Source organism: Balaenoptera physalus (assembly GCF_965194825.1).
Source record: "Balaenoptera physalus genome assembly, chromosome: 7".
In the NCBI taxonomy this organism is placed as follows: Eukaryota; Metazoa; Chordata; class Mammalia; order Artiodactyla; family Balaenopteridae; genus Balaenoptera; species Balaenoptera physalus.
In genome coordinates, this window is record NC_138886.1 from 30775076 (window position 1) to 31928508 (window position 1153433).

Below are 1153433 nucleotides of genomic sequence, written 5' to 3' on the forward strand. Positions count from 1 at the left end.
GCTTAGAGACTCCATTCTCTAGTTAAATGTGTTCAGTAATTACCCTGTGCTTTGAGCACTTGAATAATTCTTCCTCCCTCAGAAAGAAGCTAGTCAGAAGGGTAGACAGAGGGTGTGGGAGCAGCAGAAATGCCCTCTCCCCTACAGGCCAAGGCGGAAACGGAAGGAGAGCTGGCTGAAAGTTGTCTATCTTCTCTTCCTCTCTTACATGACTAGCTCTTCTCTCCTCTTCACCTTAAATGTTATCTTCGCTTCTGCCCTTGCCCAGGCCTTTCAGTCCTTTACGCTGCTCACACCCATTCCACTCCATGACAAACTGTCTCCAATCTAGATCAGTGTCCTCACTCTACCTGCTTGCTAGAGAGACAAGGTCAAACTCTAGGCTTATTACTGCACTTTTGTATAAAGTCATTTTTCAAAATACAAAGCTTGCTATACCTTAACACTGGCATATGGATAAACTTTCTTCTGTGTACACATGGATTTCTGATCAAGTGGCCCACTATTGAAAATTCTTGGCAATCTTACCTCAAAGAATAGCCTATAGCTAGTTTCCTCTGCTGAACTAGGGTTCCCATCTCCTTAACATATTTGCTATAAAATAACAAAACGTTCATCCATAATAATGAAAAAAAAACTGGGAGAAAACAAGATTACGAAGGGTTGGCCATGATATAGACAGTGTGGGAGGAGAGCTTTGGATCGTGCAAAATCAATATTGCCCTGCCTAGCTTCTTTCTCTCAACTTCTCCCACTGTCTCCCAATTATATGCCATTATTTCCCCACTCACCTTTACTCTTGCAAGCTTGAATGAGTGTGAATAGTCTCTGGCTTTGCCATAAATATCAGCCTATTTGGATAGTTCTCTGTTAACACAGATCTTCTTTGTTTCCAACTAACAGTGCTGTTTATCTAATAGTTCTGTCAACAAAATTTTAGAATAGACAAATAGAGTGTAAAATGCCTCAAAGCTTTCTCATTACTGCAGAAACTTTACAAGGAAAAAAAACCTAAAGAGTTAAAAGACTTATAAGTAGTGGTACAGACCACCACAGAAGATGGCAAATAAGCACACCAAAAGATGCTCAGCATTATTAGTCATTATGGAAATACAAATTAAAACCACAATGAGATACTATCACACACCCAGTAGAATGGCTAAAAAAATTTTAAACTGACTATAACAAGTGTTGGTGAGGATGCAGAGCAAGTAGACTCTCATATACTCCTGTTGGGAATATAAAATGGTAAAGTCACTTTGAAAAACAAGTGGGAAGTTTCCTGAAAAGTTAAATATACACATACCATTTGATCAGATCCAGCCATTCCACTCCTAGGTACTTATCCCAAGAAAAATGAAAACATACATCTACATTAAGACCTGTACATGAATATTTATAGAGCTTTATTTGTCATAGTTAAAAACTGGAAACCACTCAAATGTCCATCAGCAGCAAATGGATAAATACAGTGAAGAATATCCATCCATATCATGGAATACTACTCATCAATGAAAAGGATGAATATGGATGAATTTCAAAATACTTATGCTAAGTGAAAGAAGCCAGACCAAAAAAAAGAGTATATATCGAATGATGCCATTTATGTAAAACTCTAGAAAATGCAGACTAATCTCTATAGTGACAGGAAGCAAATCAGTATTGCCTGGAGATGGGGTAGGGTGAGGTAGGGAGGAAAGGTTTATAAAGGTACATAAATAAACTTTTAGGGGTGATGGATATGATCAATATCTTGATTGCAGTGATGGTTTCATGGATGTATAGATATGTCAGGACATCAAATGTTATACTTCACAAATGTGCAGTTTATTATAAGTCAATTATATCTCAATAAAGTTGTTATTTTAAAAAGATGCTTAGTGGTTTGCACCAGCCAAAGATGAAAGAACTGGCTTGCATCTTTTCATTATGTTTCAAACTGCTCCCTAAATGTTCCTTTTAGAGTGTAGGTCAGCAGAGAGGAGGGGTGGGTATTCTTGGTTACCTATCACCCCACTGTGCTTTTATCTGTTGGTGTGTATATAGCTTCTCTAAAGATTTATTTCAAAAAAGGCCATGTTTAAGAAAAAAATAAAAAATAAAAAAGTCTTTAAAATCTGCTGGATCATCTGATCTTTAATGCTCACTAGCTAAAACATTTTATGAATCTAAAGTTCTGTAAATGATTTCTGTAAATACACTCTCTCTTTGATTTGAAGATGCCCTCAATTATAAAAGGCACACTAAATCTCTAGCTTTTAATGGCTTTTTAGGGGGAAAAAAGTAAAAGCAATATATTAAAAGTACACTTATTATAAGATTCACTCCTGTTTCAAAAATATTAAAAGTATGACTTAGAGTACTCATTGTAGCACATGGTCCCCAGGTTGTAGAAAGGGATGTTTTGAGAACTGAAAGTGTTTGCATTAGTCAGGGTACAAAGTGTAATAAAGAGACCCCAAAATACAACAGCTTAAACTGTGTAGAAGTGTGTTTCAATCTCACTTAACACCCAGCTGGTAGGCAGTCCGGGACTGGCTTAATGGGTGTTTGACCTGTGCAGTTCCACAGAGCTCCACACTCAGAAGGGCCCAGAGCTTGGTTTAATGTGCTGCTGTTGCAACCTTGAAATTCTTAATAATCTTATGTTTGAACTTGTGTTTTAAAAGCAAAGTCCCTTGGGACAATGGAACATGCATGTGAGCAGAGGAATACACAATACATGTCTGTCATTCCTGCACTCTATTTGCATATCATGTTGGGAGTGCTCCATGAGTGAAGAATTCCAGTGGACCCCCAATGCATGGAAGTTCAGAGAAACTCAAAGTGAGTATAAGTGTGTTATGTTGATGACTAAGGAAGGGATTGAGGGAGGGCACTGGCAGTCCTGAGAGGCCATGCTCTCCATTTGAACTAGAACTTGCTTCTAATCCAGAAAGAAGACTGATACTCTTAAGAAACACGAACAACCAAGGAATCTTATCACATCCTTTCCTACTTGTGTTACTTCCCTGTATTAACAAGCCACTTACACTGCAAATGATAACATAGAAAGAAAGGGAAACCTATAGTTTTTTTTTCCATTCAATCTTTCCTTACTCATCAGTAAGCTGAAGATAGAGTGTTGATAGAATATGTGTGTATGAAGAAGTGAAACAAAAACATTTGAGTTAGTTTTGTGCTGCATTTATAATCTTCTGATGAGAATGAAATACATATACATGTAGGAACTACAAAACACACATCATGTAATTTTGGTGATTCTGCATATGAGTTAAATGCTCTTATATTTGCATTTATAAACTGGCATTGCACAATATAATGAATGGTAAAATTCATGTTAATGATCTATGTTTTAAGTTTACTTAGAGCAACACTAAATAGCAACAAAAAATACCATGAAAAATCAAAAGAAAGAGCATGGAGAGAAGAGAAAACTTTAAATTTTACTACCTTTAATGGCAATTTTCCTCTCCTTTTTGAACAAGAGGACTTGCAGTTTCATTTTGCAATGGGCCTCACAAATTGTAGCTGGCCCTGCTGCTATCTGCAAAATGTGACTTCCACTTGTGGGTTCAATTTGACTGCTTCAGCTTCTGTCATCTTCCAGCCAGTGAAGAGCTGGAGAAAGACCAAGGAATTGAAGAAGAATTCCTTTATGGGCCCCCATCACTAAACTCAGATCCCATCGGCCAAAAATTAGTCACACAGCCACATCTAGCTTTGAGGCCGGCTGGGAACTATCTTTAGCCAAGCAGCTATATACTCAGCTAAAATGCTTTTACTTTAGAAGGGGAAAATGGGTATTGGGAACAGCATGCAGTTGGCCACAGTATTCATTCAATTGGATCTAATATTTTCAGTCCTAGGAATTTATCTTAAGAAAATAACAGAAATGTATAAAAAGTTTTAAGTATAAGGATACTCACTGCATCTCTTTTTATAATTACAGAAAATAAATTAGAAACAACCCGTATTTCCAAAACAGAAATTGGTTAAATAAATAAATGCATACCTATATTCTGGAAAATTATAGACCCATTAAAATTATGTTCTCAAAGAATATTCAGTGGTATAGGAAAATGCTCAAGATGTAATGGTACATGAGAAAAGCCGAATGTAAAACTCTGCATATAATACCATTTAGAAGTACTTTTTCAGCTAAATGGGTATGTCTGGGTTTATCACAGGGATCAAGGGAACAAGACTATAGCCCTCAAAGAGTAAATTTCTCACAGCATATGTTTGAACTACAGCCCTGCAGGATGAGAAACTAGATTTTGTTTACAGACTCAGAACAGATTGGTCTCTCAGAATGAGACATTTTAACCAGAATCATAACATAAATACATACATCATGAAGGCAAGTTTATTCATTTATGAGGACATAATGACATGAACTGCATATATATATTATATGTATATATATATATTATGTGTATACTATATATATATTATATATATGCAGTACCCTTCCTCAGTCCCATACTAAGTGCCAGTGCCCTCCCTGGGGGCAATATAGTATAAAATATTGTATCATTATATTTGATGATACTACAACACAGCCAAACAAATTTCAGTCCAGTAACAAAGTCAAGCACTTATTCTTAAAGAATTCTCCATGAGGATTTTTTGAGAAAAGCAGCCAGAGTGTGAAAACAACCACATTTTTCAGAGGACTCTAAATGTCTTTCTGTAAAGGATTACTGAGAAACAGAGGCATAGAGCCCATATGTCCTTCAGCCATTTTCAAGAGTCCTATAGCTGATGATCAGGAACAAAAGTTTTGTCTTCCATTTCCTGTAGGCAAGAAATGTGGAGGGGCACAAGAAACATGAAGGGGGATGGAGAGTCTGGAGAGGTGTGTGGGAGAGCTTTGGAGGAGAGTGGAGATGGAGAGTTTGCGATAGTGACTCTGAAGCTCATGGGATATAAGATAAAAACAGAAGGAGATTTAAAGAAGTTGCTGCAGTTATAAGCTTGACTTTCATTAATGTCCCTTGAGAAACATGAATAAATCTGAATTACTTTTTAATTGCTTTTGGTTATGTGCCCTTGAAGGAACCCTGGAGTAATATTCCAGGGATACACAAAATACAAAAGTAATTAATGATTTTAAAATATACATTATATCAACAGGTAAAAAAATCATTTAAAAAAAGACACCAGACTTTGATAATATTCAACATTTGTTTTTATTTTTTGAAAGATGAGAAGATTTAATATATGTATCCATTGAAGAAAAATTCTTAAGTAGGTACTCTTAAGATATTGTCTTCAAACTGTGCCCATGTGTTTCCACAAATAATTTTGAGGAACTATGTACACCTTTGCACTTTAAATTAACATATACAATTTCCATCTAAATTTAAAGAGTTCCAAAGGATGTAATATCCAATGTTTTACTATCGGTCACTATTTTAAATACATACAAATATTATAGTGATTAAATATTCACTATCATCCTTTAAAGAAAAATACACATAGTAGTTCAGAACATGTATATTGTCCTTTTCCACTTCCCTCACAGAATTCTATCTAAATAGAATTACATACAATATATTTCTAGGCTTGAAAGTCATATTGATCACTATATCATACTTCTCTGCAACAAACTAAAAAACGTGCTTAGTTTTCTGTAACCATAAAACTTAAGTCTACACTGCCCAATACTGTAGCCACTAGTCACATGTGGCACTTGAAATGAGACTAGATTAACTAAAAAACTAAACTTTTAATTATATTTAAGTTTTAAAATTTAAATTTAAAAAGTTTTTAAAATTTTCCCATAGAGGTCTTACCTATTTGTTAGGCTTATTTCTAACTATTTCATGTGTTTGATGCTTTTGAAAATTATTTTATAAAAGATACATTTTCTGTTTGTAATGTATTTGAAAAGATAATTGATCTTTATATACTGATTTTGTATCCTATAACCTTGCTAAACTATGATTAATTCTAATAATTATTCCATTCAGGTAGACAACCTTATCACCTACAAATAATGAACAATTTTGTTTCTTCATTTCTAAACTTCATACTTTCTATTCTCTTTCTTGTCTTAATTCATTTAATTCATTGGCTAGGATAATGTGAACAGAAGTAGTGATATTGGATACCCTTGTTTTATCCCTTATCCTAAACAATATGCTTCTAATATTTCACCATTAACTAGGATGCTTGCTACAGGTTTTTCATAGATCCTTTTATTAGATTAAGGACAGTTCCTTCTGTTGATAACAAGCCTTGAATCACGAGTTTTTTCTAACACCTTTTCACTACGAGATGATTATTTTTCCCCCTGTAATCTGATAATATCATTACTTATATTATTTTATCTTCTCATGATAAAGTACGTTTGCAACCCTGAGATAAATCCACATCGTGGTCACCTTTACAAGTTATTGTATTCAATTGGCTAAGATATTCTTTAGAATTTTTCCATCTATGTTCACTAAAGAGATTGGCTGTAATTTTTCTGTTTCATACCATCTTTTCAGGTTTTACTTTCAGGTTCTTGTGAGTCTCATAAATAAGTTGGGGAGTGTCCCCTTTTTCTGCACTCTGGAATAGTATTGAGTAAAATCAGAAGCATTTGTTCTATGGTTAAAACAAACCAATAAAACTGTGGCCATAGAATTTTTTCCTTGTGGTAAGAGCAACTTAAGTTTCTATTCCTTTAATGGTTATTCTATTTCTTCTTGAGTCAATTTTGTTAGTTATATTATTCCAGTAATTGTTCATTTTAGTTAGGTTTTCAAATATGTGGGCAACAAATTTCTTGATATCCTTGTTGCCTTTTTAAAACCCTTTTTAAAATTCTTAACGTTGATGAAGACAAGAAGAAGGCAAAATAAATAATCTTGGCAGAGGGTTTGTCATTTGTTTTTTCAGAGAATCAACTTTTATCTTGTTTCATTTGTTTCTACTCATATCCTTTCTTTAGATTTATTCTGTTTTTTGAACTTAAGTAGCATGCATAGCTCAATTTTCAGTCTTTCTGCTATTCTAATAGAAGTACTTAAGGCCAAAAAAAAAACCAAGTGCTACTTTAGCTGCATCCCAAAATCTTTAATACAAATTATTTTCATTATTTAATTCAAAATATTTTCTAATTTCCATTATGATTTTTTCTTTGGCCTATGGATTAATCAGAAATATGTTTATTTACAAACACATGGATTTTTTTCTAGTTATTTTTGATATTGATTTCTAATTTACTCATATTAAGGTTTATATAACATAGTAAGCCTCTGGAATTTCCTAAGACATGTTTTATGGCCTGGGATGTGGTCCATTTTGGTAAACGTTCTAAACGTCCTTAAAAATAATGTATGTTCTGCAGTTATTAGATGCAGTGCTCTATTAGGTCAAACTTGTTAATTATGCTGTTCAAACTTTTACATCCTTAAAAAACTACTAAGAAAAGTGTAAATAAAATCTCCCCATGATCCTAGGATTCATCTGTTTGTACATATAGTTGCTTTTTTCTTGTAGGTTGAGGTTCTATTATTAGTTGCATTAATTATAAGATAAAAATTACTTGTTCCTGGTAAATAAATCCTTATATCATTATGTAGTAAGCCTCTCTATTAATGCTTTTTGCCTTAAAGTCTACTTCAAACAATATAGTTACATCAGTTACTTGCCTGCCATAACTTTTTTCATTCTTTTACTTTGAACTTTCATGACTCTACATTTTAGCTGTGTTGCTTTAAACAGCATATATTGATTTTTTTAAAAATCTAGTATAAGGATATATTCATCAGAGACCTTAATCTATTTACATTTATCACAATTGAGATTTTTGTATTTATTTCTACTATGTTATTTTGCACTATCTCTTCCTTTCTTTGTTTCTCTTTCTGTTCTTTCTTACCTTCTTTTGGATAGAATACATCTTTACCCCTTCATTCTTGAAGCATTTTTTCACTGAGTATTAGCAGTTATTTTCTTTTATCACATTGATAACATTTCACTTTCTTCTGGCTTCTGCTGTTGCTGTTGAGATGTCAGCTGTAAGTCTGACTGTGGTTCCTTTGAAAGTTATGTTTTCTCTGGTTGCTTTTAAGATTTTTCTCTTTGTTGTTGTTTTACAGTTTTACTATAAATCATTTAGATGTACTTTCTGAAAAATATTTGTCCTGCTTGGAATTCACTGGGTTTCTTAAATCTGTGAATTGATGGTTCACCAGTTTGGAAAATTTTCAGCCATACTCTTTTCAAATACTACTTCTGCCTCATTTTTTCTCTTCTTCTGCTAATCTATTTATATGTAGGGTAGAACATCTCACTGATTCCCTATGTCTTTAACACACTCCTATGTATTTTTATTCTCTTTCTCTCTCTCTGCTTTGTGCTGGATATCTCTACTGACCATTAATTCCAGTTCATTAATTCCCATTCTCCCTTCATCTATGCCTAACCTGCTATTAAATTTATCCATCAAGTTCCTGATTTCAGTTATGTTTTCCAGTTCACTTGTCTGCTTATATTTTAAGGTGTGCTAGATACTGTATTTGAAAGCCTATGTGTAGAAATAACTTGGGGCCTAAAATAAAGTTATCTTCTTTCAGGAAAGGAATTAAAAAAATTTTTTTTAATTTAATTTAATTTATTTTTATACGGCAGGTTCTTATTAGTCATCAATTTTATACACATCAGTGTATACATGTCAGTCCCAGTCACCCAATTCATCACACCACCATCCCCAACCCCCTGTGGCTTTCCCCCTTAGTGTCCATACATTTGTTCTCTACATCTGTGTCTCAACTTCTGCCCTGCAAACCGGTTCATCTGTGCCATTTTTCTAGGTTCCACATACATGCGTTAATCTACGCTATTTGTTTTTCTCTTTCTCACTTACTTCACTCTGTATGACAGTCTCTAGATCCATCCACGTCTCAACCAATGACCCAATTTCATTCCTTTTTATGGCTGAGTAATATTCCATTGTATATATGTAGCACATCTTCTTTATCCACTCGTCTGTCGATAGGCATTTCAGTTGCTTCCATGAACTGGCTATTGTAAATAGTGCTGCAATGAACATTCGGGTGCATGTGTCTTTTTGAATTATGGTTTTCTCTGGGTATATGCTCAGTAGTGGGATTGCTGGGTCTTATGGTAATTCTATTTTTAGTTTTTTAAGGAACCTCCATACTGTTCTCCATAGTGGCTGTATCAATTTACATTCCCACCAACAGTGCAAGAGGGGTCCCTTTTCTCCACACCCTCTTCAGCATTTGTTGTTTGTAGATTTTCTGATGATGCCCATTCTAACTGGTGTGAGGTGATACCTCATTGTAGTTTTGATTTGCATTTCTCTAATAATTAGTGATGTTGAGCAGCTTTTCATGTGCTTCTTGGCCATCTGTATGTGTTCTTTTGAGAAATGTATATTTAGGTCTTCTGCCCATTTTTGGATTGGGTTGTTTGTTTTTTTAATATTGAGCTGCATGAGCTGTTTATATATTTTGGAGATTAATCTTTTGTCCGTTGATTTGTTTGCAAATATTTTCTCCCATTCTGAGGGTTGTCTTTTCATCTTGTTTATGGTTTCCTTTGCTGTGCAAAAGGGTTTAAGTTTCATTAGGTCCCATTTGTTTATTTTTGTTTTTATTTCCATTACTCTAGGAGGTGGATCAAAAAAGATCTTGCTGTGATGTATGTCAAAGTGTGTTCTTCCTATGTTTTACTCTTAGATTTTTATAGTGTCTGGTCTTACCTTTAGGTCTCTTATCCATTTTGAGTTTATTTTTGTGTATGGTGTTAGGGAGTGTTCTAATTTCATTCTTTTACATGTAGCTGTCCAGTTTTCCCAGCACCACTTACTGAAGAGACTGTCTTTTCTCCATTGTATATCCTTGCCTCCTTTGTCATAGATTAGTTGACCGTAGGTGCGTGGGTTTATCTCTGGGCTTTCTATCTTGTTCCATTGATCTATGTTTCTGTTTCTGTGCCAGTACCATATTGTCTTGATTACTGTAGCTTTGTAGTAGGGTCTGAAGTCAGGGAGTCTGATTCCTCCAGCTCCGTTTTTTTCCCTCAAGACTGCTTTGGCTCTTTGGGGTCTTTTGTGTCTCCATACAAATTTTAAGATTTTTTCTTCTAATTCCGTAAAAAATGCCATTGGTAATTTGATAGGGATTGCATTGAATCTGTAGATTGCTTTGGGTAGTATAGTCATTTTCACAATATTGATTGTTCCAATCCAAGAACATGGTATATATCTCCAACTGTTGGTATCATCTTTAATTTCTTTCATCAGTGTCTTATAGTTTTCTGCATACAGGTCTTTTGTCTCCCTAGGTAGGTTTATTCCTAGGTATTTTATTCTTTTTGTTGCAATGGTAAATGGGAGTGTTTTCTTAATTTCTCTTTCAGATATTTTTCATTAGTGTATAGGAATGCAAGAGATTTCTGTACATTAAATTTGTATCCTGCAACTTTACCAAATTCATTGATCAGCTCTAGTAGCTTTCTGGTGGCATCTTTAGGATTCTCTATGTATAGTATCATGTCATCTGCAAACAGTGACAGTTTTACTTCTTCTTTTCCAATCTGTATTCCTTTTATTTCTTTTTCTTTTCTGATTGCCGTGGCTAGGACTTCCAAAACTATGTTGAACAATAGTGGTGAGAGTGGACATCCGTGTCTTGTTCCTGATCTTAGAGGAAATGCTTTCAGTTTTTCACCATTGAGAATGATGTTTGCTGTGGGTTTGTCATAGATGGCCTTTACTATGTTGAGGTAGGTTCCATCTATGCCCATTTTCTGGAGAGTTTTTATCATAAATGGGTGTTGAGTTTTGTCAAAAGCTTTTTCTGCATCTATTGAGATTATCATATGGTTTTTCTTCTTCAATTTGTTAATATGGTGTAGCACATTGATTGATTTGCATATATTGAAGAATCCTTGCATCCCTGGGATAAATCCCACTTGATCATGGTATATGATGCTTTTAATGTGTTGTTGGATTCTGTTTGCTAGTATTTTGTTGAGGATTTTTGCATCTATATTCATCAGTGATATTGGTCTGTAATTTTCTTTTTTTGTAGTATCTTTGTCTGGTTTTGGTATCAGGGTGATGGTGGCCTCATAGAATGAGTTTGGGAGTGTTCCTTCCTCTGTAATTTTTTGGAAGAGTTTGAGAAGGATGGCTGTTAGCTGTTCTCTAAATGTTTGATAGAATTCACCTGTGAAGCCATCTGGTCCTGGACTTTTGTTTGTCTGAAGATTTTTAAGCACAGTTTCAATGTCATTACTTGTGATTTGTCTGTTCATATTTTCTATTTCTTCCTGGTTCAGTCTTGGAAGGTTATACCTTTCTTTGAATTTGTCCATTTCTTCCAGGTTGTCCATTTTATTGGCATAGAGTTGCTTGTAGTAATCTCTTAGGATGTTTTGTATTTCTGCGGTGTCTGTTGTAACTTCTCCTTTTTCATTTCTAATTTTATTGATTTGAGTCCTCTCCCTCTTTTTCTTGACGAGTCTGGCTAATGGTTTATCAATTTTGTTTATATTCTCAAAGAATCAGCTTTTAGTTTTATTGACCTTTGCTATTGTTTTCTTTGTTTCTATTTCATTTATTTCTTCTCTGATCTTTATGATTTCTTTCCTTCTGCTAACTTTGGGTTTTGTTTGTTCTTCTTTCTCTAGTTCCTTTAGGTGTAAGGTTAGATTGCTTATTTGAGATTTTTCTTGTTTCTTGAGGTAGGCTTGTATAGCTGTAAACTTCCCTCTTAGAACTGCTTTTGCTGCATCCCATAGGTTTTGGGTCGTCGTGTTTTCACTGTCATTTGGCTCTAGGTATTTTTTGATTTCCTCTTTGATATCTTCAGTGATCTCTTGGTTATTTAGTAATGTAATGTTTAGCCTCCATGTGTTTGTGTTTTTTATGTTTTTTTCCCTTTAATTGATTTCTAATCTCATAGCATTGTGGTCAGAAAAGATGCTTGATATGATTTCAATTTTCTTAAATTTACTGAGGCTTGATTTGTGACCCAAGATGTGATCTATCCTGGAGAATGTTCTGTGTGCACTTCAGAAGAAAGTGTAATCTGCTGTTTTTGGATGGAATGTCCTATAAATATCAATTAAATCTATCTGGTCTATTGTGTCATTTAAAGCTTGTGTTTCCTTATTTATTTTCATTCTGGATGATCTGTCCATTGGTGTAAGTGAGGTGTTAAAGTCCCCCACTATTATTGTGTTACTGTCGATTTCCTCTTTTATAGCTGTTAGCAGTTGTCTTATGTATTGAGGTGGTGCCCCTATGTTGGGTGCATATATATTTATAATTGTTATATCTTCTTCTTGGATTGATCCCTTGATCATTATGTAGTGTCCTTCCTTGTCTCTTGTAACATTCTTTATTTTAAAGTCTATTTTATCTGATATGAGTATAGCTACTCCAGCTTTCTTTTGATTTCCATTTGCATGGAATATCTTTTTCCATCCCCTCACTTTCAGTCTATATGTGTTCCTAGGTCTGAAGTGGGTCTCTTGTAGACAGCATATAAATGGGTCTTGTTTTTGTATCCATTCAGCAAGCCTGTGTGTTTTGGTTGGAGCATTTAATCGATTCATTCCTTTAATCCATTTAAGGTAGGTTTAATCCTTAAATGTACCTTAAATTACGTTTAAGGTAATTATCGATATGTATGTTCCTATGACCATTTTCTTAATTGTTTTGGGTTTGTTTTTATAGGTTGTTTTCTTCTCTTGTGTTTCCCACTTAGAGAAATTCCTTTAGCATTTTTTGTAGAGCTGGTTTGGTGGTGCTGAATTCTCTTAGCTTTTGCTTGTCTGTAAAGCTTTTGATTTCTCCATCGAATCTGAATGAGATCCTTGCCAGCTAGAGTAATCATGGTTGTAGGTTCTTCCTTTTCATCACTTTAAGTATATCATGCCACTCCCTTCTGACTTGTAGAGTTTCTGCTGAGAAATCAGCTGTTAGCCTCATGGGAGTTCCCTTGTATGTTATTTTTCATGTTTCCCTTGCTGCTTTAAATAATTTTTCTCTGTCTTTAACTTTTGCCTATTTGATTACTATGTGTCTCGGCATGTTTCTCCTTGGGTTTATCCTGTATGGGGCTCGCTGTGCTTCCTGGACTTGGGTGGCTATTTCTTTTCCCATGTTAGGGAAGTTTTCGACTATAATCTGTTCAAATATTTTCTCGTGTCCTTTCTCTCTCTCTTCTCCTTTTGGGACCCCTATAATGCAAATGTTGTTGGGTTTAACGTTGTCCCAGAGGTCTCTTAGGCTGTCTTCATTTCTTTTCATTCTTTTTTCTTTATTCTGTTCTGCAGCAGTGAATTCCACCATTCTGTCTTCCAGGTCACTTATCCGTTCTTCTGCCTCCGTTATTCTGCTATTGATTCCTTCTAGTGTAGTTTTCATTTCAGTTATTTTATTGTTCATCTCTGTTTGTTTGTTCTTTAATTTTTCTAGGTCTTTGTTAAAGATTTCTTGCATCTTCTCGATCTTTGCCTCCATTCTTTTTCCGAGGTCCTGGATCATCTTCACTATCATTATTCTGAATTCTTTTTCTGGAAGGTTGCCTATCTCCACTTCATTTAGTTGTTTTTCTGGGGTTTTATCTTGTTCCTTCATCTGGTACATAGCCCTCTGCCATTTCATCTTGTCTTTCTGTGAATGTGGTTTTTGTTCCACAGGCTGCAGGATTGTAGATCTTCTTGGTTCTGCTGTCTGCCCTCTCCAGGAAAGGATTTTTAATTTCCTTCTATCAGATGGTGTAGGCGGGGCTGCAGAGGCAGTTCAAAAGTATATCTTACTTGTACAAACAGCTTTTCCATTTCCTTTATTAATGTCTCATTAAGTAATTGACTGCATGCACACTCCCTTACTCTCCTATTACTCAGAAGTGCTTGCATAGCTTCCGTTTGTTTTGGAAGTGTGAGAAGACGATACATATCTATATCCTTATCTATATTTATATCTATATCTATATCCAGGGATCTCTCCCAGCTTCTGTTCTTTACTTTCAGTATACTGCTGCGGTCACACATTGTATCGTACTTCTAAGGTTAATTCAGCTGACTGTACTGGCACCTAGAATTATGGTTACCGATGAACTATACTTTTTAGGAAGCTGCCTGGAGACACGTGGTTTATATGGTTACTCATCCTCTTTTCTTGCACATCCGTCTGAGATTTGATCAGGAAAACAGTTCCTGCTCTGGGAAGGTCACATACATTAGATTCCAAGGCCAAATAGTCAGGTGGTTCCGCTTGCTGATGTCCTGCAAGTGCTGGCACTTGTGGCCTCTGGACTCCAACTCTGCGTACTGGGCTGCCGCCTGGGCCACAGCGTCCTCATACGCTGCCTAGTGGCCGCTCGGCCTGCTTAGAGCAGGCTCTGGGGATGCGCAAAGGTTCAGCGCATTCCGTTCAGAATCCCTGGGCACTTCGCTCCTTCTCACTGCTGCTGCGCCCTGACTCCGCCAGGCCCAGAGACAGCCTCTGCCATCACAAGATCGCGACCTGGCCGGACAGGGTCTCTGCCTCGGCCCTGCACCCCATGCCCCGCTGGGGCAGAGTCGCCTCCGACAATTGGGCCCAGCACCTCCTGCAGTGCCCCACAGCCTCTGGCCGGCCAAAGCATCTGCTTCAATGTTCGTTTTTTCTTTCTTTCTTTCTTTCTTTTTTAATGTGAATGAAGATAGATAATTTTCTAAAAGAACGAATATTTCATATCTCAAACTAAAAAGCAATATTACACTTAATGAAACACTGATAACATTATCATGAAAAAAAATAATCACACTGTTATCACAAAATTTTAGCCTTTTTGTGTAAGTCACAACCAATGTATAAGTAAGAAGGTATTGAAAAGGACGTTAGTTTTTCATTATTTCTACCCAATATCATTTGTCTTAGATTAAATATTTTTTCCAATGGAAGGTAATCAACTGAAAAACAATTAGAACTAGTTATGGATGTCAAAAAGGAGGTGAGTTACTAAAGAAAACTTTTCTATAATATATAGATTTCTAACAGCATTAATAAGCTAAAATATAATGAAAAATGTTCCACTTATCATAGAATCAACAGCAACAACCAAAGTTCCTAGGATAAACTGAACAAGAAATGCAAAGGGCTAATTAGCAAAAGAACTATAAAAATTTAGTGAATTACAAAAATTAAGGTGTACATGGAGTGGCATATTATTTTTCTTGATGGTAAACTTTAATAACACATCAATTACTTCCTTATTTGTTTATAAGTTTAGTATAATTTCATTCAGAATGCCAAATTGAGAATTTCATGAAACCAGTCTAAAGTTTGTTTGGAAAATTAAAATGTAAGAAGAGCCAAGAAATCTTTGAAGATTGTAGGGACATATTCTTTTAGATATTTAAATGTATCATAAAGCTGCAATAAAACAGTGTTGGGTAGTACAAGGATAAACAAAAATGCATCAATGGAAAAATAGAAAACAATACATTTATGTGTGTTCATGCTATGCATGCATCTACAATTTATGTATTAATCAATATTTTATGGGCAGCATTTCAAAAGAATGCTGAATTGTTTTAGAAAGAGTATTGAGATAACTGATTAATGTAGTGGAACTCTGCATTATGGCTGTTCAACATCTTTTGAATACCTTCTGACATTCTAATTATGTCTCACTGTGTAAGCAAGTCCTGCTTTCCCAAGAGAATCCATAAACCAGGCATATGACTTAGAGTCTATACCTCCCCACACCATTGACATCTGATGTGGAAGGGAGCCACGTAGGGGGCATATTCAGAGAGACTGGTCTGGCAAGTGTGGTGTCAAAAGTGTTTCCTCCTTTGGAGCAGCCATGTCAGAGTTGTAAGTGTCCCACTGAATCAGTTTAATTTTTTTTAATTTTTTTTTTTTTTTTTGCTGGAACTATCCTGTGGTGTGGTCAGGTATTTCTTCTGGTATTTCTTCTGGATATGTAGACCATGCCTGTCTTGTTCTTGGCTGTATAGCCTACAAAGTCTAGTTCTCTGGCTCTCTCAGAAGTCTGTGAATTACCCAAAATCCATATGTTGAAATCCTAACCTTCAATGTGATGGTCTTAGGAGGTGGGGACCCTGGGAGTTAATTAGGTCATAAGGGTGGAGCCTTCATGAATAGGATTAGTGACCTTATAAGAAGAGACAGGAGAGAGCTTGTTTCCTCTCTGCTCCCTGCCATGTCAGAATGCAATGAGAAGATACTCATCTGCAAACCAGGAAGTGAGTCCTCATCAGAACCTGAATCTGCCTGGATCTACCTTGATCTTGGACATCTCAGCCTCCAGAACTGTGAGAAAAATGTTTGTTGTTTTTTAAGCCACTCAATCTATGCTATTTGTTATAGCAACCCAAGCTGACTAAGACAAGTAGAGTCTGTTATTTGCAATTTAAGAACATGAATGACTTACCATTTACTATTTGGGGAAAAAATACATTTACATTCCTGCCTCATACCATTCACAAAAATAAAATACATCTGGATTAGACTAAAATATTAAAAACAGAAATAAAATAAAAAACAAACATATACTAAAATGCCAAAAACAAAAGCCCAGAGATAAATCTGAAAAGAAGTAGTCAAACTAATTACAATTAACTAAATAACCACAGTGGTCCACCACTTGGTATGGGTAGATCAAAAATGTGTCTCTGAATGAACCAGCAGGCAAAGGGAAATGGAAACCTGGCCAGTTAGGCAATTTCACAACATTATAAGATAAAATTAAACTGGTTACTCAGGAGAAGAACTAAGTATTCTTAGTTCTCAGATCAGACAAGAATTTCTGTCTGAGCACTTCATAATGAACACAGTCTGTGATGGTATTTTATTGGACAGTGAACAGGGAGTGAGTTGCACACAACTATTTTCGATGATGGCCCTCAGGCAAGTCAGATGGTCTCACACTGAAAGCACACTAATGCTATTTACCCAGAACAATTCCAGCAGCAAAGGTGTAGGACTGGGTATGCAATGTACCCATTCTCTGTACCTCTGATATCATCAAACTGGATGGACTACATATTCTTCAAAGAATCCCTTCCTAATATTTCTTTCAGGTGACCTTTTGATAAATAATCAGTGGACTGGAGCCCAAATTTATACTCCTTTTTTGTGGAATAAAGATCTCTCTGTATATATAAACAATCAAGGTAGGTGTGGGACACAGCCTCTCAGAGACCATGAGAGATCCAGGCTACTTCTGTAATTTTAAACTTCCAGTAAATATATTGAAAATGAAGAAATGGCAAAGCCAGAGTTACCAAATCTGTTGCATAATTTGAATGTACATTTAGTAAATTAACGTTTTGAACACGTACACGAAGAAATAACTGTGTGTCTAACTCATTTGGCAATAACATCCAAAGGGAATCTGAGGTCTTTCTTGAATGTGAAGCTCAGCCCCTCCTGGCCTCTGGCACTGGTTCTGGTGAAAGTTGAGGAATCTGTCGGGATGAGCCTAAATAGGAGACCAGCCTTTCCTCAGCAGAGAACCACAGGTGTGGAAGGCAACACAAAAATTGTTTTATTCATGTTAAATGGGTGCCTGAAATGCCAAAAAACGTGCAGTCTGTATGTTAATGGCCACATAGTTCTTACCTTGGCTAGACTCCCTCCTTGGCCAAGAGAAAAATCTCCTTGATACATACCTAAATCAAACCAATGCTATTCCTGGCTTTCACAGGCAAACATGGAGAAAGGTCACTCCTGTGTGGGCTGGATTTTTACAACCCAGTTTAAAGGAGGTGGAAATCTATACAAAAATAACCTAAGGTTCAGAATTGTCCATTTCTTCCCTTGCCTTTCTTCCTGGCAGGATTAGCTAACAGGGCCACCATCTGTCCTGGTCATGCCTAGCTCAAGAAAATGAAATTACATCATCTGGTATAAAGGAATACTTGTCCTTTGTTAATTCTCCTCTGGTGTTTTCTGGTTCTGTTTCACTCTCAGTCACAAAGAAGAAGGGCGGTGGGGGGGAAACAGGCCCACGGAAGGATTGCCCCTCCTCGCAGCCCGGCGCCCACCTTGGTTCCGCGCCATCAACACGCACCGGAAGTTGTGTCAGAGCGGGAAACTTGCCACAGACCCACCTCCGGTGAGCGCGTCCGCATTTCCGTTCTTCCCTCAGAGAGACTACATTCGTTTGAACTCGCTAAAAAGAGGCTTGCCGCTCTCCTGCGTGGCCCGCGCTGCACAAACCTTGGAGTATCCTTAAATGAGAAACGAAAATAGTGACGTAACATCAAAAGCGCCTTTTAAGGAAGGGGGAACACGGTAGGGGAAGTCTCGGGCTTTCGGAGCGCGCGTCACTAGCAGAGGAGACGGGCCTGTCGATAGCCGAGCAAGTGGATTTGTTTGGAGATACGTCGAGGTGAGTTGGGGGGGGCGGGGGTACTGCCTCAACTGGTAGAGTAAGAACAGTTCAGACTTCCAAGGGGCGATCTGTGAGGGAAGAAATGAGGGGGAGCAGTGGGGGAGGAGAGGAATGGAAACTGCGGCGTCTGACCTCTGGTGGGAGTTTCAGAGGTCTCTTGGGACTAGGGGTGACTCATGCTCAATTTAAATTGTCCTGTGGCCGCCGTGTAATTCCCCTTCCTCTCTGCAAACCTTTAGGTATGTGCGCTGTTAAATGAGTTAAGCAAGGGGGTCATGAGACAGAGCTGGCTCTAATGCCGTGGCACCTGTGTAAGCAAGCCAGAATCTAAACCTGTAAGTGCCTCAGGGTTAGGAAATCGCAACCTAAGGACAACCAGTCACAAACAGCCAACTAGGCTTTAAGCTATAGGCAGTCAATAAGTTCCTTACTTGGCTTCCACGCTTTCTCTATAAAAGTTTTTCCCCAGCTCCCTTCTGCAGGGCGCTTCTAACCACCTGGCTTTGCTCAGATAAATGCTTAAATTTTTAATCTTCCTCAGTTTATCTTTTAACACTACCGAAAGGCTTTGTGCAAGTGAACTTTTTGTCTGTTTTTGCCTTCTTATGGAAGTCTAATGAAGGAGGGGAGTTCCCCATCTAGGTCACCAAGGCTTGGACAGGGCTGGTGCAGTGGGGCTGGAGGGATGGCCCGTACGCCTGACTGAACTGTTAGTGAAAGGAGACGCTCTGAGCCAGCGTGGCCTTCATAATGTCCCAGAGCCCCCTTGGGAAATTCCCTCAAATTGGGGGAAGGCATTGGGCTTTCTGGGGGTTATAGAATGGAGGTTTGAGCCAACTGTATGTGGCTGTATAAATGCAAGGAGAGCAGAGCTGAGATCTGAGTTATGTATACCTATTTGTGGTCTTGCCTACTCTTTCCTACTAGACCCAAAAGGGACCTTCAGTTTTGCAGAACCGCTATAGGCAGCTAACCTCACAGGTCTGGGATGGATACGGGAGAAGTTATGAGAGAAAAGACCCTAGAGACAGTGCCTTTGTGGGTGGGGGAGAGGAGAAGACATGGAAGAAAATGACTGGCAAGTTTACCTGCACGCATGTGAGCAAGAGCTCTAGCAAGAGGTAACTCTTGTTTTTTCTGACCGTTGCGTTCTAGAATATAATTATTTTTAATAAGTGACTGCCTTTTCTCTTCCCAGTTTTTTAAGTGACAGTTTTTACATTCCTCCCTGGGATTAAAGATCTCTGTTCTCACTTGGGAAATGGCCAGAGGGCGGCCAACAAAATGAGAGGCAGAAGAGGGTAGGCCTCGGGCAGGAAGCAGATTAGAAAAGGGTGAATGCTCCCCTTATCCCCCACTACAGGGGAGCCAGGGCATCTGCTGCCTGGTCACGACCATTCGGCACGCAGCCTCCTCTGCTGGGGTGCCAGTGATTGGATGAGGACCTCTCTAGGCTCTCTGCCACAGGGATAATTTGTTCCAGCCTATCATTTACACCTCCATCTGGCAGCCCAGCAGGACCTAGCATGCCTTGGAGTCAGCTGTGCCACAGAGGACAGGCATTCAGTGGCCATGGGGCAGGCCAGTCATGCATCGTGAATGGAACGGCACAGGGGTGCTAATGACGTCAGCTTGTCTGCCTGCCTGGCAGGGTGACCCTTCCTGCCACTCAATCTGCTCCTAACTCTGGAAGCCTGGGTGCATGGCCTTCTCTCTTTATTCATCTCATCTCCTTCTTTCCCTTTTATGCTTTCCACAAATAATGTTGCCATTTTCTTCAGTGTCCTCAAACCTGTTTCAACCTCTCTTCATCTCTTTTGGTGGGTAAGTCATATTCTTCTCTGGTTCACATACTGGGTGAAAAACGCTGTTCCTCATCCACAGCGCTCCACCACCTTCTAGGGCGAGGGGACCTCTTCTTGGGTATAGGTATGCAACTTTTGAGATGCACTCAGCATCCAACTTAATTTTTCTGCATATTGAATGGAGAAAGCTTTTGAGAGTGGGAGTGAGATGGGAAGATCCAGGATGAAGGCACAGGAGATGATGAGGTTGGGTGCTGTGGAAGCAAACATTTTGGAACAATTCCTCTTTGGTAACAGAAAGAAAGAAGGGAATTTGGAGAATGTGGAGAGGAGAAAAGAATGATGATGATGTAGGCAAGAGCTTCTGTTTATCCAGTACTTTATTTTTGCCAGGCATTATACTTAACTCTTTTTGTTCATTATTCAATCCAATCCTCCAACAAAATGTTAAGTTTTATTATTATCCTTTTTCTGCTGAGGAAACTGAGACTCAACAAAGTTAGAGAACTTGCCCAAAGTAACACAGCCAGGAAGCTGTGAGGTGGAATTGGGAGCAAGTTCTAGCTGACTTCAAAGTCCAAATCCTTAATGACTAAATTATATTGACTCGCCAAAAAAATTTATGGCTGGACCTCCAGAAAGGCAGAAAGTCGAGCTTGTAGGTGACTGGATTAATTATCTGGGAGGCTGAGTGACCCTGTTCCTCCTTTTGTGAGAGTGTAGGTGACACTGAGATGGCCACTAAGCAATTGACTGGCCTGCCATCTGCATATGCTGGTTGGCTGCCTGCCCCTCAGTGTCTGGGCCTTTAGTCCAGCTTTCCAGGAAAGTGTAATTCTAGATCTGGTCAGCCTGGCACTCTTCATTCCTAAAGAGTGCTGAGGTGTGATAAAACAAACCCAAAGAGCAGGGGAATAAGAGACAAGGAGTTAGAACCAACCAATTTCTTTCATACACACCAGTATTTTGAGTAATTCTAGTCAATAAATAACCCATTTCAACAGTACTTCCCCAAAGAAAACTTTTTATGGTCTAATTTAAGTTTCTTATATTGTTTAGAACCATTTCCATTGTTTTGGGACAACTGTGTATGTAAAAAACATGCAGTTTCGGGGGAAAAGACCACAGAATATCGTAGCTAGAAGGGACCCCCTCCTTCACTATGCAGGTGATGAGTTCAAGGTCCCAGGCTGGCTTTAGAGTCATAGATCTGTATTTCAGTCCCTGCCCTGCTGCTTACTAATGGTGAAATACCTCTTCAGCCAGAGATAGGATCAACTCCCTCCTCTCCAAAACAGTACCTACCCTGGTGATGGATGTAGTGGGGATTAAATGAAGTTTTCTTCCTGAAGTGCCTAGAAAAGGCCCTGTAAGAAGTAAGCGCTCAACAAATGGCAGTGCCCTTCCTTGGGCCATGTCATCCAGCTATTCAGGGTAGAGCTAAGGCCAGAACCTTGTTTTCTGATTCTCCAACGTGTGTGTGTGTGTGTGTACACGCTGCAGAGCAGTGTAATGTCTGCTTCCATGAAGTAACATGGTTTATTACACTTTGTAATTCGATAGCGGTCATTTAGATGATATTGTTCAATCAGAGCAACAACGTGGTAGAGTTAGACAGGAATGGTATCACTAGGTCCACTTTACACATCAGGAAAGGGAGACTGGGAGAAGGCAATTTCCTTCAGTCCCATGGCTAGTCAGGGGTACAGCTAGACCACCAGGCAGTTTCACCAAAGAGATAAGGAAGAGTGAAAGAAATGTTATGCTGGAGGTCATAAATGACATAAGTAACTGACAGTCCTGATTAGATAGTGAGAGAAAAAATGGACTTTGAGATGATTGAGCAAAAGACCAAGAGAAAACACTGACAAAGCAGTAAACAACCCACCATGAGGGACTAGGGGAAAATGACAGTGGTGGTCACAGCTGACGACAGTGTAACTCTTTCCTGTCAGATAAGTACTGCTCACTCAGCAATTCTGAAATTCTCCGGCGCATTCTTTCCAATTCACTCTGCCTGTGCAGCATCCTAACTGCACATACACATTTCCTCAGACAAGGAAAACCTCAAGTTCTTTATCACATTTCAAGTTTCAGTTTTCTCTCTAGTCTCAAGGGGGTGGTATTCTAAACCCTAGACTTTGGATAACTTTAAATTTACTTACCTGAGATACATAAGCATACACAGGCACTCTAGTCTTCCTAGAATACACGGAGTTCAGACTTCACAGTGATATAGAAAAAAATCACCATGAGGCAATGGAAGGTGATCCCTGACTCTTCCATCCCCATATCTGCTGCACCCAAATGGCTCTTGCCCCTGGGCTTCATTCTGATGCTTTAAATTTACACCTTCAGATTCTGAGCTTTTAAAAAACCTACCACATTTCTCTTACAAACTGACATTTAATACTGTGTGAATATACCAAATATCATTGGATTGTACACTTTAAATAGGTGAATTGTATAGTATGTGACTTCTCCTTCAATCAAGCTGCTAAATTAATAAAGGGACCATAAAAGAATTGAAAGCACAGTCTTGAAGAGATAAGTGTACACCCGTGTTTATAGCAGCATTATTCACAATAGCCAAAAGGTGGAAGCAGCCCAGGTGTCCACAGACCAATGAAGAGATAAGCAGAATGTGATATCTATATCTCTGTATATCTCTATATCTATAAATGTGAGATATATATATATATATATATATATATATATATATATATATATTATATGTATACACACACACTGGAATATTATGCAGCCTTTAAAAAGAAGGAAAATCTGACCTGTGGTACAACGTGGATGAAACTTGAGGGTATTATGCTAAGTGAGTAAGCCAGTCACAGAAATACAAAACTGTATCATTCCGCTTATATGAGATACGTAGAGAGGTCAAATTCAGAGAGAGAAGGTAGAAAGATAGTCTCCAGGGGCTGGTAGAGGGGGAAGTGGAGAGTTGTTGTCTAATGGATATAAGGTGTTAGTTTTGCAAGATGGAAAGGGTTCTGGAGATTGGTTGCACAACAGTGTGAATGTAATGAACACTACTGAACTGTGAATGTAATGAACACTACTGAACACTTAAAAATGGTTAAGGTGGTACATTTTATATTATGTGTATTTTACCACAATTTTTTTAGAAAGGAAGAGGGGCCCATGGTTCATGTGTACCACTTCAGGGGAGCTGCAGCCTGGATGCCTGTGAAATTCCAAATAAACAGTGATAGCAGAGCTTTCAGAACCTAGTATAGTTTTAGAAAAAAGTAATGGTCATATTCTACCTCTTAATTATTTCAAAGTTCTCAGGGATAAGAATTATAAGACAGTTACTCCAGACATATCTGAGATTGATGAGAAAGCATTCATATATTTATTGATTCATTTATTCACAAAAATTGATTGTGTGACTACTGTGCTTTAGGCATGGTGCCGGATGCTGGGGAGACCCACATAGGTTCTATAGTCTGATGGGCTGAATCCGTTGATATGGAATATGACCTAGACTTGTAAAAATCCAGACTATCTAGACTTTTCAGTCATGTATTTCACAGAGTCTTCCATGAACACTGCAATAACAACCACCGCCGCAACTGTCTCTTGATACTTTCATATACGTTCTCTTACTTGGTTTGGTTTAATTTGATTCTGACCTCAGCCCATCCCATCTCTTATGAGTTTCTTGAGAACAGGCCAGTCTTATTCATCTTGTATTCTCTACAAAAGGTCCCTGTAGCTAACAAAGTGCCGTACACACAGAACCTCAATAACAATTTTGTGAAATATGCTGAGATAACACTAGCCCTATCTCTGTGACCAAAATAGTGACTTCTGGTTTCAGGGTCCTGAAACCATCCCAGCCACCAAAGCAGGTTGCAATACAATAAGAAAATGTCTGTCCCACAAATTAGAAAAGATGTTTTTAAATGTCATGTTGATCCATCCATGGTTCTTCCTTGCATTGTGTAGATGTAGTCCGTTTTTATGAAAGTTCTTTCTCTATAATGTTACTAATACTACAGTGAGTATAACTCTATGAAACATGAGATTTATTTGCACGTACAGGTTTGTGGCCTCAGACCTCATACTGTGCATGAATACATTTAACTCATGTAAAAATCATATTCAGATTGGAAGTATCTAGAGTGGGGCAGACAGTGGAGAATAAATGAGGCAGTTGTTGGAGGTTTTGAAAGTAATGATCCTGAATGATACCATCTTATTATTGCCTATGAGAAGAGTCTGCATTCGGAGGCCTCTAAATCAGAATTATACGTTCAGATCCAGTTATTTAATGAAATAACTGTACTAAATCCCTAGTCCTATGTTATTTCATTCATCTTCTTAATCAGTTTCTGATGGAGGCATTACTAGCCCAACTAAAGAGGTTGGGGGATTCCACAATGTTTCACAGCCTCCAAGTCCACATATAATGATATATCAATTTTGAACATTTTACTGAGTTAAGAGACTTAAAAAACTGCAAGCAGTCTGTGTTGCTCAGGAGTTGCTGTTTCTCTAAGGTTCATTAAGCCTTATCCTTGCTTTACTGAACTTTGAGTTTCAGCTGCACATCAGACCCTGGAAGTGGCCAAATGCTGATGCCATGGGAGCAGCAGCATGCGGCACCACTCAGGGACAGGTGTACTTATGCTCCTCGGACATGCCTGGCCAGTCTGCTGTTCACGTGCACCGATGCTCAGCAGATCAGGGCCCTCTACGTCTGCCGAGGCAAGTCATTCTTCCCTGATTAATATAGTTTTAACGTCCAAGGTTATAAGCTGCTGGGAGGTGGAGAGGGAAAGAACTAATCTCTGCAATCTGAGGTCACCAAAATGTAAGCAGCTCTGCTTTAGACCACTGACTTGCAGCGAGACAGGCACTCCCTCTACCTGTCCTGTGACTCTAGGCGAGTTACTTAACCTCTCTGAACCAGAGTTTCCTTATCCAGAAAGTGGGGCTAATAAACCTTTCCTCAGAGAGGTGCTGAGATTAGAGATCATATATAAAAAGAACCAGGTGCATCATAGAACTTCAAAAAAGAGCTATTATTATTGTTATTGTTGTCATTGTTGTAACAAGAATAATTAGTACTAGTAGCCTAAGGAAAATTATTTCTACCATACATTTCTCAGCAGGTAAAATGTTTCAGTTACGGTTCTGACCACCCCAGCCCTGGCCCCCAACAGTGATCACTAACCCCAGGCTCCATTCTTTCATCAGCATCCTCCTCTTATTCCTCCTTTCTCCTTTGACAAAAATCAAATTTGATGAGATCTCACATGTCTCCAGATCAGTCATCTTGGTCTGATGAATCAAGCACCAGGTGGAGATGGAGAAAACAAAAAGTGTGCCTTGGGGAGGCAGGTAGAGTCAAGAGAGCTGACGGGAACTTCAGCTGGTCTAATGCTTGGTTACCCTTAGGACAGGCCTTGGCCAAACTTCCCCAGACAAATGAGCCTCAGTTTTATGCTCCAAACATTTCAATTTCCTTCAATAATCACATTCAATGTCTAACACTGTCCACTTTTAGAAGCTGTCTGAGCCTAAACTCTATTTAGACAGTCCAGCTCCCTGCTTCTTTTTCCTTCATTTCATTGATATTTCACTCATTATAGTGTTACACTCTATACCATAGAGCACTTTGGTTTTTTAGGGTTTTTTCTCCTATTTTATGGGTTATTCCAAAGGAATGTGTTCCTGAGAATGTATACTTTCCTGTGATCATGGTCATTCCATTATTCTTAGATTCCCCCACTACTTTTATTTGCCTCTTTCATTATTTGCCTCAGGAAGGCAAATACTATTTTTATTTGCCTTTTCTTGAATTGGATTTTGGTTTAATGCTCAGAGAAAAAACCCTGTAGAATGAACTTGTACCTAGACAGTGCTGTAACTAGGGGAGTTGATGGCTTGCATCAATCACTTTACATTTTATTCTAGTTTTTACCACCTTTAAAGACAAAAATGTACAGGTTGAGAGAGAATGAGAATAGAGTAAAAGATACTGTGTTCTGACATTAAAAACATCAGGGAGCCCAGCTTGGTTTGGGGGAACTGGGAAGGATCTTTGAATGCCTCCTATGTGCAAGTACTTTATAAATTCACTTAATGCTCTTGTGAAATTCAGATCCCACTTTACAGAGGAGGAAACTCAGGCTCAGAGAAGTGAAAAATACTTGACCAAGGTAATGTGTGTAGTAAGTGCTGGAGCTAAGCTAACGTGCCTCCCAGTTTTCCTTGGTGGACTCCAGAGCCCAGTCATCCACTCACTGCGTTATTGATCCTAATCCTCTGTGTCTCCGTTTCCTCACTTGTAAAATGAAGAGTCTGGATTGAGAACTACAAGGTCTCCAGATGTCCCTTACAGCTTTAACATTCTGTGAGTACAGAGAGTGTGTGAGCATGATTAGAAGGATTGGCTGTTTATGAGCCAATCAGAGTTATTGGTTAAACACCTCTCTACCAGGCCAAGGTGGGAAGGGGAGGGTAAAAGTTTAAAAAAACACAAAAAACAAAAAAAAAACCCTTGGGTGAGAAGTCTATAAAAACTGTGTGTTCCTGAAGATTCATCCTATTTGGCAGCTGCTGCCTCAGCCACAGCTTCTGATAGATCTAAGAGGACTCTCCTCTCTCCAACTGTAAGTAAAAGAACTTCCTTTGTCTCTCAGGACTGCACCAGGGAGTCAGGGGTTAATGATAGCGCTAAGCCTGGCGAGGGGAAAGTTTGTTTGCTTTTGTTTTCAGGAAAAATGGGATGGTGGCTGAAAACGTGGTGATCTGCTGAAATGATTGTTTTTCTCCCTACCTCCCCTGGCTCTTTGAGTGGTGGCAAACGCTCAGGATTGATGCCAGTTACCAGTGTTACCTGTAGGAGGGCTCTTCTGAGGCTTCGGCGAAGGAAAAACATCTTGAATACTCCTGTTTGGTTGGGTTCTACTCAGTGTTTGAGATTCCTGTTCATTTCTACTCCCTCCATAACAACTGCTTATTCCGATGATTTATTTACATATCTATCGCCTTATGTCATTTTCTTCATTCTCTTCCCACACCTACTAGTACTAGCACTGAAGTTTCTTTGTCACAGAAATGAACTCTTGGCCTGTTTTGCCCTTCGTCTTCACCCACTGCTCAAACGAGAAAATGGAACAGGCATCACAGAGTATAGTCATCCTTTGATTATGAATTGTCAAACCTTTCCCTTGTTTGATACTTTCTTTAACATTTTCTACTCTGAAGATCCTACAGCTTAAGATATTTGGAATCAAAAGCTGCTGATGTATTTTGGTACATTTGTTCTACTATCTGAAGAATAGGTGAGGATATGTTGCCTTTTAAAATAAATTTCTCTTTACATAGTTATCTAGGGTTCCGTTAGCTAATGTGGATCCAGCAGGGACTCTAGCGCTGCTGCCACCATCACTTTAGCCAAGGCTCATCTGCAGACAACCCAGGCCCAGACTAGACCTGAGGTGCTGGGGCAGGGAATGGAGTGTAGTTGCTGTAAACCTAGGAGTTCCTTTGGCTTAGGTGCCAGTTTAGAGGAAAGAGCAACACTCAGGTCTCTTTCTGAGCTGCTCCATGTGTGTTCAAAGGCTCCAGGGATCAGGCTGTTCTAGAGCATCTCACTGTGCTTACCACTGTGGCATCAGATATGAACGAAGCTGTGGGCATCTTCCTGCATCTGTCTATAAAAAAGTGCTGCATGCAGTGCCTGACAATCATGGGCTTTCAGTGAATAAGCCCTTCGTGTCTTCTTGAAAATCCATCTGCCTTGTACGTGGAGAAGCAAATGGATTCTCTACTCCCTTATATTTCTCCAGGAGTTAAATATTGGTATTTTACAAATTATTATATTTTCACAGAACCTCTTCAAAGAAGGCAGAAAGAATTATACTATAGGATTTCATCTGTTATTCTGCTAAAGAAAGATTGGGAAAAGAATTCCAAGTCATAAGCCAGTAGGATGTGATTTACAGTCCTGAAACATCACAACTTAGAAGGGGCATCAGACGTATTCTTCCTGGGCCTCAATTTCCTCATCTCTAAAGTTAGCAGGGTTGATACAGATATCTCTGAGATCACTTGTAGCTCTGTTTTTCTGTGGTGGCCCTCTATTCATATATGTTTGTACTCGCAACCTTCTCCCAGATTTGCATATATATCAATATTACCTGTTAATATATTATGTATAGTAAATAATGTAGTATATAAACTTACTCACTGAGAAATCAAACATTACAAAAAATCCATAAAGCGAACTGTGAGTCACCCCACCCTGTTTCATTCCCCAGGAGTAACCTCAGTGTGGTTATTATCTGCTTATATAGACCCATGAACAGTATGTGTGTATACCATTTGTTTAATTAAAAAAAGGGTGATATTATGTATTGCATACTTTTCTGAAACTTGCTTTATTTTTTTACTTAATCATATAATGTGAACAACTTCCTGTCACACTTTTTAAAAAGTTGGCTTGAGACCTCAGTAAGCAGAGGCTTAGGGGCACAGAAATCGTTCTCTATCATTGCCCACTTCCAGCTGGCCTCCTCTCTTCCAGTGGTGAACAGTGGCCTGTGACCCTGTTTTATGATTAACAGGAAAGCAACATTTGTGCTGATGTGGTACAGAACTTTAATCCCTCTGTAGAAGTTTAACTTCTCATAAACAGTATTGGTTCAATTTGACCTTTTCTCTGTTGTTTTTTTTTTTTTCTGGTTGAGTCAGCACACTCAGACTGAAGAAAATAGCTTGGTAGTAAACAGAAATATGGAAGTCCCTTAGGCAATTACTTTTTTCAATTAAAAAAGAGAGAAATACTGATACCTGACATTTTCATAATGCATAATGATAAGCATCTTCATGTCTATCATGCGACTCAGCAAATATATGCTGAGCAACTACAATGAGCAGGGAGCTCACAGGTCACGTGTGATCCATTTGGCAGTGAGACAACCAGAGCAGATATTAGAGCCATTTAATCCCTAGTAAGCTAAGACTCAGAGAACTTACCACCTTGCCCGTGGTCCCAGTGAAGAGGAGGCAGAGCTGGTCCTTGAGCCCAGGTCTGTCTGATCTACTTCTATGTGAACGTGTCAGATATTTATGAATTGGTAATGTGATGTGGGGATAATGAGCCACAGCCCAAGGATTTGGGGTACTCTGGGGGTGTCATCGAGGACATTAGAGTCGTCCAAAGGCCAGTTCCTTTCACCAGTCTCACTCTTCACTTGAAAGAGGGAGTGCTGCCCTTTATCCCAACTTTGTGCCTTATTAGCTATTTGTCCTTGGACAAATAATTAAACTGTCTTATATTCTTTCCTTATCTAGTATATGGCAGAGGGTGGGGGAAGGGGGAAGTCTGACTACCTTTTGAGATTATTGTGAGGAATAAATTTTATAGTGCATGTAAAGCGATTAGCAGAGTGCTTGGCAATAAATGATCATTTGCTATTATTGGGCTATGTTTTCCTTTTGTTTCATTAAGGAGACATCATTATTTTTTTGGTAGTTGTCAATTGCTTTGTGCAAATATCTAAACTGAGAGAGAAAATTTGTACTCTGGCCTGAAGGTTACCAACCTCAGGTTGGCTTTTATCTGCCATGGTAGTAGGTCCAAAGCTAACAGTTCCTGACTACAATTTAGGAATTAGTATATAAACAGAAGAAATACTATCTTCAGTTGGCTGGGATGTGAAGGGCCTTGGAAAATCATCTTCTTTAGAAATCATTGCCCACTAGCCTGTCCTGGTACCCCAATGACAGCATCGTGGTTCCATTCCTTGGGGTTAAGTATTGAAGTGAGAGTAGCCACAGTAAGAGCGCCATTAGTTATACCTTCTCAGGAATTAGTTCAGTAGCCATTGACTTCTCATATCAAGGGACAGAGTTCTGAGAGCCTGCCTTGAAGGGATACAGAAAATGTGAAGAAATCAATTTGCCATGAGAAGGAGAACTGAGTGGGGGACTCTGCCTCATCCTAGCTGGGACCTTAGACAAGTCAGTTAACTTCTCAGAGTCTTAGCTTGTTCATTAATTAATGAAGATAATACCTGTCCTGGTTACCTCATTGTCGAATGGATCGAAAGAGAACTGAGGTGTCCCTTGGCTTTCAGAAAGTAGAAAGCAGACACAGGGCATCTACCCTGTGTATGAGTGTATGAGGGGAGAGGAGACTGGGGAAAGGAAGAGGCCACAGAGTTGGATAGGAAATTGCTCAAGATAATCTTTATTACCATTTTTTTTCTTTGATAATCCAACCTATGCAAAACCATTTTTTCTAACATCCAAGGTAAGAGTCCTGTGAGCTTGCATTTTCAAGACTAGCCCAAAGTGGCAGCCGAACAGGAGCAATGATCCCCTTCAGATGACCACTGCTAAGAGCTTGCTTGGGTAGGGGCTCTTTGAGCCAGTCTCTCCTTGCTAAAGCAGTGAAGCTGCGAATTACTGGAGCAGGAATCAACATATGACGTCGGCATCCTTAGAGCTAATGGGAATCTCCAGCCCAGAGATGCTTAGGGAAAATCCTCTGCATCTGCCCCAAACGGTCTCATAGGTAGTTGAATATAAGAAAAAGGAGACACACCCCACCCTCTATGTCTCAAAGTTGAAGGGAGGTTAAATTCAAGGGCAAATAGTGGTTTCTCCTCTCAAGCTTGCTGCCTAGAGAATACTCTAGGGGGACTACAGGCTAACAGAGCAAAGTGAGGAATGGCCACAGAGGCTGAAAGCCTCACTGTCCTGGCCTCAAGCCATCCGAGCCCTGATGGTACCAGGAATCCATAGAATAAAGAGATAGTCAATTACTGCCATGCCCTCTGTTTGTCAGATTTAAGTGGATACTCATTAGCTGGTTCGGTCTCAGGATCAGTGATCCCAAAAGTTTCCTGAAAGGCATTCTTTTCAGGATCACCATGAAATTTGTCATCCCACCTTCATCCATTATGGCTAAACGCAAATACTTAGGCTTAAGGGGGAAAAAACCAAAACAGAACAGACCTCATTTGTTTAGCCAGTTGTGAAATGGGCCAGAAATGTCAGAGGGGCCTATGGAGCTTTTCTGCACACCTACTGTCTTGGTCATGAGTCCACTTGAGCGACCCACAGTTCTGTTCACAACTAACTCTCCTGCACTCTTTTCCAGACCTGTCACCATGGCCTACCAATTTCCAGCCCTCACTTCAGAACAGAAGAAGGAGCTCTCAGAAATTGCCCAGCGCATTGTTGCCAATGGGAAGGGGATCCTGGCTGCAGATGAGTCTGTAGGTGAGTGCAAGAAACATCACACAACAACCATACTCTTGATTCTACACTTAGCAAAGGCAACTTGATAATCTTATTCTCTTTCCTCTCAGAGGAAGTAAAGGTTTATATACACAGGAGTGGGAGTGGAAGACTCAGTAAGCATAGACCTTTTGAGTCTTGTCATTCCAGAAGGTAGATTTCTGAAGACCAAGCAAACAGGCTCAAGCCCTCCATTTTAAGACCCCTTGCCAGGGATCATTTGAATCCAAGCTGTAGCAAGGCCAGGAACTCAGTAAGCAGGATGAGACCTCTGCCGCTAATGAGAAGTCAGTGTAAAGTCAGCCAAGGAAGGGCAGTGAGAGCAGGGAAATGTCTACATCAGGAACAGGGCAGAGCTTGTGACTGAGAGCAGCTCAGGATGGCACAAGGGGGAGCTGCAGTAGGCCTGCATGGCCCACCATAAAATTATAGAAGCCAGAGAAGTCAAGAGCCTGCCCTACCCCTCCTTCCACTGTCTGTATATCCAGTCAGATCAGGGCTGGACCAGGGGAGAGCCAGAGAGGCCTGAGGGCCGTGCAGCCCCACTTGGACCCTATGGTGGCTTCCACCTTGACCCTGACATGCCCAGCCCATGCACTTCCTCATCAGCATCCTGAAAGCAGCAACAGTCTTTCCCTGCGGAGACAAAAAACGAGGCAGGAGCTCTGATGATCTGAATAAAAAAGAGAGTGTTGCTGTCCATCCTGGTGAGGGTCACTAGCTGGCATGGAGGAGGGCGGCAGGGAAGCCCTGGCTTGCTCCTTGTGCTGCCTTTACTCGCCCACATAGGCACCATGGGGAGCCGCCTGCAGAGGATCAAGGTGGAGAACACTGAAGAGAACCGCCGGCAGTTCCGCGAAATCCTCTTCACCGTGGATGATTCCGTCAGCCAGAGCATCGGGGGCGTGATCCTTTTCCGTGAGACCCTCTACCAGAAGGACAGCCAGGGAAAGCTGTTCAGAGACATCCTCAAGGAAAAAGGGATCGTGGTGGGAATCAAGGTGAATACATCTCGCTCCCACCTCACCACAGGCACACTCCCAACACAGTGGCTGGGTCAGGGCCAACACGAGGACCACTCTCATCATCTAACTGCTCTTCTCACTCCTTTCCATCATCACCTTCCCACTGAGAACCAGATCCTCTTCTAGACCTTTCCAGTACCCTCTTCCTTCAACCATTTTTCTACAAGGTACTTAATCTCTTTGTGTCTCAATTTTTTCATTTCTAAAATGGGAATAATAGTACCTTCCTCATCAGGTTCTTATAGGGATGAAATGAGTTTGTAAAACGGTTCCTGTCACACCCTTATTATTTAGTTCATGATAGCTATTACTGTTAAAACACTTGCTGTTCTGTTGTAACTGGGTCTTCCAAAACTATGTGAACGTCTCAAGAGTGATCATTAGTATCTGTCAAGTGCTTACAACTCCAAGCACTCATTTACTCCTCCTCACAACCTCTGGAGGTAAACTCAGTTATTATCCCTATTTTAGAGATGAGGTTAGAAAACAGAATTACAAGTAGTATAACTTGCCCACAGCAAGGCAAAATTGGAGCCAGTTCAGGCCCAGACTGTCTACCTCTTGGGCTCATGACCTTAGCCTCTGTTATGCTGAGAGCAGAGGCTGCATCCTTATTCTTTTTATCTCCTGTAATAGCATAGGGCTTGGCATGTGCAGTGCTCAATAAATGTCTCTTGAATAAATGAATGAATAATTTAAAGGAAGTGGCTTTTATATGGCACCTCTGCATCCCAGGTACTATAAGATTACTTCTTACTTTCCAAGCTCCAGCCCTGTGCTTTCTGTACTTTCCCTCCTCTTAGGGTTGACACTCTTACATTGTTCTTTCCAGGTAACTTCCCTTCTGCTATGGACTGAGTTGTGTCTCCTCAATACCTAATATACAATACCTTCCTAATTCAACTCCTTGGTTTGTGAAAGATGAGAACTAATATGTAGCACCAGGGGCTCTGCTTGTGTTTTACTGGGATACCTGACACCTGCTAGTTAATTGTTAATTATTTATATTCACAGTTAGACCAAGGAGGTGCTCCCCTTGCAGGAACAAACAAGGAAACCACCATTCAAGGTAAGGATATTGCCCACTGATATGAATCATGCCAGTATATGCCAGAAATGAAGGAAGCAAAGAAGTGACTGAGGGAAAACAAAATATGAATCATCACACTGGTTTTAGAGCCACACACCTGTTCTTCAGCCCCAGCTCCTCTATTTAGTAACTGTGTGCCCTCAGGCTAGTCACTTAAATGTTCTGAGTCTCAGTTAAAATGGGATAACAATATCTACTTTGCAGAATAGTTGTGGGGATTAAATTAGACAATGCACATAGAGTGCTTATCACAGTGTCTTGCACAGAGAAGATATTTTATACTTGGGAATATTATTTTAGAAAAATCCAGCAGCAGTAGAGAGGAAAGAGTCCAAGCTGTAGGATCAGACACACTTGGGTTTGAATGCTGCTTCCATCACTTACTGCTTAGATAATTTTGCAAGGTACATCACTACCCAAGTAGACAAGTATAAACCATAGCATTGGATTAGCTAAGCAGAATTTGAATCCCAGCTCTGTCAAACTTGGTGAAGTTACTTTACCTCTCAGAGCCTCAGTTTCCAAATCTGTAAAATGAATATACAACTATGAAGGTTGTGTAATATGACTATTAGGTCATAACAGTATAACAACTATTAGGTTTGTTATGATTATTAAATGAGATAAGGTGTGCAAAATGCCTAGAATCATGCCTTGGAGCAAAGTAAGTACTAAATAAATATTAGTTCCCTTTATTCTTCTTATCCAATATGTATTATATATCAAAACCATATTTATTAACCCAGGTCTTTTGGCTCAGTACTGGGATGTTCATTTCTTTGCTGGATGTCATGTTTCTTTGCCTGGATGTCTTGGGTCCTCAAGCTGTATGACTGAAAGCTAAGCCAAGGGTGAACTTCACTTTATCAGCAACCCCAGGGGTCAGGGGTGCAAAGAAGCCTTTCTCTCTCGTGACTTGCAGGGCTTGATGGCCTTTCTGAACGCTGTGCTCAGTATAAGAAAGATGGCGCTGACTTTGGGAAGTGGCGTGCTGTGCTGAAGATTGACAACCAGTGTCCATCCCACCTTGCTATCCAGGAAAATGCCAACACCCTGGCCCGCTATGCCAGCATCTGTCAGCAGGTGCTTTTCCTTCCCCTTGGGCTAAAATACAGGAAGCGAAAGCTTTCTTCAAAGCCCATCTTTCTAATTTTACTGTAACCACACATGGTCCCCCTCCTTTTCTCTCACCAGTATATCCTGATGGCATTTTTCACTGCTTTTACTATGTGTAGTAGGGTAAGATTTGGTTCCACAAGTCAACTATGAGTCCAAAAGGCAAATGCCATCAAGTGTAGCCCTCTACCAAAGCACTGTAAGCTGAGTCTTAAAAGCATAGGCTCCTGAGGGCAGGGCATTTGCTTGTCTATGCTCCACCGTGTCCAAGGACATGATCCTCTTAAGTCCCCAGCTCAAGGGTGACAGCTTTGATCTGGTCCCAATTCAAATAATTTCTTGGAGGATGGTAGCTTGATGCTAAAGTTTCCAACATATGTTGAAGTGTCTCTGGGATCCAGGTTAAGTCTGATTTGCTTGTGCGGGTGCTATGCTGAGGTTACCTGAGTTCTGGGTACCTGGAGCCTCCCAGTCAGAATTGTAAACTCTGCTTGAATTCCTTAGTTAACTCATACAAGAGGCATCTTTATTGGTGATTTAAGCTTGACGGCCCTAAAAGGGTGACAGCTAGGTTCTGATTTAGCTAGATTAGTCTCTAGAATAAGATATAGAAATTAAGAAAATAAATTGAATTTATTTTACCCCATTTCCAGGAGAACTTTTTTTCCCTCACTGTTCTTTTTTGGCTAAGCCACAAATGCTTACTAGACATCCCATTAAATTTCATTGCCTTTAAGTCATCTATATGGTATGTCTCCATAAGAGCTTCAACCTTGTACCAATTACAACTGTTAAATATCTTCTTAAAGAAATGATCCTAGTGAACAGAGCTTCATTCTGTCTGCTCCTTTTTCCTTTTTAGAATGGGCTAGTACCCATTGTTGAACCAGAGGTAATTGCTGATGGAGACCATGACATGGAACACTGCCAGTATGTTACTGAGAAGGTAAGTCTTAAATATAAAGGTCCCAATGCCAGTTGAAAAATCTGTTTTAAACAACAGTTGTTACTTAACATATATCTGCTGTTATATATGAGGTATTCTACAGTTAGAATCACTGTGTAGCACTGAGAAGGTAAAGAGGTATTATCAAACCTTGTACATTTTTTGGCACATGGCACACTCCTTATGAAAAACCCCAGGATCTGCGTTACCAAGATTAGGGTTTGAGCATCCGTGTTCCCAGCTGTGGGACCTGGGGCAAGTCATATTATCTTTTTGGACCTCAGTTCCATTATGTTTCAACTAAGAAACTTTAAAATAGGCTGAGGCTCCCATGAGACAATATAATTAGAAAGTAATTTTTTCACATGTGACTTTCTAAATTAGCCACAATATATCTGTAAGAAAGTAAGAGAGTCCTCAGTTTCTCCACTTGCAAAATGAGGTGGACTGAAATGAGATCTGAAAGCACTTCTGTCTCTAAAGTGTATATTTTTATGATCACTCAGCTTCTATGGGGATGGAGAATGGAGGCCAGTTTACATGTCCCCAACTAACTAAATTAAGGCAGGTTCGACTGACCAAAGGGAGTAATGGGAAGGAAGGAGTGAAGGGCCTCTAGGAAGCAGAGCCACGCTGGTAGTCCATGCAGTGAGCAGTTAGGGGAGGGGCAGCAGGGACAGGCCAGCTTGGCTGTGCTCAGTGGCTATGGTTTGCAGGCATTACCCTGACTGAGCCTAGGGGCTGGTTGGGAAGCTTTGGCCAAATAACGTATGGGAATTCCTTCATCCTGCGTCCCTGCACTGTAGAAGTGTCAAGGTCAGGTAACTCTACGGCTGGCTCTAGGTTTCACCTATTTGGGCCTCTTGTCCTTCAGGTCCTGGCTGCTGTCTACAAGGCCCTGAATGACCATCATGTTTACTTGGAGGGAACCCTGTTGAAGCCCAACATGGTGACTGCTGGACATGCCTCCACCAAGAAGTATACTCCAGAGCAGGTGGCAATGGCCACCGTCACAGCTCTCTACCGTACTGTTCCTGCAGCTGTTCCTGGTAAGGTTTTCTTTCTTCTCTAACTTGAGGTCTTAGTCCTTATTCTTTGAAGGAGTGCCATAAGCATTTGCATTTGTCCAGGAGTAGTCTGCTTCTAGCCATGAAACAGACCTCTGATATCTCACATGCAGCCAGCGCTTCCCCCTTGAACTCCATGATACCACCTATCCTGAGTCTGTCCAAATGCACACAATCCATTGATTTCCTCAACATTTCACTGCCCTCTTATTTACTAAAGCTCTTCTCTCCTTAGTCCATCTAGCTTCAGCAAAGGCAAACTAATTTCTCCAACCTAGTCCCATGCAAATCAATTGAAGAAAAGATTGAGACATTACATTTCTTTTAGGCTCCTTGCTTGCTTTTTCAAGCAGGGTTACATACTGGGACTAGTGGAGTGGAATGGCTTCTCTCCTTCCAGGCATCTGCTTTTTGTCTGGTGGCATGAGTGAAGAGGATGCTACTCTCAACCTCAATGCTATCAACCTTTGCCCTCTACCAAAGCCCTGGAAACTAAGTTTCTCTTATGGACGGGCCCTGCAGGCCAGTGCACTGGCTGCCTGGGGTGGCAAGGCTGCAAACAAGAAGGCAACCCAGGAGGCTTTTATGAAGCGGGCCCTGGTAAGACGCTACTACCTCTTATCTACTTGATCAAGTGGATACTTGGGGCCTGCTTGCATTGCTTTCTTCAGGCCATGAAGGTATCTCCAGAGAGTGTCTACCATGCATTTTCAAATGTGGCATTAGAGCTGAGTAGGACGGTTAAGGCTGCAGAGAGTTTTGAATTATCTGCACTGGTAGTACAGTTGATGATGCTAGATTGAAGGACAGTTTCCACAGAGGCACTTTAGAGGGAAGATGAGAGGGCCAAGGAATGAACCTGGGGCACGTTTTATTTTGGGAAGATGAAGAGGAGAAGCCACCAAGACAAGCAGCAGTACTATATTAAGATGAACCAAGGATTCTGGGAACAAACAGAATGAAGTTTCAAGGGGTCAATAACAATACGCTACAAAGAGGTTAAAAATTAAGGCAGAGAAAAGGCTGATACTGGCATTGAGGGGCGTATCAGTGACCCTCAACAAAACAGGTTCAGTAAAGGAAAGGTGGCCATTCAAGACGCTTGTCAGGAAAAGACACAGAAAGGTTACCAGGAACAATGAGGACAAAAAAGGGTCTTATTTAGCTACTAACATTCCTTTTTGAATACCTACTAGGAGCCAAGTACTGGGGTGAACAAAGCAGACACAGCCACTGCCTTCAGGGAGCTTAGAGTTTAGCCAGATAGGAGAGATTGTCATGTTTAACTGTAAAGCAGAAGGAGCCAGAGGAGAGATTAAAGATTAGAAGAGGACAAGGCCTTAGAGGAAACAGTACTGCATGAGACTAAATATTAAATACGGGTGGCAGAGTAGGTCTTAGAAAGGAGGGAGAGATAGGAAAGAAGAAACAGAATGGGTTTGGAATTAGGTCTGTAGAGGTGGAGAGATGCAATGGTTGATCACTGATTACAGGTGAGGGCATCTGTTGAGAATGATAAGGGAATGGAGATTTCAGTCTTTACAGTGGGGAACTTGGAATAGCTGTTGAAGTAGTTGCTAGGAAATTGACCAGAGGTTATGGCCAAGCATCAAGCAAGATGCAGCTGAAATGAGAGTTTGTGGTACGTTAACTTAGTTCCTGAATGTTCCTAATAGCTCTCTTATGCATGTAGCAAGATTCAGATCAACCTAAATGGGAAAGAGCAGGGTTGAAGAATCAAAGTTTAACAGGGAGATAAAACAGTACCAAAATTTGAGTGATAGCCTTATTCGGCTTGCTGGTGACAGAGGAGACTGGGCAAGGAATCAGGTGTAGCCAGAAGTTTGATGATGAGGCACTAAAGGAAAGGAAGGGTACAGAGAAGCTAAAAAAGTCATCTCAGGGGCATAAGAGAGGTGTGAGATTTTACAGGTAGTGCTTTATCTTGTGATGATGATGGATATGGCCGTGCTGGTGTGTGGCTGATGGGGGTGAAGATATAGCTAATATGATGGAGGGATTATGAAAGTAAGGGTCAGAAGGGTCATCCACACAAAAGAAAGGATGCTGAGTTTATCATCTAGAGCTGTGGTTCTCAAGCTTGAGCATGCATCCGAATCACCTGAAGGGCGTGTTAAAACGCAGGTGGCTGGACCCAGCGACAGAGTTTCTGATTCAGAAGCTCTGGGGTCAAGCTAGAGAATTTCCATTTCTAACAAGCGCTTAAGTCCATGAAACCTAACTTTGAAAATCAGTGTAGATGTAGAAATAAGTCCTGGAGAGATCGGACAATAGCAACAGTGACTTGAAGACGGAGTACTGCTAAGTGGCATTTGAGTATTATTACAGGTTTCATAATTCTTAACTCACCTTCAATTGGAATTTACACAGGGTATCAAATGATATTATGATAACAACTACATAAAAATTATATATTCTTATGGACAAATATAGGTAGAAAATGGAAAATGTATTAAAAAATTTTTTTTTGCTATAGTAAAGCTTTAGCTGCATCTGCTTGATGCTTGACCTTATGTCTGGTCAGTTTTCTAGCAGACTATTTCAACTATTACAAGGTTCCCAAACTGGGACTGAAATGTCCATTTCCTTATCACTATATGAGTGAGAAGTTTCTTAACTTGAATTTCTAGTATTGTTGTTGCAATATTGTTAGTACTAAAAAGAAACCTTCTCAGTAACACAAACCTCAGGCTTGCCTGAGAAATGCTCAGAAAAGTGGGATAAAAAAAGGAAGTAACATTATAGAAGGAAAGGAATGGTATCAGCAGCAATATTTAGCAAAATCACTGTACAGAGAAAACCCACATGAAGGTGAAGCTGGTTTCAAATGAGAAGCAAAGAGGGTCAAGCAGAGGGTTGCTCTAACTCGGTCTCCTCTATCACACTTGTTTTTTAGGCTAACTGCCAGGCAGCCAAAGGACAGTATGTTCACACGGGCTCTTCTGGTGCTGCTTCCACCCAGTCGCTCTTCACAGCCTGCTATACCTACTAGAATCTGAGGCCGACCAGCCAGGCTCTGGCGCTTCTAGGTGTCTTGGTAGGAGGGCAGAAAGGAAACAACAACCTTTCGACTGACCCTGGAAATTAGACAAAATTAGGTTGGAACTACTGGAAACACAATGCATGTTAAATTCTTAGACACAAGGAGAAAAATCAGTTATTGAAACCTAAGTCTGAATATCAAGGATCTGATGAAATTTCACACAGTGATTTCCTTACAGCACTTCCAGTTCCCCATGGCCCACAGTATCCATCTGAAAAAAGAATAAACTTTAAAACAGTATCAGCTCTCCATCCAGATAACCAAATGAAACACCTCATAAGCTGAGTGCAGAGAATTGTGTCTTATTAAACAGTTCTGGAAGTGGTAGGTTATGAAGGAGACAGCTGCAACCAAAAAAGAAATAAAATGTTCTACAAACCTTCAGTTTGTATCAGGTTTTACTTTCTGCTCTTGCTTTCAAAGGGCTCAATCTATTTCATTACCTTTGACTCCACAGACGCGACTGATAGTAGTGGTCAGGGTCCTCAACTTTGGCTGCTCATTGGAATAACCAAAATTTAAAAACCCAGATGCTCAGGCCACACTCCAGCCAAGTTTGAGAACTACCAAGCTAGATTTCAAGTTTGAGGGTATTTAGAAATGAGAGCTATTCGTAATGTGAAGCAAGCTACAATGTCAAATGATTTCAAGCAACATATGGAGTGTAATAAAAGAATCACTGTGACTTTGATGCTTGGAGCGTTCCTCTTCAAGTGGCCCAGGTTGGTGACATAGGACTGCATCTTCCTCTGCACATCCAAGCACACTACCTAGTTTTGCAGTAAGAAATATTCACATAATTATACCTTACTGGCTTCCAGTTTTCAGAATTAATCTATAGAAAAAGCATTAAAGACCACCATAGTTACAAGGGAGAATTTAAACATTGTAACTTTGGACAATATAAAAGTAATGATTTTGGTGGAAAAAAAAGTAATTAAATGACAGGAGCTGGGAAATTCAGGGGGAGGAGAAGTGAAGGAAAGCAAAGGGAACACTAATTTACTTAGCGGGGGGTCAGGATACTACTTGAAATTGATGGATTAAGAAACCGTGCTTTGAAAAAAACCCCAGTGCTTTAAGTCTATTAAAGTAACAAGGAAAATGGATATAAATCATTAAAATATTCATACCTATGATTAAAATACAGGAGAAGGTAGTAAATTCTTTGTCTTGAAGAGTGCAAAGATAGATGGTATTATTTAGAGTAAATAAATTAGGAAATAGAGGCATAAGCATATGATTTAGAATAATAAAGCAGAATTCGTTCAAAAGGACTTCTGAGGAAAGAGACTTGGAAATGGGGCACAGGGAAGATTTTTACTTACATGCTCTTACAATGTTTGAGTGTTTATTTCCATGTATCTGTATTTTCTAAAAACAACTACTATATATTCATATAAGCAATTCAGACCTACCTTAGAGGTCATTTAACCCAAGGGTTTCATTTTACAGGTGATAAAACCAAGCCTAGAAAAATTAAATTAATTGCTGATGGTCATATATTTAGGGGTTTAGGATAGAGTTGAGAGATTAGAATTCCAGTCTCTTTCTCCTGTAATGGACACATGGCCAAGGAGGAAGGTAAGGGCAGGGCAACAGGCAGTGTTCAATACCTCTGCCACCAGTGCTATAGGTCTTTTACATTTCTTTTTGCATTCATCCACTCAGTCAGCAAGTAGTTGATGTGCTAAGCTGTCCTAAATGCTGGTAACACCTGGTATGACAAAGCTTTTCTGCCAGAAAATTTTTATCTAGAGCATATTCAGCATCACTGACCCTAAGTTGTAAAGAAACCTCTCAGATTCTCATTTATTGGTTGGGTATGAATTTATAATCAAGGCTGAGCTATTTATGTCTTTTGGTCAAGGCTGAATTACATTTCACTCAGCGTGAGGATTTATATAATACATTTTCCCTGGCTATCATCTGATATATCTTCCTGACTAAAGCACTACAGTTGTCTTTGAAACCTCAACCCCGGTAATTTCCTTCACTCATGGTAATATGAAGACAAGTGTTACAGACTGCAGTTCCTATTAACTGTGTGATCACTGAGTGAATATATTAGTTGCGTCCTAGCTTTTGGTACACTGTCAGATTTATTCTAGTAGTTATTGAACACCTACTAAAAATAAAACCTGGTAGTAGGCACTGAAAGTAATTAAAAGAAGTTTCAGCTTTAGGGTAGCCATGGTATTTGCATACCAGACAATTAAGTTTGAGTAGCTAAGCCAGAAACACAAATGCCATTGACTGGGGGTTGGGAAGTGTAGAGGAGAGTCTGTCAGTATGGCTGGGTGCAGAAAGGGAGGAGGTGACATTTAGGTTGGACATCACAGGGTGACAAAAGGGAAGGAACTCTTAGAAAAGGAGCTGCCTTTGTGTGAGAAAACACTTCGATAATTCACTGGGAGAAGATGATACCTTGAAGGCATAAGGAGCAAAAGCCGAGGCCAAGAAAAAATTACTAAATGCTGGGAGGAATAAAAAAAGAGGAATTTGGTTTTGCTCTGAAAAGGAAGAGGGAGAGAAGGGAGGGAAGGGGCAGGAAAATGAGTGAGGAGAAAGGAAGAAATGAGAAAGGAGGGGAAAGAGAGAAGGCAGGCAGAAGCTAGGGCAATGTGGAATTGTGGGGAAGTGACTAAAAGACTTTTGAGAACGGGAGAAATATCAACCGTCTAAACATATTTGTCTTCTTGAGAGGGAGAGCTGAGCTTCACATATGAGTCCACATCGTCCTTTACAAAAACAAGATGCTGAGATGACTCATAATGATTCATAATGTGAATTGATTTAGCAGAAGCAGAAGCCAACTGTGACAATGAGAATATAAGCCTCTAAAACTTGCAGAAATCTTGAAGCAGGCTTTAGGCATATCAGGAATGGGACTTCGAGACTATCTGGTCTAGCTGTCCTGGGGTAAAAGACTCCAGCTGACATCTACATTTCACTCACAGCAACAATGGAGGAAACTGGCATTCAGTGTGCTAGGACAGTTGTTCAAGGTCACATAAACAGTAGGTGAGACTTAGGCTAGTGTGATTTGCAAAGTTCTCTGGGGAGGCAGTACTCTTGTTGGTGAAAAGCACAGGTTCTGGAGTCAGACAGTCTAGGTTCAAACGTTGGCTCTGCTGCTTCCTAGCCATGTGAACTTGGACACCTTATACAACCTTTCTGTGGTTCAGTTTCTTCAGCTCCAAAATAATAGTATCGCAAGTTATTGAGAGATTAAATGAATCAGTACATCTCAATTACATGTTCAAAATCCCTTGTCCACAATTCTGAAATCCAGAAAGCTGTAAAAACCAAAAATTTTCTCAAAAGTTTGCAGCAAATTATTTGGTGGCAAACCCTGACTCAAGGCTGTCATCTTGATTCCACTTGATGGGAAGCAGAGATGTGTCTGATCTTAGATGCTGACTCAGATCCTATAGAGGGAGTTATGCAATGTATAGCATAAACATATATTTGCTCTCTAAAATATGAAGGATACAGATTTCCAAAACACATACACCCTCAAAGCTCTCGGATAAAGAATTGTGAACCACCTGCTGTATAAAAAAATACATAAAACTAAATTAAAAAATTAAAAAAAAAAATTGTGAACTTGTCCTTAGAACAATATCTGCCATGCTTCTAGAGTAACAGATGAACTATCCATGCTCAATAGAGCCCTGAGGGCTCATGTAATGCCACCAATTCTCTAAGCCTATTTTCTAGAGAGGATGAATTGAGACAGGAGTAATGGCAAAGCTCGACACAGTCAGTTACAGCTCTTTTTTCATTACTCATATATGGTTTTCTAGCTGTAACATACTCTGTCCCAAGGCTCCTGAAATAGTCTAACACTTAGTACTGGGTGTCAGTATATGTAGACATATATAAAATCAGTCGGCAAGTATTCATTTAGCACTACTGTATGCTTGGTGCTGTAAAGATACTACATGGTCCTTGTATGCTTACCATTGTGATGAGGAAGGCAAGGATACAGTTAAACAAAATCGTACACAATAATGTGCTGAATTACAGTGGCATAGGCAAGGTGCTGAAATCAAAGGAGGTGGGATGAATTGCAGACAGTTTATTGCTAGTTATATGATCTTGGGATCTTGAGTCTCAGTTTTCCCATCTATAAAATAGGGTTGCTGTGAGGTTAGCAATATTTTATGCAAAGTGACAGGTATATAAGTCATGTATAAATATTATATTTTTCTCTGTCAGTTGGCTCTTCAAGAATGGCATAGGCACTTGAGTGGAATGGAAGTGAAGATGAAAACTGTGTCCTGACTAGAGTTCAGGTTGTATATTTTGAGGAAATTATGGGAAATTAGGTTAAAATGGTGAGGCCAAGTGGAGTGGCACAGTAGAGTGGGAGGGTAGATAGGACAGGGATTTTATGAAAAGTTTTGCCTTGAAGTGATGAGAAATAGGGACCTGTGAATAATTTTGAGCAGGGAATAACATAATAGAAGGGTATTGCTGAAAATTAGTTTTTAGAATGTAGAAGATTCGGAGGAAACTGGAAGCCAGCTAAGTGTGCATAATAGCAGTTCAACATAGGGCCTAGCCTCTTGGTGGTGGAAGCCAGTGAGTGGATGTGATGTCTTTAGATTGGGGAAAACAACACCCCCAAACTCTCCTTATGTAGCACAGCTATTTAGCATCCTAATAAGTCTCTGTTATACTGGAACTTGAGAGGCAAGCACTGAGACAAATGAAAATTCAAAATTCTTTTACATCTAATTCTCAAAAAGAGGCTTACATACATGCATAGACTCAGCCCTTTGAGTATGGTGGCACAGTGAAATATAGAGCATCTTCTAACCATAGCACTAATTCTTCCAGCAGTTCACAACAACCAGGGTTAAGCTGTAGCCCGAGGTCTCAGGTGTCAGAGAATTCTACCCTTCTCTCTTACGATATCCAAGGTCAAGGCATCTTTATGCAGCCACTTCCAACTTTTCCTTGTCCTGCCCTGGTTTTACCTGGGGGAATTTACAGGCCAAAGAAGTCAGAGTGCAGTTCTTGGATCCAGGGACACAATGACTGTTATGTGATATAGAGGTTTATCTTAGTCATTGGACTGACATCAGAAGTATGTTCTTGAGAACATGGCTCCTGGACTGGAAATAGCACAGGCAAAGATATGAACTATGTTTTATTTGTGCAAAATGTATCTAAACTAGGTGTCTTGGAAAGCTGGGTGATTTTTTTACACCCAGTCTTTATGCTATGGAATACATATGACTTGCTGTTCGCTCCCCAGGGAATGAGAATAAAGGACTGCTGGATGCAACTATGCAACTAATAATACCTATCCTATTAACATAGTACCTGGCAGATATTTTAAAAAATACATGTTAATTGGATTTGTACCATTTGTACAGTAAATAAATGTATCTGGCCTTTTTCTGTTTGTCCATGCGTCAAGGTTATAGAGATGGCCTTAATTAAAAAGAAACCCGCAGACTTCCCTGATGGCACAGTGGTTAACAATCTGCCTGCCAGTGCAGGGGACACAGTTTCAATCCCTGGTCCGGGAAGATCCCACATGCCGTGGAGCAACTAAGCCCGCGAGCCACAACTACTGAAGCCCATGTGCCTAGAGCCCGTGCTCTGCAACGAGAGAAGCCACTGCAAAGAGAAGCCCACGCACCACAACGAAGAGTAGCCCCCACTCGCTGCCACTCGAGAAAGCCCGCGCGCAGCAACAGACCCAACGCAGCCAAAAAAAAGAACCAATCAACTCATCCCTACCATACCCAAGGCCACAAAACATTTTTGAAGGCGGTGGAGAAGGAATGATAACCAATGCAAATTAGGAACAATAACTTCAAAAAATGATTGGAATATCTGAACTAGATTTTTTTTTTAAGTTGAAATGTACTCTGCAAGAAAATATGCTCAACTGGGTATGCTGTGTATGCCCCTAGATTTGCTGATAACATCCTCCTTTAGGAAGACAGATAAAAGTGAAAGGCCTCACTCATCAAAATTACAGAGAAATGGAGTATTACAGTAAATTCTTTTTTTTTTTTTTTTTGCCACCAAAGACTCCTTTCACTTGTTCATTTTATTTATTTATTTACTTTGGCCGTGCTGCGTGGCTTGCAGGATCTTATTTCCCCAACCAGGGATTGAACCCAGTCCTACAGCAGTAAAAGCACTGAGTCCTAACCACTGGACCACCAGGGAATTCCCTCACCTGCCCATTTTATTTTATTTTATTTTATTTTTCTTTTATTGGAGTATAATTGCTTTACAATGTTGTGTTAGTTTCTGCCGTACAATGAAGTGAATCAGCTATATGTATACCTATATCCCCTCCCTCTTAGACCTCCCTCCAACCCCCCACTCCACATCCCACCCATCTAGGTCGTCACAGAGCACCAAGCTGAGCTTCCTGTGCTTTATAGCGTGTTCCCACTAGCTATTTATTTTAGGCATGGTAGTGTAGATAGGTCAGTCCTAATCTCCCATTTCATCCCACCCTCCCTTTCCCCCTGTGTCCACATGTCCGTTCTCTACGTCTACATCTCTATTCCTGCCCTGCAAATAGGTTCATCTGTACAATTTTTCTAGATTCCACATAAATGTGTTAATATATGATGTTTGTTTTTCTCTTTCTGGCTTACTTCACTCTGTATGACAGACTCTAGACCCATCCATATCTCTACAAATGACCCAGTTTCATTCCTTTTTATGGCTAATATTACATTGTATATATGTACATCTTCTTTAGCCATTCATCTGTTGTTGGACATTTAGGTTGTTTCCATGACCTGGCTATGATAAATAGTGCTGCAATGAACATTGGGGTACATGTGTCCTTTTGAATTATGGTTTTCTCAGGGTATATGCCCAGTAGTGGGATTGCTGGGTCATACGGTAGTTCTATTTTTAGTTTTTTAAGGAACCTCCATACTGTTCTCCACAGTGGCTGTTTCAATTTACATTCCCACCAGCAGTGCAAGAGGGTTCCCTTTTCTCCACACCCTCTCCACCTGCTCATTTTAAACTGTTACCTACTGTGATGGCTAATTTTATGTTTCAACTCCGCTAGACTAAGGGATGTTGGTGAAACATTGTTTCTGGGTGTGTCTATTGAGGGTGTTTCTGAAAGAGATTTTCTGAAAGAGATTTCTATTTAAGTCCTTAGACTGAGTAAAGAAGATTGCCCTCAACCATGCTGATGTGCATTATCCAATTTGTTGAGGGCCTGCATCAAACAAAAATGAATGAGGTCAAATTTGTTCTCTGCCCAAGTGGGGCATCCATCTTCTGTCCTTGGACATCAGCGCTCCTGGTTCTTAAGCTCCTTTGGACTCAGATTGAATTACATCATTGGCTTTCAGTTTTCCAGCTTATGAACAGCATACCATGGGACTTCTTGTACTCCATAATCACACGAGCCAATTCTTATTATCTATCTATCCATCCATCCATCCTATTGGTTTATTGGTTCTGTTTCTCTGGAGAACCCCAAAACATAATATTTTGCTTCATCTACTTTAACCCTAATTTTCTTTCAAAATTGTTCCATGTGTTAATTCCCATAAGGAATTTGAGTAATGCCATTAAAAGTTCAGTCTTTTACTTTAGTGGGGCCCTAAACAAAACCCCACAAGCCCTCTCCAAGTTTTTGTTTGGTTCTCTCTTCCATTGTCCCTAATTGCTACTCCAAACTTTTACTATTGACAAGGCTCCCAACTCTACCCCTCATGGTGGCCATCCCTCTCCTTCCCTGACTCTCAAAACATGAATTTGACTATTTTTTGAAAATGGGTCATCTCAAGTGTATTCTGTTTCTTCCCCTTCCCCCAGACACTAAATCTGTCCTCTTTCCTTTTCTCCCAAATGGGAGGAAGAAAGCCTCCATAGTAAATCCTTCCATTAGTGCTAAAATTTATTTTTGAATGAATCAATTTCCATCTGCTCTCCTTTATCTTCAACTTCTCCCTCAACTGGCTATCTATTCAGAATGGAAAAATACTTTTTCTCTTTAGTCTTGATCTATATCCCTCCTCATATTCACAATCTACTTTTTATTCCCTTTTACAGACCAGTAAAATTAAGACGAATAATAAAAAAAGGATTGCCATTTTTTTTAACTAAAGACATACATTCAACAGGCCAAAATTACTATTATTCCATGAAAGGACTTTTTTATTTTAAAAGGGGGGCATTATTTCAGAAAAAGATTAAGTTCTTGAATCAATTTAGCTTTTTTACAAGGCTACTCTATTGTCCTTGTTTTTACCATTTGAATGTAGAATAGTAAACTTTTCACCATGAATTGATAGTATTTGAGAATTGATGATCTACACTCTTCAGACACTATTTAAGCCCTTAAAACTGGCCCTTCCCAATTTCAGAAGCTGTTCTTATAGTACTCATTAATGACTTTCTAATTATCCAATCTAAAGGACACTCTTCAACCCTTCTTTGATGTCTCTGCAGCACTCTTCTAGGTCACTTTCCTATAGTAGTTATCACTATGTACTGGGTTTTTGATACTTCTGGCTGTTCCTGTCTCCTTTGAATCTTGCCCATCCACTAAACAAGAGTGGGCCTCAGGATTCCATCTCTGGATTTCTTTTCTTGCTTTATTCTTTCCTTAAATCTTACTTAATTCATTTCTGTGTCTAAACACTGGTGAAGTCCTAAATCAATTTCTAACCTAGATCTTCCCTTGTGCACCATGTCCCCATCTCCAATTATCTTCAGACATGTCTATCTCACAGAGAAGCCAAATATTACATGTTCAAAAACTTTAGTAATTAATTCCTTACTCCATACCAGGTGCACTTTGTCCTCCCCCACCCTTTTAGTAAGAATACCAACCACCCAAACCCACCTTGAATCTCCTCATCCAATTAGCAATCAAGTCTTACTCTGTATTTCTCAAGTTCGTCTCCTTCTTTCATTCCCACTGCCTTAAAGACACCACAATCTCTCAATAGTACTACTCTAAGAGACTCTTGAAGTTAACACGGAAACCACAGGCCCTTGAATGCTTACTTTGTGCAACTTCCTGAGGATAAGATCCCCAGATCTTAAAAAGGTCAAGAGCCAATTTTTTCCCTCCTATTCACTTCCACATTGTCTCTTGAGTTAAAATGGAGGCACCACAAGATGTGTGTTGTGTGCATAGTATTTGGAAAGGTACCCAAGGGAAGAATCTGGGGTACCAGTAATATTTAAGCTGGGTACCAGTTATATAGAGGTTTAGTTGTGAAAATTCACTGAGCTATATTATTAAAATGCGTCCTTTTCTTACACACACCATACTTACCTACAAGGAAAACATTACCACAGGATTTCAGGAGAAATCAAGTCCTATCTCTTTAGCACTACAACTCTTGTTTATGGGCACCTTACCTCCTGCCACATTCCCATCACCAAGCAATCAGTTCACTCTGTAGCTACCAGATCCTCTCACAACTTCGTCTTCAGACAGTATTCATCTTTCCTGGTACTTGTCTTTTAGTCTCATCTTAGGCATTATTTCCTCTTGAAAGATTTAACTTTCTCCTTCCCTCATCCTCTAGGCACTTCATATCCCTCTCTAAAGTCCTCCGCACATTTCTGTCTTTTTCTTGTAAAATAGTGTATACTGCAGTGGACTTGCTTTAAAAAAAAAAAAATCACCTTTTTGGGCTATGCTTTTTACAGCCAATGAATTGTATACATAAGCAAGAACTGTTTCGCTGTTACTGGAGTTTGGAGCTGTCACTCCAGATTCACATTCAAGGATGTTAAAAATTATGTACTTTTAGGAATATCTCAAATGACCATGGCCCCAAATTACAGTGAGGCCAACAGCCAGAACTTCTGCTCAGCAAGACAGTCATACATGATACAATGCAATTTCAGCAAAAAGCAGAGAAATGTTTTCGTGTGCATGCAGTGAAAACATACACTTTGTGTTAGGTTTTTCAAAACACAGGATTCCATCTCTGGATTTCTAAGAACCTCATTCTTAGTTGTGACTCTGGGCTGGGGAACCACTAGTGCAGAACAAGTAAAACAGGGAGATTTAGGGCAGGAGGATAATTTTATTGAAAAATTAAGTGCATTATCAGCTACCTTTTGTACTTTTCACTGAGTTACAAACTCTGTTTTGAAAAGTTAACTATATGGTAACTATGAGTACTTAATTTGAATAAGGAAGTGTACAAAGAGGGGCGTATTTCTACACATACCATAACATCCACATTTACGTGTGCATGCACACACACATACGCACATATTCAGAGATGGGAAGATGAAAGTTTGGAGGTGATGTTTAGAATGTCTAGGTTATAGGAGAAAGTGAGGTCTTTTGCTTAAACCGTTAGGAAATTAGAATTACCGACTGCTGGTGATTTGGAATTATATACTCAGGAACTAAAGAACCTGGATTTAACCTTAATTGAACTATCCCAGAAAAGGTAACGAGTCAGAGGTAGAACAAGTGAGAGCAACTTCCTTTAAATCCTTGATTCTAATTTTTAAATGCTGTAATATATTTGACAGGATAGATTTTACACTAGAGTAACAAATAACTCTTACACAAAGCAAAAAACAAAACAGGTTTAATGATTAGAAGAGATGAATTAATAGGTTTATAATAACCATTAACTAAGGGAAGCCCTAGAACCAGAAATAAGAATTTTAAAATTGCATGCAAAGTCTAGTTACCATAAAAATCAAAGCAATACCAAAATATCTCAGCTTCCTAGCATAGACTCCAGGTCTTTTTATTTCCAACTCTTGGTAATCAAAATATTTACACTTTCACATGCTACTGGTAATGGAGGAATAAGATTTAATTTGTCTAGGACTACAAATATCTTTCACAGATTGGAGGGCACAAAAAGAACAGTGTCTTCCTCCACCTTTTTGGGCCCATCTTGGGAAAAAAGAAAAGGCACTCCCAAAGGCTCCTTGGTAACACCTTTGCTAGGTTTGTTAATTACTCACATAATCTGTACATTTACTTTATATGTAAAATTAATGGTCCACTCATTTCACAGATCTGGGAACCACATGGCATTGGAACGGCCTTTAACCCACATGCCAAACAACTGGATTAGACAATGACAAAAGCTTTGGATGCCAGTTTTTTTAAAAATGGGGGTTTTGTTTCCTTGAAAACTTAAGCATATGCTTAAGTATTGGACTTTGGCATGCATAGCCAAACATACCATGGAACTGAAAGAACCACCATATACTATGGTGCCAGAGGACTCTGAGAAATTATGCTAGTTTTCTAACATCAGCTGCTTCCGATTCCCTTACGCCAATGTAACTTTGTTCTTCTCCCTTTATTAATTATAACTAAGTGCTCTGAACCTGGGTTTAACCTCTCTGCTGAAAGATTTGTAAAAGAAAGATGCTTAAATTACTGAGTCTTTCTCTATGATCATCAAAACAAAGAGTAATGGAAGTCTTCAACTGCCTGTGGGCAGCTGCCTATTATTCACAGAATCTTTAGAAACCATTTGCCTGAGGCCAAAGAGAACCTGCTTTATCACTAACTCTTGACTCATGTTGAGCCATACTGAAACTGCACTTGGGTAGCTGGTCTCAAGTCAAACCAAGCTTAAGTATTTCTCTACGTTTACTGCATCCATGTAGTGTGCAATTTTTGATGCTGAATAAGAGATATATGGCAATTGAAGGCTTCCCCACAAGCATCACATTCGTGGGTTTCTTGAATTTTCACCTCTGCATGGGTCTTCTGATGGTTGACAAGGCTGCGCTGTTGACTGAAACTTTTGTCACACTTCTCACACTTATAAGGTTTTTCTCCTGTGTGTATTCTCTGATGCTGAATAAGGCCTGAGTTCCGGCTAAAAGCCTTCCCACATTCATCACATTTATGGGGTTTATTACCTGTGTGAACACCCTGATGTCGAATAAGATTACAGAGTTGACTAAAACTTTTGCCACACTGTCTGCACAGATAGGGTCTCTCACCAGTGTGGATTCTCTGGTGTTCAATAAGAAATGAGCTCCGACTGAAGCTTTTCCCACATACAGTACATAGGTAGGGCTTTTCACCAGTGTGGATTCTTTGATGTTGTACAAGATGAGCACTGACACTAAAAGTTTTCCCACATTCATCACATTTATAAGATTTTTCCTTAGGGTAGACTTCCTGCTGTATAATAAGACTGCAATTTGGATCAAAACTTTCCTTGGTTTCATTGTATGAATAAGTCTTCTCTCTGGTGTGGATTCTCTGATGCTGAATAAGACCTGAGCTTCTACTAAAGGCTTTTCCACATTCCTCACATTTATGGGGTTTGTCCCCTGTATGAATTCTCTGATGACGAGTAAGGTTGCAAAGTTGACTGAAGCTTTTCCCACACTCTTTGCACTGATAAGGTCTTTCACCTGTATGGATCCTCTGATGTTCAATAAGGAATGAGCTCCGACTGAAGCTTTTTCCACATTCAATACAAAGAAAAGGCTTCTCACCAGTGTGGATTTTTTGGTGTTGTATAAGGTATGTACTTAATCTAAAGGCTTTCCCACATTCACCACATTTATGGGGTCTTTCCCCAGTGTGAATTCTCTGATGTTCAACAAGTAATGAATTTCGACTAAAGCTTTTCTTACATTTGGTACAGTGATAGGGTTTCTCACCAGTATGAGTTCTCTGATGTTCAATCAGGTGTGACTTCCAACTGAAGGCTTTCCCACAGTCACTACATTTATGGGGTTTCTCACCTGTGTGAATCCTTTGATGTTTAACAAGGCTTCTTCTCTGGCTGAAGCTCTGTTTACATTGGTTACACTGATAGGGTCTCTCTCCAGTGTGGATTCTCTGATGTCTAATAAGGGTTGAGCTCACACTAAAGGTTTTTCCACAGTAATTACACTCATAGGGCCTTTCCCCAGTGTGAATTCTCTGATGTTCAATAACAAATGAACTGCGACTGAAACTTTTCCCACATTCATTACATTGAAAAGGTTTTTCTCCCGTATGGACCCTTTGATGCTGAATGAAATGAGCCTTGCGGACAAAACCCTTTCCACATTCTTCACATTTATGACATTTCTCTTCTGAATTTGGTCTCTTACGGATAATGCTAGTGTTTCCTCTGAACATTCTTTGTTCCTGGGTCAAAGATTCCCTTGGTATTTCCCATAAGAAGATTCCTCTCTGTTTATCTAACCTACCAACAAGTTCAAAGGTTTCTCTACCCATAGGATCCTGGTCAATTTCACTTTTGATTCTTGTAACTATTACACCCTGTGGTTCCACTTCTTCCTCAATTTCCTCAATTTCTTGTTTCACAGTTGGCTCCTCATCTTTATCTCTGTTCAAAACATCTGGAATAATAAATGGAAAATAGACACATCAGCCTAGCTCTTTGCCAGCAAGGAGAAACTGTCAGAAAAATAAGATAATTAAGATAAATGATCTACTATGTGCATAAAATGTAGTTTACTACATCACAGCATCCTTGTGATGATTACATTAGTTCATATACATAAAGCATTTAGAACTACCTGGCAAACAGTACAAGCTATATAAATATTTATTTAGTATTAGTTATCTGATAAAATGAAATGTTTTTCTTGGAGAAAGGGTATGAAAAGAGTGTTTACGAGGCACAAAATGCATCAGTAGGAGAAAGGAGGAAGGGCTGATAAATCAACAACGAATTATTCAAGGTAAGATGGGCAAACAAAGAAGTAAAACAAGCAGTGGCAGGATAAACTAGCCTATCAAGGAAGAAAGGATAACATGGGAAGAAAACAGTAGGTTCAGGAAAATTTAGGATGAGGTAGCAGTATGGGAATGTGAATAAACCAAATAACTGACATAAAAGAACATATAAAATGATGCTGAGAAGGATAAAAGACAAAAACCAGGGGAAACAACAATTCATTCATTAATAAGAATTTATTTATTGTGATCAAAAGCACTGCAGGCATTGTATAATGAGTTGGGATTTAGAGATAAGGCAAGAAGCCCCCTACCAAATGGAATGGGTGACAAGTACAAATGGGGAAAGAATATAATATGGTAAAGAAAATATTAAGTAAAATAGCTCCTACATCAAGAGACAAATGGCTTTTAAAAAACTGGGTTGAAGTGACATGGACTCTGATATAGAAAAACAGAAAAAAACCCCAAAAGGAACATGGTTAGAGCTAATGGAAGAAATTAAGAAAAAGAACAGTCTGTGGTAGCTTATGACTTCACCTACCACAAATACTACATTCTTCAAGTATACATAATTCTCATGCCTTTAAAGATATAAGACACAAGTTGGAACCATCTGTTTCCAACTGAGAGTCTGCATGACATCTGAGAAATGATAATCTTGCATGCGTTGGAAGAAAGATAACATAATGGTCTATGATATAACAGAGCAGCATAGAGGACACTTAAGTCTGCCTCTGACTTCTTCCCTGATTTTCTGTCTCTTGCTGCCTGTTGGATAACTCCATGAGAAGATTGCATCACCACCAAATTTATATTTGGCCCTAAACAATTTCCCTTTTTAGACTTCCTCTTTTCTTTCAATTTTCTAGTCTTCTAACTGTGGAGTCATCTTTGAATTTTCTTTTTACTTACTTCAAACCAGTCATTTTATTCGAAAAAAACTTCTTCTTATTCCCCTAAGAAACTTTATTTCTGCTTAAGTCTACTTATAGTGCTCTCTCTCAAATTCACTTTCAGTACACTGTGTTTTCTTTCACTCAATGAAAAAGGATGAGAGAACTCCCTCACCATTCTACCTCCTACCTATAAAATTACCTTCAGTGGTACATGAAGATATATCCCATTCTTATCCAAGGCTAATTCATCTACTCTCTCTTGATCCCACTTGCCTCTGGGCACTCGTTCAATTATTACCATTTCTTCCTCTTTCTTCAATCTGTATTCCCCATTGACACCTTCCTACTAACATACAAATATATCCAACTTTATCCTGAACCTGAAATCCTTTTCTAGATGAAACCCAAGCTTTGAAAAACATCTTAACACTGTTCCTCTCCATTTCCTATGTTCTCAATGACCAGCCTCTTCCCATTCAATCTATTCTACAACCTACTCTAAAATCTGGTTTCTGTTTCCAGAATCTAGAGAAACTTCTTATTAAATCACCAATGACTCTCAAGTAACAAATACCATGGACATTTTTAGGCCATATTTTACTCAGCAGCATCTGATACTGTGGACTGTTCCTGTTTCTTGACACTGTTTTTGGTTTCTATGCTATTATATTCTAGTTCCCTCCCTACTTCTTTTCTTTGCCCTTTTCTAATACATTTCCCTCATGTATTTCTCTTCCTTTGTCAACTGTTTAAGGTTATTGTTACCCATGTTTACATCCTTATCTTGCTCTATATACACACCCTCTGAATACTGCCACTTAAATTTCCTTGGATTATTGCAAAAGCCATCTAATAATCCTTGGCTCTTGTCTTTAGGCTGTATCTATTTCACTGAATCCAGAGAGATTTTCATAAAATGGAATTCTAATCATGTCACCACCTATAGATTCACTAGCACTCCATTATCTCTAAAATCAAATCAAATCGCTTTACACAATGATGCTCAGCACTTCATGAGGTCTCTTAAGCTTTAATTCACCCTCCTACCCATGCTCTCACACTTCAAGTGGGCAAATTGCTTGTGCTTTAGTCTTTTATGCCATTTCTTTGCATATCTCATTTATGAAATGTCCACCAACATTGTTTACTTGGGAAACTCTTGGTTTCTCTTTAAGATTCAGTGCAAAGCAACAGTTCCTCTATAAAGCCTTCACTTAGTCCAACAGACGATTTAAGCGCTCTGTTTTTGATCACCAGCCCTTGTCCATGACTGCATTATAGTATTATTACACTGTACTTTTAACTGTTTGTCTTTTCCATTGGATTGTAAGTTCTTTTTGAGAAGGTAAAGTTTCTTCATAATGTTTACCCAGTGGATATTGTTCCAGGGTTTTACTCAAAGGAATAATACAAAATTACATTATTTGCAGATGATATGAATGCCTACCCAAAATTCCTAAAAGAATTAAATGAAATATAATAGTGATGACAGGACTAACATATAAAACAAATACTGGTTCTTACTACCAAGAATAACCAGTTAGTAAATATTATAGAAAGATAAAATATGCTCTTCATGATAATAAAAACCATAAAACCTAGGAATGTATCTACAAGAAATGCAAGATTCATAAAAATAATCCATACAATTTTTCTGAAGGACATAGACAATTAAATAGAGTCAACCAAACTGCCAAAGAGATTCAACATTATAAGGATCTTATTTCTTCCCAAACCAACCAACAAACCTAACTGTATTCCAACAAAAATCCCACGAGCCAGTTAAAAAACTCCAAGTAATCTAAATTTCAACCAGAAGAATGCAGAAAACTAGTTAAGTACAGTTGACCCTTGAACAACACGAGGGTTAGGGGCACTGACCCTCCACACTGTTGAAAATCCACATATAACTTTACAGTTGGCCCTCCATATCCATGGTTCTGCACCCGCAGATTCAACCAACCACAGACTGTGTAGTACTGTACTACATATTTAGTGAAAAAAAGTAATGTATAAGAGAACTCAAGCATTTCAAACCCGTGTTGTTCAAAGGTCAACTGTATACCCTGAAAGAGAATATGAGTGACTTAATCTTACCAGACATGAAATATAATGTATTGCTGAAGTAAATAAAACAGAGAGGCACCGCCATGAAAACAAATAGGTCAAACAGAAAGACAGGTAAAATAAGTGAGTCTAGGCTTCCACACATGGCAGCCTAGAAATGACTAGCCATTAGACCTGGGCTTGGTAGCTATAACCACCTTCTGAGGTATCTGCCGTGCTTGTATGTTCCCATCCTCTGGTCATAGCTAATTTTTCTAGAGTAGACAGTTGCCTCTCAGTTTTCTAGGTAAAAGAATGAGAGAATGGGGAAGGACTTGCATTCCTAGGCCTAGCACAGTGCTTTATAATTATTTATCGAATGAATGAGTAGTTGAACAAATAATTGGAAAGAGACTGTAATTAAAGGAGGAAAACGATGAATTTAAGGTCTTATAGGTACAGCAATTCCCAATTCTGTCAAGGTCCAATCTGGCTCAAGTTGTCTGGCGATAAGTCATTAAAACCAAAGAAGTCTATTTTAGCTGAAAGAACTGAAAGATCAAGAACTAAGAGATCAAGCTGTCAGCTGTATCATCAATATAGTTCTTAAAGTTTTTAAAGAAAAATAGAAAGGATAGGTATGACTGAAGAGGCAAAATTACAAAGCTAGATGAGTTGTGTTAAGTAGAGCAACAGGATGAAGTGGAGGAAAACACTATAGTGGAATAGTTTAGTAATCGTAATCTCTCATCAAGGGAGCACTCATCAAGGGGATGGATATAGAGTTTACAGAGGAGGACGAAAAGATTGTGGGGGGAGAAATAATAACTGATGAAAAGCTGTATTTCAGCTACAATAAAGAAGAGAGCCTAAAAGTAGGAGATCACAGATGGGCTCACTGCCATTTTACAGTACTAGGCACAGGCAAGGCTGGGCATTTGCCTGGTATTATCAACCAGGACACCATATGGGTGGAAAAAGCTGTCAGTGACTCAGAGATACCATAGCTAAATGGAAAAAAATACCTAGCCTGACATGGCTGGAGACTGAAGTGGTATCCTGGAAATAACAGATGAGGTTAGAAAGCTAGGCAGGGGCTAAATAAGGAGGTGCTAGTATGTAGGACAAAAAATTAAGATTTTTATCCTTTAAGCTGTCAGAAATCACCAAAAGTTATAAGCAGTTAAGTAACACAAAATCACTTTGGTGGCAGTAAACAGAACATATTAGAATAAAGGGAGACTGGAAGCACAGGGCTAGTTTACAGGCTAATGCAATAATTTTGTCAAAAGATAATGAGTCTTAATTATATTCACTCAGTCACCCAAATATTTAAGAAGCATATAATACATGCCTGGCTCTGTGCTAAGTGCTGAAGAAATCAAATGAAAAAAAAATACAGTTACTGTCCTCTTGAAGATCAGTCTGTTTAGAGAAATAACATAATGATTATAGTACACTGTAATAAATTCAACAATGGAAGCGTATACAAGATAGCACAGAGAAAGGAGTACTTAATTCTGAAGAGGAGGCCCTTGAGATCTTAGTGGATTATCTGCGTTATTTATGTGGTCTTCAAAAGGAGATGACTAAGAAGTTGGATCAACAGAGAAGATAATGACAATGATGATGAAGATAACAATTGATGTTTATATTGTACTTACTACATGCTGGTCAGTGTCCTAAATGCTTTACATATATTAACTGAGTTAATGCTCACAATAATCCTAAGAAGTAAGTGCTATTATTATTTCCATTTTATATTAAAAAAAAAAAAGAAACAGGCACAGAAAGGTTAAGTAATTCACCCATAGTCACAAGGCTAGTAAGCGGTGGAATCAGGATTTTTACTTGGACAGTTAGGTTCCATACTGCCTCTCTTAAGTAGAGATTAAGATTTGGGACTTACCATCACATAGCAGTAGCTGATGACCTGAGTGTAAATAAGGTCTGCCAAAGAAGGTATATAGTCTGAGAGGAAGCCTGAGAATGCAAGGCAATAGAAGGAAGCAACAAAAACTTGCAAATATCTATAGAGAAGAATTAAATACAGTCCAAAAAGAGTCTACTGCATTTGATAATTGGGTTATTATAGACCAATGTTAAACAACTGAACGCAAGTGGTAGAGGCACAAAAAGGGGATTAGAGATAATGGGAGGTAAAGAAGTAGAGAACACACCTTAACTACTCTTACAAAAATCTGGCTGTGAAGCAAACAAGTAGTAGGTTACAGGGAGCAGCAAGAGAGACTGTGGCTCAAAGGGGAGTTCTAGAGCCACTAACATATCTATCATCAGAATAAAGGTACCAGGGGAGAAAGAATAGAGACTGAAACTATAAGAAAAAAAAAAAAAGACTGATAAATTCTTGGAGAATGTGAGAAGACAGGCAACCTTAACTGTGCAATGAGGGGCAGAAAACTTGAGAGTTCATGTGTAGTGGCCACTATCTTCTCTGTGAAACAGAAGGTGAGGTCCACCACTGAGTGATGGACCCAAGGAAAACTCTCTAAGTTTTTGGAATAGTCACTAAAAGGAACAGGGGCATGAGCAAATCAATGATAAAAAATTAGCTGAAATGTGAAAACCCAGTGGAGACTAGAAGAAAAGAAAAGCCATGTATATATACAGGGCACCAATCCGTTCGGATAAAAAATTTCTCTAGCTGTGTTTAGCAACTTAGGTAGGAGAAAAGTAAAGGCAGATTTTATAATCAGTACAGGATTTGAAGTTTGCAGAATGGGTAGAACATAATGACAAGGTGGCAAGAGAGCATGCTGGTGATCATTTTATATATAGGTCCATGGATTAGACGAGGTGAAGTCAGGAGGGGATCGAGAGTCTGGGGGAAAAACGAAGTCAAGGAACAGGAAAGATTAAGAATAAATAGGTTTGGACTTCCCTGGTGGCACAGTGGTTAAGACTCTGCCTGCCAATGCAGGGCACATGGGTTCGATCCCTGATCCAGGAAGATCCCACATGCCATGGAGCAACTAAGCCCGTGCGCCACAACTACTGAACCCGTGTGCCACAACGACTGAAGCCCACGTGCCTAGAGCCCGTGCTCTGCAACAAGAGAAGCCACCACGATGAGAAGCCCGTGCACCGCAACAAAGAGTAGTCCCTGCTCGCCGCAACTAGAGAAAGCCCACCCACAGCAACGAAGACCCAACGCAGCCAAAAATAAATAAATAAATAAATAAATTTATTTAAAAAAAAAAAAAAGAATAAATAGGTTTGGTAGGAAAAGTAGACAGGTAAGAATTTACAGTAAGCTCCACGTGGGCAGAGATCATGTCTGTTTTGGTAACCCCTGTTTAGTTATAGTCGATAAACATCTACTGCCTGAACAAAAATATTGGTCAAAGTATAAGATATTGGGGTTTAAGATTTGCCTGTAATGACAAAATTGAGGGTATGATCATTGATGTGAGGTGCTGAATAAAAATGGAAAGCAGGGTCCCTGAAGACAATATGGTCAAGATACAGTGAGGCTGAAGTAATGACAGCATGATCAATGGTATGGGTTAGCAAAGAGAAGATTCTGAAATGTGACAAAATCTATGTGTGAGGAACCAAAAAAGTTGACAGATGATAGTGGAAAGGAATTGAGAGGGTAGGGCAAGACAGCTGAGACCTCAAAAGAGAGAAACTGTGTTTGAAGGTGGAAAACGAATGCTTTGGGAACAGCACTGAAAAGTTAGGAGAACAATTATTTTTCCCTTTCAGCCTTGAGACAAAGGATGAGAGGAAGGAAGAGGATGTAGGAGAATAAGCAGCCCCTGCCAGAGAAGTGGTGTCCTTGGGAAAGTGCCAGGTTTCAGTTAAGGCCAGGAGGGGTAGGGAACATTATGTGAAGAGGAACAGGGGCTCCAGAAGGCAGAGTGAAAAGGGGTGGGAGGAAAGCAGTGGGAGGATGAGCCAGGAGGGAAAGTACAGAGCAATATGGGAATGAGATTACGAAGACAGGAAGCCAGAAAAGCTTGTATTTTGGTCATTGCAAGAACGGTAGGGATGAGAGTCATGGAAACAATCCATGGCTGAAAGGTTTGAATCAGAACTTTGGAAGAAAGCAGTTTGGTACGGTGCTAGTTCAAGTGTTCTGATTTCTTATAGTTTCTTAGATATTTTAATCAGAGAAACAGCAGATTCTTACCCAGTGAGACCAGGTTTCCATAATTCTCCATCATGACATCTTTATACAGGCTTCTCTGAGCTGGATCCAGATAATCCCACTCCTCCTGGGTAAAAAACACAGCCACATCCTCAAATGTCAGCAACCCCTGAAACAGTATGATTTCTGTAGTCAGTTCTTGTCTCAAGGACAATTCTGCCACTGAAAGTAGCAGAAACAGTCACTTGTCAGGGCCGGGTAGGCTAGGAGGAACATGATACTAAGAGTTCCAAATGGGGCCCAATTCTGGGAACCGACAGAATTCAGACAGGCACCTCAAATCAGAGGATAACTGAGCTGGATCTTTGTCCTCTGTAGTGAGGAACCTAAGGATAAGGCTTTCTGGTTTACTAATTATGCCCTAATATTTGAATCTTAGTAAGCTGCCCCAAGGCCTTCCCAAGTTTCCTGCACCTCATTGCCCCGCTCGATTCTCTACAAGCACTGCCTTGAGACCCGTTTCAATTCAAATTTCTCTAAGCGTCTACTTTGGGTCCAGGCATCTCGGCAGGTGTAGAAGACACAGGCGAGGATCAAAAAAGATACCTCACCTGGAAACATTCGTAAATGAAAACGCTAGTTTGGAGCATTACCAATTTTCTTTAGCTGATTTATCAAGTCGCTCTTGAAAAACGGAGCCAGTGGGCAGTTTGATCGCGAACGGCACCCCAGTGTACCAGGGGGTACTTCACCGCACCGCGCTGGCCCTCAAGACCGCGACCCGAGAGGTGGGGGGGCGGTGGCGTGGCCTAGCTCGGAACGGCGAGAGAACGGGGATACCCTGAGGGGCGACTTACCTTTGGCTCTGGCGGGGGGCTAGGCGAGGCCATCTCTCGGACAGAAAATCAGGGCAGGAATACGGGGTGGCCGCACGAAAAGGAGCCTCTGGCAAGGCCTACCCGGCCGCTGAAGATTAGGCCCGAAGAAGGCGAGGCCTCCAGGCTGGATCTGGCCAGGTCCTGCCTCGGTCCCCGAGCGGTCACGACCCCAGCAGCATGTCAGATGCGCTACTTGGCCGCCCCCACCCCGAAACCCCTCCCCTGCCTGGCTGCGCCGCTTTCAGGCCTCGCTGGAGCCTCCTCCCGGTTGCCCGTTCCTGCTGCTTTCAGCCAAAGAGCGCTATGCTCGCCCGCCCCCGGACCAGAAGGCGTCACCCGGAACCTTCCCGGGACGCCCCTCAACTACAACTCCCGTCATGCTACGAGAGAGCTCCTGGGTCCAGCCTCCCCTGGCAATGGCTACCGAACTACACTTCCCGGAGTACAAAGGGTGAGGGAGCCGCTGATGAGTCTTAACCGAGGAAAAAAGGGAACACCTGCCACTAAGCTTACATTTGATTGGCTGATCTTGCGGCGTCGCTGCCGGCTGGGGGCGGAGCTCTGTCCTGAAGCGCTCATGGAACATGGCGGCGCTCTGGGTGTCCGGCGTTGCCAGAAGAAGCTTCACGTGGATAGTCTCAGGGGCGCCACGCAGAGAATTTTGGTCTCGATTCAGGTAAAGTGGAAGGTTAGACGGTGGGTCATGCTAACGGAAAGTGAGGAGAGAAACTGAGAAGGATGAACTAAGACGGGACCCTGGTCCTGCGCCACCAGGGAAGGGGCAGGAAAGTGAGTTAGGGTTCTGAGCTCAGAAGCTTCAGCGCTGGTTTCCGCGAGCGGTGGGGTCCCGTCACTTCTTTTGGCCTCAGTTTACTCATCTTAGAACCGAAATACCACCCCCTTACCCTTCCACTTCACTCGTTAATTTATTGAGTAAACCGTACTGACCGTGTGTTCCAGACACAGAGTGTAGTGTGGTGTCAGGAAACAAGTGACTCATTTGGGACGAGCAGCTCAGGAACGTGAATGTGAAAGTACTCCATGAACTAACTTCATTTGCGGGGTATATTTCTTCACAAGCAAGATTCAGAGATGAAGTGCAACCTCCTCGTTGTGTTCGTTCATTGATTCACTCAGCAAATGGTTTTTAGACAGCTGTCCTGGCCCAGTATTTCTCTAAGTAGGATACAGCAGCGGAAACAAAGTCCCTTCTCAGAGCGTAAGTACTCTGGGCAAGAGGAAACTGAGGCCGCACAGAGAGGGAGTATTTTGCTAAAAGTCAGAAAGCAAGTTTATGACAGAGCTGGATCTGGAACCCAGGTCTCTTAACTCCCCATCTACTGCTTTTCCCACAGTACCATGTGGAGTTTTGTAAAGGTAAGTCTATTTGACTCAGTGTTAGGACATCAAAATTTGTAGGAACCTTAGGGAACAATATATGCCCTCTTAGATTTCAAACAAAAACTCCTTTAATCCAAAAGGGTTTTTATCATCAGCTTATGAATTTATTAGCTTCCCCTCTATTTTGGTTAATATTTATTATTATCTCTCAAATCTCCTTCAAGTTTGTTTCATTTGCTCATTCAACAAGTATTTCTAGAGTGTCTACTATATGCTGGGCATCTAGGTGTGAGGGATAGTTGTTAATAAGACAGACTAAATCTTTGTCTTCATAGAGCATATGTAATGGCAGAGGAAAAAATGCACAAATATAATTTCAGAAAGTGGTAAATTATGAAGAAAACTAGAGCACAGGTGTGTATCTTGGAGGTACTGCGGTTTGTTTTCAGACCACTGTAATGAAGCGAGGATCTCAAAGCATGTTATACAAATTTTTTGGTTTCCCAGTGCACATAAAGTTATGCTTACACTGTACTGTAGTGTGTTTAATGTGCAGTAACATTATGTCTAAGAAAACAATATACATGCCTTAGTTAAAAAAATACTTTATTGCTAAAAAATGCTAACCATCATCTGAGCCTTCAGAGAGTCATAATCTTCTTGCTGGTGGAGGGTCTTGCCTTGATGTTGATGGCTGATGATAGTTCAGGGTGGTGGTTGCTGAAGGGTGGGGTGTCTTGCAATTTCTTAGTATAAGACAACAAAGTTGGCGGCATTGATTGACTCTTCCTTGAATGATGATTTTTCTGTAGCATGCAATTCTGTTTGATAGCATATTACCCACAGTAGAACATCTTTCAATATTGGAATCAACTCTCTCAAACTCTACGCCTTCTTTATCAACTAAGTTTTTGTAACATTCTAAATCCTTTATTGTCTTTTCAACAATCGTCGCAGTATCTTTAGCAGGAGTAGATTCCATCCCAAGAAACTATTTTCTTTGCTTATCCATAAGAAGCAACTCTTCAATGATGGGGTTTTATCATGAGATTGCAGCAATTCAGTTACATCTTTAGGGCACACTTCTAATTCTAGTTCTCTTGCTATTTCTACTACATTTGCAATTACTTCTTCACTGATGTCTTGAACCCCTGAAAGTCATCCATGGGGGTTAGAAACTTCCAAACCCCTGTTTATGTTGATATTTTACCTCTTCCCATGAATCACGAATATTCTTAATGGCATCTAGAATGATGAATTATTTCCAGAAGGTTTTCAACTGACTTTGACCAGATTCATCAGTGGAATCGTTATCTATGGCAGCTGTAGCCTTACAAAATGTATTTCTTAAATAATAAGACTTGAAAGTAAAAATTACTCCTTGCTCCGTGGACTGCAGAATGGATGTTGTGTTAGCACACATGAAAACAGCATTAATCTCGTACGTCTCCATCAGGGAGCTCTTGGGTGACCAGTTGCATTGTCAATGAGCAATAATATTTTGAAACGAATCTTTTTCTGAGCGGTAGGTCTCAACGGTGGGCTTCAAATATACAGTAAACCATGTTGTAAACAGATGTGCTGTCTTCCAGGCTTTGTTGTTCCATTTATAGAGCACAAGCAGAGTAGATTTAGCATAATTCTTAAGGGCACTAGCATTTTCAGAATGGTAAATGAACATTGGTTTTAACTTCAAGTAACCAGCTACATGAGTCTCTAACAAGAGTCAGCCTGTCCTTTGAAGCTTTGAAGCCAGGCATTGACTTTCTCCTCTCTAGCTATGAAAGTCCTAGATGGCATTTTCCAAAAGAAGGCTGTTTTGTCTACATGGAAAATCAGTTGTTTAGTGTAGCCACCTTCATTATCTTAGCTAGATTTTCTGGATAACTTGCTGCAACTTCTACTTGCTGCTTCACCCTGCACTTTTATGTTATGGGGACAGCTTCTTTCTTTAAGCCTCATGAACCAGCCTCTGCTAGCGTCAGACTTTTCTTCTGCAGCTTCCTCACCTTTCTCAGCCTTCATAGAATTGAATAGAGTTGGGGCCTTGCTCTGGATTAGGCTTTGACTTAAGGGAATATTGTGGCTGGTTTGATCTTCTATCCAGACCACTAAAACTTTCTCCACATCAGCAATAAGGCTCTTTTGCTTTGTTAACATTTGTGTGTTCACTAGAGTAACACTTTTAATTTCCTTCAAGAACTTTTTCATTGCATTCACAATTTGGCTAACTGTTTGGCCAAGAGGCCTAGCTTTCAGCCTGTCTTGGCTTTCAGCATACCTTCCTCACTCAGCTTAATCATTCTAGCTTTTGATTTAAAGTAAAAGATGTGCAACTATTCCTTTCACTTGGACACTTGTAGGCTGATGAAGCATTATTAATTGGCCTAATTTCAGTATTGTTGTGACTCAGGATAGGGAGGTCAAGGAGAGGGAGAGAGACCAGGTAACAACCAGTTGGTGGAGCAGTCAGAACACACACAACATTTATCAATCAGGTTTGTTGTCTGTATCAGCATGGTTTGTGACACCCCAAAACAGTTACAATAGTAAATCAAAGATCATTGGTCATCACCATAACAAATATAATAATATCAAAAAAGTTTGAAGTATTGCGTGAATTCCCAAAATGTGACAGACACGAAGTGAGCAAATGCTGTTGGAAAAATGGCGCCTGTAGACTTGATTGATGCAGGGTTGCCACAAACCTTCAGCTTTTAAAAAAACACAATATCTGCGAAGTGCAATAAGATGAGGTATGCCGGTATAAGAGATTACTGAGATGAAAGGAATAGATTACATTTCATTATGATGAGATGTGACTGGAGTAGTTTGAGGAGAAAATGGGAGGTGAGGAAGTAGAGACTATAAGCATAGTCAACTCTTTTGAGAAGTTTTGTTATAAAGGAAGCTGGAGTGGAACATGGAATCTGGGGAGAATTTCCTTTAAAGATGGGAGATCCTACAGCATATTTGTGTGTCATGGGGATACTCTAGTAGATAGGGAGAAATTGATAAAGAATTGATGCAGAAAGAGGGATAAATAGCTGGAAGAGTCTTTGAGTAGGCACAGATGAATAGTGTTACAAACGATTTTCTTGGCTAGACATTGTTCATTTCTGGTGCCCTCCAATTTCTGTAGGGATGACCAATCCCAATCAGATGCCAACTCCATAGAAGACAGGAGTTAGTTTATGAACAAATAAGCACTGAAATAATGTGTCAAGACAGATTCCTTCACATTGGCTCATGTACTCAATAATAGTTACACAAGCAGTTTTAAAGGACCCCAAAATCAATAAAACAGATCTCCGTATTCAGGAGTTTATAATCTGGCACAGTGGTTCTTAACCGGGGACAGTTTTGCCCACCAGGGGACATTTGACCATGTCTTTTGGTTATTATGACTGGAGGACAAGAGTGCTACTGGCATGTAGTGGGTAGAGGCCAGGGATGCTGCTGAGCAACCTACAGTGAACAGGACAGCTTCCCACAGCAAAGAGTTGTCCAAAATGTCAATAATGTTTGGGCTGAGAAACCCTGATCTAGTAAGAGAAGTAGAATGTAAATAAAATTAAAACTCAGGTAGGATGCAGTATGCTCTGAGAGCAATATATAGTGGTCTGATATATGTGGAATCTTAAAAAGAAAGAGGATACAGATGAACTTACTTACAAAGCAGAAATAGACCTACAGACATAGAAAACAAACTTATGGTTACCAAAGGGGAAAATGAGGGAGAGGGATAAATTAGGAGGTTGGGATTAACGTATACACACTGCTATATATAAAATAGGTAACTAACAAGGATGTAATGTGTAGCACAGGGAACTCTATTTTGTAATAACCTATAAGGAGGAGAATCTGAAAGAGAATATATATATATATAACTGAATCACTGTGCTGTACACTTGAAACTAACATGACATTGTAAATCAATTATACTTCAATTAAAAATAAGTACTATGAGAGATCAGAGAAGCCTACAGTTATACTTGATTGGGGAAATCAAGTAAAGCTTGACAGAGAAGAGTTTTGTCCAAGGACTTAAAGGATAAATAAGATTTCTATAAGTGGAGATGAAAGATAGTTATTTCAGATAGGATATAACTTGAGCTAACATGTGATATCAGGAAAGTGGGAAACAGAATGTAGTTTAGTTTAGGTAAGGCATAGAATGTATATAGGAGATTAGTGGGAGATGAGGTTAGAGAGGTAGATTGGGTTTGGATCTGGGAGGACCGGAAATCCCAGAGGATTTACCTTCTTCACCCATTCTTGGGAATTCTTATAGCATGTAAAATCTGAAATTAGTTTTTGTTTTCTCTTTGTGCCAGTTTAGTTCAACTATAAACTTCCAAGGGCAGGGGCCTATCTAACTCTTCTCTCAACAGTGCCCAGAAGAGTAGTAAGTGTGCAGTATATTGATTTAGATTGATGGGCAAAATTAGGTCTTCTGTTGGTCAACTTCTTTAATGCAGTGAACTAAAGATTCACATATTTGTTTTTGATCATTCCAGAAAAGAGGAACAGCCAGTGGTGGCTGAGACAGTAGAAGAGGTGAAGAAAGAACCTATTCTGGTGTGTCCACCCTTACGAAGCCGAACTTACATACCACCTGAAGATCTCCAGAGTCGTTTGGAATCTCATGTCAAAGAAGTTTTTGGTTCATCTGTTCCTAACAATTGGCAGGACATCTCCCTGGAAGATGTTCATCTGAAGTTCAGCTTCTTGGCACGTTTAGCTGATGACTTGGGCCATGCAGTGCCTAACTCCAGGCTTCACCAGATGTGCAGGGTCAGAGATGTTCTTGATTTCTATAATGTGCCTGTTCAGGATAGATCTAAATTTGATGAACTTACTGCCAGTAATCTGCCTCCCAATTTAAAAATCACTTGGGGTTACTGAGCAGTTTAAAGGAGGAACACGTTGAAATAATTTTTTTTCCACCTGAGAAGGGGGCTGCTTATCAGACATTTTGATACTTTACCATGTGAAATGCTGTCAGAACTGGTCTGTAAATCCACTTTTTTCTGTGGAAAGATGTATCATCTCCTTTTTTTTTAATCATCATGAATTGACAAATATGATTTTCTTTTCACATTTGCTGAAACTTTTTTTTTTAATGGAACCAGGTCATTAATAATTTATGAAAATATATATTACATAACAAGGTAACATTTATAAAAGAAACATAAAAATCTGTGTCGTGTATTATGAAGGTTGTTTCACTATTCGCTTTACTGTATAAGTAGAAATAGTAGAAAATAATACTGTTCAATCTAGATTAATCTCTTGGAATTAAAGTAGATTTCTTAAAGTGTGTTTGTAATTTTTTTAATGTGAAATTTGCTTTTCTGCCTTGTCATTTTCTTAATTTAAGTATTATAAATGAAAAAGTTAGAATATGTGTTATTTTGGTAAAAGATAGAACAGATTCTATACCTAAATGAATATTCTCTTCAAAGGAGATGATGTTTATTTCAAACCCTTTTTCTTTTCTGTAACTTTTAAAAAGTGGCCTTGAGTACTTATGAATATCCACTAGGGTGATAAGTCTGCAGACTTTCATGTACTTAATTTGTGGAAATTACTCAAATAGCTAACCAGATGATTCTGAATGATAAAAAAATGATAAAGTGATTAAATTAGGAATTATTTTTTTTCAGACTTTACATATAGCTAGAGAGTAATGACACAAGAAGAAGGAATTGCTTATATTTTATCTTGACTACAAATAATTCTGAAAGAAAAGCGATAGGTTTTAAACAAAGGAAATTGTATTTATTTTCTTTTCTAGGGCGACTCCTTTGAAGAGGGAAAAAATTAGTTGGATATATAAATTCTGGTATGTTTATTAGAAAAATAAGTTACAGTATGGTCATGCCCTATAAATGTCATCAGTGGACAATCAGATTTTCAATAACCTCTGCATTGAAGAACTTCAGAAGTACCTGGAATGTCAGAGTGTTTGGAGCCCTGGAACTTAAACATTAAAGTTGTTTATCCCTTCTGCTTCTATGTGAAATGGGTTCAACGTGGAAACATTTGAATTTTATGTACAGGATTTGATTATCTCATTTCCCATGCAACTTTTACTTCTAATCTGGAGACACAGAAAAATGTGCAAAGGGTAAGGTGGAAGTAAGAGATGGTGAGGGCAGTGTGAAAAAGCACTTGGTTTCATCTGGAGAGCTGCAAAGCCAGCATTCATGTAAATGTTAGGGCCAAAGAAATTACTCCTTCGTAACCTGGAGCAGTTTCTCAAAATTTAATGTGCTTATGAATCACTTGGGATCTTTTTTAAATGCAGCTTCTGATTCTGTAGGTCAGAAGTGGGTCCTGAACTTGTCTATAAAGCCCCTAGGTTATTCTGATGATGTTTTGAGTACCATGACCCTAGAAGCTAGTATTGAGGTGGGAGACAAGTACTGCCCCCTGAAACAGCAGTCCTGGAACGTTTAGCTGACAGGGAAGGTAAACTGCACATTCATCAATAACTCTAGAGGGCATCACTGGTTTACAGCCCAATATAATATATCAGAATAATGACCTATAGTTTTCCTGGAAAGATTAAATTGGGTTTGCTAACTTGTTTCCTGAGATAACTAAAAACATATGATATAAAAGGTTTACTTTTTAAAAAATTAAATGATTACTATATAAAAGTGTTAGCAATTTTACTCTGTTGGGCCGTTGAACTCAGTGTGTATGCTTACATAAAAACTGCTAATAAAATATAGAGATTCAGGGTTAGTAGAATGAATGGTCTTACACAAACAATGCTAAATAACAAAGATTCAACTGATTAATTTGAAGATTCTAATTGGCTTTATTAAATGATTCATGAATCAGGCAGCATCCCCTCCAGCAATAGAGAGCTGCTCTGTTGAGCTTCAGAAAAGGAAAGGTTTTTAAAGGCAGAGAGGGAACAGAAAAAAGGAAATTACTAGCAAAAATGCATTGTTTTAGGCAAGGTCACCCTCTTTAAGGGGAATGGATAGGGTCTATCAGTGGATTTCCTCCTAGTGCTGACCAGGAAATTCCAGATTGGCTGATTAAAGGTCACATTCCTGGGGAAGGTCGAGTCTATAATGAGGTTAGATATTGTCTTGGTTTGCTGCCCTGTGGCCTAGCACAAATGACTTGATTTTCGGTTTGTCTCCTTTTTAACAACAGTATATATTTCAAGTAGCATAAAAGAAACTTCTCCCTCTCTTCTGTTCTTTGTAATTTTAACGTGTCATTTATAAAAGTAGCAGTTTTTTTTAGAAAATTGGGAAAGACAAAAAATATCTTTTCCATCAACCAGATAATCACCTAACATTCTTGTATATTAACAAGTGAAAAAAACCTTTTTTCCTGTATTTTAAAATTTGCTATGACATCCTGTCCTGTGACCCCTTCACACCATGAGTATTTCTACTCATCTTTAAATAGTCTTAAGAATAATAGATTTGATTAATAGCATATTATTCCATAAATGTATGTTACATAATTATTCAACCAATATTCTATTACTGGATTTTAAATTGTTGCCAGTTTTTTGCTTTTATGTTATTTTTTTATTTGGCTTTTCTAGTTTTTTGAGTGTTGGTGTGCCATAAAACGCCTTCCTACTCAGAAGTCATTCCAATGTAAGTGTCTTTTTTTAAAAATTAATTAATTAATTATTCTTGTTACGCTTGTTTTTAATTACACACATACAATGTACAAGTTAATTGTGGAAACATTAGAAAACACAGATAACCAAAATTTAAAAAAACTTTCACATGGTGATAATAATTATTGATACCTAAAATATGTATTTTTACAAAAGTGGTTTTATATAATACAATACATATTGATTTATTACTTCTCTCTTAAAATATGTATTTGTTTTGTTAATAAGTATACTTCTCCAGAGTCATTTTGAATTACTGCTTAGTTCTTCATTGAAAGATATATGCTATTTAATTCATCCTGAAAATACAGATTGGTTCTATGTTTTGCACATATAAACAATACTCCAGTGAACCCCCTTGTACATATACTTTTTTTTTTAACATCTTTATTGGAGTATAATTGCTTTACAATGGTGTGTTAGTTTCTCCTTTATAACAAAGTGAATCATTATACATATGTTCCCATATCTCTTCCCTCTTGCGTCTCCCTCCCTCCCACCCTCCCTATCCCACCCCTCTAGGTGGTCACAAAGCACCAAGCTGATCTCCCTGTGCTATGCAGCTTTTTCCCACTAGCTATCTGTTTTATGTTTCGTAGTGTATATATGTCCATGCCACTCTCTCACTTTGTCACAGCTTACCCTTTCTCCTCCACATATCCTCAAGTCCATTCTTTAGTAGGTCTGTGTCTTTATTCCCATCTTGGCCTTAGGTTCTTCATGACCTTTTTTTTTTTTTTTTTAGATTCCATATATATGTGTTAGCATACGGTATTTGTTTTTCTCTTTCTGACTTACTTCACTCTGTATGACAGACTAGGTCCATCCATCTCACTACAAATAACTCAATTTCGTTTCTTTTTATGACTGAGCAATATTCCATTGTATATATGTGCCGCATCATCTTTATCTATTCATCTGTTGATGGACACATAGGTTGCTTCCATGTCCTGGCTATTGTAAATAGAGCTGCAATGAACATTTTGGTACATGACTCTTTTTGAATTATGGTTTTTCTCAGGGTATATGCCAAGTAGTGAGATTGCTGGGTCGTATGGTAGTTCTATTTTTAGTTTTTTAAGGAACCTCCATACTGTTCTCCATAGTGGCTGTATCAATTTACATTCCCACCAACAGTGCAGGAGGGTTCCCTTTTCTCCACACCCTCTCCAGCATTTATTGTTTGTAGATTTTTTGATGATGGGCATTCTGACCGGTGTGAGATGATATCTCATTGTAGTTTTGATTTGCATTTCTCTAATGATTAGTGATGTTGAGCATCCTTTCATGTGTTTGTTGGCAATCTGTATATCTTCTTTGGAGAAATGTCTATTTAGGTCTTCTGCCCATTTTTGGATTGGGTTCTTTGTTTTTTTGATATTGAGCTTCATGAGCTACTTGTTAAGTTTGGAGATTAATCCTTTGTCAGTTGCTTCATTTGCAAATATTTTCTCCCATTCCGAGGGTTGTCTTTTGGTCTTGTTTATGGTTTCCTTTGCTGTGCAAAAGCTTTGAAGTTTCATTAGGTCCCATTTGTTTATTTTTGTTTTTATTTCCATTTCTCTAGGAGCTGGGTCAAAAAGGATCTTGCTGCGATTTATGTCATAGAGTGTTCTACCTATGTTTTCCTCTAAGAGTTTGATAGTGTCTGGCTTAACATTTAGGTCTTTAATCCATTTTGAGTTTATTTTTGTGTGTGGTGTCAGGGAGTGTTCTAGTTTCATACTTTTACATGTACCTGTCCAATTTTCCCAGCACCACTTATTGAAGAGACTGTCTTTTCTCCACTGTATATGCTTGCCTCCTTTATCAAAGATAAGGTGACCATATGTGCGTGGGTTTATCTCTGGGCTTTCTATCCTGTTCCATTGATCTATATTTCTGTTTTTGTGCCAGTACCAAACTGTCTTGATTACTGTAGCTTTGTAATATAGTCTGAAGTCAGGGAGCCTGATTCCTCCAGCTCCATTTTTCGTTCTCAAGATTGCTTTGGCTATTCGGGGTCTTTTGTGTCTCCATACAAATTGTGAAATTTTTTGTTCTAGTTCTGTGAAAACTGCCAGTGGTAGTTTGATAGGGATTGCATTGAATCTGTAGATTGCTTTGGGTAGTAGAGTCATTTTCACAATGTTGATTCTTCCAATCCAAGAACATGGTATATCTCTCCATCTATTTGTATCATCTTTAATTTCTTTCATCAGTGTCTTATAGTTTTCTGCATACAGGTCTTTTGTCTCCTTAGGTAAGTTTATTCCTAGATATTTTATTCTTTTTGTTGCAATGGTAAACGGGAGTGTTTTCTTAATTTCACTTTCAGATTTTTCATCATTAGTGTATAGGAATGCAAGAGATTTCTGTGCATTAATTTTGTATCCTGCTACTTTACCAAATTCATTGATTAGCTCTAGTAGTTTTCTAGTGGCAGTTTTAGGATTCTCTATGTATAGTATCATGTCATTTGCAAACAGTGACAGCTTTACTTCTTCTTTTCTGATTTGGATTCCTTTTATTTCTTTTTCTTCTCTGATTGCTGTAGCTAACACTTCCAAAACTATGTTGAATAATAGTGAGAGTGGGCAACCTTGTCTTGTTCCTGATCTTAGTGGAAATGGTTTCAGTTTTTCACCATTGAGGACAATGTTGGCTGTGGGTTTGTCATATATGGCCTTTATTATGTTGAGGAAAGTTCCCTCTATGCCTACTTTCTGCAGGGCTTTTATCATAAATGGGTGTTGTATTTTGTCGAAAGCTTTCTCTGCATCTATTGAGATGATCATATGGTTTTTCTCCTTCAGTTTGTTAATATGATGTATCACGTTGATTGATTTGCATATATTGAAGAATCCTTGCATTCCTGGAATAAACCCCACTTGATCATGGTGTATAATCCTTTTAATGTGCTGTTGGATTCTGTTTGCTAGTATTTTGTTGAGGATTTTTGCATCTATGTTCATCAGTGATATTGGCTTGTAGTTTTCTTTCTTTGTGACATCTTTGTCTGGTTTTGGTATCAGGGTGATGGTGGCCTCGTAGAATGAGTTGGGGAGTGTTCCTCCCTCTGCAATATTTTGGAAGAGTTTGAGAAGGATAGGTGTTAGCTCTTCTCTAAATGTTTGATAGAATTCGCCAGTGAAGCCATCTGGTCCTGGGCTTTTGTTTGTTGGAAGATTTTTAATCACAGTTTCAATTTCAGTGCTTGTGATTGGTCTGTTCATATTTTCTATTTCTTCCTGGTTCAGTCTCGGTAGGTTGTGCATTTCTAAGAATCTGTCCATTTCTTCCAAGTTGTCCATTTTATTGGCATAGAGTTGCTTGTAGTAATCTCTCATGATCGTTTGTATTTCTGCAGTGTCAGTGGTTACTTCTCCTTTTTCATTTCTAATTCTATTGATTTGAGTCTTCTCCCTTTTTCTCTTGATGAGTCTGGCTAATGGTTTGTCAATTTTGTTTATCTTCTCGAAGAACCAGCTTTTAGTTTCATTGATTTTTGCTATTGTTTCCTTCATTTCTTTTTCATTTATTTCTGATCTGATCTTTATGATTTCTTTCCTTCTGCTAGCTTTCGGGTTTTTTTGCTCTTCTTTCTCTAATTGCTTTAGGTGCAAGGTTAGGTTGTTTATTCGAGATGTTTCCTGTTTCTTGATGTAGGCTTGTATTGCTATAAACTTCCCTCTTAGAACTGCTTTTGCTGCATCCCATAGGTTTTGGGTTGTCGTGTCTCCATTGTCATTTGTTTCTAGGTATTTTTTGATTTCCCCTTTGATTTCTTCAGTGATCACTTCGTTATTAAGTAGTGTATTGTGTAGCCTCCATGTGTTTGTATTTTTTACAGATCTTTTCCTGTAATTGATATCTAGTCTCATAGCGTTGTGGTCGGAAAAGATACTTGATACGATTTCAATTTTCTTAAATTTACCAAGGCTTGATTTGTGACCCAAGATATGATCTATCCTGGAGAATGTTCCATGAGCACTTGAGAAAAATGTGTATTCTGTTGTTTTTGGGTGGAATGTCCTATAAATATCAATTAAGTCCATCTTGTTTAATGTATCATTTAAAGCTTGTGTTTCCTTATTTATTTTCATTTTGGATGATCTGTCCATTGGTGAAAGTGGGGTGTTAAAGTCCCCTACTATGATTGTGTTACTGTCGATTTCCCCTTTTATGGCTGTTAGTATTTGCCTTATGTATTGAGGTGCTCCTATGTTGGGTGCATAAATATTTACAATTGTTATATCTTCCTCTTGGATCGATCCCTTGATCATCATATAGTGTCCTTCTTTGTCTCTTGTAATAGTCTTTATTTTAAAGTCTATTTTGTCTGATATGAGAATTGCTACTCCAGCTTACTTTTGATTTCCATTTGCATGGAATATCTTTTTCCATCCCCTCACTTTCAGTCTGTATGTGTCTCTAGGTCTGAAGTGGGTCTCTTGTAGACAGCATATATATGGGTCTTGTTTTTGTATCCATTCAGCCAGCCTGTGTCTTTTGGTGGGAGCATTTAATCCATTTACATTTAAGGTAATTATTGATATGTATGTTCCTATTCCCATTTTCTTAAATGTTTTGGGTTTGTTGTTGTAGGTGTTTTCCTTCTCTTGTGTTTCTTGCCTAGAGAAGTTCCTTTAGCATTTGTTGTAAAGCTGGTTTGGTGGTGCTGAACTCTCTCAGCTTTTGCTTGTCTGTAAAGGTTTTAATTTCTCCAGTGAATCTGAATGAGATCCTTGCTGGGTAGAGTAACCTTGGTTGTAGGTTTTTCTCCTTCATCACTTTAAGTATATCCTGCCACTCCCTTCTGGCTTGCAGAGTTTCTGCTGAAAGGTCAGCTGTTAACCTTATGGGGATTCCCTTGTGTGTTATTTGTTGTTTTTCCCTTGCTGCTTTTAATATGTTTTCTTTATAGTTAATTTTTGATAGTTTGATTAATATGTGTCTTGGCGTGTTTCTCCTTGGATTTATCCTGTATGGGACTCTCTGTGCTTCCAGGACTTGATTAACTATTTCCTTTCCCATATTAGGAAAGTTTTCAACTATAAACTCTTCAAATATTTTCTCAGTCCCTTTCTTTTTCTCTTCTTCTTCTGGGACCCCTATAATTCGAATGTTGGTGCGTTTAATGTTGTCCCAGAGGTCTCTGAGATTGTCCTCAGTTCTTTTCATTCTTTTTTCTTTATTCTGCTCTGCAGTAGTTATTTCCACTATTTTATCTTCCAGGTCACTTATCCATTCTTCTGCCTCAGTTATTCTGCTATTGATCCCGTCTAGAGTATTTTTAATTTCATTTATTGTGTTTTTCATCATTGCTTGGTTCGTCTTTAGTTCTTCTACATCCTTGTTAAATGTTTCTTGCATTTTGTCTATTCTATTTCCAAGATTTTGGATCATCTTTACTATCATTATTCGGAATTCTTTTTCAGGTAGATTGCCTATTTCCTCTTCATTTGTTAGGTCTGGTGTGTTTTGACCCTGCTCCTTCACCTGCTGTGTGTTTTTTTGTCTTCTCATTTTGCTTATCTTACTGTGTTTGGGGTCTCCTTTTCACAGCCTGCAGGTTCGTAGTTCCCGTTGTTTTTGGTATCTGTCCCCAGTGGCTAAGGTTGGTTCAGTGGGTTGTGTAGGCTTCCTGGTGGAGGGGACTAGTGCCTGTGTTCTGTTGGATGAGGTTGGATCTTGTCTTTCTGGTGGGCACGTCCACGTGTGGTGGTGTGTTTTGGGGTGTCTGTGGCCTTATTATGATTTTAGGCAGCCTCTCTGCTAATGGATGAGGCTATGTTCCTGTCTTGCTAGTTGTTTGGCATAGGGTGTCCAGCACTGTAGCTTGCTGGTCGTTGAATGAAGCAGGGTCTTGATATTGAGATGGAGATCTCTGAGAGATTTTCACCGTTTGGTATTACGTGGAGCTGGGAGGTCTCTTGTGGACCAGTGTCCTGAAGTTGTCTCTCCCACCTCAGAGGCACAGCCCTGATGCCTGGCTGGAGCACCAAGAGCCTTTCATCCACACAGCTCAGAGTATAAGGGAGAAAAAAATAGAAAGAAAGAAAGAAAGAGTATAAAATAAAATAAAATAATGCTATTATAATAAAAAATAAGAAAAAAAAATTATTAAGAGTAAATGTATTCAGAAAAAAAATTTTTTTTAATTTTTAAAGATAGACTTATTAATTTTTTATAATAAAAAATAAGAAAAAAAATTATTAAGAATAAAAATTTTTTAATTTTTTTTAAAACAAAAAATATGAAAAAACTTATTAAATTTTTTTTTAATTTCTAAAAATAGAAAATAAGGAAAAAATTAAGAAAACATTTATTAGGAAAAAAAATCTTTTTAAGTAAAAACAAACAAACAAAAACAAACAAACAAAAAAACGGACGGAGCTAACCCTAGGACTAATGGTGAAAGCAAAGCTATACAGACAAAATCTCACCGAGAAGCACACACATATCCACTCACAAAAAAAGGAAAAGGGGAAAAATTAATATATCCTGCTCCCAAAGTCCACCTCTTGAATTTGGGATGACTCGTTGTCTATTCAGGTATTCAACAGATGCAGGCACATCAAGTTGTTTGTGGAGCTTTAATCTGCTGCTTCTGAGGCTGCTGGGAGAGATTTCCCTTTCTCTTCTTTGTTTGTACAGCTCCTGGGGTTCAGCTTTGGATTTGGACCCGCCTCTGCATGTAGCTCGCCTGAGGGCGTCCATTCCCCGCCCAGACAGAATGGGGTTAAAGGAGCAGCTGCTTCGGGGGTTCTGGCTCACTCAAGCCGAGGGGTGGGACGGGTACGGAGGAGGCAGGGCGAGCCTGCGGCGGCAGAGGCCGGCGTGACGTTGCAGCAGCCCGAGGCACGCCGTGCGTTCTCCCGGGGAAGTTGTCCCCGGATCACGGGACCCTGGCAGTGGCGGGCTGCACCGGCTCCTGGGAGGGGCGGTGTGGAGAGTGACCTGCGCTCGCACACAGGCTTCTTGGTGGCAGCAGCAGCAGCCTTAGCGTCTCCTGCCCGTCTCTGGGGTCCGCGCTGATAGCCGCGGCTCGCGCCAGTCTCTGGAGTTCACTTAGGTGGCGCTCTGAATCCCCTCTCCTTGCGCGCCGTGAAACAAAGAGGCAAGAAAAAGTCTCTTGCCTCTTCGGCGGCTGCAGACTTTTTCTCGGGCTCCCTCCCGGCTAGCTGTGGCGCACTAGCCCCCCTCAGGCTGTGTCATGCCGCCAGCCCCAGTCCTCTCCCTGTGATCCGACCGAAGCCCGAGCCTCGGCTCCCAGCCCCGCCCGCCCCGGCGGGTGAGCAGACAAGCCTCTCGGGCTGGTGAGTGCTGCTCGGTGCCGAGCCTCCGTGCGGGAATCTCTCCGTTTTTCCCTCTGCGCCCCTGTTGCTGTGGGATCCGCGCTGATAGCCGCGGCTCGTGCCCGTCTCTGGAATTCATTAAGGTGGCGCTCTGAATCCCCTCTCCTTGCGCACCGCGAAACAAAGAGGCAAGAAAAAGTCTCTTGCCTCTTCAGCAGCTGCAGACTTTTTCCCGGACTCCCTCCCGGCTAGCACCGAAGCGGGAGCCTCAGCTCGCAGCCCCGCCCGCCCCGGCGGCTGAGCAGACAAGCCTCTCGGGCTGGTGAGTGCTGGTCGGCACTGATCCTCCGTGCGGGAATCTCTCCGCTTTGCCCTCCGCACCCCTGTGGCTGCGCTCTCCTCCGTGGCTCTGAAGCTTCCCCCCTCTGCCATCCGCAGTCTCTGCCCACGAAGGGGCTTCCTAGTGTGTGGAAACCTTTCCTCCTTCACGGGTCCCTCTCACTGGCGCAGGTCCCGTCCCTATTCTTTTGTCTCTGTTATTTCTTTTTTCTTTTGCCCTACCCTAGTACGTGGGGATTTTCTTGCCTTTTGGGAGGTCTGACGTCTTCTGCCAGCGTTCAGTAGGTGTTCTGTAGGAGCAGTTCCACGTGTAGATGTGTTTCTACTGTATCTGTGGGAAGGAAGGTGAGCTCCGCATCTTACTCTTCCGCCATCTTGCCCCTACGTCCCCCCTTTATCTCTAGTAATACTCTTTGTCTTGACATAAATGGCTATAAATATATATATATACTTATATGTAGTCTTTTTAAAAATATATTTATTTATTTATTTGGCTGTGTTGGGTCTCAGTTGCGGCACACAGCATCTTCGTTGTTGCATGTGGGTTCTTCATTGCGGCATGTGGGGTCTTTAGTTGCAGCATGTGAACTTCTTAGTTGTGGCATGTGGGATCTAGTTCACTGACCAAGGGTCAAACCCAGGCCACCTGCAATGGGAGTGCAGAGTCTTAGCCACAGAACCACCAGGGAAGTCCTGTATATAGTCTTGATATAAATTGATATAAAGTTGATATACATATAGCCCCACTAGCTTTCTTATGTTCAGTATCTGTGTTGCCTATATTTTTCTTCCCTTTTATTTTCAATCTGTCTGTGTCTTTTATCTTGACAATACCTTTCTAAAAAAACAGCAATTTGCTTTTTCAATTAGTCTGACAATCTGCATCTTTAACTAATTAGAGTGTTTAGTTCATTTATATTTAATGCAGTTATTAATGTGGTTGGATTTAAGTCTCTCATCTTGTTATATGTTTTATATTCATCCCATTTATTATTTACTTATTTATTCCTTCTTTCCTGTTGTGGCAGATTGCATTTCCCAAAGATGGCTACACAAATACACGTGTACACGCACACATGTCCCATTCCACATTTTTTTTTTAACAATGTGACTAATATTTCTCCAACTGTGAGGAGAGGTCTATGTTCTCTCCACTTGAATTTTGATGAGGACTTGTAACTGCTACAACAATATAAAATGGGAGAAATTATGTCATATGACTTCCAAGGCTAGGATATAAAAAGGATATAGCCTCTATATGACTCTACCCCTCTTGAGATGGTCACCCTTGGAATCTAGCCACCATGCTATGAGGAAGCCCAAACTAGCCCATGCAGAAAGACCACAGTGAGGCCCACATGCAGGGAAAATGACGCCTCCAATTGTGAGCCAGCATCAACTCTCAGACATGTGAAAAAATAAGCGTTCAGGTGATTTTATCCCCCTGCCTTTGATCTTCCAGTTGAATTACCAGACGTCATGGTATGGAGACAAGCTGATCCCAGTGAGCCCTGTCCTAATTCCTGACCCATAGAATATATGAGTATAATAAATAACTGTTGCACATCTCTAAATTTTGTTGTAGTTTGTTACACAGCTATAGTAATTGGAACACCTACCTCTTTTGGGGTTAATTAAACGTGTGTGTGTGTGTGTGTGTGTGTGTGTGTGTGTGTGTGCGTGTGTGTGTTTGCTTTCTTTAGAGATTATAATATGTAACTGAGGAGTCCAGCTCTGGTTAAAAACCTCTGTGTGATTTTTCAGGGCTTACCATGGGCAATTACAAAATCTTTACCTGGCAGGCTTCATGGGGGAAAGCTGCTCTCCCCACATCAGACTTGAGGTACAGACAGTGCATGACAGTCTCTGAAGAAAGTTGCAGTCAAGGACTCAGACCACTCTGGTTCATCATACTCTTCTCATATTTGCCTTCCTTGACCAGGATTCATCATCTTTTTTTTTCTTTGATTTTTATTTTACATTGGAGTATAGTTGATTTACAATGTTGTGTTACTTTCAGGTGTACAGCAAAGTGGTTCAGTCATACATATGTCTATTCTTTTTCAAATTATTTTCCCATTTAGGTTATTACAGATATTGAGTAGAGTTCCCTGTGCTATACAGTAGGTCTTTGTTGGTTATCTGTTTTAAATGTCATAGTGTGTATATTTCAATCCCAAACTCCCAATTTATCCCTCCCCCGACCCCAACCTTTCCCCTTTGGTAACCATAAGTTTGCTTTCTAAGTCTGTGAGTCTGTTTCTGTTTTGTAAATAAGTTCATTTTGTATCATTTTTTTTTTTAGATTCCGCTTATAAGCAATATCATATGATATTTGTCTTTCTCTGACTTACTTCACTTCGTATGATAATCTCCAGGTCCATTCATGTTGCTGCAAATGCCATTATTTCATTCTTTTTATGGCTGAGTAATATTGTATTACTTTGTATATATGTACCACATCTTCTTAGGAGTCATCATTTTTTTTTATCTTTATCTCAGGCCTTTTTTTAAAGTCTAAGGTCTTCAGACGTCTCTTCGGAGGCCTCTTTATGCAAAGAGGAAGGAAACTTCAGGACACTTTTCCCCACTCTTACTCAGCATCCCGTTCTTTTTTTACTCCTACCCCTTTCCCCTTGCTGTCTTCTGACTCCAAATTGCTGGATCTTTTGGGGTTCCCTCAAGGGTGAGACCACTTCCACGTCTGGCTGATCCAACAACCTTCCTTGACCCTTGTCTTGTCCCAGACACTTTCTCCCATCACAGTAAGTGATCAAAGGCTTAACTCTGCTTTTAGCTTGTTACTTTAATCAGCTACTCTGACACCTGGCAGCTCAGCTCTCTGTCTCCTCCAGCTCGGCTGAGCTTCTGACAGTAACTTTAAGTTATTTTAGTCTGCTGGCAAATAATCTTTCATTACTTGAAAAATAGTAATACAGTAATCTTTCAACAATATAATTCTATATTCCAGTCCCACCTTTTTGTCATTATATTTTATTTCTATGTATTCTATAAGCTCCACAATGCATTTTTATTATTTTTGTTTTAAACAGTCTTTTAATTACATTTAAATACACATACATGTGTGTGCACACATAGTAAAGATTTTTAAGGGCTTTATAATTAGCATTTTTATGGTCTTCATCCTTTCCCACAGATCCAGTTGTTCATCTAGTATCATTTCAACATTTTAGCATTTCTTGTAGTGCTGGTCTACTGCAGACATAATCTCTCAGGTTTCTGTTTTTGTTCTTTTTTCCTGGAAATGTCTTTATTTTGCCTTCATTTTTGAAGTGTATTTTTGTTAGATAAAGAATTTTAGGGTTTTTTTTTCCTTTAAGCATTTTAAAGATTCATTTTTTTTTGATATTAACAAAGCCTATTTAAAAATTACAGGGAAAAGTAATTTTACAAGAGGCAGTAAATGAAGATAAAAGCTGAAATAAATACATTGTAAAACATAAAGCTGTAGAATGATAAATTAGTTCAAATATTGGTTTTTTTGATTAAGACTACTAAAATAAACAAACCTCTGTCAAATATAATTAAGGGAACATTTTTAATTAGAAATGAGAAAGGAGATAGGACAAAATGCAGAAAATAGATTTTTTTCTCCAAATCCAAAGAGAATGTTATGCACACTTGTAGGCTAATAAACTGAAATCTTCAATGAAATGCATAATTTCTAGAAAGATATAGATTACTAAAAATAACTCAAGAAATATAAATCTAAACAGAATAATAACTGAGGAAGAAACTGAAGAAGTAATTTGATAACAACTAAAAAAAAATGCGGTTTGTCCCAATGTTTCCACCAGAACAATTTTCATACTTTTAAGAAACAGATGATTTCAATGTTGTATAAAATATCCAGAGCACAAAAAGAGATAAGAGTACGTTTATATCCATTAGGCAAGCATGATCTTCTTCCTAAAATCTGATAATGATAAAATACACAAAAAGAAAATTACAGGCACATATCACAAGTGAATATGGATAGGAAAAGCTTAAATAAAATCCTCACTCTAAAAAGAAACTTGTTTTACTGTAACTCTTTAGTTGGTTTTTCTTTTTTTCTGGTAACAGCTTCATTGAGATATAATTCTTACGCCATAAAAAATATAAAACACTTTATGAATTTATCCTTGCACAGGGGCCAGACTAATCTTCTCTATGCCGTTCCAATTTTAGCATATGTGCTGCTAAAGAGAGCACAAGAGATGATAACTTCATAAGTTAAGTTGAAATAAATTACGAAGGATGGTCAGTTTGTACATTATAGAAATAGATAACCATTGGACAAAACTAAAATAACTCAAATCAAAGGGAAAATATCATCTGGAGAAAACATTCACAGCAAATATAACAAAGGGTTCATGTCTGTGTTATGTAAAGAACTTATACATATTGATACCAAAACATTAAGTCCCCAATACGTAAACTAGCAAAAAACTAGAGAAGACAATTCATAAAAACAGAAATACTACTAGTAAACAAGCATAAAGATTCATTTTATTGTCTTCTGGCTTCCATTGTTTGTGATGGGAAGTCAAATGTTATTTGTGTTGTTTGTTCTCCTGTATATAATGTTTCCATTTTCCTCTGGCTGCTTTTAAGATTTGCTCTTTATATTTTATTATTATCAGTTTGACTATAATGTCGTAGTTGTGGTTTTCTTAGTGTTTGTCTTTGTGGTTTGCTGAGATTCTTGCAATTGTGGCGTGATGTTTTTTCAATAATTTGGGCAAAATTTCAGCCATTAGTTTTTGGTTTTTTTAATTAATTAATTTATTTATTTTTGGCTGCGTTGGGTCTGCGTTTCTGTGCGAGGGCCTTCCCTAGCTGCGGCGAGCGGGGGCCACTCTTCATCGCGGTGCGTGGGCCTCTCACTGTCGTGGCCTCTCTTGTTGCGGAGCACAGGCTCCAGACACGCAGGCTCAGTAGTTGTGGCTCACGGGCCCAGTTGCTCCACGGCATGTGGGATCTTCCCAGACCAGGGCTCGAACCCGTGTTCCCTGCATTGGCAGGCAGATTCTCAGCCACTGCACCACCAGGGAAGCCCAGCCATTAGCGTTTTAAACATTTCTTCTGTGCCTGTCTACCTCCTCTCTTTCTAAGGCACCAACTACACATATATTAGAGCATTTGATATTGTCCCACACATCTCAAGTGCTCTGTTCTTCTTTTACACCCTTTTTTCTTTTTGTGATTTAGTTTGGGTACTTTCAATTGAGATGTCCTTAAGTTTGCTAGTCCTTTACTCAGCTGTTTCCCATCCTCTGTTATGTCTATCTAGTGAATTCTTCATTTCTGATATTTTATTTTTTTCTAGCTTTTCTCTTTGGTTATTTTTTTATAGCTTCCATGCTCAGATGAAATTCTCAGTCTCTTCATGTATTTTGTCTGCCTTCTCAATAGATCCTTTAGCATTTTTATCATACTTATTATTATTATATATTTTTTAAAAGGCATGTGAGATCTTCCCGGACCAGGGATTGAACCCGTGTCCCCTGCATTGGCAGGTGGACTCTTAACCACTGCACTACCAGGGAAGTCCCCATACTTATTTTTTAAATTAACCTTTTACTTTGAGACAATGGTAGATTCACATCTGTTGTAAGAAGTAATATAGAGCGAACACATGACCCTTTACACAGTTTCCCCTATGATAAAATCTTGCAAAATTTTAGAACAATATGACAACAAGAATATTGACATTGATACAATCAAGATATAGAATATTTCCACCACCACAAGGATTCCCTAATAGTACCCTTGTATAGCCATCTCCCCCCCAACCCCAATCCCTGAACCTTGGCCACCACTAATCTGTTCTCCATAATTCTGTCATTTCAAGACTGTTATATAAACGAAATCATACAGTATGTAACCATTTGGGATTGGCTTTTTAAAATTCATATCATTCCCCTGTAAATCATCCAAGTTGCATATATCAATAATTCAATCTTTTTTAAAAAAATTGCTGAATAGCATTCTATTGTAGTTGTATCAAAGTTACTGTCTGATTATTCCACCTTTGGAATATTTCTGTGTCTCCTCCTACTGAATGTTTCCTCCCATGATCATGGGTCAATTTTCTTGCTTCTTTTGTGCCTGTAATTTTTTTTTTTTTTTTTTGTATCCTGGATATTTTGCATAAAATAAAAATAATAGCTAAAATAAGTAATATTTACCTCAAGAAAAGAGCATACTTCTATTCTGTCAAATTGTTAGAATTAGGGGCTGAATCAATCTGATGTGTAGTTGAGCTGGCTAGAGATATTTTTTGTATTTTATTGTCATGTTGCTAGCTTTTCTAACTGTGGGATATTTCTCTCTGATTTACAATTCTTCTGGAAGGAGTGTCACTAAGGAATTGCTCTGTCATGCCACTCCTGGCTTTCTGAGCCAGGGGAAATCTCTCTATTTTGATACTCTGCCTCCATCTTTTGGAAGGCAACTGCCTTACTTTATATAAAGGCCTGCAAAGCCTCAGAGGGATTTCCCTCAGCTCACGTCCCTGCTCTCAGTCTTTGACGTATTGTCCCTGAGCACATTGTCAAGTCCTAGAAAGAGTTGGCAGTTGGAGAAAGACTTACTCTGTGGCTGGAGTTTCTCAGAATTCTAATCTATCAAGCCAGCCCACACACATCCATTACAAGTGCATTAAATTTTCTATGGATTTCTCTTTATTTTTCTCTATGGGTTTTTGTTGTTATTGTTATTGTTGCTTCATCATAACTGAAAGTCACCACGTAGGAGTGAAAATTTCTTCTCTTCTATGAGGAGCCTGTCACTTGCTAGAGTTTAATTCATTTAGATTCTTTGCATTCTTGGCAATCTAATGAGTTTAACAGAACAAAAACACTTCTGTGTACCTGAAAGGCTTGTCAATTTCCAGTTTTGCTTAGGACTGGGTAAATCCTAACTACGAAGCTATGAGTATTTTTTTTTCCTAGGGAGCAATATGTCAGCCTCCTTGTTCTCTCTAGAGACTTTATTCTCATTCTTTTGAAACATCATTCTATTTTTTATGCTCTTGTAGGTAAAATTTTAGATGCCAACGCATTCTGTTTGCAGGACTCAGGGAGGGGATTAGTAGTAGAGTCACCTGTTTCTTACATAGAGACGTTCATCAAGTCCCCCTGTTTTCAACCCCACCTCTCACTCCTATTCTCCATTGTACTTGATTTTTCAAGGGCTCTAGATGGCAGATTGTGATGTTTTCCTTGGATGTGTTAATATCATTCATGCATATTTTGACTGCTGCTTCCTCAGCCTTGGATCATTATTGTTATGAAACTTATCACCTTGCTATATATCTTCTAGAAATTTGTTGAACACTCCTAGGAATCTTGAACTTGAAGATTACATCAGAATATTTGCTAACTAACTGGAGAGTTAGAGCTGAATCCCAAGCAGCCTGATTCCTGGTCCAGTTTACTTTTCATTAACCTTATCACTGTCTTATTTCATTCTCCCATATTTCTTTCTGTGTTGAGGTTTACTGAAGGCATTAGTGAAGAATCATCCAAGGAACCACACTGTAACAAGGATTCATCTGACAGCTACCCCTGCAAGTGCACTCATGTTGATGAGCCAGTGCATAGCTAAAGGCCTAACTCCATTTCAGATAGTGCTTCTTTGGACATCACTGGAAGATGAAAAGGGAAACCTGTTTCATTCTCAAGCCTACTCTAGGGCCAATGAAGTTGGTGAGGTGGACCTAGAGCATGCATCTTCTCTTGGAGGTGATTATGTAGGAGTCCACCCCATGGATCTCCTCTGGTCCCTGAAACCTGAGAAAATATTAACTAAACTGCTGAAAAGAGATGTTATGAATAACCCCTTGAAGGTCCAATTAAAACTTTATGATTCAGCTGTAATGGTTACCCACATCGCCATCACTACTCCAAAGGTCAGCCTGACTTTGGAGAGGTGGTATGTAGCACCTGGTGTCACCCGAATCCAAGTCAAAGAAGGCTGCCTTCGGGGAGCCCTTCTTCTCCCTCCAGGTGAGTGGAATTACCCTGGTTATTGTCATCTTTTTTTTCCCCTCATTTAAATCCCTTATCCTCCTAGAAGTTTAGCTTGGATGTGGATAAAATAGAGAGCGTTCCTTTCCTGACTTAGAATCAGAGTTAACTTTGGGTCAGAACAAGAACGTGGTGATAACTTCATTCCAACTCAAGTTTTATCTCAGCAATTCTGGAGCCTGTCTAAGGATATAACAGTAGTTTATGGAGTCCCTGCATTATGGGATTTCCATAGCTTTGGATTTATGTGAAGTTCATTCACATTGAAGCCTAGCTATCTGAAGACCCACATCCTGATATGGAACTGTGTCCCAGCTTCTTTTGGGGCTTCTGTCATGTCTGAGTTTTAATTTAGGCATAAGTCATTGCATGATTGTCACAATAAGATAATGATATAATGGATTGAAATATTGCAACAAATATAGAGGATGCAAAGAAACTTTATACCCTCTAGTTCCATAAATATTGCATATTTATAGACTGTTCCATAAATCAGCAGCTAATATAACATGCTCCCTAATGGCTATAAAACTTATCAGAACATTCAGTTTCTCATAGTGATCTCAACATACTGAAAAGTGGTTCAAAACATCTATTGGTACATTTCTCAGAGTTTATTGTGGGGACTGAATGAAGCAAAGTTAATTTCCCAGAAGTAGCCCTCAGTAGGTCCAGGTTTCAGGTGTGTCTGAGGTTGCCTTATCCAGACATGTGCTTTGACTTGGGACACAGCTGTCACATCATCAGGATGTATTCCCCCTCTCTCCCTGCCTTTTTTTTTTTTTTTTTAATAGTCACCTTCTAGAACTGAGATGGGTTAAGGAAACCTGAAGTGTTAGAGGTGGTTTCTGACAACATAGAGTGTTAGATGGCATAAAAGGAAAAAAAGCTTCCCTTTGCAAATTCACCATGACCCATGCACCTTTTTGGGTAAATTTGAAAAATTTTTACCCCCAGTAATTAGCATATAGACCACTTTATTGTGTGTAGGGATCAGGAAGTAAGTGGCACAAACCTCCTTGACGCTAATATTCAGTTAAGAATCTGAATATTCGGCACAGTGCTTTGTGATGACCTAGAGGGGTGGGATAGGGAGGATGGGAAAGAGGCTCAAGAGGGAGGGGATATGGGGACATGTGTATGCATATGGCTGATTCGCTTTGTTGTGCAACAGAAACTAACATAGTATTGTGAAGTAATTATACTCCAATAAAGATCTATTAAAAAAAAAAAGAATCTGAATATTAGTTCAGGTCTTTCACCTTGGGATGATGTGCTGGTTTAGGGTGTGCTATTTGCAAACCTCTCAGACATTGTGTGTGCTGGGTCTCCTGATTTGGGTGCTTATTCTGTTGAGGTACAGAAAAGGGTTGTGTTGTGTGGAGCCAAAAACGGTTGAGTCAGGTCTCAAAGAAGTTCTCAACAACAACATTTTTCCAGAATAAGAGGCTCAGTACTCTTAAGTACTGTCAATCCGAATATGCAAAAACATCCCTATTCATGTATTCAAGTGGTATTTTTAAACCAAGGTGTATTCAGTATCACTTTATTTCTCCTTTTCTCAAGGTGAGAAAATATAGCAATATTTTGTTTTGACAATTCCCAATACTCCTTTAAATCAAGTCACTCCTTTCAAATATGGATAGGATCAGGATTTCTTAGCTAAAATCACTTATACAATAATAGTATATCCCCAGTAAGGGTATGATAAATTACTTTCAGTATGTGAGCTCTGCTTTATTTTGGAAGCAAGCTGCCTACACAGTGAGTGTAGAATGATACCCTGACCATCCCTATTTTGGTGTAAAATTTCATCACTGTGTAGTCAGATGAGTGTAACAGAGCAGTGTTAAGTCAGGATTTTAGCTAACATAATGATTTCAATACTTTTTTTTTTTTTAAAGCCATATACTTCTTTGAGAACCCAATTAAATCTGTGGGTGCTCTCATCAATAAAATGCACATATAAATGTATAGTCTTGCATGTAATTTCAGGACCTTCACTGATTTCCTGAAGCCTATTTGTGTAGGTTAAGAAGCCCTTGCCTAATTTCTTTGGCTTTCTTTGCTCCAGCACTATAGATACGACTCATTAAGAGTCCTGAATTCTCTTTGGCTGTAGACATTAAACATGTCAATGAACATGGTGTCCAGTGAAACTTCTGAATGTTATGCTCCATTATATACTCAATCAGCTTTAATTCTGCCCCAGAAACAAGGCTGAAAATGTGGAAATTCTATTGAAATTTTATACATTAATTCTAAAATTTGTGATGCATTTCTTCGTGTTGTCATATTTGTCTTCTCTTCTTCTCACCTTCCCTTCATACTCAATTCTGTGGTGTTTTTTTGGTTTGTTTTTTGTTTTCAGGAGAGGGTCGTTTCCCAGTGGTAATTGATTTGTTTGGTGGTATTGGTGGACTGATTGAAATCCGAACCAGTCTCCTGGCCAGTCATGGCTTTGCTGTCTTGGCCTTGGCTTACTGTGACTATGAAGGCCTCCCTTTCCGACTAGAGAAAGTAGATTTGGAATATTTTGAGGAAGATGCCAACTTTCTCCTGAGACATCCTAAGGTAAATTTGACCTTTTCAGTCAGTTTCAATCCCTATTTTTCAATAAGCATGATATTCTGTGACTTCTTTTAACTTCCAAGTATGATTCTCCCTCAGTGAACTTGAAATTCTATTACATATTTATATTATTCACATGATTTATTTTGTATCCCGTGTCTTCTGCTCAGAAAGATGAAATGCATAGTTAGCCTGTGTCTGTCATGGAATCAAAGGCATTGACTTTGGATTCAGAAAGAAATGGGTTTCATTTCTGGCTCCATCCCATCTGGTTGTGGGAATCTGGGCAAGTTACTAAGAACCCCTAATCCTCAGTTTCTTCATCTATTAAATAATATTGTAGTGACACTACTTCATAAGGTTATTGTGAGAATTAAAAGGAATACTAGAAACCAAGTGCTTATTAGAGTAACAGGCAACACTAAATACTCAATAACTCTGATCAATTATTATTATTATCACCTTCTCTGATAATTACTAAATCACCATACTTAACCAGGTAGATAATCTGTATTTCTTTGAAGAGTGGGTCTGAATTTTTAGTTACTTGACAGGTCTTAAACATAATGCTATAGTACTTTCTAATCCACATATCTTCTTTAAATTGTAAAATGTGCTTTGCTGCTGTAAGAGGGTTGATGCATCTTAGCCCTTATTTATTGCTAATTTTTTTTTCTTAATAAGAAGCAGTCTAAGTAATTAAGACGCTGTACTGCATCCTTTCTCATATAAGGATCACCAAAGTACTGTGAGAATTGCAATTGTAAGATGAGCAACAATTGCTGACAATCTACTGATGCACTGAATTTTTAAATAGCTATTTTTGATGCATATAATGGAATTGTCCTTGAACTATCAAATAGGCATTGTTATCATTGTGCTAGCCCTCTGCTTGGCTTAGATGAGAAATTAAAATGTTATGTGATTCTGCTGTTCACTCTTTTAGCCTGGGTCGCCTTGTAGGTGCTGCGTGACTTTTCTATCATTCTTTCTACCAATATCACACAGATAGCAATTGAAAATTTGGTGGCAGACGTTGTAATAAGAGTTAGTGTTCTGCCAAAGGCCAGAAGTAAATTAGATAAAGCCTGCATATATCTGAGTCGCCTTCATCCATGTTATACTGGCTTTTACTTTATCTTCCATGGCCAAATCCATTCTGAGTTCTCATCTCTCTTTGCCATAACTGTGACTATATCTTTTAACTTGATATAGAATTTCAGAGCTTGAAAGTTTCTTTTAACCCAAAGGGCAAGGGGGAGGGTGGTTCAAGCCACTTCTCTTAATATGCAGGATGAAAAATGGAGTGTATATATGACTCAATTTGTTTCATTTTTTTCCCCTTTACCATAAGAATTTCTCACATTTGTGTCAGCTAGATACAAGTGGTACATTCATTCATATTTTTCTAAATAGTAAGAAAAAACCCCCAAACATTACTTAATAAAATGTCTTTTTTTTCCTAAGAAAATCTAGGGAATCAGTAAGGCTTTAGAAGAGATGTGACTCTCTGAAACTATCCTTGCATGGGGCCAGTGCTCAAGGAGAATGAAGGCTTTATTTTGTATAAAAAACAACAAAAACAACAACAAAAACTTTAACTCCTTCTTTTCCTTTGCTCTCCTATACCAAATTGGTAACTAGGAGCTGTATATTCTGCACTCATAACTAATTCATTGTCTTGTTTCCTTTTTATCCCTGCTGGTGCTGCTTAGCTCAGGGCACCATTATTTCTTGCCTGTACCATTGCAATAAGCTTGGCTTTTCTGCCTCCAGTTTTGCAAGTCAGAGTCATAAGACTGGTTTTTCTAGAGCACAGTTATTTTACTCTCTTGCTTAACCATCTCCCAATTTACTAGGCTTCCTAGTCAGGCTTCCTAGCATGTTAGATAAAATTTTCCATAATCTGACTTCTGCATACTTCTGCCTTATCTTATGCCTCTCCTTAAAATCTGTCCTGATTCCCCACTGTAGTTAGGAAAAGAGTAAAGGCTGCTTATTAGCATGTTCTTCAAAGCCATTCCCTGTCAAGCTGCTGTTTTCTTTTCCAGCCTTATTTTGCTACTTCCCGTCTGATACTCTAAACTCAAGTAATGAAGAGCTACTATGGTTACCTGAATGCACTTCTCCTGAGTTTTAGCACGTGTTCCTCCCATGGTGAATCCATTAGGAATGTTCTGGCTATGTTTCCAGAAAAGTCACTGAGTGTGTCTTAAACAACATCAACATAAGGCATTTTATTCTCTCATGTAACAGATCTGGAGATAGGTGGTTCCAGCTTTAGTTTGGAAACTCAGTGGAGTTTCTTACTGAGGAGACTGGATTGACATTTCTGTAATTTCCTGGCCTTCTCCTCAAGGTCACAAGATGGCTGTGGCAGTTTCAGGCATTAAGTCAACATGCCAGCATTATCAGCAATGTTAAATCCATAGTATTCAGTCAGTAGAACCTGACATATTCTTGAAGGAGCATTTTCCTTGGACATTAGTTACATATTCCAAAACTCTAGAACTGGGCGCGTGGGTGGGATTAGTACGTGCTTTGTTCCCACCGGCCATTGAAGTTCTTTGGTTGTTTGAGATTGTAGGGTTTTGCTAAATGATGGATAGAATCAACATCTCATTTCTATTATTTTCGGGACTATTGACCTAAAATAAATAGACCTCCAGATATTTCTCTAGCAAAGATGGGTTTATTTGAGATCAGCAGAGAACTGGAATTTGGTGTCTCAACCATGGAGAGCCACGTGCAAGTCCCAACACAGCAAGAGAGCACTTTTATGGAGGGGAAAAGGAAGTGGGCGGGGGAAGAGCTATAGTAAACAAAGACTCTATGGTTTTTCATTGGCTGAATCCTTGCCAGGAAAGAAGAGGAGTATTTCTTCTTCTAGTTGGACTTTGTTGCAGGGCATGAGAGCTCCCCCTTCTAGTCTCCCAACTCTATTTAATTGAGATTTCTAGTTTATTAATTTTTTACATTTCCCCCTTTAGATCAAGATCTTTCTCTGAAAACATCACTGATCAAGAGTCAGGTTTTCCTGTTTCAGCAGCTTTTTGTCCCGCAATGCCAGGAAGGACCTTTCCTGGGTGTAGTGTCTCACACTGGAGGGCAAGTGCATAGATTGGAAACCAGTTGAGGTACCATGCAAGTAACAGGGAGGGACAACTATCAGGCACTTTTAATCTAAAATCCATATGTTATCAAGATCATCTAAAGCATTATGTCATCATCAAAAGTTGGCAAACTCCCAATAGGCCTGATCTGAATATCTTGGGAAAGTTGTCTCATCAGATGTCATCTGCTTCAATTCTGGGAAATCTTTACTTTCAGGTCACTGGATGATGTGCAGGTCTAGTCAGGGTTTGATGCTTTCTTTAGATGTGTCACATTAATCCAAGAGTCTATTCCTTGGAGTTTGGTGCACAAGGGCCTTTCCTGTGAGGCTGAAGAGAGCTTTTATGGAAGTGTCTTTTCCAGTAGATGAAATCTCCAGGTTGCAGAATGTGAATCATAAGGTCCTTGTCTCCCAAGAGTACACTGTGAAAAGATTGTTCTACCAAAACATAGTTATTTTTAATAGAAGCAATTAGGCCTTTGCAATATTGGAGTATCTCTTCTTTTATCAGTTGTGGGTCAAAAGAAGCAGGAGCCAAAACACTGGGTGTCATTTGACTGTCACAAAGGGTGAGAGTTTATGGGTTCCAAAAAGTATGGATCTGAGATTTAGAAGGACGAATGGCAATGTTTTTGGTCAAAGTACTTAGAGGGCCTGTACCAATTTTGCTAACTGAGTCTTAATAATGCCACTGGTGTGTGCGACTAAGCCAAAGGTTTGAGAGCGGAAAGTACAGTGAAATGTGTAAAACCAGCCAAACAGCACAGACTTATCAAAGCACCTGGTCAGTAAAAGGGTTCCTTGATCACTATGAAATTGAAGAGGAGTTCCCCAGGTACAGATAATCTTTTCCAAAAGGACTTTAGCCACAGAAAAGGCAGTAGCCTGTCTGTAAGGGAAGGCAACAGTCCATTGTGAAAACATACAGACCTGGACTAAAACATATTTATATCCGTGAGGTGGAGAAAGTTGTATGAAACCCATTTGTCAGACCTCGAATGATCTATTAGGCAGTTAAAAATGTCTGGGAGCAGTATGAACAGGCTTCCCTGGGTTGTATTTTGGACAGGTGGAACAAGTGAGGTATGCAATTTTCATGGGTTAGTTAGTGTTTCCCCACCAATATTGATTCATGAATGCTGTCATTTTGTCAATAGATCAATAGTTTAATGCATGTGCAGTGGTGAGGAGTGGGAATTTTAGAGTGTCTGGTAGGACTGGGTTGTTATTTGGTCTAAACAAGAGCTTCCTCTTTTTATCAAACCAACAATTGTTGAATTTCCAATCTTGTTTTTCCTTTTCTGAGGCCAATTTTTGGACTTCTCTAGCGAGTTTTCTTAAGTTACCACTTGGGGAAATAACTCTTTGGACCATGACAAAGGTTTGGCTGCTACTGGTCCCTTTAAGACCAGCCTTTTTTTGCAGAAATGTCAGCAAGGTGATTTCCTTAGCTTACAGAGAGTCAGGGTTAGAATGCTCCCAAAGTATTAATAATAGCTAAGGCAGCAGGTAAAAATTTCTGAACATAGGGGCCATTTAAAATTTTATTTCTGCTGGGAGTAAGGAAGCCATGTTGCTTCTACAACATTCCAAAATCATGAGCTACTCTGAAAGCATATCTGCTATCAGTATAAATATTGCCAGTTTTGTCCTTGTCTAAAGTACAAGCCCATGTAAGAGTGTATAATTCAGCCTGTTTGGCCAAAGTAGCCATAGGTAAAGATGCTGCCTCAACAACATCAAAGGAGTTGAAGTAGCATACACAGCACAATATTTGCCACTAGCACCTTTTAAATAAGAACCACCAGTGAACCATGAGAGGTCAGCATTACTCAGAGGATTTTCCTGTAGATCATCATGAGCAGTCAGGAGGTGATCTCTCAACGTTAAGCTGTCAAAAGGGACTTCGTCAGTGATGTAGAGAAGAGTAGCAGGGTTAAGCTTAATACAATATAGAAGAGTTATGTGAGGGGCAGTTAACAAAAGGACTTCATGGGGGTGAAGTGGCTGACTGAGAAATGTTGAGAGTGATGAGAATTCAGGAAAGCTTCTAATGCATGAAGTACAAAAATGGTTAAAGTGGATCCCACAACGATTTTCTCAATGGTTTTAACTGAAAAAGCAGGGGCCTCATGACTCTAAGGCAAGACAGGTATCCCCATATTACAGGGTCCAGTTGCTGGCTATAATACCCTATGGGTCAATGGTGGTCCCTGTGTTATGGGATGAGTACCCCAAGGGTATTTCCTTCTTTTTCATATACAAAAAGGAAAAAGGGAATCTGATAATTGGGATGCCCCAGGGCAGGTGGGTTCTTCAAACTCTCCTTTAAGGCCTTAAAAGCTACGTCATCTGATTTTACCCATTAAATTGGGCTGGGGTTGTTATTCTTGAATAAAACATACAGAGGTTTGGCCATAAGAGAGAAATTTGAGATCTCATTTCAGCATAACCAACTAACCCAAGAAATAGTCACAGATAATGTTTAATTTGGGGTTTTGGGAAACTTAGGACACTATAAAGTCTATCTGGATATAGGTGTAGTTCTTGTTCTGATATCAGATGCCCTAAATATCAAACCTGGGTTTGGACAAACTACAGTTTTTCTTTGGTAATTTTATGTCCCTTTGAGACTAAAAGCTTTAGCAAGTGGATGCTGTCTTCCTATGAGGAGGCTTGAGAAGGAGAGCAAAGAAGCAAATCATCCACATATTGCAACAAAATAGAACCTCTAAGGTAATTTATATCATCCAGATCAGCCTTCAGGATTTGAGAAATAAGGATTCAGTTAAACCTGAGGCATTAGTGTCCAAGTGAATTGTTTTTCTTCCCAAGTGAAGGCAAAAGTTATTGTCTGGCTTCGTCAACTGGAATACTAGAGAATGCACTGCATAAATCAATTACAGTAAAGAATTCACTTTCAGTGAGAATGGATGTTAGTAACATATGAGGGTTAGGAACAACAGGGGGTCGAGGGATAACAGTGTTATTTATTACTTGGAGGTCCTGGATGAACCTCCATCCTGGGTCCTTAGGTTTTCTCACAGGTTAAATAGAAGTATTAGAAAGACTAGTACAAGGGATAATGATGTCTTGAGACCTGTAATCTTCTATTATGGGCTTCATGCCTTGAAGGGCTTCTTTACTTATAGGGTATTGATTAATTCTGGGAAGAGATTTTGAGGGACTTATCTGAATCGTGATGGGAGGCATGCTGTAAATTTTGCCAGTGTCAGGTGGAGATTTTGTCTGTAGGAGGGTGGTAGCTGATTCAATAGGGACAAATAATCAGAGTTTTCAGAATCAGCTCTAGGACTCTCAGAGCTGAAGCAATTAAAGATGTCAAAGGGTGATTTAATTTACATGATTGGTTACTTTGATGACTATTGTCAAATCTAGAATTATTTCCCCCCTTTGGGATAAAGAAACTCTGCCATGGATACTTCTTTAAGAAGTCTTGACCTAATAAATGGATAAGGGCAGAGGAACTAAGGAGAAAAGGGTATGTATCTCTCAAAGGGCCTAAACAAAAGGGAATAGGTTCAGAGATAGGAAGCTCTTGGGGTTCATTAGAGATCCCACTGTTTGAACTGTTTTGGTACTCCAAGGCAGGGACTGCTTTATAGTAGTGGTGTTGAGTACCAAGATTGTGGTTCCATTGTCAGTTAGGACTGAAAGAGATTCATCCCCAATCTGGAGAAATGTTTCTCCAATTCTATTAAGTGGGAAGATTAGGAAGAGCCCCTGTAGTCCCCCTGAGCCCCAATGCTGAGAATTCAAAGGACATTGGAAAGACTGGTTAGAGGGCAGAAGGTGCCTAAAATGCTTAAATTTTTAACAATCTTTTTTCTGACATCCTGGCTCTTTGTGACAATAGCTCTTTGTGGCAAACTGGGAGGGTTTTGGTTTCATTTAGGGACCTTCATTTGCTGGAGTTGAAGATTAAGAATTTCAGTGGTTTTTCATTAAGGTGACTCATTTAGAGTGAGAGACAGCTAGTTTGCCAGATTCACTAGACTCTGAAGTGGAAAACTCTAGTTTCCCATCCCGTCCTGGTTCTTTTTACTAGAAGGGAATGGTCCTGGTTCAGCCCATTAATAAATATAAAGTTTAAAGCTATCTGAGTGGAATCAACCTCTAAAAGAAGATCAGAATTTTCTTTAAAAATAATCTGAAGTCGATTGTAATAGTCATGGGCAGATTCATCAGGTTTTCATGTAAAAGCCTGAATTTTGTTCCAATCAACAGGTTTTGAAAAAGTCACCTAGCAATTGCCCAAGCTTGATCATATGTAAGTTAGCAGGTTGGTCTCCGTGTTTTACTCTTAGGTGTTGATGGAAATAATCAATAAACAATCTGTAATAAGAATAGAAAAGAGTTTTATTTGCCAAACTGAGGGCTGTAGCCCAGGAGACAGCCTCTCAGATAACTCTAAGAAACTGCTCAGTTGAAGCACGGTTTTTAGCATAGTCATATACCTTATCAGAGCAAAGAACATACATCAAACACGACAGGGGTATATTCCTTCAAGTTTCCAAAAGAGACAGGTTTAGTATATAGAGAGTGAGACAACAGGACCCTGGTGTCTGGGAAGTAAACCTTATCTTTGAGGGAGTGTTAATATGGACGTCATAAGAAGGGAGTTTTTTATCCTTATCTTCAAAACAGACATTCTTTACCTTAATGGTTAAAGCAGATGTGTTGTGTGTGTTTGACAGGCTGTTTTAGTTCACACAAAGTTCAAGCTGAACAATGTGTAAGCCAAGATGACTTCTCCATACCTCAATGTGTGAAAATTTTCTCCATCAGAGGGAACTTTCAGGATTTTCCCAATTAGGAGTTTTCATCTAATGCTGGGCCTGGCCTTCACTGACAAGCATATGAACTAGTAGATATACGTTAGAAAAACCAGGTTGATAAGTTTGAATAAGTTTGAATACTATATTAAATTACTTACCAAACCTGTGAGGATCTTTGGTTACTTTGGGAAAATCTTTGACTATGGCTCACAGTTCAGCTTTAGTTCAGGAAATATAAAAAATAAAGCCTTTGCATCCTCAGAAGGCTTAGTTTTAAAGGGACTGGCTCTGATAAGTTCGGAGAAAAAGTGTGTGGGGAGAGTTTCAGAGAAAAAGGGAATTTGGTAAGAGAATTAGTATGAATAAATTGAGGGTATAGAGGAGGTGTAGGTGGCTTTGAAGGGAAGGAGGAAGATGGTGCCCGGGGCAGAGTCTGGGCATGAGGGAGTGAGGGAGGGAGACAAGACGGCATCAGAGGCAAAGGCTGAGACGAAGAAGCCAAAGAAGAGTTTGAGGCTTCAGGAGCCATTTTATCTTTTTTAATCATTCATTTGCCTCAGTTAATCTTAAAATCTTATTTTGCAGAGAGGCAATTTTAGACTCCTGATAATGTTAGGAAGTCACTATGGATGAAAAATTAATCAACAGTTGATCTTAAGGAGAAATAGAGAATTTTATTCAAGCCAACCTGAGGATTTTAACGCAGGAGACAGTCTTTCAGAAAGGAAAAGGACTGTTCCTTTTGATGACTGTTCCACTTGTTTAGAAGTCAAAGGCACAGTTATATACATTCTCAAAACAAAGGATCAAACATCAAAATGGAACACTGATGTTTTATGTAAAGTTCACCAAAGATACATAGTCCAAAAACTGACACCATTTCCACTAAGACCAGGAACAAGACAAGGTTGCCCACTCTCACCACTATTATTCAACATAGTTTTGGAAGTTTTAGCCACAGCAATCGGAGAAGAAAAAGAAATAAAAGGAATCCAAATCAGAAAAAAAGAAGTAAAGCTGTCACTGTTTGCAGATGACATGACACTATTCATAGAGAATCCTAAAGATGCTACGAGAAAACTACTAGAGCTAATCAATGAATTTGGTAAAGTAGCAGGATACAAAATTAATGCACAGAAATCTCTTGCATTCCTATACACTAATGATGAAAAATCTGAAAGAGAAATTAAGGAAACACTCCCATTTACCACTGCAACAAAAACAATAAAATACCTAGGAATAAACGTACCTAAGGAGACAAAAGACCTGTATGCAGAAAACTATAAGACACTGATGAAAGAAATTAAAGATGATACCAACAGATGGAGAGATATACCATGTTCTTGGATTGGAAGAATCAACACTGTGAAAATGACTCTACTACCCAAAGCAATCTACAGATTCAATGCAATCCCTATCAAACTACCACTGGCAGTTTTCACAGAACTAGAACAAAAAATTTCACAATTTGTATGGAAACACAAAAGACCCCGAATAGCCAAAGCAATCTTCAGAAAGAAAAACGGAGCTGGAGGAATCAGGCTCCCTGACTTCAGACTATACTACAAAGCTACAGTAATCAAGACAATATGGTACTGGCACAAAAACAGAAATATAGATCAATGGAATATGATAGATAGCCCAGAGATAAACCCATGCACCTATGGTCACCTTATCTTTGATAAAGGAGGCAAGCATATACAGTGGAGAAAAGACAGCCTCTTCAATAAGTGGTGCTGGGAAAACTGGACAGGTACATGTAAAAGTATGAAATTAGAACACTCCTTAACACCATACACCAAAATAAACTCAAAATGGATTAAAGACATAAATGTAAGGCCAGACACTATCAAACTCTTAGAGGAAAACATAGGTAGAACACTCTATGACATAAATCACAGCAAGATCCTTTTTGACCCACCTCCTAGAGAAATGGAAATAAAAACAAAAATAAACAAATGGGACCTAATGAATCTTAAAAGCTTTTGCACAGCAAAGGAAACCATAAACAAGATGAAAAGACAACCCTCAGAATGGGAGAAAATATTTGCAAATGAACCAACTGACAAAGGATTAATCTCCAAAATATATAAACAGCTCATTCAGCTCAATATTAAAGAAACAAACAACCCAATCCAAAAATGGGCAGAAGACCTAAATAGACATTTCTCCAAAGAAGACATACAGATGGCCACGAAGCACATGAAAAGATGCTCAACATCACTAATCATTAGAGAAATGCAAATCAAAACTACAATGAGGTATCACCTCACACCAGTTAGAATGGGCATCATCAGAAAATCTACAAACAACAAATGCTGGAGAGGTTGTGGAGAAAAGGGAACCCTCTTGCACTGTCGGTGGGAATGTAAATTGATACAGCCACTATGGAGAACAGTATGGAGGTTCCTTAAAAAACTAAAAATAGAACTACCATACGACCCAGCAATCCCACTACTGGGCATATACCCTGAGAAAACCATAATTCAAAAAGAGTCATGTACCAAAATGTTCATTGCAGCTCTATTTACAATAGCCAGGACATGGAAGCAACCTAAGTGTCCATCATCGGATGAATGGATAAAGAAGATGTGGCACATATATACAATGGAATATTACTCAACCATAAAAAGAAACAAAATTCAATTATTTGTAGTGAGGTGGATGGACCTAGAGTCTGTCATACAGAGTGAAGTAAGTCAGAAAGAGAAAAATACTGTATGCTAACACATATATATGGAATCTAAAAAAAAAAAAAGTGGTTTTGAAGAACCTACGGGTGGACAGAAATAAAAACGCAGACATAGAGAATGGACTTGAGGACATGGGGAGGGGAAAGGGTAAGCTGGGACGAAGTGAGAGAGTGGCATGGACTTATATATACTACCAAATGTAAAATAGATAGCTAGTGGGAAGCAGCTGCATCACATGGGAAGACCAGCTCTGTGCTTTGTGACCACCTAGAGGGGTGGGATAGGGAGGTTGGGAGGGAGACGCAAGAGGGAGGAGATATGGGGATATATGTATATGTATAGCTGATTCACTTTGTTATACAGCAGAAACTAACACACCATTGTAAAGCAATTATACTGCAATAAAGATGTTAAAAAAATTTAAAAAAAAAAGAATGTTATCTTTCAAGGAGTTACATTGCTGGTGTATGAAGAAGGGAAGATGTTGATCTTTATGGTCAAGCGGGCATTCCTGCTTTGAGGCGATTTGGTTAATGTATAATGCAGATACACATTGCACATAGGGAGGGCCCAATACAGACAGGGCCCATGTTATGCTTAAATTTTCTTGTCTGGACTCAAAACGCAAATTTTATTCCATCACCTCAAAATACCAGTCAAAATAGACATTCCATTCAGTTCTGAAGATTTTTGAGCTCTTGTAATCCAATTTGGTTTTAAGAAAATTAAGTTCAGGGATTTCAAAATTACCCATAATGGCCATTGATATTCTAAATTGCCTTTGGTCAGGTCAGTCCATTTAGTTAGAAATGTGCATGAGGAAGAACCAAGGTTTTTAAATATAAAATTGGCTAGAGTCTCAGTGCGGGGGAGGGGGGTTGCCCTCAAAATATTTATATAACTGGGATCCCTTTTCTCAGAGATTTTTCTCTAGAGTAAAAGAATAATTTTCCAACAGCTTAAACAATTTACAGCTCAATTTAAACAGCTTGCATTCACAGTGTCTGCAGGCCTAATACCAGCCAGTTCTAAGGGAATAGCTTGGTCCTGGAGGAGCCAGGCCAAAGGTTTCTCAGCTAGTTCCATGGAACAGCTCCTATTCCAAAGGAAGGGCTGATGGCTGAACTGACTCAGTTTCAGTGAAACAGCCCCTGTACCTGAAGGAACTCAGCTGACAGCTTCTCAGCCAATTTCAGTTGAAACTGTCTGATCTCAGAATCAGATTGAAGTGCCAAAAGAGTACTTGCATAGAGAGCAAGGCTTTAACCAGAAAGAATGAAACTTTAAAATAGATCCTGCACACAGCCTGAAGAGCTTCAAATGCAAAGAGGTGTCAACTGAAAAAAAAAAAAAATGAAAAGAAAAGCACAACCTCAAATTTGAGAATTATGTTTTTGTGGCAGACAAACTAAGGACTTAAGCCCAGGAGCAGTCTCTCAGATAGCTCTGAGGGACTGCTCTGGAGAGGTAAGGGAGAAGCCGGGATATGTAAGAGTTTTGCAACAAAAACCTGGTACATCAAAAGATTACTATTAATTAAAGAAAACCAGACATCTCAAGTTAATGAATTTAGCGCTTTTCTTTGTACAGGAAGATGCAAGATTTTGGGCTCGATGAAATCATTCCTTTGATATGCACCTCAGCTATCTAAAGCCAGCATCTCTTTGTTTCCATCCCAAGTTCCCTCAGGGCTCTCCGTGGGGGGTTGGGGGTGGGCAGGTGCGGCTGTAAATGACTGATGGCTTGATGGCCACAACATCTTTTTTTTTTTTTTTCTGCATCTATTGAGATGATCATATGGTTTTTATTCTTCAATTTGTTAATATGGTGTATCACATTGATTGATTTGCGTATATTGAAGAATCCTTGCATCCCTGGGATAAATCCCACTTGATCGTGGTGTATGATCCTTTTAATGTGTTGTTGGATTCTGTTCGCTAGTATTTTGTTGAGGATTTTTGCATCTATATTCATCAGTGATATTGGTCTGTAATTTTCTTTTTTTGTAGTGTCTTTGTCTGGTTTTGGTATCAGGGTGATGGTGGCCTCATAGAATGAGTTTGGGAGTGTTCCTTCCTCTGCAATTTTTTGGAAGAGTTTGAGAAGGATAGGTGTTAGCTCTTCTCTAAATGTTTGATAGAATTCACCTGTGAAGCCATCTGGTCCTGGACTTTTGTTTGTTGGAAGATTTTTAATCACAGTTTCAATTTCATTACTTGTGATTGGTCTGTTCCTATTTTCTGTTTCTTCCTGGTTCAGTCTTGGAAGGTTATACCTTTCTAAAAATTTGTCCATTTCTTCCAGATTGTCCATTTTATTGGCATAAAGTTGCTTGTAGTAGTCTCTTAGGATGCTTTGTATTTCTGCGGTGTCTGTTGTAACTTCTCCTTTTTCATTTCTGATTTTATTGATTTGAGTCCTCTCCCTATTTTTCTTGATGAGTCTGGCTAATGGCTTATCAATTTTGTTTATCTTCTGAAAGAACCAACTTTTAGTTTTATTGATCTTTGCTATTGTTTTCTTTGTTTCTATTTCATTTATTTCTGCTCTGATCTTTATGATTTCTTTCCTTCTGCTAACTTTGGGTTTTGTATGTTCTTCTTTCTCTAGTTTCTTTAGGTGTAAGGTTAGATTGTTTACTTGAGATTTTTCTTGTTTCTTGAGGTAGGCTTGTATAGCTATAAACTTCCCTCTTAGAACTGCTTTCGCTGCATCCCATAGGTTTTGGGTCGTCGTGTTTTCATTGTCATTTGTCTCTAGGTATTTTTTGATTTCCTCTTTGATTTCTTCAGTGATCTCTTGGTTATTTAGTAACGTATTGTTTAGCCTCCATGTGTTTGTCTTTTTTACGTTTTTTTCCCTGTAATTCATTTCTAATTTCATAGCGTTGTGGTCAGAAAAGATGCTTGATATGATTTCAATTTTCTTAAATTTACTGAGGCTTGATTTGTGACCCAAGATGTGATCTATCCTGGAGAATGTTCCGTGCGCACTTGAGAAGAACATGTAATCTGCTGTTTTTGGATGGAATGTCCTATAAATCTCAATTAAATCTATCTGGTCTATTGTGTCATTTAAAGCTTCTGTTTCCTTATTTATTTTCATTTTGGATGATCTGTCCATTGGTGAAAGTGAGGTGTTAAAGTCCCCCACTATTATTGTGTTACTGTCAATTTCCTCTTTTATAGCTGTTAGCAGTTGCCTTATGTATTGAGGTGCTCCTATGTTGGGTGCATATATATTTATAATTGTTATATCTTCTTCTTGGATTGATCCCTGGATCATTATGTAGTGTCCTTCCTTGTCTCTTGTCACATTCTTTATTTTAAAGTCTATTTTATCTGATATGAGTATAGCTACTCCAGCTTTCTTTTGATTTCCATTTGCATGGAATATCTTTTTCCATCCCCTCACTTTCAGTCTGTATGTGTCCCTAGGTCTAAAGTGGGTCTCTTGTAGACAGCATATATATGGGTCTTGTTTTTGTATCCATTCAGCCAGTCTATGTCTTTTGATTGGGGCATTTAATCCATTTACGTTTAAGGTAATTATTGATATGTATGTTCCTATGACCATTTTCTTAATTGTTTTGGGTTTGTTTTTGTAGGTCCTTTTCTTCTTTTGTGTTTCCCACTTAGAGAAGTTCCTTTAGCATTTGTTGTAGAGCTGGTTTGGTGGTGCTGAATTCTCTTAGCTTTTGCTTGTCTCTAAAGCTTTTGATTTCTCCATCAAATCTAAATGAGATCCTTGCCGGGTAGAGTAATCTTGTTTGTACGTTCTTCCCTTTCATCACTTTAAGTATATCATGCCACTCCCTTCTGGCTTGCAGAGTTTCTGCTGAGAAATCAGCTGTTAACCTTATGGGAGTTCCCTTGTATGTTATTTGTCATTTTTCCCTTGCTGCTTTCAATAATTTTTCTTTGTCTTTAATTTTTGCCACTTTGATTACTATGTGTCTTGGCGTGTTTCTCCTTGGGTTTATCCTGTATGGGACTCTCTGCGCTTCCTGGACTTGGGTGGCTATTTCCTTTCCCATGTTAGGGAAGTTTTCGACTATAATCTCTTCAAATATTTTCTCTGGTCCTTTCTCTCTCTCTTCTCCTTCTGGGACCCCTATAATGCGAATGTTGTTGTGTTTAATGTTGTCCCAGAGGTCTCTTAGGCTGTCTTCATTTCTTTTCATTCTTTTTTCTTTAGTCTGTTCCGCAGCAGTGAGTTCCACCATTCTGTCTTCCAGGTCACTTATCCGTTCTTCTGCCTCAGTTATTCTGCTATTGATTCCTTCTAGTGTAGTTTTCATTTCAGTTATTGTATTGGTCATCTCTGTTTGTTTGTTCTTTAATTCTTCTAGGTCTTTGTTAATCATTTCTTGCATCTTCTCAATCTTTGCCTCCATTCTTATTCCGAGGTCCTGGATCATCTTCACTATCATTATTCTGAATTCTTTCTCTGGAAGGTTGCCTATCTCCACTTCATTTAGTTGTTTTTCTGGGGTTTTTTCTTGTTCCTTCATCTGGTACATAGCCCTCTGCCTTTTCATCTTGTCTATCTTTCTGTAACTGTGGTTTTTGGTCCACAGGCTGCAGGATTGTAGTTTTTCTTGCTTCTGCTGTCTGCCCTCTGGTGGTTGAGGCTATCTAAGAGGCTTGATTCACAACATCTTTTGTTTACTGATATGGCAGACAGCATTCTTATTCCACAGACCACAAGGGCTCGAATCCAGGAGAAAGATGTACCCTCAAACTCCAGGGTCAGCGAGAGAAGCAGTGAGCAATAAAAGGCTCAACCATGGATACTGCAACTCTTTGCTCACTAGCCCTAGAACCTTTGGGGGGTCTCCTCTGGTCCTTGTATGAGCCACCAAATGTTGCCCTAAAACAAATAGAATGCCAGATATTTCTCTGGCAAAGATGGAGTTATTCAGGATCAGCTGAGATTGCAGTTTGGGGTCTGGAACCATGGTGAAGCATGTGCAAGTCCCTGCACAGCAAGGGAAGGAGAAGGATTTCCTGGAGGGGAAAAGGAAGATGGGAAGGGCAGTAAACAAAGAGCCCAAGGCTTTTCACTGGCTGAGTCGTTGCCTGGAAAGAAGAGCAGTCTTTCTACCTTTTGGGCTCTGCTATTGTTGCAGGGTGTGAGAGCTCCCCCTTCTGGTCTCTGGATTGTATTTAATTGGGGTTTTTGTTTATTAATTTTTTACAGGTCCTTAGCCTGGGTATTGGGGTAGTCTCCATGTCCAAAAAGCAGAGACTGGACTCTCCATGGCTATTCACCTAAAGCAAGTCATAGCCGCCACACTTATTAACGGGCCCAACTTTATTCTTGACATTCCACAGGTATATCGTGGTCAGATAAACCAGCCCTGGCTATTCTCTCCTCATTCACTATCCATCAGTACCTTAGGATTAGTAGAGTTACAGCGCATTTTTGAGGATACTAGAGCTGAAGCCAGTGAGACTTTTTTTCTCCCCATTGAAAAGGCCCAGGGACATTTCCTCTTCATTGTGGGAGAAGAAGATATGAATGTCAACAGCAAAGTATACGCAGAGCAAGCCACAGAACAGCTGAGGAGACATGGGAAGAACAACTGGACCCTGCTGTTTTACCCAGGGGTAGGCCACCTGATAGAGCCCCCCTACTCCCCACTGTGCTGTGCCTCGAGGATCTCCAATCTCCGCCTCTTCATGCACTGGGGAGGAGAAGTGATCCCACATGTAGCTGCACAAGAACGTTCTTGGAAGGAGATCCAGAAGTTTCTCAGGAAACACCTTATTCCAGTTGTGACCAGTTGTCTCTTAGAAGAGCAAATATTCCTGGAAATACAGAAGCAATAGGATGCTTTACCAGCCCTCCACTTGATTTTCATGGAACAATGCTTTTGACCTCTTCTTGTAAGAAGGAAGTTATGGCAAGAGAAGGCAGAAAGACTGCGAATAGTATGCTTTGACTTTGGAAAGGGAAAAATGGCTTCCACTTAATCTAATATCATAAACTGAGGCGTTTTTATTTTTAGAAATATAAACTTAGAGCTCTGCCTGTTCTAAAATATTTCAGTTTACAATTACAGCAATTCTCTAGGGGAAAAAATTACCAAAAATGAACCACAGAATCCCCTGGCTTGTAAAACAATCCTGAATAGAATCAGGTGCTGATGAGTTGATTTCTTCTTTTATTTTAAATTTATTTATTTTATTTTATTTATTTTTGGCTGCATTGGGTCTTCGTTGCTGTGCGCAGGTTTTCTGTAGTTGCGGCAAGCAGGGGCTACTCTTTGTGGTGGTGCATGGGCCTCTCATTGCGGTGGCTTCTCTCGCTGCCAGGCACAGTCTCTAGGCACGAGGGCTTCAGTAGTTGTGGCTCGCGAACTCTATAGCGCAGGCTCAGTAGTTCTGGCGCACAGGCTTAGTTGCTCTGCGGCATGTGGGATCTTCCAGGACCAGTGCTCGAACATGTGTCCCCTGCATTGGCAAGCGGATGCTTTTTTTTTTTTATGGTTTTCTAGTCTTTTTTTGTGAGTGTGTGTGTTTTCACTTTAACATCTTTATTGGAGTATAATTGTTTTACAACAGTGTGTTAGTTTCTGCTGTATAACAAAGTGAATCAGCTATACATATACATATATCCCCATATCTCCTCCCTCTTGCGTCTTCCTCCCACCCTCCCTATCCCCACCCCTCTAGGTGGTCACAAAGCACAGAGCTGGTCTCCCCGTGTGATGCAGCTGCTTCCCACTAGCTATCTATTTTACATTTGGTAGTGTATATATGTCCATGCCACTCTCTCACTTCGTCCCAGCTTACCTTTCCCCCTCCCCATGTCCTCAAGTCCATTCTCTATGTCTGCATCTTTATTTCTGTCCTGCCCCTAGGTTCTTCAGAACCTTTTTTTTTTTTTAGATTCCATATATATGTGTTAGCATACAGTATTTGTTTTTCTCTTTCTGACTTACTTCACTCTGTATGACAGACTCTAGGTCCATCCACCTCACTACAAATAACTCAATTTCTTTTCTTCTTATGGCTGAGTAATATTCCATTGTATATATGTGCCACATCTTCTTTATGCATTCATCTGTCGATGGACATTTAGGTTGCTTCCATGTCCTGGCTATTGTAAATAGAGCTGCAATGAACATTTTGGTACATGACTCTTTTTGAATTATGGTTTTATCAGGGTGTATGCCCAGTAGTGGGATTGCTGGGTCGTATGGGTAGTTCTATTTTTAGTTTTTTAAGGAACCTCCATACTGTTCTCCATAGTGGCTGTATCAATTTACATTCCCACCAACAGTGCAAGCGGGTTCCCTTTTCTCCACACCCTCTCCAGCATTTATTGTTTGTAGATTTTTTGATGGTGGCCATTCTGACTGGTGTAAGGTGATACCTTATTGTGGTTTTGATTTGCATTTCTCTAATGATTAGTGATGTTGAGCATCCTTTCATGTGTTTGTTGGCAATCTGTATATCTTCTTTGGAGAAATGTCTATTTAGGTCTTCTACCCATTTTTGGATTGGACTGTTTGTTTTTTTGATATTGAGCTGCATGACCTGCTTGTATATTTTGGAGATTAATCCTTTGTCAATTGCTTTGTTTGCAAGTATTTTCTCCTATTCTGAGGGTTGTCTTTTTGTCTTGTTTATGGTTTCCTTTGCTGTGCAAAAGCTTTTAAGTTTCATTAGGTCCCATTTGTTTACTTTTGTTTTTATTTCCATTTCTCTAGGAGGTGGGTCAAAAAGGATCTTGCTGTGATTTATGTCAAAGAGTGTTCTGCCTATGTTTTCCTCTAAGAGTTTTATAGTGTATGGCCTTACATTTAGTTCTTTAATCCATTTTGAGTTTATTTTTGTGTATGGTGTTAGGGAGTGTTCTAATTTCATTCTTTTCCATGTAGCTGTCCAGTTTTCCCAGCACGACTTATTGAAGAGGCTGTCTTTTCTCCATTGTATATTCTTGCCTCTGGCAGGCGGCTTCTTAACCACTGCACCACCAAGGAAGCCCTGAGTTGATTTCTTAAAACTCAAATTAAGTATGCTTTTTAACACAACATTGTAAGTCAACTATACTTGAATAAAATAAATTTTTAAAAATATTCTTAGATTTCTCATAATTGAAAATATGCTCATGACTCATGGTTACTTCATTGTTTTTGGAAAACTAGACCTGGGTAAAAAAATATATTATTTTAAGACAATATGGAAGCAGGTATGGAGGTAACATTATTGAATCAGCCTACAATCAATAATTCAATGAAAGTTAGCAAAAGAAAATTGTTTTTTGTGTGTCTAAACATATACAGCATTTTGAGAGAGGAGCAATCTGAGATTCACAGAATTTCAATTTAGGATAGTAGTTACGATGGTGTGGATTGTGTGCCTCTAGATTGGGGGCCAGCAGACTCTTTTCTTTACATTTATTTATTTATTTATTTATTTTGGCTGTGTTCGGTCTTCGTTTCTGTGCGAGGGCATTCTCTAGTTGTGGCGAGTGGGGGCCACTCTTCATCGCGGTGCGCGGGCCTCTCACTATCGTGGCCTCTCTTGTTGCGGAGCACAGGCTCCAGATGCGCAGGCTCAGTAGTTGTGGCTCACGAGCCCAGTTGCTCTGCGGCATGTGGGATCTTCCCAGACCACGGCTCGAACCCGTGTCTCCTGCATTGGCAGGTGGATTCTCAACCACTGCACCACCAGGGAAGCCCCCAGCAGACTCTTTCTAGTAAAATACTAGATAGTAAATATTTTTGGCTTTGTAGACCATAAGGTCTCTGTCATTATTATTCAGTTCTGCCATTGTAGCACAAAAGCAGCCTTAGATAGGATGTAATGAATGATTGTGTCTGTGTTCCACTTAAATTTTATTTATGAACACCTATGTTCATAAGTAATTTTCTATTTTTTTCCAAGTGTTTACAAATGTAAAAACCATTCTTAGTCCTGGGCAGCAGAAAAAAGGGTTGTAGGCTGGATTTGGTTTGCAGGGCATAGTTTGATGACCGTGGGTATGGAACAATGCAAATTACTTTGTCCGAGGTCAAATTTGAGGTATCTTCTCTTAAGGGCAAGTCACAGGCCAAATATTCCTGAGCTACTGAATTGCAATGGATTGAAGTAGAGGAGATTGATGGATAATCAAGGTGAAAATGAAGGAGTAGAAAGGTATTTTGAATCATTTTGTAGGTATGATGGGCAGCCAATAAATAGAGTAATAGAAGCAACATGAGCACACTTCAGTTTTATCTGCCTAAACTCTTTTTATTTTATCTGCTTTCTGATACCCTCTCTGTTTAGAGTAAAATTATTCCATTCAGTATGTGTAGGGCTGTTAGCCTCCCTCCTCTCTCAGTCATAGAAGTTTTCACATTTCCCAGACCTGGCCAATCAGAATACCTCACTCCTTTAATTATAATAATCATGTAATTGCAATGGCTAATACCCCCTATGAGTTTTACTGTGTAATAGTTATATATGTTATATGCTATATATATTAGTTATATATGCAATATGCTATATAATAGTTATTGTAATGAGTATAATCAGTATAATTTTTCTTGTTTCCTGTTTTGGACTTTAGGAAGAATGTTGGTGTTTGGCCTGCTGTATATCCTTGATTTATATTTTATGGATTTTTCTTTTAAACCAGGAAGGTTTGGGATTTTTTTAAGTGTTTTTTCAGCATTGCTAGAAAAGATTATATGGTTTTCTCTGTAGATCTATTAATATGATGAATTATTTTTCTAGTATTGAATCGTCTTTACATTTGTAAACTAAAACTCAGTTGGTCATGATGTATTGTTAATTAACAATAAATAAGATCAAACTTTTTTTTTGTGGGGTTTTTTTGGTCAGGTATTATATCAATGTTGTACTTGTTTCATAAAAAGAATTAAAAAGTTTTCCTTCTTTCCTATAGTAGTTTAATTAGGACAGAAATTATCTCTTCTTTAAAAGCTAGTTGCTCTATTCTGAGTATTACATTGTTCCTGGCAATTCTTTTTAAAAGACAACCTGGATTTTTATTGATATTTAGTATATCTTTCTATATTATAGTGGATATTTTCAATCCAAATAAATTCTCTCTCTCTCTCTCTCTCTATATATATATATATATACTTTTTTGCATTTTATATATCAGAAAAATCAGAAACATTTAAGATTGAAATTAAACTATAGGATAAAGTCTAAAAAATAAAACAAAGTAAAATAAAAAATCCCAGTTCTGGCATATTAATGTTGCTAGAGTTAAAACAAATGAATTCCACATTAATTTTATTTAATTTTTGAAATTATACAAACAAAACTTTATAGAACGTCCTGGCTTTTTTTTTTTTATTGTGGCAAATAGACAAAACATAAAATTGTCATTTTAACCATTTTTAGGTGAATATATGCTGAATTATACAGTGGTTTTAAGTACATTCATATTGTTGTGCTACCATCACCATTATCCATCTCCAGAAGTTTTTCCTAATTGAAACTCAAAGCCCATTAAATGATAAGTCCCCATTTCCCACTCCCCCAGTCTCTGGTAACCATCTTTCTATTTTTTGTTTCTATGAATTTAACTACTCTTTATACATCATATAAGTGGAAACACACAATATGTGTCCTTTTGTGCCCAGCTTGTTTTACCTTCAAGATTCATTCATACTGTAGCCATGTGTCAGAATTTTCTTCCTTTTTAAGACTGAATAATATTCCACTGTATATATGTATAACAAAATTTTGTGTATCCATTCATCCATCAATGGACATTTGGGTTCATGTCACATTTTGGCTATTGTGAATAATGCTGCTATGAATGTTGGTGTATAAATATGTGAGTCCCTCTTTTCAATTCTTTTGGGTATATAAGTGGAACTGCTAGATCATATTGTAATTCTATGTTTAATTTTTTGAGGAACGATAATACTGTTTTCCACTGTGACTACATCATTTTATGCTCCCACTATCAACGCACAATTGTTTCAACATCTCCACATCCTCACCCACACTTGTTATTTTCTGTTGTTTTGATAGTACCCGTTGTGGCCGGGTATACCTTGAGTGAGGTGGCTTTATTCAGCCGAGGTAATCCCTGAAGAAGGCTGACAGCTAAGATTTCTCTCCCAGCAGTACTTCCAGCAGCTGGATTGTAAATCCTTTATTCCCGTAGGAGGATCACAGCATCACTGTGTCCACCGCATTGGCTTTCTGAGTTGTTACTTATGGGTTCCCCCTCTCTATTTCTGAAATTTCCCTCTCTGCCTCACCTGGAGATTGACCTTCTCAAAGCCAGCCCTCTTCTAGTGGGGCTGTCTCTTTCTGAGAGTAAATATTCATAATTTGTTAGATTTATATGTCTTTTAGGTCACTGAAAGTGTGGTTGTTTGTTTTTGTTGTTGTTTCCCATTTGTAATTTACTGATTTTCAGGAGAAGGGAAGATTTAGAACTAAGCGGCCACCATATTCTTATTGAAACTGAAAGTTAGGAAAATTCTTATAATTATCTTCGGGGTTTTTTTCAAGTCTTTGGGATTATTTGGATGTAGCTGGAAGAAGAAAGAGAAATCTAGGGTGATTCCCAGGTTTTCACTCAGGAAACTTGCCGGATGGACAACATTCATTGAGATAAAGAGTGTATATAAAAGAGAATGTCTCAGAAGGTGAAGAATTTGGTTTTGGATATGTTAAATTGGAGATACTTGTCTTATGTTCCGGGGGGGATAGAAACTGGTCACAGGAGATATGCCTGAGTTGGAGATATCAATCTGAAGTGCTCAGCAGTTAAATAGGAAATCACCCAGGGAGAACATGCAGTATGAGGAGGGATGAGTGTCAAGGAGAGATTGCTGAGAAAACAATAAAAATTTAATGGACAGGATAAGAAACAGGAACCTACAGAGAGGGCTAAGGAGGGCTAGTTGGAGAGGGTGAAGGCATGCCAGATATGAATCATTTCACAGAAACTAAAGAAAGAAAGTTATAAGAAGCTGGATATGATTACAGTGTAGGAAACCAAATTCAAGAGTAAGCCTTCAAGAGGAAGACTGAAAAGCTTTCATGAGATTTGAAAATTAAAAAATTCTTGGTGAGCTATGTTATTGGGATAGGACAGAAAATAGAATGCAGCTGGCTGAGTGAATTAGAAAACAGGAGGTAGAGATTATGTGTTGCAAAACTCCCAGGCAAAACAAACTGGCTCATGATTTGTGTTTTGTTTATGGTACATGTTTTGTTTTTGTTATTAAGTTAATATTGTTGGCCCTGGAGGTATCTTGGAATGATCACTGAATCACAAATTAATAAAGAAGAGATGGTGTGTTAATGTGTATAAGCTTGAGCTAAAAGCATCTGAAATTTAAAAAGCCTTTCTCACTATTGCAGAGATTGGCACTAGCCTTGAGGTACTGTTCAGAAGAAACCCAGTTTCCCCAAAGTACACATTTATTACCTCAAAGTCCTATCCCCTAGTTCTTGATATTTGACCCAAGTCTAAACATCAAGCTCTGTCATTAAAAAATTAACTAAATTGTATTTGTCATTTAGATTTCAATTTCACATGTATATAAATGGCATTATATGAAAAACATTGATCCAAATTTTTTCTAATACTTTGGGAAATAACATACTTGTATGTTATTTCAAGTGATCCTTGCCATATTGTCCACTCTGTATTTACTAGAGGCTTAACGTTTTATTTCTAGAATCAAGAGTCAAAGTTATAATGCCAAGAAAAAAAAGCATACCTCCTCTTAGCTTTCAGCAGTGGTGGGGTTGTGTGTACATAAAATCGTATTGAGCAGATGCTCACTAAACATTTTTCCTTAAACCCCACAATGCAATATTTTAATTTTTGCCTTAAGGAATCTGATGCATTTTAAAGAAAACTAAAGAGAAAAATGGTCTTTTACATTTACCCATATTTTTATTTTTCTAGTGTTCTTTATTACTGCCTGAATATTTGACTTTCTGTTTGCTAAGATTTTTCTTCTGCATGAAGAACTTCATTTAACAATTCTGCTGGCAATAAATTCTCAGTTACTTTCATCTGAAAGTGTCTTCATTCTTGAATGATATTTTCACTAGATAAAGAATTCTGGGTTGACATTACTTTTAAAGATGTAATTCTACTGTCTTTGTCACCTTACTTCCGTTTCTGATTAGAAGTTAGCCATCAGAATGTTGTTCATCCACATGTAATGTGTCATTTTTCTCTGACTGCTTTCAAAATTTTCTGTTTACCTATGTTTTTGGTAGTTAGAATATGATCTTCCTGGGTGTGATTTTCTCTAAACCTGTCTTGCTTGGAGTTCACTTCTTGAGATCTATGTATTAGATCTTTCCCCAAATATTGGGGAATTTCAGTTATTATTTTTTCAAATAATTTCTCTGCTTTATTCTCTTTTCATCTTCTAGGAATGCGAACACTTGCACTTTAAACTTTTGTCTGGATATTTCCCAGAAATCCCTAAGACTTTTTTTTACCTGTTTTCTTTTCAATTTTTTTTCTGTCCTTCAGGTTGGATAATTTCTGTTGGTGAGTTCTCAAGTTTTTGACCCGTTTTTTCTAACTCCAGTCTTCTATTAAACCCATCTTATGTTTTTCCCCCAAATATTTAACTTTTTTTTAGTTCTACTATTTCCATTTTTTTGGTATAGTTTATTTTATTTTACTCTTTTAAATTAAAAAAAATTTTTATTTAAATATAGTTCATTTACAATGTTGTGTTAGTTTCAGGTGTGCAAAGTGATTCAGTTATACATACATATATATATTCTTTTTTTATATTCTCTTCCATTATAGGTTATTACAAGATGTTGAGTATAGTTCCCTGTGCAATACAGTAGGTCCTTTTTCATTTTCTATTTTATATATAGTAGTGTGTATATTTTAATCCCAAACTCCTAATTTATCCCTGCTCCCCTCCTCTTTGGTAACCATAAGTTTGTTTTCTATGTCTGTGAGTCTATTTCTGTTTTGCAAATAAGTTCATTTGTATCATTTTTTTTAGATTCTACATATAAATGATATCATATAATATTTGTCTTTGTCTTCCTTCACTTAGTATGATAATCTCTAAATCCATGCATGTTTCTGCAAATGGCATTATTTCATTCTTTTTTATGGCTGAGTAATATTCCATTGTGTGTGTGTGTGTGTGTGTGTGTGTGTGTGTGTATTTTATACTAAGTTTATATATATACACACACATATATATATTATATCTTTATCCATTCATCTGCTGATGGACATTTAGGTTGCTTCCATGTCTTGGCTATTGTAAATAGTGCTGCAATGAACATTGGGGGTACATGTATCTTTTTGAATTATGTTTTTTCTCTGGATATATGCCCAAGAGTGGGATTGCAGGATCATATGGTAGCTCTATTTTTAGTTTTTTAAGGAACCTCATTACTGTTCTCCATTGTGGCTGTACCAATTTACATTCCCACCAACAGTGTAGGAAGGTTACTTTTTCTCCACACCCTCTCCAGCATTTATTATTTGTAGACTTTTTGATGTTGGCCATTCTGACTGGTGTGAGGTGGTGCCTCATTGTAGTTTTGATTTGCATTTCTCTAATAACTAGCAATGTTGAGCATCTTTTCATGTGCCTTTTGGCCATCTGTATGTCTTCTTTGGAGTAATGTCTTTAGAAAGCCCTGAAATAAACCCATGCACATATGGTCAATTAATCTATGACAAAGGAGACAAGAATATACAATGGAGAAATGACAACCTCTTCAATAAGTGGTGCTAGGAAAACTGGACAGCTACATGTAAAACCTACACCATACAAAAAAACTCAAAATGGATTTAAGACCTAAATGTAAGACCAGATACTATAACACTCTTAGAGGAAAACATAGGCAGAATATTCTTTGACATAAATTGCAGCAATATCTTTTTTGATCCGTCTCCTAAGATAATGGAAATAAAAACAAAAATAAACAAATGGGACCTAATTAAAAGCTTTTGCCCAGCAAAGGAAATCATAAACAAAACAAAAAGACAACCTACAGAATGGGAGAAAATATTTGCAAACAATGTGACCGACAAGGGATTAGTCTCCAAAATATATAAACAGCTCATACAGCTCAATATCAAAAAAACAGACAACCCAATCAAAAAATGGGCAGAAGATCCATGTGTCTGTTTTTTGTGCCAGTACCATGCTGTTTTGATTATTATAGCCTTGCAGTATAGTCTGAAGTCAGGAAGCATGATACCTCCAGCTTTGTTCTTCTTTCTCCAAACTGTTTTGGCTATTTGGAGTCTTTTGTGGTTCCATATAAATTTTAGAATTATTTTTTCTAGTTATGTGAAAAATGTCACTAGTATTTTGATAGGGATTGCACTGAACCTGTAGATTGCTTTGGATAGTATGGACATTTGAACAATAATAATTCTTTCAATCCATGAACATTGAATATCTTTCCATTTATTTGTATTAATGTTCAATTTCTTTCATCAATGTCATAGTTTTCAGAGTAGAGGTCTTTCACCTCTTTGGCTAAATTTATTCCTAGGTATCTTATTATTTTTGATGTAATCATAAATGGGATTGTTTTCTTGATATTACCTTCTTTATAGTTCACTATTAATATATAGAAATGCAAAAGATTTCTGTATATTAATTTTGTATACTGCAACTTTACTGAATTCATCTATTAGTTCTAATAGTTTTTTGGTGACATCTTTAGGGTTTTCTATATATAGCATCATGTTGTCTGCAAATAAATAGTGATAGTTTTACTTCTTCCCTTACAGTTTGGATGACTTTTGTTTCTTTTTCTTGTTTGATTGCTGTGACTAGGACTTCCAATACTTTATGTTAAATAAAGTCACAAGAGTGGGCATACTTATCTTATTCTTGATCTTAGAGGAAAAGCTTCAACTTTTACTAACTGTGGGTTTGTCATGAATGACCTTTATTACGTTGAGGTATGTTTCCTGTACACCAACTTTTTTGAGAGTTTTTATCATGTATGGATGTTGAATTTTGTCAAATGCTTTTTCTGCATCTATTGAGAAGATAATGTGATTTTTATCCTTCATTTTTTTTAAGGTGGTATATCACATTGATTGACTTGCAGAATTTGAACCATCCTTGCATCCCTGTAGCAAATCCCACTTGATCATAATATTTAGTCCTTTTAAAGTATTGTTGAATTCGGTTTGCTAATATTTTATTGAGGATTTTTGCATCTATGTTCAGGGATATTGGCCTGTAATTTTTTTTTTTTTTTTTTTTTTGTAGTGTCTTTGTCTGGTTTTGGTATCAGGGCAACGCTGGCCTTGTAGAATGAGTTTGGAAGTGTTCCCTCCTCTTCAATTTTTTGGGAATAGTTTGAGAAGAGAAGGTATTAAGTTTTCTTTAAATGTTTCATACAATTCCCTTGTGAAGCTGTCTAGTCTTAAATTTTAAAAAAATTTTGTTTGTTGGGAGGTTTTTTAAAAAATTTTTATTGGAGTGTAGTTGATATACAATGTTGTGTTAGTTTCAGGTGTACAGCAAAGTGAATCAATTATACATATACATATATCCACTCTTTTGTGGATTCTTTTCCCATATAGGCCTATTGGGAGTTTTTGAGTTACTGATTCAATTTCACTATTGTAGTCAGTATGTTCAGATTTTCCATTTCTCCCTAATTCAGACTTGGAAGATTGCATGTTTCTAGGAATTCATTTGTTTCCTCTAGGCTGTCCAATTCGTTGCTGTATAACTGTTTATAATATTCTCTTATGATTGTATTTTTGTGATATCAGTTGTAACTTCTCTTTCATTTGTAATTTTATTTATTGGGTGCTCTCTCTTTTTTTTTTTATGAGTCTGGCTTAGTTTATCCATTTTGTTTATCCTTTCAAAAAACTAGCTCTTATTTTCATTGATCTTCTCTATTGTTTGTTTTTATCTCTATTTTATTTAGTTCTGCTCTGATAGTTATTATTTCCTTCCTTCTGCTAACTTTGGGCTTTCTTTGTTCTTCTTTTATTTATTCCTCTAGGTAGAAAGTTAGGTTTATTTGAGATTTTTCTTGTTTCCTGAGGTAGGCCTGTATCATTCTTAACTCCCCTTTTAGAACTGCTTTTTGCTATGTTCCATAGATTTTGAAACATCATGTTTTTATTTGCATTTGTCTCAAGGTATTTTTTGATTTCCTCTTTGATTTCTTCATGGACCCATTGATTTTTTTAGTAGCATGTTGTTTAGTCTCCATGTGTTTGTGTTTTTTCCAGTTTTCTTCCTGTAATTGATATGTAGTTTCTTACCATTGTGGTCAGAAAAAATGCTTGATATGATTTCAATCTTCTTAAATTTATTTATTTATTTATTATTTTGGACTACGTCGGGTCTTAGTTTGTGGCACGCGGGATCTTTGTTGAGGCATGCAGGATCGTTCATTGCGGCGTGTGGGCTTCTCTCTAGTTGCGGTGTGCGGGTTTTCTATTCTCTATTTGTGGCACGCAGGCTCCAGGGCACATGGGCTCTGTAGTTGTGGCACATGGGCTCCAGAGCACGTGGGCTCTGTAATTTGTGGCATGCAGGCTCTCTAGTTGAGGCATGCAAGCTCAGTAGTTGTGTTGTGCTGGTTTCATTGCCTTATGGCATGTGGGATCTTAGTTCCCTGACCAGGGATTGAACCCGCATCCCCTGCATTGTAAGGCGGATTCTTTACCACTGGACCACCAGGGAAATCCTACTCTTTTTAAATGTATTGAGACTTATTTTGCTGCCTAGCATGTGATCAAGCCTAGAGAATGTGCACTTGAAAAGAATGTGTACTCTGCTGTTTTTGGACGGAATGTTTTGTAGATATCTATTGAGTCCATCTGGTCTAATGTGTCATTTAAGACCACTATTTCCCTTCTGTCTGGATGATCTATCCATTGATGTAAGTGGGGTATTAAACTTCCCTACTATTATTGTATTACTGTCAGTTTCTCCCTTTATGTCTGTTAATATTTGCTTTATATATTTAGGTGCTCCTATGTTAGATGCATCTATGTTTATGAATGTTATATCCTCTTCTTGGATTGACCCTCTTATCATATAATGCCCTTTTTTGTCTTTTGTTATATACTTTATTTTAAAGTCTGTTTTGTCTGATAGGAGTATTGCTACTGGAGATTTCTTTTCGTTTTCATTTGCATGGAGTATTTTTTCCCCATCCTTTAACTTTCAGTCTGTGTGTGTCTTCATCTCTGAAGTGAGTCTCTTGTAGACAGCATATAAATGGGTTTTATTTTTTTAATCCATTTAGCTACCCTAAGTCTTTTGATTGGAGCATTTAGTCCATTTACATTTAAGGTGATTTTTGATAGGTATGTACTTATTGTCATTTTGTTACTTGTTTTATGGTTGTATTTGTAGTTCTTTACTCTTCTCCTTTTAGTCTCTTCCCTTGTGGTTTGATTTTCTATAGTGTTTTGTTTGTGTTTCTTTTTCTTTGTTTGTGTTTGTTTTGTATCTATTACAGGTTTTTGTTGTGTGGTTACCATGAGACATGTGTGTGTGTGTGTGTGTGTGTGTGTGTGTGTGTGTGTGTGTGTGTATTAAACAGATAGTCATTAAGTTCAAACACATTCTAATATCTCTGTATTTTTACTCCCCCACACCATGTTTTATGTTTTTGATGTCATATTTTACATATTTATATGAATCCCTTAATTGCTTCTTTTAGTTATAGTTGATTTTACAATTTTTGTCTTCTAACCTTTGTCCTAGATTTTTAAAGTGGTTGATCTGCTGTCTTTATAATATATTTACCTTTACCAGTGAGATTTTTTCCTTCATATATTTTCTTATTTCTTGTTATGGCTTTTTTTTTTTTTGCCCACTTAAGGAAGACCTTTTAACCTTGCTTTTAAGGCTGGTTTAGTGGTGATGAACTCTTTTAGTTTTTGCTTGTCTGGAAAACTCTATCTCTCCTTCAATTCTGAATGATAACCTTGCCAGGAAGAATATCCTTGGTTTTAAGTTTTTTCCTTTCAGCACTTTAAATATATCAGCCACTCCTTTCTGGCCAGCAAAATTTCTGATAAAAAGTCAGCTGACAGCCTTATGGGGGTTCCCTTAGTATGTGACCCTTTGTTTTTCTCTTGCTGCCTTTAGAGTTCTACCTTTATCATTAATTTTTGCCATTTTGATTGTGATATGCCTTGATGTGGGTCTCTTTGGGCTCATCTTGTTTGGGACTTTCTGTGATCTTGGAACTTGATACCTGTTTCCTTCTTCAAGTTAGGAAAGTTTTTAGCCAGTATTTCATAAAATACATTTTCTGCCCTTTGTTTCTTCTTTTTCTGGGATCTCTATAATACAAACATTAGCATGTTTGATGTTGTCCCAGAGGTCCCTTAATGTATCCCCATTAAAAACATTTTTTCTTTTTTCTTTTCTGATTGGGTGATTTCCATTATTCTGTCTTCCAGGTCACTTATACATTCTTCTGTAACACCTAATCTGCTGTTAATTTCCTCTAGTGTATTTTTCATTTCATTTACTGTATTCTTCAATTCTGGTTGGCTCTTTATAATATTTTCTAGTTCTTTGTTGAAGTTCTCATTGTGTCCTTTCATTCTTTTCTCGAGTTTGGTGAGCATTTTTATGACTATTGTTTTGATTTATCAGGTAAATTACTTTTCTCCGTTTCACTAGGATTTTCTTTTCCCCCCTGGGTTTTATTGTGTTCTTTGGTTTGGAACATATTCTTCTGTTTTCTCATTTTGTTTGAATTTCTCTATTTGTCTCTATGAAATTAGGTGAAACAGATACCTCTCTTGGTCTTGAAGGTGTGTTCTTGTGTGGGAGCATCTCTATGCAGTCTGTATGTGTCCAGTGACTTTGGTGGGAGAGCTTGATCTGAAGCAAGCATGGGCCAGAGCTTTTTCTGGGGCACACTGAGTCCATCACCTTGGTGGGGGTGGGCTGGAGCCTGGGGGATGGGGGGTAGAGCTGGAGCCTGGCATGGGCCAGGGCTTCTCCTGAGTTGCACTGGTGGCTGCCACCTTGGCCAGGGTGGACTGGAGCCAGGGGGCAGCTAGAGCTAGAGCCCAGTGCAAGCTGCAGCATCTCCTGGGGTGTGCTGGTGGCCATCACCTCAGCAGGGGGCAGGACAGGAATTGGAGGGGCTGGAGCTGGAGACTGGTGTGGGCTGGGGTGTGTGCTGGGGCTATCTTGTCAGGCCAGCCAGAGCACCAGGTACTTTTCAATCTGCTGCTTCTGTGATGGGATTGGGAGCAAGCAAGTCTGTGTACATGTCCTTTAAAAGCAGTCTTGGTTTCCTACAGCCCTTCAAAAAGCCTCACTCGTTTTCAAAACCAGACAAGGAGGATTGCTGTCTCAGTGCTAGACCCCAATGTGGGGCTTGAACCCCTTGCTCCTTAGGGAGGATTCCCAAGTTTGTGGTTTCCCCCTCCTCTTCTGAGTTGCCCACTGGTGGTATGGGTCCTGAGTAGATTGCTTCTCTTCTCTACCAGTCTCAGTGTGGCTGTTGTCCTTATATCCTCAGTTGTAGAAGAGCTATTCTACTAGTCTTCAGCTCATTTTTGGAGAGAGTTGTTCTACATGCAGTTGTAGTTTTGTAGGTGAGCTAGGGTTTTCCTGTGCCACCACTGATCCTGCCTTCTCTTTAATTTTCTGTAATAGAATCAGGCTTCCTTTCAAACACCTGTTTCCAATGGTGATGGAAGGGAAAGAAAACATAAACCAGCTCATTAAAGGTATCTTAATCTTTTCTTGTTTAATACAGCCCATGTTCAGGTAAATAATTAATTTGAATTATTAATTGATATTAATTAATTAATCAATATTATTAATTATTAGCAGAAATGTTTCTATTTCCTTCAAAGATATCTTCTACCCTCTTTTCCAAATCTGGATGCAAGAGGGCTTGTATAATCTCAGGGCAAGGGTGTGTGGCAGGAACGCTAGATCAAATAACTATTCTTGGCCAGCTTCTCTAACCTGGTGGAAGTGTAACTCATCTGGTCTCCAGGCATTGACCTTTTGTGTGTATGCATTCATAATGGTTGTTCTCTGAGAATGGTCAAGGCCAGGTGGCAAACTCACTCTCACCCTCTGGGTCAGGTGGTGAAACTACTCAAATCCTCTGGGTTTGCCCCACTTGTCCTTCATTGTCCTTCAAAATTCCCTGAGTGTCAGCTGTGTCCTTTACAGATCCCTGGTAGAGCTACATACCCCATACCCTGTGCTAAAGAGTCACCTCACACGTTGTCATAATGGTCCCAAGGGAGGTTTGCTGGCCTTCAACTCTCAGCTGCCTTCCATGCCCATCATTGTGAGAATATGGGAACTTCCTGAACACTTTCACACAACAGGAGTGCAAAGAGAAACTTATGTGTGCTGTCTTTGCATCTCTCTCTGCTTAAACACACAATATCCTGTTTTACTCTACTTTCCAGAACTCCAAACAGGAAGCAGGACAAAATCTTCCTCTGGGGTCTCCAGTTTCTTGTAATTCATTCCCACTTTTGGTCAAGGCCTAGACCTTTTTTCTAGGCAGGGATGCCTTCTCCCTAGCACAACAGGTCCAGGGTCTAGCCTTAATGTAATAAAGCTTCAGAGGAAGAACAAAACAATTACTGAGCATATAAACACATTGGGAGGTATTAATAAAGATTTTTCCTTGTAAGTAATAAGTCAGGGTGTACATAGATACGGCTAAACTTATGCAGATGCTACTTAATGACTGAAATATTTTGGAATACTGATCTATGTTAGCTTCTCATGTTACAGCTAAGTAATAGAGGCTTGGAGAAATTTTTACAATGAATTAAGAGCAGTGCTGGGATCAGAACCTGGGGATGTAGCCCTAAATTTTCTCTGTTACACTATGTTGAGATTTTTTTCCCATAGGCTGTTAAATTCTAAGGAAATTTGAAATACATTTTGCTGTATTCACTAGCACTGTTTTTGTCTCTGGAGAGCTAGAAACACTTCCATTTCTATATTTACTCCTATTTAGGGAGTACATTTTTTTAGGTTCTAATGATGATTAGAAATGTTGTTAGGTCTGTCACCGAAAGGGAGTCAGTTTTCCACTGATTGTACTGCAGCTCTGTGGAAGCTCAGTGAAATCCCTTAAGTACACCTGGTGACTTTCACCCACCAGAATAGTCTTCATTCCATAATCACTTATTTTTGCTGCTTTTCTTTCCTCTCCTTCTAAGGAAACCAGAATATATCATCCCAAAATAGGCCTCTTTGCCATAAAAATACTAGCACTTTAGAAAAACAGCAGCTGCAAGAGAGCCCCTCTGACCCTCCCCCTTTTCTTCCTGAAAACAGGAGATAAAACTCCCAGATGGAAGGTGTCTTCCCTACACCAGAAGGAAAGAAACATTCTTATCATCAAGGACAAGAAGTGGAGACTGAGATAATTCTATGCAAATAGACCTTGTTAAAAACAATTCTTATCTTCCTTTAGGCTCCCCACATAGTATAATTACTTTTCCACAATTGCCTCTCTTTGTTCAATCTAATATAAAACAGGTAGGTTTCGCCATTGCTTTGGGTCTTCATTCCTTGTGAGGGCTGCTGTGTCACATAAAACTTACACTAAATAAATGTGTATGCTTTTCTCCTGTTAATCTGCCTTATGTCAGTTAAATTCTACCCTAAGATTATATATTGATATAATCGTAGAGACAGAGACAGAGAGGGAGAGAGAGAGAAAGAGAGACAGAGACAGAGGGACAGATATTTTAAGGATTTGACTCATGCGATTGTGGGGACTGGACATCTGCAGAGTGGGCCAGCAGGCTGGAGACCCAGGGAAGAGTTGATGTTACAGTCTTGGGTCTGAAGGCAGGCTGGAGGTAGATTCCTTCCTCCTCAGAGGACTTCAGTCTTTTCCGCATGGTTCACACCTGCTACTGACAACTGCTAATGCCTCCCTTGTACATGGTTAGCACCTTACTGCCCAGTGCTCCCACCAATGTCCCCACTCTTAATTTGCTACATCCTTTCAGGGTCCATGGAGTACCAGGTCCCTGGTGTCTTCTGTTCTAGGCAGCAGAGTGAAGAAGGTCTGACTCTGTGCCAGTTTAGCATGCATCTCACTTTATTACCTGGGTACTGGAGCACCCTTTCCTTTGCTTCTCTGAGAGTCTTAGTAAAAACAACACTATTTCCACTGCGTTCCTCCCCAGCCCACCTCCCATCCTTGGATCAAGTCCTGAGAGTTAGTCACTAATCTGGGAGCCTTGCCAGCCTGCCGAGGTACCTCTCCTCCCAGACATTCCACTCTGCCCATGACTTCCAATATTGGCCCCTTCTCCTTAAGGCTTATAGTTCACTTTTAATACATTTTATTGTACCATTCCCATTTCACAAGTTAGAAAGCTGAAGCGCAAGGAGAGGTAAGTAATTTGCCTGAGGTCAGTCACAATGACAGATGTAAAGGAATCAGGGTTCCAATCTAAGTCTCTCTGATTCCAGAGGCCAGCTACAGCTCACTGGCTGCAAGAGATGCAAAAATTAAAAGACATGGTACCTTCCCTCTAGGAGTTCACAACCTGGACGCACAGTTTGCAATTTGTAGCTTGGATCACTTGTATATTTTGACAATGGACATTGACTGATGGGATTAACAATGGGACAGATTTCAGGGGTTCTGGTCCTGAGGAGGCATTTTTGCATGGGGAGGGCTTTTGCTGTCCCTTGGAAGAGTGGTTTGCAAACTGGGCTATGCTTTAGGATCTGCTGTTAAAAGCACAGATCCCAGAAACTTACCCCAAACCTATCAAGTCAGAATCTCCAGGTGAGGGGCCTGGGAATCTTTATTTAACAGACTTGTCAGGTGAGTCTGAAACCCACACCACTCTGAAGATGGATATTTGGGACTCATCTTAGAAACCACCGAAAAGGCAGCTGCCTAAGAGACCACTGACTTAGAGGAGGAGATAGAGAAGGAATTGAAGCAAAGGAGAAGAGAGCCAGGAGTTGAGAGGAGGAGTCCAGGGAAGAGGTGTAGAAACCAGACCTATGTGATGAAATAAAAGACTCCTTTATGAAACACCTGGATTGAAAGGCACACCAGCTAAACTGAGCCTCTACCCAGACCCTGTGGCAGCACGTGCTCGTAGCCCTGTCCCTGGGAACTTAAAAAAAAAAAAAGAAAAAGGAGCAGCTGATGGTTTCTATGGAGACAACTTCAACTTTGAACAGTAGGCTGGGGTATTTTGAACGATCTAAATTAGCAAGCAATAGGCAAGTGTCCACTGCTTCTAGCCGGCTCAGTAAGCCATCCCGCTCCAGACTGCTTCCTGCAGCCGAATTCAGGGTGAGTCAGGGCTGTCATGGCCAAGTAGAAAAGGTCTACTTTCTGATTTCGGCAGCAGGGAACCGGGGAAGGCTGCTTTTGTCTTTCTGTGTGTGTTTCGCTCACCTCAGTGGGTAGCACAGTTCTCTGAAGAACCAGAAATTACTATCCCAGGTAGTTTATTGCTCAAACACTGATTTATGTCAGATGCATAAACCTAACCAGAAGATTGTTTAGAGACTATTTTGGAGGTGAAATGCACACTTGGCTGCAAAAGTCAGGGTCCAGCCTAATGTGACTAATGGAGAGATTTTTTTTTTATATATACATTTATTTAATTAATTAATTTATTTATTTTTGGCTGCGTTGGTCTCCGTTGCTGCGCGTGGGCTTTCTCTAGTTGCAGCGAGTGGGGGCTACTCTTCGTTGCCGTGCGCAGGCTTCTCATTGCGGTGGCTTCTCTTGTTGTGGAGCATGGGCTCTAGGTGCGTGGGCTCAGTAGTTGTGGCTCACGGGCTCTAGAGCGCAGTCTCAGTAGTTGTGGCACATGGGCTTAGTTGCTCCGCGGCATGTGGGATCTTCCCAGACCAGGGCTCGAATCCGTGTCCCCTGCACTGGCAGGTGGATTCTTAACCACTGCGCCACCAGGGAAGTCCCTGGAGAGATGTTTCCTGACTCAAAGAATTTTTCTCTGGGATTTATTGGGAGGAGGAAGTGCTGTGATGAAGGAAGAAAAGCAACAGGATCCTAAAGGAAATGGAATTTTTGTTTCTTGATTGGTAATGGTAATTTTAACTTCCATGGGACCTTTAGCTCTCTTTTATTCTTTGTTTCCTGCCTTCTGGTGTGCTGATGTCCCGCCAGTTCTTGACTGCCCTTCCTCTAACAGGTCAAGGTCTCCCATTGGTGCAGGCTTGATCCCCGTCCTTCCCCCTGTGACTCTGGGGGGTCTGAAACCTGCTCAGCAATGTGGTTATCAGCTTTCAGACCCTATCAGGTTGCTTCCATTTTGCTGAAGGCTCCCTCTGCAACCACCACGAGGCTATGCCTGTGAGAAGCAGCTGAGTTCTTGTTTCTTGCCCTCTGGCTGCTTTCCATCTTTGGTTTCATTGACAGTCTGCAGTGTACATTAACTGTTTCATTGACAGTCCTGCCTTCTGCTGCAAAGAAGTGAGGAACCCTGGAAATTGTATCCCATTGGATTTTGAGGAATTTTCCATCTTCAGAAGTAGCCTATAAATATTCAACTGGGCTTCTGTTCTATCTTCACACTCTCTCTGAGATATGTCACTCAACTTTTTTTTTTTTTTGCTTTTTCATCTATCATTTATTCTTCCACTTAATTCCTCAAACATTTACTGAGCGATCACTATGTGCCGGCACTATTCTAGGAACTGAGGAGTGTTGAACAAGGTGTAATTCTTGCCCATGAGGAATACTTTACAATCCAGAGTAGTGCTGTCCAGTAGGGTATTCTGTGGTGATGGGAATATTCCAGAGCTACATGGTCCAATACAGTAGCCACTAGTAACATGTGGCTACTGAGCAATGAAAATGTGGTTAGCGTGAATGAGAAACTAAATTTTTAAATGTCAATTTCATGCATTTTTAAGTGAATTGAAATTTAAGTAGCTGTACATGGCTAGTGGGTACTATATTGGATAGAGCAGACAAGGGAGAGACAGATAAAGAAGCAGATTTTGACAATATCCTATGCTAGGTTTGTAATGAGATGGTTGCTTAGACTAGTAAATAGATCGGGGGGTGTGGTGGTGAAAGGCTTTGATTGAATTAGATGATAAAGGGTGTCAAACACAAAGGGAAGTCCAAGTCCAAGACTGACAGGTTCAGCTGGAAAAGAAATAAGGAGCCCCTTTTAGATTCAGACAGTTTATTACTTATATAGGCAGTGAAGGCAAGAGATGCCAAGGGTGCAGCTCTCTGGGTCCTTGTCTCACCCACCAAAAGGATGGCACTGAAGCAAAAGGAACCAGATGTCTTCAACAGAGTTGTGAGATATTCAGTGGCTGAGGAGCTGATCCTAGACTGCAGCTCAGTGGTCCTAGAGCCTGCAGCTCTGCCCTAAAGGGGTGTAAGTATGAGATGGAGAGTCCCATGCCTCTCTGGAACCAGGGAGGTGGATGGGAAAGCTGCCTCATGGTAGCCTCCCACAAGATAGGGAGAGACAGATGGGAAAACCGTCTTGTGAAGCCTCTTGTAAAGACTGCTTCTCATGCCATGCTCCTGGGAGGATCGCAAGGCATTCCACCCAGATTTAGGTCATATGGTGGTTCAAGCTTTGCCTGTGGAAACATGGAAGGTCTCCAGGGTGCTATGGTAGAGCCATTCCCCTGCAAAGAGTCTTAAGCGCTAGGACAAAAGATTTAGACTTTATCCTCAAATGAATCTGGCTGCCACTGGAAGTTTAAAGCAGATGAGAAATTCAATTATTTTTGAGTTTTATAAAGATCTGTCTGACAACATTGTCGAGATTAGACTGGGGAGCAAAAAGGACTGTAAAGAGAGAGAAAGAATTGGGTAAAAGGATGACAGTTTATGGGAATGGAGAGGAAAATCCACAATCATTTAATGAATACATGGGATGTGAAGGGCTCCTGTGCAGTGCAAGTGACAAAGACACATCAGACAGGATCCTGCCTTCAAGAAATTTACAGAGTAACAGGAGAGAGTACACACAGCATACATGACTCATTAATATTAGGTTCAAGAATTAAGTGCTCTGAGTGACATGGTAGAGGGAGAGCCCAGAGGAGGGACAGCCCTCTTCAGCTGGGTGTCCCCGTACAGTGTAGGTGCCTCATTGATCATGATGACAATTGAGTGTTGAACAGGATAAGTTTTAAGTCTTCTTACAACTTATTTTGAAAATCTGTGAGGGACGGGCCCTGGCAGGCAATAAGCCTTAACAACTAACAAAGATATTAATCCCTATAGCAGTATGTGGATTAGTTGGGATCCAATTAGAGTAAGACAATAGAAATGGAATACAGGGAAAGCAGGAAAAAATCTTAAAGATTCAGCATGGTGAGAGGTGACAAGGAGAAGGTTTGAGGGCAGGGTTAACTGGCCATATACCCCTGGAAATAATAATGGCTGAGGCCTCACTCCCACTTCCCATCCCCACATTCTGGTATTTTTATTTTACCTTGTTTTCCTTCTTCCTCCAGAGGGAGATCAGTTGATACTTATTGCTTCGGGAAAGGATGGCACACCAGAAAGAGAAAAACAAAAATCTTTTCCTGGCCTTTATGTTGCAAAAAGCCTAATAGATGATGTGAATTTCAGAAGTCACAAATGGGTGTATTTCATTTGGTCCACACCTTGGGTTGTTTTTTCCTTTGGTTGGTTGGTTGTTGTTGTTGGGTAGTTTTGTGTGTGTGCATTTTTTTAATAGAATACATTTGAATGCCTTAGATGGGCAAGTAGTCTTAGGTTCACTGCAGTCTTACATTTTGTTCATCTCTGTCCTTTATCTACAAATTTATATTACCTGCCTGGCCCCTATAGGTATCTGAATTTGGAACCACTGGTATCCATTGTAAAACAGGTTTAGAAGAATGCATAGTAACATATGAACAGGGTCTCCCAACCCCAAGTCTTTGAGCACTGCCACAGTCACAGGGAACTTCCTTGAGCTCCCAGGAAAAGCAGGATGCCCTGAATTCTGTGATCATATCTCTGCCATCTGGAGGAACAAGGACTCAAAATAGAAATTACTTTGAATCTAGAAAAATAGAAAAAAAATTACATCTCATGCACATGTGGGTTTGTGGACTAAAGTTTACTCCTACTATTCCATTACTAGTCCTGCCACCCTGTACACCAGGGTATATATTTAACTAAAAGCTTCAGAGTTAGGGAAAGGGAAAGATGAAGTTAAGGTCAAAAAAGAAGTAGGAAAGAAAAACAAGAGAGGGAGGCTAGGAAAAGAATGAGCTTTCATATGTCTACCCTCATTTGGGGAAGATAAGTAAGGTTTATATGTAGGGTCAGACGGTACTGGTTAAAATTCTTGCTTCATGATTAACAACATAGGCAAGCTTGGGTAAGTCATTTGACTAGCTGAGCTCAATTTCCTAATTTACAATGTAAGGATAATAATAATTTTTTATTCCCACAGGTTTTTTGCAAGGGTCAAGAGAAATAATGGTCATAAGAGGGTCCTGAAAAGTGAAAAGGCTTTACTATGTGGATTCATATTACCCAGTGACTAGCCGTTAGTAAGTGCTCAATAGTTGTTTGCTGTTACAGAAAAAAGGGAAATGAAGGGAGAGCTGAGTTCCAAAGGCCACTTAAAATTACCAGCCCCTTTACTTGTCAAATAATTGTGATATTTTATTTGTCTTTTCCATTTTCCTGGAGCCATTGCTGCATTTTTTAGTTGTTTGTTAAAGACCATGCCCAATGGAACAGGACAACTTGTATTACCAGCTGATGTAAATTCCACTGATAAGCAGCTTCACTGTAAAAACAGACTTTTTCAGTGTGTGGCCTCTTGTCAAATGACTCAGAAAATGGCAGTTCTCCATCACTAATCTTCTGAGTCTTGTCCTTAGTCCTTCAATTCCCTTCTTCCAATTTTAAATTTACCTTCAAATTTATCACTCCATTGGACCATCAGACATATTTGTAAAATGTGAATGCTTACTGAAATACAAAAGAGTGGCATAATAAGTAACAAAACGAGAAAAATTCCCTAAAAAAATTCCGTATGAAAATTCTCTTCTTACACTATCCACACTTCACAATGTTTACAAATAATAACAAAGTGTCAGGGTGCAGCTGACTACAGTGTGTAAAAATTCATTCTTCGGAATGCAACTTTCCTTCCATATTACACCAATAGAGTTTGTTCACTCCTTTAACTCAGTCCACGGAGCATACGGGGAGTTTGGAGGAGGTAATTCAGGAAGGAGAGGCACACATCAGCCCACCATGCTCTTCTCCACATCGAGCTCGCCACTAGCCATCAACAGCCTCCCCTAATCTTGCATCCCAAACTGAGAATGGTCTCCGCCAATTGTACGTGGTCCTTTCACACACCACCCTATGGAGCTGAACAACATGTAAAGGAACAGCTCAGTCACTGTCTCCCTCCATCATTACATGCACTAGCATCACATCACACTTGGAGTTCAAAAACTGTTTCTCTTTTTTCCAATTAAGAGCTCTTGTGGAAACCCTAGTGACATTTTGCAGAACCTGAGTTCCTCAGAACCCCAGTTGAGAATCCCTGGTGTATAGGTATCAAATCTTCTTTCGTGTATGTGTGTGTGTGTGTGCGTGTGTGTGTACATGTGTATGTATGCATGTATGTAGGTATTATTTATTTATTTATTTATTTATTTATTTATTTTTGGCTGCATTGGGTCTTAGTTGCAGCAGGTGGGATCTTTTGTTGCGGCGCTCAGGCTTCTCCCTAATTGTGGTATGCGGGTTTTTCTCTTCTCTAGCTGTGGCTCATAGGCTCTGTAGTTTGCAGCACGCGGGCTCTCTAGTTGAGGCTCCTGGGCTCAGAAGTTGTAGCATGCGGGCTTAGTTGCCCCGTGGCATGTGGGATCTTAGTTCCCCAACCAGGGATTGAACCCGTGTCCCCTGCATTGGAAGGCGGATTCTTTACCACTGGACCATCAGGGAAGTCCCCATGTGTATGTATTTAAATCCTGGATTTTTCTTGTATCTTGAATATATAAGGGGGTGTTATATAAAGAACAGATGGCACAGAGGCTTGAATAAGTCTGAGGTCTGATAGACATACAACCAATTTCTGAAGAGGTAATCTGTCAAACTTTGCCTTGGATCCCTACCAAATCTTCATGAAGGTACACCCTATCTTGTCAGCCTGTGAAAAGTGACTTTGTTTAGCCCATGTTCCAAAGGCAGTGACTGTGGGATTGCTGATCACGTGGCTGCTTCCTAGTCTTTGGTCAGGAAACCTGAGACACCATTCACAAGCACACACTGTTGGCTCATCAAGTGATCTCTCTCTCTTTCTTTGTTTCACGTGCTCTTAGGAGAACGCCTGCTTCTTATAGGAAGTTTCATTATAATCTAACCCCTTGCATATACCTTGGTGTAAACGGCAAAAATCTAGACATAGGATACTAATGACCATTATGGGGAATTTCTGACAAGTCAGAATCAATAATTTAACACATTTAACAGGAGCTCCAGAAAAATTAGGAGACAAAACAGTAAGCATAGTCAGCTAAGTGCTGAGACCCCAAAATAAAATTCTAGCTCTAAGATAGATTCCTTTCAAAGACTGAAGTCTTCTGAAACCTATCTTCTTGCATCTCTCTTTTCTCTGACGCCTATTTACATAACCCCGGACCTTCTAAATGACCTACCCTTTCTTTCTTCAGGGGTTTCTCAGGATAGGAGCAATCTAATTTCTCTTTGTCCCTGTTATCTTTCTCTCTTTCCTCAAACTCCCATACTCTACCCCAAGACTGTCTTTCTGTGATTATCTGGATACAGCTTCTGAATTTTATGGCTACAGCCACGTAAAAAGAATCCAAGGCTAGAATTAGGCTGAGGCAAGAGGGCCCCTAGAGTGCAAAATTTCAGGACTTCAGGGGCTTGTCATGCAAGTAAATTCTGCTACCTAGGTGCCTTCTTGCTTCACCTTTAGTCCTTACCTTGATAGAGTGACTGGTGACCTCTGGGTCTCCATTCCAAATTGGCAAGGGGGGAACATCCCTGGCACACGTTGAATCAGGTATCCAGTCCTGATCCAGTCAGCAACGGCCCCCGGGGTGGAGGTCACATGGTATAAACATAGCTGCTAAGTGTCCATCTCTGGGCTTTAGGGAGCGATTCTCAGATAAAGAGGGACCATGACTTGGGAAGAGACTCTAATATTTTATATTACAAAAGCACTATATAAGTAAAGTATTTTAATTACATTTTTGGTGCTATTTTTTCCTGCCCCTGTTATGAATTTCGTAACTCTGAAGCATGTACATTGTATAATTTACTATATGAGTATCAATAGGATTCCTAAAGTTTTAACACATAGTTGCTGCCCTTGAAGAATTTGCAGTCCACCTGGAAGAATAAGACCAGAGGCGGGATGTACGCAGGAATGCAGGAGAGTAGTTATGTTAATTAATGCAAATTAATTCAACTTGAAAATAAAATCTGTATTGAGCCAATAAATTTTATAGAAGTTTTGAGAAGGAAGAAGAATTTGTGGAATAGGGCACGCAAGTACCCCTTCTTAATGATCTCTTTTTGGGAAGAAGGAAACAGCAGATACAGAGACTTATAGGAAGGACCAGATCAGAAAATACCAAGGGAGCACTGAAATGTCACATGGGACGTGGGGTGTTCTTATTCATATTACAGGTCCCATTTCCCTGATACATATGAAAGACCCAGGAAGTTTGAATTGATGCCACCTTCTTCTGCCAAGAACTGTGCTGGTATTGAGGAAAAACATTCACAATCATTCTATTTATTCCAAATTATTCTATCGACCATGAGTTTTGAAATGGTCAGTAATGCTGGTTGTTGATGGGGGTCAGGTGGGAGGGAGTGCGTCCTTTGCAGAAAATCACTTTCTTAAAAGAAGCACAAAATGCATTTTTCCTTGACCCTCTCTTTCCTCCAAAGACCCCCTTTCAACAGTGAAGAACTGGGCATTAAAACCCCTCTTCTGCCCCTGCACTGCCAGAGCCTGTTTATTTTCTCCAGAATCTTTTCTGCTCACAAATCTAAACCCCAAAGCCTTCACTTTGCATTCCTCTGTAAAATAAAATCAAGTACCTCTTGGAGGATCAAGCTTTCTGAGAGGACACCTTTTACTACCATTTGTGTGAAGATATTGTTGGAAAAATGATGCACACCTATGTCAAAGTCTCATATGAGAAATTTCTTTTAGGAAAATATTGGAAAGGCCTCACTTTTTCCTTTCCCTTGAGAAACTGGTAACCCTTTCTATGAGAATAATTGGAACAACACAACTGAAAGATTGCCTTTTTTCCTTTGGCTGTCACTCATTCAGTGTCTCTGATGCTAGTTCATATTTTCCCAGATCCTATTTTATTTTTATTTGTTTATGCCTCCTTTATCTATAAACAGGTTCAAATCCTTTGTGGAATGAGGTATAGAAGAAAGGAGGGAAAGTAAAGAAAGAAGGAATGTACAGAGGGAGGAAGGAGGGAGAGAATACCCCAAATTTTGCTCATAAAATGAGGAGAGTATGAAATAGCTGATCAAATGTATATTTCATTCTCTTTGCTACAAACAATATTTTATATTTATCACTCTGTTGGAAAGCCGCAAAAGCAGATCATGGAGTTTTATTTTCCCTTAAAAAGAACAAATAATGGGAACTCTGAAAAGAGCTGGCAGTCTATCTTACAATGGCAGGGAGGGATTGGAAACTAAAAAAAGAGAAAAGAAAGAAAGAAACAACAGCATAACAAGTTTCTCGTTTATGTAGGTATGGGAGTTGAAAAGCAGCACTGATCCTTCCAATAAACCCTTAATCATGCATTACCCCCTCGGATCCTAACAAACACCAGTGAAATAGGTCACCTGGGAATGATCTCAACTGAAGATATGAAGCTCAACTTACTCAAAACCACAAAACTAAGATTTCCTACACGGCTGTAATGGATAAGACAGGAGGCTGTAGTGTCAGACCTAGCTTGAATTTCAGGTTCTACTATTAATTATTTACAAGACATTGAGCATGTCGCTTAACCTGTTTCCCATATGTAAAATGAGAATAACGAGTCCTGTCTGCACACGCTATTTCCCCTCCTCCAAATGTTCTGTGTATTTTGCACTAGTATCCAGAAATCTGCCTTGGCCAGACCTAATATAAGCCTTGTCTGGGCCTCTTCCTTGGAACTGAAGTCTCCAACTCAGAGCTTTCTCTCCCACTGCAGGACAGGAAATACCACTTGGTCCCTTTGCCGGTTGCCAATGCTCCAGCTGACAGCCACCCCGGCAAGTGCCCTCGCGGATGAGCCCGTGCACATCCGAGTGACAGGCCTGCCCCCACTGCAGACGGTAACCCTCATGGCATCTGTGAAGGATGAGAAGGGGAATCTGTACCAGTCCAGAGCCTTCTACAGGGCCAGCAAGGCTGGTGAGCTGGACCTGAAGCAGGCTCCTGCCTTGGGAGGCCACTACGTGGGGGTCCACCCGATGGGCCTCTTCTGGTCTCTGAAGCCTGAGAAGGCTTTTGAGAGGCTGATTAAGAAAGATGTGATGAACAGCCCCTTTTGGATCACTCTGGATCTGTATGACTCCGTTTATTTACAAAAGTCAGGGGAGGTTCAGCCCAGGGCCAGCCAGGTGGTGCAGCGTTGGTTCTCCAGCCCTGAGGTGCAGCGGGTGCAGATCCGAGAAGGTCGTGTGCGAGGAGCCCTTTTCCTCCCTCCAGGTGAGACTAATCTTTCATGATCTAGAAGACATGGTTCATGGAAATAAAAACAAAAACAAAGGGCATCAAACTGTTGGAGAACTAGTATTTCCCAGAATATTTTAAAAGTAACAAGCCGTTTCGTTGTGTGTGTGAAGGTGGAATTCAGTCTGCTCAGCCTGTACTTTTGCTGCTACCTACTTGACCCTCCTGTTACTCTTTCTGATCTCATTCTCTTCTCTTTTTCTTGCTCTTAGGGGAAGGCCCTTTCCCAGGACTCATTGATTTGTTTGGGGGCATCGGGGGTCTAGTTGAATATCGGGCCAGTCTTCTGGCTGCCCATGGCTTTGCAGTGCTGGCTTTAGCATATTTTGCCTACGCAGACCTGCCCAAGCAGTTGCAGGAGGTGGACCTGGAATATTTTGAGGAAGCTGCCAACTTGCTACTAGCTCATCCCAAGGTATTTAAAATACTTTTCATTTTACCTGGCAACATTATAGCCAAAAAAAAAAATCACTAATGTCCGTTCTGCCTATATTACCAGTCTGTTTAGACTTGGGCACAGCACAGTTGAGTTAAAATGGGGATAATAATACACGCCTTGTAGGATTGTTGGGTTGATTAGGATCAGCTGAGTGCTTACTGGCACAAAGAAGACAATAAATGGTGGGTATATTATGATTCTCTTCACTTGCTAGTTCAAAAATGTTCAAATATCAGGTATTTCTTACAGTTCAACCTGACAGGGTAAAACAATCATATCACCTAATGTTTATATTAAGTGACTATTTGTTAGACTCTATGCTAAATACTTTATATGCACTATCTCATTTAATGCTCGTAGTTACCGTGCGAAGTTAGTACTTTTGACATGGTCCTCATTTTTCAGATGAGAAGGCATACCCATCTCAGTTAAGTAAGAGGCCAACACCCCACGGCCAGTAAGTGACAGAGCCCTTGGGGCAATGTCTTTGCTCCAAACCATTAAGTCATCGTGATTCCCCAACTTACATCGTTCTCTCCCGGAGCCTTGACTCTTCTCAAGAAGAGATGGGATATGTTTCCTATTGGAGCATCACCGGTATCCTCATCTTCAGTGTTATCGTCATCATAATCAAATATACGTGTGATTTTCCTAAGCATATTTGGCTCTGTTTAAAGGATTGCCTAGAAGGAATTAAATCCCAGGTAAAATGTTTTCAAGTTAATTTGTTTTTTCATTTCGAATTTAACTATGTGTGACATTGTATGAGGAGAAAGGGCAATTGCCAAAATTCAATTTGTAGTTAGATTCCACAGAAGAGGTTCAATTCCCACCCCTGCCCCTTGATACCGTTGTAACCTTGAGCGGGACTTACACTTCCTGAATCCCCGTTTTCTTGTTGGAGGGCCGAGCATACAGTAAATGCTCAATAAATCCACCTTGTCACCTGTGCCCTTCTGGTTTCTTCCCTCTTCCTTTCCCCACACCCTCAGCCCATCCCAAAGTGTTTTAGGTTCTTTCTCAACACATCACACCCTCTTCACTCCCCCTGCCGCTGTTTCAGTCCCTCATCATTGCTCAGCTGTGATGCTGCAATAGTGCATTAATCAATTTCCCATCTCCAGTTATGGCCCTTCTCCCTCACTTCCCAATCCACTCCTCACGTGGATGGTTCCCAGATGTGGATGCACACTGGATTTCCTTGGGGATATTTTATAGTATCAGATTCTTGGGCCCACTCAGACCTACTGAAGTAGCTCTCGAAAAACTGGATCTCAGAAAGCTCAAATTTTAAAAGTTTTTTTTTTTCAGGTGATTCTGATGATAGAAAGGTGCTGGGGATACAACTGTGAGCCAAGTAAACACACAGGGTCACTATGTATTTGCTATTGTTTGCCCAGAATGCCCCTCCTTTCCTCATTCATCCCTCAGCCTTCTTCCCTTCCCTCTGCTCCCTCGGCCCACCACAAAGTTAAGGACTCCCTCCTGTGACCTACCGCTTTTCCTGGTGGACTGGGAACTGACATTCAATTTTTTACAGAATCCAAGTCTTTCATCTTTACACTCCCAACCCTTCCAGGATTAGCCTTTGGATTAACGAATATGCAAATCCTTTGTAGCTGTAAAATGCTGTTTAAATATGAATTACACTTACCTGATATTTGAAAGAAACCAGGACACCTCTTTTACTAGCTGGAGAGAAGAATTTGATTCTTCAGAAATCTTACCTGCCTCTGCTCTTGTGATGTCTAATGTTGCTGGTGTATTAGACCCTTTTTGCCTTTATAGAGCCCTGCTTTGGGTGAAGAGTTTTAATTTCTATTTTTTCACTTAATCTTCATAACTGTCCTACAAGGTAGGTAATATTATCACCCCCATAAGACATTAAGGCTTAGGGAGGGTAAGTAGGTAGTATTCTCTCTCAGTCGCAAAGCTGGTAAACCTTAGTGCCAGGACTCCCACCCCACATTTTCAGACTCTTCCCATCATACTAGCTTACTGGCCTGTAGGACAGCTCCTTCTCAGAGAATGTCCTGTAATGGGTTTCCTTTATTTTGTCCTTCAGATCCAAAAGCCAGGAATTGGAGTGATCTCTGTGAGCAAAGGTGCAGAGATCGGGCTGGCCATGGCCTGCTACCTGAAGGAGGTGGCAGCCACCGTCTGTATCAATGGGTGCAATGCCATCTTTGAATTTCCGCTCCGGTACCGGGATCTGCTTATAACACCCATCCCCTCGCTTCCGGAGCGCATGGAGTTCAACATCATGGGCGCGTTGTGCCTCCGTCACTACAAGGGGAACCCCCGAGATGAACTCAATCAACACAGTGTGCTTCCTATTGAAAAGGCCCAGGGTCCGATCCTCTTCATTATAGGGGAGGATGACGAATGCTTCAATAGCAGAGAGTACGCTGAGCAAGCCCTGGACCAGCTGCGGAGGCACGGCCGAAGCAGCGGAAGGCTGCTGCTCTACCCCGGGGCGGGCCATCTCATAGAGCCGCCCTATTCGCCCCTGTGCTATGCGTCCTGGAGCCGCGGCCTCTTCTGCCCCCTGCTCTGGGGGGGGGACCCTGCTGGCCACGCGGCAGCCCAGGAGCACGCCTGGGGAGAGATCCAGAAATTCTTCAGGCAGCACCTTGTTCAGAGCAGAAGCACACTCTAAGGGTGATGATAGGGGAGGGGAGACAAAAAAATTGGATAAGGCAGGGATGTGGGTGGGGGAGGGGACTCCTGATTTCTCTAGATTCACAGTCATCTTGAACCAACTGGAAGGAAATTGGACAAAGTCAAAGAATCAGGTGCATCTGAAATATTTCTAACAAAATTGTATGTGCTTTGAATTTTTGTAAATTGAATCTTGGTTTATATGCACCAGGGTACGTTGCTATTTCAAAATTGTGATACCCTTGCAAATTGAATAACCTTTTGTACCCCAGTAAGGGAAACCTTGGATCCAGGTATTGCCAATCTAGATGAACGTCCTGGAACTTTGAAGTCACTTGTGAAATCATTTTCTGTTTAAACCATTGTGAGTTGAATTTGACATTTGATATGAAAAGTTCTGATGCCACCATCAAGGGTAATCCTTGCTAGAGATTTCCAGTAGATACGTTAATTCTTTTTTAGAATAATGACGCTTCTTTTTATTCCTAAAATATATTTCTTTTTTATAATTTTAATCAGGAGTGGGGCTAAATGCTCAAGTGCCTTTGGAGCACTTAGTGAAATTAAATGAGCTATATTTAAAGTGATTAGAAGAGAGCCGGGCACATAGTAATTTCTATATCAGAGTTAGCTATTATCATTTTCATGATGCTTTTCTCCTTTAATCTATTAATGTGGTGAATTGCATTCATTAATGGACTAATTTTGCTTATTCATCTAATTCTACTAGATCAGTTTCTCATATAGACTATTTTGGGCTTTAAAATTTCTTTTGAAGCCAACCTAGTCATTTATATTTTCTCAGAATTTCACCCCTATTTTCTGGAACACATTTTTCTCTTATAATGTTTTACATATCCCCTGTTGTTTATTTGCATGGTTTCTCCTTTTCCTTTCAGTCTGACTTGCTAAATATTTGTCTATTTTATTAATCTTTTCTTAGAATAGCTTTTGGGTTGTTTATTGGTCAAATCTAATTTTTCCTGATTCATCAGTGTATGCTTCTTTGAAATAAGTTCATTCCTTCTGCCATATTCGTGTTTTCCTGGCTTTTTGATATGCAGTGTTCTCATTTTGTTAATGTCTAAATAGTTTCTGATTTACTTCCTCCCTCCCCCCACCCTTAAACCCAAGAGTAATTTTACCAAAGTACAAAGTATCACCCTGTAGGTAACTTGCTGGTTATAAGCAACCTCACTTTGCAATGGAGGGGTCAGATTGTCTCCACCTGAACCCACTGATCAAACTTAGCATCTCTAAAAATGGTCAATTTGACATGTTGTGTTTCATGACAAGATGTAATGTGGAGTGCCCAGCACTACTTAGAACTATTTCTAACAACACTGTTCAACTTGAAGCCAATCAACCCCTTAGATCAAACTTCTTACTAATGTGGTAGTTAGTGAGCAAGTTAAATGGTACTACAAGGAGACAAACATAGATTGTCCATCATTCTATGACCTGGTCTCTTCACAAGTTAATTACCAACTGACCTTGTCTCTTTTCACAAGTTAATTGCATGAAAAAATTTGGAATTTTTCACTTTGTGGGATTTTGCTTTCCTTTTTGCATTGGAGTGAGCTGGGGGATTGTTCAAAATTAAAAGGGACTTAAGAGGCATATCAACCAAATGCTATGTGTGGGCCTGGTTTGAACAAAGTAACTGTAAAAAGACATTTGGGGGATAATTAGAGAAATCTGAATATGACTGGATATTAAATGATACTATGAAATTGTTATCTTGTTAGGGGTCAAAATGGTATTGGGGTTATGTAAAAAAGTAACTTTTTAGAGATGCATACTGACATATTTAGAAGTGAAGTGTTGCAGTATCTGGGAATTGTTTTAAAATACTACAGGAATATGGCAAATGTGAAAAATTATTATATCTAGATGATCGGTATAGTGAAGTTTGTTTTCTCTACTTTTATGTATGCTTGCAAATTTTTCATAATAAAAAAATAAGAGATATAATCGGTATATTTACTTTTCTGCCCCAACAGACAAGAACTTTAGCATGCATTACATCTTTTCTCCATGACAACCCCATTAATTTCATATTAACTTTTTTGCAATCAATAATTATTATTTTTAAATTAATTTTTATTGGAGTATAGTTGCTTTACAATGTTGTGTTAGTTTCTGCTGTGCAGTAAAGTGAATCAGTCATACGTATACATATATCCACTCTTTTTTAGATTTCCTTCCCATTTAGGTCACCACAGAGCATTGATTAGAGTTCCTGGTGCTATACATTTGGTTCTATTAGTTATCTGTTTTATATATAGTAGTGTGTAAATGTCAACCCAATCTCCCAGTTCATCCCACCCTTGGTAACCATAAGTTTGTTCTCTACATCTGTGACTCTATTTCTGCTTTGCAAATAAGTTCATCTGTACCATTTTTCTATATTCCACATATAAGTGATATTATACATTTGTTTTTCTCTTTGACTTACTTCACTCTGTATGACAATCTCTAGGTCCATCCATGTCTCTGCAAATGGCACTATTTCGTTCCTTTTTATGGCTGAGTAATATTCCATTGTATACATGTACCACATCTTCTTTATCCATTCCTCTGTTGATGGACATTTAGGTTGCTTTCAGGTCCTGGCTATTGCGAATAGTGCTGCAATGAACATTGGGGTGCATGCATCCTTTTGAATTATGGTTTTCTCCAGATATACACCTAGGAGCGGAATTGCTGGGTAATATAGTAGCTCTATTTTTAGTTTTTTCTTTTTAATTAATTTATTTATTTTTGGCTGCATTGGGTCTTCATTGCTGTGCACAGGCTTTCTCTGGTTGTGGTGAGCGGGGGGTACTCTTCGTTGCAGTGCGCGGGCTTCTCACTGCGGTGGCTTCTCTTGTTGCGGAACACAGGCTCTAGGTGCGTGGGCTTCAGTAGTTGTGGCATGTGGGCTCAGTGGTTGTGGCTTGTGGGCTCTAGAGCAGAGGATCAGTAGTTGTGGCGCATGGGCTTAGTCGCTCCGCAGCATGTGGGATCTTCCCAGACCAGGACTTGAACCCATGTCCCCTGCATTGGCAGGCGGATTTTTAACCACTGCACCACCAGGGAAGTCCCCCTTTGCTTCTTATAAGAGGTTGATGAGGAGTATCCAGTGGTGATATTTTTCATATCTTCATTACCAGGTCATGCCATAGACTATCAGTATTCTCCTTACTACTTGAAATAGAGTTATTAGCATCTTTAAATTTAATCAGGTTGAAGAGCCAGTTCCAGAAACGCCAGAACCAATTCAGAAAACTCATCCTTAAAACTCTGTTTCTTTAGAAACACTCTCAGTACCAAAATCTCAGTCAGGGTTCTCTGGAGAAATAGAACCAACAAGATAAATATACAGAGAGAGAAAGAAATTTATTATAAGGAATTGGCTCAGGTGGTTATGGAGGCTAAGTCCCCAGATCTGCAACCTGCAATCTGGAGACCCAGGAGAGCTAATGCTGTAATTGTAGTCTGAGTCTGAACGCCTGAGAACCACAATAGTTAATAGTGTAAATTACAGTCGGAAAGCGGGCCGACTTGAGATCTAAGGAGAGCTGATGTTTCAGTATGAGACTGAAGGCAGGAAAAGACAGATGTCTTAGCTCAAACAGTTAGGCAGGAGGAGTTCCCTCTTTTTAAAGGAAGGTCAGCCTTTTTGTTCTATTCAGCTTTCCATTGATTGGGTGAGGGCCACCCATATTAGGGAGGGCAATCTATTTTACTCAGTCTGTTGAATTTAATGTTAATCTCATCCAAAAACACCCTCACAGACATACGCAGAATAATGTTTGACCAAATAACTGGGCTCCCTATGGCTCAGTCAAGTTGATACATAAAATTAACCATCACAGGATAGGTAGTCACTAAATTATTTCCATTTTACAAAAGAGTAAACTAAGGCTTGAGGAGTTTTAACATACCTAAGCCCACACAAGTATAGATGACTTTACAATGGGATTGAGTTTATAGTCTTCCCCCAAAACTCATGTAACTATTATTTCACCCGCCTGACAGCTGTATCTACCCAGGTCGCAGTAGCTAGGGATGAAATAATCCAATCTTCTCTTGTCTGTTATATTATGGCTTCCACTATAATTGAGGTTGGATGTGGTGTCTTTATAATTTTTTAGTTTGGTTAGCTCAACACATAATATTAAAAGACAGACTAGTTCAAAGACAGAGGGCCTTACAATACTTTAACTGATAATACCACACATACAGAAAGAAAAATTCAGAACAACCAGAGGTGTGTTCTGGCCTCAGGGAGAAAGGTTTAGTGAATGTCCATCATTGCCCTGAATGAGAAAAACTGGGTCAGAGAAGAAAATCAACCAATAGAGGAAATATAGATGGGTCAACAATAGAAAAGTTATCTTAGCCATGGGACCAGAACTGTGCAACAGGCTTTTCCCATGGCTTATTCAATGATCTGTATACACTATTCACCTTTAAAAAAATTTTTTTTTCATGCTAACTAAACAACATTTTAACTAATAAAATGGTTTTCTAGACACCCCGATTACAAGATGGGGTATGGGTAGGGGATGTCAAATTCTGGACACAAATTAGTGATGATTCCACCATCAATTAACAAATGTTTTTTGAGCTTATATGTGGTGTGATAAAGATAATATTCGAAAATGTATTTACATGCTTTTCTCATTGCATTTCCTTGCTTTTATTTTTCCCCTGGTTCTATCTGAAACTGTGCGTAATGATTAGTCAAATCCATTTCACTTGCCTTCATTAATCAAGGTCGTTTTAACACTTGCATGTCCTCCAAGCAGCTCCTAGCCTAAACAAGATGTTTGCCTAAGTTATTTTCCAGGACCTTGGAGTCTCAGCTGTGTATAGTTCAAGTTGAGCTAGTTAAGGGTAGCACCATCGACCCTCCAGCTGGGCAGGTGCTAGTGTCCGCTGGGTGACCTTTTGAATGTGGAGAGGCCTGTAGCTTAGATACACCTGTGCAGGACCACGATTATCGCACCCTTTCCCAATCACCTTTCCCCACTCCCCCCCACGCCTCAGCCTTCCCTGCTTCTTTATTGGTCATCCCATAAATAACCCAGCCCCTTGCCTTCTGGGAGGTGGATTTGAGGTTTGTTCTCCGGTTTCTTCTCTTGGCTGCCTTGGGAGTAAAACCTCTGCTTCGAGCCTTGGTGACTCAGCGTTTTGGCTTGCTGTGCCTCCTGAAAAGTGAACCTGGCTCAGTAACAAATTTGGTGGGTCAACCAGGAGGTAAGTCCAGATGGGAATTTTGCTTGTTGGTTTATCGGCCCCTTGCTGGTGCTGAGAGCCTGTGCACGAATCCAAGCAGCTGCCTGGTCCATTTGTAACGGGACCGTCCTTGGGATTTCTCTGGGGAGGTGCCACCAACCTTCAGCACTTAGTTTCGTTTTGCAGTGAAAAACTGGTTTTGGGTGTTTGGGTTTGGAAGATGCCTTCTGGGTAACCTCGTTAAAGAAACACACCTATGCCCAGGTTGTTTGTGAGATCCTGACCCAGTCGTGGGTTGGAGACTCACCTGGCAGGATGTGGGCAGACAATATAAAAGGTTACAGCCGTTGAGTTACCTGGGTTAAAGGCCCGGGATTTTGTTTTTTGATCTTGTCAGGTGGGGCAAAATCCCTTAAGGCAAGTCCCCACTGGAGGTGTGACTGCTGAAATGGGGCAGCCGATGGGATTGACCTGGGTCCATTCTCCTTTTTCAACTTCAGATTTAATTGGAATTAACCAGTATGTCAACTTATAGAGATGACCCAAAGAGAAGAAAAACTTTTTTTTATCAATTTCTTGCAACCCACAACCCGACCTGGGCCGGTGTTCAAAATTTATTCACCCCCCTCCTCATTTCAGAAGCATGTAGAATGGTGCTGGATAGAGCTGGGGAGGAGGCAGGTGAGCTTCATTCAGAAACCCCTGGCGGCCCGATACAGGATGCTGCCAGCACAGCTGAACCAACAGTGCATCCTAACTGGGATGTGATGCTGGGGATAGGCCCAAACTTGGACATTATCGAGACTGCATTCTTGCAGGATTGTGAAGAGGGGGAAAAAAGAAGCCTTAATGAAGCACAGGAGGGAATACAGAAACGGAATGAGGAGCCTTCAGAATTTCTAGAGAGGATCTTTAAAGCCTATGGGCATATACAGATACAGTCCCTGAGGCCCAGAGAATTTAAAGATGGTTAGTATGACTTATTGGTCAGAGGGCCTCTAATACACAAAGGAAAACGCAAAAGGTGGAAGGGGCTTTAGGAAGGGGCTTTAGGAATGCCTATGTCTTAGCTTGCTGAAATTGCCTTAAAAATTTTTAATGGCAGGGACCATGTTTAGGGAAAAAGAACAATGGAGAATAAAACAACAGGCCACTCTGCTGGCGGCTGCCTTAACACAGGGAAGAGCCGGACCCCCACAAAGGACTCAGCAAAAGGTAGGGGGCCCCAGGCCCTAAACTTACCCTGGAATGGGTAAACCGATAGTGTGTGTCACTCTGGCTTTCTTTCAGTTCTTCACATGTGTAAAACTCGTTTTTGCCCCAGGACCTTTGTACATGATGTTCTCTTGGCTACTTTCTGTCTGTTCATCTCCAACTCATTGTAATGTGTATGTCACTTTAAAAAAGACATAACACTTGCCCTATCTAAATCAGGTCTCCCTTCAAAGCACTAAACGTTTTGTGGTCCTCCTTTTCTTCCACTTGACCCAAAATTCCATAAGGGTGAGAAGTAGGTCAATTTTGTTGCGTATTCCCAGTTCTTGGCATGACTCTTGACACATAATAGATGCTCATTAAATACCTGTTGAATGATTTTATCACTCAATCCTGGGATATTTGGACCAAGAACTAGGATGCAAGCAAGAGATTTGATGTGCATTACAAAATTCCCATGATAGTAGAAGGGATGACAGTAAATAACAGACTAGTTCTAGTACACATCTTGACTTCAGCAGGGCAAGAATAGTGTAACAGCCTTAAGGCAACCTCCTTAAAACGAACTAGGGCAATCTGGTATTTGTGTCTGCCTCCAAGACACTTAAACACCCTCGCAGCTCTGGTAGTTGCATGTAATAGGGAAGTCAAGGCAATTTTTTGGAAACAAAAATGCTATTCCTGTCTCTTCTGTTCTTTAAATCATACCAATAATGTCTGCTCCTCCTCCTGTATATGGGATTATGCCTGCTTGCATTCTGATTCACTGGAGCTACATACAGTCCTTCTGTCTATTATAGTCTAATTAGAGAGATCTCTAGAATTTACCAAGAGAGGCACCCACATCTTCATAACTGCTGAGTGCAGTTTCCTCACCCTTATTTCTGTATCTAAATATCCTTATCTTTCATTTACCTTCAGGCCCCATGCAAATTCTCTTTATTTCCCAATGAGTCACAGTCTCCTTCAGACAAATTTAGTGGAACCCTGGAATCTGTCTATTTGACAAACGTGGCTCTGTCAGATCCTATTCTCGTGCAGAATCAAAGAACTGAAAGATGTCATAAATATCCTCAGAGGCTAACAGTCTCATGAGGTTGCTTATGTCCACACATTATATCAGCCTTTCTTTTGTTTCTTCCTGCTTCCCTCTTACAGTGAGTCAGACTTCTCAGGCTCCTCTGGGCTTTCTTTAAAAAGAGGAAGAAAGGCTCATTGCAGAATTCATCCTGAGGTGACAGTGACCACTCCTCCTACTTACACAGAGGGCTTTGTCCTGGGTAGAAGGCCCATGTGGGGGGTCTCTAGCCTTAAGAAATGAATCTCAAATGGCAGGCTTCCAAGATCAATGTGAAGCCAGTGAAATGACTTGGGGCTAAATCAGGGGTAACACTAAGGTTGCCTTGTCATAATGGGAGGAATCAGACTGGCTCGGTGATCCCAGGGATGTGAGCCCAGGGATGGTCCTTAGTTCCAAGTGCCCCAGTGTCGTGTCCTGTGGAGCCTCACTCACTGAAGTCATCAGTAACATATCAAGGCCAGGAAATTGGAGTCTGTGGCCAGAGATCTCAGAACACTTCTAACTGGTTCTTCCAGATCGAAACCAGAGAAAAGAGTAGAAGGGTAACCCTCACTTGGTCAACTTATGTTCTTGGAAATGCCATATTTGGTAGTCAGATATTTAGATGGTCTCCCATTGTGATAAGAAATGGGCAATGCAAAATCAATAGAGTCTGCCAGTATTTTTCAGAATGTCTTATGAACAATGAAATTGAGCTCTCATTGCCGTTGTTAAAAAATTATAAAATATATTTAGAAGATGAATCACTCTGAAGTTGGGCAACATTATACTTAGGTAGTTTATACAAGATTGGAAGCCTCAGAGTTTGCAAATTATTCCTTCTCATAACTAGAATGCATCTTTTTCAATGATGTGCTTTGGTCAGCTACACCATCCCCTGTACCACCTAAGTAGGTAGATGACATTGAAAAATCTCTGAGAAGATGTGGACTTGGTTCGCAGACATTTTGGTGTAGTGGAAAGAATGGAATTTGGAGTTGGGCAGACGTGGATTCTAATATCAGTGCTGACGTGTATAGCACCGCCGTGGGGTCATCACAGCTTCTCTGGGTTCCTTGTTTTGAACAACCAGATTATGGTTGTGACGTAGCATCGGGGATGACTAGGGCTTTCAACACTTTCCTTTCTTGCCCACTTCCCCAACTTTTAGTCGGACATCACTCAAAAGATGTGTGTGAGTGTATATACATGTAAGTGCAAATAAGTTTAGGCCAGAATGAGACGGGGGATGAGTTTTAGTAGAGGTAACTTTTCCTAAAAATGATTCTGACTTTTTACTGACACCTTAGAAGTATCTATGGGCAAGCTGAAGACAAAGGTAGCTTGTTAGGCATTCAGAACGTGCCTCCGAGTGTCTTAATTTCAAGAATTCTTTTGTCTAAACACACACTCCTTCATGAAAGGACATATCAGTCATGCCTCTATCAGGATTGATCCCATAGGCATGGAACTGAGGAGGATAAACACTTATTGAGGTCACGTCATTGTGACTCTTCAAATACCTTTGCCCAGTGGATGAAGCTTCAAACAAAGGACACGAGCCAAGATACGTTTTGTGATAACTTTTTTCTTTAGAAAAAAAATATGTACAAAAAAAGCTAAGAAGAACCAACATGGAAGTGTCGAGAAAACATTCTGATAGATACAGACAAGGGAGCTCCTGCTCGCAAGGAAGTTACACATTAGTTATTACCATGCTAGAAAAATGTGATGCAGTTAAAATTCTGGAACAATTAAAAGCCACAAAGTCAAGCTGTTGCTCTGGGGCTCTAGGTTGTAGATGCTCTGATACCCTTTCTGCAAAATAATACTGTGCAAACTGTAAAATATTCATTTTCATATAAAGTCCATACAATATGATCTACAAAACTGAGTTGACAGGGGAGGCTGGTACTGGCAGTTTTTTGGGGAAAGAAGGCTGCAGTGTCACCTGCCAGCCCAAAGACATAATTGCAGAAAGATCTTGAATTTCTTAACTAGGAGAGGCCATTACCTAAGAATCATACCCAACATTCCTCAAATCCAGGATTTCCTGCCATTGTTTATGTAACTTAGCTGATTTTATTAATATGTTACTTTAACTTAGAATGCAATCACATGTTAAGAAATCAGAAAAAGTTCTTTTTCAAAGTAATACTTCTTTCTACACAATTGATTTTGCGATTTACCATAAACCAACATTGTCTTCCCTGCAACTCAGAAGTTTTTTTTTTTTTTTTAAATTCAAAAATTCTGGAGGAGGCCGCAACTGTGATAATAAAAGATTAAAGTGAATCATTTCATTTCAGTGTCTACAAAACTGAGAAAAGAAGGTTTGTGTACAAATATCACAAAACAACATCAACCATTGAATAAATGTGGTTCTTCAATGCACACCTGAACAAGAAGAAAGTTTTGTTTAAAATTCTGGCATAAATATATTAAAGCTGACTAAAAAAAAAAAAAAAAAAAAAATCAGGGCAAGCTACATCACTTCCTCATACAAAAAATGTACAAAACATTAGCCTCTAACTAGATAAACATAATACTTGTCTTCACAGTTTGACATCAAGTAACTGTGTGCCTTGAAGTATTGAATTGGAGGGTGATTTAAAAAAAAAAAACAGCTTGTGACACGTCAGCCGTTTCAGGTAACTTCGGTCATAGAGGCAGAGTGATTCTGCAAACACAAGCAGATAAAACCTTAGTTGACTCATGCACACAGTCTCCCCAGAATATCCTCTTGCTTTCCTGTCTCAAGTTCATTCTGTTCCCGCTCCCTGACATGCTCTTCCAAGGACCCTCAAATTGTTACCTCTTGTATTAAAACTTCCCTGATTTTCAACCCAATAAGACCATGTCTTATATCATACTTAACTATATTCTATGAAACATTTGAAGATCTAAAAGTAACTTTAGCTTCATCCCACATCTTTTTTTTAACATTGTGGCTTTAATTTTGAACAGTTCTAATCTTTGAGAAATTTCCATATGATATATTCCGAGTCATGAGTTCCAGAGCAATGAGTTTAATATTTTCGGATGCACAGGGGTTTTTGGTTTAAGGTATCTTTGAATTTCTAGAGAATGTGATCTAGATGCTTTTAAAGTTTCTTGATTTGCTTTATAGTCTTGCACGTGGTCTATTTTAAATGTTTTGTGTGTTTTGAGAAGGATTATGTATGTGCCTTAGATAAACTTTATTAATCATCTATCTTTTACTGTATTTCGTTTGCTTATTACTGAGAGAAGTGTTAAAATCTATGATTGCAGCTTTGTCCACTTTTCCTTGTAGTTCCATTAATTTTTGTTTATACGGTTTGTTCATAATAACCCTTATCTCTTTTGTTTTATGTAACTTATATATAATCCCACCTTTTTTCAGGCCCAAGTCTTTCTCTTTTGTTTGAACTTAAAACTTCCAGTCCGTGGGATTGGTAAATACCTTAAGAAATGGTGGCTTTAGATCTAATTTATTATGGGTTTCCAGATTACTGTTTGTTTTTAGGACACTAGAGATGTATATTCTTGAGAGTTCAACTATGAATTTTAGAAACTGAGTATTCCATATTTTTCAAGGTACTTTTATCTACCATATTTGTAAAAACTGAGGTTTTTATATTTCTTGCCATAATGTGAAAATTTTATGTTTTTACTTTTATTATATGCTTTCTTTTTAAAATTTTTGGTCAATAGTTTGGTCATTTATATGTTTATAAGAGTCCACTTAAAAGTGGATGGTAAAGATAAAGTAGTTTAACAGCCTAAGATAACTAACTGGGTGACTTTGGGCAGATTTCTTTAACTCTCCAAGTCTTTTCTTTTTTCTATTTATAATTTGAAGTCTATAATATCACTAGCTCTAAATCAAGGGGTGGCAAGCATTAGAATTCCTCTCGGACTATTTTCTTATATGGCTTTGCACCCCAGAATGGCTAAATCAGAATCTTCTGGAATAAGGTCATAGGCATCTGAGTCTTGAGATAGATTGGATCCTTCTTTTTTTGTTAAAGAAAAAAATATCATCTCCCCCCTACAACGCCCCGCCCCCATCAGGAGACACGGGAGACTTTATACCACACAAAGTGAGTTAACACACTGGCTCACCTCTCATTTCTCTGTTAATATAAACTGTGTTCAACAAAGACACAGTTGCTCAACGCTAAGCTTGATTACGCAGGTGAAAGTGGGTGTGAGGCCACAGGACGAGGATAGCTCGGAGCTGGTCTCTCTATGATACAACAGCTCTGTAGCATAAAAAAATAATGCTTTGGAAACTTGACCATTTTTGTTTCGTTTGGATTCTGTAATTTTTTACTTTCTGGTTTCTCTTTAGTATTGGGGAAAGATTTTAGAACATGTACCGTCTCAACCGCAGAAGGCAAATATTCAAATTTGAGTTGATCTTTTGGAGAGGAGGAAAGAACACTGCAGCTCTGGGGCTCTGTGTGGTAAAGGGGAAAGGATGTCTCTGGAAGAAGGAAAGGGAGGGTGAGGGGGTTCCCTCCCCAGCTAGACAGTCTTCTTCTTGAGGCGCTCTGAACAGCTGGATGGATTTCACTTGTGAGAATGTGTGCTTTAAAGACAGGTTCATATCTTCTCTCAGATTCCACAAGTCCTCCTCCCAGGAAGATGGTTCTATCCCAGAAATTACAAAGGAGCAGCTTCTAGTAGAAGCCATGGCTGCTGCCGTTGCACAGGAAGCTCTCGCCCACAGGGGAAAACACAGGGCATGTTTATTTTGGAAGAGCTGTGGCTCAGTGTAAACCCTGCCAGCCCTGTGCAGCTCAGCTCACACACACTGTCCCCTAGAGCGTGTTACCATATTCAATGCTGAGAGTTGTAGATTTCAAAATGGAATTTTCCTTAAACGTCAGGCTGTGTGGTGTACAAGAGCAAGCAGGGCCTTTAGAATTAGATGGGTCTGGGTCTTAATCTTGACTGGGTGACCTTCGGCATGTTACTTAAACTCTTTGTGCCTTACTTCATCTATAAAGTCGAATAATAATGCCAATTGCGGGATTATTGTAAGGACTGAATGTGAGGGCTTGCAATAAATGCTCATTTTCTCTTCTTGACCCACAAATAAAGGGTATATCCTCCTAACTATCCATGTGGGAAGCAGGTGCTTGGTTACTTGAATATTGCACAACTAGTATGGAAGGCATCACTTAAGAGGCAATGCTTTCCATCCGGCTTCCTGTAGCTTTATTTTGACTAGCCTGCAGAAGTCCTGTTCATCATTACTCATAAACTTCTATTTACCATGGAGTTTCAGATATTGACTAGAGCCCAATTTTAGGTTCTCAGTTTTGACTAGAGGGTCTAGTTCAGGTTTTGGTTCTGGCTTGCATCTGTCCATCCATTACATATTTATTTCACCCCTAGTGAATGCCAGGAAATATAGAGAGTAAGAAAGACATGGTTCACATACTTAAAAATCTCTCAGTCCTTGTGGGAGGCAGATATGATGGGATTACTGACATTAATTGTGAGGGGCAGTCACACCTGGGGCCTGGGGTCCCTTTGACCCAAGCCTGATATTCACGAAAGGCCTCAGATTGTGCCCAGATGAGGGGATATACATGGCAATAAAGATACATGGACAGATTTGAAAAGTTCAACTACTGCCTGTAGTGAATAATAAACTAATACATATTTTTAAAGAATTTTTAAAATCTATATTGCGAATAGGAGGTTTTGAAACCGGATTGGCACTTCATTTTTCAATGTAAGTAGAATCCCCCAAAACATGGCCTGGATGTCTCTTGGTTGGGTCAACTATTCCTGGTTCTGAGGGAGAAGAGAGCAGTCTGGAGACGGCTTCAGAACGAAGGTAATGCTTGAGCAGTGCTGGGTAAAAGGATGGGGCGGAAACAGGGTGCCCTTCGACCAGGACATTCAGGGCAAAGTCGACAGCATTTACAAGGACAGGCTGATATGTTTGTGGAACTTGGCAAACATCTCGGCTTGCTTTTTAAATTCACCTTTGTCATTAATTGCTTCATCTCAAAAAATAGAGGGAAACACTCTGACCTCACCGGGTACAAGAACATAATTAGGGAAGAAAAACTAGGGAGAGTCTATTTCACCATTTCATTACAAGGTTTTATTATTTAGCTAATTCGTCATTCAACCTGCATTAACTGGCTATATATAAATAAACTAGTAGTAAAATTTTCAGTATGTTATTTCTAATTGGACCAAGTCAAGATTTTCACCTTAATACAGGTGAAGGGAAAACGAACAAAATACTTGGCACTGGGTTTAATGGAGAGCCCTAAATATTTTTCCCAAGGTGGAAATAACTTTTTTTTTTCTGGTTCATTAATAAAATTAGACTTCATTAAATGTGAAAATAAATATGATAGTTTCTCAGATATCTGATAGTTACTCTTTAAATAGTGAAGTATTTTATACTATATTGATAGGAAGTACATGATAATTCCAGTGGGAGGAGATTTGCTTCTCTTGCACTCTGTAAAAATGATTTAGTAAGGAAATGCCACATACAACAAGATTTCGGGATAGACTATTACAGAAAATAAACATTTTAGCAGGACTCAGCTACATGAAAAATGTGTCATGATATAAAAACCCTGTTTTATTATCAGTTATCCCCATTCTGTCTGCTTAAAGGGCTACTCACCCCAGTTTTCCCACTTGCTGGCTATGTGGCTTGGGGAAGTAATTTACTGTTGCTATCTTCATATTCCTCTTGATCTGTGAAATGGGAATTATACTACTGATTCAGTAAGTTTTTGTTCAAATAAAAATATATTTGTAAAGCACCTAGCAACTGTCTCAGGCAAAAGTCAGTGCTTTATACCATGTTTCAGGGCTCATTTCAGGTGGCAAGTCTTCTCCGTGGCTTTCCCTGCCTTAGAATAAATTTCTTCTTCATCTGTGTTCAGGAAGCGCTTCGTGTATCTGATTCAGCATGCCATATTATGATTACTGATTTATATGCACCTTTCCTGATCATCTGTGAGTTCCTTGAGCGCAGGACTATGTGGCTAGTTATTCATCTCTGGCATGAAGCAAGGTCCTGGTGTAAATAAGTGATCAGTTAGTACTGTTGCATTGAATTTTTGATGGTCATCAAAACAGATCCAAAAGGATACTTAGTTACCTTTTTTAATGTGCTGCCAATTTACATCTATCACTGGATGTAACAAAGCATTTCTTTCCAAATGTTGTCCTAGTCACTAAATCAAATTGGCCTCCCACAGGAGTTGGTGTAAATTTCACAAGTGTGTTATTACATTGGAGGTCAAGGTATCCTGAAGCAGTTGGGGTTTAAGTTAGACATGACTAAGAACTTCCTGAGGAAGGGCCAAGCCCTGGAAGGAATACAGGATTAATTGAGGGAAGCTGTGAAGTTCTTGAGGGCCTTTATGTCAGATTTTTATTGTTGCTGGGTGGATTGAGTTATGTCCAGTTTTCAGTAGAGGAATGGGTTAGTTGACTTCCTAGATAACAGGCCTGGAGCCTCCAGGTTTGGTTTGCTAAAACCACTTTACTGTACCTGTGCACTTAAGGTTTCCAGAGGGCTTTCTATCCTTGGGAAAGCCATTAGGGGTACTCCACGGGGGTCCTCGGGTTTGGGTTTGGAAGGAGATCCTTGTGTTCCTTTAAAGTTATGGACCACACACATTCCCTGCAGGATGAGGGGAAAAAAGATTGGGGTCAGACTGCAGCCGTCAATGCCTGGCCATCTCTGCAGGTGGCAGGCCTTCCCCCTTAGGATGTCGTTGCATAGTGACTTGTGAGCCAGTGGGTAGGGACCATGGAAAGGCCTGGGGCATGGTTCAGGCTGTCTGCTGCTGAGCACATTCTAGGTGCTGAGGAAGCATCTGTTTGATCACCAGATGGCCAGTCATGCTCAGTCTACCCCCATTGAGCTTGTTTCCTCACCTGTAAAAGTGGGAATAACACCTACCTCATAGATTTACAACAATTAAACGACATGATGAATGTAAACCACCTCATAATAACAGCTAACATTTACTGAGGGCCACTTATGTGGCTGGTATTGTCCTGAGGGTTTACCTTATTTCATCTAATCCACTCAGCAATCTTATAAGGCAGGTACTATTATCCTCTCCAACTTAGATAAGGAGGCACAGAGAATTTAGATAACTTGCCCAAGGTTACACAGATTTAAACTCCATAGCCTCTAAATCACACCACGCTGTAGGATTTTGCCTCTTAACAAGTGCCAAACATACAGCAAAAATGCAATGTTAGCTAGTCTTTAGCTCTTACCTAAGATGATTACCCTTGAGTTACTTAGCAAATAGTCACATAATTTATTAGTGGCACTTTTATTGCTTCCATTAAAACTCCCCCTCTAAGTTACTACCCATTTGTCTTTATTTCCTACTGAGGCCCCTTCATAATTGAGTCTGTTCTAACCATCTTTCTCTTTCCATACTCTCTTCCATTGTTCTGCATCATTTTTTCTATATCCAGTGCCTCTGAATCTTTCCTGTAGCTCCTCAAACCCCACAGAACGTTCACATGAATATTCTCTACCTGGCTCTCCTCTACCTCACTCTCCAGCTCTGCTTAAACTTCCCCCATTCAGGAAATGGGAGAAGTGGAGGGTGTAGGAGCTCTGGGGTTGGAGAGAGAGGTCAGATTCCTGGCTTGCTGGCTGGGTGGCCATTGGGCAAGTCACTTATCTGTGAGCCTCACTTTCCTCTTTTATAAAATGAGGATAAGAATACCGTTAGGGCAAGATAAACAAAACAAACACAGAACTGATTGGTGGTTACCAGAGGGGAAGGGGGGCGGGGGGCAGGCAAAATAGGTTAAGGGGGTCAATTATATGGTGGCAGATGAAAAGTAGACTTTTGGGGGCGAGCATCTGTACACAGACGTCAAATTATAATGTACACCTGAAACATACATTATAAACCAAAGTTACCTCAGTAAAAAACATTGTTAGGGCTGTCCTGGGAGCACATGATTTGGTGTATATAAAGTGTAGGGCATGTAGTAATTGTTCAACTAACTTCCTTCCCCTTTCCCCCACTTTCATCTTCATAAGAAACAAAACCATAATGAACATAGGCCACAAATATGCTCCTGTTCAGACTCTTCTTTTTCAGCCTCCTCCAAGTCTCTGCTTTGGAATGCTTCCGTTCTCTTCTACAAGGTCCGCTCCTCCCATTTCCCAGCTTGGCGAGTGTATATGTGAGGTGTGTACATGCAGATACAGTGGGGGACAGTGTGGCCTGCCTCCTACCAGACCTGTTCAACAGCAGGTATGGGTCTTACCTAAAGATCATTTGTGGAAAGCAAATTTTGACATTCATCATCAATTGGGAAGGCAATACAAGACTTAACAGTAACCAAGTGGTAGGAAAGAGGGCTGCAAGTTACTGAGAGAACACAAGTTTAATGTTAAAGCAGAATTTGTATACGGGGCCTCGGCAAACACAAAGTTTTTGCATTTCATCCCATAAAGACCCCATGAAATTGCCTGGAACAGTCAGTACTGCTTTTTCTCTTCAGCTGGGGTTGAGCTGGATCCAGGACTGATGGGGACAGCAACAGTGTTTCTTTGGAGTCCAAGCCTCCATTTATGTACTATTGATCTCTGCTTGTAGAATCCTCTCTTCTCCTGAAGTCACCTGTGTTCTCTCCCCCGTTTACAAAGCGCCCTTAGGGGAACATCTCCTGAGAGCTCAACAGCTCAGGGTCACCTCAGCACCACTTTTCCTGCTGCTTCACCCAGAGCATTTGCATTTAAGTCCCTCATCTTTCACTTTAGAAAGAAAGATTGTATCCATTACAAATAATTTTGAATTCAAATGGAGCTTGCCAATGAATGTTCTGAGTAAATGTGAGCATTTTCTGTGTGTATCTGAGCAGCTGAAAATGTTGGGAAACTGAGTTCGAGGTTGGGAGAGGCATATGTGCATTTTGTATGTTGGGGAGGACATACATACAGAATCCCCATATGGGAGGGATAGGACAAGGAGAAGTTAGGTCATAGGCCTGTGAAATCCATCTACGTGTGACGTTAGTCTTAACGGGTGCCTTGGACCAGAAAGGGCAGAAGGGGAGGAAGGACATCCAGGCTGTGATGGCTTCTGTCTCCTAGGGGAGGCCTGCTGAATGTTATTAGGAGATTGATTTCATGCACATCTGCAGGCCTAGTGATTTACTGTAAATCCTTCTGGGTGTATTTTATTTTATTTTATAAATTTATTTTATTTATTTTTGGCTGCGTTGGGTCTCCATTGTTGTGCATGGGCTTTCTCTACTTGCAGCGAGTGGGGGGCTACTCTTCGTTGCGGTGCGCAGGCTTCTCATTGTGGTGGCTTCTCTTGTTGCGGAGCACGGGCTCTAGACACGTGGGCTCAGTAGTTGTGGCATGCGGGCTCAGTAGTTGTGGCTTGTGGGCTCTAGAGCGCAGGCTCAGTAGTTGTGGCGCACGGGCTTAGTTGCCCCACAGCATGTGGGATCTTCCCGGACCAGGGCTTGAACGCATGTCCCTTGCATAGGCAGGCAGATTCTTAAACACTGTGCCACCAGGGAAGTCCCTTCTGGGTATATTTTAAATCTTTGAAGATAATTTTTAATACTGAACCTCTATGGTATGCCCATGCAGTGGAATACTACACAGCAAGAAAAAGGAATTACCGATAACATGCTTACAACATGGATAAATCTCAAAATAATTATGCTGGGTGAAGGATGCCAGGAAAAACAATTCCTACTGTATGATTCCATTAATATTAAATCTTAGGGTAATCTAATACAGAAGATCAGTGGTTGCTTAGGAATGAAGGGAAAGGAAGGGTGGGAGAGAAGGATGTATCTGTAGGTCAAAATTGGTCAAATTTTACACTTCCTATGCCATTTATTGTATGCCTATCATACCTCAAATCTGTAAAAAATTTTTAAAAAACAATAAAAATTAACCAAAACCCTTCTCCAGGAAGTATTATGTGGTTGAGAGGCCACTTACAGTGGAAATAAGATGCCCAAGAGGCATGTTCAGATAACAGAGGCCCCCTAAAAAGTCTGGGTGTGGTTAGCTGAGGGTTTTCATATTTCTGAGTGGGATATGCAAGTCTGGGCCAGAGTGGAGTTTCTTGAAATGCTGGAGAAGGAGCTGCCTGCTTGCGTCAGTACTTTGTTCTCTGTTCTTCCCCCAAGCAACACTTAGCTTATACTCCCAGTACGTTCTGAACAAGTATTTAGAGAATCATGGTTTGAAGGTATGCTAAATTGTGTCTGCCCAGCCCCAAGGCCAGGGTTGAAGCAAGTGGAGCAAGCCGTCCTTCCTGAAGCGATCCTACTCCTGACCCACGGGGGAATACGCAGTCATATTTCTGAAAGAAAGGGCACAGGATACTTGGCGAGTAACTGCAACTCACAAGGTTGGGGCCAGAGGAACTTGGACTTAGACTGGAGTCTGGGGAGCCTGACTTGCCAGGATCTTGGGCAGCCTTTCAGAGGGCACCAGAGGGGAAAAAAGTAGAGGGAAGCTGACCTACCAGAAACAGGGCTACAGCAGTGCCCAGGATGAAGCCCGCGATCACATCGGAGCAGTGGTTCCGATACTCAGAGACCCGGTTGAGGCCCATCAGGAAGGCTGTGCAGAGGGTCCCGAGGCACAGCACCGGCTTGGCCAGTCGACTGCTTTTCGTTTTGATTGTGCTTGTGATGTACATCTAGGTTAGGACAGAGACCGGGGAGTGACTGGCAGCCTCTGCGTACGGTGTATATACACACATGCACGGACATACACCAGCACACACAGACGGGCCTGCACCAAAGCAAGAACGATGAATGAATGTTCATTGGTCTCTGTGCTTTGTATTCTGGTGGGCGTGGGAACAGAAATTACAGTGACATGAATGACTGTATAATAATCAGGTTCAGAGCATGCAGTTTTTATGCAACAAACGAAAGAATCACTTGGGGTGTTAGGAAACCCAAATAAGAATCTCAGATGCCAAATAAATCTTCTATGAGAATTAATTTTATGGAGAAGACCAGGTAGATGAGTGGCAATACATTTCACTTTTTTGTGTCCCCCATAATCCTAGCAGATTCTTCACACTTTCAACGGATATAAAAGCATTGACTGATTAGTTAATTGACTGAATTAGAACTTCCAAACCAGTGTGTCACATAAATACATTTCAGTTGTGCTGGGAAATTGATTCTCACAATCCTTGGGATAGCGTGATCAGCCCTATCCATTCATTTACTCCAGCATGTTTTAAAATAAAATTTTCTATGTGGGCCACGACATATAAAAAGTTGGGAAGACCTGATGTAAGTAAAGGATGATGCAACTTATGACATGTGACTTGTAGGTTGTTCTTATTCCATTGTGAGGAGCTGGGTAAGACTCTTAAGTATTTCATAGGCTCAGTTACCAAATGTTTCCCTTGTGGCTTAGAGTTAGGAAGATGTGTCTCTTTCAAACAAGTAAATACTTTGTTACACAACCTTTGGTAATGGTTACAAGAAACCACTAGAGGGCGTAATTGAGCTATCATCGCTTCTTAACAAGTGTGCTAAATGAGTTTGCAACCCAGAAAAATAGTATGCCAATACTTAAATTACAGTCTATAGTGTGCTTGTATGGCCTGAGCACATGTAAGTTCACATAGATGCATTTTAAAGTATTATAGTGGAAACTTAATTTCCTAGAATGATCCTTCAACGCTGGTGTGAATACAGGAAGATGGGATTTTCTTTGTTACATGTAATAGATACCCTATAAAACTGTGGTTAGATCAGAGTTACATAAATTAGAGCATATCATTACACCATTCTGAGGCTGTGTAGGAAATGTTACTTAATATCTATACTAGATATATTTAAATTTAGTTTTTTATGCTTCTATATTGTTTTTTAATTATAGCCTTTATAAATCTTTCCTATAAGATTACAAACTATTAATAACATGGGCCTATGGTTAGTTAGTACTCTTCACAGCATTAACTAGTACTTAGGAAATCCTTGTTGAGTAATTTCTGAAAGCACACATAATAGGGGCTCGGGAAAATATTTACACAATTGGAATCTTGTATCAGGGTTTCTGATTATAGTCTGTCTGTGGGGCATGATTTGAATTGGATTACATCTGAATCCTTGAAAACATGTGCTATATAAGCATCTATTCTGAGTAAGATAACTTCTTTCTTCCCAAGAGAAATTTATATCTCACTTGATGAGACAGTAGTTTTTGATGAGTAACAGATTTATTTTTATAATGGTGGTGTAAAAATTGATTTCATACAATGACTTGAGTTTGATAAAATACAGAAAAAGGTGCAAGAGTACATTGCTTCATATAACTTAGGTCCTAGATAATCTAGGATACAAAACGATATTTTGAAAACTGGAAACTATGCCAAATGCCTGAAAAGACTTTGTTTAAAAAACACCTGGTGTAGATGTTTTTGGGGGGTGGGCAGTAAAGCCAAGAAACCTCACTGAGCTAAACTGGTCTGTTTGTAAATCGAGGCTTCTGTATTATTTATGTTCATGTTTCCTTAATATGGGGGTAGCTGAAATCACTTTTGACATGTATTCATTAAAGAGTAGATCTAAAAGAAATAATTGGACTTATTTTGGAAAATTGATCCTATAGATGTTATCCTATAAATTGGACAAAAAAGCGCCATTGTTTTAAAGAGAATATTCAGCAATTTCTTTCAAACTCTACTAAGCGGACCAGACCTGTAGCCAGTCACCTTTACTCCACCCTGAATGTATGTATTTGGGGCGATGGCATGGACACACTTCCATCAGAAGCAGACTCAGTAGGGAGTGCAGTGACTGTCGTTGGATGGGAGGGGACATGTTCACTGGAGGCGGGTCGAGGGCACACTCAGAGTCTCTGGGAAGACTGCGTAGTTTGAAAGGGGTCTTTCCTCTGCCTTCTCCTACCTCACCTTTCACTGAGAATCACTAGACTAGTCACACCCTGAATATAAAATAAGTTGAAGGAAAAGGGGTGTTTTCAGCCAATAGTCACTCATCCACAGGTAAATACACATGCTATCCAGCAGTGGAACCTTTGCACTGATCCCTCTACTTCTATACGCTCGGTTCTAAGGAAACAGAGGTCAGACAAAGGTGAAATGAAGTCATTTGCAAAGTGGATGCAATTAAAGAGCAGGAAAAAAAGATGGACACCATCATTCCTTCTATTTTAAGATGCGAGACACACTTTGGGCTTTCTCTGTGATGAGAGCAAAAAGTTTAGAATACTATACCCCAGTGGGGGCAGTCAAAGTTTGTGTGACCTAGGGAACAGTGAGAAGTAAACTTGTGGGTGTTGGGGGTCTTTTAGGATCACCCATCTGTCCTGGCAAAGTGATGAAGAAGAGCATTAGGAGGAGCAGAGGAAAGCCATGTCTTTATCCGGGTTTGCCGCACTGCCCAGGCAGGCATTCACACGAGGCACACACCTGCAAATCTGTAGACAAGCGTGAGGAATGTGTGCTGTTCTAGAACCAACCAAAGCTTTGGTAAAGAGTGCTGTTCTGGGCAGTGAGAGAACCCCATACCCGGTGCCAGGAGCCTGGGCCTCCGCTCTGACTCTGTGTTCTTAGCTATTCTCTGGACCTCAGTCTCTCCATCTGTAAAATGGGAGGATGTGACTAAGTGATTATCAACAGTCTTGCCAGAATTAACATCCTCTGGCAGGTCTTACATTGGGATGTTGAGGGTGGGGGCAACAGCATGATATAATAAAGGAGAAACATATTGTAACATGACTTTAGAAGTCACCAGAAGTAATGCCAGAATCGGGGGGAGGGTGGCGGAGAGACCCATCACAGCCAAAACTCCACATGGGTCATACTCACCGTGGCGTATAAGGCGGAGTAAATGCTCAGAGCAGCATGTTTGGAGGGAAAGGACCTCCTAGCCTTCTCTATCACTTCCAGGTCCCCAGTACAGACGTTCCCGTTGTTGATGAACTGTTGGTGCGCCGGGCAGTCTGCGCTGGTGTAGTTGGGCTTGCACACCGTCAGGAAGTACGGCGTCAGGTGCCCCGTGACCACTTGTCCGGCGTTTACAAAAATGTCAGTAGCGAAAAGCCCAAAAGCAAATACCCCTATGAGGAGATTTAAAATAATTAGGAAAGGTGACATACCCCATCGACTGGTTTTGTCCCTGAGAGAAAAACAGCGGTGAGAGTCCATACAACCTATCAGAAAGGTCCTCCCCAGAGTCAAATTGTCCCCTCACCTTTATCTTTCCAGGGAGTGGTGCCTGCTTCCCAAACCACTGTTTCTTCCAAATTGATGCAGTCACACTCCTGTTAGCATTTCATTATTTTGTATAAGTAAATTAGAAGCAGCATGTGCTAATGGAAAGAATTTGAATTTTGGAGTCATGTAGAGCTGGGCTCCAGACCCACCTTTGGTGACTCGTTCACAGTGTAAGTTGTTTACCTTCTCTGAATCTTGGTACCCTTATCACAAAGTGGTTGGGGGGAGTGATACCTCAGAAAGGAGTTGGAAAGATGAAATAAAATATGTGCAAAACACCCGCTGCATGCCTGGCATTAAGTAGTTACTCAACATTAGTTCTCTTTCCTTCTATAGAAAATATCTTCCCCCTGGTCCTGTTGGAAATGCAGATACTCCTTGGAGGAGTTACCATGGCAGGTGAGAGAATGAGGTTGTTACGGAGTCATCCCTAAAAGAGAGGAAAAGGCCACTCTAGAAACCTTGATTGAATTGGATGTTTCATTTGATGTTGGAAACAGAAAATGAGGAGGAAGAGTGTTAAAGATGAATGTTGGTGACTGTGTCAAATCACCACAAACTGAGTGGCTTAAACCAACACAAATGTATTGTTTTACAGTTCTGGAGGTCAGAAGTCCAAAATAGGTTTCACTGGGCTAAAATCAAAATGTTGGCAGAGCTGTGTTCTTTCTGGAAGCTCCAGAGTAGAATTCATTCCTTGCTTTTTCCAGCTTCTTGCCTTCGTTCCTTGACTTATGCCCCCGCTCTCCCCTTACCTCCCCAGCAATCATATCATACGAGCTCTGCTTCCATTGTCACGTTTCTTTCCCTGACTCACTCTCTTGCTTCTCTTATAAGGTTACATTGCATCTACCTGAATAATCCAGGATAATCTCAAAATCCTTAATCTAATCACACATGTAAATTCCTTTTTGTCATGTAAAGTAACACATCCACAGTTTCCAGGGGTTAGGACAGACATTTCGGAGCGAGGAAGGCGTTATTTTACCTACCATGCTGACTTGGCCTGCTTGGCCAAGAACCCTGTGGGTAGGCTATACTTCCTGGATTTTATCTGTTCTCTGGTAAATTCCACAGGAATATAGGATTACCCCCAACAAGCTTGAACATGAATAAGCAGAATTCCCTATAGGGAGTTTCACTGTGGATCTTTCAAAGCCTATACATACATCTATAGATTATCTGTGGACTGTTTTCTGTTAAATATATCGAGCAGCTGTGCAGAGCCAAAGTACATACAAGTCACTTGAAGAGATAAAGAAGACTTTTCAAGTGCGACTCAATTATGGGAGAAGTTGGCAAGTGTGAGAGGCAGCAGTAACCCTTGTAAATGTCAAGGATCTGCTATATTTTCAATTAAATTTCTATCCAATTTTGACTTCCACATATTCAATGTCTTGAATCTGCAAATTGTGCTGACTTCAGCACCTAAAAGTCAATCCATTAGAGCAGAAGCAAAGACAAGTTTGGCTGAAACCTTCATCCGGTTTCCATTTTGACCTGTATTGATGGTTATAATTTTCTTTTTTGTGGCTTTGCCAGTATGTGCTTTATCAGAATGAGAACTGGCTCTTTTAATACCTTCAGCCGGCTCACACTCACAGCGTCTGACCTCTGAGAGTAGGCATTCACTGATCATTCGTGGTAAATTTCACCCACAGGTTCTGGAAGTTGGGTGAGAAATTTTTTTACGTCTTCAAGCAAGATTCTCAAAGACCAGGTCCCTGGCTTTTTCAAGGGGCAGTAAGTCTGTCTAGACATACTTTTCCAGGCAACTAGGGTAACTTGTGATTTGAAAAGGGAAAAGTGACAGCATTTTCCTCTGGGATTTTATTTGTCAGAATGCTTCCAATTAGGGCGAATTCTTTCTGAGATAGAGGATTTCTAGGCTCCTTGGATAGGTGTCTGAAGTGCCAGGTCCATGGTCACAGTGAATCTGTGACGGGCAAATTTCCACTTTGCTGCCATGTGATATTATTGCTGAAAGTTGCTTTCCCATCTTCTCTTTGCCTCTCCTGGATTTTGTCTGCTTCTCCTGATGGCTTAACAAGCATTTGTTTTCCAAACATTTCATTCTGGTGTATTTGATGTACCTTCAGAAGGGCAGTCCCGGGGATTCCACTTGCCTGGCATGGGCCATGCCAACAAAGTGCAGTGGAAGCTGCAGCGGTGATTCACAGACAATGTCAGATCATACGGGGCTTTTGTAAGAAATTCCAGCTATTCCTCTGTTAATCCTGAGCTCCTTGTGTGTATGTTACAAGCCTCAGAAGCTAAAAAGAGCTGCTTTTGTCCTCAGAGTCAGGTAGAACACTGTTTATGGTCTCCTGTACTGCAATATATGATTTGAAGGAGATGCTTTTAAAGTGTCTATATATCCTACCTTGGTGTCTAAAATTCTTTAAGTGAGAAAATCTTTTTGAAATTTTAACAGATACATTTTTCATTCCTATAACCCTCCCTAGCTGGTTCTACTTATCTTATGGCTCTGCTCCCAGCGGTGTTCCTTGTTTCAGGGGAGCTGATCACATTTCTGAATGGATTTACCGCAGACACAAAGTCTAAAAGTAAAGCTCTTTTGGCTTGCCAGAGCTATGTGCTTGAGACGCGTACTGCTTTTTTTGTTTGGAATTCTGAAAAGACTTGGATGGGAAAACCAAGAGCCATGGTCTATAGGATAAGACCATTGAGTTTCTAAAATAAACCCTAGAATGGGGAAGATGAGGCTGAGGGTGTCTCCCGAGGAGACAGAACCCTGCCTGGTCTGGCTGTGAAGGAGTGAAGGGGCATCCCATGCTCCTTGCCTCATGCTGGCTGTCAAACCCCAGGGGCAGGGCAATAGAAACCTCCAGAATGATTTTTGGAAATCAAGTTGAAGCATGTCCTGTGCCTCCCAGGGGTGTAGCTCAGGAGCCCTGGACAACTTTTAGAGAAGTTCCACATCCAGCACAGTATCAGAGCTACAGGAGCCTGCGTTAGCAATGTTGGAGGGAGGGTCAAATTGTTTGAGCCCTAGGGTACCTCCCAAGACCCATACATTCTGGCATGGAATGGGCTAAGCACTTGTGAATTCCCACATCCCTAAGGGGCAAGGGGCATTAGAATGCTGAGAGGACCAGGAGGCTAGAAAAAATGTGGCATTAGGACAGAGACTGGCACCTGCTGATGGTGTTGTCTGCGGTCCATGTTTTGATGATACAGATCGCTAAGGTAACCTGAGCATGCCTCTTCTTTGTGGCCTAAAAGGATCTGACACCCATCAGGCAAGTCAAAGGATGAAGAAAGAGGAAGATGAAAGTGTTTAAAAAAAAAAAAATCCTTTTTACCCCCTCTCAGGGTTTTACCAGGATCCCTCTGATCTCAGACAGGACGTCTTTGGACAAATTAGGATCTTTGATCACTAGTAAATTAGGACATGTAGGTGAAACTCTGTGATCTGCTTCTTGCCAAGGAATCAGTGCAGGGTTCTATCCTTTAACTCAACCAAGAATGTAGTAGGGGAAAGTGGTAACGTAAGCAGGAAATGCATATGACAAAGATCTTCTCAGCCAAAGATAACTGGTGTACTGGCAAATGATAATAGGGCTCATATCAGGATCTCTTTAGGCCTCCCAAACAAAGAACTGGTCAAAATACAGAAACCAGACTGCTTGCTGCTGAGGCGGAGTCTGTTGCCTTCCACACAGGAGGCCTTCAGTAGGAAGCCTAGACCCAGGCCGCGGAGTGATAATTAGCAGGGACTGGTGAGGTGAGCAGAGAAAGGGATAAATTCCTTTTAGCCACAAAGAACCTGTGACTTTAGCTGGAGCCTCTGAACTGAAGGCCAATTATTCCATATTAAAGTATAAGTGTATAATTTTCCAGTTTAAAATGGCACTTTGCTAACAGCCTCTAATAGAGCACCTCTCAACTGTCCACTAAAACATAAACAATGACAGTGAAAAAAGATGGAAACTCATAGTGCCAACCTGAAGGGATAATCAGTGAGGGATTTCTGTCTCACACACACACACACACACACACACACACAGTTCACGGAAAACCCGAGCTTCTCCTCTGAAGACAAAGATCATGGGAGAAAACCTAGGGAGATTTCCTTTCTCTCCTGTCTGCCCCCTGAATCAGAGATCCAGGATTTAGACTGCTCAGAAAATAGGGATGCGGTCACTCCACTGGATGAGTTCTGCTCTTTGAATTTGCCTGGGACTGTCTCCTCTCCCCCCCTTATTCCTCTGAATGTATTTAGAGACACACTTTGGGACAACAGCTAGGCAGGAAGTGGCAGGGGCACAGGCGCTGGCGTCTTGCTCCTGAGAGGACAGACGCGCATGCTGGGCGCCATAGCTTTGCATGCACTGCGCTGTCATGGCAGTGGAGGGGTGAGGAGATGCCGGTTCACTGGAGCTGAGGCACTGCAGTAGGAAGCCTGCTAATTTGGGATTGGACGTAGCCCCGTGCACACCAACCTGCTCTTGAGCTTAAACTATGAAGAGTGGGCCAAGAGCAAGTCACGCTTCTGCTGAGGAAGACTGAGTGTGTATAGATCTTGCCCCACTTAAGACTGAAGAGGGAGAAATAATCCCATATCACATGGGGTCTTGGGGAAAAAATTACTCCTATTTTATTTTTATTTTTTTACATTGTATGGTCAATTTATATGTAATGTCTAAAATAGGCAAATCCACAGATAGAAAGTAGAATAGGTCAGGGGAGAAGGGAAAATAGTGAGTGACTGCTAATGGGCATCGGATTTTTTTGGGGGGATGAAATTTTCTGGACTTAAACAGAAAAAAGATGGTTGCTCAACTTTGTGAATATACTAAAAACCACCAAACTGACCGCTTTAAAAGGGTGAATTTTGTGGTATGTGAATTGCATCTCAGTAAAAATAAAATAAAATAAAAGAAATGATATGTTTGCATATTTGAGATATAGACTCAAATTCATAACTGCTATATGTATAAAGCACTTTTTTGAGTTTATAAAGTTTTTGTTTTTGTTTTTTATTGAAGTATAGTTGATTTACAATGTGTTAGTTTTAGGTTTACAGCAAAGTGATTCAGTTACACATACATACACATATATACACTTTCAAACTCTTTTCCCTTATAGGTTATTACAAAATATTGAGGCTAGTTCCCTGTGCTATATAGTAGGTCCTTGTTGGCTATCTATTTTATATGTTAGTAATGTGTATATGTTAATCCCAAACTCCTGATTTATCTCGCCATTTCCCCTTTGGTAACCATAAATTTGTTTTCTATGTCTGTGGGTCTATTTCTGTTTTGTAAATAAGTTCATTGCATCATTTTTTTTTATTTTTTTATTTTTTAGATTCTACATACAAGCAATATCATATGATATTTTTCTTTCTCTGTCTGGCTTACTTCACTTAGTATGATAGTCTCTAGATCTATCCATGTTGCTGCAAATGGCATTATAGCATTCTTTTTTATGGCTGAGTGATATTCCATTGTATAAATATACCACATCTTCTTTATCCATTCATCTGTTGATGGACACTTAGGTTGCTGCCATATCTTTGTTATTGTAAATAGTGCTGCTATGAACAGTGGGGTGCATGTATCTTTTCAAATTATGGTTTTCTCCAGATATATGCCCAGGAGTGGGATTCCAGGATCATATGGTAGCTCTATTTTTAGTTTTTTAAGGAACCTCCACACTGTTCTCCGTAGTGGCTGTACCAATTTACATTCCCACAAATAGTGTAAGAGAGTTCCCTTTTCTCCACACCCTCTCCAGCATTTATTATGTGTAGACTTTTTGATGATGGTCATTCTGACCAGTGTGAGGTGATACCTCATTGTAGTTTTTTTTTTTTTTTTACATCTTTATTGGAGTATGATTGCTTTACAATGTTGTGTTACTTTCTGCTGTATAACAAAGTGAATTAGCTCTATGTATATATATATATCCCCATATCCCCTCCCTCTTGAGCCTCCCTCCCACCCTCCCTATCCCACTCCTCTAGGTGGTCACAAAGCACCAAGCTGATCTCCCTGTGCTATGCGGCAGCTTCCCACTAGCTATCTATTTTACATTTGGTAGTGTATATATGTCAGTGCTACTCTCTCACTTCATCCCAGCTTCTCCTCCACACCCTACCCCGCCCCCGTCCTCAAGTCCATTCTCTACGTCTGCATCTTTATTACTGTCCTGCCTCTAGTTTCATCAGAACCATTTTTTTTAAGATTCCATATATATGTGTTAGCATACGGTATTTGTTTTTCTCTTTCTGACTTACTTCACTCGTATGACAGACTCTAGGTCCATCCATCTCACTACAAATAACTCAATTTCGTTTCTTTTTCTGACTGAGTAATATCCTATTGTATATATGTGCCACATCTTCTTTATCCATTCATCTGTCGATGGACACTTAGGTTGCTTCCATGTCCTGGCTATTGTAAATAGTGCTGCAGTGAACATTGTGGTACATGACTCTTTTTGAATTATTGTTTTCTCAGGGTATATGCCCAGTAGTGGGATTGCTGGGTCGTATGGTAGTTCTATTTTTAGTTTTTTAAGGAACCTCCATACTGTTCTCCATAGTGGCTGTATCAATTTACATTCCCACCAACAGTGCAAGGGTTCCCTTTTCTCCACACCCTCTCCAGCATTTATTGTTTGTAGATTTTTTGATCATGGCCATTCTGACCAGTGTGCGGTGATACCTCATTGTAGTTTTGATTTGCATTTATCTAATAATGAGCAGTTGAGCATCTTTTTATGTGCCTGTTGGCCATCTGTATATCTTCTTAGATCTTCTGCCCATTTTTTAAACTTAAATTTTATTTTATATTGGAGTACAGTTGATTTACAGTATTGTTTTAGTTTCAGGTATACAGCAAAGTGATGCAGTTATACATATCTTCTGCCCATTTAAAAAAAATTTTTTTATTTTATTTTTTTTAACATCTTTATTGGAGTATAAGTGCTTTACAATGGTGTGTTACTTTCTGCTTTATAACAAAGTGAATCAGCTATATGTATATGTATATCCCCATGTCTCCTTCCTCTTGCATCTCCCTCCCACCCTCCCTATCCCACCCCTCTAGGTGGAATATTACTCTGCCAAATTTTTTAAAAAATTTATTTATTTTTGGCTGCGTTGGGTCTTCGTTGCTGCGCGCGGGCTTTCTCTAGTTGCGGTGAGCGGGGGCTACCCTTTGTTGCAGTGCACAGGCTTCTCATTACAGTGGCTTCTCTTGTTGTGGATCACGGGCTCTAGGTGCGTGGGCTTCAGTAGTTGTGGCACGTGGGCTCAGTAGTTGTGGCTCATGGGCTCTAGAGCACAGGCTCAGTAGTTGTGGCGCACAGGCTTAGTTGCTCCATGGCATGTGGGATCTTCCCGGACCAGGGCTCAAACCTGTGTCCCCTGCATTGGCAGGTGGATTCTTAACCACTGTGCCACAAGGGAAACCCTCTGCCCGTTTTTTTGATTGGGTTGTTTGTTTTTTTTGATATTGAGCTGTATGAGCTCTTTGTATATTTTGGAGATTAATTTCTTGTTGGTCGTATCATTTGCAAATATTTTCTCCCATTCTGTAGGTTGTCTTCGTTTTGTTTATGATTTCCTTTGCTGTGCAAAAGCTTTTAAGTTTAATTAGGTCCCATTTGTTTATTTTTGTTTTTATTTCCATTACTCTAGGACACAGATCCAAAAAGATATTGCTGTAATTTATGTCAAAGAGCGTTCTGCCTATGTTCTCCTGTAGGAGTTTTATAGTATCTGGTCTTACATTTAGGTCTTTAATCCATTTTGAGTTTATTTTTCTGTATGGTGTTAGAGAATATTCTAATTTCATTCTTTTACATGTAGCTGTCCAGTTTTCCCAGCACCACTTATTGAAGAGACTGTCTTTTCTCCGTTGTATATTCTTGCCTCCTTTGTTGTAGATTAATTGACCATAGGTGCATAGGAAAAAATACTCCTATTTTAGACTATTATTGTACCGTTATGCTTCTTTTTTGTACCGCTTATCTCAGTAGGAAATTTATATGTGTGATTATTCAGTAATGTCTATCTCTCCCATTAGGATTGTAGAATATGCAAGCTCTAAAGAGCAGAGAACACATCTATTTTTGTTCAACACTGTATCCAAGCACCTAGTATCAAACCTGGTCCATAGCAAACAAATATTTGTGGAATCATGAATCAATTGCTGAAGAAACTTCAGAGAAGATTGACAGGAGAAGAGGGTAAAAGAGCATAGGAACTTGTCCAAATTTTCTAACTCATGTTGGTGTCTCACATCCCTGATTCTGTTGAACGTGGGTTTGACATGAAACCACTTGGCATGTGTGATGTAGGCACCATTTTTCTTTTTAATAAATGTCACAAAATCCTGCAGAGTGCTAGGTGTCTTAGCAAACAGAGGATCATTGAAAACTGGGGCTTTATAAGTGTCTCAGGAGTCAGAAAACTTGTAAATCATAGTTTGGAAATCAAAGCATTCTCCATTTTCAATGCAGCAAGAATGAGAAAAGAACCTTAATTTGGAGTCTGAAGATCCATGCTATATATATACAGGAAAGACTTCTTACTGTAGACATTTGTGAAGCACAAGAACCTGGAAATCATGATGCACCTGGGTACAGTTTTACATAGACATGCACATCTTTGGGACAAATTGCCCCATTTTTGATTCCGAGAAGTTGCAGTAGTTGTCAGTTTAAATATTAACACATGGGTACATGAAAGCATGGCTCCTACATATTTTTCATGTGGAGAAACTAACACATAGAATTAAAAAAAAGAAAGGATAGTGGAAAAGACATAAAAACAAGTTATCTGGGTTAGGTTGGTAATAGTACTCTCTGAAAAGGGGAGGGGACTCTTACTCCTTCCTCAGCATATGTTCTCAACCTCTTATCAAACATTTCTGAAAGAGGACTGCTCTCCTGTCTATGTTAGCAAAACAATGCAGTGAAAGAGAATTCAAGGACTGTGTTGTGTGAGATTAAGTATGGTTGAGCGTTTTCTCATTTTCAGAAGTTAATCACCTTTGTGAATCTTTTGTGGTAGTTCTTCTACAACGATGTTCAAAAAACATGGAAACACAGGCTCAACTCAATTCCTGGCCTTTATTTTAGTGGGAAAATTGATGAAGATCTTATCCCACACAAACAAGTACAAGCAAGTGGCATGTGGTCACCATTTTGACAGCAGAAGGGGGGACATCTAAGGAATTCTTATGTTCACTTTCCTCAAAGTACATTCTGATTCAATCACCAGGTCTTAATTCTAGATCACATCTTTGATCCAAGCACCATTGCAAATGGAATACAAGATACAAAGAAATGAATACAGTTCCTTTTTGCTTTTCTTTTTGCCACATCAAGGTCCCTAGTGGGAAATCTCAGTGGAGAAAGTAATTCTGCTGTTGCAAATGTGCTCTCAATTCAGCTGTGAAGATCTTTCCTTCAGGAAACAACCATTTCTTTAGAAAAAGAAGACATGTTGAAATGTTTTCTCTGTAACATGTTTTATGCAAACTAGAAGTTTCCTAATGAAGACGTTTTATCTGCAGTTACCATGTTCATCCCATTTCCTAGCAAGGTGTACTGAGCTGATGAGATGTTTAAATAAGACTGCCATGGATACTAGGTAATGAGGATAATAATGTAGCCAATACACTGCGCTTAGTATGTACTAGGTATTATTCTAAATGCTTTGAAATATTAGTTCATTTACTTCTCACCACAACTCTTTGAGGTAGACACCATTATCTCCATTTTACAGATGAGGAAATTGAGGCACAGAGAGGTCAATTAACTTGACCAAGTTCACACAGCTAGCAAGTAGAAGAGCTGAGATTAGACACTAAATAGTTATGGCTCTCAATCCAAACTCTTATTCACGACCCTCTAAGCTTGTATTTTCATGTACTTAAGAAAATATATGGGTAGGCATCAGGCCATGAAAAAGAGCACTTTAGTTCTCACCCACGCGCTGAGAAGAGGCAAGGATTTAGAGCATGCCCCCGATGAAATGTTTGCCTTGTCACAACAGAACAAGAATTCCTCAATATTTTAGCCAATAATTTTCCCACAAGAAGATGATAGAATACCTAAGATATGTCATCATTGAATGAGGCACTTTTCTCATCACTTTAGCAATGAATCTGACTTTGTTTCTAGTATAATACAAACACCATCAGTGCAAATTGATCTACACACATCAAATATTGTGCTTCAAGAAGAAGTTTCTGACAGAACTAAATACATCAGTTCCTTGGATAGTTAATTTCAAGGGTTCACAGAACAAGATTCTTGGGTCTGTCTTTCCTGTATATGTCACAGAAACACCAAAGGCTGACAGCAGTCTACTTGTCTGGATGTCATGGTTTTAATCTGAAGAATAGATTTTATTAAAATCAGTCTGAACCTCAGTTACTTTATCTGTAAAAGAGGTTTTAAATAGACCTAAATCACTGGGTTATTAATGCAAATCGTAGAAAATCATTGTAAAAAACATTTTGTAAATTGTGAGATCTATGTAGATATTAGGGACTCATTTTTATAACTGAGGGATGGGGATATCCTCAGTATTTCAAATAAGTTGATTATAAAATTATTTTGAAAACAGAGGAAAGAGATAAGAACCCTATAATTCTAACAACCTCAAACATATGTTCAACTCTGTGTGTTATTCATCCTTTGTATTAATAAAGCACCTTTTTTACAATACAATGAGCTGGTGGTATTTAAAGAATACTGTGTCATTACTGTAACTACGCATCACATCGTGGTAAGGGAAGAGGAAGAGTAATCAACCAGAAAAGCCCCCAAATGTTTTTATAAATGAAAGAGCAAACCAATACACTTCTACTCCCCCAAAGCATAAAGTTGCCTGATTTCTTGATAACATGGTTTTATCTCAACAGGAGGGTCTTTACTCTTCAGTCAGGACAGCTCCCTCAGGGCTTTCTGTCTCAAGGGTCAGCCTCCTCTCTCACTCTTGCTGCCTTTCAGTATCTGCTTCTCACTTCCCCTAGGCAGTGTGGATCCAAACGCTGACAGACAAAATCCTGAAAGTTCGCCCGAGGCAATGATAATTTTACAATAAAATGGCTGGAGGAGGATACAGATAAGTCTAGAAAGTATACCTAGATACAGACTAAATGTGGAGAGGGAAGATTTTCCATTCCTTACCTGCCAAGAAATCTAAAATCAGGCAATCAAAGCCTGGAGAGCTTCCAAATAACAGCCTTCAAATTCTGCCCTTTCTGATTCATATTTATAAAAGTATGAAAATATGGATAAGTATGATTCATATCAAGCTGTAGATCTGAATGCACCCCCATTCCCACCACCAGACCAGCCTCAAGTTCCATCAGCAGGCAGCTGCCAGCCCTGTCGGTGACCAGCCCGTACTGATCTGGTGCTGCTGCCTTCTGCATCAGCATTTCCTGATCGTTTTCATTATGTTCTAATAATTTAAATTATTTTCAAAGCACACACTACTGTATTTTTCTTTTTTAAATTGAGGTGTGAGTGATATGTAACCTTATATTAGTTTCAGGTGTACAATGCAATGATTCGATATTTGCACATATTGTGAATTTTATTTTTTTTTATCGTAGAAGACTTTGAAACTGCCCTTTATCAGTTGTTGGGAGTCATTTCTGATATTCAGACAGTATTTTTGTACCTCGCTGTGCCTGATTTTGTGGTATGTAATCTTGCATAACATAAATATTAATAAAACTTTATTAATATTCATAAATATTAATAAAACTTTATTAATGTTAATAAATATTAATAAAACATAAATAATGACTTTTAAAAAGTCTTTGAAATACTTTTTAAAACCTTGACAGCAGTGGATTTCGACTGAGGGTGATCGTGTCCCCAGGGTCCATTTTGCAATGTTTGGAGACATTTTTGGTTGTCACTAATGGAGGAGGGGGTGTTACTGGCATCTGGTGGGTAAAGGCCAGGGATGCTACTATGTATCCTACAGCCTACAATGTAGGATGTCCCCTCCTCCACACAGAAAAGAATTAACTGGCCCAAGATGTCAACAGTGCTGAGGTAGAGAAACTCTGCTTTACAGCAAATAAGTTCACTGAAGTGCCATGAGTTTGCGCTGGTTAATCTGAAAAGTGCTAGAGGAAGCAGCAATCTTTAGTCCTTTTAGTGAGTCCTTAAGCATCAATCTTTACTTGTCCTTCTACTTAGTCCTAAGCAGCTCAGTTAGACCTTTTATTTGAGTCCAGCCTCTAAACACTGGTGCTGGGAAGGGCCCTCAGAAAAGGGTCACTTGAGTTTCATGACTAAATAGCGTTCCTCTTGACAATTAGAGTAACTTACAGAGTTCTGGGCCAGGAGTCTTGTTTGGGTCTGTAATGCTCTGGTTCAGTGAGGATGACATTCACAGCGGAGCAGGCTTGTTCTCTGCACTGAGCTTGATCCCTGGTTATGCCTTTGAAGTCAGCCAAGGCTCCCAGCCTCAGCACGCCTCCCCTGCCTGCATCCAGAGCCAATCCTGGTCCCTAGTGGGAAGCACCCAACATCTTCGTCTCAAATTGTGCTGGCTTGGCTGCTCATGGGGTCTAGAGACTGAGGTTCCCTTTACTCCCTAAGATCCATCCTGGCTTTCTCCTCCTCATCTATTTACCTAGGCTTCAAATCTGGTTCTTGTTGCTGAGTTCTAGAAATATCTCCATCAACTTATAGGCCCATGCCCTGCCTTGCTTTTGACATTTCTCTTTTAATGTCAAGCCTCTGGACTCGGAACTAAAGTCGGGTGCCTGGGCACTGCAACTGATTTTTAGACTATGCAGCCAAGGTCAGCTTCCACAGTTAGCACATGGAGCTGGCCTAGTTCACTGGGCACCTAGTTTCCTGGGATGGTCACTGTCCTGCTATGAAGTCGCTGCCAACTCTAGACGATTCTCACTGTAGGGCAGTCTTTCCCTTCCCATTTAAAATTGCATATCTGCCTCCACAAACCCCCTATTTCCTTTTTCTACATTATTTTCCCCCATAACACTTACCTTCTCACAAACACTATGATTTACATCTGATTTATGATTTTTAGTTTAATGCCTGGCTTCCCCCACTAGAATATAAATTCAATGAGAGCACATAAATCTCTGTTTGGTTCAGTAATATGTCCTCAACACCTTAATCAGTGTTTTGCATATGGTACATGCCCAAAAAATTACTTGCTGAAGGTTGAAAATATGATCAGTCCCCCCCCCATTTATAATTATAAATACTGAATGCAAGTAGAAATGGACTGATTGAATCAAATGGAGTGTCCTTTCAGATAAAGTACATCTAAATGACTTTCAAAATTGAGAAGGATTTTCTAGTTCTTGAAAAGGCTGAGCTTGTCTCAGGGTATGAATTCTTACAACCATAAAACACTGTGACCTTTGAGGCTGCATTTAAAATATTCATGCTTCATTTAGATCACACTTAATTTATGGCAATTAATTAGCATTACATGAATTAACTGTTTACCATGGTACTTTCTATTCTGTCCAGTGCTATCTAATCCTTAGACCTGACCTAAATGGCCTAAGACTTGCTTGGTATTTAATTAAATTTTTATTGGAAGTAATAATGGAGCAACTGTGTGATCCCAAATGAAAAGCCCATAATAAACAGTTTCTGGATGACAGGCTATTTTAGGTGCCAAAAGTCAATCTAATCTTGGTATATCTGGATCAGTTTTTTCTTTAACTCAAAAGAAAATTATTCAAGAAGGCAAACAAACCAAAAACCCTCATGAAATTCTAATGCTTTTTATTCATACTTTCAGTATTAAATTAAAAAGTTACTATTTAATATTTACAAGAATATGATTACTCAAGTATATTTGTGAATGACAAGAATTTAAATGTGACTTCCTTATTTTGTCTTTGTTGCTGAAAAGAGAATGTACAGGTTTATCTCTTTTGGGAACTTAAATCTGTGTATGGTGGTTGTTCAATTTAATGCATACCGAAGGAACTGATACAGGAAGGGAAGGAATGGAGAGACAAAAATGAGGAAAGGGAGAAGCCTTAAATATGTGTCACTAATTTGACCACATTTGTTTTGATAAAACGTTGGTCAAATTTGTTAGTTCAGGCAATTTCTTTCCTCCCTTCCCACATCACATAACACAATGTGAGAAATTATACAACAGTTTAGAAATGGTTACAGAAGTTAACTATGAGGGTTTATAGCTGAAGCCTGGGAAACCAGGCATCTTCTTTTTGTTTGTTTATTTGTGGAAGTATAGTTGATTTATAATATTGTGTTAGTTTCAGGTATACAGCAAAGTGATTCAGTTTTTTCTCTCTATATATTTTTCAGATTCTTTTCCATTATAGGTTATTATAAGTTGTTGAATACAGTTCCCTGTGCTATACAGTAAATCCTTGTTGCTTTTTTAATACGTAGCGGTGTGTATCTGTTAATCCCAAACTCCTAATTTATACCCCTTGCCCTTTCCCCTTTGGTAACCATAAGTTTGTTTTCTATGTCTGTGAGTCTATTTCGTCCTCCTTATAATGATGAGAACCTTGAGGAAAAAATTTATTGTTGGATTTGTGAATCAGAGGAATTCAATCCTCTCTGTCAAGGTCAACACAATTAGCATTTGTCTACAGGAAGCGATGGTTTAATTTGAATGTTTTCCCTTTGACTTGGCTATTGCCATTTTCTCAGTTAAAATTTACTTTGACTCTGTGGGGTGGGGTGAGGGGCTATCTGTTCAAGTCCCTGCCACACAGTCTAGAGAAGACAGGGAATTCAAGAGCCAAGGTGCCACTTTCAGCTCTGCTTTCGACGCCAAACACTGTGTTTAGAGGACTTGGCCATCCTTTGGGATAGCCTCTATTTTTGCCACTCCTCCCAAAATGTCTAGCCCTTTTACTGATTTTAAAATTATACATATTTATGATTTAAAAAAATTGGAAATTACAGAATAAAAAGCAAAAAATAAAATCATTCACCTATTAACCTACAACTCAGGAATAACAACAGTTAACTTCTACATTTCTTCAATCTCTTTTCTATGGGATACATGTACACACACACAAATACGTACACACACAAATACATGTTCAGATACATATACACACATACGTATCATGTTGCATTCTTTTTATTTAGAAATAATCATAGGTTCCTAGTGTCTTGACTTTTTCCACATAGTGTTATATCATGAATATTTCCCCTTTCATTAAAAATTCTTAAAAAATACCATTTTCTGAGACTGTACCTTATGATGGTAGCATTATTTGTAAAAATTATATTATTGGATGTTTCTAATTTATGTTATGACAAAATAATTTTAGTCCATAAAAATTAATTTACATTTCTGATCATTTCCTTAGGAAAGATTATTTGAAGTAGGATTTTGGGTTAAAAAGGAGGCTTATTTTAAGGCTACTGAAATATACTGTCAAATTGCTGTGCAGAAAGGGTATATCAACTTAGTCTCACTAGAATTGTACTAGAATCCCAAGTTTTTTCTCATCCTTGACAGCATAAAGCATTATTTTTTTAAAAAATATTTTGCTAGGCCACTGAGCATTTTTGCAATGCGAAGCTGATTGTATTTGTTGGGTAACACTGTTGATAATGGGTTCTAGAATAATTACATAAACTGCAAGAGCAAAGTCATGCCATTTCAGCTTAATTAGAATAGTTAGCTGAAACAGTTGTTATTTTCTGATGCCATCTGCATGGTGTGTACTTTGGTGGCTACTGGGCTAGAAAAAAAGACTGTTAAGATCTTTACAATAACATTTCTAATGCATTTTATTACCTTATTTAATTTTTTCAAAGGAAACATCTCCATCTAAAGGATCTTTACTTCAAGTAATATGTTTTTTTCTCTTATGGAAAAATTTAATCCACAGATACTAAGAAAAAGTTACCCATCTCAAGATAGACCCCTCCCCCCATCTTCAACTCTCCTATATGAAAAGTCAGAATAGACTTTCTTAGAAATTGCCTTATTTATGTACCTTAATCTTCTAGAACTAAGCTGAAGAGAGGTAGTAAAGTTAATTAAACAGGAGGCAAATGAATATTTAAGAATCAGCATTTATGGAAGCAATTTTAGGCAAATCTATGATTTAACAGAGTTTAGTTTTTGCTCTTTACTCCTCCAAAAAAATTACGGAAAACCTACTATGTGCCAGGCATTTTGCAATATGCTGTTGATACAAAGTGAAAAAGATATAGTCCCTGCTCTGCAAGGGATCACAAATTACAGTAGTCCCCCCTTATCCACGGGGGTATGGTCCAAGACCCCCCAGTAGATGCCTGAAACTGTGGATCATACCAAACCCTATACATACTATGTTTTTCTAATACATATATACCTATAATAAGGTTTAATTTATAAATTAAGTACAGTAAGATATTAACAACAATAATAACAAAATAGAACAATTATAACAATGTACTGTAATTAAAGGTGAATGTAATCTCTCTCTTTCAAAATATCTTATTGTACAAATTTAATGTCTTTTCTATCTTAACTAAGCACTTACCATGTGCTGTGGCTGTAATTTTTGCAGTTTGAGGTGTGACAGCAGAACTAACATGTATTACTTTTTTCTTCTTTACAATTTCACAAACAGAAGATTTGTTCTTACTGTTCAACCTCAGCATGTGATTTTTTTCTTTCCTTATTGAGAACTTTTACCTTTTCACTTAAAGAAAGTGCTTTACGGCTTGTCTTTGGCATATCCAAATTGCCAGCATCACTACTCTTGCGCTTTGGGGCCGTTATTAGGTAAAATAAGGATTACTTGAACATAAGCCCTGCCATATCATGACAGTTGATTTGATAACCAGACGGCCTCTAAGTGACCGACGGGTGGGATAATTTGGACAAAGGGATAATTCACGACAGAGCAGGATGGCACAAGATTTCATCATACTCAGAATGGAGCATGATTTAAAACTTATGAATTGTTTATTTCTTTAATTTTTCATTTAATATTTTTGGCTGACTGTGAGTAACTGAAACCACGGAAAGCAAAATCATGGAATGAAAACTTAAAAGTTAATTATTACCATCATCTATTGAAAACTGGGTGTCAGGCACTTTATCATAGTATTTTTCATGCTTAGAAGATCCCTAATACAGGCATTATTAGCCTTACCCACACACTCATAGTCCTTGGGAACAGTTACTTTATCCCATTTTATATCATATTCTTCATCTGCACAGTTAGAACTGTAACCTACTTTATAGGGTGTTGGGTGGATCCAACGAAATTATAAAGTGTCTAGTCCAGTGTTCTGTATAATAAATATTCTCGCCTCTCCTCTTGTCTTCCTTGAAGCCACTCTGGTAGCAAGTGACCAAACTCTGGATGTCTTTGAAAGGCACCATTGTTTGGAATAAGTAAACTAGGTAGAGGTGACATCATATGGATGAGGGTATACCCAATGAGCCGACTGCAGACGCCCACAGGTCATTCTGCAAATACCATCAGTAAATGCCGAAGACTATTTTAATGTTAAGGGTTACTTCTTTTAACTTAGGTTTTCTTAGCCCTCCCACTCTACTACTTCCCTAACTCCCATGCCAATGTTAGAAGTTACTGCATATTTTTAAAAAATTTTATTGAAGTATAGTTGATTTACAATGTTGTGTTTAATTTCTGCTGTACAGCAAAGTGATCCAGTTATACATATATATTCTTTTCGTATTCTTTTCCATTACGGTTTATCACAGGATATTGAATACAGTTCCCTGTGCTACACAGTAGGACCTTGTTGTTTATCCATCCTATATATACTAGTTTGCATCTGCTAATCTCAAACTCTCAGTCCTTCCCTCCACCCTCCACCCCACGACCATGAGTCTGTTCTCTATGTTTGTAAGTCTGTTTTTGTTTCATAGATATGTTCATTTGTGTCATATTTTAGATTTCATTTATATGTGATATCATATGGTATTTGTCTTTCTCTTTCTGGCTTAGTAGGATAATCTCTAGGTCCATCCATGTTGCTGCAAATGGCATTATTTCATTCTTTTTAATGGCTGAGTAACATTCCATTGTGTATATGTACCACATCTTTATCCATTCATCAGTTAATGAACATATAGGTTGTTTTCATGTCTTGGCTATTGTAAATAGTGCTGCTGTGAACATAGGGGTGCGTGAAGTTACTGCATATTTGATTTTGATAATGATCATTTGCTCATGACTTGAGGAAATTCGACCCTTTTCTACAACAGGAAGAAAAGGATTAAGGATAACCAAAGGAGCTGTGTTCTGGCCCTCACTTTCTCAGTTGTCAGTTCCATATGTTCTAAATGGTATCATGGCTTGTTTTAGCACCATGTTGATACTTTCAGAGTTTTATCCTGGCTCCCATGAACACCTGACCAGTAGGTATTTGCAGGATCTCATTAGAACACTAATAGCTACTTACTGAGTACTCACCGTGTAGGAACTCTGAGAGATCTATATTCCTACCTTTACTCACATACACATTCATTCCCATATTTATAATCATTATCCATATACCCTCAGGATTTTTATAAAAGTTCTAGAAGGAGGGTTATAGAAAATGTCTTAATTATTCCTCATCATGAACACTAATAAAACTATTTGTTTTCCAACTTTGGAAAGGCATTCTTTTTAAGACCTGATGGATTAGATTTTCCATACTTTTAAAAGTTCCTTGTATAACAAAGTTACCGGATAGGAAAGTTTTGTCAGGAAAGTTGATTATTTCTAGTTCATTTTACTGGTGTTTCCTGATGCTGTACCCCCTTGCCTGACTCAGCTAAAGGGTATATGGCAATATCCAGTCAATATTAAAATATATGTCCCAAGGGAATCTCAGATAAGTATTGTGTAGGCAAAAAAAATCAAAGTTGAAATCATTTGTAAAACAATTTAGTAAGTATTGCTTCATTTTAAGGATCAAAAATTTGACTTGGCACCTGGATCAGGCTCAATTTCTGTACTTCCTGGAAAACCCCCAAAACAACTCTTGCTTTTAAAGTTGATGCTTCCATAGCTTAGGTTATTTTATCAAGTGTGTTCATCTTCAGTAAGTTTAGTAAGTTTTACCTATAAGGGAGGGCTTAGTCCAACATGCCCTTGTACTCACCTATGAATCTTATGATCCTTCGGAGTAAGGGGTTCAGGTAACAGCATTCTCCGGTCAGAATTGTTTTCTCCTGGGCAATCAGAGATTCTCTGGTTGACTTTATGAAATACATGGATATCTCACCAATAAAAATCTGGAGAAGGAATGTTGAAGAATTGTCAAGTTGGATAGCTGTCTGATAAAAGAGACCAGTAGCTTAAGAAAAAACTCAAAACTTCTGAGGCTTCACAATTATATTAGAAGATATCATGTTGGAGAGATGGAGAGTTAAATAGTAATTTGCAGTTAACTCTTTAAAAGTATTAGAGAAAGCAATAATTGATAATTTCAGATAGATTTCAGGCTATAATATTAAATTCTAAAGTCATATTAAACCTAAGTTGAAATAATAAATTGAATAATAGAATCTATGATAAGGCTCACTCAGGCTGGATTTGAATATTTTTAGCTGAATGTGTGCATTGCAATGATGCAGAATGACTGGGACAGCCCAGGAGGGTGTTATACGCACCCATCGCAATATTACTTCATTATGTGGCAATACTACCATCTTTATTTGAACACATTTGCCTGATCGATATTCTCCTACTCTGAACTGGTTGACTGTCACACCTTTATGATTGGCACCTCTCGTTATCTTGAACTAATACACGTATATTACCATTTAAATCATAATGCCTTTGTGTACATTGTAAGCTTCCTGATGACAGGGACCATATCTTATATTTCTTCGTTATGCTTATAGCACCCAGCGTACTGTATTCCCATTTAAAATAAGGATCTGGCATGAGGGAAGTTGTCACCAACTTTGACACTGCCACGACTGAAGACTGAGAACCTTCAGTGAATAAAAAGTTAATAATTACCACTATCTATTGCAAACTGGGTGTCAAGCACTTTATCATAATAGTTTTCATGGTAACAAAATCCCTAGTGTTGGTAGTATTACCTTTGTTTTACTGGTGAAGAATGAAAGTTCAGTGTAGTTAAGTAACTTACCCTGCAGAGCATACAACTGGCATGTGGAGGCACTGGGATTGGTATTCATTGGTCCACATTTCCCACCACATCATATGCCACTTTTATTTTCTGAACCCTCATTTCAATATTTCCCCAGAAGAATGTGATCTTATAATTGTTCTTCTTTGCTATGCGTGTGCTTGTGGTTTTAGATAAACTTCATCAATGTTTTAAGAATTCCTATGCCTTATACTCTTCCTATCATTATAGAATATCGGTTTAGATGGATCAAGATGCCAACGTCATGAATGGCACATGAGAGATGGAAGTTAAGTTATAGAATAGTAAAACTGGAATCGTCTACAGATGTTTTCCCCTTCCTTTTATGAGGGAGGAACCCGAAAGTCTCAGGGACTTGGCCACACACAGCCAGACAGTGTCTGAAGCAGCTCTAGCAGGTGGTCTATAAATAGGTACTGTTAGCCCATTGTACAGATAAGACACCTGAGGCGTAGAGGGGTTAAATAATTTGTCCAAGGTTGTCGCGAATCCTAGCTCTGAAGCCAGGAAAACCTGGCTCCAGAGCCCTTTCTCTTTTTTTTTTTTTTTTTTTAAGGCATTGTTTACTTTGTTTATTTATTTATTTTTGGCTGTGTTGGGTCTTCGTTTCTCTGTGAGGGCTTTCTCTAGTTGTGGCAAGCGGGGGCCACTCTTCATCGCGGTGCGCGGGCCTCTCACCATCGCGGCCCCTCCCGTTGCGAGGCACAGGCTCCAGACGCGCAGGCTCAGTAATTGTGGCTCACGGGCCTAGTTGCTCCGTGGCATGTGGGATCTTCCCAGACCAGGGCTCGAACCCGTGTCCCCTGCATTGACAGGCAGACTCTCAACCACTGCGCCACCAGGGAAGCCCCAGAGTCCTTTCTCTTACTGCTGCTACACTTTTACTCAGCAGTGATGCAATAAAATGTTTGTTGAATTTGTGTTTAATGTTGACAACATAGAAAACAAAACAAATGCAATATGCTTTAAACACTAAAAAATGTAGATGATATTAAAGTACAAGATAGAATGGTGTAATGGAAATAGAACTATGGGCAAGTCAGAATGGGATGGAAGTTGGCAGGAAAAGACTGAGTTCAGGGTCAGACAGACAAATGATGGGCCAGCATGGATCACCTTGGCAGGTGCTGTCTATGTATGTCTAAGAATATTTTGTGCTTGACGTCCTTTGGAATTAACAATGAGTTGATGCTCCATCAGGTGAAAGTATTTGAATAGTTTCGAGAACTCAGCCCTCCCTCTTTTCTTGTTAGACCTATCTCTGCCAAAACAAGGTGCCACGGGGCTTTGTTTGTCTCCACTGCAATTATGGCACTGCATTACTGTTCTTTATCTTAGTGAACAGATGGGGATAAATTCATGCATAGTCGGGTACATGAAATAGTATTTCCTTGAGGGAGCTTTCTCTGCTCCCACAGACTAGCTTAGGCATTCATGTTGTACGTGAATCTCTTACCTTGTGTTTCTCCTTTCCATTTCTATCACAAATTACAATGATAGTACGATTACATACTATCATTGTTATTCCTTGTTTTGGAATGTCCCACATGTCTTATTCCAGTTATGCCCCCAGGGCATAGCCCAGTGTAAGGTACATAGTAGTTATTCAATGTTGAATGAATTAAGCATATCAGATTAATGCAGGTTTTTTTGAATACAGGTTTAACGAGGTAGACTATAAAGAAACTTTGCCATGTCCCCTCAGGAAAAGGGAGATCCTACCTTGTCATTGTTCCCACAACGTATTACACAGATCTCTATCCTGACATCTACCCAATTAATTGCAATTATTGTCTGTATGTCCCTCTTCATTTGACTATGATGTCCTTATGGGAAAGACTTTTGCCCTTCCTTGCATGGTAACTAGAACAGGGACTGGTATATAGTAGATTCAATCAATATTTGTTGAATGAATAAAAGACTGAATCGTTAGAATATCTATGTATGGGTAGAACCCTCTGACCTTAACTTCTCTGAAGATTTCTCTGCAGGGAATTCCCAATATGGACCAGAAAGCATGCAATTTTTGCTGTACTGCTTAGGAATATAGTAAAAAATTAAGGATTAACTAATACAAAGTAAAGTATCTCTTTTAAACTAAATTTACTCATATACTCATTTTGCATTCAACGATTTTGGAGACGGAGCACCCATTCTGCCAGGAATTGTTCTAGCATGGGAGACGCAGCAGTGAACAGAGAATAGTGGGGGAGACCACAGACAAATAAACTAGTAAGTATATCATGTGATGTTGTGAAATGACATGATTAAAAAGTAAAGCAGGGAAATGGGATGGAGAGTGGTAAACACATAGGAATAAGAAAAGAAATAAGCATTGCTTGCCTCAGCCATTTCAGAAGCCCAAAACATCCTTACTCTATAAGAGAGAAGAAAATTCTAGAAGTCCTCCATTTAGTGAAGGTTGGCACTACTCACACAAGAGGCAAAAAAGCAAGAAAATGTGAGAGAACATCTACACAAAACATGTTCTTGTTAAAAATACACATGTGCACACATACAGATCTAAACAAAAGCACTCCAAGGCATACCAAACAAAACTTGTGAAAAGGGTATGGGGTTCAAATAAATCCATAAGTAAAATGTCCTAAGACTCTCATGTCAAAGGTGATAAGCAGTATAAGAATTGATACTATTGGGACTTCCCTGGAGGTCCAGTGGTTAAGACTCCATGCTCCCAATGCAGGGGGCCAGGGTTTGATCCCCGGTCAGGGAGCTAGATCCTGCATGCCGCAACTAAAATCAACAAACAAAACAAAAAACAAGAATTGATACTATTGGTCAACAATATTCAAATCACAATTGAGGTATGAAATACAAAAGAAAAAAAATCAGAGCAAGGATATATGCTAACCTATATATCTAATTACCGACATAATACTTTGAGTATATTAAGTAATAATGTTTACATAAAGAAGGAAGAAAGAAAGGGAGGAAGGGGGTCATTTTATAACTTCAAGGTAGGACAGGATTCCTGGTCCATCCATTTCAGACTGTGATGGACGTAAAGGTCTCTGATAAAATAATCCAGCTCTTAGATCTCAGTGAATGGGCTTCTTGGATGTTCATTTCACTGCGTTTCTCTGATCACACACAGGGTGCTATTTCTCCATCCACTGGGTTCCATAGTCTCATACAGGGCCTGATTCTGCTTGGAGAGAGAGGGGAAGATTCTGCTTGATAAAGGTAGGGGTCTCTTTTCTTTCCTGCCTGGCCCCAGCTGGTGTTGGAAGCCGTCTACACACTGGCAGATTTATGACTCTGGTTCTGGCAATGGTTGGGTTCCTCCATCTGTATCTTTGCCACACACACTCTGCCTCTATCCACCACTCTTTTCAGAGAGCAGCTGGGACATGCGGGACTCTCCATGTGTTCGGCCCTGGCTGTCCTGCCTATTATGGCCTCTCAAATTGTTGGCTAACAAGCATCCTATCACTCATAGCAAATGAGCATACCCTCTGGTGAGAAATGATCAAGGCCAGACTCTAGACCTGGCCATGAACAAACAGCAAGTGAATTCCATTGGTGCATCTCTCATCCCCCAGCTATGCTGGCTACAATCACAAGTGACACGACCTAAGACACTTAGATAACAGTAAATATACTTTTAGTGAGGATAACTCGATAAATTTGTCTTTCAAATATGGAAACCCAAATGGCAAATAAACAAATAACCCTGGAATATAATACATCAGTTTGGTGTGTTATCTTGCAGACTTCACTTCTTTACAATCTTTAAAGCAGGTCTGATAAGGCATAAATAAGTGATATAAATGCAAAATATTTAGGGGATAGTGTTCAGATTTCAAAATATAAAATCTGCAGAAAAAGTCACTGGAAGATGTATTATAATTTCATATTGTAAGGGGGACTCACTGCATGTTCTATGTGGCTGTCATCATAAAGGGTGTCTAGAATTCCTGGAATATATGTTTTGGGTTCACACATATGCTAGTTGTAGCTCTGGTACTTGGCAATATCAGAGTCATTGCTGTTTCTTGAATGTGGGCTGTTGAGTTGAAATCTCAGCTCCCTCCCTTCTTGATGTGTGACTTTGGGCAGGTAACTGAACCTTTCTGAGCTTCTGTTTTTCTTTTTTTCATGACTCTGAACATGAGGGTAATAACTATATCAGAAAATTATTGAGAGTATTAGAAAATGTATGTCAAAACATCTATAGGTGCTCAAAGAATGTTTGTTGCTTTCACTTACTGGTCAGTCTAGGCAAGAATGTGTATTGAAATTGCTTGAAAAATTGTCCTGGATTAAGAAAACATGGTGTGATTCTAGCTCTGCTCTGCCCCTAACCAGATGTTCGATCTTGGACCACTTGCTTGACCTCTCTGGGCCTAGTTTCTCATCTGTCAGTTTCTTATCTGTTGGACTAGGAGACCTTTAAGTTGCTTTTCCAGCTCCAACATCTTTGCCTTTATGATAGGAACTGACAAGAGAGGGCTGATTAAGGGAACTGAAATCATGTAATTGGGCTTTAATCTCTCTCCTGTTGGTTAAGCTCTCCAGGGCCAGTGTAGTTTCTTGCAATGCTTCTTCCTTCAGCCTTCATTCACTTTTAAAATCCCATGGGGCTTTGCCCTCACCAAGTAATCTTCCCTAAAAGCAAAGTGGACACAGCCTGCTCCAGAGTCATCACATTGCCTGATAAGTCTGTTACCTGTGTGCCTAAGGACAGCAGAGGCTGGTAGCTCCTCCCTGGATTTCTGTGTGTCATGCTCTGAGGAAGAAGAGAGGGTTCTTTGCATACTTCTCAATATTAATGTCTAAGTAGCTTCAGAGCTTTCAGTCCCAGGGATTTTTGGAGGCTTCCAATATCCTCCTTGGGAAGATTCTTTACTCATGAGCATTTCCAAGAAAGGCAGGCATGGTTTTTGCCGTAGATTTTGTTTAAAAGTGACCCAGGGGATTTTAAATGTACAGACTATGCAGCCAGTCCTGGCCGCCGACGTCTAAACGCTCTGCTTTCATCTTTGCTGATGAGTGCCGGTGACAGCCCAGATCTGCAGAGAGGTTCTGCTCCTCTGACCTGCCGAGCTGTGCTTGGTTCAAGAACTCTTGACTTCTGCTTTTTCACACCTAAGTGTAAGTAAAGGAATTCAGCTCTAGACACTTCCTATGCCTCTCAAAGCTGAACGCTTCAATAGAATCAAGGCCACGTGGATGATGGCATTTTGGAAATCATTCAGCAACTCAGATAATAAATGTTTTGTGGATTGGAGCGTCATTACTGGTCTTAATCCAGGGGTGGCATCTACCCATTCAAAACTCTTTTAAGTTGACACTTGCTATATAATGCAACACCAAGGTGGGACGCTACTTTTCCAAAGCAGGGTATTCTCTTGAGCCTTTTTTTTTTTTTCTTTCTGGACGGTGGATGCAAGAGAAATGGGAATTTAAAATGAGTTAGCTAAAATTACTGCTCTTAACAAAAAGTAAAATGCATTGTGATCACCAAGTAAACTGACCATCACATAATTTTAGGCAAACAGTAGTCTTTTCAAGAAACAAATTATCAAAGCTCCTAACACAATCACCTATTCACCAATCCTTAAAAGGGGCATCTCAAAGGTGGTAAGCAAGTCTCTCCATGGGACGATGTTAAGGGGAAAAATAATCTGTAAAGGAATTTGGGGCACTCATCTGCCACATGGATAGTAAATAGGGAAATGGATATTTTTCTTCAACGTTTTAAAAAAAAATCCACAACAATTAATGAGGCTATCTATAACCCTTTCCCAGAAAAAAAAGTAAATTGTAATGACTAAGTACATTTGCAACAAAGAAAATGTGTTCACGGTAAAAAAAAAAAAAAAAGTCATGAGATAATGTACAAAAGGGAAAAAGATGTGAATGATGAAGTGTTAAAAAGGGGTTTCAACAGATGAGGTTGTTCAGTACAGGCACCCACACTGTCTCCTTTGCTCTGGCAGCTGCGTCCTTCGCCAGCCAGGCAACAGATGTGCATTTACCCAGGGCCCACTCTGATTCACACTGTGCATTGAGCTTTTGTATTCACTGCAAGAGCTTATGGCCCAGAAACCCCCAGGTGAAGAGTTGCAGTTTCCTCCAGATTGTGCCTTTCTATCAAATTATGCTTGTCTCTTCCTTTCCCAGGATATTCTAGATGAGTCTTGTGTGTGTGCGCGTGCACACAAACTGTGAGCTGTGTCAATTCTCTCAGGCTGGGCGTCAAACGTTCTGCTGCTTCAGTTCTAAATACTCCCATCACTTTGTTGTGAGGCCAAAAAAAGGTTTACTAGCTATTTTCTCATGCCTGTGGTGCTGGGGCTGAGATAAAATAAGGGTAAATCAGATTCTCCACCGGGTTAAATCCTCTTATCCAAACAGGCTCTCTGCCTTTGACTCTGAGTCTGTGAGTTTATTCAGGGGGCCTGAGGCAGTTGTTAGCCAGGGTTTCCACGTTGGTCAGAATGCACCCTGCAGGTTTCCTGGAAGTGTGGGCCAACACTTTTGGCTAAATGGTTCTGGACACAATAAATCCCCCAAGCTCTAACCTTTCCTAAGTCCCCGTACAGCTTTCTCCTGTGTGGCCTTGCCTCAACATGATGCTGATCCTTTCTGACAGCGAAGCACAAAAGGAGAAATAGGAAATGACAGGTCAAGCCCACGGCAGTCTTTTCCCTCATGCCTTTCTTGTGTGTCCCTGCAAGCAGCGCCCATCCTTGGAGACACACGGCAGTTTAGGATGCTAGGTTTTTCTATGGTTAATGTGCTAGAGCAGCGGTCCCCGACCTTTTTGGCACCAGGGACCGGTTTTGTGGAAGACAATTTTTCCACGGATGGGGGGGGGGATAGTTCAGGCAGTAATGTGAGCGATGGGGAACGGCAGATGAAGCTTCGCTAGCTTGCCCGCCGCTTACCTGCTGCTGTGCGGCCCGGTTCCTAACAGGCTGACGACCGATACTGGTCCGCGGCCTGGGGTTTGGGGACCCCTGTGCTAGAGAATACACAGAACACCAAGGACGAGTCCAGGTTGAACTACCTTTTTTGAGAATTGCCATTAGTTTGTGTCACATAAGTCACCCCCGAGGAGTCTTGCCTTCTTTCTACTACAGGGAAAATAGGAAATGGGTTTAAGAAGGAGTACACACACACACACACACACACACACACACACACACACACACACACACACACACACACACACACACACACACACACACACACACACACACACACACACACACACACACACACACACACACACACACACACACACACACACACACACACACACACACACCCCATTCTGTGAAACACCTGGCCAGGCACAGATTGAACTCCTGAAAGAAAGTCAAGAGAGCCTAGGGAGTTGGGAATCTGACATTTGGAGTCTTCCAATTAGAGGGTTCTTGTTTCATCTCTCAAGGAATATTAGAACCAGAAAGATCTTGGAGATCATTTGGCCCAACCCCACCTTTTATGGATGAGAAATCGAACCCAAAGAGGGAACATGCCTTATCAGAGGTCACACAATTCCCGGGGGCAAAGCCACAACTGGGATCCCTCCCTCTCCTGACAGATCAGGCCTGAGACAGGATGACCGCAGTGTGAGGATAATGAAGGATGCAGGGGCAGGGGGCGTGCTGAGCTAGGCACTCGGGATCTGTGTGCAAGTGGCCCATAAAAGACTGCTCTAGGATACACCGTATCTCTCCAGGAAGGGGCAGAAGTAAACATGGCTCCTTGCTCCCAGGAGATGTCCCTGAGCATCAGGGGAGTTCTGCCCTCTGTCCTGCTGCTGCTCACTTGTTTTCAGGTCTTGGGGGGAAGATCAGGCACCACAGCAGGGTTTCAAGGTCACTCAGCTCTCTGCCATTAACCCATCAGCTGTAATCAGCGCTGGTTCCTAGCAATGCCCCTCATTCGGGAGGAAAATAAAAGTAGAACCAAATGGGTGGGTAACTGTCCAATTACATACAGAATTAACTGCGACCTTCAGCAAATCATTTAATGTAGCTAAGTCTCAAGTTACAAGTAACGTAGCTAACAACTGGCCCCCTGAATAACTAACAGACTCAGAGTCAAAAATGAAGGGAATTGGACCACAAACTTTCTCTATGTTCTTTGGGATGTCTCTTTTCTATTTCACTGGTATGCTGTGAGGATAAAGTAGGCAAGGACTGCAGAGTACAACTAAATTAAAAGACGTTATTCTTGCCATCATCATTTATGGAATATTCCTCAGCACATATCTTGGAGGCCTGCCATCATTATTGGTCACATTTTTCACCCAGAGAAGCAAAGGAATGGAACGGCTGAATCAGTGTTCCATACTTGAAAACTAGAGTAGAACTGTTGGTCCTTAATACTCAGTTCACTAATCCGTTGGCCATATCCCCATGGCTTCCCATCAGAGCATTTGACCCCATGTCAGTTTGTGTCCTTTGGGGAAAAGGAACTGGTGGAAGATATGTGATCAAAATTTGTAGGCGGGAGAAGAGTTTTTGCTGAAAATCTTAAAATGAAAGATCTATCATTTTTACCCAAAGAGAAGAGAAAATTCATCATAAAGTTCTGTTTTGTTTTTTGGCCATGTGTGTTTTTGTTGATTAGAATTGCTATTTTTCAAGTCTTATTAAAGATTGGTCATTTCATAATTATGTCAGAAGAACTGGAATGTTTTAAAAATATATCTTTCAATTCGAAAATACTGCATTGATGTAGAATTTAAACATATATATATATATATATAACAGAAGAAAAAAGACTGTACCATTAGCACTCAGAGATAACAGCTATACATTTTTAGTTTATTTCTTACTAGTCTTTTATGTGTAATTATAAATTCGGGATTATACTTGTAACACACATGGTGTCTTGTTAGGGTCTATTAAATATTCAGACCCACAGACAGCCACATGCTTCACTTGGCACTGGTCCACTTGGGAGGAACAACAGCTTGCCAATAGGGCAGCATCACATGCTCCTCTTTAGCACATGCCCTTGCAGTGGTCCAGCACAGCTCAGGTGCAAGGAGACTGCAGACATATCAGAGGATGCAGGAGCCACCAGCTTAAAAGACACATCATGTCCTATAGGAGTCAATATATGGTATAGCAACTCCATAGACACAGCTTCCAAGTTCCCACATTGGACATGCCAAGTGTCCAGAGTCACTGTACTTGGAAGTCACAGCATGGCACCTTTTCAGGTAATTATAGTTCTCTGGGTCCAGAGGCAATTCACCAATCGGGTTAATTTTGCCTAGTAACATAGCTGATACATATCTTTTTCTAAGGAAACAGAGCTAGAAAACTAAGGGAAGTTCAAATTCTCTTATAGAAGAGAAAAACTTTTATCTGCAATACTATATACAATTTTTTAGCCTTCATAAAAATCATTTCACTAAATCACAAGCATGTTTCTTTGCTATTAGAGGTGTTTCAGAAACATGACTGCCCGGAATGTGTTTAGACAGTCCTCTAATGCTGTGTATTTAGCCAAGTTTTCCTTCCACTCTTAAAACTATCACTGACATGAACATCCCTATATACAAATCTTTGTATTTATATACAACTCTGGTTATCTCTTTAACATAAATTCAGGGCATGGAATTAATGACTGGGTCTGAAGTTGATAAAAATCTCAGTACATCTCGACCAGCTGCTCTTCAGAAAGAAAATGTCAGTTTACATTTGAATTGTATGAAAGTATCTGCACCTTTAACAACACGGGTTAAACTTTAAAACATTTGCCAAACTTAGATGGGAAAAATGCTGTATTTAAAATAATTTTTCTTTGATAATTGATGAGTTTAGAAATGTTTATATGCATACAGTCAATTTATTGTTGTTAATTGTCTATTTTTGTCCTTTCTAATTTTTATTTTGGGAAGCTCATCTTTTTAAGTATTAGGAATATTTACATTGGAGTCTCATGCTGCAAATTTTTTTGCAGTCTTTATTTACTTTTTCTTTTGGTAGAAATGCTTATTTTCAGGTAGACAAATGTATCAATCCTTTTCTATCTGCCTGCAACAACATTCCTAATTGAGGATGCTTCTGTGGGTGTGTATGTAGACTTTCTAAGTGTTTGAAATCCAAATTTTTCTCACCTCCTAATGTGCATTGAAAAGCTTTCCACCTATTTTAAGGCTCTGGAACAGTTTACATAGTTATGGGTTTTCTTTTTTTTTTTTTTGATTAATTAATTAATTAACTTTTGGCTGCGTTGGGTCTTTGTTGCTGTGTGCGGGCTTTCTCTAGCTGCGGCGAGCGGGGGCTACTCTTCGTTGCGGTGCACTGGCTTCTCATTGCGGTAGCTTCTCTTGCTGTGGAGCATGGGCTCTAGGCGCGTGGGCTTCAGTAGATGTGGCACACAGGCTCAGTAGTTGTGGCACGCAGGCTCAGTAGTTGTGGCACACGGGCTTAGTTGCTCCGCGGCATGTGGGATCTTCCCAGACCAGGGTTTGAACCCGTGTCCCCTGCGTTGGCAGGCAGACTCTCAACCACTGCGCCACCAGGGAAGCCCAGCTATGGGTTTTCTATCCCTTGAAAGTTTGAAGGAATTTATACTATAGTTATGTGTCCCCAGTACTATTTTGTGCAATAAATTTTAGACATGTTTAAAAATTTGTATTCATTTATTCAGCTTTTCTACATTTTTAAAGGCATTGTTAGTAAGTTATCTTTTCATAGAATATTATAAATTTTATTGAGAAGTAAGCATGTATTGGCAAAGAATTGAATATACAATTTAAATAAAACTGCAGTGTAGACTTTAAAGGTTTATATATTTTTGCTTATATATTCTTTTTTTTCTTGACTTTTTTTTTTATTGGAGTATAACTGCTTTACAATGGTGTGTTAGTTTCTGCTTTATAACAAAGTGAATCAGTTATACATATACATATGTTCCCATATCTCTTCCCTCTTGCATCTTCCTCCCTTCCACTCTCCCTATCCCACCCCTCTAGGTGATCACAAAGCACCGAGCTGATCTCCCTGTGCTATGCGGCTGCTTCCCAGTAGCTATCTATTTTACGTTTGGTAGTGTATATATGTCCATGCCACTCTCTCACTGTGTCACAGCTTACCCTTCCCCCTCCCCATATCCTCAAGTCCATTCTCTAGTAGGTCTGTGTCTTTATTCCCGTCTTACCACTAGGTTCTTCATGACCCTTTTTTTTTCTTTTTTTTCCCCTTAGATTCCATATATATGTGTTAGCATACAATATTTGTTTTTCTCTTTCTGACTTACTTCACTCTGTATGACAGACTCTAGGTCCGTCCACCTCACTACAAATAACTCCATTTCGTTTCTTTTTATGGCTGAGTAATATTCCATTGTATATATGTGCCCCATCTTCTTTATCCATTCATCAGATGATGGACACTTAGGTTGCTTCCATGTCCTGGCTATTGTAAATAGAGCTGCAATGAACATTTTGGTAAATGACTCTTTTTGAATTATGGTTTTATCAGGGTATATGCCCAGTACTGGGATTGCTGGGTTGTATGGTAGTTCTATTTTTAGTTTTTTAAGGAACCTCCATACTGTTCTCCATAGCGGCTGTATCAATTTACATTCCCACCAACAGTGCAAGAGGGTTCCCTTTTCTCCACACCCTCTCCAGCATTTATTGTTTGTAGATTTTTTGATGATGGCCATTCTGACTGGTGTGAGGTGATATCTCATTGTAGTTTTGATTTGCATTTCTCTAATGATTAATGATGTTGAGCATTCTTTCATGTGTTTGTTGGCAATCTGTATATCTTCTTTGGAGAAATATCTATTTAGGTCTTCTGCCCATTTTTGGATTGGGTTGTTTGTTTTTTTGTTATTGAGCTGCATGAGCTGCTTGTAAATTTTGGAGATTAATCCTTTGTCAGTTGGTTCATTTGCAAATATTTTCTCCCATTCTGAGGGTTGTCTTATGGTCTTGTTTATGGTTTCCTTTGCTGTGCAAAAGCTTTTAAGTTTCATTAGGTCCCATTTGTTTATTTTTGTTTTTATTTCCATTTCTCTAGGAGCTGGGTCAAAAAGGATCTTGCTGTGATTTATGTCATAGAGTGTTCTGCCTATGTTTTCCTCTAAGAGTTTGATAGTGTCTGGCCTTACATTTAGGTCTTTAATCCATTTTGAGTTTATTTTTGTGTATGGTGTCAGGGAGTGTTCTAATTTCATACTTTTACATGTAGCTGTCCAGTTTTCCCAGCACCACTTATTGAAGAGGCTGTCTTTTCTCCACTGTATATGCTTGCCTCCTTTATCAAAGATAAGGTGACCATATGTGTGTGGGTTTCTCTCTGGGCTTTCTATCCTGTTCCATTGATCTATATTTCTGTTTTTGTGCTAGTACCATACTGTCTTGATTACTGTAGCTTTGTAGTATAGTCTGAAGTCAGGGAGCCTGATTCCTCCAGCTCCATGTTTCGTTCTCAAGATTGCTTTGGCTATTCGGGGTCTTTTGTGTTTCCATACAAATTGTGAAATTTTTTGCTCTAGTTCTGTGAAAAATGCCAGTGGTAGTTTGATAGGGATTGCATTGAATCTGTAGATTGCTTTGGGTAGTATAGTCATTTTCACAATGTTGATTCTTCCAATCCAATAACATGGTATATCTCTCCATCTGTTCGTATCATCTTTAATTTCTTTCATCAGTGTCTTATAATTTTCTGCATACAGGTCTTTTGTCTCCTTAGATAGGTTTATTCCTAGATATTTTATTCTTTTTGTTGCAATGGTAAATGGGAGTGTTTTCTTAATTTCACTTTCAGATTTTTCATCATTAGTGTATAGGAATGCAAGAGATTTCTGTGCATTAATTTTGTATCCTGCAACTTTACCAAATTCATTGATTAGCTCTAGTAGTTTTTGGGTGGCAGTTTTAGGATTCTCTATGTATAGTATCATGTCATCTGCACACAGTGACAGTTTTACTTCTTCTTTTCCAATTTGGATTCCTTTTATTCCTTTTTCTTCTCTAATTGCTGTGGCTAAAACTTCCAAAACTATGTTGAATAACAGTGGTGAGAGTGGGCAACCTTGTCTTGTTCCTGATCTTAGTGGAAATGGTTTCAGTTTTTCACCATTGAGGACGATGTTGGCTGTGGGTTTGTCATATATGGCCTTTATTATGTTGAGGAAATTTCCCTCTATGCCTACTTTCTGCAGGGCTTTTATCAAAAATGGGTGTTGAATTTTGTTGAAAGCTTTCTCTGCATCTATTGAGATGATCATATGGTTTTTCTCCTTCAATTTGTTAATATGGTGTATCACGTTGATTGATTTGCGTATATTGAAGAATCCTTGCATTCCTGGAATAAACCCCACTTGATCATGGTGTATGATCCTTTTAATGTGCTGTTGGATTCTGTTTGCTAGTATTTTGTTGAGGATTTTTGCATCTATGTTCATCAGTGATATTGGCCTGTAGTTTTCTTTCTTTGTGACATCTTTGTCTGGTTTTGGTATCAGGGTGATGGTGGATTCGTAGAATGAGTTGGGGAATTTTCCTCCCTCTGCAATATTTTGGAAGAGTTTGAGAAGGATAGGTGTTAGCTCTTCTCTAAATGTTTGATAGAATTCGCCTGTGAAGCCATCTGGTCCTGGGCTTTTGTTTGTTGGAAGATTTTTAATCACAGTTTCAATTTCAGGGCTTGTGATTGGTCTGTTCATATTTTCTATTTCTTCCTGGTTTAGTCTCAGCAGGTTGTGCATTTCTAAGAATTTGTCCATTTCTTCCAGGTTGTCCATTTTATTGGCATAGAGTTGCTTGTAGTAATCTCTCATGATCCTTTGTATTTTTGCAGTGTCAGTTGTTACTTCTCCTTTTTCATTTCTAATTCTACTGATTTCAGTCTTCTCCCTTTTTTACTTGATGAGTCTGGCTAATGGTTTATCAATTTTGTTTATCTTCTCAAAGAACCAGCTTTTAGTTTTATTGATCTTTGCTATCGTTTCCTTCATTTCTTTTTCATTTATTTCTGATCTGATCTTTATGATTTCTTTCCTTCTGCTAACCTTGGGGTTTTTTTGTTCTTCTTTCTCTAATTGCTTTAGGTGCAAGGTTAGGTTGTTTATTTGAGATGTTTCCTGTTTCTTAAGGTCGGATTGTATTGCTATAAACTTCCCTCTAAGAACTGCTTTTGCTGCATTCCATAGGTTTTGGGTCGTCGTGTCTCTATTGTCATTTGTTTTTAGGTATTTTTTGATTTCCACTTTGATTTCTTCAGTGATCACTTCGTTATTAAGTAGTGTATTGTTTAGCCTCCATGTGTTTGTATTTTTTACAGATCTTTTCCTGTAATTGATATCTAGTCTCATAGTGTTGTGGTCGGAAAAGATACTTGATACGATTTCAATTTTCTTAAATTTACCAAGGCTTGATTTGTGACCCTAGATATGATCTATCCTGGAGAATGTTCCATGGGCACTTGAGAAAAATGTGTATTCTGTTGTTTTTGGGTGGAATGTCCTATAAATATCAATTAAGTCCATCTTGTTTAATGTATCATTTAAAGCTTGTGTTTCCTTATTTATTTTCATTTTGGATGATCTGTCCATTGGTGAAAGTGGGGTGTTAAAGTCCCCTACTATGATTGTGTTACTGTCGATATCCCCTTTATGGCTGTTAGTATTTGCCTTATGTATTGAGGTGCTCCTATGTTGGGTGCATAAATATTTACAATTGTTATATCTTCTTCTTGGATTGATCCCTTGATCATTATGTAGTATCCTTCTTTGTCTCTTATAATAGTCTTTAATTTAAAGTCTATTTTGTCTGATATGAGAACTCCTACTCCAGCTTTCTTTTGATTTCCATTTGCATGGAATATCTTTTTCCATCCCCTCACTTTCAGTCTGTATGTGTCCCTAGGTCTGAAGTGGGTCTCTTGTAGACAGCATATATACGGGTCTTGTTTTTGTATCCATTCATCCAGTCTGTGTCTTTTGGTGGGAGCATTTAATCCATTTACATTTAAGGTAATTATCAGTATGTATGTTCTTATTCCCATTTTCTTAAATGTTTTGGGTTTATTATTGTAGGTGTTTTCCTTCTCTTGTGTTTCTTGCCTAGAGAAGTTCCTTTAGCATTTGTTGTAAAGCTGGTTTGGTGGTGCTGAACTCTCTCAGCTTTTGCTTGTCTGTAAAGGTTTTAATTTCTCCATCAAATCTGAATGAGATCCTTGCTGGGTAGAGTAATCTTGGTTGTAGGTTTTTCTCCTTCATCACTTTAAATATGTCCTGCCACTCCCTTCTGGCTTGCAGAGTTTCTGCTGAAAGATCAGCTGTTAACCTTGTGTGTTGTTTGTTGTTTTTCCCTTGCTGCTTTTAATATGTTTTCTTTATATTTAATTTTTGATAGTTTGATTACTATGTGTCTTGGCGTGTTTCTCCTTGGATTTATCCTGTATGGGACTCTCTGTGCTTCCAGGACTTGATTAACTATTTCCTTTCCCATATTAGGGAATTTTTCAACTATAATCTCTTCAAATATTTTCTCAGTCCTTTCTTTTTCTCTTCTTCTTCTGGGACCCCTATAGTTCGAATGTTGGTGCGTTTAATGTTGTCCCAGAGGTCTCTGAGACTGTCCTCAGTTCTTTTCATTCTTTTTTGTTTATTCTGCTCTGCAGTAGTTATTTCCACTATTTTATCTTCCAGGTCACTTATCCGTTCTTCTGCCTCAGTTATTCTACTATTGATCCCTTCTCGAGTATTTTTAATTTCATTTATTGTGTTTTTCATCATTGCTTGGTTCCTCTTTAGTTCTTCTAGGTCCTTGTTAAATGTTTCTTGCATTTTGTTTATTCTATTTCCAAGATTTTGGATCACCTTTACTATCATTATTCTGAATTCTTTTTCAGGTAGACTGCCTATTTCCTCTTCATTTGTTAGGTTTGGTGTGTTTTTACCTTGCTCCTTCATCTGCTGTGTGTTTTTCCGTCTTCTCATTTTGCTTATCTTACTGAGTTTGGGGTCTCCTTTTCACAGGCTGCAGGTTCGTATTTCCCATTGTTTTTGGTGTCTGTCCCCAGTGGCTAAGGTTGGTTCAGTGGGTTGTGTAGGCTTCCTGGTGGAGGGGACTAGTGCCTGTGTTCTGGTGGATGAGGCTGGATCTTGTCTTTCTGGTGGGCAGGTCTACGTCTGGTGGTGTATTTTGGGGTGTCTGTGGCCTTATTATGATTTTAGGCAGCCTCTCTGCTAATGGATGGGGCTGTGTTCCTGTCTTGCTAGTTGTTTGGCATAGGGTGTCCAGCACTGTAGCTTGCTGGTCATTTAGTGAAGCTGGGTCTTGGTGTTGAGATGGAGATGTCTGAGAGATTTTCGCCGTTTGGTATTACATGGAGCTGGGAGGTCTCTTGTGGACCAGTGTCCTGAGCTTGGCTCTCTCACCTCTGAGGCACAGCCCTGACGCCTGGTTGGAGCAGCAAGAGCCTTTCATCTACACGGCTCAGAATAAAAGGGAGAGAAAATAGAAAGAAAGAAAGAAAGAAAGAAAGAGGATAAAATAAAATAAAATAAAGTAAGATAAAATAAAATAATTAAAATAAAAAATAATTATTAAGAAAAAAAATTTTTTAAGTAAAAAAAAAACAAACAAAAAAATAACGGACGGACAGAACCCTAGGACAAACGGTGAAAGCAAAGCTATACAGACAAAATCTCACACAGAAGCATACACATACACACTCACAAAAAGAGAAAAAGGGAAAAAAATAATATATCTTGCTCCCAAAGTCCACCTCCTCAATTTGGGTTGATTCGTTTTCTATTCAGGTATTCCACAGACGCAGGTACATCAAGTTGATTGTGGAGCTTTAATCCACTGCTCCTGAGGCTGCTGGGAGAAATTTCCCTTTCTTTTCTTTGTTTGCACAGCTCCCGGGGTTCAGCGTTGGATTTGGACCCGCCTCTGCATGTAGGTTGCCTGAGGGCATCTGTTCTTCGCTCAGACAGGACAGGGTTAAAGGAGCAGCTGATTCGGGGGCTCTGCCTCACTCAGGCCGGGGGGAGGGAGGGGTACGGATGCGGGGCGAGCCTGCGGAGGCAGGGGCCAGCATGACGTTGCACCAGCCTGAGGCGCGCCGCGCGTTCTCCCGGGAAAGTTTTCCCTGGATCACGGGACCCTGGCAGTGGCGGGCTGCACAGGCTCCCAGGAGGGGAGGTGTGGAGAGTGACCTGTTCTTGCACACAGGCTTCTTGGTGGTGGCAGCAGCAGCCCTAGCGTCTCATGCCCGTCTCTGGGGTCTATGCTGATAGCCGCAGCTCGCACCCGTCTCTGGAGCTCATTTAAGCGGCACTCTGAATCCCCTCTCCTCGCGCACCAGGAAACAAAGAGGGAAGGAAAAGTCTCTTGCCTCTTCGGCAGCTCCAGACTTTTACCCGGACTCCCTCCCGGCTAGCTGTGGCGCACTAGCCCCCTTCAGGCTGTGTTCACGCAGCCAACCCCAGTCCTATCCTTGGGATCGACCGAAGCCCGAGCCTCAGCTCCCAGCCCCCGCTGCCCCAGCGGGTGAGCAGACAAGCCTCTCGGGCTGGTGAGTGCTGCTTGGCACTGATCCTCTGTGCGGGAATCTCTCCGCTTTGCCCTCCGCACCCCTGTGGCTGCGCTCTCCTCCATGGCTCTGAAGCTTCCCCCTCCGCCACCTGCAGTCTCCGCCCGAGAAGGGGCTTCCTAGTGTGTAGAACCCTTTCCTCCTTCACAGCTGCCTCCCAGAGGTGCAGGTCCCGTCCCTATTCTTTTGTCTCTGTTTTTTCTTTTTTCTTTTGCCCTACCCAGGTACGTGGGGAGTTTCTTGCCTTTTGGGAGGTCTGAGGTCTTCTGCCAGCGTTCAGTGGGTGTTCTGTAGGAGCAGTTCCACGTGTAGATGTATTTCTGATGTATCTGTGGGAAGGAAGGTGATCTCCGCATCTTACTCTTCCGCCATCTTCTCCTCTCCGACTTTTTTTTTTAACTTTTGCCTTTCTTATATTAGACTAACCAGGGGATTGTACATTTTACTTATTAATCCTATTGTTTTCTGATTCACTGATTTTCATAATTTTTATTGATCTGTTTCCCTTGCTTTCCTTAGGTGTTTTTGTTTTTTTGTTTTTGTTTTTAAAGGGAAAAAACTCTCTGTAATTACAAAAAGTAATTGCAAGAGAACCTAGGCAATGATGTTTCCTGGGGGCTGGGAAGAAGAGAGGAAAATATGTTAGTTAGTCAATGGATGTTTATGGGACAGGAAGAAACCAGGACCTGATTCCAGACTAATTCTAGGACTAGGTAGAGCTGCCATTAAACCATTACAGATAGAACTCAATGTGGCCTCCAGGTTTTATCTGAGGAGTGAAGTGTGTCACCTTTTAAGGTACTTAGAAGGGTGTCTTTTATGCTTTCTCTTAGTCCTTGGGCTGGTGAGAAAGGAAAAGGGAAAGGTAAGAGGAACACGGAGATCAGTCTTCCTCTGGGAGAGGGCACATCCCCCATCGCTCTAAAGAGGAGGTGATACCAGGGTTTCAGTGGAATCTCCTTCTCTGCAGGGAGAGGAAGTTGGTCTGTGATCCTGAAGAAGGTAAAGATCAGTTTCCAGCCAGGTTCTTTGTTTGCCCAACTTCTAACCATTTAGTCCATGGCAGACGCTGTGCCAAGTCATTTGTATGAAGCATCTTATTTACGTCTTGACAACTCTGTGAAATAGGCAGTCACGTTATCCCCATTTTTGGGGGAGGGAACAGTAGAGTGACTTGCCTGAAGTCACATAGACAGGATGTGAACCCTGGAAGGTCGGACTGCAAAGCATGTGTTTTTAACCACTGTGATAGATCATGTTTTATCACTGCTGACCTTAATTCCTATGGCACAGCCTTATTATTTAAGGGGGAGCTTGTCAAGTCTAGGATCAATGATCAAAACGAACTTAAAGTACTACGACTCATTATGTCCATATTATTTCCTCCTCAAAATTCTATTCTATTTCTCATCTTAAAGCAAGTAAAACATTTGCATAGAAAACAATACTCGAATTGAATGTCTGAGCAATCAGTACATCCCTCAGCATGCCAGTCGGTATTTTTATTACTGCTCCAAGGAGAGGGGAGTGGGAGAGGGCAGGTAGGGGAGGAGGGAGAGTTGGGGGGAGGCAGCTTTGGAAGAGAAAGGGGGGAAATAATAACTGAAATTACATCCCAAATAATCTGACGTTGTAGCATGTTCAGACACAGAAATGTTTATTTTAAAACACTCACAAAGTCATTTTTTTTAAATCAAATTAAGACGTCTGAATGCTAAATCATTTTACCAGACAATACAGATCTATGAGCTTTATGCTTTTGAAATAGTCTCCCAAGAGGTCTGTCTGGCCACTTTTTTTTTTTTTTTGCCTTTGAGAGAGAAGAATGCAATCAATGAAGGTAAATTTGCAACTTAATTGAATGTGACGTAATGTGAGCAGAGCCAGAGCCGCCCAGAACAATTCATAGCAAACTTCAGGTCAAGTGGTTTCTTTCATCTCTGGCCTCTCTGGAAGTTCAGTCAGAAGAGCAAGAGATACAGACCTGGGCGATTCTATTCCACTCTGATTGAGGCTTTGTATCAAGGCCAGCGTTTACATTCAAGACCTCTTCTGAATACACACAACACACAGCATATTTTTTCAAGAGTACAGTCGCTGTTCTTAACATGGCAGCCACTCAGGCCTGTTCATTTAAAAAATATATACGTATGACATTCAGACATTCTTTTAAAAATATATATGTATATATATTTAAATTCAGGAACCAAAAAGCAAAAGCCACCTATAAAAGAAAAGGCAGACAGAAAATGTTGTTTAGGATCCAACAGTAAAGAAGGAAATCCTTTCCTGTACTTACAATAGCAGTTGGGGTGGCAGCCAGCGCACAATAGAGCACCAGAGGGGTGATGAAGCTTTCTTCCTCTGTCCCCGGGTAAGGCTTCATTAAGTCTCCGTCCTGACAGAAGAATCCTTGGATATGCACCTGAAAAGTGTCAGTGCATTCGAAGTAGTAGGCAAGCAGCACTGTCCCAGCCATGATGACAAGCTGAAAATACAGCATGGCCACACAGAGACATTAGCCGGGCTTCGGAGCCGCGCCCGCCCCTCAGCACACTCCCTCCATCACCCAGCAGCTCTCCTTGTATTGGTATTGGCAAGTGTGTGCGTGCCTGGCTCCGTGTGCTCCGGGCTCAGGGGGTGTGTGCTTACTTGTCTGCCTTGTAACATCTGTTACATAAACCTTCCAGAAAATAATGAACAGCTCCCATCTGAGAAGCAGACCACAGCAAGGCTTCTAGAGAGACCCAGGCTCTGCTGCGCCCCTTGCAGGGGATGCATGGGAACCAAGGCAGTACTGCCATTCAGGACAGAGGTGAAAAGTCAAAGGATAGTGGCATATGAATTGGCAAGATGTAGAGTGAGATCTGTTCATGGGCAATTTCATAAAATGTTAGAGATAGACTTACTTTATTATAAAGTATTAGAGGCAGGTAAATGATGCATGAATGAACAAACAGGAAAGCTAAAGCCTAGAAAGGTTAAGGGAAATCTTCAGAACCTAAATTACCGGCGTGGATGAAAACATTGTACAGGTATCCTACATCAGTCATAACTTTTATCCTTTTCCAAAAAGATTTTGCCTTTATTCCAAAATGTTTTCTACCAGTAAGTAAAGGACTTTACTGATGATCACATCTTATTATAGACATATATCCTTCATAAGATTTGGACACAGAAAGGGACACAATTATCCTTTCATTTGATTCAGAAATGTCCCAGATACTCACTGAGGTTTAGATGTAGCCTTTAATAGGTATGAGGAGTTGGGGGAGTATGGAAATGCCATTATTTTTCTCATTCCCATTAGGAAATACCAAATGGCAAGATGAGACGGTGATAAAGGTAGACAGAAAAGAGGTCTTTGAGGTTATGAAATTACAGAAAGTTAAGCTGGAAAAGATCTTAGAGATCTTCCCATCTAAAATCTTTATTTCATAGATGAGAAAATGGAGGCCCAGCAAGGAGAACTGACGACAGCTGGATTATCCAACAAGGAAACCAAACATGTCCTTAGACTGACAATCAGCAAAGCAGGGAAACTAAAATGGGGAAAAATATTTTAAAAGTATCAAAGTAATCATTTTGGGAGAAGAATCAGAACCTGGTAGGGCATCTTTGTACATCTTTTATGGCTTAAAAATTGTTTCTATTTCGAAGTACATAAGGGGCAGGGAGGGGGAAACCATAATCTTTTAGGTTTTAGTCTCAAGTTCTTATTCCAGCCCTGGAATGACTAACCTAAGGTCACGTAGCTAGTTAGTGTTAGACCCAGGACTAGAATCCCACATTTTCTGATCTCCAGGGGGCAAAACACCTGGGTCACAGCATCAAAATCGCATCATACACAAAAGTGTGGAGAGTTATGGGGAGAGAGGCAAAGTGGCTCAACTCTAATGCAGAGAGGCACCATTTGGCATCTTTATCCACGTTCATATCCATTTCTTTAGCCACAACACTGAAGCAGAGCCTTGCACTTTGCCCACTCTCTCACACCTGCTTCTGGTACGTTAGCTCTGCAATTCCTCCTCACTCTAGCAGAAGGCATCATTTTCTTTAAGGGTCATTTGGATTAAGAATCTTCCCCCAGGACTTCCCTGGTGGTGCAGTGGTTAAGAATCCGCCTGCCAATGCAGGGGACACGGGTTCAATCCTTAGTCCAGGAAGATCCCACATGCTGCGGAGCAACTAAGCCCGCGAGCCACAACTACTGAAGCCCGTGCTCCCTACAGCCCGCGAGCTGTACAACTACCAAGCCCGCTTGTTGCAACTACTGAAGCCAGTGCACCTAGAGCCCATGCTCCACAAAAAGAGAAGCCACCACAATGAGAAGCCCGCGCACTGCAAAGAAGAGTAGCCCCCGCTCACCACAACCAGAGAAAGCCCGCGCGCAGCAACAAAGACCCAGTGCAGCCCCCCACAACCAAAAAAACAAGAATCTTCCCTCAACCTTCCATTTTCTCTAACTCTTTGGTTAGAAGCCTTTCTTCTTTGGTTCAGAAGCCTCGAGTATCTCCAGCGGTAACGTGTCTAAAGTACAAACGCCTAACCATCCTGCTATAAAGGTCTTTACCTTTTGGCTGTATCCGTCACCACCTTTATCTCCAGGTAGGCTCCAAATCATACTTCGCAATCACTCTCTCTCACACATGACTTGTTTCTGGCTCTACAAGGATTTTGTTCCATTATCTGTCATTTTCTACCCCTTCTCCCACAGTGGACCTTCTGGCACAACTTCTGACCATCCAGTAATCTCTAGACATTCACATGTGTTTCTCTGTGCCTGAAGCTGTTTATTGGCACGTGTAAACTACCAATGCTCATGCTCACCATCTCTACTGTTTCAAGCATTTTGTTTATTTCTTTTCTCTTTAGCAATGGAGAAGAGACTTGGATAAGGATGTCTCCTATATGAATGAGAGATAGGTGCTCCCAAGCTGCCCCACTGATTGGTGCTCTTGCTAGTAGCTAGTTTATAAAGTCAAGGCCATGAAGTTTCTATTTCTTTTGTGCTGCACTAGTCAATTGAGTCGACCCGACAGGAGGGAACCTAGCCAGCTGACCTGAATGTTTTGGAGCTAACACTAGGATTCCAACAGTTTGGGGGCTCTGCCTCTGGGGCTGTTTCTGTCTCCTGCACAGGCTTGATCTGATTTCTCTATATCTCATCCATGTGGCAGGAAACATATTTCTCTCTCTCAGCTTCATCAGCCCTAAGGAGAAATAAGCTTGGAGAACAGGCAGGATCGATGGGGGCTTTTTGGATAAAACAAAAACAAAAATGGCATCTAGCTTCCTCTATTGAGGAAGAATATTATATTTTACAAGGGACATTTGTGCTACCACTTCCATTTAAAAGAGAAAAAGGTGAAAATGAAGTAAATGAAAGCAAAATAATGTGTGTGTGTGTATATATGTATATGTATGATCTCTCTATATATGATCTATATATATTATATATGTAATATATGTATATATATTATATGTATGTATATATGTGTATATATATGTAAGAGGACTCAGAAAAATGAAGAATAGAAACTTCTAAAACAGAATTGTCTTAACATCAAATACATCAAAATCAACAGTAACAATAAAAAAGCCAAGGTCAATATATCTAAATTTGATATACATAGAAAAAATCTTGAATAGCTGCTTGGCCAATTTAACTATGGAAACAGCATTCAGAGAGAACTGAATGAATGAATGAATCAAGTGCAGGGCATAAAGAACAGAGAACCTTGGAGACGCAGGGTGGTAGAGGTAGATGGGAACTTCCACAGCCTACGGGACAGAACTGACCCATCAGCATGAGTCACCTTGGCCGTGGCTCCTCCCCTGAGCAGCCAGAAACCCCTTCATGTCATTTTAAAGCCATCCTCAAGCTCCCTGGAGAGTCCTCAATAAAATACCAGTTAGAGATGCACAGAAGCAAATATAGAACAATTTGGATCTTGACTTCTAGGTTTCTTTTCTATTGAACATTCTCTTGCGACCATATATTAAAAAGAAGCTTATGCATTTACTGCAGGAACAGAAACAGCACGTTGATTCTGCTTCCACAAGCAGAGAGTTCTGCCTTGCAGCACTGATGACACACAATTAGCCGTCGGTGTCCTCCCTTCCTCCGCCCTGTCCTGGGCCATGATTCATCACTGTCTAGGTTTGTGTCACTCGTGCCAGCTGGCACACTTGCCGTCTCCGCTGCCTTCTCCAGCCCCATTTAGGGAGGCATGGAGGGAGGCCATAATGTTGGTGTCACATGAGCAGATGGTGGGGCTGTGCTGGACCCAAGTGCTGGTGGAAGGGTTGACGGTATTAGTGTGAAAAAAGCAATTATGGCTGTGGGGAGATAATGAGGTAGAAAGAGCTCATGTACCAGGGATTTTCCTCAGCTGTCGCTTTCTAAGAATGACAACCCGATATATGAAAGTGCATTAAATCCTGATCATTCCACAAAGATTCAGAAGGCAGAAGCCAGCAATATCTGAAATCCAGCCTCTCAGAGTTGAGAGTACTGTGTTTCTACCCAGGTTCTCTGCTGATCGGAGAAAAATGAATGTCACAGAGGGATAAGTGGGGAGGTCACAAAGCTGAGAGAAGAAGCTGAGATGACAAGTACGTTTTTCTTTGGTCGGTAAAGTCTGAAGCAATTGTGGACCACTAATTTATATGACAGGATACAAGCTGGGAGCGCAGGGGATGGGTAAATGGTGCTATGACTCATATGAGTATGTATGTGTGTCCAGGGATGTAGGGGCAGACACATGACGTGGAAATGAGAGGACCGGTATCTGGTCTGGAGTGTAAAGGGCGTAGTTTGAACTGGGGACTCCTGGTGCTAGGTGACCAACCATCTCATTTTGCCCAGGACCAAGGGGTTTCCTGGGGGCATGGGGCCTTTCAGTGCTAAAATGGAGGTAGTCTTGAACAAACTGGGGTGCTAGGTCACTCTACCTGAGACAATGTTTCCCTCCCCAAAGAGCTTTCTTATTCTGGGTCTGGCCAGGAGCTATCAAGACCAATGCCAATTAATCAGTCAACCAACATCTGTTTCTGAAAACTGCCTCTGTTGTCAGTTCTGAACTAAGTGCTGTGAAGGTGAGGAATTCTCAGATGTGCTCTCTAACCTCAAGCCATTTGTGATCAAGCCAAGTGGGGAGCGCTCGCCAATACAGGAAACAGACAGTGATCTGTAGGAGGGTGTCAGCTGACCCCAAGCTGGGTTTCATACATGGCTGCATGTGTTTGGTGACCTGGGAGGGATGGGTATTGGCAGAAGGAGAACGAGGGAAGGGGCTACTGCGTGGAGAAGGAGCGAGGGCAAGGGGATGGAGAGGGCAGCATGATGTGTGTTCAGGATATTGGTTTTGACTAAGCCTCGAGGACATATGTTCAATTCCATACAGAGATGGGATAAAGGAAGCGCAGAGCAGAAGGAACGCTGCAGCAGAGCTTAGGTGATGAGATTTGGCAGGGTTGTGATGCAGACGCAAAGTCTTAGGACTCCAGGGGATAGTACACGTTAAAGATTTGCATGTTGTTCAGTATTGAGCAAGCATGTTAGGCACAAGGGTCAGTAGCTGCACGAAAGGGCTGGGGTGGGAAACCCTCAAGTGGCACTGATGGAAGGTGGGAAACAAGGTAGTAAGTTAGAGGGGAAACACCTGAGAAAACTGACAGTGGAAACACCTGAGACCTCACTGGGACCCCCCCCACCCCACCCTTAGAAATAAGGATAACACTTTGGGAGGGGCTGAAAGTTCTCCATAAACAACATGGGCAAGATCCAAGGAGAAGAGGAAGGAGTAGGAGATGGAGGAGGAGGAGATGGTGATGGTAAAGGTGATGACCTATATTACGCATATGTCCTAGGAACTGTTCTAAGCGCTTGACATAAATTGACTCTTCTTCTGCCCAGGCACCCTGTATGTGGTACATATATTATTTCCATTTTATAGAAGAGGAAACAGGCACAGAGAGATTACATGAATTGCATTAAGGTCACACAACTCGGGTGAACCTAGGATGATTACTATAATTATGATGTATTTCTCCACACAAACTTGGGCAGCCTGGGGAAAATCAGGTTACAAATACGTCAGCATAATATTAAGGGCTAAACTATGTGCTACAGACTTGAGTACTTTATTCAGATGTCTCCTAGTATCAATTTCATCTGTATGAAGATTAATAATAACTCATAAATATGCACTGAGGCATGTTTATGTATTCTCATTTCGTTCCAAAAAGGAGTTATACCAACTTCCACCAAATAAAGTAAGCAAGCATCAAAGAGCAGTTGGAACAGAAGAAGAAATAAGTATGGAGATAGGAGTTACATCCTTGAGTATAAGTTGTCTAATAGTCAGCACAATAAGGAGATACTGGTCATTTTCACATTTCACAGTAGGTATATGATAAAAACCAACCAATGGTTGAAGAGTAGAATCTTTCTGATATAGTGACTGGATAGGAATTCATCCTGAGTTTTCACAAGGGACATGACAAACAATGACAATACTGAGTATGTTGGTGCTGTTCTTTATATGGGACTTCATATCAACTCTTAACATAGGCCGATGACATCACATCAAAGCTAAATGCACAAAAACAATAGTGTGAGATAGAAGGGAGGAGGGTCGGCATTATGATTCGGTCTAGGTCGAACTTGAGAGATATAGCACAATGAAAGGTTAAGACTGCTAGGCTGGAAACCTGCTCTGCTGCTTTTACTAGGTGTGTGACTTAAATTCCCATGCCTCTGTTTCTTCGTTAGTAAAGTGGGGCTAATAATGCTACAGCACCTACCTCTTCAGGTCATCATGAGGATTAAATGAGGATTGTGTAGTATTTAGAACAGTATCTGACTCATAATAGTAAGCATGTTCTAAAAGAATGGGTAGACTATATATTCTTCACTCCTTCCTAATTATAGTTTCTCTCAGGTTAGGTTTTTAAAAACTACTGGGTAGCAGTGAATTAGATACTACCTTTTAATAAGTTTCCTGCTAGTGAAATACAGACCTGCATCTTTTTTTTTTTTTAAATAAACAGCCAACTCTTTTTTTTTTTTTATCAGAACATTTTAAACCCCACATTTGTTTTATTTATTTTTATTTTTGGCTGTGTTGGGTCTTCGTTTCTGTGCGAGGGCTTTCTCTAGTTGCGGCAAGCGGGGGCCACTCTTCATCGCGGTGCGCGGGCCTTCTCACTATCGCGGCCTCTCTTGTTGCGGAGCACAGGCTCCAGATACGCAGGCTCAGCAGTTGTGGCTCACGGGACTAGTTGTTCCGCGGCATGTGGGACCCTCCCAGACCAGGGCTCAAACCCGTGTCCCCTGCATTAGCAGGCAGATTCTCCACCACTGCGCCACCAGGGAAGCCCCACCTGCATCTTTTTAAAAAAATGGATTTCATTGTTTAATAATACTACAATGCTATTATTAGAGTAGACTAGCGGAAGGAACCTTTGCTCAGACTACTCTCTGTAGGACAAATCTTTTAACCTTTCCTCATCCCGGTTTCTTCTGTGAAAAAAGATTTACTTTTCAGGGTTGTAATGAGAATTGAGGATATTATACATAAATATCAATGACACTATTTTGGCACATAGTAGATGCTTAATAAATGATATCCCTAGTTATTATTAGCTTCATTTAGTGTTACTGTGTCTTATATATGCCCCTTATTATGGTGGTTTTCCAAACTGCAGATCTCAAACCATTAGTTGATTGTGAAACAAATGTACACAAGGTAGGGTTCAACTAGAATTTTTTAGTGAAAAAGAATGGAATAGAATTGAATATATTAGAGTTTTATACATAGTAAGGACAAGTGTTTTTTTTAAATTTTATTGAAGTACAGTTGATTGGCAATGTTGTGTTAATTTTTGCTGTACAGCAAAGTGACTCAGTTATACATATATACATATTCTTTTTCATATTCTTTTCCATTTTGGTTTATCACAGGATATTGAATATAGTTCCCTGTGCAATACAGTAGGACCTTGTTGTTTATTCATCCTGTATATACTAGTTTGCATCTGCTAATCCCAAACTCCCAATCCTAAGGACAAGTGGTTTTATGTGAAACTTTTGTTGAGTATGTAACATATAGGCAGAGGGAGAAGGTATAATACAAAGTGAAATATATTTCTTACTATGGGTTGTATTTAAAAATCCTTCAATAAAATGTGATTTTATTAGATACTTGTCTCATCATAAGCAAGTTTCTTATACTTTAGTGCCTAAGGCATGTAGGTTCAAATCCCAAATACACTAATTACTACTGTATGTCTTTGAACTTAACCTGTCTATGCCTTAGTTTCCTCACCTGTGAAATGAGTTCTCATGAGAGTGGTATGAGAACTATATAATTAAGTATATCAAAACCACTTAGCAGGCACTCAATAACTGTTAGCTGTTATTTTATTAAGACTTAAGTAGAATATATATTTTTTTCTGAATAAGCAAACAATACCACATGCACTAAAATACATAAGAGAATATGAAGTCATCGCATTAGCCAGGACTGAATAATCAACTAGTTTTTCCATCTATAAAATGATGCTTCTTGACAAGCATCTTATTTCCACAAATATGAATTTTCAAGAGTCAAACTATTCTTAGTTTTGCTATTTGCAAATGATATTATCTCAAGATATGAAGGAATAAAAATAAAATATTAAGCAATCAATTAGTCTTTTGTCAATGTATTTGATCCTTGATTGTCTATTATATTTTGTATTTTATGAAAGATTTTTAAAAATTATTTTATTGTGGTAAGAACACTTAAAATGAGATCTACCCTCTTAACAAATATTTGAGTACCATATGTTATTGTTGACTATAGGTCCAATGTACAGCAGATTTCTAGAGCTTCTTCCTTTTGCTTAACTAAAACCTCATGCCTATTGATTAGTAACTCTCCATTTCCCTCTCAGTCCGGGATCCTTTAATTAATAGGCAATTAAACTGTGGTTAAGAATGACATCCTCTTGTGAAAACTGAAAAACTACAATGGACCAGTGCATGTATATGAGAATTCATTCCTTCTTCTTTAAGGAGAACCAAAGGTGTACCCATAGGCAAGGATATGTAGATGAAATGAGATTGTTCAGTTATTCAGCTAGTATTTATTGAGTGCCTACTACTTGCAGACATTGGGGATTTTCAGTCATTGACAAAACTGAATAACAAATAACAAATAAAACTTACAAAACACATGATTTTTGGGCTCATGGGGCTTTCTGTGGGGGAGACAGATATAAAAGCAAACCCAAGGGAATGATAATAATGACTCTCATTGACTGACCACATAACCAACACGTACCTTGAAATGCATTCTGTTACACGATCCTCATGCCACCCTGTGAGATGACGAGTCACCCTCATTTACAGCAGAGTACACTTATCCAAGCTCACAGAACTAGTGATGGTGGAGCCAGGATCTGAACCTCCGGTGTCAATTAAGCATAAAGAGACGATGCCTGTAAAATGCTTAGCCTAATGCCTACTTAGTAAGTGCTCAGTCCTTTCTCTTACTCTTTGATTTCTGTTCACTTGTCCTTTTCAATGCTTCTTGACATGGCTCTGGGGTAAGAGTGGGGGTTGACTGATCACCACCCCCCATCACTTTCCTTTCCTGGTATTTAAGAACTTTTGCCTGCCTCTGACCATTCTGGCTCCTTTCATTTTTCCTTTTCTTCTACCTGGTCTGTAAATGGTAGTGCTCTCCTAGGACCTATCCTTTCCCCTCTTTTCATTTTCTTTCCATGTATTCTTCTTGGGAGATCTCATCTTTCTATGGCTTCCACTCTTATATTGATTCCACTGACCCTCATATTATCATTCTTGGTCCTGTTTACTCTCCTGACCACCAACCTTGTGCTCCACAGACACTCCAAATACCACAAGTCTGAAATGAAATTCAGCATGTCTCCTCCCCTCAATGTGCAACTTCTCTAGAGTTCACTATCCTGGTAAATCCAACCAACATCTTCTCAGTCACCCAGGCTAGAAATTTCAACATCATCTTAGACACTTCCTCCAGCTTTCTTGTTCTTCCCACCCCATACCTGGTCAGCTCCCATGTCTTTCTTTTTTTTTTTTTTTTTTTAAAGATAATCTCCAGTCCCAGGTTTTTTGTTTTTTTTTTTAAACTTTGGGTTTACTTATTTATTTTTGGCGTGTTGGGTCTTCGTTTCTGTGCGAGGGCTTTCTCTAGTTGCGGCAAGCGGGGGCCACTCTTCATCGCGGTGCGCGGGCCTTTCATTATCGCGGCCTCTCTTGTTGCGGAGCACAGGCTCCAGACGCGCAGGCTCAGTAATTGTGGCTCACGGGCCTAGTTGCTCCGCGGCATGTGGGATCTTCCCAGACCAGGGCTCGAACCCGTTTCCCCTGCATTGGCAGGCAGATTCTCAACCACTGCACCACCAGGGAAGCCCTCCCATGTCTTTCTTACTGTAGTTCCTGCCCTATGTATCTCATTTTTCCTATGCCAACTGCCATGTTCTTATGCAGGCCTCCATATTCTCTCATCTACACTACTGAAATCTTGTCCTACCTTCTCCTGCTGCCTTTGAGATCTCAACCCCTTTATGCCATTAGTTACCCCACTACTAAAGAGTTATGATTCTAAGGCACAGCTATGATTGTGTCTTTCTACGCCAAAATCTTCAGTGATAACTATTTCAGATAAACCAAGCAATTTTCTGTGTATTTTAACACACTGGGCTCTGTTCCACTCATGTTTTTGATAATGGAGAGAAGCCTGCCATTTGAATAGAGACCAACCCAGGAAACCCCATCAGGCTTTGCTACTCAGGTAACAGAAAATACACAGATCTGCCTCTCAGCCTGGGCTGCCTACACCTCCCTATTTGGCCACTCCTTAAAGAACGAATGCAAATACCATATCCTTGTCTTTGCGTGTGTGTGTTTCCATCCTCCAGCATCCTGTTGGTTATTTATTAGTGAATGATATGAAGAAATGTAGAGTGTATGATAATATTTTCAGGTAGATTTACAACTACACTGAGGACGGGATTATTATTGGATCTAAGTCAAGCTAAATTGGGCCACAAAATTTTCTCTTTGATCTTCTGCTGTTAGGGATATGTATATTTTTAATTCAAAGACACAGATGAATACATATAAGGAATGTTAAATGTATAGTGACACAAAACTGGCAGGCATAGCTAATATTAGAGAAAGCAGAAAAAAATTCAAAATGATTTTGATGTTTGAGAACATTGCTTGGGGACAAATGTAAAGTCCTACAGCAAGGCTTTGCTATTCCTTAACTTCAGGGGCTGGTAGAGTGGAAAGCCTAGAACTCTGACCTGAGAGGCTCACCAGCCTTGGCCTTCACTGACCCTGCCCTTCCTCAGGGCTTCTTCAGACTCAGAGACAGGGAAGGTCAGAGCTCAGTAGATGTTAAATGTGTGGGAAAATGAGAGTGATGAGATGAGGAGTCAAGAGAAGTCTTTGAGAAGCAAGTCCTGGATGACTTTGATGCACATTTTATTTACTTACTTAGTAAGAGAAGTGGATGGAAGCAATTTGCAAATGATCCCTATGGTCTAAATGGCTGCAGTCCTACTACCTTTACAAAAAAATTTTTTTTATTTGGTGCACTGTGTCTTAGTTGCAGCTCGCCAGCTCCTTAGTTGCAGCATGTGGGCTCCTTAGTTGTGGCATGTGAACTCTTAGTTGCAGCATGCATGTGGGATCTAGTTCCCTGACCAGGGATCGAACCTGGGCCCCCTGCATTGGGAGCGCAGAGTCTTATCCACTGCACCACCAGGGAAGTTCCACCTACTACCTTTTAGTTAACAAACTAAGTTGATTTGGGTGATAATCTAAGGTTTCTCAGCAGAATCATTAGAAGTCAGCAAACTACTATGAACACCAACTATGTGCCAAATCCTTCAGCTAGTTGGTAGGAACATAAAGATGAAGGAGTTCTTAGTTTTTCAAGGGTATGAGCAAGTGACCAAATGATCGGTGTTTTTTAAAAAATTTATTATTTTTAATTTTAATTTTATTGGAGTATAGTTGATTTCCAATGTTGTGTTAGCTTCAGGTGTACAGCACAGTGATTCAGTTATACATATACATATATTCATTCTTTTTCAAATTCTTTTCTCATAATAAGTTATCACAGAACACTGAGTAGAGTTCCTTGTGCTATATACAGCAGGTCCTTGTTGGTTATCTATCTTATACATAGTAGTGTGTGTATGTTCATTCCAAGCTCCTGATTTATCCCTCCCCAACACATTTCCCCTTTGGTAACCATAAGTTTGTTTTCAATACCTGTAATTCTGTTTCTGTTTTGTAAATAAGTTCATTTGTATCATTTTTTAAAATCAGATTCCACATATGAGTGATATCATATGATATTTGTCTTTCTCTGTCCAACTTATTTCGCTTAGTATGATGATCTCTAGGTCCATCCATGTTGCTGCAATGGCATTATCTCATTCTTTTTTATGGCTGAGTAATATTCCATTGTACATATGTACCACATCTTCTTTATCCATTCATCTGTCGATGGACATTTAGGTTGCTTCCATTGTCTTGGCTATTGTAAATAGTGTTGCAATGAACATTGGGGTGCATGTATATTTTCAGATTATGGTCTTCTCCAGATATATGCCCAGGAGCGGGATTCCTGGATCATATGGTAGTTCTATTTTTAGTTTTCTCAGGAACCTCCATACTGTTCCCCATATTGGCTGTACCAATTTACATTCCCACCAACAGTGTAGGAGGGTTCCCTTTTCTCCACACCCTCTCCGGCATTTATTGTTTGTAGATTTTTTGATGATGGCCATTCTGACTGGTGTAAGGTGATATCTCATTGTAGTTTTGATTTGCATTTCTCTAATAATCAGCAATGTTGAGCATCTTTTTTGTGTGCCTCTTGGCCATCTGTATGTCTTCTTTGGAGAAATGTCTATTTAGATCTTCTGCCCATTTTTTGATTGGGTTGTTTGTTTTTTTGACATAGAGCTGCATGAGCTGTTTGTATATTTTGGAGATTAATCCCTTGTTGGTCGCTTCATTTGCAAATATTTTCTCCCATTCCGTGGGTTGTCTTTCATTTTGTTTATGGTTTCTTTTCTGTGCAGAAGATGTTAAGTTTAATTAGGTCCCATTTGTTTCTTTTTGTTTTTATTTTCATTACTCTAGGAGGTGGACCAAAAAAGATACGGCTGCCAGTATCTTTTACATAAACAGATATCTTTTACATATCTGTTACATAAAAGTAACACTTTTATGTCTAAAAGTGTTCTGCCTATGTTTTCCTGTAGGAGTTTTACAGTATCTAGTCTTCCATTTAGATCTTCAATCCATTTTGAGTTTATTTTTGTGTATGGTATTAGAGAATATTCTATTTTCATTCTTTTACATCTATTGATAGCTGTCCAGTTTTTCCAGCACCACTTACTGAAAACACTGTCTTTTCTCAATTGTATATTCTTGCCTCCTTTGTCATAGACTAATTGACCATAGGTGCGTAGGTTTATTTCTGGGCTTTCTATTCTTTCTATTCTATTCCCCCCTCCTTCCACCTCTGGTAGCCACAACTCTGATCTCTTTCTCCATGAGTTTGTGAACCTTTTCAAAAATAAAACACTAATACATATTGGTATAAATTGAAAATCTTTATCATTGGAATTAATGTGGTATGTCTTTATTTTTCTAGACTTTAAAGTACATAAAGTAGAATCATACCGTACATGCTGTTCCACAGCTTGTATTTCTCCTGACATATTTTGACCATCTTTCTATGTTAGTACATAGAGATCTTTACAGTTATATGAGCTAATATGTTCTGATTGACACAGGTGTATTCAGGAACCAGAATAAAAGAGGAGAAGTAGGTGTAAACTCAAAAGAGGAGAGCTCTGCGTGGTAGGCAGAGGAAATCAACCTTTTATTATATGCTCAAAAGGAAATAACTGACGGATTTTGAGCAGAAAAGTGGCACCATCAAACCTGTCATTGAAGAGTGCGACTTAGATAGGAATCTGTATTAGATTGGAGCAGAGACCCTTAGCAGAGAAATCAGAGTTGGTATTGTACAAAGGTTAGTTTACAGGTAAGTTACCAGGTACTCAAATACCAGTAATAGTGCAGTGCTATCACATTTCCAGAGCAAGCTCACACAATCCTATTTAGCTTTCTCTCCCTCACAATGGAGCAGGAGTAAAATATTGTCTGTTGTACATTTAGTTTTCAACTACCATTGTGAAGATATAAAGTAATGCATTCATTAAACTTTTATTGATAAACTACTACATGATAGGCATTAGGGAAACAGCAGTGCACAAAATAAAGTCTCTGTCCACATGGGGGAGGCAATAGAAAAGAGTAGATTTGGGGGCTGGGGAAAATAAGTTTAATTTTGAACATATAAATATTGAGACATTCAACAGAAATGTCAAAGAGGCAGTGGTGTATATAAGTTGGAGACATATTTTGGGAGTCATCAGAGTATGTGATCGCCTAGTTAGCGAGCATACACAGAGGAAAGGGGAGTCCAGGAGATGTGACGAATGAGCAAAGGTGAATGAAGAAGCTGGTGACAAGAGTAGGGTTGGTGGGAAAGTAACAGTGAGCCAAGAACAAGAATCTCCAAAGATGGGAGATGGGGTGGTCCAAGACTTCATATAAGGGCACCAAGGAGGCAGAGTGAGTGGTACTGACTGAAGGCATGAGTCTTCAAGCTGAGTGACTTTTTTTTTTTTTTAATTGAAGCATAGTTGATTTACAATGTTGTGTTAGTTTCTGGTATACAGCAAAGTGATTTAGTTATGTATACATATATATATATATATATATATATATATATATATATATATATATATATATATATATACACATTATTTTTCATTTTCTTTTCCATTATGGTTTATCACAGGATATTGAATATAGTTCCCAGTGCTATACAGTAGGATCTTGTTGTTTATACATTCTACATATGCCAGTTTGCATCTGCTAATCCTAAACTCCCAGTCTTTCCCTCCCCCACCCTCCTCCCCCTTGGCAACCACCAGTCTATTCTCTATGTCCCTGATTCTATTTCTGTTTCATAGATAGGTTCATTTGTGTCATATTTTAGATTCCACATATAAGTGATATCATATGGTATTTGTCTTTCTCTTTCTGACCTACTTTGCTTAGTATGATAATCTCTAGGTCCATCCATGTAGCTGCAAATGGCATTATTTTATTCTTTTTTATGGTTGAATAATATTCCATTTTATATATGTACCACATCTACTTCATGCCTTCATGTGTCAATGGACATTTAGGTTGTTTCCATGCCTTGGCTATTGTAAATAGAGCTGCTGTGAACATAGAGGGGCATGTATCTTTTTGAATTATAGTTTTGTCTGGGTATATGCCCAGTAGTGGGATTGCTGGATCATACGGTAGTTCTAGTTTTAGTTTTTTGAGGAACCTCCATACTGTTCTCCATAGTGGCTGCACCAATTTACATTCCCACCAACAATGTAGGAGGGTTCCCTTTTCTCCACACCCTCTCCAGCATTTGTTATTTGTAGACTTTTTTATGATGGCCATTCTGATTGGTACAAGGTGGTACCTCATTGTAGTTCTGATTTGCATTTCTCTGATAACTACAAGCTGAGTGACTTTTAAGGAGAGTCTGCAAGAGGCAATGAGGAGCAAGGAAAACACCCACCCTGTCCCTAAGTCCAGTAGCACAAGGGGTATAGGAAATAAAACATGGCCAGTTGGGAGGGCTGCAAGGAAGCAATATAATTAAGAAAGCCAACTTCACAGTAAGAAGAAGAAGGAATTGTTCAGACAAGGTTAAGAAGATAAGGGGCTTTACTGATGACAGACCTGTGAGTTTTGGAGTTTGTAGGGCAGCAATGTAGGGGCTGAGGAAGGTGGGTGATGGGATCAATTAGAGATGCATGGAGCTGTGTGGGCACGAGAGACCACAGGGTGAGAGGTGATGTGGAGTCCTTGTCTTCTAATTGTGGTTAAGATAGACAGGGACGAAGGGCAGGACAGAATTAGCCCCAATGTTCTCTGAGGCAGATTAGTGGGGATGTACTGAGAAGGCAGGAAGAGACAGAGAAAGTTCCTCTGCATTGTGTTGTGAGTTAAAAAAAAAAAAAAAAAAAAAAGCCTGTGTGTGCTAATCCAGGAATGTGACCATTTAAAAAATGTTTCCTGGGGTTTCCCTGGTGGCGCAGTGGTTGAGAGTCTGCCTGCCAATGCAGGGGACACGGGTTCGAGCCCTGGTCTGGGAAGATCCCACATGCCGTGGAGAAACTGGGCCCGTGAGCCACAATTGCTGAGCCTGCGCGTCTGGAGCCTGTGCTCCTCAACAAGAGAGGCCGCGATAGTGAGAAGGCCCGCGCACCGCGATGAAGAGTGGCCCCCGCTTGCCACAACTAGAGAAAGCCCTCGCACAGAAACGAAGATCCAACACAGCCATAAAAAAAAAAAAAAAGCAAATCTTTTAAAAAATGTCTCCTAAGTTGTGGCAGTTTAGCACATCTTTAGGCATCTCTAGGCAGCATGGATTCCACCCTTATCTCAACAAATAACATGTTGAATATCCACTATGGTACCAGGCATGGAAAAGGATGGAGAGAAAGGAAAGCAGCCATCTCCAGGAAACGTCAGTCCTCAAATGCCGCTGTGCCTGTTGTCTAGCAGGTGGTAAGAAGAGACCTGGCGGTTTCAAAACCTTTTCTTGCTCTTTGGGATTCCAGGAGGTGCATTTCCCTCCCTGTCTCCAGAACAGAAAGGGCCAGTGGTCCACTTCTCCAAGTATTCCCATGCTGGAGACTGTGGTTCAGAAATGCCTGTACCATTTTATAATAAGCATCTAATAAACTGTCAGAGAATGACACAAATATAGGACCACCATCTTCATTGTTCAAACTGCAGAGGACCTAAACCCATGCCCCCGCCCCCAACCAGGTTTCCTTTCCCCTGTGTTTTTAAAGAAATGAGAAAATGCAAAGAAAAATAGTAGTTTGAAGTCAACAGAACCAGAAATGACAAAATCATGCCAAATGTGCCATAATTATGACTGACAGCACCAGTTGTCAGAGAGTTGGGTCTTCAAATCACTTTCCACACGGCACTCCAGACAGTCATTACCAGTCGATAAGAGCTAGGCCACCCCGATGACATAAGGGGTACCACCTTTTCAGATGTATGACATGGGTCCTGAAACAGGTTAGGCTGCCATGAGGTTTTCAGTACATGCTTGAATGGTTCCTGTGCGCCTTCAAAGTACTCCACATTCCTGAGACAAGAAAACTCTGGTTCCAGAGTTTCCTCTCCAGAGGAGAGGCACACGACAGGCAATCCAGCATGGGGTATTGCCAGACAGTTGCTCATCAATGGTTTCTTTTAATTTTGGAGGAAGCCAGTAACTTCAGTAAAGATGGTTACCTCTTGCCCTAGGTAAGAACCCCAATTCTGTCAGCTGAGAGTGCTGACTGATGAAATCATGTAATTCAATTAAATTCAGAGCATTGAATGGAACAAAGATTTTTTTCTTCCCTCTAATATTAGGTTAAGTTGTCCCCAAACATATTTCATTAGGAAGAGGTTATTATACCCCTCTAACAATCCTAGGACCACTTCTCAATTTGATTCTTAGCCTGGGAGAGGCTTTCTTCACCGTGTCTTTGGACAGAATGTCCAGCTATGTGGTCAACCACATAAGCCCAGAGCTTTGGGGTTACTTAAACAATTTTTTAAAAAATTAATTAATTAATTAATTAATTTATTTTGGCTGCATTGGATCTTCGTTGCTGCGCACAGGCTTTCTCTAGTTGCAGCAAGCGGGGGCTACTCTTCATTGCAGTGCGCTGGCTTCTCATTGCGGTGGCTTCTCTTGTTGCAGAGCACGGGCTCTAGGCTCATGGGCTTCAGTAGTTGTGGCATGCGGGCTCAGTAGTTGTGGCTCGCAGGCTCTAGAGCGCAGGCTCAGTAGTTATGGCGCACGGGCTTAGTTGCTCCACGGCATGTGAGATCTTCCCGGACCAGGGCTTGACCCGTGTCCCTTGCATTGGCAGGCGGATTCTTAACCACTGCGCCACCAGGGAAGTCCCTAAACAATTTCATTTAGAGAAGCAGACACTGAACAGATACAGCATTTTTGTTCTTATGTTCTCTCTAAATTGAACTAAGATAAGAACAGGCATTAAGCTGCTTAGAGATTTGAATTAGAGGAACAATTATTTTAATACACATGATAGGAGAAAGGCTTTCAGAGCCTTTAATCTCCTGATTCTTATGAAAAACTGTCACTCTTTGGATATCCATGCCTGACTGGAGGTTCTGCAAAGCAATCTAAGCCTCCTTTTCTCACTTTTATCCTCTTGGGTTGATTTTTGTTCCTTGAAAACGATTGTTCCATTTTAAAACTTTCTGAACATGGCACAATGCATAATCTGTATCATTTAGCCCTCTAAATACTCCGCCATTATACTAGGGTACTTATGACTGAGCATGCCTTTTCAATGGAAATTTATTCACTGAGATGTGAAATTACTTTAGAAGACACATTTAGAGCATTTTTTTTTAAAGAGGAGGGAACACTTCTTTTTACTTATTTATTTATTTATTGGTTGCATGGGGTCTTTATTGCTGTGTGCAGGCTTTCTCTAGTTGAGACGAGCGGGGGCTGCTCTTGGTTGAGGTGCATGGGCTTCTCATTGCAGTGGCTTCTCTTGCTGTGGAACACGGGCTCTAGGCACACAGGCTTCAGTAGTTGTGGCATGTGGGCTCAGTAGTTGTGGCTCGCGGGCTTTAGAGTGCAGGCTCGTAGCTGTGGCACATGGGCTTAGTTGCCCCGTGGAATTTGGGATCTTCCGGAGCAGGGCTCGAACCCGTGTCCCCTGCATTGGCAGGCGGATTCTTAACCACTGCGCCACCAGGGAAGTCCACATTTAGAGCATTTGATCTGAGCCAGGCATGTTGAGCTGAAAATGTTCAGGAAGTTAGTTATATTCTTAAGTAGTTAATAATTGTTCATCATAAGCTATCTTTTCATTCTTGACTGCTGCCTCTGCCTTCTGACCTCACAAAACAGCCAGTAGAAGGTAGGGAATCCAGTATATGAAAGACCATCTCAATGGTATCTTCACATTTTCACATCATCTTTGAGGTCAGAACTGTTATAACTAGAGTGTGCAGTCAGGGTGCTGGTTTGAGCCCCACGAACTGACACCTTACACCTCACATCATCTGCCTCTTACTGTGTCCAAAAGTAGCTTCTGAAAACTGTCAGTACCACTGTATGAGCTAACCCAGGCTTAGCCCCACCCCTTCCTAGGCACAGGCTCTCTGCTTTCTATGAAGTAGGATAGGATCTCTGTTCTCTGGGAATCAGGAAAAATATTTTTCGCTGGATATATTGAAGAGGAGGTTATATTCACTCATAAAGAAAGAGAGGTGTGGGAGACAGAATAGTAATAGTCATGCTACTTTAATTCCTGAAGAGAGTCCAATGAGCACTCTGGGCCTGGAAGACACATCCTTGCACCTGGGAGCCCGTGAAAAATCAGTGCAGTAGGCTAAGAGGTCCCCAGGGATTGTGAACACAGAACAGCTATTGTGTTCCCAGAGCCCAGTGTAGGTGCTCCACGCGTCCTTGTTCAATACATGGATGAAAACCAGAGGACAACGCAAGACCCAGATGCCAGCCAGATGGGTGCCGGTACACCGACGACCGTACCTACAGTCCACGTTCTCTCAAGTGCCTCAAGGCAACTATTAGCAACAAGCAATGGCCTGGAAATTGCCACGTAGTGAATCTAAACCCTAGTAGAAACTGAAAACACTTTCCCGCATAAATATCTCTTTAGATTCCCTTCCTCTCCCTGTGACAGCTGTAAAAATCCTCCTTTCAGATGTTGCAGTGAAGGACAGGTTGATATAAGTACCCAGTCAGGTCATCTAGAAGCCTGAGAGGGGAGGAATGAGACGGAGTTGGAGTTGTCTTTGTGTTGCTTCTTTGAGTTTTCTCTCTCTTGCTGGAGAATCTTCTCTGGAGGTCAGATTTCTGAATCCAGTTGTCTGAAGGGCTTGGCTCCAGATGACATGTTGTTGGGACCTCCCTCCTTTTGGGAGCCGCTGCCCTTGGCCTCAGGGAAGAACCCTGACACAAGTGGAGAGGCCTTGTCATTGCAGCAAAAGCTTCTTTTTTGGCACCTCTCAGCAGATACTGTGGTAAGTGAATGGCCCCAATTCTTCTCCTCTCCCTGGGTCCACATCCTTTCTTGTTGTTCCTCTTACTGAAGAGCAATGACTTACTTTGGCCAAGGGGATGTGTGCAGATGTGACTACAAGCAGAGGTGTGAAAAGCAGTTGTGCGTCGCCATTTGCTCTTGCACCTCTGCCTCTGCCAGGAGAACATGCCTGGGTTAGGCTGCTGGAGGGATGCCTAAACTACATGGAAGAGGGCCAAGTCACCCCAGATGACAGCCAACTAACCCCAGGATGTGTGAGCCCCTGACAATAGCTGGTCAGCTCTCAGACCTATGATTGAGCCCAGCCAAGACCAGAACTGCCCAGTAAGGTCTAAGCAGCCATCCCATGGACTCGTGAGCTAAATAATACCCACTGTTATATACCACGGAATTTTGAAGTAGTTTTTAATGCATCATGCAATAGACATCAGACACAGCTACTTTTTTTTTTTGCTGTTGAGGAGTAGTATAGTTCAGTGATAAGTGGACCAGACTCTAGAAGCCAAGAGGTCAGATTTAAATCGTGCGTCAGCCACTCACTGACCCTGGGGACAGTCGCTTAAACTTTCTATACCTGTTTCTTCACCTGTAAAATGGAGACAATAGTATTTACCAACAGGGGCTGATGTGAAGATTAAGCGAACTAATTATATATGCTGGCATATAGTAAGCTCTATAAATGTGCTATTATCATTTGCTACTATGTTGATTTGCATTGGTGAAAAGAGAACCAAGTAGTTTGATCCTGCATGTCTGAAAGCCGGCTCCTGTCCTAATTAAGGAATGTCAGTGGGATTTTTACAATTATTATTATTTTTATTATTATTTTATTATTTTTATTTTGCTTTACATGACGCTGCTGGTTTCTCTGGATGGTCAAGAGGTTTTATAAGTTGGCCGCAGTTTCTTTTCCCTTCTTCTGAGTCAATCTGTACCACATCTGTGGATATTAATTGAGATTTTTGTCACTGAATGTCATTTTCGTCTAGATTTCAGTGTTTATACAAACTTTTCCTTGTTTTTAAAATTTTGAAAGGGATATGGGAAGGGTGATTAGGAGGTTTGTGCACAAGTAGCTATTTGAGCCAGAGGTTAGACAGTATAGTTTCAAATAATCTAATGCAATCTTGTTTATTTAGTGTTTCCTTGTTTGAATTTTTCATTTATTTATAATAATTTAGCAGATTAATATTCTTTGTCCCTTTCCTCATATTTTGAGTCTGTGTCAACATGTGTAAATTGAAAACTAACTGGGGAAGTTCCTTGGTTTACATACTGTGTTACTTCTCTGGATCATGGGATTAGAGACTGTGGGAATTGGAAGGCACTTTGCAGATTAGCCAGTCTCTTTACTGATGAGGGAACTGAGGCTCAGACAAGCTAAGTCACTTGTTTGAGGTACCAGAATAAGTTAGCCAAAGACCCTGGATCAGAATATAGTGCTCTCCCAAGTCCAGTGGTTCTTATTGTTTTTTATTGTTCAGTATTTGATATGTGTAAAATTAAGAGTTTGGGATTAACATATACACACAACTATATATAAAATACACACTACTATATATAAAACAGATAAACAACAAGGACCTACTGTATAGCACAGGGAACTATATTCAATCTTGTAATAACCTATAATGGAAAAGAATCCAAAAAAATAATGTATAACTGAATCACTTTTCTGTATACCTGAAACTAACACAACATTGTAAATTCACTATATATATATCTATATTTATTGAATTATAGTTTAAATTAGATACATAATAAGTACCTGAACATATCACCTCATGCCATAGACACTTCCTGTATACAGCTGACCCTTGAACAACCTGGGTTTGAACAAAATACATGGGTCCACTTAAATCCAAACTTTTGTCATTACACAATCCATGGGTTGGTTGAATCCTCAGAAGTGGAACTGCAGATAGAGAGGAAGCACTGATGCGGAATGCCTACTATAATTTATACTATACTTTTATAATTTAGAATTTTCAACCATTTGGAGAGTTGGCACCTCCAACCCCTGCATTGCTCAAGGGTTAACTGCGTGTGTTCTAATCTCAACCTACTGGATCCTATAGCAACACCAACCTAAGGCCAAAAAGGCCACTATTTTCCCGAATTTTATATTTTTCATTTCCTTGCACATTTGTATGTTTCCCTTAAAATAAAGAAATACATGTATGTAGGTATGTGTGAATGTGTGTATACACACACACACACACAGCCTACTTATGTCTTTTTTGCACTGTCTTAACTGACTTGAAGTAATTTTTAGTAAACTCTGGACACTAATCTTATCAGATACACAGGTAACAAATATTCTCACACATTAATTTATCTTTTTACTTTTTTAAAGACATCTTTTGACGAAGACAACTTCTTAGTTTTAGCATTTTCTTTAGTATGGATTTTAACTACATCAAAGGTGTATTCTATTGTGTGTCAACATAGAAAACAGATTGTCTTCAAATTAGAGGGATTTGATATGTACAAATGTTTGTCCTAGTCAATCATATATCAAAAATAAGCTAAAGCAATTACTTCATCAGTTATAACCTCTTTATGATAATTAATTCAAGCCACATTGGTAGTTGAGAAATATAATTTTGTGTACCTATTATGCCACATAACTTTTATTTTCCATTTGCCCCACAATTCACATGCAATATTTATCAAATTTGCAGTTAATTTTGATATTCTTAGAAAATAAGGCATTGGATTATTTATAGGTAACCTATCAGATCAATATGCTGTAATCCATGAAAAATAATTAAATCAAAAATAAATTGCTTGAAGTGGATGTAGTAGGAAAACTCTGCCCATGTAACTTAGGTACACTGAACTCCTAAGAAAGGAAAGGTTGAGTTTGGTCAGACTCGTGAACTCATGAAAAAAAAAATTAAAAGATCTCAAGATGAAGCAGACACGGGTCTAAGACATGAGAACCTAAAAGAGAAATCGGTCTAGATCATTAAAATTCTCACAAATGAAGTTCTAATGAGAAAGAAGAGGAGAAACAACTGAAAGAAACTCTCTGGGCTGTATGGGGAGCTCTATGATGAGGCCAGGTTTGGCAACTGGATGTATATAAGATGAAAGGAAAGAGACAGCCAACTGAGACCAACATAAGACAGGGGGTCTCTTGTATAGTGTGTTCGGTTGTCTAAAATCCAGAGTGTAAACAGTGGTTAACAAAAACGCTACAATTAAATTTGATGTAACAAGACAGAATGATGATGTGATATTGATAGATGATATTGATGGATGGATGAGAAAGATGCATTATTTAATATTTATTTGTCTGTCTTCCCTGTCTAGAGAAAACATCTTTAGATTTAAAAAGTGAGAATGTCATTGGTCCCAAATGTAGGGAGTGATTGAAGAAAGAACAAAGTTGCTTTAAATGAGTTTAAATATGCTTTACAACAGAAATCACGTTCAGGATACTGAGGAACTTGCAAATGAGAGTTTTAAGAAATTACTGAGAGTAAAAGAGAAGCAGGAAGGTTAGATATGGGCAAACGTTATTTCCAAATTTCAAAAAATGAAGTATACAGACTTAAAAGCATTGTTAATGATGATGATTGAATTTTATAGTTATCCGGGGCATGACTGTAGAATGTTACAGGGCAACTTTCTTTGCTCTTAGAGGAGGAAGCACTGATCTCTCTGAGCCAGGATGGGTTCACTAAGCATGAGTCAGGTCATCTTAGGCTGATCTGATTTCATTCTTTAACAGAACTACTCGATTGGCATAGGAGGGATATGAGTTATTTGTGGTCTATCTTGGCTACATCCAAGAATCTGGCAAAAGCTGACCTTGAGAAACCTGATGGACAAGATAGGAATGTGAACTGGATGACATGTATATTGAATATTGGATGAACTCAAAATGAGTTTATTAATGAATCAGTAGTAATATTAATGGAAGAATCTAAGTTGTGTGCATTTCTCAGTCTTATGTCAATGAGTTAGAAGTCAGCCTTACCAAATCTGTGAATGATGAATGTGAACTTTGAAGGGATAGCATCTATACCAAAAGAAAAAATCAGAATCCAGAAAGTCCTCAGCAGCCTGGAATGAGAAACTGAAGTTAACTCAAAGAAATTTCATAGAGATAGAAAACAGAAGGCCTAACACTTGGGTCTAAAATAATCTATTGCTCAAATATTGGGTGGTGGATATGAGAGGGACATAAATGTAACTTAACAGCAATAAAGAAACAAGACTGAGGAAAAAAGCTTTAAAAAGCCTTTCCCCTCGGCTGTTAACTAATTTGTCTTTCTTGAAAACACTGCTCCCATTATTTTTCTTCTTTCTGCATCTTGAACCTCTCCATCCTCACTGCTTTTGAGCACATCTTAAACATTAAAAACAGAATAAAACATAACACAGAACAAAAAATAAAACTCTCCCTTGATTTTATTACTGCCTTTAGCTACCAGACACTCTTTTTACTTTTCTACAGGGCAAAGCTACTCAGGGGTTAACTTCACTTGCTCTGGCCAGTCTTCTCAACTTGGCCTCACTTAAGTCATCAGTGACATCCTAATTGAAAAACTCAAACACTCTTCAGTCCTAAGCTTATTTGATTGATGCCTCTGCAGCATTTGACACTCCCGGTCACTTTTTTTATTCTTGAATTTCTCTCTTCCCTTAGTTTCCTTTTTTTTGTGGTTATTTTCCTGGTCTCATAATTGCATTTCAAGTCTCTTTTGCCACCTCTCTTCAAGTGCACACCTCATTCTACCACTGGCTCTGTACTTTTCTTCTCATTGTTTGTTGCTGGGGGATCTCATGTACTCCCAGGGTTTCAACTGCCTCATATGCTGAGATCTTTATTTCTTACATAACCCCTTTCTTGAGTTCTAGACTTTACTTTCTCCTCAACTTCTCTAATGGCTTCAATTACCACCTATACTTTGATTATTCACAGAAACTCTAACCCAGACCTCTCTCTTGAACTCTAAACCCTTATTTCTATATCCATACTCAACACCTTCCTCTAGATGTTTCTTAGGCATCTTACACTCAAGATTTTCAATCTGAATCATATCTGTCCTCCCTCCACTCCTAAAACCTCTTCTTGCAGTATTTCCTTCTCTAAAAAATCACACCACAATCGTACAAGCCAGAAGATGAAGCATTGTGCCTGATTCTTCCTTCTTTCTTTTTTTCGCCTCCATGTTCAGGCAGACTCCAAGTCTGGTCGATTCTATTTCATTAATATCACACTGCCACTAGAGCACTTTTTCTCAGACTCCAGCCTATTTATTTCCTTTTCTGGAGGATAATAATCCCAACTTCTCAGCATGTCACCCAAGATCTGATGAGCTGGGTCCTCTCCCTACCTTTCCAATCCCATCTCATAGTTCTTCCCTGCAAGTATCCAATAGACTAACCATCCATTTCTACTAAAATAAGGTTACCTACGTATGTCTTGCTTCTGTTATACTTTTGTGCCTATTCGTATGCTTTTCCCTTTGCTTCAATTGTTCTTTCTTCCATTTTTTTTTTTGCCTGATGAAATTCTTTGAGGCATAATTCCTTGTTTTCTCTAGGCAGCGTTTGAAACTTTCTCTTCTGTATTCCCATAGAGCCTCATTTTCCTATTATAGTGCAAAACACAGAGCAGTAATTACTTGTTTTGCATGACAATCTTCACCACTAAACTGTGAGCTCCTCAAGGAAGCGACTGTTTATCTTTGTAGCCCCAGCACTTAGCATAGTTCCTGGTACACAGTGAACACTTAATTCCTGTTTATGAAATACATGAACCCAATGTGCGTGAATACTACAGTGTCACTTCCACAGATTTGTTCTCCCCTGGCTCTGTTAACAGTTCTAGAACTTATAGACAGTGATGGTGCTGCTTTTCTCTGGGTGCATATTTAGAATATTTTGCTTTGATGTGATGCTGCACTTACATTGAGGCAGCAATAAGCTAAAAAACATTAAAGAAGTACAATAAGAAATCTAACACCATGTCAAAGGGGCAATGATTGAAGAACTGGGAAATATTTGTGTGAGGCACCACAAAAAGAAAATTAACAGTACCTATTGCAATAGTAGGTGATTGAGAGCAAGGCGCTTTTTTTTTTAATTGAGGTATAATTGACAGATGACATTATATTAGTTTCAGGTGTACAGTATAATGATTCAATATTTGTATGCACTGAAACGATCACAGCTGACACTATATGTAGTTACGAATTTTTTTTTCTTGTGATAAGGACTTTTAAGATTTACTGTCTTAGAGACTTTCAAATATTATAATACTTTCAGTATTGTTCACCATGCTGTACATTACATCCCCAGGACTTTTTTTTTTTTAAATAATTTATTTTTGGCTGTGTCGGGTCTTCATTGCTGCGCATGGGCTTTTCTCTAGTTGCCGCGAGCGGGGGCTGCTCTTCGTTGAGGTGCACGGGCTTTTCATTGTGGTGGCTTCTCTTATTGCGGAGCACAGGCTGTAGGTGCCCAGGCTTCAGTAGTTGTGGTGTGTGGGCTCAGTAGTTGTGGCTCGTGGGCTCTAGAGCGCAGGCTCAGTGGTTGTGGTGCACGGGCTTAGTTGCTCCGAGGCATGTGGGATCCTCTCAGACCTGGGCCTGAATCAGTGTCCCCTGCATTGGCAGGTGGATTTTTAGCCACTGTGCCACCAGGGAAGTCCCTCCCAGGACTTATTTATTTTACAGCTGGAAGTTTGTACTTTCTGACCCCCTTCACTCATTTTGCCCACTCCCACCCCCTCAAGCCACTCCTTTTCTAATAAAACACAACTATGGCAGATTAAATACGATGACAGATTTTGCTGCTTTTCTCACTAAGAAGTGGAGTCGAATTATCCCACCCTTGAAGGTGGTTTGCTTGACCAACAGAATGAAAGAAAGGGACACAAATGTATTTAATATGTTTTATATTAAATACAAATATGAGAGCCTTCATAAGGAAATGAAGACCCAAAGAAACGGACCTGAGTATTTTATGCTAGGCTTGGCGAGGTGCACGGCAGTGGAGGAATCCGATAGATTAAGGAGTATGAGGTAATTGCAGTAAACTGGGGGGAACTTAGCAAGACATGTTAGGATTCTTAGCATCCCTTTGTCTTCAGAGATAAGGACGTTCCTTTTCTCTGGGCGTGGGGAGAGCACCTCTCGCACAAGCACTTGCTGGCCCGTCTCAGGGAAGAAGCGTGATGAAGGGGCGGTCAGTTAGGTCAGAAGAAACCTTGCAGTTTCTGCCTTGGTCTCTTGTAATGTTTCTTCTTGGGGTGTTTCCACTCCAAAATCAAGACACCCAAGGCACATAAAGAGGCCCCATGAAGGTGCTGGTGGTGCCAGTAGAACTCCTGGCTGACGGCCGGCGGCAGCTGCCGTCAATGAGTGACCCACGCTGGACACCAGCCCCAGCGAGCCTTCAGATAACGGCCGCCTCCCCCAGCGTCCAACTGCAGCACATAAGACACTTAAGCAAGAAAGACCCTTCTCAAATTTCTGATTCACAAATTAGAACATTCTAATCACTGAATCTGGAGTTTTAAACCATTAAAATATGTATTGCTGTACAACAGCCACTCTACCTAAAACAACAGCTACAGATGTTGATTGACGTAAGAGTGACCTGGTAACAGTACACCACTGCGGCAAAAGTGGAGATGGACCACTCAGTGTCTCCCTGCCAGAAGCACCTGCTGCCCAGCCTCAAGGAACGCGATGAGCTGGCAGCCTGCAGCAGTGGAGCTCCCGCATATTCTGAGCTGTGGCCTTGCTCTTTTCAGGACAGGCCCCAGCCAGTGACTGAGCGAGGCAGCTGTAGCCAAAGCTGTGTTCTTGGAGTGTTCCCAGTCAACGGCTGCACAAGATGTGGTACAGAGGCCTAGCTGTTTCTGTCCAACTGTGGGGCCTCCTTAAATGAGCAACCTTTGCTCTCGTGCTTCCCCCTGGGCTGGCAGAGACCTCCTCTGGTCTGCCCCGTAGGATGATGCCTCCACCTGCCCAGTACTGCGCCCGCCTTTTCTCAGGTCTTACGCCCCAATGAACTTTTCTCATGCCTCTTCCATCCCAGTGTCCGCTTCCTAGAGAATATAACATACGCAACCATCTTGCATTCTCTTAGGAAAATTATAACAACAAAGAGCAATTCATCAGGACTCAGAGGCAGAACAAGCCCAGCGATACAAATGTGGCAGTTGGTTCTCGCCTTAAGGTCATCGCTCGTTTTATGATTAAGTAAAACATAGCAATACCCTTGATGACTGGCTACCTAGACAGCAAAATTAAGGCTGCAGATAAAAGGAGGGGAGGAGTGAGTTATACTGAGAGCACCAGGCATCTTGATTATGCATCTGCCTGAAGAGAAGGGGCAGAACTCAGTGGGATGAGAAACATCTTATAAAGATCAGTGGTCTTGTGAGATATTTGCTACTTAAAAAACCTCAGTCTAAGTTTCAAACCTTGTTGGAAACCCTCGTCTAACACTGCTTGCTTAAGTATATGTGGACTGAGCAGGGATGTCTAACAATTTCCAGGCATTTATGAAGGTAGCCTTGAGATTGGATCTTCTTAGAAACATTCAAATCACACTATCACAGAAGCCAAATTGGTCTCCTGCTTCCTTTACCAAGTTCAAAGATGACCATTTTTAAAGTATATTATGGTAACCGTGAGATGTGTGTGTGTGTGTGTGTGTGTGTGTGAGAGAGAGAGAGAGAGAGAAAGTAACAATTAGTACATCATTTGAAAATAGGAATTTTATACTCTACTGGCATTCTGTCCTAAATCTTTGCCCCTTTGATCTCACATTTATAGAAATATTTGCCTTTTCTCTAACAGTTGACATTACTCTTCCTGGGGAAAAGAAGAATGCCAGGGGAAGAGCATGATCGTTCTGTTAAAATATTGAAGAATTAAGAGGAATTATAGTTGTTATATAGCAATCAAAGGGTAGAAATTGCCCAATATTTTAGAAGCCGAAGAGAAAAAATTTTTCCATGAACTTTTTGCCAGAATTGTTCAAAGATGCAACGGGTTGCTTCGATAGGTGGTGTGTTCTCTGTCACTAGGGGAAACCAAGCAGTTACTTGATGGAGATGACATTAGAAGGGATTCCAGTAAATCTGGAACATTAGGTATTAAAGTCTTTCTATGCCTGAGTTCTATAAATACTGAAGATACAGGAAGACAAATATGAAGCTATTTGGAGGGACTTCCCCCATTAAATATAAACATAATGTAACAGGAATTACATTACCATAATCGAATGTTAGTTCTGGTTTGTATTTTGTCAGGTATAAAGCTCTGCTGATACCTTTAAAATTGTTTTTCTAATCAAGTCAGCCAAGCATGAAATAACTTCTAGCTGCTTTAGTAAAGAATAATTAGAGGAAATTACACTAATGAGAGGCTAATAAAGCAGACTAAGATGACCCCAGAAGTACTCATCCTTTTCAGACAAGGCCAGTGAATAGCACGCCTGTTGAAGTGAGGGGTTTCTGGTCTCATTCTCCAAAGGAAGGTTTTGGGAAATTTATCAGTAGGGGGCATTGGTGTTCTATCAGCAGGAGAACTTGACTCAGAGAATAAGTGCTCTTGGTAATTCTGAGCATTTTATAATGATCACAAATCAAAGCAGAGAGGGAAACTATTTTTCTTAGAAAAATCCACATAGAAATGTCATCTGTTCTAAATGAACAGCATGTACATATTTGGTTTTTCCAATATAAATGAAAGATGCTGGAGGCCTTAAATTTTTTTTTTTTTTTTTTTTTAGAGTGAAAAAAATATCCCAGCAGCTGCAGATTCAGCATTTCCAAGTCCTAGGAATTGGGAAGACAGCTGAATTGCCATCATGGTAAACCAGCATCACTAGTGCTTACAGCTCTCATTTAGCTGTAATGAGACTGAAATTTAACAGTTCTTTCTGTGTTCGAAACTTCTCTAATACAACAAATACTGGTCTGTTTTTCTCTCTCCCCTTTTACTGGCACAGGCAAAAGCACGTAATTATGAAAGGCATTGGGGGAAAAGGAAAATACTTAGATTTGGAATGCACAGTATATGAGATAAAGAGCTGTCTTTCTTTAATACATACACAAGCTCCACATTTGGTCACGGATAGAAAGATTATTAAACAACAATAAAAATAAATGCAAATTTTCCACATCTACCATAACATAAATGCTAGATGGCAGATATAATTACTTAGGAATTATTACACTTTCTAGAAAATTTTGATATCCCATCTTTCTGGTCCCTCTATCCTCAAAATTCTTTTAGCTTTATATCTTAGAATTCTGGGACTTCAAATCTGAGATCTTAAGGAATAACACAAAGGAAGGCTACATCAAAACACACATATACATACCTACAGCTTTCTCTAATTCAATTCTATTTCAAGCAGGGGGAAGACTGCCTAATTCCCACCCACCCTTAATGCTCATCCAGCTTTTTACCTTCATTCAACCCCTTCTAGGTATATGGCAGCCCTGGCTAGGTACTCCTCTATAAAACTTGCCTTGACCTCTGGGGCCATACTCTGAACTCCTGGAACATGCGTTTCTAGTTGGGCATATTTTTCTCAATTTAATAAACCCTTATAGCATTTCTTCCTGATGCCTACAGTAACAGAAAGGAAAACAGCACAATTCTAAAAGAGAGCGGTGTTTTTGCTTCACTTTTGTTTTTGAATCACCAGCTTTTGTGTTTCATAAATAGCACCTGTTTTAGCACTCCAAGTGTTTTGATCAATTAAGAGAGAGAGAAGGTGTCAGATCAAGACAGTCCCTTGTTACTTCTAACGGTTGGGTTAGAGGATGTGGCTTAACTGAATATCCTAATACTGAGCCACAGACTTAGGTGGACTTACCTACTCAGTCACAGAGAGCTAGAAAACCACAGTCCTTCCCCACATAGGAGGAACAGACTAGAACGCATGTTTCCTGTGGTACCTGGCTCCCACGGGGAAGGAAGGCGGAAGAAGCTGAGCTACGCATGCCCAGGTCTTCTTCCAAACTCACCAACAGTGAAACTTCCACCCCAGGGGAGGGGCAACTGAAGGGGTGGAGAGAGAGGGGCCAGACGTTATAGATATCTCTCCACACAAAAGGAAGTACCAGGAATGGGGAATATGCTTCTGAGAGCATAAATCATCTCAATTCATACCCGTTCGGCAGGATGAACTGGATTTTACAATAATGAAATTTATTATAAGTAACAGAACTCTGCATCCACATCCTTAATCTTTAAACAGTCCACATTTCATCACCCTGATGAATACATCTTGGTTTTATTCTGGAATGGCTTGAAATGAGGCATGCTACGTCTGGATTTTCCTTTCCTTTATTGAACATTTTAAGGCATTTAAGTTCCAGAGATAACTGGATCCTTAGCAGGGGAGGGAGGGGAGAAGTACGCTCGCATCTGTAATGATCTCTGACAGCGTGACATGGAGCACTGATTTTTACAGCAGTCACCAAAATTACAGTAATTAGAGAAAATATCCACATCTTTATAAACAGGGTGTTAACTCATTCAAAAGGAACTTAATGAGAATTTACAAGAGGAAGATCACTTTTGCTGCTCAGTATTAAACATTAATTAAAGTCAGAAGGCAATAGTCAAATTGCCTCTCCACTTCAGTCACTTGGCAAGGCACAGAAATTGGAGAGGCTTTAGAATCTGCTGACTTTGCTGGCTGTGACCCTCCAAATAGGTTCTCTAAATTTACATTCAGATTTGATGCTGAATTTTACTTCCTGTTAAAGATTTTATTAAAATCTTAGTGCAGAAACTGAGAGATGAAAACTTTCAAATGCATAGCATTTTAGATTTAGGCATCTTATTTTTAAAAAGCATTTTTAAATGCCCTCTTTATTATTAAGATAAGTAAATGAAGCCATACATGAAATAGAGTATGATCCCAACTATGAAATAAAATATGCATGGAAAATACTGGAAGGACATACATCACATTATTAGCAGTAGGTTGCTTTGAATGATTGAACAATGGATGATTTTTTTCTCCTTTTTCTTTTCTGTATTTTGTATGCATTGCTTTTATAAATGGAAAAAAATAAGTTTTAATTACTAAAAGTCTGCTTGTTCTCATGGAAGAGTTAAATCAGTGCCCCCAAATTGGCCATAAGATACTTAGGAGAACCAGCTTTTGTTTCTAAGATCTTGGGGGTGGCAAATTTGATGAACTGGAAAATAAGAAACAGATTGATTGATTGATTCTTACACTGTACTGTTTTATGACTGAATGATTGCCAATAGACTTTATTTTCATTTCAATACAAAATTATGCTTAAGAATCGATGTGTAATTGTGGCTTTGATCCAATATCAAACCTCTGACCCAATAAGAAACAAGACAAACTTCTTGAAGCAGACCTAATCATTTTTTCATTCTGAGTTAAGAACTGGCTGATTTTGACAGGGTGGGTCATGGAAATGGCCTATTTGGTCACATGAATCTCCTTGGAGGCTGCAGCTCAAAACACTTTATACTGATTCCTAGGTAAATAATATAGTGACTTGTGGGGGAGGGATTTTTCCTCATTTGATTCTTTCAGCTCACTTATTTTGTACTTCTCCCCTGAAATTTTCCATTCACTTCCTATTTTTCCTCCCCAGCTAACTCATTCTCCCAAAGATTTAGCTGCAACCCTGTCCAATCACCTTCCACCTCTACACTGAATTTACTATTTTACTCTTTTAGATGATGACTTGCCCATTTTCTGGCTAGCATTTATGATAAACTTAATTGGTTCTGCTTTTAAATAATCTCCTGAATATATCACGTCACCAATAGTCCCACTGCAATTTAATAAGTTTAAATGAGGAATAAATTTAAACTTAATAAGTTTAGTGTCAGTAAACTGTCAACTTCTGTCCAGTTTCTCTTCTTTTGTGTTTAGATTTATAGATTAAATAGGCTTTATTTACCCTTTCTACTTCCTTATAAAACTTTTTTTTACACTGCGCTTTTAAGCATATTGTCACCAAGCCTCTGAGGCAAATATTACATCCACTTACAGATGAAAAAATTGAAGAAACTAAGATCCAAGTAAGGGATTAGAACCTAACTCCTTGCTTTCAAAATCCAGAGTTCGTATGACTGCCCCCTAACTGCGTGCGACTGGCCTGGGTTGGCATTTGTACCAGAGCTTCAGTCCGATGGGCTTATGTTAGGCCTGGAAGAGTGTCCTACAGGGGGTATGAAGGAAAGGGAATTAGCAACATGATTTTTTTCCACCATTTACATTGGTTTTGCCTGCACTCTCCAGTAGGCTGGGAGCTGGAGTGTGTGTGTGTGCGCACGTGCGTGTGTGACTTCCTCATGGAACAAAGTGCTCCAAACATACTAGGTACTCCCCTTGAGTTTGTTGAATCGACCCAAGTTGAAAGCAGAAGCAGCACCAAGATTGAAAAGCTAGAAACCTCACACCTTCTAAATAAATTTGGGCTCTCTTGTTTCCATTCGGTCAAATGAAGAATGCACGGGTTTGGGGTGTTTTGTTTTTTTTTTTAATCTCAAAATGAAATTATGTGTTGCCTGAGCTACTGACCCATAATTTACTCTGAAACTCTTTTGAGGGAAAACGCTATAGGAAAGCCACAGCTCTGACTGCAGCATAATACAGATTTACTGATGGTCTCTTACATGCCTGCATTTGTGCTGGTTTGAAGGGGCACATAGTCCTATACACAAGTAATCATACACAGAGGGTCAAGTGCAATTAGAGATGCATTTACAAGATACAGTAGTAGTAGCCCAGAGAAGGGTATGTCTGGTCAGGAAAGGCTTCACAGGGCAGACAAAGCCTCCACCAAACCATAAACCTTTCCAGGGGTAAACCATTACTTTTGAAGCTGGGTCTTTTCACACACTGAAAATAATGTTGCCAGGATTCCAGTTGTTGAGGCAAATGTAATACCCATGCTTGGATAAGATTTTAAATACAAATGTAGAGGTAAAAATCTTGGCTATAAACTAAGGTGTTAAAAAAAAGAATCCCATCTCTTTTTTTTTTTAAAGTCAATATCTGAGTTTGAGCCACCATCACACTGGGCCACAGGAAATTTATTTGTTGTAACTACTAGGACTCTCCTACAGGATCTCAGTGCATCAGATAGGCCCTTGGGATGATGGTCTATACTGGGTAGCCCTGAAGCTCACAGTATCCAGCTCACATAGTTCCTTTAAGCTCCAGGGGCTCTGCTGCTTCTGTGTCACAGTTGGGGCACAGGCATCTCTGCTGGGCTCGGAACCCCCGGGCCCAAGGTCCAGCCTCCTTTGATGTCCCAAGTGGTCATCACCTGTGAGGTCTTGCCAACTCACAGAAGTTCTGCCACCCAGCAGGATGTATGTCCTATTAGTTGAAAGACCCATCCATTTTGTTCCTCTTTTCTAGCCTTGGGGAATATCCTCCTCCTCCCTCTCTCTGCTGGCCCTCAAAGACCCACCTTCTTCCCAGTCCCTCCAGGTCTCCTAGCATAATCGCTTTAAGGAGTACAAGCTTTGATAAAAGATAAGAAAAGTCAGTAAGTTTAAGTAGCTTCAGCTCTTTTTCCCTGGCATATACCTCTGCGATTAACAAAGTACTCGGAGCCCCTGGCTGCCTGCTTGGTGTTGGAACAATGCAATGGGGTGAGGAGGGGTATGTGTGTGTGTGTGTAGGGTAAACATCCCAATACATTGCTCTACCACATGAGCAACAATTTCCCCAAGAAATTCACTTTCAGAAAAAGCTACCATGACACCTGCCCAGTAGTACAAACATTTGACCCATCAGGTCAGAGAGTAAACTTGGGAAATGAGATTGTAAGAGATGAAAAGCAGCTGTTGTCTCTTTGGTTCTGGAGGAAGAGCACTAAACTGAGAGTAGGCGCCATGGGTTTGGGTCTCAGTTCTCTCACTAAACTTACTGTGTGACCCTAGACAAGTGACTTTCTCCCTCTGGGCCTCAGCTTTCCCAGCTACAAAAAATGCGTTCATCCTAAACGCCCTCCAAGCCCCAAGATTTACATCTGGTTTGGTGTAACAGGAGTGGATCTATCATTTTTATAAAAGCATCTTAATAATCATCATCTATACTATTTGGCACTTTTAAGTTATATTGTTTGGCTAGACAGGTACAGGGGACAATGAGGGAACCATGTTAAGTGGGGCTGTTTGAAGCGTCCAAAGGTGAATGTAGCATGTAAGCAAGCATAGGGTGTGACAGGTCGTGCCAGAAGCTTCTCACTCCCACTGATGCTGTGAGCCTTTCTATTACTGCTCACTTCTAGCTGTCTGCATCGTATGCTCCTCTTTAGGTTCAGCTGCACAGGCAAATTTTGCAACTGGGATGAGAAGGTCTGGAAATCTGGGAGTTTGTGGGTGAATCCTTGTGTGGTTGTGGTCTGGCTCTTTCTTTGGGTGGGCTGTGTGGGACCAGAACGAGCCAATCAGCCCTGCACAGCCAGGTGAGGCATGGCCCTTGTTAAATCTGTCTGCAGGGCCCTCTATTTTTGGGAAGCAGCAATGTGAGCAGTGATAATATTTCACTCCACAAATGGCCCATAAGAAACATGAAAGATGTCATGTGCTCGAAAGGAATTGACAATGATTCTTTTCACTTAAGGAGGAATTGCTGGTAAAATTCAGTCCTCAAATGACTCCAAAAGACAGATTCTTCAACAGGCACAAATTCAGGCCCAATGTGCTAACACAGTCTTTTACACCCACAGATCTTCTCCACGGTGTCTGTAAACGCCCGCCCTAGGCTGTCTACAGGCCCTTGGAAAGAGCCCACAGTGTATTTTCTCTCCCAAGTAAAACTGCCACCAGAATGCCCTCTTTGTAAAGAAGAAGTAAAACACTCCCTCAAAGACTCAGTGACGGAGGCCTGAACATCAGTAATTTTGGGTTCAGTGAGAAAGAAAAAAAAAATTCAGTCATCAAAATGGAAGCTTTTAATTATGTTTACCTCCATGAACGAAAATAAATGCTCAAAATTCAATAGAGGATTGTATCTTCCTGGATATGGCCCTGGAATCCTCACTATTTTCCTAGCAGAACACTTTTAACCCTTGTTAGTGTGTAACCATTAACAATAGCAAAGACATTTACCACCTGATTTGTAGAGAAAATTCTTTCTGTAGAGAAAATTCTTTCTGTAGAGTCTTTCTCCTTTATCCAGCTTCTTACATTTGTCAATTGTCAGAGGCTAAAAGCACAATGGCAACTTTTTATTATTCCTCAAAATAGCTCTTCTAAGGAGGTGAGAGGATTTGTTATTTCATCCTCATAAGACCGAGGGAGATTTAGACCCAGATACCAAGCTGCAGGTTCCAACACATTAAGAGGAACAGGACAGGAATTCGGGGAGGGGTTTCATCTTCTTATGTAAGTTGTTGAAAAATTTTAAAAACACAAACTAAAAACTGGCTACCTGTTTTCTGCAATGATGAAGTACTGGTTTGGTTATATACATTTAGATATTATATGTATATGTTTCACATATATTCATATATAATTTTCTTTAAATGGACAGAACTAAACTGGGTGTTTCATTTTACACCCAGTAAAATTTAGAATCGTTGTGTGATTTCTCAGAGGAGCTGAGAAAATACTGCAAAATACTGCAGAATTTTCCCACTCTGTATCTTAAATGCACTTCCCAATACTCCTAGGTGGCAGGTCAGGTGGAAAATAGGCTGTAGCCTCCTTTCACTGCCCTACTAGTCGGGATGGACAATTCAAAGGCTTAAGGCCCTGATGCTTTACTTAGAACTTACTATAGGTTCTTGTTGGGCAAAGGTGAATTAGTAAAAGGATTTAATAATTGGGGAAGGAGGTGTCTCAGACTATGATGGATGGTCTTCACAAAGTTCTGGAAATTCTATTTTCTGGATGTCACGCCCAGCACTATTATAAACCAACCACTTGTTCCCATGCAAATTCAGGGGACACTTGCCCCCAATAGCTGGTGTCCTCCAGAGCTGTTGACTTCCATATTGTTTTAGGAACTGTCATTCTGAGAATAACTCAGACATTTCAGAGGCAGAAATATGGTGTTTCCTTCTAGGACTGTGGCTTGTAAACCTTTGTTAGTAGTGAAATATTCGCAGACACAATCTCACGTAGAGCTCCAATATTAGAAGCAGGTGCAGTGGAGGTGCCAGGGGGAAGGGGTGGGGGGAGGAAGCACACAGGCTTCCCCCTGGTCCCACCCCTTGCCATCTTTGAGACCCTCTCTCAGAGGCCTGGTTCTCCACAGAACCCAATCTGAGGGCCCCTGCTCTAGGCTATCTGCAGAACAAGCCAAGTCATATACAATTGCCCGTAATCTTAGGACACATAATGGAGAAAAATGACTATTTGTTTTTGGGTCATCCTGCTGTGTATTACAAATCATGGGCAAAGGAATGAGTTTAACTCACAACCTGTCCAAGTTTTACATGGGTTTAGGATGACAGGTATAAGGTACACAGAGACTGAGTTGGGTAGAAAGTTTGTTGCATTTTGATGCGGCTAAAAGCGATATTCTTGCCAGAGCTGAAAGAAATCCACATAATACCCTATGAGGTGGAGAGTACACACAAATGTTATAGCTACGTTAGCTTTTCAAGCTAACCCAGGAATGAGCAACTGCTCTTCCTGTTTGTTCTATTCCAGACTGCAGAGTTTGAATTTTAGCAAAACCCATGTTTCCTGTGTATTGCTGTACCACCTTTCTCTAGCAGGAATTCCCTTAGGGCACACCAATCTGGGGGCAGAGCTGAAAGACCTTATGATGGGGCTGGTATCCATACTGCCCACTTGCCCTCTTTCTCAAATGCTGCTTTGATTCCCACATTGCTGCAGGGCTGCCCCAGGCCCTGCTAATTTCTCTGGTGACTCGGTGTCACTGCCTAAAGAAGTCTCGCCCTGCGCTTCTGCTGAAGAAACTGCTTCACCATTGCTTCAGATGCTCTTGTTATTACACACTGGTTGCTGATTTTCTAGGCACTGTGTGTACCACTGGGATGGCTAAGGATCTTCTCATTACACAAGGGTTTGATCTTTCCTATTCTCTCTTTTTCCCGCTTCCATTCATTCATTCCTGGGGAAAAGGGGAAATGCTTTATATTTACTCATATATAAATAATGTTGAGCATATTTCTTGATAAACAATAGATTTTAAATAAATGTATATTCATTGATTTTCTTGAGGGTTCATTTTGGATTATGAAAAGCACAGGCTTTGGGATGAAAGACGTATCAGTGAATCCATTTTCTGCCTCTTATAGGGGGTGTGACTTTGGACAAGCTGCTTCACCTCCCCGAGCTTCTGTTTCCTCATTTTTAAAGTGGGATAATCACACCTACCTCACAGGGTGGCTGTAGGAAGACATGATACAGCATGTGGCACTTGCTTGGTAAACAGTTGGTGCTCAAAAACAGTAAGTCCCTTTCCTTTGCTTGAGGAATGAAGTGCTATCCTACTTGCAGTGAGAACAGTCTTGCCCTGGAGTCCCCATGATCGAGAGAGGTTGTGATTGAATGATAGGGAGTGGCTGGGAGGCCTCGCCAAGAAGCAAGAGCCCTGATCTGGCCCTGTCCTAGGCTAAGACCTGCTCTGTGGGTGTCAGTTCACCAGACTGTCTACTTACGGTACCTGGGCACTTGTCAAGGAGTTTCCAACAATGCCAGGTAAAGGAAACATGTCTATGGTAAAAGCTCTGTGATAGAACTGGGTGGGATGGGGGTTGTGAAATAATGAAAACTACTAACTGTAGCAGGCATGTTAACAGAATTGGTGTAGAAGCATATCATTTGGTCCTCCCTAGCAACCATTTCCCCATCTTCTGGAAACAAATTCCTAACTTTCCTTGAGGAACCACTGGTTCTCAATTTTGGCTCTATTAATTTAAAGGGAATGGACCCCACAACTAGTCCAGAGTTGAGCCTTGAGGAGCTAAAGCAAATTATACATCCAACCTTCTGGCTGCACCGATTGGTTCAGGGCTGGGCATATGACTCAATGAGAGCCAAATATTTTCTGGGGCTTAGAGAATCGATTCCTTTTTCTCTTTTCTCTTGTGGGGTTACCACAAAAGAATCTCTCTTCTTTTTGGATGGTGTAAAATGGAACTGTGAAGCCTGAACTACTACCATAAAGGGAGAGCCTTGATCTGCTGTGTAGAAGCTGAGAATGAAGTTGGCATTAAGAAAGGCAGCTGAAAGATGGAGGGGAAAATGTCTTTGGTGAAAGTGTTTGAAACCTGGATCAAGCCTTACCTGAGGTCAGTATAATATCTGGATTTTTCAGTTATGTGAACCAATCAGTTTGAAATCTGTAATGTAAAGCTTCAACTGAGAGACCCAATATGCTGGGAAAAGAAAACTTCTGTGAATCTAATTACCCTCAAAGATAAATTACTTTCCATTTAACTAGAAGGCAGAATTATAAGAAAATAATTTACTCTAAAAGATATTTGGCATTTTAATAATGTAACAACAGCTGAACTGATGTAGATCTTTGATGTTTTTCTTTGTTAGTTACTTTACTGCTCCATGTGTTATATGTATATTGTTATGAACTGAAGGTTTGTGTCCCTCCCAAATTCATATGTTGAAATCCTAAACCCCACTATGATAGTACTTGGAGGTGGGGTGTTTGGGAGGTGATTAGGTCATGAGGGTGGAGCCCTCATGAATGGGATTACTGCCTTTATAAAAGAGACCCCACAGAGCTTTCTTGCTCCTTCTGCCATGTGAGGACAAAGGCAGAATACAAGCTATCTATGAACCGGGAAGTAGGCCCCCACCAGACACCAAATCTGCCAGTGCCTTGACTTCCCAACATCTAGAACTAAGAAAAATAAATTTTTGTTGTTTAAGCCACCCACTCTGTGGGTTGTCAAGGTGGTCCAAACTAAGATATACATATATAGTTAAATAATACTCTGGTTTGCACTGTTAAGTAGTAGAAAGAACATGAGAGTTGTAGTTAGAGAGAATTGTGTTCAAGTCCAGATATTACCACTTATTAGCTGTGTTAACATTTGGCAAATAGAACCTCAATTTCCTCACCTGAAAAATGGGTTTAATAATTCCCTTTTAAATTATAGGTGATGAATATTGATATTTAAATCACTGTGGTCATTTAAATGGAATTTGTACATAAGAGTGATCAGGAGGTCATACAGAAGTACCATCTAGAAGAGTGGCTCTTAACTAGGAGCTATTTCACACACACACACACACACCCCAGCGGACATTTGGCAAACTCTACAAGCATTTCTGGTTGTCACAGCTGGAGGGGAGCTGCGGCTGGCACTTGGTAGGTAGAGACCAGGGATGCTGCTGAACGTCTCACAATTCACAGCACAGTCCCCACAACGAAGAACCATCCAGTCAGCCAGTCCAAAATGTCACGAGTGCCAAGGTTAAGAAAGTCAGATCTAGAAGATAGGTCTATTGGTGTCAGGGGAGTGCTCAAATTGGGCCTGGATTTGCATTATTTCTGCCAAAACACTTTGGGGAAATGAAGGAGGAAAAAAGAGTGAGCACGTGAGGTAGTAGCGCCGGGAGTGAAAACAGAGGGATTGCCTGCCCCTGTGCCAAGGCTGGGGGAGTTCTACATGTGACTGATGGGTTTCAGAGTAAACAAGGGAGCTAAGGGCCCAGCTGAGGAAACATAGAGGTTATGGAGCACTGGAGAGTGCAAACTGGAGTGCCCAGCTAGGGCTCATGATAGTGTCACAGCAAGAGGGTGAATGTCGTCCCTGTGGGTAGGGGCATGGCAAAGCTCTAGACTGGAGTGCTCCCTGCATCTGTAAGTGTTGTGAGGTGAAGCACAGTTAAAACGCTGAGAACGTGGAGTTAGGAGGAATAGGGCATCTTACTTTCATTAACCAGCTACTGACCGTCTCTAGGTTATGTATTGTTTTATACTCCTTAAACAGATTAGATTACATTACATTATATATGTGTGTACACACTGAGGATGTTTGCAAATTCTGGCATGGTGAGGAAACAGAACAGTGCCTGGTTCAGTCTAACAGATATTCCCAGGCATGACAGAGAAAAAAAAGGTGGGGAAGTCCTATAAGTCATAACCTGGCCCTTTGGGGCAATGATAATCATCACGAGGTTGAAGAATAAGTCCAGATTTACTGTGTTAAATGCTTCTTTTCTCACGAAGCTTCTTGGCACCAAGTGACTAGAGTAAATTCAGTGTCATGCCAACCCCGAGACCTGGGGCAGAGTTGCTGAGAGTAACCCAACTGGGAACCCCCCCAGACCATCCAGCTACAAACATGGTGTCTTGAAGCCCCATTCATCTACAGTGAGAGGTGAGGACAGGGGCACGGACCAGGTGTGAACAGCAAAGCTTCCCGGCAGTAACGTGATGATGTGACTTCTCTTGCTCTCTCACCATGAGGGAGAAGCTGGGTGGAGGACAGTGTTCGCGACATGACTGGTTTAATAATTACCCCTTTCTCTGCTCCTCTGTTGGCTGAATCAGCTTCCCTAAAGGACACAGAGATGTGTGTGAGTTTGCATGTGTGTGTATCTGGTGGCAGCTTTAATTATCGCCACTCGTTATCCTTCCCTGTGCTCGTTCCAATTGTCTTTGTGACTTGTCTTACATAAGTTGCTAAGCAATTTCAGCAATTCTTTTCCTTTTTCTATTGGTGAAATCTTTAAAATAGTCTTTTTATTGTCCCTGCTTTAATAGTTTTAGTTTGCTACCTGCTGAGATTGCTGCAGTCTTAATCATTACATTTTAAAAGACAGCTGTTAGAAGTTCCTTTAACTGCACAAATAACATCATAACAACTGAACTAAAGATTAAATAAACTGTTTTAATTTCCCATGCTTTGCTAATAGTAATAATAGCTAACATTTGAAAGCTTCCCATGTGCAAAGTACCGTGCTATATACCATATCTATCTTTTCACTTGTCTCGCAACATCCTCATGAGATAGACAGTATAATGTTATTACATCTATTTTGAAGAAAAGGAAATTGAGTCTTAGAGGAGTTAAGCAACTTGTCCACAGTCATGCCAAATGGTGCCCTGCTGAACACCACAGGCCCAGGACTCCAGCTCAGCACTAGCCTGAGCTGGAACTCAAAGACTGTGCTCTAGTTGCTCTCCTGTTGGTTCCTTCCAGAATTTATCATTATCCATGCATAATTTTTACATTTCTGCAAACATAGCATTGATTGATTGACTTTGTCTGCTCTTTTCACTTAGCAGAATACTAAAAACACTTTCCAAGTAGCTGTCTCATATTTATTGATAGTGCATATACTATTTCAAAAAATCAATAGATCATACTTGACCTAAGCATACTTCCATTGTAGCATATTTATATTGTTTTCAGTTTTTCGCCTTTTTACAATAAATCTCTAGTAAACATCTTCATGCATGTAGTATTTTCTAATTTTGACTTACTTCTTGGGATAAATTCCTAGGAGTGAAGGTACTGAGTCAAAGGCTAGGTGCCTTTTTGTAATTCTTCAAACATATTCTTCAAAAAGTTTTCTGAGTTATGCCCCTGTGAGTGCTTTTTGAGGCTACCAGGCTTACCATGATTTCATCAGTATGGAAATTCATCATTATTTTAAGTTTGTATTAATTCAGCAGTTGTCTTTTGTTAATAATAATTTCTTTGAAAATTACTGAAGTAGGACATTCATTTATGGTTCTTTTTATCAGTTTCTATATATTTTATGTATAGTATAGACAAGGGCAAACTATGGCTCAGGGGCCAAATCTGGCCCACTGCCTGTTTTTATAAATGTTTTATTCAAGTATGACCACATTCATTCATGTACTGTCTATGATTGCTTTTATGCTACAACTGCAGAGTTGAGTAGTTTCAACAGAGAACATGTGGCCTGCAAATAGAACTGGCTACATAATTTGAAGGGTAAAAAAATGAAAATGTGTGGAGCCCATTGTTAAAAGATTATTAAGAATTTCAAAATGGTAACGACAGAGCATTAAGTCAAGTGACGGTCATATGCCCGTGAAGCTGGCCCTGCCCACGAAGTCAGAAATATTTATTATCTAGCCCTTTGCTGATCCCTGGTATACATATTAATCTTAAATCTGTTATAATGTGTTTAAATGTTTTTCCTTGTCTGTAATTTTGTTTTTTTAAATTATGCCATTTGTGTCAAAACACTGATGTTTGTTTTTATATATGATAGAGTTTTTAGATGGTTTCCTTCAACAACCACTGCTGCAGAGATCAGATACATAGTTAATTCTATTCACAATGTTAATTTTAATGTGTAGTATGAAATCTGATTGTGCAAATCTATTTTAAAATTGTTACTCACAATTCCAATCATAAACATTTTTCTTATTCATTGCCTAGTGATGCCTACTTTATCATAAATAAATTTATCTATAATTGGACAATTTTTGAACTTTTAAATCTGTTTCATTAATTTGATTGTATTTTTTGTTCTTTAGCTCAGTGGTTCTCAACCAGGAATGATTTTGCCCCCAGGGGACATCTGTCAGTATCCAGAGATGTTTTCGGTTATCATAACCGAAGGAGGAGGTGCTACTCATCTAATGAGTAGAGGCCAGGGATGCTGCTAATCATCTTAAAATTTCAGGACAGCCCCCATAACAAAGAATTACCTGGCCCAAGTGTCAGTACGATTGAGAAACCCTACTTCAGCTTTGTACTTTATCTACTGATGCTTTATAGTGACATGCAGCCAGGTACCTCCCCCATTTCTGCTTCTTTTCAAAATATCAATTGGTCTTCCTGATTGCTTATTTTTACAAATGAATTTTAGAATAGCCTCTGTCAAGGAAAAGAAAATTCTTTTCAGATTTTGGCCAGAATTGAACTAGTGCTACAAATTAACTTACTTACATTCCTAATCAGCCTCCTATTATAGCTCTGGCTTGTAAGTAAGTCTTTACCAAGTAAAATTTCCAGTCAAACTTTCTAGCTTCCTTACTTTGTCATAAACATCTCTCAGGTTTATTCCTAAGTATTTTACAAGTTTCTTGCTCTGAAATGGGACCTCTTTGTTATTAAATGGCTATTTCTGGATACTACTTTTTATTTCAAACAAACAATTTTACTAAAACTCATAATTTGAGTACAGTTTGCCTGGTTTGTTTCAATTTTCAAGCCATAAAGTAATATAATTTGTAGAGTCTTTCCAATGCTTATCTTATTTTTGTTTGGTTCATATAGCATAGGCTTGGACTTCCAAACTAATTTTAATAAATTATGTTGATAGAATGAAAAATGTAAAATATTTCACAAGTAAATGTTCTTGACTTTAACTTAAAATGATAAATGTTTAAACAGCTTACGGGACTTCCCTGGTGGTGCAGTGGACACAGGTTCGAGCCCTGGTCTGGGAAGATCTCACATGCTGTGGAGCAACTAAGCCTATGTGCCACAACTACTGAAGCCCGTGCGCCTAGAGCCCATGCTCCACAACGAGAAGCCACCGCAATGAGAAGCCCCTGCACCGCAACAAAGAGTAGTCCCTGCTCGACGCAACTAGAGAAAGCCCGTGCACAGCAATGAAGACCCAGCGCAGCCAAAAATAAATAAACAAGTTACAATGATCCTCTATATGAAAAATTTAAGCTACAGATCTGTGTTTGAAAGTAGTTATTACTGGTCTTTTGATTTTATTACATAGTAAGTAAGTATATGTGTATGTATATATGTGTGTAGCTGTACATATACACACATACATATGCACATATACACACATAATAGACCTCTAAAAATATTAATGTGACATGGCAAAGTACTGCTGTGCTAGCTGGGTCAAGATATGTTGTTGGCAGTACAATGATGTGCTTATTAAGCTCCTTGAAGAACAAGGAGCTATTCAGAAGCCATCAAGGGTAAAAGATTCCTCTGCAGCAGGTCAAATTGTAATTTCCCCCAGCACCCCTGCAGAATAAAATGATTGATTCTTGAATGAACTTGAACAAAAATATTTCTGACCTAATCTTTAGTGCTTCAGTGATAGCAATCCCTAAACCCTTCTTTACCAGGATCTGTCTTGTCACCTCACCCGTCTCTTCACAGATTTTTCTGGAGGCCTCACAGAATAGTCAAGAGTGACTCAGCTATACATTCTCTTCACAGATCAAAACTGTAGACAAACACATCTCTCCAAACCAACCTACATTTGTAATTTTCTCTATGAATATATAGAGTCATAGATGTTTAGAATAAGAGATACAATACTGAGGAAATGAATTATTTAATTAAATTATCACATACTTTTTTTCTGTCTGTATTTAACCTTCTGTAAATACTATAAAAAGAATAGTACATTTGCATCTGAGGTGCTTACGACTAAACCTTTTCCTTCACTTTTTCACAATATGCTTCCCTTCTCAGGTACAGAGCATTAGACTTAGAATCTGTTTGGCAATAAGGAGCAACGGAAGGATTGTGAAAATGAATTGCAACCCTAATGATACTAGGTAGGAACTGATGAACGTTCTACATACAAAATGCTGAGAAATATTTCCCTAAGGCTCAGGAGGTCATAGGTTTTCCCATGATTGCTCCAGATAACAGACAGAAAAGCATACTATAATCATGTCTAAACCATGACTTTTAATTAATAAAGTTGACATTAAGAGACAGGAAGGTAATATCTGTTTATAAACTTTATGTTTCTGCATACTTACTATTTTAATATTAACCTTAGAATTTCTACAGTGTATCAATGATGTTAAGCATACACTTTATTTTGAATATAGTGCTTATTAAAAGTATTTGTAAGGATTATATCTTTTTCTGAGTGCTTACTCAAAATATTTTATGCATTTTTGGATATTCAAATAAGCTCTTGATTTATTACCTAACATTAATAGAAGACTTAAAGAGTTGTAAAAATGGCTAAACCATTATAAAAATTCTGACAAGTGGTAGAAGAAATGGTAAGTTAGCATTAAAGGAGTGATCAAGTAAACTATGAGTAATAAAATCCCTCATGACTAAGATGGACAGAAAACATAGGAGGTTGAAAATAATGGTTGGCAAAAAGAAGAGGTGAAACACCCTACAACAAATCAAGTAGTACCTCTCAATATAAATACCCAATAAGCTGTTACCAACAAGGAAACACTGGGAAACACTCATTACAATTGACACCACCATAATATACCTGTACTCAGTACTCATGTTACACATATTTCTCATTCCTTCTGTCTATCTTATTCAAAGAAGACAGTTTCCTATATATATCGATACTTTACAATGACCCTCGATAACACAGAGGAATACACTTTTAACAATATTTGCTAATACATTCTGAAACCTGTAGTTATATATGATGATTGATAGTATCTGACTCTCAAGAATTTGATCACTGGACTCATTAACTATTGTAACTGAGAAGAATGAGGCTGGTAGTTACACTTACTATAAAATAAAATATGCCAACATTTTAATAACTATTATTATGCCTTCCTAGAATTACATATGTTACTCCAGGTAATAGCATTCTGAATTACTACTGTCTAGATTCTGGGAAATAGAGGAGGTATCTCAAAGGCAGTCAAATGTAGAAGTTAAAGCAAAGAGTGGGGAGTTAGACAACTTAAATTTGAACCTTAGCTGTGTAATCTTGGGCAAGTTAATTCACCTGTGTTTCAGTTTGCTCATCTATAAAATGGGGTAATAACAGCATCTACCTCACAGGCTTGTCTCAGGATTAAAACAAGCTAATTTATGTAAAGCACTTAACACAGTTCCTAACATGCAGTAAATATTAGATGTTTAATATAATTAATAATATGTACCCCATCCATCCATCCATCCAACTGGTTCTGTTGCTCTAGAGAACCCTGACTAATACACATTTTCACTTTAGATTCTAAGGTGACTCTTTCTGTTCAAAGGACTAAAATCTTTTCAGCATATGAACACATTAAGAATGAATCTCCCAAAAGAATTGAAGTCAGAGAAGGACAGAGCTGCTGCATTGGTAAGCCATGCCCAGGGTTAAGGAGGTACAATTCAGATTTATTGTCCAGAATGGACATAACCAAATAATCAACCAACTTATAGAATATTCTCTGGCCAGAGACTACCAGGAACACACCTGTGGTTGAACAAGTTGGGTTTGTTACTCACTGCAGTAAGAGACTGCACACCACGGGTTATCATGGGTTGTCTCAGAAAGACGGTGTTACATTTATGATAAAAACTCTCCAGAAAGTGGGCATAGAGGGAAGCTACTTCAACATAATAAAGGCCATATACAACAAGCCCACAGCAAACATCATTCTCAACAGTGAAAGAATGAAAGGATTTCCTCTAAGATCAGGAAAAAAGACAAGGATGTCCACTCTCGCCACTATTATTCAGCATAGTTTTGGAAGTCCTAGCTATGACAATCAGAGAAGAAAAAGAAGTAAAAAGAATCCAAATTGGACAAGAAGAAGTAAAACTGTCACTGTTTGCAGATGACATGATACTATACATAGAAAATCCTAAAGATGCTACCAGAAAACTACTAGAGCTCATCAATGAATTTGTTAACATTGCAGGATACAAAATTAATACACAGAAATCTCTTGCATTCCTATACACTAACAACAAAATAAAGAGAAATAAAGGAAACACTCCCATTTACCATTGCAACAAAAAGAATAAAATACCTAGGAATAAACTCATCTAAGGAGGCAAAAGACCTGTGTTCAAAAAACTATAAGATACCAATGAATGAAATCAAAGATGACACAGGTGGAGAGATATACCATGTTCTTGGATTGGAAGAATCAGTATTGTCAAAATGAGTATACTACGCAACATAATCTACAGATTCAGTGCAATGCCTATTAAATTACCAATAGCATTTTTCACAGAATTAGAACAAAAATTTTACAATTTGTATGGAAACACAAAAGACCCTGATTAGCCAAAGCAATCTTGAGAAAGAAAAACGGAGCTGGAGAAATCAGGTGCCCTGAATTCAGACTATATTACAAAGCTACAGTGATCAAAACAGTATGGTACTGGCACAAAAACAGAAATATATATCAATGAAACAGGATAGAAAGTCCAGAGATAAACCCACACACGTATGGTCACCTAATCTATGGCAAAGGAGGCAAGAATATAGAGTGGAGAAAAGACAGTCTCTTCAATAAGTGGTGCTGGGAAAACTGGATAGCTACATGTAAAAGAATGAAATTAGAACATTTTCTTACAACATACACAAAAATACACTCACAATGTGTTAAAGACCTACATGTAAGACTGGATACTATAAAACTCTTAGAGGAAAACATAGGCAGAACACTCTCTGACAAAAATTGCAGCAAGATCTTTTTTGACCTATCTCCTAGAGTAATGAAAATAAAAACAAAATAAACAAATGGGACCTAATTAAACTTAAAAGCTTCTTCACAGCAAAGGAAACCATAAACAAAATGAAAAGACAACCCACAGAATGGGAGAAAATATTTGCAAACGAAGCAACTGACAAGGGATTAATCTCCAAATTATACAAACAGCTCATGCAGCTCAATATCAAAAAAACAAACACCCCAATCAAAAAGTGGGCAGAAGATCTAAATAGACATTTCTCCAAAGAAGACATACAGATGGCCAAGAGGCACGTGAAAAGATGCTCAACATCACTAATTATTAGAGAAATGCAAATCAAAACTACAATGAGGTACCACCTCATACCAGTTAGAATGGCCATCATCAAAAAATCTACAAACAATAAATGCTGGAGAGGGTGTGGAGAAAAGGGAACCCTCCTACACTGTTGGTGGGAATGTAAACTGGTACAGCCACTATGGGGAACAGTATGGAGGTCCCTTAAACTAAAAATAGAGCTACCATATGATCCAGCAATCCCACTCCTGGGCATATATCTGGAGAAAACCATAATTCGAAAAGATACATGCACCCCAAAGTTCATTGTAGCAGTATTTTCAATAGCCAGCACATGGAAGCAACCTAAAATTCCATCAATGGATGAATGGATAAAGAAGATGTGGTACATATATACAATGGAATATTAGCCATAAAAAAGAACAAAATAATGCCATTTACAGCGACATGGGTGGACCTAGAGATTGTCATACTGAGTGAAGTAAGTCAGACAGAGAAAGACAAGTATCATATGATATCGCTTATACGTGAAATCTAAAAAGTGGTACAAATGAACTTATTTACAAGATAGAAATAGAGTCACAGATGTAGAAAACAAACCTATGGTTACCAAGGGGAAAAGAGGGTGGGGAGGGATAAACTGGGAGATTGGGATTGACATATACACACTACTATATATGAAAAAGATAAGCAACTAGGACCTACTGCATAGCACAGGGAACTATATTCAATACTCTCTGTAATGACCTATATGGGAAAACAATCCAAAAAAGAGTAGATATATGTATATATATAACTGATTCACTTTGCTAGACAGCAGAAACTAACAATATTGTAAATCAACTCTATTCCAATAAAAATTAATTAAAAAAAGAATACTGACTATACATTTTCTTATATGGTTTATATCTAAGCAGGTCTACTTTAAATCCCCATAGCATAATAGTAATAATAATAATATAAGAATATGAAAAAGAATATATATGTATAACTGAATCACTTTGTTGTACAGCAGAAATTAACACATTATAAGTCAATTATACTTCAATAAATTTTTTTTTTAAACTGTAAAACAAAAAAGGGTGTTAGCAAGGTTTAGGATTGGGGCTTTGACTGAGTGCTTTGAGGAGGGTCCAAGGAAGTGGGCTTCTATCTCTGTTGGGTACTTTCAGAAAGCAGGGATAATTTTTTAATTACTTAATGAATCTTATCTGAGGGTAGGGCAGACTAAACCTATAATTGACAGCAGTTACTCCTACTAGCTGAGAGGTAGGATGTTCGTGTTTTGTCTGTATTCAGATGTGAATTCAGAGTGGTCTTGTTTTCGTCTTGATCCATCATACTCACAGAATGGCCTTGCCTGATGTTGATGTCCATGAAATTGTCTGTGTGCAGCAGGAGAATGCCAAAACCTCACTGAAAGCACTCTGCCAGCTCATGGGTGTCAGGGTTCTTTTCTCTTTCTCACTATCTTAATGAAGCTCATTTCTGACTGGTGTGGATGACCCCTTGTGAAATCTCCAGTCCTGTCTGTTCAATTATTACTTCCAGCAGCAACATCTGAATCCTGAAATTAACCAGGGGCTCATAAAACCATAATTATGATTACAGCATGAAAATAAAATTAAATTTAATTAAGATTAAAAATGGAAGGATGCCCACCTCAATTGTGAAGATAAAGAAGAAAATTGCATTCTTCTTTTAAATTCTAGGCTTTAAATGTCTATTTTTACAAGCAAAACTGGCCAACAGTAATGTGTAAATTTCATCATATTCCTAGGATACAAGGCCAAATTTGGGAAAAAATTGATGGGAGACTATGAATCCTCTTATACTCTAAGCCCATTATAAAGAACGAGAGGAAGAAAGATGGCAAGTCAAGTACCCCCTGCAGAGGCCTCCGGAGAAAGGGGTGGGGATGAGTGCACAGACTCCTTCCCTGTCTGTTCCTAACCACTTGGTCACTACCCACACGAACCTCACAGGGCCCAGGGAGCCCCTGTGCCCTGGAATTGGAATCTGGAGGCCTCCAAGCTACTTGTGTCATAACCTACACATGTCTTTATCTTCTCCCAGATGACCCTGCAGTGCTCTGAAGAAGTACCACAGGTCACATTAATTTCTGTGAGGTGCATACAATTCTTATCCCACTACCTCAAAGTCAGCAGTATTTTGGCCTATGACAGAATGCCATAGTATATGGGATTGCGGCACTAACCATTGTTTGCAGCGTTAGCAAGCACAGTTGATGAATGCAGCTTAAAGCAATTGTCAGGACATAGCAATTGTACATAACATTTGGTTTTATAATTCTAAAAATAATTCTACACCTGATGGAAATGTAAGTGATTATGAAACTAATCCCTACACTTCTAGGAAGTCCTGCTCATTTTTCACATCTAAGTCTCCATTATTCCTGAGCTCAAACCCAGATTAACATTCACTGCACAAATTGCCTGCAAGAATCAGTGTTAACCTTGAGAACAGAACAAATGATTAGATCAGTGAGTCCATGATGCAGAAGATAGCTGATGTGCTATTTTTAAAACTTGTCACTGGTATAAATCAACTACACCCCGATAAAATTAAAAAACAAAAACTTCTCACCGGTAAATTAATCCACATTTGCAGAAATTCCTTAGAGGGACTATCTCAGTAGCTGAAAAATGGACAAACCCAGAATGGTCAGATTCCTTCACATTCATTTGATGTGGAAATCAAATACTTTGGCTAGCAAGAAAACTGCACTGTCAAAAACTGCTCAAAATATGTTGCTGATTTTACCCTATGCATCTTCATGGTTTGGACCAAACATAAGTCCCTCTTTGTGAATTCTTCGATTCTATGTCTGATCAATAGACAGTGGAAAGGAGACTGTGTAAAGGGAAGAAGCACAGATTATTGGGCTGTGGAGGTGCTGGTGGGCTGAAGATGCCCAAGAAATCTGAGAAAGGACCCTAAACAGAGAGACAGACAAGGAGCAGGTGATTCATTCACTCCACAATTACCTTAAAGGTTGGTCCTGTCTATAGCATATCTATGCTGAAATAGCCACACAGCACACAGCTCTACCAGACAGGAAAAACTCACAGAGGAAAAAATTCTGCCTCTTTGGATACAATGGACCTCATGCCTTAGCTTATTTGTTTCGCTTCTGAGGAAGCTTTGTGAAGAAACTTGGAGTATAATTTATGTGAATGGAACACAAGACACTTGGGTTCTCAAAGGTTTATGTATGTCAGAATCACCTGGAGGGCTTGTTAACACATTGATTACGGGGCCCACTCCTCGACTTTCTGGTTCATTACATCTGGAGTGGGAGTTGTGAATTTGCATTTCTAACAGGTTGCAAGGACACTGAGGCTACACGTTGGGGCCTGCCCCTCGAGTCCCACAGGTCTAATTCTTCACTTGATTATTAGTTTCTGAGTTCTCTGAGGGCAGGCCTCTTTCCTCACCCGAGGCCTTAACGGGTTTGCTCAATAAATGATTGTTAGGGAGTGAATGAGGAAGCACAGAGAGACGAAATGGCAGGCCCAAATTGGATGTTTCTCTTTGTTTAGCCAGGCCAAAGTGGGGAACTATTAAGGAGGATGACAGTGGCCAGAGAGATCTATCATTGTAAATGTGAAAGGTACCAAATTACAGTTTATGACTAATTAGAATTTGCATGAGTGTTTTACAAAACCACTCCAAAGGATTCATTAGAAATTTTCTATATCCTTTTTTCTGACTGCTGTGGCAAAAGTACTTAATGGAATTACCTTTACAAGTGTATTAATTTATTCTACCCTGAGGAGATTATATTCAGTGATTTGGCAAAACTAATCTGAATAACAGACACACATTTACTAAGACTAAGCAAATTTTCCAGTAGAGAGATACTTAGCCATTTGGAACAAATGAAGGTTGAGGAATAAAGATTAAAGAATGGCTGTAATGTCCAAAAGAGGTACTAGCAAGTGTTTACAGACAGAGCAGCACAAATTGACTAAAATGCAAAGCTAAAATTTGTGCTGACAAAGAAAACTGTCACAAGGGGGCAGAAAGCCCACCACCACCACTACCAAGAAGTCTTCAACCACCAACAGATGCTCAGGTTCAAGAGATGTTCTCCATACATGTGTCTCCTAAGGATGTATAAGCAAGAAACACACCTTCTCAGAGCCTTTGGTTCTCTCCGGTGGAGTCAGGCAGTGACTGCCATTCACTTCCATTCTGCCAATGAAATATCCAGTGTGTACTGTCCCTTTGAAAATCCTAAAATCTACCCCACAGACCAGAGTTGAAATCTCGCAGCCTACAGGGACCAATATAAGTGAGTGAAATTGAGAGAATATAAGGTAATAGGTAGTAATGGGTCTTGGTTAACCAAAACTCTATGTTCTGTTTAAAGGGGAAGCTCTTTCCCAGCTCCAGGAGATTGCTGTATTATGGGATGTTATCCCAGTGTTACCAGATCTCCCAATTTTCCAAGAGGGATCAGAACTTGGAATTTCATGTAAAGTTTCCTGTTAAAATACTGTGTGACCCAAACAAAATATGTTCGCAGGTAGGATGAGGCTGCCATCCTTCCATTCAGGACCTCTCCTTAGACTACAGGAAGCCCTATTTTCCTAGTTATGTCACTGCTTACTTCTGGATATGTATTCTGTCCCCTCCTTGAAGAGCACTCCTTCCATTTTCAAACTCTCTCATAGGCTCAGAATTCTTCCCCTAATTCCTGAAGGACAAGAGGTAGATCCTGGTTCCATCGGGAATTCTTTGATCACTTCATATGCTGAGATACTGTCCATTACTGATGTATTCGCCATTGGTGGTGAGTGGGGGTGGCCTGATGTCACATAGCCTGAAGCTGACTTAAGGGGTAGAAGCTTGGGTTCTATTCCCCATGCTTCCCTCACTTTCTCCTCACCCCCCTCATTCCATCTCAGGCTGCTGGAACAATATTCTGAAAATGCATGCAGGCTCCAAGAAAGAAAGCACTTTACCTAATTACTTAGAGTATGAAGACTATCAAACCACAGCTGGAGAAAACCAGAGTACTGAAAAAAAAAAAATACTGAATCAAAGAATTAGAAGGTTTGAAGACAACTCTGCTTAATTCTTCCAGGCCAGGTGCAATTAAAAGGTAGACAGCAGCCCTTGTACTAATCCTGCAGGTCAGTGTGGTCTAATGCTTCTAGTTCCTTCTCTATCTCATTCCTCTTCATTTCTCGGAAAAGGAACAAGTGAGGGGAAAGGAAGGGGGTTGGATATATTTTTCTTGAGGGTTTATTTACCTGTCTATTCACTGAACCAATATTTATTACCTTCATTTGTTATGCATGGAGCTTACAGTCTACTGAGTGAGACACAGAATAAAAAAGCAAATTAAAAAAATCACACACAGGGCTTCCCTGGTGGTGCAGTGGTTGAGAATCTGCCTGCTAATGCAGGGGACACGGGTTCGAGCCCTGGCCTGGGAAGATCCCACATGCCGCGGAGCAACTAGGCCCGTGAGCCACAACTACTGAGCCTGCGCATCTGGAGCCTGTGCTCCGCAACAAGAGAGGCCACAATAGTGAGAGGCCCGCGCACCGTGATGAAGAGTGGCCCCCGCTTGCCGCAACTAGAGAAAGCCCTAGCACAGAAACGAAGACCCAACATAGCAATCAATCATTCAATCAATCAATCAATAAATCTTTAAAAAAAAAACACACACACACACACACAAAAAAGCAAACAACTTATAGATTGTAAAAAGTGTAATCTGGCAAATAATCAAGAAAATGCAAATAATCACATTTAGCTCACATGTATATTTTGTGTGTCCATACTCCCTACCTAGGGTAGGAGGGGGTAGGTGATGTCCTTTTTTGGAGGGATTCCAACAGGGAGGGGTTATGTTCACTCTAAGTCCTGGGCAGGCAATGGTGGGCTTACTCTGGTGGTCTACTTCATGCTCCTACAGGGGATGTCAAACCCCAAGGCCCTGTAGACCTAGTGATGCTGGGACCCACTTCTCCCCTGGTGGGCTCCTGGAACAGCTCTGAGTTCCTGGAGGAAAGAGGGACTCCAGGTGCCGGTGGAAGTTCCAGAGAAAATATAATTATCCCACAGAAAGTCATATACTCAGCAGTTTAGCAGGAAAACCTGGGTGTCCTAGCTGGAAGCTGAATCAATGTTCATTTCCAACACCTTTCAAGAAGATAATCTGCTGGCAAAGGATCCAAGTTTAAACCTTCTCTTTTCCTGTACCCACCTCTGCCCCTTTGCTGTAGAGCAAGAGAACCCTGTGTGCTTGTAACACAAAAGGACAGAAGAAGAAAGGTTGTTCTGTTCTACGCAGAGAGCTCAGACCCTGGGAGAAAGCTCAGGCTGCAGACTGGAGCGATGGAGTCTCGGGTTGGTATGTCAAAGCAGCGGGCATTTACTAAACATCCCCAGATATGCTACCTTGAGAACCATTGGATAATGTCTACACTCAAAGTGGACTTCCAGAAAGTTAATGAGAAGGCTAAGGGTGTGGGCCTGGACATCGCACGTGTTTATTGTGTGTGTGTGGCCAAGTCTGTTCTACTATCTTCCTTTCCAGAGTATGGATTCAGACATTCACAGAGTCTTTTGTTGTACTGACAAAGTCCTAAGTTAAAAAGCCTTCCAGGCAATCATAGTTTTTAAACCTTTTTCAGCCTCACTTTTGAGAAATAGTCTAGCTCCTATAAATCCTTTGGTCACTGTGACTTTAATTCTCACATCTGCCCAATCCCTGGGGAAATATGTTGCTGTAATTTGTGGTCACACTCCAGCTCCCACCCGCATGACCATCTTACCCTCTTCCAACCATCAGCCGAGGTTCTCTATAAGGATACATAGAGCACTCCTCTATGTCTTTCTCACAATTACAGGAAAGGTTATGATTCCTAAACTGAGCAAAACTAAGTAAGCGGCACTAAGTAAGCTTAAACAAAACTTATGTTTGACTGAACCTGTGTATTGTACACAAGCCCCAAATTTGTAGGACAGTCATATAACATTCACGGGAGAGTTCAAATGTGGCATCACTTCAGTGCCAGCATAGGGCCCAGCACCAAGAAAACTTACAATAAATATGTATTTAATAAATGTTAAGTAAATCATTTGACTGAATATTTTTAAGGTCAAAGACTAGTCCATGATATGATAGACCTTTTAAGTGGCTACATTTGTCATGTTCAAAGCGAATTGTCAATGAGAACTCAATAAACATCAAAAAAATAGGTGAGAGGATTAACCAAGATGGCGGAGTAGAAGGACGTGCTCTCACTCCCTCTTGCGAGAGCACCAGAATCACAACTGGCTGCTGGACAATCATTGACAGGAAGACACTGGACTTCACCAAGGAGGATACCCCACGTCCAAGGACAGAGGAGAAGCCACAGTGAGATGGTAGGAGGGGCGCAATCAGAGTAAAATCAAATCCCATAACTGATGGGTGGGTGACTCACAGACTGGCGAACACTTATACCACAGAAGTCCACTCACTGGAGTGAAGGTTCTGAGCCTCACGTCAGGCTTCCCAACCTGGGGGTCCGGCAACGGGAGGAGGAATTCCTAGAGAATCAGACTTTGAAGCCTAGTGGGAATTGATTGCAGGACTTTGACAGGACTGGGGGAAACAGAGACCCCACTCTTGGAGGGCACACACAAAGTAGTGTGTGCATCAGGACCCAGGGGAAGGAGCAGTGACCCTGGGGGAGACTGAACCAGACCTACCTGCTGGTGTTGGGGGGTCTCCTGCAGAGGTGGGGGTGGCTCTGTTTCACCGAGAGGACAAGGACACTGGCAGCAGAGGTTCTGGGAAGTGCTCCTTGGCATGAGCCCTCCTAGAGTCTGCCATTAACCCCACCAAAGAGCCCAGGTAGGCTCCAGTGTTGGGTTGCCTCAGGCAAAACAACCAACAGGGAGGGAACCCAGCCCCACCCATCAACAGTCAAGTGGATTAAAGTGTTACGGAACTCTGATGCCACAGCAACAGTCAGCTCTACCCACCCCCAGAGCCTCCCGTCAAGCCTCTTAGATAGCCTCAACCACCAGAGGGCAGACAGCAGAAGCAAGAAAAACTACAATCCTGCAGCCTGTAGACCAAAAACCACAGTTACAGAAAGATAGACAAGATGAAAAGGCAGAGGGCTATATACCAGATGAAGGAACAAGAAAAAACCCCAGAAAAACAATTAAATGAAGTGGAGATAGGCAACCTTCCAGAAAAAGAATTCAGAATAATGAGAGTGAAGATGATCCAGGACCTCGGAATAAGAATGGAGGCAAAGATTGAGAAGAGGCAAGAAATGATTAACAAAGACCTAGAAGAATTAAAGAACAAACAAACAGAGATGACCAATACAATAACTGAAATGAAAACTACACTAGAAGGAATCAATAGCAGAATAACTGAGGCAGAAGAACGGATAAGTGACCTGGAAGACAGAATGGTGGAATTCACTGCTTCGGAACAGACTAAAGAAAAAAGAATGGAAAGAAATGAAGACAGCCTAAGAGACCTCTGGGACAACATTAAATGCAACAACATTCGCATTATAGGGGTCCCAGAAGGAGAAGAGAGAGAGAAAGGACCTGAGAAAATATTTGAAGAGATTATAGTCGAAAACTTCCCTAACATGGGAAAGGAAATAGCCACCCAAGTCCAGGAAGCGCAGACAGTCCCATACAGGATAAACCCAAGGAGAAACACGCCGAGACACATAGTAATCAAATTGACAAAAATTAAAGACAAAGAAAAATTATTGAAAGCAAAAAGGGAAAAACGACAAATAACATACAAGGGAACTCCCACAAGGTTAACAGCTGATTTCTCAGCAGAAACTCTACAAGCCAGAAGGGAGTGGCATGATATACTTAAAGTGATGAAAGGGAAGAACCTACAACCAAGATTACTCTACCCGGCAAGGATCTCATTTAGATTTGATGGAGAAATCAAAAGCTTTGCAGACAAGCAAAAGCTAAGAGAATTCAGCACCACCAAACCAGCTCTACAACAAATGCTAAAGGAACTTCTCTAAGTGGGAAACACAAGAGAAGAAAAGGACCTACAAAAACAAACCCAAAACAATTAAGAAAATGGTCATAGGAACATATATATTGATAATTACCTTAAAAGTGAATGGATTAAATGCTCCAACCAAAAGACACAGGCTTGCTGAATGGATACAAAAACAAGACCCATATATATGCTGTCTATAAGAGACCCACTTCAGACCTAGGGACACATACAGACTGAAAGTGAGGGGATGGAAAAAGATATTCCATGCAAATGGAAATCAAAAGAAAGCTGGAGTAGCTATACTCATATCAGATAAAATAGACTTTAAAATAAAGAATGTTACAAGAGACAAGGAAGGGCACTACATAATGATCAAGGGATCAATCCAAGAAGAAGATATAACAATTATAAATATATACGCACCCAACATAGGAACACCTCAATACATAAGGCAACTGCTAACAGCTATAAAAGAGGAAATCGATAGTAACACAATAATAGTGGGGGACTTTAACACCTCACTTACACCAATGGACAGATCATCCAAAATGAAAATAAATAAGGAAACAGAAGCTTTAAATGACACAAAAGACCAGATAGATTTAATTGATATTTATAGGACATTCCATCCAAAAACAGCAGATTACACGGTCTTCTCAAGTGCGCACGGAACATTCTCCAGGATAGATCACATCTTGGGTCACAAATCAAGCCTCAGTAAATTTAAGAAAATTGAAATCATATAAAGCATCTTTTCTGACCACAACGCTATGAGATTAGAAATGAATTACAGGGAAAAAAAAGTAAAAAAGACAAACACATGGAGGCTAAACAATACGTTACTAAATAACCAAGAGATCACTGAAGACATCAAAGAGGAAATCAAAAAATACCTAGAGACAAATGACAATGAAAACACGACGACCCAAAACCTATGGGATGCAGCAAAAGCAGTTCTAAGAGGGACGTTTATAGCTATACAAGCCTACCTAAAGAAACAAGAAAAACCTCAAGTAAACAATCTAACCTTACACCTAAAGAAACTAGAGAAAGAAGAACAAACAAAACCCAAAGTTAGCAGAAGGAAAGAAATCATAAAGATCAGAGCAGAAATAAATGAAATAGAAACAAAGAAAACAATAGCAAAGATCAATAAAACTAAAAGTTGGTTCTTTCAGAAGATAAACAAAATTGATATGCCATTAGCCAGACTCATCAAGAAAAAGAGGGAGAGGACTCAAATCAATAAAATCAGAAATGAAAAAGGAGAAGTTACAATAGACAGCGCAGAAATACAAAGCATGCTAAGAGACTACTACAAGCAACTTTATGCCAATAAAATGGACAACCTGGAAGAAATGGACAAATTCTTAGAAAGGTATAACCTTCCAAGACGGAACCAGGAAGAAACAGAAAATATGAACAGACCAATCACAAGTAATGAAATTGAAACTGTGATTAAAAATCTTCAAACAAACAAAAGTCCAGGACCAGATGGCTTCACAGGTGAATTCTATCAAACATTTAGAGAAGAGCTAACACCTATCCTTCTCAAACTCTTCCAAAAAATTGCAGAGGAAGGAAGACTCCCAAACTCATTCTATGAGGCCACCATCACCCTGATACCAAAACCAGACAAAGACACTACAAAAAAAGAAAATTACAGACCAATATCACTGATGAATATAGATGCAAAAATCCTCAACAAAATACTAGCAAACAGAATCCAACAACACATTAAAAGGATCATACACCACGATCAAGTGGGATTTATCCCAGGGATGCAAGGATTCTTCAATATATGCAAATCAATCAATGTGATACACCATATTAACAAATTGAAGAATAAAAACCATATGATCATCTCAATAGATGCAGAAAAAGCTTTTGACAAAATTCAACACCCATTTATGATAAAAACTCTCCAGAAAGTGGGCATAGAGGGAATCTAACTCAACATAATAAAGGCCATATATGACAAACCCACAGCAAACATCATTCTCAATGGTGAAAAACTGAAAGCATTTCCTCTAAGATCAGGAACGAGACAAGGATGTCCACTCTCACCACTATTATTCAACATAGTTCTGGAAGTCCTAGCCACGGCAATCAGAGAAGAAAAAGAAATAAAAGGAATACAAATTGGAAAAGAAGAAGTAAAACTGTCACTGTTTGCGGATGACATGATACTATACATAGAGAATCCTAAAACTGCCACCAGAAAACTACTAGAGCTAATTAATGAATACGGTAAAGTTGCAGGATACAAAATTAATGCACAGAAATCTCTTGCATTCCTATACACTAATGATGAAAAATCTGAAAGAGAAATTACGGAAACACTCCCATTTACCATTGCAACAAAAAGAATAAAATACCTAGGAATAAACCTACCTAGGGAGACAAAAGACCTGTATGCAGAAAACTATAAGACACTGATGAAAGAAATTAAAGATGATACCAACAAATGGAGAGATATACCATGTTCTTGGATTGGAAGAATCAACTTTGTGAAAATGACTATACTACCCAAAGCAATCTACAGATTGAATGCAATCCCTATCAAATTACCAAGGACATTTTTTACGGAGCTAGAACAAATCATCTTAAAATTTGTATGGAGACACAAAAGACCCCGAATAGCCAAAGCAGTCTTGAGGGAAAAAAACGGAGGTGGAGGAATCAGACTCCCTGACTTCAGACTAAATGCAAAGCTACAGTAATCAAGACAATATGGTACTGGCACAAAAACAGAAACATAGATCAATGGAACAAGAGAGAAAGCCCAGAGATAAACCCACGCACCTATGGTCAACTAATCTATGACAAAGGAGGCAAGGATATACAATGGAGAAAAGACAGTCTCTTCAATAAGTGGTGCTGGGAAAACTGGACAGCTACATGTAAAAGAATGAAATTAGAATACTCTCTATCACCATACACAAAAATAAACTCAAAATGGATTAGAGACCTAAATGTAAGACTGGACACTATAAAACTCTTAGAGGAAAACATAGGAAGAACACTCTTTGACATAAATCACAGCAAGATCTTTTTTGATCCACCTCCTAGAGTAATGGAAATAAAAACAAAAATAAACAAATGCGACCTAATGAAACTTAAAAGCTTTTGCACAGCAAAGGAAACCATAAACAAGACGAAAAGACAACCCTCAGAATGGGAGAAAATATTTGCAAACGAATCAACGGACAAAGGATTAATCTCCAAAATATGTAAACAGCTCATTTAGCTCAATATTAAAGAAACAAACACCCCAATCCAAAGATGGGCAGAAGACCTAAATAGACATTTCTCCAAAGAAGACATACAGACGGCCACGAAGCACATGAAAAGATGCTCAACATCATTAATTATTAGAGAAATGCAAATCAAAACTACAATGAGGTATCACCTCACACCAGTTAGAATGGGCATCATCAGAAAATCTACAAACAACAAATGCTGGAGAGGGTGTGGAGAAAAGGGAACCCTCTTGCACTGTTGGTGGGAATGTAAATTGATACAGCCACTACGGAGAACAATATGGAGGTTCCTTAAAAAACTAAAAATAGAATTACCATATGACCCAGCAATCCCACTACTGGGCATATACCCAGAGAAAACCATAATTCAAAAAGACACATGCACCCGAATGTTCATTGCAGCACTATTTACAATAGCCAGGTCATGGAAGCAACCTAAATGCCCATTGACAGACGAATGGATAAAGAAGTTGTGGTACATATATACAATGGAATATTACTCAGACATAAAAAGGAATGAAATTGAGTCATTTGTTGAGAAGTGGATGGATCTAGAGACTGTCATACAGAGTGAAGTAAGTCAGAAAGAAAAAAACAAATATCGTATATTAACACATATATGTGGAACCTAGAAAAATGGTACAGATGAGCCGGTTTGCAGGGCAGAAGTTGAGACACAGATGTAGAGAACGGACATATGGGCACCAACGGGGGAAAACTGCAGTGGGGTGGGGATGGTGGTGTGTTGAATTGGGCGATTGGGATTGACATGTATACACTGATGTGTATAAAATTGATGCCTAATAAGAACCTGCAGTATAAACAAACAAACAAACAAAACAACTAATACTAAACTTTCATTGGGTTATTTGTATGGAAATATGTTAATATAAATGTTTCAGACATTACATGAAATTTTTCAAAATCTTATATGTTCTGGTATAACGTTACAAGTCATAATCCTAGTTATTACTTTAAAATGTATATCTCAGAAATAACTAATTTTCTTGTCAACTTCATTATTATGAACTTTCATCAAATCTTTAACTGTGGTCATTTTTAAGTCTTTTGTCATTTACAGACAGTTCTGGGTGTACTCTGATGCTTTTGCAAATATGTTCCTATAAAAGGGTTTCATCTTCAAGAAATTCATGGAAAAGACTCTGACAAGTACAGGTTTCTGGTAACTGACTGTACTGCTGAACTGAATGAATAAGCATTTTCAGAACTCTAATGAAAAACTGATGAACTCATGAAAGTGCTAACAAAAGATCAAGATGAAAAAAAAATTAATTACATGGGACTGAGTGAACTGATGAGGATGAGTATAATTTTTGTGACTTTCTGTCTGAATTAAAAAAAGAAAAATCCCACAAGGACTCAGAGGCAAAGAATATACAAATCAATTTTCACTGCAAAGTAAAGGAGCTGTTACAGTGGAGGATTACTGGACTGAATGTCAATATTATGACATAGTATGAGTGTGTTTCATGTTTGGTAATTGCAATCATTGTTGCTTTTGTTGTGGTCATCCATGTACAATGCTTGGTGTCAGTCTATTTATCTCTTGTAAAAATAAAATACAGTGTGTGTGTGTGAAAAAAAAAAGTAAAAAAGCTAATTTTAAAAATATTAAAAAAAATAGGTGAAAATATAAAACAAAATGCTTAAATGCATATATGCCCCCAATAACAACAATGACTTTTGGGTGTGCATTCATACCTATTGGCTATTTTCCTATAGATGACAAAGCACTACTTATCCATGATTTACTTCGTTTAGAAACACCCAATTTCTGGCAATGACAAGACCTCTTCTTGGAAAAGAGAGTTTTCAAAAACACTTATCATATGAGTGTCTCTAAAAGAGTTTTTCTTAAAATAAGATCCACCTGCCAATTGCATTTAGCATTATATGGAGTAATTGTTTAAAATGTAGATTCCTAATCAACCATCTTATCTGAATCTAATCTCTGAGGAGTCAGGAATCTACATTTCTAACCCTTCTATTGATTCTCATACATTTTGAAGTTTTAGAACCACTGCACTAAGACCTTGAGGGTAGAGAAAGATAATTTCCAAAAAGAAACAAAAACTTGCATTGAACTTATGAAGCCTCTTTGTAGATACAGAAGGATTTTGCAAGCATTAATGACTCCATTTTTCTTTCGATGGGCATTTAAACATAACCATTACCCACTCTAAGGTTTGTGCTAGACTAGACTGAACTGGGGTGAGCACGGGCTCCTACACTGTCCCCAGCTGTTAAACAGTTCCAAAGTTGAATTTGACTCAAAGGTCTGTTGGGAACTCAGACATACTGATTAGCCCAGTAAGAAAATCTCAGCCCTACTAGAGAAGCTAGAGAATCTCAGAAACCCATTCTGTACTTCCAGGGCTCTGAAGACCCAGTCTGGAGTGGGGTTGGTCTCCAGGGAGATGAACAGGCACGCACAGTGGCAAAGCACTAACAGAAGGGCCTGGCTGGGGCTTTGCTTTCCCAATACATGGGGGCGGCAGCTGCAGAATGTCCATAAATGTGGCTGGACCTCAAAACCAGAGTGAATCACATTCTGCATCCTCAGCTGATTACCAGCCAAGCCCAGGCACACTCCCTTAAAGGAACCAAATGGGAAGGTCAGAGTCAGGGGTGATTAGCTGTGATGCTAGCATAGAACGTGAACTTCCTTCTCTTCGACATCTCCATCACAACATAATGTTCATCTTTATCTCGAAATACTGGATTTCCCTATTCAAAGTATGATATGAAGTCCTCGAAGAGATAGGGGTTGGGGTACGTGAGCTCTACCAGTGGGTTTGAACTGCTTGCTCCTACCCCTTCACACACCGCTCTGTATCTCTTGGGAACAAATAGGATAAAACCTTACATTTATTAGGGTACAAAACCAACACTTAGGCTAAATTAGCAAAACAAAAACAAAAACTGCAAGGTTGGGTTTGTTTTTTTCTTAACATTTAGAAATAGGGAATCCTTCTATACTGGTATGATCCTGCTGAGTTTATGAAGACAGATGGGAAATTAAGAGAAACTTACATTACCTGGGGAAGCAACCTTAGGTTATTTTAACACCAATTTTCAACCAACATTCATCTCTGTAGACCACTTAATCATGTCAGTCACAAGAAAACAAAGATAGAATTCTCATTCTCAAATTCCCTTTCCTGTTGTGATCCTACGTGGGAAATATATTCTCATTTGTAAGTGGGAGAAGAAACCATTTGCTTCAGAGGAAAGAATTATTAGAATAGGATATATTCTGAATGCCATAACAATTTGTTCTCTCATTTTTGGAATAAAAATAACTACAGAATAAAGACACACATGTTACAGAAACAAATATGTGTAATTTGCACATATGTGTAAGTCTGTATTTTTGTCTCCCAATCTCTACTTGATCCACATAACATATACAAGTCCCATTGCCTTATTTCATAGGACAATCATACTTGAAGCTGGAAGAAACCTTAGTGTTCAATCTATCCATTTCACAGGCCAGCAAATGAGGCTAGAAGGTTCAATGTGATTTCTGCAAGGCCACATGCCTATAAGGTCATGCAAGAAAGAATATAAAAGCCTAAACTCCCCAACTCCTGGCCCAGTACTGTTTCCAAAGGACCATAGAGTCTTTCTTCCCTAGGGTCTCTACTGAGATCCCATACTGTACCAGTCAGAATGGCCATCATCAAAAAACCTACAAACAATAAATGCTGGAGAGGGTGTGGAGAAAAGGGAACCCTCTTGCACTGTTGGTGGGAATGTCAGTTGATACAGCCACCATGGAGAACAGTATGGAGGTTCCTTAAAAAACTAAAAATAGAACTACCATATGACCCATCAATCCCACTACTGGGCGTATACACTGAGAAAACCATAATTCAGAGAGAGTCATGTACCACAATGTTCATTGCAGCTCTATTTACAATAGCCAGGACATGGAAGCAACCTAAGTGTCCATCAACAGATGAATGGATAAAGAAGATGTGGCACATATATACAATGGAATATTACTCAGCCATAAGAAGTAACAAAATTGAGTTATTTGTAGTGAGGTGGATGGCCCTAGAGTATGTCAAACAGAATGAAGTAAGTCAGAAAGAGAAAAACAAATACCGTATGCTAACACATATATATGGAATCTGAAAAAAAAAAAGGTTCTGAAGAACATAGGGGCAGGACAGGAATACAAACGCAGATGTAGAGAATGGACTTGAGGACACGGGGAGGCGGAAGGGTAAGCTGAGACGAAGTGAGAGAGTAGCGTTGACATACATACACTACCAAACGTAAAATAGATAGCTAGTGGGAAGCAGCCGCATAGCACAGGGAGATCAGCTCGGTGCTTTGTGACCACCTAGAGGGGTGGGATAGGGAGGGTGGGAGGGAGACACAAGAGGGAAGACATATGGGGATATATGTATACATATAGCTGATTCACTTTGTTATACAGCAGAAACTAACACAACATTGTAAAGCAATTACACTCCAATAAAGATGTTAAAAAAAGTATATAAAAAAAAGAATGTAAAAAAGCATAGAAAGTACTTTTATTGCTCCATCTGTAACATAGCCTGGGTATGGAAGACATCCTAATGGTGTGATGGAGTTAGAATAAACACTGCCCTCCTGCTGCTTTTAGAGATGGCACTGCCCCGAAATCATTCAGCCCTGACAAAGTTGATACTGTTGAAAACATGCATCTGCAGGAGGTGAGTAAAAGTGAATGATTTCAGGTCTTAGAGTCATTTGACATTTCTTATAGCTCTTGGCAAATTCCATTCAGTTCTGTACAATGAGTTTACTGAGCATTACAGCAGAGGCAGCCGGTGCCCTGCCCACAGTCCCTTGGCACTCACTGTTTTCTCACAAAGTGACCCTCTGCCTGAGGGCTTCCTGAGATGTGGGAGCGTGCTGGATGCGTGCAGGGCTGGCCAGAGCGCCCAGGAATCAATGTCCCTTGGAGTAAACCTCAAACAATGATGCAGCTACCATATGATAAATACTCCAGCTTCCTCGCCCCTCAGTTGAGATAACTCTGAGGCATCTCCGAGGCAGCCTCCTAGGGGTCTCCAGCAGGCGCCGAGCCCAGTTCTCCACCCTGGGCACCTGCTCTCACCATGTCCTAGCTTCATTCCTTTCCCATTTCTAACAGGTACTTTCAAACTACTTGCACTCAAATCTTTGTTTTAGGGTCTGTTCTGGAGGAATCCAACCTAAGACAAGCATATATGCTCTGTACAAATCACTTTTCTATAATAGGTATCAGAGATCTGAAGAGGAAAAATATACCACCCTAGCCCTCAAAAGATAAGACCTCTAGGAATGTAACCACGAAGGTAAGACGAGAGAAGACAGAGTACACAGAGTACTTTGGGAGAAGACTGGGGATGTATATAATACAACAAAAATATGTTCACTAATGAAAGACTCACAAGAAAAAGTGGAATTTGCCGTTAAGGACTCAGCACAAAATTCTCTACAGCAGGAAGGCATCAAACAACCTAAGTAGTAACGTTACACACATCAAAGAAAAAACCAAGGTGCTGATTTCACTTGGAAATATGTGTTGGAGGATTTGTCATTACTTACAACGCAAGCTTGAATGATCAACCTAAAAGGAAAGATTTTATACAACCCAGGGTTGTATTTTAGTGGCAAGGGCAGGTACATAAACCCCTAAACTGGCTGGACAAGATCAATTGGCTATTTTGCATCTTGTGCTTGAAGAGTGTCACAACTATCTGTCTTTTCCTTCAGTTCTGTCAAAACAGACTAATTTCCGTGCAAGGCAAACAGTTAAATTTTGTGTATGTCACTAGGCTGAAAGTCAGCCATTTGGGTTTTCACTTGAGCTAGCGACTATGCCAAAGTCAGCCAAATGTTTGCAGGTTGCAGACACCGGCTACACAGCATCCTATAAATAACTCTCCTTCAGCCCAAGACAGTTACTGAGTAAAAATGACAGAACAGAGCGAGTTGAATAAAAGTAGATAAGAAATCTTAGGGCATTCTTGAGTTGATAAATGCTGGCTTTTTCACGGTGTGTGGTTCTAGCTGGGCTGTCTTGTGAGCTAATGAGTAGAAAAGCATCTACCTGCCATGTGCCAGGCACCTTAAAAACACTATTTCAGCCTTAAAACAACCTAATGAACCAGGTATTATTAGTATTAGTATTATTACCCTTTAACAAATGAGAAAACTGCAACTTGGAGATGCTTAGTAAGGTCTGACAGCTGTTTTGTCAGACTCTCAAATTTAAACTTTTCCCAAAATACCATGCTTTAGGGCTGGAAAGAAAGCACACCAAATTTCAGCTTCAAAGTGTCTTGTCTTAGGACACGCCAAAGATAAGTTTGAACAATTGAGCCCTCAACTGTTTGGTCAAATAACATGTAGTTCCAGTGAAAATGAGTGTTTAAAATTTTTTTTGTTTTTTTTGGCTAAGCATTCTTTTGTCTACTATCAAAAGAAAATTAATTCCTTAGTTATCTAAATTACATGTAGTATACACAGAATTAATATTTATCTCCAGAAAAATCTGAAGATTTTCAAGAAAAAGCTGCAGGATTTAATATCAAGTGATTAGGATACTTTTGGAAGGATGTTGAACACATTAAACTTCATAAGGGGATGCACACCCACACAAAAATAATAGCAAACAGTGTGAAAAATAAAATTGCCTGAATTGACTCAATTTTAATTAGGTGGATTTAATAAAATTTCCTTTATCAAATCTCTTAAAAATTTTTTTTCACCCTCCATTCTTCCAATCTTATCCCCTAATTTCGCTGGAATAAAGTTGTTCTACTCCACATACAGTACATTCTCTGCCTTAGTTTGGGATCCGCTTCCCCCCACCAAAGTGGACCTTGAGACAGTGATGTGGGTGCAAGTAGTTTATTTGTGAAGTGATCCAGGAAGCACCTGAAGGAGCGGAAAGGGAGACAAGTAAGGGAAGAAAGCCAATGAAGGTGCACTAGTGAATAGGTTACCACTAGGGGCAACTGGCATTCTACCTCGCTGGGAACCTCTCAGAGACTATATGAAACTCCCTTCAGAATAGTCCTGCTGAGGAGTGAGGAAGGTAGACAGTTTATCCACCATCATGCCTTCTTCATTGGTCAAGGGGAACTGAAGGTAACCCCCCAGCCATCATGGCCTCCTCAACTTGTTAGGCCTAGCATGTTTCTACAGCTAGAGAATGGCCCCTAGACAGAGGACAGAGAAACCTGTATGTCTGTTCAGGACTGTTTGCAAGTGCCCTGGGTCAAGGAAAAATGGGCAGGGTGCTGCCCGCATTTGCTGCACTGTGTCTGTCCACAATGAACTGCTTTATTGATCGACTTAGTTTTCAACTTTACTGGACATAATGACCTGAAAGACAAAGAAAAATACATATCTCTAGCCCCCTGCCCCCATTCTGGTTAAGATCAGTAGTTGGGTTCAGGAACCTGAATTTTAACAAGCACCCAATTGTTCCAAAGCAAGTGGTCCCTGGGCCACTGTGTGAAAATACTGTGCTAGTGTCGCCAAAGACCATGAATCCATCCCATGTGTGTTAACCAGTGTCTGGGAGAGAAAAATCTCTAAATTGGCCACAGATGGATCTTACTTTCCTATGTCCCATTTTTTCAAATATAAGCTGTTGCTTGTAAGGGGAATATAATGAGAGTATGTGGATGGTTAGCACTTTGGAAGTCTAATTCTGGAAAATCACTTTAAATATAGATGCATCCAACTGATCATGGGTCAGAAGCAAAATTACCAGATACCCTTATGGTGGAGTGACCATACTTTTCCAACAAGATGGTGTGATGAGTAGGAGTGAATATAGGGGGAAAATAAGAAGAGTTGACATTGAAACAGAAAATGAAGCCATTGTACCTACATGTGTTGGTCAGAATTCTTAGGAAAAAAAATATCTTCAAGCCTTCGTTACAGGGAGCTTGCATATAAACCAGTGCAGCTTTGGGAAGCATCAAAGCCAGACCAATTGTTGAAACCATCTTTTTCAAAGTTTCCTGGGTTATGATAAAGGGTGACATGGTACTTCTAAAAGCAATTGGCTATGCTCAGAATTTTTTTGATGAAGTATTGTTCCTTTCACATTCTTCTCATCTGTCTGATACATATTATGGAGAGAGGGTAATGAGGGCCCTGGGGCCATGACACTTGTTCGTCTCTCTAAGAATGATATTCTACAGTCTGGAGAGAGATGGCATCTATTGTAAATAGTGCACATCTGAGCTCATGTCTCCTCTCCTTGGCTCCAGGTTCTCATCATCACGTCTCTCTGACATTTCCTGTTATCAGATAAGGTATAAACTTAAAATATCCAGAAGTATCCTGGTTTCCCAAAGCCTTTAGGATAAATACATTGCTTAATATGGCCTGCAAGGTACTTCATGACCTGGCCTCTGTCTGCCTTCCCGGTCGCCTCTGTCTGCCTTCCCGGTCTCCTCTGTCACTAATCCCTGTTTTATCCTTTAAGCTCCAGCCTTATTAAAACTCTTTGAGCTTTTCAATTCTCTGTAGATCCTTAGTTCTTGGCTCATGCCAAGCTGTCTCTTCCTCCTGGAAGACTCCTCCTCCTCCTCCTTCACTTGAGTGAACACTCACTAGTCTTCAGGCATCGCTCTAAATGAACTTTCTCTGGGATGCTTCCCCCGCCCCTTTGGAAGGTGAGTCAGAGCTGTTATAGAATTTTTGTAGGCCTTGGGATCTAACACTTTTGAAGGCTCCTCCTCACATCACATTCAAGTAGATTCAGATATAACACATTATACATTATATAATTGTTCTTGCTAAAATATTAGGAGATGATTTTTATATTTCTGCTTTTGAAATTATTTGGCTATGAATAATTTAATTTGCTATCGATTATGACAGGGTCAAGAGTTACAGGTTTGGTTGCTAACTCAGTTAATAACCAGCTGTGTGACCTTAGACAAGTCACTAAACCTCTCTGAATCTCAATCATCTGATCTGAAACAAGAGAGATTTGCAAAGTGATCTAGGCCCCCATTTAGCACTAAGAGCCTTTATTCTTAACTGTGAGGAGAGATGTTTTTGGTGCTGGTAAATGTCTGGGGGTAGGAGTGGGACAAGGATTCTTTACTCCACTGACATAACAGGCACCAAGGAGATACAGCCACTGGTAGGCACTCTGGCCAGAGCTGCCAGTTGAGTAGAAAAAGACAGTTCCACAAATATGTGTAGAAAAGACAGTAGTTCTAAAACTGAAAATAAGAACAATCATTATTTTATATAATGAACAATCTAATATACCAACCTATAACCAGAGGAAAATCCAGAGCACTCAAATATATTTTCCTAAATATGTTTTTCTAAACAAGACTGACAATTGAAGCATGATTATAAATATTTATAGTAATGCCCCCAAGGCTTCTGTTGGTGACAAACATATAGTATGTGTTGTAAAAAATAAGCCAGTGTTAGAAAGAGCAACCCTCACTATTGTTTCAATTAATTCTACACTGAGAAATGATATGAGACTGCAGATTTTTTGTGAATGAGTTTAAGTTACAGAAGAAGTAGACTGTTTCTATCTTTGTACAAAGGTATTTTCATATTTCATACTATACACATCAATAACTTAGTGTAATCTTAAAAGGAAGTTATTTTTTCTCTGATAGAAAAAGTAATCAAGTTCTATGCAAAAAATGTACTTCTAATCCCAACACTCAGAGATGAACACTGAGTTTTGCACATACCTTTTCTTTCTAGGCAGTTATATAGCCACATATGCATATTTCCAAAATGGCATTACGTTTTACAGCTGTGCTGCAGAATTTGAATGGAGAGGTTATCTGGCTTGGAGGCTACAATATCTACTGCCATGACCTGAACACACCTGGCATGTCTGAGAAGTCAATGCAGCTGATGGTCCACAAAACATTTTCCATGAACTAATCTGCATGGGAAAAGGGGAAGGAAAAACACGAATAGAGGAGCCAAGTGTCTGCCTTAGGTTTTGGTCCTTCCACGAGTACATGGATTCAGTCAGGTCTGAGTCCTGTGAACAGAAGGCTGTAGAGACACAGCAGCGCCCCCTGATGTTCAGGTGACCAAGTGAAACATCAAGTTGGGAGTAGGGTTTTTTCCTATCCTCTGTGTAGACAAAGTACCAGTGGCTGAGATATTAGCATCCCCCATGGGAGCAAAGCCAGCAGTGGTAGGGATGAGGCACCTTTATGTGGCTTCTTTGCTTGAGAAAATGGATATGCATGGCGGGAGCTGATGAACAAAATTCTCTAATTCTCTGGGTAATAAGAGCCCAGAGACTGCTTCATGAGCATTGGTATCAATCCCGGGCTTAACCAGGGAAGACTGGAGAGCTTCTGGAACCCTCCATGAGCAGGTGTGAGCAATAGACGGTAGAGAACAGATTTGTGGTTGCCAAGGGGGAGGGAAGGATTGAGAGTTTGGGATTAGCAGATGCAAACTAGTATATATAGAATGGATAAACAACAAGGTCCTACTGTATAGCGCAGGGAGCGATATTCAATATCCCGTGATAAACCATAATGGAAAAGAACATAAAAAGGAATGTATATATATGTATAACTGAATCACTTTGCTGTATAGCAGAAATTAACAGAACATTGTAAATCAACTATGCTTCAATAAAAAAAGTGTGCCTTTGGGGTCAAAAGGGGAGTATAAAATCTTGAAGATTTTAGGACACAGTGCCAAGCTGCTTCTCCCTACAGATTGCTATTTCAACATTCCTATAAATTATAATTTTTATATGCTGTGAGATAGATTTGACTTCGAGGGTTTTTTGTTGTTGTTGTTCTTTTAGAATAAATGATCATAACATTCCATTGGTTTAAAAATTAGGCTTGAATCCTAATTCCAAGATTACATCAAGAGAAATACAAAGAGTTTGGCCAGCCACACATATCAGTGACAACTTAGACTGCTTCATATTATATTTAAAGGATGAATTTTATAAGAAAATGCATCACAAAGCAAAGAATGAATTCACCTGCAGCCTGTGCAAAATAATATACTGCAGTAGGGACAAGATGTTTTTATAGTTCTTGAAGAATATAACTGTTCAGTCCAGAGTCTGTCATTATTTTGTCATGATTGTCTGGGCTCGTGACCCATAAGGTAGAATGTAAAATTCTACGAGGATCAGAGTATTGGTGCATTCATTCAACATTGTGAAGAATGCTTGGTTTAAGGTGCTATGTCAATTATTAGGGAAACTGATAGGAAGCATGCTACCACATTTTATACAGCATGGGAATAAGGTGGTCTGGAAAACGACACAAAGTAGGTGGCTGAATTAAGGAAAGCATTCTTGGGTAGAATCTGGGAAACGGCACTTGGGTGTGGATGGTTCCCAACATTGGTATTTTGATAATATGAAAAATAGATACCTAAATATTGGCATCGTCCTTTTGCCCCAGTACTGCAAACAATAGTCAAAATGATGATTAAATAAGGAAATGCATGGGAAAGTACTTTATAACGTGCATTTGTCATTGCAAGTTTTAAAAGACCACAGATTTTTCATTACTTTGTTTGAAACCTTACCCAATAACATCTCAATATATTCTAAAAACATTATCCCCCTAAGGCCAGGAATGTTGCATATCTGAGGATTAAACTGCCAGAGTTCCTCTCTAATTGTCAGGGGTTTGGTGTCCATGTATATGTGTGTGTGAGTATGTGTTTGGTTAGTTTTATTTTTCATCTTTGTTGATTTTGTTTTCTGTTTTATATTGGGTAGAATCTGTTATTTTAAATTATTTTTATGCTAACATTTATTAACCACTTATTACTTGACAAGCACTTTCAGGCGCATTACCTCATTTCTCAAAAGTGCTCAGGAAGAAGCTGTTTTTACTTCCACTTCACAGATGAAGCAACTGAGGTTCAAGGAAGGTGCACAAGTTTCTAGCAGCAGAGCCAGGACTCAAACCCAGTGCTTCTGACATCAAGTTATTTTCTCATTCTACTCTACTATGCATGAGGATAAGATTTGATACTTTCTCCTTGCAAGAACCAGCAGAGTTTTTTTCTTTTTTTTTTTTTAAAGGAGAAAAAGATCTCAATGTGACTTAAATATAAATGCAATCTAAGTCTCAGCAACAAGGCAATCAGAGCTGCTAAATCTTAGCAGCTGCAAGTAAAGAGCAGAAAGCAAGGCCAAGCAACTCTTCTTTTAAAATTTGAGGCACATGAAACAAAGATACTGAAATGGCACTCATTGTCCAAAAATGATGAGGTGGAATTCCTTAACTTCTGGCCCTGGAGAAAGACACTCAGAATCACCGAGTTCTTGCAGAACGTCATGAGATTATTTACCTTCAGGCTGGGATTTATAACAATCACCTTGTAGGTTACAGCTGAGAAAAATGAGTTGTCAAAAAAGGCAATAACAATTGCAAGCACAAGCAACTGTCAAAATGATAAAACTGTCACATCTATACATATCAAGCAACAGTTGCATTCATTATGTACAACTCCTGGTACTTAATACTGTCTGCCAAGGAAGCTAAGTTCCATTTAGAGTTTTGCTGTTAGCACAAATATATTTGAAAGAGACTTGACTGAGTTTTTCATGATTTTACAGAGAATGCAGTGAAATTGTCTTGAGAGGAATCCACTGATATCTGGGAAGATTTGTCAAAAGGGATATCTCAGCCCTAAGTATTTTGCAAAAGTACACTGGTATTGATTCTGGGGACATGTGAGATCTCAAACAGCTTGTATTCTCATTTTTAGGGAAAAGAATTATACTTCAATGACCAATTTGAGTGTGTTTTCCCTCAGGGAAATTCTCCGTTTGTAGATCTTCAAGCATGAGAGGTATTGCTGAAATGACAGAGAAAAGGAGAGAGAGAAGGAAAGCATGGAGAGAGGGAGAAGGGATCAGAAATATATTAAAAGGGAGAGACAGAGGTAGGGAAGGCAGAGGGAGAGAAAGAGAAAAATGGACTAAGGATGAAAACCACAAAGAATATTTGATTATTTTGATCACTTTTTTGAAGGTACTTTGTTGTACATTTATCCTCACCAAAAATTAATATTATTGATTTCAAGGAGTAAAAATGAGGAAGAGGAAGTTGATGTCCTCATGTTCATTTATAGGTTGGTAACTTTCTACCACTTTTCCTACACCCTCTGACTTTTCTAGCTTTTGTCTAGTTCAGCATTTGCTCTTTTTTTACTTGCTCTAGTAGAACCAGATCAGTGAAGAGATGAAAGCTGGCCAGAATTTTAGTGATTCTGGAGTTCCCTCTCATTAGTGATAGAAAAGTTTATATTCTGGCCCTTAAAGTCATTATTCTCTTGTCAAGGGCTTTCCATTTAAGAGGCTTTAGCCAGCATGGAAAGGTACATTTTAAGGATTAGCTGACACTGGGAGATGTATACGAGACATTTTTCTGAATATCTAACTTTCGAGGGCTTGGTTTCTGGAAGCACCAGCATTACCCATTGCATATCGTACTTCTCAATCTGTTCTGCTGTCCTCCCACTGTTAATCCCCTCCTTTCAGCCCATTATCTTCTATATGTACTCTCTTAATCTACAAACTTTGCTCTCTCTCCAATGACATCTTAACCCCTTATTTTCATTTGTGACATTCAAGGATTACCTAGAGCAATGCTCTCCTGACTTGTTACCATCATGAGACCTTTCCTGCTGCATGCTGCTTTGTCAGATAGCCTCTCTAGCACTGTTTCAGCCTTCTGGGTGAAACTTTCACCCAGAAAGCAGGCTCCTGCTTTGTCAGCAGGCTTCTGCTTTGTCAGCACATTTGAATTTTAGAGACTGGTTGGCAGCTATTCTCCTCACCAATTACCACAAATAAAACACCGCCCCCTGCCCCCCAGTCAAAATTTTGTGCTCATATAGTTGAAATCACCAAGAAAATACACATCAGTGCTCCAACTGTGGGTACTTTGTGCCTCTCATCCCCACCCTCCATCCCCCACACATGTTAAACACGGCCTAACAACCATGGACCTGCAAAAAACTTCGTGAGATCCAAGTTACAGAAACCTAGTTAGTATGTAAAGTATGCAAAAAGGGCAAAATACTTAATGACTTGGGAGAGAAAACTAAGTTCTAAAAAAGTGAGTGTTGAATGAATGAATGCATTCATGGAACAAAGATGGCATGAAAACATTCTAATGCAAACATCTACAAGCAATGGTTAGCCTTTTTCTTTCTTTTTAATTCACAGGTGAGCTCAATCAAAAAGCGTACTGAAAATAAGAGTGGTAACTGAGTAAACTGATGATAGTGAACCTAAATGGGACTAGAGAAAGGAGTACATGTCAATCTTAGTAACAAGGTTTGGGTTTTAATGTCCATGAGGATAGGACATCCTGAGGACTTGAGCTGGAACTGAGACGCTTATGTAAAAACCAGAATTCCTGAAAGCTTGCTTTTCACTTCAGAGAAGAAGTGTTCTATGTAAATCCACCTGCTGGCACAGGAAGACTACAAGGAAGATGAACTTTGATTAATTATACTTTGGGATTGTGCAAATTCGACTTACGAATATAGTAGCGTAAACCCAAGAGAAACATGCATGTAAAAACTTTCCAAAGAGATACTCTTAAAACCTAAGGCCCACATGAATTCTACAGAAGAAGCAAGCTCTGCCAAAAATGAGCTAAAAATAATTAAAAGTATAAATAAACAATTCACCATGAGCTAGAGACAACAGACACAACATACAGGAGGATTACAATATCAGTAATTTCAGAAAAGAGAATACTCTGAAAGAATAAAAAATAAAAACCATAAGCATAGAAGTACTATAAAAACAGATTTTTTTAAATGCACATAGAACTTCTAGATATTAAAAAAAGATGGGTTAAGAGACATGGACTATAGAAAGAATAAGAAGATCCAACATACATCAAGTAGAAAAAGAGAACAGAGAATGGAGGAAGAGAATATTTGAAGATGTGATGTCTGAGAGTTTTATAGAATTGGTATAAACATGGCTTCATATTCAAGATGTAAAACAAGTCCTAGCCAGTATAAATACACACTTAGATATGTTATACTGAATTTCAGGACACCAAAGAAAAATGTAAAAGCAACTGGAGAGAAAAAGTGGATTACCTATTAAGAACAGTAATAAGAGAAGAGTTTTTATAGCAACAATAAAGACATGGGATGGAAGGAGAGTGAAATGGATTAACATTATGAAAGTTCTGAGAGTAGAAAATAAACTAGTCAATCTAGAATTCAATGCCAAGATAGATAACCATTCCAGATTAATTGTAATGTAAAGATGACTTCAGATAAATATTAAGAAGTTTTACAATTCACTAGATCCTTGCTGAAACAACTATTAAAGGATAAACTTCATGAGGAAATTAAATCCTGAAGGAGAAGAATAAAAGGAGGAATGGTAAGCAAAAAACCTCCAAACTGATGAATATGCGGGTAAAGTCACTGAAGCTGTGACTGAAAAATTAATGAAAAATTTAAGGAAGATATAAAAATCATGAATGACACTCAAGGTCTTGAAGTGACCTAAAAATAGCATTAAAAGAAGCATAGAGCTATTGATTAACCTCAATTTTTGTTGTTTATATATTTAAAATTTAGGACTAAGCTTTAAAAGAATAGAAATAAAATCTATAATTTGTAACATAAAGGGGGATTCAAACAAGGAATCTAATTTAGAAGGCAGAACAGAAAAAAAAGTCCATGCTTATTTATAATTTAATATTGAAACATGAAGTATTTCCTTTAAAGTCAGCAACAAGGTAAGGATGTCCTCTACCATTGCCTTTATCCAATATTACCCTGCGGAACCTTAGCCAAAGCAATAAGACAAGAAAAACAAATTAATCGTAACATTCAGAAAAGAAAAAACCAGATCTGCTACTACTTGCAGATTATATAACTGAAAAAAAATCTAAGAAATATACAGATACTAGTAAAACCAATAGTCAAGTTTAACAAAGTTTTTTCAAGAAAACTGATTTAAAATATTAATATTGTTTCTATAATGAAGCAACAAACAACTGGAAAATGTAATCATCTCCCCACAATTCCACCACTAGGCAATCCAAGGAAAGCCCTTGCACACATGTACATAGAGATAGAAATAAGAATATTTTCTGCAAAAAAAAAAGCTGTAAGAGTATAAAACTTTAAAAAAAATAAACAAAAAAGAATCAACAAAACCATCCTTCAGTAGGTATAGTCACACAATGGGATAAAATGCAACAATTAAAAAGAATGAATTGCCAATCTGGACAAATCTCAGAAACATAATGTTGAATGAAAAGGTAAGTTGCAAAAAGAAAGTTCATTATGGTATCATTTATATAAAATCTCCCTAAAATATAATTTATGAATATATGGACATGTAGGGAAAATATGAAAATATGCGTAAGAATCATGCAGGGGAATGGAGCCTCTAACTTCACATACATACAACTGACCCTTGAACAATGCGGGGGTTAATCCACATGTAACTTATAGTCAGCACTCTATATCCGTGGTTCCTCCACATCCACGGATTCAACCAACCATGGACTGTGTAGCACTGTAGGGTTTACTATTGAAAAACAACTGCATATAAGTGGAATCGTGCAATTCAAATCCACATTGTTCAAGGGTCAACTGTGGTTACTTCTGGGTCTAGGACAATAGGACTTCAGCCATAGCTGTAATATTTTATATTTCTTGAAAAAATATTTGAAGCACATATGGCATAATTTTAAGATTTGGTCTTGATGGTAGGTGCAGTGATGTCTGTTATATTATTTTCTCTGTTTGAATCTTTTCATAATTAAAAAGCAACGTGAAAAGATATTTATTGATCATATTGACATTTTAACCAAGTTATTTTTGATCAAGTTTTCTGATATTCCAGTTATAATGCCTAAAATAATGTAGGTAAATAATAAGTATTTTCTTTTGTTTCTTTTGTTTTGTTCCTATTGGATCTTACTCAAAGTTTTGTTGTGCAATCTCAGAAGAGACTTAAAAAAATTATTTTTAACCTTTTGACCCCCTTTACCCATTTCTGTCCTCCTCACTGTACCCCACCTCTGGCAACCACAAATCTGTTCTCTGTATCTATGAGCTTGTTTTTTTTTTCCTTTTCAGATTCCACATATGTATTCCACATATTTAGATTTCACAATCATACAGTATTTGTCTTTCTTTGACTGACTTGTTTCACTTAGTGTAATGCCCTTGAGATCCATACATGTCACAAATGGCAGTATTTCACTTCTTTTTGATGGCTGAATAATATTCCATTTTATATATACACCACAATTGCATTATACATTCATCTATTGTCGGACACTTAGGTTGTTTCTATATCTTGGCTATTGTAAATAGTGCAGCAACGAACATGGGGTACATTTAACAATAAGCATTTGATAAATGAAATGCATGAGAATCATGAAAGCCACTTTGAGAGTCACCTCTTCCCTTCTCAGTTTCTACTTTATTCTACTTCACTTCTACTTTTTCTTTCTCCTGATTGTTTCAGATAAGTCAGTGATATGTCTTAAACTATGCAAAGTAAGAATGACAATACAGCAAGAAAAAGAATAAGCTATCTTTCCTCTCCAAGATTTTTCTTATATTTATGTTTGTGTCAGGTTAAGGCATACAAAGATTAATTTATGTCTTTTGTTGTTTGCTCTACTCATCAAGCTCATCATTCACACATTAGAGGGCTGAAAATCTTTAGAGCTAGAGCTTCCTGCAATAAATTAAATCTCTTACTTTAAGGTTTGTTTCCTGTTCGATTTTTAAGAAAATTTAAAATGAAATTGCTACCGTGAGGATAAGGATGATGACAGGTGACTTATTCTAAATTACCCCTATTTACTTTAAAATTTTATTTTTCTTATGACAAAAGAGAAAGGGTTTTAACATTGAAAAATATAATGTTACAGCCTTCTACCATTTCCCCCATGAGCAGTGAGAGAAAGGACTCCTTTTTCTACATTACAATTTCAATATGAACAATAGTAACTAGAACCCACTATATATATAATGTACAGTTATTGTCTGAAAGGAGTTATTCTTGGCCTTGTATAGCAAGATAAGAGTATTAAGAATATGTGTTTATGTTGAGAAATGAGTTCTTTGTTTACCCTTTCAGAGATACAGCTTGAGTCTGAGTATCTTAACTTATATCAACACCTCTGTCCCAACCTAATCTCCTATATTTCCACCTGGTTTTTCAATACAAACAGGTTCACAAATATCACCAGAAAATAAATCATCTAGTAACATTTGTTCATCTAAACTACCAAGGGATATCTATAAGGTGAAACTCAAGGATCAGCCAAACATATATACTTGGCCCCAAAATCAGAATGCTCAAAATTATCCAACTGACTATGTAAACAGCTAAAGTTATTTCAAGAGCTAGAAGATAAAAACAAACAAACAAACAAAAACTTGTTTCATTGATTCATAGGCTGTGTTTAAATAACGTATGTACTGAAAGTACATTTTTGCTAATATCAGTAGTGGTTTAATTCAAGTGTCTGTTTTCACACAGGTAATAAAATGGATCAATGTGCATATTCCTCCCATACTCAGCCAAAAAGATCCCCTGCCCCATAACATAAGAACAAGCTACAGATGATCCTTGGGATGGAGAGACTCTATGGGTAGTTACCCAGAAAGGAAACTCAGGACATTTACTTTTCAGCTCTTTATATTGTCATATTTTAAACACAATTTTCAGGATAAAAACCAATCTGTTAGATGCTCTATTTCTTGGAGTAGATGCTCTATCTCTTGGAGAAGGCTTATAATGTCATCTCTGGCAAATCAACATCTTATTTTGAGATAACCTGGAGTAGCTTTTTTTTTTCATCATATTATTCCAAATTTCCTAAAATTTCCATGTCGTTGTCTCTTCCATAGCAAACATTATAGAAAGGGAGGTACAGTGGGGAAAGGGTGCAGGAAGTTTAACCAAAAAGAGGCTGGAGAAATTGTTTGCTGGTACAAAGTTGGAGCAACTCAACAAAATCATTTATGAACAAAAGAAGTTGCACACTATAGAAGTTCTCAATATCCCACTAAAGAAAAATGCCCAGTGGAAAGAGTCAACTCTAAGATTTCTTTTTCTTTATATGGGCTCCAAGGCAAAAGGCCTCAACTAACATTATCTGTAAACCTCATTTATTGAATTCCTAAAACATGATATTGATTTTTCAAAAAATAATTTAATCAAAATGCTGCATTCATAATTAATAATACATTCAAGTCACCACTGAAAATAAAAGAAATCTAATAAAACACAATTATTTTGTATGCCGTACATGAACCTTGTTCTATGGTTTCCTATTCAAGAAACACTTGGCATATCTTATTAATTCTTTACCAATATTTATGCTATCAAAATTTCATTATCATAAGATTAAATAATTTTACAAAATAATCCAAGTTCTCAGCATAAAAACTGCTACAATTATTCCAATTTGTCTGTAAAGGCAAATAAATACACCTACCTCAACAAATATAAAACACGGGATGATGGAATAACTTCGTTGAGTGTTGTTTCCTACAGCCATTTCTTACAACATGTAGCAAGGCTGCACCGTCTTAAACTGTCCAGGCTGAAATAGAAAATAGATGGCATGGTGTTAAGAACCATATGTTTAGCAGTCCTACATAAAAATATCAGCTACCCTCTAGATAAGCAAGGTGTGTACAAACAATGCAAAACACTAATCTACAACACAGTCAAGTCAGACTAATAATCAGTCCAGAGAAAAGAAAAGAATGTATACTAGCCATGAACAGTCTCTGAGCCTAAATGACCAGGTAGGGAGCTCCTGTGCACACAGTTATAGTGAACAGAATTCTAATCGCCTGGTGCTGCACAGTGCCATAACCCAGTAGACTGTGCTCATGCCATGAACGCAGTTTTCGCGACAAAACATTTGTTATTGTCCGTTCTGTGTGGATCTCCCCTTTCTGTGCCTCATCCTTGCAGTTTGCAATCTAGGGACTCGTTTATTTCTGCCTTTGCCTCTCCCTTTGGAGCTGACATTTAGCACTGAGGCACTAATCCCTGACTTCCTTCCTTGACCACTCTTTGCCCTTGCTCCCTTGACTGCAGGGCTATTAACTACTCTGGATTAATACATCACTGATCCCTCTCACTGGGTTCCCTCAGCCGCGCGCGCGCGCGCGCACGCGCGCGTGTGTGTGTGTGTGTGTGTGTGTGTGTGTGTGTGTGTTCCAAACACAAAACACTGACACCATAAACATTCTCCTATAAGAACGGAGTAGCTGGGCTACAGCAGAGTATTTTAAATATTTGTTAGAACTCTTCTGTCCTACTTTGAACTGAAAATATTCCTGTATTAAAAGATCAGTTAGTTTTGGTTCTTCTTCAAACAATAACAACAACAAATAGAGATTTTAGTCTTTTCTGAAACTTCCACAGCCCAGTAAAAAGAATTTTCCACTATACCTTTTATTCTCTATCCAAAGCAATACTTGACATGTTTCAGGTATCTGCTTTCGAGTCATTATTTTTTGTTTGTTCTGTTTCTGTGTCAGACTTCCCAATAGTTCTTACAGATTGTGATATGAAGACTGGCACGGGGACTGCTAGTCTATGCAACTGGCCAAGCGCATTTTTTCTTAAAGGTCATGAATTAATGTTCTTAACTTAATTCTGTCTTTAAGTCCGTCCTTATATTTTTCCAAAATAAAGCTTTAAAATACATTTCCTTCTCTTTTTGAAATGCCAGCTTCTCACGTGTCGACTAAAACTTTCTCTGATCAAATGTAACATTATGTGTAGTATTAAGTCCATACCAATTATAGTGTTTAAATTATTTAATTTTTAGGCAACTTAATTTTTTCAATTAAAATTGGATATTACCTGTTATAAAATACCCATAATATATCTGTTATTTCACCATCTATTTCATGATTTAGGAATAAATAATATTTTTTTACAATTAGAAAGAAACCCATACATAGAACACACATTGAGTTGATTTGGCAACCATATATTGGTTTCATTTTATCCTTACTTAATCCAAGTATTTTAGAATTCACTTATCAGTATTTATGATTTAGATGAGTCCTACTGTTAGCATCAACTAAACACAGAACCATACATCTGAAAAGAAAATTAAATTTTTAATCACCTTGAAGTAGGTATGGGCACCAGAAAAAACAAAGGCATCAGACATACCTAGTATTTTAGATGGCTTCTCCATACAGTTAATAAAAAATAGCAATGAAATGGAGAATACAAGACAGGCTTTGGATATCATATAAAGTTCTCCTTTCTATTCACTCTTCTGGTTCAAAATACAAACTAGCTTTTTATATGTGTATGGAGACTACATATATAATATATATATATACACACATATATGTATCTATGTATGTATACTATACATAATCAGTAACTATAGTAAGGTATATTTCACATATACTTCACCCATTTCAAGTGTACAATTCAATGATCTTTTAATAAATTTACCAAGTTGTACAATGATCATAAAACAATTTTAGCACTTTTTCCTTCTCCCCCCAAAATAATTGTCATCCCCACCATCACCTCCCTCACCACCTCTCCAGCCCAGCTAGTCACTATTCTGTCTCTACAGATTTGCCTTTTCCGGATATTTCAAATAAATATAATCATTCCATATGTGGTCTCTTGACCTGGATTCTTAGCATAATGTTTTTGAAGTTTATTCATGTCATAGTGCACATATCAGTAATTTTTCCTTTTTATTACTGAATGTATTTCATCGTACGGCTATAGAACCTTTACCAATTGGTGGAAATGTAGGTAGTTTCTAATTTTTGCTGTATCCAATATTAGGTTGTATCCAGTATTATGGATAATGATGCTAAGAACGTCTGTATACTTTCATTTATTGTGGATGTATACCTAAGAGTGGAATTACTGGGCCACACGCTAAATTGTTTTATTTTTTAAAGGAAACTGCAGAAGTGTTCTCCAAAGTGGTTGTGTCATTTTACACTGCCGTCAGCAACAATAAGTGTTCTCCTTTCTCCACATCCTAACATTTTTATTGCCTATCTTTTTTATTATAGTCATTCGAGTGTGAGATAATATCTCATTGTAGTTTTCATTTTGTAAATAACAAATGATATCGAGCATCCTTTCAGGTGCTTATTGCCCATTATTCTATCTTCTTTTGTGAAATAATCAAATCAAAAAAACCAAAAGATTTGGATATTTTCAAGATATAAGTGTTCTTTGTATTATTCTGGATACAAGTCCCTTATCAGATGTATATTTTGTCTTTTGACTATTAATGTGCCTTGGTGTGGATTCCTTTAGGTTTATGCTGCTTAGAGATTTCTTACTACTTGAATCTATGGGTTTATGTTTTTTTCCCAAATTTGGGAAAGTGTTCAGCCATTATTCCTGGAAAACTTTTTAACCCACTCTCTCGTCTCTTTCTGGGACTCCCGTGACATGAATATTAGATCTTTTGTTGTAGTCCCTCATGTCCCTGACACTCTTAATCCCCCCTCCCCAAGTCTATTTTCTCTGTGTTGTTCAGATTGGATATTTTCTATTATTCTATCCTCAAGTTCACTGACTCTTTCCTCTACCATCCCCATTATGGTGTTGAGCCAAGTCCATCCATTGAGTTTATTTCAGTTGTTATATTTCTTAGTTCTAAAATTTATATTTGCTTTTTCTTTATATTTTCTATTTCTTTGCTGAGACTATTTTTTCATGTTTCAAGCATGTCTGTAAGTATTCGTTAAAGTACTTTTATGATGGCCACTTAAATTATTGTCAGATAATTTTATATCATCTTGGTTTTGGTGTCTGTTGATGGTCTTTTCTTATTCAGTTTGCGATCTTCCTGGTTCTTGGTATGAAGAGTGATTTTTGATTGACCTTGGGTTGTTACAAGACTCAGGATCCTGTTTAAAGCTTATGTTTTATCATACTTCCTCTGACACTCCTCTAGTAGGTACGGGGAATGTCACCTTGTTAGTGCCATGTGAAGGTAGAAGTCCGGGTTCTCCACTTGGCCTCCTATGACAGCTAGTTGGGGAGGGACCCCTTTTGCTGGGCAGCAGTAGAGTTCAGGCTCCTCAATAGGGCCCCACTGATACCACCCTGGCTGGGGAGGGGGTTAGGTACTTCTTCACAGCTCCCCACATGGCCTCCACTGACACTATGGCCTTGCTATTGTTGTGTAATGATAAAACTGATTTCCACTAGTCCCCCTCTGATACCACTCCAGGGAGGAGAAAGTAGGGATGCCTCATTACTGCCTAAAGGGGGTAAAAGTCTAGGCTCCCCGCCATGTTTTCCCCTGATACTGTTGAGCAGGGATGGGGGCCTACTCATTACTGCCCAGCATGAACTAAAGTCCTGGCTCCCTACTTGGCCTTCTCTGATATGACCCCAGCAGGAGTCTAGGGGAGCCTCCTTATAGCCTGGCAAGGGTAGAAGTCCAGGGTCCCCACTTGGTCTTTGCTGACAGAGACAGAGATGGGACTGCAGTTTTTCTGTGGTTTTTGGATATAGTCAAAGGGTTATTTTCTAAAAGTTTGCTGCATTGCTAGGCTGCCCTTTTCCAGGCCCTTTGGCTAGAGAGGTGGCAGGCATTCTTGGGGCTGTTTTGTCTGCAAGTATCAATATCCCAGGTTGTCAGCTTCTCCAATATCCACTCTGAGATATGAGGTAAAAAGAAATCCTGGGAGGGGCTTCCCTGGTGGCGCAGTGGTTGAGAATCTGCCTGCCAATGCAGGGGACACGGGTTCGAGCCCTGGTCTGGGAAGATCCCACATGCCGTGGAGCAACTGGGCCCGTGAGCCACAATTATTGAGCCTGCGCGTCTGGAGCCTATGCTCCGCAACAAGAGAGGCCGCGATAGTGAGAGGCCCGCGCACCGCGATGAAGAGTGGCCCACGCTTGCCACAACTAGAGAAAGCCCTCGCACAGAAACGAAGACCCAACACAGCCATAAATAAATAAATTAAAAAAAAAAAAAAAAAAAAGAAATCCTGGGAACTCAATATTGTGTTGGTTGTTATGTGAAGTCCCCAGCCAGTCCACCTTTTCTTTGTCTGAGCTTTGTTTACATGTAACATCCAAGATTTTTGGTTGATTTAGTGGGAGGGATGGGGAATGTACATCTTACTCCATCCTCTTAGAAGCAAAAGTTTCCAGAAGTCTTTTTAAAAGAGTACCAAATGGCAGTGACCAAGGTTCTCGTATAGCCTAGCCCCTCTATGTTCTCATGAATTTGAGTCTTTTGATGTCCAAAGTTTCAAAATACCAGAATAGCATCATTTGTTTGTTCATTTGTGAGTCCCTAATTCATGCCAGGAATCCCATTAGACACAACTAGAAGCAATGAATTAGCCAAATACCCTGTATTTAAGGGACTAATAGTCATTAGGAAAAGATTGTTATACTTGTTTGTATATTTGTTTTTCAATGAGTTATAAGAGGGATAATAGCAGCACAAATCACCAATTCTAACTCTTGAGGTCAGGGATCTCTTATCCAACTGGCGTAGTAGATACACTGTCTAGGACCCATAATACTTTTAGGGGCCTATGAAAACATTTTAATTTTTTTTTAAATAATAAATTTTTAGGTTAGGTACCAAAATATTTTAATATATTATTAAATTCAGTTTTATACCAATTCAACTATAAAATATAAGTTTTAACTTTAATAGAGAAAAGGGTCCACAAAGGCAAAATTGCTTAAAGTCCACAAAAGTAATAAGACAGTCCTAGCTGGGAGAAAGTTAAGGAAAGGTTTCTTAGAGGAGATGGCTATTTAAGTTGATTAAAATAAAGGTAGCTGCTCCCCTATAAGAGGAGGACAAGAGAAGCATTTCAGCTAAAGGGAACAGCAAGAGCTAAGGTTCCAAAGATATAAGCTGGCCTAACATATGTTTGGGAAACTAAAAACACTACCAGCTCAAATGTATGAAAACATTCGAGGATAAGTATAGATGTTACCAAAATTTGTTTATGTATAATACACATAGCGTTTTATACACAAACTCAGAAGCAGAACACCTCAAGGATAAGAAATACAAGGTTGGTCCATTTCCATATCAGATAAGAACATAGGGAAAAAAGAGAATATTGACAGACAGTACTGTTTCCTAGTAATTAACTCAGACAGAGCTCTTCATTTCTAGGCAGGTAAGTATATTATAAATCAGACCTGTCCAATAAAGGAGTCAATGACATCTCATGTATTTCCATTGGATTTTCCATGTAATTCCCTCTTGTTCATAAGAAGTGTAACAATTCCTACTCAACCCAGAACAAATACAAAAATAATTGCTGATTATAAAGTATCTGTTTTAGTGAGACTGAAAATGGATGGTGATGGAGCATGGTCATAGCTAGATGGGGACAAACCTCATTGATTTCTAAGTTATGCAAAGTTGGCTCTAGCTGAGCAGTCAATGAAGTAGCAAGGAACAAAAATGCCCTTGAGAAAGAGTCACCATGTTTCAGTGGACCTTCTGCCCAGCCTTGGTGTGAATCTAGTATTTCCAGTGGCCAAAGTCACAGCCTGTGGTCCTCCTCAGGGGCCCAGAGTCTATGATTTTAGGGAAGCTAGAGCTTGCTCTTTTTATAGAGAATATTTTGAGCTAATTTTGCTAAAAATACCATGGTGGTTCCCTTCAAAGTTAGGATGATATGAATTAATCGAGTTCACTGAGACAAAAATCTAAAAAACAAATAGGCAACAAGGCCACCAGAAATGGTACTTTTCTGAGTAAGCCCAAGAATTCTGCACTCTGAGGCCACATTGATTTAGGACAGTGTTTCTCAACCCCATCACTGTAGATATTGTGGGCTGGAAAATTCTTTGTTGTGAGGGGCTGTCCTGAGTACAGTTGGATGTTAAGTTACATCCCCGGCCTCTACCCACAAGACACCAATAGTAGCAACCCTCCTCCCCCAATATTGTAACAACTAAAAATGTCTCCAGACATTGCCAGATACTCCCCTTCAAGGTGGGAAGGAGCAGGGGATGGAGATAGCCTTGGGGGAGAACCACTAATTTTAAAGGATTGAAAGCAGAGGCCCTAGGACACTGGAATTTTTGAGCTAGTGAAGAACTTGCTTCACCAAGGATAAAGGCCACAGTTTTGCCCAAGGGGACAAACCTATTCCTGCTTAGTACCTAACAGAGGAAAATATGGAAACTGTCGAAGTGCCTTATTGGCATTTGGGGAAACAAAGGGCATCTCATGCTCAGAGACCATGATTGGGGTGAGAATAAAGGTACTATAAGTGGTAGTTACTACCACTTTGAATCTCAAAAGAAAGCAGGGCTGTTTTACCCACTGGGGACTATAGGCCCAATTCCTAGGGCCTGTGAGCTATTTAACAGCCCATGAAAATATATAAGAAATTTTAAAAAGGCAGCAAAACTATGTAAAACCAAATGAATAAATATATAAGTGTATACCTAAAAATGTAAAATTCTTGCAATTTCATTACTCAATTTAGTGTTAACAATTAATTTGAAAGTGATTTGTAGGTGAAATTCTTAATTCTAAAAATTCCTTTGCTAAGAAACTTTAAATAATTGTAAATTAATAGTTTCAAAAGAAAAGTCATAAAAATCTTTTCATGCAAAATAAAGATTTACTGTCAGATCACTCATTATGTGTTTATCTTCATATGGAGTGGGGCCTCAAAAAGTGAGTGTCAAAACAAGGTTAAACAACCTTAAAATAGCCCTGGAGGGATTTTGCTTTCAGCCAAGTGAAAGTAACTAAGACTGGATTTCATGCCTGGCACAACTAAAAGATACAGACAAAATAAATGAGCCGATGGTATTCAAGGCACTGGATGTGAGACAATAAAGGGCAGTGATCCCTGAAAGATGGGAACAGACAGAGGCAAGCCCTACAATTGCCCTAGCTTACTGCCTGGAGAGAGTCTCCAGTCCACGGCACAGAGAGGGGAACCCAGAAGAATGGCCCGTGGCCTCCCTGAGTTGAGTAGACAGAGCTGGGAATGTGGGGAGGCCCAAGGGACTGGAGTTCACAAGGCAGAGAACCAGAGAGAATTCTGCACAGATGGAGCTGGGTTGCCCTGCAGAGAGTCCCCTCGAGTCTTCAGCAGAGTACTGATGAGCATGGGAGAAACTAGCTAAGGCCGGGAGGGAAACCATCCAAAAGAATTAGAGAAAAATCATCATCAGGGCTCACAGGAGACTGAGAATACTTTCTGTTCCCACCAACCCAAGTTAAAAGACACCTAACTCACCAGATAGCGGGCAGAAGACTTTAGTTTGGGTTAACTAATAACTCCAATATTAAAACATTTCTCATCCAGGGACCACAAGTATTCCTTAGAGAGTTATTTTTTCTTTGTCTGATGCAGGATACTGAGTATGAGATTCTGGGCCACTGAGTGATGTGTTTTTCCCTGGTGTCAGGGGGCCCCAGAAGCAAGAATATGTTGCATAATCCATGACCCAGGGCACATCAAAGGCACCTCTGATATGAGTTTTACAACACAAACTTTCTAGGATTTCCTCAAAATTGGGTTGGTGTAAGATTGAAATGAGATTATGTCTAGCAAGGGGAAAAATAGGGCTTATTTCTATGTGATCCACATCTTAATTGGAGGTAAGGGGGGTGGGGATTGGAGTAGAAAAGGGAAAATTAAAAGGTGAAAAATGAGTTGTGAGAGTTACACTTCATTTTGTTCCCCAGTACTCAGGGTGAGCCGTAATCCCCAAATCCAGCTCATCTTTAACACGTGTTAAGTAGGCATTAACTTCCTTGGTGGCACTGAGCTACCCCTCACTGCTGTTCTGGATCGTTTCTACTCTATTATCTCCAACCAGGATCACAGTGTGCCTTTAATTTCCCAAAGCTGGAAAACCTAACTATGTATTTTTTTTAAAGCAACTAAGACATTAAGAGATAGGAAAAAATCGAAAGAGATTGTATATGAGTGTAAAAGAGATTTCATCACAAGATGGTGTGGGATTTAGGACTGTACTACTCAGGCTTTCAAGAGAAATGCTTTACTCTGTTCAATTTCAGAGATGCTTTTCAAAGCTTGTAAAGATGCTTTTCAAAGCTTGTAAAGAACGACAGTGTGAAAGCCCCACAGTATAGGAGAGTAGCATTGACACCCCCCCTTTTCTTTGGTCCAGTCTCTCCCCTCCACAGTGTCTCACAGCTAGATCCATGGCCCAGCCCTTGAGCCAGCCCAGAATAAGGCAGAGAGATACAAAGAGCATGAGACCCACGATCCAGGAAAATCTAGAGTTCAGTCAAATCTTTACAAAATAAAGACTCAGGGGCCCTGTGAAGATACCAGGGCCCCACATTGTTCTTGAGTGGCTTTTCAGACCCAGGGATAATTCCAGGTTCCCTCTGGGCTCCCATATTACATTGGCCTGGTCTGTATGACCAGCCATTAGCTTTGTTCCTACTGCTTAAATCTGATGACTCACTCTCATACCTCAGTCTCTTTCCACACCTGCAGTCCTATGTGGTCTGCACTCAGTAACCAGGACTCATTTATCTAGGTGAGTCCTTTGAACCTACAGGTATGCCTGGTTCATACTCCAGCCCTGAGCCTGAATGGATAGTCTGCAGACAGCCACTTCCCCTTGCATCTAGGATCCCTGTTGCTGGACCTCTCACAACTAAGGCACAAGATTGCCTGGCTAATGTCTGAGCTTGTTATAACTTTTAGACTGTGTTAAACCTTTCCAGTCCCATTTTGCAGCAATCTCCACCCCATGCCCATCCCCAGCCTCTTGGCACTCCAGCCACTTGCTCAGTTTCTGCAACATGCCAAGCTCTTTCTCACCTCTGGGCCTCCTCATGTACTACATCTTGGAGAACTCTTTCCTCCTCCATTATCTGCTCTTCCTTCAGATCTGCAGTTAAATGCCATTTTCAATGGGTAAGTTTCCTTAATTGCCCTGACTGGTTCAGTTCTATTACACACTATCATGCTCCTTCAGAGTATTTATTGTGTAATTGTTTAATATCTATTCCTTTTCTAGGAATGTTTGTCTGTCTTGCTCAGCACTGCAACTTTAGTACTTTGCACAGTACCAAGCACACAGTAGGTACACAGTAAATGTTGACACTAACAGTGTGCCTCAGCCACTCAGCTCCATCGTTTGATTTCACATTTGCTCTGGGTCCATTCCTTACTTCTGACCCAGTGCTAATCTAGGTCTTGGTCAATCCTTTCCAGGTCGTGCATAACTGAATATGGTACTAATGTAGGTCTTGGGTCAAGCCATTCTGCCCACCCCAACCAGTTAAGACCCACTATACCTTGGACCCAAAGAACAATGAAAAGTGAAGTGTCTGAAAGTCCTAGAAATCAAAATGTAAGCCAGAACACATTTCAAAATGTAAAATTGAAAGGGGAAATTATTCAGCTGGATTCTACCTCTGGGTTCTTTTGACTGTTAAAAAAAATTGCTTTAGATTGTTGCTTTAAAAGGTACATGTCTTAAAGTTAAAAGTTTAAATTGGAAAAAAAGAGTCCAAGTCTATCTAAAAGTAAGCCGTCTCTGTTAGAGACTGATCTTCCAAAAACAAAGAGCACAAGGATGATGCAGACTCCAAAGCTCAGCAGGCGACCTGAGACAGTGGGAAGAAAGCGGAAAGCATAGGAATGTCGAAATAGCTGATGCGAAGGAGTGCCTAGGACCATCTGATGGGCCACCACCAGGAGAACTACTTAATAGGAAGACGGTGCCCAAACCAGCAGGGTGTTTCCCCAATTTCTTTTTCAATTGTTGATATTGTTTACCCCTAATTTTACACCAGGAAAAAGAAAAAAACAAAGCAGGAAGAAGTAGCAGGCACAAAGAGCTTTTCTTAATTATAAAACAGTGAGTTAATGTTTCTTTCAATAAAATCAAAGGCTAGAAGGAAATGAGGTTTTGATGCTCCGTGAAACTGAAACCTTGAAGCATCGCGGAGCAAGAACCAGAAGTATGTGTGCGTGCACACACACACACACACACACACACACACGGACTGGGATGGACACACACACACACACACCTCCCCCTCAGAAAGGCTTAAAGGTAGTAAATATTGCCCCTCAGGCAGTGTTGTGCTCAGCTTAAAGTCTGGGGAGAAAATAGGCAGAGAATATGCTGAATTGCTCTTAATTAAAAAGTAGTGAATGTGATCTTAAATATAATTAAGTACAGGTCTTCCTTGCTTTATGGTAGAATTCCATCCTGGTAAACCCATGGTAAACTGAAAATATCCTAAGTCAAAAATGCATTTAATTCACCTAACCCACTGAACATTGTAGCTTAGCCTACCTTAAACACACTCAGAACACTTACAATTAGCCTACACTTGGGCAAAGTCATTTAACACAAAGCCTATTTTATAATAAAGTGTTGACTATCTCAGGTAATTTATTTAATACTGTATTGACTGTGAAAAACAGAATGGTTGTATGGTACAAAATGGTTATAAGTGTATCAGTTGTTTACCCTTGCAATCACGTGGCCGGCTGCGAGCTGCAGCTCAGTACCCTGCCCAGTATCACAAGAGTACTATACCTCATATGTTAGCCCAGGAAAAGATCACAATTCGAAGTACGGTTTCTGCTGAATGGCTTTCACACCACTGTAAAGTCGAAAAATCTTAAGTCCAACCATATTATGTTGGGGACTGAGTGTTTCTCCTGTATCTGGCTCTGGTTATAAAATTTCAACTATAATTTCAAAAGTAATTGCATTTAACAAAATTTATAATGAAGTTATGATCTGTGTTATAGGACTGACTATATTAAAGGTAAATATTGTTTTATTGTGGTCTTTCACACCGTTCCAATGAAAAATGCCCATTGATAAGATTTAAGGTAAACTTGCACTATGTTAAAGTCTGTTCTAAAATGAGCCATAGTTTGGAAAGGCTCTGATGTACCTAGTACCATAATGCCTTTTTACTAAACTATTTTGAAGACAGGCATTGAGAAGAGGTGCCATTTTGTCCATTCACCCATCAATGAGGTTTTATTAAATACTTACTAAGTGCAAAGCCTTAGGCTTTGAGTGATGCAAATACAAGTCAAACAGTCATTGACAGCCAGTAGCTTACAACCTAGTAAGAATGCAAATGCAGTCAAATGCAGTCTATTTATAAAATGATATAATTGATGAGAATTCATAGGAAGGAGAGACTGTTTCCATTGATGATATCTGAGGTGGACCAGTGAGGACAGGTAAGTGATCAACACGCCCAGGATGGATTTCTAGGCATTAAGACTGGAATGAGCAAAGTATGGAGTAGAACAGCCCCGACCATACCTATGGTCTGGAATTACGGCTAGGCAAGCTTGGCCAGCATGTAGGAGATGAAAATAGCATTGGGTATCGCTGGAGGACTGGGGCTGGGTTGTTGAATGCAAGCTAAGGATTTTAGATTCTCTCCATTTGGTTTGGCTTTACAGAATGTAAGATGGGTCGGGGTGGGTGAAACTAGAGTTAACAAGACTTATGAGGGGCCACCATCATCTAGGTGAGACATAATCAGAACCATGCAAGAGCAGGCTTCAATCTAGTTTTTTTTTTTAAATTTGAGATGAACAGGGAGAAGAGGTAAATAGGAGCGCCTGTTTGAATTGGGGCCTCTGTAAAGTGGCCTAGAAGGGAACTTGTTATGTTATTAAGGTCAGAGGGACTAGAGTGCTCTTTCAGACTTCCAAGTCATTGGTTCCTCTATTTCCCTTTGAATTCTGTTCTGATTCGCATCTCCAGGGCCACCGTGGGTTTCTAACGATCCCTTCTAAGAGATGGGGTCACTAATTAAATGGAGAGAAACGAAGCAAAAGTTCAAGTCCAGGGTGAGAAACTGCCGGAGAAGAGAAGATAGGCCCCACAGACTAGAATTCTAAAGAAGTTGCACAGGAAAGTCCTTTTGGGGAACGGTGGTTCCAGGATGTTAGACAGCCCTTTGTGGTCTTGCCTGCAGGGATGTATGTCACAAGCTGTTCTGAGCAGTGGGGAGGCTGTGATACTGTTGTTTTGCCAAGCAAGGCTGCATTTTCCAATTTAAAGCTAAGCTGCCCAGGAGCCAAGCGGTTTGTTTTCCAGAAGACAAGGAGAGAGAGAGAAAGAGAATGTGTGCGTGTGTTTGTGTGTGTGTGTGTGTGTGTGTGACAGACACAGACAGAAACATCCAAGAGTTGAGATACCAAATCTATCCTCATATCAACTCTCTGGAACAGAGTGATTCTGTTTTTGTCATTAGATCCTCAATCCTCGGGCGCCCTCAGAAATCACAGCCAGGAAGTCCCTATGCCCTCACAACAGGGTAATTAATTAGCTCTGTTGGACCCTGCTAGAGTCTCACAGGAGACAGGAAAAAACAGTGAAAGGAATTCCCTTTCACCACAGGAGATTTCAGAGAAGGATAAGACAACCCTGGCGTAAGCCTTGGTTTGCCTGCTGTGCAACCAAGGGAGGATTGCATGTATTCTGTGACTGACCCAAACTTAAAATTTTGCATGCGTATAATAATAATGATAATATTGTTCACTAGTCGCCTTGATAAATATGTATTGAGGACTTTCCCATGCCAGGCTTTATACAGGGTTATGGTTTTAGTTTTTACATTTAACACTATAATATTTCTTGAATTAATTTGCATATGGTATGGAGATATGCCGACCAGTCTTTTCAGTGTTGCAGCCTGCTTCCCTCATCCAGCATTCCTGTTCCTCCTTACTCTAGTCTACTTTCTCTTTTATCTATACCACTTATCATCCCACATACTATGATTCATGTATTGTGCTTATTATCTTCCTCCAACAGCCAGAATGTAAGTTTCATGAGCCTTGCCTATTGTGTTCACCAGTTGTACCCCAAGTGTCTCTTGGAAAGATGACATCAAATAATTACAAGCGAGATAAAAATAATGTCTCTCTGGGAGCTAATGGGGGACCTAACATCGTCTAGGGGGCCAGGAAAGTCTTCCCTGAAGAAGCAATCTTTGGATACATAAAGGAGAGGGGAACTGTATCCGTGTTAAAGGGAACAGCACATGGGAAGTTCTGAAATGAGAGAAAGCAGTAACACATACGGCTGCAACATACAGAGCACAGGCAATAGACACATATTGAGGCCTGGGAAGAGAGGGCTTACAGTGCAGGGCCAGGTGGGCCACGTTAAAAAGTTTGGGATTAGTTCTAAGAACAATAGTAACCTATTGAAAGGCTTTAAGGAACAAACCTGCCACGCCCTAATTTACTTTTACTAAAGATTGTTCAGGATATAGAGAGTAGTTTGGGAGAGTGGGACAAGAATGAATACAGTGAGGTGGCCAGTTGAAGGGTCCTGCTATCATCTAGGCAAGAGGAGAAGGTGGCTTGGGTTAAGGCTAAGGCAATAGAGACAGACAGGTCAGTGAATTCAAAAGATTAGAAGAGCAAATAATATTCAGTAATTGATTAAAGTAGGAGTGGGGAGAATATCAAAATGTCTTTTCTTATTTATTTAAATCCCTGAAACTAAACCGTGTATCTTACTTGTGCTATCTCCAGTAGTGATGAATAGCTTTCTGTTTACTCTCCTGTTAAATTACCGGCAGCCTCCCCTTTAATCTTTCCTCATGAATCCCAGCCATGTCCTCTCATCCTTCAACTGGCCCAGAATTAGGCACAGCATGGAACAGACTATTCTTGAGAATCACCTCACAATATCTCCTTTTGAAATGCTGTGTTTAAAGAAAAGCAACAAAACCAGTATCATTGTAAATTCATTCCTCAAATAAGTTGGGATCCTTTAACATACACAAATACCCTTCCATATTTTCTTTTTGCCTTTCCAATTCCTACGTATCCTTCAGAACACAATTCAATTTCTGCCTCTGCCAGGAAACTGCCTAAGTTTAGTCAGTCATTCACAACAATCTGCTTTGATCTGCCCATAGGCTGTGCACGCTTACTATCCGAGCCATTGATTTGGTGTTTAGTTACAGGCAACATTAGGACATCAATGGAAGGATAGGGTAAGGCGATGTCTTAGACCCTTCCCAGCCCATGGATCCCTTTTGTATTCTCATTTTCATCTTTCAAACTCCAAAGTTCTTAGTTAACTTTCTATGGGCAAATGGGTTCTCTTTTCTTCCAGATTATAAACTACAAGAGTGATCGGACTTTTAAGTCTTTGTGTCCCTCACAGCATCTAGCCCAGTGCTAAATGACAATATATGGAAAGTATTTATGGTTATTTCAAACAGAATTGTGCAGGAGGTGACTACTACTTAGCTCCAGCTCCCTCTCCTCTCACATCCCGGACCTCTACAATAATGCCCACCTGGGCATCGAGTGGGCATTCAGCACATGCTGGCTGTAATAACACTGTCAGGTCTTCTGTGAAGACTAGATGATTAAAGCAGAGTCAATTCATGAATATTCATATTAGAAGGAAAATGAATGAACTCAAGCTATTGATCTAATTTCAGATCAACAGACTCACCTGTCCTTTTGCTAAAATTACTTAAAAAAACAAAACACTAAGTACTTTGAGTTTTCCTTTCTTTTTGCCTTTCCATTTTTAGTGGAACCATTTATAAAGGTGTCAAAAGGCCAGGATCAAAGGGATGAAGGCAATAGCAAAATGTATATAGCATTTACTTAACACTCATACATCCTATGAAATATTTAGATCCAATTATGAATTGTATTTTGGGGAGAAAACAGACAGAGAATTCAAGCAGAGCGCCCAGGATCACATAGGTGGTGAGTGTCCGAGCTGGGATTTATAACCTAGGCACCTGACCCTAAAGTTTTTGTACGCAGTCACTGCATTACTTTCTTCTCCAGAAAAATGAAAAAGGAATCGAAGGGCTTAATCTACATCCCTGGTCCCAGCCTGCTAGCTAATGGTCAGTTCGCTCTCTGAGGCACTGGTTCTTTTTAGCATCCAATAAACATCCAAGGATTGTGATTCCCTGATGTGATTCCCAAGTTTTCCCTAATTTTAAATGAACTTCCACAAGTTGTGAACCAAGATACCTTCAATGACTGTACTTAGGAGACCTCTCGTTCTTTTCTGTCTCACTGAAATTCCACACTTCAGAGGATCGTAAAATTATTCCAGGGACTTGATGTTACTTTGTGGCCCAATCTAAAGTTGCCTAAGAATAAATATTAGCCCCTCAAAGGCACCTGTTTGCTGACGAACCATTCAGTATCTACAAACAAGCTTTGGGATGAAGTGAACACCTGTTCCAGTGTTCTCACCAAGAGTCCTCCTTTCTCTCTGCACTTTGCTGGCATGTAACCTACAGAGTGAAACCTGGGCAGATTCATTACCCACCTCCCCAGTAGAATGCCACCAGAAAAGGGATTTCCTTCCTGAGACAGCACCAACCGTCATCACATGAGTAAATGCCAGGTGTTCTGTAAACATTTGTTGAATGAAAGCTCGCTACACCCCTCACTCATAGTCACTTTTCTACTTTTGTCCTTCAGTGCCAGACGTCACCAATTAGGGAAACACTGCTATACTGTTCCACTTAATGAGAAGGGACTGTTTGTTGACAACATTAGCCATACTTATTAAACTTTCTCCTTATTCACCCAGATAAAAAGATTATTAATTACTGAGCTTTGGCTAATTCCCAGGACACCTAATTTGTTCACATCTATTTTCAGAAAACCTTCAGATTTGAATGAGTTAATTTCACTATTTTTCTTTGCCCTCATAGAGAAACCACAGGGCAGTCAAGCAGGTAGCAGTACGCAGGCTACATCTCAGCCAGTGGGGCTTTATAAGGAGGAAATTTATTCTTGAGATCGGAGGAGAAAGGTGGGTAATGAGAGAAGGGAAGCGATGGGAGGAGACCTTCAAGATGGCAGAGGAGTAAGATGTGGAGATCACCTTCCTCCCCACGAATACATCAGAAATACATCTACACGTGGAACTGCTCCTACAGAACACCCACTGAACACTGGCAGAAGACCTCAGACTTCCCGAAAGGCAAGAAACTCCCCACGTATCTGGGTAGGGCAAAAGAAAAAACAGAGACAAAAGAATAGGGACGGGACCTGCACCAGTGGGAGGGAGCTGTGAAGGAGGAAAGGTTTCCACACACTAGGAAGCCCCTTCGTGGGCAGAGACTGTGGGGGGCGGAGGGGGGAAGCTTTGGAGCCACGGAGGAGAGCGCAGCAACAGGGGTGCGGAGGGCAAAGTGGAGAGATTCCTGCACAGAGGATCAGTGCCGACCAGCACTCACCAGCCCGAGAGGCTTGTCTGCTCACCCGCTGGGGCGGGCGGGGGCTGGGAGCTGAGGCTCAGGCTTCGGAGGTCGGATCCCAGGGAGAGGACTGGGGTTGGCGGCGTGAACACAGCCTGAAGGGGTTAGTGCACCACAGCTAGCCGGGAGGGAGTCCGGGAGAAGTCTGGAGCTGCCGAAGAGGCAAGAGACTTTTTCTTGCCTCTTTGTTTCCTGGTGTGTGAGGAGAGAGGATTAAGAGCGCCGCTTAAAGGAGCTCCAGAGACGGGAGCGAGCCGCGGCTATCAGCGCGGACCCCAGAGACAGGCATGAGACGCTAAGGCTGCTGCTGCCGCCACCAAGAAGCCTGTGTGCAAGCACAGGTCACTCTCCACACCTCCCCTCCTGGGAGCCGCTGCAGCCTGCCACTGCCAGGGTCCCGTGATCCGGGGACAACGTCCCCGGGAGAACGCACGGCATGCCTCAGGCTGCTGCAACGTCACACCGGTCTCTGCTGTCGCAGGCTCGCCCCGCATCCGTACCCCTCCCTCCCACCGTCCTGAGTGAGCCAGAGCCCCCGAAGCAGCTGCTCCTTTAACCCCGTCCTGTCTGAGCGAAGAACAGACACCCTCAGGCGACCTACACGCAGAGGCGGGTCCAAATCCAAAGCTGAACCCCAGGATCTGAGCGAACAAAGAAGAGAAAGGGAAATCTCTCCCAGCAGCCTCAGGAACAGCGGATTAAACCTCCACAATCAACTTGATATACGCTGCGTCTCTGGAATACCTCAATAGACAACGAATCATCCCAAAACTGAGGCGGTGTACTTTGGGAGCAACTGTAGACTTGGAGTTTGCTTTCTGCATCTAATTTGTTTCTGGTTTTATGTTTATCTTACTTTAGTATTTAGAGTTTATTATCATTGGTAGATTTGTCTATTGATATGGTTGTGCTCCTCCTTTTTATATATATATATTTTTTCCCCCCTTTTTCTCTTTTTTTGAGTGTGTATGTGTATGCCTCTTTGTGAGATTTTGTCTGTATAGCTTTACTTTTATCATTTCTCCTAGGGTTCTGTTTGTCTGGTTTTTTTTTTTTGTTTGTTTTTCAATATAGTTTTTAGCACTTGCTATCATTCGTGGATTTGTTTTTTTGGTTTGGTGCCTCGCTTCTTTCTTTCTTTTTTTTTTTATTACTTTTAAATTTTTAAATTTTTAATAATTTCTTTTATCTTAATAACTTTATTTTATTTTATTTTTTCTTTCTTTTTTTCTCCCTTTTCTTCTGAGCCATGTGGCTGACAGGACTGATGCCCTCTAGACTAACCAAGGAGTTTCATGAGAGATCTAGAGATTTTAGACCTGTTAAACTCATCAAAGAATTTCCTAAGTTTTGGGATCATGGTGCAAGTCAGTAATAGGGTTCCAAATTGCTTCTCTCTATATGGACAATTTAAGAGCTTCTAAATGAAGCCATGAGGCTTACAGGATCTTCGTGCTCTGGCCGGGTGTCAGGCTTGTGCCTCTGAGGTGGGAGACCCGAGTTCAGGACATTGGTCCACCAGAGACCGCCCAGCTCCACATAATTTCAAACGGCAAAAGCTCTCCCAGAGATCTCCATCTCAACAATAAGACCCAGCCCCACTCAATGACCAGCAAGCTACAGTGCTGGACACCCTATGCCAAACAACTAGCAAGACAGGAACACAACCCCATCCATTAGCAAAGAGGCTGCCTAAAATCATAATAAGGTCACAGACACCCCAAAACACACCACCGGATGCAGACCTGCCCACCAGAAAGACAAGATCCAGCCTCATCCACCAGAACACAGGCAACAGTCCACTCCACCAGGAAGCCAACACAACCCACTGAACCAACCTTAGCCACTGGGGGCAGACATCAAAAATAACAGGAACTACGAACCTGCAGCCTGCAAAAAGGAGACCCCAAACACAGTAAGTTAAGAAAAATGAGAAGACAGAGGAACACACAGCAGATGAAGGAGCAAGGTAAAAACCCACCAGCCCAAACAAATGAAGAGGAAATAGGCAGTCTACCTGTACAAGAATTCAGAATAATGATAGTAAAGATGATCCAAAATCTTGGAAATAGAATGGAGAAAATACAAGAAACGTTTAACAAGGACCTAGAAAAATTGAAGAGCAAAAAAACAATGATGAACAACACAATAAATGAAATTTAAAATTCTCTAGAAGGAACCAATAGCAGAATAACTAAGGCAGAAGAATGGGAAAGTGACCTGGAAGATAAAAGAGTGGAAATAACTACCACAGAGCAGAATAAAGAAAACAGAATGAAAAGAATTGAGGACAGTCTAAGAGACCTCTGGGACAACATTAAATGCACCAACATTCAAATTATAGGGGTGCCAGAAGAAGAAGAGAAAAAGAAAGGGACTGAGAAAATATTTGAAGAGATTACGGTTGAAAACTTCCCTAATATGGGAAAGGAAATAGTCAATCAAGTCCAGGAAGCGCAATTGTCCCATACAGGATAAATCTAAGGAGAAACACGCCAAGACACATATTAATCAAACTCTCAAAAATTAAATACAAAGAATAGCAAGGGAAAAACAAGAAATGACATACAAGGGAATCCCCATAAGGGGAAAAGCTGATCTTTCAGCAGAAACTCTGCAAGCCAGAAGGGAGTGGCAGGACATATTTAAAATGATGAAAGGGAAGAATCTAAAACCAAGATTACTCTACCCAGCAAGGATCTCATTCAGATTCGACGGAGAAATTAAAACCTTCACAGACAAGCAAAAGCTAAGAGAATTCAGCACCACCAATCCAGCTTTACAACAAATGCTAAAGGGACTTCTCTAGGCAGGAAACGCAAGAGAAGGAGAAGACCTACAATAACAAACCCAAAACAATTAAGAAAATGGTAATAGGAACATACATATCAATAACTACCTTAAATGTAAATGGATTAAATGCTCCAACCAAAAGACAGAGACTGGCTGAATGGATACAAAAACGAGACCTGTATATATGCTGTCTACAAGAGACCCACTTCAGACCTAGGGACACATACAGACTGAAAGTGAGGGGATGGAAAAAGATATTCCATGAAAATGGAAATCGAAAGAAAGCTAGAGTAGCAATTCTCATATCAGACAAAATAGACTTTAAAATAAAGACTATTACAAGAGACAAAGAAGGATACTACATAATGATCAAGGGATCAATCCAAGAAGAAAATATAACAATTGTAAATATTTATGCACCCTACATAGGAGCACCTCAATACATAAGGCAAATGCTAACAGCCATAAAAGGGGAAATTGACAGTAACACAATCATAGTAGGGGACTTTAACACCCCACTTTCACCAATGGACAGATCATCCAAAATGAAAATAAATAAGGAAACACAAGCTTTAAATGACACATTAAACAAGATGGACTTAATTGATATTTATAGGACATTCATTCCAAAAACAACAGAATACACTTTCTTCTCAAGTGCTCATGGAACATTCTGCAGGATAGATCATATTTTGGGTCACAAATCAAGCTTTGGTAAATTTAAGACAACTGAATTCATATCAAGTATCTTTTCTGACTGCAACACTATGAGACTAGATATCAATTACAGGAAAAAATCTGTAAAAAATACAAACACATGGAGGCTAAATAACACACTACTAAATAACCAAGAGATCACTGAAGAAATCAAAGTGGAAATCAAAAAATACCTAGAAACAAATGACAATGAAAACACGATGACCCAAAATCTATGGGATACAGCAAAAGCAGTTCTAACAGGGAAGTTTATAGCAATATGATCCTACCTCAAGAAACAAGAAACATCTCAAATAAATAACCTAACCTTGCACCTAAAGCAATTAGAGAAAGAAGGACAAAAAAAACCCCCAAAGTTACCAGAAGGAAAGAAATCATAAAGATCAGATCAGAAATAAATGAAAAAGAAATGAAGGAAACAATAACAAATATCAATAAAACCAAAAGCTGGTTCTTTGAGAAGATAAACAAAATTGATAAACCATTAGCCAGACTCATCAAGAAAAAAAGGGGGAAGACTCAAATCAATAGAATTACAAATGAAAAAGGAGAAGTAAGAATTGACACTGCAGAATACAAAGGATCATGAGAGATTACTACAAGCAACTCTATGCCAATAAAATGGACAACTTGGAAGAAATGGACAAATTCTTAGAAATGCACAACCTGCTGAGACTGGACCAGGAAGAAACAGACCAATCACAAGCACTGAAATTGAGACTGTGATTAAAAATCTTCCAACAAACAAAAGTCCAGGACCAGATGGCTTCATAGGTGAATTCTATCAAACATTTAGAGAAGAGCTAACACCTATCCTTCTCAAACTCTTCCAAAATATAGCAGAGGGAGGAACACTCCCCAACTCATTCTACGAGGCCAACATCACCCTGATACCAAAACCAGACAAAGATGTCACAAAGAAAGAAAACTACAGGCCAATATCACTGATGAACATAGATGCAAAAATCCTTAACAAAATACTTGCAAACAGAATCCAACAGCACATTAAAAGGATCATACACCATGATCAAGTGGGGTTTATCCCAGAAATGCAAGGATTCTTCAATATATGCAAATCAATCAACGTGATACACCATATTAACAAATTGAAGGATAAAAACCATATGATCATCTCAATAGATGCAGAAAAAGCTTTCAAAAAATTCAGCACCCATTTATGATAAAAAACCCTCCAAAAAGTAGGCATAGGTGGAATTTACCTCAACATAATAAAGGCCATATATGACAAACCCACAGCCAACATTGTTCACAATGGTGAAAAACTAAAACCATTTCCACTAAGATCAGGAATAAGACAAGGTTGTCCACTCTCACCACTATTACTCAACATAGTTTTGGAAGCTTTAGCCACAGCAATGAGAGGTGAAAAAGAAATAAAAGGAATCCAAATCAGAAAAGAGGAAGTAAAGCTGTCACTGTTTGCAGATGACATGATACTATACATAGAGAATCCTAAAGATGCTACCAGAAAACTGCTAGAGCTAATCAATGAATTTGGTAAAGTAGCAGGATACAGAATTAATGCACAGAAATCTCTTGCATTCCTATACACTAAGGATGAAAAATCTGTAAGAGAAATTAAGGAAACACTCCCATTTACCATTGCAACAAAAGGAATAAAATACCTAGGAATAAACCTACCTAGGGAGACAAAAGACCTGTATGCAGAAAACTATGAGACACTGATGAAAGAAATTAAAGATGATACAAACAGATGGAGAGATATATCATGTTCTTGGATTGGAAGAATCAACATTGTGAAAATGACTCTACTACCCAAAGCAATCTACAGAATCAATGCAATCCTTATCAAACTACCAATGGCATTTATCACAGAACTGGAACAAAAAATTTCACAATTTGTATGGAAACACAAAAGACCCCGAATAGCCAAAGCAATCTTGAGAAAGAAAAACGGAGCTGACAGAATCAGGCTCCCAGACTTCAGACTATACTACAAAGCTACAGGAATCAAGACAGTATGGTACAGGCACAAAAACAGAAATATAGATCAATGGAATAGGGTAGATAGCCCAGAGATAAACCCACGCACCTATGGTCACCTTATTTTTGATAAAGGAGGCAAGAATATACAATGGAGAAAAGACAGCCTCTTCAATAAGTGGTGCTGGGAAAACTGGACAACTACATGTAAAAGAATGAAATTAGAATACTGCCTAACATCATACAAAAAATAAACTCAAAATGGATTAACGACCTAAATGTAATACCAGACACTATAAAGCTCTCAGAGGAAAACATAGGCAGAACACTCTATGACATAAATCACAGCAAGATCCTTTTTGACCAGCCTTCTAGAGAAATGGAAATAAAAACAGAAATAAACAAATGGGACCTAATGAAATTTAAAAGCTTTGCACAGCAAAGGAAATCATAAACAAGATGAAAAGACAACCCTCAGAATGGGAGAAAATATTTGCATATGAAGCAACTGACAAAGGATTAATCTCCAAAATTTACAGTCAGCTCATGCAGCTCAATATAAAGAAAAGAAACAACCCAATCCAAAAATGGGCAGAAGACCTAAATAGACATTTCTCCAAGGAAGATATACAGATTGCCAACAAACACATGAAAGGATGCTCAACATCACTAATTATTAGAGAAATGCAAATCAAAATTACAATGAGGCATCACCTCACACCAGTCAGAATGGCCATCATCAAAAAATCTACAAATGATAAATGCTGGAGAGGGTGTGGAGAAAGGGGAACCCTATTGCACTTGATGGGAATGTAAATTGATACAGCCACTATGGAGAACAGTATGGAGGTTCCTTATAAAACTAAAAATAGAACTACCATACAACCCAGAGATCCCACTACTGGGCATATACCCTGAGAAAACCATAATTCAAAAAGAGTCATGTACCACAATGTTCATGGCAGCTCTATTTACAATAACCAGGACATGGAAGCAACTTAAGTGTTTATCAACAGATGAATGGATAAAGAAGACGTGGCACATATATACAATGGAATATTACTCAGCCATACAAAGAAATGAAATTGAGTTATTTTTAGCGAGGTGGATGGACCTAGAGTCTGTCATACAGAGTGAAGTAAGTCAGAAAGTGAAAAACAAATACCACATGTTAAGACATACACATGGAATCTTAAAAAAAATGGTTCTGAAGAACCTAGGGGCAGGACGGGAATAAAGACACAGATGTAGAGAATGGACTTGAGGACACGGGGAGGGGGAAGGGTAAGCTGGGACGCAGTGAGAGAGTGGCATGGACATATATACACTAGCAAATGTAAAATAGATAATTAGTGGGAAGCAGCCACATTGCACAGGGAGATCAGCTCAGTGCTTTTTGTCCACCTAGAGGGGTGGGATAGGGAGGGTGGGAGGGAGACGCAAGAGGGAGGGGATATGGGGATATATGTATATGTACAGCTGATTCACTTTGTTATACAGCAGAAACTAACACACCATTTTAAAGCAATTATACTCCAATAAAGATGTTAAAAAAAAAAAAAAGGAAGTGATGAACCAAACAGCAAGAAAAATTAAAAAGCACTTGCAGGTTGTGCCTGAAGCTCTTAATTAACCACATTCTCCACAGCACAGAGCAAACCCATCTGGGCAACCCAGGAAATAAAAACATAGCATGTAGAGCTCAGTGACGGGTCAATGCTGGCAAAGTGGTAGGTTAAACCCTGAAGATAATAGAAGCCCCCCAAACTCCCACAGCAAAAGCAGTGGTGAGGTTGAAGCTAGGATGCGCTCAACTTTATGAACTAATACATCCAGTTCTTCAAATTCAGCACATCGTGCTAAAAAACCTTGCCACCACAGCTCTACAAAACGGGAAGCAACAGCCACAGAAACATGTACTTAAGCTGCTGGCAGAAAATTTCACAAGTTCTTCCCTAAGCAAATAAAGCCAGTCACATAATCATTTGCTTTGCCCTTGGGATGCCAGGCACTTTTGTCGCTGATTTGTGGACGAGCCAAAACTGTTTCTAACCAAATCATTTTATTTAAGGCCTTTATATTAACACAAACTGGGTGCCATCTCAAAATCTTACATCCTAACATTTGGGCAAGGTAGAAGATATTCCTGCTGTTTAGAGAGTGGGAATAAAACACTGTCAGGCTGTGTTTAATCATGCAGGCACACCTGGCTAAAAAGTGAAAATTGTAGTCAGCAGAAAAATCCTTTCCTGGATACCCGGTACCATATGATATAACATGGACTAATTCATTACATCTTCATTCCAGATATTCTGGATATTATTTTATCCTCATTTTACAGTTGTGGATATCGAGGCTCAGAGAGGTTAAGTAACTTGCCTCAGGTGGTTACCAGCTAACAGGTATTGGAAGCTAGGATATAAACTAGGTCCGCAGGGCTCCAAAGTCCACTGAATTCCACTGCACCATGCTAGCTCCTCATCCTACACAGTGCTTACCCAGGATAGCCAGGCTGTTGATATTTGGCAAAAATAAATATTGAAATGTTTACCCTAAGTGAATACTATGAATCAAATATTCAAAATAACAGAGTCTCAGAGTAGGAAGCTACCTCATGAGTCATCTAGTCCAAGAACCCATCCTATGCTTAGAATTTCAGAAAAGGACTTTTACATAGTTTGAAATAAGGTAGTAACTTTCCAGAGAGATGAGTAGTCTTGGGGTTTGGGAAAATCCCCTTATGAGACACTCTTTTCTCCTCCTTTTAGTAAATAATATATTTTGAATGCCTCCCATGTGCTAGGCTGCGCTAAGCTCCAACATTGCCTTCAGAATCCCCACAATGATCTTATAAAGCAGTCTATCATTGATATCCCCATTTTACAGATAAGGAAACAGGTTTAGAACCATAGTATAACTTGTCGCACAACAAGTAAGCCTTAGTACAAGGATACAAACCTAGTTTATTCATGTGGTCTTCAAGGTATGTGGAGACACACACTGACATAACAGAAGTAAACCTAATGACTTGTTACTATTCTCTAGCTTGATATCAGTAGACAGTTGTGCTTATTTGCAAGTTTGTGGACAGGTGGTGAATAACCCAATACTTTCTTCCATCTAAGGCGTGTCCAAATACTTCTCTCTGGTTTCCTAGGGTCAAAACATCTTGGGGTAACTGAGCTAACATGTTAACTACCACTTACTGAGCCTGTATTTGAACATCTCCAGTGAACAAAAACACTTATAGCTTGTTCCATCTATGAACAGCTCTGATGATCAGAAAATCATACTTATATTCAGCTGACAATACAATTCAGTTAGGAATCTCTCACTTGTATCTCTCATTGGGTCAAGGGCAAAAAATCATGCTGATGAAGTGGCATTACCAAAGCAAAGAGGTTTAATACTATTCATTGAAGCACAAGTGATCTTGAAGGAAATTGAGAGAGATTCTTTTTCAAGGACAGCTTTAATAGCTGAAGGGGAATAATGTTTTATATCCAGTCAACCATCCAGCTACAGACAACTTGTCACACTAAAGTGGTTAAATTTTTTTTTTTTTTTATTTCAATGACATTTTGAATGCACATAAGAGGTTAGAATGAACAAGGAAGTTAAGGACGTTTTTTAGAAATCGCATTTGCATTTAACTTGAAAATCTCTCCAGTCCTATGATTTTTGCATAAACACTTATGGACTCCTGACAGCTAATTGGATTATAAGCCTTTTATCTAGGAATTTGTCCAATTTTATGCTCTCCATGAAGCCTGAGCTCTTTGCTGATCTTGTTTTTGTCCATGTTAAATAAGCAATTGTTTTTAACATCCTTAAAGGCTATATTTTAAATTCTCACATTTGTTATGCATACTACATCATGAAATTTACAATCCTTATTTTTGGACAAACGTTTGAAGACCCAAATACCATGATAAAATGGATTTCTCATGTGAAAGCATTCATTCTGATCAAAGAGTAATGAAGTACCAACTGCCCCCCCAAAAAAGAGCAAAAAGCACAAATCAGCACTTGATATCATCAGCCAGGCAGCCTTTTGCATAGATGACTTCATGCGATCCCCACAACCACCCCTGGAAGTGGAGATTACCATTCTATTTTACTACAAAAGAAACAAAGGAGTAGAAAGGCTGAGTAACCTATTCAGTATCATGTAGCAACTAAGCAGAAACAGTTCTCGAGCCAGTCCTCAGATGCAACACCATTGCTTTATAGTTACAGAGAAAGGCAGCTCACAACTACCCAGAAGGGCATAGATGGTTCTGTCCTTGTTCTGCCCATTTCTAGAAGGCTCATGCTCTCCCCAGGCATACACTTTAGGAATCTCAACAGGTTCTCAGGAGGCCTTTTCATTGACGCTTAGCACCCTCACTCCAACTTCTTATCCCTTAAGGGTAATGCTCTCACCGCCACCACATTTTTCTTGGCCCAGAACGACTTGCATTTTGTTTGGGTACCATCATGTTACAAGAAGCAAAATAATACCTCTTTGAGGAAGATTCTTAAGTTACAGTCTGAAAAGTGAGATGTAAAGGCTATAATATCAACACACAGCTTGGAACACGAGGCCTGTTCATTTTAACCAGCTCAGTCCCCACCAATGCCCTCTTCCCCTCTGTGGATGTGTTTCACATGATGTTCCTTTGTGCTTGTGTGTGGAAGCGGCCACTTTATCATCCTCACCTCCCAGAACTTTGTTCTTCTGCACTACAGTTCTGGTACACCACCTCTTTCCATTCATCTCTTTTAGCCTCTTTGTTCCACAAAACATTTTTAAAAGTTTCTATGAAAAAATAAATATATGTGCCAAGTTTAAAAGGTCAAGTAAAACTAGCAATTTATGACCCCATTAGCAGTCTCCCATTTTGCCTTTCTTCACCCCGATGTCCCATCCTTGAGAGGCAATTACTTTGAAACATTTTAGTTGTTTCTTCTCATATTTAGTGACTAGATTCACACATTAAAGGGAAAATAAAGTGATTAGTATCATTATGTATGGGAAAAATCATTTTCAGTTTGATCAAAATCTAAGAGAAGTCTAGAAGAAACATATCACCACAGCCTAAACTACCACTCATATCTTTCACAGCAAGACAACTCAAAATAAAATAAATCTGTGGTCAATGCCTATGTTTGTCTCTATAATAAGAGAGCCCAAATATTATATGACTTATCTTAAGGTTATGAAGTCTGTGGGTTTTTTTGCACTTTCAATCTCACTCCTTAAATACTTAGCCCACCTCATTGATGATTTTGAATTTCTATGTACTTAGTCACAAACTTGATTTTTCACAGTAAAATTCCATTTCCAGGTGCTCTTGCAAGATCAGTTACGATAAATCAAATAACATCTTATATGGATTGAGAATGGAGTCTTACATCAAGATTTTTAATTATCTATATAAGACGGGGGAAAAGGTTTTTACCTTATAGATTACTATTCAAACATAATTTTAACTCTTAAAATTGCTATATGATGAAGATATTAGCTAAATTTAGCATACACACACCAATTACACGAAATGTAATGGAGAATCCACTCAATCCCATGCCTTCATTTACTCAGCAAAGAGTCAATCTTCCAAGCTGTAGGAGAAGCTGTTTTTGCCCAGCACATACCTCCTGAGTCTTTCTATTTCAGTTGACCTGGCCCAACTCACAACCTGCAGTACCTACAACATCTCTTCACCTGGGGATATTTTACCAGAAGTAGAAGATAACTGCTCAGCCACCTGCAATGCAGGCTGGAAGTGCCAGGGAATTAAAACTCCTGGAAGCAGCAGTTCCTCAACCAATGTCTGATGGTAGTCAGAGTAAAATGCCCAAGATTCCCCCATCCCTTAGGATGAGAAAACTCTGTGGTACGCACTTCACCCTGTTTCCTAGACTTTCTCCATGGGGTTAAGCTCCAGTCACCCACGGTGGTAGCTGGTTTGAGAGTTTATCCTTTATTGGCTGTCTTCCTTCCCCGTCCCACTTTTCTACCTTCCTACTGTTATTTCCTGAACTCTTGAAGAAACTACTTGCCCTTGCCCTCTTGTCTCAGCATGTTTCTAGAGAGATCCAAACTAAGATGAAGGCCAGCTCCTTCACTTGAATTCTGTTCCTATCATTTCCCATCTTACTCTGTGCTCCGTTGACTTCCTCTTCTTCCTAGGAGCCGATTTTCTCTCACTCTATGAAGAAACCCTCTTGCATCCCCTTCTGGTTGTTATCCTAATTTCCCTTCCCCTTTCTTTTTCATCCAATCTAAATAGTGCCTTGTATGTTGTAATTTTCTCATCTTCACCAACTGCAATCTGCCTTCTTTATCCAACTCTATTGAAGCTCTTTCCACCAAATGTCAGCAGTGACCTTATAAATGCCAAACCTAACACTTTTATGCCCCTACTTCACTTCTCTACATTGCAAAAACCATCTTCTGGACTTCCCTGGTGGCACAGTGGTTAAGAATCCGCCTGCCAATGCAGGGGACACGGGTTCGAGCCCTGGTCCAGGAAGATCCCACATGCCGCGCAGCAACTAAGCCTGTGAGCCACAACTACTGAGCCCGCGTGCCACAACTACTGAAACCAGTGTGCCTAGAGCCTGTGTTCTGCAACAAAGAGAAGCCACCACAATGAGAAGCCCGCGCACCACATTGAACAGTAGCCCCTGCTCACCTCGACTAGAGAAAGCCCACGCACAGCAATGAAAACCCAACACAGCCAAAAATAAATAAATAAATTTAAAACAAAAGAAACCATCTTCTTTAAATTTCATTAACCTTGACTTTTGTGACCTCACTCTCTTGATTTTTCTCCTATATTATATATGACTACTCCTTTGCAGACTGCTTTGGATTCTATTCTTCTGCAAACTAAATGTTGATGCTCCCCAGGGCTCTCTTCTCAGGTTCTCTTTTCACCACACATGCTCTTGCTGGGTAATTTCATTTATCCCCCTGGTTTTAACCATCATAATATGCCAACGATGCTGAAATCCGTAATTTTTAGGATTGACAACTCTCTTGAATTTAGATCCATATATCCCTTTGGACATATTTACTGAATGTTCATAGGTATCTAGATTTCATACATCCGACACTGAGTTCATCATTTTTTTAGCCCAAACCTCCTACAATATGCATCTTACTCAGTAAAACCTCCATAAGCTCAATCACCCGTCTTCTCTCCCAGGGATCATGACCTAACAATTAACAAGTCCTGTGAATTTTACCTCCTAAATATTTCTCAAATGTGTTCTCCCCTTTTCTTCTCCATTATCACAGAAAAAGTAAAGTGGAAACAAAAAGTGTAAAACGGATTAGGTATTTGGATTTGGGCATTTCGAATTTGTCATTATAATATTCCTCATTAGCTCCCTCACATGGTATCATAACCTCCTATTTGGGTTCCTTATCTCCAGGCTTTACTTCACCCACCAATCCATCCTCAATACTGCCACGAAATGATCTTTCTGTAACAAGTGGGACCATATCAATGTCGGTCTAATCAGTACAAAAAACAATAGTAAAGTTTAAGCTTCTTTATATGTCATAGAGGGATCTTTATTGTGTTAAAGGCTATCACTTGCTACTCAGAATCACTTATAGCTCTTTGCAAACACTAGGCAGCGGCTCTCCTTTGCTTTCGAATTCTGGCTATTTCCTCCATCTGGCAAGCCTCCCTCTCTGTGCGTACCTGCCCACTGACACCCTATTCAATCCATTACAGCCTCCCTCGGGTATTCCCTGTATTCTTCCCTGACTCCACAAAATGGAATTAATCATTCTGTCTTCAGCACAGCTTCTATTCCTTGTACATAACTATTCTATTGTTCGTGTCATATCAAGTTCTACTTGTTTGCTTCTGTGGCTATTTCTATTACTAGATGGCAAACCCCTTCACCCACGACAAACTCAGAGCCCCCGTCAGATACTAAGAGTAGTGCCCTTCTACAACTCTGAAGCACTTTATGTACTTGTAATTAGCTAACCATTACATGTTTTGATTTCCCATCTTCCCTTCTAGACTATACGTTCCATGAGGGCAAGGTCAGGGTTTATTTTGTTCACTGCTGTAACCCTAGCACCAGGCATTTCATCTGCCAAAGGAAGCGTTTAATAAATATTTGGACTAATTGGCTAAATATTGTCTTCTTGAAGACAGGGTCTAAATTTTATTCATCTCACCCCAGTTCAAATAGCACCCAGAGTAGGCATCAGTAAGTTCTTGAACTGAATTTCAGTCACCCTATCCAAACATCATAGAAAACAAGCATATGGAATGTTTTCTGATAGTTAGGAAATCTCATTTTCTTCGCATAATTTCACATTTCTGCCTGCTCATTATTTTGGGAATATCATCAAATCGAGAAGACCAGCGGTGAGTTAGAGCAGGGGTGGTAAGCAGACTGCTTCTATCTTGCCATCTTGAATAAATTCATAGTAGATGCTTTTGTGACGGGAAGGATTGATGCCATGTTTGATCTCAGTGTAAGGTATAAAATGATAAATTAGCACTCAGTCAGGGGCTCAGCAAGAAGAGAGCAGCAGCATGTGTGCTACATAGTTGCCATCCCTTTGTAAACCAAAGAAGGGGGAACAAGTAATACAGCCACACAAAAGGCTTCACTGTACATGCTCAAGCATTCATCCAGAATGTCAGAGAACCCGACAATTAACTCATTACTTATTAGGATGTTGCTGTGCTATGTGGTCTGATTGAATAATATTTTAAAGCAACAAGTCCTTATCTCTTATTTCTGCAAGAACTGATGCCTTCCCCTGCTTAAAGAACACTAACATAGTTTCCTTTTAAAATAAGTACAAATATTTGAAGCCAAATCAATAAAAAGGCCTTAGGGTATTCCGACCAGTAAATTTCTTAAAATGACCCAGATTTGTAGAAACTCTGTTCTATAATGAATATTACCTTACACTTAAACACTAATATTTTTAACGTTGTTTCCCATCCATTATTTAATCTGAGAAGGGCTCCAAAGAATTACACAGCCAACTCATAATGGCAGCAAACACCCATTACTTTGGTGTTATCTAATTAATAGAATATTTTTTATTAGCCACACATGACTTTCTTTTCATCTGATTTGGTCTTTAAAGACATTATCTGGACCTTTGCTTAAAGATGTAGAAGCGTTTCCATTTGACTCTATTCTCTCAAATACTACACACACACACACAAAAAGCTATCAAGGAAAAAAATTCCATTTATTTGGAAATGGCAATGCTGTCCCAACTATAAAGCATAGCTGACCAATACTGTGAAATCTGTGTGTGTGAGAATGAATACACCTCCTCAAAATGCAAGCAGGAAGTGGATTTCACCAAGAGCAGGAGGCATGGCCATAAATACTCCTTGAAAAGTCATTTTGTTGAAGCAATGAGATTTGGGAGCCCAGGCAGGTCAAATCACTGCAGATCTGCAAGGAAGGGAATCTGAAGAGGAACCAAACCTGAGTGGCTCTTTCTACAGTCCACAGTATAACCATCTAGTTGATAGGGACCATCAGAGAAGAACAGGGTAGTGGATGGATAAGAGGCAGCAGTCCTCGGATCATGACACTGACAGCCTGTCAAGAGGTTTCGCTAAAAATGACACCAGCTTTCTGAATGACAAAAACTTAAATTTAGTCAGGGCCCTGAGTGTAAGATAAACCAGCATAAAGCGTAACAGATTTTGTGAAAAGGTATTTGAGACAAGTCTCAACCAAAATTGTACAATGCTCCAACTTAAAAGCTCTCTTTCACTCCACTCTGAAATACTCTTCTGAAACTAGTAGCCCAAATCAAAGATAATAATCAGAAATGAGACCTATGCATAAAAGCTACAAAACTAAAGTAAGCAATTAAACACTAAAACCCCACAACAGGAAGAGAGGGAAAAATGAGATTAAGACCATTTTACAGAAAAAGAAACCAACAAAATGTTTAGACAAATGAATCTCAGTAGACACAAAAATATTAGAGAGCTGTAGAAAGAGCTCAAAGAAGAGATACAGGATTTTAAGTAGGCAATTATTATTGAGATTATAGAAGATTTTAAAAGTTGGCAGTGCTCAAGAAAGAAATGCAGGGGACTTCCCTGGTGGCACAGTGGTTAAGAATCCGCCTGCCAATGCAGGGGACACGGGTTCGATCCCTGCTCTGGGAAGATCCCACATGCCACAAGCAGCTAAGCCCATGCGCCACAGCTATTGAGCCTGTGCTCTAGAGCCCACGAGCCACAACTACTGAGCCCGCGTGCCACAACTACTGAAGCCCACGTGCCTAGAGCCCGTGCGCCACAACAAGAGAAGCCACCACAATGAGAAGCCCGCACACTGCAAGGAAGAGTAGCCCCTGCTCTCCACAACTAGAGAAAGCTGGCGTGCAGCAAAGAAGACCCAATGCAGCCAAAAATAAATAAATAAAAAATTAATTAATTAAAAAAAAAAAGAAATGCAAAAGTAAAGTAGAAGCTTGACAAATGAAAACCTCATTAAAAGAACAAATATAAAATAAACAACTGAAAACAGCTAGGGATATAGTGGAGAGGCTTCAAATGACATAAGACAAGAACAAAGATATTAACATGATTATAGAGAAGATGATGGATTAGAAGGCAAAGGAAATCTGAAATCCCTAAAACTGGTGTTCCTGAAAAAGAGTACAGAAAAAAAATGGAATAAAAACAGTCAAAGATATTAAAGAAGAAAGCAATCCTGGATTAAAGATTTGAAGCTGCAGATAAAAAGACATACCATTTCCTAAGAAAACCTGATCAAGTACTAGGGAAGCTGCTGAACTCCAAAGACAAAAAAAAATTCTATAGATATCCAGCTGTGAAAAACAGCATAAAAAAATTATGTTGGCTCTGACTTCTTTCTAACAACATTAAATATGGAATAGTGAAATGATACGGACAAAATTCTAAAGCAAATGTGACCTAAGAATTTCATAACCAGACAAACTGTTCTTGTTTTCCTAACTGCCTCTAGGACAAGCCATAGGGACTCACTGTGGGTCCAAGACTGTATACACGAAGAGGTAACCCCAGATAACTGGAAGACTGTGTGGCCTTCTAGAATTCTGAGGACTCAAAGATAAGCCCAAGAAGTGTATGAAGTGGTAACAGTCACGAGTAGGGTCAGGGTTTTCTCCTACTTAAAAGCTGAGCTTAAGAAATTTTAATTTGCCTATTTTAGCCATTCATTTATCCAGCAAATATTCATCAAGTCCCTGTTATACTCCAGTGTCTATACTCCACGTGTTTTATTTTAAGTATATGATCAGTAGTCCTTCATAGCAATCACGTCTTTTAACCATAACTCTGGTGAGTGTCTCCCCATTATCTGAGAACTGCGGAGGAAACATGGGAAGTATATGTCAACTGGTCAAGTCTATGAAGCAAATTCCTAGAAGCGTACATAACACAGGTACTTATTACATAAATATTTCTAATACAAAATTTTAAATGTAAAGACCCCTAAAAGGGTTTAATGCTCTGCGATGGGAGTTCAGTGATGGGAGATAGTCATCTCAGGCAGAAAGGGAGAGGAGGACTTTAACAGAAGGCTTTTGTGGTAACTGGTACTTGAACCAGGCTTTAAATTACAGATGGATTTTGACCTTTGGGGATGAGGGAGAATGACTTCCAAGCAGGGGGATTGTCGGAATGAAGGCACAGAAGTGGGAAAAGTTCTGGATGTGTTCTGGAATTGAGAATGTTGGGCGGGGGACCCTAGAAAGTAAGGTGGGATGAGTCTCTGTGGGACCCAGTAGAGGGCCATGAAGGCCAGACCATGGCATTGGAGTTTCATCCTGTGATCAGTGAGGTGCTACTGAGTCAACATAGAGCAAAACCAACATTGCACTTAGGGACGATTAATCTGGCAGAAAATCTGTGAAATGAATAGAGAGAACACAGGCGGGGGGCCATTTACAGGGCTAAAGGAGGGTTTAGCAAAAGACTGGAAGGACTTGGCCTGACACAGTGGAAGTAGGAACACAGTGCTGGAGAGAATGTTAGAGATTCATTCCGGGGGCGAAGCAACAGAGAACCAAGTTGGGCAAAGGGCTGAAAATGAAAATGCCAGATGAGAGAAAGTAGGGGCAGAATCCAAACCTCAAGTGGTTACTTGGGGGCTGCTAGCAGTTTCCTCGCGAGGCAAATGAGCCCATGGCAGGGTTTACAGTCAGATCAGGAGCACCTGAGACTCTCTTAATCCAGAGGCAATGAAATACGAGACTGGAGAAAAGACCTGGGCATTTACTTTATGAGGGCCCCTAAGGAGAGAGCATGGAAGACACTACCCCCTTGGCAGTTACACCAAGGGAGGGAGCCTGGGCACCTGGGACTCTGTCAGTCCACTCCGAGCAGAGGTCACTTGGAGGCTGTGAGGCGGCTTGGTGCCAGCCTAACTGCACATGTAGAGGACCCTCTCCCAACACCCACTCTCAGGTGAACGGGCATCCAAATCTGACTGCCTTTATGACCATGGTTTGCAAAGCGCCCTGAGCCAGGAAAAAGATGGTGCCTCAGATCTGGTTATCTTAGGAATGGGCTCTGGGGTCAAAACACACCTGGGCTTAAATTCCCTTTCTGCCACTTAGTGACATTAGGCAAGTGATGTAACTCCACTGAGCTAGCTTGGATAGTAACACCTCACAGGGTTCTTATGGGGATTTCACAAGATAATAAAAGTGGATGGCAAAGAGCCTGAGATGTTTCAACATTCAGCAGATGAGCGCCCTGTACCCCTCACCCCATGCTTCCCAGTGTACCTGCCGCATCAGCTGCTGGTTTTCTGCAAAGTCACCTCCAGTTCCTGAAGCTGTATCTTCTGTCTTCTTCCTGTACGTCCTCCACTCTCCCTCTCCTTCCCTGGGACACTTTTCTCTCTGTCCTGTTTCCTAGGAATTCGGTCTCTCTGCCTCCTCCTAAGTCTTGCTCTTCTTTATTCTTAATTTGAGCATCTGTCTCTTTATGCTTTTTGCTATTCTGCTCCTCCCTCCTAAGAGGTTACGACTGACTCAGGAGGAGCCCCAAAGGCACTTAGTACAAAAACTCATCTCTTGCTTGATTTGCAGAGCAGTTGTGAATATCATACCCTAGTATTAGGAAGAAATGGGCATCTTTCAGGGACAGAGAGTGACTGTTTTTCTAAAGCCCACCCAAAGACACAAAACTGTGGTAATTCCCACAGAAAGCCTTACTGTGGATGAATACAAGACATTCCTCACAAATTATAAATATGCAGACATGGGAAATATACTAGACCACTAGGCACTGGGTAGGATTCTGCTCTGAGCCACAGAGCTATGTTTGAGTGAAGTTCACATGAGGCCGTTGAACCAACCAAAAGGTAATTCCCGGCACAGCACCTATTCTGTGGGGTGAGGATGGGAGCCACTCTGAGCCACACACGCGGCTCCTATTTAGTTCTAAAGCTATCAGGTGGCTGGGCTGTGACCACACTGTCAGAACTGCTGAAGTGACCTTTTGCCCAACAACATGATCTGACAGTATCCTAGTCCTTTCTTACTAAGCAAGATAAACCAGAAACAGAAGTCTCTTTCAATACTTAATGCCGCGTGGAATTGAAACAGGGCTTGAAAATCGCAAAATATCAGTTTTAACAAATAAAGCATCTGTCTCCTCTATGTGCTAATGCCAAGTGTTCTGGGCAGCATTTTAAGTCTCTTGAAGGCGCAGTCCTTGCCTGCTGGCCCTAGGATAAGGGTCTGTCATCACTGGGAGCTCAGAGCTTACAATGGGTTTTGTCCTAGTTTGGGGGAGGGGAGGTTTAGGAAGAGATCCTTCGGTCCCCTGCTGGGGAGGAAGGGAATTCCCTCCTTTGAGGCCTCAGGCTCAGAAACTGTTTCCCCAGGTTATTCAGCGGTACCTTCACTGGCGATGTTTTCCTGGTTTCTGTTGATGTAATGTCTAGGCAATTCAAGCTTGGATTTTCAAACATTTCTTTCTGCATAATCAATAGATGTCTTCTCTTTAATTGGCCTGGCTGGCTGGGTGGGCTAACCGGTGGGGTCTTCTGAGGGACCTTCATTTTCTGCCTCACAGGCTCCTGTCCAGCAAGGCTTAACATTGGCACATTATCAGGTATTCTTCCTACTTTTATTCAAGACTGCTCTGAGGGGCCTTCTCTGACCACCGTAAGCATCCACCTACCTAACCAGTCATTTACCAGCAAATGATTCTTGAGCATCTGCTATGTGCCAGGACCTGTGCTGGACAATGGGGGGTAAAGAGATAAATAAACTGTGGTTTCTCAAAGCAAGAGACATATAAAGAGTCATGTTATGCTATGAGAAAGAAAGAGATATCATGAACGTGCTATGGGAGCCCAGAGGAAGCAGTCATTAGTTTTACTCAAATGGAGGGATAAGGGAAGGATTCCCACAGGCGGCTGTGTTTAGGCGGGGACTCGAAGGATGAGGATTTCACCAAGGAGAGAAAAGAAAGAGCGTTCAAGGCAAGAGAAACAGCACGAGCAGAGGTAACAGATGATGAAGCACTTGGCACGTTGAAAGTGCTGCAAATAGTCTGGCTAGAACACTATCTAAATGAATGAGAGCGTGGAGAAGTGAAGTTGGAAATAGGCTGGCTTACTTTATGAAGGAGTTAGCAAACTGTTCTTCAGGCCAGTGGTTTTCAAAGTGTGGTCTCCAGACCATCAGCATAAACTGAAAACTTGTTAGAAACGCAAATTCTCAGACTCCACCCCAGACCCATCCTACGGCATCGGAACCTTTGGTAGGGAGGTGACGAGAGTGAGGGGGGAGACGGCAGTCAGTGTGGTTAACTCTCCAGGTGATTGTGATACATTAAGGATTGAGAATCACTGTTAGGCAGAGGGGGCATCAGAGATCTCTAGTCAGAGCAACAGTATAACACCCCTATGTTTGCAGAGAACATGCTAGCGTCGATATGGAGGTGGACAGAGGTGAGAACTGGAGGTAAGGGGAGCCACTCAGCAGGCTTTTGCAGTGACCTGCATAAGAGATGAGGAAGAAATGAAGAAAGTCATCCATCCACCTTGCCCATGCCGCATCCAAGCAGGCAAGTTACAGGAGAAAAAACAATACCCAACTGGGATCACTGGTTTCACAATAGATTCATGAGCACCCACTTCACAGATGCTTTAGACACCATCAGACCGCCCCACTATGCTCTCTACCCCAAGTTTGATTCTTTTCATTTATCACGATCTGGATCTTGGTTAGAATCTGTCTCTTTCCCTACAATGAGAACTTCTTGAGGTTGGAGCCTTGTAAGTCGTGTTCCTCACTGAAATCTTAATGCCAAAAAAATGGGCTACATGAAGGAATTAAAGAAGTGACAACAGAAAATGAGAGGAGACAGAGTGAAGAGATAAAGTTTTAGGAGAGTATGGGAAGGATTCTAGGCTCTTCCTGGATTCCACCTGGAAGACTGTCCTTAAGGGCAATAGGGAATATAGGAGACGAGCTAGCGGAGGCCAGGGAAGGGTCACTGGAGCAGCCACTCTGGCCACGTAGGGTGCTGGGGCAAAGGGAAAACTAAGTCATGGAGGAAGTTCCTGGTAGGAGTTCCTGTGGTCTCGGGGGAAGAACCAGCCCAGTAAAACCAAGTCCAAAGGCATGTGGAGTCAGGCCACGTTTAGTACAAGCCTAATGTCAAGTGACAAAACTAAAACAAGTAAGGAGTCTGATGTCCTTTATTCAAGAGAAAATACTCCACGAACTGGGGGAGTGCAGTGCCTCAGAAGCAGTGGCACATTCTTCCCAAGGGGTTTTGGGCAAGAGTGAGTTTACAGAGCATTAGAAGAGGCAATGTGGAAACAGGGCATGAGTGGCTAGGAGGTCAGGGATTTCCTTATAAGGCCGGTAGGTCCTATCTTCTAGGGTAAGGTGAGCTAGCTAAAGCCAAGTTGGAGGATTGTGATTGGTGTATGTCAGGTTTCCTTGACAGGCATTCCCTGTAAGTACAGGCTGGCTTAGGTTTACTTTTGTGACATGGACCAGACTACTAAGGTGGCCTCCATTTAGTGGGTCCCAATACAAAAGTTAACCTTATCAGTAGCTTCAGAAGTACAAGCAGAGCTGGTCTGGCTACTATGGGCCAGGAGCAGGCCTAGTTTCAAATTCTGGTCTTTAATCCACCCATTCGTTGATTAATTGACTCATCCAAAATATATGACCAGAGAGGCAATATGGCATAGTGGTTAATAGGGCAAAGTCTATCGCCAGACTGAGAAGGTCTGAAACTGAGAACTGCCATCAATAGCAGTGAGACTTGGGGCGAGTTACTTAAGCTTTCTGTGCCTCAGTTTACTTCTATGTAAGAAACTCTACGAGGTATTTTCTTGGTGAAAGAGGAAGCTTGGGTCGTCTAGTGAGAGGGATGTTCAGATAGAGTTGGACTGAGAAATGTGGTAAAGGTTTGGAAGAGCCACCGCAGGACAAAGAACAGAACTGCTGACCAATCGGGAGAAACAAGTCGGGGCTGCGAATGACAAGTATGCAGTGATGGGGCCAATTAGCAGGGTTATGCTTTTTTTCCGCCTGTACTGTTAGGTATCAAAGGAACAGGAGCAGAGAAAGTCAGCAATGAAGTTGATCTGATATGGGGAATCACGGAGTAGGTAGAGGAACTGAAATTCCAGAGTACATAGGGATAAAGGATGTTGGTAGTTCAAGAACCAGGTAAGGATACGTGTCCTAATGCAGTTTCCCAATTTCAGTTACTTACATACTTATTCATGTCTTTCCCATGTCCATCCTATTGCTAGAAAATTACCTTTAAGTCTACCATTTTTACTTAGTCTCATTCTAAGAACAAGAACAATGAAATCATGGGTTAGATTCTTTTAAAATCCTCATTCAGTAAATATATAAGTTTTAAAATTGTTCATCCATATATAACCAAGAACCCTCTTGCTCATTCTGTGCTAGGAAAAATCCATCAAGATATTGTTAAGAACTTGGGCTTTGACCTGAGTTCAATTCCATCTAATAGGAGTAGTGAGATTTTTCCACGTAAAGTGTGATTTTTTTGGCAATGTACTTAATCTCTCTAATCCTCAAGTTTCTAATCTGAAAACTGGCAAGGACACTATCTACTTCATAAATCATCATGAGAATTAAATAAGGTAATTCACACAAAAGGCTTACCCCCGCTCACCCCCCCCCCCCAAGTGATAGGCACAGAGTAGATGCTCAATAAAGTATGGTTATATTTGCTATATCAACTCCCATAGTGCCTAAGCACTTATGATGTTAATGATTAAATAAAATGACACAGTACAGTTAATACTTTCACCGACTAGAATCTTCCCTGTTGCCAGAGGAGATTCCCATAGGTTCTCCTAGGAGACCCATCTGTCCTCCCAATGTCTAACAGGACGCCATGTCCTTTGTGGTTGGAAATTAATGCTTATTTTCTATTCGAAGAATACTTATTCCTTATGACACTCCTACACAGGGATATAGGAGTGCCATTTTCTTCCAGACAGAAACTTCCATATTTGGATCATTTTCTCATGGGTCTCCTGCCAGGTGCCATCCCTGTGACTCCTTTAAGCAGAATATTACCTGCTGACTGGCCTTGAGGTCACTCACCTGTGGAGCACACTCTCCGCCTCTTCTCACGTTTGCCTGGGTCTCGTGTTGCTGCTTATTTTAGTCTCTCACCCTAGTACTGAGTTATTCCTGCTGTTTGGCTAGCAAGAGGACACACACATCAAACTGTGGGGCTCAGTATGTCTTATTACACAGTCCACCAAGACAATCTTCCCTGCAACACTTGGGCCAAATTCTGCTGTAGGTAACCGGCTGCTACCTGCTGACCCCTGTTTTCCCTCACTGTCTCTACGGGGTATGACAATCTTGTTGGTTTCTTCTGTTATGTCATATGTCATTAAACAGCTGTCATATTGTACCCTCTAGAAGGAGCCATTTATCCCACAGCAGATGAGGATGGGGAGCTATTTAAATGAGGGGAAGTCCCTGAAGAAAGCGGCTGTTCTGTAAATATCTAAGGTACCCTCCTTCTGACTTTTAAGCACTTGCCAATGCACGTAGAATGCAAAGAACATTTTACACACCCAGTGATTTCTGTGCTAACAGGGTCAATGCTGTTTTGTTTTTGCTGGTGTTTAAAATACCTGTTTCTCCTATGTGCAGTACTAAGTGAAGATTCTGGTATAGAGTAGACCTCAAACACTTGAATGAATGAAACTTAAACTTAACTTTAATCCATATGGGGAATCTATTTTTTTCCTATCTCTTAACCTTGTTTTTGTGTCTCTACGAAAAGCCAAACCCATGCAGCAAAAGTAATTTTTAGGAGAATGTATACAGCCTTAGCCCTTTAGGGTAAAAAAGGAGGGGGCAATGACCCCCTTCTAACTCCTTCTGTACTCACATTATCCCTCTCATTTGGGATACCATAACTTCACAGGTTTTGCCTCATTCATTCTATTAAGCGGCCAATGTGTAGTAGATGTTTACTCCATTTGTTAGGGGAGCAGTTGAGGCACACGGCAGGGGAAAGCTCTCCAGCCAATACAGATCTGGATCTAGATTCCAGTTCCTCAGCCCTTGATTCTGGCCTGACACCCACCTATTTTACTTCAAAATAGCCATTTTATTAACCACTATAATTATATATAATCTTTACTTTACATTTCCATGCCTACAAAACTTAACATAACGACGCCTCTTCTAATGCGAGTACAGCACACTGTCTTCACTCTGCAGTCACCTCCCGCATGTTCTCCGACGACACCCTCGCTGCACTGTCAACCCTGAGCGGGAAGAAGAACTCATCTTGGAGGAGCTCCCATGCATGCCAGGCACTCTGCTCGGTCTGCCCCATCTGCGGTCTCCTTTCGTCCTCAGGGAGTGCCTGCGAAGCAGGAATTCTCACCCTCCTGTGAGAGCGAGGCCAAGGCTCAGTGAAGATAACACCTCACCTAGGACAATAAAGCTAGGAAGTGGCAGAGCTGGGATCTGAACCCATGTATTTATTTTTATTTCAAAGTTCACATTTTGCAGGCTATCTCTGTGGTGGGGTTTGGTAGGATTGGAGCTGCCTCTATAAACTGTGACCACATCTGGGTGCCTATTCTATTGCTGGCACCCAGTCACATGCATTTCATATTAAGCAGGGGCGGTGGGGGGCGGGCGCTCCAGCAACTCTATTTTTATTAGAACTCATTATAACTATTTACTGTTTTCTAAATATTTTTCCTGTTTCTGAAAGGTGAAGAAATATAGCTTTCACAACAAATAGAGAAAAACCCCTCCCCACTGCAATATTAATTGCTTTACCATGAGGCCTTTTGGGATGACTACATCATAAAGACAGAACTGTGTTCACCACCATATGGGATGCTAGTCACTTTTGGCTGCTCCTCTACATCCTTGGAAAGAAGCCAGCATCAGTGTCTCTCGTGCTGTGAGACCTGTGAGAACATGCATCGCCAGAGCTAATGAGAGGTATGTTTAAAGGAGAAAAAATCATCTATTGGTGCCCTAAGAAACTGTCATCACTGAAAGCATGATGGAGGAAAGAAGCTGGCTAGTCAGTCTTCAGAAATTAGGCTTCCAGTTATTTATCAACTGAAACCTTTATATGATATTCAATTTTGAGGCATTTTAAAAGTGGTCATGAATTTTGGATTTACAATTGGAAGAGGAAATTCTCATTAATCAAGCATCTGTGTTACATACTGTGCTAGGTCCACTACCTACTTTTATTTAGTCCTTACAACAATTCTTTTTTTTTTAATTTAAAAACACTTTTATTTATGCATATATAATTACATACTGATACCAACTTTTCTATTTACATGAAGAATTAATCAGAATCTGAATCTCCTCTATCTCCCAGAGCAGACAAATCCTTAGCTTACTTTCTCTTTAACAATGCACTGCATCACCAATTTACATTTGAAGATTTTTTGGAATCCTTTTGGATTGATTTGGGTGTATTTGCATCCTCTTCTATCATTGTGTTTCCGATTGCTGATGAATCATTTCTTGGCAATTGAATTAACTTTAGAGTCAATTGTCAATTGCTACTTGAACTTAACTGCAGGCTTTATCTTTTATTTGCTCACAGTTTTTCCTTATATGAGCCTCTTTCTTAAATTCTGTTTTTAGTTATAGTACATTATTTTGTATTTTTTCAGAAAGATTATTGGTGTTCAACTCTTAGACTTTTCATATTATTATTTGCCCTGACTTTTAAATGATAGTTTACTTCTTACAACAATTCTAGTAGCTGTGAGCATAAGCTTTAGGATCAGACAATCCTGTGTTTGAATCCCAGCTCTGCTGTGTGACCTCTCATGAGTTACTTCACTCTCTGTGCCTTGATTTCCTCACCTGTAAAATGGATGTCATCACACCCAGCCTGCAGCTCTGTGGTGAGGAATAAGTAATGTCTACAAAGCACTTAGCCCAGCCTAGCACCCAACATGCAGTAAACTGTAATATCCATTAATTCTTCCAAAAAATATACATTGGGCAGCTATTTGTGCCAGGTATTGTTTTTGTCTTTGGAGACACAGTGGTATATGAAATAGACAGAAGCCCTGTCTTGTGGTATTCAATATTCAGAATCGTAATTATGATTCTTAACAACCTAGTGAGTTATGGGGTAGATATTACTGGCCTCAGTTTACATGTGAGGAAACTGAGGCACAGGAATTCATTTCTCCAAGTTACCTTGGTGGCAAGAATCTACCAGCTCTACTGGTACAGACAAGATGACACAGTTGTCTTAATTACTGCATATGCATGAGGCGTGGTCATGGTAATTCACAAACGCAGCCTCATTTATTCTGTATGCAGTCAATGCAGGTAGCCTGACACAGCAGGAAAGCTCAGGATTTACAGTCAGAGGGTTTGATTTAAATCATGACTCTGTCACTTACTTGATGTTATGTATCCTCTGTGAGCAACTTGAGCTCTTTGCACCTGTCCATCTACACAGTAGGGATAACAGTATACTCAGGGCTATGTGAGGGATCAAATGAGGCAGGGAGATTCAGGAACTTTGTAAATCCTACCACATTACTGAAAGGAATATTAGAATATGACCATTTCAGAGCAGACTGTTTTCTCTTCAGAGGTTATACATACTAAAAGTTGTACCACTGCTTTTTAGAGGATATTCTTGATCTACACTCAGAGTTGCCATGGACAGTATGCAGGCTGTGCCCTGCCCAAGGGCACTGAACCAAGGAGGCAAACAGTGACTAAAATTCAGCCTACTCTCTGTTCGGCAAGCCATGCACCCAAATACAGGACCACCTTTACCCAGAGGAACCAGCAACTTCTTCTAATGTTGCCCAAGGCAGAGCTATGGGCTAGCAGTGTCCCTGCTTAAACTTTGTTCTCCTTTAATCATCTTCCATCTATTTCTGTCCAAATAATTCTTATTTCTTGCCCCTCCAACTTCCATTCCTTCTGGCCTGTGCTCTTCTCTCTTCTCCCTGACTTTTTTTCTCACCTGGAAGTCCTTCCAACAGCTTGCTTAAACCAACATAGCTCTTCTCCCTGCCAGTCACTTTTCTTGCCTATATGTATTTACCAAGCCCAATGTGCAGAACATCCCTCCATCCCATCTGCCACCCAGTCTGCCAAAGAATGTCACCTCTCTCACTGCCCTTAAGGCCTAAAGGAACGGGTGCTATGAGGAGAGCCAGGCACTGTCACTAAGAAACCCAGTAGTAACCACATTCAAGTCCTCACCATGCAATTATGGCATAAAAATAACCGCACAACCCATTTTCACACATAGAAGTACATAAAGCTCTTAAAAGCAAATATAACAGAATAAATGCAATTCATAAAGAAAGACACGTACACCTAAGTGACTAAAAACTGAGTTGGGGGGGGGCTTCCATGGTGGCACAGAGGGTAAGAATCTGCCTGCCAATGCGGGGCACACGGGTTCGAACCCTGGTCCAGGAAGATCCCACATGCAGCGGAGCAACTAAGCCCGTGCACCACAACTACTGAGCCTGCGCTCTAGAGCCCGTGAGCCACAACTACTGAAGCCCGCACACCTAGAGCCCATGCTCCACAACAAGAGAAGCCACCGCAATGAGAAGCCTGTGCACCGCAACCAAGAGGAGCCCCGCTCGCCGCAACTAGAGAAAGCCCACGCGCAGCAACGGAGACGGAACGCAGCCAAAAATAAATAAATAAATAAAAATATATATTAGAAAAACAAAACTGAATAGGGAGGAAGGGATTTATGAGTGAACGATTCAATAGTAACAAGTAAATGTAGAGAAATTGGAACCTTCACTAGAGCAATAAAAAGAGCTTAATGTCAGAGGAAAAGAGAACATCGTCATGCAAAGCACGTGTTGAATGGCGTCAAATACGATCAGCAAAGGAGAACCCAGAAGACTATTTTTGTTCCGAGATTTTAACTCATCCAGTGAGATAGTTTGATTTAAATCAAACTAATCAAACATCAAATCTCCAATCTGATGAACAGACCTGCACTTATTCTCTCAACTCTAATGCTGGCAGTAAAAGCTGTTCCTATAAACATGATGTTTCTTCGGGGGCGCTCTGGGTACTTTGCAACCTGCAAGCAGCATCTCAGGTTTTAAAGGGAAGTGGGCTGGTGATAAATGGTGATAGAGAACATAATTATTCCCCCACTAATTCTGATTCACCTGCCACTAAGGGCTGTGAAAGGAAATAGAGGGAAGGGGAAGAGGAGGAGGAGGTGAGGGTGGGAAAAGAACTCTGAAGTAATTTACACCCACTCAAAGGTGAAGGGGAGGAATTGAAGCTGATTAAAAAAATAGCAGAGAAACTTCCCTAAATCCCTGCAACCTCAGTCACAGCACATACTATCTACTTCGTATTTTATGTGTAGAGTTTCTGGCCTGTCTCCTCTTCCCCGAACAGCCATCTGAAATAAACCACAGCTGTGTTAAAGTACGTGATTGACTTGACTCCCCTGCTGCTCCTTTCCTCATTGACAGCCTGCTGGGCACACAGTGGCAGGAGGGGAAAACTGAAGAATGGGAAGGTGAAAACAACTGCACCAGACGTAGAGAATGGACTTGAGGACACGGCGAGGGGGAAGGGTAAGCTGGGACGAAGTGAGAGAGTGGCATGGACATATATACACTACCAAATGTAAAATAGCTAGCTAGTGGGAAGCAGCCGCATAGCACAGGGAGATCAGCTCGGTGCTTTGTGACCACCTAGAGGGGTGGGATGGGGAGGGTGGGAGGGAGACGCAAGAGGGAGGGGATATGGGGATATATGTACACATATAGCTGATTCACTTTGTTATACGGCAGAGACTAACACACCATTGTAAAGCAATTATACTCCAATAAAGATGTTAAGAAAAAAAACCAACTGCACCAGCATGTAATGGCAAACAGGGATCTCCCAAGGATGTATGTGTCGGCTTTTATCAAGAAAGGGCTCCCGCAGCAATAGGACCGGCAACCTTCAAGCCAGAGATGACTCAGAGGAGGAAAACATCACTCTACTCTAATGACCTACATGATTCAGGAGCACAATGACAGAATATAGACTCCAGATCAGCAGATCTCAGGGAGCGACAGGCAGAGCAATCCTAGAGGCTCCATTTAGGTAGATGATAACATTTCATTGATCTTAAGGGGGCTGGTAAAAGTGAGAAAATGAAACACACTCTGTAGAGGAAAAAAACAAAAACAAAAACCTGAGTCATTTAGCCTGGCAGGGATCGAAATAAGGAGATCCTTAAGAGAAGGGTTTGAAATCATAGTAAATTAGTACAAGTGGTGGGATACAGTGGAAAGCACTTTGCCCTGGGAATCGGATCTGGGTTCTAAGACAACGCTTCAATAATCAAATTACCTATTTAGGGTGGGTGTTCAAGTGGAGACTGATGAAGCCCTCGTTTCGGTGGCCTGTGAATGAATATTTGCTTTTTTCACTCTAGGAAAAATGGACAGAAAAAAGGGCATCAATTAATCTACAAAATTAGAATTGTGACCATGTGGGAAGCATCTAGGGAATTTTTCAGTCCTTTTAAGGATCTCTGTCATCTGACCCTGCAGAGTGATGCAGTTGCAAGTTCACTAGCCAAGGAGTCAGGGCTGATGGGGTCTCATACCAACGAGTAAGTGTAACTTGGAGTTCTTTATACCTCAGTCACCTCATCTATAAAACGAGGGGTGCAAGTTAAACCATAAACTTGACTCTTTAGAGGTCTTGTTACCTGGTGTGCCATACTCAGTTCTCACTATTTGCTCACAGACACCCTCTGGGGTTTTCATTCCTCTGCTTCTCCCCTCCACAAATGCCATGCCCTGTCCCACCACCTCCCCTTTGCTTTTGCTGTTCTCTTGAACTAGAACTTGAATCCATTCCTACTCCCTTCCAAACTCTACCATAAGAGTAAGTTATTCCCAGCTCCTCTGATACCTGTCATTCTTTGCAATTTTCCTCTTCTTACAGACCACAACATATCACTTAGCACTTGATTATATCATCTGATGCTGTCTTCAAATTATTTTCTAAGACTTAGGCTTGTCTCTTTAACAGTATATCAAATTCCTTAATTCTTCAACTTCTATATTCTTTATGGTACATAAATAGTCAATAAGGCTTAATACAGAGATATTGTCTACCGAGCTTGACACAAGTAGAAACTCTGAAGGGATACCAACCTCATTTTCATAGAGTAGAACAAAACTGCACATTTCTTAGAACTCCAGACCTAAACTTGACTTTAGTTATGTTGTTTACACTCCGCAATCTCCTTGACTATTCTTGAATATTAGTAATTCAAATATTTTGAACGTTTTCTACATTCTAAATGCCTTATATGTATCATCTCACTTAATTCTCACAGCCACACAGTAAAGTAGTATATTACTGACCCAGTTTTGTAGATGGAGAAAATGAAGCTCAGCAAGGTTAAGCAGCTTGCCCAAACCCACAGAGAAATAAAGGGTAGAGCTGGGGCTTGAACCCAGCTTGTCTAAATTCAGAGCCTGGTTTATAACCACCATACAATACTACTGTATGGCTTCAGTATGATTTTGCTTTGCTGTAGTTTCCTTCACTTCCTTACAGGGATAAACTTGAGAATAGTAGGCATAAAATAGTCATCCTTCTTCGAGCATGAAACTTTCCTATTATTTAAGCTGAAAACATTGAATAACAGTGATTTACTATTTGCTGCTCACTCTATACCAGGCACGAGTATAAACATTCACATATGTCATATTATTTAATCCTGATTGCCTAATGCTAATATGTAAATATCATGTATAGTAGATACAAATATGATTCCTTTTTAAAAAACAGATAAAATAATTGAAGCTTAAGTTCAATAATTTATCCAAAGTCAAAAGTTTTTAGATGGTAAAGTTAGAATTCAAACTCAGTCCCTTTTGATACTAGAGGCCAAACTCAACCTGTAAACTATCCTGCTTTCTCGTATTATCTATTATAGTGCTTATATGATTTAACACAAGTGTTCCTTTATAATGAACACAGAATCAGGGGAAAATAGTTAAATCCATTCCACCTGGCAGTAAACACTACACTTCTTAAAGGTAATGGTATAAAGTATAAGATAGTTTTCAAAAGCGTGTGTTACATAAGGAGACCGGTGCCATGTGCAGTAAAGGGTATTGGTGGAGACAATCCATATAGATGAAAATAAAGGAACACTTCTGTTATTTCTAAGACTGTTAGTCAAGCTTATCTTTCTGTAACAGTTTCCTAACTGAAGCCTGATCCCAAGGGATTTATACCACAGCTAAACACTAGTTCAGTTACATGGTTTTGTAGCGTGATTGAATCTATCCAGTGGTCAAACTTAGATGTGAAATAACACGAACCATAATCCTTGGTTAATCATTCAAGACAAGAAAACGTTCCAGAGACTGATGGAAAAAGAGTGAAAAAAAGCCATCTAAGTACTAGAATTCCCCATTGCATTTTTCATTCTTTAGGGCCTGTGCCCCACTCATTTCTAGGGATTTAGTGGTGCTGATTGATCTTAATCTCTTCTTAAGACTTTCTGGAGTTGTCTGTGTACAGCCCCCTCAGTTTCCAAACTATCTCTGTTTTCAAAACTCTGTTTAAAAAGCTGCAGTGTCTTAAGATGTTACTGGCCAAATAGTCTAGGAGGAATAGAGTTATGGAAAGCCAGAACAATCCCACTACACCAAATCTTTTCTTATGAAACCGACTAAGCAATGGTTCAAAAAAACAATAATCAACATCGATGCAGCACTTCCTATAAGCCAGGTACTGTTCTGAGCACTTTGCTTTGACTCATTCTATCAACAACCCTATGAAGTAGGTACTATTACTATTCATTTTACACATAGGGAAACCAAGACAACGTGAGGTTAAGTAACTTGTCCCATATCACACAGCTAGTAAGTAGCAGAGGTAAAAGTTAAGCCCAGGTAATCTGAGTACAGAGTCTATAGTTTTAATCTCTTGGCTAAAAATTTCTTTCGAAGCAAAGTTCTTCACTACTTGTTTCTCTAGGACTTGGCTCCCCATTTGCAAAATTAGATTAAAATGTGTACCTTTCTCAAACTTTCAAGACCCCATGGAAAGTGAGCTAAGAAACAGAAGGTAAGTGGTGATGAACCTTTCATACCCGGGAGCAGACGCTGGCGTCTGAGGGAGAACACTCACAGAGTAGGTCACAGGGCTTCCCACCCGGAGAAGAGTCCACATCCCCGCTCCTCCAGCCTTCCTTCTGCTTCCACCTTCCCAACTGAGCTTCTGAGGGCTGCTCCTCCTCAGGTGGTCCCTTTAAACCTGATGGCGCCATGCAGATACACCTGGGCCAAGGAATGTAGGCAAGCCTTGGGAATTAGAGGCGTGGCTTGGGCACCTGCCTTCACTGCTTTGAACCAAAAATACTGCTTTAGTTGCACTTAGAAGGTTTTAATGTAATAAAATTTTCTCCTTAAAAGAAATATTAATGGAAGGATTCAAGCGATCTGGTAATCACATTTACACACACACACACACACACACACATATACAATTATCCCAGAATGAGTTTACAAAGGACTTTTAATAGGTATTGTTTTTAAAGTACCATTAAGGCCAGGTTATATCATTTGTTTATCATTAGTACACACACAGTTGGCCTTATCCAGAATGAGAAGGGGAATAGGGACCATTACACATATATTTATTCCTGAAATTATTTCTTATTATCAGTATAAATATTGTCACAACAAATTCGTGATGTGTGAATTGTTTATCTACATTTTGCAAATAAATAAACTGAGGATCACAGAAGTTTAATAACCTATCCACGGCTTCACATATAAATAGCAAGTGGCTGAGCTCACATTTAAAGTCAGACTGTGTAAACCAAAACCCACACTCTTTCAAGTACCTCTCCATGCTGTTCAGTTTATCAATTCCTACTTTGCCCCTGATACACATTTTCTGTATTATCCTATTCTCTACTTAGAACATCTGAACACACTTACACACATGCTGGTAATTCAGCTTAGCACGAATGATGGAGGATTAAGTGGATAGGTGCCCAGAAGTGATTTTGTATTATTTATATTTTCAGGCATAATCTGCTCTCTCTTTGTCAGTTGCTTTATTCTTAGTAATTGGTAGGCATCAGCAATAATTAAATCAAGCTGAGAAAGGTCTCAATAAATGTGTGCCAGTCTTGTAAAAAAAAAAGGTTCTTAACAATATATAATAAATAGTAGCTACCATTTATGAAGTGCCAGGCCTTTTATCTAATTTAATTTTTATAACATTCCTCTGAGGTTGGTATATTATTCGTTCCATTTTCTAGAAGAGGAAGAAAATGAGGTCTAAGGACACTGAGTAGCTTGCCCAGGGTTATACAGCTGGTAAGAGGCACATCTTGGATCACACCAGCTCTGTCTGACCTAAATGCCCCGATCTGCTTCATGTCATCTTGCATGCTGGTCTCAAAGAGGAAGCTTCCTGCCATGGAAACACAGCAGCGAGATACTGAAGGGAAAATGATGCACGTAGAATAATTTCGGTAATTTCAGTACTTTTTTAGCTTCCTGAGGCATAACTGACAATAAACCAGGCATATTTAGAATGTAAATTTGATGACTTTTGACATATGTATATATCTATTAAACCATCACCATAATCAAGATAATGAGTATATTCATCACACCCAAAAGTTTCCTCATTGCCTTTATAATCTCCGCACCCTGCTCTCCCATCCCCAGGCAACCACATGATATGTTGTCATTATATATTACTTTGCACTTCCTAGAATTTTATATAAATGGAATCATACAGTATGTACTCTTTTTTTGGTGAGGCTTTTTGCATTCAGTATAATTATTTTCAAATTTAGCCATGTTGTATATATCAATAGTTTGTTCCTTTTTATTGCTAAGTAGTACTCCATTGTGTGGATATACCACAAGTTGCTTTTCCATTCCATTTTTCATTTAATGGACATACATTTTGGTTGTTTCCAGTTTGGGGCTATTGTAAATAAAGCTGCTATGAGTATTTTTGTACAAATTTTTGTGTGGATGTATGCTTTCATTTCTCTTGAATAAATAATTAGGAATGGAATGATTAGGTCATATGGTAGATGTATGTTTAACTTAAAAAAAAAACCTCCCAGACTCTTTTCTAAAGTGGTTGTACTACCTTATATTCTCACCAGTAGTGAATGAGAGTTACAGTTGCTCCATACCTTTGCCAACATTTGGTATAGTCAGTCTTCTATATTTTCAACAAGGAATTATTGGGTCCCTATAGTGTGTTCTGCACTGTGCAAGAGGGCATGGGGGGTTAAGGAATTAGAGGACTAGGGACTCTACCTCATAGAGCTCAAAGTCTACCTGGGGAGACAATGAAGTAGTTAGAGCACGATTAGTATAATTGCATATCTATCTATCTATCTATCTAATAAGAAGGATTAATATGATAGGATAGGATATCTAAATATGATTAAAAGTATTCAAACGGCAATATAAAATAAGAGCATAACATTATTACGTATAGTTGGTCAGGTGTTGCTTCTGGTAGAAGATAACTTTTGTATCAACCTTGAGAGAACCACAGGACTTATATTGTCAGAAGAAAAAGATGGTGTTTCAGAATCCTCTATTGACAGGCTAACATGGGTCACTTATTTAACTTCTCTGTTCCTCATAACAGGGGGTTATCATGTGAAAGACCCAAATTAAACCACAAGACAAAGGACTACGAAATCATCTCCTTCCAAAGTTCCCATCAAAGAAGTGCGTCAACCCTGCAGATTACATGGGCTCAGGCAAAGAAATGAATAATTACCTACATATTTTGAGAGATAGCACTGATTAACTTGGGCACGTCAACATGAAAAAAATGCCACCCTCCCGTCACATTAAACTTGTGCTGTACTGCGTGCCAAAAACTATCCAGTCACTGCTTTGAAGGGAGTGTGGGTTTTCCATGGAAACTGAATTTGGCACTCAGTAAACTGTCTACCACAGACTGACTCAAATAATATAAAGATTTGGCAGGAGTAAATAAGATCATCATTACATCTCAAAGGAAAAATGATTTCTTCACTTACAAAAAAAATAGCATTCATTCTTTTAAGGAAACTACTTCTCAGAATTTAAACAAAAGGCTATAATGGTAGGTTGGGGTGAATCATGATTCCAGTGGGGATTTTCTTCCTTGGAATTTCTCTACAACTGGAGGTTTTGGTGGTTGTACCATGTGAGCTGCAGACCTTTTGGTCCTTCAATAATAGAGGTCCCAGGTTTTCCTTTAATGTATCTCCAGACATAGCACCCAGGTTCTCAAAGAAACTTCCCACTATCCCAAAGTACCTGTTCTTTTCTAGATCCCCTGAACTACTCTTTCTAGGAATTCTGTCAACCTTAATCTCCACCCACATCCTAGCCCAATATCCCCTACATTGCCTGATGTGATTGAATTCTTCCTCCTCTCCCTCCCTAAGTGATTCTCTTGAAATGATCCTCCAACTACCTACTTGCTCTCACTCCACTCATACCCCACCCCGTCCCTCATGTGCACCGGCCGTCACCAGGCACATTACATTTATGGTACCCGCATTTGCCCTTACTGGTGGGACCACACCCAAGCTGTCTGATTTCAAAATTTGGAGGGCTCACTGTGAAGATGTTCTATTTCTTAGTGTCTCAAAAGCCTTGTGATGGACTTAAAGGTAGAGCTATTCAACATTTCTAATTTGGGGGACTTTCAGATTTATAATGCTTGGTCTCAATTTTAGAGTCTGGACCCCTAATTTAGGGATTTAGAAATATATAGATACATTGATTTGGCTTACAGGGAACCATCCACAACAAAGTCTTGGAGGAGCTTCAGGAACACCAGTTATTGGGCATAAGCCCAGGTGAATCTACTGTATTGAAACTAAATTCAGGTCTAAGGGAAAGAATGCTATTATGAGGCCCTTAACCATTGCACTTAAGATAAAGCCATTTATATTCAATGTTACTTTGCAATTGTGGAAACAGATATAGAAGAATTCTGACCTAACTTCTACGGACAGACCTGAAAGCCAGCAGTCTCTGAGAGTAACCAGGTGCTGACTAGGTACTAGAAGGAATACGGTTTAGGGGTTGGCAGCGATGGAAGTAGTATACAAAAGGCAACAACTCCAATTCAGAGTTTACCCTGGGTCTGTTTTCAAAAAGGCTGTTTTTTCATAGGGATACCAACTGTCTCAAATATATTTAATTAAGTAGAGCTATTGACTCTTATTAACTACCGAAATTATTAAACAAGATTGAACAGTAAAAAATATGACTCTACAAATAACTTCTAGAATACACATCTTTGAAACTGATTGTGTTTTGTTTAGTTTTAAATTGAATACCTACTTTAAAGCTGGCAGGGATTCTTATTTCAACTTTTTATTTTTTTTCTAGTCTATTAAGGAAAAAAAAAGCTGGATGTAGTTTCTATCTCTGTAAGATGAGAATCATCACAAAGTTGTTGTAAGATAAAAATCTCTTAAAACAGTGCTGGGCACATAGCAAGTACAATTAAATGTTTGCTAGTAATATTATGAAAACCAACAGTTGTCGACAATGGCAGTGTTTGTACAACAATGGGAAGATGAACAAGTTTTTAAATGCCTGGAAAGGGTATATATCTTTATGATGTATGACAATGTTCCTATAGTGAGATTAGCTTTCAGTGACAGATCAGGGAAGACTGCCAGATAAGATTCCTTGTTATGGTTCAGATGCTACCTCTGAAAAATCCCTCTCTGCACATTCAAAGAGAATTGTAAGAGCAAACCTGGAAAACAAATGAATACAAAGCTAGTTCAATGTCTGTTTTTATATGAAGGAAATAAATACCAAAAGGCTGACTGTTTGGATGGCTCCAGCCTTCCAGAGCATTGGGAAATGCTCCAGCCATGTTCCTGGGGGTGACTCTGGTCTTAGTTCTGCAAACCACGAATTAATGGACTCAACCATACTGTCATGGTCACATTTGTGATCAGCCCTCAAGCAGCTAGCTGAGTGCATGTCCTATATCTAAAAAAGAGGAGATGGACTCAGCCGGTATAACAGAAAGGGGAAAAGTTGCTACCTTCTGGAAGAATTCACTGTTCTCACCTGCCCACACTCACAATTCTCACAGCATAACCAGTTGTAAAAATCTTGCGACTCCTGTCAATCTAAGGCATTCAATCATTTTTCACCTTCCTTGAGCACCACATCCACTGCACTTGCTGACATGAAATGTGAGAACAAGCCACTGTATACATGTTGTGAGGTGAATGTAGGATGAAGCTGAGCTATGTTTACCCTGCAGTCACTTACAAAAAATTACAAACTGCTCCTTGATCATAAATTACTGTTGTAAATGTTGTTACTTGTGACTAAAATGCATGGTATACTCAGAAGGACAGAGCTTTGGCAAGCGTAGCTTTCAATTCTTTATTAAAGATGGCCTGGTGTATTGAAAAGACAGACTTTCAGACAGACCTGGCTCCAGATTTGGGCTCTGCTATGATGTGAACTTGATCAAGTGACTTAAACCCTCTGAGTCTCAGTTTCCTTACCTGTGGAATGAAAAGACTAAAAAGAAAAGTGCTTGACACAGTATATAGTAACTCAATGAATGCAAATTTATTATTCGTCTGCTAAAAAGAAGCTAGATACTGTTTCTAAGATGCACTGCACTATTCCACTGGCTAAGACTCAGGCATCAATAGGAACTTGTAAGAAACCCATTCTAGAAGGCCATGATCATTATGTGTCCTGAAGGCTATAAACAATCTGAGCATGAGAGAAAACCAGTGTTAACGAGTGGCCTTCCACCCTCTGCCTAAAACCCCAGTGACTGGTGTTCATCCCCTTGTGAATCAGCTTCATTTGTCTTTGGGAGATTCAACTGTTAGAAAATGCTTATTTAACTTGAGCCCATACTTGTTTCTCTGCAATAATCACCCACTGATGGATTTTGATTCTGTCTTCTAAGCCACCAAGAATAATTCCAGTAACTCCAATGCCAAGGATGTGATTGTGGTGATGAGAGGGAAGAGCCACTAAATCCTGGAACTAAGAGAGCAGGAAGGGCCTCACAGGGTCATATTCTTTCCCAAGGTACAGAGATTCTGAAGCCAAGAGAGACTGGTGGCTGAGCTAACTGATTCTCAATCCTTTCCTTTGGTGATGACCCTACACATATCTATTTAAAGAGGGAAGAATATGACCGTAACTATTTCCTTTGTTCAGCTTAAAAACCAGAATGGTCCTAGGATAAAATAAGGGGATGGTACTTAGCATATAATAGGCACTCACCCAACCATTCATTCAGTAGCACCTATTGCTAACTGAATAGCACGCGTTAACTGACTATGTAAAGAAGAGCTTGAGTAAGTCACTTAGAAAGATACCAGGCAATGAAGTTCTAGCCAATAAGGATATTTATGATGCTTCTTTGAGGAACAATAAATTTAGATGATAAAAACACAAAGACATTGATAAGATACATTGGCCAATGAACTTGGAAAAAAGTAAATGGAACATTCACACATTATCTCTTCTAAATAAGTCACAAAGCCTACAGTCAGTAATTCTAACCATCAAAACTAACAAGAGGAATTCACAATTGGTTCCATTGGCTGTTAGGTGGGTAGGGTAAAAGAAAAAAAAAGGAAAAGAGGAATTTCGAGAGAGTGAGTACACTTCATTCCGTATCTCTTTTCTCACACTTTGTGGATGATTATTTTTATTCTTGCGTGTGTAAAGACATTTTTTCTCCTGGGAAGCCATAGTAGGAGGAGGCTGGAACACTACTTTAGGTGTGAAAATGTGGGTAAATCAGCCACCAGAAAGAACCCAGAGATCTTGCCTAGCCAGTAAGCAGAAACTCAGTAAAGCACAGGCTAAAAGAAGGGAAGAACATCTCCTAAATTCTGCTAGTCATGGCAGTAAACTGAGGTAGACTGCGCCTAGTGAGGCTGTAGAGATGCCAAGGAAAACCCAGGTTTTTCCTTCAGTGTAGGACCAGCCTCCTCAGCCAGCTAAAGAACAAACACATGAGACAGAAATGAGTGGTTTAGGTGGGAGGGATGTGGAAAAGAGTATAGGGAGGGAATTTTTCCAGAGCCACTGCATTCTCCAAGGAAGTAAAGGGCCTAGAGGTCATCTGTGGTTCTCTTTGAGGTCCTCTGGAAAAAGTATCTCATCCAGCTCACCAAGGACTCTGGTGGTCTGCAGAACACAAAGGGATTGTACAATGGTGCTAGCTGGCCTTCCTCCATGTGCTCAGCTTAGGCTTTTCGTTTCCCATTGGTAGTCCTCAGCCTAGCTCAAGGCTTTCAAGGGGCAGCTTCTTAGTTTCTCTACAGCCCAACCTTGCTCCCAAGGTGCTACTGACTCTTCCTCTTGGTTGTTTATGAGCCCTTCCCTGTCACCTCTGCACTCTCAGTTTCCCTGCCCAGAGACATCAGGTGGTTCAATGGACTCTAGATGGAAGTTCCCTTGAGAAGCTTGACCTGGCTCTGCTGCCTGCTGCTGCCCTCCACCAGCCACACTTGATGGCCAGGGTTTGCTCCTCAGCTCCGGGCAGTACAATGGGAAGTGGTTTTACTCCAAGCATCTCCCAGGAGACCAGGAGGGCTGCCACATTGCCAAAGCAGCACACCACCAAGGATACCATAACACTGGGGAAAGCACCACTCTGAAGTCCCCATCTATGGCCATCCTTCAAAGAAGAGGTACCAGCCTTTCACCTATTAAACACGTGTTGAGGGCTGTGTGCTGAGCATATGGTAAGACTGGGAAGACATGAAAAAGAGAAAAAGGACTCTCAGGAAGCTTCCAGCGCTGCAGGCCCAATTACAGCTTGCCCGTTCCCAGGGCCCAATTCTAGTGCAGGAGGGTGGTAACTTACCTGAGCCCCAAGCCCAAGCCCTTCAGGAGTTTCTGGAAAAAAACTTCTCATGGGATGTCATCCAAATCTGCACTTTATCTTTGTGTCCTTGTCCCTTTTTATTTTTGAAGGGATCAAAGTCTAAGACACAGGTCTTCCTTCAAGGAATTTCACAACTGGGAGGAAGACAGTCATGGAAAAAAATAACTATAACATAAATCATGATGTGGCAAGAGCCAAGCTGCGTGGGAGTGAGGAGGAAGAGGCAATTAGGACTGTGGGTATAAGAGGACTGTGGCCTTCCTAAAACAGAAATCTCATCACGCCACCTGCTTGTTTAAAAAGCAAGAGAAAATAAGAAAGGAATTTTATGACTCTCCATTGTCCACAGGCTCAGACTGAACCCCCTTGGAATGTCTAGAGTAGGCTTCATACTCTTCCCCCTACCTGCCCTAGAGCCTCTCTCATCACTCTCTAACATCCGCTGTTCCAGCTGGAGTCGCATCTTTACCTCAAACCGCTTGAAGCTGGAATCCAGAGAGAGTGCCAGGCATCCCCCCGCAGTTCATGGGCCAATCCTAGATCCTGTGCGCTTCACTCCTCCTCAACTTCACTCCGTCTCATGTTCCATTCAGCTCTCTCTTTTAGACCCTGTTTCCCAGAAAGCAAATTTAGTCTCTAACATGTGAGTCCAGACACATTCACTCTTGGACAGTTATGTTCTTTGTCTCCCTCGTATCAGCCCCACTAAACCCAGATTCCCCAGACCACCAGCGAGCAGCACCTGTGTCCTGTCTGTGACGTGGCATTTAAGATTCTTGACCATTACTAAGGCCCAGGGCAGGTCATGCTTGCTTCTATTGGCTTCTTGCCCATCCATGTCCTAGGATGTTAGTAATGAATCAAAACTGATACAGCTACACTGTCTTAGGTAATTTCTCTGGACTCAGTCTCTAACTTCTCCTCTGAACACTTGATCTTAGCTGTTTTATTTCTCCATTGGCTGCCCTCTGGATTGTTCCTTTATGCTTTCCCCCTTGAAACCACTGCTGATATAAAATTTGTCTCTGTTGATGGCATCTGACAAAGCAGCCCTCGGGCAGGAAATCCCCAATATCCTGGAGCCCTACTTATTTAAGAAGAGGGAATCAGATATAACAAAAGTAATGATGAGAATACTGGTCGGATTAGGTGATGTCTACTGAGTGCTCACCTGTGCCAGGCGCCATACTAGGTATGTCATTTCATCCTCACAACTAAATTTTGAAGGAGATGTTCTTATTATCTCCATTTAAAGAGAAGGAAACTGAGACTTCGGAGATCAAATAACCTCCTTAAGGTTTTGACACATCTGATTTCAGAGCCTGCACTCTTAACCACATGTTTTTTCCTGGTTCCCTGCCTTACAGATAGTAAGCACTCCATAGCTGTTTATTAGATTGTCTAGATGATATTGGCATTTGGCCACAGAGCCACGTTGAGATTTGTGGTCATTCCTAGAGAATCTTCAAAGTTTTGTGTTTCTACAGAAGCTTCCTTTTCATTTTCTGGAAAACTGGGAGGACTTGAGTAAATTCCAAGAGCCACTGCTAAGTAGTGAGAATGATGTGAAACTCAGCAAAAAGTGATTGTCCTTAATGGGGTGACTTACTATTACTGTTGCTATTATTAGCTCTCTTAGCTAAACCTGAGGGAATTCTATGAGTACAAAGAAAGCAAGAAATCCCTCTCATTAAGATGGGATGCAGCTAAGTGTACATTCAAGTTGTATGATAAAAAACATAATGCACACATGCCATATGGAATATATGCATATCTTACCATCAGGTTTTATGTAATGGTTTTTTAAAAGGCTATTATGCAGAATGGTTTTTTATGTCTCTCACATCTATGATTTTTTAAGCTCTATTCTTTGGCCTCTCTTATATTCCCTAAGGGAGGGAAAGACACATCCTTCAATCTCAACTGGCAATTTGTATTTTTAAAAGTGAAATTCTGAAAGTACGATGACACCATGTCTGTTTTGTTCATCATAGTAGCCCCAAGTGTTTGTCCCCTGGTAAGCACTTGGTAAATAATTGCATAATTGAAATCGGTCACCGTTCATTCCCACAACTATCACAGCTGCCCTCGTAGGCTAAATTTATGCAGGTTGTTGATTCTCTATGTGAATCAGCCTTGGAGCACAGATATATGCAAATGTTTAGGCTGCCTCTTTTCCCATATGTTCCTGAAGCTCCCTTTGGAAAGAAGAAAAAGACTTTCTAGGAGTGAGCTGGGCACTTTGTCTCACTGGGGCTCTGTTGGGAGAATGGAATGAGGTCTCCTAAATGAATGTCCTTCCTGTTCTGCGGGGATTGGACAGAACGTGGTGAGGCAGCAGAATCAAACACAGGCTGGCCCCAGAGTGTGATGCTGAAATTACCTGGAGAGTCATCTCCAGCAGCTGCAAGACTCAGACTATTCTAAGAACCATAATTAACTACAAGAGGTAGCAAAATAAAAAGGAGACCTCTCCTCCACCTCTGAAAAGCACTAAGTTAATTAATAAATGGTCCTTAGCTCTCCCCTATAGAGAAAGATGTTCAGCAACACCCACCTACTCTGCTTTTCAATGAGTGCAGGAAAAACAGTAACCCCTCGCTGATCTTTCAGGTCTTCGTTACATCAGGACCAGCCCTGATTAAGCACTTTGTACCAGAGAGAGAAACGTGCGTCATTGTTAAGAGCATCTGTTACAGAACCAGATTAAGTTCAAATCCCTGTTCCATTGCTGCTTGCCTCCACATGGACCTTTCTTATCCTGTTCTGTGTCCCTAGGGGCTGATCTATGCAGATCACATCACTGGCCCCCTTGCCTTCCTGCTTCCCAGCAGGGAGCATTAGCAGGAGATGAGGGAGAAAGGAGAGTGTGGTATGGTTTCCTCCACTCCCGCCTCGCTCTCTGCTACATTCCTCACCTTTGTCTCAGTCTTTTACAGATGACCCTTTCCACACAGCCCTATCTATTTCCTGGATCTTTAAGTTTAAGGGCTCCTTAAATCAGGCAGATCCAAGTGTACTGTCTCTCCCTTGCTGGGATCCTGGCTGATACACCCTTTGCTAGTATGTGTTGATAGTTTGGGCAACTTACCCGACCTCTCTGGGTCTCAGGTAGCCATTTATGTTGGGGAGGATGGTAGGACCTCGGTCACACAGGTGACAGGTAGAGGGCTCCAGATGACTGTGACATGGTGTAACTGGGCAAGGGTCCTATAAGTTAGAAAGTCAGGAAAGACCTCTCTGAAGGAGGTTACACTGAAGCAGAAACTTGAAGAAACAGGAGTCAGCCAAGCTGAGGACAGTGGGTGGGAAGTATGGGGGCAAACAGGATTGCAGGCAGAGGAAACAGCATGTGGAGAGGCGCTGAGTAGGGAAAAAGCTTGAAATGCTGGAAGAACCACAGGCAGGTGAATGTGCTGGAGCACAGCAAGCTACAGGGGAGTGGAGAGGAAGATGGGGCTTGAGGGGAAAGTGAGAGCCGGATTTTGTAGGGCTTCGCAGGCCTGGCAAAGACTCTGGATTTTTTTCCCCATGGGCAATGGGAAGCCATTGCTAGACGCTCATCCCTTGCTCTTGATGCTGCTGTTTGCTTTGCTGATTTTGTCAACAGTACTGATTTCAGGCTTCTGTCCACTTTTCAGGACACGTCCATGACGCCTTACCTGATCTCCTGTGGTGCCACCCAAACTGCCCCTATTGTCTGTCATCTTACCCCCTCCCCTGCTGCCCACGCCCCCCAGCTGCGGCGCCTCCCACCTTCTACTGAGAGGCCTGCCTCCAGGCCCCAGGCCTTCCTCTCCCCGCAGCCCCTGCAGCCCACCCGTACTGCTGGGCAGACACCATACCACAATTCTGCCGTGGATCCAAAAGAGCCATAGGGGCTCAAGTTTCTGTAGAAATGTGTAAATTATTTTTTTAAAGTTTCTTGTGGAAAAAAAATTGCATTTGTCTATCAACAGTGCAGAGGTTTGCTTGGTTGTTTTGTTTTATTTTTTCATGTGAAAAAGCTTCAGTGTCAGCATAAAACTGTCTGATTTTTGCTCTTCTTTCTTAACCACAGAATTCCCCCCAAGCATATGGAATACTGGCATATTTAAGAAGCTGTAAAAAATTCCCATTAAAAATGCAAATTGAGATTCCATGGGTACATCTGAACTCTGATTTGTAAAGATCTTGAGAGGATACATTTTCTAGTTCACCTTATAGGAAAGTGAATGATCCATTTCTTGCAGGCAAATTAAAAATATAAAAGTCCTATATCCTTTATGTATATCACTTTCTTGTTGCTTCTCTAAAACAAACATAACTTACAGAGTATGAAGGCAAAAATGTGCAAAAATACTGACCTGGTTTCTCTACATTTTGTGTGGGTTTGGTTTGGTTTAGCATAGTTTTGATCTGAGTAAATCAGAACCAATACTGAGGGTTCTCACTGGAGGCTACTACGACATCGTCCAGGGTAAGAGGCATTAAAATGTTTAAGGATTCAGCAAAAGAATAAAATTCTTATCTCTCCCACTTCCGATTATCATTCTAGCACCTCCTAAACTTGACTGTCTATATCTAAAAGAACAAAGCAGTCAAAGTGGAGGTTCCAGGCTTAAACAATTGCCCCCCAAACAGGAATTATCTCTAGGGATCTGTCAGCTCCCAAAAGAAGTAAAACACTGGAGGAAAGGATCCATCTTTCAAGCCCCAAACCATGTTCACTGCAAACAGGCAAATATTGGAGGCAGACATCTGAATGGCGAGGTCAGTTTACTGCCTCATCCCGTGAGAATTGACATGGACTTGTTTCTGCTGGGTTTCTCTCAACACAAAACATAAGCAAACAAACAAGCAAGCGCCACCACCTGGCATTTAACAGTGTGAGGATGAAGTTCTAACCTGCTTAGATGTTCCGTGGATAGACAGCTGCCAGCAGCACTTCCTATCTCATTTTGGAAGAAAGAAAGTGCGCTCTCAGCATTCCTCACTCCCACATTTCCCCCAGTGTGACGCGCCATATGGAAACTGTCAAGCTCAGTGCTGCACTGCTTGGGGTAACCAAGTAACGATGCAGGGCTCCTGTGTGCCGGGGGAGACAATGATTAAATGCAGGAACAGATAGTTTCTGTACTAAAGCATTCAAATTACTACTAACAACACTGTTGGTATTTGAAGCTGTTCATCTGAGATATTTTTAGATGAGAATAGTAGCCAAACTCCTAAGTTCCAAAATTGCATCCTATGGGAATGTGAACCCTATATTAAATGGTAAGGATTGCATAAATAGGCAATCTCAGCTAAATGTTATTTGGGAAAGTGGGCTTGTATTTCCACCTGTACTCACTTTTAAATTCTATGTGTGAAATACCTGTTGCCTGTATGTGTAAATATAAATAAAGCCATATATGCATATGCTTCATAATATAATATAGAAATGACAGTATCTGAAAAGTTGTCCTTACCACCTTGAATGCCTGTGTGGTATAAGTGATGAACTAGGTGTTAAGCTAATATGCAGGTAGGGTGTTCAAATAGGACTGTAAAACTGCATTGTCTTTGAGTATGATTATCAATTTACTTAGTGGAAAGTAACGGTAAGTGGAGAATATTGGATTTCAATTGATATGAAACATGTAGCCCACACCTCATATTTCTGTGCAAAAGCTGTAGCTCAGAAGGCAAATATCATTCTCAGAGAACTGACAGGATGGCCACCAGAGATTCTGCAATAGAAATGATCTTCTTATCACAGAATATTGAGTGATAGAGTATGCACATGTGGGCAGAGTAATGCCAAATTATTCTCTGAGCTTAAATTTGTTTAAATAAAGCACCTTATGAAGTTGGGAGGGAGGAGCTAAGGTTGAAGCAAAGTTGTACGTATTTTAAAAGATTATTTGAGAGAATAAATTCTATTCATTTCTTCTACTACAAAGACTTTCTAATATTTAGGTGCCCTTCTAAATGTATCTTTATCAGTGGTGGGTTGGGTTGGCAGATGCCTTAAAATGATACAGTTCAGTTCAGCCAAGTGGAGAGCAGCTCATGCATTGGCAATGCTCTGTGGTCAGGGAGACTCAGAAAGTCATAATGTACAGTTTTTATAACTGTGCGATTAAGGTTTTACCACCTAGTATCTGAGTTTTCACAAAGTAAATGACAGTGCTTCATAGTTTTTCTATCGAACCCAAAAAAATAAAACCTATTTATAAAATGCCAGAGTATCATCAACAGAATATTGACAAACCATATCGAATCTCATTGCTCATTTAATATAGCTTAGGTACACAAATACAGGTACAACAGGAAAATACTGTCCCCCAAATATTTCGCCACACAAGCTCCAACATACTTCTATGAAAGGAACTGACTGCTGAATAGACAGGCCTTATGAATGCATCAGTTATATGGGAATTCCACTGCATGTAAGCCAAGCAGTAAGTAGCATTACTAAACTAAGAAAATAGTTGGGTTATGAAAATATGGAATCAGATGTTCTAACAATGCTAAGAGGAGATTAATTTACTCTTAGCAGGAATATCTAAATGTCTTAGCCTTTATTTTTATTTTCTTAAAATGACCTGGGTTGTGTTTTTTTTTAAAGCACTTAGGAAATACAGATTTTTTTTTTTTTAAAAAAGAAAATAAAAATCACTCATTAGTCCACCACTAGTCATGTTTTGATACATCTCATCCCAGATATCTGAGTTACACTGCACATACTTTAAGGGGCACCATCTAACAATACAGTATAAATATTCTCTCACAATATCATTTTTAATAACACACTATAATTCATGTAACCCATTTTCTGTGACTGGTCACTTATATTACTTCTAATCCTTTATTTATCAACAATGCCAAAAGACCATCTTAGGACCAGGGCTCTGCATACATACATAATTATTTCTATAAGATTAATTCCCTAAATTTGTATTGCTGGATCAAAAAAGATAAGAATTTTAAGGCTTTTTATTAAAATTTTTAAATTAATTTTTAATTTTTAAAATATTTTAAAATAATTTTTAAATAATTTTAAATAATTATTAATAATTAATTTTAAATTAATTTTTAATTAATTTAAAAAATTTTTTAAATTATAGAAGTAACACTTGAACATAATCTATCAAAAAGCAAAAGTCTCTTTTACCTTCTTCCCTGACCCCAACCTACAGTCCACCCTTCAGATGTAACTACTGCAAACAATTTCTTATTTATTCTCCCAGAAATTTTATATTCATACACAGAGATATATGCAATTTATACATATACCCTGCACCATTACACAAATGGAAGCATGCTATATCTTAGCAAGATATCTTGGAGATCAGTGCCTATATCTCTACCTCAGTCCTTTTAATGATTTCATTAGATTTGGTTGCCTGAATATATCAGAGCTTACTAAAAAATGGTCCCCATTGATGCATATTTCCATCATTTAATTTTTGCTATTACAAACAATGATATATCATCCTTGTACGTGTATTTTGCAAACTTACATAGATGTTTCGGTACAGAGGGAATTTGTTAAGTAAATGGATATATGCCTTTTAATTTTGCTAGACATCATCATATTGCCTTTTCTAAATGGTTATTTTTATTTACATTTCTTAGCAACACTATTATGCGATCTTTTAATCCTTGCTACCCTGAAAGCTAAGATCCTGCATTATTTATGTTGTATTTTCATTTGTATTTCTTTAATTATAAGTGAGATCAATCACTTATTCAATTTAGACCTCAAATTCTAAATTCCAAGTGAATCATCATATGGATTCTGAAGACTGGGGAAAATCTTGCCCCTGCCTTCTTTAACTAACTAATTCACTAGCTAAAAAACTGTATTGTGATTTATATCCTTCACTTCACATTCATATTCTCCTGCTTTTATGTATGATAACTTAAAACAATAACAAAAGCTATTGTGTCTTGGCACTGTTAACAATGGCCAAACTGTTTACATGTTTGAGATACTTTGCTGGGAGAATCATTTAACACAAAGTCTTCCCACCTTTCCCACCCCAAAGCAGAGTCACTCAGCTCCACATAATGGCCGTTTGCGTGTGTCAAGATTTCAAAGTAACTTTGAAAGTGCTGTCACGAATAAACCACCATATATATTATCTATGGCTAGTTAATTATGATTAAAACTCATTAAAATATAGGGTAGTACTCAAATTCTCAAAACCACACCTAAAAGAATAAGAATTACTCAAAAATGTTCACAGTGATTATGCCTGGGTAGTAGGATTGCAGATTACTAACTTACTCTTAATCTTTCTGTGGAAATGCTAAAACATCAACACCAAGTGCTCTGGGCAGGAACCTCCTACCTATACCCCTTAAAGAACATACTAGAAGGATTTCTAAAAATTCATAATAACCATTGATTCAATGAGTATATCTGAATACTTTCTGTGAAGCTATGATTGTGCCCCAGACCAGAAGTACATACGGCAGCGCCATAGATACATATCTGTAAGAGAAATGATTAGCAATGTCAAAAGACAGACGAGAAAAAATGCTGATTTAAATGCAACAACTACATACTTGAGGAAGTCTAGGTTTCCATTTCTTTACTGCAAAATGATGGCATTAAGCTAAAGTAGATGAAAGTTTCTCCCTTTTTTTTTTTGTCTCAGGATCCCATTACACTCTTAAAAATTATTAAGGACCCAAAAGAGCTTTTGTTTTGTGGGTTATTTCAATCTATTTTACTATGTTGGTAATTAAAACTGAGAAAATTTTAAACTATTTATTAATTCAAGGGTAACATTAATAAACCCAATGCAGGTTAACATAAAAACATATTATTGAAAAATAACTAGATTTTCCAAAACAGAAAACAATTATAAGAGCAGCTCTCCTACATTGCTGCAAATCTTCTTCATGTTTAGTAAGTGGGAGACAGCTGGATTCTCTTGTCTATGTCTACATTCCATCTGTTGTGATAACACATGCCACGTAGTCTCTGGGAAACTCACTTTACACTAGTGAGAGTGAAGATGCAGGTAGCGTCTTGGTATTATTACGAAATAATTTTTACCTTGTGGACCCCTTGTAAAGGTCTTGTGGATCCATGAATTATACTTTGAGGATCTCTGAATGAGAAGATTTCTAAGGTCTCATTCAGTTCTGACATGTTATGACTGTATGATTCTCCCCATTTAAAAAATGCCAGAATGAAAAATATAGAAAAAAACTGCAGCAAACTAAGATCTAACAGGAAAAACATACCAAAAACAGGAAATTTTTCTCTAAGTTTTGGTCTTCTGGAATTTGCTCTCTCCCAAAATTCAACTGACCTTCCTGAAAAGGAAGGTTATACATATATTACAAATCTCCAATTTAATGGCCAATAAAGATTTTATTTTATTCTACGTGTTTTGTGGGTGGGGTAAGGTGTATAAAAGGTACAAAAAATGTTACTTAGCCGTAATAACTGAACCAGAGGCAGGAATTCTGTGTGTGTGTGTGTGTGTGTGTGTGTGTGTGAACACAAAAGTATACAAACATTCAGATTTTATTTATAGGGCGCACTTTAGTCATTTCATAAACAGATGAGACCTCTATAAATAGAAAACAATCCTAGAGATCAGGCATTTCCTCTACAGGTGGAATTTCTATAATAAAGGAATTCTTGTGTCCAGTGGGGTTTTTAGACATATGTTACATTGAATATACCAGCATTAGGTTGAAATGAATACATTAAATACATTTTTAATCATCACCTATGTTAAAAATAATAGTAAAGCCCTATAAAGCTGACTGGATCACCCAATTGCAGGCATTAAGAAGCACATTCATTTAATGTAACTGTGATTAGTAATAAATAGTTTTGCTTCATTCCTTACATGAATTTACATCAGAGAACGGTCTGTTTGCACAGTTGAATGAATGCATTAACCCTTATAAAAGGAGTAGATTCTGGCAAAATACTCCATAAAAAGCTTTTTGAGATGGCATGGCAGGAGCAGAGGTGAGCAGGAAGTGTGCTTATAATCATTTTCCCAACTGTATTTGAAATAAAATTTAAAGCTTCAAAAAGGCATTTTAAAAACTCAGGGTTTTTTTTTTTTTTCTTGGAGTATAGTTGTTTTACAATATTGTGTTAGTTTATACTGTACAGCAAAGTGAATCATATATGTATACGTATATCCCCTCTTTTTTGGATTTCCTTCTCATTTAGGTCACCACAGAGCACTGAGTAGAGTTCCCTGCACTATACAGTAGGTTCTCAATAGATAACTAATGAAAACTCTGGGTTTTAAGGATACATTCTGGTTTCTCAAACCAAAATGGTGCCTTGCAAAATAAACATGTCTTTAATATAGAGTTCATTGCTAGTCTCTACTCCTTAGTAGGAAAAGCTGATTACTTAATTTATATAATTCATGTATGATATTCAGTTTACTCATCAGTAAAATGGGGATAAAATGAATAGTGCCCACCAGTCTCAACAGGATTATTTGAAGGGCAAATAAAACAATGCATATAAACAGCTTTTAGCAGAGTTCCTAGCCCAAACTAAGCTCTCAGTAAATGAGAGCTTCAATGAGGATGATTCAGTTTCTCTTTTTAAAATGCTACTTGGAAATACAGACCCACAGATACATGGAAATCTGAGCCTGCACTGAAAATCTATAGAAAAGAATGGCCTTTCCATAAAACAGGCATTTGGACTAGTTATCCATAGGAAAAAATTAAATTAAATTTGTCCCATCTCATATCATATACCAAAATTAATTCCAAGTAGATTTAAGACTTAAATGCAAAAGGCAAAATTCTACAACTTTTAGAGGACAATACAGGAGAATATTTTATGAGCCAAGATAGTATATGTTTTCTTAAATATGACACAAATGGGTTGACAATTAAAAGAAATAGTTAAATTTGATCACACGGGGGGAAAAAAAAAAATTCTTCCAACATAAAAATTTTTTAAAAATGTGCTGAAACTCAAACCACAAGTTGAGAGAAGATATTTGCCATACATATAACTAACAATTCATTAGTGCCCCAAAAATATAAAGAATACCAACAAATCAATAAGAAAAAGACAATCAAGTAGACAAATAGGCAGAAGAAGTGACTAGGTACTTCAGAGTAGGGAATCCAAATAGTGGATAAATGTATTAAGTAATAATTACCCTCTTTGTAATCAGGAAAATATAAACTGAAACCATAATACAGTACCATTTATAACCACCAGATTAGCAAATATTTAAAAGCTGAACAATATCAAGTGTTGGCTAGGATATGTAGGAATTAGAAAATTCACATGCTCCTAGTGGTATTTCAATGTATTTTACCCATTGAAGAAAATAATTAGACATAACTTAGTAAAACTAAAGATGTGAATTATTTATAACTCAAAATTTTCCCTTAAATTCTTGCACTTTCACACAAGGACACAAGTTAAAGAATGTTCATAGGACTATTGTGTGTAATAACAATTACAAAAAAGAAAACAAAGCCATGAAATACTTAATAGCATTGAAGATGGGTGAATTTTGGCCATACAGAGCAATACGAAATATAATTAAATTACAGGAATATTACGGTAAGAAGAAATAAAATCCAAGAATATGTACAATATAATTTCATTAATGTCAAGTTAAAAAATAGGCAAAATTAACTTATTGGACTTCACTGACATTATTAACTGTTTTCTAAAGAGAAGGACAAACAGTAGTGTAGAACCTGGCAGCATCCTGATGTTACCACTGATGATGTCCAGAGCAGCTACCAGATGTTTATCTGTTCATCTGTTTAGGCCTTCACAGTTTCTGTACTGTCCCTTACAGTTTATAAAGCACCTTCACATTAAGGTTCCCTTAATATTGTAACCTTCACAACATAACTTCTTTTCATAGGAGTAAAAAGGGGCTCAGAAAGGTTACATGAATTCCTTAGGTTCACACAGACATCTGAAGAGCAGAGTATGACTTTAGCCCACAGGCTTTTCTTCTAACTCTAAAGTCACTCTTCCATGCTGCCTGAAAGTTAGTTTGATCAGAGGATTCTGCAATCCACAAACGGGAGATGAAGCCCATAAACCAGAATGCAATTGTAGCCCCAGTTCATTCTCAACACCATGGGCTCTGGAGACCAGCTAGTTCTAGTCTGAGCTACATAAATGGATCTAATCCTAAAGTGGATAGAGGTGAAGGCTGCACTACGATCCAGAGACGCCTTAGGAAGAAACTTCAGACCAAAGCAGGCTGGGAACATTTGCGGTAAGCAAGAGGGTTAGGAGAGCAGTATTCCCAGGGGAATGTTTATTCTCTTTCCATAGGTTAAAAAAGCAAAAATGCAAATCGTTATAACAATTTACCCCTCCGGCCGGCAGGCAAATGCCCAATTGCTCTCTGGGGTGTTTTGAGCCTGCCCTCCAGTTTTTAGGACCTCTTGGAGATAGGAAGGATCTTGGGACTTCCAAAGTAAATAATATGTGTAGCTTAATTATTTAGAGTTAATTTATGGCATGGGGTGGTATTTAAAAAAATGTTCAGGGGAACTGCACTGCAATGAATTGGCTTTTATTTTCCCTAAACAAAAATCTACTTTGTTGGTATCATCTTGATCCATAGGGTGACCAAATTTCCCAGTGCGTCTGGGCAGTTCTGGTCTATGCCTGATATCCTGGCATAATTACAAATGGTGCCTGCCTTCAGGAACAAAGAGTCCCAAGTTGGACAATAAATTATCGAATCACACTACTTATCCAAGACTGCCATTTATGCATGTGTTTATTTCATTCAACAAGCATCTATCGAACACCTACTCTGTGCCAGATTCTATGGTATAGGTCAGGAATACAAAATGGAATAAGCCTTTGCAAGATGTTTACAATCTAAGCCAACCCATGGTTCATGGATGGATCAACTGGTTGATTTAATCAACCATTCATTGATGCAATAAGTCTCCCTCAACAAATATTTATCATCTCCATCTAAAACCTGGAAATACAATGGTATACAGATAAAAGTGGTTCCTACCCTCATCAAGTTTATAAGCTTATAGTCTATGGAAAAGATAGAATAACTAGAAATGTGATAAGTGGGAAAGAGTGGTATTCTATAAACAGCATTAAAGAGGTGATGGCAGAATTCTCTTTGGGAGGAATAATGCTCTTATATTTGGAAATATTCTTTTAAGGGCTTCTAGCCTGGTTTCAAAGGAAGAAGTTTAAAAAAGAGGAGCTAATCTTCTCTTTAGTGTACCAATGTATGTGGGTTCGTGGATTTATTCTATTAATATATTTAACAAATAGTTTTTGAGCATCAGTTTATGGGTATAGAGTGGTGAAGAATGTAGAAAATATCTTTGCCCTTAAGGACCTTACAGTCTTGTGTAAGGGTTTGTTGGAACTACCCAGTTCATTTATATCTAAAGAATAAATCTATAGATTTATTCTTTCATTCATCCATTTATTCTGTTTACTCAACAAGATGGCCATATATCAGGTAAAGTATCCAATAAGAAATTTGAGGAAGAGTTGTGTCTGATGCCCAACTATTAGTTTTTCCTTTTTATGCCTTCTTAAATTACCTCAAGCTATCCTCAGGTCCTTACTAAGCGTGTCAACCATTCCCCAAAGCTGGTTCTGGAGCTGCATGCAGCTGGACCCAGAGGTGACATATGACAACAAAAACTCAGAAGCATTTACAGCAAACACTCAGATGTTTTCAGAAGGGGACTAGATTTCCTTTATGAAGTATTTAGTATTAAGATACTAAATAAAAGAGTGATCTCATAGGTCTGGAAAATCTAAGAACACTCAAATTATATTTTGATGGGGGAAATATATAATGTTACATAAGTAATCACTAGAGCATTAACCCAGTCTAAATGCACACACATTTTGCTTGAGAGAGGTCCTAACATTGATAAGTCCTCAAAGGGGTTCATGACTGCCACTACCATCCCTTACCACACAAGAAAAGTCAAGAACCACCAGTAAAGAATGAAAGAAACATAAACTAATTATAATACAAAGCAATAAGTATTATAATAAAGGAATGCACAAAGTGGCTGCAGCAAGCTAAGCAAAACACAAGCAGCAATGGGTAAAAGAATGTGCATTTCTTAAGGTTTAATTTACTTGCATATGCTTTTTTGTAAATACAAGTACTGTGCAGTGGCTCAAAGAGTGGGTTTGGGAATCAGACAGACCTGTGTTCAAATCCTACTCCACCACTATCTAGCTATGTGACTTTGGGTGAATAACTTTGCATCACTAACCTCAGTTCTCTCAACTACAGAATGGGGGAAATAATTGTCCTAATTGTGGGCTCTAACAGTATCCTAGGAGTCTTAAGAATGGGGCCCTATGTAGAGAATGGACTTGAGGACACGGGGGCAGGGGAAGGGTAAGATGGGACAAAGTGAGAGAGTGGCATGGACATATATACACTACCAAATGTAAAATAGATAGCTAGTGGGAAGCAGCTGCATAGCACAGGGAGATCAGCTCGGTGCTTTGTGACCACCTAGGGGGTGGGATAGGGAGGGTCGAGGGAGGGAGACGCAAGAGGGAGGGGATATGGGGATATATGTATACATATAGCTGACTCACTTTGTAATACAGCAGAAACTAACACAACATTGTAAAGCAATTATCCTCCAATAAAGATGTAAAAAAAAAAAAAAAGAATGGGGTCCTAACTGTGAGGATGATAAAGAACTTGGAAAAACACCGGGATTCAAAATGCTCAATAAATGTGAACTATGATCAAAACTAAACACAGACACACACACACACAGACACACACACACACACACACACACAGAACAAAGGGTAAATTATCTCTGACAAACTGTCTTTAAGTCTATCCCATATATTATCAGACTATAGTTCCTTAAAATTTCTTAAATGCTAGCATATAAAAATGTGTGTTCCAAAATACATTTACATAATAATTATAGTGTTTTCAGGGTTTGAGAGCAATGAGGTTGTATTTCAAGCAGGTAAGCTGGGCAAAGTGTGAGGAATTAGGGTGGAGGACTTATACAGAGGCAAGCAACTCAAATAATACCTTCAAATGAAATTCTAGGTGTTTTCACAAATAAAAATAAAATGAGCAGAAGGTAAAACCCAACTCTTACTCCTTTCCTGGGTGCAGCCTTTAATCCACTTGGTCTCTTTAGCCTCCCTTTTCATGGAGGTGAGGATGGTTTTGCATTGCAAAATAGACACTGTCACCACAAAGGTGAGATCTCATCTTCTCACTTTCCCTGTGCCACAGGCTTTGAGTCAGACTTCTTTATCTTTCCACCTTGCTGGGTCCTAAATTTAGACGGGGATCCACGTTAATAACTCACTTTTTGTCCATCTCACATTTTTCTAGATAATGTACATATGAAAAAATGCCAACCATGCGACTCTCATAAAGGAAGTAATGAGACGCTCTGACCAGGTGTGATAAAAGGAAGAGGAATACAACACAATACCAGCAAACAGAATCCAACAGTACATTAAAAGGATCATACAACATGATCAAGTGGGGCTTATCCCAGGAATGCAAGGATTCTTCAATATATCAAAACAATCAATATGATACACCATATTAACAAACTGAAGAATAAAAACCATATGATCATCTCAATAGATGCAGAAAAAGCTTTCAACAAAATTCAACACCGATTTATGATAAAAACTCTCCAGAAAGTAGGCATAGAGGGGACCTACCTCAACATAATAAAGACCATATATGACAAAGCCACAGCCAACATTGTTCTTAATGGTGAAAAACTGAAACCATTTCCTCTAAAATCAGGAACAAGACAAGGATGCCCATTCTCACCACTATTATTCAACATAGTTTTGGAAGTTTTAGCCACAGCAATCAGAGAAGAAAAAGAAATAAAAGGAATTCAAATTGGAAAAGAAGAAGTAAAGCTGTCACTGTTTGCAGAGGACATGATACTATTCATAGAGAATCCTAAAGATGCTACCAGAAAACTACTACAGCTAGTCAATGAATTTGGTAAAGTAGCAGGATACAAAATTAATGCACAGAAATCTCTTGCACTCCTATACACTAATGATGAAAAATCTGAAAGGGAAATTAAGGAAACACTCCCATTTACCATTGCAACAAAAAGAATAAAATACCTAGGAATAAACCTACCTAAGGAGACAAAAGACCTGTACTCAGAAAACCATAAGACACTGATGAAAGAAATTAAAGATGATACAAACAGATGGAGAGATAGACTATGTTCTTGGATTGGAAGAATCAACATTGTGAAAATGACTATACTACCCAAAGGAATCTACATCTTCAATGCAATCCCTATCAAACTACCAATGGCATTTTTCACAGAAGTAGAACAAAAAAATTTCACAATTTGTATGGAAACACAAAAAACCCCAAATAGCCAAAGCAACCTTGAGAAAGAAAAACGGAGCTGGAGGAATAAGGCTCCTGGACTTCAGACTGTACTACAAAGCTACAGTAATCAAGACTGTATGGTACTGGCACAAAAACAGAAATATAGATCAATGGAACAGGATAGAAAGCCCAGAGATAAACCCACACACATATGGTTACCTTATCTTTGATAAAGGAGGCAAGAATATACAGTGGAGAAAAGACAGTCTCTTCAATAAGTGGTGCTGGGAAAACTGGACAGCTACAAGTAAAAGAATGAAATTAGAACACTTCCTAACACCATACACTAAAATAAATTCAAAATGGATTAAAGACCTAAATGTAAGACCGGACACTATAAAACTTGTAGAGGAAAACATAGGAAAAACACTCTTTGACATAAATCACAGCAAGATCCTTTTTGACCCAGCTCCTAGAGAAATGGAAATAAAAACAAACAAATGGGACCTAATGAAACTTAGAAGCTTTTGCACAGCAAAGGAAACCATAACAAGATGAAAAGACAACCCTCAGAATGGGAGAAAATATTTGCAAATGAAGCAACGGACAAAGGATTAATCTCCAAAATTTACAAGCAGCTCATGCAGCTCAATATCAAGAAAACAAACAACCCAATCCAAAAATGGGCAGAAAACCTAAATAGACATTTCTCCAAAGAAGATATACAGATTGCCAACAAACACATGAAAGAATGCTCAACATCATTAATCATAAGAGAAATGCAAATCAAAACTACAATGAGGTATCACCTCACACCAGTCAGAACGGCCATCATCAATAAATCTACAAACAATAAATGCTGGAGAGGGTGTGGAGAAAAGGGAACCCTCTTGCACTGTGGGTGGGAATGTAAATTGATACAGCCACTATGGAGAACAGTATGGAGGTTCCTTAAATAACTAAAAATAGAACTACCATATGACCCAGCAATCCCACTACTGGGCATATACCCGGAGAAAACTATAATTCAAAAAGAGTCACGTACCACAATGTTCATTGCAGCTCTATTTACAATAGCCAGGACACAGAAGCAGCCTAAGTGTCCATCGACAGATGAATGGATATAGAAGATGTGGCACATATATACAATGGAATATTACTCAGCCATAAAAAGAAACGAAATTGAGTTATTTGTAGTGAGGTGGACGGACCTAGAGTCTGTTATACAGAGTGAATTAAGTCAGAAAGAGAAAAACAAATACCGTATGCTAACACATATATATGGAATCTAAAAAAAAAAAAAAGGTCGTGAAGAACCTAGAGGCAGGATGGGAATAAAGATGCAGACCTACTAGAGAATGGACTTGAGGACATGGGGAGGGGGAAGTGTAAGATGGGACAAAGTGAGAGAGTGGCATGGACATATATACACTACCAAATGTAAAATCGATAGCTAGTGGGAAGCAGCCGCATAGCACAGGGAGATCAGCTCGGTGCTTTGTGACCACCTAGAGGGGTGGGATAGGGAGGGTGGGAGGGAGGGAGACGCAAGAGGGAAGAGATATGGGGATATATGTATACGTGTAGCTGATTCACCTTGTTATAAAGCAGAAACTAGCACACCATTGTAAAGCAATTATACTCCAATAAAGATGTTAAAAAGAAAAAGAAAAAAAAAATCTACCAACAATAAATGCTAGAGACGGTGTGGAGAAAAGGGAACCCTCCTGCACTGTTGGTGGGAATGTAAATTGATACAGCCACAAGGAGAACAGTATGGAGATTTCTTAAAAAACTAAAAATAGAACTACCATACGACCCAGCAATCCCACTACTAGTAGCAATCCTACTACTGGGCATATACCCTGAGAAAACCACAATTCAAAAAGAGTCATGTACCACAATGTTCATGGCAGCTGTATTTACAATAGCCAGGACATGGAAGCAACCTAAGTGTCCATCGACAGATGAATGCATAAAGAAGATGTGGCACATATACACAATGGAATATTACTCAGCCATAAGAAGAAACGAAATTGAGTTATTTGTAATGAGGTGGGTGGACTTAGAGTCTGTCATACAGTGTGAAGAAAGTCAGAAAGAGAAAAACAAAAACACATATATGTGGAATCTAATTTAAAAAAATGGTTCTGGTGAACCTAGGGGCAGGACAGGAGTAAAGATGCAGATGTAGAGAATGGACCTGAGGACACGGTGAGGGGGAAGGGTAAGCTGGGACGAAGTGAGAGAGTGGCATGGACATATATACACTACCAAATGTAAAATAGATAGCTAGTGGGAAGCAGCTGCATAGTACAGGGAGATCAGCTCGGTGCTTTGTGACCACCTAGAGGGGTGGGATAGGGAGGGTGGGAGGGAGACACAAGAGGGAGGAGATATGGCGATGTATGTATACGTATAGCTGATTCACTTTGTTATACAGCAGAAACTAACACAACAATGTAAAGTAATTATACTCCAATAAAGCTGTTAAAAAAAAAAAAAGGAAGAGGAATAATCAGCCACCACATTTTCCCCAAGCCCATGCCTTCTTATTTTACTGCTATATTTTGAGAAACAAATAATCACCTGTCCCAGTGAATGCATCGAGGAAACAATTTATTACGGGTCATTAGTGGAAGATGCTCTTTGGATTCTGTGCAGCACAGAATCCTCAGATGCCTCACGGGGAGAGGAGGAGGGGCACTGTCTGGTGAGCCATATTTTTTTTTAGTGTATTTGCATTTTATGTCAATTTATTTTCCATCAGAATTATTTTTTCTTGACTGTGTAATATATGTCAGAAATCAGAAACCAAATCCTTCTTCCTAGTCAATATTTAGGTCATAAATGTCTACTGAGTGTCTCATCCCAGGATCACAGACAAAAAGAGATACAAGCACAAAGAGTGTTGGGCTGAAAAAGACTTCAGGGATGATCTAATTTAACTTCCTCCATTGTCATGAATTCGTGGGTTCTGTTGCTGCTGTTGATGAGTTTGTTTGTTTGAACACTTACTCTGTACCAGGCATTGTGCTAAGCAGTTTACATGGCTTGTCTCTTTAAATACTCACACAAAAACAACCCACTACTGTTTGACTTATTTTATAGGAAATTGAGGCTTAGAGGGATTAAGTAACTTACCCAGGGTCAAAGAACTAGGAAATGAATGCCTTCAGGATTTTAACCCAGGACTGAGCAACTCCAGAACTTGCTCTTGTTAACAAGAGTTCCAAGGACAGTCTTTAAACTCTCGTTCACGGGCAAAAGAGAAACTACCAAGCTCTTGTTCTCTCACAGTCAAGATTGCCTTATCATTTTTCATATTTTAAAACTGAGGCCCAGAGACTCAAATCAGTGAACCAAGGCCACAAAAGTACCTAGTAGCACAGCCAGGATGGAACGCGGGACTCCCTCTTGAACGGCCCACTCTCAATCCAGAACCATCGGCAAATCACTTAAATGAAATGGATTTCCCCCAACTTTTAAAGGAACTCGATGTTTCCTGAGGTCACATGATTCTGCATCCCTCTACCTTTCTAACATTCCACCTAATTTCCTTTTGCTTGAGTCTTCATTTCCCTATTCCTCAAATGTTGATGATCTTGGGCTTCCCCATCTTTGGCCTCTTTGCTCTTTACTCTTCTCACCAACGTCTGGCCATTCCCATGAGTGTAGTTATCACTAACTAATCATTTCCAAATTTCTCTCTTTGGCCTGGACTGTCCCCTGAGCTCCAGACCCAAGTGTACAACATCTCTTTCTGAATGTCGAAGAAGCACCTAAATTGACGGTATCTAATACCAAATATATGATTCTTTCCAATCCATTCTCCCATATTCCGTCTCTCCCATTCCTTCCACCTGAGACTCATGACCCACCAGTGCACAGGTCCACAAGTTCTGTGGACTTTCATCTCCTAAAATAGATCCTAATTTTGTCCCTTTTTTTCCACTGCATTTGTTATAGTTTAAGACCTCATCATCTGTCGTAAATATAACAGACGTTGCAGTAGACTTCCTGCTCCATTCCCAATCTATCTTCCATTCACGCTCCAGAGTGATATTTCTGAACATAAACCCATCACATTAATCCCCTGCCTAAAACCAATTCATTGATTTTGTATCATTTACTGGGAGGAAAAAAACACCATATTCTATATCATGGCTCATAAGGATCTCCATGATCTGATGCACTGGGAACCCTCTAGCCTCAGCCCCTGCTCCCACATCATATTTTATTCTCGAAATCCCAAACTACTTTTGGTTTCCCAAACGCACCAAGCTATTTTGTGTTATGCCTTTGCTTATGCTGTGCCCTCTTACAGAAAGACTTTCCCCACCTACCTCCTCCTGTCATTCTAGAGAATTCCTAATCAGCTTTAAAAAAAAAAAAAGCCTACAGCACTGGGTATTCCCAGGTGGTTTCCCATCCAAATACTAGCCAAGCCCGACCCTGCTTAGTTTCTAAGATCAGATGAGAAGCAGCACATTCAGGGTGGTATAGCTATAGACCTAATCAGCGCTTAAAACAGACCTCACAGGTCATCTTCCACCTCCATTCTCCTCTAGTTGCTTCTGCTCCTAGTGTAGCTATTGTTTCTTGTGCATCTTTATTCCCTGGACACTCATTGCTGCATTTTCCAGAATGCACAGTAATTATTTGTACAGATGTCTGTCTAGTCATATAGACAATGAGTGCCTCCAGATGTAAAACACATGCACACCGTCCAGATATATCTACTCAGATGGTACTCACACTCATTCAGATATTCCATGTGTCCTCATATTTATACACACTTATTCAGATGTTTTTGCAAACATATTGAGGTTCACTTATGATCCTCACACATCATTCCAATGTTACATGTGCTTGTATAGCTTTCACAGTGTTTGTTCAGGTGATACATACGTCTCTTAAATGTTACATGTGTTCACTTAGATCTGCCATGTGCCCATGTAGCTGTTAATCAGCTCACTGAAATGCTACACATAGGTATCACTCATCCTTAAAACAGTAGTTCTCAAAATGTGGTTCCCAGACCAGCAGCACCAGGATCATCTGAATGCATATTCTTGGGCCCAACCCCAGACCTTCTGATTCAGAAACTCTGGGGAAGAGTTCCCAGAAACGTGTGCTTAACAAGTCCTGTAGGTGATTCTGGCACACGCTCAAGTTTGATACCCACCAACTTAGATGTTACACATCCTCATTCATATGTTCTACTAACACAGGTGACACACACGTTCACTAAAATGTTACACATGTTAGTTGTTTTAAAAACAGATTCATTTAGATAGTAAATAGCTCAAACATTACACACTGATATTCAGATCATGCACATGCTTATTCAGAAAGTCACACCTGAGACATCACAAACCCTCATCAGACACTACACATGCTCGCTGAGATGATACACATGTTCGCTGTGCTGTTAAAAATGCTTACCTAAATCTTACATATGTTAAACTATTCATTTTGATCTTCCACACTCACGTGTTTATTTAGATGTCACCTACCCTTTTTCTGATAATATATCAATACATGTTCACTCAGACCTTACACATGTTCATACATGTTTCACAACGCACACAGATGTTTCACAAGCCCATTCTGATGTTAAAGGTGCTTATTCAGATCACACGTGCTCACTTTCACGTCCATGGGACCATTCAATTGTATGCTCACTCATTCAGAAACTGCTGTGCCCACTCCATATGCACTGCTAACCAACCCCTGCTATAGATGAAGGGTTATCTTCTGCTCTAGCCACTTCCCATCGTGAGGATGGTATCTTCTTTAGAAAGGTTCCCCTTGACTTGGTCTCCTATGGTACCTGCCCTCTCTCCTGATGCCGTTGCTGTGTCTCTCCCTTTGTAGCCTCTCCTGGCTCATCAGCTGCCTCACAGTTTCTGTGATCTCAGGGCAGCTCAAGCTCACCATTGTTTACACGGAATATATATCTGTTCCCCACACTCAAATACCCTCACCTACTTGGGGAAAGTTGTTTCAGCAACTGTCAGCCTTTCACTGGGTTTGAATGTGCTTTTAACCACACCTTCTGTCGCCTTTGGCAACCCCCAGTTATATACCTACAAGGCTTTCCAAGTTCAGAGGAGCTTTTGATTGGTTCCACTTCATAATTTTATCATTGCCTTGGCCGCAATCAATAAGGGGGGCTTATGCAGTGATACTAGATCAACATCCAAAACAAGGAGTACTGATTTGAGCACTTAGCATGAACTCAACCTCCTTTAGTGGCCCAGAAATACTTCTGTGCTTGTCCCAAGTGTTTCTTCCTCCAATTTACAGAGAAAGAGCTATTTTATGTTTGGAATCAGAATGTTACTAATTTGAATCTTGGTTCCACCACTTACTGGCTATGTGATCTTGAGAAAGTCATTTAATGACTAAGTCCCTTGGAATAGGGACTAAGTCAGAAGTTTAGTCCCACTAATTGAGGCACCTGAGGAATAGAGGACGAGGGAATATTGAAGTTAGAAAACTGGGTACAAGGGGACAATTCCAGGATGGACAATTTCAAGGTCTGAGAAAGGAATAGAGAGCTTGATAAACACAGACTATAGGGTCACTGTTCAGATACCACACTCTGAGTCAGATGAGCTGCAAAGCCACTGACAGCACGGCTTGGAACTTGTGGTCACTGCTTGGGCCTGACACTACCACTCGTTGGGGAGGAGGACTGGGGCTTCTTGAAACTTCCTGCCTTAATAGCAGATTGGTTTTAGAACTGAGATAGACTGAAGCGTTCAGGGATGTCATTAGTGAGCTGAGAAAAGTAGAAGCAAGGAAATGGGGGTTCAAATTGGTGACAGAAGTGCTGCTAGAGTGGGTTTCACATTTCTGTGACATTTAAGTCATAAGGCAGTGCATATTAATCAAAAAGGCCACCAGGCTGTACACGTTCACTCCTTAAATAGGTAACATGTATAGAGTGCTTAGAACAGTGCCTGATCCAGAATAAGGACCACATAAGTGTTTTCTAGTGTGATGGTATTTATGAATTAACTCAACAAATATATAGTATGCACTTGCTATGTTTCAGTTGTTAGGGATAGACAAAATAAAATCATAACTCCTTAACTCAAGAGAGAAATAATCTGCTAATAGCCTAATTTAGAGAAACATAAAAACAAAAGGAAGGAATGTCCAATTCTGCCTGGGTCTGGTGAGGCAGGGGTGTCCCAGGGAGCATTTCTGATGTGTTTGTGTGGACTCTTGGGTAGTCAGCAAGAAGACGGAGAAAGTAGGGTATTCAGACAGAACACTAGCAAGTGCAAAGGTAATACATTCAAGGAAATGGAGGGAGCCAAAGGAACTATACGGAGAATGGGGAAAGGTCATGCAATAGAGGAAGGTTAGAACCAAATCACAAATGGCCTTGAATGTCTTGATAAAAGATTAGGCCTAAATCTGTAGGCAATAGGGAGCTACTGAAGGTTTTTGAGCAGGAGAATGACTTGAGTTGATTTATGTTTTAGAAATATCGCTCTTGCTACATTGTGAACAATATCAGGAGGAAGGCAAGGCAGGAAGAAGGGAGCCCTGCTAGAATATTCTGGCTGCAATTCAGACGGAAGATGATGATGATCTAGATAAAGTAGTAGCAAGAAGGATGGAGATGGGAGGGCAAACACCAAAGAGAGTTAAGAGGTAGAAAAAAATGACAAGATTTGATGATCACTTGAACAGGGGGTTGGAAAGAAAGGAAGTATGTCCTTATCACACTTTCGGAAAAACTGTAGTTTTAAATAAAGTATCCCAGTGCAACTGGGAACTGATCTGCGCTGATATCTGGCACTTGTTCAGGGCCACCCCCTTGGTAAAAGATCCAGGAACACTGGCAATGATTCACAGATTCCAATCATTCATGCATTCTAGAGCCTTGACTGCTTCTTCTGGGATGCTAAAGCAGCATAGTTGACCTAATGATAAGAGATGGTCACAATATCCATTTTATTTAGCCAGGAAGATGGAAGCACCCACCACAGCAATGCACTTACATGTCAGATGAGTCGATGAATGGAAATTCTAAAGTTAAAGCAGAAGGACCCAGGATCAAATACAAAATTGGTCAGTGACTATGATATATTTTCTGAATGTATCAAAACAGACAAGAAACTAATTACATGACTTCTGGGTGGACAGAAGCTTGACATTCTGAAATTTCAAAGCTCTATTATAGCTGCCATTACCAAAATATCAGTTTAAAATGTCAGGGCTACATATGAAGTGGGCACTTAATTGAGTGAATAAATGAATGAATGGATTTCTCTGAAATATTAAATCTAGCTTTCAAGATTTCCTGGTGATTACATTATCATTCACATTTTCCACATGGCTTTGGTGATGGCATATTAATAACTGAGAGTGTTGATTAATGGATCAGTATTAACTTGAAGGGGAATTTTAGTAGGATTCCCAGGTTTTTGTACATAGCTCAATCCTGTTCAACATTTTCATCCACAGTTTGGATGAAAGCACAACTGTCACTCTTATCAAAATAACTCACAGCTGGGGATGTCCCTCTCTCCTTCCTTCCCTGTCCACTGTGATGATCAGGCTAGGTCTGATCTTTAAGAGAAAAATGAGAACTAGAGATCACCTAGTTGCTTTATATTATTTGGGAAATGAAGTAGGGAAAGGGAGGAGGGAAGGGAAGCACAGAGGGAAACAAAAGGACAAGGGGAAGAGGAAACAGGAGAAAGGAAGGAAAGAAAGAAAATAGAAAAGGAGAGGAGGGAATGGGGAGGAAGGGAAGAGGAAAGGAAAAATGGGAAGAAGGAAGTAAGGGTGGGAGAAGGAAGGAGATAGGGAAAGAAGCAAGAGAAGAGCCACCAAACACAAACAGAATGGCAATTGTTGAAAGGAATGGAACCTAGACAAGAGTCTTGGGCAACGAAGAGAGTCCCTAATACCTGCCTATAAAAATATGAAGGGAGTCATGTAGGAGAGAGAATAACTTTATCATGTATTGCTGCAGAGGGCTGAAATGGGATAAATGGGGGGAATTTAAGAAGATGGTTGTTGGTTTGGTAAATGGAGAGTTTTCAAACAGGCAGAACTGTTGAAAAATATAACAAATTGAAATGTCATGAGCTGCCAGCAACTGAAAAAGTTCATAAGTTATCAGCCCAAGCCTCAGGCTGGGTGAATGAACTTCTGCCTGGTATGGAGATTGGTCCAGACAATCTCACGTGTCTTATATAGCTATTCTAATGTAGACAAAGAAACACTTTTGTGCTCATGTGTTTATGATAAGTTGCCCTAGCTAGCACAGTGAAGAGTAGAGAAAAGGAGAAAGGGAGAGAAAAAGGGAGAAACTCAGAGGATAAAAGGATTCATTCATTGCTTTTTTTTAAATCCAACAAATATTTATTGGTGGCTGAATGGGACTAAAATGATAAGTCAAAATAGATAGTTCCTGTTCTTATGGAACCTAGTCTGTTAATGAGACAAACATTAATGAAATATCCTCTCTAATGAATGCATAAATACTGAGATAATGGCTCTAACATAAGTGTTTTTGAAGAATATATAGCAAGAGAGCTTGACTGGGAAAGGGGATGGGGTGTGTCTTAGCTCAGACTGCTGTAAACCGTAACAAAATACCGTAGACTGGGGGGCTTAATACCATAGACAACAGACATTTTTTTCTCACAGTTCTGGAGGCTGGGAGTCCAAGATCAAAGTACCAGCCAATTCAGTGTCTGATGAAGACCCTTTTCCTGCGTGCAGATGGCTGCCTTCTCACTGTGTCTTCATATGAAGAGAGAAAGACAACTCTAGTCTCTTCCTCTTCTCATAAGGACACTAATCCTATCATGGGGCCCACGCTTATGACCTCATCAAAACCTAATTACCGCCCAAAGGCCCGATCTCCACAGTTTAATGTTTCAACATATAAGTGGGGAGGCTGCACAAACATTTAGTCTATAAAAGGGGGAGAGTCAAGAAAAATTTCCCTGAGGAAGTGATCCCTGGGCTGAGATCTGCAGGAGAGGTATGGGCACAGGAATTCATTCCAGGGAGAGGGTACAACGTAGGCAATGTTCCTACAGCATCATGGAGCAGGGGCCGTTGGCAGCACTGAGAGGCCAGTGTGCGTGGATCACAGAAAGGAAGAGTGAGAGACAGGCAGGATGAATTTCAAGAGGTAGGCAGGGCTGAACCAAGCAAGGCCACTTTATTTGATAAAGGACCATACTGATTTTTTTCTCTAACTCAACAAATTTATATTGAGAATTTAATATATGTCAGGCACCAGCTAGGCACTAAAAATACACCAGGGATGATAAGCAAGATAGATATGATGCTTACAATGAAAAAATAGTAAGTGCTGGTATAGGGAAGTAGGGACACATAACTTCCGGAGGATGGGGAATAGCAAAAGACTTCCTAAAGGAAGTGATATTTTAAGTGAGTCCTGAAAGAGAAATAAAGTAGACTTTAGCAAAGTGAAAACTGAAACACAATTTACTGCAGTTTTAAGGAGCAGGTATGCAGGCCTGGAGGTAAGAGAGAGTACACTGTGTTGGAAGAAGATGACAGAAGCTCAGAAGTAGCTAAAATAAAAGGCACAAGGAGATAGTAGCAAGAGATGGAGGTGGGGTTGTAAGCAAGGGATATATCGTGAAGGGACCCATACTCCATGTTAAGAAGTATAGCCCACATCCAGGAAAGGGTCGTGTAGAATGGATTGGGAAAGAGAAAGCCAAAGACCGGGAGGCCAGGTAGGAAATTATTAGCATAGTTCAGGTGACAGTTGATGAGATCTGAATTATTTTGGAGACAACTGAGGAAAAGGGAATTGGACGGGATTGAGACATATTTAGGAGGCAGAAGTTATTAGACCTAGTGTTTGATTAGCTAAGTAAGGTGTGGTAGGCAGAATCACAGCCCCCCAAAGATGTCCCTGGAACCTATGAATATGTTAGGCTATATGGCAAAGGGGAATTGAGGTTGCAGATAGAATTAGGCTGCTAATCAGATGACTTTAAACCTGGCAATTATCCTAGATTATCCTGGTAGGCCCAGTGGAATCACAAGCGTCCTTAAAAGTGGAAGAGGGGGCAGAAGAAAGAGAACCAGAGATGGCAGTGTGAGGACTGCCCTTGCTGGCTTTGAAGATGGAGGAAGGAGGCCACGAGCCAAAGAATAGTGGTAGCCTCTAGACGCTGGAAAAAGCAAGGAAACAGATTCTCCCACAGAGCCTTCAGAAGAAATGCTGGCCTGCCGACATCTTGATTTTAGCCCAGTGAGAGTCATTTTGGACTTCTGACCTCCAGAACTGTAAGATACTAAATTTGTATGATTTAAGCACTAAATTTGTGGTAATTTATTATAGCAGCAATATGAAACTAACACAGTGACAGAGAGGAAAGATCCAGGATGATGCCAAGATTCTGTCTTTGACAACTTTGTGGAATGATGCTTCCACTAGGGAACATAGGAAGAGGAAGAACAGGTTATGGAGATAAATGTTGATTCACTTTTGAACATACTGATTGTGGGCTTTCTGCAATACTGGTGTCAGGTAAATGTGTGGGTGTGGAGAATCAAAAAAGAGTTCTAGATTAGAGATACAGATTTTAGAGTTATTAACATATGTGGTAGCTTACCTGCCAAGTACAGGTGATCATCTAGGGAGAGAGAGCAAACTTTTTTTAAAAAAGGAAGAGGAAGAAGAAATGGACCTGTATGCAGAAAACTATAAGACACTGATGAAAGAAATTAAAGATGATACAAACAGATGGAGAGATATACCATGTTCTTGGATTGGAAGAATCAACGTTGTGAAAATGACTATACTACCCAAAGCAATCTACAGATTCAATGGAATCCCTATCAAACTACCAATGGCATTTTTCACAGAACTAGAACAAAAATTTCACAATTTGTATGGAAACACAAAAGACCCCGAATAGCCAAAGCAATCTTGAGAACGAAAAACAGAGCTGGAGGAATCAGGCTCCCGGACTTCAGACTATACTACAAAGCTACAGTAATCAAGACAGTATGGTACTGGCACAAAAACAGAGCTATAGATCAATGGAACAGGATAGAAAGCCCAGAGATAAACCCACACACATATGGTCACCTTATCTTTGATAAAGGAGGCAAGAATATACAGTGGAGAAAAGACAGCCTCTTCAATAAGTGGTGCTGGGAAAACTGGACAGCTACATGGAAAAGAATGAAATTAGAACACTCCCTAACACCATACACAAAAATAAACTCAAAATGGATTAAAGACCTAAATGTAAGGCCAGACACTATAAAACTCTCAGAGGAAAACATAGTCAGAACACTCTATGACATAAATCACAGCAAGATCCTTTTTGATCCAGCTCCTAGAGAAATGGAAATAAAAACAAAAATAAACAAATAGGACCTAATGAAACTTAAAAGTTTTTGCACAGCAAAGGAAACCATAAACAAGATGAAAAGACAACACTCAGAATGGGAGAAAATATTTGCAAATGAAGCAACTGACAAAGGATTAATCTCCAAAATTTACAAGCAGCTCATGCAGCTCAATATCAAAAAGCAAACAACCCAATCCAAAAATAGGCAGAAGAGCTAAATAGACATTTCTCCAAAGAAGATATACAGATTGCCAACAAACACATGAAAGGATGCTCAACATCATTAATCATTAGAGAAATGCAAATCAAAACTACAATGAGCTATCACCTCACACCAGTCAGAATGGCCATCATCAAAAAATCTACAAACAATAAATGCTGGAGAGGGTGTGGAGAAAAGGGAACCCTCTTGCATTGTTGGTGGGAATGTAAATTGATACAGCCACTATGGAGAACAGTATGGAGGTTCCTTAAATAACTAAAAATAGAACTACCATATGACCCAGCAATCCCACTACTGGGCATATACCCGGAGAAAACTATAATTCAAAAAGAGTCACGTACCACAATGTTCATTGCAGCTCTATTTACAATAGCCAGGACACAGAAACAGCCTAAGTGTCCATCGACAGATGAATGGATAAAGAAGATGTGGCACATATGTACAATGGAATATCACTCAGCCATAAAAAGAAACAAAATTGAGTTATTTGTAGTGAGGTGGATGGACTTAGAGTCTGTCATACAGAGTGAAGTAAGTCAGAAAGAGAAAAAGAAATACCATATGCTAACACATATATATGGAATCTTAAAAATAAATAAATAAAAGGTTCTGAAGAACCTAGGGGCAGGACAGGAATAAAGATGCAGATGTAGAGAATGGACTTGAGGACATGGGGAGTGAGAAGGGTAAGCTGGGACGAAGTGAGAGAGTGGCATGGACATATATACACTACCAAATGTAAACTAGATAGCTAGTGGGAAGCAGCTGCATAACACAGGGAGATCAGCTCGGTGTTTGTGACCACCTAGAGGGGTGGGATAGGGAGGGTGGGAGGGAGGGAGACGCAAGAGGGAGGAGATATGGGGATATATGTATATGTATAGCTGATTCACTTTGTTATACAGCAGAAGTTAACACCCCATTGTAAAGCAATTATACTCCAATAAAGATGTTAAGAAAAGTGGACAAAGAATCTAAATAGATATCTTTACAAAGAAGATATATAAATGGCCAATAAGCACATTAAAAGACGCTCAATGTTATTAGCCATGAGGGAAATACAAATAAAAACCACAATGAGATATATTTTCATAACCATTAGGATGTCTGCAGTGAAAAAACATTTAATAAAACAAGTGTTGGTGAGGATACAGCAAAACTGGAACATTTATACTTTGCCACTGGGAATGTAATATGGTGTGGCTACTTTGTATAATAGTTTGGCATTTTCCCAAAATGTTAAATATAAAGTTTCCACATGACCCAACAATTCCATTCTTAGGTATATATACAAGAGAAATGAAAACATACATCTACACAAAAAGTTGTACATGAATGTTCACAGCACTGTTATTCATAATAGCCAAAAAGTGGAAACAATTCAAATGTCCATCAGCTGATGAATGGAAAAATAAAATGTGGTATATCCATACAATGGGCTCTTATTTGGCAATAAAGACACGAATTATTCATATATCTACATCATAGATGGTCACTGAAAACACTATGCCAAGTGGAAGAAGACAATCACAAAAGGCACATATTATATGATTCCATTTATGTGCAATGTCCAGAATAGGCAAATCTAATGAGACAGAAACCAGATTAATGGCTTCCTAGGGCTGGGGAGTGGGACCGTTGAGAGAGAAATGAGGAGTAACTGCTAATGGGGATAGGATTTCTTTTGGGGTTGGAGATAATGTTCTACAATATATTGTCATTGTGGCTGCACAACTCTGTGAATACACTAGAAGCCATTGAATTATATACCTTAAATGGTGAATTGTTTAGCACATGAATTATATCTCAATAAAGCTGTTTTGTTTGTTTTTTTAAACAGAGCTGGCACTAGAAAGCATGGAACATGTTCACAGAATATGTTCAGGATGTGTTATATGTTCCCTGATACTAAGAAGTTAGCAATACCCTTAGAGTTCAGATCCAGATGAAGATGAAGCCAGTAGAGCCATCCTGGTCCACCTCCAATGAGAGAAGAGGACCCCTAAGAAGCCCGGGTAAGTTCTGAGACAATCTAAAGAAGTGAGTACACTTTATAGACTGCCCCAGTACCTCCAGCTTCACCTCCTCCTTTTGAAAACTAGTCCCAGCTTCCCCTCCTTAAGAGCCCTGTCTTTGACCTACTGAGAAATACCAGAATCCATTTTCCAACAGCTTTCAGGTGAAAGCTCATTAATTATGGCTTCGGCTTCAGTTCCAAATAGGAACTGAATTTTTTTCTTATCAATTTTTTCCCCCCAATTCCCTTAGTATCCTTTTGTCTTCTAATTCTGACTCCAACTGTTTGGTTTTGAGTACCCGTGTCTCTATGGCTTATGAGTATAGATGGCCCCAGCTGGCTGTGTGCTCTCTGGATGGATCCAATCCTCTCATCTTTGACTTTCTACCTCCTTCATCTCCCTTACTGGGTTCACAGGCAGTCCTGTGAATTAATCAAGTCACTTTTAGTTACAAGTGGCAGAAACCCCTTAAGCTAGGTCTGGCTAAAAGAGAAAGAGAAATATCTTGGAAGGATATTCTAGAGTATCATTTTCTATAACTGAAGAAATCGTTGAACAAATCACAGGAAAGGTACCACTGGGCCTTAGGGTAACTGGAACCAGGGATATGAATGCCATCTGGACTTTCCATTACCTCATCTCTTGTCTCTGCTTCTCTCTGCAAGCCTACTCCATTCTCACTACAGTGGCATCCTTCAAAGCAGAGCATGGCCGTCAGTAGTTCCTAAGCCTCCATATCAAAATTTCCATATCACAGAGGTAAAGGTCCTATGTTTTAATTTTAATATGAAAAATCACAGAGAAAATATGATATTGGTCAAGAAATTAGACTATAGCTAGTCCATGAGTTGCAAAATAATGCCAGACTTAATCCAGCCCAGAGAGGGGTTCTGGTCATATGGCAGGAATTTTTGTTGTTAATGCCGTTTAATTGGAACATCTCCACTTGGCCTCAGTCCTTGTCATACTCATTGGTGTCATGCTGCATGGCTGCCCCTGAAAGAATTTGCGTTTGTAGCCCAGTTTGGGCTGAACTTCTTAAGGACAAACATTGTGCCATTTTCATTTCCCTATGCTCAGTCCCCAGCCCAAACCCAGAACACAGTATCCCAAAGAAATCCTCAAATCAAAAATTGAGTTGAATTGTATAGAGGAGCATTGCTCCAATGGAGCATTGCAAAGTGAACTGCCATCTTTTGCATCAGAAAAAAAATGACTCCCTCAGGGAGATAATCAAGATGGCAGAGTAAGAAAATGTAGAGCTCATGTCCTCCCGTGAACACATCAAAAATACATCTACATGTGGAACAATTGTCCCTGAAAACTAACTGGACCATATGGAAGCAACCCAAGTATCCAACAACAGACAAATGGCCAAAGAAGATGTGGTATACGTATCAATGGAACATTACTCGTCCATAGAAAAGAATGAAATTCTGCCATATGCAGCAAGGTGGATGGACCTAGAGAATATTATTCTTAGTGAAATAAGTCAGACAGAAAAAGATAAGTGCCATATGATTTCACTTATATGTGGAATCTAAAAAATAAAACAAATGAATGTATATGGCAAAACAGAAACAGACTCACAGATATAGGAAACAAACTAGTGGTTGCCAGTGGGGAGAGGGAAGGGGGGAGGGGGGCGATGGGGGTATGGGATTAAGAAATACAAACTACTATGTATAAGATAGATAAGCAACAAGGATATATTGGACAGCACAGGGAATTATAGCCATCATGTGGTAATAACTTTTAATGGCATACAACCTGTAAAAACACTGAATCACCATGCTGTACACCTGAAACTAATACAATATTGTAAATCAACTATACTTCAATTTTTAAAAAATGACTCCTGTGAAGCTCTGATTTTCCACATTTTTCTTTATTAACAGAAGTCAGACACTTTATTTTCTTCCCTGTAAACTTGGTATGATAATAATACCAACCTCATAGAGTATTGTGTTGATTAAAGAAAATAAAGTAAGTAGAATGTTTGGTTCTGGGCCTGCACAGGGTAGCATTTAATAAAATAAGTCATTAACATTGTCCTTATTTTCATCATCGCCATCATTACAGCCATTCCGCTTTCACTGTTTCACTGCCCCATCCACGTGGATCAAGTGACATATGACAACGCTTTAATCCTTCTCTCCCATGGTAGGAATTGTCACTGTGTACTTTACTGCACACAGCATCCCAACCCACCCAGATCCCAAAATTTAGGAAAGAGAAGAGGCCCTAATAAGTCCCAAAGGCACAGCACAGACTGTGTTGCTCCAAGAACTGGAACCACCTGAACATTTCTAACAGATTTTCGCTGTTTCAACAGTCTCCAGGCATCCCATACAGGAAGCTCTGAGTCAAAGTCCCCTTGTGTACAAAGCTCAGAACGGGCTTCATTATTGGCACTGTAGAGACTCCTTTAAAACCAGCTATTCAGGGCAAATACAATTTATCTTCTATGTTCCACAGTTATTAGATCTACAGATTGAGGGACATTAAAACTGCATCCTCCTTACGGACCAACTGTAAAGATTAATTAGGCGATATCAGCCAAGCGGAGTTCTCTTGAGAAGTACAAATAAATATACTCCCTCTTGTTATAACGAGGCTTGGAGATATTTTTTTCTCTCTGTTATTTAAGATAATGAATCTGATCATTAATAAGTAAACAGATGAAGGGCTAAAGCTTATATTCAATATGGCAAGGACTAGACATTGTATGCAATATGGCATTCCTCAATCAAACCATCTCCTTTAAAAAAGACATCAGAATCTGTACTAAAGATGCTGCCTGGTGGGCAATCAGCCGTCTTAAGGGGCCACTTCTTCAGAATGTGGACGCAGCTTCCAATAGCATTTTGATTCCATCTTTTATTAAAGATCTAACTTGAGGAGGCAATTGATTTTTGTTAGTCCCTAGAGTGAATGCTTAAAGGAGGCTTCATTATATTTATTTTAAGAGGTTCCTGCTCCTTTATGAAATGCATTTGATTTGATACACAGGAAAAAGAAAAACCTTCATTTACTAAGTGTTATTCTTTTCACAGTCAATTTTGCATTACTTTAATTATTTTAATGCAGGAAACCCAGTTCTGAATCACGGATCCTTTGAATCCTGTTTATTTTTCAAGCTCACTTTTTTTTTTAATACTCTCTCCAACTCCGAAAATGTATCAGCTAGAAGGTTCGCATAATTTTCCACGTTTACTACTTTGTACAACTACTCATATGAATATTTGGACATTTTAAAATATTTTAGTTAGGGACTTCCCTGGTGGCGCAGCGTTTAAGAGTCTGCCTGCCAGTGCAGGGGACACGGGTTCGAGCCCTGGTCCAGGAAGATCACACATGCCACGGAGCAACTAAGCCCGTGCGCCACAACTACTGAGCCTGCGCTCTAGAGCCTGAGAGCCACAACTACTGAGCCCGCGTGCCATAACTACTGAAGCCCGCGTGCCTAGAGGCCGTGCTCCACAGCAAGAGAAGCCACCGCAATGAGAAGCCCGCGCACCGCAACGAAGAGTAGCTCCCACTTACCGCAACTAGAGAAAGCCCGCGCGCAGCAACGAAGACCCAACGCAGCCAAAAATAAATACATTAATTAATTTTAAAATTTTTTAGGTAAAAACAATATATTTAAGGCTTTTTATTGCTCTACTGGGATTCTCTCAACAGTATCAATGTTCACTGCCTGTTGAAGTTGGACACAGGTAAGGAAGAAGCGTTCTTGTAAATGGGACTTCGAAATAGTATGATTTACCGAGCTTTTTCTTGGGGTCTAACAAGGATGTCTGGTGTGTGATAAGATAAATTCTAGGTAGAACTAGTGGACATTCGATAAAGCAAGATTTATTTTCGAGTCTGTGCTGTGGAACCACATTTATACAGATCTTGCACTAGATTCTGCAGGAGGAGCAGGCTGAGCTCACTCGCCTTTGCTCACCCCCAAGTCACTTCTAAAATGCCTTTTCCCGCTTTTTCGCCTAATGATGATTCCAGTCTTTCTTTGAATAGTAATAACAGCGATAATAATCATGGCAATGACAGGAGCTGTTTACTTATATTTGCTCATTTAATCTTCACAGCGGTCCTTGGAGAAGCACAAACATCATTCTCATTTTACAAATAAGGAGGCTGAGGTTTAGAGAGATTAACTAGTTTGGTCAAAGTCACTCACGCACATCTGGACCCAGGTCTGTCTCACTCCAAAACCCATACTCTACTCCTGTGCAACACTGCCTTTAGAAATGTGGGATTAGAAAATCCTGGTCAAATAAATAAGCATTGTATCAGTGTTGTCCTGCAAATTCAAAACCCAGAAAAGGCAAGGAGTGGCCAAGCTTCCAGTACAATGTAGTAAATGACACCTTTATTTTCTTTATTTTGACTCTGCAGCCAAACATAAATCCAACCCAATTTCACGGCAGGGCTAGGATAGCTTTCTCCCTGCAGCACTGGTTTCACACTATACAGTGACACACGCACCTAAAGGGAACTTCACATGGGTGAACCATGCTCCGTAATCCCTTTCTGGAAAAAACAAAAGCTTTCCTGCTCACGGCGACACCCCAACCCTCAAAGTAAAACAGAAAAAAAATTACCAGAAAATATCCCGATGAAATTATGTCTGTAAGTAACATGAAGGATAACAGAAAAGAAAAATAAAAGGCAGAGCAGGTAAACCTAAAGACTCTGTGAAAGTAGAGAGGTAATCAGCTATCACTTCTCAAACAATAAACTGGAGAATATATTATTAATGAGTAGGTTGTATATGGTATTTTTCATAGCAGCTGCTACACCCCCCCTCCTCCCCTCTACCATCCTCACTGAGTCACTGCCCATCTGGCAGCAGCTATGCCCAACACTCTCAAAAATGATGCCCAGGCACTAATTGGATGTAAGTAACTTGATCTCAGGGACAACTCTGCAATATCCAAACATGCATCAATAAGAACATTGTATTTGGTTAAAATTGCAGATATTTCTTAATCCAGACAAAGAGAAGAGTGTGCTTGCTTCTGTGCTAATTGCTGTGCCTTACAAAGGAATGCCAGCCAAGCTAAGATCCATGCTTTTCCTCCTAGTTCTTTGTCAACTCAGCTACTCACAAGCTTCAGAGGATTCCCCTGATAGCCCATTTCAACATCCCACACAGTCAGGAGATTTTACTATCTAATCTCCATTCCTCTTTCTGAAATTTAAATACATCCCTGCTCATCTTATCTTAAGCAGAAATAGAATTGGACCATGTCGATATGTAACACAGAGGGAAAAAAATTTTTTAATCTAAATCTATTGTATCTATTTCTGCTTTCTAATTGGGGAGTGTAGGGATAAAGGTGCCATAATTCATATAACTCTCCACTCCTTCCAATCCAATTCAGAGACTAGAGGGGAGGAAATAAATTTGAAAGCACTTCTGATTTTAAATGGTGAATTAAACACATGCATTTAATTCTGCTCCCTCTCAAATCCCATAAAATCTCAAGTAAAGAATTTTTTTTAATGTATGAACTCACAAAAGAAAATGGGAGAGGAGACAATAAAACAAAATGTTAAGGGCTAGAAAGTAGATGAATGGGTAGAAACCGCCTTAGACTCAAAAAAGCAAAATTCTAAATCAGCAGCAAGGAAAGGCAAGAACAGTCTGCTTTATACTGCAGAACTCCCAGTGGGCTCAGGAATCAATGGCACCAAATACTTCTGGAAGGGGTAGAGAAGATGAGGCCAGCAACAGGAAGACTTGTTAAAAGAATGTTTAAGAAGCAGTTGGCTCCCCAAAGTCTTTTCCAATTCTTCTTCCTCCATCCTGGTAGAATCCTGGAGCTTTGTTCTCAGGAAAGGGAACAGAGTTTCTCTGAACTGGGGGACACCAGACCCAGCTGAGACTTGGGCACCATGCTGAAAACAATGGAATGACAGAGCACTGACTTACTGAATGTTCAGACCTCAGCCCTTTTTCACATCTACTCAATTCCCAGAGGTTGGCAGCCAGGCAGGGGATTAGAAGAGTCTTCCCTGGGGATTGTAACCAAAGAGAAAATTCTAAAGATATTGACATCGGAAGTTCCCAAAGAAAGGAGTCCATCCAGTTACCCTACGGTGAAGACCAGATTCGACAAACCTCTTCTAGTGCCCAGAGCTTCCAAACAGCTTCACGTTAAAATAAAATCAAACCACCAGATAGAATGGAGAAAATGGAGGAGAAGAAATCACCAGTGAAATAATTCAAGAAAATTCCCTACATATGAAAGACATGAATCTCAGATTTAAAAAGTTCTGACCAGCATAATAGGTGAAAATACACCCACACCAAGGCATTTCACAGTGAAATTTCAGAATTCTAGGGGAAAGAAAAGATTCTTGAGAAAAAAAAAGTTTTCATACAAAGAATGAACAATCTGAATGTCACTGGAAATGAGAAGACAATGGTACAATACCTTCAAAGTGCTAAGGAAATGGTGATTTTTAATCTGGAAATCTTCATACGTCCAACTATCACTATTTAGTGTGAGGATAAAAGACAATTTCAGACATGAAAATTCTAAAAAAACAAAAACTTCACCTCTAGTGCACCCTTTCTTAGGAAGTGAGGGATGTGCTCCTCCAACACAAAGAAGTAAGAAAGAGGAAATCATGAAATTCAGGAAACAGGATCCTATACAGGAAGGCAGAGAAGAGAATGCTGAGGATGACCGTCAAGAGTGATGGCAGTGATGAATGTGTGCTGCTTGCCTAGAGAGGCACCAGACCAGACTGGGGTCGGTCAAAGACTCTAGGAAAGATTTCTGCAAGAATGTAAGATGGAAATCTTGCCTAATAAGAAAGAAAGTGCCAAGAGGAAATTTATTCAAAAACACGGAAAGTGGATGCCCTTGGGGAGGTAGAAGTCGCCAGCATTCTGTCTGAGTCCCAAGGAGAGAGGACACATAAGCAGGAATGGAAAGAGTGGCTTTCTCTCACAATGCCTGGGAGATTTGGAGGCAGCACTTCTTGGGGCTTAGTCTGTCTGACTGTGGCAACAACAGCGTGTGTGAGATTTGCCCCTTCAATGGAGCAGCTTTAGCACTAGCCTAACTGGGAGGCTGACAGAGCCAAGAGGGCATATTACAAAAGGCAACATCTCTAGTAATGGGAGATGGTATAGATATACCTGTGGTAGTTGTGGTACAAATAATGCCATATGACTTTACTAAGCATGTCTCAGAAAGAAAGTAAAGTAGAAAAAGACAGAAGAGACAATGGCAGATTTAAATGGTGGTTGAGAAGATTTGTTCTAGAACAGTCTTGGATCATCCCTTGAAGACTCAATAAATATCTAGAGGGATTTTATGGTATGAAGGTTAAGTCCCCACATAGGAAGCATGTTTTATACACACACACACACACACACACACACACACACCCTACCAAATCTGGGCTGGTATCCAGAGTAAAACAGACAGCGTATTAATTTACAACTGTCCTAATTATATTTCATTGCAAAAGCCAATTGGTTGTTTCAACTAGAAAATCTGCCCTACTTAAGACATTAGTATCCGAAGACAATTGATAATGGGTTTGCATTTCCACAGTTGTGTTTGAATTTCAGTGTCCTGACATCTCACAGTAGGGAATTACTATCTGCATTTTCAGGTACCTGACATCTGGAATTCAGGCATAAGATTGAACACAATTATCCTTCACAGTAAAAGTAAACAGAGCTCAGCATGAATCTGCTAATTGTTCTTTCCTGCTGAGCTACAATTTTTAGTCAGAATAGATACATAAAAGAGTACCAATCTGTCCATTCTTCTCACAAAGGCCAAAGTTATCTTCTCAAAGCCTAAATCACATTATTTCCCTCTTCTGCTTAAAACCATCCAGTGGAAAATAAAACACAAATTCCTTATCCTGGAAAACAATGCTCTAGATCAGCGGGTACTGGGTTTGAGCACGCATCACTGGGAGGGCTGGTTAAAACTCAGAATGCCAGGCTCTGCCCCCGAGTCTCTGACGCAGTAGGTCCGGGATGGGGCCTGAGAATCTGCATTACTCACAGATTTCCTGGCGATGCTGCTGCTGCTGGCCTGGGGACCACACTTTGAGAACTATCGCTCTCCCTGCCCACGTACCTGTCAAATCTCTAGCTCCATCTCTTAATACCACTCTCCTTCTTGGCTATTATACTTCAGCCACTCCAGCCTTTCTGACCCTCAACACTTCATGCTGGTTCCAGGTCAAGGTCTCTGCACTTATGGTTCCCTCTGCCTAAATTCGTTCTCTCCTTGATCTCTCTGTGATCTTCATCTTCTTAGAAGGACCTTCTTAACCACCCTAGCTAACGGAACTCTTCACTACTCTCCATCTACACCACTGTCCTATTTCAGTTTCTTGTCACTGGCGCTTATCTCTATCTGAAGGTATGTGATAATTATTTGCTCATTATCTGTCTTCTCTACACAGAGTAAGTTCCACGTGGGCAGGGACCTCTCTGGCTTTCTGGTTTATCTGTAGCACTTGGAGGCAAACGATAAATAAATTTTTAGATGAACAAGTAAATCCATGGAACAGACAAGATCTGTGGTTTGAGAGTTCTAGTCATAAGAAGACTTTCATCACTAGCCAGACAGACACCTAACAATGCTCCATCAGTTGGTATCTTTCCATCACTCTCATCCAAGAACCTTTTGTTCCCCCAAGTCATCTGTAATTAGAAAATTTCTTCCACATGTCATTTGTAATTAGAAAATTGGACCAGGAGGTATAACTTAGCACAAAGCTGGTGGAATGTCAGTTCTGCTAAGCAGGGATACAATAAAATTAGCCCTAGTCTAACGAAAAAAAAATCAAGCTATTTTATGAAAAGAGGAAAGGTATTATAAGCAAACTACACATTTTAACATGAAGCAAAACTAAAATTGATTTTGACGTGAAGCTACATCTGTGATCCCAGGCATATAACCCTTGACAAATCACCAAAACTGCAAATCTGTAGAAGGAAGTAATGATTTTCAAGGTTAAAAAAAATTTTTTAGAGCCATTTGAGTAATTCAGTTTTTAAACTAAACAAAAACATAAAACATCACTTCTCTTAGACACTAGATTACTTAACAACTGTCTGTTCCCTCAGCTCTTACAAAAATCTTAATTTTTACATCATTTGAGTGGTTTCTCACAATTGTTGGCCATGAAAATTTATCTTCAGGAGACACGTAATGTTTGGTTCAAATTCAGTGGCTCACAGGAAGTGATCTCCCTTAATATCTTTTGGTTGGGAAGAGAAATAAAACACTGCACTTTAGAATCAGATCACTGCTGAGGGTTTTTAATGGCACTTCATAAACTTCTATCTGTAATCTTCCACTCTCATAGTCATTGTAACAAGTGCATTTCTATTATGTGGACTTTTCTTCTGGTTAATTACTTGATAATTAGCCCAGTACTTGGCTCCACTCAGTATATAAGCATACTCACTCTTCTCTTGCTGTCCTGCTAAACCTTGCAGAATACCTACCACATGACAATATTCAGTGGCTACTTAATGAATGAATAACCAATTTAGCAAACAAAGAGAAAAGGAGCATAAAGTCATACTTAGAGAAAGGAAACCTGTTTTTACCATGACCATGATCTCAGAGAAAATATTTTCTTTAAGAATAGACAGAGCCTTGATGTTTATTCAAAGAAAGGAACATTTGTGGACCTGTTACTGCCAATGGGCTATCATATGATATGGCAAAGTAATCATTAATTTGCTGGGTTATCTTGGGCAAGCTGCTTCATCTCTCTGGACCTCACTTTTCTTTGGGGGGAAATTAGGGAGTTAAGACGATTAATGAGATCCAATATCCAATGTTCAAATATTAGATCCATTTCCAATAACTCCAGGAAAAAGGAAAAATGCTACATCCCCATATCATACTTGACTTCTGTAACAGCTAATCACCTAAACTGAAATATGAGCATTCACAAACCATCAAGCTAATGTCTTGCACTTAATTGATCCACAAAGACACTGGATGCTATGTTCAGTTTTCCTGATACATCAATACACCACCTAGTACTTCACAACTGAACAAAGACTTGAAGCCTCAGAGCCATAGTCTGTTCCATGGCAAGGCCCGGAATCATACTTTGTTTGCGTGTTCTTTCCCAGCTTCATTTCTTAGGGATAGAAATTATACAGGTGACCCCAGGATCATTTCCTTTCATATTTTGAGATTTTTATAGTGTATATGTTTAGAATACCATCACATGATAATAGGATATTAATATTCATGGTCTCATCTTCTTTCTCCATAAATCAGATTATATAGATTAGTACCGTCTGCTTCATACACTGTCTGCAGACCCACAAAACATGAACCAGGGCATGGAAATCCATGTAAGGAACAACTTAGGAGTGAAACAGATCAATCTACTTTTATTCTTCAAGCTGAATACATTGTAAAAATTAAGCAAAACAAAAGTCAAATGTGACAAGGATTTTAATTGGAGACTATGGTAGATTGCCATCATCAAAGCCCATAGGAAAAGACAAGGCTAATCTTATTAAGGTTATCTGGGTATGCGCAACAACCAGCCCCAAGAAACCCACGGTTCTACAATCAATTTCTCCACTAAGGGAACTTAGTTTATTCAGGCTAATGAACTGAGAGGGAAGACACGGGACTGGAAATAACATCTAAGCATTTTTTTTTTCAACCGAAAATGTAAATGATCCCAGGTTGTACACAAACCAATAGGTTGGTTCATTCTTAATGAAACAGGCAAATTTTCCTTTGCATGAAGCCCTGAGAAGTTGCCAATTGAAGAGAGCCTTTTCCCTGATTAGTGGTCTTTTGCATAACACCCTTCAAGATATAGTCATTGAAATGAAACGCATGCTGTGCACAGCTGCCTCAATTTGTGCAATAGATCGGCTGCAAAGCAAATTTCAGCTGAGACTCCTACACTGGTGAGCTGCTATTGAATTGGAAGTTCCTTTGAGAAATAACCCAGCAAAATTAGACTTGTAAAGTATCACCATGCTATACGAGCACGCCAGGATTTATTAACTTGGTGCCTACTTCACCTGACCTAGACCCATCCCTCCATAATTGTCTTTTTGTTATATGCACATAATAATAGCAGCTACCTTTTATTTCTAGGAGCTAAACACTGTACTGGGTTCGTTACCTATATTTTCTCTACAATCCTCAGAACAATCTGTCAAGGTAGAGACATGTAAGCAAAAGGTTTTCCCCCACTGTGTTTATGCATTGTTTATCCTTTAGTAAACCAGTGAGCATGCCTAAACCTCAGCGATTCGGATGCATGCTTTCTTAAACTTTTAACTAACAGTACACATTCATGGTGAACTTATTTTCTTTAATAAAACATAGAATAAAAAGCTTTCATACTGAAGCAGGAGCTTCTTCTCTGTGAATCTTCTCATGAATTGCTACATTGTCTCTTCAAATAGAAAGCATCTGGGACAGGTTAAGGTATAATTCAAAGGCCTGTGATGGAAACACCTTTTTACTTGTGGCAATTACATTTGGAGAATGTACCCTTTGCCATCCTGTGCCCAATCAGTAGCAATTTACCATCAATTCTACTTTCCCAGTATCTACTGAATGCATATCTCCCTCTCTATTCCCTCAGTTAGCCTTTATTATCTCTCACCTTCGTTACTGTGGTGGAGCCCTTTTTCTCTGGACACACAGCTAGCCTACTTCCCAGCCTCTCTTACAGTTAGCTGACGCCATGGGATTGCATTCTGGCTAATGGAAGTGTTGTCTGCTCCTTCTGGATGACCCAGAGAATCCTCTCAAGAGTATGTTTCTTTCTCTTTTGCAATCCATGAGTTGAATGGAGGAGACTCCAAAGACCTAGAGGATGGCGAAACTACAACATATAAGGAGGCTGGGGGCTTGAGTTACAATTTAGAGGAGAGCTATCTGTCTGTATGAGCCACCTAACCAGGAACTCCTGCAGTGGACTCTCACAAAAACCAGATACAAACTTTCATTGTGTCGACACTAAAACATGGGGATTATTTGACAGTAAATAGCCTATTTAATGCACGACTAAAATAGCCTAGTTTCCCAGCTTCTCCCCTTATAACCCAGCATCTGTGCTGAAATCATGCTTATCTGCCCCAAACAGCACTTTGTAACCATCACCTCCCTTAAAAAATGATTCATAGATGTACTGAATAGACACACGCTGAGCACCTATGATGTTTCAGGCTAATTTCTTATAGAATCTTACAGTTGAAAATCTTTCACCCGGCTTTCAGGGATCTCCACCTGTGTTTACAAGTTTGCCTCTCATTACACCACCCCCCAACCCTTGTCTCTAAATTCCTAACAATCTAAATTATTTGCTATTCCTGACATGATTTAGATTTTTTTTTTTTTTTTTGCCTCCATGCCTTTGATTCCTTTGTCCTCTCTCTCTTTCTAAATGTTACATTTACTTTCAGCTCTAGTGTAAATGCTAACAATCCCAGAAAGTTCATCTCCTTGAATTCCCAGATCAAAGGAATCTCTCTTTAGGTCTCTCTCTCTCTCTCCTTCCCTTTCTCTTTTACATCCTTCCTCTAACTCCCATACCACTTGATCTATTTTTGTTTATAAATTCCACATCTGCCTTGCTCATCACTGTATCTCCTGGAGCCAGCACCATGCCTGATACACAGTAGGTACTTTTTTGAATGAATATCACTTACACACTGGGGCTTAGCATAGTGCCAATGTTAAATATATATCACTGTTTAGTGAATGTAAAATTCAAATTTCCTCCGGGTTACCAGTCTAGGGTTCAATACTTCGCAATAGCTTTACTCTTTCCCTCCAAATGTCGGTTCTTCCTCAGCACTCTGATGGCTTTTCACCTCTCTCCTTGCCTAAACCAGAAACCTAGGATGACTTTTCTCTCTCCCTCACCCCCTTAGCCATCCCTGCTGATGCTACTTCCTAAGCCGGCCTGGAATGCATCCCGTCTTCTCCAGTCCCTATTCCCTTAGTGCAGGGTGCCACTGTCACCAAACTAGCCTTCCTGTCTCTAGCCTTTAACTTCCCCGTGCCCAAAGTTCACTAGCTAAACAGCAGCCGGGTGGTCTTTCTAGAATCAAGTGAAAATCTGATTTTGTCCTTTACCCACTTAAAGTCCTGAAAAGGCTCTTGGTGAATTTCACAATCAAGTTCCAGGTAAAGTAAGCACGACCTACTCAGCCCTTCACAGCTTGATTAATGCGTTAACTCAACAAATATATAGAAAGCAGCTTTTCTAAGTGCCAGATACTGTTTTCGGTGCTCAAGGATGCACTGGTAGACACCAAACAAAATCTGGGCACTCACTGAGCTTGCATTCTAGTGTGGAGACAGGCAGTAAATAAAGACAAAAAGTAAGTATATCATTTAGCATGTTAGACGGTTACAAGTTTTATGAAAAAAAATAGAGCAAATAATGGCATCTGGGAGTGTAGATTTGGAAGAAGGATTACAACTTAAATGAGGTGCTCGTGGTAGGCCCTTACTGAGAAGGTACTGAGAAGGCCCTTACTGGGATCATTTGAGGTGAAAGAACCACGCAGATAGAGGAGGTGACCAGTGCCAAGTCCTGGGGCAGAAGCACGTCTAGCCTGTATGAAAAGGGTGATCTTACAACCTACTTCTAGTTCCTGAATGGGCCATTCTTCCTCTTCTGTGCATATGAATCCGTCTGTCTAGAATGCCCTTCCCATCCTTCTTTACGTAACTCCTCCTCATCCTTTAGCGGTTGGCTGGGCACTGCCACTCTTTTAAACCTCACCTGATGCAGAGCCTGGCAGTCAGCATTGCTAACAAACTCCCGGGTGGTACTGATGCTGATGGTCCCTGGGCCACAGGAGCAGCCAGTCACGGAGGGTTGGTCTAGGTCAGTGGTTCTCAGCCTTGGATCATATTGGAACCACCTGGAGAACTTTTAAATCCCTCCCCCTGCACAACAATGCCACATCAGACCAATCAAATCAGAGGGTGTGAGACTGGGATGCAGGAATCAGTATGTTTTCAAGTGTCCGGGTGATTCCAATGTGCAGGCAGGTTGAGAACCTGGGGTGTCTCTAAAATCTCTTCTAACTCAGAAACCTATCACTCCGTTGGCTAGACCTTTCCAGACCGGGCATCACTGACACTGCTTGGGCAAGACACAGACTTCGCCATTCTAGACACAGGTCTGTAGTACCGTGGTTTTGATCACGAGCTCTAGAAATGACAGGTGTGGGTTCATGTCCCAGCTCTGTTATTTGACCTTGGGCATGGTGCTTTACCTCTCTCAGCCTCAATTTCTTCATCTCTAAAATGAAAGTCACTATATCTAACATGTTGGACTATGGAAGGATTTAAAAAGGTGATTACGCCAGCACTTTGCAGGTGCCAGTAATTTGAGGCTGCTGTTGATATTAAACATGAGATTTTGCAGCACTGCAGGTTTTTGTGGGTTTTTTTTTTAAACAAAGATGCTAGTTGTCTTCTTGCTTTTCCTCCTGAAGAGCATCCACATGGAAAACAACAACAGCCACTAGGGAAGCCTGGATCAGCTTAAGTGTCATCAGGGGAACACTTCTCAGTAGTTAATTTCCTCCTCTGTCCTCAGCTCCCAAAGCTATTCTGAGAGGAAACCACAGTTCTACTTTATGAAACATTTGCCCATGATAACAGATGGGAATTCTAAGCGCGCTTTTGGCACACAGACCCTTTTTTCCTATCCCCTGTCAGCCTTGTTGATAGTAAGCGAACATTCACTAGGAATAACGTTCTTGTCTGTTTTCTTCTGCTAGCAGTGGATTACAGTTCTGATTGCCTTACATGAATCAAACACTCTCTTGGTGGAAGCTGCAACAGCAATGAAATCATCACAGCGGTTCCACCTAATTAGTAAGTTGTGAGCACGTTTGTCTCTTGGTTTTTGGGGAAGGGATCATGGAGACAGTGAGGCCAGGTTTCCATTTATTCTAAGCCATGGGCACCCTGAGAAGTGAGAGCATTTTCCCTCCTTTCTGTTGATAAATCTCATCCGTACCAAATGTCTGAACATAAGGGGCAGTCCTCAAATTCTGCCCCTCCCCACCCCACCAGGCCCGGCTAGCAAGTCCTGAGAAAGAAGATATGGAAAAATTTACCATAAATTCAGGTCTGTCAAAACCCTTCAATAATGGTTTAACATTCTGTTCCAATACACCCCTGTTTAAGACACCCACACCCAGACCTGTCTGCTCGGTTCACTTTCCTCAGCTTCCATCCATATACTGACGTACACATATCGACTGTCATGACTTTACTCACGCTGGAATGTTCTCTTTATTCTCTCCCACGTCTAAAATGTGAGAAGTATTTTCCCTAGAAATAATATTATTAAAATGGTTGGACTTAGTAATACTAGTAGTACGATTAATTCAGTTGATGTATGTTAAGTGCTTAGAATAGTGACTTGTATATACATGGTATTGCGCAATACCTGTTTGGCATTAATGTAACTACAACTATTGCCATAAAAATAGGTCAGCTATATTACACTTTGAAAGGGCTTTTGTGGGCTGACCTCTATTTTAGATATGTTTAAAGAGCAATCTAGCACCTTCTAAGCATTGAGCATTATGCTTTGTATGCTTTACCTCAGTTAATTCTCCCAGCAGCCCTAGAAAGATGGTACTATTACTCCTCACTTAAACAGTAAAGAGACTGAAGCTCAGGTAGGTTAAGGAACTTAAAGTCATACAGCTGGTATGTGCCAGAGCTAGGATTCACACACATGGCTATTCTGTCCTTGAGTTTGTTCTCTTAGTCACAATGCTCAACTTCCTAATAGAACATGGCTTGGTCTTCCTTGTCCATTTTTGCTGTTCTCAACCCAAAACTGTCAAGCTCATCAGAAACAAGGAAAGTGTGGAAAACTGTAACAGTCTAGAAGAGTCTAAGGAGACATGACAAGTAAATGCAATGTGTGATTCTGGCACAGAAAACAGACATTAGGTAAAAACTAAAGAAATCTAAATCAAGAATGGACTTTAGTGAGTAATAATGTATCAGTATTGATTCCTCAGTTGTGACAAATGTACCAAAGTAACGTTAACAATAAGGGAAACTGGGTGTGAGTTATACAATAACTCTCTATAATATTCTTGCAACTTTTCTGTAAATATAAAATTCTTCTTTAAATAAAACGTTTACTTTTTAAAAGTCAATGAACCCTTGTTCAAGGTTATACTTGGAACAATATAATTTTTCTAACTATAAGTAAGTTCTCATAGTAAAAGGATTACATTGATTAATGTGCACTTTGGAGCTTGGCCCAATCTAGCAGTTTGTGTGTCTTCTAATCCAAATTATCCACCTTCTAAAACATCCCATTAAGTAAGTTTAGGGAGATGGTTATAAAGCAGGATCCTAGAACTCATGGTAATTCCTTCCTCTGGAATTCTGACCAGAGTAAAGAATATCTGACTTACTGTTTAAAAAAAAATTTTTTTTTTAATGAAAACAGAGAATGTGTTATGTAGGATATGAAGGCTGGGAATCCAAGACCAATTATTGTGAGAAAAGCTCTTTTCCACAAATGTGCCAAAGCAACATTAAGGATCAATGCAGTCTAATTCCAATGATATAAAAAGAAGCGGGTAGTCAATTCAATGTCAGTGCGCTCATAACATGAGCAGGGAAGGCACTTTTCAAATTGGAGGTCCTGAATATATACATATCTTAAAGAGGTCTGTGCAGGAAGAAAATTAAGTGCCATGGAATTCCTTGGTGGCCCGTGTAAAAAATAGGATGAAAGAGAAAGCCTGGTAATAACAATGCCTTAAAATACTTTGCAAAGTTCAAGGATTCTATTCATTCCTTCCTGGTCAGTGTGATAGTTTAAAAATACATCCACAAATTTATTGGCACTCCTCTTATCCAGAGATGGGCTCTATGTCCTCTAAGCTTGAAACTGTATGCTTCCAACAATAGCATACAGCGGAAAGGACACAATGCTTCCAAAGTTAGATCATAAACACCAAGTGCTTCTGCTTTGCTCACAGGAACACTTTATCTGGAAACCTTCAGCCTCTAGGTCTGCTCTGGTCTCACTGTCATTCTAGCTTCACCCACTGTTTGACCATAACCATATGAGAAACTTTGAACCAGGATAATTTAGTCAAATATTTCCTGAATTCTTGGCCCACAAAAATGTGTGAAAGATGATAAAATTATTGTTGCTGTTTTAATTCTCTAAATTCTGAGCTAATGTATTATGCAGCAATAGCTAACTGGAATAGTTGGTTTATGACTGTTCAAGAAAGAGTTGGGATAACATAAAGTGTCAGTGTAGGGCAATCATGATTCATTGACTGTGTTGTGTCAAACCTGGCCATAGAATCATAAATACATAAATCTATATTAATGATAAGTAATGTGATTTAGTTCAATACGTAATGATTTACTTATTACCCAGAGCCTCTGCCTTAATTTAGAAAATATTTATTAAGCATATACTATGTGTGAGGCACAATGACAGACATTAGGAATTCAATGATGTAAAAGACAAACATATACATAGTTTCCTGGAGCTTACACTCTAGTGGGAGAAACAAACAAAAACAAGTAAAGAAACTAATGATTACCAATTATGATAAGTACTATAAAGGAAAGCAGCAAGGTGCTTGGGAAAATCCTACTTTTGACAGGCAGTTAAGAAAAGTCTCTCTGTTATTTGTAGTGAGGTTCATGGACCTAGAGTCTCTCATACAGAGTGAAGTAAGTCAGAAAGAGAAAAACAAATACCGTATGCTAACACATATATATGGAATCTAAAAAAAAAAAAAAAAAAAATTGGTTATGAAGAACCTAGGGGCAGGACACAGGACAGGAGTAAAGATGCAGATGTAGAGAATGGACTTGAGGACACGGGGAGGGGGAAGGGTAAGCTGGGACGCAGTGAGAGAGTGGCATGGACATATATACACTACCAAATGTAAAAAAGATAGCTAGTGGGAAGCAGCTGCATAGCACAGGGAGATCAGCTCGGTGCTTTGTGACCACCTAGAGGGGTGGGATAGGGAGGGTGGGAGGGAGACGCAAGAGGGAGGAGATATATGTAAATGTATAGCTGATTCACTTTGTTATACAGCAGAAACTAACACACCATTGTAAAGCAATTATACTCCAATAAAGATGTTAAAAATAAAAAAAAAAGAAAGAAAAGTCTCTCTTATGAAATGGCATTGAAGATAAGAACTAAAAGTAAAGAAATTACCAGTCATGTTAAGAGCAGTAGAAATATTCCTAGAAGAGGAACAATATGGGCAAAGGCCCTGGGCTAGAAATATGCCAGGACCAGAGTAAAGTCAGGGTGGCTGGAGCTTAATGTGTAAGAGGAATGTGGAAGAGACAGCTAGCGTTTCACCAGAGAATGCCCCTCTGTGTTGTAGGGTTGTTTGGAGGGAGTGGCTTTCCAATAAGAGATTTTATTTCTCAACCTTACCCCCTTGCACACAAACATAGCCATGTGACTGATCCCTGGTCAAAAGAATTTAGGTGGGACTGCCACAACTAGATGTGGCCCGTACAAACCCTCCACTCTCTTTGCTTAAGTGCCAGTTGGATGTTAATACCCAGAGTGTCATAGAGAACCAAATGTAAAGATGCCATATGACTATCAATCTGAGCCCCTGAATGACCGCATGGAGCAAAGGCCCATCCTCTCTTCCTCTTTCTACCCAATGGATTTACGCAAGTAAATGCACCTCTGCTGGTATTAAGCTTGAGAGCTCAGGGTTGAGCTTTTAGGGCAGTTAGTATTAACTGACATAAGGGAGAGTGAGACAAGATTCAGCTGGAAGTCATCATGAGAGGTTGGATGAAATGGTGAGGAATTTGATTTTTACTCTAAGAGCACTGAGAACCCATTATTGTATACAGGGAAATGAGATGACCTGATTTATGTTTTAAGATCACTCTCGTCTCTGTGGACATTGGATTAGAAGGCAAAAGAGTAAAACTACTGTGGTGGCTTATTACAAAGGTTCAACGTGAAGTAAAGACATGGAAGCCCCATGTTCTGTCAACTGAGAACTCTCAGCTCGGTCCAGAAGAATGAGAGTGTCTTTTAAATGAAAAGGAATAATCATCCAGTTCAAGAGGGTGATTTGTACATGATCTAGCAGCTTTTAGATTTTCTGGAACTCTTAATAAACATATGTTTTGGAAAACATAATCTACTCATATACCATCTTTCCTGTTAAGGGAAGTTTACATCAGTCTCCTCACCACTTGAGATATGTGTAAAACAACTAACTGAGGCCACACAAAGACAGTGTGATCTGTATCAAGCCAAACCATATGTTACTGCTCCTAAAATCAAACTCTGAGCATGACCTAAGACTCTACGGCAAATTAAGATACCATCACTATGAGGATTGAAAAAAGCTGGTAGACACGATGATGAATAAATAATTCAAGTAAAGGATACTTCCTAACACAAGCCCAGTGGGAACAGAGAAGACAGAACACCCTAGTTGTCTGGGGGAGGGTGTAATGGGGGAAGGGGGCAGAGTCAGAGGACCAAGAGTTTGAGTACAAGTTTATCCAGGCAAAGAAGCATAATGTCGTATGATAATACAGGATCTATTATTTTTTGCCTTCTCTTACAATTGCTGTCTACTGGATCTAACTTTCGTTAGAGTCTTTTCTGAGAAAGAATCTTTGGCCAAATACAAAGTTCAGATGATTTTAGTTATGTTTCGTGAGTTAATGCTTTCAATGCACTGTTATAATTTGTCAAAAGATATTCTAAATATGTTCCTCCAAATGGAATGGGTTAAATCAGTCTGAAACTATAGTCTAAAATATGTAAAATATACTATGCCTATAATCTAGCAGAGTATTTGTTGCTTTTTTATGCTTAAAATTTTTTTAATTAATTAATTAATTTTTTTGGCTGTGTTGGGTCTTCGTTGCTGCACGCGGACTTTCTTTAGTTGTGGTGAGCCGGGGCTACTCTTCGTTGCGGTGCACGGGCTTCTCATTGTGGTGGCTTCTCTTGTTGCGGAGCACGGGCTCTAGGCGTGCGGGCTTCAGTAGTTGTGGCACATGGGCTTCAGTAGTTGTGGCACACAGGCTCAGTAGTTGTGGCTCACGGGCTCTAGAGCGCAGGCTCAGTAGTTGTGGTGCACGGGCTTAGTTGCTCCGCGGCATGTGGGATCTTCCCGGATCAGGGCTCGAACACGTGTCCCCTGCCTTGGCAGGCAGATTCTTAACCACTGAGCCACCAGGGAAGGCCCTATGATTAAATTTTAAATGTAAAGCCTATCAAAAGGCTTCTTATTCAGAAAAACTCAGGGCTACCAATATTAAAGGAATTTAAGCCTATGTAAGCCCTCAGAAGTATTAAACTGAAATAAATCCAGGCATCAGCAAGTCCAATTTACACATTTATTATCTGAAAAAATATATATGTATATTTAAATTATCTTCTTCAGAGAATATCTGTCAGTTTGATGGGACTTTCGTTGTTATATTGTGTGGTTAATGTTTTAACGTGGTCTTTGAGATCTGTGTGAAATCCTCAGGTTTCATGAAGGAAACTACACAACACACACACACACACATCAAACCTTGTCATAACTGTGAGTGCTCCAGAATTTGATTTTTGATTGACAGCTAGAAACTGTATACATTAAAAATTTTTGGCTTTTACTCATTCTTTGGCTTTGACCCATGCAATTGCATGAACCTGAAGGACAAATATGCAGCTGTTCACAAATATTCAAAGTGATTCCAAAGTGGCATGACAGTTCTTGTCTCTCCTGACGAGTCTAGACTCAAGCCAGCCATACAGTATTTCTTGATTTTTCTCACCTGAAGATTTCATTCAGATTTGAAAGGAGCTATCATAGCTCAAACTGATTTCCAGAGACTCTGACCAATCATTTGTTCATCCAATCCACAAACATTAATGAGTCTTCACTAGGTACTAGTTATGATACTATATATTGAGGACCGTACATAAATATGACATTATCCTTACGCTTGAGAACAGAACAATCTCTAAGATAATGCAATATATGTTTGGGGAACACAGACAAGGGACAGTTAACTCTGCCTGAATGACCTCAGGCTTCAGTAGTCAAATGAATTCATCGTAACATGAATTCTCATATCTTGCTTGGAGTATGTTCCCTCCGAGACTCCAGTCTTGAGGAAAGCCTTCCCTTAATACTTCAAAGAGCCTCTAGGGGGCATTGCATATAATCTTTCCATTTTCCCACCGGGCCTCTACATCCACTGGTCATCACAGCCTCCCTCACGCTCTGTCATTGATAGGCAAGGGCACGTCACTGTTGCTGTGACACTGAGTGGAGGAGGTTCCACTCTCATATCCAGCGCCATACTTTGTTTTCCAGTCACCTAAGCAGCTTAAAGCTTCTGCCCGTGATCTCTTTCTCCATAGGGCTCATTCTCAGCAGCTGTGACCATAATTGACACCCACTGCCTTTACGTTCTATCCATTTCCTTATGTTTTATTTGAATTCAAATGCTACATGTATTGTTCTGCAACTTGCTCTTTTCCATTACTAGTATTTTTTTAATGCAGTGTACTGATATATAAACACTAGACCATGCCCTTTAATGCTCTCTGCATCCCTCTGCATGAGTACACTTCCTACTCTCCAGAGTGGGCACCCAGCTGCTCTCTGTGGAACACCAGTTTTTCCACCACCTGCCAGCCCTAGAAACGATTTGGCTTCTACCAATCTGACAGGTGAAAAACGGAATCGATTTGGCTTCTACCAATCTGACAGGTGAAAAACGGAATCTCATTACTGATTCCCTGATGAGTAGTGAGTGTGAGCATTATATTGGACACACCTTATCTGCGTCCCTAATCTCTTGACCTTGCTGGCTGCCTAGGCTCTTGGTTGTTCACTCTGCTTCTGCTGTAGCAGCAACCGAGGCACCTCACACGCCCGGAGTCACTGCTTTTCCAGAGCCCAGCAGTTTGCTCAGGAATACAGGACTCCATCTTGGCCCACCAACATGTAGTCGGGCCAGCCAGCTCTCTGACTCCTCCTGACACTTGCAGGGAAGTGAAACACTACACCACGGGCAGAGGATCCTCCTGAGTGACTACTGAAAGAGCTGAATGTCACCACACAGAGGAGGTAAGCTTCCTCAGACTAACTGAACAGCAGAGAACCAGGGGAGGATAGGGATCCAGGAAGATAAATTTCAGCCACTCGGGCTTTCCTGGTGGCGCAGTGGTTGAGAGTCTGCCTGCCAAGGCAGGGGACACGGGTTCGAGCCCTGGTCTGGGAAGATACCACATGCCGCGGAGCAACTAGACCCGTGAGCCACAACTACTGAGCCTGCGCGTCTGGAGCCTGTGCTCCGCAACAAGAGGCCGTGATAGTGAGAGGCCCGCGCACCGCGATGAAGAGTGGCCCCCGCTTGCCACAACTAGAGAAAGCCCTCACACAGAAACGAAGACCCAACACAGCCATAAATAAATAAATAAATAAATAAATAAATAAAAATTAAAAAACAAAAAATTTCAGCCACTCCCTCCCTTCCACAGCCTGCTCTGAGGTGTAATACCTATGAATGAGCTGTTCCAAAGATAACCCGTGCAGCCAAGTAGACAGGCGTGCCATTCAACTGGCTATCTCCACTTAGCTTCTTGTGAGGCAGTGGCCAGGGTCTCACACATCTTCTTATACTGTGCCTCCTTCCTCTCTTCCTCATCTCCCTTTTCTCTCATAAGCCTGTAGCAGATGGTGCCCTTTTTTTGGGAGGTAACAGGATTCATTAACAATTTCTGAAGAATGTAATGCTTTGATTGGATCTATGTTTCGGAAAGAGGATGCTGGAGACATAATGGAAACTCAGTAGGAATTTGGGAGAGATGAACACAAGGAGACATATTTTAGGAGTTTCTTCCATTGGGGCTGGTGCCAGAGTTAGGGCAACGATAACAGAAATAAAGAAGAGTCACACTGAAGAGAGTTTGGGGAATTAAATGTTGATTAGATCAGTTCTGAGGAGAATGTAGCGGGAGAAAGAGCAAAGCATGGGGTCACAACAGTTGTTAAAGACTGGAGAAAGAAGAGGCATTGAAAAGACTGAAGGACAGGTTGACAGGTGAGAGAATTTGGAGAAGAGAGAGTTTCAAGAAGGAGAGCTTGACTAATGATGTTCAACAATGCAGAAAGGTCACACAAACCTAAGACTGAAGGAGGAGCTATGAACCCAGCCATCAGGTATCACCATAATAACAGCATTAGAGGAGGCATGGAGTCTGGAAGAGACAGTGACTTCAAATAAAGATACGTTGGTAAAAGAAGATGATTAAACAATGGTCCGAAGTAATAGTGAGAACCCAGGTGGAAATCCAGGTACAGGAGATCAGAGGGCCTAGGGGCCTCCACTGAGACAGGGCAGGGTTGCAATTTTAACCCAGGGCTGGGGCAATGTGTAAATATATCTCAGGCAAGAAGGCAGAAGAAGTATTTCTGTGAAAAGATGGAAAATAAATATTTATTGCTAACTGAAAAGAGGTTCCAGAGAATTCAGGAGAATGGGGTAAAAAAGGAGCAGTGAGGGGAAGTTTTCATTACCAATAAAGGTCCCACCTTTAACGGTTCAAAGTTTTTTGTAAAGTCAGCCTCCACTGTCTAGCTAGCTCTGGGGTTCACAGTCATCAATGTGTTTGGGTTTGTGGTTTTGTGGAAAGTGATTCTGTCCCCAATTACTATATATTATCAGTGCCTGAAATACCACCAACACAAACCTACTGCTTTGAAATTAACTTGTTTATAAATGCTTCTGGCACAATAACCTCTAATGCGGTGGTGAAGATTAGATGAGAACAATGCACTGTGGGAATTAGACTCTAGGAATGTCAGGGGCTCCAGGAGGTAGGAGAGGGTTTCTGTAAGTTTAAAGGGCAAGACATCAATGATGAATTTCACCTACTTCATTATTTTTATTTAGGATAATGCCTTCTTCCCAAACCCATTAAACAAACTGCTCCTTTACCTAAGTTAGTATAGCTACTGCAATCACACAAAAAGGTACACACACACACATACTCTCTCTCTCTCTCTCTCCCCCTCCTTTTTACTTTTTAGTTGAGAGAATACAAAAAGAAACTTCATACCAGCCTGTGTGAATTATTGCAAATCCAAAAGAGGAACTCAAAATAATACGCATCAACTGTTTAAAATGTGACCTGTGCTCTATAATCAAGATGTCTGGCTGGGCTGTTTTTTAATCAGGTGTCAGAAGTATATCCTGCAGCCAAAATCTCCAATTACTGAAAGCCCCCCTCAGAAAAAAAATGTAACATGTGCTGCAAGTTATATCTTAATTAAAATGTTATTTTTTAAAAGATGTCTTGATTGAAATTTAATAGGATGAAGAGCTCAAAAGAACACCTCACACTGGCTAGAAATCTACTTCTGGTTTCATTGAAGAATCAAGGTACCAGAATGGCAAAATGAGATCACGGAGTTATAAATGTGAGGCCACAGAGTAACACTATATTTTTTAAGGGGAGACCTGAATGTGTCCATTCAAAGGCATGTAGGCCCCATCAGGGTATTACCTGTCTTGGGAAGTTACCACATTATTCCCAACATTTTGGGAACTTCCTCCACCGTCCTTTGGATCTCTTCAGTGGTGACACTGAGACACAGGGTTTGGTTTTGAGAAATAGTCAAAAGCAGTTCAGAGCCCGGTTTGGTAAATCAGATAGATTATAGGATGGAGAATCACCACTTTTTGTTAACGAAGGGAGGGTGGTTATAAATTGATGAAAATTACTTTCATACACCTTATAAACTGACTCTGGGGGAAATTTACTGAGGGAAGTTTTCAAAATGTTTTAAGAAATCGCAGTATTTTTGGAATAAATAATATAAACTCTGAAATGACTACTTTACAGAGGAGGACACACATTGAGATATGTAAAGTCCCTCTAAGCTTGCTGTAGAGTGGAGAGCTTATACTCAATACACAATTTTTAATGCATTTTAAATAAAATAATATGTGATAAGGGTTATCTAAATTCTTGGATATTTTAAAACTTATTACTTTATAGCCGTACTGCATATTCCCTCCATGGGATTAGAGGAAGCATTTTATACACACTGAATTCAAGTCTTTTGCAGACAGGTGGCTGATGACTTACCAGATCTTTAATCCATAAATTTAACTTGTTACACTCATTTGGTTTATTGTGTGTAATACACACAAACCCTGAATGATTCACACTAACTATTTTTCACTCATAAAAACATGCCAAAACCTTTTCAGAGAGTTGCTTTTGTCTCTTTTTAGAGTGCTCATTCTTCAGTGTGTATAAACAAGCAAATGCTTTGATATTCAAATTAATGAAAACAGTGGAAATGAGAAATGAATCCATCTGAAAATCTATTTGATGCATGTTAATGAAACGCTCACACACATAAAAAGTTATCTGAGAAGCTATCTATGTCACATGCAGTGAGAAACTCCCCTGCAGGTAAAACAGAACAGTTATTTTACAGTTAATCACATCTGAGTTCTAGTTCTGCCAGGCCCAGAACAGCAAGTGGCCAGAAGCGTGGACTTTTAGGTGGGGAAGATACAGATTTAAACCCTGACTCAGTTGTTTGTTAGCTGTGTGACCTTGAGCAGGTTAATTAAGGTCTTTCGAGCCTTAATTTATTCATCAATAATATGGAAATAATAGCAATGTTCATTTCACAAAGTAATTTTAAGAATTAAATAAAAGAGTGCATGTAACTTTCTTAGCATAGTATACCTGAGACTTAATTAGTTGTTATTAATGTGATTATCAAATTGAGTATCTTTTTTTCTGTGCATCAGTTTTCTCTCCTATAAAACAGGACTGTTACCTAGTTGATCAGTGAGGAATAAATGAGATGATGTAGAAAGTTCAATGAACGTTTCAATGCTATGCAATGTTGGATATTGTGAAATACAAAATGCTATTTTGTCTGCATTACAGAGAAAAATAAAATGCCTTATTCTCCAGGCCATTACAGACTGAACGAGTGCTTGCATCTCCTCTGGTAGCAGTAGGGGTTTGGTAACTTCAATCTGAGGTGGTTGAGTTTCTCCAGGCTTCCCCAAAAGATGGGATCATGGTTGGTAGACTAAATCAAATTTCAGTGGTTTCTGCCCTGTCTCTTCAGGCAGGACTGAAAGCAATCCCACCCCCCATACCCTCAGAGTCTCACTCAGGTATGTCTGATGGCCCCCACAAGGTATCTCATGTGTGCTCACCGTGTCTCTTTTAGCTCCTGGCATCATGTGGCACTTGTTGGGTTCTTCCTCTCCTACCCAGCTCTCCTGCAACAATCAGGCTGGTGAGGATAGGGGAAGCTGATACAAATGACCAGGGCTAGTGGTCCAGCAGGGGGTCCAGAGTCCAACTATGCTGGATGTCAACACAATCTCACCCTTGCTGGGGAGACCCCAACAATGTTTTCACCAAGGCCTGAACCAATTCCTGGCAGCCTTGCGCACCATGGAGGAATTCTGAAATCGAGCTCTTTCCCAGGTTCTAACTAAAAAAAGAGAGGTGAGTCACCTCTGCTCTGTATCCCCAAACCTATCTTTTCTTTATCATGCTCCACCCAGTCTCTGCTTGGGCGAGTAAGGTGCAGAGCCCTTCCTCAGGTCCAATCCTCAGCAAAGCTCTCCTTGCTTCTCTCCGGCTCTCTTCATCACAAAATATTTGTGGAATATTAAACAAAAATGGTGTTGAGAAAGTAAGAAACATTCCCTGCCTTCTCTCCCCACAGGGCCTGGGGACTCCGGCTAGATGGAGGAGAGGGTTATAACCTGGAGAGGTGAAGTGGTTCAGGTTTTTGTGCTGTAATATTGATAGGTGGGGTCATTATTGCTCTGCAGTTTCTTTTTAATGTATCTAGAATTTTTCTTCTTTTTCTTATTCTGGCTAAGTAATTCTGCTTCTTCTCTTTCCTTTATTTCTCAGTTAAATGAGCAAGGGTGCATATGGCCCAAAGGAAAACAAAGAGGGAACTTGAGATCTGGGACCTTCAAATTTCTTTCTAAATGTCCTGACAAGTGACCAGGGAGGAAAAGGAAGAAGGGATTAAACTGGACATTTCTCTCTGGGATAATGTGAGCACAAGAGACTAAGTACAAAAGCCCTGTGACCCTGTCTGGTATAACATTTACCAGAAGCTGTTTCTTCTTAACTGAGCCCAGAAGCAACAGGGGCCACCATTCTGCAGCTCAGCACTGAGTCGTATAACCAAGAGCTGCATGACCCCCCAGAGACGGGATTAAGAGATCTTCAATGACCCTGAGGCTTCTATCAAAACAAAATTTTACCAGCCTTAGAAATCTTCAAAATCAAAACGAGACTAGAGTATTATAAGGATCTATCATAAATCTACTTCAGATAGTCCTTCGGGTCAAGGACAGAAATTCTGACTTGTTAATTTAATCCTAGTCGGGAAGTTCAGGCACATATGGGTAGGTATAAGATCTTGGCTCTACTCGGCAATGAGGGAACCTCATCTCCCAAATCAAACTGGATCCCTTGGCCTTCCAACAAGTTGTCCTGACTCCATAAGTTGACCTCAGAATCTGCAGATGACCTGGGAATGGCTGCAACTTGAAGGTGCCTTTGTCTTAGACACAGAGGATGCTGTGGGTGCAGCCTGGTCCAGATCTGACAGAGACACGTGACCAGAAAGAAGAATTATGGACAGAAATAACCCAAGACAGTGTTTTTGAAACACCAGGATGAAGGAGAGACATTAAAAACAGTCTCTATAAAAAGTTACATGTTTCTGAGGAATGAATAACTCTTTCATGGGAATATATAACCCTATGGGTCAAGTGCCCAATACATACTTCCAGAAAGAATTAGAAATGTTTCGCCTGTTAAAAATAATCCAGAGAGAGAACTGAAAGCCACTTCACCTAGCCAGAATTGTCAAAATAAGACCAGTGAGTAATAGCTATAGACAGATTTCAGACGTTTAAGATAAAATGTTTTAACAACTGAAAAATGGAACAGGTTACCTTTGGAGCATATATAATAATATGATTAAGAGCATAGTTTTGAGGGTCAGAAAACCATGGATTTGAATCATAACGTCTAACACGTACTAGTTGTGATACTGAACTTTTGGGGGCCTCTCCTTTCTCATCTGAAGGTTATGGATAATAGTGCAGACTTTCCTGGAATACTGAAGGATTAACGAGATAATGTGTATAAAGCACTTACAGAATGACACTTTAAGAAGACTCAATAAATGAAAGCTATTACTATTACTGCTTTTGTATTAATAACTGGTGTAAAGCAGAAGTTGCCAACTACAGATAGAGGACACAGATAGCTTTTACATGGTGTAAACAATGTTTATTTCTAAGCAAATGTATTGCGAGCAAACAATGACTCTGACAGTTCAAAAGAAAGGAAGTAATTGTGTCCACTGGTAAGAGAAGACTCAAAATGTGTAAGTCTATTCACTGTACCTCTCCATCCTGCCCATGTGATGTGGAACTGTATAGCCCAGCACAATAAACCAGACAGATCAATAAAGTTTAAACAAGAATTCCCACATGACGTAATGCAGGGGGAAAAAAACCCCATCAAATTGGATTATGACATAAAGGGCCTCTGTGTGCATGTTGAAGATATCTGTAAGTGATTTTATATGACCTGAAGCAGACGACCAAGGGCTAGTGATTACATAAATAATGGAGCAGGAAGATAGCAACAATATTAAAGGCTACTCAAGACAATGAGTAAGCATAAAGCTGCCATTTGAAATGAGAGTATCTAACCCAATTCTATAAGGAATTAATTATCTAATCTTTTGATTTACTTGAAACACTTGACCAAACTGCTTTCAGAAAGACAAACACAACTGTCTCAACTGGAGAATTAAAGGTAACCCCTGTCTTGAAAGAAATAAGAACTTATAACAGATTTCAGCCTATTATTTGGTTTCAGAGATTGTCTTTATTAGCTGGGTATCAAAAGGATGCTTCCTGGATTAGCATAAGAGAGGAAGAACTAATAAATTTAGATCTTTTCATTGTGAGCATAAAAACTCAAAAGCAAACTAATGTTAAGATGATCCTGTACAGAATGCAGATCCTTCAAGGAAAAATTGAAATTGATCTTATTCAGAGTGTGAAAAACCCCATTCCAGTAATAACCCCTTTATCCAGTTGTTGGTTCCAACTGAAAGGAATTCCCAATCCCGGACTGAACTGATGAGCTCAGGTGAAGCAGTCCACATGGAGCCTTTTGTTTATGAAGTGGCCATGCGGTTACCGAGGAGCAGAGAAACAAGGGCCTCTGCTCCACTCCTGCCGCAGACCATCCCGCCTTTACACTCACAGCAGGCCCAGGGGCTCTCCTTATCAGGCTCGTGCTGCTTCACCTCCTAATGGCCTTCCTCAATGCCCATTCTGTCTGCTTCACTCTGAGCTGACACAGCAAATGTACACGAAGAGGTTTGCAGCATAGCAGAAGTCAGAGACTTGAAACAAAGAAGGCTCCTGTTACTTATTTATTTATTTGCTTGTTTCTAATTCTCTCCATCCGTCGATGGTCAAGGATTTCAGTGGCTGGCACCAGGGAAAGGCACGGGAAGAAATCAATTTTCAATAACCTCAGAGATCACAGGGCACTGGATAATAAGCAATAAGTCTTTGTGAAGAACAAATCCTGCCTAAAAGAGGGCTACTGGGTTTGTGCAGAGCACAGCTGAAGACTGGTGGGAAGGCCTAATAGGAATATTACACCTCGACTCCAGTAAACTGAAACCATTTTGGATTCTGTTCCAATTGACTGTGTCACCAACGTGCTTCAGAAGTGTTGTTGGGACCATTTTCTAATAGAGGTCAAAGGTTATGTCCAAAGAAATGAATGCATGAAAGGGGCTCCAGAAATTACCCTGTGAATTTGAAGACTTAGTGAAAGTCAGGTAATAGAATTCAGGCTACTGGGAGGATTAAGTTTCATCAGGAAATTGTGATTCAACATGGACAAGAACATTCAAACTAATCATTTTTGGACATTGAAATATAATGTAAATAGGGTTAGATACTTCCCTTTCTAGAGATTATCTGAAGTAGCGCTGCTGTCATATGTTCCTGGTTCCTTCTAGAATTAAATCCTGTCTTCTCAGCCTGATACACAAGGCCATTTATAATCAAGTCCCTGATGACCCTTCAAGCTGCATCTTTTCGCTACAGCTTCCAAATCATTTACTCCAGCCAGACAAAAGGACTTCTTTTGTATTCATTGATTCACTTATTGATTCATACACTCATTCATTTATTCAGTATACACACAGCATCTCCTTTATTTATCTAAACAAGCTTGTAAGACAGGTGAAGTGTTATCATTTCTCCTAGAGCAGGCATGTGAATGCTCTGCTAAGGCATTTGAACTTAATTCCTGAAGGACATGGAGAGTCCACAAAGTACACAAAAATTCAAGGGATTTTTGTCATGGAATTGACTTGGTCTGATTTTTACTTTGGAAAGATAACTCTGGAGGCATTAGAGTGGGTAAGGTGTGGTAGGGGAAGTGATAGTGGACACAGAGGATATTGTAACGATCCAAGCAAGGAATAACAAGAGTATAAATTAACCAATCACCCTACGGTGATGGGAATGGGAAACACGGAATCAATATGAGAGACATTTAGGGGGTAAATTAATGGAGGGCTAGGTGACTGATTGAAAAAGTCAGGGAATTGAGGGAGAAGGAGGTTCCAAGAGGAGACCTGGGTCAAGTGATTGGATAATGGTGGCACCATTAACTGAAATGGGAAGTATAGGAAAAGCAGGTTTGTGGGAGAAAATAAACCATTTTACACCTTCCAGTTTAGATACCATGTGACATCCAAGCTGAGATGCCACCAGGCTGTTTAACACATGAATCTGGGCTCTTCTGGGCAGAAACATCAAAAATGAATTAATAGAAAGTTTTTATTTTGTTCTGTTTCTATCCTGCCCTTTTACTTTCACCTGAACAATCAAAGACTCTTTAACACCAACTTAGAAGTGTTTGTGAGATAATGAAATACAGACAACTGTTGGGTGAGTAAATTGGTACAGGCTTCCTGGAGGGCCGCTGAGCAGAATGAGTCTCAGTTAAAAGTGTGTCCACCCATGTAGTAGATATTTTTAAAGCCAGAATGGTTTGCAACTCCTCCCATCAAAAAGCAGTCTATTTCTCTACCCCTTGAATCTGAAATTGGCCATAGAACTTGTTTTGGCCAATGGGACTTTAGAAAACGTGACACAGAGATTGAAAAGTATTTTCAGTACTACACTGGGGTTTGCCCTCTCACTGCTGGGAAACCTTCCACCACCACGTGAACAAGCTCAGGCTAGTTTCCTACAGGAAGAAGGACAACATAGAGAGAAGCCTCAGCCACCTAGTCACCTCAGCCATCTCAGCTATGCCAACTGAGGCTCTGGACACCCTGGGTTGTGGATTCTCCACCTTGCCACTACTGACATCTGGGCTCAGGTCACTCTTTGTTGTGCAGGGCTGTCCTGTGTACTGCAAGGTGTTCAGCGGGAATTCTAGACTATACTTACTTATTGTCATATGGATATAGTCAAGATATAGTTTTTATAATAACAGCAAGCAACATTTATTCTATGCTTATTATGTCACACATACTAGGGTAAATATTTTACGTGGATTATGTCATTTAATCCTTCCCATAGGCATAAGAAGTAGGTGTTATTAATATCTATATTTTACAGATTAGGGAATTGAAGTAAAGAAAGGTTAACTATTATGCCTACGTTCACCCAGCTAGTAAGTAGTGAAGCAGGGATTTAACTCAGGCAGTCTCTTCTTGGTACAACTCCTTAACTACCATTTGGAGCCAAGCCATTCAATTCTGACTTCTCATTAGATAGTAAAACAGGTTATAAAAGAATATGTATACTGTGATATTGTTTTACTTTTTAGAATAAGGAGCACTGTATGTAGGCATAGAGAAAGCCTGCAAGGATATACACCAAAATGTTAATCATGGTTATCACCGTCTGGGTGTTGGAATTACTTTTACTCTTTCTGTATCTCTAAATTAAAAAATAAACATCTACCTCTCTTCAAGGAGGTACATAGTGAATGGAAGAGACTAACACATGTACATAATAGCTATAAAGCAAGAACAAAAATGAAATGAGCACTAATAGAAGAATAGACTAAAACATGAACATTAAGTGGAGAATGATTATTTCTGACTGGGAGCATCTGAGAAGGTGGGGGAAGATTTTAGAAGGTTCTGAAGGATAGCTAACATTTTGAGAGGTGCACAGGGGATAAGAAGGTTTAAGACATGGAGGAGGAATATGCAGGCCATGCTTGTGGAAAGGCAGGAAGTCTTATGCAGCTTGAGCAGGTAGGAGACAAGATAAAGAAGACAGTCTGGGGCCTAATATTGAAGGATACTGAGCTCCCGAATGAAGAAGCTGAATTTCATGGTGAGCTACTGAAAATTGTTGAGGAATGGGGTGATATGACTAGAGATGAATTTTATATAAATAGATCAGACATGAATAGTAGTTACAATGAATTGGAGGGAGTGGAGATAAGAGGCCAATTAAGATATGAGTGAAAAAGTATAGGCAAAAATAATGACAGCTCTAATTAGGACAACAGCAAAAACAGAAACAATGCTAAGAGCATTGTGTAAAGCAGAGAATAGAAGTTCATCAGCATCAGGAAGACAGAATAAGAAAGCTGGAAAAGCAGACTGAAAATAAGAAGCCATGGAGACAAGAGGAAAAACTAGGAAAGGACCATGTGAAGGAAGCCATGGGAGGAGACAAAGTGAATCTGGAATGACAGTACAGTTTGAGTGAAACCTTCTATTGATAAAGAGAAGGTTAAGGAGTCCAGGAAAAAGGTGACGGATGGATGGACAAGCGCAGAGACAGTGAAATGAAAGGCTGAGGTTGTGGTCACATGGCTGTTTCAGAATTTCATGCTTTAGAAGTGCAATAGGGACTTCCCTGGTGGTCCAGTGGTTAAGAATCTGCCTTCCGGTGGGGGAATGCGGGTTTGATCCCTGGTCAGGGAACTAGGATCCCACATGCCTTGGGGCAACTAAGCCCACGCGCCACAACTCGAGAGCTGCCATGAAAGATCCCGAGTGCCCCGCGTGACACATCGAAGACCCGACACAGCCAAAAATAAATAAATAAATTAAAAAAAAAAAAAGTGCAATAGTTCTAGTTTGTCTAGAATCAATCAATACCATCATTAATAAGCATCAACTTGGACCAATTTTGACTCATAAATATTATGTTTTTATCAATTTAGCACTACCAGTAGAGAGACAAGATCCACCTAGTGATCTCTCTTCATCTTCTGGGATCCTTCTTCTATCCTACTCCACAATACTTCAAAGTATTCTTACAATATCCTCCATCTCTGATGCTATCCCTCCACACTTGTTTCTTCCAGGACCTTCCAGAAAACACAGCACTTACTCATTTGGGATATCTCTCTCATACATATCAGGATATCAAAAATTAGACCCAAGCCTTACTTGGAGAGCTCAAATACACTTAGTTTTCATTGTTTTTCTGTCTTAAAAATTCATGACTATATGTTTAAAATACAACCTGATCTGTGACTTCCCTCCACCTCTCAGAGTAGACATAAATTCTCTCAGTACATAAGTCTTTTGCCAAAAAAGATATTGAGAAGGATTCAAATCAATTTGGAAATCACAGAACTTCTGGAATTTCCTGGAATCTTTAAGGAAGGTCTTATTTTGTTTGTTTGGGTGTGATAAACTCAAAGGCAAACGGATCTCACTATCTTGTTTCTTAAAATAATCAAGCCTCTTATTAGAAGCATCACTTTTAAATGTATATACATCGATATGTACATATATACACATACATATGGTTATTTTTGTTTCTTTTTTAATACAAAGATTGGATTTTATAATATCCATCACTTGAGAAAAAGTACCCCATGGTCATTAAGACTGCCAACTTTGGAGCCAGCTCACAAAAGTTTAAATCTTAGTTCTAACACTGAGTATTTATGTGCCTTGGAAGTCATTTAGCCTCTCTCTGTTTTATTTTCTCAACTGTGAATTGATATTGTGATATTTGAATGAAATAACACATGCAACTCAGAATAGTACTTGGCACATGGTAAACAATATATATGTTTTAGCTAATATTATTAATTTTCTTTTTCCACTTGCAAAAGGATAAAGGATATCACTCCAGGTGAATAAACATAAACCCACATTTTTCAAAATGGCAAAGTGGCATATTCCAATTTATTTAGTGTTCCATAATTTATTCAATGCCCTATTGATAAGTATTCAGATGTGTTTCCATATTTTAGCTACTAAATGCTGTATTTTTGGATATATATATCCTTAAAAATGCATGCCCTCATTTCCTTAGGATATCTTCTCCAAAGTCAGATTACTGAGTGACAAGGAGTGTGCCTTTTCAGTTTTGATTTACCAATTAAGTCCTAAAACTGTTGTAATCATTCACACAACCATCGGCAGTGTACAAAGTGTTTTCACACATACGCACACACACTTGCCACCACTGAATAAAAACAATATTTAAAACTTTTACCAGTCTGATGGTTTCAAAATGGTATCTTGGTTTTTACCTGCTTTTCTCCATCTACTAATGAAATTGAACTTCCCTTGATATAGTTATTGGCCATTTGCATTTTATGTTTTATGAGTTTCTTCTTTGCATCCTTTGCTCATTTTACTATTGTCTATTTCTTATCATTTTGTAGTGCTCTTTAATTGTATGTTTATTAACCCACTGTACGCCGTTTGTACTCCTAGTGTTTTCCTATCCTTCAAGGCTTTATTATCCATGTACTAATGAACAGTGACTCTTTAGACAGTGGCTCTGAATCAAAATCTTTCCTGGCCTCTGAGGATTTGTGGCTATTGATGTATGAGCGTTCAGTGCCAATGCATTAGGAGATATGCATGTTTCCTATTATAAAATCAATGCTTCTAAGAATCTCCCTGAAATGAGACAGCACCACATCAATCTTCATTCTTTACCTTAAGAAGAATAAACCTTTTCCTGAAAAGGGATATCTGGTTCATTCACTATCTCATCATGAGTCCCATTTCTCCAGGACAGCCTTGTATCCCAAAGCATTGTGTTCTCTGATACCTTATAGGAATATACTAGACTCAGTAAGAAGTGTGTACCTCAAAGGCTCTAGGATCCCTATAGTTTTCAATTAGCTCGAGGTATACCAGGTGTATCTTACCTCAAACACTCACTAGATCAAGGACCATGTTATCTCATGTCTATATCTTTTGTCTTTCCAATGAAATGGTAAGCTCAGTTGTCATTTTTCAGTTTGCTTTTCAGAATCCCCGATGTCTTCTTGGACACAGAACAAGGTTATCTGGCATTTCTCCCTGTGAGTAATGATCTATTTATGGACCTGTTTCTCTGGCACATTTCTCCCGACACAGTTCTCAAGAAACGGAAAAAGAATGAGTGAAACTGGGCCAAATGGCTTCCCGAGCATGGCAAATAAGATGAAGGGGCAGGTGGTTCACTCAGTTAATCAACAAATATTAACTGAGTCTCCTCTATGGAACAGCCTAGGTGCCTACCTACCAAGGCGGTACAATTGAGGAGAATCACAAGACTCACCTAAGCTAAAGGACCTCCCTCAACAATAAAGATTCAGTTCCTAAAGATTTTAGTAACATCTTAGTCAAAATCAGTAGTCTCAGAAAAAGAAACACATGAGAGTAATCAAAAGCAGTGAGAAGAAAAAGAAGTGGCAGGGCTGCTCCAAGGTAGGACAACATTCAAGACAAACTCCAGCATAGATGTATTTGGAGACAGAATTAACCTACAGCATGACCATTATAAACATATATATATATTTTTAAAAGCACAAGTACTGAGCATTGAATGTTGAGGAGATCCCATGGTTCAGACTTGAGAGCGGATTTGTACTGGCTACAATCTACAATGGGGTTGAAAAATGAAAGGAGAGAGAAACTGAAGCGATACCATTGTAAGAGTAAGTGGAGACTGCTCGGGCTGATGAAGGACAGGAAAGGTGTGTTCCTCATACAAACCAAAGAATGGCCTCTATGGCTAGGCAGAGCAGGATGGAAGACAAATGCCCACACACTGCCCAAAAGACAACTTGATTGGCTTAGTGCTCAGATATATACTTAACCTTCTCTTTGTGATTTCATTTCTCAAAGAATGGATGAACTCATTAAGTAGACTCCTATTTTGTAACTTATTCTGATCAACAGTGATGTGGAATGAGAGAAATATCCTCAAAATAGGAACATGAGAGTTCACTGTAGCCAAGGAGGACTATTTTAAGGACTCCAGAGAAGAAAGGAGCAAAATCCCTTAACCTAAAACTCTAGAAATGGTTAAAAGGACTAGGTGTACATATGTGAGAGAAGAAAAGCCTCAAGAGTAAAGATATGACTAGAAAAACTATAAATGATTCTGCTTGGGAAGGAAAGAGGAGATATCTAGAGAGACCAGGGTGATTACACAAGTTTTCAATAAGCTCCACTTTGAAAATCATACACGAAAAGGGATACATACATAAGATAAATACATTAAAATAAAATAATTACAAGAATTTGTTAAGAACAGTAACAGCAAGGATAAACTAAGGGTTGAAAAAATTAGGGAAGAAAAGGGGGGGCGGTTATTGGCTTTGGTAAGAATAAGAGAGTTGATGAATGGGGGCAGATGATGGAAAAGAAAAAAATGGAACTCGTCATTCTTCTGCTGCCCTGGGTAGGGGTATGGACTTCAAAGTTGTCTGGGGGAGAGCTGGGAGTCATGCGTTAGGGATCAGCTGCAGGGGCTATATAACATGGACAAGAGAGTAGACAGAAGGAAATGCAAGGGAAAGGTAGCTCAGAGACAAAGGGCAGAAGACCGGGAAAATGGCAAAGGAGAAACTATCCTGGGTGAAGTCCATATGGAGCAACTGATAAGGTGAAGTCTGTGTTTAGCAGGCCCTTGATGTAATGCACTTATAAACACCAACACGCTTAAGAATGTATACATTGGGTTTTGTAGGAGTAACCAATGTTGGAAGAGCTATGATTCTTTGTTCATTTTTAACATGTCTGCCTCTGATGGGCGTTGCTGATATTTTGTCCGAGAGTAAGGAAAAGAGAAGGCAACTGACATTTATTGAGAATAAACAATATGCCAGGAGATTTACAGACAGCTCAGATACTTCTTACAATAATCATATGAAGTAGGTGTTATTAGCCCATTTTCAGAGAAGAAAATTGAAGGTGAGAGAGATTAAATATTTTGCCCATGTCAAAGCTAGTAAAGCAGAACTGAAAATCATCTGCTGGACCCCAGAGCCCATGCTGAGCTCATTATTCTAGACTACGTCTCTGGGGCAGTACAAGGATATCATATTCTTTAAGCATCAAGTGGCATAATCCTTTGGGGCGAGCCTTTTATCTGACCCTGTCTTGCTAAAATATGCTTCTTAAGAGCAATCATTTGGAATCTCTAACCCAGCACATTTTTGGCTCATCCTCTCGCTTCCAATGTCCAGCTAAGTTGCTCCATTAGACAACAGCTTCCAGCTCTCAGCTCAGGGCAATCCCATCCACTCATGACTCTTTTGGTTCACTTACTCATTCACTTACTCTTCCATTTATTCACCCATTCAACAAATATTTCCTGTATACTGAAACATGTCTAATTATTAAAGAAAAGGAATGTGTCTAGTTTCAGCTGTTGCCTAACAGTCATTAAGACCTCAATCAGCCTGTCCAGGTCTCGCCTATTCATCCATTTGAATTTTCCTGGTGATTTTCATCAAAATGGTTTTGGTTTCTCTAACTGTACAGAGGTATAAAGGGCATGACACCCTTACTTTGTTATTGAATTTGATGCTTTCAAACCACACAGCCCCATCTGGCAAAGCTTCTTCTTCTATTTTAGGTTCATGTGAAACAGCCGATTCCTTCTGGATCAGCTCAGACCCCTTATTCAGTTGTCCTCTCCATTTTCCTTTTCTGCAAGCAGCCCCTCCCTCTACCCACCTACTTTTTAAAAATCAAGAATGAGAACCTTCTCAACTCCTCTGGATAATCTCAGACACACTACATATTAAAATGGGAACACAGAAAGCATAAAGCTTAATAGCTTTAGGTAAGCAATTTGGGGCAAACGAGGTAAAGTGATTCCCTGTATGAATGCCAAACGTGTACTCTGTTTACAATAGAACACTTCTGAGTCATCCCAAAGAGAAACACATCTGATCTTGGGTGATTTACATCCTCAGCCAGCATGTGTATTTCCATCTGATTGATACTACATGCTTTGTTCTTCAATTGCCAAATGAATAGTAAAAAATTGAGCCCTGCATCCTTGGAAGAATTACTTCATCTCCCTTCATTTTCTATAAAATGATGGCTGATGGCGCTGAATTAGAAATAATATTCTAATAAAACACTTTTGCAGAGTTTTAGAGTTTACTCTCTCACAAATTATCTCAAAACAATTCTTTATGAGTTACCCTTGTCCTCGTTTTACAAACAAACAATTAAATCTAGAGAGATTAAGAAAACTCTCAGGTCACACTGTGAGTAAGTGATGTAGTCAAGGCTAAAACTCAGACCTTTTGATTGAAATCTCATACTTTCCACTACATTCCACCGTTTCCAAATGATCTTTATGTTCTCTCTCAGGAGCTGGGGGTGGGAATGGGCTGCAAAGTTGTCTAGGGGGAGGAGGTGGAGTCATGTAGTAAAGACCCCAGCAAGGACTGTCTAAAATGGGAAAGATGGCAGACAAAGACAACTGCAGTGGAAAGGTAGCTCTGGAGAAAAGGGGTTGAAGCCTGGGAAGCTGTCAGAGAAACTACCAGGGTGAAGTCCATATGGAATAATTGTTAAGGGGAAGTTTATGTTTCATCTCCTATAATAATGGAACAATTATTCTTTTTAACCTATGTTTTAACAATATTTAAATCACCTTGATTTATAAAATATTACCCAAGGAACTGTAATTTGATAAAACTTCTTTTTGGTCAAAAGTATAATCACTGAAGTTACAGCCATTTCCTAAACTCAAATTGAGAAATAATTCTTTTGAAAAAAAAGAAAAGTCCTCATTTCTTCCTTCTGGATGTTCAGGAGCAAGTTTACTTGAAAGCTGAATCTACCTTAAAGGTAACTTATCATTATTTTTAGGATGGAGGTGGAGTGGATCTAACACCAGGGAGAGAAAAATGAGGAAAACTTGGTGGGTAGATATTTTCTTTGCTATTGAAGGATGTGACAGTCCAGAAAAATACCTTGACAGAAAGTATCCCTGGGGTGGCCCTACATGCTTTCCGCGAGAACAAGAGGAAAAATAAGCCCTAGTCTCATGAATCTTCCCCTTGGAGCCACTAACAACAGAGAATCTTGAATTCAAGGAAAAGGTAGAGGTACAAAGATTTATAGCAAAAGTGAGATCTGAGAGGAAGAGAGGGGAAAGATCCCCTCTTGGTGAAAGACTATGGGGAATTTTCTCTGCCAGATGCCTTGTTAGAAAAGGTACTAGTGATATGATAAATTCTGATTTATTCTCTAGCGACTTTACCCTTCTTATAACACCAGACAATCAGTTCACTCAGTTCTGAATGTTTAGATTTCTCTTCTTTCAGTTCTTTTCCTATAAATTCTATTTTCTCCATGTATAAAGGTATAGAGTTTAGGTTTTTATCACTTGCCTCAAGGCTGGTTGTCCTGAAGACTCACACAGAATGACAGCCTTTAACTGGCATATTCTCTTTTACATAGTTAAACTTTCCAAGAATTTTACATTTCCTTTCAATTAGTTTTGGTGAGTTTCTTCTAAATAGTTGATATTTAAGTGAGTGAAAACTTCTGCTCAAAGCAAAAGAACTATAAAAAATCCAATAATTGTTCTCCAAGGAAATCCACAGAGGTCAAGACCTGGCCTTGCGTGTTCAACCAATACGGCCACACCTTTTACAGCTTCTCCAGGAGAAACTCCAGGACAACTTCAGGGCAATCCTGTCCCCCACAGAGCTGCCTCTGGCTGCTGTGCCCCAGATCACACAAATGCAACAAACCACACAGAACACTTGTCAGCATTGTACTCAGAACCGAACCTAGTAATCAGAAGTAACTTCACATTTAAAGATCCCAAGATAACAAGATTTCCTATACAAATGTACATTTCTTCAATAGTGGGTCACATATAGAGGTAAGAAGGTGCACATGCTAAATATTTTTAGTTTTCCAATCTTATTTTCCTTATAAGTACCAGTCTGCATCCAATTTGCTCATTTTGTTGTAGTGCTATACAAACGAGTCTCTATATAAAATGAAGCTAGATTTCTTGGGCATCATTTAATTTCGTCTTCTTCCACATGAGCTGTACCCCTTAGCCTGGCCAACTGGCCCCATATAGCTAAAGGGAGGCAGAATCTGGCTCAATCTGTTTAATGTTTCAAGTTGCCTGCAATGAAATGATCTCTTTCCTGCAGAAGTAAGCTCAATGGCATGTGCCCCGCCCACCAGAGCCCCCTGTGTCTGAGAGCCAGTGGTTGCAACTGAGACACCTCTGCCTCGTTCAGAGCAATCCTCTTCGACCACTCCCTACCTTGGGCCTCATTTCCCAGCGTACATTCCCAGATCTGCCCAGCTCTGGGTCTCTGGAACTATCTCACATTTTTAGATGTTTTCTCACTCTTCTGCCTTTTGGACTTGGTTTGGACTTGATTTCTACTGGTTTCTTAGATCCACCCTCAAGATGTTAATTATTCTTTACATTTTAATTCATTTATTCAATAAATTTGAATTAAATTTATAGAGTGTGACAGGCACTCTTCTAAGTCTTGGGGATATAAAAATGGACAAAACATGCAGAATCCCTCATCTTGTGATGCTTACATTCTAGTAGGAGACAGACCACAAATAGATAAGCAAGTAAACGTATATTAAAAAGCAAGGTGGTTTAAAAAAATCACGGTGGTAATCAATACTAATGAAGAAATTTAAAGCAGAATAAAGAGTTAAAGATGAATGGGCTGGGTATTTTAGACAAAGCAACCAGGGAAGGCTTATGTGATGACATGTGAGCAGGTGTATGAAGTGGAGAGAAAGAGAGATATGTAGATTTTTGCAAAGCAGGCATTCCAGACTGAGCTAACAGCTGGTGCAAAGGTCCTGAGATGAAAGTATATCTGAGTGCTTGATACGCACCAAGGTTACCTTCTCTGCCTCAGCTCTCAGGATCCTGGCCAACCACAGCTCAGATCCAATCAGCTTCTATCTTGGGTACATCTATTATGGTCACCAACAAGAGGAAGGAATGGAGCCCTGGTGCTGAAAAGGAGAGGCTGGACAGCTTCTTGTTATATGGTGTGAAAGGGGAGACTCCAACACTGAGTGAGTGACTGGATTCTTGCCATCCACACTTCAGGTTCTATGAGTCTATGCAAGCATACATATATGTCTACATCTAGATAATCTACCAGTACTTCTGAGGAAAGTGAGACTTAAAGCACATATTTAACTAGGAGTGATTAATAATGCTGTCTTCATGTGTGAAAAAGGCACACATTTTCATCAATTCCCAAGCATTTCCATGAAAGTAGAATAATGCAAAGAAAGAGGGCTAACACTTATTATTTAAAGCAGGGCTTCAATGTATTGACCAAACCCCTCCATTTTCCCACCTCTTGCTATTCTCCAGAATTCCATGGTTCACCTCTGAAGGTGATATTATGACAAAGACTTGACAAAGTTTGGGAGTTACCAGCATAATGAGTCATATTTTCAGATGTTTGGTTTAAGTCTTATTTTTTAAAAAGAAGGAGGTTAGAGTGTTATGAAAGAAAATGTGACAACCCAGTAAAGCTTGACATCTAAGTGGTTCTGAAGGCTATATCTGTTATACATCTTGTGTATCATAAACAATGAATAATAGTAGCTACAATTTCCTTAGTCCTTATTATGTCCTAAACCCTATGTTAAAGCAAGTAATTTATTTATTCCTTACAAAATCTCTTTTGGGGCCGGAGTACTTTTACTATCTCCATTTCACAGATGAGAGATCTGAGACTTAAGAGAGACCAAGGGATTGGCCTGACATCACAATTTAAGTGAATGGCAGAGCTGGAATTAGAACCCAGGTCCATCTGACCCCATAGTCCAAGCTGTTAACCCACCATGTGACCCTGACACCATAGCAGTGAAGGATAATTAGAGTATTTATGCCCCCATCATGGAGAAAAATCATCAGTTAATATAAGGAAGAGTTCATGCCTTGATTAAACTTGGAAGGTAAAATGCACTTAGTTTGGAACTCATTCCTTAAAGTTCAAGATGGCAAGAAGCAAAACTGAAAATTAAATCTCTGCTAATATGTCTAAAGAAGAACACTCTCTTTAGGTAATGTGGCCACCATCCCACCTCAACATGGTCAGATTGTTGACTAACTTCAAAGTGTTACTGAAATGGGAGACTATCAGGCCATGGAGGAGGCAAAGATGGAGCTTGGGCAGGGGTTAGACAGGCAGGGAGGATGAGGATGGGGAGGCAGTACCCGCAGCAGCTGGAGGGTGACCATATTTACAAAAAGCATGAGTTTCAATTTGCTAGAGAGTCACTGGTCAAGCTAGTGTGTGTGAAGTGAGTTCCCTGGTTCCCTCTTCTGGATGTGAGGGTGGTTTTCCAGTCAGGTGTGATGGAATCAGCACCAGCTTAATAGGTTGGAAACCAGCCTGTCCTCCCAGCCTCTCCAATCACCAGCTGTGGGACCTTGGACAAGTCACTTAACCTTGATGGACCTCAATTTTCTCATCTAGAAAAATAAAAACAATTGAAATAGACTAGCCCTTCCAGTAATTCTGTGAATCAAGGAGAATTTATTCTAAATTTATGCCATTTATTAAGTTCAAATTAAGTCCCCTCATTATTTTATCTCTTGCTAGATAGACGGTGAGCTCCAGAAAAGCACATGGTATAGGGTGGCTACTAGAAGGAGCTCAGACAATTCCTCATTGACTGTATCTACAAAATATATATGAGGACAGATGGCCAAAGGACCCTAGGATATGTCAGCTGAGCTCTATTTTAGGATGGAAAGCAGCATTCATCCTATTCATACAACAGTAATATTTACCAAATTCTTATTAATCTAAAGAAATTGTTTTCATTTGAAATTGTAACTAAAAGTAAATGATAAAATAATATGTAAAGTATAACCCCACCTTTAAAGAAAAAAGAATAACATATGTAAATGTTAATGGACCAAGAATGGAGGAACATACATTAAACAACAGACAGTGGTCTTCTGGGGAAGAGGCTGGGGCAGAAATATGACTGATTTTTACTTTCTACACCATGCACTTCATTATACCTGCATTTTGTATAACACTGCAGTACATATATAATTGGTTTGGTTTTCTGATTCCTAAAATACTCTAATTGCTCCAAACTACCCCAGCTAGGAATTGTGTCACATGTTACAAGTCAGCCCATGTAAAACACTAAAACCAAAAGATTTTCTCAAACCTAGAGATATTGCCTTACATTTACACTGAGGGGAAAAAAAGACAGATAATGTTTTTTTCCAGTTAATACAAGTTTGAATGAAAAGATCTTATATTTTTTTTCAGTTCCTGTGACCCCCAGGAGAGAAGGCTGTGGGCTGATTATTAGAGCATGTGAGTGTGTGGGTTTGCCTGGAAGCGACAGCTAGCAAAGACTGGGAGATGGGAATAATGATAAAGCATGCTCAGCTTGTAGAGCTCTGAGCTGAACAGCATTACTCTCAACCAGATTTTATTTCTTGTTAATTATATCTGATTCCACTTGATTGCTGATTTCATTGAATTTCAAATGTTCTGCGTGGGGGTCAGGGCTCCATGCTACTCATCAGAAACATCAATAAAAAAAGCACCCTAGGGCTTCCCTGGTGGCGCAGTGGTTACGAATCCGCCTGCCAACACAGGGGACATGGGTTCGAGCCCTGGTCCAGGAAGATCCCACATGCCACGGAGCAACTATGCCCGTGCGCCACAACTACTGAGCCTGCACTCTAGAGCCCATGAGCCACGACTACTGGGCCTGCGAGCCGCAACTACTGAAGGGAAGCACCGCAATGAGAAGTCCACGCACCGCAACAAAGAGTAGCCCCGCTCACTGCAACTAGAGAAAGCCCACGCGCAGCAACGAAGACCCAATGCAATCAAAAATAATAAATAAATAAAATAAATAAATTTATAGAAAAAAAAAAAAGCACCCCAGAAACCCTGACTGTCAGCTGTGCAAATACACTACCCCTCATCATGACAGATTTGCTCCAGTAATTATGATCACCTTTTCATCAGTCTGTGTTTGTGAGCATTTCTGGAACACTTGATGCCATAATACCCAAAGAAAAAGCCTTCTCTAACATAATGGAGGTAATATAAAATATGCGTTTTCATGTCATGTAAAAATTTATGATATTCACATAAAGAGGGGTATTTATTTCCTATGCATATACACCTCTGCTTTCTGTTGTTATTGATGAATGGGAAAAGATAAATGTACCATACAAGGAGGAAATAATAGCAGGAATGGGAGCTAACTGCTGATTTTCCATTCAGCAAACCCAGACAAGCCGCTGAAGCCCTGCACCTAAGGCTTCAGTGACGGCAGGAAGTGATTAGGTGATCTGTCATCCCAAGCCTTGGAGAAGCAGAAGGATGAAGTGGGAGGAGCACAGTCTTTAACTCAGACCTGGGTTTGAATCCAGCTCCAGCTTTGAGAGCTTGGGTAAACTAACTCACCTTTCTGAGACTTGGTTTGCTCAGCGGTCAAATAGAAAGATGAATACCTATTCCAGCATGCTGTAGAAATTAATGAAATAATATACGTAAAGCCCATTCTAGACTTGAGAGCAATGCCTTGGATGGTACTTAGCAGATATTCCCTCAAAATTTCCTCTCTTTATCTCTTTTTCTCCTATCCATTAATATTTCTTTTCCTTGTTTCCTAGTTTTGGGGCAGAAATGGCCAATTTTTTTAACCTTCTGACTTCAAATCTTCAAAATAGGCCAGCAGTGCCATAAGCCAAGACCCGCCAAGTTGATGAGTAGAATAATTTTCTCCTTTTTCCATCTTGTGTCTTCAAAAAACTCAAAAATATAGGCATATATAAACAACCACATACATAAACTTAAAAATGAAGACAATCTCTACATTGCCCCTTGGTCCTGAGATAGATACATAGATAGATAGATGATAGATAGATAGATAGATAGATAGATAGATAGATAGATAGATAGATAGATGATAGAGCTTCTTTCAACTTTTATTTTTTCCTTTTGGTCTTGCTTTTATGCTGTGAATGTAACATTTACTAATTAGCAGATCAGCCAGGTCATGAAACGTTTATTAACAACTCATACCACCATGCTAAGTGGTGTTTCCTTTGATATTTTCAGTTAGGGCCCTTGCCTTCCACAGTGTAACTGCATTCTTACACCAGTGATGAAGGCTAGGAAGTGGAAATAACGGAGCCAGGACTAAGGTGAGGCCAGAAAGGTACTTACACTGGGCACAAAATTTAAAGGGGTGACCAAAAACTCAGTAATCAAGAAAAACAATATTTTAATGCAATATTTTAAAAAATTAAATTAATGCAAAAAATCCATGTGAATAAAACCCAAAAATTTTAAATAAAGACAGAAACCAACCCTGCAATTACATGACTCTGCCTCCCTCAGCTCACCCTGATCTAGGCCCTGGGTAGACGCTGCATCTGAAATCAGGAGCTGGGGTTCTGGTCTCAGTTCTCACACTACTTAGCTCAGGCGAGTGACTGAACCTCTCTGGTTCTCAGTCTCCTCATCTTGTTTCACTTAAAAGTCTGATTAAAAAATTTCCAGTGAACCTCTGAACCTGAAAATTCTATGATTTTCTATAACGTGAAGCTGCAGGACTGGGGCATCAGCAATGACTCAAGAGGACAAGATTCATTCACTGTCAGTCATTCAATCCAAAAATGAATTACAATCAATCCAATCAATTGCTATGTGACAAGCACTATGAAAGGTGCTGAAAATACAAAGTTGAGGACAATAGAAATACACAGAAAGGGAAGCCAACCTTACTGCTAAAAGGTCAGGACAAACTTCCCTAGGAAGTGACTTTGACCTAAAGGACCAAAGGAGTTAGGCAGGGGAAGGCAAGGAGGAAATTCCAGAAAGAGAGAACAGCATGGCCAAAGACCAAAAAGTGAGAAAGAAAAATCTCAGTTGGGGAAATGTAAGAAATTTAATCTGGCTGAAACATAAATAGGATGGATGAAACAAGCAAACAAAAATCAGTCTTTGATTACAGAGCAATAATAAAAGTATTTGGCAGAGTGTAATGCAAAAAGCATTGGGTTATGTTCAAACCTAAGCTCTAGTCACTGCCCTGTTGCCAACTAGCTAGATGATGGGGCTTCCATATCCACTGGGGATTCTATTTTAGAACACAGTACAAACTTTTCTAAGAAGGAGAAAGGCTTTTAACTCCCAAAGAATGATGCAAACCTCACATTTGAGATATTTAGAGTTTACATCCCCCAGTACCAAAGCAGTGCTGTAATTAATACATGTAGTCACTTCCCTGAAAACAACTTGCTAAACAGCTAAGTACCTGTTGTGTGATGAACTGAGGCTGAAGAATGAGAGGACAAGCCTAAGGCAAACAAACTTTCATCTTCCCAGACAGGCACAAGGAGGAGGCAACTAGGCAAATGTTATAGGCAGACACACCTAGGCTTATGACGGTGGAGTTGGTCTGCCCCTGCCATGTTTGTGTCGGTTGATTTAACTCCTGCACTTAGGAAAATAGGATTAGAGCCAGCTATTTATTAACCAACCAAAATATTTTTTTAAACAAACACTGAGGTCCACAATCTCTAGAGTCCTGAAAATAAAGTCAAAATTTTATTTTTAACCTGACTGTTGTCACACATAATACCTACCATTTATTGAGCACTTACTCTGTGCCAAGATTTACAAATGTTAACTCATATAATCCCCACAATTCTATGTGATGTGTTAAGATGGTTATCTCCGTCTTAAGAGTGAGAGTAATTTGAAGCACAGAGAAGTAAACTGTGGCCCAAAGTTGCATAGTTGATAAGCAGCAGAGCCAAAATTCAAATAGAACCTATCTAGCCCCAGAGTCTGCACTCTTGGCCACTGTGCTACATAAACAAGGTTCATCATCTACGTGTCCCAGTGACACCTTAGTGCGCGGCAGTCAGAGGCTCCTTATGTTTCCAGGACTCTCAAAGATCTGAACTCTCTGGGCTTTGGTAAGCACCTCCGTCATTTAGTTCTGGGGGAGAAGAGCATGAATCCATCTTTCCACGCTCTTGGAGAGAGACATCCTTTCTCCTCCATCTCTTCTCTCCGGCTCTCATTTCCCACACGTTTTCTCCTCAGACACCAGCTCTACCCATCTGCTCCCCATTGATAAAAACTGCATTTGAGGCTCGCTGGTCCTTCTCCCTATGGTCTCCTAACTCCTTCCCCCACCCGACTTCATAAATGACTGACAGGTACGTCTCGCCTGGATCTTCGTACCTCCCATTCCCCACTGAATTCCCTGAGATACGGCTTCTGAGCACGTGCTGTACTAAAACTGCTTTCTCGATGGTCACCAGGGAACTCCTTTTCATTTCCTTTTTTTTTTCTTTTTTTTTCCAGTTCCCTACTTTCAATCTTTTCAACCTCTCTGCACTTAAAATCATCCTGGTAATTTATACCTTGGATGAGGAGAAGGAGTTTGCAGGATTATTAAAATGGGCTTGGTGACCTGATTCTGCCACTTCCTGGTCTGGTAATTTTGGACAACTATTGGAATCTCTCTGTCTGGGCTGCCTTGGCTGTCAAATGGAGAAGAGAACTGCAGGTGGTGTGGGGATTAAATGAGATTCCACATGTACGCACTCACACAAGGCCTGGCACATAGGTAGGATTGCTTCTGTGAAGTCTGACCACTCCTTCTCATGATTCTCTTAGGCTTTTACTTTCACTCCAGTTCTTTCCCATATTGTCTGAGTATTCTATGGTACCTGTTTCTCTCCTTAACCCCTATATTTTGCTAAATGCTGAGATTTAGTCTTTGGCTCTATGGTCTCCTGTTCCCCATCCTCTCCCTTAATAAAAACAGTAGTTGGTATTTACTGTGAAATCACTACATGCTGGAATCTGTACTATGTGCTTTCCAGGATGTTCCAGTGTTACCCCAAAATCAGTTCCCCACAAAACAGCATTGAGCCTTTCACTTTTCTGAGCTAACCTCTCTCCTCATTCCTCTGTCACCTTTCATCCAGCTACCAAAGTTCAAACCCAAAGTGCTATCTTTGGTATCCCTCTTTCACCCCTGTAGTCAACCTGAAACAAATTCTCATGTTTTATCCATTCTGAAATCTCTTATTGGGATTTTAAGATGGGAACTCAACAAGCTGTACATTTAAGATTTTCCACTTCCAAAAAAATTAAGAAACAACAAAAAATTTATTTTTCGCACTGACAAAAAAAAAAAAAAGATTGGAACTCAACACACTCAGGCTTGGCTCAGTAAGGGACCCAGTTCCTAGGGCTGCGTGTTTGAAGATGGGAACACGGGTGGTCTGGCCCTTATCCCAGGATGCCAAGATGCTACGAGCTCTTTAAATGAGACTTTGTGGCTTCCAAACTCCCTGGCCCCAGATTATCTTAAAAGTTTGAGCAAAGCACATGAAATCAGGAAATTCTGACAAGTAAGGGGGGAGAAAAAGAGAATTCACATTTACTGCCAGCCTACTGTGAATCAGGAACTGTGCTAAATGCTCCCAAGATGAGCCAATAATATAATTTTTAGATATAAAAAATGTGATGTCACAATGTTGCTTTCTTATTGGCACTTCATAGGACAGTTTTTCATAAAGGCAGTCTTCCTGGGTCATTTTGTCACTGATCTCCCAAATGCTGATCACCTTGGAGAAATGGAAGCCGTAATTTAGCTTCTACTGTTCTAATGCAGGAATCATTGCTTCATGACCGGATTTCCTCATTCATTAATTTAATCATTCATTCCACAAATATTTATTGAGTCCCTACTCTGTACCAAGCCTGTAATGAATGCTGGAGATGCAGCTGTGAATGTCTTTCCTTCCAAACACAGGAGAGAGAGCTACACAAGTGAATTCTAGAAAAGTAGAGGGTAGTATGGGAACACACAGAGGAGGCCTCTTAGATTAGCGAGGTTGACTTTCTCACTTGTCTCTCGGACATATCTCCTCCTCTCCACCCCCAATGCCACCATCCTCATCATTTCACGCCTGTATTTCCACAATAAGCTCCTTGCCTCCAGTCTCACCGCCTCCAATCCATCCTCCACACTGTTGTCACAGCTATCTTTCTCTGATGCAAATCTGATTATGTCTCAAACTCTCCCAACCTGCAAACTCTTTCCCAGCCTTTCAGATAAAACTGAAGCTCCTTTGCTTGGGATATTTCCATTCACAGTTGATCTCTGCTTATTTCTCTGGCCTGATGGTTTGCTAAGAACCCACATCTCTCACTTCATCCGCACAGAACAACTTCCAGTTCTCATATAGCTTTTTTTCTGCCTGGAAAGCCCTTCTCTTCTTGTCTTTCAAGACTTAGGTCACCTCAACCACCCTAAGAAACCTTCTTGATATTCTTACTCTCCTTTAGGTGGATGCCCTCTCTTTGTGCTTCCATAGCATCTCGGGCATATCCCTATCCAAACACTTACTCCACAGCATTAGTTGTTAATTAGTGTCACCTAGCTGCTGTTCATTTCTGTATCCACACTCTAGTACCCTGTGCTCTAGCCACATGGAGGCTCATAGTTACCCTAACTCATCAGGCACACTCACATGTTTCCTCTGCTGGAATGTCCTCTCTATCCTTCCCTGCCTGGTAAAAACTATTCATTTTTCAAAAATATCTCAAAGACCGTCTGGTCAAATCCCATAGGGGAAGAAAAAAAAATCACTTACATGTCTACTATTTGCACTTGATTTACCCTACCACTTTAACAGTTAATCAGATTGTATCATAGTTAGCTAAATACCTGTTTCCCCATCCTTGAAAGCTCGGACTATTTTTTACTTCCTAGTGTTTTTCTTTCTCCAGGCTCCAGCACATAATAAGTTCTGATGTGTGTTTTCTGAATGTTGAGAAAAGGCCAGGAGGGAAGATGGAGTATATGGCATGCATGTTAAGAGTTCACAGGACAGTACAAACCTATCTTACTCTCTAGTTATTTCATATGTGTTAATTCTGTATTGACAACTAGATTATAAACACTTTAGGGGCCAGAACGATGTTATACATTATTATATGAACTTCAATGCTAAATATGGGATAGGTGGTCAATAAAAACTTGAAAATAGACTCTAAATATAATCAAAATGAATTGAACTTGCAGATGTAGGAAGAGGAAATACATCATAAAGAAAGAAAATAGAGCTCTAGTAAAAAGCAAAAAAAAAAAAATCTTAATCTTTTCTTGCCAAGATTTGCACTGAAAATGATGTGAATATTCACCATGCAATAAAAAGGGACATATGCTGCCAATTATATTTAAACCCCCACTAGGCCAATTTCAACTTGAAAATATTTCTGGAAAGGTCTTTACTTCACCAGTTGTTTGAAAAAAGAAAAAAATAATAACTTCAGATTTCCATCTTACTGAATGCTTTTTAAAAATTATAAAAGTGAAGCTGTTTTAATAATATGCATCCCTTTCCAATTCTCCTCTTTTTTTTTTTTTTTCCTTTCTCAATAACTTCTTCACCTTTGGCAACGTTGACTTATGAGTCAAGGTCTCTCTCGTAAGTGAATTTTCTTAATTAACCTCATGTATATCATGCTTTCTCCCACTTAAAAGAAGTTACAAAATGTTTAAAATTAAAATTAAAAAAGGTCCCCAGAGCAGCAGTGAGATGGCCTCTGCAAGTCATCTTAAAGTGAAGAGAATACTCTCTGGCAACCCATAGTCACAAGTACTGGATCTGAGCTTCTAGTGTTTCCTTCTGTCAGCATCAACTTGGCTTCCAGGTTCCCCACATACACTTCTCTTACAAATTCAAGGCTCCTAAGGTACAGAACCCACCCATCCCCCAAATATACCTGTCTGCCTACCCCACCTTCCAGGTGTGAACAAAACGCCAAAACAGAGAATTGAACATGGTATTTCCTAGACTTACAGAACTAATTTGTGATTGTGCTAAAGGTTAGCTCAGGAATAGTCAAGTCTTCTATTCTCCAGATGTGACATTCCAGAAATCTCCAAATTAGAGTCCCACCCGATGAATAAAAGCCACCAACCACAGGAGAATTAAGAGGAGGGGTAGAGGAATTCAGTGAAGGTTGCAAGGGTACCTTGCTTCCCACTCGACCTCTTGTTGCCTCAATTAGCCTCTAGTTGCTCCTCTCCTAAATAGCCATCATCTGTCCCTCTTCCAATCCCCTTTGTCCCAGTCCTGGACCCCTCACAGGCTGACCAGGCTCCGCTGTTTCAAAGGACCATTAGATTTGAGGCGATTCCCAGGTGCCAGCAGGCACTCCGCACTCTGAGACCCCACCCTAATGCAACTGGCATTTTAGGGAATCCTTTTCTCGGGACCTCTTCCCTGGGACCGAAGAGAGATTCAGAACGGTGCCTGTTCACCAGCTGGATACCAGGCTGCAGAGAATCTCTCCCACGAAAGAGGTTAAAAGGGAATACGGTATTCCCACAAAGAAAAATAACCCAGAATCCTCCACATATTCCACATGTTTGTGTCATAAAATCCCGGGGCAAAAATAAAGCCCCAGCCACGCCACAGCAGCCCAGCCCAGCTCCCAGGGCTGCCGCCTCGGTGTGCGTGAAGAGAACACCTTCCCGAGGGAGGAGAGATCCCGGCGCCCAGCGTTTCCAGAAGGTGATTATGGCAAAGCCTTTTAGTAACTCATCACTCATCCCCGCACTGGCCCGAGCCTCCCCCCGGCTCCCGTGGCACTGGTGCTGAATGAGAAAGCCAGAGGCTGCCCCTCCAATTCTCCAGGCGACACCCGCCCCCCCAAACTACGAGGCGCCTAGGCTGCGGGGTGGGGGAGGAGGAAAGGATGACAGGTGCCCACGCCTGAGGGAAAATCAAAGGCCACGCTTACAGCCACGGCTGAGAAATCCCGACCCCCGCCCGGGCGGGAGGACTTGGCCCCAGCCACCTGCAGGGCGCCCCCGCCCGCACGCCGGCTCCCGGCGCAGCCTGTAATGCAGCCAGGAGGGTGGAACGGGACGGAGGGAGCTTCCACGCCCCCTTTGTCTCCACGTTTCCCAAATGACAGGGGAGGAAAGTTTACGAGCAGGGAGGGTGTAGCTTTCCGCTGGGTCAATCTGACACCTCGCAGGAGACGACCCTTTCTGGGATCGCCCTCTTCCCCTGCACCGCCCCGGCGCCGCCTTCATCTGCACCTTGATGCCCGCAAGCTGGGTTTGGGCCACCTGCGCCGCAGCTTCCAGCGGGGAACCTGACCCGGCCGCCCGGGCGTCCCGGAGCTGCCCGCGGTTGCGGGCGCCCCACTCACCTCTCTCGGCGGAGCCTCCTCCCGTGCGCCCTACTGGGCCGTCCGGCTCCCGGCAGCGAGGTGCATTCAAGCAGCGGTCGGAGACCCGCTCCCCGGGCTCTGCTGCATTCCGCCTGCGTGGGAGATCCAACCGGCGAGCGCGCGGCGCGGGCGTGTACGCGTGTGTTTGTGCGAGTGTGTGTGTGCGTGTGTGTGTGAGAGAGTGTGTGTGTGTGTGTGTGTGCGCGCGCGCGTGGGGCGGGGAAGCGCGGGATCACGGATCCCCCTCAGCGCCCATCCCGCGCTCTGCCTCCTCCTCCGCCTCCTCCTTGAGCTGCAGCTAGCACAGGGTCCAGGTTTCAGGATCTCCCGTTTGTTTAATGAAAGGAAGGAGCAAAAGGCTGGCGGGGGAGGGGGGCGGAGGGGGGCGCGAGAGAGGCGGGGGAGGGCGCCGGGCTGCGCATGCTCAGAGGGGGACCCTGAGCGCTCACTCCCGAGCGCAGGCAGAGCGAGGAGGGCTCGGGGTGGAGGCGAGCTAGGCTCTGCCCCCCGGAGCCGCAGGGGGCTCGGCGGGGTTCCCGGAAGGCAGCTGGGAAACCCAACCGCAAAGGGGCGCCCTGCGTGGGGACTCCCTGGCGCCCGCGGTGCCGGAAGCCGGTGGCGGGATCCCGGCCCATCCTTGGAGACAGTTTCAGCTCCGAGTCCTCGCAACGCCTGGCTCTCCTCTCCGTGTATTTTTAGTGCTTGGCCGGGGTTCCCGTGGACCGCTCTGCGGCCTCTGCGCCGCGGGGCACCCGGGTGCGTGTCCCTAGTAGTCCAGGAGCAACCACAGGCAGCAGGTCGAATCTGAACTAAAACCAGTTTCCTGATCCGCGCTTTTTTCCCTCTCCCAACTTCCACTCTGTGAAGAGCAGAAAGAGGCATCTGTCTCCTCGGGTCCCAAAACAGGTTTGCTGGGGCGAGGGTGGGGAGGGGCGCACGAAACCCTCTTCCAAGAACAAAGCGGAAGTGGAAGGAAGGTGAGTCTTGGAGGGCTCCATACTCAGTCTCCTTTGGTGACAGGGTTAGATGGAAGAGACATTTGCTCTATTCAAGAAGGCCAAAAGAACAATAGAGCCATTGTCCCCCTTGCCTCGAATGCCAAAGCGCCAAAGCAATCGTTCGCAAGTGGGGATTCTGGCTACTTGGTAAAGTGGAAGAACTGTCAACGCGAAGAAAGTCCAGTAAGAGAACCTGAGCCCGCTATGGCGATGGCGCAGTAACCTGAGGCCAGGGGAGACGCTGCCTGAGAGGCTTTGCTGGGTGAGAGGCTTTGCGAGTCAAGTGGAAACTCTTTTTGGTGAGATTGTTCTATGAGCAAAACAAGCCAGTGGTTAGGACACATTCAAGAGCTTCCGTTTTCAACCTCCTCCGTGTTTGACCACCCTGTCTTTCCCCCCCATTTTCTCTCCTACAGAAGAAAAGCCATCCCAAGCAGGGAACTCCCTGTAAAGATATTATTACCTCCTGTTTGTTCAGTTTTGGTCCCTCCAGAAAAGGACTACCTTTTGGTCACCCCCAGCATTGGCGGGATATAAGACAGCCTACTCTGTGCAAATCTTTTCCAAGCTTTCATTAAAGTTCACCTCTGAGCATTTCCACTATGCACTGCAGACGAGCAGATGCCTTCCTGCTGAACTCTGACCCCTGTCCCATTCATCTTCCCAATAATAATGCCAAGTGACACTAGAACAGCAGGACAATTAGATAAAACCCTAGAGCACACCCAGAGGAGAGAAAACAGCGTGTCTAAATACCACCAACAAAAGCAAAGTTTAGGAGAAAAGACATAGAAAAAGGAAGGAAAGTAAGGATGAGAAAGGGGAAGGTTTAAAAGGCACAAGTGCCCTAAGTGTTAGTGGTTGGTTCCTTCTCTCCACAGCTCCTTGAAAGGAGTAGAATTGCAGCATCTCTTTGCTTGAAGAACAGTGAGTCTGAGTGTCTACCAGGTAGGGGAGATCAGGTTCTTCTGAAAAACAGCGGAGTCCCTAGAGTGAAGCACTCACAGTTCTTGGGGCTCCTACTTCCATGCCTGTTTTTTTCTCAGGCCTTCCCTTGGGCACCAAGCTTCTTGGAAGGCATCCACAGATCTGCTTGTTACCACTTTCCCTTCAGAACAGTGAATAGCATTCACTGGAATTTCAGGGTGTTGGTGTAGTCAGGGCCTTGAGGCAGGAAAGCCATTCTCCCTGCCCTGGCATTGTGTAAGCCCGAGATGAGTGAGGGCTCTGAATCCAAGAAGTGGTGGACCTGGAACAGAGAGGTGGGGTGAGGGTGAGTGCAGGTCTCAACTCTGTGGCTCTGTCAGTAAGACAGTACTGAGGCTCTTCCTCCAACAACGGTAAGTGTCCAGGGCTACCTGGCCAAGAAGCACTCTCTCCTCTGTCTGAGCCCGGCCTTGGGTAAGGAGGAAAGGCACGCCGCTCCCCTCGATGCCCAGGGACACTATCATCACCAACAAGGTCAAGGAGACTTTATAAATTTGGAATTGCAAATTAGGTGGAATCCCTTTATGGTGCCGCTATAAGAGGGTGAACTGCAGTTCAGGAAGCGATTTTTACTGCTTGTGGAGACTGGGGGAAGCACCGGGGACACTAAATAAGATGATGTACATAAAACACTTATCACAGTGCCTACTGCATAGCAACTCTCTGTAACTTTTATTAATTTGGTTGTTAACATTTTCATTATTACGATCTTTTTCCCTTTTTCCTAAGCTTAAACAAATAAAACAGATGAAAGCCAAATGCCTTCCAATTTTCCTTGTGGCTTCCTCCATGGCCCCTCACACATCACCCTGATCACTGATGTATTCAAATCCATGAAATGAAAAGCGTGCTATAAAGCTGTGTGGCAGTGTGAATGGTGAATAACCCCAACTCTCACCCTCCACACTCAGGTCCAGACGCAAGTGGGAGACGGCAAGTGTTTGCAGTAACACACGCCCCCCAGCACTTTTTGCCACTCACACCTCACAGGGATTAAGGACCCCTCCTGCCTGGCACTCAGTGTCTCTTGCTGTAAAGCCCCACGGACATTGGCTCACCAGGCTGTGTATTTTCCCTTTTTTTTTTTTTTTTTTGCCTTCCTTCTAATTTTAGCTATCTAATGTGTTACTCCTCCTAAGTAATAGAATGCCCGGAGCCAATTAATATGCACACATCTGCAGATGGTTTTGTTTTGTTTTTTTATTTTATTTATTTTATTTTTGGCTGCATTGGATCTTCATTGCTGTGCGCGGGCTTTCTCCAGTTGCAGGGAGCAGGGGCCACTCTTCGTTGTGGTGCGCGGGCTTCTCACTGCAGTGGCTTCTCCTGTTGTGGAGCACGGGCTCTAGGCATGCGGGCTTCAGTAGTTGTGGCACGTGGGCTCAGTAGTTGTGGCTCAGATGGTTTTGAAAGAAATTAATGGTAAGAATATCAAAGGCTGCAGGTTTTTTCAATGCTCCTTAAGTTCAGATTTCAGACTTAGCATTCATCCCCTGACCTAGTGGACAATTCCTAAACTTTGCACCTCTCTCTACCAACAAACAAACACGTCTATGGCCTCACCTCCTATATCAGTAAAATAACCCAGTATTGTAGCCTGGCTATGTATGAATGTTTCTAGAGATCTAGCTATTAAATTTTTAAGAGAACTAGCTGTTCAGAATATAGTATCAATACAAAAAATTCAAAATTAATAAAACCCAGTAATAGATATAATGTTTGAACCTAAAACTCTCCCAAAGTATGAATGCTATAGTGATATCTCAGTTCTTAGAAAATCATATGAAAGTAATTCCATTAGGTTAGGTATTGCTGAAATAATATAATAACTCTGTGGTGATGCAGTATGTGCATAAGTTGTGCTCTGAATATTGTCTCATAATTACAAGACACAGTGTTTGTATTTGAATTGCGTTCTAACTATAATTTTGGTTACTTTCAAATACCACCCTGAGACAAATAGATTTATAATTTTTCTTCTTGTAAAAATTTCATATATGGTTCACTAAAAATGTTAAGCCACAACTGTAAGGGCTAAACTAGTGATTATTATAAGAATCAAAATGTGTCCAGGAATATCAAAAACTGTCATAAAACTATCCCCATAACCCTTTCCAAGTACTCTTATTGTCACTCTTAACACATCAAGTCCTTTTTTATGTCTGACTTGCCACCACCTAGGTTGGTTTGAGACACTCAAGGGCAGGGGTTTATTCTTTTTTATGCCCCTGATGCCTCAAGAAAGTAAGCAAGCGGTATACATTCAGTAAATGTTTAAGGAGTGAATGAATAAATACACAGCCCAAAATAAATTTCTGTTCCTAAAATGTTGACTTTGAAAAAGACTTCCAAGTTCTGTGACACTTGGTACTCTTCATAGATGATGAAGTCAAAAGACACAGTTTTTTAAGGTTTTGTGTATGTGATTATCTAAAAATGGAAGTTGGATGAGAAAGGCAAAATAGCTTTCTGGAGATAGTTTTTATCCCCTTGGAAACGTATACATCAAGCCCATTCTAATTTTTCTGGTTCAGAAAGAGAATGCATTTTGGCTCAAAGTGCATTATTATTCAAAGGATAGTTTCGTTCTGGCCAACTTAATCCAGCCAGAATAATGTTCTAATTTATTTAACTTTCACCCTAAGTAGGATGAAATAGTTGAGGCAATAGTGCTTAGAACTCTTTCTCTTCGAAAGAAATCATTCAAAACGTGAAAAGGACCACCCCCAGGATCTCACCCCCAGCACTCCTGTCATTATTGTCTTGAGTGAACGGAACCAATAAGAAGTTGGTTCTGTTTTCATGGATGGGAATCTAGGGACAGGGAGTGGGTGGGGAGGGGGGAGACTAAATTGTAAAAGGTCTCAGCTGTGATCACAACTCCCCTGAGCCAGGTGTAGAAGAATGGGGGCACCAGGTGATTGGTATCAGAGTGATCTTTTCTCTTGTATTCATGAACCCAGTAAGAGTTTCTTGAGAATGTGCTCAGGGAGAAAGAAAGATCCCAAGACAGAAGCTGCAGTCCTTTACAACCCTGGCTCGGAAGCAACACACCATCACTTCTGCCACATTCTATCCATCACACAGACTAGTCCTGCTACTCTCCTCAGATTATCTTCATTTGAGGGTGCCCTATATTTCTCGCTGGGACCCTGACTGATAGAGATTTCAAGAACTTTTTTTCTTATTTATGGACTCATCTCACCCACATTGAACCTAATGCTTGTTACTACTTCATCAGCTCTGGTTTCTGGATTCCCCTATACACCATGATTTGTATTCTGAGTTACTACCTCATATGGCTCAGCCCCCAGGATCCATGTACCTTTGTTGCTGGAAACTCTACCTAGTTCTCCATGTCCTCACAGGTGGGACTCAGGTACTTATCACTGATCCCCCTACTCTTTGGTTCTACCCCTGGTGCCATCCTTGTTATCTCCTCCACAACAGAAGTTGTTAGAATCATGACTCTACCTCCCCTGTACTTCATATATTGTAGACATTCCCCTGTTAGCAATTCCTGTCTGCTGACCCTGCCCCAATCCAGGAGAGGTGACTCTGCCAGAGTCTATCAATTTCTCTTCTTCAGTCTCTCCTAAGCTGCCAACATGGAACCCTTCGCTCTCAATAATATTAGCGTCTTAATTTTTCTCGTCTTTAAAATGAGAGGTCTGAATAAATTACTCAGTCATCACTTATTCATAGTCCAGTTCAGGGGTCAACAAACTTATTCTGTAAAGAACCAGATAGTATATATTTTAGACTTTGCAGACCATATCTCTGTCGCCACTACTCAACTCTGCAGCCATAGACAGTGCTGAGAATGAGAATGGCCGTGTTCCAATTTTTTTCTTTTTTCTACAAAACAGGTGGTGTGCTGATTTGGCCCACAAGCTATAGTTTGCCAACCTTGAGTCTAATTCTTCATTTTCTGCCCTTCACAAGCAATGTGTTGTGTAGAAGGAACCTGAAGAATCCTGCTTTCTGTTCTGCCGGTAGGAAAATAATAAAAGCCATGAAATTGGTGCAGGAAATCTCAGTCCACTGGCAATTTAGGGGCTCCTTGTCAGCGTGGCTTTCACGCTATCTTAAGAATACACTAGAAAATTATTTTTTTCCTTTTCTGTAAAGCAGTTGGCTATGTTTTCCACACGGAACAGTGGCAGCAACAGCAACGATACTATTTTTAGCCTAAAACTGACTTGTGCAGCCCTAGAAACTTAATGAGAGGAATATTTTAAAGAAAAATGGGGAAAAAAATAATAGTGTGAGCACAATATTCCTGCCTGTGAAAATAGGGCAGGTAAATATATTCTAATTATGACTAGCACCTTAAGAAAACTGCCTCTCCAAGATCAATAAACTCAACCCCAATAAAACAGAATACCTTCTTATGTAGGTCCCCGTATAGGAGCAATGCCTCTACCGAGTTGAACTTATACAAATTTGGCCGCTGGCTGAGCATTTTCACACAGTCAGCCCAAAGTTATGAAATTCAGCCTATCTAAAAATTTCATCCCCCCAAAGCAATCTACAGGTTCAATGCAATTCCTATCTGTATTAGTTTGATTGGACCACAGACTGGGTGGCTAAAACAACAGAAATTTCTTTTCTCACAGTTTTGGGAATCAAGGTGTTGGCAGGGTTTATTTCTTCAGATGCCTTTATTCTTGGCTTGTAGATGGCCATCTCTCCTTGGCTTCACATTGTCTTCCCTCTGTACATGTCTGTGTCCAAATTTCCTCTTCTTATAAGGACAGCAGTCGTATTGGATTAGAGCCCACCCTAATGACCTCATTTTAGCTTAATTTCTTCTTTAAGCTCCAGTCTCCAAATACAGTCACATTCCAAGGTACTGGGGGTCAGGATTTCAATATGTGAATTTTTAGGTGACACAATATAGGCCATAACACTATCAAAATCCCAGTGGTGTTTTTGTAGATATAGAAAAATCCATCCTAAAATTCATATGGAGTCTCAAGGGACACCAAATAGCCAAAATAACCTTGAAAAAGAACAAAGTTGTAGGTCCCATACTTACTGATTTCAAAACCTACTACAAGCTATAGTAATCAAAACAGTGTGATACTGGCATAAAGACAGACATATTGCTAATGGAACAGAATAGTGAGCCCAGAAATCCTCACATGTATGGTCAAATGATTTTCAGCACGGATACCAAGACTACTTACTCAATGGGGAAGGAGAGTCTTTTTAACAAATAGTGCTGGGAAAACTGGAGAGCCATATGCAAAGGTTGGACCCTTACCTTATACCATGTATAAAATAAATTCAAAATAAATCAAAGACTTAAACATAAGATCTAAAATTATAAAACTCTTAGCAGAAAGCAAAGAGGAAAAGTTTTAAGACACTGGATTTAGCAATGATTTCTTGGATATGACACCAAAAGCACAAGCAACGAAAGAAAAAGTAGATAAACTGCGCTACAGCAAACTTAAAATCTTCTGTACATCAAAGGACACTATCGACAGAATAAAAGGGCAATCCATGAAATGGGGGAAAATATTTACAAATCATATATCTGATAAGAGGTTAATATTCAGGACATATAAAGAACTCATACAGTTCAACAACAACAACAAAACAACCCAATTCAAAAATGGGCAAAGGACTTGAATAGACATTTCTCCAAGAAAGATATACAACATGCCATGTGCCAATATTTCATATGCCAATATGCACATGAAAAGATGCTCAACATTACTAATTATTTGGGCAATGCAAATCAAAACCACAATGATAAAGATAATGCTTACAAGAAGTAACAGATAATAAAATGTGATTTTCATGGAAAAGAAAAAAAAAAACACACAATAACACATCACACCCACTAAGATGGCTATTATCAAAAAGAAAAAAAAGAAAAACAGAAAATAACAACTGTTGGTAAGGATGTGGAGAAATTGGAACTCTTGTGCACTACTGGTGGGAATACAAAATGGTGCAGTCACTATGGAAAATAGTATGACAAGTCCTCATAAAATTAAAAATATCAATTACCATATGGTCCAGCAATTCCATTTTTGGGTATATACCTGGGTATGTCATCCTGGGTGTATACCTGGGTAACATACCAGGTAAGATAGTCATTTATTCACTCTTACTTTTATTTAACCAATATGAATTAAATATTTGGTGCCAATGTAATCAGAGAATTTGATGTCAAGAATTCCAGATAGTACTCTGAGGAAATTATACCTAATATTCTGACTGTGTATTTATGTTACTTTTAAATTACAAATGTATTTGTTAAATAACAATTCCATGAAAGGAATAAAGGAAATGCCTTGAAGACTTAGTTCAAAACAATCTTAAGGTGTTACTGGAATAATACAGTACAATCACATGAAAATTTTATTTTAACCATCTAACTTTGATGTAGACATGAGTTATGACATAAAGTCACTTGATGAAACTTTTTAAGAATATGTCTCCTAGTCCCTGGATCATCCTATAGCCCTTATAATTGGTAAACAATAAATTAACCCAACCAAGTGCCTAAACCACTCTTCTGACTAGGAAAACTCAGGAAGATTACTGAACTATATACCAAACTATACAAATATCTTCACAAAATGCCAATGATAATTAACATCACCATCGATAGCATCAGCAGATAATCGTCATCAGAATTAGTCACCTTTAGTCTACATTGCTTGGTAAACCAAAGATTCAATGAGGTTGGCTATCTGTTATTTCGGCTTGCAGTATGCCCCCTTTGACCAGCAATGCTATCCATATTTCTTCCAAGAAACCACCATTCTTCAATTACTAATCCATATGGAGTTTGGGGTTGAAAAACCTCTCCCACTTCTAAGCATGGGCATAGAACCCCAACCTAGTTAATCAGAATCTCCCATTGCCCTAGCCTTGTGGTGTCCATTCCAGGAAAATTAAGATTAAAATCCAGGACTTTTGCTGACAGGAAAGAAAATGTCTCAGGACTTCCCTGGTGGTCCAGTGGTTAAGACTCTGTCTTCCAATGCAGGGGGTATGGGTTCGATCCCTGGTTGGGGAGCTAAGATCCCACATGCCTCACGGCCAAAAAGCAAAACATAAAATAGAAGCAATATTGTAACAAATTCAATAAAGACTTAAAAAAGGAAAGAAAGAAAATGTCTCCTTTTACTGGGGACTTTAAGCATTTAAAAACTTTTAAGCCTAGGAATGCCAGGAGAGAGACCTTTACACGTTTTTGAATCCCTAAACCTAGCCATGCCTTAAAGTATCACTGGACTTTTCAGTTACTTAATCAATAATTCATTTTTGTTTAAGGCATTTTAAATTAGATTTTCATTCCCTGGCCCCACTGAAAATGTCTTTATGGATACATGAATTATGGCATCTCTTTAAGCAATAATGACAAACAAGAGGGAAAGCAAGCAAAAGATGGGAACAGTGTTTAAAGGATATCTCTGTCCACACTGTGACTGATTTTTAGCTCTGAACATTTTAGGTAGCCTTCCACCCATGAGCGTATATCTTGTGTGTCCTCTTCCCCTTTTCTGAGTCACCAGATTCCAAGGCTGGCACTCTTCAAGGCTGACATCCACTGTTAGACAGATGGAGCTGAGCGGGGTAAGGCAGAGGCCAGGCAGACCCTGCCAACTCATTTGGCCTCAGGCCCAGCCCTACTCTATAACCACCGCTGCTGTCAATATCTAGCTAAGGCTGCTCTGAGTTCTTCTTACTGTCAGCTTCTCTAGGTTCCAGAAGATGACAGTGGTGTTGGAGACTCCTCGCTCCTCCCAGGTCTGATGGGTACATGTGCCAATCACAGCTTTGTGTGGTTGGACAGGTGTCCCTTGGCACTAAGGCAGGCTGAAGCTGCCTGCCATCCCAGAGGCTCCTGCACCGCAGGGGTAGTCAGGGAAAGAACGTGGAACAGCTGTCACCCCTCTGACTGCCAGGCTGATCTGACTGGCTTGGTGGGAGTTCCCTCCTTCCCCACAGCTCCCAAAGTTGTTCAGTTCACAAGCATCAACTTCCCAGAGAAAGAGGAATGTTCTTGTTTGTCCCTTGCCCCAGGTTTACCTTTTAATCTGCATCCAGAAGTGATCTAAAATGTAATCTGACCGTGTCACTCACTGGTTTAACTCTTCAATGGTTTTCCCTGGCCTGATGTTCAAGGTCCTTCATGATCTTGACAAAGACTTCATACATATCAGCCCCAAATCTTATTACTCACAACGCCCCCAAATCTTCTCAGCACCCCACCCTTCCAAGTGTGTCAGGTGTCTCCCCCCCAGTACCTCTTTACATACTGCTCTGACTTTCCCCGTCATGGTTGTGTCTGCCTAACTCTAATTTGTCCTTCAAGTGTCAGCTCAGACACTGTCTCATCCAGAAAGCTCCTCCGAAGCCCCCAAGGGAGGAGGGAGGAAGTAAAATGCTCCTCCTATGTGTTCTCAGAGTACCCTGACTTTACCTCTAGCCCAGCACTTCTCATACTATATTGTAATTACACATTCATATTTGTGACTCCCCTTATAACCTGTGAGCAAACTGAAGACAGGAGTCATGTTTTTTACCTGGTATATATTAGATGCTTAGCTTATGTTTGTTGGGCGAATAAATGGCATATGAATACCTGTGCTTCCCTATTAGAATTAGGTCATCAAATGTGACAGCAAATGCCTGATTCTTAAGGGGTCTCTCATCTCAGGAAAAAAATGTTACTGTCTTCTTCTGCTCATCCATAGGAGTGCCTGATTCAGAGTACGTGTGGATTGTGCTGGTCTGGACATAGAAGAAGCAGGAGGACTCTTGCCACTGTTTTCCTCCACTTGTTATTAGGTCTAATAGAAAAGAACTCTTGGCTCTGGAGCATCCCATCACCACCTTCACTGAACTAAATCCCTTTTAGCTCTGTGCCCACTCCCCAGACAGCAGCATATCATGGCTGTGCACGGGGCACCAGGAAACGTAGCCCTGCTTGGCACATCAGTGGTCCCAGTTCCCCCCGCATGGCAAGTGGCTGCTGTGCCACCTCCTGCCTACATGAATGAGTGTCAGCAGCACTGAGGGCAGTGGGACTTCAGTGGCACCTGCAATGTCGGCTCAATGTACCAGTTTTGTCACAGAGATCAGCATCTTTGCCGATAATGGTGGTCAGCAGCAGCAGGTGTGATGTCGAGTCTCCCTCTTCCAGTGTAATGATTTTCCCTGGCCAGCAGCCGGAATTAAACAGGAAAATGGTTGTTTCTATGTGGTAGAGAAGAAAGTCTTTTCGTTTATACTTGTGACCCCATTTGATGCACCATTACAAACTGAAGAAGTCAGAGGAACACTGTTGGTTTTTTTCAATGAGACCATTTTCTCTAAATTAGTACGGCCTAAGATAACATTAGCAAATCTAGGGACTGTTGAAACAGAGCCCAAAACCTTGAGTTCAAATCTTAGTTGTGCTCTTTATGTCTCACTGATATTGAGTCATCTCCTTCTCAGCCTCAGGGTCATTGTCTGTAAAACAGGCACAATAAAGACACACCTCATTGGATTAACATATGAATTAGATAAGACCACGTAGAGCAGTGCTCTACAAACGCAGAGTGTGAGCAGCAGCTACTCTGCACAGCGTGGTGCTTTATACGTAGAAGGTTTTCAATAAATATCTACTGAATCAAAATATAAGAGAAGGATCTCTAGCTCCGTACACAGAATTGAAATGCTGCCAGGATAAATGGATAAACCCTTATTTTCTCCACATGATTCTCCTCAGTTTGGGGGAAAGGGTTGACATTCACCAGATGGTTTGCAGCTGGGTGGAAAAAAATATACAGGACCTGAGTCTTTATTCTAGCGAAAAAGATGCCTCAAGGTTCTGAAGCAGCAATCACATTTCCTGGTGTCCCCACACATTCCCACAGTCCCATAAAGTTCTGTGTTCTACACCCTGAGGAAGCTGAGGGGTGAAGAAGCCGCAGGGGGTGGTGAGCTGGATTCTGCCTTGACTGCCTAGCAGCACAGGGTTTTGCTGGTTGTGAGTGACAGGGGCAGTCAATACTGCCAAGCTACCACATAAAAGCCACTCACAGCCTCACCACCCAAAAGGAATGGAAAAGGGCTGTTTCAGTTCTCAACAGATGCCTTGCTAGCAGCACCACAGATGATGGTAGTCATGATTCAAGTAAAGCAGGAATGGGCAAACTCAAAACATCTGTCAGGTAGGCGATGAGAATCATCGAGAATCTGTTCTGGGTACAGATGCAGATACAGACCTTTAAGTGAAAGGGACTGGAGTAGACCAGAGAGTGTGTGCCCTTCCACAGGAGGCAGCTGATGGCTGTCATGCAGGAAAGGGGCAAAATATTATGGTTCTTTATTTTTCAAGAGAAGCTACTAATCAGGTTCTGCATGGAATCTCTGATTTTTTTTAAGTTGAATAAAACTTTTTTGAAAGTGCAAACAAAGAAACACTGTGTTGGCCAAGAAATCACATCTGCAAGCAGGATTCAACCTCTAGGCAGCCAGTGTGCATCTTCTAACATGGAGCTGCTCTGTCACCCCTCAGGGATCTCTAACTTTATGTGGGGTCATAGACCACACAAAGGCACACGCTAGTGCATGTGGATAGCTGGACGATGTTATAGTCACCAGGAAAATATGAGGGGCATTAGGACCTATAAGAAATGAGCAGTAATACCTTGGGATACAGTCTCCTGTGAAGCAGGGGCGGTAAGGTGAATGAGGGGGTGAATGAAGGCTTTCCTTTGCAGATCAAAGAGCTTAGAAGCACTTGTGCATGTATACACACACACACAAGACTAAGTGTGGATGGCATTACACAGGTAGAAACAAATGCAGCAAACGCAATAAAGTACTGTAGATGAATGGAAAGAGCATTGTGCTAGAAAACATAGACTCCTTAATAACTGCAATTCACCTAGCTTGGTTTTCTCATCCGTAACATGGTGATAAAAATAGTGCTTTCTTTGTAAGACCGTTGAAAGGATACAATAAGCTATGTTTGGCACCTGGCATAGTGTCTAGCAAATAGTATATTCTATTATTACTATTACTGAAGTTAAGTCCCATGCAGGCATAGACTTTCCCTTTCACACACATTTCATAGCATCTAACAGACTCAGTGTTGGATCCGCACGAAAAGTCATCTGCAGTGGGTTGGCCCCATGTGTTTGCAGATTGCTAATGAAGAAAGGGCCACTGGTATTAGCTTGAGAGGACTGGTTTGGAAAATTCAGTTGCACTGCTGCCTCCTGCAGCTTCTCTCATTAGAATTCTCCATTGGGGTGGGGGTGAGGAGCAGCAGGGCACCTCCCCAGTGGAGTGCTCTCTGCCAATAATTGAGTCCTTTCCATAGTGGGAAATTCAGCAGAAAAATGAGACTATCACCCCTTTTAAGGTATCTGACATATTTCACTTCCCTACTGCCTGCGCAAGATCTTTATAAAAATGAAGAAACAAACACTTAATGACATTTTGCAAAGGAGTCTGATGTGAATCTGTCGTCTGATCAGCTCCAGTTGAATAGATGGAGGCTGTATAGGGGCAGTTCTGAATTTGTCAGCCTGTCTGCCTGTCAATTTCAATGTGTGTGTACTCATACTTCCTGTCAGTCTTCAAGGCCAGTCTGCTTGAATGACTGGTTCATGGATGATCTATCATAAATGTCTGCAAATAAAAGATTAAAACAACAGACAATTCCTTACTGACCACCAGCCATGTGTATTCATCAAGGGGAACAAACTAGCCCAACAGGCAACAATTGATGTGGTGGTGTCCACTTCTTATGGCCTCTCTTCAGACACCTGAATGATTGTGCTAAGAACTATAGGAGTTGCCAATGAGAAGACAGGGTATTATTTTGTGAGAAATAATAGATTTCTTCCTACCTATGTTTTAATAAATATTGAAATTTATGCTTTCCATTCTAGAGGCTACAAGCTCCAATTAAATGTATTAATGGAATGCTTCTTTTGGAGAATAGGTGGAAACCTATTGTTATGGGTTGAATTGTGTTCCCCAAAATTCATATTTAGAAATCTCAAACCCCAGTACCTCAGAATGCGACCTTATTTGGAAATAGCATCCTTTCAGGTATAATTAATTAAGATAAGGTCATACTAGAATAGGGTGGGCCCCTAATTAAATATGACTGATGTCCTTATACAAAGGGGAAATTCTGACACAGAGACACTCACACAGAGAGAGCACCATGTGTTCTCTTATGGCAGGAAATGTGCTGCCATAAGCCAAGGAACTACCAGAGCTAGGAGAGAAGCCTGAAACAGATCCTTCCCTAGTGCCTTCAGAGGTAATGTATTATGGCTGTTCTGAAACCTTGATTTCAGACTTCTGGCCGCAGAACTGTGAGACAATAAATTTCTGTTGTACTAAGCCATTCAGTTTATGGTACTTTGTTATGGCAGTCCTAGCAAACTAATACACCTATAAAACAATAAATTGGGTTTTGGTCAATGGGATATAATGGAGAATCTGGATAAATAAGAGGAATTAGTTGAACCTTACTGTAAATTTTCTCCCATAATGCCACAATTTGTATTATTTTGTTACACATTTATGCATTCATGTTGAGGCACCTTCCAACGAAGAACAGTTATTGTGAAAAAAAAGTTAACAAAATACGAATGAAAAGAAAACACCAATATCATAGAAGACAGAAGGAAGGACATATATTAGATACAAGGATTAGTAAAATTTCTGGAAGTGAGATTCAAACTCTTCTGGATGTTTCCTGATTGCCTGAGTGAAAAACAAAACATGGAAAGATCACACCATAGAAAGGATAGGAAGCCTACCAGTTTCTCAGAGATACAAAGCTTTGGCTGATACTTTATTATTTTGTAATTTATTACTATTACTTGTATGACTATAATGGTTAGATGAGCACTAAAATAAAGGGCCAAACAGTAGTTTCTACTTAGAGTGGGAAGCATGGCTCATGCCATCCAACGTGGATTACATATACCCCAGGATGACCTTCTGCCAACTTAGCTATTTCTCAGTAAACTTTTATAATCCATGCCCTGCTAAGTTGGGTATGTAAGTTGCCTGTTCAGTTTCAACAATATTATATTGATTCATTTAATAAGGAGTATTCTTACAAACGTCTAAAAAATGCAGGCAAAATACATTTTACACACAGTGTTAGTATAGAGAATGATAAATTACTTCATTTTAAACAAAATATCACTATGATCTTCTTATGTAATAATGTTTTAAAAGTCACCACTTTGCCTTAGTGTCAATCGGTGGAAAATGGGAAGAATAAGACCTCATTTGAGTATTTATTTGGATGAATGCTTCCTCTCTCTTGTTCCAGCCAAGGTTTATATAACTTTGCCTGGACCCACATTGCAATCAGCATGTATTTATGCAGGAGAGGGGGCAGGATGGGGTTAATGACCACTTTATGCACAGGTATTATAGCATAATGGGGAAGTTTCTTAAACATAGTCTGAAAGGAAATGTAAGGGAGAAGACCTTGAATTTTTCACCGTATAGGACCATACTTGGTTCCAAAGGAATAGTCCCCTCTATGGAGCTGCTATGTGCATAGACAGGATAATGTAATTCATTTCTAAAACAAACATTACTGCTAAAGAAGCCAATAAAAGGACAGTTCAGACCTTCTACTTATTGTGTCAATTTTAGTAAGCTGAATTTTTATAGTGAAACTTCATTTCACTGACGTTTCAAATTTATTGACATAAAACTGTCCACACTATCTTATTTAAGGGTTCAAAATCATTTTTCCTAAGAATTTTAAAGGCATTACTCCATTGACTTCTGGAATCTGAAAAGTCTGCTATAGACCCAGTTTCTCTCCCTTTGTAGGAAATATATTGCCCTGCAATTAAAAAGAAATTGGTACTTTCTTTAAATTGTTGCCCTGAAACTTGCTATGGGTCTATTTTTTAAATTATTGAAGTGTAGTTGACTTACAATATTGTGTTAGTTTCAGGTGTATAGCAAAGTGATTCAGTTATGTGTATATATATATATATTTTTTCAGATTATTTTCCTTTCTAGGTTATTGGAAGATACTGAATGTAGTTCCCTGTGTTATACAGTAAATCCTTGTTGCTTACCTATTTTATCTATAGTAGTTTGTATCGGTTAATCCCATACTCCTAATTTACCCTTCCCCTCTGGTAACCATAAGTTTGTTTTCTATGTCTGTAACTCACAGACATAGAAAACAAGCTATGGCTCCTTTTTTTTTTTTTTTTTTTAATACCACTTGTCTCTTGAGGAGACCTTTCTACTTAAAAGTCTATGTTTTTATTCAGCTATATAAAATGCTCTTTTATCTTTGATTGACTGGTCTCATAGAAGTACATATTAGAAATTCCATATAAATTCTATATAATATTCCATTTTGCTTAAATTTCTTATGCTATTTTTTGTCTTTTGATAATAAATTCTAGGAGAATTTCTCAGCTCTTTCAGTTCTATAATTCACTCTAGCTAAATCCATTCTTCCAGTCAGTCCATTGATTTTACTTTTGATTGATTTAACTTTTAAAATTTTGATATGTCACTAATTTTTAAGATCTCTCACTGGACTCTTTTCATAATTACTTGTGCTTGTATCTCTTTGAAAATATTAATTATAAATATGTAAAAGTATTTTCTCCATTGTTTTTTCTTTGGTATTAGTTCTTCTTTTGGTTGAGTTTAGTGCCTAACTTTTATGGTAATGTTTTTTCCTAAAATGTTTGATGATTCTTGATTGTCTTCATGTATAATTGATCATCTTTATTCATTCATCTTCATATATAATTGATCTTTATTCATTCATATATAATTGACCATCTTTATTCATTCATCTATGGATACTCTTGGCATATAGTGCCTGCTTCTTGTGATAATGTTAAAGAAGGATTTCCTTCAGGATGCAGTATGTCAATAACATTCCTTTTGTGTTTCCCTGGCTACTGGGGTGATGCTGTGTCTCTCTAGCCCAGCTATCCACATTTCCTGCTTGAGCCTATGGATAAATACGTCTTACTCAACCTAAGTTGGTGATGGGACAGGAACTAACCTGTTAGGTAGCTCTGAATGCTCTTCCCCAAGCACTCAGAACTCCTCCAATTCTTTTGCCCATTTTTTCTAATCTTGGAGTACCCCCAGAAGCACATGAGCCTTCTTCCTCTTGTGTGTTTTGAGCTGCAGTTTTCTCCATCAATTCAAAGCCATATTTTCTTATCTATTTAATTATCTCTAGTCTAGTGACATATTTTCCTGTTTGCCAGAATTCTATAGATTTATTATTTTTCATATAGTATTTCAATTATTCTATGGATTTGGGTAGGAAGTCCATACCTATGTCTGAGCTTAGTCTAGTGTCATGGTCCGGATCCCCAGAAACATATCTTTTAGTGATCCTGACTGTTCTACCCTCACAGTGGAGCGACAATGGAATAATGGCAAATGAAAGTTCCAACATCTAAGAGAAATAAAGCATTCACATTAATTTTAATACATTGTTCTTGAACGGTCCCTTCAAACTACAGCAATATATGCAAAGACTAATTTCTATTATAAAAAGAAAAAGAATTTGTGTGTTTCAATATGTGTTGCTTAAGTATTTTACCCATTTCTTTGCAGAAGCATAGCAAAGTAGGAATCACTGTATTTCCGTGAGATTTTTAAAAGACTGATCCCAGTAAGTATTTGGTTTTTACATTTTTAATGAGGTATAATTAAAACTAAAATGCACCGATATTAAGGGTTTAGTTCAATGAATTTTGACAGCTGTATACACCCACATAACCATCACCCCAAATCAGATATATGTTTCCGTAATCCTCAGAAAGTTCCTTGAGCTCCTTTGCAATCAACCCCAAGCTCCCACCCCACCTTTATAGATTAGTTTCACCCATTCTCAAATCATTGGAATCATTATTTATGACTCTTTTTGCATAATATGATGATTTTGATATTTATCTAAATTATGTGTCTTGTAGTTTATTTTTAATTGCTGAATATTATTCAATTGAATGAATATATCGTACTGTGTTTATCCATTTTCTTATTGATGGACAACTGGGTTGTTTCTGGTTTGGAGATATTAAGAAAAAAATTGCTGTGAACAATTTTGTACAAGTCTTTTGTAGACATATTTTCATTTCTTTTGAGTAAATAGCTAGGAATAAAGTTGCTGAATCCTAGGATAGATAGATATAAATATAAATATAGATATATAGATAGGTAGATATAGATATAGATGTTTAACTTCATTAGAAATTGGCAAACAATTCTCCTAAATTGTTGTATCTGTTTACATTCTTACTAGTAAATATTCCAGTTGCTCCATATTATTACCAACATTCAAAGTTGTCAAGCTTTCTTATTTTAGCCATTCTAGTGGGTACTAATGATACTTTATTGTAGTTTTAATTTGCATTTCCCTGGTGACTAATGATATGAAGGTCCTTTCTTCATGTGATTATTGGTCGTTTATATATCTTCTTTTGTAAAGTATCTGATCAAGGCTATTTATTGCCCATTTTTTTGATTGGGTTGTTCATCTAATTATTGTCGATATATAGGGCTTTTTTACATATGCTTATAAGCCCTTCGTTAGATTTATATGCTATATTTTTTCCCACTTAGTGGTTTGTATATTTATGTCCTTAATGGTATCTTTTGATGAGAAGAAATTTTTGATTAGGCTAAATCAAATTTATCAATTTTTTTCTTTTATATCATTGCTTTTGTGTTTTTTCCAAAAAACAACTTTGCCACCTTGAGACTAAAGATACTCTCTTGGGCTTTCTTTTAGAAGTTTAGGAGTTTGGGTTTTATTTTTAGGTCTCTTATTATTGCAAATTAATTTTTGATATGATGTGAGAGGGACTGAGACTCTTTCTTTCATACGGATATCCAGGTATCCCAGCAACATTTGTTAAAAGAATTTTCTAGCTCCATTGAATTGATCTGGCACCTTGGTCAAAAAAAATCAATGAAATATTTATATGTAAGTTTATTTTTAGACTCTAAGACTCCTTACACTAATATCACATTGTCTTAATTACTCACACTTTATAGTAAGTCTTAAAGTAAAATAGTATGTCTCCAATTTTTCACTTCTGTTATATAAAAATACACGTTTTTTTCATACTGACATTGTATTTTGCAACCCTGTTAAATTTTTTAGTCTTAGTTGTTTTCCTGCAAACAACACTTTAATTTCTTCTTTTTAATATTTATGCCATTCATTTCTTTTAATTGCCTTACTGCATTGGATAGGACCTCTAGTACAATGCTGAATAGATGTGATTAGAGAAGACATCCTTTTCTTATTTCAAATTTTAGAGGAAAGAAGGGTTTAATGTTTCACAATTAAGTACAATATCATCTGTAGATGTTCAAAAGAGTTCTTTATCAGTTTGAGGATTTCTTCTATTTCTAGTTTGCTAAGAATTTTATCATCAAGGGTATTAAACTTTGTCAAATAGTTTTCTACTGTAACTACTGAGATAACTTTAAGGCTACTTTTTTCTTAAACATCTTTACTGGAGTATAATTGCTTTACAATGGTGTGTAGTTTCTGCTTTATAACAAAGTGAATCAGCTATACATATATATATATATCCCCATATCTCCTCCCTCCTGTGTCTCCCTCCCACTCTCCCTAACCCATCCCTCTAGGTGGTCACAAAGCACCAAGCTGATCTCCCTGTGCTATGTGGATGCTTCCCACTAGCTATCCATTTCACATTTGGTAGTGTATATATGTCCATGCCACTCTCTCACTTCATCCCAGCTTACCCTTCCCCCACCCCTTTTTATATATATTTTTTAAATTTATCTTTTATCTATAAATAACAAATGCTGGAGAGGGTGAGGAGAAAATGGAATGCTCCTACACTGTTGGTAGGAATGTAAGTAGGTGCAGCCACTATGGACAACAGTATGGAGGTTCCTTAAAAAACTAAAAACAGAGTTACCATATAATACAACAACCCCACTCCTGGGTATATATCCAGAGAAAATTATAATTCAAAAAGATACATGCACCCCACAGAAGCTGAAAGGAGGGCGAATGAAAAAGACACTGAAGCCATTTGGCTGACAGGGTCTTGGTGCTCCAGCTGGGCGTCAGGCCTGTGCCTCTGAGGTGGGACAGCTGAGCTCAGGACATTGGTCCACCAGAGACCTCCCGGTTCCATGTAATATCAAACGGTGAAAACTCTCCCAGAGATCTCCATCTCAACGCTAAGACCCACCTCCACTCAAGGACCAGCAAGCTACAGTGCTGGACACCCTATGCCAAACAACTAGAAAGACACGAACACAACACCACCCATTAGCAGAGAGGCTGCCTAAAATCATAGTAAGGTCACAGACACCCCAAAATATACCACTGGACATGGTCCTGCCCACCAGAAAGACAAGATCCAGCCTCATCCACCAGAACACAGGCACTAGTCCCCTCTACCAGGAAGCCTACGTGACCCACTGAATCAACCTTAGCCACTGGGGGCAGACACCAAAAACAACAGGAACTACGAACCTGCAGCCTGTGAAAAGGAGACCACAAACACGGTAAGTTAAGCAAAATTAGATGACAGAGAAACACAAAGCAGATGAAGGAGCAAGGTAAAAACCAACCAGACCTAACAAATGAAGAGGAAATAGGCAGTCTACCTGAAAAAGAATTCAGAGTAATGATAGTAAAGATGATCCAAAATCTTGGAAATAGAATGGAGAAAATACAAGAAACATTTAACAAGGACCTAGAAGAACTAAACAGCAAACAAACAATGATGAACAACACAATAAATGAAATTAAAAATTCTCTACAAGGACTCAATAGCCAAATAACTGAGGCAGAAGAATAGATAAGTGACCTGGAAGACAAAATAGTGGAAATAACTACTGCAGAGCAGAATAAAGAAAAAAGAGTGAAAAGAATTGAGGACAGTCTTAGAGATACCTGGACAATATTAAACACACCAACATTTGAATTATAGGGGTCCCAGAAGAGGAAGAGAAAAAGAAAGGGACTGAGAAAATATTTGAAGACATTATAGCTGGAAACTTCCCTAATATGGGAAAGGAAATAGTCAATCAACTCCAGGAAGTGCTAGAGTCCCATACAGGATACATCCAAGGAGAAACACGCCAAGACACATACTAATCAAACTATCAAAAATGAAATACAAAGAAAAAATATTAAAAACAGCAAGGGAAAAACAACAAATAACATACAAAGGAGTCCCCATAAGGTGAACAATTGATCTTTCAGAAGAAACTCTGCAAGCCAGAAGGGAGTGGCAGTACATATTTAAAGTGATGAAAGGGAAAAACCTACAAACAATTTACACTACTGGGCAAGGATCACATTCAGATTTGACAGAGAAATTAAAACCTTTACAGAGAAGCAAAAGCTAAGAGAATTCAGCACCACCAAACCAGCTCTACAACAAATGCTAAAGGAACTTCTCAAGGCAGGAAACAAAGGGAGGGTAAACACCTACAATAACAAACCCAAAACAATTAAGAAAATGGTAATAGGAACATACATATCAATAACTACCTTAAATGTACATGGATTAAATGCTCCAAACAAAAGACATAGACTGGCTGAATGGATACAAAAACAAGACCTGTATATATGCTGTCTACAAGAGACCCACTTCAGACGTAGGGACACGTACAAACTGAAAGTGAGGGGATGGAAAAAGATATTCCATGCAAATGGAGATCAAAAGAAAGCTGGAGTAGCAATACTCAGCTGACAAAATAGACTTTAAAATAAAGACTATTACAACAGACAAAGAAGGACACTGCATAATGATTAAGGGATCAATCCAAGAAGAAGATATAACAATTGTAAATATTTATGCACCCAACATAGGAGCACCTCAATACATAAGACAAATGCTAACAGCCATAAAAGGGGAAATGGACAGTAACACAATCATAGTAGGGGACTTTAACACCCCACTTTCACCAATGGACAGATCATCCAAAATGAAAATACATAAGGAAACACAAACTTTAAATGATACATTAAACAAGATGGATTTAATTGATATTTATAGGATTCCACCCAAAAACAACAGAATACACTTTCTTCTCAAGTGTTTATGGAACATTCTCCAGGATAGATCATATCTTGGGTCACAAATCAACCCTTCATAAATTTAAGAAAATTGAAATCATATCAAGTATCTTTTCTGACCACAATGCTAGAGATCAGGTATCAATTACAGGAAAAAACCTGTAAAAAATACAAACACACGGAGGCTAAACAATACACAACTTAATAACCAAGAGATCACTGAAGGAATCAAAAAATACCTAGAAACAAATGCCACTGAAAACACGATGACCCAAAACCTATGGGATGGAGCAAAAGAAGTTCTAATAGGGAAGTTTATAGCAATACAATCCTACCTCAAGAAACAAGAAACATCTCAAATAAACAACCTAACCTTACACCTAAAGCAATTAGAGGAAGAAGAACAAAAAAGCACCAAAGTTAGCAGAAGGAAAGAAATCATAAAGCTTAGATCAGAAATAAATAAAAAAGAAATGAAGAAAACAATAGCAAAGATCAATAAAACTAAAAGCTGGTTCTTTGAGAAGATAAACAAAATTGATAAACCATTAGCCAGACTCATCAAGAAAAAAAGGGAGAAGACTCAAATCAATAGAATTAGAAATGAAAAAGAAGAAGCAACAACTGACACTGCAGAAATACAAAGGATCATGAGAGATTACTACAAGCAACTATAGGCCAATAAAATGGACAACCTGGAAGAAATGGACAAATTCTTAGAAAAGCACAACCTTCCGAGACTGAACCAGGAAGAAATAGACAATATAAACAGACCAATCACAAGCAGTGCAATTGAGACTGTGATTAAAAATCTTCCAACAAACAAAAGCCCAGGACCAGAGGGCTTCATAGGTGAATTCTATCAAACATTTAGAGAAGAGTTAACACCTATTCTTATCAAACTCTTCCAAAATACAGCAGAGGGAGAAACACTCCCAAACTCATTGTACGAGGCCACCATCACCATGAAACCAAAAGCAGACAAAGATGTCACAAAGAAAGAAAACTATAGGCCAATATCACTAATGAACATACATGCATAAATCCTCAAAAAATGCTAGAAAACAGAATCCAACAGCACATTAAAAGGATCAAACACCATGATCAAGTGGGGTTTATCTGAGGAATGCAAGGATTCTTCAATATACACTAATCAATGTGATAAACCATATTAACAAACTGAAGGATAAAAACCATGTGATCATCTCAATAGATGCAGAAAAAGCTTTCAACAAAATTCAACACCCTTTTATGATAAAAACTCTCCAGAAAGTAGGCATAGAGGGAACTTACCTCAATATAATAAGGGCCATATATGACAAATCCACAGCCAACATTGTTCTCAATGGTGAAAAACTGAAACCATTTCCTCTAAGATCAGGAACAAGACAAGGTTGTCCACTCTCACCACTATTATTCAATATAGTTTTGGAAGTTGTAGCCACAGCAATCAGAGAAGAAAAGGAAATAAAAGAAATCCACATTGGAAAAGAAGAAGTAAAGCTGTCACTGTTTGCAGATGACATAAGAATGACATAGAGAATCCTAAAGATGCTACCAGAAAACTACTAGAGCTAATCAATGAATCTGGTAAAGTAGCAGGATACAAAATTAATGCACAGAAATCTCTTGCATTCCTATACACTATTGATGAAAAATCTGAGAGAGAAATTAAGGAGACACTCCCATTTACCATTGCAACAAACAGAATAAAATACCTAGGAATAAACCTACCTAAGGAGACAAAAGACCTGTACTCAGAAAACTATAAGACACTGATGAAAGAAATTAAAGATGATACCAACAAATGGAGAGATATACCATGTTCTTGGATTGGAAGAATCAATATTGTGAAAATGACTCTACTACCCAAAGCAATCTACAGATTCAATGCAATCCCTATCAAAATACCAATGGCATTCTTCACAGAACTAGAACAAAAAATGTCACAATTTGTATGGAAACACAAAAAACCCGAATAGCCAAAGCAACCTTGAGAAAGAAAAACGGAGCTGGAGGAATCAGGCTCCCAGATCTCAGACTATACTACAAAGCTACAGGAATCAAGACAGTATGGTACTGGCACAAAAACAGAAATATAGATCAATGGAAAAGGATAGAAAGCCCAAAGATAAACCCATGCACCTATGGTCACCTTACTTTGATAAAGGAGGCAAGAACATACAATGGAGAAAAGACGCCTCTTCAATAAGTGGTGCTGGGAAAAATGGACCGCTACATGTAAAAGAATGAAATTAGAACATTCTCTAACACCATACACAAAAATAAACTCAAAATGGATTAAAGACCTAAATGTAAGGTCAGACACTATCAAACTCTTAGAGGAAAACATAGGCAGAACACTCTGACATAAATCATAGCAAGATCCTTTTAGACCCAGCTCCTAGAGAAATGGAAATAAAAACAAAAATAAACAAATGGGACCTAATGAAAGTTAAAAGCTTTTGCACAGCAAAGGAAACCATAAACAAGACAAAAAGACAACCCTCAGAATGGGAGAAAATATTCACAAATGAAGCAACTGACAAAGGATTAATCTCCAAAATTTATAAGCAGCTCATGCAGCTCAATATCAAAAAAACAAACAACCCAATCCAAAAATGCACATAAGACTGAAATAGACATTTCTCCAAAGAAGATATACAGATTGCCAACAAACACATGAAAGAATGCTCAACATCCTTAATCATTAGAGAAATGCAAATCAAAACTACAATGAGATATCATCTCACATTGGTCAGAATGGCCATCATCAAAAAATCTAGAAACAATAAATGCTGGAGAGGGTGTGGAGAAAAGGGAACCCTCTTGCACTGTTGGTGGGAATGTAAATTGATACAGCCACTATGGAGAACAGTATGGAGGTTCCTTAAATAACTAAAAATAGAACTACCATATGACCCAGCAATCCCACTACTGGGCATATACCCTGAGAAAACCATAATTCAAAAAAAGTCATGCACCAAAACGTTCATTGCAGCTCTATTTACAATAGCCAGGACATGGAAGCAACCTAAGTGTCCATCATCGGATGAATGGATAAAGAAGATGTGGCACATATATACAATGGAATATTACTTAGCCATAAAAGGAAACGAAATTGAGTTATTTGTAGTGAGGTGGATGGAGTTAGAGTCTGTCATACAGAGTGAAGTAAGTCAGAAAGAGAGAAACAAATACTGTATGCTAACACATATATATGGAATCTAAGGAAAAGAAAAAAAAAGAAAAAGAGGTCATGAAGAACCTAGTGGCAAGACGGGAATAAAGACACAGACCTACTAGAGAATGGACTTGAGGATATGGGGAGGGGGAAGGGTAAGATGTGACAAAGAGAGAGAGTGGCATGGACATATATACACTACTGAACGTAAAATAGATAGCTAGTGGGAAGCAACCGCATAGCACAGGGAGATCAGCTCTGTGCTTTGTGACCACCTAGAGGTGTGGGGTGGGGAGGGCGGGAGGGAGGGAGATGCAAGAGGGAAGAGATATGGGAACATATGTATATGTAAAACTGATTCACTTTATTATAAAGCAGAAACTAACACACCATTGTAAAGCAATTATACTCCAATAAAGATGTTAAAAAAAAAAAAAAAAAAGAATGGGCATCATCCAAAAATCTACAAACAATAAATGCTGGAGAGGGTGTGGAGAAAAGAGAACCCTCTTGCACTGTTGGTGGGAATGCAAATTGATACAGCCACTATGGAGGACAGTATGGAGGTTCCTTAAAAAACTAAAAATAGAACTACCATACTACCCAGCAATCCCACTACTGTGTATATACCTGAGAAAACCATAATTCAAAAAGAGCCCACAGGTATCACAATGTTCATTGCAGCTCTATTTACAATGGTCAGGACATGGAAGCAACCTATGTGTCCATTGACAGATGAATGGATAAAGAAGATGTGGCACATATATACAAGGAATATTACTCAACCATAAAAAGAAACAAAATTGAGTTATCTGTAGTGAGGTGGATGGACCTAGAGTCTGTCATAGAGAGTGAAGTCAGAAAGAGAAAAACAAATACCATATGCTAACACATATATATGGAATCTAAAAAAAAAAAAAAAAAGGGTTCTGAAGAACCTTAGGGCAGGACAGGAATAAAGACACAAACATAGAGAATGGACTTGAGGACACGGGGAGGGGGAAGGGTAAGCTGGGATAAAGTGAGAGAGTGGCATGGACTTATGGATACTACCAAATGTAAAATAGATAGCTGGTGGGAAGCAGCCACATAGCACAGGGAGATCAGTTCCGTGCTTTGTGACCACCTAGAGGGGTGGGATAGAGAGGGTGGGAGACAGATGCAAGAGGGAGGAGATATGGGGATATATGTATATGTATAGCTGATTCAATTTGTTATAAAGCAGAAACTAACACACCATTGTGAAGCAATGATACTCCAATAAAGATGTAAAAAATAAATAAATAAAAAATAAATTATAAGAAAATGAAAATTAAAAAAAAAACATACATGCACCCCAATGTGCACAGAAGCACTATTTACAATAGCCAAGACATAGGAGCAACCTAAATGTCCACCAACAGATGAAAGAAGATGTGGTATATATACACAGTGGAATACTACTTAGCCATAAAAAAGAATGAAATAATGCCATTTGCCTCAACATGGATGCACCTAAAGATATCATACTAAGTGAAGTAAGTCAGAAAGAGAAAGACAAATACTATATGATATTACTTATATGTGGAATCTAAAATATGACACAAATTAACCTTCTTATGAAATAGAAAAAGACTCACAGACATAGAAAACAAACTTATGGTTACCATAGGGGAAAGGGGGTAGGGGAGGGATAAATTAGGAGTTTGAGATTAGCAGATACAAACTAGTATATAAAAAATAGATAAACAACAAGGTCCTACTGCATAGCACAGTAAACTATATTCAATATCCTATAATAAACCATAATGGAAAAGAATATGAAAAAGAATATGTATATATGTATAACAAAATCACTTTGCTATACAGCAGAAACTAACACAAATTGTAAATCAATTATACTTCAATAGAAAGAAAAGAAAGAAAGAAAGAAAGAAAGAAAGAAAGAAAGAAAGAAAGAAAGAAAGAAAGAAAGAAAGGGAGGAGGGAGGGAGGGAGGAAGAAGGAAGGAAGGAAGGAAGGAAGATGAAAGAAAGAAAGAATGAGAGACACAGAGAGAGAAAGGAACAAAGAGAAAGAAAGAAAGAAAGAAAGAAAGAAAGAAAGAAAGAAAGAAAGAAAGAAAGAAAGAAAGAAAGAGAAAGAAAAGAAAGAAAGAAAGAAAGAAAGAAAGAAAGAAAGAAAGAAAGAAAGAAAGAAAGAGAGAGGAGGGAGGGAGGGAGGAAGAAGGAAGGAAGGAAGGAAGATGGAAGAAAGAAAGAATGAGAGACACAGAGAGAGAAAGGAACAAAGAAAGAAAGAAAGAAAAGAAAGAAAGAAAGAAAGAAAGAAAGAAAGAAAGAAAGAAAGAAAGAAAGAAAGAAAGAAAGAAAGAAAGAAAGTGAGGAAGAAAGAAAGAAAGGAAGAAAGCAAGAAAAGTTATCTTTTTCTCTTTTAACGTGGTATATTACATTGGTTGAATTTTTAATATAAAACCAATTCTGCATTACGGGAAGAAGAACCACAATCTCATGATGTATTATTTTTTTTAATACTTATTGACTGAATTTGCTAGTATTTGTTTACAATTTTTTCAACTATATTCTTGATAAATGTTAATTTAGCAAACTCAAAATCATCTAAATAGGGCTTCAGAAAACTCATTCCTTATTAATTTTCTTTTTATGTCTTTTCCTATAACTTTTTCCTTAGACCTATAACATAGAGCAAGATAATTTTATTACTTTTTATATTTTTCTGCATATCCCTTAGGCTCTTGTTCTTTTTCTTATTATTAGCATTTCCTGAATGTTTATCCTGTGCCAAGTGTTGTGCTAAGTACTTTACATTATTATTGCATTATCTCATTTAATTATGCAAACAATTCTATTTAGTAGATATTACCAACCTCCCAAACTCATTGATTAGCTCTAGTAGTTTTCTGGTAGCATCTTTAGGATTCTCTATGTATAGTATCATGTCATCTGCAAACAGTGACAGCTTTATTTCTTCTTTTCTGATTTGGATTCCCTTTATTTCCTTTTCTTCTCTGATGGCTGTGGCTAAAACTTCCAAAACTATATTGAGTAAGAGTGGTGAGTGTGGACAACCTTGTCTTGTTCCTGATCTTAGAGGAAATGGTTTCAGTTTTTCACCATTGAGAACGATGTTGGCTGTGAGTTTGTCATATATGGCCTTTACTATGTTGAGGTAAGTTCCCTCTATGCCTACTTTCTGGAGGGTTTTTATCATAAAAGGGTGTTGAATTTTGTTGAAAGCTTTTTCTGCATCTATTGACATGATCATATGGTTTTTCTCCTTTAATTTGTTAATATGGTGTATCACATTGATTGATTTGTGTATACTGAAGAATCCTTGTATCCCTGGGATAAATCTCACTTGATCATGGTGTATGATCCTTTTAATATGCTGTAGGATTCTGTTTGCTAGTATTTTGTTGACAATTTTTGCATCTATATTCATCAGTGATAGTGGTCTGTAATTTTGTTTTCTTGTAGTATCTTTCTCTGGTTTGGGTATCAGAGTGATGGTGGCCTCGTAGAATGAGTTTGGGAGTGTTCCTTCCTCTGCAATTTTTGGAAGAGTTTGAGAAGGATGGGTGTTAACTCTTCTCTAAACATTGGATAGAATTCAACTGTGAAGCCATCTGGTCCTGGACTTTTGTTTGTTGGAAGATTTTTAATCACAGTCTCAATTGCATTACTTGTGATTGGCCTGTTCAAATATTCTGTTTCTTCCTGGTTCAGTCTTGGAAGGTTATACCTTCCTAAGAATTTGTCCATTTCTTCCAGGTTGTCCATTCTATTGGCATAGAGTTGCTTGTAGTAGTTTCTCATGATGCTTTGTATTTCTGCGGTGTCCGCTGTAACTTCTCCTTTTTCATTTCTAATTTTATTGATTTGAGTTCTCTCCCTCTTTTTCTTGATGAGTCTGGCTAAAGGTTCATCAATTTTGTTTATCATTTCAAAGAATCAGCTTTTAGTTTTACTGATCTTTGCTATTGTTTTCTTTGTTTCTATTTCATTTATTTCTGCTCTGATTTTTATGATTTCTTTCCTTCTACTAACTTTGGGTTTTGTTTGTTCTTCTTTCTCTAGTTCCTTTAGGTGTAAGGTTAGGTTGTTTATTTGAGATTTTTCTTGTTTCTTCAGGTAGGATTGTATTGCTATAAACTTGCCTCTTAGAACTGCTTTTGCTGCATCCCATAGTTTTCCACTGTCGTGTTTTTGTTGTCATTTGTCTCTAGGTATTTTTTTTATTTCCTCTTTGATTTCTTCAGTGATCTCTTGCTTATTTAGTAACGTATTGTTCAGCTTCCATGTGTTTAACTTTTTTACGTTTTTTTCCCTGTAATTGATTTCTAATCTCATAGCGTTGTGATCAGAAAAGATGCTTGATATGATTTCAATTTTCTTAAATTTACCGAGGCTTGATTTGTGACCCAAGATGTGATCTATCCTGGAGAATGTTCCATGTGCACTTACGAAGAAAGTATAATCTGCTGTTTTCATATGGAATGTCCTATAAATATCAATTAAATCTATCTGGTCTATTGTGTCATTTAAAGCTTCTGTTTCCTTATTAATTTTCTGTCTGAATGATCTGTTCATTGGTGTAAGTGAGGTGTTAAAGTCCCCCACTATTACTGTGTTACTGTCAATTTCCTCTTTTATAGCTCCTAGCATTTGCCTTATGTATTGAGGTGCTCCTATATTGGGTGCATACATATTTACAATTGTTATATCTTCTTCTTGGATTGATCCCTTGATCATTATGTAGTGTCCTTCCTTGTCTCTTGTAACATTCTTTATTTTAAAGTCTATTTTATCTGATATGAGTATGGCTACTCCAGGTTTCTTTTGATTTCCATTTGCATGGAATATCTTTTTCCATCCCCTCACTTTCAGTCTGTATGTGTCCCTAGGTCTGAAGTGGGTCTCTTGTAGACAGCGTATATATGGGTCTTGTTTTTGTATCCATTCAGCGAGCCAGTGTCTTTTGGTTGGAGCATTTAATCCACTCATATTTAAGGTAATTACCGACATGTATGTTCCTATTACCATTTTCTTAATTGTTTCAGGTTTGTTTTTATAGGTCCTCTTCTTCTTTTGTGTTTCCCACTTAGAGAAGTTCCTTTAGCATTTGTTGTAGAGCTGGTTTGGTGGTGCTGAATTCTCTTAGCTTTTGCTTGTCTGTAAATCTTTTGATTTCTCCATTTAATCTGAATGAGATCCTTGTGGGGTAGAGTAATCTTCATTGTAGGTTCTTCCCTTTCATCACTTTAAATATGTCGTGCCACTCCCTTCTGGCTTGTAGAGTTTCTGCTGAGAAATCAGCTGTTCACCTTATGGGAGTTCCATTGTATGTTATTGTTGTTTTTCCCTTGTTGCATTTAATAATTTTTCTTTGTCTTTAATTTTTGTCAGTTTGATTACCATGTGTCTCGGTGGGTTTCTCCTTGGGTTTCTCCTGCCTGGGACTCTCTGTGCTTCCTGGACCTGGGTGGCTACTTCCTTTCCCATGTTAGGGAAGTTTTCGACTATGATCTCTTCAAACATTTTCTCGGGTGCTTTCTCTCTCTCTTCTCCTTCTGGGACCCCTATAATGCGAATATTGATGTGTTTAATGTTGTCCCAGAGGTCTCTTAGACTGTCTTCATTTCTTTTCACTCTTTTTTCTTTATTATGTTCTGCAGCAGTGAATTCCACCATTCTGTCTTCCAGGTCACTTATCTGTTTTTCCGCCTCAGTTATAGATACAAAATTAATGCACCGAAATCTCTTGCATTTCTATACACTAACAATGAAAGATCAGAAAGAGAAATTAAGGAAACAATCCCATTCACCATTGCAACAAAAAGAATAAAATACCTAGGAATAAACCTACCTAAGGAGGTAAAAGACCTGTACTCAGAAAACTATAAGACACTGATGAAAGAAATCAAAGATGACACAAACAGATGGAGAGATATACCATCTTCTGGGATTGGAAGAATCAATATTGTGAAAATGACTCTACTACCCAAAGCAATCTACAGATTCAATGCAATCCCTATCAAATTACCAGTGGCATTTTTTACAGAACTAGAACAAAAAATCTTCAAATTTGTATGGAGACACAAAAGACACCGAATAGCCAAAGCAATCTTGAGGGAAGAAAGCAGAACTGGAGGAATCAGGCTCCCAGACTTCAGACTATACTACAAAGCTACAGTAATCAAGACAATATGGTACTGGCACAACAACAGAAATACAGACCAATGGAAAAGGATAGAAAGCCCAGAGATAAACCCTCACACCTATGGTCAACTAATCTATGACAAAGGAGGCAAGGATATACAATGGAGAAAAGACAGTCTCTTCAATAAGTGGTGCTGGGAAAACTGGACAGCCACTTGTGAAAGAATAAAATTAGAACACTCCCTAACACCATACACAAAAATAAACTCAAAATGGATTAAAGACCTAAATGTAAGACTAGACACTATAAAACTCTTAGAGGAAAACATAGGAAGGACACTGACATAAATCACAGCAAGATTTTTTTTGAGCCACCTCCTAGAGAAATGGAAATAAAAACAAAAATAAACAAATGGGACAGAATGAAACTTAAAAGCTTTTGCACAGCAAAGGAAACTATAAACAAGGCGAAAAGACAACCCTCAGAATGGGAGAAAATATTTGCAAACGAATCAGTGGACAAAGGATTAATCTCCAAAATATAAAAACAGCTCATGCAGCTCAATATCAAAAAAACAAACAACCAATCAAAAAATGGGAAGAAGACCTAAATAGACATTTCTCCAAAGACATACAGATGGCCAAGAGGCACATGAAAAGCTGCTCAACATCACTAATTATTAGAGATGCAAATCAAAACTACAATGAGGTATCCCCTCATACCAGTCAGAATGGGCATCGCCAGAAAATCTACCAACAACAAATGCTGGAGTGGGTGTGGAGAAAAGGGAACCCTCTTGCACTGTTGGTGGGAATGTAAATTGATACAGCCACAATGGAGAACAGTATGGAGGTTCCTTAAAAAACTAAAAAGAGAACTACCATATGACCCAGCAATCCCACTACTGGGCACATACCCTGAGAAAACCATAATTCAAAAAGACACATGGGCTTCCCTGGTGGCACAGTGGTTGAGAATCTGCCTGTCAATGCAGGGGACACGGGTTCGAGCCCTGGTTGGGGAAGATCCCACATGCCACGGAGCAACTGGGCCCATGAGCCACAACTACTGAGCCTGCGCGTCTGGAGCCTGTGCTCTGCAACAAGAGAGGCCGCGATAGTGAGAGGCCTGCACACCGCGATGAAGAGTGGCCCCCGCTTGCCGCAACTAGAGAAAGCCCTCGCACAGAAACGAAGACCCAACACAGCCAAAAAAATAAATTAATTAATTAATTTAAAGAAAAAAAAAAAAGATTTCTGGAGTTTATAAAAAAAAAAGACACATGCACCGCAATATTCATTGCAGCACTATTTACAATAGCCAGGTCATGGAAGCAACCTAAATGTCCATAGACAGATGAATAGATAAAAAAGATGTGGCACATATATACAATGAATATTACTCAGCCATAAAATGAAATTGAGTTATTTGTAATGAGGTAGATGGATCTAGAGTCTTGTCATACAGAGTGAAGTAAGTCAGAAAGAGAAAAACAAATGCTAACACACATATATGGAATCTAAAAAAACGATACTGATGAACCTAGTGGCAGGACAGGAATAAAGATGCAGATGTAGAGAACGGACTTGAGGACACAAGGGGGGAAGGGGAAGTGGGGACGAAGTAAGAGAGTAGCACTGACATATATATACTACCAAATGTAAAATGGATGGCTAGTGGGAAGCTGCTGCATAGCACAGGGACATCAGGCCGATGCTCTGTAATGACCTAGAGGGGTGGAATATGGAGGGTGGGAGGGATGTTCAAGAGGGAGGGGATATGGGGATATATGTATACATATAGCTGATTCACTTTGTGGTACAGCAGAAACTAACACAACATTGTAAAGCAATTATACTCCAATAAAGATATAAAAAAAAAGTAGAAGGAAATGTAGAATTAGAAAATCACCATTTTGTAATTTAACCATAAAATAAATGGTTCAATCAAAATAAATTTTTTTAATAAAATAAAATCCATTGACTCATTGGATTCCCTACGCTGGTGCTTATGCTTAGTTCTACAAAAGCTCAGTCTGTAAAATCAGCATCATATCATTAATTCTTGCCTACTTCATGGGTATGTGGAGAAATAAAATGAGATATGACATATAAAGCACTTTCAGAATGTTATCATGGAAAGAATACAGGGCCTAATTCTACACTCTAAGGTCTGGAATCAGACACTGGGATCATATCCTGAGCCCTGCCACTGATTAACTTAGGGATATTGGTCTTTGCATTTATTAAAAAAAAAAAAGGTACGATACCTATTTTACAAGTTTGTGGTCATAATTTAATGAGATAATATATGTGAAAATGACAGGCATACTGCCCAGCCCATAGTAACATTCACCCTCCTCTTTCTTCTCTGCAAAAACGATCCCATACACACTCTCTGTATTGCTACAAGACGTTATGCAGATAAGCTTAGATCAGCAGTTTTCGCTTCAAAGAAGGACAAACATAGATAATAACTATTTAAATAATTAACAGGCTGGAACAAATCATCCACTGATGCTATGCATGGGAAATAAGAATTCTCTGCCATGACCTAATTTGTGTCCTTGGCCAATACATTTTCCCTTCTTTGTTCCAGGGAAGATTAACAACATTGTGCAAAAAAGGCCTAGTTAGGGCCTGGAAAAGTGTAGCCCAGTAAATCGTAGTTATTGCTACAAAAGTTATTATCATTTCCTTGCAATCTAGAAGACACTACTAGCAGTATTACTATTCATATATAAGAGCAAATATGAGTGTGATTCAAAGGTCTAATAAATAACCCTAAGTTCATTTCATAGTAGCTCTATTCCCCTTTACATCTCTGACTAAATGGCTCCATTCATTAGTTCTACAGACTGAACAAACATCAAGCTTACAGATTTAATTCCTAGGTGACCTTTTACCCACGACCCTATATCACAGACAGAAGCCTTGATGTCAGGAAGAGGTGCCATAAATGGGGGCCTTTGACCAAAAGGGCTTGATGAGGAGCCGTTCTTAGTATTTAAAACAATCCCCTCTACTTCCCACCATTTAATTGGTGGTGTTTCTCACAGATTCATTCTCCGTATTCCTATTCTGGGGGGAGGGAGTAGGTTCCCTGGGGAATCTTGCACAGTCCCATGCACTCAGCTATGTCCCATGACCTTCAAACGTACAGCTCCAACTCCGGGCTAGCCTTTTATCCTCTCCCTCCCTTTCCCTCTATTCTGCTTCAGGCCAGTAACCATAGCCTCTAGCCATATCAGGCTCTCTGAGTGTCCCTCTGAAGACTCTCTCACCAGATTTAAGGGGCAGCTACTACTCCTTTCCTGGCCCTCTGGGTTCAGAGCAGTGAGAGGCAAAAGAAGCAGTCAGGGGGTGACGTGTGGGGGACGCAAAGCCTTCATTGGACCTGGCAGATGTTCAAAAGTGACTCCAGCTCTTGGGGTACTTTTCTGATCTGTTGATGACTTCCTGCTGGACCTTCCTGACCACAATTCTCTTGACCTGGCAGGGGCTCTCCATCAGCTGGCCATCACAAATACCCTTCAACTTCTGTACCCAGTGGTTCACCCTCAACTTCTATCTGCGGAGATCCATCTTGTACTCTGGCAGACACCCTTTTGGGCAGAATGTCTTTTTTTTTTTTTTTCTTAAAGAGTTTTCAGTATCTTTTTTTTTTTTTTAAAGGAATTCCTTTATTTTTATTATTTATTTATTTATTTATTTATTTATTTATTTATTTATTTATTTATGGCTGTGTTGGGTCTTCGTTTCTGTGCGAGGGCTTTCTCTAGTTGCGGCAAGCGGGGGCCACTCTCCATTGCGGTGCGCGGGCCTCTCACTATCGCGGCCTCTCTTGTTGCGGAGCACAGGCTCCAGACTCGCAGGCTCAGTAGCTGTGGCTCACGGGCCTAGTTGCTCCACGGCATGTGGGATCTTCCCAGACCAGGGCTCGAACCCATGTCCCCTGCATTGGCAGGCAGACTCCCAACCACTGCGCCACCAGGGAAGCCCCAGAATGTCTTTTTAAATGATCCCAGGCCAACATTCTTATGATGGACACGAGTCCATCCTTTTCCTCAGGATCTCGGTACCTTTGGCCTACTACTGAAGGGAAATGCATTGCTTTCCAGATGCAGCCTCTATTCTGCCTCCCACTACGAGAAAGTAGCTTCAGACATCATCTTTCTTTGGTATTCTCACGCATGGTTCAGACATCAGTCCACAGCGTCAAAATGCAGGAACGAATCTTCCCCTTCATTAGACCTGAGGTGAGGGAAATACAGTCCTCCCATGCACCCCCACCCCTTTGGTTGAGTTAAGTATCAGGTCTATACAGAGAAATTTTCACAAAATTTTCTGCAGTCTTCAATAACATTCCCCTCTTATAGTCTCAATATGTGTGAGTTGTTTAGTTCTATAAAACAAGTCACCTTGGAACGTACTATCTACTGTCTTTACGCCTTGATCAAAAGCTAGAGAGGATGCATCCCATGTTAATATCCTTTTTTCTTAATTGAAGGAGTTTTACAAGGTAACCTTCATGTTTCTCCCTCTTGTCCTTCAGTCACCATCTGGTGCCTACAAAGGTAAAATCCTGCCACTATTGCCCCTTTATGAACTTACATGTAATAATACTTATCCAGCTTCAGGTCACACATATAGACTTTTTTATAGAAGCAATATTGATTTGTGAATTTTATAAGTCACAATCTCATCAGTTGTGTTCTAATCAAAGAAACAGCAGGGTGGAAATAACTGGAGCTAGATAAATAAATAACTGAGTTAATTATGGACTTGCTCACTTTAAAGAAACATTAAATTATGAAGGATTATGAATAGCCAAGTAATTGTTCCTGATCTTAATTCCTAGAATATAGAGCTTGGAGAACAGACACCTTGTTAGTTTGCATAATTCAGTTGCAAAGGAAGTGAGCTATGCTGGTCTCAGCCTCCTTCTCCATCTCTGCATTCCTCCTTCTCCTGATAAAAGGGGCTCCTTGCACCCGACTTGCATTGTCAGCCCCACTCCCAGGTATGAGAAGTGTATTCATTTCTTATTGTTGCTGTAACAAATTGCCACAAACTTAGTGGCTTAAAACAACACACATTTGTTCTTTCATAAATCTGGAGGTCAGAAATCTGAAATGGGTAAATCTCACTTGGTAAAATCAAGGCCACATTCCTTTTGGGAAGACCTAAGAGAGGATCCATTTTCTTGCATCTTCCAACTTCTGGAGGCCGCCAGCATTCCTTGCCTTGTGGCCCCCTTCCATATTCAAAGCCAGAATGGTCAATCAAGTCTTTCTCACATTGCACAATCCCAATTTCTGCTTCCATAGTCACATCTCCTTCTCTGACTTTGACTGACTCTTCTGCCTTCCTTTTCTACTTTGAAAAACCCTTGTGATTACACCGGACCCATCTGAGTGATTCAAGGTACTCTCCATATCTTCAGGTCAGCTGGTTAGCAATCTCAATTCCATCTGCGAACTTAATTCCCCTTGGCCAGTAAAAAAGCATATTCATAGGTTCTGAGGATTAGAACCAGGACCTCTGTGGCCAGGGCATTATTCTGCCTACTACACAAGGAGTAATCCCACACTGCTACAGAGGTTACCTGAAACCTCCCTTGTCTTCTCCTCCCACTCAGGAAGCAGATGTCCAACTCCAGCTGCTTGTTTGATCCTGGCATCGTGGCCAGTATTTACTCCATGATTCCAGGTGTTAATGAAGAACAGAGTTCTATGCCTGTTTTTGTAAATACAATGTTATTGGAACACAGAGTCATGCCCATTCATTTACATATTGTTTCTGTTTGCTTTCATGCTACAACAGCAGAGTTGAGGAGTTACAGCAGAGACTGTATGGCCCCCAAAGTCTAAAATATTTGTCATCTGGCCCTGAAAAAAAAAAAGTTCGTTGATCCCAATATAAAAGGCTGCTCTCTTTCTCTCTCTGATTTATTCTTACTCCTAGATTGTAGCCTTTCATGATCCTTCCTGAAAGCCAAGAATGTGGACCAGGTCCTCCCGGCTTGGGTGGACTCTGAACTTCATTTTCCACACCACCAGCCCTGTTAATCTGCCAGAAACTCTGATCAATTTCTCAACCTCTAGACTAACACTTTCAGAATCAGCAAGTTTCTTGATGAGAAAAGCAATTTGCTTCTTTCCCAGATCTTGTTTCCTGAAAATACCTATTTCAGGAGCTCTCTAATGCCTTCAAACAAATACTGTTTATATTTCATCTAGCTTTTCTAGTTGTTCTCAGCAAGAACACTGATCCAAGCAATCTGGTCCGCCATGACTAGAAGCATATGTTTAGTGCTGTTATTGAATTTTTGTTGCCTCCAAATTCTTATTATCCATATTCCTTTATATCTTGTTCTGTTTTCTTTTGTGCTGACCTTATGATTTCTTTATCACTTACAGCTTCTTTACAGCTTTCTTTATAGTACTCTGTCTCTTAGGGACTATGCTTTCTTGCTTTCTAATGAAGAAGATGGGTTTTATGAAATATTCTTCTGAATCCTACAGTTAATTATAGCCTCAGACAAACTTATCCTTGACCCTTCGGAATAAAATTTCTTTCCCCTTGTTTTGTATTAATTTACTACAGCCCCTATTTATTTAGTTTTGTTTCTGTCTCTTTATCTTCCAACTAGGTAGTCTATCCAGACTTGATAAACTGGTTGTTTTTAGCCCTGCTTCTCAAAAAAACAACAAACCTGCTAACCAGATTTATCCTCAACTAGAGGGCCCAATGTGGCATAGTTTGCATTCCAAGTCAAATTTTCCAGCAGTTTCTTCCATCTTCTGGTGCATCTTTGCTCTATTTATATGAAATATCCTATCCCAACTGCTTCATTCTTTCTGATTCTGAACTGAAAGAATTTAAAAATCCCTTTCAAAGCACTTACTGCAGTTAAAGTTCTTACATCTCTCACTTTTTACTTTTTCTAAGTAAATATACAACAATGAGGTATAGTATTTTAGCCATCTCACAGAGAAGCACCTATAATCAGGGACAATGGTAAGTTTTCTGACTCATTGGCCTAGCTGCTGGTTCCCTAGTTCAGGAGACAGACGGAAGAAGTACAAAGTTTCTTCTTAACTTCTTAAATTGGGTCTCTTTCAAGAGATGAAGACTTAATAGGTTGTTTCTCAATCCTGCTCTGTCTTGGTGGAAATTTCTCTCATATTCTTGTATTATATTCCCCCATCAACCTTAGTTTTCTATAGTACCTTGGAACTTATTTTTTATATTTATATTCCCATTTTGGGACTCTATTTAGGAACACTGAATTAAAGGTCAGAGTCTACTACCAGTAACAGTTCTGCAGAATTGAATCCTGCAGTTATCCAGGGACTGGGCCGTTCCCTTGATTCCATGCAGCTAAATGCTTTTCATAAATATTTTTCTTAGGCTTTCCAGATTCAAAGGGATGACATGGTTTGTGAAATGAGTCACAAAAATGCAAATTGGCATCAACATAAATACTTGGAATAAATTAAGCTTTTTCTTAAAAATTACTGATTTGTGATGTGGTATCCAGGGATTTGGTACAGTCAAGGATTTCTTCTTCTTCTACAAGAAGTATTAGTGAGTTACAAAAGGAGCCACAGTGGATATTTTCTACCTGGGCAATTACATTTGGATGTTTTGGTGTCCAATAAATAAACAATGTTGTACAGTGGAAAGCGTCAGAAGGCCTGGATTTGAATACTTTCTTGTAGGTTTCAACTATGTGACTTTGAGCAATGCAATGAACCTCTCTTTTCTCTTCCATAAAATGAGAATGATCATCATGATACAACTTTACCTACTCCACTTGTTCAGTAAGAAAATGAATTGATATGAGATGTGGAAGAAATTTGTAAATTATTAAGCCTTGTTTTAAATTATATTCATTTTTTAAACTATTTCAGAATGAAAACTGAGAGCTACTCTTTGACAAGGTTAAATTTGAATGATAAATATTCATATTAATCTCTAATTATCCATTCATTCCAGAAATGACATAGAGAATCTATAATATTTATTTTCTATATGATGACAAGAGTGTTCCAGGGTAAAGAGAACTGCCTATGAGTGGTGAAGCTAGTTTAAACTTTAAAGGTAAATGCATCCTCCCTTCTCCTAGAGACATGTCAGAAATCAAATACGAGCACATTTCTCAGCTTCAGGTGCCTCAGGTCCATTCCCCGAATCTTCGAGCAACTTGGGGAAAGCTCAGACCAAGACATTAGGGTTAAAAACAAAAAACAACACACAAACAAAAAATACTAAGAGCTATACCATAAGAAATCAATTTCAGATTTTTGCTTTCAATTGCATTCAAAGGAATTTCATGCTAGGCATCATGACATGTTAGGGATTCCTCCTTCCCTCCCTCCCTCCCTCCCTCCTCCCCTCCTTCTTTTCCTCCTTTTCCTTCCCTTTCCTTCCCTTCCCTTCCTTCTTTTTTTTTCCTACAGAGGATTAGAAACATACATTCTTACTGCTAATGGAAAAGACTCAACCCTGAAAATGCAGTTCCTTGTTAAAACAGCAGAAGAACAGACTGCAGTGGAAGACTACTCACCAGAATTAAGGATTTTTCTGTCTGTGTTTCAGAAGGAAATATCACTAACCCAGGGGCAAGACTTCGATAATTTACATACACAGAAAAAGGAGGGAGGGTAATCCTGAAAGAACTTCTGTTGTACTGATGGCATCAAAACTGAAGGGCATTGCATCGATTTCTTGTAATAACATTGTGAAATTCATAGTAAGCTGGTTGGTATTTTTAAATATTAATTCATTTATAATATGCTTTTTGAAAATCTGGCATAACCCCATTCTGTCAAAAAAATGTGAGAAATTGTCTTTAGAAAAAGGTTTGTAAATATTTACTCAGTTTTTACTAGGATTTGTGATTGTAAACTTGCTTAGCTGAAGTGTTATGGTTAATAAAATTAGCAATAAAAACTTCTGATTCCTCTATTTCCTCTTAAATTTCATCATGTACACATGGAATACTCATTTGAGCCTACAAATAAAATGACTGCTGTTGCAAAATCTTTATTGTTATCCATTCTTATTATTTATTTTTTAGTTTTTATTTATTTATTTATTTATTTATGGCTGTGTTGGGTCTTCGTTTCTGTGCGAGGGTTTTCTCTAGTTGCGGCAAGTGGGGGCCACTCTTCATCGCGGTGCGCGGGCCTCTCACTATCGCGGCCTCTCTTGTTGCAGAGCACAGGCTCCAGACCCGCAGGCTCAGTAATTGTGGCTCACGGGCCTAGTTGCTCCGCGGCACGTGGGATCTTCCCAGACCAGGGTTCGAACCCGTGTCCCCTGCATTGGCAGGCAGATTCTCAACGACTGCGCCACCAGGGAAGCCCCATTTTTATTTTTAATGTTATTTGTTACTGGATGACTTGCCTGAACATCAAAAAATACACGATAAAGATTTAAATAATTAGAAAGTACAGAAGAATATAACAAAGAAAAAATATTCATAATCTTATTATCTGGAAATAATTGTTGTGTAATATTTTTATTTTTCGTATGCACACATTATATCTATATCCATACACACACACACTATGTTTTTTCAAAATTTGGTGATATTGTACACTGTTTTATCTTCCTTCATACTTAAAATTTCATGAATGTTATTCATGTAATTATTATTCAAAAATACATTTAATTTATGAGAAACACTTCTCATATATAGTATCTAATCAATCCTCTATTGTTGCACATTTTAGTTGTTTTCAAGCTTTTCTGGTTATAAATAATGCTATAACTAGCATCCATGTACCTAAATCATTGTTACCATCTTTGATTAACTTATTCTAAGTTTTCTAGAACTGTAATTATTAGAACAAAAGATATGAACTTTTTAAAAAATCTTAATTCATATGACCAAATTATGTTGCAGAAAGGTCATACTAATTTTCATTTCTACAACAGGATATTAGAATACTTTTTAAATTATATCTGCCACTGCATTTAGTTTAAACCTTTAAAAAGTATGCATGTATTAACTGATAAGTGAAAAGGGCATGCTATTATTTTAATATGTACTCCTGAATTATTAATAATGATAAGCTTTTTCTGGGCATGTAGTATCTTTTAGAACGTCTGTTCATCTTCCTTGCGCATTTTGTCTATTGCTTGCTATCGTCCTGTTCTTTTTCTGGGCTTCACAGATGTAGGGATTTAAAAAATATATCTGTATTATTTCCTAAAAATCTTTTCCCAATTTGCCAAGAGTATTTTACATTTGTTTACTTTAAGCACATAACTCTATATAGTTAATATTTTCTACTGTTTTTGTACATAATATGCAGTTTTATATCTCAATATCAGTTCAATACTTATATATAAAAACATCTAATTGTTTTGGGTTTTATTTTTAGATACTTAAATCTATATAGTATGAAGTTAAAATCAAACTGTTTTCAATACCTTTTGTTGAATAATTTGTTCTTCATTGTTTTATAATATTTACCATATAATATATTACATTTTTATCTACAGTGAGATTTCTTTCAGGACTAACTCTACTGTTCCATTGATGAGGCAGGTAATTCTCACACAAACCCCACACTATTGTAACCGCTATAATTTTACAATACACTTTAATAATGGGTAGAGTAAGTTCTTCCCTTTTTACCCATATTTTTAATCTTGATTTTTGAATTATTTTTCATGTTATAAACAATTACATTTAATTAGAATGACCATAAGTCTATAAATTAGGGGAGAAATGATACATTTAAGATACTTTGTCTTCTCTTCTGAAACAGGTATAACTCCCCACTAATTCAAGTATTTCTGTATACCTTCATGTAAAGATTTATAGTTTTCTTCATATATACTTTTTTTGTAAAAATAATTACTAAATGTTTTCTGATTTGTGTCACCATTGATAATGAGAAACTTTATCCCCATTAATCTTCTAATTGCTTATTTTTGGTATATAGGAAAGCCAGTTTTTTTCAAAAAGCTTATTTTATGTCTGATTACTTCACTGAATTATATTTATTGATGCTAATAATTAGGTAATTTTCTTCCTATATCTGTGCATATATAGCCATATTATCTATAAGTAATAACGATTTTATCTCTTCCTTTAAAGGGTTATAACTTTTAAATCTATTTCTTCCCTTAAATTCAAGAGCTATGGTTAATGGACATCATAAAAAAAAATAGTAGTAAATAGACCTGCTTTCCCATCCTTCCAATCTTAGTGTAAATGTAACCTCTTCAGCGAGAATCTCTGACCAAATCTCTATGTAGCATCCTACAAACCTCCCATTAACTTTATCCTATCATCCTGCTAATTTTGTTTATAGTACTTCTCATAATGAAAATGGTACATATGCAAAATGAAAATTGTATAATCCCCCACTTCTTGTATATGCTCTACTGGAGTGCTGCACTGTGATATGGAGAAGGGCTGATGTCTGTTTCGCTCCCCTCTGTAAACCCAAGCATGTTATATAGTTTCTTGTACGGTCTTCAGTGTTTCATATAAAGTAAAATTTTGATTATCGGTTTCATATAAATCTTTATTATATTAATAAATACTCCTATTCTAGCTTTTGGGACTGTTTTATGAGAATGGATGCTGTGTGTTATCAAACGCATTTTTGGATTGCATTAAAATTATAATATATATAGTCTCAAATGTATTTATTCTAATTGAACCTATTTATTCAAATTATTATATAAATAGATTGCCTGATACTAAATCATTCTTGAAATTATCACATGAATCCTATTAATTATGGATGGACTTCAAATACACTGCTGAATTCAACCTTCTAGTATTTTATTAAGAATTTTGGTCTCTGCAGTCAGAGGAAGTTTAATCTATAATTTTTTTCACTGTTGCAATCTGCTTTGTTTTTGTAATATTGTTATGGATTAAATAAAATTTTCCATCTATTTCACATATGAAACAGTTTATATATGATGGGAATTATTTGTTGCTTCATAATTTGAGAGAACTCATAAGTTAAACAGTCTATAAATACTTTTTTAGAAGTATATCATGTAAATTTTAGAATTTTTTCCATAATCATAGAAGTTTTTCTTCAATTTCTTTCTTTCCTTAAGCAATTAAATTTATGTGTGGTCTTATTTTCTTGAATATCTATAAATAGTATTTGTAATTATCTTGCCAGATTTCAATATTTCATTGTACATGTTGAGGATAGAAAGAATGAGGGTGAAAAGGAGAGAAAATGACAGTGGTGTGGTTGATCACTGGTTGAATTAGGAGATGCCAGGAGAAGGCTGTGCAAAAGAAGCTTGAAACAAAAAGTAGAAATGTTTGAATGAACAAGTCATGGGTGAGTCTGCCTTCTTTTTTTTCTCTTTAATATTGTTCATCCTGGGGAACTTGACTTAACGGCTGATATAACAGCTATTACGATGTTGCCCTTGAATCCCAGAATGGTGTGAAGCAGAAAGAGAATAATTAGAAGCAGATTCTTGAGTCTTGAAGAAGCTTTGATCTAGCAAGGGAAACTAACCCTGAGAAGCCTCATTCCTAGTGTCTCCAAGGATTGGTAATGCATGAAATTTCTACCTCCTAATCAAGAAGAGCCAACAGGATCTGATAAGATGGATCTGTGAAAAGGTTGCACCTTGCCACACTCATCCTCATTCCCTCACCAACCCCAAGACACTGAACCACTGAACTCACTTTCAAAATGTTGAGGTTCAGAAAGTTGTTTTTTCAAATATGTGTGTGTGTGTATATATATACATATATATGTATATATATATGCATGTATATAATTTTAGTCTCTCTTCTGGTTCCATAGAAATTGTCCCCTCTTCGGGACTATTTGAAACTTTGCCTTAAATAAGTTGCTGGTCCTTTCATCTTTGGTCATGTTTTGAGAATTAAGGTCCTGACCTAGCATCTAATTCCCCACACTGGATCCGTGATAAAGTCTGAAAGGTAATGCTGTCCCTATCTGAGACAGTTATTTTTCTACCACAAACACAGAGAAAATGAAGAATGAAGCAGGCAGTGGTGGGGGGTAGGGTGTGGGGGGATTTGGGAGGGAAGAATGAGAGAGACAGAGAGAAAGAGAGAGAGAGAGAATCCAGTAGATCAAGGTCCTTTTGAAGACCAGCTATACTTTTCTGCCCTTAAATTCCATGAGAAAACATACGAATACCCCTTCACGTAAATTAGCTCTGAAAAGTCTCCACTACTTGCAATCAAAACATTGACTAAAACGCTAGCCAGAGATAATTTATCTCATACCTACCCATTGGACTCCAGCTATGACTCAAACAGCCCTTTGTGAACGTTAGATCTCTGAATATTCTGGCTTCCCTTAAGAATACCTCATGCTCCAGCATTACTTCACTTTCTTTGCTAAACAAACAAGCAAGCAAAAAACACCAATAAACAACTTCCTATTCCCTTTATACAATGTTCAAAGTTACAGTTGTTTTTTTTAAGAGGTAATGTGGTCTTACTGAGGTATTACACGTCAAAGTGTAAATGCTCTATAGCTTAAGCCTCTTAGATATTAGGGATATTTCTCTTAGAAATACAGCTCTAATTTCTAGTTGTTGAATTTTATGCAGCAGGAAGGGCTGATGATGATATTGTGATCTCTTTCAAATTTAACTCAACCTAACAGATATATGAAATTACGATTTTGGACCATATTTGGCTTCAACACTAAATGTTACTGAATCTCCCTGTATCTTAATTTCCTCAGCCACAAAATAAAGACAAATATCTACCTTCCACCAGATTTGTAGGGACAACTAAGCATTTGTAAAGCACAGAGCAAAGTTATGGCATTCAAGTCATATCTATGACTGGTTATTTTAATTAATGTATTCAGGAAGGTGCTGGGTTTGCCTTATATTTAAAGTCATCTGCTCTGCCTTCTATTAAGGACAGTCCTCAAGGCATCAGGGAATCTCTTGGCTTGGGGTGGTATCACAGCAGTGTGGGGAAACAAAAGCTTGCAGTAGGGAATGACAAATAATACTTGGCACAAGTGCCACCAATCCTGACTTCTGTGTCTATAGCAGACATTGCTAATTGAGCTCAGCACTCTTTCTCATTGATCAGCGACATAATCTCAGAGTTTTCAACAACACAGTAGTCTAGGCAGTAACTCCTAACTAATTAGAGTTGGCATCAAGATTAAAGCATTTTGCCATTAATAGTCCAGGACAAAGATCAGAAAACATTTTCTGTAAAGAGCCAGAGAGTAAATATTTTTTATTTTGTGTGCCATATGGTCTCTGTTGCGCTACTCAACTCTGCATTTGCAGTACAGAAGCAACCATAGACAATGTTCAAACAAATGGGGGTGATCGTGTTCCAATAAAACTGCATTTACAATGGTAGGCAGTGGTCTAGATATGGCCCATGGCCCAGTGTTTTCCAACTTCAGGTTTAGAGTCTCTCCTAAAATCAAAGGGAGTCACTATAATGGCAAATGCAGCAGAAATCATTTCAGTAGAGTTTGCAAAAGAAGTGTTTTGGCAGCTCGGGTAAGTGAGGGACGTAAAATGAACCAAAGACCTGAGGACTTCCTTTGCTTAATTTTGCCTGAAATCCTGCTGAGTCCATTTTTCTCTCACCTCTCAGAGATTGCAGAGGTAAGTGAGCCCCATTTCTCTTGGACCTCAGCTGATTCACTGTGTCTGTTCCGGGTGTTTGTGCTGTTAAAATGCACCAGCTGAGGTCTCCTTCCCAGGCCACTTACTGTTAAGGTTAGATTACAACAGTGGTCTTTAACCTTGAGTTTGAGGTTCCTTCCTACTTACACTCACAACCCAAAAGATCACTGGAGACTCCATTGCCCCAGCAAGTAAAGTAAGCCTCAAGTGTTGCCTCCCGCATAATCATGCAATGAAACTGAGTTACAGCTAAGTATTACCAAAACCTTCTACTATCTCTTGGGGAATTCTCACGTTGAATCCAATGTTACATTTTCTGCAGCAGGGAGAAATACGGATGGTTGAGTATATGGCATTGAGCAGGTCATTTTACCTTCCTGAGCCACAGTTTCTTCATTCATAAAATAGAGATAATAATACCTTCCTTACCTTTTCCATAGATCTTGATGAGATGCAACGGGTGCTTTTTTTTTTTTTTAACTTAGGCTTATATGTGTCACAAAACCCACATCAGCCATTAAAATCCTTTTCAGTCTAGTTTTCACACTGCCATTGACCTCTACCAACATCACCATAATTACACCCTGTGATAAACAGCAGGGTTAATATTGGAGGAATGAATCTACTAACGAAAACTATCACTCCCAAATCAGAGATGTTTGTCCTGACAAGTGTCCTACCTTCTTCATTCATCAGTCTCTTGTGGCAGAGAGTATGTAAAGGTCTCCAGAGGGATTCTGGCTTTCGTTGCCTTTTGGCACCAACATCCTTCCAAGTTTCCAGCATTTGCAAATCAGACAAATATAAAGTTATTTAAATCCTACGTGTCTATGCCAAGGAAGGTGAAGATAAAATATTCTAAGACATAAAGAATTGATGCAGTGACTACTGCTGGGAAGTATTAGTGAAGAATTATTTACCAAAATAGCTTTGATTTGGGCAGGAAGAGCCCTTCAAATTCCACCTCAAGTCCCTTAAAAAAACCATAATTCAAAAAGAGTCATGTACCAAAATGTTCATTGCAGCTCTATTTACAATAGCCAGGACATGGAAGCAACCTAAATGTCCATCATCAGATGAATGGATAAAGAAGATGTGGCACATATATACAATGGAATATTACTCAGCCATAAAAAGAAACGAAATGGGGCTTCCCTGGTGGCGCAGTGGTTGAGAATCTGCCTGCCAATGCAGGGGACACGGGTTCGAGCCTTGGTCTGGGAAGATCCCACATGCCACGGAGCAGCTAGGCCCATGAGCCACAACTACTGAGCCTGCGCATCTGGAGCCTGTGCTCCGCAACAAGAGAGGCCGCAACAGTGAGAGGCCCGCGCACCGCAATGAAGAGTGGCCCCCGCTTGCCACAACTAGAGAAAGCCCTTGCACAGAAACGAAGACCCAACACAGCCAAAAATAAATAAATAAAGTTATTTAAAAAAAAAAAAAAAGAAAGAAACAAAATGGAGTTATTTGTAGTGAGGTGGATGGAGTTAGAGTCTATCATACAGAGTAAAGTAAGTCAGAAAGAGAAAAACAAATACAGTATGCTAACACATATATATGGAATCTAAGGGGAAAAAAAAAGGTCATGAAGAACATAGTGGCAAGATGAGAATAAAGACACAGACCTACTAGAGAATGGACTTGAGGATATGGGGAGGGGGAAGGGTAAGATGTGACAAAGTGAGAGAGTGGCATGGACATATATACAGTACCAAACGTAAAATAGATAGCTAGTGGGAAGCAACCGCATAGCACAGGGAGATCAGCTCTGTGCTTTGTGACCACCTAGAGGGGTGGGAGAGGGAGGGTGGGAGGGAGGGAGATGCAAGAGGAAAGAGATATGGGAACATATGTATATGTATAACTGATTCACTTTGTTATAAAGCAGAAACTAACACACCATTGTAAAGCAATTATATTCCAATAAAGATGTTAAAAAAATAAAATAAAATATCCAAAACCCAGTAAAAAAAAAAAATGAGGAACTAACAGTATTATTATAAAATCAAAGCTGCTGTTCCCCTTCCAAAGCCCCTAAATTGCATGGGAATAGTATATACGACTTCCTGGAGAAATTCAGATTCGGCAACACTCCCAGAAGATTTGAAAACATTCATTTCAGAACAATATACATTTTCTTCATACATGCATTTACCAAATGATTGTCAACACCACCTTGTCAGTGTCAAAAGGGATCCATGGCAATAGGTTTTCCCAAGATCACTTAGTTCCTTTGTTTCTCAATTTCCCTACCCTACAAACCCTACTTTGTTCTTTGTAAAATAGGATTTACTAATATCTGTTTTCCTCCTTCATGAGGGTAAAAAGGAGTAAATGGAATAATACCTATGAAGGTACTTTGAAGCTGAAAGATCCATACAGCCAAGTCCAGCAAACTCTCTAAGTAACATGCTACAAGTTAAATAGGAAGGATGATCTCTTTGCAAGCAGCATTTGTCTCAAAATGATTTCTGGAATGGAAAATCAAATAACTCACCTTTTATTATCTCTGCTTTTCCTCCCACTGAAGACTCGGCTGCCTCTTATTAAACACAGTCTCTGCTGTTCAATAGTTTTCCTACTACTTACTCATAAACTAATAAAGTGCCCAACTTTCATGTGAAAAACAGGACATATATCATTCTTACAAAGTATATCATGTTTATTCTTCACAGAGAGTTATGGCTATAATTTGTATATATATAAAAAAAACCTGGCAGTATGTTTGGCTATTTTTCCCATTGGGAAAAATAAAGCCTTTTCTGTTCAACCTCTTAGGTCCAGATATTGGGGCTTGAGGCCAGCACGCCCAGTGGTAAATTCAGGACCCCATTCTTTTGTTCAGGGGCTGCTGTTGAGTGTCCTGTGCTGTGAAGTGGAGGATTAGCCACACAACTTACTCTAGATGGGTCAGGTGAAGTGTCAAGGCAGACAGCATCACTCCTGCCAGAGGGTCGAAGGCCATTTCTGTAGGGAGCCCTCATAGACATAATAAGGGCACTAACACAGCACCTCAGCAGCAGCCATCAAACTGTGATGGAAAGTCTGCCAGTGAGACTCACGCCCTGCAGCCTCATGGTTGTGGCCATGGAAAGTCTCACTCCGGCAGACAATGGGCGTTTCGTCAGGTTGACCCCGCCCCTCCATGAGGACGCTCCAAAACATGGAGTCCACTGGCCTCCTCCCCAGTCTCTCTCCTCTCTTCACTCTGTGGGTTTCCCCCAGCCCTGCCCTCCCTTTATCCCCTAGGGTGGGGACTTATGACTGGTCATCTATCCTCTTCTTCATTTCTACTGTGGGCAGATTAACTTTAGGCACTGCTCCTTCCGGGATTTCCCTTTGGATTTTTGAAATGCTTTTCTCCTCTCAAAGAGCTTGGGTCTTACACATCAATAGCTTCACCTTTCACAACTGTTTCTCTGCATTGGACTGCAAAAGCCAAATTTGGAAGATAAAAATTTAACAGTTTCTCTTTCATAATAATCCAACCATTCTCAAAATAATGAGTGTCTCAGCGGAACTAGGGAAAGGTGATATATATAGGATATGAGTGCACTGGCATATTCCAATATATTATCTCCTGACATTAGTCAGTGCTCTCTGGAGCCTTTTCTAATAGGCAGGAGGCCCAGAATGAGGTGATGGCCTTCTGATTTTCATCTCTTCTGCTCAAGGACTTGCTCACAGGCTAAGCTGTTTCTTCCCATTTGGAAGGGGACCAGGAGAGAGCCAGAACTCACTGGCATAGAGCCATTTTCTCTATTATACAATGTGCTACATTAAGCAATATATTTCTGTGAGGTACTGTTTTAAGAGTTTTTCTGAAATCATGTCAAGGCATTTATTGGAAGTAGTAATGAAACAGAGACTATACATGTATTTCTTCTTGAATTAATGAAAAAGCATAATTCCAAAGCAGACCCCAAACAAAAAGCTACAGAAATAATGACATCCACTCCCCACCCCCACCGCCAGACACACACACAGCCTCCAAAGAATGCTTCTCAAAGAGTGTTACTTGAGCATAAAAAGATTTGGGAAACTCTCTAGAATAATAACCATACCTTCTCTTTATTGAACATATACTCCATACCAGTGCTTCACATATAACTCATTTATCACAACACTAAAGTAAATATCCCCCCATTTTACTTACAAGAAAATCGAGACTCCAAAAGATTAAATAACTTGCACAATTTCATATAGCCAGTAAATGTGGAAGTCAGAATTCAAGCCCTAGTTTATCCAACTCAAAAATATACCTTCCACTAAGATCAGGAACAAGACAAGGTTGCCCACTCTCACCACTATTATTCAACATAGTTTTGGAAGTTTTAGCCACAGCAATCAGAGAAGAAAAAGAAATAAAAGGAATCCAAATCGGAAAAGAAGTAAAGCTGTCACTGTTTGCAGATGACATGACACTACACATAGAGAATCCTAAAGATGCTACCAGAAAACTACTAGAGCTAATCAATGAATTTGGTAAAGTAGCAGGATACAAAATTAATGCACAGAAATCTCTTGCATTCCTATACACTAATGATGAAAAATAGGAAAGTGAAATTAAGGAAACACTCCCATTTACCATTGCAACAAAAAGAATAAAATACCTAGGAATAAACCTACCTAAGGAGACAAAAGACCTGTATGCAGAAAATTATAAGACACCGATGAAAGAAATTAAAGATAATACAAATAGATGGAGAGATATACCATGTTCTTGGATTGGAAGAATCAACATTGTGAAAATGACTCTACTACCCAAAGCAATCTATGGATTCAATGCAATCCCTATCAAACTACCACAGGCATTTTTCACAGAACTAGAACAAAAAATTTCACAATTTGTATGGAAACACAAAAGACCCCAAATAGCCAAAGCAATCTTGAGAACGAAAAATGGAGCTGGAGGAATCAGGCACCCTGACTTCAGACTATACTACAAAGCTACAGCAATCAAGACAGTATGGTACTGGCACAAAAACAGAAATATAGATCAATGGAACAGGATAGAAAGCCCAGAGATAAACCCACGCACATATGGTCACCTTATCTTTGATAAAGGAGGCAAGCATATACAGTGGAGAAAAGACAGCCTCTTCGATAAGTGGTGCTGGGAAAACTGGACAGGTACATGTAAAAGTATGAAATTAGAACACTCCCTAACACCATACACAAAAATAAACTCAAAATGGATTAAAGACCTAAATGTAAGGCCAGACACTATTAAACTCTTAGAGGAAAACATAGTCAGAACACTCTATGACATAAATCACAGCAAGATCCTTTTTGACCCAGCTCCTAGAGAAATGGAAATAAAAACAAAAATAAACAAATGGGACCTAATGAAACTTAAAAGCTTTTGCACAGCAAAGGAAACCATAAACAAGACTAAAAGACAACCCTCAGAATGGGAGAAAATATTTGCAAATGAAGCAACTGACAAAGGATTAATCTCCAAAATTTATAAGCAGCTTATGCAGCTGAATAACAAAAAAGCAAACAACCCAATCCAAAAATGGGCAGAAGACCTAAATAGACATTTATCCAAAGAAGATATACAGATTGCCAACAAACACATGAAAGGATGCTCAACATCATTAATCATTAGAGAAATGCAAATCAAAACTATAATGAGATATCATCTCACACTGGTCAGAATGGCCATCATCAAAAAATCTAGAAACAATAAATGCTGGAGAGGGTGTGGAGAAAAGGGAACTCTCTTGCACTGTTGGTGGGAATGTAAATTGATACAGGCACTATGGAGAACACTATGGAGGTTCCTTAAAAAACTAAAAATAGAATTACCATACGACCCAGCAATCCCACTACTGGGCATATACCCTGAGAAAACCATAATTCAAAAAGTGTCATGTACCATAATGTTCACTGCAGCTCTATTTACAATAGGCAGGACGTGGAAGCAACCTTAGTGTCCATCGACAGATGAATGGATAAAGAAGATGTGGCACATATATACAATGGAATATTACTCAGCCATATAAAGAAACGAAATTGAGTTATTTGTAGTGAGGTGGGTGGCCCTAGAGTCTGTCATACAGAGTGAAGTAAGTCAGAAAGAGAAAAACAAATACCGTATGCTAACACATATATATGGAATCTAAGAGAAAAAAAAAAATGGTCATGAAGAATCTAGGGGCAAGACGGGAATAAAGACGCAGACCTACTAGAGAATGAACTTGAGGATATGAGGAGGGGGAAGGGTAAGCTGGGACGAAGTGAGAGAGTGGCATGGACATATATACACTACCAAATGTAAAATAGCTAGCTTGTGGGAAGCAGCTGCATAGCACAGGGAGATCAGCTCGGTGCTTTGTGACCACCTGGAGGGGTGGGATGGGGAGGGTGGGAGGGAGGCAGATGCAAGAGGGAGGAGATATAGGGATAAATGTATATGTATAGCTGATTCACTTTGTTATAAAGCAGAAACTAACACACCATTGGAAAGCAATTATACTCCAATAAAGACGTTAAAAAAAAAAAAATCCAAGTTGTACTTCTCGCTCTGACTCTTAATGTTTCTGTGATGACAAATAAATTATAACATTCCTGAGTTTAAATTTTTTCACTAGCAAAATGAGCATAACAATAACTAACTCATGTGGTGGCAAAGTGACATCACATATGCAAAAGTATTTTGTACAATCTATGGAACTATAAAAATAGAAGTCATTGAAGTTATAATAAAAATAATTTGGAAAATCATTGTACTTTGTTAATATTAGAATCAACAGGCCTCTGTTTCTTGACAGTGTATATAGTAACTTTTTTCTCACTAGCATGGTTTATCCAGAATCATAGATTTACTTAAATTAAGACTCTTAAGGGGTGGTCTAATAGAGTCACAGTGAGACACAAGAACTGTGAATACACTGATTTCACACTCCCAGGGCTACCCTGGCCTCCCTGTTTAAGCAAAACCCTGAGTACCATCAATAAGACATTTGCCTGAGGAAAGAATGTAGCATCAGGGTCACAGAGAACAGAAAATGTAGACTGCGTAGAAGAATTACGCCCCAGAAAACACAAGAGAAACTTTATGGGAGTGAAGTCCCTTAAAATTAGAGGAGACTCTTCACTGTTAAATCTAGAATGACAGAAAAGTGATAAACTATTACTGCTTATCTGTGTCGTGTGCTGTTTATATGGCCCACAAGTATATGTATATACGTATCGATGCTAAATGCTGCCAATATGAGAAAGGAACGGGTGGGAGCCACGATGCTTTGGATAAACATTAGCCTTAGCTCACAAAAAGAAAACAACCCACAGAAACAAAGAGAAATCTTCACCTTCATAGCCTAATTCTGCATCATTTTCTAATTCATTTACATTTTCATGCAATTTGCACTCATTATTGCCAGATCCATTATGCTTATCACTACAAGTGGACTGAATCTGTATAATTTGCACTCTCTTTCCAACAGCTTTCATTCACTTCTCAGAGCATAACTAGCTAAATTAAAGAGCAGTTAAATGTTCCTGGAGAAACTGTTAGTGATTCCTTAACACTGTCTTGAGAGAGGCATATGCCCCAGTCTCCAATTATATATATACTTATGTAAACAAATTCATATATATAAAATATTTACAGTGCTATTTTCCATATATATATAAAACACAAACATATATAAAATATTTACAGTGCTATTTTCCATATACATATAAAACACACATATATATAAAATATTTAAAGTGCTATTTTCCATAATTAAATATTGTTCTTAAGCAACCCCTCAAGAGATACATTTGATACTTTGTCCCTTGGGAAGGTGTATTTCTGGCTGAGGAAAGCCCACATTTAACCACCATTGCAGGTGCAGTTCTAGGCACAGGGCCTGGTGCAGAGAAAACCCTCAATAAATGTAAGCTCTTATTATTATTACTGTTGCTGTCTGCATTTTTCTTAAAGTGCCAAGTAGAAATCTGCACTTGGGAAGAGTACATCCTTGCTTTCCAAGCATCTCATAAAGGTCACCCTATTAACACTGGACTATCTTTCTGGTGCTGCAGGCCTGTAACTCCCCACAGAACCAGAGGGACCAATTTTATTCTGACAAATTTCCTTTGTACGATGCACTAATTCTCAGATTCCCAAAATGGAAAATAAAGCCCTTTCCCAAAGAGCAAGAATAAATCTTGTGAGAATTCTACTTTATGGGGCAGTAGAGCAAGTTTGGGCTGTAGAAAACTGGATTCAAATTCTAGCACAACCATTTTCTAAAAATAACCTTTGACAAACTACTCATCTCTATCTCTTCTGTAAAATATGGATGTTAATATATTTTTGATGGTTGCTATGAAAATTAAAATATTACATATTTGACAAATACATATAACTTATTATATCTTGTCTATGGTAGGTGTTCATCAAATGGTACCCATCAAATCCTAGCCTTCTTCCTCTTAACTTTCTGGAACTATGGAATTGAGGGTGATAAAAACCTTCTTACGGGCCACAGAAGAATTTCATTTGCTATACACTAGAAGTGAACCCAAGAGTCGGCGACTTCTAGTTTCGCCTGAAGCTGGGGTTATGTCAAGCTCTGAGTGATAATGAGATTTGCCTCTAAGTTACCAAGTGATATTTCGGCTGACTTTCTGGGGCTTGTGGATCCTGATTGTCTTACTCTTCCAAGTGGACACTCGTTCCAGGGAAACTGTCACAACCTAGCACAAGTAATCTCTGGGTCTCCTCTGTGGATCTTGCCTCCAGAGTCTCTTGTAGATTTTTCAGGACAACTTCTATGCCCTCTGAGTGTCAATTAGTAATTTGGAAACTGTCAAAAATGATTTTTGAATTTGGACAATTTGGCAGATGATCAAGCTAGAGGGACAAACTCAAGAATGCTTTTGGCAATGACAATAGTATTTGCCCCCCAGAATGATTACTTTAAAAACACACAACTAGGTGCATTCATGGGAGTGTTTAAAAAACAATCCAACAAACCAGTCTCTGCACCTTTTCAAAAGTTATTTTCCAGTTGTGGAAATGAACGTATGTCATTATTAGTATATTAGGATGATGCTAAAGTGTTTTTTAAGAATTTAGAAATAAAATTCACACACAATGGATATGAATAATCAGCGATGGAAGTGAGCCAGAAGAATGCCTGTGAAAGACACAGATGTGACTTGGGAGTAAACACGGGGACGCAGACCTGGATTGTGATACTATTCGGTAAGTGGAAATCTAATTAATTACATGTGACGAGGAGGGTCAGCATAATGCATGAAAAGGGAAATGCCAAGAGCCAGAAGTTGCCTGTGTTTTGTTCAGCACTGTTCAGGCCGAGGAGCCCAAGCTTTCCCTCACTGGGGAGGTGATTTCTGCTGTGGGCAGGGGTGATTTATTGCCTTTCTCTTTAGCCATGATAAAATACCTCTCGACTAGCCAACTTCATTTGCTGGCTCGACTAGCCACCTTCATTTGCTAGCGACCTTCTGATAACACTGGAAGGTGACAGCCTAAGGGGCTGACCCGGGCCAGGCAAACTCTAAGATAATGCCCCTCATAAAACCCCATCCACTGTTCTAGCAAAACCACCCTTTCTGCCTACAAAATATGGCCATGACTAGAGATCTAAAATTATAGAAAATTATTCAGAGAATCGAAATCACCTTAAACTCACAATCCAGAGACACTCACTGTTAACACGTTGGTGTATTTCATGTGAAATATTTTTTTACAATTTTTTTTTTACATAGCTGAGATCAAACTGTATATTTAGTTTTTCATTTTGTTTTGTTATTAGGCACTACAACCTAGATAGTTTCTGAATTGCCTAAAGTATCCATAAATATAACCATTAAAATTGTATACAGTATCACCAAGTGATTTTTTTCCAGTGTACCTAATCCTCTATTACAGGATGTTTGGGTGGCCTCTAATTGTTTCCGTCTTTTGTAAAGAATACTACACAGGTATACTAATGCAAAAGGCTGATTTTCTATTGGGGATTATTTCCTTGGTTCGAGTCCTCACTGTTGACTTTTAAGCTTACTGAGCTCCCTGTTTCTAAATCTAACTGCCCACTGGACTCCTCCGCTTGGAAATTAACATGCCCCAAGCCGAGCAGTGCTGAGGGTGAGCCCGCCCCTGGCCTCAGCCTAGGCACTCTGATGCGTTTTCTGTTTCAGGACAAACCTGTCCTCAAGCATGAGCCAGTGAGCTGCTGGCAGAGCAAAGTGACAGCGACTGATGGGAGTGGGAATTGGGGAAGAGGGAGAGAGCTGCTCTCACCACCAGCCTTTAAGACCTGGGCCTATGGATCTTGATTATATAAGCTTCAACACAAGTCAGAGCATTGCTGCACTTCACCCTATTTCAAAAGCTCTCATTTATAACAAAGTGAATCAGCTATACATATACATATATCCCCATATCTCCTCCCTTTGTTATAAAGCAGAAACTAACACACCATTGTAAAGCAATTATACTCCAATAAAGATGTTAAAATAAATAAATAAATAAATAACATGTCAACTGTAGAGTAAAAAAAAAAAAAAGCTCTCATTTATAAGCTCCTTCATTATCTTTTCAATCTTCAGAAGAGTCCTGGCTCTGAGGGAGCTTCTAATATCAACCCCATTTTACTGAGGCTCAGGAAAGTCAAGTGCCTTGTCTGAAGTCATGCATGTAATAAGTGGTAAAGCCGCATTCAGTCCAGTTCTGTTGACTCTGAGTTTGTAATATTTCCACTTCACCATGATGATTCCTCTCCAGTAGTTATGTTGGGGTGGATGGGAAAATAAACCAGGCTGCTAGAGCTTTTATTATTCTTTCTGAATGTGTTCGAGAGGCAGTGGTGGCAAGCATCAATCTGTAATTCTAAACAAACGCAGTTTAAAATCCCACGTGGACTATCTTGCACACCGACCCACCTGAGACCCCCAGTTTGAGTGATGAAGGAAGCAGCTGGAGATCTGCAGCAGTTATGGGAGATTATATATGGGAGCTCAGGAAGTCCAAGTGCTTCACTATCTATAATTGAAAATATACTGAAGGAAATGGAAGCTTGAGAGCCCATGTGTATTTTATCAGACACTTTGGACATTAAAGGAATTCCTGGGAAATTATAAATTGAAACACTTGTCACATCATCGTAATGGGAAAAAAAAATCATACTCAGACTTTGGAAAGAAAAGAATAAATTGCCCGTAAAATAATTCGTAATAGATTTGCAGCTAGAACTGGTTATGAGAGAGTAGTGTGGTATAAAAGATAAGAAATAGAATTCCAAAAATGCATGGGAACTACTGCTAATTCTTTATACAGGAGCAAGAATAATTGTACAGGGACAGCTAATTGTTCTGCCTGATATGCAAGAGGAAGACAAATATGAGACAGCATTACTCAAGACACATAAGCGAGAAATAGATGAAATACATTTTTTTCTTTATTTTTAATTCTATAAGAAGGAAATTCCATTCAAAGTAAAATCAAATTGCTCTCACAATAAAAAGTACTATGAAAAGATAAAAAGCATGCCCTCATTTTCTCATTTCACGATAAGAGGGATGCTTCAGACAGAGAATCTAAGAATCAGTTTCAGTAAAATGTACAGGTACATTATTTAATTAAGTGCTGTAAAGATACTTCCAGACAAGATGGTAGCAAGGGCTGCCTTTCCCCAAGTTCCCAAGAAGATGTACAAAAAGGATCCACACATAAGAAAATGGGAATGGGTCCCTGAGAGAATAGTACTAAATGAACGAGATTAATGGAACCTATTGCAAACTGACAGGAGCTGGGTTACTGAGAAGTAGCATACCTGGAAAGCAAATGGGAGAAAGCTCCCAGATTGGAGGGTAAGAGTTTGAGGACAAGGGTAGACTGAGGAGTTGGTGGGAGATGCACCACCAGAAGCATTTTGTGTCCTGGCAGCCACAGACCTGATACTGAAGACCACTACAGAGACGTGGACAAGTAGAAATGAATAAAACAAATAGAGAAGTGGGTTTCACATGTGGTGTGATGTATGTATGGCGTGTGTGTGCACTCATGTGCGTATTGCAGGGAAGATTTCCACTGGAATCTAGTTTGTAACAGTAATAAAAAAAACCCAGAAGCCTAATCTTTGGCTAGAGCTGATGATCTACTTCCCCCCACACCCTTTGTTCTTCCTTCCTATCTGCATCTAAAGTTGCATCTGTAAAAAATGTAGACAGGAACACACAGACTCTCTGAGAGATGCTTCTGAATCTCATTCTCAATAGTGGGCGATCATACAGCAGGACAGTGAAGCTATGAAAACCTTGTGCTGTTCAAAAAAAAGGGGAAATTGGCAGGTATTTTTCTTTTTTTATGCTGTTTTCATCAGGTTTTGATGTCAGAGGTATCCTTTAAAATGGATTGAAGAACACCTTTTTCCATAAACAGAAACAGTTTAACTAGCATAGAAATAACCCATTTAAAAGGTTGGCTGAAACTCAGTTGTAAACAAATCTGGGCCCAGAGGAGAGAACTCTTGGACCATCTTTCACAAATTTCCTTCTTTTTATTGTCACTTAATCTTTTATTTTGGGGGTGTCCCTCAAAAATTCAGTCGAAATAGTAACAGAACTGTTTTAAAACTTTTGTTCTGACCCTGAATCCCAGCTTTGGAGGCCCCACCGCACAGCACACCACACACTGATTTTTTGGCAGGGGAATGTAAAATAATTGGCAGAAAAGATTTTGGAAAGACTTAAAATTTTCATTATCGTTAAAAGTAGATAGTATATTCACATAATTCAAAATTCAAAAGATTTGAAAATGTGTACATGAAAAGTCCCCATACTTCTGTCCCCAAGCTACTTGGTTCCATTACAAGACACAATTGATTTATTGTGTATCTTTAAATGATTTGTAAAATGTTAGTTTTTGACTAAATAATAATAGATTTAGTCTCAGATTTTTAAAAATCACAAGGGCCATTTCTTAAATGCCTTAAACCTCTTGCTCTTGGCTCAAAGTCCTATCACCTTTACCTCCTCCTCTTCCATGGAAGAATGTTGGAAGGTTGTAGAAATGGGCATTTGGGATTGTGTGAGGCTAAAGAGATGGACAGGATTGATAGGGCTTACATTCTTCCCAGAGTAAGCACTAGGTAACTGTACAGGAGCTCTCTTGCAGGGCATTCAAAGGAGTGTGCATTTCATGGTTCAATGACACAAAGATAATATGAGTGTGGTTTTATATGTATATACACTACCACTCTTAAGATCTTCTTGGATAGAATTCCAGACATTTTGCAATGCATTTACAAATATACCATATATTTAGTGGTATGTATATATGTAAGAATACATGGGTTCCTTTTCTAGGACCTGGAGCACTGCCTGCTGAAATGAAACCAGAGGTGTCCATTCCTCCTGGGTGAGGAGGGGTCAGGGGAGTCTGTCTAAAATTGGAGCAAAGATTTTTGAAGTTGATCAGAAGACATGATCATCCCAGCCTAAGGCCAGTCACCTCATGTGTTTTTGCAGCTCAGCTGCACAAGTGCTGCCACACTGAAGAGAAACGCGCTCATTTGCGTTAGCAGTCACAATGCGTTCCAAAGGCAGCTGAGATCTGCAGGCAGAGTTGTGACTTCTGTATCTCAGTGTTCAAAGCCAGCTTCACAGAGGTCCCTGGTCACCTGCTCCCTCGGCCAGGGTGATGAACTGGACAAACTACTGTACTTGGTGCTGTGTCCACTGCCTCTGAATTGGAAGACATCAGTGCTCCCTTGGATGTGCAGCTCTCCCTCCTTCATTCATAAAGCAAGTCTCCTGATAAAGTCTTGGTTATTATAGGGTATTTTGTGACTTTAAAGCACTTTGTAAGTATTAAATGCGAAAACTTGGAGTGGTAGAAGAGAATGAACTGAAAGCCAAGAGCCCAGCGCTCAGCCATGGCTCTGATGGCAGTGGGAACACTGGCAAGAAACAGAACTGCATGACACAAAATTCAATCAAACTTTAAATACAATCATGTTCATGGAAGTTCAACTAGTTTTATATTTGCCCAGAGCTATTAATATTCTTACCTAATAACTATAGATGAAAAGTTGACATTTATGTAAGACAAAATAACCTGCTTGTAGAGATAAAGAAGTTTGGGTAGTCTGAAAATGATGATGATTTTTTTCCTTCAACTGTGACTTTAAACAAGAAACACAAAATTATACCAACAATAATAAAAGGAGAAAAAAAATTGTAGACTCCAAAGCTGAATAAGATCCAGAGAGACATCTGGATCCTGCTCCTTGAGAAAACCATTAGAAGGAAAACTGTAGGTGACAGGAACCACCAAAGGCTTAGAGAACTGACTGCAGCATTATCAGGGGTCTCAGTAACCACCACCACAAAGCAGTAAACACAAGGGGAAAAAGGCCTTGAGAAAACATAAGATTCCTGAGTCAGAAACAAGGACTAAGTCTTCTTGTAGTTTCAGTGTAGTTAGTAATCATTTACATTTAGAATGACTATGAGAAAGGTGATTGTAATGGTGAATATGTATGTGCTACTTAACAGCATGCTGGGAACAGAGTAAATATGCAATAAGTGATAGCTGTCATTTTTTTAAAAAATTATTATTACAGTTGGGCTTCCCTGGTGGCGCAGTGGTTAAGAATCCACCTGCCAATGCAGGGGACGTGGGTTCGAGCCCTGGGCCGGGAAGATCCCACATGCAGTGGAGCAACTAAGCCAGTGAGCCACAACTACTGAGCCTTCTCTCTAGAGCCCACGAGCCACAACTACTAAGTCCGCATGCCACAACTACTGAAGCCCGTGTGCCTAGAGCCTGTACTCCGCAACAAGGGAAGCCACCACAATGAGAAGCCTGCGCACCGCAACGAAGAGTAGCCCCTGCTCACCGCAACTAGAGAAAGCCCACGCACGGCAACGAAGACCCAACACAGCCAAAAATAAATAAATAAATATTTTAAAAAATTATTATTACAGTTAACGGCAAAGAAAAGCAGAACCAAAATTGAGGGCAAACTACTGTAGAAATTCAGTACATGACAGGTTCTATTTTTAGTGAGTTTAAGGATAATGGTGATGATGTACTCTAAAATAGAGAAGAGCTAAAAGATGTAAGACAAAAAGAGTAAAAGGAAGATGCAATACTTCCTATATCAGAATTTAACATTAATTGACTTTAACCATCTTTATTCTGGCAACTATCACGGCAAGAGTTCTTTCCATTCTAAACACACACCAGAAAGCCAAGTACACTCTCCATCCTCAGTTACAATCCGGAGGGCCCAGAGCAACCCACCTTCAGAATCGAGAAGCAGACAGCTCCTAATCACAGACTCTATCTTTGAGTGTCTGATTTATCAAGAATTAAACCTCTGCATCTAAGTGCTGCTCCAAACCAAGAGAATGAAAAAGAAATCTTCTCTGATTAAGGATATTGCAGGTTGTGAAGTATGTTGATGTTTGAAAAAGATATTATAATATAATCCAGTTCTTTAAAATTTTATATAAATATTCTTAAATTTTCCTGTGATTACTTTCTTTGAAAATTAAGAGACAATGATGAGATTTGTAAGAAATGTCTCCTAATCTCCTTTCCTTTTTTTTTTTAAACATCTATATTTTTAAGTACCACCCATTTTCTCATTTTCCATCAGTGATATCACAAATATATGCCTCTCTATTGCACACCTGTTGACTTATAAGAAATCCTTGAACATGGTCACTGCAATCCAAAATTGTACTTCCTCATTTGGGCCAAGTTTTAAATTTATCAAGTTCACATCAAACTAATAATACAGATTTTATCTGGAAAAGTAATAATTACTTTTTCCATTGTTATTTTCATATATCTTTATAAGCCTTTGTAAAACAAAAAAGTTATGGAAAACACTGAAGCTTCCAAAATGCTCCTAGATTTCCCTTGCTGTTACAATATACACACTATTACTAAGTAGGAAATATATTCTGGCCCAATAACTATTCTAGATACATAAAATAAATTTGTGTTCTTATTACAAAGAATATTGGACTGATTAAAATATGAAAAACTTTCTCAAAACCTATAATCAAGCTTAAGGAGTCCTAGATATTTAAAAAGTGGCCTAGACGTTGAAGGAAATGGGATATATAAGGCTAACCCTTGATCTCTTTGAACCAATTTATATTAAACATTTACTCTCTGACTTCTAGCAATTCAGGGGTTCAAAATGGGATTAGACACAGGTCCTGGTCTCAAGGAGCTCACAGTATAATATGGAAATGTATAAGTAATGATAACTTATATACTACTTGGCATTGTCCAAACTGCCATGGTTCCCTTAACAGTTTCTTTATCTACCAAGGGCTGCATCTAGCACTTTCTTGAAAGGCTCCTCCCATGCTGGCGAGTTGCCTGGGAGAATATTTCCAGATATTTCCTCTGGGACACACTCAGTTTGCCTTGCCTAACCACTGTTTCCAAACTTTTGCTTCAATGCATTGCTTTCTCTCCTCAATCCCACCTTGATCTTGACACTTTGGACTTTCTCTTTCTACTTGAGCTCATCCTTGCCTTGGATTAGAATCTGGTTCCTCTCCATCCCACACCTCACAGATGCCTGCTATTCTCACTCATTCCCTGACTGGAGTGGATCCTGGAAATCCAGCTGGCCCTGAGCTCTGGGCATTCTCTTACTTCTGTTGGGAAAGTCAAGGAATCTTCTCAATGAACTCAAGGTAGTGAAATGAAGTTTAGAAAAATTCAGGAACGCTTACATCGATCTCATGAGGACACTGAATTGCCAAGTACTTAAGTAACTCAAAGTTAATGGCAATGATGACAGCATCATTTATCCTTAGGTACTCTATCCCTATTTACTGGTGAGGAAACAGGTTAACACAAGTTAAATAACTTGCCCAAGTTCATAAAACTTGTAAATTTGAGGGATGGAGCTAATATTCAATCCCGAATTTATTGAGATCCAAGGCCATACTCCATGTAAGATTATATAGTTTTGTTTTATTTTTAATGACAGCATCATCATTATCACTGGATTCAATTAAGATGGCAAATATTATAATGGAGGAGCTATAGACCACTGCCACTCAAGATAATAACTGCTAATATTAACTGCTTACTATATGCCAGGTATGGGGCTATATCATTTACAGAAACCGTAACTCTGCCATTTTGTCAACTTGACAGGTATGAGGGAGTCTGATCTTGAAGGGCATTTGCCCAGTCTCCATTGCTTAGATGGCATTCCTCCCCTCCCCACCATTCCTATAGCTTCCAACTCAATCTATAAAACCAATCCTTGCTAAAACAAGCTCTTACAAATAAGTATAACTAGTAAAAATAAGTCTCAAAGAAAAGTCTGAGTTAGACTTTCCTTCTCTCTGTAAGGACATAAATCTCTGTATCATAATCTAGGGGTCCTATAATTTGTTCCAAAACCAGAGGAGATATAAGTGTTTAAAAGGTATGAACCAGCAAAAGAGGGAAACCCTGGATTAGGAAAGCAATACATTTGACCAGCATAATGATATATTGTGATGTTTATATAAGTATTACTCAGACTGTTGTCCACTGACTTAACTGCTTTAGAATCATTTAGGATCCTTTAAAATGCAGATTCCTAGGCCTCCCTATGTCTGTCTCCAGAAACTCTGGAGGGGAAATGGGGCACAGTGATCTTTAACAATTAACAAATCCCCCTAATGTTTTGGATGTAGACGCACACCAGACCGCCACCCCCTACCCAGTGCTTGTGTAATCTTCAGTATAACATAATTTGGTTTTTCAAGTGTAGAGCAGATTAAATCAGGACTTTGTTACTTCAGAGCTCACAGAATAATTTATTACTCCAATCATTATCAGAATACATTATAGTTGTCATAGATACATTCAAATATTTAGAGAATTTACGTATTCTACTGTCATGGAGGCCCAGCACACGCACACACACACACACACACACACACACACACACACACACACACACACACACACATAGTTCTTCTGAAAGTAGCAAACAAAATTCAGTTGAAGCTCTTTTTTTTTTCTTATTATATCATACTGATTTATAAATGCATTAGTCCAAGTACTGCAGAGAGAGGCTAATCAGTACTTTGAGAACTTTTACACTCAAAAAAAAAAAAAAAAAAGCTTAGGAAATTGCTTTGCTAAATAAATCCTTCTCCTGAAGATTCACAACGCAAACTAAAGATTTGATGCTCCAGAGTGAAAAAGAAGTTTGTTAACTTTATTGAATATTTAACAAACAAACTTATTTGGGCAGAGGATGATCTTTTTCTTCTTTTCTGCATGTTCCTTGCCGCAATTTGCTTAGCTCTGAATAGATTAACGCAACAAATGTATGCTAAATATATGCAGCAACTACAAGCTAGGCAGTGTGCTAGATTCAGGGATAAAATGGGAATAAGCTAGACAGACTATTCAATAGCCACATTCATTACCATTTGAAACTTGTCAAGTCACAAAGGTTCCTCATAGCCCAAGGGGCCCTGATGCAACGCAGTCGGCTATATTGCCTCAGTTCCACCACTGACCTTACTTTAGTTACAGTTTACAACAGACTTCGAGAATCTCCAAACAGCCTCAGCGCTGCTGCTGAGCGGGGTTTGACAAGCAGAGGGACTCCCCACGTAGCTACACAGCCAAGTAAGTTCTATAACAAGTACATTATTATAGGATCCGTCGTGTCATTCTTGAGAGCACAATGGTTACCTCAAAGCAGGCATTTGAACTAGTTGTTGAATCAAAATTTAATCTACAAATTTTATGCTGGCTGGTAATTTCTTCATATCATGGGACACTGCCAATCATTTGTAAGGCTATTTCAAATGTCCACTGACAAATGAAGTAGATAATTGGGGTAATTATTTGACAACTCTGGTAGACAATGCTTTGTTATTATACTTTCGTTGTTGCTGGATTACTATTTTTCTCCTAAAAGACACTAAACAATTCACTGAAGGAGCAGGTCTTCATATTATTTATCCCATAGCTTTGAGAATGATTGAAAGAACATTAAATCACTGGCTCACGTAAGAATTGATTTGGGGGTGGTTATTTATTTTGGTGACCATGCCAATGCTGGGTACTCCAGGCTGTAAATTCTGTACTGACTACATACATCCTCACATCTGTTACAATTCAGGCAGTTATGATTTTGTCTTTGCAAAAGACACCTTCCAACATGGGGACTCTCTACCCCGTAAGAGGTTTTACAATTGTGAAACATTAGATTCTCCCTTAGTTTTCATGGATGGCAGAGGAGATAGCAGGAGGAATTTAGCAATTGAAGTGAGATCAAACCCCAGGTCATCTACACATACATGTAGCAATTTTTCCACTGTTTCATCTTCTGCTTTGATAGAACAGGCTAGAACATAACCATGTATACCTAAACCTGTGAAAAAAAAACCTTGTGACCTCAGGAAGACTGAGTGACTCACTTTGGCACCCCAATTTCTTGACATCAGCTGGATAAGCCCTACTCCTAAACACAGTAAGGGGTATTGCTGCCCAATCATCCACACACCTATATTATGGCTATTAGCTCTGAATACCTGTGTATTGTTCTCCTTTTGTGTGTGTGTGTGTGTGTGTGTGTGTGTGTGTGTGTGTGTGTGTGTGTGTGTATTTTCTTTTTTGGCCAAATAATGGAATGTTTTGCTTTGGAATGGGACCAAAATTGACAAAATCAGCCACCTAGACTCAATTGAATATGTTCATTTCTTTGAAAATGTTTGTTTCTTGGAGGCAGAAGAATTATCTTTCATCTATTTATTCAAGAACTATTTAGTGAAAGTCTACTATCTGCCAGATACTCTGCTAGGGCCTAGAAATAAAGCAGGGAAAACAAGACAATACCTGGAATTAAAAGTACATGTGAGGTTCGATTCTGAGTACGCAAAATAGACAGTGTCTTAGTTTTGAAGTTGCCTGATCGCTTTGGGTCTTGTAGGCCTATCAAACTCTCCTAAGCTCACTCCTACCCCCACCCACCTTGGGGATATTGATGGAATCCTAACTCCCAGCTGAAGAATTTTCAAAAGGAAGACTATGTAGAAAATATGAAGGAAAAAAACGATGTTCACTTTGGTGGAAGACTTTTAACAAAAGGTATTTGAAGTGGAGATGGAATGAGGTGACCTAATTCCCTTGTGTAAGGGATTATGGTCACAAGGTCACATGTACTGAATGAGAAGTCTCTCCCATAAGAAGGCCTTCAGAGGTGCCACTCTGCCAGTGTGAAATTTGCCATTTAACATAAAAAGGAAAAAAACGCAAGTTCTGCTATGCCTTTATAACCTGAATTTTGAGATATACCATCTGGTTTAAAGAGAGAAAACATCACGAGTAGGAAATCAGCATTCCATTACCAAATGGCTAGATTTCAGTCTTTTAGTAGAAAATTTTGAAATTTTTATATCCATCATTTATTTACATCTTAACATGTGGGTTTCTTATTTGTCTGTATTTATTATTTTCCACGGAATAAAATCTATATTGAGTCTTCTAAAGTGCTCTTAGAGAGTATAACTACATGTGGAGTATAAATGCGACATGTGTGTGTATTTGCACACAAATAAACTTTATAGCACTAAACAATTCATCCTTGGAGCTTGTTTGTGATAGCACTTTATGCGGTGGCTTCAAACAAGAGGTAGAAGAAACTGGAGCTATTTGTGTTTGTCTCAAGAGAATAAAAGCTTTTTCCTTGAGTTCTCTGATGCATGTAATGTTTGAGATTTACGGAAATAGCATCCTTTTCCCCTAAGAATAAAATCACCCCCAGGCAGAAAAATAACCCTGCAACATGTAACTAGCAGGTAGTCTGTTTCATCAACTACTCAAATGAAAGCTACAGAAATTTGAAAAAAACCATTAAATTATATTGCAAAAGCATCGATTTCCCTAAAAGAGTTGAGAGTCTATTGTGCTCCACTAAAAAAACAATGACCTAAAAGTATGAAAGTTGACTCTTTCTGCTTTGCCCCCCTGCTCTCCACAGTCCGTTCCTCTACCCCACAAGAATCCTATAGTTCCCAAGGAGGCTTTGCAGTCAAGGCTGGCTCTTCACAGTCTCACTAGTCAGTTTTTCCTGCTGTTTACATGGCCGTGAAGCCCACCAAATGCTCCAGGTGTTCAGGAGCATTCAGACAGGTAAGTGGAGAGTGAAATCCTCCTTCCTTTACAAGACAAAGTTACTTCAACTCCTGAGTTTCCTTCTGACCTTTCTTCAATCCCTGCAACCTGGCTTTCCCCACATAAGGTCCTGTCCAAAGCATGCTTTCCCCTCTCACAGCACTGGGCTCTCAGCCCCTCCTTTCTTCCTGACCTGTACTCCTCCCTCGGCTTCCCCATCACTTCTCAAGCCTGGTTTTCCTTCAACGTGTCTGACTCTCCTTAGCTTGTTTTGCCTTCTTGTCCTTTAAATGTTGGTGTTCCTGATGTTTCACCCTTCTTTCCTGTATACTCTCCTTAATCTAGGCTGCCTCTCTGGTCCTCCGTTTACACATATGTGAAGGGAAAAAGATATTGAACTAGATAATTTTTCAGGTTAAATCCCATCTTCAAATTCTGTGATAATAATTCAGAAGCAATAAATGACAGTGGGGATAAAAAGTATATATCCTGGATGAAATAAAGATGGGCTCAGGAGAATGAATCTCAGAAAGGACATCATGAGAGAATCATGTGCCACAGCTCAGAGAGAGCCCAGGGAGGGCCTCACAGTGGGGCCCCAAAATCCTGTGGATCCCACCCACTTTGGGCCCCATTGAGATTCTCTAATAAACACCAAAGGCAGCTTGAAAAGAGGAAACAATTCACAAAAGGGAGGCTTGAGGAATGTCTGGATGAGGAATTGGATGTGTTGACTCCTTCCTTCTTGACTCAGAGAAGCAAGGTAGAAGCAACGCCCTCTAAAAGGCTCTCCCAGCTCACCTAGCTTTGCTCCAACAAGCCTAAGCACCAGATACCTGACTCTAGTATTCAATTAGGGCTTACCCAGGATTCAAAACTAGCTAATGTACTCTTTGATCAAGGACTATATAAGGAAAACAAGAGGTGTTCTTCATAATGCAGGTGTTCTGGAATAAAAACTCTACAAACATGGTTTATGGGTAACTTATATTTAAAAACTGTAACGAATATTTATTTGGAAATTGATATAAATGTTGAACTCTTCCTCATTAGGTACCTGGTAAAAAGCCTTGACCAGATGTAACCAAAGGCTTCTGCTCTGTTCTGATTTGGTTCATTTTTTCTCACTGTGTATGTGTTGTTGGTTTCTTTCCCCAAATCCAACCCTGCCTGCACTGAGATGTCTTTGTTTGTTTGGGATCTCTTAATGTCCTCTTCTATCACTGCTAAAGAAGTTTGCTTATGCCAGTAAGTATACAAAATGCCTGCCACGCATTACTTGTTACTCAGGTGTAATGGATCTGACCTGTTCTACAGGGCTCATGTTCAAATAATGTCTTTTTCCCATTTTGTCATATTTATTTAATGATTCTCAACTGAAGAACCCCAAGAGACATTTGGCATTGTCTGGTGATCACACTGGTGGGGTGCATGCCACTGACATCCCACAGGTAAAGGTCATAGATGTTGTTCAACATCCTATAACGCACAGAACAGTGCCCACAAAAAGTAATTATCTCATCCAAAATGTCAATAGTTCCAAGGCTAAGTCTGATTTATAACCAACTCAGAGAGTCACTTGTCAAGATTCATGAAAAGCCTAATATTGGTCACCCAGGGACTCTCTCCCCTTTCCCTCTCTTCCCTTCTTACATGAGCCTGAAGAGAGATCCATGAGACTTCCAGTTTGGGGAAGGGAGCTCTGCCTCTCAGTCTGTGGTTACTTGATGTCCCTCCTCATGGCCACATGGTACCAGTGGTCTGAAACACACGGGTTTGTCCTTACCTCTTGTTCTCCCATAACAGCCCCTGATTATCGCCAGAAACATCTTGATGTGGCCAGCAGGATTTAGGACTACCTAAAAGCATTTTTGCCTTTTCTAGAAGTAAGGAGAGCCAGGGCCTTAGGCATGCTATGCCTTCATTAACCTCTTAAGGTGGTAATCCACATGACTTTCAATCCTTGCTGATGAGGCCACAGCAATGAAAAACAAAACACAAGGTAATTTCCCAGTGCGTTCCCCTGCTTGTTAAATTCTCAGTAACCTCTCTGATTCTGGTAATGACTTCTCTCACTCTGCTGCCTGGCACTGTCTGGGCCTCTGCCTGTCTTCTCCCATGTGAGAACCTCTGAGTCCTGAATTCTGCCCCTGGGCACACTACACACATTTTTACCAGCCCTACTGGGATGGGAGAGGTGAGAAAAGTAGCTCCTTTGGAGAGAAGAGTAACTCTCTGATAGGACTTCAGAGCTACAAATGGGCGCAGGCAGCTGAGCCCGGCTCTTCCCATGGTCTGCCTGTCATAACACATCCTCACCAACACTGATGGTTTGAGATTTTTCCCATTTAGCCATTCCACACACAAAGTGTGCTGACTCCAAGTCCTTATCAAAATTCTTATATCATGGAATTGTAATGATCTGTGCACCCGTTGCATCCCCCAAGAACTTCTTTCCTCCTTGAGGGAGGAAAAGACTGTGTCTTATTTATTTCCACAAAGTCAGCATAAAGCACCGTGGTTAGCACATAGGAAGCACTTAGAATTATAAAATGAAAAAAGCAACTGAATAGAACATTTCCAAGTGAAATATTTGTGAGGATTTATAAAGAAAAATAGGAATGAGAAAAGCTATCCAAAGTACACAAAATGACACTATACAGACAACTTAAAAGATCAGCACACAGTTCTTCTGAAGCTTTAGCACAATGGAATAAAAATCAGAAACAGATTATATTTTTTTTCTGTTATTTGGAAATTGTGGCAGCAAATATACTTGTCTATCTTTTATTTTTGTAAGACCGTAATAAAATGTGACACGTCATCATATGAATTATTTGTCTCACAAGGTTACTTGAAAAGTTTACCTGCCAGTTAAACAGTAGAGATGCTGGGATGGGGTTTCAGAGGCTGGCTAGCTCCAATCTCAAGGAGAAAACGACCAACATCAGCGTTCTATGGACCCATAAGCAGCTTCTCTCCAAATATCCACTTTGATCTAAAGGCAGCTTAAAAGCTGGCTGCTTTTACAGATGGTTTTCAGTTATATAAATGAGCTTTCTACTGCTCTCATTTAGCCCAAGGTCAGGGAACTGGCATGCAAGTGTATTACATTAAGAGGAATTCCGATTTTACACCATTGGGTATATATACTTGACTCACAAGAGTGAGAAATGATGAAGTCAAGTTTGCACTTACATTTTTTTCTGACTCTTGGGTCAATAAACTGCTAAACCACCTGAATTAAGTCTCTAGATTAAGTCTCAAGTCTTTATTATGTAGCAAAGTACAACCTAAGTTGAAATCTCCAGTTACCTCAAAAAGTGGCATAATATTATCAATAAAATTTGTTTTTATTTACCTTATTTTAAAAGACTGCCTTTATTGAGCAAAGAATGGACTCAGGTGAAGGCTGTGATATAAAAGTAATAATAATTATAGCCAAGGTAGTTAATATGTATCTCAGTTTATATCTCAGATGTGAAAATAAATATAATTTTATAATAATTATTAAAAACTTGACCTAATGCCTATTTCCCATTCTACCAAGATGGCAGAAACTTAATCTCAGATAATTTGGGGTTCCCTTCCCCTGCCTTAGAGTTGTGTCTAAGTTTTAAGTGACTTACACAGTGCCATGGCATTTGATGAAAGGGGTGGTACTCTAATCTGTTCTTCAATGTCCTATGTCAATGCAGATTTCTTCTGAGGTAGCTATTACCTCTTCTGGTTCTCTGTCATTAATCTACACAGGTCACCACTGAAATATCACAAGCTTCTCCCCACCTGCCCCCTTCAGGTCTAATGGCTCTCTCTCCTATTTCCCTTCAGTTTACAGGCACAAAATATATTTGAATCTTTCCCTATCACGTTAGGACACCAAAATCTGCACCCAACTGGCCAAGACCCATTCCCCCTAAATTTACCACACCTATTTTCTCTCTGAACCCTAGGCTTCCTCCAGAAAGCAGGATAGAGGGTCCATCTCCCTGAGACAATCCATCTCCCTTCCTCTAGTTGGGGTGGAAAGGTAGACCTCTTTCTCTTTAACTCTAACATTCTTTAACCCTAACATTTCGGCCATGCCTAAAGTCTTCTCCAGTCACCTAAGGGCCTAGGCTCTTGGAGACAAAGGTATAATACTCCCTTGTTTCTGTCTTCTGTTGTATCCCATCCCTGCCCTGAGCAAAGAGCGCAGAATTGCCAGCTCCTTGAATGGGGTAGCGGTGGAAGGTACAGGAAAAAGTGAAGTATCAGAGGGAAAAAAAAATAGGTTAATATCTCAAAATGTTATTTCACCACACTCACATTTATTGAATATCCATCCCTTGTCAACATTTTTTAAATTGCCTCCTGTAGTTTGTGTGTTTTGTTTTTCTGTTTACTCATCTTTCAATCCAAAACCAATATTTGTCATGAAACAGCTTTGCCGGATTGTCACTCCTTCCCCTTACTACCCATCCAGATGCAGCCACTTTCCTTCACACATCTAAACAGAGGGCTTGAAGGTTTGCACGTAGCCCACAGCTTCATGTATGATTCCTAGCAGATATTCATCTAGTGATGGTCCACTAGGTTGAGGTTGGATCTTCCCTTCCTTAAACTGGTAGTTTCTCTCAGCGCCCTGTATTCACTACTCTGTCTCCACCTCTGTTTTCATTTCTTTGGCTGAAAAAAACATCCACACAAGAGACTACTCTCATAGTGCATCATACAATGCACTTTTCTCCAGGCTTCTCTCCCTCCTGCAATATTGTGCCTTTGGAGTTGTACACACTACATGGATTAGAGAGGGACTCACCATTTGAAGGCTGACAGGCTGGGAAACTGTCAGAGCGGGCAAGAGCTTAGCAGCCAGCTTAGTCTGGCTTAGAAGACGTTTCATGCATAACTGTATAATGGCTCTGAGTTTTTCTGACTGTGTGATCCTTCATGATCCTGGGGTAGGTGTATAGAGGGAGGATCGATTAGAGTTTTTCAATACCTTCTGGAGGGACTATTTTAGGTAGAGCACATGGTATGTCTTCTAGGAAAGTGCTTCTCAATCCTTCACCTTCAATGATGCAGTTAAGAAAAGGCAGGCCAGATTTTGAACTATAGTCTCTTCTTTAATTGTCATTGTTATTGTTAATTTTGCTATTTTTTCATATTCTTTTGGATTTTCAATGGGATTTTGATGGCATATCTGTTAGGCACACCTAATCTGCCACCTGTAAACCCATATGTCCTAAAGCTGGAATTTTTACCCATGTCTATCTAACTCCAAATGCCCACCCTTTCTGCTACTTCCTGTTGCCATTTCAGGCAGGCTTTAAAAGAAGTGCATTCAATTCTGCTCCCTAAATATTTGAGTCTATTTCAAAATAGATTCTAATCTGTTATTACAACTTTGATTTGTATTTCCTGAATCTCCTCAGGGGGTTTGGTAGTTAAAAAAAAAAAAAAAAAAGAAAAAGTGCTTTTGTGTGCCCTGTACCTCAAAAGCATTGGTTGTTGGAAGTCGTTCCACAGAGAAGTCAGAAAAGGCATGTAACACAATGAACACAGAACTTTAATGAAACATCTGCAGGTGATCTGGGATCCATAATTGGGATATAATATGACAAAAGAGGAAAGAGTCTAGGCTTTAGGTCTTGATAGAGCCAGATCCAAATCCCTGCTCTGCCACCTTAAGCAATGATTCTGAGTCTTGGCTTTCTGATTTGTAAAATGGAGCTAATGATGTTCACTTCCCAGGGTGGCATGGAGACTGAGTTTATGTTTAAAGTTTTGGACACACACAGAAAGTACATAAAAAATAGTACTTGGCTTACCAGGTTAGATACTATTGATTCCAAGTAACAGAATACCTAATTCAGATTGGCTTAATTAATAATAAGGGAGCTATATTATGTAGATGAAAAATGTTAAGACAGAGTGGGCTTCACATGCAATTTAACACATCAGTTCTTGATATCGATCAGGGCTCCAACAGTGTGCTGAACTTGCCTTGGTTTTTCTCTCATTTGTGAGTCAGCTCTAGGTTGAAGGCAGCTTCCCTCATGCTGACGAAAATGGTTCATCACACTCTCCAAAGGGAGAGAATGAGCCTTTGTTCCAGAGTTACTCACAGGAGTCTCGAGATTCACTCTGATTTGTCACTCCAGAACCAAGTGGATAAGGAGATGGAAATCACTGAATGTCCCAGCTTCAGGATCTGCCTTGGGAGCAGGATACAAGCCCACTCTCTGCAAACCCTCAACACCTCTACTCTTTCATTTCCCCTCCATTATTCCCCCACACCCCCTACTCTTCTAAAGAAACATTTTCTAGTCTGGTTTGGGAGATGGAGGAAGGGAACCCTCTCTCTCAAAACTCTCAAATATTTTGTCTATGCCTACAGATTTTGTCTATGCCTCTACAGATTCCTAAAATTTTAGGTTTTTGGAAACAAAAGCCAGAAAATTCTTTGTTTCTGTGTTTTACAGTAGTGTATCCCTCCTCTGTGACAAGGATCACTTGATACTTAATTTTTCCTTTCCTCAAGTCAAAGGAGTTAGAAAGTCTTGCAATTATTTAAGCCAAACACTTAGATTTGTCTGTGAAGGTAAGATACACTACACACATAATACTTATTTCAGTAATCATCAGCATTTTCATCTTGATGTGATTTTTTTACAGCTGCCTTGGTACTATTATAGCAATATACTCTAAGGACTACTTTGCTGATACTGTTGAACAAATAAATAAGGACATTTCTAATCCTCAGTCTACAGATTCAAGGACTTGTGTATGCACAAAATCTTGATATACTCTCCAAGGAGTCCTTGTGGGAGCCCCACTAGCTCTTGGTTTGTATTCCTATTAGCAGGTATGGTTGAATCTAGGGATTCTAGTTTTCGTCAGCTCTTCGGGATTTGAGAGCTGAACCCAATAATCTTTATTTGAGATCCTCCTTTTGTTCTTGTAGTTTAAACAGAAAACCAGCAACAACAATAAATGACTGAAAATAAATGCAGCTTTTTCAATTCCTCATCAGTGGAAGCAGAGCTGTATGTAGTTGCATATCTTGAGATATTTGGGCTATTATTTGTCCAAGTACAACATTGCTTCAGTAGGCCTATGTGTAACCATCAAACAAATTTATACTCAGAAAGACAAACAAGCATACCTTCCTGGCTTCTAGAATGGCTCTTTTTTTCCCCTCCAAACTTGAAAGATGGACAAGATCATAATTCACATATGGCACTTAGTATATACTCAGTACATGATATCTTTCCTTGTTACCATTATTATGTAAAGATAGCTGTATATTCTTCCTAACCTCCTGGTCTGGGCCTTCAGATCTGTTTCTCAATTCAGCCCCAGTAGGTGGTAGTAAGGGTTTGTAGCACAGTCCCTAACTGAAATTAGATACATGGGACTTCTCAGTAAAGCTACAAGTAAGGACTGTTTGTTAGATTATTTTAAATACTGTTCTGTGTTGTTAAAGTTATACTGCATATGTGTTAATGTTGGATTTGGCTAAAATTCTAAAGTAGGACCCCTTGTCTGAAAACACATTGTTCAAGAAATTTGATAATGATAAACGAAGGGAAAAGGTATAAAACTTCAAGGAAGAAATCATCTTATAGTTCATAACCATGGTTCTCGTGCACCCTTGAAGATAATGAACCATACCTAGGACTTGCCAAATCCGAGACGGGAAGCCTGGGATCTAGGTATATAACTGAATATCACCTAGGTGGACAACCCATTGGACAATTCCTGACAATGGACTCATCTTCTACTCTCTGGGTAGAAGGCTTCTTCTTTTAATAGTTTGCCTATAACAGTGGTTGTCATAGAATGGGCACTTAATATATATATATATATATATATATATATATATATATATATATATATATATATATATATATATATGTGTGTGTGTGCTGAATGAATAAATAAATTAATGAATGAGCTACTTTCAGATTTTGGTATGTTCTGGCACTCCAATCACTTTCAGCCCAAGCAATGGCCTTCAACATTAGAGATTTTTAGATATGCAAAGACCCTAAAATGAAAATAGATCCCCACTGATGAGTCACATGTTAAAAGAAGCCACCTTTTCTCCCATAACACGTTAACCCAGAAGAGATATAAGCATGAGGACATGCTGCCAAGACCAATCTCAACCCATTTATCCCTTTAGAATACTTCGGGGAGCACAGGTAGTGTAAGAAAGGGTGTCAGGGGGGAACAATTCACCTCACATTTCTCTCCAAATGTTTTCATTAGATTTTCCACTTTGGGACAGTCAAATGCAAAACTACAAATGGTGAGCAGACCAAACAGGGAAGTGTTCTCTGTCAGTCTGTTAATCCAACTTCATCCATCAGCCTGCTGTTGGAAGGCCCTGGAGTAGAAAGACTAGTCAGTCTCCTTCAGCTTCCCAGGCTACATCCAGTTGCCCCACCTCTGAGGGTCTGCACTCTCTGGCCTCTCCCCAGGGACCTGCACCCCTGCACCCCAGAGACATGATGAAACTGTAGACCAACAGTTGAGAGTATGAGTAAAAAACTAAGTAGGACATCAGAGTAAACCACTTTCCCAACTGTGTATTAAACCAACCGTGTATTTCACAAATTAGTTTTTCTAACCAGGGATCAGTAGTTATAAATTCATCAAAATAAACTGATTTAATAAAAGGAACAAAGGAAGAAATGAACGAAGGAAGGGAGAGAGCAAGAGAGGGAATGAAGAAAGAATTTAATTTTTGATTTCTTTTCCATTTTAAAAACATCATGGTGGATACCATTCACCACTTTCCAGAAGGCTGAGTAATGTAACCAACGCTTGATTTCTATAGCTATATTTTGGAAATGAAAAAAAACTTTCATTTCTTAAAAACTAAGTAAACAGATCTCTCATCAAAGTAAATCAAATCCATGAGTTGAATTATTTACAAAACTCAAATTGACTATATTTATTTTTAATGTAATTTAATTTTTCAACTTCTGTCATTTATGTCCCCCAAACTCCCTCTTCCTTGATAGCAATCATTATCTGGCTAGGCCGCAGCCTTGTGAAAACACTATCAGCCAATTTCTCTGCTAGGGGAAAATCCAGAGCACGACTACCCTAAGAGTTTTCAAGGAAGTAGGTAGACTCATTTATGCAAAGTTTTGTCTTACATTTCCCTTCAGAATAGTAGTGGATGTAGAATAAATGCATTTATATTATTAAAAAAAGAAAGAACATAATTTTTCCACCTCTTCTTTATTTATTCAAATATTGTTCAGATTCAAAAGCCTTCCTTTGAAAAATCATTGATTCCCTGGGTTTAAGAGACTATTGCCTATAGGATTTTTAATTACCTTTTGAAGGAAAAAAGACAGTTGGATTCTGGTTTGGGCGGTACAAGAGCAGCTCACTTGATTTTTTTTTATACTTGATTTTTTTCAGAGCAGTTTTAGGTCCTTTTAGTGAGACTAGGCCTCTGTACTGAGAACTTCCCTCAAGTGTTTCTCAGTATTCTCCTCCTCCCTCAGGTGGCGCAGGATGGCTAGAGGGGGCTGGAGTTGGGGATTTCCCTTCCCCTTGCGGGGTTACTCTCTGATAATGCCCCAACAAGTTGGCTCTAGTTAACTAGTTTCTCCTGACGGCAGGCCTCCTTAAGAACTGGTGGATTTCAGAATGCTTCCTTCCCCACCCCCTGCTGCAAACAAGAGGGGATTTTCCTCGTTTTTACTGTGAGAACCTGGTCAAACTCCTGGAGGTAAATCTCACAAAATAGTCCTCCCGGGCCCCACGACTGGGTCCTCCCAGAGTTTTTCACTCTCAGAGTTGCTGCACTGAGCGGCCAGCATTTCGTCAACTGCAGTTCAGGTTTTCCCACCCCAGCAGCACTGGTTCCCCTGGCCATTTCCACTCCTGAGTCTCTGCTGGGGGAAGCCCTAACGACCAGCATTCGCAGGTCTGTCTCTCCAATCTTTGGGGCAGTGGTTAGCCCTGTGTCCTCTCCTCTCTTATGGACTCAAGAAAAGTTGATTTTTTTCAGTCTGTTCAGCTTTTCACTTGTCGTTAGGACAGTGCGGCGACTTCTAAGCTCTTACATGCAGAACCAGAAACGAACAAAACCCAATTTAATTTTTAATTGTGGACATTTTTCCTAAAATCATTACTTCCTATACAATTAATATCTATTAAATTTTGGCTCAAAGGGCACTTTTTCCTACCATGTATAAAATCAGTCACGAGAGTGTAACTTTTCAGACTGTTCTATGCTATATGATAAATACATCTATTACATGAAGAAATAACTGTGTGGCGGCTGAGTGTTGGTTATTGCCTTCTGTGAGTGGCATTGTTTAAATTTCTGGATTTCAAGCCAAATATGGCAATCCACATGACATGCTCATTCCAACCACCCTTTGTCGCTTGCCAAACAGGCTTTACTGGGCAGGGGGTCTACACTGTGTGAGGACTACAGGGACAAATAGATCAGCCTAGAGAAAATCTCACTTGTTTTTCCAAGCATACCTATATTTATCCTGCTCTTGCCTTCCTATACTCTTTACTTAAATTTTACCATGATTTATTTACATTCTTGTTTTAAGCCTCTCCAGATTCTTAATAAACAAACACCAAACAAACCAACCTCCAAGATATTTAGGTTTCTTAGAGCTCAAAAGACACATTTAAAAGACTAATGTTCTGCAGGTATAAACCCCATCAGCCCTATTAAATGTTACACATGCTTAAGGTTGAAACGAGTCTTTATACATCTTTAGCTCATTCACCCTCCTTTGAGGAATGAGGCTGAGGGCTCGTGCGGGTGTGGCTGTCACAAATGATTCATCACCACCGCTGAAGACAGCATTTGTTTTGTGAACACCAGCGCTGTTTTCAGACGCTTCCCTCAGCCTTTGAATTCTCCCAGTCATACTTACCCAAAGTGGCCTTGTTTGACGCTATAACTTAGCTGGTCTTATAAGTTTAAGTCCTGTCCTTGCTCTTGGGTTAGCCCCATCTGAGCCCATGCAGTACCAACTGGTTTATCACTGCTGCAATCTATTCTCCACCCATGGCCTCGTGCAACTGTGCTGCATCCTTGCGGTCCTGATAGACTTCCCCAAAATTGCAGTTTAGTTTTGGCCTCTTATTTAGGTTGATGAAACGACTCAAAAACCCCCAATGTGGCATCTTGCAGTTGGTCTAAGTTTCCCAATCACCTCATACATAAGAAATTGCCCCTACTTGACAGACTTGTGTTTGGCGTTGAGTTTGATGTCACGTCTACCATACGCTCAGAGAACCTTCTTCAATTTTTAATCATTTTCCAAATTCTTTGGTCTTCAACACATTGCTGGCAGGAGTGTTACTTACGTAGTAGAATTAACTGATAGCTTTCAGCTGTCTCAACCAATCTAAAGAAGCCTCTGGGTTTTTGTTTTTCCGGTTTGTTTATGTTCATGACACTGTAGTACTAATTTTCTAAAACTTATCCCTTTGTGTTTTACATTAGCAGTACTGGCAAGGCCTACATTAATAACAATTAATGGAATATTAATTGTTGCACTCTATTTTTTAATTACTACTTGTATTATTCTCAGATAATGCTTCCTGGACTTAATGATTATGCTGTTGAGAGAATAGCACCCAGTTGTTGGTGACTAAAAACAGCTATCAGGAGAGGAAAACAATTGAAATCAAACTCTTGCCCCTGAGACAAACTCAAAAATATATACATTTATAAATACTTATTTAAAGCACTATACAAAATTCAAAATAAGTAAAAAGTATTTACCACCGGACAGAGTAGAACTTCTTAGTCTGATATAAAATAAAGATGAAAATTCTGCCAATTACTAAATGCTTGTCACCACTGTTGGTATTTTTAAACCAAAATAAGCAGTTTCTAGAAGCTCAGTGGATACCTGTCTGTAGCTAGAGTAATCACAGAAAAACCATGCCACAATGAATACCCAGTGTTTTACAGATAAAGCACATAGAGGATTGCAACTAGGAGTGATATCCACGCTGGGCCAGCAAAGCAGCTCAGCGTAGTGGTTAAGAATGTGGACCAAGGGCCTAGGCTGACCAGGCTTACCTGCCACTTTGCGCCTTTGTAGCTGTGTTATCAAGTCACTGTGCCTGTTTCCTCGTGTATAAAATAAGTATGATGATAATAATAAAATTCTTTGGAAATTCAAAGAATATATATGAATAAAATATAAATAAATAAAAATGATAACTACAGCTTATACTTACTACCTTACAATACCTAGACATAGTACCTGGAATGTATTGAGTGTAAGCCATAGTTGTCATTTTTATTTCAGTGCATATCTGGAGTGGTCACTGTGTCTGAGACGGTCGGTCTGTACTGGGATGCTAGTCAGCATGTGTAAAGCAATCAGAATATCAGTCCTGAGAGTCTGTCAGGAACTCAGATAACGGCTCTGCAGTGGTCAGGCTACCAAGCCCCAGTGGACCCAAGGTGGCCAGTCAGTCAAAGGCTGTCAAGTATATGCTGTGCTTGCATACTTCTCCAGCGCCCTCCCAGGGGCCGGGGTGAAATCCTGTTTCTCCAGGGGGAGTGGGCCCTAAGGACAGACATAGTCCAGGTGGGGGTGGATGGTTACTGCTGTCTGATGTACAGCTTTCTTCTTTTTTCCTTCCTCTCTCCAGCCCAGCCATTAGCCTTTAAACTAGCTCCCCAGACTCCCTACCTCTCTGGTGGGGAGACGGGAAGATCCTCCCCCACTGCAGCTGTTCCACGGTCTATTCCAGGGAGACCTCAGTCCCTACTGAGGACACCAACCTAGGTCCAGGGTGAACTCGAGCTCTTCCCTTCCTCACCTACTCTGCTGCTCAGGTCTTCATTCACACACACACACACACACACACACACACACACACACACACACACACACACACACACACACACACACACACACACACACACACACACACACACACACCTGTCCAAAAGTTGCCCTCTCCAACTTCCAGGCCCTTCTGTGGTGAGGTCCTCAAGAGGCACATGGCCAGCAAGCGACCAGCAGGTAGAGGCACTACAGCAGTGCTGTCCAGCAGAACTTTTGCAATGATGGAAATGTTCTATATCTGCTTTGTCCAATATGGCAGCCATTAGTCAAACGTGGCTACTGAGCATTTGCAATGTGGTTAGTGTGACTGAGAAACTGATTTTTTTATTTTTTGTAATTTAATCAATTTAAAGAGTCACATGTAGCTAGTGGCTATTGTATTAGACAGCATAGTTTTAGAGACAGTCTGGGTCCAAGTCCCAGCTCCGCATTTCCTGGCCCCATGACGTTGGGAAAGTGACTTTAATTCTCTGAGCCTCAGTTTCTCGCTATATCTAGAAGTAATACATTACTCAGCTCACAGTGCTGCTGCAAAGATAAAATAAAGTCTCACTGAAGCACCTAGAAGAGGATATGATCTAGATTAAACTTCCAGGAATATCAGCTATTAAATGCATTTAAAAATACTTACTTATGTCTCCTCATGAGTTAGAAGGGTTGCTCTTCTCAGAGTATTGATTGGTTGAAATAATCATGCCAAAATCATGCTCAGTTGACGCTTAAAAAAACAGAGAAAAAACATCAACCAGAAGTACCTGATGGAACTATAACAAAAGTTATTCTCACCTCTACCTTGGGGAAATACAGTGACAACCATGCCTAGCTGAGCCTTGGAGAAACATGCCTATGCCTTTTTTATCGAGAGATATATTATGGGGGTTTCGAAGGCTGTCATAAGAAAATTTCTTAAAGCAATGACGTATTTTGTTTGGCTGAGTCTGGAAGATTTCAGCCTTGCCTGAAATGTGTGACAGAAATATTCAACAAATAAACGGTTATCAGCAATCACCTATCAAAGCAGGAAAATCAATTTAATAAATTTTTTATTGAATTCCTGCTCTGTGATGAGTACAATGGAACCCAAAAGAATAATGGGACATTATCTCTGCTTTTAAGAATTTCACAGTGTTTTTGGAGATGCAATATTTTCAAAGTATAAATGGCAGAAATATGAACTAGGTTAAGTGCTGTGGGTATTTGCATGAGAAAAACTCAGTGTTGGCTGAAGTGATTGAGGGGAGCTTTGTAGACACAGGTAGCACCAGATCACAAAGACCAACAAAAGGATGTTGCCCATCTTCCAGGTCTGAAGAGGTTAGTATGGGAGGATTCATTTCTGAAGCACTTGCTTGTGGCAGGTATTGTTTAAATTGTGCAGGCTGGTAAGCAAGTTACGCATGCAAGTTTCCTTTGGATTCAATTCATCCAACAAGTATTTATTGAGCATCTAATATGTGCCTGGCAAGGACACATATTAGATGCTTGTGGCATCTAATATGGTTTGTGGTTTGCTTGTGGTTTGCTCAGATTTATAGACTTGAAATCTGCATGTGGGGTGGGGAATCTGCTTGATGTATGGCAGCTTCATATCCCCATAGTCATAAGTCAGAATGCCCTAGTACATGAAGATGTAAACTTACATGCTCATCATAACAACAATTCTTATGGAAATATCACCATTTAGATAGCTAGGTGTTCACTTTAAATCATCACAAAAATGGTGGGCTTTATGTTTCACGTTTTTCCGTTTCAATGCCCTTTATTACTCCTTTTAAAAGAATTTTTTCACAAAGATTCCCACTGAGTAGATCAAAATTTTGTCATTTTTAAAATAGTCACAAGTATAGGCCTATCAGAGCTTTCATATCGCATGTTCTAAGCAGGAACTTTGAAATGTAAATTCTAAAATCACAGAATCATATAATTCTCTCCTAAGAGGATAAGCCTCTGTGTTTGGCAAGATACCTAAAATAAGCTAGGAATTTCTTTAATGGGAGGGGCCAGTAAACCACTCACCCCCCAAAAAATGTTTTAAGGATTCATAAGTAAAAATAAATAAATAAAACTAGTTTAAAAAAAGAAAACTAGCTTAACGTTCCCCCCCACCCACTTTTCATATAGAAATACTGACCCTTCCATTCGAGCCAAAGGGGATGTGACACACACCCTCGCACCCACCCCTGCAAAAGTGCGGCTCCCGGACCAGCAGTGTCAGCGTCATGTGGGAACTTGTTAGGAATGCAGACTCTCAGGCCTCGCCTCAGACGGACTGAATCAGAAGTCCCTGAATCTGCTTTTAATAAGATTCCCAGGTGGTGGATATGCACATGATAAGTTGAGAAGTATTTCTCTAAGGAACACTAAAATACTACTGAATTAACTTGAAATAAGGTGCCAGTTAACTCAACCCTGTGTCCTCAGATCCTTTCACAGCTAACCACATGTAAATTGGTCCTGTAGAAGAGACGAGAATAGTGATTTCATGTTGAAACAACAAAGGATTCTTAACAGGTGCTGACATTCCCTCGTCCTCAAATTAATATTAAACATGCATTTTTTAAATGTCTATTTAAAGAGATGACAAATTGCTTTCTCACCCAGGTCACCCACATGACTGTACAGCTGTCTTTCCCATCAACTGTTTCTTTTTTTAAATTAAAGTCAGAGATACAAATGCAACCTAATAAGTACAATGAACAATCAATTAGATCATGATGAAAGGAGACTGGCAAGGTTGAGAAAGAAAGAAATATAGAGGAGGTCGAGAGAAATGGAGGGGACAGCAGTGGCAAGGCCAGCAGCTTCCTGGAACCCCTGCTTCCTTACTTCTTAGGGTGATCCTCTCAGACAACCTGCCCCCATACTCCAGGGTGATGGGGCCTCCATGCTCCGGGTGATGGAGTAGAAATGGAAGCAGGACCCTAAGCTAGGAACACTCATCTACAAAACACACTCTAGGGAAAATGAAATTAAGTCCCTTATTAATATAACTGGAGGCATTCAACCTCTAACTGATATTAAAGCTTAAGTAAAACTGAAATAGAAGTGCATCTTTTAGTTTGGAAAGATTAATGATAAAAAAAAAAAAAATCAAAGAGGACCTAGCTTACAGTTGTTGCCTCTTTGTAATTCTTAGCTACAACCAACAATTCCTTATGAAAAAGGTACAAAACCACTGCTTGGATATGCGTTTCTGCTCTTGTATAAAAGCAAATTTATGAAAATTCAAATTTAATATCATTTGCTGACTCAATTGCTATAATGAAGGCTGACAGGTTTAATATAAATAACTAAATATAATCACGTAATCACCAGGAAAGAAAGTATAAAAAGGGCCCTAATGATAGTGGTGTGCTAATAAATGTTTAACAACTGGCTCTCTGGAGGAAAAAAAGCCCCAACTATAGCATTTGCCAATCTGTATGACATAAATGCTCCTAACATGGTCAGTTTCAGGCTACCATTGTGATGTCACTGAATGCAGAGTTCGGAAGAGACCCACACAATTGGTTCTCAGGAACCAATAAAAGCTGTTCCAGCACACTCCTAGAAATAAATAAATGTGCAGATTTTTCTACTTATCAATAGATTGAGCAACATTTGATCTCTGGTCCACAGGTGTGTTTATTTATACCATGAAAAGTCTTGTAGTTCTATGGTTAATCTTAATCAAAGGTGGCCAGGGCCAAAGTTTAAACTTCAGATGAACAAGCACATGAATTCTGAAGTCTGGCTTTCCATTTTTTTGATTTTCAGCATATCAGAAAACACCTTCAAAAGCTTGCACTTTGGGCTTCCCTGGTGGCGCAGTGGTTGAGAGTCTGCCTGCCAATGCAGGGGACACGGGTTCGAGCCCTGGTCTGGGAAGATCCCACATGCCACGGAGCAACTGGGCCCGTGAGCCACAATTACTGAGCTTGCGCGTCTGGAGCCTGTGCTCCGCAATAGTGAGAGGCCCGCGCACCGCGATGAAGAGTGGCCCCCCATTTGCCACAACTAGAGAAAGCCCTCGCACAGAAACTAAGACCCAACACAGCCATAAATAAATAAATTAAAAAAAAAAAAAAGCTTGCACTTTTATGATATCCTCCTGCTCATCAGTCACTCTTGGGCTGATGTTTTTCACACCTGATAAAGATGGGGAACGTACTCTGCGTGGCTTATATTTTGCTTTCTTGGATCTCTTCCCCTGAGTCTCTGTCACTGTGTTAGATGTAATCATGAATTCTGAGGACAGACATGAAGCAACGGCCATGAATATGTACACTTTGGAGTACCTGGTCATAAGATTTGACAGCAATATTCCTCAAGATTGGCAGATAGATTAAAGTGGTGGTGGTTACCTCAAAAATAATTTTAAGGTAGACATTTATAGGCTATACAAAGCAGGCTTATAGAGATATTTGTCATAGGTGATATTTTAATCCCATCATAGAAGAACAATGTTTCTTATAAGTAACGTTTAAAACACAAGAATCACAAAGCCTTATTGTTATACATCGTGTTCAACTAATTAGACAAAATCTATTATGCACTTATTGTAACATACATGAAGGTGAGAGTTCTCATTCAAAATAGTGTCTAGTTAATACTTACTTACCCAGTATCTCCCAATCTTACACAGAAATATTAATGATAACACATTAAAAGAAGATAATTCATAAGGCCATTAGAAATGAAGGCTGTCATACAATCTAATGCCAAAATCTGAGATAAACTAGTAACAATTATATGAAATATGGACATGGCATTAACCAGCTTTGCTTTATGAAAAAAGGACCACGTAAAATAAGGTAGGAAAAATCTACTATAACCTCTGCAATATAACATGCTTCTTAAACAGACATGTAAGGTCTGCTTTGAGAAATCATCCCTCTATAATGCTTAGAACACTGTACAGTGCAGTGTGGAGATCTCTGAACTCCTGAAACTACTCCTTCCCACCTCCACTGGTATTCTCCTATATCCTTGCAGGGTCTGTAACTCCTAGAAAATAACTGGGCAGGAAATAGCGGGAGGGGTTAAGAGTGGGCACAATTAGAAATGGCATGGAGCATCCGAGGAAATTTAATTACGGTTTTTAACACCCCAGAAAATTAGGCAGTAAAGGAGAAGCCCTCACTGGATTCATGCTTGCTAGAAAAATAGAAATTTCTCTAGGTCCTGTGTATATGAACCTTCCCTCTTCCAACAGGGATCTGAGAAAGGGATTTGATCTCTGCACAAAGAAGCACATAGGCCAAAGTAATCTCCCTATTTGTTGGTAAACACTAAATCTAGATAGATGTCATTTTTACCAAGGTTGAGAATAAATGTCAATATGAAACAAAACTAAATACAAACTACAGAACAAGAGGGGAAAATAGCATCCAGAAGACCTAGAGAGGAGCATACCTCTAAATATCATTAAATGTACGATCTAAAAGAAAATTTTAGTAAAGTATAAAAGTTATGTCATATATGAAACAAAACAAGTCATTTTAAAAGTTGAGATGAGATGAAAGGGGGATATGGATGAGAAAATGAGGAACTGGAAAAGCACAGAAGCAGAATTTAAGACCACACTGAGGGAGTAAAGAGCAGAACTTATGCTGCAGAAAACTGAAGGAATGATGTGGTTAACAAATTTGAAAAGCTTTCTTAGAATGCAGGGAATAAGAACAAGTATATGTAAGTAATGAGAAAGACGACTACAGATACGGAAGAAGAAAAAGGAGAAAGAATATTCAGATGTTTAGTGATGTTTAGTGATAGTAGAGGAGAGACCAGAACAAATTGAACTTCATAAAGATTAAATCAGAATAAATTGAAAAAGAAAAAATTATCCAAGCTAGAGTTTAATCAAATCTTTGAGCTGAGGAAAGACCAGTGCATACACTTTTTAAAGGGCTCCTAGGGACTTCCCTGGTGGCACAGTGGTTATGAATCCACCTGCCAATGCAGGGGACACGGGTTTGAGCTCTGGTCCGGGAAGATCCAACATGCCATGGAGCAACTAAGCCCATGCGCCACAACTACTGAGCCTGCGCTCTAGATCCTGTGAGCCACAACTACTGAGCCCACATGCCACAACTACTGAAGCCCACGTGCCTAGAGTCCATGCTCTGCAACAAGAGAAGCCACCGCAGTGAGAAGCCCACGCACCGCAACGAAGAGTAGCCCCCACTCTCCGTAACTAGAGAAAGCCCGCGCGCAGCAACGAAGACCCAACACAGCCAAAAGAATAAATACAATTTTAACAAAGTAAAAACATTTTTAAAAAGGGCTCCTAAATCCAGGAAAAATGAGTTAAAGGAACACAACCTCCAAACCTGACAAAATTTTGAGTAATCAAGACAAATACAAATTTAAAAATCTTTTAAACATCTGAACAAGGTTACCCATACCTGAACAAACTCATCTATAAAGAACTGTCTTCCAGTGAGTTCCCCCAAAAGCACATTCTAAAACAGGGGTTTGGTGATCCCAGGAAGCACCTGTAGGGGCATGGAACATGAGACAAGGCAGAGAAAGGAATCCTCAAAGGGATCTTTATTGAGCTGGTTACAGATATGGGCAACAGGGGCTCAGTCCTAATGGAGAAATCTAGGAATATAGAGCACACCTCAGTATTATCCACCTAAGGAGCCAGGAAGCTGGGATAGTTATCCTGAACTGCCATCCATCTTCAGCCCATATGCTGGGAAAAGTCCTCAGACAGAGAGTCACAAATGATTGTAGTAGGACACTATTGGCACAAACTAAAATGGTGAATACTTAGGTGATGTGAGGACGGCACTGAAATCACCTACTAATAATGACCAAAGACATACAATGACAATAACAAAAATGATAGAAGGTAGTGAATTACTGTCAGCAAAGTCTTGAGGAGAAATGAATAGGTATCAATACAGTTGGCCCTCCACATCCATGGGCTCTGCATCTGTGGATTCAACCAACTGAAGATAAAAAATATTAAAAAAAAAAATTCCAGAAAGTTCCAAAAAACAAAACTTAAATTTGCCACACGACAGCAACTATTTACATAGAATTTACATTATATTAGATATTGTAAGTAATCTAGAGATGTTTAAAGTATACAGGAAGATGTGTGTATGTTATACGCAAATACTGTGCCATTTTACACAATGGACTTAGGCATCTGCGGCTTTTGGTAACCGCGAGAGGTCCTGGAACAAATCCCCTGTGGATACCGAGGGACAGCTGTATTTGATGTCCACACAGCTGTTTTATGGATAAACGTTAACAGCAAGACATCTTCCCATGCAAGACCTCAAAAACTGTATTGCCCATGCACCTATCTTTTTTTAAAGAATAGTAAAAAATTTCCACATAAAAATAATATTTGATCCCTTTGAAATTTCAAAGCAGAAAAAATTTTCATCCTCAGTGTAACCCAGAAAATAAACCCATTAATCAGCCAGACACTTCAAGGAATTTCTACAAGATATAGCAATAATAGGACCTGGCTTAAGAAAATACTACTCCCAAGGTCCAGTGATTGAATACTTAAAATATGTGGAGTAACTGGTGAAAAAGAAATCCAGTGTGGTGGGCAGCATCTGAAATGACTCCCAATAATCCTTGCCTTTTGATAGTCACACCCTTGTGGAATTCCCTCCCATGTATGTATGTGTGCCAGACCTAGTGACTTGCTTCTAATAGAATACAATAAAAATGATGGGATATCAGTTCCAAGATTAGGTTATAAAATTGTGATTTCTGTCTTGCTAGTCCTCTCCTTCCTGCTGGTACTCTTTCTTACCTTCTAACTTGCTTACTCTGCCATGTTGTGAGATGCTCTATGAAGAGGCCCACATGACAAGGAACTGAGGGCAACCTCTGGCCAATAGCCATTGAGGAACTGAGGCCCGAGGTCTTCTAACAACCATGTGATGAGCTTGGAAGTAAATGCTTCCCCAGTTGAACCTTGAGATAACACTGCAACCCCTGCCTACGCCTTGATCACAGCCTAGTAGTGTAATCTGGTTCTATTAACATATTTGGTCTCAGTAACTCATAACTCATCTCCATTTCCTGATAGCCAAGTATGATACTAACAAGGCTCCAACAATTAAGATCCCAGAAAGGCCTGTCGCCCACAGAGAGACCCTGAAACAGAAGACCCAGTTATGCTGCCTGGATTCCAAGCACTCAGAAACTCTGAGATAATTAATGTTGTTTTAAACTATTAAGTTTTAGAGTGATTTGTTACAAAGCAATAGATAATACACCTAGAAATCTTCCCCAACATGGAAATTCAGGACTTGGAAATAAGAATGGGTTATCAGGAAGCAGTGAACAAATTGAACAAATTCAAGATGTGCATTAGTGCCCACACTAATCTTCCTTGCAAATGAACAGTGTGTTCAGTAGCAGAGGTGTTACCACAGTGAGCTCCCAATCATTGCGGGCATACCAGCTAGAGGTCAGCTTCAGACCCTCAGCCACCTTTATGCTGCTATTTGTAGTGTACCAAGGGTAGGGCAGTGGGAGTGGCCCACTTCCTGTGAAGGCAATAACAGGGTACTTTTTCTGTAAAAGACTATAAATAAAGCCAACTAAAAGTCAGCTTTCTATTATCACCATGCATTGGCAATTCTAAACAATGTCAGTGATGAAATACCCTCCCCATCAGGGCAAACAGCCTTCCTGCCTCCCCTTTGGTGCATCACTGACCGCCACAATAAAGACCTTACAAGTGCTTGGCAGGGTGAAGCTCCCTGCTGTGCACAGCCTTCCTAATAATGCCATCTGCATTTTTTATGGAAAATTGGATCTTTTATCCAACATAGATGCCCTCACAGATCAGAGTAGCAAGAAAGAGCAAAAGCAAAGGCAAAGGTAAGGGCAGGCTCTGGATCAAAACAACAAATGAGACTCCTACAGTTGACTTCAGGATTGCATCAGTGCCCCATGCAGAGAGTCACCACCTGCGGTCACCTGTCAGGGGCAGTATTTATTCTCATTCATTTGCAAAATATTTATTGAGTGCCTAATCTGAGTCAGATATGTTCCCAGTCTAGGAAATCAGTAATTAACAGACATGAATAATTGCCTTTGTGGAGCTTACCTTCTAGTGGAAATTGACTGAAATAAATTAAAAAGTAAAATAAATATCAGATGATGATAAATGCTAAGGAGGCAACTGAAGCAAGGAATGGGGGATAGCATTTTCCAGGATGGATTTTACAATTTTAAATGAGGTACTCAGAGAAGATTTCAGTAAGTAGGGGACATTTGAACAAAGACCTGAAAGAGGTGAGGGAGAAAGCCATGTGGATATCTTACGAATGAACAGTCAGGTGGAAGGATGATCAAGTGCAAAATCCCTGAGAGTGTAGTATTCTTGGAGTATTTGAGAAACAGCAAAGAGGATGAGAAGGCTAGAGTGGAGTAAATGAGGGGACAGGAAGTAGTAGGAGATGGGATATGAAGCGGGATAATGACGGCTGCTTCTCTTCCTTTCCCAAATCTGCAAATTCCTTTCATCTGTGGAATCTAAAGTAGGAGAACTTTGCTGGGAAAGGATTCTGGGAAATGTAGTTCCAGGCTTCCAACCCCTCTGATACCTGGGAGAGAACATAGGTGGGCAGGAAAAATGCTAAATACCAATAGGCAATCTGGCACATTAACTTTCCCCCACCTTCCCTCCTAGGATCTGAAAATAATATTGTCAAAAATTCCTTCTAAACTTTAAGACATTGACATAACCTGAAAGAATTAAAGGAACACTTCCCTGAAAGAAGGCCTGATTTCTAGTCCATTTCTGCTGCTTGACTTTGAATAGACTCCCTAACCTCCTGGAATCTCAGTTTCCTAGTCTGTCTAGAGAACATAACAACATCTGTCTCTCAAAGTCATGAAGATGTAATGATTTTGTAAAGAGCTCATCCCAGTGTCTAGTACACTAAAAAATAAATAGCAGCTAATATTATAGATGTAAAATTAAGGGTCTTATGGGTCCTAACTCTGGCTCCACTGCCTGCTAGTTACATGATATCAAGTAATTTATTTCACTTCTCTGAATATCAATTTCTTCATCTTTAAAATGAGAATAATAAGACCTACCTCCCAGAGTTATTTTGAGGATTAAATGAGATAATAGAATGATGATACTTATGCTGGTATACAGTAAATTCTCAAGGAATGCTAATTATTATGATTACGTAAAAAATCAAGGGGTTGGATTTTCTTCAAATTTCCTTCTCATCCTAACAGTCTTTGGTGCTATTGGGGGGGTCTACAAAGCAGGACTTTCAAAAGCTACTTCTTTCATAACTTGCAGGATTTACAAATTTATTTCCTTTTAAGTATATTTCTTTCTAACACACTGTGGAGAGAGCACAAGAAAATTAAAAATGCTTGCCTGTCAATCACCTGTATGTCCACTGCCAAGATTCTTGTGCAAGTGCTGAAACCAAGAAGCAGGAGTTCCCACAGGAGGTGACCCTGACCCTGTGGGTCTCCTGGGTCATTTAAATTAACTCACTCCATCACTTTCTCATTTATCTGCCACTTGGTCTCTTGGTCTAGCCTTTCAGGGCAACTGCACAGTTGAGGCAGGTGGTCCCATTTTTCTGGGGCTGTTTCAGCAGGGAGCAAACCCAGCACCGAGGACTTGGCTGTCCCAAAAAAACTTGAGTGGCGAAAGTCAGTGTCAAGCAGGGAAGGTGAGATGAGAGCGGGCAGCAGCCAACCAATCACCAACCGCACTGCTTCCCAGAGCCCCGTCATGGCCCTGGGAGCAGTGAGATCACACAGCAGGAACCCATTCCATCCCCTTCAGCCATCATAGCAATTTCATGAATATAGTCAAAAGTGGTGCAGAGAGAAACACTTTTGAAGGAGCAAGGGAGTGAATGAATAAGAAGGCCCCAGCTGTGAGTACGTACCCTGAACGCCTGGCCAGAACTAAAGGCCACATTGATATACAGCCAGCACAGGAATGTGAAACAATTCTCCCCATCACCCCTTACAAAAGCAGTGAGGAAACAAGCTCCAGGTTTACTCTAGCTAAGCGTGTTCTCAGTAGCAACCTACTAGTTAAGCTACATGTAAATAATGCTTACATTTCCTACCTCTCCACTAACCACTAACCACTCCTGAACAATTTTTCTTAGACAAAGGGCCCAGAATGTAGAAACCACTTCTTCACTTGCCCCTCTGGAATTACAATGTCTATTTGTTTATTCATTCATTCATTCATTCATTCATCCAACATGTAATTATTGCACACACACTTTGCTTCAGGCACTGGACTAAGGAACTGAAAATATAAAAAGAACATGACGTGATTGGTCCTGGCCCTTTGAGAAGCTTTAGTTCTGGGAAAGGAGACAAATTAATTAACCCACAATTTGCCATAAGCATTGTAGGTAAGAAGGAAGTGGTGAAGGATGCTGGAGGATGGACATAAAAATCAGAAAGAGAAGTGAGGGAGGCTTCCAGGAAGAACTACATTTGAACTGAGTCTAGAAGAATGTGAAGGAATCAGCAAGTTAGAAAGACAGTATGGTGGGGATGTTGGTGGTGAATGTCCAAGATGGAAGGACAGGCAGAGGGCACAGCAAGGGGAAAGGCACCGTGTAAGTCCCACAAGTTCAGTGTCCCTGGGAACGTGGCGGGGGATGAGGTCTGAGTCTGCAGCTCAGAAAAGAGCTACAAGCTAGAGCCAGACCTTTGCAAGTCCTCAGCCTCAAGGACCTTGCTGAAGCCATGGAAGACAACCACATCCCCTAGGCTGTGTAGTGCAAGAAATACAGTCTTAAAGTAATTAAACAGGGAGGCCATTAGACTGACACGGCACTTGTGGTGGTGGTCTAGGACACGGGGAGGGGCAAGGGTAAGCTGGGACGAAGTGAGAGAGTGGCATGGACATATATACACTACCAAATGTAAAATAGCTAGCTAGTGAGAAGCAGCCGCATAGCACAGGGAGATCAGCTCAGTGCTTTGTGTCCACCTAGAGGGGTGGGATAGGGAGGGTGGGAGGGAGACGCAAGAGGGAGGGGATATGGGGATATATGTATATGTATAGCTGATTCACTTTGTTATAAAGCAGAAACTAACACACCATTGTAAAGTAATTATACTCCAATAAAGATGTTAAAAAAAAAATCTAAGCCCATAAATGTCTCAAGTTTACAAAATCAAAACACTGAGGACAACCAATCACACACAGCCAACTAGGCTTTTAAGCTACAGCCAATCAAATATTTCCTTTCTTTCCCTCCACAATTTCTCTTTATAAACCTTTCTCCTGGCTCCTATCAGCAGCATGCTCCTAACCACTTCTAGTTTGGCACTGCTTGATTCCAATTGATTTTTGCTCAAATGAACTGTTAAAAAATTTAATATGCCTCAGTTTATCTGTTAACAAGCCTACGAACCTGCAATGGACCTGATTATTTCTTAACACCCTATTCAACTCTGGACAAGCTTCATCACACTTTATCTCCCCTAATATCCAGACTCTGACTCAGCTAGCTATAGTCTCCTGCCTCTACATTTTCTAATGCTGTCCCCAACTGTCATTTATATCAAGGTAGAAGAATAAGAACTGTCAACTCTTTCCACTTTTAAGTGATAGCGGGGCTTTAGACACAATTCTGCTCTGGAGAATCCTTTTATAGTGGGAAAAATCATTCCCAATAGATCTGTGTAATGCATTGGCCATAAGAGGATGTTGACTTTTTTTTTTTAAAGAGAGTCTAAACTGTATTTTAACCTCTGGATGTTACTAATTAAGCATTTTCCACGAAGTCAGTTAGCAGCTGGTTTCACAGATTTTATAGTCTTGCTTTAGTGCTGTTTTTATAGAAATCATAGCAGAAAATGAGCCTGTTTTTTTCTGCTTAGTCGTTCTTGCTTAGATGGTAGGTTACACAGATTGTTCTCACTGAAAACCAATCTCATTTTTTGGTTTAAGGTTTCTGACTTCTTTTGGCTAAGGAAGCCCCAAGTTTTACCATTTGGACTTTACATCATGGCAATTCCCTTTTTATTGAAATTCTACTGACTGATGATTCTGCTGCTGTATATCGTAGTTCTCTGCCTAGGCTGTCTTCGGAAGGAAATGCTGACTCCCATTTTTCATTTAAAGGCTGGAAACTTTCTTGTCCATGTTGATGGAGGCCTCCCATAACCCCGGTACGTATTGTCCCTCCTGAAACTGTCCAGCTTCATCCTCACAGGGACTCCATGGGATGGTGGAAAGAAGATGTGGAGGACCCATGTTGACATCCAGGGTTGGTTTCATGGACATATGACCAGTGCAGTCACTCACCCACACTTGGAAGAGCCTCACACTTGCCTTAAGGCTCTGCTGTCACTGCCTCAAAATTACTAACAATTTTAACAAAGGGTCCCACCCTTTCATTTTGTACTAGGCCCTGTAAATCAGGTAGCCAGCCCTGCTGACATTATAATCCCTATTGACAAGAATGAGCCTCAGTGTTTTATCAGGTCTAGTTTTTCAGTGCAGCAAAGCCAGTTTATCTCTTCCAACCAGCACACCTATGACTGCATACATGGTAAACCGAATTTCAGAGAAGTCCAAGGGACCATTACACTGGGAGGTTATGGTCAGACACACAACTACAGCCAGCTGAATATTACTAGGCACCATGCACAACTCCTTTACTAAACTCCAGTGCATTCAGGATAATAAAGACAGAATTCTCAAGGCACTTGAGAGCTTCCCAAGCTGTGCCCATCCCAGGTGTAACCTCAGTCAGCCTAAGAGAAGTTCCCTGGAGAGCAGTACTTGAATGATTAAAAAAAAAAATTCACAATTTACAGCAATCTGGGTCTGTTTTCAGTAAGTGTAAAGGGAGATGCCTCTTTGATTAGACCTTTTATTCATTTAAATAGAGTTAAACTAAAAATCAGGTTAACAGAACAATGCTCTGTCTTCTTTTTTTTTAGTCTAAGAACACCTGGCTTGTTAGAAAAGCAACCTGAGAAGAAGGCATCTCTCTGATTTTGGAGAGTTTTTATACCTAATATCCTTATTCATTTAGGCTTTATCCAAAGGAGTAAAGCTGTTATGCTGGATTTCACTTGCAGTCACATGATACCCGGTTGCCAAGGAAATCAAAATGCCTAAAATTCTGGCTACAAAAGAAAAGGAGATTTTGATATTTAGATATACAGAGATAGAAAATATATCCTGTATACATATATACATATATATACACATATATATGCACACCCATATACATATACACACATACATTTATACATATGTATATATAATGTCTTTCAACTAGTGTAGAATAATTTTGGAATACTGATTCATTTTGTTGGTTAAAATATGCTGTTAATTATAGAGGCTGTGGTGTACTGGAGCTGCCTCATTGGCTTTCAAGCCACAAGTGTACACATCTCTTCCCATCTTTACATTCAGTGATGTCATGTCAGTATCCTGAAATCAGCCATGATGGAAGTATTTATATCATGGGGACATTCACTACAAACCAAGGCATTTCCCCCCAGAGATCCATGTACTGGTGCACTACCGTGCAATGCTTACTGTAAAGGATTCTAAATGAAACTTGGAAGTTATGAAAATTAAGGCATTGTAGATTCAAATTATTAAAACCAAATAAAATTGATGAAGAATGATTAGAGTGGAAGCTTTAATTCCACATAAAGGAAGAGAGAGAACTGGGAGAATGACATTAACTCCATCAGCTCTAACCTGTTGCTGTGGACCATCTTCCAGGGAGAGCATATGACAGCCTAAGACACAGGAGTTAAATCCTTCCCTGACCCTGAGCAATATTGCACCTGAAAATACGGTTAATGAGTATGTATGAGTCTGTGGGGGTAAGGGCTACCTAATGTCATAAATACAAATCACAAAAGTAGATAACTACGTAAGATATATGCCTTCATTTTCTCAAACTCAATACTATTAAAAGAAATACAATTTTATAAAGACAGGGAGAATTAAAACCATTAGAACTCTATTTAATTATCCCATTATGCTTAAGTGCATAAAAATAACCTAAGCATTATATATAACATAGAGAGAAACAAACTGATTAAAACTGAATAGGAACACTGTCATTTCTTTTTCACATCAAGTATAATCATGTGAAGGAACCCCTTCCCAACAGGCGGCTATGAGAAATTAAACAAAGAATTTATTGCTCAGATGTCTGTGGCTGCAGAAATTTACGGCCAAAGGGGAAATCGCACCAGATGTGTTCTGTAGAGGGAAATGGGTCCACTGCATTTCATTAATGCTGGGAAAGTTCTTACAGGAATAATCCAGCCAATTTCACTCCATCATTTCAGCTTTTAGATATATCACTAACCACCCTCCACAGCCCACCAAATACCCAACATTTATTATCTATTGACTGATTTTATTCTGTGATTCCTAATAGAGGACAGCTAGAGAAAGGGATAGAGAAGGTATATAGGAATCTTAAGGTCAGGTGTGTAATTTAGAAGAGAGTATTCCATATCCTCTTGTTTTGTAATACAAATTAAAGAAAGCAAATCTGGACAAAATCCTCTGGACTAGTGAGAATACAGAAAAGATGCAGTGTAACCATGGGTTAAAAACACTGCTCTACACTGCTAACTATTAATGTTTTAGGGGTAACTCTAGGCTAACTGTCAATACTCTAGGGCTGTGTACCCGGCACCGTTCTGAATGCTTTACAAATACTAGCCCATTTAATCCTCACAACAACCCTATCAGGTAATTATCTGTTACAGACCCCATTTTACAAATGAGGAAACTGAGGCACAGAGAGGCTAAGTTACTTGTCCATGGTCATGTAATCAGTAAGTGACTGAGCCTGAATTGTAAAACCAGCAAGTCTAGTTCTAGATTAGAGTCTATGTGTCTGTGCTCATAACCTCTACACCCTGTATGAAGATAGATACCCACCTTGAGAAAGACAAGGAGAAGAAAATATAAAATTACCAAACAAATCATTTGGGGTAGGATTTTATTATTGTTATTTCACAGAAAGTTAGTCTTAAATAGAGTACCATATATGCATAGCACACTTCTCTTTTTTATGAGAAAATTTTCTACCTTCCCAGACTTAACTCTCATTTATCTCCTTGAAAAGACTTCCTCTTCCCCACCTCCTGGTACAGCCATCATCCGGAATACAGTGTTGCTTATGAGACAAGTTCTCAATGAATCAATCAATCAACCAATTAGTCAATGAGCGACATAACAGCCATGGAGTTAATTTGGCCTGGAATTAAACAGTACTTGATGTGGATTATTATTTTAACAATCCAAGATGTTCTCAGAGCATCAGAAAAAGCTTTAAAGCTTTGTAGACTAGAGCTGTGAATCCCTAGTAAGAATAAAATGGAGAAATAATATTGGGAAAAATAAAGGAGTTAGTCCTCAATGATGTGCCAATGAGGTACCAGGTGCAAGACTGTTTGCATTATTTAACTCATTATTTAATTCTCACAGCAACCCATTTGGTAGATGAGAAAATGGAGGATCAACAAATAAAGCATTTTGTCCAAAGTCACACTGGCTAATAAGCAGAAAATTGGGAATGTTATCCAAATCTAACTCCAAAGCTCTTTTCACTACCATCCAAAATTGCAGGTAAGTAAAGGAGCAAAGGGTGGGGCTGGGGAGGTAAGGAGGAGAGAGAAAGAGAATGAAGAGAGAGTAAGATGAGATTTAGCCAAGAGATCAGCTTATCCATGAACCTCAGTTGCTACTCTAATTTGCCCTAGAGATATCCATGCAATTATTTTAATCCCGCAATTTCCTTAGCTGGGATTAAAATAAGAATGACCCAGTTATCACAGTCCTCCCGACAGCAAAGTCGGGGCTGACATCCAATTAATTCAGGGCTTCACTGTGTGCTGGCATCCCTTCACTTAAGGGAGAAAGCCTCAACAGAAGTTCTTTTCACCTCTGAGTTGGAGGTAATTGCCCCTGCACAGGAAATCCTAAGTCTCTGCACCCTCAGGCAGCAATCTGGCCATTCATTTGCAGAATCCTGCCACTGACCTGGCAGCTGCAGAGGCCCCCTCAGCAGTTACAGCTGTCTGTTGGGATACCTGTTCTCTCTAATTGAAAGTGATGGGCAAGGGGTTGGTGGAGGAATATTGGCAGCAGCTCCTCTAATGCCTTGTGAGTGGACAAAATCTCCCAAGGAGATGTAGTGTAAAAGAAGTTCTGCCTGTAGTTGCATTTCTCCAGAGAAGAACCACCCTGAGTGCATACAGTAAATTAGAGATACCCAACAATCTGATGATGGGCAGTAAAGAAACACTTTAGGAAAGAATTCCTCAGAAGGAACTACGAAGAAGTGAATAGTGCAAAGCCCTCTCCTCGCTGCTGGTACTATACATTTAAAAATCTGCAGCATTCACATCCTCTTTCTCCGCCCATCCCCCCTCCCACTTTTTAGTAATTGGTTAATGGATGCTAAAAGCATGATGAGGAATGTAGTATACCCAATTTATTACTACAGTTCATTTCACAGATAGCAAGCCCACGCCCTGCACGCTACATTGAATATATAGGTTACATTTAGAGATCGATATCACTTGGCTGCAATTTGATAAGTGCTTCTAATTTAATTTCTAGTGATGGCATTTACTTAATCAAAACTTTGGCAATGAAAACCAATTCAAACACAATATGCAATAAGCAGATTTGGAAAAGTGTGAGAAGAAACCACAGTGTGAATAGTCAGTCTTTAAATGCATGATTTCAGTTCAGTATAACTTTAATAAAAACTATCAGTCTTTTAACAAACATTAACTGTCCCAGCACTAGAGGAAAACATAATAATGCAAGATATTCTACATGGAGGGACCCTGGGTAGAAGATATGATCAAATCTATTTAGGCATCTACTCTAAGTTATTCAAGCCCTCAAGTAGTACTATTTAGTTATGCACAACCAAAAATTATTTCTGTCCCATTGGAACTCCTGAATACAGCACGACTTTCCTCATTTTATATTTTAAAAGCATTGTGTCTTCACAGTAAGAGTTACACAACCACACATGAAGTCGTTTAACAGCAGCGCTTTTGTTTGAAACATTGGGCCTTTAGGAGAATACAGTTAAAATAAGAAGAAAGAAAACAACTTTCAAGTCAATGATGAGAGATGAAAGACCAACAGTGAATGTACCAAATTTCAACTCAAATCTTTAAATAAGACTGTCAAAGAAATGTCCCCATCACCTAAAAGACAGAAAAAGCACACAGTTTTGCCACGCCAAGTAAAGGAGATTCAGGTGGCTTTCCTGGCGGTCCTTCTCTTGGAGCTGTCTTTGTTCTCCTGCCCCTTTCTCCAACATATCAGGGCATCAGCAACTCTCAGAAGAGAAGTTCCTGAGCTCAAAAATGCAGTGTAGGGTGGACAGTTTGGGCACCCTGGAACTCCTTCCTTGGGATTCAGGAAAGGGACACATGCCCCCTGGCCCCCCCACACACACACGGGTAGGTGAGGAGAGAGCTTCTCTGTGAACACAATACTCGCCAAGAGGCCACCTCCCCCCTCGCACGCCTCTTCTTATATCCGGTTGGGAGAGGCAAGCCCTGCAGAGGGGGAGGCGGCACCTGTGGCTGACAGTTCTGTCCACATAGAACATGGAGGACTTAGTTCCTTTTGTCCTTAACTTTAGACCTTTACTGATTTCTGCATTTCTGAGCCAACTGGAAACACCCAGCTCAACACCTATCATCAAGCTGTTATGTTAGTATTGGAAACAGCATAAATGCCCATCCATGGGGAAACAGAAAACTAAGATTGACCCATACGAATTCTGTAATATTGTGCCAAGAAGAATTAGATTTATGTATGTCAACATGGAGAAATCTCAGAAACATGATGATGAACATGAAATGAAGCAGAATGATAGTATTCTCTAACTTCAGTTTTCTCATCAGTAAAACAGGGATTCCTTCATTTAAGAAATATTGAGTGCCTACTGTGTACCAGGATCTTAGGCAATAGGGATATAGCAGTGGAAAATGAAGAAACTCTTCCTTCATAGAGGTTATGTTCTAGTTGTACAAAACAGGAAGATATACAATAAAATTTAAAAGCTAAATTTATAGTATGGCAGGTGATTATTTTAAACTATGGAGAAAAATAAAACAGGAAAGAAAAAATGTAGCATCAGAGGAAGAGGGCTAGGAAATTTTGCATATATGATCTCACTGGAAAGGCAATGTTCAAATAAAGATGTGAAGAAGAGGAGGATTGAGGAATAAACCTTTGCTATAACAGACATGCAGACAAGCATGAGAGAAGCCTTCTCAAACTTATTCTGATTATCACACATCCTTTCCTGTTTCCCAGGGTAGATATAAAATGTTCTCTATCTTTATATCTTTTCAGGCATTTCAGTGGGAATCTATTGGCTGGGGCTGAGAGGAGGAGGGTTTAATACTACCATTCGAGCCACTTTTTAACCTGGACCTAATTTTATTTGAAATCAATATATACCTTTTAAGGGATTAGGTAGAAAGTTTTTTGATTGTTATTGAGTTATTCAGAAATAATTATGTCTAATATACCCAGTGCTTAAGCAGAAGAGTCAATACTCGAAACTCTGATGCTGAGAATTTTTTGTAGGCTGAATAAAAGGATTTGGCTTATTTCCTGAAGAACAATCCAATATAAGTCAAAATCTCACAAGCTTGCCTCTGAAATTTATTGTTTAACCTAATGTTAGCTACAAAGCTAACCATAAAGTTAATGGCAGAAGAGATTCTGTGGCAAATGGGAGGATATCAAAATTAATGTCTAGAAAGAACTGGGTATGAAACTCCCTTTCTTAACTTAATGGACCTGCAATATTAAGCAAGATGGATCACATCTCTGAGCCTCAGTTTCCACATTTATAAATGGAAATAATTCCTGCTTCTCAGGAGTTGAAGAAGAGAATAAATAAATGTTTGATCTACATCTTTCCCTCTGCTGGACTGCAGGCTCCATAAGGGCAAGGAGCATGTCTGCCGTATTAACCTCGGAGCCCCAGGAAGTATCATGTGCCTCCCTGACACATAAAAAGTGCTCATTAAAATTTTATAAACTGATTTCTTGACTATATGACAATGTATGGAATAGTGGCTGGCACAGAGGAGATCCTCATATAATAAAATACTAGTTTCATCCTTTCTTTTCTTTCCTCTAGCACTCTAGGGATCTTTCTCTGCCTAAACCACCTAACCTGGTCCTACATTAATAATTATGAATCTCAAGAGTTTTTTTGCTGTTTGGGAATTGACTAGTCAGTTGTACAATAGAGATCTTCAAGCCATAAATATGACCTATGCACTGAAAAGGACTCTCTTCACCGGAGGATGATCCTTAGGTGGGCACCGGGTCTCTCAGCCAGCTCTGGCATCCTAAAGTACAGGTTGCACCTCTTTAGAAGTCTTTTCTGTGATATGAAAATAATGCAATGATCTGCTTCCCTCAGTGAGGGCCTCAATCCAGCATCTTACGCCCGAGAGACCTACACTTTCTGCCCAAACCAGGCATTTTCACTCAAAGTGTTCAGAGTACAAGAGGGATCAGCGGATGGCAATCACAGCTTCCTGGCCAGGAGTCAAGATGAAGTGGCTAGAGGCACAGACAGGGCCACCTGCTCCCTCTCCATGGCTTCCATGGCATCTCAGAGTAGAGGCAGCTACTAATGGTCCTGGAGGTCTAAGCTATTCCTTAAAGGAAAGAGATTGAGGAGGGACTGTGGGTATAAATGGTATGAAGAGAAGCTGCATAGCATAATGTTTAGGTGCATTCTGAAGTCAGATTTGTTCAAACTCCAACTTCACTAACAGTTACAGCACCTTGACAATAGCTTAATCTGTCTGTGTCTTAATCTGTCTGTGTCTCCTTCTGTATGATATGATACTAACAGCCAACATCTACTGAACATGCTTTGTGGGCTAGGCACTGTTAATATGTGTCTGCATTAAATCCTTACAATAACTCAGTAAGGTAGGTGTTAGTATTATCCTCATTCTACAGATGAGGAAGCAAACACATGGAGCAGTTACATTACCTGCCCAAGTTCATACAATGGATTATATTACCTGCCCAAGTTCAAGGCCCAATGCAACCAACCAGCACTCTTGTTCACTATACATTTGTGAGAACTGAATTAGATGGTACGTGAAAAGTGCTTAAAATAGCGCCTGGGAAATCATTACGCCTTGGGAAAACCATGAATGAAACTGCCTGGCTAGAGATGAGGGATCATGAAGTTTCATAGGCAGTAGAGTTAGTTAATGAAAATTAGAGTTTGGGATCATCTACTAGAAGCCATGAGAAGCAGTGAAGGTTGGAACAGATGAGGGGAACTCAACTAAGAGACCGTGGCAGTGATTTATGTGTGAAGTGAGAATGGCCTGAAAGAGGATGGCTTGGAGGATGGGAAGGCAAAAGCTCATGAGAGAACAGTGTCTATTAAGAAGGGTGATGATTCGGAGAGGTAATCTCACAGAGAAGGGGACTTCAAGATGGCTTCTTGAATTGCATGAGGATAAGACCATTCCTTTAAAAATAGGTGGGGGGCCATGAGTTAAAGTGGGCTTTCAGGTAAGGTAGATGCAGTCCATTTCAGTCATGTTAAATTTTAAAAGAAAGCAAAACATGGCGGACAGACAGTAGATAAGGAGAAAGGCTTCTCTTGAGTACATGCGAATAGACACGAAAAACAATGCCATTAAAAAAGAGAGCTCTGAAATGGAACCACCTGGAGAAAACCTCTGCTTTTCTATTTTTCTCTCAACAATCACAATTTGTTGGGCTTCAACTCTTTATTATTTCATTTTAATACTTCCTTTTTTATGGAAGTAGGAGAGCTTTGTGGAAGATTAAGAATTATTCATATGTGCTTCTTTTCTGAATAAATTGTTATGTGAAATAATTTATTTTGGTGGATTTTGGGGGCTTGAGTCTTTATCTTGAAAAGAGAAAAGAAAGGTCTTTCTCTTAAAGTGGCTTCTCAACAGTAATAACTAAAAGACAACGGGGGGAAAAAAGTTTTCACAACCTTTCATCTGAACATTCTGTTGAACCGTTAAAATTATAAAAATTTGTGTGTGAGTTCTTAAATTTGAAAAGTGCACAAAATAAATTTTCTGCTCTCCTCAGAAATGATGTGATATTATCTCTGCAGGAGAAGAGATTGGGAAGGTTTAGAACATTCTTTAGGCTTTTCAATTGATGTCAAATTAAATGGGATGCCTTCATATGTCAAGAGGCTCATTTGCTGCACTCTATGCCTGCCAAAGTCCAATATGCTGAAATTCTCACTCCGTTGTTCATCTCCATGGGATGCTTTATGCCACCAGGCATTAACTGTTGAATTGCCAGTCTCAACTACCACTGTTAAACCTTCATGGTCTTAGCCACCCAGAAGAGTAATATGAGAAATGGCTCCCTTTGCAGGAAGTTGTCGTGTGCCTGAAATAATTTAATATAGAATGAGTACTTCAACAAAAGTGGAAACAGATGGCAGCAAAGGGTGAAAATTCATCTAAATAGTAAAACTGTTTTCTTCCTGAGAGCCCTCGCCACACCACATATGAAAAGGGTGATACCAGCAGGTATGCAAATGACAACCTTTAATATTCAGTACTTTCTTGGCTGTGCAGCACTGGTCAAGTTACTAAAACCTTCTGGGTTCTCAGTTTCCTCATATGTAAAATGAAGAGATAATGCCTACTTTACAATATTGCTACTGGGAAAATTACATATGTAAAACACCTAGAATAGTACTTAGGCATTCAATAAATGTTAGTACCTCCCTCCTGGTTCTGACTCATGAGCTCCTCCCGTAAACCCTGCCCCAACAATTACCAGAATCCACTTCTCTGTGTATCCATGCTCCTTGAGGGGTCATGGGATCATATACAAAACTATAAATGGTCAATACTATTGGGCTGGGAAAATCTTAGGAAGTTTTTTTGATACCCGCTGTACCTCACACTAGAGGAGTTAAGGAATGCCCCTGTACTAGCTTAACTCAAAGTAAAAGATTTTCACATGAATTTTGCAATCAAACCCTCCAAGACAACATGAAGGTCAGACAAAAGGAGACAGCAAGGGGAAGAGGAGGGACTATGGAGGGAAGATATTAGAGAGAGAAGAGATGGATCCTTATCCTTTGTCTTAAGAGATCTGTGTCCACATTTTTCCATTATTTATTGGCATTTCATGGTCTTTAGCATCTGTTTATAAAGACATTTACTAAAGCATGTTGGTTGTGGGTCCTTCTCTCTTGTCCAGCATCTTTGGATCAACAGGAAAATACTCCAATTACATATAACCTACATATCAACGTAGGAAAGGCAGAGAAGCAGGAGGTATCATCAGAGAACACTGCATATTAGATAAGGAAATTCAAGATGGTAGGCTTTACCCAATTCTAGAGCTTCTACAATTCCAGACCCATAATGCTTATCTAAATAATATAAAATACTTTTCCAACCCCATTGAAGCCTTCTTAAATTTCTATCCTCCAGATCCATCACATAAACCCATTTGAATTGCTACTGTTCTAACAATGCCATGTTTTGTCCTTAGATTAGCTACGGAATCCTAGTAAGTCAGGCATCCCAGAAGACTGCACACAACACAAAGGATTTTAGGGTAACACCACCTAGAAATGCACTGATCGTTTTCACCAATTTGTCCCAAAGAACTAGATTAAAACAGTTAAATCCTTCAAGGTTATTTTACCTTAAGTTAAATGCCTTAAGGTATTAAAACAGCTTAGCATTAAACCATCATGCTCAAGAGAACCCAAAGCAAGCACAGAACTGAATTGGTCCAATTCATTCCTTAAACAAATTTATGGAGCATCCCATAGGTGACAGGCACTATCCTAAATGCAAGAAGTACACAGAAAAATAGGACAATCTTCTGTCCTCAAGGAGATTACAGTCTGTTAAGGGAAACCGGTCCACCATTACATATATACAAAATAGCATGACACGTGCTTTAGCAGTAGTAGAGGTGCCAGGTACCCTGGGAGCACAGAGATGTTGGCCATTGAACTGGATCTTTAAGAATAACGGAGAGTGGAGGAACACTCCAAGCAGATTATGCACAAAGCATGGAAATGTGGAAGAGTGTGGTGGATTGAGGAATGATAGTGTTTTAGCCTGGGTCCCCTAGCAAGCAGAACCTAAAATAAGAATTAAGCAGTTAATACTTCATTTGGGAGGTACAAGCCCAAGACCATAAAAGTAACACACAAAAAAAGAAAGGAGACAAAGGATGATACAATACAAGGTGATGTTATGAGTTACAATAGCTACAGCAAAGACACAGAGCATGTCACTCAGCAAACATGTTCCCTCAGTACCTCTCCAGATGAACCACACCTGGGAGTAGTTTGCAAATAAGGGAAAGGAAAAAAATTTATCTGTCAGTTTTCCCATCAGTCAAGGTCCCCCCACAGTGGGTCAGCTGGCCCCTTGACAGCTGATCAAGAATCCAGATCCCACACTGGGGTGTGATGTTCATGCAAGTTTGAAAGTAAGGGGATGACCTGTTGCAGGTGGTGTGACAACCAAGAAAGAGAAAGCAGGAGGCAGCTGGGGACTCTGAGAAGTCATTGTGACTAGAAAGTAGAAAGCATGGAGAGAAGAGGAGGGAATATGGCGCAGAAACAGCAAAGATTAATCTGTGAATGCCTTTACGTACACCGTTGAAGAGCTTTGATTTTATTCTGTGGGTCAAGAGTATTTTGGGAAGGTGAAGGTCAGGCAGATATAATACAAGGTTAATTGAGTGTCTAGGTAAAAGTAGATCTGCATTTTCTATTAACTCCTTCAATATTTGGCCAAGGTTAAAGAAATTCATTTCAGGCTATTCCAAGCTGAGATTTAGAGACAATCAACTGAGATGTTATAATCATACAAGGAGCAGACAAACTGTCAATGAATAAGCAATGGTAGATGCTCTTGTTTATTTTGTTTAACTGCAAATAGGAATTAGATGATCATTTGAGATGATGATTCTCAAACAACAGATGGATACCAGGTCCACATGGTATCTTGAGTTGGTCTAGAATTACGTGAGCTGGCTGGTATGACTATTGAAACTCTCTAGTAAAGTGCCTCCTTTTCACACCTGGCTTACAAAGCAATCACCCAAGGATGCAATCACATTTGGTGCTCTTTGAAACACAACCAAGAATAACATCTGTCATTTTTTGGGAGAATGATTTTTTTCACTGTATAGTAATAGCTGTTTACAGCCAACAGCTTTTCATAATCTAAAATCTCATTTAATCAGTATAGCAAGTTTATGAGAAAGTAATTATTATTCCCTTATACAAATGTAGAAATTAAAACAGACTCAGAAACATTAATGTGCTCAATACCTAAAAATAATTAAGAGTGTTATTGAAATTTGGACCTCAATCCATTTGTCTCCAAGGCTCACATTTTTTCTGGTGTACCTTACTGTCTCACAGAGAATTTTGTGAGAGGACAAAGCCTTTTTTTCACTCCCGAGAACACAAAGCCTTAGAAGCTGGAAATGTATACAAACATCTATAATTTTCCTATGGCAAATTTCTGAAAATCTTTCTTGAACAGATTGATCTTCTTAGATAATATTATGTCTAGAGGAAATGAGTTCCACATATATGATTTGAAGTTGTTCTTCCCATTAAGGGATTTTGTTCACACCCTTAAAGCTTACAGAGTTCCCATGATTTTACTCTTCCAGAATTCCTCTCAATGATTTCAAAGATTTTAAAAAATCATACACCATCCTTCATGGTCAATAGACCTGAATTTAAATCATTATATGTATTAACCTGAACAAATGATTTAACTTCTCTGAACATCCTTTTCCTTGGATGTAAATGAGGCCCATGGTAGCTCTCTCATGGGATTTCTAGTTAATTAGATGAGATATTAATACAGAGGAAGAAACAGGCAACAGTTTTACCCAAGAGTTGCAAAAGCATCAAGTATCAGTTACCCCAGGGGAGCTCACACCTCCACCTAATCCTGACTGGACATTTGACCCTCCCACGCCCAATTCCCTTATTTCCTTGGAGGTCAAAACAATGAAACTTTGCCTTCAGAAATAAAGACACTGTAGAGATGAGGAGAGAGTGATTAGAGTATTTGCACTTTAATCTACACAGAGAAAGAGAATGACAGTTTGTCTCTCGTGCTCTCTTTTTGCAGTTAATGTCAAATAGGACAGGATAAAAAAAAGATGTAGGATCCTCAGACTCCCTTTTCTATCTGGGATCTGCTTCTCTGGCCCTGCCTGTTCCAACCTATGGGTCTCACCTTTCTTCCTGCTTCTGATTCCACTGTTTCTCACATTAGCCAAACTGACACCCCCATCTCCACCTGTATTCCTAGCTTTCATGTGGCAGCCAGATTCTGGTTCCTTCTCATTCTCAATGCATTTGTTCAAAAGCTGTTATGGAAGATTTCTGGATGAGATGGTGCTAGGATAATATATGTCTTATACCTTTTCCCCCAACTTCCACTGAAGCAACCAATGAACATAAAAATTAAGCTGCAGAAACATTTTTAAAATTTCAACTTGCAGGTATGTAACAATATCTGTAAGATACTTCCTTTACTATATTTTCACACAGAAAAAAGGGCTGAAATAAAGTATAAAATAACAGAATGTCACTGGTCGTCATCACTGGGTCATGAGCTTATGAGAGATTTTCATTTACTTTGTTTTGTTCTTATTTGCTTTCAAAGTGTTAGGTAATTAGCCTACATTACTTCTCTGAACAGAAACAAGATAGATGTTGTTTCTTTTAAAAGAAAACAGAAGAAGAAATAGAAATAAAAAGTACCTTACAACATCGTCTAAATTTTACAAGTAACAGAGACTGTAGTTCATTTTTATTTTGTCTCCTTTGGATCATAAATAGTAGTACTAAGTACTCTGAAACATGCCCCCAGGCTAATAAATAAGAAGTGGTATATAATTCCCACAGGGGAAGAACAATGTTCATTCTAATGGTCTTGTAGTTATGGTAAAATGTAGATATTTGAAATATTTTATAATGAGTTTGATACTAAAATTTGAAATATGCTATTAAAATGTCACAAAACACTTGAACAGCATGACTATTAAGCTGGTTTTAATTTTCCATTTAATCATAAAGAATGCACAGATTAAATTCAGATTTCTTTTCAGCATCTTTGTATGGTCATATCTCTTTTCAGCATTATTATTATATCCCCAGAAGCATTCTTCATCACACTCCGGCAAAGAGAACTTAACATCTCTCTATATCTTCTCAAATTTCTGTTTTCCAAGGAACACTGTGATCCAACATTCTGTGTGTAAGAAATTAACCCAATTATGGTGCTCCAACCTTGAGGCATGACATAAAAGTTGCTTAGGTAAATAACAAATATGGAAGGAGTTGGGAAGGAGAAGTAATGGGCAGAGAATTAGAAAGTTTTACTGAGAGCTTAAGAAATTATTAATTAATACTGAAGCTTCAAAAACTCCTCCAGTTTAGTCTCTAACAGCTGTAACATGATTTATACATTTATGTTGTCTGAAATTTTCTGAATGTTCGTATCTGCCTTCTGTTCTATCAAAATTCTTGAAACTGGAGGCTGCTTTCAATCACACTTTTAAAACAGCCTCAAAAATACCATCTAATTCTCTCCAAATTCCTTTCTTCCTTTTTTTTTCCTCCCTACAAACTGAGCACCTACTATGTTCCCAGACACTGAAAGAAGCCAGATGTGCAAATGAAATGAGACACAGACCTTGCCCTCAAAAGAGTTCATAGTCTAAAATCGAGCTGAACTTGTAAATAAAGAATCATTTCATAACAACAGTTTTTGCAGTGTCTCTAGCAACAGAGAAAAAAGTAAGAAATTGTTGCTTGAGACAGTTGACAGGGAAGACCCTGGGTAAAGGGAGATTAGTTAAGAGGTTTCTGCAATTTTCCTCCAAAGACAGACTGAGTTCTTCAACTTTGTTTTGTCCAAGAGATAATGTCAACCAGAGATAACTCTAATGGAATAGGAAGCTAGGGGCAGGGAGTGCTAGGACCAAGCTGCCCCCAAGGATGATCCAATCTATGGATGGAGGAATACACAAATACCTTTGAGAACCATAGCACAGTGTGATAAAGATTATAACTAAGTTAAATTTTAACTTAAAAAATAATAAATGTCAGAACCCAAAGGCAACAACTAATTTGTCTATTGATAGTGGCTAATATTTATTATGGCAGCTTTTAGGCTAAGCTCTTTTAGGCTAAACTCCACCCCAAATAAAGCTGGGACCTCTAAGAGCTGTATTGTAAGTAAAATAGTGAATGAAAAGTAAATCCACCTTCCAAAATGGCATGATAAAGAAATCAAATTGTCTTGGCTTTGGTGCTGGGTAAAGGAAAAAAAGATACCCTCCCTAAGAATACATAACCACAAATTACCTCTCATGCTACCAGTGTGGTATGAAAAACCTCAATCAAATAATTTAATATAAAATGGTTGGCTATGCTCCATGCAGAAGAAAACATGAATCCTCTCTAAAGGAATTCACCTTCAATCCAGGTTTCAAAGAATTCCCACAGATAACATTCAAAAAAAATATGAGCTCACAGTCTAAAATACCAAAACATACAAGAACACAAAGAACAATCACTGAGAGACATCAAAGGCAATAAGACAGCAGAATCAGATCTGCACAGATTCCAGATAATGGTATTACTAGGCACAGAATATAAAATGCCTGTGTCTGATATGTTTAAAGAATAAAAAAAAAGCTTTGAAATGTGAGTAGGAAACCAAGAGATTTAGAAATAACCAAAGGGATTGGGGAAAGAACCAAATAATCCTTCCAGATATTAAAAATATCTTCCACCTAGGATATAGAAATTAAGCTGAGAAAGTAGCTCCTACCCTAACAATAGGAGCAGGTCAGATCGCCTATAAAAATCATGTTTGAGCCCCTCACAGAGCTGAGGTCACAATGTGAGCTACTGAACTAAAATCCAAAACGATGGCAATGTTCTCCAAGGAGAAATGAATCCCACGACTGTTTTGCCTTTGGCAGAGCAGTAGAGATAGTAGGAAGCCATGACACAAATGGGCAAGAAAACATCTGAGATTTTAATTAAATGTTAAGGGGCAGGTTTGGGCTGGAGAGATGGTTTAGAATGTCTGGGAGTCCCAGATGAGACGGAAGTCTGCATTCACCCACAAACTCATTTCCCCTGGTCTCCATGGAATGTTTATGAAAAAGATTAGAGGCAGGAGAGGAGAGTTCAAAGAGATCACCTCTGTGGTAAAGACATACCTAAGTGTGAGGGTAAAGAAGAGAATGAGAGCAAATCTCCATTGATCCAGAAGCTTCACGAGTAAGAGGCAGAGTCTTCTGCTGCTGTGAGAGAGCAGGAAAGCTTACTGTGCTCATTTGCCATTTGAGCAGAGTCCCCATCTCTCAATCTAAAGTCACTGCTCTTTTTAAGTTGTAAGAAACCAGCTTTGATCTAAAGTTGTCTTGATCACTTTCACAAGATTCTCAAATACGGGGAAAAGTAAATTATATTATCTAACAATCTCAAAGCTACTTTTTAGGTAAATGTATAGAATAACTCTATAAAACACGAAAGTAGTTCACTGATTCTTGCAATTGAGTTGAGTTACTTGGTTACCCAAAATTCATTGGGCAAAACTGAGAATCTTTTTCTAGGGTAAGTATCAGCACTCCATACAGAAGTGTGGTAGACAAATGTAAAATAGATAGCTAGTGGGAAGCAGCCACATAGCACAGGGAGATCAGCTCAGTGCTTTGTGTCCACCTAGAGGGGTGGGATAGGGAGGGCGGGAGGGAGGCGTAAGAGGGAGGAGATATGGGGATATATGTATATGTATAGCTGATTCACTTTGTTATACAGCAGAAACTAACACACCATTGTAAAGCAATTATACTCCAATAAAGATGCTAAAAAAAAAAAAAAAAAGAAGTGTGGTGGAAAACTGAGCCATTTCACCTTGAGGCAGAAGAGGCAGTTCTTAGTTTGCCACAATCATGGTCCTTCCTTGACCACCACCAAAAAATATATCTCCTCCAACTTTCAGAGACTTTCTAGACATCTGGAACTAACCCAGCTCTCTTAATTAAATCAATAAATAAGAGAAACAGAAATTTAAAATGTAAAATGTCTGTATGAGATTTAAATATATTGAGAGGACTTTATTCCAGATGTGAGTGAGTGATCTATCAGAGTAGGTTATAACTACAACTATATATGGAAGGAGATAAGAGAAGTGGGTGCCTGAAGAAGGAGGGGGGATAATTTAATTTCATAACCTAAGAAGTTTGTTACAAATTAAATCCAAAAAGTAACCATGAAAAGTATAGTTTTCATATGGGTTTTCTGCTTCTGGTTCAGTAAAAACTAATACCCACTATATGTCTTCGCTGAGACCCACATCTCTTAAGTCACCTTAATTTTATTTAACAAATACTTATTGAGCTACTACTATGTGCCAACAAGCACTGTTCTAGTCATTTAGGATACATCACAACAGAACAAAGATCCCTGTCCTCAGGGAACTCAATACCAATGAGTAGGGAGATAGACAAAAAAAAATGGAGGGTGACAGACAAAAAATAGTAAACATAGTAAATGAGTAAATTATTTAATATGTTAGGAGGTAAGTGCTTTGGCCAAAAGAAGGACAGGAGGGATGAGAGATCAAAGATGCAGAGGGTTGCCGTTACAGTATTAAACAGGATGGTCAGGGTAGACATCACTGAGAAGGCCCCAAAAGAGGAAAGACAGGAGTGAAGAAGCCAAGTGGTTAGCTTATGTGCAAAACAGCATTCCTGCAGAGGAAACAGATGGTGTACCAGGTGTGTTCAAGGAGCAGGAAGGAGGTCAAGGTGGCTGGAATAGAGCAAGTGAGAGATCAAGTAGTAGGAGAGAAGGTCATCTCCTCATTCTTATTCATTTTCATTCTCACTCCCAAGCTATTAAATCCCAATGAAAGAAATCATATAAATTGATGGCCTCTACTCAGAGATAAATTATCCAATCTCAGCTGCTTTAATCCACCTACTTATTTTCTTCCTTTCTTAAGTCATTTCCCACAGCCGAACTTCCAATCCTCTATTCTTATCAAGGTGACGGACCTGCTCCCACATCCTTCACTCTCCACAGATGCTTTGACTCCTACTTTGTTCAGAGAGGAGAGAGGACAATGTCTGTACTCCCATGTAATTCTGCTCCTTCCCACCTGGCTCAAAGGCAGACTGCCTCCTCCTACTCACCTGGCCTGGCCCCTTGCCCCTTCGATTGTCTCTCTCTTAGTGATTCCTTCTGTCTCCTTCTTGAATGTAGGTGTCTCCTCTCAATCTACACTCTCCTTCAGCTGTTTTGTTCATGCCCCTGCCTTAAACTTCCATCTATATTTTGATGATTTTCTAATCTACATCTCTAGTTCTGATTTGCTCCTGAGGTCTAAGCAGTAATTTCCAATCTTGTACTAGACATGTTATGTTCTAATGATATCTCAAATGCAATGGGTCAAAAATCAAATATAACTCCACCTCCAAATATTGCATTGGCCAAAAAGTTCTTTCCATAACATCTTATGGAAAAACCCAAACAAACTTTTTGGCCAACCCAATATATTCTTCCTCTGCTTCCTGTCCCAATAATGTGAGACATCATTATTATTATAATATATAATTATAAGTAAGTATTATAATAATGGCATCATTATTCTCAGTCACCTGAACCTTACAATTATCTTACTTCCCTCTTTTTCTAATCTCTCATTTATAATCAGTCAAATTCTATGAATTCCTTTTTTTTTCAGTGTCTATCACCAATGCCCACCCAACGCCTTTCACCAAATACCTGCATTCACAACTCTCACCAGCCATATCAATTTAAAGAAGAATATCAGATCAGGAACATCTTATACGCTGAGACTAGCCTAAGTAACATTTGCCATTTCCATTCTTTTTGATAAAAGAGGTTTTGAATTTTTTGTTGTTTTGTTTTTGTTTTTCATTTACTGGTACCTAGTAAGGTAAGTGCTTGATCCCATTGACTCATTCATGTGAGCAAGGGAGAATTAATTGACTTCTATGTAAATTAATCTTAAGAGCACATCATAACTGAAAATTTTACAAGGGGAAGCACTTGAGCTGAGATGGGAAAAAAAGTAAAAAATTGAAAGGCAAATAAGAGAGTTGGGAGAAAATTTCAGAGAGAGAGAGAGAATAGCATTGGAGAGCATAGAATTTTCAGACAAAGCTTGAAGTTTAAGGTGCTATGGGAAAGAGAGTGAGAAATGAAGTTAAAAGTAAGCAAGGGCCAAATTCTATATCCACCAGGGAGCCATTGAAGAGGTTTTAGTGAGGGAGTAACCTAAGATATATAAATGTTAGGAAGATGACACTGTATGTGGGTGGAAGGACTTAGCTTAAGTCATTTTTTTTATTCCCCCAGAACCTAGTACAGTGCTTTCAAAGAATGTGTAAGAGTCAAAAATGAATTGCATTAGATTGAAGTAAATGATGGACACTCGATAGAGAGCAATGAATGGCTGTGTTGTGTGCAAAGCACAATTCTGAGCTGTCTAATTTGAAAGGGGACATATCAGGCTGTTGTGAAGCTGAGACCAGCCTTGTGAGCCCCACTCTCCCCATTTGATGGCTGGTGGTTGCCATGGTTACAATTGCATGGGTAGGCTTATTTATAGTTATATACTATCTTTAGTGAATTCCACAACAGATGAGAGAAAAATTCAACTGTGAAGCCATCTAAGTGCATTGGAAGCACTTAGGAAGAGCAGTAAATTAAATATACACCAGAGAATCCCAAAAACACTATGGAGAGCCCCATTTTAAACAACTGCTTTGTGAATAGTGTTCTGAGTAAATTGAAAAAATTAACCCAGGCTTTGGATGCCGTCTGCTAACTCCGCCTTTACAATCTACAAGCATATCAATTCCAGGATAGATTTTAGAGATTAATTAATTAATTAATTAATTATTTTTACCACTTATCATACACAAGACACTTACAGGCATTGTAAGTCTTACAATAATAACATAAGGTCGGTAATATTTTTATCTCCACTTTGCACATTAGGAAACTGAGATAGAACAAGGTTAATAGTTTCCCAATGCCACAAAGACCAGAGCTGGGCAAGAGCCCAGGGAGTCTGCTTCCAGTGATCTTAATCACTATGATATACTGACTTGTTTTGATAGGTACAACGAAAGGTCTGGGGACCAGAATTCACTGGGAGGCCAAGAAGCCAAATTTATTTCAATCTACAGTGAATACAAATCTAAAAGGATTATTTGCTAATGGAGAACACTGAGAATTTACGCTGTAAAACTATTTATACCCAAACTTGAAATCTCAAACAAAACAAACTAGGGGCATCCTACTCCCATTTCAAAAGGTGTTGCAGCAGGATACTTTTATAAGGAAAATTTCTCTGTTTCCCAACAAATTAAATACAATTCCCAGAAAATTGATTGTGTACACATGCCAATTTTTGGAACACATCCATTAGGTACTACAAAGTAAAAGAGTAGGCTTATTTAAAAAGGAATGGATATTAATGCTATTGTTTTCTTTCATGTACCTTGACAAGTCAATGAGGCAAGTACTGCTGATCCCTAGTTAACAGATGAAAAAACTGAGGCTCACACTGGACAATAAATTCCTGAAACACACATCCCTAGCAGGCAGAAGAAATGAATCTGAAACCATAGTCCTTCTAATGCTAAAGTCTGGGAATTTTCCGCTTATATCTTTCTGTGTCATCTTTACTTATGGGACCAAAATTTGGCTAGCTTCTAACAGAGGCTCTCCCCAAGACCAAGGAAAGTGTCTTTGAGCAACTATATAGCTTGTTGTAGGAGGTGGAATTTGCCTAGACAAGTTCAAATTTAATGCTCACTTTGTGGACAAACATGTATTATAATACCACGGCTTGTGTGGGAATAATACAATGACTTGAGTGGAAATACATGTATATCTTGTTGCAAATGCCCTTCACTGAGAGATGTTTGAATAAAAGTAATAATGATAAAGTTTTGGGATTCATATTGTTGTTAGTGATAATTTAATCTAAGAATTCTATGATATTTATTCATGCTTTTATCAAATAAATATTTACCAAGTACCTACACTCTCATTGTGGTAGATTCTGGGGATACAGTGGTGAATAAGTATATATGTATCATAATTTTGAATGCTAGTGAAAACACAATCTTAGACTCACAAAACATTCATTCAATAAACCTCATCAAGTGCCTACTATGCACCAGACAGTACAGGAGGTACTGGGGACCTAAAGGTGAATAATTCACATCGCTAGAGGCAACTTTAGTGATCAACCATATGACAGGTGATAAACTGAAAGAACCAAGAATCCAACCACTGGTCCAACACCACACAGCAAAACTGGAGTTAAAACCAAGGTTTGGTATCTTTGACCCCTGTACTTTTCCTACAGGTTCGAAGCACTGTGAAGGCTCCTGTCATCTCTGACACTTATTCATATGACATAATCAGTGCATGCATCTTTCCTCCTAAAGATGCTAGAAAAAGATAAGATCACATCTGCCATTAAGGCGTTGGAGTCACAGCCCTAACAACAAAGACTTCTCTGGTCCAATCTGTCAAGAATGCGGAGGTTGAGAAACCCTGATCTAGCCTATATTTTTTTGTAAAAAGGACTATCAAATATATATTATGAAATAAAGATACTCTACTGAAATAAAATAGGAGCTCACATAAGGCACTTGGGGCACATAAGGCTAACCTAATGACATAGGGAGTCATTTGATGCCACTCAGAAAAAAAAGAGATTACTTTCAAATACTGAAAACTGGGGAGAGAATCTGGGAAGGTATGCCGTCAATACAAGCAAGAATGAAAGGACTGTGTCCAGCTGCACCATATTATAGACTTATACAGGTCTCGATCTGCACATTTAATTCATTTCACAGTCTGTGTACTTACCAAGTAATTATCAGACCTCTGTTTTGGTTTCATATGCAATATTATTTCACAGAGAAAAGGTTCCACTTGCTGAGCATCAAAAACCATGGGATGGGTGGTCTATTTGGCTTTCAGGTAAAAAGAGAATGAAAGTACTCCCATTTGGTCTCAAACCAAATGTAGGTAATCCCAAAACTCTGGTCAGTGAGGTCCCAGGTCTGTAGAATATTATAGTTCAGACACATAATTATAGAATATACACCAGCCCTCACCTGCTTCCTACTGCGGTCATTGTCAACTTCTCACCTCACCATTTCCGTCTCCTATTTTAAATGTCTAAATTAAAATACTGATGTCCTGGCTTTGAAGATTTAGAAGATTTTTAATAATGGTGTGAACTGAATTAACTCCCTAGAAGGACCTGAAGTTAGGCATGAACACAATAAGTAACTCTAGTGGTAACAAAATATTCAATTAAAATAAGATATTAATTATTAAATTGACTCTCTGCCTCAAAGATTCTTGTGAACAAAAATAAGAAAAGCAAAAGGATTAAAGGCAAGCAAATTGGCAAGGCTCAAAACATTTTTCAGGCAATTTCAGAAAGGAAAGAAGGAAAGAGGGAAGGGTTGTAATACTAGCATAAGACAAAAATGCAATTAAAAGCCCTGAAGGGGAAAAATGGCTATCTTGTATTGATAAAAAGATTCAAGCTATGTTAAACATTTATGTATTAAGTAACATAGCATGGAAAAAATAACAGCTGTATGGAGGTTCCTTAAAAAACTAAAAATAGAACTACCATATGACCCAGCAATCCCACTACTGGGCATATACCCAGAGAAAACCATAATTCAAAAAGATACATGCACGCCAATGTTCACTGCTGTACTATTTACAATAGCCAGGATGTGGAAGCAACCTAAATGCCCATCAACAGAGGAATGGATAAAGAAGATGTGGTACATATATACAATTGAATATTACTCAGCCATAAAAAGAACGAAGCTGTGCCATTTGCAGAGACGTGGATGGACCTAGAGACTGTCATATGGAGTGAAGTAAGTCAGAAAGAGAAAAACAAATATTGTATATTAACGTATATATGTGGAATCTAGAAAAATGGTATAGACGATCTTATTTGCAAAGCAGAAATAGAGACACAGATGTAGAGAACAAATATATAGATACCAAGGGGGAAGGGGAGGGGTGGGATGAATTGGGAGATTGGGATTGACATATATACACTACTATGTATAAAATAGATAACTAATGAGAACCTGCTGTATAGCACAGGGAACTCGGTGCTCTGTGGTGACCTAAATGGGAAGGAAATCCAAAAAAGAGGGGATATATGTATACGTATGGCTGATTCAGTTTGCTGTACAGCAGAAACTGACATAGCAGTGTAAAGCAACTATACTCCAATAAAAAAATAATAATAATAGCTAATACTTGAGTGTTTACTACTTTCACTTTAACCTCCACAATAACCCAATGAGTTAAGGTACGTATTGTTAAAGGGTGAGATCATGACTCAATACCTGAAATAAAAATCACAAAGCTGGTTTCACTACTTATCTAAATAAAGAAGAGCTAAGCTGGTCAGGTACAACTTCTCCAAACTGCTGAAATAAGGAGAAAATTATATATCCACAATAAAACTTTGTGCCAAACAGTGCTGCCTCAAAATATTTTTAAAGGAAAATCTGTTGGAAATGTATTGAAAAATTGACGAAAAAGACACTAATGAAAGCTTTCTATAGATCAAGTGAATAAAAAATAAGTAAAGATATAAAGGAGCTGAATATTTTAATTAATAAGGTTTACCTACATGCCCTGATACATTTTGTCTAGAGCCTGCAACTCCTTTTTCATTTAGCATTTGGTCCCTTTTCTTCCTTCCCAGGCACTCCCCAGTTGAGTGCTGAGATTTGGGCCTAGCCATGGGTCTGGAGACCAGGAGGGGGAGTAGAGGATATGTCCTTATAGGGACATGTACTGACCTGCCAAGCAGAGGCCTCTACTTTGTCTTTAAGCAAGAATGATTATTGCCATTAACAGAAAGGAGGGGTCGCTTATGCAGGCCCACAAGGTGCAGTGGGATCTGAGGTTCAAATTTACGGAGTACAGTAATCCATATGTCCTCATTCCAAATCTCAAAGTCCCACAACTTTTCGATCAGGTCCCTGACTTTGGCATAGCCAACTTGTTAGAGCAGATAATTCAAATCTCTCTGGAGTCCTGTTACTCTTATAATTAAGTCTTAGATCTGATTCTCAGAATTCTCTGCCCTTCCAGCTACAAGAAAGAGTCTCTTTATATACTGCCAAGGAGGCCCTCTGATATTCTTATTTTGCCTTAATCAACCTACAGCCTTTCATTGTCTTCTCTAATGCATCAATATTACCCAGCAACAGATGGTCAATTTCATAATTCCTGTAATAATTATTTTTCCCACAACTCTCAATGCCTGACATATCGCACCAGCTAATGCATTCCCTTCCCATATTATCTCATCCCATTTTACCACCAGTGAAAATTTTACCAATGGCAGGATACCAGCCTGCCAGAGGTTACTGGTACTCTACCCATCATGGGTTATGAGTCATCCATCTCCAGAACTGCATTATAGAGACAGCTCCCTAAAACAATTTATTATACCACCATAGGTTTGGTTACCTGACACTCTGGAGTGAAGAATTGCATGTAGGAGGTTTATTGGAGAGGGATTTCCTGAATGACACCTGTGAGGACTAGGTAGCAGGAGAAGCTGAACTGTGATGCAAAATGCAGTTGTAGCAGAGACCTCCACTAACCCCACAGGGAACTCTGGAGAGAGGATGGCCCTTCAAAGTTGTCTGAAAATGAGGCAAGGGGCAGGCCTTGTAAATCCACATGACCTTTTATTGGATGTGGGCTGCCCCAATGAGGGCATAACCTTAGGAAAGATAGCTCTCTTTGACTGAGGCAGCTCCTGGGGAGGAATAGCTGTGTGCCATCAGCTCAGTACACTCCCAGAAGCTGGGAGAACACATGGCAGGGTGGCAGGGTGATCTCAGAAGCTGGTGCTCCACAAACAGGAAACAAACCTTTTCCATGTCATATTGTAATTTCCATATATATTTTACCCTATAAACAGAGAAGAGAACTTAGTATCCCTGGTGGTATGAGTTTCTTTTGACCATACTTTCTAGAATGTTCTGACTTCCTAAAGTTTGAAACTAGCTAAGGATTTGTTTTAAATTGGTATAAAACTGCTTCAGATTACCCTTTAACACTTTTTACCTTATATATCTGTTTTCCAGAATTTTTTAAACCTGTCATACAGACACAGATATCCAACTTATTTGAGGTTTTTTCACAAAATTAGACTTGATTGACTCTTGGTGAGTAACCACTTATGGTTAAGAAATAAAAAATCATTAATAATATGTATGAAGCCAGAAGGGAGTGAAGGACACATTAAAAGTGATGAAAGGGGAAAACCTACAACCAAGATTACTCTACCCAGCAAGGATATCATTTAGAGATATTAAAACTTTCACAGAGAAGCAAAAGCTAAGAGAATTCAGCACCACAAAACTAGCTCTACAAAAAATGCTAAAGGAACTTCTCTACGCAGGAAACACAAGAGAAGGAAAACACTGACAATAACAAACCAAAACAATTAAGAAAATGGTAATAGGAACATACATATTGATAACTACCTTAAATGTAAATGGATTAAATGCTCCAACCAAAAGACACAGACTGGCTGAATGAATACAAAAACAAGACCCATACATATGCTGTCTACAAGAGACCCACTTCAGACCTAGGGACACATACAGACTGAAAGTGAGGGGACGGAAAAAGATATTCCATGCAAATGGAAATCAAAAGAAAGCTGGAGTAGCAATTCTCATATCAGACAAAATAGACTTTAGAATAAAGGCTATTACAAGAGACAAAGAAGGACACTACATAATGATCAAGGGATCAATCCAAGAAGAAGATATAACAATTGTAAATATTTATGCACCCAACATAGGAGCACCTCAGTACATAAGGCGAATGCTAACAGCATTTAAAAGCGGAAAGGGGAAATCGACAGTAACAAAATCATAGTAGGGGACATTAACATCCCGCTTTCACCAATGGACACATCATACAAAATGAAAATAAATAAGGAAACACAAGCTTTAAATGACACATTAAACATGACGGACTTAATTAATATTTATAGGACATTCCATCCGAAAACAAGAGAATACACTTTCTTCTCAAGTGCTCATGGAACATTCTCCAGGACAGATCGCATCTTGGGTCACAAATCAAGCCTTCATAAAAGAAAATTGAAATCGTATCAAGTATCTTTTCCAACCACAACGCTATGAGACTAGATATCAATTACAGGAAAAAATCTGTAAAAAATACAAACACATGGAGCTAAACAATACACTACCTAATAACCAACAGATCACTAAAGAAATCAAAGAGGAAATCAAAAAGTACCTAGAAACAAATGAAAATGAAAACACGACGACCCAAAACCTATGAGATGAAGCAAAAGCAGTTCTAAGAGGGAAGTTTACAGCAATACAATCCTACCTCAAGAAACAAGAAACATCTCAAATAAACAACCTAACCTTACACCTAAAGCAATTAGAGAAAGAAGAACAAAAAAACCCCAAAGTTAGCAGATGGAAAGAAACCATAAAGATCAGATCAGAAATAAATGAAAAAGAAATGAAGGAAACGATAGCAAAGATCAATAAAACTAAAGGCTGGTTCTTTGAGAAGATAAACAAAATTGATAAACCATTAGCCAGACTCATCAAGAAAAAAAAAGGGAGAAGACTCAAAACAACAGAATTAGAATAAAAAAGGAGAAGTAACAACTGACACTGCAGAAATACAAAGGATCATGAGAGATTACTACAAGCAACTATATGCCAATAAAATGGACAACCTGGAAGAAATGGACAAATTCTTAGAAAAGCACAACCTTCCGAGACTGAACCAGGAAGAAATAGACAATATAAACAGACCAATCACAAGCACTGCAATTGAGACTGTGATTAAAAATCTTCTAACAAACAAAAGCCCAGGACCAGATGACTTCACAGGTGAATTCTATCATTTAGAGAGAAGCTAACACCTATCCTTCTCAAACTCTTCCAAAATATAGCAGAGGGAGGAACACTCCCAAACTCATTCTACGAGGCCACCAACACCCTGATACCAAAACCAGACAAAGATGTCACAAAGAAAGAAAACTACAGGCCAGTATCACTGATGAACATAGATTAAAAAAATCCTCAACAAAATACTAGCAAACAGAATCCAACAGCATATTACAAGGATCATACACCATGATCAAGTGGGGTTTCTCCCAGGAATGCAAGGATTCTTGGATATATGCAAATCAATCAATGTGATACACCATATTAACAAATTGAAGGAGAAAAACCATATGATCATCTCAATAGATACAGAAAAAGCTTTCAACAAAATTCAATACCCATTTATGATAAAAACCTTCCAGAAAGTAGGCATAGAGGGAACTTACCTAACATAATAAACCCCATATGTGACAAATGCACAGCCAACATCATTCTCAGGTGAAAAAGGAAAATATTTCCTCTAAGATCAGGAACAAGACAAGGTTATCCACTCTCACCACTATTTTTCAACATAGTTTTAGAAGTTTCAACCACAGCAATCAGAGAAGAAACAGAAATAAAATGAATCCATATCAGAAAAGAAGAAGTAAAGCTGTCACTGTTTGCAGATGACATGATACTATACATAGAGAATCCTAAAGATGCTACCAGAAAACTACTAGAGCTAATCAATGAATTTGGTAAAGTAGCAGGATACAAAATTAATGCACAGAAATCTCTTGCATTCCTATACACTAATGATGAAAAATCTGAAAGAGAAATTAAGGAAACACTCCCATTTACCATTGCAACAAAAAGAATAAAATATCTAGGAATAAACCTACATAAAGAGACAAAAGACCTGTATGCAGAAAACTATAAGACACTGATGAAAGAAATTAAAGATGATACAAACAGATGGAGAGATATACCATGTTCTTGGATTGGAAGAGTCAACATTGTGAAAATGACTATACTACCCAGAGCAATCTACAGATTCAATGCAATCCCTATCAAACTACCAATGGCATTTTTCACAGAACCAGAACAAAAAATTTCACAATCTGTATGGAAACACAAAAGACCCTGAATAGCCAAAGCAATCTTGAGAAAGAAAAACGGAGCTGGAGGAATCAGGCTCCCAGACTTCAGACTATACTACAAAGCTACAGTAATCAAGACAGTATGGTACTGCCACAAAAACAGAGATATAGATCAATGGAACAGGATAGAAAGCCCAGAGATAAACCCATGCACATATGGTCACCTTATCTTTGATAAAGGAGGCAAGAATATACAATGGAGAAAAGACAGCCTCTTCAATAAGTGGTGCTGGGAAAACTGGACAGCTACATGGAAAAGAATGAAATTAGAACACTCCCTAACACCATATACAAAAATAAACTCAAAATGGATTAAAGACCTAAATGTAACGTCAGACACTATAAAATTCTTAAAGAAAAACATAGGCAGAATACTCTATGACATAAATCACAGCAAGATCCTTTTTGACTCACCTCCTAGAGAAACAGAAATAAAAACAAAAATAAACAAATGGGACCTAATGAAGCTTAAAAGCTTTTGCACAGCAAAGGAGACCATAAACAAGATGAAAAGACAACCGTCAGAATGGGAGAAAATATTTGCAAACGAAGCAACTGACAAAGGATTAATCTCCAAAATATACAAGCAGCTCATGCAGCTCAATATCAAAAAAACAAACAACCCAATCCAAAAATTGGCAGAAGAACTAAATAGACATTTCTCCAAAGAAGATATACAGATTGCCAACAAACAGATGAAAGGATGCACAACATCACTAATCATTAGAGAAATGCAAACCAAAACTACAATGAGGTATCACCTCATACCAGTCAGAATGACCATCATCAAAAAATCTACAAACAATAAATGCTGGAGAGGGTGTGGAGAAAAGGGAACCTTCTTGCACTGTTGGTGGGAATGTAAATTGCTTCAGCCACTATGGAGAACAGTATGGAGGTTTCTTATAAAACTAAAAACAGAACTACCATATGACCCAGCAATCCCAGTATTGGGCATATGCCCTGAGAAAACCATAATTCAAAAAGAGTCATATACCACAATGTTCATTGCAGCTCTATTTACAGTAGCCAGGACATGGAAGCAACCTAAGAGGCCATCAACAGATGAATGGATAAAGAAGATGTGGCACATATATACAATGGAATATTACTCAGCCATAAAAGAAACGAAATTGAGTTTTTTGTAGTGAGGTGGATGGACCTAGAGCCTGTCATACAGAGTGAAGTAAGTCAGAGAGAGAAAAACCAATACCGTATACTAACACATATATACGGAATGTAAAAAAAAAAAAAAAAAAAAAAAGGTTTTGAAGAACATAGGGGCAGGACAGGAATAAAGACACAAACATAGAGAATGGACTTGAGGACATGGGGAGGGGGAAGGGTAAGCTGGGACGAAGTGAGAGAGTGGCATGGACATATATACACTACCAAATGTAAAATAGATAGCTAGTGGGAAGCAGCCACATAGCACAGGGAGATCAGCCTGGTGCTTTGTGTCCACCTAGAGGAGTGGGATAGGGAGGGTGGGAGGGAGACGCAAGAGGGAGGAGATATGGGGATGTATGTATATGTATAGCTGATTCACTGTGTTATACAGCAGAAACTAACACACCATTGTAAAGCAATTATACTCCAATAAAGATGTTTTTAAAAAAAAGGAAAAATATGTATATTTGAAGTACCAACAATGGTCCCAGTGCCTCTACAAAATATAATAATTTTAATGTAACTGATTACATTGCCAAGGGTTCTGATTTTCTAGTTACCTTACAATGGAAAGGGATGGGGCTTGGGAACCTGTATTGTTCAAAACAAAAATTACTTTATTAATTAATGTTTTAAATTTAGTAGGATTTATAAATTTTCACATTTTTTTCCAGAAATGAAGCTTACATTTGATAGTTCAGCAAAATATCTTTGATGCTAGGGCAATTCTCAGTGTCTTCCAGTCACTCCTTACAGTGATACTCATCTTAAGGCAGCTCAGATATGCAAGACTATTTCCTAGAGAACTAAAGACCCATGAGCTGATGACACCTGAAAAGAAGACAAGCTCAACAAAAGGTCTGGTTCTCTCCTTCACTTTTTTTTCTTTAGTACAAACATGAAAGCAGTGATAGACTCAAAGCAGTGATAGACTCAGTATGTGGTCAACGGTACAGTGATGCTGGATGACGTTTTTTAAAAATCAGAACTTCTTAGCTCCTATATTCCATTTGTCTTCCTGGGCCAATTTTTAACATGAATAAAATCAGATAAATTAATCATAAGGAAACATCAATTGCATTATATTACCCTACGTCTCCTAGCCTGGATATACTATATTCATGGATACTGAATTAGATAATCAGGTAATTTCAGTAATCTTTGATGAGTCACAGAGTGAAAACGATGCCAGGACATAGGAGGTGGAACAAATATAATTCCAATATTCAATGAAGAACATCACAATGTAAAACTGATCACTGTGATCACTAGGGACAAACATCAGTTCTCTAGAAAAAAAGTCATCCTGACCAGTAAATAGGTTGGGTAGGTTAGGGAAATGTGAGGCATAAACTATCTGGAGAGAAGCAGAGCATTTGATAAAGCCTCTCCTAATATCCCTCCGAACAGAACAGAGAAATATTACTTGGTCTCCATTGCAACTGGATGCATTAGTTGCTGGCTGAATCATCACACTGTCAAAGAACACCTACTCACTCTCTTGAGAGTTGAGGGCAGAAAGGGCTGCACCACATGTGGATGCAATGCAGATTTTAAAAACATCTGGGATGAAGTCCTAGTTCCAACACTAACCTGGCTGGCTCTCTGAGCAAGTCCATCCGGACTCTGATGGCCTGTGTGGCACTGCTCCAATGGGATCCCTATCACATTTGTTCTGCTAATTCCTGACATCAGCTTTCAGCACAGCTTGCTAATTGAACTGTCCTCTCAGATTCTGCCCATGCCGCCAGAGTCTCCATAGAATTAATACTTCTCTGACTGTAAAACCTGGTTTGTGATGCAAACTTTCTCTCCTTCCACTGCCCCTTCATTTCTTATCAGCTCTGATTTTGAGTTTTTAGTATCTCTAGATTTTGCTCCTTGATCTCTCTGCCTTTGACTAGCCTTACAATAGCCTTAAGATGAAAACAGTTAATACCCTATAGTTGTTAATAAACTTCAAAGACTGCTGTCTACCAAGGACAGTTTTAGTGGCATGCCACAAGGCACTGAAAAGAATGAAGAGAATGGAATCAGAGAGGCAGCTGTGCAATTAGATCCAAGGGCTGATGGAGCTGAAAGTGAAAAACAGGCCAAAAGGCTAGTGGCTGAATCAGCTCATAGAGCAGCTAGAAAGGAGCAGAGGCAGGAACCAAGGAGGTGTTACAGACCATTCCCCATGTAAAGAACTGGGAGGCCCTGACTGGTTTTTTGAGATTTTCTATATACAAGTGTGATAACAGCCTAGGGTCAAGGTAGACAGGATACTGCTGACAGCCTTTGGAGATGCCTAAATAAAACAGTCATGTGGTGCTCCTATGGAATGCTGCCTGAGAGGGGAAATATAATCCACCTTCTGGAAGATACCCCTACTTTATCAGCTTACTTACCATTTGGGATACCAAATTTTACACACTAGCAACTTCATCTCACTATACATCATAGGATAATTTGAGGAGAACAGCATTCAAAAGCAATAAATAGAAAGGAGTGCAGAAGGTCATAGTGGTATGATCTTTTAATAGGGATATTTACAAACAAATTTTAAAAGACACAATTCTAAGGCTGTGCACTCTGAAACTCTAGCTATTTTCTTTAATTAAAAAATAGTATATTTAAGAGAAGTTAACATTATTTCATTCCAATTCAATAATCTAAATCATAGCATAATATGAATTTTCTTTTCCAATGAGTCATCGTTCTGGATGCTGTTGATTTCTGAAATAAGATCCTATACTGAAAATCTCTCAGGGTTTTATGATTGCCATTTGAAAGAAACATGACACAGAATAAAGCTGTAGTAGCTCCTAAAATCACATCAAAATTCACATTTCAAGCATAATTAGCATGAAATTTTATGGATTTAATTTGAAGAATGCTGCAAAATAATTCCTTGTTCAAAGAAAATTAGACATTTTGATCACCATCAGTTACCTTTGCTCATATTTTATGATTCAGTGAATCCTAATTCTATCCACCAAGAATTCCTTTCTTGTTCGGAAAAGCAGTCTTTCTTCTCATGAGCTCAACAAGTGAAAGACCATGGGAGTCAAATAAAATAAACAGCATCTAGTGATCATTAGCCTAGTTTTATTACACACGGGCAAACATCTGGAATATTTTACAAAATAAATCAAATTCTTTTTTTTTTATATATATGGCCTTTATTATGTTGAAGTAGGTTCGCCCTATGCCCACTTTCTGGAGAGTTTTTATCATAAATGGGTGTTGAATTTTGTCAAAAGCTTTCTCTGCATATAGAGATGATCATGTGGTTTTTATTCTTCAATTTGTTAATATGGTGTATCACATTGATTAATTTGCATATATTGAAGAATCCTTTCATCTCTGGGATAAATCCCACTTGATCAAGGTGTATGATCCTTCTAATGTGTTGTTGGATTCTGTTTGCTAGTATTTTGTTGAGGAATTTTCCATCTATATTCATCAGTGATATTGGTCTGTAATTTTCTTTTTTTGTAGTATCTTTGTCTGGTTTTGGTATCTGGGTGATGGTGGCTTCATAGAACGAGTTTGGGAGTTTTCCTTCCTCTGCAATTTTTTGGAAGAGTTTGAGAAGGATGGGTGTTAGCTCTTCTCTAAATATTTGACAGAATTCACCTGTGAAGCCATCTGGTCCTGGACTTTTGTTTGTTGGAAGATTTTTAATGACAGTTTCAATTTCATTACTTGTGATTGGTCTGTTCATATTTTCTGTTTATTCCTGGTTCAGTCTTGGAAGGTTATACCTTTCCAAGAATTTGTCCATTTCTTCCAAGTTGTCCATTTTATTGGCATAGAGTTGCCTGTAGTAGTCTCTTAGGATGCTTTGTATTTCTGCAGTGTCTGTTGTAACTTCTCCTTTTTCATTTCTAATTTTATTGATTTGAGTCCTCTCCCTCTTTTTCTTGATGATTCTGGCTAATGGTTTATCAATTTTGTTTATCTTCTCAAAGAAACAGCTTTTAGTTTTATTGATCTTTGCTATTGTTTTCTTTGTTTCTATTTATTTCTGCTCTGATCTTTATGATTTCTTTCCTTCTGTTAACTTTGGGTTTTGTTTGTTCTTCTTTCTCTAGTTCTTTCTTTAGGTGTAAGGTTCGATTGTTTATTTGAGATTTTTCTTGTTTCTTGAAGTAGGCTTGTATAGGTATAAACTTCCCTCTTAGAACTGCTTTTGCTGCATCACATAGGTTTTGGATCGTCGTGTTTTCATTGTCATTTGTCTCTAGGTATTTTTTGATTTCCTCTGCTTTCTTCAGTGATCTCTTGGTTACTTAGTAACATATTGTTTAGCCTCCAAGTGTTTGTGTTTTTTACGTTTTCTTCCCTGTAATTCATTTCTAATCTCATAGCGTTGTGGTCAGAAAAGATGCTTGATATGATTTCAATTTTCTTAAATTTACTGAGGCTTGATTTGTGACCCAAGACGTGATGATCTATCCTGGAGAATGTTCCGTGCGCACTTGAGAAGAAAGTGTAATCTGCTGTTTTTGGATGGAATGTCCTATAAATATCAATTAAATTTATCTGGTCTACTGTGTCATTTAAAGCTTGTGTTTCCTTATTAATTTTCTGTTTGGATGATCTGTCCATTGATATAAGTGAGGTGTTAAAGTCCCCCACTGTTATTGTGTTACTGTCGATTTCCTCTTTTAGATATGTTAGCAGTTGCCTTATGTATTGAGGTGTTCCTGTGTTGGGGGCATATATATTTATAATTGTTGTATCTTCTTCTTGGGTTGATCCCTTGATCATTACATAATGGCCTTCCTTGTCTCTTGTAACATTCTTTATTTTAAAGTCTATTTTATCTGATATGAGTGTTGCTACTCCAGCTTTCTTTTGATTTCCATTTGCATGGAATATGTTTTTCCACCCCTCACTTTCAGTCTGTATGTGTCCCTAGGTGTGAAGTGGGTCTCTTGTAGACAGCATATAGATGGGTCTTGTTTTTGTATCCATTCAGCAAGCCTGTGTTTTATGATTGGAGCATTTAATCCATTCACATTTATGGTAATTATCAATATATATGTTTCTATTACCATTTTCTTAATTGTTTTGGGTTTTTTTTTAAGGTCCTTTTCTCCTCTTGTGTTTCCCACTAAGAGAAGTTCCTTTAGCATTTGTTGTAGAGCTGGTTTCGTGGTGCTAAATTCTCTTAGCTTTTGCTTGTCTGTAAAGCTTTTGATTTCTCCATCGAATCTGAATGAGATCCTTGCAGGGTAGAGTAATCTTGGTTGTAGGTTCTTCCCTTTCATCACTTTAAGTATATCATGCCACACCCTTCTGGCTTGTAGAGTTTCTGCTGAGACATCAGCTGTTAACCTTATGGGAGTTCCCTTGTATGTTATTTGTCGTTTTTCCCTTGCTGCTTTCAATAATTTTTCTTTGTCTTTAATTTTTGCCAATTTGATTACTATGTGTCTCAGCGTGTTTCTCCTTGGGTTTATCCTGTATGGGACTCTCTGTGCTTCCTAGACTTGGGTGGCTATTTCCTTTCCCATGTTAGGGAAGTTTTCAACTATAATCTCTTCAAATATTTTCTCGGGTCCTTTCTCTCTCTCTTCTCCTTCTGGGACCCTTATAATGCAAATTTTGTTGCGTTTAATGTTTTCCCGAGGTCTCTTAGGCTGTCTTCATTTCTTTTCATTCTTTTTTCTATATTCTCTTCCGCAGCAGTGACTTCCACCATTCTGTCCTCCAGGTCACTTATCCGTTCTTCTCCCTCAGTTATTCTGCTATTGATTCTTTCTAGTGTAGTTTTCATTTCAGTTATTGTATTGTTCATCTCTGTTTGTTTCTTCTTTAATTCTTCTAGATCTTTGAACATTTCTTGCATCTTCTCGATCTTTGCCTCCATTCTTTTTCCGAGGTCCTGGATCATCTTCACTATCATCATTCTGAGTTCTTTTTCTGGAATATTGCCTATCTCCATTTCATTTAGTTGTTTTTCTGGGGTTTTATCTTGTTCCTTCATCTGGTACATAGTCCTCTGCCTTTTCATCTTCTCTATCTTTCTGTGAATGTGGTTTTTGTTCCACAGGTTGCAGGATTGTAGTTCTTCTTGCTTCTGCTGTCTGCCCTCTGGTCTCAAATTCTTTTAAGAGCATGAGGTAATAGAGAAAAACTAACTTGGATTTTGCTTATGTGTGCATTCAGAAGTCAACAAATATTTATTGAAATATATTGAACATCTAAATGTTATGTTAATATTACCAAAGTTAACTATTTTATTATATTTTAAGTTATCTGTATAAAAAAATGAATAATTTACTTGAATACTACCTGGTATATATGAATTCATAATGACATCTGAATTTCATTTCTAGCACTTCTTAGCAGCAATCCAAGATCAGTCACTCATCTCTTACATTGGAATTGTAGCTAAGCATAAACTTTCTAAACTAACAAAAGATAAGATTACAAAGTTATAAATGGTATTTGAATTGAATCTCATAATGTCACCCGTGAACTTTGGTTAGGGCTTGGTCTTAAACAACACACACAATACAACAAACACACTGACACACACACACACAAGTAGTGACCATCTGTTTATTTAGCTGCTATCAGAAACACATTTTTCATTTTAGGAAACACCTCTCCCATACTCTCAGACTATGTGGTTTGAGGAGGGTGGCCTCTACCATCTCTTTTCAGAGGTGAGCACGTGACTAAGGCTAGTCAATCTCAGTGTCCATCCTTCCAGTTTACTTCAAAGATGGTTCAGAGATGATCAGATGACCCATGTCAGACTAATCAGCACCCTCCATGGAACTTCTTCTGAACTACTGGTAAAGAAGTACTCCCTTTTATAGGATTATAGAGGCTAAGAACCATTTAAGATGATGTGGTTAAGGACAGCTTTGTGGCCATATGAAGAGAGCCTTCCTGAGAATGAATTCAAATTTAAAAATAGTATATTTTTTAATTTGCAAGACAAAGAAAAAGAGAAAGCTTCTTAATGATATTAATCTAACCTCATAATTCAGCCATTTCTAAATATAGCTTGATCCCTTGAAAATACCAGTCACATGAGCCAATGGATTCCAGTTTGTGTTTCTTTGTTTAAACCAGCCTGAACTGCGTTTGACTTTTGCAACTGAGAGAGTACAGCCAATATACATATATATCCACAGACTTAATATCTTCTGTTTGTGAAATTTCTTTTTCTCTCCCTCTCTCTCTCCCTCCCTCTCTCTCTCTCTCTCTCTATCTCTCTCTCTCACATACACACAGACACACAGTGCTTAAGAAGCCTAGTATTTGTCCTATAGATGACAAAAAACTCTGACCATATGGTTTTCACCTTCATGGCCGGCAGAATTTTACTGAAACTCAGCCATTTTTTATCTAACTGATGTGCAGCAACATGTTCTGACTGCTTGCAGAAACTTTTTCAGCCATTGACACAAACGTGACAATTCTTCAAATTCTGCATCAGCCCTCCATCTGTATAGCATCATTTCTGCCCAAGCCCTGAGACTCAGAAAACTTAACTCACATTTGTCACAGAGCTGGAGTCACATGAAGTACCCGAAAATGTTGGGCTGAAAATGATGTAAACACCTGGAGGTCCTCACCCATGACTACAGAGGCATCTCAATGCCAAGTTGAGACTGGCTTAATTGTGAGATTTCTAGGTCTTTGGCTGACAGCATATTGTCACTCTGCTCTATTGTAGCAGAAACTCATAATTGTTTCCAGCTGCAAACAAATGTAAGGCTGACTCTAAAGAGGCACGTGTCATTTTTCCTTTGATCAACAGATTCAGTCTGTCCCATCAAGATGCCATCAGTACACAGCATCTCAAGGTTGGCTACATTCAGTATAATGTATATTGTGGGATTATTTTACACAATACTAGTTGTTAAATTTTCTTTCCTTACAAGATGGTCGAATTGGGACCACCAAGTTACCAAGTGGGCTCATGTTTTGGATCTCAAAGGCCAAAGCTAGAGCAGAGGAAAAGCCAGAGTATGAATCTAACCCAACATACAAGCATAAAAGACTACCTGAGTTCAAATCCCAGACTTTTGAGCAAGTTGCCTAACTCCCCCAAGCCCCAGTTTCCTCATCTGTAAAAGAGGAAAATGTAAAAGTAGTACCTAATCAGAAGTTTCTGAAAATTAAATTACATAATTCATTGAGGGGCCAAGAAACGCTATCTATTGATATCAATAGCTAATAATATTAACTGTCGATAGACATTAGCTGTTAACAAATATTTAAAATTTATGATCAAAAAACATTATCTGTTAATATTTTTGCTGTTATCATCTAGAAAAGTCCTTTCACTTCCCTGAATTTCAGACTTCTCAACTGTAAAATGGGAGTAATAATCACTGCCAACTTCCTGAAACTGTTTTTAAACTCAAACGAGAACATTTACACAAGAGCACTTCATACAACATAAAGTGTATCAAAATATATGGTGACATTGTTCCTTCTGCTGTTGTTGTCTTCATTATTGGTACTGGGATACAATAAGTGTATTTGTATGTATTTAGCATCCAGCATGGACCAGTCCTGGTTAGGCATAAATTCTACTCTCTAAATGCTTATAATCATGGAAAAGACATTAGCAAGAATAACTTTAACACATAAAGCAGTCTTTCCTACTATTTTAACTAACAAATTCCTTTCACAATAATATAGATCGACACTGTCAGATAGAATTTTCTATGAACAATGATGCAAATGTCATACAACTGCACCATCCAATATGATAGCCACCAGTCACACACACTATTTGAGCAATTGGGATGTGGCTAGTGTAAATAGGAAACTAAATTTAATTTTATTTCATTTTAATTAATTTAAATTGTAATAGCTGCATGCAGCTGGTTGCTAACACATTGAACAGCACAGAGATAGAATGTCTTCAATCCCTTAGATATTTGTTAATGGGTCTGCCATTTTTTTGTACTGCATGTTATAATGACATGATTTGAGGTTGAAAATGTATTATAAATTCCATTTAAATGTAATCTTCAACAATTGTACATTTACATATAATATATACCCACTATGTACAAAAACAAGTTTTGACTTTTTACATGCCAGTTAATGCAGACTAATTATGTAAGAAAAAGTATCATTTTTAAAGTGTACTATATTGATACTTGGGAGCCAAGAGTATAATGAAATTTAAATTTAACTATGAATTACAGCATAAAATAAATTAAAAACTATTTTATTATGGATGTCTGATATTCTTATATTTTACATGCAAAAAAATACAATTAGTATTTTCATATTTTGTTTCATTTGTCTGCTTATGCACACTCTCCTAATTGTAACACATGTGGTTAAAAAGTCTTTATTCCCACACATGAAAAGTCTTCTAACATTCTCCATTTAAATAATAATTTTTAAATTATTCTTATATCTCCTAATGTGCTACATGAGAATTTTGATCAAATGGATGCAGCTTACAGATTTGGTGATGTTCATATTGAAGAAAATTTGAGAATTATTAATATTTTATATTCTTTATTAACTTGATATATAGCAGTTTCTGTGTTCCTTATGTCACGGTCTTAAATAATTGTCTAGCCTTAATAATAATTTTATACTTATAATTATGAATAAAAATAATTTACAGCTGTGTGATGGCCAAGCCCAGCAATGGCTGGTGGTTGATATTCAATTCACCGTGTCTGGCTAAGTGACTGAGTCACAAGCACATTCATTTGATCTCCACGATGTGCACTAACTACATATTGAAGAACTATATGTCCACTTTTAAAGGGATATTTTTTAAACAATTATTTTACCTGCTGATCTTTAATATAAATGTAAGCAGGCACCATTATTGCCTTTGATACCATGAACTCCTTGGGACACGTTCTCTTGATCTCAGAATTTCTCAAACCACTTGTTGAGTAAGACTGTCAAAGAATACTGGAAAACTGCTTAACCTTCATGGAATGTTTAGACACCTTAAAGAGGTCCCTTGTTCTTTGGACCCATAGAAAACAACTCAAACTCTGTCCACAATTGGGCATCAGATATGTAGACATAAATGAGAGGATCTGTGAGGAGAGAAGACCTGAGAAAAGCCAGGCCAGACTCAACATAAGAAAGAACGTGGAGGTCCAAAGAATACATCAACATGAAAGAGGAAATCTGGCACCTTGCACCAGAGATAGCAGCAGGTCCTAGGGATTAGAAGGGGCAATGGAAGGAAGGGCAGAAGGACCTGACCTCACTCACATTAGTTTCCCCAGCCTTCCCCTAAGCCCAGAGAGCCCAAAACCCCTAGAAGGAAAAGGGCTGTGGTAGAAATAAAAGTTATGTACTGGACATCTAAACAACTCTGCTATGCGGACGCCACTCTGAAAAGAGTTGAACACAAGAAAAGAAGGTGAAGGCATTGTCCTCCTGGCTGGTGAGAGAGGTGAGCAATGAAAATCAAGGGACAACAGGTTTGGTGAAGCCATAGAGACTGGTACCAGCTAGAGAAGGACAACAATGGGACAGCAATCCATGGCAGCCCAGATTCACAAGATTGGAGGAGGTGGCACAATGCTAACAACCCAAGGTGGCAAGGCAGTCAGGGGTCAGAGGTCTGGTGAGAGGCATTCAGTGAGGTAAATAATCCAAGAGCAGAAGAGCAACAGCAGTTTTCTGGGCACTGCTTAGGGACAAATGAGACCAATGAACATGGTAATAAAAGGAAAGCAAAGAGCTCACATCAGAAGCTTTGATTTCCTATAAGAAAACATTTTTCTTCTGTCAGAGAATCCCAGAAGGGAAGTGACACAGTTGAGAAACAGCTATTTTACATGTGTAAGTAATCTTGGGGATTCTTAGAAATGTTTAGGGAGAGAAATCACTTCATATATAGGCAGATAAGGGGCAGGACTTAGAGCTACTGAAATCTGAAAATCATTTTAAATATGACCAAATACATACCACCTTTTAATAAAGCTTAGAATATAAATATACACCATAACTTTTTCTAGGTACAGGATTATGGGTGCTTTTATTTTCTCAATTTCATCTCTTATCTGAATTTTCTAGGGTTTCTTTGAAGAACATGTAACATTTGGGTATAAAAAGCATAAGACTGGGACTTCCCTGGTGGCACAGTGGTTAAGAATCTGCCTGCCAGTGCAGGGGACACGGGTTTGAGCCTTGGTCTGGGAAGATCCTGCATGCCGCAGAGCAACTAAACCTGTGCGCCACAACTACTGACCCTGCGCTCTAGAGCCCACGAGCCACGACAACTGAGCCCGTGTGCCACAGCTACTGAAGCCTGGGCACCTAGAGCCCGTGCTCCACAACAAGAGAAGTCACCACAATGAGAAGCCCGTGCACCACAACGAAAAGTAGCCCCCGCTTACTGCAACTAGAGAAAGCCCATGCACAGCAACAGAAACCCAACGCAGCCAAAAATTAATTAATTTTTTTAAAATTATTAAAAAAATAAAATTTATTTTAAAAATTAAATGCCACTTTTCACATGTTAAATTGCAAAGATTGAAAAAAAATCTAATACTCAGTATTGGCAAATGGGTAGGGAAGTAGGCACTCATACTCTGCTCACAAGATAATAAAGGATTATGTTATTTCTGGAGGACAATTTGAGAACAAAATCAAAATTCTTAAAAATTTTTATGTATATCCAGGAATTCTGCTTCTAGAAATATACATAATGTGGAGAATTCTCCTCTTTTTATAAAAACTACAATGTATCAATAGATAAATATGGAGATAGACAGGTAGCAAATTATACCTTCAATAACATATACCAAATTATTGATAGTTATTACTGATAGGATTATGAGTGATTTTTCATCTTAAGTATTCTTTTCCACATATTTCTGCCATGAAAACTATTACTTAAACAGGATAAATAAATGCTATGTTAAATAAAAGGAATTGAAAAGTTAGCACAGCATTAAGTTTTTCATCTCATTCTCTTATATTTTGTATCTTCTTATCTGTGGTTACAACCTATTCTAATTCCTGGTATCACTTGATTTCTTCAGTATTTGGGCAACAATTTATTTTATAGTTTCCTCAATAAATATTTTTGGGATTTATTAACCAAATCTTCTTGTTCCTATTTTCTAATCCACTAAAATCTGCTTTTACCTTTATTAATTTCTTCCTCCTGGTCTCCTTTGACTTATTTCATCATTCTCTTTATAACTGCTTAGGAATTGAAAGCTTAGGTACATTTATTTTTATTATTTCTAATTTAGCAATTTAAAAATACAAGGCATAAACTCTGATTTTGGATCCAGTTCCTTATTTCAAATGATTAATATTATTTATTTTAATATCTTTTTTGCAAGAATTATCACTCTGAGTATGATACTGCAACCAAATTTGCAACTAGTATTTAGACTTAATTCTATGTTTAAATCTTTTCATTACTCCCCACCACTTTTTAATTTACATACAGTAAAATTCACTTTCAGTGTACAGTTTTGTGCATTTTGACAAATGTAAACAGTTTTGTAACTACCATCACAATCAAGATATTGATTATTTCAATCAAAGTGTTCCCTCATGCCCTTTTGTAGTAAATTTAAATTCCTGCCCTCTGCCCCCAGTGCCTAACAACTATTGATATAATTTGTCTCTATAGTTTTACTTTTTCCTGCATGTCTTATTGTTGCATGTATCCGCACTTCGTTTCTTTTTATTAACGAGTAGGGTTCCATTGTATAGGTGTGCCAAAATTTGATTATCTATTTACCAACTGAAGGGCACTTGAATTGCTATAAATATATGCATACAGGTCTTTGTGTAGACATATGTTTTCATTTCTCTTATGTAAATACCCAGGAATGGGTTTTCTGGCCCTATGGTAATTATTTGTTTATCTTTATAAGAAACTGCCTGTTTTCCAAAATGGCTCTTTTATTTTATATTCCCCCCAGCAGTGTATACAAATCCCAGGTGTTGGGGCTTCCCTGGTGGCGCAGTGGTTGGGAATCTGCCTGTCAATGCAGGGGACATGGGTTCGAGCCCTGGTCTGGGAAGATCCCACATGCCGTGGAGCAACTAGGCCCGTGAGCCACAATTGCTGAGCCTGCGCGTCTGGAGCCTGTGCCCCGCAACAAGAGAGGCTGCGATAATGAGAGGCCCACGCACCGCGATGAAGAGTGGCCCCCACTTGCCGCAGCTGGAGAAAGCCCTCGCACAGAAACGAAGACACAACACAGCCATAAATAAATAAAAATTAAAAAAAAAAAACCCAGGTGTTCCATATCCTCATATAATCACCAAAACTTGGAATTGTCAGATTGGGGCTGGGGTGGGGGAAGAGTATAGGCGCATGGTTCTTTCTTTTCGCCTTTTTGTTGTTCTGCTAAATATATGTGGTATCTCATTGCTTCAGTTTGTGTTTTCATGAATTTCCACAGTAACTAATGATGTTAAATATATTTTAATGTGCTTATTTGCAATCAGCCATCAGAACCTCCTCTTTGGTGAAGTATCTGTTCAAATATCTTGCTCAATTTTTAAATTGGATTTTGTTATTTTACTATTGAGTTTTTAAAGTTTTTTATATATTCTGAATACAAATCCTGATATGTGTTTTGCAAATATTTTATCTCAGTCTATGGATTTACTTACATTTTTTTAATATAAATTTTATTTATTTATTTATTTTTTATTATTATTTTCTTGGCTGTGTTGGGTCTTCATTTCTGTGCGAGGGCTTTCTCTAGTTGCGGCGAGCGGGAGCCACTCTTCATCGCGGTGCGCAGGTCTCTCACTGTTGCAGCCTCTCTTGTTGCGGAGCACAGGGTCCAGATGTGCAGGCTCAGTAGTTGTGGCTCACGGGCCCAGTTGCTCCATGGCATGTGGGATCTTCCCAGACAAGGGCTTGAACCCGTGTCCCTGCATTGGCAGGCAGATTCTCAACCACTGCGCCACCAGGGAAGCCTCTACTTACATTTTTGAATAGTATCTTTCAAAGAACAGACATTTAAAATTTTGATGAAGTCCAATATATTAAACTTTTTCTTTTATGTATATTTATTTTGTGTTTCATATTTCATGTGTCCCAGCTAAGAAATTTTTGTTTAACCAAGGTCACAACGATTTTCTTCTATGTTTACTTCTAGAAATTTCATACTTTCCGATTTTACATTTAAGTCTATGATCCATATTGCATTCATTGTTAAATATGGTATGATATATGGGTCATTTCATTTTTTGCATGAGGATGTATACTTGTTTCAGCACTCTCTGTTGAAAAGTCTATTCTTCCTTTATTGAATTACCTTGGCACCTTTGCTGAAAATCAGTTGACCATACTCGTGAGGGACTATTTCTGGCTTCATGTCTATTGATCTTTATCACTCCCTAAAAATCTAAGAGAATTCAGCACCACCAAACCAGCTCTACAACAAATGCTAAAGGAACTTCTCTTAGTGGGAAACACAAGAGGAGAAAAGGATCTACAAAAATAAACCCAAAATAATTAAGGAAATGGTCATAGGAACATACATATCGATAATTACCTTAAACGTGAATGGATTAAATGCTCCAACCAAAAGACACAGGCTTGCTGAATGGATACAAAAACAAGACCCATATATATGCTGTCTACAAGAGACCCACTTCAGACCTAGGGACACATACAGACTGAAAGTGAGCGGATGGAAAAAGATATTCCATGCAAATGCAAATCAAAAGAAAGCTGGAGTAGCTATACTCATATCAGATAAAATAGATTTTAAAATAAAGAATGTTACAAGAGACAAGGAAGAACACTACATAATGATCAAGGGATCAATCCAAGAAGAAGATATAACAACTATAAATATATATGCAGCCAACGTAGGAGCACCTCAATACATAAGGCAACTGCTAACAGCTATAAAAGAGGAAATCGACAGTAACACAATAATAGTGGGGGACTTTAACACCTCACTTACACCAATGGACAGATCATCCAAAATGAAAATAAATAAGGAAACAGAAGCTTTAAATGACACAATAGACCAGATAGATTTAATTGATATTTATAGGACATTCCATCCAAAAACAGCAGATTACACGTTCTTCTCAAGTGCGCACAGAACATTCTCCAGGATAGATCACGTCTTGGGTCACAAATCAAGCCTCAGTAAATTTAAGAAAATTGAAATCATATCAAGCATCTTTTCTGACCACAACGCTATGAGATTAGAAATGAATTACAGAGAAAAAAACGTAAAAAACACAAACACATCTCCACGTGTTTAGTAACAATACATTACTAAATAAGCAAGAGATCACTGAAGAAATCAAAGAGGAAATCAAAAAATACCTAGAAACAAATGACAATGAAAACACGATGATCCAAAACCTATGGGATGCAGCAAAAGCAGTTCTAAGAGAGAAGTTTATAGCTATACAAGCCTACCTAAAGAAACAAGAAAAATCTCAAGTAAACAATCTAACCTTACACCTAAAGGAACTAGAGAAAGAAGAACAAACAAAACCCAAAGTTAGCAAAAGGAAAGAAATCATAAAGATCAGAGCAGAAATAAATAGAAACAAAGAAAACAATAGCAAAGATCAATAAAACTAAAAGCTGGTTCTTTGAGAAGATAAACAAAATTGATAAGCCATTAGCCAGACTCATGAAGAAAAAGAGGGAGAGGACTCAAATCAATAAAATTAGAAATGAAAAAGGAGAAGTTATAAGAGACAACACAGAAATACAAAGCATCCTAAGAGACTACTACAAGCAACTCTATGCCAATAAAATGGACAACCTGAAAGAAATGGACAAATTCTTGGAAAGGTATAACCTTCCAAGACTGAACCAGGAAGAAATAGAAAATATGAACAGACCAATCACAAGTAATGAAATTGAAACTGTCATTAAAAATTTCCAACAAACAGAAGTCCAGGACCAGATGGCTTCACAGGGGAATTCCATCAAACATTTAGAGAAGAGCTAACACTCATCCTTCGCAAACTCTTCCAAAAATTGCAGAGGAAGGAACACTCCCAAACTCATTCTATGAGGCCGCCATCACCCTGATACCAAAACCAGACAAAGATACTACAAAAAAAGAAAATTACAGACCAATATCACTGATGAATATAGATGCAAAATTCCTCAACAAAATACTAGCAAACAGAATCCAACAACACATTACAAGGATCATACACCACGATCAAGTGGGATTTATCCCAGGGATGCAAGGATTCTTCAATATATGCAAATCAATCAATGTGATACACCATATTAACAAACTGAAGAAGAAAAACCATATGATCATCTCAATAGATGCAGAAAAAGCTTTTGACAAAATTCAACACCCATTTATGATAAAAACTCTCCAGAAAGTGGGCAAAGAGGGAACCTACCTCAACATAATAAAGGCCATATATGACAAACCCACAGCAAACATCATTCTCAATGGTGAAAAACTGAAAGCATTTCCTCTAAGATCAGGAACGAGACAAGGATGTCCACTCTCACCACTATTATTCAACATAGTTTTGGAAGTCCTAGCCACAGCAATCAGAGAAGAAAAAGAAATAAAAGGAATACAAATTGGAAAAGAGGAAGTAAAACTGTCACTGTTTGCAGATGACATGATACTATACATAGAGAATCCTAAAAATGCCACCAGAAAACTACTAGAGCTAATCAATGAATTTGGTAAAGTTGCAGGATACAAAATTAATGCACAGAAATCTCTTGCATTCCTATACACTAATGATGAAAAATCTGAAAGAGAAATTATGGAAACACTCCCATTTACCACTGCAACAAAAAGAATAAAATACCTAGGAATAAACCTACCTAGGGAGACAAAAGACCTGTATGCAGAAAACTATAAGACGCTGATGAAAGAAATTAAAGATGATACCAACAGATGGAGAGATATACCATGTTCTTGGATTGGAAGAATCAATATTGTGAAAATGACTATACTACCCAAAGCAATCTACAGATTCAATGCAATCCCTATCAAATTACCAATGGCATTTTTTATGGAACTAGAACAAATAATCTTAAAATTTGTATGGAGACACAAAAGACCCCGAGTAGCCAAAGCAGTCTTGAGGCAAAAAAACAGAGCTGGAGGAATCAGACTCCCTGACTTCAGACTGTATTACAAAGCTACAGTAATCAAGATAATATGGTACTGGCACAAAAACAGAAATATAGATCAATGGAACAAGATAGAAAGCCCAGAGATAAACCCACGCACCTATGGTCAACTAATCTATGACAAAGGAGGCAAAGATATACAATAGAGAAAAGACAGTCTCTTCAATAAGTGGTGCTGGGAAAACTGGACAGCTACATGTAAAAGAATGAAATTAGAATACTCTCTAACACCATACACAAAAATAAACTCAAAATGCATTAGAGACCTAAATGTAAGACTGGACACTATAAAACTCTTAGAGGAAAACATAGGAAGAACACTCTTTGACATAAATCATAGCAAGATCTTTTTTGATCCACCTCCTATAATAATGGAAGTAAACACAAAAATAAACAAATGGGACCTAATGAAACTTCAAAGCTTTTGCACAGCAAAGGAAACCATAAACAAGACGAAAAGACAACCTTCAGAATGGGAGAAAATATTTGCAAACGAATCAATGGACAAAGGATTAATCTCCAAAATATATAAACAGCTCATTCAGCTCAATATTGAAAAAACAAACAACCCAATCCAAAAATGGGCAGAAGACCTAAATAGACATTTCTCCAAAGAAGACATACAGATGGTCAAGATGCATATGAAAAGATGCTCAACATCACTAATTATTAGAGAAATGCAAATCAAAACTACAATGAGGTATCAACTCATACCAGTTAGAATGGGCATCATCAGAAAATCTACAAACAACAAATGCTGGAGAGGGTGTGGAGAAAAGGGAACCCTCTTGCACTGTTGGTGGGAATGTAAATTGATACAGCCAGTACAGAGAACAGTATGGAGCTTCCTTAAAAAACTAAAAATAGATTATCATATGACCCAGCAATCCCACTACTGGGCATATACCCAGAGAAAACCGTAATTCAAAAAGACACATGTGCCCCAGTGTTCATTGCAGCACTATTTACAATAGCCAGGTCATGGAAGCAACCTAAATGCCCTTCGACAGACGAATAGATAAAGAAGAAGTGGTACATATATACAATGGAATATTACTCAGCCATAAAAAGGAACGAAATTGAGTCATTTGTTGAGACGTGGATGGATCTAGAGACTGTCATACAGAGTGAAGTAAGTCAGAAAGAGCAAAACAAATATCATATATTAATGCATGTATGTGGAACCTAGAAAAATGGTACAGATGAACCAGTTTGCAGGGCAGAAGTTGAGACAGAGATGTAGAGAACAAACGTATGGACACCAAGGGGGGAAAACTGCGGTGGGGTGGGGATGGTGGTGTGCTGAATTGGGTGATTGGGATTGACATGTATACAGTGATGTGTATAAAATTGATGACTGATTAAAAAAAATAAATAAATCTCAAGTGTTCTCATCACACCAAAAAAGAAAAAGGGGGGGTAATTATGTGAGGTGATGGATATGTTAATTAGTTTGATTGTGGTAATTTCACATTGTATATGTATATCAAAATATCAATTTTTATTTGTTAGTTATACCCAACAAAGCTGGGGAAGAACAATACACACACACACACACACACACACACACACACACACAGGTTAGAAAACTCAGAAAGCTAAAATCACCTCCCAGAGTCCCTTAGAGCTACATTTCTGTATATAAATGTGTTTCTGATGATTAGAAACACTTGTTTGAGACTTGGAAGGCATGAGTAAAGCAGAATCTATTTTCCTATACATTATTTGGCTGTTTCAGCTAGCAAGCACAGTCATGGGAATATGAGTTTTCTCTGCAGCAGTGTCCATTCTCCCGTTCCCTTGTTAATGAGTAGTTGTAGAGGTGGTTGAAGTGGCAGCACTGATGTTATGCTTTGGTTAGCTGATCCATGGTCAAGGCTACGATGTCCATGTTCTAGTTCCCTGTGCTCCCAAAAACATTTTCAGTAATCAATGGCAGCAGTTGGTTCTGAATTCCGCCATAGCTCCAGTAGTGATATCAGAGGTAGTAGTTCTCCTGGTGAGTCAGTTCTTTATTTTTCTGATGGTCATTCCTAAACGTTCAACCTAGAATCTTCTCTCTCAATGCTTGCAACAATTTTTAAAGCAATAATTCCCTATATTAAACCCGTTACTGCTCAAAATAATTAATGTGGCTACCTTTGCTGAAACTTGGCTTATAGAAGATCCAGGTATTGCCAGATGCCTAGCTATCAAAAAGTAAGCTATCAACCATGCATTTGCCCTCCTCATGGGAATTACAGGGAAGAAATTTCTTGCAGTAGGGGAAGATAAGCCATGAAAGAAGCCATGAAGGTGCCCATGAGAGTTAAGAGTCAACTTTAGGCCCATATTATGTGATGCAGATGCTAGATCACTAGGACAGTGCCATTCAGTTAATTAAAAATTTTATTGCTTCTCCGATCTCATGTCCCTCCTTGTGGTCCAATCTGCAGTGCTCAGAAACTAAGGTTAGCAACATAGAAGAGGAGCACATGTGCTAGGTGGTGAAAGAAAGAAACTCACACAAGATTCTCTTCCCCAACTACAGTTTTTCTGCTTTAAAAATACCTAATTGTGGAGGAAAAGAAGTCTCAACTTTAAATCAAGGTTGAAGTATGATATTTTACTACTTCAAGATCAAAGTATGATGATTTTAATATGATAGCAGACTAGATATTTTAATTATTGAACTGTGTTTTATGTCTTAAACTGACCTTAGGATTATGTTATTATCGAAGGGCAACTAGAAAAGCAATGAGTCCTACGAGGGTGTTCACCCAGTGAGAATTCTCTTCATAAGATACACTAGGACTCTAAAATACAGCTGATTTATTATTATATGCCATGCAATGTGCTTGTTTAATATCACAGTTACACTGTTTTTACATTCCATTGGTAACTTCAGTTACATTGGCAAGAGCTAACTAGGAAGCCCTTACACAGTCTGATATCTTTTCCCATAATCTCTACTTATTCCTACCTTCTCTTATTCTCCAAAATATATGTTTAGAAATTTCCCAATCCTATAGATACCACTTGTAATATTCATAATATTTAAGGACTGTTTTTAGTATCAGGTCATCACTTTTCTTAATCTTTTTTACCCATTTTGACAAAGTATCAATGAGTACCAGTTATGTGGTTCGTAAATGAGAAATTCCACATGATCATGGAACTTAGGAAAATGATATTGCTGAATACTGTTATACAATGATTATATATTATATCTGTATTCAAGATCAACTATTATATTCAATTGTAAAATTGGGATCAATAACCTCTTCTCATAAGAGTGTTGTATGGATTAAGTTGAATAATACTTGGAAGATGGATGAGATCAAGGCACAGAGAAATCACTTAATGGTTGACTCTAAATCTGATTTAAACTTCACTCAGTGCAATTCTATTTCCATATCCTGAACTACAAAAGTCAAAGATCCTTAGGCTCCAATGGCACAAAGCACAATCTCACCATCGAGTTTCAAAACTCATTTGGATTAACTAAAATTTATATGGCAAATAGAAAGAACAGAGGCTAGAAAGGAGACACATTTTTGAGGAAAGTTAAACCATATTGCTAATCAATAATAGTCATGTCCCATGAAAGAAATTTATTTTTGACTGAAAATGAATAAGTTGTAGATAATGGAAAGATCTACCACTATATTAATATAACTTCAGTGAAATGCCATTAACTTTCTCTGTCTCACTTCCTCTATCTTTAAAATGGTGGTTATGGTTAGAGTTGATGACTTTTATGAGTGTCAAATTAAAAGTTATGTTCACGGTGGGAGAGATGAATTTGTGGATTTTAATAACATCTCTTCCCCTCCATGCAGCACTGCCAGCAACAGGAAGTCACTGGAACATGAACACTGGTGTCAGTGTGTACTCATATAATCAGGGTTATATATATGAGTTTGTAAAGTAATATTAATAAAGTCCCTGTCTGTCATATTGTCCCAAAATGTTTTCCTTCCACAGCTGGTAAGAGGAAAATCAGTCTTATAACTTTGTGAACAACCTTCAAAATTAATTTCAATGGGAGCAGGCTTGCAAAGATAATAATGGACATGTAAGGAGTGCTTTAGAAAATCAGATCTGCGGTTTCACAGTTCTGAATATCAAGAAAAGTCCCAAGTACGACCAGATCATTTGCTCAAGGAGATCTCACCCATGTGAAGCAGAATGTACCTGGAGTCCCCAAGAAGGTTGTTTTCCTTAATGCCTGGTTTCAAAGCGAGAAATACAACCCATGAAATTGACCTTCAGTCCAGTAAGCACACATGGGCTAATTTTTCTTCCTAATTTTGCTTTTGTTTGGGGCTTCCCTCATGTGCTATTGAATTAATTGATCCTATGCCTGGAAAAGCAGAAATTCATTTGAATTCAGGGTGCACTGTCAAGAGGTTGGAGTCTCGGAACTGAAAATACATAATTGCTATTCTCAGACGGTTTACGTAGTGATGTTCAGAAATGCTCTTAGAGATGTATACTGGAGAAGGTGACTAGGAGTCATATTTCTATGAATGCTCAATGGGCATCCTGGAAAGGCTATGGAAAGGGCATTGTAAATGATGGTTTGTGCCCAAGACACTGGAACATAAACTCCCAGTGAGAAGCTCAAGTGGACATTGCTGGTGCTCTACCCAATCCTCCCAGACCCCTCTGCTCTCTCTGCATGCCCCTTTCCCAAAAAGCTCTGGTGTGCTTTTGCTTCCAACAGCCCAGACTTGCAATGTTAATTTGGAGAACTTCCCTGGGACTGCCGGAGCCACTTTGCCCAAGCACACAGAAAGCCAGAAGTGCCTGGAAGTTTACATCCCAAAAGAGGATGACCGAGGGTATAGGAGTATGAAACTCAGGGCTCTTGTTTTGAGTAAAAGCACCAAAGCATAATCTACATTCCAAAAGTTCTCCTGGGGGATCGAGCTGATGCTACCTTCTATGGGACTCCCTAAAATTGCACACATGGATGGCTTCGTCCTCTTCCCAGTTTTACTTCCCCCAGGGCCTTATTAAGTCTCCTGGGAGTACTTCCTTAATCAATCACTTACACACAAATCCTCTTCTCAGAGTCTTATTGACAGAGATCAAAATAGAATAAATCCAGTCTCTTAGGAAATGCCATGGATAAAAAAGAAACAAACCTAAAATAAGAGTGAATGTAAGGATACACCATATTCATAGCAGCATTATTCACAATAACTGAAACACGGAAGTAACCCACTTGTCCACTGATGGATGACTGGATAAACAAAATATGGTGTATACATACAATGGAATATCACTCGGCCTTAAAAAGAAAGGAAATTCCGACACATGCTACAACATGGATAAACTTCAAGGACATTATGCTAAGTGAAATAAGCCAGTCATAAGAAGACAAACACTATATGATTCAATTTATGTGTTTATAGTAGTCAAATACATAGAGACAGAAAGTAGAATGGTGCTTGTCAGAGGCTAGTGGGGGTGGGGGAATAGGGAGTTTTTGTTTAACAGGTACAGTGTTTCAGTTTTGCAAGAAGAAAAGAGTTCTGGAGATGGATGGTTATGATAGTTGAATATGAACATATTTAATACCACTGAACTGTACACCCAAAATGGTTCAGATGATCGCTTTTAAATTATGTATATTTTATCACAATTAAAAAAAAACTGAAAAGAAAAAGGAGAATGCAAGACACTTATCTGGAAATCATTCATGGGACATGGGATACCAGACTTGGAAAGAACTATTGGAGGTAAGATACTGTGGAGGACTATATTATCTTCCCATGCTGGCTCAGGGATACAAGCCTTATATTCCAAACATCCAAAGAGGGTTATAAAAGGCAGAGAGAGTATAATGGCCCTCTTTGGAATCAATAGGCCTACTAGGAGTAGCTGGGTCAGAGCAAGAAAAGTAGGATATCAAGATTTCCAGGTGGTGGAAGGAGATCAGACACCAGAAGCTACGGAGAAGACTTTAATAATAGCCAATGGGAATTTATGAGCCACTCAGAGATAGGCTCCCAGGAATTCATCAGGAATCTCTGTGGGCTCAGAGTTTGACAGTTGTTACATCTTCTAGGGGAAAAGGTATGCATACAAATTGCCTCCATCACAAAAGGCAAGACATGAAGTACACTGTAAGGAATATACAAGTTGAATACTATGAAAATGCAGAGTAAAAAGAAATTGCTTCCTGATGAGGAGATTTGCAGCAGCTGGGACCATGTGAACAAAAGCATGGAAGTGGTGTGTTACAGGACATAATCACCTAGAGATTTAGGAGGAATTGCAGTACTAGTTATAAATGCCACGGCATACTGATTAAAGCATTTATTGACTCCAGCTAACTCTGAGACTTACTCAAGTGTTCCTCATATTTAAATGTCACACACAGACACTCAAGCATTCCAAATGTTCCCAAGATGTACAAAGTCATTTGTTACACATGCTCATAGGTCACACACCAATTCAAAAGTTTCTATTCACTGCCTGCTTAGCCAGACTGCTGAAGGGAGAATTTCAACAGCTCAGTCAGATTCATTCTCTCATGGAATCTTCCTTCCTCATAAGATTCTGTCTGAAGTCTTTCGATCTCAAAGGGAGGGCCCACTCCAACTTTGGTCTTTCACATTTACCCTCATCAAGTACAGGCTAATCTGCTAGATTGACCTCCAGAAATTCACAAAGTGGTGAAAGCTTCTCCACAAAGAGTAGGTTTTGCTGGCTTTTATGGCACTAATAATGACAGCTATGGTCACTTTCTATCACATGCAAACTCAGGACATTAACAAATTCATAAGGTTTTAATTGAACAAAATCCCTAACAGAGGCTTTTTTAATAAGGTGAAAATAAAAGCTGCACATACAGAAACTTTACACTCACAGTCTAGTCTTCGCAATCAAACTTAACCCTTCCCTGGTGTTTCTTGTCTCAGTGAGCGGCACCAGAGTCCACCCAAGTGTCCCAGCAACTGGCTGGATGTCGCCCTTGTCTCTTCCCTATCTCTGTTCCCCCACATCCAATTAATTGCTTTACCCTGCTCTACCTGCCTTACTTATATTTCTCAGTTCCCCCACCACCACCCTCTCCATCTTCATTCCCGTTGCCTTAGTGCAGGCATGACCACACCCTATTAGCTACTCTGACAACTTTCTGTCTCCCTGCATCCACCCTAACCCCCTTCATTTGGTTCTCCATATTACAGCCAGAGTAGTCTTTCTAAAGTGAAGAAGTTAAGGATAAATTCTAAATACCTTACATGTCAAACACGGCTTTATCAGGGTCCCAGCAGGAAACTCATGACACATTCAAACTGGGAAATTGAGAATATAATGAAAAAAAATCATTTTCAAAGGAGTGGGCAGGATTTAGGGTCTACTAAAAGTAGGGCAGCCGACTGCCCCAGTGGGAAACTGAGGGTTTCCCAGGATTCAGGACTTTTAGTGCTAAAACCTGGAAAGTACCAGGCAAAACCCAGGGTGAGTTGTTCACACTCAGTTATAACCAGGAACCATTAGTATCCCAGGCCTGAAGGGACATGAGAAGAGAGTGGCTACCAGAACCCAGAGAGGAAAGCAGTATGGAGATGGCCACATCACAAGAGCTGGCATTTGGAAGAGGAGTGACACCCAACCCACAGATACCCAGCAGGAAGGAAGACAGAAAAATAAAGACCCAAAGCTCACTCCTCCTCCATCTCCTCTTGGAGCCTCCCCTTAACCTAACCTGGAGGAAAGGGTAAGTGAGATTACTTAATGTCAGCATATGAGTCAGCCTGGAGGAAGCAGAAGAAGGAAAACCAGAGAGATGGTAACATGAGAAGGACTAAGTCTGACATTTCTGGCTTTGAAGATAGAGAAAGGAGCCACAATTCAAGGAATGCAGGTGGCCTCTAAAAGCTAGAAAAGTCAAGAAAATGGATTTTCCCCTGGAAACTTCAGAAGAAATGTAGCCCTGACATCGCCTTGATTTTAGCCCAATGAAACCATTTCAAACTTCTGACCTCCAGAACTATAAGAAAATAAATGTGTGTTGTTTTAAGCCACCATGTTTGTGGTAATTTGTTACAGCAGGGATAGGAAACTAATACAGAAGGAAACTTAGAGGGCACCTGGTCCAACAACTCAGTCAATACGTAAGTTGATCCAGGGCTTTGACTGGTGTGGGAAGTGATTCTACTCTGCTGACAGTGTGGAGTTTGTGAAGGTCTTTGACCTGGGAAGTGAGATCCAGGAAGAATATTCAGCCCCTTCCGACCTCCAGTGTAGGTGAGAAGGGAAAGAGAAATGATTGAATGAAGGGGAATCGATTAGAAGGCTACTATGAAAGTCTGGCTAAGAGGTATGGGCTTGAAATAGGGTGGAGCCAGTTGGGAGAGGTAAAAAGACAAATATGGCAGAGATGTCATTATATAAAGAATGGGACTCAGTGACTGACTAGAAGGAGAGTTGATGCCAAGGTTTTAAAACTGACTGACCACAGCGATGATGACATCATCAACAGAGCCAAGGCAGACTTTCCTCTTGGCATGGCACCTGCCATCTTTAACAGCATCAAGAATGGCTTAGGAAACATCAGAACTCAGCTTCTAAATAAGCTGAAGAGTGAGAAATGAATTATTTGTTTAAATAAAGCCCAAATCTAAAGTAACGATAAATATGTGAAATTCAACCAAGTAAACTAGAGGTATGCATAATTGCAGAAATGTTTACTATTAAAATACATTAGTTATTCTTCTACTTCTGCTTTCCTTAATTTGCTCCATTTCAGGAAAAATTAAGAAAATGTATTTGAGGTATATAATGAATGTGATCAATTTTTCATACACATTTAAATATATTTTTTCATTTAATGGAAACCAAATAAAGCAAAGAAAACCTCTTTGAATATGTCATAAATGACTCAGTGTTTGAGCAGCATGGTTTTTGTTTCACAATGAGGCTGGACAATGATAGACCAGGTTGATGTTCGGTTAAGTTATGGTCTCCAGAGGGAGACCATGAGATGAGGATATGTGGGTAAGTATTTTATTAGGGAATTTCTCAAGGAAAACTGGTGGAAGAGTGGAGAAGTGGGATCAGAGAGCAAAGGAAGCCAAGCAAGGCTACCATATCAAGGGAAGTCCTGCAGTGAGCTCCGGCTATGGGGGAATTCTAGAGACAGTGTAGTCATCCCAATTCAAAGAAATAGAGATGGAATATTTATAGCTCCACATGGTTTAATTATTGGTTAAGGCTGCCCCCATCTGACCCCTGAAAGCACTCCCTGCTCTCCATCTGGGCAGGCAAAGCAGGTTCCAGCAGCCTTAGGGCAGCCCTCCAGCAAATGGATCCAGGTGCTGGCTGTTGGGAGGGAAAGTACACTGGGGCCATTATACTCAAAAAAGATAAAGGGATCCAAGAGAATATGGTGAAGGGTTAACAGTGTCTGTGACAAAATATTACTGAAAATTTCAAGATTCTGTTTGATCATTTGAATTGGTATCTTCACTGCTTAATTAGCATCTTCACTTGAATATTTTTTAAGCCATCTCCATTTTAAAGTACCAAAATTAGAAATCTTAACTCCTCACCACACTCACAAAAAGCTCTGTTCCTCCGCCAATCTTCTCATCCTATGCTTTGCCCCCAGAAGATCAAGCCAGAGCTTGGGACTCAACCTGATTTTTTTCTAAATTCCTGTATCCAATCCCACAGCATTCCAATTGAGTATACTTCCAAAATATATCCTGCATCTATCCACTTCTCGCCATCTCCACTGCTAATACTATGGTCCAACCCTCGCCTTTCTTCTGGATGACTACAGTAGTCTCCTGACTAGTCCTCCTGCTTTTACTTCTGTCCCTTTAAAACTCAATCTCCTCGTAATAGCAGGAGTGATCATTTAAAATTGGATTCTGTCATTTCCCCATTAAAATACTTTATTGGCTTCCTATGATATTTTAAATCCTGTCACTCCCCTGATTAAAATACTTTAGTGGCTTCCTATGGTATTTAAAATTAAATACTACAATATCCTGTGTGAACTGGCCTCTATCTACATTTCCAACTTCATCTCACGTTTCGACTTCTCACTTTACTTGATCATGCAGGATTCTGACATTTCCTAGACATCTCTGCACTGGGAATGAACATCTTTTGGCTCTTCACGTAGCAAACTCCTTTTCATCCTTTTAGGTCTCAGCCTAAATGTTATCTCCTTGAAGACGTCTTCCCTATCTCTATATCTGTCTATTGCTCCTTACCCTTTTATTATTTATGGAACTATTACTCCTCCAAAACTTATCACAATTGGTATCTATGTGGTTTACTTGTGCTCCCTCCACTAGAAGGTAAGCTCCTTGAGGACAAGTATCATATGTCTTACTCACTATCACATTCCCAATACCCAACAGTGCCTGATTCATATTAGGTGCTGAATAAAGATTTCACAAGTGAGTGAATAAATGAAACACAGGGCTGCTACATCTTGCTTTACTTTTGCTCCTAACAACTTGACCATTTGAGGTCATTTTATATAAAGTATAATCATTTTATATAAAAAACCTGACCAAGTCTCACTCATGGCCAAAAAAATTTGCATTCTGGAGGAAAAAAAAACTGATGCTTTTTTTCCCATGTTGAACTGATCAGTTTAAAAAAGGTTAATAAATGACAAAGAATTGCTCAGAATGGGTAAAAGACTATAACAGACCTTTCCAGAGTCATAGTATCTCTGCAGATGGCAATGTAGATAGTTCCACTGTGCTATTTTTCAAACTGTTTTATATTCAGGTCTTCTCCTCAACTGCCCTTTTTAATGTCTGGTAGATTCAGGGAGACTAAACCCCTGACAACTATTTTTTGAAACTAGGAAGTGGTACTTTTTTTTTTTTTTTAATTATGTTTCTTCTTATTTGAAGAGTTTTATTTTAGAATCTTAAAAGAAGATCCAATTTGGATGGTACTTTTTGGCATGATTTCCTCATTATTCAGTTATGCTAACTGGATGTGTTAAATGTGTGAATACTTTAAGAGGATTGCAAGCTGACACTTTTGTTTCTAGGAAATTTGTTCTTTATAGTCTGCATAGTTTATCATCTTTTGTCAATGCTAATGGAGATTAAGGATCTAACACTATAGCTGCCATTGTTTAATAAAATATGACTTCTATTAAATACTATTTAGTTATAATTCTGACAAAGTAATGCACACTCATTTTAGAAAATTGGGGAAAGACAGAAAAGTTAAAAAAAAGAAAAAATTAATCTACAAAATTCTACCTAAAAATAATCCCGTTACTGTATTTTGTTACATATCCTTTCCATCTTTTTATCTACATATAGACATATTTATTCATTCAACAAACACTTATTGAGTACCTATTCTGTTTCAAAAAGAAGTCTAGCTGCTGCTGACCAAGACAGGTGAGATCCATACATCCATGCAGCTTGCATTCTAGAGGACAACAAATGAGAACACTAACAAAGCCATCAGTGATGACAGCTATGAAGAACACAAAACAAGTAATGTGACAGAGTGAAGGTCATGAAGGGTGAGACAATGAGGGCTAGTTACTTTACAGAAGGTTAACAGGGAAGACCTTTCTAAGAAGAGAATATCTGACCTAGACCTAAAGAATTAGGAAGCACCAGTCACGGGAGGATGTTCAGGAAGGGCATTCCATGCAGAAGGAACAACACACGCAAAGGTGTCTGACTGTTTCTAGTAACTGCCACAAGGTAAGTGTGACTGGGGCTAGAGAATAAAAAAGCAGGGATCTCTTATATTCATCATGCATTCTGACCAGCTTCGTGCATATCTTTCCATTTATATTTTTGACCTAGAGAATTAAAATTTTCATGTTGTCAAGTCAATCATTTTTTTTCTCTATGGTTTCTCCCATTAGTCTCTTACCTAACCTTCAATCAGAAAAATATTCACCTATATCTTCTTCGAATGCTTTTATTATTTCATTAATATATCCACAGTTTATTATGACATAGGATGAGGATTTAAGTAGCGTTTTTCCCTAAATAATAACACGTGCCTGAGCTCAACTTTTTGAATAATCCTTTTTTCTCTGCTAATTGTGATGACATCATTATCATATACTTATTTCTTATATTGAAGAAAAGAGTGATATGAGTGGACTGATCTAAATAGTCTTTTAGGACATTTATTCTTGCAACAGTTTGAAAAAAGAATTAAATGGTCAAGAACTTAACAGATGGAAGACCAGTTGGAAAACTACAGTAGTCATCCAGACAATAGAGGCTAAGGTCCTGAATGTGGGTCATGACCCTAAGAATGGAAGAGAGCTGTAAGAAAAACACTGAAGACATCAAGTAAGCAGAACTCATCAAATGACTGGATGTGTGGCTGAAAAGAAGCAAGGGGAAAGAATCAAAGATGATTCTGAGTGCAGCCCAAAGTGCAATGCCTCCATATCTTGACTCATGTTGCTTTTTCATACTCATATGCCCACTCATTATTCAAAACTCGAATTAAATACTGGAGCAAGGCAAAATCAACCAGTCTTTCCTCTTAGCACATTAGAAGCAGAGATTAAGGAACCCAATCTATAAATTGAGTCCCACAATGATTTTAAAGGTTACTAATCCCATCTATCCCATCTCCCTTCCCCAAAACCTTGCTTATCTAGAATTTAGCTCAATGGGCTGAATCATACTTGTTTCACCTCCAGCTTCCCAAATCTTTACTTCTTTTTCCTTCAGGGCAACAAATGTGGCTTCCCTCTCTCCCTCATGATAGATTAGCCTCCAACAGGAGGAATTCAATTGACCCTTAGGGTTGTGATAAATGCTAAGACAGTTAGGTAATTCTTGGCTATAAGTCACTCTTCAACAAACTTGATCCAAGCCTTTCTTTTCCTCCAAACTAACCTCTTTAATATCCTGGTGAATGTCTCTCTGTAGAAGTTCTTCCAACCCAATCACTTAGGTGGGACAAGTCTTCTCCAGGTATTCTCCCTGGTGGTTTCAGAGGTGAGGGGGGCTATCTAACCTCTCTTCTGTCAAGTCAGTTTATTTTTTTTCTAGGTAGTCAAAATTATAGAAGACAAACATAAATATGACAACAGTATGCTGCCACCCACTTCTACCCGTGGCATTATAATGCATAGGGTTATAAAAGTGTTTATCATGTTTACTATAGGAATGTTGTTAAGACAGACAGGAGATTGGTGGTTGCCAAGGGACTACTCAGTGGGTACGGAATTTTCATTTTATGAAAAATTCTGGAACTAGATAGTTGTGATGGCTGCACAACAATGTGAATGCACTTAATGTCACTGAATTGTACACTTTAAAATTGTTAAAATGATAAATTTTATGTGTATTTTGTCACAATTTTTTAAATTGTGTTTTCTTATCTTGTTGCTGAGGATGTTGTTAACTAGATTTCAAAATACCCTCTCTATAAATATCCATGGGAGGAATGTCTCATTATATTACTAATATTGTGAGCTGCACAGTAGATCACATTTCCCTTTAACACTGGCCAACAGGAAGCTTTAAGCCAATTTTTGGGGCCTTCCCTGGGAAGTGCATAGGATTTCACAGCTTGTCTTTTTGTACTAAGGTAATTCCAGGCTCCACTGTACCTTCCTATCCTTAGTTTTTCCTTTGCTTCATTTTTCATTCTCATTTTCAATTTATTTTATCTTGCTACCATATATGGATCTTTGTAAGATAGCTTAAATCATTTTAAGAACCTGGCAGGATATAAATAACCTAAACATCAGAGAATGACCAGATAACGTGTTTACTTATTTTGTCTCTCATAACGTGGTCTCTTTTCCTGATATAAACTCCAAAATGGTTCTTGCATTGAGATTGCCAAGAAATCCTATTAGACGTGAAACACATTTTTGTTAAATAATTAGCTTCCTCATAGTGAACATCTTCTTTTTACTGACTTTATTTACACCTGGTATTTTCCATTGTTAACTGAACACCAACCATCAAGCACCATATTACAAATGCAGTGATAATGATGAAATGTCCTTAACTCTGAGTAACAGCCACTGTTGAGAAAACAAATCCTATTTACTCTCTGTAAGGTTTTTACTGCTTTCCATGATTACAAGGAAAAAGAAGTTTAGCAATGCCTCTTGTCCAAAGCGCAAAAAAATATTGCTACATTTTGGTAAAAAGGAATAATAGATAATTATGATGTACATTTTACTTATTTTGTGGCAAATTGGGGAGAACATAAATAATTCCTCAAAGCACCAATGCAAGCTTTGAGGAGGGGACTGTGTCCCAGAAAACAGAAGCTGGTTGCAATGACAGAGAATATTTTAAAATAAAAGTCCCCGTAGTTGGTCAGGAACAAAGATTGAATATGGACACTTGGAATATGTCTTGGAGACTAGATGGGTCATCAAGGCTTTATTGTTGACTGATAATACGGTGGCAATATTAACGAATTTATCTACTCAACAAATGCAGGGTCCATCTGAAAGCCTCCAATGTCAGTCACTGAGGCCCACTGCAGACCCCAAGAATTTTAGAAGGCAGAAAAAAGAAAGGACCAGAACCACATACATATACTTTAAACCCTACCTTTAAGATATTTAACTGAGCTCTTCTGAATTCTCTCTTGAACCAGAAAGGTAGTGATTAGAGATTAATGTCAGATGTATTACCAGGTATAATCTTATGTTGAAAGAGCATCATGATTCATAATTGTCAGAAGACAAGTTGTCACCACGCCTGTTGGTTTTCTGGTACAGACAGGTTCTCATTCGAAGCTCACAATAGCCATATTCAAGCAAATGAGAAAACACTATCTGAGAAGCAATTTCTCTACACTCACACAGAGTAAATGGCAAGACCAGGATTCAAAACAGGATCTGTTTGCATCCAGCACCAGTGAACCTAACCATTGCACCGCAGTGCCTCGTGGGCTCACCCAGCAACCATGACAAAGCACTCTCACACACCTCTGAGGAACCAAAGGAAACGCTGCTGCTGCAAAATTTAAAAGTTCAAAGAGTAGTGGTTTTCACTAAGTCATCTGGATTGTGAGTGCAGAAAGCAAAAATAAAACCTGGGTGTCCTAACACTCAGTCCAGAACTTTTGCACTATAGCCCATGCATGAGTGTGCACATGCACATGCATGCGCGTGCACACACAGAGTAACAGGAACTCAATCTTACAATTGCAGGCTGCTGCTGATGCCAGGCAAAACATGCATCACCTTACACTGAAGAAGCTGTGAAAGCAGAAAACTCAATCTACCATTTTAATAAAAAATGTGAGAAACTGAGAAGATGAGCTACGAACTCATCTACTACGCCAAATCACTTTGCGCCTATCTGGCTGTTTTGCTATTAATCATTTCTTTACTGTGCAGTCAGCAGAACTTTATTTAAGTCTATTCAGTGCTTTGTCGGGTCCACTGTAGAGGTCCTGTGACCAAGTGGGATGAGATTACAAGACCATCATTGTATCCTAAGGACCAGGAACTGTGCTCATAACAGCAGTCTTCAAGTGGAAAAGATTAAACCTGGGGAAAGATGATCTTTTTTCCCAAGACTGGAATACTGAAATTTCCTGACATGACAACTTATATTCTAGCAATTACAAATCTTGGATTTAAGATCTTAAACTGCATCTGTAATCAATCTCCAATCACTACCTTTCTGTTTTAACACAGAATTTTTTTTAACATTTTTATTGGAGTATAATTGCTTTACAATGGTGTGTTAGCTTCTGCTTCATAACAAAGTGAATCAGTTATACACATACATATATCCCCATATCTCTTCCCTCTCGTGTCTTCCTCCCTCCCACCCTCCCTATCCCACCCTTCTAGGTGGTCACAAAGCACCGAGCTGATCTCTCTGTGCTATGCGGCTGCTTCCCCCTAGCTATCTATTTTACATTTGGTAGTGTATATATGTCCATGCCACTCTCTCACTTTGTCCCAGCTTACCCTTCCCCCTCCCTGTGTCCTCAAGTCCATTCTCTAGTAGGTCTGCATCTTTATTCCCAGCTTGCCTCTAGGTTCTTCATGACCACTTTTCTTTTTTTTTTAGATTCCATATATATGTGTTAGCATATGGTATTTGTTTTTCTCTTTCTGACTTACTTCACTCTGTATGACAGACTCTAAGTCCATCCACCTCACTACAAATAACTCCATTTCGTTTCTTTTTATGGCTGAGTAATATTCCATTGTATATATGTGCCACATCTTCTTTATCCATTCACCTGTTGATGGACACTTAGGTTGCTTCCATGTCCTGCCCATTGTAAATAGAGCTGCAATGGACATTGTGGTACATGACTATTTTTGAATTATGGTTTTCTCAGGGTGTATGCCCAGTAGTGGGATTGCTGGGTAATATGGTAGTTCTATTTTTAGTTTTTTAAGGAAACTCCATACTGTTCTCCATAGTGGTTGAATCAATTTACATTCCCACCAACAGTGCAAGAGGGTTCCCTTTTCTCCACACCCACTCCAGCATTTATTGTTTCTAGATTTTTTGATCATGGCCATTCTGATTGGTGTGAGGTGATACCTCATTGTAGTTTTGATTTGCATTTCTCTAATGATTAATGATGTTGAGCATTCTTTCATGTGTTTGTTGGCAATCTGTATATCTTCTTTGGAGAAATGTCTATTTAGGTCTTCTGCCCATTTTTGGATTGGGTTGTTTGTTTTTTTGATATTGAGCTGCATGAGCTGCTTGTAAATTTTGGAGATTATCCTTTGTCAGTTGCTTCACTTGCAAATATTTTCTCCCATTCTGAGGGTTGTCTTTTCGTCTCATGTATGGTTTCCTTTGCTGTGCAAAAGCTTTTAAGTTTCATTAGGTCCCATTTGTTTATTTTTGTTTTTATTTCCATTTCTCTAGGAGCTGGGTCAAAAAGGATCTTGCTGTGATTTATGTCATAGAGTGTTCCGCCTATGTTTTCCTCTAAGAGTTTAATAGTGTCTGGCCTTACATTTAGGTCTTCAATCCACTTTGAGTTTATTTTTGTGTATGGTGTTAGGGAGTGTTCTAATTTCATTCTTTTACATGTAGCTGTCCAGTTTTCCCAGCACCACTTATTGAAGAGGCTGTCTTTTCTCCATTGTATAGCCTTGCCTCCTTTGTCATAGGTTAGTTGACCATAGGTGTGTCGGTTTATCTCTGGGCTTTCTATCCTGTTCCATTGATCTATATTTCTGTTTTTGTGCCTGTACCATACTGTCTTGATTACTGTAGTTTTGTAGTATAGTCTGAAGTCAGGGAGCCTGATTCCTCCAGCTCCGTTTTTCTTTCTCAAGATTGCTTTGGCTATTCGGGGTCTTTTGTGTTTCCATACAAATTGTGAAATTTTTTGTTCTAGTTCTGTGAAAAATGCCAGTGGTAGTTTGATAGGGATTGCATTGAATCTGTATATTGCTTTGGATAGTAGAGTCATTTTCACAATGTTGATTCTTCCAATCCAAGAACATGGTATATCTCTCCATCTATTTGTATCATCTTTAATTTCTTTTAAGTAAGAATTTGAATAAGATTAGATTAATATTTTATAACTAGGGTCTTAAGTTTTCTTACAGATCTGGTTCTTTTTCCTTACCTATGTCTTCTGCTCCCAAACTAATTTGGGGATGACAGTGATTGCCTCAGAGGCCTTCAGGCTATTCCTTCCTGGTGTCTGATGCTTAGAATCATTCTTCTGGTTACTGAGTTACCTAGAGGGAATGGGAGCATTTTCTATCACGCCTCCTAAATTGACCCATCTGAGCCAAATAAATACCTAAGACACCCTGGATCTTGAAGCAAAGGCCTATACATTGGAAGACACTAGTCCAAAAAACAATAATGCCTCCAAGGATCCATCTCCACTAATCCCACAGCAGTACACTCCCTAGGTCTAAGCATCCTCCCTAGGAATGGTCGTAAACTGTAGTGCATCTAGTGTTGATGATCTTTCTTGAACCAAGCTCAACTGCCATTAAGTTCCAACTTCAGGAGCTCATCCAAGGTAGAGGTGTCAAGTGTCAGCATCAATCCAGAGAACATGAATAGAATCCCTTTTCTAAATACCATATTCCCTTCCAAGACAGAGTCACCTGAAGCAGGGGCTTTCTTCATATTACTTCAATTGTTTTCTATTGCTTAGTGAAGCAACAACCCAGAACATAAAAACAAAAGATGCATTTGGTGAGGAGTAGAATATTTTACCTTCTTACTTTCATTCCAATCCTAGACATCTTTACCTTTTTATGACTCCATCCCCCTACACTCCATCCCAAGGTTGAGATAATCATAAAACATTCTTTAAGAAATCTTTGCGCCATATAAAGAGGGCTCAGAAAGAATATTTTCACAGCATTAATTATATCTTCTAATTCCTTCCATCAGCACCTTTCAAGACATAAATTGCATATGCTAGGCCAAATGATGTTTCCATACAAGCTAGTTATCAATTTTATACAGATTAGTAAAAGCACATTCATTCAGATCCCATTAATTTGATATTCTCATGAAGTAGGATGGTGATTTAGCTATATTCTGTGAAAAAAAATGACTATCTTAAGCAAATTAAGACAAAGTAATAAGAGGACTACAGAGGACATGAGTCTTCAATCTCTTCTAACTACGTTTTTTCAAGAAGTATTGGTATACACATATCACAAAAATCTTCCTTCATCAAATCATTGTTGCTATTTTCTTTGTGCCAAACAGGTACACTCAAGGAATTTACAATCTGTTAACTACAAACTAAAAGTTTCCATAGTTAAAAATCATTCTTATGATTGGATTTTAAAATTATCTCATAGGCATACAAAAGAAGGTCACATACACATAAATCGTGAAGCATAAAAATAATTACTTCATGACTTTACCACCTACCCTCAGAACTAGAATATTCCCAACATCCCTGTACTAATCCACACGCCCCATTCTAATCCCCTCAGCTGCCTCTTCCTACACCCCCACCAGAACTAACCACTAGCCTGCTATCTGTATTTATCATTCCTTTGCTTTTCTTATGGTATTACTCCATATGTATGTATTCTTAAATAATAAATTAAGTTTCACTTGCTTATAAACTTAAAAAATGGTATTTAGCTGTGTGGGTTCTTTTGTGACCTGCTTTTTTTCACTCAGTATTATGTTTTCAAAATTCAGGCATGCTATAGCAGTGTAGCTGTGATTTCTTCATCTTCACTACATATAATATTCCATTTTATTTATATAGCTATTGTCATGGTGCTGGATATTTGGGGTATTTCCAATAATTTTCTTTCACAAATAACATGCTAAACAGCTATGAACATCCTTGCATGTATATAGTGTTTATATGCAAGAGTTTCTCTAGAATATACCTAGGAAAGGAAATGCCAGGTGCTGGGATATATTCAAGTTTAAAAGATAGTGCTAAAAATCATTTTGAAAATGGCTGTACCAATATTTACTTTCTTTAGCAAGGTATAATTCTCCATTGATCCATATCTACTCCAACAGTTAATATTGGCAGATTTGTCTTTTTAATTTTGTTAATTTAATGAATGTGTAATGTCATATCGTGATTTTAACTTATAATTCTTAATTACCAGTAAAATGAGCACATTATCATATATTTACTGGTCATTTGGATTTCTTTTGGGAAATGTCTACCCAGGCCTTTCGTTCATTTTATATCAGCTTGTATTATTCTTATTGATTTATAGGTATTATTTATTTCTAAATAAAATCTTATTTATTTGCAGATACTAGTACTCTGTCAGTTACATGTGTTGCAAATTACATCTCTTGGTTTGTGACTTATCTTTTCATTCTTTTCATGGTGTCTGTTGTTGAATAAAAGTTCTTCATCTTAAGGTAAGTAAATTTATCCACCTCTTTTATGGGTAATGCTTTTTATCTTTTAAGAAATCATATCCACCTCTGAAGCAAATCAGATAATAAATCTTTCCTCTGATCTATTAATTATTTGTCCCTGCAAATAGTTTTAATTTCTTTTAAATATTCTACAATTTTAACCAGTAGTTGAATATTCCTAGAACCACCTGAATCAGAATCACCTAAGTATTTTTAAAACGCTAACACATGGTCTTTATTTTTCCCACAACTATTTATTGAGTAAATTTTATATACCAGGTTCCACTCTAAGCCTGAGCAGACAGAAGTAAATAAAACAGACAAAACTAAAGAATGCATACTAAAGGCCAACAGGTACATGAAAAGATGCCAAACATCACTAATCATCAGAGAAATGCAAATCAAAACCACAATGAGGTATCACCTCACACCTGTAAGAATGGCTATCATTAAATGGCTATACACACACACACACACACACACACACACACACACACTTGTCTATATGTATCTATCTATACCTATATATCTCACAAGGATATGATCAGGGATTCAAACAAGGCCCTTACTTTTCCCAAAAAATAATAAGTTTTTTTCTTGTTCAAAAAATCATCTTGCCAGGGAGATCAGCTCGGTGCTTTGTGACCACCTAGAGGGGTGGATTAGGGAGGGTGGGAGGGAGGGAGACACAAGAGGGAAGACATATGGGGATATATGTATATGTATAGCTGATTCACCTTGCTATAAAGCAGAAACTAACACACCATTGTAAAGCAATTATACTCCAATAAAACTGTTTAAAAAATAAATAAATAAACAAAAGAACACCAGTCATACTGGATTAGGACCCACCTTAATTACCTCATTTTAACTTGATTATCTCTGTAAATACCCTGTCTCCAAATAAGGTCACATTCTGAGGTACGGGGGTTAGGGCTCCAATGTCATCTTTTAGATCATACCAGCATCCTTCAGAACTGTCTCTCAATAGTGTCCTAAAGGCAAGATCTAGACATCATCAATAGATTACAAGCCACATTCTGAATCTAATAAAATCCTAACAATTAGATGCAAGTATAGTTTAGTCTTTTATGTTCCTATATGCCACTGTCGTAAAAAGATTGCCAACTCTAGATGGCCTTGATGTTTTTTGTTTCATGTTCTGCATTTAGATCTTTAATTATAAAAACAATATATGATCATAAAAATTCAAGCCATACATAAGGGAGCAAAGCAAAATACCTTCTCCAGCCTCCTCCCCTCCTTGTCTCGAGTCCCATTTCACAGAGGGGTTCCATGAAGAGTACATTCTTTCAGATCGTTTTAATGCATGCACATATAAAATATTTTCCTTGGAGGAACCAAGATGGTGGAGCAGAAGGACGTGTTCTCACTCCCTTTTGCAAGAACACCAGAATCACAACTAGCTGTGGACAATCATTGACAGGAAGACACTGGAACTCACCAAAAAAGATACCCCACATCCAAAGACAAAGGAGAAGCTACAATGAGATGGTAGGAGGGGCACAATCACAGTAAAATCAAATCCCATAACTGCTGGGTGGGTGACTCTCAGACTGGAGAACACTTATACCACAGAAGTCCACCCACTGGAGTGAAGGTTCTGAGCCCCACGTCAGGCTTCCCAACCTGGGGGTCCAGCAACGGGAGGAGGAATTCCTAGAGAATCAGACTTTGAAGCCTACTGGGAATTGATTGCAGGACTTCGACAGGACTGGGGGAAACAGAGACTCTACTCTTGGAGGGCACACACAAAGTAGTGTGTGCATCGGTACCCAGGGGAAGGAGCAGTGACCCCAGGGGAGACTGAACCAGACCTACCTGCTAGTGTTGGACGGTCTTCTGCAGAGGCGGGGGGGGGAGGGGGGCGGGGGGGGCTATGGCTCACCGTGGGGACAAGGACACTGACAGCAGAAGTTCTGGGAAGTACTCCTTGGCATGAGCCCTCCCAGAGTCTGTCATTAGCCCCACCAAAGAGCCAAGGTAGGCTCCAGTGTTGGGTTCCCTCAGGCCAAACAACCAATAGGGAGGGAACCCAGCCCCACCCAGCAACAGTCAAGTGGATTACAGTTTTACTGAGCTCTGCCCACCAGAGCAACAGTCAGCTCTACCCACCACCAGAGCCTCCCATCAAGCCTCTTAGACAGCCTCATCCACTAGAGGGCAGAGAGCAGAAGCAAGAAGAACTACAATCCTGAAGCCTGTGGAACAAAAACTACATTCACAGAAAGATAAACAACATGAAAAGGCAGAGGGCTATGTACCAGATGAAGGAACAAGATAAAACCCCAGAAAAACAACTAAGTGAAGTGGAGATAGGCAACCTTCCAGAAAAAGAATTCAGAATAATGATAGTGAAGATGATCCAGGACCTCGGAAAAACAATGGAGGCAAAGATCGAGAAGATGCAAGAAACGTTTAACAAAGACCTAGAAGAATTAAAGAACAAACAAACAGAGATGTACAATACAATAAATGAAATGAAAACTACACTAGAATGAATCAATAGCAAAATAACTGAGGCAGAAGAACGGATAAGTGACCTGCAAGACAGAATGGTGGAATTCACTGCGGTGGAACTGAATAAAGAAAAAAGAATGAAAAGAAATGAAGACAGCCTAAGAGATCTCTGGGACAACATTAAACACAACAACATTTGCATTATAGGGGTCCCAGAAGGAGAAGAGAGAGAGAAAGGACCCGAGAAAATATTTGAAGAGATTATAGTCGAAAACTTCCCTAACGTGGGAAAGAAAACAGCCACCCAAGTCCAGGAAGTGCAGAGAGTCCCATACAGGATAAACCCAAGAGGAACATGTGGAGACACATAGTAATCAAATTGGCAAAAATTAAAGACAAAGAAAAATTATTAAAAGCAGCAAGGGAAAAACAAAAAATAACACACAAGGGAGCTCCCATAAGGTTAACAGCTGATTTCTCAGCAGAAACTCTACAAGCCAGAAGGGAGTGGCATGATATACTTAAAGTGATGAAAGGGAAGAAACTACAACCAAGATTACTCTACCTGGCAAGGTTCTCATTCAGATTCGATGGAGAAATCAAAAGCTTTACAGACAAGCAAAAGCTAAGAGAATTCAGCACCACCAAACCAGCTCTACTACAAATGCTAAAGGAACTTCTCTAAGTGGGAAACACAAGAAAAGAAAAGGACCTACAAAAACAAACCCAAAACAATTCAGAAAATGGTAATAGGAACATACATATCGATAATTACCTTAAACGTAAATGGATTAAATGCTCCAACCAAAAGACACAGGCTTGCTGAATGGATACAAAAACAAGACCCATCTATATGCTGTCTACAAGAGACCCACTTCAGACCTAGGGACACATACAGACTGAAAGTGAGGGGATGGAAAAAGGTATTCCATGCAAATGGAAATCAAAAGAAAGCTGGAGTAGCTATACTCATATCAGATAAAATAGACTTTAAAATAAAGAATGTTACAAGAGACAAGGAAGGACACTACATAATGATCAAGGGATCAATCCAAGAAGAAGATATAACGATTATAAATATATATGCACCCAACACAGGAGCACCTCAACACATAAGGCAACTGCTAATAGCTATAAAAGAGGAAATCGACAGTAACAAATTAATAATGGGGGAGTTTAACACCTCACTTACACCAATGGACAGATCATCCAAAATGAAACTACATAAGGAAACAGAAGCTTTAAATGACGCAATAGACCAGATAGATTTAATTGATATATATAGGACATTCCATCCAAAAACAGCAGATTACACTTTCTTCTCAAGTGCACACGGAACATTCTCCAGGATAGATCACATCTTGGGTCACAAATCAAGCCTCAGTAAATTTAAGAAAATTGAAATCATATCAAGCATCTTTTCTGACCACAATGCTATGAGATTAGAAATCAATTACAGGGAAAAGAGTATAAAAAACACAAACACATGGAGGCTAAACAATACGTTATGAAATAACAAAGAGATCACTGAAGAAATCGAAGAGGAAATCAAAAAGTGCCTAGAGACAAATGACAATGAAAGCACGATGACCAAAACCTATGGGATGCAGCAAAAGCAGTTCTAAGAGGCAAGTTTATACCTATACAAGCCTACCTCAAGAAAAAGAAAAATCTCAAGTAAACAATCTAACCTTACACCTAAAGGAACTAGAGAAAGAAGAACAAACAAAACCCAAAGTTAGCAGAAGGAAAGAAATCATAAAGATCAGAGCAGAAATAAATGAAATAGAAACAAAGAAAAAAATAGCAAAGATCAATAAAACTAAAAGTTGGTTCTTTGAGAAGATAAACAAAATTGATAAGCCATTAGCCAGACTCATGAAGAAAAAGAGGGAGAGGACTCAAATCAATAAAATTAGAAATGAAAAAGGAGAAGTTACAACAGACACTGCAGAAATACAAAGCATCCTAAGAGACTACTACAAGCAACTCTATGCCAATAAAATGGACAACCTGGAAGAAATGGACAAATTCTTGGAAAGGTATAATGTTCCAAGACTGAACCAGGAAGAAACAGAAAATATGAACAGACCAATCACAAGTAATGAAATTGAAACTGTCATTAAAAATCTTCCAACAAACAAAAGTCCAGGACCAGATGGCTTCACAGGGGAATTCTATCAAACATTTAGAGAAGAGTTAACACCCATCTTTCTCAAACTCTTCCAAAAAATTGCAGAGGAAGGAACACTCCCAGACACATTCTATGAGGCCACCATCACCCTGATACCAAAACCGGACAAAGATACTACAGAAAAAAGAAAATTACAGACCAATATCACTGATGAATATAGATGCAAAAATCCTCAGGAAAATACTAGCAAACAGAATCCAACAACACATTAAAAGGATCATACACCATGATCAAGTGGGATTTATCCCAGGGATGCAAGGATTCTTCAATATATGCAAATCAATCAATGTGATATACCATATCAACAAATTGAAGAAGAAAAACCATATGATCATAAAAAAAATTTTTTTTCCTTTTTTTTTGGCCAGTTTTCCTCTTGTTTTTAATCTGAATTTTCTAATGTGTCTGAATGAACATAACTTACCTAAAAATGAAAAAAATAGAAGCTTAAAAAATGAAATGGAAATTTTATTGTAAGATATCTTAAGTGTATCTCTAGAAAGGGGAAAACAAGACAGAAATGCCCTTAGTGGGGAGAAAGGTAACTTATTTGTTTGCATATTGCAATAGAAATTCCCCTTAAGTTCATTATCAGTTCAATTACTATTCAGTTGGGAAAGAACCAACTAGCACAGTTCCTGGCACACAATAGCTGCTCAATAAATATTAATTAATTAATTAATTAGGCAAGAAAGTAGTCTCCAGGAAACATCTTTTGGGACTAGAGAATCTGGCTTAGGAATCTGTGGGGGTACAGGTGGTGTTGTCATTGATTCTTCCAACTAACAGTTGGGAGTTTCAAAGAGAAAGGAGGCTATGGGAGGTGAAAGACTAGCTATGCAGATGGTGTCAAAGAAGAAAATTTAGGTTTCTGGACTACAATCTAAAACAGCAAAATGATAAAGCTTTGGGCTAGAAATGCAGCACACGTTAGTAGTACAAGGAAGCATATGTTTGTCCGAAAATGAACTACCCTGATTAAAAGCAATGGAGCAGAAGGGTGGGATAGGGAGGGTGGGAGGGAAATGCAAGAGGGAAGAGATATGGGGATATATGTATATGTATAGCTGATTCACTTTGTTATAAAGCAGAAACTAACACACCATTGTAAAGCAATTATACTCCAATAAAGATGTTAAAAAAAAAAAAAGCAATGGAGCAGGAGATCTGGACACTGGTTTAAGCTTTGCATCAATTAAGCATAATTAAACCAAATCACAGTACCCATTTCATCCTAGTCACTTTTAAAATGACAATACAATGCCTATGAGCCTTTCTAATCTTTTTTAAATCTTAATATTAAATGTATCTCTAAAGGGAGATGAGAAAATGAAAAAGTGAGGTATGGATCCACTTACTAAGGAGTCCTAGCAGGCATGACATAGAAGGAATTACAATAATGCCCAAGGTACCCAGTGGTGTCCACAAGACTGTAACTAAGAACAGATTCAGAAATAATACAGTCTCAGATGATTATACACTATTATGTAGAGTATGGATAGAGAACAAAGAAATCTTGATATTTAAGAAAAAATAATAAAGTCAAATGCAACATTATTGTTGTCCTCAGACTTGGTAGGCAGCTGCACACAAATGAAATATTGTGGTTGATGTAAAGGAAGGAGAGGCAGAATTTTACTGAGTATAAATAAAATATACACCTGCTCAGAGATTCTTAAATGTGAGGGTAAAAATACCCCAAACAATATAGGGGTAAGGATAAGAGAAGAGAAGACTCTGATCATTCATTAATCCATTCATTTATTCAACCTGGTTGATATTCAAAACATTTAGCAACTGGTATGGTACAACCAATCAGAAGGTACACTTTGGCCAATCAGAAGAGATACCAGCTATAAACAAATGGAACAATAGCAAGGGGCACCTGGTGCATGTGTGCTGACCACCTTCCATCCCTGCATTCAGCAACTGAGTACATAAGAACAGTGTGTGTGTCTGTGTGTGTAAAATACGGAATGCTTCTCACCATATACACCCTCACCTTACGTGACATCTTAGGTCCATATTATTGTTAATAAAATTGTAAGAGTACATCTTTTCTCTTTCAAGAAAAATTTTGTAATTTGCATTTAATTAAAAAACTCATTTTACTGTAAATATTTGGCTTACTCCTGTGTTTGGTTTCAAATAACCACAAGTTCTTTTATACCATGTTTTGCTCATTCTTGGGCCATTGGAGTAAAACATCCAATAACTTTAAGTGTTTCTCAATGCTTTGCACATATGAGAATGTGTTTCTCCTGCCTTTACACATGAAATCTAACAAACAGGTATTAAATTTGTGAGGTCTCAAGAGTTTCCTCATAGAAATTTTAACCCATTGCTCCACTGTTCTCTAGCATTTGTCATTCCTCAGTAGAATTCTGAGCCAGCCAGAGCTTTATTCCTTCACAGGTAAACATTATACACATTGAGATTTCTCTCTTCATCTAAGTACATTTTGCCAGTAAATATGCAGGTGTGATTCTCTCTTTTCATTTTTTAATTCTTTCATTTTTATAGATTCCTTTCAGGAAACTTTTCCACTTTTATGTCCCCATTATTGCTTCTGTTTCTATTTATGTCTATTCTTTCTTTATGCTATTCTTTTCTCTCTCAAAACAGCTATAACTCTTATTAACAAATAGTTTTCTAAAATGTCTGTGTATATATATAAATACATATATGTATAATTTTTAGCTTCATAATTTACAGATACACGAAACTTTCAGCCTCAGCCTCCGAGTCAGGCTGCATCCTTTCTTCCTCTCCCAGGCTCTGCCGCAGTTCTTCCATTGGCTTCATGTTGTTGTGGCAGATGTTGCTGAAGTGGCGGTAGTGGTTGTTTTCATCATAAAATGAGAAGCAGCCTGCCCAGACAGCATGTTTGTCAACAGACAGGTTTGGTTTGTTCTTTTTTTTATTTCCTTGACTTTGTTCATTGTACACTTGGATGCTGATCACATCCCTTCTCTGGGATCTAAAATGAAGGGCATGTTGATGTACCCAGTCATGGTCGGTCAATGGTAGATCGGGGATGAGAACACAACTCTTTTGACTCCGTACTTTTTCCTGATGCTACAGCATAAAAAGAGTCAAATGTACACAGATATGACATTGTAATAAAGCGGTGATGCTGATATCACAAATGTATTTCTATGTGAGTGCATATGTAAATAAATACATATAATTCATAATGACAGTCTACTCTATGCTCCTATTCTATAACAGAGGAGGATTCAAAATAACACTAAAGCCAAAGATAATATAGTAAAATATATTGTTACCATGATGGTGTAAGCAGAGGGCTCAGTACAGCTTATCTGAAAAGTAATTCAAAGAGCACTATATACTGAAGGAAACTGAAGGACTTCTTTCTTGTTCATAATATATATTTGATAATCCTTATCCCTTTGGCTTTCTTATTTGCCCTAAAAGAGCCTGTAGAGTTACATAATCGCAAAAGGAAATGCAGCATGAAGAATGATTTTCCATTTTATGCCATCCACTGATAAGTGATCCAATTTATAGCAATGTCAACAGTCCTTAACAAAAGTCAGAGATTAGATACTGTATAAAAACAAACTAGGCAAATGAATAAATAGCTTTGAGAAATTGCTGGTACTTAATAAGGGAATTTTATAATGAAATTAAAAGTTAATTCACCTATATATAATGATATTAGTAGTACGCGAAACGACAGTATTTCACTGCAGCATTTCCTGAATGCCTTCTCTGGCCCTTCAGTGGCAAGACCTTTATACTACACATATTTATAATCTTAACTCTTTGCAGCATCGTTGTCATATAGGAGCATTTTGAACTCTTCAACTTTATGGGCAAAAGTCTGAAAGCCACTCATATGATACCACAGCAAAACTCCTCAGAGTCTTGCTAAATATTTAATAAGCAACAAATTGTTAAAAAGACCATTAGCATGACCTCACAGTCCCTTTAGAAGTTTAAATGCAAGTTTCTATCATTTAATTGTAGAAAGATTACTGGATTTTTGTATCTGATTCTGTTACCTAACAACCCATCAAAAATTTGCTTCTCAATTCTAAGCAGATTATTTAGCTTCTGCTTTTTCAGTTTGAATAAACACAAAATAATTCTAAGAAATTCCTCCCAAGATTATGTAGGTAAAATTCACTTGGATTCAAATCCACTGGTTTTTAATTATGTTTTGTTTTTTGTTTTTAATATAAAATGTTAATTTAATAATGTAAACTAAAGGAAATGTAGAGACATTTTTAAATTATGAATAAATTATCAGCAGTACTTCCATCACTTAGAAATAATCATGGTTAACAAAGACATTTATTTCGGTTGGTCATTCAGTAAAATTCTACTGTGACTTTACCATATACACAATATTGTGCTAAGTGCTAATAAATACAGCAGTGAACAGGGACCAACCCTTGCTCTCATGAAGCTAAGAGTGTGATAGGAAAGAACGACACTGAACAAGTAGTTGAAAATTTGATCAATAGTTCCAGTGTGGTGGTTCTGGATACTTTGGGTGCATCAATCAAAGATTTATATAGTCTATGATTTAGAAAAGGGTTCCCGGGCTTCCCTGGTGGCGCAGTGGTTGAGAATCTGCCTGCCAATGCAGGGGACACGGGTTCGAGCCCTGGTCTGGGAGGATCCTGCATGCCGCGGAGCGACTGGGCCCGTGAGCCACAATTACTGAGCCTGCGCATCTGGAGCCTGTGCTCCGCAACAAGAGAGGCCGCGATAGTGAGAGGCCCGCGCAGCGCAGTGAAGAGTGGCCCCCGCTCGCCGCAACTAGAGAAAGCCCTCGCACAGAAACGAAGACCCAACACAGCCAAAAATGAAATAAAATAAATAAATAAATTTAAAAAAAAAAAAAAAGAAAAGGGTTCCCCAAAGAACTGACGCTCTCTCCTCCCACCGGAAGGTAAGCTCCATATAGGCAAAGATCTGTTCGCTACAATTCCTAGCACAAGGGTGGAAAAATTAGATGCAAGACAACTCTTCAAATAGATGGGAAGGATGAGAGATAAAAGGAAAAGGAAAATTACAGGTTAACAAGCTCATTGAAGGGAGGTTTACAGAAGTCTTATTTGAAAACATCTACTTTCTCTGTGAAGTAGGCAGTAATTTAATCTGCTGCAAATTTAAGGAGAATTGGGAAAAGAAGGTGTCAGAATTGAGTAGAAGGGAGAAAGTATAAAACAGTTGTGGAGGGCTAGAGTTTGAGCTGTTGAGGAAACTGGTAAGCACAGACCAGTGGAGGTTCGTAACCACAAATTTATATTGACACCAATTTGATCAGATTGTGGCTTTTTTACTCACAGGACTAGAAAGCTGAGTGCAAATAAGGCAAAGGCAGACAGTGGGCTCATCTAGTGTTGGGGTTTTGCCCCTGACAGATACATTCTAAGGACAAGGGACAGGAGAGTATAATGTGCTTCAGGTTCATCTATTCTGTGGCATGTATCAGTAGCTTGTTTCCTTTTGTTATTATGAGTATTATTCCATTGTATGTATATACTATAGTTTGTTTATCCATTCATCAGTTAACAGACATTTGTATTGTTTCTACTTTTGAACTATTACAAATAATGCCATTATGAACATCTGCATGCAAGCCTTTCCTTGGATAGGTCCATAGGAGTGGAACTGTCAGGACATCTGGAAAATATATGTTTAAATTTTTAAGAATCCATGAAATTGTTTTCCAGAATGGCTACACCACGTTTCATTCCCACCAGTAATTAATTCCTTCATCTTACCAGGATTTTTACTTTAGGCACAGTGAGTCCTTTTGACCTACAAATTCAAATGGTTTTCCAGTGAGTAAAACAAAACATTTTAATTTTAACTTATTTTCCATTGATATTGTCGGTCTTTTGGATAATAGCTATTCTAGAGGGTGATATCTCATTGTGGTTTTAATTTGTACTTCTCTAATTACAATTTAACAGGTGTTTTGGGACATTTCCCTATACTCTTTGCTTTGCTGGGATGGCTCCATTTTTAATTCAGTTCCTTGTTCTAATATCTCATCAATTAACTCTTGTCTCAAAATCTCATGTTTTCTTTAACTCATAGTATAGGTACATTCTGTTTCTTGCTAAAAATTGTTCTCAAAAGTATTTTTTCTCTATCCCTTTCTATTTTCTTTGTTTATCTCTTATAATCATTTCATAATTTCTGTCAGGTTCCATCTGTTTTGTTTTGCTTTATTTTCATCCTTGAATGAGGACAACTTTAACCTGAACTGTTCTTTACCCTAAAATGATCTTGTTAATTTCTCCCTGAGTCCCTTCCCTGGACACCATTAAATTCCTCTTAAATCCCAAAATGAAGGAAAGTTCCATAATCTAGTAGCCTGGGGAAGAGATCTAGGACTGCGGGGAGTCTCAGCAGTTATCTTTTGGTAATCATGTCTTTGTTGAGTAGCCACAGCCACCTGTCCGTATTTGACTCTCTACTCCTTGTACTCATTCTTCCTCACATTAATGCCCATCATTTTTGGGGTGACCATCTTATTAGTGAGAAGTCATGCCAAGCAAAGGCCTGATACCTGCTGTCTTCCTATTTGGTATGACAATAGTACTCTTTGAGCCCCATCAGAGCCGCTTCCAAATGTTACTGATCTATAGTGAAAAAAGGAGCTCCACGTGGCATGGCCCTCACTAGAGAGTCTTCCTTTATCCATAAAATTTATTCATCTTACCAGGATTGTCACTTTAGGCGCAGTGAGTCCTGCAAACTCAGGTGGTTTTCCAGTACGTAAAAAATTCTTAAAGCAACTTATTTTTCATTTGTTCTGATCTCTTTCTATGGCATTTATTCATATTTTAATACCTGCTCTATTTTCCATTCCTCTGATTTTTCTGTCGTCTTCACATTTCCATATCCTTTTCTCTATATTCCAAAAAAGCATTTCAAAATTGTCTTCTGCATATCTTATGTAATTTCCTAAAATCTCTTTTGCCTTGTGTGTTCCTAATTCTGATTTTAAATCTGAGATTATGTTTTTAATTTAATTAAACTCTAAGCCAGGTCTTTATTTTTGTATGCCTTTCAAGAAGCTCTTTGTTCATCTGAATAGGCTGTCTCATTATATTTTCTTTCACCTTTCATCATAAACTTGATAAAACACTACAAATTTAGTTAATCCCATAAACAGATGCTATCAAAATACTTTATAAATCCCATAGCAAATATTTTTCAAAAAGTTTGTGCTTCCTCTGAATTTATAACATCTTTGTTTTACCATCCTATTTTTTTTGAAGAATCCCATATTCGTTTTCCTTTATCTGCTCACACTGGAATTAGAAGAGGTCTGCCAAGGCCTAGGTTTTCCCTCACTGCCTATCTGGCTGTTGTTGGAATTTCTTTGAGCTTAAGTATGAATTCTGTTTTACATAGCTTTACATAAAAGTTCTGTGAATGAATGGCAGCTGTAGCAAGGAAACTTCATGTGTCTTTTCTTCCTTGTGTTTGCTTACACATCTGTGACAGAGGCCAGCTTTCTTTTAAAAGCTTTATGCTTAGCCTGGCCTCTGAGCTAATTACATGGTTTGGCCCTCAAAGGCCTCCTTTCTGGACCTTTTGCTGGGTGCAAAAGCCCTGCCGTGCTGCCAGCCTTGTGCTTGATTTAGCTATTGCATGGATCCTGGGGTTGCTTTCAAGTGTTGCTGCTCCAGGACAGCAAAAGGGATTCTAGGTGGTTTGTTCCCTTTCTATATCCCAACTCACCCATTCCTCCCCCCCAAAAAATGGCATATAAGTGAATTTCTACCAGGTGCTACTGTCTTAGAAAGTATAGTGGTGAGTCAGCCTTTAGTTTTCCATCTTTAACCCTTTTTTAACTCCCCAAAGCTGGAACAACTTGTTTCCTCTAAATTTATTCAGTCCCTTAAACTGTACTGATGGTTACTTATCCCACCCCACCAACCATAGACTCTCAGGACACCTTTCATGTAATATCAACACTGACACACACATACAGCACACACATGCACACACTCATAATATACACATAGTTGTACCATTCCATTAAAGTCAAGAACATGATAAGCTAATACTATCAAAATTAATTATCATTGTTCTGGAAATTCAACACAATTAGGCAGGAAAACAAAATCAGCAGTATAAGTATTTGCTAAAATGAGGTCAAAATATTATTTGTTTGTGATAGGTCTATCTGACAAATGCAAGAAAATCAATGGTAAACTACAGGAACTGATAAAAGAGTTAATTAAGATCACAATTTATTGTTAACTGGAAAACATTAAAACACCTGATGAATATTTTGACTTTTTTTGATCATTTGAAATAGGGTCCATGCATGTGTGCATGTGTGTGTATGCACACGCATGTGTAGGATGAGACCATCAAAATGTCAACAGTGGTTATCTCTTTGGGTGGTAAGATTTCAAATGCTTGTTTTTTTCCTTATCTATATTTTCCAAATTTTCTAGAGTGACTGTGAATTGTTTTTATAATAAAAAGGTAAGTTTTTAAAATGATGAAATGACATAATGAATGCTAAGGTGCCCAGCTATATTAGTCACTCCTTTCCTAGGAATCTCCTTAGTGAGTATTTAGGAATAGGTTAAGAAATCCATTCTTGAAATTATAATTCATATAAAAATGATTATGTTTTATGATAGCGCCTTTAACAAAGCACATCTGAAGAATACATCCAGCCAAACATAAATACAAACTGAAAAACGAAAACAAGAGCAAAGAACTAAAATCCTTTACAAAGACCCTGTAGATTGGTATATAATGAAATTCAGGTTTCATTAACAGAAAACGATTTCAATGCAAAATGTGTATATTAATGTCAAGTTGGGATGAAGTGCAAATAAGACCAGCAGCTCTGGAGAGTATCTCTTCTGTCTTCCAGATTCCCTTTCTCACTTGTCCCTGAATAGCTTGGGAAAACGCCACACATTTCAACACATATTTATGAAGATAAATGGCAAAATAACTTTCCAAGGGTCATTCAGTTATTTTCCAGAAGTTAATACTAGGACAGACACCACCTGGTAGAAAGTGCTCCAAATAAATATTCCAACTTTAAGTTTGCAGTTATTCATCAGCCTATACTGAGTCCTCTAAGTATTTATACACACTTTAACTAATTTAATTTTATAGCATCCTAAGAGGTAAATAACTTTTTCTCAGGTTAGATATGAGGACACTTAATGCTCTTTAAAGTGAAGGGTTTTCCTCAAAGTGAAGAGCAGGGTGGGCAATGCTGTCAGTGGTGGGTGTCTTTGCTCAACAAGGCCCAAGAGCTATGCTAGATGCCACAGACACAGTGCTTTTTACAAGTACAAGCCCTACTTTTACCTTTGTGATGCTTACAGACTAGCTGGAAAAAATAAGCATTAGGTAGACAATCTCCTTACAATTTATTTTAAACAGTGAAAGGGACTGTAACAGAAAAGCATAAGTGAAGAGGAGTTGTCCATGTGAAGAGTGTGGGTAAGTTCATTCTAGGTAGATAGCACAGCAGATTTGAAAGCTCTGAGATAGAAAAAAGCCAGATAATCCAACAAAATGAACAAAAGCCAGGGGTGTGAGTGGATGGTGATCAAGAGCAGATAGTGGTAACAGATGAGGCGGGAGGGGTAGGAAGGGCCAGATGGAACTTGTAAGGCATGTTAAGGATTATTTTTATCTTTATCCAAGGAGCAAAGTGGGCTTAAATAATGAAGTGGCGCAACACCATTTCTTTTTTTAAGAGACTGTACTGCCTACACTGTGGTAAAAGATTAGAGGGAAGCAACAGTGAATGTGGTGTCATGGATAACTCATGTGTGCTTTACTTTACTTTCCTTCTCAGTTAACAAGTCCCCCAAATTCCTTCAAGTTATTTCCCCTGTGACATTCTTTGCCTTGGAGTTTGAATGGGATTTATCTCCCCTTAACTCATAGTGTAAGCCTCCAATCAACAAAATCCATCCCTTTGACTATGGTGATTGATTCAGGGAAGGACATGTGACCCATGAGTTGGAGGGGAGGGGGTTAAAGACTACTAGGAAAGAAGTTTTGTCACTCTTCTATGAGAGCTACTGGGGGAAATGTTTTCCCTTCCCAAAGATCATGAACAAAGAAGCATGAGGACCTAGGACCTCCCGACAGCCCCCTTATTTGACAGGGTGATCCCGTTTGAGCAGGGAGATAACACAGTGGAAGGTAGAAAGGAGAAATGGAAAGAAACCAGGATTTGGGTGACCTTATTGACATTCTCAATCAAGGCTTGCCCAAAGCCAGTCCTAACTCTGGCCTTTTTCAATTATATAAGGCAATGAAAGTCCTTTATTGTTTAGGCTGTTTTCTATTACGTGCTACCAAAAGATTCTTTACGGAGTTATCTCTAAGGTGGTTGTATTCCAGGATAGAGATACCATTAGCAGGGGCTAGAGTTGTAGCAGTAAACGTGGGTAAATGTGACAAATTTGAGATTTATTTAAGAGATACACTCAATAGAATTTGGTAATGAGAGGTTTGAGAAAGAAAGAGGTATCAAGGATGATTGCTAGTTTTCTGGGTGGTGAACAGTGGTGGTATTTCCTGAATTCAGGACCACTGAAGAAGGAGCAGGCTTTGGGTTGGGTTCGGGGATAAGGGAGATAAGCAGAGTTTTGCACACATTGAATGTGAAAATCCTATGAGCTATCCAAGTGGAAACGGCATAGGCAGCTAGACATGCAAGGCACATAAAAAAGAAGTAATAAAATAATACTACATAAGTTTTTTCTACTTCCATTTCTCACTCTCCTTCAAACAGACATAAAAGAGCAAGTCTATATAATCTCCTGCAGTCAGCCTATTCTCAGCCTCTGAAATAACAGGAGTGACAAGAATAAAGAGAGCAAGATATTCTTTGTTTTATCAAAAGAGGCAAAGGAGAGTCTTTCCCATTTTGTAGAAAATGATAGAAATGCTAAGGAAAGTGGGAATTGGGTGTGAGCCATAACTCTTCAGTGGACAGATTAGGATCTTTACTAACCTGAGAACGTTAGTAAATTGATGTTTCAGAATAGATTCAGCTAGTAACAATGTGAAGAAGTCTTTCTAGTCCATTAAAATATTTTGATGTATGTGAGGTCTGAACATGGCAAGGCAGGGGTAAAAATGTGCTGATGAGCCTTGCTTGTTGAAGAAATGGCCTTTGTGAATCCTAGGGAAGTAGATGCTATATACAGTGGGGTGGGGGGGGGGGGGAGATTAAACACCGCAAACTGACAGCCACAGAGCCATTGGTGTCTATGGTTTCTTTTGTTTTGTTTTTCTTTTTTTGTATCTGAATCCAAGATATTTTGATGTGGGCAGTAGAAAGGAATGTACTTGAGTTTCCTTGTGATACAATCTTCAAAGCAGCATTTCTGGACCCTGGGCTTTCTCCCTAATAATGCAATTGATTTAAGGAATTAAATAATATTCAAGGAAACTTCTTTCTGTGGTGATAAAATATTTGATGGGAATAAAATGTTTTGGCAATCTTAACTGTAAGAAGGAAGGCAAATTCCCTGTGAAAGAGGAAAAGATATCCATATGAAGAGAAGAGTTTGAAACTAAAAACAATAGGGATGAGATTGCAATGGAAAAGGATATGAAAGGAGCAAAGAGCAACTGAGGAATTAAGATCAGCTTTGGAGGCAGAGCAGAATCGATACTTCAGAAAACAGAATCAATGATGCAGAAGACAAACTTGAAATTTTTCAACAAATGTAGAGGGGGAAAAAGCAAAGATAGAAAATTGAAAATACAAGCACATGAGGAAGGCAAGCCAAAGAAACTGACTAATATAAGGAAAAGGGAATGATTTCAATGGATTTCTAGGGGCTTACAGAATCAATAAAGGCTGGAAATCCAGGTTTGGAAACAGACAGGACTAAGAGAACTTCAGAGGGTAAAGATGCAAGAAGTTTGGTCTACCTGTGGACAGAAGAGGCTCTAGGGCACAGCCGACAAGGGACCACCGCCCATTGGTTCTATGCCACTTGCTCAAGTTGCAAAGTCCCAGGAGAGAGCATCCAATTGTCCAAGCTTGGAAACATGATTTAAGAATAAAGCAATATTTCCCAAATCTTTAAATAAGTTCCACTACACTATAAGTTCCTTAAGGTTCAAGACCAAATAATATATAAAATATGTACAATATGCAAGTCCCATCATGCTTAAAACATTGGGTTTTGCTTTTAAGGGAGCTACTCAATAAATGCTTGTTGAATGAATGACTAAATGAAAATCTAAACCATGTGGACACTAAATAGACTATACTTATATAGAGTATCTTTTCAGAAAAATTAATGACACAACACTAAAACTAATTCCTTCAACATTGTCTCCATTCAATTACTCACAAATTCCCATTGTTTTCATTTCTAAGAGACCCCTCAGTTCTACCCCTTTCCATTCTCACTTCCACGATCTTAGTTCAGGCCCTTAGCCTCACTCACCTTAACTACAGCAATGGATCTAATAACTGATCCTCAGCTAGGCCTCCACCTAGCAACCAAAGTAATGCATTTAAATTTTGTAAAAATGATTTTATCTGTTTCTGCTTAAAATATTTCAATGACTCATATTACCTCCTTGAACATACCCCCACTTCCTGGCATGGCCACACAACATATCTCACACACACACACACACACACACACACACACACAGAGGTATAACTTTTTAGCTTCCATTGGCAACTCTTAAAAATTCTCTCCCTTCTCATGCTCTGATCCCTTTGCTTGAACTGTACCTCCTATTTTCAAAGATTATTCTTAGCCTACCATCTAACTGCAAAAGACTCACAGATCCTCTACGATCCGACTGCCTTGAGGGTTATGCTTTATGGGTCTGTATTCCTCTGGAATTCTGTGAGCTCTTTGAGAGTGGTAACTGTGTCTAATTCACTTTTGGATTCTCCTTCATAACTATCACAGTTCCTGGCACATAATAAGCCCTTTGTAGAAGATTTTTAATGTGTTAATTAGCTGATGCAGGCACAGAGTTATTTTATGATGAGTGTTTCTATGACTTTTCCCAGAGTGTGAGCAAGCTATGACACTACTAAAATCTCCCATCACTGAGGTTTCAATATCCATAGGATAGATCCTCAAACAGAAAAAACTACATCTGACACAGAGTTTTCTTTTCTCAATGTTCTGGATTTGCCTGTCATACATACACAAAACTGATTTGGACCCAGTTGTATAAGACAGTTTGAGTGTTATTCTAAATACGGTGACTTCATGAAACAACTACAGACTAATGACTGAAGATAATGAATAACTCACTGGCAAATGACAAAAGAAAGAGAGAAATTGGATTTTACTTATCTCCGATGTTGAGATTCATTTCATAGGGTTTGTAACTGGAAGTGATAGATACGCTCTTAAAGACACTCATGCATCATTATCAGACTCTCTAAGTAACAATTTCTTAAAAGGAGGAGGTGGTGCTTGGTCTCAATATAAAAGAAAATACAATGGTAGATTTACATCTTTGAACAAAACCTATCATTCAAAAAAAAAGATGTATTGGAGATAGCTTTAGATTTGGAATGGAACTCCAGAATTCCTGCTTTGACCCTTATCGGTTGTTTGGCTGCAAAATAAACTTTCTGAGCTTCAGCGCCATCTACTTTATCTACCACACAAGATTATTATGAGAATTAAATAAGTAACAAAGACTAATGTGTTTTGTAAACCATAAAGAGATTATAAAATTTAAAGGGATGACCAAAAAATACCCATTGGCAAAGTAAGCAAATAGGAATTTAAGTTCAAAAGTGTCAGGATGACCAACTTTTAATACAGGCTCAAAGTTCTCAGCAGAGTTTAAGAGTTTAAAACTTGGTATGACAAAGATCGAGGAGCTTAGATGAGTGTTTATTTCCCTTTTGAGTCACTGTTTACCAGTAACTCACCAAGTTCCATTTTGTCACATCAGCATAGGTGGTGGGGACAGTCACTGCCAGGCCTCCTTTTCTCATAGGCAGTACAGCACAGTGGTGAGGAGCATGGGCTCTGGAAATCAGATTACCTGTGCTGGGCTCCCAGCTATTACTGTGCAAACCTCGGCAAGCTTCTTCCCCTCGCCAAGTCTTAGTCTCCTCATCTATTAACATGGCAGTCATCCTCTCTATTAGTTTCCTATTGCTGCTGTAATGAATTACTACAAACTTAATGGCTTAAAACAACACAAATTTATTATATTACAATTCTGGAAGTCAGAAGTCTGAAGTGGGTCTCACCGAGCTAAAATCAAGAGGTAGGCAGGGTTAGATCCTCTGGAGATGTAGGGGAGAATCAATTTCCTTGCCTTTGTCAGCTTCTAGAAGTTCCTTGCATTCCCTTGGCTCATGGCTCCCCTCCCCACATCTTCAAAGCCAGTAGCATAATCTCTCTCTGACCCTGCTTCTGTCTTCACATATTTTCTCTGACCACAGCAGGGAAAGGTTTTATCTTTTTAAGAACCTATGTGATTATGTTGGGCCTCCCCAGATAATCCAGGATGATCTCCTCATCTCAAGGTCCTTCATCTAATCACTTCTGCAAAGTCCCTTTGACCGTGTAAGGTACCATATTCACAGGCTCCAGAGATTAGGACATGAACATTTTGGGGGGCCACTTTTCAGCCTACCACAGTCATCCTCAGAGGGTTACAGTAAAGACTAGACAAGTTAGCATATGTAAGGTATTTAGAACAGTGTCTGGCATATAGAAAACACTATATTATATGTGTTAGCTATTGTTGTTGTGACTATTACTGTTATTATTATTATCATTATCACAATGTTCAGTCCCTTCAAGGCAGTTAGCTAACAGAGGGAATAATAGTACCTCACAGAGTTTTGTTAAGGATTAAATAAGTTAATACATGTAAAGCAATTTGGACAGTGCCTGACATACAGTATGTACTCAGTAAATATTAACTATTATTATTATATCTGTATCAAACACACTCTTTAAAAATACATATATATTTTGGGGGACTTCCCTGGTGGTTCAGTGGGTAAGGCTCCACGCTCCCAACACAGGAGGCCCAGGTTCCATCCCCGGTTGGGGAAAGATCCTGCATGCATGCTTCACTAAGAAGTCCGCATGCTGCAACTAAAAGATTCTGCATGCCACAACGAAGATCTCTCGTGCCGCAACTAAGACCTGGCACAGCCAAATTAAATAAACAAATAAATAAAATTTTTTTAATACATATATATTTTTAACAAAAAGAAAAAAGTCACTTATTTGTTAACCTGGTTCTTTTACTAAGTAATGTATCATAAACAACTCCATGTCTCTAAATCTTTTCCTACAACATGATTCTTAATAGTATGGATGTACCTCATTTAACATATTCGAGGACATTTAGGAAAGTTCCAGATATGGATACTATAAAGTGTTGCAATTGGGCATGCTTGAACATATCTCTCATTATTTCCTTACGAAGAAGTGAAGTTGTTGGGATAAAAGGTATATTCACTTTTAAACCTTTTGGTACATTTTAAATCTCAGTACTTACATCACTCAGAGTTCTTTGCAATATTTAACATTTGGCTTATTATGAAAGGGGCCTAGGAGATTGTTTCTTAGCAAAGTAGAATAATTACCTCAAGTTAGGGTAATGTGCTCCTTAGCCACTCTGAACAGCAACATGATGTTGAAATGAAAGGTGACTTTCTGGTGGACAAGGGCTGGCGACCACACCAGCATCTCCAAGCCCAGGCTACTTGAGGTATCAGCGCTCTTCTGATATAACTAACTCCAGATATGAAAAGCATCATCTGGCCCTGAGTATCAGGAATCCTCAACCTCAAGCTGTGTTGAATTTGGGAAAGTCAGAGCAGCTGCACTGACACGCATTTCACAGACTTTCTCTCTTAATTTATTCCATTCATGGAGAATTCCTCTTGGCAAGGTGTTATGGCCTTTGTGTCAGCCATATCACTATTTTCCTAAAATAGTGAAAGGGCTGAAATGTCTCAGAGGCAGAAAAATTACCTAAAAAAGGATTCCACTGGGAGGAACCTTGCCAGAGGGAGCTAATCACATTGAATCGCAGGTGAGGAAGCAACATGACATAGGTGTTTGACCCATTAGCTCAACGATTTATGCTTGCTGTTATTAAAGGGAGAGGCCTTAAAATGGATCATTAATGAATAAGTGTTTTAAATATTTAGAGAAGGTGAAAATTGTGGATTCACAGAATCCCAAGATTACAGAGGTCTTCAAGGTCATCTATTCTAACCCGATGGTCAGCTGTTTCTTGAATTCCATTTACAATTGTCCTGACAAGTGATCATTAGCCTCTGCTTGGACATCACCCATAGCAGAGAACTCATCACCTCCTGCAAGCCGCTCTCTCCTTAGGCCACCTGTTATAACTACAAAGTTCATCCTTATTAAGATCCTGAAATCCATCAGCCTAAATAAGCAAACAAATAAATAGATGTTTTTCAAACAAATAAATAAATAGATGTTTTTCAAGCATTGACGAATGATATGGAGTGTTGAAAACATTATATCAAAAAAAAAACCTGATTAAAAAATGGGCAGAAGACCTGATTCGACATTTTTCCAGAGATAAACAGATGGCAAACAGGTACATGAAAAGATACTCAATATTGCTAATCACCAGAGAAATGCAAATCAAAACCACAATGAGATCACCTCATACCTGTCAGAATGGCTATCATCAAAAAGTCTACATATAACAAATGTTGGAGAGGATGGGGAGAAAAGGGAACCCTCCTACACTGTTGGTTGGAATGCAAATTGGTGCAGCCACTGTGGAAAACAGTATGGAGAGTCCTCAAAAAACTAAAAATAGAACTACCATATGATCCAGCAATTCCACTGCTGGGTATATATTCAAAGAACACGAAAACACTAATTTGAAAAGATACATGCACCCCAATGTTCAGAGCAGCACTGTTCACAAATAGCCAATATATGGAAGCAACCTAAGTGTCCATTAACACATAACTGGATAAAGAAGATGTGGTATATATGCACAATGGAATATTATTCAGCCATAAAAAGAATGAAATTCTGCCATTTACAACAACATGAATGGAACTTGAGGGTATTACGTTTAGTGAAATAAGTCAGACAGAGAAAAACAAATACTGTATGTTTTCACTTATACATGGAATCTACAAAATAAAACAAATGAATAAATATAACAACAGAAATAGACTCACAGATATACAGAACAAACTAGTGGTTACCAGTGGGGAGAGGGAAGCGGGGAGGAGCAAGATAGGGGTAGGGAATTACGGGTTACAAACTACTATGTATAAAATAAATAAGCTAAAAGGATATACTGTATGGCACAGGGAATATAGCCAATATTTTATTATAACTTTAAATGGCTTATAATCTATAAAAATAATGAATCACTATGTTGTACACCCAAAAGTAATATAATATTGTAAATCAACTATACTTCAATTTTTAAAATTTATCTTTACAGCTAACTCCAGAGCCTTTTGTAGGGCGGGAGCTAACTTTGTTTAGAAAAATACTTTGATGAGCCATTTTGGATCACAAAGAAGAGGTCCTGAGGGAAAGATGAGGCTCCTGAGAGCTTATAATGTAAGGAAAAAGCAAAACCAAACTGTTGTGCCTTAGAAATGAATGGAATGTTGAGGTGGGGTGAGTAGTTAAAGGTTAGAAATGGGATTGAAGAAGGGAGCCACGGAGCTGAACAACAAAGCCAGATGCTGGCTCCTGTGGGCAAGGTGGCCAGTTAGAAATTACCTGTGCCTGGAAGTCTTTTAAGAACAGTACTCCATCTTAAGTTCATTTCATTTCTATAATACAAAAGATAGATTGGCATAACATTTTTAGAAGGTAATTTGGCAAATATATATCCAATTTGTTTTAGCCTGATAATCCCAATTCTTGATATCTACCCTGAAAAATTAAATCAAATGTGGAAATGCCAAAAATTGGAAACAACCTAGATCCTAAGACAGAGATTGCTAAATAAACTATGGTACAGCCCCTTGATGGAGTACTTCGCAACTATTATATAAGATACATATATAAGATATATATATATCTCATATGATTATAAGATACATACAAGAAAATACATGACAAATGTTTTATGAAAAAAATAAGAAAAGTTATAACTCAGTCCTACCCCACTAAGTAAACAAATCAAATGACAAAGAAGTTCTATGCATAGAAAATATTTTAAAAGAAATACACCAGGGGAATTCCCTGGCAGTCCAATGGTTAGGACTCCGAGCTTTTACTGCTGAGGGCTTGGGTTCGATCCCTGGTTGGGGAGCTAAGATCCTGCAGGCCATGCAGAATGGACAGCAAAAAGAAAAGAAAAAGAAATATACCAAAAATCTTAACTATAGTCATCTCTAAATGTAATTTTCTCCCTCCATTTTTCTAAGTTTTTGAAATTTTGCATAGCAAACATGTTTAACACTTAGATTGGGAAAATCTTTAAATAATCTATATTTTAAAATCAATTTTAAACCTCATTTAAAATTTCTTTATTGCTGTGGTTCTTCAGCAACTAGATGAGGGAAACAGCTTCATGGTTACAGAAAAGTGGCCACCTGTCCTTTCTTCTAGACCCAACTCTGACCTTGGTCAATTCAGGTCACCTTTCTGAGTGCCATCTGTGGGACAGGAATAAAGACACCTCCCTGACTCTTTCACAGGATTGTTGGGGGTTTCACAGGGAGAATATGAAAGCCCTCCGAATTCTACCTCCATATAAAACCATAAAGAACTGTTACTGTTAGATTAGAATCTAGGGGTAGTCAATTCATTCTTCCACTTCCAATCCATTCTTCGTTTGCAAATGGTCACTTAATACAATCCAAGAAAATATATTGTATATAGGTCACATTTCTACATAGCACATATTGGGATAAAATTCAGTATATTACTTTGGAAACAAAATACATAAAAGATCCTGAAACCAGTGGTAGTATAATTCTCTTTAACAGTGCGTATTCATGTGTGGTATGTGTGTGTATTTGAGTGTGAGTGTGTGTACATGTGCAATGAGTGTGGTGTGAGTTGTGTGTGTGAGTGTGGTATGACTGTTGTGTCCACATGTATGATGTGTGTAAGTATGTGTTTGGTTGAGTATGTGTACATTCAGGAGACCTTGGGAGCCAGAGAAGAATTTAGAATTGCTACTGCCTTATAAAGAGTTCTATTTTGTTTTGTTTTGTTTGTTTTACCTGACTACCCATGATGAGTCTGGATATTAAACAAACTTTCGGGACCAAAAATTACAGATCCAAGTTCTGGGAATGTGAGCCTATCACATAGTGAAGGAGACTGTTCAGTGGTCTGAATGGACCTGATTGCAATATCTTAATCTTTGAGCAGAATTCAAAGTCCATCTTGGGTTCCTTCCAAAAGTCGGGTGATGAATCACACGCAAAGACCCAAGGCAGTTTCCTCTCCTCCCCCCGACCAAAACCAATACGTATAGTGAAAAGAACACAAGACTTTAGTCAGAAGCTTGAAGTTATATTCCTACTTTCATTAACTATAAGGCCATCTCTGACCACCAGCTCAGCATGGTGCCACTTCACCCCCACTCCACCCTGTTACTTCCCCAAATTCCCAGGGCCCACCTGGATATCCTCTCCCATTGCCAATCCCTCCCAATTCATCACCAGTTCTTATGACTGGATCCCTCTGCCTCTCAATTCTTACAGCTGTATCCTTTCCCACTCTGGCCTGTACCATTCAAATGAGATAAAGTTCCCAGCCTGGCCCATCTACCTGTGATTATCCGGGCCATGTCAGAGGCTGGACATTAGGGAGCCAAGAGAACATTTTCAAGTTATTTAGCCTCTCCTGACCCAAGTTCCAAGGCTAGTGGACTAAATGATCTCTAGTGCCCTTTCTTGATCTAACATTCTATGATTCTGTCACATGATGATGACAACAACAAATACAATGATAATTACACCTGAAATTTGTATAGTGGGCCAGTTCTCAATGCCTCTTTACTCACATCATCTCCTTGACCCACACAACATGTAAATAAACCAAGTATTATCATCTCCATTCTACAGATCCATTTTGGAGGTTACATGATTTGTTTTTCCAGGATAGCGGGACTCAGACTCATATCTTCTGACTTTGACTTCTAAGTTCTTCCCTCCACAGAATAAGGTATAGCAAAACTCTTTTGCTGTTTATTCAGAGGAAACAAGGCATTTGTGCAATTACAGTAGTTCCAAAATTCAAATATAATTAATGCAACTTTTTCAGACTAGATTCAGATCTTTGGGGGTATAACAAAACACTTTAATTCTTGTGAAGCAAGCCATGTCTCCCGCCCAGAAGAGAAGTTGGAAGGATTTCAAGGAGACTAGAATTTAGCACATATACCCTAATAGCTTATCCAAATTCAGAGCATCATGGGCCTCATCCTTTCTACAGCTGCACAAGTCCTTGACATTCTCTTCAGTTATGTGTTAGTGTTCCATCGTTGCTATATAAGAAATTATCACAAACTTAGTGGCTAAAAGCTACACAAACTTATTCTCTCACAGTTCTATAGGTCAGAAATCTGACATGGGTCTCACTGGACTGAAGTTAGGTGTTGGGAGGGCTGGTTCCTTCTAGAGTCTCTAGGGGAGAATCTGTTTCCTTGCCTTTTCTAGCTTCTAGAGGCTGCTTGCATTCCTTGGCTTGTGGCCCCCTTTCTTCATCTTCAAATCCAGCAACGTAGCATGTTGCTGACCCTGCTTATGCTGTCACGTCTTTTTCTCTGACCACAAAAGGAAAAGGTTCCTTTTAAGAGTTCAAGTGATTAGATTAGACCCACCCAGATGACCCAGGATAACCTCCTCATCTCAAGGTCCTTAATCATATTTGCAAAGTCCTTTCTGCCATGAAAGGTAACATAGTCACAGGTTCCAAGGATGAGGATATCTTTGTAAAGTCATTATTCAGCCTACCACAATGATTATTTTTCATTGGTTTTATTAAAAATAATAGCCAAAATATATTGATGCTCCTTCTATATGTCAAATACCAATGTAGGAGCTTTATATACTTTACAACAGATTTGTATAAAAATACCACAAGGTTGGTACCACTATCACAGTTTTATAGACAGTGAAATTGAGACTCCTGGGCTAAATAATCCTACAAGGTCACCTAGCTAGTCAGAGGCAGAGCAGACCTCTAAACCACTGTAAAACAACTGGGTGCAGCAGAAATAGCCACTTTTCAATGAAATCACTAATTCCCAGGAATAAAGCTGTCATATAGCTAAGCTCAGCTGGAAGCCTACAAATATCTCTGCATGGGGGACATCCTCCCTATCCACAGACCCCGGTTTGCAGCCTGAGATTCCTCTGCTGCAGCATGTTCCATCCAGAGCAAAAGGGAAATCTAGAGATTAAGATGGCAAAAGCTTCCTAAGACAAAAATTCTTCTAAAACCTCTGCAGACTCTTGAGATTTCTGGTAACACATGGCAAGTGTGACAGGTTTCCTGAGCGTCTGCTAGTACTTGGCATCGTCACACTCCACAGTCAATTTCAAAATTGTCATTTTTGGCCCACTAAGGCTTTAAATAGCACCTCCTAACAGCCAGAACAGCTTTTGCAGCTTTCACTTTCTATTAAGAGTATGTCAGGGCTCACAAGCTATAGAAAATAAATGTCACAAAGTAAATGCTTTTATACATTTGGTTTGTTTAAATTGCTTTGAAGACATTGAGAATGAAGACACATGGTTCAAAATGAAGTCTTTCAGAAATTATGATGTCATATCTCAAAGCACCCAAAGTAGCTACTGCTACCCAAAACAAGATGCTGGGATAGCAATGCACATGTCACATTAATGTCAGGGCCAAAATGGGAGAGAATAAAAGAAAATAAAATTTCAAAACACTAACGTTTATTGAGCACCTTCTGTTTGCCAGGAGTTTTAGAGAACTAATCTCATTTAATCCATAAAATAGTTTTAAGTAACCCAATTTTACTGGTGAAGACACAGAGCCTTAGAGAGGTTTAGTAAAGGTCCAAGGTCACCCTGCTCAACATCAGTGAGACAGGGGCTATCTGGCCAAGAAAAGAATCCACTTCACTGTATACCCAACCAGAGACCAGGCTCGAGGGTATAAGGCGAGAGGCAGCCCTGGCTCCTTGGAAGGCAGCCTGACTAGGAAAATAATATTTATGTGCTTATAGGCTGTGTGGGAGACCAGAAGCATTAAAGCTGTAGATAAAGACAGGTAAGTGCAACTGATTTAGTTCCAGCCATACAATCTCAACTCACCTAACAGAAATGGTGATAGTAACACCTTGTGATTACGTGGCACCCTTCTCAGGGAAGCTCAGAGCTCTTTACTGTCACATTCACATTCTTCTTCCCATCAGCTCTAGAATGGAGGAGACAGCACAATCACCTTTCTTTTACAGAGGGAGAAGTTAATGCATTTACCTAAGGTCATTCAGGGACACAGAGGCTTGGAGAGTCCATAGCCCTGGAACTCTTGCCCAGACTGCTTAACCACTACTGGATCTGCAAAAACAAATTCAACACCCTGGGCTCAAAGACCCATGGGTGAAACATCCATTTAGTCAGCCTAGCCACGCTCTGTAAAATCACTGTCAAAATGGCCCATACTACTTAAAACATGTGACAGGAAGGGCCTCTGTATCCTTCATCCCTCCAGATATTCACTTCTGGTGGAGAGGGGATCTTTTTTTGGCTAAACAGCAGATTTGCATTACTGAAAAAAAAATCACTCTTGACCAGAGAAGGGTTTGTTTGTCAAAATTATGGTCTACCCCAAAGAACCTCAAATTCCTGAGCCAGGAAGAGCCTCAATCTTTTTCCAGGATGCAATTTAGAATTAGAGTTTCTGACCTTAACTACAACGAGCACCAACTGAAGAAAGTATGACCCCAGGGGAGGACGTGGAGAAAGAAAAGGAAAAGCGAGAAAAACCCTGCTGAGAAGGGACCCTCGAGTGCAGCATCCACTGTACAGACCATCCCCCAGATGAACCACACAGATGGTAAAGTGCTGTTTAGCACAAGCTCTGTACACCCTTGGTGTCTGCAATTGGCTGCTGGTGTGAGAGTGGTTTTTTTGAGGACTGTGCTTATATGTTCTTCCAGATATCTCAGGGCTTAATAGCAAATATACACAAGATTCAGAATGTGTCTCCCAAAGCACAATTAAAGCAAAAAGAAGTCTATTGGTCTTAAGCAAAAGTATGCATCTTATTCCAATTACCAGAGTTAACCAAATGTTCTATTGCACCTACACAAAAGCCTTCACAATTAAAGATACTCCTCAAGGCACAAGGCTTAGCGTACAAGATTTGCAACGTCAACATCCTCAGCTTCAATCTTGAGCCAACCATTGAGACACTCGCAACTCCTAGGGAAGTAGTTGAGTGATACTGTCCCCTCCCTGAGGCAGACACTTTACTAATATGAAATTTTGAAAGCTAATACCAGATTTTCAGAAATGCTACAGTCTCAAATGTGAATTGAATGAAAATACTGTGTAATTTTGTTTTGCATATTGCTCTGAGATTTGAAGCACAAGATCGGGGCTTTTGGATTAATAAAATGTGTTCTGCCTACCCCTCACTTTCCCAGTGTCTGATGAATAAAATCCAAAGGAAAATAGAAAAGAAAGGGGAAAGAGAAGCAAACTAAATTAGAGGAAATCAGGAGAGAAGATTCAAGAAAATTCTACTACAAAGACAATAGACAAAGACAAAATAAAGGAAGGATAAAAACATAATCTAGCTGAGAAGAAAGTGACCAGAACCCAAGGAAAAAGTCATAAACAGCCTCCCCACCCCAGCTCAGAACTGCAGGGGATGGAAGCAAGAATTGGCCAGGGAGTAGTAACTGTGAGGCAAATTCACAGTCTCCTAGGCAATCTCAACTGTAACTATAAATACATTTATCATTAATAAAACATTAGAAAATCAAATCTGTCAGGATATTAAAAGAATAATACACCATGACAAAGTAGGATTTATTCCAGGAATTAATGCAATTATGGCCAATATTAGGAAATCTATAATTCATCATATTAATAGGTCAAAGGAGAAAAGCCATCTGAGTACCTCAATAGATGTTTCTTATAAAGCAAGTGATAAACTTTTAAATCTAAGACCTAGAAATAGAAGGGTATTCTTTCATGTGATATGGAATATTTGTAGTCAGATTAATTGGCAATGTAATACTTAAAGGAAAAACACTATGGACATTTGTATTAATATAAAAAGTGAGACAAAAATGCTCACCATCGCAACTAGTATTTGAACATCCTTCTGGTAGTCCTAAGCAATTGAATAAGACCACTAGAATTAAAAAGAAGTAAAATATTAGGAAAGAGAAGGAAATATTATCCTTATTTGCACATAACAATATATCTACCTGAAAAAAAATCCAAGACAATCAATTGAAATAAATATTGGAATTAAAAGGAGAGTTCAGTAATACAGCTATTTTAAAAACAAATATATATATTAAATGATAAATTTTGTATATGCCAGTTATATCCATTTTCTCCCCAGCTAGAACCCAATCATGTTGAGAAAACCTAAAGGAAAACGAAGGTAAAAGAAAACTAGACACATAAACATTTCGGGAAACATAAAGATACCAAAAGAGCACCAGTTATCTATCTTATGACTCCCCACTACAATGGCAGGGTTCAGAAAAAGTGAGAAACATTTCAAGGATCAATACAAATGGTCACATACAAGTAAGAACAAGCAGCACCCCCTTCCCCTTTGTCAGAGTATTCTAAATTTTCATAACAGATTGGGTCTTTACCACAGTGACCCACATCTATGCATCAACCTGCTTTATAAGAGCACACTTCTATCTAAACATCAAAGTCATAGACACCGTGCCTACATCATGCTCCAGACCCCTAGTCACAAGCAGGTAACCTCACTACCAGACCTTCACAGGTTCCTATGTTAGGCTCCTCTAATCTATATAGCAATGGTTGTCTTCCTCGCTTCCTAAAACTCTGGGCTTATTCCTTCATTTACTTTTCAAACCCTGGTGTCTCATCAATTCAATCCATTAACAAGGAAACCTTTGTCTTATTATTTTTACTTGGGCACTGAAATACTCCTACCCACTCAGGGTCTGCTCCATGCATTTATTCATTCATACATTGATCCAACAAATGTCTAGGAGTCCCAACTATGGGCTAAGCACTGCTGCTGGTGACATAATAATGAATAAGCTGGATACAGTAGGGGCCCTCTCAGCGGTTATAACCTAGTGGAACATTCAAACAAGTTGAGAAGCAATCACAATACAGTCAATAAATGTGTGCTAGGGGAAGTACACAGTGCTAACAGAATAGAAAGTAGGGACATCTAACCCAGGGTGAGGAGCAGGGTGCAGAGAGACCTGAAGGATGAGTAAGAGTTGAAAGGCAAAGTATAGGGTGGGATGGGGAGAGGAAACAGCATGGCTCGTTTTATTTGTTTCTGGCATAAAAGACAGCCACACCTTCAACTAACATTCTCAGACCCCATAGGTGAGCTTCTAAGAGTTGTAACCATTTTAGCTGGTACAGATACTATATTACACAAGGTGTTTTATAGCTCCTTGGAGATCTCTGACAGCACTCTAAATAATTCTTGGAACTAACAGAAGTTTCAAGTAAATATGATGACTTCTGGGCAGAGTGTTTTTAAAAGCCTCTTTATCCTCTGGGACTGAAACCCCTTTCAAGGACTGCTCAAGCAATTCTACTTGTTAGATGACAACCCCCATGGTTACCAAGGATGAAGACTCTTTTGGTCTTCAGTAAATGTTTGAACTCTGCTGAGTCTGACAGCAAAATCCCAAGGACAAAGATGAATTTTATGATGTAGGCTTTTCCCATCAAGGCTCATGATTAACTAAGTTTTTCTTAGGCTCAAATCAGGTTCTGCTACCATGGTCAGCATTTGAAGTATGTAGCATAGAAAAGAACAGCTTTATAGATTTGGAAAATCTTACTATCTTTTGTCCAGTACAGTCTGAATGTTACAAAGCAAAAATTTCTGTAATCTCCTAAGAACCAGCACTGCTTATCCAACTCTAGCTGTTTCTCAGCTACTACAAACACCACTTTATTAAGATGTTGCTACTGGCCCCTTCAAACATTGTTTAAATTTTAAATAGGAAAGACATGTTTATTACTGGAAAGTAGTTACTATGACACCTTCCAAATCTTAAATATTTACATGTATTCTGTTAGATCCTGAAAGGGAAGAAACTGCAATATACACTCATATAAATTATAGTAAAATTGGTTTGAAAACTAATTTTTTATTAAACAATATATTTGTTGCTTAAAGTGTGACCTAATTATTGATCTCTAGAAATAAGCAACTTTTTTTTTATACAGCAGGTTCTTATTAGTCATCAATTTTATACACATCAGTGTATACATGTTAATCCCAATCGCCCAATTCAGCACACCACCACCCATACCCCGCTATGGCTTTCCCCCCTTGGTGTCCATACGTTTGTTCTCTACATCTCTGTCTCAATTTCTGCCCTGCAAACTGGTTCATCTGTAACATTTCTCTAGGTTCCACATATATGCGTTAATATACGATATTTGTTTTTCTCTTTCTGACTTACTTCATTCTGTATGACAGTCTCTAGATCCATCCACGTCTCTACAAATGGACCAATTTCATTCCTTTTTATGGCTGAGTAATATTCTATTGTATATATGTACCACATCTTCTTTATCTATTCGTCTGTCGAAGGGCATTTAGGTTGCTTCCATGACCTGGCTATTGTAAATACTGCTGCAATGAACATTGGGGTGCATGTGTCTTTTTGAATTATGGTTTTCTCTGGGTATATGCCCAATAGTGGGATTGCTGGATCATAAGGTAATTCTATGTTTAGTTCTTTAGGGAACCTCCATACTGTTCTCCATAGTGGCTGTATCAATTTACATTCCCACCAACAGTGCAAGAGGGTTCCCTTTTCTCCACACCCTCTCCAGCATTTGTTGCTTCTAGATTTTCTGATGTTGCCCATTCTAACTGGTATGAGGTGATACCTCATTGTAGTTTTGATTTGCACTTCTCTAATAATTAGTGATGTTGAGCAGCTTTTCAAGAGCAGCTTCTTGGCCATCTGTATGTCTTCTTTGGAGAAATGTCTATATAGGTCTTCTGCCCATTTTTGGATTGGGTTGATTGGTTTTTTAATATTGAGCTGCATGAGCTGTTTATATATTTTGGAGGTTAATCCTTTGTCCATTGATTCGTTTGCGAATATTTTCTCCCATTCTGAGGGCTGTCCTTTCGTCTTGTTTATGGTTTCCTTTGCTGGGCAAAAGCTTTGAAGTTTCATTAGGTCCCATTTGTTTATTTTTGTTTTTATTTCCATTACTCTAGGAGGTGGATCAAAAAAGATCTTGCTGTGATTTATGTCAAAGAGTGTTCTGCCTATGTTTTCCGCTAAGAGTTTTATTGTGTCCGGTCTTACATTTAGGTCTCTAATCCATTTAGAGTTTATTTTTGTGTATGGTGTTAGGCAGTGTTCTAATTTCATTCTTTTACATGTAGCTGTCCAGCTTTCCCAGCACCACTTACTGAAGAGACTATCTTTTCTCCATTGTATATCCTTGCCTCCTTTGTCATAGATTAGTTGACCACAGGTGTGTGGGTTTATCTCTGGGCTTTCTATCTTGTTCCATTGATCTATGTTTCTGTTTTTGTGCCAGTACCATATTGTCTTGATTACTGCAGCTTTGTAGTATAGTCTGAAGTCAGGGAGTCTGATTCCTCCAGCTCCGTTTTTTTCCCTCAAGACTGCTTTGGGCCGGTCTTGCGTTGCAGTCATGGTGGATGTGATGGAGTCGCCCAAGGTGCGCATCAATGCCAGCATGCTAGCTCAGTTCATAGACCAGCCCGTTTGCTTCGTAGGGAGGCTGGAGAAGATTCATCCCACTGGGAAAATGTTTATTCTTTCAGATGGAGAAGGGAAAAATGGAACTATTGAGTTGATGGAGCCTCTTGATGAAGAAATCTCTGGAATCGTGGAAGTAGTTGGAAGAGTAACGGCCAAGGCAACCATTATGTGTGCATCTTAATGTCCAGTTTAAAGAAGATAACCATCCTTTTGATCTTGGACTTTACAATGAAGCTGTGAAAATTACCCATGAGTTCCCTCAGTTTTTTCCTTTGGGAGTTGTGCAGTATGGTTGAACTTGATGAATTTTTTATGATTGCCAATGAGCTACATTGAAGATTATTAAAGGAGGCCCCTGATATTTAAAGGAGAGATTCCTGTGATTTTTAATACTGTTATTTGTTCTCTTCTTAATTTCATTTACCTAACATTATTAGATTTTCCAGTATGACATTTTCAACAGAACTGGTTTATTGACAGTTCACACCTAACTCCTCATAAAGAATCATTTCTCTGGCATATGGTCAGATTAGATGCAAGAAAAAAGCAGCTGGCTGAGTTTAGTTTTCTGTTTTATTAATAAAAGTTTAAATGATACAAAAAAAAAAAAAGACTGCTTTGGCTATTCAGGGTCCTTTGGGTCTCCATACAAATTTTAAGATTTTTTGTTCTAGTTCCATAAAAAATGCCATTGGTAATTTGATAGGGATTGCATTGAATCTGTAGATTGCTTTGGATAGTATAGTCATTTTCACAATATTGATCTTCCAATCCAAGAACATGGTATATCTCTCCATCTGTTGGTATCATCTTTAATTTCTTTCATCAGTGTCTTATAGTTTTCTGCATACAGGTCTTTTGTCTCCCTAGGTAGGTTTATTCCTAGGTATTTTATTCTTTTTGTTGCAATGGTAAATGGGAGTGTTTCCTTAATTTCTCTTTCAGATTTTTCATCATTAGTGTATAGGAATGCAAGAGATTTCTGTGCATTAATTTTGTATCCTGCAACTTTACCAAATTCATTGATGAGCTCTAGTAGTTTTCTGGTGGCATCTTTAGGATTCTCTATGTATAGTATCATGTCATCTGCAAACAGTGACAGCTTTACTTCTTCTTTTCCAATTTGTATTCCTTTTATTTCTTTTTCTTCTCTGATTGCCGTGGCCAGGACTTCCAAAACTATGTTGAATAATAGTGGTGAGAGTGGACATCCTTGTCTTGTTCCTAACCTTAGGGGAAATACTTTCAGTTTTTCACCATTGAGAATGATCTTTGCTATGGGTTTGTCATATATGGCCTTTATTATGTTGAGGTAGTTTCCCCCTATGCCCACTTTCTGGAGAGTTTTTATCATAAATGGGTGTTGAATTTTGGCAAAAGCTTTTTCTGCACCTATTGAGATGGTCATACGGTTTTTATTCTTCAATTCATTAATATGGTGTATCACATTGATTGATTTGAGTATATTGAAGAATCCTTGCATCCCTGGGATAAATTGATCATGGTGTAAGATCCTTTTAATGTGTTGTTGGATTCTGTTTGCTAGTATTTTCCTGAGGATTTCTGCATCTATCCTCATCAGTGATATTGGTCAGTAATTTTCTTTTTTTGTAGTATCTTTGTCTGGTTCTGGTATCAGGGTGATGGTGGCCTCATAGAATGAGTTTGGGAGTGTCCCGTCCTCTGCAAATTTTTGGAAGAGTTTGAGAAGGATAGGTGTTAGCTCTTCTCTAAATGTTTGATAGAATTCACCTGTGAAGCCATCTGGAGCAGGACTTTTGTTTGTTGAAAGATTTTTAATAACAGTTTCAATTTCATTACTTGTGATTGGTCTGTTCGTATTTTCCATTTCTTCCTGGTTCAGTTTTGGAAGGTTATACCTTCTGAAGAATTTTTCCATTTCTTCTACATTTTCCATTTTATTGGCATAGAGTTGCTTATAGTAGTCTCTTAGGATGCTTTGTATTTCTGGGGTGTCTCTTGTAACTTCTCCTTTTTCATTTCTAATTTTATTGATTTGAGTCCTCTCCCTCTTTTTCTTGATGAGTCTGGCTAATGGTTTATCAATTTTGTTTATCTTCTCAAAGAACCAGCTTTTAGTTTTATTGATCTTTGCTATTGTTTTCTTGTTTCTATTTCATTCATTTCTGCTCTATCTTTATGATTTCTTTCCTTCTGCTAACTTTGGGTTTTGTTCTCCTTTCTCTACTTCCTTTAGGTGTAAGGTTAGATTGTTTATTTGAGATTTTTCTTGTTTCTTGAGGTAGGCTTGTATTGCTATAAACTTCCCTCTTAGAACTGCTTTTGCTGCATCCCATAGGTTTTGGATTGTGGTGTTTTTGTTGTCATTTGTCTCTAGGTATTTTTTGATTTCTTCAGTTGTCTCTTGGTTATTTCATAACGTATTGTTTAGCCTCCATGTGTTTGTGTTTTTTACGTTTTTCTCCCTGTAATTCATTTCTAATCTCATAGAGTTGTGGTCAGAAAAGATGCTTGATATGATTTCAATTTTCTTAAATTTACTGAGGCTTGATTTATGACCCAAGATGTGATCTATCCTGGAGAATGTTCTGTGTGCACTTGAGAAGAAAGTGTAATCTGCTGTTTTATCCTATAAATATCAAGTAAAACTATCCGTTCTATTGTGTCATTTAAAGCTTCTGTTTCCTTATTTTTTTTCATTTTGGATGATGTGTCCATTGGTGTAAGTGAGGTGTTAAAGCCCCCCACTATTACTGTGTTACTGTCGATTTCCTTTTTATAGCTATTAGCAGTTGCCTTATGTATTGAGGTGCTCCTATGTTGGGTGCATATATATTTATAATTGTTATATCTTCTTCTTGGGTTGATCCCTTGATCATTATGTAGTGTCCTTCCTTGTCTCTTGAAACACTCTTTATTTTAAAGTCTATTTTATGTGATATGAGTATTGCTACTCCAGCTTCTTTCGATTTCCATTTGCATGGAATATCTTTTTCCATCCCCTCACTTTCAATCTGTATGTGTCCCTAGGTCTGAAGTGGGTCTCTTGTAGACAGCATATATATGGGTCTTGTTTTTCTATCCATTCAGCAAGCCTGTGTCTTTTGGTTGGAGCATTTAATCTATTCACTTTTAAGGTAATTATCGATATGTATGTTCCTATGACCATTTTCTTAATTGATTTCGGTTTGTTTTTGTAGGTCCTTTTCTTCTCTTGTGTTTCCCACTTAGAGAAGTTCCTTTAGCATTGTTGTAAAGCTGATTTGGTGGTGCTGAATTCTCTTAGCTTTTGCTTGTCTGTAAAGCTTTTGATTTCTCCATCAAATCTGAATGAGAACCTTGCCGGGTAGAGTAATCTTGGTTGTAGGTTCTTCCCTTTCATCACTTTAAGTATATCATGCCACACCCTTCTGGCTTGTAGACTTTCTGCTGAGAAATCAGCTGTTAACCTTATGCGAGTTCCCTTGTATGTTATTTGCGTTTTTCCCTTGCTGCTTTCAATAAGGTTTCTTTGTCTTTAATTTTTGCCAATTTGATTACTATGTGTCTCTGTGTGTTTCTCCTTGGGTTTATCTTCTATGGGACTCTCTGTGCTTCCTAGACTTGGGTGGCTATTTTCTTTACCATGTTAGGGAAGTTTTCAACTATAATCTCTTCAAATATTTTCTCGGGTCCTTTCTCTCTCTCTTCTCCTTCTGGGACCCTTATAATGCAAATTTTGTTGTGTTTAATGTTTTCCCGAGGTCTCTTAGGCTGTCTTCATTTCTTTTCATTCTTTTTTCTATATTCTGTTCCGCAGCAGTGACTTCCACCATTCTGTCTTCCAGGTCACTTATCCGTTCTTCTCCCTCAGTTATTCTGCTATTGATTCTTTCTAGTGTAGTTTTCATTTCAGTTATTGTATTGTTCATCTCTGTTTGTTTCTTCTTTAATTCTTCTAGATCTTTGAACATTTCTTGCATCTTCTCGATCTTTGCCTCCATTCTTTTTCCGAAGTCGTGGATCATCTTCACTATCATTATTTGGAATTCTTTTTCTGGAAGGTTGCCTATCTCCACTTCATTTAGTTGTTTTTCTGGGGCTTTATCTTGCTCCTTCATCTGGTACATAGCCCTCTGCCTTTTCATGTTGTCTATCTTTCTGTGAATGTGGTTTTTGTTCCACAGGCTGCAGGATTGTAGTTCTTCTTGCTTCTGCTGTCTGCCCTCTCTTAATTTTATTTTGTGTCTGCTGGTTGCTGTTTGCTCTGGGTTGATCCCCATGTCTTCAACAAGCTAGCCAGTCTTCTTCATATGGTGGAAGAAGAGCTGCCAATAGCACGAGAGGATTTTCAAGAGTCAGTGTAGGAGAGGACTCCACAAAAGACTGGAACAGACACCTCTGGAGCCTGTAACTGGTAGGAACACACACAAATGATAATGCTGGTGAACTGCGTGAGGCCAAATGTGGACTAACTTTAGTGTTAAACACCCCTGCGGCCCAATCTTAGAAGAGCCACCACATTTTCACGGGTTTTACATCCAGGAATTCCAAGCAGTTCTCCGAAATAAGCAACTTTTATAAATTCCATGACAAAGGAAACATCATTACTTTCTTCCTAAAACCAGGAATAAAACGAGGATGTCTGCTCTCACCCCCATCTATTAATATTGTACTAGAGGTTCTAACTAAAGTAAAACTGTCTTCATCCAAAGATAACATGATTGTCTATGTAGGAAATCATAATGCATTGAAAGAAAGGAGAGAGGGAAAGGAGGGATGGAAAGGATGAGGGAGGGAGAGAGGAAGAGGGAGGGAGGGAAGAAGAGGGAGGTACTACTAAGTGAATTTATCAAGATCAATACAAAAACCAACTGTATTTGTATATATATGAAACACTTAGGGATAAATCTGATCAAAGATAGGTAATGAATACTTGGATACTGAAAACTACAAAACATTGTTAACAGAAACGTAAAAAGACATAAGTAAATAGACAGATATGCTGTGTCTATGGATCAGAAGAATCAACATTGTTAAAATGTTAATTCTATCCAAATTGATCCATAGATTTAATGCAATCCAAATCAAAATTCCAGGACTCTTCTGTAATATCAATACTTGACAAGCCAAATCATCTAATTTATATGGAAATGCATATGTCCTAGAATAGCCAAAACAACTTTTTAAAAAGAACAAAGAAGACTAACACTACCTGACTCCGAGACTTATTATAAAGCTACAGTGATCAAGACAGTGTGGTGTAGGCATGAAGAGAAACATATAGGTAAAAAAGAACAGAGTCCAGTAATAAATGCACACACATATAGTTAGTAGATTTTTGACAAAGACGCAAATGCAATCCCGAAAAGAATATATGAAAAAAGGGACCTTCCTTCAATCCATAACTAAACCACATACAAAAATTAACTCAAAACAGACATAAATGTAAAACCTAATACTGTAAACTTTGTACAACAAAAGCTTTAAGTTAAGTAAAAATAATTTTGATACAGTGCCAAAAGCATGACCCATACAAGAAAAAACTGATAAATTGAACTTCATGAAAGTTAAGGCTTTGGCTCTTCAAAAGACACTGTAAAGAGAATGAAAAGACAAGCCACAGACTGGGAGAAAATAATTATAAGTCACATACCTAATAAAGGACTTGTTTCTAGAATATATAAAGAACTCAAAACTTAATAATAGGAAAACAATAACAATAAATCAGCAAAAGATTTGAGCAGACACATCTTCATGAAAAGATGTTCAACATCATTAGTCATTTGGGAAATGCAAATTAAAACCACAATGAAAAAAGCACTACATACCTTTCTGAATGACTAAAATTTTAAAAACTGAACATATTCCGTTTTGGAAAAGATGTGGAGGATTTAGAACCTTGAAACACTGCTGGTAGGAATGTAAACGGTACAACCACTTTGGAAACTATTTTGGCAATTTCTTAAAAAGTTAAACATACACCTACTACATGATCCAGCCATTTCTTTCCTAGATATTTAGCCAAGAAAGTAAAAGTATATGTCCACACAAAGACTTCTGCACAAATGTTGATAGCAACTTTATTTGTAATACCCAGACTGCAAGTAATCCAAATGTCCATCAACAGGTAAATGGATAAACAAACAGTGGTAAATCTATACAATGGAATACTATTCAGCAATTAAAAGGAATGAACAATTGATATAGGCCACAACATGGATGAATCCCAAAATATTCATGTTGGTTGAAATAAGCCAGACCAAAAAGAGGGTTCATGTATGATTTCATTAATATAAAATTCTAGAAAATTCAAACCAATCTATAGTGACAGAAATCAATGATTGCCTTTAAAAGATGAGATAGGAGAAAAGAATAATAGAGGGACAAGGAAAGTTTTGGGAGTGATGGATATGTTATCTTGATTGTGTTGATATACATATCATTTGTGGATATATATGTGTATACATCATGATATAAAAAAATCAAAGCTTATGAGACTGTACACTTTAAAAATATGTACACGGACTTATATATACTACCAAACGTAAAATAGATAGCTAGTGGGAAGCAGCCTCAGAGCACAGGGAGATCAGCTCGGTGCTTTGTGACCACCTAGAGGGGTGGGATAGGGAGATTGGGAGGGAGATGCAAGAGGCAGGAGATATGGGAATATATGTATATGTATAGCTGATTCACTTTGTTATAAAGCAGAAACTAACACACCATTGTAAAGCAATTATACTCCAATAAAGATGTTAAAAAAATAAGTACACTTTATTATATTAATTATACCTCAATAAAACTGTAACAGAAGAATATATATACACATATGTATCAAAGTGTTGCCAGTGGTTATTTTGGGGTGGTAGAATTAAGACTGGTTTTTATTTTATTCTATATACTTAACTTTATTTCACAACTTTTATAAATAAATATATCACATCTAAAATCAGAAAAAAATAGTAACTTTTCTACTTTATATTACATTAAAAAAATAATAATAACTTTCTGGTCTTGATCTGTATGCTTTTAATTTGCATAATTTGTAAAAGATATAAATATACAATGGAATACTCTGGTTTTTTTCATCAAGCACTGTGTTATAATCTTTCTAACATAAAACAGAGATTTTGGTTATATTTTTAAATAAACCCATAATATTCCCTTTGTGTTACTACATCACAGGATACCTAATCATTCTCTTTCATTAGCTGTTTAAATATTCTCCCCTCCTTTTCTTTCCCTCTTGCTATTATAGTTAACTTTAAAAATTACCTTCATGCACATAACTTACAAACTCTTTTAAAATACATGTTATGAGACAGCCTCATCCACCAGAGGGCAGACAGCAGAAGCAAGAAGAACAACAATCCTGCAGCCTGTCGAACAAAAACCACATTCACAGAAAGAGAGACAAGATGAAAAGGCAGAGGGCTATGTACCAAATGAAGGAACAAGATAAAAACCCAGAAAAACAATTAAATGAAGTAGGGATAGGCAACCTTCCAGAAAAAGAATCAGAATAGTGAGTGTGAAGATGATCCAGGACCTCGGAAAAAGAATGCAGGCAAAGATCGAGAAGATGCAAGAAATGTTTAACAAAGACCAAGAAGAATTGAAGAACAAACACCTAGAAGAATTAAAGAACAAACAAACAGAGATGAACAATACAATAACTGAAATGAAAAATACACTAGAAGGAAGCAATAGCATAATGACTGAGGCAGAAGAACGGATAAGTGACCTGGAAGACAAAATGGTGGAATTCACTGCCATGGAACAGAATAAAGAAAAAAGAATGAAAAGAAATGAAGACAGCCTAAGAGACTTCTGGGACAACATTAAACACAACAACATTCGCGTTATAAGGGTCCCAGAAGGAGAAGAGAGAGAGACAGAACCTGAGAAAATATTTGAAGAGATTATACTCGAAAACTTCCCTAACATGGGAAAGGAAATAGAGTTCCAAGTTCAGGGAGGGCAAAGAGTCCCAGGAAGGATAAACCCAAGGAGAAACACACCGAGACACACAGTAATCAAAATGACAAAAATTAAAGACAAAGAAAAATTATTGAAAGCAACAAGGGAAAAATGACAAATAACATACAAGGGAACTCCGGTAAGGTTAACAGCTGATTTCTCAGCAGAAACTCTACAAACCAGAAGGGAGTGGCACGATATATTTAAAGTGATGAAAGGGAAGAACCTACAACCAAGATTACACTACCAGAAAGGATCTCATTCAGATTCAACGGAGAAATCAAAAGCTTCACAGACAAGCAAAAGATAAGAGAATTCAGCACCACCAGACTAGCTCTAAACAAATGCTAAAGGAACTTCTCTAAGTGGGAAACACAAGAGAAGAAAAGCACATATAAAAACAAACCCATAACAATTAAGAAAATAGTACTACGAACACACATATCAATAATTACCTTAAATGTGAATGGATTAAATGCTCCAACCAAAAGAAACAGGCTCGCTGAATGGATACAAAAACAAGAACCATATATATGTTGTCTACAACAGACCCACTTAGACCTAGGGACACATACAAACTGAAAGTGAGGGGTGGAAAAAGATATTCCATGCAAATGGAAATCAAAAGAAAGCTGGAGTAGCAATACTCATATCACATAAAATAGACTTTAAAATAAAGAGTGTTTCAAGAGACAAGGAAGGACACTACATAATTATCAAGGGATCAACCCAAGAAGAAGATATAACAATTATAAATATATATGCACCCAACACAGGAGCACCTCAATACATAAGGCAACTGCTAACAGCTATAAAAGAGGAAATCGACAGTAACACAGTAATAGTGGGGAACTTTAACACCTGACTTACACCAAAGGACAGATCATCCAAACAGAAAATTAATAAGGAAACACAAGCTTTCAATGACACAATAGACCAGATAGATTTAACTGACATTTATATGGCATTCCATCCAAAAACAGCAGATTACACTTTCGTCTCAAGTGCACACAGAACATTCTCCAGGATAGATCACATCTTGCGTCACAAATCAAGCCTCAGTAAATTTAAGAAAATTGAAATCATATCAAGCATCTTTTCTGACCACAACTCTATGAGATTAGAAATGAATTACAGGGAGAAAAACGTAAAAAACACAAACACATGGAGGCTAAACCATACGTTATGAAATAACCAAGAGACAACTGAAGAAATCAAAAAATACCTAGAGACAAATGACAACAAAAACACCACAATCCAAAACCTATGGGATGCAGCAAAAGCAGTTCTAAGAGGGAAGTTTATAGCAATACAAGCCTACCTCAAGAAACAAGAAAAATCTCAAATAAACAATCTAACCTTACACCTAAAGGAAGTAGAGAAAGGAGAACAAAACCCAAAGTTAGCAGAAGGAAAGAAATCATAAAGATCAGAGCAGAAATGAATGAAATAGAAACAAGAAAACAATAGCAAAGATCAATAAAACTAAAAGCTGGTTCTTTGAGAAGATAAACAAAATTGATAAACCATTAGCCAGACTCATCAAGGAAAAGAGGGAGAGGACTCAAATCAATAAAATTAGAAATGAAAAAGGAGAAGTTACAAGAGACACCCCAGAAATACAAAGCATCCTAAGAGACTACTATAAGCAACTCTATGCCAATAAAATGGAAAACGTAGAAGAAATGGAAAAATTCTTCAGAAGGTATAACCTTCCAAAACTGAACCAGGAAGAAATGGAAAATACGAACAGACCAATCACAAGTAATGAAATTGAAACTGTTATTAAAAATCTTTCAACAAACAAAAGTCCTGCTCCAGATGGCTTCACAGGTGAATTCTATCAAACATTTAGAGAAGAGCTAACACCTATCCTTCTCAAACTCTTCCAAAAAACTGCAGAGGAAGGAACACTCTCAAACTCATTCTATGAGGCCGCCATCACCCTGATACCAAAACCAGACAAAGATACTGCAAAAAAAAGAAAATTACTGACCAATATCACTGATGAATATAGATGCAAAAATCCTCAAGAAAATACTAGCAAACAGAATCCAACAACACATTAAAAGGATCATACACCATGATCAAGTGGGATTTATCCCAGGGATGCAAGGATTCGTCAATATATGCAAATCAATCAATGTGATAAACCATATTAACAAATTGAAGAATAAAAAGAGAAGAAAAAAATTGAAGAATATGATCATCTCAATAGATGCAGAAGAAGCTTTTTCCAAAATTCAACACCCATTTATGATAAAAACTCTCCAGAAAGTGGGCATAGAGGGAACCTACCTCAACATAATAAAGGCCATATATGACAAACCCATAGCAAAGATCATTCTCAATGGTGAAAAACTGAAAGCATTTCCCCTAAGGTCAGGAACAAGACAAGGATGTCCACTCTCACCATTATTATTCAACATAGTTTTGGAAGTCCTGGCCACGGCAATCAGAGAAGAAAAGAAATAAAAGGAAAACAAATTGGAAAAGAAGTAAAACTGTCACTGTTTGCAGATGACATGATACTATACATAGAGAATCCTAAAGATGCTACCAGAAAACTACTAGAGCTAATCAATGTATTTGGTAAAGTAGCAGGATGCAAAATTAATGCACAGAAATCTCTTGCATTCCTATACACTAACAACGAAAGATCAGAAAGAGAAATTAAGAAAACAATCCCATTTACCATTGCAACAAAAAGAATAAAGTACCTAGGAATAAACCTACCTAAAGAGACAAAAGACCTGTATGCAGAAAACTATAAGACACAGATGAAAGAAATTAAAGATGATACTAACAGATGGAGAGATATACCATGTTCTTGAATTGGAAGAGTCAACATTGTGAAAATGACTATACTACCCAAAGCATCTACAGATTCAATGCAATCCCTATCAAACTACCATGGCATTTTTCACAGAACTAGAACAAAAAATTTGTATGGAAACACAGAAGACCCTGAATAGCCAAAGCAATCTTGAGAAAGAAAAATGGAGTTGGAGGAATCAGGCTCCCAGACTTCAGACTATACTACAAAGCTACAGTAATCAAGACAGTATGGTACTGCCACAAAAACAGAAATATAGATCAATGGAACAGGATAGAAAGCACAGAGAGAAACCCACGCACATATGGGCACCTTATTTTTGATAAAGGAGGCAAGCATATATAATGGAGAAAAGATAGCCTCATCAATAAGTGGTGCTGGGAAAACTGGACAGCTACATGTAAAAGAATGAAATTAGAACACTCCCTGACACCATATACAAAAATAAACTCAAAATGGAGTAAAGACCTAAATGTAAAGCCAGACACCATAAAACTCTTAGAGGAAAACATAGGCAGAACACTCTATGACATAAATCACAGCAAGATCCTTTTTGACCCACCTCAAAAAGGAAATGAAATGGAAATAGAGAAATGGAAATAAAAGCAAAAATAAACAAATGGGACCTAATGAAACTTAAAAGTTTTTGCACAGCAAAGGAAACCATAAACAAGACAAAAAGACAACCTTCAGAATGGGAGAAAATATTTGCATATGAAGCAACTGACAAAGGATTAATCTCCAAAATATACAAGCAGCTCATGCAGCTCAATATCAAAAAAACAAACAACCCAATCCAAAAATGGGCAGAAGACCTAAATAGACATTTCTCCAAAGAAGATATACAGATAGCCAATAAACACATCACAGGATGCTCAACATCACTAATCATTAGAGAAGTCCAAAGCAAAACTACAATGAGGTATTACCTCACACCAGTCAGAATGGCCATCATCAAAAAATCTACAAACAATAAATGCTGGAGAGGGTGTGGAGAAAAGGAAACCCTCCTGCACTGTTAGTGGGAATGTAAATTGATACAGCCACCATGGAGAACAGTATGGAGGTTCCTTAAAAAACTAAAAATAGAACTACCGTACGACCCAGCAATCCCACTACTGGGCATATACCCTGAGAAAACCATAACTCAAAAAGAGTCATGTACCACAATGTTCACTGTAGCTCTATTTACAATAGGCAGGACGTGGAAGCAACCTAAATGTCCACTGACAGATGAATGGATAAAGAAGATGTGGCATATATATACAATGGAATATTACTCAGCCATAAAAAGAAACAAAATTGAGTTATTTGTAGTGAGGTGAATGGACCTGGAGTCTGTCATACAGAGTAAAGTAAGTCAGAAAGAGAAAAACAAATACCGTACGCTAACACATATATATGGAATGTAAAAAAAAAAAAAAAATGGTTCTGAAGAACCTAGGGGCAGGACAGGAATAAAGCTTCAGCCGTAGAGAATGGACTTGAGGACACGGGGAGGGGGAAGGGTAAGCTGGGACAAAGTGAGACAGTGGCATGGACATATATACACTACGAAATGTAAAATCGATAGCTAGTGGGAAGCAGCCGCATAGCACAGGGAGATCAGCTCGGTGCTTTGTGACCACCTAGAGGGGTGGGATAGGGAGGGTGGGAGGGAGAAGCAAGAGGGAGGGGATATGGGGATATATGTATACGTATAGCTGATTCACTTTGTTATACAGCAGAAACTAACACACCATTGTAAAGCAATTATACTCCAATAAAGATGTTAAAATTTTTTTTAATTAAAAAAATAAAGTGAATGCGGGTGATATGGGAAAAGAATCTAAAAAAGAGTGGATATATGTATATGTATAACTGATTCACTTTGCTGTATATCAGAAACTAACACAACATTGTAAATCAACTATACTCCAATACAAATTAATTAAAAAAGAAAAAGAAAAGATATCATATTGGGGGAAAAAAATGAGGGAGGAAATGATATATTTTCAGTGAAAAGGGTTACTGATGACATTTTTCAGTAGACAGAAGATAACACAACAAATGTATAACCTGTGGTGAATTTCCTAAATCCAAGAAATACTCTTCTGCAGTGGGGGCAGGTCAAAATCAAGTGCTTCAGAGTTATGACTGGAGCCGACTTGGGTATAAATGTAGCAAGCCAGTGAGCGAATGCATTCACTCCTCACACCTAGTCAATTGTTACTATGCAATAATGTACAACCAGATCTTCTGATTTGTTTTAAAGATGTCTGAATTCTTGGTTATAATGTGAACTCTCCCCCATTTAAAAAATAGTACTAATTAATAAAGAACAGACTTTGTATATTTAAACAAAAGACATCTGGGGACTGTTCTGGACCTGCAGGCTGACAGTTTTCTACTTCTGGGTTGAGCCTAAGCCTGAACTTCTTTCACTTGAGTTCCAAAACTTTTCATGAGCATTCTTTGCCTTGCTGAATTGTTCCTCAACAAGAAAGGGATTAAGACTTTCAATGAAGGACATCTGCTTAATCAAGGCAATATTGAACACATGTTCTTACCTCTATTCCTTCCTGGAACTCCACTGATGAGAATAAAGAAATAAAGAGGTAGAATCCCATAAGGACTAAGAGAACAGTAGAGAAAACCACAATAATAAAGACAACAGGAAAGGAGACAACACAGATGAGAGGTGCCAACAAACTTTTGGCAGATGGAAAATGAATGGAGGATTTATCATAGCTGAGAAAGCTGAATACAAAAAAGACCTCAAAAAACAAAAAAAACAAAAAACAAAAAAACCTGCAATGGAGGGTGATAAGGAGAAGAGAAATAAACCAATTCATACCATAAGCCCCATAAAAACTTAGGGATTGGTGGCACCAGGTATACAAAACTGCAGACGAAGTTTGGGACTGAAAATAGCATTGGCTGAACATCTATACAAGGAGTGGTCAGACTGCGAATTAAATCTTGAAGAAATTAAACCAGAGGTTCTCCAAGTCTATACACTAGATACCGTGGAAGGTAGGGAAGAGGTACCATGCTAAAAACAAGGGTAGTAAGTGCAAAGTCTACATTCTGAATAGTGAGGTTCTCATCCAGCCTCCTTGTATGGCTGAGATCCAAGAGTACTGGAAGCCAAGCATATAACCCCTAATCTCCAGGCAGAAATGTTGAGGGTCCTGAATAGCCCCAAGAAAAGACACAGGTACTGACACATGGGGATCCCCAACAAAAGAAAGGTCCCAACCAATAATACTTCACAGAAACTTTATGTACAATTAACCTCAAAGAGCAGATAAATATCTCCAACATAGTATTTCTCAAGGAACCCTAGGGTTCTACAAAGTGTCACTACGGGCTCTGTGAAAGATCATGATTCAAAAAGTAATAATAAACAGCAGTTTTGAACCTCACATGCCTTATGAAAAAATGATGGACAGTGACCCAACAGCTCCATTAGCAATTTACTAAGAGATCTTTCAGCAGTGCAGTATAGGATCATGTTTATTGCATTAAGCCCATTCTCAGTATTTGACATGAAATAGAGAAGGCTGTTGATAACTGGTGAGTGCTACACTGCATGGAGGTGACTATGGTAGGCTGATGACATCAAATTACTTCAACCATCTTTATTTATGGGCTGCTATGTGAATAAACAAGTTCTGCGGGTGAATAAAATAATTATAGAAAAATTGTCATTCTAAAGAACAAATTTTTATGTACTGTGATTCAATTGTCTCCCTGTCATTTTGCTATTATTTTAAACATGCAAAACGTGGGTTGTAGAGGTTAGAAATAAATTGTACTGTGAAGCTTCCATTTTTCGTGATACTTTGTATAGTTATTTGTTGTCTTTATCCTATACTTTATTAGCATTATATTTAACAAACATATCTGATGGCTCAAAATGGTTATTTTTGAAGATGAGGTATGATTTAGAAAAGAAGAATTTTAAACCTGTCAATGGGCAATTCCAATAAATTAGGGATAAAGAATTATAATCTCAAGATTCATTTCACTGCAATGGTGCAACAGGTGATTGAAAAAAAGGCCAGTCACTCACAGAAAGACAATGAATATGTTGCTCTAGTTTTCAACTTTCAACATGTCTGAGCAAACTTTTCTTATTTAGCAATCATCAAGAGATCATTTCATTTTGAGTGAAAATGAAATACATGTGTGCCTATCTTAAATTTGACCCAGACTTCAGTATTTGTGCGGGAAGAAAGAAGCACAGGTTTCAAAGTAATTAGATAAATTTTATTCTTCATTTTCAGTTTCAAAAATAATATTCTTTTATGCCTATATAGTCCATAAGAGAGAAACAGAAACCAACACATATTTATAATAATTTGTAATTGCTAAAATTAAAATTAATCCTGGTCATGAATGCAATAAGAAAATATTTTTTCAGTCTTATATACAGTTGTCTCTTACAATGCATTTCATTCATATTGCTTTTGCTTATGGTTGTAATAGCATCACTATTCAACATTGTCAATAAATTTTCATGTTGTAAATACCATTAATTAAAATCAATTCATAACCTCTTCTTTTTTTTTAAACATCTTTATTGGGGTATAATTGCTTTACAATGGTGTGTTAGTTTCTGCTGTATAACAGAGTGAATCAGCTATACATATACATAACCTCTTCTTAAATCTACAAACCCATATTTAGAAAAATCAAATCCCACGTTGGCTTAAACCAATTATTGAATAGAATTTATATCTGCTTCATGCGATTTTTTAATTTATTTTAAAAAGAGAGAAAAATATTAATTTCAAGAAAGATAAGCTCATCTTTACTACCTAGTTGTTTCAAAAAAATATTGAATAGCCATTTCTAGTTTAAAATAGGAGGAAAACTATTCTTCCATACATGTTATACCACATATCATAACTCATTAGGATTTTATATAGCAGAAATTTGAATAAGACTTCAGGCTACTTGGATAAAGTTTTTAAAATCAAGTAGGAAATGTTTAAAGAAAAAAATCTGAAGTTACCACTATCTATGTTACTGACTTACATAAAGTCGACATCCTATATGGGAAAGGGCACTACACAAAAAGAATTAGCTAATATATTGAACAAAATAAGCAAATTTGCAGGAAAAATATTATCCTCTACTCAAAAGAGCATTGGAAATTATTATTGAATTATTATATCCAAAATTTAGTGGTCATGTTATATATCTTGAGCTGAAAATTTAATAATTTTATGCAGAAGTTCCCTGAGACCTGAAAATTATTTCAAGGATTTTTTTCAGAGAAAAAAAAATCGAGAAAGACTGTTCTAACACAAAAGGAAGATCATAAACAAACAGATAAAAGGAACATAGAAGCAACAGAAAAATTTCATGCATCAGAAACACTTTGGGAAAAAATTATAACTAATATCCTCAAATATATTAGAAAGGTTAAATTATTACACCCATGAATAAACAGGAGATGTAACCCAAGAAAAGGAACAAGCAGAGAAGAAGAAAGAATTCTAAAAACTTTAAAATACAATAGCAGAAGTGAAAAATGCAATGGAAAATTTGGAAGACGGAGTCAATGAGCTCTCCTAGAGAGTGGGGGGGTAGGAGGGATGGGTGGGCAGGTAACACAAAAGAATAATTAAGAAAAGGATCTTTCTAGGAAGTACAACCTCTAACGTTTTTCCAGGAAAATAAAAACAGAAAAGTAAGGAGAGGAAGTTATCGAATAAATAAGAATATTTCTAATAGTGAATGAGCCCACCCAAGTTCTCAACACAGTAAATGAAAGAGAACCACACCAAGGCACACCATTCCAAAAGTTTAGAACACTGAATAGAGAAAAAACAGGTCACGTGCAAAACCTCAGAAATCAGATGTGTTCTCCAGACCAATACTGTAAACTAGATGTTAATGAAACAGCACCTTCCAAATTCTGAGGGAAAATTATTTCCAAATGTAAATTCTATACTAGCCAAATTACCAGTTAAGTGTGATGATAGAATATAAGCATATACAATTATACAAAAATATAAAGTTACCTTCTACACACTTTTTCTCAGGAAGTTACTGGAAAATGTAATACAGCAAAACAAGGGAGTTAGCCCAAAAATAGGAAAACACAGGATACAGAATATAAGGACTCCAACATGAAAGCAACAAAGAAATGTCCCAGGATGACATTTGTCTACTGCCTAAGTCTACTGCAAGATTACTGGGGTCTCCAAGTTATATGGATTGCTCCAGCAAAGACATCTTAGAATATCTGATGTGTGTTTATGAAAAATAGTACTAAAAGTAGTTTTACTACAGGAAGGGAAGGGAGGGAGAGAGGAAGGAAGGAAGGAAGGAAGGAAGGGGAGGGGAGGGGAGAGAAAAGGAAAGGAAAAGGGAAGGAAAGACAGAGAAAACGGAGGGGAAAGAGAAGGAAGAAAGAAAAGAAGGGAAGGAGGGACAGAGGCGTATAAGACTAGGAAAATTTTGGAAATTCAAGGCAATAATAACCAGTATTTTCTTAAGTAATTTTCTTAGGATAATTTTATTTATTTATTTATTTATTTATTTATGGCTGTGTTGGGTCTTCTTTTCTGTGCAAGGGCTTTCTCTAGTTGTGGCAAGCGGGGGCCACTCTTCATCGCGGTGCGCGGGCCTCTCACTATCGCGGCCTCTCTTGTTGCGGAGCACAGGCTCCAGACGCGCAGGCTCAGCTATTGTGGCTCAAGGGCCCAGTTGCTCCGCGGCATGTGGGATCTTCCCAGACCAGGGCTCGAACCCGTGTCCCCTGCATTGGCAGGCAGATTCTCAACCACTGCGCCACCAGGGAAGCCCTAGGATAATTTTAAAGACTGAGGCACTTGGCCTTATTATACCCAGTACTGAGGCATGTCATTTCCCTCTGAAATGTGACTTTCTTTTTTTTAACATTTTTATTGGAGTATAATTGCTTTACAATGGTGTGTTAGTTTCTGCTTTATAACAAAGTGAATCAGTTATACATATACATATATACCCATATCTCTTCCCTCTTGCGTCTCCCTCCCTCCCACCCTCCCTATCCCACCCTTCTAGCTGGTCACAAAGCACGGAGCTGATCTCCCTGTGATATGCGACTGCTTCCCACTAGCTACCTATTTTACATTGGGTAATGTATATATATCCATATATACACTACCACTCTCTCACTTTGTCCCAGCTTACCCTTCCCCCTCCCCGTATCCTCAAGTCCATTCCCTAATAGGTCTGTGTCTTTATTCCCGTCTTGCCCCTGGGTTCTTCATGACCAATTTTTTTTTTTTTTAAGATTCCATATATATGTGTTAGCATACGGTATTTGTTTTTCTCTTTCTGACTTACTTCACTCTGTATGACAGTCTCTAGGTCCATCCACCTCACTACAAATAACTCAATTTCGTTTCTTTTTATGGCTGAGTAATATTCCATTGTATCTATGTGCCACATCTTCTTTATCCATTCATCTGTCGATGGACACTTAGGTTGCTTCCATGTCCTGCCTATTGTAAATAGAGCTGCAATGAACATTGTGGTACATGACTCTTTTTGAATTATGGTTTTCTCAGGGTATATGCCCAGTAGTGGGATTGCTGGGTCGTATGGTAGTTCTATTTTTAGTTTTTTAAGGAACCTCCATACTGTTCTCCACAGTGGCTGTATCAATTTACATTCCCACCAACAGTGTATGAGGGTTCCCTTTTCTCCACACCCTCTCCAGCATTTATTGTTTCTAGATTTTTTGATGATGGCCATTCTGACCGGTGTGAGATGATATAGCATTGTAGTTTTGATTTGCAAGAAATGTGTGACTTTTAAAGTGCATAATTAATTATGTTCTCTCAACATTTAAGAAAATTATATATTTCAAATATTCCATTAATTTCAATTCAGTATAATTGTCAATGTTTAAGAAAGTAATATAAATAGTTGAGTCATTTTTTTGTTAAGCAAATAATTTTTCAAGCATTTAAATGTTTCTGGAGATGCCAGTCTTGAAACTGCTGGTTGAATTCAACCCAAACAAAGGGTTGAACCTTGCTCTAATTTTTTTTTAATTTGAATACTAAGTAGAGATTCCAATTAGCCACAAGCCACACAACCACTCTATTACACTCAATTACACAGCCTCAGCCCTGTAAGCATTTGAATTGTTGAACCTTGATTTAAACAAACCAAAAAAAAAATTATGAGGTTACAAGTGCATCCAATCTTTTACAGTGAGTCAAAGGAAACTGAACCTGGAGTGTGACTGGATATTGAAACATAACCGAAAGTTACACCCTGTGTAAACCATTCAAAATTTATTCAGCATCACCAATGAATATTTATACTCAGTGTATCCTGGTTGGGAAGAAGGGAACAAGAAAATCCTAACAGCCTGGGCCCAGGTTTAAGATACAGAAAACACTAATCATGCTTGTAGCTCTGTATCTACTCATCTACACTTACTGCTTCAGCATCTCTGTCTGGAACGTAGAGATAAGGCTTACCTTTATCACAGTGGAATTAGAAAAGCTTAGTATGGAAGAGGATGGGAAAGTTCTTTGAAAAGGATACATGAACACTCTTATTATAAATTAGAGTCCTAATACTACTGTATTTAGGAAAATCCAATTTTAGGTATTAAGACTCTGCTATAGAAAATCCATTTCTCTTTTCTTAATCAAAGGACAATTTTCAAAGGAAAAATTTTTTTATCCCTAAGTAATCCTCCCAGGTCCCTCTCTGCCTTGTGAGATGTCAAGTCTCACAGCTCTTAATGTGAGCTCCTATAGGGTAAGAGCTTCAGTATTTAGGGGCATTCTGTAGAGCCCCTCAGATGCCATAGGTGACATTGAGAATTCCTAAACAATGCCTTTTTCAAAAATACACTATTGCCAGTAGAGCCGCAAGCCCACAAAACGGAAAAAAATTGAATGTAGGAAGGAGTAAAAGAAGTTTGATACTTTGTAACAACCTGCCAACTATTTCCTTTCTCCACTCTCATGTTGCCATGGCAACAAAGAGACTTATCTACCAGTTAATAAATAGGTGAAAAAATACCACTATGCAGCTATTTATTCCATAGATTTATAGTACCTTAGCCCACTGGACATGTTGGCAGCACTGGATACTTCTTGCCACTGATTCTGCTTCAATAAATCCCAAGCAGTTCCAGAATATCGGCGTGTCAGGGAGCTAAAGCCACTTCCTGTCACATTCATTTTTCATGCCGTTTCCAACTGTCTCAGATGGGGAGACTCTGGGAAAAAGGCAACTGGAAAAGAAGATATTTACCTTGCTCAAAGGCTTTCAACATATATAATTATTGGTCAAGCAATGGCAGAGCCATCAATCCTTCTCAACTCATACTAAGTGTTAACCTAAAGAAATTCATAGAAAAATATTTTAAAAACACATAGAAATCAAAATTCTTGGAATTTTTTTTCAATTTAATTCAAATATAGCAATGGATAAGTGCACTGAAAACCCTGGAGCTCATGTTTTAAAAGCTATCCTAGAGCATAAAAAGGTGGAACTCAATTTGCCCATGGAGCAAACTCTATAAAACTGATTCAGGGATAGGAGAGAGGATTTCATCTCTGTACAGCAAGTCTTTCAACCACTCTTTCAAAGGGAGAATCTGAAGAAAGGAGTGTAATGTCAGAATATCTGGAATTGTAATGAAATATGCTGTGGCTTTCCAGTGTACTGGGGAAGAATCTGGATAAAAATGTAACTAGTTTTTGAGAGCGTTCCTTGTTAACTGCTCCATTCTGGAGGGAAAGAAAATATGTTTAAGGACTTTATGAAATTAGCAGCTGAATTTGAAGATACAGATTTTTGTCCTCTTTTTTACTTGCACCAATACAGAATATGAATTTATGAGTCACATTTACTTGATAATAGAGCAATGAATTTTCTCTTTAGCTACAGATCGAGTCACTTTTTATAAGCCCACAGCAAATGGAGTCCTCCCACATAGAGAAATCACAAAGCAGAAGGCTGACAGGCTCGGCTCCAGGGTTCCTGAGCAGGGAGCTTTCCAGACAGTATTAAACAACGATGCAAAGTTCATGTCATGCCTGCCTACTCAGCAACACCCTGAAAATTCACAAAACACGCAATGCTGGGGACTGCAACACACGTGTCAAGAACGTGCAGGCAACAAAATGAATGCAGGCAATCTTCACAGGTGTGAGAGTGTTTTGAGAAGTCCCACCCCATAGTTTTGGCTAGGAAAGCCTCTTTTGTCAAAAGGCTCCATGCTTCCCTCTGAGCACCAGTTGGTTATAAAAATAGACTGCCAAGGAATAGAATATGGTGGTAAGAGGGAAGCCACTGATCAGTGGTGAGATGTGAGGGAGCAGCTGGTGTGTTCCATCAGGCTCATCGAGCTGGGAAGGGCCTTCAGAGCAGATTCTGGGAGAGGCAGCCTGCCAAGAGCAAAAGCATTATATGCTCCATCAGGATTAGTAAATGATTTTATAAACCAAAGAGATGATGAAGGAAAGTTCTTCGTCACAGAAGAATACCTGCTAATAATGCAAAAGAAATAAGAGAACTAGAAAAATCACCCTTTATGTAAATAATAATGAATAAAGGAACTGGACCTCAATTACCAATGGAAGCTAAGACCATTAAGTGACAGGTTGATGGTGAACTTTACATTACACACTCTGGTTTAAATCACCTGAACCCAGTAACCAACCTTAAAATAGTATGAAAAGTAGAAAAAACAGTCACTCTGTGCTTCACCATCTGTGAATTATTCTTGCCCAATAATTGAATCTAAATCTAGTTGCCTCTAGATCAAGTTACCAGTCTACAAAAAACAAGATTGAGGATGATGTTAAACGACGGCATGAGGATGCAATCAGCCAACTTCAAAATAAGAAAAACTGTACAGGAAAAATGTCACAGTAAAAATGTCCTGGTTTCTTTAAGAAATTAACAGCATGAAAAAGTGGAGTAAGGGCTTTTAGAGATCAAGAGACTTCAGAAAGATGGCAAACAAATGTAATGTATGAACCCTGTTTGGATCCTAATTGAAATAAAACAACTGTAAAAAGGCACTTTGGAGACAAATATGAAATTTTTCAGAGGTATTGTTTAATCAGATAATATAAAATCTTTGTTACTGTGTAGCAGTGTTTTTAAGTCCTTATCTATTGTAAACATACTGGTGTATTTATGGGTGAAATAATATGGATTTGCTTTAAATATGCTACCAAAAAATAAAGATGTGGGGAGAACAGATGAAATAAGATGAGCAAAGGTTAATGGGTACATGAAGGTGCATTTTACTATTCGATGATGGATGTTTGAAATATTCCATAATAAAAAGATCCAAAAGAGAGAGAGAGGGAATTGCTGTGGCAAGTTGGTCCCTTAGTTTAGTCTCCATTAACATAATCCACGGATGGACAGGAAGTTCACAGGGGGAAAGTGGACAAAGCGAGAGCAGAAAGAAGCAAAAAGGAGGAAGGAAAACAGAACAGCTGGTCAAGTAGCTGCAGGTCATCTTGGTCTCTCTAAAGAAGACCTGAATTCACCTTTGTGATTGATTCTATCTTTTTTAAGGAAAAATAATCTCAGATGAGCTCTTCGGTTAATTAAATGCTCTCACGCATAATTCTTGGGGGAAATGGTGAAATAACACAAATGTAGATATTTAGTCTGAGAAGATACAATTTCTATTGGTGATATGGATTATTGTAAAAATGCCTTTGCCAGGATTATGTCTCTAAGGCTTTACTATTTATTTTTAGAGTACTATTTCTTTCCTATACATGGATTTAAATAATACCATTGTTTTTCCCAGGGAAATGGCTGGGTTCAGGGATAGGAAAAGGCAGGTGTACTGAGAATTGCTTATGTAGATAAGGATATGAGACTCCCACAACAGCAGAAAGGCAGCAGGTATGATATTCAACTGCTTTAAAAGCAAATTAAACTGAACTCAGCACGGCTCAATATGGACACCTTCCTCTGATATGCCATGTTACTTAAACCTGAAAACCCCTATGTGTGGTGATGCTGGACTATTGTAATTTGGTATAATTATCCTGGTGAGAGCCACTGGTCAAGATCACTTGCCTTTGGGATTTCCTTAAAAGGAGTAAATATTTTAGCTGCCAATTGTTCACAGAAAGAGCAGATCCTGGGGCAGAAAATGAGGGTTGAGAAGTGAGGCAAAGATAAAATCCTTTATCTATCTGGTTATTAGATCTGGCCTCCAAAGTGTCACCAGCCTTGAGGACACCATCAGGGACCCAACACTCTGGATCCAGGCCTACAGAAGATAAGAGAATCCTCATCTAGAAGTTGTTTAGGTTACACTCTATGTTGAAAACTTCCCTTCCACTGTTTTTGAATCATCATTAGTTTTGTCAGTGTTGTGGTCTGGCCTCAGCCATCTCATGGCAACACACTCTGGGAAAGGCTTGTGCCCATACTCATGCAAAGAAGTAAAACAAAAGCTGCCAGTCAGGAATCTTATGGTGATCTAAAGCAGAGTAAGCAAAGGCTTATGTACAGAGCAACAGAGAGGCCAAAACTCCAAAGCCAGATGGCTTGACAATAGGACAGATTTTTTAGTATGGGATTTAGCATCTGGGTTTCCAAAGAACCTGGTGAAGACTGTATTTATTGCTGGAAGCCAGAGTAGAAGTAATAAAAGACTTTGAATATAGGATATAGGATATTCATGCAAATGTGTTCTCACAAACAGATGAGGCACATAACCAGTTAAAAGTATAAAAGGAAATTTTAATTTTAGTTTGGATTTAAAAAAAACAAAAAACAAAAAGCAGTGCATTCAATTTCAAAGACAAACGTGCTGCAGCTGAAGCTCTAACAAAAAAGCTCAAAAAAAATTAAATGTGTTGGATGTGCATGTACACACACAGACGTGTGTGTGTGTGTGTGTGTGTGTGTGTGTGTGTGTGTGTGAGAGAGAGAGAGAGAGAGAGAGAGAAAGAGAGAAAGAAAGAGAGAGAGAATCGTATCAGCCTTCAATATATCCACATCTATTAACACCAAGGAAATGGAAAAGAATTTTGTTAGATGTTAAAATTTGTATCAGATTCTGTTTTTGCTGGTAACCAACTACTCTGAATATGAAAGTCTGATTCAATTTGTGGTGCCCATCAATTGATGCCTTCAGGCCTCAGGACACATTAACTTATGATAAATAATAAGAACTGAGCTCTTCCAAAAAAGATGATGGTGTGAGCACAGGGACCATCTTCCCCAGCAGATGCCAACTAGAATGACCCCATCCAGATCTGACTCTACCCTTGCAACTGAGACTATATTTTGGGGTACCCTCGGGCATCTGGTCCTGCTCTGCTCTGCATTAGATTCCTTACCCCCTCCACAATGCCGGCTGAGAGTCATTACTGGATAGAATCTAAGATTGAACATTGGTAGGTAGAACTGACTACCTTCCAGCACTTGATTCTCCACCCACCCACCCACCTGTCCTAACCAGGAAGGAAACCCAGTCCTCCTCTCTAGTTCATTCCAACATCCCTTACTCTTATCAACATATGCTCAGCCAAGGATAAATTATCCTTTTTCCTATCACCTTCTGATTAATCCCCACTATACTTTTTCCTTGGCCCAAATATTTCTACCAAGTGACTGAAGTCCTGTCTGGTTGACTCCAAACAGATCTCCTAACAGATCTAATTTCTCAGTGAACTTACTACTATATAGATTTATATGAATCTTCAATTGAATAATTTACCAAAAATTTATTGTCCACTCTGTGTGCCCAACATCATGTCAGACCCTAACTCCACTTCCCAAAATATACCAGCCTTAGGAATATTTTTTATTTAGTTAATAATTTCATATTTTACTAACCAGTCACAAACATTGCTTATCATGTCCCAGGAATTGTTCTAAGTGCTGTTACATAGATTAACTCATTTAATCCAATCAGCTAATATTTACTGACTGCCTACTGTGTACATAAGTATTAGACACTGTAAAGGGAATAAAAAATATATAATTCCCTAACCTTCAAGATCTTGAAATGTAGTCGAGTAGATAAGACAAACTCAAAAAACCAAAATACATCAACCAGTGCCATATAAGTGGTTCAGACAGCACGTTTTATTGGAGCTTAGAAAAGGGAGAAAGATATAACTGACACATAGTAAATGTGCAATCAATGTTTGAATTAAATTGAACAAGGGCATTTAATACTGAAAATAAAGACGGGGGAGTGACTTGAAAATTTGATAATCTTAAAAATGTGCAGGAAAATGCTGAGATTACATGCATGTTTTCTTTTAAACAAGTTTTTACTTAAAACAATATAAAACATATTAAAGTGACATATTTTATTGGACAATATCACCACTGCACATGGGAATCCCTACAGGTGACATATCTGATAATGTGCTAAAAATATGATCATAATTTTAATTCACTCTGTTTTTTGATAGAACATCACTGTGGTTGGTGAGTATCCAACAGTTTTCCTTAATTTGAGCCTTCTAAAAAATATGTTGTCATTTCATTAATAAAGTTTCTTCCCTACTGCTAAATTGGTTTTTTGTTTATTTCAAATAGAAAAAAAAAAGCAGAACATGACTTTATTCTGAAAGTTCACAATGAAAAGTCATCTGTGGGGGAACATTACATAGGAGGTACTATAGACATGAAAAAGTAGTGACTGGAATCTGACTCACTCCTTCCCTGTGACATCAATTCATAAACCAAGATTAGCATGCCTAAAACGTCACTAACAGTTTAGCACACTGGCATGATTTTTAGGGCAGAATCTCAGAACCTAAATATTCATATTAAGACGGTAGCCCCATATTGAATCCAAATGCTCCTATTAAAGTGGGAGGCTCATAAATTAAGGCAACAGTATCACAATTTGAATTAGGTCTTGGAATTCCAATTTGCCATCAAGGTATAAAAGAAAAGAAAAGATCTCCCAAAAGAAGTAAGTAAGAGCACCTCCTAAAAGAGAAATGAGTAATAACAAAACAAAGATACTAAAATATACTAAAGCATATTAGACCACCTGGATGAAGTGTGGGCTACTATGAGAGGTAGGCAGCATGGAGCAGGGAAACGGACAGAGAGCCAGGGCACCTGCTGCTGTTGCCTGCAGTGAATGGATGAGGGGCCCTGCACAGTTGAGCAGCAGTGAGGAGGGCTGGATGATACTGTCTACAAAGATCCTTACTATATTTCCTGCTGTGCACTGGCCCCCAAGGGGCCTCCAATTTTACTGGACTTCCCCTGAAGTTGCTGCACTGACTCAGCAAATGTGGGTTGTTGCTCTTCCTGGGGCAGGGGTTCTCTTTGAAATAAATAATTTGAAATAAATAAATAAATACAGTGGAGTTCCCATGTTTTCCTCTTGAAATCTGGTTACCCTCTGTCCAAGCCTCTGAGATGGAATCACAGTATAACTGACATTGTTGGGCTGTGCACAATGTGGGACTGCTTGAATAATAACAATCACAAAAACTAATATGTATGGAGTTTCTACCATATGCCAGACACTGTGGTAACAATGTCTGCCCTTCCCCAGCAGTGAGAAAACAACTGCAGAAGTACTGATTCCAAGCCCCAAGCACAGTCCTAGCATGTGCCAGATGTTCGATTAATATTTGTTGAATAGGGGAACAAAGAAACCTAAACAACCTAGGAAATTCCTAGCCCTGCCTTCTGGGATAAAGGTGTTCACAGGTGGAGAAAAAGTACCGGCTCCTCCCTAGTGCTTCAATTATAACAGGTTAATGACAAACACATGCCTTCATTTCCAGAGAGCATCTCTACCTTGGATATAACTTCAACCACCTCCTTGTCCATTAGTTCTAAAATATGAATAAGGAGAGTCTAATTCTTACCTCTTCATGTCTCACATGGAATATTCAGTGTTCCATGCATGACAAAATATGTGTAGAATCGAAGTGCGAGTTAAAAAAAGTTAAAGCAAGAACCAAGATTCATCACATAAAACAAACTTATAAAACCTAACTGTAAAGGGCCTTAATAATATGACAGCACAGCTCCTTTTCACCAAGTAAGTGAAGAATTGGCATGTGGTTTTAGTTTTACATGTTGCAAAAGCCAAAAATGAGTATTAATGCAGAGTCAAATGCCAGCTTCCAAGAAATAGGCACAAATCTGAGTTTGAAACCCTCTTTTGGCCAGCAAATCCATACTGAAAATGATAAAGGATTTCTCTAGATTTAGTTTTCTTTAGGGGTCATTCTGAGATAAGGGCAAGAGAGAGACAAAAGAAAGACTACAGGAAACTCATTCCCCAAAAAAGTCTAAGCATTCATATATTCAGTTACTTAATAGGCATTTATTGCATGCCTATTATGTGCATGATACCTTGCAGAGCAAAGGACCTTGTAATCTAGTGGGAGAGACACTTAGAAATCAGGACTACATGACCCGTGCTTCCTATAGGAAGCTACAGAGCACAAAAGATCGCCTAACCCAGCTGGGGCACCACGTCTGGACTAGATTACATGCAGAACAAAAGGACCACTCTGCAAATATTTCAGATGGCTCTCCAAGGCAAGGGTAGCATTTGAAATACCTTCTTAAGCAATACCAAAGCCAATGTTGAAGACCTTTAGGTGAAAACCATAGGCAGGTAGAGAAAACCCTCCTCTGGCCTTTCATATCTTTCTGGAAGTTTGTGCTAAACTAACTCAATATATCAGAACAGTAAGATACCCAAACTTTAAAATGCTCTTCACTTTATAGTAATGTGCTTAGTGATATAACGATGCTTTTGACCACCTAAGAAAGATGTACTCCTATGAGAAATTAGCTAACGTAATCTTAAAATAACCAATAGTTTGGAGGAAAAGATCAAATATACCTTCTCCCAGTGTGACCTGAAAAAAAATTCTTGAGAAGAATAATCTCATCAGCTTACTGTCTTTCTAATCTCCTGTCTTAAACTATCTCTAATATGTTTTTAAATGTAGATAGTTCTTTACGCCAAAGTATAGCATGAATAAAAATACTGTAAATGTAGGTGTGCACACTTACAGGCACCATTAAGTATTTTACATACTAATAATGCTATAATACAGATTCTCTCCCACTGAGGGAGAAAGAACTGAAGTAGAGTATATAACAAAGAATTTATAATTTAATTCTGTTTTCCCATCAAACCCTACAGATTTTAATAGCTTAACCAGCATAATGTATTGGTTTTCTCTTTTTCACTCAATTAGCCTATGATTGCATTAAGTAGGTTACTAATGCAGTTGATTAAATGAGGTCTTTTGAAGGGAACTGATGATTTTAATGCTCCTGCCTAAATAATAAAAATCGTTAGCATTAAAGTATGACTGTGTGGCAGGGAAAACAAAAGTTCATCAAGGGTTGAGCTAGTGGAGGATGGATGCTCTCTATCTTTAATTAAAAATCATTTGCTGGGACTTCCCTGGTGGCGCAGTGGTTAAGAATCCGCCTCCCAATGCAGGGGACATGGGTTCAAGCCCTGGTCCGGGAAGATCCCACATGCCGGGGGGCAACTAAGCCCGTGCACCACAACTACTGAGCCTGTGCTCTAGAGCCCACGAGCCACGACTACTGAGCCCGCGTGCCACAACTACTGAAGCCCATGCGCCTAGAGCCCCTGCTCCGCAACAAGAGAAGCCACCACAATGAGAAGCCCACGCACCGCAATGAGAAGCCCACGCACCGCAACGAAGAGTAGCCCCTGCTCACCGCAACTAGAGAAAGCCTGCACGCAGCAACGAAGACCCAATGCAGCCAAAAATAAATAATAAACTTAAAACAAAATCATTTGTTAATACTAAAAAAGAAAGAAATAGAAAGTCAACATGGAAATAAATGAATATTTAGAAGTCAATGTTAAGTTTACCAAGAGAGCTAGGGGCTGGAAACTCATCTATTTTTAAAATATTGTCATGGTTCAGAAATAAAGTTATTTCCATAAGTTTCAAATACTCCCAGTTAGCATTTAAACACCAGAAAGTCTCACTCTATAGTTGCATTGAAGTTTCTTATTATCAAAGTGAATGTCAAAAATACAGGGAAAAGATTAAAGAGTAAATAAAGAGAAATAGAATTTCCATTTATGGCACTATGGTGGATGAGAGTGGATGAACAGCCCTCTCAGGGTTGAAACAGTAACGTGTTGGATAAAATTATGAAATATTTTTTAAATGCAATTCAATGTAAAACTGAGCAGGTAAGTAAGATACAAAGCCCAAAAATGCAGTGAAAACAGGCTTAGGCAGATAAGCCAACACCAAAACTGGCTTTTTTTTTTTTTGTATTTCAAACTTAGCTCTTCTTTTTCTTTTATTGAAATAATAGTTGACATACAATATTGTGTTAGTTTCAGGTGTACAGCATAGTGATTCAACATGTAAATACATTACAAAATGATCACCACTATAAGTATAGTAACCATCTGTCCCCATACAAAGTTATTACAATGTCGTTAACCATATCTCTTATGCTGTATATTTCACCCCCATAACTCTTCTTAATCTTTGGCTCTTCTGTGAGAATTTTAAGATCAGTTTGTGGTATTTCATGAGACTCTCTATTGGGATTTTGATTGGCAAGAGAGAGGAGATATGGGGATATATGTATATGTATAGCTGATTCACTTTGTTATAAAGCAGAAACGAACACACCGTTGTAAAGTAATTATACTCCAATAAAGATGTTAAAAAAAAAAACTGGCTTTTATCTTGAGGTTTCTGCTGAACCGTAGGGACCTTAAGCGTCTGCTTTGATGACCACATGGATCTCAATGGAAAGAAGCTCATTCCTAGGGTCTGCTGTTTATGCTGTGATATAAGATCTCATTACATTATGGAACGTAATGTATGGAAAACCTATTGTTGCAGCAACCATTTATTGAAAACACCGTGTTTTCCCAATTGATCTGCAATCAATGCCCATTCTGTTGTAAATAAATTATAACTTATTAAAAATAAGCAAACAAATAAAACTACACATAAAGCTGGAGCACCTCGGTCTCAGCAAAATGAGCCCCACTGCACAAAAAAGGATGGCCAAATCTTGACTGTTTTTGCTTTATTACTAGATAGAGGGGGTAAAAAAAATCCCCTGATAATTAATAACAAGCTAGTTTGCACATGAGTTTATATACAGTCCGAATTCATACCACCTTTGAGAACAAAAATCCTCAAGCAGAGAATTTAACTCAAGGTGGTCCCAATTTGGTAGTTCCACTAAGCAACTGGCAGAAACCAATGCTAATCCTTCCTAGAGGAACCCAGTGTCAATCCAGAGCTCATCTATTTCCCAGAGATAAGATTCCAAAGAAAATGAAGAGACCACAGTAGAAAGAAAAGTTACTAAACACACAAGGAAAATAATGCATTATGAGTGAGAAACATATAACAGACCCAAAAAAGATCTGCAAATGGTATTCTCAAGTACCAAAAATAAAATAACCATATTGAATATAATTTAAATAAATAAAAGAGAGGCTTGAAAATATGAGAAAGAAACAAGAGCCCAGAAAGAGTAATTAGGCACACAGAATTGGAACCAAGTAGAATTCTAGAAATAAATATTAAAATAAATGAAATTAAAACTTCAATGAAGGGATAAAATAAAACACAGCTAAAAAGAGAATTAGTGGACAACAAAATACACACTTAAAATGACCTAAAATGAAATCTAGAGAGATAAGAGATGAAAATAATGAAACCCAGGTTAATGACATCATCAAGATGGTGACATAGGTTGTTCTTGACCTCAGTCCCTGACGCAAGAAGACCATCTAGCATCTATCCGTAGATAGCTTGCCACTGTGAATAACCCAGAACCCTGGGGGTAAGGCTGAAACACACCCCTGGACAACAGAGACCAAGAAAGACCACCTTAGAAGGGTAAGAGGAGAGGTTTCACTTTGAACACATTGCTCCTCCCTCAGGCTGGCACAGCATCACACTAAGAGGGCCTACATTCTCCAGTTGTTAAAAGAGATCCCAAGGTGGACATGTGACTTCCCCAGCTTTGCAGGACACTTTCCAGGAGGCCCACTCAGGTCTCACAAAGCAGGGGGAACCTGCTGGACCCAAGCACTGGGGATCAGATAGAGACAGGGGAGAGGACAGGGTTTATAGCAACCAGTGCTCAGATCTGACACTACAAAAATACAAAAAATCAAAGACACTACTATGAACAATTATATGCCAATAAACTGGACAACCTAGAAGAAATGGAAAACTTCCTAGAAACATACAACCTACTCAATCATACAAAGACTCAATCATGAAGAAACAGGAAATCTGAACAGAATAATGAGTAAGGAGCTGAATCAGTAATCAAAAACCTCCCAACAACAACAAAGCCTAGGACTAGGACGTTTCATTAATGAATTCCACCAAACATTTGAAGAAGAGTAGATACCAAAATTCTTCTCAAACTCTTTCAAAACTATAAAGTGGGGAATACAGTCAAATTCATTTTACGAGGCCAGCATTACCCTGAACACAAAGCCAGATAAGGACACTACAAGAAAAGAAAACTACAGGCCAATACCCCTGATGAATACAAATACAAAAATTCCCATGAAAATACTAGCAAACTGAATTCAACAACACATTAAAAAGATCATACAATATGATCAAGTGGGACTCACCCTTGGGATACAAGGATTCAATACACACAAATCAATAAACGTGTTACATCACATTAACAGAATGAAAGATAAAAATCAAATGATTATTTCAATAGATGCAGAAAGAGCATTTAATGCAATTCAACATCCTTTCATGATAAAACTCTCAACAAACTGGGTACAGAAGGATGTACCTCAATGTAATAAAGGAGATATATGACAAGTCCACAGTTAATATCATACTAAATGGTGAAAGGTTGAAAGCTTTTCCTCTAAGGTCAGGAACAAGACAAGGGTGCCCACTCACACCACTCCTATTCAACATAATACTCGAAGTTCTAGCCAGAGTAACCAGGAGAGAAAAATAAATAAAAGGCATCCAAATCAGAAAGAAAGATGTAAAATTATCTCTGTCCTCAGATAATATGATCTTACATATAGAAAACCCTAAAGACTCCACCAAAAAACTATTAGAACTAATAAATGAATTTGGTAGAGTTACAGGATACAATATCAACATACAAAAATCAGCTGTGTGTTGTACACGAGCAATGAATTACCTGAAAAAAATAAAGAAAACAATCCAATTTACAATAGCATCAAAACGATAAATTACTTAGCAATAAATTTAACCAAGGAGATGAAAGATCTCTACACTGAGAACTATAAGACATGGATGGAAGAAACTGAAGAAAGCACCAGAAAAATGGAAAGATATCCCATGCTCATGAATTGAAAGAATTCATATTGCTTAAATGTCCATACTATCCAAAGCCATCTATAGATTCAATGCAATCCCTATCAAAATTCCAATGGCATTTTTCACAGAAATAGAAAAAACAATCCTAAAATTCTTATGGAACCTGAAAAGCCTCAAAGTATCTAAAGAAAACTTGAGAAAGAAGAACAAATCTGTAGGCACCACAATTCCTGATTTAAAACTATATTATAAAGTTATAGTAGCCAAAACAATTTGGCAATGGAATGAAAACACACACACAGATCTGTGGAACAGAATTGGGAACCCAGAAATAAACCACTGCATATACAGTCAACTAATATTGATATTTGACAAGAGAGCCAAGAATACTCAATGGAAAAAAGATATTTTCAATAAATGGTGTTGGGAAAACTGGATAGCCATATGCAAAAGAATGAAACTGGGTCCCTATCTTATAACACTCAAAATAACTTACTCAAAATGGATTAAAGACTTAAATGCAAGACTTGAAACCATAGAGCTCCTAGAGAAAACACAGAGAAAAAGCTCCTTGAAGTTAGTCTTAGCAATGATTTTTTTGGATATTAACCCAAATGCTCATGCGACAAAAGCAAAAATAAACAAGTGGGACTGCATCTAACTAAAAAGCTTCTACACAGCAAAGGAAATCAGCAACAAAATGAAAAGACAACCTATGGAATGGGATAAAATATTAGCAAACCATATATCTGAAATGGGGTTATTATCCAAAATATATAAGGAACTCATAGAACTCAATAGCAAAAAAATTTTAAAATAATAATAATCTAATTTAAAATGGGCAAAGGACCTGCATAGATATTCTTCCAAAGAAGATATACAAATGGCCAACAGGTACATAAAAAGGTGCTCAACATCACTAATCATCAGGGAATGAAAATCAAAACCACAATGAGATATCACCTCACACCTCTTAGAATAACTATCACATTATCAAAAAGATAAGAGATAAGTATTGGCAAGTATGTGAAGAAAAGGGAACCCTAGTTCACTGTTGGTGGGAATGTAAACCGGTACAGCCGCTATGGAAAACAGTATGGAAGTCCCTCAAAAAATTAAAAACAGAACTACCATTTGATCCAGCAATTCTACTTCTGGGTATATATCCAAAGGAATGAAATCACTATCTCTAAGAGATTATCTTCACCCCCATGTTTATTGCACCATTATAACCAAGACATGGAAATAAACTAAGCATCTGTCAATTGATAAGTGGATTAAGAAAATGAACATGTATACAATGGAATATTATTCAGCCATTAAAAAGAAGGAAATCCTGCCATTTGGGACAACATAGATGAACCCTGAGGGCATTATGCTGAGTGAAATAAATCAGAGAAAGAAATACTGAATATGTGGAGTCCAAAAATCTGAATTCACAGAAACAGAGAGTAGATTGGTAGTTGCCAGTGACAAGGGGGTGGGTGAAATGGGTGAAGGTAGTCAGAGAATACAAACTTCCAGTTATAAGATGAATAAGTTTTGGAGAGCTAATGTACAACATAATGACTATACTTAACAATACTGTATTGTATACTTGAAATTACTAAGAGAGTAAATCTTCAAAGTTCTTTCCACAAAAAAATAAAAAGAAGGTAACTATGTGAGGTGATAGATGTGTTAACTAACTTTATTGTGGTAATCATTTTGCAATATATATGTATGTGAAATCATCACATTGTACATCTTAAACATACCCAATGTTATATGTCAATTATATAATATCTCATAAAGTTAGGAAAAATATAACAAAGGAATCTTTCCAAGAAAATAAAAATTTTAAAAGGTTGAGTCATGGAGTATACAGTGGGAGGGTCTAATATATGTCCAAGCAAGTTCCATTTTGGACTGGTAATGGCTAATATTTTACCAAATAAGACTCCACTTCTCAGATCCAAAAAGCTTAGTGTACTCCATGTTCACATACACTTCCAGAATAATACACTCCCAGACACATCACAGTGAAACTACAGAGCATGAAGAGGGAAAATAAATTAAATACAGCCAGAAAGAAAGGACAATGCACCAACAAAGGAACGATAATCAGATTGACAACTGACTTTTCAATAACAACAATGGGTTACAGAACATAATTACAACATGCTAAGAGAAAACAACTGCCAAACTCAGGTAATATAAAACCAGTGGAACTAGCTTTCTAAAACAAAGTTCTACATATAACAAAATATGTAGATTACCTTCAAAGACTGAAAGTTTTTTAAAAACTCTAAAAGATGTACTTCATCAGAAAGAAGACAATCCCCGGTAGAAAGTCTGAGAAGAAATGTTGAGAAAATATATTAGGAAGTATATGGTTATACTTAAACACATATTTACTATAAAACCTAGTTGAGAATATATTAAATGACAAAATGTCATTTCAAAGTATGAGGAGAAATGATGCATTATTCAATAAATGATATTAGGAAAACTGGCCAGACACTAATTAAAAATCAATAGGCAGATCTTACATCTTACATTTTTTGAATTCCAGATTTATTAAAACTTAAATATAAAACTAAATGACAAAACTGTTTAAATGTATGCAAAATTTTGACAATTTTTGATAGCAAAGATATTTCTAACATGATGGCAAAGTCAGAAATCACAAAGGAAAATACTGATTTAGTGCTAATTAAAAACTGTCAAAGATATAAGAAAGGTAGTGTAAAATAACACACGTAAAAAATATTTGCAATATAAATGATCAGGAGATAATTTAAGAACTCATACAAATCAAAATTAAAAGGACAATGACTCCATTTTTTAAATGAGCAAAGCATAAGATCTGACATCTCACAAAAGAGTGAAAACAAATGTTTAATAACCATGCAAAGCAAGCAACATCCTAATTAATGAAGGCCACGAATATTACAACAATTATGAGCTATCAATTTTTCTTGTGATGTGGTTAAGTCTAAACTGAATAACTCCCATTGTCTAAGAGGGTGTTCAGGCACATTTGGCAATATGTATCCTACCGTTTGGCTTCATTCCCCAACTTATGGGAATTTAGCCTAATAAATTGGATAAGAATATAACGACATATGTATAAGGATGTTCATTATAGGGCTGTTTAAAAGAGTAAAAACAATTTAAAGGGCACAACTTGTTTGGGAATACAAGACTGCTTAAATAAGTAAGAGAAAACCTACAGTGGACTACTACACAACCTTTATAAATGCTGATTCATAAATTGGCCTCCATACATGAAGGGCAAGGAGAGACTGAAGAAAGAGGCAGACCATTCCAGATTGGCAGGTGGCAGTTTTAATAAGCAAGGGAACTTACGAGGCTGACCTTGAGCAGCTGCAAGACAGTAATCTCTATACCTGCCCACCAGAATCTTAAAAGTCTGTACAGAGTCCTTAACTGGGTTCAGTGGATGGTCTCAAAGACACCTTATTCTCTCAAGGTTACCTCCTTGAAACAGCTCTGGCTATGGGAATGGTGGATGGGATGTACATTCCAAGGACAAGGAAAGAGGTAAGGAGCCTCCAATTGCCCAGATTTAGCTCGAGGGTCAATTAGTGGTCACATCCTCTCAATAACCTCCTCCAACAATAAATTCTGATGACAAAGAAAGATGCCAATATAATACTGGTAAATTACTACTATCTTGGTAGTGGAAAAAAAAGGCTAAAAAACTATAGGTACAGTGTGATGTCAACATGTTTATCTGAAAAATAAATAAATATACATATAATATATAAATTCATACAATCTGAGTAACTACTGCAGAATATTTTTGTCATTGTAGTTGAACCATCAGAAGATACTCCTATGAAAAACTTTAACTCCAAACCATATTTTTGACAGTGTAATGATCCACAGTTTTGTACATTTTAGAGTTCACTATGTTTGATGGCAACTAAGCTGAAAAAATATGCTAATCTTTCCTTCTTATCACCATCATGTGCAAATTACACATATTCTTGATGAACGCAAATGTTACTAAATTCTGCGTGTAAATGATATTTAAGTTTTGATGGTTTCACTGATTCTTTAGCCAGTATTCCTCCACAAATTACATACTGCATACCCAGAACCCACAAAATAAAATTCAAAATTTCTAGAATCCAATCAAAGTTTACCAAGCCTACAAAAAACAGGAAACTATGATCTAAACTGAGGAGAAAAATCTATCAGAGTTGACACAAATGTTAGCATTAGTAGACAAGGACATTAAAAGAGTTACAACTGTAATCCATAAATTTAAAAAGTTAAGTAGAAACATAGAAGATATTTTTAAAAACCCAAACTGAATTTCTAAAGATTATAACTACAATGCATAAAATGAAAATACACTGATGGGATTAATGGAAGAAAAGAAATTGCAGAATAAAAGATTAGTGAACTTGAAGACATACCAATATCCAAAAAGAAAAACAAAGAGAAAAGAAGAATTTTTTAAGTAACATAGCATCAGTGAACTGAAGGACGAATTCGAGTGTCCTTAATATATGTGTTTCTAGGGGCCCTGAAAAAGAGGGAGAATAAAAAGAGGACAAAAAAATGTTTGAAAAACTTGTAGCTGAAATTTTTCCAAGTTTGATTTTTAAAAAAAACTATCAACTCAAACATCCAAGAAACTCAATGAACTCCAGATAAAAGAAATGAGAACAAAATTATACCAAAGTACATCCGAATCAAATTGCAAAAAAAGTGAAAAAGACAAAGTTTAAGAGTAATCAGTAAAAAAAGACATATTATATTTAAAAGAGAGAGATTTACAAAGGTGCACTAGGCAACTCTTGAGGGCGATAGATATGTTCACTGTCCTGCTTCAAGCTATCACCTCACATGGTATTATATATATACGGCTAGGTGTGGTGGTGTAGTTGTGCACAGAACTCAAAGCTTATCAGACTGTATACCTGAAATATGTGCTGTTTATTGTACGTCAGTGATACCTCAATAAAGCTGTTTCTAAAAGGGCGGCTGAGAGACAAGAGCATAGATTTTCATCTTGGTCTTATATCTCAAGATCCCTTTTCAGTAGTGAGATGGATGGAGTTAGAGTCTGTTATACAGAGTGAAGTAAGTCAGAAAGAGAAAAACAAATACAGTATGCTAACACATATATATGGAATCTAAGGGAAAAAAAAAAAAAAGGTCATGAAGAACCTAGTGGCAAGATGGGAATAAAGACACAGACCTACTAGAGAATGGACTTGAGGATATGGGGAGGGGGAAGGGTAAGCTGGGACAAAGTGAGAGAGTGGCATGGACATATATACACTACCAAACGTAAAATAGATAGCTAGTAGGAAGCAACCGCATAGCACAGGGAGATCTGCTTGGTGCTTTGTGACCACCTGGAGGGGTGGGATGGGGAGGGTGGGAGGGAGGGAGATGCAAGAGGGAAGAGATATGGGAACATATGTATATGTATAACTGATTCACTTTGTTATAAAGCAGAAACTAACACACCATTGTAAAGCAATTATACTCCAATAAAGATGTTAAAAAAAAATAAAGGAAATGGACTACTTTGATTGGTTTAAAAAAAAAAAGATCCCTTTTCATTTTGTTTGGTTTTGCCTTTGCTTCTATGTACATCCTCAAATAATACAGTCTTTGCTGTAACATGGTACAACGAGAAGAGTACTAGGTTAGAAACCAGAACCAAATTTTTATTCTGGTACTAAATATCTGTGTAACCCTTAGATATTTGGTACTAAAATATCTGTGTTACTCGAACCTTGGACTCTCTTTTTTCATCCAAAAAAATAAGGAGGTTTACTGGATAATCTCTTAAATTTCTTTAGCATCTATGATTTCCTGTGAATCAGATTAGAGGTAACACAAAGTTTCCTCACCTCAAAAGTGATTCCAGAGCAGCAGTAGGGCTTGCACCTGGGCATAATTAAATCACAATTCAAACAGATACAGAGAAGCAATAACAGAAGAAAGAAATATTTGGTATTCCATAGGTTTCCAGCTGCTGTACACTGGAAGGTTCCCAGGAAAGGAAAAGTACTGATCTGTATATTGTGTATCAACTCAGGGAAGTCATTAAGGCAACAGTAAAAAAGCAGGCATCTCTGTCCTGTTGTCCTGGGTAAGATACAGCCATCTTCCCATAGGGCCGGCACAAGGGGGCCCATTTTGAATCACAAATGAGGGCTTTTGACTAAACAGTCAGTGAAGGCCCGCCCACTTGCTCCAACATTCTATGATTTACATTTTTATTGTAGAATGAGAATTAAAATGGAAACAGATGAACATTTTTCACACCCAGTCCCAGTTTCCTGTGAAATGTTTCTGCACAAAAATGTTTAATTGCCTTGCAGAAGTCACAAAGATGATTCAATGCCTCTTTCCTCTCCAAATGTATACAACTATTAACTATGCTTGTACAATATAGAAAACATGGTGTTTTTGGATAATCTGGAAACGAACATGGCCAATATTCTCTGAAATAGCTACCACTGGTATCTAAGTCAGCAGATGCTTGTGGAATCTTGCTGTGCTTATTTCCCCTTTTGGCATTGGCCTTTAAGAATATTTGTATCTTTTTCAAGTGTATTTAAACAAAACAAAAAAATGGAGCAATTTTTCTCAAAAATATGTGTCTTACATTTATGGGTGGGTGTAGCAGATAAGCCCAACAGCCATTCCTGCCTGCCATTCCTCTTCCACCTGCCTGCCTTCATTTAAGTTTCAGTACATTCCCAGCTTATTCTTGAAGCTAGGAGTGGCCACATGACACAATTCTAGCCATTGGGACATAAACAGAAGTCAGACAGTGGTTTCTGGGAACTTTTGCTTATTCTGATGAGATTTATACATTCCCCAAGACTTATCCCAAACCCATCCCAACCCACCCCATAGCACTTTCTTCCATCCCTGAACACAGGTATTATGTCTGAACCTTCAGTAGCTATAGTGCAACCATGAAATTACCAGTCAACATACCAAGAACAAAGGGGGAAAAGACAGAAAAGGCTGAGGTCCCTAATAACATAGTTGAGTCAAAAAGATAAATAAACAAACTAATAAACACCTATTGTTTAAGCCTCTGTTAGCCAGGCTGTCAGTAGTTGCAGCAGAACATATTCCTTATCGATACAGTAGGTTTGGGGAAAAGGATTAGTTGCCTTTTAGTCTGAGAGTATATGCATCACTTGCAAAACAAATGAAATTAATTCTGTTTTTTATAAATTTATTTATTTAATTTTGGCTGTGTTGGGTCTTCGCTGCTGTGCGTGGGCTTCTCATTGCTGGGGCTTCTCTTGTTGCGGAGCACGGTCTCTAGGTGCGTGGGCTTCAGTAGTTGTGGTGCACAGACTTCAGTATTTGTGGGGCACAGGTTTCAGTAGTGTGGCTCACGGGGTCTAGAGCGCAGGATCAGTAGTTGAGGCACAAAGGCTTAGTTGCTCCGCGGCATGTGGTATCTTCCCGGACCAGGGCTCGAACCTGTATCCCCTGTATTGGCAGGCGGATTCTTAACCATTGCGCCACCAGGGAAGTCCCTGAAATTAATTCTTGATTGTTTCTTTTTTTTTAATATTTTTTAAATTTATATATTTATTTTGGCTGCGCTGGGTCTTAGTTGAGGCACGTAGGATCTTCTTAGTTGCAGCATATGGACTTCTTAGTTACGGCATGCATGTGGCATCCAGTTCCCTGACCAGGGATCAAACCCGGGCCCTCTGCACTGGGAGCGCGGAGTCTTACCACTGGACCACCAGGGAAGTCCCAGGTCATTTCTTAATATTAAGAACACCACCATTATTTAACAGTGCTATTACACACTGTCTTGGTTTCCATCACCATTGCAAGGAAGAAATATTAGCATAATATCATCTCCCCAGATAAACAGCATAAGAATATATATATCATGATCCAGTTTCTATTCCCATTCCTATTACCAAAACCATCTGCCTCAAAAGTCATGGTCATTTCATTCATTCAATAAGAATAGTTAAAAGACCCACTATGTGTCACGTACTGTCATTTCACATTTTCAACTGATAAGTGAAGATACTTGTCAATCCTTGTCATCCAATGTACTTCAAACTCTAGGGATCTATATTTTTTATACCTGGGAGACAGTAAAATAGTTATGATTTGTTATGTTATTTTAGCTATACTGAAATCTATATCAGGGATCAGCAAACCTGTTCTGTAGAGGGCCAGAAAGCAAATATTTTAGGCTTTACAGGCTATAAGGTCTCTGTTGCAACTGCTCAGCTCTGCCATCGTGGCACAAACACAGTCATAGATGAGGTGAAAATTAATTAATGTGACTGTGTTGCAATAAAACTTTATTTATGGACACTGAAACTTGCATATCATATAATTTTCAGATGTCACAAAATATTCTGATTTTTTTTTCAACCATATAAAAATGTAAAAGCCATTCTTAGCTCTTGGGCCATACAAAAACAAGCAGCAAGCCAGATGTGGCCCACAAGCCATTAGTAAATGAAACCTGTTGTTTTACCCTGCATGCTTCAGTCACCAGATTAAGTCCATTTTACAAGATAAGCAAATAGAAACTTTCAAAACCTCACTAATGTTTCATGAGTAGTTCTTTCTAACAAAGTGTTCAACAGAATCTCCAATGTGCACTGCTTTAAAAATAAGTGATTCTAAATTTCTTAACCCCTGCTTTCATTTATATGGGGAAAATCAGCCTTGTTCATAACAATAGGCAGCATTACCATGAATGCATTATGATCTGAAATCACATTTCCAATGAAACTGATAATCCCCATGGACGCTGCATCTACAACACAGGGGAGTACCCCATTCACTTCTGTGCTCATCCCTGTTATCTTCCCCCAGAGATCACCCCATCATGGCTGTTCTTCTCCTGTCACATAAGCACTCTGGCAGGGTAATAAAGGAAGGCATTCTTTGGCCTGATTTTAGACATCTCTAGTGTCTTCCCTGAGTTTAGTCTGGCCACTAGAGATGTACACAGTGCCCTCTTTCATAAAGAAGTTAATGGGACATGAGAATGCTAATAATAATAATAGCATTAAATAGAAAAAATTGTTTTATCATTCCTGGCAAAAAGAACAAGACAACATTATATAGAGAGTATAAAAAATGATGGTTCTTTTCATTCTAGGGCTCAGAAATATAACTCCAAAGAATGATGTGGCCATTTCTGACAACTGTTGTCTTTATTAAGATCATCTCCTATGGAAGCAGTGTGGTTGATAGGAAAGCATGGTGCCTAACCTGCTGTGTGGTTTGGGGGAAGCCACCCCATCTCTCTTGGCCTCAGTTTCCTTGTTCCTTAAGGGAGGGAGTTGATAACATTGATGTCAAAGGTCCCTTTCGCTGCTCTCATGTTCTAAGAATCTCCTGCCCAAGAGAAAGCACTTCTCCCCCTTCCTCTGTTGCTGCCTCAATCTCAGTATGTACTTGCAGATTTCTGGCTTCACATGCTTTTCTCCACTTTTTTTACAGTGCGGTGGAAATATCTCTAGGCATGGGGAGGCAGCTATCCCAGGTGTGCTAATGGGAAATGAGCAGGAAACAGCTCAGCCAGCCTTGTGCCTCTCCTGCCCCAGGCTCTTGGGTGAGGTGCAGTTGCTTGGAGAAAACAAGATGGGCGCTCTGCTTGTCTCCAAGGGTGGCAGACATGCTCCTTCCACCACACTTGGGTCAGAACCATCACACAGGGCCACCACCATCACCACCACCAGGGAGATTTACATCAGCTTGCTCTTCCATCTCAAAAGTTGGACGGTAGTAAGAAAGCCATCTCCATTACTGTAGATACTGTGAGGCAGCCACTGTGCTACATGCTCTACACACGTTATCTCATTTCATGCCACGACACTCCTAGGAAGTCAGTACTTACTATTATCCCCACTGTATAGAAGAAGAAACTAAGATCCTTCCACAGTTAAGTGACCAAGCCAGTTTCTAAGGCAAGACAATCTGATTCTCAACCTCTTCTTTCTAGCGTTTTCCACAGCCTCACCTCACCATGGTAAATTCTCGAAGGAAACATTTCAACAACGTCATCGTCATTATTATTATTATTCTATTCTTTAAAAAGAAATCCCAAGGGGATTTGGGGATAAAAATGTCTAGATAAGTATTAAAAATTTCCATTCCAAAAAAAAATCATCTCCTATGCACATTTGGCATCCATAAATCATATGAATTATATTTTTATGATCAACTATTTTCTGATTCCTTCATTTTGCTAGCCAGAAACAGAAACCAGCACATTATGAAAGCCTCAGGCAGCTATGGCTCACCCACCTTTGTCCCATTCATTCCGACCTATGACCCTCTCCATGGTGCAGACCTGCTTCTAGGACTGGAGCTCTGCCCATATTTCCATTATTTTTGACTACAGTCCTATTAAATGAAGGTGACCTCGATTTCCAGGCTCAATAAAAAGACTTGAGGATGGCTAGGTGGTATGGATAGTGAATGATTTACTGAGAGAATCTACTATTAGTAAGGTACTATGCTAAGCTCTTCACATATTTAATACATGTCATATTATTTCTTTAACTTAGCAGCACCACAGATGAGGTGCTATTATCATCATCTTATAGATAACAAAACTGAGGCGTAGGGAGCTGAAGAAACGTACTCAAGTTCACACCGCTAGTAAGAAGGTGATAACCCTTCCATTGCACCATACTGCCTCCTGGATTCTAGTTCTTTCCAGTCTCTTCCCCTAGAGTCTGAATTTATCTCCAATTTCTCCATATGGATATGGGAAGATTTCCCAGAACACGTGGTAGTGGATACTCTGCATTGATTTTGGATTACCTGGAGCTATGCCCAGCTTTTCCTTCCAGAATGAACTTGAGACTATCATGTTTGAGCAGCCCAGGTGTTTGCTCCAGGCCACACCCCTATCACTGGACAACTTCTCCAGCCCCTATCTTGTATCCTGGGGAACAGATCCCAATCCCTCCGTGACAGCCCAGTATTTCTGAATACCTAGTACACCCAAAGCATGTCTACTTGAGTCATGTTATTTCACTGTAAATCTTTGAATGCTTAATCGTACCAATGAAAAGGAAGAACACTGTCCCACCTTAAACAACTCCTTAATAATAAATTGCATAATAGTAATTTATGCAATTAGATTTGAATTTTTTCTATGAAATTAAATATTCCAGTGAAACTATTATTTTTAATGGTTTTCAAGTACAAGATTCTGGAAGGTGTGATGGTATGTGCAAGAATATACATGGAACTTTTTTTTTTTTTTAATTTTTATTTATTATTTATTTATTATGTTTATTTTTGGCTGTGTTGGGTCTTCGTTTCTGTGTGAGGGCTCTCTCCAGTTGCGGCGAGTGGGGGCCACTCTTCATCGCGGTGCGCGGGCCTCTCACTATCGCGGCCTCTCCTGCTGCGGAGCAGAGGCTCCAGACGCTCAGGCTCAGCAATTGTGGCTCACGGGCCTAGTTGCTCCGCGGCATGTGGGATCCTCCCAGACCAGGGCTCGAACCCGTGTCCCCTGCATTGGCAGGCAGACTCTCAACCACTGCGCCACCAGGGAAGCCCTATACATGGAACTTTTATTATGTATTTAAATAATTAGACCTAGTCCCAATTTCAAAAGTTTGAATAAATTGTCTAGTAAATTTATATCTACCACAGCTGTAAGAGAGTTCTGTTTTGCATCGCATAATGAGGGCATATACAGCTGGAACTCATCCAGGCATATGCCAAATCCTGAAATAGTTGTAGTTGTCTTTGATATTTCTTCACTTCTTCTGTGGTACCTCTCTCTAGACACCCTACTACTGTCATGTATCACCCAGACATGCCCATACAGAAACCCCTAAACTCCAGACCTTTCCCAGTCTCATTTTTGTCCCTATCAAAATTATCTGTCCAGGGTCTCATTTTCTCATATTTTTTATTTCCAGCAAAAAAATTATCCACAAAATAGTCTAATTATAAGTGCCTTAGCATATCTCCCTTCAAAGGTAACAAATTATCATTTTGGCTCCCAAGATTGGAAGCTAGAGGTCACTGGTCAGAACAAGGAGAGTTAAGATAAAGGATCTCAGATGACCTCAAAAGCACAGAAGGTTGGACAGCTTGGCAGATGGCCAAAAGGTATGGCAGGTACAGATGGCAGCAGTCCAGTACCTAGGGATTCAGATGGCAGTTAATTGATGGGAGAAAATAACCAGGCAGGTGGCTTACGGCACAGGCTCAGCTATTTTAAGTTAGGTCAGGCACAGGGTCAGAAAAACAGTAATATTAAGTCTGAGAAATAAGGAATGAATTAAAAACTGAATAATTTTACCTGAAGGGCCTGGATTGCTGAAGAATGTCCCTCGCCAAATTTGGCATAGTTTTGTCCAGGTGTGGTTAACCACACAAGTCTGAGAATGAAAGGGATGTGACATTCAAAGAAGGAGTAACTGGACAGCATCTGAGGGGCTAAGGTTAAGAAGACCACTGACCAAGTTCATGAACAAAGCTTGATTATTCCCCTCCTTTGGGAGAGGGCATATTTATAGTATAGGGAGGACTGCTATGACCAAATCCATTCTAGATGCAACACTCAAGTCCATTATATGGGGGGAGGGGCACGCTCAGAGATTAGTTCCACCTGGGAGCAGAAGGTTGCACACGGAATTGAGAAGGAAAAGTCAACAGAAAAGAGATGATATTTGAGCTTGATTACTGAGCATATAGGAAGAAAGGCATTCCAAGCAGGGGTTACAGCAAAAACAAAGACAAGGAGGCTTAAAAATATACATTGTACTTTAGGACTTGTGGGTTGTCCAGTGTGATTAGCATATAGGCAACATGGTAGGAAATAGCAATACACACACACACACACACAGACTCACACTCATATATATATATAGTTGTTGTTAAACTTTAGATTGTGAAGGTCTTTGACTATAACCCTTAGGGAACTGAACTTGACCTTAAGGAAACCCATTCAAAGATTTTAAGCAAACAGAGAGGCACAATCAGTTTTGTAAAATCAGTGATAAGAATGCAAAGGATGGGGACTTCCCTGGTGGTCCAGTGGTTGGGAGTCTGCCTTCCAATGCAGGGGACGTGGGTTTGATCCCTGGTCAGGGAACTAAGATCCCACATGCAGCAAGGCAACTAAGGCTGCAGGCCCCAACTCCTGAGCCTGCACACTCTGGAGCCCACGTGCTCTGTAGCCCGCATGCCACAACTAGAGAGAGAAGCCCATGCTCCACAACGAAGAGGCTGAATGCTGCAACGAAGATCCCACATGCCGCAACTAAGACCCAACGCAGACGAATAAATAAATAATTTTTTTTTAAAGTATGCAAAGGATGGATTGGAAGGAGAGAACCACAGCACAGAGACCAGGTTCATCACAGGTCAGTTATGACAATCCATGCAGATGATAAGTGGCTAAAGCAGGGCAGTGGTCATGGGGAGGGAGAGGAAAAGACAGCTTCAGGAGTCTTTGAGGGGCAGAATCAACACAACTTAATAACCTATTTTACATGGAGGAAAAGAAACACTGAGGTTCCTAACTTAAGCAACTGAGGATAAATGAGATGGTAGTGGAAAAGTGAGATGAAGACAAAGAAATAAGAGAAGATTTGGGTGAGCCTGAACCAAGATGGCGAAGTAGAAGGACATGCTCTCTCTCCTTCTTGTGAGAACAGAATCACAACTAACTGCTGAACAATCATTGACAGAAAGACACTGGAACTCACCACAAAAGATACCCCACATCCAAAGACAAAGGAGAAGCCACAATGAGACGGTAGGAGGGGTGCAGTCACAGTAAAATCAAATCCCATAACTGCTGGGTGGGTGACTCACAAACTGGAGAACACTTATACCACAGAAGTCCACCCACTGGAGTGAAGGTTCTCAGCCCCACATCAGGCTTCCGAACTTGGGGGTCCGGCAATGGGAGGAGGAATTCCTTGAGAATCAGACTTTGAAGGCTAGCGGGATTTGATTGCAGGACTCTGACAGGACTGGGGGAAACAGAGACTCCACCCTTGGAGGGCACACACAAAGTAGGGTGCGCATCGGGACCCAGAGGAAAGAGCAGTGACCCAAGGGGAGACTGAACCAGACCTATCTGCTAGTGTTGGAGGGTCTCCTGCAGAGGAGGGGAGCAGCTGTGGCTCACCACGAGGACAAGGACACTGGAAGCAGCAGTTCTGGGAAATACTCCTTGGTGTGAGCCCTCCCAGACTCCGCCAATAGCCCCACCAAAGAGCCTGCAGGCTCCAGTGTTGGGTTACCTCAGGTCAAACAACCAACACGAGGGAACGCAGCCCCACCCATCAGCAGACAAGCAGATTAAAGTTTTACTGAGCTCTGCCCACCACAGCAACAGCCAGCTCTACCCACCACCAGTCCCGTCCATCAGGAAACTTGCACAAGCCTCTTAGATACCCTCATCCACCAGAGGGCAGACAGCAGAAGCAAGACCAACTACAATCCTGCAGCCTGTGGAACAAAAGCCACATTCACAGACAGATAGACAAGATGAAAAGGCAGAGGGCTATGTACCAGATGAAGGAACAAAATAAAACCCCAGAAAAACAACTAAATGAAGTGGAGATAGGCAACCTTCCAGAAAAAGAATTCAGAATAATGATAGTGAAGATGATCCAGGACCTCGGAAAAACAATGGAGGCAAAGATTGAGAAGATGCAAGAAACATTTAACAATGACCTAGAAGAATTAAAGAACAAACAAACAGAGATGAACAATAAAATACCTGAAATGAAAAATACACTAGAAGAAATCAACAGCAGAATAACTGAGGCAGAAGAACGGATAAGTGATCTGGAAGACAGAATGGTGGAATTCACTGCTGTGGAACAGAATAAAGAAAAAAGAATGAAAAGAAATGAAGACAGCCTAAGAGACCTCTGGGACAACATTAAACACAACAACATTCACATTATACGGGTCCCAGAAGGAGAAGAGAGAGAGAAAGGACCCGAGAAAATATCTGAAGAGATTATAGTCGAAAACTTCCCTAACATGGCAAAGGAAATAGCCACCCAAGTCCAGGAAGCACAGACAGTCCCATACAGGAAAAACCCAAGGAGAAACACGCCAAGACACATAATAATAAAATTGGCAAAACTTAAAGACAAAGAAAAATTATTGAAAGCAGCAAGGGAAAAACGACAAACAACATACAAGGGAGCTCCCATAAGGTTAACAGCTGATTTCTCAGCAGAAACTCTACAAACCAGAAGGGAGTGGCATGATATACTTAAAGTGATGAAAGGGAAGAAACTACAACCAAGATTACTCTACCCGGCAAGGATCTCATTCAGATTCCATGGAGAAATCAAAAGCTCTACAGACAAGCAAAAGCTAAGAGAATTCAGCACCACCAAACCAGCTTTACAACAAATGCTAAAGGAACTTCTCTAAGCAGGAAACACAAGAGAAGAAAAGGACCTACAAAAACAAACCCAAAACAATTAAGAAAATGGTCATAGGAACATACATATTGATAATTACCTTAAACATGAATGGATTAAATGCTCCAACCAAAAGACACAGGCTTGCTGAATAGATACAAAAACAAGACCCATACATATGCTGTCTACAAGAGACCCACTTCAGATCTAGGGACACATACAGACTGAAAGTGAGGGGATGGAAAAAGATATGCCATGCAAATAGAAATCAAAAGAAAGCTGGAGTACCGATACTCATATCAGATAAAATGGACTTTAAAATAAAGAATGTTAGGGGCTTCCCTGGTGGCGCAGTGGTTGAGAGTCTGCCTGCTAATGCAGGGGACACGGGTTCAAGCCCTGGTCTGGGAGGATCCCACGTGCCGCGGACCAAATAGGCCCGTGAGCCACAACTACTGAGCCTGCACGTCTGAAGCCTGTGCTCTGCAACAAGAGAGGCCACGATAGTGAGAGGCCCGTGCACCGCGATGAAGAGTGGCCCCCGCTTGCCGCAACTAGAGAAAGCCCTCGCACAGAAACGAAGACCCAACACAGCCATAAATAAAATAAATAAACAAATACTTTAAAAACACACACACACACACACACCCCAAAACCTTAGCAACTTATGCCTAAACATCATAACACCCAGCACACCTTCCTGCTTTCAAATGTCATTCACTCTTAAAAAAAAAGAGTCATGTACCAAAATGTTCATTGCAGCTCTATTTACAATAGCCAGGACATGGAAGCAACCTAAGTGTCCATCATTGGATGAATGGATGAAGAAGATGTGGCACATACATACAATGGAATATTACTCAGCCATTAAAAGAAACGAATTGAGTTCTTTGTAATGAGGTGGATGGAGTTAGAGTCTGTCATACAGAGTGAAGTAAATCAGAAAGAGAAAAACAAATACAGTATGCTAACACATATATATGGAATCTAAGGAAAAAAAAAAAAAGGTCATGAAGAACCTAGTGGCAAGACGGGAATAAAGACACAGACCTACTAGAGAATGGACTTGAGGATATGGAGAAGGGGAAGGGTAAGCTGGGACAAAGTTAGAGAGTGGCATGGACATATATACACTACCAAACGTAAAATAGATAGCTAGTGGGAAGCAACCGCATAGCACAGGGAGATCAGCTCGGTGCTTTGTGACCACCTGGAGGGGTGGGATGGGGAGGGTGGGAGGGAGGGAGATGCAAGAGGGAAGATATATGGGAACATATGTATATGTATAACTGATTCACTTTGTTATAAAGCAGAAACTAACACACCATTGTAAAGCAATTATACTCCAATAAAGATGTTTAAAAAAAAAAAAGACCTAAATAGACATTTCTCAAAAGAAGACATACAGATGGCCAAGAAGCTGCTCTTGAAAAGCTGCTCAACATCACTAATTATTAGAGAAATGCAAATCAAAACTACAATGAGGTATCACCTCACACCAGTTAGAATGGGCATCATCAGAAAATCTACAAACAACAAATGCTGGAGAGGGTGTGGAGAAAAGGGAACCCTCTTGCACTGTTGGTGGGAATGTAAATTGATACAGCCACTATGGAGAACAGTATGGAGCTTCCTTAAAAAACTAAAAATAGAATTACCATATGATCCAGCAATCCCACCACTGGGCATACACTCAGAGAAAACCATAATTCAAAAAGACACATGCACCCCAATGTTCATTGCAGCACTATTTACAATAGCCAAGTCATGGAAGAAACTTAAATACCCATTGCCAGACAAATGGATAAAGAAGATGTGGTACATGTATACAATGGAATATTACTCAGCCATAAAAAGGAACGAAATTGGGTCATTTGTTGAGACGTGGATGGATCTGGAGACTGTCATACAGAGTGAAGTATGTCAGAAAGAGAAAAACAAATATTGTATATTAATGCATGTATGTGGAACCTAGAAATATGGTACAGATGAACCGATTTGCAGGGCAGAAATTGAGACACAGATGTAGAGAACAAACATATGGACACCAAGGAGGGAAAGCGGCGGGGGGCTGGGTGTGATGGTGTAATGAATTGGGCGATTGGGATTGACATGTATACACTGATGTGTATAAAATTGATGACTAATAAGAACCTGCTGTATAAAAAAATAAAATAAAATTCAAAAATTCAAAAAAAAAGAAAAGAATAAACTAGTTATTCATGCAACAAAGTGGATATATTTAAAAAAGTGCTGAGTGATAAAAGCCATACACAAAAGAATACCTTATGTATGTCTCCATTTATATGAAATGAAGAATTATATGAAATTTTTTTTAAAAAAGAGAGAAGATTTGGGGGACAAGATTATGAATTGGATTTAAATATGAAAAAACAAAAAACCTGGAACGTCAGAATGAGGTTGTGCTACAGAATTTTAAATCAATTATATTAGTAATATTTGAATACTTGGGAATTCACAAAATCTCCCAGGGAAAATGTCTGGGGGTAGGGGGGTGGTGAGGAGGAAGAGACAGACCTGGAGAAGACTACATTTATCTAACATGAAAAGATGTGTCATGACTAGGAAAGTAACTATGCAGACATTTCAGCCAAATGCGCAATACCCAATAGAGTGATTCTTATATTTGAATAGGTGAGGGTGAGAGGGACAGATCATGCTTAAGGAAGAAGTACTGAAAAGTAGTAAAAGTTCTCTGCACTCAAATGTACCCACATTGACTGCCAGCTACATTCTTTAAGTCTTCTTGAAAGAATGAGAAAGTGATAGTGGTCTGTGGGGTGTTTTCTAGTCTTTGAATCTATAGTCCTATAACGCTCTCCTCTTGGAAGTACCTGTTAACTTGTCATAAGTTAACAAGATAAGTTATATCTTGTTTAAAGAATCCTGGCCTTTCCATGGGCTGGTGCTAGATTGACAATGGCGGTCGCTACCTAAGGTGCATCTGAGTTCATAGCAACCAAGTTGACCATTGATATTATGCTGCAGACCTGGATGACAACTTCCTGGAAACACACTACTAGTCCTCCTATGGCCAAAATACCCCCATGCAAATTGTCTTTATATTCATCCTTAATTCTGGTAACAATTTAAATGTAACTTTTTAGGTCATTCAGCAACATATAGTAAATGACCTCTTCCATTACACTGATCAGGAACCAACATCCATGTTAATTAACATGACTGTGATAATCATTTCACAAAGGATACATATATCAAAGCATTAGATTGTACACTTTAAATATATTCAATTTTATTTGTCAGTTATACCTCAATAAAACTGGAAAAGGAAACAGGAAAACATCCAGTTGATTCCATGCTTAGAAACCTCAGTATTCCCAATAGTAAAGCTGGGATTATAAATGTACCTTACAGGGTTATTGTGAGGGTCAAATATTTGTGGAAGTGTTTTATAAACTTTCAATTACTATATAACTGTTAGTTGTTATTAGTAGTATCAGACCTCTAGAGTTTAATGTATAGTTAATGATATATAGGAATAAATGGCAATTTCATTTCATTTTTACTACAACTAATAAAAAATGGTAAATGATTATGACATTAACACAAAGAAATGTGACATTTTAACAAACAAAATTTGTATCCTGATGAGCTAGCTGAAAAATATTCATAAAATTGTACACGTTCAATTCAGCACCTACATAAATACAAACAGCAACTCACTGTAAATAATGGAATACAGTAAACTAGGCTACCAATGAGAGCCTTAACAGATGTGTTTCATCTAATCAATAATACTGTGTGAATGGTAAAACTACTGAACATCAGAAAATCAAAAAGACATTAATTTCATTGTTATATTCTTGGAATGGTATTGAATGGGCATTATTTTAGAAGAAAATTCTGTCCCAGAATGATTAATCAAAGCTAGATAAAAATGCAGAAGAGCATGGTTGTTCCAGATACTGGGTTGAATAAAGAATCAGTTCATCCTGAGGGAATACATTCTAGTTCCCACATCTCTCTATGCAATATTTTACATCTATGCTCAAGATAAACCTAAGGTGAAGAAAAAGATATGACCAAATGGTTGAACATTTTAGCAGCAAACCTCTCTAACTCATAGTAGAATGATAAGGAGATTAGTTAGTTCAGAAGAAAATCAGAACTACGAAAAGTAAACAAAAATTTATAGTCAGGGTAAGCAAAGTAAATGCAGGCTCCCACATTTCGCGAGAATATGCACGTTCATAAAGGGTAAAAAATATGTTGACAGTGAAGTCAATTCTCTGTATCTCCCAAGCATTTGAGGGTGCCAGGGAATGCAGTTTCCTGAAAGAAAATTTATGTTCAAGAAATAAGAATTCTCTACAAATGAGGGCTTTGAAAAGACAGAGAGGGAAACAAGAATCATTGTCACTCTACAAGAAAGCTGCAGGTTCAGACAGTGGTGATCTACTGGGCAGTGGAGGTCTAACTCTACCACTCATAGTGCTTCATGTCTCAAGGAATTTCCAGCCATTTCCTTCCACAGAGGCTCCAGTATGACAGCATATGCTGAGTGGGATGGCCACTAACAAGGAAATGTGGGCCCAGGACTAGAATCAATCCCAGCTGTCTTCTGATGCATCACAAGATAATTTTTAAAGCCCAAATATTTCCCTTGATTTGGCGTTATGGCAATTGAGCTCATTTTTCAGTAGCTGAAAATACATGACTATATATTTACCCTTAAACACTTAAAAGGGAAACAGAAAGCCCTATTTCTCAAGAAAACACACTTGGCTTGCGCAGACAGTAGATCAAATTAATTGGGGGCCAGGAAGCAAATGAGCCCAGATTTGGGACAACAAATTCTGTCGATGGATTTGGCTCCATTAGACTTGGGTACAAAGCACACCAAAATAACGGGATTTGGTTCCATGGGAGAACAAAATTATGGAGCTAAAAAAAGTCCCTTCCTTTTACAATCAACTACTAAAGGATTCTGCAAGGGAAATGCACTCAAACAAATTAGTGTATAACTTTTACTTTTTCATTAAAATGATTTAATAGTTCCACAAATGTCATGGCATTAGCATTTTATGCAAAGCTATAAAATAGTAGCAAGTTAAAAAATCAACTGCCTTTAAAGGTCAGCACTTTTAGACTATGTTTATGAGACTACATGGTCACTTTGTGATACAAAATGGCAGCATTGCTAAGATAAATATTGCTTGCTGGCCAGTCTTATTTTGGGCAGGAGGCCATTAAAGGAACAAGGTTGCCGATTTCATCTTTCATTTGGATGGGCTTCAACAAAGCATTCACACTGGCTAACTCATCCTAAGATGTCTCTAAGGAGAACAACAGCTTTTTGGAGTATTTCCTTAAGAAATTATTTAATTACATATTTTTATTATGTTTAAACTGCTTCTTTGAAGTCAATGTGAAAACATATTTACAGGCAGGTGGTAGACAGAGACATAATGGCAAAAACTTAACAAATGAATTCCAGAAAGAAAAAGGGCACATATGTAGAGGCTAACTGCTGACAATCTATCCCCAGTCCACTGGATCTCTAAATAAATATTAGATGTTTTCCATCCTCAATAGAGTATGGAAGGTGATGTTCATATTTTTCACTTGTTATTTCAAAAACTATTCCTTAAACAAGATTTTGTTAAGAATTAGCAACACTAAGTGTTGTATCCTAAGTGGCAGGATAGTAATCCACAAAGTTCCATAGGTTTAAATTATTAATTGGACATTAGCCTGTTGCTAAGGTTTAATGGGAACAAGTACCTAGTGATGATAATCAGCATTTAGATTAAAAATAAAGTTTTGAATTGTCGTAAGTCTGAGTGTAAGTGCATAAGATTTAAATGGTTAATACACTCTCAACAATCCTTCAGGAGCTGATGCCACGTAAGAGACTGGTTGACAAAAACAAATGGGGAACAAAGTAAGTCTTCTCTTGTCTGTGATACTGATCTTATTTGGATCTTACCTAAGTTACTCTTTGACTCACATATTCAGTAACATGTATTGCAAAGGAGGCAGCATGATGTAGTAGGAGAACATTGAATTTGGAATATTAAGGCCTAGGTTAAAATTCTTGGCCTTGGGAAATTACATAGTTCATCTCTAAAACAAGGAGGCTGGACTGGATGATACCAAAGATGGTGGACTGAACGGTGTGGGCAAGGAGAGCACCTGTCACCACACAGAATCAAGAAGCCTCTAGTGTCTTGCCCAACAACCGTCAGAGGGTGTGGAAAGCTTCTGTGTGGCCCCCAATATCTACCTAACTGAACTGATGTGGAAGTTTTACCAGAATGGATTAGAAGAGGGTTTTCCTAGCCCCCATATGTTCTCACTCCAATAATAAGCTAATTTCATTTATTGCCTTGAATTTCTAAATGGTATGTCAGTCTTATCACTTTTAAAATTTTATATTCTGGGGGAGAGCTTCAAGATGGCAGAGGAGTAAGATGTGGAGATCACCTTCCTCCCCACAAATAAATCAGAAATACGTCTACATATGGAACAACTCCTACAGAACACCTACTGAATGCTGGCAGAAGACCTCAGACTTCAAAAGGCAAGAAACTCCCCACGTACCTGGGTAGGGCAAAAGAAAACAGAAAAAACAGAGACAAAACAATACAGACGGGACCTGCACCTCTGGGAGGGAGCTGTGAAGGAGGAAAAGTTTCCACACACTAGGAAGCCCCTTCACTGGCAGAGACGGGGATTGCGGGGGGTGGGGGGGAAGCAGGGGGTACCTTCGGAGCCACGGAGGAAAGCACAGCAACAGGGGTGCGGAGGGCAAAGCAGAGAGATTCCCGCACAGAGGATCGGTGCCAACCAGCACTCACCAGCCTGAGAGGCTTGTCTGCTCACCCGCCGGGTGGGCGGGGGCTGGGAGTTGAGACTCGGGCTTCAGAGGTCGGATCCCAGGGAGAGGCCTGGGGTTGGCTGCGTGAACACAGCCTGAAGGGGCTAGTGCGCCACGGCTAGCCGGGAGGGAGTCCGGGAAAAAGTCTGGACCTGCCTAAGAGGCAAGAGACCATTGTTTCCAGGGTGCGCGAGGAGAGGGGATTCAGAGCACGGCCTAAATGAGCTCCAGAGATGGGCGTGAGCCGCGGCTATCAGCGCGGACCCCAGAGACGGGCATGAGACGCTAAGGCTGCTGCTGCTGCCACCAAGAAGCCTGTGTGCAAGCACAGATCACTCTCCACACCTCCCCTCCTGGGGGCCTGTGCAGCCCGCCACTGCCAGGGTCCCGTGATCCAGGGACAACTTCCCTGGGAGAACGCACGGCGCGCCTCAGGCTGCTGCAACATCATGCCAGCCTCTGCCGCCGCAGGCTCGCCCCGCATCCGTACCCCTCCCTCCCCCCGGACTGAGCAAGCCAGAGCCCCCGAATCAGCTGCTCCTTTAACCCCGTCCTGTCTGAGCGAAGAACAGACACCCTCAGGCGATCTACACGCAGAGGCAGAGCCAAATCCAAAGCTGAACCCCAGGAGCTGAGAACAAAGAAGAGAAAGGGAAATTTCTCCATGCAGCCTGAGGAGCAGCGGATTAAATCTCCACAATCAACCTGATGTACCCTGCATCTGTGGAATATCTGAATAGACAACGAATCATCCCAAAATTAAGGAGGTGGACTTTGGGAGCAACTGTAGACTTGAGGGTTGCTGTACGTGACTGACTGGTTTCTGGTTTTATGTTTATCTTAGTTTAGTATTTAAAGTTTAGTATCATTGGTAGATTTTTTAATTGATTTGGTTGCTCTCTTTTTTTTAACATATATAGATATATATTTTTTTCCATTTTCTCTTTTTGTGACTGTGTATGAGTATGCTTCTTTGTGTGATTTTGTCTGTATAGCTTTGCTTATACCATTTGTCCTAGGGTTCTGTCTGTCTATTTTGGGTTTTTTTTTTAGTATAGTTTTTAGCCCTTATTACCATTGGTGGATTTGTTTTTTGGTTTGGTTGCTCTCTCTTTCTTTCTTTCTTCTTTTTTTTTTATTACTTTTTAACTTTTTTACTTTTAATAATTTTTTTTATTTTTTATTTTAATAACTTTATTTCTTTTTATTTATTTTCTTTCCTTTTTCTCCCTTTTCTTCTGAGCCATGTGCCTGACAGGGTCTTGGTGCTCTGGCTGGATGTCAGGCCTGTGCCTCTGAGGTGGGAGGGCAAGCTTAGGACTTTGGTCCACCAGAGACCACCCGGTTCCACGTAATATCAAATGGTGAAAGCTCTCGCAGAGACCTCCATCTCAACGCTAAGACTCAGCTCCACTCAACAACCAGCAAGCTACAGTGCTGGAACCCTATGCCAAACAACTAGCAAAACAGGAACACAACCCCACCCATTAGCAGACAGGCTGCCTAAAATCATAATTAGGTCACAGACACCCCAAAACACACCACTGGACATGGTCCTGCCCACCAGAAAGACAAGATTCAGCCTCATCCACCAGAACACAGGCACCAGTCCCCTACACCAGGAAGCCTACACAACCCACTGAACCAACCTTAGCCACTGGGGGCAGACACCAAAAACAGTGGGAACTACCAACCTGCAGCCTGTGAAAAGGAGACCCCAAACACAGTTAAGTTAAGCAAAATGAGAAGACAGAGAAACACAAAGCAGATGAAGGAGCAAGGTAAAAACCCACCAGACCAAAGAACAAATGAAGTGGAAATAGGCAGTCTACCTGAAAAAAAATTCAGAATAATGATAGTAAAGATGATCTAAAATCTTGGAAATAGAATGGAGAAAATACAAGAAACGTTTAACAAGGACCTAGAAGAACTAAAGAGCAAACAAACAATGATGAACAACACAATAAATGAAATAAAAAATTCTCTAGAAGGAATCAATAGCAGAATAACTGAGGCAGAAGAACGGACAAGTGACCTGGAAGATAAAATAGTGGAAGCAACTACTGCAGAGCAGAATAAAGAAAACAGAATGAAAAGAATTGAGGACAGTCTCAGAGACCTCTGGGACAACATTAAATGCACCAACATTCGAATTATAGGGGTCCCAGAAGAAGAAGAGCGAAAAAAAGGGACTGGGAAAATATTTGAAGAGGTTAGAGTTGAAAAGTGCCCTAATGTTGGAAGGAAAATACTCAATAAAGTCCAGGAGGCGCAGAGAGGCCCATACAGGATAAATCCAACGAGAAACACGCCAAGACGCATATTAATCAAACTATCAAAAATTAAATACAAAGAAAAACTATTAAAAGCAGCAAGGGAAAAACAACAAATGACATACAAGGGAATCCCCATAAGGTTAACAGCTGATCTTTCAGCAGAAACTCTGCAAGCCAGAAGGGAGTGGCAAGACATATTTAAAGTGATGAAAGGGAAAAACCTACAACCAAATTACTCTACCCAGCAAGGATCTCATTCAGATTCGACAGAGAAATTAAAACCTTTACAGACAAGCAAAAGTTAAGAGAATTCAGCACCATCAAACCAGCATTACAACGAATGCTAAAGGAACATCTCTAGGCAGGAAACACAAGAGATGGAAAAGATCTACAATAACAAACACAAAACAATTAAGAAAATGGTAATAGGAACATACACATCGATAATTACCATAATGGATTAAATGCTCCAACCAAAAGATGTAGACTGGCTGAATGGATACAAAAGCAAGACCTGTATATATGCTGCCTTCAAGAGACCCACTTCAGACCTAGGGACACATACAAACTGAAAGTGAGGGGATGGAAAAAGATATTCCATGCAAATGGAAATGAAAAGAAATACGGAGTAGCAATTCTCACATCAGACAAAATAGACTTTAAAATAAAGACAATTACAGGAAACAAGGCAGGACACTACATAATGATCAAGGGATCAATCCAAGAAGAAAATACAACAATTGTAAATATTTATGCACCCAACATATGAGCACCTCACTACATAAGGCAAATGCTAAAAGCCATAAAAGGGGAAAGGGACAGTAACACAATCATAGTAGGGGACTTTAACACCCCACTTTCACCAATGGACAGATTATCAAAAATGAAAATAAATAAGGAAAAACAAGCTTTAAATGACACATTAAACACGACGGACTTAATTGATATTTATAGGATTCCATCCAAAAACAACAGAATACACTTTCTTCTCAAGTGTTTATGGAACATTCTCCACGATAGATCATATCTTGGGTCACAAATCAACCCTTGGTAAATTTAAGAAAATTGAAATTGTATCAAGTGTCTTTTCCGACCACAATCCTATGAGACTAGATATCAATTACAGGGAAAAAATCTGTAAAAAATACAAACTCATGGAGATTAAACAATACACTACTAAATAACCAAGATTTTGAAGAAATCAAAGAGGAAATCAAAAAATACCTAGATACAAATGACAATGAAAACACGACAACCCAAAACCTATGGGATGCAGCACAAGGAGTTCTAATAGGGAAGTGTATACCAATACAATCCTACCTCAAGAAACAAGAAACATCTCAAATAAACAACCTAACCTTACAACTAAACCAATTAAAGAAAGAAGAACAAAAAAACCCCGAAGTTAGTAGAAGGAAAGATATCATAAAGATCAGATCAGAAATAAATGAAAAAGAAATGAAGGAAACAATAGCAAAGATCAACAAAATAAAAGCTGGTTCTTTGAGAAGATAAACAAAATTGATAAACCATTAGCCAGACTCATCAAGAAAAAAAGGGAGAAGACTCAAATCAATAGAATTAGAGGGGCTTCCCTGGTGGCGCAGTGGTTGGGAATCTGCCTGCCAATGCAGGGGAGACGGGTTCGAGCCCTGGCCTCCCACATGCCGTGGAGCAACTGGGCCTGTGAGCCACAACTACTGAGACTGCGCGTCTGGAGCCTGTGCTCCGCAGCAAGAGAGGCCATGACAGTGAGAGGCCCGCGCACCGCGATGAAGAGTGGCCCCCGCTCGCCACAACTAGAGAAAACCCTCGCACAGAAACGAAGACCCAACACAGCCAAAAATAATTAATTAATTAATTAATTAATTAATTTTTTAAAAAATAGAATTAGAAATGAAAAAGAAGTAACAACTGACACTGCAGAAATACAAAGGATCATGAGAGATTACTACAAGCAACTACAGGCCAATAAAATGGACAACCTGGAAGAAACGGACAAATTCTTAGAAAAGCACAACCTCCAAGACTGAACCAGGAAGAAATAGAAAATATAAACAGACCAATCACAAGCACTGAAATTGAGACTGTGATTAAAAATCTTCAAAGAAACAAAAGCCCAGGACCAGATGGCTTCACAGGCGAAGTCTATCAAACATTTAGAGAAGAGCTAACACCTATCCTTCTCAAACTCTTCCAAAATATAGCAGAGGGAGGAACACTCCCAAACTCATTCTACGAGGCCACCATCACCCTGAGACCAAAACCAGACAAAGATGTCACAAAGAAAGAAAACTAGAGGCCAATATAACTGCTGAACATAGATGCAGAAATCCTCAACAAAATACTAGCAAACAGAATCCAATAGCACATTAAAAGGATCATACACCATGATCAAGTGGGGTTTATCCCAGAAATGCAAGGATTCTTCAATATACGGAAATCAATCAATGTGATAAACCATATTAACAAACTGAAGGAGAAAACCCATATGATCATCTCAACAGATGCAGAAAAACTTTCAACAAAATTCAACACCCATTTATGATAAAAACCCTCCTGAAAGTAGGCATAGAGGGAACTTACCTCATCAGAATAAAGGCCATATACGACAAACCCACAGCCAACATCGTTCTCAATGGTGAAAAACTGAAACCATTTCCTCTAAGATCATGAACAAGACAAGGTTGTCCACTCTCACCACTATTATTCAACACAGTTTTGGAAATTTCAGCCAGAACAATCAGAGAAGAAAAAGAAATAAAAGGAATCCAAATCAGAAAAGAAGAAGTAAAGCTGTCACTGTTTGCAGATGACATGATACTATACATAGAGAATCCTAAAGATGCTACCAGAAAACTCCTAGATCTAATCAATGAATTTGGTAAAGTTGCAGGATACAAAATTAATGCACAGAAATCTTTTGCATTCCTATACACTAATGATGAAAAATCTGAAAGGGAAATTAAGGAAACACTCCCATTTACCACTGCAACAAAAAGAATAAAACACCTAGGAATAAACCTACCTAAGAAGACAAAAGACCTGTATGCAGAAAACGATAAGACACTGATGAAAGAAATTAAAGATGATACCAACAGATGGAGAGATATACCATGTTCTTGGATTGGAAGAATCAACATTGTGAAAATGACTATACTACCCAAAGCAATCTACAGATTCAATGCAATCCCTATCAAACTACCACTGGCAATTTTCACAGAAGTAGAACAAAAAACTTCACAATTTGTATGTAAACACAAAAGACCTTGAATAGCCAAAGCAATCTTGAGAAAGAAAAATGGAGCTGGAGGAATCAGGCTCCCGGACTTCAGACTATACTACAAAGCTACAGTAATCAAGACAATATGGTACTGGCACAAAAACAGAAATAGATCAATGGAACAGGATAGAAAGCCCAGAGAGAAACGCATGCACATATGGTCACCTTATTTTTGATAAAGGAGGCAAGAATATACAATGGAGAAAAGACAGCCTCTTCAATAAGTGGTGCTGGGAAAACTGGACAGCTACATGGAAAAGAATGAAATTAGAACACTCCCTAACACCATACACAAAAATAAACTCAGAAATGGATTAAAGACCTAAATGTAAGGCTAGACACTATAAAACTCTTAGAGGAAAACATAGGCAGAACACTCTATGACATAAATCACAGCAAGATCCTTTTTGACCCACCTCCTAGAGAAATGGAAATAAAAACAAAAATAAACAAATGGGACCTAATGAAACTTAAAAGCTTTTGCACAGCAAAGGAAACCATAAGACGAAAAGACAGTCCTCAGAATGGGAGAAAATATTTACAAACAAAGCTACTGACAAAGGATTAATCTCCAAAATTTACAAGCAGCTCAATATCAAAAAAACAAACAACCCAATCCAAAAATGGGCAGAAGCCCTAAATAGACATTTCTCCAAAGAAGATATACAGATTGCCAACAAACACATGAAAGGATGCTCAACATCACTAATCATCAGAGAAATGCAAATCAAAAGTACAATGAGGGGCTTCCCTGGTGGCACAGTGGTTGAGAATCTGCCTGCCAATGCAGGGGACACGGGTTCGAGCCCTGGTCTGGGAAGATCCCACATGCCGCGGAGCAGCTGGGCCCGTGAGCGACAATTACTGAGCTTGCGCGTCTGGAGCCTGTGCTCCGCAACAAGAGAGGCCGCGATAGTGAGAGGCCCATGCACCGCGATGAAGAGTGGCCCCCGCTTGCCACAACTAGAGAAAGCCCTCACACAGAAACAAAGACCCAACACAGCCATAAATTAATTAATTAATTAATTAATTTTAAAAAAAAAAATTTTTTTTTTTAAATCTTAAAAAAAAACTACAATGAGGTATCACCTCACACCGGTCAGAATGGCTATCATCAAAAAATCTACAAACAATAAATGCTGGAGAGGGTGTGGAGAAAAGGGAACCCTCTTGCACTGTTGGTGGGAATGTAAGTTGATTCAGCCACTATAGAGAATAGTATGGAGGTTCCTCAAAAAACTAAAAATAGAACTACAGTACGACCCAGCAATCCCACTACTGGGCATATACCCTGAGAAAACCATAATTCAAAAAGATGTACCACAATGTTCATGGCAGCTCTATTTACAATAGCCAGGTCATGGAAACAACCTAAATGCCCATCGACAGACAAATGGATAAAGAAGATGTGGTACATATATACAATGGAATATTACTCAGCCATAAAAAGAAACGAAATTGAGTTATTTGTAGTGAGGTGGATGGACCTAGAGACTGTCATACAGAGTGAAGTAAGTCAGAAAGAGAAAAATAAATGCCATATGCTAACACGTATATATGGAAGCTAAAAAAGAAAAGGTTCTGAAGAACCTAGGGGCAGGACAGGAATAAAGACACAGACATACAGAATGGACTTGAGGACACGGTGGGTGAAGGGTAAGCTGGGACAAAGTGAGGGAGTGGCATGGCTTATATATACTACCAAATGTAAAATCGATAGCTAGTGGGAAGCAGCCGCATAGCACAGGGAGATCAGTTTGGTGCTTTGTGACCACCTAGAGGGGTGGGATAGGGAGGGTGGGTGGGAGATGCAAGAGGGAGGAGATATGGGGATGTATGTATATGTATAGCTGATTCACTTTGTTATAAAGCAGAAACTAACACACCACTGTAAAGCAATTATACTCCAATAAAGATGTTAAAAAATAAAAAAATTCTATACTCTAATTACAATCATTAACTCCCACCAATATCTCTGTTCGTTTGTTATTAAAATTGCCTCAATTTAAAGGCAGGCAAACTGAAGCAGGAAATAAAGATGCAGTGAGTCAGTGTCAGAACCTAGAGAAGTATTCATGAGATTGGGTCCTAATTCTGTGGGGCCTTCAATTATTACCAGATGCTTTAATGGGAAGTTCCATCATATTGAATGTTATACGCATACATTTAATTTTGCTGCCTACATCAAAAATGCAAGTATTGAGTAAGCACATAATAAGTGTCTAATGTCTACTGCAGACTTTGTGATTCGGAAGGTAGTAGATAACATAATCTCTGATCTCAAAAAGCTTACAGTCTGATTATAGAGGTAAGTACAAAAATGATAACCCAGCAAAATGTGTGCAGTGATTCTCAAAGTACAGTTTGTAAGAATCACTCAGAAAGCTTGTTAACCATTCACATTCCCAGGCTCCACACCTAGACCCATGGATTCTAAGATCTGGGGTGAGTTTAGTAATCTGCATTTTTAACAGCACCCACATAGGTGTTTCTAATCAATGCCCATGGTTAGGAGACCACACACTGAGAAATGCCAGTGGATAAGAGCTCAGACTTGGGAGTTAAACAGTCTAGGTTTGATTCCCAGCTCCACCCCTTCCCAGCTGGGTGACCTTGATTACATTAGTGAAGTCCTCTGGGCTTCAATGTTCCCATCTATAAAAATGAAGATAATAATAGTACCTACATGTTAGGTGGTTGTAACATTGGTACCCAGTAAACACTTAGTAAAAGTTCTTCTTGTTTTTGTCCTCATTAATATTATTAAAACACTAGATATTGACCAACTGCTAATCAGTTTGATGTATTGATAGCTCCCAAAATTCAATGAATAAAATAAGAGCTCTGGATAAGGGTACGGAAAGCTTTAAGGAGGAAGAGGAAATGAACTAAACATTAAAACCAATGAAAGATTTGTATTATCAAAGAAAAGAAGAAATCCTGGAGGAAGGGAACATACTGAGCAAATTATCAAGGAAGACGAGAAAGAGCTATGTGAAAACCAATAAAGGAAGCAGCCCGTGAAGTGGAGGGTCTGGTGAAAGTGGAAAGATAAGTGGCCAGAATACTGAAAGCTCACCAAGTCTGAAGTTCCCCCGTCTCATTATTTGAAACACCTGTTTTTAGAGGCCACTACATTAGAGATAGGCCCCCACATTAAGAGATAGGATATTAAAAGATCAATGTATAATAACTCTTCTTTTTACAAAAATAATCCTTTATTTACAAAATAAGTTATCACTCGGAACCTTAATTCATTGCAGTGTTAGGTTTAAGACATTTCAATTTACTAAAGATAAATAATTCAATCTTTAAATAAAGAACTATAAGGTTTTTTGAGAGCAAGGGACTATCTTACTCATTTTGGGGACCTCAGACTCTACCTAGCACAAGGCCAGGAATGTGCTAATAACTCTAAAAATGAATGGTTGTTCAACTCAATAGTTATATAAATACTGTTATGACATGAAACGGAATATCCATGAAAAAAAGTTTCTTTCCTTTGAGAGCTGCCACATTTATTTATTGTTCATATTCCCAAGTGAGGCTACTGCTTTGAAAATGCAACCAAATTTATTGTTTTCATTTATACTGAGTGTCCATAACTATACAAGCAGCAATAAATTAAATTAAATATTGTACATGCCAATAGTCAAGCTGGATAATTCAATTGAAGAATACACTGAACTCTCATTTGACTTCATAGGTATCTGAGTAACTTCATTAAATTTATAATTTAGTGGATGATGAAAAATACACAGTGCACTAAGGCACTAAAAGCCTGTCTTGTTTCTCTTCTCAGGCCTCTGTTTACATGGATTCTTAGAGGTTTGCTACTGGTTGCAACTTGATGTCCCAAACACATGCACATCAAACATTTCTAAATGCCCAAAATGGAAATATCCCCAAACTGCTTCCCATTGCCCATGAACTTCTTTTCTGATTTATGATATTTCAACTTCTCTGTCTTTATCTTGAGAAAAATAATATTAAAGGAACAAATGGGATAAGTTGGCTTTTTTTCTTTGACTCTTCGAATGATGTCTTGAAAATTAAGTCATGACCATAAGGCACTCAACACATATGGGCCCAAAGTTGATGAGGGTATACACACTTCGCTCTCATAAAGGCTATCCATGTCCTGCAGACAGGGCAGTGGTGCTTATCGCCTATATAGCACAAACTGAATGTAGATCATGGGAATCAGTAACCTAAGCAAGGGTATAATGTCTGTGTTGGCTATTAAGATTATCATTACAGTAGAAAAGATATGCCTTAAAAGAACCACAGCAGAAAAATGGGAATTTATCTGAAGTGATACTTTCTACTACTATGCCCACAAACTAATTACTATAATGAAAATATCTCACTAATACAATCTGCAATCTTTGATGAATTAGAAAATGTGTCTTTGCTCCCACTACCATTCACTTCCTGTTTTTGTGAAGTGGGAATAAAATGACCAATTTAAGCTTCACTTCACTAATCTGATTCCGGTTAATGCCCCAAGGGGAGCTATCAGCATGTCTCTTCCAATTGCCTCCTAGGGAACAAGAGAGAAGCATTTGGCCTATTAAAAACAATGGACTCATTCACTTCTCTGCTGGCCCGATGGGGACCCCATGCTTCCGTTTACAACAGCCAGTTCATTCAGCTCTTTGATTACCTTCTATCAGTGTATTCACAACCAATTCAAGCCAATATTGGGAAACAATGAAATCCACTGAAACTGAGCAGTTTTTATAGTCACACCTACCTAATGTCCCCCAGTCTATTTTCATGCATGTGTAATTAATTGTGTTCCATGCCAGTAACTCAAACTTTCGGCAACTGAGAGTTTGGTGGTAAGAGCTCTGGTTATTCCCTTGGAGTGAGCCAGGCCTGGGTTTATGTTCCAGCTTATATATTTGGTGGTTGAGTGACCTTTGGTACATTATTTAATCTCTCTGAGCCTTGGTTTCTCTAACTATAAGCAAAGATAATAATACCTCATGAGAACATTGATATAAAAAGTCTAATACATGGCACGTACTCAACCAGCATTAGTTCATTTATGAACACTGCTCAAAAATATGTTAAAACAACTATTAATATATCATCCCAACTTTGATCATATGGGACTTAAAGAATGGGAATGAAAACCAGACAATGATGGGTTCAGAATTGTTGAGTTTTAGTCTTACACAGATTAGGCTATCCCATAAGTTCAAACGGTAATTTGTTACAACAAATTAATTCCCATTAAGTACAACTTTGTCCTTATAAAGAAACACTGCACTTATATGAAATATCTAAAAATAATCAAACTCATTGAAGTAGAGAGTAGAATGGTGGTTGCCAGGTGTTGGGTGGAGGGGGAAGTGGGAAGTTAATGTTCAAAGGGTATAAAGTTTCAGTTATGCAAGACGAGTAAGTTCTAGAGCTCTGCTGGACAACATAGTGCCTACAGTTAATAACACTGTGTTGTGCACTTAAAAAATCTGCTAACCGCAAATAACAAATGCTGGAGAGGGTGTGGAGAAAGGGAACCCTCCTGCACTGTTGGTGGGAATGCAAACTGGTGCAGCCACTATGGAAAACAGTATGGAGGTTCCTCAAAAAACTAAAAACAGAGTTGCCATATGACCCAGCAACCCCACTCCTGGGCCTATATCTGGAAAAGACGAAAACGCTAATTTGAAAAGATACAAGCACCCCAATGTTCATAGAACCACTATTTACAATAGCCAAGACATGGAAGCAACCTAAATGTCCATCAACAGATGAATGGATAAAGAAGATGGGGTACATATGTACAATGGAATATTACTCAGCCATAAAAAGAATGAAATAATGCCATTTGCAGCAACATGGATGGACCTAGAGATCATCATACTAAGTGAAGTAAGTCAGAGAAATATATGATATCACTTATATGTGGAATCTAAAATATGATTAAAATGAACTTATTTAAAGAACAGAAACAGACTCAGACATAGAAAACAAACTTACGGTTACTAAAAGGGAAAGCTAGGAGAGGGATAAATCAGGAGTTTGGGATTAACAGATATGAACTACTATATATAAAATAAACAACAAGGACCTACTGTATAGCACATGGGACTATATTCAATATTTTGTTATAAACCATAATGGAAACAAATATGAAAAATTATACACACACACACATATATCTGAATCACTTTGCTGTACACCAGAAACTAACACAACATTGTAAATCAATTATACTTCAATTTTTAAAAATTTGTTACGAGGGAAGATAACATATTAAGTGTTCTTACTACCAAAAAAAAGTTGAGGTGTGGACACAAGGAAACTTTTGGAGGTGATGGAATGTTTATTACCTTGCTTGTGGTGATGGTTTCAGGAGTGGATACATAGGTTCAAACTCATCAAATCATACAGTTTTGGGTACAACAATTATACCTCAGTAAAGCTGTTTTTAAGAAAAAAAAGAAGAAGAAAATAGGATCCCTTAGAAAGCCTTTACCATAGCAGGTACTCTTTACCCCAAATATGAAGAAGTGTATCTGGTCACTAGAAAGCTCTGTAGTCACAATTTACTGCTTCAGCTAACCAAAGGAACCTATTTTCTCTCCCTCTACCTGCCTTCCCCAGTTCTTCCTGCCAGAGTCAGCTTAGACATCTCCTTCTCCAGGAAACAATCCCTCCACTGCCCTGTCTCACATGCTCCTACAACACCCTGTTCATATCTGTAAGGTTGCACTTAAAAATCCTTTCTTGTTGTTTAAGTCCCTCACCAGGACCATGCCTTACTTATCCTTGTATCCCCAGCACCTACCAAGCACATGTCTGGTACATGGCAGATGCCCAATAATGACTGTTGATTGACTGACCAGACACTGGCTTTACAGTCAAGGAGATGGAATCAAATTCTGGCTCTACCACTTACCTGTTTGCCTTTTCTGATTCTGTGACTCTTTATATCCTCATTAGTCATGCTATCTTACCAAATAAACAGAATTATGGAATAATACCAAGAGAAAAAGGGATTGCATTTTCTTTCATATTCATAGTCACTGCATTGAAGCACTGTCACTGAAAGTCACTGCTTCTAAATATTGGCAGAAGCAGAATGGCACTTTGAACTAGACATCTGTTCTTCAAAGAATCATTTGAGTAGTCTCTCTTATGATGAGCCTGCACCTTTGCTCTGGCAGAAGAATATAATATAAACATTTGTGTTTTACCAAGTCAGACCCCTCAAAATATCTGTTGGCAACTAGGGCTGGTTTCTGGGTGGAAAGGTAGACCAATTTGCATATTGCATATTCCAAGAGAGGATGGTCTAATCCCCCAAACCTTGCTCCCTGACTCAAAGTCAGGAAGACCCATGAGGGCAGACCGGGGTAGTCCAGAATAAGGCCCATAGGAAAGAAAGACAAGACCTCTGGAATAAAATTACCTGTGGGAAGGGGTAGCCTAGGTTAGCGATCTAGGCTTGATAGGCCTGAAATGTGTAAGCCAGGAGGCCTGGTAATGGCACAATGTATACTGATAACGGAAATCTCTGAGGACCCAGCCATCCTTGCGTAATGTTGTGTTTAGAAGACCTCTGAATGTAGACTAAGGTAACAGTGATCTTGGAGCCCAATCATGAGCGACCATAGTGCTTTATACCGGTACCTGGAACATTATTATATTGCAAAGGGAAACATCGGCATCCATGGGACACTATAGGACGAGCTTCAACAGCAGTGCCACGAGTTAATATCAAATGAATATCAGGCTTCCCATTTCCCTCTGTTTCTGGTATTAGAAGGACAAATAATTCTTTCTCCAATTTGGACAAAGTAAACCTTCAGAGTTCTCGTAAACTTTTACATGGGAGTATAGGCCTCAAGGCAAACACTGGACATTCTCCTACTAGAATACCTTAAGTCTTATCCAATAAACTTAACAAAATTAAGATGATATGACCATATTTACACCCTGAATTAAAAAGTAAGTTATACTGGTTATGCTGATGCAAAGGCAGGATCCACACAGCCCAGCTTGAAGAAGGGGCAACATTAGCCTATTGAAGAAGCTGTGCTGCCGGGAAACATGCATCAATCTCTCAACACACAGTGTCTACCTTCTGAACCCAGACATTTAGTTTATTATCTTCTATGTTAGATTTCCAGATAAGGTGAAAATCTGGGCATGTCTCATTCCTGGTGCCAATTTAGATTATAAAAAAAAATATTTAATAAGGAAAAGTATGTGACATCACCACACAAAAAAACACTGAGATATTTCAAACTACTCTGCTGAGGGAACTAGATGGAAGGAAGGGCTGACCATTCCCATGACTTCTCTCATGTGTTGGACAAATTTACATAAGAAGTGGAAGAGAACTCAGTAGAATCCATTGGATTATTCAGAGGATTCCCAATCCATTCAGAGGTAGCAAACTACATAAACTTTGGAATATTTGGCTGCTGTAACGTTACAGTTAATAATACACTGTTGTCCCATAAATGGGCTATAAGAGCAGACACCCTGAACAGCACAAGATACTACTAAGTTTAATTGGCTGGGTGCCAATGCTGATTAGCGTAGGCAATTTTTTTCACCTCCCAAAATAAATGCCCAGTTCACTTTAAGAGTGAAAAATAAGAAACAGGTGCTAGTCTGAGCTCTGTGCTCTCCTTGAGAAGGTAGAAAAGGAAAGCGAGCTGGCAACTATGAGACACTGTGTGAACTGCCTCCTGGAAAAGAGAAGCTGCTATGGGAAGCTTTGGCCAAACCTAGGGCAGCTATGGTGCTATCTACTCTTGAGGTGTTAGCAGATGAGGCATCCATTATGGGTGAATTGTGTCTCCCAAAATGACATTGAAGTCCTAACCTCCAGTACCTGTGAATGTGACCTCATGGGAAGTATTGAATAATTGCAGATGATCGAGTTAAGACAAAGTCATTGAGGGAAGGAAGGGGCTAATACAATATGACTGGTGTCCTTCTAAAAAGGGGAAATTTGGACACAGAGACTAACATTTACAGAGGGAAGATGATGTGAAGACAGAGAAAACACCATCTACAAACTATGGAATGCCTGAGGCTGGAAGCTAGGAAAGTGGCATGGAACACATTCTCCCTCAGAGCCCTCAGAAGGAACCTACCCTACTGAACTTTGATTTCTGACTTCTAGCCTCCAGACTGTGAGATAATAAATTTATGGTGTTTCAGCCACTGAGCTTGTTGTGCTTTGTTACAGCAGCCTCAGGGAACTAATGCAACATCAAAAGAAAGTACTGGTTCATAACCTGGTAGACCAGGACTTCCCTGGCGGCAGAGTGGTTAAGAATCCACCTGCCAATGCAGGGGACACAGCTTCGAGCCCTGGTCTGGGAAGATCCCACATGCCGTGGAACAACTAAGTCCGTGCGCCACAACTACTGAGCCTGCACTCTAGAGCCCGCGAGCCACAACTACTGAGCCCACATGCCACAACTACTGAAGCCTGAGAGCCTAGTGCCCATGCTCCGCAACAAGAGAAACCACCACAATGAGAAGCCTGCACACTGCAACGAAGAGTAGCCCCTGCTCGCTGCAACTAGAGAAAGCCCACGTGCAGCAATGAAGACCCAATGCAGCCATAAATAAATAGATAGATAGATAGATAGATAGATAGATAGATAGATAGATAGATAGATAAATAAAAACCCAGTGGACCATTGAAAATCAGACCACTAATCCAGAGGCCTAGGGAAAAAGAGGCACTCAAGGTATGATGCCAAAGAAGGGAAGCAAGAGAGCTGATTAGAGAAAGTTAACAGGGCGGTGGGAACAAGACCAGGAGCAAAACCAAAGAGGAGATTAGGTTCACTCCACAAGCATGGACCAGGCACTGTTCCAGGTGCTGGGGATACAAAAGTGAATAAGGAGTCACATGTCATCTGTGCCGCTAGGCTTTGGTGGATGTATAGTGCTGAGACAGCGGTAAGCAAGGTGCTTTGGGATCAGAGAGGTGGGGGATGCTCACAGAGCAACCTGGGATTTGGGGAAGACTTCCTGGAAAACAGGCTATCTAAGCTCAATCTGGAAGGATAAGAAATTGGCAGGATGGACCAAAAGATGTCTGTTTTCATAAGGAATCCAGGGGCCTCTTGGTACCATGTTGACAATGTGTAAGAGGATGTGATTTTTTTTAAAAAGAATGAGGTACCACTTGCACATACACACCTGAACATAAACACCACAGTACGGCACCTCCAGAGCTGGCGAGCACCCACAGTAATAACCAGCAGCAAGCAGCCATGTGACAGAGCAGAGGGAGCTGTGGCCAGTGGGAGTAACTCCCCTGGCATATGGGGACATGAGGGCAGAAGAAAGGGGAACAACACTGCACGTGCCATGTGGAAACCAGTTGTAATTGTTCACGGAGCATGTGGGACACCCCACACCACTGCCACCTTGGAGAACTACCAGAAAAACATAGACGACTTTGCAGGGGCTCCTGACAGCAAGTGGGAGCAAGCCAGAGAAGCCAGAGTAAAAATAAAAATAATAAGGATCTCATGGGGTTGTCATAAGAAATGAAGAAAGAATAAATAACATTTCAAAGCAACTGAGGTATAGCACCCCCACTCCATCTATCAATGTTTGGTCCAATCTGTCTTGCATTTACTGTTATCATCTTGTGTTAATTTATCATCATTATCACTTATCAATATTCTTTTCTTGAAAGCAACCTATTTTGGGAGGGATGCCTCCATATCACAAATGAGGCTAATTTAATGACTCCAACGAGTGGTAATCTACCGGGGAACACAACGGCTGCGGGCGCGAGCACAGACAGGCATGGCGTGGACCCCCTTTGTGCTGCACTGCTCTGCTAATTGGGTCAAATGGAGGAGTTGGGGGTATTCTCCTTCTGTTTTCCTAATGATATTAATGTCTTCATGAGGTTAATGAAACTGCTAACACGGGCCAACTGTGAATGGCTTCATGTAGAATATAAAACCATCTATTCTGAGTCCTACGCAAACGCTAGGGATTATGATTGCTGTGGTGGTTTTGTCTATTTCTTGTGTATAACAACGGGGTTTTTTCCCTTCTTTTTCCCTCTAAGGGCCAGAATCGAAGACCACTAACTTGATCTGACACAGGGTTGCCTAGACTGTTAGGTGGACACCAGTTGGGGCCTGTTTAAGGCTAGAGCCCTGGTTTGGTACTATCCTTTATGGTCTCTACTGCCCCCTGCTGGCCTGGAAAGGGAGGAGCAGCTCTGCAGCACCCCCTTGGGAGATGGAATGCACCAGAAGACAAAATATGGACAGCTATTATTTACTGTCACTTACTATATGCTTTCTAATTTAATACATACAACATTCCCGTGGGGTACCTACTGCTCTTTTACAGATGAAGAAACTTAGGCTCGAGTAGTAAAACAAGTGCCCTAAGAACACAGGGCTTGTGAGTGGCAGATCCAGGACAAGGTATAAATCTGTCTGACTCACAATTACTGTTACACTCCCACTGAAGACATGCTATAGTGAAAAGTACATGTACTTTATTTTTGTTAATTTTTAAAACACCTTTATTGGGGTATAATTGCTTTACAATGTTGTGTTAGTTTCTGCTGTATAACAAAGTGAATCAGCTATATGTACACATATATCCCCATATCCTCTCCCTCCTGCACCTCCCTCCCACCCTCCCTACCCTTCCCCTCTAGGTGGTCACAAAGCACCGAGCTGATCTCCCTGTGCTACGCAGCTGCTTCCCACTAGCTATCTATTTTACATTTGGTAGTGTATATATGTCCATGCCACTCTCTCACTTTCTCCCAGCTTACCCTTCCTCCTCCCAGTGTTCTCAAGTCCATTTTCTACGTCTGCGTCATTATTCCTGTCCTGCCCCTAGGTTCTTCAGAACCTCTTTATTTTTTTTTTTTTTAGATTCCATATATATGTGTTAGCATACAATATTTGTTTTTCTCTTTCTGACTTACTTCATGCTGTATAACAGGCTCTAGGTCCATCCACCTCACTACAAATAAATCAATTTCATTTTTTTATGGCTGAGTAATATTCCATTGTATATATGTGCCACAACTTCTTCATCAATTCATCTGTCGAGGGACACTTAGGTTGCTTCCATGTCCTGCCTATTGTAAACAGTGCTGCAATGAACATTGTGGTACATGTCTCTTTTTGAATTATGGTTTTCTCAGGGTATATGCCCAGTAGTGGGATTGCTGGGTCATATGGTAGTTCTATTTTTAGCTTTTTAAGAAACTTCCATACTGTTCTCCATAGTGGCTGAATCAATTTACATTCCCACCAACAGTGCAAGAGGGTTCCCTTTTCTCCGCACCCTCTCCAGCATTTATTGTTTGTAGATTTTTTGATGATTGCCATTCTGACCAGTGTGAGGTGATACCTCATTGCAGTTTTGATTTGCATTTCTCTAATGGTTAGTGATGTTGAGCATCCTTCCACGGGTTTGTTGGCAATCTGTATATCATCTTTGGAGAAGTGTCTATTTAGGGCTTCTGCCCATTTTTGGATTGGGTTGTTTGTTTTTTTCATATTGAGCTGCATGAGCTGCTTGTGTATTTGGGAGATTAATCCTTTGTCACTTGATTGGTTAGCAAATATTTTCTCCCATCTGAGGGCTGTCTTTTTGTCTTGTTTATGGTTTCCTTTGCTGTGTGAAAGCTTTTAAGTTTCATTAGGTCCCATTTGCTTATTTTTGTTTTTATTTCCATTTCTCTAGGAGGTGGGTCAAAAAGGATCTTGCTGTGATATATGTCACAGAGTGTTCTGCCTATGTTTTCCTCTAAGAGTTTTATAGTGTCTGGCCTTACATTTAGGTCTTTAATCCATTTTGAGCTTATTTTTCTATACGGTGTTAGGAAGTGCTCTAATTTCATTCTTTTACATGTAGCTGTCCAGTTTTCCCAGCACCATTTACTGAAGAGATTATCTTTTCTCCATTGTATATTCTTGCATCCTTTATCAAAGATAAGGTGACCATAGGCACGTGGGTTTATCTCTGGGCTTTCTATCCTGTTCCATTGATCTATATTTCTGTTTCTGTGCCAGTACAATACTGTCTTGATTACTATAGCTTTGTAGTATAGTCTGAAGTCTGGGAGCCTGATTCCTCCAGCTCCGTTTTTCTTTCTCAAGATTGCTTTGGCTATTCGGGGTCTTTTGTGTTTCCATACAAATTGTGAAAATTTTTGTTCTAGTTCTGTGAAAAATGCCATTGGTGGCTTAATAGGGATTGCACTGAATCTGCAGATTGCTTTTGGTAGTATAGTCATTTTCACAATGTTGACTCTTCAATCCAAGAACACCGTATATCTCTCCATCTGTTTGTATTGTCTTTAATTTCTTTCATCAGTGTCTTATAGTTTTCTGCATAGAGGTCTTTTGTCTCCTTAGGTAGGTTTATACCTACCTATATAGGAATTTATAGGTATTTTATTCTTTTGACTGCAATGGTAAATTGAAGTGTTTCCTTAACTTCTCTTTCAGATTTTTCATCATTAGTGTATAAGAATGCAAGAGATTTCTGTGCATTAATTTTGTATCCTGCTACTTTACCAAATTCATTGATTGGCTCTAGTAGTTTTCTGGTAGCATCTTTAGGATTCTCTATGTATACTATCATGTTATCTGCAAACAGTGACAGTTTTACTTTTTCTTTTCCGATTTGGATTCCTTTTATTTCTTTTTCTTCTCTGATTGCCATGGCTAAAACTTCCAAAACTATGTTGAATAACAGTGGTGAGAGTGGGCAACCTTGTCTTGTTCCTGATCTTAGAGGAAATGGTTTCACTTTTTCACCATTGAGAATTATGTTGGCTGTGGGTCTGTCATATATGGCCTTTATTATGTTGAGGTAAGTTCCCTCTATGCCTACTTTCGGGAGAGTTTTTATCATAAATGGGTGTTGAATTTTGTCAAAAGCTTTTTCTGCATCTGTTGAGATGATCATATGGTTTTTATCCTTCAATTTGTTAATATGGTGTAACAAATTGATTGATTTCCGTGTATTGAAGAATCCTTGCATTCCTGGGATAATCCCCACTTGATCATGGTGTATGATCCTTTTAATGTGCTGTTGGATTCTGTTTGTTAGCATTTTGTTGAAGATTTCTGCATCTATGTTCATCAGTGATATTGGCCTGTAGTTTTCTTTCTTTGTGACATCTTTGTCTGGTTTTGGTATCAGGGTGATGGTGGCCTTGTAGAATAAGTTTGGGAGTGTTCCTCCCTCTGCTATATTTTGGAAGAGTTTGAGAAGGATAGGTGTTAGCTCTTCTCTAAATGTTTGATAGAATTCGCCTGTAAAGTCATCTGGTCCTGGGCTTTTGTTTCTTTGAAGATTTTTAATCACAGTCTCAATTGCAGTTCTTATGATTGGTCTGTTTATATTTTCTGTTTCTTCCTGGTTCAGTCTCGGAAGGTGGTACTTTTCTAAGAATTTGTCCATTTCTTCCAGGTTGTCCATGTTATTGGCCTATAGTTGCTTGTAGTAATCTCTCATGATCCTTTGTATTTCTGCAGTGTCAGTTGTTACTTCTACTTTTTCATTTCTAATTCTATTGATTTGAGTCTTCTCCATTTTTTTTTTTTGATGAGTCTGGCTAATGGTTTATCAATTTTGTTTATCTTCTCAAAGAACCAGCTTTTAGTTTTATTGATCTTTGCTATCGTTTCCTTCATTTCTTTTTCATTTATTTCTGATCTGATCTTTATGATTTCTTTCCTTCTACTAACTTTGGGGGTTTTTTGTTCTTCTTTCTCTAATTGCTTTAGGTGTAAGGTTAGGTTGTTTATTTGAGATGTTTCTTGTTTTTTGAGGTAGGATTGTATTGCTATAAACTTCCCTATTAGAACTGCTTTTGCTGCATCCCATAGGTTTCGGGTTGTCGTGTTTTCATTGTCATTTGTTTCTAGGCATTTTTTGATTTCCTCTTTGATTTCTTCAGTGATCTCTTGGTTATTAGTAGCATATTGTTTAGCCTCCATGTGCTTGTATTTTTTACAGTTGTTTTTTCCTGTTATTGATATCTAGTCTCATAGCATTGTGGTCGGAAAAGATACTTGATACGATTTCAGTTTTCTTAAATTTACCAAGGCTTGATTTGTGACCCAAGATATGATCTATCCTGGAGAATGTTCCATGAGCATTTGAGAAGAAAGTGTATTCTCTTGTTTTTGGATGGAATGTCCTATAAATATCAATTAAGTCCATCTTGTCTAATGTGTCATTTAAAGCTTGTGTTTCCTTATTTATTTTCATTTTTGATAATCTGTCCATTGGTGAAGGTGGGGTATTAAAGACCCCTACTATTACTGCGTTAATGTCGATTTCCCCTTTTATGGCTTTTTAGCATTTGCCTTATGTATTGAGGTGCTCCTATGTTGGGTGCATAAATATTCACAATTGTTATTTCTTTTCTTGGATTTATCCCTTGATCATTATGTAGTGTCCTTCTTTGTCTCTTGTCATAGTCTTTATTTTAAAGTCTATTTCGTCTGATATGAGAACTGCTACTCCAGCTTTCTTTTGATTTCCATTTTCATGGAATATCTTTTTCCATCCCCTCACTTTCAGTCTGTATGTGTCCCTAGGTCTGAAGTGGGTCTCTTGTAGACAGCATATATATGGGTCTTGTTTTTGTATCCATTCATCCAGTCTGTGTCTTTTGGTGGGAGCATTTAATCCATTTACATTTAAGGTAATTATCGATATGTATGTTCCTATTCCCATTTTCTTAAATGTTTTGTCGTAATTGTAGGTGTTTTCCTTCTCTTGTGTTTCCTGCCTAGAGAAGTTCCTTTAGCATTTGTTGTAAAGCTGGTTTGGTGGTGCTGAACTCTCTCAGCGTTTGCTTGTCTGTAAAGGTTTTAATTTCTCCATCACATCTGAATGAGATCCTTGCTGGGTAGAGTAATCTTGGTTGTAGGTTTTTCTCCTTCATCACTTTAAATATGTCCTGCCACTCCCTTCTGGCTTGCAGAGTTTCTGCTGAAAGATCAGCTGTTAACCTTATGGGGATTCCCTTGTGTGTTATTTGTTTTTCCCTTGCTGCTTTTAATATGTTTTCTTTATATTTAATTTTTGATAGTTTGATTAATATGTGTCTTGCCATGTTCCTCCTTGGATTTATCCTGTATGGGACTCTCTGTGCTTCCAGGACTTGATTAACTACTTCCTTTCCCATAATAGGGAAGTTTTCAACTATAGCCTCTTCAAATATTTTCTCAGTCGCTTTCTTTTTCTCTTCTTCTTCTGGGACCCCTATAGTTCGAATGTTGGTGCGTTTAATGTTGTCCCAGAGGCCTCTGAGACTGTCCTCAGTTCTTTTCATTCTTTTTTCTTTATTCTGCTCTGCAGTAGTTATTTCCACTATTCTATCTTCCAGGTCACTTATCCATTCTTCTGCCTCAGTTATTCTGCTATTGATCCCTTCTAGAGTATTTTTAATTTCATTTATTGTGTTGTTCATCATTGTTTGTTTGCTCTTTAGTTCCTCTAGGTCCTTGTGAAACGTTTCTTGTATTTTCTCCATTCTATATCCAAGATTTTGGATCATCTCTACTATCATTATTCTGAATTCTTTTTCAGTAGACTGCCTAGTTCCTCTTTGTTTGGTCTGGAGGGTTTTTACCTTGCTCCTTCATCTGCTGCATATTTCTCTGTCTTCTCATTTTGTTAACTTACTGTGTTTTGGGTCTCCTTTTCACAGGCTGCAGGTTCATAATTCCCATTGTTTTTGGTGTCTGCCCACAGTGGGTGAGGTTGGTTCACTGGCTTGTGTAGACTTCCTGGTGGAGGGGACTGGTGCCTGTGTTCTGGTCGGTGGGGCTGAATCTTGTCTTTCTGGTGGTCAGGGCCACGTCCAGTGGTGTGTTTTTGGGTGTCTGTGAACTTAGTATGATTTTAGGCAGCTTCTCTGCTAATGGGTGGGGTTGTGTCCCTGTCTTGCTAGTTGTCTGACACAGGGCGTCCAGCACTGGAGCTTTCTGGCCATTGGGTGGAGCTGGGTCTTAGTGTTAAGACGAAGATCTCTGGGAGAGCCCTCACCAATTGATATTACACGGGGCTGGGAGGTCTCTGGTGGTCCAGTGTCCTGGACTCGGCTCTTCCACCTCAGAGGCTCAGACCTAATGCCCAGCCAGAGCACCAAGACCCTATCAGCCACACAGCTCAGAAGAAAAAGAAGAAAAAAAAGGAAGAAAATAAATAAATAAATAAAAATAAAATAAATTTTAAAAAAAATAAAAGAAAAAGAAGAGAGAGCAACCAAACCAATAAACAAATCCACCAATAATAACAAGCACTAAAAACTAAACTAAGATAAACATAAAAATCAGGAACAAATCAGTCACAGACAGCAAACCCCAAGTCTACAGTTGCTCTCAAAGTTCACTGCCTCAATTTTGGGAACATTCATTGTCTATTCATGTATTCCACAGATGCAGCGTTCATCAAGTTGATTGTGGGGATTTAATCCGCTGCTCCTGAGGCTGCACGGTGATATATCCCTTTCTCTTCTTTGTTCGCACAGCTCCTGGGGTTCAGCTTTGGTTTTGGCCCAACCTCTGCATGTAGGTCGCCCTCAGGCATCTGTTTTCTGCCCAGACAGGAGGGGGTTAAAGCAGCGGCTGATTAGGGCTCTCTTGCTCTCTCAGGCCAGGGAGAGGGAGAGGTACGGTAGTCATAATTGGAAGGAGGGACAAGCCTGTGGCGACAGAGGCTGGCGTGACATTGCAACAGCCTGAGGCATACCATGTGTTCTCCAGGGGAAGTTGTCCCTGGATCACGGGACCCTGGCAGTGGCGGGCTGCACAGCCTCCCAGGAGGGGAGGGGTGGATAGTGACCTGTGCTTGCACACAGGCTTCTTGGTGGCTGCAGCAGCAGCCTTAGCGTTTCATGTCCATCTCCAGGGTCCACGCTGATAGCCTCGGCTCAAGCCCGTCTCTGGAGCTCATTTAGGCGGTGCTCTGAATCTCCTCACGCACCCCGAAACAATGGTCTTTTGCCTCTTAGGCCGTTCCAGACTTTTTCCCAGACTCCCTCCCAGCTAGCTGTTGTGCACTAGCTTCCTTCAGGCTGTGTTCTCACAGCCAACCCCAGTCCTCTCCCTGGGATCTGACCTCTGAAGCCCGAGCCTCAGCTCCCAGCCCCAAGCCGCCCAGCATGTGAGCAGACAAGTGTCTCAGGCTGGTGACTGCTGGTCAGCACAGATCCTCTGTGTGGGAATCTCTCCACTTTGCCCTCTGCACCCCTATTGCTGCGCTCTCCTCCAGGGCTCCAAAGCTTGCCCCACGCCACCCCCTATCTCCGCCATTGAAGGGGCTTCCTAGTGTGTGGAAACGTTTCCTCCTTCACAACCCCCTCCCAGAGGTGCAGGTCCCATCCCTATTCTTTTGTCTCTGTTTTTTCTTTTTTCTTTTGCCCTACCCAGGTGTGTGGGGAGTTTCTTGCCTTTTGGGAAGTCTGAGGTCTTCTGCCAGCGTTCAGTAGGTGTTCTGTAGGAGTTGTCCCACATGTAGATGTATTTCTGACATATTAGTGGGGAGGAAGGTGATCTCCACGTCTTACTCCTCAGCCAACTTGAAGGTCCCCCCACCATGTACTTTAAAACAAGATAAACTTGGGTTTTGGGTTTAATTCTCCAAGTTAAGAGCTGTTTAAGACAAACCTTAAACAAGTTATTATATTTATTTTATATTATAGAATGTGAATCATCGCACCTACCTTGGAGGATTGTTAGGAGGGTTAATTATAAAATAGGCGAAGCACAGGACCTGGAATACAGTGACTGCATAATAGCTGGCAGGTGCTACCTGGGGCCAGAGACAGAAAGTGGATAAGGATTGGCCTTCCTCTGGCTCAGTGGTTGCTTCATTCAGGTTCTGGAAGGTTTGTAACTCAAGATCCAGGCTCGAAAAAATACTAAAATGCTCAAATAATGATGTCAACACATATGAATAGCTCCTTAACACTTATAAACCACTTTTGTGTATATTTTATTTGATCTTCACAAATATATACCTATAGATGCATAAATATTCCACAATTAATTGAGAAAACTTACAATATGTCCAGCATTACACTAAGCACAGAAAATACATGATCAACACTTTGCTGTACACCTGAAACTATCACAACATTGTTAATCAACTATACTCCAATATAAAATTAAAAGTTAAAAATATAAAATAAAAAAGGGAAAATATATATATTAGATTATCAAAGCTATAAGAAAAAGGAAAATACATGATTGAATTCCATCTTCATAACAACCCCATAGGTTGGTTTTAATATTTTCCCCATTGTCTAGATGAGGAAACTGAGGCTCAGAAAGGTTAAGTCACTTTCCCAGAATAACACTGTACTAAGTAGCAGAGCTGACTTAAATGCCGGTCCATCTGTCCACAGAGCTCATTTCTCTCAATCAGCAGGCTATGCAGTCTTTTTCTAAAGTAGGTCGGGCAAGCATTATGTTTTCACTATATACACGAGAATACTGTAACTCATATAAGGGTAAGCAACCTGCTCAAGGACTCACAAGCTCTATTTTGGGAATATTAAGACTGAATGGTCATGTCTGTTATGAGGAGTAAGTTCCTTATCTCTGAAGAAGACCATAGTGAGCTAAGATGATCACATTCCAGGTATAATACAGGTAACACTTATGAATCAAATAAATTACATGCTTTATTTGCCTCTAAGATTCTTTTCAAACCTTTGATTCTATAACTTCATTCTTAACGTAGAGAGACTCAAAGTCTTAAGACTAGAAAAAATTTTCAATTAAGATAAAGATACTTTGGCAAGAGAAGGTTCCAGGTGTGTTAGGTCTGCAACGTAACAGCTGAAGAAGAACTTTGTGAAGCTAGTCATTGTCCAAAAGCATTAACATCCAAAGATAAATTAATAATAATGGAGAAAATGAATTATTCATTAAAACCAGAATGAGGTTAGGAAAAAAATTATCTGGCCCAGCACTTTCACTATAAATTAAAATCTATGATAAATCACAAATAAATTGGATAGACATCTGCAGCAGAAATTAAATTACCAAAGAAAAACTGCACATTTGGGGAATTTTACGAACATGGAAACCACCAAGAGAGATAGCTCTCCTTGCAGATTGTTTAATGGATTAATTTCTTATTTAAAATCTTTTAAAGAACAAACGTGATGCTTCCCATTCATTAGCTCCTTTTGAATATTAAAAATTTTCTAAGAACTGGACTGTGAGGACAGGTTATCTCCAGCAGTAAATCCAGAAAATGTCATTGCCATAGTGTCAGAGAAGTAAGGACATTGCAACACAGGGACTAGACTGCATAACTACGATGTCTAAGTACAAATTTATCAAGTTATGGATACAAGTCTGAAACTTGTAACCATGGCATGTAACATATCCGTTTAGTTATAACTATGAAAATCATAAAATCAGAATAGAAAGCCCTTTATAAATATGAAGTTTCTCATCTTTAAAGATGGCTTAGGTTTCCATATATCTCAATATCTGCTTTGTATTTAAAATGAACAGTGAGAAGAGTGTAAATAATATACAAATACAAATAAAATAACATTGTTTTTTAAAAGTTGTATATAAAGGGAAATGTTTAAAAATTATTGGAGATCTTGTTATTTAAAGTAAACCTGTGGGGACTTCCCTACCAACGCAAGGGACACAAGTTCGAGCCCTGGTCTGGGAATATCCCACATGCCGCAGAGCAACTAAGCCCCTGCGCCACAACTACTGAGCCTGCGCTCTAGAGCCCGTGAGCCACAACTATTGAAGCCCATGTGCCTAGAGCCCATGCTCAGCAACAAGAGAAGCCACCGCAATGAGAAGCCTGCGCACCACAACGAAGAGTAGCCCCTGCTCGCCGCAACTAGAGAAAGCCCGCACACAGCAACGAAGACCCAATGCAGCCAAAAATAAATAATTTATTTTTTAAAAATAAATAAATAAAATAAACCTACGACTTGGTCCTTCTCTTTTATTAAGTGATAAATAATTTACTGTTCCTCAGTTCCTATTGTTTTATTTTTATTTTACATTTATATTTTTCCTTTTATTGTAAAAATTTATCTTTCTTCAACCAAGACTTTTAAGGTGAGAATGTGTATTGACTGAGGAAAGTTTGCCTTAAATACAGACTTTCCTGCTTTGGAAGAAGAGTTATCACTTCTGTGACGACAGCATGAATGAAGACACACTTGGCCACTCAGCAAAACCAGCCCAGGAAGTTGCCTCCATCTCATAAACCACTATGGGTCACAACAACACAAGAGCAAGATAGAGAAATGGCAAGTGTCCAGGAACTAAGAAGGAAACCTCCCATCTATTGTGAGATGCTTTTAATGTAGGGGACAAGGGGTTGTCATCTTGACAAACAATGGACATCCCAAACTCCCAGCCTCTCCTCTCCAAACCTGTGCCATCTCCTGATCAATTAAGAGACATGATTTTATCCTACACACCATACCTTTCACAGCTTATTATTTCTGCTCTTTCCCATCCCTGTTGATGGCATGATATGTAAGACTTACCTCTATCTCCAACAGTGAGTCTCTTGGCAAAGAAGCAAACAAAGCTATTTTTTCAGTTGTCCCTTGAGACGTATAGAAACCCGGAGTTAGGAGAGATCCCTTTAGAAGAGCCAAAGCAGACGCAGGTACTCTCCATACCTTAGGTTGGACAATGACCCCTGAAGCAGGCAAATGGGCCCAGGGTGTTCATATGTCAGAATAAAGCCTTACCTTTCTCCTAGCAAGGAAGCTTGCAGAACTCAGCCAGTACAGTAGCGAACAGCGCAGAGGAAACATCCAGCCTCGATCGCATCTATAAAACAAGGTGTTTGCAAGGGTTGTGAATTGGCAACCCCTGTGCTGACTGCTCTGTGTTTTTCAAAAAGTGGAATTTAGTCATCTTTAAATGGGGTACATGTTCTCCAGGCAGCCAGGGCTCTGGCATTTTTTTTTGTCTCATACCTGGTCCTCCTTAATATATCTGTGATACCAATCCAGCCCTGAAAGCATTCCAGCTTGAAATTAAAGACTCTTAGAGTCTTTCCCAGTCTTTAAAAGAATCTACAGTGTTTTGACCCAGGCAGCCACAGCTAATGCTCCCCTGTTGCCTCTCTACTTGAGAATCTCAGCTTGAACTTCATTTTGAAAATGAGGAAACAGATAAAGGCAGCCCAGCAGGAGGAAGGAAAAGTATGTGTTAAAGTGTGGCACTGTGAAGCATCATGCCACATTCTAAAAATGCAAGCAGTTGGGCATGACTAGACAAAGGGTGTAGGGGGAGAAGTAGGGGAATAGAAAAATTGAGGTGAGATGTGTAGCACGAGGCAAACATTGAAAAGAGTTGTGAGCTAAGCTGAAGATCCTGAACTTTGTCCTGAAAACTGAAGGGAAATGGCAGAAAGGGGGTGGGGGGAGTCGTTGAAGGCTTTTAACTCATTTAATTTCTATTTTAAGCCTCTATATTTTGGAGGCCGCAGGGAAGATGGACAAGTGTCAATACTTTCCCCACCAGCAAAAAGTACTTTCCCCATCAGTAAAATCAGCTGGTGTAGATCAAGGATTCACAATGCTGGTTGCATATTAGAATCAACTGAGACACTTGTAAAAGTGCTGATAACCTAGCCTCACTGCTAAGAGATTATTTAATTGGGTTGGGGGAGGGAGGCAGGTAAGGTATTTTTTAAAGTATGATAACCTCAAGGACGCTTCTGGCTCTGAAATTCTATCAGCTGTGTCAAAGAAGGTTCCTACCATCCGAAGTGAAATGTGGTAAAAGCCATTTCCTTTGCATCTTCAGACCCCAAATCTGAAACGAGGTTTGGCAAGCACCTCTAAACAGTTCATATCATTCTTCAAGTTGGTTTTATTCTTGGGCATATCAAGTTTCTCCCTAAAAAAAACAGGATTATTTTTTTTAAAAATTCGTGGTGGATAGATTTTTTTTTATATAAATTTATTTATTTTATTTATTTATTTTTGGCTGCGTTGGGTCTTTGTTGCTGCGTGCCGGCTTTCTCTAGTTGTGGCGAGCGGGGGCTACTCTTTGTCGTGGCACACGGGCTTCTCATTGCGGTGGCTTCTCTTGTTGCAGAGCACGGGCCCTAGGTGCACAGGCTGCAGTAGTCGTGGTGCACGGGCTTAGTTGCTCTGCGGCATGTGGGATCTTCCCGGACCAGGGCTTGAACCCGTGTGCCCTGCATTGGCAGGCAGATTCTCAACAACTGCGCCACCAGGGAAGCCCTATAGGATTATTTTAGAGAACAACTGCAAACATCTATTTTAGAATTTCACACTGTCAAATCATTTAGATGTGAAAGAAAACCAGCACCTCCCAAATAAACAGAAAGCCAATATGAAATAATAGGCAAAACTTATCCACACCTCATTAAGGATTGTTTTTCAATCAGTTAATCAATCAGTTTAATAGCCATGTATATATAAAACCTTAGTCTTTGTTATACGTTCCAAAATGAGTTATTCCAGCATGGTAGATGAGCAGGCTCCCTACTCATTTTCTGCCTCTCTTTCCCCCTACCTGAACCTGAGAACGTCTGTTTGCTTGCTTGCTTCTTTTTAAAGCTATTATTTATTGAGCATGTCCTATGAGCCAGGCATTTTGCCAAACACTTATTTCAAATAGGTTAGTATTTATCACCATTTTATTAATGAGTAAACTGCAGAGAGGAAACATAACTGCTCAAGGACACAGCTAGTAAGAAGCAGCACCAGAATCTGAAGTTCTGTCTCCTAAGGCCATGAGCTTCACCATCTCCCTATACCGTACCGCCATTCATCCCCACTCTCTAATTAGATCTTGTCTCCCTCCCACACCCCCACACTCCCTACCTTGACCTGCGGAGCAGGAGTCCACCTGGAGTTCACTGAAGGTATGTGAAGATGTAAATTAAGAGTAGACACAGGCACACAACCTCAGATCACCTGGTCCTCACTTGGGCGATCTCTCAGATTGCTGTCAGTAGGGCGCCCTCTGCTGCTCATGATGCCGAAGTGGGTTAGGAACAGAGGACCGTGAAAATTCAGAGGGCCTCCTTATACGGAGCTGACCTAATCTTGAGACGAATTTGTCCTTTTTAAACAAACTGTACCTCCCCATCATAAAGAAAACACTCCTGCTCCATAGGTCAGTCCCAAAAGGCTTCAACCCAAAAAAGCAAGAAACATCAATCTCAGTTTTCAAGATTTTGTCCGAAATCAAGCCACAGAATCACTGCAATGTCCTGAAAATAGTCTCCACCCCTCCAGTTAGATGTTAATTTCCTGTGTTCGCACTCCTCACATTGAACTGAAGCTTTAACCTTTATGGCTATTGTCTTTTCAAAGTGTGACTGGGGTTAGAAGGAACGTCTCCTATCTGAGACATTATAACAACGCTGAACCTGCTGCTAAGAGCACACAGCCGTGGATGCTTGCTTTCTTTACCCAGAAATTATAAAACATTCAGAGACCCCTGGGGCAAGTTAACCATAAAATATGCAGCAACATCTGTGCCATATTATTTACTGACAGACTAGACCCAGAAAATATGGCCCCTGTATGGCACAGGCTGCCCGGCACCACGTGGGTCGTTAGGCTGTGGCTGGAAGGCGCTGTTTTCCGGTCCTTCGCTCCCACCACCCTCGCTCTCACGCAGGCATTCCCCCCGGCACCTCACAGTCATAGGGCTACCAGGACAAGCTTACGAACAGGTTTGTCCTCAGAGTCTCCGCGAGCAAAGCAATTTCTAACAAAGGTTGCCTGGTCCTGTGGGGGTGGGGTTGTGTCCCTCTCAGGAACTTACACAGGTGAGTCCCAGGAAGGCAAGGCCACAGCTCGAGGACGGAACCGCCTCGAGGAAGCCGAGAGCGCCCCTTCCATCCCTGGAGTCTGCGCAGGCGCAGGCGCACGCGCACGCACACGGGGAAGCTGTTTTGCTCCCGAAATTGACCGAACTAGAAACCAAGACACGTGAGTTCTGTCAGCCAGTCAATGCACAATCATAACCTTCTTTGTGCCAAGCGCAGTTCTAGCTCTGGGTTCTAGTCCTTCCTTTGCCACCTTGTGACCCAAATACCTCTGTGATCCTCAGTGTGGGTTTCAGGGTAGAGGGGACAAGACAGTCACCTGGAGAGCTGTTGTAAACCACACACTCTTCCTGTCACCGAATTCTGGTAAACAACTGCTCTCTCCACCCCACTCTTCCCCCATTCCCAACTGCATGTTCATTTTGGGAAAAAATTCCTCATAGGCTGTAGCACACCCTCTCCAATGACTACTGGATTAGATCCTTTACAAGCAGAGTGAACACACACCCAGTTTGTCCGGGACAGTCTCAACTTACACCTGTTGTTCTGTCTATTTTATTAGTAACATTCCCTTTCACTCTCAGAAGTGTCCCAGTTTGGGGTATAAAATATACGGTCTCCCTTTATAAAGTCCCCTCCAGATCTAACGTGACTTTAACACACCCTCACCAAAGATTTCAGGACTTCTAGATTCTTCCCCACAAAAGTCTCCCCATGCTGTTTTAAGATTCCCGACTGGACTGTCTCATAAGTGTCTCAGCCTACACACAGCAGTTTCCATTTTTCCTCCTCTCCTGCGCTGCCTCCCCCAGGGTCTCTCTTCATAGTGAGACGCTGAGAGAAAACCCCTCGCCCCAGCGCCTGCACCTCCCACCACCGAAGGGGCTGCCAGTGGATGACGCCACAGTGGCCCTGGCACAGCAGCAACACCAACTGCCCCCGATTCTGCATGATGGAGGCAGAGAATCCCACACACCTGCCGGTGCCACATTCACCGAAGGCTGGGGAGCAGCAACTCCCAGAAGTCTCTCTTGCATAACACCTCCTCTTACTGCTCGTGCCCCTGTTACAGACACCACAAAATGATGGCCTGTCAGCCAACCTAGGTTACAGGTGTGCTTCTTTCACCACGTTTTTTGTTTTTTTCATGTTGGGCAACAATTTAAAATTAGGAGATTTTGACTCCTAGAGAAAAAGAGAGTGCCCAAATCAATAAAGTCAGTCATGAAAAAAATAAAATTAGGAGATTTCACTGAAAATCTCTGTTGTAAAAGAACCGCTTGTAAGAACCGAATGTTAAATTTTCAACAATTTTGTAAGCAATCGTTAAACACAGCTATTATTAAAACTTAAATTATATTAACATACACGTAAATAAATACTATTAAAAACAAAGGCAATAATTAGATTGTGTTGATGGTTGTACAGTTCAGAAAACATACAAAAATTCATTAAACTTAAATGGACACAAAATATATGAAGGGTGAATTTTATGGTATGTAGATTTTATCTCCATAAAGCTATTAAAAAATAAAATTTTTGGAATTCCCTGGCAGTCCAGTGGCTAGGACTCCATGCTTTCCACTGCAGGGGGTATGAGTTCGATCCCTGGTCGGGTAGCTAAGATCCCGCATGGCACACGGTGCAGCCAAAAAAAAAAAGAAAGAAAGAAAGAAAAGAAAATTTTTAAAGGTAATAAATACTCAAAAGTCATTACTTCTTAATTATATTATTACAATTTACTATGATCTATGCTCTTGAAGTTATTTACATCTATTGCATCTGTGGGGTGGAAATGTCATCTAATAGAATGCTCATCTCTTCCCAGCTCCACATTCTGTAACATCCCTTGAAATAAGCCATGATGAAATTATAACACAGTAGAAATAGGCAAATATTTCAACTCAAGTCTTGGTCCATTGTTTGTTGACTGTCTATACTTAAGAATATAATGGGGAAAAAATGTTAATAATGTAGATAAAACTTTAAAGTGTGTTGTGCCTGTAGTCTTTACATTGTGAATAGCACCAAATATTGAGGAAATGTTCTTCCAGCATTTGAAAACTGTTATCCAATTCAGAAGTCACATCACTGATGAACAAGTGTACTTACGAGTGTTGGTTGATATTTTCATTTACCATAACAAGTCAGACAAAACTGAAACAAAGATGTATGTCAGAATTAAGCTAATAATCAAGCTTTTATTCATAGTCTTATTTTTTACCCTATTGTTGTTGATAAAATTATAAAAACTGAGAGTGGATGTGGTAAGAAATAGCAAGTCACACAGAGTACGTTAAATTTTATGGATATTTGCAAGTTGCATGCTACTATATATTCTTTATATCAGTAAAATTTACAATATGTATCATATATGTATATTTATTTGTATGTGTGTATGTATATATATACATATACATACACACACATACACACACACACACACACTTTTTGTTGTTAAACACCAGCACAACATTGTATAATATCCTCATTTTCAGGCTTCTCTTGAAAAGTCAAATCTGGTAATATTGTACCTATACAGCCACCCAATAACGAGCTGGCTGGAGCTGAGGTAATGTCTTGTCCCCCTTTAAACAGGCACACAGTCTCCAGTTCACGCACAGTCCTCACCACTCCCTATTGTCTTACCCTCTGTGTCTTATGTTTTCATTACCTGCCTGACTCCTATAGGCTTCTGAGTTTAAGCCCCCTGTTGTAGGCTCTCTCCTTGAGACCCAGACACATGTCCATAACACTGACCAGAGGACTGATAACTGAAACAGGTTCAGTACTGACCTCCTGTGGCAGGCTGACTACTGGCTCCCAAAGATGTCCACATCCTAACCCCCAAAACCTGTGACTGTTGCCTCATGTTTGGTTAAAGGGATTTACAGTTGTGATTAAGTTAAAAATCTTGAGAAGGGGAGATTAGCCTAGATTATCTGTGTGGGCTCAGTGTAATCACAAGGGTCCTTATCAGATGAAGGCAAGAGGATCAGAGTCAAAAGAAGGAGATGTGAGGACAGCGCAGTGGTTGAAGATGGAGGAAGGCGCCATGAGCCAAGGAATGCAGTTGGCATCTAACTGCTGGTGGAAAAGGCAAGAAAACAGATTCTCCTCCAGAGCCTCCGGAAGGAACACAGCCCTCCTGACACTTCAATTTTAGCCCCATAAGATTCATTTCAGACTCTGACCTCCAGAACTGTAAGATAATAAATGCGTGTTGTTTTAAGCCACTCAGTTGGTGGTGATTTGTTACAGCAGCAATAAGAAACTAATATACCTTCCAATCTCCTCAGTAACACATATTCTCCCTCTGCCCAAATTCTCCTCTCTCTTTCCAACCAGCCACATCCCTGCCTAAAGTTGTGTAACTGGCTCTTTAAACCAAAAACTGTGTTTTCACTTAAAACCTTGACTTCAATTCTATGACGAATGGAGGATCAAGGCAGAGCAAGCAAGGCATCCACATTTTGGAACAGACTCCTATCCCTCCATCTTATTGTTATATCTGCTACTCTTCGATGTACTCTGCGTTCTCACTCAAAGTGAAAGAGGTAGCGGGATAATCAGAGTAGATTATTAAAATAAACTTAAACTTCCCTCTAACCTATCAGTACCTCAACCTACCTCTGGCTATCCCATTTCCAACTCTCTCCTTTTTTGCCAACCACATTTTCATTCTCCATCTCCCCTCCCACAGCCCAACTAACTCACCAATTTGGCCTCTTGGCTCTTGACCTTCTGGCTTCGTTTTCTAAACTCCATCTAGCATGCTCATTCCTGCCATGGTGTCTCCATGGACTGGTAACTCACAACTGAAACTCCCCTTGGTCCAGCCCTACAACTTCTCCCCATTTCATGGAAACTGCCCTTATTCCACTGCTCTGGACCCTTCTCAGCTCAACTATAAAGGAATTCAAATACTTAAAGAGCATGAAAATGAAGTGCATTGTTGGAATATATCCCCCTTCCTAACAGAATTATTTGGGGATTCAAATTCATATCACATTTTTCTGTAATAATATTATACATAACAGTGTACCAGCTCAGTCCATTTAAAACACATCACTTGCCTATAATATGAGTAAGCATAGAATCTCCCTGTATTCCAGGGCAAAGAGTAAAGAGGAAGAGGTTAACATGCTCAGCCATGGGCAAAATTCTGCAGGGAGTAAGTCGTACTTGGCATCTTTTTCCTTAGTCTTGTCTCACTATTTCCCTCCTACTCACCTAAATCTAAAATCCCCCACCACCTCAACTACCAGTTGAACTGTACATTACACTATCTAATTTGGTAGCCACTAGTCACATGTAATAATTGAGCACTTGAATTTCAGACTTAATACCAAGAAAAGAATGTAAAATATCTCGATATTCTGCACATTAAGTAGATGTTTCAATGGTAATAGTTTGGGTGCATTGGGTTATATAAAATATATTATTAAAATTAGCTTTATTTTTTTTTAAATCTTTTAATATGGCTACCAGAAAATTTTAAATTATATACACAGCTCGCATTTGTGGCTTGCACTGTATTTCTGCTGGGCAGCATTGCTTTAGGCTCTTGTTATCCACAGTGTTGTCCACAGACCAGTAACTTGAGGATCACCTGGAAGCAGAAAGCAGAATCTCAGGCCTCATCACAGGCCCACTGAATTAGAGTTCGCAATTTAACAAGAACCCCAGGTGAGTCATCTGTACAGTAAAATTTGAAAAGCACGGTTCAGGGGTCAGCAAACTTTTTCTTTAAAAAGCCAGACAGTAAATATTTCAGGCTTTGTGGGTCATACAGTCTTCATCACTACTACTGAACTGTGTCATTGTATTATATATAAATGAATGAGTGTGGCCATGTTCCTGTAAAATTTTATTTACAAAAACAGGCTACATAGTTTGCCCATCCTGGGTTAGACCAGCATTTTTTTTTTTCAGATGTTAACGTTCATCAGCTTCACTTAGGGAGCCTGTTAAAACACTGCTTGCTGGTCCCCACCCTCAAAGTTTCTGATTCAGAAAGTTTAGGAATGGGTCTGGGGATTTATACTTTTCAAACAAGTTTCCAGGTGATAGGGAAGCTGCTGGACCAGAGACCACACTTTGGGAACCACTATTCTAGAATTAGAGTTTTCAAATCTGGCTGTACATTGGAATTATTTAGGGGTCTTTCTAAAAATACTCATTCCAGGATAAAGAAGATATGGTACATACATACAATGGAATATTACTCACCCATGAAAAAGAATTAAATAATGCCATTTGCAGCAACATGGATGGCCCTAGAGATTAACATACTAAGTGAAGTAAGTCAGAAAGAGAAAGATGAATATCATATGATATCACTTATATGTGGAAACTAAAAAGATACTACAAGTGAACTTATTTACAAAATAGAAAGAGACTCACAAATTTCAAAAACAAACTTATGGTTACCAAAAGGGAAAGGTCGGGGGGAGGGATAAATTAGGAGTTTGGGATTAACATATACACACTACTATATATAAAATAGATAATCAACAAGGACCTACTGTATAGCACAGGGAACTCTACTCAATATTCTGTAATAACCTATATGGAGAATCTGAAAAAGAATGGATATATGTACATGTAAAACTGAATCACTTTGCTGTATACCTGAAACTAATACAACATTGTAAATCAACTATACTCCAATATAAAAAAATTTTTAATTAAAAAAAAATACTCATTCCTGGCCCTCCCTCCAGACCAATCAAATCACAATCTCTAAGGGTGGGACCTGGCCACATTTATATTTTTTAAAAAGCCCCCAAATGATTCTAATGTGCAACCCGGTATCTGCCTATTACAAAATTACCTACTGTTCCCTAAATGACAAGGGCAAGGTGTTAGCAAGACAGAAATGTTAATGAGCTAATTTCCAATATCTTTGAAAGACCTGGAGCACCTTAACACACAAAAGACCCAAGTATTTTACAAAGGGATTTCTTCTTATGGCTCTCAAATTGATGGAACAGATAGTGTGACTAAGTACAATTTTAAACTTTCAGGTTGTTTGGGGAGATATTAAGTGAGCAGGAAAAAACATGGGCTATCAGGATTTGCTTTCCTATACTGTTTCTGTTTTCAGTTTCACAAGTAAATAGCTCACCAACAGCAAGTTCCAAGATGTGACTCCTAGTTCTTCTAGTTGTGTGACCTCAGACAAGTCACTTGAGCTTGTCCTTCCTTGACTATAAAACGAGAGGGCTTGGCTTCTGTCCCTTCCAGCTCTAAACGTCTTTTCTTTATAATTTGCATTTTACAAATCATGACTTTTTATAAACATTTCAAATATTTTTCTCTTTGGCAGCAGCAGTGGGTATTGTGCTAATAGGATCAGGCCGAAAGTGAAGGCAACTGCTCATACAGAGATGTCCTGTATGTGATTTTTTTATGTGCAGCAAATCCTCAGCACCATGTAGCTTGCCAGCTTTATGGACCACCATCAGAAATCAGAATTATGGCCAGGGCCAGTATCAGGTGGCCAAGCTACTGCGCCAAGCTCTCAGCTACTTTGAATAGTGACATTGAGCCATGTGAGGAGGAGGAGAGTAAATAATCTTAACTACGGACAAAGGGAATAAAAGCAAAGACCTGGGATAGAGAAGGCTTTATCCTGGGACTAAGGAAGAACAGAAGAGACCCAAGAGAAGTCAACAAAGATATCCCAGCATTGGTCTGAGAATATAGGTCCAGTGGAGAATGACAATTGCTACATACAATAGGGTAAGGAATAGGGACACTCATATGAACCAAGGAAAGTAGATTAGATGGAAAAGAAGCATATGTAATTGACTTCCTGCATCTATATATCAGGCCTAACTCACTTAAAAGTAGTCCAAATACCCTGAGAAAGACGAATAAATTTATAATAATAAGATCAATTGTGAGTCTTTGGGAGCCCCCAGGGGACAAATGTGCCCCTATTACTGGACAGACAGACTTTGGAAGCTAGGAGTCATAATTTCTATGCAGGTTTAAAAAGGTAGACATTTTATTAACTTACTTCACTAGATGTTCTTTTTACCAAATAGTCTTTTTCATATCATGCACCCATGGGGACTATTTTTCCAGGAAGATATTTATCTTTTACTACTATAAATCATCTCAATTTAGCGAGGAACTAATTAAATTGATATAGTGAAAAAGCAAGTGGAATGATCACTAGCAGCAATCTAGTAATTCTTTTTCAACAAGAGATGAGAATCAGTGTAGGGTGAGCCAGTCTTTTCTTCCCTTGAAGTCCTATGTGAATTCATAAAATAGGAACTTTCACCAACACATCCACCCTCTTGAGAAATTTCCATCAACCATGCTTCCTTCTTGATCTTCTGCAAGAGAGGAGGAGCGTCTTATCCAATTGTTGACATTGGGGTAAAATGCACAGCTCAGATATATCTTTGGTTGAGTCTTGAGAACCAAAATGAGACTTTAAAGACTGAAAAGTTATGGAATTTGGCTGAATATTATTGCTAAGCATTTCTGTTACTCTGCAGGGAGGAATTTGAAAAAGATATGAAAGTGACAATTATTGTAGAAAACAGAAACATTACATGTTTATGCTCCAATAAGGTGCATATTTGTATTTGCATTTCTTTTGTTTTTTTAATCTGGAATGGGATAATATGCTCGACTTTGGTCTCCAAATTGCTTTTTTCACATAATAATATATCATCGGAATCCCTCTAGGTCAATATATGTAAATCTGATTCACTCTTTTTAATTTTGGTATAACAGTTTTGTAGTAAAGATTATTATAATTTATTCTACCAGTCTCCTATTAAAGTTCATTCAGATTGTTCCCAGCTTGTTTATTTACCACTACAAACAACATTAAATAAACATCCTTATTCATATATCCTTAAGTACTTGTGCTTTTGCTCCATAGTAGAGATTATCAAAAAAGGAGTACAAGATCAAATGATATGATGTATTTTGTCTTGACAAATATTGCCAGATGCTTTCCCAAAAAGTTCCAGCAATTCAAATTCCAACCAGCAATGTATGACTACCCATTTTCCATTTTTACCAACACTTAGTGTTTCCAAAATATCCTGTATTTACTGCACTAATGGTTTAATTTTTATTTCCCTGAGTGCTAGTAAAACAGAGCATCTTTTCATGTATTTACTGGCTATTTGCATTCTTCTTTTTTTTTAATTTAATTTTATTTTTTATACAGCAGGTTCTTATTAGTTATCCATTTTATACATATTAGTGTATATATGTCAATCCCAATCTCCCAGTTCATCCCACCACCACCCCCCCCACCCCTCCCGCTTTCCCCCCTTGGTGTCCATATGTTTGTTCTCTATATCTGTGTCTCAGTTTCTGCCTTTATTTGCATTCTTCTTTATGTGAATTTTCTGTGCATATACTTTGCCAATTTTTTTCTATTAAGTCATTTGCCTAATTCTTATCCATTTATAGGAAGTCACTGTTTATTAGGGCTGTTAAATTTTGCCCATCAGAGATGTTGAAATATTTGTTTCCCTTTCATCTTGTATCTTTTGCTTTCATTTATGTTACGTTTAAACATAAACATTTTTAAGTTTTTCAAAGTTTAATATATCAGTCTCTTATTGCAACTGGGTTTCTTGTCTTGCTTAGGAAGTTTACCCTACCCAAGATTATGAAAATATGCTTCTAAATTTCTTTATTTCATATTTCTACATTGAAATCTTTAATATATCAGAAATGCATTTTTTTAAGTATTTTTTAAATTAATTTATTTGTTCATTTTTGGCTGCATTGGGTCTTTGTTGCTGCGTGCAGGCTTCCTCTACTTGTGGCGAGTGGGGGCTTCTCTTGTTGCGGAGCACGGGCTCTAGGCACACAGGCTTCAGTCGTTGTGGCTAGCGGGCTCTAGAGCACAGGCTCAGTAGTTCTGGCGCACGGGATTAGTTGCTCCACGACATGTGGGATCTCCCCGGATCAGGGCTCGAACCCATGTCCCCTGCATTGGCAGGTGGATTCTTAACCACTGCGCCACCAGGGAAGCCCAGAAATGCATTTTTATTGAGGTAAAAATACACATACAGAGAAAAACACAGATCTTAAGGGTACAATTCTAGGAGCTTTGACAAATGTATACATCCATATAAACAAAAACCCGGGGCTTCCCTGGTGGCGCAGTGGTTGGGAGTCTGCCTGCCAATGCAGGGGACACAGGTTCGGAGCCCTGGTCCGGGAAGATCCCACATGCTGCGGAGCAACTAAGCCCGTGCGCCACAATTACTGAGCCTGCGCTCTAGAGCCCGTGAGCCACAACTACTGAGCCCACGTGCCACAACTAATGAAGCCCACGCGCCTAGAGCCCGTGCTCCGCAACAAGAGAAGCCACCGCCATGAGAGGCCTGTGCATCGCAAGGAAGAGTAGCCCCTGCTCGCTGCAACTAGAAAAAAGAAAGCCTGCGTGCAGCAACAAAGACCCAACACAGCCAAAATTAATTAATTAATTAAATTTTAAAAAAACAAAAACCCGTTGAGATACAGAACATTTCCATCACTGCAAAGAGTTTTCATGTGGCTCTTTGCCATCAGTTAGCGGACCTCACTGACAACCACTGTTCTGATTTCTATCACATGTCACTTTTGCCCATCACTGGACTTCCTATTAATGGACTCATACAACGTGAACTCTTTTGTGTCTATTTTATTTCACTCAATACAATGTTTCTGAGATTTTTTTCCATGTTATTGCTAAGCTGTTTTTCATTGTATAAATATATAAGAGTTTGTTTACGCATTCTACTGTTGAGGGACATTTGGGTTGTTTCCAATTTGGAGATCTTATTAATAAAGCTTCCATGAACATTCACATGCACATCTTTTTTTGGACAAATAGGATAGATGTTTTCATTTCTCCCAAGGGAAATACCTAGGAGTAGAAATGACACATCTCAGGGTAGGTGAAGATTCAAACTTTTTAAGAAACTGCCAAAACTTTCTCCAGGATGACTATACCATTTTCTACACCCACAAGCAAAATATGAAAGTTCCTGTTGCCTTACATCCTTGCCAACATCTGGTGTAGTCTTTGTAATTATAGCCACATCGGTAGGTTTGAAATGGTTTCTCACTGTGATTTAAATTTGCATTTTCCCAATAACTAATGATGCTGAACCTCTTTTCATGTCCTTAATACCATTTAAATTGGGTTGTTTGTCTTTTATTGTTGAGTCGTAGAAGTTCTTTATATGTTCTAGATACAGCCCTTTTGTATATGTACAAATACATATACAATACATACAGATATATGTATTGTGAATACACTTTCCCATCTCAGGCTTTTCTTTTCATTTTCTTCACAGTGTCTTTTAATAAGAAGGCATATTTAATTTTAATAAAGTCTAACTCATCAATATTTTATTTATAGTTAGTGATTTTCAGAAGAAATCTGCCTTCTCTGAGTTTACAAAGATATTCTGTTTTCTTCTAGAAACTTTATAATTTACCATTTAAATATGTCAATGATTTATTCTTAATTAAGCTTTGTTTATAGTGTGAAGTAGACCTTGAAGTTCATTTTTTTCCATGTGTTTAATCGGTTCTCCCAGAACCACTAGAAATCTTTGTGTGGGCAAGACTAGACCAATCAGAATGGAAACATAAAAAATAATTGCAATACCTAGAATTGTCCTATACCTATAATACCTATAAGGAGAATTAGGCATTCTTATATAAGCTGGTATATAAATGTAAATCATAAATTGATAGTACCTTCTTCAGAGCAGTTTGACAAAGGATCAAGTTCCTTGAAATATATACAAACTTTAAACTAGCAATTTAATTTCTAAGAATTTATGCTAAGGAAACAACTTGGGTGCCCAAAGATTTCTCTACAACAATAGTCACAGGACACAGGTAATCTAAATGTCAAAATCAGGAAATAGGTAAAAAATTATGATATTTATAATAGATTTTATAACAGAATTTTATGTGGCTGTTAAAATTTGGCTCATAAATGTTTTACAATTCTATTGTTTTATATTTGTAATATATTAAGTGAAAAAGAAGTATAAAACACCAAATATCATTTGACTATATTTTTGTAAAAAGATGAAGTAAAAGACCAGAGGGATATACACCAAAATATTCTACTCTTAAAAGAGTAGTTTGCTCTTTGTACCCATTCATTCTTCAATCCTCTACAAGATTGGGAGTTGGGATTACAGGTAATGATATTTTTCTTGTCTGTATTTCCTTTCTTTCTCTACAATTATCATATGTTGCTTTTGTACTAAGAAAAGAACACAATAATTTTAAAAGAAAACAGGGGGAGCCTCTAAACCCAGTATGTATTTTGGTCATGTTTCTTCCCAATCAACTTCAAAACAGCTGTATTTCAGTTAATTGCTATTTCTCTTTTCCCTGGTGCAGATATCATGTGGATACATGGCGCGTGTACAATTACTGGCCCTCTCCTCAGCCCATCTATTATTTTCATTACAGCTCTGGTAGGTGTGTGTCATACGGGCAGCCACGGAGAAAAAATGAAGCAGCTCATCAACACTGCCACAGGGTCAAACTAAGTTGAGAAAAGGAGTTTTTTGCAGCAGGTATATCCAGAATTTCAGCTTTCACGTAGAGAAGAAAATTAGGGGAAACTGGAATTGCATTTACTGTCCATGTGTGAGAACAAAGAGAACCTTTCTCCTCACCTACTCCCTCCCACCTCCATACAATTCATGCTGTCATTTTATATATTTGGTTTGCTTATGCAGATAATAAAAGGAAGATACTGATCTCTTGTTCTGTTTCCTCTTTTGTCAGTAATGTAATTTTAGCCCTAACAGCTGGCCACATTTGACCAGTTCCTAGAACTACAGGCTTCTCTTATACCTTGAGCTAAAAGCACAATTTGTTACAATCTGTTACCCTCTTCTGAAGTCAATTATTCTACTGGGAAAGGAGTAGTTTGCTCCTAGCTCCCATTCACTCTCTAGTCCTCCATAGAATTGCACCATGTTGAAACCAGGAAGGTCTTAGAAAATAAAAGCTATCACTTAGAGTGCTCACTATAGAGCAGGCATTATTCTAAAAGCCATGCATATATATTAACACATTTAATCCTTACAACTTTAGGGTAGGTTCTATCCTCATTATAAAGATCAGGTAACTGAGGCACATAGAGGTTAGGTTAAACTGTCCAGTGTCACACAAGAAGTATTCCAGGATTGGAACAGAGGTCATCTGGCACCAAAATCCCCTTAACCTCCATGCTCTACCTCTCAGTCATCACATGTACATCCGGTCCTCTTACAAACCACCAAGTACCATTCTTACTGTAGAAAAATTAGAAAATTTTATACTTTTGTCATCTAAAAAATCATTTATTGAAGAAAAGAAGAACAAACACTGGGTCCCTAAGACAAGGAAGATGGTAAATAGAAGGAATCACAGAATTTTTCTATCTTTTTTTACCCTTTTTCCAAATAGGGTCTGTTTCATAAGGTTAGGCATCAGTGTGCCAGTACAGGAAGATGAGGAGGTATTTCTTAATCCACCCTCAGTTAACAAGCTTTTTTCCTTTAATCTTTTTAGGTGGGATAATACAGTTTTAGGATTTTTTTGTGCCCTCATAGACATTTTCATACAAAGTTGTGAAAAGCTATGTCAGAGACTGCTAACCTAATACCATTTCAAACACTGCAGTTTTCTATCATTAGGCCAATTACAGGGTCTGTGAAATATATGGTGCACACTGACCTTCCCACCCCTCTCCTACCCCTGAGCCTCCTCCGCAAAGGTTATAGACACAATAACCTGGGAACTCACAGAGGTCAAATGGGGATAAATTGCTACAAACAGCCACAGTTTTAAAATGCATTAATTTGAGGTTAATTAGAAGGATGAGTTTTCTCATAAGGACAAACACTTCCTCTAACCTGAAGGAAAGATCATTCAGAGCCTATAATTCAAGGTGACAGAGAAGACCTAGTGTCACTCAGTTCTTTTCATGGTTGCTGGTGTAATTATCTTTATTTATATGGGCTTTTTACAATTTTCTTCTTGAAAATATCAATTCAATAAAAAGGAATGCTGAGAGAGCAGAATGTGATCTGGGTTATAAATTAACAGCTCATACTAGTAAATGATGAGAGTCATTCATTAATGAACTAAATACAATGGACCAAAAAATGCATTTTCCTTCTTCCAAGTCATTTGGTGAAAAGTTACAGCTTAATTAAGTGTGGCCTGTGAAAGAATATTCTCTAAAAAAATTTTTGACTTGATTCTTCAGTAACTGAACTGCACTTTCAGTGTTCAGTTTCCAGGGGTTATAAAACCTGTCCTTTACGCTCCTGCTACTAACAGTTTTGTACTTGCAACTACAAGTTACTAAAAATATTGAAGGAATTAGCACAGGGTTACCACAGGCTCTTGGAGCCAAAATCCTATGCCCAGAAATTGCTGTCGGTTTTGAAACAGCCCCGAATGGCTGAGTCAGTTGTTCAGTGCATGTCTGCTGGGGAGCAGTGATCATGCTGTGCCAGATTTGGCAGGTGTTGTCCCCATATTCCAAAAGAGGAAAGGAAGCTCTCTAAAAATATCTTTCTTCCTTATTCACATAGGCACTTTATTCTGGAAATGAATGCGTTACTACCAATGGTAGGGTGTGTGAGTATTCGTTTGTCTTTTGCACCATCCCTTGTTCCAAAAACAGGTTTGTATTTATGTGATATTTTAAGATGGAGCACCTAACCTGAGGCTTGGAACATAGTACCCAGCAGATGCTGGAGCAATGAATGGTTCAGCAAAGCGACTCAGAATCTCTTCCCCAGGAATTATATTGCAAAATACTCAAAGCCCAAAGTCATTCGTTTGTTTTTAAGTACCGGTATATTTCTTGTACCTTTCTATTTGTCTCCATAATGCTCATCTTTATCTAGATATTGGACAGTCGTTTATGAAAGCACAACTTTCTTTGCCAACATAGCCCTCCCCCCAGCTTCTGTCTTTCTGAGCTTTCTCCTATATGAATCTCCCTAGGATCCTTCTCACTATCTTTGCTCTAGCCGTTACCGCCTTCTCAGATGACCTCCTGAACAATCATTTACAACAATCTGAATCATTTAAGTCCCAGTTCAAAATTCACCTCTTGTGAGACTCTTTCCCCAGCAGCCAGCCATCCCTCCCCACCTATCTTCACCCCTCAACACATACACACTAGGTCTGTGCTCATTGCCCTGAAATTTCTAGTCTCCCTTCTTTATGGTTGTTCTCCAGCTGCTTATGATGCACCTATATTTTATCTCTCCTTAATTATAAATACCTTCAGGAAAGCACCTGTTCCATCTTCCGGACACACTCCCTTCCACTGCCCCATAGGATCAATTTCCCTACGTCATAGAAAGTAAAAACTCAATGAATGTTTCACAGTTCAAAGATCACGCACTTCACAACGTATCAGCTAAAGCACAAAGCAGTGTTTTGTTATTGGCAATTCTTTGGGCAATCTATACAGCTCTCTACATCTGGTTTCATAAACACACATCTTACTGCAGTCACAACCCGCACTTTGGTGATATATTCTAAATGTCGATCTTCTGTAAGGTCATCCTAACAGGACCTCATGAGTAATTTTATGTCAAAGAAATGTGTGTATGTGTTTTTCTTTCTATGTCTAGAGCTTCCTTCCGCTTGTCCAACATAACAGCAGACTCTTCAAGAGAAACATGTCACTTCAAAAAACCATCCTTACTCTGGGAGAAAAACAACTTTTGTATTTTATTATTGTACAGGGTAAAAAATATCAACCACTGTCCTACTCCAACTTCTCAAATGATAATGCTAAAGGAACTCGGGAAGAGCTTTGTAAGGCATGGTACAGTGTTCAGCTTTTCTTCTAGTGCATGGGCAGCCACTGGAGTGCTTTAAGCAGGGTGAGGCTTTCTTAAAGATCACTCAGGCTTCAGGGTGGAGAACTGCTCACGGGGAAGAGGAGGATTGCAGGAGGAGGCTATAGAGCAGTTCCCCTGAGGGTGGCCTGGACCATATCAATCTTTCTTAAGAGCATACTGCAAAATAACTGTAAAGAAAATAGGTGGATAATTACAAATAGGAAATCAAATGCATCTTTTTGCAGTGCAGTCTTGTGAAAAGACAACAGAAGTTGACTCAGTAAGCACAGAACCCTGGGGCATTCCTGGGTTGCTGTGAGGGAGAGAGCTGAGCGATGTGCACAGGCATCTAACAGAGCAGGTACTACTGCTACTGCGCCCTTATGTTTCTCCTATGTCACTGCTTTGCGTGGGGCTCAGGAGAGCGCCCCACATATTGGAAGAAGTGCTCTTGGCTGTATGTCAGGATTTCTCCTGGAGCTATACCAAGCTGAGAAGGCTAATTAGAGTCTACCTAAGATACCTGCGTCTCATGTACCTGCTGATACCACAGGAGCTGAGTGGCTAAGGACAAGTTCATCTGTGGTCGTGAAGCCGTGCTCTCAGCACTCTTCAACCACTTAAGTAAACGATCCAAGATTTGACCCAACATACGTGGGGAAACTATTTTACAAAGGCGAGGGGATGGGAAATAATATTTATTGATCTCCTCTGTGTCAAGCTGTGGTAGTTATTTTATATTTTATGTTCATTGACTCATTTATTTTTTCCATCAGGCCAGCAGAGTAGTTATGACCATCCCCAATTTATAGGAAAGTAAACTGAAGCCCAGAAAAGACGGGGCCATACAGGCAATGAGTGGAGGGCTTGAATTTTATTTCAAAGCTCATGTTTTAAGAAAGCCATGTACATAATATAGCTTTGATTTCTCTAAAAGAACAGGGAAAAGTTAATGTTTTAAAAAGTGAACAAAAATAAATAAATATAAAAAGCGAACAATTGTGCCTTAAAATAGCATAGCTTTATTTTTGGTTTTATAAAAGAAATACATGCTTAATGTAGAACGTTTAAATAATACAAATGTGTTAACTCTCCCTTCTAGGCAATACTCAACTCGGGTGGAAATCCCTGAGCTTTGGATCCACTTACTTACTTACTACACTTACTACACTCCGATCACTCTGTTGTACTTTTGACAAGTTAATTAACCTCTCCATGCTTCAGTTTCCTCATCTGTCAATAATAGCCCTTACCTCATAGCAAGAACATAAGAATTCAGTGAGGAGATACTTGTAAAGAACTTCAAAGAGTACCTGGCACTAACTAAATATTTGTTTAAAAATATTTTTTGAAATGATACACATGAACTTATTTACAAAACAGAAACAGACTCACAGACTTGGAGAACAAACTTATAGTTACCAAAGGGGAAAGGGGTGGGGAGGGATAAATTAGGAGCTTGGGATGAACAGATACACACTACTATATACAAAATAAACAACAAGGTCCTACTGTATAGCACAGGGAACTATATTCAATATCTTGTAATAACCTATAATGGAAAAGAATCTGAAAAACAATATGTGTGTGTGTGTGTGTGTGTGTGTGTGTGTATAACTGAATCACTTTGCTGTACACCAGAAACTAACACAACATTGTAAATCAACTATACTTCAATTTAAAAAATTTGAAAAATAAGTATTATTCAAGCCCTATACTTGTGCCTCATCATTCAACAGATAAGAAAATACAGCTCAAATTCCAACTTTTGAAACTGCTTTTTTTCCCGCAACTGTTTTCACCAAGTATTTGTACAGTCAGTGCCTGTGGACAGTTAACATTGTTCTCTAGTCTGAAAACAGGGACTTGGTAGCTGGGGTTGACTTCAGAGATGGCTGAGTTTAAGCTTCTCATTTTATGGGAGAGAAGACTAAGGTTAAGTGGCTTTCAGAGGGCACAAGGCTCATTCACGGCAGCACTTCATTTGCCAACCCAGTGCTCTTCCCACACATTCTCAGATAATACCAGAAAACTTGAGCATTGTTAAAATTATCAGAGGGAAAAAAGGGTCAGCAAAACAGTGTGAGCACAGGGCCGATGCTGATTAAACCACTGTTCTTATTCAAAACAGACCTCGTTATTTTCTGACCAGAGTTGGATTCTACTCCTTACAGTTAAGTACTGTGCCTTCTCCTTGGATAAAATTACCATGAGTCTCAGAAAAAAGCCTCTAATTGCTCAATGAGTGACAGGAAGAATTGCAGAATGTTATTGCCTTAGTGTCACCTGGGGAGAGTGTCTTCAATTTTATGTTTCCAGTGGGAGAGTAAGATGATTTTTACTTTTACAACAAATGTGGGGGTATCATCGGATAGAATGGAAAATATGCATGCTTTTTTTTAGGGTTAAGTGACATTGCAAAGAAATTTCTCACTTCTGCTGTGGATGCTTCAGGCTACACCTCCACCCTCTGGAGATCAAGTTCACTCTCTTTGCCCTCATGGGGAGTTCAGGAGGATGTTTTGAGATGTGGTGAAACAGTAGAGTCAAGGATATGAACCACTCAGTGGGTTCACATTCAAAACCTCAGACATACAGTCTAGTCCTAAAGATACAAACAAATCAAAACCAGCATGATCTTTCTTGGGAGATGATTCCTGCTTTTTTGCCTTCTTCCCTTTGACAAACATGATGTGCGGCTGGGAAGAGCCATTTTCATAAATGTTTCATTCCCCTTGCTTCAGGCATAGCGTCGCTGGAGCATGAATTTTGACCAGCTTGGCTGACAAACATCTTTCCACGAGCATATCCTTTCTCATTTGCGGTCATGGTGGCGCCTCCAGTGGAAATGACTGGGTGAAAAGAGCTCCTATGTCTGCTGCCCAATCCTTTGCCTGAGAGTTTACCAGGCAGTGTATTTATGTTCTTTTCTCAAAGCCAAGATGAACAGGGTTTTCTTTCCTTCCTGCTTGGCTGCAAACATAGGGAAATCCTACTGCTGCTGACTTCGATTCCCATTTAATGATTCCCCTTTCAAGCACTATTTCCGTTACACCATACTTGAACAATAAATTATTGTTAGTAATTTTTTAAATGGTGAACAACTTTCATGGTTGCTGAGTGATAATATTCATCACTGTTTCTGATCAGGAGAATCCGTTTGTAGGTATTTCCTACCGCCGCTGTAATCACAGCACTGCAGGGGACGAGGAGAAAAGAACGTGATGTAGCCCCAAACACATCCCCTCTGACAGCCTGGTTCATCGATCCCGGAATTCCTCTTCCTTACACATTCCTACTTTGTAACAAAAAACCATCCACAGAAGGCCCTAAATTTATTGAAAGGCCCTCATAAAATATTTCCATAATGCTTAGAAATGTAGAAGTCGCTGAAGTGGAAAAATGGAGTCATCCTTAAAAGGAAACCCTCAGTGTGAGATAAGGCAGAAAGCATTAGCCCTGAGAGGACTGCACTTGTGAGGATTCTGCTTCTCCTGAGGCCCCGGCGCACCGGTGGCACCTTTGCCCACCCAGTCACCCAGCTCAAAACCCTCCTCTTCTTCACCTCCCTCCACCTCATCACCAACACAATCAAGGTCTACCTCTTAAATACTTCCTAAATGCAGCCCCTCATACCTAACCTGTCACAGTCTTAATTCAAATCATTATTTCATCCCCTCATCCCTAACTTGTCACAGCCTTGATTCAAATCATTAGTTCTAGGGGTTCTCAAAGTGGGGCTCCCAACTTTCCTCAACATAATAAAGGCCATATATGACAAACCCACAGCCAACATTGTCCTCAATGGTGAAAAACTGAAACCATTTCCACTAAGATCAGGAACAAGACAAGGTTGCCCACTCTCACCACTATTATTCAACATAGTTTTGGAAGTGTTAGCCACAGCAATCAGAGAAGACAAAGAAATAAAAGGAATCCAAATCGGAAAAGAAGAAGTAAAGCTGTCACTATTTGCAGATGACATGATACTATACATAGAGAATCCTAAAGATGCTACCAGAAAACTCCTAGAGCTAATCAATGAATTTGGTAAAGTAGCAGGATACAAAATTAATGCACAGAAATCTCTTGCATTTCTATACACTAATGACGAAAAATCTGAAAGTGAAATTAAGAAAACACTCCCATTTACCATTGCAACAAAAAGAATAAAATATCTAGGAATAAACCTACCTAAGGAGACAAAAGACCTGTATGCAGAAAATTATAAGACACTGATGAAAGAAATTAAAGATGATACAAATAGATGGAGAGATATACCATGTTCCTGGATTGGAAGAATCAACATTGTGAAAATGACTCTACTACCCAAAGCAATCTACAGATTCAATGCAATCCCTATCAAACTACCACTGGCATTTTTCACAGAACTAGAACAAAAAATTTCACAATTTGTATGGAAACACAAAAGACCCCGAATAGCCAAAGCAATCTTGAGAACGAAAAATGGAGCTGGGGGAATCAGGCTCCCTGACTTCAGACTATATTACAAAGCTTCAGTAATCAAGACAGTTTGGTACTGGCACAAAAACAGAAATATAGATCAATGGAACAGGATAGAAAGCCCAGAGATAAACCCACACACATATGGGCACCTTATTTTTGATAAAGGAGGCAAGCATATACAGTGGAGAAAAGACAGCCTCTTCAATAAGTGGTGCTGGGAAAATTGGACAGGTACATGTAAAAGTATGAAAATAGAACACTCCCTGACACCATGCACAAAAATAAACTCAAAATGGATTAAAGACCTAAGTGTAAGGGCAGACACTATCAAACTCTTAGAGGAAAACATAGGCAGAACACTCTATGACATACATCACAGCAAGATTCTTTTTGACCCAGCTCCCAGAGAAATGGAAATAAGAACACAAATAAACAAATGGGACCTAATGAAACTTAAAAGCTTTTGCACAGCAAAGGAAACCATAAACAAGACCAAAAGACAACCATCAGAATGGGAGAAAATATTTGCAAATGAAGCAACTGACAAAGGATTAATCTCCAAGATTTACAAGCAGCTCATGCAGCTCAATAACAAAAAAACGAACAACCCAATCCAAAAATGGGCCGAAGACCTAAATAGACATTTCTCCAAAGAAGATATACAGATGGCCTACAGACACATGAAAGAATGCTCAACATCATTAATCATTAGAGAAATGCAAATCAAAACTACAATGAGATATCATCTCACACCGGTCAGAATGGCCATCATCAAAAAATCTAGAAACAATAAATGCTGGAGAGGGTGTGGAGGAAAGGGAACACTCTTGCACTGTTGGTGGGAATGTAAATTGATACAGCCACTATGGAGAACAGTATGGAGGTTCCTTAAAAAACTACAAATAGAACTACCATACGACCCAGCAATCCCACTACTGGGCATATACCCTGAGAAAACCATAGGTCAAAAAGAGTCATGTACCAAAATGTTCATTGCAGCTCTATTTACAATAGCCAGGACATGGAAGCAATCTAAATGTCCATCGACAGATGAATGGATAAAGAAGATGTGGCACATATATACAATGGAATATTACTCAGCCATAAAAAGAAATGAAATGGAGGTATTTGTAATGAGGTGGATGGAGTTAGAGTCTGTCATACAGAGTGAAGTAAGTCAGAAAGAGAAAAACAAATACAGTATGCTAACACATATATACGGAATCTAAGGGGAAAAAAAAAAAAAAAAAAAAAAAGGCCATGAAGAACCTAGTGGCAAGACGGGAATAAAGACACAGACCTACTAGAGAATGGACTTGAGGATATGGGGAGGGGGTGGGGTGAGATGTGACAGGGTAAGAGAGTGTCATGGACATATATACACTACCAAATGTAAAATAGATAACTAGTGGGAAGCAGCCGCATAGCACAGGGAGATCAGCTCGGTGCTTTGTGACCATCTAGAGGGATGGGATGGGGAGGGTGGGAGGGAGGGAGATGCAAGAGGGAAGAGAAATGGGAACATATTGTATATGTATAACTGATTCACTTTGTTATAAAGCAGAAGCTAACACACCATTGTAAGGCAATTATACTTCAATAAAGATGTTAAAAAAAAAAAAAAAAAAAAAAAAGTGGGGCTCCCAGACCAGTAACATCAGCATCACCTGAGAACTGTTTGGAAATGCAAATTCTCAGGCCCCACCCAGACTCTGCGGTAGCTCTCTTGGACGTTCTGATGGCTTCCAGTCTGAGAACTACTACTTTATTGCAATAGCATCCTAGCTTATCTCCCTGTCTCCCGTCTTGCCTCCTTCCCTGTCACTGCACCTTCCCTTAATGATCTTCCTAAATGCAAATATGCTTCTGTCAATTCCCCTGCTTAAAACCTGTCGGTGGTTCCCTCTTGCCCTCTGGATAAAATCCCAATTTCCTAGAACAGCATGCAAGGCCCTCCCTAATCAATAAGTTTCCTCCCCTTCTGTTGATACCCCCACCAAGTGCCCTAGGATCCAGGTATACCAGACAGCTGCCCTGAACTTGCCTACTGAAGTGCACGCTGCCACCTCAGCTGGGGAAGACATGGAGAGGTCAGGGAAGGTTTCACAGAGGCAGAGTTCCTTGTCTGGGTCTTAAAAGAAAGGAGATGAAAGCCACTCCAGGTATGATCTTGGTGGGTACAGAGGTCACTGAGGCACTACTGTGCACATAGGCTTATCTATTGTTGTAGGATCAGTGGCCTCTGGATTCTAGAATCAGAGATGCTTTTGCAGGGGCAGAAGATCATGTCAACAAATACTGAAGCTGGTGGAAAAGGAGCCCTGGCACTAATGGCTTCTTCAGGCTATGGCTTTCATCCACAAACAACTGTTAGTGATATCCATGTGACAGTAAAAAAGCAAAGATAAGATATATTTTGGAAGACTTTTTGGTGACTAGGAACCACTGCAATGTGTTATTTTTCAGAAGATGTATTAAGGGTCAATCAAAGATGAGAAATAGGAGGTAAAGCATTGTTGATAGCTTGTCAACATGAGACAGAGCTGGCTGCATGACCACAGGTAATGAGTAACTTCTCTGTGCCTTGGTTTTCTCATTTGTAAAATGGGGACAGTAGTAGGACCTACCTTACAAAACTGCAGTGAATAGGAAATGAAATTTTGAATGTAGAGTACTTAGCATAGCTTGGCACACAATAAGCACTCAAAAAAAATGTAACCACTATTATCACCAATATAAATTCTTGATATTTTAAGAGCCTATCAATGCCACACAGTATGTATTTGGAGAAAAAGCATCTATATGGGACAGAACATGTTCTGGAAATCATGAGAGCATAACAAGATTCAAACCACTTATATGGATTCAGTCTTTGCACTTGTCCCCCTGCAATTCATTCCAAATAGTAGATCCATTAGAGGCCCTCATTGGTGAAGTTACTCAAGTCCCAAATAACTTGTTCCAAGAGTTTGAGAAGATCATGAGCAGAGATTTCGCCAAGTTTTATACAACTTACCCAAGATGGAGGCACAGGTGGGAATATTATCTGATAAGATCTAGCTCACAAAATGAAACTTCATGCATTAGCATTATCTCAATAGCTTGGTTTCCTTTTGAACAATGACAGTATTATTTATAAGTTTTTGATGATAATTCCCATACCTTGTGGACTGGATTGTCACTAGCTGACAAAACTGGGGGTGCTTCAACAAGAGAGAAAGATACTGTTCTCACTTCTGCATTCTGCCCAAGTTCCTCCAATGCTTGGTACACGTGCCTAGCTTGACAAGGTATTTATGGCACAATCCAAATCAAAGAACCTCACCCTGGCTTCCCTGGTGGTGCAGTGGTTAAGAATCTGCCTGCCAGTGCAGGGGACATGGGTTTGAGCCCTGGTCCAGGAAGATCCCACATGCCACAGATCAGCTAAGCCCATGCGCCACAACTACTGAGCCTGTGCTCTAGAGCCCGGGAGCCACAACTACTGAAGCCCGTGCACCCAGAGCCCGTGCTCTGCAACAAAAGAAGCCACCACAATGAGAAGCCCGCGCACCGCAACGAAGAGTAGCCCTCACTCACCGCAACTAGAGAAAGCCTGCGCGCAGCAACAAAGACCCAATGCGGCCAAAAATAAATAAATAAAATAAATAAATTTAATTTAAAAAAAAAGAATATCACCCCTCTGCTGTTCTAACAGCATATCTTACAAACAAATTCTTGTAGCAATTTGTCATGGTGGAGATTCTAAGTTTCTTCCAAGCTTTCTAAGTTTACTCCATTCATTTTAGAATATAAGTTTCAAATTCTGGAATCTATAATTTGGTGATTGAGAGACCTAGGTAATGGAAACTGAACTGAAGCCACTAATTCATATAAATGGGGCTATCAACAAGAGAACTCATGATTGTTTTTAGTCAGAATTATAGGAGCTATAATGAAAGTAATGACCTAGAGGCAATTCTGTCCCCATCATCTCAGTAACTGCTTAGGGGTCTTTGCATGATTAGCAAATGTTTATTACAAATTTCCATCTAGCCCTAATTGGCTCAAATAACACATTTGGCTTCTCAGTAGGATTTGGATTGCCGTAAACCAAAAGAAAAGTTACGCATTTATAGCTGAAGTAGCCTGACTTTGAATGAAGGGGTTTCCAACACACTCATGTGCCTTCTCTAAGTCCACGGTAACAACTACCTTTACGGAATGCTAAATCTGCTCTCAATACCATGTTAAATACTTCCATGGGTCCTCTCTTCTACGCTTCGTAGCAAACCTACAAGGAGGCCGCGATTAACATTAGCACTTTATAAATGAGGAAAGTGATGTTTAGAGAGTTTTAACTTGCCCAAGTGCAGCAGCTGGTCAGTGTCGGGCAGCAATAGCCAGACTGGGCTGCCTGACCCATGGAGCCCATGCTTTGAATCACAGGGCTCTGCTGCCGCCATATTGACTCTGAAAGCCTAGGTTTCTGAGCAGTTCTTGGGATATTACAGTTCTTTTCACTGATCATCTTTCTCTCCTTTCTTTAGTTGCTAAGGAAGTCAGGACCAATTTTCAGTGCTTCCTGGGGAAAGGCCATTTAGCACAGAGGAGAACGGCTCAGCTCTGATCACTCGGATACATGCCCATGTCCCAGCTCCTCCACTTAACTGTCATGAACATAGCCAGTGATTTCAGCTCTCAAAGCCCTGTTTCCTCATCTAGAAAATAGTAACAATAGTACCTGCTTAGGGTTAATGTGAGGACTAAATTAGATGAATTAATGTATGTTGTCTTATCAGTAGGCTGGTGGTGGTGATACGTTTGATGAAAAGATGTCAGTGTTGCACAGTAAAGTATAAGCATCGTTTTATAAAAAGCTTGTCTGGTGTTGTATGCTTATGCACACCCACACTAGGTCACCATGCAAAATATGTTTCTTACAGTGAGTTGGGGCTGAAGTTTGAAAGTCACGGCACTAACCCCTCCTTCCTCGTACCCTGTCCTCTGAGATCTCTGAGGTCCCTTTCCACCCTTTTTGTTCCTCTTGCAATGACAAGTGGAATGCCCCTTTCCTTGGGATTTTAGCTTCCTGGCAGAGACATTAGGCATATACTCATCACAAGAAAATAAACTCTTCTTTAATGGCCCTTTCTGACTTGGGAAAAAGAAACCTAGAACTTATTCACTTCAAAGTGTTTTAAGTTAAGTGGCAGAAATTTAGTCTGACTCTCAAATGCTGCCCCTGCCAATTCTGAACATAGAAGAAAGCCCAGAACAGTCCTCTCTGACCAGGTGGTTTGCTAATAACTAAGTATCCAAAAAATTTCCTAAGTGAGAGTGTCTGGTGATTGGGATCAATCACCTCATCCTGTTTGTTTATTGGTTTTCCTGTGTTTATTCCATTCTCCCAACCCCTTCTTACTTATTCCTTTACCTCCTCAAACCCTTCTATTCTTCCTTCCAGCCAGATAACTTACTGGAACACAAAATGCTGATTTACAACTCTTCAGCATGTATTTTTAATGGCAATTACACAAAACCAACGTCCTTTAATCAACTTGAATTAGCACAACTCTTCAGTAATTGAATGGTCATCAAAACAGTCGTTTGGATAACAACTGTTTCCACTTTCAATCTGCCATTAATCCATCATTGGGGCATTAAGCTTGCACTGAATTTCCCAAGCTCAAGCAGCACCTCTACATAGTGACTTATGGGGCTGCCCTTTGATTTGCTAACCATGCAGGCTGACAGTAGGATAGACATACATTCAGAAGGCATCCTCACAGAAGCAAGCAGCTCTATTAACAACCTGAAACACTGGCACAGTCATTCTGAGCCAGTAGCACCATTATGTACACAGAACAAGATGAATGGTATAGTATATGAGGCCAAGCAGAATCCCTTTCAATACAGGATGAAAAAGACACCTGATTTACCATGAATGCAAGAGACAATTGTCATCCTGTGATACAGAGTTACTTTTCTTCACTGAAGACTATGAGGAAATGTTTCAATCATGTTATCTGGGTTTTTCACTTTTACCATAATAATTATTATTGACAGATTCATTTGGGGTAAGAAATGGTCTTTCAGAAAAACACTTGGGGATTGCAGCAGAGCCCAGGGTACGGGAGCAGATGTGCATTATAAAGCAATATGTGTCATAATGAGAAAAGCATTCTTCCCTATCCTATTAATTGTTGGCACTACCTGATAATCAAGAATTACTGACCCCTCCCGCCCTCCAGCTAGCAGTTATTTGTGTATTGTAATGCACCATGGCACAAACACAAACTCACCTCTATGTAATGTTGAAAGCCAGTGTTTTAGTAATATTAATCTGAACTCTACCTATTCCCTCTACATTGCCTATAACACAACTTGTGAATAATACATAAATTCCTTCCAACAGGTGAATGGTTGAGTAAATGATACAATGCAATTGATAAATTATTGCACAGAAATTTTCATTGTTAACTACAAAGATCATTTTAAAATATGGAAAATGCTTTAGACATGAGGTTAAATAATAAACGTGGAATACAAAACTGTCAGAACACTAAGATTACAGATATGTAAACATGCAACTGGATGTAGAGAAGGAAAAGGCAAGCTGTTGTATTGACAGGGAGGATGATAAGCAATTTCTTTTTTTTTTTCTCTTGAAAATACCTTTTAATGTTCCTATGATATTCTTATAATAAAATTATTTTAAAATCAAAACCCACCTCTTATGAGAAAGTTAGTTACTCCTTACTGTGAAATCCATAAAATTAAACCTGCATGTGACAAATGCTGAAACATGTTTTTTTCAGGTTCAAAAATAGTGTTGGAATTTGCCAAGGAATCAGCTCACATTATTCAATGTCAGACACATTTACACTCATATGTATTAGTAATTCCTTTGGTTGACTTTTCCTTGCCTTTGTCATGGCAACGGTTTCCACTGTCATTAGTACCTCTAGGGCCCAGCCTCCTTCACATATTTTTAGGCCGTTCCTCTTCTAATAAAGCAATTAATACTGTGGCATATCTGTATCAGAAGCCCCAGCGACCTGTTCTGTCTCTTGGTTTCCATCCTTTCTGCTTTTGGGGTTGCTTCTGTTCCTCTCTGTGGTGCTTCTCATTACCAATTCTTATAAGCCTCCTTACTGTTTCTAATTATAGCCTATTGAGATTACTTAAAGTTTCTTTTTTTCACACATATTCCATGTTTCTGTATCAAATGACCATCTCTCTATCATCAGTAAAATAGCACATTTTCATTAATGATCACTTTGGACCATTGCCATAGAAGAGGATTCATAAGAGAGAAGGAATAATTTAGAGTGTTCTAGACTGATAATCACAGGACTATATAGTCTGAACTTGAACACCTTCAGTCACAGGAGTTCACAGCAGCAAAAGATATGCCCTTGCATTTTCTGTCAACTGGAATCATCTAAATGTCTTTTCTAATGAAGAGTAAGGATATTGGCCTCCTTTTCTCAAGTCAAATTAATTTTTTCATAGTAATGACCTATGTAGCGGGGTTGCTATGAAATAGACTTATACTGCTGAATAGAGAATAAAGGTATGCACTTTCTGTTAAGCAATAACCACTATCAAAAGCCTTATCAGTGTTTACGCCCTCTGGCTCTATAGTTCTTATAGGAATCTTTTCTAAGGAAATAATCTAAGATGTAGGAAAAAGTAAGGTATATTGTTTATTGCAAAGTTGTTTATAATAGCAAAAACAGTGAAAGCCATCTAAATGTCTAAGAGTAGGAAAAAATACGTGGTAACAACAAGGTAAAATATGTATCTACAGCAATCATGTTTGTCTTATCTACCTAATATCTATATAATCTACCATAATATCTATAAATATTTGTTGTGTATAAGTAAGTGAACAGAGGGACAAATGAATATGTGTACTAAAAGAAATGGAAAGTAATGCATTAAATTTTTGAGAATGGCTGTTTTTTAAAGATAACTTTTCATGTTTTCTAAGTTACACTTAATTGCATTTTCCATCTTATTAACTTTTAAAGACTTTGTGGAGAAAATAAACAAATGGGACCTAATGAAACTTAAAAGCTTTTGCACAGCAAAGGAAACCATAAACAAGACAAAAAGACAACCCTCAGAATGGGAGAAAATATTTGCATATGAAGCAACTGACAAAGCATTAATCTCCAAAATATACAAGCAGCTCATGCAGCTCAATATCAAAAAAACAAACAACCCAATCCAAAAATGGGCAGAAGATCTAAATAGACATTTCTCCAAAGAAGATATACAGATTGCCAACAAACACATGAAAGGATACTCAACATCACTAATCATTAGAGAAATGCAAATCAAAACTACAATAAGGTATCACCTCACACCAGTCAGAATGGCCATCATCAAAAAATCTACAAACAATAAATGCTGGAGAGGGTGTGGAGAAAAGGGAACCCTCCTGCACTGTTGGTGGGAATGTAAATTGATACAGCCACTATGGAGAACAGTATGGAGGTCCCTCAAAAAACTAAAAATAGAACTACCATAAGACCCAGCAATCACACTACTGGGCATATACCCTGAGAAAACCATAATTCAAAAAGAGTCATGCACCACAATGTTCACTGCAGCTCTATTTACAATAGGCAGGACATGGAAGCAACCTAAGTGTCCATCGACAGATGAATGGATAAAGAAGATGTGGCACATATATACAATGAAATATTACTCGGCCATAAAAAGAAACAAAATTGAGTTATTTGTAGTGAGGTGGATGGACCTAGAGACTGTCATACAGAGTGAAGTAAGTCAGAAAGAGAAAAACAAATACCGTATGCTAACACATATATATGGAATCTAAAAAAAAAAAAATGATTCTGAAGAACCTAGGGGCAGGACAGGAATAAAGATGCAGACATAGAGAATGGACTTGAGTACACGGGGAGGGGGAAGGGTAAGCTGGGACAAAGTGAGAGAGTGGCATGGACATATATACACTACCAAATGTAAAATAGATAGCTAGTGGGAAGGAGCCGCATAGCATAAGGAGATCAGCTCGGTGCTTTGTGACCACCTAGAGGGGTGGGATAGGGAGGGTGGGAGGGAGGGAGACGCAAGAGGGAAGACATATGGGGATATATGTATATGTATAGCTGATTCACTTTGTTATAAAGCAGAAACTAACACACCATTGTAAAGCAATTATACTCCAATAAAGATGTTAAAAATAAATAAATAAAGACTTTGTGGAGAAGTTGAATTAATCTTAGGCTTACACCTTTCTTATGGAGACAATACATAACAAATCTATACCCTTTATATATAGAACCCTTCAAATAGTGAGGGTCCATTCCATTGATTTCAAACAGACATCACATGACGTGAATTCCCAACCCCACGTACAGCTTTCTTCATGTGCTTCATTCTACAGGATCACATGTTAGATGGAAAAGCTATGTAAACTTCAGAACTCTGTACACCGATGAGAATTCTGTACCCTAAAATTACTTTTATTATTTTATAAGTTATCTTCCTAAGGCACAGATGAGATCATTTCCCCGTTCAAAAATCTCCTTGCCTAACGGATGAAACTCAACCCCATAGTCTGGCATTCAAGGCCTTCAAAACATGGTTCTGAAGTATATCTCCAACTTCATGTCCCATCACAATATTACCCAAACTACATGCACAAGCCTCACCAGATTATTTGCCACTTGCTGTGTATACAATGCCATGTCTTGCTTTCCTACCCATTCTCACACTGTGCCCTTAGCTCGAAATGCTCTTTTTCCCTTTCCTCTTATCAAAATCCTTCAACACCAACTCAAATACCACCTTCTCTGGGCCATGAAGTTACAATCAATGATGAAAATCAGTCTGCTGAATACTAAAGATTAAAGCCCTTTTATATTTTCAAATACTCAGGCATTTTAGTTTCTGCTATCAAATCAATCAGAAATCAAAGCATCAATTACTCACTGGCCTTCTAATTAGGATATACTGTTCACTCAACTCCATCCTAACACAGAACTGTGTGTGTGTGTGTGTGAGACATGGGGGTTTCGATTCAAGATTAATGTAACAAGCACTCAGCATGTGTGTGTGCATGTGTGTATTGGGGACTGAGGGAGAGTAACACATACTGAAGAGAAGAAATTTCTGGGATTGTGGAACCACTGACAACATTTTTTAAAAGTTCCAGAATTGAAGCTTGGATCACTGGTGGTGAGGGGAGACAGTAGCAATTTTCTAGCCTGGAAGGTTGGCCAAGAATAGCATGTGAAGGAAAAAAACGAACTTCAAAGCACATTTGTTTCCACCTTTTAAGGTATACTAGGAAAATTCACCAAAAGAAGACATTTTAAAATGTTTCTCTTTTCTAATGGTTGCTCAATACTAGCCTTCATCCTGCCAATGAGCACACACAGGAGATAAAACCCACCAAACCAGAAAAACACCAACTGTCAAAAGAGACTGACACACGGCAACTTGAGTTAATTCAGGCACAGAAGTGCCTTCACGGAAGCACCATGTTCTCTTCTCTCCCTTCTCCTGGAGGTGACACTTTTCAGCACAGCCAACAATTCTCTCTTGCCTTGCAATCAGCTCTCTGCAGTCTTTTAAAGTACTTATTTCATTTCCATTTTTACGTATTCAAATTTCCATCCTCATCAATAAAGACCATATATAACACTCCCCCTCCAATTTGTATGAAAATTCACTCAACCAGTTCTTTCCCAATAAAAACAGAGTGTACTTTTCCTCACTTTGTATGTCACTAATTTCCTCAATAAGCTCTAACAGAATTACACCTATATTTCACCCCAATGCCTTTTTCCACTAATTCATTGGAGGGTTACTAGTTCAAACTATTTCAAGGGTCCAGACAATTGATTGATGCTGACTGGTATTACTCCATCTCTCCAGAAGAGTGAACAAAAAGAAATGGGATTAAATCACTTCTGAGAGGAAATTCTGAGACAGAAGGAAAAAGCTTCATGAGTGTATGAATCAAACGTTACAAGAATTTCTGTGAAGGTTATAGAACACCAATCATCAAAGTCCTTTAAAAAGGAGTTAAGTCTATTTTTAAAGCCGCAACCCCCTTGGAAGAAGTGATTGTGAATGAAAGACCTCTTGATGGCTTTTTCTTCACAAAAATTCTATGATTACCAAATATTACAGCAGCAGACTCTGTAAACTGCCTACCTGATATTCATTCTTCCCTCCTTCTGGCCAAGAAACTCCTCTCATGCCACTAGAGATGGCCATATAACCTGGCCAATGAGATGTAGGCCGAAGTGACCGGAAGGTGTTTCTGAGAAAGTTTCTCAAAAAGTAACCACACTTGGGACTTCCCTGGTGGTGCAGTGGTTAAGAATCTGCCTGCCAATGCAGGGGACACAGGTTCGAGCCCTGGTCCAGGAAGATCCCACATGCCGCAGAGCAACTAAGCCCATGCAGCACAACTACTGAGCCTGCGCTCTAGAGCCCGCGGGCCGCAACTACTGAAGCCCATGCGCTCTAGGGCCCACGTGCTGCAACTACTGAGCCCACATGCTGCAACTACTGAAGCTCATGCACCTAGAGCCTGTGCTCTGCAACAAGAGAAGCCACCACACTGAGAAGCCTGCACACTGCAACAATGAGTAGCCCCTGCTCGCCACAACTAGAGAAAGCCCGCACGCAGCAACAAAGATCCAAAACAGCCAAAAAAAAAAAAAAAAGTAACCACACTCAGCTGACCTTTTACCCTTTGACCTTTGCTCTTTACCCTTTCACATCTTCTGACTGAAAGGCAAACTCAAAGCCTAGAGATACAGTCACCATCTTGCATATGTGAAGCCACACACTAAACACAGCAGAGGAGGACAACAGGTACCTTGTGCTAGTACTCCAGCCATGGGTGGCCTCTTCTAGACTTACTGTTATAGGACCAAAATAAACCCATTATTTGGGTAAACCACTGTAATAGGGTTTTCCATTGTTTACAGCCAAACTCAAAGCTAACTGATACAATTATACTCCCTCTTTGGTAAAACTGTCTACTTTTGGCTTCTGTGACACATTCTCCTGGTTTTCCTCCTTTCTTACTGGACCTTCCTCTTCTTCTCCTTTTCTGGATCTTCTCTGTTCAGCCTCCTAGGAGTACTCCAAGGATCAGTCTTAGCCCCTGTAGTAGCAAAATAATACCTGTAAAGTTATTCATATCCTAATCCCCAGAATGTGAATATTTTACCTTAGATGACAAAAGGGACTTTGCAGATATTATTAAGGATCTTGAGATGGGAGATTATCCTGGAGTATCCAGATGGGCCCAATAAAATCGCAAGAATCCTTATATAGGAAAAAGGGAAGCAGGAGACAGAAAATGTTGTGACAATGTACAAATGGCCAATAGGCATATGAAAAGATGCTCATCGTTGCTCATTATTAGAGAAATGCAAAGCAAAACTACAATGAGGTACCACCTCACACCAGTCAGAACGGCCATCATTAAAAAGTCTACAGGGACTTCCCTGGTGGCACAGTGGTTAAGAACCTGCCTGCCAATGCAGGGGACACAGGTTCGATCCCTGGTCCAGGAAGATCCCAGATGCTGTGGAGCAACTAAGGCCGTTCACCACAACTCCTGAGCCTGCACTCTAGAGCCCATGAGCCACAACTACTGAGCCCACGCACCACAACTACTGAAGCCCCTGCACTTAGAGCCCATGCTCCGCAACAAGAGAAGCCACCGCAGTGAGAAGCCCGCACACCACAACGAAGAGTAGCCCCCGCTCACTGCAACTAGAGAAAGCCTGCGCGCAGCAACAAAGACCCAACGCAGCCAAAAATAAATAAATAATAAATAAAATTTTTTTTAAAAAAGGTCTACAAATAATAAATGCTGGAGAGGGTGTGGAAAAAAGGGAACCCTCCTACACTGCTGGGGGGAACGTAAATTGGTGCAGCCACTCTGGAAAACAGTATGGAGGTTTCTCAAAAAACTAAAAATAGAGTTGCCGTATGATCCAGCAATCCCACTCCTGGGCACATACCCAGACAAAACTATAATTCAAAAAGATACATGCACCCAAATGTTCATAGAAGCACCATTTACAATAGCCAAGACATGGAAGCAACCTAAATGTCCATCAACAGACGAATGGATAAAGAAGATGTGGTATACATATACAATGGAATATTGTTCAACCATTAAAAAGAATGAAATAATGCCATTTGCAGCAACATGGATGGACCTAGAGATTACTATACTAAGCAAAGTAAGTCAGAAAGAGACAGATATCATATGATATCACTTATATGTGAATCTAAAATACGACACAAATAAACATATCTATGAAACAGAAAGAGCCTCACAGACATAGAGAACAGACTTGTGGTTGCCAAGGAAGGGGGGAGGAATGGAGGAGGGAAGGATTGGGAGTTTGGGACTAGTAGATGCAAACTATTATATATAGGATGGATAAACACAAGGTCCTACTGTACTGCACTGGGAACTATATTCAACATCCTGTAATAAACCATAATGGAAAAGAATATATATGTAAAACTGAGTCATTTGCTATACAGTAGAAATTAACACAACATTGTAAATCAACTATACTTCAATAAAACTAATTAAAGAAAGAAAGAAAAAAGAAAAAGGTGTGACAATGGAAACAGAGGTTGGCTGCACTTTGAATATGAGGAAGGGGCCACAAGCAAATGCAAGCAGGTTGCTTTGAGAAGCTAGAAGAGGTGAGAAAAACGAATTCTGTCCTAGAGTCTACAGAGAGCGTTCAACCAAAACCTTGATTTGGACCCAGTAAAACCCAGTTTTGACTTCTGACCTCCAGAACCATAAAATAATAAATCTGTGTTGTTTTAAGCTACTAAGTGTGTAGTAATTTGTTACAGTCGCAATAAGACACTAATCCAGGCCCCATTCCTTTATCTATATGCTCTTCCAAAGGAACCCCAAGGCATCCTGTAGCTTTAAAAACCATCTATATTCCAAGACTACCAAATCTTTCTCAGCAAATCTGACCTCTCCCCAGGATTCCAGATTAGTATATCCAAATTACTACTTGTAGGGAGAAGAAACAAGTTGCAGCCCTTTTACAAACTGCAGGCTTATCAAGCCTATTTTTGCCTGAACGTGTTACCTGTTGAATTAGTCTGTATCTTTCTGTGCTCCCTGTGTGTGATGAGGCAGCATCTGATGATAGTGAGGATGTGACAGAGCAGGATACCATCCACTTCACTCATTCATTCTTTCATCCAAATATCATGATTGACCCAACTTACAATGTGCCAGTTGCTATGCCAGTCCCACAAGTGGATAAGGCATGTTCCATCTTGTAAGATATCTCAAACACCACACTGCCATTTGGGGCCCCCTAATATCCTCCACTTCATCCCATACACCAGCATCTGCCCCTCCCCCCCCAAAAAACCATGCTGCTCTCCTTTCCCAGGCTTCTTCATCCCAGTCAACTGCACCATCAACAGTTGCTCATGCCAAAAACCTAAGAGCTTACCTTGCATTCATTCCTCTTCTCCTCACTCCACACATCCAGCCTATAAGCAAATCCTATCAACTCTATCTTAAAAACACACCCAAATGCATTTCTATCTCCCCATCTACTGCTTCTTCTGCAATCCAAGCCACCACCATCTCTCACATAGAATATTGCAACCACCTCCAATCATCTATTCTCCACACAGCAACCAGAAGCGCATTTTATAATGTAAATTAGTCCATGTCACTGCCCTGCTTAAAGCCCATCAGTGACATCTCTTTGCACTTAGAATGAGAGTCAATCTCCTTTGCTGGCTTTCAGAGACTTTCTTGCCTCTTCCTAGCTCTCCATCCTTGTCCCAACCTGGCTTGCCATGTGCCAGCCATGCTGGCCTTCTTTGGAACATGCCAATCTCCATTTTGCATTAGGACATTTCTACTGGCTTTTCTAACTAAAATGCTTTCCCCCTAATCTTCTTTCTCAACCTTTAAGTCTCATCTCAAATGTTACCTCCTCAATGAGTCTTTCCTGACTACCCTATATAAAATAGCCATCCAACTATTCCCTCAAATCATCTCCCTATTTCAATTTTTTGCACAGTGTATATTCCTATCTGATATTTTTTCTTTTAGCATGTATCCTGTTTCCCCCAAGGATAATGTAAAAGTTATGAGAGCAGGGACCTTGTCTTTTTCACTGCTATGGGCCCTGATCTTTAAAAATTGTCTGGCAGAACTACCACACAACCCAGCAATCCCACTACTGGGCACATACCCTGAGAAAACCATAATTCAAAAAGAGTCATGTACCACAATGTTCATTGCAGCTCTATTTACAATAGCCAGGACATGGAAGCAACCTACGTGTCCATCGACAGATGAATGGATAAAGAAGATGTGGCACATATATACAATGGAATATTACTCAGCCATAAAAAGAAATGAAATTGAGTTATTTGTAGTGAGGTGGATGAACCTAGAGTCTGTCATACAGAGGGAAGTAAGTCAGAAGGAGAAAAACAAATACCGTATGCTAACACATACATATGGAATCTAAAAGAAAAAAAAAAATGGTTCTGAAGAACTTAGGGGAAGGACAGGAATAAAGACGCAGACATAGAGAATGGACTTGAGGACATGGGGAGGGGGAAGGGTAAGCTGGGACAAAGTGAGAGAGTGGCATGGACATATATACACTACCAAATGTAAAATAGCTAATGCAAAGCAGCTGCATAGCACAGGGAGATCAGCTTGGTGCTCCCACAGATTCTAGGTATTGCTGTGCTTGGTGCTGGAGCTCCCTGTCCCTCCACACTGTGTACCATGCAGCTGACTCTTGGCACGGGTGTTCCCTACCCCATAGCTGAGTTCCAGCAACTGAATTAGCATACTTCAAAGGCCCTTTGTCATGAAGAGTATATCTCTCCTTGAAGTGGAAAGTTAAAATGATGCCCTCATTGGACAGAAACACCATTTAAGACCCCACATAAAATGTTCAATTACTTCATGCCCAATTTTGTATAGATTATTCTAGAATACTATAATAGGGAGCAGGGCTTTTTAATCACATGTAATAGATTCTAAATTGAAAACACTTTAATAAATGAAATCACCAGTTACCTTCATTGTTTTAGAATTTCCACCCTGCAGCTCACAACAAGAGCACCAGTTGTATCTTTTCTCCAGCTCATACTCCCTTGGCACTTGGGTCACACAGTAACACATGTGTCTTTTCTATACTGCTTTTTGCTTCGGCATTTGGCCATTTACCACAAAGGAGGTGAGGACAACCAGGTAAAAGATTGAAAAGTAGTTCTGCTACCTTTTTTTCCTCCTGCCTCCCCCCAAAAAATTAAATGTCACATGGTCTCTACATCATATATCTTTGCTTTGGTTTCACAGTATAGGGACATTCAGAACAGCCTGGGTGAATTCTGGCCAAACTTAAAAGGCATCAAGATAGTTATCAATCATGCCTTCAAGCAGATATCAGCCTATTGTTTAAATGTGGAGTTAAAAGGCATATGAATAAGGAATATGCTGAAAAGCTTGAAAAAATGCAACTATGTTTTAACTGCTAAAATCTCCTGCCTCACTAAATACAATATGAAAACTTCCAAATGTGGGCCATGTAGCTTTAAGAAAACTAAGGCCCTAAACATAGTAGAAACATAGCCAATCACGATCCTCAAAAATAATTCATGTCTATGTTGCTTAGTGCACAAGACATCACATACACCCCAAAAGAAATATTAGGCTTTGTGGTGTTGCAGCTCCTCACAGCTCTCAGAAGCCAGTTCCCTTATCAGTCAAGCAGGAGTTTAATTAAAGACAATACCTAGGGCAGCTGTGTTGAAAAAAAACAAGTAGTTTGTCTTCTCCCTTCCCACACTTCTGCTCACGTAGTTAATCTGAACATAGCATCAGCTCCATCGTCAAGGCTTCTCAAAAGGCAGAATAATAGGAAACATACCTGTTTCCCACTACGGATTGTGAGGGATGAAGAAATACTTGCTCTTATCTTGCTATTGCATTATATAAAATGCAAGTAATTTAGGTCTGGAAATTCAAAAGCTGCTGAGATAGGAGACTGTTCTTATTGGAGAATAAGAACAATTATCTTCAGGGATAGAGAGAATCCGGGAAAATGGCTTATACTCAGTGGTATTCTGGAAAATGTTTAACAACAGGCTCTCCAGGGGAAAGCCCTGATTTATAGAATTTTCCAGTTTCTATGCTGTAAATATTCCTACCATGACTGATTTCAAGCTACCAATGTAATATCACTGAACACAGAGTTGGAGAGAGATCTACAGTTGGAAGCCATTACACAGTATTTCCACCACACATACAATAGGCATAAATAATCTCAAGAACATAGATAATAGTAAAATAACTAGAAAGTGGTAAATACTGAGTATTTGTTACCTTTGTTTTTAATACAATTTATTGAAATTTTATACAATTTAATTTTTAACAATGGCTATGTTTATTACCTTGCAGAATTCCTGAAAACAATCACCTCTCACAAGCCAGTACAAACTGACCTCAGCCCACCACTATATATACTATACTCTGGCTGCCCCATTACCAGAAGTAATAAATAGTTCCCCAGTTAGTTATAACAAGTGAAAGAGAATGCATAGTAACAATATTCATCTTTTCAACAATGGAATTTAGTCATTTCTTTAATATTTTTCCCAAGACCTACCTTTCCAGAATGATCTAGGAACATGTTTACATGTTGTTACTAAAACAATGAAAACCCAGGTACTTTTTATAATCATGATTTTTGAGAATGTATTTTTGTAACCCTTTCTTCTTCACATGTATATGACTAAATGCTAATAGGAAATTTTAGCTGAGGCACCAAGACAATCTCAAATTCCAAGTGAAGTGCAAAGCTATGCTGAGAAATTGCAAAAGAGGTGATCAAAAAACAGTTACATAGACTTCCACTTCTGGGAGGGTGGAGTTGACATACTTTCCCCTGTCTTCCCCACTAAGTACAACCAAACACTCTGGACATTATATATAAAACGAATGAAAGAAGACGCTGAAATTTGGAGAAAAGAAGATAGACAAGCTAGGGAATAACACAGTGGTGAGTTTCCTGGCTTTTCTTTTTGCCTCATAAATCCCAGAGTAGGGGCTGAAGAAGCCAGCCACCCAGAAACCCAGGGCACAGACTAAAAAGTTCCCCAAGAGCCTTTGCTCTCTAGCCAAAGGACCTTGTAAGGATGGAACTTTAATGCCTCTTAACTGTACTGATGTCAGAATCCTGGTTGTGATATTACACTACAGTTTGGGAAGATGCTATCATTGGGGGAAACTGGATAAAGGGTACACGGGATCTCTCTGGATTATTTCTTACAACTGCATGTAAATTTATAACTGTGTCAAATTTAAAATTTAATTTTAAAAAAGTTACATGTCTCCTACCCCCTCAGCTATATCAGAATATAAAAGGGTCAGAAGTCAGAGATTAGGAGATTTTGGAGAAAGCTGTTGGTGTACCAAGAGATCCAACCCTGCTCCCAAGGTAGCAAACTAAGGGGTGTTTCCCGCATCCCTGCAAATCAAAATAGAGGGGCTTTAAGGAGAGCACTTGGAGAGTTTGATATTTGGCCTCTAGAGATGGGAATATACAGACTGACTCCCACCTGAAAAATCTAAAGGGTGAGACCCAGCTGGCTAGAGGCTTTGATAGAAAAGCAAATGTGAGATGGCTGCATAGGGCAGCCTATGTTCCCAGAGTCTGTGGAACAAAGGATATGTGATTATTTCCTGTGGACCAGATGGGACCATGCACAGGAGCTAACATGGGTCTTCTTAGATATTGTCCAAGAGAGTCACCTGGAGTGGGGAGAAAGACCTCGGCAGGAAAAAGCCAGCATACTTATGAATTCCTAAGGGATGAGGGAGCTTTCCTAAACCTCCATGCAGAACAGAAATGCCCATGTCAACGAAGCAGTGCCTTTTCTCTTCTGAGGGATCAAAAACCAAGTCAGCACTTTTAAATTCAGATGCTGTATTATAAAATGCCTTGTTCTGTGCTGATAAGAAACTTAATTTTATAAGCTTTCAAATTAAACATAACTGGTTAATCAACCAGGGTGAAAGAGTCAAATAATAAATTTAACTGCGTTCTCAAACAAAAGTGACAAATTTCTCTGTTGGTTTCCTGCTATTCAATATAAAAATAAATAAGTAAAGGTGATTCACTGTTAAATTATTTCATTACTCATTTTAAATGAATACCTTAAAGTTTGTCAAGAATCATGAACTGGATTTAGTTAAATAGGAGACGTCATGAGGCACAGCTAAGTGAAGGAGATAATAATAGTTTATTAATGATATTTGTGAATCACTTCCAGTAAATCTGATTTTCCAATGAACTCCTCCTTGGTATTCGGATGTTGTCCTTCATAAGCTATAAAAAGCCCAAACGACTTTTAATTATTGAGCTAGGTGCCAGAATTCACTGACTCCTTTCTGCAAAAGTTAAAAACAATCTAGACAACATAACCAAATAGTTGATGGATATTTTCCTTATGGAATTATTCCAGCTACTAAAGAAAGTACGATAGAATTAGAATCCAACAATATGAAATATTCTCACCAAGAAAATCAAACTTGAATCTGATCAAGCCTCTACATCGAACAACCAGTCTTCAGGGAATACAGAGGGGCAGAGGAATGGGTTGCACAGCCCCACGAGGATGCAAACAGTAAGCAGAGACTGTGGGCATGCTACATGACAAATGACCAGTTCACTCAACTAAATTGTAAGGGGAAAAGAGAGAGCGAGCCAGGATGAGGATCTAGATTTTAGAAGTCTTAGGGGAACATCAGCAAGTTGCAAAGTATGGTCTGTTATGTTGAAAAATTTTTCAAGATGACCAGAGAAATATGGACAGGAAATATGAAAGGCTATTTAATGTACTAAGCTTACTATGCTGTATTAGATTATATTTACTGTTAGTATTGTATATCTTAATGTATAATGTTATTAGTATAAATATTAAGAAATTATTGTTAAACTTATGTTAAGAGAAATATGTCAAGAGAGAAAAAGATAAAGTAAATGTGGTACATTGTTAACATACAGGGAATCTGGGTGAAGGATATATGGGAATTCCTTACAACTTGACTGTAAATCAAAAGTTATGTTAAAATAAAAAGCTAAAAGAAACAAGCAAACAAACAAACAAACAAAACCAAGTCAGCAACACAAGAGAGGATGAGCAGAAACCCTAGATTGGAAGGAACACACAGCAGTCAATGCTGTATAACGCTCACACATGGAGTTTCCTCGTATTGCCACAAGCTGGAAAACATTCATTATTATCAGTTCTCAAACTGAGCACTCCTGAGGACTTCTGCAAACGGGGATTATAGATAATTTGATTTTTAATCATCACATAAACAGGTCAGGGTCTTCATTACTGAAACACACTTTGAAACTGTTTTTTAATTAACATGATTACAATATAAACAGCAAGAATAAATTCATTAAAATTAAACAATTCAATGAAATCATTATTTTCCCTAAACAAATTCTCTGATGTTGTGGTCTTTTATGAGAAGACATACTTTTTTAGGTATCTCTCTTACCTCCTGTACCCTCCTCATACCCCATTCTCTCCAAAGAGGGGAAATTCTAAGTCATAGTACAGGACACAGATCAGACCACATCTGCTGGTGGGTGAAGCCACCATGCATAATAAAAGGGTCAGCATATGAGTGCACTTCCTCTCCCCTTTCTCTTGTTTATATGATGCTGAAGTGATAAGCTGACCATGTCCTGGCCATGCACTCTCTTAGGAGGAAAAATGATTCTCAGGAAATTTTAAGGGGGGAAGAAGGAGGTTGTAGAAAATTACTATACTATGATCACATCTTGTTTCGTTCTCATGGTCTCTATTCCATCCTTTTTTTTAAAGAAGCATCTTAACTTATTTTTTATTTTGTACCCAATAACTATATCATTCAAATTCTTGAAGTTCTAATTCTGCTAATTATTGTTCTGGTGACTCTTACTCCAGGTGAATTGTTTCCATGCGTGTTTTGTACTTTTAGATTACAAGCTCACGTTTAGTGGCGTCTCTAATTTCCAAGCTAACTAACTAAATAACAAGAGCATTCCCATGATTCACTCATTTAACAAACACGAACTAATATGCCAGGTGGCCCTCTCATAGTCTCTACCCTCAAGAAGCTTTAGAATCACATCCACCAGTGCTGGTTGGAGACAACAGTCAACATCCTAGTCAGAATGATAATAGCTAACACTTACTGAACAATCATTGGGTACCAAGCGTTTGACACGCATTACTTCACTTAATCTTCAATACCCCCCAAAGAGAGGTACTATTATTATCCCCATTTTATAGATGAGAAACGCTGATGCTTGTACAGAGATTGGTAACTTTCCCATGGTCACTCTGCTAGTAAACTGTAGAACTGGAATTTACAATCATGTCATCCTGACTCCAGCACCCAAGCTCTTATCCACTAGGATATATAAATTTCAAAGCACCCAGGCTCAGGCATGAAGCAAAAATAACAACACAAGACCAACAAGGAGCGAGACTTGACTGAGATCCTGAAGTTCCTTATTCACTTGGACGTAAAATACGGGCTGAGAGTAGATAAGCTGCTGCAGAAACACACCTCAGGGAGGACACATCCAAGGTCTGTTCTGAAGCAAGGTTTAATTCCAAGTTTCACAAAATAGATAAGCTGAGGCGGCTGGTCCCACACCGCCATTTGAATAGGCTCGGGTGCTGGAACAATCCTGGGCTTTCAAGAGCCCAGCTGCAGGGAGTTGAGGGAGAAAATAAAGTCAGAGAATCTGTGGTAGTGAAACAGGAGGGAAGGGGGCAGGGCACAATTTTTAAAAGAATGACATAGCCTTTGAGGATACAACAAAAACTCATTACAACCGATTAGGTCCAAGATGGCAGAACATTAAACTCCCAGAAGACCTTGAGCCTCATTATGTGCTCATTGTAATATATTAGTATATTTAACTGACACGCCCACAGGCACCAAGACAGTTCCGAGACCCACCACAAAAGGCCAAAAAGTGAGCGGTGGCCCAGATCCTGGAAATCCCCGCCAGCTCCCCAAAATACTTGGAATAATCCTCCCACTCATTAGCCTATGAAATTACCCAGCCCATAAAAACTAACCACCCCCATATTTCGGGACCTCTCGCCTTCTGAGACAGCCCACACTCTGTCTATGGAATGTATCTCCCAAGGCCTCTTGCCTTCTGAGATGACCCACACTCTGTCTGTGGAATATGTATCTCTCTCAGTAAATAAGCTTCTTACCTATCACTTTGCCTCTCGCTGAATTCCTTCTGTACTGAGACAAAAAGAACCTGAACTTCAGCAAGTCCTGAGGCCAGGTGTGCGATTGCAATTAAAAGGCAGTGGCTTCAAGTCCCAATCTGGGTTTTGGCTGGGTTCGAGTCCCATCTAAGTTGTGCGGTTTCAATAGGAGCAGGCAGGGAAGCTCAGAAGCCAGTATGGTTACACAAAGTTCGCTGATACGCTGAAGCCCACCATCTAGTGCACAATTTTCATTAGGATGATGAAATCAGGATTTTCACAGCGTGCTGTGGTGTTTGAAAAATGCCACTACATAGGTCTGGAGGACACAGCTCTATAAAATTTATATTTTCTGGATTTTACATAGAAGACAAGTTCAGAAGATCTTTTGAGCTGAAAGCATGATAAGCTAAGGGTAGTTTGGGGAATAAGCTCCTGAGTGGTACTTTTTAAGTCGTTAAGTAGACAGATGATCAGTGCCCACAAACATCAAGGATGCTTGTGACCACTTACTAGCAGATGCAACCTCTTCTAAAGAAAAGGTATTTTCAAAAACTCAGACTAAATGGGATATAGTAAAATTCTTTCATCTGAATTGAATGTTATTCAGCCTTGAAAAATCTCATTTTAACTGTTTATATTACTATCTGCTATCTATAAAAGTTCTTCCTAGAACAATTAAGAGAAAAAATTGTATACATTCTTTCATAATAACCTGTGCTCTTGAGTATTATTGAAATAAACATTATGTAATTATTAAGCTATCGGATTACTGTCTGAGGCTGATTAATTGCAGAACACCAGACAAGGTACTAATGAAGCCATGGCCAAGGGTCAGTCCTTAGGAAGGCTGTTCAGGGTCACTGGGTTTCATGACTTCCAGCTGGCCCCTCACCCCAGCTGGTGGCAAGGGGGACAAAGTACGACAGAGAGAGGAAATAGCCCTACTGATAGCAGAGGAGTGCCATTGCCTTACACATGAAGAAAAACATATTAATTGGTCATGGCGGACATTTAACAGGTAATTCCCTCAAATGAGTTACCATTTCATACCCTGTAATTTGATGTGATTCTCCTTTTAACAGCACTCTGAACAGATGCACGTTTCCCACTTACATTCAAGATCACAGTACATTCTCTTTCCACCAGAAAGGCTCTTCTGTAGGATGAATCATAATGATAATGTATGCAGTAAAGGGGAGCGTACTAGGGAACCAAGGGAACTAAGGACCTCTGACCTCAGCTGCTTGTCCTATCATCACTCTGCCCTCTCCACCCCTACAAGCCCCTTTCACCTCCATGTCAGGGCTTTGCCTGCGCTCCTTCCCATTTTAGAGCTACTATCACCTGGAGCGCTCCTCAGGGAACCTCTCCCCTTGTGCTGCGGTACAGGACTCTGTTTCCTGGGTCCCTCCCCTTCCCTTGGGTATGATCTCGCAAAGGAAGTCCGAGGAGCGTTCTTGAGGGTCTTGCTGTTTATCACTCCGGGAAAACAAGCAGGAGTTATCCACAGTAAAAAAAATGCACGTAAGGTACAAACTGATAAGACTCCTGAGGTCCCCTAGTGAGTGTCCTCTGGGTGTCACCGTTCTGGGGACAGAGAAGACTTAACATATATTTCCAGAAAGAAGAAACACACTACCATTTAGTAGCTTATGGTATAACTTACAAAGTTAACACATAAGCTGCCTTTAAACAAAAAGAGGATGTAAGGGTATGGGGAGGGGACTCGTATATTTTTATGAAATGATCTCCAAAATATATTAAGTGAAAGCTAAGTGTAGAACAGATATATTTTGTACACAAAAGGGAGAAATATCTAGTTAAATGTATTTACTTGTAAATGCCTAAAATACTCTAGAAACAGACAACACAGATTGCCTCCCTGGAAGGGAACTGGGTGGCTGGGGGACTCCTCCTTATAGTCAAGAAGACTTCTTCTTATAGTCCCTTTTACATCTTTTGAGGTTCTATTCTCTCCTCTCTCAGGAAAGAATTTACAAGTGAATGTTCTCACACTCAATAGACAGATACCTGATAGATGGACAGATTGTAATGGTAAGAATCTGAAGAAATCATCCAAGTCTCTGGCAGGAGGAAGGTGACCCTTCTCCCGCCTCACTCTCAACTCCTGTCTTCACCTGTCCATCCATTAAAGGACTGTTGTGAAGTTCAAGCACATTGTTGAAGTGTAAGAGAAATATACAATAAAATCTAAATAGCTCATTCCCTTCTCTTCCCCATTCCTTTACACAGAGCCTTCCTCTTCTTAAAAATAAATTTTGAAGAAGGCTCTTAAGGGATGGTTAAGACCCTACTGATTGTTAAATTGAGCTTTAAAACATTTTTAAAAGACTTCATGAAAACATACCCTTCCTTCCCATGGCTTTTCATCTTTATATGAGTAACACCAGCAATACTAAACCACCTAAAGTTTAAACTTTCTCTAAGGATTAAGTTGAAGGCTTTGCAAGTCTTCTTTCAGAATATAAATGACAACAGCCTCTTGCACACAATGTCCCCCTTCCATCAAGCATTTTTTTTAAATAAAATAAACATCCTCAAGTTTAGTAAGAAAAATTTGATTCAAAGGAAAATCAATTGGTCCTCAAATTCTGTGGCAGCTTTGAAAATATTCTTCCTGAGTAGCCAAAAAGTGATCTGCATTGTGAGTCTAAAGTGAAAAAATTAGAACGCAGCTCAGCCATAGAAAATGTAGCAAGAGCCAGTATCTTGCATTTCTCCCAAGGTGGAATTGAGAAGGAATAGTAGGCCCAATAAAGGTACCACATTAAAATAATCATCAATCGTGGGGTAGCTCATATTAATGTTGACAACTATTTGCTCCCTACCTTGCAACATCTTTGTTGTTTGCCATGACTCCTGCCAGAGGAGCACATCTTACTGCACATTGTCAGACTTGGCCTTGGACTTGAACTTGACTAGTCAATGAATGTCAGCAGAAATGACAGTGTGCTCTCTCCAAGCAGGAGCTTCTTGAAGAGGCCTGCTCTTGCTTTTTCATCTCTAACTAACTGACGAACAGCTTATTGTAGATGGGATGCTCCATTAGCCTGCATTCCAAAATGAAGACTCATGGAACAGAGCCCCTGCCACAGCTGCAACCGCAGGCAACCTACAGCAAAAAGGGGAGCTCTCAAGCCCATCCATAGAGGACACGCAATGAGACAAAGAAAAAATTTGTTATTTGCCACTGAGATTTGGGGGTTGCTTCTTATCACAGGTTAGATGATTAATGCAACACACAAATCATAACGATCCCAAGAACAGGGAAACTAGGTTTCTGTGTTCTAGGGAAAAAAGAAAATATTTATAGAACATATGCTCTAGGCCAAACTCCAACTGTTCTAGGAATTTTCATGAAATTACCCACCAACTTGATTCTGAAACAACTCCTTTAGTCTGATCTAGAAAATGAGAGGCTAAGGTTCTATGGCCTCTAAGTAAGTTTCCAAAGCTGGCATCCTGTATGAGTTCCTTACTGGAGCCTTTCATAAAAATAAGATTCACTACATAGTTTATAGTCACCGTGTTTTCAAGGGAATAGATAATCTGGGCTAGATTAATCCCTATGTTTTTTCATAAAATGACTGATATTTTAAACGAACCAAGAATTAGTACCATTTTCAGAGAAGACTGTCTTTCAGTTTACTAGTGTTTAAAAATTTTTATTTCAGAGAACAAGCCAATTTTTATTTCCTATTTTTACCTACTTAATATTATCTAACTACCAAAAATCTTGGAATTCTTCCATTTTTAAGGGCAATCTTCAACTAAAATTTAGCTTCCTCTTACACTGTCATGAATTTCATTTAAGATGCCTATAAATGTACCAATATTAATGTGAATCTGTTAATAATTTGGCTTTTTTAAAAGTTTATATGTGATAATAGAGATATCATCAAAAGATTTCAAGTCTTAAGAGTCTAGCATTATTAAAGATCAATACCGTCACCATTAATGACACAAAGGCATTGTTCTGGGAAGGGAAATACATCTGGAGTTTGATAAATGGATTTTAAATAAAGAAGAATGGAAACTAATCTATCCAGGTTGAAAGAAAGCTTTTAAAGGGAGGCAAAGTCAAATGTAATATTCTGAAGCAAAATTCTCCTATGTCTCCTCTGATTTGAAAAGAAAAATATCTGTAGAAAGATAACATATACATCTTGGGGTGATGTTAATCTTTTTAACCATTTTATTTGACATCTTAACTATATACCTAATGGACAGAACAAGAAATCTTTAAATTGCCAATCTTTATAATTCTGGGCAAAGAATGATAAGACGTTAGACCACAATTAGAAATGTGGTATTAGAAAAAATAGAGAGAGGTTATTTTTTAACAAAGTATATCATTAAAATTCAATGTTTGAACACTCACTTAACATGTGCACTGTTTTATCTGTATACGAAATAAAGGCACAGAGTGGAAAATAAAGGAGGTAAGTTTAGTGAGCAGATTATCTGTGATGTTTTGGTTTATATATCTTTTATTATTGTTACAATAATATTTTTAAACAATTTTAAATAAATGCTGCTACTAGTATCTTATTACATACACTAATTTTCATGTCCTGTGGAGAATTTCAGCAAAGAACTGGAAAGCAGAAAATAAATCAAAATGAAAGTCTAGGACTGAAAAACAAAACAATGTAAATTGACAAGAGATGGACTGAATAAGAGATTACATGCAACTGAAGAGACAATTAGCAAGGTAAAACATCGGAAGAAAAGATATAAGCTGAGAGATTGGTTCAAGATGGCAGAGATTGGTTCAAGATGGCAGAGACTGGTTCAAGATGGCGGAGTAGAAGGACATGCGCTCACTCCCTCTTGCGAGAGCACCAGAATCACAACTAACTGCTGAACAATCATCGACGGAAGACACTGGAACTCACCAAAAAAGATACCCCGTGTCCAAAGACAAAGGAGAAGCCCCAATGAGATGGTAGGAGGGGCGCAATCACAATAAAAACAAATCCCATAACTACTGGGTGGGTGATTCACAAAATGGACACCACTTATACCACAGAAGCCCACCCACTGGAGTGAAGGTTCTGAGCCCCACGTCAGGCTTCCCAACCTGGGGGTCCAGCAATGGGAGGAGGAATTTTTAGAGAATCAGACTTTGAAGCCTAGCAGGATTTGATTGCAGGACTTCGACAGGACTGGGGGAAACGGAGACTCCACTCTTGGAGGGCACACACAAAGTAGTGTGAGCATCGGGACCCAGGGGAAAGAGCAGTGACCCCACAAGAGACTGAACCAGACCTACCTGCTAGTGTTGGAGGGTCTGCTGCAGAGGTGGGGGGTGGCAGTGTCTCACTGTGAGAACAAAGACAATGGCAGCAGGAGTTCTGGGAAGTACTCCTTGGCGTGAACCCTCCCAGACTCTGCCATTAGCCCCACCAAAGAGCCGGGTAGGCTCCAGTGTTGGGTCACCTGAGGCCAAACAATCAACAGGGAGGGAACCCAGCCCCACCCATCAGCAGTCAAGCAGATTAAAGTTTTACTGAGCTCTGCCCACCACAGCAACAGTCAGCTCTACCCACCACCAGTCCCTCCCATCAGGAAACTTGCACAAGCCTCTTAGATAGCCTCATCCACCAGAGGGAAGACAGCAGAAGCAAGAATTACGGTCCTGCACCCTGTGGAACAAAAACCACATTCACAGAAAGATAGACAAGATGAAAAGGCAGAGGACTTTGTACCAGTTGAAGGAACAAGATAAAACCCCAGAAAAACAACTAAATGAAGTGGAGATAGGAAACCTTCCAGAAAAAAGATTCAGAATAATGATAGTGAAGATGATCCAGGACCTCAGAAAAAGAATGGAAGCAAAGATCGAGAAGATGCAAGACATGTTTAACAAAGACCTAGAAAAATTAAAGAACAAACACCTAGAAGAATTAAAGAATAAACAAACAGAGATGAATGATACAATAACTGAAATGAAAAATACACTAGAAGGAATCAATAGCAGAATAACTGAGGCAGAAGAACGGATAAGTGACCTGGAAGACAGAATTGTGGAATTCACTGCTGCGGAACAGAATAAAGAAAAAAGAATGAAAAGAAATGAAGACAGCCTAAGAGACCTCTGGGAAAACATTAAACACAACAACATTCACATTATAGGGGTCCCAGAAGGAAAAGAGAGAGAGAAAGGACCCAAGGAAATATTTGAAGAGATTATAATCGAAAACTTCCCTAACACGGGAAAGGAAATAACGACCCAAGTCCAGGAAGTGCAGAGAGTCCCAGGCAGGATAAACCCACAGAGAAACACGCCAAGACAAATAGTAATCAAATTGACAAAAATTAAAGACAAAGAAAAATTATTGAAAGCAACAAGGGAAAAATGACAAATAACATACAAGTGAACTCCCATAAGGTTTACAGCTGATTTCTCAGCAGAAACTCTACAATCCAGAAGGGAGTGGCATGATATATTTAACGTGATGAAAGGGAGGAACCTACAACCAAGATTACTCTACCCGCAAGGATCTCATTCAGATTCAACGGAGAAATCAAAAGCTTTACAGACAAGCAAAAGCTAAGAGAATTCAGCACCACCAAACCAGCTCTACAACAAATGCTAAAGGAACTTCTCTAAGTGGGAAACATGAGAGAAGAGAAGGACCTACAAAAACAAACACATAAAAATTAAGAAAATGGTCATAGGAACATACATATCGATAATTATCTTAAACGTGAATGGATTAAATGCTCCAACCAAAAGACACAGGCTTGCTGAATGGATAGAAAAACAAGACCCATATATATGCTGTCTACAAGAGACCCACTTCAGACCTAGGGACACATACAGATTGAAAGTGAGGGGATGGAAAAAGATATTCCATGCAAATGGAAATCGAAAGAAGCTGGAGTAGCAATACTCATATCAGATAAAATAGACTTTAAAATAAAGAATGTTAAAGAGACAAGGAAGGACACTACATAATGATCAAGGGATCAACCCAAGAAGAAGATATAACAATTATAAATATATATGCACCCAACATAGGAGCACCTCAATACATAAGGCAACTGCTAATAGCTATAAAAGAGGAAATCGACAGTAACACAGTAATAGTGGGGGGCTTTAACACCTCACTTACACCAATGGACACATCATCCAAAATGAAAAAAAATAAGGAAACAGAAACTTTAAATGACACAATAGAACGGATAGTTTTACTTGATATTTATAGGATATTCCATCCACAAACAGCAGATTACACTTTCTTCTCAAGTGCACACAGAACATTCTCCAGGATAGATCACATCTTGGGTCATAAATCAAGCCTCAGTAAATTTAAGAAAATTGAAATCATATCAAGCATCTTTTCTGACCCCAACTCTATGAGATTAGAAATGAATTACAGGGAGAAAAACGTAAAAAACACAAACACATGGAGGCTAAACAATACGTTATGAAATAACCAAGAGACAACTGAAGAAATCAAAAAATACCTAGAGACAAATGACAACAAAAACACCACAATCCAAAACCTATGGGATGCAGCAAAAGCAGTTCTAAGAGGGAAGTTTATAGCAATACAAGCCTACCTCAAGAAACAAGAAAAATCTCAAATAAACAATCTAACCTTACACATAAAGGAAGTAGAGAAAGGAGAACAAAACCCAAAGTTAGCAGAAGGAAAGAAATCATAAAGATAGAGCAGAAATGAATGAAATAGAAACAAGAAAACAATAGCAAAGATCAATAAAACTAAAAGCTGGTTCTTTGAGAAGATAAACAAAATTGATAAGCCATTAGCCAGACTCATCAAGAAAAAGAGGGAGAGGACTCAAATCAATAAAATTAGAAATGAAAGAGAAGTTACAACAGACACTGAAAAAATACAAAGCATCCTAAGAGACTACTACAAGCAATTCTATGTCAATAAAATGGATAACCTGGAAGAAATGGACAAATTCTTAGAAAGGTATAAACTTCCAAGACTGAACCAGGAAGAAATAGAAAATATGAGCACACCAATCACGAGTAATGAAATTGAAACTGTGATAAAAAATCTTCCAACAAACAAAAGTCCAGGACCAGATGGCTTCACAGGTGAATTCTATCAAACATTTAGAGAAGAGCTAACACCCATCCTTCTCAAACTCTTCCAAAAAATTCCAGAGGAAGGAACACTCCCAAACTCATTCTATGAGGCCACCATCACCCTGATACCAAAATCAGAAAAAGATACCACAAAAAAAGAAAACTACAGACCAATATCACTGATGAATATAGATGCAAAAATCCTCAACAAAATACTAGCAAACAGAATCCAACAACACATTAAAAGGATCATACGCCATGATCAAGTGGGATTTATCCCAGGGATGCAAGGATTCGTCAATATATGCAAATCAATCAATGTGATAAACCATATTAACAAATTGAAGAATAAAAACCATATGATCATCTCAATAGATGCAGAAAAAGCTTTTGACAAAATTCAACACCCATTTATGTTAAAAACGCTCCAGAAAGTGGGCATAGAGGGAACCTACCTCAACATAATAAAGACCATATACGACAAACTCACAGCCAACATCATTCTCAATGGTGAAAAACTGAAAGCATTTCCTCTAAGATCAGGAACAAGACAAGGCTGTCCACTCTTGCCACTATTATTCAACATAGTTTTGGAAGTTCTAGCCATGGCAATCAGAGAAGAAAAAGAAATAAAAGGAATACAAATTGGAAAAGAAGAACTAAAACTGTTACTGTTTGCAGATGACATGATACTATACATAGAGAATCCTAAAGATGCCACCAGAAAACTACTAGAGCTAATCAATGAATTTGGTAAAGTTTCAGGAAACAAAATTAATGCACAGAAATCTCTTGCATTTCTATATGCTAATGATGAAAAATCTGAAAGAGAAATTAAGGAAACACTCCCATTTACCATTACAGTAAAAAGAATAAAATACCTAGGAATAAACCTACCTAGGGAGACAAAAGACCTGTATGCAGAAAACTATAAGACACCGATGAAAGAAATTAAAGATGATACAAACAGATGGAGAGATATACCATGTTCTTGGATTGGAACAATCAATATTGTGAAAATGATTATACTACCCAAAGCAATCTACAGATTCAATGCAATCCCTATCAAATTACCAAGGACATTTTTTACAGAACTAGAACAAAAATTCTTGAAATTTGCATGGAGACACAAAAGGCCCCGAATAGCCAAAGCAGTCTTGAGGCAAAAAAATGGAGCTGGAGGAATCACACTCCCTGACCTCAGACTATACTACAAAACTACAGTAATCAAGACAATATGGTACTGGCACAAAAACAGAAATATAGATCAATGGAACAGGATAGAAAGCCCAGAGATAAACCCATGCACCTATGGTCAACTAATCTATGACAAAGGAGGCAAGGATATACAATGGAGAAAAGACAGTCTCTTCAATAAGTGGTGCTGGGAAAACTGGACAGCTACATGTAAAAGAATGAAATTAGATCACTTCCTAACACCATACACAAAAATAAACTCAAAATGGATTCGAGACCTAAATGTAAGACTGGACACTATAAAACTCTTAGAGGAAAACATAGGCAGAACACTCTTTGACATAAATCACAGCAAGATCTTTTTTGATCCACCTCCTAGAGTAATGGAAATAAAAACAAAAATAAACAAATGGGACCTAATGAAACTTCAAAGCTTTTGCACTGCAAAGGAAACTACAAACAAGACGAAAAGACAACCCTCAGAATGGGAGAAAATATTTGCAAACGAATCAATGGACAAAGGATTGACCTCCAAAATATATAAACAGCTCATGCAGCTCAATATTAAAAAAACAAACAACCCAATCCAAAAATGGGAAGAAGACCTAAGTAGATATTTCTCCAAAGAAGACATACAGATGGCCAAGAAGCACATGAAAAGATGCTCAACATCACTAATTATTAGAGAAGTGCAAATCAAAACTACAATGAGGTATCACCTCACACGAGTCAGAATGGGCATCATCAGAAAATCTACAAACAACAAATGCTGGAGACGGTGTGGAGAAAAGTGAACTTTCTTGCACTGTTGGTGGGAATGTAAATTGATACAGCCACTATGGAGAACAGTATGGAGGTTCCTTAAAAAACTAAAAATAGAATTACCATATGACCCAGCAATCCCACTACTGGGCATATACCCAGAGGAAACCATAATTCAAAAAGACACATGCACCCCAATGCTCATTGCAGCACTATTTACAATAGCCAGGTCATGGAAGCAACCTAAATGCCCACGGACAGACGAATGGATAAAGAAGTTGTGGTACATATATACAATGGAATATTACTCAGCCATAAAAAGGAACAAAATTGGGTCATTTGTAGAGACGTGGATGGATCTAGAGACTGTCAGACAGAGTGAAGTAAGTCAGAAAGAGAAAAACAAATATCGTATATTAACACATATATGTGGAACCTAGAAAAATGGTACAGATGAACCAGTTTGCAGGGCAGAAATAGAGACACAGATGTAGAGAACAAACATATGGACACCAAGGGGGGAAAGTGGCGGGGGTGGGGATGGTGGTGTGATGAATTGGAAGATTAGGATTGACATGTATACACTGATGTGTATATAATGGATGACTAATAAGAACCTGCTGTATAAAATATAAATAAAAATAAAATTCAAAAAACTTTTTTAAAAAAACATCTAAGCTGGAACATGGAAAATCAAGAGGAAAAAATACAGAAATGAACATAAAGGACACATGGGACATGGTGAAAAGTCCAAGAATAAGAGAGGAGAATAAAGCAGAAGCAATTTTTGAAGAAATAGTACTGTCAAAAATTTTCCCAAAAATGACCGAAACACCAAGAAGTACAATGAACTCCAAGAAGAATAAATATAAATAAACAGCCCTAAGCACTTTACGGTCAAAACAAAGACAAAGAGAAGACCTTAAAGTGTCCCAGAGGTAAAGAGATATATTACCTTTGAAAGAACAACACAAACCATCAGCTGATTTCTCAACAGGAAAAGAAAAAAAAAGCAAGGAGATAACAGAATGATACATTCAAAATGCTAAAAGAAAATAACTCCCAACATAGAATTCTATATCCACCAAAAATATCCTTCAAAGTTTAAGGCAAAATACAGTTAATACAAAAACTGAGAAGATTTGTGATTAGCACAAATACACTCATGGAAATACAATTCAAGAGAAAGGAAAATAATCCCCGAAAGAACCACCAAGATACAGAATAGAATGTAGAACAATAAAAAGGGTAAATATGTCAGTTATTCTAAGTAAAATCGACTACAAAATAATAGTAACAATGTCATATGGAGTTTAAAATATATCACTAATATCCTTGACATTCATAGCACATAAGGCAGGAAGGGGCTGGTCTACCATTTTTACATTATTCAGAACTACTAAAAGTAGTAAGACATATAATACTTTGATAATTATTTGATTAATCAAAAGGAAGGCAAAAAAAGAAAAAAACTGTCATACTACATTGAATAAGATTTTCTAAGTTACTAGCAATCAGACAAATCAGATTAAACAATACCATTTTTCACATATCAGAATGCAGACATTCGAATGTTTGATAATATCAAGTCTTGGTGAGTTTGTTGGGGAATTGAAACTCCTACACACCGCTGTGGGGGGGGAATTGGCACAGGGAAATTAAATGGCAATGTGGAGCTGCTATCAAAATACAAAGGACAGGGAATTCCCTGGGGCTCCAGTGATTAGGACTCGGCGCTTTCACACTGCCGTGGCCTCTGGTTCAATCCCTGGTCGGGGAACTAAGATCCCTCAAGTTGCACAGCATGGCCAAAAAAAAAAAAAATACAAAGTACAAATGCCACATGATCCAGTAATTCTTTGAAGCATCATCTTCCTTAGAAAAGTATTAACGCACTTTTACAAGATGTGAAACAGGATTTTTATTGAAGAAATAAAACAAAAACAAAAAAAATTTTTAAGAAGGTAACTGCTAAACTGACATATTTGTACGTTAGAATATTATGTAGTATTTTATAAGTATTTTAGATATAAATCTATTGTTGAATAAAAGAAGCATGTGAAAAAAATTATGTATCCTGAATAATAGTTTATATAATTAAATACAAAGAAAAGAAGTCAAGAAAGGAGAAAAAAAGAACAAACTAATAGGACAAATAAGTATTAAGATAAGTTTAAACCCAAATACATCAATAATACATTGAACGTGAATAGATCAAATACATAGATAAAAGAAAAGGTTGTCAGACTGTCAGATTAAAAATGAGCAACTTAATCCCAAAGAAAATGAGGTTGAGAATAAAAGGATAGAAAAATTATAAATGCCATGCAAACACTGACCAATTGAAAGCTGGTATGCCTTGACTACTATAAGACAAAGCAGACTTTAAGGCAGGAAGCATTACTAGACAGACATAAAGAGGGACATTTTATGATGATAAAAGAGTAGATCTAAAGGGAAAATACAAGAGGTCTAAATATGTATGAATCTCAGAACATTACCTTAAAATATATATAAAACAAAAAACTGGCAGAAATAAAAGAAGAAACAGAAAAATTCACATCATGCTTAGAGACTTTAACACATCCTTCTCAGTAACTGCTAGAAAAGGCAAATATACCGTCAGTAAGGATATAGATTTGAACAAGAAGAACAAATGACCCTAATGGACAAATACAGAACAGTGCACTCCTAGTGTCAAATATACATTCTGTTCAAATGCCACACAGAACATTTACCGAATTGTCCAAAATCTGAGTCAAAAACCAAACAGATTTCAAAAGATTTAAATAATATAGTTTATGTCCTAGCAAACCACAGTGGAATTAAGTAATAATTAATATCAAAAAGATAACTAAACAATCCCCATATGTTTAGAAATTAACTAGTACTCTTCTAAATAGCTCATGGGTTAAAGAAGATAATGAATATGAGAAATATTTGAAGTGAATGACAATAATTTTTTTTAAACTACATATGCATTTTTGCAGATGAAGAACTAGAGCCACACTTAGAAGAACATTTATGGTCTTAAATGTGCATATTTTAAACAAGAAAGGCTAAAAATCAATTATCTCAACACTCACCTTAAGAAGACAGAAAGAGAAAAGGATATCAAATTAAATCCAAAGAAAACTGAAGAGAGGAAAAAGTAAAGATAAGATCAGAAATTAATTAAATAAAAAACATCCATATGAGAGAATCAATGAAGCAAAAAGTTGGTTCCTTGAAAGCCCTAATAAAATTAACAAACCCCTGCCAAGACCAAGAAAAATGGCAAAAAGGAAGAGTTACAAAGGACATCAACCATAGTGTCTACAGACATTAAAATGTAAGTGGATATTACTAACTTTATGCTGATAAATTTGAAGTGATAAATAGTCCTTAGAAAAACATAACTTAGCAAAAGCATCAGAAATCTGCATAGGCCTATATCCATTAGAGAAATTGAATATAGCCTGATTTTTTTCATAGAGCAATATATTATATAAACATTTCCTTATGTCACTTGTTCAGTTATAGAGGACACTAATTATAGCAGTTAGTTAAGATTGGGGTTTCATTTAAGCTTTAATAATTCTTAACCATGTGACCTTTAATAAATTATTACAACCTTCTTATGCCACAATTTTTTTAAAATACTGACCCCAGCGATGGGATATTTCATTTACTTAGTACAATCTGTGGATCTAAGAAATGTTGATAAGGATAGCAATGAGTATGTTTAATGACTGCATAGTAGCCTATTGTCCCCTCTTATAAACACTATAAGAAAATCCTGTCTATCTTTATACGTATCCCTAATTTCTTCAGGATAAAATCCTGGAAGTGAAATTGATGGACCAAAAGAGATTCATGATGCACAGGGCCCATTGTCCAGAAAACCTAAATCAGCTTACACTTCCAAAAACAGTATAAAAATGCTCATTTCCCTACACTCTTGTCCACTTCGATATTTTCCTTTTATAGTTTTGCCAATTTGGCAGGACAAAGTGGCAGATCAGTATTATATGTATTTTGCATTTTATTTACTATTAAACATGTAATTTGGCTTTCATAAACTGCCTTTTCCTATCTTTCACCAGAGCAGAAGAGAGGGAGGAAAACTGGCAAATCACAAAGTCCTGGTGGTCAAGGGCCCCAGGGCTAATACACATTGGTTTGCAAACTGGCCACAGCATGCGGAGGGCAAGCAGAGACTGAAGAGGCACAGCATTCCAGAGTGGTAGGGGCAGGTTTATACAGCGAGGGGACTTACTCATGAGAGTTCTCTTGGGCGGCTGCATAACTAGTAGACCTCTGTACTGCCCGCCAGAAAGTTTATATGGAATTCTTGGGGTTCGATCACGTATACCATTCAGATGGTCTCAGCAACACATTGCTCTCCCAAGCCTACAGCCTTGAAAACACTCCCACATGGGAACGGAGGGCGGAACATAGATTCCAAGGACAGGGGAGGGATGAGGAGCCTCTGACTGCCCAGGTACAGCTCACAAGTCAACCAGCGGTCACGTCCTCTCTATTACCTTCGCCAAATAATACGACCTGAAAATTTTTTGACTAGTCTTCCCTTTCTGGGGACCCAAAAATTGTTTGCACATGGGCCTTCTTCTTGACAGCTCTTCTTTCCTCCATTTTCCTTCTGGGATATTGTATTTTTTCATATTGATTTATAAGAGCTCTTTATAGAGTTTGTGGTTTACCTTTTAATTCTGCTTAGGTTTTATTTACTTTCATTCTCATTTAACAGTGACAGCATTAAGGCTATGGATTTGTCTCTGACTGCAATTTTGGTCATATCCTACGGTTCTTACAGGGAGTTTTCTCATCATTATTATCTTCTCAATTTTTTGCATCTGCAATTTGTTTTTCATAGTATCTGGGTTTAGTACATAAATATGAGAAAGAACAAAATCAGAACAGCACAATTACCATTCACATTATCTGTTAGGTTTTGATTCTTTAATAATAATAGAATATTAAACAAAGCACATAAAAACCATACTATGAGGATATTTTCAATTAGAGTGGTTGGGCTTCTTCCCAATTCAAAGGTTAAAAAAAAAAAACATACAGGAGCAGGGAGAGAATATAAATTCTAAAAGCAAAAATTATACATATTCACTGGCAGAAGTTGTATGTAGTTAAAATGATATTGCACCCATTATCAAATAATGTTTCAACATACCAGATGTAATCTATAATGCTTAGGTCTCAGGAAATGAGACAATTCAATGCCAGGCTATAGACAGACACCAGCTGTAGCTGAGTCTTTAGCAATCTCAAGTGAAAAATATGTCACCACAGCAAACTTCCCTGGGGTCTGTTTTACTGAAACCAGAAATCACTTCCATGATTAACAGTGTATGTAGCATTGTTTATATTGTAGCACTGACAGTTTAAAAACTGTTGACATTTCCAAAAGAGCCATCTGATGAGAGACTTTGAAATTATTTCAATTGAGGACAGCCATGGCTTCTTGTTAAATTAAGCTCCTGTTAGATGCCTAGAGAGATAGGACATGAGGAAGCCCAGAACAAGGCCCTATCCAATAAGATACAGTATAATGGGCTATGAGAGCTTCGAAAAGCAAAGTAACAAAAGATGGGTAAAATATACAACTGTAAAAGGGAAACTGACTCTAGCCTCTATTTTGGCACATGTGCCCCTGTTCCTGTCAAAGCATAACTATAAGAATCTGGGGCACAGGCTATTCTCTCTCTTTTTTTTTTTTTTTATAAATTTGTTTATTTATTTATTTTGGCTGCATTGGGTGTTCGTTGCTACGCACAGGCTTTCTCTAGTTGTGGCGAGCAGGGGCTACTCTTTGTTGAGATGCACAGGCTTCTCACTGCAGTGGCTTCTCTTGTTGCAGAGCTCGGGCTCTAGGCCTGCAGGCTCAGTAGTTGTGGTGCACAGGCTTAGTTGCTCTGCGGCATGTGGGATCTTCGCGGACCAGGGATCGAACCCGTGTCCCCTGCATTGGCATGTGGATTCTTAACCACTGCGCCACCAGGGAAGTCCTGGGCTTTTTTCAAATGCCACACACTTAGAGGATTTCTTGATATCAGCATTTGGCAAACTATCTCTCATAGAATTCTTATAACCCAAGACACATTTAATGCTGGTCTGGGAAACACGATTTGGAATCTATTTGTAAATATGCTTCCTGACATGCATACAATATATTGCCAAGTAGTGTGACACTATATATAAGATAGTAACAATTGTGTTATTATGTATTTTATATATTTCTTATTTACATAGGAAATATAAATATATATAAAATGCATTTATATAGTATACATTTTGTTATTATAGATACAGTTGATCTTTATTATTCTTGGATTTCATATTTGCAATTCTGTCTATTTGCCAAAATTTATTTGTAACCCCAAAATCAATCTTCATGGCACCCTTGCAGTCTCATTCATTGACATTTGAAAAGCAGGGAAAATTTTGAGTTGCCCAATGCCCTCTTTCTCAGCTGAAGTTGAACAAGGCAACATTCTACCTTCTTGTTTCAGCTCTCCTACTTAAACAAATGTCCTTTTCATGGTTTATTTAGTGCCACGTTTCTCACATTTTTATGCTTTTAGTTGGTGATTCTACACGAGCCCCAAGCATAGTGCTGAAGTGCCGTCTAGTTTCCTAAGTGCAAGAAGGCTCTGATGTGGCTGACAGAGAAAATATGTGTGTTAGATAAGCTTCGTTCAGGCATGAGTTATAGTGCTGCTAGCTATGAGTTCAATATTAAAAAATCAATAATGATATTAAATAAAGTGTCTTTAAATAGAAACACATAAAACAACTGGTTATATATTGACCAGTTAACAAAAATGTTGTGACCAAAGGCTCTCAGGAACCTAACCCTGTACTTCCCTTAGGAGCAATTATGCAGTATTCACTAATTCAGTGTTTGAGGCAACCTTATGGAAGATACAAGAATGGATGATATACATAAATGAGTCAAAGAAACTTTAGGAACTTTAATTTCTTTTAAGCTAGAGAAACGAGCCTGAATAAGGGACATCTCTGGGGACTTCCCTGGTGGTGTGGTGGTTAAGAATCCGCCTGGCAATGTGGGGGACACAGGGTCAAGCCCTGGTCTGGGAAGATCCCACATGCCACAAAGCAACTAAGCCTGTGCACCACAACTACTGAAGCCCGCGTGCCTAGAGCCCGTGCTCCGCAACAGGAGAAGCCACCACAATGAAAGCCTGCACACTGCAACGAAGACCCAACGCAGCCAAAAATTAATTAATTAATTAATTTTTTTTAAAAAGAGAGAGACATCTCTGGTAGCCATTTATTTATTCAATCAATGAATGTATATTGAGTTCTTTTATGTGCTGGGCATAAAGTGGTACACAAAGATACTGTCCTGACTTTCTGGAAGTTTGTGTTCTAGAAAGGAAGGGCCACCACTCATATATGTTGTATAATGCACAACCTGAGTGTGGAGTACAGATGTAACCAAATAATAACATTAATGACTTAATGGCCACAAACTTGGATCAGTAAGAACATGGTTCTCTTACAGAAAAGACACCCAACTTAGATGGAAGGTGATGGAGAGAATATTCCAGTCAGAAAACATGGCCTGGGCAAAGGTCTGTAGCAGGAGGGATCGTGACATTCTGTAGAAACTGAGAGAACATTATGCCTGAAGCAAAAGAAAGAAAAGAAAAATGTTCCAAAATAAAGCTAAAGAGACAGGCAGGGGGTGAACCATCCAAGGCCTTAGAAGCCAAGCTAAAAAAAATGTTCATTTTATTCCGAGTGCAATGGGAAAACTAACAAGAGGTGATTATTTACCTTATAAAGATCACTTTGGCTGCAGTGCAAAGATGGCAGAAGTGGGTGGTCTAAATCAATGTGGGAGGGGCTTCCCTGGTGGTCCAGCAGTTAAGACTCCATGCTCCCAATGCAGATGGTCCAGGTTCGATCCCTGGTCAGGGAACTAGATCCCGAATGCCACAACGAAGATTCCGTGTGCCGCAACTAAGACCTGGCACAGCCAAATAAATGAATATTAAAATTAAAAAAAGAAAGAAAATAATTCTATACATATTACTCTACACCTTCCCTTTTTCTCTTAACACAAAGCATGGACATGTTAGCCAGTGATAAAGGTCAAATTTCTTTGTTCTAATATTTTTGTGCATATATATATGTATAATTTTATATAGCTGGAATAGTATGCATGTTATTTTTTTCACTTCTGGGTCTTCCACTTTACCACAAGCAAATTAAAACTTCAATGCCTCAGTTTTCTCACCTGTAAAATGAAGTTAATTTTGTGAGCATTTACTGAGTTAGCGTATATAATATATTTATAACTATACCAGACATACTAAATATTATTGTTATTATTGTAAGGAAAAATTGGCAAAGACTCTCTAGGCGTGCAGGCTTCAGTAGTTGTGGCACGCGGGCTCAGTAGTTGTGGCCCATGGGCTTAGTTGCTCCGCAGCATGTGGGATCCTCCCGGACCAGGGATCGAACCGTGTCCCCTGCATTGGCAGGTGGATTCTTTTTTTTTTTAATGTTTTTTTTAAATTAATTTATTTATTTATTTATTTTTGGCTGTGTTGGGTCTTCGTTTCTGTGCGAGGGCTTTCTCTAGTTGCAGCAAGCGGGGGCCACTCTTCATCGCGGTGTGCGGGCCTCTATCGCGGCCTCTCTTGTTGCGGAGCACGGGCTCCAGACACGCAGGCTCAGTAGTTGTGGCTCACGGGCCTAGTTGTTCCGCGGCATGTGGGATCTTCCCAGACCAGGGCTCGAACCCGTGTCCCCTGCATTGGCAGGCAGATTCTCAACCACTGCACCACCAGGGAAGCCCGGCAGGCGGATTCTTAACCACTGAGCCACCAGGGAAGTCCCCAATAGACCTTTTTTGAATCTCTTTGTAGATTCATTCCAGCATTCCTTATTTGCCTATATAATATGTGGTTCTTTGAATTTCCCTTTGAACCAATTGTAATATCTTACTGGTTCTCTTATTAACTAATGAGCTAAATAAAATCTTGATACACATTTCATTTTATATTTGTATGAGAATCATGATTCCACTTTTTTTTGAAGTATCTTCAACACTATAATTATAATAGTCTTTTTTTTTTTCAAAAAAAAAACAATGTCAAAATGGGTTTTTATGTCAAATGTTTATGCCCACTTTTTACAAACAACACAAGGATATTCTCACACATGTAAAGGTACAGACACATATAAAAAATATGGAACACACATACCTTCATTATTAAAAGTGCTTGAAGAAATCAGCATACTGAAGCATAAATCAACATTAAGAACTCTAGAAGAAGGACTTCCCTGGTGGCGTAGTGGTTGAGAATCTGCCTGCCAATGTAGGGGACACGGGTTCGATCTCTGGTCCAGGAAGATCCCACATGCCGCAGAGCAACTAAGCCCGTGAGCCACAACTACTGAGCCCATGTGCCACAACTACTGAAGTCTGTGCGCCTAGAGCCCCAGCTCCGCAAGAAGGGAAGCGCCCGCTCGCCGCAACTAGTGAAAGCCCACGCGCAGCAACGAAGACCCAACACGGCCAAAATAAATAATAAAAAAATTTTTAAAAAGAACTCTAGAAGGGCAAAGAAGTTTAACACTGAAATTCCTTAAATTTAAATCATAAATAAATACAGCTCTGGGTTTGTAGCAAATGTATTTTACTGTTTAAAACTTGCAAAATGAATTAATGCGATTCTGACTCAGCATTGTCTGAGCACTTACAAATTCATAAATAAGCCACAACAACCATGCCAAGAATATTTCTTGAATGAAAGGTAAATAGCTACAAGACCTTTGGTTGGTACCATGAAAAATGAAGTACAGGTAATTAGCATAACAGTGACTTACTAATCCTGCTGTTGGAAAGCATGGTAAGCATTACATCATGTATGCCCATATTTCCATTTACAAAAGAAAAGATGTAGCACACTTAAATGTGCAACTCTTGAAATGAATTAATAAATATATTTCTGACCTATATGGGTACCACTATAAGTAACCTCAAGGAATCCATATCATTTCCACCCAGAATGTTTGCTTCTTGTAAAGAAAGACAAGTCTTTCCCCCAAAAGGTCAAATCACTACTTTTTATGGAATGTCAGCTAAATGCTAACCAGGTATCAAGGCTTCTAAAAAGTTTACTAGCCTCTAGACCAAATGTCCCCTAATTTTGTCTTAAAGGACCAGACAGTAAATATTTTTGACTTTGCAGACCACAGGGTCTCTGTCACAGTATTCATAGTTGTACAAAATACTGACAGTATATCAACAAATGGGTATGGCTGGGTTCCAATTAAATTTATTTACCAAAAGAGGCAGAGAGCCAGACTCGGCCCTAGGGTCACAGTTTGTTGACCCCATTGCTCTAGACTTTCCTCTAGAACTCACAGTTAGTGCAAAACAAAGACTGAGGAGAGGGGCATAAATATTCCTGTCGCCCCCGCACCCACTGCTAGGTCCCTATTTTCCCAGGTGAATCAGAGCTCAGGGTCCTTGTGTCTCCCTAGAACTGTTATCTAAATAGCACAGTAGCCCCTCAGGCAAGCAGCGGAGAATCTCTCCTTTGTCTTGCTTATTAGTATCCCAGATTGTTCTTCTGAGTCAGTGAAGAAGTGAAGATGCAGAGGACATTTTCAGAGAAATCTTCTGTAATATGTGACTCAACCTCACTTCAAAGGGATCCTCTTCTGGCTCAGAGAAAGGCCTTCTAACCTGAAACACCACTTCTTTCTCAAAGGAAATTAAGTACCAGAGTGTCTTAGCCTGCCATCTTGTGGCGAAGTGGAGTATTTCCAAAGGGAAATCCTTGGACCAAGACAAGGGCAACAAGATGTTGAAAACAGTTCCCTTTAGCTCCGTTTCCGGAAAAGAATCTGAAAAGGAATACATATACATATATATATACACATATACAAATATATATATATACACACATATAACTAAATCACTGCTGTGCTGTACACTAGAAACTAACACAACATTGTAAATCAACTATACTTCAATTAAAAACAAAAAAGACAAGGGCAACGAGGTGACATGCCTGCTTCATAACAGCCACTCTGTAACATGTGCTAGATATGCGCCTATACAGGGAACCAAAAGAGCCACAGTCTCTTGTCCTCAAGGAGCTTACAGTCTGTAAGACAGGAGATGAATACTAATTTTTAAATTGCACAAACATATGTAAAATTACAACCATGAAAAATGGTCTGAAGGAGCCTTACACAGGTGCTCTGAAAGTAAATAAAAGGGATTCGACCGAGGCAGGGAAGGTGGAGAAGCTTCCCTGAGGATGGGATGATTAACTCAAAATGAATAGGGATTTACCAGGCAAAAAAGTGAGGGAAGATGATTTCAGAGAAAGGGAACAGTGTCTGTAAAAACTCTGTAGCAGGAGGAAAGCAAGGGGGACTCTGGTCTGAGATAAGGGCAGGGAGGTAAAGAGGGGCCAGTTTAGGCAGGGCCTCAGAAACCATGAAAATGAGGGGGGGGGGAGTTTTTTATCTTATAAGCAGAGTGAAACCATAAAATGGTTTTAAGCAAGGAGGCATGACAAAATCAGATTTACATTTCACAAAGATTACACGGTGTATCAGTCAGGGTCCAATCAGGAGACAGAAACTACACAGTGATTTGAAGAGGGAAAGTTTAATATCAGGAATTATTAACTATTTAACAGGAGGTCAGAGTAATGAGGGACTGGCCTGTAAGACAGGAAGAGAATTCTAAAAAATACAGGTGTAGCAGCTACAAGGAAGAGCCACACCCCAAGGGAGGGCCTCCCACTCCCAGGGCTGAGACCCAGACCTTGTTGGAGAGGGAACCTCTGTGGCTCCCTGGATGGCAGAGAAGCTGCAGAGCTGGAAACCGGTCACCATCCCCCTCTAGGGTGCCAAGGGAAGCCGTTCAAAGGGCAGGAACTCTCTGGAGGCACTCTGCTATGAAGCCACCCAAAGGGGGCACCACGAGAAGTTTCTGGCTGCTGGGTGCTCCTGGCCACTGTGCACTGCAGGAGCTGGGCCCAGGATCCTGGGGCTGGAGAAGCCGAGCACCCAGTGGAACCTGCAGAGTGCAGGACATCCCAAGGGGGAAAAAAAACTCCTTCCTCCTACAGTGTCTCTCTAGTGCCCTCTACTGACAAAGCTTAGCATCACGCCAGCCCGCAAAGGAAAAATATATAAAGGACCCAGCAGAGCAGGCAATGCAAGTGGATTTGAAGCTGAGGGGCTATAAATTGATAACCAGCACACACTGGCCTCCATGTGGTGAGCCTTCTAAAAAAGGAGCAAACAGACCAGTTAGGAGGTACTTAAGTAGTCCAGGAGAGAGAAGAGAAAGTGGTAATAATCTATAAGGTGCTGGACAAAATACACTTGCAAGTCCCCCATGGGCTACAGGAAAGACACCAAGAAGCACAGTTTATGTCCTTGTGCTCAATGGACTTGCAGAAGTGCTGCCTCAGAAAGCATGGCTAAGAGAACGAGGAGGGTCAGCTGGCAGGGGTCCCAGGACAAGAGATGGGCAGCACCAGCCATACTGAGGCAACTCTTTCTATACAAAAGGCACAGGAGTAGTATTGCTCCCAAGGGACAGACTTGCCAGGCTTAACAAACACATCAGGGGCAATCAAAGCTGCACCCAGTCCATGCAAATACCACCACAGCCAGGCTTGCAAGAGCAGGCCTTTTGGGACTCATTAAGTTACTAGAGAAAAGTGAGCGTGACTTGTGACAAACCATCCACTCCCATTTTAAAAAAGCTTTTAAATGAGTGGTCTTTTTTTTTTTTTAACAGCCAGCAAGCCTGACTTTCTGGTCTTTCATACAAATCTTGAATCTACCCACTGTACCAAGATCATCAGGGGGGTAAAGTGCCACAGCTTGTCTGTAAGGAGTCACCCCCTCATTTTTCCAAACCATTAACATCGCCAAGTAGTAGAACTTGAGTACCAACTGGGAAGCGAAGGTTGAGGTAAATTTCTCAACAACTAAAATTTACTAAACACAAAGATAAACAACAGTGTATAATGGATCCCTCTGGGAGGTGAGACTGAGGATGGGGAGGGGAGCGGGGCAGTGATTTTTAAATAAACCCTTCTATGTGGTTTGATATTTTTTTAACCAGGCCTGAAAGGAAAGTGGAGAGAAGCTTTCCAGTGGATAAGAGAAAGTTGTTAGATTATGACATTGGACTGGAATTGTAATTACTCAAAGAAGATTACTTTTGAGTCTGAAGGTGACCAGAGGACTTCCTATCTGAGAGTGGCTAAAGAAGTTATAGGATATGCCTGACATAATCAGTGGGGAAAGAACAGTTTCCCTCTGCTGGCACCCCTTTGATTCCAGCTCTCAATACAACTGCACCCCTAGCGTTGAGAAAGAATTATGTAGAATAGAGCTCTGTTTGTTCAGTGGAACTAGGATTTGGACAAGTCTGAATCTAGGGGTAGCCTTGGTTCCTGAGATAGAGATCAGCAAGCTCTTTTATTCCGGGAAAGTTTTGCTTGCTTCTTGCAGGTCAATTTTGATAATGCTGCAGCATCAAACCCAAACTCTTCCTGTTTTGGAGGCGTGAATCGATATATCAAAATATTTTGAAGCACGAATCAGTCATGAAACAGACCATCCTGGTGCATTTGCAAAGAAGGACTCAGCTAAAAACTTCTTGAATCCATCATCCTGCCCATAAAGAAGATATAAAAGGGTCAGAGTAAAGTTTGGAAGGGAATTGGAGGATTTCTTCGGAGAGCCTTGTTGATCCTCCAACCAGAGGTGGTGGGTGTGAGAGCCCTACCTTTCTAACTTCAAGCTTAGCAAGGGGACCTCTGCAAGACCACCCAAAGAGCTTACACTTCAGGAGTCCCAGTGGATCGCTGTCTACTCCCACCTGGGAAATCTGGAGAACAGTGGTGCCTTCCACAGGTGGCTGATTCTTTTTCTTGTGGTCTTTCAGAGGTTCCTCCTGCAATGCCTCTCCTCCAGCAAGTCCCTGACTACACCCCACCACCCTCCGCAACTTCCGCATCTAACCGTACAGCTCTAGGCCCTCTGCTGAGGTCTCCTCACCTCTGAGCAATGCCTTTGTCTTTTCCAAGTGACCTCCACGCCAGCTCCCTACCACAGACCCACTTGGCGCAGAGAAAACTCACTCATCATTGCCCTTCTCTCATTATTAACAACGTGTTCATAATCTAATTTGACCCAGGGAAAGAAACTGCACTTGTCTCACCCTCAAAGCTTTGAATTAACAGCTTGGACACCGGCCATTAATAACAATTCAACGAGAGAATATTGGTACTTCGACTGCAAAGAGACCAAAACACGCACAAACTCACACACAATTTAGATTTCTGGCTTGCATGGGTGGGGCTACAAAATATTCCACCCTATGTACATAACTATATTTTAATTAACAAATCCCCTATTTGTTAGACGGTTCGACTGCTACCAACTTATTTTATTAACGCAATTCCTGGAAACCAAATTGCGGAGTCACGTGGGACTCCAGTCAGGCGCAGAGCTAGGATTCTAACGCACCAGAAGAGAAACGCCACGCCCAGCAGGCCTCGGCGCCCGCGCACTGGAGCCGACCTTCACGGTCGCGCTTGCCGCGCGCGTGTATCACCCAGGCAGTGCTTTTTCACATCCATCTTCCCGGCTCCCGTAGGCCTCCTTCCAGAAATGCAGCTTTCACTCCTGCTTCCTAGAGGAACCTGTTTCCAGACGGTTAGGGGTGGCTTCTGGATCCGCCCAGTCCTGGAGACCACGCCCCCTACGTCCTGCCCTAACGGAAGCGTGTGCTCACCATCCAATCTGGGGGACTGGGCGGGGCCCCGGGGAGGGAGGAACCCTATCAGAGCCGAGGCCCCGCCCCTTTCGCATCACCTGTTCGGGACAGGTGGCGTGGTATTGTACTGAAAGATCTGTGAGGGTTAAAGAAAGTACTAAAAGTTCCTGATGCTTATAGAGCATAAATAAGTTGTAGCTGTTGTTACTGCCTCCATGGCTACTCATTTTCCTTCCAGCGTCAGTAGTAGTTTGTTTCCACCTCTCCCAAGATTCCTCTTGCGCGCTCAATCATCTTTCACCTTCTCAAGAACTTCTAACCAGTTGTCACTCCTGTGGCCTTCACTTTATACTTTTCTAACTGGACCTTCTCCTTCAGCCCGTCTTCCCATCATTTATACACAAATATCCTGTTCTCTTGGCTCCTCACTGCTGTATCTACCTCTCCTTTGTCGCTCTTCCTGTCTACTGAAAACCAAAAAGTTACCCCGTCTGTCTCTTCTTCGTCCCTCCAAGCCCATCTCCTTCACTGGCATCTGGCTGCTTCTACTCACTCCACTAAAACTGTCCTCAGCAAGGTCTTCAGTGGCCATATCATTAAATCCAAAGGACATTTCCGTGCTGCGTTCCCTACAGCACCTGACACATCTGCCTGTATTCACTGTAAACCCCTTTGCTGCTCCCTCTGCTATCCATAACACTCACACTCCTGAGAGGTTTTCCTGCCCCTCTGATCACTCTTTATCTGCCACGGGTTTGTCTTCCTTGCCCTGCCTCCGTCTGCTTGTTCCTAGGTCACACTAGTCCTCTGTGCCACTTTCCACACTTCCATGGGTGAGCTGTCTCATGTCATTGTTTTGCTGTGCCAATGACTCCCAGATCCATACCTCCAGCCCACATCTTTCTTCTGAGCTTCAGACTCTTGGCTATCCCAAAGGAACTTCTGACTTAGCACCTCCAAAACTTATCTTTTCCAGAAAACCTGCTTCAACTTCACATCTTTTCCTGTGTTCCTCATCTCGGTGGATGGCATCATCTGCTGCCTCAAGCCAGGAATCGAGGCGCTACCTTAGACTCCTCCCTCTCCTCCACGCCCAGTTGTGGATCAGTTTCCCTAGGAAATAGACACTGAGACTTATGTGCAAGTGGTTTGGGGGTATAGGAGTGCCCTCAGAAACAGCACCTGTGAGGGCTGAGGGAGGAAGGATCGGGGGAGGGAGTTGAACTGTTCACGGTAGCCTCAGCCAATCCCGTGGTGAGCTCTGGACCTGGAATGGCCCTTCAAAATTGTCCCAGACTTAGGCAAGGGGTGGAACACATACCCCCCAATTAACCTGTCACTGGATGTGGCGGGCTGCTCTCAGGAGGGGGTGTGACCTTAGGTGAGGTGGCTCTCCTTGCTGAGGGTAATTCCTGTGGAGGGATTAGGCTGACTGCCATCAGCCATCAAAACTCCCAGCACCCTGGAGGAATGAATGCCTAGTCTTAAAGAGGGAACCTGGGCATCACACCACAGTACCCACTAGACCCCTCACACTCGAGTTAGTCATCAACTGTTTTACCTATTTCTGCACTTTAATATTCAGATCAGATCCCACCTCCTTCACACTACTCTCTTTACTAGTCAAAAAATATCTGAGAGTTTAAATGTATCAGGCACTCTGGCAAGGACAGAACGAGGGGTCAAGCAGACACCATTCCAGCTTTTAAGATGCTTACGGTCTAGTTGGGAAGCAAATAATCATCCAAATATACACTTTAAAACTGTAAGTGTTCTGAAGAAAAACTAAAAGTGCAGAATGCTATGAGATCTTATAACAAGGGAGGCTTGCCCAGCCTGGGAGTGGGGTGGAGGCCGGGAAAGCTTCCCTGAAGAAGTGTCATTTGAGCTGGAATCGGAAAGATGAGTGGGCATTAGTAGGTGTGTACTTGGTTGTTGGGGTGAGTAGGGTGGGAGAGATGTGGACTGGCTAAGGAGACTGCCTGTGCAAAGGTCCTGAGACAGGTGGAACAAGGTGTTGGAGGACCCAAAAAAATGCCAGCACATCTCAGCATGTCTGGAATGCAGAAACTGAGGGGGAGGAGTAGTAAGAGATCATCTGAAGAGGTAGGCAGGAGCCAGGTCCCACAGAGCTAAATATTTGGATCTTTTTCCCTAAAAGTAATGAAAGCCACTGAACAATTTTAATATTTATGTAGTATGATATACCTTAGTTAGGCAGAATATTCAACTACCCCCAATCAATGCAGATAAAATGGATCATATAGATATACAAATAGTTAAAATCTAAATTCTGCTAATCTTTTTTTAAATTTAATTTATTTATATTTATTTATTTAGTTTTGGCTGCGTTGGGTCTTCGTTGCTGCACGCAGGCTTTCTCTAGTTGCGGCGAGCGGGGGCTACCCTTCACTGCGGTGCGTGGGCTTCTCATTGCGGTGGCTTCTCTTGTTGCGGAGCACGGGCTCTAGGCGCACGGGCTTCAGTAGTTGTGGCACGCGGGCTTAGTCGCTCTGCGGCATGTGGGATCTTCCAAGACCAGGGCTCGAACCCGTGTTCCCCTGCGTTGGCAGGCGGATTCTTAACCACTGCGCCACCAGGGAAGCCCAATTCTGCTAATCTTCAGTGCTGGGGGCAAAAAAAAAAAGTTCTTTAGTGCGGTACTATTATTACTACAATAGCCTGCTTCTCTACCTCTAATGGCTACTCATGGTTCCTCTGAAAAATAACACCTAGCTGCTACTGACTGCTTACTAAGTGCCAGCATGTTAAGTGCTTTGCATAAATTACCTGACTTAATAAAACACCTTTACAAAGTGGGTACAATTTAGAAACTGAGATACAGAGAATGCAATTCGCCCAAGTTCTTACAGTCAGTATGTAAATGGCAGCGTAAGACATGAAGCCAGATGTCCAATTATAAAGCTAAAGCTCTTGACTGCTGCACTCAATACCCCACTTAAGCTTTGGGAACCACCTAACTGCACCTGACTTTGAGTATTTCCCCACTGCCCTGAACTTCCTCCCATCATGAGCTCATGAGCTCAGACCCCTTTTGTAAATCAGTGTCAACCTGACTCCAGGTCAGGTTTGGAACATACACACCCTTAGATACCACACAACAAACCACAGGCTACCTTTTGAAGGCCACTCCTAGAACCAGAGCACTTTCTCCTAGTGATTCCACCCAGTCCTGACTTATTCTCCCTTTACCAGCCCATGATTTTCCTGCCACAATCTTCTGGCAGCTAAACCTACCAGTTTTAACAAGTACTTGGTAGAGGAATGCAAACTTACCAGAATATGATCCAAAGAAAAACAAGGAGTCAAATCTACTGTAATCTTCTCCTAAGATTATTATGATTGTTTTATCATCCTGTTTGTGATTTTTACGTTAAAGCTCACCCTCTATTTCTAATCAAGAGGTGGAATGTTCCAATTTGCAGGCTTATAAACAATTGTGAAAATATCCACTAGATGTCAGCCTTGAGCTGCAATGGGGTTCCTGGGATGTGGCAAAGGACTAAACCATTAAGGAGAGCATAGGACAGAAAGTGTTTGGAGTTTGGATGATTTTTCCTTTGCACTGTGAACTAAGACAGGAACGCTAGTTAGCTTTTTTTGTTTTTTGTTTTTTATTTTTGGCTGCATTGGGTCTTCGCTGCTGCACACAGGCTTTTCTCTAGTTGTGGCGGGCAGGGGCTGCTCTTCATTACGGTGCACGGGCTTCTCATTGCGGTGGCTTCTCTTGTTGTGGAGCACGTGCTTTAGGCACGCGGGCTTCAGTAGTTGTGGCTTGCGGGCTCTAGAGCGCAGGCTCAGTAGTTGTGGTGCACGGGCTTAGTTGCTCCGCAGCATGTGGGATCTTCCCGGACCAGTGCTCGAACCCGTGTCCCCTGCATTGGCAGGCGGATTTTAACCACTGCACCACCACCACCAGGGAAGTCCCTAGTTAGCTTTTTGTATGAACACAATGGTTTGACTTTTCAACAAGTATAAATAGATCAATAAATTACATCTTGTCACTCTGCTCAACAAGCTTAATATGCCCCCTTCTCCTTCAGAGTAAAAAATCACACTCCTTACCACAGCCTATGTAACACCCCACTGGTCTCACTCTTCCATCCTCACCCATTTCAGCCACACTGTCCTCTGAACACACCTGAAATTCTTTTCCCAGAAATTCTTGCATTAGATTCAGGACACTGACTGTGGCCACCTTCTCAAGAGAGGCTTTCCTGGACACCCTTTGTAAAACAGCACCCATTGGGCACCACCCCACCCATAATGTCCCACCTCCTTACCCTGACTTATTTTTTCCTAACACTTTTCACCACCTAACATATTACATTTACTTACTTATCGTTAGTCTCCCTCAGGAATGTTAGTTTAGCTCTCTTTGAAAGCAGGAACTTTTTGTCTTGTTCACTGCTTTTTCCCCAGAGCCTAGAAAAGTGCCAGGCTTATAGGAGATGCTCAATAAATACCAAATAAATAAATGTCCTTAATTCAAAGATATTAAGAAAAGATGTCATACTTCAAAGAATCATTTGTTATCATTCAATAACTACTTAGTAAATACCTAATATAAAGAGAGCACTGAATTATGGGAGGTACAAGATAAGACATTATCCTTTTTTTTTTAAAGCTTTGTTTGTTTTGTTTTGTTTTGTTTTTAATTAATTTATTTATTTATTTTTGGCTGTGTTGGGTCTTCGTTTCTGTGCGAGGGCTTTTCTCCAGTTGCGGCAAGCGGGGGCCACTCTTCATCGCGGTGCGCGGGCCTCTCACTATCGTGGCCTCTCTTGTTGCGGAGCACAGGCTCCAGACACACAGGCTCAGTAGTTGTGGCTCACGGGCCTAGTTGCTCCGTGGCATGTGGGATCTTCCCAGACCAGGGCTCGAACCCGTGTCCCCTGCATTAGCAGGCAGATTCTCAACCACTGCGCCACCAAGGAAGCCCAAGACATTATCTTATTGGTGGGAAATACAGTCTCTTGCTCTTAACTCATAAAATCCCAGTGAGCAGGCATGCACAATATTTTAAGAGGCTTTACAAACAGAACAATATGAATATGACAATCATGGCTGCACATTGTAAGAAACTATGGAACAACAAAAATATGATGCATGCATTCATCTCTAGGCACTTCCTTTACTACCCTACCTCCAAACAGAAGAGGGTTCAATTCTTAAACCCTCTGAAAATGTTTCTGCACAGTAGGAGCCTTTCTTTGTGGAAATCCCCTGCATTTGAAACCCATTTATTTTGCTTTGTCCTCAGTGACAATGGAGACCACCCATTTACCCTTATTCCTCAAGGTGCACTATTTCAAGGTGTTCCTGGCTTTGATCTTTAATTTGTAGCTGAGAGAGTTGGTTTTTTGCCCAGAAGACTCATGACTAAGTTTCATGATTTCCATGTCCATTCTCTCCATTCCTATATCGTCTGCCCCTGGAAAAAAAAAATGTAATAATCATTGCCTTTTGGGCACAAAATTTTGAGAGAAGGTCAAGAAACATAATCCACCATATGTATATGTGGCCTCCATCAAACCATAGGAGTAAATTCAGGCTCCTTTGGTCCCTATAACCAATGATTTAGTCTCTTTCCGGCCCCTCTACCCTCACAGATGCTGTCATTCTGGAGAGGAAAAACAAGGAGAGAGATGTTTAAGTAGATTATCACTGGAAGATGATTATTTAAGAATATGGGAGAATAACTAGTAAATCTTAAGTGATTTTACTCTCCAACACAGGTTTGCTTGTAATGTTGGTGATTTTTTATGTGAGACAGATGTATGAGTTTCAGGCAGAGAATATTTGGGTGCACTCTCCTCATGCATCTACAACCTATGGTTTAATAGGATATTTTCTCTCCTCTTGAAGAAAATTTAGTCCTATTTCTTAACAGTTGACAAGCATACAAATGTTTCCCTCTGAAATCTTCTCTGTTGCTTTGAACTAGAGCCAAGTACAACCCATGCATAATTCTGCTAATTTATTTCTTCTCCTTACAGAAACTTTCCAAATAAGTGTGGCCACTTGAAAGGTACTAATACAATTAAAGTGAAAAACTCATTTCAATGGATTTTATTTCACCCTAAAACAACATTATCTACATAACCACAGTCTGAGAATTTGAAGCTTATTCAGATAAAAGGCCTAATGAGACTCTGATAAGTTGTGAATATTAGCCCATGAGATTATAAGGGTAACTTGGCTGCTTTGTAATATTATGCTGTAGGCAAGCTTTAGCCATTAAGTAATACCTTAATGGACTAACAGCAAGAAACTGAACGAAACCCTCCAGACTGTGGTGCTCATTGTAGTTCTAAATTTAAGGTTAGAACAATATTTAGTGCTTCTCTTATCCTAAAGAGAATTGTATCAGGGAGGTTTGGAAACCAGACAGCGTTTAACAGAGAATTCTTGCCCTTATAAAAATAGTTAATAGACTGACCAGGAGAAAGTTCTTCTTGAAATAAGAGCCCACGAAGAATTGTTCAGAAGAAAAGCTTAATTTACAAGTTAGCCAACTTCTTTACCCATTCCTTTCTTGAAAGATCTTTATCCACTGTTTCTCTCAAAGTCAAACTGCCAGAACTTTCTCATGAAAACCCACAGTTTCACTTACCTGTGCTTCGTCTAACAAGTGTGTTTCTCCAGCCCTCTCCTTTGGTCTGGGATCTGTAGTATCCTACTTGCCTGCCCTCCTCGTGGTCCTCAGTGAAGATCAGCACCTCAATTTAGTGTGTCCAAAATAGGCCTTAGGGGTAATGGCTACCTTCCGTGGGCTAGGTTTAACTCTGCACGTTAGGCAACAGCACAAACCAGGCTATGGCTTCAAATCGGGCCCTTCGTTCTGGTATGGTGGGTTTTCTGGGTCAGGAGCCCCAGCCTCCCTGCCTCCCATCTCCTTACTACCTGCCCACCTGAGCCAGGGGGCAGAAGGGGTCCCCCCATCCCCTGCTCCCCCTGGCTGAGTATGTGAGGCTGGCCTGTGGGCTTCATTGCTAGCTGATAAAATGGACCCTGCTTCTGCTTGACAAACCTTGCTCTCTCTACGGCCACACCAAAGTATGCAGGTCCCCAGGGACACAGCGGGGTCTCTCTCTCTCTCTCTCTCTCTCTCTCCCATCTTAGGTCTAAGCCACATTCTCCAACAGAATCCACCAGATGCTCTGCATTTGGGGGAAGAATTAGACATTTGCCCAGCCAGTAATAAGATGACACCTTGGTCTCAATTTTGCTGGTGATTCTTAAATGAACTCTTCCATCAGCCAGAACCTTGGAAAAGAAGAAAAATGGGTTGCATCAAAGCCCATCTTGAACCCCTAATACATTTGTGATGCCATGACTCAGATCTCATGTGACAGACACCAAGGGATGAGGTTTGAAACCAAAGCACCCATGATGAGACCGAGGCTCTTACTGTAGCCACAGCCGCCGAGTAGCTACATGAACCTGGGTGACTGGCCTTGGCCAAGATACCAGGTTACAGCAGCGTTTACTGTAGTGTCAGCTGCAATACCAAGCACAGCTTTGGCTAGAACCCTTGGGTGCCAAACAACAGCTGAGATTAAAAAAAGAGTAATAAACAAATCAAAAGCATCCATTCTAAGGTCAAGGGCAGCTTTTCTTTGGACCATACAATGACAAGCAAAAATCTGGCCTTGAACAAAGATACTGATAGGAGAGAAGTTCTCACCATGGCCTTAGATCTGAAAGGCAATGCTGCTTCCCAAGGACTTTTGAGTCCTGGTGGAGAGGGCAAGGCACTTGCTAGAACCAGGAAAGGATCACTCCAAATGAGGCTTTCTTCAAGCACGGGTGAGAGCCACAATGGCTAGACTAGGCAGACCTCTAGTGTGGGAGCTTCTGGAGTATACGCATGGCTCCCCTTTGTTTCTCAGGCTATGCAAGGGACCAGCAACAAAGGCTGTCAGAGCAGAGAGTAAGAGGGGCAGCAGGAGAGTACTAAGAGTCCCCGGACAGGATACCACATTTCCTGTCTCAGTGAATGGCAGGACCACTCACCCAAGTCAGAAACCTGGCTATCATTTGCTCCCTGCCACAAGCCACATCTAAGTTTATCCCCTGCAGAGCTCTGTTAATGCTTGAGGTCAGGTGCTACTCTCATCTGGAAAAATGTAAGGGGCCTAGTAACTGGTCCCTCTGCCCCTGCTGTGTTAACAGAGCATCCTTCCACAAACGTCAGTCATGGCACTCCACGGCTTTCGATCTCAATGGCTCTCTATGGCCTTTGACATAAAACCCAAAACATCTTCATACAACCTCTCCAGCTGCATCTTGCCTTGAATTCTGTTATTTAGCTGACTCTTGATTGGTCTTCAAATGGCAAGTGAAGCACCATTTTCTCTAGCTTTCCCTGACACCCCCTCCCCAGCTTGTTAGATGCTCTTCCTCTATGCTCCCATCATCCTTTCTTAGACATGAGGCTCCAATCACATTATGCAATGATGTTGGATTACATGTCTGTCTTCTCCACCAGAGGAAAAGCTCCTTAAGTGCACGGTCCATATTTTTCATATCATGATACCTAATGATGCCTAGCACTTGGAAGGCTCCCAAGTGCTGGGGACCCAAAGATGAATAGAATAGAGTTCCTGCCCCTGAGCAGCACAGTCTAGTCTAGGAGACAATCACACAAATGAACTAAAATGTAATGATAAGTGGTATGACTGACGTATAGTCAAAATTCTATATCAACATCTTCCATCTCTCCAGCTCCATCATATTATACACAGCACTAGTCACGTTGCTGAACTGTGGCTTGACGGACTCCTAGAAACAGTGAGTCTGAGGTAAGGGCTGGGAAAGGGGAGGGAAGAAAAAGGGAGAGGGGGAAGGGGAAGGAACAAGGACTACATTCTATTCATCTTTGAATTCTCAGTGCCTCACACAGAATCTGGCAGATCAAAGGTGCTGTGTATATTGACTATATGGAGTAATTAATCACACCCTTCCTAAGGGGTGGGGGGTAACCAAGGAAAGCTAAAAGAAGGAAATGGACATTATCACTGAACTCGAAACTCATCTCCCAAACCACAAGAGAGACAAACGGCATGAGCAAAGGCATCAAGTGGCAGAGCAGTCTAGCACAGCCCCTGACAAGCACAGCTGATTTTAGGAAGATGCCCAGAGTAAATTCAAAGCCTGAGGATATTCTGCCACTCCATGCTATCCTCTTGGGGATCCTTGGATGTCCTAAGAGGCTCACAGTGAAGAGCTAGTTACCCTAGATCTCCTATCCACCCAAGAAATACCCTGAAGGATTCTGACTTGCTAAGGACAGCTATAAATCCTCAGAAATCACATAGCTCAGAAGTGGTACACGAATGACACACAAAACTCAGCGCTAAGGCTTATTCATTTTTCATTCACTACAGACCAGATACTAGCATGCCCCAAATTCCAACAGAACTGAGGATGAGACCACAGTGGTCATTCTCCCTAGTCTTGACTCAGATACGCCACAGCAATTATTTGGGGATTGTAACCTATAATATTTTTACTAGGGTTCAATAAAAGCTATAGAAAACATGTCTCAAAAGAAAAACAGGCCCAGTAATTTCATGTATGGGGACTGTAGAGTTAACAGTGATTCTGTGAAATATTTTACATAACATGACCCATGCTCTCTAGCTGATAGAATCACAGTGAACTTCAGACTGTTCTGAACCAAACCCTATACGTACATGGAGGGCAAACGATAAAGTCAAAATGAAACACTGTAATTTGGTTTGTATTTTTAATTTATGAAAACTTGTTCAAGGGAGTTTACACACACCACAAATATGCTCTCAACAAGCTGAATTTTCATGCTCCTCTTATCACTATTTCACATTGGGCCCTTTTCTCTAACCTATGACCCAGAACCAGGCCACCATAGACCCTGAGAGGAAAGCCTCTGGATCCATCACGTGCAGGAGACAGAGTTGCACTTCCCTCTTCTCGCCTGTCTATTCTGTAGTAGAGCCTGAGAGCGGGCTCCATGCCCTGGGTGTCTGTGGATGTTGCACTGTTCTGCCTCACAGAAAGAAAAGGGGACAAATCCTGCTAATGGTTTTATTTCAATAAGCTGTTTAAAATCTAACATATAATTTCAAAAACACAGAAGAGTAAAATGAGCAGAAAATCTGTGTTGTCTGAAACTTTAAAAATAGAGAATGTTGACTAGACTATTCCTTGCATTAAATGAAGATGTATGATTCTGCAGCCTATAATAAACAGACATTCTTTACGTCAAGAGAATGGGGTGAAAGGAGAAAAAATCATGAATGTGGAATTGAGGAATGCTCTAAACACGGGGGGAAATGTTGAGAGACAGAAGTGACATGGAGGGGAAAATCCTAGTGCCAAGAAAGCAGTGTAAGTTATAATGAACCTCTGGGAACATGAAATTGTTCAGCGCCTACCATGATGAAGAGCTGACCAGGCTATAATGCCTTCTAAATCAAAATTCAAACATACCTATGTGGGAAATGTTCCATAACATATCAAGTCTGCTTATATAATGGGTCAGTAAGCAAATGGACTTTACAAAAATTCCTTGACAGTGATATTTTGCTCAATTGATATTTATCCTGTGTAGGGCCAGAAAAAAAAAAGCATATAAGTTCTTTACATTCTGCTTAACCTAGAGACATATCTATTATGAGTAGGGTTACTATATCAAATACATGCCATACTGTTTGCATTCATTATTAGTAAAAATATTTACAAATAGGACACTGACATCAAACTTTGTAATAATGTCTTTTTTAAATTCAAATTTATTATGGCTTTAAGGAAATGTGATTAGGCATCCAAGCTCTTTCTAAACTGTAACATTTTAAAAATTATTGCTTTTAAAGTATTGTTCAAAGCTGTATACACTTTAGTTTTCAATAAAAAAAGATAATGAGATTAACAATTCGTGATTTTATGTATTCACGCAGAGTGAAGAGGAAATGATGCTGAATCAAACTCTCAAACCCAAACAGCTGGATAACTGAGTTAAATATTTTAAAGCTGATTTGTGTGTGTGTGTGTGTGTGTGTGTGTGTGTGTGTGTGTGTGTATACATTACAATTTTTAATTACTACTTGAGCATCCAAAACTGACTGAAAGCTGACTGCTGTCCAAACTCTTCAAATTCCACAATTCCATCATTTCTTCCCTTTTACAAACCAGATGATTTAAACATACACAAGTGCAGGACCAGTATGATCATTTCTCTTTCTTTAGCAATGATATCTACTTCTAGATTGGCTAGATCTACAGCTAACTAATAAGTGGAATCTGGCTTCCTCCCAAAGCAGTTATGATGAACTCCTAAGAACACTGTTTTGGACGGATGGGCCCTGAGGGGTTCACTCTGGAAATCAGAAGCATCTGAGGTCATTTCCAAGCACTGCACAAGGGCTGACTTTAGAAAGGCCTCTAGAAGACACAGCCACAGTTGCAGGCTTCATGCTGCTCAAAACAATGCTGCTCCGGTCCACCAGAGATCTGAATCAGAAGAAAATCAGAAAAGAATTTTCCAGGAAACGTTTGAAGACCCAACTCAAACCCAAGGTCTGGTTTTAGTCTTTGACAAAAAAGATGTCACCCAAACATTGACTTTTGATTCCTGATTCTGTGAAAACACTTCTGAAGACCAACTTTATTGTCTGTCCGACCTAGGTCCTCACTGCTTGGAGCTCAGGACTTTTTCAGAAGATGGAATTATTTCGATTCTGCTTTTGAGGAACCAGTGGGGTTTGTTTTCTCTGGACATAGCTCTTGTTCTCCAAGAATGTATAACATTTCCTTATCTTCACAACAGTCCTCTGAGATGGGTAGGACAGGCGAACCCTCTCCGTTGTACTGGCCAGACCATTAGACGACTTGCCAAGTGGCTCCCTGTAAGCAAAGCTGTGATGCCAGAACTAAATGCTCAAGTCCAGCACTTCAATGTTTTTATGTAAAGCCATCAAAAAGGGGTGTGACTGATAATTTACTAAAAAATCTATTGATTTGAACATATAGATAAAATCCACATGTGACTTATTCCCCTTTCAGCTTGGCCACAATATTAATCTAGACCAAAATCGAGAGTTCACTTGCAAATAAATGATGGCCATAAATTTGGCCTTCATTTATTGTAGACTACCAAACACCTAAGTGGGCCTCACTAGGAAAGTGTTTTTCTGATGGGCAAGAGAAAGGAACTTAAAAATCCACAGCTGCCATGAGAGGTGACCTAAGAGAGAAAGCTGATAGAATCATTAAGTCCTGGGGGAGGGGAAAAAAAAAAATTCCCCAAGGGAGGAAAAAAAAGAATTCCCCAGGAAGTGTATATTAATTAAGGAAATGTATATTAATAATTGTATTACCTTTAAAATTTTAAACCTAAGAAATGAGACAGCCATACCATTTATGTTTTCCTATATGGCATATACATGTAAATGACTATACTAATTAAACTAAAACTGTGTGATTAAGGAGACTTACAATTAAAATATACTTAATTCCTCTTTATAATTACTGCTTTAAATCTAGCAAAAGAGATTCGTCATCCTCTACTTTCACCTGGGGTTTAAAAGTAACTTTTAAAGGCTCGGGAGTCGAGATTTCCCCGCCTTCTCGGGGAGGATGCGAGGCTCTGGCCTCCTCGGGGTCTGTTTCACTGAGCACCTCGGTGTACAGCTCACTGATGGGGCCCAGAGACTCGCTCCTGGCAATGATGTCCACCCCTATCTCCCTGACCTCTTCGGGACCTTCGGCCACAGCGCGGTCTTTAGTTTTCCGAAGGCTACGCATCTTAAAAGCTTCCTTTGAAGGAGCTGCATTAGAAATAGATTTCTTAAACCTTTCCCCTGACTGCTTCAGCCTCTCGCCCGACTGCCTTAACCTCTCCCCCGACTGCCTTAATCTCTCCCCTGACTGCCTTAGCCGCTCTCTCCTCTCTGGTGTCACTATTCTAGTCCTAATTCTGTTCACTTTCTTGTCAAAATTCTGCCGTGTCTTCTGCATGTTTTCTTTGGAAAAGGCCTTTTTGATATTATCAATGCGCTCCCTGCCTGACTTTTTAAGCCTGGCAGATCTGCTCTCTTCAACATAATATTCTTCGTCCGAAGACAGATCAACTGGGGGATCGAAGATATCGTCCTCCTCCTCTGGACCCTCAGCAGTCAAGCTTCTGTCTTTCATGATAGACAGGGACGTTGGACACTGAATATCCTCCTGAAGGAGAGAGAAAGCGAGCGTGTTAGCGATGGGTTCTTGGACCTTCCGGCCACGCCTTTTCAATCTCCTCCATGGGCTGCTTATCCTGCCCCCACTCCTTAAATGCTGGCATTTCTCAGGGTTTCTTTTTCTTCATCTCCCAAGCTCACCCCGAGCAAACTTATCCACTGCTCTACCTTCAAATCCAAGGAAGCAGACTCACTAATCTTTTACCTTCACCTCTCCCCTTCCCCTAAGATGAAAACCCATTTCTAAATGTCAGACAGACTTCTCCACCTAGATGTAACACAGGAACCTCTAACTTCACATATCCAAAAATCAAGGCCCAGCCATCATCCTTTCCTGGACCTCTCAGCACCAATACCTCCAGGGGCTACCCAGAGAAACCTCAGAAGCATGGTCCCAAATATTCCCTCTCCTCATCCCATATCCAACTGGTCACTAAGCGCTGTCGATAATATTGCTTAATAACTACTAACTCCTCTGTTCCCACCTCCTTCCTCCTTGCCTCTACCAACGTCTTAATTCAGGCCCTGTCATCTCAGGCCTGAACTCGTGCAATAGCTATACCTCCAAAACATCACCAAAGTATTTCCTGAGAAATGTTTCTAAAACATAGCTCTGATCGCATGCTTTCCCTACTTTAAAACATTGGGGAGCTCACCAATACTCAAAGGATAGAGTTCAAATTCTTCAGCATAATTAGAAGGCTCTTCAGTTTGAGCAAAACCTACTTTCCCACTCCTCCAGTCCAGCAACACAACCCCTCTGAGTTCCTTAAACACATACTGTTTTCATCCCTGCATGCCTTTATAAACGTGGTTTTTGCTACCTTTCACCTCTTTCCAGCTTCGTGAATAAAATCTTTCTTCGAGTCAATTCAAATATCCCCAACTTCCCCCAGAGGTCAAACCTGTCTCCAATTTATACCAAAATGACACATGCATTCCTCTACTTATAACATTTATCACAGTCTGAATTGAATTAGAACTCTAATCATTTATATATGTCTCCCTGAGGCCTTCACTAAATAATAGCTGCCATGAAAGCAGAGCTGTATCTTATTTATGTCTTATGCCTGGCATCTATCAGAGTGCCTTGTACATAGTAGGTATACTCAACAAATGACTGTTGGAACAAATAAGAAGCATACGCCTTCATTCAACAAATTGTTACTAAGCACCCACCACGCACCAGTCACTAGTCTAGGAACTGAGAACCTCCCGTGAATAAAACAGAGTAAAAGAACTTGTATTCTTGAAGAGAGAAATAAACAAGTTACTTACATAGTATGTTGGATGGTGATAAGCGCTAAGGTGAAAAATAGAGCAGGGCAGGGGGATACACAGTGACTGGGGAGGATGCTTGGAAAGGCCTCACTAACAAGGTGACATCCAAGCCTAGACCTGAAGGTAATGCACATAACTGGGAGGAAACGAGAAACAGCAAGGAAGGCAGTGTGGCTGAAGCAGAGTGACCAAGGGGCAAGAGGAGGAGAGAGGGTAAGAGAGGTAGTGGGAGGGCCAGCTCACGTAGGGCTCTGTATCTGATCATAAGGACCGTGGCTCTTATTCCGAGTGCGATAGAAGACTTCTAAAAAGTTTTCAGGAGGATAGTGACATGATTTGACCCATGTTGTAAAAGGGTCACCCTGTTGAAACGAGGCTATTGAGGGCAAGATGAGAAGCAGGGACAGCAGTTAGAGATCACTGAGCTCAATCAGGTGAGAGATGGATCAGGGTGTTGACAGAGGTGGCGGTGAGAAGTGGCCTGATTCCAGATCCACTTTGAAGGTAGGAGCCAACAGGATCTGCTGCTGCTAGACTGAGATGTGGAGAGTGTCAAGGATGATTCTCTAGTCCAGGGCCTGAGCAGCTGAAGGACAGATTAGCCATTCACTGAGATGGGAAAGGATGGGATCTGAACATGCTGACTTTGAGATGCCCACTGTACATCCAAGCAGAGATGTTGAGTGGGCAGCTGAGTACATAAGTCTGGGATTCAGGAGAGAGATCTGGACTAGAGATAAATTTAGGTATCAATAACATAAAGATGAAACTAAAAATCATGAGACCAGATGAAAGAGATCACCAAGAGATTGAATGAATGGGTCTACACTCCATTATTCAAAACTCCTTGGAACCAAGCTACCTTTCAGAAATCAGAATATTTCAGATTTGGGGAAAATAATATATTACATAACATTCCCAGTGAGATCTTGGGAAGAAACCTTTTTGTGGCAAAAAAAATACAAATATTCACTCTAAGGTGGGACAAAGAGTATAAACAGCCTCATGCTACTTGAGGTTGGGTTTTGGCATCCATTGAGTTCAGGTAAAGCTAGGTCTTGCTGCCAAATAAGTTACGATAAAAACTTTATTTTTACAGATTTTTGAATTTTGGTGTTATTGATAGATAAATGGATTTTGGACCTGAAGATAAGAAGGAAGAGATGAGGGACTTCCCTGGTGATCCAGTGGCTAAGACTCTGCACTCCCAATGCAGGAGGGCCTGGGTTCAATTCCTGGTCAGGGAACTAGATCCCACATGCCACAACTAAAAGTTCACATGCCACAACTAAAGACCCTGCATGCTGCAACTAAAGATCCCTCATGCTACGACAAAGATCCCGCACGGGGCAACGAAGATCCCGCATGCCGCAACTAAGACCCAGCACAGCCAAATAAATAAATAAATATTTTTTTTAAAAAAAAGAAGAAGAAGAGGAAGGAAGAGATGAGAAAGAACCAAAAAGGAGAAGTATCAGCCAGTGAGGCAGGAGGAAATCCAAGAGCGAGAGGCACCCCCAGAAGCCAAGGGGGAAAAAGTTTCGAGAGGGAGGGACCAACTATGTCAAATGCGTCAAATGGATAAGGACTCATCAAATTGGATTTGGGAACATGGCAGACACTGGTAACCTTGAGAAGCAGGCCAGAAACATGGCTGCTAAAGGACCCCAACTTGCTATTTAGGGGTTATTTCTAAAACTAAACAGGAAAAACTTTAAAGATCATGAGATTTTTAACTGAACCCACGAGTTGAAATTTCTAAAAGAAACTGTGCTCCTACTTGAGATCCAGATTAAATCTGTTCAACCAAAAAATTTACTATGTAAGAAATACATTTATACGTATTCCAAAACCTATCATCCTGATAGTCAAGAACGTATCCCCAGAACTTTACTTCTCTGGATCCTTATTTAAAATTAAATTCTTTGGCTACAGGATTGGAGAGTCTAGGAACTTAAAAAAAAAAAAAAAAAAGGCAGGGTGGGTATCTCATAGCTCTCTGATGAATCAGAAGCAGCAACATTATTCCTCTCCTTTCCTGACACCTACTACAGGGAGTAGCTTCAGCAGCACTGAGTGGGTGGGTATGAACTGAGTAGGTATAATTAGAAAAGGAGCCAAACAATAATTACTGTTTCCTAGGGAAAAACCCTCACAATCCTGCTGTGAAGAAATCAGTTATGGCTTAACTCAGGAATCACAAACCCTTCTTCAACTGCACAACAAACTCTACAAAATCAGGCTTAAAAACAAAACAAAACAGGGGTAGAGACAGAGAAAGTACCTGCTATGTAAATCTATTTGTTGCAACTCCTATGAGTCAGAGATACCATGAGTTAGTGGTAAATACACTGTAATAATAATTGAAAATTATAGGGCTGAATTATAGTTGATTTCCAAATACAATTATTATATATTTTTTCATGTAAAATTCTAGGTAAAAAGATGATTTTTGTAACAAAATGAGTATTATGAGTCAGAGTATAATGGCTTTGATTATCAAAGTAATACTGCTAAGAGAATTTTGAATATTTAGAAGTCCAGGACTTATCATTAGGGAATGGCCAAATGCCTCATTTGGGAGGCACGGGCATGTGGTTAGTAAGCAAAATTGTTAGAAGATATGGTAAGCCTCCTGGCTTTCTTTCATGGTGAGGAGGTCACTAAGGTGAAAGCACGTTCAAAGAGAAATCATAATTGTATGATAAAGAGCAGATAATTTTTTTCAATGCCAATGTCCAGAATTAGGTGAAAGCTCTGTCGTACACAATGGTGGGAGATAAAATAGCAATAAAGACTGCCACCAAAAGATATATCTAGGGAAATCTTTTTGAGGAAAAACCCAAATCGAAATTAAAGTATACTACAGCTGAATTACTCAGCTTCAAGTTAATTTTAGTAGAAGGCGCAATCTCAATATAGCCACTTAAACGTATTAACTATAAGAATGAATTATAAGAACTTGGGGAGTTCCCTGGTGGTCTAGTGGTTAGGATTTGGAGCTTTCACTGCCGTGGCCTGGGTTCAATCCTTGGTTGGGGAACTGAGATCCTGCAAGGTGCGCAGCTTGGCCAAAAAAAAAAATATATATATATATACATATATATATATATATATACACACACATATATATATATGACTTTTAACTGTTAAGCAATCCCATATGAATGCTGTATACAGTGTTCTAATATCTAATGAATCATTGAATCCATTGGTATTTACTTTATCTTTTCTTTACATGCTCTCCCATTACAAGAGATAGCCACTGCTTATTGATTAAGTGCTGCTTACTCTGAACAACTTAATTTCACAGACTCTTCACAGCATTATGTCTCTCACTAGTGCCTCTCACTTCCTTTTTCATACCATCTTCTATTTATTCAAGTAACTGTAGGCGCTCAAAGAAAAAAATAGCAACTTTCAGGGAATAAACAGGTGAATATAGAAACAACTTAAAAAAAAAATTATGTCAATAGACAAACAAGGGTCAATTAGAACTTCTCAGAAACTCCTCTGCTTTCTTTAGCCTTTGTAAATCTTGATTGTTAACCTGGTCTACTCTTCACACAAAGGTTCTCAGGAGAAATGCTGGATACCAAGAATGTTTCCTGGCATGCCCCATGCAAGTGGAGGGTGAGTTATACCCATTACTGTTAATGCCCATGGAAAAGCGAATTCAAGAATGGATACTACATTCTCCAGTACTAAATTTAGATCCCCATTACATATACTACAACTGGCTTCTGAGAGTAAGATGACTGATTTTTTTTTTTTCAAAAATTTAAGTCTGGAGAAGGACTTACAGGGACCTGGGAAGAGAGGGAAATGGTAAAGGCCTTCAGATGGCATAGTTGAACTTGACTACCCTTGAAATAAGAAACCCTCTCTCTCCTCCCATTCTTCCTCCTAAATAACCAACAGGCTCTTAAATACAGATCCAAAATACCACTCTGCCATCCCCGTGTAACCTTATCAGCCAACAGTGGGCTACGGAGAATTGACTAAAGTGTAAAGAATGCCCCGGGAGTTATGGCCCACATCCCTGGTATCTTACAAATACCTGCCAACTGTGTTCCTATTTCAATTTGTTTTTATTCTTCTAGACCTTTTCCCTATGCATATAGACATACATTCATTTTAAAAATACAATGTGATAACACTGCATATATGTACCAGTGAACATGCCTGCACACATTCCTGATTTTATGCTTACAACAAATTCTTTGACATTAAATTTTGGGGCCAAAAGGTTTGCGAATTTTTAAGGTTCTTAACACATACTACCAAAACCGCCCTCCAGAAATGTACCATTTAATATTCTACCAGCAGAATATGAAAGTGCTTATTATTTCCTACTCTTAAACTCTGCGAGTATGTTTCAGTAACTGCAAATGTTTACATAGGTGAAAATGGAATTTTGCTCATTTACTTTGTCTTTTGTGAACTAACTGATAATGACTTTCCAATTTTTCTACCATGAAAGTTCAACTTTTTCCCTTTTAATTTGTAAGAGTTTTCAAATATATTATAGATATTAGGCATTTGCCATGGATGTGTTCCCATTTCAAAAAATGTGAGTATCAAGTGCAGAGTAAGATAGGAACTTATTAGCTCAACACACAACGCCACACAAAAACTATCATGTAAAATCAGCTAAGTAGGGACTTCCCAGGCGGTCAGTGGTTAGGACTCTGTGCTTCCTCTGCAGAGGGCACGGGTTCGATCCCTGATCAGAGAACTAAGATCCCACAAGCTGTGCGGTGCAGCTAAAAGAATTCAGCTAAGTAAAGACTTGGTAATCAAATATAAGGAATTACTTATGTGACTCCTACATTTATATAACTATAAGAAAAAGAACAACTGTCTGATTGTTCATTAAGAAATAGACCGTTTGTCTTATTATTGTGACTTATACATTATTATAGGTAAAAATTCCAATAGACAAATTATATTCTGAAAAGTTTACATTTTACTGCTTAGGGCTTTCTGGGCTCTCCATAATAAGGGAAAGAACCACACTGCAGGGCTACAGGTCCTCAGTTTCTTTTTCTCTACAACAAAGAGGTGTTTTAAACTGGAGGCTTCTTAGATACCTTCTAGTCCTAACCTTCTCAAAGGCTTTGAGAGGGCATCATGCTAATATGGCTAATATGCCAAAAGCAGCTTACCAATATTAAGTTTCAAAGGCAAGAAATAGACTCAGCTATGATCCACAGTTCATATTACATGAAACGGTTGAGAAGCTCAAAACACTGACATGATAGTATACCAATTAACACAGAAATGGTTTTATCCTGAGATCTCTGATGATACAGAACTCCACCACACGCATATACACAATAGTTACCATGTGACAGGTCTGATAGGACCTGTTGGCCATTAAAGGATGCAAGAGATAGCAGTAATCGAGCTAAACACAGGTGCAAGCTTACCTGGAATATTACCACACGGAATTTGTTCTTCTTCATTATTTCCTCTTGCTTGGTTTCAACTTTTTTGACGTGAGTTTGTTGCTTCTCCACTCGGGCCCTCACTTCTTTAATGTGAGCACTGATCTTTCGCGTTTTCTCCAACAACTTGTTAATGACATAACTTGTGTTGCTGTGTGACTGTGAAAACTTCAGCAGGTCAATCTGGACGGACTTTATGGCATTTTCCATCTCCCTGTGTCTCTCCTCTATCCTCTTCTGGCTGGCCTGCACGCTGTCCACGATGGCAGCTACTTTGTCCAGCACAGTCACGATGGTAAAAGCAGCGTCTTGGTCTTCATCTTCTGTCACACTCGACAGGCGATTCTGGTGGATTTTATCAGCATTTGAAGCAGACCCATTATGTTCCATTTTATTTATTTCTCAGTGAAAGATGTCTTAGCACAATCAATTCTGGCACTGAGAGCAAAAAGTTAGCTTGATAACAGGGAACAGGGTTGTTTAAAGGGTTGGAAACCCCACCCCTGGAGACTGGTCAAGTATTTGTAACTACAAATACCCATACGTGACTGTTCTGCAATATGAACCCTTGCAAAAGCACTGGGTGCTGTTCCAAACATGCTTACTGATGACTAAGGGACTCAAATAAGACTGTGTGGGTAGAAGAGGAAGAAAGCTTTTTTAAAAAAAAGTTCCCTAAAGCCACCATGTTACTAATATTAAGCCTAGAAGCCAAATAACCAAAAAAGCAAACTCCAAGCGCTGGGTGAAGCTTCTATCTTTAGACAATTTCAAGCAGTATTTGTAAAAGCAAATGGGAATTTTGAACTGAAATCTGCTTTTTCTAGTAATTTCACATATTAAACGTACTGATATGTCAATATCAAAGAATGCAGTAAATAAACACACCAAAACAGAGGCCGTATAGTGAAAACATTATATTATAACATGCTTTTCCAAACCAAATATTAAAATTAATATTTTGAACATATTCTTAAATTCTACATGCATACTTCTGAATACCTAAACTACATGTTAAACAGCTGAATACATTCTATTCACACTTCAGATCTTTAAACACCAACAATCTATTAGTATAGCTATTACTACAGGACAAATTTGGATAGAGGTCTTAGATGATTTTTAAGCTCATGTGAAGAGCACCAATCGTTAACAATCATTTTTGCATTTATTCACAAACACTGATACAATTGGTTTATTTATGTTAAAACAAATATTTCTTTAAAAATGAATGTGTATAGAAGTAATTTAAATGATAGAGTAGGCTTTATTCCAATCTGTTTGTTAAACAGACTATTTTCACGACATCTAAATCTACTTTTCAGTGATCCGTTCCATCATTGCTACCATATACTTTTAAAAATTCAGAATTATTTTTTCAAAGAGAGAAAGGATCAAATCCAGTCCACACATCTTATAAATATTTTACATCTAACACACACAGCTTTACAATTCATGCGATAGGCAGTGTCTAAAAAATCGGTTAATAAATCTCAAAAACATTGAAATGTCTAAACACAGAGTCTTCTAGATTTTTTTTTGTAAGAAAAGTAATCTGTAAACATCTTTACCTTCAGTTCATGCTTGGTCATTTGCTGTGGTCATTGTGGAAGAAGTGGGTCTGACTTTATAACCATTTGTGAAGTGGTCCATCTTTGCAAAAATATTACATTCCATGGGTAAAGAACAAGTCTTAGAATTACCATGTGGTACAAATTTGTGAAATCAATTTCTGTATTTAAAAACATAAAACAAAGACTACTGAACAGTCCAAAACTGTTGTAGCTGAATATTCTAAATACAAGCCAACAGTACTACACTAAAAATGTCCAAAAATAAGGCCTCTGAAATAAATATTTCCATTCTTTAAAAAAAGACAAATGTACATCACATGGTCAGTGTACATATAAAAGTCATCAGTTTAAACCATTCTGGATGATGTATCTGAAGTAAAATGACCTAGGTTTTGCTTCTGTCGTCGTCCTCTATTGTTTTTAGGGCATTTTCTGTTGAATTAAGAAAAAAAAAAAAGAAAAATGTCATTTTGTTTAGGATATTTCAAATGTTTCCAGAGTAACACACACTTCACACGTAAAGCCATATTGCATGTGACCACATGAAAGGAAAACAGACGCTATTTGATGAGAGACCAACATGTCAGACTGCCATCTTCTCTATAAAGCTGGGAGGTGAGAGGGTTAGATATATGATGCAGGTATGAATACAAATGAAACTCACTCCTGGGGTCTCCCCTGTTGCATGTGCATCCCCGAGAGGAATCCCCACCCTTCTTCTGGGCTGGCGGCTCCCAAGACACAGTGACTGCTAACATATAAACAGAAAGGCTCCTGGCTTATGTACTTTCCCTGAGCATGATGACACGCCCAAAAATGACAAGGACAGCTTCAATGAAGGAGAAATCAGGAAGAAATGTGCTTATTAACCTCAGATCAGAATACACAGGAAATGCCTAGCGATTTTAGACAGTAACTAAGAAGTCATTCCACACCCTGCTAGGGCACACCACAGAACCCAGAATAGAACTGCCCTCCGGGGCATGAGGGATATTCCTCGACTCTGCTCTCACTGTTCCGTACATGTTCCTCCGCGGGGGTATAAAGCTCATGGTGCCGTCACTGCTCTTGTGCCTGCCCCCACTAGAATGCAAACATATCAGCTCTCACTGTGCACAAAGTGCTATGCTACACAACATGGAATAAAGGGACTGAGATGAGTTCCAGTAATTCTGAGTTTGGGCTCTGCTAGAAACTAGCTGTGCAACCTCCTCTTCCTATAAGCAAAATATTAAAGTTGGACGAACCTCAAAAATCTCTGCCAGCAAGGAACTTATAATCTAATGGAAAGAAAGTCTTGAGAGAATGAGTGCTTCTACTGTAAGGTTCCAGGTTTTTATTCAGTTTCAAAGAGCACTACTTTGTCTTGACTTAAAAGCCTTGATGGTAACGCTTCCATCTTACATACTGTTTTTCACAAATTTTATCTTACTCATCCTCATAAAAACACTTGGAGGTAGACAGTGATGGAATCATCTCCATTTCATAAATGGGGACACTGGTTGAGAGGGCAAGCAACCCTCTGCAACTGTCACAAACTCACCTTGACATTGGACAAGTTCCAACTTCCCAGGACCACGGTTTTTTCATCTATACAATAAAGGGGTTTGGCTAAGGTGATGTTCAACATGAAAGGAGATTACAAGCATAAAAGAAGAAAATTTCACTTATGCAGTCTTGATAAGTGGGTCAGTGAGAACATCCTTTTAAAGGAAGATTCCTCATATGTAACAGCCACCCCAGGATAAGCGAACAGCTGTCCCGTAATGGACTATGTGGGAGAGGCACTCCTTAAAAATGCAATGCAGATAAGTCCAAGTGCATAATTATAATATCCTAAATCCACATGAGCAAGACATTCTAGAGGAGAAAATGCCACAATAAAAAGCCCTCAGGGAGAGATCTATGATAAATTCAATGAGATGACCCTTCAGACATAGAGATGGAGGGCAGTGAAGACACTGTAACGCAGTTAAAAATAAATATGTGGCAATGCTGACATGTCTGTGAAGGCAGCAAATGCATTTGGGGTATAAACTGGGGGGGTTACTACCTTGAAAACTACTTGCCGGGTATCTTTAATTTAGTCGTTGAGGATTACAGCACAGTGAGAATCAAAGCAGAGAGTTGGACAAAACGCTGGACAGGATTTGTAAAAGGGCTGAACTATCTCTGTGATCTTGGCTAAGATACTTCCCATCCCAGGGCTCCAGTTTCCTCACTTCTCTAGAATGAAGGGGTTGAATGCAAAATAACTTCCTGCTGACTTTAACATCCTTTGATCTTAAAGATGGCACTATCACTGGGCCTCAAAATCTTCCCGTACCTTTACCTTATTACCTTATTTCTTTCGTTCATCTTCCAAATCATCTATTACTCCACTCCTGCTTTACTCTAATAATGTCCCAAATGGTCTCCCCCAACCTCACATTTTCTCTCCTCTGGTGAATTTTTCAGATGACACTCAGATTAATGCTCTGGAAAAATGGGTCATACCAAGTCCCTCCCCTGTTCAAAAACCCTGAACCACTACAAAATCAGGTTTGAACCTTGCTCCCATGCAATGGTCATACTTGGCAAATATATTTCCCAAGATGACTCAACATAGACCCTCCTCCTCTTGGTGGTTCAGTGGAAAGAGGAATGATTTAGGAAATGAGGCAGCACCAAATCCAAATCCAGACACTTCCACTTGCTATCTGGATGACCACAGGCAAATTACTTAACCTCTGAGCCTATGTTAAATAGCCAGAGGCAGCCCTGCTGTTACATGGTAGTTTTTTTTCCTATTTTCTCTTTGTGCTGTCATTATTTTTTATAATATTATGTCTCTACTTTAATCTACTGTCAAATTTTATACTCAGTAGTCTTGCCTAAGGGCAGATCATCTGTTCTACAGAATAAAGTCCACTGGCTTTACTGCTTAAATCTTATGAAAAATATCTGCTACTCAGAGAATATTTTTTATCATTTCTAGATTTATCATTTTAGCTCCAGATGGCTGAGACCACTGAAGATCTGCTTCTATCCAGACTTTGGATAGAAGAGCCATAAATCCATTATGGCCTGCCAATATCTGCACTTGATAAATTCCAACCCTCTGCCCAGAATAATACAGAAAAGTATAGAGATGATGTTTATGGGACTCTGAACCAAGCCTTAAACGAGGTAGGACAAAGCAAGCAAGAAGAAAAGACATGAGACTGGGAAGCATAAAGACAAGATGAACTTAATTTGCTTTGACTTCTCCCAGGTCCAGTTCCGTTCTGACTTACATATTTCCACTCAGCCTGGAAAACACCCATTTTTAGGCTAACTGCACTCCAAATATGTCCTTTAGTTTGGGGGTTAGTTATGATAAACTCCAACAGTTTTAGTTATGATAGAGAATTTTGAAGTTTAGTATTTATGACTGTATTCCAGAAAATGAAGTAATGTTAAGACAACATATAAAAAAGCAGTTTTCTTTAACCTCTGATTTCTTCCCTCATTATATTTACTATGGATAAAGTATATTCTTAGGGCATAAGACCTAATCAGTTCTGCAGGACTTAAAAAGTTTCTGCATGGCTCTTACGTGCATGTGCAGACCATTCTGCTACCATCGCTGTCCCTAAATTCAGTGCTTGAAGCACACACATAGTTCTAAGATCTCGAAATTCCTTTAAGCCACTGAATATCCTCACGCTTCCTCTGCTTGCAGCCTGTAACCCTGGGAGTGAGTTCTTGACCAAATTCTAAAGCAGCACGACACTGAGAGGTCAGACCTACATGGAAACCTTAGAGAACTGATCCTAGGATTTCTTCCTAATAGGCTGGTGGACGTAAAGTCCCTATCATTTTGAGTGTTTCAAGGTTTTTCTTTAACAGCCACCCACCTCTAATTGAAAGTTGGTGTTTCTTAGGCCATTACCTACCTTGTTATGCACATGACAATTGCTACTATAATGGCAATCTGTACAGCTCCAATAATTGCTGCAATAAGAACATGAGTGAGCTTTTGCCTACTTGGCACTACATAGAGAATACTAAAGTCTGTCTTTTCACAGTGCTGTCCAGTGTAACCAGATTCACATCTGAAAAAGGGGAAAAAAAGGATTCCTATAAATTTCAATAATTCCAGGTTTTAAAATTAAAACATACAAAAGAATGACACACTTAAACAAAAAGAGCAAATCAGGCACTCTCCCACCATCTAAAAAAAAACATTGCCATCATTGTATTTCTTTCTACTCTTTCTAATATGACTATTTTATAAAGTGCTTCTTCCACTTATCATTATATCACATTAATTTTAAAGCTGCTAAGTAGTCTTTATACTACTTTATTACTGCCATTTAAAAATGGATTCACAATACCCCATTCAGTGGCTATAATACAGCTAACTTATCTATTTCTTGCTCTTAGACATATCAGTTATTTTCCATTTTTCAGAATTATGAATTAGGTGTGGTGGATATTATGATGAATGTTCACTTTTCTGTATTTAGTGTTATCCCTTAGGCTAGATACTTGGAAGTGGGATTATTGAATAAATAGGTATAAACATTTACAGTTCTCTGAACATAACACCAAATTATATTCAAGTTACTTTTCAGTACACATAATATAATCATTTAAAATGCAGAGGGGGAGATGAAAATAAGTTATTAATGACAGAAACACAGCCAAGCAGTCAAATAGGTGCGAATCTTAGAAATTATCTGAATTCCAATTAAGAGTAAATAAAAAGGCGACATCAGGTGATGAGTAATTTGACAGGGGGAAACATTTAAAATACTTAATAGAAAATTCACATTTTTTAGTTGACAGAAGCAAAATGTGTAAATTAGCCAGCCTTCGGTTAGAACTGATTAATAAAACATCTGATGTATAAGGATATTTATTAATGACCCACACTTCATTACAAAAAAAAATTTTTTAATAAAACACACATAGCAAGAAAGAAACCTGGAAGCAAGTAAACAGGGGAAGCCAGGGGTGATGTGAGTCCACCAGTCCTACCCTTGAGGTTCCTAGCCGCCTGCCAGAAGGTTGCACACTCGGTTCTAAGCTTCCTAGCAGACAAAAAATAGTAGTACAGTAGATATACAGATCAGAAAACATAATTGAGAGCCCATAAATACACCCATACATCTATGGTCAACTGATTTTCGACAAGGGTGCTAAGACAACTTGATGGGAAAAGAACAGTCTCTTCAACAAATGGTGCTGGGACAATTGGGCATCCACATACAAAAGAATGAAGCTGGACCTCTTTCTCACAACATACACAAATTAACTCCAATGGATCACAGATCTAAATGTAAGAGCTAAAACTACAAAACTCTTGTGGGGGGGGGGGGTGGGGAAAGGAAAGTAAATATTCATGACCTTAGATGAGGCAATGATTTCTTCATATGACAACAAAAGCAACAACAAAAAAGTTAAATTGGGCTAAATCAAAATTAAATCTTTTGTACATAAGGACACTATCAAGAATGTGAAAAGATAACCCACAGGAGAAAATTTTTGCAAACTATATATCTGATAAGAGACTGTATCTAGAATATATAAAAAAACTATTAAAATTCATTAACAAAAAGACAAAAAAATACAAAATAGGCAAAATATCTGAATAGACATTTCTCCAAACAAGATAGATAAATGACAAATAAGCACTAACATCATTAGTCATCATGGAAATACATATCAAAACCACGGTATGATGAGGTATCTAATATACCCATTAGAAATCAAAAAGTCAGATAATAACAAGTGATGGCAAGGTTACTGTAGAGAACATAAAATGATGCAGCCACTTTTGATAATAGTCTGGCCGTTCCTCAAAAAGTTAAACACAGAGTTAGCATTTAGCCCAGCAATTCCACTCCTACGCAATTACCCAAGTGAAATTAAAACATATGTCCACACAAAAACTTGAAAAAAAATTATTCAAGGCAGCATTATTCATAATAGCCAAAAAGTGGAAACAGTCCAACTATTCATCAACTGGTAAGTGGATTAAAAAATGTGGTATTACCCATCCAATGAAATATTATTCAGCCACAAAAAGGAACAAAATACCAATATATGCCACAACATGGATAAACCTTGGAAACAGTATGCTAAGTGAAAGACACAGAAGACCACATATTATATGAATATAATCCACTTAAATGAAATGACCAGAATAGATAAATCTATAGAGACAAAGTAGATTATTGGTTGTCTAAGGCTGAGGAGGATGGGGAGATTTGGGAGTAATAGCTAAAGGGTATAGAGTTTCCTCTTGGGGTAATGAAATGTAAAACTGACTGTGGTGACTGCACAATTCTGTGACTATACTAAAAACCATTGGATGAAGGAAAGAAGGGGAGAGGAAAGGAGGGGAGAGGAGAGGAGGGGAGAGGAGAGGAGGGGAGGGAAGGGGAAGGGAGGGAGGGGAGGGGAGGGGAGGGGAGGAGAGGGGAGGGAGGGGAGGGGAGTGACGGGAGGGGCGGGGAGTGAGGGGAGGGGAGGGGAGTGAGGGGAGGGGAGGGGAGAAGGAAAGGGGGGGGAGAAGGAAAGGGGGGGAGAAGGAAAAGGAAATGGAAAAGGAAGAGGAAAAGGAAAAGAGATAAAATCACTGATACAAAATACAATCTCCACAAAATGAAATCAAGCCAGTTGTTCAAAAGAATCACAGTAACTGGACAACTACATGTAAAAGAATAAGATTAGAACATTTCCTCACACCATATGCAAAAATAAACTCAAAATGGATTAAACCTAAGCATAAGACCTGAAAACCACGAAACACCTAGAAGAGAACATAGGCAGAACACTCTTTGACATAAATCGTAGCGATATTTTTTTGGATCTAGCTCCCAAAGCAAAAGAAATAAAAGCAAAACGGAACAAATGGGACCAAATGAAACTTAAAAGCTTTTGCACAGCAAAGGAAACCATAGACAAAACGAAAAGACAACCTACTGAATGGCAGAAAGTATTTGCAAATGATATGACTGATAAGGAGTTAATACCAAAATATAAAACAGCTCATACAACTCAATATCAAAAAAAAAAAAAAAATCAGAAAATGGGCAGAGGGACTTCCCTGGTGGTCCAGTGATAAAGAATCTGCCTTACTATGCAGGGGACGCAGGTTCGATCCCTGCTCAGGGAACTAAGATCCCACATGCCATGGGACAACTAAGCCCGCATGCCACAACTACTGAGCTCACGCGCCTCAACTAGAGAGACTGCGTGCCACAAACTACAGAGCCCACATGCCCTGAAACCTGCGTGCCACAACTAGAGAGAGAATACCCACACGCCACAGCTAGAGAGAAGCCGCGCACTGCAACGAGGAGCCCTCGCGCCACAACGAAAGATCCCGCATGCCTCAACGAAGATCCCGTGTGCTGAAACTAAGACCCAATGCAACCAAAAATAAAAATAAATTTTAAAAATTAAAAAAAAAATGGGCAGAAGACCTGAAGAGACATTTTTCCAAAGAAGACATACAGGTGGCTTACACATGAAAAGATGCTCAACATCGCTATTTATTAACAAAATGTAAATCAAAGAAACAAAAAAAAATGAGCTATCACCTCACATCTGTCAGAATGGCAATCATCAAAAAGTCCACAAATAACAAATGTTGGCAATGATGTGGAGAAAAGGGAACCCTCCTACACTGTTGATGGGAATGTAAATTGTGCAGCCACTATGGAAAACAGTATGGAGATTCCTCAAAAAACTAAAATAGACCTACCTTATGACACAGAAATTCCACTCCTGGACATATATCCAGAAAAAAACAAAAACACTAACTTGAAAAGATACATACATCCCAATGTTCATAGCAGCACTATTTACAATAGCCAAGATACGGAAGCAACCCAAGTGTGCATCAACAGACAAATGGATAAAGATGTGTTTTATATATGTACAATGGAACACTCCTCGGCCATAAAAAAGAATGAAATTCTGCCATCTGCAGCAACATGGAAGGACATAGAGAATATTATGCTTAGTGAAATAAGTCAGAGAAAGAAAAATACTGTATGATATCACTTATTTGTGGAATCTAAAAAAATAAAACAAATGAATGTAGATAGCAAAAAAGAAACAGACTCACAGATATATAAAACAAACTAGTGGTTACCAGTGAGGAGGTGAAAGGGAGGAGGAGCAAGATAGGGGTATGGCATTAAGAGATACAAACTACTATGCTTAAAGTAGATAAGCAACAAGGATATATTGTACAGCACAGGGAATTATAGCCATTATTTTGTAATAACTTTTAATGGAGTATAGTGTATAAAAATACTGAATCACTATGCTGTATACTTGAAACTAATATAATATTATAAATCAATTATACTTCAATTTAAAAAAATAAAGAATCACAGTTACTATTTTCAGTAAATTTAAGGGAACTTTATCTCATTAGTCCTCACTTAAAGAGGGTACTTTCTGGGAATTCCCTGGCGGTCCAGTAGTTAGGACTAGGCGCTTTCAGTGCCAAGGGCACAGGTTCAATCCCTGGTTGGGGAACTAAGATCACCACAAGCCACGCGGTGTGACCAAAAAAAAAAAAAAAAAAAAAAGGAGGGTACTTTCTCATACAGAGAACATCATCCTCAATAATATAGCTGCAATAAATTCAATAATGAAGTCTCACAGGATTATTTAAAATAATGTCTTTCATGGTAGGCTAACAGCCAAAACTCAAAGCTCAGTGAAATAAAAATAGTTCCATAGGGAGCTATAACAATGTCCTAGTTATTCAGCTCTCTGACACTTTAGCTTAACCCAAAGATTAAAAATAAGAATATCAAAAAGAATGTATAGGCCATATATGATTCAGGCAATCCTCCCTGGACATTATTTTCTGCACCTGACTTTAGGGTTATACTCTCCAAATACCCAGAGTATTAACTTCTAGGTTAGCACTACTTCTTCTGTTGCTGATTAAAGGCAGATCCAGACATTTGGTCCTCTACTGCCTATTCTTTCATCCCCATACCCTCCATAGTAATCTCATTCACTCCCATGGCCTCATGGGCTGACTCATTCACTCATCCATTTAACACACTGATTGAGCACCTGACGTGTGCCAAGTACTATAACGGGCATTTGGGATACATCAGTGAACAAAGATCTCTGGCCTGTCTACCCTCTAGTCAGGGAGGGAGGGTCAAGAAACACGATAAGCAAATTAAATGGTTATGTTAGAAGGTGACATGTACTACACAAGAGAGAGAAGAGAGAGAACTAAGGGATAACATGAGTGCCAGGTATGGGCCAGGAAGGGAGGACTGCAACTTTAAGTAAGGTGGTCAAGGTAGGCTTCAGTAAGAGACATGTGAGTAAGGATGTGAAAGAGGTTAGGGAGTTTGCCATGTGGACAAGTGGGAGGACAGCATAGCAGGCAAAGGAAGAGTCAGTGCAAAGGCCCTGAGGTGGGAGCATGAGTGCATGGTTTGTCCAAGAAATAGCAAGTATGGCTGGAGTGGGCCAGCCGAAGGGAAGCAGGGGACCAAGACAGAGAGGTGAAGGGGCCCACCTGTGAAGTTCTCCTCATTCAGAAGATGGAGGAGTTGCTGGAAGGGCGTTAGCAGAGGAAGGACATGAACTCACTTTCATTTTAAAAGTCTCACTCTGGCTGCTGTGGTGAATATGGACTATTTAGGATACAATCAGGAAGGCTACTGCATAATGCCAGAGGGGAAAAATGGTGCCTGGACTAGGAATGGCAGTGACAATGATGAGAAGTAATCAAATTCTGGATATATTCTGAAATAGAGTGAACAGGACCCCTCAACTGACTAAATATGGAGTATGACAGAGAGAGAAGTCAAAGATGTATCAGAGGTGTTTTGTCTAAACCAATGAAAAGACGGAGTTGGCATAAACTGAGATGGAGAAGTTATAGATGGAATAGGTTTACGGGAGGGTAGACAGATCAGGAGACCAGCTTAGGTCCTGTTACCTTGGGGTGTCAGACAACCATGTGAAAATGGCAGTGCTGGAGAGAGATCTGTGAGTCCCACATTGAGGAGAGAGGTCTGGGGGTCATTAGCATACGTCATGTAAAGCCCTGAGGCTGGATGGAATCACTAAGGAAAAGGACCAGGACTGGATCCTGGTGGTACACCGACACTGAGAGACCAGGAAGCAAAAGAGGACCCAGGCAAGAAGGCTGAAAGGAATGGCCAGTGAGGTAGGAGAAAACCAAGAGAGTGTCGTCCCAGAAGCCAGGTGAAGAATGCCTGTCACACAGGAGGTCAAACGCCACTGATCGTTCAAGAGTAATTTAACGGCTTCCCTGGTGGTGCAGTGGTTGAGAATCTGCCTGCCAATGTAGGGGACACGGGTTCGAGCCCTGGTCTGGGAAGATCCCACATGCCGCGGCGCAACTAGGCCCGTGAGCCACAATTACTGAGCCTGCGCGTCTGGAGCCTGTGCTCCGCAACAAGAGAGGCTGTGATAGTGAAGAGGCCCGCGCACCGCGATGAAGAGTGGCCCCCGCTTGCCGCAACTGGAGAAAGCCCTCGCACAGAAACGAGGACCCAACACAGCCAAAAAATAATAATAATAAATAAATAAATAAATAAAATGTTATTAAAAAGTTGTTTCAGTAAGGTGGGCAAATCTATTCTCTTTCACTCCATCTTGGTTGAAAGCTGAAGTCTTGGATTGCCTATCATCTTAAAAAAAAAAAAAAAGTAATTTAAGACTGAGAATTGACTAATGAATTTAGTAACAAGAACAGTCTCAGTGAAGTGCTGGGTGGCAAAAGCCTATTGGGGTGGATTCATGAGAGATGGGAAGTGAGAAACTGGAGACAGACTATAGACAACTGTTTTGAGTTCTTCTACAAAGGAAAGGACAGAAATGGGACAGTAGCTGGGAGAGGTAAGAATGAGAAATATCTTTCAAGATAAAAGAAATAAAAATATATTTACAAATATATTTAAAAATGTATGTACACAAGAATATATGATAAGAAGAAAAAGGGGGAGCACTGCTGGCAGTGATAGTAAAAAGTCTGTGGGCATTCTCCTCATCTTGCTTCAGTTTTCTCAGTGAACTTGGAAACAAGATCATCAGCTGAGAGTGAGGATGAGAGAGGAGGTGTTGACAGTCTGAAGAGAGGGGTGACGGTGTAAAGCAGTCACCTTATCTAGGAGAGTAGGATGAACGGACCGCAGTTATAGAGTGACTGCCGGCAGCATACAGGGCCCACTGAGTATAAAGGTCAGTGAGACCAGTCAGTCTGGTGGGTGTAGGTATACAGCAGGCAGGAAGCTGGAATGAACCTGGATTATAGTTTTGTCAAGTGAGTATATGGTGAAGCAAGAGAGGGACTGCAAGGATTGACCACGAGTTAAGCTGAGTAAGGAGGCGAAGAGGACATGCAGGGTGAGAGATCAATCAATTGGAGGCCCAGTGGGGTGGAAGGACTGCTGAGTAGGAATTAGAAGGGATATGCTAGAGATGGAATGATTCCCAAACACACCTTCAATGTGCATCTGTCTCATGAGTTCCAAAACCACAGATACCCAGTAGCCTACTAGGTAAGGGGATACCCCACAGGCACCTGAGACCAAGCATTATGAAGCTCAGTACATCATGTCCCCACAAACCTCCTGCCCCCATTCTCTTTCCCTACTCAATTTTGCATCAGCCAAAAACCCGGGAGACTCTCTTGATTCTTCCTTCCCATGACCCTCCACCAACTCCCACATTCCCATCTTCATACTCAACTGGTCACCAAAACCTATGGATTCAGCCACCTATTTTCTCTCTGCAACTTATCTTCTCATCTCATTCCCACTACAACTTCTTTACTTGGTTCAGGCTCTCACTCCTCACTCATACACAGTCTCCTAACATTAAGTCTTCTAATCCATTTTTCACCAAGCCACCAGGGTGGCTTTCAGATCTGACCACATCGTTCTTATTTAAATCCTTAAATGGCTTCTCACTGCTTTTAAGACAGAGGACAACCTCCTGGGTTGGCACAACTGTCCCTGTAAGACCTGCCCCTCCTCCTGCAATGTCCTCCATGCCCCCTTCAGGTTGAAGTGCTTTTTTGAAGTCCCAAATCACCTCATGCATATCTATGTATGATAGCATTTTTCATATTATATTTTAATTGTGTATTATTTGTCAGTCGTTGCCACCAGACTGTATGTTGTTTTGAAGGCTAGATCCATGTCATATTTGAATTTGAGACCCCAGTGCCAGGTAGGATTTGGTACAAAATAGGCAATAAATAAACAAACTAATGATGGGATAATGCTAAAAGATTTTAACCTAATAATAGGACTGTGCCTAAAGGGTGTTTATCGCTGCCTGTTTACTGCTACTCAAACACATACACCTACCAGTGGAAATGCACGTGATACTATGGCCTGGTTCTTGTGGACACTATAAATGCTTAGACTAAAAAAAAAAGATCACCTGCTTTTTGGAGTTACAAGAATGCAGAAAAGAGATTCTGTAGCATTTAAGAAACACCTCTGGTCTGAAGAAGAGGGAAAAGTTGGCCATCATCACATGTCATTCAAAAACTATTTACTGAGTAGCTACTGGAAGCGGCCCTGTGCTAGGCACTAGGGAGAGAGTGGTTAGCAGAGCAGAGTCCCTAACCTAATGGTGCGTACAGTCTAATAACATCAATTGCTATTTCTTAAACACACATTGTGTAACAGGCATTGTGCTCAGCACTTTGCATACACTAGTGCATTTAATTTTAACAACACTAGGAAACAAGTACCATTATTATTTTTTTTACAAATAAGGAAAATGAGGCTTAGAAATTTTAAGTAACTTCCAAAGGGCATAGCCAAAAACTGGCCAGTCCGATATATCTGATTCCAAAGCCTTTAACTACTAAACCATTCAGTGTTCTTTTTTTTTTTTTTTTAACAAATTTGGTCTCTTCTTCAGTTCTCTTTTCTGTTTTTGTTTTTTTATTTTATTTTATTTATTTATTTATTTTTATTTTTGGCTGTGTTGGGTCTTCTTGCTCCATGCGGGCCTTCTCTAGTTGCGGCAAGCGGGGGCCACTCTTCGCCGCAGTGCACGGGCTTCTCACTGCGGTGGCTTCTCTTGCTGCAGAGCACGGGCTATAGGCGTGCAGGCTTCAGTAGTTGTGGTGCACGGGCTTAGTTGCTCTGCGGCACGTAGCATCCTCCCGGACCAGGGCTCGAACCCGTGTCCCCTGCATTGGCAGGCAGATCCCCAACCACCGCACCACCAGGGAAGCCCCCATTCAGTCTTCTTACTGTCAATGAGTAAAATACTACAAAGTGACCTGGTATCACTTCATTATCAGGACATCATCCTCTCTCATCCCTCAATGTTAGGTATCTTAAAAGACACTCTATCCTAAGAGGACAACACGATCTGATCTTCTTTCAAGGTATGTTATGTCACTGTGAGACAAGTATGAGGAATCCACTGTATGATTTTATTTTAAAACTGGTCTGGGGCTTCCCTGGTGGCGCAGTGGTTGAGAGTCTGCCTGCCAATGCAGGGGACACGGGTTCGAGCCCTGGTCTGGGAAGATCCCACATGCCGCGGGGCAGCTAGGCCCGTGAGCCACAACTGCTGAGCCTGCGCGTCTGGAGCCTGTGCTCCTCAACGGGAGAGGCCGCGATGGTGAGAGGCCCGCGCACCGCGATGAAGAGTGGCCCCCGCTTGCAACAACTAGAGAAAGCCCTCGCACAGAAACGAAGACCCAACACAGCCAAAAATAAATTAATTAATTTAAAAAAAAAAAAAAAAAAAAAAACTGGTCTGTTCTCCCTTGCATGGCTGTATTTTCAATGTTCAGGAAAAGGGGTGGGGTGGGGGGGGAGGCTGGTGCTAGCTCCTTCAAAGACAAGAAAACCTTTCAATCAGGAAGAAGCGGAAAGCTTAACAAAGAATTCTTAATAACCATTAAAACAGTTTATAGTGTTTTGTTTTGTTTTATTTTTTAAGGAGGAGGAGAGTGGGGCAGCGGGGGAAAGAGTCAGGAGGATGGAGCTAAAGGAATAGAGGAACCAGGAGACCTGGTTTCACACAGCTTTCTTTTACTTCTTGAGAGAAAGATTCACTGGCCAAACTGCAGGGGGGCAGGAGTGAGCAGAATGAGAGCGATCTCCTTCAGTCTGGAAACACTGCCTGGCCCACTAGACCATCCTGAGGTGGAGGACAAGCTCCCAGAAGCAGCGGCAAGAAGTGTTATCAGCACAGACACAGAAGAGCAAAAAGCACAAAGATCATCAGGTTGAGTATCAGGAAATTTGAGACCTAGTTTTGTCTCAGCTCTATTCCTAACTTGCTACTGAGTTTGAACAAGTCACATAGCCTCTCTGGAATCACACAGCTGAAGATTCACACCCTTTCTGTTACCATCTCTCATATCACACCTGATTCTACATCCACATTCCCTTATTTTTAGAAATCTATTTTACTATAAATTTTATTTGAGTTACATGTCCTCGGTTCTTAACACATTCTCTAGTCCCTCAAACCACTCCGTGATAGATTGCCTAAAAACCAAAATAATGTTGGTTTATGGCATATTTTTATATTAAAAAATACATAGCATAATATTAAAAATGTTAAGTCCATCTCAAAACCCTAACAGAACATCTGTTTTTGTTTTTACATATTACTTGCCAGTTTTTTTCCAAATGATGCTGCTAATTTATTTTTTAACTCACCTGCAAATAAATACTACCTCTTAGTAATATTTTTAATCCACATTTCATTGCATTCTATAGAGCAGTGACCAATGATGGAAAAAATGTCTCACCTCTGATCTGGAGGTACTCTGACTTACCTACAAGAAGCCTTCTGAGTAGAATAAATGAATTCACATTTTCCATGGATGCAGTAACCATTGAGGTTTTCAGGGCAGGGCATGTGGTTTCCAATATAAACATCTTCCCTTTGATCACTAGCATCTTACAAGAACATAAAACAGGTCAATAAACAGTGAAAGCAAACTGAAAAATATGGACTTTTCAAAGGTTCTAAGGCAACAAATAAATTCACCCCTTGCTGGGTAATTTGGAAGGGAAATGTATCAGATAGGAGGCTGGACAAGAACCAAGGTCTCATTATGCCACAAACACAGCAAGTAGGCTCTTTAGACTCAAAGCATTTAAAAATATTTGCAGGATGTGACCACTGTGAGCTACTGCTGTTTAAAAACAATCTGCCAAAAAAAAAACAAAAAACAAAAAACCTTCAACATCTTTGCTATAAAAATAAATGTTACTTCCAAAAGAAATCTCACCTCTGTGACAGAGAGATGGTGTATACAGCATTGGCTTTTGGAACACTGACTTACTGTAACCATTCACCTTGAGGCTATGAAACTGAGGCCAAAGAACACTGGTATGGCAGAGAACAAGTATGAGATTCTGAAATTTTAGGGTAAAAGGTTTATTTTGGAATGAAAACTATCCAGCATACTGATTTTTTCCCAAATGAAAATAGTTTTGCTGTTCTTTTTATATAGCTTTTCTTCGTATATGTTACTATAAAAAAATTCAAATAATACAGAGAACAAATAAAAAAGAAATTTAAAATCATCTGAAATCCCTCTAACCGAAGAGAACCATTGTAAACATGTTAATGAACATCTGTTTGGACTTAGGCATACTGATTTGAACTGAATTGTGTTGAACTGAAGAAAATACGAAGGGTGGTGAGTAATACCACTATCAGAAATGGGAAGAGAGTCAGGAAGGAAAGATAGAAAAGGGCAGGAAACATGAAGGCATGGAGACCCAGTCTTCTAAATCAATGATATTCATTCATTCATTCATTTCTCTCTCTATCCTTATTTGTCTCTTTCTCTCATCTAGTTACATACACACGTACTCATTCACATACTCACACAATCTGGAATGGATTTTTTTTTTACTTTTTTTTCTGGCATATACTTAATACTTTAGTCCTCAGCTCTATGGACCCAGAGTTCCCCAATGTTTACAGGCCTGTCCGTGTGTAGGAAAAATTCCCAGGCTTCCTGCCGTTTCGTACAGTTCCAGCTTACAGATTCTGTGTATAATTAGCTGTGTGACGTTGAACATACCACCCTCTCTAAGCCTGAGATTTCACAACTGTAAAGTTAGGACCACAACAGGACTATACTTCATGCAGTTTTGAGAGGATTATGTGAGATAATTAATGCACGTACAAGACCACTAAACGAACCAGCTCTCCATGTAGCACATCATGCAACAGCAAAGGCTTATCTCCCCAAAATACAAATAAAGTGTTAATATAATCGGAAGAAAGTTAATGGAGACAAATTAAGAAGGAATAAATAGGAGGCTATGTGTATATCTGTTTATATAAGTGTGGGGAGAGGAAAAGCAAGGGAGAAATGGGAATAGAAGTACCAAATGTGAAAAAACTGAGAACTGAACACGTAGATTTTTCTGGAGATCAAAATTTACACACAAAAGGAAAAAATTTTTAATGATTATTAAGCTCAAAGATAACTACAGCAGGGAGTATCACGTCATCCTTAACAAGACAAAACTTATATCACTTTACCTCAAATTTTATATATTTACATTATACTAATTTATGCCTAGGAAGAGAACTAAAGTAGGAGAAATCCAACACGTAAAGTCTCAATTTTAAGGGTATCTCTGCTATTTTGCAACCTTAGTCAAATCATTTCTAAGAGAGTTGAATGAGATCAGCAAAGTCTATCAGAAGTATAATACAAGACATGTACATAATTTTTTATTTTCTGGTAGTCATATTTTTAAAAAGTAAAACGAAATAAATTTTAATCATATATTTTATTTAACCTAATATATCAAATAAATAGCATTTCAACATATATAATCAACACATAAAATTTTGATAGTTTACATTCTTTTTTCTCAAATAGGTCTTCAAAATCTGATGAGCACTCCACACTCACAGCACATCTCAATTCCGACTAGCCACATTTCAAATACTCAATAGTGTCACACGTGGCTAGTAGCTACCGTACTGGACAGCACAGAATAGACGACTTACTCATTTATCATCATGCATCACCTTCCATATGCCAGGGACTCTGCTAGGTGCCAGGGATAGAAAAACGGTTAAGATATATCCTGTCCTCAAAGGGCGTATAGGGCCTCCTCCAGCTCCCAAACTGTAATTCTGCCGTGGCAAAAGAAATCAATCCCTCCTTTGGGCTGCTATAACTCTAGCACCCACTTCTGTACTACAATACTCACGATATTGTCTTATAACTATTTAGGTTTTTTAAATCAGTCTCTACCATAAGACTGTGAGCTCCTTGAGAATCTAGATGCTTGTATTACTCATTTCTGTATAACTCCTGACACCTAGCATGTAGTACTTTCTTGCTATGGTATCAAGCCAAAAGTACTAATCTACCCTCGCAATCAAGGCATTAAGTGACTCGAGAAATGCAACTGTCTCCCACAGTGCTTATCACCACCCTGCAACTTCTCAGAACATGATATTTTCATGGTATGGTATACCAGGAAGTATATAATAATGGGATTATAGAGACTGAGGTTATGTACTAACCTATAATAACAAAGTCCTATAAAGTGTATAACAAAAAGACCATATTGGTCTACAGAGGCTGTGGTAATGTACTAATCTACCATAAGAGAGTCCTAGAAACAGCAGGAAATTTCAAGAATAATGCAGAGCTGAAAGCGATCAGAGAATTCACATGCATGATAGCAATAAGAAAAAGTTAACTAAATTAATAATGGGTTTTGAGAAATTAATAGACAAAGTATGACACCAATAGCATTTATTGAATGAATTAATAAAGAATGTGGTCTCAAGCTCTAGACAAAGCAAAGCCATATAAAACATGGACACGTCTATTAAGACTTTGAAATCTCTGTCTATTCCAGAGTCCAAATTCAGCATCCTGCTCAGTGCCAGCACTATTCATTCCTTTATCCTTACATACTATTTCTGTGCACATCCATATGCTCAGCTAAGCTACAGAAGGTATAAAGAAAAAGTGGTCACAGTCCCTGCCCTTAAGAAGCTTATAATCAATTTAGGGAATCACACAAAAAGCTGAACAACAAAAGGGAAGGGGTCCCACATGAGAGTGCACAACAAAATACCAAAAGAAGGTTTTATAATACTAGGTGCTAAGGAAGTTCACATGCAAAGGAGAACTCATTTTAGGCAAAATAACCCAGGGAAGGATTCATAGAAAAGGTAGGACTCAAGTTAGGTCTCAAAGCATAGACAGATTTAGATAGAGGAATGGTGGAAACCAAAAGACAGGTATAACGCACCTGTTCTCACTCTCAAGAACGAGAGTGAAATGGACCTAGCAAGAGCTGTACATTCAGACTGGAGAAAGGTGTAAGTCAAAGTTGGAAAAATAAGCTGAAATCAGAGTACGGAAAAATTTGAACCTCAGGTGAGAAATGTTTTCTTAATCATACGGACAGAGAGGACCCTGAACTCCTCCTAGCTGGAAAGCAACACAATAAAAGCCACGTTTTACAACAGAAGTTAACTGAGAGTGGTTACCTAAGGCTGGTGGTTCGGAGGCAATGAGGAGTGACTAATGGGTGTGAGGTTTCTTTTGAGGGTGATGAAAAATGATCTAAAATTAGATTATGATGTGATGCTAGTACAACTCTGCAAATATACTAAAAAAAACACTGAATTGCAGTCTTTAAACAGGTGAACTTAATAGTATGTAAATTATATCTCAAAAAGCTGTTAAAAATTAATTGGAAGATAAAGGTAAAACCAGGTGACCAATTAGGAGGTTACTACATAATCCAAACTGTGGCACTGAAAAGCTTGAGCTCAGAAGTAGGAATAGATATTAGAAACACAGAAAAAAATAAATATGGCTGGAAGATGCTTTGGAAAGTAAATGAGCTCAGAAACCCAGATCTGAAAGGGTCCTTGGAGGCCATTTGGTCTGATGAAGGAATTTCTTTAGTTATAGCCTCGAGATCCCACTTCTACTTAAATACTTCCAGAGATAAGGAACTCAACATAATACAGTTAATTCCAATACTATCAAATTTTCCTCATGTTAAGTGAAATCTCTCTCTCTCATTAACTTTGTGTGGATTTCCCCATGTCTGCTCACCACCTAACCCACTGCCTACCAATTTTTTTTCTTAAGGTCAAACTCCCCCAGTTCCACTCTTTATATAGTCTGAAACAACCAACCCACTAACATTTAAGTGCTTAGTACAACAGAACTGTCCTCCTTATTGAAGATGCTCCTAATACAGAATTGTGTAAAACAACTTTACTTCAGAGAGGATAAACAATTGGTCAATAAACATACGAAAAGATGCTCAACATCACTAATCATTAGGGAAATGGAAGTCAAAACTATAAGATAGCACCTTAACACCCATTAGGATGACTACTACCCCAAAACCAGAAAATAAAAAGCATTGGCAAGGATGTAGAGAAATTGTAACCCTTGGGCACTGGTGGTGAAAATATATAGCAGTACAGCCACTAGGGAAAACAGTATGGTGCTTCCTCGAAAAATTGAAAGTAGAAGTACCTTATGATCTAACAATTCCACTTCTGGATATATACCAAAAAGAACTAAATGCAGGGTCTCAAAGAGATAGCTATATACCCATATTCATGGTAGCATTATTCACAATAGCTAGAACAGGAAGCAACGCAAGTGTCCATCAATGGATGAGTGGATAAACAAAATGTGGTATATTCATACAATGGAACATTATTCCGGCCTTAAAAAGGAAGGAAATTCTGACATATGTTATAACATGGATGAATCCTGAGGACATTATGTTAATTGAAACAAGCCAGTGACAAAAAGACAAACACTGTATGATTTCTACTTACGTGAGGTACACAGAGTAGTCAAAATCATAGAAACAAAAAGCAGAATGGTGGTTACAAGGGCTGAGGGGAGGGGGAAATGAAGAGTTGTTGTTTAATGGATATAGTTCCAGTTTCACAAGATGAAAAGACTTGTAGAGATGGATGGTGGTGATGGTGGCACCACACCATAAATTTATTTAATGCCATTGAACTATACACTTAAAAGTGGTTAAGATGGTACTAGTTGTTATATATATTTCACCACAATAAAAAAAATTGCAAAAATGACTCTAATGTGAGCCTAATGACAGGAGAGAGAATGTAGTAAACTGAGTTCAAATTCAGACCTCCAGTCCTCCGAAAGGTATTTATTAAGCACCTATCATGTTCCAGGCAAGACGGTAGTTCCTGGAGGTTCAGGCAATGGCAGTTCAAACAAAATGTAAGTGCAAAGACCCACTAGGCAGCTGAACGTATGAAACTAGTTCTTAGAGAAAGATTAAAGCTAGAGAACAAGTGTTCGCCAAGGTGATAGCTGAGGGCAGATTAAATATTCTGAAGAAAATTAGAGAAAGCAGGCAAGAGAAAGCAGGCATTATTTCCACAAATCCCTACAGTTAAGAAATTCAATATATTCTTTCTTGCTTCCCCTATACCACCCTGCACCCCAAGCTTCATCATTAACACATCCTTCCCTAACCCGAGTCTCCCTGGACCCCAACAGAGAATTATTTACCTAGGTAGAAACTCTTACCTACCCTCCAACACCCCCTATTCTCTCATGTCTAAATCACACTCTTTTCCTTATCAACCCTAACTCTTTCTTTCCTGGTCTTTCTACTCTGCCCAGTGAAACACCTTTTCTAATGTGCAGAATTCTGGAACAGTTGTGATACAAGAGAAAGAGCACCAGGGCTTAGGGTCAGAAAGTCTGAATTCTGATCATTGCTCTGCCATTCTACATGAGCCACAAACTCTCACAGTTTCAGCTTCTTCATCTGCAAAATGACAATAATACGGCTGTGATGAGGATTAAATATGAGTAAGCACCTGGCACACAGTAGGGCGGTGCTGATTAAGAATGGTTGAGTGCATGAACACCCTACTGTCACTCATGAACCACATGAAACATGCTACAGACAGGCAGACTCACCAATGGCAAGAACTTTTAACACAGCCAGGCTATTAACAATGAAATTAGAAAACAAAAATATTTACAATCACCATAATAACACTGATAAGGAATTCAGTGACACAGCATTTAATACTTAAAGTAATCCTAGGTAGTAGATATCACTGCCCCCATTTTATAGAAGTGATCACTGAGGCTCAGAGAAATCAGGCCACACAGCCTTTAAGTGTAGACCAAGTCTGACTTCAGAGCACAAGCTCTTAACCATCACACTATTACTTCACCAAGCTACGCTGGGAGATGGGTAAGGAATGGACAAAAGTGGTATGTCCAAGCACCTGTTCTCTAGGCCAAGTAAATCAGATAACTTCAAAAAGGAAAGATTAAAAGGCATTAAAGATGTAATAAAGCACAGTTTCAGAAACCACAGCAGAGATGTAGCCTCACACAGCAAGAACTGGGCACAGTCCAGCACAAACAATGCACTCGGGCAAGTTGTGACAGGCTCCATGAACAACAGCTGCAACTGTTAGTCTCTGAACAATTATAAAAAGTGTGCTTGGTCGCCCATCGGCTCCTTCCACCCACAGAGGCATGCAGAAACAAATCTGCCACCAGCGGCAACGTTTTCAAATACAAAGGGGAGTATGGTTCTAAGTGATGATATTGTAAGAAAGCCCAGCTCCGGATGGCTTATCTGCAAAGCCCTGTTTCACTGGCAATCTGTCCTGGTCCATCCATGCTCCACTCAAATAAAGCATCAGGAGTTGCTATTAACAACCAAGACATGCACCTAGAAGGTGCTGCTGAGGCGGAAACAACATCATCAATACTGCATAGGTAACTCTAGGGCTCATTATTTCCACAAATCCCTACAGTTAAGAAATTCAATATACTCTTTCTTGCTTCCCCTATACCACCCTGCACACCAAGCTTCATCACTAACACATCCTTCCCTAACCCGAGTCTCCTCGGACCCCAACAGAGAATTATTTACCTAGGTAGAAACTCTTACCTACCCTCCAACACCCCCTATTCTCTCATGTCTAAATCCCACTCTTTTCCTTATCAACCCTAACTCTTTCTTTCCTGGTCTTTCTACTCTGCCCAGTGAAACACCTTTTCTAATGCACATAAACTCATCCATCTCCACAGCTGTTTGCTTAGGAAGTACTCCTTTCATCTCCCTGATATACCAAAATCACATCACTCCTCCATCCCCCTTCCTTTCATCTTCCCCTGCTGTGCTCACCACCTGTCACCTCCAGATCAGCATCCCACTCTCATCTCCCAACGACCGCCCTCCCGTAGGGGTCTGTACCATCCACCTACGCAGCCTTCTAACCATCCTCCTCGTGACTCTCCACCACGCTCCACAGCACACACTCTCACCTTCCTTCAGTGATTTTTCGCAACCTTCTCAGGCTTACCTTTTGATGAGGCAAATTTATCAAGGCCATTTTTAAAAGGGCATATCAAATAAGCTGTACTAATATGGTTAGATTTTAGGCTGTATGAAAACGTCTTTGGATAAAAATGGCCACATTAAAATGTCATTTGCCACAAAGGAACTTTCTGGGTAGATGGAAATGTTATAGACTACGATAAGGTGTAGTGCAGATGGGGTATATCCATTTGTCAAAACTGATAGCTAACATTTGTGCATTTCAGTGTATGTAAATTACACCTCAAAAAACACCTGTAAAATAAGAATAATGATAATCCACTGGGTAGAGATACATAGGCAAAACAAGAAAGACAGAATGCTCTTAACCATTGATGGTGGTTGGGTACGTAAGGGTTCATCATACTATCCTGTTCGTTCATGTTTGAAATTTTCTACAATCAAGTTTTTAAAATGTCACCTACCCAGCTCCCACACACCTCATGCTCTGCCATCATATCCCTTTATGACTTCAACATCTGCAACCAAGCTTCTAACACTGCAATTTCAATATTTACCACAGGTTTTCCAACAGCCCAAGAAAAGCACTAATTCAGCCACCATGCTGGACATTCAAATGCTCCATTTTGGGAGCGCTCTTCTCCGAGAGCTCAGCTTTACAACGTTCTTACTGAGCACTATCTTCCAATTTTTCTTGCTGATGCTGTGCCCCTGCTTTTCACTTTGTAGCCTCCATTCCTAGACCCTGCTTACCTAGTCTTGGTTGTGTACTGGGGACACAGATATTTACTAAGGGACTCCTATAAATGCTTGTGAGAAAAAAGCAAAACAAAAGCAAATGGGGTAAACATACAAAATAGAGTTACCTCTGACCTCTATTCCTTACTACTAGCACATGTGTTAACTCTTACAATCTGGATTTCATCTTCACAACTCTATAGAAACTCCTTGGTCCAAGATTACCAATGATCCCCCCTTGTCTTCAAATTCGATGCTTGTCATCTAAGTCCTTCATGCAGCATTTTAAACTACTAGGCAACCTTTCTGTTTGACTTCTGTGCCACTGTACTCTTTATTTTTTCCCTCTGGATCCTCTTTCTGCTTCATCCTGGCCTCCTCTCCTTTCTTTTTTCTTTCCTTCTTTCTTTTTTTAAAATATTTATTTATGTCTTTATTTTTATTTTTGGCTGCTCCAGGTCTTAGTTGCAGCATGCGGGATCTTCGTTGTGGCATGTGGGATCTTTAGTTGCAGCATGTGGACTTCTTAGTTGCAGTATGTGGACTTCTCAGTTGTGGCATGCAAACTCTTAGTTGCGGCATGCATGCAGGATCTAGTTTCCTAACCAGGGATCAAACCCAGGCCCCCTGAATTGGAGGCGTGGAGTCTTACCCACTGGACCATCAAGGAAGTCCCTAGCCTCCTCTCCTTTCTAAATAACAATGCTGTCCAACAGAACTTTCTGCAACTCTTGATATGTTCTATTTCTGTACTGTCCAATATGGTAGCCACGGGTCACATGGGGCTACTGAACATTTGAAATATGGCTAGTATAACTGAGAAACAAAACGTTTAATTTTATTTTATTTTAATAAATTTAAATTTAAATAGCCATGTGTCCAGTGGCTACCCTACTAGACAATACAGCTCTATAATCTCTCTCACTTGTTCTCATGACTTCGGTTATCACCTCGACTGACTCACAAATTTATGCTAATAAGCAAAGTCACCTGGGTGAGTTCCACAAGCAACTCAAACTCCAAAATAAAATTAATCACCTCCTCCCTTACCTTACCCCAAACACCTTTCCCCTCCCAACATTCTTACTTCTACAAATAGAATCCATCATCTAAGTCATCTGAGCTTGAACTCTTTATCCCCCATATCTAAGCAGGAATCTATTCCTTTTGAGTTTACTTAACTGATCTCCCTGCCTCTAGTCCAAAGTATATAATAAGCACAATTCCTGCCAGATATAATGCATTCAACTGGTTAACTTTGTTGTCTTGCCTTTTTCAAATATATAATGATTCTGCCACTGCCCACAAATGAAGTTTAAATGCCCTAGGATAACACAGCATTCAAGACTTTACACATGGGAATTCCCTGGCAGTCCAGTGGTTAGGACTCAGCCAAAAAAAAAAAAAGGCTGTACACAATCTGGCCCCAAGCTACTTTTCCAGTCTTGCCTTCCACTTCTGCCTCTTAAGCCCCCTACTCTCCAGCCAAAAAAGGATTCCTTATCATTCTCCAATACATTCTCTATCACGTTTGTTTGCATCCATACCTCTACTCATGCTCTTCCATCCTCCTTAAATACCCTTTTGACCTCTGTTCAAATCCTAACCATCCTTCAAGGTTCAGCTCAAATTCCACCTCTTCCATGAGTTCCTCAAATCTTCACCATCCCCCACCAAATAGTAATCTCTTCTTTTCTGAGTTCTCACTGCACTTTTTAACAGCACTACATTTATGACAATAACCCATTTCTACTTTGTTAGAATTAGGTTATATTCATTTCTTATTGTATCACAAGCTCTTTAAAGATGCATGTCATGTATTAGATATCTTTCTATCCACCGATAATTTCTAGTAAAATAACCAGTATAAAGTAGGCACTTAGTAAATTATATCTACTGATTATGATAATTTCATTTGCATTACAGACAAATTCTTATGTGTAAAGAATGTTCAGTATCTCAAAAATGGCTTAGGCACTAAATTATCCCTGTAATTTTATCAAAGGCAGACAAGTATTTTGGGTATACACAATTCCCCAAATTGCCTTAAGTAGGAGCTTCTACCTACTGAAAAAGAGCCTTCCTATTCTGGTCATGTACTATCAGTATAAAGAATAAAACTAGCACTGATCTATTATGTCTCCTATGAGAATACAGAGACTTCTTCTTTTAAATATAGCACTTTTTATCAACAGAGGAAACTGATATGTCAGGGGCTCATGGGATATAACTGATTCAAGTGACAGAAATAACAAATTATTCAAAGATAATAACAGCTACCATTTCTTGCACACTTATGAGTATGTCAGATACTATTCAAAGCACTTGACACGCATTATCTCATTTTACTTTTATGACACTCTATGAGATAGGGCCTGTTATTCTCATTTTATATATTTTTTAGAAATTAGGCATAAAAGGTAGATCACATATCTTTAAAAAATTGTCCATTAGTATAACCAAACAAATGCGTAGAAGATGCACACGTGGAAAAGCAATTATACAGAAGCCTTGGTCTAGGATCCCAAGATGGAGACCTGCTTTGGTTCACTAGATATAACCTCACTGAGCCTCAATGTTCCCACTGGTCCTTACCCCTCAGAGTAGTTGTAAGAATCAAATGAAATAATGAATATGAAAATGAGGAGTGAAAGAGCACTGGCCCTGCAGTCGAAGGACCTAAGAATCTGACCTTTACTACACATAAGACTTTGTACAAATAAATCCTACAGCTTCTTTGAGCTGCATCCATTCTTTTGACAAGTGTGGAGCATCTATGTAAGTACCAGACATTCTGCTAAGTGTTAGGAATCCCAAAGTGAACATGATAGATACAGTCTCCTGTCCTCACAGAACTCATAGCCTAGAGGGGGACACAGATGAGTAGAAGAGATGGTTATACTTAGAGCAGGTTAAGGGCTTGGATAGGGGAGCACGTAGGAGAGGCATCTAATCTAGATTTAACGGTCAAGGGACAGTTCCCAAAAGGAAATGACTTCTAAGGTGAGACTGGAGAGATGAATATTAGGCAAAGAAGAGTTCCAGGCAGAGGGAACAAGGTTCAAAGACCCATGCACAGAGGGTAAGTGTTAACAGTAGATTCTAGAGAAGTAAAGAGGATTTTACAAGCAAATATGAGAGAACTTTCCATATAATTTCTTACAACTGCATGTGAATCTATAATTATCTCAATAAAAACTTCAATTTAAAAAAAGCGTATGTGAAAGTACTCTGTAAACTGAGAAGCACCTTAACTATTTCAGTATTATTACTAATATTCAACTGTATATTGCTACAGAGAGCAAAGTTAGAAAGGTCGTTATAATAGAAATAGAACTACTAAGGACAGCTAGTGACCATATTTCAGTAGTTGGCCAATATTTGGGAAATTGTGATTCAGTACCTTTCACATCTGGTCGATATTGTAGTCCATCATCTTTCTTTCCCAACAAACTAGTGTCATCTGTGTCTGTAAGAGAAAAGTTTTCAAATTAAGATACATATGATATATAAGTCACACCATGAAACTCCTAAATATTTCAAATGCTCCAGGTCCTTCCCAACTCTCTCCACTTATCCTGCTCACATTTTCTAACACTCTCTTGATCTATTGTGTCACTTCTATCTCAGTCTCAAGGCATCCCAGGTATAAACGTACTCTGCGTGATAAACAGTCTAACTTCATTCAGACTTCAGCTCAAATATCATCTCCTTAAAAAGTCTTCCCTGAAAAAAAAGTCTTCCCTGTGTTAACTGAAATAACACATACCCTGAAGAGAAAGGATTAGCCCTTTCTCCAAGGGACAATGGTCTCAAGATTTACCTTCTCCCACAAGTTTCCCTGGAAAAATATCAGATTAAGATAAACATGGAACCTCAACTGTTATCAGACAAAATTTACTATAAAAATGACCTCTGACTGATTAATTGTAGTAGAACAGGAAGACTGTACATGAACCATAAACACCTGTTGAGAAGCACAAGCTTCAGCTTCCCAGTACTAGCGGGGGGGAAAGGGAAGGAATACTCAGGTGTAAATGGGAACCAAGACAAAAATTAAGGACCAGCTACTCCGAACTCACTTCCAAATCGGCATGAGTTTCAATTAACAAAATCCTCAAACGACCAACTGTTCTGAATTTGAAATTCCAGACAGTACCATTCAATCACATACCAGTTCCTCAAAAAAGATATTCTCTCTCTAAGCTACTCTTTAACCTACCTACACTCTAAATGCCACCCCATGAAAGAAAAGCAAACCATACTACTTCTTCCACCTATAAGGGGTCCCTATCAGCAGTTTCTTGTACCATGTGCACACCTGACCCCCACGTGGAAACCCTATGATGAGCTTCTTGGGCATTCTTCGGTAGCTGAGACCACAGATATTGCAATCAGTTGTTCAGTATTTCACAAATAGCTTGCTATCAGTATAAAGTAGCAAACTTTGGCTTGCAACTTTCTTTCCCTTAGCTCAGATAAAAAACATATCCCTTTAATAAGTCCAAAAAAGGGATGGGGCTTAGAGGGAGGGTCGTTAGACCTCGTAAGCAGAAAAGATGCACAATCCTAGGCCATGAAAATGTGTGGGGCCCTTGTTTGTTACTAGGAAATGATATATTATTTCAGCCCATGTGTGTATTACTGAGGAAAAAGGTTGAAAACCTGTGCCTTTAGTGACTGGATATTTCTAGTAGGAAAAGAAACCAAAATTCATTCTTAGTTGGTATCATGGCTTCTAAATGATGGCAAGAAGAGAAAAAGAATTTTAAACTGAAGGTAATAATTTTTCCTTACATTCTATAACTTCACGCCAAAATCTCTAACAGTGTATAATATGTAGGAGCAAAAGCTACAGAGAAAATGTGAAAACAAAGTAAACTATTATTCTCTAGAAAAAAAGATGAAAAAAAATATGGTTGGGACTTTCCTGGCAGTCCAGTAGTTAAGACTCTGTGCTCCCACTGCAAGGGGCATGGGTTTGATCCCTAGTCCAGGAACTAAGATCTCACATGACACACAGTGCGGCCAAAGAAAAAAAATATGGTAATACTTATAGTTTTACTATAATTAAAATAAGCAAATTCTTAAACAACTAAAATCATTACAAATTTGAGACAACTTTTAAGAACTATAAATATATCTACAAGTCCATGTTAGGATCAGCTTAGTAACTAAAATAAATAAACCAAGACCATTGTTTGTATCTTGAGATAATGAAAATAAGTGGGAAAAAAAAGCTAAGTTAGTAACAGAACAAAGAAATTCTAAAATATATAGTAATAAAAAAATAAAGCATCAAAGATTTCTCATTTTCCAGGGCTTCCCTGGTGGTGCAGTGGTTGAGAATCTGCCTGCCAATACAGGGGACACGGGTTTGAGCTCTGGTCTGGGAAGATCCCACATGCCGCAGAGTGACTAGGCCCGTGAGCCACAACTACTGAGCCTGCGCGTCTGGAGCCTGTGCTCCACAACAAGAGAGGTCGCGATAGTGAGAGGCCTGAACACCGCGATGAAGAGTGGCCCCCGCTTGCCTCAACTAGAGAAAGCCCTCGCACAGAAACGAAGACCCAACACAGCCAAAAATAAATTAAATAAATAATTAAAAAAAAAAAAAAGATTTCTCATTTTCCAAATTTGGAACACTACCAAAATGTACAAATAAGACTGCAGACATGTGATATTCAATATTAAAAACAGGTCTCTAGATAAGTAGAATGAATTTTACCTGTGCAATGACCAAGATGCCTTATATCAATTTGTTCTTGTTTTATACAAGATGCTTCTCGAACAAAACAGGGATTGTTATAGGAACTCCCATCAGAAGCACACACAGGATTAAAACTGTATCCACTGCAATCTATGTTACATACACACCTGTTGGAAAAAAACAAAAATTACCTATATTTTACAACAAAAGTATTTCACAATGCTGTAACAGCAAAAATGAGCAATTCTTTTTTTTTTTTTTTTTTAGTTTTTAACTTTTTTATTGAGGTATAGTTGATTTACAGTATTACATTAGTTTCAGGTGTACAACACAGTGCTTCAATATTTTTAGAGATTATTCTCCATGTAAATTTATTATACAATATTGTCTATATTCCCAGTGCTGTACAATATAACCTTGTAGCTTATTTATCTTATACATAGTAGTTTGTAAGCAATTCTCTTTTTCTGCTTTCTGTAACAGAAGTCAATACATTGTTTTAAGTCACTGATAAAAGTTTAAGCAAAGTGAACGCTCAGCTAACAATTTCTTTCAGGTGAGAATTTAGAGATAATTTCATCCAGATATTATTAATCCAGTGGTTTCTCTAAAATTTTCGTATCTAGAGATAATAATCAAGAAATGTCAAATGTCAATGACATTAGTTAAAAAGCAACATGGTATAGCAGAAAGGACACAGAATTATAAGTCAAAAGTCATGAATTTAAATCCTAGCCCAACTAATAACCAGATTTGTGTCCATATCCTCCTTCTAAGTCTTAGTTTACTGATCTGTAAAACAGAGGTAATAATATATGTAACCTTACCAAATAATTGGGAAGATTAAAAAACATAATAGATATAAAACATGTAAAATAGAAGACCCTCAAAATTGTTTCCTAGCTGCACATCCACCTGTAAAACTGAGTGTCCACTTAACACTGAGACTGCATTATAGAGAAGGCCAAGAAAGTCCAAGGTATGGTCACTCCTCTCAAGGACAGTAAAATCTAACTCGGAATATAAAAATAAAAAACACAGAGACTCTCCTGCTTCCAGCAACATGGTGAACTCAGAACCTGTACTAATCCTCCTAATGAAAACAACAAAAAATACTGGACAAAATGTTTCAAAACGCCCTCAAATGCATTCGTAAGTTGTCAAGAAAGCAAGGAATTTTAAGACAAAAGTTATATGAAGACAGGAATAGAGAAAGGTCAGTTAAGTTTACTAAAGCTGATTTTCACCTTGAAGGCATTTACCAAACTAGGTAAATTCAATTATCAATTTTTTTGGTTTTGCAGGCCTCTGAGAACAGAAGACGAAGAATACTGACCTACCTAAGTGGAGAGTCTAAAGACCCTAGAAAAAAGCATGAGGGTAGAGTATAAATGAGTTGCCATATTCCAAGGGGACTGTTTTAAAGGAAAAAAATATTCTGCTGTGGTTTACACAGCATTGAAGACAGGGGGAAAAAAACATCTCCCCGAGAATTCAAAACTATAAGCCAGCCCTCACATGAGTAATTACAACTTAAAATACTGCTTGGGTGTTCTGAAAAACCTCAAGTCCAGAATTTATTTTAAGAGTCAAAGACTGGAAGGGGCCCTAGACAACTGACAAAAGTAAATGCAATCCTCTCTGGAGAAACACAACTTTATTATCCTAGACCTCAAACATTTCCAAGATACAGTTCTGAGAAAAACAAGTATATCACACACGTGCTCACTCACTCCCACACCCACAAGAGACAAGGAAGTAAAACACCATGGGTAGAGCAAGCTGATATGAAAAAGAAGCAAAGAGAACTTCTAATAAATAAAGAATGCACTGTTAGAAATAAAAAATTCATGGGCAGATTTAACAGGAGATTAGATAAACTAAAGGTGAATCCGTGAACTGGAAGACAGGTCAGAGGAAACTACCCAGACCATGGCAGAGTCAAAGAGACAGAACACATGAAAAAAAAATTAAGAGACATGGAAGACAGAGTCACAAGAGCTAATAAAAATCTGACTGGAGTTCCAGATGAGTTAAAAGAATAAGGTGGGGGCAATATTCTCGGCAATTTCTCAAACTTTCTAAAATTAAAGAAAGATACTAATCTAAATAACCAAGAAGCCTAATAAATTCTAAACAGGATTATTAAAAAGGAATCCAGACAGTGAAATATCACAGTGGAATTTCTGTAACAAGAGCAACAAAATAATATTTTAAAAGCAGCCAGAAAGAAGAGAAAGATTACCTTCAAAGAAGCAAGAAGAGAGACAGGTGTCTTCAAAAGCAATACTGAAGCCAAATTGTTTATTTATAGCCAAAAGACAGTGAAATAATACCTGCAATGTGCTGGGATAAAATAAAATTCTATGTAAAAAGAACTATCTTTCATGGTTAAGTGTAAAATAAAAATAATTTGGAAGAAGTAAAAATTTAGAGAGTTTGTCACCTGCCAACTGTCAATAACGGAAATTATAAAGGCAGTAGAAAAATGATCCTACAAGTAAGATCTGAGATGCAAACATAAATGAAGAACAAAAGTGTAAATATATAGGTAATATTAACAAAATATTGACAATATAAAATAATGACAACAATGCTCTGTGCTGCTAAATTTTTTTTAAAACAGTAAATTAAAATATTAATAATGATAGCATACAAATTGGGAGGGAATGAAATTACAGTATCTTAAGAAGAGCAAAGATATTGATGAATTTTAGACTGTGATAAGTTGAATAAGCATGTTAATGCTAAGGTTACCACCAAAAGGAGTATGTATAACACTGAAACTAATAGAGAAAAAAAAATCCAAAACAATGCAAGAAAGGAGAAACGAAGGGAAAGCAAGACAAAAGTACAAAATAAGATTTTTAAAAAATCAAAGTACATCAGTATTTATTTTATATATATATATATATATATATATATATATATATATATCTTTTAATTCTTACCTTTTATTTATTTATTTATTTTGGCCATGCCACGGGGCTTGTGGGACCTTAGTTCCCCAACCAGTGATTGAACCTGGGCCCAAGGCAGTGAAAGCGCCAAGTTCTAACCAGTAGACCACCAGGGAATTCCCTATAATATATTTAAGTGAACTAAACTTTCTAGTTAAAATACAAAGATAGTTAGGCTGGATAAAAATACAAAAGCCAGCTATATGCTGCTTGTAAGGGACATATTCAACTGTAATGATATGGGTAGTTGCCAGGGGCTGGGGGGAGGGGGGAATGGGGGGGTTACTGTTTAATAGATATAGTTTCAGTTTTACAAGATTAAAAGAGTTTTGGAGGTGGATGGTGGTGATGATAGCACAACATTATGAATGTATTTAATACCACTGGACAGCACACTTAAAAATAGTTAAGATGGTTAATTTTATTATCTGTATTGTACCAAAATAAAAGAACTGTGAGAGATATATCATACCTGGAATGGAAGAAACTTAGTATGCCTATATATCTATATATATGTCAAACATAAGAGGCTTCAGGGCAGAAAAGATTTATGAGAAAGAAGATCCCTCATAATAAAAAATTTTATTCACCAGGAAGATATAATAATTCTAAATACTTTTAAATAGCCTCAAAATCTATAAAGCAAAAACTGATAAAATCACAATGAGAAACAGCCAAATCTACCACAGTAGATTTTAACATGCATCTCTCTGTAACTCACATATCAAACAGATAAAATATCAGTAAAACTGAAATAACTAGAGATGAAAGGACATAATGCTGGGATTTTCTTTAAAATACTTCCCCAAAAAAAGGTGGAGGGAAAAAGAGATAAAACAAAGTTGGATTTTTTACACTAACTGAAACTGAGTGCTGGGTATATGGGGAGGGGTCCACTTTATTTTTTTCTCCTCTTCTACATGTTTGAAGATTTCGTTAATTCCTGGTGAATTAAAGACCTAAATGTGAAAGGCAAAACTACAAAAGACTTAGAAGATCAAATGTAAGAGACCAATAAATTTAACTTTGAAATAAAGAACACCTCACAAAGAGAATAAAAATGACAATCTGCAAACAAACAAAAAAACTACAGCCCATGTAACCAGCAAATAATCAGTATCCAGAATACATATAAAAACTAATTTAAAAAATGACATAGAACTTGGAAGCATATAAAAACAATATATGTAAAAAGGTGTTCAATCTGCTCAATAATCAAAAAAATGTAAATTTAAACCACAATGAGATACCATCACATTCACTAAACAGCAAAAATTAAGAGAACAATACCAAGTGTTGACAAGGATGAGGAGCAAAGGGAATTCTTACCCTCTGCTGAAGGGAGAACTTACTGGTACAACCACTTTGCAAAACAGGCATTACTCGGAAAAGCTAGACATGCACATGCCCAATAATTCCACTACTGAGTAAGGCCCTTGAAAATCTCTTACACATGTGCACCAGAAGACATGCATAAGAATGTTCACAGAACATTATTCATGAGAACAGAAGACTGGAAACAATCCAAATGTCCATCAACATTAAAATGGACTATAAAAGGATGTGGAAACTTTAAGCAACTGAATTCAGCTAAGCAACTATGAGCATTAACATGAATAAAACTTTAAAACATAATGCTGAACAAAAGAAGGTACACATAGTATGATTCCACTTATACAAAACTCAAAATCAAACAAAAGCCAAGTAATATATTATTAGGAGGGTTATCATGTGATAAAACCATAAGGAAAGCAAAGGAATGATTTCCACAAAATGCAGTAGAGTGGATGGATCAAAGAAAGATGCAGTTGGGGAGGGTCACAGGGCTGGGGGCAGCTCTAAAGTATTGACAATACCCTATATTTCTTGGCTTGGAAGGCAGGAGTCACAATTTGTTTCATTTTTGCACATTAAACTAAATGTGTAAGTTTTTCATAAACTTTTCAATATATGCTCTGTTTCACAATTTAAAAATTAAGGCACCATAAAAAAAACTTTAAATTCATAAGAATATTTACTAACAAGTCAAAAATGGCTTTTAGATTTTTAAATGGGTGGGGATGGAGAATATGTGACAGAGACCATATGTGGTCCCCAAACCGTAAAATACTTACCATCTGGTCCTTTATAGAAAAATTTTGCCAACTCTAGGTTTAAGGAATAAATGGTGACCAATGGAAGAAAGTATTACAGAACAGTTTCAGGGATGAGAAAAGGCTGAGCAACAAAGGCAAGATCCTGAACCAATCTAGTAAGGAGAAACGAGTGACTCGGAAGAGGGCACTGCAGCTCAACAGGAACCTCCTTGATCACGTGTAGAAAAGGTCCATGTAAGATAAGACCAAGAGCTGTGAGAACAACCATTGCTAATGTTTTCAATAGCACGTGACAAAAGAAAATGAAACCACCATCTCAAGGAACGTCCAGCTCAGTGAAACAGTGAGGAGGGGAGGACAGTATTAGACCCTAGATGCCACTGACACTACTGATTACAGCGGTTCCCGTTGTTTGCACACTGGCAACGGCAGCAGAGGGCAGGATGCTCAAGCACAGGAGTGTGCACTAAAATGGAAAGAAATCGCTTCAGCAAACACATCAAATTCAAAACATTTAACAACCACTTACTCTGCACCTACTGTGCAGGGATAGTCACATTTGCCTCTTTAATCACGACAACAAATTATGAACAGGGAAGCTGAATATGAAAGACATTAAAAACCCTTAGATCACAAATCTAATGAGTGACTGAGATGGTGTTCTCCCCACTCATCACAGCTGTCACATAAAACAGACATCTCAGCAGGGAAAGTGACAGATGAAAGGAGATAAGTAGTTATTTTCCACATTTATATCATGAAAAATCTCTTCACTAAATTGGTCTTGCTTTTCTCTCAAACACACCAGGAACACTCCTGCCTCAGGGCTTCCCCTCTTCCCGGAACACTTTTCCCTCAAACATCCACTAAGTTTGATCCCTCACCTTTTTCAAGTTTTATCTCAAATATTAAATGAACAGCCAAAAGTTAAATCACTAAGCATCCATTTAAGAAATTAGAAAAAGAGCAATGGAATAAATCCAGTGAAAACAAAAAAAGATGACATGGATATGGATATAGATTTATAGATACATCTAAACAGAAATAGAAAACAAAGTTACAACAGAGAAGATCAATAAAGCCAAAAGTTGGTCCTTTGAAAAGACTTTCAAATCAACAAAGCAGGATGAGAGAAAAAACAGTATCTGGACTTAAAAAGACTACAGATTATGGTTTAAAAGATAATAAAAGTTTATTGTAAACAACTTTATGCCAGCAAATTTGAAAACTTCGGTGAAATGAATAACCTTTAAAAAATATTAACTATTAAATTTGACCAAAAAAGAAATAGAAGCTGAATGGTACTAAAATCATTAAAGAAATCAGTTTAAAAAATGTCCCTCAAAAACAGCATCAGATCCAGGTTTTTTTTAAAAAGAGTTCATGAACACATTCATTCCAGTCATTCAATAAATAGACATTTCTGTTCTTACACAAAATCATCCAGAGAATAGAAAGAACACTTACTAATTCATTTTATAAGGCCATATAACCCCCAAAACAAGTTAAAGTAACAGATTAAAACTCACTGAATAAAAATGAATAAAAGAAAACCTCATCCTTATAGCAGATAGAATACCAATAATGCAAGCCACAAAAAGATACTGCAATCATAAAACAAAAATAGGATGCTATGAAAAAGCACCATGAGAACAAAAATGAGCTCTTAGAAATTAAAAAGTACAGGAGAAATGACAAATTCAAAAAAAGAGCAAAAATTTTTCTAAATAGAAAATAGGAGAGAAAAGAAAATTAAAGGACTAGTCCAGAATGTCCAGCATCCAAATAACAGAAGTACCAGAAATAGAAAAGAGAGGAAAGGAAGTCATCAAAGAACTAACTGAAGAAAATTTCTCAAATCAGAAGTCAGTAAGATTCTAGGAACTGTGAAATTTCATTATACTGAGGACCAAAAGGAGATTCTACATGCTTCAAGAGAGAGAAAACAAATCATATACAAAGGACTGTGAATCAGAGTGGCTTCAGACTTCAACTGGAAGCTAGAAGCCAACAGAGCAATGCTTTCACAATTCTGAGGGGAAATTATCTGCCACCTAGAATTATGCACTCACCAAGTTATAAGTCAAGTATTAGGTGTAGGATAAAAACACCTTAAATATAAGGTCTCACCTTGTACCCTTTCTCAAGAAGCTACTGAAAGATATACTAAAATGGGAGAGTAAAACAAAAAAGTTAAAAGTAAAAAATGCAAGAAACAGAATATCCTATGTAGGAGAGAGGTAAAGGAATTTCTAGGATGATGCTTGTGGTATAACAAAAAATATGTTTGGTCTTTGTCCCCTGTTCCTGGCAGAGCTCCTAAAACCCTTGGAACTTTGACAAAAGAGTCTTTTGTATGCTAATGAGATGACTCAGCTCTTTCCTTAATTCTAAGTCATTTTAGCAAATTATAAAACCTTAAGGGAGGTCATAGGAACCTCCAGATTCGTAGTATCCTGGGCAGAAGTGCAAGGAACCTCATTTGCAGCTGGTGTCTAAAGCAGGGGCAATTTGTGGGTCTAAGCCCTTACCCTGTGGGGTCTGCGCTGACTCCAAGAAGTGCATAAAAGAAATAAACTGCAGGACACCCAGTTGGTGAAGGAGAACTGGAGAACTGATTGTTGTTGGAAAAGACACAACACTGAAGGAAGATTCCAAGATGACAGCTATATTAAGAGGGCAACCAGTCCACACTGAAATTTTTCTTTTTTTTTTTTTTTTTTTAATTTTTGGCTGCGTTGGGTCTTCACTGCTGCGCATGGGCTTTCTCTAGTTGCAGCGAGCGGGGGCTACTCTTCATTGCAGTTCGCGGGCTTCTCATTGCGGTGGCTTCTCTTGTTGCAGAGCACTGGGCTCTAGGCACGCGGGCTTCAGTAGTTGCGGCACGGGGGCTCAGTAGTTGCAGCACGCAGGCACTAGAGCACAGGTTCCGTAGTTGTGGCGCACGGGCTTAGTTGCTCCATGGCATGTGGGATCTTCCCGGACCAGAGATCGAACCCGTGTCCTCTGCATTGGCAGGTGGATTCTTAACCACTGCGCCACCAGGGAGGTCCCCATACTGAAATATTGATAGTTGCACTCTGTGGACAGTCGTATTGCTAGATGCCATTACCAAGATGCCTACTACCCTCTTTTTAGCCAGAGGACAGAATGCCCAGGTAAGCCTGGCTCAGATTCTTAACTGTACTTGCCTTGATGAAGTTCCTGCTCTCCCCTTCATGTCAACTACCTGAACCAAACGAGCACACTCATTTAACTGATGTACTCCTGAGAGCTGGAGGTAGAAAACACAGAGCAGTCCACTCTCTGACCACATTTCTGCCAATCATCCATACCTGGTGACATGAGAATCCTGCCAGATGTCTCAACTATGAGCCCTATGACATTCCCCATAACTCACTCAGGGTCTTGCCCACCCACTTCCCCAGAAGGGAATCTTGTAAACCAGGAAGCCAAAAGTCAGACTCTGACACAGAGACTGTTCAATGTGTCTTTTTCCGTAAGCCTTCATCTAACAGTGCCGGCTAGGTCAACACTCGGTACTGTGAATTTGGCAATATTCTATTTTGTACCCTAGGTGTTACGTACATAAGTGTAGTATTCTCTAAATTGCATGTGTATGTTTTAAACACATCTGTATGCAAAATGTACATTTTACAGAAAAAGTTTTAAATAAAGAGTAGAGCAGTATGTATAGTGCGCTGCCATTAGTTTAAAAAAAGGAAAGAAAGAGAATACGTGTACATACCTGCTTGTACCTGCAAAAAATACCTCTGGGAGATTAAGAAACAGATCACAGTGACTGCCTCTAGTGAAGACAATTGGGTGGCTGAGGATCAGGGGTGGGGTGGGAAACAGACCTTTTACTGTATAGCCTTTTAAAGCTTTTGAATTTCTAACACTATGAATTTCAAAGGCATGAGTGCATACATACATACATGAATAAATTCAATGACTTCTCTGATTTAGCTCTAGGATTTTGGCAAATCACAACTCTGAGTCTTTAATAATAGCGATAATACCTCAAACACTGGTGACAGAATCAAATAAGCTCTTGTAAAAAGCCCTTTGAAATCATCAAATACTATGTACATCTGAAAGGTATGATTATTGAAAAATATCTATCCTGTCTCTTCCTTTCTCCTTACTGTACATAGAAAGTGTCATTCCTTCTCCATATGGTAAGTTTTATTTAGCAGTTAGGAAAACACTGGCTTAAACTAATTCATGTGAAGCTATTTAGATTTCAGAAACACCTAACGAAGCCTGCAACAAGTTCACCTGCTACAAATTCCTCACAATACTACTAGTGCTTTTCACACATGTTAAACCATCACAATGACCCTTTGTGCGGCTCTAAGTGAACAGGAAAGCCCTGTGTGAACTGCCACGAGTTCAACAAGACCTATAGAGGGACCCTAAGATACCCAACCTTATGGCAAGTTCATCCAACATAGAAACCAGCAAGACAAAGTCCCTGTACTCAGGGAGCCCACAATCTGTTAGTGATCCCAACAGTATTTAAGTGCTATGTGGAGGCTGTTTTTCTCAAGACCAAGGGAGGAACACAGAGTTAGTCACCTAACTCATAGGGACTGCAGAAACAGCAAGGGAGGCTGCTAGGAAGAGGTGCTGAAGTCATACTTCAGCCAAGCTGGAAGGAACAGTAGGAATTAAACAAGTAGGTATACAGGGGTGGGACTGCAGGCAGACAGAATAACAGAGGCAAATCATCAAAGAGTAACAGAGCATTCAGCAAACTGCAGGAGGCCATGGGGATACTGTGTTCTGCATTTCTGGACAAATGAGCCTGTCATTATTAACATCTGGGTTATACTTGGTATAAAATAACGTTTAATAGTGTTTATTTCCTGTTATCAGAGCATAATGGACAACATACAATTATTTTTCCATTATAATCTATGGGGCCTTGGTAGAAATTTATTAAACCTAAATAGTTTTGAAAGTCTAGATTCCAAATATCCAGAGTCAGGCAATGTTAAATGATGAAAATTATTGTCATCTCTGATTAGGAGGAAATCAGAAGCGAAGAGTAGATAATGGTAGAAAAGTACTCCTTTGGTTGTTCTTTTTTTTAAAAGTATATGCAACTTCCAGAAAGGAGGACATTAATGGAGACGACAGATGTATAGCATTACTCTCTCTGTTTAAACAACAACAAAAAAATTTCATTCCACGTTCTGAGGGAGAGAGACTCATCAGACTGTGATAGCGGCCAGCAACTGTGTCCAAACAGAAAATGGTACCATAAATGACAAAGATGTCCAACAGGTGAATTAACTGCTTCTCAACGTTGTCTGTCATACTGCACACCTACATGATTCTTTCTCTGAGCAACTCTGAGAGCTTACATCACTCAGGGGAAAAGGGAAACAGCATCTCCAAAATGACTGACATCAAAGAGGCAGAAGAGCAGGGACAATTTCCATAAAGCACATGGCAGACAAAGTTTAAAGGAATAATTGGAGGTTTTTTATAACTCGCCTGTATTGACATTATGCCAGATGACTTTACAGACTATTCAAATCGTTCATGGCAGGAATTTAGGTCAGGTATATAAAAGGTCTACCTGGCTGAAGCAGTTCTATGATTACCTGGCCCCACCGTCCAGACAAACAGCTGAGGGCTATCTTGCAGCAATAACCTCAGCCTTGGACAGGTTAGAAATACTGTTTAGATAAAGAGGGGGTGTGGTTGCTACAATTATGTAGTTTAAGAAATACAATTTTCTGTAAAGCAGGTATTGTTTCCAAGTTTTAAGACTAAGCAGAAAGTCTAGCCACTGTATGTCACAACGGTCGCAGTGGAATACTGAAACCTCACCCATGTGGGAGTCAAATTTCTTGGAACCTCAACTACCTTGCTCTAGGTATAAATTCAAAAGGTAAGCATCAATGAAGATAGCCATTATGAACCCATGCAAAGCCCCACGATGCCATTAGAGAGACACAGTGTGCTTCAGGAAGAAAGAGGAAAAAAGCCTCTCACAAGCAAAAATAATTTAAATTATAAATAAAATAGCCACTGAGCAGACAAGAGAGACAAAATTCATGCAATATCTGAAGTTCATACGCTTCACTAAGAACGTATTTACTCTGATTTTACATTTAGAATTTATTCCTACATTTGATATAGTTTCTACAAGCATACTGTTTCCTATTTCAGGGAAGCAGAGAGGCAATTAATAAGTTGGAGTCATCTACAGTCAGAATCACTGACAAGGCATACTGACAGCACCCAGATGCAACAGCGAAGAGCCTGACATGGGAGAAGAAAAATCATTTTTATAAAACAATGTAGAACCCAAAACACAAAGCAGAATGGAGTCTTTAGTAGGCGTGAAACAGCTACCACTAAAAACAGCAGTGGCCTCTGAGAAGATCATCGTATTACACACGTGTGTGCACAACAGAATGGATAAATCTCTTGTCATGAGACCTGTGTTCTGGTTCTGCTGCTTGATCACAAGCCATTCAGCTTCTTCTGAGCTCAGCTCCCCCAGTAAAATCAGGATAATACTTCCTTGCCCTACCCACTGGACAGACTGCCATAAAGAGCTGAAAAAATAATCTATACAACAGCATTTGAAAAATGTAACAAACTACACAATATATGACTCTAAGAATATGTTAGAATATGTTTTGTATACTCTAAGACAATATATTTAAATCAATTTCTATTTAAATGGCTAAATAAAAAACTATACTTCTCTTAATAGCAGAAAATTAACTTACATGGTACCATTTATCCCCTCCCCCAAATAGCCAGTTTTCTTTCCTACTATTAGCAAGAAAAAAAGAAAGTTTTAAAGCAAGAGAAAGATTTTAGCATCTGAAATAGGATAGATATATATACGTATAACTGAATCACTTTGCCGTACACCTGAAACTAACACAGCATTGTACATCAACCATACTTCAATAAAAAAAGAAATTTAAAAAAAAAATAATAAATTAACCAACTACAAAAGGAAAAAGAAAGATTAGCTGCCCTTTGGAAACCAGATAGATTATATATAGCATTTCTTTTGATAGGAAAGACATTTCAAAATGAGAAAAGATAAAATATGTTTTTAAATGAAAAATGAATACCCATACCTAAAAATGTAATATGAAATAAAATATCTATTATAGTTACATTACAGAGCAATTTTTTTAAACTGTAGGTCATAATCAGTATGGAAAATATTAGAGTACATTATTTTTAGTAAAGGTTAAGTATCATTTTATAGAATTTTGTTTTACTTAATATCTATTATTACTATGTATATATGTACTTATTTTCTAGGTAAAGGTACAGTTTACTTCCTTAATGTTCTCCTATTATTGCATCAGTTTCCTGGCCTGGTCTTGGCTGCCTGTCCCAATCTATCCATGTGCTCCTTAGGAAGCTCCTCAGCCTGCATGCTCCTTACTATCGCTAAGCCCTTCCCTGGTCTATGCCCACTTTCTTATGCTTAGAGCCTGTACCTGCAAGAACAGCAGTTGCAGGTTCTCAAACAGACACACACAAAATGAATTTAGTATATCCAACAGAGTTGCTCTGATTGGGCATAGGCTACATATTCCATCAAGAGAAGGGGTACATAGAAAGATGTGTATTTTATCGTATAGATGTCATACTTGGGGCCACCTCTGAAACTACACAGAATCCATTCTACTTCCCAGCAAAAGATCTCTATCTCTTTCAATTAAGGGACGAAAAATGACAGCAGAGAAATGTAAAAAATAGGACTGAAGAGAGGTACTGTCAAAGGAATAACAACAGATCAAAAGACCAAGCCAATCAATCACTGACAGCTATTCTGAATCTGAACACTATTATAGAACAGTCCTGAGGAAAAATACTGAAAAGAACTAAATAGCTACAAAAATACACACACACACACACACACACACACACACACACACACACACACACACACAAATGCTGGTGTTTCATCATGCATGTCATTAGTACAAAGAGAGAAGAAGAGAACATAATACCTATTACCTGTTCTCTCTGCAAGTCCACATTGCTATCATTTCTCTCATGTTCTACAGGCCAAAATCTACTTTGGAAAACATGTTCTTACAAATCAATCCACTCTGATTGAAACAGATGGACATGTCAATCCAAGTGACCAATATGCAGAAAAAGAGCAAACTCAGGGTTTGCTGAATTCACTTTTTATTGACCGTGTCTTTTGCCAATTCTCACCTACTTTCAAACATCTATCAAGTAAATTATCAGACATTTAATTTTACCAAGTGCCAGACAAATAGGTGATTCTGTACCAAAATACTGAAAATGTGGTTATCCTGATTTGTAAAACTCATTCCAGGCATAAATGCTAATTAAACCATACTACCATTGATCAGTAAAAGGCTCAAATAGGCATTTAAGGGCTGAATAAAACATGAGTCTGGAAATTCACAGTGAAAATACATATGAGTAAGAAAGAAAGTGCAAATCTCTATAAAATAAGTGTTGTAAAATATGCACTAAGGGAAAATTGAGGAAGCGGAGAAGATCCATTTGTGCTACCTAAGGTCCTAAAGACAGCATTAAAGCTTTTAGAATCACCTATGCAAAAAGCAAGCACCACAGAGAAATGAAAGAAGGTTGAGACTGGGAATAAACAAACAGGAACCTGATGAAAGGAAGAAACACACATGACTGTGTTGATGAGGTCTATATTGTTACTACTCCACCAAACAACACCCTTCTCACAGGGAGTGCACAGGAAATTGGACAAACAATGCTGTCCAGCTACAAAACCCACCTTAGTGAAGGCTGAACATGAGTGAGAAAATAAAGCAAAATGTCAATCAGTGCAGCTGAGATTTCCAGAAATAATTTTTACTTATTATGTAATATTTACTTACTATCTCTAAAATTTTGAATGTTTTGAATTTTTCTTAATGCACTGAAATACATGAAAAGTTTGTGTATAAAAATGCAAGTTAAGAAAAAGAAAAACTGTTTATCATTGATACTAGTTAAAAATATAATAGTAAGATAATTCCAAATAAGAGCAATTCTGATGAATAAAATTAGCACTTGGTATAAAATATGTAAAACTGGGCTTCTCTGGTGGCGCAGTGGTTGAGAATCTGTCTGCCAATGCAGGGAACACGGGTTCGAGCCCTGGTCTGGGAAGATCCCACATGCCGCGGAGCAACTAGGCCCGTGAGCCACAATTACTGAGCCTGCGCGCCTGGAGCCTGTGCTCCGCAACAAGAGAGGCCGTGATAATGAGAGGCCCGCACACCGCGATGAAGAGTGGCCCCCACTTGCCGCAACTAGAGAAAGCCCTCGCACAGAAACGAAGACCCAACACAGCCATAAATAAATAAATTAAAAAAAATATATATGTAAAACTATCAGTGAAAAAAAGCCAGCGGTAAAATGAAAAAAATTATAAATGGATTTCCATTCTAAAACACTTAAATAGCTATAGTATTATATCAATTTAAAAGCCAATAGACGAGCATTAAACAAAAAAAACATAGAAGGCACGCATAAAATACACAGAAGCAAATTAGATGATACCTTTCTATAATATAATAATGCTGATAATTAACCTCCAAGTAAGTTTATCCCCTTCCCTCAATCAACTCACCCAACATTTTCTGCATCTTCATCACACTCAGCTTTATACTTGCAAGGTCCACACTTGGAGTGTTTTCTGTGAACTTCTGCCCCTGACCCTTCCTCTTCTGTTTAAAGAGAAAAATTAAATTTTCAACCAAAAGTTGGGATCCTTTCCAGATATGTTTCATGTTTTCAGCAGCCATTATCCTATTTCTGGGGAAAATGTACCCAAGCTCTTGAAAAAAATCAGTTCCAAAAATCTATCAATGCTTGAGTCCAAGAATGTTGACAATACAGAGTACAACATATTCTGTGAAAAAAAAAAGTATTGGGGCTAGAAAAATAATCCCTTAACCTATGTACAGTGGAACAGTATGCTAGATTTTGTTGATTCTTTAAAAGAATTACCATAACATTAAATAAGAGAGAGGAAAAAAAACATGAGCAATAAATTTAGTCCAGTGATTACCCTATCGAAATAGCCTGTGCAACCCTGGTTAGCAAATAAGTGATTAAACAAAGCAGAGTTTAACCACTACCTTTTCCTCACATCAGTTTCACACCTGCCTTAAAAATTATCTCCAAATTTTAAAAAGGAAAGGGGTCTATTTACAAAGGACTTGCCCTTTTCTACTTTACCACCTAGCACAGCCAACAACACCCAGAATACAGAAGGGTACGCGTCTCCCATGACCCAGCACAAAAAAACAGTGCATACCACCAGCCCCCAACTCAGCTCATATCCCACATTTAGGGAACCCTACACTTCTGGGTCTTAACTAGAGTGGATCCTACCCTGATAACCGCAAACTGGGCAGGGAGATCAGTTCTGAAGCCAATTTAGGGATTACAGTTTACTCAAGGGATTTCCCAGTCTGGTTTGGGAAAGCACACCTTATTGAGGGGGTGTCAATCAGCAGAGAAGATGTTATAAGGAAAGCACACAAACCTAAGTGCCTGTTTGGTACTATTACCAAACTTGCCATTTTGTATGTCTGCCTACACTTTAAGTAGAAATCCTCCCCAAATTCTAATGAATACTCCCAAAACAATTCCAGGGAGCATAATCCTAAGTATTTCTAAGGCCTCAGAAACATAATGAGATCTAGAAATCATACAGCCACCATGAGCTCACTAAAGTTTGTATATTAATCTGAGCAAACCACTTAGCCTTTCTAACTCACACTCCCTAAAAAAAAATTGTCAACAACCAACATCCTCAGGGCAAGATATCCAGTATTTGTACCATATAAGCAAATGTGGAGATCAACTTCCACTTCTTTAATATAGTAACAATGACAGTTTCCTAACTGAATATCTGACCACAGGGGCTGGACCACATGATCCTTTAAAGTCCTTTCCAACTCTAAGATCCAGAATTTATGATTTCATCCTTCACACATGATCACGAAGTTTCTGCTTGAACATGTCCATTTAAATTAAATTCTATTGTTGGACAGTTTAAATCTTTTTTTTTTTTTAAGGTCAAACTGTCATCCTTGAAATTCTTTCTCAGAACAGTTCTTCTACTCTCTAGGTGACCTTCAAAGTCCCTTCCAACTCTAAAATGTTAGGATTCTATGAAATGTAGAAGGGTGGAATAAGGTTTCAGATAGTACTGAAAGGATCACAACTGTAGTTTTCATTTGCATAAGTGTGAATTTTACCAGAGTATGTTTTTTCTTTTAGTGCATCCCCAGAGCACCTCAAACTTACTTTGCATACAGTGGATACTCATTAAGAATTACAGCCTCATTAGACCATGAAATAGATCAGTCATTCTCAATTCTAATAATTCAGAGTAAACTGAATTACCAAATATTAGTTTTTAAAACAGTTTTTAAATATTGTACCTTGAAAATTCCCTATGAGCAAAAATTTGTAAGCAAGGGATGGGAGAGTGTTATATACTCTGGTCCAAGCTAAAATCATCTGGGGATGATCCTAAGGAGAGGGCACCTTGGTGTAACTTCAGTTTAACAGGTGCAACATTTCCCCTTTGTCTGACAACAAACCTATAATGAAAAATAAATGCAGGAAAAAAAGAATGCTAAGGGCTAAGGGGGATAGAGGGATTGGGGGTGACAGCTGAGGGGTACAGGGTTTCTTTCCGGGGTAACGAAAATGTTCTAAAGTTGGCTGTGGTGATGAATGTACAATTTTGTGAATATACTAAAAGCCACTGAATTACATACTTTCAATGAGCAAACTGCATGGTATGTGAATTTTATCTCAATAGAGCTGTTTTTAAAAAGTGAAAGAAAAAAAATGCTTTTTAACGGGTATTTGAAACTTACCTCCCTCTCCAGATCCAGAACCATTATCTGAGAAGAAAAAGAATGAATATGAATACTTTTCCTGGAAATCTCATCTTATCAAATAGTAAAATTTCTTATCAAAAATCAAACTGTGATATCCATTCTCATGTAGCCCCTTTTCTCATTTTTTCTGGATATCTAACAGTTTATTCTTATATACTTATTTTGTACCTTTCTTCAAATATAAATTACTTGGACACATAATCCATACCTCATACATCTTTGTAGCCCATTCAGGAAATACCCAGGTGCCTTGTACAGAGTAAAAACCAATAAATATTATAAAGTAAATGGCTAAATAGAAATAACTTTAAATAACTCACTTAAAAGGTAGAAGAAATTTTTAATTTTGTTAAAGCTTGAAAGGGATAAAGAATCAACTGCTTTTATTAAAAAGGGAGGAAAAGAGCTTTGGGTCTTGCTCCAAAAATCTTCTTCATTAAATCTGTGGATAACAGCCAAAAGCCAAAAGATATGAAAAGCCCCAAGGTTTAGAAGGAAAGAACCTCAAGGTTGAGGTTTTCATATTACTGATGAAATTAACTTCCTCTAGGAAACCTCACCAGAGGGAATCTCACCAAGGTGTAGGTGAGAAACTTGTTACTAGTCAAATTAAAGAGCCTCCCTCAAAGTTACCAGCAAGAAGCCAGAGTAAAATGTAATTAATTTAAAATATGTATTTTATAATCCTAAAAGAACCAACATATGGCGCAGAGCATGTTGAAAAGAGGGCAATGGTGCAGTATCATTAAGTGTGGAACAGAGATGGCAAGTGATGAACTAAACACTTTACCCAGCACTTTCTAGGGAGGAGGATTTCCTAGAGAATCCATTCCAGTTCTTCAAATAGTTCTCCAGAGTAGGAGACACCCTCAACAATATCGCTCCCTTCCCCCCTTCCCTTCAATCTCCTGCAGACTATAATAAAAGTCCCAAACGTGGTAGAAACAGGAAGAACTGGAAAAAAAATACATATTTTATGTAGCATCCACTTCAACTCTTCATGGGATTTTATACAAAGTCTTACATTGTATTCATTTTGATTGATCAACCATAAAAAAATTATATCTTCTCTGAGAAAGCAAAGAGGAAAAGAAAGAGTAAAAGAGCAGAAAAAAAGACAAGGAAAAAGGGAACTCAGAAGTATTTTTATTACCAAACTTTTCTTAGGAAAACTCTCTTTGTCCCTTCTATTCCATATACACTGACTGGGTACTTATTATGTGTTAGACAACATGCACATAATAAGTAAAAGGTAGATATAAACTGATAAATAAGACAGTTCCAGTGCATGACATACTTACTCACTCCCAACCTTTTTTCCAACTAATGTCCAATTTTAATAAATATAATATCTCACACCTTCCTTAAGGGTCATTTAAAATTGTGAAATAAATTAAATATACTGTGACTATTCTGATAATGAGGTTGAGTTCTTCTTGTCAATCATATTTTCGCTGGACACACGCCTTCCCCTGCCCCAACCCTGGGATTATGATATACCTCCCTAGGCAGGACATAGTACTTTCCTGTTGAGAAACAGGATCTGGCCAAAGGCAGATGTGTTGGATAAATGAAATACAGTACGATATTTACATAGAGATATGCACAAAGTGTGAATAAATTCTGCCAGGAGATACCAGAGAAGAAAGATTTCACAGAGTAGAAAAGGCTTAAGCTCAATCTTAAAGCATAAAAAAGTTCTCAAATAAGCAAAGGAGAATGTTGTTCCTAGCACAGGGAATAGGACCAACACCAGACCAAATGACATGAACAACTCTGGCCCCAGCCAGAAGATAACAAAATCAATATAGCACCTTATAGCTTAGCTCATTCAATTCTCACTTAACACCAGGAGATGACATCCATCTAACAATCTAGGTACGTAACTGGGGCTCAAAGCAGCTAAATGACTTGGGTAAGGTCATACAGTAAACAAGAGCTGGAGTTACTTTAAAGTCAAGTCTTGTAACCCTAGTGCAGTGCTCTTTCCGGCTCTTTCCACTCTGCCTCCCAATGCTTAATATTCACTGCTTATCAAAGCAGTTGGTGTCTTAAACTTCTCATAAAGGATGCATAATTAATTTGGGATTATAAAGAACGCCATATTCCTTTTTAGTTACTAAATCAAGTCTGTGAAACATAATGTACTTAGAGAAGTGTCTAAGAACCATATCAAATGATAGTCTATTGGCCTAAGAGCATCTAATTATTTAGTGTATGGAAAAGAATTTGGCCTTGCCCAAAGAGAGTTTTGGCCTTTGCCCTCAGCTTCTGGAAGGCAATCGATGTTTAGGAAGGGTGTTGACCACATCAGACCTTAGGGTGGGACAAGCCACACTCAATACTCTTAGGGCAGGGGCTGGCCACACCGGAAATACCAACCACACAGTTCAGAGTGGGGGCTTTGAGTCATGTGGTATTAGTGTACCTGGAATCTGAGATCAACCACATGGACCATCAATCAATTACGCTTATGTAATGGAGCCCCAATAAAAACACAGGCACTGTAATATACAGGGAAAGAAAGGAAATGGAGTAATCATATAAGAATAGTCTCCACCTTTACTGCTAACCTTCATACAATAATTCTATTACAATACCTCACTCTGCATCCCTGCCCCCAAATACAAACGCAAGTAAGATACTAATATTAATGCCTTCTAAAATTAACCATTACCAATTCAGGAAGGAAAAGACAAGGAAGTAAATACAAACAATTGGGGGAGGTGGATGACGAGGGCTAGCAAACAGAAATGAGAAGATATAAAAAGAGAAGAGATTGGACAGAGACACATCCTGGGATGCCACTAATGACTTCCTATGGATACTCCCCACTCCTTCCCCACCCCCCAAGATAAAAATCAACAGAATGGATCCCATAGCATTTCCCACCCCAAATCTTATCCTGTCTTATATTCAAACCGTAAGGCAAAAGATATGCAAAGTCCCCACCAAAATAAAGCATTAAGCATTAAAAACGTCCTGAGAAGTAACATAGTCAGTACAAGACTACCTGGGGTTAAAAAGCAACGTGAAATGGAGGCAAAAAAGAGCTCCCCCATTCCCCACATAATCATCACCAATCCACACAGCAGTTTTGGGAATAAACCTCTCACTGGAAACTTCCTCTTACAAGTATGGCAGAACCATTTCTAACATTTTTTCAGAAGAATATCACACATACCAGAGTAGCATGGTCCCCTTGCTACTACTGTTATCTCTTTCTGATGCTTACAAGCAGCCCTTCTGAGGAAGCATTCATTTTGGTACGTGTCCCCATTTGATCCACAGACGGGAATATAATTTGTATGGCACTGCAAAAGAAACAAAAATAAATTCTCAGACTAGGCATGAATATTAATAGTTCATTTCATATTCATGAATGCAATACCATAGTATTATGACATACTTCTACTACAAAAGAGTTTGTTCTTTTATTTGGTTTTTAAAAAGAAGAGTTATGCTACTTTCTCATACCTTTTTTCACATTCATAATGAAAATTAACTATCAACTATCCATAAAAATGAGAATGAAAATCCCTATCCTATCTACATCATTTGCTTGTGATCCAGGGAGATAATATAAGAGGAAATGCTTGCCAATGTTTGTCATGAGCACTAATGATGTAATGTCATTTAATTATTATCAAAATTCACTTATTCAATACGTCTAGTACACAAAGTCTCAAGGTAAACGCTAGAGTAGAAAAATGAACTCTGTTCTCAGAGACCTTACGATCTTGGTAGCGAACCATATAAATAGGAAATATATATATATATATATATGATCATGTACTAAATCAAAAGTGTAGACAATAAGTGTAATATCTAATACCTATTACTGTAAACTGAAGTATTCAAGAAAAGCCTCCTCAGAGAAAGTGAAATGTGAACTGGGTCTTGAAGGATTAGTAGATGAAAAGAAAAAAGATGATTCATGTTTGAGAAATGACACTGAATTGGTATGTTTAAAAAACTTTAACACTTCTAAATGTCAAAAATATCATAAAGAACTAAAGTTTTAAAATCTGGGGAAAATAGTATAATATGACATAACTTATTACTAAAAGAGAGACAGTACAAATTAATACAAAAGACAAATTTACAAAAAATAACAAATGGTCAATTAATATATAAAAAATGCTGAGTTTCACTAGCAATCAGAGTGGTACATGAAAACACAATGCTATATTTAGCTTATAAAACTGGTTATTAGACAAACAAAAACTTCAATTTGGTGGGCATACCAATATACCTGTTGTGCTAATTTAAACTGGCTCAATCTTTTGAGAACATAATTTAACAATACATTTCAAGAGTTCTAAAAAAGAAATGTGATTTTTTATCTAGAATTACACATTTAGGGATATATCTGAAGGAAACTATTGTAGATGAAAATTTATTACAGTCCTTTCAAATAGAAATGTATTCATATCTAAAACATAGAAACAACCTAAATATCCAACAAGGCAATATTTATTTAAACCATGCTATATCTGTTCAAGGAGTCACTGAGCATTACCCTTTATAAGAATACTGTGTGACAGAAAAAGATGTTAGGTGAAAAGTAGGTGATAATACCATATACGTAACTTCTGAGAATTTTGTGCCCTTTTTCTTTTTTTGGATGCGTTGGATCTTTGTTGCTGCGCGCGGGCTTTCTCTAGTTGTGGCGAGCGGGGGGCTACTCTTCGTTGCAGTGCGCGGGCTTCTCACTGCGGTGGCTTCTCTTGTTGCGGAGCACGGGCTCTAGAGCACAGGCTCAGTAGTTGTGGCTCACACGCTCTAGAGCGCAGGCTCAGTAGTTGTGGCGCATGGGCTTAGTTGCTCCGCGGCATGTGGGATCTTCCCAGACCAGGGATCGAAGCCGTGTCACCTGCATTGGCAGGTGGATTCTTAACCACTGCGCCACCAGGGAAGTCCCTGCCATTTTTAAATGTATTATCTAGTCCATAAAACTGAATGCAAATTTCTTAAGTAATTTGATAATATAAAATAAAAATATAGCAAGAAAATAAATTACATATATATACACATATATATCTCATTTAGAAAAAATAAATATTCATAGAGTAAATCCTGGAAGAAAACACCAATAAATTTTTCACATTACTTGTCACCATAGTTTTTTATTTCCATGTGTATGGTTTTCTGTATTTCTTAATTTTTCTGCAAAGAACAAGGCTTACTTTTATCATTTATTTACTTTTTAAAAAGTGGTCAACTTACTTTATGAATCTTAAATATGGCATGCTACCCCAGGTCAAACACTGGTAAAAACAATTTCTAATAAAATATTTTATAACCAAGTTGATTTGCTATACAATATCAGCAGACTCCTACATCAACTTCAGTTAAAATTAAAATTTTACTTTAGGATGCCTTCCTATACTCCTCTAATTCTTCAAGGATCACTTACTTTAATCTCTCCCCCCTAAAATGTACACAATAACTTGTATGATGTCTGCAGGAATCAATGTTACTCTGTAATTATACAATGTATAATTAGCAAAAAAGACCATAAGCTCCAAGATGTCAAATGCTAAGTCTATGGACTTCTCAAGCCAACTCTTCACTCAACAAACATTTAATAACTTTCTAACGTAGTGCTCACAAAGGTGCTAATATCGCCCCCTAGGGGTGGGTGCCCCATGGAGGCATTTTTGGTTGTCACAATGAGAAAGGGACATTACTGTCATTTAGCAGATGGATTCCAATGGTGCTCAGTGTACTGCAAAGGAAAGGATAGTTCCACACAACATACATACCATACAATTTCTGAATGCATCTCTAGCCATTCATGTAGGAACTATGGTAAGACCATATACAAATAAGACTGTTCTAGCTTCTCCTAATAGCTTTTATTCTAGCATCCACCATACCTCTACTTTTTTGTTTTCAAATACTACTAGTATGAAATTGCTACTGATGATCTTTTTAAAAATCCAAATATTCATTATAAGTAAATATAAGCATCTGACTACTATATTGTCTTCTAGTGTAATCATGCCCATTTACATTTTGAAATACTTATTTTACTATAAATTACTTTCATTTCTCCTTTACATTGCAAGTGTATATTATAGTGATTTCTTTAATTATGTGTTTATGTAGGTTACATTATCTACAAATTTCATTTAAGAATAGAAAAGAAATGGAATACAAATTATTGGTTATAAAAAAGGGTTATTAAGTCTGACAGGGCTGAGAATCTATATGGTAATAGCTAAGATTTATTGAAGAGTTTCTATCTAGTAAACACTGGCTACAACTTTAAATGTCCTAAACTAACTTAAATATAACAATCCTGCAAAGCACATGACTTAGTGCTTAGAGCTGGGGCTCTGAAGTAAAATGCTGAGTTCAAATCCTAGGTTGACCATCCATGTGACTATGGGCTAGCACCAGTGCCATTACCCCTATCTATAAAATGGTAATTATAATAGTATCTACCTAATAAAATTGTTATGAGGATTAAATAAGAGAAATCCATCTTTAGCATTTACAGCTAGCCATAGTAAATTCTCAACAAACATTAGCTGGTTCTGCTACTGCTATTATCATTTCTGAGTCTTAAGTCTTGCCCAAGGTCACAGCTAACAAATGGAAGACCCACGACTCCTGACAAGTGATGTTCTCTAACCACTACACACCAGTTTTTCAGCAGGATCTCACTATATGTCACTTGGTGGTAGTGAGTAGGGGGCTTAAAACAGTGTAAGCAATGTCCCTGAAATGCAACCTAACGAGCACATACCAAGGAGTGAGCATGAGATGGGAAAAGCAGACCTACAGTTCTTTGGCCATTCTGTTTCCAGAAGTCTCTTTTAAGAGCCTCTCATTATGCTATGGAAAAATTAAGGGATTTGGGCAATTTTAACAACATACAACTTCTGACTTGGGCACTGACTCTAACCTAAGGTCTGCCTCCTCTATACTGCCACTCTTGCTGGGGGAAAGAACTCTCCCCTACACCTTCCCTTTAGCTGCAAGAGTGATTTGAAGTAGTTTACAAAGGTGCAGCAGTGTACAACTCTGCAGCCACATCCATTCAAGCATTTATTGTGTACCTACTGTGTGTCAGGAACTGTGCTGAATACAATAAATAATATTAACAAAGTTGTGATGGTTAATTTTATGTTTCAACTTGACTGGGCCCCAGGGTGCCTAGATTAAATATTATTTCTGGATGTATCTGTGAGGGTGTCTCTGGATGACATTAGCATTAAATCAGTGGACTGAATAAATGCCCTCTCCAATGTGGGTGGCATCATCCAATCCACTGAGGGCCTGAATAGACCAAGAGGTGAATGAAGGGAGAATTAACTCTCTGCCTGACTGGTGAGCTGGGACCTTGGTCTTCTCCTGGTTCTCAGGCCTTTGGACTCAGACGGGGACTTATATATCAGCTCCCCTGATTCTCAGGCCTTCACCCTCGGATTGGAACCACACCACCAGCCTTTCTGGGCCTCCAGCTTGCGGACTGCAGATTGTGGAACTTCTCAGCGTCCATAATTGAGTGAGCCAATTGCTTATAATCTCTTTCTCTCCTCTCTCTCTCCATATATATATCCTGTTGGTTCTATTTCTCTGGAGAACTCTGACTAATACAAAGGTCTAATAAGTGGACACAGTACCTAGCAAGAGCAGACACTAAAAAACTCAGGAAAAAAGACATAGGCCCAAGAACTCCAGTCAGAAGAACAAAGAGAAAGAAAGAAGAAAGAAAACAGGGAAAAAGCCACAGGCACTCTTCTTTGTATATTACCCAGGTTTTAATGAAAAGATGCAATACTGATCATTTTTCTTTGTTCAACATTAATAAAAGTAGCTTTGCTTATATATGTGGCAAGATGTAATAGCTCCTATCAACAGGCTGAACGAAACAATTTTAGAATTTAAAATCCTGTTATTATCTGTTAAAATGTGTTTAAATTATGTCCAAGAAAGCTTATATTAACACTGAAAGCATAATGAATCATAAGCAAGGGGTTTTTTTTGAATTTTATTTTATTTTTTTATATAGTAGATTCTTATTAATATCTCTTTTATACATATTACTGTATACATATCAATCCCAATCTCCCAATTCATCCCACCACCACCCCCCTCCCCCCACTTTCCCCCCTTGCTGTCCATACGTTTGTTCTCTACATCTGTGTCTCTATTTCTACCTTGCAAACTGGTTCATCTGTACCATTTTTCTAGATTCCACATACATGCGTTAATATACAATATTTGATTTTCTCTTTCTGACTTACTTCACTCTGTATGACAGTCTCTAGGTCCATCCACGTCTCTGCAAATGGAACAATTTCGTTCCCTTTTATGGCTGAGTAATATTCCATTGTATATAGGTACCACAACTTCTTTATCCATTCGTCTGTCCATGGGCATTTAGGTTGTTTCCATGACCTGGCTACTGTAAATAGTGCTGCAATGAACATTGGGGTGAATGTCTCTTTTTGAATTACGGTTTTCTCTAGGTATATGCCCAGTAGTGGGATTGCTGGATCATATGGTAATTCTATTTTTAGTTTTTTAAGGAACCTCCATACAGTTCTCCATAGTGGCTGTATCAGTTTACATCCCCACCAACAGTGCAAGAGGGTCCCCTTTTCTCCACACCCTCCCCAGCATTTGTTGTTTGTAGATTTTCTGATGAGGCCCATTCTAACTGGTGTGAGGTGATACCTCATTGTAGTTTTGATTTGCATTTCTCTAATAATTAGTGATGTTGAGCAGCTTTTCATGTGTCTCTTGGCCATCTGTATGTCTTCTTTGGAGAAATGTCTATTTAGGTCTTCTGCACATTTTTTGATCGTGTTGTTTGTTTTTTCAATATTGAGCTGCATGAGCTGTTTATATATTTTGGAGATTAATCCTTTGTCCATTGATTCGTTTGCAAATATTTTCTCCTATTCTGAGGGTTGTCTTTTTGTCTTCTTTATACTTTCCCTTGCTGCGCAAAAGCTTTTAAGTTTCATTAGGTCCCATTTGTTTATTTTTGTTTTTATTTCCATTACTCTGGGAGGTGGGTCAAAAAATATCTTGCTACAATTTATGTCAAAGAGTGTTCTTCGTATGTTTTCCTCTAAGAGTTTTATAGTGTCTGGTCTTACATTTAGGTTTTTAATCCATTTTGAGTTTATTTTTGTGTATGGTATTAGGGAATGTTCTAATTTCATTCTTTTACATGTAGCTGTCCAGTTTTCCCAGCACCACTTATTGAAGAGACTATCTTTTCTCCATTGTATATCCTTGCCTCCTTTGTCATAGATTAGTTGACCATAGATGCATGGGTTTATCTCTGGGCTTTCTATCCTGTTCCATTGATCTATATTTCTGTTGTTATACCAGTACCATATTGTCTTGATTACCATAGCTTTGTAGGCTGAAGTCATGGAGTCTGATTCCTCCAGCTCCGTTTTTTTCCCTCAAGATTGCTCTGGCTATTTGGGGTCTTTTGTGTCTCCATACAAATTTTAAGATTTTTTGTTCTAGTTCTATAAAAAATGCCATTGTTAATTTGATAGGGATTGCATTGAATCTGTAGATTACTTTGGGTAGTATAGTCATTTTCACAATGTTGATTCTTCCCATCCAAGAACATGGTATATCTCTCCATCTGTTTGTATCATCTTTCATTTCTTTCGTCAGTGTCTTATAGTTTTCTGCATACAGGTCTTTTGTCTCCCTAGGTAGGTTTATTCCTAGGGATTTTATTCTTTTTGTTGCAATGGTGAATGTGACTGCTTCCCTAATTTCTCTTTCTGATCTTTCATTGTTAGTGTATAGGAATGCAAGAGATTTCTGTGCATTAATTTTCTATCCTGCAACTTTACCAAATGCATTGATTAGCTCTAGTAGTTTTTTTGGTGGCATCTTTAGGATTATCTACGTATAGTATCATGTCATCTGCAAACAGTGACAGTTTTACTTCTTCTTTTCCATTTGTATTCCTTTTATTTCTTTTTCTTCTCTGATTGCCCTGGCTAGGACTTCCAAAACTATGTTGAATAAAAGTGGCAAGAGTGGACATCCTTGTCTTGTTTCTGATTTTAAAGGAAATGTTTTCAGCTTTTCACCATTGAGAATGATGTTGGCTGTGGGTTTGTCATATATGGCCTTTATTATGTTTTTCTGTTTTGTTTTGTTTTTAATTTTATTTATTTATTTTTATTTTTGGCTGCGTTGGGTCTTTGTTGCTGCGCACAGGCTAAGCGACGAGCGGGGGCTACTCTTCATTGCGGTGCCTGGGCTTCTCATTGGGTGGATTCTCTTCTTGCAGAGCACAGGCTCTAGGCGTGCGGGCTTCAGTAGTTGTGGCACTCAGGCTCAGTAGTTGTGGCTCACGGGCTCTAGAGCACAGATTCAGAGGTTGTGGTGCACGGGCTTAGTTGCTCCACGGCATGTGGGACCTTCCCGGAGCAGGACTCAAACCCGTGTCCCCTGCATTGGCAGGCAGATTCTTAAACAATGAGCCACCAGGTAAGCCTGGCCTTTATTATGTTGATGTAGATTCCCCCTACGCCCACGTTCTGGAGAGTTTTTATCATAAATGGATGTTGAATTTTGTCAAAAGCTTTTCCTCCATTTATTGAGATGATCATATGGTTTTTATTTTTCAGTTTGTTAATATGGTGTATCACATTGATTAATTTGCATATATTGAAGAATCCTTGCATCACTGGGATCAATCCCACTTGATCATGGCGTATGATCCTTTTTTTTTTTAATAGATCTTTATTGGAGTATAATTGCTTCACAATACCATGTTAGTTTCTGTTGCACAACAAAGCAAATCAGCCATATGCATACACATGTCCCCATATCCCCTTCCTCTTGAGCCTCCCTCCCATCCTCCCTATCCCACCCCTCTAGGTCATCGCAAAGCACCGAGTGATCTCCCTGTGCTATGCTGCTGCTTCCCACCAGCCAACTATTTTACATTCGGTAGTGTATATATGTTGATGCTACTCTCACTTCACCCCAGCTTCGCCCTCCCACCCCATGTCATCAAATTCATTCTCTATGCCTACATCTTTATTCCTGCCCTGCAACTAGGTTCACTGGTACCATTTTTTTTTTTCGATTCCATATATATATGTTTGCATATGGTTATTTGTTTTTCTCTTTCTGACTTACTTCATTCTGTATGACAGACTCTAGGTCCATCCACCTCACTACAAATAACTCAATTTCATTTGTTTTTATGGCTGAGTAATATTCCATTGTATATATGTGCCACATCTTCTTTATCCATTCATCTGTTGATGGATATTTCGGTTGGTTCCATGCCCTGGCTATTGGAAATAGTGCTGCAATGAACATTGGGGTACATGTCTCTTTTTGAATTAAGGTTTTCTCAGGGTATATGCCCAGTAGTGGGATTGCTGGGTCGTATGGTAGTTCTATTTTTAGTTTTTTAAGGAACCTCCATACTGTTTTCCATAGTGGTTGTATCAATTTACATTCCCACCAATAATGTAGGAGGGTCCCCTTTTCACCACACCCTTTCCAGCATTTATTGTTTCTAGCTTTTTGATACTGGCCATTCTAACCGGCGTGAGGTGATACCTCATTGTAGTTTTGATTTGCATTTCTCTAATAATTAGTGATGTTGTGCATCTTTTCATGTGCCTCTTGGCCATCTGTATGTCTTCTTTGGAGAAATGTCTATTTAGGTCTTCCGCCCATTTTTTAACTGGATTGTTGATTTTTTTTTGATATTGACCTCCATGAGCTGTTTGGATATTTTGGAGATTAATCCTTTGTCTGCTGTTTCATTTGCAAATATTTTCTCCCATTCTGAGGGTTGTCTTTTCGTTTTGTTTATAGCTTCCTTTGCTGTGCAAAAGCTTTTAAGTTTCATTAGGTCCCATTTGTTTATTTTGTTTTTATTTCCATTACTCTAGGAGGTGGGTCAAAAAAGATCTTGCTGTGGTTTATGTCAAAGAGTGCTTTTCCTATGCTTCCCTCTAAAAGGTTTTTTTTTAAATAAATTTATTTATTTATTTATTTATTTATTTTAAGCTGTGTTGGGTCTTCATTTCTGTGCGAGGGCTTTCTCCAGTTGCGGCGAGCAGGGACCATTCTTCATCGCGGTGCGCGGGCCTCTCACTATCGCGGCCTCTCTTGTTGCGGAGCACAGGCTCCAGAGGCGCAGGCTCAGTAGTTGTGGCTCACAGGCCCAGTTGCTCCGCGGCATGTGGGATCTTCCCAGACCAGGGCTCGAACCCGTGTCCCCTGCATTGGCAGGCAGATTCTCAACCACTGCGCCAACAGGGAAGCCCTCTTCTAAAAGTTTTAAAGTGCCTCATCTTACATTTCAGTCTTTAATCCATTTTGAGCTTATTTTTGTGTATGGTGTTAGGGAGTGTTCTAATTTCATTCTTTTACATGTAGCTGTCCAGTTTTCCCAGCACCACTTATTGAAGAGACTATCTTTTCTCCATTGTATATCCTTGCCTCCTTTGTCATAGATTAGTTGACCACAGGCGCATGGGTTTATCTCTGGGCATTCTATCCTGTACCATTGATCTATATTTCTCTTTTTGTGCCAGTACCATACTGTCTTAATTACTGTAGCTTTGTGGTATAGTTTGAAGTCGGGGAGCCTGATTCCTCCACCTCCATTTTTCTTTCTCAAGATTGCTTTGGCTATTCGGGGTCTTTTGTGTTTGCATACGAACTGTAAGATTTTTTGTTCTAATTCTGTGAAGAACACCACTGGTAGTTTGATAGGGATTGCATTGAATCTGTAGATTGCTTTGAGTAATATAGTCATTTTCACAATATTGATTCTTCCAATCCAAGAACATGGTATATTTCTCCAACTGTTTATGTCATCTTTAATTTCTTTCATTAGTGTTTTATAGTTTTCTAAGTACAAGTCTTCCACCTCTTTAGGCAGGTTTATTCCTAGGTATTTTATTCTTTTTGTTGCAACGGTAAATGGGAGTGTTTCCTTAATTTCTTTCTGATTTTTCGTTGTTGGTGTATAGGAATGCCAGAGATTTCTGTGCATTAATTTTGCATCCTGCAACCTTATGGTGTATGATCCTTTTAATGTGTTGTTGGATTCTGTTTGCTAGTATTTTGTTGAGGATTTTTGCATCTACATTCATCAGTGATAGTGGTCTGTAATTTTCTTTTTTTGTAGTATCTTTGTCCGGTTTTGCTATCAGGGTGATCACGGCCTCACAGAATGGGTTTGGGAGTGTTCCTTCCTCTGCAATTTTTTGGAAGAGTTTGAGAAAGATGGGTGTTAGCTCATCTCTAAATGTTGGATAGAATTCACCTGTGAAGCCATCTGGTCCTGGACTTTTCTTTGTTGGAAGATTTTTAATCCCAGTTTCAATTTCATTACTTGTGATTGGTCTGTTCATGTTTTCTATTTCTTGCTGGTTCAGTCTTGGAAGGTTATACCTTTCTAAGAATTTGTCCATTTCTTCCAGGTTGTCCATTTTATTGGCATACAGTTGCCTGTAGTAGTTTCTTAGGATGCTTTGTATTTCTGCGGTGTCCGTTGTAACTTCTCCTTTTTCATTTCTAATTTTATTGATTTGAGTCCTCTCCCTCTTTTTCTTGATGAGTCTGGCTAAAGGTTCATCAATTTTGTTTATCTTCTCAAAGAACCAGCTTTTAGTTTTATTGATCTTTGCGATTGTTTTCTTTGTTTCTATTTCATTTATTTCTGCTCTGGTCTTTATGATTTCTTTCTTCTACTAACTTTGGGTTTTGTTTGCTCTTTCTCTAGTTCCTTTAGGTGTAAGATAAGATTGTTTATTTGAGATTTTTCTTGTTTCTTGAGGTAGGATTGTATTGCTATAAACTTCCCTCTTAGAACTGCTTTTGCTGCATCCCATAGGTTTTGGATCGTCGTGTTTTTGTTGTCATTTGTCTTTAGGTATGTTTTGATTTCCTCTTTGATTTCTTCAGTGATTTCTTGGTTATTTAGTAACGTATTGTTTAGCCACTATGTGTTTGTGTTTTTTATGCTTTTTTCCCTGTAACTGATTTCTAATCTCAAAGCATTGTGGTCCGCAAATATACTCAATATGATTTCAATTTTCTTAAATTTACCAAGGCTTGATCTGTGACCCAAGATGTGATCTATCCTGGAGAATGTTCTGTGTGAACTTGAGAAGAAAGTGTAATCTGCTGTTTTTGGATGGAATGGCCTATAAATATCAATTAATTCTATCTGGTCTATTGTGTCATTTAAAGCTTGTGTTTCCTTATTAATTCTCTGTCTGGATGATCTGTCCATTGGTGTAAGTGAGGTGTTAAACTCCCCCACTATGATTGTGTTACTGTCGATTTCCTCTTTTATAGGTGTTAGCAGTTGCCTTATGTATTGAGATTTATAACTGTTATATCTCCTTTCTTGGATTGATCCCTCCTACAGTTATGTAGTGTCCTTCCTTGTCTCTTGTAAAATTCTTTATTTTAAAGTCTATTTTATCTGATATGAGTATTGCTACTCCAGCTTTCTTTTGATTTCCATTTGCACGGAACATCTTTTTCCATCCCCTCACTTTCAGTCTGTATATGTCCCTATCTGAAGTGAGTCTCTTGTAGACAGCATATATATGGCTCTTGTTTTGGTAGCCATTCAGCGAGCCTGTGTCTTTTGGTTGGAGCATTTAATCCATTCATGTTTAAGGTAATTATCGATATGTATGTTCCTATTACCATTTTCTTAATTATTATGGATTTGTTTTTGTAGGTCCTTTTCTTCTCTTGTGTTTCCCACTTAGAAAAGTTCCTTTAGCATTTGTTGTAGAGCTGGTTTGGTGGTGCTGAATTCTCTTAGCTTTTGCTTGTCTGTAAAGCTTTTGATTTCTCCATCGAATCTGAATGAGATCCTTGCTGGGTAGAGTAATCTTGGTTGTACGTTCTTCCCTTTCATCACGTAAATATATCATGCCACTCCCTTCTGGCTTGTAGAGTTCCTGCTGAGAAATCAGCTGTTAACCTTATGGGAGTCCCCTTGTATGTTATTTGTCATTTTTCCCTTGTTGCTTTTAATAATTTTTCTTTGTCTTTAATTTTTGTCAGTTTGATTACTATGTGTCTCAGCATGTTTTTCCTTGGGTTTATCCTGCCTGGGACTCTCTGCGTTTCCTGGACTTGGGTGGCTATTTCCATGTTAGGGAAGTTTTCCACTATAATCTCTTCAAATATTTTCTCGGGTCCTTTCTCTCTCTCTTCTCCTTCTGGGACCGCTATAATGTGAATGTTGGTGCATTTCATGTTGTCCCAGAGATCTCTTAGGCTGTATTCATTTCTTTTCATTCTTTTCTCTTTATTCTGTTCCATGGCAGTGAACTCCACCATTCTGTCTTCCAGGTCATTCATCCATTCTTCTGCTTCAGTTATTCTGCCACTGATTCCTTCTATTGTATTTTTCATTTCAGTTACTGTATTGTTCATCTCATTTGTTTGTGCTTTAATATTTCTAGGTGTTTGTTCTTTAATTCTTCTAGCTCTTTGTTAAACATTTCTTGCATCTTCTCGATCTTTGCCTCCATTCTTTTTCCAAGGTCCTGGATCATTTTCACTATCATTATTCTGAATTCTTTTTCTGGAAGGTTGCCTATCTCCACTTCATTTAGTTGTTTTTCTGGGGTTTATCTTGTTCCTTCATCTGGTACATAGCCTTCTGCCTTTTCATTTTGTCTGTCTTTCTGTGAATGTGGTTTTCATCCACAGGCTGCAGGATTGTAGTTCTTGCTTCTGCTGTCTGCCCTCTGGTGGATGAGGCTATCTAAGAGGCTTGTGCAAGCTTCCTGATGGGAGGGACTGGTGGTGGGTAGAGCTGACGGTTGCTGTGGTGGGCAAAGCTCAGTAAAACTTTAATCTGATTGTCTGCTGATGGGTGGGGCTGAGTTCCCTCCCTGTTGGCTGTTTGGCCTGAGGCGACCCAGCACTGGAGGCTACAGGCTCTTTGGTCGGGCAAATGGCCGACTTTGGGAGGGCTCATGCCAAGGAGTACTTCCCAGAACTTCTGCTGCCAGTGTCCTTGTCCCCACGGTGAGCCACAGCCACCCCGCACCTCTGCAGGAGACACTCCAACACTAGCAGGTAGGTCTGGTTCGGTCTCCCATGGGGGTCACTGCTCCTTCCCCTGGGTCCTGATACACACACTACTTTGTATGTGCCCTCCAAGAGTGGAGTCTCTGTTTCTCCCAGTCCTGTAGAAGTCCTGCAATCAAATCCTGCTAGCCTTCAAAGTCTGATTCTCTGGGAATTCCTCCTCCCGTTGCTAGACCCCCAGGTTGGGAAGCCTGACGTGGGGCTCAGAACCTTCACTCCAGTGGGTGGACCTCTGTGGTATAACTGTTCTCCAGTTTGTGAGTCACCCACTCAGTGGTTATGGGATTTGATTTTATTGTGATTGTGCCCCTCCTACCATCTCATTGGGGCTTCTCCTTTGTCTTTGGGCATGGGGTATCTTTTTTGGTGAGTTCCAGTGTCTTCCTGTCGATGACTGTTCAGCAGTTAGTTGTGATTCATGTGTTCTCGCAGGAGGGAGTGAGCACATGTCCTTCTACTCCAACATCTTGAACCAATCTCCTCATAAGCAAGGTTTTTAAATGAATCAAAAGATACTGCTAAAGCATCTGGCAGAGGAGTGTTTAATGGGCATGTGAGGTCATTGTTCTTAAACTGGCACGAACCTAAGTCTAACTTGAACAGATTTATAAGCTTGTAAGAAGGCAGAGGAGTCAAAGGAAAGTTCGCTCAGCAGCAGGATCAAATCACACTATAAGCCCTTAGGCAGTTTGCTCCTAAAGGCAAGCAACTTGTCTTTAAACATCCTCATATCCCTAGCACCTAGCCTAGTGCCTAGCACAAAGTAAGCACTGGATAAATGTCTACCGATCTAAACTCCTAACTTTTATTTTCCTTTCTTGCTTTGCCGCACGGTAAGAATACAAGGAATTCCAGACAAATCATGAGAAGATTCTCTAGCTTGTCAAAAGGTCAAAAAGGCTTCATAATCTTAGAGCTGCAGGGAAAGACTTTCAAAGAATGAAAAGCAGAATCATAAAGACAAATATAAATATGAAATGAAAATTTAAAACTTCTTTATATCAGAAAATATAAACAAAATGAAAATTAAAGTGATACTAGGATAACTTTTTTAAAATACAGAACTCTTTTCTGTAATCTATATAAACTAAAAGTAACCATCTCTAAGGTAAATACTATGAAGTGATTTAGCACTTAAAAGAGAAATTAAAACACCTCTGTGTTTGTATAACAGAATATTTGTAGAAGGAAGTATAAGAATTAACAGATGTTGCCTCTGAGAAGAGCAACTGGTACTCTAGAATGGAAGGAAGACATTTTTCATTATATATCTTATAAAATGTTCCAGTTGTTTACTATGGGCATATATCACTCTTCTAAAAAATGTATCAAAATGGCACCTACATCATAGGTTCTCATGAGAGTTTATGAGTTATGTAAACATATATATATATAAAATATTTAGAATAGTCAATGGATATAAAATGCTCAGCACAGTAAGCAATATTATAAGGACACAAATAGTATATTATATATAGTGTATACACATGTCTTCCCAAATCAACACAAGGGAAAAAGAAAATACTAAAAATGGACAAAGAATATGAAATATTAATTCACAAGAAATGGTCAATAAGTTTATGGTACATTTCCAATTTCCCTAGTAATCAAATGCAAATAAAAAAGCTTTTTCCCTTTCAGATTTATATAATTTTAAAGGATTGACAAAATCCACTACCAAGAGGTTGAAAGGAGACAAGCAGCCTGATACATTGCTCTTGGTGAGAATGTTAACCTGTACATGAATATCTCATTGGCCCAACAATTCCACGTCAAAGAATTTAACCTAAGGAAATATAAGACAGTTGGAAGAAGGGAACAGCCCCAGTTGTCCCCATACAGGATGCCTGAAACACCAACAAAAACCCTGCAATCTTTGTGGCATGAAGAACCAAAGCCACTGGAAAGTGAGAGAGAAAATCCCAGAAAGGAGAGAGGGAGCACAGAGTCCCAGATTCTGTGGCTGACCTCTGAACCAAGCACTCAGGGGGCACACTCCAAGTAGCCCAGCTAAGACTAAAAGAAATGATATTTGTGTTTCTACCCCCAACGAGAAAGATAGAGTCTGCAGTGTAAGTTCAGCCAATTTAACTGTTTCAAAAATGACAATACTCAGAGGAACATAACATAATTCAAACACTCGAAAACATGTCATTCACAGCGTGTAGGATATATTCAAAATAAATATGAAACAAAACACAAGAAAATATAATGCGTTCTCAAATGAAAAGGCAATCAACAGAGATGATCCCTAAGATGTCCCAGATGTTGAAACTGGCAAAGATTTTTAAAGCAGCAATATCTATGCTCAAGGAAAATATTCTTGTAATGAATGAAAAGACAGGAAATCTCAGATAAATAGAAACTATAAATTCTTAATAAAATATCTGAAATTAAAGACTCACTGGATGGGCAGAATGGAGATGACAGAAGAAAGGATTAGTGACCCTTGAGATAGGTCAATAAAACTTATATAACGTGAAGAATAGGAAGAAGTAAAAGTTCATGAGGGCTTGGTATACACCATGTACACCAACACCTTCTTTTAAGGAAAGAAGCCCACTTCAGTTACTATCATTTTTAAGAAGGTTTAGGGAGAAGGAGGGCAGTCAAACACATCACCACCTATTTTTTTTTAACTTAATTTTTATTTTATATTAGAATATAGTTGATGTACAATTTTGTGTCAGTTTCAGGTGTATAGCAAAGTGATTCAGTTATACGTATACATATAACCATTCTTTTTCAGATTCTTTTCCCATGTAGGTTATTACAGAATAGAGTTCCCTGTGCTATACAGTAGGTCCATGTTGATTATCTATTTTATAAATAGTAGTTACACTGGCCTGACTATTGTTACATAAGCAACCATGGACGGGTGGGCATAAGGTTAGCTAAGTGACTTCAAAGGTGGCTAGTGTGAATAAATAGTGGATTGTAAAGTCCCTTTTGACCAAGAACAACCTTTTTGGCTGGTCAACAGTACACTCCCCAGCCCTTCCTCCTTTACTTAAACTTTCTACTTCTTTTAATGAAAATAAACATGATAGTTAATAGTTTTCAAAGAGGCTTCATATTCAAGCTCCCTTTCTGATTTTAATTCTCATTACAATATCATAAGAAAGGGTGGGAAATATGCCTTCTCTTTTCAGATGGATCATACAGAAACATGACTGAAGTTATAGGGTTACTAGAAGTAACTGACTATCCTATGCTTTTATTCCTGATCTGTTCCCTTTCCTACCTTTAAAATCCAAAATGGTAGGTACAGTTAGAATAAGATTATGAGTTTAAAAAATTCTAGTTCCTTCTCTGTCTCATCTCAAATTCTTAATAAGGGACCGTCTTGTGAACAATATTCTGAAGCCAGATTATAACTTAATCACAAAAAAAAAGAACTGAGGGAATTCCCTGGCGGTCCAGTGGTTAGGACTCTGCGCTTTCACTGCCTAGGGCGCGGGTTCAATCCCTGGTCAGGGAACTAAGATCCCTTAAGCCAGGTGGCGCAGCCAAAAAAAAAAAAGAAAAAGAATTGAATGTAACACATTTCATTTCCATTCCTTTTCTTTTTTTAAACAACAAAATCACAACTAAAACAACATTTGAAAAGCAAAGATATTCACACTCTTGGTTTGAGGTTCCCCTTTCTAGCCCATCTCTAACCCTGATCTACCCTGAGGTACCAAATCAGTCATGTTCTTTGGCCTAAAAAGATGAGACAGCAGCAAATAAGAATGGAAGAGAAAGAGAGAGACTAGAAAGAGAAGGAAATGGGAAAAAAAGGCCAACATTTTAAATAAGTGACTCTACTGCAATCTGTCCTTTATTTCCTTTCAGTGACAATTATATCTTACATTTGAATAGAACTTTAATATATTTTTCAAGGCATTTTCACATTCTATTAGAGCCAGTCTGCTCCCATAATTCAAGAAAAGAAGCATGGAAGGTACAAATAAGAGCGCTTCATCTGACAAAAAAGAATCCGTGGGCTGTGAACCCAAATTTCTTGTGGGGTTCAAGGTGTTTTAATAAGCTTTTTTTTTTTTTTTTTTTATGGCTGTGTTGGGTCTTCGTTTCTGTGCAAGGGCTTTCTCTAGTTGCTGCAAGTGGGGGCCACTCTTCAACGCGGTGCACGGGCCTCTCACTATCGCGACCTCTCTTGTTGCGGAGCACAGGCTCCAGACGCGCAGGCTCAGTAATTGTGGCTCACGGGCCTAGTTGCTCTGTGGCATGTGGGATCTTCCCAGACCAGGGCTCGAACCCGTGTCCCCTGCATTGGCAGGCAGATTCTCAACCACTGCGCCACCAGGGAAGCCCCTTAATAAGCTTTTTAATTTGAAAAATGTGGAATTATAAAATATGACAAATATAAAAATTTTGAAAAGAGGTTTGATTTCCTTACCTGAAATTGACATGCACATTTCAAACCATCTCCATCTTCTTTACAGACTCCTCCATATTTACACGATGATTCATCACAAACCCTTATATCAGATTCCCTCACATTTAATTCTGTAAAAGAGGAAACATTGTTTCATATATATTTGTCTTTTTTATCCAAAGGTACACATATAAATAAAAGAAAAAATCCTTACACCTCATTCACAAGTATAATAATAAGACACAACATACAAAAAAACATGCACCAAGTTCTACAGGACACAAGATGTTCAAGATTCCCGAAAGAGAGTCCTGCATAATATGCCCAAAAGCATATAAAAGCAAAGAAAAATAAAACTCAAAATTTCAGGATTTCACATAATTCCCAAAGATAAATCCAAAGAATCTTTCTATTTTGCCTGCCAAGAGCTTAAGACAGTCTTCTTACTATTGTCTTAACGTTTTAGATTATTTTTCTAGTGTTTAAGTTACTTTTAAGGATAAAAAATAATAACTAAAAAGAATCTTGATTCTTCTGGTACCCAAAATAAGTTTTGGATGATCATTATTCACTCTAGAACAAACAAACAGTTTTAATTACAAAAGTATTATGAAGTAAGCTTGAATCTCATACAATAGGTACATATGGAGCATTTACATGCAAAGAAGGATTCAAAATCTTTCTAAACTTAAATTTTTTAAATGACTGATTTAATTTTACTACCACAGGAAGCAGAGCCTATCAATAATACTAGTATTCTGTGGTCATTCTGTGCCTGTTCCAAAACTGTCAGTCTTATTCTGGAACTATCAAAATAATCTCTCTAGGAAACCTAATAAACTGCTTCCAGGTTAGTGCTAAGTAAAGCAGCCAATCACATGGAATTGGGTGAAAACCACTACAAAGACAATTTTCATATCCTCCCTACTGGGAATGAGAGCTATAACAACAAATGCACTTACACAAACAGTAAACAAACGGTTGCTTAAAAACTCATCCCAGTGTAGAGGTGAACTCATGAGTCTGGGAGCAGAGAGGCCTAAGTTAGCTTCTGACTCTGTGGTTCAACAGCTGAGAGACTCTGGAAAGAGCACAAGATCTCCTGCAGCTCTAGATGGAGACAAGGTCTTGGCAAACAGATCTCAGCGAGCTTTTCTCCAGCAATCCTTCATCCCTGGTTGTTTTCTACTTCTAGACTTCAAATCAGGACTCGGTGGACTAAGTCAAGGAGGTTCTACTTCTCTATCTAGTGACATCTGTCCTGGTTGACCATCATTTCCTCTCTCTGCCCCACTTGTCCTCAGTGCTCTGCAATGTGTCTCAGGTCTCCTCCTCCTAGCTGACCCTCCAATGAGTTGGCAGTCAAGTACCTAAATACACAAGGAGTTGATAGTCACAGTACTTATTTGAGAAACCACTCTGCACCAAGCACTGCACTAAAGTAAGCATATGTCTATGTAACTATTGGTTACAAAAATTTTTTCTTCTTTTCCTTAAATGGACCTCAGGTGCACAAAATTGGATTGCTCTAAAGTTCAAGCATATGTGTAAAATTTTAAAAAATAAAGATGAGTAGAAATGAAAACTACAGGAAACTAATGCAGCTGTTTTGTTGCTCTCTCTGTTTCTCTCACTATTCAAGGCACAAATGACCATCTTTCTCTTCTTTCATCCTGGCTCTGGAGGCTTTATGTTCTTGGTTTTCCTCATCTCCCACTTTTTGCTTGTTCTTCCCTTCCCCCCTTAACCTCTTGCATTACCTCCTGAGGCTCAATCTTAAGTGTGGGGTTTGCTTTTTTTCAATCTGCCTACATTCCTACTGGGAACCTGCACAAGGTCCAGGTTCCAGTTACTGTCTAATGTACATTTTAAAACCCAAGGAAGATAACTATATATTAATAAAGAACTACTCTGGAAAAGAAGATAAGAATGCATAATATCTTTGCTCAACCACATCAATTTAAGGGACCATAGAAATAAAAACTGCACAATTTGAGAAATAAAATTTAGTGTATTTCTCTTATTTCTTTTCTTTGTAGCCTTAAAGTTCACACTGGGTTCCAATACAATCACACATACCAAACAAGAATAAAGTTTTTATTTTGTCCATGGGTCAAGATCATGCTCTGAGTTAAGACTTGCTATCCTGGCTTGAGATTCTTTTGAGTTGCAATGTTTTACCTGTTGCATTTTAAAAGCACAACGGGATTGCAATCTAGAGCCTAAACCCTCCCTGCCACTAAGATTCTCACGTCTGTGAGAGTTGTTCAGGCATCTGTTTGCATGAGGGATGAAGGAACATTTTTAGAGAATAATCATCCTTACTAAAGTGAGGCAGAAAAGCTCAGCCTGATAAACAAAGCCTTGGTTGGAAAGGAGGAGTGATCCCAAGCACAGGGTGGTATCTCATCCAGACTGCCTCAAAGGGTCATCATGACGGAGACAGAGAGGCTAACAATGAGAAACTAAAGAATGCCTTTCACTAAAAACTCTGAAGCACCCAAACAATCCCACTCCTGGGCATATACCTGGAGAAAACCATAATTCAAAAAGATACATGCACCCCAATGTTCACTGCAGCACTATTTACAATAGCCAGGACATGGAAGCAACCTAAATGTCCATCAACAGAGGAATGGAAAAAGAAGATGTGGTACATATATACAATGGAATATTAGTCAGCCATTAAAAAGAACAGAAATAATGCCATTTGCAGCAACATGGGTGGACCTAGAGATTGTCATACTGAGTGAAGTAAGTCAGACACAGAAAGACAAATATCATATGATATCGCTTATATGTGGAATCTAAAAAAAAAGGGTACAAATGAACTTATTTACAAAACAGAAGTAGAGTCACGAATGTAGAAAACAAACATATGGTTACCAGGGGACGGGGGGGAGGGATAAATTGGGAGATTGGGATTGACATATACACACTACTATATATAAAATAGACAACTAATAAGAACCTGCTGTATATAGCACAGGGAACTCTACTCAATACTCTCATAAGGGCCTATATGGGAAAAGAATGTAAAAAAAAGAAAGTGGATACATGTATAACTGATTCACTTTGCTGTACACCTGAAACTAACATAACATTGTAAATCAACTATACTTCAATAAAAATTGAAAACAAAAACAAACCAAAAAAAGCTCTGAGGCAACAAGACACAAAGAGCTCCACTTTGATACCCACATGACAAGATATAAGAGGGGTAGAAAAGGGGCTAGGACACCTCACCATCCCCAGCCCAGCACACCTGGGCAGGCCAGCACAAAGCCAAGGAGGTAGTGGTGTCAGGCTCCAAGGTACACCTCTGATATCTAGGGGGAGGTACCAATGCGCAACTTCAGGGGAGGCTAACATCACAAGAAAAACAAGACATGCTGTGTGGCAGCAGCCAGAATACATTAGTGAGCCTACATGGTACACCCTTGGGTAACTCCAAAAATAAACTTGGCAAGGAGGCATTCTGTGGGAGCTAGAGGTCCTACATTAACAGGTAAGGGTGAAAAGTCATGAAATTCTGATTATACTGGTTACTTGTCATGTTTTATTTTACACCTATCTTGCTATCAAATCCATGCTATTTTCATGTGTGTTAATGTGGTAAATGTGATTATGTAGTTAGTTGATCAGGAAGCAATTATGTATCTCCTATGTATCTAATATTATGCTAAGAATTTGGTATACACTGGAAAGAACATAACAGGGAGCTTATGATCTTGCTAACATATGGAACAATAAGAGATTAATTCAATATAAATATAGTCTATAATAAGGGGGAAATTGTGTTGTACAGACTATGTTTGCTCTAGGAGTTTCAAGAAGTAGGAAATAAAAATGGATTTGAAGTATAGGGTGCAGTGTCAAAGACAGCAACACTTGCACTGACCTTGAAAAATTATTAAGACTTTTTCTGATTATAAAACTAATATAGATAGGATCATTACACAAAATTTAGAAATGGCATTGTTTTAATTGCCCACAACATGTGGTAATATTAAAAGAGAGAGAAAAGAATGTTCTTATCTATGAACAACATAAGTGAAAGCAGAGACACAAATAATTTAATAGTACATATAAACATTAATTATCAGTGGTTCCCAAACCATGTTCCTTAGGAAAACTCGTGTCCTAGACTATAGTGTACCTTCATTAAAATCAAGTAGAATTTCAGTTTCTCATTTGAAAGGGAAAAACTTCAATGGAGAGAATTTTCTCATTTTAAGTGAGCTTTTTTTCACTTAGATTTCTTTTTTTTTCACTTAGATTTCTTTTTTTTAAGATTTATTTATTTTTATTGATTGATTGATTGATTGCTATGTTGGGTCTTCGTTTCTGTGCTAGGGCTTTCTCTAGTTGCAGCAAGCGGGGGCCACTCTTCATCGCGGTGCGCGGGCCTCTCACTATCGTGACCTCTCTTGTTACGGAGCACAGGCTCCAGACGCGCAGGCTCAGTAGTTGTGGCTCACGGGCCTAGTTGCTCCGCAGCACGTGGGATCTTCCCACACCAGGGCTCGAACCCGTGTCCCCTGCATTGGCAGGCAGATTTTTAACCACTGCGCCACCAGGGAAGTCCTCCAACAGTGTTTTATGAGAACACAAGATAATGAATGTCACAAGCTCACGAACATACACTTTAAATTGTTTTGTCATTGTGGCCGTCGTGGCTAATTGCCTACTTTGGATCTATTCTCTCCTTCTTACTTAGTAAGGGAACCCCAATTTTGTTCTGGGAAACAAGGTACTCAGCTAAGTAATCTATTTCCCCAAATCCCTTGCTGTGTACCACAGTTGATATATAAGCACTGTCCATTCCTCCATCCTTCTTCCATTCTTTGTTCTGTTTGGAAAGTAAACCTCTTGCCTAAGGTTGTGGAAACCATCTTACATGCGTGAAGGTGAAAGCTACGAGCTAAAGATGGTAGACCAGACAGACAGAAGCAAGAGTGTGGAGAGAATTATGGAATCACCACACCCACCGTGGATTTCATCCCTCCAGACTTACTGTTACGGGAAATGAACACATAAAGTCCTTATCATTTAAGCCACTATTGGTCAGGTCACTGATACATGTAAGTTAAAGACAATCCTGACATAATGATTGCATGTAAATTTAAGATAAACATTTCTAAGGAAAGTCTTAAATAATCTGGTGCTACATCACAGTTTACATGATAAAATTACATTATCAAGAACATCATGACTTTCCGGTGCTCTGACTCCTCCCAAATTTGAGAACTACTGCCTTAGCTCAAACTCAGTATAGAAGGAATTCTATATTGGGATCATCTTCTGCATGTTATTTCTTTTCAAGTATTCTGTTCAGTACCAGGCATCAAGAGGGCACTCTACCACCTGTCAGTGATGATGATGATTACACACCTGCCTTCCTGAGCCCAAAATGGAAATTCAGCAAAAAGGATGAGCCATTTCTAAGGCCCTCAAAACTCAGTTCTCCAAACAGAAATATTTTACACAAGGAATCACTCAGCAGAGTGGCTCAAAACAGATATACTTTGCTCTGGTTACAAATGTGCCAGTCATATAATTCTCTAAATGTAAAACTTGTCTCAATTTTCATTAACATTTCAAAGCTGGGGAACAATACACAGTAAGGGAAGGAACCCTACTTACTGTGAACCTGAACTGCCAGAATCCCCAACTTTTGGCAGCACTAACTAGCTTCAGGCTGCAGTTCAAAATGAGACCTATTAGCACTCCAGAATGATGTGACTTTCCTACCACCGTTCCAATTAAACAGAAGGTAGTTGGAGGATCTTATGAGTCAGCTAGTAATTACAGGAGCCAAAAGAGAATTAACTTTGGAAATGTTACGACAGAATTGAGGGCTTCTCAATCTCGGCACTACTGACATTTTGGGTTAGCTGCTTCTTCGTTGGGGGTGGGGGCTGTCCTGTGCGCTGCAGGATGTTCAGCAACATCCCTGACCTCCACCCACTAGATGCCAGTAGGACCAGCTGTAACAACCAAAAATGTCTCAACATCACGAAACGTTCCCTAGGGAACAAAATCACCCCCGGGTTAGATCCACTATAAAAGATAAAATGAAAGGCTTTACACTCAATTCTCTAACACAATCATTATAAAGAAAGTGAGTCAAATAAGCAGCAATCTGCAACATCTCTGCACATTACTACGGCTGTTTTTCATTTCAACAGGAGGACCTAAATATATTGCCTCCAAGTTTATGTCAAGTCCTGGCTCAGAGTGGGTGCCCCTCCTTTAATAATGTCTTAACCTCTAGCAAGCCTGGCTTCTTCCCCCTTCATATCAAAACTCTATCAAAGGTCAACATGACCTCTATTCTAAAGATCCATACCTTTTTTCTTAGTCTTACAACTCTTTTCTTGACCTTTCTACAGTAGTTGACACACCTGGCCTCCCCTTCCAAACTAATAATCTTGATTATCCCCCCAACTCTCTGACCACTTCCCTTTTAATCACTCCTTTTCCCTTCTCCTACTGCTCAGTCCATGTCACTCTTAGAATTTATTCCCAATTTAATCAACTCTCCAGATTAACCAAAGTGTGCTTTTCTCTGTAAAACATACAAACCAATGCCCATGGCTCAATGAATCCTCAAGGCTACTAGGTCACTCTCTAGAACATTCACGAGTACTTTAGCTCCAACCAGGAGAGCAGCTCTTGTGCTTCAAGAGTCAGTTATGTATGTTATATAGCTTGTGTATGCCAACTGTATTTGTTATTGTAATTCTGTGGTTTCAACTCTTCATAAGAGTGAAAATAAATTGTTTCTATGAAAGCAAAATTGAATGCTACAGAAAGACTTAAGATGAGCTGCTTTTTACAAATAGCTATTGCCTTAGGTGTAGGCAAGATAAAAATCTAGATTTTTGTATACACAAGTCTTTAAGTTCCTTTTTAAAGACATTAAAACTGGAATGTGTACTCAATGCATTATGAATCTGGTTTATTCAAGAAAGGGGAAATTCCAGCTATTCTCAAAGAAAAATTCTGGGCCGTCTTTCAAAATACTGTTTAATAAATATATATTTTTAAGTTAAAATGTTACATGCATTTATGAATTATTTTGTGACTCCACACTTAAAAAACTTTGATTAACCAACTCCCAGAATCTTAAAGCACTGAGACAAGACGGCTCCTACCATATATAAAAATATTCTGCCCTCAGCCATCCCGTTGTGATATCTCATTTTACTTCTTCTCTCTCAGCATTCTCATGCACTCCCACCACTCAAGTCTTCAGTTGCTTTTCCCCAACCTTATTAAAGCCATTTCATCTGCTTTTGCCAGTGCTATTTCCAGCCTTCAGAGAGCACTGTTAGGCAAAGTCCTATAAATGAATACTTAAATAATACTTAACGATAAGTATTCTTTAAGTACTTATCAACACGTGGAAATTTTCAGTTCATCGCCAGTTGATTCCTTATTGACTCCCTTTCAGGACATGTTCAAACTTTGTATCTTGTTCTTAAGAAAATTTCAATGGGTTTATTCTCATTCTCTAGATGTTAATAGTATTTGGGAAAACCTGTATACCAATCCAGTCTTACAGGACCCCTGTAGGATGCTTTCACTCCCAGAAAAACCCCAGCTTGTTCATGACCCCATATCCAACTGCCTACAAGACAGTTCCATGATCTCTACACTGAAAACAGTGGAAATATTAAGAATATTTAATGTTTAAATATTAAATATTTAAAAATTAAAATATCACCAGGAAATGGTGTGACACAGCCACAAAACATTTAACAGCTGTTTAAAAGGCTGTGTATATTATATAGCAATGTGGAAATAGCTGATGAATGTCAAGTGAAAAGGCAGAAAACAAAGCTATACACATACACCAAGATAATGTATAAAAAACACATATAGGGGCTTCCCTGGTGGCGCAGTGGTTGAGAATCTGCCTGCCAATGCAGGGGACACGGGTTCGAGCCCTGGTCTGGGAAGATCCCACATGCCGCAGAGCAACTAGGCCCGTGAGCCACAATTACTGAGCCTGCGCGTCTGGAGCCTGTGCTCCGTAACAAGAGAGGCCGCGACAGTGAGAGGCCCGCGCACAGCGATGAAGAGTGGCCCCCACTTGCCACAACTAGAGAAAGCCCTCGCAAAGAAATGAAGACCCAACACAGCCATAAATAAATAAATAAATAAATAAATAAATAAATAAATAAATAACACATATAGGAAAATCCAGCCAGGAAAAAACAAAAATTGGTTAACAGGGGTTGTGTTTGCACCAGTTGAACATGGATGATTTTTTCTCTTTAAAAGTTTCTATACCAGTTATATTTAACGGGGGAAAAGACTCAATGTGATTTCAAACAACCCCAGAGACAGCTTGCCATACAATGCACAAAGCGTGAGTTTGGGGGACAATACAGGCCAGGTTCACATGCTGGTGCTTCACATTGTAGAGTATACCACCTTCCCTAGGTACTGTAATGATTAGATGAGATAATGTATTAAAAAGCAACAGTGCCTAGAACAAGTAGGTATACAACAAAGATTCACTTCCTCTCTTTCCCCAGACCAGTTTGAGAGATACCTTTAATGACACAAATCATTGAAAATCAAACAACAGATCTATCTAGTAAATGTTGACTTCAGTCTCAGCAAATGAGATGAATTAGGAATGAAATTCTCTTCAACTTGTTTACTAAATTAACCATATTACATTGTGATTTTCTGCTATAAAAATATGAGGGGGAAAATAAACTGTACTCATACTTCATGATAGAAAACCAAAAGCAGTTTACATTAATATTAAACAGCATCCGCAGCAGAGATGACTAAAAGTTCTCTAAGCTATATTTAACGAAAGAAATTCACATGTGCCACATAATTATCTGACTCCAATATTTTTCATCCCATTCTGCACACTACTGCCAAACCACCCTTTGTTAAACACCATTTTGATCATGTCAATCCTCTACCGCAACACCTACAATCATTCCCTGCTGCCTACTTCAATTCTAAATGCCTCTATGTCAGTATGCTTCAGGCGAGGTGATGGGGAGGACAGTCTATTGCAGGATCAGAAAGAAGTACCTAGATCTCGAGCTGGGTATTAATGGTACCCAGGGTCTTTCTAGCCCTATCAAAGATCTCGAACTTCAACACTCTCTCCCTTACTATTTCTCACTAGCTTGGCAAACCTGTGTGCTTCACTCTCACAGATCCATAAACTGAAGTCCTATATGGTTGCCAGGGGGCAGGGACAGAAGAGTATTGGGACTGTTAATAGGTATGGAAATTCTTTTTGGGGGCAATGGAAATGCTTTGTAATTAGATAGTAGATAGTGGTGGTGGTTGTGTAACATACTGAATATATTAAAAAACACTGAATTGTATACTTTAAAATGGTGAGTTTTATGTTATGTGAATTTATATCTCAATAAAAAATTTAAAAGTTTAAGAATAAGAGAAAATAACCATGTTACCTAAATTAAAAAAAAAAAAAAATGAACAGGCATTATAATTCAGTGTTTAAGAGGCAGATCCTAGAATCAGACCTCCTAGATCAGTATCGTGGCTCTGTCACTTATCAGCTATGTGACACCTTAGTAATTTACTACTCTGTGCCTCCGTTCCCTCATCTGTAAAATGGGGACAATAACACTAGGGACAATAACAGTACCCATCTCATAATGTTGATGAAGGATTAAATAAAGATAGGGAAAGCACTCAGAGCAGTGCATGACACATCGTAAGTGCTATGTTAAGTGTTTGCTATTATTTTTTTATTAACACCAGCTCTGGAGAAGGTGTGGAAAATGAGCACTCAAACCAACTATAAAAGTATAAATTGGCAGAACCTCTCACAGGATAATATGGCTGTATACATGGAAATTTTAATTGTCTCTATGCCTTAACCCTACAATTCTATTCCTAGGAAATTATGATAGGGATAGAAGACAAAACATATAAAAATGTAGGTACAAGATTGGTAACATCAGCTTTTTTTTTTTATAGCAGCAAAGTGGAAAAAACCCTAAGTGTCCATATGTTGGGAATTAATTAAATAAGTTATTGATGAAATATTATGCAGCCATGAAAGTATGCAGCAGAAACACATACACTGATATGGAAAGAGCAAAATCCATTATGAAGTGAAAAAAAGCAGGTTATAAAACTATATAGGGACTTCCCTGGTGGTCCAGTGGTAAAGAATCCGCCTTCCAATTCAGGGGAGGCGGATTGGATCCCTGGTCGGGGAACTAACATCCCACGTGCCGCAGGGCAACTAAGCCCGCATGCCACAACTGCTGAGCCCTCGCGCCTCAACTAGAGCCTGCATGCCGCAAACTACAGAGCCCACGAGCTCTAGAGCCCACGCACCACAACTAGAGAGAGAAAACCCGCACACCACAACTAGAAGGAAGCCCGTACACCACAACGAAGAGCCCTCGCCTCAATGAAAGATCCCACATCCTTCAACGAAGAGCCTGCATGCCTCAGCTAAGACCCAACGCAGCCAAAAAAATAAAGAAAAATAAATAAACTATATAGTTCTAATGCAATTTATATTTTGCAACATATACATGTTTACATAAGTATTTTAAAATTCTGCATGTATATTCAGTGTATTTCCTCCATCAAAAAATTTAAAATATCAATAAATAAATCTAATTACAAAAAAACACTCTCTGGTTCTATTTCTTTTTTTCTTTTTTTTTTCTTTTTTTGGCCCCTCCACAAGGCTTGTGGAATCTTAGTTCCCCGACCAGGGATCGAACCTGGGTCCACAGCAGTGAAAGTACTGAGTCCTAACTACTAGACTGCCAGGGAATTCCCATCTCTGGCTCTATTTCAAACCACTATTCCTTAGTGTCTGCAATGCCAAATGGAATGGGAGGTAGCCAGAACCCAGAAGTCACCCACAAGGACAAAAATCTACAAAACAACCTGCAAATTGGCACTGAAGAAACTGATATTAACTATTTTAAAAGAGAACTTTAAAAGGACTTCACAAACTCTGGTGCATTAGAAAGAGCTCCAGAGTCAGAGTTTTGATTATTTGATTAAGTAACTATATAATCTTGGCCAACACTAAATCTCTCTGAGAAATCCCAGTTCCCTAGAGTAAAAATGGGTATAATAATCCCTCCTCACAGGGTTGCAAAGATTAAATGACATCTTTACAAAAGACCACTGGAAACTGTAAAGGTTACTTCTCCCCTTTGGGACAGAAACTCTGATACAACCACAACCTTAAACCATGGCAAACTGTTATAAAATAGTGAATAATTTTTTTAAAAAACTAAGTTTAATTAAATGGTAATTAGGAAGCACTTATGTTCTGAACATGGAGACAGAAACAACGGTAAACATAATGGCACCATCTAAAAAATATCTCAAACTACTTTAAAGAGAAAAAAACTATGAAAAAATGAACACAAGACACTAAAAGACTGAGCTGACTTGTGAACAATAGAGGATCTAAATATACAATAAGGCTATAAACAACAGAATTGAAATAGAAATATCAGCAGTTTAGATTCACTTGTAAAACAGTATTATACGAAAGCTGACAAGGCAAAATAAGCTAAACTTAAAAATTCCAAAAGATCTGTCCTGTGAACAATAGTGGCTCCAGGTTAAACAGGATATGCCAAAGCAAACACTAATATCAAGCAAAAAGTTCAAACTTTTTCTGGTATAAATTGAAATAGTTTCAGCATAAACATTAAGATACTGCAGAGGAGAATGGCAATCATCACAGACTTCTTCTTTACATTTTTCCATATTCCTCAAATTTCTTATATCAAACAAATATGCCTTTATAACAAAGAAAAAAGGTGTGGGTTTTTTTTTCCTTTTTCTTTTCTTTTCTTTGCTTTTTTTTTTTTTTTTTTAACCATGGAAAAGAAAGACTCAGAATATTTGCACAAAAATGAGAGGAATGGCGCCATGGCTAAAAAGTTTCTGAAGGCAGAAGAATATGTTAAGAACTTCAGAATTCAAAAAATGATGAAACTACTGAGCCATGAAAAATACATGACACTTGTAAAAGGAAATAGATTCAAATAGTAACAAAAGATTAACAGTAAATCATCTAATAAACTAAAAGCAAATACTGAGGGAGTTTTAAGATTTAAACATAGAATTTCAAAGTGCATGAGAAGAAAAATATGCAAACTCCTAAATGCTTCATTTCTCCCATGAGAGAAGCTAATAATGGAATTAACAGTAAGAATAATGAAAATAGTTCTGCTAAAGCAATGTTGCTAATAATGTAAAAAAGGGGGGAGAGGGAAGGAGGAGGTAAATGGGTTGACAGTATCTCCCAATTCAGCTTTTAAAAAATTGAAAATTTACACGCCATTAGAGAAATCACATATATAGGGGAAATGAGGGATAACATATATGAACTTAAAAGATGGCTGGTTATAATAAAAAAGACAATAACAAGTATTGGCCAGAATATGGAGAAATTAGAACCCTCAGACATTGCTGGTGAAAATGCAAAACGGTGCAGCCACTTTGGAAAACAGTTTGGCAGTTCCTCAAAATGTTAAACATAGACTTACCATGTGACCCAGCAATTCTACTCCTAGGTATGTACCCAAGAAAACTGAAAACATATGTCCACACAAAAAAGTGTATATGAATGTTCATAGCAGCATTATTCATAATAGCTCTAAAGTAGAAACAAACCAAATGTCCATCAGGTGATGAATGGATAAACAGAATATGGTATTATCCATACAATGAACTATTATTTGGTCATAAAGAGGAATGAAATTCTGATACATGCTATGACATGGATGAACCTTGAAAACATTATGCTAAGTGAAAGAAGCCAATCACCAAAGGCCACATATTGTATGATTCCACTTGTATGCAATGTCTAAAATTGGCAAATCTACAGCAAAAGATAGATTAGTGGTTGCCTAGGGCTGTGGGAGTGGGGTTTGGGGAGTGACTGCTAAAGAATATGAGGTCTCTTTGGGGAGGAAAAAAATGTTCCAAAATTGATTGTGGTGATGGTTGCACAACCTTGTGGCTATACTAAAAACAACTGGATTTTACATTTTAAAAGATAATCACAATAATGGAGGGTAGCACAAATATCATAATTACTTCACTTAATGTAAATGGGATGAATACCTATGAAAGCAGAATGGTCCACATATACACTGGGAAACAAATCCCAACACTTAAAACTAAAAAAAAAAACACAAATCCAAAAAGGAATGGGCAACATTATGACTTCAGGAGATTCTTTAAATCTGCCTTGCACAAAAATAAAAAGTACAACAAAAAATGAAACAAAAACTATTCAATGTATATGTCCCTAAGAGAATAACAGAAAAACAAAAATATAAGAAAAATTTTGAAAAATAAACCTGTATTATAACTGGAGGCTTCAATGTTTCATTAACAATAGATGACAACACAAAGAATTAAAAGTACAGAACTGATATAAAGCATAAATTAAACCATTTCCCTTGGTAGGAGCCAACTTGGCAGAGTCAGGTTCAGAAAAGAAAGATTTAGATACATAAATATAGATATAATATAGATACAGATATAGATGTAAGGTAGATAGAGACATACATACATATAGATAGAGATAGAGATAGACAGACTTAGATACAGAAAGAGACTACGATAGAGCAAATGTGGTGAAACCTTAATTGGGAAATCTGGGTATACTACATCAACTTATCTCAAAGTTTGAAATTCAAAAATTTTTTTTAAGTTTAAGTAAAATTAATAGTTATATAATAGGAGACTAAGAAGCCAAGGAAATAATACTTTCTTTTCTGAGGTATAAGTATATTTCATAAAATGTGTTCTCATACTAGAACGCAGAGACACAGCTAGTTCTAATGTGAAAACCTAGAAATTCTATGACACATTCTTAGACCATAATGCAAAACCACAAAACTATCTGTAACATATCTAAATTCATAAATTTTACAACAATGATGAAAGGAGTGTTATCATAAATGCCTGTGGTCTTAAGGGAAAAAAAACAATGATCTGTTTCCACCTCAAGAATTTAGAAAGAAAAAAAAGGGAAAGTTGAAAAAGAGGAAGTACTAAAACTAAAAGATAAAATTAATAAAGGAAAACTAAATATGATAAAATATCATTAGAGAGTGTTTCAAGGAAAATGGTATAGTCAGAGATAGCAGGGTAGCTTTCAAATACGAAGAGGTAGGAGGTGGATTCAAGGCAAAGGTTGAGAAGGAAAAGAACAGAGTGCAGCACTGTTGGTGGGAATGTAAATTGATACAACCACTATGGAGAACAGTATGGAGGTTCCTTAAAAAACTAAAAATAGAACTACCATATGACCCAGCAATCCCACTACTGGGCATATACCCTGAGAAAACCATAATTCAACAAGAGTCATGTACCAGGGCTTCCCTGGTGGCGCAGTGGTTGAGAATCTGCCTGCCAATGCAGGGGACACGGGTTCGAGCCCTGGTCTGGGAAGATCTCACATGCCGCGGAGCGACTAGGCCCGTGAGCTACAATTGCTGAGCCTGCACGTCTGGAGCCTGTGCGCCGCAAAAAGAGAGGTCGCGATGGTGGGAGGCCCGCGCACCACGATGAGGAGTGGCCCCCACTTGCCGCAACTGGGGAGAGACCTCGCACAGAAACGAAGACCCAACACAGCCATAAATAAATAAATAAATAAATAAAATTTAAAAACACTGCTGGATCTGATTTGCCAATATTTAAAAAAAAAAAAAGAGTCATGTACCACAATGTTCATTGCAGCTCTATTTACAATAGCCAGGACATGGAAGCAACCTAAGTGTCCATCATCGGATGAATGGATAAAGAAGATGCGGCACATATATACAATGGAATATTACTCAGCCATAAAAAGAAACAAAATTGAGCTATTTGTAGTGAGGTGGATGGACCCAGAGTCTGTCATACAGAGTGAAGTAAGTCAGAAAGAGAAAAACAAATACCGTATGCTAACACATATATATGTAATGTAAAAAAAAAAAAAAAGGTTCTGAAGAACCTAGGGGCAGGACAGGAATAAAGACGCAGACGTAGAGAATGGACTTGAGGACACGGGGAAGGGGAAGGATAAGCTGGGACGAAGTGAGAGAGTGGCATGGACATATATACACTACCAAATGTAAAATAGATAGCTAGTGGGAAGCAGCCACATAGCTCAGGGAGATCAGTTTGGTGCTTTGTGACCACCTAGAGGGGTGGGATAGGGAGGGTGGGAGGGAGACGCAAGAGGGAGGAGATATGGGGATGTATGTCTATGTATAGCTGATTCACTTTGTTATAAAGCAGAAACTAACACACCACTGTAAAGCAATTATACTCCAACAAAGATGTTAAAAAAAAAAAAAAAAAGAACAGAGTGCAGCAGAAGTTGCAAGGACTACAGGCAGGAGAGGTGCTCAGATGGTAAGGGTTTGAAACTGCAGAAATAAGGATTTGCATTTAAGTTGGTGATGGTGAGTAACAGGAATGAGGGAAGGAATACACACCAATTTGACCCTCCTCCAAACAGGCTTTCCATCCCAAATCAAGAGCATCACAGTTCATCCCGCCTCCTATGGCAGGTGATCCAGAAGCTAAGGGAGAAAAAGGTCAGTGAAAGGATGGCTGGGTAGGGACTAACAAAGTGAACAGCTGATGCCCCACTAGACAACTCTGGAGGATTTTTGCCACATGGCAAGAGCCTAATGTTACCAATACCTCCAAGTTTAGAAAGGCAGACCACAATCCAGATTTTTAAGTGACACCTCAAGATTTTTAATGGTTAACAACCAATGCAATTTTTAAAAATACAGTGCAGGCCAAACAAGTCCTCTGAGTTCTCCCCATTTCTACTATTGTTATCTTTCACCATGCTCCCAGTCTCTTCCCTTCTCCCTTTCATCTTCAACAATTCCAGACTTTGTTTTCTAAAACCACAATGTCACTCGAATCCTTTAAGTTTCCCTTTGTCTTCAGAGCAAGTGCCAAATCTTCAGCTCAGTCTTCAAGGCCTTACTCTAACATGGTGGCAGTTGTGCGACTCACCTCCTGCCTTAATCCCCACATCCCAGTATCCCCAAATATTCCCCTCGCTGTCGCATCTTTGTACCTTTTCCAACACCATTCCCATGGCCCAGAGAATACTCTTTCCAACTCTTCTCAGTTTCTACGTTCATTCAGTCATTAATTCCTCAAATAAATATGAGATGGGGGGCTTCCCTGGTGGCGCAGTGGTTAAGAATCCGCCTGCCAATGCAGGGTACACGGGTTCGAGTCCTGGTCCGGGAAGATCCCACATGCTGCGGAGTAGCTAAGCCCATGCGCCACAACTACTGAGCCTGCATTCTAGAGCCCGCGAGCTACAACTACTGAGCCCACATGCCACAACTACTGAAGCCTGCGTGCCCTAGAGCCCATGCTCCGCAACAAGAGAAGCCACCGCAATGAGAAGCCCGTGCACTGCAACGAAGAGTAGACCCCGCTCGCCTCAACTAAAGAAAGTCCGCACGCAGCAACAAAGACCCAACACAGCCAAAAATAAATTAATGAAATAAATTAATTAATTTAAAATATATATATATATGAGATGGGCATCTAATTTTGTGCCAGACACAGTTCTAGGCACAGATAATACAGCAGTGAAAGAAACAGACAAAAATCCCTGCCTTCATGGATCTACACAGAGAAGTCGGAGAATAAGTAACATATATAACAGGTCACACAGGAAAAGGTGCTTTGGAGCAGGAAGAAAACATAAATGAGGATTAGAGTGGGAGAGGGGCAGAAGGGGTGGAAGGTGGAAAAGGGTGCAATTTTAAGGCATCATTTTGAAAGTGATATTAAAGACGTGAAGGAGCTGAGGGGATAAATAACTGGGACAAGAAGGTTACAGGCAAAAGGAACATCAACAGCAAAGGCCTCAGGCAAAAGTGGGGCTGGTGTTTCAGCCTGACATTCTGCCTGTAAAGCCCAGCTAGAGTGTCACTTATTCAGAGAAAGTATTGTTTTGATTCCTAGAAATCAGAATTATTCATTTCCTCAACACTTTATCTGTATCTTCCTTAGGGCACCTTGAATAGTGAAAACTCTCACTGATGAATTAATCATAAAAGTCAGGTAGAGCAAGGAATCATTTTTTAAAATGACACATACATATTATAACCATTTTTAACTTTAAACATATAAATGTACATTCATTTCCCCATGTAGCATCAAGACCTTTGGGTCTGCCAAATGCAGCTCCCCCCTTCCTTGGATAAACCACACTCATAATCCATTATCTACAATGTCCGTTTTCCTCTCTTTTACAGTAGAACAGGACTTAAAAATACTTGCAAAGTTTTCTAGGAGCAGAGTCCTTCCAGAGATTTATAAGGTTTCCCCAATCTGTTTCAGCTGTCTTGACCACAATGTAATTCATTGAAAGGCAATTCTTTCAGCTTCATGCCTTTATCAAGTCTTTCCAAAGCAATGCATAAAAACAATTCCTCGTGCATTCACATTTCATCTACTTGAGTAATATTTACTAATTTATACTCACAAGTACCAGTGGTATAAGTAAATCTGAGGACAAACACAACTGATTCTTGGTAAGCAGAGAAATCAAATGATACACAGACAAACCAGAGTTAACCTACCACTGGAGCATTTGTGTGCTGTGGGATTTGGACAGTATGGTTTACTAAGGGAATGTTTAATACAGAAAGTTAAAATCAAGCCCAGCAAAGGATCTGAATAGACATTCTTCCAAACAAGATATATAAATGGCCGTTACGCATATAAAAATGTGCTCAACATCATTAGGGAAATGCAAATCAAAACCACATTGATCCACAACTTCAACTAGGACTGCAACTAGGATGACTATAATCAAAAAGACAATAACAAGGTTGGAGAGGATGTGGAGAAACTGGAACCCTCATACAGTGCTGGGGAAAATCTAAAATGGTTGCAGCTCCTTTAGGAAAGTTTGCTAGTTCCTCAAAATGTTAGAGTTAAACAAGAAAATTGAAAACATATGTCCACACAAAGACTTGTACATGAATGTTCACAGCAGCATTTTTCATAACAGCCAAAAAGTGTAAACAACCCAAATGTCCATCAACTGACAGAAAAACAAAATGTGCCATATACATCCATACTGTGGAATATTACTCAACCATAAAAAGGAATAAAGTTCTGATACATGCTACAACATGGATGACTCCTGAAAATGTCAGGCTAAGTGAAAGAAGCCAAACACAAAAGGCCACATACTGTATGATTCCATTTATATGCAACGTCCAAAATAGGCAGATCCATAACGTCAGAAACAAGATTAGTAGTTGCTAAGGGCTGGGGGGAAAGAGGAACATGGAATCACTGTTAATAGGTATGGGACTTCTTTTTGGGGTGAAATGTCCTGGAATTAGATAGTGGTGATGATAGTACAACTTTGTGACTATACTAAAAATCACTTAACTGTACACCTTTTAAAAATTCCAATGCTGTCAGTGTTCAATAAATGCTTACTTTTGAGTGGGGTGGAGGGAAGAGGGAGAAAGCCCAGGTCTAGTAAATAGAAATTTCCTGTGTATATTTATAAGAGGCTAACTAACCACCTCTGTTGGAACATAAGGCCCTTGAAGGCAGAGATGACCTCTCATATATTCCCTTAATATCTAGTATATTAGGTTATACTAAGTAGGTATTCAATCAAGTTTCATTAAATTAGTTAATAAACACCCACATATTACATACCAGGGATCTAGAAGTGTTCTGATCAAGATTTTATACTAATTAGGAAAAATTCACTTTTTATTCCCCAAAATCCTGAATTGCCACTAACAAGGCACTTCTCTTAGGTCCCATTTGTTTATTTTTGTTTTTATTTCCATTACTCTAGGAGATGGATCCAAAAAAATATTGCTGCAATTTATGTCAAAGAGTATTCTGCCTATGTTTTCCTCTATGCATTTTATAGTATCTGGTCTTACATTTAGGTCTTTAATCCATTTTTAGTTTACTTTTGTACATGGGGTTAGAGAATGTTCTAATTTCATTTTTTTGTTTATTTGTTTGTTTGTTTATTTTTTGCCATGCCACACAGCTTGCAGGATCTTAGTTCCCTGACCAGGGATCAAACTTGAGCCCCAGCAGTGAAAGTGCCGAGTCCTAACCATGACCACCAGGGAATTCCTTCCAATTTCATTCCTTTACACATAGCTGTGCAGTTTTCCCAGCACCACTTGTTGAAGAGACCATTATATATTCTTGCCTTTGTCATAGATTATTTGACCATAAGTGCATAGGTTTATTTCTGGGCTTTCTATTCTATCCTGTTCCATTGATCTATATGTCTATTTTTGTGCCAGTACCATACTGTTTTGATTATTGTAGCTTTGTAGTATAGTCTGAAGTCAGGGAGTGTAATTCCTCCAGCACCGCTCTTCTTTCTCAACATTGCTTTGGCTATTCAGGGTCTTTTGTGTTTCCATACAGATTTTAAAATTTTTTGTTCTATTTCTATGAAAAATGCATTGGTAATTTGATAGGGATTGCACTGAATCTGTAGATTGCCTTGGATAGTATGGTCATTTTATTTATTTATTTTTTTTTTAATTTATTTTTGGCTGCATTGGGTCTTCGTTGCTGTGTGCAGGCTTTCTCTAGCTGCGGCAAGTGGGGGCTACTCTTTGTTGCGGTGCATGTGCTTCTCATTGCGGTGGCTTCTGTTGCTGCAGAGCACGTGCTCTAGGCGTGTGGGCTTCAGTAGTTGTGGCTCACGGGCTCTAGAGCGCAGGCTCAGTAGCTGTGGCGTACGGCCTTAGTTGCTCCACAGCATGTGGGATCTTCCCAGACCAGGGATCGAACCTGTGTCTCCTGCATTGGCAGGATTCTTAATCACTGCGCCATCAGGGAAGTCCCAGTATGGTCATTTTAACAACATTGATTCTTCCAGCCCAAGAACACAGTATATCCTTCCATCTGTTGTGTCATTTCAATTTCTTTCATCAGCGTCTTACAGTTTTTGGAATATAGGTCTTTTGCCTCCTTAGGTAGGTTTATTCCTAGGTATTTTATTCTTTTTGATGTGATGGTAAATGGGAGTGTTTCCTTAATTTCTCAACAAGGCACTTCTCTTAATCTGAAGTTTATATCATCCATTTATACCATCCTTACCACCACCACAATCCAGAGGATCCACTTCTAATTCCCGGGACATTTTAAAAACCTACTTCAAATTCTCCACCTTACGTCTCTCACCAATGCAGCTTGTTGTCTCTGAATGTTTTTCTTTCTCTTTAACCCCATTCCCTAAGACATCTATGTCTCACATGTTTAGCCTCATTTTTTCTTCTCTAACACCCTAGAGCCAAAAAAGACGATTATCATTATCTTCACATTATAAATGAAAAAAAGGGGGAGGGGGGGCATGTCTAAGGTTACCTGGTCTCCTGGGTTCAAGGTTCATTTTTCTTCACATAAATCCTGTATTTCCAAACTTTTTTCTCTTTGGATGAACATGGAGCTTTCTGATAAGTTAGATTTTTAAAAGAATAAGTACAAATAAAAAGATATAAAATCGAAACAATAAATATAAAGTCCAGAATGAGTGGAGAACTGAGACAGAGGACAATTTTTTTTTAAAGTCTTGTTTAGAACAAGAAGAGATAAACAAAGGGCCCATTGCTTAGGGAAGATGTTGTAATATCAAGAGATAACAGGGATAATACAGATCCTTTCAGTTTCTTCTTTGTTTACGTAATCTTCTCCAAAGAGCATGACCTTCAAACTAGGAAAGGAAGAACTCTGATAAAACAAAGCTAACATCTAAGGTAAGTGGCATGGAAAGTGGACAGTAATGGAATAGAGAGCTAGTTCAAAAGAATTTGCTTTCTGATCCAAACAAATCATACTCCATGGTACTGAAAAAACTTTAAGATCTGACTGCTGATTATCTAAGCTATTTTGACAAGGTGCCAGAAGACCAGAAATGAGAGAATGCATTCTCAATTTTCAAAAAAGGAGAAATGGAAATCCAGAAAAAAAATCCATAAGTAAAGTTGTCACATATCCACTGAAAAACTCTAGAATGGGTAAATAAGTTTTTGAACACAATAAAAAGAAAAAGCCACCATGTGCTCTTGATTAAGGCAGACTATACGACATTTGCTTTTTGATATGATTACTAAAATGGAAAATGGATGATACAGACATATATATATACTGATTCAAACAAGACAATCTGACAGAATCTTTTAATGATAGGCTGGCGAACAAAATGGGAAAATGTTGAACAGCAGAAGCTCAAAAATCTGTTAAATGCAACTAGGAGGATGCATAGCTGGCTGAACATCTGGTTGATTAATGTATCAACATCAACCGATTTAGAAGGAAGTCTGCAGTAAAATATCACATAGTTCCATTCTTTTCCACAATCTAGACAACTTCTATTAATTTAATAAAGCCACAGATCTGCTCTTCACATTTACAAGGGCCACAAAGCTGTGAGTGACCCAACTCACACAGCCAGACAGAATCAGGCTTCAGAAAGGTCAGAGTAGGCTGAAATGATGGTCCAAAACCCAAAATGAAAATCAACAGGGAGTCAAGGCCAGCATTTAGATTTTAAAACTCAAACATGTAAAGGAGTAAACTTTGTGGAAAATACCTGGGTAATAAAAGCTACTAAAAAAATCTATGCACAATCTCAACCTGCATTAATAGATGCCTATGTTCAGACTGGAGTATTATACCTTTCTAATTAATCAACTTTAAAAAATTTATTTTCCGGGGCTTCCCTAGTGCCACAGTGGTTAAGAATCCACCTGCCAGTGCAGGGGACATGGGTTCAATCCCTGGTCCGGGAAGATCCCACATGCCGCGGAGCAACTAAGCCTGTGCGCCACAACCACTGAGCCTGTGCTCTAGAGCCCGCAAGCCACAACTACTGAGCCCACGTGCCACAACTACTGAAGCCCGTGCACCTAGAGCCCATGCTCCGCAACAAGAGAAGCCACCGCAATGAGAAGCCCGCACACCACAATGAAGAGCAGCCCCCTTTCGCCACCGCAATGAGAAGCCCGCACACCGCAATGAAGAGCAGCCCCCTCTCACCACAACTAGAGAAAGCCCACGCACAGCAATGAAGACCCAACGCAGCCAAAAATAAATTTATTTTTAAAAATTTTAGGGCTTCCCTGGTGGCGCATTGGTTGAGAATCTGCCTGCCAATGCAGGGGACACGGGTTCGAGCCTTGGTCTGGGAAGATCCCACATGCCGCAGAGCAGCTAGGCCAGTGAGCCACAATTACTGAGCCTGCGCGTCTGGAGCCTGTGCTCCGTAACAAGAGAGGCCGTGACAGTGAGAGGCCCGCGCACCGCGATGAAGAGTGGCCCCCGCTTGCCGCAACTAGAGAAAGCCCTCGCACAGAAACGAAGACCCAACACAGCCAAAAATTAATTAATTTTTTTAAAAAATTTTATTTTTCATATGAATCATTCTCAGATCTTCATCCTAGAAAGAGTTAGGACAAGAATCTACAAATATCATTTAGTTAAAACTCTAGCTTTAGACCCAGTTATTCAAGTATATCTTAGCATTAGGAAACATTTTATTTGATGAGCCTAATTTACTGTTATATATATCAAAATATCAATATACCCTTGAAAGAAGACTCAGATATTATTAAATCCAAATCCCTCTTTTAATAAAAGAGGAAACTAAGAAAAATTAAGTAACTTGCTCCAAATCACACAGTTGCTTAGCAAGAGCCAAAATCCCCAAATCAGTCCCTTTTTTCCACACCATGTGGGTTTCCAGCCCTGTATGTCCTTTCTTAAAACTTGTACTATCCACAAAGAGTTAGAATGCATACACAAAAACATCCATCAATACACACTTTATTTTGCTAAGGACAAATTAGCTCAGCAAGAACAAATAAGCACATTAGCCCATAAAACATTTTGACATGGTGTGATCACTTACTAGTTTGATAACCAGTATTTGTTACAAAAAGGCACTCTATTATACAAATGACTTTTATTTTTAACCATTAAAGTGTGATTAATGGTTAAAGTATTATCCCATATTCCACTTAACATTAGAAAAATAGGGACTTCCCTGGTGGCGCAGTGGTTACGAATCCGCCTGCCAGTGCAGGGGACACGGGTTCGAGCCCTGGTCCAGGAAGATCCCATATGCCGTGGAACAACTAAGCCCGTGTGCCACAACTACTGAGCCTGCGCTCTAGAGCCCGGGAGCCACAACTACTGAAGCCCACGTGCCACTACTACTGAAACCCGTGCACCTAGAGCCCGTGCTCCACAACAAGAGAAGCCCGTGAGCCCCAACTAGAGAAAGCCGGCATGCAGCAATGAAGACCCAACACAGCCAAAAATAAATAAAGTTTTTTTTAATTAGAAAAATAAAGTAAAAGTTATTTCATGGATGGAAAAGTTTTAATGGACACACTGTTGTTTACTATGCTAATTCCTCCCCATCATAAAACATGCCATTATGAAAATTATTAAAAGATTTTTAGACCTTCAAACCTTAACAGCAGGCCAAAGGTTTTCTTCATGTAGGGTAGCATAAGCATCTGTGCTGAGGCCCTCTGGCTCCCTCCTCACTCCCCCAAAAACAATGCCCCTTCAAGAGCCCTTTGGGTACAAAGGTTGTCTGGCAGGCAGACCAGCGGGATTCCCTGTGGCCTGTCCACCCTCTCTTTCCCCCTCTCCCCCATCCCCCGTGCTGCTTCTCCCACCCTTGGTTCAAAGAAGACAAGTGGAGAATGAGAACTGATAAAAGGGCAAGTTAGCAAGGCTGTGGCTTATGATCACTAGCATCCGCCAGGCCAGCTCCAGGAGGACCTACCCACCCCTAAATGAGACCTGGAAGCGTCTCCTTGCCCCAGGGCTCCTCTGGGACCCGTTGTGAAAGGAAAAGGGAACTTCACGGCCAGGATACCCTGCTCCACAGTCTCGTCCCCAGCAGGCTCTTTGTTTCCAGCAGCTGCGGGGGTGCAGATGGCCTTGGAGAGAGGGGAGAGGTCACTCCCGTGCTCCCGTGGCTGCCAACCTCCAGGCCCTCCCGCAAAGCAGACAAACGCACGCACACGATCACTCCCTCGGAACCGCTTCCCTCTTTCCACACCACCTTAACCCGGCTCACACCTTGCTACACAGAGGCACTGCCTGAGACCTAACTGCCTCTTTCTATTAGCCAAATCCTACACAGGATGATTCCCTAGCTAACCTCCCTCTGAATCGACACAAACGAGGTTCACCCCAGGACCCGCACCCTTCCTGCTCAGTGCATACCCCCGGCACATCCCAGAGTTCCTGGCTTCACCCAGCGCAACACACAAAAGCAGAGGGTCACTTCCCGGGCCCCAGGACCTTCCCTGCTCATATCCACAGACCCGGGGTCACTCCAAGCTCCGAGCGCCCACCTCTCAACCCAAAAGACACGCACACACTGTCACTCTACTTGGTCAATCTGCGTCCTCTTGGCCACCCGTTCCCTTTACCCACACGACCCCTCTGAGACCCGAGTGCCCGAAGAAGGAATCTCCCCAGCGCACGGTCACTCCCCTGGCCCCTCACCGTCACACATACACACAGAAAATCCCTGCCTGGGGCCGCCCTCCCTCCCCTGAGCCTTCACAACACAAACACGCGCTCCCGCGTGTACACCCACGATCACACCGGGGGCCCCGGCCGCTGCCTCCCCTTCGCCGGCCGGGCCTCACCTCCTCCCAACACTCCCGGCCGCCCGCGCCCAGCCACCCGGCACACACGGACGCACGCACAGCCACTCCCCGGCCCCACGCCGGTCCCCAAGCCCGCACCGCGCGCTCGCGCCCTGCCCCGCGCCCTCGCTCACCCTCGGCCCCGCTCCCGGGACCCCCACGCCTGGGCCCGGCCCAGCCGGGTCGCGGGGACCTGCAGGGAGGCGGCAGCGGGAGCGGAGGGAGGGAGGGGCCGCAGGGGCGCGCTCCGGCCAGTCCTACCTGAGCAGTTGATGCTCTTGCCTTTGCCGCCGGGACAGTCCCCGCCGCCGCCGCCGCCACCCGGGGGCTGGTTGGACGCACGGCTCCCGGGCAGAGAGAAAGCGAAGAGCAGAAGCACCGACGTGTAGCAGCAGAAGGCGAGCGGGGGCGCGGCCGGCAGCCGGAGCGGCGCCTCAGCGGCCGCGGCGCCCATGACTGGCGCCCCTGGACGGCGGGAAGCGCAGGGAAGCGCAGGCCCCGGGCATCCAGCCGCGCGCCGGGAGCCCCGCCGCTGCCTCGGCGCCAACTACCAGCCGCACCGCTGCGCCCGGGAGCAGCCCCCCAGCATCCCCGCCCCACCCGCAGCGCCCGCCAGGCCCGGGCCCGCCGCGCTCGGGACGGAGTCGGAGGGTCGGGACGGGTGCGCGCGAGGGTTCGAGCCCGCGCCGGGGAGACCGAGGCCGGGGGACGAGCGGGCGCGCGCGCGGCGGGAGGGGGTCGTGGGGCGGGGGTCGCGGGGCGGGGGCAGGCCCAGCCCCTCGCTCGCCTGCTTGCCTTCCCTTTGTGTCCGCAGCCGTCGCCGCCGCGTCACAAAGACCCCGGCCCGCCCGGTGAGGGGAGCGTGACAGAGCCGCCGGCGGGAGGGGTGGCTGCGACCCCGCCCCGCGCACACCCCCAGCGCTCGCGCCGGCAGCTCCGCCCCCGCCCGCGGCCGGCGCCGCCTCCGGGGGAGCTATTGTTCCTGCGGCGGGGCGGGAGCGCGGGGGGCAGGAGGTGCTGTCGCCCTTCGGTCCGGCCACTGGGGGCTGGCGGGCGCCGAGGAGGCTCCGAAAGCATTACCCTAACAGACGTTTTTGCCGCCCTTTGCGAGCATTTTTGAAGCGTTTCTTTGGCCCAGCAGTCGGGGTGGGAAAAGGGCAGGTGGTCTATGATATAGCTATTTTCTAGGTGAAGAAACTGAGCCGCGGAGAAGTGAAGGTGACTTGTACAAGGTCACCTACGAGGAAACGGGCAGGACCCCAGAATTGGAACTCAAGTTCTGACTCCAGCTTTGTAGTTCTTAGAGATGGGGATAAATGGCTAAAGTACTCGGACCCTCATCCCCACCCTATTCCCGCAAACGCCAACTGAATTTAAAATAGTTTTTAAAATTCTATACTGCCCTCTCCCCCTAATAATAGCTAATATTTAGATAGGATTTGCTACATACGAGACCTGGACAACGTACTTTACATGAATCCCCCTCCAGTTCTTTTTTCACAGCTTGCAAGGGATTTTTCATTCTCATCCCCATTCTACAGAGGAGGAAGTTGAGACCCAGAGAGGTAAAGTGATCTGACTCCCAATCCAGTGCTCTTCCTACCACATTGTGCGAAATGAGACCCAGCCACAGGCAGTAAGAGTATGGACTGAATTGTTTGAAATTCCTCTACTTTTTTCATTCTATTATGCTGCCTCTCACTTCAGAAGGAATTTTAAAATCTCGTTGAAAAACTGATAAATTTGACTCATAAAATTTTTTAATGTGTGGAAAGCCACTACAAGCAAAGCCACATTAGGGATAATGTCTTCAATATAAATAGGAGACAATATGCTTAATATAAATCAGGAAGAAAAAGTTGATACAGTAGAAAAAGGGGAAGCTAATGTCTTATTCACATAAAATACAGACAGTAAATGTATGAAAAGATACTTAAACCCATTACTAGTAAAAGGCAGATTAAACCTACAAAACTTTTTTTTCCTGTTGATGACTAACAAGAGTTAAAAGAAATGACAAAACCTAGCACTATTAATTTATATGTTTGAGGAGGGCAATTCGACTATGTATCAAAACCTTTAAAATGTTTATCCTTTAATCTAGCAATTCCACATATTGGAATTTTGCCTAAAGAAATAACTGGACAAGTACACAAAATGTCTGTGTGGATATCCACCACAGCCTTTTTATAATAGTAAATATAATCTAAATATCCATCTATGGGAACTAAAGTATGGTACCTCTTTTTTTTTTTAATTATTTCTTTCTTTATTTTTGGCTGCGTTGGGTCTTCGTTGCTACGCGAGGGCTTTCTCTGGTTGCAGCAAGCAGGGCTACTCTTCGTTGCGGTGCACGGGCTTTTCATTGCGGTGGCTTCTCTTGTTGCAGAGCATGGGCTCTAGGCGCGTGGGCTCAATAGCTGTGGCTCGCGGGCTCCAGAGCGCAGGCTCAGTAGTTGTGGCGCACGGGCTTAGTTGCTCCATGGCACGTGGGATCTTCCTGAACCAGGGATCGAACCATGGAATCTTCCTGAACCAGGGATCGAACTCATGTGCCCTGAATTGGCAGGCGGATTCTTAACCACTGCGCCACCAGGGAAGTCCCAGCATGGTACCTCTTTGTACGATGGAGTATTATGCAGTTTTAACAGTGATGATTGGTTAGTGTTTACTGACATGGAAAAAAATGATACTAATGAGTATGTATAAGAAAATCCTATTTTTCTGAAATAGGCATGTGTGTGTACACATCCATAGGAAAAACGTTCAGAAGAATACACAGCAATATATTAGCAGTGGTTATCTCTGAAAGGTGGGCTTACGAATAAAAGATTCCTGTTCTTTATACTTTTCTCTATTGTTCAAATTTTTGTCAATGAAAATTTTTATTGTTATAACTTTAAAAAGCTATTTTCTTTTAAATTATACTTTTATCATGCTTTTTATATAAATTCACATTTGTAACATTTTATTAAGATTGCCTCAAACCTCTAAACTGGGCAGTGGCATGGCAATTATTCAGCTAAAATTCAGCTGGCTTCTGCATCAGGTGTGATCTCAGGTTCCTAATTGCTAAGCCACAGCTGAAGGCTCCTCTCAGACCACTCCTTCAGCAGCTTCTCCCCTAAACTTGACCTCACTAGTAATTTTTTTCCTGCCATGTGTTTTGACTCTCCCAGCCCCAGTCTTCTGCTTTTAATTTTCATTTGACTGCTAACCGTAGCCCAGGCAGAAATACTAAGAGGAGACAATCCTTAAATAAAAAACAAAACTCCTATGGCCATAAATCACAGCTAATTTACTTCTGCATCTTTCTCTAAATCAGCTAAGAAAAATTCAACACAGATTTCTCAAAAGTTTTCAAATTGAAAAGGATTGTACTTCAGAAACAGGAGTTCTCTGACTTCAATCATCCAGTCTCAGAGACGAAAAAAGATCTTAAGAGGTACAAACTACCATGTATAAAATAAATAAGCTACAAGGATATATTGTACAGCACAGGGAATATAGCCAACATTTTATAACAACTTTAAATGGAGTATAATCTATAAAAATTTTGAATCCATATGTGGTACACCTGAAACTAATACTGTAAATCAACTATAACTCAATAAAATTCTTTTTTTATTGCTTTTTTTATTTGAATTTTAATTTATTTTTTTATAAGCAGGTTCTTAGTTATCTGTTGTATACATAATTAGTGTATATATGTCAATCCCAACCTCCCAAATTAAAAAAATCTTAGTGGTCATTTAATAGAACCCCCATCACATGCTTTAATATTGGTGACCCCAAAATGTCAGATAACAAAAGAGTGGGGGACTCACTACATAAAAACCACACAGAGAGTTTTAAAAGAATATAGATTTCTGAATACCACTCCAGACATTCTGGGGGAAGCTCAAGTATCCCTTATTTATTTTAATGTTCTCTAAGTAATTCACATGCACTGCCAGTTTGGAAACCCCTGGCCTAACCTTATTAGTCAGTTATTGCTCCATAACAAACAACCACAAAATGTCAGCAATGTGCTATAGGAAACATTCATTTCTCATAGGGCTGGGGCTTGACTATAGGCTTGGCTGGATGGCTCTGCTCTAAACTGCAGGTTCAGCTTGTCTTGGCTCCTGTGTACAGGTTGAGTTCTGATCTTCTCCAGGAGTATTCGCTTTGGGGTCCCAGCTGAAAGGGCAGAAGCTACCTGGAGGAACCTCTTTTTATGGAGGAGGTAGTGGTACAAGGGGCATGCCCAATTGTGCAAGCACTTTTCACACCCCTGTTTGTACATGTCTGCTAACATCCCACTGGCCAAAGCAAGTCTCATAGCTGAGCTCAAAGACATAGGGGTAGAGAAGTCTATTCTTTTTATGGAGGTAAGAAGGAGTGACTATGGAATGAACATTTTTTAACAATATTCTATCAGAGATCCCATACTTGAACACCATTAGTTATGCTCTATCAGAATGTTTTCAGTTCCAAGTAATAGAAAACAAACACAACCCGAATTAACTTAAACTAAAAGAGATTTATTGGCTCAGGTTTAAAAAAAAAAAAAAGCCAGAGGTAGTGCCCTCTCCTGTGAGTTGGTTTTTGTCCCCAGTAAAGCTTCATTCATGGAAAACACTGCATTCCTTCAGGAAATCTTTGTGAGCATCAGCTGCATGCTAGGCATCACAATAGCCTCTGGGGGAAAGAGATAGTCCTTCCTTGCTGGGGGAGGGGGAGGGCGTACATCTAAAAATTAATCATTACAACTCAGTGTGATAAACACTAAACAGACATAGAGTGGGGGCGGAGAGGAGGAGTAAATGGCAAATCCTACTTCACACTCCCAACCCAGCCAAAATTTAGGCCTTGCTGGACCTCCTGCTGGAGGGTCTAGCTGCATAATGAAGCCCTGATAAGCAGTAATGAGAACTCTGGGACTGACAAATTGGCCCTGGTAGGAGAGGATCACAGTACTTGAGTTCAGTCCAGAAACACTGGAATGATTTATGGTGCAGCCCCAGTGCAAGCCTGGGACTGACCTCTGACCCAACTCAAGAAGTTGGACCCCACTTCCTAGAGTGGGGGGGGGGGGTCTTTTTAAAAAATGAAAAAAGTGGGAAGTTCCCTAGTGGCCTAGTGGTTAGGATTTCAGGCTTTTACTGCCGTGGCCTGGGTTCAATCCCTGGTGGGGGAAATGAGATCCCACAAGCCTCAAAAACAACAGTAACAACCAAAAAAAAAAAAAGGAAAGAATGGATAAAGTCATTCATTCATTCAGCTAATTTATACTGAAAGTTTGCTCCTAGTCCCTGAAAATACAGTGATGGATACAACAGATCTGGTCCCTGTCCTTATGAAGTTTACTGTCAAATATTAATCAAACAGTTATACGAGTAAAAGTAAAATTGCAACAATGTTGACAGAGGCTATGAAAGGGAAGGTCAAAATCTGAAAGAGTGATACTTGTGCTAAAATCAGGAGGATGAGTAGGAGTTAACTAGGTGAAGAAGGATTGTTCCAGGCAGAAGGAACATCAGAGCAAAGGGCCTGTGAACAAGAGGGTCTGAATGCTGGCCAGCATAGTGGGGACAGAGAACAAGATAACGCTTTAAACTTCATTCAACAAATATTTACTGAGCACCTACTATGGACTATGCACTGTTCTAGATGCTGAGGAACAACAGTGAACAAAACAAAGTCTCTGCTTCTCACAGAACTAATAGTCTAGTCGGAGAGACCCCATAATAATATTGGTGGAAGAGAATAATTGTTGGGTTGAGCCATGACAATAGTAACTATAAGTCACTGAAGACCTGCTACATCCCAGGTACTGCCAGGCACTTCCTATTTGTTGTCACTGATTTTCCCACCTACCCTGTTGGTGGGTATTAGTTCCATTTTATAGATGAGGAAACCGAGGCTCATGAGGTTAAGTAACCTACCTAAACCACAAAGCTAGGAAGTTGGAGTCACCTGGCCCCATCTGACTCCAAAGCCCCACCACATCACGAGCTTGAGCAGGTGGAGAAGCATCATCACCCGATACAAGATGGAGCAAACAGGGCTTCCCTGGTGGCGCAGTGGTTGAGGGTCTGCCTGCCAGTGCAGGGGACACGGGTTCGAGCCCTGGTCTGGGAAGATCCCACGTGCTGCGGAGCGGCTGGGCCCGTGGACCACAACTACTGAGCCTGCGCGTCTGGAGCCTGTGCTCCGCAACGGGAGAGGCCGCGATAGTGCGAGGCCCGTGCACCGCGATGAGGAGTGGCCCCCGCTCGCCGCAACTGGAGAGAGCCCTTGCGCGGAAGCGAAGACCCAACGCAGCCAAAAATAATAAATAAATAAATTTTTAAAAATTAAAAAAAAAAAAAAAGATAGAGCAAAGATCGGCACCACTAATACTGCACCCACCAAGGGGTGTGCACAAGTCATCCTGAGCCCCCTGTCAGCACGTCAGGAGACTTTTGTTGGGGCTTCTTGTGATTACATGCAGGGATTATTGTGATTACAGTGCTTGTAATTACCACTCCAGTTGAAGGCACCGTTCTTGTTACCCACATGGCCTTAATGGTCCTCAATTCTGTAGATGGGCAGAAGCCAAGGAGGCCAGGGTTACAGACATCTGAACAAAAAAGTGCTATGGGAATTCAAAGAGTAGCCTTACTCTGCCTGAGGAGAAGAGACTTCAGCACTATAATTCTGTCGATTTGAAAGGCTTCTCACCCAAACAGTCCCTGTGAGTGGGTAGAGAGACTGAGGAGGCATCTCTGGGTTTTGCCTGCAGGTCTTCTTGTCACTCAATTGTTCGGTATTGCGCTGAATACAGAATGAAGATTTTCTCCATCTTTCAGCAAATGGAAATTTTCAGCTGCAATTCAAAAATTTCTCCAAGGGTTTAACTCATAAAGGATTGTACCAAAGAAACAGCTTCTCTGACAAAGACAATCACACATAAATTGCAGTAAGAGGTATAGCATAGTAATTAAGAGTATAAGCTCTGGAACCAAAGCATCTCGTTTTGCATCATAACTCTGCCACTTGCTAGTTTAATGACCTTGGATAAGTTACTTCAATTCTCTGGACCTCAGTTTCATAATCTGTAACATGGAAACAGAATTTTTACTTACTTCATAGGGTTGTTGTAAGGATAAAATGGGTTTGCATAGGTAAAGTGCTTTGAACAATGCTTAGTACACTGTAAGTATTCAATAAGTAATTGGCTAGAGGTAGTAGTGGCATAGTAAGCAAATAAATGTTAGCTGTTATGAGTGGCAATAGCCATTAACTGCATTTATATACTAGGCTAAGAGCGCCACTTGTATTATCTAATGTAATGCACCCAGAAACCTAATGGGGAGGGTGCTATTATAATATGATCCTCATTCTGTAGATGAGAAAACTGAGGTTTGGAGCAGTTAATTATTTGTCCAAGGTTACACAGCTAGTGGGCAGTAGGACTGGGACTCAAATCGAGGTCTGTCTGACTCCAAAGCCTATGGTCACCTTAAGAGTTAAAGTCAGCAGTCAAAAGAGCTCATCTGACCTGGCTGGCTACTAGAGAGACCTGCAGGAGGGCAGCCTGGTGACTGGCAGGGGCAGCCAAGCTACTGGAGGGGACAGTTGTGACAGTTAGCCAGGTAGGTCAAAGGGAAGGGACACGAGGTTACAGGCAAGAGCCTGGGAACTTGAGAATGGCATCCATTGGGCTAAGAATCATGAAAGAGAGATAAAGCAAGGAGTTAAGTACACGGAGGAATTAGAGCGAGTCAAATGGAGCTAAATAATTCTATTTTACCACTGTGTATGTTTAAGTATGTCAGCTTGACTCTGTATGTACACATATGTACTGAGCATATGTCATTTGCCTATGTGTATATATATATGTAATGAGTGTATCAGCTTGCCTCTGTACATATGCATAAGTGCCAAGCATATGTCCTTTTACTCTCTGTGTGCATATGTAGGGAATGAGTATATATAAGGTTGCCTCTGGGAGAGTATGTATGTCTGCATATTTGAGTGTGACAGCTGGACCCTGTGTTTGTACATGCACATTTAAATGCATGTATCCATGCACACATTACTGTATACAGCAACTCATCAGTACATGTACATGTGAAGTTGAATTGAGTCGGTGGTTTTCTAACTCTTCTCCCTTGGCAACCAGTTGAAAATTATTCCCTACAGTCTGATGGCCTTGGGACTCAGCATCAGGGTCAACATAGTTAGACTTGGCACTTAATCTGGGTTCCTAATTAAGGGAGTTGTAAAGGTGAAACAGCAAGACCACATCCTAAAGCTGTTTCTCTCAAAGCAGAACAATAGTGGTGAGACTTTGGGCAGCTCTGATAGTGGTGACTTCAACAACAATGGGAGCAGGGGTCAGGGCAGGGCATGGAAAGCAGTGACAGTAGCCGCATTCATCCAACAATATATAGAGATTGCCCATTATGTGCCAGGCAACCGTGTTAGGCAGTGAGGATGCAGAGGTGAATCAGATAGACGCAGTCCCTGTCCTATTGTCTAACAGGAAGTCACGCTTTAAACAATCAATTAAAATTATGAAGGGTTTTGCAAAGGATGTGTAAAAGCACCAGACAGGGACCCCTAACTCCTAGGGGTTGGGTACTAGTACCAAGGAAAGCTTTCCCTAAGATGTGATATTAAGCCAAACCTGGGAGACTGGTGAAGAGTCAGAGGGGGGTAGAGAGTGAACAGTATTCTATGAGGAAAGTTCAACATGTAAGAATGATAAAGAATAGGGCAAGTTTAAGAAACAGAGAAAAGGCAGCTGTGGTTGAAGCCTGGAGAGTGAGGAGTCAGATGACACAAAGGATGAAGTTAGAGACCAGACCACACAGGGCCTTTTAAGCCAGAATAAGGATTCAGATTTGATCCAAAGATTATGAATGGGGAATAACCTGCTCAGATTTATGTTTTTAAAAGATTACTTGGTTATGAAACACTGTAAGTCAACTATACTTCAATTTTAAAAAAAAAGATTACTTGGTTATATGCATGAACTGTAAGGTATGTTAATTGTATCTCAATGACACTGTTGAAAAATAGCTTGGGCTGTAGTGTGCAGAATGGATTGGAAAGGCAAAATGTACCCAAGAAAATCATGGGAGAGCTATTAGTGGTCTAGGTGAGTGATGATGGTGGCTTGAACTAGGAAAGATGGAGATAAGTAAATGAATTAGACAGGTTAAAGAGGTAAAATCAACAGAATTTGATGACTGGCTAGATGTGGGAGCTGAGGGAGAGAACATATCAAGCCCTGGTTATCCCTAGGTTCAAGGGTGTTTACTAAAATAGCCACCTCTGGAGAAAAAGCCAGTTTGGAGAGAGGATGAGGAGCTCAGTTGTAGGCACACTGAGTTTGAGGGGCCATTGAGGCATCTGTAACAAGACATCCAGTAGCAGTTGGATGTATAAGTCTGGTGCTCATAAGAGATTTACAATGGACATGTAAGTGTGGGAGTCATCAGAGAAAAAATTAATTGAAGTCATAGAAGTGGGTGTGACAACTTATGAGATACAGTTGACCCTCGAACAACATGGATTTGAACTGCAAGGGTCCACTCAATTTTTTCAATAAATAGGTACTACAGTACTACACCATATGAGGTTGGTTGGCTCCTCCAACGCAGAGCTGTGGATTCGGAGGGCCAACCACAAAGTTATACTCGGATTTTCAACTGTGAGGAGGATTGGTCCCCCTAACCCCAGTGTTGTTCAAAGGTCAACTGTACCATAAAATTAGAAGAGGGTCTAGCCTGAATCCCTGAGGAATTCCAATGGAGGGAAATGTGAAAGAACTGCCAGAAAATTAGGAGGAAAACCAGGGAAAGAACAGGGTCACAGAGACCAAGGAACAAAAATGTTTCAAGAAGGAGGACATGGCTAACTGGTCAAATGCTGCTACAAGGTCAAGCAAGACGGGTACTGAATAGTGTCCAATGGATAGAGTCACTTGAAGTCATTGGTGATCTTAGCAAGAGCCATTTGGTAAAGTGGTAGGGGCAGGATCCAGATTGGAGCCTCCTGAGACATGAGTAGGAAGTAGGAAGTGGAGACAGAACGTTTGGACAGCTTGGCTGTGAAGAGAAGAACAGAAACAAAGCTAGAGGTGACTGGGTGGAGGAGGGACTTTTCGAGATGAGACTGTAAAATACTTAAACAGTGATGGAAAAGATCCTGGGATGGGGGAGTTGACTATACAACACAGGAAAAAGGATAATCAGATGTGTAAGATTCTTGAGAAGACAAGGAGGCGTGGAATTCAAAGCACGGATGGAGGGACTGACTTTGAGGGAAGACACTTTCTTCTTTGAAACAAGAGGGAAGAGTGGAGGCTGATATGGGGGTGGGGTTGGGGGTTGTAGGTATGGTATTGTTATTGAGACACTGAGGAACATCCTGGATCTTGGCTTCAGGGTCTCTTTCTCCAAAGAGAAAGGGGTGGAGTGGGGATAGTGGGTGGGGGAGTGGCTGCATCAAAAGGTAGCTGAAGGCAGCTTTGGCCCCCTGTAATCTCCATCAGCTCCCTCTTAGCCTTTCCACCCCAGTCTTCATTACCATCTTTGCTGTGGGCAGTTGCAGTCTCTCAATCTTATGTAAAAAGTTACTTTCTCTTTAAACTGACTTCTGACATGCAATATATACAGCAGATACCACTTCAGGTCAAGTACCCCGACCCCTCCCTTTCAATTGGATTACTGCCCCAAGTCCCTACTACACAGCAATTTGGGGTCAGATTTGAGAAGGAAGAGAAAATTGTGAAGTGGTCATTGATGATAAAGGAAGAGAAAGCACATGATTTTCCCCAGTAGCGCTCAGGAGAGATCGACAGCACCAGAGGCAAGACACGAGAGGAACCCTGGAGTAGGCGTGCTTAGAAGGAACCCAGGAGCCTTTTCTCTCAGGTGGGCATTTATTGGCATTGGAAAAAGAAAACAACACCTCCTACTACTCACCTCTGGCTCGGGAGTTCTAAGGGAGATGGCCTCTCATGAAAGTTGGAGCAAAGTGGACCCTATGCTTTCTGAGTAGCCAGGCGTGACTTGAGGTGACCTAAATTCAGATTTTCTCCAATCTGGCATACCTTCTTTCTGTATAAATGCTGGCAAATGGTCAAGATTGGTTTAATCACCATTTTGAAATCCCCATGAAATAATTGATTTGAGTAATGATCATTGATGGATGCTAAAACCATGGGGTGAAAGGTGGCTGGGGACAGGATATTCAGAGAGACTTAAACTATCACCCCACATATAACTAATTAACTATGAGTGAAAGGAAGTAACTTTATAATGGAGAGATCTAGCAGATGCTGCCTTCTCCAGGTCATCAAATTTAGCCTCACCAATGGTGGGGCAGCTTTAGACCATGGGGCTCCTGAAACTATGTGAAGAGAGGTACATGACGTTATCTATAAGATAGTCTTGCCAAAGAAGTTTAACCTGAATCTAATCACGAGGAAGTAATCAAATAAATCCAGAATGTGGGGCACATTGATGAAGCCTGGACTCTAAAAGAAATTTAATGTCATGAAAAACAACAAAGGAGAGAGATTTCTTCTAGATTAAATTAGACTAAAGACACAAAACAACCAAATGCAATAAACCTTGATTGGATCTGAGAAAATAAACAGCAGTAAAAGACATTCTTAAGACAACTGGATAAATGTGAATGTAGACTACATATAGAAGATATTACTAAGTTAATATTAATTTTCTCCAGTGTAATAATGGGAATGTGGATGTAGGAAAATGTTCTTATTCTTAGTATATGCATGCTGAAGAATTTAGGGGTGAAGTGTCAAAGTCTGCGACTTTCTTTCAAGTGGTTCAAAGAGAGAGAAAAGCAAACTGTTAACAATTGGTGAATCTAGGTGAAGGGTAAAAAAAGGATTTTTTAAAAATTCAATGCAATCTATTTCATTACTTCAGACTTTTCTTTGCCATGACCTTGGATAGCTTCATGCTTATAAGCATAAACTGTGCTTCTTAATATGCTAAATTAGATTGAAATCTTTAAAAGCATCATAGAAAGAAAATTGCTCTGCAAAGCTTTTTAGACATAAAAGAACTTCTAATTTGTGTAGGACTATAAGTGAAGATATGGTAAAGTGGGCGAGAGAGCCATGAAATAATAAAAAGAAAACTTTCTGGGAGTTGAAGACCTTTGGGTCTAGCACTTAACCACCGGAGATGTCCGTTTCCTCATCAGCAAAGTGGGGCTAATTGTATCGCCTTCATTATCCTGCTGTACAGGCACAGGAGAAACAGGATATAAAAAGACTTTATAAACTGGAAATGGGAATGGAAATAAAGTGATTTTTGTTATCATACTATGGTGATGTCCTATTAGCAGTGGTTCTTCAACTTTATTACACCTAACAAGCAACAGGGAAGCTTGTTAGAAGTTTAGATTCCCAGTCTTGCCCTCAGAGATTCTGATTTCAGTAGGTCTGGGCAGGGGTGCAGAACTTGCTTTGGGAAAGCACCCCAGATTCTCTGATGCAAGGGATCTGAAACACTTAGAGAGCTGCCCTGGAAGTTCCTGTGATCTAAAATCCTTGCTACTCAATGTTTGGTCCATGGATCATCAATATCACTGGTACCTGGAAGCTTGTTAGGAATGCAAAATTTGGCCCTAGCCCAGACTTACTGAATCAGAATCTGCATTTTTAACAAGATGCCCAGGTGATTCTTATCCACGTTAACATTTGAGAAGCACTAAATGGCAAGACTGATGGGTGACCTCTCTTTTTTGCCTTGGTCACTGATTCTCAGCTTGCTGTCAGACAGAATTGGGTACCACCTTTGCCGTTGCTGATACCTTTAACCTCACTTAGCTTTTCTCTGCTTCTCTTTGTTTCTGGCTCATCAGTCCTAGCAGATGTTGATAATCATAACCAGCCATAAGCAGACTAATCAAAGCACACTAACTCGGGATCTAAATCTAGTTAAGCTAGGTATGTGATTTTTTTTCTTACTGTGGTGAAATACCATAAAATTTACCCTTCTAACTGTTTTGAAGTGTAAAGTTCAGTGACATTAAGTTTATCCACATTGTTGTACAACCATCTCCAAAACTTTGGGTATGTGATTTTGAATAAGACACTTAACCTCTCCAAGCTTCATTTCATTATCTTTAAAATATGGATAATATTACCTACTCCTACAGAGTATTTTAAGAATAAAATGAGATAATAGATGAATGTTCTTAGCACCCATAGAAAATATTCAATAAATGCTAACTTCCTTCCATTTGAAGTAGGTTTTCAGGCAGCCCTGGATGTTTACAACAGATATCATCTACTGAAATCAACTGATAAAGTTTTAAAAGCAAATACAAAAATCTACATATTCTGGGCACATTATTGCCTTAGAATAGGGCAATCTGTAAAATAGAAGTATTCTATAATTTATAGAAATGGGCAATTTAAAAGAGCTAAAGTAAATAGCAGCCAGTTACAACTTATTGGGAAAATTACATTTTGGGAAGCAACAACCTTTCTGTGCCCATTATATAGAAATTCTTGTGTTGCCTATATTTAGATTGTTTTAGAAACAGTTTAAGTACAATCGTTATGCTAATATCAATAACTTTCACAAATAGCACTTTCAACCTTGGGGCTGATCCACTTGGATGCATGATTAGAATTCCATTTATGTGCACATTATCTTTTAAGGAGAACGCTACATTGAAAACTTGTGTTACATGCAGTAAATTGAAAAGATTAGTTTAACTTCAGAATTAGACTAATTAGAACAGGGGATGGAAATGTAGACATCCTCTCCTCCAACACCCTTAATTTACAAACAAGGAAATTATATTAATCCAGAGAGTGATGAGTTACCAGCAAAGCTGGGACCAGAGCCCAGGTTACAGGAGTATGTCCTGGTGTCACGTGACCTTGAAGGATGGGTGACACTTCAGCAGCACAGGTGATGGGAAGGGGTTGTACAGAGGCTGAGAGCACACCAGGCAGAGGGATCAACAGAAGTAATTTCACAGAGCCTGGTTCTGAAACCAAGATGATAAGTGAGTTCAGGGATTGTCACAGAGTGGGGAGGCTGGAGAGAGAGATTAAGGTGAAGTTTTGTAATGGGAGAAGAGAGTCTTGGACTGTCCTGTAACACAGAATATCAGAAGAAAGGTTTAGGGATTTGCGGGGGGGGGGTGTCGATTTTATAGTTTATGTGGCCCTTTCATATGTATATTCTCATGTAATCATTATAGCAATCTTGGAAAGTATTTTACAGATGATGATCTAATATTCAGGAGGCCACATTCTTTGCAAAGCAAAGATGTGAACTCAGGCTCCGAATAGAAACACTGTGTATTTTGATTCTTAAAAGCATGAACTCCAGAGCCAGGCCACTTGGGTTCAAATATCCCTGGCCCATTTAGAAGCCATATGACCTTAAGAGAAAAAAATAATGGCTAAAACTTACAGTGTTTGTGTGCCAGGCTCTGTTCTAAATACATATAATTAAATACATATTGCTCATTTAATCCAACATCCCTATGACATATATTCTATTATTATCACTATTTTAAAGCCTCCCCCTCCAAACAAAGAAAGAGAGGAAGGAAAAGGGACGCAGTTCCCCCCTAGATTCTCTGTTCCTCGATTAATAATATAATCTCAACTCCTTGGTATTCCACTCATTGCCTCCCCACTTGTGACACTGTGGTAAATGAGATTGTTGTTCAAATTTTTCACACCCTCCCCTCACCTTCTTAAGAGGCGTCTACTTCCCTCCCCTTGACCTTTGGCTCAGCCACATGACTTGCCTTGGCCAAGGAGATATTAGCAGATATGACACTGAAACTTGAAATGTGCTTCCACAGGTGGGCTTGCCCTCTTGTACTTCTGCCGTCACCATGAGAAGGGGTTCCCCTGGGCAACTCCTGCCCCTGCAGCCTTGGGGTCAGTGTGACCACATGAGAGCAGATGGGCCCCAGCAGCCCCCCAGATTTCCCAAAGGCTGAGTGACTAGAGTGACCACCTTCCATTCCTGCAGAAAGTGTAACACCAGCCCATCCAAAAACTCTTTGAGACTCAAGGATAAAAATTTAGAACCACATGCACCTCACCAGCAGAGCACCAGTGTGAGTTTCCTTCTTGGTTACTCTGGAAGCTAAACCAGATGATGAGACAAAAAGGAACGGGAACCTTAACTTCTGCTACTATTTACAGTAGTTCCACTGTAACAGGTGTCCTTTTGATTCAAAATAACCAATTTCTTAAATAACAGGGCTTGGAATTTTTTCCCCCCAACAAACCCACAAAAGAGAAAATTCAGACCAGAACCTAATTAAATCTCTTAGCAGTTATCGGGAGTTAAGAAAGGGAGCCCAAGTTTATGGCTAGAGAACCCCCTACTCTGATGAACATACATGGTGAGTCTTTTCCCCCCACACTAGAGGTGCTGTGAGAATATTTTGCAAGTGGAACTGGAGCTGCGATCCCCTCACTCAGAAGTAGCAGGATCCCCATTCTGTCCACTCTAATCAGTGTCAAGAGTGAAAAAACCTTCACGCACAATCTGGGCATCTGGATAATGTAGAAATGGAAGTTTTCCACCTAATGTTGACAAACTGCACTGTTAGGAGAACAATCAGCTTGCAAACCCTATTATACTGGGTAATGAAGGCTCAATAGATATGTTCTTTAAAAATCTTACATAAATCACTCTTCTATAATCAAATCTCATTCTAAATGAACCAAAGGGCTGTTTAAGGAAATACTATGTTGAAAACCTTCACACACACCAAGAAATCACTCTTGTATCTGTTATGGAAGTTTTCTGTACTGGGTGTTCCTAAACCATGGTATCCACGGGGTACTTCCCCTACAGAGCAGCATCTCTACAGGGGGGCATCCATATCACAATGACAACAATAATATTAAAATGCTTTACATCACTCTTTATTTCAAAAGTGCTTTACTAACATAGACTAATCTTTACAACATTCAAGGGAGGTAGATAAGTATTACACCACTTTCACAGATGGAAAAACTGAGGCAGAGATTAGTAAGTTGTATTGAAGGGCATAATATACGGCACAATTAGAAAAGAATTTGTTGCAGACATGTATCACTGGTGACCTTTTCCGTGACTTCTGAGTCCCACCAACACAAAAGTAGCGGATGCAGCAAGGAAGCAGATGGTCGATATTTTGTCTAGTCCAAGGCTACACTTCACCTTGTTGATACCACATGTTGAATATGCTGGTTTGGGGCCAGTATCTCCCTTACACACATTCTCACATGACTCCAACTGTAAAAGGGGGGACAGTGGAAACTGCTGTGGGTGCAGAAGGAGGGGTTGGAGAAACAGGGCTTGGAAGGCAGAAGATAGAAGAGAAAAGGGCAAGGACGAACAAGAGGACCAGCTGGGAAGCAGCCCAACAGAAAGGAAAGCCACAGCAGAAAAGAAGTGTCATTCCATTTGAACAGCTCAGACATCCAGAGATACTATTAAAAGGGTAATTCTTAGCAATGACATTACAGAGCCACTCTTCTTGGCTTTGCCAAATATAATTATCAGGTCCTTCTGACATTCCCAGGAGGCAAAACCATTCCTTTCCCCTGGTCCAGACCAAGTGCTGATGTAATTGACCTGACACTGCAGAAGCTGTTGACAACTCAAATGCACTGCCCCACCATACCTCTCTTCTTCTGTTCTCTTTCTTCTTAAAAAAAAAAAAAAAAAAAAAAGCCAATGCATTTTTAAGATTCTCCCTGAAAAGTTCCTAAAATATTTGCTGATTTTTAATGCACAATAAGGTAGGATTCTATGTTTGATTTTTGGAAACAGGCTGTAATAGGGATACACGGGAATTAACATCCCCTCTCAGCCAGTGTACCTTTACACATGGGACACTTAAAAAATATCCTGAAATTTGTGGATGCCAGCTAGAAAAGAATTGAAGCTCAAGATAAAGAAATCCAGTTGAGGGACTTTCCTGGTGGTCCAGTGGGTAAGATTCCACGCTCCCAATGCAGGGGGCCTGGGTTCGATCCCTTGTCGGGGAACTAGATCCCACATGCATGCGCAACTAGGAAGCCCACGTGCCACAAGTAAAAAAAATAAAAAAATAAAAAAATAAGATCCTGCATGTTGCAATTTGCAATTAAGACCTGGCACAGCGCAGCCAAAATAAATAAAATAAATAAATATTTAAAAAAATAAAAAAAGAAATCCAGTTGACCCTTGAACAACATGGGTTTCAACTGTGCTGGTCCACTTATACTCAGATTTTTTTTTCAATAAATGGGTACTACAGCACACCATCCGCAGTTGATTGAATCCCCAGATGCAGAACTGCAGATACAGAGGGCTGACTGTAAAGTTATAAGGGGATTTTCCACAGCTGGGGGTGGTGGGCACCCCTAGCCCCCAGGTTGTTAAGCGTCAACTATAGTCTTTCCTGCTCTTTCAAGCGTGAAGCCATTGTAAGAGATGGTGACTGATGCACCACCAGCTGCAATGGAGGTACTGATGGCAGAGGGAGCACCAAATTGAGTCGGGGGACAAGGACCCAGCAGGGAGGGGTTAAAACGTCAGATGAACAGGTGCAAGAGGCAGCACAGGAGGCTGAAGAGGCAGAAGTCAGAGCAAAGAGGTGACAGCCAAAGAGGAGATGGGAGGAGGTGCTGGTGTCTGAGGCTGAGTGGGTGGGAGCAACTGCACTAGTTCATGTCTAGGCCTCTCCTAGGATACGTCAGCCAGAAATGCATCCGTTCTTTATTTCAATCAGCATCATTCTTTCCGGCATCTAGCTTTAAAACTTTACCCATCCCCTCCAACAAAAGCAATGTGCTGCCAAGCCTGACTGATTCCACTTCGGCAACGCCCTTCACGTTGGTCTCCCTCGTTTCTTACTAGGTCCTCCTATCATCTCATCCTAACCAAACCCTCCTACCTCATCTCCTGGACTCCAGTCTTCTCTAAACTCAATTCCATCTTCTAATCTTCCTCCTGGAGCACAGTTTTGATCATGTTACTGCCCAATTTGGAAATTCCCCCATGTCCTCCCAATTATGTGTCTCACCCTCTTCAACAGGACCTTGCATCTAGTGACGTTCCTCTCCTTTCTGAATCTGCACCTACCAAAATACCAATTCTAAAGATTTAGCTCAAATGCCACCTCCTCTAGGCTTTCCTTCAAGTCTCTTCACTCTCTGCTGAGCTTCAAATGCTCTAGAAGACGTGCCTGATCAAGTACATGATAGCTGTGTACAAGCCTTACATCCCCTACTGGGCTGTGTCCATGATTTGGCAGGTCAGGGGATGGTGAACTGTGTCTTAGTATTTATCAGTCAATTCTCTACAGCACCTACCAAGAAATGATTATTGCATTTCCACCTCAGGTAAGGAACTACTCAAAAGAGGAATGAATTGGGATGTACCTGTTCATGAGTGGAAGCATTACAAGTATCCTGTAGATGTGATCTGGCTCTCAGGATAAAGCAAATCCACGATATAGCTTTGAGGGATGGGGTGGGGGGAGGCAGGTGGGGCTATTTGTTTTCAAGTCTAGAGACCTAGGACTGAGGTTCTGCTTTGCTGTTCACTAGCTTTCAGCCTGGTGCAGGTGGTTCTTCTCTGAGCATCATTTCCTCACTTCTGCAGGACTTCACAGGACTAAGGACCAAATGAGACACATTTGTGAACTCTACACCAGTGGTTCTCAATCCCAATTGGGTATCATCACCCCCTGTAAAGCTTCCAAAAAATATAGAGGACCAGGCCTCAACCCAGGTAAACTGAATGAGAATCCCCTGGGAGTGGGACCCAGCGGGACTAATTTTTTATAAAATACTGTTTCTAATGCATACTCAAGGTTGAAAACTGTTATAAACTCATAAATACCATTAACAGTAGAACAAGGTGCTTTAGCCTGCTGGTTTAATTATCCTTTATTTGTTCAGTTAGGAATTAGTTCAATGCTTTTATAGTTCCATTATGTGTGTGAGCATTTTTTGTGTTGTTCTACATTGTTATTTGTGTGATTAGGTGGTAATTCTGGGAGAGGAATAATAACTGGCACAAAGCTGTACACAAAAATGTACCTAACCCAATGGGTTGTTGTTTTGTTTTTTGTTTTTTTGAGGATAGGTAAAAGCTTCACAGGGTCCTCTAAAACCTTGCTACACAGAACTGTGGTGGCCAGACAGGCAGACCTGGTATAACCTGGGAGCTTGTGAGAAATGCACAATCTCAGGCCCCCCCACCAGAATCTGCATATTAAGATTTCCAGATGGCTCAAAAGGTGAAGCAAAGGCAAACTTTTCTCAGTTCACATCATCTGTGTTGAGGACCTGCCACTCCCTGCCCTAATCTGTCTCCCATAAATCGGTTAAGCTTGGGACTTTTTCCAGATGCTGCTTCTCTAAAGGGTCCATTTGGTAAAAACTAAATTAAGAACACAAATCCTTACAAAAGCATCCTTCCTTTGAAAGAAGACTAGTCTTCACAGGGTACCTTCAAATAACCAGTTCCTCTAAGATATTTAAAATATGATCAGTGTATAAAATAAATTGATATCCACTTAAGTTTTATGCAGTGCATGTATTAGTATACATGTACTTTACTGAACTTACAGACCCCGGGACCCAAATTCCAAAATTATGAAAGGAAGGAAGCTTAGCCACTGCAGTAAACTCTCCCTGTTGACCCACGCCCTCCAGACAACTATGATGTTAGCAGTACTCATCCAAGACTGTGCAGATCACATCACAGTCAAGGAGTTGTAGCAGATTCTAACCATCATCTAGACCAACTCTCCTGTTTTATAGACAGGAAACACCAGGGCCAAAGACTAAACGGAGTAACTTAAGGTCACATAGCACTTGAGACAGCGCCGAGCTCAGAATTCAAGCCCTGACTCCTCGTCCTGCACTCCCTATATAGCCTCTGTCACACATACTGCTCCTTCCCCACCACATGGCCTTGAACTTTCATTCTCAGAAATTGCTGACCTGCCTTGGCGCGTAACTGTCACTTTGCTTCTTCCAGCTACTGTTATGCCCAACTCCCAAGACTGTTTTTCTCACTAGGCTACAGGAGAAGTTATATCACAGCTCAGTCAAAATATCCATTTATCAATCCACGTTTCCAAATATATTGGTAATGGATTCTGAAAAAGCTCAATACTAACTGCATACTATGCAGACTAGGTAGCATCACTATTAGCTAGCACCAGGAGCATGGCGAGGGCAGGGCCTTTCCTTAGGCGGCTAAAGATTAAAAACAAGGGCAACCATTTACTCAGTAGTACAAAGTTGGTAGGAAACTACAGCAGGAAGCCAAAAACTGTAGCACAGTGGAGGCGGGCAGCACCTTTAAAAAACATACACAGTGTGACTATAAAATCACAAGTCTCGTCTTTTAATAAAACAAGCATGACAGAATGTAGAGCTCTAAACGAACGTTTCTCCCTCAAAGTAGTCACATCCTTAGTTCCAACAAAGCTACACCTGCTGGAGACATTATTTGGAACTCCTCTTTGGGGAAAGGAAGGCCTTAAAAGGCAGCCTATGAGCCACATTAGAAAACAGCCTTCCATTATGTTCAGCCGTTTAAAAACAGAAAATCCACGCTCCAAAGATGACACTGAAAAAATGAAAAGTGTGCTATAGCTCTTGTGGAGGCTCCAAAAGACCTCTAGCAAATTCTGAGTAACAGCATTACCACTGGAGAAACGTGTGTCCTCCCAGGACAGCCACTTTCAATGGGAGGGCATTCATTTGGATAGACAAGTTCTGACGTCTATTTAAAAAAAAAAAACAAAACCCCACAAAACCCAGCCACACTCCTTTATAGTCACACTTGCATTTGATTAAAAAAATACAACAACACTCACACATGGTTCTTGTATGAATTCTAATTAAGAGACATTACATTCAGAATGATAGCACTCATAGTGATAATTTTCAGAAGACTCTAACAGCTTCTTTGCCACTTCAGGGGTACATAGGGTGCAGCTGTTTACCTGAATGTATTCTTAAATAAGTGACTACTAACACTCTCATCTTCCTAGTTGTAGCTCTGTGACAGGCTACCGACTGCAAGTTCGTGTTCCAGACCTTCTTTGCCAACACAGATTAATTACAAGGGAGCCACACCCCACCGTCTTAGGGTGAATTGGGAAAGGGCCGGTTAAATGAGGAAACAGGCCATTCCTTGGTAAAAGTTTGCAGTTTTCTTTCCCAATACATCTTCTTTTTATTGAGAACTTCCATTTTTATCCTGTGTTCCTCCTCTGCCATCTCACACTCTCGCTCTAGCTGCTGGATTTTGGCCACATGCACCTCATTCATCTGTATCAGCTGCAGTTGTAAGATGGACATTTGTTGATGGTGTTCTTCCTCATGCATCTTTTTTAAAGCACCTTCCTGAGAGGTTTTGCTCCTGTAGTTTTTATTGGCTGTTATTCTGACAGCTGAACACGAGGGTTCAGGTTGAGAGGTCCCCTCACATACTGGGAAATGTATGAACTCTTTCTCATCATCGCACAGTTCTCTATTTGAAACAGCAAATGATTCTGAAAAACAGTAGCAGAAAACATGTTCAAAGATTTTACAGGCACAGAGTAAATCAATCCTATTTCAAATGACAGGGTCCCCCACGACAGGATGATCCGAAGTAGCATCTGCTCTGGTCTGCATGTTCACAGGTACCCCTGCCCCACCTGACTTCTCAAAAACCCATAAATCGAGAGCAATTTTCCCTGAAGAAGTAACGATAAAGGGTTTCATTATGTCATTTCTGGCACTTCGAACTACGGAACAGTGGTCAGAGATTGTGCTTATCAAGAATTGCAGACCTGGCTATGTGGATATAAATCCTAACATGACATGTGCACGACTCCCACTGAGCAGAAGACCACAGTACGAGGCCAGCAGTGGGTTTTCAGATTAAGTTCTCCCGCAGTCTATCTCCCTCTCCGATTCTCATTCAGCCATGAACACTGAAGTTCAGTCTCCACAAGGGCACCTTTGCTGTGGGTCCTGGTCACAGGTCTTAACCCTTACCCAGGATAGCCATCTTAACAAAGGTTCTTCCTTGAAAGATGAGCCTACACGCCCTGGCTTAACTTCCTCAGACTTCTCTTCAGTCTCCTACATCTGGCTGTTGCCTCTAGCACCGCCATCTGGGGGTCAATATTCAGATCCCAAAGACACTTTCCAACATCCCTCGTATGTAACTTCTCCCTAGCACTTGACAATCCTTCTTGACATTTCTTTCCTCTATTAGCTTCTGAACCATCGCTCTCTCCTAAGTTTTCTACAGCCTCCTTTCTGATTGCTCTTTAAGTCTCCTGTCAGGACTCACACTTAAATCTTCCCCTGGGGTTCCTATCTTTGGCTCTGTTTTCAATCCACCCTAAGTAACCCTCATAATCTGGTTCCGACCTTCCTTTATCTTCCTTGTCTTACTCTTCAAATTACCCTGTGTACCCTCCAATCCTACCACAATCTTTATTTTTTCCCCATAATTCTGTCTCACTGCTCCTTCAGCTAAAGTTGGGCTCACTATTTGTCCCCACTCCCCTACTCAAACACACACTCTTACTCCAGTTTCCCCTTTCAACCTCCCGCATAACCCCTACTTCATTCAGGATCAATGCCACTTGCTGTGAAACCTCAGCCCTCTCCTTTCTCTGTACATACTCTTCTGTTACAGCACTTAACACATTCTAGTATTATTTGGGGACCATGCCTTAATCATATCTTTTATCCTTGGGCACCAATTATTTTGCTTGGTACCTAGTGGATGCCTAGTGAATATTTATGGGCTGAAGCTTTGAACAAAAGGGGAAAAGAGCTTATGGATACAAAAGGATGCCACGTTTGGTGGTGCCATGTTTGCACTAGTATTTTTATTGGGCAATGATACAAGTGTCAATTAGGAAGTTTCAATAAGGAAACCACTAACCCCACTAACCCGTGGAGTCTTCTAGCTGTGACTCCAATGCCTTCTTGGGAAGCTTTATATTTCCAATAATGAGAATCATCTCCTTGAAGAAAAATAATATCAATTTATTAACAGAGTTGATTACATTATTACATCCACTCCATTATTCCAGAAGATGTGATGCTGGGAATGTTAATGGCTACTGGGGGAAACCTAACTCATAACAGTCTGTTAATAAAAGGAAAATGGCTACTGTTTATTTAGATTATTTCACTCCAAGGGGTTAGGTAACAACCATAACTAGTCCCTAATTAAGGTAAAAGAAAAGGTAAAAACCTTACTTTTGAAAGAGAAGGTTAAAAGGACCTCTCTGTCATCCAGAGATAATGAAAATGTCTCCCTAGGAATCTTTCCCAAATCCAGCGGCTATAGCCTCAATTAGATGTCCTTCCTTCATGCTCCCACTGGTTCCTAAGCCTACCTCTGGCAGAGCACTTGTTAAAACTGGCGGTTTAACTACCTCCCCTTCAGGTCTCTGATTACTTTGAAGACAGAGACTGCCTCTAGTTCATCCTCCTGGAGGACCCAGAACAGGGCCTGACACACTGCTAGGCATATAAGAAGCGTGTGCAGGATGAATTGGCTGCAGTAGGTCACATCCCTCTCAACACAGCACAACTGTGTAGAAAGAACAGTGTTCTGAGTGGAGAGCTGAGGCACAGGACAAAGTAACAGGAAAGGCTTGGCACTGAGAATAGGATCCCTCAGATGGGATCAGATGCAAAGAGGATTACCTCATCCGTTTCCTTTCTAGTCTCAGATCTGAAACTGTCTTCAAAGAAGACTGGACACATTAGATGTGTTTTGGTACCTTTAGCCTCTTTACTCTTTGATTTCATTCCAGAGGATAGTTCTGAATACTCCTCTGAGCCTTTAAAGTTCATGCCCTGACAATGCTACTCATCTCTCCCAATATCCAAATGCTCATTTTTATCTCAGTAATTCTTGGTTTTAGGAGCGTTTTGATGATGGTGATGGTGATGATGATGACGACGGCAGCTACCATTTTCTGAGTAGCTAACCAGGCATTAGGTTAGTGCTTTGCAGCATTACCTCATTTAATCCTACAGCAACCCTCTGAGGGAGGTATCAGTATAGAAAACCAAACACAACATCTAAAGTCATTTGGCTAGTTCAAAGAACCAGGACTCCAATCCAGGTCTGCACAACTCCAAAATCCAAGCTCAGCTACTACAACACCTGGCCTCTCACTGCGTCACTTGCTCAGCTGATCACTTATGTACCTTAAAATGCAATCTCCAAGTTGTATCAACTACAAAACCATCTATTATTAAGAATATGCGTGTATATCCTAAATTCTGATCTCCAAATTTCTCTCTAGAGTTGTGAACATGAAGACAGCATGTTTATATCCAAGAGCAGAGAAATGACTCTACTTTAAAACTAATTTTTTTAGTTTAAATGTGTGCTCACAAACGCATTTTAAATTTAAAAAGCCAGGCCTCTTAAGACTCTGGCAGAAGCTGGGGCTTAAAACTAGAGAAGCTCAATGGAGTAATTAACTTTCACACAAATATTAGCTCCAATGAATGGAAGCTAGTGTTCAGATGGGGAGAATCTCCTCTTAATTCGAGAAATACTATCCTGGGCATGGCAACCTTCTGCAAACACACACCATGTAATATCTCTCCCAGGTAAAACAAAGCTCACCTGAAGTAGAAAACAATTCGATCTTGTGCAAAATGGATAGGAAGGCCTAAAAGCTTTCCTGGGAGCAGAGAACACAGTCAAGGGGGTGTTCTTCCACTTGGGCAATCTGAGTACGTTTAAGCTCATCGGGAAAACCTACTAAGGCAGTAAAAGGATGGGAAGGAAACTGTGTACAGGCTGAAGCTCAGCTCTTCTTAGCAGAACAAAGGAAACAGGATGGACTGGGAACACGGATAAGTAAGATGTGGGTGATGCATACTACGGAATATTATCCATCAACTAAAAGAAACAACTTAGACTGACACACTGCAATGGGAATAGATATTTAAAACATTCTAAGTGAAAAGCAGCAAAAGGAAAAGGAATGGTATCTACTGCAAAATTTTTAATCCATGTAAATTTAAAATATATGCACAAACACCAACGCATGCTTTCAAGAACATGTGAGAGAATACACAAGCACCTTAGAATGATTAAGGTGCAGGAGAAAAGAATGAAAGTGGTGAATGGGGATAAAAAAGTAATAAATGTGTAAGTAACAAACAAAAAAAGGGCTTTTCCAGACCAATGATGCTAGTGTGCCATGACTGGTAAAAATATAAGTCAGTCCCCTCTACTGGAGTTCCCACCCCCAAAAGAATAGGATTGGACTAAACAGTGATAATAATGGAAATTATTAAGAAATGTTTGCATTATTTAATATAGCTTTGCATACCTATGTCTGTGTTACTGGATTATAGCTTTATAGTAAAGAAATAATAGCATATGAATTAAGTGTAAGTTCTCTCAAGATATTTGAGTACTACTGAAAGCTTAGTTTTCCTAAGTGTATTTGACATTTGGCCATCCTTCCCTCCCGGCCACCCCTAGCAAATTTTGTTGGCTCCCTTAGTTTGTTCTGCAAACCTCTTCCCCAAAGATAATGGAAGATAAGTGTCAAAGGCAAATTATCACAGATCATAAATCTACAGGGTATAAATTGTTTTAATATATTTAAAGGGAAAATACTGGTTTTTTACAAATACATTCCTAAGTGTTAAATTTTAAGACTACTGTGTTCAACTACAGATGTACATTTTGAGCAAGTCATTGACAAAGCTAAGAATATGCATGCAGGGGACGGTGATCAAGATGACACAGCTGTTTTTGATAATTGGAATTTTGTATTTAGAGGTTACATTTTGTCAGCTTATGAATGGGCAGCTCCTGGAGAGGTCACAGGGTCCCCTTCTGGCCTGTGAGTTTAGTACCACTGGCCTCAGGAGTCCCTGTTTGTCGTTGGCTTGCTTTTGAATTACTTTGGCCACAAGTTCTGAGACAATGCTGTGTAAAACAGGAAGGGGCCATCCTGAAGGGTGTTATTTGTGAAAAGAACTTGCTGAGTGCCTTCACCAGAGGCAGTAGAGTCTGCAGTTGAACCACAATAAATGGGGATAATTTTGCATGGCACAGACGTTACAGTAGTTGTCTTTATGATAGGAACTGATTCCTTGAACGTATAATTGAACTCTAAAATGAACTATGCCTCTATGCAGGTTTAATGAAATTTCTGAGGTTGCTGAAATTTGTATATTTGTTTTCCTTTTCCAATGCAAGATCTGCTGATGAGGGGAAATATCTGACTGGTTTTATTATGGTTTATACATGAATAAATGGGATATTTAGTTCTGTACATAAATCTACAGTGAGTACATACACTGGAATGAGAGACAATCATATTAGACCAAATCATCAGATCAAACGACAAAGACATACTTTTGAGGCTTGAAAGTTCAAAGCTGACATTGACCTCTTGAAGGCCAGTTTTCCAGCCATTTGCTGCCCTGGCTCAACCCTCCACCCCACTCTCACATCCACATTTGCAGCTGGGTTCCCCTCACTTCCTCACTACTGGGGATTGTGACAGCAAATTTAGTTCACCCATCCGTGGTATGGTCTGCAAAACTAACTCAAAACCAACTCCTTCGTTTTACAGAAGGGGAAACTGAGGCTCAGAGGGCATTTTAAAAGTGTTTGTTCACTATCTTGAGACTCTGTGGAATTTTTAATCACCTTATTTTAAGTCATTCATTATTGGGAAAATCAAACCCCTGTTACAAAGGAGAGAAGCCAAATAGGTTCAAATGAAGAAGCACTTGGAATTTCTGGATTTTACTGTGTATTTGGTATACATCATGCAACAGGCCCTCTGTTATCACTGGAACATAACCAGACCCGGGTACCTTAAGGTCTAACAGCCTTAAGGGCATAGAACATTAGATTATTGAAGAATCTGAAAAAAAAAAAAAAAAAAAAGATGACACAGCTGAAGCCATCTCACACAAGAAACAGTTGGAGGGAGGCCTCTAGTGGAATCTGCCAGGCTCCTTCCTGTTTAACAAATGCCAACAAATCTTTCGGCACCTAATTCTGTCACAGGCACTCTGTAAGGTGTTTGGACAGAGCTGGCCGATAGAAATGTAATATGAGATACATACGTAACTAAAAATTTTTCTCATAGGCACATTAAAGAAGTAAAAAGAGGTAAAATTAATTTAAGTAATATATTTTTGATCCAATATATCTATCATAGTATTATCATTTCAACATTTAATCAACATAAACATTGTTAGTAAGATATTTTATTGATACATTCTTTTTTGGTACTAAATCTTTGAGATATAGTGTGTACATTTATAGCACATCTCAATTCAGTCTCCCCACATTTCAAGTGCTTACCAGCCTCATGTGGCTTGTGGCTACTGTACTGGACAGCACAGTAGAGACAGAGAGATAGTAGAGATAAAGTTAGTAGAGATAATAACTGAACGCACACACACACACACACATACACACACACACAGAGTCCATGTGTGTCAAAATACACACAGTGGAATGTGAGCCATAACCCTATAGCAGGTTTTCAACCTCTTCCCCAGCAAGACCCAGAAGGGATGATTAACAATTCCAGCTTTCTTTTTCTTTCTTAAAACTAAGTTGAAATGCAAAATGAGTGAGGTAACCTCAAAGCTGTTTAAATGTATGGAAAGCGTTCCAGTACCTTAACTACTAGAGTTTACAGATACTTTGGACACAGTTCCCAACTGACAAAGCAGCATGCTTCTCCACCGCCCTCCAGATGTGACCTGGAAACAGGAACCAGGAAGCATATGGCTGTACTTTAATAATCACCAGCAAAGAGAAGTCTCATGTGTCATATATGTACAAACATCCAATTTAAAATAAATCTCTTTTACAAGTGAGTCTCTAGCAAATGTCACTACAGGAAGGACACTGAGAATCCGTATTTATTGCCTTCTTGCTGGAAATTTAGAAATTGTTTTTATGAGTAAATGCACTACATTCTTTCCTCTAAAAAGCAAGAGAAAAAAATCTGTGGAATGGACTTTCTAGATCCTACCCTAGAATTTGAAAATGGGGAAATAAGACTGTCCCGTTAAAATAAGTCTATGAAATCAATACGCAATCATCCAGATCACGGATTTGCGAAGTAAACTGCATGCAGTCCACACCAGCATCTTCCTCGGCAACATCTCCCAGGGAATATGAGCAATTTGAAAAGCAGTCCTGCTGATTCACCTCCCTCCCTCCCCCAGCACCATTCCTTTCACTGCCTCACAGACACGCAATCGCTCCAAGGCCAGCATAATGGAGAGGAACAGGCTGAAGCTATAAACATCTCCAAAGCAAGGACACTCAATTAGCAGCGGGCCCCCTCCACCACAGAAGCAGCAACAAGGAGGGGTGAGAGAGAGCTGGCAGTGTCCATATCAACACTCTCTTCTGGGAGCTGCCCTGGCTGGGGAGCTCAAGAATCAAAACTCAGACACAGGGTTCCTACCCTGAGAAACAATACATGAGTTTCTTGACATTCACCACTATGGTTGCCCAACTGGCTCCCTAGACTTAACCTTGGCCAAATGATCAGAAAACAAACATTTGATCATAATTTAGCTTCCCAGGATGATCTGCCGACAGGAAAAAAAAAAAAGTGCTCATCAAAAACATGTATTCTGTTCACTTGGTTATTATCTTTTCCACTCTATACGGATAACATTCTTGGTTTTAGACAATTTCTTGTGACTTTTAATTAACCAGTCCCTCAGAGCTCAATTTACTCTGGGGACACTAATAAGTGAATTTCTCATCCTGCAAGCCAAGAATCGGATTTTCCTAGGCAAATGCTTGCTTCCTGGGTCCTTGGAGCACGTTATGAACAGCCCTCTGGCCTTCCCAGAAATCTTCCTCTGCTTCAAGTATATTTTCTGCAAACTGCAATCAATCTTTATATAAACTGGTCATTCCTATCTTAAAAGAGGCAGGAATTATTGGCAATTTATCTATATGCATCCTCACCCTGCCCTTGCCTGGAGACATTTCAATAAGCCCCTTAATTCCAACTTTTTAAAGCCATGACACACTATCGCTACAGCCTTGATTACATGACATTCTTTTCCTTCCCCAAGAATTAAGTATGACATTTTTCTCTTTTCAGTGGAAGTATATTAAAACTAAAATGATTTTTTTCCAGAATTTCTCAAGTTTCCTAGAGTGCACAAACCAAAACTATAGATCACAATATTATAATGGGTAGAAATGCTGGTTTTTAATCGGGGTGACTGCTAAATGGGTGTTTGCTGTATTAGTCTCTGTACTTTTCCTAAGTTTGAAAGAGTTCACTTTCTTAATGTGGCATTTTGAGTAACTTAATGCAGAGCTTTGCACATAATAGGTCCTCAAAAACTATTTTTTGAAAAAAAATACAATAGAGTGAATGAATATAAATCCTCCAGTTCTCTTTAATATATTTGAGATAGATTGAGATAAGCAACTAAGATACTTCATTAATAACTATATTAATGTAGCTCCTTATTTTTCCTTCTTAAGTAATAACAGAGATAAGTGAGATCTCTCTAAGAGAGACACGAGGAGATAAGAGCTTCTATTTTTATGTACGACTTGAATGTCCTATCTAATTGGGAAATTTTGTATTGAGAAAGTCAAGTTTGATATGAAAGTTTCTTTTTTCTAAATTCCCTCAAAATGAAGGACTTGAAAATCACAATGTCAAACAGGTACCCAAGGAGAACATGCAAGCGGGCGTCAGGCACCGATACCTTGGGTGGCGGCATCAGCGTGGTACTCGGGCTCCTCCTCGGGAGGGCTCTGCAGGAAGTACAGCTGCTCGGGCAGCATGTTGGCGATCTTCTCCTTCCCCAGGACGTGGGTGCTCAGAAGGGGGCTGACGCTCCGTTTCACTTTCTCTCTCCTTTCATGGGCCATAATCTTTTTGGTCCGAGCCTTGATGTTCTCCCAGCACTTCTTCAGCTGTTTGAAATCCCGCAGCGACACGCTGGGCTGCGAGTTGTATTCATGGGCGAGCGCCTGCCAGGTACGTTGCTTGAGGGCAATAGTTCGCGCGTCGCTTTTCTTACACTCCAGCACATACTTGTACTTTTCTACTAAAGCCAGCAGGATGCTCTTTTCCAATTCTGAGAAGTATTTGGCAGGTTTTATGATTTCGTTGTTTTGCATTTTCCACTACGTTTCTCCTGGCTGTTAGCTATCCTGGAACAGGAAGTTTGAAACAATCAGTACCAACTCCAGCAATAAACAAGTCAGCGAATCACTCAAGCTCTATCCCTGACTTGATTCCCTGGTCTGAAATACGGTACTTTCTTTTCCACTCATGTTGAATTGTGGTATTCTCAAGAAAACATTCAGAAGATTATAAGGAACGGGGTTTTTACTTAAAAGTAGATTTTCAGGTAGGACCTTTGCTGTAGGTCTTGACCATTTTGTGATTATCTGGTACAGAACAGCAAAAAATAAAGTTGAACATCTATGTGGAACTCTAATGTGTTTATTTATTTCTGCTTAATATTAAGGAACAGATAATTCCCCAAATTCATGTTAGGCAGCTTTTAAACTAAACAGGTCTCTCAAAGTTTTGTCACAGCTGAAGACAAGAGAAGCCACTGAGTGATCTAATACAACAGATAATGTAACTACTACCAAGATTTCAGAATCATCCAGAAATCACCCCAGAAGATCTGACATTTCCATCACTATGTCTGTGACCTTCGTTAGGTCCATGCTCTTAGAAGAACCTCAGTTTCTTTACCTTTAAAATGAGGGCTTGGAGTCTGTGATCCTTAAGGTCTAAGGGCCACTTTTATTTTATTTATTTTTCTGTTTTTTAAACATCTTTATTGGAGTATAATTGCTTTACAATGGCGGGCCACTTTTAAAAGTGTACAGTTCTGTGTAAATAATTAATATAATTTCAGAAGTGTAAGGGCCTGGACACTTTAGAGCTTGAGTCCAGTGCCTCTCTTTTTTTTTTTTCCTGGACATTTCATATAAATGGAATAATTCAATATGAGGTCTTTTGTGACTTGTTTCTTTCACTTAGCATAATGTTTTCAAGGTCTGTCTATGTTGTAGCATGTATCAATACTTCATTCCTTGTTATTACCAAATGCTATTCCATTTTATAGATGTAGCACAGTCTATATCCATTTACCAATTAATGGATTTTTAAAATTGAGATATAGTTGACATGTAACATTACATTGGTTTCAAATATACAACATAACGATTTTATTTATTTATATATATATATATATATATATATATATATATATATATATACACACATACACACATATGGAAATGATCACCACAATAAATCTAGTTGACATCCATCACCACACAGTTACAATTTTTTTCTTTTAAGATCTATTCTCTTAGCAACTTTCAAATATACAATATAATACTATTAACTATAGTCACCATGCTGTATATTACATCCCAGGACTTACTTACATTATAACTGGAAATTTGTACCTTTTGACCACCTTCACCCATTTTGCCCCCCCCCCCACTCCCCATCTCTGGCAACTACCAATCTGTTCTGTATCTATGAGTTCTTTTTCTTTTTTCTTCTTATTCTTCTTCTTTTTTTTTTTTTAGATTCCACATACATGTGAGATCATACAGTATTTGTCTTTCTCTGTCTGACTTACTTCACTTAGCACAACACCCTCAAGGTCCATCCCTGGTGTCGTATATGGCAGGCTATCCTTCTTTTTTGTGGTTGAATAACATTCCTTTGTGTACCTATATACCACATTTTCCTTATCCCTCTTTTCAATTGAGGGAACTAAACTAAGGGCCAGTAAGGTGAAATGGATTGTACAAGATCACAAAGATGGTGACTTCAGAAGTCAAGAACCTGGACTGCCCTGATAGTTTGGTAATCTTTTTTTTAAACACACCAAATAATAGCCATTTTTTTAATGCATATTCGTTTAACGTCTTTGTTCACATATTATAGTAAATGTTACCAATTTTATATTATTTTAAAAATGTGAAATGACATTCTATTTTCTCCCTTATCATTATTACAGTCTACATACCTTTTTATATTTTAGATAAAAATTGTATATATTTAACATACATAGAGAAATGATTACTACAAACAAGCTAAATAACATATCTCCTCACATAGTTACCTTTTATATGCGTGATGAGAGCGCCTAAAATCTAGTCTCATCGTATTTCCAATATTCAATACAGTATTATTAGCTACAGTCATCACTCCTGTACACTAGATCTCTAGACTTATTCATCCTACATAACTGCACTTTGTACCCTTTGACCAACATCTCCCCGTTTCCCCCACCCCCCCATCTCCAGCCCCCAGTAAGCACTGTTCTACTCTCTGCTTCTGTGAGTTTGAATAGCCTGGTATTCTTAGTATCATTTCACAACTATCTCGTGAGCTCTCACCTTGGGTGACTCCAAATTACTCAACCATGACTCCCTAGGTCATCTTGCCATCCTCCCCAGTGCTGAGCCAGCATCTTTCACACAATAAATGCTTAATAAATGTCTTATCCCACTGAACCTATGTGTGTTTTATGACCACACAGTTTTCCACATCTTTTAATCACAGGAAACTTCCTACAAAATTAATCTCTCAGTTACATTATGGCAAGAATGTCGCTAAGCAACAGAGAATGCAGCAATAAAGCAAGTGTTGCATGTCCCCTTTGTGGAAAGGGCCGACACGCCCAGTCCTCCTTACATTCTCTAAGCCTCTGATTTTTCAGAATAACAGGCAAGCATCAAGATACTGATGATATAGTCCATTTAAAACTGACCAACTGGGCTTCCCTGGTGGCGCAGTGGTTGGGAATCCGCCTGCCAATGCAGGGGACACAGGTTCGAGCCCTGGTCCGGGAGGATCCCACATACCGTGGAGCAACTGGGCCCATGCACCACAACTGCTGGGCCCGCACTCTAGAGCCCACAAGCCACAACTACTGAGGCCCATGTGCCTGGAGCCCATGCTCTGCAGCGGGAGAGGCCACCGCACCGCAATGAAGAGTAGGCCCCGCTCACCGCAACTGGAGAAGGCCCACACACAGCAACGAAGACCCAACACAGCCAAAAATAAATAAATTAATTAATTAAAACAAACAAAAAAAACTGACCAACCTGTATTGAAAGAATTAGAAACTAACTTGAAAGGAGTCCCACTGGCCAAAAATGGGACATTTGAACAAGGGTGATGGGTACACAAAGATTCATTAAATTATTCTCTTGATCTTTGTGCACGTTTGAAAAGTTCCACAATACAAAGCTGGGGGGTGGGGGGAGGCTGTGACTTTTAAGTTTATGGTACACTGATTTAAAATCACACCATTACAAGTCAGCTTTTCACCTACTATGCCTGGGGAGGGGTTACTATAGTTGTAAATAACTGAAATCTGTTAGATCTGAGGCTGGAGGGGACCCAGCCAGATCAGAGAGCCTTGAAATAGAGGCCAAGGAATGTAGGCTTTACATGGGGACAACAGAGCCTGGTCAGGGTCCCCCACTATGTACCACCTCCTCCCAAAAGTTAAAGTTAGTGTCATCAATGTCTCCAGATACAAGATACCTCACATTCATCATGGACACATCAGTATCAGAAATCGAGAGATTTAGACAAGTCAAAGGTGGTTTGGCTCTCAGGTCTTGGGCAAAGAGAAATGAGGGGGAATTTATCTTTGGAGATGTGTCCCTGTACCCCTAAATTATCAGGCCTACGCTTCAGTCACGTTGCTCTAATATTCCTACAATGATCCAATCTAGGCCCCTTCTTCCCCAAAGGTCCAAAATTAATTTTTGACTTCATCAGTACTCCTATTTCCTATAGATTGGTGTTCCCAAACTGAAATTTATTAACACACCCTACCTATATCTCTTCTATATGATCTCTATCTGCCAAGATGACTACGTTCAACTTTATGTTCTATAGTTTTTATTATGAAATCAATAGGTATACTGAATGTTCTTAAACTACACAGCCCCCAGAGCAGATTCTGATCTGAAGCCCATCCCAACTCTTCTGCCCCCAGAAGATGTCTACCCACTCTTTTTAAGAATCACTGCTCTAAGGATTGGGAATCTGATTCACAAATGAAAAAGGGATTGTTCCCTGTTTCATTCTATTAAAGGTAATGCTATTTTATACATTATACATTTTTTCTTTTTAAATAAATATTTTTTTCTACCCTTGATTATTTCAAGATAAATTCCCAGAAGAGGAATGGTTGCCACAAAAGATAAAAACACTCAAGACTTTTGTTCCATCACCATCTGCCCTCCAGAAATGGTGTACTAATTGACATGCCCACTTCATTGACTTCTGCTGTTAACATTTTTTAAATCTATGCCAACTGTGGAGGTGAAAAAATGTCCCTTCATTGTTTAGTGATATATGAATTGCAGCTCTCGGCAAATAAGCCATACTCTGCCTGAACAAAGTCCCTTTGATACTTAGTGGAAATGAAACTACATGGAATTAGTTCCAAGCAATTTAATAATTCTTCCTCACAGTGTGTGCAGTACCACTAACTGCCACCAGGTGGTGGTGGGCTGGGGGGTAGTCTAAATTCATAAGGATCTTAACCTAAGTGTGGCCAGTTGAGTCTCTAATAAGAGCAATAATTACAATAGCAGATAATTTTTATTGAGCCTTTACTGTGAGTTTGACACAATACTAACTGCTTAATATGCACTATATCATTTAATCTTCCCAAAAATAGCCCCTGAGAGCATCATTTGTTACACTGTTAAAAAAACCAAAAACCAAAAAAAAAAAAAAAAAAACCCACAAAACTTTATGAAAGTACCAGAAATACCAGAAGAAATTACACAATTGCTCTCAAAAGCAAATACTCAGAACTACCAACACCTGGGGACCATTAATAGCCTATTAATTAAACTATTATTTAATCACTAGCTAAGTAAATCCAAGTTACCAATTTACTTTGCTTAATTTTGTAGAACAGCAGGCCTCCCTCGGCCATGTGGTTGCATCCTGCCGGGCTATAAAGGGATTCTGGTGTGAGACAGTGTATCCTAAAGGTCCCCTATGGATCCCCAACAGCCTCCTGAAGCAGGCTGTTTATCCCCACTAAACCAATTATTATTCCTATTTCCCGGATCAGAAAAGTGAGGCTCAGTAACTTGCCAGTGATCACACAAATAGTAGCAGCACTAGGATTCAAACCCAGGTCTGACTCCATGCCCAGGCTGCTCTCTGATCTGCTTAGCCCTCTTCTTTCAGACCTAGTGACAGCCTCTAGTGCTCCAGCTCAAATTACATATCAATTAGCAATCTGATTGTCAGCAGGGACAACCTAGGAAGAGCTGTGCCTGCTTCCCTCATCTCCATTTGTTGGCTCCTCCCCTCCCTTCCCCACTCCCATCACCTCCCCCCTTCTAGGTCTCAAACCTAGGGTCCACAGCTCCCCACCCCAACCCAGGTGCACCCCTCTCACTCTAACTAGGGTTCTGAAATAATTTCCACTGTTGATCTGCTAAGAATGTATGTTTGAAAAGTAACTGTAGCAATAATATGGGGCTTTAAAATGGTCCACACCTCAGGGGAACTGGATGCTGACATTCTGCTTGAGCACCTGACAGTCCTAAGTAAACAAACACTTCCCAAAGAAAGAGATCTCCAAGAGAAGCTTATTAATAGAAACTTCGAGGCTAGAAAGCACATTATAGCTTAAAACTGCTTAGGAACGTCCATAACTGGTTATAGATGACAACACAACAAGCCTTCTCTGCTACGTTAGCCTTTATTAGAAACTGCCCTTCCCTTCCCCCCAACTCCCCTCTGTACGGATCATCTTTTTTGTCTGCTGTTCTGCTAGACAGAGTGCTACCCGTTCTTATGCGTGGTTGTAGGACAACAAGCAGCCCAGAGACCCCACAGTGGGCCCTCAGCAAAATTTAATGAATGAATGTATTTTGATATAGTCATAAAACTGTCTACCATGCACAGAATGAGTATCATACATGGTAAAACAATCAGTACACCAAAAAGCTGCATTAAAGTAAAAATGGTCAAATAACATAGCAAAATCCAAATGCAATGGAAGTTCCTCTTGGGCTAAGCAAAGACCCATAGACAAGACTAAATAAAATAGCAGGATTCCAATACCATAAAAGAACAAAGGGGAAATAATCAGCAAAATTCCCAAAACACTAACATTGACTAAACCACCAGAAGATTGTAATAAGTACATTTAATATGCACCTTAAAAATCCATCTGTTAGGGGACTGAATGTTTGTATCCTCCCCCCCAAAAAAATTCATTTGCTGCAACCCTAACTCCCAGGGTGACTGTATTTGGAGATCAGGCTTTTAAGGAAGTAAGTAAGATTAAATGTGGTCCTAAGGATGGGGCCCTGGTTCAAGAGGATTAGTGCCCTTAGAAGAAAAGACATCAGAGAGCTTGCCCCTTCCCCCACTAACCCCAGGGCTTAAAAAGAGGCCATGTGAGCACACAGAGAGATGGCAGCCACCTACAAGCCAAGAGAAGAGACCTCAGAATGAAACCTACCTTGCCGGCACCTTGATCTGGACTTCCTAGCTTCCAGAACTGTGAGAAATAAATTTCTATTGTTTAAGCCTCCCAGTCTGTGGTCTTTTATTATGGAAGGCCAAGCTGACTAACACACCATCTAATGATATTTTAAGTCCACCAAGGGTCAAACTATGTCCTAAAATTTCAGCAAAGACCAGAGAAAGTTGGCCAGATTTTACTTCTACTGCTGTTTGTAGAAAAGGGAGTTCTTTGAAGTCAATACTCAGGATGGGAACCATGACTAAAAATCTGTGACACTGAGACCTCAGACAGATATTAGGATATTAATGCACTACTGTTCTTAAAGTGAAGTGAAATAACCAAGACAGTGGATGCAGAGAACCTGGGCTCAAATCCTGAATTCAGCGCTCACCTAGCTGTGTGACTTTGGGCAAGTCAATTAACCTCTAATGCTTCATCTGTAAAACAGGGTTAATACTCCCTACTCTGCTTTATTCCCTCTACACAACTGTCCTGCAATGGGAGTAAAGAGGCACAGACTAGATCTTCAATAAATTTTAGTTCTTTGCACCCCTCTCACCCATACTGAACTGCTTCCAAAAGTAGAATAGTGGTCTAAATACAGTGTATACTCAAATACTTATTGGCTCTTTTATTCATAGACACACAGTTCAACAAATATGTAATGGACTCCTGCCAAACTGCCAAAGGCTCAGTACTGTCCTAGAGTATGTGGGAGATACAAAGACAAGCTGAAGGAGCATTGGCACGCAGAAACTGACAACCAAAAGGAGAGGTACAATGAAATGGACACCATAACAGAGGACAAAGCACCCTGGGTGTTCAGAGGAGAGAAGAGGTTAATTTGCACTCTTCATGAACAAGAGGACATTTGAGCTAGATCTTTAAGAATGTATAGGATATGAACAGAGAGAGCTGAAGGAGATCATTCAGATAAATAATTGATAAGAAAGGACCTGGATTCTGAGTAGTGGTGATGTTAATGGAAAGGAGGCAGTGCATGCCAGGGACTGTTTCAAAGTGAGAAATGACCAGGACGTGTGTGTGTCCACACTACGGTGGGGGATCAACAGAAAGTAGAGGCAAAGAGGATACAGGAGGATTAAACAAGCACCTAGAGCACCTACATGCGCAGGCACCGGAAGGAGGGGTATTCCTTAAGATCCAGGAGACCACAGTCCAGTGAAGACATATCACAACACAGTGTACTGTGGATGGGCTGGTGACAAGGCAGTGTGATAAGCACAGTGACAGCGATGTACCCAGGGATGTTACTCCAGGACTGGGTGGGATCTAGAATAAGGACATTAATTCCTATCAGAATAGACTGGAAATAGAATTAGCACTAGAACAAAGCAGGGCCACTTTGGAAAGACTGAAAGAAGGAACAAATACAGAATTGGTGAGTAAGCTGCAGGAAATGTGGCAGCCAATCCCTGAAGGGAGGCCTGGCCACAGGTTATGGGTGATCAGTTTGCTCTAAAGAGATGAGAGCCTATTTCCTATCCTGGTCTGTTGACTCTGTCTCCTGACTCAGCATCCCCCAAACAACTTTTTTTGGAAACAACATAGATCCTAACATGTTATAACTAAAAAAGGACTTCAGTCCAATCCTCTAATTTTACAGATGAGGAAACTTAGGCTTAGAGCAAACTGTGGGGGTTCCCGGGGTCCCAGTAACAGAGGAGGGCCTAAAATCGAAGCGTCATTATTTGTTTTCAACCCCTCCCCCCACATCTCTTCTCTGGAACCCTCCCGTCATCAAGATGCCCTTTTGCTAGGTACCCTCAAGCCTTCCCCACTATCCCAACTGAAAACTCGAGGGCACTGCTCTCAACTCTAACACTCACTCTGTGACGTCAGGCAAGTCCCCTTTCCTCCCTGACTGTTGATTCCTCATCTCTAAAAAATAAAGCTGCAATGGGTGTTCTCTAAAGCCCCATCTGGTGCTGGCAGTCCATACTAGCACTGCTGCTACAATGGTTTTTCTGCAACCTAATTTCCACAGTTCTCTGCCAAAGACACATAGATGGTATTTTCTGATTATTTATGAGGCTAGTGGAGCTACTAGCCGAAGAAAGAGAACACTGCCACAGAATAAAGTGATCTCAGCACTTCAGAGGATTTAAGGCCCAAGCCCAGGTTTAACTCTATAGGTTAAGTAGTTCCAAGTGAAACATCTAAAGCAGGTGATGGGATCTCTCTTTCCCCAGCTCCTTGAAGACCGCCTGGTACACAGTAGGTACTCCATAAATATTTGTGGAATATACGTTGAAACTAACCTGCTCGCCGTTCACATTTTTTTACTAATTATATCTAGATGTTCTACTATCTTAAATTTCTTCTTCTATAAAGGATTTCTCATAACAAAAATCATTTCCTGGCTTCTTCTTGTAAATACTGTTGCATGCCAAATTTTTTACAACATGATACAACAAATTTCTACAGCTGTGATGCCTTCATGATTTCATTTGAGGCAGAGGTAAGAATAGTCAGACATTACTGTCCCCGTGCACACCTTGCCGTGTACCTGCTCTCGCGTGTTCAGACCTGTCTACTCAGGATGGCCACTCACCTGTGCCCTCTCCGTCTTCTTTCTTTCCCTTAGGGGAGCTTCCAGTCTAAACCTAGCACTAAACTTGCTTCCTCCAGGGCTCTCCCTCCCCTTTCCCTTCGCCACCCACTCCAGGCAGCCAAGTAACTGGGAAGTGTTTATTTTTACCATCTGTGTCTGAGGGTGACTGTGAGCAGAACCAGCCTTGTGTTTAAGGCAAGAGCTCCGCCCTCCCGTCCCCCCTCCCTCACAGTTCCCTCTGTGAACCAGAGGCAGGTTCTTAAAGGTCCTGACCCCTTCCTTCCCCTCCCCCACCGCTCCTTCCTAAACCATCTCCCCACCCCCATCCCGGTCTCCCTGAAAGTCCCTTGGAGTCATTATTAAAGTACCCTCCACAGAAAGTGCTTTTACAATACAGAAAAGTCCCCTTATGCAGGTGTTCCTGCTCCAGCCTGCTTCTTGTCTGTGAGGACTCTCTCCTCTAGGCCCACCCCTTCAGCATCAACGGCTCTCTAATCTCTGGGCCCAGGGTCTCAAGTATTTATCTTTTCCTGCAGCCCTCAGAATTACTCTGTACTGCAATCTATCCGTACCCTCGAGGGGCTCCTCTATCTGAGCTCCTGAGGCACGGAACTACATTTTATTTGTATCTTGAGCACACAGTTGACTCTCGGTGTTTGTTCAAAAGAAAGTAGGGGGCTTCCCTGGTGGCGCAGTGGTTGAGAGTCTGCCTGCCAATGCAGGGGACACGGGTTCGAGCCCTGGTCTGGGAAGATCCCACATGCCGCGGAGCAACTAGGCCCGTGAGCCACAACTACTGAGCCTGCGCGTCTGGAGCCTGTGCTCCGCAACAAGAGAGGCCGCGATAGTGAAAGGCCTGCGCACCGCGATGAAGAGTGGCCCCCGCTTGCCGCAACTGGAGAAAGCCCTCGCACGAAACGAAGACCCAACAGCCAAATAAATAAATAAATAAATAAAAATAAATAAAAAATCCTTCCCTCTAAAAAAAGAAAAAATATATATATATGTTGGATGTAATTTGCTTTAAAAAAAAAAAAAGAATGTAGGGGTGTCAGGGAGAACCTCTCTCCAGCCCCATCTTCTCTCCTCAGCACCACACACATTTCCAATTGTCTCCTAGCCACCTCTATCTAGCTGTCCATTATGGGTACCTCAGACATCTCCAAAAGCAAACGAATTATTCCTCTATCCCCAGACCTCCTGATTTCTGATAATTTCAGCCACATTAACTTGGCTCAAACCAGAAACCTCAGCGTGCTCTTCAATCACATGGAACCACTCATCACACTTACCACTACTACACATTTTACCTCAATATCTCTTCTCTCTGTTCCGATCCTCACTGCCTATGTCCACGGTCAGCCCTAGTCTCCCAAAATGATCTCCCAAACTTCCAGCCCCTCTTCCACACAGCCACCAGAGGGATCTTCCTTAAACATAGTGATGATGCCACAGTCCTGCGTGTAAACCTCTGACATCTCCCCCACTGCCTAAGCAATAAAGTCCAAACTGCTCACAAGGCATTCAAGGCCTTTCCAGATTTGGCCCCAATTACAGTGCCCCCTCCACCCCACCCCAAACCACCCTTTCCATGTATGTTTCAACCCGGCCAGACGAAACTCACCTTCGTGCCCTTGAACCTACTGCGTTCTCATGCCTCTGCGCATGGGGCCTCCTCTGGCTGGAATTCTTTACCCCAAGATCCACCAAGGGCTCATCTTCAACCCTCAAGGTCCAACTCTCATGAAATTTTTGTGAAGCCTTCCTCAACTAATACCCAAGCTATTATGTTTATTTTATTTATAACAGCTTCCTCCTAAAATGAGTTTGAGGCAGCTTACAAACTACGTACACACTGCAACTAGATTTTTTTTTAAGAGAGAGGATATCGGGGCAAAGACAAGACAGAGGTAAAAAAGATAGAGGTTAGGCATTTGTGTAGCATTCAAAACCTCTGTGATAACGTCTCATCTTGTTAAATCTTGTTAAAGAGGTAGATTAGCCCTGAGTATTCTATCCAGAATGAATGAGTTACTCTTCTCTGAGCTCACTGCCAGTTGTATATGATTGTACTTCCCATATTTTCTGTGATTTGCTCATTGTGTCCATCTCCCTCACTAGGCTGGGAAATTCCGAAGGGAAACACATAATTTCTGACTCATCTCTCTCCCCAGCATGAAGCATATGACAGCATAAGACTGGTGCTCAGCAGACAAGCATTAAACAACTGTCACCATGGACAGGGAAAAAGGTCCTAGTGCTTGTTGAGCTCCCTACCAGGCATTTGAAAAAACATTCTTTAATCCTCACCAAAAAATTACATGGCGGAGAAATAGCAGACCTAAGATTCGAACCTCCCACTGTCTGTCTCTCCAAAGCAACTGCTCTTTTTACTAAGCACACGGCTCCCTACTTTCACCATCACTATGTGCCCAAACACCCCCTCCTTCAAGTCCTGGTTTTAAAACAACCCTTCTCTAAGAAGCCTTTCCTGCTCCCTCAGGAGAAAAGTCAGCCTGAGTTCAGCCCCGACCTTAAACAACACTCAAGTAAGACACGGTCACAGTCGGGAGAGGAAGGGGTGCCTTCTGGGTAGCCGAGCACTAGTGGGCCGGCTGGGTGTTCTTCAGATGGTGTTGTGGGTCCTCAGCTCTCCTTCTACCCCCTGCCCCTGGGTGCAATGCCTGGGCCTTCCTGCCTTTCTCTTCCTTCTTCAGGGTCCAAAGCCTTCCAGTTCTCCACATTTCAAACTGAACCCCAAAATAATCTCCTCAGGCCCATTGCTTCTCTAACCAAGGGAACTGTATTCAAACACACTCCATTACATCAGTTCAGCCTTTGTACTGATATTTTAAGCATCTTACCAATCTTCAGGGTTGTTGAGCATCCCAATTGCCTCAAACATAGTAAAAGAATTTCAAGAATCATGAGAAGCGACCATTACGTTTTACGAGGCCCCATCACCTGGCACTCAACCCATCTGAATACTTTTGGGGTGTCCTGGGAATAAGAAGAGACAATCCACCGATCTCACCCCAGGATCCCCCCCCCCTCTCTCCTCCCAGACAGGATGTGTGGTCTCTAAGGGCAGGATGGAATCCTGGTCCAGAAAACTGCTGGGGTGGTAGACGCTGGTCCCTTCCTCCATATCCTCTTCCAGAGCTTCAGAATCCTCCCTTCTCCTCCCCGTCCACCCCTGTCTCTCTGGCCCCAAACTCCCCTAGCAGTCCTCAGTCCTAACTCAGGAACTATGTTTTTGAATTAATATTCAACAATTTCCTTGGTAACACAATTGACTTATCTGACATACTAAAATGCACACCCCTGGCCCTGATATTATCCTACCTCCCGGTTTTAAATGCGTAACAAATATATCCTATAACCACTCTCCTGACACTGCAGGAACATCTGTGATCTTAAATGTTACCATACCTAAGAATCACCCAATCTCCTGAATCAGAATAGGGAGACTAAATTTTCTCTATTTCCTACTCCTAAATAAAAATTACTCGTGCAATTTACAGTAGCTACATCACAGAGCCAGTGTGATGACTTAATTAGATAACTCATGCCAACTGTTTGGTACCTAGGGCCTGGTATATAGAAAGTGTTCAATATTTAGCTATGATCATTTACGTACATTATCTCTCACAATAGCACCTGAGGGTAGGCATTACACCACGCACTCCCCTGCCACCATCCCTCCCCCCATCTCACCCCCATTTACAGAAGCAGGAGCCAAGGCTCGGAGCAAAGGAGATTTCCCAAGGTCAGGCGGGCACCGATGTGATGTTCGGCCCTCAGCCTCTGAGTGAGGGACCCCTCCCATTACACCCCTGTAAGGGACACAAGGGGTCTTAAAGGAGACGAGTATGGAAAAGCGCGAGCACAGTGCCCGGCGTACAGTGGAGACCCCGGGATAGGGAGACCCCGGCACTGCGAGTCATCCGGATTCCTCCCAAGCGGCTCCTCCACTCCCGGAGTCCAGAGTACCCCGACCCCGGGTGCGACGCTGAATCTCCCCGAGGTCCACGCCCTGGGGCTTTGTACGCCGCAGGCCGGCCCCACTCACCGAGTCCCATCGCGGCGCGCGGAGGTGGCAGCCGGGCCTGCGGGGCAGGGGTCGTGGCGCCTGGGCCGGAAGCCCGCCCTGCCGGCCGCGCGGCCCCCACATGTCTGGCCCGCGCCTCCCGCCTGACCCTCGCCCGCGCCCCCGCCTCGCTGCGGCCCGCCCGGCGGGCCAGCCTCCTACCTGCAGCGGCGGCGCAGCGGCCACGGCGATCGGGGGAGGGGCCGGCGAGATGCGAGCGCGGGCGGCCTCGGCTCCTCTCGCAGGCTGGGCGGCCGGGAGGGCCGCGGGCTCCGGAGCGCCGGGCGGCGGCGGCGCGCCCCCGGCCGGTCAGGCCCCACCGCGCGCGCAGCGGCCACAAAGCCCGGGAGCCGCCGCCCCCTCGCGGGCCGCCCGCCGCCTGCGGGTCCGCAGGCGCCGAGGAGGGCGGGAGCGCGGCCCCGCGCAGTCCCCACCTCCCCCACCCCTGGTCGCGGGCCTCCCCCGAGGTTCGGGGCGGGGCGCAGGGGGTCCCCCGCCTACCCACCCCTCTCCCTCCTGGCTGACATTCTTGTGCTGATTGAGTTCCCTCTTCCCACCTTCGCGGACGAGCTCCTGAAGGACTTGAAAAACTGTTTCATTTCCATGAACAACAAAAGAATGTTATTTGTCGCAAGGTATTTGGCGGCCATGGACGCGAATTAGCCCAGTCCAAACCCCCTGTCTGAGAAAGGCCCTTTTTCTTTCGGGACACCCTGCTACTTGAGTAGACAACCCTCCTTGGCTGGGTTCATCACGGAGTTGTGTTTTGTTTTGTTTTGTTTTTTAATTTGCGGGATGTCTCCCCCTAGGCTGCAGAGACTGTACCCTCTGCAGCCCAGGACCTGGCTCAGACACTGTGCGATGAGTAAGTGGAAATTTGTGCGCGGATGAATGAATGCACGACAGATGCAACTCTAGGACAAGGCACCTTTCATCGTGCCGCCACAAGGATGAGGGCTAGGTGTTTCTTTCGCCCTGTATCCATTGGGAAGATTCCAAGCTCAGAAGGGCACAGAGGGCTGCTGAACTTTCTCTTGTTATAATCGACGTGAAATTCAGATAACATAAAAATAGCCACTTTAAAGTCAACAACCCAGTGGCGTTTATTACATTCACAATGTTAAGCAACCACACTATCTCTATCTAATTCTGAAACATTTATCACCCCAAAAGGAAACCCCCTACCCATTAAGCAGTCACTCTCTATCCCTCCCTCTCCCCAACCAGGGGTAACCACTAATTTATTTTCTGTCTCTCTGGATTTGGCTATTCTAGACATTTCATATCAAAGGAATCATACAATATGTAGTCTTTTGTGTCTGGCTTCTTTCACTTAGCATGATGTTTTCAAGGTTCATCCAGATTGTAGCATGTATCAGTACTTCATTCCTTTTCATGGCTAAATAATTGTATGTATACCACAGTGCGTTTGTACATGTATCCATTGATGGATATTTGTGTTATTTCCACCCTTTGACTACTGTGAATAGTGCTGCTCTGAACATGCCTGTAAACGTATTTGTCTGTATATCTGTTTTCAGTTCTTTGGGGTATATACCTAGGAGCGGGCTTGCTGGGTCATATGGTAATTCTATGTTTAACTTTTTGAGGAACTGCCAAAAAGATTTTCCATAGTGGCTAAGTGAATGATTTTACATTCCCACCAGCAATGTATGAGGGTTCCAAATTCTCCACCACCTCACCAACACTCGCTATTTTTTCATTTTTAAAAGATTTCTTGACTATATGTGAGGCTACTGCCACCCTCCCAGCTCCCATGACCCACAGACCCACTTGGCTGAGAGGCTGAGAGGCTGAGAGGCTGAGCCAGGTCTTTTGACTACAAAGAAACACCCAAACACTTCTAGGGGTCAGAAGCACCAATAAAAATAAAGACCCTTACTATAACTTAGACTTATACTGCTCCTTGTTCATTATTTTAACAAATTTGTCTGGTGTCCAAGAAGCTTTGAAATTGTCCAGAGAACTTGGAAACTAAGACCATCCCGAGAGAGTTACTATTGGCAAACAAACTTTATGACACTCACCTCACTGGAACCCAAGGCAGTACACCATTTCCACTTCGAGTTTTCCACCCTAGTGCCACGTTAGACGTCTATGAAGATTTCCTTCTAAAATGAGGATACAGCCAAGGGAAAACTATTGGGGTGTGAAAACAGTCAATTCAGATTGGAAATCTGACTGACAGGTGGTACAGTAAGGGAAAAGAAAGCAATGAATTCAACAGACAGACAGGGGCCTGAATCCTGACTTTACTGCTTATACTTTGTGAACTAAGTTAACCACTTAGAATCTCAGGTTTTTCATTTCTAAGGTGAGAATAATGATACTTACCTGGCAGGGTGATGAAAGCTTCTAGTCTTGACTTTAATACATGATCAGTACCATTATTATTACTGCATGTTTTCAGCATTGTTATTATTGTTTAAAATAATAATATTTTAAATAATGATGATTGACATGAGCCACATGCAGAAATGCTGCTAAGGAAACAGAAACTCCTATCTAATCATGTGTCTCCTCCTCAAATCAAGAGAGTAAACTATCTCCAAAACTAATGTGACAAGGGCATCTTGTAATGTGTGTAATGTGGTCACTGCCCTCCCAGCTGTCTCCTTGTTCCCTTATTTCCCTCCTTGTTCCCTGCCCTTGGACAAGCTTCTTAACCCTCCTGAGTCTTATCTGTAAAGTGATGTAACAATAGCTACTTAACAGGGTTGTTTGAGGATTCAGTAAGGTATTTATAAAAGGCTTAGTACTGTGCAAGTTACATAGAAAACACTCAATAAATGTTATCTATTATTTATTATTAATAATAAAGTTGCTATAACTTCTCTGTAGAAAGAGTCAATAGAAGGGTGGAGCCTACACAGAGTCTAATAAAAGGAAGCCTTTCAAGAGAACCCATCTGTGTGACTTGTCCCTTCCTCAAGAGCAGGAGGGCCATTCCAGTGATGGAGGTGAGTGATGCATTGCACTCTGATAGCTTGTTGAGAATAACTCTGAAAACTGTTTCTCCTTTGCTCAGATCCAGTCTCACCAAGCAGACTTGACACAGGAGTTGGTTTCTACATAAGTTTTCTTAAGGGAGGGAAAATGCACTGATCATCCAACCTGAATACTCCACAGTTTTAAGAAAGTACAGTTCTCTTAATACATTGAGGTTTAGTTTATCCAACCATTTTGACTGCTCAGATCCAGTATCCCTAAAATTGAATTAAGTATGGACATTAGAGACAACTTTAATCAGGCTTTCTTAGTGGCAAGGAAGAGATTCATTCAAACTCGCTAAAGGGAAAGGTGTTTATTGAATTTTAGGTGAATTTGAAATACAGGAACAACCCAAGTTACATAGGACCTCACAGAAACCTAAGAGCCACTAGGAACCAATTTTTCTCTCTCTCATTTGAGGTCAGTGTGTCTTTCTATGTCTCCGCCTCTGACTTCCTTTGTCTCTCTGTCTCCCTCTTTGTCTTGTTACATCTTTGTCTCTCTCTGGATATATGCTCCTTCTTCCCTACCTCTCAGCCTGCTCCCTCTGCTTACTCACCTGCACTTGGCCATCATGGACTCCCCAGCCTAGGGTAGAAACCTCCTGCTCGTCTGTTGGTTCATATTGACCTACACAAAAAAATGTGATTGGCCCAGCTCATCATTTCAAGATAGGATGCAAGTTGGCAGCCTATGAATTGATTGCTTTTGGACTAGAAGTCTGCTTTAACTCAATCAGCTGTTATGAGATGGAAGGGAGGTATCATCTGGTACAAAAATAACCACCCCACACAGCAGAGACTGGGAGTAGGGGTATTCACCAGAAGCTGGCATGGGTGGATAGATGCACTGAAATCATTCTATTAATATGACCATACTTTCTGAACCAAATGTCAGAATAAATAGTATAAAAAGTATTTGCAGGGACTTCCCTGGCGGTCCAGTGGTTAAGATTCCACTCTTCCGCTACAGCGGGCATGGGTTCCATCCCTGGTCCAGGAACTAAGATCCCTCATGCCGCGTGGTGTGGCCAAAAAAAAAAAAAAAAATTATTTGCAATCCACTCTCTAACGGTAGAGACAGTCTGAGGTATAGTTCAAATACTGAAATCTCAGAACTTCTGAAGCATTTTGATAGCTAATGACAACAGACCAAGACTTTTGAAATTGAGACTTTCCTGAAAAATCTTAGTCACCGTAAGATGGTGAGTGATCTTATAAAGCAGAATACCTACATCACAGAATTGTTGAGAGGATTAAATGAGTAACATATATAAATCACTTTAGTAGTTCCTATATAAATGTTATTATCACATAATAGAAGACTGGATAGCCCTTAATCTATGGTGACCCCACCAAGATACAGCTATCCTGTTAGGCAGTCTCTGGCTGCTAGACAATCTGTCTCTTTGCACATTTCTCTTCAGACATAACATCAAACACCAGACAAGTAGGAGAATAGTTTTTAGGAAGCTTCAGAGGCTGGCAGTGATGCTTTCCACTAAGTACATAGAGTTGATTTTTTATCTGAACATCCCCTTCCCTAAATTGGAGAAGGGCAGACTATTCTTCAGATGGCTAGATAGATCCAAATATCTTTTGTAAGACATGAGCATGGAGAAAAACAAAAATGTCTCAACTTACAGGATCCAGCTGTCCAGGGAAGGAATGAGGGGTGAGGAGCTGGGAGTGCTGAACAAGAGCATACAGGTGGAGTCGTTAGGAGACCAAAAGCTACTGCTGATGGAGCAACCTAGAAGACTGCCAGGTCAGAAAGTGATGGGCTATCAGGGCCAGAATGAAATACAGGCTGCATGAAAATTCCAGAACTCATGGATTTCAAATGCCTATACTCTACCTTTCCATGAGACCCACCTTGTCTATTTTAAAGTGGCTGGATTTGCAAGCTACTGGCCACTGGAACTGCTGGTGCCACAGCAATTTGATGTTGAGGTGGTTTTGGTGAACATGCTATCAGTATCTAGGTTTATTAGTTACTCACTGTGGTGTAACAAGTTACCAGAATTGAGAGGCTTAAACCAATGAACATGTACTGTCTCACAGTTTCTGTGGGTCACGAAGCTTATCTAAACAGTTCTGCCTTGGGGTCTCTTACAAGGTCACAGTCAAGATGTCAGCTGGGGCAAGAGGCAGGTTCTAGTTTGTCCTCGAGGGTCGCAGTGTTCTTTGTGGGCCCAAATTTGCCCTGGAAGTTTCTAGTTTGTCCTTGATCTTGTCCACATCCAGCTTTCCTTCCCAACTGCCAATCTGGCTGACCTACAGTGACTTCAGGCTCAACACTAAACTCGAGGCAACAGCAGCCTACATAGAGTGTTCCACCAGCTGCCACAGTTGCATGAGGTCTAACCCCTTTTAAATGTCTGAAGACACTGCTACAAGCCTGTGTTACTTTTCATAGAGCTGCTTGAAACTGTTCTACATTTCTTTTTTTTTTTAAGATTTATTTATTATTCATTTATTTATTTTTTGGCTGTGTTGGGTCTTAGTTGTGCCATGCAGGCTCTTTCGTGGCAGCGCGCAGGCTTCTCTCTAGTTGTGGCGGGCAGGTTTTCTCTTCTCTAGTTGTGGCATGCAAGCTCCAGGGTACATGGGCTCTGTAGTTGCAGCACGTGGGTTCCAGAGCACGTGGGCTCTGTAGTTTGCAGCACGCAGGCTCTCTAGTTGAGGCACATGGGCTCAGTAGTTGTGGCGCACGGGCTTAGTTGCCCCGTAGCATGTGGGATCTTAATTCCCTGACCAGGGATCGAACCCGTGTCCCCTGCATTGTAAGGTGTATTCTTTACCACTGGACCACGAGGGAAGACCCTGTTCTACATTTCTAGACCTACTCTGCCACTAATAGGCTGTGAAATCTTGGGGAAGAGGTTTAGTGTCTGAAAAATGAAGAGTTTGGTTTAGATCCCTAATTGTAGCTTCAATATTAGTTGCTACTACTCTCTGTTTTTCACTATCAAATTTCTAACTCAGCAATTCCACTTCTAGGTCCTCTCCTAGAAAAACATTTGCCTGTGATTACAAAGAGGCATGTTTATTGCAGCTTTGATAATGGAAAATAAAGGAAGGTATAGAGAGGAGACAAAGGAAGAGAGATGGAGAGGAAGAGGGAGGGAGAGGGAGGGGGGAGGGAAGGAAAGAAAGAAAGAAAGGAGGGAGGGAAGGAAGGGGACTTCCCCAGTGGTCCAGTGGTTAAGACTGCGCTTCCACTGCAGGGGGTTGGGGTTCGGGGAACTATGATCCCACATGCCCCGCGGTGCGGCCAAAAATCAAAAAAAAAAAAAAAAAAACAGAAAGAGGGGCAGGGAGAGAAGGGAAAAATCACTGGAAGCAACCTAAAAGTCCATCAATAGGGAATGCTTCAATAAACTATGGTACTTCATAGGACTGACAAAGCAGTGTATGATGTGTTTGTTTGCTTATTTTTCTTTTGTTCTATTTTATGCAGCCATTTTGACTCCACAGTTTTAGACCTGGTCAACATTTTAGTCCTGGGCATATTCTCACCAAGGACATTTTGATCCAACAAAGAGTTAGCTTGCTCTTAACTCTACTGTGAGTATGAGTAGTTAGTATTACTATGGGCAAAGCTAAAAAAGCAATAGGTCAATGAAAAATGACACGGAAATATTATTCTTCTGGAGTATCTGAAAGGATTTGCTTACAACATTCTCATAAGTTAATCAATAATTAACTAAAGATGTCACTATGTTGTCCAATTCATAATCAGTATTTCTGGCAGAAATAATTAATACAAAATAAAATTGACAAAGGCTAAAACTGCACATGGCAAATGTCAGATCTGCTAACCTCGACTTGGGAAAACAGGACTTGCTAGATACACTGTTCACAAACTAGCACTCAAAATGGCAGAAAAGCTAATCAATTAAATTTAAAATAGAAAATTTTCATAGAAAAGAATTGATCCTGTTAATTCTATTAATTATAATTTCAGTAAAATCGAAATGTAAAAATTTGGAAATCATTTAACTGTGCTCGCTGGCCAAGGAATTAAATGAGTGTGATAGAATTGACTCCAGAAAATATATTCTCAACAAAAATTTGTGAATGATTGTATAATTCCAACTGATATTCTTATGTTCTTAAACTTGTGTTCAAAATGTCCTTGAGTCAAAAAATAGCAGAGTCAAAATCCTGCTGTTAAAAAAGTCCTGGTTTCTCTCTACAGGCTCTATGCTCTCACATTTCTTCTTAGTTCTTAGAGTTAATTCTTACAGCCAGTGGTTTGAGAACCACTTCTGTAGCCAGATAAGAAAGGAGGGTCCAGTGCATACCAATTAAAATCCCCAAAGCATTTTTCATGGAATTTGACAAGTTGATTCTAAAATTCATCTGCAAGAGAAAATGTTCAAGAATAGTGAAGAAAGTTTTATTTTACTTTTTTGATCAGAGATGGGACTTATCTTACCAGATAACAAAATATTCTATAAACTCATATAAATTAAACCTCCATGTTGCTATACAGGAATAGATAACTAAATCCAAGGACTAAAATAAAGCCCAAACATATTCTTGGACATGTGGGAATATCATATGTATAAACTATATGGAAAGGATTGATTAGTCCACAAATGGGGTTGAGATACTTAGCTATCCATTTACAAAGAAATAACATTTCTACTCTACATCATATTTTAAAAATTCCAGATGAATTTTAAAGCTACATGTAAAAGAATATTGTACAAGTATTAAAATAATATACAGAGGGCTTCCCTGGTGGCGCAGTGGTTGAGAATCTGCCTGCCAATGCAGGGGACATGGGTTCAAGCCCTGGTCCTGGAAGATCCCACATGCCACGGAGCAACTAAGCCCGTGCGCCACAACTACTGAGCCTGTGCTCTACAGCCCGCGTGCCAAGAGCCCGTGCTTGGCAACAAGAGAAGCCACCGCAATAAGAAGCCCGCACACCACAATGAAGAGTAGCCCCCACTCACTGCAACTAGAGAAAGCCCGAATGCAGCAATGAAGAGCCAACGCAGCCAAAAATAAATGTTAAAAAATAATAATAATATACAGATCTTGTTTGTTTTATCAAAAAAGATACTTTCCTATATAAGATACAAAAAGCAAAGCTATACAAGGCACTATTGATACATTTAACTATGTAAAAATTGAATTCTACACTCAGAGTGCCCAGATCTTAGATTCTAATACCATTCTCCAATAAAAGGAACCAGGGTTCCTTGGAGAAATGGTTGGTTCTATTAATAGGGTAGGAAATATACAAGATGAGTCTGGAGAATTTTGTAGTGCCAGAAGATAAAGAAGAGCTAAACTACATACACACACACATACACATTCACACACAGTTATGGGGATGTGTCAAAGAGACACAGGAGCCAATTGAAAAAGCACCATTGGCCATAGTTGTAACAATTTGAGCAATAATACAAATAAAGTAGTATTGAATTAGAACCCAAAGTATAAAATAAATATCATAAGTCCATACATATATGATTGAATAAATAAGTAAATGAGGGAGAATAGATAAATCTGCCACGCCAAAGAATTCCAGCATAACTCCCCATTCCTTAAGTGTGGCCTGTGCACAGTGACTCTTCCAATGAGTACAGTATGTAAAGGGAGAAAAGGAAGAGTAACTTTATAGTGGATAAACCAAACAAACACTACCTCAGCCAGCTGATCAAGATTAATATCAATAGTGATAAGTCATGTTGATAGGCTTGAAATGAGGTGATAAGAAGGGCATTTTACCTCTGTGGTTTTCCTCCCCCAAACCCAAAACTACAGTCTAATGATGAGAAAAACACCAGGTAAATCCCAACTGGGGGACAGAATACCTAACTAGTACTCCTTAAAATGACAAGGACATCAAAAACAAGGAAAGTCTGGAAACTTCTACAGCCAAGAGGATCATAAGGGGACATGATGACTAAAAATAATAATGTGCTATTGTGGATGGGACCCTGCAACAGAAAGAGGACATTAGGCAAAAACTAAAGAAATCCGAATACAGTATAAGCTTTAGTTAATAATAATGTATCAGTATTGGTTCATTAATTGTGACAAAGGTTCCATACTTAAGTGAGATGTTAACAATAGGAGAAACAGAGTGTGGAGGTATATAGCAATGCTGTACTATCTTTAGTTCACTGTGACCTTGACAATTTTGAGGAGTATCAGTCAGGTATCTTATAGGATGTTCCTCAGCTTTTCCCAGTATTAGACTGGAGTTATGGATTTGGGGGAGGACAGTAGCTATTAGAACTTTTAAATATGAAATTCTAGGAATCTTGAGAAATACTATTTGCACATATGGAAAAAAAGGCATGAAAAGGGGTTTACTGAAGGATTATTGGAAAAAAAAAGTGAAAACTTAACACCCATTGATAAGAAAATGATTAAACTATGGAATAGCCATAGTGTAGTACATCATATTTCATTGACTTCAGGACGTCATCAATTATAGACATCATTATTTTATGTATCATTGAAAAAAAAATGCTCCTAATAAAACTATGACACAGGGACTTCCCTGGTGGCACAGTGGTTAAGAATCCACCTGCCAATGCAGGGGACACAGGTTCAAGCCCTGGTCCTGGAAGATCCCACACGCAGCATAGCAATTAAGCCCGTGCGCCACAACTACTGAGCCTGCGCTCTAGAGCCCGCGAGCCACAACTACTGAGCCCAAATGCCACAGCTACTGAAGACCGCACGCCTAGAGCCCGTGCTCCGCATTAAAGAGTAGCCACCGTAATGAGAAGCCCGCGCACTGCAACGAAGAGTAGCTCCCGCTCGCCACAACTAGAGAAAGCCTGCCCGCAGCAACGAAGACCCAATGCAGCCAAAAATAAATAAATAAAATAAATTTTAAAAAATAAACAAACAAAAAAATAAACAAATAAAGCTTTCTTATCATTTATAATTTTTATTTTATACTTATTCAGAAGGCCACATGAAACTTAAAACATGGATTTTTAACTCCATATCATCCACATGCATACATTAAAATGAAAGTATTAATCAAATAAATTGATTAAAGCATATATAAATCTTCTTCTCAGAGTCTGAACCATCTGAATCATGTTTAGACTCAGCATCATCAATATTCCAGGCTGCTAACATCCATTCTGCAAGTTTTGAAGCATCTCCAGCAGGCGATGACAATTACATCACTACTGCTGCCTAGCTGACAGCAATTGTAAGATGCATACTAATTTTAGAGATAATAACATGTGAATGAAAAAGTGTGCCTTAGAATAATGAAACGAGGGTATTATGCAGCAGCTAAAGCAACCAAAGAAGTTTCACACAGGCCACCATGGAAAGTTCTAATTCATTCATATCGCCAAGGAAAACTAGCAAGTTGCAAAACATATATAGTGTGAGTTCATTTATGGAAACTCTATATTTCTGTGGCAGACACTGAAAATTCAGTTACCCAAAAGATATTCACAACTCGCTTTTACAGTGCCATTCTATAGTTTAGATACTTGAAAAGTAAATTACTTCCCTAGACTCCCATGTTGATAGAGGGGTCATGTGATACAGTATGGCCAGTGACTTGTAGGCAGATGTTCTGGTAGGCTTCCTTTCTTGAATTAAAATATAAAACTTCACAGGATGGCTTTGTCCTTTCCTGCTAATATGTGGACCCACCTTTAGAGAAGCAGCAATCACCTTGTGACCATGAGGACAAACCTGTGGATGGTGAAACCAAGACAGAAAGCCTGCTGGCTCTGAGCTCCTACCCCTGGGCTTCCTTTCGAATGAGACTAATAAACTGCTTCCTTTTGTTGGGTATTCAGTTGGCAGAATAAAGTCCTAACTGCTACAAGTCAGGGTAGGGCTAGATTTTTAAGTATCTGAACAAAATGCACAGTAAACTGATGAGTGGAGTTGGGAATAGAATTGGGAGGGGATGTTGGGGGAATTTCCCTTCATTTTTAATTTTTGAATTTTTTACAACGTAAAGGTATTCACGTATTACCTATGTAGCTAAAAGAATTATTTTTGTAAGATTTATGTCAGAAATGGAAAGAGACTCGCTGACAAGAAAGGTGCTTACAATGGGACAGCATCTCAGGCTGAGACCTTTGTTCAAATGACTTAGGTCCAGAAAAGACAAAAAGCTTTTCCACTGAGCTATCAGTTTACTATCCATACAAAAAGGTTAAGCTGGATTGCTTTATTTGTTCTTAGACAGTTTAGACTGCTTCATAGTGCATACTAGTTCCTTTTCTAAAGGCTCTCAAACTACCTTTTTTTGTTTCTTTTTGGCCGCGTGTCTTGCGGGGATCTTATTTTCCCAACCAGGAATCGAACCTGCGTCCTCTGCAGTGAAAGCGCGGCGTCCTAAGCACTGGACCGCCCGGGAATTCCCCTTATAAACTACCTTTGATATGATCCATCCTGGGTTTGATTGGTGCTCAGTAAAAGTCAAGATTACCAGAGTCCATTTTTCAAGATCTACTTTTTTCTCATTTCTAAAATCAGCACATTTTCCAGTCTTTAATTTCCTGTTACTGCTCATGTTCTCTGATATTTCCCAAAGACTACCAGCATTAACAGTTGCATACAAAAGATCCTGGCACACAAAAAACATGATGATTCTTATGCTATTAACGTTCATGATAGTAATGGCACTTACCACTTATTGGGCATTTCCTTTGTGCCAGGCACTGTGCTAAGCACTTTACACACACTGTCTAATGTCATCTTCACAAAAGTCCCGTGAGCTCCATTTCACAGAAGTAGACCCTGAAGCTCGGGCAGGTAACTTGCCCAAAGCCACACAGAGGCACGCGGTGTCACAACAGACTGCGACCTGCAAAGCACCAGCTCTTGACCACCAAGCTTAATTGAAATAAAGGCAAAATCAGCAAAAGTGTAAACTCAGGTCAGTCCCCAACAGGTTCTCTTTGCGTACCCTTCAAACACTCACTAAGCTGCCCCACTTAGCCAGAGTTGACTGCCATTCCGATCCTTTCCGTGTTTCCCTTATCACCACCGCCTGAGCTCCGCAGGCTCCTCCCCTCCACTAGCCCGTAGCACCTTCTGCGCAAGCGCACTGTGGCCCGGAACTTGACTACGGCCCCGCGAGTCCCCGAGTGCTATCGAGCGGAGCCGAGCCGAGGGAGCGCGCTGAGCGGGGCCGCGCCCGGCGGTGGGCGGGGCCTGCGTGGAATGCGCAGAGTGACGCGAGCCTTGGATTTGCGAATGATGGCGGGGTTTATATGGCTTACACTCCTCGCCGGGGAGGAGCCACAAGAAGTTTCCATTGCACAAGTATTTCATCTACCCATCCATTTATTCCAGAAATATGTGTTAGTGGCTACTGTGTGCGGGTACCCACTTGGCATGAAGACTGTCCCCCCGGGGCTCCCCCACTTGATAGATACTAGAGAAAGTGCGAGAGCGGGGTTCCTTGAACCTCACCGCCACACTCCAACATCCACACAGGAGAATTCCTAATACTGTAGGAGGAAAGCCGGCCCAGGTCAGGGTTCAGGTCTGCACCCACCTGGGAAATGGCCCCCAGGTTGTCTCTAGGCTTGTCATTCCGTGCTCATCTGTTCTCCCAGACATTTGTACTTACCCCATGCGCCCTTATGTCAAGGTTCTGTCAGCCCTGCTTACACTGTAGCGGGCTTAGAACACTCCACCATAATATAAGATGAGGAAAGGGCGCACTCAAAAGAGGAGCAAGTAGCTAGGGATGGGTCTGTAGAAGGCAGACGATTAAACCTCATGCTCACCCCTAGGATTATCACTGTGGTTCAGAGGAACTAGGTAATGATAGACCCAGTGTTCATAATACTTGGGAAAGTGTGGGCCCTCCCTCAGGAAGCTCACAATGTTTAAAGAAAGAAAAAGTGTATGGGGGGGCGGGGCGGGGCGGAGAGTGGAATAAAATAAAGATCCCTCCCTCCCAAGTCTTCTTTTCTATGCCTTCCACCTTCCTCTAATAATTAACATGTGCTAAATTTTAGAAATGTTTTCTGCTCTCATTGTTCAGTTTCTAAACCATCTTCTTTTATTTCTGGAGTATATAGTCTTAACTCACTGAAAAACAGCCAACCCTTCTCCTCCTTCTCCTCCACCTCCCCCCCGCCCTTTTTCACTTTTTGATTAATTATTATTAATCATTTTGTAATTTCCCAGTTCCAAAAACGCTTTTCTTCCATTCAGTCTTACAAGCAAGTAATCTGGTACATCCCTTGTCACTGCCATCACCTCTACACTGTTATATCCCATATATATGTCTTGTCAGTTTCATGACCCTAAAATTTCTCAAACTTTTCTCTGTCTCACCATGTCCTCCCACTACCTTAGTTCAACCTGTCATCTGGATTACTGGTATACCCACATCCCTTTCATTTTTCCCTTCCTGCTAATCCATTCTCCCCAGAGTAGAGTGATTTGCTTGAGACACAAAATCTAATCTGTCATTGGATTCTGAGCATTGGCTTACCCTTGTTTTAAGGATAAAAACCAAAATCCTTAGTGTGACCTACAATGTGGCCCTGCCAAAATCTTTACTCTCTTTGACTCTGTTCTCTCCTTTGTGTTTCTGTTAAACCCACTGGCCTTCTTTTAGTTTAGTTCCTTGAATATGCTTTCACCTCAGGGACTTTGCACATGCTATTCCCTCTGCTTAGAGTGTTCTTTTCCTTACTTATAACATTATTTTTTAGTTAAAAATTTTTCCCAGTATTATCAAGGAATAATTGACAAATATATTTGTATATACTTACAGTGTACAATGAGACGATTTGATACATTGTATCAAATGATTGGAATGATTACCAAGATCAAGATAATTACAACATCCATCACCTCACACAATTAACTCTATTTTTTATGGTAAGAATGCTTAAGGTGTACTTTCTCAGCAATTTTCGAGTATATAATACCATATTATTAACTATAGTCAACATGCTCCACATTACATTCTCAGAACTTAATCTTCTTATAACCAAAAGTTTGTGCTCTGTGATCTATATCTCCTCATTTCCCCCTCACCCCAACCCCTGGCAACCACCATTCTGTTCTCTGTTTCTATGAAATTGGCATTTTTTTTTTTTTTAAGATTCTACATATAAATGATACTATACAGTATTTGTCTTTCTCTGGCTTATTTCATTTAGCATAATGACCTCCAGGTTCATCCATGTTGTCACAAATGACAAAATTTTCTTCTGTTTCATAGCTGAGTATTATTTCATTGTCTACATAGACCACATTTTCTTTACCCATTCGTCCATCAATGACACTTAGGTTGTTTCCATATCTTGGCTCTCGTGAATGATGCTGCAATGAACATGGGTATACATATATCTTTCTGAGGTACCAATTTTGTTTCCTTCAGATATATACCAAAGGAGTGGGATTGCTGGATCATATGGTACTTCTATTTTTAACTTTTTGAGGAAATTCCATACTGTTTTCCATAATGGCTTTACCAATTTACATTCCCACCAACAGCTTATATTACACCCACATCCACACCAACATTTATTATCTCTTGTCTTTTTGATTATAGCCTTCCTAACATGTGTGAGTTGATATCTCATTGTGGTTTTGATTTTCATTTCCCTGATGTTTAGTGATGTTGAGCACCTTTTCAGATACCTATTAGCCATTTGAATGTCTTCTTTGAACTCATCACATTCTAAACACCTGCACATCCTTTAGATCTCAGATTCAACATCACTTCTCAAGAGAAAATTTCTGATTCCCAGACCAGGTCATTACAAGGATAAATTCTGACAAGTAAGCATGATTAAATCAAGAAAGTGCGTGTGTTTGGAATTCCACTTGCTCTTCCAGATGCACTCTTCACTTTTCTTTACCATGCGTTATACCCAAGGGGGCCAACCTGTGTGGGCCACACCAAAGTCTCCCTGGCCCCATGGCTTCTGATTGGGGAGAACAGTCTGAGTGGGGCGTATAGGCAGGAGCTCAGAGCCAGGGGGTGTCTTGGCTTTTATCCCCTTGCCTCCTCCTTTGGGGTCCCTGCAGACTGGCTGCTCCCTCGACCATGTACTTACTAAGCTTCTGTCAGGCAGGGGTTTCCTCTGACCTTTCTTGGTTTCCAGGTTTCCTTAACTGCCCCTCCTCCCTCCTCTTGCCACTTCAGGCCAATGGGTGCCATCAGCAGTGCGGTCACATACTACATTATTACTTGTGGCTTCTTTAATCCTTGCCCACTCTTTTGTAAACAGATCTTGTGTTAAACACTCCTCAAATTACTCTCTCAAAGTGTGCCATCTGTTTCCCCCAGGGATCCTGTTAGAGACATTGCCCCTGGGGATTTTTCAAGTAACTAAAATTTACATTATTGGTGTCAAAACTTTTCCTCTGGTCAACAGTAAGGGATTATCTAATCTATTATAGTTACAAAATGGAATGCTATTGGTTATTGAAAAATCATGTTTTTAAAAAATAGAAACACGATGCAAAGCATATATTGAATTTGATCTCAGTTTTATAAAACCAAAGAAAACAAACTAAAACAAATGTGTGTGTATAAAAGATTCAACAGATATGTTCCAAAATGGTAATAGTTGCTTTCAGAGTGACAGGATTTTTTCTTTATGATTTTCTATTTTTTCCCATTGTCTGAAATAATGCTACATTATTATGATGATGAAATATATGTGTTATTTTAAAACATTTTACTTGATCCAATACAAATTATAAAATTACTAATTAATTAAAATGAAAGTTAAATAAGACAGAAAGTATATTGCTTAGGATACGTGCCTATTACTTGGCACAGAGTAGGTATTCAATATGTCAATTATAACTTATTATTACAAATGTTTTACGTATTTCTCTGCCTTATGAAACTAAATACAGAGAATAGAAATTAGCCTTTTCTGAATGACTCAGAAATATTAATCATTATCTTGTTCTTTAACAGCATGATGCTCTGAGCTCAGCTAGTTCAATTTTATCATTTAGCATATAAGAAAATGTATAAAATGGAATCATCCCCAGAGAGATTAAGTGACTTCCCTGAGGTCATATACAACTAATTAGTGCTCTCAGCTCACCCTCTCTCTAAAGACTTCCTCCAAGACATCCTTCCTTCCCTCTGGAGAAATACTTCTTTTCCTGTATATGTCACTACTCACAATTTAGTTAATTCTATTACAGGCTTTGTGTTAAGTAATTAAGTCTATTTCTATCTTTATCACAGTACATCATGTACAATTTTTTCTTCTCTCTCCTTGTCTCAGTTCTATTTTTGTTCTGGAAGTGGAACTAATCGGGTGAAATGAGTCCTAGTGCTAGAACACAGTAAAAGGAAATCAAAAAGTTTCTGAGTAAAATTAAATTTAAAAAAGAATGAATGCTATCAACTTTTAGAGCCCATTAGCATGTCTTGTACTCCCCTTCAGAAATCACACAAACATCCATTGTCACCTTCCTCCAACTCTTTATCCTAACAGTGCTTTGGTGAAGCATGCTTTATATATGAAAAAATGAACAGGTTTAAGTGTAAAGCTTAATGAATTTTGACAAGCATATATACTTGTGCAACCATTGTCTAGATCAAGATAAAGAAATGTCCTGTAAACAAAGACAGGCAGCGTTGCTTATCACCCAGCTCTGCAAAGATTAACCCGCTGCAGTCGTTGATGACCGACAGTGCACTCTGTGCTTCAGACAGAGGAAATTAAAATGATAACAGGATGCTCTATGCTCTGGACAAACAGGCCCTTAGATAGTTAGATGTATCTCAGAAAGAATTTTAGTGAATGAGCCTTCTTGCATCTTCTCATACACAGAAAAGCACCAAAATCATTAACTCGATATATATCTGTTCTGGGTGACTAGCAGTAATCTGTTACCAAGATGTATACTAGAGTGCATGCATTCCCCAGCCAAAAATCATATATAAACTGGCCTGCCAGCTATCTCTTCAGAGTAGTTTTCAGAGCTACTGAAAGACTGTCTTCCAGGCTAGTGTTTTCAGTAAAAACCTAAATGAAACTTAGCTCACAACTCTTATGTTGTACAATTTTCCTTCAGTCAATAGTCCTTTACCGCAGAAAATTCCCTCATGATCCTTCCTGTCTGTCCATGCCCTGCAACCTCCCTCCCCTGACCCCCTGCCATGGTACAACACAACCACTCTTCTGATTTCATAGCTTGGTTTTGTCTGTTCTCGAATTTCCCGTAAACGGAATCATACAGTTTGTACTGTTATGTATATCCATTTTTCATTCCTTTATATTGCTGTGTAGTATTCTACTGTTTGAATATACCACAATTTCTTTGTCCATTCCTCTGTTGATAGACAGTTGGGTTGTTTCCAGTTTGGGCTGTTATGAATAAAACTGTTATGAACATTCTTGTACAAGTTCTTTTTTGCACTCATTTCTTTCGGGGATATGCCTAGCAGAGGAAATGCTTTATCATGGGAATTTCTCTATTATGCTGCACATTTCACATTGTAGGAAACTACCAAGCAATTTTTCAAAGTGGTTGTTATATTTTAGGCTCTCTTCCACTACCCCACGTCCTCACAAATACTTAGAATTACCACTCAAATTTTAGCCATTTTGGTGTGTATGGGGTGGTATCTCATTATGATCTCAACTTGTTGAGCATGTTTTTATAAGTTTAGTAGTCATTCAGATATCTTATTTTGTAAAGTCTCTATTCAAGTCTTTTGCCCATTTAAAAAATTGTGTTGCATTTTTATAACTGATTTGTGAAAGTTCTTTATGTATTCTACTAACCTGTCCTTTGTTTAATGTATTTATTGTGAACATATTCTTCTAGTTTGTAGCTTGCTGTTTTACTTCTTTAAAGTACCATTTAGCATGAAGAAATTTATAATTTTTATGAAGTCCAAGTCATCAATTATTTCTTGTCCAGTTAGTTAATTGCATTGTAAGAAATATTTGCCTACTCCAGGGTCATGAAAAGGCATTTCCCTATGTTTTCTCCTAGAAACGTTATAGGCTTATTTTCACATTTATACCCCTATTAAACTTGCCTTTCTTAGAATTCTGTACATGTAATCATAATCTTCAGATAGTATTTAAAGCCTTGGGAATGGATAAAATCACGCAGAGAGAGTGTAGAGAGATAGGAGAGGAGGGATCAATATACACCAGTTGAATTTCCAACAGCATTTTACATGGAATTTGACTAGCTGATTCTAATGTTTGTCTGAAAGGAGACTTGCTCAAGAATAGTCCAGAGACTTTTGCAAAGAACAAATTGGTGGAGTTTGCTCTACAAGATGTTAAAGATATGTAATTTAAAATGTACATTTCTGTGAAGAAATGGACAATTTTAACAAAGGAACAGAATAGAGTTCAAACATAAATAGAAATATTAAGCACCAGGGGGAAAGGCTTTACAAGTCCATAAATGGTGTTGAAACAGCTATCTATCCATTTAGAATAGAAATAAAATTCTTACCATACACTAAGACAAAAATAAATTCTGTATGGATTATAGAGCTTAACAATAAGGATTTATACAAGTACTAAAAGCAAATATAAGAAATTTGTTTATAATCTTGATTAATACCTTATGCAAATGCAAAAGACTGACAATTAACTATGTAAAAATTGTCTTCTGCATGAGATCATAAGCAAAGTTAAAGGACAAACAAATTAAAACAATGAGATACCATTTTTCAGGACCAGATTAGCAAAAATGTATTAATCAAAAACACCCATCGTGTGACAAAATGGATACCTCAGTACATTGTTAGTGCACGTTTATATTGATATAACCTTTTTGGAGACCAGTACCTAAGAGTTAGAATTTTAACTATACAATTCTTTCAGTCTAGAAGTTCCACTCCTACTTATCTATTCTAGAGTAATACTTACACGTGTGCACCAAAAGACACATGTGAGGGAGTTACTGGAACATTCATGTTGATAAATGGTGTTTAAAAAGCTATAAAGCAACCATACTAAGTAATAATGTATTACATTAAATCTACTATAACATCAGTTGTAAGACCCGGGGGAGAATTCACATGTTTATGATAGTGAGTCTACTAATCCGTGAACATGATATATCTCTTCATTTATTTACATCTTTGGTTTCTTTTATCACATTTTGTAGTTTCAGCATACAGATCCTATATAAGTTTTGTTAGCTTTATAGCTAAGTATTTATTTTCTTGGAGCTGTTATAAATGGTATTGTCCTTCTAAAAAAAAAATTCTAAGACCATCTTTTTTTGAAATTTATTTTATTGAAGTATAGTTGACTTACAATACTGTGTTAATTTCTGCTGTACAGCAACATGATTGAGTTATACATATATATATACATTCTTTTGCATATTCTTTTCCATTATGGTTTATCATAGGGTATTGAATATAGTTCCTTGTTCTATACAGTAGGTGCTTGTTGGTTATCTATTTTACACATAGCAGTGTGTATCTGTTAATCCCCAACTCCTAATTTACCCCTCCCTCCTTTCTCCTTTGGTAATCATAAGCTTGTTTTCTAACTGTGTGAGTCTATTTCTGTTTCGTTAATAAGTTCATTAGTATCATTTTTTTAGATTCCACATATAAGTGATATCATATGATATTTATCTTTCTCAGTCTGACTTACTTCACTTAGTATGATCATCTCTAGGTCCATCCATATTGCTGCAAATGGCAATATTTCATTTTTTTATGGCTGAGTAGTATTCCTTTGTGTGTATATATATCCCACATCTTCTTTATCCATTCATCTGTTTATGGACACTTAGTTTGCTTCTATATCTTGTCTATTGTAAATAGTGCTACTATGAACATTGGGATGCATGTATCTTTTCAAATTAGAGTTTTTGATGTTTCCAGATATATGCCCAGGAGTGGGATTGCTGGATCATATGGTAAGCCTATTTTTAGTTTCTTAAGAAACTTCCAGACTGTTTTCCATAGTGGCTGCACCAATTTACATTCCCACAAATAGTGTAGGAGAGTTCCCTTTTCTCCACAACCTCTCCAGCATTTATTAAATGTAGACTTTTTGACATTGGCCATTCTGACCAATGTGAGGTAATACCTCATTGTAGTTTTGATCAGCATTTCTTTAAAAAGTGTTCCTCTATTATAGTTTCTAGGATTTTCTACCAAGCCACTGACACCCATTCTAAGGTTTTGACACCTGTGTAGTCAGTTGTAAGAGGTGGTCACATTAAAATGTGAAAAATTGTATGTTTAAAATTGATGAAATATGTGTGTTATTCAGCAAGATCTCTTCTGGTACCTATTATATGAAAAGAACAATTTGCAAAAAATACATAAAATATAATTCCATTTGTGGAAAAAAGCCTGTGGTAGACACTATAGATTGGCCCCCAGAGCTATTCATAATCCTCTCTTCTTTTTAACTTCTAAGAGCTTTATTGAGGTATAATTTACAGACCATGCAATCCATCCATTGTAAGTGTATGGTTCGATAAACTTTAGTAATTTTATACTGCTGAGCAACCATCACCACAATCTAATGTAAAATGCTTCCATACCCGCTAGTGCTAGAGGGAGCTCTCTGGGGAACACGGGGGAGTGCCGGAAAGTGGGCAGAGTCTGGCTGAAATTACAGGGTGACTTCGGGTTTGAGGAATGGTGGGGACAAGCTTCCATGTGGAAGGAATGACATAAAGCTTCAGTTCCAAATATTTCCTTTTTTTTAATCATTCAAGAAATATGCATTAGTGTCTACCATATGCAAGCCCCCAGCAAGCAAGAAAGCTGCATTCCCTGTCCCCGTTTGTAGGTGTAGAAGGGACGAGCATTAACAGTGCACTGAAATGAGTACAACGGAGTTAAAACTTGGGTAGGGGGCTTCCCTGGTGGCGCAGTGGTTAAGAATCCGCCTGCCAATGCAGGGGACACGGATTTGAGCCCTGGTCTGGGAAGATCCCACATGCCGCGGACCAACTAAGCCCATGCGCCACAACTACTGAGCCTGCGCTCTGGAGCCCGCGTGCCACAACTACCGAACCCCGCACGCCTAGAGCCCGTGCTCTGCAACAAGAGAAGCCACCGCAATGAGAAGCCCACGCACCGCAACGAAGAGTAGCCCCTGCTCACCGCAACTAGAGAAAGCCCGCGCACAGCAATGAAGACCCAATGCAAAAATAAATTAATAGATGTAATCTCTCATTTCTTAAAAAAAAAAAAAAAAACTTGGATGGGGGATCATGGTGAGGGTGGGAGATGGGGGAGGGGGATTACAGAATAGTTGTTGAATCGAGCCCCACTGCTTGCCGCTTACAAAAACAAATTCACAAACATTGATAGAAAGGAAAGTTGTCTTTAATCAGAGTGCCGGCAATCTGGGGAGATGGTGGACTCAGTGTCCCCAAAAAACAACCTCTGAAGATTCTGCTCGGCCATGAAAGTTTTAAAGGAAAGGAGAGAAGTAATCTCAGTTGATCATTGAGATAGGGGATCAGAGTCGTCGCCATCCCCCACTGCGTGCAGGCTCGTGAACTTCTTGTGATCTTCCTCTAGTCCTTATCTTGTTCACACAGTTTGGTTACACAGTTTGTTTGTGAGATTACAGAAGGGGAAGCTAGGGAGGAGATCTGGTCATCTGTTAATCACTTATTCTTCATTGCTACTTCTTTGATCTACGGAAAGAACTGACAAGTTAGGCAAGGTACTGTGTGATTAAAATATTTGAAAGGTGTGCCCAGGCTGGAGTGCTTGGTTAAAAGTTAGTTACAGAACCTTTTTTTTTTAGATTCCATATGTATGTGTTAGCGTACGTTATTTGTTTTTCTCTTTCTGATGAACCTAGGGCCAGGACAGGAATAAAGCCACAGACCTAGAGAATGGACTTGAGGACACGGGGAGGGGGAAGGGTAAGCTGGGACGAAGTGAGAGAGTAGCACTGACATATATACACTACCAAATGTAAAATAGAGTGGGAAGCAGCTGCATGGCACAGGGAGATCAGCTCAGTGCTTTGCGACCACCTAGAGAGATGGGATAAGGAGGGTGGGAGGGAGACGCAAGAGGGAGGGGATATGGGGATATACGGATGCAAATAGCTGATTCACTTTGTTATACAGCAGAAACTAACACAACACTGTAAAGCAATTACACTCCAATAAAGATGTTAAAAAAAAAAAGTTAGCTACAGTATAGCTTTGCTAAAGTGGCAAGGAAAGGGGCTTCCTGCTGAGGGCGGTTTCCTGCAAAGAGCTGCTTACAGAATGAGATGGTGTAGGTCAGGGTCCAAATATGCACACTTTGGGGAAAAGACATTCAGGGCAGCCTCTAAGCTGCCTGTAGTAAACCAGTGATATATTATTGAAGAGAGAAAACGTAATAAAAAAAAAAAAAAGAAATGTCACTACACAGGTGAATGAAATAAATTTTTATCATATATGTTGGGCTGAAGAAAATTAATTAAAATAATCATTAAAAGAGAAAATAACTTAGAAAAAAGAATCAATGTAAAATAAAAAAAAGAGAGTTCAAAATTAAGATTTCTAAAAAAAGGGAAGAAAAAGAAAGATTTATGGACTTAAAAAACACGGAAAAAAAAAAAAAAAAACACGGGCCTCTAAGCCTGTGCTCCGCAACAAGAGAAGCTCCCGCTCACAGCTAGAGAAAGCCTGCATGCAGCAAAGAACAAGTGCAGCCAAAAAAAAAAAAAAAGACATTCCAAATATATATTTAATAATGGGTGAATGATTATGTGTTATGGGAATTATATCTCAGTAAAGCTGCCTAAAAATAAATTTTAAAATAGATCTAGATCTAAATAAATAGGCGTTCCAGAAGAGAATAGAAGGGATGGTAGTGAAGTGTTACTGAAGAGACAGCAACTGATAATTTTCTAGAACTGAATAAAATCTTAAGTTCTCAGAGAGAAAGCCCTAGATACACTCTAGTGAATCTGTAAAATTTACAGTGAATCTGTAAAATTATAAGGAATAAGAAAAACTTAAGACTACAATATGGAAGTATAAAGTGTATGCAGTTGAAGTCCTCCTTCATCTATCCCCTCAATATCACTTCCCTCTCCACCAATCAGCCCTATTAACTGCTTGGTGTATGGGTGTACATCGGTATCCATAGCTGTATCAATAGCAATACATCTATACCTATAGCTATCTATCCATATTTATACAAGTATATTATATGGTTCAGTGTGTGTTGGTTTTTAATTAATAAAGGGGATCTTATAATACATTTGCTGTACAACTTTCTCTTTTCATGTAACAATAAACCATAGGGATCAGATTCAGCTTTTTTAGTATAAAGCTCTTCTTCTTTGAAATGTTATTTAAAAACAATGTTTGTTATTTTTTTTTCAAATTCAGAGAAAAATAAAGACGTGCTCACAATCTCACTGCCCATGTATTGATATTTTTAAAATAATAAAAATAATAATCATTCATGGCTAGAGAATAGAAACAGTTCAGAAAAGAACAACATGATAGCATGTGATTCTTCCTGGAAAAAATTATGTTTATTAACATACACTACCTATGCAAATTTTTCTTTTGTTTTAAAAGTTAACATGGGGCCTTCCTTGGTGGCTCAGTGGTTAAGAATCCACCTGCCAATGCAGGGGACACGGGTTTGAGGCCTGCTCTGGGAAGGTCCCACATGCTGTGGAGCAACTAAGCCCGTGCACCACAACTACTGAGCCTGCGCGCTAGAGCCCGGGAGCCACAACTACTGAGCCCGCTAGCCACAGCTACTGAAGCCCGCACGCCTAGAGCCTGTGCTCCACAACAAGAGAAGCCACTGCAATGAGAAGCCCATGCACCGCAATGAAGAGTAGCCCCCGCTTGCTGCAACAAGAGAAAGCACATGCTCAGCAACGAAGTTCCAATGCAGCCAAAAATAAATAAAAATAAAATAAATAAATTAAGAGTTAACAAAAAAGGAGTCATTATAACATTGTTCCACACATTGATTTTTACTTAATAGTATACCTTGGAGATCTTTACATATTAGTATATGTAAAGCTATAGTATTCTTTCTTTTTAAAAAAAATATTTATTTATTTATTTATTTATTTGGCTGTGCCAGGTCTTAGCTGCAGCGTGCGGGATCTTTTTTTTCAGTTGCGGCATGCAGGCTCTTAGTTGCAGCACAGGGGATCTAGCTCCCTGACCAGGGATCGAACCCGGGCCCTCTGCATTGGGAGCATGGAGTCTTAACTGCTGGACCACCAGGGAAGTCCCAGTATTCTTTTCTTTTTAATGGATTCATAATATTCCATAAAATGTAATGTATTGTACATAAGTACAACCATTTACTCTACATGGAATACCTTGTATATAAAATTACGTACGTCCTCTAACGTTCAACTAATATTCTTCTAATGACAACTTTTAGGTAGTTTCCAGAGTTTTGCTTCTACAAGCTTTGCCAACACTAAACATCCTTGTTCATATATCTTTGTGCATATGTGCGAATGTTTTTCTTGGACAGATTTCTAGATTTTGAATTAAGGTATATAGGCACTTAAAATTTTGATGACCACTGTCCAATTTCCCCCCCAAAAAGCTGCACCAATTTATACTTCCTTTAACAAAGAATCTGAGTGCTTTTTTTCTTCACTTCCCATAAATACTGGGTATTATCAATGAAAAAAAAAAAAAACTTCACCTGCATGGTTAACTAAAAATGAGATCTCATTATTTTAAATGGCATTTTCCTAATAACTAGTAAGAAGGACAATATTTCATAGCTTAATATCATTTCAGTTTCTTTTTCAAGACTGTTTTTTGGTTTGTGTGTGTGTGTGTGTGTGTGTGTGTATAATCTGATAATTGTCTTTTTTTTATCTGTCATGATATCTTTTCACTACACCAAAGCTTGAAATTTTTATAAAATCTAATGATCAATCTTTTTATTATGGATTTAGGGTTTAGTGATTTTCTTAAACATTACATGGCCAAGAAAATATTGTTTTATATTTCCTTTCTAAGGTGTTTTTAAAAAAAATTTAGATGCTAGGTTGGGATATAAATAAAATTTTGATTTTCAAATCCATAGCCAATGATCCCAACATTATTTATTGAATCATCTTTTCCTTCATTGACTTGAAATGTCACATTCATCATGTACTAAATTCTGATATATATACACACATATTTGTGTATATATACAAGTATGCATATATACACATATATGTGTGTATATATATCTGTGTGTGTGTGTGAGTGTAGAGATCTCAGATCTCTTACTGCAGTAGAGTAATTACCAGCAGCTCTGAGGTAGGAGATAGGCCCCAGACTGAGCAGCTGTAACTGGTCTCCTGCTGATGCTTCCAGATAGGATACCAGTGGGAGCATTGGGCCCTGACTGGGTGCATTCTTGTGGGTTTCCAGTCCAACACATGTGCAGAGAAGGCCCTAGGTCTAGGGGAAGGACAAAAGGAGGGAGAAGATGCCAGCTGGAATCCATCTTGGCTGAGAGATGCGTGCCCACACCAGTACCAAATATGGAGATAATTGGGCAGAAAAAAACCTGGAAAACTGCCCCTATATAAGCAACTTAAGATGCTCCTATTGCAGGCAACTCTGAGCTCATCTGTGTGCTCTTCCACACATACTTTTCTTCTTCTACAAGTATTTTGCTTCTAATAAATGCTTTTGCCTTTTTCACAATCTTAGTCTCTCTGCTGAACTCTTTCTTCAAAAAAGACAAGAACCGAGGTCGTTCTTCCAGCTTCTTACAGCTGGAATCAGCTCTACCTCTAACACTGAAATCCATCATCTTTTTTGCTCTGAGGCCTCACTTCCCATGGGTTGCTCCTAGTGACTGAGTATCTACTAAGGTAGGTCTATTTCTGGGAGACAAGATGCCTCTGACAAATCACTTTGTCTGGAAGACTCCCTGTTGGCCTGTCAAAACTTTTTCTTTTTCTTCAGCTTTATTGAGGTATAATTGACAAATAAAATTGTAATATGTTTAAAGTGTACAATAAGATTATTATATAAATAATAATAATTTTATATAAATTATTAATTTATGTATTAATTAATTAAAATAATTTATATAATAAATATCTTGTGCATATACTTCCAGCTGAACTTGTTTCATAAAAAATATGTATTATATATATGTATATATGGAAAGAATTCCCACCATTGAGTTAACACATTCATCACCTTACATATTTACTTTTTTTTTTTTGACTGGAACACTTAAGTTCTACTCTTTTAGCAAATTTCAATTATACAGTACAGTATAATCAACTATAGATACCATTTTCTACATTAGATCCTCAGACCTTATTCATCTTATAACTGAAAGTTTATACTCTTTTATCAACTTCTCCTTATTTCCCCCACCCCCTCAGCCCCTGGTAATCCACAACTGCACTCTCTGAAGCCTTCTTAGAACTGCACTGCAGGCTAAGACCTTCCTCCCTTCCTTCTCTCTTTCCCAGGGTGGGGGGATGGGGGGTGGTCTGCATTGTTGTCTGACTGTGCATTCCCAGTCCTCTTCCCTCACTCTTAATTTTTCCTTGCAGATATTTCCCACAGTAGATGGGAGACAGCTCATATTTTGGTTTTCAGAGGATCTGGACTAACACAGTATACATGGGTCTCTTTGTTTCATTGATCTGTTTGTCTATTCTAGGTCTGTTATCACAGTTTTTTTTTTTAATTTATTATTTATTTTATTTTATTTATTTTGGGCTGCTTTGGGTCTTCGTTGCTGCACGTAGGCTTTCTCTAGTTGCGACAAGGGGGGCTACTCTTCGTTGTGGTGCGCAGGCTTCTCATTGTGGTGGCTTCTCTTGTTGCTGAGCACGGGCTCTAGGCACGCGGGCTTCAATAATTGTGGCACGTGGGCTCAGTAGTTGTGGCTCTCAGGCTCTAGAGCGCAGGCTCAGTAGTTGTGGTGCATGGGCTTAGTTGCTCCGTGGCATGTGGGATCTTCCCAGACCAGGGGTCGAACCCGTGTCCCCTGCATTGGCAGGCGGATTCTTTTTTTTTTTTTTTTTTTAATTTTTATTTATTTATTTTATTTATGGCTGTGTTGGGTCTTCGTTTCTGTGCGAGGGCTTTCTCTAGTTATGGCAAGTGGGGGCCACTCTTCATCGCGGTGCGCGGGCCTTTCACTATTGGCCTCTCTTGTTGCGGAGCACAGGCTCCAGACGCGCAGGCTCAGCAATTGTGGCTCACGGGCCTAGTCGCTCCGCGGCATGTGGGATCTTCCCAGACCAGGGCTCGAACCCGTGTCCCCTGCATTGGCAGGCAGATTCTCAACCACTGCGCCACCAGGGAAGCCCGGCAGGCGGATTCTTAACCACTGCGCCACCAGGGGAGTCCCTCACAGAGTTTTAATTACAAATATACCATAAAGCTGTAATTAACATAATTATGGTATATTTTGGTATATACCAGCTTTATGGTATATTTTGAAATTCAGTTGAATAAATCCCCTACATTGTCTTCTTTGTCAGAATATTTTTGTCTATTCTTGTGCATATACTGCAACTGAACTTGTTTCATAAAGATTTTTTTCTTTTTAATTAAAGCATGCACATGATGACAAAAGGCTATGTAAAAAGTAAGTTTCCCCTCCCATCTCTGACCCTCACTTCCAGAAATTCCCCTTAGAGGAAACTACCTTTACTAGATTCTTCTATATCATTCCAGAAACATTCTAGATATACACAAGCATGTGTGTGTATATGTGTGTGTGTGTGTGTGTGTGTGTGTATACATATACATAGGTATCAATTCCTATACATATCCCTTCCTTCTTGGTCCATATTGTAGCGTAGTATGCACTGTGTTCTGTACTTTGCTTTTTTCATTTAACAATAGATCTTGGAAAGCTTTCAATGTCAATATTTATAGTTCTGCCTCATTCTTTTTAATAACTACTTAGCATCCTATTGTTCCCTCCCAATGCACAATTAAGTAATTCCCAGTCCCTTGCTATAATGAACAATGCTACAGTGAATCAAAGGAACTTTATTTTATTTTATTACTATTATTATTATTATTATTTTGGCTGCGTTGGGTCTTCATTGCTGCAGGTGGGCTTTCTCTATTTGTGGCGAGTGGGGGCTACTCTTCATTATGGTGCACGGGCTTCTCATTGCAGTAGTTTTTTGTTTTTGTTTTTGTTTTTGTTTTTTTGCTTTAGACTTGAAAGAGACAGGCAGGTGATCTGCTACCGAGCAGTTTCAGGGAACAAGCTGAGCTATGACTAAACGTAGCCAAAACGTGAGTGGTTGAAGATCATTAAAGATATCAAATTAATTGTGTGAAGTTGGAAGCACACCAATCTTATCTTGTAAATTCTGATTTCTTTTCACCATTCGTAATGTAAGACAGAACCACTTGTAGATTTGATTTTTTTTGTTATCTACTGCATTTAGGGAGTATTCTCATAAGCTAGTTGAATACTTGAACTGTAAAATGTCCAGAAAGGTCACTGTTTAGATTTGCCAGAGTCCACTGCCTGCCTTAAGTGAGGAAATCAAAATGCTATGATGAAATTTAAGATCAAAAAGACTTATTAAAAACTGATTTCATTGGTTCAATGTTAAGACCGTGAAGATCCTTTGTATTGTCCTCTTAGTGTTATACGAACATAAACATATATCTTTGATGTGTTGTTCCTGGCAATAAATTTTGAAAAGTCATACTTGTTAAATTTTTTTGTACAAGAAAAAAAAGATCACATTTCAAAGTGATCACTGCAATAAGTCTAGTTACCATCTGTCATCACACAAAGATATTACATAATTATTGACTATAATCCCCATATTGTACATTTCATACCTGTGACTCATATATTTTGTAACTGGAAGTTTGTACCTCTTAGTTTCCCTCACTTATTTCACTCATCCCCTCACCTTTCCCCTCTTGCAACCACCTGTCTGTTCTCTGTATCTATGACTCTGTTTCTGTTTTGTTATGTTTGTTCATTTGTTTTGCTCTTTTAGATTATACATATAAGTGAAATCGTATAGTATTTATCTTTCTCTCTCTTACTTATTTCACTTAGCATAATAACCTCAAGGTCCATCCATCTTGTCACAAATGGCAAAATTTCATTCTTTTTTTATGGCTGAGTAAAATTCCATTGAAAAAATATAAATAAATAAATAAATATATATATATAAATAAATAAATATATAAATATATATATATATATATATATATATATATATATATCTCACATCTTCTTTGTCCATTCATCTATCCAATGAGTACTTAGCTGGATTCTATATCTTGCCTATTGTGAATAACACTGCAAGGAACATAGGGGTGTATATATCTTTTCTACTAGTGTTTTTCTTTTCTTAGAATAAATACCCAGGATTGGCAATCCTGGATCATATGGTAGTTTTATTTTTAATTTTTTGAGGAACTTCCATACTGTTTTCCATAGAGGCTGTACCAATTTACATTCCCATCCACAGTTCACGAGTGTTCCCTTTTCTCCACATCCTTGCCAACACTTGTTATTTGTGGTCTTCTTGATAATAGCCATGCTGGTGAGGTGATATTTCATTATGGTTTTGATTTGCATTTCCCTGATGATTAGTGATATTGAGCATTTCTCATGTGCCTGTTGGCCATTTGTATGTCTTCTTTGGAAAAATGTCTATTCAGATCCTCTGCCCATTTTTTAATTGGGTTGTTAGTTTTTTGTTTTTTGTTTTTTGATGTTGAGTTGCGTGAGTTCTTTGTATATTTTGGATATTAACCCCTTATCAGATATATCATTTACAAATATCTTCTCCCATTCAGTAGGCAGCCTTTTCATTTTGTTGATCATTTTCTCTGCTGTGCAAAAGCTTGTTAGTTTGATGTAGTTCCATTTGTTTGTTTTGCTTTTGTTTCCCTTGCCTGAGGAGATAGATCCAAAACAATATTGCTATGACTTATGTCAAAGAGTGTACTGCCTGTGTTTTCTTCTAGGAGTTTTATGGTGTCAGGTCTTAGATTTAGGTCTTTAATCCATTTTGAGTTCATTTTTGTATATGGTGTGAGAAAGTAGTCCAGTTTGTTTCTTTTATATGTAGCTGTCCAGTTTTCCCAACACCATTTACTGAAGAGGCTATCTTTTCCCCATTGTATATCCTTGCCTCCTTGGTCATAGATGAATTGATCATACAAGTGTGGGTTCATTTCTGGGCTCTCTATTCTATTCCATTGATCTTGTGTTAGTACCAACCCCACCCACCACTATGTTATACACCTGAAACTTATAAAATATTTGCCTGTTGTTGGGTGGGGTTGGGTCACAAGGCAGCCGGCTGCAAAGCCCTGGGGGGGTCCCCGGGCTATTGCTGGTCCACTGGTGGGCAGAGCCAGGTCCCAGGATGGCTGGCTGTAAGGTAGTGTGTTTCAGAGCCAGTGTCAGCCCGCTGGTAGGTGAGGCCATGGCCCACAGGTGTCCTGGGGCTGGTGTCCGCCCGCTGGTAGGTGGGGCCAGACCCTGAGGCAGTTGGCTGAGGGGCCGAAGTTGTCCTGAGGCTGGCGTTGGCCTGCTGGTGGGTGAGCCTGGTCTTGAGTTGGCTGGCTGAGGGGTTGGGATAGTCCCAGGACTGGTGTTTCCCCAGTGGTGCGTGGAACCGGGTCCTGGGGTCTCTTGCTGCAGGGTTCTGGGGTTCCTGGAGTTGGTGTTGGCCCACTGGTGTGCGGGGCTTCTTCCCTGGGTGGCTGGGGGCTCAGTGGCAGCTTGTCTGCTGGTAGGTGAGGCTATATCCCTGCCTGGCTAGCTGCTTGGCCTGGGGTGTCTCAGGACTGGTGCTAACTGCCCAATGGGCAAGGCCAGGCCAGCACTAATAAACTAGAGGGAGGATTCCAAAATGGCTCTTAATGGCATCAGTATCCTCTTGGTGGAACAAGCCCCCAGAATAGCTGCCTCCAGAGTCTATGTGGCCAGGGGAGTCCCAGTTGCCTCCCTCATCTCTGGGAGGCTCTCCAAGAACAGCAGATGGCCCCTTTCAAATTAATGTTTCCGTTCTGGGTATAAGAGTGTGTGAAATTTTGTCCATGTGCATATTAACCTATTTGAACCATCATGTGTTCTATATATTAGCAATGAACAATCGGAAAAGCCATATAAATATGGCATCTAGCTCCTCTGTATCAAGATGTTAGGAGGAGAAAGGGTATGGAGAATCACTCGTGGAACATTTTTATGGGCCAGGCCTGAAAAGAGGTGTACATTACTTCTGCTTACATAAGGGTAAATACAAATCTAACACCTGTGCTGGGTTATCTGTTGCTGAGAGTAGACAAGATCTTCAACAGGGACTATGCACCAAGTTACTCTGTTCCTGAATGCCGTGACTGGGTGGAACTTTAGGATTTCTTCATTGGATAAGGGTTGAGTGTCGTGTGTTGGGGAACACGTGAATCTCATATTCAGCAGATGCAGAAGCTAGCTAGTTGTTTATCAAACTAGAGGAATTAACAGCTCACCCAAGTGGTATGAAAGTGGTCCGAAAATTATTTTAAACTGGGAACATCTGAACAATCAGCGGCCACAGAAAGACATATTATCTGAACTTAAGCAGAACCTCTAGAAAATACAGCTGCCATTGACCCTCCTCTGAGAAAGTTTCCTTCTTGGAAAAAGACTGACCCTTAGCATTAGGAAGCATAAACTCAGCTGTCATTAATATAAAAAAATCCAATAGAACCTTCCTTTTACTGGGAAACATACTTTCTCACTAAAGCCCTAAAACAGCCTCCTTTTTAAAGCTGGTATGTAAACCTTTATCTGACTATTCAGGGAATTACTCACTGCAGAGTACTCTTGCGGTAAAATTAACTTTTCTTTGTTAATCTGTCTATTGTTAGTTAATTTGAAGTCCCACCCCAACCAGCAACCAGTCAGACCTAAATTGGTAGAGAAGTTTTCCTCCCCAGCAAAACCCAGGCCCTTATTTACCTGGGCATGCAGTTTAGCTATATTTATATTCCTCCTGTAGCTGTGGCCCTGTGACTGTGTACTAGCCAATGGAACATGAGTGTTGAGGAAATAATTTAAATTAATTTTACTGTCAATCCAGGAAACATCTCGCAAAGGTACTTCAGGAAGAAAGAAGTTTTATTATTGAATAAGCATTAAACCATGCTTGTCACAGTAAATGGCCAAATAGGTTGCAAAATCAAAAAGAATTCTTGCCCTTTTATATACACATGTTAATTATCCTTATCAAAGGGGAAAATAGAACTTCTCATACCTTTTCAACAAGTGGGAAGTCACATCTTGTAGCCAAGCAGCTGGGCTAGAACAGGCAGCTAGGAAATCATGCTCTCTGAGGTTCACATTTCAAAAAGTTGGCTCCAAGAAGGAGGTTCCTGAGATACAAAACTGGCAAGAAGCTCATTTAGCTTTAAAAAAGATTTACATACATCTCTAGGAGACAAAGAAAGCATTTACAGCTTCAAGTTTTCTAAAGGAAATTCTAAAATGAAGGAAGATGGGGAAATTTCTTTTTCCCTTTTGGCACCAGCGAAATTTTTAAATTAAATCAATTTTAAAAATTTTAGATTTGTATTTACCCTTAGGTTTTCAGAAGTAATGTGTACCTCCTGCAGGCCTGGCCCATAACTATGTTCCACGAGAGACTCTCTACAATATCTAGTCATCAAAAAATATTTTTTAAATGCTTAATATCAGGGACTTCCCTGGTGGTCCAGCGGATAAGACTCCATGTTCCCAATGCAGGGGACCTGGGTTCTATCTCTGGTCAAGAAGCTAGATCCTGTGTGCCGCAACCCAGTACAGCCAAATAAATAAATATATTTTTAAAAAGCTTAATATCAGGTATTAGTAAATATACCACATACGATTGCTTTGTAAAAGTCAAAAGCTTAAGATTTAAGATAGATATACTCTGTTCATTTTGTGAATGTTCGTACAATGTGGAAGGGAGTTGAAATGGGACAATGTAAAAATCTTACAATATAGTTGGGTTAATGGGATTCCTAAGTGAAAAATGCAACTGTGTGATTCCCAAGAGGCCCAAAAAAGAACTTGGGAGGCTGCTGTTTTAGACGTGCTAATGTGGCCATTATCAGTCTGAGGAGGGAGGTACTAGAAAATTATTGCACAAATAGTTTACATTTAGGAGGTTTTTTTTTTTCAAGTTACATTTTAAATTCCATTATGGTGAATATTTAATTGTAACAAAAAAATAGGTTGCATTTGCAGTAGCATACCCCAGATAACACCTAATTGGCACATAAATTTCATTGAAAGGCAATATTCCTACTTCATTAACATACTTGCTACAATAATTCTGTGATGAAATAATTAAACAAATTTCAAATAAGGGTTAATAGATAAGTTTATTGTGCTGGGGAGTGTTGTGGGTTCAGGAAACAGTCACAGAAGTCTAGTTCTACAATGTGTTTTAAAATATTTCTCTTATAATCATCATTTATTTTTACGTGCACCATAATTTTTTTTTTTTTTTAATTTATTTGGTTGCGCCGGGTCTTAGTTGCAGGAGGTGGGCTCCTTAGTTGTGGCATGCGAACTCTTAGTTACAGCATGAATGTGGGATCTAGTTACTTGACCAGGGCCCCCCGCACTGGGAGTGCAGAGTTCTATACACTGCACCACCAGGGAAGTCCCTACGTGCACCATAATTGATTTTAAAAGAAATATAGTGCTTTCCTCCTCATAGTCTTTTATATTGATTGTGTTAATGATAACCAGGGTCTGTAAAGTCATAGTAGCTAGTTAAATATTTCAAGATTTATGAATAAATTTAAGTTTGATTTCCCTTAATACATTTAGAATGAATAGGTAAAATTTCCTACACCAAATGAGGAAACAATCATTCTAATCTTAAAGTTAAGAGTTACATGACAATAACTCCATATAAAAGTAGACTCTCAGGATTTTCCTGGTGGTCCAGTGGCTAAGACTCCACGCTCCCAATGCAGGGGGCCCAGGTTCAATCCCTGGTCAGGGAACAGATTCCACATGCATGCCACAACTAAGAGTTCGCATGCCGCAACTAAAGGTCCTGCATGTGGCAACGAAGATTCCATGTGCCACAACTAAGACCCTGCACAGCCAAATAAATAAATAAATATTAAAAAAATAAATAAAGTAGACTCTCATATGGAATTTCGCACAAAGTACACTCTTGGCAAATGTCAGTTTCCTTCCTTCCTTCTTCTCTCCTCTATATTATATTGATTTTTTCTTATTAAATATGGTATTTTTTGATTTATTTAAAGAAGTAAAATTTCAGCAAGCATTAAGCACACATATGATTATCACCCAGTCATCCAACCCTCCTGGATGACCCAAGTTGAAATGAACAAAATTTGATGCCTGAGAAAGGAGGGGAAGGGAACTGTAGAGTAACAGGTGCAGACACTTGTTTCAATCAAGCCTCAGGCAAGTTGCAGGCAAAAGACAAGGGATTTAAACCTTTTCTCCAGATCCATCTTAATGTAATTTCATTATTCACACTAGTTGATTGTGTGAGGGAGAGCTAAGATTTTGTTTGTGAATTATATCTTTTGTGTTGTTTACTGTGATCCTGAATAACGACTGAGAAGACCTTAAAAGAATGCCTTGGGCTAGATAATGTAAATATCTAGAACTTGAGTCAGTGCATCCATTAGTTTTTATTTTTTAAATCATTCTTACTAGTAATTCACAATGAAAACTGAATTTCCAAAATCTGTGTAGTTCTAAAATATACTTAAACATTTACTATTTATGGAGAAGAGAAGAAAATAAAAAAGAATGTCTATTCAGAAAGGGCTTATAATCTAAATTTATGCAAAAACATGACAAAAATTAGTTATTTATCCAAAAGACCAAAGTGATTACATACAAAATAAATAGATAAGGCACAGAAAAGAACAATCACAGCAGAGCTGGCTTGGTCAGGGAAGGTTTCTTGAAATGGTAGTTGTGAGTCATTTTCTTGTATACTCACTCTCCTTTAAAGAACGCCTGCATTTGTGTTTATTTTCAATTAAATTTTTTAAAATGTAGTAAAATATACAAGATTTACCATCTTAATTATTTTTAAGTGTACAGTTCGGTAGTGTGAAATACATTCACATTGTTGTGCAATTGATCTCCAGAACGATTTTCATCTTGCAAAACTGAAACTCTATACCCATTAAACAACTCCTCATTCCCTTCTCTCCCCACCCCCCCTCCACCACTCACCCCCAGCAACCACCATTCTACTTTCTGTCTCTATGAATCTGACTGCTCTGGGTACCTCATGTAAGTGGAATCATACAATATTTCTCTTTTTGTGACTGTCTTATTTCAATTAACGATGTCCTCGAAGTTCATTATGTTGTAGTATGTGTCAGAATTTTCTTTCTTTTTAAGGCTGAATAATTAATATTCCATTCTATGTATATACCTCATTTTGTTTATTCATTCACTCATTGATGAATACTTTGGGTTCTTTCCACCTTTTGGCTATTGTGGATAATACTCTTATGAAAATGGGTGTAGAAATATCTCTTTGACACCATGCTTTCAATTCTTTGGAGTATATACCCAGAAGTAGGATTCCTGGATCATATGGTAATTCTATTTTAAATTTTTTGAGGAATTACCATATTGTTTTTCATAGTGACTGCATCATTTTACATTCCTACTTACACAAGGGTTCCAATTTCTCCACATCTTCACCAACACTTGTTATTTTCTGGGCTTTTTCTTTTTAATAGTAGCCATTCTAATTCATGTGAGGAGGTATCTTATTGTGGTTTTGATTTGCATTTCCCTATAATTAGTGATATAGAGCATCTTTTTATTTTTAATTTTAACTACTCAATAATACATGTTAATTTAGAAAAAACAGGAAATTTTTATCTAAATAAAAATGAGGAAAAGAAACCACCTTTAATCACAGTCATAGATAACTACCTCTAACATTTTGGTGAGATTTCATCCAGACTATTTTCTACATACTCATAGAAATGCAAATGAATGGGAACATACTATATTTACTATGTTTTAATCATTAAAAAAACTATATATTCTTAATATTTTCATTTTTATAAGTGTTATGTACATTACAGTTTGAAGTGACTGCAGACTATTTCCTTATATGAATTTACTATACTCGATTTAGCCAAATTCCTATTGTTGAGCCTTTAGGTTGTTTTTAAATTGGGGACGTTATAAATAACCAATAGTTATTGTCTACTAAAGGGAGGGTGGGAAATGATCTTTACAAATATTAACAAATGTCTACTGTCCCTGCCCCCCCAAAAAATGAAGATCCTTCCACATTTTTCTCCACTTCAAATCATTATATAGACTTTTCATTCTTTTGTCTTTTATCACATCGTTTCGACAACTGAGTCTGTTCTTTGTCACTAATGTCTCTCATTTGTTTGAATATTATATTTTCCAAATGCTTCTAGATTTGGATTTCTACTCTTTTTTTTTTCTTGCTTAGAAGTTGAATGTGTGTGGTTGTGTCTAATAATTTTTGTAAGGAAAAGTTTTAGTTAACTGGTGGACAAAAAAGTCTCCTTGCAGGAAACCCAGTAGTGAGCTAAGGAAGTGTCAGCATTTTAAGAAATTTGAAATGAAAGCAATCATGTTGAGTGTATTTATAAATAACTCCATATCTTTTCTTCACCTACCCCCCAATCCTATCACAGGTATTCATCATCTCTTACCCAGTTATTAAAATAGCCATGTTCCCAGTGTTACTATCTACCTCCTACCCTGCACTAATAAGGATAGCTATGTTGATAGAAAATCAAGACTTACAGAATTTAGTGGCTTAAAGAGCAATAAGTTCATTTCTCATCTCATTCCAGAGTAGGTTTCCAAGTCAGCAGGTGACTCTCCTCCATACAGTGATTCAGGGATCCAAACTCTTTCTGTCTTAGGTCTCTGCCACCGGCTAGGACATTTTCCTCGTTTGCAAAATTAAGGCTGGGTTCTGATTTTTTACTAGCAAGAGAAAGTAGAAAAAGTCTTAGTATGGTCTGAAGATGGTGGCATGGAAGTAAATGCACACACTTCCATAACTTCCGTCTCACATTCCTTTGGATAGAGCATATTCACATGGCCATACCGAACTCAACAGAGGCTGGGAAATGTAGTTTGGTTGTATGTTCAGGAAGAAAAGGAGACTGGACTTGGACAGACAGCTCTCAGTCCTGCCACACCCCCTCAGGTTTGCTCAGCCTCCACACTGCTATCAATGTTAGCTAACTGAATCCCAAATCTGATCCTGTCATTCCCACTGCATAAAAGAAATATGCAATGGTTTTCTATCATTGAACAACAAATATTTTTATTGAGCACCTATTAGGGGTGGAATACTATAGATACAGTGATAAGGAAAACAAAGATTATTTGTCCTCTTGGAGCTTACAGAGGAGCTAAAATCCTGGGAATCATGCCGTTCTTCCTTCTCCATAACCCCTACACCCAATCCATCATGAAGACCCATGAATTCTACTTCCATCCAAAGTACTACTCTGCACCCCACTTCCCCGTTTTCCCACCAGTGTCACCGCTGTAGATATTTGTTTAAATCCTAAGTTACATAGCTCCTACATAACCAGGTTTATAAAGGCCTTTATCAAATGAGCCATGAATGTGCAGAGTGTGCATGGAAATGAAGCATTTAATTTTTTTTTTTTAAAGTTTTATTTATTGATTGATTGATTGCTTGATTGCTATGTTGGGTCTTCGTTTCTGTGCTAGGGCTTTCTCTAGTTGCGGCAAGCGGGGGCCACTCTTCATCGCGGTGCGCAGGCCTCTCACTATCGTGGCCTCTCTTGTTGCGGAGCACAGGCTCCAGACACGCAGGCTCAGTAGTTGTGGCTCACGGGTCTATTTGCTCCGCGGCATGTGGGATCTTCCCAGACCAGGGCGCGAACCCGTGTCCCCTGCATTGGCAGGCGGATTCTCAACCACTGCGCCACCAGGGAAGCCCCTGAAGCATTTAATTTTAACTAATTTGTTGACATTGACCTATTTTTGTGTTCATCCTGACTCTGCTCTGGCTTGAAGGTGTGAGGGAAACCTTTTCAAGGAATACTATTGGAACCCTTTTCCTTTGTGGAATGACTGGGTTCATTAGCTGTGCTGGTGGTCCATGAGATTTCCTCTCATATTCTTACAACAAACTCCCTTTAATTTGAGTAGTTTGACTAGCTTCCTGCTCCTAGCCACCAAAAGATCCTTCAGTAAAACATTTTTTTTTATTGTTTGAAAAGTGTACTTAACATCTAATGTGGATATTGCATGGTACTAGATGTCTGAGTGTTAGCATTTCATCCTGCTTGGAAAAGGCTTTGGCAGTGGCTGATGCCCAGTCTAAAGAAGAGCAAGACATCTGTATTATTTTTCTATTGCTGCTGTAACAAATTACCACAAACACACACAGTGGCTTATAACAATACCCATTTATTATCTCACAGTTCTGTAGGTCAGAAGTCTGCAATTATGTCAAAATTAAAAAAGAAATATTTCCCTGGGTTTCACTGAGAAATAATTGACATACATCACTGTATATGTTTAAGGCATACAGAATGATGGTTTGATTTACATATGTTGTGAAATGATTACCACGATAGGTTCAGCTGACCTCCATTTTCTCATACAGATACAATGAAAAAGAAAAGAATAAAGAAAAAGAATTCTTAGGATCTACCATCTTAAGAACTTTCCTACGTATCATACAGCAGGGTTAGCTATAGGCATCATGTTGTATATTACATTACATCCCTAGTACTTATTTATCTTATAATTGGAAGTTTGTACAGTTTGACCACCTTCCTCCAATTCCTTCCCCCTCGAACCTCCACCTCTGCTAACCACAAGTCAGATGTCTTTTTCTATGAGTTTGGGGGTTTTTTTGTTTTTATTTCTTTTAGATCCCACGTATAAGTGAAATCATATAGTATTTGTCTTTCTCTCTCTGATTTATTTCACTTAGCATAATGTCTTCAAGTTCCATCCATTTTGTCACAAATAGTAGGATTTCCTCATTTTTTATGGCTGAATAATATTCCATTATATATATATATACCACAACTTCTTTATCCATTCATCCATCAATGGACACTTAGGTTATTTCCATGTCTCAACTATTGTTAAAACAATAATTTTTTAAAATACATGTAACAGTGAACTAGAGTTGACATGATTTGTTCTAGTTATGGGATTACATCATAAACTCAATCTGAAGTAAGAAGGACAGGATAGCATTGAAAGCAATAAGACTTCTAACTCCAGCAATATCTCTTACTAGTTGTGTGAGCTTGGTTAAATTATTTAACTTGTTAATAACCAATATATTGCTGTAATAATTTATGTTTATTATTATTTTGTTTATTTGTATTATTTTATTTATATTATATACTGCTATATAATAATGATAATAATAATACCTAAACCATAGACTAATTATAAATTATATGAGAGTGCTTGTAACAAAGTGTATGTAAGAACTGTTTAGCATAAAGTAAATGATCAATAAATGTTAAATAAATAAATAAATATTTTTTAAAATAGAGGAGGTGAAGTATCTGCTTATTCCTTAAAGATATAATTCTTCTTAGCTTTTAAAACAGTGACATGCACACATCTTAAGAATATAGTTTGATGAGCTTTGACAAATGTATGTCTCTGTGTAACCCACATCCCAATCAAAGTATAGACCTTTTCTGTCATCCCAGAAGTTCCCTTGTGTACCTTTCAAGTCACTCCTTCCTACCCTATGAGAGGTAACCACTGCTCAGTCTCTAAAAATTAGTTTACAAATTATTGTAGTTTTGTCCATTGTTGAAATTCATTGAAATAGAATTTTTCAATATGTACTCTGTAGTATCTAGCTTCTTTTGATCAAAATAATGTCTGTGAGATTTATCTATGTCATTGTGTGTTTCAGCTGTTCCTTCCTTTTTATTGCTGAGTAGTATGAACATATCACAATCTGTTTATTCATTCTCCTGTTGACAGACATTTGGGTTATTTCCAGTTATGAATAAAGTTGCTATGAGCATTCTTGAACAAAATTTCTTATGAAGGTAAGTTTTCATTTCTCTTGTGTAAATACCTAGGAGTGGAATTACTGCATCATACAGTAAGTATACATTAAACCTGATAAAAAACTGAAGAATGGTTTTCAAAAGTGGGCATACCATTTTATAGAGCTCCCAGCAAAATATGAGAATTCCTGTTACTCTACTTCCTTGCTACCATTTGATATTGTCATATTACATAACAGTGAAGGAAACCAGAATGTGTCACCCCAAAATATGTTGCTTTGGCATGTTGATTAAAGGCACTTAGGAAACAGCAGATATAAGAAGGATGCTCTGACCCTCATTTCTTCTTTCTGAAACTAGGAGATAAAACTCCCATGTGAAAGGTTTCCTCCCTGTACTAGGAGGAGAGAAGACATTCTTATCAGCCCAGAGGAAACTGCAAATAAATCTTACTCCATTAATTTCCTCTCATACGTACTTTCCCACAGTTGGCTGACCTTGGAAGCCTAAACTTCTTTCCTTTATTCTGTCATTTCTCTACAAATTTATTGTTCTTTGTTGAAGATGCTCTGTAAGCAGGAATTCTAAGCTGTCATTTTGTGTCACTTTTTGTTTAGATTTCTACCCCATGATGTGTTATGTGTACTGCAGGTGTTAATAAACTGGTTTTCTCTTGTTTATCTGTCTTTTTGCTAAAGAGTCCCAGTTGAAAACCTACGATGGGTAAAGTTTTGCCTCTTTACAACAGGGATTATGTCCAATTCTCCTTCTCTCTCTTTCTGTCTATATATATCTGTTCATCCTCACAATGACCGATAAAATAGGTACTAACATTACCCACATTTTGTAGATGAGGAAACTAAAGTACATAAATATAAAATCACTTGCTCAAGGTCATACAACTTTCAAATGGTGGTGCAGGGAATTTTATCGGGTAGCCTGCTTCCAGCACTGCTCTCACTCACTACATACTGCCTTCTCCACATATAGTTTAAAGAGAGAGAGCTATAATAGATATTGTTACCATATATTATATTTTATACATGTATAATTTATACAATCCAGTTACTTCACTCTCTTTTGCTGCTGCGCGCGGGCTTTCTCTAGTTGCGGCGAGCGGGCGCTACTCTTCACTGCGGTGCGTGGGCTTCTCATTGCGGTGGCTTCTCTTGTTGTGGAGCACGGGCTCTAGGCATGCGAGCTTCAGTAGCTGTGGCACACAGGCTCAGTAGTTGTGGTGCAAGGGCTTAGTTGCTCTGCGGCACGTGGGATCTTCCCAGACCAGGGCTCGAACCCGTGTCCCCTGCATTGACAGGCGGATTCTTAACCACTGCACCACCAGGGAAGTCCCTACTTCACTCTTATGTACAAATGAAAAGAATAAGCCTGAGTAGAATTTGGCACTTGTGCCCTTTGCTCTTCCTAAACTTCCGGGTTATTTTTCAAAGTTTTAGATGCTTAGGTATATTTTTCCATCCTGGGTCATGAAAATGATTCCAAAGAAGGAAGGAGGACTGAAACATAGCTGTTAGGACAGAGTGACAATACTCTTAGGTCTTTTCTAACTCCAAACATCTGATTTACTGCTTCACAAAGAAACTAACTCTTGTATAAATAGGAAATATCTGTGAACCGTTTGCTAATGTGGGAGAAAAATTAAAATGGAGTTGGTATTGCTGAGAGAGCTCACTAAAATGGAGGCAAGAGGCCACTGAGGAAGCATAACTTATGCAAGTCTCAGCCTGGATGGAATTTAACCTTTTGACCACTTATTGTCCTAACCAAGGCTTCTAGAACATCTGCCAGCATCTGAAGATACTTATGGAGCCCTTACCCTATTATAAGTCATGACAGCTTATCTACTTATCTGACCTTTACCCTAAAATGACTGGTGACAGCCACCCCTTAAGGACAAATATTTCCTTTCTCATGTCAGAGTACAGCCTCATGCCTTTTGCCTTTATAAGCCCCTGACTCTTTCTCTTCCCCAGAACACTCTTTTGGTTTTACCTGAATCTCTGTCTCCCAAATTGCAATTCTTAAGACCCCAAATAAACTCTCTGCAGGCTTCTGCATTTTGTTTTGGTTTGGTTGATACTAAAGACAAGTTAGCTTTCTTATTTTGTAATTATTAGTCCCTATAATCATATTTCATACTAAAAGACTAAGTCGTGCAGAAAAGGAAAACATTAATTTGAAATATTTTTCTGGTTTTAGGTTGAAACTGATATAAATGTGCATATATTTGTGAGTATATGAATGTGTGTATGTATTTATTTTCTTAACCTAAAAATAGATATTTTGCTTGAAGATGTTCTTTGTACTTTCCTGTGCTCCATAAAGACTAATAAGAGCATTTGTGTTTTCTATTATCTGAGTTCCACACTGAAAACAGAATCAAAATTTAGAATTTAGATTTAGTGACAGTAAAATTAAAAATCTACTAAGATTCATAAATTATAAAGATGATATTCTTCCAAGGTCTCAGCATTTATGAGCATATCTTATATCTCACAATAAAATAAATCTGTTTTGCCTGAGTATTCAAAAGGAAACTTTTGCTCTTAGGAGAGGAACCAAGATGGCGGAGTAAAAGGAAGTACTGTCACTGCCTCTTGCAAGAACACCAGAATCACAACTAGCTGCTGGATAATCATCGACAGGAAGACACTGGAACTCACCAAAAAAGATATCCCACATCAAAAGACAAAGGAGAAGCCACAATGAGACGGTAGGAGGGGTGCAATCACAGTAAAATCAAATCCCATAACTGCTGAGTGGGTGACTCTCAGACTGGAGAACACTTATACCACAGAAGTCCACCCACTGGAGTGAAGGTTCTGAGCCCCACGTCAGGCTTCCCAACCTGGGGGTCCAGCAATGGGAGGAGGAATTCCTAGGGAATCAGACTTTGAAGCCTAGTGGGAATTGATTGCAGGACTTTGACAGGACTGGGGGAAACAGAGACTCCACTCATGGAGGGCACACACAAAGTAGTGTGTGCATCGGTACCCAGGGGAAGGAGCAGTGACCCCAGGGGAGACTGAACCAGACCAACCTGCTAGTGTTGGAGGGTCTCCTGCAGAGGCGGGGGGGGGGGTGTGTGGCTCACTGTGGGGACAAGGACACTGACAGCAGAAGTTCTGGGAAGTACTCCTTGGAGGGAGCACTCCCAGAGTCTGTCATTAGCCCCACCAAAGAGCCCAGGTAGGCTCCAGTGTTGGGTTGCCTCAGGCCAAACAACCAACAGGGAGGGAACCCAGCCCCACCCATCAACAGTCAAGTGGATTAAAGTTTTACTGAGCTCTGCCCACCACAGCAACAGTCAGCTCTACCCACCACCAGTCCCTCCCATCAAGCCTCTTAGATAGCCTCATCCACCAGAGGGCAGACAGCAGAAGCAAGAAGAACTACAGTCCTGCAGCCTGTGGAACAAAAACCACATTCACAGAAAGATAGACAAGATGAAAAGGCAGAGGGCTATGTACCAGATGAAGGAACAAGATAAAACCCCAGAAAAACAACTAAATGAAGTGGAGATAGGCAACCTTCCAGAAAAAGAATTCAGAATAATGATAGTGAAGATGATCCAGGACCTCGGAAAAACAATGGAGGCAAAGATCGAGAAGATGCAAGAAATGTTTAACAAAGACCTAGAAGAATTAAAGAACAAACAAACAAAGATGGACAATACAATAACTGAAATGAAAACTACACTAGAAGGAATCAATAGCAGAATAACTGAGGCAGAAGAATGGATAAGTGACCTGGAAGACAGAATGGTGGAATTCACTGCTGCGGAACAGACTAAAGAAAAAAGAATGAAAAGAAATGAAGACAGCCTAAGAGACCTCTGGGACAACATTAAATGCAACAACATTAGCATTATAGGGGTCCCAGAAGGAGGAGAGAGAAAGGACCAGAGAAAATACGTGAAGAGATTATAGTCGAAAACTTCCCTAACATGGGAAAGGAAATAGCCACCCAAGTCCAGGAAGCCCAGCGAGTCCCATACAGGATAAACCCAAGGAGAAACATGCCGAGACACATAGTAATCAAATTGGCAAAAATTAAAGACAAAGAAAAATTATTGAAAGCAGCAAGGGAAAAACAACAAATAACATACAAGGGAACTCCCACAAGGTTAACAGCTGATTTCTCAGCAGAAGCTCTACAAGCCAGAAGGGAGTGGCATGATATACTTAAACTGATGAAAGGGAAGAAACTACAACCAAGATTACTCTACTCAGCAAGGATCTCATTCAGATTGGATGGAGAAATCAAAAGCTTTACAGACAAGCAAAAGCTAAGAGAATTCAGCACCACCAAACCAGCTCTACAACAAATGCTAAAGGAACTTCTCTAAGTGGGAAACACAAGAGAAGAAAAGGATCTAAAAAAACAAACCCAAAACAATTAAGAAAATGGTCATAGGAACATACATATTGATAATTACCTTAAAAGTGAATGGATTAAATGCTCCAACCAAAAGACACAGGCTTGCTGAATGGATACAAAAACAAGACCTATATATATGCTGTCTACAAGAGACCCACTTCAGACCTAGGGACACATACAGACTGAAAGTGAGGAGATAGAAAAAGATATTCCACGCAAATGGAAATCAAAAGAAAGCTGGAGTAGCTATACTCTTATCAGATAAAATAGACTTTAAAATAAAGAATGTTACAAGAGACAAGGAAGGACACTACCTAATGATCAAGGGATCAATCCAAGAAGAAGACATAACGATTATAAATATATATGCACCCAACATAGGAGCACCACAATACATAAGGCAACTGTTAACAGCTATACAAGAGGAAATCGACAGTAACACAATAATAGTGGGGGACTTTAACACCTCACTTACACCAATGGACAGATCATCCAAAATGAAAATAAATAAGGAAACAGAAGATTTAAATGACACAATAGACCAGATAGATTTAATTGATATTTATAGGTCATTCCATCCAAAAACAGCAGATTACACTTTCTTCTCAAGTGTGCACAGAACATTCTCCAGGATAGATCACATCTTGGGTCACAAATCAAGCCTCAGTAAATTTAAGAAAATCGAAATCATATCAAGCATCTTTTCTGAACACAATGCTATGAGATTAGAAATGAATTATGGGGAAAAAAAACGTAAAAAACACAAACACATGGAGGCTAAACAATACGTTACTAAATAACCAAGAGATCACTGAAGAAATCAAAGAGGAAATCAAAAAATACCTAGAGACAAATGACAATGAAAACACGACGATCCAAAACCTATGGGATGCAGCAAAAGCAGTTCTAAGAGGGAAGTTTATAGATATAGAAGCCTACCTCAAGAAACAAGAAAAATCTCAAATAAGCAATCGAACCTTACACCTAGAGGAACTAGAGAAAGAAGAACAAACAAAACCCAAAGTTAGCAGAAGGAAATAAATCATAAAAATCTGAGCAGAAATAAATGAAATAGAAACGAAGAAAACAATAGCAAAGATCAATAAAACTAAAAGCTGGTTCTTTGAGAAGATAAACAAAATTGATAAGCCATTAGCCAGACTCATCAAGAAAAAGAGGGAGAGGACTCAAGTCAATAAAATTAGAAATGAAAAAGGAGAAGTTACAACAGACACAGCCGAAATACAAAGAATCCTAAGAGACTACTACAAGCAACTTTATGCCAATAAAATGGACAACCTGGAAGAAATGGACAAATTCTTCAAAATGTATAACCTTCCAAGACTGAACCAGGAAGACACAGAAAATATGAACAGACCAATCATAAGTAATGAAATTGAAACTGTGATTAAAAATCTTCCAACAAACAAAAGTCCAGGACCAGATGGCTTCACAGGTGAATTCTATCAAACATTTAGAGAAGAGCTAACACCCATCTTTCTCAAACTCTTCCAAAAAATTGCAGAGGAAGGAACACTCCCAAACTCATTCTATGAGGCCACCATCATCCTGATACTAAAACCAGACAAAGATACTACAAAAAAAGAAAATTACAGACCACTATCACTGATGAATATAGATGCAAAAATCCTCAACAAAATACTAGCAAACAGAATCCAACAACACATTAAAAGGATCATATACCATGATCAAGTGGGATTTTTCCCAGGGATGCAAGGATTCTTCAATATAGGCAAATCAATGTGATACACCATATTAACAAATTGAAGAATAAAAACCATGTGATCATCTCAATAGATGCAGAAAAAGCTTTTGACAAAATTCAACACCCATTTATGATAAAAACTCTCCAGAAAGTGGGCATAGAGGGAACCTACCTCAACATAATAAAGGCCATATACGACAAACCCACAGCCAACATCATTCTCAATGGTGAAAAACTGAAAGCATTTCCTCTAAGATCAGGAACAAGACAAAGATGTCCACTCTCACCACCATTATTCAACATAGTTTTGGAGGTTCTAGCCACAGCAATCAGAGAAGAAAAAGAACCAAAAGGAATACAAATTGGAAAAGAAAAAGTAAAACTGTCACTGTTTGCAGATGACATGATACTATACATAGAGAATCCTAAAAATGCCACCAGAAAACTACTAGAGCTAATCAATGAATTTGGTAAAGTTGCAGGATACAAAATTAAGGCACAGAAATCTCTTGCATTCCTATACACTAATGATGAAAAATCTGAAAGAGAAATTATGGAAACACTCCCATTTACTACTGCAACAAAAAGAATAAAATACCTAGGAATAAACCTACCTAGGGAAACAAAAGATCTGTATGCAGAAAACTATAAGACACTGATGAAAGAAATTAAAGATGATACCAACAGATGGAGAGATATACCATGTTCTTGGATTGGAAGAATCAATATTGTGAAAATGACTATACTACCCAAAGCAATCTACAGATTCAATGCAATCCCTATCAAATTACCATTGGCATTTTTTACAGAACTAGAACAAATCATCTTAAAATTTGTATGGAGACAAAAAAGACCCCGAATAGCCAAAGCAGTCTTGAGGGAAAAAAACAGAGCTGGAGGAATCAGGCTCCCTGACTTCACACTATACTACAAAGCTACAGTAATCAAGATAATATGGTATTGGCACAAAAACAGAAACATAGATCAATGGAACAAGATAGAAATCCCAGAGATAAACCCACGCACCTATGGTCAACTAATCTATGACAAAGGAGACAAAGATATACAATGGAGAAAAAACAGTCTCTTCAATAAGTGGTGCTGGGAAAACTGGACAGCTACATGTAAAAGAATGAAATTAGAACACTCCCTAACACCATACACAAAAATAAACTCAAAATGGATTCAAGACCTAAATGTAAGACCGGACACTAAAAAACTCTTAGAGGAAAACATAGGAAAAACACTCTTTGACATAAATCACAGCAAGATCTTTTTTGATCCACCTCCTAGAGTAATGGAAATAAAAACGAAAATAAACAAATAGGACCTAATGAAACTTCAAAGCTTTTGCACAGCAAAGGAAACCATAAACAAGACGAAAAGACAACCCTCAGAATGGGAGAAAATATTTGCAAATGAATCAATGGACGAAGGATTAATCTCCAAAATATATAAACAGCTCATGCAGCTCAATATTAAAGAAACAAACAACCCAATCCAAAAATGGGCAGAAGATCTAAATAGAGATTTCTCCAAAGAAGACATACAGATGGCCAAGAAGCACATGAAAAGCTGCTCAACATCACTAATTATTAGAGAAATGCAAATCAAAACTACAATGAGGTATCACCTCACACCAGTTAGAATGGGCAACATCAGAAAATCTACAAACAACAAATGTTGGAGAGGGTGTGGAGAAAACGGGACCCTCTTGCACTGTTGGTGGGAATGTAAGTTGATACAGCCACTTTGGAGAACAGTATGGAGGTTCCTTAGAAAACTAAAAATGGAATTACCATATGATCCAGCAATCCCACTACTGGGCATATACCCAGAGAAAACCGTAATTCAAAAGGAGACATTCACCCCAATGTTCATTGCAGCACTATTTACAATAGCCAGGTCATGGAAGCAACCTAAATGCCCATTGACAGATGAATGGATAAAGAAGATGTGGTACATATATACAATGGAATATTACTCAGCTATAAAAAGGGACAAAATTGAGTCATTTGTTGAGATATGGATGGATCTAGAGGCTGTCATACAGAGTGAAGTAAGTCAGAAAGAGAAAAATAAATATCATATATTAACGCATGTATGTGGAACCTAGAAAAGTGGTACAGATGAACCAGTTTGCAGGGCAGAAATAGAGACAGCGATGTAGAGAACAAATGTATGGACACCAAGGGGGGAAAACCGTGGTGGGGTGGGGCTGGTGCTGTGCTGAATTGGGCGATTGGGATTGACATGTATACACTGATGTGTAAAAAATTGATGACTAATAAGAACCTGCAGTATAAAAAAACAGAGAAAGAAAAAAAAAACAACTAATACTAAACTTTCTTTGGGTTATTTGTATGGAAATATGTTAATATAAATGTTTCAGACATTACATGAAATTTCTAAAAATCTTATATGTTCTGGTATAATGTTATAAGTCATAATTCTAGTTGTTACTTTAAAATGTATATCTCAGAAATAGCTAAATTTCCTTGTCAATTGCATTATTATGAACTTTCCTCAAATCTTTAACCGTGGTCATTTTTAAGTCTTTTGTCATTTACAGACAGTTCTGGGTGTACTCTGATGCTTTCGCAAAAATGTTCCTATAAATGGGTTTCATCTTCAAGGAGTTCATGGAAAAGACTCTGACAAGTACAGGTTTCTGGTAACTGACTATACTGCTGAACTGAATGAATAAGCATTTTCAGAACTCTAATGGAAAACTGATGAATTCATAAAAGTGCTAACAAAAGATCAAGATGAAAAAAAAAATTAATTACATGGGACTGAGTGAACTGATGAGGATGATTATAATTTTTGTGACTTCCTGTTTGAATTAAAAAAAAAAATCCCACAAGGACTCAGAGGCAAAAAATATACAAATCAATTTTCACTGCAAAGTAAAGGAGCTGTTACAGTGGAGGATTACTGGACTCAATGTCAATATTATGACATAGTATGAGTGTGTTTCGTGTTTGGTAATTGCAATCCTTTTTGCTTTTGTTGTGGTCATCCATTTACAATGCTTGGTGTCCGTTTCTTTATCCCTTGTAAAAATAAAATACAGTGTGTGTGTGTGAGTTGTGAAAAAAAAAAAAAGGAAACTTTTAAATTCCTGATTCTGGTTTTGTACAACTGTATAATTAATGGTGATGATCATATTATAAGGGCAGATTTACATGTGTGGGGGAGGTGGTGATGGGGAGGCCCAAATAGAAATTACAAATAAAGGAAATAACATTCCAGTTTTTAAAGTACAAAAACCATCTACTGGTTTTGAGTTAGGGATGTGTCACTTAAAAAGAAAGACAGGCTTCTGGATTGCAAGACTGACGCTAAGTTGAATTTATTTTTATAGCTAAAGAAAGAATGTGTCAATCAGAAGAGGAATTGATGGGTCTTTTAAACAAAAGAAAAAGAAAAGGGAAATTCCTAAAGAAAATTTTGGCTATACTCATTTAACACAGCTCAGGGGAAGAAACTTACTCGGAAAATTTCAGAAATCACTTTCCCAGTGGCAAATCTAACCCAATTTTGAAAGTGGTTGTATTAGGTCTCTTACTAGTAATCATTCAAGTTAACTTATTCCTTTTGTTCCATTTCCGTGTCCACTATTCAGGCCTGTGGTCATAATTTTTCTTTTGTCCCATGGAAGTGTACCTATCGGAGGCAAATGTGCTAGGCTTATTGCCCTGAGTGTTCTGGTCTCTGTAGCAGGTGTATTTTTATTATAAAACCAAACATTGACACTCAGCCGTTGGGCACTAGCTCCTTTGAGCTTGGTTAATGTAAGCTTACTCTAAGCCTGCCTAAGCTAACCTTTAAGCCTTCAGGGGGTAAGAGTCAGACCCTGTAGGCACGTTAGTAAAGTTATCAAGGTACTGGCACAAATTACCAGCATTTTTCCCTCCAAAGACCTCTGAATCACAGTTTCCTTTCACAACATCAATGCAGTTGTTGCTCATTTCATGAATCCATTGAAATACAGTGAAATAATATTTATAGAGAGCTTTTCTCTCCTAGAAAAGAAAAAAGGTTGCCAGTTGTTACTTCACAGAATCAAAATAATAGGAATTCCAGTAATTTTCTTCTGCTCTTTTAAAATATCTTTCCATCCTGCAGATGGAATGGCCTCTGATGATGAAAAGAGAAACCATATCTCTAAAATGGTTTTAAAAATTAGCTGAAGATAAAACTGATGAAATATTCAAACTCTTGAAAACTATGAAAAACCCCACAGAGAAATCAATTATTTGAGAGGCAAGTTTTTGAAAATCATTTAAGTGTTTTGAAATGAAAAGATGAGAAATAGCAAAATTAAACTATTTTACAATCATTATATAGGAATTTTATTTTAAAAATATATATTATATGTATATATCCCAAAGGATAATATTAAAATCTGAGTCTTTTACGATAAATCATACTCTGTGTGAGAATAATCGGTTTGTTCATTGGAGAAAAATAAATTTGTCAGAAGCTACTTGGAAGTGCAATGGTAATTTTAGGTAAAATGAAAAATGTAATAATAGTGTGAATTAACATTTAAAATTAATGCCCCCTTTCTTTTTGTCTCAGAAATTTGGTCTTTCAAACAGTATTCATTTACACCAAGGACCTGGAAAGGTTAAGTTACCCAGAGTCATAATGCCAAAAAGTTGTGGACTGGGATTCCCACCCAGAGAGCTTAACTCCAGAGCTTGATCTTTGCATTTACTGCGGTATGTCCCAGAGAATTGATGCTTAACATTAACATGCAGCTGTTTGAACCTATGTTTCATTCGTTAAGAGAATTATGTTAAGAGAATTCTAGGTAAAGAATTGTTGACTGAGGGACTTCCCTGGTGGTTCAGTGGGTAAGACTCTGAGCTCCCAATGCAGGGGGCCTGGGTTCGATCCCTGGTCGGGGAACAAGATCCCGCATGCATGCCGCAACTAAGAAGTCCGCATTCCACAAATAAGACCCAGTGCAGCCATAATAAATACATAAATATTAAAAAAAGAATTGCTGACTGAGCTGTCAAATGCAGCTAAAATTTCAAGTAGGAACTTGAATACCTTCTGACAATCCTTGATGACTGTTGGTAAATCCATTCAAATTCTTTACATTTAATAGTACAAATAAAGGTGGTTAAAGTAAGTTTGAAGTCAGAAATGCCAAACTGATTTGCCTACTTATCTTAAAGTTCCCCTGCACAGCTAAGATTTTCACCAGAGCACTGGGAAATTCTGTTCTAAATATGTATTCCACAAAATATTATTCTCATGAAATGCTAAAATCTTTAATCAAATAAGTTCGGGAAATGCTGGACTAAATGAAAATAAAATATATTTCTTTACCCACAATTTCTCAGAGCCTTTAAATTGGTAATATACACTCCCAAGAGGGGAATGAACTATGCAACATCTCCTAGGTTTATTTAATCATGCAAGTCTTCTTTCTTCAAATGAGCCTCTTGGGGTTTAGTGTTCCCCCAAGCACCCTACTAAGAGCTGCCCTAAGCCAATTTTTCAGGCACAGTTATAAGGTCCTTTTTGGTAGATTAGTGAAGTGTCTATTAGTTAGAGTGGATGAAGATTAACTATGCCTCCTTAACCTCACTACTAGGTTATAGGAAAGTAAGTCTGGGACATAATTATGGGACGTTTACTAAACAGAAATTCATTATTAATAAAGCATAAGACAATACTATCTCAGTAAAATTCAGGTCTCTGCCCTTTTTTTTTGGCTGTGTTGGATCTTCGTTGCTGCTCACAGGCTTTCTCTAGATGCGTCGAGCGGGGGCTGCTCTTCGTTGCGGTGTGCGGGCTTCTCAGTGCGGTGGCTTCTCTTGTTGCGGAGCATGGGCTCTAGGCGTGCAGGCTTTAGTAGTTGTGGTACGTGCGCTCAGTAGTTGTGGCTCGCAAGCTCTAGAGCGCAGGCTCAGTAGTTGTGGCGCACGGGCTTAGCTGCTCCGCGGCATGTGGGATCTTCCTGGACCAGGGCTCGAACCCATGTCCCCTGCATTGGCAAGAGGATTTTCAACCACTGCGCCACCAGGAAAGCCCCAAAATGCTGTTTTAAGGATAGTGTTTTAGAAATAATGCCCCAGGCTCTGCAATGGCCATTTTCTAATTTTAAAGTTTTCTTTAGTTGGCTATAATAGGAAGACTGTCTTACTTCTTTCCCTGTAAATGTAGGGGTTTTGATATCTGGATTCAGAGTTTATAGTTTCCTAGACATGTGCATCCTTGCACCTTAGTTTCCTCAGGGCTGGTGTCCAACTGGGAGGCACTAAGATGGCTATGCTGGTATTTTAAAGCTGGCCTCTGTGCTGATTGTTTGGTGCTGAGCTGTATCATTTGTTAAAACTTTTGAGCGATCATCCTATCATCCTTGGGAATAAGGATATCAGTCTGGTAGTTATACGTTCTGACTCTCATAGTGGGATCAAGGATGCCTATCTGAATCCCTACAGAGCCCTTTATTCACTCTCTAGCTGTGGAAATTGTCAAAGTCTTCCTGTTTAGCAGAATTGATGAGAGGGGCAAAGCGACATTGAAATGTGGGAAAATATTTACAGAGACTATGAGTATGTGTAGGATCTGCAAGGTGGCAATTTAACCTCTGAGATGATCACATGACTTTTTCAAAAAGATTTGTTAAAGGACGTACTTCCTTATATAAGTTGTTTGTAAACGCTTTTTAGCTTTTAGGAGACAAAATATCAAAGTTCACTGCTTAAGGTGAACCTTCTTCAGAATTTTGTGATGGGACTTACAGGTGTGTTATTACAGGGTGTGTTAGTGTCTCAAGTTTTGGGATATGGTTAAGTAAGCATTTAAAAATCAATGCTTGGACAAATAATGCGTTATTCCACGTACATGAGGTATCGAAAATAGTCAAACTTAGAAAAGCAGAAAATCGAATGGTGGTTGCCAGGGAATGGGGGGAATAGGAGATGGGGAGTGATGCCAGTGGGTATAAAGTTACAGTTATGCAAGATGAGTCCTAGAGATCTGCTGTACAATATGGTGCCTATAGTTAGCAATTTGGTGTTTTGCATTTTAAAAGCTGTTAAGAGGGTAGATTTCATGTTAATTGTCCTCACCATGAAATTGTTTTTTAATTTGAAAAAAAAAAGCAAAGGGACACAAGGAAACTTTTGGAAATGATGGATATGTCTGTTACCTTGGTGTGGTGACTGTATCATGGGTACGTGTATATATGCAAACTCAGCATATTGTATACGTTAAATATGTGTAGGGTTTTGTATGTCAATTACACCTTAATAAAGCTGTAAAAAAAAAATCAATGCTTGTAGTAAAAACTGGTGAAATCCAAATATGATCTACACATGAGTTAATAGTATTGTACTAACTTCAGTTTCCTGGTTTCAACAATGTACTATGTTAAAATAAAAAACAATGCTTGATATTAGGGTGTTAAATATTATTTGATTTTACTTTTTGATAGCCATCCTTTCAATCATCTCTTTCTGCTGTTTACACACCCCTCTTTCCCTCTGTTCCTCCCAGGTAACTAATGACATTCTGAAGTTATTTTTCATAGCTTTCTCCATGTTTATGTGATCACACAGAAATATAGACATATATTGATGTTTACATTTTTGGTTTATTTCATAACAATGTGGTTAGACTATATATACTTTTTCTTACCTGAAAATACATTGCGAAAAAAACCTCTTCAAATTAACTGGTATAGAAGAAACTGAATCTTTTTAATGGCACTGTAAGAGTCAATGTATCACAGTTTGTTCAATTATTCCCCTTTTGATTGATATTCATTTTTTTCCCTAGTGTTTTGCTACTCAAATATTGTTGTAATAAATATCTTATAAATATGTACTTTGGACTGATACTTTTATATCTATGGGATAAATTCTGGGGGGATGGGATTACTAGATTGAAAGAATATGAATTTAAAACACTTTAAAAGATATTTCCAGACTTCTTCCCAAAACGGTTGCAATATTTTATATTTCCAACAAAGTATGAGAAGAAAGCAAAGCAGGAGAATACACTTTTCCTTCATCCCTACCAGCAGTAGGTATTATATTGTCTTAGAATTGTTGTGAATTTGATAAATGAGACTTTATATTCCACTGTTATATTTATTTTACCTTTCCCTGACAATCAATAAAATTGAGCAGGCTTGCAAAGTTTATCAATCATTTGGATTTTTGGTGTGTGACTTGTTATTCATAGCTTTTGCCCTCTTTTCAATTGAAGTGTTTTCTTGATAATTTGTCAGAGCTCCTTGTATATTACAGATACTAATAATTTATCTTTCATATGTATTGCAAATCTTTCTTCTAAGCTACTTTTTGTCTTTTGTCTATGTTTATGGCATCATTTGCCATACCACATTTAATTTTTTTTAATGTTTTGAAATAGGTCTATATTTTTCTCCAATGGCCTCTAAGTTCCCTACATTTTTAAAGAAAGTGCCCCCAATCCCTAAATTCTACCTGTATCATACAAAATTTTTTCTTATGCTTTTGTTATTTCATTTAATTATTTACAATTTGCACGGAGTTGAAGTGCTGATTACTAAGCTACCTTCCCTCAGCTTCAGACCCACCCCTCTATAATCTGCTTTGTGCCTCTGGATCTAGGACTCTGCAAACCCCATTTCTACTTTGCCAGCTGGCTCTCTGCTGGGCTCTGTCTGTGGCAAGTAGAAGAGGGAGACTGGAAAGATACAGGAGGAAGAAGAGACTTGCTTATTCCTGTTTGTCCTGCGTTCCTGTCAACATCACTGGAGCGACTGGTCTTCACCCAGTGGCAACTAGCTTTAGAACAGCATCCCAATTTGCAGTTTTCCCAACACTTGCAGAAGCAGCCACATAGCACCACCTCAGAGACATTGGCCAGTTGGCACCATGCACCTCTCTGTGGGTCTGACCTCCAGCGCAATGCCCATCTCCAACCTTCTAAATTTTAATAATCCCCACTCCTTCCCTCTGTTCCCCTGTCCCTTGGGTTGGTAGCTGCTTCCTGCAGTTATTTCCTGTGATATCTCAGATCCTCTTTCTGCCGTCTAATCTCTTGAGTACTTGGTTAACAATTCTTTATATTAAATTCTCTCTATTAAAATAGCTGACATGATTTCTGTTTCCCCCAGACCCTGAATGATACTGCTGAATTTTTCAATCTTTTCCTTTAGATTTTTTGCACGTTATGACATGCTTTTGATGTTAGGAATCTCCCAGAGGCCAGTCCCACCTCCCTCCACCACTTTTTACTACTTACAGAAGATCCTTCACATTTCTCAGCTCCTATACAGATAGATACAGTATGAGTTCTGGCGAAAGGGATGTAAACAGAAATGTTATATGCAACTTCCAAGAACTGTCCTTAAACGGAAGGACCATGTCCTTCTCGTTCCCTTCCCTTAATTTGCTGACTGAAATGTGGGTGTGATGGCTGGAGCTAGAACAGCCATCTTGAACCATGAGGTGACCTTGAGACTGGTGAAACAATAGAGAAGTGGCCTGAGCGTTTGAGGACTCGCTGGAGCGGAGCCACCTGATGCCTAGACTGCCTACATCTTGACTTTAATGCTAGGAATTAACATCTCAACTTTAACATGAGAAAGTAAATTGTCTTGTGTTTTACTGTTACGCCCATCAAACTTAATTCTCACAAATACATCTTCTGTAGAGTTTATGTCAGTTTATACTTCCACCAACAACATATGAGAGTGCTACTTCTCCGCAGTGTCAACAACAGGTGTGTTGTCAAATTTTGGATTTGGATAATCTTAAAAGTGAGGAAAAAAAATCTTACTTTTTTTTTTTTAAATTAATTAATTTATTTATTTTTGGCTGTGTTGGGTCTTCGTTTCTGTGCGAGGGCTTTCTCTAGTTGCGGCAAGCAGGGGCCACTCTTCATCGCGGTGCGCGGGCCTCTCACTATCGCGGCCTCTCTTGTTGGGAGCACAGGCTCTAGACGCGCAGGCTCAGTAGTTGTGGCTCACGGGCCTAGTTGCTCCGCGGCATGTGGGATCTTCCCAGACCAGGGCTCGAACCCGTGTCCCCTGCATTGGCAGGCAGATTCTCAACCACTGCGCCACCAGGGAAGCCCCTCCAAAATCTTACTTTTAATTTGCTTTTCTCTTTTTGTGAATCAGGCTGAATATCTTTTATGTAAGGATGATTTATATTTCTTTTTCTGTAAACAGGATGGAAATAAATATTTTTCTATGAAGTACTTGATTTTTTTCTTTGTTTCTAGGAATTCTTTGTATATTAGGAAAATTAATCCTTTACCTGTGATATGAGTTGCAAAATTTTTTTCCAAATTTGTCTTGTCTTTTGACTTTTTTTTTCTCTTTTTTTTGGCGATACAGAAGATTTCTAAAAGTTTTGGGAAAAGCCTGTAATCAAATTTTAAAAACTTTTTCCCTGGCATTTATGTTTTAAGTTCTAGTAGAAATCAAAAGTCATAAAGTAATTCACCCATTTTGTTTTCTGGGACTTTTATGGATTTGTTTTTTAAATTTACGTCTTTGAATGTAACATGTGAAGTATGAGCCCAGCTTTATTTCTTTCCAAATGGCTCCCTATTTGTGCAAACCACTTATGTTTATACCATTGATATGAGATGTTGTCTTTATAATGTACTAAATTCTTATATTTATTTGGTTCTATTTCTAGACTTTGTATTTTGTCCCATTGGTTTGCCTATTCATATGCCAAAACCATATTTGAATCACTGAAGTTTTAAAATATATATCCATATCTAATAAGGTTGGTCCTCCTTATTGCTTTCATTTTTCAAAAATTTGTTGGCTATCCTTCTGTTTAATTTTTCATATACAAATTTTAATCACTTTGTGTAGGTCTAGAAAAAACCCTGTTGACATATTTATAGAGATCTCATTCAATTTACCAATTAATTTAGGGACAGTTGTCATCTATAGGATGTTAAGTATTCTAATCCAATTTCTTATTCAGTCCTAGGAATTTTATCAGTTTTGATTGCTATTGCAAGCAGTGCTTCCTTTTCCATCCTATTGTCTAGTTGGTTATTATTTGTGTATGTGAAGTCTATTGATTTCTGAATGTTAATTTTATATTGCCTCACCCTTTTTGAATTCTCTTATTGTTTTTAGTAGATTTTCAGTTGATTTTTTAGGCATACAATTATATCTGGAAACGTAGACAGTTTTATTTCTTCATTTACAATTCTTACGTCTTGGAATGATTTTGTGGTATAACAGTGGTTGTACTCCTAGTTCCTGGCTGGTCTCCCTCCTTCCTGTCTTTTTTACAAGCCTGGGTCAGCAGCCTTCCTCGCCTTTCTTTGTTACTCAATGTTCTCTGAGTAAATCCCTTTTATAAAGTCAGAACTGGTTCCTTTATCTAAGAAACTTGACTAAAAATTTCATTTTGCACAAATAGGGTCCAATGATACATCAGCAATAAGAATATCTGTTGCCATTTATTGAAGTCTTACAATGTGCCACGCAGTGTGCCAAGTAATTTGCATATAACCTATCAATCAATTCCTAGAGAATGCACTTTTTTTTCCCCACATCTTTATTGGAGTATAAATGCTTTACAATATTGTGTTAGTTTCTGCTGTACAACAAAGTGAATCAGTTATATGTATACATATGTCCCCATATCCCCTCCCTCTTGAATCTCCCTTCCATCCTCCCTATCCCATCCCTCTAGCTTTTCACAAAGCATTGAGTTGATTTCCTTGTGCTATGCAGCAGCTTCCCACTAGCCATCCATATTACATGTGGTAGTGTATATATGTCAATGCTACTCTCTCACTTCATCCCAGCTTCCCCTTCCCCCACTGTGCCCTCCAGTCCATTCTCTAAGTCTGCATCTTTATTCCTGCCCTGCCATTAGGTTAATCAGTACCGCATTTTAAAATTCCATATATATGTATTAACATATGTTATTTGTTTTTCTCTTTCTGACTTACTTCACTCTGTATGACAGATTCTAGATCTATCCACATCACTACAAATAACTCAATTTCATTCCTTTTCATGGCTGCATAATATTCCATTGTATATATGTGCCACATCTTCTTTATCAATTCATCTGTCAATGGACATTTAAGTTGCTTCCATGTCCTGGCTATTGTAAATAGTGCTGCAGTGAACATTGTGGTACATGTCTCTTTTTGAATTATGGTTTTCTCAGGGTATATGCCCAGTAGTGGGATTGCTGGGTCATATGGTAGTTCTATTTTTAGTTTTTTAAGGAACCTCCATACTGTTCTCCATAGAGGCTGTATCAGTTTACATTCCCACCAACAGTGCAGGAGGGTTCCCTTTTCTCCACACCCTTTCCAGCATTTATTGTTTCTAGATTTTTTGATGATGGCCATTCTGACTGGTGTGAGGTGATACCTCATTGTGGTTTTGATTTGCATTTCTCTAATGATTAGTGATGTTGAGCACCTTTTCATGTATTTGTTGGTCATCTGTATATCTTCTTTGGAGAAATGTCTATTTAGGTCTTCCGCCCATTTTTGGATTGGGTTGTTTATTTCTGTGATATTGAGCTGCATGAACTGCTTGTATATTTTGGAGACTACTCCTTTGTCAGTTGCTTCATTTGCAAATATTTTCTCCCATTCTGAGGGTTGTCTTTTCATCTTGTTTATGGTATCCTTTGTTGTGCAAAAGGTTTTAAGTTTCATTAGGTCCCATTTGTTTATTTTTGTTTTTATTTCTCTTACTCTAGAAGGTGAGTCAAAAAGGATCTTGCTGTGATTTATGTCATAGAGTGTTCTGCCTATGTTTTCCTCTAAAAGAGTTTTATAGTGTCTGGCCTTACATTTAGGTCTTTAATCCATTTTGAGTTTATTTTTGTGTATGGTGTTAGGGTGTGTTCTAATTTCATTCTTTAACATGTATCTATCAAGTTTTTCCAGCACCACTTATTAAAGACGCTGTCTTTTCTCCATTGTATATTCTTGCCTCCTTTGTCAAAGATAAGGTGACCATATGTGCATGGGTTTATCTCTGGGCTTTCTATCCTGGTCCATTGAGCTATATTTCTGTCTTTGTGCCAGTACCATACTGTCTTGATTAGTGTAGCTTTGTAGTATAGTCTGAAGTCAGGGAGCCTGATTCCTCCAGCTCCGTTTTTCTTTCTCAAGATTGCTTTAGCTATTTGGGGTCTTTTGTTTCCATACAAATTATGAAATTTTTTGTTCTAGTTCTGTGAATAATGCCATTGGTAATTTGACAGGGATTGCACTGAACCTGTAGATTGCTTTGGGTAGTATAGTCATTTTCACAATATTGATTCTTCCAATCCAGGAGCATGGTGTATCTGTCCATCTGTTTCTGTTATCTTTGATTTCTTTTATCAGTGTTTTATAGTTTTCTGAGTACAGGTCTTCTGCCTCCTTAGGTAGGTTTATTCCTAGGTATTTTATTCTTTTTGTTGAGATGATAAATGGGATTGTTTCCTTAATTTCTCTTCCTGATCTTTCTTTGTTAGTATATAGGAAGAATGCAAGAGATTTCTGGAGAATGCACTTTGAATTCTTGTCCCTGGTTATAGTACCAAATTTGAACTCATCTTTTTACCTTTCTTCAAAGAGTTTCTGCTTTCCGTGTCAGTAGTAGCTCTGAAATGTAAAAGCCAGTTTAATATGTTTATGCTTCTATTATTTGTCTTGACATTATAAAATCAAGTTTATTAGATTAACAGAGGTTTCAATTTTTTTTTTTTTTTTTTTTTTAGCAGTGGTATCCTATTTCCAAAGCAAATATTAATTGGAAGCCCAGTGTAAAGAACAGAGAAGCTCCAAAGTTTAGGTAGATGGTGTGGTAATAAGTTACTTAAGTTAGAATTTTGTGATGCTTCTCAGCATAGACAAAAAAAGAGAGGATGTTCAAATGGTGAAATATGGACATTTCTGGACACAAATCTGTTTTTGTTTTGGCCGCCCCACACAGCTTGTGGAATCTTAGTTCCCCGACCAGGGATCAAACCTGTGCCCCCTGCAGTGGAAGTGCGGAATCCTAACCACTGGACCACCAGGGAATTCCCAGGACATAGATCTTGGTGACTGTTATGGGTTGAATTGTGTCCTTCTGGAAAGATATGTTGAGGTCCTAACCACTAGTACCTCAGAAGGTGACCTTATTTGGAAATAGGGTCTTTACAGAGGTAGTCAAGTTAAAATGAGATCATTAGGGTGGGCCCTAAATGACTGGTGTCCTTATAAAAAGAGGAAATTTGGACACAGACACACACAAAAGGCAGACAATGTGAAGACAGGGAGAATGCCATCTACAAGCCAAGGAACATCTAAGGCTACCTACCAGAAGCTTGGAGAGAGGCATGGACCAGATTTTTCCTCAGAGCTCCCAGAAGGAATCAACCCTGCCAACACCTTGATTTCAGACTTCTGGTATCCAAAACAGAGAGCCAATAAATTTCTTTTGTTTAAGTCACCTAGTTTGTGATACTTGGTTATAGTAGCCCGAGGAAACTGATAGAGGTTTAAGTGGCCAACTGGACAGAATTTTGGAGGTGGAATATCCTACAGATTCTGGAATGCATGTTCACTGTACATGTTTTTCTGGCATGGGTCAAGGACCCTTGATTAGTTATATGCTTGTTATTTATCAAAGGTCTATTCTGGCTCAGCTGAGCAGTCAATTCTTGTAATTATCGAGTTCATTCCTTGGAGTTGGAAATCTATTTTTAGGTACATACTTTTCATGATTTAAACCAGAGGTTGTAAACTGGCAACCTGCTTGTATTTCGTTTGGCCCACCCAGTGTTTTAAAACAGGAAAAAGATGTACTTGCTTACCAGTATTTAAAGATCAGATTTCTTATAAACACTTCTGGATTTCTGATTTTTTCTTGAAAATGAGATATGCATTCCATCATGGCAACAGTTGGCTATTGCTGAAGACCTGCTTCCTTTAGCCAGGCCACATTTCTGTCAGCTGCATTATCACCAGGCCCAATTTGCCACAGGCAAAGAAGCAAGAGTGTTTGGAGTAGAGCAAAAAAGTAGCGAGTGGTAGGAGGAATGCCCAGAGGTTAAGAGGATGTGTCAGAACACGGCACAGTTTGAGGCCATCAAGGACTCTGGTTTTTACTCCAAAAGAAATGGGGAGCTATCGGGAGGTTTTGAGAGAAAGATCTGACTTAGATTTTTAAATAATCACACAACTGCCCTGCGAGGATTAGACTGTAGGGGGAAGACACTAGACTGCAGTCGTGGAAGCAGGGAGACCTGTTCAGAGGCTTTTTGCAGTGATCATGAGACGGCTTCTACTATCATGGTAGCAAGGGAGGTGTGTTAAGTGGTGAAAGTCAGGATGTGTTTGAAGATAGAGTCAACAGGCTCTCCTGATGGCTTAGATGTGAGATGTGAAGGAAGGAAAGAAGCCAGGCCCAAACTCCAAAGGTCTTGGCTTCAGTAACCGGAAGGATGGAGTTGCCGTTTGAGATGAAGAAGCTGTAGGAAGATTAGATTTCAGGGGGAAAATCAGGAATTCCATTTTGGACACATTGACCTTGAGATGTAGAGCAGATGCAAAGAAAATGTTGAGAAAGCTGTCAGATATGAGTCTGGAGTTCAGGGGACTTGTCTGGCTGGCAATAAACCTTTCCTCTTCTGATTTGGTCTCATAACTTTCAATAACATATAATGCCACATAATGCTGATGACTACCAAATACATATGTATTTGTTGGAATCATATTATGTTGGAATGAAGGCAGATTGTGGGGCCTTCCCTGGTGGCGCAGTGGTTAAGAATCCGCCTGCCTAATGCAAGGGACACAGGTTCCATCCCTGGTCTGGGAAGATCCCACATGCCGTGGAGCAACAAAGCTCGTGCGTCACAACGACTGATCCTGTGCTCTAGAGCCCGTGCTCCAGAAGAGAAGCCACCGCAACAGAGAGTAGCCCCCGCTCGCCGCCGCAACTAGAGAAAGCCCTCGCACAGCAACAAAGACCCAACACAGCCAAGTAAATAAATTTATTTAAAAAACAGGCAGATTGTGGTAGTATGGCTGTATTGCCAGGGTGTCTGGGGCTGCCTCTTTGTCTCTGATCATAGAATATGCATGATCTTAGTCCCAGTGCTCGGGTCTCTCCGCACCTCAGACATCATTGCTCTGAATCCCTACCCAGCAAACTGAGGCTCGTTCCTTATCAGCTTTACTGAGTCTTTTTTTTTTTTATACATATATATATTTTAACTTATTTAATTAATTTATTTATTCATTTTTGGCTGCATTGGGTCTTTTGCTGCTGTGCGTGGGCTTTCTCTGGTTGCGGCGAGCGGGGGCTACTCTTCGTTGCGGTGCGTGGGCAGTGGCTTCTCTTGTGGAGCACGGGCTCTAGGCGCGCGGGCTTCAGTAGTTGCGGCACGTGGGCTCAGTAGTTGTGGCTCACGGGCTCTAAAGCGCAGGCTCAGTAATTGTGGCACACGGGCTTAGTTGCAGTCTTCCCAGACCAGGGATCGAACCCATATTCCCTGCATTGGCAGGCGGATTCTTAACCACTGTGCCACCAGGGAAGCCCCTACTGAGTCTTATAATCTGGTAAACTACAGAAACAAATTTGAATCAACTTCTAAAATCCATACCTGGGGCTCTTCCCTCCATGCCACCTGCCAGTCTTTGACAAGGCTATCTTTCAAAGACGCATTTTCTTTGCTTTCTCATCCCCTTTCTAGGCGTTTAAATTTCTCTCTAACTTCCCTGGGCCCACTTGATTTCAGTAGCAGGAACCTCAGTGCTGAGAAACTGAAATATTAGGGAAAATCCTCACCTAAGACTTTCTGGCTCCAGCTACCAGGTGTATTTTGCCCTCTGTCGTCAACTAATTCTTAATTGCTCCATCCAGGTTAAAGGGAATTCTAAGGTCCTTGCAGTCCTAAACTTTTCTCTTTCTCAATTCAGTTCAACTTATACTCATCTTTGAATGTCTCCAGGTCTGAATAACAGTGGTCTAGCGAGGAGAGAAAAGGCATGCTCCCAACTAGCTGTACCAGGGCGACACCCCCCAGAAACGCACGCCGCCCGGGAAGCTCAGGTCTGGACCTAGATCCAAGCTTTGTCCTTGGATCGGGCACTCTCCTCTCTTGGCTTCCCGGAGCGCGGGGGCCTTCCGGCGCCGGCCCCCTCCTCCGTGGGCGGGGCCTACCGCTCCCGCTCCCGCCTCCCCGGCTGCGCGCGGCTGCGGGCCGCGGTCACGTGAGCGCGGCGCGGGGGGGGGAGGGGCCCTGATTTCCGGGCGGCGGAAGGAGACGCCGCCGCGTGAAGACGAGGAGATTTTAAAACACGCTCCGGGACCGAAAGCCTGAGGCCGGTGGCGCACGCCGTCGCCCCGTGGGCTCCTCCTCGGACGCTCTCTCCACCTGCCTCCGTGTCCCGGTCCCGACCGGGCCCTCAGGTGAGCTGCCGCCGCCGGTCTGGCCGGGCCCTCTCCGGGGCGCGGGACGGCAGGCGGAATGGCTCGTGGGGCCGTCGCCCCCCGGTCCGCGGCCCAGGCGGGCAGGGCCGGCTGGGGCCAGTCTGCGCCCCTGCAGAGCCGGGCCTCGGAGCGGAGAGGGGCTGTGCGGGGGCGGGGCGCCCCGCGGGCTTTTGAAGCGCCTCAAGTGACTGGGCGGGGCGGGTTCGCGCGGTTTCGGGTCTAGGAGACTTTTAGGCCGGGGTACGTTGATTGGACCCCGCTTCCCCGACTGTGGTCCTGACCACCGTCCCCGGAAGGAGCAGGAAAGATAGTTTCTTAAAACCGCGGGGTGTTCACTTCTGGGTTGCGGGACCAAAGTCTGGGGGTGGGGATGCGCAGCCGTCTGCTAATCGGCGCTCTCGCCGTCCAGGTGTGGATGGTTAAGCGATCAGTATGAAGCCGGTTCCGTCCATCGGTCCTCTCGAGTCGCCCCAGTCTGTGGTATTTGTTTTTTGGGAAGTCTGGTGCCTCCAATTGGCCCCTTAGGTAGAGTTTGGAGGAATTCGTGAGCGTAAAGGGTTGGAGAGGAAATTACCAAAGGCCGAGTACAGTGTGCTTTCTTGATTCTTTTTTTGGCAGGGGAAAGAAGTTGGAAATCAGGGGAAGGTAATGAGGTGGCAGACAAACTAGCTGGGATTCGGTTCGGTCGAAATCCTGATAGGCTAGAATCTCCCTTTTGTTGAAATTAGAAGGCCTGCAGCTGGAGTTTATGAAATTCAGTTTTAAAGCTTTTGAGGCGCACCTGGTCTAGTGATGTGAGAGCTCAGCCTCTGAGGCTGGACCTCCTACCTTCTTATTCGATACCAGCTACTATAAAAGTGGCTTAGTCGGACTGTTTGATTTGCTGTACTACGAAAAATCTTTATTTTAAGCGAAAATAACATAAGTTGCTGTAGAACTTTTAATTCCTAGTATAAAAATGTTCCCTGTGTACCAGGAAAATCTTACTAGCTTGAAGAGTCATGAAGGGGCGATAAGCCCACTTTTCCTAACGGAGAGAGAACGGTAGAGTGATTAATACAAAGTGGTGGGTAATATGGCATCAGCTTGACAGTAGACTGTATGTTGGACACTGATCAGATAGTTAGTGGCTAAAGATAGCATAGGGAATTGGGGGGTGGAGGGTTAATTGATCGATTTTTCTGAATGTCTTGTTCCATATATTTTCGTCTCTGGTACTAGCTAGTAATAAAATTGTAGGGAAAACTCACAAAATGTGCTTGCTTAATTAACAGAGACCAGGTGAGTATTAGGGCCTTAGTTTTTACTTACTCATTTTTTACACTAGAATAACTAGAGGTGTGGGTGGGATGAAAATTTAGTATTGGGATAAATAAAGCAAGCCATTTTGCCACTTTTTTCCAATCCTCACCTGAGTTGCAGTATATATAACATAAAGTTGGTTTTGCAGAGTTCAGTCTTGTTTATGAATCCCTCTTCAACTCCTTAATAAGGGACTGACAAACCTTTCTGAGCTATGTCTTTAAAATGGTTTTAGTACCACCTTCTTCACATGGTCTTGTGAGAATTGAAAGCTATTGTGCATCTAATATTATGCTTGGTATTTACTGGTCCTGAGACTAAGAAAATATACATGTTTGTGCTTATAGCATATCTGTAAGTGTGTCAGGCACAGTTCTGAGTGTTTTACAGATATGAGCTCATTTGCTCCTCATTCATCCTACCTCATAACAACTGTATGAGGTAAGCATTATTATTATCCCTGTCTTGTAGATAAAAACTGAGGCACGGTGGTTAACGATGGCTAGAAAGTGGGAGAGTCTGGTTAAGAACCTAGTCACTCTGAGTCTTGAATCTGCTCTTAACCTGTGTAGCCAAACCCTAGATCACGGGGCTCTAATGTAGTAAAACCTTGCAATCATGTGAATTTGGATATAATGTCATAGGTGATTGGCTTCTGGATTCCTAGAATTTGAGCTGTCTGGTCTTGCACCAGCCATTTTATTAATCTCACAATAATGCAAACCTTCATCTTAGTCAAATTTTTTGGACTCCCATGTGTAGCATTGTAACTTAAAAAAAAATAGCTAGGGATAGGATAATTATGACAGATCAGGAGAAGTTTTATTTATTCCAGAGATACCTACTGCAGTGGGTGTACAGTGCAAGGCAGAATTCATTATTTTTGTAGTGTGTGGAAAAGGCTTCAAGAAGCGCTGAGCTAATTCCAGGTATAGGAGGCTCTTTTTTAGATAGAGGTTAGTTTGTGGAAAAATAAAGCTGGAGAGGAAGTTAGGAAGGACCGAATACGTCAAGCCAAGGTGTTTTTACTGTAAGCAAGTAAAAGGAGCAGCTGAAAGCTTCTGAGCTTTGGTCAGATCTGTGTTTAGAAAGAGTCCCCTGGTGATTCTCTACCAAATGGACCATGGGGTAGACACTAGAGACAAGGCAAGGATTCTGGTGGGGGAACTGTTAACAGTCTTGGGTAGAGATAAAGGACTTAAGAAGGGGCCTGGGAATGGGTAGGAGGCACAGATCAAAGATTTTGTGTGTAATTGGGATGATTTGGATGTAAGTTGAAAGAATGTGGTGAAGAGGGGGAAGTGCAAGATGACAGGGTTATACCTGAGTTATTTATTATAATAGTGGCCTAGCTGGTCTTTGTTCCTTATTCCTTTGTTACACTATATTTGCTTTTATACTGATTTTTCTCCTGCTTTTTTGTTTACTGTTTATATCTAGTCTGAACTTTTCCTGGTGTTCACAATGCTGGTACTTTCATTTTTGCCTATACCAGGCTTATCCCTACTCCTGATCCATACTGTTTTCCTTGCTCATGAAATGCTCATTAACTGTCCTTGATGCATATCTGAATCTTACCCATTTTCAAGCACCCAGCTTAGGTTCATGAAACTTTTCCTAACTATTACAGGCTGCATTAAATAATAACATTGGTTTTCAGACTTTGTTTTGCTAGGGTTTCTTGGGGGCTTCTGGGGGCCAGGAGCTTCCCCGCACGTGCAAGGTGTATCTATAGCAACTCTGTGCTGCCTCCCCCTCATCCTACGGGCACAAAAAATTTTTCAGAAGTTTTCTTTTTTTTTTTATTGAAGTATATATATTAATTGAAGTATACAAAAGTTTTCTATTTAGCACATTGCCCAACCAAAGGTCCTGTTTAGAACATTGCTTGACAAAAGGTTCCATGGCCAAAAATATCTCTTGACTAAACTGATTTTTTTTTTTACTTCATAAAGGTAATTTATCTTTGTCTTTATTGATTGTTTTTAAATTAATTCTTTCATCATAGCACTCAAGAATGACCAAAAAAAGAAAACGCCAAGATGATTTTCAAAAAGTAAAACTAAAAGTTGGTAAAAAGAAGCCCAGGTTAGAAAATGCCACTGTTACAAACTTTAAAACGAAGACTATACATTTGCCTGACCAACTCAAAGAGGATGGAACACTTCCAACAAACAACAGAAAACTTAACATTAAGGTAAATCGTAAATATTATTTTGATAAAGTAGTATTTTCCTTGAAATCATCTAGGATGTTATATTTTTGTGAAAAGTTTTAACTCTTAGGGTTTATTAATGGCTAAAGATTGGAGTTTATCTGTCACCCAAATCTGATGTTGCCACTGCAGCTTTCCCACTTCCTCCAGAAAGACTTGCTCAGCTAAAGTCAAAGTGATTTCTCCCTTTTATATTTATTTGATGATTTAATATGTCATCTGGAAATAATTTATGTATTTAACTTTTTGATGCATCAAGTTTTTGATGTGACAGTTTTTTAGCTGTTTCTATAGCACATTAAGATAGGATCCTGTCTTATCCATTTTTGAACCCTTATAGTATGTAGTTTATTCCAGACTCATAGTGAATGTGTGAAGTTAATTGAAATTTGAGCAGTGGTTTTGCTTAAAAATTTAACAGCTTTATTGAAATGTAATTTACACAAAATAAAATTTATCATTTTAGAGTGGACAATTCAGTGGTTTTTAATGTATTTACATTGTTATGCTACTATCACAATAATCTAATTTCAGAACATTTTTGTCACTTCAGAAAGAAACCTTATACCTATTAGAAGTCATTCTCCATTCCTTCCCCCCACTAGACAGACACTGATCTATCTGTAAAGATTTGCTTATTCTAGACAATTCATATAAATGGAATCATACGAAATGTGGTCTGTTATTACTGGTCTTTCACTTAGCATGTTTTTGAGGTTCATCTGTGTTGTAGCATGTATCAGAACAGTACTTCATTCCTTTGTATTGTCAGATAGTATTCCACTGCAGGGCTATGTCATATTTTTTCACTCATCAGTTGATGGGCATTTGGTTGTTCCCACTTTTTGACTCTTATGAATAATGCTGTTATGAACATTTGTGAACAAATCTTTGTGAAGATATACATTTTCTAGTTTTGCTTTTTAATCTCTGAAGGTTAAATAATGTCAAAAGGTATTTGAAGTTATTGTTTATTTACAGATTATATAAATTATTCCACAAATAAAATTGCCAATTGTTGTACTCTGATTAAAATACACAGACACCCTGAAAGACCACTTAAAATAGGTAGAATATAGGTATAAATACATATTTGGTACATAGTAGGTCTTTAAGTGGTGGTGATGATTGCTGTCATTTTAAATGATAGTGTGCCTAATCCTGCGTAGTTTCAAAAAGAGAAAATTCTGACTGAAAGTTATTATGCTTTTATTAAGCTAAAGCTATGCTAAAGATAAAACTTTCTGATCTTAACAAAAGCTTCATTTTTCTAAAAGTAACATTTTGAAATACTTACCAAAGCAGTCTCCAACCCCCCACCCCCACTGGAGTGTCGGTTTATTAGCATAGTTTTAGTTAGCATGCTTATTTGAAAATGATATAATGTGTATGTATATGTATATACCTAAAGCTTGTGTTTTTATTTTTATTTATAGGATTTGCTGTCACAGATGCATCACTACAATGCTGGGGTTAAACAAAGTGCTCTTCTTGGACTTAAAGACCTTTTGTCTCAATACCCATTTATAATTGATGCACACCTTTCAAACATATTAAGTGAAGTGACTGCTGTGTTTACAGATAAAGATGCTAATGTACGATTAGCAGCAGTTCAACTTCTTCAATTCCTGGCCCCCAAAATACGAGCTGAACAAATTTCTCCATTTTTTCCTTTGGTAAGTGCCCATCTCTCTAGTGCCATGACTCACATTACTGAAGGAATTCAGGAGGACTCTTTAAAAGTTTTGGACATTCTGCTGGAACAGTACCCAGCTCTAATTACTGGCCGTAGCAGTATATTGCTTAAGAATTTTGTAGAACTTATTTCTCATCAGCAGCTGTCCAAAGGACTGGTAAATAGAGACAGATCCCAGTCCTGGATACTTTCTGTAAATCCTAATCGGAGACTCACTTCTCAGCAGTGGAGGCTGAAAGTCTTAGTGAGACTCAGTAAATTCCTTCAGGCCTTGGCAGATGGATCCAGTAGGGTGAGAGAAAGTGAAGGACTTCAGGAACAAAAAGAAAATCCCCATGCCACTAGCAACTCCATTTTTATCAACTGGAAGGAACATGCCAACGACCAGCAACACATCCAGGTTTATGAAAATGGGGGTTCACAGCCAAATGTCAGTTCACAGTTCAGGCTACGGTAAGAAGGATTTCAGTTATGTCCACACTCAGTTTTCCTATATTGAATTATAACTGCTGACCGTTGATGGCTAATGGTGGGAAGACATGCAGTTGTCTTCTGTAGTTTCATATAGTTACTCATAATTTGATTTTATTTACTGATGGGAGGAGTCATTTCAAAGTATATTAATTTACTCATTTGTAGCAAAGCCTAATGAAAAGTAAAAAATTATAGTCTTTTGGCTTTGTCATCTTAGAATTCTGTTTTTCTTCCTAGTGTTGATCAATGTAATTATCAATTCATGGTGCTTCATTTTGCTGGTACTTTATATTTTAAGGTTTAAATTAAGAAAGGAATAATATTTTTTAATTAAATTAAAAAATTTTTTTATTCTTACCTTTCCTTGTTAGGTACCTGGTTGGAGGACTAGGCAGTGTGGATGAAGGCCTGTCATCTACTGAAAACCTGAAAGGATTTATTGAGATAATAATTCCATTGCTAATTGAGTGTTGGATTGAAGCTGTGCCTCCACAACTAGCTGCTTCTGTTGGAAATGGTATAGAACGAGAACCTCTGCAGGTTATGCAGCAAGTTCTTAACATTATTTCCCTTCTGTGGAAACTCTCTAAACAGCATGATGAGACCCATAAATTGGTGAGAACTAATAGGTTCTTTATTTTCTGAGTAATGCCTTTTATCATGACAAATTAGAAATCAGCATATTACTACTAATTGGTTATGCATTTTCCAAAAAATTCCCGGGGTTTAACTGTAAACTTATTTCTTACATTTGCTCAAAACTACAAATTAAAACAGTTTTGCGAGTTTATTATCTGTATGTTTAAATTTTTAAGCGAAATGCATAACTGTGCTTGATTTCATTTGTTTTTATTAGCTGTAATTCACAATTGTGTTATAATGTATTGTTTATGGCAGATTGATTATGTAGGAACATTCTAGTTTCTGGAGACCTCTTACAGGATTTAAAAAGTGGCTTATTAAGTAGTCTCTTCCAGTTTGTGCCATGTTACCAAGTTTATGGTAAGAAATGGACCAAACTGAAGATCTCATAATCAACCCTGAGAAGTTTTTAAACTACTACGTTTTAGGGAAGAAGCTACACACAGATTTGCTTAGTGTATGCTTTTTTGTTTTTTCTTGATAAAGGATGTAAGATCAGAAAACATTTCTTAAAGTTACCTTTACTGTAGGTAAGCTGTAGTTGTAGGTATGGTGTGAGTGAAGTTAACCTAAGTAATTCCAAGTCATAGGACAGTTTCTTGCTAGAAAGCTGATAGCAAAGACATATTTCTTGATGAGTAAATTTATCTCCTATTTGGGGAGAATTGAGTGTTGGTGGCTTTTTTAAAGTGTTATGTTGTAGTGAATATAATATATAGTGCATGGAGCAAGTAAGGAAGAACAAGCTCTAAGATTAATTGGTGCTGGATTAATGTGGTTAATCTTAAAAAGGGTAGCTGCAGGACCAGTCCTGAAGCTTGAAGCATCTGTTTTACAGAAGAGTTTCTGCAAGGACTTGACAAGGCAGGTTTGAATCCTTGAAGTTGCCTGCATACGTCCGTAACTGGCAAGGCAGTTTTTTAGTTTTATTTAGTTCTTTTTATTTCATTCAAGCTCACGAGTTAGTAAGACACATAAAATAAGACTGGGGTAAATTGTAATAGTATTTCATAATCTTGAAAAGCATTACAGAATTGTACTAAGGTGTGTGTTTCTTTTAAGAGCTTACTCTATCGCTATTAACCCATTACCCATCATTCTGTAGGGATGTTTTATGAATTGCTTTCTCAGATAGGATGGCATTTTGTTGATTAGAATTTTGAACCTGTTTTATGATTTATTGCATAAATTGGCAGAGTGATCATGGTTAGGGGTATTGTATATGATTTTATGAAAGTGAAGCTTGTTCTCCTTTATGGCAATTAATCTGTGATCATAGGCTAGTTACAGTAATAATTCATGAAGCTTCTTAGAAAATATATATATTATTTGGAGTCTTGAATGGCTGTATTTTCATCTGAAAGGCTAAGATAAGAAGTAAAAGTAATGATATTCAGTGTGATCTTAAGTACTAGGCTTTCTTTCATTTTTGGAAAGCTGAAAAATAAAATTCCAGGCATTTTGGTGTTTGTTTTTTCATGGGCACTGGTTAATGTTTATTATTGCTTTAGTAATAGTATTTGTAATTAGGATGGTAGGACTAAATGCAAAATCATTAATTGTGCTAGTTTTGGATCATCTACTGTCATTCAGATGATACTGACAAAGGATCTAAACACTGCCTTAATTTTAAGGATATTTAAAGTAGCTATATTCAGAGCTATTCTGTGGTATTATAACATGACTATATTTATTAGCAGTCCATTAACATAGGATACCAAATTCAGAAGACTGGTTTGCCTAGACTGTTGAAGGTTATATAGAGTACTGAATTGGGATACTGTATAAAATTGAAATAAACCGAGGTGGTTAATTCAAATAGGAATAGTATTTAAAAGCATCCACTGGTAGAATTCGCTAATTTACCCTGGCAAATTTGTTATTTCGAACTATAATAACTAGATAAGGTAAGATCTATTATCTTAGAATGTATGTTATATCAGGTGACATTAAAATGCACGTTAGTTTATTTTTTTTACCATTCCCACTGTTAGTTCCTCTCTCTCATTCACCTTCAGTTATAGCTTAGTAGTTAAGGTATTGGGTGACCTGTAACAGCTCAAACTTTAGGAGGAATGAAATGGCATTCCTTGGTCTTAAATTCTAATTATGTAGCACAGGCTGAATTGTAGCTCTTTTCTCTCAGAAAATGTGTAGGTTTTCTATTGATAAATTGGCGTCTGTATTAGGTGCAACCTTAGGGTCACTGACCACTTACTTTTAGGTTTTGCTAAATGCATGTAGTGTGTTCGTATTTTGCTGCAAAGTTGAGAAATTTCATTTTTATCCAAGTAGTATTCTTTTAAACCTTTTTAGGAATTTGAAATCTTTCATCTTTGCTTTGAAAAGAAATCTCAAGTTACATTAAATCTTATTTGCAGTGGTTGAGTACTCAGATCCTTACTGAGGTTGCTTATTTCTGATATACTGTGTGTATCCTTAATATATAGCTAGTTTTAAAAATGAAATACAATTTAACATTAACTTTTTAATTAACTTTGGTTTTTGGAGCCCTGTATTAATAGCTTCAGGTTAGTATTATAATTTTACACTGTAGAAATTTTGTTGTGTCTTAGCTTTGTGTTTTAATGCTTGCTACTTTTTGTCCAAATGTTTCATTATTGTTGTCTTTTTACCATGAAGATTAGAATTTGTGAAGAAAAGTTAGATGTAATCATGTGTCAAAGATTTATTGAGCATGTATAAATGTGGGTCTTTAATTAAAATTCAGTTCCTCAGTAAACACTAGCCACATTTCAGGTGCTCAGTAGCTTCAGGTGGCAGTGGCTACTGTACTGGACAGCATAGATACAGAACAACTCCATCATTGCAGAAAGGTCTTTTGAATAGCACTGCTCTGCAGTGTGCCAGGTTCTGTTCTAGGCTCTGGGAATACAGAGATGAACATGACTGACAAGGTGAGTACTTAGCTCTTGGTAGGGTTGATGGATGGTAAACAAATAGGTGATGTCGTTATTAGGAATAAAGATGCAAGTGGGGTAAAGGGAGAACATATGATGGAACAGTGGGGGGGAGCTATTTTAAATAGGTCAGGAAATGCTTTCTTGATATTTAAATGTCACTGAATGAAGTGAAGGACCAAGTCTTGTGAAGACCTGTGGGAAGGACTTTCTAGGCACAGGGAACAGCAAGTGAAAATTCCTGAAGTGAGAACAAATTTGACATATTTGAGGAATGGCAGGAAGTCCTGTGCAAGTGAGGTACTAGGAAAATGGTAGATGATGAGGGAGAAAAAGTGACAGTAGCCAGATCATATGGTACCCTGTGGTAAAGAGTTTGGATTTTAACCTGAGTGCGGTGAAAAGACATTGGAGGGTTTGAGCAGAGGAGTGGCATGATCTAAATTATGTTTATTTAATTTAATATGTCAGATTTACAAATAAAACACTAATGAACTCCCACGTACTCACTATCCAGCTCTAGCAAAACTGGAGGCCAAACTCAGACCATTGATCCCATGGATGACTAGTCCTGCCCTACATACACACCTATTTCCTTTATCCTTTCCTGTATTATTTTGAAGTGTGATTTATGTTTTAACAAGATCACCCTGGCTGCTATGTAGATTATTGTGTTTAGGGGGAGCAAGACGAAAAGCAAGGAGACCATTGGGAGGCTGTTACAGTAATCTAGGTAAGAGGTAATGGTGGCTTGGAGTAGAATGGTAGCTAGTGGTTGAAGTGATGAGAAACAGCTGGATTCTGACAAAGCCAACAGGACAGATGGTGTGCATAGTGAAGAAAAGAGGAGCAAGGGTGATCCCTGTGTTACGCTTCCAATGACAGTGTGACTACCTGTGAGGAGAGTTCAGTTTATTCATTTTAAACTTAAGATGCCTGTTAGAAGTCTAAGAAAAGTTGTCAAGTACACATTTTTAGGTTGGGGAGAAGAGAAGAATCCAGTGGAGGTAACTAAGGAGATGTAGGGTGACTAGCTATTTTAGCACCTCAAGTCCCACAAGCCAAGCAGCCCCTCAGTCCCTGGCAAAATGGAATGATTGGTTCTGTGGATAGCAGGAAATAAGAGTGTTGTAATCTGAAATTAAGACAGCGTTTCAAGTAGGAGAAAATGATACATTGACGAATACTGCTGAGCAATTTTAGAGAAGTGCATTGCTTTGTGAAAGTGTTAAATACCTTTAATGGGCAATAGAATTGCTAGGGAATGGAGTTACAGTTAAGTGGAACACTAGGTTGAAGACTTTCTTGTATATTTTGTAAATATTAGTTCAGATTCAGAATTTTCTTAACTCTTATTTACTTCCTCCCTTTTTTCTCCTTTTTAAACAGATAAAATGCAAGTAAAAATAATTAAATAAAAGCACCAAAAAGATGAAAATTGGATGGCCTAACAGTTAATTCTGACTTTAAGATTTATTTACATATTGTATCATTAGCAGAAGGTGTATTGTAATGGTAAATTTATAGTTGAATATTGACAAGTTGTTAGATTTCTGCTTAAAGTCTTATTTGTCATTTTAAGTTATTGTTTCTTATAGATTTTCTGATCTTTGCTTATTTTACTAGGAGTCATGGCTTCGAAAGAATTATCTTACTGATTTCAAACACCATTTCATGAGTAATTTTCCATATGCCTTAAAAGAAATAACCAAGCACAGAAGGAAAGAGATAAACAAAAGGTACTGCCATTCTTTTCCACTGGTTAACCTAAAATTATCAGAAAATAATTAGCCTTAAACTGGAACTTTCTATGCTGTGAGGTGATTTTGTCTAGATTTTGTCAAATAGAGATAAAAGCAGTAGTATGGCTGATCTTGAGCAAGTCACTTTAAGCCCTGGGACTTCCAATTTTACTTACTTTCATTTTTATTTTTTTAATCTTTAAAGTGAATGTTTTGTGCTAAATGAATGTCAGGTATCAAATTATGTAGATATGAATTTAATAAAATTTGCCGAGGTGGGTGATTTATTTGTGAGAGGTACTATGTAATTATTGAATTTTTAGGTGAGAGAGTATCTTAAAGGTCATTAGTTCATTTGTACATGAGGAAACTGGTAATGAAACTAATATCAGTATCCTGAAGAAAGAGGGATAATTGGAGAAAAACAGTTCTCTTTTCTAAAATAAATTTATGGATTAGAAGATGGAGTTTAAAAAAAAATGTAAGCCGGAAGTTATTTAAAATGTTTACCTCAAGTGAGAGCAGATAAATGTAAAAACAAATTGTCTAGTAAAATTTGACAAGCAGGGCTTCCCTGGTGGCGCAGTGGTTAAGAATCCGCCTGCCCATGCAGGGGACACGGGTTTGAGCCCTGGTCCGGGAAGATCCCACATGCCGCGGAGCAGCTGAGCCCGTGCGCCACAACTGCTGAGCCTGCGCTCTAGAACCTGTGTGCCGCAACTGCTGAAGCCCGCGCACCTAGAGCCCATGCTCCGCAACAAGAGAAGCCACCGTAATAAAAAAGCCCTCACACCGCAACGAAGAGTAGCTCCCGCTCACTGCATCTAGAGAAAGCCTGCGCACAGCAACGAAGAGCCAACACAGCCAAAAATAAATAAGATAAAGAAATTAAAAAAAAATAGTCTACAGGTTTCTTAAAAAAAAAAAAAATTGACAAACAGATAACAAGCTAGAACACGAAAGGTGCAGTTCCCCACCATGAGCAAACACTTGAAGGGATCTTGAAGTCTGTCAGAAGGTTCTTAAATTTATCAAAAGAAAGAAACTATGTGGAGAATCAGGCTCATGGAGCAGAGTTCAGAGGATATGCTCAGAAGTGATAAGTCTAGTGGTAAGTCTATTGTAGGCAGATGAACTTTTCATTCATTCACTAAATAATTATTTTGGTTGCAAAGTATTATGACATAATCAGATGTCTTAAGGTATACTCCTTGTTCTCTTAAGTGATTTCATAAATTGCTAAAATCGGTACAAAGTCTTAAAATTGATAAAAGTATGTGTCATGGTCTAGTCAGGAGATGGAAATCACACCAGTGATTTTAACAGAGAATTTAATACAAACAGTTTTTAACTAGGTATTAAAGAAGTGGAAAGACAAAAGGGAACAGTAAGGTATTGTGGAGGTAGCACCTACAGGAAGCGGCTACTGCCTCTAGATTGGGAGAACAAAGAGAAGAGGGGAAGAAGTTTGGAGGAAAGTCTGTCTGGAGCCAAAGCTCAGACCTCTAGGAAGGGGGTTGGTGCTCAGCTGGTGCTAATGTCTTTGAGAGCACAAGAGGGGCCCTGTGGGGCAGGGGTCCAGGATTTGGCAACAGGGGTTCTGGCTGGCTGGTGCTGGTGTTTCTAGGGGCATGATGATGCTGGTTCTGTGTCAGAAAAACCACAAAGTGGAACCAACTGTGACTACTAGAATGAACTGCTGCTGGCTTCTAGAAGAGTTGTTGGGTTGCACTGGTGGCAAAGGGAAGCAAAAGTAGGACTAGGAAGCAAACAGAAAGGAAAGTGTCCCATTTTCCTCTTATAGCTTTCCAGTCTCTAGTACTCCCTTATTGGCAGAGCCTAACAAGAAGCCAGCTGTAAAGGAAAAAATGTGGCTCAGTTCCAGGATCACAAAGCAGAGTGTAGAAGGGTGGTTTTGAAGCTGAGAAACAATAGCTCAATAACTTGCAGGAGAAAAAGTGAATTTACATATTTAACACAAGGCGTATGTAAGTGTCATTAGGACTTTACAATTAAGAAGTGCTGTAGGAATTCATAGGAAGAGACATCCTTGTTAGGATAAACAGACAAAGCTGTGTTAGAGGGTAGTATTTGAGCATGGATATGATTTTAGCAGGCAGAAGTGAAGCAAGGGATGATAGATTACACTAACTGGAGGAGATAGCATATGAGAAAGCTGTAGGGTTAGGTAATGGAGAACATGGGACCGATCTGGGTCAAATCTGGTTTCTGCTGTTGACTAGCCTTGATGCTGAAAGTCATTTCTTGTCTCTGAACTTCGTTTATCTTTCATCCTTGATCCTTTTGGCATTGAAGACTATTGGTTGGATCAAAACCATGTTTTAGGAATATTAATTTAGAGTTTCTGGAGTTGGAGGGGACAGAGAATCAAATAGGGAGATACTTTCTTGAGCAAGTAGGTTGTTAGGGTTTGTTTCTTCCAGATACAATTTTCTTACTAAAGCAAAAGTTTTTAATCAGGTGTGTGGATAAGCTTCAGAATATCCTTGAACTCGTGAATAGAATTGTATGTATGTATATTTTGTCCAGTAAGAGGTTTCAGATATAATTTTCATCAAAATGAGATTAAATAATGGTTAAGATGTTTGGAATTTGGTAGACCATTAAATGTAAGTAAATTATTCAAGAGTATATGGGTATACTGTCATTATTCACTTTACTGGACACTTAATATGTTTAAGGCAGTTACTATATCAGGTGCTGAGCATTTAGTGGAAAAGGAGATAGGTAAGCCAGTTCTCATGGAGTACAGTCTAGTAAGGGAGACTTTATTTCTATGATTCTTTTCAGTGACCAACTGTGATAAGATCAGTGAAAAAGAATGTAGGGTAATGTAAGAGTATATGATAAGAAGCTGGTCCTGCTCTTTCATGGGGGGAGTAGAGTCCTAGGGAATGCTGCCCTGATGAAGTGGTTTGTGCCAAGATACAAAAGGTGAAAAAAAGGGTATGAAGAGGCCGAGGTGGTGAAATTGTGGAATTTTTAACAAAAGTGAATTGGCAGTATAATTTATTCTTTGTAAATTTCCCCAGTGATTTGTTTTTAGGGACCACAGGCTGCTATTGTATTGAGTTGGCCAAAATACTTCCATAAGGAAGTGCGTTGAATATTTAGCAGATAGCCTGTGGAGGGCAACACGGGTTAAAGTTAGGGGAGCCAACAATGGTCTAGGCCAGTGGTCTTCATACTTACTCATGTACTCCCAGTTAATATTTGACCTGATGTCTAAATTTTTTAAATCTTAGGTTGAAATGCAGAGTTACAAAGGATGTTGTTTATTATTATTGTGGTAAAATATATATAACGTAAAATTTAGCATTTTAACCATTTTTAATTGTATAGTTGAGTGGCATTAAATACATTCCCATTGTTGTGCAACCATCACCACCATCCATCTCTAGAACTTTTTCATGTTCCCAAACTGAAACTCAGTACATGTTAAGCAGTAACTCCCCATGCTCCCCTTCCCCCAGCTCCTGGGAACCACTCTTCTACTTTTTTGCTTCTATTAATTTGACTTTTTTAGGTGCCTCTTGTCAGTAGAATCATACAATATTGTTTTGTGTCTGGCTTAATTTCTCTTACCATGATATCTCAAGGTTTATTCATGTTGTAGCACTACTAGCATTTCATTCCTTTTTTTTTTTTTTTTTGAAGTGGAGTTTATTTTTTAGAGCAGTTTTAGATTCATAGTAAAATTGAACAGAAAGAATAAAGTTCTCATATGCTGTACTCCTGCCCCCACAGATGCATAGCCTCCCTCGTTGTTGGCGTCCCACCCCACAGTTACATATGTGTTGTAATCTATGAACCTAAGTTGACGCATCATTAACACTTAAAGTCCATAGTTTATGTTAGGGTTCACTCTTGGTGTTGTACATGCTGTGAGTTTTGACAAATGTGTAATGACACGTACCCGCCATTATAGTATCATACATGATATTTTCACTGTCCTAAAAATCCTCTGTGCTTTGCCTATTCATCCTACCTTCCCCCATGTTTTTTTCATGGTTTGATAGCTCATTTCTTTTTAGTGCTAAATAATATTCCATTATATGGATGTGTTTATCCATTCACCTACTGAAGAACCTCTTGGTTGCTTCCACATTTTCATTACTTTTTAAGGCTAAATCTTCCATTGTATGTATATATCATATTTTATCTATTCATCTGTCAATGGACATTTGGGTGGTCTCTACCTTTTGGCTATTTTGAATTATGCTGCTATGAATATTGGTCTCCAAATAGCTGTTCCAATCCCTGCTTTCAATTTTTTTGTGTGTATCAAAGGTTATAACTTTGGCATTACTGAAAATAGGGACATTTTAAAAATTCAGTGTAGTTGAGTGGTCTTTAAGAAAGCTTTCTTCTTGTACTCATCCTTTATTAGTTTATACGGTGATTATTCTAATGAGGTAATTCTAATATGTGCTGGGAACAGATAACAGCTAAGTCTTGCCTTTGGCTTACGAATCAGCTTGTGAGAGGGAAAAGTTCACTGCTGACTAGAGTAGCCTAATAGTTGGGAAGATTTTCCAGTGTGCTGGGAAAATTATTTTTTCAGAGGGATTGGAGAGCTTTGATTGATTTAGCAAGTTGAGATTAACTAAATGGTGGCTGGGTGGTTCGGAATCTATTGCAAAGTGTATTGGGAGAGGCTGATTTTCTCTTTATGGTAGTGATAGAAAGTTTCTTTTAGAAATACTTGTTTTTAAAAAGTGAGCTATATTAAAGAAACAGCGGGTAAATAATAGTTCAGACAGTATGTGAATGATTACATTTTAGAAAAATGTACTAACAAGTAGATTCTTTGTGGGAACCTGAGGATAGAATAAGCCCCAGAGAAAGACAGTGCAGTAGGAATTGAGCACAGTCGACCCTTGAACAGCTCTGGGGTTGGGGTGCTGACCCTCTGTGCAGTGGAAAATCCACATAGAACTTTACAGCCCTTCATATCCTTGGTTCCACATCCTCATATTCAACCAACTGGGGATTGTGTAGTACTGTAGTTCGTATTTATTGAAAAAAAATCTGTGTATAGGTGGTCCCACGCAGTTCAGATCCATGTTGTTCAAGGGTTAACTGTACTTAAGCCGAAATCAAAAGGAAATTGACTTGCAGTTTCATCTATAGAAGAAATCTGGGCTTCCTGTAATTGAACAGAAATGTTTGTTAAGGCTAAAAGAAAAGATCATCTGGGACAGTATAGAAGGTTACTTAGTAAAAAGAAATTTGTTGAATGTATTGTACAAGCATACCTCATTTTATTTTGTTTTGCTTCTTTGCCCTTGGCAGATAGTGCATAATTTTTTATAAATTGAAGGTTTGCGGCAACCCTGCATTGAGCAAGTCTGTTGGCGTCATTTTTCTAACAGCATTTGCTCACTTCATTCATGTCTCTCTGTCACATTTTGGTAATTCTTGGAATATTTCAAACTTTTTCATTATTATTATATTTGTTATAGTGATCTGTCATCAGTGATCTTTGATGTTACTACTGTGGCTCACTGAAGGCTCAGATGGTGGTTAGCATTTTTTACCAATAAAGTATTTTTTAATTAAGGTATGTACATTTTTTTTAAAGCATGATGCTATTGCACATTTAATAGACCACAGGTGAGAAATTGCTGTAGTGCCATTTTTCTCCTTTCCTTTAAAGACTCTAATTGAATGTATGTTAGACCTGCTTACTGAATTTTCTACCTATTTCTCTTGTCTTTATCTCATATCTTCCAGGTTTTAATTTTTTAGTTTTGTTCAGTTGTATTCAAACATATATTTGTTGAATTTGTTTTCTGTTTTTATTTTTCAGTTTTAGACTTTCTGTGCAGTTATTCCAGCATCTTTTGTTGAAAAGACTATCCTTTCTCCGTTGGGTTGCTTCTGCTCCTTTGTCTAAGATCATCAGTTGACTGTACTTTGTAGGCCTATTTTAGAGCTGTTCCATTAACCTGTGTTTGTCTGTTCTTTCACCAATACTATGCTGTCTTGATTACTGTAGTTGTAAGTCTTGAAATTGAGTAGTATGAGTCCTCCAACTTTGTTCTGCTTCAGTTTTGGGTAGTCTAGGTTTTTGTCTTTCTGTATAAACTTTAGAATCAATTTGTCGATAACTACAAAATAACTTGCTGGGATTTTGATTGGAATTGCGTTGACTCTATAGATCTAGTTGGGAAAAATTGTTACTTTGGCTGCTGAGATGATGCAAAACTGGGATTAAGTTTTATGTAAGAGCTGTTTTTACTTCCAGTTCACCTTTACCCTGGAAGGGAGGCCCTTAAGGGTCCAGCTTGAAGTAGGGATAATATACCAAAGTCCCCATGTTTGGCAGGCCCTGGGCTTTGTTTAAGACTTTTCCCTGTGAGGCCTCTAAAAGGTTACTTCATTTTTCCAGCCTTTTCTTTGAAATTGGCAGTTGCCTTCAGGTCTTGCTTTATTTTAGATTTGGGGACCCAGTAAATGTTCATTATCTTGTTAGCTCTTGAATGCTTTTGAGTTGTTAAAAGCTATTTCATCCAGCTTTTAAAGTTATTTTCAGGAAGGGGATTAGTTCTAATTACCTGCTGTGTCATTGAAAATGAGAGTTTCCCCAGTGGCCTGCCTCCCTTATAGAATTGGTGGTCGGTTTATTTAGACTTTAAAATTTTGTATAAATTATTGGAGGAGCAGGATGAATTCTCCCAAGTTTGCAGTGTCGACTAAGACCTTCCAGACAGTAATAGATTATGTTGCTTGAGGTAAACTTAGGTATATCTTGGAAAGCTCTCTACCTTTGTTGAAGAAATGTTGCAATTGAGTTTTTGTGTGGTCTAGTCAGTGTAAAATATGCCTTGGTTTTGGGTGCTGAGCAGTTTGGCAAAGAACCTACTGGTAATTTTGGATTTGTGGTATAGATTGCTAGTGGTCTGTCTCAGCTTTCATTCATTCTCCCCTTTCTTAGTGATGGAATTTCCAGTTATTAGCTGGACATATGACTACACAAAATAAAAACTAGATTTCCTAACTTTTTTTGTAGTTAGGAGTGGTCACGTGGGTAATTTCTATTTAAATAGCTCAGACTCCTCCCTCCAGTGTCAGACTTATACATTGAGTTGTTTGATGGCCATCTCTGCCTGGATTTATACCAGAGACACTTTAAGCTCAACATGTTAAAAGTAGAATTTATTTACTGTATATTTGCTCCTCTCTGCTACTTCATCTCCATTTACCAGTCAGCAGTGCTAGAACCCTCGATTCTTCCAATCCTCATCATCCCAAAACTCACATACATGTATACATTTAACCAGACTTCAAATCCAGCTAATTTTTATTCTTCCTAAATGTCCCCCTTTCTCCCAGTTGTACCAACATTGGTTCTTGCACTTGTCATGTCTTGCCTGTATTGCTCAAATAGACATACAACTGCTTCTTTGTTTAGAGTCTTGTAACTCTGATTTTTTCTTTTCCATCCGCAGAATTATCCATCTGAAACAACTTTTCAACCATGTTACTCCTGTGCCTGCAGAGTTGATTTTAGTGTCCTTAGCCTTCAACTCTTTGTTATCTGGTCCCATTTTACTTTCTTAGGCTCATTTGTCATTCCTAGCCCTACATTTGATCCCCTGATAGCACCAGATTTTTAAAATTTTCCTTCCCATGTATTTGTGGTTCCTTACTACTATGTCCTTGCATGCCTAATCCAGGATTAACTTTTTCTTTTAAAATAAGTTAGTTTGAGGTTTTTAAAAATTTAAATCAACTGTACATGTTTCTGAACATGAAAATAAATAGACTCTGCTGTTGAATACATTGTAGCCTGAAATAAGTATTTATATCCTAAGTTGCAAATTTTGTTTTTGTTAAGGTATTCTATTTGAAGTTTTTTTTTTTTTTGAAATTTCTTTGAAGCTTTGAAAGAAATGTGTTTTATTTGGCTAGAAAAAAGTGATTTTAATATGTGAGTCATAAAATTAAGTTGTTTCAGAATAGTGCTTATCTGGACCAGTCTCCTGTTTCACACATAAGGAAATTGTGGCGGGGAGAAATTAGTGATTCTGTTAAGTCAAACTGAGTTAGAAGCAAAATCAAGGTCTACTGTGACCTCCATCCTAATATAAGTATCTGCTTAAAGAAAATCTTCCAAGTGTGTTGAGGTTTTCAAGTCTTCTTACCTCCAAGTTACATCTAGGATTACCAGGCAGTGTTACAAGAGCCTGTACTTTTTGTGTGAATAGCAACTTGGGTAATGAACTGAACAATATGCATTCTTTATGCCTTAACAAGCCTCATTTCATAATGAATGGTTTATTTACAAAACAGTGGCTCTATATTCCCACCTTCTTGGCAGTTTATCCTAGGAGGAATATTTTTTGACCCACTGACAGATTATTTTAAGTATTCTAAGTGAAGCAGGCATGGTAGATATAACACTTAGAGATGTGTGTGTCTTTGTTTGTTTTTAGCATCAAGCATTGCACGATTCTCTCCAATAATGTAGATCATCTCTTACTGAATTTAACACTGTCTGATATCATGGTCTCCCTGGCAAATGCCTCAACTTTGCAGAAGGATTCCAATTGGATAGAAATGATAAGGAAATTTGTAACAGAGACCCTTGAAGATGGCTTTAGGCTAAATAGTAAGCAGCTGAACAGATTGCTTGGGGTCTCGTGGAGGTTAATGCAGATACAACCAAACAGAGGTAGGTGTTACTGCTTTGTCCTTATTTAAGAGGAGCTCTTAAGCATGCTATTTAGAGTCTAGCTTTGAGTTGATGACTTTCAAACATTTCACGTAGTCAAGTTATTTACATTCAAGCCATGAAAGGTAGCTAGCATAATTATAAAGGAATATCTACTTGAACACTGAAATCTTTTATGGCTCAGAGCATCCCTTTCTCAGTGGGTAGGTCCACTCTGAAGCTAATTGGTAGGATTTCTACTAGATTACAGAGTTGGAGTGAAAGGAGGTAGGTGTTATTAAGATGAAATGACAGTGAGCCTAATGATGAAGTACCCTCTTCTGATGTAATTTGACTAGAAATTGATGAATCCTGTTTATCTTTTTACCTTTCTTGTAGCTTGAAGTTATGTTGCATTAAGTCAGTTTTTAGTGTGACTTACCAACTCTTTTCATTCAGAAACAGAGCTTTCCTGTTTGGTTTCCAGCTTATCCACCTTTCTAGTCTGGTTTTTGTCATCCCTGCCTAGGTTTGTTGTCTCTTAGGAAAATTTACACTGCAGTCTCTGGTTGGTTTGACTTTCGTATTAGTCAGGCTATTACTGTAGGATTTTGACAGTAGTCATCAGTTTGTGTCTAAGGTCTGCTTTGTCATAGGAGCAAAGTAAAGTACTTTTGTGCTTTTTAGAAGAATTAAGGGGCTGTTGAAGAAACACTTTTGAATCATATGCAGTTTTTTTCTCTCTTTTTTTTAGAGGCTGTGGAGTCTCTCATTAAGGCAGTTTATACATTGTATCAGCAGAGAGGCCTTCTCCTTCCAGTTCGGACTCTGTTACTGAAGTTTTTCAGTAAAATCTATCAAAAAGAAGAAATGAGATCTTACAGAGTCAGGTAAAGTTTCCTTTGTTATTCTGCCTTTCTTTTTCTCACCAAGTTATTTTGTAGTCTTTTTAAATAATAGACTAGATGGGGTGATTAAATCTTTGGAGAAATTCACTCTTTATATCCTATTTGGTTGCATTTAAGAAAAGAGAAGAAATTTAAGTTTATAAAGAAGCATACATAATAGTGCCAGTAATCTTTATATGCATAACTGAGCAGATAAAAGTCTGTTTGAGCATATATTTCCACTTGTCCACTTAACAGCTAAAGGGCAGTTGGAACAACCTGTAGTAGCCTCAGCCTTTTCTTTTGCCTCACATAAAAATTATGGAGGTTTAACAGCTGGTCCTTAGTGACATATTGAGACATACGGTATAAGAATGAGGGCAGTAGAAGAGGAGGTGTGAAATGGGTGAAGGGGATTAAGAGGTACAAACTTAGTTATAAAGTAAATAAGCCACGGGGATGTAATATATAGCATAAGGAATAATAATACTGTAATAACTTTGTATGGGGATAAATGTTGACTTATCATGGTGATCATTTGTAATGTATGCATACGTCAAATTATTATGTAGTATATACCTAAAACTAACATATAATACCTGTATGTTAAAAATATTTCAGTAAATTTTTTTAAAATGAGGGCAGTAAAAGATGAGAAGGTTTCTGGCGTAGTTTGGTGCTACCAGCTGAAATAGACAACACAGAGGATAGAACTAAAGAATCAGGTTTTTGATATGGTGAGTTTGAGGTTTATTTGGGATAGTCGGGAAGAGATGTTTGGGTGGAACATAGAGATTTGGGATACGTAGGTGGTTGTTAGAATGTATTTGAGTCTTTACTATAAGTCAGGTGCTTTTCTTAATTTCTCAATACTCATACTTTGAAGTGTAGGTACTATTGGCTTCTGTCTTAACAGAAGGAAATGGATGCTTAGGTTAAATAATCTGGTGAGTGTCATGCAACTAAGGGCAGTGGAACGGAGACTTAAGTTCAGGTCTGTCTGACTACAAAGGTCATGCTTAAGTCACTAAGGGGGACAGCAAAAGTGATTGCTGTTACCTGAGTAAGGAGACATTAGAGCATTAACAAGTATATAAAAGAACTGAAATATGAAATAACACAAGTTTGAAGTCATTTAATGTGGGGGCACCCTACACTGAATGCATCAATGACTTAATATAGTGTAATAATTAATGCTAATTAGTATAAATAGTTCACCAAGAGTTAAGTAGTGTCTGTGTCCTTTAAGATAAAAATACAGTTTACATAGTGCCACAAATCACATGAACTTTTAATATAGTGGGTAAAACTTCAGAAACTGCTATAGCTGAATAAATGATGCCAGCCATCTTGTAGGCTCTCACATGTTTAAATAAGTAAATGTGGTGTTATTGGTAGATGATTTGTCACTTTGTGTGGTGTTTTAAGTTAAAAATATTCTTTGTTTAAATTTATTTCCCTTGTCTTTGAAAATTACACTTTATTTCATTCTTCCTTGGCCTTAGGTATCGTAGTAAAGTGTTATCCCGTTGGTTGGCTGGTTTACCATTGCAACTTGCTCATCTTGGCTCCCGAAACCCTGAGCTGTCAACACAGCTTATTGACATTATCCATACCGCTGCAGCACGAGCAAATAAAGAATTACTAAAAAGTTTACAAGTTACTGCTCTCCGAATCTATGGTAAGAGTTTTGTTTAATTATGTGAGTAACAATTGGTCTACCCCAATTTAGGAAAGATGTTTCAAAGGGGAGCTCTTTAGGTTTGCTTTTCCTTTAAATTATTATAAATTAATTATACCATGGGAAAATTAACAAAACATCAAACAGTAAATTCATTTTCACTAGTATTATGTAAATTCATTTTCACTAGTATTATCTATTAGAATAGTTCTAGAAATTAATGGTTGTAGATGCTTCTTGCATTCTTTTTTTTTTTTTTTAATTTATGTATTTTTGTCTGCTTTGGGTCTTCGTTGCTGCGTGCGGGCTTTCTCTAGTTGCAGCAAGCGGGGGTTACTCTTCGTTGTGGTGTGCGGGCTTCTCATTGTGGTGGCTTCTCTTGTTGCGGAGCGCAGGCTGTAGGCACGCAGGCTTCAGTAGTTGTGGCACTCGGGCTCAGTAGTTGTGGCTCGTGGGCTCTAGAGCGCAGGCTCAGTAGTTGTGGCGCACGGGCTTAGTTGCTCCGCAGCATGTGGGATCTTCCCAGACCAGGGATTGAACCTGTGTCCCCTGCATTGGCAGGCGGATTCTTAACCACTGTGCCACCAGGGAAGCCCGCTTCTTGCATTCTTAAATTGTCTTTTAAGCCACATGTTATTCACAAATTTAAAACTGATCAGGTATTTTTATAAAATTCCTTTGAAGCTTTAGTGGCAAATTTTACTTACTTAACCATAATGGATATCTTGTATGACTTTCATCTATTAATAACTTTTTTTATTCATCACTGAAACTTTCATTTTTTAAGCAAAAATATCAATAAAGCATACTGGGATATATACATATATATATATAATTTATATTTATTATTGGAATATAATTCATATACCATAAAATTTGCCATTTTACAATGTACAGTTCTTTGAGTTTTTTAACATAGTCCCATGATTGTGCAATAGTGTTCATTATCTAATTCCAGAATATTTTTATCACCCCAAAAAGAAACTGTACCATTAGTAGTCCCTCCCTACTTTATCCTTCCCCACATCCTGGCAACCACTAATCTTCTTTTCTGTCTCTGTGTATTTGCCTATTCTGGACATTTTTTATAGATGGAATTATACAATGTGGGTCTTTTGAGTCTGGCTTCTTTCACTTAGTATACTGTTTTTAGGATTCATCTATGTTGTAGCATATATCAGTACTTTATTTCTTTTTAATGTTGAGTAGTATTCCATTGTGTGGATGTACCACTTATATTTATCCTTTCATTAGGTGATAGACATTGGTTTGTTTCCACCTTTTGTGGGTAATATTTTAAAATCTGTATTTTTCGGTATTGCTCATATGTGGGGTGGTGTGTGTGTGTGTACACAGATAGGTCTTTGGCTTTAAGTCCATATTATAATTGTGACTGTTTGGCAAAAGTGCTAGTTTTTTGCCATTTTGCTTTGTGTCCAATCCCGTTAACCCCATCATAGTTTTTATTTCAAATAACACATTTGAATGTTACGAAATTAATAGAGTGTTAAACATATCTTTAAATAATGATTGTATTCAGTGTTTTACTCTATACAATACCTTAAGCCATACATACATGCTTTGTGATAAAACTTTTTTCCATGTAATTGATGTATTAGAATTCAACATAACACAGTGAAAATAATCACTTAATCTGCTTTATTAATTTAACTCTGGTTTGTATATCTTTTTTAGTTTAACTTATCTTCTTACCCCACTAGATCCACAAGAAGGCACTATGGTGGTTCTCCCAGCAGAGTCTCAACAGCTTTTGGTCCAGCTTGTATATTTTCTACCCAGTCTGCCTGCTGATTTGCTTTCTCGGTTAAGTCGTTGCTGTATTATGGGAAGACTCAGTTCAAGTTTGGCTGCCATGCTTATCGGGATACTGCACATGAGGTAACATGCTCAAGTGAGCTGTATTTTAAGTGTATAATCTCCCCCCTCCCTTTGTCCTTTTACTGGCAATTCATGAACTGTAGAGGATTTTTAAAATACTGCTCCTCCCTTCATTTGCTCTTAATGCAACAGTTAAAACTGTCGATACTATTTTTAGATAGAGGAAGTTCACTAGAGTAAGACTGTTTCAGATTATTTGTTTAGTGACTTGTGTAGGTGGATTGGAATAAGGGTTAAAATTCAAAAGTATGCAGTGAGGGTTCAGTGGCAGGTGAGAGTACTGTGCTTAAAACCTTCGGTGCTACGAAATGGCCGTACAGACCTTCCTTTCTGGAAGGGAGCTCAGAATTTAATGTAGCTGACGAAATAAATAAGTTTGTAGACTCAGACAAGGAATCACTTGAAATATCTTTGTGTGTGTGTGTGTGGCAAAATATACATAACATAAAACTTACCATTTTAACCAGTTTTAGGTATACAGTTAAAACTGTTCAGTGGCATTAAGTACATTCATATTGTTGTGCATCCAGCACCACTATTCATCTCCAGAACTTTTCATCATCCCAAACTGAAACTCTGTACTAATCATTTCCCCTTCCCCCAGCCCCCGTTTACCACTATTTTTATCTCCATGATTTTGATTATTCTAGGTAACCTCATATAAGTGGAATCATACAATATTTTCCTTTTGTGTTTTGCTTATTTCACTCAGTGTAGCTTTTCAGGGTTCATCCATATTGTAGCATGTTTCACAGTTTCCTTTTTTAAGTCTGAATATTCAATATTCCATTGTATTCCATTATACCACATTTTGTTTATTCATCTGTTGATGGACTCTTGGTTGTTTCTACCCTTTGGCTATGGTGCATAATGCTGCTCTGAACACTGGTGTACAGATACCTGTTTGAATCCTTTTAATTCTTTTGGCTATATACCCAGAAGTGGAGTTGCCGGATCATATGGTAATCTGTTTAATTTTTCAAGGAACTGCCATACTGTTTTCCATAGTGACTGTACCATTTTACTCTGAAAGGTCTTATAACTAATAGTGTTTCATATTGCGAGTGTTCAAAGTATTCTTAAAAACTTCATGTCTGTATCAGGCATGGTACTTTAGTATTCAGCAACATTTGTTACTGATTGTGGCCTATGGACAGGGTCTGATATGGTTTTAGGCAGAACTGAAAACTTGAAGACTAGCTTCCTTGTGGCTTCTTGTACAGATCCCCTATCCCAGTTCAACAGGAGTAGCTCATGTTATTAGTAGATTTTCTTTAGCTTTGTTTGCCAGTTTCTTCATACCAGTATAGGACATATGTTTGAATGTTGTCACCCAGAGTGTGCTTTGTAACTGATGATAACATTTCCTTTTAGCAAAAGAGAGCTGTTGGCAATGTGTTGTTTGTATGTGAAAATTCAAGGTTTATTTCTGTGTTCATGTGCATTAAAGACAGACTTGGTCTTAATTTGAAGTACTCTAAACATTTATTAGTTTTCCATGTTTTCCTTTCTTAGAAATTAAAAAACAAAACAAAACAAAAAAACCAAAGCCCTGCTCTTTGTCTAGTGCAGCACTTAAATGCTAGGCCTTTAAAGAAATATTATTTCTTTTCTTATAACGTAAGTGGTTTCAAGTTAATAAAACTTCCAGTGGAGGGCACTGTTCCTTTGATATAACTATTGGAGGCTCTGTTTTAACATTCATTTAAAAGCACCTTTTGAACACTTCTTGAAATTGATTCTCTTTGGAAGCTATATTTAATATCTTTATCAGTTATGATTGACTTATGCTTAATAACTTTTGTCAAGGATTTTTTCAAAAGTTTTTTTTTACTTTTTTCTTTTTGTGGATTTGTGGTGAGTATTGAGAAAATCTATTAATTTACAAATAATGGTCATAGGGGTTTATAATTATTAAGAGCAGAATGTCATTGTAGTTAAAAGTACCCTAAGTTAAATTTTGCTTTTTAGTATTTGCACAGAGTCTGTTAGTAGACTTCTCTTTCTGTAGATGTATTGTTCCTATCTATTCAAATTAATCTCTCTTAAAAAATAAAACAAAATTGGGACTTTTCAACTTTCTCAGGCCAGTGGCATTATTATTGTATCACTTTTCCGAGATTTAGAATTTAAGAAATTAAGAATATTTCCTTAGAAATAACCTGGGTTATTTCATATGTTTAGTTTTCTCTTCAAAATATCCCTTTCTGTCCCTGATCATGAGTATAAACTAGCCAGCTTTTTCATTATCTCCCACCTGTACTATTATAGCAAGTAGTCTTGCTTCTTAGGCCCATGTATTTTGTGCACTGTTGGCAGATTAATTTTCCTGAAATATTCCTTTAATCATTTCTGATTTTCATCTGTTACATTAATTGGACTGTGAGATCTAGTTCACTTCAGGTATTGTAGTTCTGATGCTCTGCTGTCTCTGTCTGAGAGACTTGAAGAGCAGGTTACCAGCAAAGAATATCAGTGTGTTCCATGCATGAAAAACTCATCAGCTAAAAAACTGTTGGTGTTCATTTTATCTTTTAAAAAGTGTACTTAGAATTCCTGCTCCTACCTTTTTTACCATCTACTTAGAGCTTTTTTGAGTTTGATTTTTCCCCCTATCTGTGTTGTTCTACTGGCCTTTACTCATTCCTTATCCTCTCTGCTCCTAGTTTATTTACAGCTGGGTTGGGGAACATAAGACGTAAATGTGGAAAGGTAATCTACACTGTTAGATAAAAATATCAGAGAAGGGAGAAGTTCTTGGACTGAGAAATTCGGCTTGGTTTTTAAGTAGAGTGAATATGTGAGCTGGACTGCCAGGAACAGTTCTGGTTTACTTCTTTGGTCCCCAGCACGTTTAGTAATAGCATCCCCTTTTACTCTCAGAAGTGTTCTGGCTTGGATAGTATATATATTCATCATAGTTTTAAGGACAGCGTGATATATTGCTTGTCTTTTGTCCAAACTAGACTCTTAAATGGATTTCCTACCCGCTTTAGCCACCGGATGGCACAGTTTTCACTGGGTTTAAGAGGATATTAGTTTGTTTTCTAATCACCATTTTGTACTCCTTTCCATTGAGCATCTCTGATGTTTTATAACCTCGTAGCTTGTGGTATTCCCTCCATAGCCCTTTGCTTATTGTGGGAATGATAATCAGAAGAGTGTTTCCATTATTTTTAACTCCCCAACTTCTAAGAATGTTAATAAATACAGTTATTTCATAGGTAAAAAATTTTTAGTGCTTCTAGTTGAATTAGAAATTCCTAATTTTGTCTGACATTTATTCAGATTTCTGTGATAAAAATTTGTAGTTTCAGCTTGTTGGATCTGATCATTCTCAGCTTTTTTTTTTTTTTTTTTTTGCTGTATCCATGGTTGACATTTGCTCTATTCCTTCTTAGACTTACCTTGAAGAGAGTTTTTAAAGGAGTCACTGGAAACTGATCTCATAGCAGGAACCAGATAATCCTCATTTAATGAGAAGCTGCTGTACATTTAGCTGTTCCCTGGAGTCCCCTACCAGTACTTCAGCCACAATATTGTGAAGTAGACCTAGTTACAACTTACAAAAGAATAGGAACACATAGTTATCTTAGAGTGGCTTTAAATTGAAGTATTCTTTGCCTAATTAAGATACTTCTGCTTAGGTAGGAAGCAGGAACTTGTTTAAACTTAACTCATTTATGTAAGCAAGGTAAGACTTTATAAAAATCAAGCAGTAAATACATAGCAGCTGAATGTACTACTGAAAAGCAAAACTTTATCTTGGCTCCTTGGGTCTGATTTTCAAGTGGTGTGGAAAACTTTTTAAGTTTGTACGATATTTGTGGACCAATTATGCTTTTCAGTGAAACTTTACATAAATATAAATAAGTTAGAAGTTACATTTTCCATATTGTGGTATTTGAACCCTTATATATAAAGTTAATACATACTGTGGATTTTGTTTAAGCTATTAAATTAGACTTGTTTTCAATAAAGAAAAATGGTTATATATGCTGTGCTTTATTCTTGAGTCTTCAAGTGGTCACTTCTCGTAATAGTTCTCCCATTGTTTATTATAGATCATCATTTTCTGGATGGAAGTCTTCAGTTAAAGACTGGTTGATGAGTGATGTGGACTACTTCAGCTTCTTATTTTCAACACTTACAGGTAACCACATTGATCTGCCAAGTTGAGGAAAGGAAAAAAGCCTAGCATGAAGATTCTCCTGAGATTTACTCTCATACCTGTTTGGCTCTAAGTTTTGAACCCCATTGCATACTTTAAAAAGTTGATGAACAGAATATCCATTTTAAACATGTTTGAAATGTTTAACATGATAGGAAGAATATCAGATTTCAATTAGCCATTTTTTTCATTTCGTTGACCTCAAAGCAAAATTAGTAAAATGAGTCTAGAAATGTTATAAGTTCGATTTCTAAGTATTATTACTATTGTTTTAAATGATGTACTGTCTCAGTATTTTTGTTTTGTACTTGGATGATGAAGATGAGAATCTTTGAAATTTTCTGAAGACTTGAAATTTGGAGACTTAATTAATATGTTAAGTCAGAATCCAAAAAGAACTTGACAGGTTTCTGATATGGAGCTGAATCTAGCAAGATAAAAATTATATAAAAGATAAAAGTAGACTCCTTCATGTTTATTTGATAGTTTTGGATGTACACATTTGAGATGGAGGTGAAGGCTTTATGTTTTAATAGTAGTACTGGTCAAAAGGTTTAGTGGTTTTAGGAAACTCATTAGGAATCAGTAGTGGGGTGTAGCTTCCAAACTAGATGATGACTCTCTAGGGCGTGTTCCCGGAAATATAGTGATCTGAAAATATCAAAGCAGGTAGCTAGGGTCAGACCACATTGCAAGTATTCTGATCATTCCAAGAGCTGTCTTTCAGGAGGGACTTTGGCAAGTTGTCTATATAGGTCAGGCCAAGTGTAATAGAGGTGGTAAGAGAATCAGAAATTTTATTATGTAAGGTATGGTTGAAGGAACTGCATTGTCAAAAAAAAAACTTAGGAGGGATGGAGTAGTTTTAAAACATTTGAAGGGCTATTATGTAAGAGAATATAGAGTTTGGTATTTGTATGAATGAGTATATTATTTTACTTGTTCAATAGCTTTTTTAAACCTACCATTAATTAGAACGATTATGCCTTTCACAGTTATTTAAGTAAAGGTGGTAATGCCCCCAATATTAGGGGTAAAACCTGTTTCTTGCTGTATCATAGATTGAGTCAGGTTACATCCTTTGTGAACATAATTATATGAATTTTACTACATTACATTACATTGCTAGCATTTCATTTTTAAAAATACTACACATGAAATACAGAAATTCAGAGGAGACAAGGTAACTTAAGGAAGAATTTAACTTGAAGATACATGTCATCTGTTTTTAAAAAATTAATAAAGAATGTCACTTGCTTTGTGATTTATTTATTTATTTATTTATTTATTGGCTTTCTTTATACCCAAATTAGGGTTTTCAAAAGAGGAGCTGACTTGGCTTCAGAGCCTTCGAGGAGTTCCTCATGTCATCCAGACGCAGCTTTCCCCTGTGCTGCTTTACCTTACTGACTTGGATCAATTTTTACACCATTGGGACGTAACAGAGGTAATTGTCCATTTTAAAAGAAACTCATAATTACTAGAATTCAGTTAATCAACCGCCAATAGTTGCTGTATGTTAGGGTTGCCTTGTATAAGATACTTTTAGAGATTCAGAGTAGTATAAGACACAGTCCATGTTCTGAAAGTGCTTGTGATCCTTGGATAGATGTCTGTTTCTAAAAGAAGAGTATTTTCATTATAAGTTATGCCAATATAATAGAATAAATTAGCAATTTGAACGATAGAGACAAATTTATTTTCTTTTGTCTAGCATAGGGAAGAAAGGATGGATCCATCTATGGAAAAGAGGAAAGGCTTCATAGAAAAGGAAGAATTTGACTTAGGTATTGAAGGATGAATAAGAGGGTAGGATTTGGTATTCTGAAGGTGGGTTTTTCTAATCAGAAAAGATTATTCGGCAGTTCCTTTGGTTTTAAGAATTAGTATGTAGTTTATCAGAGTTAAATTTTAAACCCTAATTTCTCCTTAAATTTTTAAGTTCAACTTACAAATCTTATTTTTTAGATAAATACAGTAAATTTAAGGAATCATTTTAAAGGGAGACTTTGATTATATTTTATTCCTTTTACAAACTATTTAAAACTTTAAAACTGTTTAAATAACTTAATATATTCACTATTCGTCAAGTAGTTCAGTTTTTTGACAAACCTTCACAAATGTTACAGTAAATCTTAAATATTTAATAAATTTATATAAGTATGATAAATCTTAATATCTTTAAGTTTCGGTACTGTTTATAGTGAAATTCAAATTAAAACCACAAGTCTAAATTAATTATTGATATGTTTTAAATTGGAATTACAGGGCTGATCTTTTACCCTAATAGTCAAAATTGTCTTCTGTGTTACAAATATGTAAACTAAATATGTAAAAACATCCTAACTGTTAATACTAAGGATTTGAGTCTCTAAAAACATGTATCTATTAGTTAATTTCTGTTATTTATTTCTTCAGTTTCTTTCCTTGCATTGGAAAGGTGCTTGCCCAGTAGGAATGCCATTGTGTCATCCCAAATAATTTTGGTTTAAACCTTGCAAATTCTGAGGTTATGTTCTCTGCTGGCCAGTTTTTTTTTTAATGACTCAGAAGGTTTCTGGTTAGGACACTGACTATATATTCTTTTCTTGTAACTCCTAATTGCTAGGCCATAAGCCTTTTTTTTTTTTTTTTTAAACCACTTTGTCAGTGTTCTCAGCAAGGTAGTCTCTGGAACCTACATCTGTTTTGTTGCTATACCAATTGATTTTTATTAAAATCAACTGATCTATTTACTACTTCTTTCGTTCTGTTCCTGAATACTCTTCATGTTCTTCCTGTCCCTTAGGGCTATACCTTTTGTAGATGTTTAACACATTTCTCTCATGGTTTTGTTTGACTCTGATCACAATACTTAAGTCATGCCAATGACACTTTGTTCTTTTTATTACCCTGGTGCCTATATATATGAACATATATAGGCTCTGAAAAAATAGTGGATTTTAAAAAGTGAAAAATAATGAATTGGGTAACCAACGTAATTATTTAACATCTGAAATTTTATATTAATCCATAGTAAGTGAAGAGAGCTAAGAAAGACTGAGATTGAGGCCTTGAATACTAGATTGGGAAGTTTAGGTTTGCCAACAGTAGTATTGGTAGTTGTTTTGTAGGACAGACTGTTTCTAATGTTTTTAAACTGTATCATGCTGTATTGGAAAAACCATTGTATGGGGATAAGTGGGCCCCAGATTCCCGGCATAGATTTGTTAGTGTCTAGTTTGGTAACTTGGACAACTCCATTAATATTTCTCTGACAATTACATTATCTGTGTAAAGCCAAGACACAATTGTCATGAAAATGTGATCAGTTATATTTCTGAGTGTACCTTTGGCAAGAACATGTATTAAACTTCAAGGTTGCTGTCTTTGAAATGTTAAGACATACATTAGGAAAAATCTGAAAGTTTTGGTTTTAGTTTTTGAAGTTTTTAAGTGAAGATGTCAATTTTATTTTGGATAAAATTTGCCATATTTAAGTTGGCCTCTTCATGTGAAATTATTTGAAATATATAGTTTTTGACAGCCTTAGTATAAAAATTTATTTTTCTAATTTTTTTTTTGGAGTAGGTATTGTCACAAAGTACAATTTAGAAGAATAGAAGGATAATAGTAAAAAGTGTTCCTCCATTCCCTATCTCCCAGCCATCCGTTTTCCCTCCCTAGTTTCTAAATGTAGTCTTTTTTTTTTTTTTAATTTTTATTGGAGTATAGTTGCTTTACAGTGTTGTGTTAGTTTCTGCTGTACAGTAAAGTGAATCAGTTATACGTATACATATATCCCCTCTTTTTTAGATTTCCTTCCCATTTAGGTCACCACAGAGCATTGAGTAGAGTTCCCTGTGCTATACAGTAGGTTCTCATTAGTTATCTAGTTTATACACAGTAGTGTATATATTGTCAATCCCAATCTCCCAATTCATCCCACCCTCTCTCCCCCGGCTTGGTATCCCTAAGTTTGTTCTCTACATCCGTGTCTCTGTTTCTGCTTTGCCAATAAGTTCATCTGTACCATTTTTCTAGATTCCACATAAAGCAATATTATATATTTGTTTTTCTGACTTACTTCACTCTGTATGACAGTCTCTAGGTCTATCCATGTCTCTGTAAATGGCAGTATTTCATTCCTTTTTATGGTTAAGTAATATTACATTGTATACGTGTACCACATCTTTATCCATTCCTCTGTTGATGGACATTTAGGTTGCTTCCATGTCCTGGCTATTGTAAATAGTGCCTCAGTGAACACTGGGGTGCATATCTTTTTGAATTATGGTTTTCTCCAGCTATATGCCCAGGAGTGGGATTGCTGGGTCATATGGTAGTTCTATTTTTAGTTTTTTGAGGAACCCCCATATTGTTCTCCATAGTGGCTGTACCAATTTACATTCCCACCAACAGTGTGTGAGGGTTTCCTTCACATCCTCTCCAGCATTTATCGTTTCTAGGTTTTTTGATGATGGCCATTCTGACCGGTGTTAGGTGATACCTCATCTAAATGTATTCTTTTAGGTAACTTTTGTGTCGTCACAAGTGGTTACATGTGTTCTTTTGGTTTTCTCCTTTTATAGAAATAACATACTCTGTACACTGATTTGGATCTCGCAGTTTTCACTTAGTATATTTGCGGTCATTTCTTCTGAAAGAATTGTATGACCTTGCTGTTAGTGATGGAAATAGTAATTAACAGGGAAAGATCACAAAGGGAAAAGGAATCTCTAGACAGAGATACTGTTTCCAAATGGAGATGTCTATTCCAGAGCCAATGAAATGTTTTAAGGTTAATTTTATTTGTGATTTACAAAATTTTGAATGGTTTTAAAAGTTATTTTTTAACTAAGTTCTGAAGGATAATAATAAAACATTAATCTAGTTTAAGAAATAGAATGTTTTTCATTATTTTTGAAACCCCTATGTGCTTTTCTCCTTTCCCTTTAGAGTAACACTCTTAAATTTTATCATACTCTTGCTCCTTTATAGTTTTACCATATTAGCATGTAACTCCAAACCATATTGTTTAGTTTTACATGTTATTGAACTTTTTAAAAGTGAAATATTTTTTAGTAATTTCCTTTTTATTCATTCAGTATACTCTCTCAGATACCCACGTTAATGTGTAAGCAGTTGTTCATTCTTTTTCATTGCTGTGTAGCATTCCATTGTAATCAGATATCATGATTGATGGTTTTTCATAGTTTCAGTATTTTTATCATTCCATTTTTATCTCCACTTTTGGCATGTTAACTTTGCCTCTTATGTTTTTAACCATTTGCTCTTCAAGTTAATACAACCTACCTTCTATACTGTACCACTTCATGTCATAATGTAGTGTGTAATGATGTGTGAGGTTATTCATATTTTTGTTTCTCTGCATGTAATGCGTGGTTTTTTTTTTTCTCTGCATGCTTTTTTTTTTTTACAAGTTTTAAAGATTTTTCCTTTTATCACATTTTTTCCAGCAGTTTGATTATATTAATACCTTTTTTTCCCAATGCTTTGAAATGTCAAATGAGTAATTTTGTTCTCTTTTATTTTTAAACTATTTGCAGAGACAACACAAAATTGTATAATGTTACATTTATTTTAACCTACACTTCTTCCTTCATAAGGTTACTTGTCTAAACATTTCACTAACGTACAATTTTAAACTGAGAAAAAGAACAAAGTTACAAGTGTGACAATTTATCAGGAATAGATTGAGTGACAGCTGTAACTAGAATCAGAATTAGTAGATTATTTTAATAGTTCCAGGAAGAGTATAATTTACAAAAGTACATTTGAATGATGTTAGGAAGATAGCAGGAGGAATTATTTGCTTAGTCAAATAATTTCTTTTACTTAGTAATATTTATTTAAGGTTCCTCCATGTGTTTTCATGACTTCATAGCTCATTTCCTTTTAGCACTGAATAATATTCCATTGTCTGGTTATATCAGTTTATCCATTTACCTACTGAAGGACATCTTGATTACTTTGAAATTTTGGCAGTTGTGAATAAAGCTGCTATAAATATCTGTGTGTAGGTTTTTGTGTAGACATAAGGTTTCAACTCCTTTGGTTAAATACTAAGGAGAGCAGTTGCTGGATCATATGGTAAGAGTGTATTTAATATTGTAAAAAACCACCAAACAGATTTCCAAAGTGCTGTACCATTTTGTATTTCCACCAGCAGTAAATGGGAGTTTCTGTTGCCCCACATCCTTGCTAGTATTTGGTATTGTCAGTGTTCCAGATTTTGGTCATTCTAATAGGTGTGTAGTGGTATCTCATAATTGTTTTAATTTGCATTTCCCTGATAACATATGATTTGGAGTATTTTTTCATATGCTTATTTGCCATGTGTCTTCTTTGGTGAGGTGTCTGTTATGGTCTTTGGCTGATTTTAAAATTAGGTTATTTTCTTATTGTTGGATTTTAAGAATTCCTTGAATATTTTGGATTTTCTCCTAATCTGTGGCTTATCTTTTCAGACTTCTGACATTGTCTTTCACAAAACAAAAGTTTTTAATTTTAATGACATCCAACTTATCAGTTATTTCATTCATGCATTGTGCCTTTAGTGTTGTATCTAAAAAGTCATCATACTCAGGGTCATCTACATTTTTCCTCTTATGTTATCTTCTAAGAGTTTTATAGTTTTGCATTTTACATTTAGGTCTGTTGGGATCCATTTTGAGTTAATTTTTGTGAAGGGTTGAAGGTCTGTGTCTAGATTCATTTTTTTTTTCATATGGATGTCCAGTTATTACAGCACCATTTGTTGAAAAGACAGTCTTTGCTCCATTGTCAAAGATGAGTTGACTATGTGGGTCTCTTTCTGTTCCATTTATTTATTTATCCTTTTGCCAGTAGCACACTGTTTTGATTACTGTAGCTTTATAGTAATTTTTGAAATCGGTTAGTGTCGGTCCTACAAATTGTTCTTCACCTTCAATATATATTGACTATTCTGGGCCTTTTGCCTCTTTGTATAAACTTTAGAATCAGTTCATGGATCTCCACAAGGTGACTTGGTAAGATTTTGGTTGGATTTATGTTGAATGTATAGATCATGTTGGGAAGAACTGACATCTTGACAATATTGAGTCTTCCTATCCATGAACATAGAATATCCTCCATTTATTTAGTTCTTTGATTTTGTTCATCAGAGCTTTTTAGTTTTCTTCATATAGACCATATATATATTTTATTAGATTTATACCTAAATATTTCATTTTTGGGGGTGCTAATGTAAATCGTATTATGTTTTTAATTTCAAATTCCGTTTGTTCATTGCTGATATTTAGGGAAGCGGTTTGACTTTTATATATTAATGTTGTATACTGCAACCTTTCTATAATTACTTATTAGTTCCAGGATTTTTTTCTGTTGATTGTTTCAGATTTTCTACAAAGATGACCATGTGATCTGTGAACAAAGACCACCCAATGAATTTTAAATTTTAGATAATGGGTTTTTTTTTTTTTTAACATCTTTATTGGAGTATAATTGCTTTACAATGGTGTGTTAGTTTCTGCTTTATAACAAAGTGAATCAGTTATACCTATACATATATCCCCATATCTCTTCCCTCTTGTGTCTCCCTCCCTCCCATCCTCCCTATCCCACCCCTCTAGGTGGTCACAAAGCACCGAGCTGATCTCCCTGTGCTATGCGGCTGCTTCCCACTAGCTATCTATTTTACATTTGGTAGTGTATATATGTCCATGCCACTCTCTCACTTTGTCCCAGCTTACCCTTCCCCCTCCCCATATCCTCAAGTCCATTCTCTAGTAGGTCTGTGTCTGATAATGGGTTTTTTAATCTCAACTTTTTTGGTTCATCTTCTGTTTCTCTTACATTCATTTTTCTTTAACTACTTGAATATATTTATAGTAGTTGTTTTAAAGTTCTTGCCTGCTAATTCCGTCATCTCTTTTGATTGCTTTTTCCCCTGGTTATGTGGCACATTTTCATGTTTTTAGCATGTCTGGTAGTTTTTGAGTGTATATTGGGCAATGGAAATTTTATGTGGTGGATTTTGTTGTCTTTTAAAGAGTGTTTTGCTTTGTTCTGTCAGGCAATCAAGTTACTTGAGTTATCACCTTTATCCTTTAGGGTCTTGTTTTTAAATTTTGTTGGGGTGGTTTATTAGAGCAAGTAGCCTTTACCAAGGCAAGGATCAGCGAACTACAGCCTGTAGGCCAAATCTTGGTGGCCCTATTTTTGTGCCATCCTTGAGCTAAGAGCAGGGTTTACTTTTTTTTAAAAAACATATTTATTTATTTAGGCTGTGCCGGGTCTTAGTTGTGGCATGCGGGATCTTTTTTAGTTGCGGCATGTGGACTTCTGAGTTGTGGCAGGCGAACTCTTAGTTGTGGCATGCATGCAGGATCTAGTTCCCTGACCAGGGATTGAACCCAGGCCTCTTGCATTAGGAGTGTGGAGTCTTACCCACTGGACCACCAGGGAAGTCCCTGTTTACATTTTTTTGACAGTTGTTAAAACAGAAAATACCGTAAGAATATGTGGCAGAATCTGTATGTGACCTGCAAAGCCTAAAATATTTACTCTTTGGCCTTTTATAGAAAAAGTTTGCTAACTCCTGCCCTAGTGCTAATTTAGCCCTACTATTAGTAGGTTTTTTTTCTGAGTATCATCTGAATGACCTGGTTGTTCTATGAAGACACTCCATGCTGGCTGGTTAGGACTCAAACATCTCTCTTCCCTGTTTGAGCTTTGGGAATTCTTTTGCTCACAACTCTGCTGCTTCTTTGGCCATGTGGAATTTCATCACCTTGTGCGTGTACAGCTTTTTATTCATCAACGTATCTGAGGAGACTGGAGCTGTCTCTCAGGCAAAGAGGATAAGAATTTGGCTTTGTCAAATGGCCTCTCTTGGAGGACAGAGAATCCATTCAACCTTTTGACCATCTTGCTGAGCTGAATTGAGAAAATAGGAGACTCAAGAGGCCTCTGAGGGGCCTGATCCCCTCCAGCATTTCCCAGATTCTTAAGCTGCAAAAGCAGAGAGGCTTAAAAGCTAAGGCAGTAACCCTCTGTGACTCATCGTCCTAAGGAAACAATGATTAGTTTAAGTTGCTGGCCTGGAAGTGGGTTGGGTCTTCAGTGTACACATAAGCTCTCATTGCAGACTCTTTTTTTTCTTTTAATTTTATTTATTTATTTTTGGCTGCATCGGGTCTTTGTTGCTGTGTGTGGGCTTTCTCTAGTTGCAGCGAGCGGAGGCTACTCTTTGTTGTGGTGCACGGGCTTCTCATTGCGGTGGCTTCTCTTGTTGTGGAGCACGGGCTCTAGGCACTCGGGCTTCAGTAGTTATGGCTCTAGAGAGTAGACTAAGTAGTCATGGCACACGGGCTTAGTTGCTCTGCGGCATATGGGATCTTCCCGGACCAGGGATTGAACTCGTGTCCCCTGCATTGGCAGGCGGATTCTTAACCACTGTGCCACCAGGGGGAGCCCCTCATTGCAGACTCTTAAAGGCTGTAACTTAGTAATGGGGACACACACATACATAACATGAATATAGATTAAAGGAGAATTTCACGAAACAATTGCTGAGGACCTCTGAAAACATTGAAAACCATAAAACATTACTGAGAGATATTAAAGATGATTTAAATACATGCAGGGATATATAATGATCATGGATTGGGAGACTCCAATATTGTACAAATAATAGCTCTCTCTAAATTAATCTCTAGTATAGATTCAGTGTAATCCAGATCAAAATCAGAGCAAATGTTTTTGTGGAAATTGAAAAGGTGATTCTAAAATTTATATTGAAATACAGAGGAACAAGAATAACAAGAAAGTGTTGAATAAAAATAAAGCCTGAGGGCTTGTACTATCAAATATCTATTACAAAGCCATGGTAATTAAGCAGTTGGCATAATAGGAAAACACAAGTGGGGCACAAAAGGACTCTGAACACAAACATGCTTCCAATACTAGGGAACCCTTGGGTGGTCTTCAGAGGCAGCTTGGTTGAAGTGAGTTTGTTCCCCCCACCAACCACGTACGTAAAGAAATACTGGGGTAAGGAAAGAGCCCCAGAATAGAGGCAGGTTGTCTATCTCTTTCTTATCGTTTTTTATTATTCATTGATAATAGTTGAGACATGGCCAACAGGGGAAAGGTAAAATGTAATCTGCCAAAGGTAAATTTGACGACACTTTCTTAGAACAATTGAGCCGTTTTGTAGTGTGAGTATTTGGAAATTTTCATTCTGTAAATATATTCCGTGATGTAATTTTATTGGTAAGTGAAAGAATCTCTAAATCTGAATTTTAGTATTTTAATAATTATAATTTCTTTCTTTTACTTGCTCTTTTTAACATTTTAATATAGCAATAAAAAGATTTTATAAAAAGTGTTAGGTGCATGACATTTCTGTATATTTCCTGATAAAATTAGGTAGAAAATACTTCAATGTAGAAATTAAATGTACAAAACCTTCTTAAGAAAAATGAAGTTTTCTATTTTAAAAAAACCCTTAATTTCCACATTGTACCAAATTAGCATGCCTGTTCTGGAATTGTGCAGTGTGAGGTCAGGGTTCTGAAGTATGCAAGTTTTTGTTAACACTGTAATTGCAGAAGTGAGGATTGCCTGTATTTGTGTATGTTTATGTGTGTGCATACATCTATGTGTTTATATTTTTATTTACTTTTACTTTGAAACATTTTCAAACTTTGAGAAAAATTATAACTACAGGACAAAGAACTTCTATTTTCTTAGACTATTTGACAGAATGCCCGTACCTCATATTTCAGCATACAGGCATACTTTGTTTTAAAGCGCTTTGCAGATACTCTTTTTTACAAACTGAAGATTTGTGGCAACCCTGCATCGAGGATGTCTGTTGGTCTTCATTTTTCCAACAGCATTTGTACTCTTCATGTCTCTGTGTCACAGTTTGGTAATTTTTGCAATATTTCAAACTTTTTCATTGTTACTATATTTCTTATGGTGATCTGTGATCAGTGATCTTTGACATTGCTATTGTAATTGTTTTGGGGCATTACGAACCATGCCCACATGAGACGGTCAACTTAATGAATGTGTGTGTTCTGACTGCTCCACCAACCAGCCCTCCCTCATCTCTCTCCCGATTCCCTGAGACACAACAATACTGCCATTAGGCCAATTAATAACCCTACAATGGCCTATAGGTGTGTTCGAGTGAAAGGAAGAGTTGCACAACTCTTACTTTAAATCAAAAGCTAGAAATAATTATAAGCTTAGTGAGGAAGGCATGTTGAAAGCCAAGATAGGCTGAAAACTAGACCTTTCTGCCAGTTAGCCAAGTTGTGAATGCAAAAGAAAAGTTCTTGAAATTAAAAGTGCTATTTCAGTGAACACAGGAATGATAAGAAAGTGAAACAGCCTTATGATGACATGGAGAAAGTTTGAGTGGTCTGGATAGAATATCAGACCACCTACAACATTCCCTTAAGCCAAATCTAGGGCAAAGCCCTAACTCTCTTTGATTCTGTGAAGGCTGAGAGAGGTGAGGAAGCTGCAGAAGAAAAGTTTGAAGGTAGCAGAGGCTGGGTCATGAGGTTTAAGGAAAAGAGCTGTCTGCATAACATTAAAAGTGCAAGATGAAGCAGCTGATGGAGAAGTTGCAACAAATTATCCAGAAGATCTAACTAAGGTATTATTGAAGGTGGATACACTAAACAGCAGGTTTTCAGTGTAGACAAAACAGCTTTATATTGGAAGAAGTTGCCATCTAGGACTTTCATAGCTAGAGAGGAGAAGTCAGTGCCTGGTTTCGAAGCTTCAAAGGTCAGGCTGACTTGTTAGGGGCTAATGTGGCTGGTAACTTTAAGTTGAAGCCAACACTCATTTACCGTTCTGAAAATCCTAGTGCCCTTAAGAATTATGGACTTCCCTGGTGGTGCAGTGGTTAAGAATCCGCCTGTCAATGCAGGGGACATGGGTTCGAGCCCTGATCTGGGAAGATCCCACATGCCGCGGAGCAGCTAAGCCCATATGCCACAACTACTGAGCCTGCGCTCTGCAACAAGAGAAGCCACCGCAATGATAAGCCCACACACCGCAGTGAAGAGTAGCCCCTGTTTGCTGCAATTAGAGAAAGCCTGTGTGCAGCAACGAAGACCCAACGCAGCCAAAAATAAAATATAAATAAATAAATTTTTTTAAAAAAGAGAAGTGAGCAGAAAAAAAAACAGTTAAAAAAAAAGGAATTATGCTGAATCTTCTCTGCTTGTGTTCTGTAAATGAAACAACAAAGCCTGGATGACAGCACATCTGTTTACAACATGGTTTACTGATTATTTTAAGCCCACTGTTGATACCTTCTGCACAGAAAAAAAGATTCCTTTCAAAATATTACTACTCATTGACAATGCACCTGGTCACCCTAGAACTCTCATGGAGATGTACAATGAGATTATTGTTTTTTTCATGCCTGCTCACACACATCCGTTCTGCAGTGCATGGATCAAGGAGTCATTTAGACCTTCAACTCGTATTATATAAGAAACACATTTCGTAAAGCTATAGCTGCCATAGATAGTGATTCATCTGATGGATCTGAGCGAAGCAAATTGGAAACTCTCTGGAAAGGATTCATCATTCTAGATGCCATTAAGATCATTCGTGATTCATGGCAAGAGGTCAAAATATCAGCATTAAGAGGAGTTTGGAAGAAGTTGATCCCAACCCTCATGATTTTGAGGGGTATTCTAGACTTCAGTGGAGGAAATAAGTGCAGATGTGGTGGAAATAGCAAGAGAACTAGAATTAGAAGTGGAGTCTGAAGATGTGACTTTTATTGTAGATATCTCATGATAAAACTTTTAATGGATGAGTTGCTTCTAATGGATAAGCAGAGAAAGTAGTTTCTTGACATGGAATCTACTCCTGGTGAAGATGTGAAGATTGTTGAAATGACAGCAAAGGATTTAGAATATTACATAAACTTAGTTGATAAAGCAGTGACAGGGTTCGAGAAGATTGACTCCAATTTTGAAAGAAGTTCCATTTTGGGTAAAGTGCTGTTGGAAGGAAGAGTCAATCTATCTGGCAAATCTTATTGTTGTCTTATTTTAAAAGAAATGGCCACAGCCACCTCAGCCTTCAGTAGTCACCACCCTGATCAGTCAGCAGCCATCACCATCAAGGCAGGACCCTCCACTGTCACAAAGATTATGACTCACTGAAGGCTCAGATGATGGTTAGCATGTTTTAGCAATGGAATATTTTAAAATTAAGATATGTACATTGTTTTTATAGACAATGCTCTTGTACATGAAATGGACTACAGTATAGTATAAACATATCTTTTATATGCACTGGGAAACCAAAAAAATTTGTGTGACTCACTTTATTGTGATGTTTGCTTTATTGCTATATTTATGTTATTGCAGTGGTCTGGAACTGAACTCACAATATCTTGGGTATGCCTGTATTTGTCTTAAACCAAGACCATTCCATTACGTAAACAAATATAGTCATCAGAATCAGGAAATTAACATTGGTATATTACTGTCATCTAATCCTCAGACTTTACTCCTGTTTTGCCAGTTGTCCCAATAATGTACTTTAAAGGATCCATCTGAAATGATTCATTGCATTTAGTTGTAATGTCTGTTTAGTCTCTTTCAAAATCTGGAATAGTTCCTCAGTCTTTCCTTGTCTTTCGTTGACATTGACACTTTTGAAGAACACAGGACGGTTATTTTGTAAAATTTCTCTCCAATTCAGGTTTAGTTTATTTTTTCATGGTTCGATCAGGTTATATAAATTTGGCAGGAATATGACATGAGTGATGCTGTGGTTTTCTGACTGCATCCTGTCAGGTGGTGCGTGGTTTTGATTTGTCCCATTAGATGTTCACTTTGATCCCTTGAGTAAGTGGTGTCTGTCCATGTTCTCCACTCTTTACTTCTTCCCCTTTGTTATTAGTAATATTTTATGAGGAGATACTTTGAAACAATGTAAATATCCCAGTCCTTTTTGGTCTTCGAATTTATTCATTTATTTATTTTTGTTAGTATGGTTTCCTGTATTTTCCAGTGGGTTAAAATTCCTTACTATCCTTATTAATTTTGATACTCTCATGTTTGCCATGGTTACCTCCTGAAAGCTGGCTTCTTTGTTCTTTTGATACGTCCTCATTTTTCTCTGAGTACAGTTGACCCTTGAACAACACAGGTTTGAACTGTGCCCACTTATTTGGAGATTTATTTCAGTAGTAAATACTACAGTACTACATGATGCATGGTTGGTTGAATCTGCAGATACGAGGAACCTCAGATATGGAGGGCCGACTATGAAGTGATACGCAGATTTTCGATTGCATGGAGTGTCGGCACCCCTACCCACTGCCCCCCACATTGTTCAAGGGTCAGCTTGCTTCCTTACTTTCTTGTACCACAAATTGTTTCAGATTCATGTTGTATTTTCCCTGTCCCAGCCCTGCAATCAGGTATTTCTTTAAGAAGCCCAGTTTTCCTGTAAGTGGAGAATGGATTTTAGAAACCAACTTCTGGACTCTTAAGTGTGGTCATTGCTATTAGATGTTGCTGTTCCCATGCCCTATCAGTGAACAGAAATCAGGAACGCAACACCACTGGGTTCATTCTAGCTGTCTCCTTTTCCTCTTGTACCTGCCTTTTCTGATGCTGAGAAACCTGACTTCCATTTTGCTTAATATATTTACCTACTTCATCAGTTACTTTGCCTGTAATCAGTCTCCTTTTGGCGCCACCCCTTTCCCATGCAGGCATCTTCCTTATCGCATTTGAACTCCAACTCTTGGGGACAGTGTGCCTCCATTTGTTAATGGGTAGCCTGCTCTGGGCCACTGAAGCTCTCCCACCCACTCTAGTGGTGATGTCTAGCTTGGCCTCATGCAGTGTCTTTAGAACTGAATTGTTCAGGAAGGGGAGGGGAGGCAGAAGGGAAGGGATTGAGTGATCATTTATTATTGAATGGGCCTTTCAAATATGATTTATCATTTATGAGTGAAAATATTCATTACACTCATTTTGAAGTAGAAAGATGGCATTGGAAATACGTTGTTTCCGTTGTTACCTATAGGTTTAAAAGATAAGACAATTGCCATGTGAAAACTCTGGGTGGTCGCTCTACAAGAGGTTTTATAGAGACATAATGCATAGAGATGTTGATTTTTTGAGGATTAACAGTCCTCTTGAATTTATCTTGACTATTCATTCTCTTCCTAGAGTGATATTCTTTCCACCAGTCTTATCTTTGTCTTTCCGTGGGATTTTTCTACATACTTGATTTTTGGTACTGCATTCCATCAGCTTCTGGAGTTGTGTTGTGATTCTTTGAAGGACTTGATGCTGTCCTTCCCTCTTCTTGTTTTCTTGAGAACTTAGAAAATGAAAAATACTAGAGATTTGATTCCCACCTCATTCATATTTTTCTTCTTTTCCTATAGACTATTTTCCTTTTACCTTTAGGGAATAAGAGGCAGCATTATAATTAATTTGAACATGGTATTGGTATTTTCTGAATTATAAGTTTTTTTCAGTGTTATATTTTTCCACCAAATGGGAGAAAGGCTTTTGTCTGCCCTTTGTTCCCATCACTGAGATCTCCCTATTGTAGCACGCACTTAATAGAAATGTAGTCTCTGCCTTGGTAGATTGTAAGCTCCTTGAGGGCTGTGAGACAGAAGAGTTTCTCTTTCTTTCATTCCTATGCATAGCACCTAATAGGCCTAGCTCAGTGCTCAGTAAATGTTTAATAAATGAATTATTTGGAAAACTGGACCATTTATATGAGGCTTGATTGTTTGACATTTGCATCTTTAAAGTCACTTTTTGTTAAGTTTCCTTTTAATATATAGAGCAAGTAGATTTTTTAAAAAAACTATCGAACTTGTTTCTGACTAAAATGTTCTGATTTGGTATTGGTTTTCTCCTTTTCTGACAGACAGTTTGTCACAATTTATTGGTTATCCCTGCCCGAAGCCAAAGCTTTGACATCCTGCAAAGTGCCATCAGTAAGCATTTGGTAAATATACTTAAAATTCTTTTCTGTTACACAAGCATAGAGATTTGGTTAAGATTGAGTTTGCCATAACCAAGGAGAGAGTGAGTGTCCAGAAGTCTAAGCTTAATAATTTCATGATGCTGTGGTGAGAACTGAGAAATCTTGGTGTTTTTCCTGGCTGTTATTAATTAATTCTGTGACCTTGGGAAAATCTCCTCTTTTGCCAGGACCTTACTTTTTACATCTGAGCGATGAAAGACCTCTTAAACCTCAGGTCCTTCTGACTTAAAATGCTTTAATTAACACGTGCCAGGTGTCATTGTGTTGGGAATCCAGCATCCAGACTGGGGTTCAGTTTCCACCCAGAAGGTTTGGGGTGTAAAGTAGGGATGTCACCTCACAGGCTCAAGGCCTGGTCACTGGAAGCAGTGAGCTCAGCCATGAAACTGACTTGTCTTTTGGCCAGTGGGTGTCTCTAGTTCCCATTGGCACTAAATTCTCATTAGGTATGCCTGGGTTTTGCTTTTAACTTCCTCCAACATTTACACTTTGCCCTTTGGCTTTTTAGTATAATGATGTGTTACAGTGCAAGGGGGGACTCCAAAACTTTATCTTCCAGGGACTCTCACTTGTTTGGATAATTTTATGGGCATATCTACAGTGCCTTTTCTTTACTTACCTCGAGTTGGAAGACTACTGCTTTGAATCCTCAGTACTCTCTTTTCTCCCTGCTATCAAACTTCTAATCCTTATACACTGTGTCTCCAAAAACCCCATCTTTTTTCTTTTTCTTTTTTTTTTTTTTTACTTCCACTCCAGAAATTTATGCCCTTTGACTACATTCACTATTCTAGTAAAAGATCAACATTCCAGTGTTGATCTGGCCACTTTTTACAGACAGCCTGGGTAAAGGTTAAGACATCAGAACCTGCAGAGTTTATGAGGACTCAGCAGTAGTTTGCAGGAGATTTAGACCATGTATGCATGCAGTTACAAGTTAGAGTCCAGCTGAATGACACTTTATATGGCAGAGTCCAGGTGGTTAGCACACCATGATGTCCCTTATCTGGGTTTTGGGACAGTGAAGCAGTCAAGTGTAAGTATAGTATTATCTTACTCCAGTATAGGTATTTTCCTTAGTTATGTCTGAATGACTGGCTAAATCAAAGGGCAGGAGAAGGATAATTGTAAAAGGAACTGTAGTTTGTACATTTAATTACCTGGGGTGGGGGTGGTGCCAGATATTGGAGTTTTCCAGTCTGGATAATCTGAAGATCATGTAAATGTGATTGCTGGTATCAAGATCTTCTTTGGATGCATGAAATAATCCTTTTAAATAATAGTATTTCTGTCTGTAGAAATTGTAACATCTAGAAAATTTTAGGAGACTTTGTCATGAAGGGGAGGCAGTGGATTGGGTTAATAGTATTTCCTGAGTTTGTATTTTCAAAGTCATTTAACGTAGCAACTAAATTCTCAAAGGAAAACAGGATCTTAAGGTGTGGTTGGTGGCATGGCATGTATTATGTATATACAAGTTTCCACCAGTAGTGATGGAAGGTTAACTCTCCAGATAATGGTGTTTGGTTTTATTCTGGGGAGAGAGAGGGGCTGTTGTGAAGAGGTCATTAATCTCATTTTTCTCTGCCTAGGTTGGGTTGACTGTAATTCCTGACAGCACGGTGGGCTGTGTTTTGGGTGTTATCTGTAAGCTCCTGGATCATACGTGTGTACTTAGTGAGACGCTGCTGCCATTTCTGGCTTCTTGTTGCTACAGTCTTCTTTATTTTCTGCTCACTTTAGAGAAAGGAGAAGCAGAACATCTAAGAAAGAGGTAATAGTTTTTGTATTCTTAAACTTTAATTTTTTTCCTACTTGTTCACCTCCCCTCAATCAATCAGGCAGTCGGTCAGTCAGTCAAGCTGATATTTCCAAAATCTAATTCTCTTCTAGAGTTTGTATAAACCTAGCTAGCTTTTTCTTTGTTCTTTTATGAATCCCCTTTGTGATGTGGTGAGCAGTCTTAGTTTTTTTTTTTTTTTCCTGTAAGCTACAAATTTGAAAAGTTAGATGGCATTATGAAGTTTCCTGAGAGCTTTCCTTATTAACTTTGCTATAGATCTGGCAAGAAAAAAAATTCTACTTTTAGAAGGATGGGCTTATTATTAGTACAAGCCTTTGTATTTTGTTTTGGGCTTCATTAGAACTAGCCAGCATGGATTTTTAAATTCTTGGGTTTAAGGAAATTGTTCTAAGATGCTAGTGTTTTTAATTAGTACTTCTGCTCCTCTGTAATTTTTAGACTAAAGCTTCTAGGATAGTATAGAAGATTTCACTTTAATTTTCAAAGAGTGTTCTCATGCTTATGTTCTCATTGGTATGCTGTTAACAATTCATTGCAGAAGGTTTTTAAAAAATCTAACAGATGAGCAAATATAAGAAAATAAAAATCATGATATCACATTTTGACATTTGCCTTTCTTTTTTGAGCTTTTAAATGTCACCGAAATATACATATGATTGTATAAAACATTTAAATAGTTTAAAGAGTATAAACTGAACACCTGTTTAACCAACCTCCTGGTTCAGAAATAGAACATCGTCAGCACACTTTCTCCATGTACCCTCCACAGTTACATTTCTCTTCTGCATCCCCAGAGATCACTTCTGTATCCCCAGAGATCACTTCTGTGTTAGTCACTTCCTTACCTTTTTATTTAAAAATTTTATATGCATTTGTGAGCAATTTCATTTTTTTTTTTTTTAATTATTTATTTATTTATTTATTTATTTTTGGCTGTGTTGGGTCTTCGTTTCTGTGCAAGGGCTTTCTCTAGTTGCGGCGAGCGGGGGCCACCCCTCATCGCGGTGCGCAGGCCTATCACTATCGTGGCCTCTCTTGTTGCGGAGCACAGGCTCCAGACGCGCAGGCTCGGTAGTTGTGGCTCACAGGTCCAGCTGCTCCGCGGCATGTGGGATCCTCCCAGACCAGGGCTCGAACCCGTGTCCCCTGCATTAGCAGGCAGACTCTCAACCACTGCGCCACCAGGGAAGCCCTCATTTTTGTTTTGCGTATTTTAAGAATTTGATATAAAAGGAATCATACTATATGTATTTTTTGTGACTTGATTTTCATCATCGTTTGTGAGAGTTACTCACGTTGATTCGAAGATGTATTTCATTCATTTTTGTTTCTCTATACCAGGAGTTAGCAAACTTCTTTCTGTAAGGAGTCAGTGAATATTTTAGGTTTTTCAAACCATAAAGTCTCTTGTCAGAACTACTCAGCACTGCCCTGGTCATGTGAAAGCAGCATTAGATGATACATAAATGAATGGGTGTAGCTGTGTTCCAATAAAATTCTGTTTACAGATACAGGCTGTGAGCTGGATTGGCTGTGGTTGTACCCCTGCTCTGTAGGATTCTGTTATATGAATGTACTATAACTTATCCATTTTACTGTCAACAGACATTTGGATTTTTTCCGTTAAGTGTGTGTATTTAAAACTTTGTACATTTCACTGTTAATATCCTGTAAAATTTACACATAAACAAGCATAGATTTGATGGTACTTACCATCATCAAACTTCTGGGCCTGATAGTTCAAGGAAAGGCTTTGTAAATAGCAAGGAACTTCTCAGGGTTCTAAAAATTTTATAATGAGCATCCCCATTTATGAAATATGTATATTACTGTTTGTTATTTCCTGTCACTTGAAATGTAGCCCCTTTGTGATATACTCTGATAAGAAGTTTCAAAGATCTTTTTTAGTTTCTTATAGAAAAACATCCTGCTTTGATTTTATATGGTTGGACTGAACAAAATTCATTGTATTTAATATTTTGCCTGTGTAAAATTCTGTTTTTAAAAGTGTTTTGTACTGTGTATTGAGTTTGATATGCATCTCTCAGGATGACATTAGTCACAAAGAAGTGTTGGCAGCCAGAGTCTTAGGTACTTAAGTTTCCCTTTTAGGCTGCTCCTACCCTCCTAGAGAAGGTGTTTGTGAGATTACAAGTAATGAGAGTGCCAGTCAAACTACTGGGAGCTTTTGATTTCACAAGTGCTGACCAAAAATTGGGCTTGACCAATTTGAGGTATTCAAACTGTGGCCACTGTACTTTGAAGAAACTGTTCTGTTGTCTTCTGGATTCACTGTTAGTAATGAAAGATCTGCTGTTCAACTGAGCCCTTTTGGTTTGTAGGTAGTAATCTATTCTATTTTTTTTTTTAACATCTTTATTGGAGTATAATTGCTTTACAGTGTTGTGTTAGCTTCTGCTGTATAACAAAGTGAATCAGCTATACGTATACATATATCCCCATATCTCCTCCCTCTTGCGTCTCCCTCTCACCTGCCCTATCCCACCCCTCTAGGTGGACACAAAGCACCGAGCTGATCTCCCTGTGCTATGTGGCTGCTTCCCACTAGCTATCTGTTTTACATTTGGTAGTGTATATATGTCCATGCCACTCTCTCACTTCAACCCAGCTTACCCTTCCCCCTCCCCGTGTCCTCAAGTCCATTCTGTAGTAGGTCTGCATCTTTATTCCTGTCCTGGCCCTAGGTTAGTAATCTATTCTTTTCTATGGTTTCACTGTTTTCTTTTTGTTGCATTGCAAATCAGGGTGTATCCTACTGTAGGTTTGTTGTTATTTATCCTGCTTGAGACTTAGTGTACTCCTTTAATCTGAAGACTTAATGTTTTTTCTTCAGCTATGTTTTTATTTCTGTTATCTTCCCCACTGTTTGTATTCTCTCCTAAAAACTCCTTTTAAACATAGGGAGTTTCTCATTCTGTCCTCTCTTAACATCTTCCACTTTGCTAATTCTTTTGTTTAATCCTTCTATTGAGTTTTTACTGTATCAGCTATTGTTTTCTCTTTCATCTATTTTGAGTTTTTACTTGGCTCTTTGTCATTCTCACTTTATTGGTGTTAAAGGTCTTGTCAGTTGTGTTTGCTCTGTTTCTCTCTGGTGTGGGAATTCTCTCTTATTTTGGGGAGCAGGTGGGGCTTTGGAGGTTGTCTCTAGTGGGGCTGAACAAACAAGCTCATGTTTTGGGTTGTATAACTTTCTCTGAATGAATCTTTTGTGAGAGTTTGTGGAGGTTGTGGAGACCTCCCTATGGGGCAGTTTCACATTTGCATTTTCCTGGCTTCCAGCTCTATGCAGGGAGCCCAGTTCTAGCTCCCTGCTTTCCGTACCTGGGGCTGAAGCCTCAGCTTCCAACATTGTTGGCTGTTGAATACCCAGCCCCAAAATCCCATATCCAGTTCTGTGCTCCTGTGTATCTTCATGAGTTCTGTCATAGTTTCTGGCACCTAGAGATATCACCCATTCTGGCTTTTGAGCTTGGCTGTATTTTTGTTTTGTTTTTTAAATTATATTATCTGTATTTCCCTGTGTTTGGGGAGTGGGGGGTTGGTTGGTATTATCTGACCAGAATACATCAGAAGTTTGCAGAGTTAGTGGAATTCCTGAAAATTGTATGTGAAATATTGGACTTTCATCAGTTCCTTTAGAGTGGTTTAGAACCATTGCTTTATGTTGACCTAAAATCTCAACTTCATAACAATTTATATAGAGTTGGTACAATTATTTCTGTGCATGACAACTCTTAGAAAACCCTAAGAATGGCTCTTCAAATGGTATTGCTTACATCGTTCGTGGTACCCAGGTCTCTCTTCTTTTTGGCCTGACAGTTTTCTTTTTTTTTTTTTTTTTTTTAAAGAAATTCACGTTCTTTTATTTATTTATTTATTTATTCATGACTGTGTTGGGTCTTCGTTTCTGTGCGACGGCTTTCTCTAGTTGCGGCAAGCGGGGACCACTCTTCATCGCGGTGCGCGGGCCTCTCACCATCGCGGCCTCTCTTGTTGCGGAGCACAGGCTCCAGACGCGCAGGCTCAGTAATTGTGGCTCACGGGCCCAGTTGCTCCGTGGCATGTGGGATCTTCCCAGACCAGGGCTCGAACCCGTGTCCCCTGCATTGGCAGGCAGACCCCCAACCACTGCGCCACCAGGGAAGCCCCGACAGTTTTCTTTAATTGTGGTGTGCGAAGGTAGAATTCTAAACTTTACTCATCCATTCAGTATACTTGTATTTGGTATAGTGTAGAATCCATAAGCTCTTTTAACAGTTTTGATCCACAGTTATTTGAAATCCACTGAAGTTCAAGTAGAGAGTGAATATATTGGATCAGTACAGTAGCAACTTATTAAAAAAAAAACACAAGGGGTAGGAATTGTGGAGGTAGGAATTTGAAACCCAGCAGGAACCAAAGCAGCTTTCTCTAGTCTTTTCTTTTTCTTCTAAATTTTGTAGTCTTTAATCTTTGTGCCTTTGCCTCATCATTAGCTATGTCTACAGTCTGGCTTTCTCTTTTCTTCTTGCACATGGCTGTCCTAACCTGGCTGTGCATGAGTCCACAGGCTGAATAAAGTCTCTTCGGATAAGAGGATCTGTTTGGCTTAATGGATTTGGTATCTACCTTTGATGCAATTGCTGTATGTGGAGTTGGGAGGGGGGTCAGATGGTGAAAGGTCTGGGGGTAGGCTTTCTTAGAAAGATTTGGGACTGGGAGGATTATGCACTCTTGGTAGAGAAATTGTAACAGGCTAAGGTCAGAGCCTTTAGCAGCCAGTGAACTTTTCCTCCAAAAGGATATTTCTCCATTTAATTGACACACTTCTAGAATGTGGTTAGGCCACTTACCTCTGTCATAAAACATTTTTGTTCCTGTTCTATAAAGATACCAAAAGAATGATGCTCACTGAAATTTGGATTTATTTACCATCTCTGGCCTGTAATAGTTCCCTTACTGGTTATTTTCTCAAATCCCTTTGGTTCCTTGTGAGCACATCTTTCTCTGGAAACCTGCCCTGTTCTAACACGTTGAAGAGACTCATAATCCAGGTCAGAGGCTTAGAGTTTCATGAAGTTCTTTTCTTCCCTTTTTGCCATTGGGACATTCTTACTCTTTTGACATTTGGTGTTGTGTAATAGACAGTTGAATAATGTCCACTGGTAGAGAATAGTACGCATGTATAGATCATTCTGTGGTGAATTCTGTGTAAATATGATCACTAGGGCTTCAAGAATGTCTTGTTAAGCCCAGGGAAATGCTGGTTGCTAGGCTTCCTGAAACCCATAAAATAGGGGAAAGCAGCTGATTCTTCACTGCATTTGCTTTTTTAGCTCTGATGAAACCCAGTTCTTTTTTTTTTTTTTTTAATTTTTATTTTTTAAATTTATTTATGGCTGTGCTGGGTCTTCGTTTCTGTGCGAGGGCTTTCTCTAGTTGTGGCAAGTGGGGACCACTCTTCATCGCGGTGCGCAGGCCTCTAACTCGCGGCCTCTCTTGTTGCGGAGCACAGGCTCCAGATGCGCAGGCTCAGTAATTGTGGCTCACGGGCCCAGCTGCTCCGCGGCATGTGGGATCTTCCCAGACCAGGGCTCGAACCCGTGTCCCCTGCATTGGCAGGCAGATTCTCAACCACTGCGCCACCAGGGAAGCCCTGAAACCCAGTTCTTATTAGTTTTGGTTTCTGGGGTTTTATCAAAAAACACCGTGTTTCTTAAAAGGACATCTTCAGTCTTGGGAAGTATGGAAAGGGCACTTTTCCTGTATGCGTTGGTTCACTGACTCATTTCTGTTTTGTAGGGACAAGCTGTGGGGCGTCTGTGTCTCCATCCTGGCACTCCTGCCTCGAGTGCTCAGGTTGATGCTGCAGAGCCTGCGGGTGAGCAGAGCTGGACCTGAGGAGCTGCCTGTTGTGGGCCAGCTGCTTCGCCTGCTGCTGCAGCACGCACCCCTCAGGACTCACATGTTGACCAATGCCATCTTGGTGCAGCAGATCATCAAGAATATCACAGTAAGAAGCAAGGAACAAGGGCTTTGTACTGTTCGTACTAGATTCATGGGCATGGAGGTGCTTTTGGGAGGCCAGGGTTTCTGTGCGTTGACGGACTCCTGGAATTAAGCCCAGTGTGGTGATTTCTTAGGGCTTCCCCTGCCGTCTAGTAACTGACTGTCACTTAACCAGGGGGGTGACTTTGATTGCAGAATCAGTACTAAAAACCTTAAAATACTCAAACTGAATTAAGGTGGCAGGCAGCTTAGTTGGAAAAAGTACAAGCGTCAGAGTCACTCCTACCTGTTTTGTGATACAGATTCTATTGCTTAACTGTGATAATTTGGCAAGTTGTGTGTGTTTGTTTTTTTTTTTTTTAACCTATCTGAGCTTGTTTTCCTAGCTGTAGAAATGGGAATAATAGCAACATTGATGGGTTTTGTTGACCATTAAAAGAGATCATCCAAGTAAGGTTTATACTGTAACTGATAGTTACTAAGCACCCAACAATGTTAGCTGTCATTAAGGAAATTTAGCAGGAATAAACTAAGGCCTATTTCTAGTCACTTAGTTCACTGGAGGAGGTGGAGGAAGTTGGAAGTTGCAGGCTTCAGCTTTGTCTAATGGTTGGTTCTCTGTGTTCACCTGGGGCGGGCAGTTCTGTTTATTAAGGATTCCTTTGGTGTTTTTGGTTTGGGAGAGTTAAAGTGAGGTATTTTGTATAGGCCTTTGATTGGAGGGGGTTATTAATTGGTATATGTAATAATACTTCAGAGTAATAGAGCTTATACCTACATATAACACAAGATATATTCTGAATTGTCTCAGTAATGGAAGAGGATGCAGAATTCAGAAATAGTAGAAGGGAAGAAAAGTTAAGAACTTGGATTATTCCGAGGTTGGAGAATCAGCCAATTTCTATAAGAATGACAAATTGAGACCTGTTGAATCATTATTCTCAGTTAATGTTATGAGATTCTAGAATGCAAAGAGGCGGAAGTACAGGGTGTAGGGGTGGTTAATGGTGAAATTTCATTAGTCCCTAGCAAATGTGGGAGGGAAGAGACCCAACAAGAAACTGGTAGCACTTAATACTTGAGGATGAAACTAGGAATTTTAACTACCTGTGGTAATAATACCTGATTAATAGGTTCCTTTTTTCAGTGAGGTTTCATGTGATAATTTATAGATGAGGATACTATCGCAAGGACTCTTTGAGATCTTGTTTGGGTGTGGGAAAAAACCATCAGGAAGCAGTTTTGTTACAACTCTCATATTACTCTTGTTTTTCTCTGCAGACATTGAAGAGTGGAGGTGTTCAGGAGCAGTGGCTCACAGACTTACATTATTGCTTCAATGTGTACATCACTGGGCATCCCCAGGGACCCAGCATGTTGAGTACAGTGTATTGAAAAGGCACTGTTTGAAATTGTTTATTCACATCTAATTTTGAAGAGACTGATGTAATAAATGTTTGTCATTAAAGCTGAACTTTTAAAGAAGTTGTTTATGAACCTTCCTTTGCACTGAAATAGGAGAATAATGCTTGGGAGTTGCCATTGATGCACAGGCTGGCTTCCTGGACTAGCATGTGATATGTGGTTACAGGTATTCTGTATTTCATAGCTAAGTATATGTAAAATACAGAGCGATAATATGGTACCTTCTATTATATAGTAAGAAATAAGCTGTGTCTTTGTGGTCCCATCTAGGCAAACTTCATTCTTTTTGTTCTCAGCCCCAGTTCATTCAGACAGCAACAAACTAAACTAGTTTTTGGTTTGGTTTTGTTTGGGAGTGGTTGCTTCTCACTCTGGAGTTGTGTTGTTTCCCGAGGATTTCTAGCAAGATTTCAAAACAGTGCTCCCATTTGTTGTGGATTTTCCTGTACCTAAATGGTCCTTGGTCTGAGCTGGGTAACTCTTACAAAATGGTTTTCTACTAGTGATCCATTATAAGAGTTCTTAATTTATGTTATAATTTTCATAAAAATGAAGTAATTTAGTTAGCCAACTGTAAAAAATTCAGGTAATTAAATAACACTTTATTGCTTCCAATCTCTTACTTTCAGGACAGGGGTGGCAGTAATCTTAAAATGCAAGCAGTTCTAGAAATATCTGTGAGCCTAATATGCCATTGTTTCTGCCTGTCTACATTCCTAGTAGCTTTGCCCTTAAAAAATGTGAAAAAGCCCACAATCACTGGATTTTATTTAAACCATGTGTTCGTAGAGAGCTAGAATGCATAGTTAGCACAGTTTCCCATGCCTAAGGAACAGCATTTTGACAAGGTTGCTCACCTCTGCAGGTCAAGCAGAAAATACAAGTGGAAGGTTAAGGCCTGAATTGGCACCCCGTGCATGAATGTCTGGTCTGTAGACCTTCCTGACTGAGGCCTTGGTGCTGTGATACTGCTGGTGCTCAGCAGAAGGAACGCCATTCACAGAGAGGACGTGGCAGCAGCCTGTGGCCTTCAGAGGCTGACACGGGAACTGTAAAATGTAAGCAATCAACAGTATACCTATTACAGTCTTAAAATGTCTAAGAGAAAAACACTGGGTCACGACTCTGGTCTAAAAATTAAAACTGATGATGTTGGAATAACAGGATGTGGTGTCTGTAATGAAGTCCATTGCATTAGATTCCAGAAAAGTAGTGAACTGAAGGCAGCTGCTGTGGGACAGGCTCTTCCCCATCTCATTTAGGTTCTTCACTGGAGCCAACAAACCAGGCTTGCACCCGTTGAGGAGAAATCCCAACCCAGCAGTGTCTTTAGTGCTCACTTCCTTAGTTTTACTTAGACTTAACTGTTATTAGAAACACTCTTTTCCAGCCGTCCTGACGGACGTGTAGGCACACGGGCAGCTTTGCACAGGTATAGTCTACCCTGGTCCTTTCAGCACTAGCTAAGAATTTACAAAACAGTGCCGTGTAAGAGCAGAAAGAAAACACATTTCTTTCAGTTGTTACCACATTTTCAGGCTAATAAGCCTTCAGGCATGGATATTAAAGTTTTCCCAAAGTGTAAAAGCTAATCAAAGAATTATGCACTAGCTATTAGAACCGCCCCCTCCGGGCACAGTCTTCCTCCATAGGCAGTCGAAGCTTTGTTTTGTTTCTTGATGGGTTAGCTGATTGCAGGTTATAAGAAAAATTCTTTGATCTTCCACTGTTCTCAAGGAGGTGTATACACTGCAAGTTGCTCACTGTTAAAAACAAATACCAGATATTCAGATTATTATTATTGCTACTACTATTATTATTTTTGGCTGCGCTGTGCGGCATGCAGGATTTAGTTCCCCGACCAGGGATCGAACCTGTGCCCCCTGCATTGGGAGTGTGGAGTCTTAACCACTGGACCGCCAGGGAAGTCCCGATATTCAGATTATTAATTTTCATGCTGAAGGGCAGAGTTGATCGGTGGGGAGGAAGAAGGGTTTAGGTTTGGATTATCCATGGGGCTGAATAAGGTGATGGCTAGTTTATTGTAGAGACAGGAGGATGTCAGCCCTCCATTTTCCATCCTCTCAAAGATACCTGACATCTCTTTAAGGAATAACCTTGACTATGAGGGGGCAGCTGCTTGAGGAGGTAGGACTGGAACTTAGGTCTTCAGTCTGCCTGGAATAACTGGTATGATACTGCTTTCTCTGTGCGTCTCTGTAACATAACACAAACATATATATCTATCATGTAACTTTCCCTGTGCCACATACTTGGCTATAGTCCATTCTAGAAAATAGGTTCCTTTGAAAACTATTCAGGTGATAGAATAATAGGCATGTCAAGCTTGAAGTGGATTTTTTTAGGCCTTTTTATGACTTTGAAATCACAGAGTTACAGGATGCTACAGTTGGAAAACTTTAGTGGTGCAGTCAACCCTCTCACTTAACAAATGAGGATACTGAGCCCCCGACCAGTTAAGAGAACTTGCTGAGGCCGTACTGCTGGATGTTGCTCCTAACTGGAGCAAAGAAGCAAACATGAAAGGTGAGTAGTTTTTAAAAAGTTACAAAAATATGTCTTTCTCTCATCTGGTTTTATTACTGTTACTTCAATAAAGTTAAAGTGAACTGTTTTGGAACTCTGGTGTGTTTGTGGCTGCCTTTGTTGTATCAAGTCTTGAGTTGTCATCTGCATACCCCTCTGTAGGTGGGCAGGAATATTCTGCGTTCATACAAGGGGGTACCGTTTTTAGTAATCACTTAAGCCATGGTTATTCCATTCGTTGGAATGGAATTTTTTTTAGAGGAAATTCTTTTATTTTTAACAAGATGGGCCCACAGATTTAGGACATTGATATATGTATGCTCTCTGATCATTACTGTGCTGCTATTCTCTGTGGGTGTGGGTGGTTTGCAGGTGGGTGTAGAAGACTGAGGAGAATGTGATTGTTTGCCTCCTGGATGCAGGTAGAGAAACAGTCCAAGGAGTTTGTTACTTTGCTCTAATCAGCTCACTTTCTGCTCCTTGTTTTAAAAGAGGTAAAGGCACTACTAAAGTCTCCCCAAATTGAAGGTTAGGAGCCACAATCTTCACTCAATTTATTTGAGTACCTACAATGTGCCAGACAATGTACTAAAGCTAAGTAGAACAGTGAGCAAAATCCAAAGATCCTTAACCTCATGGAATTCTCAAAGCAAAAATTTCTATTCAAGGTAAAGACTAAAATGAATGGTTTGTCCTTCTTGGTTCCATTTGCCATCTGTGATTCTACATTGCAGAAACTTATATTGTATGTCCAAGTCATGCCCATTTCATGGAAATTTATAGACTGTGTTCTGTATAAAACACAGGCTGTAGCTAACTAGCTAGGAGCTCTGGTGACCATCAGCCTTATTCACATGTTAATGGTTAATGTGGATAGGTGGGCCTCATAAAACCTTTGTCCCCCAAGCTTAGGTTTAGGAAAAGATTCTCTTTGGTCCTCATCTGTTTTCAAGCCAGTGTAGGACAAACAAGCTGATAGTTTATATGACGTCCTAAGAAACCATTATTTCTTTTATTTATTCTGTCCTTTAACTGTGAGTCCTTTAACTAAAAACCTTTATGTCACTAAACACCTTCATTTTTAAAGATTTGATAGTCCTGGACTTTTGAGACAAAGTAAAAAATGCTCTGATTATCTCATTTTAATATCTGATTATCTAAATGCTACTTCTTAAGTAGTTTTATCTGACAGTGTGTTTTTGAAACTATTCTTTAATTCACTCAAGTATAACTAGAGGTTTGTTTTGTTTTGTTTTAAACATAGAACCATGGGCCTGATTCCTTTGAAAGTCTCTAATTGCCCCTGATCAGCCTGTCTATATTACATGAGTTGCCCAACTCTTATTAAAGCTTTGGCAGTAATTACTGTCCCCCCACCTCTTGGTTTTCCCCCCATCAAAAATAAATGAATGTTAAAGTTCACGTTGACAGTCATTGTTCACCTTCCCAGCTGTGCTCTGTTCCTGCAGGATAGCCGCGGCTCAGGGACTGGGGGGGAGTGTGTTGCCATAGCCACCCGTGAGAAACCCTGGGCCTGGCATTAACTGCTGACAGCACTGAACTTATCACCCAAATTTAATTCTGCCATGAATGAAGGGGCCCTGAGTAAAACAGTCTTGTCTTGTGGCTAAAAAGAAAGTTCCCTGAGCTGCTCCTGTATGAGTGGAAGTGTGCACAGTTGAGCCTGAGCTGGACATGGTATTAAATATTAAATGCCTCCTTAGGGGGCCCTAAAAGGCAAAAGGCAGAATCTATGGTCAAGGGACTTCTTCCCATCTTTGGGAAGGAGATGGAGGATCTTAATGTGAAACCAAAATGGAGCAAGAACTCCCAAGGTATTACTTTGAAGAATGACAGTATTTGTGTTTCCCCCTCCTGTATGTGAACAAGTATGTAAAAGTGATCAATAATAGGTGCCGTTTATTGTTTCTGCTGGAGGTAATGTTAATAAGCTTTTGGTTGCAAAAATAACTTGCCTCTTCTGGAGAAGAGATGTTTATTACAGTGGTAATTCCATGAAAGGGGGATGAAGAACACATGTAATCCTGAAATCAAATGACTTTTGGAACCCCTGGCAGTCTGTTCTAATGTCTTCCACCTTTGGGGATGAAACAAAAAAGGGAACTGTTTCCCCACATGGTCTCCCCAGTCTGCTTTGCCCATGCAGTGGCTGCCTTACCTGAGTTGAGACCCAGCACAGAATGGGCTTTTGAAGATCTCGTAGGCTGATGTACTTTTCCTTCTTGAGAACCTGAAATCAACCAACAATGATCATCTATTTCTGACCAGTGACAACTGTGGCCTGACCAAGTTCTGAATTCTTTATTGAGGTGAAGGCTCGAGTTTGCAGGTGTCTGCCAAGATAGATTAGGTATGGTGTGGAAAAACTACATAGGCCCGCCTGGGTCAAGTCTGCAGATTTTGCTGCCAGGGCCACAGATCTGTTTGTAAGGGTGCCCTGACTTAACTTTTTTTCCACTGGGGAGCTAGCCAGTCCTGTTCTCTGAGTTTATTTGGATGGGCACTTTGCAGAGCTGTAAGTGTTTCAGTATGCAGCAGTTCATCTGCTAAGCAAGTATGTACTGTAGGGCTTGGATCTGGGATATTACCACAGATAGGCAACTCTGTACTATCTAAGCATAGCAAAGGTCAGTGTGAGGCAGGCAGGGTCTGCCTGGGCCTGGAGTCCTCTAAATGGAGAATTTAAGGGAAAACAGGCAGCAGCCTAGAGCGGTTGCTGTGCTGAGGCTTTCACTCATGAAGCCCAGCAGACAATCTCTTGGCTTTAAGTCTCTCTCGGTTGAGATACCAGGATACCTCATGAAACCAGTTCTGACCCGGAATTGCTGGAAGGGAGGCACTAAATGTGATGAGAATTCTGTTGGTGCCTGGAAGTTTAATAAAGTTCCTACCTGAATGGAGGTTTGCCCAATGTAATTAAATCCTGTTTTCAAATTCTGATGTGACACACTCTGGGGGTGCTTGTTGTAAACTACAAAGTACCCAGACGGACAGTTACCGTAGATCTGCTTGAGCACTGAGTGTCTGGTGGGCTTGGTGCCTGAGCTGCCCTTGGGTGGACTCTTGGTGGTCCTGCTTACTGCCATGGTCTTTGGGGGTTTCAGTTCCAGTTCCTTCCTCCAAACCTGGAGGATCAAAGTCATGCACTCTCGGTTCCATCTGTCCATATCTCTGGTTCCAACCTGCTTTATGTGCAGAAGGTGGGACAGGTGCTTCCTGAGCTGGTAGCTGGTGGGGTGAGAGGAGGGGAGAGACTTAATAAGATCACAATACTGAGAAAACCAGTGTTCCTTAAAGTTCCTAGAAGCTATAGGAATAGTAGTTGCTGAACTCTTGGGAGATTCAGTCAAGCTCCCATTCCTAATTTCAGTGGCAGTATGTTGAATATTGAATTCTGTCTTTGTCCATCAGTACTTCCTGAACTAGGAATCAGATGGGTCCTTGCCCTCAAAGTGGGACAGGCCAATGTGTAAACAGATGTGGTATGAGAAGTACTATGTGAGAGGAAAGAGCTAGATGGCTGATATTTGTGCTGGGTTTTAAGGGATAAGTAGGAGCTTGCTAGGCAGGGAAGGGCATTTTAAGTAGCAGAAGTGGCACGATCAGAGGTAGATGCATTTGTGTAGGAATGTTAAAGTGAGATATGTGTGAAGCATTAGGTATTTGGTAAGGGAAGGAGGATGGGAGGCTGGGCTACATTGTGGAAGCTGTGTCAGGGGAGCTGAGTCATAGCCCAGCCCATGGCTGAGTGTAGCTCCTGGCCCCTACCTGACCAGGAAGGTTGGCCAGACCACCTGGAAGCTGCGTAGCCCAGCAGTGCTCAAGAAGGGTGTACAGGGCTTCCCTGGTGGCGCAGTGGTTGAGAATCTGCCTGCCAATGCAGGGGACACGGGTTCGAGCCCTGGTCTGGGAAGATCCCACATGCCACGGAGCAACTGGGCCCGTGAGCCACAATTACTGAGCCTGCACGTCTGGAGCCTGTGCTCCGCAACAAGGGAGGCCGCGATGGTGAGAGGCCCGCGCACCGCGATGAAGAGTGGTCCCCACTTGCCGCAACTAGAGAAAGCCCTCGCACAGAAACGAAGACTCAACACAGTCATAAATAAATAAATAAATAAAAGAACGTGAATTTCTTAAAAAAAAAAAAAAAAAAAGAAGGGTGTACAGTAGGCAGAGCCGATCATCCACAGAACAAAGCCAATAGCACTGTTCAGCCAGGGAACTTGGGGAGCAGGCCAGTTTGAATCAAGACCACAAACAAAGAGGCTCGCCACCTTTGGAACCAGTTTCCCCCACTCTGCCCGGGCAGGGAAAGTAATTCATAGCTCCAGCCATTGCTGAATACAGCCTTCAGCCTGTCCAACCAGGGAAGCTCACCAGAGCACACGAGAAGCCTTGTAGCCCGTCCATCAGCCTCTCTTACAGTAGCACTTGAAGACAGCACAGCCCGTGGCTCCCCGCCCCCACCCCAGAATAGAGCTGGTGGCTGTGTCTGGCTCGGGAATTCAGTGCACAGTCTTTTACCCAATTTGGGTCCCTGAACAATGAGCTCTGCAGGCCCTGGGCCTGTCCTACTGTCCCACCAGAGCAAGGAAACTAAATCATACCCCTGCCTCCTGCTGAGTGTAGTGCCCAGTCCCGGCTGTCTAAGTAAGCCTGATCAGAGAGCCCTGGCAACTGCGGAGCCCATCCTGTAGCCTCACTTGAGCAGGGAACCAAACCAACAGTCCTGTCCAACTGTTTGCAGTCAGCAGTGGCAGCACCCTCCTCCTCCCACCCCCTGCTCCACAACCTCAGAGCTTGGGCAGTGGCCCTGCCCCAAAAGAGACAGCAAGCCCCACCTGCCCAAATACATTACCAGCAGACACATCCAGAAACCCAAACTGAGCTGACTGTTGAAGAGTTCAGTTTGCTCTCTGCCAAAGCAAACCTGGAAGAGGAGCCTGCTTATTCAAATGCACAGATGCCAACATAAGGAATCAAGGATACAAAAAAATGAAAGAACACAACAGGTAAACATGACACCAAAGGAAACTTTAAAAAGCTCTGAAAACTGACCTTACAGAAATGGAGATCTGTGGATTGTCAGAGAAAGAATTCAGAATTCTCTTAAACAAGTTTAGTTGTCTGTGTGATCTTATAGTTCACTAAACAAAATTAGGCAAACAATGCATGAACAAAATGAGGAAAAGTTCTAAGAAATAGAAACTATCAAAAAAAAAAAAAAGCCAAATCCTAGAGCTGAAAAATACAATGACTGAACTGAAGAAATCAACAGCTTCAAAGGCACACTTAACCCTGCAGAAGAAAGAATCAGTGACCTAGAAGACAGGACATTTGAAATTATCCAGTCAGAGAAGGCAAAAAGAAAAAAAGAAGTGAAAAAAGCGTATGGGACTTATGGGACACAATTAAAAGAAACAGTATCTGCATTATGGGAATTCCAGAAGGAGAAGAGAAAGGGACAGAAAGTATATTTAAAGCAATAATGGCTGCAAACTTCCCAAACCTGAGAAGAGAAATAGACATCCAAACCCATGAGGCTCAAAGGACCTCAAATAGGTTGAACGAGAGTAGGGCTACACTGAGACACATTATAATTATAAAAAGTCAGAGACAAAAATAATTTTGCAAACAGTAAGAAAAAAGAGAAGTTACATACAAGTGAACTCCCGTTAAGACTATATAAACAGACTTCTTGTCAGGAACTTTTCAGGAAAGAATGGGATGACAGGTTTAAAACATTGAAAGAAGATGACTATCAACCAAGAATACTATACCTGACAAAGTTATCTTTCAGAAATTAAGGAGAGATAAATACTTTCCCAAACAAGAGTTGAGGGAGTTCATCAGCACCACACCTGCCTTACAAAAAATGCTAAAGGGAGTAAAGTAAAAGGACATTAATCATCTTAAGGCAATGTAAAACTCACAGGTAATGGTAAACATATAGTCAAAGTTAGATTCTGTAATATGGTAATGGTGATGCATAATTAACATACAACTCTAGTTTAAAAGTAAAAAGTAGTAAATATAACCATAACTACAGTAAGCTTTATTGGATGTGCAATATAAGAAATATTTATGTAAACTGTAACATAAATAACCTAAAATGTGAAGAGGGAGAAGTATAATATTTAGCAGTGCTATTGAAGGTAAGTTAATAGTTTAAAATAGGGTGTTATTTTAAGATATTTTATGATATTTTAAGATACTTTATGTAAGCTTCATGGTAACCACAAGGGAAAAACCTGTACTCATTACACCAAAGAACATGATAAAGAAGTCAAAGCAGACTGATACCAAAAGGCATCAAAACACACAGAAAAGATAGCAGGATAAGAAATGAGGAACAAGGGATCAACAAAACAGCCAGAAGACAATTAACAAATTGCAATAGTAAGTCCTTACCTACCAATAATTACTTTAAACATAAATGGATTAATTCCTCCAATCAAGACAGAATGGCTGAATGGATTAAAAAAAAAAAAACAAGATCCAATGATACATTATCTACAAGAGACTCATTTTAGCTTTAAACACCCACACACACAGTGAAGAAATGAGGATATTTCAAGCAAATGGTAGCCAAAAAACACTCCCCAAAACAAAAAAAGCAGGGGTAACTATAATTATATCAGACAAAACATACTTTAAAAATGTTATAAAGAAACAAAGAAGGTCATTACATAATGATAAAGGGTCAATCCATCCGGAAGATATAACAATTGTAAATATTTATGCACCCAACATCAGAGCATCTAAATATACAAAACTACCAGAGCTAACAGAAGAAATAAACAGCAATAGAGTAATAGCTAGGGACTTTAATACCCTACACTCAACAATGGATAAATCACTCAAAGAGTCAAAGAGGAAACAGTGGATTTGAACACTATAGACCAAATGGACATAACAGACATATAGAGAATAGTTATCCAACAATCAGAAAAAACATTCTTCAAGTGCACATGGAACATTTTCTAGGATAAATCATGTGTTAGGCCACAAAACAAGTCTTAGCAAATTCAAGAAGACTGAAATCATACCAAATATCTTCTCTGATCGTAATGGTATGAAATTAGAAATGAATAATAGGAGGGAAATTGGAAAACTCATAAATACATGGAAATTAAACACTCTCCTGAACAACCAATGGATCAAAGAAGAAACTGAAAGGGAAACTTAAAAGGTATCTTGAGACAAATTGCAAATAGAAACTCTACATACCAAAACTTATGAGATGCAGCAAATGTAATTTTAAGAGGGAAGTTCATAGTAATAAATGCCTACATTAAGAAATAAGAAAGATCTCAAACAATCTAACTGTATGCCTTAAGGAACTAGAACAAGAACAAACTGAGCCCAGAGTTGGAAGGAAATAATAAAGATTAGAGCAGAAATAAATGACATAGAGAACAGGAAAACAATAGAAAAGATTTAAAAAGCTAAGTTGGTTCTTTGAAAAGGTAAACCAAATTGACAATTAGCTCTACAAACCAAGAAGGGAAAAAAAGGATTCAAAGCAACAAAATCATAAATGGAAAAGGAAACACTGCAACTGATACCACAGAAATACAAAGGATCATAAGAGGCTGCTGTAAACAACTATATACCAACAAACTAGACAACCTAAAAGAAATGGAGAAATTCTTAGAAACAACCAACCTGCCATGACTGAATCAGGAAGAAATAAAAAATCTGTACAGACCAATAAAGAGTAAGAAGATTGAATTTGTAATCAAAAATCTCCTAATGAAGAAAAGTCCAGGACCAGATGGCTTCACTGATGAATTCTACTAAACATTTAAAGAAGAATTCCAATCCTTCAAATTCTTCAAAACATTTGCAGAGGAGGGAACACTCCCAAACTCACTTCATGAGCCCACATTACCCTGACACCAAAGCTAGAAAAAAATTCCACTACAAGAAAAGTATAGGCCAATATCCCTGATGAATACAGATGCAAAATTTCTCAGTAAAATACTAGCAAACCAAATTCAGCAGCACATTAAAAGGATCATTCCCCATGGTCAAGAAGTATTTATTCCTGGAATGCAAGGATGGTTCAACATATGCAGATAAATCGATGTGATACATCATATTAATAGAATGAAAGAAATCACATGATCATCTCAAAAGACACAGAAAAAGCATTTGACAAAATCCAACATCTGTTCATGATAAAAACCCTTAACAAATTCAGTATAGAAGGAACATAACTCAACATAATAAAAGTCATATATGACAAGCCCACAGCTAACATCATACTCAGTGGGGTAAGGTTGAAAGTGTTTCCTCTAAGATCAGGAATAAGGCAAGGGTGCCTACACTCACCACTCCTTTTCAACAAAATACTAGAAGTCCTAGCCAGAGCAATCAAGCAAGAAAGCAAAAAAGGAATCAGAATGGGAAACAAAGAATTAAAATTGTCTTGGGGGCTTCCCTGGTGGCGCAGTGGTTGAGAATCTGCCTGCCAATGCAGGGGACATGGGTTCGAGCCCTGGTCTGGGAAGATCCCACATGCCGCGGAGCAACTAGGCCCGTGAGCCACAATTACTGAGCCTGCGCATCTGGAGCCTGTGCTCCGTAACAAGAGAGGCCGCGATAGTGAGAGGCCCGCGCATCACGATGAAGAGTGGCCCCCGCTTGCCGCAGCTAGAGAAAGCCCTCGCACAGAAACGAAGACCCAACACAGCCCAAAATAAATAAATAAATAATTAAAAAAAAAACTTAAAAAAAAAATTGTCTTCATTTGTAGATGACATGATTTTATATATGGAAAATCCTAAAGACTTCACAAAACCGTTAGATCTAATCAACAACTTCAGTACAGGTGCAGCATACAAAATTAATACACAAAATCAGTAGTGTTTCTATACATTAAGAGTGATGTGAAAAATAAATTAAAAAAAGAATTCCATTTACAGTAGCATCAAAAACAATAAAATACTTAGGAATAAGTTTAACCAAGGAGGTGAAAAAATCTCTACCCTGAAAACTATAAGACATTGATGAAAGAAACTGAAGAAAATACAAATAAATGGAAGGGTATTCTGTGTTCATGGATTGGAAGAATTAATATTGTTAAAATATCCATGCTACCCAAAGCCATTTATAGATTCAATCCCTATCAAGATTCCAATGGCTTTTTAAAAAAAAAACAGAAGTAGAGGGACTTCCCTGGTGTTCCAGTGCTTAAGACTCCACGCTCCTAATGCAGGGGGCCGGGGTTTGATCCCTGATCAGGGAACTAGATCCCACATGCCACAACTAAGAGTTCGCATGCCACAACTAAGAGTTCGCATTCCGCAACTAAAAGATACCGCATGCCGCAACTAAAGATCCCGCATGCTGCAACTAAATATCCTGCGTGCCGCAACCAAGACCTGGCACAGCCAAATAAATAAATAAATAATAAATATGGGGAAAAAAACCAGAAGTAGAACAAACAATACCAAAATTTATATAGAAACACAAAAGACCTTGAATAGCCAAAGCAATCCTGAGAAAGAATAAAGCATCACACTTCCTGATTTCAAGCTACACTATAAAACTATAGTAATCAAAACAGTATAAATGGAATAAAAATAGACACATAGACCAACAGAACAGAATTTAGAGCCCAGAAATAAACCCATATATAAATAGTCAACTAATATTTGACAAGGGAGCCAAGAATACTCAATGGAGAAAAGACAGTCTCTTCAGTAAATGGTGCTGGGAAAATTAAATATTCACACGTGAAAGAATGAAACTAGAACCCTATTTTACACCACTTGCAGAAATTAACTCAAAGTGGATTAAAGACCAGAAACCACAAAACTCCTTGAAGAAAACATAGGAAAAAGTTCCTTAACGTGGGTCTTTGCAGTGATTTCCTAGATACAACACTTAAAGCATAAGCAACAAAATAAAAAATAAGTGGGACTACATCAAACTAAAAAACTTCTGCACAGCAAAAGAAATGATCAACAGAATAAAAAGGCAACCTACGAATGGAAAAAAAATATTTGCAAACCATGTATATAAGAGGTTAATATCCAAAGTATATAAAGAAGTCGTACAACTAGATAGCAAATAATAATAAGAATAATAATAATAATCCAATGGGCAAAGAGCCTGAATAGAAATTTTCCCAAGATATACAAATGGCCGACAGGTATATAAAAAGGTGTTCAACATCACTAATCGTCAAGGAAATACAAATCAAAATCACAGTGAGAGGGACTTCCCTGGTGGCACAGTGGTTAAGAATCTGCTTGCCAATGCAGGGGACACAGGTTTGATCCCTGGTCCGGGGAGATCCCACATGCTGTGGAGCAACTAAGCCCATGTGCCACAACTACTGAGCCTGCACTCTAGAGCCTGCGAGCCACAACTACTGAGCCCGTACACCACAGCTTCTGAAGCCCGTGTGCCTAGAGCCCGGGCTCCACAAGAGAAGCCACAGCACTGAGAAGCCCGTGCAGCACAACGAAGAGTAGCCCCTGCTCGCTGCAACTAGAGAAAGCCCACGCACAGCAATGAAGACCCAACGCAGCCAAAAATAAAAATAAATCTATAAAAAAAAAAACCCACAATGAGATATCACCTCACAGCCGTTAGAACAGTTGTCATCAAAAAGACAAGAGAAAAGTGCTGGTGAGAATGTGGAGAAAACGGGACCCTCCTGCACTGTTAGTGAGAATGTAAATTGGTGCAGCCACTATGGAAAACAGTATGGAGGTTCCTAAAAAAATTAAAAATAGAACTACCATATGATCTAGCAATCCCACTACAGGGTATATATCTGAAGGAAATGAAGAGACATCTGCACCCCTATGTTCATAATAGTATTATTTACAATAGCCAGGACATGGAAACAACCTAAGTGTCCATTGATGGATGAACAAATAAAGAAGTTGTGGAATATATATATATATATACACACACACACACATTAGATTATTATATATATTATATATACACACAGTAGAATATTATTCAGCCTAAAATAAGAAGGAAATCCTGCCATTTGCAACAACATGGATAGACCTTGAGGGCATTATGCTAAGTGAAATAAGTCAGAGAAAGACAACTACTGTATTATTTCACTTACATGTGAAATCTTCAAAAACAAAAACAAAAAACCAAACTCATAGAAAAAGAAATCAGATTTGTGGTTATTAGAGGAGGGGAATTGGATGAAAGTGATCAAAAGGTGCAAATTTCCAGTTATAAGACAAGTAAGTACCGGGGATGTAATGTACAACATGATGACTGTAGCTAACACTGCTTTATGGTATATATGAAAGCTGTTAAAGAGTAAATCTTAAGAGTTCTCATCACAAGGAAGAAAACCTTTTTCTTTTTATCTGTGTGAGATGACGGATGTTAACTAAACTTATTGTGGTCATCATTTCACAATATATGTAAATCAAATCATTATGCTGTACACCTTAAACTTATACAGTGCCATATGTCAATTATATCACAGTAAAAATTGGGGGGAAAAGGCGAACAGCTAGAGCTAGGAGAGGCCAACATTCAAAATCAGTGCTGTCTGGTCCAACAGCCAAATACTGCTAAGGACTTGGTGGGGATGATCAGGGGTTTTTAAGAATAGTGGCAAATGTAAGAGCTGAATTTTACTAAGATCAATGTGTTGGAGGGCAGAGCCTGGGGCGGGAGACAGGGGAGGGGCACCAGGATGATGGCTATATTTACCTCTAGTGCTTTTCTGATGGTGTTTATCCCATGTGCACTCCCAAACCTCTTATTGAGCACAGATGTTTCGGAGCCTCCTAAGGAAAGCTGCACCAGTGTTCATTATGCATAGCTGATTAACTACTCCTGGTGAGCCTACAGGGTGCTGCAGAGAGCAGCAGGCCCTGTGCCTGATCTTACAACACACCAACCGGGACACAACCTTCTTCCCAAATGCTCGAAGCTCCTTGCAGTGCTTGGTGCAGCCCCTCCCTCCTGCTCGAAAGGCTGATTTCAGTCGAACTACATAATTCTTCCTTTCTTTCCCTGGAGCGTGACAAACCATGGCACCCCTTTACTAGAACATGTACCACATTTCCAAAAAGCCAAGTGTAGAGAGAAGCGAGAGTTAACAGGACAATACCGCTCTGCAGTCAATTCTTCCACACCCCCGCTCTGTGGGCAGAGGACTTGTCGGGAAGCCTGGGTGTTGGCTGAAGCTCTAACAGCTCCGGCTTTCGGGGGGCACAGCTGCCACCTCATCGACTCTGGGATGGAGACCAAGGCTGTGTCTCATGGTCCTAGTGGTCAGTCACAGCCTCTATTCTCCCCTTCTCAGGAAGAACGTGCACGCCTGGTTTGCTGAGAATCCGAGCACACCCAATCATCCCTTTCAGCCCGGGGCGCCAGGGCACTTGTTATGGTCTAGCCTAACCTTGTTTATTCACCTCAGAACATGCTGGAGAGGACCCGATGGGAAGTGCCTTACACAGCAACTCGTCTTCACCACAGCAACTTTCCAGCCCAGCCTAGCTTGTCCAGTATCCAGTTTCAACCTTTAAAATAGTCAAGTCTTGAGTGGTAATAAAACTCAGACGCTTAGACAAAGCTTCATTTTCTCTGGGCCCCAGGTTCAATCTGCTCACCCCATCCTGTGCGTTTTCCAGTCAGCCTGCCTCCCCGCTGGCCCCGGGCACGTCTCCTATGACGGCGGCCTGCATTTATGGGAGGTCGTGTGCCAAGCCCCGCTCCCTACCCCAGCCCTCAGTGCCCCTGAGGTTTGCTGTCGGACACCACACGCTGTCCCCGGACAGCACTTAGGGCTCCTGTGCTTCAAATGGAAGACATATAGGGCCATAGCGGAATCAATAAAAGGGTTTTTACTGTCACCAGACACGGGACTTGCCACGGTGTGCAGCGTCCCAGAAGCCCTTTGGGAGTTGACGTCCCGGGACTCGGAATTGCACAGTGGTGCAGCCAGAGGGGGCCTGTGTAACTGCCTCCCCAGATGGTGCACAGACTGTGAGCCCACTGTTCTTGGGGGGAAGGGCTGAAGGCTCATTTGCTGCTATGGACACTTACTGACAGGACCTGTCAGCTGCTGACTCTTCAAAGGAGTCAAAGGACAGTGTGATGGGGAGGCGCTGCAGCTGGGGAGCAGCTGTGGGGCCTGACGTGGCAAACCTCGCGGGCTTGTGTGCGCCCCAGGTGGCAGCTGAAATACTTCACAAAAAGTTCCTCTGGGATGGTAGCCAGTGCACGTCCTGGCGGAACGCCCCAAGGAGGGGGAGCAGGGACCCTTCCCATCTGTGGCTTCAGAGGCCGACGGTCTCAGCTGCAGGCCAGCACTGGCACGCACTAGCTCTGTAGCCTGAGGGTGATGAACCCATCTGTGCTTCAGTTTCTTCATTCGTGGAATGGGGAGAACAGTGATTCCCAGTATCCCTCACAGTGTGACTGAGGGTTTAGATGAGTTAATACATGTAAAACTACTTAGAACAGTGTCTGGCCCACGTGCCTGATGAATGCAACTACTAGTATTAATAACAGTGCTAACAACAACGTCCCCCATAACAACATTACCTTGATGCACGTGAGACCATCCAGGCAGCCTGTCCTCCAGCCTGTCCTGAGGTGCAGAGTGCGAGGTCAGCCTCCGCCTCCATTATTTTGACCACAGCAGACACTACCTTTACTGAGAATGTAAGGGAAAGGCCCCTGGACTCAAGTCAGACAGAACTTCGAGTGCTGGGTCTGACCATCAGGACAAGTCTTTTTTCCTGAGACCATTGCTTGTCTGAAAAACAGGGACGCTAATCCCTATCCTGACGGCTTCCTGGCATGGTTGGGAGAGCAAAGGGGTCAGGCATAAGACGACTTTGTAAAGAGCCACGAGCCTGAACAGACGTGAGGACGCACTATAGCGAAGGCCGTGCAGGTCGCCCGGCTCTGGGTTAGGAGACTTTGGCATGACAGTCCCTGAGGCCTCTCCCTGGGCCTCACAAGCCGCTCAGCTCTCCCTCTGCCAACAGCAGGGTCTCTTCGGCCCTTTTATCTCCTGACAGGAGCACACCTGCGCTCGCAGTGATCTGATGGAGACCACATGACCCCCACCTGTGGCCGACGGTCCGGCCCTCCTCCCCTGGGCGTGGTCATCACTGAAAGGCCTAATCTGGATGGAGGCCCTCGTGGGGCCTGCAGTGTGAAGGAGATTGTGAGACATGTGAAAACTTGCAGCAAAGCACTCTTCCAGTCCTCCCAGAATTACCCCCTGGTGGTGTTCACCTCAGTGTTTCAGTAAGCCTCCACCACCACTCCCAGCTCCTACCCCACATTCTGAGCTTGGTCGAGGCTCACACAGGTTTTTGTGATAAATTTCAGTCACTTAATCCACTGTATCTAATTCCTGGGTAGTAAAGAAGGAAAATAAAATATCTTACATGTGTAGTGTTTTAGAATTTACAAAGCACACGTTATCTCATTGTAGCAACCTGTCACGTGAACAGGACGGGTGCGGCAATTGTTAAATCCCATTTTACAGAGGAGGCAACTGAGGGTCAGGGATGCTGAGTGATTTGCTCAAGGTCAGATAACCTCTTAGAGCTTCACCTGAAACTTAGGCTTCATGGTTTTTCATTTACACCAGGCTATCCTGGGTACTTTCCTATCTTTCTGGGTAAAAACACCTTCCAAATAGCTTACCCAATATAAATTACTAAGATCTACACATGTGTGACTCTCATGGGTAGGCTCAATAAAATTGGCCTTGTCATGCCAGCACATGGAATTCACTAGAAAGTATCACAGAGCACGGGGGTATCACATCAGGGGGATCAGGACAGCCACAGAGCCAAAGATGCTGTGGCATCCCATCTTCCTACCTTCTCCAGGCCCGCTGGATGACCGCTGCTGCCTTGTTCTTTTTGCGAAACAGCTCTTTCCTGCTTCTTTCTCTCTGGATTATCTGCAGCCGCAGCTCTACGGGGAGAAGGTCAATATTCACACTCTGCCCAGAGAGGGGACCAGGTGCTGGATCAGTCTCCTTAGATAGCTGAGTGTCCTCCGACAGGGCAGATGTACCCAGCTTCCTGACTCCTGACCTCAACACCTCTGTGCTCGATGGCAAATCTGAGTAGGTCCCTCCTGTGAACTTGTCCTGCGTCACTGTGTTTCTCGGCGTCCGGTGGTGGAGAGGACTCTGCCCAGCACGGACGGCCTCCCCCTTGGCACTGCCAGGCCGGCTGGATCCAGCCGGGGAGCGCCTCCCTCCTCTGAGCTCCTGGCTGCGCCTTTTCTGGGAGGCACATTTGGCCTTGGGTGCTGCATCCTGCCGCCGGCTGGGCTTCCAGTGGCCGTCCTGCTGTGGAAGGCTTGCAGCTGCCCAGCTGGGGTCCTCTCCTTCCTCAGCAGGCCCAGACCCCCTGACACAGGAGGGCTGCTTCAAGGAGCCTTTCCCCTTGTCACACTGCTGCTCACCAACTGTCTCACCTCTGGACTTCTCGACAGAGGAGGCTCCTGGACGCCTGTTTCCATCACTGCCTTCGCTGGGGCTGAAGTGGACACAGGCAGATCGGCCTTTAGAATGTTCTCTGGATGTTTCTTGGGGAGACAAGGAAGAAGGGGAAGAATCTTTATTGTCCAAAACTTGCATAGTAGGGCAGTTCTGCTCACTGTTCACAAAAAAAAAAAAAAAAAAAAAAAAAATTCAGACTTGTCCTCTAGTATCACCATGATAGTGCTGATTACGATTAGGAAAAAATTGTTTAACTTCTATTTCTAGCAACAGGAGGTTAGATAACCTGAAAGCCTTCCCCTACAAATACCTAGAAATGGGACTTCCCTGGTGGTCCAGTGGTTAAGACCCTGCGTTCCCAGTGCAGGGGGCCCGGGTTCGATCCGTGGTCAGGGAACTAGATCCCACATGCCGCAACTAAAAGATCCCACATGCCGCCACTAAGACCCGGTTCAGCCAAATAAATATTAAAAAGAAAAACCTATTCCCTGGTGGCAAAGTGGTTGAGAATCCACCTGCCAATGCAGGGGACACAGGTTCGATCCCTGGTCCAGGAAGATCCCACATGCCGCAGAGCAACTAAGCCCGTGCGCCACAACTACCGAGTTCGCACGCCTAGAACCCGTGCTCTGCAACGAGAGAAGCCACTGCAATGAGAAGCCTGAGCACTGCAAGGAAGAGTAGCCCCCGCTCGCCGCAACTAGAGAAAGCCCGTGCGCAGCAAGGAAGACCCAATGCAGCCAAAAATAAAATAAAATTTAAAAAAAAAGATACTATAAAAAAATACCTAGAAATGCTGACTAAAATATTTATAATAAACATTACTTTAAAAGCACCATAATGCTTTCAAGAAAATAAAGGAAATTCCTGGGGGCCAAAAACAAAGGGAAAACTGAGAACTGAGTGATAAGCTTGTGAGCTGATCCAGCGACTGTCGGGCAAGTGGTAGCAGTGAAGTGGGGCAATGGCTGGTCTTATTAAATAACTGGTTGTTTTAACATCCAGATAAGAACAGAAAATGAGCCTTGCAGGCAGAAAGTTAATTGGAAACAGGACCCTGCATGAAGCCAGGACTCTTGAGGTGGTAGACCCCTGCGAAATGATGGTCCAGATAAAAAATCTTCCCAGCACTGGAAGATGACAAGGAAATTTGTCTCAGCTTAGGTTCGGGATGGGGTAAAGAGTCATCCATGAGAATTTGAAACCAAAGTGCTGTGCCTCACATGGGTTTGGTATTCATTTATTCTCAACCCATAGGAAAAATTAATATAAAAACTAGTCTCAGGATGGTGGTATTGCAGGGTGCCTCTTAGAAGCAAACACAATATTGCTTTAGGATGGCATGACCTCAACTCAGGCTGCACAGTGGGGGCCTCCTGAAAATAACTGCACAATCCCAAATTACAAAATACACAAGGAAACAATCTACCATGAGGAATAGTTAATAGAGAAAATAGGAAGATTAGATCAACAAGAACTTTAGCTAATAGAACAGTGCGTATGCACACTCACACGCACTCATTAAACACATAAAAGAAATTTAGAATTTGAGAAAAGAATATATATATATATTTTAAATAACTAAATACAACATATAAAATAAAAATTTTAGTCTCAATGTAAAAAACAGTGAAGGAACGTCTGCTTCCATAATGGCAGAATTGAAGCATACTCACCAAAAAGGACAATAGAAAAGTTAAACAAAATATTACAAACCACCTGTTTGAAGGCATCAAAGAGCTAACAAGGCAGAAAAAAAATATGGGGCCAAGATCCAAGAGAATCAGGCAACCAGGAGATGAGCAAGGCATGTGGGGCCACATATCCCTAGGGAAATGAGGCTCCTTGAGGTTTGGAGGACAAAACTTGGAGTCCAGATCCTGCCAAGAAGCATTGTTTTGGACTGGGACTCTGGAAGGCTATGTCTTAGGAAAAAAGGCCCACTGGTCGTGGATTGACCTTGCAGGGACTGAAGCCCAGCTCTGTATCATCTCAGTTCTGGAAACCGGATTAAGGTGACCTTGGATTGTTCTTGCTTCTGAATGCCTGAGAGAAGCCAATGTAAATCCTCCCTGGAGGAATTAATATCATGCTAGGCTTCTAGTTATTTCTCTAATTTTTTATATTCAGTGATCCAGTACTTAGTGAAAAATATACAGGGAGATGAGACAAGACAAAATTGAGAGAGGGAGGGAAGGAGAGAGAATAGACAATAAAACAGACACACATTATCTGGTTATCCAGATAATGTGTTTTCAGAAACAGACTTTAAAATAACTATTCTTAAGTGCAAAAGAGTATATAAACTATACTACTCTTCATGTAAGAAATAAGAGGATATAAGAAAAAATACTGGTACCTGGGACCTCCCTGGTGGCGCAGTGAGTGGTTAAGGCTCTGTGCTCCCAATGCAGGGGGCCTGGGTTCCATCCCTGGTCCAGGAACTAGATCCCACATGCATGCCACAACTAAGAAGCCCACATGCCACAACTAAGGAGCCCGCCTGCTGCAACTAAGACCTGACTCAACCAAATTAAAAAAAAAATCAAACAAACAAAAAAAAACTGGTATGGTTTAAAAAAAAAGAAAGAAATGTATTTGTATCTGCTCATTTGTACAAAAGAAATATAGAAAGGATAATCTAGCAACTGAAGAGATTGGATCCTTATGGGGATGGAGTGGGAAAGGGATAGAAGGAAGAGGGAAATGGAAACTGAGTAGTAGGATGAGGAGGGAGCAGCACTTCTCTGAGTAAACCTTTCTGTAAGGCTCTGACTCTTACAACCACTATAATGTTTCACACACACCAAAACAAAACAAAATAAAAAACCAATTAATTAAAACAACAAGATACCACTACACATCTACTAGAATGGTGAAAATCAAAAACACTGACAACACCAAATGCTGATGTGGGTGACAAGCAACAGGAACTCTCATTCATTGCTGGTGGAATGGAAAGTGGCGCAGCCACTTTGGAAGACTGTTTGGCAATGTCTTACGAAACTGAGCATGTTCTGACCATACAATCCAGCAATCTTGCTCTTTGGTATTTCCCCAAATGAATTAAAACCTTATGTCCACCCAACATCCTGCACATGGATGTTTATAGTAGCTTTATTCCTAATTGCCCAAACTTGGAGCAACCAAGATGTCCTTCAGTAGGTGAACAGATAAATTGTGGTACATCCAGACAATGGAATTTTATCTTTTTTGGCTGCATCGTGTGGCATGTGGGATCTTAGTTCCCCCACCAAGGATCAAACCCCAGCCCCCTGCAGTGGAAGCACGGAGTCTTAACCACTGGACCACCAGGGAAGTCCCCAGACAATGCAATATTATTCAGCAATAAAAAGAAATAAACTAAAAGAAAATGAGCTAAAAGTGAAATGTGTACCAAAAAGAATACGCTACCAAGCCATGCAGAATATCATTAAGTGAAATATTACTTTACTTGCATGAATATTACTACTACATATTATTAAGTGAAGGAGGCCACTCTGAAAAGGCCATATACTATATAATTCCAACTATATGACCTTCTGGAAAAAGGCAAAACTACAGAGATCCTAAATGGCTCAGTGGTTACCAGGGGTTTGGGGAAGAGAGAGATGTGTAGGCAGAGCACAGTGGATTTTTAGGGCAGTGTGATGGTTAATTTTATGTGTCAACTTGACTAGTATAAGGGATGCCCATATAGCTGATAAAACATTATTTCTGGGTGTGTCTGTGAGGGTGTCTCCAGAAGAGATTAGCATTTGGATTGGTTGTCTGAGTAAAGAAGATCACCCTCACTAAGGCAGGTGGGCACTGTCCAGTCTGTTCAGGGCCTAAATAGAACAAAACCGTGCAGGAAGGGTGATTTTGTGCTCTTTGCTTGAGCTGGGACATCCATTTTCGCCTGCCCTTGGACACAGGTGTTCCTGTTTATCAGGCTTTTAGACTTGGACCAGGATTTATACCCTTAGCCCCTCAATTTCCAAACCTTTGGACTCAGACTCATAGCATCTGCTCTCCTGTTCTTAAGCCTTTGGACTCACTGAATCACACCACCAACTTTCCTGGGTCTCCAGCTTACAGATGGCAGACTGTGGGTCTTCTCAGCCTCCATAATCAAGTGAGCAAATTTCTATACCAAATCTCCTGTTATGTCTGTCTGTCTGTCTGTCTGTCTGTCTGTCTGTCTATCTATCTATCTATCTATCTATCTATCTATCTATCTAACTGGTTCTGTTTCTCTGGAGACCCCTAATACGGGCATTGAAACTATTCTGTATGACACAATGCAGGATACAAGTCATTATACATTTGTGAAAACCCACAGAATGTACAACACCAGGTGTGAATCCTGATGTAAATTGGACTTGGGTGATAATGATGTGTCAGTGTAGGTCATCAATTGTAGCAAACGTGCTACTCTGGTGTAGGTTGTTGATGTTGGGGAGCCTGTACATGTGTGGCAGTAGGAGTATATGGGAACTCTCTGTACTTTCTGCTCAGTTTTGCTGTGAACTTAAAACTGCTCTAAAAAGTAAACTATTAAAAAGAAGAGAAAAAAGAAAAATAATAAAGAGATGGCTAGATACCATTAGATACTAATAGCTAGTAATCATAAAGATAATGTGATTTAGGTATTAGTAGAGATAGATCAGTGAGAAAGAATAGAATGCTAAAAATATTCCCATATATGAAAATAAACAATAAAGATGGCATTTTGAATTTGTGGACCCAGGAGATGAGGTGCTCATAGGCCCTGGGTATGACCCCAGAGAGTGATGCTATACTCCTTCAGAAGCCATTATTCACAAGCCTACTGCCAGCGCTGCAGCTCCGGATTATTCCATGTTTATGGCTAGAACAACTGCTTATTCTCTAAAAACAAATCATTCAATTCCAACCTCACTATATAACGAATTAAATATGAGATAGTAAAAATTAGAAAATATATGTGTTTATTAGATCTTAAAGTGGGAAAAACCTTTTCTTGGCATAAAACCACAAAGAAAAAAATCTCAGAAGAAAAAAATGAAACAGAATTAAAAGGTAAACAAAAAAAGTTCATTATACATGACAGAGAAAGGTTACTATCCTTATTATATAAAGAGCTTTTAGAAGTATTAAGAAAATGAAAAACCAGTATAAAAATTGACAGCAGACATCAGTGAGTAATCCAGAAAATAGATACACAAAGCCAATAAAAATATGATAAAATTCCATCTTACTAACTAGGATTTAGTAAAACCATTATTTGCCTAAGTGTTTGGAGAGAGTTTTTTGGTTTTTGCTTTTGAAAGGGTGAAACAAATGTCTGCAACCTTCCTGGAAAGATATCTGGTAGAATGTTTTTTTTTGTTTTTTTGTTTTTAAATTTTCTTTTATCTATCTATTTATTTATTTATTTATTTGGCTGCTTTGCATCATCGTTGCTGCGCATGGGCTTTTCTCTAGTTGCGTCGACCAGGGGCTACTCTTCATTGTGGTGCACGGGTTTCTCATTGTGGTGGCTTCTCTTGTTGTGGAGCATGGGCTTTAGGCGCGCGGGCTTCAGTAGTTGTGGCACGTGGGCTCAGTAGTTGTGGCTCGCAGGCTGTAGAGCGCAGGCTCAGTAGTTGCGGCGCATGGGCTTAGTTGCTCCGCGGCATGTGGGATCTTCCTGGACCAGGGCTCGAACCCGTGTCCCCTGCATTGGCAGGCAGATTCTTAACAACTGTGCCACCAGGGAAGTCCCTGGCAGCATGTTTAAAGAGCCATAAAAATTAGAGGTATATACAAAAATTTATATGAAAGGCTGTTTAGTTTATATGTCCAACACAGGCGTGATTAAACAAAGCATGCTGTATTCATAATCTGATATAATGCTAAGCAGCTACTAACATTTTTGTTGAAAACAAAGAAATTATGTAAGAACATCTCAAAACAGGATGCCCTGTTTCTGAATTTTATGAATTAAAAAAAAAAATTAAATTTAATTTAATTTCTGAATTAAAAAAAAGTTCTAGTAGAAAGGTTTGTATAGTTGTTTATTTTAAGATTAAGGAGGATTTTAATTTTTTCTTCTTTGTTCTTTTCTCTGATTTTAATTTTTTGGTAATGTACATTAAGTAATTTTATAATTATGAGAAAATGTCATTTTCTGTTTAAATAAAAAGTACCCAACTACCAAAAAAAAAAAATGAACAGCAATTAGAATCAGCTAGGATATGGGAAAGAACCCAAAATAGAATAAAAACAATAACAAATAAACCTAACACTATTACAGAATTAGATCAGGTAACCACACTAAAAAGGTGGAGAAGAAGGGAACTCACCCAAGTAACTTTGTAAAATCATATTTTAGCTGAGTACTGTAAGACTAAGGACAAAAAGAAATGTATGTAAATACTAAGCTCTAGTTAGTAAATTTATTTCTCAAAGGGGTATGGGTTGGCAATTCTGAATCTACTTTACGTGTATACTAGGATTGAACAAATAAGCATATATATCATAGATAATGGGAGCCAGGTCTTTCACTGTTGGAGAAAAAAAAATTCAAATAAAAAGATAAAAGCCAGAATAAACCCTGTGGTGTTGAATGGAATTGGAGGTAACAGTTTGAAATCAGTGTGTGTGTGTGTGTGTGTGTGTGTGTGTGTGTGTGTGTGTGTGTAACACACATATACACTGATAGGTGCACAAATAGATATAAATATTTCTCAGTTCTCTCTGCTGAAAGGGCTTAGGAGCAATGACAGTCCAAGAGTAGTATACACACCTAGCACTCAGATCTTGGATTCCAATACCACCTCCAACAAAAGGAACCAGGTTCCTTGGAGAAGTGGTTGATTCCAGGGCTTTGGGTAGGGGAGTAATATGATGAGATTTCATACTGAAGGGACTGATATGCTCACAGAGAGGAAAATGGATTAGGGGAGTCAGAGTAGATAAGTAAGACCAGTTAGGAAGCTACTGCAACAGTCCAAGTTAGAGATGAAGGTAAGCAAATGTTAGGTAGACTATGTGGTGGTGGTGGATGAGATACAAAGAATGATTCGAAAGCTATTTAGGAAGTAAAGGTGACGAGACCCGGCGACAGACTGGATTTTGAGTGGGAAAGGAAAAGAAGATAATGATCAGATTTTTACTCCTGGGCTGGACATACAGATGGATAAGTATTGGATATTAACCAATATCAGGAGTAGTTCTGCATGAAATCATGATGATCAGTTCTGTCCTGGACAGGTTGAGTTTGAGATGCCTTTGGGACACCTACCTAAATGAGGACATAGTAAATAGCTGAATATACATAATTGGAGTAAGGAAAAGAAGTCAAGGAGTCTCTGGTATCTAGATGGTAATAGAGTTTGCTGCCTTAGCCACTGCACATGTGCCAAATGTAAGGGCCCCCTGATACTCCCACCAAACATACCCACTAGCCCTGGCAGCCCATATGGTGAGAATAAGAAAACATCAGGGATGGCCTTTAAAACAGTGAGTTTCTCCTCCACTAGACTCTCCTGAAAAACCACACTGACTCAAAGACAGCTTTATTCCACCACCTCCCACAAGCAGTCTGCTGCCAAGTCATTGCAATTCTACCTCTCAAGTCCATCCGCTTCTCATCACCCTGCTGCTACTGTGCCTTAGTATAGGCCCTACGTGGCCCTCCAAATCCATCCTCCACCCAGTCACAGTGGTCTTTCTTTTTTTTAAAATAAATTTATTTATTTTATTTATTTTTATTTTTGGCTGCATTGGGTCTTCATTGCTGCACGCAGACTCTCTCCAGTTGCGGCGAGCGGGGGCCACTCTTCGTTGTGGTGTGCGGGCTTCTCATTGTGGAGCACGGGCTCTAGGCTCCTGGGCTCAGTAGTTGTGGCTCACGGGCTCTAGAGTGCATGCTCAGTAGTTGTAGCACACGGGCTTAGTTGCTCCGCGGCATGTGGGATCTTCCCAGACTAGGACTCGAACCTGTGTCCCCTGCATTGCCAGGCGGATTCTTAACCACTGCGCCACCAGGGAAGCCCCACAGCGGTCTTTCTAAGTAGTGTCTCCTTCCTCTCTTTCCTCCCCCCTTTGAAATAGTAATGAGGTTAATTATAGGAACGGCTCATACTTATAGAGCACTTCAGGCACTGTGTTTAAATCTTTACGTGGGTTATTAACGGTCGCAATTTTCTAAAACAGGCATTATTATCTCTCTCTCTCTTTTTTTTTTACAAATAAAGAAAAGGAGGCTTGGAGAGGCTACGTAACCTGCTCAAGATTGTATAGCTAGTAAGTGGTAGGGTCTAAAGCTTACACACTTAGCCATTATGCTCTACACACATTGTAAACAACAAAAAGGGAAGAATAAGGAAGAAGAAAGCAATCACCTGTTAAGATTACCTTAGGCAAGGCCCTCTCTCAGAGCCTCAGGGTGCTGACTTGTTTTGAGGAGGCTGAACTAGATGCTCTCTAACAACCCTCAGGCTCTAATTTATGAAATAGGATAATGGAGAAGAAGAAGGGGTCAACGTTTCCCATCTCTGGCTTCCTGCTAGGATGCCCATGCTGCAAACGCTATACTGCCTGGTCACTGATCAGCTGAGGCAGCTGTGACCCTTCTTTATGTGGCCAAACATAATGTGGCTTGGGGTGTCCTTTGCCCAATTATGTTGGGTTTCCTGGGAACACTATACTGGAGAAGCCCTAGTCAATGTCCAGTCTTGATTCTTAGAAGTTTTTCCCTATTTTCCTTTGTACTCTGGCCTCTTGGGCAGGTCAGCAAGGGCAAAGGCTGCCCCTGAAACTGGAGCTCCCTCTCCTTACACCTGAATCAGGCTCACGGGCCTCTCTTCCTCCAACTCTCCCCAAAGTCTGGATGCTGGGCTTCTCTGAGCCTGTTTGCATATCTGAATCTGGCTTTTCCCAGAGGTCCCTTATTCAGGACACCACTTCCTGCCCTCAAACGAATGAGGAGCTCTCCTGCCTCTCAACTGTTCTAGAACAGTAATTTTCAAAAATTTTTGACAATAACCCATACCAAGAAATATATCTTAAATTGTGGCCCATATACTCATATATGCATGTATACAAGCACACACACACATGCACACACACACCCCTATGTACATAGACATATAACTGCAACAGAACTTATTACCTTTATAATGTGCAGTGAACTTTGATAGGTTCTATTGCAGTCTGTTTCATGAAAATTATCCTAGTCCAATCCACTGAATTCATTTCATGAGCCCTACATGGCTTGAAAATCATTATAAAACCATGCACTAGTTCACCTTTAAACCAATAGTGAGGAGAGGAAGTCTAACTATCGGTAGTATCAGTAAATTAAGGACAAAGGATTGGTTATGAAAAAACCAATCTTCATGGACTTCTCAGGATGTGAGGTAACTACCTGAATGTGACCAGGTCCACAGTAGATGTGACTAGCTTTGCAGCATAACTGTCTCAAGGTATTTTATAGTAAGGTGAATACAAGCCACAATTACCCTGTGTAGTTGTAAGTAGTCTGAAATAACTGTGCTCCCCCTTCTCTCTGCTCTGTAGAGCACTGGATTGGGGGAAAACCACTGTCCATTTGAAGTTGCAGGAATTAAGTATAATTCTTGAGGTTCAGAGTAAACCCAAAACCAATCAACTTTCAACAGGTGCTTTCTAAGAGAGGAGTCAGGTCAAGAAATATTTACCTGCGTAACCAGTACTGTGCTCACTGCTATAAGAAAATACTGATGGTATGGTCCTTAGTCTTATTTATAATTCAGTACGGCTGGCACATAGTATGAGCTCAAAAACATATCTGTTGAATAAATGCATGCATAAGTTGATTTGGTGAACTAAGTAGAAGCAAAGCTTCGCCATAAAAATGGGACTCTGTTACAGAAAACGTGTTTACCCAATGAATACTTTTTGTGTCATGTTTAACAATCTCCAAATCTCAAGCACTTAGCTAGTATACATTCACCAAATGTTTATTATATCTCTTATGTGCCAGACACCCTGCTGGGATAAAGAAGTAAGAGACATATTGCTCCTTCTGAGAGATTGTTTAAAGGTCAAAGATTCTTCCTACCCTAGGATCCACTAACCTTTCAAATGTGATTTTGCAGTATGTCTACGTCTCCACTCTCTTGAGCTGGGCTGGCCTTGTGAATTGCTCTGATCAACAGAATGTGGTATAAGTGATGTGACAGTTCTGGAGCCCAGGGCCTCAAGAGGACCTGTAGCTTCCACCTTCTCTCCCTCAGAGCACTGCCCTGAGAAAAACATGCAAGGAAGATGGTCTAATTTGCTGGATGATGAAAGGTCATACAGAAGAGAACTGAGACACCTTGGCCAAGAGCCAGCACCAATTACCAGACATGTGAAGGGAGCCATTTGGACTTTCTAGCCTGGCCAAACTTCTAGCAGCCACAGGAGTAAGTCCAGCTGATCCAGTAGAGGAGCTGCCTAGCCAACCCATAGAACTGTGAAAAATATTAAACCATTGTTTTAAGCCACTTAGTTTGGGGGGTGGTGTGTTATGCAGCTAGAGAGAATCAACACAGAAACTGATACCTAAAAAAGAGACACGCTGGCCTAACAAAAAACCAGAGCATTGACTTTGGAACTGGCTGGTGAGCAGAAGCTAGAAAGGCAATGAAGAAACTATTAGTGAAGGCTGGAGGAGCAGAGAAGAAATTGCTATTGGAGTCTGGAGAAAAGTGAACTGTGTAATTCAGTGGCAGGATAATTGGCAAAATTGTCATCTGCAGTAACTTGGAAGATAGAAAATACACCTAATGAACTTGTAGATATGGCTTAGGAGCTTTCTAGGTAGAATGTTGAAGAAAATATCAACTGGCTTTTTTTAGCTGCATATGATAAGGTACGGGGAGAAAGAAAGAAAGAACTACTCAGCTTGCAAGCAGAATTTAGAGTAAATATAGAGCACAGAGTGTGCTGGGTTAGAAAACTGTTTTAAATTTTCATTTTTTCTTGCCAACAAAAGAGTCTCATATAGTAAGATATGACCTAGAGATAAAGATCAAATCAAGAGTATGGCTGTGCAACCCTTTATTAAGACCTCAAAAATATTAAAGATGGTACATTGTAGGGCTCTCAGCTAGACAAAAGAACTTCTAAGAATCTCAAGGGCATTTTTCCACAGCAGCCTGAGCCACCCAAAGTAGAGAGAGGCCTATTTGAAAAATAATTATGGATGTGGTTTTGGAACATGGCGTGAACCCAGTCAGATTCATAGAAGACCCATGAAGTTTTTGAGATAATTGTATCACTGAGAGTGCCACCAGCTTGAACTACTGAGGCGGTCCCAAACGAAAAGGAGCCTCTGGGGCCCCAATTTCCTATATGCAGGAAACAGGGTAAGAAGTCTACTCAGCTGCAAACATGGGCTATGTCTCAAGGAAAAGGAAGACTTCTCAGAGAGCAGAGCCAAGAACCCAGGTGGCAGAGCCCAGAGCCAAGGAGAACAATGGAATAGAAAACACACATAGGAGTAAAACCAGACCCTAATCAAGGCACATTTCATACCTCAGAGTAGGGGCCCTGCTAATGTATAACCAGCTGGCTTTCAGAATTGCTATGGACTAGTGAGTGCTATGTACCTCCTATTTCTCTCCTTTTGGAACAGGAATGTCTCCTGTGGTTATTCTGTTCCTGTCTCACCACTGCTTGCTGGATGTGTGTGTGTGTTTTGTCTATTGGTCTTTTTTTTTTTTTTTTTTTTTTAAGATTTTTAGAAATTTCATATAATGTCTGAAACATTTATATTAACATATTTCCATACATATTTCCATACAAATACAAATATAAGATTTTTAGAAATTTCATGTAATGTCGGAAACATTTATATTAACATATTTCCATAAAATATGTATGTGTGTGGTTGATGTGTGTTTTGTCTATTGGTCTTTGAATCAGAAAGATTCACACCTGGGGAACCTCAACAACATCTGGACACGACACTGGTCTCAAGATCCCAGACTTCAACCTTGATGTGATAATTGGCATGAGACTTGGGGGTCCTAAGATAAGGGTGAGAATATTTTGCACGTGGGAGAAATGTGAATAATCTGTGACCAGAAGGAACTGTGATAGATTGTTTAGTAGCCCCAAATGACTCCCATCCTAGTACGCATAAAGATGGAATCTATTTCTCCATATTATTTAGTGCGGGATGGTCATATAACTTGGCTTTGATCAACAGAATGTAGCGTGCACATTCTAGAGCCTATTCCTCAAGAGGTCCTATAGCTTTTTCCTGTGCTTTCTTAGAATGATGTCCTGAGACCACTGTGTAAGAAAGCCAGTTTAGCCTATGGGAGGATGAAAGGCCATGTAAAACAGAGTCGAGGAATCCCAGCTGATAGCCAGCATCAACTGCCAGACATTCAAGTCAGTCCATCTTAGACCATCCAATTCAACTGACCTTGAATTGAATGTAGCCACATGAGTGAGAGCAGGTGAAGCTTGCAGAGGAACTGCCCAACCAACCCACAAAATCATAAGAAATAATAAACTGTTATTGTAAGCCACTTAGTTTTAGTGTAGTTTGTTACACAGCGGTAGATAACTGAAGCGACCCTGATTTTACAGATCTTATAGTGTAGTGGAAAAAATAGACAAGTAAGCCAGTAATAACAATGAAAGGTGATGATCCTCATAATAAGGAAGTACAGGAAAGCTATGGGAGCATACAGCAGGAAAACAAAGCCTTGTTTAGTGGGAAGGCATGGCTGTACAGAGGAAGGAGCATTCACTCTGAGAGCTGAAAAATAAAAGGTACTTTTTGTCCATATAGATAAAAGGATTGTTATATGCAAAGGTCCCAAGCTAAGAAAGAACTTGAGGAAATACAACAGGGCTGTCACATCATGAGAGTCTGGTTAATGAAGGGAAGAAAAGAGAAACAGAGGAAATAAAGAGCAAATAAATAATAAAATGGCCAACTTAAGTGCTGACATAATTACCTTAAATGTAAACGGTCTAAATACGTGAATCAAAAGAGCCCACAGTCCATAGGTTAGCACTGAATAACAAGGCAATACACCTACCATTTGGTTTTCTGGGATCTGTTCTCTGCAAGTCTGGGGAGAGATACTGCTCCTTCTGGGGGGCTCTGCTTGGAGACCCTCTGCCTGGAGACCGTCTACAGGCTTTCCGCTCAGGGCCCTGGGCCTTGTCGCTGCAGGGAGGCTGTTTGCTGGGCGCCCAGCTCTGCCTGCGGGGCTCAGCCTGGGTGCTGGGCAGACAGGGAGGAGCTTGGGGTCTGCAGGAATCTGGGCTCAGCCTTCCCTTCTGCTGTTCTGCCTCTCTTCGCCTATTTTCTTCTTCTCGCTTCCTGGGAGCAAAGCCAAAGGGGAAGAGGAAAAAATTAAGAGCGTTCGTTACCTGTTCAAGTGTTCCTGAGTGAGATTTGAACTTTAAAAGGAGCTACCACAACACAGCGGGGATTTGGAAATTCAGAATTTTCACAATTTCACAATTTCCTGTCTTTTATCCAGGTCTTATAGCTCAAAGGATGATGGAGGCAGAAAGAATCGTATTGATCAACCTGTGCCCAGTTGAGACACACATGATATGGAACTTTTTGGTGAGACATAAGAGGATCCCAAAGTGTGTGTGCCCCAAGTGTGTGATCCCTGGAACTACCTGTAACTACACCCCTTTTCTCCTATTCCAGAAAGCGCATCAGAATGCAACTGAGAATGATAGTCAGAGGGATAACCCTTAATCTTCTCTATTTCTTAAAAAGACCACTGGTAAACCTTAATGATTACAAGAAAAAATTACAAAGCACCTCACAAGTGATTATAACACACCTGTGAGGTGTGTTATAATCTCGTAACACTGCCATCGAGAGCTCTTAGCTTATGGGTCAAACCCACTCAACTTGCAGATGAGACCCAGAAGGTACAGTGATTTTCAAGAAGTCATACACAAGTAGCTGGTGGCTAAGCTGGAACCTTTGGGTAGCAACAGAATAGAGAGGGGAGGCCAGGACTAGAAATGAGTGGCCGGGTGAGACAGATGGGCCGAGGGAGCGCAGGTCCAGAAAGGGGCCAGGTGCTTAAGGACGAAGTGGCTGAGTTAAGGACAGGATTTGTTTGACTGATGTCATTAATTTGTAGGGATATCCAAGGGAAAAAAAAGAGGATGAAAACGAACATTTTCTGCACCTCTCCTGTGCTGGGCACTGATGATACAGTGATGAGGACCACAGAGTTCGGCCCTCCCTTGAAGAACCTTCTACCCAGAGCGGAACAGCTAGGACAACAAAGGCTTAACATATGATGGAAGAAATGTTATAATAATGTGCTTGCACAGAGGAAGTAGTGATTAATTTTGTGGAGGAACCTGGAAGAAGGTCCCAACTGTTGATTCTCAAAGATGTGTAGGAGTTTGCCAGGCAGGTAGGTGGGAATGAGGAAGTTAGTCTGAGGGAGCAGTCTGGGCAAAGGAGAGAGTATGGAAAAACTGGGTCTGTTTTGCTTCTTCTGACCTTTAAATAATGCTTGCTATAAACAGCAGGTACCCAATACACATTTGCTGCTCAGGAAGAGAATTTGGTTGCCATTTAAGGGTGCAGTTTAAAGTAGAATAATTAGAGGTATAGTGAAGAGAACCCTGTACTGGGAAGTATAAGAATTCTTCTGGTCCTGCCTCTGCCAGTAACCACAAAAATACCTTGAATAAGTCACTTTCCTGCCAAAGACTCAGTTTCCCCAGGTCTAACACTCACATGATGGCTAATAATCCTGAATTGATTTAAGGGTCTGTTTGGAATGTCTTTATAAAATCGGGGCTGTGTTATGTAATGAGATGGAGAGATTTCTTTTATCGGAGTAGCTGGTATCAGGGTCCCTCTTAGTGGGGGATCTTGTTTAGACAAATACCTCAGTAAGCTTGGGGACAGGATTGAGGGCTAGTAGAAGGTGAGACCCTCAGGGCCTAGGTGGTGACTGGCTTGGGGCTCCAGAAAAGAGGCCTGCTCTGTCAGGACACAAAGAATTTGTTTGTAGCTCCTGACAGGGAGGGAAGAGATGAAAGAACAAGAGAGAAGGGAGGGGGAAGAAAGAGAAGGCAAAAGACTTGGTACTGCGTGGAGCAAGGGCGGGGCAGAGAATCGTCCAGGTGAGGGGACAGAAAAGGACTTTAGATCTGTGATCCGCACACCTTAATGAATGGACTCTCCTGAGATCTTACTAAAACCTAGGTTCTGATTTACTGGGGCTGGGGTGGGGCTCAAGAGTCTGCATTTCTACCAAGCACCCAGGTCATACAGGTGCTACTGGTCCTCTGGCCACACCCTGAGTAGCAAAGCTTAAGAGAATAGGAAAGTCTCGTGTGGCCTGTTAACTATGCCATTAGAGGATATGCAATGTGAGTCTCCTCAATGATACCAGCTTCTCGGAAGGCCTCCCATGCTCATACATGCTTTTTTATAGGCAACCTGACAAGTCGTAGGGCTACGGTCCCAGAAATGGGACCAAGAGCTGAGGCAGAGACCCCAAGCCCCCAAGAAGTCATAGAATTCAGATTTCCACAGACTGTGCAATCTGAAGCAAAGCTTATTTATATCTCAAGGAACAGGAAAGTCCCAGATGACAGATATCTGAGTCACACTTTAATATAAAGCCTTGTCAACTTAACTCCCCACCACCTTTAAAAAAAAAAATTTTATTTATTTATTTATTTTGGCTGTGCCGGGTCTTAGTTGTGGCACACGGGATCTTCATTGCAGCATGCGGGCTTCTTACTTGTGGCAATGTGGACTTCTCAGCTGCAGCATGCGGGCTCTGAGTTGCGGCGTGCATGTGGGATCTAGTTCTCCAACCAGGGATCGAACCCTGGCCCCCTGCATTGGGAGTACAGAGTCTTAACCACTGGACCACCAGGGAAGTCCCTTAACTCCCCTTCTGAAGGTCTTTCATCCTGTGTGGTGAAGCCCCTGATCTGGGGTCCAAGCTTGCCTCTCTGATAGGTTCCCACTGAGTGCAATCCCAGAGAAAGTGGTCAGATGGGTCGTGCTGACTGCTGTATAGCTCGAATGTTCTCATTTGACTCTGGCCTTGTTACAGGCTTTGCCAAATGCTGACACTTGTGTGCACTGCGTTGCAGTCGACAGGCGAGCTGGACAGCCTGTCATCTTCAGTGCCTGGGATTCATATGGATGCTAGCAAGTGCCATTTCAATGTGATCTGTCTGTGAGAAGGCTGCTTTTCAGAAGGTGGAAGCATCTGGGTGGCTGAGGTGCTGCTAATTGATCTAACAGCTGTGCTCCTGGCAGGCAGAGGGAGAGCTGCTCTTTTTACTAGCACTGATGAACAGAAGTGCTTTAAGAGAATATAGAATATATTGGTCCTTCAGACAGACAGGCATGTGGGGTTGCCTGGCTTGGCATTTGCATGGATATCATTGCCATCAAAAGAGGCTTTGAGGTGATAACCTAGACTTTGTTATTTGAGCAGTCATTTCTCCTTCTTTTAGGACACCAAACCCCTTTCCTTTTCAATTCCAAGAAGCCACTGTGCAATCAGCCCCTGGGCAAACCTTGTCACTGAAGACCTTTCTGGGCCTCCCACAAGGGCAGTCACAGGACAAACAGGGGATCTAGCCTTTTAGAGTGATCAAGATGGCCAGTAGGTAAGGGAGCTCTGCCTTCTGAAGACTTTTCTGGAGGGGGAGGTTTGCAAGGGGTTATTTTTTCATTTCAGTGGAACTCAGTAAGCAGATTCGGGAGAAAGAATGTAATCGTGAGAATATATAATTACACACTCAGCTGATGAATAGAAGTAAATTAATGTTTTTTAAAAATGGATGCATCTTGCATTAAAAAAATCTTCCAGGTGGCACACAGCCCACAAATGTGCAGATCTCCAGAGCTGTGGTTCTTGATGTAAAAGTAGTGATCACTGAGGAAAAGGGATTAGAACTGGGAATTATGCATAAGCTGCATCCTATTTTATCTGTACTGCTACCTTGAAACAAAAAGCAACCACACACACACACACACACACACACACACACACACACAGAGGATACAGCTCCTCAGAAAAGAATATGATCCTGTGTGTGTTTGTGTGTTTCCCTGGGGGAAAAGGTCCAGAACCACTGCTCACAATGTAAGAACTTGAAGGAATCTCACTTTAATGAGGGCAATGCACTTATTTGGTAGATAAGGAAACTGAGGCAGAGAGCTTAGTGACTTATCCAAGGTTACGTGCTAACAGCTTTCTATACACAGAGCTGAGCTGGAATTCAGCAGCTTTACTTCTTCCTGTAAAATTCATCTCACAAATCATTTTTAAAAATTTTACTCAGTCTTCTTCCATCATTTAAAAAAGTGAATTGGGTCATATGAAGAAAGTGGTAAGACTACATTAAAGTAACCATTAACAGCATTTCAAGCTAGCTTCTAGCATAGCTTTTAGTCCTGAACCCTTAGACTCAATAACTGTCCTAAAATTTAAGTGTTTTTTCTCCAACTAATTTATTACAGAATGTCAAAGATCTTTAATCTTCATGGTAGGCCATGCTATACACTTGACCTATTTTTGTAAAGTTTAGGAAACAAATACAAGAAAAAGAACCAATGTTATTCTACTTTACATGAAAATTTAAAGAGAAAAAAAATCCTGTCCATGACACAGCAAGTAATATTTTAGCAGGAAATTTATTAAGATAGCAGAATCTTAATGTATAAACTAGTCCCACATTTTCCTCCCCCCTTTTTTTTTTCTATTATCTTAAGGGAAATCAGCCAGACAACAGCTTTTGATGGGCTACCAATTAGTCTGGTTTGTACTGTCTCTTCTAGAGCAATTTTTGCAGCTCCCCAGAGGCTCACAGTATAAAAATGTAAGAAAGCCAACTGGGGATCAGATCTTTGACAACCTCTGCTTTGGGTCCTATGCACCACAGGGTAAAGAGGGTCTCCAAAGGATGGGCTGGAGGAACGGGGCTGTTTCACCCAGGGAAGAAAAGACCCAAGGCATACACTGCTGGTGCAAATCTCTGAAGGGCTGTTGTGGGTCAGAGATATACCCTGGAGCCCTCCCAAGCCAGATCTAAGACTCAAGAATGGGGACTTCTGCAAATGAGAAGCCTAGATAACCACTGCAAAAAAAAAGGCCAGTAAGAAACCAAGTGATCAAAAGATTGCTTGATGTGCAGAGAACCAGATCAAAGGCAGTAACTTCAAAGGCTTGAATGCTCCATGGCTTCAGCATCTCAGCACTGAAGGCGTCTGTCTGCACGATACGGCACAGACCTGCCTCTGGGCCTGGAAAGTTTAAGTCCTGGAAGTTGATGGATTTTTTTCCCTACCCCACTATGTGGCTTCCACAGAGAGTTTTAGTTGTCAATTTTTAACAAGAAGAAATTAATTCTGTCAGACACTGCAGAAATAAAGCAGGCTCATTCTCATTCATGAGTATTCAAGTTGCCATTGCCATGAATATAGGACTAAGAGAGGTTTGAGAGATGTGATTAAAATGGTTTCCACAGAAAAGGGAGGTTAAGTTAGTGTGTCCTGCTGTTGTACCGCTTTAACCCAGCTTTGCCCTAGTGCCATTCTTGTTCATCGTCCTGGTGTAGGCTTGGGGCCAACTAGTTTTCTTAACTTTCTCAAGGATATAGGAGGATACTGGTATGCTCTGCTATGTTAGCTTGGAGAATAATAAGAAGATTTTTATTGAACTATGTTGCAGAACTGGTTCTGGTGGCTTGGTACCACTCTCTTAACAATCACTGGAAATGACACGGCACAACTGAAAAAGCATTGAGTTAGGACAAAAGCTGACTTGGGGGCCTGGTGACTTTTGCCACCAACAATTACATGTTGCATATAAGTCAGGAAAAAGAAGCAAGGTTGTTCCATGCTGGCCTATCAGATGGTGCTGGCATCTGGAGAGAGCCTCTAGCATAAGCATGGCTGGAGGGCTGATTCCCCTGAACCAAGCAATGGTAGGAGCCCTGGCTTTGGGTAAGACTGAGATTCATGTGCCAACTCTCTCCCTTACTAGCTGTGTGATTTCAGGCAAGTTAATCTCTCTGTGTTATTTTCCCCTGCATGAAATGGGTTTAAGGATAGCTGCCCTGTCTACTTCATTGGGTTTTGTACAAATTTAATGTACAAGAATTCTGTAAGCTATAAAGTACTATATTAATATAAGTAATCATTATTACTTTTATTAACAGGTAAAGCTGTTAAGCTGCAACTGCATCTGGTTAGAAGTGAAGAAACCTGGGTGTGGCACGAGTGCCTTGCCATCTAAGAGCTACAGGGCTGGGCCTGTTGATATTTTCAGAAAATGCTCATTGTTGAAACCACACAAATCCTTTTTCTGTAGAAGCCATTTTAACCACATCTCTCAAGCCTCTCTTAGGTCTTGTATTCCTGGCAAATAGCAACTTGAGTGCTCATGGAATGGGAAAGAGGCTGCTTATTGCTACAATGTCTGATAGAATTAATTTCTTGGCAAAACTGGGCAAATACAACTCTCTGGAGAAGCCACATAGTGGGGTCTAATGTTCAAGTATATGCAGTGATAAACCTTATTGCTCTTAGGTTTCTTTTTAAAATCATAAACCTGTCAAATGGTGATTTGCTCATGATAAATATGGAGGGAGCTGGAAAACCAAATGCACAAATACAAGTGCCAGTGTGTGTTATGAGGATAAATGGTACATAAATGTGTTTGCTGCCTGAGTAAGGCAAACAAGTTACAGTGATTGGTCCACTTACAGAGACTGAAGGAGACCTCAGAGAGGACCTGGTCCAACCCTTCCATTTGACAGAGGGGGAAACTAAGGCCCAGAATGATGAACGACTTAGGTAAAGTCTTAGACCCACTGTAGGAGCAGTTACTGAACACATATTATTAAATACTTGCTATATATCAAGGGCTCTAAGGCACTAGAAGTATGGAGGTACATAATATAATCCCTGCTCTCCAGGAATTGACAATCTAGTGGGGAATCAGACCCATACTTCCTGCAGATAGTGAGTTCTAGATGTGATGCATGCTGAAATAGAGATATCTACCCAGAGCTAAGGGACGATGTGGGAGACTAATTAAACTAGAAGAGAAAAAAAGGCTACATAGAAATAATGTCAAAATGAGAAAGGAGGGATGTGAGAAAAGGTTATTTCAGGCAGATGGGAGGGCACAGCTCTCATAGAATCTTTGACTCTGAAGAGATCTGAGAGACCAGCTCTTCATATACTTTTTTAAATTCCTTATATATTATCCTGGAGAGATGACAATTCAGTTTCTGCTGGAACATTTCCAGTGAGAGGAAACTGATTACCTCACCAGACAGAAAAGGTTTAGCTCTAACCTTTTCAGGTGGTATTGCATTGTATGTGGGGGTCTGTCAGATTCTATCTCTTCATTGTCGCTGAAAAACAGGCTTAGTAATATTTGGTCTTTGACTTCCTCTCGAGGGAATGAGAAAATGTCACGCATTTTAGGACCTTTGACTTACAGACTGTTAGAGCTGGGAGGAACCTCAGATATCATTTAGTGCGATTTAAAAAAAAATTCTTTCTATGATTCACGAACCCTCTTACAGAATGTAATAAAAATCCAAAGATCCTCTCCCCCTCCACCAAATGCACATATGCTCATGACACACAAAATACTGCCTACAGTTTCAGGGCACTCATGGAGCCCCAAAGCTTGTCCTGGACTAAGAAATCTTTTCATTTGACTGACGAGAAACTGAGGCTCAGGGAAGTGGGAAGGTATGGAGTAGAACCATGGAAGTGGTTCCCCATGGATCAGACCACTGGATGAGCAGAAGACTCAGACCTATGGGTCAACCCTGAAGAAAGGCACTGACAAACTGAGCACGTCTGGGGAGCTGGCTGCAAGCGGATCTGCTACAAAGTGAGAAGGAGAGCTGGGGTATGAGTGCGAGTATCATGAGCACCTTCTTTAATTATCTGGAAGTTGGTTTATAGAAAAGGATTTAGACTTTTTCTCTTTTGCTTCAAGGGGCAGCTCAAGATCAAAAGGGAGAAAAGAACTTCTGCCAGACAGAACTGCCCACTAATGAAATGTGCTGCTTGAGAGGCACATACCGTGTCACTTGACTTTTTGGGGACACAGCACAACTTCCCATGCGAGGGACTTTGGCATTACAAGAGTTTGAAGTGGGTGACCCAAACTGGACTTGATTATGTAACTCTAAGAGTCATACTCAGTCTCATACACTAGCCAGAAGGAAGCTCAGGTCTCCCGAAAGCGTGGTGGTAAGTGAGGAAGTGGCGAAAGTTCAGGATGGCTGAGGCCTCAAATGTGAGGGGTGGCAGGGTGGGACTAATGGAGAGACATGAGACTTGGAGATATAAGCGGAAGTCAAATGTTGAAGGGTCTGATGTAGTATCACGGATGGTATTCAAGAATGATGGCCTCTATAGAGCAGTGGGGCAGAAGAACCAAAGCAAAGGACATTTCAGAAAGAGGAATTAGCAGAATCAGCGGCAGCAGCACTAGTAGGGAAATCAGGAGGCCAGGGGAGACAGGTTGTGGTGATGAGTTGTAGGTTTCACACAGTGAGCCTGAAGTGACAGTGACAACAGGACATGCAAATGGAAATGTCCAATGATCTGACATACTGGCAAGTAACAAGTGGAAATGCCCGGTAGGCAATGGATGATTTGGGATTAGAGTTCCAGGAGCTCAAGATGTGAGAGAGATGAAAGGGTTATCTACAGAGATGAAGTAATTTAAGTTTTCAGAGTAGATATGTTTTCAATGAAAAAAGTACAGCATGAATAGAAGTCTAAGGAGTTAGCCTGCAGTGCTGACCTCAGTGTGGAAATGGTATAATTAAGAAGATGTGAGAAGGGAGAGTTCAGGGACTTAGAGGAGATCTGAGATTAGAGAGTGAAATAAAAACCCGGGAAACAGGAAGCTTCAAGGAATAAGAGTGATCAACATAAACACAGTCTTATTTTCATGTGCCTTCAACTCTGTGCTTTGGCAGGTAAACTACAGTAATGTGCATTTTGGCAACCTCATAGGAGGTGCAGTATGGGTTGTAAAGTGCTTTTAAATGGATTATAGGTATTTCCTAAATAGTATTTTCTAAAAAAAAATGACTTAGAAAATATGACTAAAACTTCTCTCTCTCCCAATTTCTCTACCAGTAAAATAGTAATCCCGTTAAGTTTAATCAGTTTCTTCGACATCCTTACTTTAAGGAAGGTGATTTCTGCCATCGTAACGTGAGAAATAGGGAAAGGTACGTTGAGGCAACATGATGTGCCTGGGCCAATGAGGCAGCAGCAGCAAAGACTGAATTTAACATTCTGATTTCTGTTTCTTAAAACCAAATCTAAAACCAAAATTAAACACTGACTCAGATTTTCAGAAATAACTTTTGAGAAATAAAATTAATACAACTTAAATCAGTTACTTCTCCATTTAAATATTTCTCTTGGAGATCTATGCTACAATGTCTGTAGGAGGTGATGGTTAGGAAGTGTAAGAAACTTGTTCACTCCCAATAATGAGGACCAATAAAGGAAAGACTGTGACTGAGAAAAAGTACAGGAAATTTTCAGTTTCGGTAATTTCAATGATTATCACAGTAAGTACAGCTACCATTTAAAAGTGTTTTTAAAAATCAATTTCAGAAACTAAGAATTAAGAACGAAGAGGGCCTATCTTTCACAACACTGAAACTAATCAGGATAACAACTAAAAGGGTAGAAGGTGGGGGTTAGACTAGAAAGATGTCTCCTAAATCTCCTTGTCAGTCCAAACCCTCTGGGCTTGGAGTTACAAAAGGCCATGTTAGGGAAAAAATACTGCAAACCACTACTCTTTTTAAGCATGGCATTATGTGAAACCCCTTCCTCCGTATAGCTCTCCTGATAAATGTATTTTCAGTTCCCAGCGTACACTGACTTGGAACTCTTGGCCCCAGGCATACAGCCTCTGGGCAGCATCACTGGCAAAGGAGAGGAAGAGGAGGCTGAGGTCACTAACAATGAAGACAGGGGTTTCCACTGAGCTGGAGGGTGCCTAAAATCAGCTAGTCTAATTTGTCATGTTTTACAGATAGAGAAACTGAGGCCCAGAGAGAGAAATGCTGTGTTCAGTTCATCTTAAGTAAATATCAGATGCTGGATTTGAACCCAGGTCTCCTTTTCACTCAACCACAATCCTTCTATTCCACTGGAAAGGGAGTTTGGTGGGGAGGAGAACTCTGGGGCCCCTCTCTCCAGTAACAAAATAGAATGTGTTTGGATCAATACACTCTCTTTTGGGAACATACAAAGTCAGCCATGGTAGCTTTGTAGAGTCCCACCTCATATTCAGGTAGATATGACTTCAAAGTCGGAAAGTGGATTCTCACATATTAAACTTGAGTTTATAGAAACATCGGTAGTCGGAAATACAATATTCCTTCCCTTGCAGAGAATGTTTACTTGCAACTCAGGATAATCTGTCACATGTATTACCCACTTACAGTTGTCACTCACATGCAGAGAACTTTTATGAGAAGGCTGCAGAAGAGGCACGTAGAGGCTTTAGGTTAATACTGGATTCTTTGGTAAAAGTGAAAAGAGCCTTGTTATGAGAAGAGTGCAAAATAATACTTCCCAAGATATCAACTATTTCAGTAGCTTCAGAGTCGCAGAAAATGATGTGTTTCTGTCAATCTTGTCTTGAAGATTGACAAGATGGTTAGCATTCCAGCTCATAGTGGTATTCAACTTCTTACTAACATAGTTTATCTTGCCTTTTATTATTATTTTTAACTGTTATTTATTACACTTATGCTTCCTCCTTGTGGGCAAGATATGGTAGGATTCAAGAATTGGAAGGACTCAAGATTTGGAAACATTCAGGAAGTTATCCCTCAAGAATCTGCCTGTCATCCGTATCTTTCTCATCAGAGGTTTCGGTATTACACCTGCTAACGCAATACTCTCTTGCTATTTAAAATACCCAAAACAAGTATCAAAGAAAAGGAAAACCAAGGCATAATCTAGAATCAATTACTTATGGTAAAATAATCACAATGTATAATAGGCAAAATGACTATTTTGCACATTATATATCATTATCCAAAAAAGTATGAGGTCCTCGAAGCAAGTACTATTTTTTCCTTAGGCTCAAGCCAAGAGTTTTGTATGTGTAGTAAGAATTCAATCAATATTCCTTGAATAAATTACATTACTTAGTACAGATTTGTTAAGGAATAGGTGGGGGAAAGCAAGTTATTTATGCAAGTTGGTTGCTTCAATCAAATCAAAACTAGACTTAGTCTAGCCAAAGTAGGCTAGATATTGGCATGAGCTTCTTTTGGAAAGGTAGGAAAGGTGAGAGGACCAGTTATCCCTTCGTAGCTTACTGCAGGTAGCACCCCCATCCCCCAACTCCTTGCCATGGGTGGGTGTGACAGTGATTTGTTCCAGAGTTAGAAGGTCAAGGACTAACCTAGAGGAACAGCCACCAAGTAGAGATTAGGCCGTTATCCTTCCTGTTAGCCTCAGTCCTCTGAAGGGCTGGTGAGCAGAAGGGAGACGGTGACATGGGTACAAGGATCACAGCGATTTCAGATTCCCTCCTGAGTCTCTCTCCTGGCCACTCCCACCACCGTGCCCCATTCCACGTTGACTCTGAGTTGTGAGAACACAGTCCCTAGATCTCATACTTACTTGGCAGCAGCATCTTTTCTCAACTGTTCATGCTTCATGAGGAGATTTTTCCGGTCTCGGAAAGCTTTTCTGACCTTGTACCCTTTGTAGACAGCCTGGATTTTGAAGGCGGCGATGTCCTGTATGGCTGCGATGGACAGGGCGCCGTGCTCCAACATGAACTGGATCACTTCATGGCGCTCACCAAGCAAAGCGTAATCGAGGGGAGTGTACCTGAAGCAGGGAGATTTTTTTTTAAGTGTCAGAATGTAGTTCAGGGCACAGATAAACTGGCAATATTACGCAGCAGAAGGAAAACTCATTCTAAGATGTGGAAATGTTCCTCAGGCAAAGCTATCTTCTGTACTCCAGGACAGTTCCTTTCTTCTCTGATGCACACAAAACAAGGGTGAAGCTGGGGTCAGGTGCTTTGTGCTGCTGACCATGTCTATTCCTCAGTTTTGCTAACTTGCTCACAAATCAAACACATGATCACTTTTCTTCTTCCCCATGTTCCAAGTAATTCCTTGCTCCTATCTGGAAAAAGCACTGCAAATAATATTCTGTGAGATTCATAAGTTAGAGCCTGTGATTACTGATAGTTAATGCTTATGAAATGAAAAATATACCTCCAAATGGAGAGATTTAGTCTATGAAAAAGATGGCCCTTTAAATCACCACAGTAAGGATGGATTATTAAATAGAGTTGGGACAACTGGGCAACCGTCTGGAAAAAAAAAGATTCTTACATTTCACTCCAAAATGGATGAAGCAAAGATCTAAATATTAAAAAGAAAAAAAGAAATCATGAAAGTACTAGAAGAAATCATGGAAGATTTTTAAAAATATTGGAGTGAAAAGTTTTTTCCAAAAAAAGATACAAAAATTCAGAAACCTTAAGATTGATAAATCCAACTACATAAAAATAACAAATATTTATAAGGCAAAAACACCAATAACAAAGATAAAAGATAGTTCTTCAAACAGGAAATACTAGTGGCTCCTAACATATAAAAATATGTTCAACCTCACTCATTTAAGAGAAATACAATTTAAGACTAATATGAGTGAGCACTTTAATCTAATGATCAGCTTAGCAAAGATCAGAAAGTTTAATAACACACTCTGCTGGCGAGGGTGGAGGGAGACAGGCTCTCCATACGCTACCTTAATCTTTAGGGAGACACTTTGGCACGATATACAGGAATTATTCATGATCTGCCCTTGACATAGCCATTTCACTTGCAGGCATTTATCCTACAGATCTGCTCTCCTGTGTGAAATGCTGTATGTACGAGGATATTCATAGAAGCACAGAAACAACCTCAATTCCATCAACAGAGGACTGGCTAAATAAAGTACAGGCCATCCATGTAATAAAGTTATCTGCATAATGTGGCCATTATTGTGGTATATGCATATATAAGGAACAATTTCCAGGATGACTTGTTCAATGAAGGGAAAGAGAAAAAAATAAGAAACAGAGCAGTATTATGGTGTGCTCCACTGATACAAAAAGAACACATCCCTGTGTGCTTATCTATGTAAAATATATCTCTAGAAGTTTCCCAAGAAACTGGTGACAGTGATGTCTCTGGGGAGGAAGCTAGTTGTCTCAGAGACGGGGGTAAGTGGGACACTTAGTTTTACTAAATGCCCTTAAATTTTGTACAGTGTGCATACCTTTTTGATAAATATATTATTTAGAAAAGATGGGTATTAGTGTCATATAGTTACGTATTTGAATCTCAACTGACTACTTTCTAGATGTGTGATTTTAGGCAGATTCCTTTAAAAAATATATCTTCTCTTGGGACTTCTCTGGTGGTGCAGTGGTTAAGAATCTGCCTGTCAACACAGGGGACATGGATTCGAGCCCTGGTCCAGGAAGATCCCACATGCTGCAGAGCAACTAAGCCCATGCGCCACAACTACTGAGCCTGCGCTCTAGAGCCCGCGAGCCACAACTACTTAGCCCGCGTGCCACAACTACTGAAGCCCGCGCACCTATAGCCTGTGCTTCGCAACAAGAGAAGCCACTGCAATGAGAAGCCCGCTTACTGCAACAAAGAGTAGCCCCGATCGCTGCAACTAGAGAAAGCCCACGTGCAGCAATGAAGACCCAATGCAGCAAAAAAAGAAAAAAAAAAATCTTCTCTACTTTTGGAAATATAAAACAAATTGGATAAATACACAGAAGAAAGTAAGTCATCTATACTCCCACACTCAGAATTAACCACTGTTAATATCTTTGCAAGTATGCTTTCCTTTTTTAAAGAAAAATGATGACTTTGTGAAAATGACACATAGTTTAAGAATTCAAACAATGCAGAAAGTACAAAAATTTGAAGTAAACACCCCAAATTCTACCATCCAACAATGGTAATGATGGTTGTCACTTCCTAACCAACTTACTTGGTGTTTCTAAGCCGCGCTTTTCCTAATCACAGACTTGGCATGAAGAGAGAATGAAATAACCAATGTGAGGAAGACAGCAGTGTGCCTGGCAAGAAGGAAGCAGTTCATAAAAGTCAGCTGTGATTGTTGATATTACAGGACATACACTGCAGCACAGCTGGTGATAGCACAGTCACTTATCACTAATATTATTTGCATAGGACTGAAACTAGTACTTATGACTACTGAAAAACCACCCGATCGGATCCCTCTGGGTGACTGTTGCTGAGTTAGTGGGTCAGAGGTGTTGGGAGGAAATAATCAGTTGATTGGTGAGGTGGAAAAATGATGATTATATGGATGCATGATTAGACACAGAAAATCATCCAATTATTATAGAAAAGAAACTTGCTCTTCAAAACTCACCTAACAGTCACAGTAAGATATAAAAGGAAGAGGTTTTCAGTAAAAGCAAAGGGTGATTTGATCACTTTAGTAAGGAAACTATAAATTCAGAAGGAGGGCTTCCCTGGTGGCGCAGCGGTTGAGAATCTGCCTGCTAATGCAGGGGACACGGGTTCGCGCCCTGGTCTGGGAAGATCCCACATGCCGCGGAGCAACTGGGCCCGTGAGCCACAATTACTGAGCCTGCGCATCTGGAGCCTGTGCTCCGCAGCAAGAGAGGCCACGATAGTGAGAGGCCCGCGCACCGCGATGAAGAGTGGCCCCCGCTTGCCGCAACTAGAGAAAGCCCTAGCACAGAAACGAAGACCCAACATAGCAATCAATCCATCAATCAATCAATCAATAAAAAAATAAATCTTTAAAAAAAAAAAAAAAAAAATTCAGAAGGAAGTCCTAAATGCTAAAATTAAGGAACCTCCATTATAGGACAGCTTGATCTGCCACTACTGTTCAGAAACCAGAAGGCCATAAAGTAGAGGTGCCTATATAAACTTTAAAACATTATTTATACGTAAATAGCATTTTGTAAATTCAGAAGAACTTTCACAAATTTCACTATATAGTCTATCAATAAAATGCCTTTCAGGGGCTTCCCTGGTGGTGCGGTGGATAAGAATCGACCTGCCGATGCAGAGGACACAGGTTCGATCCCTGGTGTGGGAAGATCCCACATGCCGCGGAGCAACTAAGCCTGTGCACCACAACTAGTGAGCCTGTGCGCCACAACTACTGAAGCCCGCGTGCCTAGAGCCCGTGCTCCACAACAAGACAAGCCACCACAATGAGAAGCCCGCTCACCGTAATGAAGAGTAGCCCCCGCTCGCTGCAACTAGAGAAAGCCTGTGTGTGGCAACAAAGACCCAACACAGCCAAAAAAAAAAAAAAAAAAAAAAAAATGCCTTTCATGACTGTACTTTCCCCAATAGAAAAAAATCATCAGAGTCATAGAACCACACAAGAGTAGAGCTGAATTGAATTTCAGAGGTTTAGTTTAACACCTTCATTTCATAAATGAATAAACAGATTCAGAAAGATTAAGCAACTTACTGAAGGTTAAGTTACTAGTTACCTGCAAAATCTAGATGACTAAAATCACGTGACTCCCTGTTCAGTAATCCTTCCATAATTCATCTATCAATTATTGAATATATATGTCTTATATAGAATGAAACTGCTTCTAAATCAACATGCAAATAACGTATGTGTTTTTAGTAAGCTTGATCATTTTTTCTATAATTACTAATATATAGTGTCTTTCACATAGTATACAAACAGTATTATCAAAATACAGCTTATGAAAATGAGGCCCAAATTATGCATTTACTTACAAATATGACAAAAAGAAATGACATGGGCATAATATACCCTAAAGAATGCTGAACTGGAAGTCAGCAGACCTGTGTGACCCTGGGCATTCTCTTCACTTCTCTGAGCTTCTATTTCCTCATCTGTAAAAGGTGAAAGGAAGGGGAGAAGAAGAACTAGATCTCTCAGGCTGCTTGTGGATGGAAAGTTGCATTTCAAATATGTTAAATATTTTTATTGCAAAAAAATTATATTTTTATTATGAGAAAATTCAAGCACAAACAAAAGAGAATAGCATAATAATGCTTTATATTCTCATTACCCAAATTTAATAATTAGCAAAACTTTTGCCGTATTTGCTTCATCTATCCCCTTCCTTTTTATTTTTGCTCAAGTATTTTAAAGCAAATTCCAGGGAAATTCCCTGGCGGACATGGTGCTTTCACTACCAGATCCTGCAAGCCGAGCAGCGTGGCAAATAAATAAATAAATAAGCAAACAAACAAATAAATAAAGCAAATCCCAGAGCTCCTATCATTTAATCTCTCTGCATTTTAGATTCATCTATAAACAATGTGAACATAACCACAATGTCATTGTATTAACAAAATTAACAGGAATTCCTTAGTAAGATCTAATGCCCACTCTAAATACATGTTCTCCTGATTTTCTCAAAAATGTCTTTTTTTTTTTTTTAACAATTAGTTTATTCAAATTACAATTCTCAGTCAATTTTTGATTCAGGGAGATACAATCCAAATATCTAGCAAGGTTTAAGATTGACATCTATACCTAGTGTTTAAGCAACTGACCATATTGTGATTATTACGATTGAATTTTTCTTCATCCCAGACTCAATTTAGAAACACTCTAGTGCTGTGAATACTCCCGTCTATGTCAGAGTATGGCTGTCAGATAGTTATTGACTGAAAATCAGCAGTAGTTGGCAAAAATTATGTCTATACAGTGCACATCAAGTGGTTTGTGTCAATGCATGTGAAGTAAAAATTAGCACTACATTGATGGTAACCAGTCAAGAAACAATGTAGATAAGGACAAGAGACAAGATTCAACTGGACTTGCCATGTGGGAATGGTCTGATGGAATGAGTAGAATGCCTAAACTGGAATGTCAATAAACATAAAAGGCAGTGCCAAGTCCCGACATTTGTACATCAAGGTGCATGGCTGATGAAACATTAAAGGAGACTGGGATATTGCCACTGTCTCTTTTTATCTGTAGACTGGCAAGTACACTTAGGAGGATCTTTCCTTTGGTCTTTTGGTCTGTAATTAACATGTTTACTCCAGCAGGCAGTAAGCACCTTAATTCACATGTTTACTTAGGTCTGAAATTCAAGGGTTAGCATATAAATGGAAATTGAATTACAAAATATTACTTTTTTTTATTGTTTCCTAAAAAATAGCAGTCAGGCAGTAAACACTGTTATAGAATACATCCTTATCTTTCCCTTTTGTTTTTTCAGGATTTCAAAGGCAGAAACCTTCAGCACCCTCACATATCTGTTTTAATGTCAAAACCTCAGGCTTGAGGATTTCACTTGGCTTTCCAGTTTCCTTAAATGTCCAAATGCCTAAATCTTCAAGTCTTTTTTTGTTTTGCAATTGTCATTTGACTATAATAGAGACAGTGAGTTCTTTATATAATTGTTACCAAGTCCAAGCTCGCTCTGCTTGCCGCACGGCAGGGCAATGAATCGGAGACAAGGTGTTGAGGCAAGGAATACTTTATTTGGAAAGCCGGCAGACTGAGAAGATGGCAGACTAGTGTCTCTGCAAAACCATCTTATCTGGGTCTGGATGCCAGTTTCTTTTACAGAATCAGAGAGGAAGAGGCAGTGAGGAAGTAAAATAAAAGGGCAACCAGTCTTGCAAAACATCTCCTGGAATGGCCAGCCTCGGTGAGGGCATGTGTTGGTTTCTTTTTTCTTGCAGCCATGCATAGATGGGCAGCGTTCCCTGAGGCAGGCCATTATGTATGATTATAGTAACAAAAGGAACGAAAAGCAAAGGTTAAAGTCAAAGAAACAGATCCAATGTGGAGTCCGATTTAGCTCTTTCCTGTTACATATCACTTCCAAAGTAAGGCATACTAATCTGCTTTATCTAAGTCTGCACATGGTCTAAGAATTCCACATAAGTTTCTAAGGCTGGTATGAAGCAGGGTGATGTTACTAGGAGCCTGAAAACACCGATTTGACAACTCAACAGTTATTTACTGAGCATCTACTTCATGAAAGGCACTGTGAGCAATACAGAGATGACCATGATCTTCAGGAGTTCTCCATTAATAGGGAAGACAGATTACATAAAATCATAAAATAATGTGAAATGTGCCAAGTGCTGTAAAGATTCACAGTGTAGGGAGAACACAGTTTGGGACACACGAATGTGGGACAGAACAATCTTCTTAGACGAGACTGCATTTGAACAGGGGAATGACATGATTAACAATTATATTAGCGATATGATTTAGAAAGGCTACTTTGGAAGGTGACGAATTGAAGGAGGGAAAGATCAAAAGAAGGAAAACAAGTAAGGCACTGCGATAATCCCAGAAAGAGTCAAAGAGGGCAAGATCTAGACAATGGTGCTGGTAATGAAGTGGAGAGGACAGTGTGAACCAAGGAGGGGTGCTGAGTCTGAAATAGAGATTGAGAACTCACCAGCACCCAAGTGAGTGCAGAAGCCTCGGTGGTTGGTCAGGTCACCAAAGGAGATAGGCTGAGAGAAGAGATCCAGTCCTTGAAGACTGTTTATATTTAAAAAATAAAAAATGGAACAGAAGCCACAGAAATGGAGAAGGCGCATGATTAGAAGAGAATTGGGGGACTTCCCTGGTCGTGCAGTGGTTAAGAATCCACCTGCCAATGCAGGGGACACAGGTTCAAGCCCTGGTCCGGGAAGATCCCACATGCTGTGGAGCAACTAAGCCCGTGTGCCACAACTACTGAGCCTGCGCTCTAGAGCCCACGAGCCACAACTACTGAGCCCGTGTGCCACAACTACTGAAGCCCCTGTGCTCTGGGGCCCACGTGCTGCAACTACTGAAGCCCGCGCGCCTAGAGCCTGTGCTCTGCAACAAGAGAAGCCACCACAATGAGAAGCCCGCACACTGCAACGAAGAGTAGCCCCCACTCGCCACAACTAGAGAAAAGCCCACGCACAGCAACGAAGACCCAAAGCAGCCAAAAATAAATAAATAAATAAATAATAATAATAATAAAAGAAGAGAACTGGAGAAATTCCTGGGCGTTCCAGTGATTAGGACTCTGTGCTTCTACTGCAGGGTTTGATCCCTGGTCGGGGATCCCGCAAACTGTGAGGCACGGCCAAAATAAATAAATAAATAAAATAAAAGAAGAAAATATACTGTCACAGAAGCTTAGAGAAGATATAGGCTCAATAAGGTAAAGAAGAGGAGGCAATAGAAAGGAGATAAAGAAAGGCCAGTGAGGGTGGGCAGAGAAGACATCATGAAGACATCATGTAATTTATCAACTAGGAATTTGTCAGTGACCATTCAGACACAGATTTCAGTCTAAATGTGATGATGAAGAAATGGAGGCAGGGAAGACAGTGTGAGAGAAGGCAAAGAAGACAAACTTCAGAAGAAAGAGAACTGGAAAATAACAGATGGAGGTATAACTAATGGGGAAAGGTTCTGAAAGAAGTGGGAAAGATGAAGGCCCCATGTTTCCTCCGAGACAGCGCAGGCCTAGAGAAAGCCTCTTTCCTACAGAGTTTCCCATCTCCTGATAGAAAGAGCTGGTGGTGACCAAGAGTGCGGGGATGGTGTCACTGCAGGGCCATTTTAGTGACAGCACCCATGAACAATGAAAACTAAAGCACAGACCTGGGGTGGGGGCACTCAGGTATGGAAATCTGATTACCATCTTATTCGTTACCTACAAATTACTAGAATCTTCCTAGATCCAAGACCATCAAGAATCTCTCTTGCTTAGACTTCACACTATGTCTAGTCCCTTTTATTGGGCTTGGGTTCTTGGACAACAACTCCAGCCTAAATCTGTGGATCTCATATTATTCAAGAAATCTGTATTTAAATTAAAATCCCGAACTTTCATCTCAGTTTCTCCTTATTTTTTCATGCTGCATGGTGGCACCTCTGTCCACTAACTGATAATATCCTCTTCATCAAGAGAAACTTCTTGAATATATAACACATTCCACTGGCCTAACCGAATTCCTAGTCCTGGTCAGTCAGGACTCCCCTGACTTGATGCTACTAGCCAAAAGCCAGAAGCCCTAATTTCTTCATCTGGAAAATGTGAGCTTGCCCTAGATAATATCTAAAGTTCTGAATAGCTTTAAAATCCCATGATTCTAAATCAACACTGCATGGAACTTTTGTTCTTTTCTTCTGGTTCAGGATTTCTTAGTGTAGTGTTTCCTTATGAATATACTTATTATTTCTGAATCAATATCTAAACTTGAGATTTTTTAAAAATATGGCAGAAAGGATGTGAGATGAACAACAATATATTCCTTTTATCAATGGCTTACCTCTCTTCATTGTTTTCCATCTGATTAGGGAAAGCAGCAAAGTCTAGTAGTAATTTAATGGCATCAAGGTATCCATTGTTACAGGACCAGTGCAAAGCTGTCCTTCCCTACAAGCATAAAGAAAAATCAAGTACATCTGGTGTTGGTATTTTTGGACACATAGTTATTTATGATGACTCAAATATATAAACACTTCTCTCAAATTGCTTAATTACAAAAAGAGAAAATATTAAGTATACAGTGAAGAAAATGGACTGTATCTTAACCAAATGATCAAAATTAATACTATGTTAAGAGGCATCACATGTCTCCAGAAGTGATACCCTGAGAAGAATTCAATATCACTTATGCAATATTCCAACCCAAAACGTAAAACTTGACTCTAATTATGATGAATCATTAGGCAAACTCAAATTGAGTGAAATTCTATAAAATAAATTGCCTGTATTCTTAAAACATTTCAATGTCATGAAAGATAAAAAAGGCTTGAAGCATTGTTAGAGATAAAAAGGAATACTTCATAGTGTTAAAGGAGTCAAAGAGGAAGCTATCACAATCCTAAATCTATATGCACGTAATAGCACAGCTTCTAAATATACAGGATTAAAATTGACAAAATTGAAAGGGGAGATAGTCATATCCATAATCACAGTGGGAGATTTTAACCCATCTTTACAATAGTTGATAGAACAAATAGATAAAAAAGCAGTAAAGACATAGAAGGCATGAACAATACAATGTAAAATTTGAACTAAGTGATATGTATATAAAACATTGCATCGAACAATGACAAAATTAGTACCCTTTTCAAGTGTACATAGAACATTTATCAAAATCAACGATGTGTGGGGACATAAAGAAAGCCTCAAAAGCTTTTGAAAGATTAAAATAGTTTAGAGTATGTTGTTTAACTACAGTAAAATTTAAGCTACAAATCAGTGCGGTAGGTAGAATAAGGAACTCCCTTGCAAAGATGTCTACATCCTAATCTCTGGAATCTGTAACTATGTCATATTAAATGGAAAGGGGGAATTAAGGTTGTAGATGGAATTAAGGTTACTAATCAGGTCACTCTGAGTTGTGGAGATTATCCTGGATTATCCAGGTGGGCCCAATATAACCACAAGGGTCCTTATAAGTAAGTGACAGAGAGAGGCAGAAGGTGAATGTCAGAGTGATGTAGCGTGAGCGAGACTCAGCCAGTCACTGCTAGCTGTGAGGAATGCAGCCATAAGCCACAGAATGTGGGCAGCATCTAGAAGTTGGAAAAGTCAAGGAAGCAGATTCTCTCCTAGACCCTCCAAAGAGAATGAAGTCCTGCCAACACCTTGGTTTTTAGGACATTTTGGACTTCTGACTTCCAGAACAGTAAGATAATAAATTTGTGTTGTTCTAAGACACTAAAAGTTTCTGGTAATTTGTTATAGCAGCAATAGGAAACCAATATAATCAATAACAAAAAGATAATGAGAAAATGCCCAACTGCCTGGAAATTAAACAATACACTTCTAAATAATCTATGGGTCAAATAATAAATCAAAATGGAAATCAGAGAGTGTTTGAGTTGAATGATAGTGATCGTACAATTTATCCAAATTTGTAAGATGCAGCTAAAGCATGCTTAGAATAAGAAACATGCTTAAATACATATATTGAAAAAAAATATTGAAAAAAATCAATGATTTAAACTTTCATCAAAAGAATCTTTTAAAAAATATTAAATCAAATCTGATGGAAGTAGATGGCAGGAAATAATAAAGATAAGAGTAAATACCAATGAAATAGTGAAAAACATAAAATATAGAGAATAAAAAAAGACTGGAGTCCTTTGAAGAGATGAATAAGTAAGACTGAAATTTTTTAAAAAAAGGAAAAGAGAAAACATGTATCACCAATGTATGGAATGAATAAGAGGAAATCATTACAGGTCTTACAGACATAAAATAGAAAAGAGAATGTTATGATGAACTCTGTGTGAATACATTTGACATTTTTAATAAAATGGATAAGTTTCTCAAAAAAATGCAACTTACCAAAGCTGAACGGAAAATGATTAGAAAATCTGAATTGTCTTTTAATTATTAATGAAGCTGAATCAGTTATTAACAACCTTTGCACAAAGAAAACCCCTAGACCAGATGACTTCAACAGGGAATTCTTCCAAACATTTAAGGAAGAATTTAACACAATCTTACACAAATTCTTTAGGAGAATAAGAAAAGAGGGACTACTCCCTAACTCTTTTTATAAGGTCAATGTAACCTTGCTACCAAAACCTGACAATACAAGAAAGGAAAATTATAGGTCATCTCTCTCATGAACATAAATGCAAAAATCTTATAATATTAGCAAACAAAAATCCATCAATACATATATTTCAAAAATATATCATACGTAGGACAATGTAATCAATGTAATTCACCACATTAATAGCAAAGAGTAGAGAAAATAACATAATCATGTTGATAGATGCAGATACAGTATCTGATGAAAATTAAACAGGTAGTTGTGATTTAGAAGAACCCTTAGCAACCAAAAATATAAGAGAACCTATAGCAAACATCATATTCAATGGTGAAATAGTTAAAGCTTTCCCCTGAGAAGCCAGAATGACTTAAGGATATCAGCTATCACCAGTTCTATTCAACATTGCATTGGCGGTCCTAGCTAGTTCAATAAGGCAAGACAAAGAAATGAAAGTCATAAGAATTGGAAAGAAAGAAATAAAAATGTTATTGTTCACAGATAGCATGATTGTTTATTTGGATAGTCCAAAACAATACACATGAAAACTAACAGAAGTGGGAAGTAACTTACATAAGTAATATAAGTAATATACTACTTATGTATGAACTTGTAAAAAAAATGTAAAAGGTACAACAAAGTATAAAAGATGCATTTCTAATAACATTGGTATAGGGACCATATTTTACACATTTTTCATTATGTTACTTTCACATATAGTAACAATCTTGATAAATACTTGTTCAATGAATTAATAGGGAATATATTTTCTGACTTGGAAAACATAATATGCTAGTATTTTTAAAGAGTTAAAGTAAGTAAACTAGCAAAATATGTCAATATTGGCTAAATTGAGAGAAATCAATACACTGCTACATAGCTGAGGGAAGCATAGATTAACCTGCATGTTTTAATAATTGGTGTGACAGTATATATCAGAGCCTAGTCACATTCATATACCATTCATTACTTTGATTCAAAAATCTCACTTACGTGAAATTATTCTAAGAGAATAACACAAAGGAAGAAGTTAAATGCACAAAGATGATTAATGCAACATGTTCTATAAATAATGAAAAAGTATCCAGCAATAGTAAGTTACTGATTTAATTCTAAAGTCTAGGTTACAGGCATAGCTTGGACCTGACTCCCCCCAATACTCCCACCACTGTTGTCACTTTGGGGTAATTATTTAAGCTCCATGAGCTTCAATTTCCTCCTCTGTAAAATGGGGATGATAATAGTAACTACTTTATAGACTTGCTGTGAGGAGTGAATGAGTTATTTAACAGAAAGCTCTTAGAACTTTGGAATATTAAGCATCCATGATTATGAAAAAAACTATATACCGATTGAAAAAGTACTGGTGATAATTTTGAGGGAGCAAAACAAAATGTGGTTTGTAAAATCATATGATATATATATTTATATACCTATATACATATGCCATGTATATATATTTTATAAAAGTTATCAAACCATTCCCGTTCTATATGATGACTTTGTTAAATTATATACGGATATATAGGCAAGGACTAGGAGAGAACATGGACAAATACAAATCACTTTCAATTAACAGATTTGTGAGTGATCTCTTCACTTGGTAAATTGTTGTCTTCCTTAACTTTAGTTAACAAAGAAGCAATGCTCCAAACACTCTGGAGCAGACAATATAAAAAAGACCTAGAATTTCTACCTCTTTGTCTTGAATGTTAGGGTCTGCGTTATTTTCCATGAGCACGGTCATGCAGTTGATATATCCCCCATATGCAGCGCACTGCAGTGGGGTTCTTCCTGCATAATCCTGCACATTTGGGTTGATCTTATTTTCTATCAATATCTGGCAGACATCAGCATTTCCTCCCAGCGCTGCCCAGTGTAGAAGAGAATGTCCATCTTGGTCGACTAGATCTACCCTTGCTCCACCTGAAAAAGCAAAAATATAATGAAAATGTCTAATACAGAGAGCATTTATCAAAAAGAAGTTTAAAAAATATAACAACAGTCCTTTAAACGCTTTACTCTTAGCAAAAAGCTTTCATGTATATCATCTACTTCAGATTTTTACAATAAGCCTGTGAGCTGGTCAGGGTAGGCCTCCTTCCCCTTTTACATAAGGTGAAACTGAGGATCAGGCAGGTGCAGTGACTTTTCACAAATCGAACAGCTACTAACAGGTGGAGCTAGCAGTGAACCTTGAGTTTCCTGATGCCAGGCTCTTCCCTCCATCCTCCTACCCAGGCAGCTCTCTGCCATGTAAAGCTATATTTCAAAAGGCAAATGCAGGGGCTTCCCTGGTGGTGCAGTGGTTGAGAATCCGCCTGCCAATGCAGGGGACACGGGTTTGAGCCCTGGTCTGGGAAGATCCCACATGCCGCGGAGCAACTAAGCCTGTGCGCCACAACTACTGAGCCTGCGCTCTAGAGCCTGCGAGCCACAACTAGTGAAGCCCATGCGCCTAGAGCCTGTGCTCTGCAACAAGAGAAGCCACTGCAATGAGAAGCTTGTGCACCACAACAAAGAGTAGCCCCCGCTCGCCACAACTAGAGAAAGCCTGCGCGCAGCAAAGAAGACCCAACGCAGCCATAAATAAATAAATAAATAAAATAAATCTATTAAAAAAAAAAGGTGAATGCAAGAAATCCTACCTTTTGAGAGTGACTTGTTAGGAGCACTCTTAATAACTAACCTTTGATGAGTGTCTGAATCACATCTTTGTGTCCCATCTCACAGGCTCGGAAAAGTGGAGTATGTTTCATGACATCAGTAGCATCTACTTGAGCATTATTTTCCAATAATAACTTCACGGTGCTGACATGGCCAGAAAGGGCAGCAGCATGTAAAGCTAAAAAGGGAGCGAAAGAAAGTGAAGAACTTCCAAATAACAGTTTTACCTTTTTATTATCCTTACTATGTGTCTTCTTCACTTTTGATTTTCTCATCATTTTGGCTAAATGCAATTTAATCTTCAGGATTCTCTATTTTTTAACTTTTATAGATTTCTATCTTCCTTTCTATTCATATGTATTACTCACACTTTTCCCCTTTCCTTCTACCTTTCTCATCTCACTGTTTTCTTCCTTTCCATCCTGTTGGTCTGAAATGGTCTCCTCTTCTCAGTTACTAGTTTATTATCTTTTCCTCTTTCTAAGAGGGTAAGAGAACAAAAAATGACAAAGAGAAATGATTTAAATGATTCAGGCAATTCTGCCCACAACCCACTCAATTAGTATATGTCCCTGAGGGGTTGTGTGACGGGACCTTCAATCTACTGTTCCTTCAGTTGGTTACCTGTGCTATTCCTGCAGTTGGTCTGTGAACCCACATGGTACTGAGAGTATGTGTATCTTACTGCACTGAGTGCATTTTTCATACAACATGACTCCAAATGCAAGCCAGCTATTTCCTCAGGGCCCAATTTCAAAAACAGCAATTCATTTCAAGACTGGAGAAAAAAGTGAGATGGAATGTAGTCTCCTCTCTGGTAAGGGGTTTGAAAGAGTAACTTTGACTATGTGTGAGTTTCATGTTACGCTGATCCCTGCCTACATTATACCACTCTAGTGCTTATGTCATCACTCTTTAGATTACTCTTTAAATTCTATTTAATTCATCACTCTCTAAATTCTGAACTTTTCAGGATAACTGTCTAGAGGCCTGGGCCAATTCTTTCTAAGGATTATGGCTCTATACTGCCTAGGATAACGTTTCTTTCATAAAGTGTGATCCATGGACCAAACCTGGGATGCCTATGAAATGCAGATTCCTGGGGATTTGTTGAGAAGCTATTGCGGACTGGGTACTAATATAATGCTGGGAATTCAGCAGGGAACAAGACAGCTAAGGTTATATTCTCATAGAGGAAGCAAAACAAAACAAGACAAAAACACCGAATTAATAACATTTAAGTATTAGATGGTGATGGATGGTATAGTTAAAGAAGTAAAAAGTATTTTGATATATAGAGTGACTGGGGGATTACTTTTGATTGGTGGTTAGGGAAAGCCTTGCTAAGGCGCTGACATTTAAGTTGAGAGTAAATCATAAAAAAGAGACAGCAAAGCAGAGATCTCAAGGGAGAGTAGTCTGGGCAAAGAGAACAATGAGTACAGGGATAGGAATGAATCTATATGTTTAAGGAAGGCAAAGAAGCTGCAGCACAGTGAGTGAGAATGAGGTAAGTCAGAAAGGCAGAAAAGGCCAGATCATAAATGGCCATACAGGTCAGAGTGATGGAAGACACTGAAGGTCTTTACGTAGGTGAGTGATATTTGATTTATGCTTTCAACAGATCACTCTAGCTGTTTTGAGAATGCATTATAGTAAATTAGAGTGTAAGCAGGGAGACCAGTTAACACTAGCGCAGTTGACTGGGTGAAAACAGCGGTGGCTTGAACTAGGGTGACAGGAATGGAGATGGAGAGAAGCAGAAAGATTTAGAATATATTTTGGAGGTGGAGTCAACAGGACTTGTTGACAGGGTTTGATGTAGGATCTCTATATAGTCTGGGAACACCCCTAGTAATTCTCATGCATACTTGAGTTTGAAAAGCCTGACCTAAATGGCTGAATGTTAGTTTGGCCTAGACAAGATTCAGATGGGTGTGAGAGACTTCAAAAATCTGAAGTGTGTCATATGGAAGACAACGCAGAGTGGAACATTCAGTTTGACAAATTTTGGCTCAGTATAAGGAAGCGCACCCTAATAGAGTGAGATTAAGATGCAAGTAATGGGTTCTCTATATTGGAGCTGTTCAAACAGAGGCTGAAAGACACTGGGGAGAATGTTATAAGGCAAATTAAGGCATGATGTATCTGTCAGAGTTCTGTGATTTTCACATTTAAGAGCATAAGAATGCTTTTTTTTTTTCTCCCAGATGAAATTTTATACAACATTCAACATATAAAACAGTTAAGAGTTGAGTGGTTCTGCCTAAAGTAGGGGTAGAGGGTTACCCACTTAAGCATTTATCCCTCAGCAACATTTCAGGTACCTCTATAGGAACGTGTTGTTCTGAAGAACATGGTTTGGAAACCCCTGGACTAGATTTAATTTTAAGGTACTTTTTAATTCTGAAATTCTACAATTATGTAATGTGGCTTCAAGTATGCAACAGATACTCTTCAGACAAATATCAATGTCAAATTTTTAAAAAACAGACAAAATTTCAATTAAGCATAAGATAGAATTAATGATCTTATTAAAGGAAATTCCCCATTTCTGAGTATTTTCATTTATTTTAAAACAATCTTAGACTACTACTGCTGCTCCCTCTTTGAAAAAGTACCACAAGTTTACCTAGGAGCTTTAAAAATTATTTTCAATAACTTTCTGTTATGGAAAATTTCCAACACATTCAAAAGTAAAGGCGATAATAGTCCAGTGAACTCAATATTGTCGTCACCCAGATTCAACAATTATGTGTTGGCTAATCTTGTTCCACCTAACTGCTATCCATGCCCCCACTTCTGATTTTTTGAAGAAAATTCTAGAGTCATATGCTTCCGTTTGTGAATATTTTAGTATGTCTGAAAGACAAGGATTCTTTTTTTAAACACAACCACTGTATCAGTCAGAGTATCTCTCAGATACCCTAGATAGAATTCAATATGAAGAACTGCTACCTTTGTACTGAAGAGCTGAAAAAGCAAAAAGGGAACACTAAGGTATCACAGAGGCAGTAAATGCAGAAAACGGCTAGCAATTCTAAGACTGAGGAAACAGAAAGAAGAGGACGGAATTATTACAACTTTAAACGCTCGCAAGAGGCACCCGGCAGAGCTGACGCTCGGACCTCAGAGGAGGGCTTTGCTTGGCTGTTGCTGGTGTCTCTCAGGAGGGTGCTCTTTGGCCGCTACCGTGAGTGCTGGAAAAACTGCAAAGGGAAATTAACTGTTGCCACTGGAACAAGCTCTCAGTGCTCTGTTGTGTGACACTCACTAGGGTAATGCTGACAGGAACGGGAAACAAAAACAAGAATAGGAAGCAAACAGGAAGACGCACTCCCATGCTCCTCTTCCAGCTTTCCAGTCTCCCTGTACTGCCCCCTGTGGGCTGACTCCCCTGCTGGCAAAGAGGGAATGTGGTTTGCAGAACCCCAGCCCCAGCCGTGCAAAGAAAAGATAGGCCCATTTTCATACCTAAAAAATATTAACAAAAGTTTTGTAATATCAAATATCCAGATAGTGTTCACATTTTCCTGAGAGCTTTATAATTTTTTTTTTTTGTAATTGATTTATTTGAATCAAGATCCAAATAATACCCATATATTGCTATTGATAAGAACTCATTTTTAATTAAGGGAAAACAACTCTGTAGAGGGATGATGGAAAGGAACTCACTTGCATAGAAGAGAAATGTCAGGAAGGTATCTCTGACATATAATAAAATCTCCTTAGGATAAAGAGCCCAGGGAATGAATGAATTTGAGAGGAATTTATGTCTCAACCCCAACCATGATGCACATCAGAAAGGCAGCTTTGGTCGAGAGAATGCAAGTATCCTAGCCCATACTTTATTAAAATACATGAAAAGTTAAACAAAGAGCGATGCTAGTGATAAAGACTGCATATTAATACAAGTCTGACAAAAAAATTAAATATTCAGATCATTTATAAACTCAGTGTCCTATGTGTCTGTACAGTACTCCTTAAGAAGCTTAAGGTCTACTATGAAGCTTTGGTATAGAAATATTCAATACTTTCAAAAGTTAAAGCCTTTATCAAAATTGATATTACCTAAAAACTCTTTTTAAAAAATTAGAAGGTGCGATGGTCTAGGTATAGGGAGGGAGATACGAGGTGTAGCAACTCCATTCCCCTCTGTCCCCCAAGTGCTACATCAATAGTGTCAGTGGTCAAGAAAGATCTTATTCAGGATAACAGGTAGGTGCAAACAGCTCTAGTATGTTTCTACAAATAAGAAAACATAACATTGAGAAGCTCATAGCTGAGGTTTTGTTCTGTTCAGTGTTATTGTGCTGTTGTGTGATTTTTCTTTCTCCTTCTGACTTGCAATTTGGATATACAGGTGTCCCTCGGTATCTGTGGGGGATTGATTCCAGGAGCCTCTATAGATACCAAAATCTGAAGATGCTCAAGACCCTTATATAAGATGGTATAGTAAAGTGAATACAAGTCAGGCTTCCATATCTGCAGATGCAAAACCCTCAGTTACGGAGGGCTGACTGCAGTATATAAGGAAGAGACCTCTAAGGTGACAATGAGTGTTAAAATACTTATACTTCTCTTACTAATCAACACATAGTTAGAGGGCTCTCTTATTAGAAAAAGAGATTAAAGGAAGCACCTAGTACGAGCTTTTGAAGCTTTGAAGCTTCTAGAGCCATGGGAGGTTAACTCTGAAATGGGAGATTCAGGATGCAGCAATGCTGTTCAAAACTGAGAAAAGAGCATATTAAATGAGACTGGTGAGAACACACTTAGATGTGTGCGTTCTCTAAAATGTAATTCTAAATGTTTGAAAATATAGTTAATAATTGCTAGGTATGTATAGTTTTAAAGTGCAGGTTCATTCTTTTTTACACAAAGATATATGTTCAGAAGAGTTCCCGCAATCATGTCTAAGGAGCAACAAGGCTTGTAAATCAAATGCCAAGATTCACTTGGTAGAAACACAGGCTAATTTTAGCCATAATACTTGGAAGAAATAAAGCTGTTGGAGTGATGTCCTGGCAACCTAAACTTAAAAAGTTAAGATGAAAGTCAAACAATATTAGATTAAGAACAATGGTTTCAACTTACTATTTTGCAAAATAGCACCATCTACACTTTGAAGCCTGAATGAAAGCAAACTGAATATGTCTGCCAGTTCTTACCTGTACCTCCATATTTGTCTGCCATGTTAATGTCAATGTCAGATTTTAAACTCAGCATAGTCCTAAGGACGTCATCACTGCCTTTCCCAGCAGCCCACATAAAGGATGTTCTTCCTTCAAGGTCTGAATCATCTTTTACTGAAGGATGTTTTAGAAACACTTTAACTGTTTCCTGTAAGAAAACTTCATTTAAAAATTTGAGACAAGAGAGTGGCATTTTCTATGGTAAGAAAGCCAGTGTTATATGTGACTTCCACTTAGAAGCAAAGTATTTTTTCCTCTACTTTTGAATCAAATGAAATTATCTTTTTATGAATAACGAAATTACAATTTCCATTGAAAGTGACAATCTTCTGTCCTTATACATTGGTTTTAGTTTTCATAGCACTTCAAAAATGTAACCTAACTCCCTCATTCAACATTCTAATAATTGAGAATGATCATCCTCAATTAAGTTTAAAAACTCAACTGCAGAGAAGCCTAATACATTCTCTCACTGTGTGTTTTGTTACTATTTTAAAAAATAGTTAGTGCATTTATCAAATAATTATGGGTAGTTACTGAGAAATGCAGTGTTCAATTCATCTAAACAAATATTTATTCAGCATTTCCTACATTCAAGGTCCTTCCTCTATAGAATCATACAAAAATTAGGACCCTTAATAATTCTAATAGTGTTTAACAATGTTAATCGGGGTTAATATTCATAGCATTTAAAATTGCATCTTTCCTCAAAACTCAGATGCTTACAAGCTTTTAGGAAGATCACAGAAACTTTTGCTTGAATGGAAATAAAATAGTTTCAGAAAAAAACAATTTCTGGAGGCTGTGAGGTGGCCAAAAATGTACAAAATGTTGATGATCAATATTTCAGAGCAAGAAAAAATTTAAGGGCTCATCTCGTCCAGCTCCTCATTTTACAGATGATATTTAAACTCAAGGTCATATAAACATTGGTAGCAGTTAACAGGAGTAGAATGCAGGGTTAAATCACTGCACTCTTTCCACTGTAACACACACTGCTTCTTAGTCTTAAAACTAGACATTGAGCTACTGAGGTATTACAGCTTAGTGCTCCTTAGGATCTAGTGTATGTCCTTATTAAGTAGATTTGAATAAAGAAATAAAATTTTGGGACTTCCCTGGTGGTTAAGAATCCAATGCAGGGGGGCACTTCCCTGGTGGCACAGTGGTTGAGAATCTGCCTGCCAATGCAGGGGGCACGGGTTCGAACCCTGGTCCGGGAAGATCCCACATGCTGCGGAGCAACTAAGCCCGTGAGCCACAACTACTGAGCCCAAGGACCACAACTACTCAAGCCTGCACACCGAGAGCCCATGCTCCGCAACAAGAGAAGACACCGCAATGAGAAGCCCACGCACTTCAACGAAGAGTAACCTCCGCTCGCCGCAACTAGAGAAAGCCCGTGCACAGCAACGAAGACCCAACGCAGCCAAAAATAAATATAAATAAAATAAATAAATTAAAAAAAAAAAAGAATCCAATGCAGGGGACATGGGTTCAATCCCCGGTCCAGGAAGATCGCACATGCTGCGAAGCAACTAAACCCATGCGCCACAACTACTGAGCCTACAATCTAGAGCTTGCGAGCCAGAACTACTGAGCCCACATGCCACAACTACTGAAGCCCGCGCGCTAGAGCCCGTGTCCACAACAAGCCACCGCAATGAGAAGCCCGCGCACTGCAACAAAGGGTAGCCCCCGATCGCTGCAACTAGAGAAAGCCCGTGTGCAGCAATGAAGACCCACCCGATGCAGCCAAAAATAAATAAATAAATAAATTTATTAAAAAAAAGAAATAAACTTTTAAAATGTTGGTGATTTGGGGGGTTTCTTTTAATAATTTGCAAACATTTCTTTGTTGAGTATGTTTTCTTAATGATGAATGTTTGCAAGGGTTTTATGGGACTGTTGTTGTTGTTGATGATGTTTTTTAAAAAGAGAATTACAATCTCTTGTGAATTAATAGAGTCCCAGGAGATCAAGGGATGAAACTGAGCCTATAAAATTTGCATAATTATTAAAAAACTATTTCTGTAATTGGCAGATTGTCTAAAGCAAGTGTTTCTTTGAATAAACATCTGTAATGTTCTAGTATTCTTTCTTACTTGCATTAGCACAGTTACTTAATTACTGGTTTCTGTACATAGGTTAAATTTGGAGTCTAAGACTTGGGTTCAAGATCTTGAGCAAATTTTTTTTTTTTTTTAAATCATAGCAGTGACTTTTTAAAAATTAATTAATTAATTAATTAATTAATTTATGGCTGTATTGGGTCTTCGTTTCTGTGCGAGGGCTTTCTCTAGTTGTGGCAAGCGGGGGCCACTCTTCATCGCGGTGCGCGGGCCTCTCACCATCGCGGCCTCTCTTGTTGCAGAGCACAGGCTCCAGACGCACAGGCTCAGTAATTGTGGCTCACGGGCCCAGCTGCTCCGCGGCATGTGGGATCCTCCCAGACCAGGACTCGAACCTGCGTCCCCTGCATCGGCAGGCAGACTCTCAACCACTGCGCCACCAGGGAAGCCCAAGCAAATCATTTAATCTCTTGGAACCTTGGTTTCTTCATCTGTAAGTAGGGGTAACATGTCCTTTCATAGGCCTATGTTGAAATACGGATTGAATTCTGATTTCCATAGGTTGACTAGACTGGGCCAATTGGATTTCTTATCTATGTGTAATAAGAATGAATTCCTCCTCAAAAACTCTGTATTTTTCTCAGATCTTGGGAGATAATAGAAGATAATGGTTTACCAAAACTTTAGGTGATATATAGAATAGATTTTTAGGAATGCCAAGAAGGGGGATGATTGCTATAGTTGCTCTGGGTACCAGAGAGAAAGAAAAGTGGGAAAATAAGATGTTTTCTCAATCTAAGAATTCAGTGTATTCAACAGTGCATTTGGGGAGGTCAGGAAGATGGAATTATACTATGCTGATGATAACATTCTCATAATTTAATGAAACCAGGTGTTTCACTATGCACTCTCATGTAGAAGGCAGCAAAATCCACTGTGACTGCGTTAATGTGTGCCTCTTTGGATGTGTCTCTAGTTCTTAGTGGCCACTCATACTCAGGAGGCTGAAGCAGCCTAGACATTATCATGTTGCTGGCTGGACTGAGTGACATAATGGATGAGAAAGTACTTTGTAAACTGTAAAGGGTGGCAGGAAGGAACTATTAATAATAGTTAATATCTTTGGATATATCAATAATTCATATTTTTGCTTTCTCAGATGTACAATATACAAAATTATTAGCACAAGTAATAATAGCAATGAATGCTATTTCTTGAATACCTACTCTATGCCAAGTATTACACTAGGCACTGGTCATAAACTTTCTCTAATCCTTACAATAATCCTAAAAGAAAAGGTATAATTATTCTCATTTTACATATGAAGAAACTAAGACTCAGAGAGGTTAAGAACTTATGCAAGGTCATACAGCTAGCAAATGGCACAGTCAGGATTCTAGCCAAGGTCTATCTAGTTCTAAAGCCTTGCCCACTGCCTTCAGGACAATTATAGATTGCCAAACACTAGATTGTCTTTAGTGCCTTACAATTAACAAAAAAGATTAAGTACACTTACAGTAAAGCAAAATGTTACACTGAACAGTTAAAATAAAAATTCTTTAAAACTTCCCATGTGACTAACAACTTTATAAAAATTCAGACTATCACCTGAATCACAGAGTGAACAGTATGAGCAATTGTTAAAAAATAATTGCTACACAAACACACAAATGAGTACAAGTAACAGTGTGAAATCTGAATAAGGTCAGTGGATTATATCAATATCAATTTCCAGTTTATGACATTATATTATACTTTTGCAAGATGTTACCACTGGAGTGAACTGAATGAAGGGTACATGGGATCTTGCTGTTTTATTTCTTACAACTGCATGTGAATTTACAATTATATCAAAATAAAAATTTCATTTAAAAAAAAAGATAATTGTCATGGTTTACTTACAGCGAAGTTACTCTGAGCTGCATAGTGCAAGGGTGTTGCTCCCTGGCTGTCAGATGGGATGGTTCCAGACTTATTTCTTTCTAAAAGCAGATGGACAATCAGTGCGTGGCCTGAAAGCAGACACAAGGTAGTTATCACATAAAAGGACTGATTCATTTATAATCTATTTAAAGGACAGGGGTAAGAAAAATCATTAGCACATACACCAGCATTCACAATGCCCAGTGCAGCCTCTTCTAACTTCTCACGAAAATACATGATTATGTAGCACAAAGGCAAAAACTTACAACACTAAAAACTTAATGCTTCAACCAGGAAGGAAATGACTAATTATAACAGCCAGATTGAGAAAAAACTGTATTAGGTTTCAGCTCACTGCATCCCCTGGCTTCACCTTATAAAACTGCCCATAAAAACAGAAGAAGGCACGTTAGGAGCCAGCCCCTCTCAGCCATCAGTGTCCCTGGTCTCCACGTTCCATTGCACCATCAATCAGAACTACGTGGTTGTTCTCTTCTGCTACTCAGGAGGACAACCTATAATACAAACTCTTGTGAGCTCTGAGGCCTTCTATCCATCCCCTCTAACCTCCCTCCCCCAATTTTTTAACATCTAGGCAGTGATTTCAAATCCCAGAAAACAAGTGGGCAGGAATGATGAGGTGGCAGTAGAGAAACATGCTCTGCAGTACACGTTGGAGGATGTGGATGTAGTCTCCACAAGTGAAGAACTGTAGAAAGGATCAAAGAATAAACAAGCCTGGTAATCGTATATTTAGGAAACCTGAATTTCATACATGCCATTGCTTCAGTGTATAGGGAATGAGGCAATGAAGAAGATGCCACATTAGCAGAGCAAGAATACACTGCATGAAAGCCAGGCAGAAAAAAAGGAATTTGAGTGGAAGCTGTGCTTGTCTACCTGCTCTCCAGCTATGGTTTGAGATGGAGTTCTCCATAACATGTACGGGCAAAAACAGGATCAAAGGCAATCTATGCACATAGTCAATCTAAATATCTCTCGTTTGAAAGATAAAGAGAAAAATTCAGAAAAGGCTATATGAAAACATACTCTAGGACAGGGAGAAAGGAACACCATCAGAAAGAAGAAGAGCATACCTCAGAAAATGATCTAGAGAAGGATCCAGAGGAAAATTTCAGGCAACTGTTTGGCATCCTTGACTTTTGCAAAGAGATGGTCTCTATGAAATGAAACAGAATATCCTAAGAAGAAAATAATCTAAAATGAAAAGGTAATGGAAGGAGATAAAAAGGAAAAAAGCTGAGATAAAAAGAAATATGGATGAGAGAAGGAAATCAAAATATAACCTAAAATACAATCTATAAGAGGCAGAAAGAAAGCTGAACTTGTGGAACACAAGTCAATTTAGTGCTGTGGAGACAAATTTGCAAAGTCCTCCTAGAATGCAGAGGAAAAGGGATGAAACTGCACCTTGAAATGAAGTCTAAATAATAATTATAAATCTGACTATAAAACTGAATGCAATCATTTAAAAAAGAGATAATGTGTAATTTAAAAACTAAGTCCATAATAATAATGGTTTATTATAATTATTAATATTAATTAATAATTACTATCAGATTATATTTATAAATACCCAAAGAATGATAAGTGAAAGTGTGCTAAATTCCTCATTTTTAAATAGATGGGAATTAATAGACACAGTTTTGCTCTGGACTCTGACTTAGGCTTAAAAATTTAAAAGTAACTACTAGTAGAACTTAAAAATCCTCCTAAAACATTAGGCAATTCAAAACCAAACAACAACAAATGTAATCCACACACCACAAGGCAGAAAACAAAGGAATCAGGAAAAAACCAAAACACTATTAATACTCAAAGAGCAGAATAACAGAAAAAAGATCAAATTATACAATTTATAACAGTGACTATCAGTGGGTAAAACTCCTTCACTAAAAGAGACTCTCAGAGTGCCAAAAATCAGACACATACACATATATACTCTCTCATTTAAAAAAGTGATCCCCAAAAAGGTTAAGTCAAAGGCATATCAGGAAATATGATGAAAAGGAAATCAAATATCATAGTATTAGCTCACACATAAAATTAGAGCCCTTCTCCAAAAAAGCAAAGGCACTGAATGTGAAGATTATTTTATATTTACATTTGTCAACAAATGTGCATTACTTTTATAATAAAAATGAAAAGACACGATGTTGAAATTAATATATAACAGAGAATACATTCTATATTGCTAAAATTTAAGCATACGACAGAGTGATTTAGGTATAAAGCGCCACATATCAATTAAAAATTAAAACAATTAAATAGGAGGTGGGAGCTGACAGGGGGAGAGAAGCCATGGAAAATTTCCTATACTCATGCAGTTCCTCCTACTGTTGATCCTTGGTTTCACATTCAACTCACCTAGTAAAGCTGCCCAGTGAAGAGGCGTTCGAAATAAGTTATCGTAAGATGTTATATTGCAGCTTTCGTATGAGGTCAAGACATCAACCACTGTCACGTTCCCATCAGCAACTGCAAAGTGAAGAGGTGTTCGACCCTCGTAGTCTTGCCAGTTCAGTAAAGACTCTGTTGGAGCAGCATCCTATTTTTAAGGAACCAGAGACCTCAGACATACATGGAATCCTTAATAAATCACGTTTGACACAGTATTAACTGAGCAATTTTTGAAACCTACATATTCTCTCTCAGCAGAAGTGATAAATTCAGAAAAAAGTATACAGTCTAAATCTTTAAAAATTAATTTTCATATTTAACTATAAAAAGTACAGAAAAGATACAATAAACAACATGTACCATCTATCAATAGATTAAATAGGGATCATCAACATTTTGCCTAATGTGCTTTTTTTAATCTCTTACAGATTCAGCTAAAGGCATATGTTTTGTATTTTTGCTTCACATATATACATCCATAAACAACAGTTAAATTTTGTATGTGTGTTTTCAATATTTATACTTATGTATTATACCATACATATCCCTGAATTTTTTTTCAAAATTATACTTTTGAATTTTTAATTTCAACACAATACATTTGAGTATCTATGATGATACTAGTCCATTTGTTAAACCACAATTTAGTTAACCATTCTCCTACTGAGGGATATTTAGGTTATTTACATTTTTTCCCACTATTAACAATAATGCTGCAATGAACACGCTTCCTTTACATGTCCCTTTGTGGCACATGTGATTTTTCTCTAGCCCAGACACCTAGATGGGAAATTGCTGGGTTGAAGGATATTTGCATCTTCAGCTAGTATTGTCAAACTGCTCTCTAAATGGCTGTACTAATTAACACATCCATGACGATGTATAAAAGCTTTTATTTCCCCACATGCTGGTACAGATTAACCACTTAGTATTATCAAACTTACATTTTTCCCCTTATAGGTATGAAATGCATTTCACTGATGTTTTAATTTGTATTTCTTTTATGAATGAGGTTGAGTTTTTTTTTTATCATATGTTTATTGGATATTTGGTTTAAATTGACAGTTTACAACACTTATTCATTTTTCTACTGGATCTTTGTAGCAGATATGATGCATTGCTAAGGTCCCCCTTCACGACTAAAGGACCTACTTCCCCAGCTGCTGCAAGTGCTGCCAGCAAATGACTTTCTACTGTCATCCTTTTGGAATTGCTTCAGCTAAAGAGAGTTACCTCACCTACAGTCAGGTCCCTTCTCAGATTAGGTCATATCCAAAGCCAAGCTCTCTTGTCCAAATTTAAGAACTCTCTGAAGGGCCATCCCAGATTTAGAGCTGTCTATACAGTCAGGCTATTTTACAAAAAAGAGTATTAAAGGTATTATAAACACTTCAAAAAAAGAAGTAGAATATTACCACAATGGTATTCTAGGCCCTTGAGTCTCCCAAGGACTTAGATGCATTTATAAGGGAGAAAAAAAAAGCCAAATCTGTGAGGAAATAAGATATTATGAGTGAGAATCATCCTCCAAAGACTTCAGATCTTGGAATTAACACAAAAAGAATATAAAATAACTATCTATGAAACATGTAAGAAAATAAAAAATGAAATAAAAGGTGAGCAAGGAAACAAAAACTCTCAAAATGATCAGGCAGATCTGAAAAAGAACCAAGTAGAACTTTTAGAAGTGAAAATATAATCACTAAGATTGAAGACTAAATGAATAGGGTAAACAAGAGATTGGATGCAGCTGAAGAAAGACCTGGCAAACTGGAAGGCAGATCTGATGTAACTACCCAGAATGTAGCAGAAAGAGACAAGATGATAGAAATGTAAAAGAGAAGTTAAGAGACATGGAAAGTAAAATGGAAAGGTCTAAAATATGTATTACTGGAGACCCCATAGGCAGGAGTAGAGAGAATAAAAGAGAGGCAATATTTAAAGAGATAATGGTTATATATTTTCCAGAAATGAGATGCAATAATCAGAATGTATACTAAACAGGAAAAAAAAAAAAAAAGGCACACCTAGACAAACCGTAGTAAAACTGTAGTTATGCCATGTAGAAAAATTTTAAAAAGCAGCCTGAGAGAAAAGATATCTATAAAGGGATGACACAGACCAATAACAGGCTCTTCAAGAGGAATTAATGAAAGGCAGAAAGCAGCAAAATGACAGTCTGAAAGAGTTGAGAAAAGTAACTACTTAGAACTGTGTATACAGGAAAGCTATATATTCAAGAGCACAGTAGAAATGTAGACATTCTTAACAAATAAAATCAGGGAGGGCTTCCCTGTTGGTGCAGTGGTTAAGAATCCACCTGCCAATGCAGGGGACATGGGTTCAATCCCTGTCCTGGGAAGATCCTACATGCCACAGAGCAATAAAGCCCGTGCACAACTACTGAGCCTGAGCGCTAGAGCCCACGTGCCACAACTACTGAAGCCTGTGCGCCTCGAGCCTGTGCTCCACAACAAGAGAAGCCCACGCACTGCAATGAAGAGTAGCCCCTACTCACCGCAACTAGAGAAAGCCCACGCACAGCAACAAAGACCCAACACAGCCAAAAAAACAAAACTAAAAACAAACAAATAAATAAATTTATTAAAAAAAAATCAGGGAGTTTACCACCATAGATCTACACTAAAGGAAGTTCTAAGAATTATATTTCAGAAAGTAAGATAATAATAACTCTAGAAGGAAAATTCGAGACTCAAGAAGAAATGCAGAGCAAAGAAATTAGTTAACACACAAGTAGAAATAAATTTTCATTGTACAAATAAAACAATAATATCTTTTAAAGTCTAATTTGTGTGCTATAAGCAAATAGGACTAAATATTAGACTACCATAGCTTGTAAGTTGGAATTTGGGAAGGAGTGATTAGAAAACCTCTAAGAATATACTGATAAATATTCAAAATTAATAAGAAAGTATAGCAAATTGGTTAAATATATAATTAATGGCCCAAACTATCAACTGCATTTCTATACACCTGCAACAACCAGTTAAATACATACCCTAGATACCCTATATATGCTTTTAAAAAAGGTTCAGAGCAGCACTGTTGTAAATAGCAAAAAACTGGAAACAGTTCCAAATGTCAGTCAATAACAGACTGAATAATGTGTCATTTAATCTTCATAAAATGGAATACTATACAGCAGTAAAAAGTAATATATTACAGCTGCACACAGCAACATAGATAAAATCACCAGCTTAACACTGAGCAAGAGAAAAGTATGTTGTGGAAGAATACATACAGTATGATTCTATGAATATAAAATTCAAAAATGTTAAAAACTAAACAATATATTTTTTAGGGATACAAACATGTGGTAAAACTATAATGAAAACCAGTGGAATGATAAGCACAAAACTGAGGATAGTGGCTGACTCTGAGAAAGGAGAGAAAAGAATGGTACTGGGAGATATCCAGGGAACTTCAACGGTAATGGTAATGGTAATGTACTTGGCTCCTCAACTCAGTGATGAGTACATGAGTATTTGTTGTTTCCTTATATATCTTAAATGTATTATATAAATATTCACTTACATCTATTTACTATTTAATAAGAACAAGTATAAAACAAAGACAGGGATGATAAATATAAGCTCAGAAAAGTAGTTGATGGGGGACAGGAATGAGCATGGCACAGGGAGAGAGAATGTATTTGGAAACTGGCACATAGGAAACTTCTGCGTGGTCTTAAATAACAGCATGAAAATGTTTTATTTCTTGGTGATGAGCTCACATGTTTGTTATACTCTTTTGCTTCATAATTTGGTTGTGTGTCATATAAATGCTTTTGCATATACTGGATATTTCATTTTATATATATATATATATATATATATATATATACATATTTGGAAAGGCCATCCATTATACCCACCAGAATGCATCGCACTGTATGAACAGCACTCGGATCTTTGTGGTTGGCTGCCCAGTGAAGTGGGATCTTGCCTTCGACATCAGGAATTCCAATGTTGGAATCATGCTTGATGAGCAGCTTCACATGCTCAGGGTTATTGTAGTAGGCACTCCAATGCAGAGCTGTTTGCTGCAAAATTGAGAGATTCTCAAAATAACGATAACTACAGTAACAGTGAAAACACAACAAACCTTTCCCAAACTTTCAGTATGTGACAGGCACTGTCGTAAGAGTTTTATATATTTTATCTCATGTAGTCTATATCATGACAACTCTGGGAAATGAGTACTCTTGAATTTGCATGCGACTGATGAGGAAAGTAAGTACGAAGAGGATAAGTAATCTGCTCAAGGGTGTGAAGGTAGCAAGTGACTGAATAGAGATTTTAAACCCAGGCAGTCTGACTCCAGAATCTGACATCTTAACCATGGCAGGGATTTAGGTCATCAAGTACTAATAACTGATAATACTGAGAAAGAAAAAAGAAGCCAGATATTTTATGAATAACTATCAACAAAACAAGTGATCATCTTGATATTGCACTAAGCACCATAAGAATTTGATAGAAGGTTTTATATCTATCAGAAAAGATCCATGCATAGGAAATCATGGATCTAGAATCCATTTTTTATATCAAAGGATAAATTTAAATTTAACTATAATTTTACAGGATAAATTGTTAAGATATATTTTGAAAATACAGCAACACTTGCTTTATTTTTAGATAAAGTTAAAAATGAAAAAAAAAAATGAACATGCTGAATTTGCCGATGTTGCTTTAAAAATCTCTTCTGCCATTCTCATCAACATACTGGTTTCTCTATTAGGAGAACTATTAAGGAAACCACAGAGAAACTGTTTAGATATACTTTATGCCTTGAGAGTAGCATTGTCATGAATCCAATCTAGAATGAGATCATTTAACAGCAGGAACCAAGCTCATTTGTCACATTAAAAACTTTAAATGTTGGCATATGTGGTATTCATTCAAAGTGAACCTACAGGCGTCTAACATGTAGAGTTATTAACTCATTGCTCTTTGTTTAGTGATAACTGCAGAACAAAAAGGTCACAAATATCAAAGCAGTTAATCGCCTAAAACCACATTGTCAGTAAACAACATGTACAGTTTCTGTAATTCTTTTCTTTTCCTATATTTGTTCTTTTTTTAAAAATTAATTAATTAATTTTTGGCTGTGTTGGGTCTTCATTGCTGTGTGTGGGCTTTCTCTAGTTGCGGTGAGCCAGGGCTACTCTTCGTGTGGTGCGCAGGCCTCTCATTGTGGTGGCTTCTCTTGTTGTGGAGCACGGGCTTTAGACACGTGGGCTTCAGCAGTTGCAGCACGTGGGCTCAGTAGTTGTGGCACACAGGCTTAGTTGCTCCACGGCATGTGGGATCTTCCCGGACCAGGGATTGAACCCGTGCCCCCTCCATTGGCATGTGGATTCTTAACCACTGTGCCACCAGGGAAGTCCCTGTTCTGAATATATTTATTGAAATATATTATGCTGTTGAACCTAACAGTAAAAAGTTTGGGGTTGCATTTTTTTACATCTTTGTTTTTTATTTTTCTAGTAATTCTTTTTTTTTTTGACTGTGGTAAAATGTACATAACATAAAATTTACCATTTTAACTGTTTCTAATGCCATGTTCAGTGGCATTAAGTACGTTCACATTGTTGTGTAACCATCAGTACTATTTATCTCCAGAATTTTTTCATCTTCCCAAACTGAAACTCCATACCCATTTAACAATAACTCCCAATACCCACCTTCTCCCCGTCACCTGGCAACCACCATTCTACTTTCTGTCTCTATGAATTTGACTCCTCTAGGTACCTTGTAAGCGGAATCTTACAATACTTGTCTTTTTGTGTCTGACTTGTCACTTGGCATAATGTCCTCAAAGTTCATCCACATTGTAGCATGTGTCAGAATTCCATTCCTTTTTAAGGCTGAATAATATTCCACTGTATGTATATACTGCATTTTTTTTATCCAGCTGTCCATCAAAAGACATTTGGGAGGTTTGTGAGTAACATCTTTGGGCTATTTTGAGTAATGCTGCTATGAACATGGATGTACAAATATCTGTTCGCATTCCTGATTTCAATTCTTTTGGGTATATAACCAGAGGTAGATTTACTGGATCGTATAGTAGTTCTATGTTTAATTTTTTGAGGAGTTTTCCACAGTGGCTGTACCATTTTACATTCCCACCAACAGTGCACAAGGGTTCAAATCTCTCCACATCCTCACCAACACTTGTTATTTTTGTTTTTTGTGATAATAGCTATCCTAAAGGGTGTGAAGTGCTATCTCACCGTGGTTTTTGATTTGTGTTTCTTTTGTGATTAGTTATATTAAGCATCTTTTCATGTGCTTATTGGCCATTTGTATATCTTCTTTGGAGAAATGTCTATTCAAGTCCTTTGCCAGTTTTTTAATTGAGTTGTTTGGTTTTTTGTTGCTCATTTTTAATGTATTTTATAATACGATTGGTCTGTGACAGATTAGAAATTAAAAAAAAAACCGATCCTTCACCTCAGATGGTTTGAGACTCATTGCTCTATGCTTTTGTCCTTCTTTCTTCTCTGTGGCTGCCTGGACTACGCAGATCCATTTTCCATCTGTCTGACTGAATAACCTCCCGTCCCTGTTCAATAACAGAAGAACATACAGGGACTGGAAGACAGCAGGAAGTTCATAGAACATATTGGGGAAGACATGAAGCCCAAAGACAGTTGTAGCTTCTCAAGTGATTAATGGGTCTTGTGCTTTTTTCAGTGAAATATTTATTTATTTATTTATTTATTTAGCCACACCATGTGGCTTGCGGAATCCTAGTTCCCTGACCAGGGATTGAACCCAGGCCCTCAGCAGTGAGAACAGAGTCCCAACCACTGGACCACCAGGGAATTCTCAGTGCAATATTAGCACTATAAATGCTGTGAGTTAGGAATAATATTAATTTACAAGTTGTAAAATAAAGTTAAAGTTGATTTCAGAGCTCTGCGTTATGTGAGTGACTACTAAACAAAATCTAAAAATCACATAAAGAACACTATGGGAGTGAAAAGATTACTGAATATAAACCCAGTGAATGACTTATAAGAGTTTTAATTACATGAGAGTGCTGGAGTTAGCAAGACTCTGTGATTAAGTGCCTGATGAAAAGGAAGAGGATGATTGCATTTGTCTAACTAAAGACCACATTTTTTTCCTGTAAGGAATGATCAGAGTGTTGATCAAAACAATGACCAATGTGTACACTATGTTAAAACTCAAGAGCAGGGAAGATAATGGATCCTAGTAACAATGCCAGAGCAGATGCTAAAATCAAAATGAACTAATAATAATAATTTTAAGCTAATATTTATTGAGATAATACTATGCACCAGGCATTGTGCTAAACACTTCATATATATCATCTCATTTTATCTTCAACAACCCTTTATCCCCTTTTTGCATATGAGAAAACTGAGGAATAGAGGAGTTAAGTAATTCGATGGACATAGAACAAGTGGTGGCTTCTACACTGAAACTCAAGAAGAATGATGCCAAAGCCCAGGCCATTAAAGCACTATGCACTTAGTACATTACCCAGGGCATTTGGCCACCACAAATCTAACTACCTTTAGCAACTATCTTGACTAGCAGTCAAATACTGAGTTGGAGTTAGACAGGCCTGGTTTGAATTCTAGTCCTGCCAATTGGATCTTGGGCAGAATTTTAATCTTCTTGAGCTTCAGTTTTCCCATATGTAAAAAGATGATACTACCCACCACACCTAGTTGCTGGGAGGATAAAATGACAGAATTTAAGTGAAATACTTTACTGGGGTGCGTGGAGACTTGGAATTGTTTTACCATGCATGAGTGGTAATTTAGGCCTTCTTCCTTGAGATTTCACATCATAAAATAAAGCATTTGCTTTCTGCTCTATTTGTCTTGGATTTTGACAGTCCGTTACCTTGTTTTTATCCTGTGTATCCACTTCTCCTGGTGCCATAAACTTCAGCAGAAGCGCCAAACACTTAGGGCTCTTGTGCCGGGTAGTCAAGTGTAAAGGAGTCATTTCTTCTAGATCCTTCTGCATCCAGTTTGCTCTGCGTGTAAGTAAGAGTTTCATGAAACGATAATTTCCCTAAATAAAAAATAAGAGACAGTAAGAAGAAATTTAGTTTGGAGCCAAACATTTTTTAAAATTTTAAAATGTTTTAAGCATTTTAATTATTCTGCTAGGATAATAACATTCAGATAAATTAATAAAAGGAAAATACTTATAATTCTACTACTCTAGCAATTGTTTTATTTTTTCATGTTTCTTTCCAACCGCTTTCTATATGTATTTAGTTTACTCAGTGGCTGGTCAATATTTCATTGTGTTAAGGCAAAACATTTTATTTAATCATTCTATGATTGTTTATAATATTTTTTCAATAGAAAATGCTACAATGTACTTGATTTTTCACATTTTTTTTTTCCATAGAATAAATTATCAGGAACCAAATAACTGGGTCAAAGGAGTTTGTGCATTTTATGGTTTTTGGTGTATTTTCCAAATTGCTATCTAGTAGCAACAATGTGTGAATGTATTAGTTTCAGCACAATCTGACCAGCACAGCACATATTATTTATATTCCAAGTATAATAACTTTGTGAAACAAGTAGAGATTTTAAACCCCAATTTACAGGTGAGGGAATTGAGACTCAAAGAGGTTAAATATTTTGTTCACAGTCATTTGGTTAACAAGGAAAAGGTGGTTAGCTTTCTTGATGAGAACTATTTACAGGTACAACTAAGGTAGAAGCAGCTTCCTCAAAGTTCAGGTCCCAGACTCATCTGGTCACACAAACACCAACCCAGAAATCACTGTAGGCCACCCACTTGCAGGCAGTGCTCTCCACACCAGTTAAACCCTCCAATCTGGCAGAACCAACCCATCTGGAGAAAGAAGTTTAGCTATAAGGGCTAGAGTAATACACTGGTGGGGACTCAGGTTGACCATTTTATGGTATGTCTGTGTGAGCTTTGAAACCCTTGAAAAATATTCAATAGTTCTTTTAAGCTCTTTCCTGAGATCTAGTTCCATATTTCCAATTCTGATTGGAGCCTTCAATATGCTTGGTATCACAGATATTTCAAAGTCAACATGAACAAACTTCATTGCATGATCAAGTTCTCTGCCTACTTCATGTGTATTTTCTCTTTCCCTATTCAAAGCAGAGTGGCAGGCAGGGCTACCTGTCTTTTTCATCTTCTGAGACCCTCTAAATCCTTAACATTGTTGGAAATGTGACCTTTAAGTATTATAATTACAATGCATTAATGTTCTACTATAGGGGCTATCGGTATTAGTAAGGAAGACATTTATTGATTGAGCAGGCTCCCCACTGTGATGAATGTGAGGCTCTAAGTAAGGCAAAGGGAACTAGCTAGAGCAACAGTGAGGTGCAGAAGGAAGAATGAGACTTGCCTGCTTGCCTACAGGGGCAAAGACAGGATTCAACTCAGCTCCAGGGCTGGGGCAGAGATAAGGAAGAACAAGGCTAGGAAAAGGGTCATAAGGCTGTCTACACTAGATAGGCAAACTTGGAATGGACTGAAAAACAAATGAATGCAGCTCATTTATTTTCTTTCAGAGAGGCTTTCCTTGACCACCCTAAGTAGAACTTATTTTGTTCTTCTTTATTGCAGTACCCTTTCATTTCCTTCATAGTACTTTCCCCAGTTTGTAGTTACATATGTTTTTATTTCCCTTCACTGAGATTTCCCTCATAAGCAGTAAGCATCATGAAGGCAGAGACTATGTTTTGTTGACCACTGTGCTTGGCATGGTTCCTGGCACATAATAGGTGCTTAATAAATATTACTTGAGGGACTTCCCTGGTGGCGCAGTGGTTAAGAATCCGCCTGCCAATGCAGGGAACACGGGTTCGAGCCCGCAGGGGACACGGGTTCGAGCCCACAGGGGACACGGGTTCGAGCCTGCAGGGGACATGGGTTCAAGCCCTGGTCCGGGAAGATCCCAAATGCTGCGGAGCAACTAAGCCTGTGCACCACAACTACTGAGCCCGCGTGCCACAACTACTGAAGCCCACGCACCTAGAGGCCGTGCTGTGCAACAAGAGAAGCCACTGCAATGAGAAGCCCACGCACCGTAAGGAAAAAAAGTAGCCCCCCCTCGCCGCAACCAGAGAAAGCCCGCGCACAGCAACGAAGACAACACAGCCAAAAATAAACAAACAAACAAACAAACAAACAAATAAATAAATATTACTTGAAGGACTGAGTGAATAAGAGGAAACGAAATATCTTCTAGAGGTTTTTGTTTTTATTTAAAAATTCTTATTTACAGTTGCTAAATTAGATCATAACAGTTAAGAATATTAACTCTCAAATATCTGGAATTTGGTTACTATTACTTTTTAATGTTTCATTTATCTGAGCTTCATTCATAGTGGACATCATTTATCTGGAAATTCTGATTTCACCCAATGCCAGTTTTTGAGAAGGTGCTAAAATTTCCTCAAGAGGGCACCCTGCTCTAAATCTCTTGCCATCTTTTCTTTCAAAAAAAAAGAGAAAAATGCCCAGGAAAAACAAACATATGTGGTACTTCATACCAAAAAAATAAGGTTTGACCTTTCTGAGCATAACATTTCAAATATTACAGAATAATTCATCATGACCTTTTAAAGATATTCAATCAGACAATCATTGTGATTTTGAAATTTAGAGGAAATGGGAAGGAGAAGGAGGAAACTAGAATATGTTAGGGGGTGGCTACTGAGTTATAGACATAGTGCTTGGTATATTTCCATTTCACATTATTCTGGGGATTCTACCTACACAAAACATCGTACACCTCAGTAATAATCACTCATTCATTCAACAAACATCCATTGAACCTTGTTACAAAGCAGGCAGGAGTAAAATGTTTGTACTTTACTTATTACAAAGCTCTTTGACATAGATTTCATCTTTGCTCCTCACAGAAGTATCATGGAAAATTTTTACATATCAATTAAAGTATCTTCCTGTGACTCTAATTTCCTCATCTGTAAAACAGGAATAATAATAGTACCTGAGATTATCATGCATATGAAATGATAAAGGTAATATCTGTACTTAGAACAGTACACAAAGCAAATGCTCAGTAATGTTTGCTAACTTTATTATGGACAGTTTTCCAATGTGGAGGAGGCAATAAAACATAAATGGTCAAGTGGAACCAAGAATGGCCCATGACAGAGGGCATGTAGATAGAAAGATCTGACTGAACATAGTATACATAGTTCAGCTACTGATTAAGGAGAGAACCAAGGTTAGGAACAGGTAAAAGTACAAATAGTTGGAATGTTATAAATAATGGCTTTTCTGATTTTTTTTTTTTACATTGAGAAAGATGTCTATACTCTACCTACAGATAAAGGTGATATAGTACCAACAAGAACATACCTAATAGGAATTTAGCTGGTACCCTGGGGAGGGGTCAGCTATATGATCAGGCCAGCTTCTCCTATTCCAAAGGACAGAGACACATCAGATATTACCGACGAATGCTGGGACTAGAAACAATATAATCCCTTTGGACCAAGGTCAACCTCCTTGGTCTCATGAACAAGCATTTATTAAATGCCCAGTGTATGCAAACTCAATTCTGAGACTGAACAGAGGGGACAGACAACCTTTGAGCTAAAATCAGGAGAGTATTTGTAATATCAGTGGAAAAGAGGAAGACACTAGTTTGAGGCAGCAAGCTGTTTTGATAACCCCCTGAAGACTGTATGACCCTGGGGACACATGTTATAGGCTACTTTGTTTCCCGTAAAGCCTCCTCAATACAAAAGCAAACAAACAAAATATCTACACATTTCCTCACTATTGCTTGAAATTAGGACTTCTTAAGTTTTCAGGTTTATTATAACACAAATACTTTGGGGATGATTTGAAAGTTAACAATTTAGTATCATATCTTAGGGCCACACAGAACATGATCCTGAGGTGAAGACTGTTTTGGAATTTGCTTTTATAATTTCTGACTGGGTAGGAAATAGCATAAGAGCAAAAGAGATAATAGATCAAAAGAGTGTATATTCTTAAGAAAATTCCGGTGGTAAGTGAGCAGAAATGAGAGCTAAATTTACAAAAAAGTCCTGATTTCATCACTAAAAGGACATTAACTCTGATATGATGAGGTCTGTTATGCCCCTGAAATGTGAAAATATTTCCTAATGTCTCTGAAACATTGAATAAGATGTTGTTTCTCAGTTTTTGGTTTTTTGTTGTTGCCGTTGTTGTTAGGTACTAATAATCCTCATCTTAATCTTCCTGTAATTATTAACACCATGAGCTTCTTTTGTCTGTAATGTAAGTGATTATGACATTTGGATTTTCCCCAAATACGTGAAAAGGAGTATAATATCCGAAAGGGTAAAAGAGAATGAAAAAGCTCTCTGACCTGGAGAACAGCTCTTGAAATGAATCTGGGAACAAATCAACTCAAAATGCCACTTAAGCTCATATTTTTGTCTGTCCAATTTGCTAAGATGAACTCCTTTTTTTTAGGAAAAGTCATTTAATCTTAATAACAAAGATATGGAAGTTTTGAGTGAAATACTTTGATATTTTGCTTTAGATTTTTCATTTTTAAGAAATAAAACATAACATATATGGTTAATGCTCCCTTTGTGTCCTTCCCCAATTCTATTACCTTTCCTCTCCTTGGAGAACTTGGTGGTTATCATTCCAATGAATGTTTTGATACATTTTGTTTCTTACAAATACATGTATTCATAAACTACATAGCATTATTTTACATGTTTTCAATCTTTATATAAGTAGCCCTACATGAATCACTTGCCACCTTTAACTCAAAGCAGTATTTTTGAGATGTATCCAAATTGCTTTGGTTCATACATTTTCACTGAAGAAAGCTTTCTGTCATATGAAAATAATGTTATATTTATTTATTCTCTAAGGGAATATTTAGCATGTTTCTCATTTTTCACTATTACAAACAATACTGTAATGAATTTTCTCGTACATAGCTCCTGGTACATGTGCCAGAATTTCTGAAGCTGCTGGGCTGAAATTGTTCTCTCAAGTAGTTACTCCAATTTACACTCCCACCAGTAATGTTTGAGAATGCTTGTGTCGCCACATCCTCTCCACACTTAGTTTTGTCAGACTTGCTAACTTCTGCCAATATGATGGGTATACAATTGTATTTTACCATGGATTTAATTTTCATTTCCCTTCTTGAAGTGGAACGTCTTTGTTGGCTATTTGTTTCTTCTTCTGTGAAGAGCTTTTTTGTGTTGTTTACTCATTTTGCAACTGAGCTATTTGTCTTTTTCTTACTGATCTGTAGAAGTTATTTACATATTCTGGATACTAATTCTTGGCTTGTTTTGCAAATATCTTCTCTCTTTGGGTGGGTTTTCTCTTTGCTTTGTTTATGTTCTTCTGCTAGGAATGAATTCATGATCTGAATGATGATACTGGTAGCTTTCTTAGCATTAGATTTCTTCATATATTTTGTTTGCGGGCTCATTTTAAAGAGAAGATTGTTTGCTGTTATTTTTTGTTTTCTTCTTTTTTTCTCTTTGCTCACCCTTATAGCTGCTAACATCCAGCTCCTGGTCGATTATAAGAATCTGTAGTTATAATGATGTTTTGCAGCCCCATGTCTAGTGATACTAGGGGTATCACAGTTACTGTCACTGAGCTAGTGGGTAGCTTCCTGGTCCTGAGGCTTGATCTTTGTCCTGCTCCTGCCACTTCTCTAAAACAGCTTCCTCTAAAGCTATAGCCTCATATCAAGGCAAAGAATACTCCCAAATTCTAAGTATTTTCTTGGCTTTACTGTGAATATAGGACTGCCTGTAGCAGTACTTTTCCCCACTGGGACACTGAAGAGACTAGATATTTTCTCAAAACCTACATGTTTCCTGATGAATCTCTTTGCATTCTTGTTCTCTCTGTGTCTTCAGCACTTAATTTACTTTCACGGTAGCTGGGGAGAAAACAATTGTTCACCAAATGTTCATTTATTTTTTTGTTCATTTATAGGTTTGTGTATAATTTTGTCCTGGAAATATTATAATTATATATATAATAGCACAAATAAATGTAAGGTGGGCATTCTGCCATATTTTATTCTAAATCCTAATCATACTATATAACAAAAGATACATTATTTAAAACTGAAATGGAAATAATAGAAACATGATTTGTTACTATAAAGTATTTTCTTGGCTTTAGTGTGAATATAGGACTGCCTGTAGCAGTCCTTTTCCCCACTGGGACACTGAAGAGACTAGATATTTTCTCAAAACCTACATGTTTCCTGATGAATCTCTTTGCATTCTTGTTCTCATTATCATAGATAATGATATCTATATAATTATATATTTATAAACTCTCAAGGAATTTACCATGTTAATTTTTAAAAAGAATCACTATCCCTAGGAAGTATATAGGTCACAAATATCAATAACCTCTTTATCTCAATCTTTCCTGTAATGGTTGCAGACACAAATGAGTCTCAGAAATATCACAATAGTGTTGGGAGAGGCAATCTGCCGTGGACCCTGAGGGTCCCTGCATGTTCTTACTAAGTATGCCAAGAATGCAAAGCCTTGACTCCTCTACCTGGGCCATTTCTCAGAGTTGGGTTTGTATCAAGCAGTCTTAAGGGACATTAATGTCTCCCAGGACATGAGATAAAGAGTCTTGCTTACTACTTACTAAAGTAAGTAGTAAAGTCTGGAGCTACCCCAAATTCAGCATTCCTCAGATGCCATGTGAACCCACTGTGTGCTCCGTGTCCATCTGGGGCCTCTGCATTGCCTCCTGGCTCTCAGGGGTAAGGGATGCAAGAATGCAAGTGCTCATGCTTTTGTCATCAGTAATAAAGCTTTTTTTGTCTCTGATGGTAGTCTTATGTCTTCTGCCAGTACTCAGAACCAATTTATTACCTTGTAATAAGTTGGCACAAACAAAGAAAAAAATAGGGTAAATTAAATCCAAGACTTGACAGTACAGGAAACGAGGAGGGGCTACTGACAGAGACATAGTTTTCTTGAAGAGTAAGGACCAGGGCCCTGCAGGTCAGTTTCAGGGATGAGAAGATTCCATGTGATCACACCCAAGCGGTGGGCAAGGTTGGGGAGATAAGGGAACCCACTGTCCTGTTAATGACTCAATGATGAGGAGCAGGATTAAAACAAGCCACCCAAATGATGCCTTGGTCTTGGCTCACCTTCCCCTGGGCAAGCAGAGGAAGGGATGAAGGCATGACAAGGGGGCAGCAAGCTGAAAGGCAATGTAGCTGTGGCTGCTGAGTCAAGGAATCTCCAAAGTGGAGATCAATGGAGAAAGCAATGAGACCCTGCTTCTTGAGACAGAATTGTGGGCGGACTGAAAACAGTAGAGGTTCCCTTGGTTGAGACATGAGTGGGCAGCTGCTCAAAAGTGAAAGTGAATGCAAAGCCTTGCCTGATAACACAGAGCCAACTGCGCCACATGCCTGATCCCTGCTATAGTCTGCTTTGTCTGGCAATGAGGACAGAGAACTGGGCGTAGAGATGGCCACTGTCTGAAGCAAACTGCTGGTTTAATGGTGCCCTTGATGCTCAGAGGTTCCCTTGAATGCCTTGGCCTGGTTTACTGATGATTTGGCTAAGTTAAAACCTAATGGCATCCACTGGGAGGCAGTCCAACCTCCATGACAACTCTGGAAGACCGACTGTGTACAGGGCAGGTCAGCCCTTTACATTCTATGGGCATTCTATGCCCCATACTGTCCTCAGGAATCTGAAATTATCAAGAGCAGGCATGGCCTTCTTGAAAATAAACTCAGAAAGATTTCTGATTCTACCTCAGTTACCTCTTCCGGATCCACACACCTGAGAGAGGTAGTTTGGTTACTGTATGTGGCCACTCACAGAAAGAGTTCATCTCCTCATGGCAGCCTCCTGGGAAATAATCAGGACAAAAGGAATGGGGGATCATATATACCTATTTTGAAAATTTGGGATTCTGCCCAAAATTTGGGATTCTGCCCATCATCCCTGGTTATGATGCTTCTTTCTTTCCCCTAAGAGTAATCCCAGGCTGGCCTCATTGGTACACCCTCTGGGTGGCAGCCCAACCAAAAGGGAGCTTAGAGATTCAAACTTAACTCTGGTTCAGCCACCTGAATTTGTTTGTTGATTGACATGGTCCTACATCATACACATCCATAATGACCACTTGCTTGAGTACACTACTCACAAAGTCCTCCTAAATGCCCACGTGGACCAAAGTGGGGGACATAATGGGTCTCTGTAAATTTGTCCTATATGCATCTACCCTTCTAGATGAAAGGTATGGGTGCAAGTAGGAGATGATGAGAGAAAAGGTGAGGAGTTCTAGCTATTAGGGTGGGACACACTGATTTTGTGGTTGAGGAGGGAATGCAACAACTTCAGCACCTGGGAAGGGGACACCTTGGGAGGTACAGGGAGGGAGAGGACAACTGATGCTCTCTTTGTCCTCTGGATCCAGTACTGTATCCCAGAAAAAAACAAAATTACTTTTCACTACCTGAATCAAATAGCAGTTGAGGCTAGCAATCTAGCCTCAGCTAGATTGCAACAAAAGCAGTTGTCTGCTTTTGTGTTTGTCATCCCCATCCATGTGCTATGAAACAGAAAAATTCATGTGGACATGGATGGACCTGAACTCTTCTGCCATGCTTGATGCCATCAATGGCAGCATGAGAAGCCTTGGGTTATGCCATGTATGACAATCAAAGCTGTAACTACTTGGTGATACTGCCCATGTGGCTTAGCCAAACAATGAAATGGTGATCCACGTTTAACAACAAATCCTGAACTAAAGTGACTTGTGCCTCTTCAGGTTATATGTTTGTATCTGGGGGAGAGAGGGCCATGAAATAGTTCTCCATTGGGCTTAGGGGTTGCTTTTCAGCCCCTAGTTCCTCATGTAATTATTGGCAATAACACCAAAGATCAGCAGGTCAGTCAAACTCCCTTGCATGGGTCATAATAGATAACAGAATAGCCATAGAGTATATCTTCGCTGTATAAAGTAAGACCTACTGTCTCCCCTGGTACTCATTCACAGTGGACTTAATCCAGGACACTGAAGTCAATACTGCAGGTTGTTCTCATCCTGCGGCTTGGAGTTCTATTATTTAAATGCTGTATGAGACAGATTAAAGAGATTTGTTCCCAGCCTCTGTTGGTCAGATTAATCAGAGTAGCTGACGGAATGGCATGCTCATGTCAAGGACATGTAGGGCTAAGTGATGGGTTGCTGGGAGAAGCAATTTACCATGGGCCCTAATCATCACTGCATGTTCTTATGCCAAAAATGCAGAGACTTGACCACTCTTGGCCTAGGCAACTTCTCTGGGTTGTGCTTGCTGCAATCAATTTGAGGGATGAGGTCATCTCTTCCTCTGGGTTTATTAACTGCTCACTACAAAAGCGTAGATTCCTGAAGTTCAGTGTGCCTCTGTGCTATGATGGAAACCTGCTGTGTGTACAGCATCCATCTGGGCCTTCTGTGACTCCCCCATGGTTCTTGGGGGAAAGGGAAATCAATACAAACATATAGGTGCTGATGCTTTTTGCTATGCTGTGAATAATAAACTTCTTTGTCCCTGACCCTGGAGGCTTGTGTCTATTGTCAACATCCATGAAGCAGTAACAGACTAACTTCTTATCTTGTATATACGGTGAGACAAAATCTCAAGCCTTGAAGATAGTTCTATATTATTGTAATATGAAATGAAGTATTGAACATAAGAAGTAAAAATTGATTAGAGAGGTGAGTAGGTGCTAGAAAATGGAGAGTCTAATACAGTATGACGAAGAGTCTAAAATTTATCATATAGGTAATGGGGCGCCAGTGAAGAGTTGAAGAAGGAAATGACATGAGTGGATTTATGTTTTGAAGAAATATCCTGGAGGCTGTGTGAAGTACTGATTTGAGGGAAATAAATCTTTGGTAGTGAGACTGGTTAGGGGGTTACTACAGCAATCCAGAATAGAAATGTTGGGAGCTAAGTGGAAATAAGAGGACAGACTGTGAAATATGTAAGAGGCCTCCTGAATGGGTACAAAATGGAGAGTGGTGTCAACAACTGAAAAGACAGAAGGAGAAATAGGATTAAAGATAAAGATTTTGAGTTCTGTTTTTCTAACATGTGGAGTTTGGGGTGTCTGAGGGAAATCTATATAGAGATATCTAGCAAAAAAAAAAAAAAGAAAAGAAAAGAATCTATATGGATCTGAAGATTGGAAGAGACAGCTAGATTCAAGATATAGGGTTATGAATCATCTATATTAATAGCTGTTTCAACTGTTTTATCTAAAGACATAATTTCTGGCATAAATTAAAGTACATGAAACTGGAAAAATGAATCTATACATCTTAGCTGAAATATAAACATGATTTAAATATCCACATAAATAGCTCAGTACAATGCAATCCATACTGTTCTTTTACCTAGACCATGAGATACTACTACCATATCAAATATAGAGTATAAGTGGATTGGAAAAAGGATGGGCCTTTCCTCATTATTCTTGTCTGCTTGGATCATTCTTTGATCCTGGTTGATTTAGGTGTCTCATTGTACTCTGGTTGCCTGCTTTCCTTCTTCTTCTTCTTCTTCTTTTTTTAAATTTAATGTGAATCTTTACAGGAAACAGTTACAAAAACCAGGTTTTTGAATGACATGAATTACTGAGCTATAGAAATGAAATCAAATCTGCATTGCTTTTCCCAATCACAGACGTTCTCTTTCTTTCCTTAAATTTCTGATTTCAAGCCTAAATACTGTGTTTTACAGCTAAAATTTCTAATTACTCAACAACTATGATGGTAACCACATCACTAACCTGCCATCTTATGCAAATCTTAAAAAAATGTTTTTAAAAAGCTATTTGACAATTCTCTAAGCAAAGGTTAAGAATGGCACTTCAAAGGCAGAATGGAGCTCTATTTGTTGCTTTTCAAGTTTAAGATGTTCATCCATCTGGCAGAGCAGCTAGACAATACATCAGCCAAGAACATCTCTTTGGCTTGAAACAGATTCTGGCTCTCAGAGAGGATTTGACTGAAGGAAAGGCAACATCTTTATTTGCTCTGTGGCTGAACTCTTCTAATATTTCTCCTCAATGCCTCCTCCAAGCCTTGGCTTCATCTACTAACTTGGTTTCCATAGGAATAGACAGAACTATCAAGTGGCACATAGTCAAACAGCACAACAGAAAGAGAAAATGTTACTGTCAAAAAAAAGTAGACAGACTTTTCTCTAAGAAAAGAAACTATGAAAATGTATCCTTGACTCTGAGGCTTCCTTACCCAGTGCTGGATTTTTCATGTGCTTTTCCTGCCTGATACAGACTATTCTTTTAAAGATTATTATGAAAATTAGTCCCTTCAGTGGAGAGGATTTCATACAAAAAATTTTAAAAGTTATAAAAGGCTGTGATGCTTATTTCCACAAGTACAATTCTCTTGTGCTTGTGAGCTACCCTCATTTATTCAGAGTGGTGCTTTGAGTTGGCAAAACCTTTTGGGCTGATTATAAAATGTATTTTGTTTCTCATAGTTTGACATTTTATTTATAGGAAAACATTTATTTCATCTTAAATCAGTAGTTCTCAAACTCTAGCATGCATCACGATCTCTGGAGAGCTGGAAAACACAGTCTGCTGAGGACTTCCCTCAGAGTTTTTCATTCACTAACTCTGGTGTGGGGTCCCAGAATCTACATTCCAAACAAGTTTCTGGGAGACACTGGTGCTGCTAGGTCCAGGAGTTCACACTTTGAGAATCATTGTTTAAACAAAGACTCTAATAACAGAGTTCTCAACCCTGAAGAACTTAAAAAAAACAAACAACAAAAACCACCAAAAAAAGAATACCTGTTTCATCCTAGATCAATGAAGTCAGAATTTCTGAGGCTTTGGCACCAGAAAACTACTAGAGCTAAGAAATGAATTTGGTAAAGTTGCAGGATACAAAATTAATGCCGAGAGATCTCTTGTATTCCTATACACTAACAATGAAAGATCAGAAAAAGAAATTAAGGAAACAATCCCATTCACCATTGCAACAAAAAGAATAAAATACCGACAGCAACAGTCAGCTCTACCCACCACCAGAGCCTCCCATCAAGCCTCTTAGATAGCCTCAACCACCAGAGGGCAGACAGCAGAAGCAAGAAAAACTACAATCCTGCAGCCTGTGGACCAAAAACCACAGTTACAGAAAGATAGACAAGATGAAAAGGCAGAGGGCTATGTACCAGATGAAGGAACAAGAAAAAACCCCAGAAAAACAACTAAATGAAGTGGAGATAGGTAACCTTCCAGAGAAAGAATTCAGAATAATGATAGTGAAGATGATCCAGGACCTCGGAATAAGAATGGAGGCAAAGATTGAGAAGATGCAAGAAATGATTAACAAAGACCTAGAAGAATTAAAGAACAAACAAACAGAGATGACCAATACAATAACTGAAATGAAAACTACACTAGAAGGAATCAATAGCAGAATAACTGAGGCAGAAGAACGGATAAGTGACCTGGAAGACAGAATGGTGGAATTCACTGCTGCGGAACAGACTAAAGAAAAAAGAATGAAAAGAAATGAAGACAGCCTAAGAGACCTATGGGACAACATTAAACGCAACAACATTCGCATTATAGGGGTCCCAGAAGAAGAAGAGAGAGAGAAAGGACCAGAGAAAATATTTGAAGAGATTATAGTCGAAAACTTCCCTAACATGGGAAAGGAAATAGCCACCCAAGTCCAGGAAGCGCAGAGAGTCCCATACAGGATAAACCCAAGGAGAAACACGCCGAGACACATAGTAATCAAAGTGGCAAAAATTAAAGACAAAGAAAAATTATTGAAAGCAGCAAGGGAAAAATGACAAATAACATACAAGGGAACTCCCACAAGGTTAACAGCTGATTTCTCAGCAGAAACTCTGCAAGCCAGAAGGGAGTGGCATGATATACTTAAAGTGATGAAAGGGAAGAACCTACAACCAAGATTACTCTACCCGGCAAGGATCTCATTTAGATTTGATGGAGAAATCAAAAGCTTTAGAGACAAGCAAAAGCTAAGAGAATTCAGCACCACCAAACCAGCTCTACAACAAATGCTAAAGGAACTTCTCTAAGTGGGAAACACAAGAGAAGAAAAGGACCTACAAAAACAAACCCAAAACAATTAAGAAAATGGTCATAGGAACATACATATCGATAATTACCTTAAACATGAATGGATTAAATGCCCCAACCAAAAGACATAGACTGGCTGAATGGATACAAAAACAAGACCCATATATATGCTGTCTACAAGAGACCCACTTTAGACCTAGGGACACATACAGACCGAAAGTGAGGGGATGGAAAAAGGTATTCCATGCAAATGGAAATCAAAAGAAAGCTGGAGTAGCTATACTCATATCAGATAAAATAGACTTTAAAATAAAGAATGTTACAAGAGACAAGGAAGGACACTACATAATGATCAAGGGATCAATCCAAGAAGAAGATATAACAATTATAAATATATATGCACCCAACATAGGAGCACCTCAATACATAAGGCAACTGCTAACAGCTATAAAAAAGGAAATTGACAGTAACACAATCATAGTGGGGGACTTTAACACCTCACTTACACCAATGGACAGATCATCCAAAATGAAAATAAATAAGGAAACAGAAGCTTTAAATGACACAATAGACCAGATAGATTTAATTGATATATATAGGACATTCCATCCAAAAACAGCAGATTACATGTTCTTCTCAAGTGCGCACGGAACATTCTCCAGGATAGATCACATCTTGGGTCACAAATCAAGCCTCAGTAAATTTAAGAAAATTGAAATCATATCAAGCATCTTTTCTGACCACAATGCTATGAGATTAGAAATGAATTACAGGGAAAAAAACGTAAAAAAGACAAACACATGGAGGCTAAACAATACGTTACTAAATAACCAAGAGATCACTGAAGAAATCAAAGAGGAAATAAAAAAATACCTAGAGACAAGTGACAATGAAAACACGATGACCCAAAGCCTATGGGATGCAGCGAAAGCAGTTCTAAGAGGGAAGTTTATAGCTATACAAGCCTACCTAAAGAAACAAGAAAAATCTCAAGTAAACAATCTAACCTTACACCTAAAGAAACTAGAGAAAGAAGAACAAACAAAACCCAAAGTTAGCAGAAGGAAAGAAATCATAAAGTTCAGAGCAGAAGTAAATGAAATAGAAACAAAGAAAACAATAGCAAAGATCAATAAAACTAAAAGTTGGTTCTTTGAGAAGATAAACAAAATTGATAAGCCATTAGCCAGACTCATCAAGAAAAAGAGGGAGAGGACTCAAATCAATAAAATCAGAAATGAAAAAGGAGAAGTTACAACAGACACCCCAGAAATACAAAGCATCCTAAGAGACTACTACAAGCAACTTTATGCCAATAAAATGGACAACCTGGAAGAAATGGACAAATTTTTAGAAAGGTATAACCTTCCAAGACTGAAACAGGAAGAAACAGAAAATATGAACAGACCAATCACAAGTAATGAAATTGAAACTGTGATTAAAAATCTTCCAACAAACAAAAGTCCAGGACCAGATGGCTTCACAGGTGAATTCTATCAAACATTTAGAGAAGAGCTAACACCTATCCTTCTCAAACTCTTCCAAAAAATTGCAGAGGAAGGAACACTCCCAAACTCGTTCTATGAGGCCACCATCAACCTGATACCAAAACCAGACAAAGACACTACAAAAAAAGAAAATTACAGACCAATATCACTGATGAATATAGATGCAAATATCCTCAACAAAATACTAGCAAACAGAATCCAACAACACATTAAAAGGATCATACACCACGATCAAGTGGGATTTATCCCAGGGATGCAAGGATTCTTCAATATACGCAAATCAATCAATGTGATACACCATATTAGCAAAATGAAGAATAAAAACCATATGGTCATCTCAATAGATGCAGAAAAAGCTTTTGACAAAATTCAACACCCATTTCTGATAAAAACTCTCCAGAAAGTGGGCATAGAGGGAACCTATCTCAACATAATAAAGGCCATATATGACAAACCCACAGCAAACATCATTCTCAATGGTGAAAAACTGAAAGCATTTCCTCTAAGATCAGGAACGAGACAAGGATGTCCACCCTCACCACTATTATTCAACATAGTTCTGGAAGTCCTAGCCACGGCAATCAGAGAAGAAAAAGAAATAAAAGGAATACAAATTGGAAAAGAAGAAGTAAAACTGTCACTGTTTGCGGATGACATGATACTATACATAGAGTATCCTAAAACTGCCACCAGAAAACTGCTAGAGCTAATTAATGAATATGGTAAAGTTGCAGGATACAAAATGAATGCACAGAAATCTCTTGCATTCCTATACACTAATGATGAAAAATCTGAAAGAGAAATTATGGAAACACTCCCATTTACCACTGCAACAAAAAGAATAAAATACCTAGGAATAAACCTACCTAGGGAGACAAAAGACCTGTATGCAGAAAACTATAAGACACTGATGAAAGAAATTAAAGATGATACCAACAGATGGAGAGATATACCATGTTCTTGGACTGGAAGAATCAACACTGTGAAAATGAGTATACTACCCAAAGCAATCTACAGATTCAATGCAATCCCTATCAAATTACCAATGGCATTTTTTACGGAGCTAGAACAAATCATCTTAAAATTTGTATGGAGACACAAAAGACCCCGAATAGCCAAAGCAGTCTTGAGGGGAAAAAATGGAGCTGGAGGAATCAGACTCCCTGACTTCAGACTATACTACAAAGCTACAGTAATCAAGACAATATGGTACTGGCACAAAAACAGAAATATAGATCAATGGAACAAGATAGAAAGCCCAGAGATTAACCCACGCACCTATGGTCAACTAATCTATGACAAAGGAGGCAAAGATATATAATGGAGAAAAGACAGTCTCTTCAATAAGTGGTGCTGGGAAAACTGGACAGCTACATGTAAAAGAATGAAATTAGAATACTCCCTAACACCATACACAAAAATAAACTCAAAATGGATTAGAGACCTAAATATAAGACCGGACACTATAAAACTCTTAGAGGAAAACATAGGAAGAACACTCTTTGACATAAATCACAGCAAGATTTTTTTTGATCCACCTCCTAGAGTAATGGAAATAAAAACAAAAATAAACAAATGGGACCTAATGAAACTTCAAAGCTTTTGCACAGCAAAGGAAACCATAAACAAGACGAAAAGACAACCCTCGGAATGGGAGAAAATATTTGCAAACGAATCAAGGACAAAGGACTAATCTCCAAAATATATAAACAGCTCATTCAGCTCAATATTAAAGAAACAAACACCCCAATCCAAAAATGGGCAGAAGACCTAAATAGACATTTCTCCAAAGAAGACATACAGACGGCCACGAAGCAAATGAAAAGATGCTCAACATCACTAATTATTAGAGAAATGGAAATCAAAACTACAATGAGGTATCACCTCACTCCTGTTAGAATGGGCATCATCAGAAAATCTACAAACAACAAATGCTGGAGAGGGTGTGGAGAAAAGGGAACCCTCTTGCACTGTTGGTGGGAATGTAAATTGATACAGCCACTATGGAGAACAATATGGAGGTTCCTTAAAAAACTAAAAATAGAATTACCATATGACCCAGCAATCCCACTACTGGGCATATACCCAGAGAAAACCGTAATTCAAAAAGACACATGCACCTGAATGTTCATTGCAGCACTATTTACAATAGCCAGGTCATGGAAGCAACCTAAATGCCCATCAACAGACGAATGGATAAAGAAGATGTGGTGTGTGTATGTATATATATATATATATATATATATATATATATATATATATATATATATATATATATATATATACACACAATGGAATATTACTCAGCCATAAAAAGGAACGAAACTGGGTCATTTGCATAGACGTGGATGGACCCAGAGACTGTCATACAGAGTGAAATAAGTCAGAAGGAGAAAAACAAATATCATATATTAATGCATATATGTGGAATCTAGAAAAATGGTACAGATGAACCGGTTTGCAAGGCAGAAATAGAGACACAGATGTAGAGAACAAATGTAAGGACACCAAGGGGGGAAAGCGGGGGCAGGGGGTGGTGGTGGTGGTGGTGTGATGAACTGGGAGATTGGGACTGACATATATACACTAATATGTATAAAATAGATAACTAATAAGAACCTGCTGTATTAAAAAAATAATAATTAAAAAAAAATAATTTCTGAGGCTTTGGAATTAATATTTCCTAAATGCTCTGCAGGTGATTCGAAAATGGTATTAAGATTGAGATGTGTTGACCTAATTCAATAATTCATTCAACATTCAACAGTTACTTACTATGTAATTATTCTGAATCAGACACTATGCTAAGGGTTTTGGAAGCTTTAAAAATAATTAAAATAGAGATGTACGCTCATCATACACTATAATGTAGTACAAGCAAGGAGGGGCAAGTGCATAAAAAATACAAAATAGACTGGGCAGGTTGGATGAGGATGTACTTTCAGCCCTTTATGGGGAGGGGAAATGTTAGATCAGGAAAGACTCCATGAAGGAGATGGCAGTTGAGCTGGATCTTGATTTGGGATCACCAATAATTTAGCATCTCTCCATGTCTCCATATTTTCTCCCCTCCCCATTTCTTTGATAGGGACAATAGATATTTTCCGAATTTTATGCAAAGTGCTATACAAAGATAGCTTTGAGTCTTATTCCCACCCCTTCCGATCAATTTGTCCCCATAAGCTCCTCCTATAGAGAAATTCTGAAGCCAACATTAGTTAAGTTGTATATAGCAAGTCTCTCATATTCACTTATTACATGGTGCAGTTAATCCCACACTATCACTCACTTTGGCCATAACAGATGGTGAAGCCATTTGCAAGTGTTGTTCACTATTGTAATACAATGAATGAGATCAGCCCTATGTAAGGACAGTGGTAAGAACTCTAAAGAGGGGTACCTAACTCAGCCTTGAGGGGTCAGTAAAGGCTTCTTGAAGAAAACAGTGCCTGAGCTGTATTTAAAGCCAGCTTAAGTGGGAAGTGAGTGTGCAAGGGCACTGTGCATGGAGAATGAGGGTGAGGAAGAGGTGATTAGAATAAAAGCTTTAAATAGAGTAGAAAGGGAGACACATGAAGCTGAAGCCAAAAAGGTAAGCAAGGACTAGATGATGAAATGTGCCAGACTAAGGAGTTTGCACTTTTTCCTTAGGGTTGCTGAAGCAGTACTGAAGAATTTAAGTAAGGCAGTGACATGAGAGGGTCTCAGCCAGCTCAACCTCACATATAAAGGCAAATTATTGATTTTCTCCGAGCCTCAGTTTCTTCCCACATGAAAAAATAAGGAGGTTGGATTATGATCTAAAGGCTTACCCAGCTTAATGTTCTTTGACTTTATGATTCTAAGAAGCAGATGACCCAGTTTTTATAGCTACTTCAAAACTAAATGTTTTTTATTCTAGCTGCCTCAACAATAACCTAAATTTCTAATAATTTTCATTTTTCCTAAGCACAGGGTAATAGTTTTTGAGCCTATTTCCTTTTTCCAGGTACAAAAATTCCTTTTCCTAGCATAATGAAGTTCAAGCTTTAGGGGAGCCAGAAATGCTACCCATGGGGAGGCAGCATGGTATAATTAAATGAGAATGTATTTTGGAACCAGTCAGATCTGGGTACTTCATTGGCTGTATTAACTGTTAGCATGTTATTTCTCAAAGCCCCAGATTTCCCACTGGTAAAAAAGAAAAAAAAAAAAACAAAAACCCAAAAACCCATAGTGACCAGTTCACAGCAAGGGCTTAATAAATATTGGTTTCTTTCTCAGATACCATTATGGTTCTCCTCTCATCATAAAAGTAGTCCTTGTAAACAAAACATTTTTTATTTGACCATATTTGTTGTTTCAGATACAAAAAAAAAAGAAAAGAAAGAAAGAAAGAAAGAAAAGAAAGAAAGTATTTGCTCCTAGTGTTCTCATTGTTTGATGAACATTATAGTCTGCCAGGTCTGTTCTCCTCACTAACCCTGACCAGTCTTCTGAGTTGCACTGCAAGTATTTACTTTAAAAAATCATGTTTTAATATTAAGTTCAGAAGCTAAATCCAAACAAATCTTGTTTAACACCCAGTTCCTTTGAAGCACCCCAAGTCTTGCAGTAGGCTCCATCTTTAGTTTTTCAACAATGTACCTTAGTTTTATTGATCCTAACATGCAGTTTAAAAAAAATCAATTCATCTACTTGGCTAAGATATGTGCCTTTGGGGAAACTGTTGCAAACAACTGATTGAATCCATCTGTTGCCTTCTCTACTTCAGTTCCACACTATGGATGGGATTTCTTAGATAGTGAAAAAGACAAATGACAGATAAATGTGTAAATAAATTCAATGAAACTCAGAAATCCTTAGTGAACCTCATTCAGGCTATGCATTAAAGGTTTTCATTAAATGCTGAGCACTAAGTAGTAATCTGACTTGGTAACCATTACCCATTTTCAAAATGGTAGCCAAAGTCCTCACAATGGATGGTGATGCTTGAATTCAAACATGTATCTCCTAGTCTCAAATCTAGCCATCTTCAAAAAATCATATCACAAACCACCTCCATCTACAAATCCATCCCTGAACTCTGTATTGTTCCTCACCTTTCCTTCACTGTTCTGGGACCTTTTCTCTTTGAAACTAAGAAAGAGGCAACTGAGTCGGTAAAAAATAATGCTAGTAGTGGTTAGAGTGGGGAAGAAAGATTTGCAGATCAAAGGTTATTTTAGTTGTGCCATTTGGTAACTTATCCCAGGGTAGGTAGGTGTCCTGTTTGCCACAGCTATGTTTTAATTCTAGTTTAACAGTTCTTCTAAGTTCAAGCACATCACAACTCTTAAATCAACATTTTAGTGTCTCCCTCAAGCTCTTTGTGGACCAATTAGATATAAACAAATATACATTTTAGAAAGGGATTCAAAAATTATGAATTATATATTTCATATGTATTGAAAATTTTGGAAAATTGGGAAAATAAGAAAAAAGATCACCTATAATTCCATTATCCTAAGTCTAACACAAGCTTTTGTTAGCCTTTTGTTACAATCTCTTCCATTCTTTTTTAGATTTTTATTTAATGTGAGAGATGATTTTTACAATTTCCATCAGACCGTTCATCTAATTTCATATCTGGAATAAGCAGTGATTGATTAAAAATAACTTTTACCATTGGCAGCCATCATAATATTAACTGACTCAGGTGGAGTGGCCGGAGGATGCTAATCCTTGTGGGTGAAAGTTTGAGGAATAATAGGATATTTACATAGTTTCAAATTAGCTCTCCACAAAATACTTATTAATCACAAAGGAAAAAAAGTAAGGTTACAGTGGAGCAGCCTGGTAGATACCACTTTATCCAGATGATCAAAGTTAACATCACCAATCATGGGACAAATAACATCATGTGCTTTCTGATATGATGCACTAAGAAGAACACAACATCATTCCTGTGGTATTCTTACCAAAAATGCATAACCTAGATTATGAGGAAACATCAGACAAATCCAAAATGAAAGACAATATAATTGGTCTGTACACTTAGAATGTAATGTCATATGTGCACACACACACACACACACACACACACACGCACAAGACTGAGGAACTGTTGCAGATTAATGAAAACTAAAAAGACATAATAATTGAATGAAATGCCTGATCCTGGATTTTCTTTTATGTAGATGACATTATTGGGACAATTGGCAAAATCTAAATAAGATTTGTGGATTAGATAATAGTATTTATGTTAATTGCCTGATTTTGGTAATTGAACTGTGGTTATTTAAGAGAATGTCCTTGTTTACCGGAAATATGCACTAAAGATTTGAGAGCAAAAGAGTATCATGTCTACAGCTTACTCCAGATGGTTCAGAAGACAATGTCTCACACTCACATATACTGAGAGAGAAGGATAAAGCATATCTGGTTAAATGTGCACGTCTGGGGAATTTGGGTGAAGGGTATATGAGAATTCTTTGCAGTGTTCTCACAACTTTTCAGTAAATCTGAAATTATGCCAAAATATAAAGTTAGCGAAAAGAGAAAAAAACTTAATTTTATTATAAAAGTAATAAGATATTCATTAAAGAAATTTCAAGAATAAAGAAAAATATAAAGAAGAAAAAAATGAGCAGCCTGCATCTCAGAAACCTGAGGAAACCATGGTTTACATTTTGATATACTCTCTCTCTTATTTATGGGGAATGTTTCTTACGCTCAGATGGGCATTTAAATTTTGAAATGTTCCATAATCATGCCTTCATTAATATTCACGACATCCCTGTGTGAAAGCCAGAATTACTGTCACTTCATAGATTAAGAAACACAGATTCAAAAAGATTAAATTATGGGTTGACTTTAGAAAGATTAGCAGTTTATATCATATAACAGAAAAAAAAAAATAATGCCACTAAATAGTTGGTTGACCATGATTCACAAACTGGCCGCGATTTAGTTTCCTGAAAAATGATAAGTTTGGAGATGATTCTTGGGATTCCTTCTAACACTAAAATATTACAATTCTAACCTCTTCTATTATCACCAGCATTTTTTTTTTTGTATGCAGAATCTGCAGTGCCTAGCATAGTGCCTTATATGTAGTAGGTACTAGATAAATATTTTTGAATGAATAACAAATGCATTACAAATTATAAAGTGGGTATTATGTTATAGAGGTTATGAAGATAAGATCATGTATATAAAAGTACTTTGTAAAGTATAACGTAATTATAATTTATTATTATTGATTTGGAATAGAAAACAATATAGAACAAATTGCTCATTCTGAAATAGAGATTAAAGTTAAGATATGCCACCTCTTAAAAAAAAAGAGATGTCACCTTTTTGTAGGAATCTAAGAAATTTACTATGAAGTTTATTTCTATATTACTCTTGTTTCAAGTATAATTCACCTTATTCTCATCAATAACCAATTTAACTGACTGTTTACAGACAGATGGAGAGACAAATGACAAATTAGTACTCCCCAGGTTTGTGGCATGGACATAAAAAGTGAATTTATTTTTCAAATACCTTTTATAGCCATAGCCTTGCAAGTAGAAGACATCTTATCTGGTTTACTATTGATCCAAATGACAAGGCTGAGCATCAGATTAAGGATATGTCAGAAACCTGAAAGAAGGCTACCAACGGATGCGGCAGGATGGTAGCTTCTTTCAAAATGATCTATTAAGGCTATGGTGTTTACAAAGGCAGTTGAGAAAACACAGCACAATATACAGGTCTGCATCAAGTAACTAGCAGAGTGCCCATAAAAACTTCTGATACTAATGTGAACCCCCATACCATTCATCATACCCATTTATTTCCAGCAATAAAAGCTATTCACAGATTTTTTTGATGCTAAAACAAACGATACAGGCATTTCTTCACCCCACATCCTTTTCCTATTGTTACAGTTTCTTTCTCCACAAATGGTAGCGTTCCTAAGAGATAATCTGTTTTAAGATGATGGGAGATACTACCTAATTTTAACTGGCTGCCAATCAGTAAGGTCAAGCGCAATTCAAGAATTTAATTCTAAGATATCTTCTTTGGTGATAGTGAGATATGACTTAGCTAAGTATGGTAATGACCAAAAAATATTATGCCAAAATGGAGTCCTGAAAAATAAAAATTCCAAGAGCGTTTCTTATATATTGTACAATACTTTATGAAAAAAGAAACATCTTGGGGATAAACTATCAAGCATGCTAAAAATATACAGCAAAATAAAAGAAGAAACCTGATCAGAGGTGGGAAAATCTATCTTTTGTGATCACCATGGGATTAGCACTTTTTTTTTTAAGTTCATTTATTTATTTTTTATACAGCAGGTTCTTATTATCTATTTTATACATATTAGTGTATACATGTCAATCCCAATCTCCCAGTTCATCCCACCACCACCCCACACCACCGCTTTCCCCCCTTGGTGTTCGTACGTTTGTTCTCTACACCTGTGTCTCTATTTCTGCCTTGCAAACCGGTTCATCTGTACCATTTTTCTAGATTCCACATATATGGGATTAGCACTTCTTTAAGGGAAGAGCCATTACTTTCTAGACTAGAATGAATTGGAGAATTTTGTGAGAATCATGGGGATAGGAAATGCTTCAGAAAATTCCCCTTTCAGATGCCTTTAGACAGACTTGAACTGTTTTTTCAAAACCCAGAGTGTTCTAACCAATTTCAAGGGACCAACATTTGACATTGTTATAGACTAAAGAGACAGGAAAACTATTTAAAACATCAGTAAACTACTTCACTCTTTAGTTTGCCTTCTTAGCTAGCATGTCACATTTTACAGCAATGTAAAACCTTTTTTATTTATCACCAGCTTAAATAGTAGCAAATATAAGTTTAAATGCATTATCATTATTAAATGCTATGAGATATAAGTCAGGACATCTGGGTTTTGGTCCTGGCTCTAACTAGTTACCTAAACATGAGCATATCATTATTTATTATCTACTTTGTGGATGTAAGGCATTGTTTTTAGATGTGATGGGTAAGACAATTTTCTGGGCCCCAGTTTCTTCAACTGTGAAATAAAGATATTCGATTAAGTTATAAACTAGTATTTACCAAAGTGTTTGACCAGTTCCTTAAGATGCTATTAGTTTATGCTTTAAAAAAAAGTGCTGAAATCAAACGATTATGAAAAAATCCTGGATTAAAAAAAATACACAGGTTTCTTTACTGTATGACTTTTCAGAGCCTTTAAGATGCTAATGTGCATTGTGAGTTTCCAAGAAAGAGCACGCAGTATTTCCCAAACTTATTTGACCATGGGACCCATTTTTCACACAACATTTCATGAGACTACTGTCCTAAGGAAGAAGCTTTGTGAAATGCTGTAGATAATGATTTTCAAGGTCCTTTTAAGCTTTTATAATTTTTATTGTTTTTTAAAATAAGAAACATACAGCAGCTTAATAACTACCCTCATTTTTCTTGGATAGAATAAACTTGGGAAATATGCTTGGAGAAAAAAAACTCTCACAAAGCCAAGGAGAAAGTTACTTGAGACTATAGTTATCAACAATAAAAATCAAGCTACTGGGTAATGGGTAATATAAAACATCGAGAATAAATGCCAGGAATGTGGCAGGAAACAAAATTCAAAAAATCACCCCAAAACCCCCAAAATACTTGAAGCAGAGATCATTCCCAATTAAGTCTCCTTTCAACCTACTTTATCAGAAGTAAGGAATATGTCCTTCACAATAGCTCACCAAATGCTACAGATGCTAAACATCAAGTGTATATTGGACTTTATGTTTTGTATCTTAGAGATAGAATTTGCCTAGAGCTATGGTGAAATACCTATCTTATTACCTCCAGCACGCCTTGCATTCACCCTCTTCAAGCCCATCACATTACTTTCATGCTCAAACTCCCAATCACATCCTTAACTCTACTCTGCCAATGGATAAGAGATATTGCTTTGGTTAGAAGAGATGGCAGTAAACAGGGCTGTAAAGCTCAGAGCTTCCAAGGGCAGTCATGCACATCTGAAGAGGATATCTGGTAGCCCATAATAAATCTAGTTAGTCCAAGGAGACTAAATTTATTAATGAGACTGCTCAGTAATAGAGCCAAGTTCAAGAATGACTCTGCTGACCTAATAGTGGAATATTCAATGGAAAGGACAAACTTTGGACATGCAGCAACTTTAATTCTGAAGGCCACCAAAATAAGTAAGCAATGTCTGTGGATGCTACTGTATGAAACTGAAAAGTTTACGCTATAGACAAGTAAAACAGGGAAGGAAAAGATGGGGAAAAAAGAAAGAAAGTGGAATAGGAAAAGAGAAAGAAAAGAATTAGGATTAGACAGGAAAGAAAGAAATTTGTATAATAGAAAACTAATTCATCTCTCATTTTCTTCTATAATCAACTTCCTCAATGTTACAAAAAAAAAAAATGCTATGGCCATTTCTGTGGTTCAATCTTTGCTCACTCTATTCCCTCTACCTGAAATTCTATCCCCCATTCCCAATCCTTGTCTAAGTTTAACCATTTCATTAAGGCCCACCTGAAATTTCAATCCCTCCATGTATTAGGGATATTCAGTACAGGAAACAGCTATTTTTGCCATTTTACGCAGGAAGAATTTTTAATACAGGGATTTTACATGCTTATAAAATAATCAGAAGGATTCTAACTAGGCTTCAAGGACTGACTCCTTGAACAATGCAAAGCTACCATTGTGACTACAGTATTAAGTTCAATGCAAGTCTGCAGCTGCATCAGGAAGTCAGGGGAAAAAAAGCTGCTGTAATAACTGCCTCTCAGTACCTAGGAGGAAGAACACCAGAAACCAGAATGCTGCAGAAAAGCTTCCCACCTGAGAAGTCCTTACAGGCTGACTTTCTTATGAGGGACACTTGGTATACTGACATTGTCTTGTAAAAAAATACCCTCTTCAAGTATAAGCCCATTCTCCTTATCTTGGGTATAAGGCCCTTGTAGCTAGAATCATGACATATATCTCTAATTTCTTCCTTCTCCAATCAAAACTAACCCAATTCCTTTGGATAGTTGTTCAAAGTAGTAATAAGTTTCTAATTGTAAACATACTGCCGTTGCAGACCACACCTTTCCAATTTAGCGTAAAAGAGTATAAGTCCAAAACTTCCAAGATAATTCTAATTTTCAGCCCTATATCTTCTTGTGGGGTAAAAGATTTAAAATCTATTGTGGAAATTTAAGCCTATAATTAGCATGTGGTTGAGATTTCTTTTTTCCTTTGCAGATGGAAAGGAGAAGGATAAAAGGGCTTAGGGGAACAGACAGACACATTTCTATTATCTCTGAAATCACTCTCAAAGCTCAACCTAAGATAAGTTTGGTTTGTTCTTGGTTGGGCAGGTGTGCTCATATTCCTGAGGTAAGACTTCTAAGCTCAAGTTTCCTCAAATGTGACACAGTCCCACTGCCTGTGCAGCACCTACCTGGACTTCCTTCTGCATTACCACTATAGGACTTGGGGGCAAGGAGAATCGATGCTGCCTGCTGTATCATGAATAACAAACTATCTAAATAAATTTGGTCTTATGGTCTCTTTACCTGATGAATCTATGTGGCAAGCCAACCTAACAGCTGCAATAGGGTGACTGCTTGACTATATTGTCTTTTGAGTGTGTGCTCATCAACTATTTTGCAAATGAGTAAATGAATGAATAAAAGCTGTCTGCAGCATGGAGAATGGTTTGAAGAGGAAGAATTGAATCAGGAATACTGATAGGCTTCTTTAGTTTTTTTAGACATTAAATTATGGTGGACAGGATTAGAATGATGGAATAACAGAGATGGAAAAGAGCCAAAGTGGGGAAACCTCAGATATACATATGGACTCTCCGAAAATCCTTGGCTGACCCCTGAATTGCAAATGCATGTAGAAACTCCAAGAAGTCTGCAGAAACTAAGAAACTAAAGGTTGAAAAAGTTGATCAGAGATTTCAGCTACTACCCAACAGAGAGGAGACAGAATTTGGAGTTTTAGTCTCACCTAGTTAGAGGGCTTGGTACACATCTCAGGCTTTTCACTGAAATCTCAGAAGAGCCATGCCTTAAAAGCATAGATTATATACCAGGACTATGGGTCAGATCTAAGAGATTCAACTAAAGACTATGAGAAAAAAGTAAAACACTCAATAAGCTCAGTGTAATTAGCCAGTTTTAACTACCTGATAAAATAAAAAATCAACACTCTTAAGTGGAAGACAACAGAATGAAGAGTCCCCATAATGTACCAACTGAAATTCTGAGTATACGATAAAAAATGACTACAGATGCAAAGAAACAGAAAAATAGGGAAAAAAAAAAAGAAAAAACAATTAAATATAAATAGGCCTCAAGATGACCAAGATGTTGGAATTAACACATAAGGACTTTATAGCAGCTACTGTACAAAACAGTGTGGTAATGGCACAAAAACAGACATGTGGATCAATGGAACAGAATAGAGAGCCCAGAAATAAACCCACACACCTACGGTCAATTAATCTTCAACAAAGGAGGCAAGAATACACAATGGGAAAAAGACAGTCTCTTCAGCAAGCGGTGTTGGGAAAGTTGGATAGCCACATGTAAATCAATGAAGTTAGAATACACCCTCTCACCATACACAAAGATAAACTCAAAATGGCTTAAGGACTTGAACATAAGACATGACACCATAAACCCCCTAGAAGAGATCATAGGCAAAACATTCTCTGACATAAATCGTACCAATGTTTTCTTAGGTCAGTCTCCCAAGGCAATAGAAATAAAAACAAAAATAAACAAATGGGACCTAATCAAACTTACAAGCTTTTGCACAGCAAAGAAAAGCATAAACAAAACAAAAAGACAACCTACAGAATGGGAGAAAATATTTGCAAATGACACGACTGACAAGGGCTTAATTTCCAAAACATACAAACAGCTCATACAACTCCACAACAAAAAACAAACAACTCAGTCGAAAAATACCTAAATAGACATATCTATTTAGGCAGAAGACCTAAATAGACATTTCTCTAAAGAAGAAACACAAATGGGCAATAGGCACATGAAAAGATGCTCAACATCTCTAATTATTAGAGAAATGCAAATCAAAACTACAGTAAGGTACACCACACCGGTCAGAATGGCCATCTTTAAAAACTCTACAAATAAATGCTGGAGAGGATCTGAAGAAAAGGGAACCCTCTTACACTGCTGGTGGGAATGTAAGTTGGTACAGCCACTATGGAGAAGAGTATGGAGGTTCCTCAGAAAACTAAAAATAGAATCACCATATGACCATATGACCCAGCAATCCCACTACTGGGCATATACCCAGACAAAACTCTAATTCAAAAAGATACATGCACCCTTATGTTCATAGCAGCACTATTCACAATAGCCAAGACATGGAAACAACCTAAATGTCCATCGATAGATGAATGGATAAAGAGGATGTGGTAAATATATACAATGGAATACTACACAGCTATAAAAAAGAACTAAATAATGCCATTTACAGCAACATGGATACAACTAGAGATTATCATACTAAGTGAAGTAAGTCAGAAAGAGAAAGGCAAATACCATATGATATCACTCATATGTGGAATCTAAAATATCACATGAACCCATCTACAAAATAGAAACAGACTCATGGACATAGAGAACAGACTTGTGGTTGCCAAGGGGGAGAGTGCTGGGGGAGAGATGGAGTGCAAGGTTATGGTTAGCAGATGTAAGCTATTATATATAGAATGGATAAACAACAAGGTCTTACTGGATAGCACAGAGAACTATGTTCAATATCCTATGATAAACCATAATGGAAAAGAATATAAAAAAAGAATGTATATATATGTAAAACTGAATCACTTTGCTATACAGCAGAAATTAATACAACATTGTAAATCAAATACATATTTTAATAAAAAAATAATAGAGGCTATTATAACAGCTTACCAGAAAAAAATGCTCATAATGAACAAAAATATGAGGGAAAGGCATTTGATAATATTCAACACTCACTCTTGGTATACATTCTCAGCAAACTAGAATCAAAATAAATTTCCTCAATCAGTGTAGCAGTTATCAATTATCTGCCTTACAACTCCAAATCAACTCTTCTTTACCTTGTTTTATGATACTGGAACCAGACCTTATAACCATTTTCTCCTTTGCCAGCTGCCACAAAATTTGGCTTTAACGGTAGATGGTACAGCAGGAATACTGTAAGCTTCCATCTGGTGTCATTTCCTTTCAGCCTGAAGAACTTCCTTTAGTATTTCTTATAATGCAGGTTTGTTTGAGATAAATTCTCTTATTTTTTGTTTGTCCTTATTTTAATTTTAATATGGAAAGACAGTTTTACTACATAAGAATTCTAGGTTGATAGTTTTCTTTCCCCAAGCATTTTAAGGCTATCATTCTACTGTCTTCTTGTGTCTATTGTTTCTGGGAAATATGCTGTCATTGGTATTCATGGTTTACCATATTGGGTTGTGTCTTTTTCTCTGGCTGCTTTCAAGATTTTCTCTTTATCTTTGGTTTTCAGTAGTTTGACTATGGTATTTCTAGGTAAGGTTTTCTGTGTATTTATCTTTTTGGGGTTCACTTGCCTCTTGAATCTTTAAATGTATGTTTTTCACCAAGTTTGGGCAAGTTTTGGTCACCATTTTCTCAATTATTTTTCTGCCCCATTTTTTCTCTCCTCACCTTCTGATAATCTCATTACAAGTATGTTAGATCTTTCAATATTGTCCCACAAGGCAGCGAGACACCATTTTTTTTCTTAATACATTCCTCTCATGTTTACGGTTGCACAATTTATATAGATCTATCTTCAAATCCACTGACTCTTTTGTTATCTCCAATCTACTGATAAGTTCTTCCAATAAAATATTTATATATTACATTTTTCAGTTCTAGAATTTCCATTTATTTTTTTACAGCTTCTACTTTCTGTGATACTTTCTATGTGTTTATTCATTATAAGCATATTTTTCTTTGCATCCTTGAGCGGAGTTAAAATAGCTGCTTTAAAATCCTCGTCTGCTAATGACAACATCTCGATCATCTTGGGTTGTTTTCCAAGATTTCCTTTTCTCTTGATTATGGATCACAGTTCCTCATTTGTCCACATATCTAGTAATTTTGGATAACATTTTCAACATTGTAAATGAGACTTTGGATTCTGTATGTTACATTAAAGATTATAGACATAACTCATTTTATTACGCTTCACTTTATTGTGCTTAGTAGATGTTGCATTTTTTAAAAATTGAAGGTTTGTTGCAATCCTGTGTTGTCAGATGACGGTTAGCATTTTTCAGCACTAAAGTAATTTTTAATTAAGGTATGTACATTTTTAAGATATAATGCTATTGCACACTTAGACTACAGTATAGTGTAAACATAACTTTTATATGCATTGGAAAACCAAATAATTCATGTGACTTGCTTTATTATGATATTCACTTTATTGCAGTGGTCTGATATTGAACCTGCAATATATTCAAGGTATGCCTGTACTGATTTTTTTTTTTCTTTTTAAGTAGGCAGTTAACTTGACTGAACTCAAACTCCAAACTGTTTCTCCTGCATAGGCAGGCAGCAGCTAAAATCTCTTATTTTAGCCTTAGCTTGGGTGCCTGAAGTTTTCCCCATGTATGTTTTGGTAAGGGGTCAGCCAGAGATTTCGGCAGTTTATATGTAGAATTTGGGGTATTTTTATTCTGTAATATCTTTCTTGACTTGGAGCCATTGCCCCAAATGTTATCCTCTGATTCCTCACAAGTAACAGTGCAGACTTCTATACAATTTTCCTTCTCCCTTAAGAACTGACTAGGCCCTGTGATAAAAGTGGAAACCCATGCAGTGCCATCCTTATCTTCTCTTATTCCAAGAATTTATTCCTCTCCAATTTCTGCCTGCTTCTGTTCACTCTTCAGTTGCTCCAGGTAGTTGTTTCTAAATTTTGCCCAGAGTTTTAAAATAAAATTTGTGGGAGGGATGATCCAAAATGAGCTACACCATCATTAACAGAAGGTGTTGTAATTTTTCATTTCTTTCAAAAAAAATTTTTTTATTGAAGTATAATTGATTTACAATGTGTTAATTTCTGCTGTAGAGTAAAGTGATTCAGTTATACATACATATTCTTTTTCATATTCTTTTCCATTATGGTTTATCACAGGATATTGAACATAGTTCCCTGTGCTATACAGTCGGACTTTGTTGTTTATCCATCCTATATGTAATAGTTTGCATCTGCTAGTCCCAAACTCCCACTCCATCCCTCCCCTACTCCACCTCCCCCTTGGCAACCACAGGTCTGTTCTCTATATCTGTGAGTCTGTTTCTGTTTCGTAGATATGTTCACTTGTGTCGTATTATAGATTCCACATATAAGTGATATCATATGGTATTTGTCTTTCTCTTTCTGACTTACTTTGCTCAGTACGATAATCTCTAGGTCCATCATGTTGCTGCAAATGGTAAAGGCATTGTTATGTTTAAAAATCTCACAACAACCTGATGATAGAAGAAGTATTTAGGTACTCAACCATCCTCATAAGTATCACTTAACTATTTTATTCTGGATCTCATGCTGACAATAGCAATACTTGATTAAAGATCAACTATAACTTTACACAATTCAACATCCCCTCCTGCTGAACCCCTACAACAAGCTGGGTAACACAACTTCTCTCAGATTTTTCCTTGTCCAAGCAGGTGAGGTCAGTATCACACTTCTGTCCTTTCTCACTATAAGTCAAATGCTATATTTTGTTTAGTATATGTGCTGCCAAAAAGAGCATGCTATATTTTGTTAATAAATCCCAAACTTTGGATAATAAAAGGCTTTGCAGAGTAAATGCTATTTTTAACATCTCTGCAAAACTGAAAATGAAAGAACAAATAGATTCAAGGATGTTGGATATGAAGCTGTATCCAGAATGAATGCTGACAATATTAGCACAATAATTCACTGTTTCATTCCTCCCAACACATAAATATTTATTTAACACCTATTTTGTGCAATGAATTGCAAGGGGATACAAAGATAAATTTGATAGGACTCTGTACTTCATGAGCTTACAGAACACTAGGAGTGGATTTGTTCATGAATAATCATAATACAGGATAAAAAGTGCTAAGGTCCGTAAGAGAAGATTTAATAAAATATTCTCAGAACTGTTACTTGATTATCTTCGTTGTTGCTTCTTAATTTTAGCTTCAAAGTGACTCCTTTAATCTGCCTGAATACACTTTTTTCCTTACTCAACAGGCTTATCATTTTGGGATCCAAGTCAGGGCTCTTCAGACTATATGTCCCTTAACAGAAACAAAGGGTCCTTTCAAATCCAGGAATTTATTTAACCCCCATTAGAACCTTTTGAGATCAGTATTATCACAAATTTAAAGAACATGAAACAGAAGCCTAGAACATTTATGCTTAAAACTTGTCGCAAATCACTTAGTTAGAAAGAAGCAGAACCTAAGTCATGAATCTAGGTCTTCTGACTTCCAAGTCTAGTTCAATATTTTTGCCACTGTTACAGGTAATATACCTCAGGGAAAAGAAAGAAATTCATGGAGAGGGTTATAAGGAAGGTCAAATGTACCAACGAAGTCAAGGAAGACTAGGACTTAGGAAAGGTATTTGAATTTGGTGATCAGAAAGGCATTGGTGAGTTAGCTACAAATCCCTTTCCTTAAGCCCAATATAATCAATTTTCAAGTTTTAAATATAACCCTTCAATAAAATTTCAAATCCTTTCACTGTTCTCCATGTAGGACCCTTCAAGGTTTGACCCCATTTTACTTGCCCAATATCATCTCTCCCTATTGTATACCTCATATTCAATGATCCATACATATTAAACTACATATTCTTTCTCTCCTGGAGAGTACTACAAGAACACTCCAAGGTATTCTTGGAGTGGCCTTCCCACCTCTTTTCCCTCTCCACTTAGCATAGATGCTATTTGTTTAAGGAAGTCATTCCAGACTACAGCACCCCAGGGTGGCTTAGCTGCCCCTCCTACTTTTCTCCACGATATCCCTAAGCTTACTCCTTTTCTAGGATTTAACACAAGAATACTATAGTCTAATTACCATTTGCCTTGTCTGTTTTCCCCATTAAACTATGAAGTCATTGAGGGCAGGATTACGCCCTGTTCATGGTTGTATTTCTGAAACTTAGCACAGTGGCTTTTGCATGAACATTTGTTAAATGAATGAATGAAAAAGATTATGAGGAGTTACAAAGCAACAAAATATTCTAATGTGACTTCAAGAGCAAAGACTCTACTTATAGGTCACAGACAGTATGTTCTGATCAAACACCCTAATGTGAATCTAGCTACCTAAACGTTGAATTTCTTTTGCAAGGACATCAAGTTTGCCTCTACCATTTCCTGTGAGCAATTCTGCTTAAGAAAATGTGGTCACAATTATACTTTCACAGATGTAACTGTAGAAGAATTGCATGAAATCTGAGAGATTTCTGCAACCTTGAAGAGTTGTTTTAAACTTTAAATTTTCCTAGCTTAGATCAAGCAAAACAAGTACTTTAGATAACAATTCTAATAAATGCTTAGTCAGCAGTATTGAGAATTTTCCTAATATTCATTATGGACTACAAAGAATAGAATCTTTATGGACTATAATAGAATCTTCAAGCTAGCACTTACATAGAAAGAACTTAATGAAATGCTTGTAATGATAATGAATCTCAGAGTTTCAAGGGCCCAATGAGGTCACTGGGTTCATCCATCCAGTGTCTAGTTTGTTTATCATTCAGTCCTTTTGGCATTCTTTTTTGAGTCATTTCAAATTGGTTAGCAGAGCTTTGAATGACTATCGAAAAGAGACCATGGGGTTATAGAGATTGGCTGAATACATAATCCATAACCTAGGAATGCTTATTCACACACTCTTGACATTACTGTCAATTCACTTTTATTCAAGGCTGTCATCAAGATATACTGCATAAATGATGCTTACAGTACCTAGTGGACTGTAAAAGCATTTAAAACATTATGTATGCTTTTGGATGACAAAAATGCATTGAATTTAAGTTGTACATAAAGAGTGTATACATAAGGAAACAGATTTTGTTTACACATTGTGTTTAATATTTATCATTAAGTTTGTTCCATAGAATTTACTGAAATGTAAAATCATTCACTTGGTCTTGAAGAGGCAGTATTAAGATTTCTGTACATTAGAGAATAAGTCAACTCATTTTTTCCAAACAACTTCTCCATTCATACTATAAATCCACGATAGCATAAGGATACAGGAGTATAGGGGACTAGCATAAGTATGTAGGGATATAGAAGAGAAGAGGTTTTGAGCCTGAATTTATATGATAGCATTGGTATCATTTAAATCCAATCCTGTCACTTGTTCTAATTCTTTAAGAGATAAAGAATTGTACATCCTTTTGAAGAAACAATTTAGCCAATGCATAATTCTTCATTCTTTGGGTTAGTTCATGTTGGGGTAAATGAAAGATTTTGTTTTATAAGGAACCCCACTTCTAAATGAGTATGGGAGAAAAACACTGTCAAATATCCATACTTCATTATTAACTCATCTATCCTTTTAATTTAATGTCTGTTATTTTCTTTTAATAATAGTTAAAAATGCTTATCACTTGTTAGTTCTGACAATGAGATGACAATTTATGCAATTTCTCCCCTATAGTTTCATTCTTAATCTCCATTTAAGTGGTTTACCTTGTAGCATGACCAAAGACAAAAAGAACGAATCTAGATTTGTATTGTGTGTACATGTGTGTGTGTTGCACATCCAGGCTTGAAGATATCATTTAAAGTTACATAGATTTATTATCCTAAGGGATCTCTAATTAAATAAAAAAGGGAGCATATGTTAGCTGAGTCGACTTCAGGATCTGTTCCTTTGTATAAAGGGCTTTAACATGCCTTCCTCCTCAATTCTGAAAGCACACGGTTCCTATTCCCTTCACCATGAATAAGGCCGACATTTGACAGCTTCACAAGGCTGACAGGGTTACCCAACAGCCCACCCTCCCTATTCTCAATCCAATTAGACCTCTAATCCTCCAGATGAAAGGCCCAACTGCTCACGTTCCTCATGACAACGACAGCTATTGATTATTTGTCACTGCAGCTAACACCTTCCCTGTTGAGGCTGCTCTGACAGAGGCAAACCTACCAAATTAGACAGCACTTTATCTGCCCTGGAGGCCAAATGGCACAACAAGTAAAGGCTAATAAATGGTATAAAAATGAACAAATCATAACATTATGACAGGCTGATCGTTGCCAGCAGCCTCCCAGCTCAAGCTTGATGTTCTGTTAGGCTTGCTCCTTCTCTTTCCCCTCTGCTCTAGCTCCAACTTTGACTGAATTAAAGGCCAGAACAATTAAGGCATTTGACCAGCAAAGACAAGCCAACTGAAGTATCACCAAGGGACATAAATGCCAATAACTGACTGCCATTTGTCAATACAAACATTCTGGAGATGCAAATGCTCAGGCCTCTGCTCTCCACTAGGCTGCACTGACTCACTTTCCAACAAGAGTCAGCTCAAATAGACAGTCTGTGGCTATTTAACCAGAAGAAAAAAAAAAAAGAAAAGAAAAAGAAATATACAGTCCCAAGAGAGGAAGTATTCTGTGAAGAACAAGCAGGAGGCATTGGGGTGGGGGTAAAGGGTTGTATGAGAAAAAGAGAGATAGCAAAGCAGAGCTATTCTTCCTTTAAAAAAATACTCTAATATAAGACAACCGGAATGGCATCATACGTTTTTAGTTGAGAATACATGCACAATGTAGGAAATGCTGGGCCACATGGGAAAGTTAATGAAGCTGTAACTTTAGAAGTATACTCATTCATTTAATGAACATTTTCTGAGCACGAACCATGTACCAGGCACTGTTCTAGGCAATAGGGAGAAAACAGTGAATAAAACAGACCAAAAAAATCCCTGACTTTATGGAGTTTACATTCCCGTGGAGTATAAGACAATGAACAAGGTAAACAAGTAAAACATATAGTATTTTAGATGGTGTTAAGTGCTAAGGAAAAAAAGAAAGCAGAGTAGGTGGAATAAAATGTGTGAAGTGAGGAGGTATTAGATAGGAGAGCCAGGGGAGGCTTTACTGAAACAGTGATATTTGAGTAAAGAACTGATGAAAGTGAGAGAGTTGAACACAGAAACACTTATTGGGATATCACTCCTAGCAGAGGAATGAGCAAATGCAAAAACCTTGAGGCAAGAGCATTCTTTGCTTCTTAGAGGAACAGCGCTGAAGCCAGAGTGGCTTATGCAGAGAAAACAGAGGAAGATTAAAAATGAGGTCATATAGGTAACAGGGGATTCAAAACATATAAGGATTTATAATCCATGGGAAGTACTTGGGCTTTTACTCTGAGGTGGAAGACGCTTGGAGGGTCTGGAGCAGAAGAGTGACATGATTTTTTCTTGTTTTTTGGCTGTGCTGCATGGCATGTGGGATCTCAGTTCCCCGACCAGGGATCGAACACGCGCCCCCCTGCAGTGGAAGTGCAGAGTCTTAACCACTGGACCACCAGGGAGGTCCCTGACTTAGGTTTTAAAGGGTCATTCTGGCTGGTGTGATGACCACAGACTGTAGGGGCAAGAGCACAAGCCAGGAGGCCAGTTAGGAGGCTGCTACAATAATCCAAGCAGGCTACTACATCATTAATCCAATCCAGGATGCTGGTGGTTACTACCAGGGTGGCAGCAGATGGGGTGCTGAGAATTGGTTGAATTCTGGAAACATTTTGGAATGTAGAGCTGACAAGATTTGCTGATTGACATCAGTCTTACACAAGAGAACAGGACTCTGCACGGTAATGGGTGCTCAATACATGTTAGTTGAATTAAATTCTATACCTGGCAGTTCGATTAAAAATGCTCTTCTAGTGAGACAGTGGCATGGACATATACACACTACCAAATGTAAAACAGATAGCTAGTGGGAAGCAGCTGCATAGCACAGGGAGATCAGCTCGATGCTTTGTGTCCTCCTAGAGGGGTGGGATAGGGAGGGTGGGGGGGAGATGCAAGAGGGAGGAGATATGGGGATATATGTATAGGTATAGCTGATTCACTCTGTTATAAAGCAGAAACTAACACACCATTGTAAAGGAATTATACTCCAATAAAGATGTTAAAAAAAAATGCTCTTCTTTGAAGCAAGGGAAGAGTGTTAAGTCAAATTTTTTAAAAGACGAATTTAAGCAAAGACTGTGGAGTCACATAGATCTATGTTTGAATCCTGGCTCTGCCAGGATTAGTGAAAAATTACTCAAGCTCTTTGAGTCTCAGTTTCTTCATCTATGCCATGTGATACTCTATCATTCTCAGCCAAGTAAGAAAAAGGAGTAGAGATGTAAGATAAAAGAGGGTAAGTCGGGTAAGTCTAAAAAAGCAAAAAACAACAACAACAGAAAAACAATCTTAGTCCTGAATTAGAATAGGAAGTGATAAAACTGTATTTTTATTAAAAAATATTTCCAAGCAGTGTCCACTGTAAAGGCTTAGAAACAATCACCAACTCAGTAACAACGGGTTGTTGAGCACCTCTAGACTTTAGATTATAGTCTCCAAATACTTTTTCCTGCTGTAAGGAAACACAGTTCCTTGGAGAAGTGGCTGATTCCAGATCTGGAGCAAAAAATATTTGGAAAATTTGGTCGTAGCAGATAGCAAGGGAGCTATCAAATCATAGGATCATGCCAAAAGGATTTAGGAACCAACTTGAAGGACCTCTCTCAACCAAAGATGGAGTAATTTGAATATCAGTTAAGGATAATAACGTCACTGGACTGATATAGCAAATATGTTAAAATGATACTAAAGGGACTTCCCTAGCGGTCCAGTGGTTAAGACTCTGCGCTTCTACTGCAGGGGGTGCGGGTTCGATCCCTGGTCGGGGAACTAAGATCCCACATGCCGTGTTGCGCAGCAAAAAAAATTTTTAATTTAAAAAATAAATAAATAAAATGGAATCAGGAAGGCCTGAAGGAGAGCTCTCACGCCTGTACAGTGTTACAGCCTGCATAACCAGCAGGAATAAGGAAGATAAAAATTATATTAAAAAAATGATACTATCGAATCCTATGCCTTGCTCATAATGATATTAAAAAGGAAAAAAGAAAAAGATTAATTGGTCATCATGGGGAGACTCAGGAAACCAACTCATTTTGAAAACTAGTAAATAAAGAGAAAGAATTAAGGATTTATTCTTCCTTTTCTATATGAACTATATATACCACTGAGTAATCTAATAGCAGATAAGGGTTAGTTTCTCTTTGATGAATTATTCCAGTTAACAACTGTAGAAGGGATGGTAGAATTAGAATATCACCCTTTTGCAACACCTAATAAACAACTGGCTTTGGGCATTGAACATCAATAACTGCTAACATCACAAAAATAGAGACAACGAAACATTATGTTTCTCCTTGATGAGAAATGTATCATAACCATGAAGTGGTTTAGCCAAAAAAACTGAACCTGAATCAGATGAAGCCTATAGATAAAACAACTAATTTATAGGGAATACAGAAGACAGAGGAACAAGTTACCTATACCCAGGGAGAGAATCAACATAATCTGGACTAAGAGAATCAGTCCTGACCAAAATATCAAGTTACGGTAGGAGTTAAACCACAATTACAAAAAACTGTAAGAAAAAAAAGAAAGAAAGATGGAGGGAGAACCTATAGATTAAAAAAGACTTAAAAGACATAAATAAATCACAGTATATTGCCCTTTTTGGATCTTAATTCAAACAAATGTAAATCAACAAACAAAAACATTAGACAATTCATAATTTGAATATCAATGGGCTATTTTATGATACTATGCTACATAATTCTTGCTAAATTTTAATAAGTATCACAACGATTATATTAAAAATCATTGTTATATAAATAAATATTGAATATAATGATATAATTCCTGGGATTTGCTTCAACATTGGAAGGGGAGAAGTTCTCCCTAATAAAACATTTAAAAAGATATGAGGCTTAAAAAAACCTTAGTGTCAAATTCTTTGACTTCTCTTCTCATATCTGTAATCCATCAGTAAATTCAAAATATATTTAAAATTGAACCACTTTTTACCATTTTCACCACTTCCACTCTGGTCCAAATCAACATCATCTCTCAGCTTCCTATTAGTTTCCCTTTTTCTGCCCTCATCCTTTTGACAGTCTATCCTCAGCACAGCAGTTAGAATGAGACTTTCAACATACAATCTAGATTATATTTTCTGTGCTCATACCCTTCAGTAACCTTCCTCTCTCGTGCAGAGGAAAAGCAGAATTCTTAAATATCCTACTGGCCCTACCTGACCTCTGACCTCCTGCTCACATCACTAGAGCCCACAGTGGCCTTCTTGCTGATGGATCCTGGTAAATACCAAGCATGCTCCCATCTCAGGATCTTTGCACGTGGCATTCTCTCTCCCTGAAAGGTTTATTCTCTCATTGCCTTTAGGTCACTTAAATGTCAAATGTTTGCTTAATGTTACTTTTTAAAGTGAGGTTTATCCCCATCGCTCTCTTTAAATTTGCAACCCCTAGGCTCCCTATCTCCTTCACCTGCCTTATTTTTTTTCCATAGCATGTATCCCCATCTGACATAACTTATTTTATAATATTTATTAATTTGTCTTCCACCAACAAAATATAAGCCCCTTGAATGCAGGGGTTTTGTTTTGTTTTGTTCACCGCTATAGCCCAAACATATAAAAGAGTACCTTATGATTAGTAGATGCTTAATAAATATCTGTTCACTAAATGAATCCTTTGATTTTCAGACCAGTGCTCTTTACAACTATACTTCTCAATTAAGCTTGTGGGGTGAAGGGTGGGCTAACATGATAGGTGGTGCCTATATTTGTTACTGACAAAGCTAAGTGATCTGACTATTCTCTTATTTGGGAGCATATGGGAGGAGATATCCATATTTACTAAAAAACAGGAAGGACATCAAGGTAGGCTAGGTGTTAAACTCAAAATGGATCGAAGACCTAAATGTAAGTAAGGCTGGACACTATAAAATTCTTAGAGGAAAACATAGACCACTCTTTCACATAAATCGCAGCAATATCTTTTTGGATCCACCTCCTAGAATAATGAAAATAAAAACAAAAATAAACAAATGGGACCTAATTAAACTTAAAAGCTTTTGCACAGCAAAGGAAACCATAAACAAAACAAAAAGACAACCCACAGAGTGGGAGAAAATATTTGCAAATGAAGTGACCAACAAGGGATTAATCTCCAAGATATACAAACAGCTCATGCAGCTCTACGTCAAAAAAAACAAACAACCCAATCAAAGAATGGGCAGAAGAGCTAAATAGACATTTCTCCAAAGAAGACATACAGATGGTCAAAAAGCACATGAAAAGATGTTCAACATCACTAATTATCTGAGAAATGCAAATCAAAACTACAGTGAGGTATCACCTCACACCAGTTAGAATGGGCATCATCAAAAAGTCTACAAACAATAAATGCTGGAGAGGGTGTGGAGAAAAGGGAACCCTCCTACACTCTTGGTGGGAATGTAAATTGGTACAACCATTATGGAGAACAGTATGGAAGTTCCTTAAAAAAACTAAAAATAGAACTACCTTATGATCCAGCAATATGATCCACTCCTGGGCATATATCCAGAGAAAACCATACTTTGAAAAGATACATGCACCCCAATTGTTCATTGCAGCACTATTTATAATAGCCAAGACATGGAAACAACCTAAACGTCCATCGACAGACGAATGGATAAAGAAGATGTGGTACAAATATACATATACACAATGGAATATTACTCAGCCATAAAAAAGAATAAAATAATGCCTTTGCAGCAACATGGATGGACCTAGAGATTATCATACTAAGTGAAGCAAGTCAGACACAGAAAGACAAATGTCATATGATATCACTCATATGTGGAACATAATTTTTAAAAAATGATACAAATGAAGTTATTTATAAAACAGAAACAGACTCACAGATTTCGAAAACAAATTTATGGTTACCAAAGGGGAAATGTAGCAGGGAGGGATAAATTAGGAGCTTGGGATTAACATATACACACTACTATATATAAAATAGATAACCAACAAGGACCTACTGTATAGTACAGGGAACTCTACTCAATATTCTATAATAACCTACATGGGTAAAGAATCTGAAAAAGAATGAATATATGTATATGTGTAACTGAATCACTTTTCTGTACACCTGAAATTAACACAACATTGTAAATCAACTGTACTCCCATAAAATAAAATAAAATAAAATAAAAAGATATTCTTTATCATAAAAAAAAAAAAGTAGGGTAAGTGTTAAGCCACTCCTGTTGTAAGCAGAATACAACCTAAAGCTGGAGGGCGGTGCCATGGGATGGAATTCCACAAAGGTGGACTACGGTCATTGCTTTACATAGTAGTTATAGGTCCACAAAGCTCTGTTAAGTGTCCAAACAACATTGTGGCCGAAACTGTAGAGTGCCTGCCTAGCATCTACACCCATCTTCTTCCAGGCTAACAGAACCCTGATTTTTGTTGATACTTCTTTAAGTGGTTTTGTCCTTCAGAGGAGGCTGGGCCCTCACCAAATCCAGACAGCATCTTTGATTGATATAAACAATCATGGCAGTTTTATTCTCCTTGCCTAGAGAGTCAAAGAGATAGAAGGAAAGTCTGCCACAGGGCTTCTGGGAAGGTTTTTCTTGATGTTGTAAAGGTGAAAAAGACAAGAATGTTCAATTTTTCTGATTCTAGATATTGTGGTCCGTGTGCTATTCTTCCCCCAGGAAAAATTTAAGTCCAGCTCATTGGTGAGAGTCAAGTCAGCCTGGATGCCTTAATGCTGTGATCCAGATAGCATAACTCAGTTTTCTGTCTTGTTGCTGTGATCTAGTCCCATCTGGTACCTCAAGGTCTAGCAAAGGGATGCCTATCTATCCATCCATCCATCTATCCACTCAACAGTATTATGGTCTTAGGTATTGGGGCTCTAGTTATGTTCTTTATATACTAACTTAC

General features: G+C 39.2%; 11 protein-coding genes, 3 long non-coding RNA genes and 1 pseudogene across 46 annotated transcripts in view; 8 read left to right on the forward strand and 7 right to left on the reverse strand.

The window, feature by feature from the left end:
* Window positions 1-26729: 26729 nt before the first annotated feature.
* ALDOB (aldolase, fructose-bisphosphate B) lies at window positions 26730-40172 on the forward strand. Its single transcript, XM_082468748.1, has 9 exons — window positions 26730-26838; window positions 31341-31462; window positions 32270-32481; window positions 33520-33574; window positions 34518-34678; window positions 35574-35657; window positions 36532-36706; window positions 37125-37324; window positions 39642-40172. Exons 2-9 carry the CDS (start codon window positions 31351-31353, stop codon window positions 39735-39737), a joined length of 1095 nt encoding a protein of 364 aa, XP_082324874.1. The 5' UTR covers window positions 26730-26838; window positions 31341-31350; the 3' UTR covers window positions 39738-40172.
* Window positions 40173-45065: 4893 nt separating this feature from the next.
* Window positions 45066-61837, reverse strand: ZNF189 (zinc finger protein 189). 3 transcript variants are annotated; one of them, XM_082468655.1, is made up of 3 exons: window positions 61374-61837; window positions 60559-60640; window positions 45066-53117 (listed from the first exon to the last, which is right to left on the reverse strand). In XM_082468655.1, exons 1-3 carry the CDS (start codon window positions 61404-61406, stop codon window positions 51397-51399), a joined length of 1836 nt encoding a protein of 611 aa, XP_082324781.1. In that variant the 5' UTR covers window positions 61407-61837; the 3' UTR covers window positions 45066-51396. The 3 variants fall into 3 exon arrangements, with proteins under 3 accessions (XP_082324781.1, XP_082324780.1, XP_082324779.1); XM_082468654.1 differs by having other exon boundaries at window positions 60559-60643; XM_082468653.1 differs by having other exon boundaries at window positions 60559-60685.
* A 90-nt stretch (window positions 61838-61927) lies between these two features.
* On the forward strand, window positions 61928-69662 carry MRPL50 (mitochondrial ribosomal protein L50). Its single transcript, XM_082468804.1, has 2 exons — window positions 61928-62070; window positions 67256-69662. The coding sequence occupies exons 1-2, from the start codon at window positions 61979-61981 to the stop codon at window positions 67641-67643; spliced, it is 480 nt and encodes a 159-aa protein (XP_082324930.1). The 5' UTR covers window positions 61928-61978; the 3' UTR covers window positions 67644-69662.
* BAAT (bile acid-CoA:amino acid N-acyltransferase) lies at window positions 68630-109330 on the forward strand (the record flags this gene model as incomplete). Its single annotated transcript, XM_082469522.1, is given in 5 exon segments — window positions 68630-68696; window positions 85520-86032; window positions 88425-88627; window positions 104434-104470; window positions 104473-109330. Coding segments are annotated over 5 exon segments (1413 nt in total). The 3' UTR covers window positions 105066-109330.
* A 29-nt stretch (window positions 109331-109359) lies between these two features.
* Window positions 109360-137198, forward strand: LOC309663924 (acyl-coenzyme A amino acid N-acyltransferase 2-like). Of its 4 annotated transcripts, XM_082468700.1 has the most exons (5): window positions 119393-123518; window positions 124119-124276; window positions 132419-132918; window positions 133155-133357; window positions 135447-137198. In XM_082468700.1, exons 2-5 carry the CDS (start codon window positions 124254-124256, stop codon window positions 136038-136040), a joined length of 1320 nt encoding a protein of 439 aa, XP_082324826.1. In that variant the 5' UTR covers window positions 119393-123518; window positions 124119-124253; the 3' UTR covers window positions 136041-137198. The 4 variants fall into 4 exon arrangements, with proteins under 4 accessions (XP_082324825.1, XP_082324826.1, XP_082324827.1 ...); XM_082468699.1 differs by lacking the exons at window positions 119393-123518; window positions 124119-124276 and adding an exon at window positions 109360-113050; XM_082468701.1 differs by lacking the exon at window positions 124119-124276 and having other exon boundaries at window positions 119396-123518.
* A 1155-nt stretch (window positions 137199-138353) lies between these two features.
* LOC309663975 lies at window positions 138354-268131 on the forward strand. The gene is made up of 6 exons (XR_014265524.1): window positions 138354-141289; window positions 142374-142483; window positions 237038-237190; window positions 237354-238033; window positions 243089-254629; window positions 261321-268131. It is a non-coding gene; the product is annotated as an uncharacterized lncRNA (long non-coding RNA).
* PLPPR1 (phospholipid phosphatase related 1) lies at window positions 145112-419946 on the reverse strand. 8 transcript variants are annotated; one of them, XM_082468759.1, is made up of 9 exons: window positions 279202-279311; window positions 224197-224372; window positions 222752-222837; window positions 198797-198985; window positions 177920-178052; window positions 158396-158646; window positions 155060-155236; window positions 151072-151203; window positions 145112-146223 (listed from the first exon to the last, which is right to left on the reverse strand). In XM_082468759.1, exons 3-9 carry the CDS (start codon window positions 222791-222793, stop codon window positions 146191-146193), a joined length of 957 nt encoding a protein of 318 aa, XP_082324885.1. In that variant the 5' UTR covers window positions 222794-222837; window positions 224197-224372; window positions 279202-279311; the 3' UTR covers window positions 145112-146190. The 8 variants fall into 8 exon arrangements, with proteins under 8 accessions (XP_082324885.1, XP_082324887.1, XP_082324882.1 ...); XM_082468761.1 differs by having other exon boundaries at window positions 224193-224372; XM_082468756.1 differs by lacking the exons at window positions 222752-222837; window positions 224197-224372 and adding an exon at window positions 419553-419942 and having other exon boundaries at window positions 279202-279309.
* On the forward strand, window positions 354301-757567 carry LOC309663986. The gene is made up of 2 exons (XR_014265543.1): window positions 354301-364682; window positions 747683-757567. It is a non-coding gene; the product is annotated as an uncharacterized lncRNA (long non-coding RNA).
* LOC309663983 lies at window positions 500030-755928 on the reverse strand. The gene is made up of 3 exons (XR_014265540.1): window positions 755830-755928; window positions 693233-694391; window positions 500030-500352 (listed from the first exon to the last, which is right to left on the reverse strand). It is a non-coding gene; the product is annotated as an uncharacterized lncRNA (long non-coding RNA).
* Window positions 611462-612158, forward strand: LOC309664261 (replication protein A 14 kDa subunit pseudogene; annotated as a pseudogene). The gene has a single exon. The product of its transcript is annotated as a replication protein A 14 kDa subunit pseudogene (transcript).
* A 15023-nt stretch (window positions 757568-772590) lies between the features above and the next one.
* Window positions 772591-783573, reverse strand: CAVIN4 (caveolae associated protein 4). Its single transcript, XM_082468747.1, has 2 exons — window positions 782787-783573; window positions 772591-776062 (listed from the first exon to the last, which is right to left on the reverse strand). The coding sequence occupies exons 1-2, from the start codon at window positions 783192-783194 to the stop codon at window positions 775361-775363; spliced, it is 1110 nt and encodes a 369-aa protein (XP_082324873.1). The 5' UTR covers window positions 783195-783573; the 3' UTR covers window positions 772591-775360.
* Window positions 783574-783706: 133 nt separating this feature from the next.
* Window positions 783707-876295, reverse strand: TMEFF1 (transmembrane protein with EGF like and two follistatin like domains 1). Of its 4 annotated transcripts, XM_082468708.1 has the most exons (11): window positions 875636-876290; window positions 866147-866233; window positions 850668-850777; window positions 833346-833475; window positions 830138-830164; window positions 827869-827965; window positions 813206-813354; window positions 810881-810946; window positions 799191-799314; window positions 788296-788454; window positions 783707-784810 (listed from the first exon to the last, which is right to left on the reverse strand). In XM_082468708.1, exons 1-11 carry the CDS (start codon window positions 875826-875828, stop codon window positions 784726-784728), a joined length of 1227 nt encoding a protein of 408 aa, XP_082324834.1. In that variant the 5' UTR covers window positions 875829-876290; the 3' UTR covers window positions 783707-784725. The 4 variants fall into 4 exon arrangements, with proteins under 4 accessions (XP_082324834.1, XP_082324835.1, XP_082324837.1 ...); XM_082468709.1 differs by lacking the exon at window positions 866147-866233 and having other exon boundaries at window positions 875636-876288; XM_082468710.1 differs by lacking the exons at window positions 783707-784810; window positions 788296-788454 and adding an exon at window positions 788461-789435 and having other exon boundaries at window positions 875636-876295.
* Window positions 876296-892082: 15787 nt separating this feature from the next.
* Window positions 892083-930667, reverse strand: MSANTD3 (Myb/SANT DNA binding domain containing 3). 5 transcript variants are annotated; one of them, XM_082468778.1, is made up of 4 exons: window positions 930575-930667; window positions 930281-930486; window positions 905154-905604; window positions 892083-896932 (listed from the first exon to the last, which is right to left on the reverse strand). In XM_082468778.1, exons 3-4 carry the CDS (start codon window positions 905569-905571, stop codon window positions 896523-896525), a joined length of 828 nt encoding a protein of 275 aa, XP_082324904.1. In that variant the 5' UTR covers window positions 905572-905604; window positions 930281-930486; window positions 930575-930667; the 3' UTR covers window positions 892083-896522. The 5 variants fall into 5 exon arrangements, with proteins under 5 accessions (XP_082324904.1, XP_082324902.1, XP_082324901.1 ...); XM_082468776.1 differs by lacking the exons at window positions 930281-930486; window positions 930575-930667 and adding exons at window positions 920668-920751; window positions 922191-922238; XM_082468775.1 differs by lacking the exons at window positions 930281-930486; window positions 930575-930667 and adding an exon at window positions 918782-919041.
* A 51278-nt stretch (window positions 930668-981945) lies between these two features.
* On the forward strand, window positions 981946-1035839 carry TEX10 (testis expressed 10). 7 transcript variants are annotated; one of them, XM_082468621.1, is made up of 16 exons: window positions 981949-982148; window positions 985480-985668; window positions 987123-987362; window positions 987651-987835; window positions 988228-988471; window positions 993046-993158; window positions 1001624-1001862; window positions 1002596-1002731; window positions 1004234-1004409; window positions 1006131-1006308; window positions 1010373-1010461; window positions 1011793-1011926; window positions 1026419-1026499; window positions 1028131-1028312; window positions 1034148-1034358; window positions 1035636-1035839. In XM_082468621.1, the coding sequence occupies exons 2-16, from the start codon at window positions 985489-985491 to the stop codon at window positions 1035747-1035749; spliced, it is 2502 nt and encodes an 833-aa protein (XP_082324747.1). In that variant the 5' UTR covers window positions 981949-982148; window positions 985480-985488; the 3' UTR covers window positions 1035750-1035839. The 7 variants fall into 7 exon arrangements, 6 of the variants coding, with proteins under 6 accessions (XP_082324746.1, XP_082324748.1, XP_082324745.1 ...); XM_082468619.1 differs by having other exon boundaries at window positions 981948-982148; window positions 987123-987835; XM_082468620.1 differs by lacking the exon at window positions 1028131-1028312 and having other exon boundaries at window positions 981946-982148; window positions 987123-987835; window positions 1026423-1026499.
* INVS (inversin) overlaps window positions 1029558-1153433 on the reverse strand; it is a 156367-nt gene continuing 32491 nt past the window's right edge. The window contains exons 4-18 of one of the 7 annotated variants that reach the window (XM_082468570.1): window positions 1111615-1111788; window positions 1107603-1107770; window positions 1103675-1103855; window positions 1101266-1101375; window positions 1097268-1097439; window positions 1092119-1092274; window positions 1091126-1091355; window positions 1087186-1087292; window positions 1078493-1078705; window positions 1066863-1067149; window positions 1053804-1053914; window positions 1053197-1053293; window positions 1041346-1041575; window positions 1040506-1040577; window positions 1036363-1037542 (exon numbers count right to left, since the gene is read on the reverse strand). In XM_082468570.1, coding sequence (XP_082324696.1) covers window positions 1037394-1037542; window positions 1040506-1040577; window positions 1041346-1041575; window positions 1053197-1053293; window positions 1053804-1053914; window positions 1066863-1067149; window positions 1078493-1078705; window positions 1087186-1087292; window positions 1091126-1091355; window positions 1092119-1092274; window positions 1097268-1097439; window positions 1101266-1101375; window positions 1103675-1103855; window positions 1107603-1107770; window positions 1111615-1111788 — 2457 coding nt within the window. In that variant the 3' untranslated portion in view covers window positions 1036363-1037393. Of the gene's footprint in view, window positions 1029702-1036362; window positions 1037543-1037575; window positions 1037997-1040505; window positions 1040578-1041345; window positions 1041576-1053196; window positions 1053915-1066862; window positions 1067150-1078492; window positions 1078706-1087185; window positions 1087293-1091125; window positions 1091356-1092118; window positions 1092275-1097267; window positions 1097440-1101265; window positions 1101376-1103674; window positions 1103856-1107602; window positions 1107771-1111614; window positions 1111789-1153433 lie in introns of those variants that run through there. The other 6 variants (XM_082468568.1, XM_082468566.1, XM_082468565.1 and 3 more) reach the window with 6 other exon arrangements.

Excerpts from the sequence above, each read along its gene's own strand:
- TMEFF1 (XM_082468708.1), bottom strand. The coding sequence starts at position 875,828 with ATGGGCGCCGCGGCCGCTGAGGCGCCGCTCCGGCTGCCGGCCGCGCCC. Across the intron at positions 833,476-850,667 it reads AATGTGCATGTCAATTTCAG|TGCCATACAAATTATATTCC; the intron begins GTAAGGAAATCA and ends TTTCTTTTGCAG. Across the intron at positions 827,966-830,137 it reads TTCTGGATCTGGAGAGGGAG|AAGAGGAAGGGTCAGGGGCA; the intron begins GTAAGTTTCAAA and ends CTCTTTAAACAG.
- TEX10 (XM_082468619.1), top strand. The coding sequence starts at position 985,489 with ATGACCAAAAAAAGAAAACGCCAAGATGATTTTCAAAAAGTAAAACTA. Across the intron at positions 985,669-987,122 it reads ACAGAAAACTTAACATTAAG|GATTTGCTGTCACAGATGCA; the intron begins GTAAATCGTAAA and ends TTTTATTTATAG. Across the intron at positions 1,004,410-1,006,130 it reads TACTGCTCTCCGAATCTATG|ATCCACAAGAAGGCACTATG; the intron begins GTAAGAGTTTTG and ends TTACCCCACTAG.
- PLPPR1 (XM_082468756.1), bottom strand. The coding sequence starts at position 279,264 with ATGGCTGTAGGAAACAACACTCAACGAAGTTATTCCATCATCCCGTGT. Across the intron at positions 158,647-177,919 it reads AAGGATCATAAGATTCATAG|GGGTATTTGCTTTTGGGCTT; the intron begins GTGAGTACAAGG and ends ATCTCCTCATAG. Across the intron at positions 155,237-158,395 it reads ACTCCGCCTTATACGCCACG|ATGTACATCACAAGCACAAT; the intron begins GTGAGTATGACC and ends GTCCTAACCTAG.
- ALDOB (XM_082468748.1), top strand. The coding sequence starts at position 31,351 with ATGGCCTACCAATTTCCAGCCCTCACTTCAGAACAGAAGAAGGAGCTC. Across the intron at positions 35,658-36,531 it reads GCCAGTATGTTACTGAGAAG|GTCCTGGCTGCTGTCTACAA; the intron begins GTAAGTCTTAAA and ends CTTGTCCTTCAG. Across the intron at positions 36,707-37,124 it reads TGTTCCTGCAGCTGTTCCTG|GCATCTGCTTTTTGTCTGGT; the intron begins GTAAGGTTTTCT and ends CTCTCCTTCCAG.
- CAVIN4 (XM_082468747.1), bottom strand. The coding sequence starts at position 783,194 with ATGGAACATAATGGGTCTGCTTCAAATGCTGATAAAATCCACCAGAAT. Across the intron at positions 776,063-782,786 it reads TCCGTGTGGTAATATTCCAG|GAGGATATTCAGTGTCCAAC; the intron begins GTAAGCTTGCAC and ends TCTCTCCTTCAG.
- MSANTD3 (XM_082468778.1), bottom strand. The coding sequence starts at position 905,571 with ATGCAAAACAACGAAATCATAAAACCTGCCAAATACTTCTCAGAATTG. Across the intron at positions 896,933-905,153 it reads CGCTGATGCCGCCACCCAAG|AATCATTTGCTGTTTCAAAT; the intron begins GTATCGGTGCCT and ends ACTGTTTTTCAG.
- ZNF189 (XM_082468653.1), bottom strand. The coding sequence starts at position 61,406 with ATGGCCTCGCCTAGCCCCCCGCCAGAGCCAAAG. Across the intron at positions 60,686-61,373 it reads GCCCCCCGCCAGAGCCAAAG|GGGTTGCTGACATTTGAGGA; the intron begins GTAAGTCGCCCC and ends ATACTGTTTCAG. Across the intron at positions 53,118-60,558 it reads TGGAAACCTGGTCTCACTGG|ATGTTTTGAACAGAGATAAA; the intron begins GTAAGAATCTGC and ends TTATTATTCCAG.
- LOC309663924 (XM_082468698.1), top strand. The coding sequence starts at position 132,297 with ATGTTCTGTGTATTTTGCACTAGTATCCAGAAATCTGCCTTGGCCAGA. Across the intron at positions 132,919-133,154 it reads AGCCCTTTTCCTCCCTCCAG|GGGAAGGCCCTTTCCCAGGA; the intron begins GTGAGACTAATC and ends TCTTGCTCTTAG. Across the intron at positions 133,358-135,446 it reads TGCTACTAGCTCATCCCAAG|ATCCAAAAGCCAGGAATTGG; the intron begins GTATTTAAAATA and ends TTTGTCCTTCAG.
- MRPL50 (XM_082468804.1), top strand. The coding sequence starts at position 61,979 with ATGGCGGCGCTCTGGGTGTCCGGCGTTGCCAGAAGAAGCTTCACGTGG. Across the intron at positions 62,071-67,255 it reads GAATTTTGGTCTCGATTCAG|AAAAGAGGAACAGCCAGTGG; the intron begins GTAAAGTGGAAG and ends TGATCATTCCAG.